Source organism: Myotis myotis, unplaced genomic scaffold (genome assembly GCF_014108235.1).
Source record: "Myotis myotis isolate mMyoMyo1 unplaced genomic scaffold, mMyoMyo1.p scaffold_m19_p_3, whole genome shotgun sequence".
In the NCBI taxonomy this organism is placed as follows: Eukaryota; Metazoa; Chordata; class Mammalia; order Chiroptera; family Vespertilionidae; genus Myotis; species Myotis myotis.
Window position 1 is genome coordinate 82,018,464 of NW_023416335.1, and position 1,153,433 is coordinate 83,171,896.

At 41.2% G+C, this 1,153,433-nt stretch overlaps 4 protein-coding genes, 1 long non-coding RNA gene and 6 pseudogenes across 17 annotated transcripts; 5 read left to right on the forward strand and 6 right to left on the reverse strand.

Moving 5' to 3' along the window:
* Positions 1 to 1,735: 1,735 nt before the first annotated feature.
* Positions 1,736 to 107,793, forward strand: DNAJC15 (DnaJ heat shock protein family (Hsp40) member C15). The gene is made up of 6 exons (XM_036300134.1): positions 1,736 to 1,885; positions 32,234 to 32,285; positions 45,379 to 45,452; positions 58,736 to 58,812; positions 76,661 to 76,731; positions 107,548 to 107,793. Exons 1-6 carry the CDS (start codon positions 1,781 to 1,783, stop codon positions 107,616 to 107,618), a joined length of 450 nt encoding a protein of 149 aa, XP_036156027.1. The 5' UTR covers positions 1,736 to 1,780; the 3' UTR covers positions 107,619 to 107,793.
* Positions 107,794 to 139,110: 31,317 nt separating this feature from the next.
* Positions 139,111 to 139,211, reverse strand: LOC118652215 (annotated as a pseudogene).
* Positions 139,212 to 156,911: 17,700 nt separating this feature from the next.
* Positions 156,912 to 157,788, forward strand: LOC118650465 (annotated as a pseudogene).
* A 5,091-nt stretch (positions 157,789 to 162,879) lies between these two features.
* LOC118652058 lies at positions 162,880 to 163,742 on the reverse strand (annotated as a pseudogene).
* A 28,727-nt stretch (positions 163,743 to 192,469) lies between these two features.
* On the reverse strand, positions 192,470 to 196,810 carry LOC118650466 (annotated as a pseudogene).
* A 30,507-nt stretch (positions 196,811 to 227,317) lies between these two features.
* On the forward strand, positions 227,318 to 228,596 carry LOC118650467 (annotated as a pseudogene).
* A 15,968-nt stretch (positions 228,597 to 244,564) lies between these two features.
* Positions 244,565 to 870,681, reverse strand: ENOX1 (ecto-NOX disulfide-thiol exchanger 1). 2 transcript variants are annotated; one of them, XM_036300801.1, is made up of 18 exons: positions 870,550 to 870,681; positions 801,768 to 801,886; positions 685,206 to 685,330; positions 546,341 to 546,480; positions 465,686 to 465,829; positions 464,754 to 464,891; positions 405,602 to 405,775; positions 404,174 to 404,380; positions 400,423 to 400,656; positions 389,327 to 389,539; positions 370,364 to 370,470; positions 366,373 to 366,490; positions 338,405 to 338,589; positions 305,915 to 306,022; positions 300,670 to 300,726; positions 277,075 to 277,177; positions 260,107 to 260,192; positions 244,565 to 245,536 (listed from the first exon to the last, which is right to left on the reverse strand). In XM_036300801.1, the coding sequence occupies exons 5-18, from the start codon at positions 465,696 to 465,698 to the stop codon at positions 245,405 to 245,407; spliced, it is 1,875 nt and encodes a 624-aa protein (XP_036156694.1). In that variant the 5' UTR covers positions 465,699 to 465,829; positions 546,341 to 546,480; positions 685,206 to 685,330; positions 801,768 to 801,886; positions 870,550 to 870,681; the 3' UTR covers positions 244,565 to 245,404. The 2 variants fall into 2 exon arrangements, with proteins under 2 accessions (XP_036156694.1, XP_036156695.1); XM_036300802.1 differs by lacking the exons at positions 300,670 to 300,726; positions 305,915 to 306,022.
* Positions 870,682 to 938,243: 67,562 nt separating this feature from the next.
* Positions 938,244 to 975,712, reverse strand: CCDC122 (coiled-coil domain containing 122). 6 transcript variants are annotated; one of them, XM_036299074.1, is made up of 7 exons: positions 975,453 to 975,712; positions 970,831 to 970,914; positions 960,064 to 960,151; positions 959,443 to 959,558; positions 946,189 to 946,587; positions 945,066 to 945,182; positions 938,244 to 939,322 (listed from the first exon to the last, which is right to left on the reverse strand). In XM_036299074.1, the coding sequence occupies exons 3-7, from the start codon at positions 960,107 to 960,109 to the stop codon at positions 939,173 to 939,175; spliced, it is 828 nt and encodes a 275-aa protein (XP_036154967.1). In that variant the 5' UTR covers positions 960,110 to 960,151; positions 970,831 to 970,914; positions 975,453 to 975,712; the 3' UTR covers positions 938,244 to 939,172. The 6 variants fall into 6 exon arrangements, with proteins under 6 accessions (XP_036154967.1, XP_036154966.1, XP_036154969.1 ...); XM_036299073.1 differs by having other exon boundaries at positions 975,437 to 975,712; XM_036299076.1 differs by lacking the exon at positions 959,443 to 959,558.
* LOC118649652 lies at positions 950,911 to 951,879 on the reverse strand (annotated as a pseudogene).
* On the forward strand, positions 974,551 to 975,196 carry LOC118650772. The gene is made up of 2 exons (XR_004966043.1): positions 974,551 to 974,731; positions 975,029 to 975,196. It is a non-coding gene; the product is annotated as an uncharacterized LOC118650772 (long non-coding RNA).
* A 222-nt stretch (positions 975,713 to 975,934) lies between the features above and the next one.
* LACC1 (laccase domain containing 1) lies at positions 975,935 to 988,862 on the forward strand. Of its 7 annotated transcripts, none has more exons than XM_036299066.1 (8): positions 975,935 to 976,076; positions 976,445 to 976,529; positions 977,477 to 978,092; positions 978,719 to 978,897; positions 979,711 to 979,876; positions 984,814 to 985,039; positions 986,040 to 986,200; positions 987,979 to 988,862. In XM_036299066.1, exons 3-7 carry the CDS (start codon positions 977,534 to 977,536, stop codon positions 986,197 to 986,199), a joined length of 1,290 nt encoding a protein of 429 aa, XP_036154959.1. In that variant the 5' UTR covers positions 975,935 to 976,076; positions 976,445 to 976,529; positions 977,477 to 977,533; the 3' UTR covers position 986,200; positions 987,979 to 988,862. The 7 variants fall into 7 exon arrangements, with proteins under 7 accessions (XP_036154959.1, XP_036154958.1, XP_036154964.1 ...); XM_036299065.1 differs by having other exon boundaries at positions 975,942 to 976,081; XM_036299068.1 differs by lacking the exon at positions 975,935 to 976,076 and adding an exon at positions 976,628 to 976,720 and having other exon boundaries at positions 976,312 to 976,529.
* The last annotated feature ends 164,571 nt before the right edge of the window (positions 988,863 to 1,153,433 follow it).

A 1,153,433-nucleotide genomic window follows, 5' to 3' on the forward strand; every position in this document is an offset into this window, starting at 1 on the left:
GGTGCTCAATAAATACTTATTGAATAAATGAATGAATGGATAATAAAGGATACAACATGTACAGGTATACAACATTTATATCACTTATGAAGTGAACACCCTGATAAGTCTAGTACACATCTGACACCATATATAGTTATTATAATATTATTAACTACATTCCCTATGCTGTAGTCTACATCCCTGTGACTGTTTATAACTGGCAATTTGCACATACCAATTCCTTCCCTCTGAAGAGTCTTGATGAGTGTTTTTCACCCAGTCCTACATACCACCTTCTAAATTTCTTTTCAGCTATAATTTCCATCTAAAAACATTTTACCTCATCTTCTTCTTCTTCCCTCTTCTTTTTTTTTAGATAGTGGGTGTCTGTATGGCATTATTATTATTTTATTGATTTCAGAGAGATGAATGGAGGAGAGAGAGGTAGAAACATTGATCGAAGGCCTCCTGCACATCCCCTACTGGGATCAAGCCTCCAACCCAGGCCTGTGTCCTGACCGGGAATTGAACAGTGACCTCACAGGCCCACCCTCAACCTCTGAGCCACACCGGCTGCATGTTACCCCTTCTTTACTGATTATCTCAATGGCTAAGCCTCCAGCAAACCTTTTCAGATGACCCTGGTTAAAAGAGGCCATTTCCTCCCATAAAAGCCAAGAGCACTATAGCAGTGACACTCTTCATAAGTACATTGCACAATAGGACAAATTACTTCCATATATTTTGTACATTTTATCTTTATAATTTCCCCGAGTCAAACTATTGAACAAATGTTACTCACTTTCCACAGATAAGGAGAAATTTGAAGAGGTTAATGGGAATGCGCAAGGAACAAGCCTAGAAAAAAAAAATACACTAGACTCAGATCTCTTCCATTCTCCTAGTCCAGTTTTCTTTATTCTCTGTACAATGCATGTGCTCATGTTCTGGCATGTATTGCTATTACTTCGTGTCAGTGTTATTTTCCTTATGAGACTGTAAATTCTTATAGGCCCTAACTTATTGGGCTTGCTAATAATAGTAACTAAATGAATAAGTTAGCAGACCCTCAAACTTTAAATTCAGGAATAGAAAAAAGAACTACGTGTTTCTCTTCTTGTAAGCTGCTTTTGCAATGGGTATAAAGGGCAAAAATCCTGCCAAGTAGGTACAGGAGTTGGAAAACAGTATACAGGCTTCATTTGTTGGTTAATTTTTGCTCAAAAAGGCTTGACTTAAAAATTAATAATAAGGTGGGTATTCCTATATCCAAGTCAGCACAAAACCATTTGTGGGGAGTGAGATTTATTCTTTGCAATCTCATTTTAAAATTAGTCATTCATATGGGGGAAAGGGTAAGCAAATTGCCTCTAATATTGCTTTCATGCATGGGAGAATTGTGGCATTAAACCGAAGTCTGATCAGTAGTCGGGGGTAGGAAGAAGGGTCCGGCGTGGGTCAGGCACTGCAGTTTGATGAGACCAACATCAGCTCAAATGATTAAACCCTGGCCCTTGGCGCTGCTTGGGGAGCCTCGTGTGGGCTTTGGACCGGTGGATCTGAAACTTACAAAACGTGCTCCATGTCCCAGGGGACTCAGCTCTGGGTCTCACTCTTGGCTTTAAGGGAACAAGTTGGCCAGCGCCTGTGTGAGAAGCAGATCTCCTGGTGACCCGCCCTCCTCCGCCTGCACAGAGGCCCGGCCTCACCTAAACCCGCGGAGCCGCGCGCTCACTAGTTTGTCCCTGCGGCGCCCCGTAGGCGGCGCGCGGCGTCCCGTCTCCCTGGGCGCAACAGCATGGCTGCCTTCGGCGGTGTCGCCCCCGCCGGCGAGGGCATCCGCCACGCCGAGTACTCGCCGCCCTCGACCAAACGGCCTGACGCGGACATCGACCGGGGCCTGGTGAGTCCTGCCGGCGCTCCCGCCTCTCTCCGGCCCCGGGCGGCCGGCAGCAGCCCCGGGTCCCCTCTAGTCCCCGCCTCACCTCTGTGAACCTCCTTCCCCGCGAACCCCGCTCCCGGCATTCATTCTCCATCTCTGCCCCTCCGCTAATCGGTGACCCGCCGTGCCTGGCGCCGAAACTAGGCGTGTTCAGAGAATGTCTGTCCCCTCGCAGCGGTTCTCAACCTGGGGGTCGCGACCCCTTTGGGGGTTGAACGACCCTTTCACAGGGGTCACCTAAGACCATCGGAAAACACATATATAATTACATATTGTTTTTGTCATTAATCACTATGCTTTAATTATGTTCAATTTGTAACAATGAAAATACATCCTGCATATCAGATATTTACATTACGATTCATAACAGTAGCAAAATTACAGTTATGAAGTAGCAATGAATATAATTTTATGGTTGGGGGTCACCACAACATGAGGAGCTGTATTAAAGGGTCGCGGCATTAGGAAGGTTGAGAACCACTGCCTCAGGGAGCTTCCAGTCTCGGGGACACCGACTGGAAGGGGCCCTTGGAGACGCAGCCCTGCGAGCGCTCAGGAGGGTTCTCCGCGTCACGTCGGGACCCCGGGTGGTGGTGGTGGTGGTGGGGGGGGAGGTCAGGAAGGGCTGCTCAGGGAAGGGAAGCAACAGTTCAGCACCCGGATGGGAGGAGGGGGAGCAGGTCGCCCAGCGAAGGGAAGAGGAAAGTGTTTGTGGCAGGAGCAGTGTATCTACAAAGTTGCAGGCCGGAGAAAGGGCTCGGGCGCTGCAGGCGGTTTATTCAGGCCGAAATGTGGAGCCGGGAAAAGGAATCGCGCAAGAGCAGCGTGCTGCCAGTCTCATGTGGTTTTAAGTTTTCTGTATTAAAAAAGTGAAAAGAAACAGGTGAATTTAATTTTAACAGTGTATTTTAGTTAATGCAGTATAGCCACAATGCTACTTTAGCGTGTGATCAACATAAAGAATTGTTACTGGCATTATAGATGCAGTATATGCTGTCTAAAACCCAGCGGGATTTTGCATGAACAGGACACCTCCGTGTGGGCTGCCCAGCCTGCAGGCGCTCACAGGTGGCTAGTGGCACCGTACTGACGCCTGCAGTTCCCAAAGGTCACTGCGGGCCGGAACATCGGAAGCATCTGCTAAACCACATGGAAGAGCTGGGGTATTCTGAGGGCAGTGGTGCCATTTTTCTGAGTTTTAAGCAAACAGGTGATAGGTGGGGCCATTGTAAAGGTCTGTGTGTAAGATGAATGGATTCGAGGGGGAAAGTGCGGAAACATGGCTGCTATTAGCCCTTTTCCACACCACATTCCCTGCTACTCCAGCCCACAGTGATAGATCTCGCCGACTTCATCTCCAGTAGAGCCTTACAATTTGGGGGGATGAAGACAGTTCTTTGTTGTGCAGGGTTGTCTCATACATATTAGGATTTCTAGGACCAATAGTTCCCCGTCCACCAACTGTCTTCCCTCCTACCCAAATTATTGTGACAACCAAAAGGTCCACAAATTGTCAAAATGTGCCTAAAGACCTGTTATGCTTCTGTTGAGAACCGTTGGTCCAAGCATTGACCAATGATGAGGTAGAAGATAAGAGAGTTGATAATAATAACTTTGGGGAATTTGGAAGTACTGAAAGTAATGGGGAATTGACAAAGGTAAGTGTTAAGAAAGAATCAATGACCTAGGTGTGGGACATATTCAATAATCTTTTAGGAACCAGTAGAAAAGAGTATGTTTTTCAAGGAGTTAAAGAAAAATTTTTCAGACCATTTTCAAAAAAGGTGCAATGTAAAGTTTTTGAACTATGTATCTGCAGAAATAGATGTCAAATAACTTTTTCTCAAGTAAGCTTCTCTTTAGGAACTACGAATTAATGTTTATTAGCCTGCTTAAGGGATTAAAAAGATAAAAATGTTGGCAAAAATACCTGTGTAGTACCTTGAATAAAAGAGTAACTTATAATTAATTCTTTAATAGTTAGAAGTCATGTGAAAACTTTGCTTTAGCAAAGCTAGTTCTCACAGAAAAGTAGGACAGACACTTTAAGATTAAAAAGAGAATATCATCGCCCTAGCTTGTTTGGCTCAGTGGATAGAGCGTCAGCCCACAGACTGAAGGGTCATGGGTTTGATTCCATTGTGACTCGATTCCCTCAACTAATCAATGTGTCTCTCCCACATCGATATTTCTCTCTGTGTCTTCCCCTCCCTTCCATTCTCTCTTAAAAAAAAAAAAAAAAAGGAAAAATATCCTCAAGTGAGGATTAACAACCAAAAAAGAATATCAATTTTTAAAGCAGTTTGAACAAAACTCAGTTTGTGTGTTAGCCTTTTAGTTTCCAGTACTTTCCTGAATAATATGACTCCTAGTGTTGTTAGGATAATGCAGTGATTTTCAACCAGTGTGCTGCAAGAATTTTTAAAACATGTGATAACTGACTACTTAATCAGGGTTACTGCTGACCTCTTTTACCTTAGGTTGTCAGATAAAAAAATGACAACCGCCAATACAACAACAGCCAGTGGTGTGAATGAATCAAACATATACCTATTTTTTTTGTCTGATTGCCAAAAATATATATATTTTTGGTCTGCCGAAGAATTTCAGTAATTAGTTTATGTGTGCCATGAAATGAAAAAAGGTTGAAAAATTCCTGGGATAATGTAATGTATAAGAAAATTAGCCACACATGTATTTCAGTATGAGCAAACCTGATACATCTGGCTAAAACCTATCAAACACATAAATTATCAAGTATTCATTACCAAAAAAAGAGACCACTTCTATTATTTTTTAATTCCAAGTTGATTTAAAACATATTTAACATACCTGGAGTCTTCCCTTTGAAGAAATCACATGGATTATGTATTGTCTATCCATATTTTTAAATTTGTTTTTTTCTTGCTGTTTTTTATATCGTAAATGGAGGTTAAACTGTAAGCATCATGGACAGAAAATTTGTTTGCTGTCCAATTTCCAGTTATTCTGGAATGGGAAGGTGCTGGGGTCCAGCCCCAGCAGGTCCAGGGGTTCCCAAAGGTGTGGACAGAGTCGGCGAAGAAGTAATGAATGACACAGAGGCAGCGTTCAGTTGATCAGCATGGTTGGATTCTCTTGCCTGGTTCTATCCAGGATCTCCAGCCAGGTTCTGTCTTTTATTGTCTTGTTACATCTGTATTTATACCAGTTGATTTTAATCCTGTCAATTTCTATTCCAAAGGTTAGGGTCTTATCTCCATTCCAGGGAGTAAAGATTATGTAGTTTAAGGGTGATTGTTCGTAGTTAAAGTGATTAACTACCCGCCTGGCATTTAGTTAAGGGGTTTTATTCCCTCCCTAACTTCAGGGAAAAATCCCTACCTGGGGAAACAACCTTTCTCGGAGAGGTGACCTTGGTTAAAACACATATCGCCAAGAAGGTGTTCAAACATATTAAGAACAGTATGCCATATACGCCAGGTCCCTTGAAACATATGCTGTGCAGATGTTTCTTCCCTGCAGCGACTGTGTCAAGCAGCAAGGATGGACTGGCTTCCGGCAGGAAGGAATGAGGAGAACTATTTCTTCAGTGAATGGAGTTTATAAATTCAAAATACAAACTTCAGCTTATCTAAAATGTAACTCATATCTTCTTGCCAAAAACATGCTGATTCTCTTATCTTGAATAATGCCATACTCAACTCCACTTCTCTTTTCCTTCCAACATTCAGTTCATCAGCCACTTATCCTGGTTTGTGTTATTTCCTTCTCCCTCCCTTCTCACTATTGTTCTGTTAGCCTTTATCATCTCTCCCCTAGCCTACTATAGTAGCCTTAAAAATTAGTCTCTCTGCTTCCGATATGTTACCCTTTTTAATCTATACACTGCCATCAGTTATCTATACTAATAAAGAGCTAATATGCTAATTTTGGGGATGCCCTAATGGGTAACGACCAGACCATTATCATATTAGCTGGGGCATTGCTCCAGAGACGGGCAGAAGCAGAGAGGCGCCCGGAGGAGGTGGGACCATCCCGTGCCAGGGAGGGCAGGGGTGAGAGCCCATAGTACTCCCCTCACTAGTCCTTTGCCACCCACCACTCTCACTCTGAGTGCCCCATGGCCCACCTGCCAGGGGAAGGAGCACAGCTCAGCAGGCGGAGGCTTCCACATTCTCTTCTGGGACCATGTTGGGGTGGAGTCACCGTGTTGCTCTGGAGACAGGGCAGAAACAGAGAGGCTCCCGGAGAAGGCAGGACCAGCCCAAGGCGACTGGAGGGACTGTGGGCGGGGCTTGAAGTGGCCAGAGAAGGGCGGGGGGGGGGGGGGTTGGGGGGGTGGGAGGGGGATGGTGGCTGGGCCAGGCGTGCTGGAGTGCTGTGTGGACAGGTTCGGGTGTCAAGGCAGGGCTGGAGGTGGGTGGGCGGCGCTGTGTGATTTCGCGCGCTGGGCTCCTAGTTTTTCTATAATACAGACCTTACAATGGTACCATCCCTTTTTATAATTTTACCATGGTTCAAACTCACTGGACTTTTCATGAACTGACCCCCAAAAGTGTATCCAGCCCTATCTTCCATCCTCTATACCAGTGATGGCGAACCTATGACTCATTTTCTGGTTGATTTTTCTATCAAAAATATAAGTCTTTGTTTTACTATGGTTGCAAATATCAAAAAATTTCTATATGTGACATGGCACCAGAGTTAAGTTAGGGTTTTTCAAAATCCTGACACGCCGAGCTCAAAAGGTTCACCATCACTGCTCTATACTGTACTTTATCCTATGTTGTGATTTATAGTTTTCTCCTCTGCTTGAAACTTTTCCTGGCAAACTCCTATTCATTTTTAAAAAATGTTTTTATTGATGTTTTATAGAGAGAGGAAGAGAGAGAGAGAGAGAGAGAGAGAGACATGGATATGAGAGGGAGACATCAATCGGTTGCCTCCTGCATGCACCATGACTGGGATGGAACTCACAATCTGGGCATTGAACTGGTGATCTTTTTGGTGCAGGGTGCACTAGGATGTCCAACCTACTGAGCCACACCAGCCAGGGCTCCAATTCTTTTTTTTTTTTATGCAAAGTTTTCCCTTACTCTAGTTCCTTTTCCTAGTAGAATTAAATTATTTTATCCAATGTATTTCTTTATAAAGTCATACAATTTTTTAATTATAGTATTTCTTGTATCAAAATTATATTTTCATAAGAACCTGTGAAGTCTTTAAGGCAAGAACATTTACCTGCTGTGATTGGCATTGTAATTGACACGTGGTAGTTACTTAATTGTTTAATAAATAAACAGCTATTAAGTTTACTACTATTAGTAACAATAAAAAACTTGGATGTTTGGTTCTAACATATTCTTGCATATTTTCTATAGGGTTTCTCCTTTATGTTAGCCTGCCTCTGAGGGAGAACAGTAATCTATGTCTGTCTTTCTGACTTCTCTCTCTCTCTCTCTCTCCCTCTCTCTCTCTAGAACTTAGCACAAGGCCTGGTGTATACAAAATAATTTTTGTGTATTTATATGGCAAGTGTTATCAATGTTATAAATAAATGTTTGTTGAGTGAGTGAAGAGTCTCCATCTTTCCTCTCCATCACAATTACTACTTTCCTTTTTTAGGCAGAGGAATACTTCTTTTCCTTGTTAATTTCCTTCTGGTATAACTGTTGTCTATCTTGAACTTAAATGTTGCCATCTCAAGATAGAAGTTTTAGCATTTTATAACACTTTCAGGCAATTTATATTTATCTAGAAAGTTATTTACTGCTTATGCTGTTTTGAAAGAATAAGATGCCTTAGGGAATTTGTAAACAATGTTGATGCCTTTTTCCCCCCTCAGCAGTAGCAGCTATGATGGAATACACTGTTTTACCAGTTTTCAGAAATTCTTTGATTCATGGTAGATATTTGAGACTAGGTGACACTTACAGATATCTGACTTGGTCTACTTGTTGATTTGCTGGCATTATTTCAATGGCACTTATATTTTCCTATTTGAAATATGTGTTTTAACTAAAATTAGATATTTTTTATAGGCAGGGACCAAATTTTAAGGATCCTCATTCTCAGCTCCTAACAAACCAGGCACATGGATGTTATCTAATAACATTTTTGTTGAATGCTTAAATTAACAAATGAATGAAATAGCTGGATGGGAGAAAAATAGAGGATTAGAGAAACATTTTCTAGAATGAAGAACTGATGACCTTAAGGAATAAAAAAGAATAAGATAAATGACACTCTATTCTTTGACATAAAGAGAGGTCTAAATATAACTACCTAATGTTGTATGTAGTTTGGTTATTTTATTGCTTAATACCTTCAATAATAGGCATTCTCCACTTTATTTTTAAAGTTTGTCATTTCAATTTAGTGTAATAGATTTTTTTTTTAACACCAAATACATGGGAGCAATATACTAGGTGTGTGTGGAGAGCGTATGAATAAACCAGAATTTCCACCCTCAAGGACAGAGGTCAGCAAACTTATTTTGTCAAGGGCTAAAAAGTAAGTATTTTAGGCTTTGCAGGCCAAATGGCCTCTGTCACACTACTGTATTCTGCCAGTGTAGAGTGTAAGAAGCCATAGACAATACATAAATGTGGCTGTGCTCCAATAAACTTTATTTACAAAAAGAGTTAGGGGGCCACATTTGGCCTGTGGGTCGTAAGTTTGCTCTAGAAGGCAAATTGGATCAAATTTAAGCATCCAATTGAAGACCAATTTTATTAGGTGCTATCATTTATTTGTTCATTCATTTAACGTGTTTATAGTGTCTCACTTTACTAGGTTAGGTACTGAGGCTAAGTGCTGCATTAGAAAAAAGATGATAAAACATGGCTTTTGTGCTCTAGGGACTTGAAATGTAAGAGAAGCCAGAAAAAGAAAAAAAAAAAGTTTTTCCAAAATATAGATCATATCAATGAAAAAAAGTAAGGAAAATAAGTTGGGATAGACTCTTGATGGCTCTGAATGGCAGATTAAGGGCTATGGATCATGTCTGTATGCAATTGAAGTTTTGTAGGAGCTGTGTGATCAGGAAAGGGCTTTGGGAAGGTTAAGCCTAGAGCAATATTTAAGAAGGTACAGGGTAGAGAAGCAGAAGCAGGCAAGACTATTAAAGAATGTGGGCAATGTTCTGGGAGTACAGCACAGAGGAGGAGATGATGGCAGCAAGGACTGTGATGGTAGCTAAATTGTTTTGTGCCAGGTGTTAAGCTAATGCTTTACCACTCATTTAGTCTGTGTGATAACTCTGTGAGGTAGAGATGCTGTTATAATCCCCCACTTATAAATGAGTCAATTGAGGCTTAAAACAATGAAATAATTTGCCCAAGGCCGCACAGTTGGTGCATAGATGAACCACAAGGCACTCTGCTTTCTTGCCTCTGTGTTCTTACTCAGAATATATTCTCTCTTTATTTCTCTTTCCTATTCCATTTTTCTGTGAGTGTCAAAGACTAACCAGGAAAACAGACATAATTTGAGTTATATAAAACAAATGTAATGCAGAGAATTGGCTTTATAGGCAATGGAGTTGTAGAGGAGCCAAACAAGATTGTGAGGCAGTCCAAAGGTTGAGAACAGCAAGAAACCATTAGCATTCCTAGGGCTGGTGGGCTAACGGGAAGAATTCATGTTTTCAAAACCCCTCCAGTTAACTGGGTTCTGTCCACAGGGAGGTGGAGCCACAGAGACACTGATGCTGTTAGAGCTGCTGCCCATGACAGAGAGAAAAAGGGGGAAGCAACCTGCTCTCCCTCTCTTTACCCTCCTGTCCTTCACCATTGCATCTCCTTCGTCAGACTCAACTGGAGCCAACTGACACCGGAGCCTGCAGGACTCAGGTCCTTTCCAACAGATCAGAGGAGGGAAGGGCAGGAAATGGATCAGTGAGGGCAGACAGGTCTGGGACCAACATGCTCATTTTACTTTCAGCTGTAAGGTGATTTGAATGCCACAGATGTTGAAAAGTTTGAAAGCATAGGCTTCTAAAAGCAGTATTATAGAACACTATTATGAATGGAGTTATTCCCTTAGCCCACAGAAATCTATTTAGCCTACAGGGTAAAAGAAAGAGTATTTTTCATGGAACTTCATTTTCACTGTCTTATGCTCTTTGAGTATCATTTTAATGCTATTAGGGATTAAATAAGCATTGTTAGCTCTCATGAAAATCTGATTACCATGTATAACATTTTTTTCCTTTTAAATTGACATTTTTCTTTTTAAAAAAACAGTAGTTTTAGATTTACAGAAAAAGTGAGAACGCCCTGACCGGTTTGGCTTGGTGGATAGAGCATCGGCCTGCGGACTGAAGGGTCCCAGGTTCGATTCCAGTCAAGGGCATGTACCTTGGTTGTGGGCACATCCCCAGGAGGGGGTGTGCAGGAGGCAGCTGGTCGATGTTTCTCGCTCATCGATGTTTCTGACTCTCAATCCCTCTCCCTTCCTCTCTGTAAAAAATCAATAAAATATATTTAAAAAAAAAAAGTGAGAACACAAAGTCTTCACATACCCAACACTCAGTTTCCCCTATTAACATCTTGTGTTAGTGTGGTACATTTGTTACAATTAATGAACCAATATTAATGCATTATTATTAATCAAAAGCCATACTTTATTCGGATTCTTAGTTTTTACTAATGTTCTTTTAATGTTCCAGGATACCACTTCTTTTTAGTTTTCATGTTTCTTTTGGCTCCTCTTGGCTGTGACAGCTTCTCAGACTTGTCTTGTTTTTGATGACTTTGACAGATTTGAGGAATACTCACAATTCTATTCAGGTGGGGGATGCCTCTCTACTGAAATTTGTCACTTGTTTTTCTCACAATTAGACAGATTATGGGTTTTGGGAGGAAGAACAGAGAGTTAAATGCCATTTTCATCACATCATATGTAGAATACATATTATAAACATGATTTATCACTATTTATGTTGACCTTGATCCAGTCTGATAAAGTATTTGTCAGGTTTCTCCATTGTAAGGTGCTCTTCTGCCCCTCCCCCCTTCCCATACTATTATTTCTGAAATGAAGTTGTTTTGTGTGGTCCATTTTTAAGGAGTGGGGAGTCATGATCCCCCTTCTTAAGGGTTGAGTAGTCTATAAAATTATTTAGAATTCTTCTGCATGGGAGAATGTCTCTTCTCCCCCATTTACTTATTTTTATCAATCTAGATTCATGATACTTATTTTATACTTAGGTTTATAATCCAGTACTACTATTTTGTTGTTCAAATGGTTCCAGCTTTGGCCATTGGGAATCGCTTAGTTGGCGTCTGTGTATCCTTGGCATACCATCATTATTGTGGATTTTTTTTAGGACTTCCTTACTTTCAGCACTTACAAGGTGTTATAGCTCACTGTGTATATTTCTTGCCCCCAGTTCTAGAATCAGCCATTTCTCTAAGAAGCCTTGTGTGTATACTATTTTATCTCATGAGAAACTTCATTCTAGATCCCAACACTGGATCCTAATAAGCCCATTTTTATCCTCTTACCCAACTCTTTCCTAGTTTTCTTATCTTCTCCCTGGATAGCTAATGAGGTATGAGAGTAAAAGATTTCCTTGTCTTGGGATCAATGATTGCTGCTTTCAGTCCACCAGGGAAAGTGGAATTACCCCTGCAGCTACAGCGAAGCTCTTCTTTGGTTGATTAGTTTTGGCTTTATTTTTGTTTTTTGATATCTGGTGTTAGGGACTGCTAAGGGAGGGTTCTAGGGGATTGTTAAAGGAAGGAGAGACCCATCAATCTTTCTGTATAGGCATTCCTCAGAGACATAATCGAGTTCCAGTCCAGACCACTATGATAAAGAGAGTATTGCAATAAATGGAGTCATAATCTTTTTGCTGGTGGAGGGTCTTGCCTTCAGTTTGTAAAAAACATAATACCTGTGAAGTGAAATAAAGTGAAGCTCAGTAAAATGAGGTATGCCTGCATTCATACTTTGAAGTTTGTTATGGTATCTCAGTATGGGTCATGAGCAGAAGCACCTATCTCCAGGCCTAAGGTCAAATATGACTGCACATTCCTCTAAATGATTAAATATGATCTTCCAGGGAGTAATTTTCACTTTCTTTTGGAATACCTAGAATTTAACAACCACCACCACCGCAACTGAAAAAAAATAGTTTGTATAGCAGATATATAGAACTGAAGGGCAGAGAATTAAACCAAGGGTGAAAACCAGTTACAGAATGGTAGTATCTGTAGCATTTCCCCATCCCCAGTATTGCCTAGTTACAGTGATGGTAGTTTTATTCACCAAGAACTTTACTACTTTATAGAACTTAGAACATTTCTAAATATATTATACTAGAGGCCCGGTGCACGGGATTTGTGCACTGGTGGGGGGCATGGCCTGTGGGGATCGGCCTACTGTGGCAGCGCCACTCATCCCAGTCAGCCGAGCAGCACTACCACTGTGGGAGCACACTGGCCACCAGGGGGCAGCTCCTGTGTTGAACGTCTGCCCCCTGGTGTTCAGTGTGTGTCATAGCAACTGGTCGACCAGTAGTTCTGGCCATTCCACTTTTTGATCGCTGGGCTTTTATTATATAGGATGGTTTTTGTAAAGTATTTTAAGTAAAAGTTTTAATAAGTGCTGTGAATTGATACCCTAATGGGTATATTCTGTTTAACTATTTTGGGGTAACCCATTTCAGCCTTCCTTTCCATTCTAGAAAACTTGTGGTATTCTACCATTTAGAAACAGTTGGAATGCCATGCAGTTTAGAATTGTTGACTCATTCATTCTTATTTTTAAGTGTCAATAGATCTATTTCTAACACTAAATTTATTATCTGTATTTTATCAGTGTCATAATATTTTTAATTATGAGATTTTGTAAAGGATCATTTAGTCCCTTGCAGTAAAAATTCACTTTTGTCCAGTACAGGTGGTTTTCTGTGTTTGTTTGCTTTAAAACAATTTCCCAATCTTTTCAGATATAATGTCTTTTATAAGGTGAAAATTTTCATAACAGTCTCCTGCCCCATAATATCAGTTGTATTTTCTATTTTTATTCATTGACTATATAAAATAAGATAAAAATTAATGATATGTATGAATATATTGAGTTCATGATGTGCAAGCAAACAGTTAAGGAGGAAGTGAACAACATTGAATGAATGTCTGCCATGTACCAGGCACTGTGTTATTTTCCCATTTCTCATAATAGCCCTGTGAAGTTAGATGTTACTTTTCACCATTTTCATTTAAGGGAACTGAGGATCAAAGAGGTTAATTAACTATCTCAAGGTTATACAGCTAGGAAGTGGCAGGATTGGATATGAAACTAATTTTGACTCCAAAAGCTCTTAACCATATTGCTGCTTCATCATTTAGATATCAGAAATTGAGGAACTGCAGCTTAAAGAAATGGTTTATAGTCTTAGTATTTGTGATAATTTTCAGAGTCTTCAGTTGCTTCAAGATATGTTTAAGAATTCTTAAACTTCAAAGCAGAGTTCATTTTATTTTACCCTAACTCAAAAAGGAAGGAAAGAATACTGTGTAATGAAATTTAAGCTGTAAGCATTACCATTCTAAGAAATTGCTGCCTTAAAGTAAAATAGGCTTTTGTGAGAGAGTAAAAGCAGTTTTCAGAAAATTGGGTGATTTCCTAAGAAGAATTAGCAAAGCTACAAAGTGTTGCAGGTAAGGTGTACATCAGATGTAGGCCAAGAGAGTTTAAGGGGTACTTGCTAAGGACTTCACAGTCAGTATGATAAAAGTCTGTAGAAGTACATGATAGGGAGGAGGCTAGCTAGAGATGCAGCCAGATCAGGTACAAGGATAAAAAGGGGGGTACCAAAGATCAGTGCATTTGTTTTCATTGAAGAGTGCCAGGTGGAATTTGTTTCTAAAGTTTCTTTTAAAGTAGACAAGTTTTTCTGACTTGAGAACTTAAAAATTATTAGGCTGCTTTGACCAGGTAAGATTTTTCTAATAATTTATTTTTCTCCTGAATTTTTGTTGTTGTTGTTTTAATCCTTACCTGAGGTTTTGTTTTTTTTGTCATTGACTTCTAGAAAAAGTGAAAGGGATGGTGGGAGCGGGGAGGAAGGGAGGAAGGAAGAGAGAGATTGAGAGAGAGACATCGATTGGTTACCTTTTCCATGTGCTTCAACTGAGGCCCAGGATCAAACCTGCAACCAATGTACCAACCCTTGTCTAGGAATCTAACCCGAGACCCTTTGGTGCAGGGACTGATGCTCTAACCACCGAGCACACAGGCCAGGGCTTCTTCTCATTTTAAAAGAAACTATATATATAAAAGGCTAATATGTACAGTGTCCCCTTGGGAGTTAGACTGGGAGTTTGATCACTCACTATGACGTGTGCTGACCACGAGGGGGCAGCGTGGAACATGGTGGGCAACCAGCAGCGGTGGCAGGGCGCTGAGGGAGTGAAGGAAGGTGGAGGTGGGGAACTGCACCGTGGCAGCACGCAGGTGGCGAGGGAAGGAGGAGGCGAGGAGGCGGGGAACCTGATCGGCCAGGCCTAGGGACTTTACCCATGCATGAATTTCGTGCATTGGGCCTCTAGTCCTCTATAATAAAAGCCTAATATGCAAATTGTCCCCTTGGGCGGTGCTTTGACTGGGTGATCAGGAGTCCAACCGCTCACTATGACGTGCGCTGACCACCAGGGGGCGGCACGGAACATTGCGGGCGTCGGCGATGTGGCCTGGCAGCGGGCAGCAGTGGAAGTGCTGCTGGCCCTGATGGGCCCCAATGAGAGTGGGACCGTGGCAGGATGGTGGAGCAGGTGAGCGGGCAGCGCCAGGCCAAGGTGGGTGCGAGTGGGGGCCCGATTGCTCTGCAGACGGTGACTGGCGGCAGCGGCGGTGGCAGGGGGCAGGGCTGCTGCCTGGCTCCCAGGCGCTGAGGAAGAAAGGGCAAATAGCAATATTAAAATGTTTCTTCTAATTATTTCCCTTTCAATATGCATGAATCTGCGCACTGGGCCACTAGTTGTTCAATAATATCATATGGTAATTGTAATAGCTACAATTTATTAAATATTTACTACATGTAAAATACTAGGTGATATGTATGAATGTCCTAATTTGTGAAAATTCATACCAACTTGAGGAAGTAGACATCATTATTACCCTCATTTTGCAGGTAAGGAAACAGTAGTATAGAAAGGTTAAGTAACTTGACTAAGGTGAGGGACTTGACAAATAAAGAGCCAAATTTCATGCCATATTTCTTTGATATGTAATCCAGACATTCTCATGATAAAAGGTACTAAATATGTAATTACTATTAACATTTTGGTTTATATCATCTTGGTTGTTTTTCTGTGTGTATATATGGTACATTTTATTATAATTTGCTTTTATTCTATATTTAGCATATTGTCTGTAAATTTTCCTTAATATAGTATGCAATTTTCGATGCATATTTTATATACAGTGGGGCCTTGACTTACGAGTTTAATTCGTTCCATGACGGAGCTCGTAACTCAAATTACTCGTATGTCAAATCAATTTTCACCATTACAATGAATTGAATGCTGTGCTGATGTTGTGGCGTTCACTGTGATGTTCGCTGCGCCAACTAGCGGTGGGATATCTGAAGTTGACTCGTAACCCGAATTTTAGCTTGCAACTCAAAGCAAAAAATCGGCTGAGAGATGGCTCATATCTTGAAAAACTCGTTAGTCGGGACACTCGTAAGTCAAGGCCCCACTGTATGTCCTAATTTATTTACTTACCTTCTTTTGTGTATTCTAATTGTTTCCAACATTTATATTATAAATAATGCAGTGATGATATTCTCATGTATAAGTTTATGCACTTCTTTGATTATTTCCCTAGGATAATTTTTAAGATTGTAGTTATATCAGCGGGTTACTAAATAAATGCAAAACAGTACTTAAAAGATTATTCTTAAGAAATCACTGTGTAAAGCAAGGATTTAAGTTTGGAGAATTTTAAAATTATATTAGAGAGTAGAGAAGTACTCATTTGTCATAAGCCTAAGAGTTTTGTTTCTGATGTTTTGCATTTGGTTTTGCTTTGCTTTGTTTTTGTTTTGCCCTCCTATTTACTCTGTTCTTGCTGTAGAAATGAATGCTTGTCTGTAGTTTAACATAAATTAAGTGACTTTGAAGTGGAGCAAATACAAATTAGTTAGCTTTGCCTTTCCTTTTTACTTAAAGTTTTCATGGGAATTGGTGTTTTGAAAGAAGATCAGAATTTTTTTGCTTTTGGCAAGGGAATAATAATGGTAAGGGTTAGGTAGATTAATGTGGATTGATTCAGTTTAGATATGAAAATCTGTGAAAGTCATGTTGGATTGTCTTGAAAATTTTAGAGAAGGATAATTATAAAATTTCTCTTTCTAAAGTCATTTTACCATTTCTGATACTTGAGTATAAATTTCCTTCCCCTCCTTTTGATCTGCATATGTAACAGCTCTCCCAAATTCTGATCTGCAGGCAATCTTTCTTGGTTCCTCTCTTTTCTCTCTTCCACTTGCTGTTTAAATTCAAAGAGCTTTTCTGGAAATTGAATCAAATAATAAGGCAGCATAAAACACTGAGTTCAGCAGATTTGCTTGTGATTGACCCTTAAGAATTGAGTTACTATAAGATAAAGGAAGAATGTTTTTTGAGACAACCTGCTCATTCTTCTTTTCCACTTAGGTGAGACTTTTTATTTTTGTAATAAATGACATCCTATCTGTCCCCAGTCCTCTCATAGTCTTTCCTTTCAACAAAAGGCAACTCTGTTAAGGCAGTAAGTAGCCTTGGCATCCTTTTTCTCCCACAGCTTTAAATGACAAATAAAACATTGTATATATTTAAGGTATACAACATGATTTGATATATATATAAACATTGTGAAATGATTACCACAGTAAGCTAATTAACACATTATTCACCACACCATTACCTTGTGTGTGTGTGCATGTGTATTTGGGTGTAATGAGATCACTTAAGATATACTCTCTTAGCATATTTCATATATAAAACTTATAAAGTTTGACCAACATCGGCCTATTTCTCCTACCCCCAGTTCCTGGAAATACCATTCTACTCTCTGCTTCTATGAGTTTCACTGTATTTTACTTTTTTTTAAATCCATTCATCTGTTAGTACCAATTTCTCTTTTTCTTTCATACCTCATATCTAATCTCTCAACAAATCTTGTTGCTCATAATATACCCAGAATCTGATAACTTTTCCCCATCTCCATCTCTAATCACTTTGGTCCAAACTACCATTATATCTTTCTTGGATTATTTTAATAGTTTCCTAATACACCTCCATGCCTCTGCCTTTGACATGTTTGTTCTCAATATGACAACTAGGGATCATTTTAGAATTCTAAATAAGATTATCTTAAGCCTCTGCTCAAAACAGTAATGTTTCATGTCACTCCAAAAACAACAACAACAACAACAACAACAAAAAACTGAAGTCTTTATTTTGACCCCTAAGGTCTGCCATACTCTAATCCCCATGTTACCTTTCTGACCTCATTTCCTATTCTTTATTTACCCCATCTCACATTCTGCTCTGTGCACACTAACCTCCTGGCTGTGCCCAAGTACACCAGACATACCCTGCCTTAGAACCTTCAACCATGTTCCCTCTACCCACAGTGATTTTTCCTTAGATATTCCTTCTTCATTTTCTTTTTTTTCTAAAGGCACCTTTTCAGTGAAGCTTTCCTTGCTCACTCTGAATTTGTCACTCTCTCCATATTTCATTTACTTACTTAATTTTTCTATGTAGCCCACTCTCTATTGTATATTTTCCTTGCTTAGATTGTTTGTATTTGGGCTCACGTTAAAATGTGCTTCACAAGGATAGGAATATCCTCAAGACTTCGAATTGTGATTGGCAATTCTAATAAACACTTACTGAGTATTTTTTGAAATCAGTCAGCCAATCAGAGATAGGAGATGGCCTCCAAATGGCTACTTGATAAGTTACCTAACTCTTTTATTGGGATTTTCTTTATTTTTGTTAATGTTTGTTTAGCAAGTCATTTATTCCTTTATGCGTTCATACTGTGGATTATCTTTCTTTCATTTTTATAATAAAATCTACCTGACACAGGTCCTAAACATCATTTTCTTTGTCTCCCATGAGACTTTTGGATATATTTACCCTAGTCCAGAATATTTTAAGGCGTGATTAAATGTCAATCTCTTAAGCTTAACTATCATTATTCATTATATTTTTTCTCATTTCAAAACATAATTCCTGTTACTAGCAGACACCAATATAGTACACAGAGGCATCTGGATAGTAGGGGAGCTTTTCAAGACCATATTTATTCCATTACACAAACTTTTTAAAAACACACTACGTGCTAGGTACTTTGGTAGATTTTGGAACTCCAAAGAGGTAAACATAGTCCCTACCTCCGTAAGTTCACATTTTAGAAGGGATTTGAAATAAGTAAACCATCCTATATAATAAAACCCTAATATGCAAATCAAATGGCAGAACAACTTGTCGCTATGATGCACAATGACCACCAGGATGCAGATAAACAGGGGCAGCGCTGCTCAGCCAGAAGCCAGGCTCACAGCTGGCAGCAGCGGTGGCGGGAGCCTTTCTCACCTCCACAGCAGCATTAAGGACCCCTTGGGGGATGTTCTGCGGGGAGTGGGCCTAAGCTGGCAGTCGGACATCCCCTGAAGGGTCCTGGACTGCGAGAGAGCACAGGCGGGGCTGAGGGACCCCCCATCCCCCAGGGCACAGATGTTATGCACCAGGCCTCTAGTTATTAAATAATATACTAGCTATGATAATAGAGAGGTTTTCTAAGTACTAAGGGACACTGAAGAGTTTTACTTAGGCAAGGAAGTGGGCAGGGAAAGCTTTATTGAGGGATGACCTCAAAGCGGTTTCTTGGTAAGTAGGAATTTTCCAGGAGCACCTAGCAGAGTGAACAGAGAGGAGTAACGTATGCTGATGTATGACTGAAGAAAGGACTAACATAGAGTTTTTGCCTTGTTTAGACAGTGTACTGGGTACTTTTGTAACCTTATCTTATATTTCATTATGAGCATCCTACAACATAGATATTCACATTGTCAATTTATAGATGAGGAAATGGGGCCCAAGGAGATCAGTTCAGGGTCACAGCTGGTAAATGTTAAGTTGGAATTGGAGTCCTAGCCTGATTAACTTTGAAGCTGATGGACTATCTATCTGTAGCACCCCTCTATATACATGGAAGGGTGAAGTGGTGGAATATTGAAGGCGTTCATGCTTGCTGCATGGATGAAAAATATGAAGGCTTATGAAAAAAGTGAAGATTTAAGATACTAAGAGCAAAAAGGGAGGGGTACCAGTTAAGGATGAGGAAGATGATGATATGGAGCAGAGTTGAAGGCCCAGCCGTCGCCAGGAACCATACTTTTGTAATAATGCTATTTGGTGTGGACATAAGACTTCTTCTTATTTTATTTTATTTTATTTTGTTATTGATTTCAGAGAGGAAGGCAGAGGGAGAGATAGAAACATCAATGATGTTTCTGCCTCCAGCACGCCCACACTGGGGATCGAGCCCACAACCCAGGCATGTGCCCTTGATGGGAATCAAGCCTGGAACTCTTCAGTCCTCAGGCCAAAGCTCTATCCACTGAGCCAAACCAGCTAGGGCTGGACATAAGACTTTTCTTCAGCAACACTTAGTGATCTTGGAAAAGGATTCTCTATGATAATTCTCTCGTGATTTTGAAACCGACCAATGATTCTATTGAGCATTAACCTTTAAGCTGATTTCTATGGTGCTATTACGCATATGCCTGGAAATATTTAAATCTAACTTATTCATGCACTGTATATGGTTATAGGGAGTGCAGTGAAAACAATGCTTTTTGGCCATTTTGACCAATATAATCTAAAGTCATGCATTTTTAAAAACTTAAACATTTTTATCAATATCACATAAATTTGTTTTGCACATTTTTTATCATTTTTGTTTTCCATGGTGACCATCATGCAATTGTTAAAAACTGAATTTACAAATATGGGGTAAATACAATGTTTTCTATTTTCCCAGCCTGGCTTAATTGTAAAATAATTTATTGGTGGGATTTTAAACTGTTTTGTAACTGGTTTATATTTTAGGTATATATGTGTACATATTTCTAGAAAGATCATCTTGTTCTATGTATGTGCTAGCCCAGTTTTGTACAGCATACATTATACACACACACACACACACACACACTAGAGGCCCGGTGCACAAAAATTTGTGCACTCGGGGGGGCCCCTCAGCCCGGCCTATGCCCTCTTGCAGTCTGGGACCCCTCGGAGGATGCCCACCTGCTGGCTTAGGCCCGCTCCCTGGGGGAACGGGCACAAGCTGGCAGTCAGACATCCCTCTGGCAGCCCGGGAGCCCACGGGGGATGTCCACTTGCCAGCGGGGAACAGGCCTAAGCTGCAGTCGGACATCCTTAGCGCTGCTGAGGAGGCGGGAGAGGCTCCCACCACCACCGCTATACTGGCAGCCGTCAGCCTGGCTTGTAGCTGAGCAGAGCTCCCCCTGTGGGAGTGCACTGACCTCCAGAGGGCAGCTCCTGCATTGAGCGTCTGCCCCCTGGTGGTCAGTGTGTGTCATAGTGACCAGTCATTCCCAGTTGTTCTGCTGTTAGGGTCAGTTTGCATATTAGCCTTTTATTATATAGGACTAGAGGCCCATTGCACAAAAATTTGTGTACTTGGGGGGAGAGTCCCTCAGCCCGGCCTGTGCCCTCTCGCAGTCTGGGACCCCTCGGGGGATGACCACCTGCTGACTTAGGCCTGCTCCCTGAGGGATTGGGCCTAAGATGGCAATCTGATATCCCTCTGGCAGCCCGGCAGCCCTCGGGGCATGTCTACTTGCCAGCGGGGAGCAGACCTAACCTGCAGTCAGACATCCTTAGCATTGCTGAGGAGGTGGGAGATGCTCCCACCACCACCGCTGTACTGGCAGCCATCAGCCTGGCTTGTGGCTGAGCAGAGCTCCCCCTGTGGGAGCGCACTGACCAACAGAGGGCAGCTCCTGCATTGAGCGTCTGCCCCCTAGTGGTCAGTGTGTCATAGTGACCAGTCATTCCCAGTCCTTCTGCTATTAGGGTCGGTTTGCATATTACCCTTTTACTATATAGGATAGAGGCCTGGTGCACGGGTGGGGGCCGGCTGGTTTGCCCTGAAGGGTGTCCTGGATCAAGGTAAGGGTCCTGCTTGGGTGCTTGACCAGCCTGGGTGAGGGGATGATGGCTGTTTTCAGGCTGGCCACACCCCCTTTAGGGTGGGGGTCCCCACTGGGGTGCCTGGCCAGTTTGGGTGAGGGGCTGAGGGTTGTTTTCAGGCTGGCCTGCGACAAGCTCCCAGCCTCTCTTTTTTTCCTTTTTTTTTTATTCTGGGATTTATTTACCTTCTATAATTGAAACTCTGTTGCCGTCACTGGCGCTCCCAGCTCTGAGGCCAAGGCTGGCTGAAAGCAGGTATCTGGGGTTTGTTTGGCTTCTATAATTGAAACTTTGTTGCCGTCCTCCTCGCTCCAGCTGTGAGGCCGCAGCTGGCTGAAAGCAGGTATCTGGGATTTGTTTAGCTTCTATAATTGAAACTTTGTTGCTTTTGGAGCTGTTGCTTTCAGAGCTTAGAGCAGGCCGCGGCAGGCGGGGAACCTTGGCATCCTCCATCACTGGAGCAAGCAAACCTCCTGCTCGCTTCAGCTGTGTGGCTGCCTGCCGCCATCTTTGTTGGCAGTTAATTTGCATATATTGCTGATTAGCCAATGGAAAGCGTAGCGGAGGTACAGTTAATTACCCTTTTTGTCTTTTATTAGATAGGATAGAGGCCTGGTGATGGGTGGGGGCCCGCTGATTTGCCATGAAGGGTGTCCCGGATCAGGGTGGGGGTCCCCACTGGTGTGCCTGGCCAGCCTGGGTGAGGGGCTGATGGGTGTTTGCAGGCTGGTCACATCCCCTTCAGGGTGGGGGTCCCCACTGGGATGCCTGGCCAGCCTGGGTGAGGGGCTGATGGCTGTTTGCAGGCTGGTCAGGCCCCCCCCCCCCAGTGGGGACCCTCACCCCATGGAGGTTTGGCCAGCCTGCATGAGGGGCTGATGCCTGCTTTCAGGCTGGCCACACCCCCTTTAGGGTGCTGGGTCCACTGGGGTGCCTGGCCAGTCTGGGTGAGGGGCTGAGGGCCGTTTTCAGGCTGGCCAACCCCCGCGGCGATGGAAACTCCCAGCCTCTCCTTTATTTTATTTTATTTTTTTTATTCTGGGATTTATTTACCTTCTATAATTGAAATTTTGTAGCCTTGAGAGGAGCTCAGAGCTGGCCAGGGGGGACGGGAGGGAAGCCTCCTGCTTGCTCCAGCTCCGTGGCCACAGCCGGCTGAAAGAAGGTATCCGGGGTTTATTTACCTTATATAATTGAAACCTTTTTGCTTTGAGTGGAGCTCAGAGTCTCTGCGGCAGGTGGGAAGCTTGGCTTCCTCCATCATTGGGGCAACCAAGCCTCCTGCTTACTCCAGCTCCATGGATGCCGGCTGTCATCTTGGTTGGATTAATTTTCATATAGTCGCTCTGATTGGCTGGTGGGCGTGGCTTAACGCGTAGCAAAGATATGGTCAATTTGCATGTTTTTCTTTTATTAGTGTAGATATATATAATTAGGTCTTCTGCAGGCGTAGAAAATGTTAGTTATTTTTATTTATTTATTTTTTAATATACTTTTATTGATTTCAGAGAGGAAGGACAGGGAGAGCGAGATAGAAACATCAGTGATGAGAGAAAATCATTTTTTAAAAAATTATTATTGTTCAGATTGTTACAGTTGTTCCTCTTTTTTTCCCCCATACCTCCCCTCCACCCAGTTCCCACCCCCCTCTGCCCTTACCCCCCCCTCCTGTCCTCATCCATAGGTGTGCAATTTTTGTCCAGTCTCTTCCTGCATCCCCACACCCCTTTTCCCCTGAGAATTGTCTGTCCACTCCCTTTCTATGCCCCTGATTCTATTTTATTCACCAGTTTATTTTGTTCATCAGATTTTTTTATTCACTTGATTTTTAGATTCACTTGTTGATAGATATGTATTTGTTGTTCATAATTTTTATCTTTACCTTTTTCTTCTTCTTCCTCTTCTTAAAGAATACCTTTCAGCATTTCATATAATACTGGGTTGGTGGTGATGAACTCCTTTAGCTTTTTCTTATCTGTGAAGCTCTTTATCTGACCTTCAGTTCTGAATGATAGCTTTGCTGGGTAGACTAATCTTGGTTGTAGGTTCTTGGTATTCATCTCTTTGAATATTCTTGCCATTCCCTTCTGGTCTGCATAGTCTCTGTTGTGAAGTCAGCTGACAGTCATATGGGTACTCCCTTGTAGGTAACTAGCTGTTTTTATCTTGCTGCTTTTAAGATTCTCTCTTTGTCTTTTGCTCTTGACATTTTAATTATGATGTGTCTTGGTATGGTCCTCTTTGGATTCCTTTTGTTTGGGGTTCTATGCGCTTCCTGGACTTGTAAGTTTATTTATTTCACCAGGTAGGGGAAGTTTTCTGTCATTATTTCTCCAAATAGGTTTTCAATATCTTGCTCTCTCTCTTCTTCTGGCACCCCTATAATTCGGATGTTGGTACGCTTGAAGTTGTCCCAGAGGCTTCATATTTTTGGATTCTTTTTTCTTTTTTCTTTTCTGGTGGGTGTTTTTTACTTCTCCGTACTTCAAATCTTTCACTTGATTCTTGCAATCCTCTGGTCTGCTTTTGGAAGTCTGTATAATATTCTTTATTTCAGTCAGTGTATGCTTAATTTCTAGTTGGTCCTTTTTCATATCCTCGAGGGTCTCGCTAGACTTATTGAGAGTCTCACTAGACTTATTGAGGGTTTTACTAAATTTATCAGCGGTTTCTAGAAAATTCTTGAAAAACCTTAAAACCGTGGTTTTGAACTCTATATCCAGTAGTTTGCTTTCCTCCATTTCTGTCATTTTTGACCTGTTTCTTTGTCTCTGCATTTTGGCTGCTTTCCTGTGTTGATAGAGTGATTTTTTGTGCTAGGTGTCCAATAGGGCCCAGTGGCTCAGCCTCCTCAATTACCTGAGGTGGACACTCTTGGTGCACCCCTTTGTGGGATGTTTGCACAGTCTTGTTGTAGTTTAGCCTTGATTGTAGTTGGTATCCTGGGAGGAATTGACCTCCAGGCCAATTGGCTGTGAGATTCAGCTGTGTCTACAGTGGGAGAACTTCTGTGCTGGACACGCCCTTATGGGGCAAGACTTGTTTCAGTGGGGCTTTGGTCCTCACTGAGTCTGCCCCCTGAGTGTGTCCCTTATGGATCTGAGAGGTTGTAATCTGGATGGTCCCACTCTGACCACTGGGTACACTGGCACTTGGATCTCTAAGGAGATGCTAATTTAGCCTCTGCCTGAGGCTACCCAGCAGGAGCTATGGAGAGATCTGCTGATTCCTCTTCTTTGTTTGGGATTTGGAGGTCCCCAGATGAGTCCCAGCTGTGAAGCAATGCAATCTGCTTTGAGGCCTTGGGCCTTCTTTTGGATGATCTGTGTCTTTCTGACCCAGCTGCAGTTTGTTAGGTAATTTTAGATTGTAAAGGGCCAGGTCATTCATATGCAAAAGCCTCTGTGCACAGCTTGGGTGGGGCGGTGTCTCAGGGAATCAACAGGGTGGAGCAAACAGCTATGGCTGATCCTCAACCCTAACCTGAGAGGTCCTGGGTCTCAGTGTCCCACGGTAATTGCTGCAAGCACCTCTGAGAGAAAGCTGCCCTCGAGTTCTGCCCGCTGCCAGACAGTCCAGTTTCTCCCCAAATGAGTCTGGGTCCCCAGAGACTCACCCAGAACTGGAGTCAGGGCTGTCGGGAGCTTTAGACTCCCTCCTGATTGAAAAAGATAACCGAATCCTCAGTTGCCAGCCCTTTCCGCGCGTGCCTCTGTACCTCTGCACTTCCGCACCTCCTCTGAGTCTCAGTGTGCTTTTCTCTTTCCTTCTCGTTGTAGAATTTCCCCTCAGCCAGCCTTCCTGTGGTTCTGGATGATGTCCGTTTTGTCTTTTAGTTGTATTTTTGAAGTGGTTGTGCGAGGCAGCAATTTTAGGTGTTTACCTATGCCGCCATCTTGGTTTCTGCGAGAGAAAATCATTGATCCATTGCCTCCTGCATACTCCCTGCTAGGGATCGAGCCAGAGCCCACAACCCGGATGTGTGCCCTGACTGGGAATTGAGCCATGACCTCATGGTTCACACCAGCCAGGCTGTTAGTTATTTTTCTAACCCATATACATTTGACTCTTCAAAGAAAATGTTTCAAAATTAAAACTTGCCCAAGGCAGTCTTGTAATTTTTCTTTTAAAGAGAAGAGCAAAGAAAAGCACCTTGTATGGCATCTACACTTACCATTCACTATCTCCTACATATGTGTGACATGTATGGCAGTTTTAGCTTAGGCCAGTGTACAGGTATACACACACCTTTCTTTTTAAATCACACTGCCTGATTTTATTTTCAGCACACATTCTAATTTTTCTAAGTCAAAGAAATCATAGCATTTCTCTACTTTCTATAAATGTACAGATGTACCATGCTGTCAGTCAAGTTGCTTGAGCAATTTTAGACATTTAACCTGGTTATTGCCTAGTTGGTATAAAATGAATGTACTTGTGGTACTAACACTATTCCTGATTCACCATTTTGCTTTTAAATTGCCTTTTCAATGTCATTTGTGTCATCCGTTACTGGCAATTTAGATTTAAAGCATCATTGTTTAAAAAAATATTCAAATAAAAATTGAAGTACATCTTTGTTCTTGCCACTGAATCAAATACTATGTTGCATATGTAAAAGAAACAAAATAGATCCTACCAGCCTGAGGATACAATACTGAACTTTAAGTAAATGTGAAATAGCATAGTGATAAAGCATATATGAATTTTTTCAACAAAAGTAAACTACAGATGTTTATGGAATTCTCTATTAACACAGCTATGCTAAATGAATCATGGGCTATTTAAAAACTCCACTGTGTGTTAAGTATTCTTTTACTTTTAAAAATTCAAATAAAGATTAGGTCAGAGTTCTGTGTGAACTACTTGCTCAGGTATCAGATTGACTGTATTGTACTATCTATTTCCTAAATTTGCAATTAGTTTATTTTCACTGTTTGGGTCATTTACAAATGTGGATGGTTAGGGAAACTTGTGTTAGAACTCTCTAAATTTGGGTCTGAGAAAACAAAAACAAAAACCAATGATTTTTTAGTGAATGAAAAAATGTTAGGTAGTATAGTAGATACATATTTTTTTCTTTCTGGGAAACAAATCATATTCCTATGTTGAACCAGTTAACATTAAAGGTTTAAGTTAATTGAGTACATCTAACAGCCTTAGTATTTTTTTTTTATTTTAGAAAATTTTTTAAAAATATATTTTATTGATTTTTTACAGAGAGGAAGGGAGAGAGATAGAGAGTTAGAAACATCGATGAGAGAGAAACATCGATCAGCTGCCTCCTGCACATCTCCCACCAGGGACGTGCCTGCAACCAAGGTACATGCCCTTGACCGGAATCGAACCTGGGACCCTTCAGTCTGCAGGCTGACGCTCTATCCACTGAGCCAAACCGGTTTTTTGCAGCCTTAGTATTTTTATAGAAAACTTTATGAGGACCTTTATTCTTATTTCAGAGGACAAAATCTGGTTGGGCAGAACACATTATATATTTTTTAAATTTCATCTTGGGCTCAGCTTCCAAATAATATATGTTTGTTTGTTTCAGTTGTTAATGCTAAAAAACAAACTGATTTAATATAAAGTTAATTAAAATACAGTTAAAGAGGTAGATCAGGTACAACACTTTTCCAACAAGGAATTTTAGTTCCAATAAAGAAATGAGACTTTGATTAGCTGTGCTATACTTTGTCTTCTCAGTATGGAGCAGTAAGATTTTGATTGCATGGTTTTTAGTCATTTATTGAACATCCTTTTTTTGCTCTAGTGATCCACCTAATTTGGGTTTCTTTCTGTTGTTTTTAAAGGTGTATTTATCCTATCTAAAAAGAGAGAAGCATGGTAATTAGCCGTACGTCTGCTACCCTTCCCATTGGCTAATCAGAGCAACATGCAAATTAACTGCCAGCCAAGATGGCGGCCGGCAGCAGGCAGCTTGAAGCGAACATGAGGCTTGCTTGCTTCAGTGACGGAGGACTCCAACGTTCCCCGCCTGCCGCTGCCGGCCTCTGAGCTTACAGTTTGAAACATTGTTACAAATATAGAAGCTAAACAAAACCCCAGAAACCTGCTTTCAGCCAGTCGGGATCTCAGAGCTGGAGTTGAAACAGTGTTTCGATTATAGAACCCAAACAAACCAGATACCTGCTTTCAGCAGCGGAGGCCTAAGAGCTGGAGCCAAGCCTCAGAGCAAAAGCTGGCCCAGAATAAAAAAAGAAAAAAAAGAAAAAAAGGAGCAGTTGGGAGCTTCAGTCACCTGCCAGCCTGAAAACAGCCCTCAGCCTCTCACCCAGACTGGCCAGGCACCCCAGTGGGGACCCTCACCCTGAAGGGTGTGTGACCAGCTGCAGTCATCATCCCCTCATCTAGGCTGGCCAGGCACCCAAGTGGGGACCCCTACCCTGATCCAGGACACCCTTCAGGGCAAACCAGCCAGCCTCCACTCTTGCACCAGGCCTCTATCCTATATAGTAAAAGGGTAATATGCCTCCCAGCACCGGGATCAGTGGAGCCACGAGGCCTCCTGCCACCGGGATCAGCATGACAGGGGGCAGCGCCCAAACCCCCTGATCGCCCTGCGGCTCTGTGTGTGACAGCGGGTGAGGCCACAACCTCCCTATCCGCCCTGCTCTGTTTGTGACAGGGGAAGGCGCCCCAACCCCCTGATCAGCCCTGCTCTGTGCCTGATAGAGGGGAGCTCCCCAAGCCCCTGATCGCCCTGCTGCTCTGTGTTTGACAGGGTTCAGTGCTCCATACCCCTGATTGGCCCTGCTCTGTGTGTGACAGGGTGCGGCGCCCCAACACCCCCCCCCCCCCCACGGGCCTGCTCTGTGTGTGACGGGGTAGAGTCATAACCTCCCCATCGGCCCTGCCCTGAGTGTGACAGGGTGCGGTGCCCCAACCCCCTGATCCGCCCTGCTCTGTGTGTGACAGGGGGTGGTGCCCCAACTTCCCTATCGGCCCTACTCTGTGAGTGACAGGGGGTGCTCCCCAACCCCCTAATCGACCCTGCTCTGTGCGTGACAGGGTACGGAGCCCCAACCCCCCTAATAGGCCCTGCTCTGTGAGTGACAGGGGGTGGCGCCGCAACCTGCCCATCAACCCTGCCTTGAGTGTGACAGGGGGCGGTGCCCCAACCCCCCAATCTGCCCTACCCTGAGCGTGACTGAGGGTGGCATTGCAACCTCCCAATCCTCCCTGCTCTGTGCATGACAGGGGCTGTGCCCCAACTCCCCAATCGGCCCTGCTCTGAGCCTGTCCAGGGGCTGCACCTATGGATTGGGCCTGCCCTCTGTCACCCGGGAGCAGGCCTAAGGCAGCAGGTTGTTATCTCCCGAGGGGTCCCAGACTGTGAGAGGGCACAGGCCGGGCTGAGGGACCCCCTCCCCCCCCGAGTGCATAAATTTTTGTGCACTGGGCCTCTAGTCTTTCTGTAAAGTTGGTCTTTAGAAATAGAGATCAGTTCTTGGAATCAAAATTGTTTTTCTTGTGTTATTGAATGAATAAAAAATGTATACATAAACGAAGGTCCTTACTCTAGGAGAGTAAAGGTGCATAAGACACTTCCCTGGACTTCAGTGAGCTTGCTATTTATTTATTTATTTCAGAGGTTCTTATGTTGGGTTTGTGGACTGAAGGGCTTCAGGGTGTATATATATATTTGTGGTTTATTGTGGCATCTATAGATTTCATCATATTTTTAAAAGGCTCTGGATTCCTACAAAAGCTGAAGAAGGCAGGACACCTAACTATAATTTAGTGCAATAAATGCTGTAATAAAAAGGTCTTTGGGAGGTTAGCATAAACATTGGACTCCCACTATGTTCTACACAGGACCCTTTGTCTTGTTCCATGCTACTAAATCTCTTGTAAAGAGTATAATGATTAGTATATAGTGTGATGTTTGTATCAGCGAGGGTCCTGGTAGTAACAGATGGATGGCTTTTTTTGAAGATAGTTTAATGGACTATTTGCAGAGGTGTGGGCCTGGTTAGGTAATAAAAAAGGGATGATAATTCTGTCAAGGACTTGGAACAGTTGGAAACTGTTACCCACCCAGGCAAAGCGGCAACGGAGGTGATGTGAATTGTATTCCAGAACTCAAGAGTTGTTGGCATGGAAGAAGAACCACTAAATAGGAGCTGTGTCCAAAGAGGAAACATAGCTGGGAATAATTTGTACTATTATTTCTATCTCCTTCCATTTTTTGCTTTTCTGCTGATGCTTTCTGTTGAGAAAGGCAAGGTCACATGCACAGGTTTTTGACTTTGCTCTGCCTACTTGAGCTTCCAACACTTCCTTACTAAAAGATGAGGAGCCACTCTGACTTTGCTCCGTTTATCACCTTCGTGGGACTATTAGTCCCTGCTTCAGGCTCTCTAAGTGGTCTTTGTTCGGCTTAAAGCAGTCAGGGTCCTCAGACATGCCTCCAGCTTTCAGTATTTTAGAATCCATGGGTGGGAGGGAGTGGGGTGGTGGGAGGGGTGATGGGTCGTTCTGCTGCAGCATTAGAGCATGCTCCGAGGCTCGTTTCCTCTTGACCACTGTCAGGGCACCCACTAGCTATAAGGGACCCATGCACACACTTGGTGCTGGCCTTGCTCTGTTTCTCCTCTATGTGAGTAGAGCATTGTTCTATTCAGTACTTGACTGTGTTGTGTTTTCTTTTGCAACCTGACACCGAGATATAATGGGCAGAGGTATTTGGAGTCCTGTGGTGGGATTGGTAAACCAAGTGTAGCATTCTGTTCCACATGTAGTCCTTAGAGATAAGGGAGGCAGAGCTACAGAATAAGGCAAAGAAGGGTAGAAAACGTTCTATAGGGACAAATGGAGAATAATCAACAGAGTGTTAAATACTTACTTGTTCATTTAAATTGAATTTTTATTGTTAAACACAATTTAGCCTTACATATTATTAGATTAAAATGAAAAATGAGCAAATGCCTCATAGCTTAATGTTTCTGATAGAAATACCTTAAAATAAAAATCCCTTTGGAATTGTAGAGGCAACTATTTGTTTCATATGTTTTGAATAGTTGAAATAGTAAAAATGATGCAATAATTATTAATCTATAAAAATGTGAAATTAGGCCCACCCTGTGTGGCTCATTTGTTGAGCGTCGACCTATGAAGCAGGAGGTCTCAGTTTTTTATTTTTTTACTTTTAGGTTCTCTAGCCAGGTTCTAGCCAGGATCTCCAGCCAGGTTCTGTCCAGGATCTCCAGCCAGGTTCTGTCTGGAGGTCTCAGTTTGATTCCAGGTCCGGGCACATGCCCAGGTTGTGGGTTTCAAGCTTGATCCCCAGTGGGGGTCATGGTTCTCTCATCATTGATGCTTCTGTCTCTCCCTCTCTGAAATCAATAAAAACATTTAAAATGTGAAATTAGGATAACTCAATTTTTTAAGGTTTTATATTTTTGAAATAATGCATTTTTCATAATGTGGAAATTTGAATTATTTAATCCAGAGAACTGCATTTTCTCGAGGCTACCTCAAAAAGCACTTCTATGAATTTTCTCAGACAAATTTAAATGTTATAAAACATTATTCATATTTCTGTTATGCCACTTACATTGAACTAGAGGCCCAGTGCACGGATTTGTGCACTGGTGGGGGGCGTGGCCTGTGGGGATCGGCCCGCTGTGGGAGTGCCGCTCATCCTGGTCAGCCAAGTGGCTGTGGACCCGCCCTCTGAGTGGCTACTCCCTCTGTGGGAGTGCCGCTCATCCTGGTCAGCCGAGCGGCGCTCCCACTGTGGGTGCACACTGACCACCAGGGAGCAGCTCCTGCGTTAAGCATCTGCCCCCTGGTAGTCAGTGCGCATCATAGTGACTGGTTGACCGTTCATTCTGCTCATTCTGCCATTCAGTCGCTGGGCTTTTATATATATGGGCAATAGCTAGTTGTTTTTACCATATGCCAAGTCTCTATGCTGTCATTTACATACATTAATATATTTTTATTGATTTTAGAAAGCAAGGGAGAGAGAGAGAGAGAAAACATCAGTGATGAGGGAGAATCATTGATTGGCTTCCTCCTGATTATTCCTGCTTTTAAAAGATTTTTGTTGGCTCTGACGTTTCACACCACTAATCCAACAAAAAGATTTCTATGGTATATCTCCTTAATTCTCCTTAATTCTGTATCCATACTAAGGGAGGCTTGGAAATATATGTCTGACTAAAAATGGAATTCTTGATCCCATAGAAGAAAAGGAGAATGGATATGGGTGGGGCAACCATTGATCTCTGATACATAAACCTTTTTATGTTGTGGTGCACCTATTTTCCTAAAGTGATTAGTGTGGTGTGAGAGGTAAATCCATAAGATCCAGCAGAATTATTATTATTATTATTTTTATTGATTTTAGAACAAGAAGAAGGGAGAGAGAAAGAGAAATATTGATTTGGTGTTTCACTTATTTATGCATTCATTGATTGGCATATTGGGATGATGCTCTAACCAACTTAAGATGGAGGGCTGAGACTGAAAAGCATATAATAATATGGGGTATATACTAATTTAAAATAGATTTTTATCAGAATGAGCTCATAACTTTAGATTCTGAACTCTTGACTCTTGCTTAATAATTTTTACATCATTCTAGAAAGGTAGAAATAGACTAGCTTTTAAATTATTTACATTTTAAATAGTTTTTGGAAGTTTGACATATTTACTAAATATGCATGTAATGTTTTACTAAATTTTTACATATAATAAATGCCATTGAGTATTGCAAGTGTAATGTAGTAGGAAAAATGTGCCTTTTATCTTTATAGAAGATAAATATATTAAACCCACTGTTAAGAATGGTCTGTAGAAAACATTTTAGCAATAAGTAATATAAAAGCTCTAGGTTAGAATGAATTCAAGTTTATGAAAATTAAATGAAACTCTAGAATTATTTTAGTTCACTGAAAACTGATTTGGTGTACAGGAGATATAATCCCATTAACTACAGATTTTTTTAAGTTCTGTTGTCAGAAGAAATTGAAGAAAATGTAGTATTTAACATAATTATTTACATTATTAAAAATGATTTACTTTTAAAACCCAGTGTGTAATACTGTAAGTGATTATTATTTTTCCTCCACAGGCAAGAAGCTTCATAGCTGTAGGACTGGGTGTTGCAGCTTTTGCATTTGCAGGTAAGATAAATAATGGTTACTGCCGGGAGCCGGTCCATCCTTGCTGTTTCAAGGGACCTGGCATATATGGCATACTGTTCTTAATATGTTTGCTCACCTTCTTGGCACTATGTGTTTTAACCAAGGTCACCTCTCTGAGAAAGGTTGTTTCCCCAGGTAGGGATTTTCCCCTGAAGTTAGGGAGGGAATAAAACCCCTTAACTAAGTGCCAGGCGGGTAATTAATCACTTTAACTACAATCATGCTTAAGCTACATAATCTTTACTCCCTGGAATGGAGATAAGAAACGCCCTAACCTTTGGAATAGAGATTGATAGGATTGGAATCAACTGGTATAAATACAGATGTAACAAGACAACAGGACACAGAACCTACACACAGAACCTAGACACAGAACCTAGACACAGAACCTAGACACAGAACCTACACAGAACCTAGAGACAGAAGAACTTCGCTGGAGAGAACATGGCAAAAGATCCTGGACAGAAACTGGCCACAGAACCTAGTGAGAGAACCTGGCTGAAGAACCTAGAGACAGAACCTGGCTACAGAACTTGGCTGGAGAACCTAGCAAGAGAACATGGATACAGAACCTGGCTGGAGATCCTAACCAGAACTTCGCTGGAGATCCTGGCTAGAGATCCTGGCTAGGCTGCTGATCAACTGAACACTGTCTCTGTGTCATTCCTTCTTCGCCGACTCCGTCCACACCTTTGGGGACCCCTGGACCTGCTGGGGTTGGACCCCTGCAGGTTACATATGAATAAATGTTATAAAATAAATTTTTCAAAAATCACTCCTTAATAAGCAGACTCTTCGTATTCTGAGGTTTTGGGTTTTAAGACATTATACATTCCTATTCTCTTCACCATTTGTAATTATTGACCATTTCTCAGTGTAGCAAAATCTAGATAAACTAAGTAGTGAAGAAAAGTGATGATACAAAAGTTAGGAAAACTAGCCCCGATAATAGTGGATCTTCCTGGCAATTTTTTAGTCTGAGATATTGTGTACTATAAATAAAACATCTTTAATATGAAACAGTATAATTGGTATGGGGTTTCTTTATTCTTCCATATTTATTTCTTCTTGAAGGTAGGATTAAACATTTCCTGAGCTGTCAGTTCTTTCTGGTGAGTGTAGTTGTTCCCTGTAGTGTATTTATTACTTCATTTTAAAAATATTGGTGTATTGTCTTTGATAAACTGCCAAAATCACTTTTTTTAGAAGGAACAGTTATAAAGAGTTAAAGCAAAATTGCTGTCTCTTCAATTTATAGAGTCATCAACGTACAGTTTTAAATTGCATAGCTACTCCCTAATTAGTGTTTATCTAAGAGCATTTCCTTGTTGATAAAAATTTACAATATTTTGTTTTAGCATTTGTATCTAAGTTCCATGGATTTGCTCCTGTTAATTGAATGATCTTTTGGGTGAATTTAGTTTCCATTGTGGTTATTTGTGTTTATTGAAATCCAATAGAAAACTGAGCAAACCAAAAAAGATTTTTGTTTTGTTTCATGTACTATTTAATTTTGTCCATGTCTTGTTTAAAGCACCTTAACAATAAGACCTTTAAAATCAAGAAGATCTGTGATTCAGATTCTCTTGGTCTTTATGCCATCAAGATCTTGTGTCTCATTATATACATTACTGAATTTTCCTGAGAAGAATATTCTATCTAAATAGAATTCTGGTAAACTTGCCACATAACCATAAAACAATTTTAGTAATAATAATTATAGGAGAATGGGCATAGTTATTTCAAATTCAGATGTAAGATTTTTATTTGAAATTAGAGAAAGATGTACGTTTGCCAGGGCCTTTCTAAAATCAGAATTGGTATTTATATTCTGTGCATACCACACTGTTGCCAAATTCCTATTACTAAATAGAATCCTATATAATAAAACCCTAATATGCAAATTGTCCCCTCGAGTGGGAGTTCAACCAGGGGGCGAGGCCGGCTGGCCAACCACCTGTGGATCCTCCCCCAGGCTGGCCCCATCCCCAATCGGCCCCCCCCCACCCCGAGCGGGGGTGGGGCCGGCCCACCAGCCACCCTCAGCCCCTGCCCCTGGCCAGCCCCAAACAGGGCAGGCCAGCCGGACCCTACGCATGCATGAATTTGTGCCCTGGACCTCTAGTCTATATATATATATGTATATATGTATGTGTATGTATATATATATCCTATCTAAGAAAAGACAAAAAGGGTAATTAACCGTACCTCCACTACGCTTCCCATTGGCTAATCAAGGCGATATGCAAATTAACTGCCAAGAAAGATGGCGGTTAATTTGCATACACACAATGATGGGAGGCGAAAGGGGAAAGACAGAAGAACGGTGATCGGCAACCCAGGCAGCAGGCAAGAGCTAGGGGGCGGGCAAAGGCTGCCTTTGCCCTTACCCCAGCTGGTGATCGCCATCAGAAAGCCGGGCAGCAGGCCAGGCGACACCCCCTGACCGGGGTGCTGGCTGCCTGCGGCCGGTGATCGCCATGGCGATTGGAGGGAGAGAGAGCCGGCTGGCCTGTGGCCCCGTGATCGCCATGGCAATCGGAGGGCGAGCCGGGGCACAGGCCAGATGGCAACCCCAGACTGGGGGTCTGGGTTTGCTGGCTGGCCTGCGGCCCTGTGATCCCCATGGCGATCGGAGGGAGAGAGAGCCTGCGGCCCGTGATCCCCATGGTGATTGGAGGGAGAGAGAGCCGGGACGCAGGCAAGGCAGGAACCCCGGACCTCTGAGGGCCGGGTTGCCGGCTGGCCTGCGGCCCCGTGATCCCCATGGTGATTGGAGGGAGAGAGAGCCGGGGCGCAGGCCAGGCGGCACCCAGGCACCCCAGCATCTGACATGCAATGGTTGGGGATGAAATGACTTTTCCCACCCACATCTGCAAATATCTTGGGGAAGGCATCACTGAAGAGTTCACAACTTTCTTACTTGGCAAGGAAGAAAAAAGTTGGCAACGGAAACAATCCCTTACATCAAAGTTAAGGTCCCTCTGAGTAAAAAAGAATATTTCCAATGTAAAGGAGGGAGCAGGCAAAAATAATAGGTTCTCATGACTTCCACTGAAGATTGAGCATATGACAGAGTCAAAACGAACATACAAATAAAACAGACAGTGGACATTCAAATGACCTGAATCAACTGTCACTGTTTGTCCCAATAGCAGCAATGCTTATGTGATAATACAGTTTAACAAACATGCAAAACAAGTCACATGATAAGAGAGGTTCGGCTTCTAAAGTAAATTGAATGTGTTCTTTTAAAATTCTAATGTCCTTCCCTCTGACTATAATTCTTAATTTTCCAATCAGAAAATTACCCCAGGTGATCCAGTAACATGTACAACTCCAGTAACCTAACTTATTTAAAAAAACAAACATCCCAACCATTTTTAAAATATTTAAATTGATACTTTAGTGTTAAAATTATAGAAGATATTTAGATCCAAATATATTTTCTGAATAGAAAATATTTCAGTTTTTGATTTAAAAAAAATAAACATAAAAAATATATAAGTGATACATTTTCCCCAGGAACTCTGAATTAGTACCTTTCCCTCTAACTTTCTTCAAATTAAGGGAATTTATGGAGTTCCCTATACTGCACAAGTTTTAATGAAAGAAAATAAGACTTTCTAAGAGCATCAAATATATGTTTTCTTATTTACAAACATATACACTCTTCTCTCTCTCTCTCTCTCTCTCTCTCTCTCTCTTTAAAACATATTCTTACTGATTCAGAGAGGAAGGGAGAGGGAGGGAGAGAGAGAATCATTGATTGGCTGCCTCCTACACACCCCGTACTGGGGATCAGGCCAAAACCTAGGCATGTGGCCTGACCTGGAATCAAACTGTGACTTCCTGGTTCATAGGTCGATGCTAAACCACTGAGCCACACCCGCCGGGCTCAATTCTTATTTATAAATTCATTCCAAGGACATAGACAGCTTGAAAAGCTTTGGAAGCAGTTTCAAAAAAAAAAAACTAGCTTTTAAGTAACAAGAAAACAGTTATAGAAGAAAGTTTAAATTAAAAGAAAAAAATTGTTTTAGTTTATTCAAGAGTGGGAACATCCTCCCTGAAAATGTGTCCCTTGACTGTGGATGGCTGGGTGGCCTTATCACACCTTAGGAATTCAAATGCTTTTTATAATGACAAGAAAGAGAGTTTCATCTCATTTCTCTCCCAGGGTAGATGTCTGTCAACAGAAGGTGGACATCAATAAAAGGAGGGGCTTGCACAATTAATCCAGAAAGTCAGCCATCTATGAATAATCCAGAACCGAGTATTTATCTCGTCTGCCACACACCCTCCCTCCCAGCCAGTGAGCAAGATAATTACTCTCAAGTCAAGCTAAGTGCCCCCCAGTCACAGTGGCCCAATGCTGACATACAAAGCCTACAAATAATTCTCACTCTGGCATAAAAGTGACAACTTTCTTGGAAGAAAAGCAGATACTGTAAATTTCTCAAAGTCTTCCTGAAACATTTTTTAAAGTAATTTTTACTTCTTTAGAAAAAATGCATACATGGCAAGCCATTTGTAATAAAAGGCCCATTCTATAAAATTTTACCTGGTCCTACTCATATCTGCAATCATAATCATATTTACAGACAAATATATCTATACTAATAAAAGAGTAATATACTAATTAGACTGGGAGACCTTCCAGGAGACCTTCCAGATGTTCTTCTGGACAAAGCCATGGTGGCTGGGCTGAGGTAGAGGCGGTTCAAGGCCAAGAGGGGAGGGCAGTTGTGGGTGATCAGGCTGGTGGGGGGCGGGGCCGTCGGGGGTACGCAGACCAGCAGGGTGGCCAGTTGGGGGCAAGCAGGCCATCAGTGGGGGTCAGTTGGAGGTGATCAGGACAGCGGGGGGGGGGCAGTTTGGAGTGAGCAGGCCAGTAGGGGGACAGTTGGGGATGAGCAGGCCAGTGGGGAGGGAAGGTAGGGGCGAGCAGACCAGCGGGGGGGGCAGTTTGGGGTGATCAGGCTGGTGGGGGGTCATTTGGGGGCAAGCAGGCCGGCAGCGGGAGGGAGCAGTTGGGGGCGAGCAGGCCTGCAGCGGGGGGGGGGCGGGGGGGGAGCAGTTGGCGGTGAGCAGGCCTGCAGGCAGAGTGGTTAGAGGCAATCAGGTAGGCAGGCGAGTGGTTAGGAGCCAGCAGTCCTGGATTGCGAGAGGGATGTCCGACTGCTGGTTTAGGCCCAATCCCTGTAAACTGGCAGGACATTTTTCGAGGGGTCCCAAATTGGAGAGGATGCAGTCTAGGCTGAGGAACACACCCTTCCCCGTGCACGAATTTCGTGCACTGGGCCACTAGTATATATATTATATATATCCCCCCCCCCCCCCCCCGCCCCAGTGACCGAACGGCGGAATGACCAGAATGACTAGTTGACTAATCACTATGACGTGCACTGACCACCAGGGGGCAGACGCTCAACCCAGGAGCTGCCCCCTGATGGTCAGTGTGCTCACACAGTGGAAGCGCCGTGCTGCTGACCTGAATGAGTAGCTGCTTCTGCAGCAGGAGCAGCCGCTAGGAGGCCCAGGGTGAGGCTGAGTCTCTGCATCTATCAAATACCTGAGACAACCCAGACTCTGGCCTGACCCCACCAGCTGCTGTAGTCCCTCTAAAGTGTGTTCTAGAAAGAGTGCAAGGAGCTGGCATAGGCGGATGGCAAGAGGGGATGTGACTGTGGACCCCCCGGGGAGGCTGTCCTGATGGCTGAGGATCCTGGAGCACGGCTGTCCTCTGTCTAAGGATTCAATCATTTTTATTATTAGGATATCTAAGAAAGAAAAGCACAAAAATAAAATAAATGTTTAGAAGAGTAGTCATCTTCAATGAGAAATTGTTAATAAATATCCTTGGCAAATATTTCTTACATATTGCTTTTTTTAGTTTAGAGCTAACTCCATTAAAATCACTCCTGTATTGTACAGATTCTAAAAAGTATTTGCTTTCCATATATTCAAAAGTGATTATCACTGCCCTGGCTGTTTTGGCTCAGTGGATAGAGCGTCAGCCTGCAGACTGAAGAGTCCCAGGTTCTATTCTGGCCAAGGGCACCAAAAAAAAAAAAAAAAAAATGATTATCACTATATAAAGCAATACCAATAATCATTGCAGATTCATGAGTATCTTCTTGTTAAAGGACTTCATCTACAGTTTTTGTGACCTATAACATTGCATAAGAAATGTATAACATTGACATTTTTTTTTCCCCGCCCTTGACAATCCCCTGGCCTCCCCTACCCCCCATTGTCTTATGTCCATTGGTTATGCTTATTTGCATGCATACAAGTCCTTCGGTTGATCTCTTACCCCGCTCCCTCCTGCCCCCCAACCCTCCCCGGCCTTCCTGCTGCAGTTTGACAATCTGTTTGAGGCAGCTCTGCCTCTGTATCTATTATTGTTCAAAAGTTTATAATGGTCTCTATTATCCATGAATGAGTGAGATCATGTGGTACTTTTCCTTCATTGACTGGCTTATTTCACTTAGCATAATGCTCTCCAGTTCCATCCATGCCGTTGCAAATGGTAAGAGTTCCTTCCTTTTTACAGCAGCATAGTATTCCATCGTGTAGATGTACCACAGTTTTCTAATCCATTCATCTACTGATGGGCACTTAGGCTGTTTCCAGATCTTTGCTATGGTGAATTGTGCTGCTATGAACATATGGGTGCATATATCCTTTCTGATTGGTGTTTCTGGTTTCTTGGGATATATTCCTAGAAGTGGGATCACAGGGTCAAATGGGAGTTCCATTTGTAGTTTTTTGAGGAAACTCCATACTGTCTTCCATAGTGGCTGCACCAGTCTGCATTCCCACCAGCAGTGCACGAGTGTTCTTTTTCTCCACATCATCTCCAGCAATTGTCGTTCGTTGATTTGTTGATGATAGCCAGTCTGACAGGTGTGAGGTGGTACCTCATTGTTGTTTTGATTTGCATCTCTCGGATGATTAGTGACTTTGAGCATGTTTTCATATGTCCCTTGGATTTCTGAATGTCCTCTTTTGAAAGGTGTCTATTTAGGTCCTTTGCCCATTTTTTGATTGGATTGTTTATCTTCCTTTTAAAGTTAAGTTGTGTGAGTTCCCTATAAATTTTGGAGATTAAACCCTTATCAGATATGACATTGGCAAATATGTTTTCCCACACAGTGGGTTTTCTTGTTGTTTTGTTGATGGTTTCTTTTGCTGTGCAGAAGCTTTTTATTTTGATGTAGTCCCATTTGTTCATTTTCTTCTTAGTTTCAAGTGCCCTAGGAGCTATATCAGTGAAGAAATTGCTTCGGCATATGTCTGAGATTTTGTTGCCTTTGAATTCTTCTAGAATTTTTATGGTTTCCCGTCGTACATTTAAGTCCTTTATCCATTTTGAGTTTATTTTTGTGTATGGTGTAAGTTGGTGGTCTAGTTTCATTTTCTTGCATATATCTGTCCAATTTTCCCAACAACATTTATTGAAGAGACTATCTTGGCTCCATTGTATGTTCTTGCCTCCTTTGTCAAATATTAATTGAGCATATCGGTTCGGGCCGATTTCTGGGCTCTTTATTCTATTCCATTGATCTATATGTCTGTTATTGTTCCAGTACCAGGCAGTTTTGAGAACAGTGGCTTTGTAATACAGCTTGATATCTGGTATTGAGATCCCACCTACTTTGTTCTTTCTCAGGATTGCTGCAGCTATTCGGGGTCTTTTTTTATTCCAGATGAATTTTTGGAGAGTTCGTTCTAGATCTGTGATGTATGCCCTTGGTATTTTAATGGGAAGTGCATTGAATTTATAGATTGCTTTGGGCAGTATGAACATTTTAGTGATGTTGATTCTACCAAACCATGAACACGGTATGTTCTTCCATCTGTTTATGTCTTCCTCTATCTCTTTTTTCAACGTCCTGTAGTTTTCTGAGTAGAGGTATTTTACCTCTTTAGTTAAGTTTATTCCTACGTAGCTTAACTTTTTTGGTGCGATGGTAAATGGGATTGTTTTTATAATCTCTCTTTCTGAAAGTTCACTATTGTTGTATAGAGATGCCTGAGATTTCTTGGGGTTAATTATGTATCCTGCTACATTGCCAAATTCATGTATTAAGTCTAGTAGTTTTTTGATGGAGTCTCTAGGGTTTTGTATGTATAATATCATGTCGTCTGCAAATAAGGACAGTTTTACTTCCTCTTTTCCAATTTGGATGCCTTTTGTTTCTTCTTCTTGTCTAATTGCAATGGCTAATACTGCCAGTACTATGTTGAACAGGCATGGTAAGAGTGGGCATCCCTGTCTTGCTCCTGTTCTTAGCGGAAATGGTGTTAGTTTTTGTCCATTGAGTATGATGTTGGCTGTGGGCCTGTCATATATGGCTTTTATTATGTTGAGGTATGATCCTTCTACTCCCACCTTGCTGAGAGTTTTTATCAAAAATGGGTGTTGGATTTTCTCCAATGCTTTTTCTGCATCAATTGATACGACCATGTGGTTTTTTTCTTTCAGTTTGTTTACGTGATGTATCACGTTTATTGATTTGCGGATATTGTACAATCCTTGCATCCCTGGGATAAATCCTACTTGGTCATGGTGAATGATCTTTCTGATGTACTGCTGGATCCAATTTGCTAAGATTTTGTTGAGGATTTTGGCATCTATGTTCATGAGGGATATTGGTCTGTAATTCTCTTTCATTGTGTTGTCTTTACCTGGTTTTGGTATTAGGGTGATGCTGGCTTCATAGAATGAGCTTGGAAGTGTTCCTTCCTCTTGGATTTTTTGTAGTAGTCTGAGGAGGATATGTTTTAGTTCTTCCTTGAATGTTTGGTAAAACTCCCCTGTGAAGCCGTCTGATCCTGGGCTTTTGTTTGCTGGAAGCTTTTTGATGACTGCTTCAATTTCTTGGATAGTTATTGGTCTATTGAGATTTTTAGATTCTTCCTGATTGAGTTTTGGAATGTTGTATTTTTCTAGAAATTTGTCCATTTCCTCCATGTTGTCTAGTTTGTTGGAGTAGAGCTGTCCATAGTATTTTTTAACAATCATTTGTATTTCTGTGGGGTCTGTTGTTATTTCGCCTTTATCGTTTCTGATTTTGTTTATTTGAGTCTTCTGTCTTTGCTTCTTGGTGAGCCTGGCTAGAGGTTCATCAATCTTGTTTATCCTTTCAAAGAACCAGCTCTTGGTTTCATTGATTTTCTGTATTGTTTTTTTGGTCTCTATGTTATTTATTTCTGCTCTAATCTTTATTATCTCCTTCCTTCTGCTCACTCTGGGGTTTTCTTGTTGCTCTCTTTCTAATTCTTTGCTTTGTAGAGTTAGATGATTTAGTACCATTTTTTCTTGTTTTTTGAGATAGGCCTGTAGAGCTATAAACTTCCCTCTCAGGACTGCTTTCATTGTGTCCCATAGGTTTTGGATTGTTGTGTTTTCATTCTCATTAGTTTCCAGGATGTTTTTAATTTCTTCTTTGATCTCATTGGTAACCCAATCAATATTTAATAGCATGCTATTCAGCTTCCAGGTGTTTGAGTATTTTGGGTTGTTTTTATTGTAGTTTATTTCTAATATTATGCCATCGTGGTCTGAGAAGATGCTTCGTATGATTTCAGTCTTCTTGAATTTGGGGAGACTTTGCTTGTGACCCAATATATGGTCTATTTTTGAATCTGTCCCATGAGCATTTGAGTAGAATGTATATTCCGTGGCTTTGTGGGGAAGTGTTCTGAAGATGTCATTTAAGTCCATCTGATCTAGTGAGTCATTTCGGATTGCTGTTTCTTTGCTGATTGTTTGTCTAGAGGATTTATCCAGTGATGTCAGTGGTGTATTAAAGTCCCCTACAATGATTGTATTGTTGTCGATCTCTCCTTTGATATCTTCAAGGAGTTTTTTTATGTACTTGGGTGCTCCTGCTTTGGGTGCATATATGTTTACCAGGGTTATATCTTCTTGTTGTATTGATCCGTTTAGTATTATGAAGTGGCCTTCCTTATCTTTTCTTATGGCCTTCACTTTGAGGTCTATTTTGTCCGATATAAGTATTGCTACCCCAGCTTTCTTTTCCTTTCCATTTGCCTGAAAGATATTTTTCCATCCCTTCACTTTCAGTCTGTGTGAGTCCCTTATAGTGAGGTGGGTCTCTTGTAGACGGCAAATGTATGGGTCATGTTTTTTACCCATTCAGTCACTCGATGTCTTTTGGTTGGAGCATTTAGTCCATTTACATTTAAAGTTATTATTGAAAGGTACTTGTCTGTAGCCATTTATTTTTTTGTGTCGCTGTTTTCTTTCTGAGCTTCTTATTTCCTCTTTATACACCAGTCCCTTTAGCATTTCTTGCATTGCTGGCTTGTTGGTGATAAACTCCCTTAGCCTTTTTTGGCCCGTGAAGCTTCTTATTTCCCCTTCAAGTTTGAATGATAGCCTTGCTGCATAGAGTATTCTTGGATTCAGTCCTTTGCTTTGCATCACTTTGTAAATTTTTGTCCATTCTTTTCTGGCCTGATGTGTTTCTGTTGAGAAATCATTTGATAATCTAATGGGAGATCCCTTGTATGTAACTTTCCGTCTCTCTCTTGCAGCCTGTAAGATTCTCTCTTTGTCCTGAACATTTGCCATGGTAATTATGATGTGTCTTGGTGTGGGTCTTTTCGGGTTCACCTTGTTTGGTACTCTCTGGGCTTTTGTGACTTTTTTCTTCCCCACCTCAGGGAAGTTTTCTTATATTATTTCTTCGAATAGGTTTTCTAATCCTTGTTCATCTTTCTGTTGTTCTGCCAACCCTATTATTCATATGTTGTTTAGTTTCATATTGTCCCAAAGCTCCCTTAGACTCTCCTCCTGTCTTTTAATTTTTTTCTCCAATTGCAGTACAGTTTGGGTGTGTTTTGCTTCCTTGTCTTCTAATTCACTAATTCAGTCCTCCGCTTCTCCTAGTCTACTGTTGATACTTTCAATGGTGTTTTTTATTGCAGCTATATCGTTCTTCATTTCTTCTTGGTTCTTACATAATTTATTGATTTTTTTCATCTGTTTCTTCTTGCTTCTTGCATAGGTAATTGATTTTTTCATCCGTTTCTTCTTGCTTCTTGCATAAGCTGTTGATTTTTCCTCCATCCGGTTTATGTACTCTAGGGCCCTTATTCTGAATTCTTTTTCTGTCATGTTGCATTCCACTGTATCACTTAGCTGCTTTTCTGGCAATTCCTCCTTTTCTTTCCTTTGGGGGTTTCTTTGTCTACCCATGTTTGATCTCACTGACATATCTAGACGTTGAGTCGTTCAGTGGCTGCTCTCTGGGTGGCAGTGGCTCCTTGGGCTGTGGTTGCTCCCCGGGCGGTTGCCATAGCAGCTGCTCCCCAGTTGGCAGCAGCTCCTCTGGTGGGTGCTGTTCGCAGCTGTAGTGGCTCTTCTGGCTGGTAAGGGGAGGCTTCACATACAGCTGCTGTTCCTCAGACAGAGGGTGTGGTGCTCAGGAGGCTGCTGTTGCTTGGACCTGCTGCGTTGATTTAAAGGCACAAAATACAACACAACAAGGCACCACGTACCAGACACTGAACACAAATATATTCACGATATTAATAACCCCAAATAAAGGTGACCACCTGAATTAAGAGAATTAGGGGATAAGGAAGAAAGAAGAGAAAAAGATAAAAGAGATAAAAGAAAAGAAAGGAAAAGTAGGGAAAAAAAGGAGTGCAAAAATGAAGTTGCAAAAGAGGGGGGGAAGAAAAAAATAAAGAGTGAAAAGAGAGAATGAAGTAGAAGAGGGGAAGATTCTCTTTATATGAGGAGACAACTGTGATAGAACCGCCACTAATCCCAACAAATTCCAGCAACAGCTCCCTGGAGATGAATGCAAACTAGAAAAAACCAATAATATCAAAAGAGGCAAGGAAAAACAGAAGCACAAAAACAACCAGGGTGGAGGGCGGGGGGTGGAGGGAGGGGAAAAACCAGCAGAAAAAAATAAAAAGAAAAAGCAAAACAACCTCACAAACAGTCCTAAAACACACACACACACACACACACACACACACACACACACACACAAACAATATACTCAACAATCAAGCAAACAGCAACAAAACAATAGAAAGATAAAAGAGAAAAAATAATTTTGTATAGTGAAAAAAGATAAGGGATATGTGTATAAGGATATAGAGCAGTGGATTGGAAATAGGATATATACGTAGGGTGAAATTTTGACAGGAGGTAAACAGAAGGAATAGGGAAAATCTAAAGCAGGAACAGGGGAAGAGAAACAGGACAACAAAAGGGGAAAAGTGAGGGAGAGGGTTTTAGCATAGAGGTAAATTTGAGGTAGGGAAAATTGATGCTAAAGGAACAATGAAGATAGAATGGATAATACTAATCCCAAAATAAAATAAAGAGAAAATAAAATGGCACTTTAAAAAATGGTAAAATGGTAGCAGTAATAATACTGGTTAAAAATAAAAATGTAGTAATTAAAAGGGTAAAATCAGGTGATGGAAAAAGAAGAAGAAAAAAATTGGCTTCTTAGTTAAAAGGTGAAAAAAGAAAAAAATATTTGCAGTAGTGAAGGTCCTACGGTTCTTCTACTCCTCAGTCTGGCTCGCTTTAATCCTGCCAGGTATTCAGGAGAGTGCTGAATTTCCCTACGATACACTGTTCCTCCGTGTTGCAAACCACAGTCCTGATTTTAAAGCAGGCCGTATTTGTGTCCCAGACTGCCTTAATATGTGTTTAGCTAAGAGTCAGTTTGTGGCTCAGCCTCTGGGTGGCAGTGTTTTTGGGTTGGCCTCTGAGGCTATAAGGCTTCTCTATCCAGTAAGAAGGGTTTATATTCTCTGTTGCACTTAAAACTGGTTTGGGGAGGTCCACATTGACATTTTTTATTCTATAATGAACTAGAACTTGACAAATTTAATAGTCATGATAATGATATTAAATAAATTTGAAATTTGAAATAAAATATTGAAATAGTTATTGAAATGAGCTATATAAAATAAATTATCAATAAGTACTGTGGGAAGCACTTTGTGGGTATTGACTTTGATTATAGAAAATGTATTTGCTTCTATTCCTTTTGCCATTTAGGTCGCTGTGTATTTCAGATCTGGAAACCTCTGGAACAAGTAATCACAGAAACTGCAAAGAAGATTTCAACTCCTGTAAGTTAAAGACAGCTTTCATTAGAAAGCACATTTTGATTTTTAAGTATCATATTTGACAGTAATTCCAAAAAAAGTCTTGAATTTTCCAACTTTGTGGAAGGTTTACTTCTTTTATTATATCCTCAGAGAGTTTGTCTCATTTATTGATTTATATTCTTTTAAGCTTCTTGGTCACAGTTTTATATCCAACCTTTTTTATGGTTTTGACATCTAATTATTTCTTACTATTGCATTCTTTTAGTATTATAACATCAATTTTGAGGTAATTTATTTTCCTTGTTTAATTAGTATTCATTTGTTCACTTAGTGATTGTATACTGTAAACCAGTCCCTGTGCCATGAGCTGGGTATGGCTGGTGAACAAAATATATGTGGTCTCTGATCTGGTGTGGCCCACACAAGTGTTTATTTCATCCTGAAATTTGAAACTAATCCCCTTGTACTGCCACAACTGGTCATCTCGAACATAAAATTATTATTTTCCAAACTTGAAATCGGTAGGGCTTTTACATTAATCTACTAGCATCATATCTCCACTGCTGAGCTAAAGGTAAGTGATGAATAAATGATAGGTGACTTTATAGGGTGGTAAACTGGTTTGGGACCACTGGAGACAATACAAAGAGAATTCACTGAAACATCTTACCTAATAATAGACAAACATGAAATTGACCTTACTTTTGCTATGCCTTAAGCCACGCCCACCAGCCAATCAGAGCGACTATATGCAAATTAACACAACCAAGTTGGTGGCCAGCAGCCACAGAGCTGGAGCGAGCAGGAGGCTTGGTTGCTCCAGTGATGTAGGAAGCCAGCCTGCCACGGTCTGCTCTGAGCTACACTCAAAGCAACAAAGTTTCAATTATAGAAGGTAAATAAACCCCAGATACCTGCTTCCAGACACCATGGCCACGAAGCTGGAGCGAATTAAAAAATAAAGGAAAAGCTGGGAGCTTCAGTCGCCAGGGGGCTTGGTCAGTCTGAAAACAGCCATCAGCCCCTCACCCAGGCTGGCCAGGCACCCCAGCGGGACCCCCACCCTGATCCAGACACCCTTCAGGGCAAACCAGTTGGCCCCCACCCATGCACCAGGCCTCAATTCTATATAATAAAAGGGTAATAATGCAAATTGACCCTAACAGCAGAATGACTGGGAATGACTGGTCACCATGACACACACTCACCACCAGGAGGCAGATGCGCAATGCAGGAGCTGTCCCCTGATGGTCAGTGCTCTCCCTCAAGGGGAGCTCTGCTCAGCCACAAGCCAGGCTGACGGCTGCCAGTACAGCGGTGGTGGTGGGAGCCTTTCCCGCCTCCTCAGAAGCACTAAGGATGTCCGACTGCAGCTTAGGCCTGCTCCCCGCTGGCAAGTGGACATCCCCCAAGAGCTGCTAGGCTGCCAGAAAGATGTCTGACTGCCAGCTTAGGCCCAATCCCCCAGGGAGCAGGCCTAAGCCAGCAGGTGGACATCCTCCAAGGGGTCCCAGACTGCAAGAGGGCATAGGTTGGGCTGAGGGACCCCCCCGAGTGCACACATTTTTGTGCACTGGGCCTCTAGTTACAGTATTACCATTGACTTCTGGGAAATAGATGCCATCTGGGATAGATCAGTTTGGCTTGTGGCAGTTTGAGAAAGAACGTCTTGTTTTAGGAAAAGCATTACAAGTTTGTATGGCTTAGTCATAAACAACAACCTCACTTTCAAAGTATAACATACTGACAAATAATAAAACTCAGGTTGAAAAGAACTGTAAGAGATTTTACAGATCTATAAATGCATGTCTCTGATTAGAAGGAGCATGTATTTATTTTCTATTTTTCTATTTATATTTTATTCCAATAAACTATTAATAGGTAGTTAGCATTTATTCAATAAATATTCATTAAGCACCTAGTATAAACCAGGCATTATTGTGTAGAATGGGATAGAGTAATGAACCAGACAAAGACAATGCCATCTAGGACAGTGGTTCTCAACCTGTGGGTCGCGACCCCTTTGGCGGTCGAACGACCCTTTCACAGGGGTCGCCTAAGACCATCCTGCATATCAGATATTTACATTACCATTCATAACAGTAGCAACATTACAGTTATGAAGTAGCAACGAAAATAATTTTATGGTTGGGTCACAACATGAGGAACTGTATTTAAAGGGCCAGAAGGTTGAGAACCACTGATCTAGGAGCTTACATCTTTAGTGGAGACAGTTAAGAGATGAATACATAAGATATATGATATGTAGAAGTGTTGACTGAAGGTAAGAGGTTAAAAAATAACAACAGAGAGGAATCTATATTTATAGATGAGGGAAGGCCTCTGAGAAGATGAGGGAGCAGAACCTGTGAACATCTCAAGAAAGAGTTTTGTAGGCAATGGGAAATACTGCAAAGGTCCTGAGGTAGACATATGTTTAGCAGCAAGAGTAACTCCAGTGGATTATGGAAAGAGAATAGTTTGGGCCCAGATTACTTAGGGCCTAATAACTGATGAAAACTGCAGATTTTCCTTTAAGTATAATGGAACCTTATGGAAGGTTTTGAGCAAAGGGGCAATATGATTTTTTATTTAAATTGTTAATTTGTCTGTTGCATAGAATATAGACTAGATATAGCGGTTGCCAATAGGTAGTCTGTGAGGTCTGAAAGGTTGGGTGACTGCTGACTAGAATTAACCACAGTACATTGAAACCAATTAGAAGGCCTTGCGATAGTCCCGGTAATAAATTATAGTGACTTGAAATAGAATAATAGGAATGAAAAAAATACATAGTTCTTAAGTTGGTTTTTTTTCTCTTTTTTTTATTTTTTCTCTTTTTTACAAATTTTTTTTATTGATTTCAGAGAGGAAGGGAGAGGGAGAGAGGTGGAAATATCAATGATAGGGAATCATTGATTAGCTTCTCCCTGTACTACCCCTACTGGGGATTGAGTCCACAACCCTGGCCTGTGCCCTTGACCAGAATCAAACCCAGACCCTTCAGTCTGCGGGCTGACACTCTATCCACTGAGCCAAACGAGCTAGGGATCCCTATTATTTTAACTAAGAAAAAAAAGGTGAATAAATAACATAGTCTTTTTTTTAAACATTTCACATTTATTTACACCAAAATTGAATGTTTTATCACCTTTCATTCACATTTAAAATCACTCTTGCCTGGTGTTCCCTTTCTTTCTTTCTTCCTTCCTTCCTTCCTTCCTTCCTTCCTTCCTTCCTTCCTTCCTTCCTTCCTTCCTTCCTTCCTTCCTTCCTTCCTTTCTCTCTCTCTCTTTCTTTCTTTCTTTCTTTCTTTCTTTCTTTCTTTTTATTTTCTTTATTATTAAGGTACTAGTAGCTCTCTGCAGGGCCTGACCGCTCCGTGCCCACTGCCCAGAAGCTCTCCGCGGCCCAGAGGCCTATCCGTGGCTGGGAAATGCATACGACTGTTCTCAGGAACTCCAATAAAGGGCTTCCTTCCTCTTTCTCGTCTGGCTTTCACCCCTGAGCCTCTGCCACCAGCCCCTCCTGTCACACTATCCTCCACCCCCTCCACCCTCTGGCCACCCGGATGTGACCTTGCCCGGGAGTCGGGGGCCACTCGACTCTGCTCAGCTCGCCAGTTCCTTCTCTTCGTATGCAAGCATTCCAAGCCCTGGCTGGCCAGAGGCCCACCCATGGCTGGGTGCGGAATGCTTGCTTCGTCGCTGTGGGGATGAAGCAAGCATTCCACCAGGCCGCTCACATTGCCTGCTCTCAACGGCCACCGGCCTCCCCTGCCCCATCCCCCCGGGGAGGGACTGGGGGACTCCTGCGGGGCTGAGACGACTGGGTGCCACCATCTTTGTGATGGGGTGACAGTTAATTTGCATATTACCCTTTATTAGATAGGATTATATATGTGTCCTTATCCCCTGTTTGCCCTCTCCCACCCCGCTCATGCCCTCACCCCCCTGGTGCCTGTGTCCATTGGTTAAGCTTATATGCATGCATACAAGTCCTTTGTTTGATCTCTTCCCCTTTCCCCCACCCTGCCTTACCTTCCCTCTGAGGTTTGACGGTATGATCAATGCTTCTCTGTCTCTGGATCTGTTTTTGTTCATCAGTTTATGTTGTTCATTATATTCCACAAATGAGTGAGATCATGTGATATTTATTTTTCAATGACTGGCTTATTTTGCTTAGCATAATCCTCTCCAGTTCCATCCATGCTGTTGCAAATGGTAGGAATTCCTTCTTTTTTACAGCAGTGTAGTATTCCATTGTTTAGATGTACCACAGTTTTCTAATCCACTCATCTGCTGATGGGCACTTAGGCTGTTTCCAGATCTTTGCTATGGTGAATTGTGCTGCTATGAACATAGGGGTGCATATATCCTTTTTGATTGGTGTTTCTAATTTCTTGGAATATATTCCTAGAAGTGGGATCGCGGGGTCAAATGAGAGTTCCATTATTAGTTTTTTGAGGAAACTCCATACTGTCTTCCATAGTGGCTGCACCAGTCTGCATTCCCTCCAGCAGTGCACAAGGGTTCCTTTTTCTCCGCATCCTCTCCAGCACTTGTCATTTGTTGATTTGTTGATGGTAGCCATTCTGACAGGTGTGAGATGGTACCTCATTGCCATTTTGATTTGCATCTCTCAGATGAGTAGTGACTTTGAGCATGTTTTCATGTGTCTGTTGGCCTTCCGTATGTCCTCTTTCAAAAGCATCTATTTACGTCCGTTGCCCATTTTTTGATTGGGTTGTTTACCTTCCTTTTGTTACTTTGTATGTGTTCCCTATAAATGTTGGAGATTAAACTCTTATCGGTAATAACATTGGCAAGTATATTCTGCCATGCAGTGGGCTTTCTTGTTGTTTTGTTGATGGTTTCTTTTGCTGTGCAGAAGCTTTTTATTTTGATGTAGCCCCATTTTGTTTATTTTCTCTTTAGTTTCCATTGCCCTAGGACAGTGGTCGGCAAACTGCGGCTTGCAAGCCACATGCGGTTCTTTGGCCCCTTGAGTGTGGCTCTTCCACAAAATACCAACTTCTGCTCATGGGCCACGAAGTTTCAATCGCACTGTACGTGCGCGCCCGCACATGGTATTTTGTGGAAGAGCCACACTCAAGGGGCCAAAGAGCTGCATGTGGCTTGCTAGCCACAGTTTGCCGACCACTGCCCTAGGAGTTGTAAAGGTGAAGATATTGCTTTGGCATATGTCTGAGATTTTGCTGCCTGTGGATTCCTCTAATATTTTTATAGTTTACTGTCTTATGTTTAAGTCCTATATCCATTTTGAGTTTATTTTTGTGTATGGTATAAGTTGGTGGTCTAGTTTCATTTTTTTGCACGTATCTGTCCAATTTTCCCAGCACCATTTATTGAAGAGACTGTCTTGACTCCATTGTATGTTCTTGCCTCCTTTGTCAAATCTTAATTGAGCATAGTGGTTTGGGTTGATTTCTGGGTTCTTTATTCTATTCCATTGGTCTATATGTCTGTTCTTATGCCAGTACCAGGCTGTTTTGAGAACAGTGGCTTTGTAATACAGCTTGATATCTGGTATTGAAATCCCTCCTACTTTGTTCTTCTTTCTCAGGATCACAGCAGCTATTTGGGTTTTTTATTATTATTATTATTATTCCAGATTAATTTTTGGAGAGTTCGTTCTAGATCTGTGAAATATGCTGTTGGTATTTTAATGGGGATTGTATCAAATCTATAGGTTACTTTTGGTAGTATGTTGGTTCTACCAATCCATGAACATGGTAAGTTCTTCCGTCTGTTTTTGTCTTCCTCTGTCTCTTTTTTCAGGGTCCTGTAGTTTCTGAGTAGAGGTCTTTTACTTCCTTAGTTAAGTTTAATCCTAGGTATCTTTTTTTGGTGAGATGGTAAATGGGATTTTTTTAAAATCTCTCTTTCTGTAAGTTCACTATTGGTTTACAAAAATGCCATAGATTTCTTGGCATTAATTTTGTATCCTGCTATATTGATGAAATAATTTATTAAAGTCTAATAATTTTTGGATGGAGTCTTTAGGGTTTTCTATGTATAGTATGTCATCTGCGAATAATGACAGTTTTATGACTTCTTTTCCAATTTGGATTCCTTTTATTTCTTCTCCTTGTCTAATTGCTATGGCTAGCACTTTCAGTACTATGTCCAACAGCAGTGGTAAAAGTGGGTATCCCTGTCTTGTTCCTTTTCTTAGGTGAAATGGTTTAATTTTTGCCCATTGAGTATGATGTTGGCTGTAGGTTTGTCATATAAGGTTTTTATTATGTTGAGGTATGATCCCTCTATTCCCATTTTGCTGAGGGTTTTTATCAAGAAAGTGTGTTGGATTTTTCAAATGCTTTTTCTGCATCAATTGATATGACTGTGGTTTTTATCTCTCAATTTGTTTATTTGATGTATCACGTTTATTGATTTGTGGATATTGTATCATCCTTGCATCCCTGGGATAAATCCTACTTGGTCATGGTATATGATTTTTCTGATGTAATCCTGGATCCAATTTGCTACAGTTTTATTGAGGATTTTGGCATCTATGTTCATGTGGGATATTGCCCTGTAATTCTCTTTCATTATGTTGTCTTTATCTGGTTTTGATATTAGGGTAATGTTGGATTCATGGAATGAGTTTGGAAGTGTTCCTTTCTCTTGAATTTTTTGGAATAGTCTGAGGAGGAAAAGTTTTTAGTTCTTCTTTAAGTGTTTGATAAAACTCCCCTGTGATGCTGTCTGGCCCCAGGCTTTTTTTTGCTGGAAGCTTTTTGATGACTGCTTCAATTTCTTCCATAGTTATCAGCCTATTGAGATTTTTAGATTCTTCCTGATTGAGTTTTGAAAGGTTGTATTTTTCTAGGAATATGTCCATTTCCTCTAGGTTATCTAGTATTTTGAAATAGAGATGTTCATAGTACTTTTTAACAATCCTTTGTATTTCTGTGGGGTCTGTTGTTATTTATCCTCTTTCATTTCTGATTTTGTTTATTTGAGTCCTTTCTCTTTGCCTCTTGGTAAGCCTGGCTAGAGCTTCATCAATCTTGTTTAACCTTTCAAAGAACCAGCTCTTGGTTTCATTGATCTTTTGGATTTTTTTTTTGTCTTTATTTCATTTATTTCTGCCCTGATCTTTATTATCTCCTTCCTTCTGCTCACTTTGGGCTTTTCTTGTTGCTTTCTAATTCTTTAAGTTGTAGAGTGAGATGATATATTACTATTTTTTCTTGTTTTTTGAGGCAGGCCTCTAGAGCTATAAGTGTCCCTCTCAAGATGGCTTTCACTGTGTCTCATAGATTTTGGATTATTGTGTTTTCATTGTCATTCATTTCCAGGATGTTTTTAATTTCTTCTTTGATGTCTTTGGTAACCCAGTCATTGTTTAATAGCATGCTATTCAGCTTCCAATTGAATGACATAGTTCTTTAAATAAACGTTATTTATGTCTTTTCTATATTTATATATAGTAAATAGACAAAATTTTAGAAATCATTTGTCTTATGTTTTAGTTGTTCTTTAGTAGATACATTTATATTAGAGGCCTGGTGCTCGAAATTTGTGAACCTGCAGGGGCGGGGGGTGGCACTCTCAGCCTTGCCTGCACCATCTCACAGTCCAGGAGCCCTCAGGGAATGTCCCCTTGGGGAGCAGGCCTAAGCCATCAGTCACACATCCTTGGCCCTGCTGCAGAGGCGGGAGATGCTCCTGCCACTGCCGCTACACTTGCCATCCATGAGCCTGGCTTCTGGCTAAGCGGTGTTCACCCTATAGGAACGCACTGACCACCACAGGGAAGCTCCTGCTTTGAGCGTCTGACCCCTGGTGGTCAGTGGGTGTCATAAATGCTTGGCCGATTAGCATATTAGCCTTTTATTATATAGGATCATAAATAGAAGACTCCCAGCTTTTGTAGAACTACATTCTTTTACATTGTAAAGGATGTGAGAGCAAGAAAATGACAAAATTTTCACTTGTCTGTGGAGGCTCATAGATAAGATAGATTAGTTCAAGAGTTATCCTGGGTATACTGAACTTGGCATCTGCATTTCGTAAGGAGAAAGAAATGGTGCATGCTCCCTTTCTCTTTCCTGTGGGTTTCAAGTTAAGAAACATGACTTTTGATAAATGGTGCCTGTTTTCCCAAAGTACTTGAAGTTTACAGTGAAACAGAATATCTTTATAAAATTTCTCTTAAAACCTTATTTGCTTCCTTTACACTTTAATATCATCTTGTTCTTAAATCTCTTGTTTCTTTTTCTCATACTTTTTTTGTTCTTTTTTTCATTTGGCTGGAATACTGCCTAGAGTAATTTTTCCTATGAGATTCATGGATGATAAATGTTTTAAGTTCTTTGTTAAACTATTTGTTTCTTTCGCCTTCACTGTTAATTACCTTTAGATGCTGGCTCCTTGGAGTCTGGTGGAGCCAGTATTAGAGAAGTATAGTCATCTTCCCTCAGATTGAATCTCAGTGCCCTTGTGCATGCTTTCCTGTGTACTTGCAGCCAGATATTTTTGGCACTCAGACTCTCAGCAGATTTCCTGGTGTCTTTATTCCTTGGTACTCTTTTAATTTTCTTTTGTTGTTTGTGCTTTTGGTTTTTAGGTTTTGGTGATTTTTGTTTGTTTAGCTCTGCAAATTTAGGGGATTTTTTCTTTATTACTGATGTTCTAAAACTTTAAGGAATTATTAGTGAGTCTTAACTATGTGAAATTATCTATTGTTTTGTAAGATTCTCTTATATATTTTTTGTTTGTTATATTTTTCTGTTGTCTCTCTTTTCTGCTCCTGGAACTCTTATCAGAAAGATGTTTGTTGGATCTCTTAGTCTATCCTTTATATCTCTTAACATCTTATCTCTTATTTTCTATCTCCTGTATTTTTTCATTCTACATTCCACAGTATTTCCAGAGATTATTTTCTAGATCACCAGGCTGGCCTTTGACAATGGCCATTCTGTTATTCAGTCCATCCAGTAAATTTTTTTACATCAATAATTATTTATTATCCAAGAATTTTTCTTGTTTCTTTTTCATAGCAACTTATTCTTTTATGAATGCATTATTTCTTTGAATATCTCTAAAAGCACTAAATCGCATTTTTTTTCTTCTGCTTCCTTATTTATCTTCTTCCTTAAAAGCCAGTTATTAACTGTTCATCTTCTTTTTCTTGAAGGAAATATTTATTGCATATTATTAGTGATGATGCTTTATAGCAAAATTAAATGGATACACTTCTCGCAAACATAAACTGGAAATCCAGGCATCTATCAAATTTATATACTGAACCAAAGTTCTGTTTTCAGAATTCAGCAGTCAATCATTATTCTGGTCCAGGGCCACCACTCCACGATTTCTTAGTGTTGAGGATCTTGTCAGTAATTTGAACAAAATCTCTTTATGTGTGACAGTTGTTTCCTACATAAAACTCTTTTAGGGGCACAGTTATTTCATCCTTTTGCTCTAATTTACTAGTTGGCTCAGAGATTTCGTTTGTTGAGACATCTTTTGTTTTACTTCATCATCTAATAGTTTGCTCTTTTTCTGCCTGAAGAAAATCAAGGAGCCCAAAATGGTCCAGGTGCCCAATGTGTAGATTACAGACATCCACCAGTACCAAGACATGGCCTGGTCCGGACCCATGGCCTAGTTGTTCATCTTGGTTCTATTTTTCTCCCTTGATATTGGATTTGTTCAAATATCTGATGATCCTTGGTTATTGATTTATGTTTATGAGGATCAAGTTGATTAATACAAGTGTCCTTCCTCAGCAGTTTGGTAGGCTTGCTTTAAAATTTAATTGAATGTGGATTTACATTCAAAAGGATTCTAAAAGGATTATCAGTGGTCTCTGAATATATAGGTGGGCCATGTCAATAGTCATGTCTTCCAAAGCAAGGAGCCCAGAGGCAGGCTTCGGACCTCCAGAGTCTAGGAGCAAAGTACTAGGTGTAACTGCCCCCCTCTCCAGCCTTCTGAGTTTGGAAATGGGGTCTGTTGATACTCTTCTTTGTTTCTCTTCGGATCTACCACCCATAATAAGATGCATCACAGACATGATTCTCTATTTAACCTGAGAGCTAAAGCAGCAGGTGGCAGGCTCTTTATAATTTGTATTAATGGAGTTAAGGATGGTTTATCTCTGCTGTTCTAGTTTAATTACTCTGATATTATTTTTTCTATTTGTTTACTCTGAATTTAGTGGGTTTTTTTCCTTGATTTCCGAGAAGTGTTTCTCTTTTTCCTCTGGGGATTGGGGCTGCTATGACTTTTGAGTATGTGCAATCTTACCTGTTTTTAATATTCCAGGATTTCTTTAAACTTTCTGTTTTTCTACTTGTTCCATTTCTTGTTTTCTAGGCCTATTATGGATTTTTGTTGTTTAAAATATCTCTGTCCTCATTTCAAGGTCACTTTGGAAAGCAAAATACCTAAATTATTCAGTCTGCTGTTTTGAACCATTACACTTTTGCTTGTTTTTTAAAGTATTAATGTATATTATTGACTCAGCTAATGTCTAATTATCCCTATTTTTTTCTCTGGTGGGGGATAAAAAACAAGTCATTTATCTTCTTTTGAGGCTTTTATTTTCCTATATGTGAATTTTCCTTTTTATTTGAATACAGTTTTTTCAAATTGAACTTCTATTGTTGTTAACATTTTGTTGTTAAGCAAAATTCATGGGTATAACACTAATTAAAATCATCCTTCTGTGGCTCTATAAATTAAATAGATTATTTTACATAATAAAAGTTTACAGTTTATGGTAAATAAGACAATGGAATGATATAGTTCTCTGGTTGTCTTGAGGGGCTTTTGTATTCCAAGCTATTGACTGACTGAGTAAATTAGCTAATGACTTTTTGTAACTTGATTCATTTCATATACGCATCCTCCAATAATATATGGCACTACAACATTTAGTGCTAATTTTAGAAGGAAAACAATTTTAATTTCTATTGTTTATATACAAAGCTGGGCAAAAGTCGTTTAACAGTTGTGAGTACATGGAGCACAGTTTATTCTTGTATTATTATTTATTAGTAGCCCGGTGCATGAATCTGTGCCTGAGTGACTCGCTGACGCTTGCCTCAGCAGGCCATCCCACCCACCAATGCTCTGTAGCTCGCTGCCCGCCCTCCTGTAGCTCTCCACAGCTCTTAGCTCACTGCCCCACACTCTTATAGCTCTCTGCCTGCTGCCCCGCCCTCTTGTAGCTCTCCCTGCTTGTAGCTCACTGCCCCACCCTCCCCACTTATAGATGGGTTGTGACTTTAGGAGTCCTGGCTAATTTGCATATTCCTCTATTATTATATTAGATTCTTATCCTATATAATAAAAGCCTAATATGCTAAGTGTTTGGTTGGCCAGTAGGCCGTTCAACCAATCAAAGCATAATATACTAATGATATTCTAAGGCCGCTCAACTGCTCGCTGTGACATGCACTGGCCACCAGGGGGCAGACAGTTGACCAATCAACCAGTCACTGAGATATGCACTGACCAGGGGCAGATGCTCAATGCAGGAGCTACCCCCTGGTGGTCAGTGCACTCCCACAGGGGGAGTACCACTCAGCCAGAAGCCAGGCTCATGGCTGGGAAGCACAGCAGCAGCGGTGGTGGGAGCCTTCCTGCTTCTGCAGCAGCTGGACATCCCTCGAGGGCTCCCGGACTGCGAGAGGGCACAAGCCGGGCTGACAGACCACCACCCCAACCCCCGAGTGCATGAATTTCATGCACCAGGCCTCTCGTATTATGAGCAACTGTAAACCTATTTTTGCTCACCCCTGTATATACTTTATGAATAGAAAATACAAAATAATGTGTAAAGTTCAAACTGTATATCAAATAGACAGCATAACAAAACTAGCAGAATTCCATTGTTTTTGTTCTTGGAAATTTTATTAGAAATATATTACCCCCTACTTTGTCTTTTTTATTATATTGTTGTTCTTTATTATAATAATCTTATTTTTATGGATCTAAACATATTCTTAACCCACTAGTGTTGTCAAAAATGATTCTGCATTGTGTTATATCTATATATCCTAATGTAATGCGATATTGGTATATTATTTGTAAGCTTTAAAGGGCCTTTTAGTTCTATTTAAGGGAGGAGTCAAGGGATACAGAGTTATAACTTTGTCCTTGCTCATGACACAGATACTAATTTATAATTTAAATTGAATAATATATTTAAAAACTCATAACATTTTATCCTATTTAAAATTATGTAATATACGAACTAAATTTTATATGAGTTTAGAAGGCATGGTTTTCTCTGAAGAAATGTGCTAACATGAGCATTTTTTCCCTCTGTCTGATTCTGTATAAAGTTCCCAAATATAAATTTCTTTTCCTCAAAATGATCTAATTCTTTTAGAAGGGTTGTAATGACTGTATATATACAGATTGACTTACTCATAAGTAGGCGTGTGTTTTAGGCTATGAGCCTCATCCAGATGTAGTTTAAGTAGCCTTTTCTGAGTTTCTCCTTTTTTTTCATATCCCACATTTAGTCCACGAAGCAAATGTTAGTTCTGTTTTCAAAATACATCCAGAATTTGACCACTTTTCACTTCTTCCTTTACGTTGGTTCATACCACCATCATCTCTTGCCTAAATTATTGTTATGCCTTCTTAACTGGTCTCCTGCTCCCACTGTTGCATCTTTCTTTCTAGTTTCTACATAGCAGTTGTTGGAGGAATCCTTTCAAAACAAAGTCAAATTGTATTACTTCAGTGCTCTGGCTTCTTAGAATAAAATTCTAAATTATTTCCATTGTTTATAAGGCCTTCCACAATTTGGCCCTAATTACCTCTCTGATGCTACTCTCCTTGCTCGTGCCCCTCCAACCACATTGACCTTTCAACCCAGTTTTCTGGCCTCTCTTGGCATTGCCTATCTGTTATCCTAACATCCTCCCCACTTGTCAGTTTCTCTATCAGCCTGTCTAGTAGCTCAAAACAATGTCGGTCATATCACATGAACTGATTTGGTTAAGGTAATCCAATGAGAAAATTACTGCAAGACTTAGAAAAGATCAAGCCTTTTGCTGATCTCATATTCTTTCAGTTATATCTAAGTATATAAAATTATTATATTTGACAGTTAAAAAATTGGTAACATTTTTTAGGTGTTCATCTTGCTATTAGTAAAGGATCATTGTTTAGTGCACCCCCCCCCCCCCAATAATTTCAAGATGACTTCTAGTAAAATGCATTAGTCTTACTGCAACTATGTGAGGGGATTGAGGTCATGCCCCCTTATATATGGAATTAATTATTTCTTGCTCTATTTTTCCTGTACAGAGCCTTTCATCCTATTATAAAGGAGGATTTGAACAGAAAATGAGTAGGCGAGAAGCTAGTCTTATTTTGGGTGTAAGGTAAGTGTGCTGCATAAGTATTATTTTGTTTGTGCCCAAGCTTATATTGAAAAAGGAGAAAATGTTGCAGTAAAGTTATTTTTATATTTTAAATTATGAATAGAAGGCAGAGGAGAAATTATCAAGTTTTTACATTTTAAAATCTCTAAGAGAAAATCTCACACTCCTAAAAAAAACCCCGGCAAAGTTGAAATGTGTCTTTATTCCATAACAAGGAGCTATTATATTTCTTCTTTTTCTTTTTTAAAAAATTGATTTGAGAGAGAGAGAGGAAGGGGGGGAGCAGAGAGAGAGTAAGAGAAAGAAACATTGATGTGTTGTTCCATTTATTGATACATTTGTTGGTTGTTTCTTGTATGTGCCCTGACTGGGGATTGAACCCACAACCTTGATGTATTCGGACAGTACTCTAACCAACCAAGCTACTTGGCCAGTGCTCAGGAGCTATTATATTTCAATATTAAAGTTTCAAAGCAATTATCATAATATCCCTCATTATGATACTGAATTGTTTCTGGATTCAGTTTTATAATTTGATATGTATCATATTTTCTATTATAATATGGGCTCTATTTCACAATTATTTTCTAGTTTTGCAATTTGACATTTAGCATATTTTCTTAGACTTGTTTCACCTTTTAAACATTTACTAGAGGTCTGGTGCACGGATTTGTGCACCCGGTGGGGTCCCTGAGCCTAGCCTGCGTCCTCTTGCAATCCAGGACCCCTTGGGGGATGTTGGACAGCTGGTTTCGGCCTAATCCCTGCAGGCCAGACCAAGGGACCCCAACAGTGCATGAATCCATGTACTGGGCCTCTAGTATGCATATAAGATCTTTGGTTAATCTCTTCCCACCCTCCCCCATCCCCCTTTCCTCTGAGATTCATCAGTCTGTTCCATGTTTCCATGCCTGTGTATTGAGCGTCTGCCCCCTGGTGGTCAGTGCGCATCATAGCTACTGGTCAAACGGTCGCTTAGACTTTTATATATACACTAGAGGCCTGGTGCATGAAATTTGTGCATGGGCGGGAGGGGCTTCCTCAACCTGGCCTGCCCCTTCTCACAGTCCAGGAGGATGTCCTCCAATGCCGGAGGCGACCGGGCTGATCCGGGGTAAGGCTTTGCCCCCAACATCCCGCTGCTGTTGCCATTGCCAGCCACTGCAGCTGCAGGCCCTCGCTTCTTAGTGCTGGCCCCACCCTCTGCCCACTGGTTGGTGGGGGCCTATCTGGGGGCAGGCCGGCTGTGGGAGGGGCTGTGGGAGGTTGAGGCACAGCAGGTTGCACCCGTCCAGCCTCTGTGGAGGCGTGGCGCCTGGATCAGGCCCACGCTGCTGTCTCTGTGGCTGCCTCTGCAGAAGGGGCAGCACTGGGACTGGGCTGCGCTGTAGCCTGTCCTGTGCCACCTCTGCAAAAGGGGCCACGGCGTTGGACCAGTGGTGTTAGACCAGCCCGCCCCTCCCGTGTGAGTGCTGGACCGGCTCGTCTCTCCCATGTTGCACCAGACCCTCACAGCTGCTGTGGCTTTGGAAGGACATCCGGAAGACTTCTGCCCTAATTAGCATATTGCCCTTTTATTAGTATAGATACTAGTGGCCCAGTGCACATTGAAAGGAAATTAATTAAAGAAATATTTTAATATCACTATTCGCCCTTTCTCTATAATAGAAGTTTCAGATGTGAAAGAAAGTCACTGAGAATCCCACGTAGGGCCAGGTTCAGGAGTCCTGGGCTGGGAGCAAACGCGCGAACCCCAGGAACTGATCCTACCCACACTGCCGGCTTCTGAGCCCTGGGCTGGGAGCAAACGCGCGAACCCCAGGAACTGATCCTATGCACATTGCCGGCTTCTGAGCCCTGGGCTGGGAGCAAATGCGCAAACCCCAGGAACTGAGCCTCCATGCACTACCGGCTTCTGAGTCCTAGGCTGGGAGCAATCGCGCGAACACCGGGAGTTTGTCCCGCGTATCACAGGCCCAGGGACCCTGATTCTCTGGGCAGGAGGCAGCACCAAGCACCAGTGACTTGACTGTGTTTCTTATCACCTACACCTGAGATCCTGATCTCCTGTGCTTTCATACTAAGAGCCAGTGACTCCAATTCCTGGTGCAAGGGCACACAGGGACCCTGATTCTCAAGGCAAGGTCGCCCGAAGCAACAGAGACTCTGATACTGGATTCTTGGGGAACTCTGACTCCTGACGCACGCTAGGGGGCTCTGGTTTTCAACACGCTTCAGGGGGATCTCTGTTTCAGCACGGTGCAGGCAGGGTCCCTGATTCTAAGGGCGCGTACGAGGCCACATTGAGCACTGACAACACTGACTCTAAGCGAGCCTGGTTCCCACCAACCCACAACAACCACACATCTTAGTGTCAGAGCTCTTCAGTGACACTAGGGTGGCGGGAGGCTCCCACTGCACACGGCCCAGGCCCACGCAATTCGACGTTTGAACCATCGGGAAATAATCAGAATGAAGAGATGAAACAACACCCAGACGAAAGACAATGAGGAGTCGCCAAGAAAGGAAATTAATGAAGTTGAAGCATGCAACATGACAGAAAAAGAATTCAGAATAATGGTTGTACAATTCATTCACCGGATGGATGAGAAAATCAACAACCTATGCAAGAATCAGGAAGAAATGAAAAGTGATATAGCTACAATCAAAAACACCATGGAAAGTTTCAACAGCAGACTAAAAGAAGTAGAGGACCGAATTAGTGAATTAGAAGATAAGGCAGAGAAACAAGCTCAATCTGAACAGCAACTGGAGGAAAAAATTAAAAAGCAGGAGGAGAGCCTAAGGGAGCTTCGGGACAACATGAAACAAAGTAACATACGCATAATAGGGCTGCAAGAAGGACAAGAAGAGCAGCAAGGATTAGAAAATCTATTTGAAGAAAAAATGTCAGAAAACTTCCCAGATATGGGGAAGAAAAAAGTTCCACAAGTACAGAGAGTCCCAGGCAAGATGAACCGGAAAAGACCCACACCAAGACACGTCATAACGATGGCAAATGTACAAGACAAAGAGAGAATCTTAAAGGCTGCAAGAGAGAAACAGAGAGTTACCTACAAAGGATCCCCCATCAGATTATCAAATGATTTCTCAACAGAAACACATCAGGCCAGAAAAGAATGGACAAAAATTTACAAAGTGATGCAAAGCAAAGGACTGAATCCAAGAATACTCTATCCAGCAAGGCTATCATTCAAAATTGAAGGGGAAATAAGAAGCTTCACAGGCAAAAAAAGGCTAAGGGAGTTTATCACCACCAAGCCAGCAATGCAAGAAATGCTAAAGGGACTGGTGTAAAAAGAAGAACTAAAAAGCCCAGAAAGAAAACAGCCACACACACACACAAAAAAAATTAGAAATGGCTACAAACAAGTACCTTTCAATAATAACTTTAAACGTAAATGGACTAAATGGTCCAATCAAAAGGCATCGAGTGGCTGAATGGATAAAAAAAACATGACCCATATATTTGTTGTGTACAAGAGACCCACCTCATTAGAAGGGACTCACACAGACTGAAAGTGAAGGGATGGAAAAATATCTTTCAGGCAAATGGAAATGAAAAAAAAGCTGGGGTGGCAATACTTATATCAGACAAAATAGACCTCAAAGTGAAGGCCATAACAAGAGATAAGGAAGGCCACTACATAATACTAAAGGGATCAATACAACAAGAGGATATAACCCTGATAAACATATATGCACCCAATGCAGGAGCACCCACATACATAAGAAAACTCCTGGAAGATATCAGGGGAGAGATCGACAACAATACAATCATTGTAGGGGACTTTAATACACCACTGACATCACTGGATAAATTCGCTGGACAAAAACTCAGCAAAGAAACAGCGATCCTAAATGACTCACTAGATCAGATGGACTTAATTGACATCTTCAGAACACTTCACCCCAAAGCCACAAAATGCCGGGGTCCAACCCCAGCGGGTCCAGGGGTCCCCAAAGGTGTGGATGGAGTCGGCGAAGAAGTTCTGCTTAGGATCTCCAGCCAGGTTCTGTGTCCATGTTCTCTTGCTAGGTTCTCCAGCCAGGTTCTGTCCAGGTTCTCCAGCCAGGTTCAGTCACCAGGTTCTAGTCAGGTTCTCTTGCCAAATTCTGTAGTCAGGTTCAGTCCAGGATCTTTTGCCATGTTCTCTCGCTAGGTTCTGTCTCTAGGTTCTGAGGCCAGTTTCTGTCCAGGATCTTTTGCCATGTTCTCTCCAGCGAAGTTCTTCTGTCTCTAGAGAAAGTTCTGTGTAGGTTCTGTGCCTAGGTTCTGTCTCTCTTGGTTCCGTATTCTAAGTTCTGTGTTCTAAGTTCTGTGTCTTGCTGTCTTGCTGTATCTGTATTTATACCAGTTGATTCAGTCCTATCAATCTCTATTACAAAGGTTAGGGCGTTTCTTATCTTCATTCCTGGGAGTAAAGATTATGTAGCTTAAGCATGATTGTTCGTAGTTAAAGTGATTAATTACCCGCCTGGCACTTAGTTAAGAGGTTTTATTCCCTCCCTAACTTCAGGGGAAAATCCCTACCTGGGGAAACAACCTTTCTCAGAGACCTTGGTTAAAACACATAGTGCCAAGAAGGTGAGCAAACATATTAAGAACAGTATGCCATATATGCCAGGTCCCTTGAAACAGCAAGCATGGACCGGCTCCCGGCAACAAAATATACGTTCTTCTCAAGTGCTCATGGGACAGATTCAAAAATAGACCACATATTGGGTCACAAACAAAGTCTCCCCAAATTCAAGAAGATTGAAATCATACCAAGCATCTTCTCAGACCACAAGGCCATAATATTAGAAATAAACTGCAATAAAAACAACTGAAAATACTCAAACACTTGGAAGCTGAATAGCACGTTATTAAATATTGATTGGGTTACCAATGAGATCAAAGAAGAAATTAAAAACATCCTGGAAACTAATGAGAATGAAAACACAACAATCCAAAACCTTTGGGACGCAATGAAAGCAGTCCTGAGAGGGAAGTTTATAGCTCTACAGGCCTATCTCAACAAACAAGAAAAAATGGTAGTAAATCATCTAAATCTACAGCTCAAAGAATTAGAAAGAGCGCAACAAGAAAAGCCTAGAGTGAGCAGAAGGAAGGAGATAATAAAGATCAGAGCAGAAATAAATGACATAGAGACCAAAAAAACCATACAGAAAATCAGTGAAACCAAGAGCTGGTTCTTTGAAAGGATAAACAAGATTGACAAACCTCTAGCCAGACTCACCAAGAAGCAAAGAGAAAGGACCCAAATCAACAAAATCAGAAATGATAGAGGCGAAATAACAACAGATCCCACAGAAATACAAATGATTGTTAAAAAGTACTATGGACAGCTCTACTCCAACAAACTAGACAACCTGGAGGAAAGGAACATATTCCTAGAAAAATACAACATTCCAAAACTTAATCAGGAAGAATCTAAAAATCTCAATAGGCCAATAACTATCCAAGAAATTGAAGCAGTCATCAAAAAGTTTTCAGCAAACGAAAGCCCAGGACCAGACGGCTTCACAGGGGAGTTTTACCAAACATTCAAGGAAGAACTAAAACATATCCTCCTCAGACTACTACAAAAAATCCAAGAGGAAGGATCACTTCCAAGCTCATTCTATGAAGCCAGCATCACTCTAATACCAAAACCAGGTAAAGACAACACAATGAAAGAGAATTACAGGCCAATATCCCTCATGAACATAGATGCCAAAATCCTCAACAAAATCTTAGCAAATTGGATCCAGCAGTACATCAGAAAGATCATACACCATGACCAAGTAGGATTTATCCCAGGGATGCAAGGATGGTACAATATCCGTAAATCAATAAACATGATACATCACATAAACAAATTGAAAGAAGAAAACCACATAGTCATATCAATTGATGCAGAAAAAGCGTTTGACAAAATTCAACACCCATTTTTGATAAAAACTCTCAGCAAGGTGGGAATTGAAGGATCATACCTCAACATAATAAAAGCCATATATGACAGGCCCACAGCCAACATCATACTCAGTGGACAAAAACTAACACCATTTCCCCTAAGAACAGGAGCAAGACAGGGATGCCCACTCTCACCACTCCTGTTCAACATAGTACTGGAAGTGTTAGCCATTGCAATTAGGCAAGAAGAAGAAATAAAAGGCATCCAAATTGGAAAAGAGGAAGTAAAACTGTCCTTATTTGCTGACAACATGATATTATACTTAAAAAACCCTAATGACTCCATCAATAAACTATTAGACTTAATAAAAGAATTCGGCAGTGTAGCAGGATACAAAATTAACGCCAAAAAATCTTTGTCATTTCTATACACCAATAGTGAATGTGCAGAAAGAGAGACTAAAAAAGCAATCCCATTTACCATTGCACCAAAAAAATTAAGCTACGTAGGAATAAACTTAACTAAAGAGGTAAAATACCTCTACTCAGAAAACTACAGGACGTAGAACAAAGAGATTGAGGAAGACATAAAGAGATGGAAGAACATACCATGTTCTTGGATTGGTAGAATCAACATCATTAAAATGTTCATACTGCCCAAAGCAATCTATAAATTCAACGCACTTCCCATTAAAATACCAATGGCATATTTCACAGACCTAGAACGTACTGTCCAAAAATTCATCTGGAATAAAAAATGACCCCGAATAGCTCCAGCAATCCTGAAAAAGAACAAAGTAGGTGGGATCTCAATACCAGATATCAAGCTGTATTACAAAGCCACTGTTCTCAAAACTGCCTGGTACTGGAACAATAACAGACATATAGATGAATGGAATAGAATAGAGAGCCCAGATATCAGCCCCAACCAATACGCTCAATTAATATTTGACAAAGTAGGCAAGAACATACAATGGAGCCAAGATAGTCTCTTCAATAAATGGTGTTGGGAAAATTGGACAGATACATGCAAGAAAATGAAACTAGACCACCAACTTACACCATACACAAAAATAAACTCAAAATGGATAAAGGACTTAAATATACGATAGGAAACCATACAAATACTAGAAGAATCCAAAGGCAACAAAATCTCAGACATATGCCGACGCAATTTCTTCACTGATACAGCTCCTAGGGCATTGGAAACTAAAGAGAAAATAAACAAATGGGACTACATCAAAATAAAAAGTTTCTGCACAGCAAAAGAAACCATCAACAAAACAACAAGAAAACCCACTGTGTGGAAAAACATATTTGCCAATGTCATATCTGATAAGGGTCTAATCTCCAAAATTTATAGGGAACTCATACAACTTAACAAAAGGAAAATAACCAATCCAATCAAAAAATGGGCAAAGGACCTAAATAGACACCTTTCAAAAGAGGACATTCAGAAAGCCAAGAGACATATGAAAACATGCTCAAAGTCACTAATCATCCGAGAGATGCAAATCAAAACAACAATGAGGTACCACCTCACACCTGTCAGACTGGCTATCATCAACAAATCAACGAACGACAAGTGCTGGAGAGGATATGGAGAAAAAGGAACACTTGTTCACACCTGGTGGGAATGCAGACTGGTGCAGCCACTATGGAAGACAGTATGGAGTTTCCTCAAAAAACTACAAATGGAACTCCCATTTGACCCTGTGATCCCACTTCTAGGAATATATCCCAAGAAACCAGAAACACCAATCAGAAAGGATATATGCACCCTATGTTCATAGCAGCACAATTCACCATAGGTAAGATCTGGAAACAGCCCAAGTGCCCATCTGTAGATGAATGGATTAGAAAACCATGGTACATCTACACAATGGAATACTATGCTGCTGTAAAAAAGAAGAAACTCTTACCATTTGCAACAGCATGGTTGGAACTGGAGAGCATTATGCGAAGTGAAATAAGCCAGTCAATGAAGGAAAAATACCACATGATCTCACTCATTTCTGGATAATAAAGACCATTATAAAGTTATGAACAAAAATAGATACAGAGGCATAGCTGCCTAGAACAGATTGTCAAACTACTGCAGGAAGGCCTGGGCGGGGGGGTGGGAGGGCAGAAGCGTGGTGGGTAAGAGATCAACCAAAGGACTTTTATGCATGCATATAAGCATAACCAATGGACATAAGACACTGGGGGGTAGGGGAGGCCAGGCGATTGTCAAGGGCGGGGGAAAAAAAAGTAGACATTTGTAATACTCTTTGTAATACTTTAAGCAATAAAAAAAAAATAAAACACAATAAAAAAAGGAAGTCAGTGAAATGTATATGAAAATAATATATAAATTGATTAATAAATAATAATAACATGAGATAACAGCAAAGACATGATATAAAAACAACATTGATAAAAACAATGACAGAAAATTGATCAAACTTATTCTGATATCTCCCTGTATACCAGATTAAGAGTAAAATCACTTTCCGAGTGCTTGACTAATTTCCCTTGTGATGAAGTATTTACAACTTTAACGTCACACGCTCTTTAAACTTGAGTGAAAGCAACATATAACTGACCATGTCCAAAACCGGTTCAGGTAGGAATATTCCTACTCTGACTAGATTGGCGCCAGCGAGAGCTTTATATGTATCGCACATGCACGAGTCAACGTTTATTTTTAAATTGCCAGTGCACGTCATATGTACCAGACAGTCGGATGGACATATGGTCAGTCACTTAGCCTTTTATATGTATAGATAGATTCTCTAACTTTGATCAGTATAGGAGAAAGTTAATGATATTTTATGATTACTGTGTGATATCATTTAACACTTAAAGTTAAGAATACTTTCCCTACCATAGATTTACCAGTAGTTATATTCAAATTTTTGTTGTTGTTAATCCTCACCTAAGGATTTTTTTCCCATGGCTTTTCAGTGTGAATGGGAGGGAGGAAAGAACGGGGAGAGAGAAAGAGAAACATTTATGTGAGAGAAACATCAAAAGGGGTGGGGAATGAACTCATAACCCAGGCACATGCCTGTGACTGGGAATCAAACCCGAGATCCTTTGGTGCATGGCGGACGCTCCAACCATTGAGCAACACCAGCCAGGGATATATTCATATTTTTATCTGATGTTTCTTTAGAGCAGTGGTTCTCAACGTTCTGGCCCTTTAAATATAGTACCTCATGTTGTGACCCAACCATAAAATTATTTTCGTTGCTACTTCATAACTGTAATGTTGCTACTATTATGAATCGTAATGTAAATATCTGATATGCAGGATGGTTTTAGGCGACCCCTGTGAAAGGGTTGTTCAATCACCAAAGGGGTCGCGACCCACAGGTTGAGAACCACTGCTTTAGAGCCTGTTTAAATTTTTGTGGGTGTTGGCTATCGTATAATATATACAACAAATCTCCTGGTGATTTAATCAACATAATTAAGCAAATCTTAAAGTTTTATATTGGTATAATTTTTAAAAATCTCTTATAGACTAGCAGATTTTTAAGGCCAAAACATTTTATTATTTCTTATGATTTAACAAGAAAAATAAAAACGGGGAGGGAGGAAAGAAAATAGATCAGTTCAGCTTGGTACTTTATCCTATCTAATAAAAGAGAAACATGGTAATTGGCGTACCACCGCTACCCTTCCCATTGGCTAATTAGGGCAATATGCAAATTAACTGCCAGCCAAGATGGCGGCTGGCAGCCAGACAGTTTGAAAATAACATGAGGCTTGCTTGCTTCAGTGATGGAGGACTCCAACGTTCCCCGCCTGCCACTGCAGGCCTCTGAGCTGCAACTCTAAGCAACTATGTAACAAATATAGAAGCTAAACAAAACCCCAGAAACCTGCTTTAGTCCACCGCCGGGCTTCAGCCAGCAGAATCACAACATTTGTAAGCAAAGGCCAGAAACCTACTTTCAGCAGCGGAGGCCTAAGAGCTGGAGCCAAGCCTCAAAGCTAAAGCTGGCCCAGAATAAAAAAAAGAAAAAGAAAAAAGGAGCGGTTGAGAGCTTCAGTCACCCCCAGCCTGAAAACAGCCATCAGCCCCTCACCCAGACTGGCCAGGCACCCCAGTGGGGACCCCCACCCCGAAGGGTGTGTGACCAGCTGCAAACAGCCATCATCCCTTCACCCAGGCTGGCCAGGCACCCCAGTGGGGACCCCCACCCTGAAGGATGTGTGACCAGCTACAAACAGCCATCATCCTCTCACCCAGGCTGGCCAGACACCCCAGTGGGGACCCCCACCCTGATCCAGGACACCCTTCAGGGCAAACCAGCCGGCACCCACCCGTGCACCAGGCCTCTACCCTATATAGTAAAAGGGTAATATGCCACCCAGCACCGGGATCAGCGGAGCTGCGAGGCCTCCTGGCACCGGGATCAGCGTGACAGGGGGCAGCGCCCAAACCCCCTGATCGCACTGCGGCTCTGTGTGTGACAGCGGTTGGGGCCACAACCTCCCTATCTGCCCTGCTCTGTTCGTGACAGGGGAAGGCACCCCAAACCCCTGATCAGCCCTGCTCTGTGCCTGATAGGGGGGAGCTCCCCAACCCCCTGATCGCCCTGCGGCTCTGTGTGTGACAGGGTGCGGCGCCCCAACCCCCTGATCGGCCCTGCTGTGTGTGTGACAGGGTGCGGCGCCCCAACCGTGTCCCCCCTCCCCCCCATGGGCCCTGCTCTGTGTGTGATGGGATAGAGCCATAACCTCCCCCATTGGCCCTGCCCTGAGTGTGAGGGTGGCGGCGCCCCAACCCCCTGATGGGCCCTGCTCTGTGCGTGACAGGGGGCAGCGCCCCAAACCCCTGATTGGCCCTGCTCTGTGCGTGACAGGGTACAGAGCCCCAACCCCCCTGATGGGCCCTGCTCTGTGAGTGACAGGGGGCAGTGCCCCAACCTCCTGATTGGCCCTGCTCTGTGCGTGACGGGGTGGTGCCGCAACCTCCCCATCGACCCTGTCTTGAGTGTGACAGGGGATGGTGCCCCAACCCCCCAATCGGCCCTACCCTGAGCGTGACTGAGGGTGGCATCACAGCCTCCGGATCGCCCTGCTCTGTGCATGACAGGGTGGCGTCCCAACTCCCCAATCGGCCCTGCTCTGAGCCCGACCAGGGGCTGCACCTAGGGATTGGGCCTGCCCTCTGCCACCCGGGAGCAGGCCTAAGCCAGCAGGTCGTTATCTCCCGAGGGGTCCCAGACTGCGAGAGGGCACAGGCCAGCCTGAGGGACCCCCCTCACCCCACCCCCCGAGTGCACAAATTTTTGTGCACCGGGCCTCTAGTTAAAATATAAGAAGAGATGATATCTCCTCTTATCTGAGAATAGAAAGAGAAAAGTTATTTTAAAAAGGGACCCAAATTAGCGAGTTATTTATATTGCTTACTATATCTTGTTGTAATATTATTCAGAATAGTATTTGTTATTTTTCTTGCATTTTTATTGGGCTCCTATAACATCCCATTCATAGTCTTGAAATGAACATATGAAATGTTTTATAAACACATTATAAAACCAAACACAAAGGTTTTTGAGAATATCATATATCATTCAAGGCACTCCTATTGTTAGGACAGGTAAGTATAAGTTGACTTAAGATACATTAAGTACATGGTTATAAAGTTTTTTCCATTGAACTGGAAGGTGTACAGAATTTCACAAGGAAAATTCAGTGATTAAGAACACAGACTCTGATAACAAGTGAATCTGGGTACGAGTATCAGTTTTACCATGTACTAAGTGTGTGACCTCAATTTTATCATCTGGAAAATAGAGGTTCTGTTAGTTTCTACTGCATACAGTTGTGAATATTAACACACGTGAAAATTTTAACATATTCATGGCACTTAGTAACTACTCAATAAATGCCAGTGAGGCAAAACAGATTCTTATCCTGGTCAAGTTATATTTAGCTTCTCTGTACTTTAGTCACTTCATTTTTTTAAATATTTTTATCTATTTTTAGAAAGAGAGGAAGGGAGAGGAATAGAGAGATAGAAACATTGATGAGAAACATCGATTGGCTGCCTCCAGCATACCCCCAACTGGGGATTAAGTCTACAACCCCAGCTTGTGCCCTGACTGGGGATCGAACCAGCAACCTCTTGGTTCATGGGTTGACTGCTCAACCACTGAGCCACACTGGCTGGGCTCTTCATTTTTGAATTGGAATTAATAATATGTAGCCATGTTAGAATAATATTAAGTGATATGATATGCTTTTATTTATTTGTAATACTAGAGGGCCGGTGCACAAAAATTTGTGCACTCGGGGGGAAGAGGGGGTCCCTTAGCCTGGCCTGTGCTCTCTCTCAGTCTCGGACCCCTCAGGAGATAACGCCCTGCTGGCTTAGGCCTGCTCCCGGGTGGCAGAGGGCAGGCCCAATCCCTAGGTGCAGCCCCTGGTCGGGCTCAGAGCAGGGCCAATTGGGGTGTTGATGCACCGCCCTCTATCACCCACAGAGCAGGGCCGATCAGGGGGTTGGGGCGCCGCTACTCTCACACTCAGGGCAGGGCCGATGGGTAGGTTATGGCTCTACCCCATCACACACAGAGCAGCGCCCATGGGGGGAGGGGGTTGGGGAGCTCCCCCCTATCAGGCACAGAGCAGGGCTGCTCAGGGGGTTGGGGCCCCGCCCCCTGTCACACACAGAGCCGCAGGGCGATTAGGGGGTTTGGGCGCTGCCCCCTGTCCCGCTGATCCCGGTGCCGGGAGGCATACTACCCTTTTACTATATAGGATAGAGGTCTGGTGCATGGGTGGGGCCGGCTGGTTTTCCCTGAAGGGTGTCCTGGATCAGGGTGGGGGTCCCCACTGGGGTGCCTGGCCAGTCTGGGTGAGGGGCTGAGGGCTGTTTTCAGGCTGGGAGTGACTGAAGTTCCCAACCGCTCCTTTTTTTCTTTTTTTTTTTTTATTCTGGGCCAGCTTTACCTTGAGGCTTGGCTCCAGCTCTTAGGCCTTCTGTGGCTAAAAGTAGGTTTCTGGCCTTTGCTTACAATGTTGCGAATCTGCTGGCTGATGTCCGGCGGTATTTGTTACAATGTTTCTTAAACTGCCTGCTCAGTGGCCTGCAGGCGCAGGTGGGGAACGTTGGTTTCCTCCAACGATCCTCTATCACTGAGCCAAGGAAGCCTCATGTTAATTTCAAGCTGCCTGGCTGCCGGCCTCCATCTTGGCTGACAGTTAATTTGCATATCTTGCTGATTAGCCAGTGAAAAGGGTAGCGGTCGTACGCCAATTACCATGTTTCTCTTTTATTAGTGTAGATGTTTTTTTTATTGATGATACATTTTTATAAAAGTACCTACCAGATAACAGGTGCTGAATAAATGTTGGCTCCTCTTTCTTCCCATTTCCATCATGAATACAGAAACTAAATATTTGCCCTTAACCAATAAATAGAAGGGTAAAACTTATTTGCTTCCCTCTAGTCCTTTCATTCAGGCAATGCAGATTTTGAGATTTTCAAGATGTAATTACAGTGCTGTGGTTCCATTTTCTCTGGTCAGTGAATCTAAACTACTTAGACTATATAACCAAGTAGGTAAAGGCAAAATGGAGCTGACTCTGATGACTTATTTAAAAAATACTGTGTGCTACAAATGATTCTGTACATTCTTACAAAATCTAAAATATTTTACTGTCCAGAAAAACTGTTATTACACCTGGTGTTTTCTGAAATGATGCACATTTATGACTTTCAAACTTTTTAAAAGCTTCTGTGGAACTCTGTTTAAATGTTGTTGAAAGAAAAAGATGAAACCAGATTCTGCTCTATTTGCTGCAGGCTTGGGGAATACCTCAGTTCCACCCCACTGCCGCACTCCCAGCAAAGTGTGTTCCAGGGAGCATAATTTGAAATGGCTGATCTAGGCAACATGGTATTTAAAGTTACATTTTCAGTTTCATGGTGAAATTGTCTACACTGGGAGATACATCAGAGCTACATTTCATTTTTATACTATGTTTAAGAACTAGGATTCTCTGCCTGGCTGGTTTGGCTCAATGGATAGAGCATTGATCTGCAGACTGAAGGGTTCTGGGTTTGATTCTGATCAAGAACACATGCCCGGGTTTGTGAGCTTGATCTCCAGTAGGGAGTGTCGCAGAAGGCAGCCAATCAATGATTCTCTCTCATCACTGATGTTTCTAGCTCTCCCTTCCCCTTCCGTTCTGAAATTAATAAAGTATATAAATATATGTATATGTATGTGTATGTGTGTGTATGTGTGTGTGTGTGTGTGTGTGTGTGTGTGTGTGTGTGTGTATATATATATATATATATATATATATATATATATATATATATATAATAAAAGCCTAAAGGCAGGCGGACATCCCCTGAGGGCCCCGACTGGGAGAGTGCACAGGCCCGGCTGAGGGTCCCCCTACCCCATGCACGAATTTCATGCATCAGTCCTCTAGTATAAATAAAGAACTAGGATTCTCTCATCTTGTTTAATCTTTATAACAATAGGCACATGTATTAAGGTCCTAGGGACTTTAAGAAAAGGGGATAAACCTTGCACACAAAAGATACTACTTTCTTCATCTCAAAGCTAACCACTAGGAGTCCAATCATTATTTTCTTAAAGGTAGAATATTTTGAATGACCATATTTGTGCATATGAACTTTTCACTGACTTCAGTCTAGTTCATTGGTTGCTGGGCTTTAGTGTATGTAATGCTCATGGAGTTTTATATACAAACCCACATGCATTGTTATTGCAGGCAATGCAAATGATTTTCAAGGATAATTTTGACTGAAGTGCTAAATATTGTCTTATGTGTTAAATTAAAGCTTAATATCCAGAATAAGTTGCAACTTACCATATATACTTCCTCTCAAAAAATGCATACAATGAAAATTTGAATGAGTAGTCTGCATTTGATTAACTTTATACAATAAGGTTTTTAAAGCTTCCCTTTTTTCATTTTAAGATTTTCTAAAGTACAGTAATCTTTTAAAATGCTCATATTTACTAATACAGAACCTTTATTCTTTCAAGGACTTGAACTGTTTACTGCCATTTATTTACAATTGGAGGGTGGTAAAAAATGCATTTAATACTAGATAGTATTTTAAGATCTGCCCTTCAGTAGGGAGACATGTCAAATATATACACAAAACTAGAAAACATAACTAATATAGTAAAGAAGTATTATAGAGCAAAACAGGGGGGAAATTGCCAATACAGATTAGGTACAGTAAACTAAATCATATTAGAATTTTTCACAGTAACATCTTTTTTATTCTTGATAGGCAGTTAAACAATGAAGTGTTCATTGCCCTGATACAATGGTAATGATTTTTTTCTCAAAATTTGGTACTCTTTGTCTCTATCTGGGGAGGACTCTACAAACCAAAAAGTAAGTTTGAAATAGTCTTTAAAAGACTTCTACAAACAGCCAAAAGGAATACCCATAAGTCTTTATACTAAAATACTTATTACTTATTTGTTATTTATTAACATTTTTAAAATATCCCCATCCCCAGTTTTACTGAGATACAATTGGCATATAGCATTGTTCATTATTTTATGGTGTACAACATGATTTGATCTCTATAATAATAAAAGCATAATATGCTAAATAGACCTGATATCCTTCCTGATGTCCTTCCTTCCGGACAAAGCCACAGCAGATGGGGGCTGAGGCAGAGGCAGCAGAGGCCCCTGGCTGTGGTGGTGACAGGTGTGGGCCAAGGCAGAGGTGGCCACTGTGGCGGTGGGGCCAAGGCCCTTTCACGAATTTCGTGCACTGGGCCTCTGGTATATAATAAAAGCCTAATATGCTAAGTGTCCGACCATTCAACCGTTCAATCAGTCACTGTGATGCACACTGACCACCAGGGGGCAAGGTGCTCCGACTGGTAGGTTAGCTTGCTGCTGGGACCCAGCTGATTGGGACTGGGCAAGATGGGCTGGACACGCCTTGGAGCCCTCCTGTGCCCCCTCCCTGGCCCCAATCGTGCACCAGTGGGGTCCCTTGGCCTGGCCTGCACTCTCTCTCAATCCAGTACTCATCAAGGATTGTCGGAGAGTCAGTTTTGGCTCGATCCCCGCAGGCCAGGCCAAGGGACCCCACCAGTGTACGAATCCATGCGCCAGGCCTCTAGTATGTATATACTGCAAAATGATTACCACAGTAAATTTAGTTAACATCCTTCACTTCATATAGTTAGTGTTTTTTTTTTCCTTGTGATGAGAACTTTTAAGATGTACTCTCTTAGGAACTTTGAAATACGTAAACAGTATTGTTAACTGGTCACCATGCTGTACATTCTATCCCTGGGACTTACTTATCTTATAACTGGAATTTGTACCATTTCCTCCCTTCTCCCCCACCTCTGGCTTCTACCAGTCTGTTCTCTGTTTCTGTAAGTTCAGCTTTTTTAGATTCCACAAAAATGTGAGATCATATACAGTATTTGTCTTTTTCTGTCTAACTTGTTTCACTTAGCATAATATTCTCAGGTCCATCCCATGTTGTCACAAATGGCAAGATTTCCTTTTTATGACTCAGTAATATTTCATTTTACATAATTAACAGAAGTGGAATTACTGGATCAAATGGTAGTTGTATGTTTAATTTTTTGAGGAACCTCCATTCCTTTTCCATAGTGGCTGTATCAATTAACATTCCCACTAACAGTGTACCAGGGGTTCCTTATCTCCACATTCATGTCAACACTTGTTATTTCTTGTTTTTTAGTGATGACGTGAGGTGTGATATCTCTTGGTGGTTTTGATTTGCATTTCCCTGATGATTAGTGATGTTGAGTCATACTAATCTCTTTACTTCTATTATCTAATTTTTCCTTAAGGTAATACTGGAAAGTTGTTTTATTATTTCCTTTTTACATATGAGGAAATTATAACTTATGAGGAAATTAACAAAACAAATTATATGGCTAATGAATGGTGGAATCAGGATTTTGAAGCTATATCTGCATATTTCTATAAGTACCTGCTTTTATCCATTGCAGCATGAATTACCCATACAAATTAAATTATTTTGAGCTTAACAGCAACCAACCTCTACTTTGTCAGGTACTATTATTCTCATTTGAGGCCCAGATTTTGAGTACCTTAGATAAGATCTAAGTAGCAATACCAGGATTTTGTTGTTCTTGATCTTATTTTTTTTCTTGCTTAGAAAATGTATTAATGAGAAACGTTTCTAATACTAGATAAATTAGGTTTTACCAAAATAGTTTTAGGTTTATTTAACTTTCTTTAATTATTGTTTAGAGCATAGATTCTGGCAGCCAAGCTTTTCTCATAGAGTTCTCAGAAAGTTAAATAAATTTTGAGCTATGACATGTTCTGAGATGCTCTGTTGAAACATAATAATAATAAAGCTAACTATTATGGAACACCTGTTACACAGCAGGTACCATTTTAGCACTTTGTTGTCATTAACTAATCCTTACAATTACCCTACTAGGAATATGTTTTTCCTATGTTTTACAATGAAGAAACAGAAGCACAGTGAGTTAACAAATTGACCAAGGTTAACCCATTCTAAGTGGCAATGGGATTAACATCCAGCAGTCTAGTAGCTCTGGAGTCCAAATACCTGTCTTTTACGCTCTATATACTGACTTTTCCCAAAATAATTTGAAGCTTGTGTTTTCAAACTTACCATATAGTCTATATTGCTTTATTTTTTAAATGGGTTGAAAATAATGACTGATACTACGAAGGACTGAAGAAAAATACATGCAGCATTGAATCAATTATTTATTTTGGTGGTTACTGGAATTAAGCGACAGGCTGTAATTTCATATTTATCCACAAGATGGTGAAATTTTCATTAGTTTTTAATTTCTTGAAACCCATATAAATTGTTAATTTATAATTTGACACCATTTATTATAAGCACTTTAATTTCTTTTTGCAGCCCATCTGCTGGCAAGGCCAAGATTAGAACAGCTCACAGGAGAATCATGATTTTGAATCACCCAGATAAAGGTAAGTAAAATTCTTACTTTTCATAATATGAGGGTCAGAATCTGCCCTGAATTCCTTTCAGTTTACTTGAACTCATTATAAATGATTTATAGTTTAAATGGAAGTTAATATGCCAATGTATTTTGATGTTTCTTATAATAAACTAGAGGCCGGTGCATGGAGGTCCCTCGGCCTGGCCTGTACCTTCTCAAAATCCAGGACCCGTCGAGAGCTGGTTTCAGCTCAATCCCCACAGGCCAACACCCAACCAGTGCACGAATACGTGCATTGGTCCTCTAGTATGCATATAAGGTCTTTGGTTAATCTCTTCCCACCCTCCCCCCTTTCCTCTTCCCTCTGAGATTCATCAGTCTGTTCCATGTTTCCATGCCTGTAGTTTCAGCTCCTGTGTTGAGTGTCTCCCTCTAGTGGTGAGTGCGCATCATAGCAGTCAGCTGGTCCCTTAGGCTTTTATATATATACTAGGGGCCCGGTGCACAAAAATTTGTGCACTCGGGGGGGCGGAGGGGGTCCCCTCAGGCCGGCCTGTGCTCTCTCGCAGTCTGGGACCCCTCGGGAGATAATGAACTGCTGGCTTAGGCCTGCTCCCAGGTGGCAGAGGGCAGGCCCAATCCCTAGGTGCAGCCCCTGGTCAGGTTCAGAGCAGGGCTGATAGGGGAGTTGGGGTGCCACACCCTGTCATACACAGAGCAGGGTGGATTGGGAGGTTGCGATGCCACCCTCAGTCACGCTCAAGGTAGGGCCATTGGGGGGTAGGGGCAACGTCCCCTTTCACACTCAAGGCAGAGTCGATGGGGAGGTTGCAGCGCCACCCCCTGTCACGCACAGAGCAGGACCAATCAGGGGGTTGGGGCTCCGTACACTGTCACGCACAGAGCAGGGCCAATCGGGGTTGGGGCGCTGCCCCCTGTCACGCACAGAGAAGGGCCCATCAGGGGGTTGAGGAGCTCCCCCCTGTCACTCATAGAGTAGGGCCGATAGGGGAGTTGGGGCACCGCCCCCTGTCACACACAGAGCAGGGCGGATCAGGGGGTTGGGGCACCGCCCTCTATCACCCACAGAGCAGGGCCGATCAGAGGGTTGGGGTGCCGCCACTGTCACACTCAGGGCAGGGCTGATGGGGAGGTTATGGCTCTACCCCATCACACACAGAGCAGGGCCCGTGGGGTGGGGGTTGGGGCGCTGCCACTCTCACACTCAGGGCAGGACCGATGGGGAGGTTATGGCTCTACCCCATCACACACAGAGCAGGGCCGATCAGGGGGTTGGGGCGCTGCCCCCTGTCACACACAGAGCAGGGCCGATCGGGGGTGGGGCGCCACACCCTGTCACACAAGAGCCGCAGGGCGATCATGGGGTTGGGGAGCTCCCCCTATCAGGCACAGAGCAGGGCTGATCAGGGGGTTGGGGCACCTTCCCCTGTCACAAACAGAGCAGGGCGGATAGGGAGGTTGTGGCCCTGGCCCCTGTCACACACAGAGCTGCAGGGCGATCAGGGGGTTTAGGCGCTGCCCCCTGTCACACTGATCCCAGTGCCGGGAGGCCTCTCGACTCCGCTGATCCCAGTGCTGGGAGGCATATTACCCTTTTACTATATAGGATAGAGGCCTGGTGCACTGGTGGGGGCTGGCTGGTTTGCCCCGAAGGGTGTCCTGGATCAGGGTGGGTGTCCCCACTAGGGTGCCTGGCCAGCCTGGGTGAGGGGATGATGGCTGTTTGCAGCTGGTCACACACCCTTCAGGGTGGGGGTCCCCACCGGGGTGCCTGGCCAGTCTGGGTGAGGGGCTGAGGGCTGTTTTCAGGCTGGTGGGTGACTGAAGCTCCTAACCACTCCTTTTTTTCTTTTTTTTTATTCTGGGCCAGCTTTAGCTTTGAGGCTTGGCTCCAGCTTTAGGCTTCCACTGCTGAACGCAGGTTTCTAGCCTTTGATTACCTTCTGTATTTCAAACAATGTTGTGATTCTGCTGGCTGAAGCCCGACGGACTAAAGCAGGTTTCAGGGGTTTTGTTTAGCTTCTATATTTGTAACATAGTTGCTTAGAGTTGCAGCTCAGAGGCCAGCAGCGGCAGGCAGGGAACGTTGGAGTCCTCCGTCAACTGAAGCAAGCAAGCCTCATGTTCGCTTTAAGCTGCCTGGCTGCCGGCCGCCATCTTGGCTGGCAGTTAATTTGCATATCACCCTGATTAGCCAATGGGAAGGGTAGGGGTCGTACGCTAATTAACATGTTTCTTTTTTATTAGATAGGACTAGAGGCCTGTTGCAGGAAGATTCCTGCAAGAATAGGGCTTCCCGTGGCTGGAGGGAAGCATAGAGGGGAGCGAAACCTGCTGAGGTGGGTTTCGCTCCCACTCCGAGCCGCTGCGGCTGGGTTTCCCCTCCCGCTCCCAGCTGCTCCTGCTGGGTTTCCCCTCACTCTCCCAGGTGCTCCTGCTGCATTTCCCCTCCCGCTCCCAGCTGCTCCTGCTGGGTTTCCCCTCACTCTCCCAGGTGCTCCTGCTGCATTTCCCCTCCCGCTCCCAGCTGCTCCTGCTGGGTTTCCCCGCACTCTCCCAGGTGCTCCTGCTGCATTTCCCCTCCCGCTCCCAGCTGCTCCTGCTGGGTTTCCCCTCCTGCTCCCAGCCACTCCTGCTGGGTTTCTCCCCTTGTTCCCAGCCACTCCTGCTGCATTTCCCCTCCCACTCTCAAGCGCTGTGGCGGTTTTTCCCCTCCTGCCCCCAGGCACTGTGGCGGGTTTCCCCTCCCACCCCCAGGTGCTGTGGCGGGTTTCTCCTCCCACTCCCAGGCGCTGTGGCGGGTTTCCCCTCCCGCCCCCAGGTGCTGTGGCGGGTTTCCCCTCCCACTCCCAGGCGCTGTGGCGGGTTTCCCCTCCCGCTCCCAAGTGCTGCCCCTTCCCCTCCAACCGCTGCCCCTCTGGCTGGCAGCCACTGTGGCTGGGCTTGCCCTCCCACCTCTCGCCTCCCACCTCAACAGCCTTGGCTCCGATTCTGTCCTCGAGGCCTCTACTTAGCTCCTTTCTGTACCTCTTGGCCTCCATGTTGTCCTCAGTCTTCCCTTGCAACTGGTATATGCAAATTAACCGCCGTCTTTTAGCTTCTATAATTGAAACATTGTATCTTTTGGAGCTGTTTCTTCAGGAGCTCAGAGACGGGCGGCAGCAGGCGGGGAACCTTGGCTTCCTCCGTCACTGGAGCAAGCAAGCCTCATGTTCGCTTCAGCTTCCTGGCTGCCAGCCGCCATCTTGGCTGGCAGTTAAATTGCATATCTCGCTGATTAGCCAATGGGAAGGGTAGCGAAGTTACGGCTAAATACCATGTTTCTCTATTATTAGATAGGAGTAGAGGCCCGGTGCACAAAAATTTGTGCACTCGGCGGGGAGAGGGGGTTCCTCAGCCCGGCCTGTGCCCTCTCTGTCTGGGACCCCTCAGGGGATGACCACCTGCTGGCTTAGGCCCGCTCCCCGGGGTATTGGGCCTAAGATGGCAATCAGACATCCCTCTGGCAGCCCGGCAGTCCTCAGGGGATGTCCACTTGCCAGCGAGGAGCAGGCCTAAACTGCAGTCGGACATCCTTAGCGCTGCTGAGGAGGCAGGAGAGGCTCCCACCACCACTGCTGTAATGGCAGCCATCAGCCTGGCTTGTGGCTGAGCAGAGCTCCTCCCATGTGAGAGTTCCCTGACCACCAGAGGGCAGCTCCTGCATTGAGCGTCTGCCCCCTGGTGGTCAGTGTGTGTCATAGTGACCAGTCATTCTCAGTCCTTCTGCTGTTAGGGTCAGTTTGCATATTACCCTTTTAATATATAGGATAGAGGCCTGGTGCACGGGTAGGGGCCGGCTGGTTTGCCCTGAAGGGTGTTCCAGATCAGGTTGGGGATCCCGCTTGGGTGCCTGGCCAGCCTGGTTGAGGGGATGATGGCTGTTTGCAGCTGGTTGCACCCCCTTCAGGGTGCGGGTCCCCACTAGGGTGCCTAGCCAGTCTGGGTGAGGGCCTGAGGGCCGTTTTCAAGCTGGTGGGTGACTGAAACTCCCAACCTCTCCTTTTTTTCTTTTCCTTTTTTTTTTATTCCGGGATTTATTTACCTTCTATGGCTGTCACTGGAACTGAGAGCCGGCTTTAGCTCTGAGGCTCGGCTCCAGCTCTGAGGCCCGGCTGCCTGAAAACAGGTTTCTGGGGTTTGTTTAGCTTCTATAATTGCAACATTCTTGCTTATAGTGCAGCTCAGAGACCTGCAGCGGCAGGCGGGGAACCTTGGCTTCCTCCATCACTGGAGCAAGCAAGCCTCCTGTTCGCTTCACCTGCCTGGCTTCCGGCAGCCATTTTGGTTGGAGGTTAATTTGCATATCACCCTGATTAGCCAATGGGAAGTGTGTCGGAGGTACGGTTAATTACCGTGTTTGTCTATTATTAGATAGGATAGAGGTCTGGTGCACAGAAATTTGTGCACTCGGGGGGCCCCTCAGCCCAGCCTATGCCCTTTTGCAGTGTGGGACCCCTCGGAGGATGTCTACCCCAGTGGGGACCCTCACTCCATGGAGGTTTGGCCAGCCTGGGTGAGGGACTGATTGTTGTTTTCAGGCTGGCCACACCCCCTTTAGGGTGGGGGGTCCCCACTGGGGTGCCTGGCCAGTCTGGGTGAGGGGCTGAGGGCCGTTTTCAGGCTAGACAAGCACCCTGGCAACGTAAGCTCCCAGCCTCTCCTTTTTTTTTTTTTTTTTTTTTTTTTTTTTTTATCTGGAATTTATTTACCTTCTATAATTGAGACTTTGTTGCTTTCAGTGGAGCTCAGAGCCAGGCTGCAGCAGGCAGGGAAGCTTAGGTTCCTTCATCACTGGAGCAAGCAAGCCTCCTGCTCACTACAGCTCCGTGGCTGCCGGCCGCCATCTTCGTTGGGTTAATTTGCATATAGTCACTCCAGTTGCCTGGTGGGCATGGCTTCGGTGTAGCGAAAGTACAGTCAATTTGCATGTTTGTCTTTTATTAGTATAGGACTAGAGGCCTGGCGCACAAAAATTTGTGCACTCAGGAGGAGGGGGCCCCTCAGCCCGGTCTGTGCCCTCTCGCAGTCTGGGTCCCCTCGGGGGATTACCACCTGCTGGGTTAGGCCCGCTCCCTGGGGGATTGGGCCTAAGCTGGCAGTCAGACTTCCCTCTGGCATCCCGGGAGCCCTCTGGGGATGTCCACTTGCCAGCGGGGAGCAGGCTTAAGCTGCTGTCGGACATCCTTAGTGCTGCTGAGGAGGCGGGAAAGGCTCCCACCACCACCGCTGTACTGGCTTGTGGCTGAGCAGAGTTCTCCCTGTGGAAGTGCACTGACCACCAGGGGGCAGCTCCTGCATTGAGCATCTGCCCCCTGGTGGTCAGTGTGTGTCATAGTGACCAGTCGTTCCCACTCGTTCTGCTGTTAGGGTCAATTTGCATATTACTGTTTTATTATATAGTAGTGCCTGGCCAGCCGGGGTGAGGGGCTGAGAGCTGTTTTCAGGCTGGTCATACCCCCTTCAGGGTGGGGGGGTCCTGCTGAGGTTCCTGGCCAATCTGGGTGAATGGCTGATGACAGTTTGCAGGCTGGCCAAGCCCCCCAACAGGGGCCCTCACCCCATGAGGGTGTGGCCAGCCTGGGTGAGTGGCTGATGGCTGTTTTCAGCCTGGCCACAGCCCCTTCAGGGTGGGGGTCCCCGCTGGGGTGCCTGGCCACCCTGGGTGAGGGGCTGATGGTTGTTTTCAGGCTGGCCACAGCCCCTTCATTGTGGGGTTCCCCCTGGGGTACCTGGCCAGCCTAGGTGAGGGGCTGAGGGCCGTTTACAGGCTGGCCACAGCCCGTTCAGGGTAGCGGGTCCTGCTGGGGTGCATGGCCAGTCTGGGTGTGTGGCTGATGGCTGTTTTCAGGCTGGCCATAACCTCCGGCCACCCAAGCTCCCAGTGGAGGCTGGCTGGAAGCAGGTATCTGGAATTTATTTGTCTTCTATAATTGAAACTTTGTTGCCATGAGCAGAGGCCACCTCCAGCTCAAGGTAGGCGGGAAGCTTGGCTTCCTCCATTTCCTGGGCAACCAAGCCTCCTGCTTGCTCCACCTCTGTGGCTGTCGGTCGCCATCTTGTTTGGGTTAATTTGCATATAGTCACTCTGATTGGCTGGTAGGCGTGGCTTAGGGCATAGCGAAGGTATGGTCAATTAGTATCTTTGTCTTTTATTAGTGTATACTAGAGGCCGTTGCATGAAGAGATTCGTGCAATAGGCCTTCGCTTCCCCTGTCTGCCGGCACCAGTTTTCCTCCAGCAACCGGGACCCAGGCTTTCTCTCTGGAGCCTTCAGTCTTCCTAGCTCCCGACGGAGCCTTCAGTCTTTGCAGCTCTGGATGGAGCCTTCAGTCTTCGCTCCGCCACTTCGCCCCTACGTATGCAAGTTAACCACCATCTTTGTTGGGTTAATATGCGTACTCTCCTGGTTGGTTGGTGAGCTTAGCAGAGGGACGATTAATTTACATGTTTGTCTATTATTAGGTAAGACTAGAGGCCAGGTGCACGGCATTGGTGCACTGGGGGATGGGGGAGACGTCCCAGCCTGTGCCCTTTCACAGTCCGGGAGCCCTCAGGGGATGTCTGACTGTTGGCTTAGGCCTGCTTCCCGCCAGGCTCCCGCCACTACTGCTGCGCTCGCCAGCCGTGAGCCTGGCTTCTGGCTGAGCAGTGCTCCCCCTGTGATAGCGCATTGACCACCAGGGGCAGCTCCTGCATTGAGCGTTTGCCCCCTGGTGGTCAGTGCACGTCATAGTGACCTGTCATTCCACCGTTCAGTAGATTTGCATATTATCCTTTTATTAGATAGGATAGATGAGGCTTTAGATTGATGTTCAGTGACCCACAGAAGTAGCAGGGGTATATTCTCAGCTTTTAAGGACTTAGTTACTGATTTTTATGTCAGAATACCTCACCCCTGTTTGAAGCTGCTAGCATTTTGACTAAGAAAGAGAAAACGTGAGTTGTATATTTTCTGATTATGTAAACTGATTTGTGCATCATGAATTATATTTGTTTAACCTTAAATATAAAAGCACAATATTTAGAGGATGTCCTCTAAATCTCTGAATGTGATATGTCATAGATGATTCTGAATGTCTTAATTTTATTCTGGAAGCCTCTGAGGCTGAGCCATTTATTTTTAACTGGCCAGGTTTTTAATGTAAATTTATCTTACAGAAGACAATTATTATAACTTTAACTACACTACAGCTGCTTGAGAGTGAAAGCCCATATGTTCATTACTGTTTCTGCTCTAAAATAACAGATGGTAGAAAGTTGCACTGTATTTCAGAAGTCAAGGTGGGGAGTTGGGGGAGAAAAGGGAAGTGTTCTTTGGATTTTTAATTTAGACTTTCAGTTTTATAATTATTTTGAAAAAAATTAAAAACAAATTTTGGATTCATACCCATCCTAACTGACACCAAAAATAAGACTTTATTTCCCCCAGCTTTCCCACTTAATTACTTACTATAAAAATTCTTTTTACTAAACATTATCTCCTTTGGTTTTTGTTCTTGCTGTTTTTAGTTTGAATAAACAAGGGAATAAACTTTGAAATGAGGTTTTTCTTAAAATTTCTAAACAGCTTCAACAGTTACTGAAAGATCCACTCAACTAATTAACTTTGTATTGTGGGCTTTCAGAGTAATTGCCTCAGAAAGAAAAGTGGTTAAGTACCTCCTTGAAGCCTTCTGTCTCCTAAATATCCTCTGTCTTTTCCAGGTTTAGTGTATGCCCTTCTTTTATTGATCGCAGTAGGATCAGGCACTCATCTTTTAGATGATTGACAGATGATTGATTGTGCCTATTGGCAAAGAAGCAAGTTCTAAAATGTATCTAAGAGAATATGTATTTTTAGATATCTTCAGTAAAAAAAGAAAATGTTTATATATCTTATGAGTCATTAGTGTTTAAAGAATTAATAACTTGACTTATTCAGAGATTGTATACTTATCAGAGGTGGATTTGTATACTTATCAGAGGTATTGTTGACTGTCTATAGCATGTTTACTAATATCCTCCTGTCTGTCCCTGAGTGGGTAGCAGGTGTGAGGGCCTGGAAGTAGGAGGCCAGCATTTTTCTGTCTTCTGGCTTCTAGTTAGCAACAGCCTAAACACTCTCCTTAACCTCTCCAAATGTCAATTTCATTATCTACAAAACAAAGTGATTTATTTTTAAAGCCCTTTTTGATTATATGATATATAATATCTTTATATACCTATTTAATTAATGAAGAACCTATATCATATATTTCTATTCAGATCACATTTTTAATTTAATAAAGATTCTTTTAATCTTTTTTGGATTATTGTCCCCTGTAAGAATGTACTGACACCTGTGTACACTTGCTCATATAATTGCTCATTCACCCAAAATTTTAAAGTATTTGGATTTAAGACATTTCATAAAGTTCCTAAAACTTATTCGTATACACATACTTAAGAATTTCCTCTCTAATAAAAGTATGGTGAATTAATGAATACTGGAACTACTGTAGGGAAAGAACTTGTGTATGATAGAGTTGGGAGATGATAGGTTATATATCTGTAAATTGTCTTGTAAGAAGGAAGGTTGTTTTATTTTGTTCTTAATGGGAAGAAGATTACCAATTTTAAATAAAAATGTCTGATTTTCCTTGGAGAGAAAGCCAGGAGTATTTGAGGAAGTATGAGACTGGCCAACTCCTTTAAAAAAAATCATTTGAAATTTTACAATTACAGTTGACATTCAATATTATATTAATTTCAGGTGTACAGCATAGTGGTTAGGCATTTATATAACTTATGAAGTGATCCCCGCCCCCATGAGTTTAGTTAGTATCTACTTAGCACCATACATAGTTATTACAATATTATTGCCTATATTTCTTCTGCTGTACCTTACATCCTGTGACTATTTTATAACTGCCAATTTGCACTTCTTAGTTCCTTCATCCAGCTCCCCAGCCGCCCTCCCATTATCCAGCATTTTGTTCTTGGTATCTATGTATTTGTTTATGTTTCATTTATTTATTTTGTTCTTAAGATTCCATATATAAGTGAAATCATATGGTATTTATCTCTCTCTGTCTGACTTATTTCACTTAGCATAATATCCTCTAGTTCCACAAGAAAGTGTACTCTTAATTTTGCCTCCCCTTTTTATAATTCTTCACCATGTTTGTTTTGGCCAAATCTGAGTGTTACAGGTGGTTGCAAAAATTTAAATCCTGTACCCAATGCTTCTGAAATTCATGAAATGTTCCCCCACCTCTACTCCTCCACTACCCCGAGAGATTTTCTGTTGGATTTGCTACCTGATGGTAAAATAAAGTTAGAACTTCAAATGTGTAATCAACTGTAATTTATTATACAGTTCATTATCAGCATGTGCAAAGAAAGTGACACCAGAAAATTAAGTGTGAGAAATGGCCAAAAATAAATCTTATGTAACCAGTTTTAAATGAGCATTAAGATGTGTTTTGGTAGAAAAGAAAATTTTGCTATTTTAATTTAATTAGGTAAAAGGTTAATTAATGTAGGAAAAAAATTTGATCTAATGCTTTTAGACTAATATCTTTTAGATTATGCTTTTTCAATTGCTGAAAAAAAGCAGTTTCTTGTTATGAAATTAGTAGTTTGATATTTATGCCCAATGACTATAGAAAGGAGGACAGACTAGGTCAGTGATGGCGAACCTATGACACGCGTGTCAGAGGTGACACGCGAACTCATTTTTTTTTGGTTGATTTTTCTTTGTTAAATGGCATTTAAATACATTAAATAAATATCAAAAATATAAGTCTTTGTTTTACTGTGGTTGCAAATATCAAAAAATTTATATATATGACACGGCACCAGAGTTAAGTTAGGGTTTTTTAAAATGCTGACACGCCGAGCTCAAAAGGTTCGCCATCACTGGACTAGGTACATTTGAAAAAATGTAGAACCGCAGAGAATCTTAGAGGCTATGTAATCCATTCAAAGTGTAGTCCACCTATTCATGCCAGAACACACTTTGTTACCTATGTGTACCAAATTACTAGTAAAAACAAAAGCAAAAGCAATCATTTAGAACAGCAATTTTCAACCAGTGTTCCACAAGAATTTTTAAAACATGCAATACCTGGGCTGCCATTAGCTGAGCATTTCCTTCAATACAAGCCTTTGTTTGCCAACCACTCTTGCTTGTGAGAGTGGTTCAAAACCTACAGGTGCCCTCCTGCCCTTTAAGAAAAAAAAGGAAAACTTGCAAGCATGCACTATCTGACTCTTTAGTCACGGACACTGACCTCTTTTTCCTGAAATTGTCAAATAAAAAAATGACAGTAGCTAACACAACAATAACTGTCTGGTGTGAATGCCCTGTCTTGAACTATAAATATATGTTATATAATAGAGTTGTATTTTACTAGTAGCATGGCATAATAAGGTTGCATCTTATTGGTTAATTCTTGGTACCAGAAATCCTTATATACAAGTATAGGCAGCTAATTTTTAAAAAATATATTTTTATTTATTTCAGAGAGGAAGGGAAAGGGAGACAGAGATAGAAACATCAATGATGAGAGAGAATCATTGATCGGCTGCCTGCTGTACACCCCCTATTGAGGATTGAGCCCGCAACCCGGCATAGGCCCTGACCTGGAATTGAACCATGATCTCCTGGTTTATAGGTTGATGCTCAACCACTGAGCCATGCCGGCCCAGCCACCTAATTTTTTAAAAAGTCACTTTGCAGCAATAAAAGTAGGTAATTACTATAATTTTTTTTTTTTAATTTTTATTGCTTAAAGTATTACAAAGGGTATTACATATGTGTCCATTTTATCCCCCCGCCCTAGACAGTCCCCTAGCCTCCCCTATCCCCCAATGTCTTATGTCCACTGGTTATGCTTATATGCATGCATACAAGTCCTTTAGTTGATCTCTTACCCCCCTACCTCCTGCCCCGCAACCCTCCCCGGCCTTCCCGCTGCAGTTTGACAATCTGTTTGAGGCAGCTCTGCCTCTGTATCTACTATTGTTCAAAAGTTTATAATGGTCTCTATTATCCATGAATGAGTGAGATCATGTGGTATTTTTCCTTCATTGACTGGCTTATTTCACTTAGCATAATGCTCTCCAGTTCCATCCATGACGTTGCAAATGGTAAGAGTTCCTTCCTTTTTAGAGCAGCATAGTATTCCATCGTGTAGATGTACCACAGTTTTCTAATCCATTCATCTACTGATGGGCACTTAGGCTGTTTCCAGATCTTAGCTATGGTGAATTGTGCTGCTATGAACATAGGGGTGCATATATCCTTTCTGATTGGTGTTTCTGGTTTCTTGGGATATATTCCTAGAAGTGGGATCACAGGGTCAAATGGGAGTTCCATTTTCAGTTTTTTAAGGAAACTCCATACTGTCTTCCATAGTGGCTGCACCAGTCTGCATTCCCACCAGCAGTGCACAAGTGTTCCTTTTTCTCCACATCCTCTCCAGCACTTGTCGTTTGTTGATTTGTTGATGATAGCCAGTCTGACAGGTGTGAGATGGTACCTCATTGTTGTTTTGATTTGCATCTCTCGGATGATTAGTGACTTTGAGCATGTTTTCATATGTCTCTTGGCTTTCTGAATGTCCTCTTTTGAAAGGTGTCTATTTAGGTCCTTTGCCCATTTTTTGATTGGATTGTTTATCTTGCTTTTGTTAAGTTGTATGAGTTCCCTATAAATTTTGGAGATTAGGCCCTTATCAGATATGACATTGGCAAATATGTTTTCCCACACAGTGGGTTTTCTCGTTGTTTTGTTGATGGTTTCTTTTGCTGTGCAGAAGCTTTTTATTTTGATGTAGTCCCATTTGTTCATTTTCTCTTTCGTTTCAAGTGCCCTAGGAGCTGTATCAGTGAAGAAATTGCTTCGGCATATGTCTGAGATTTTGTTGCCTTTGGATTCTTCTAGAATTTTTATGGTTTCCTGTCGTACATTTAAGTCCTTTATCCATTTTGAGTTTATTTTTGTGTATGGTGTAAGTTGGTGGTCTAGTTTCATTTTCTTGCATATATCTGTCCAATTTTCCCAACACCATTTATTGAAGAGACTATCTTGGCTCCATTGTATGTTCTTGCCTCCTTTGTCAAATATTAATTGAACATATTGGTTCGGGCCGATTTCTGGGCTCTCTATTCTATTCCATTGATCTAAATGCCTATTCTTGTGCCAGTACCAGGCAGTTTTGAGAACAGTGGCTTTGTAATACATCTTGATATCTGGTATTGAGATCCCACCTACTTTGGTCTTTTTCAGGATTGCTGCAGCTATTCGGGGTCTTTTTTTATTCCAGATGAATTTTTGGAGAGTTCGTTCTAGATCTCTGAAGTATGCCATTGGTATTTTAATGGGAAGTGCATTGAATTTATAGATTGCTTTGGGTAGTATGGACATTTTAATGATGTTGATTCTACCAATCCATGAACACGGTATGTTCTTCCATCTGTTTATGTCTTCCTCTATATCATTTTTCAACGTCCTGTAGTTTTCTGAGTAGAGGTCTTTTACCTCTTTAGTTACGTTTATTCCTAGGTAGCTTAATTTTTTTGGTGCGATGGTAAACGGGATTGTTTTTATAATCTCTCTTTCTGAAAGTTCACTATTGGTGTATAGAAATGCCTCGGATTTCTTGGGGTTAATTTTGTATCCTGCTACATTGCCAAATTCATGTATTAAGTCCAGTAGCTTTTTGATGGAGTCTCTAGGGTTTTGTATGTATAATATCATGTCGTCTGCAAATAAGGACAGTTTTACTTCCTCTTTTCCAATTTGGATGCCTTTTATTTCTTCTTCTTGCCGAATTGCAATGGCTAACACTTCCAGTACTATGTTGAAGAGGAGTGGTGAGAGGGGGCATCCCTGTCTTGTTCCTGTTCTTAGGGGGAATGGTGTTAGTTTTTGTCCATTGAGTATGATGTTGGCTGTGGGCCTGTCATATATGGCTTTTATTATGTTGAGGTATGATCCTTCTACTCCCACCTTGCTGAGAGCTTTTATCAAAAATGGGTGTTGAATTTTGTCAAATGCTTTTTCTGCATCAATTGATATGACCATGTGGTTTTTTTCTTTCAATTTGTTTATGTGATGTATCACGTTTATTGATTTGCGGATATTGTACCATCCTTGCATCCCTGGGATAAATCCTACTTGGTCATGGTGTATGATCTTTCTGATGTACTGCTGGATCCGATTTGCTAAGATTTTGTTGAGGATTTTGGCATCTATGTTCATGAGGGATATTGGCCTGTAATTCTCTTTCATTGTGTTGTCTTTACCTGGTTTTGGTATTAGGGTGATGCTGGCTTCATAGAATGAGCTTGGAAGTGTTCCTTCCTCGTGAATTTTTTGTAGTACTCTGAGGAGGATAGGTTTTAGTTCTTCCTTGAATGTTTGGTAAAACTCCCCTGTGAAGCCGTCTGGTCCTGGGCTTTTGTTTGCTGGAAGCTTTTTGATGACTGCTTCAATTTCTTCCATAGTTATTGGCCTGTTGAGATTTTTAGATTCTTCCTGATTGAGTTTTGGAATGTTGTATTTTTCTAGGAATTTGTCCATTTCCTCCAGGTTGTCTAGTTTGTTGGAGTAGAGCTGTCCATAGTATTTTTTAACAATCATTTGTATTTCTGTGGGGTCTGTTGTTGTTTCGCCTCTATCGTTTCTGATTTTGTTTATTTGGGTCCTCTCTCTTTGCTTCTTGGTGAGTCTGGCTAGAGGTTTGTCAATCTTGTTTATCCTTACTATAATTTTTTAAAATCAATAAAAATTATACCTATTTTTATGGTTAGTAAAAGAATATATTTTTTAGTGTGCCCCAGAATTTTAGTAATTAGTTTGTGTGCTGTGAGATGAAAAGTTGAAAATTGCTCATTTAGAAAAACTTATAGCGATTTTACATTACCATGACATCCAAATGTGGGGTAGTTTGCATTGTGTAAAACTATTGGTCCAACACAGAGTGGAAAAAAATTTTTTAAGTGCTTTTTGACCATAGTTTGAGGCACACTGATCTAAATCAATGCTGCCTCCTAAGTCAAGATTGTTTCTGCTCTCTTACGAAAAACAGCCTGATCGCTCTCCTTAAAGATTTTTAGTGATGGAGAGCTTCCTGTTTTTGCAAGGCAGCCCTCTGGTAGGCAGCTCTAACTACTAGAAAGTTCTTCCTTACATTCAGTTAATATTTGCCTGCCTGCAGCATGAGATTCTCAATCTTTTTCCATGTAAGTCTCCTTTCAATGAACATACTATTCTCTTCTGTAATAGTATTTAAATCAATATTAGATTAAATATTGCGATTAAAAACAAATCAAAGTGATAATTATATTGTTGAATGGATTTTTCTGATTACTCTCCTTGTAATAAAAGAACCTAAATTTGACATGAAGCCTTGGTAATAATATATTACAATTTATTATAGTATTTTACACTTGTAAGATGAATCACAAACATTTAGAAAAAGAAAGGTGATCACCAAGAGTCAACATGAATTCAGTAAAAAGAGAGTGATGCCTAATTAGCTCAATTTTCTCTTTTGATAGATGTATTTAGACTATTATTGGTTTCAGAGGGTTCATCTTTCCTTTCCTTTCATTTCTGTTAATTAGATTGAAGGCATTGTATTTGAGTTCATTATTTTTTTAAAATTTTTTTATTAATTTATTACATATGTGTCCTTATCCTCACATTACCCCCTATTCCCCCCACTCATGCCCTCACCCCTCCTGTTGTCCATGTCCATTGGGTAGGCCTATATGCTTGCATATAAGTCCTTTGATTGATCTTTCCCCCTTACCCCCACCCTCCCCTACCTTCCCTCCAAGGCCCGACGGTTCGATCGATGCCTCTCCGTCTCTGGATCTGTCCTTGTTCATCAGTTTATGTTGTTCTCATTATTTTTTTATAAAAATACTATTTTAGCATGTTGCTTTTTCTTAACAAATGGTGAGACCTTTAAAAGTAAAGAACATCACATTAAATTTATAACCTGTATGGCTGACATTTAGTAAACTCCCACTTTAGTATATATAGTGAATGAACAAGCAAATGCTTAAAAAGAAGGCATACAAATAAAATTTACAGACACAAAAGAATTGTAATAACTAATATAATTATCATATAAAAATTTATAGACTCTTTTGATTGATATGAAACCTGAAACTATTCTTTTATTCATTTAGAAATTGTTTATTCAACTTCTACAGGGTGCCAGACATTATACTAAATCTTGGGACTTTAACTGTAAAACAAGATAACTGGATCCTTATCCTCATTGAGCATACATTCTAAATGGGGTACAGACAAAAATCCAGTAAATCTGTTTCAAGTTGGAGTAAGTGCAGTAAAGGTTACAATGGACTGAGATATGGGAAAGAGGCAGTTTTACATAAGGTGATTTGGGGAAGGCTTCTCTGAGGAGCACTAAAGAGTTAAAAGAAGCTTGTTGTGTTGTGTTTTAAAAGTCAAGGAACTAGCATGTGTAAAGGCTTTAAGGGAGGAAAGAATTTAGTGTGCTTAAAGACTTGATAGAAAAATAGTGGGATGGGGGTATAATAGTCAAGGGAAGAAATAGCATGACATAAGGTGGTGCCCAGATTTTGAAAATGATAGGTATACTTTATGATAATGAAACACTGTAGGTTCTATATAATATTTGAAGTTTATTCTAAGAAGTTACCATCAGTTTTTAAGCAATAGAGTGATGTAATTCAATTTAATTTTTAAGAAATCACTTTTCTTTCAACCTAATATTGGGAATATTTCTCGTTGGTATATTTTCTAGATCAATAAGTAAACGGACGACTTGAACAACACTTTATTTTTTAATATATTTTATTGATTTTTTATAGAGAGGAAGGGAGAGTGATAGAGAGTTAGAAACATCGATGAGAAAGAAACATTGATCAGCTGCCTCCTGCACACCCTCCACTGGGTATGTACTCACAACCAAGGTACATGCCCTTGACCAGAATCAAACCTGGGACCCTTCAGTCCGCAGGCCGACAGTCTATCCACTGAGCCAAATTGGTTAGGGATTAAACAACACTTTAAACAAGATAAAAAATAATAAGACTAACAACAACAGAATCCTAGTATTGCTACTTAGATCTTATTTAAGGTACTCAGATTATCTGGGCCTCAAATGGGAAAAATAGTACCTGACAAGGTACACACTGTTGTGAAACTCAAAATAATTCAATTTGTATGGATGATTAATGCTGTGGTGGATAAAAGCAGGTGCCTTTAGAGATATTCAGAGCCCAGGTCTCAAAAAGCATAGTTATTACTCTCTTAGAAGCCAGAGACTACCAGGCGAAGAAGACCAGGCTCACCTCCTGAAGGAAGAAAGACCAAGCAGAGAGGCCTAGCCATCCCAGCTGTGGTCCCAGTAGGACATCCTGGACCATCCAGCCATAGTTGACCTGACACAGCTCAGAGGAACCATCCAGCTAATGCATAGAACAGTGAGAATTAAAAAACGTTGTTTTTAGCCACAGTTTTGGGGTAGTTTGTTATACCATAAAGACTGATATAGAAAGTGCCATGATGATAAGTACTTTTAAGATAAATAAAGCAGAGTGGGGGAGGGGGACAAGATAGAGATTGGCAGCTGGAGAGGAGGCAGTTATAGTGTTCATTTATAGCCATCTTAGAAATTCTCTGTAAGTAAATAATATTTGAACAGAGTAAGTCATGCAAAAATAAGAAAATATTTCAACAGACAAAACATCAGATGTGAAGATCTTGAAATGAGAGCATATGATGTGTTTCTAGAATTATAAAATGTGTTTGAACATAGTGAGCAAGGGAGGAGTGGTAGGAAATACAATTGGAGAGGATGCCCAAGGCCAAATTATAGAGTAGCTTGCAGCTGTACTAAGAACTTTGGCTTTAATTTTTAAGTGTTATGGAAATGATATCTAATTTACAATATTAGAAAGAATACTCTGGCAGCTACAGAGCAAATAAGGAGTCAAGAGTGGAAGCAAGCCACAGAGAGAGAGGAAAAAAGTATCTATCCTATCTAATAAAAGAGAAACATGGTAATTAGTGTACGACCGCTACCCTTCCCATTGGCTAATCAGGGCAATATGCAAATTAACTGCCAGCCAGGATGGCGGCCGATAGCCAGGCAGCTTAAAAATAACATGAGGCTTGCTTGCTTCAGTGACGGAGGACTCCAACGTTCCCCGCCTGACGCTGCAGGCCTCTGAGCTACAACTCTAAGCAACTATGTAACAAATATAGAAGCTAAACAAAACTCCAGAAACCTGCTTTAGTCCGCCGGGCTTCAGCCAGCAGGATCGCAACATTGTAAGCAAACGCCAGAAACCTACTTTCAGCAGTGGAGGCCTAAGAGCTGGAGCCAAGCCTCAAAGCTAAAGCTGGCCCAGAATAAAAAAAAAAAAAAAAAAAAGGAGCGGTTGGGAGCTTCAGTCACCCCCACCTGAAAACATCCCTCAGCCCCTCACCGAGACTGGCCAGGCACCCCGGTGGCAACCCCCACCCTGAAGGGTGTGTGACCAGCTGAAAACAGCCATCATCCCCTCATCCAGGCTGGCCAGGCACCCCAGTGGGGACCCCCACCCTGATCCAGGACACCCTTCAGGGAAAACCAGCCGGCACCCACCAGTGCACCAGGCCTCTATCCTATATAGTAAAAGGGTAATATGCCTCCCAGCACCGGGATCAGCGGAGCCGCGAGGCCTACCGGCACCGGGATCAGCGTGACAGGGGGCAGTGCCCAAACCCTCTGATCGCCTTGCGGCTCTGTGTGACGGGGCGGGGCCACAACCTCCCTATCCGCCCTGCTCTGTTCGTGACAGGGGAAGGCGCCCCAACCCCCTGATCAGCCCTGCTCTGTGCCTGATAGGGGGGAGCTCCCCAACCCCCTGATCGCCCTGCGGCTCTGTGTGTGACAGGGTGCGGCACCCCAACCCCCTGATCGGCCCTACTCTGTGTGTGACAGGGTGCGGCTCCCCAACTCCCCCCCCCCCCCCCACGGGCCCTGCTCTGTGTGTGACAGGGTAGAGCCATAACCTCCCCATCAGCCCTGCCCTGAGTGTGACAAGGTGTGGCGCCCCAACCCCCTGATCCGCCCTGCTCTGTGTGTGACGGGGGGAGCTCCCCAATCCCCTGATGGGCCCTGCTCTGTGCGTGACAGGGTACAGAACCCCAAGCCCCCTGATGGGCCCTGCTCTGTGAGTGACAAGGGGAAGTACCCCAACCCCTTAATTGGCCCTGCTCTGTGCGTAACTGGGGGTGGCGCCACAACCTCCCCATCGACTCTGCCTTGAGTGTGACAGGGGATGGTGCCCCAACCCCCTAATCGGCCCTACCCTGAGCGTGAGTGAGGGTGACATCGCAACCTCCCAATCCACCCTGCTCTGTGCATGACAGAGGGCGGTGCCCCACTCCCCAATCGGCCCTGCTCTGAGCCCGACCAGGGGCTGCACCTAGGGATTGGGCCTGCCCTCTGCCACCCGGGAGCAGGCCTAAGCCAGCAGGTCGTTATCTCCCGAGGGGTCCCAGACTGCGAGAGGGCACAGGCCGGGCTGAGGGACCCCCCTCCCCCCCAAGTGCACAAATTTTTGTGCACCGGGCCTCTAGTCTAATCTAATAAAAGACAAATAGGGTAATTAACCATACCTCCAACACGCTTCCCATTGGCTAATCAGGGCGATATGCAAATTAACTGCCAACCAAGATGGCGGCCAGCAGCCAGGCAGCTGAAGCGAACAGGAGGCTTGCTTGCTTCAGTGATGGAGGAGGCCAAGGTTCCCAGCCTGCTGTGCCGGCCTCTGAGCTGCACTCTAAGAAACAATGTTGCTATTATAGAAGCTAAACAAACTCCAGAAACCTGCTTTCAGCCAGCCGGGCCTCAGAGCTGGAGCTGCAACAGTGTTTCAATTATAGAAGCCAAACAAACCCAGATTTGCTTTCAGCAGCCGAGGTCTCAGAGCTGGAGCCGAGCCTCAGAGCTAAAGCTGGCTCTCAGTTCCAGTGACAGCCATAGAAGGTAAATAAATCCCAGAATAAAAAAAAGAAAAGAAAAGATAAAAAAGAGAGGTTGGGAGCTTCAGTCATCTGCCAGCCTGAAAACGGCCCTCAGGCCCTCACCCAGACTGGCCAGGCACCCCAGTGGGGACCCCCACCCTGAAGGCGGTGCGACCAGCTGCAAGCAGGCATCATCCCCTCATCCAGGCTGGCCAGGCACTCAAGCGGGACCCCCACCCTGATCCAGGACACCCTTCAGGGCAAACCACTCGCCCCCTCCTCTCCCCCCCCGTGCACCAGGCCTCTGTCCTATATAGTAAAAGGGTAATATGCAAACTGACCCTAACAGCAGAAGGACTGGGAATGACTGGTGACTATGACACACACTGACCACCAGGGGGCAGACGCTCAATGCAGGAGCTGCCCTCTGGTGGTCAGGGCGCTCTCACATGAGAGGAGCTGTGCTCAGCCACAAGCCAGGCTAATGGCTGCCAGTACAGCAGTGGTGGTGGGAGCCTCTCCTGCCTCCTCAGCAGCGCTAAGGATGTCTGATTGCAGTTTAGGCCTGCTCCCCACTGGCAAGTGGACAGCCCTCGAGGGCTGCTGGGCTGCCAGAGGGATGTCTGATTGCCATCTTAGGCCCTATCCCCCGTGGGGCGGGCCTAAACCAGCAGGTGGTCATTCCCTGCGGCGTCCCAGACTGTGAGAGGGCACAGGCCGGGCTGAGGGACCCCCCTCCCACCCCGAGTGCACAAATTTTTGTGCACCGGGCCTCTAGTGTATATATAAAAGCTTAAGTGTCATCTGACTGGTAGGTATGATGCTCACTGACCACCAGGGGGCATACACTCAATGCAGGAGCTGCCATGGCACACATTGGCGGGCACCACGGACCTGGGACTGACAAACCAACCCTTGGCATCCCACAAATGGGACACAGGTCCCACCACCACCCCAGAGCAACACCCCACCAAATCACAGCCAATGTTTCCAATACCCATGGCTCAAAATGCAGCCCACAGCCTAGCCCAGCCCAGAAATGGTCACTGTGGTCACTGGGTAATGACATCATATAGCAATACCTGGCTTTCTCTCCCTAATGACTAGCCTCCTTGGAGATTCTTCAGCCCAGGAATATCACTTGCTTTATATCCAGGTGCAGACATTTTACACTTTAACCAAATGTTTGAGAAGCATTTTTACATGCCTCATCTCATTTGATCCTCACAGAAGTCCTGGAGTAGGTAGATAGGAGACTTGGTAGAATCCTATCGTTTTTCTTTTCATTAGCAAGACAGTGGAGATTTAGAAAGTTTAGAAACTTGACCTGACTGAAAAAAGTAAGAAATGGTGGAACTTGAAAATGACTTCAGGTTTTCTCACTGCACAGAATATAGTCAAACATGACTACAGTTAAATATTTTACCCTTTGTTCTCCCCACATGATCTGCAATAATAATTGTGCTTCATGTTGATATTTACTGCTGTGTTGCTGACAATTACCTGAAAGAGAGTTGGGGTGCTTCACTGGGCTAGAAAAAGTTTAGCTAAATCATCACGCAGTTCTAATTAAGCAAATTTATTCTATAGCTATAAAAGGCTAAGTTGTATTGTGCATGCTTGTTACCTATAAAGCTCTCACTGGGCAATTGTGTGTGTGTTTCGATCTGTCATTGTTGATCGTGAATTTGGTTGACTTTTCTATTATAGAGAAAGGACAAATAGCAATATTAAAATATTTTTTCTAGTTAATTGAATCCATGCACCAGCCCACTAGTGTGTGTGTGTGTGTGTGTGTGTGTGTGTATACACTGAGTGGCCAGAGTATTATGACTACCTGACGTTTGTAGGCAAATTAGCTATAATTTCACACTGAAGTTGCTAGAGGGCCAGACCATTATAAATAGGGAAGCAGGTTGTTTACCACAACAGTAGAAGTCATTTTTTTCTGAAGATATGGGTAAACAATGCGATTTAACAGCCTTTGAACGTGGGATGAATACACACTCACTCACACACACACACGTACTGAGTGACCAGATTATTATGACCACCCAATCAGTACTTCGTTGGGCCACCTTTTGCCTTCATCACTGTGGCGATTCTTCTTGGCATTGACTCCACGAGATGTTGAAAGGTGATGCGAGGAATCTGACACCATACCTGATGAATAACACTGTCCAGTTCTGTGAGATTTGATGGTTGTGGAACCAGCTGCCTAATAGCTCTTTTAACTTTGTCCCACAAATGCTCAATTGGATTGAGATCCAGTGATTGTGGGGGCCAACTGAGAAGGTAAAGTCTCCCTAATGTTCTTGAAACCACTCCTGCACAATATGAGCACTGTGGCATGGCGCATTGTCTTGTTGGAAGAAGCCATCTCCATTGGGCTACACCATCAACATGATAGGCTGAACTTGATAAGCAATGATACTTAGGTATGTTGTGCTATTCAGCGTTGTTCCACACGAATTAAAGGGCCCAAGTCATGCCAGGAAAACATGACCCAAGCCATAACACTGCCCCCACCAGCTTGAAGGTTTACACTCATGCATGTGGGGTGCATGCTTTCATGCTGTTTCTGCCAAATTCTCACTATGCTATCTGCATGATGCAACTGGAAACGTGATTCATCGGACCACATGACTTTTCCAATGCTTGACCGTCCAATCCTTGTGTTTCTATGTGAATTGGAAACTGTAGACAGCAAAGGTGTTTGAATAGGCCTTCGACTTCCATATCCCATACGATGCAGTGTATGGCTAATTTGCCTACAAATGTCAGGTGGTCATAATAATCTGGCCTCTGTGTGTGTGTGTGTGTGTGTGTGTGTGTGTGTGTCAAAGGCTATTAAATTGCATTGTTTACCCATATCTTCAGAAAATAATCACTTCTACTGTTGTGGTAAACAACCTGCTTCCCTATTTATAATGGTCTGGCCCTCTAGCAACTTCAGTGTGAAATTATAGCTAATTTGCCTACAAACGTCAGGTGGTCATAATAATCTGGCCACTCAGTGTATGTGTGTGTGTGTGTATACATATACATATACATGTGCATATACATATACATATATTCTTTTTTATTTTTTTGTTATTCATTTTTCTTCTTAGATACTCATTCCCTTTCTACATCCTCTATATTGAATTGTGGCCATTTCCCCACTCCTTCAATTTCTTGACCTTACCTTTTGGAAATAAGCTTTGCCTCTTCAGATTCATCTGGGTGTTTGTTGTTTGGGTGTTTGTTGTTTGGATTAGTTGTTTGTTCTTTGCATTCTTCTCTGGGAATTTGTTTTTTTGCATTTTTTGGATTAGTTGTTGGTTTTCTTGAGTTTTCTCCCCATATACATATGTTTTTCCCCTTTCTTTTTTCTTCTTTTTCTTTTCACTCTTACATTTTTTCCTTTTCTCAATATCATTTTTGCACTCTTGTCTCCCCTAATTTTCTTTTCTCTGGTTGGCACCTTTATTTGGTGTTATTCATATTGTGAATACATTTGTGTTTGGTGCCCTGTGTATTGTGACTTGTTGTAATGTATTTTGTGCCTTTAAGTCAACACAGGACAGAGAGAGCTACATAACCAGAACATGGGGAGACAAAGAAACAGCCCATACACAAAAGAAAAGGAGGAATAACTAGAAAAAGAAGTAAACAAAATGAAGGCACGCAGTATGTCAGAGAAAGAATTCAGAGCAGTGGTCATAAGGACGCAGAAAAGGATGGAAGACAAATTCAATAATATGTGTAAGAACCTAGAGGAAATGAAGAAGAACCAAGAAGAAATGAAGAATGACATCACTGCAATAAAGAACAGAATAGAAAGCATCAGCAGTAGACTAGAAGAAGCGGAGGACCGCATCAGTGAGTTAGAAGACAAGGTAGGAAAAAATACCCAAGCATAGCAGCAACTGGGGAAAAAAAAATTAAAAAACAGGAGGAGAGCCTAAGGGAACTTTGGGACAACACAAAACGAAACAACATCCGCATAATAGGGGTGCCAAAAGGAGAGGAAAGTGAGCAAGGAATAGAAAACCTGTTTGAAGAAATAATGTCAGAAAATTTCCCTGATATTGGGAAGAAAAAACTCACACAAGTCCAAGAAGCTCACAGAGTCCCAAACAAGATGAACCCCAAAAGACACATCATAATTGAATTGGCAAACACCAACAACAAAGTAAGAATCTTAAAAGCGTCCAGAGAGAGACAGAAAGTTACCTTCAAGGGATTTCCCATCAGACTATTGACTGATTTATCAACAGAAACTCATCAGAAAAGAATGGAATGAAATATACAAAGTCATGCAAAGCAAGGGTCTGAATCCAAGAATACTGTACCCTGCAAGGCTATCAATCAAAGTTGAGGGTGAAATCAGGAGCTTCACAGAAAAAAAAGGAATAAGGGAGTTTATTACAACCAAACCAGGAAATGCAAGAAATGCTACAGTGTCTGCCATAAAAAGAAGAACTAGGAAGGGAAGAGGAACACAGGCATAAAGAATAAAAATGGTGACAAACAAGTAACTATCAATAACTCTAAATTAAAATGGTTTAAATCCCCCAATCAAAAGACATAGGGTAGCTGAATGGATAAGAAAACATGACCCATATATCTGCTGTCTACAGGAGACCCACCTCAGAACAAAGGACTCACACAAACTGATGGTGAAGGGATGGAGAAAGGTTTTTCAGTCCAGTGGAAATGAAAAAGAAGCTGGGGCAGCAATACTTATATCTGATAAATTAGACCTCAAAGTCAAGGTCATAACTAGAGATAAGGAAGTGTCATAATACTAAAGGGAACAATTCAACGAGAAGATATAACTCTGGTAAAGATATATGCACCTACTACAGGAGCACCAAAATACATAAAAAAAACTTCTGGAAGATATCAAGGGAGGTATTGACAGCAATACAGTCATAGTAGGGGACTTTAATACCCCACTAACACCACTGCACAAATCCATTAAACAAAAATTCAGCAAAGAAACATCAATACTAGATCAGATGGAGTTAATTGACATCTTCAGAACATTCCATCCAAAAGCCACAGAATATGCATTCTTCTCAAGTGCACATGGGTCATTTTCAAAGATAGACCACATATTGGGACACAGGCAAAGTCTTTTCAAATTCAAGAAGATATAAATCATATCCAGCATCTTCTCAGATCACAGTGGCCTAAAATTGGAAATCAACTATAATAAAAATAATGGGAAAAATCAAATACCTGGAGGCTAAATAGCATGCCATTAAACCATTACAGGGTTACCAAAGATTTCAAAGAAGAAATTAAAAACATAATTGCAACAAATGGCAATGAAAACACAACAATCCAAAATCTATGGGACCCAGCGAAAGCAATCCTGAGAGGGAAGTTCATAGTTCTATAGGCCTACCTTAAAAAACAAGAGAAAATGGTAATAAATTATCTAACCTTACCACTCAAAGAGTTGGAAAGAGAGCAACAAGAAAAACCCAGTGTAAGCAGAAGGAAGGAAATAATAAAGATCAGAGCAGAAATAAATTACATAGAGACAAAAAAAAATACAAAAGATCAACGAAACCATGAGCTAGTTCTTTGAAAGGATAAACAAGATTGATGAACCTTCTAACCAAGAAGCAAAGAGAGAGGACCCAAATAAACAAAATCAGAAATAAAAGAGGTGAAGTAACAACCGATCCCACAGAAATACAAAAGATTATGAAAAAATACTATGAACAACTTTCTTCCAACAAAATGGATAACCTAGATGAAATGGACATATTTTTAGAAAAATACAAGCTCCCAAAACTCAATCAGGAAGAATTTGAAAACCTGAATAGGCCGATAATTACCGAGGAAATTGAAGCAGTGATCAAAAATCTTCCATCAAACCAAAGCCCAGGTCTGGACGACTTTATAGGGGAGTTCTCCCAAGCATTCAAAGAACTAAAACCTATGCTCTTCAGACTATTCTAAAAAATTCAAGAGGAAGGCACACTTCCAAGCTCTTTTTATGAAGCCAGCATTACCCTAATTCCAAAATCAGATAAAGAGGCCACAAAAAAACAACTACAGGCCAATATCTATGATGAATGTACATGATAAAATCCTCAACAAAATTCATTCTAGCAAATCATTGTCAGTGTTACATTAGAAGGATGATACACCATGACCAAGTGGGATTTATTCCGGAGATGCAAGGATGGTACAATGTCTGAAAATTAATAAATGTGACACATCACATAAACAACTTGAGAGACAAAAATCACATAATCATATCAATCAATGCAGAAAAAGCATTTGACAAAATCCAACACCCTTTCTTGATAAAAAACTCTCAGCAAAGTGGCAATAGAGGGATCACACCTCAACATAATAAAAGCCTTACATGACAAACCTACAGCCAGCATCATACTCAATGGGCAAAAACTAAACTCATTTCCCCTAAGAACGGGAACAAGACAGGAATGCCCACTTTCACCACTCCAATATAGTACTGGAAGTGCTAGCCATAGCAATCAGACAAGAAGAAGAAATAAAAGGCATCCAAGTTGGAAAAGAAGTAAAACGGTTCTTGTTCGCAGGTGAAATAATGATATATATAGAAAACCCCATAGACTCCATCAAAAAGCTAATAGACCTAATAAATGTATTTGGCAATGTAGCAGCATACAAAATTAGCACCCAGAAATCTATGGCCTTTTTATATACTAATACTGAACTCACAGAAAGAGAAATTAAAAAAACAATAACATTTACCATTACACCAAAAAAATAAAAATAAGATACCTAGGAGTAAACTTAACTAAGGGGGTAAAAGACCTGTACTCAGAAAACTACATGGCATTGAAAAAAGAGATAGAGGAAGACATAAACAAATGGAAGAACATACCATGTTCATGGGTTGGTAGAATCAGCATCATTAAAATGTCCATACTACCCAAAGCAATCTACAGATTTAATGCAATCCCCATTACAATACCAACAGCATATTTCAAAGATCTAGAACAAACTCTCCAAAAATTCATCTGGAATAAAAAACAAAAACAAAAACAAAAACAAAAACAAACAAACAAAAAAAAACACCTCGAATAGCTGCAGCAATACTGAGAAAGAAGAACATAGTTGGAGGGATTACAATACCAGATATCAAGCTATACTACAAAGCACGGTTCTCAAAACTTCCTGGTACTGGCACAAGAACAGACATATAGACCAATGGAACAGAACAGATAACCCAGAAATTGACCCAAGTCATTATGGTCAATATTTGACAAAGGAGGCAAGAGCATACAATGGAGTCAAGACAGTCTCTTCAATAAACAGTGCTGGGAAAATTGGTAAGATACATGCAAAAAAATAAAACTAGATCACCAACTTACACCATACACAAAAAAACAAACTCAAAATGGCTAAAGGACTTGAATGTAAGATGGGAAACCATAAAAAACCTACAACACTCCATAGGCAGCAAAATAGCAGACGTATGTCGTAGCAATATCTTACCAACACAGCTCCTAGGGCAATGTAGACTAAGGAGAAAATAAACAAATGGGACTACATCAAAATAAAAAGCTTCTGCAGAGCAAAAGAACATCAACAAAACAACAAGAAATCCCACTGTATGGGAGAACATATTTGTCAGGGATATTTCAAATAAGGGTTTAATCTCCAAAATTTACAGATAACTCATACAGCTTAACAAAAGGAAGATAACAATCCAATCAAAAAAATGGACAAAGGACCTAAATAGACACTTTTCCAAAGAGGATATACAGAAGGCCAAGAGACACATGAGAACATGTTCAAAGTCACTAATCATCCGAGAGATGCAAATCAAAACAATACGGTACCATCTCACACCTGTCAGAATGGGTATAGTCAACAAAACAACAGCTGACAAGTGCTGGCGAAGATGTGGGAAAAAAGGAACCCTCATGCACTGCTAGTGGGAATGCAGACTGGTGTAGACACTATGGAAGACAGTATGGAGTTTCCTCAAAAAACTACAAATGAAACTCCCATTTGACCCAGTAATCCCACTTCTAGGACTATATTCCAAGAAACCAGAAACACCAATCAGAAAGGATATATGCACCCCTATGTTCATAGCAGCCTAATTTACAATAGCTAAGATTTGGAAACAACCTAAGTGTCCATCAGCAGATGAGTAGATTAAAAAACTGTGGTTCATCTACATGATGGAATACTATGCTGCTGTAAAAAAGAAGGAATTTTTACCATTTGCAACAGCCTGGATGGAAGTGGAGAGCATTGTGCTAAGCGAAGTAAGCCAGTCAGAGAAAGATAAATATCACATGATATCACTCATATGTGGGATATAATGATCAACATATTTTGATGAGCAAAAATAGGTCCAGAGACAAATGGCAGGGGTGGGGCAGGGGCAGAGAGAGAGCAACCAAAGTACTTGTATGCATGCATATTAGCATAACCAATGGACACAGGTACTGGGGCAGTGGGAGCTTGCCCAGGGTGTGAAAGTCGGGGGCGGGGGGGGGGGGGCAGGGGGCATCAATCAGGGAAAAAGACATACGTAAAACTTTAGACAATAATAATTTTAAAAAGTATGCTATCTATTTGAGAAATTGAATCTAATTAAAAATCTTTCTACAAATAAAATGTTTGGCCAGGTTAGTTTTACAAGTTAATTTTTTCAAAAAATAGAAGGAAAAGATAATGTACTTTAATTCTTTTTATGAGGATAGCATATCTTTGATAGGAAGCCCTGATGAAGAAAGTTCTCAAAAGATATACACAAAAATAAACTAAATATTAGCTTTGTATAACTCTAAAAATTCCTTGGTGCTTCTTCCCATTGCCAGTCTGTTTCCGAATTTGGGCGACCATACATTAGCTATCTTTTCTAGCATTTCATATAAGTGGAATTGTATAGTATACTAGCAGCGCAGTGCAAAATTCATGTGCCTTGAAATGAACTATGGGCCATGAGGCTGCAGTAGGCATGGGGCAGGTCTCGGCTCATCCTCTGCACCTCTGCCCGGCCCCTCCCACCGCGGCCCCTGGTTCCCCTGTCTGCCTGCAGCCCCGTTCCTGCTGCTCCCACACACTGAAGGTGCCAGCCGCACTCGCACCTCCTGATGGTGCAGAGCGATTGGTGCCAACGCCATCACTGAGTGAGAGCAGCAGCTGCTGTCCTGATCACCCCTCAGGAGAAGGGGGAGGTGGAGAAGCCCTCAGTGGCGACCAGGGCCAGCAGCTGCCACTCCCACTCACTGATGGCACTGAGTGATCAGGGCCAGTGCCAGGCTCCAGCAGCAGGTGGGAGTGGGACAGGTGCCCCCCTTGGTCTGGTGCCCCCCTCACCTGCTCCAACATCCTGCTGCGGCCAATGCCCGCCATGCTCTGCACACGCCCTCTGGTGGTCAGCACATGTTATAGTGACTGGTTGTTCGGATATTCTGGTTGTACCGCCTTTCTATTTGCATATTAGCCTTTTATTATATAGGATTATATAGGATACTATCTGGTGTTTAGCTTCTTTGAAAGGAAAAATCAGTGCAGCATATTGGGCTCATCACAATGCATTTTTCTTATCTCTAGGATTTTACCCTCAACACTTGACTGACTGGGTAGACCTCCTGTTCTTTCATATTGATGCGTTGTATTTTATTCAACTCTTCTATTAGTGTTAATGGGATGGTGGTTCTAAAATATAATAGTTCATGACAGCCCAAAGCAGAAGATTTCTAGCAGTATTTAGTGGAAGTACAAAGGTGCAGAGGTCAAGGGTGAGGTGAGTGTTCTAATTAAATAGAATCTAGATGGTTCCCCAATAAAATTGAGCAAAATTGAAAGATTCAAATGTATATTGTTCCCATTAAGTATAGGATATATATCACATATTGTTATAGCAGTCAAGAGTCAGTGCCAGAAACAAGATGCGTTAAGCAGGAGGGCATTTAGTGCAGGGTACTAGTGTTTACAAATTGTTGGAAGGTCTGAAGGAGTAAATTCTAAACTAGGCCTATAAGAATAACTCCCCAAACCAGCGACTCTGTCAGGGAAGCTACTGCCTCCTAGACTGACACTAGAACTGTACTGAGGTGCTGTTGCTGCCACTGCTACTCCACGACCTCGCTTGCTGGCAGCAATAACAAAGAGGCCCAGCAAGAAAGCCTTACCCTCACTTCAGCCTTTCAAATTTCACAACTGGTAGCAAACACTACTTGAAGGGAATGTAGGAATTGTAATTTTTGGCTTAGGAACTTTTCCAAATCTTAGGAGGGTAGAATGAGAGCCAAGCCAAAATTTCTACTGTGCACATAAGTGAAAAGTCCAGCATTCCTCTAGCATTGCCATTGATGAGTATAATGTTTAATGAGACTTTCGATTTGTACCTTTGATTTTTTTCTGTCTGCTAAATGAGCATTTATAGACTGTGATTTAAATATCCAGAATGCATACCAATCAATTAAAGGTTGTGTTTGAGTTAATATTTTAATATTTATTGAGGACATACAAGATGCCTGACATTACCTAGGTAGCTCTAAAAATGTAAACAGCTTAAAAAGATTGGCATTACCTAATTCCAAGATTATTTTCAAATCATGAAATCAGTTTGTTTCATAATCAAGTGTGTATGGAAACTTTCATCAACTTCATATATAATTTTTATTGTATATTCAAGGACACTGTGATATATTCCATAAGTATAGCAATTTAGATCTTGATATGAAAATGTAACTGGTATACTCAAGGGCAAAAAGCTAAATTTAGCTTCCTCCTGCATTGCCCTTTATACTACAACACCATGTTTGTTGATCTGTTTTCCTTGCTTTCTTTTTCCTTAATCAATAAAAGATTTGAATAAACTCAGGACAATTACACCAGTACTATCTATATGTTTTTTGGACTTTTTTAAGCTACTGAGGTCTTAATGATGTTTTCAACAGCTATCGGTGATTGGAAACTCAAGGAGAGAATAAAAACAAAGAAACTGGTGACCTATAGTGATTGTTAGCTTGACTGTTAAGCAATAAAGTGTTTAGGACTAGAAGTTAGGAGGCGTACAATGCTTGAACAGGTTTAATATGACAATATGGGGCTAGTATTTTTATATGTCAAATAGGTTCTGTTTGTGATTTATAATGATTCTGAATTTGAAATTTAGCTCAATTTTTCTCTTGCTGTTTGCATTAGAAAGAATTTATTTCAAAGAACTCTAAGAAAGAACTGACTTAATTTTATTTTGGGGCACAGTAAATGTAAAACTGTATTTCATAAGTATTCTAATTGGATCATTTCAGAGAACAGGGAGCATTTCCTTTAACATTATTTTTATTATCATTCATTTATTTGTTCATCTGTATTAGTAAATATGATTTTTAGAACTGGGTACTACATAGTTGCCTTTTTAACTTGTATTTTATTTTTGTGAAATTATAAGGTTTGATTAGACTCTAAAAGAGCCCATGGATTTCTTTACCTCACCATTCACTTAATTTCAGAAAATTCTCTGGTTAAATATTTGAATGGTAATGTCTGATCAACAAAATGTTTGAGTGTTTTTCAAATTATTCCTGATTATAACTTTCTTTCATTATCTTTCTCAGATGTTGTCTTTGATTGCTGGGTATCTGTAGTGCTTCACTAAACAAGTTTAATTTATGCTGTTTTGATTTCTAGTCAGCTTATAAATTAATTTGTGAGAGAATGGATGGGTGGGAAAATATCAGAGAATTATAATTAAGATTGTTCTTCTTTTTGATACTTAAAAATGTCAATAATAAAGTGTGTTTTAATTCAATTATTTTTCTTTGTCCTCAGGTGGATCTCCATACTTAGCAACCAAAATAAATGAAGCAAAGGACTTGCTGGAAGAAACCACCAAACATTGATTGATGCTCAAGTACTACAATGAAGGAAAAAAAGGGGGTGCTTAAAAAACAAAGTCCTGTGTATTTAATCTAAACCACCACTGACCATCATAATTCCCATACATGTACATGTGCTAACCCTAAATAATTTATTCCACTGTTATGTGGTATAATAATAAAAGATTAATAATCTGTCTTTTTATTATCTTTTAAAAGAACACCTTAAAATTCTATAACTGATCTTTTTTTCTTACTGTCTTACTTTCTCTGTGATAATCATACATTTTAATATTTCTGTTCTATTAGTTTAAAATTCCCCATATTCTCCTCTCTCACAAAAAGTATCCAAAAAATATGATCCTCAATAATGTAATTGGTATTGGTGAGCAATAAATAGAAATGTCTTTACTGTTCATACAGGGTAGGCAAAAGTAGGTTTACAGTTGCATTGAATTCTTTTGAGTTAATAAAGCTACTGTAAATCTACTTTTGCCTATTCCTGTGTTTATACTCACATTGTCCCTGTTTTCTCTGAGAAATTTAGTACTCTGTTGTTTAAGGGGCTTTAAATGTTTTGAGACCAAACACTGACTGCTATCCCATGGGGAAATGATCTGAAACTCAATGGAATTTACAGAATGGTATTTTCTGAAGTAGTGGTTAGGACTCGTTAAAGAACTCTGCTCTCTCTGAGACCGTATAGCTGAAGCATGAGAACTTGGAGAGCTACTAAAATGATTACAGATTTACAAAATGAGCCCTATGAGGGAAGGCTGAAAGATCTTTGAGAAGTCTGAGGAGTTTGTATTTAATTATAGTCTTCTGGTACTGTATATTTATTCAATTATTCATTCAGATATTCATTGACCACTTACAATGTGTAGGATGCTGTTGTGGGCCCTGTGGGAGTTACAGGTGTGAACCAGACATAGATCCTGACCCAAAGGGTCTTATATTTCAAAAAAAGATAAATCACATGAATACTATTAGAGATGTATAGATGATATACTAAGGAAGTTAAAGAGGAGAAAGGAATATTTTAAACTGAGAGCATTGAGGGAGCTCCATAGAGTAAGTGGCATAGAGCTGGGCTTTAAAAACAATAAGCGATATTGTTTTTATATGATTGGAAAGTCAGTACGTTTCTTTTGAGATCAGTCAGAATAGTAGAAGTGGGATATTTATTACTGTGAATAGAGTGTGGGGTTTCTCAAAAGCAAAGGGTTGACATATGGTGTTGAGGGGCTGGCCCTGTGGTTTACACTGCATCAAATTATTTCCTTAAAACAGCCACTGGTCACCATCATTTTTCTATTCCAAAGGTGAGAAAACAGATTCAGATACAGAGTTACCAGCATTATTTTCTAGCATGTACTACTTTACAAATTCTGCGTTCATCCCAGATAAACTGAACTACTGTATTTTATCTATCTAAAAATAATTTTTAATATCTAGATGCGTCTTTGGTTTATTGCATCCTGTAGTTCGGAAGTTCTCCATGTTGGCAATATTATCAGTATTGAGTTGAATCATTCCTGTTGTGGGAGCTCTCCTGTGCAATGTTGGGCGATTGGCGACATCCATGCTTGTACCTGCTAAAGACCAGTAGCACCCCCTCAGTTGTGACAGCTACAAATGTTTACAGACATTGCCAAATGATCCCGGGGGGTGCAAACTTGCCCCTGGTTGAGAGCCATGCTATAAATTTGTAGTATGTTTTCTTTTGGTACATAAACTAATGGCCTGACTTAAAGTTGATTGAATTTAAGAGTTAGTAAAATATCATTCTTGCTTTAAAGTCTCCTTGCACATCCTAATTTTATTGCGCTTCAGTATTTTTCATTTTTCTGCTCACTGTTATCTTTGTACCTTAGATGCCCTTTTATTCCTCAGATCTTCATATGCTCAAAGTCTAGAGGTCCCTGAAGGCCAAGCTAAAATGTATCTCTTCTTTCCTGGTGCTTCCAGTAAAAGTTATATGAATCAACTCTCGGAGAGCAGAGACCATATCTTTCTTGTTTACTGCCACATTGGCACCCAGTAAATATTGGTTGAATGAATGAATGAATATATTCCCACACCACTTTATTGCTCATTTTATAGTACTTATATCTTGGTACTGTGTGTAATATGCCTTATTTCTCCATTAAAGAACCTTTCGAGCAAAAATGTTGTCATTTCTCTTTGTAACCTCTTCCATGTATTTAGTAGCCATCATAAAGTTGTAAGTACTAAGAAAATGTTTTCTGAATACTATACTTCACAAAATGTTACCACTAATTTTGAAAGTTATGCTAAGCAATATATGGGCACCCTCAGGAAATACCTTTTAATTGACATACTTTCTAATGAATACTGTATTCGTGAGAATTTGAGTCCCCAGCATTAGCTTGGAATTTCTTTCATTCTCATTTTTCTACTAAGCATGTGCCTTAGAGTTAGTTGTTTTGAATATTATCCTCCTATAACTTGATCTTGGGCAGTGTCTATAATTGCCTCATCTATAGAATAGAGGAAATGATAATTCTAATAAGGTGTTTTAGGAAATAATGTGTAAAGCATTTAGTCACATAGCAAGTACTCAAAAAATGTAAGTATTATTTCACTGCTCCTTTAAATTTAAATCTTTGAATACCTTGAATTAAGGTTTGAGGTGTGTTCCAGTAATCATTTATCTTACTCTTGAATCTGCAATTTGGGAGCAGATGGTGGGGATGGCTGGTCTCTATTTCATGCAGCCTCAATTGGAGCCACTTCAAGTTAGTACTGGCTGCTGGCTGGGAGCCCCAGTTCCTCTCCACAGAGGCTTCTCCAGTGGCTACTAGAGCATCATCACACGATGGTAGAAAGTGGTCCAAGGAGACAGGAAGTGGAAGCTGCAATCCACCTCGCTCTGAACACTGGCAGTCATAGAGCCCGCCTAGATTTTAAAAGGAGAGGATAGAGAGAATTGTGAAATGATTAGTTGTTGGGGGCCAGATGTAAGCTGGCAAGGTCTTTGCACCTGCAGGGGCTAGCAAGGCTGGGACCCTTACCCACACAGTTTTCCCAGACTTGTTTGGATGGCGATTATCAGTAGAATGGGAGTAACATTTGTAGAATGAGAACAGCCTTTCATAGCTTACCAAGAAGTCTGTAACTATTTACTGAGATATGCTGTACTGAGAACTTGTCCTTCTGCTATGTCTCTCCCTTAGAGATTAAGAGGAACAAAGAATACATTCCTCTTGACAGACCTCCTATTCAGTGTGTTGTGTATAAATAGGATTGTATAGCTAATAAACTCGCTTCAGTTCATCAAGAGAACTGGGGTCCTCCCGACCCCGCTTTCCTGTCTTTCTTTCTTTTCTCAATTCCCACCTCCCTGCCTCAGCCCGGCTCAACCCTGTCAGGCTGGCCCTGACAATTAGTGGTCATCTTTACTATGTAGCAGGGCAGGATTTGGGTTCCCCAACCCTAGTCAAATCAGTTAAGGCATTGTTTTTTAAAAACATTATCAGGAATGTAGAATTTAAGTACAGCTACCTGAAACAGCTTCAGATGATACAACTGCTATTTTAGGTAGATATTCAGTAGTCATTCTCTAAGTTGCAGTGTCATAAAGTTGGATTTTAAACAGCTACCCATCCTCATTATCCGTAAAGGCTTATTTGAATGGTTACCTATCTTCAGTAAAGATTGCTTGTACATATTTGCTGTCATTGCATATTCTTTTTTTTTAATTTTTTTTAATTAAATCTTTATTGTTCAGATTATTACATTTGTTCCTCTTTTTCCCCCCCATAACTCTCCTCATCCCAGTTCCCGCCCCACCCTCCGCCCTCACTCCCCATCCACTGTCCTCATCCATAGGTGCACGATTTTTGTCCAGTCTCTTCCCGCATCTCCCACACCCCTTTCCCCCCCAAGAATAGTCAGTCCATTCCCTTTCTATGTCCCTGATTCTATTATAATCAACAGTTCATTCTGTTCATCAGATTATTTATTCACTTGATTCTTAGATTCACTTGTTGATAGATGCATATTTGTTGTTCATAATTTGTATCTTTACCTTTTTCTTCCTCTTCCTCTTCTTAAAGGATACCTTTCAGCATTTCATATAATCCTGGTTTGGTGGTGATGAACTCCTTTAGCTTTTCCTTATCTGTGAAGCTCTTTATCTGACCTTCAATTCTGAATGATAGCTTTGCTGGATAAAGTAATCTTGGTTGTAGGTTCTTGGTATTCATCACTTTGAATATTTCTTGCCACTCCCTTGTGGCCTGCAAAGTTTCTGTTGAGAAATCAGCTGACAGTCGTATGGGTATTCCCTTGTAGGTAACTGAGTTTCTTTCTCTTGCTGCTTTTAAGATTCTCTCTTTGTCTTTTGCTCTTGGCATTTTAATGATGATGTGTCTTGGTGTGGTCCTCTTTGGATTCCTTTTGTTTGGGGTTCTCTGCGCTTCTTGGACCTGTACGTCTATTTCTTTCACCAGGTGGGGGAAGTTTTCTGTCATTATTTCTTCAAATAGGTTTTCAATATCTTGGTCTCTCTCATCTTCTGGCACCTCTATAATTCGGATGTTGGTACGCTTGAAGCTGTCCCAGAGGCTCCTTACACTATCTTCGTATTTTCGGATTCTTTTTTCATTTTGCTTTTCCGGTTGGGTGTTTTTTGCTTCTTCGCATTTCAAATCTTTGACTTGATTCTTGCGCTCCTCTGGTCTGCTGTTGGGAGTCTGTATAGTATTCTTTATTTCAGTCGGTGTATGCTTAATTTCTAGTTGGTTCTTTATCACAACATCGAGGGTCTCATTAGATTTCTCGAGGATCTCATTAAGTTTATCGGCGTCTTCTAGACAGTTCTTGAGAGACCTTAAAGTGTGGTTCTGAACTCTATATCTTCCATTGACAATTTTGTCCTGTTTCTTTGTCTCCACATTTTGTTATGCTTTCTTGGTGCACCCCCTAGTGGTCTTTGTGCGCAGTCTTGTAGTTAAGCCTTGATTGTTGTAGCTAATACTAGGGGGGATTTGACCTCCAGGCCAAGTGGCTGTGAGAATCAGCTGTGTCTCGCATATTCTTCTTAACTAAGTCTTTGTTGCTATTGCAGCTTCTGTTTAATTTTTTTATCTTAGATGCAATCTGAGGGAGCAGGAAGGACCTTTCAAAAACAAAACAATTTTTTTTAAAAAAACAAATTTTTTTCTTAGGTTCCAGAGAAAGTGTAAGTCAAATGGACAGCCATTTAAAAGGGAGTCCAGGATGCTGTTTAGACTGTGGTAGATAGTGCCAATCTCCAGCATAAAGTCAAAAGTGGAGAGAAGTTACTAAGGGAAAAGTGTGTCGATTGTGGAAGACTATTTTATTTTGTCTTTTTTTCTTTTTTTGCTTAAAGTATTACAAAGAGTAGTACATATGTCTCCTCTTTTTCCCCCCTTGACCTTCCCCCAGCCTCCCCTACCCCCCAGTATCTTGTGTCCATTGGTTATGCTTACATGCATGCATACAAGTCCTTCAACTGAGGGTCCCCCGAACCCATCCTGGCCTTCCCGCTGTAGTTTGGTGCTGCTCTGCCTCTGTATCTATTTTTTTTTCCATCAGTATATAATGGTCTTTATTTATCCTTAAATGAGTGAGATCATGTGGTATTTTTCTTTTATTGACTGACTTATTTCACTTAGCATAATGCTCTCCAGTTCCATCCATGCTGTTGCAAATGGTAAGAAGTCCTTTTTTACAGCAGCATAGTATTCCATTGTGTAGATGTACCACAGTTTTCTAATCCATTCATCTGCTGATAGGCACTTACGCTGTTTCCAAATCTTCACAATGGTAAATTGTGCTGCTATGATCATAGGGATGCATATATCCTTTCTGATTGGTGTTTCTGGTTTCTTGGGATATATTCCTAGAAGTGGGATCACTGGGTCAAATGGGAGTTGCATTTTTAACTTTTTAAGGAAACTCCATACTGTCTTCCATAGTGGCTGCACCAGTCTGCATTCCCACCAGCAGTGCACAAGTGTTCCCTTTTCTCCACATCCTTTCCAGCACTTGTCATTTGTTGATTCTTAAACCATTTCTTATTTGATTTGAAATGCATCTTAGTCATTCAGCAAATATTGTACATTTACTGTGTCATGCAGTAAAAATATAAATTTATTCTTAAAATGTATAGTATGCTCAAACTAAATAGAAAAGATTCTTAAACATAGAGTTTTTTTTTTTTTTCTTGGTACTTTTGAATTAAGAAATGGAAGCTTATGATTACCCAGCAGGGTCATTAGAAATAACATATTTTATCCAAGTACAAAAATTCTTTGGTTGTCATAGGAAACCTTGAACACAGTAAAGAGCTTTTAATGACATATCTTCAACACATTTGGCAATTAGCTTAAGGTAGTTTAATGACATTTGTCAGAGATGATGAATGAGCCAGGCCCTTGATGGTCAAAGATGTGAAGTTTCTCTGACTCAACCCACCCACTTAGGATGAGCTACAGAGGCTGAGTGAGGAGTGAAAATCCAAGTAGGCCAGCTCATTTCACACCGTGGAACCACGCTCTCGCAGGCACTGCACCTCGCTCAGCAGTCACCTCCTGAAATAAGGCCTCTGCTGCATGGGGGATTTGATGGCAGAGAGTAAATGTGTCAGCATTGTTCCTCCCTCCTAATGGAAAGGCAACCAAAAGAGCGTATCTCATTAACACTAGATCAGTATCATGTACTTGTCAAAAACATTACATGAATTATGAGCTAAAATTTCATTTCTGGTGGAGTTATACATATGAAATTAAGATTTTTGCTAGAATAATTTATTAGCTGGTAAAGTTGAGAAGGTTTTCGGGGCTCATTTTTTTAAGGTAGAATCTAAGTGATCTGGATTATTGCCTACCAGTGAAATTGCTGGGCATGGTAGACAAAGAAAATGTTCCTTCTAATGATTTTTATGAGCTGAGTAGCTATTGTTCCCAGCTAAGTGCTTTTTTCCTTTTTATATTGTTGCTGAGCAAAAGAATTTATGAAAAGCTTTAAAAAAATATTAAAAACCCTGCTCAATTGAAATGCAAGTTCATTAAGTACTGTTCATTTCTTTTTCTGCCATAATAACCCTTTCCCCCTCTGCTCTGTTGAACAGTGCCTAGCAGCACTGGTCAACATTTGAAGTCTGAACAGATTATGATACAGATATTCAATCTCCAGCATTCAGGGTGAGTTTAATTTAACATTGGCAGGATATGATCCCCTAAGCTAGATGTTAGCCAAAAATTTCAAATTCTTACCTCAACTTAGAGAAAGAAAGTGCCCCTCTCTCTGGAAAATAAAAATCCACAGTGGGAAACTTAACTTGATTTTGACAAGATGAAAATCATCTTGAGATACTGATGCAATGCTGACATCTAAGCTTTAGTGCTAAAGACCAACAAATTAGAATCAGCTCATTTTCATTAATCCAAAATAATTTTTTAAAGTGTTATTTATTGATTTCAGGGAGAGGGGGGAAATGATTTGTTGTTTCCACTTTTTTATTCATTGGTTGCTTCTTGTATGTGCACCGCCTGGGGATTGAACCTTGGCATATGGGGATGATGCTCTAACCAACTGAGCTACCTGACCAAGGCCATATATATATATATATATATATATATATATATATATATATATATATATATATATATATATTTAGTATTAATCTTCACCGGAAGATATGTTTTAATTGATTTTAGACGAGATTGGGCGCGTTCAGGGTGGTATGGCCGTAGACTTAATTGATTTTAGAAGAGAGGAAGGGAAAGAGAGAGCGACAACAATGTGAAAGAGATACATCGATCAACTGCCTCCCCTAAGTGCCCCAACCCGGGATCAAATCTGCAACCTGGGTATGTGCCCTGACAGGAAATTGAACCTGCAACCTTCTGGTGCATGGGGACAATGCTCCAACCAATTGAGCTACCCAGCCAGGGTTTAAAATATATATTTTTTAATTTTATTAATAGCTAATACTTGTTAAGTACCTTATGCCAAGCTTCCTATCTCCGTTACCTCTTAATTTTCATAGCACCCCTAAGAGATTGGTACTGTTATCATCCCCATTTTACAGGTGCAGAAACAAAGGCTCAGAGGAGTTTAGGAACTTTGCCAGCATTATACAGCTAGTGAGTGGTGGGACTAGGATCCAAGTCCAATTTGGCTTGACTAAAGCACATGCTCTTCCCATTTTATCATACAAATTCTGGATGCCTGGGAATCATAGTCGAATGAAGGGGCTTGCATGGCTCTTGGCTCATTCTTTGGTGTTTGCGACGCTTGTTTATAGATTGTGAAAATAGGTTTATGGAAAGATCCAATGTCATTGGCATTATGAGCAAGGAGTACCTAATGCCTTTAATTCTGCCCTGGAAGTTGATGATGTCCATCCAGTTGCACATAGCAAAAGTTCAGTTGCAAAGTGTATCAGTGTGGGTTTCTCTGACTTAGAGGGAGGAAACTTGGAGATTTTACTTGAAACATTGGCAAGAGCTTCCAAGGAGAACATGTAGAGCAGGCACAGAAGACAGCTCAGGATTGTTCAGTAAAATTTTAAAAATTGCTTTCCAATATTCTCAACTGTGAACTGGGTTATTTGTTCATGCCATGCTTTTATGTCAAATTCCAGATTTATAGTTTGCACAGTTACAGGGTGTCTAGTAGAACCCATAAAACTTTAGTCACCACTGAAGAAAGTCTTTGAAATTATGCTTTTCAGCTGCTCAAATCAAGTAATGCAAAGATTCTAACCCCTAGAGCAGTGGTTCTCAACCTTCCTAATGCCACGACCCTTTAATACAGTTCCTCATGTTGTGGTGACCCCCAACCATAAAATTATTTTCGTTGCTACTTCATAACTGTAATTTTGCTACTGTTATGAATGGTAATGTAAATACCTGATATGCAGGATGTATTTTCATTGTTACAAATTGAACATAATTAAAGCATAGTGATTAATCACAAAAACAATATGTAATTATATATGTGTTTTCCGATGGTCTCAGGCGACCCCTGTCAAAGGGTCGTTCGACCCCTAAAGGGGTCGTGACCCACAGGTTGAGAACCGCTGCCCTAGATGTTTCTAACACCTGACTATAATGCTCATACTTAACTTGTGAGTTCCCTGAATGCTAAATACACCTATATTCAAAAATAAGTGCATTCCGAAGCCAACTCAGTCATTTTTCCATCTACCTGCTGTTTTGGATTATTGTTTTTGCTCTTCCCTTCTATGAATGTGGATAATCAGAGTTGATTTCAGAAGTGTTTACATGTTGGTTTCCAAGCCTCTGGAGCAGGAAGAAATGATCTAATGTCTGTCCTCTGGTGGTGAGATGTCAGACTATACCTGCAAAGTCTGCTTCTCTCGGGTGTCCTGGAATGCTGTGTAGTGCAGCATTGCAGAAAGAGCAGCAGGCACACACAGAAGTGCAACCCTCCTAATTAACACCGCTCAGATCTGACTTATGCTTCGCTCCTCAGCTTCTAGGTGCTTAGGTATTCAGTTTGCATTCTAATCTATTACATTTTATACTCATATGTATACTGTATACTTGTTTGGGGTTTTTCCCCCTTGTAAACAGATTTTTAAATCTAATTTGTGAAAATAGATAAATACAGTTGTGTTTGTTTTGCTTTAAAATTGTAAAAGAAAAGCTAGATACTTTGATCTTTCTAGTTTCCCCAGTGCAGTTACAATAAAATCTGACTTGCTAAAATTGAGTTGATACACAGTTTTTCCGCTGTACAACTGGTAAAAGGTGCTAACCTTATGTAGCTTCTTCCACCTTGAGCATGAAGGACTGCTGCTTTTACCTCCTTACTTCATGAGATGTTTGGACTAGTTGTCCCTCAGGATACAGTATTAATTAGTTCAGTTCTAAAAACAGCTATCAGAAACCAAAATCATAGACTTGCAGATTTTCTCAAAAGAAATTACTGAAACTTGGGTTTTTACCCTTATACTCAAATAAGCAATGAAAATATAGAAATCAGCCCAACAATACTTTACAATTGACTTTTGTATTTATCTTGTAATGCAAATGACAAAGAAAGTGCCTGGTTCCTTGCTTTGTTTACTTGTTTCTTGCCTCTGGTGTCTTCATATCAATTTTTGGCCTGCAGTACTTTACACTGCATAAAGAACTCTAAACATAGGCCTTGGTAATGGAAATGCTGACACAACCGAACTGTCACCCTTAAAATATGTTGTTGAATATGTCTGCACAAAGGCCTGGATCCCATACTTGGTGTAAGAGAAGAATAAGGCCACTGTTCAGAGTCCAGGTCTAACGGGAGGAGAGGAGAAATGGACGCGCCCTCTGTTTCTCCTCTGACCCTTTCATCGTCTTCCTCCCCTCACCCCCACACTGAGCCCCGTGGAATGGCCACACCTTAATGATCCACCAAGGCCAGTTGGACATTCAGTGGTACAGTGCACGTTGCACTCACTTCACTGGCATGGAGGTCCTCTTTTGTCATCTGTGATCTCTTTTCAGATCAGATGAAGGACTGATAGTGTTGGGTTAACATACATAAAGGGACTATCTACCATAAAGCACACATCTGAATTTTGTTTTGTCGGGGGAAGAGTATGTTTTTCACAGCAGTATTGTGAATTAAGAACAATATATAGGATCACATGGTGAACACATTATCTCTGACTCTGTTGATGGAATTTATGTGTGGAACATAAATTTTCTTTACAAACATAATTGAGTACATATTACCATGATATGAAGTTGCAAGAATCCATATGGAGTGTGGTATGTTAAATTTTAACAAATGAAAATGAAGGGGAAAATCAGAAAACCTGAGAATATACAATTGATAAAATTATTCATTTGAATTTTTTTTGCTCAAATATATGCAAAGCAAAACTATTCTCTATATATTCTTTGTGTATAAATACAAAGACAAATAGATTATTTTACCATGTTTGTGTGTGTATGTGTTTTTTTTTAATAGAGCATGACGGACCGAAGGGTGGTTCTAGGGCAGGGGTGGGCAAACTTTTTGACTCGAGGGCCACAATGGGTTCTTAAACTGGACTGGAGGGCCGGAACAAAAGCATGGATGGAGTGTTTGTGTGAACTAATATAAATTCAAAGTAAACATCATTACATAAAAGGGTACGGTCTTTTTTTTCAATAGTTTTATTCATTTCAAACGGGCCGGATCCGGCCTGCGGGCCATAGTTTGCCCACGGCTGTTCTAGGGTCTGGTGTGTGGCTTGGTGATGCACTCAACTCCTTCCTTAGGGCTCTGAGTAGAGTGTCCGGTACCAGCGGGTCTGCGGGCCTCTTGTCTTTCTTAATATGAAGGGATTAGGGTTTTCCCCCCTAAAGTCGAGCTGACAGTTAGTTACTCCTGGGGAAGGAAGAACCATCTGGCTGACTAATTTGTCACTGGTCTAACTGACTGGAAATATCTGGAGCCACGGACACCTCGTTAGTGGAGGTTAGCAGGAGGTCAGGCGGTAATTGCTCAGTCTCATCACTGGCAGCAGTGGAATTACCATAGTGTAAATTGGTTTTAGGGGAAACATTGATCAACCAAAACAGGTTTAAAGAGTCTTAGTGTTCGGATTCCAGCTCGGGTTCCTACTTTCCGGACTCAATGAGGAAATGCATGGCCAGTGACTCTATGGTTTTGTGTTCCCCTTCTCACCCCCTGCAGCCACTTCTGTTCTCAAGGCTGCTTAAGGCTAAAACAGCTTTTGGTCTTTGCTGTCTTGGAGTTATAAATCCACAATGGTAGGAAAAGTTGGTGTGTTTTTTTTTTTCTCCTAATAAACCTGTCTACCTTTGTCTTCTCTGACTCTTGCCTTTTTTTTTTCTTTTTTTCTTTCTTTCTTTTTTTTTTTTTTTACTTTTGTACCAGTTACACCATCAGCCAGCAAGACACTCACGGCCTTGGGGCGCTGAGGCATGATTCCTGCTGGGCAGTTGGTAAGCTGTGTCCACAGCTCAGCTTCTCAGTCTACCATGCCTTGCCTTGCTTTCTCCTCATGGAATACCACCCACCTTCCTGCCCACAGAGTGAGACCGCGAGACTAATGAGAAAGGAGTGGGAAGTAATGAGAAATGCATTGAATGTTCTGGGCTCCTTGAGGAGAAGTGTTTGTTGGAGGCATTACTAATATTTTTGCGAGGAACAGCAACATCAATTTCTCATCTGAGTACCATTCTGCATTTGCACGGTCACTAGAGTGTTGAACCTTTCTCTTTTCTAAATGGGGGAGTGCCTCACCCATGACCTAATAGCACAGACTTGGACGTTGGTAGTTTTTATTTCCAGCTCCAAGCATAAATCTTTGCTGCATTTTTCAGGTAGGTGGGTAGGAGAGCTTATATGTGTTTAAATCTATCTTGGGTAAATCTGCATTATTTTGTTTTCTCTCTGGGGCTGGGTGTATGAGTCAGTCCAGCACGTACTCCATTGTGCAGAGTGCCCTGGACAGGCCCCTGCTGACACTTACCACACTGACAGATTTAAAATTTCCTTTGCAACCCAGCCAATCAGGTGTCCAACTATACCTTTAAGCCAATTAGTGTTTTTCACAGAGCCAGGTGCAAAGCTGCCAGGTAACATCTGCAAATGACTGGCCCTGCTCTAATGGGATCTGCATATGTTCGGCTCCATATGAAGATGTTTTTCATCTGACACAGAGTCATCTCTGGTCTTGTTCTCCACCCACTCCATTAAGCAGACACACCTACATGTGTTACCAACTTGATCCGCTTTCACGGGCAGGTGGTGCCTCGTGTTTCTTGCCTGTGCTAATATTTATGTGTTGCCTTTTGGGAAACTATCCACCCATCTCAAGCTCTTTCAGAGGGAATGGGGCAACAAATCTTTATGTAATTATCAAGGCATTTTCTGACAATTACTGCATGTCTTACCTAAGTTATCCAATGAAGGTTTATTTAAGAATTCTATTTCTTTTTAACAATATGTTTAACACTAGATTGCCCAAGGAAGTCATTTTGACTGCTTTTTAATTTCAATTAGAAAAACAATTATGTATATAAGGACACAATGTCTTAGAATTTTGTGACTTTTTGTACAACATATAAATGCGTTTATTAATAATTGTAGTTACCTCCCCCTACTTCATTTCCGGTATATATATATATATATATATATATATATATATATATATTATACCTATATTGCCCAAAAGCAGTCATTTTGACTGCTTGGGGGGGGGAAGGGGGGAAATTATGACTCTTATTATTGAATTGAGTAAATTTCTTATATGACCAGTTCGGCTCTGTATTGAAATAACAGTTTTCATTTTTTTTCGATTACCGTCACATGATAACATATAAGTACATGATAAATTGTCGATACTTGATAAGTTGCAGTTGCTCAATAAGCTAAACTAGTACTTGTTATTCGAATCTTTATGCAGTGATACTTGTTCTAATAAGTTGTTTATTTTATTTCTTTTGCGCCCTAAATTCATGAAAGAAATGTTGAATAGAAGTGAGTTATTGGAAAAGCTAAGGAACGTGAGTGAAGAGTGCTCCGATGTTATTCTTTCACAATGCAGTCATTTTGACTGCTTTTGGGCTATATAGGTATATACTAAGTTTCAGTCTTTCTAGTGTTAAAGATGGCAATTTTTCTCAAATGAGTTTCTATAACTTGGAGGACTGAGTACTTGAGTTCCAGTCCCCTAGCTCTGCAGCTAATGAGCTCTGTAACTCGGAGCAGGACACAGCCTTTTCCTGAGCCACTTGGACTTGCCGCTCCCACTCTCCAAGGGGCATACTGTCTGTAGAAGCAACACACATTCCCGAGTCACTTCTCTGATACGCTTTCTGTTAGCAGAGTGGATCTTAGGGAAGTTTTGGTTTTCTGACTCATAAAATGGGTATAGTAATGTAGACCTTAAGGGTTATTTGGGAAGTTTGATTTCACAGACATGGATGTGTAAGTTAATGCCATGGTAGCTTTTTAAAAATGATCATTTGTATTGCTTATCTTTTTGGCTCTACTGCTTTTTTATTTCAAGGACAGTACAAATATTACAACAATAATAAATGTTTTCTAAATAAAAAACAAATTACCAGTAATTTCAACATCCTGATATTAGTCATTTTCTTTTTTTCTGGAGCCCCTTCCAGTACATCTTAATATAGAGACTAAGGGATTTGTCATAGGAAATGCCTGTGGACAAATATGCATGTCTCTTGATTGGAAATCAAACTATAGTATTTTACAATGACAATATAATGAAATTAGGATCTCTTCACTAAAATAAATAGCTGATCAGCAATACTTTGTCTTAGTTATTGTCTAATAGCTGGAAAATTGATCCAAGAGAATTTAGAGAAAAAAAGATAGACCTTTGGCCAGGTTTACGGCAAAACAAGGTATGATATTAACAGCTGTCAATTATTGAGTGGCCGATATTTGTGCCAAACATTATGTATATACATTATTTCTTTAATCCTTACAACAAACCAGTAGCTAGGTATTTTTATCCCTATTCCTTCCATGGAGAGTCGGTTCAAGGGCTTAAGCACCTTTCTCAGAATCACAATTAGGAAGGGACGGAGTTGGACCTGCTCCCAGGTTGTCTCACCCCGAAGTCCAGAAGTCTGTGCTCTGTCCCCATATCCTGCCTCCCAGGGAGCATTCCCAGCTGAGTACACAGCTTGCCCCTAAGATTCTCAGCATACGTTTCTGAAACTTTCCCTCCTGGCTTAAAGTGCATGCCTGGAATTTTATTGTCTTCTCCGATGGTCATTCATTCCGATATGACAACAGTGCAAGGTCCGCCCGGCCTCTCAGGACATCTGTCACTTGTCATGTTGCATTTAGGACACCAGAGAAGGCACCCAGCAAAATGCACTGGAGTCACTTTTGTGACAGACTAAAGAAGCTGGAGCTGGAACTGGAAATGACCTTGTGGACGTCCAGACCCTTAGCTGCCGTCTGATGGAGTTCCAGATCTGTGGCTTTTTTAAGCACTTGATTACCGCGAGGAGGACAAACACTGAGTTACAAGGGAGAGCGGTAGGTCTGGGGGCAAGAGAGAACGTTATCACGTGTATGTCCGCTCCATTGGGAAACAGCAGGATTCTAACAACTCAGGCTTTGGAAGCAGACGAATGTGAGTTTAAATTCTGGTTCATATGCTTACTTGCTTTGGATAAGTTACCTAACCTCTTTGGGCCCTCAGTTTCCTTATCTCTAAAATAGGGATAACATCACCACTTCACAGGATTGCTGTGAGGATGAAATAAAGTGATGTGTGTGAAACATCAAACATAGTGCCTGGTCCATAGCTGTGTTTGTAAATGATTTCCTTTCTCTGCTTTGGCTGTTTCTTGGAATCACCTGTGTAGCTTTTACAACTCTAATGTTCAGGCAGCATGCCAGACTAGCAGACTTTCTGGAGTGGGGGCCAGGCAACAGTATTTTTAAAGCCCCGCCGGTATTTCCACGTCCAGTCAAGGTTGAGCATCCAGTGCTGGATGCAGACTGAGTGTCCCAGCACTTGCTCAGGCCTGGTCTGTCTGCACGGGGTGTGGGAGCATAGCTCAGGAGGCAGCAGGGACTGAGGCCCTGGGCAGTGTGAGAGGGCCTGTCAGCTCTTTCCGGAAGCTGTGGGCAGGGCCATCCCCAGGGTCTGATGGAGGTTTACCACTCTGGGGCCTCTCCATCTCCCCTCCCCCACTATTTTTATCCAAGTGAAACCAGCTTAAAATGGAATTCCAGAGGAGCCTGGTGAGGAATCACATGTAAAGAAGGCTTTTTAAGGAGGGGTGGTAAGCCAGGGGGAAAAGAGACAGAAAAGGGATATGGTGAGAGCAAGCCTCTACCCACAGGTCCCGACCTTAACAGCACTCTGACTTTCAATGTAAGATGCTCAGTATGATCATCTCTTTTTCCCTCCAGGAGTCAAGGACTGATAGACTCATCACTGTAAATGCAGTTTTCTCAAATTATTACTGGGAAGTGCATTGTGGTCATTACCAGAACCAGCAGCAACAGTCTCACCAGGGAGCTAGTCAGAAACACAGAATCTCATTATATTCCACAAATAAGTGAGAGCATGTGATATTTATCTTTCTCTGACTGACTTATTTCACTTAGCAAAATGCTCTCCAGCTCCATCCATGCTGTTGCAAATGGTAGGAGTTCCTTCCTTTTTACAGCAGCATAGTATTCCATTGTGTAGATGTGCCAAAGTTTTTTATCCCAGATTGGGGGGATGAGGGGACATTGGGGGGATAAGGACACATTTGTAATATCTTAATCAATAAAAAACATCTATTAAAAAAAAAGAAACAGAATCTCAGACCCCCTTGCAGACCTGCTGAGTCAGAGTTGCTAGGGGTGGGGCCCAGGGCTGTGTGCTTTAACAGGATTCCCTAGTGGTTAGCATGCTCATTAAAGCCTGAGAAGCACTGACAGCATGGATGGACCTGCAGGGTATTACACTAAGTGAAATAAGTCAGAGAAAGACAAATACCATATGATTTCACTTATATGTGGAATCTAAAGAACAAAGAAAACTAGCAAACAAAATAGTAACAAACTCAGATACGGAAAGCAAACTGCTGATTGCCAGAGGGGTTGGGGAACTTGGTGAAAGAGATGAAGGGATTAAGAAGTACAAATTGGTAGTTACAAAATAGTGAAGGGCAGGTAAAGTACAGCACAGGGAATACAGTCAGTAATCCTACATAATAAAAGCCTAATATGCTAATTATCTGATCATCTGGTCATCCATTCAACCAATCAAAGTGTAATATGCTAATGATATGCTAAGGCCACTCAACCACTCACTATGACGTGCACTGACCACCAGTGGGTAGATGCTCCGACTGGTAGGTTAGCTTGCTGCTGGGGTCCGGCCAATCTGGACTGATCGAGATGGGCCAGACATGCCCTAGAGCCCTCCCGTGGTCCCTTCCAGGCTGGCCAACCTCCTGCATCCCTCCCCAGCCCCAATCATGCACCAGTGGGGTCCCTCGGCCTGACCAGCACCCTCTTGCAATCTGGGACCCCTCAGGGAATGTTGGAGAGCTGGTTTTGGCCCAATCCCACAGGCTATGCTGAAGGACCCTACTGGTGCACAAATCCATGCACCAGGCCTCTAGTATTGAAATAACTATGAACAGCACCAGTTGGGGTACTAGAAATATCAAGGGGAACACTACATTAAGTATATGATTGTCTAACTACTAAGCTGTACACCTGAAACTAATAAAAAATAAAATTGAAAGACAAAATATATAAAAGAGAAAGAGATTGAGAAGCACTGCTATAGTGAAAAACTTTAGGAGGAAACAATGTTTCTGAGTTTGAACTCTAGCTTACTGTGTGATCTTTAAAAAGTTACTTATTGGTTCTGAATTCCTCTTTTCTCATCTATAAGTTGGAGATAAAATATTTGCCTTAATAATAGACTGACAAAGGAATTGTGGATGGGATATAGAGGGGTCTATAGTCTTGAGTAGGAAAATGATCATTGGTATTTTTACTAATCTCTAACTGAAATTTAGCATGATCTCCAATTATGAATGTAGGCAGCAAATCACTGTAGTGTTAGCAAACTGTACCTTTGTCAGCAGTAAAAATCTGTTACAATAGCTGTGACAGATATTTTCATATTATGTTACAGTTACTGCAGATATCTCTACTTCAAAATTATCCTATATAATAAAGAGGTGATATGCAAATTGACCATGATGCCCTTGCACAAGATGGCCGCCCTCATATGGTCAAAGATGGCCAGCAGGGGAGGGCAGTTGTGGGTGATCAGGCCTGCAGGGGAGGGCAGTTGAGGGCAACCGGGCCGGCAGGGGAGGGAAGTTGGGGGCAATCAGGCTGGCAGGAGAGCAGTTAAGTGTCGATCGGCTGGCAGGGGAGTGGTTAGGGGGTGATCAGGCTGGCAGGCAGAAGCGGTTAGGGGCAATCAGGCAGGCAGACAGGTGAGCGGTTGGGAGCCAGCAATTCTGGATTGTGAGAGGGATATCTGACTGCCGGTTTAGGCAGTCGAACATCCCTCACGGGGTTCCAGATTGGAGAGGGTGCAGGCTGGGCTGAGGGACACCACCCCCCCTCAGTGCACGAATTTTGTGCGCTCGGCCTCTAATAGTTTATAGACTTGCTGTTAGATCTTGATTTTTAATGTATTAACATTGAGACATATACATTACTTGATCATAAATGTTTTTTAGTTTTATGAAAACTATTTTAAGCTGATTGGTTTCATTTAATTTTTTTTTTTTATTTTATATATCTGAAAACTTTATTCTGAAAGGGGGTCTAGAGGCTCATAGCTCCCCAAAATTGAAGAAATTCCTCTCTTGCCTTGCAAGTTGTTATGATGATTAAATAACAGAATCAAACCTAACACTTAGCAGGCAGAGACACCCATAACAGCACCTTGATTGTGCCGATCAACATCATCATACTTTATCCTAAACCTGGACCAGATGATTTTCCAGCCTCTTCTGGGGGTACATCAGAATGCACATTGTGTCTAGTCAACTTTACCTGCAGGCATTTGTCTTGCTGGTCTGGTTTTATTGAATAAGAATTATTGCTTATTGAGTGCCTGCTCTGTGCCAGAGAGGTGAAGTATCTCACAGCTAGTAGCGGGGAAGCTGGTGTTCAACCTCCACACTGTCATGCATACTCCTACATCCAGATGTGGGGGGACAGGTGAAGGGCTTCTATATCCGTTGGGTCAAGAAGGTAACAGAGGTGATATCAGTTGGATCATTGAACATCTACAATCTCGTAGCTCTTATATTTTCAACAAACATTTATTGAGCACATATTATGAGCCTGGCCCTGTGCTGGTTGCTAGGATATCCAGCTTGGTAACTCATGAGCCCTGCCTCTAAGAAAACACTACGTGCTCTGGAAGTGCAGAAAGAAAGCCCCTAATGCAGCAGGGGCAAGAGGTGGAAATAAAAAAGGGGACTTTGGATATAATGCAAAGTCCGTAATGGTTAATTTTATGTGTCAACTTGGCTGGGCCACAGTACTCAAATATTTGTTGAAATGTTATTCTGAATGTTTCTGTGAGGGTGTTTTTGGTTGAGTCTAACATTTAAACTGATGTACTTTAAGTAAAGCAGATTGCTGTTCATAATGTGGGTGGGCCTCATCTAATCAGTTGAAAAATTAGTACAAAGAGTGACTTTCCCTGAGCAAGAAGGAATTCTGCCAGCAGACAACCTTCATATTTAAACTGCAACACTGACTTTTCCCTGATCTCTAGTTTGCTGGTTCACCCATCAGATTTTGGACTTGTCAGCCTCCGTAATCATGTAGGCCATACCCAAAATTAATTTATATTATTTATAAATATATATCCTATTGGTTGTGTTTTTTAGGAGGACACTGACTGATATAAAATCCAACTGGACCAGGACAGTAAAATAAGATATCCCTCAATTATAAACTTCCCTACAACAACAATAATTTAGCTCTAATCCATGGACAAAAGTGACTTTGGCAAAGGTATAGTGTCCAGCATCACATACCAAGAGTCCCAGGAAAATCTTTTTAAAAAAATCTTTATTGATGAAAGTATTACAGATGTTCTCCTCCCCCCCCAACCCTATTGTCCCCTCCATCCAGTTCCCATCCCACCCCAAGCCTTCACCACCCTATAGTCTGTGTCATAGGTAACACATATATGCATGTAAGTTTTTGGTTAATATCTTCCTGTCCCTCCTCCCCTCTTCCCTCTGAGATTCATTAGTCTGTTCCTTGTTTCCAGGCCTCTGGTTCTATTTTATCCATCAGTTTATTTTGTTCATTATATTCCTTGTTTGTTTATTTTGATTTTTAGATTCAATTATTGATAGATATTTATTGCCATTTTATTGTTGATATTTTTTAAATCTTTTTTTTCTTCTTCCTAACTGCTTTTCTCTTGCTGCTTTTAAGATTCTCTCCTTGTCTTTAACCCTTGGCATTTTAATAATGATGTGTTCTTCTGGGAAATGGAAATCAAAACCACAATGAGATATCACCTCACACTTGTTAGAATTGCTATCCTGAAAAAGAGAAGAGCTAACAAGTGTTGGCAAGGATGTGGAGAAAATAAAACCCTTGGGCACTGTTGGTGGGATTATAAACTAATGCAGCAACTAAGGAAAACAATATGGAGATTCCTCAAAAAATTAAAAATAAAACTACCACATGATGCAACAATACCATTTCTTGGTATATATCCAAAGAAATGAAATCAGGATAGCGAAGTGATAGATTCACTCCCATGTTCAGTGCAACATTATTTTCAACAGCCAAAATACACAAACAAGTTACATATCCATCAATGGATAACTGAATAAAGAAAATATGGTTTAAAAAAAGGAAAATGTGCTATACATATACAATGGAATACTTTTCAGCCATGACAAAGAAGGAAATCCTGCTACTAAGAACATAAATGAAACTTGAGGACATTATGCTACATGAAATAAGTCAAGCAGAGAAAGACAAACACTGTATGATCTCATTGATATGTAGAATTTTAAAAAGCTGAATTCATCGAAACAGAGGTAGAATGGTGGTTGTCAAGGGCATGGGGTAAACAGGGAGATATTAGTCATAAACTTTTAGTTATAAGATGAATAAGTTGTGGGAATCTATTTTACGGCATGGTGACCATAGTTAACAATATTATATTATACTAGAGGCCGAATGCATGAAAATTTGTGCAAGAGTAGGCCTTCTTCCCCCAGCTGCCGGCACTGGCTTCCCTTCTCTGGCCACCGGCAGGCACCTGGGACTGGGCTGCTCCCCTCCGGCCCCAGCTTTGTCAGGAAGGACGTCCAGAATGACGTCCGGAAAATGTCTGGCCTAATTAGCATATTACCCTTTTATTATTATAGATACTTGAAAGTTACTAAGAGAATGGATCTAAAATGTTCTCAGCACAAAAATAAAAATAAAAATGCTAATTATATATGATGTGATGGAAGTGATAACCTTATTATGATAATTATTTCACAATTATATATGTGTATCAAATTATCACCTGGTGTACCTTAAACTTATGAAATGTTGCCATGGCCAGGTGGCTCTGTTGGTTGGAATATTGTCCCATACACTCAAAGGTTGTGGGTTCGATTCCCAGTCAGGACACATGCCTAGGTTGCGGATTTTATCTCTGTCAGGATGCGTATGGTAGACAACCAATCGATTGTTCTCTCTTAGATGGATGTTTCTGTCTCTCTTCCCCTTTCTCTCTTCTCTAAAATCAACAAACATATCCTCAGGTGAGCATTAAAAAACTTTTAAAATGTTATATGTCAACTATACTTCAATAAAGCTGAAACGAAAATATTAAAGCATAAAAAAATAAAGTCCAACTGGCTCTATCCATTTATGATTATTCTCCTGTGTGTTTTACTTTCTATTTGATTATGTCTTGTATTAAACAGCTCCTGGCCTGGGGTTCCGGGCACCTGAGAGATTTTTGTTTCATTACAGACCCTCTGAGACAGTGGTGTATCTAGGCTAATGTAAGTAGTGCTGGTTCATTGGGCACAGATCATTTGAGGAGCTCTGGGAAGCCTGTGGTTAGGAGGAAAAGGAAATGATATTTATTGAGTGCCTATTGAGTGTGGGCACTGTGCATTTTACATTCATTTTCACTTCTAATTACTAGCTCAAAATGGTAAGTACAATTATCCCCATTTCACAGACAAGGAAACTGAAGTTTGCAGACCGCCTGCAATTACCCAGCTAGCAAGAAGGAACAGAATTGGAATCCAAACCCTAGTCTGTCTACCTGACACTCAAGACAACCAAGGCAGGCTCTTTAAAACATAGTGTATGGTCACCCACAGAGGGTAATAGGCCCAGGGAAGAAGAGCCTTGCTCTACAGAGCCATCACTCCCTGGCTCAGGACAGCGTCAGACCACCACTTGGCCCTTGCAGACACACCACCCCCTCATGTGAGCAATTACCTTGTACTCTGCTTGAGTGCGTGAGGATGACACCAAATTGTTAAATAAAGGAGATTTCAGTCTCAGTGGAGTCTTTGAAATCCCTACTTTGATCTTGACCCCAGAGCTCGGGTTTTATTCAGGATTCTCAGAACCTTAGGCATGTTGGTCTTCAAGTGCCACTTGATCCCTCCCTCCAGATTTTGCTCCACTATGACCCTGCCATGTTGCCCTGCTGATGAGACTATCACCCGGGCAGAGTCAAAACTCTCCTGCCGTCCTAGGAGATTGCATCTATTGCTTGTTTCCTTATCTGTGCACACTTTCATTCTACCAGACAAGGAAATTAAATTGGTCTGACACCATTTGCTCTCCAGAAAGCTACTTTGGCTGCTAAGTCTACCAAAGAGGGTGGATTTGTTTGGGTGCTGCTTTCCAAAGTGAGTGAATAGTCCTTTTCAGAGCCACCCACAATTAGCTGTAAGGCCTGAGCTGCTGCGCCAGGCCCACCTGTCAAGAGGATTGCAGCCAAATGGGGCAGATGCGATCCAAGCAGGGCCAGCAGATTGCCTCTTAATTTAGCCCCAGAGGCATTTCCTGCTGTGCTCTGCCCCCCTCCCCCTGCCCTCCCACCTTGGAAATAAGAAAACGTGGAAGGCAAGAACATGTGTCAGAGAAAAACATCCAGGAGTCTGGACACATAGACACAGACGAACATTCCCTCTGGTAATGCCCAGAGGGAAGCGGGGCAGGACAGGGTGAAGGTGAGCAAAAGGGGGGGGGGGTGAGGGGGGATATCTGTAATAGTCTCAAGAATAAAAATAAAGTTTAAATAAATAAATAAATAAAAATGATTTAACAAAGAAAAACTCACCTTCAGACTGCAATAGTGATTGGAAGAGCTGAAAACCAAAATTAAATATTGGTTCTGCTTATGCTGCCTGGAAGGCTCTCCCTTGCCTAGTTCTTCTTGTGAATAAATGTCTACCTTTCCACCCTTAAAGGTGTCCCATCTCGGGAGCTTTCCCAGCACTGACTCTCCCCCCCACCCTCCACCTTCCCAGGCAGAGCCCATTGGCCCTTCCTTATGTATCCTTAGCATGTTTGAATGACTTTTTGATATAATTTTGGGCTCATCTATCCTATCTAATAATAGACAAACATGGTAATTAACCATACCTCCGACACGCTTCCCATTGGCTAATCAGGGTGATATGCAAATTAACTGCCAACCAAGATGGTGGCCGGCAGCTAGGCAGCTGAAGCGAACAGGAGGCTTGCTTGCTCCAGTGAAGGAGGAAGCCAAGGTTCCCCGCCTGCTTTGCCGGCCTCTGAGCTGCAGTCTAAGAAACAATGTTGCAATAATAGAAGCTAAACAAAACCCAGAAACCTGCTTTCAGCCTTCAGAACTGGAGCGAGCAGGACTAAAACAATGTTGCAATTATAGAACCCAAACAAACCCTATATTCCTGCTTTCAGCAGCCGAGGCCTCAAACTGGAGCCGGCCTCAGAGCTAAAGCCGGCTCTCAGTTCCAGTGACTGCCATAGAAGGTAAATAAATCCCAGAATAAAAGAAAAAAAGAAAAAAAGGAGAGTTTGGGAGCTTCAGTTGCCCACCAGCCTGAAAAAGCCCTCAGCCCCTCACCCAGACTAGCCAAGGCACCCCAGTGGGGACCCCCACCCTGAAGGGGTGTGATCAGCTGCAAACAGCCATCATCCCCTCATCCAGGCTGGCCAGGCACCCCAGTGGGGACCCCCACTCTGAAGGGGGTGCAACCAGCTGCAAACAGCCACCAGCCCCTCACTGAGGCTGGCCAGGCACCCAAGCGGGACCCCCACCCTGATACAGGACACCCTTCAGTGCAAACCAGCTGGCCCCCACCCGTGCACCAGGCCTCTATCCTATATAGTAAAAGGGTAATATGCAAACTGACCCTAACAGCAGAAGGACTGGGAATGACTGGTCACTATGACACACACTGACCACCAGGGGGCAGACGCTCAATGCAGGAGCTGCCCTCTGGTGGTCAGGGCGTTCCACGTGGGGAGCTCTGCTCAGCGTCAAGCCAGGCTGATGGCTGCCAGTACAGCAGTGGTGGTGGGAGCCTCTCCTGCCTCCTCAGCAGCACTAAGGATGTTTGACTGCAGCTTAGGTCTGCTCCCTGCTGGCAAGTGGGCATCCCCCAAGGGCTGCCAGGCTGCCAGAGGGATGTCTGATTGCCATCTTAGGACCAATCCCCTGGGGAGCAGGCCTAAGCCAGCAAGTGGTCACCCCCGAGGGGTCCCAGACTGTGAGAGGGCACAGGCCAGGCTGAGGGACCCCCTATCTCCGAGTGCACAAATTTTTGTGCACTGGGCCTCTAGTATATATATAAAAGTCTAAGCGACCGTTAGGACTGAATGGCTGGTCGCTATGACATGCACTGACCACCAGGGAGCAGACACTCAACATAGGAGCTGCCTCCAGCCTACATGCCCCAATTGCCCATGGGGCCTGCTGGCCAACCTCCTGGTTTGTCCCCCTGGCTGGCAGGCCCCGATCTCCTTGTCGTGGTAAGGCCCCTAGTCTGGGACAGGGAACTGGGGGTGGGTGGCAGTGGACACAGCCACTTTCTCAGGGGAGCCGAGGGCCAGCTCCCTCCTTGGGGCTGGCGGCCAACCTCCTGAATCTCTCCCCCCGTCCCTCCCCACAGGCCCTGATTGGCCCACCGCCCTCCCATCTCGATGGTGATTGGCTCACCTGATCAGGGCTGGGCCCTGGCTGGGACGGGGAGCCAGGGGTGGGTGGAGGCAGATGTGGGCAGCAAGGGAAGGAAGAAGTGGGGAGGTGGGGAGGCAGGGAACCTGATCTGCCCTGATTTCCGACTAGGCCTAGGGACCCCACGCATGCATGAATTTTGTGCACTGAGCCTCTATTATTATTATTATTATTATTATTATTATATATTTTTATTTTGACATGCTCCAAAAGCAGAAGGTAAGGTAGATTGCAAATACACAATTAAAATGTAAAATAAACTGCTTACTTCAAAGGAGGTGGCAAAATCAGGGCAAAGGGGCATAAAGTTAGAAATGTAAGAAAAAACAAAGAATGAGGTTTATGTATAAAATACAGTCTGGGGTCTTCAACTCAGATTCAGGTGGACCATTGCTTGGCCCTAAGTTCTCTGGCTTCCAACTCAACTCATTGAGGGGTTATGAACAGTATCCTGAACAATGTCCTTAGAATGGACATAATGTTTTCATGGGGCTGTATCATGTCACACCCTTTACTATCCACCGATGGCATCACACCTCAGTGCTCTTCAGGGAAAGCAATTCTGCAAGGCAACCAATGGAATTTATCTGCACAGGCTTCTGATGGCCTGGCTAGATTCACTAGAAGCTTTACTGAAGCAGAGGGACTGCAGATACTGCTGGCCTCCATGAAGATTTGGATAAATGCTGTGTGGTGGTCATGACGAAATATTCATTCTTTTCATCACTGAGCATCTGCGCCCTCTTCCTAATTTTGTGGAATTCCCTGAGTTAAGGTTGATACTGCTTTCCATTGTAGAAGCTGAAAGTGGCAACTATTTGCTTTGCCAGATTCCTTTGCAACTAAGCAGGTAGGCAGATGACTCAGACACCACCAACCTGTCCTAGAGCTATGACAATGACAATGGCTACAGAACAATGACCATTTGAGAGCAGCACTGGCAGCCACCCTGACCAGTGGCATCTAGTGATTGATGTTAGCAGTATCAACAATGTAGACAGTGACCATTTGACCCAAGCCACTGTCCTGGCTGCAAGACCCCCAATCTGGTTCTTCTGTCTTCCCAGTGGTTCTGTACATTTCTCAATATCCTTGTAAGGAGTTTATTTTCTGTTTATATCAACTTGAATTGGTTCTAGTTGCTTGCAAGGAAAAAACCTGCCTGATGCTAGCAGCTCTTCTACTCTGCTTTCTGCCACCTACACACAGAGCAAAGGAAAGTCAAACTGCTATGAAAGTCATGACTGCAGAAGGACTGAAGGACACAATCCAGGTCTGCCCACAGAGAATCCAAGGAGGCATGGACAGGAAAATTGAACAAAGAAAGTCTTCCAGTTTGGGCATACCTAGAATCTCAAAACCTAGCATAGCATTGTTCAATATGGTAGCCAGCAGCCACATGTAGCTGTTTAAATATGAATTTAAATTAAATACAATTAAAATCATTTTCTTAGACACACTAGCCACATACCAAGTGTTTGTTCAATAGCCACATGCACCCAATGGCTACCATTTTGTACAGCAAAGATATAGAACATTTCCATCATTAAAGAAAGTTCCATTGGATCATGCCAACCTAGCACCTTGTAATTCCAGTCTGAGTAGAAGGATGACTATCTTATTTGACCACATCCATTGTTTCTGGTGGCTGATAAGGCTAGGAGTGCAAAGGCAGCAGTTCTGTGCTTCTCCACCCTGGTAGACCTCACACCCACACCAGCTGGCAGGACAGGAAATACTCACTGAGTGCGCCCTGTGAGAAATGGCAGAGGATGGGGAGCCCCATTTACCCTTCTGCATCTTCTTCTTTATGTCCCTTATATTGCTTGTTGTTGGCTGCCTCAAGGAAAACAAAAGTAAAGGCAACCTTGAATCTAATCCTCATCCATCATCCTCATTGTTCTAGGACCTGGACGAGGCTCTGCAGCCTTAGGGATGTCAGGACATGTGTTAGCAGTGAGGTTATGTGCTCACCCAGGACCTAGAACAATGTTTGGCATATTGGAAGCACCCAGCAAACATTCATTGGCTGACATACATCTAATGCAGACCCCAAGGGACCTGATATAAGACAGATAATTTTCATGCTAAATATCTTTCACTCAAGGAATGAGGGAGGCACTATAATGATTATATGATGGTACATAAATAAAAAATGGAAGGTTAGAGTATAAGTTCATTATAATTAAATTATGCAAAAAGAGGTTACACATGTGAATATGTTTGGATTTATGAGAATTTTTTATTTATTTATTTTCAAATAACCTTTTCTTTTTAAAAATAATATTCAAAATTCTTTTTTTGGAATTGAAAATTTATTTGTTTTTCCAAGAAAAATGATCTCAAATATAATAATGTTACATGCAATAAACACCAATTATTCAAGAAAAAAATGATCTTAAATATAATATTTTTAAAAAAATTCCTTAAATATTGTTATATAAATTAAAGTGGTTAAAATATGTTCAGACAGATGTAATGCCTTCTGTGAAATGGAAGCAGTAATAATACCTACTTCTTGGGTTGTATGAGAAATAAGTGAGATAATGCATAAAAACATTTAGGATGGTCCTTGGCACATAAATAAATGTTAAGGTGATAATTACTGTCATTTCTGCACTGGAAATCTGAGGGCTAATAAAAGATCCAGGACCCTTGTCATTCCTTTCATGTTGTGGTTTTGATTCCCTTTCCCGAGGGCAGGGGTGGGAAGTATCTGGGCCAGAGGGGCAGCTGTGCTGGCTCCCTGTGTGCTCCCCTCTGAGGCGCTGCCAACCTTCTCTTTCCTTTCTATGCTTCTTGGTTTAAGCCAGTGGCTCTCAACCTTCCTAATGCCGGACCCTTTAATACAGTTCCTCATGTTGTGGTAACCCCTAACCATAAACTCATTTTTGTTGCTACTTCAAAACTGTAATTTTGCTACTGTTATGAATCGTAATGTAAATATCTGATATGCAGGATGTATTTTCATTGCTTGTGACCCACAGGTTGAGAACCGCTGGTTTAAGCCATGGGGTGGAGGTGGGGAGCCGGGTGGGGGCGGGGGGAGGGGAGGGATATTTCTTTTAATTCATGTCTGTCAGCTTTGCAAACAATTTTCCCCTTTGCAGCAATTTCATTCCTAACACAGACACTCTCCAGTGTTCTTTCTGTTGCCTTTATGCCTCTGTTCTGTTCATAACCTAGAGCTACTTATGAGGGCCTGTCAGCTCCCAGAGGACCAAAGGAGCTGCTATCTATCTATCTATCTATCTATCTATCTATCTATCTATCTATCATCTATCATCTATCTTCTATCTATTGTTCTATCTCTCTGTCTATCATCCATCCATCAGTCTATCATCTATCTCTGTGTCTGTCTCTATATTTGTTTTCACTTTTTTATTAAATTTATTGGGGTGAAATGGGTTAATAATATTATGTAGGTCACAATTCTATAATACATCATCTGTATATTGTACTGTGTGTTTTCCACCCCAAATCACCTCTCCTTGCATCACCATTTATGCCCCTTTGCTTTCTTCTACTTCTCTCTACCCCTTTTCTCTCTGGTAATCACCATACTATTGTCTGTGTTTATGAGGGTGTTTTTTGTTTGTTTGTTGTTGTTTTTTTGCTTAATCCCTTTACCTTTTCCACCCACACTGCAACTCCCCTCCTCTCTGACAATTGTCATTCTGTTTACAAATAGGCCTGTTTCTATTTTGTTTGTTTTTATTGTTCACTAGAATCCACATAAGAATGAAATCATATGGTACTTGTCTTTCTCTGGCTGGCTTATTTCACTTAGCATAATGCTTTCCAGGTCCAAAAGGTAAGATTTTCTCCGTTTTTATGACTGAGTGGTAGTCCATTGTGTAAATGTACCACAGCTTTATTATCCACTCATCTGCTGATGGGCACTTGGGCTGCTTCCAAATCTTGGGTATTATAAACAATGCTTCAATGAACATAGATGTCCATATACTGTCTCAAATTAGTGTTTCAGGTTTCTTCTCATATATTACCAGAAGTGGAAATGGTGGGTCATAAGACAGTTTTATTTCATTTTTTGAAATAACTTCATACTGGTTTCCACTGTGGCTGCACCAGTCTGCATTCCCACCAATGGTCCACAAGGGTCCCGTTTTTTCCCATATCTTTGCCTACACTTGTGGTATGTTGATTTATTGACAATAGCCATTGTGACAGGTGTGAGGTGATATCTCATTGTGGTTTTACTTTGCATTTCTCTGATAATTAGTGATGTTGAGCATCTTTGCATATGTCTATTGGCCATTTATATGTTGCTTTGGAAAAGCGTCTATTTAGGTCCTTTGTCCTTTTTTATTGGATTGTTTGTTTTTATGGTGTGCAGTTGTATAAGTTTCTTATAAATTTTGGATATTAACCCCTTATCAGATATATCATAGGTGGATATGTTCTCCTATTCCATAGGTTGTCTTTTTATTCTTTTTGTTGATGGTTTCCTCTACTGTGCAAAAACTTTTTAATTTGATGTAGTCCCATTTGTTTATTTTTTCTTTTGTTTCCCTTGCCCAAGGTGATATATCAGAAAAAAGTATTGCTAAGAGAAATGTCCAAGATTTTATTGCCCATGTCTTCTTCTATGATTTTTATGATATGAGTCTAATATTTAAGTCTTTAAGCCATTTTTAATTTATTCTTGTGTATGACATAAGAAGGTGGTCTAGTTTTATTTTTTGCACCTATCTGTCTAATAGACTATCTTTACCCCATTATATGATTTTGCCTCATTTGTCAAATATTAATTGACCATAAAGGCATGGTTTATTTCTGGGCTCTCTATTCTGTTTCATTGATCTATATGTCTGTTTTTATGCTAGTACCATGCTGTTTTGATTACAATTGCTTTGTAGTACAGTTTGATATCAGGTAGCATGATTCCTCCAATTTTGTTGTTCTTTCTCAAGATTGCTGTGGCTATTCAAAGTCTTTTGTGATTCCATATAAATTTTTGAATTCATTTCTTTTAGTTCTGTGAAATACACCATTGGTATCTCTTTTTTAAAAATATATATTTTTTATTGATTTCAGAGAGGAAGGGAGAGGGAGAGAGAGATAGAAACAATAATGACGAGAGAGAATCACTGATCGGGTGCCTCCAGTATGTCCCACATTGGGGACTGAACCAAAATGGGGTATGTGCCCTGACTGGGAATCAGGCTGTGACTTCCTGGCTCATAGGTAACACTCAACCACTGAACCATGCTGACTGGGCTACGCCATTGGTATCTTTATAGGAATTGCATTGAGTCTATGGATTGCTTTAGGTAGGATGAACATTTTAATGATGTTAATTCTTCCTTTCCATGAATATGGTATATGCTTCTACTTATTTGCATCTTCATCAATTACTTTCTTCAATGTCTTATAATTTTACAAGTATGAGTATTTTGCATCCTTGGTTACATTTGTTCCTAGGTATTTTATTTTTTGAAATGTAAATAGGGTTGTTTTCTTAGTTTTCCATTCTAATAATTCTTTACTGCTGTATAAAAATGTAACTGATTTCTGGATATTTATTTTGCATCCTACTACTTTACTGAATTCATTTTTCAGTTCTAATAGTGTTGTTGTTTTTGTTTTTTTGGTGGAATCTTTAGGTTATCTATATACAGTATCATGCCATCTGCAAATAATGACATTTTTACCTCTTCTTTTCCAATTTGGATGCCTTTTATTTATTCTTCTTGTCTGATTACTGTGGCTAGGACTTCCAGTACTATGTTGAATAAGAGTGGTAAAAGCAGATATCCCTGTCTGCCACAGTCTTTTTCAGTGAGGGTTCAAGAATCTGGAGAAGGAGCTGAGACATTAACGGATATACTAGACAAGAATTATAAATTTAGAAGGCATGGGGAGCCAGGCAGACCACTTCCCTCTAGTGGAGAAGCTCTCTGACTTTTCTGTCCCCTTTGTTTTTATTTACTAGAACATACATTTGCCCTTTCGCAAAGCAAACAGACATATCAAAGGTAAAGTTTGATAAACAGTAAAAGATTATCAGATTAGGGGAATTGCCTTCGACCACCATTGTCTCGACAGAACAATCGGTGCATAACCTTTAGCCTTTGCTAAAAGCCCAAGGTCCTTCAGCCTTCTGAAGGACTTCTTGCATAATTATGACCTGCTGGTCTTAGCCTCCAGTGCCTGTCTTGTTCCTGATCCTAAATAAAACACTTGCAGTTTTTGCCATTAAGTATGATGCTGGCTGTAGGTTTGTCAAGTATGGCTTTTATTATGCTGAGGTATAATCTCTCTATTCCCACTTCGGTGAGAGTTTTTATCATAAATGGATTTTATCAAATGCTTTTTCTGCATCTATTGATATAATCATGTTATTTTTATCCTTCATTTTGCTTATATCACATTTATTGTTTTTGCAGATATTAAACCATACTTGCATCACTGGAATAAACCCCACTTGATCCTAGTGTATGATCTTTTTCTTTAAAATAAATTTTTATTGATTTTAGAGAGGAAGGGAGAGGGAGAGAGAGATAAAAACATCAATGATGAGAGAGAATCATTGATCGGCTACCTCCTGCACCTACTGGGGATCAAGCCTGCAACCTGGCTATGTGCCCAGATTGGAAATTAAACTGTGACATCCTATTTTATAGGTGGACACTCAACCACTGAGCCTCACTAGCCTGGCATGATCTTTTCAATGTATTACTGGATTTGTTTTGCTAATATTTTGTTGAGGATTTTAGCATCTATGTTCATCAGGGATCTTGGCCTATAATTTTATTTTTTGTAGCTGTTTTTTTTTTTTAAAAAAATATGGAACGCTTCACAAATTTGCATGTCATCCTTGTGCAGGGGCCATGCTAATTTTCTCTGTATTGTTCCAATTTTTATTATGCTGATGAATGAGCACTTGTAATGTTTTTATCTGGTTTTGGAATTAGGATAATGATGGCTTCACAAAATGAGTTGTGGAGTTTTTCCCCCTCTTAAATTTTTTGGAATAGCTTGAGAAGGATAGGCGTTAGTTCTTCTTTGAATGTTTGGTGAAACAAGGCTAGATTGTTTATTTGAGGTCCTCCCTAACCCCGTTTCTGGAGATAGCCTATAATGCAATGAATTTCCCTCATAGGACTGCTTTCACCATGTCCCATAGATTTTGGGTTGTTGTGTTCTAATTTTTATTTGTTTAGCAACATATTATTTAGCCTCCATGTCTTTGTGTGTTTTTCAGTTTTTTCCCTCTTAATTGATTTCCAGTCTCATACCATTATAATTAGAGAAGGTCTTGAAATGACTTCAATCTTATATTTATTGAAATCTGTTTTGTGTCCTAGCATGTGCTCTGTCTTAGAGAATGTTCCATGTGCACTTGAATAATGTATATTTGTCTGCTTTGGGGTGACATGCTCTGAAGATATCAGTTAAATCCATCTGATATAGCCTGTCATTTAAGGCTAACATTGCCTTGTAGACTTTCTGACTGGAATATCTATCCATTGATGCCAATGGGGTTTTATAACCTATTATGACTGTATTACTGTCAGTCTCTTCCTTTATTTCATCAATATTTGCCTTTACATATTTAGGTGCACCTATGTTGGGTGCATAAATGATTACAAGGGTTGTATCCTCTTGTTGGATTACTTCCTTTATTTTTAGTAGTGTCATTCTTTGTCTCTTACTATAGCCATTTATTTATTTATTTATTTATTTATTTATTTATTTATTTATTTATTTTTTAGCCTTTGATTTAAAGCCTATTTTTTTCAGATACAAGTAATGGTACCTTAGCTTTTTTTTTTTTTTCCCTATCCATTTGCATGAAATATCTTTCTCCATCCTTTTACTTTTAGTCCATGAGTATCTTTTGTTCTAAGGTATGTACTTATTGCCATTTTATTCTTTAATTTTGTGCCTCTGTTCCTCCTCTTTCTCCCTGTCCCCTCCTCTTCCTTCTCCTTCTCCTTCTTCTTCTGCATCATCGTCATCTTCAAGAAGGCCCTTGAACATTTCTTGTAACACTGGCTTGGTGGTAACAAACTCCTTTAGCTTTTTCTAGTCTTGGAAATTCTTCATTATTCTTTTTCAATTTTAAATGATAGTCTAGCTGGGTAAAGTAATTTTGGTTTTAGTTCCTTGCTTTTCATTACTTTGAATATTTCATGCCAATCCCTTCTGGCCTAAAATGTTTCCGTTGAGAAATCAATTGACAGTCTCATGGGAGATCCCTTGCTGCTTTTAAGATTATCTCTTTTTGTGTAACCTTTCCCATTTTAATTATGATGTGTCTTGGTGTGGACCTCTGTGGGTTCATCTTGTTTGAGACTCTCTGAGCTTCCTGGACTTGTATGTCTTTTTTCTTCACCAGGTAAGGGAAGCTTTGCATCGTTATTTGTTCAAGTAAGTTCTCAATCCATTTGTTCTTTTTATTCTCCTTCTTGTACTCCTCTCCTATGATGCAGATGTTGTTATGCTTTCATGAAGTTAGGGAAGCTTTGGGTCATTATTTATTCAATTCATTGCTCTTTCTCTTCTCCTTCTGATACTCCTATGATTGCAGATGTCGTTATGCTTCATGTTGTCCCAAAGGTCCCCTAAACTCTCCTCATTTTTTTTTCTTTTTAATTTTTATTTTATTTTATTGCTTAAGGTATTACAAAGGGTATTACATATGTGTCCTTTTTTCCCCCCTTCCCTTGACAATCCCCTGGTCTCCCCTACCCCCCAGTGTCTTATGTCCATTGGTTATGCTTATATGCATGCATATAAGTCCTTCGGTTGATCTCTTACCCCCTCCCTTCTGCCCCCCAACCCTCCCTGGCCTTGCAGCTGTCTCCTCATTTTTAAAAATTCTTTTTTCTTTTTGCTGCTCTGATTGGGTGTTTTTTCTACCATGTATTTCAAATCACTGATTAGAGCCTCTGCTTCATCCAGCCTACTGTTTATTCTTTCTAGTGTAATCTTCATTGTAGATATTGTATTTTCATTTCTGACTGGTTCTTTTTATGGTTGTCATTTTTCATGCTCTTGTGCAGGAAGCCAGTTCCAGCATGTCAACAGGGCTGAATCATCTGGAAATGGCTGAGGGCATTTCCCCCAAACCTGAAAAGGATGCATTTAATGATTGCTTGCTGCCAGACAGCTAAGGGCATCTCAATCTACATGCTATTGCCTCCTACTGGCCAAACACCTGAACAGCCATAGGCAATTTCCCCCAATCTGACAATGGATTCTGTATAACTAACCCTACCCTTTGATGTGTATACCTACCTTGCCTTAGGACAAATTGTGTTAATAAATAGCAAGGGGTCCTGAGACAAGGGGGACTTGGTTTCTTTAGCCAAGCTCCTCTGGCTCCCCAAATGCCTTTCAAATTATGTTTCGTCTCTGCACTCTTGGTTAATCTATGTATAGTGCCTTCCTTCTCCAGATTCCTGAACCCTTCTAGATGCTGGATCAAGACCACCAGCACCTTTGAGCATCCTTGTAACCATTACTTTGAACTCTATACCTGATAAATTGCTTACTTCCATTTCATTTAATTTTTTACCTGGAGATTTCTCCTGTTCTTTTATTTGGGGCCTCTTTGTCTCCTCATTTTGTCTGCCTCCTTGTGTTTGTTTCTATGTATTATATAGATCTGCTAAGACTCCCAGTGTTGGTAGGATGGCCTTATGTAGTAGGTGTCCTGTGAAGTCCAGCGATGCAGTCTCTTGATTACCTGAGGTGGATGCTCCAGGAATGCCCCCTGTGTCTTTTATGTAGACCATATGTTTTAATTGAGTCTTGTTTGCTATTGGCCTGCTTGTGCATGTGATCAACTCTCAGCTTAGATGACTCTGGGGATCAAATCCAACCAGTGTGTGAGCTGCTATGTAGGTGCTGACCAGATGAAGTGGAATTCTCTTTCCATATGCCACTTGTAAAGTTTATTGGGTCCTACTCTTGTATTGTCTGAAGCTGGCTACTGGATGTATTTGTTCTGGGCCTCTTGGGATGGACTTAGGTGCAGGCCAATATCAGATGCTGCCTATGACTGGCCCTGAGCAATCTGTTGGAGCTATAAGCAATGGACAATTTGTGGTTGACTCTGCTGTGCCTGGGTACTCACGCGAAGGAACAAGCTACACACTAAGGTGGGCTTTAACTAGAGATAGGCCTGTGGGAAGGTCAGCAAAAGTCCCAAACCACCTCAAGAACCACCTCCACCTGCCTCCTCCTGCCAGCTACCTGTTAGGCTCAGGCACTGAAAGAGCCTCTGGCAATACAGGAGTTGCATGAAGTAGATTCTCAGTGAGTTACCAGGTAGGGGCTTGTGGATTTTACCAGATTGATATATGTTCAAATTCAGTGCCAGTCCTGGGTCTGAGAGCACTTAACAAATGTCCTCAGTTATACCTGCCACCTGCTGTGTGTTCGAACACCTTTGTGTTAGAGCTGGGTCTCAGGGAGTCATCATGGTGAGGCCAGCAGAGTTTATCAGGCTCAAGCAGACCACAATTTGTCCCTGTGAAGGGAAGGCTCTACTTGGTTGGGGATGGGAGGAAAAAATGACCCTTGTCATTGAGTCACACAACTCAGTCTGTTCCAGATTCTGCCAGGGCAGAGGCAGAGCTCAGCAGGGTGGGGAGTTAGGATGATAAGGCTAAAAGATGTCCTGTGAGGAGGGAGTGCTAGTTAGAGTTTGGGGAAGGTGGGGGCGGGGGTCGCACTGCCCCAGAGCCACACAACTCACTTAGTCCTGGATTTCACCTCAACCTTGGCAGGGTTAAGCCATTAGAAGTCAGGTAAGTAGAGCCCCCAGACCAGAAATGTGGGTCTCCTGGAAGCTTGAAGGGTGGTTCTAGCAGATCTCCTGTGAGGAGGAAGCTCTAGTCAGGTTAATTGGAAGTTGGGAGAATGGCCCCTGCCTCAAAGCCACACAATTCAGTCACTGACACCCCCTGAGTCTGCCCAGAAATCTATACCCTGGCCAAACATCTGACTCCTCAGCAGGTGTATGCTCAGCAGGGTGGGGCTAGAGAAAATCTAGAGTATGGAGCTATTGCTTTTCCCCAGACTGATGCCAGACAAAGGGTAGTGCTGCAACCAAGAAAGACAGTATCTGCAGTACAGAAGAGGGACTCAGTACAGGGATCCTGGTGTCTGTCTCTTCGGCTCTATTCTCAAAAACCCCAGATTCTCCTCACATGGCTCTAGTCCTCTCTGCCCACATGCTGCCAAAAACCAGGCTGAGTGGCTATGAACAAAATTTTGTGCATTGGCCCTAAAGAGGGTGCCTGGGTCTCTCCCTGATAGACAGAAGCCCTGCAAAGCCAGATGTTATATGGGTGCCACTTCCTGGTTCTGGTGCTCTGGGCTGGGGAGCCCAACATTGGGTTGAGACCCATACTTCTCAGGGGGATCCCCCACAGCTGAAAAATCCCTCTTGAGCTTCAGCTGCTGCCCATGGGAGTGGGGCCAAGCACTTTTCACATCTCAGCCCTTCCTACCAGTCTTAAGGTGGCTTCTGTAAATCCTTGGTTGTAAGACTTCAACTAATATTTAGTTGGTTATTCAGGATGATTGTTCTATAATTTAGTTGTAATTTTAGTTTGGTCCTGAACGTGAATATAGCTTCTAGCCACCCTGCTGCCATCTTGGATTCTCTGTAGTTGAGTTTTAAATGCTGTTGGCACATTCATGGGTGGGGTTCTCAGGTTGTCTGACTATAAGGATAGCCCTCGATCACAGTGTTTGAGTTGCTGTGCAGCAGCTGCTTCTTGAGATGGACTTGTTCCTAGCAGGGTCTGGTCCTGCCAGAATTCCTCTTTGGTTATGCTGCTTGTATGGCTAGTTGGGTGGAACTCTGGTATGGTATAAAGCCCACCTCTGGTTGCATTGGTTCTGGGTTCACTTTGGTGGGGTTCTGGTGCAGGCCAATGTCAGACACTGTGTGTACTGGGGTTATCTGTCTGGAGCTACCATGCTATTCACTGTGTGTGGCTGGCTCTGATGGGTTTAATTGTGTGTGGAAGGGGCCAAGCTACTGACAAGTGTTGGCTTCCTCCAGCTCTGAGTTGGTGGCAGATCAATAAATAAAAGGTCCACCCTGAGGTCCTTCTTTACCTTTTGCTACTTTGCCACCCTTTGAGGTTGTCTGGTCTTCCTCCAGGGTATTTTGAAGACTATAGAGTGGGCTCAAGCTGGCCATAACCCACAGACCCTTCCATAAGGTATGAGTTTGGTAGGGCAGTTTCTAGTAGACTTCTTCCTCTTTCAGGTGGACAGAATTCCTGCTGATTTTCACTGTCAGATGCTATGCGGGCTCCTCTTCCAGGCTGTGGTGCTTTGGGTTGGGGATTCTGTCATGGGCTTAAGACCTCAAACTTCTCAGGGATACTTTTACAGTCGATATATCCCTCCAGATTCTTAACCACCACACATAGGTCCAGGGGCCAGCCCTTTCTGCATCTCTGTCCTTCTTACCATTCCTTATGTGGCTCTTCCTGTAAATCCTTGGTTATAATATTTCTGTTCAGTTGTCCTTTAGTTGGTTATTCAGATTGCTCTATAATTCTACTGTAAATCTAGTTTGGCACCAGGAATGGATGAGTGTAAGTTCTACCTACCCCACAGACATCTTGGAATCTAGAACAGAATTTTTGTAGCTCTTTGATTTAGTCTACCAATAGACATGCATAATAACTAACAATAAAATGTAATTAAAACATTGTACTTTATCTTAACCCTTTCATAATCTATTTTTGGATTAATTATACCACTCTTTTTGCTTCTCAGGATAACCTTTTTATAGTAGGAAAGGTGCTATTATTATCACCTCTATATTTAAAGTGAGAACTGAAGTTCAGAGAAATGTGATGATTTGCACACTGCCACAGAGTTAGTTTCATTGCTCCAGGACCCAGAATACTCATTTGCTAGGGAGTGTGATCCCTTGCCCTTCCCCTCCATGCCCCTGTCAGCACCAGGTCTCTCATTCCCACCAGAAATTCCAAATGACTCAGACCAAAGTTGCCCGAGAGAATCTATATGGCTTTGATGCATGAGGTGTCCTCTATAAATCATGGTCCATGGCTGCACATGCTTACTGGGGCTCCAGGCTGAATGGCTGCTCAGAGATCTAATCACTGTCCTGGTCTTAGACCACTGCAGTGAATCTTACATCAGAGCTGCAAGTGCTAACGCAGAGACACTGGTGGCAGAAGGAGCTTTCTGAGAGTTTGGTGGAATAAATTACTCAAAAACGGGTTTTTCTGAAAGCAGTGAGATTTTATTCCTGGTACGATACTGAGATAAACAAAACATAATCTACAGCATTGTCCAGCTCATCCAAATCGCATCTTCATTTTCCATGTAAGTAATTGAGAAAAAAATTGCAGAGACCTTCTGGAGCATTATCTTATTAGGATCTGATTTTAGACAGAACACAGTATTTCATACTGAAGGCAAGTGTATAGTAGCTGTAACTGCAGGCGAACTGCAAGGTGAAGTTGCTCCCCTGTACAATCACAAATGCAAATGTTTAAAGCTACTCAACAATTTCCCCTTGCAGCTGCCCATTTTATTTCTTGCAAAACTGGTAATGATATAAGCAGTTGATTATGGTTTACAATAGCAATAAACCTCTCACAATTGGTTGTTTCCAAAATAAATAGCCATTCTGTTAAATGTTAAATAACAAGTCATAAACTGCTGAAAACAACCAATTTCTTGTGGATTATTGCCTGAATAAATTTCAAGAGGAATGGCAGATCATTAAGCTGTGAATGCCACTGATCAAAATCATTGAATTAAAAAATCAATCAATTAACTAATCCACCAGAAAAACTCTTTAAAGAGTATCTATCCTGGTGGTTAAATTTGCCCATTTTGCAGGCATGGGATTTCATTCAGCTGTATTTAATAAGCACCATAGTTAAAGTCCACAATATCCCAATTAATAAAAGACAGACTTGTTCACTAAGTTAAACATTTGAGTCAAATATATTCAAACTGCAGCCTTAATAGAGGCTGTTCTTGCAAGAGGAGCCAACTTCATTGGGGTGATGGACAGAAGATTCCTCGCCCTAGCAACCAGGGTTATCTCTCTGGAATAACAACATTAACCTCCTTCATGACCAGTTTTTCATCCTTAAGTATAAAAGGCAGTTCCATGCATCTTGTGTGATTCTTTATTTTTGAATGAAGACTTAGCACTTAGCTAAAAATAGGACAAGATTCGGGGAAAACAAATTAATTTTGAAGTCCTTCTAAAGTAAAAAAAGCTTTACAGTGGGTCTTGTAGCAAGACAGTTAAAGGGCAGGAAGGGCCCCAATCTCTTGTGAGCACCAGGCGATGGCAGATTTCTAGTCATACGCTGCCTCTGAAATAGCCCAGTGCATTGATTTGCTTTGTGCTGTCATACGGCTAGGGTGAAGTGTTTTTTCAGATATTATTCCTAGCTAATTCTTTGACCTCAGATCCCTAGTAAATGTGTACATGCGCGCGCGCGCGCACACACACACACACACACACACACACACACACACACACCTCTTACCTGTTATCTAGTCTAAAGTAATGAATGATCTGTATAAAATAGTATGAAAATGCAATTCTAGCTGGAAAAACATGCATGTCCTACCATCTTTTTGAAAGAAATTGCTAAATGGATCCTAAGCCACCTCCTCTGCCTTACATCTAATGTTTGGTGGAAGCTGTAGACATCATTGTCTTAACACGTCACTGAATCACCTCCCCAGCCCCTGGCAGAGATGCTGTGCCAATGCTCTGGACCTGACTTTGCCTGCCAGTCTCTGCAAGTGAAAAGTGTGGTGCACGAGCCCTGAAGAATGTGGGGGCTGGGACTAGGAAAGACAAACTGTAACCTGGCTGGGCCACCACTGAGTCCTGTTCTCTTTGTCTCTGATCTCACCTAAAGCCCATTTCCCTTTGGGTCTTCCCAGCGTCAATTGCAATTGCTACTTGGAGAGGTTGGGCAAGCTTTCTTGAGGCTTGTGTGTCATTCAAGGTCACAATCTTGAAACCTAAGGACTCCGGTATAACCTCAGAGAACTCCAGTCCTCTGCTGAGGGAAGGCGTAGGGGCGGGGGTGGGCTGGGATGGGGGGAGAAGAAAGCTGCCACTGGGGCCAAAGCAAGAGGAGTCTGGGAACATGACACTTAAAGAGTGAAACAATGTGTGGCCGAAGAGGGGAAGAGGCAGTCCGGCAGTATTGTTCCAGGTGAAGCTCTGACCTGGTTTGGATTTTAAGCAAACAAACTACCCAAAGGCATGACAAATGGATTTTGAAAGGTGTTCTGTAAAGCAACTTTATACTAAGTTTGGAATTAGGAAGAACTCCTTGAGATCCCTATTGTATTAGATGCAAACATTGGAGGCCTCCTAATATTCCCTTCATGACCACCTTATTTCTGGAGATGCTGCCCATCTCCCCAACCACCACCACGAGCTTTGTTGCCTTTGCCAAGTTCTGGAACTGCCTGGACTCTTAAGTTGAGCCCTGAGCCTCACAGCCTCATTCCCAGTTGCTCTCCACTCCAGGATTTGGATACAGTGAATGTCTCAGCAATAAGCATGGGTCCTTGTTTCCTGAGTGGCTCCTGAGGGAACAGATAACACCAAGGAGAGCAGGTCTTGCTTCCCTGGGAGTGAACCTGGACAAGTCACCTGAGAATTCATTGTCTTCACCTTGAGGTGTATTTTCTCCTGGAAAACCTCAGGCACAAGCCCATGGGGCCGAGGGGACACACCTGAAGAGCAGCCTGTGTCTGGCAGCTCACGGAGAAGCAGTGTCCAAGGCAGCACCATTGTATCTCATGCTTCCTGTCTTCCCTGTCTCTGTCCCCTTCCCTCCCATGCCCTCTTCCAGGGTTTTACTTCCCAAATAAAGTAGCTGCGCTGTCATCCTTGCCTGAATCTCTGCATGGGGGGTTGGTACTGAGAAAACCACCTAGAGCACTCACCCTCAGGGCGGTGGCAATGTTCTCTAAACAGCATTTTAGGGAAAGGACTGGGTGGTGAAAAGCATTGCCCTTCTCTCTGAATGAGTCCAAAGTCCCCCCTTCATTTGCTAGATGATTCTCTTTCCATTGCAGCCACCTCTGGAAGCTGCAAGTTTTCAGAAGGCTAAGGTTTGAGGACAGGTTCATTCACCATTTTAAAAAGTAGTTTATGGCTTTTCTTATTCATTGACAAAGGGTAAATTGAAGAAAATTAAGCCTCACTGTAGTCAAAGTGTTTGCAATTAGTTTCTCTTCAAACAGAAAATAAATTTCTTTTAAAAGTCAGAAGAAGCCCTAGCAGGTTTGGCTCAGTGGATAGAGCACCAGCCCTCGGACTGAATGGTTCCGGGTTCAATTCTGGTCAAGGGAACCTACCTAGGTTGCAGGTTCAATCCCCAGGTGCCTACGGGAGGCAACCAATCAATGTGTCTCTCTCACATTCATGTTTCTCTCTCTCTGTCTCTGCCCCTACCTTCCACTCTCTCTAAAATTCAATGGACAAATATCCTCAGGTGAGGATTAACAACAACAACAACAAAAGTCAAAAGAAAAATAGTTCATTGCAGCGTTATTTACAATAGCCAAGACATGGAAGCAACCAAGTGCCCACCAATAGACAAGTGTAAAAAAGCCATGGTGCATATACATGATGGATATTATTACTTGGCCATGAAAAAATGAAATCTTACCATTTGTGACAGCATGGATGGACCTAGAGGGTATTATAAGTGAAATAAGTCAGAAAAAGACAAATCCCATATGATTTCACTAATATGTGAAATCTAAAGAACAAAATAAAATTGAAACAGACGCATAGACACAGAGAACAGACTGATGGTTACCAGAGGGAAGGGGGCGTGGGGGAGTAGGTAAGAAAGGTGAAGGGAATAAGAAGTACAGTGGGACCTTGACTTACGAGTTTAATTTGTTCCGTGACGGAGCTTGTAATCAAATTACTCATATGTCAAATCAAAAAGTGAACGAATGAGACACGTGATGCTGGGCTGATGTTGTGGCGTTCACTGTGACGTTCGCTACGCCAACTAGCGGTGGGATATCTGAAGCTGGCTCATAACCCAAATTTTAGCTCGCAACTCAAAGCAAAAAATCGGCCGAGAGACAGCTTGTATCTCGAAAAACTCGTTAGTCGGGACACTCGTAAGTCAAGGCCCCACTGTACAAATTGGAAGTTGCAGAATAGTCATGGGTGTGTAAAGTACAGCATAGGGAATATAGTCAACAATATTATAACTACATGTGGTGTCAGGTGGGTAATGGAAATGAAATATAGGGAGGCACACTTGTAAAGTATATGATTGCCTAACCACTATGCTGTACACCTGAAACTAGTACACAGTACTATTGAATTTAAGCTGTCATTGAAAAATAGAATGTAAAAGTTTTTTAAAAAAAATTACAAGAATAGTAGCAACAGCAGCAAATCCTGAGTTGCAAATTGCTGGTGTGTTCGAATTGAGGAGACCCACTGCCTACCTGTAAACACACAGAGGCAGCACTGCCTTCCCTGGCCCAGAGGAGAAAAAGCAGATGCCCTTCCTTTTCCCCTCAGTGCTCTCCTCAGAAGTCTTGCTAGCCCTGTGCCTCATGAAACATTTCATTATTTACAGGCATGTTGGTTTATTCATGCGCCGGGCCCAGCCACCCTGTGATCTCTCTGTTTTGTGGAGTCTGTATGTGACTGCTTGGTTGCAACTGGTGCTAATGAGGCCAAAGTCTGGGTTCCATCCCCACAGGGCCAGTTAACTCTACTCTGCTCCACCGCCAGAGGCTGCACCCAACAGCTCTGGCTGGGGCTTGCGTGTGGCCCACTGGGAAAGGGCACTGGGGGTGAGGTGCTCCCCACCTCTAGTGAAGGATTGCCACTCCCTGCACGTCTTCCCACTCTACAAAGGTCCAGGATTACCTGCTTGATCCTCTCTGAGGTGTTTGTGTATGTGTTTTCAGAATTTCCCCCTTTCATTCGGTCACTTGTATTTACCAAGTGCCTATTATGAATTAAGGACTGGGACACACTTCTTTTGCTTCCATTCCCTGGCTTGTTCATTCTTTATAAACATCGTCCCTGGGGGTGGGGCTGAGGGGAGATCAGTGGACATGAGAAAAGAAACTAGATGGAGTTACAGATTTTTATAGTGTTTTGTGAAAATACACAAGAAAAAATTATGCATTTATCTACTCACTCAACAAACATTTGTTGACTATCACGTCTTGGGCAGGAGGGCTACAGCAGTGAAACAAAACAGACTGAAGAACTCCCGCTCTGTGGAGTTTATGTTCCCTTGTGGGGGCTGATGAACAGCAAATGAGGAAAGCTGGTAAACAGTATGTATGTATGTATGTTACTGGATAAGTACAAAGGAGAAAAGGAGAGCCGGACCGGGAACAGAAGTTGCTGGGAATGAAACAATAATTATAAATACGTCAGTCAGGGCAGACTTCACTTGCAACAAGGACCTGAATGGGGACAGAGAGTAAGCTGTTAGGGGGCATCCCAGGCAGAGGGAACCGCAAAGGCAGAGACCAAGCAGAGGGGGTGTGCACGGCATGTGAGGCAGCCGGGAAGAAGGGAGGAACGCTGTCAGGAAGGTCTGCCAGTGCTATGAGGGCTTTGGCTCCTTGCTTCTGGAATCAGAAAAGCCTTCATCAAAGACCTGACTTTGGGGCAAGCTCGCACAGGCAGAGTCGTGTTGACACATTTGTCTGCATTCCCATGTGATTTGGGAGATGGCATGTGCACGTGCCGGGTGTGGTTTCAGACTTGAAGACTGCGTGGTTAGCACCTGCTCCCTGCCCCACCCTTTGCCCCACACTGTTCCCCAATGCCACATGCTACAGCCTAGGAGTCACGTGGACACATGGTGGGGGCCCACACAACGACTGGGATTATTTTAGCCACCAGCCAGGCAGGTGGGGGCTCAGAACAGATACAAAGGAATAAGAAATAGAGTCATTTCTTTCCCTGTAAGTTATGGCCCTCCATTCATGCTTGCCAAAGAAGCATGTGAAAATTACCAAGCAAGGCAGCCCAAGGCCAAGTGAGTCAGGGAGAAAGCAGAGACTCCATGAGCTCTAAGCAGGAAGGGGTCCCCTCAGGACTACCGGAAGGCCTTGGGAAGGGTAATAGAGAATACTAGAGGCCCAGTGCACAAAATTCATGCATGAAATTCATGCACAGGTAGGATCCTTAGCCGGCAGGGGCCTCCCTTCCCCTGGCTGCCTACCACCGCTGCTGGCCTGGGTGGGGCCAGCCGGCCCCGCACCCTGGTCGAACTCCTGGTGGAGGGAACAATTTGCATATTAGGCTATTATTATATAGTACTAGAGGCCCGGTGCACAAAAATTTGTGCACTGCAGGGGGGGGGGCGGGGTCCTTCAGCCCGGCCTGTGCCCTCTCGCAGTCTGGGACCCCTTGGGAGATAATGACCTGCTGGCTTAGGCCCGCTCCCGGGTGGCAGAGGGCAGGCCCAATCCCTAGGTGCAGCCCCTGGTCGGGCTCAGAGCAGGGCCGATTGGGGAGTTGGTTCGCCGCCCCCTGTCATGCACAGAGCAGGGCGGATTGGGAGGTTGCGATGCCACCCTCAGTCACGCTCAGGGTAGGGCCGATTGGGGGGTTGGGGCACCACCCCCTGTCACACTCGAGGCTGGGTCGATGGGGAGGTTGCGGCGCCTCCCCCTGTCACGCACAGAGCAGGGCCAATTGGGGGGTTGGGGCTCCGTACCCTGTCACGCACAGAGCAGGGTCGATCAGGGGGTTGGGGAGCTCCCGCCTGTCATGCACAGAGCAGGGCCGATAGGGGAGTTGGGGCACCGCCCCCTGTCACACACAGAGCAGGGTGGATCAGGGGGTTGGGGCACCGCCCTCTATCACCCACAGAGCAGGCCCAATCAGGGGGTTGGGGCGCCGCCACTGTCACACTCAGGGCAGGGCCGATGGGGAGGTTATGGCTCTACCCCGTCACACACAGAGCAGGGCCCGTGGGGGGCGGGGCGGGGGGGTTGGGGCGCCGCACCCTGTCACACACAGAGCCACAGGGCAATCAGGGGGTTGGGGAGCTCCCCCCTATCAGGCACAGAGCCGGGCTGATCAGGGGATTGGGGCGCCTTCCCGTGTCATGAACAGAGCAGGGCAGATAGGGAGGTTGTGGCCCCGCCCCCTGTCACACACAGAGCTGCAGGGCCATCAGGGGGTTTGGGTGCTGCCCCCTGTCATGCTGATACCGGTGCCGGGAGGCCTCGCGGCTCCACTGATCCTGGTGCTGGGAGGCATATTACCCTTTTACTATATAGGATAGGGGCCTGGTGCATGGGTGGGGGCCGGCTGGTTTGCCCTGAAGGGTGTCCTGGATCAGGGTGGGGGTCCCCACTGGGGTGCCTGGCCATTCTGGGTGAGGGGCTGAGGGCTGTTTTCAGGCTGGCAGGTGACTGAAGCTCCCAACTGCTCCTTTTTTTCTTTTTTATTCTGGGCCAGCTTTAGCTCTGGCTCCAGCTTTGAGGCCTCTGCTGCTTAAAGCAGGTATCTGGTTTGTTTGTGTTCTATAATTGATACACTGTATCAACTCCAGCTCTGAGATGCCGGCTGGCTGAAGGCAGGTTTCTGGGGTTTTGTTTAGCTTCTATATTTGTTACAATGTTTCAAACTGCAAGCTCAGAGGCCGGCAAGGCTGGCGGGGAACGTTGGAGTCCTCCGTCACTGAAGCAAGCAAGCCTCATGTTCGCTTCCAGTTGCCTGGCTGCCAGCTGCCATCTTGGCTGGCAGTTAATTTTCATATTACCCTGATTAGCCAATGGGAAGGGTAGCGGTCGTACGCTAATTACTATGTTTCTCTTTTATTGGATAGGATGTAGAGGAGGGGTGACAGGCGAGTGTGTCTTGATGCTTAGATGAGGTGTGGGTTCGTGAATAGGAGCAGTGAGAGCGTTCAAGTCTATGTCTCTGTGAGGGACAGTAGGATATTAGACATATTTTGGGGTCAGGAAGAGGATTTCCCAGGCTATGATGGGGTGACTGTGTTGGGAAAGAGCAGGAAAATGGCTGCGAAAGAGGGGCAGATTGTGGAAGTCCAGGCTGAGAAGTTCTGACTTTTTCTGAAGGCGATTCTCTGCTTTGGGTGGCAGGGCTGTAGCAGACAGAATCGTGCCTGTTTCCTTCATGCATATGTATGTGTATGTGTATGTGTATGTGTATGTGTATGTGTATGTGTATGTGTATGTGTATGTGTATGTGGAAGCCTTGCCAGATATAAAATACAGGAGTCCCCATTAAATTTGAACTTCAGACAAACAAAAGATGCTTTTTCAGTATAAGTATGTCCCATGAAACATTTGAAATCTAAATAGAGGACACCCAGGTTAATTTGAATTTCAGATAAACAATAGACAATTATTTTAGTATAAGTGTGGCCCATTTAATATTTGAAACATATAGTAAAAAAAATACATTGTTATATGAAGTTCACATTTAACTGAACATCGGGCATTTTGTTTGCTAAGCCTGGCAACCCTGGCATGTGGTGTTTAATCAATGCTGCTTTCTGATGCTGTGGACTCCAGAGCAGAAGCCCTCTCCTGCTCCACTAACTGGCCTGGACAGCTCTGTCACCAGCAGCTCATTTCTTGGTCACCCTTAGGTGCTTGCTCAACTCACTGATGGTTCCAGTCTGTGAGTTACTTGTGAGAACAGTCAGGCCCCCAGCTGCCTCCCAAGGGTCAGCTGCAGCTCCCCAAATCTGCCTCTCTAGAGCACAGAGTAGGAACCCTGACTTTCGCCAGCAGAGCTGAGAATCGATAGGCAGTCCTGATGTGCAGGGTGGGCTGGCACACCACCGCTACCCTGAGCCAGTATTGATTATGCAAGCGGGCTGTCTGTAAACCAAGCAGGCATGCTGAAATGGGATGACTCTTCAAATATCCCTAAGTATCCAGGGCTCAGAGGGAGAACAAGCAAGTTCTCTCACTAATGCAATGCTTTGGGGAGCTGCACCATATCCTCTTATTCTCTTTTTAAATGCAAAGCCGAGGGGGTAAAAACTCATAACAGTCTTCTCTCCATTGAGACTCTATTAAATATGGGTCATTATTCAGTTTAAGAACCAAAGCACAAAACAGAAAAACTAATAGAAATCGCATTGAAAGCCTAGAATGTGCTGAGCATTAGGTATGTGTTATGGGGTTTTACTTATAATAATTTTATGAGATAGATATTACTGTACCATTTTTCAGATTAAAAAACGGTGACTGACCCAGGCTCTTTCTGAGGGACAGGCAGCCTGTCAGCTTGGTTCAAACCCATGTCAGTTTGACATGCTTGTGACACTGAATGCTTGCTGAAGGAGCGGGATATGTCGCACACACCCCTGGTCTGTCTGGCTAGAGCTAGGCTGTCCTTTAAAATTCCTAATTGATGAATATCCTCTGACGAACTGTCTCTGGATGCTCTCAAAAAGATCAGGTGCCTCTCTCTGCTCTCAGATGATTTCCTTCTCATCTGTGCTGTAGAAACTCCCTCGTTGTGCTGTAAAAAGCATCCACCTTTTTGCATCTCCATTTATCCCTGAGGTCCTCAAGGTCAGGAACCATGTCCTTCTCTATCTACAGAATCTAGAATATTGCTTGGCACACTGTAGACTCTCAATAAATATCTACTATTGGATGCTATTACTGTATTTCTAATTCTCTTTTCCCATTTGGTTAGAGAGCTCCAAGGATACTGTCTTGTGGATGTGTTTTATTGTCACTGCTGGTCTTCTGCATTCTTAACTATGGTTTTCCATGCGTTTTATATTTGCCTGTTTCCACTGAGCATTCGTCTATTCAATAACAATACCAATAGAAGGTTCTTCCATGGTTGAGTAATTGGACAAGCATGGTTGCCAAAATGGCTGTATTTGCAGAAGCCCAAGTTGATCTTCTCAGCTGCACGTCTCTGCGATTTGCTGGAAGGGTTTTGGGAAAGCAAACCCAATAGGAGGCCTAACTTCCTGGACTTAAGGCCAATGTATTTTCAGTCGCAGTGATATAGGGAAGGAGCTAGATGCCAATGAAAGAGGATGACAGACTGGTTCTGATCCTACCTTTTCACTAAAGCTTCTTAGAAAATGTCATCCTATTTTTGAAAAGAGCACGTGTTTCCATAAAACCTTCCAGGAAGTAGATAGGCAAATTTTCTCATGATTCTGCTTCCAGAAGGAAATGGTATAAAGAGAAACGTGTGAGGCCATGGGTACCCTGGTCCTCAGGGGTGAATGGGCTGTGGAGCTGATAGTCAGAACTCATGGACAGGCACTGGCAGAGAGGGCTGCATGGACTGGGAGCCCAGCCACCCGAACCTCAGGCCTAAGGAAGTATATACATGGAGATTACAGCATTGAAATGTTCTTCCGCAGGTTTACGGTCCTTCGAGGGTTTTGTAACTAACAGTGATTGCCCTGTTCACCGGCTGTTTTTCTTCTAGGAACTGTCTGGGGTGAAGATGACTGTGACAGAAATCTGGGCTTATTCCTTTTATTATTATTATTATTGTTTAAAGTATTCCATATGTCTCCTCCCCCCCTCCCAATTGCGCCCCCCCTCCGCCCCCGGGCTTGTTCTTGCTGACAGAGTTAATTTTGGTCTGTGTCTCTTCTGCACAAGAAGAAAGCCTGAGCTGCACTCAACAATGCCTTGAGAACAAGTCTGCAGGTGAGTTCGTCTCTCTCATCTTCATCCTTTTCTTGCTTTTGTTACCGTACATATTTCAGAGATGTCAGTATTTTTTAAGGCTCCACCTTGGGGGAAGCTCAAGAAATGGTCTGTGTTAGCCTTGGTGAGGTTGAGACAGCTTTATGCGTAAGAGTGTGGCTGTTTATTGATCCCATAGAATAAGAAACCATTTGGAATATCCTGGCTGTGAGAAATGTAACCCTGCACCAGCCAAAGTCATTTATCTGCCTCCACTGTTGAGAGAAGAATATTTAAAATTCTTCACCTGGGAGGAACTTCTTCAAAAGAATATTTCATGCAAACGAATACACTTCTTGGACTTGAATTAGAATTTGGATTAGAAAAATGAGCTCGTTTTGTCTGGGCCTACATTTTGTAAGAGACCATCTTGAGAATGAGAATGTGGATTACTCAAGGGTTTCTTGTGTATGCTCTATCTTGGAGTAGCTTTCAGATACAGTTTGCTCCACATCCCATATGGGGGGTTTGGAGTTTGAACTGCTGACACTGTTGATTTAAGGCTACATGTTGCTGGGGAGGAGTTCAGCATTTTAAAATAAAATGTTAAAATATGCTGGCAAGAACAGTTCTCAGTTCCCACCGTGGAAGTTTTATAGCTAGTTGCTGGGGGAAAAACATTCCAAAAATTAAAGTCAGAGATTCATATTTTTGTACACATTTTGAATTTGGGAGAACGTTACACTTTTCTCCAAAGGTTTTGCTTTGTTTTATAAAACTAGCCAGGTTCTGTGAAATGCACCTTCAACCCAGATTTTAAGTTTCGAGTGGCCCCCAGGGAGCTCTGGCAGCCAGCCCAGTTACCATCACACCCAGGGAGCAGCCTGGAGACCTAGCAGCCACCAGACACCAACCCTGGCACCATGGGCAGCAGCACAGGGAGGGGTGGCCCATCAGTGGTGCCTACCAGCGGGAACAAGAAGGCATCACAATGAAGGTTTGGGGAACAGTGAAATGATTCAGTGTAAGAAACAGATGTGGTTACATTAACAGGAATGACACCAAGGAAGATGTATTTGCACACCAGATAGCTATAAAGATGGGTGACTCCAGGAGGCACCTTTGCAGTGGGAGATGGAGAGAGTTTGATGTTGAAGGAGAAAAAGGTGCGGAGGCAGCCAATGCCATAGGCCCTGGTGGAGTTCAAGGCAAGGCAGGAAATGTGCAGCAGGCTGTAGCCATCATAGACATTATCCACCTTGCAGGGCTCTCCATGCAATTACCAGCAGAATCACCAGAATAGTGAGTGGGGAAAAGCATGAGAGGTCAGAGAGCTCCCGAAAGCCAGGCCCAACAACCCTGGCCTTGCCGCAGGCTGCAATTCCCACCTTACTGCATTGGGAGACCCTCTGGGCATCGCCCACAGTCTTGCAGCCCACCTGTGCAGGGAGGAGGGGCAGAGACAACCAGGAGGGTGCTGACAACCAGGGGGCAGGGGAGCAAGGTAGACCAGTGAGACAGAATATGTATGGGGGCTATAGACCCCGATTCCTCGCCGAGGACAGCCTAGAGCGGACAGCAATGAAGAAGATAAGGAAAATCAAGGCCATGAGACCCAAGGCCAGCAGCTACCTCACCCTTGATCCCGCCACCACAACCTCAGTTACCGACTGACACAGACGCCCCGGAAACCCTAAACCACATGGCGGCAAAGAGACTAAAGCAGCAGATCCGCCAGCTGAGAATTCGTTGGCTCTCAAGGCTCAGCAAGGCAGAGCTCTCAAGGCTCAGGCTGAGTAAATGCCGGCTTACCATCTCTGCCATCACCCAGCTTGGTCATCCCACACGCAGACATGAGTATGAAATTCCGTCAATAAGACATGAACAAAAGGTTAGAGCTGAAGACGTTAAGTGCTTGCTTTTTGCCCGTTGACCAGATAATTAGAACTATCCGCATTCTCTATACAGCAGGGGGGTTTTTTGTTTGTTTTTTGTTTTTTACTATTTTTCATCATTTTATTCTTTTTAGACATCTCTTTTTGGTAATGGCAAAGGTATTTTTGTTTGTTTTTTAAAGCCTGGCTTTTCTCAATACACCTTTAAAGGGTTTTATATCTGCTCAAGTAGAGATTCTTAAGAACCTCATTTTTAATTTTTAATAAAGTTTACAACTTGATTTTTTTTTCAAAAAACTCAACAACCTGCATGCACCTGTTAATAAAGATACACTGAAGTACTAACTCGCAGGCCTCAGGTATGATCTTATTTGGAAACAGAGTCATTGCAGATCAAGTCAGTTCAGATAAGGTCCCACTGGCACGAGGGGGGGGGGGCCCTACTGCAATAACACTGGTGTCCTCGTGCTGGGAAGGCTGCCTGCACACAGCAGCACACAGGGAGAGCACCGTGTGGCGATAAAGGCAGAGGTTGCCGTGACGCACAGACAAGCTAAGGAGTGCCGAGGGAGGCTGGCGACAAAGAGAAACGTGGAAGAGAAGAGGAAGGCTCCTCCCTTAGAGCCTTCAGAGAGAGTGTGGCCACCTTGACTTTGGACTTCTAGCTTCCAGAATTGTAAGGACATAAATTTCAGTTGTTTTAAGTCACCTGATTTCTGGTACTTTCTTTCTGAAGCTGTAGCAAGCCAATCCACCCTCTGATGGCCCTTACGGCAGACTTGTAATTGCGTTCCTTTGTGAGCGGATCTGATCTCACTCAGTGGACTGGAAGCTCCTGGGGTTCCCAGAGCCAACACGGACCACAGCACACGGTAGTAAATATTGGTTGAATGAACACATTTTAGGAGATTAGATCTTAATGGTATATTAAATACAAACAAATATGGTATGAGAATTAGCAAGGGAGAAATGCCTGCTTAGATTGGTGCGTGTATTTTATTCATAACAACATCATATAATCTCATTTATGATTTGCATAATTGAACTATTTCACTGTAATTTGAAACCCAAATCAGTGGCCTCTTTCTACAACATGAATGAAATAAAACCAAGTTCTTCACCTCCTCTCTGGATGTTAAAGGTGATTGTTGTGTTAGTGAAACTAGGCCCGGATCTTCACCACCCATTAACTTCTCAGCAGCTTTTCTGGTTTCTCACGGAGTTGGAATGGCTGCTGAGGGACTCTGCCTGCCTGTGAGATTTACATTATTGGAGATTTAAAGCAAACACTATTTCAAAACTAGCAGTAACTTCAATAATTGACTGAAGTTAATGCCGCAAGGTGGAATCTCAGATCATCAATTTAACTTACCTGCTTCTTAATCCCTGGGCAAGAGCTGGCATCTGGTGACGACTGTGTACCTACGAGGCACAGCAGGAGGGACCCAGTGACTTAGGGGAGATTTGGGATGTTAATCTCACTGGGTCTTTATTTCTTATGGATTCCTTTCTGAATAGCAGCTTAGCAGATACTCAACTTCCTGTGTGTGTTCATGCACGAGCTAGACCCAGCAGAGGGAAGACCACGGAGGACCCGCACTGCACTCACTTATGGAGGATATAAATAGTCCCCCTTATCTGTGGTTTTGCTTTCCAGGGTTTCAGCTACCTGCCATCAACCTCGGTTCAAACATATGAAATGGGAAATTTCTGAAATTAACAACTCAAAAATTTTAAACTGTGCACTGTTCTGAGTAGCGTGATGAACTCTCACCTTCCTGCTCTGCCCTGGCCGGACATGAGTCATCCCTTTGTCCAGCACACCCATGCTGTATGTGCTCCCCACTTAGTATCGCAATGCTTGTGTTTAACCCTTATTTTACTTTAAAATGGCTCCAAAGCACAAGACGCAAGATTAGTGATGCTGACAATTCAGACGCCAAGGAGTAGCTGTAAAGTGCTTTCTTTATGTGAAAAGGTGAAAGTTCAGTACTATCTGAGGTTTCAGGCATCCACGGGGGTCTCGGAGTGTATCCGCCATGAATAAAGGGGGACTACTGCATGTGCCTTCTCCCTCCCTCCCCCAGAAGTAAAGTCATGAGGCCCCCAGGGAAGTCTGGCCTGACCTCCCCACTGAGTCACAGATGGAGGAGAAGGAACCAAGAGGGGAGACACCTGGCTGGGCTTCCCAAGAGCAGGCCTGCCTGGCTTGTGACCCCCCTGCCAACTCCACACCATGGAGCCTGGGAACTCACAGGAACCATCTGCCTGAGCACAGATGGGCCATGAGAGCAAGAGAGGGCTGAGCCTGCTCCCACTTTTAAGGTCAAGCACCCCTCCCACTGCTGTGTGGGATGTAATGCCAGGACTAGTGTCCTCCCTGGACTTAGCAACCAGGTTACTTCTTCCTCCTTTGGGAAGAATGAAGAGAGGGCAGGAAAGGGGACCAAAATATGCATCCCAATATTTCTTTCTGATCTTGAAGTAGAATCCCCCTTCCTCCATGAAAATGTGCCTGTGCATGGGGTGGGAGAGGTGGGTGAGGCAAGACACAGGACTGCCACACGCCATCTCCACAGAGTGCTTCCAAGTGTGCAGGAAGGATTAGAGTTGGAATTCTCAGTAATCGTTTCCTTCTCCCACACCTTCCAGACTTGGGCCTCCACGAGGAGGCTGTCCCCACATATACCCCTAAGCTCTGGTCTTAAATTTCTTCCCTCTACTCACACACCCTCTAACTTCCTCCCCAGATCTTCGTGCAGGGACCCCATAGCCACACCAGAAAATGGCCTGCCTTTCTCCTAGAATCCTGTGCGCGGGAGCTCTGCAATCATGTTTCTTGCTCTGTCATCATAGCTGCAAGCCGGGGTGGGCTGAGGACTCCTGACTGTGGCCCAAGGAAAGCTGTGGGTGGGCTGACCACCTTACTGGTCATCTATGAAGATGCTACTAACAAGACAAGTACAGATTTTCCTTAGGGACCACACAGCCAGTCCTAGAAACCTATGTGGGGAAAGGAGTATGTCTCCAATTTGCCTGCTCTGGGCCTTGCCTCTTAGGGACAGTGACGTCCACTGCTCACCCCCCAGGCCCTGCTGCCTTTATAGGGCCACCAGGAGATGCCCCCTGCTGTGGAGGAAGACATGGCGCCAGGCCTGGAGCACTGCCTCGCGTTAAACTCTGTTGAGCCAGGTCTTTTCTGTTAAAAGCAAACAGGAAAAAGGAAGGGTCGCTCACCCCAATATAGATACGTTAATAAGTGAGATTATTCAGGGGAGAGAAGGGTAAGGGCTCTAAGGGAAGTGCCGAGAAACATTTGAAGCTTTCAAAAACTGGAAAGCTCAGCTGTGGGCCCCAGAGAATGTGCCCTAGAGGCAGCTTTGGGGGAGGTAGGGGCAGGCCGGGGACACTGAGAGGGACTGGAGGTGACAAAGCAAGTCCAGTGCCTGTTCAGAAGACGTGAAGGTCACCATTCGCTGTGGTGTAAGAAATACTTCAGGAGGTGGAAAGACTGGAAAAATATGAGGGAAGAAAGCCAGGCTGTGGAGTTCACACTTCATATGAGAGGCATCCAGCAGTTACTCAAGGAGTCTGAAGAGAGTGATCTGGTCCAAGCAGCACTTGAGGAAGATTAATCCCATAATGCTGTGGAGGACGAGCTGGGACCAGTTAAAATAATGAGGAGGAGGAGGAGGAGGAGGATAGTGGTGATGAAGAAGATGATTCAGATAAGATTTATAATGGCATTCACTGTCTTAAGCACTTTGCATCTATTATCACACTACTATGAGAGAAGACTACTGTTTTCACCATTTTACAGATAATGACACTAGGAACAGAGAAGTTAAGTAAGTTGCCCAGGGTCACCCAGCTAATAAGCGAAAGACCCAGAGTACAACCGGATGCTCTACTCTATCCATCCAGGCTAAACACAAGGAGGGGCAGCAGAAGTGCAACAGTGACACTAGAAAGACAAGGGGGTGTGATGTCATGGAATCAGAGGCCACCTGACCTTTCGTGATGGCAGGGGGTGCGGAGGGTTTGGGAGAGGGCAAGTGGAGAGGATCACATCACGCACCTTATTGCCATAAGGCTCTGGGGGACAGAGGCCATGCCACTGAAATAGGGGAGCCCAGGGCAGGAGCTGGTCTCTGGAACAAGATGGAGCATTGGTGTCAGCCAGCAGCATCTCTGCTCTGAGCCACTGCGATCCTACAACAGCCTTCTCGCTGCTTTTCCTCGTTTCCCCTGAGCCTTATAATCCAGCCTTTCCATGAAGATCTCTACATCATGTAAAGCAGATCGCACTAGTCCCTGCTGAAATCCACGCGCCTTACTCTGACTGACAAACCTCACACGGAGTGGCTCCAGCCAGTCCCTCTGACAAACACCTCATAACCCTTGGCCCCGGTCTGCCTTGCTTCATTCTCTTTGGCTTTTCATTTGTTCCCCATACCCGTGAGGCCCTGCCTAACTGTGAGCCACTGAGTGCCAGCAGGCGGTCTCTCTCTGCTCCTGCTCCCGGCTCACAGGTCCTCGTTGAAATGCTCACTTGCAGACAGGTCTACCTGGGCTGTGTCCTCTGTGGTGACCCCTCCAGTCACCATTAATCATGTCTCCCAGTTTTATCCATCACCACGCATGTAATCATGTTTAAGTATACATGTATGTAAGTATTAGCTGCTTATTTCTGCTGAAACAAATTACCATCCACTTGGTGACTTCAAACAATAGAAGTTTGTTCTCTCACAGCTATGCAGGCCAGGAGTCCAAAATCAGCATTACTGGGCCAAAGTCAAGGTGCCCGTCAGCAGGGCCACACCCCCTCTGGAGGCTCTAGAGAACCTGTTCCTGCCTCGTCCACCTTCTGGTGCTTATTGGCATTCCTTGGCTGCTTGTGGCTGCACTGCTTCTCTCTCTTTTTTTTAACTTCTAGAAACTGTTTATTTTCCGTCCATCTTATTTCCATTCTGGTAAGAGTTTGTGGAGGGACACCTTAGGACCACTCAGTGGTTGTCCCTACCCTCAGTGGCCTGAGCAGTGGGGCTGCAGTCCAGTCCTCAGTGGCAGCTGAGTGCTCCAGTCTTCAGCAGGGAGCTGCAGGACAGGCCTGGAGGGCACCTGCACACAGGCTGAGCAGCATGAACTCAGGAGCTGGGGAAGTCCACTCACCCTGAAACTCCTCTTGGTCACAGCGTTTTCAGCTTGTCTAGGGCCACCCAGCTGTGGCCTGCTCTTCTTTTTCAATCTCGTCAGGGTCTCCATAGAAGCAGAGTTCAGGTATGAACTCCCATGGGCGTCCAGGAAGATGGTACCATTCAGAACTCCCCAGGGCAGCATCCACCACATTAGAGCCCCCTTGTTTTCCCAAGGGCTGGCAATGTCCCAGGGCACACAGGAAGAGTGTGTGTTACACAGAGCAGAGTGATGGTAGGTTGACCATAGACCTGTGAGAGGTCCTCTCTGTGAGAGGCTGATGGTCAGCCCTGGGATCAGAAACCACCAGAAGTCTCAGCTCCCAGAAGGCTCCCTGGGGCTGCTTAGTAAAGGTTCTAGGAGTGAAGTGTCCGGCAATGGACAGTGGCTCCAGTGGCAGCAGCAAACTTCAGCACAGCTCACTGCCTAGTGCTCCTGGATATATGGCACTAATCCCAGCGGGCTTTTCCATGGCGTGAGCTGCCAGCAGAAGCTCGTCCCAGGTTCGTTACAGATTTCCGATGTAGATGCCATCACTTTTCCTTTTGTAGACGCACTATTCCATTTGGAGTCGGGGTCGGTGCCACCTAGGTGGGTTCCTGCTGCAAGGAATTTGAGGACATGCTCCTCCTTCATTTGCTGGGCATCAAGGGCTCTGGACATTGTGAAAGTTTCCCTTTACGTCATGTGGAAACCGAGAATAAGGCCACGTGGGCCTCTCTCTGGGTATCCCAGCAAGGGCTGCTCCACTTCACCCTCAAGGCCAGCATTTCTCTGCTCCATCTTCCCTCACCTTCTCCTCAACGAGACTGTGTCAAAATCTCCCCCTGCTTCCCTTTGAGAAGAATAATCTTCCATGTCAAGACCCTTAACTTAATCACATCTCCAGAGAGCCTCTCTCCGTGCAAGGCGACATTTACTGGTTTCGGGGATTAGGGCCTGATCTCTTTGGGAGTGTGTGGGGGGGTCATTATCTATCTTCTGACAGCTTCCATCTCCCTTCTCTTGCTCAGGCGAGGAAAGCTGCTGCCTCCTGGGAGACTAGAACTTAGTGGAGCCTCCACTGGTATTTATGAAATGACTAAAAGATTCATATAGCCAAGTGTATCGTATTCTAAAAAGCGTTTTTCATTATGTGTCTTAATTTAATAATAATACTCTATGCTGTTCTAACTTCTGTAACAATAAAACAGCTCTGATATGACAATCATCTTACATAAATGAAAACATGATTTAATAAAATGGCATTTTATGAGCTTTAGGCAAAGTAAATGTTTGAATTACCTTGTTTAAATTAAATGGCTCTTTTGTGTTCAGTTGTAAGCATCACGAAGTGTGTCTATCTTGCTAATACAGCAGCATGGTTATATTCTGAATTATACAATTTAATTACATGTAACTTGGAATTTAAACTGAAATCTTATTGTGATACTAGCCTGACCTTTGTGTCCACTCATTGCTGTCTCTTCAAGTGATGTGACACTTGGAACATGTTTTAAAATCTTTTAATTTTAATGGGACAAGTAAACCATAAGAGATGGACAAATCTGATTCTAACCCCTGCTTTGCCTCGTATGGCCTGAGTAATCCCGGGCACGATATTTAAGAGTCATGGTCCTCCCCCTATAAAACGGAGAAGAATGAGCTGAGGTAAGATGTGCCTCTCAGCTGTCAGCCACTATCAGTTCCCTCTTTGTCCTTCCTTTCCCACAAACATGCCAGGAAAATTCAACCTACTTTAAATCTGATAAGTAACTCCTAAAACCCACATATCCTATACATGAACATATTGGCCTAAAATATACACATATTAGCGTGTGAAGTGCTTCCCCTGCCAGAGCCCTGTGCTTGCTTCCTTTGGCATTGCCCTGTGCTCCCAGAGCTGCCAGAGGGAGGAAGGCAGAGGAAGAAAGAGCGATGCTGAGCCCGTTCAGGGAGGATGCTGGACTCTGGCCTTTGAGGCTCTGGTGGTTAAGCAGAAGCTCCACATCACAATTCAGGCTGGCACATGGGAGGGGAGGCTGCCTCAGAACTGAGAGAGAAAGAGAGAGAGAGAGAGAGAGAGAGAGAGAGAGAGAGAGAGAGAGAGAGACTGAAGCATGGAGATGACCAGGTTTTTTCTACAGAGAAAAACACTACATACAGGGTGAATTTTTGGAACATGAAAAAGGGCCAGTTTACCAATCCCAGGCTGGCACTGGTGCCAGAAACCACAGAGTATACGCTCAAGAAAATATATGTCACATCCCAACCATTTAAAAGAGTGTTTTCTCATTTCCTCTTCTACTTCCTTTTATTACAGATCACTATTTATTTCACAGAATTTGGACTCAGAGGAGTTGTTAGAGATAATTTGGCTCAACTTCCTTCCAGAACTCTTTACAACATTCAAAACAGATGGCTAGTCATTGTGGTGTTGCTTTTGTTGTAACTTATTTTTTTTAATAACCAGTTTTTATCAAACATCACTAGGTTAAATAATTTATTTTTCAAGTTCCCATTGAAATGACTTTCTCTTTACTGTGTGTGTGTGTGTGTGTGTGTGTGTGTGTGTGTGTATGTGTGTGTGATACGGGAGTAGACCATGGGACTTTCTACCTCTGGTGGCTCCACCTATTAGCAGGGGCAGAAAGGGCAAAAGGACTTTCTGACTTAGCAACATTCCTGGGAAGACTCAGTGCCAGGGAGTGGGGAGGGAAGGGTAGGAATAATCAAAAAGAAATCTCAGCCCTAACCGGTTTGGCTCAGTGGATAGTGTTGTCCTGTGGACTGAAGGGTCCCAGGTTTGATTCTGGTCAAGGGCATGCACCTTGGTTGCGGGCACATTCCCAGTAGGAGGTGTGCAGGAGGCAGCTGATCGATGTTTCTCTCTCATCAATGTTTCTAACTCTCTAGTCCTCTCCCTTCCTTTCTGTAAAAAAAAAAATCAATGAAATATATTTTAAAAAAGAAAGAAATCTCAGCTTGAAAAAGGCCCTTCTGACCTTCAGTGTTGTTTTTTTTTTGAGATTTTCTCCTTATACCAGTAACTCAGGTTCAGACAGACATTTTAGAAATACAAAACAAAGAAAACAAAAGCAAAAAACATTTGAGGGTCCTGAGATTACAATGTTTCTTCAGTTTTTATATTCTGCTCTCCACATTATATCATGGACATTTCCCGTGTTGTTATACATTCTTCTGCGACGTGATTCCTAATTGTGCACCATATTCTATTGTATCTTCTATCGTACAGCTCGTTCTAGTTTCCCTCACCTCTTGTCTCCTCATGCTGGTCGGGGAGCTCCCTCTGGCAGAAGCACTCCTTAATCTGCCTTGACTTTCGTCCAGACACATAAACACTTGTCCCAGTGCATTTGGACGGGACGATACAATTACAGTGCGTTTCCTGGGAGTAATCACAGCGGTGCTGCGGAGTCCATCTTTGGGTTTTGTGTGGATGATGTGTTAACTACACTCTGTCAAATCACAAACTTCTATTCCCCAAGCCTTTCTCAGCACACACAATCATTTTGTATTTCATGCCACAAGTGAGAATCAGTCTAAATGGTCCCTTTAAATCAGCCTTGGCTGCTAACTTTGGCTCCATTGACATGCTATAGTCAAGGCTCAGGCAAAGCAGGGCCAGCGGGCTCAGCCTGACTGGACCAGAAGGATTGTGCAGGACTACAGCCCTGCACGCTGTGACAGCTGGCCCAGGCCAAGGGCGGAACCAGGGCTCTGGCTCCCGGGGCAGGCAGCCCTGCTCACACACCACCCCTTTCACCCGCCTGGCTTCTGCTGTCCCTAATCCAACGGGGCGTTGTGCTGCCCTGTGGTTGCTGATAAGAAGTGGCAGCGGGTCCTGGAAGCACAAGGCAAACACTTGCAGGGGGTCCCAGGGGGAACCTCCATGACCTGCTGCTTTGTGAGGGACGTAAAGGATCGGGGCTTCTAAAGATACAGAATCTTGAATCTGTTTATAGCTGACTGGCTTATTCACCTGGATTATTCAGCCCTTTAAGGACACACACACACACACACACACACACACACACACACACACTTTACAAGAAATCCTAGCCAATGAGACTCACCAGCTGGTTTGACTGATGAGCTCCCAACTCTCCATGTCATTTGGTGCCAACTGAACAGCTGCCCATAGGCCTGCCTTGGCACAGTCCTTGACCTTCTGGATTCTAATCACTTTTGCCTTCTCTTCACCTAGATCCACACCCTGGATAGTGTCACTTTCTTTCTTCATCTTACTTTCTCTCACATCCTGTGCCAGATACAACTACTGACTTCACTAGGGGGTCTTTGGGTATTAGACCTGAATGTCCACATAAAAGAATCCCCTCCTTCCCTTCTTGTAATGCTCTCTGTCCCTTGGTCCTTTATCATGTGGCTTTGGAGGCCCTGGGCATAGACACAGGGAAGAGCAACAAAGAAAGACATGTGTCAGGGATTGTAGTAACCATTGATTTTTACTTACTTTCCCCCAGTGACAGACTTTGCCTCCTAGCTGCAGGGATGGGCACATGAGTCCGCGCTAGCTAGTCATAGTGTCCTCTTTCTCTGACCCCATCAATCCGCCCAGGTGTGGCCGTGGGACCCATACAGAGGAGTCTGAGTCACCCCATAGGGCTGATTTAGGTAGCCATGTCCTACGCCATGTGGACAGAAAGAGAAAATACAGCCAGTACGTAAAGGAGAGCAAAGGCAGCAGAGATGAGAGACAGGAGGAAAGAGCAGCGTTGTGGAGGCTCTGAGCACTGGTTCTGGTCGTTGAGGCCTTGTACCCTCCAGTGCTACTTCCATTACATGAAAATCCTCAGCATCCCTCTTAAAAATGGGAGCCAAGCATGCTCTTATCTTGCACAAGCTGGTTTGTGATGGCCTCTGCACACACATGGCCAAAATGGCCCTGACAAATGCACTTTCAGACGCCAGCAGGTGCCAGTTTGATTTATGAATATAGATGAGACATCCCTCTAGGGCAGTGATGGCGAACCTATGACTCGCGTGTCAGAAGTGACACGCGAACTCATTTTTTTGGTTGATTTTTCTTTGTTAAATGGCATTTAAATATACAAAATAAATATCAAAAATATGTCTTTGTTTTACTATGGTTGAAAATATCAAAAAATTTCTATATGTGACACGGCACCAGAGTTAAGTTAGGGTTTTTCAAAATGCTGACACGCTGAGCTCAAAAGGTTCACCATCACTGCTCTAGGGACTTCTGGAAATAACACACTCTGAGAAAGACCCATTTCCTGCAGGCAAGCAGGATGAGGTCTCCTGCCATAATAATTTGGATTATAAAAGGGAAGTATGCCCTTGTCCTATAATCATAGGCTGGTGAAACCAGCGACATGCCGGTTATACCCTCAGAAATTCATGCATATCTCTCACCCAGTCTGGCTCTGGGCTGGATCTCCCCCACCTGCCGGTGCCCCAGCCTGAAACCTAGCTGTGAAATCACTTGGCTCCAGCCAGACACACCCTCTACTTCCCCAAATACTCTACAGAGGGCAGTTTCTAAGGGAGAATTGTGGAGGTTTTAATGGGCAGATAAATGTAGGAGGAGGGGCAGGGAGAGGGGGAATAATTATGGGCAACATCAAGATTTAAGGTTGTGAGGGAGGTGTTTGGTGACGCCATTAACTTATTAAGTAAAAATTATTGAGGGGAGAGCAGGTATGTGGAAGAGATCAATTCAGAGTTGAAGATATTACACAGATGCACAGGTAGGACTGAGACCCACTGTTCCCGCTAACCAGACCCACCTGTTTAGCAGGTGTTTGGAAACACAAATCTAGAACTTAGGGGACAGTTCCAGGCCAGCACTTAAAAGCTAGATGTCACAGGCACATAGATAGAATTGAAGCCATGAGGATTAAATAAAATCACTTAGGAAGATAGTGTATTGGTTTCCTAGAGCTATTGTAACAAATTATCACAAACGCGGGGGGGGGGGGGGCATTAAACATCAGAAATTTATTCCCTCACCGTTCAGCAGGGTAAAATTCTAAAATCAAGGTGTCATCAGGGTCACACTCCCTCTGATGGCTCTAGAGAAGCATTCTTCCTTCCCTCTTCCGACCTTCTCGTAGTTTCTGGCAATTGTTGGAGCTCCTTGGCTTGTAGCTGTGTCACTCCAGTCTCTGGCTCTGCTGTCACATGGCCTTCTTTCCTCTGTCTCTGTCTGGCTTTGTGTGTCCACTCCTTTTCTCATAAGGACACCAGTCCTGTTGGATTCAGGGCACACCCTACTCCATTTTGACCTCATCTTAACTAATTAAAGTTATCAAGACCTTAGTTCTAAATAAAGTCACATTCTGAGGTTCTGAGTAGACATAAATTTGGGGACACACTAAGGATAGAGGTGAAGAGAGAGGAAAAAGAAAGCAAAGGACAGAATCATGGAAAGAGTAACCATATGGTTAGAAGGTAAGTGTCAACATTGAAATGAGAGATAGTGGAAGGAGAAATGAGAGGGAGGAGGAAAGCAAGCCAAGGGAGTGAAGAGTGTTCTGCAAACACAGGAGTTAACCCACATCCACAACTTCTAAGAAGTCAAATGTATGGGATGCAAACAGGTCACTGTGTGTGTGTTCATCAGAGATTACTGGTCACCTGGGGAGAGTGGACAAACATCCAAGATTGCGTAAAAGTGAGGGGGAGGGTGGCTGCCTCGGATGCAGGACTTTCAGTGCTAAAACCTGCACAGAACTAGACCCACCCTCCCTCAGCACCAATAGTTATTTAGAACTGAGGGTGGAGAGAAGGCAGGGATGAAGCATAATGGGTTGGGAGTGAATGGGACTTAAGAAATGTACTTGCCTGGGGCATGATTGTGGCTCTTCTGACAATTGCACCACATTGGGAGTTTTCTTGGTTAGAATGTGGTCTTGGGTTTTTAGTCCAAAGTAAAGTCTTCAGTAAGGTCATCTCATTCCCTCACTCTCAGACATCATGGAACAACCAAATTACTAGAGATGGAAGTGCCCCTCAAATGCAGTGTAAGCCACTGTGATTCTCTTTGTCTGGCAGGACACTCTAGGGTGTTCTATCTATTTATCTATCTATCTATCTATCTATCTATCTATCTATCTATCTATCTACCTATCTATCTATCTATCTATTATCTATCTATCTATCTATCTATCTATCTATCTATCTATCTATCTATCTATCATCTATTTTAAATACGTCTTTATCGATTTTAGAGAGAGAGAGAAAGGGAAAAGAGAGAGGAAGGAACATTGATGACAGGAAACCATCCATCAGCTGCCTCCTGTGTGTCCCCTACTGGGGATTGAGCCACAACCCTGGCAGATGCCATGGCTGGGAAAGGAACTGGCAATTACTCGGTGCATGGGACGATGCTCAACAAATTGAGCCACACAGGCCAGGGCTAGGGCATGCTTTTAAATGAACCCAATTTTGAAAGTTCAAAATTGAGTGTGAGAGCTATCTTGCTCTGCCTTCAGAGCACTTATCTTCAAAGCATCCAATGCTAGGTAAACACCTTGGTTTTTTCCTTAAAAAGAAATTGTCAGAATATCTGACTCCATCCAGACCTTTGGAGGTGTGACTTCATTATTCATTGTCGGCGCTCCTCTTCTGGCTTTTGATCTGTAGTTTACAGAATACAGTATGTGCATAAGAAGGCTCTCTTTTCCATAAAGTGATCTCTTTACCCTCTCAGCCCAGAATTACTTTCCATTTATTCCTCTGATAAAGCATCAATGCCATGAGCCAGCATATATTAAATCTATCATTATACAAACACAGCACTAGACTTTTATCCAGCCCTGACCAGCAACCAGATCACTGTCCTTGCTCCTCGAGTGTTTGCTGATGATGGACACTAAAGGGACTTAGGGAAATTTTCATGACCATCAAATCTGAAGAAGGGCTACAGCCAGTCTCTCTCCCAATTCTATTACTAGCTTGCCAAGCTGGTTAAATAAATAATCTCAGTCTTTTAAAATACACATTCAAACCCCACTTAAATAAAATACTGCGTTGGCATTCCACCTCTTTTCTGATGGAGACCAATATTGTTTGCATGGCTTCAAGGACACTGCCTACCTCTTCAGCCTTGCCTCACCCTAGGCTCTCTTCCCCTTCTGCTTTCAGTCCTGCTGCCTATTTTCTAATTCTTCAGATGTGATATTTTCCCTTATGATACTTCCTCTGAGTTCAATGTTCTTCATCCTCCTTTCCATCTGCTTATCTCCAACTCATCCTTCTCTTGTCACCTCAATTTTCACGTTTTCAGGGAAGCTTTTTCTAGTCGATCTTATGTCTCACTCGCCTACTCACCCCAGATCCCTCGGCTAGGGCAGAGTCTTTTATTTGCTTTTACAGAACCTCTACCAAGTCAAAATAGGCTGGATTTATAAGCACCACATCATCAAAATCTCAGGGTGGCTGAGTGAGGATCCACTGAGCTAGAGACACTCATCCTTCAAGGGTCAATGCCAAGTCTGTGAACCTGCCCTCTCTTGGGAGCTCATGAGTGTATGTATGTATGTATGTATGTATGTATGTATGTATGTATCTATCATCTATCTATCTATTTATCATCTATCTATAAAGTTTTGTAACACAATTGTGTTAAATATAGACATACAAGTCTTATTTATTATTCATATTTTTAGATAATAAGCTCTTCAAGAGCAGGAAGATATTGTGTCTGGTTCACCTCTGAGTCTCTTGCAATGCGTAATCTTGCACTTATAGATAGTAGATGCTCTATAATGTTTATTGAATTAATTGATTAACTAATGTATGAATACTTATTGATAGCATTTTCTTTACTTATATATTTCTGAGAAATGTTAGATTCTTCATATCCTCTTATTAAAAATAGTTTTAGAAAACTTCATTTCCAATAGCTGTTAATAATGTAATTAAAAATCAAAGATATTTATCTAAATATGTATGGGTGATTTAAAAAAAATGATTTCAGAGAGAGGAAGGGAGAGAGAGAGAGAGACAAACATTGATCAACTGCCTCCAGCACATACACACACCAGGGATTAAACCCACAACCTGTGCATGTGCCCTGACTTCAGTAATCAAACCACCACCCTTGGTGTACAGGATGACACTCCAACCAACTGGGCTACATCAGCAAGGGCTGGCTATCTATAATATTTTTGACCCCATAAAGAGTCAACACAGTAAGTGTCAAGTGTCTGTGCTGCCCAAAGACCATAGTGTGTTAATAGGATGCATATTTCTGTGGGATAATTTGGGATTAAAAAATCTCCAACAAGTTTGGATTCTCAAGTCTAATTTTAGCAGTTACAAGGCAATGCTTCCATTTTTACACTATGGCCCTCCCTCCCTCCCTTCCTCCCTCCCTCCCTCCTCCTTTCCTTCCTTCCTTCAACAAAAATTTGTTGAAGACCTATTAGATATGGTCATGGAAACTCTGATTAGATATTTTGGAAGGAGTGAGACAAAAGAAGTCGTGCTTATCTTTTCCCATTTGGAAAGAAAAAGTTCAATAAATAAGGCATTTGGCAGAGAACAAGAAACCTGGGTTTAATTCCCTACCCTTTCTCTGTCACTAAGTAGCAAAGTGAACTTAGCAAATCACTCCCACATATCTGGACCTCTGTTATATATAAAAAGAGGGTATCAGATTGATATCAGAATATGAGGAATTAGGAAGTCATTGTTCCAGATGGCTTTCACCAGTCACTAGAGCTGCTTGGCAGGAAGACATGATACCATCTCTTTTGGGCACCTATTGATCCCTATCTCCTTACATGGGACAAATGCTGAAGGAATCCAGTGGCAATTAGGTTAAATAGGAGGTCCTCTCACAATACCAGGGACTGAGTCCTGCTGCTGTGCTTCGGCTTCCTCCTCTATCTACAAGGATGGAAAACATCTCAAAGCCCAGCACACCCTGCTGAACCTAATGCATAGGATTGGATATTTTATTAGCATTTTCAACTGAACCAGTGATTTGGAATAGATGATATGTTTCTTTTTTTTTTTTTTTAAATCTTTATTGTTCAGATTATTACATTTGTTCCTCTTTTTTTTCCCCCCCCATAACTCCCCTCCTCCCAGTTCCCGCCCCACCCTCCGCCCTCACTCCCCACCCACTGTCCTCATCCATAGGTGCACGATTTTTGTCCAGTCTCTTCCCGCATCTCCCACACCCCTTTCCCCCCCAGGAATAGTCAGTCCATTCCCTTTCTATGTCCCTGATTCTATTATAATCAACAGTTCATTCTGTTCATCAGATTATTTATTCACTTGATTCTTAGATTCACTTGTTGATAGATGCATATTTGTTGTTCATAATTTGTATCTTTACCTTTTTCTTCCTCTTCCTCTTCTTAAAGGGTACCTTTCAGCATTTCATATAATCCTGGTTTGGTGGTGATGAACTCCTTTAGCTTTTCCTTATCTGTGAAGCTCTTTATCTGACCTTCAATTCTGAATGATAGCTTTGCTGGATAAAGTAATCTTGGTTGTAGGTTCTTGGTATTCATCACTTTGAATATTTCTTGCCACTCCCTTCTGGCCTGCAAAGTTTCTGTTGAGAAATCAGCTGACAGTCGTATGGGTATTCCCTTGTAGGTAACTGAGTTTCTTTCTCTTGCTGCTTTTAAGATTCTCTCTTTGTCTTTTGCTCTTGGCATTTTAATGATGATGTGTCTTGGTGTGGTCCTCTTTGGATTCCTTTTGTTTGGGGTTCTCCGCGCTTCTTGGACCTGTAAGTCCATTTCTTTCACCAGGTGGGGGAAGTTTTCTGTCATTATTTCTTCAAATAGGTTTTCAATATCTTGGTCTCTCTCATCTTCTGGCACCCCTATAATTCTGATGTTGGTACGCTTGAAGCTGTCCCAGAGGCTCCTTACACTATCCTCGCATTTTTGGATTCTTTTTTCATTTTGCTTTTCCGGTTGGGTGTTTTTTGCTTCCTCGCATTTCAAATCATTGACTTGATTCTTGCGCTCCTCTGGTCTGCTGTCGGGAGTCTGTATAATATTCGTTATTTCAGTCCGTGTATGCTTAATTTCTAGTTGGTTCCCCAATATAATATCGAGGGTCTCATTAGTTTTCTTGTAGATCTCATTAAGTTTATCGGCGGCTTCTAAACAGTTCTTGAGAGACCTTAAAAGTGTGGTTCTGAACTCTATATCTTCCATTGACAATTTTGTCCTGTTTCTTTGTCTCCGCATTTTGTTATGCTTCCTTGGTGCACCCCCTAGTGGTCTTTGTTCGAAGTTTTATAGTTAAATCTTGATTGTTGTAGCTAATTCCAGGGAGGGTTTGACCTCCAGGCCAAGTGGCTATGAGAATCAGCTGTGTCAGCAGTGAGAGAACTTCTGTCCTCTAGGGAGGTGCTAATCTAGCCTTTGCCTGAGGCTATCCGGCAAATGCCTGTGTGCAGGGCTTGGGCGGGGCGGGTCGCACAGGATCAACAGGGTGAGCCGGAGAGAGCAGTTATGGCGGCTCTCAGTCCTGTCCCCAGGGGCTCTGCCTCTCTGAGTCCCAGCACCCGCTGCAAAGCTCAGAGAGAAAGCTGCACTCGCTCTGACCGAAGCCAGACAGTCCCGCTTCTCCCGTTTGAGTCTGGGTCCCTAAAGACTCGCCCGGATCTGGAGCTCAGAGTCTGTGACTCCCTCCCGATTGAAAACGCCAACCGCACCCTCCGCCGCCAGCCTGCTCCGCGCACTCCACACCTCAGAATTTGACTTCAGCACTGCGCCTCCTCTGAGTGTCCGTATGCGTTTCTCTTTCCTCCTAGTTGTAGGACTTCCACTCAGCCAGCGTTCCTGTGGTTCTGGGTGATGTCCCTTCCGTTTTTTGGTTTCACTTTTGAAGTAGTTGTTCAAAGCAGCAAACTCCAGCGTTAACCTATGCCGCCATCTTGGTTCTCTCTGGAATAGATGATATGTTTCTTAACCAATAATTATAAACCTTTATGGAAATATAGCTCAAAATCTAATAATTTCTATTTACTTTCTAATATTTTATATGATCACTATGAAGATATATTTAATTTTTAAAATTTTGGTGGATAAACATAAGTAATGAAAATAACTGGAGACACTCATGTATGAATGATTATTGAGATGCTTCTTTCAAAGGAGTCTGAGATTAGATCAGTTAGCAAACATTCAGTCACAGGTAAATGAAGACCAACTAGCAATGCCTGAAATCCTAAGAACGTTTTTGTTTATCCAACAAGGTCTCTGGAGTGGGTAATTCCAGATGTTGGGAACTGGATATGTGTTTATGCCATTCTTTTGCTTTCTCATAGTTGCAAGGCAGCTACTACAGCTCCGGATATCAAATCCTCATATGATTGAAACCTCAGAAAGGAAGTGGAGGACAGAATAAACCTCTCTCTGTTTCTCTCTCCTTTTATTAGAAAGACACACATCTCAGAAGCTTCCCCAGAAGACTTTCCCTCTGTCTCAGCAGCAAAAGAGGTTGACAAAGCAAATATTCATGGTTGTTTTCAGCCTCTACTGTGGAAGATGTACAAAGGGTGAGAAAGTTGGGCATGTCTGGGGATAACCTGCCAGAGTGTTTGCCAGACTACATCTCCTTGGCTACCCACCGCCTCTAGACATTGTTCCTCCCCAACAGACACAGTAGGTGGAATGTTCTCACCCCCTGTCTCAGGGAGAACAAATCCACAAGATCATCTGGTTACCATAGATGGCATGAAATCTCAGCTCTCTGGGTGATCTGTAATTTTCTCCATCAAGTCTCAATGTAGATTCTTATAGAACAGCAGCTTATAGTTAAACAACTGTCTTTATACCTGCTCCAAACACAACAATGCAGGAGGAAGATACCTTCAATAAAAACTTCCATTTAGAAAAAAGGGTGATGAAAAACACACAATAAGCACTGTTTTTTAGCACATACCTAGTCCTGTTGATCTAGAATAATGAGAATAAGAGAGAATTCAATTATTTGATCAAGCCTATCTGGCAGCCTATGATACTGTTCTTTGGAAAATATTTCTTATTCATTTCCCTTATGGCCTATCTGGAATATTAGGGGGGTACAACAGAGTTCAAGTCGTAGCCTGTTGTTGGCCAGCCTTAGGGTGTACCTTGCAATGAATACAGTGCCCTCAAAATGTTAGTGGGTTTTCTAATATTTTTGCTCAAGTCAATTCTTGTAACCAATGTGTCAGTTTGGATCCTTTGGGAAGCAGAATACTGAGATAAAAGTGTAAGAGATTTTTTTAGGGGGTAATATCTGTAAAAGTTATAAGAATAAGGAAATTGTAGGACAAGGAAAGCCTTCAACTATGATGTAGATCTAACACCTGAGAAAGGAAACAGTGAAGCATGTAGCATTGTGCAGGAAAAGCCTTAGACTATGACACCGATCTGACAACGTCTTTGCTAACTCAGGGAGCTTCAGAGCAAAACAGCCTATTCATTAGAAGAGCCCCACACTGGGCAGAAATAGCCAGTCCCTCATACTCCTGTACATATCTTGGACTCCTTGTCCTCAGTCATTGACTAGAGGCTTCTCAGAAAGCTGGACAGGATTTCAAAGGAACATACAGCTTGGAGGAACTTACAGCTAATCCCTCTCATTACAAGTTCTTTCTTGAAGGGAGATCAGACTGGGGCACCTCCATGGCTATAATGGCCAAGAACTTGGTCTACCAGTTTTAGTTGTCTCCTGTCTTTATTAATTTAACGGTGGCCACTCTGAGGCAATTTGAAAGAAGAGGGTTGAGCAGGGAGGCACCATTAGATCAGACCTCTGCCAGCAGGCTTGTCCTCTTTGCCTGGGAAAGAATACCAAGTGAGAAGAGTCTGGGAGATTGGGCTCTAATTTGGCCAGTCTTATTTCTTGCTACGTCTGCACTTCCCTGCTTCTGACTCCAGCGAGTCTCCAAATTATGAAACTCTCAGTCACCTTAGATTATAGCAGAGGGCATCTCAGAAGGGTTCTTTTTCTCCTCTCCCTACTGACAGATCTCTAACCTATCTTCATCTTTTTCTTGTAGGACCATGTTGGAAGCTTCAAGCAGTAGCTAATATAACCCAACATTCTAAAGCTTTCCCATCATTTCCCTTAATAGTATAGCCTCAGTAAGTGTGTGAGTTGAATCTCAAGTCATGACAAGCAAGAGTCTGAAACAACTGTCTTGCCACCACCTAATAAGTATTACCAATGCCCCAGCTTATAGGAGATGTCCTCACTGCCCTCTGCCTGCTATCTTGACTCAGCCATTCTGTATTGCCAGATATATTATTTGTGCTGCTCTATTTATTGCAACCAAATAAAAAAAGAATGTGTTTAGCTACAAGTAAGAGAGAACCTCAATAACAGTGCTTTGAACAATAAATATGTTTTTATTAACTTATGAAGTCTGGAGATGGTTCACAGGTAAGTTTAGCATTTCTATGACTTTAAGACACCAGGTTATCATCTCATCCAGTTTTAGCTTTCTTCTTGTGGTCACAAGGTGGCTGCCACAGCTCCAGGCACTATGTCCTCACCTAACCGTGTCCAAAAGGCAGAAAGAAGGGTAACATAAAAGTGTTCTCCTGCATGCCTCCTTCCTTTGATCAGGGAGGAAAAATACTTTCCAGAGGCCTCTCAGCTCAGTTCTATTAGCACTAAAAACTCGTGTTGCTAAGGAGGCTTGGGTCATGAGTCTGTAGTATTTTCACTCTTCAAAGTGGGAGGAAGGAAAAAGGGAAGGGAGATTTGAAGTGCATATAACCAGACAGCAGTGTTTGCCATAGGATTATGACTATTGATCTCAGTCCTTCAACCTCCAACTTGGAAATAGATAAATCAGCTGTTGTCCCTTCCTGGGGAGTAGAAAGTTATGAATAATTTGTGCTCCTAGAGCCTAGAGAGTTCTTAAAACAAGGCCCTCATTTCATTAAACCTACATTCATTTCCATTGCTTATGTAATGGCACCTGATTGATTCCTAGGATAGGAAGTATTGGAAGGATAGGAGAATGGGAGAAAATTACCTCAAATCTACTCTACTACTCTTCTCCCCAGAACTGAATAATCATGAGACCCCCAGGTACTTTACTCATTTCTGGGTAGCAAGTGAGTTGAGGCTACGGGTAGGGAGATTGATAAGTTCCAGAAACCTCTGTGCTAGGGTTTTTGATAAGGCCATTGCGAAAAGAATAGATTATTGATGGGGCAAACTTAGCCACCAGTAAGGAATTGGAAGTAGGGGGAGTACTGTGCCTTCACATACCCCTGAAACAACATCTTGATAAAGTTGCTGGTCCACCTTCCTGCCTTCAACACTATTCTCATCTCGCTATAATTTTATCTTTCCAATTCTCTTAATTTCAGGATTCTTAAAAGGTTTTAAACAAATTTTCCTTCATTTCCAGATGTTTCCTTTGGAAGAGGCCTGGCTGATTGTGAACCCATAGATGTCATCTAGAAAGTTTGAACATATAAGAGAATGAGCAAGGCAGGGATCTTTGAAGAATTAACTGTAGCCATGTAAAAATTATCACCTCTGGCCTGAATCTTTTACATTGGCTCAGGCCTCCTAGGCCAAAGCACTGGGAATACAAACACAGACACCAGCTTATACCTCTGCACCCCCTCTACACTTCTGTCTTACACATCTCACCCACAACTCTGGTTTCCTCTTCCTTTCTTTGACCCTCATTGCTTTGCCAACCTGGCTCATAACTCTCTGATGCAATTTGTTTCTTTGTTCCCTGATGTTTGGGGACACATAAAAAGGCCCCCACTGACCACTCTAGGCTCATAATGACCCATACTGCTCTCGTTGGCCTACTCAGGTTTCCTAGGTCTATCATTCCAAGCACAGGAAAGTAATTGTAATTGTGAATACTTCCTGGATCTTGGCGGTTACTCTAAACTTTAATTGGCTTCTGTGGACATTTTCTGGATCTGGCCTGCACCTTTCCTGGTCCATGGTCAGTTCCTATGTTTCCCCCTCATACACTGGCCAGTGCTGGTCTGGTTCCCAGAAATGGGAATGATACAGGCCTTTCACACCAATGCCATCCACTATGATCTCACCTCCATGGGATGCCAGGGCTTGTTTGTGAGCCCTGACTTAACATCTGGTTTCTAAGCACGCCAATAGACTCACAATACCATCAAAACTTGGCCCAGCCTCGAATCCATTATTTTGAAAACTGAGAATCAGAAGAATTTGTAGCCCAGTGTTACATATTTTATTTTTTACTTTTGAGATTCAAATGGCATGGGCTTCAGACACATGAACAGCAATATGGGCCCTAGAGTCTATTTTCCCAGGTCCCGCATCTGGGTACCTTTGTACTCACTGCATGATCATGTGCAGGTGACTCAGCCTCTCTGTTTCTTTGTAAAGTGGTCATAAAAACATCTTTGTAAATTTGAGGTGATGATTCAAAAAATATTGCAATTAAAGCATTAAGAATGGGGCCAGGCACACAACGTGACCATGAGCTCTGCCCCAGGAGGCAGAAATCCCTGTGGAGTAAGTTTACAGTTCTTCTGGTTATTATTGGCTCTGAATTTCTGCTTCAGCTAAAAGAGGCCAGTCCCAGGGACTGTCTTATCATCTCACGCTGTCTGATTCTTTTCTACACAGCCGCCCCATGCTCAGTGCCACCCCAAATACCTCTGCTCTATAAGGTTGGGTATGCAGAAGACTTTCTGAAGTTTTGGGGCAATGAGTGGGATTTATTATGTAGCACCACAAAACTTAGATTTAAATATAAGACATCCAATCCTTAAAAGTTCTTCGAATTCCACATCCCTCAGCCTTTATACCTGTTCCCAACTCTCTTTTCTGATTGCTTCTTTCCTTACCTTTGTTTCTTTGTCTCCTTAGGGCTAAGTCCTTGGGGATTTATCTTCTCAACCAAAATTCCCCATAAGTTATTATTATTTTTTTTTAACAAAGATAGTTCTCTTGTCCAAAGAGGAACTCAAGTTGCAGTGTTTTAAATAATAAAAATTCCCCTTTTTATATGTTGATGATCACTAATTGTGACAAAGATTTAAATGGGCACCAGTAATAAATGGCAACTAACAATTATCATGTTTTACAGTCTACAAAGCACTTTTAAATTCCTTGTCTCATTTGAATAAATTTCTTTTTCTGTTTATGCCCTAAGGGTTTACAAATAAGGGCTTCATACCAGAGGAGGGACAGGTATAAACACACACATAGACACACATGCACATAGCTTCCTGCTTTGCATGGGCTCTGTGATGCTCACAAAGAGCTGCATGAGGGACAAAGGGTCAGCCCACAGACAAAGTCATTGGTGTGGTAGCTATTGATCCTGAGTCATAGGCTGGAAACCCCTGAATCCCTGGGCCACCGTGGGCCACCTTGAGGAGCTATCACATTCTTGATCTTTTAGTGGATACACGTGTTTGGTTTCTGAAAACTCAGAGAATAGATAGGTTCATCTTTCTCTTGGATTATTGGGTCATTTCTCAGCATGTCTGAAGCCTGAACAAGAGCGAGGCCCTGATGGGTCACACTCAGCATTCACAGTTCAAGAAGGAGAAATCTGAAATTTGAACAAAGATTTAAGTACTTATAAGCACACAGCTTTCATCCTGAAGGACTAATTCACAGTATGCATTTTATATGTTTTTATAGGGTCGTGGTGCCATTCCTGGACCCTATTTCTTAGCAAATGGGAGGGGGGTTGGAATGACACTTATAAGTGAATATATTCAGTGGAAAAGCTTGCCTTGATGCACATTGCATTGGGAGAGGCCATAAATATTTTCTGCACATGTGCTTGTATATCCCCATGACGCTTCATTTTGGAAAGCAACATTAATAATTGCATCATTAAGCAACAGAGAGGCTAATGTGTCAGCTGGCTGAATGGGGAAAACAAACCAGTGGTCATCTTGTCAAGTCATAAAATGGACTGTGCTCTGCCACCAGCTGCCTGCTTGCTTCAAGGTTCCACAGTTCCAGGACTTGAATTTATTAACCTTATGATTGTGACCTCAGGCAATTTACCAGCTTCCTTCTGCTCTCCAGGGTCCCAGCCATGACTGAGGTGGGAAGTTGCTGGACCCCACACTGGGGATCATCATTTCCCAGGCCTTTTCAAAGTGTCCCTGAATAGCTGCAGCAATGGAGCACAGGTGTGTCCCTAAGGCTCTTTGCCACCTTTGGACACACAGCATTGTACTGGCTTATCACTTTTCAATCTCCATCATTAGATCAAAAACTCCATGCAGGCAGAGACTGTGTCTTATGTATCTCCATGTATCCAGCTTCTAACACAATGCCTAGCATACAGTAATTAATTAATAGGTTTGTTAATCAAGTGTATGAATTACTGTATCCCAATTGGACAAAGGAATTTAGTGTGTGTGTGTGTGTGTTTGTTTGTTTTCTGAGCTGAGTGGTTCCTCTATGACAATGCTCACCTCCCCTAATTCCATTTGGATTATTTTATATCTCTTGTGCTCTATGTAGATAATGAATATTGAGAACATTTACACTTTATTTATTCATCCTCCCCCCAAATATGGCAATATATATGGCAACAAATAATCAACAGATATGGCAATAAATATTCTGATCATAAAATCAAATCAAAGGTTAAAGGGAGATAAAATGGCTAGCAACATAGAAGGGATGCCTAAGTTGGTCCTGAAGCCAGGCAACATGGTGATGTATGAGCACTTCAGCTGAGAGTGGGTCTCAGTCACTTCCTAGGGGCAGTTTGAAGTGTGGGTGGCTGTGTTCTTCATGACTAGAGAGAATTAGTGACCCTTGATAGTTGAGACTGCAAGATGCCATCCACCCAGTAACACTGAGTCAACCCTTATGATGAAGAATTATCTGCACAAATGCCATTAACGTCCCAAATGGAAGTCATCTTTTATATTGTACGTTAGTTTAACTTCAGGATATGATGCTTCTTTCCTCCCTCTATGTCTTGACTCAATGAGGTTTGAGGGCTTATTTGTTACACAGCATCATAGCCTAGTATATGCTGTTGACTCAGGTTATTTTCCTGAGCAGGATGCCAAGGTGATTTCTTTCCTGGGTCCTTGTCCAGATGGATTCAAAGAATGCAGCCATGGACAAAAGGTAGTAGGAGAAAAAGGTGAAAACTTATTGGAAGCAAATACAAACTCCCACGTAAGGAGAGGGTCCCCAGGGGGTAACCCACTAAGCCCCTTAGTCTAAGGTTTATAAAGGCTGCTGTTCTTTGTCTCTTCATGCTCCCTTCTAATTGGACCCCTTCCCCCACTTTACGATCCTATGCTCTCCTAATTGGTCACTCTTTTTGCAGAATATCAGCTTCAAAGCCCAAACCTACATGATGCTCCCTCCCTCTCTCCCCCTTTATCTCCTATGAAAATCTGTTTTCCTCTTTCTGCCATTTATCCACATTTCTCTATCCTTTTTGAAAGTTTGTTTCCTTTTCCCACATATGCTGTAGGTTTTCCTTATCTTCTGTGAATGTATGTCTTCCTTTCCCCTTATCCCGTGGCACCTTTTATTTTCTCTGTGAATGTATGCCTTCTGGCAGCTGCAAGCCCTCACTTATGCATTCCTCCCCCACGGACCCTCTTTATTCCTAAAACTCCCTAAACCTGCCTATTTTATCCCTAAATTTCTTTTCACTATAATGAAAGATCAAAAAGGATGAAAGAGTGCTAATCAATGAACTGTTGCTGATTACCAGGAGAAAGTGATAAATTGGTGTATGACAAGGCTCTGCTATCTGCCTATTAACGATCTGATAACGACACTGCTATATGCTGATCAAATTGGAAACTGATAGGAGTCAGGAGTGTGTACCTTGTGTACCTGATGATAATATAACAATCTAAAAATAACTTAAAAAATTAAAGTAACAGGCCAAAATAAATATATATTTCTATAGGGCTGAAAGGAAACCCCTACACTTATGTTCAAAAAGCCAATTTTGTAAGTATAGAATGGATGGATGATATGTGAAAAATGACCTTAAGGTTTAACATGACAGTAAGGTCAATATAAGTTAATATGATGAGCATATACAAAATAATCTTCAGCTACATTAACAGAACTATGGAGTCTGAAACTAGATATAGTACCATGCTACTGGTATTTAACACTGATCAGACCAGTACTGTACTTTCTAATTGTCTCAGATTAAATTTTAGAAATATCCCTGTAGAAAATAGTAACCAATATGAAGGGAGTTGAATTAATGGTATGGGGAATGATTGAAGGGACTGGACATGTTTTCTCTGGAGAAGTCTTATGTGGACTTTGAAAAAAAATATTTTTGAGATATAATTCACATACCACAAAACTCACTCTTTTAAATTGTGCAATTCAGTGTTACTCATTGACTTTTAGTATATTTACAATATTTTGCAAATATCACCACTAATTTCAGAATATTTGTGTCACCCCCAAAGAAATCCCACACCCATTAGCAATCACTCTCTAATATTCCCTTTCCCTTAGTGACAGGAAATTACTGATCTACTTTATGCCTTTGTATTTGTCTATTCTGGACATTTTATAAATAGAATTATATAATATGTGGCATTATGTCTCTAACTTTTAACTCTTATCAAACTATTTTCAAACTTTTTTTATTTTGGTCCTGCTAGGTAGCTCAGTTGGTTAGAGTGACATTCTGATACACCAAGGTAGCAGGTTCATTTCCCTGGTCAGAGCACATACAAGAATCAACCAAAGAATGCATAGCTAAGTGGAACAACAAATCCATGTTCCTGTCTCTCTAAGATCAATAAAACACAATTCATCTATTTTGTAGGATGTATCAATATTTCATTCCTTTTTATGACTAAATAATATTCCATTGTATGGATATACCACTTTTGTTTACCCATTTATCAGTTGATTTACATTTGAGTCCACCTTTTAGCTAGTAGGAATAATACTTCTATGAGCACTGATTCATAATTGTTTATGTGACATATGTTTTTAGTCCTTTTAGGTATATACTTAGGAATGGAAATACTGAGTCATCTTGCAACTCTGTTTAATGTTTTGAGGAACTTCCAAACTTTCTTCCAAAGCAGCTGCACTGTTTTACATTCTTACCAGCAACGATGAGCATTACAACTTCTCTATGCTCTGACCAACACTTCTTATTTGTCCATGTTTTCTTATTATAGCCATTCTAGGGATGTGAAGTAGTATTTCACTGACTTGCGTTTTCTTATTGAACACCTTTTCATGTGCTTATTGGCCATTTGTATATTTTCTTTGTAGAAATGTTTATTCAGATCCTTTCTCATTTTTAAATTGGCCTGTTTTTTATTGTTGATGTGTAATGATTCTTTTTATATTTTGGATACTAGACTGATCAGACACATGAGTTGCACATATTCTATCCCATCTTGTCTCTGCAGTTTCGTGATAGTGTCCTTTGATGCACATAAGTTTTTAATTTTGATGAAACTCAATGTATTTTTTCTTCGGTTGCTTGTTCTTTAGGTGTCATATCTAGAAAACTATTTCCTAATTCATGAAAACGTAACCCAATTTTTCTACTCTTATAATTAGGTCATTAATTTATTTTGAGTAAACTATGTTTAAGTAAATTTATTTTAAATAAATACATGGTGCGACATAGAGGTACAACTCCATCCTTTTGCATATGGATAGCTAGTTGTCCCAGCATCATTTCTTAAAGACACTTTTTTGTCATATTGAATGGTCTTGGCACCCTTATCAAAATCCATTGGCTACCTTGTAGCATGGATCCTGCCGCGCCTCCACTTTAGCAATTTTTGAGTCAGGAATTCCCAGCCAGGCGGGGGTGTCCTGGGGCTGCAGGCCCCAGCTTCGGTCACTATGGACAGTATTTTTCTTCGCCTGTGAACTCTTCAGCCACACCCGCCCTTTCACCTTCAAGGTAGAGGAAGAGGATGATGAGGATCATGTGCTGGCTTTGACCATGCTCTGCCTCCCCGAGGGCACCAAAAATGAGTGTAATGTGGTAGGGGGCCCGGGACCATGACCACCAGGAGACTGCAGTTCCTGTGCCAAACCTCAAGTTGTCCCGCTCAACCTCCTGTAACCTTCTGCCTGAAGTCAGGTTCTGGACCTGTGCGGATCACTAGGCAGCACCAGATTATTACTGTAAGCAAAAGAGCGAAGAGAGGGGAGTGAGGAGGAGCAGGCAGCTGAATTGTGCCCCATCCTCCCTACCAAGAAGCAGAGGGGCAGGCCTTAGCCCTCCTTGGTCAGCTAACTGCCTGCCATACCTGCCATGCACCACGTTTAAGTATTGAGAATTTTAAATGTCTTCTTCATTGAAGAGAAGGGGTGGGGGGTCTTGGGCTGGTGCTAGGAGAAAGAGGGTCTCATTCTTCAGATGGCCCTGATGTTCTTCTAATTTTATACTATGCCTGGGGCTTCCCTTTTCTCCAGGAGTGGGCGGAACTCTGAACTGACCTGGCCCTCTCTGTCTACTTGCCTTTGAGATTGAAGCTCAGCATCTGAAGCTCAGGGCTACACATTTTAAACACTTTACATTTTTGGATAAAGGCTGAAATAAAGTGGTGTAGAGTTTTTGCAAAATAAAAATTTTTAAAAATCAATTGACCGTAGCCTTGGTCCATGTTTTTCAGCAGTTAAAGTGTTGGACTGTGCATCCAAGGGTCAGGGGTTTAATATATCTGGGTTGCAGGGTTCCATCTCCCACCTTGGTCAGGGTGTGTGCAGGAGGTGGCCAATGGATGTTTCTCTCTCTCTCTCAAATTAATAAATAATGAAGAAATAAAGAAAACCTACACTGCTGGAAAATATCCACCGTCCGTCGTGGCTGGGAATCATGCTTCTGAGTACCACCCGAACCAGCACATGGGCTCTGTTGATTGTTTTCTCTGAGGTGAAGAAGCATTTTAGATTGATGCAATCTCACCTACCTATTTTTGCTTTTGTTCTTTGTGCTTTTGGGGTAATATCCAAAAGCTCGTTGTCCAGACCAATGTGGATATTTTTTCTGTTTTCTTCTAGTAATTTTACAGTTCCAGATTTTGCTAGGTGTGCCAGTTAATAGAGCATATTTTTTTAATAGATGGAGTTACATATATGTTGATATATATGAGATTTGATATGTATGCTATTTTGATGCTATTTTGTTGTATTGACAGCAAGCTTCAAAACTTCATATGTCAAATTTACTGAAGGTGTTAACATCATAGATATTTTTACACTTAAAAATGTTAAATTTCATGCCAAAAAAAGAGCATTTGCGAGAAGTTTTAATTCATTACTTTATTTTGAAGAAAAAGTTATCATATACTTCGGGAAGCTTATGGTGAACATGCTCCATCTCAAGATACTTGTGAACGCTGGTTTAAATGCTTTAAAAGTGATGATTTCAATGTGAAAGACAAAGAATGTCCAGGTCAACCGAAAAAGTTTGAAGACCAACAATTACAAACATTATTGAATGAAGATGTGTGTTAAACTCAAAAACAACTTGCAGAAAGATTACACGTTGCTTAGCAAACAATTTCAGATGATTTACAAGCAATGGGAAAGATTTTAAAGGAAGGAAAATGGGTGCCACATTAACTGAATGAAAGACAAATGGAAAACCAAAAATTCATCAGTAAAATGTTGCTTCAATGGCATGAAAGAAAGTCTTTTTTTGCATCGAATTGTGACTGGCAATGAAAAGTGGACTTATTTTGAGAATCCCAAATGCACAAAATCATGGGTTGATCCAGGTCAACCCTCAACATTGACTGCAAGGCCAGATCGCTTGGGAAAGAAGACAATGCTCTGCGTTTGGTGGGATCAGGAGGGTGTGGTGTATTATGAGCTTCTAAAACCAGGTGAAACCGTTAATACTGATTGCTACCAACAACAAATAACCAATTTGAACCAGGCTTTGATCATAAAACGAGCAGAATGGGCCAGAAGACACAGCAAAGTAATTTTGCTTCATGATGACACACCATCACACACTTCAAAACCAGTTAAAGACACATTAAAAGACCTTGCCTGGGAAGTATTAACCCACCCACTGTATTCACCAGACCTTGCTCCTTCAGATTACCACTTGTTCCAATCGATGGCACACACACTTTCTGAACAGCACTTCAAAACATACAAAGAAGTGGAAAATTGGGTCTCTGAATGGTTTGCCTCAAAACAAGAGAAGTTCTATTGGGACGGTATCCACAAATTACCTGAAAGATGGGGAAATGTGTAGCTAGCGATGGACATTATTTTGAATAAAGCACTTTTGATGTTTCTCTTGAAATTATTGTGTTTTCTTTGATTATAAAATCCGCCATTATTAACCAGTACACCTAGTACATTTAAGTCTTTATTCATTTAGAATTAATTTTTGTATATTGTGTGGGGTAAGGGTCCAATTTAATTCTTCTGGATGTAGATATGCAGTTTCCCCATGACCATTTACTGAAGAGACTATCCTTTCCCCATAGTGTGTCCTTGGCACCCTGCTTGACAATCAATCAGATTTATTTCTGAGCTCCCTATTCTGTTGCATTGGTCTGTACATCCATTTTTTCCCAGCACCAGATAGTTTTGATTACTGTAGCTTTTGTACATTTTGAAGTCAGAAATGTGATGCCTTCAACTTTATTCTTCTTGTCTCAAGATTTCTGTCATTATTTGATTTATTTGTTCAGTACAAATTTAGGATTATTTCTTTCTATTTCTGTAGTTAGCTCTGGGTAGTGTGGACATTTTAACAGTATTAATTTTTCCAATTCATGAACATGAAATATCTTTCCATTTTGTGGTGTCATCTTCAATTTTTTTTCATCAATGTTTTATACTTTTTGTGTATAGATAGTTCATCTCCTCGTGCATCTGTGGGCCCCTACCCCCCAACCCCCCAATATTCATGTGTTTTTGTATATATGTATATGTATGCATATCCTATCTAATAATAGACAAACATGGTAATTAACTGTACCTCTGAATGCTTCCCATCAGCTAATCTGGGCAATATGCAAATTAACTGCCAACAAAGATGGCGGCTGGCAGCCAGGCAGCTGAAGCGAACAGGAGGCTTGCTTGCTCCAGTGAAGGAGGGAGCCAAGGTCCCCACCTGCCGCTGCTGGGCTCTGAGCTGCAGTCTAAGAAACAATGTTGCAATTATAGAAGCTAAACAAACCCCATGCTTTCAGCCAGCCAGCAGAGCTGGAGATGCAACAGAGTTTCAATTATAGAAGCCAAACAAACCAGATACCTGCTTTCAGCAGCCGAGCCTCAGAGCTAACGCCAGCTCTCAGTTCCAGTGACAGCCATAAAAGGTAAATAAATCCCAGAATAAAATAAAAAAAGAAAAAAGGAGAGGTTGGGAGCTTCAGTCACCTGCCAGCCTGATAACGGCCCTCAGCCCCTCACCCAGACTGGCCAGGCACCCCAGTGGGGACCCCCACCCTGAAGGGGGTGTGACCAGCTGCAAACAGCCATCATCCCCTCATCCAGGCTGGCCAGGCACCCAGCGGGACCCCCACCCTGATCCAGGACACACTTCAGGGCAAACCAGCCGGCACCCACCCGTGCACCAGGCCTCTATCCTATATAGTAAAAGGGTAATATGCTTCCCAGCACCGGGATCAGCGGAGCCTCCCAGCACTGGGATTGGTGGAGCAGCGAGATCTCCCAGCACTGGGATCAGCTGAGCAGCGAGGCCTCACTGCCCCTGTGTCAAGCAGAGCCGCGAGGTCTCCCAGCACTGGAATCAGTGGAGCCGAGAGGCCTCCTGGCCCCTGGAGCAGCGTGACAGGGGGCAGTGCCCAAACCCCCTGATCGCCCTGCAGCTCTGTGTGTGACAGGGGAGGGGCCACAACCTCCCTATCTGCCCTGCTCTGTTCGTGACAGGGGAAGGCACCCCAACCCCCTGATCAGCCCTGCTCTGTGCATGACAGGGGGTGGCGCCACAACCTCCCCATCGACCCTGCCTTGAGTGTGATGGGGGCGGCGCCCCAACCCCGTAATCGGCCCTACCCTGAGTGTGACTGGGGGTGGCATTGCAACCTCCTGATCCGCCCTACTCTGTGCATGACAGAGGTTGGCATCCCAACTCCCCAGTTAGCTCTGCTCTAAGCCCAACCAGGGGCTGCACCTAGGAATTGGGCCTGCCCTCTGCCACCCGGGAGCAGGCCTAAGCCAGCAGGTCGTTATCTACTGAGGGGTCCCAGACTGTGAGGGGGCACAAGTGGGGCTGAGGGACACCACCCCCCGCCAGTGCACAAATTTTTGTGCACCGGGCCTCTAGTCATATATAATGATGATCTTTGTCTTTTGTTATAGTCTTTAGTTTAAAGTCTGTTTTGTTTGATATAAGTGTAGCTACCCCTGCTTTTATTGGTTACCATTTGTATGGATTATCTTTTTCCATTCATTTACCCTCATCCTATGTGTGTGCTTAATGCTAAAGTGTGTCTCTTATAGGCAGAATATTGAGCCATTCTAAGATTTTAGGTGGGAAATTTAATATATTTTCATTTAAAGTAATTATTGATAAGTGAAAATTTATGGTTGCTATTTTGTTGTTTTTTGACACTCGTAGTTTCTTTCTTCCTCTCTTACTGTCTTCTTTTGTAATTTGATGATTTTTTTTGTAGTGATATGCTTTTATTTCTTTCTCTTTATCTTTTGGGTATCTGCTAAAGGTTTTTCTTTGTGGTTCCCATGAGGCTTACATAAACTATCCTATATTTAAGATGTTATAAGAGTCTGTTTTAAAATCATAACTTCAATTATATACAAAAACTCTGTACTTTTACTTCCCCCCCACTATATTTTATGTTATTGATATTACAATTCACATATTTTATATTGTGTATCCATTAACTTATTCTAGCTATAGTTATTTTAAATAATTTTGTCTTTGAACTTTTATATTAAACACTGAATTACAAGTCATATCATTTTCATAGTAAAGAAAATCAAAGATAAAGAAAAAGTTTTGAAAGAAGCCAGAGGGAAAAAAATATATCTTACTTACAGAGAAACAAAGATAAGAATTACATCTGATTTCTCCTCAGTAACCATGCAAGAAAGAAGTGAGTGGAGTGAAATAGAGTTGAGAGACTAAGAAACAACAACCTAGAATTTTGTACCCTGTAAAATTATTCTTCAAAAATGAAAGAACAACAAAAACTTTAATAGACTAATAAAAACTTGTTGCCAGTAGATCTGCCTTCCACTTCTTGCTCTTATTTGTTATTGATGATATTTGTGTATTTGTTTCATCACTTTTCTGAGCTAATTTCATAAAGTCTATATATTTTGTAATTTGTAGCCACTGTGCTCTCTGCTCAGTTAGCTTAGTGGTCAGATAAATGATGCTGAGAAAGTAGAATATAAAACTTGACTCCTGTTCACCCCTCCCATACAAAAATCACTTCTCTATGAATTATAGATCTAAATGTGAAAGATAACATCAGAATGTTCCTAGAACATTGGACAACATCTTCATCATCTTAGAGTAGACAAACATTCTTAGAACAATAAAGAAAGGTACTAACCTACAAAAATTAATGTCAATTCAAAAGTAAAAAAAAAAATATGATTATCTCAACTGATGTAGAAATTCAAAATCCTCTCATACAATAAAAACCATTTGCTAACAAAAATATGCACACACACTATACAGACAATGTTTATTAAAATACATTTTAGTGTCCTAACCGGTTTGGCTCAGTGGGTAGAGTGTCGGCCTACCGACTGAAGGGTCGCAGGTTCTATTCCGTTCAAGGGCATGTACATTGGTTGCAGGCACATCCCCAGTAGGGGGTGTGCAGGAGGCAGCTGATGGATGTTTCTCTCTCATCAATGTTTCTAACTCTCTATCCTTTACCCTTCCTCTCTGTAAAAAATCAATAAAATACATTTTTAAAAAAATACATTTTAGTGTGTATACCTTTTTTGAGACAACCTGTATATATGGCTCACAGTGGTTTTATCTGGCCCACAATAGTTTTAACCCCCTCACCTCAATTTGTCACTAGAGGCATATCATTTTCATACTAAAGAAAATATAAATGTAAAAATACAAAGATTTTTACATTCATACCTGTCATTTCTGCCTCTGCTATAAAAAATCTTACAATAATGGGCCTCTGTGCAACAATCAGCAGGAGAGAACAGGCAACCCTTTTGACAAGACAAAGCATTGGTTCTTTAGTTGGACACTGATGTACACTAAATTACCTGATTTCTACTTTTAATTTTGTTGCACATTTTGTAATCTCGGCAGAGTACCTGTCATTTCATGAAAATACTTAGTAAATAAAAAAAAAAACATAAAAACATCTAAATTTTACACTGCTTAATGCTGGAATAAAGTATATTAAACCAAAATTAAAAAGGTAAATTAAAGGTGTAGGTGGCAGGGTGGGGTTTGGAACTTGGACTTTAAGATTCCAAAGCAACCCAAATCATAGTTTATAGTTAGAAAATGTTACATGTGATCCTGAAGCTAACTTCAAGAAAATATCAGCAATTTGTAAGGGAGATTGACAGACTACAAAGGTGGTTTCCTTTCTTGTTAACTTGTAAAAATATCTCACTTTAATGAAAATTTAAAATGTTTAACAGAATGACCACTTCCCAGGTAATTAAAACAACTTACATCTTAGACCACTATTTCTGTAAGCCATATCACTTGAAGTAGAAATCAGACCAAAAGAATGTATGGCAAGACTAAGTTTACATCAATTCCAGGAACAAAATAATTTATAGGGTTTTCTTTTTTTTTTTCTTTTCTTTTTAATTGGGGGAGGTGGAAATAAGCAGGGTGAGTATATGACCTGCACTTTAAAATAAAAAATTTTTTCACTTATATTTTAAGTTACAAGCTCAAGACTCTCACCAAGTGCTGAACACAAGGAACTCAGAAATAGTATTATAGCCAGTTAATAAGCAAAATCACCCAATAAATTGCAGTCAAAAGTCCCTTAAAAATAAATTCATGTATTTACATATTGTAGAATCAATGGCTCTTGTCTGCATTACTGAAAAAAAACACACAAACCATGTATATCTTCTTTTTTTAAGATTTAAATTCTTTATTGTTGAAAGTAATACATATGTCTCCTTTTCCCCCCATTGACCTCTCCCTGGTGGGTCCCCTCATCCTCCGCCCCCCCCCCAGCCCCCCAGCACATGTCCCCACCATCCTACTGTCAGTGTCCTTTGGTTATGCTTACACTGTGGGCCCCACCCCCTAGCCCCCCAATATTCATGTATTTTTGTATATGTGTGTATGTATGCATATTTTGGGTGTTTTTGTTCATCCTCACCTGAGGACATTTTTCATTGATTTTTAGAGTGGAAGGGAAGGCGAGACAGAGAGAGAAACATAGATATGAGAAAGACACATACATTGGTTGCCTCCTGCACATGCCCAGACCGGATCAGGCCAAAACAGCGTTCTGACAGGGCCGACTGCTGGTGGCTTGCTGGGGCTCAGGCTTTGAGCATATGGAGATTTTCTGTTTCTGCTTCCACTTCTGGTAGAGGTCCTGTTTGTAGGAGCTGCTGATGTACCGACCACTTTCTGCCTTGATCTTCTTCTTGTCCTCCTGTCCTGACTGTCTCACAAACTGCTTCTTCTTCTGGTCCCACTTGAGCTGCTGCTGGACCCTGGTCAGGTTTTGGGCCGTGTCCCCCATTGGGTCCAGGACAGTGCCAGCCACCTGCTGCTTAAAGGCGCCCCGTCCCTACGAATGCTCAGGCCCCATTCACTGTCGAGGTCGTTGGGCCCACAGGGACATAGAAATCCTGGTCCAGCAGCTGGGCCTCCTCCTTCCACCTCTTGGCTCCCCACTCAGGTCCTGGCTGCTGACATTTCTGGCCCACGACCTCTGTGAAGACGTCCTCCACATGCTCTCCCGCCTCTTCCTCCTCCTCCCCTTTTCCAGGCTGCTCTGCCTGCTGTGCTGGGCAGCTCGGGGCTGGGTCAGCCATGCCTCCTGCCACTCCTGCTGGCCCTGATGGCTTTGCAGCCCTTCTGCTGCTTGGCCCGCATCACCTGGCTGCTCAGGTCCCAGCTGGAGATGTTGCTCTCAAAGATGGTCACCCATGAGCAGTACTGCTTGATGCTGTCCACCAGCCTCAGCTGCCTCAGCTCCTCCTCCTTGAAGCTCGAACTGAAGATCGGGTGCAGGCCCAGCCCCACGATGTCTAGCTCCTTGGGCCGTTTGATGGGCTCTGGCAAGGGCACCGACCACAAGCGCACACATTGCTGCTGGATGTTGTCTACCACGCGGCCCAGGACCTGCAGCTCCAGTGACACCTCCAGGGTGTTCGCAGGCCGCAGTCCTCATGGTCCATCATGCTCTGTGGCACCAGGCCCTGCACACAGTCCACACCTGAGGGCTCCTCGTGGGGGCGGGGAAGGGTGAGGGCACGGCCCAGGAACAGGTGCAGGTCCAGCAGGTAGGACCTCATCTGGGGCCATCAAGGAATAGGCAGTGCCAAGTGGGCCAGTCCGGGCCACATGACCCACGTGGTGCAAAAAGAGCTTGCCCCTTGTCTGGGAAGCTGAAGTTGATGATGTTGTCCACTAGCGGGATGTCCAGGCCCCGGGGTGCCAGATCAGTCATGATGAGGGTGGAGCACCTGCCCTGGGTGAACTTGGCCAGGTTGATCCTGCGGGCTGCCTGGTCCAGGGTGCTGTAGATGTGGGCAAAGCTCACCCTCTGGAGGGCCTTGGCCCCCTCAGAGACCTAGCAGCAGGGGGGATAGGCAGACGTCCAACGCCTGAACCAGGAATGGGGGGGACCAAATGTGCAGTTGGCAACCGCAGTGCATGTCATATCCACTGGTCATTTTGCCATTGGTCGATTTGCATATTAGCCTTTTATTATATAGAATGGTTGATCTCTTACCTCCCCCACCATCCTCCCCTGCTTTCCCTTCGAGGCTTGATGGTCTGTTCCATGCTTCTATGTCTCTAGATCTATTTTCGTTCATCAGTTTATGTTGTTCATTATATTCCACAAATGAGTGAGAGCATGTGACATTTATCTTTCTCTGACTGGCTTATTTCACTTAACATAATGCTCTCCAGGTTCCTCTATGTTGTTGCAAATGGTAGGAGTTTTTTCTTTTTTTACAGCAGCATCGCATTCCATTGTGTAGGTGTACCACTGCTTTTTAATCTATTCATCTGCTGATGGGCACTTCGGCTGTTTCTAAATCTTAGCTATTGTAAATTGTGCTGCTGTGAACATAGGGGTGCATATATCATTTCTGATTGGTGTTTCTGTTTTCTTGGGATATATTCCTAGAAGTGGGATTACTGGGTCAAATGGGAGTTCCATTTTTAATTTTTTGAGGAAACTCGATACTGTTTTCCACAGGGGCTGCACCAGTCTGTATTCCACCAGCAGTGCCCGAAGGTTCCTTTTTCTCCACATCCTTGCCAGCACTTGTCGTTAGTTGATTTGTTGATGATAGCCATTCTGACAGCTGTGAGATGTAGTTTTGATTTGCATCTCTCAGATGATTAATGACCTTGAGCATTTTTTCATATGTCTCTTGGCCTTCTGTATATCTGCTTTTGAAAAGTGTCTACTTAGGTCCTTTGCCCATTTTTTTTTTTTAGATTGGATTGTTTATCTTACTTTTGTTAAGTTGTATGAGTTCCCTATAAATTTTGGAGATTAAACCCTTATCAGATGTAACATTGGCAAGTATGTTCTCCCATGCAGTGGGCTTTCTTGTTGTTTTGTTGACGGTTTCTTTAGAGGTGCAGACGCTTTTTATTTTGATGTAGTCCTATTTGTTTATTTTCTCCTTAGTTTCCATTGTCCTAGGATATGTGTCCATAAACATATTGCTACAAGATATGTCTGATATTTGCTGCCTATGGATTCTTTTAAGATTTTATGGTTTCCCATTTTATGTTTAAATCTTTTATCCATTTTGAGTTTATTTTTGTGTATGGTGTAAGTTGGTGGTCCAGTTTCATTCTTTTGCATGTACCTGTCTAATTTTCCCAGCACCATTTATTGAAGAAACTGTCTTGACTCCATCGTATGCTCTTGCTTTCTTTTGTCAAATATTAATTGAGCATAATGGCTTGGGTCAATCTCTAGGTTCTCTGTTCTATTCCATTGGTCTATATGTCTGTTCTTGTGCCAGGACCAGACAGTTTTGAGAACAGTGGCTTGGTAATGTAGCATGATATCTGGTATTGTGATCCCTCCAACTTTGTTCTTTCTCAGGATTGCTGCAACTATTTGGGGTCTTTTTAATTCCGTATAAATTTTTGGAGAGTTTGTTCTAGCAAACAAAAGCCCTGGTCCAGATGGCTTCACAAGGGAGTTTTACCAAACATTCAAAGAAAAACTAACACCAATCCTTCTCAGACTATTCAAAAAAAATTCAAGAGGAAGCAATACTTCCAAGCTCTTCCAATGAAGCTGGGATTACCCTAATCCCAAAACCAGATAAAGACACTACAAAGAAAGATAATTACAGGCCAATATCCTTGATAAATATATATGCTAAAATCCTCATAAAATATTAGCAAATCGCATCCATCAGTACATTAAAAAGTTCATACACCATACCAAGTGGGATTTATTCCAGGGATGCAAGGCTGGTACAATATCTGCAAATCAATAAACGTGACACATCATATAAACAAATTGAAAGACCAAACCACATGATCATATCAATTAATGCCAAAAAGCATTTGACAGAATCCAACACCCTTTCTTGATAAAAACCCTCAGCAAAGTGGGAATAGAGGGATCATACCTCAACATAGTAAAAGCCTTGTATGACAAACCTACAGCCAACATCATACTCAATGAGCAAAAACCATTTCCCCTAAGAACAGGAACAAGACAGATGACAAGATACTGTTCATTGAAAACCCTAAGACTCCACCAAAAAACTACTAGACCCAATAAATGAATTTGGCAATGTGGCAGAATACCAAATTAATACCCAGAAATAGATGGCATTTTTATACACCAATAATGAATTCACAGAAAGAGAAATTAAAGAAACAAACCTATTTACCATTGCAACAAAAAATTAAGATACCTAGGAATAAACTTAACTAAGGAGGTAAAAGACCTGTACTTGGAAAACTACAAGACGTTGAAATAAGAGATAGAGGAAGACATAAACAAGTGAAGGATATACCATGTTCATGGATTGGTAGGATCAATAGTACTAAAATGTCCATACTACCCAAAGCAAACTATAGATTCAATGCAATCCCCATTAAAATACCAAAGGCATATTTCACAGACCTAACACTTATATCTTTAGGGTAAAATGGCAATCCACATCTTTCTCGGGCCGGACTATACCAGCCCTCTCAGGACTGCAGGGTGGTTCAGTTTGGGCAGCCCACCCCATGAGTCCCCTCACAACATCCTAAACTGTCAGAGTCCAACTCTTGGGTTGCTCTTAAGGATTGCAGGATCTTTCATGGATTTCTGGGAGTCTGTGCCCAGTTTTCAAATAAAGTAAATGAAAAGAAGGGGATCACTCTCTGTGTGTCTCACTTCCCTTCCTGGTTTACTTCTCCTAGGAGTTTCCAGTCTTCCTGCATCCCACCATTCCAAACGTTTCAGAGGGATGGATAGGGCAGAGGCAAGAGACAGATTTGCCTCCACTTCTCCTTGAGGTCTGAAGTCCAGCAGTAGGTGGGATGCCCCAGAATCCAGAAGTTGCTTAGAGTCGGTGACAGAAGCCTGCTCCTTTTGGCTCAGCAACTGCAGGGAGCACATTTCAGTGGTTTAGGAGCCACAGAAGGCTTCTGCGGATTAGTCACTGGGCTGCTCCTTCCAAGCTGCACAGTAAGCCCCGCTCCTCAGGTGCTGAATTCTACGGAATGCCTCCCAGGCATGCAAGAGCAACAGGCTGCCCCCTGTGAGGGGGCCCAGACCACTGTCAACTTCAGCACTTTCAGCTGAAGGTAGTGTGCGGGCAGCCCAGTTCCCCGGGTATGACAGTGGACACTGAGCACTCTGCCAACAGCATAGCTGGTCATTGTCTCCACCAGAGGCAGCTGGGGGAAAATAAGGGGATAGCCGCCCTGCTGTCCTAGTGGCAGGTTGTGATCTGCCGTGGAAGCATGGGCCAACACGAGAGGCCAGCCTGCACCTACATGTAGTCCCCTCTCGGTATCCTCAGGGGATTGGTTCCAGGACTCCACAGGACACTAAATTCCTTGGAATTGGGCGCTTAATCCCTTTCAAAAAATGGCAGAAGACAATGCATATAGTAAGCCCCTCCGGGTTGAGGATTCCCAACAACCATTGAAAATATCATTTTAGATGTGAGGAGGGTGGACTGCATTTTTATAGAGCGAAAAACAGCATATAAGTGGATTTGTGCAGTTCAAACCTGCTTTGTTCAGGGTCAACTGTGCATTGGTTTGTGAATATTAAATCAAACTTGCTCCCACCCCCCCCACTAAACCTAAATCGGTCATGATGAGTTAGCATTTTCTGTACATTGTTGTATTTGATTTGCTAAAATGTTGTGTAAGATTTTTGTATATGTGTAAATATAATTTTCCTTTATTGTAATACTGGTAACCCTGTGCACAAATCCGTGTGCTTGTAGCTTGCCAGTAGCTCGCTGCTGCCCTCCAGTAGCTCTCCGCCCGCTGCCCCGCCCTCCTGTAGCTCCCTCTGCCCGCCCCCCCTTCCCCCTTCATAGCTTGCTGCCCTGCCCCTTCCTGTAGATCTCCGCTGCTCACTTGTAGCTCGCTGCCCCACCCTCCTGCTGATCTGTGATCCGGTCGATACGCAGTTGGTCGTTATGCTTCATGGTGTAATGACCATTTGCATATTACATCTTTATTATATAGGATTCTTTGCAAGTTTTGATTTCAATGTTATGTTTTCCTCATAAGCTGAGTTGGGAAGTATTCCCTCTTTTAATACTTCACAGAAGTTGTCAATTTGATACAATTTATTCCTTAAATACTTGATGGAAGTTACTGTTGAATTCTTCTGGATCTAGGATTTTCATTGATTTATTCCTTTTGGAGTTTCTATTTGGTTTTGATAAGTTGAGTTTCCTTAGTGTCCATTTCTAAAATTTTCAATTAATAGGCCTAAAGTTGTTTGTAATAATCTCTTATGATGTTTCTAATGTAGGATGTTTCTAATGTAATGATATCTCCTTTTTCATTCCTAACCTAGTTGTTTGTGTTGTCTTTGTCCCAATTTCTCTTCTTTTTCTCTCTTACAGACATGTTTTGTCCATCTTGCTAGAGCGATCTTTTCAAGGCTGACTTTGGGCCAAATCTAGCCTTGTGCCTGTTTTTATAAATGAAATGCTATAGGAACACAGTCACACCTATTCGTTTATTGTCTATGGCTACTTTCACACTACAAGGCCAGATAAAGAGTTGCACAGAGACCATAAGCCTGCAAGTCTAAATGAAATTTATTTGACTCTTTAGAGAAAAGTTTTCTTACTTCTGGTCCATGCTATTCATCTACTGAAAGAGCCAACTTTTTTCTTTGTTGCTCCCCTGTCTGTATGTTCATTTCAATAATACATTTTTTTGTTTTTTTAAAAAATATTATTATTATTTTTTAATATATTTTATTGATTTTTCACAGAGAGGAAGGGAGAGAGATAGAGAGTTAGAAACATCAATGAGAGAGAAACATCGATCAGCCGCCTCCTGCACATCTCCCACTGGGGATGTGCCCGCAACCCAGGTACATGCCCTTGACCGGAATCGAACCTGGGACCTTTCAGTCTGCAGGCCGATGCTCTATCCACTGAGCCAAACCGGTTTCGGCTAAAAATTATTTTTTCTTGTTTATTTCAGTTTTAAAAAACTTCTTGCAATAGTTACTCAGATAAATTGGTTCTCAGTTTTTCTTCTTTACTAATTTATTTATTAAGAGATAAACTTCCCTCTAGGTAAGGCTTTAACTGCAACCCACAAACTCTGATAGGTTTTCAATACTATTCAGTTCAAAATGTTTTGTAATTTCCATTGTAATTCTTTATGATCCTTGGAATATTTAGAATTGACTTAGCAAGTCCAAGTCTGTGAACAACTCAGAAAGAAATTATTAGAGATGCAGAAAACAGGTTTATACATAAGGATATTCAGTACAATATTTAGTAGAGAAATGATTGTAAAGAAAATAGTTAATGGTTAGGACAATAATTAAATTATGGTACATCTACATGATAGAGTGTTTTGAAAAGTATTTACTGATATGGGAAAATAGAAGATATACTAGTAAATAAAGAGGAAAACAGAATATCATATGTTTCATATGGTATGATTCCAATTTTAAAAATAGGTATATCTTCAGAGCTAAAATGCTAGAAAGTTATAAAACAATTTTTAGTGTACTTAACTCTGAATGGTAAAATTAAAGTTATTCTTTTTTACCAGATTACCCCCCGCCCTCCAGTTTTGTTGAGATATAATTGACATTCAGCACTGTGTAAGTTTAGGTGTAGAGCATAATGTCTTTCATATATTGTGAAATGATTACTACAATAAGTTTAGTTAATATATCCATCATCTCATATAGATACAAAAAAATTGTTTTCCCTGTGATGATAACTTTTAGGACCTATTCTCTTTAACAACTTTCAAACATACCACAAAACAGTGTTAACAATAGTCATCATATTATACATTATATTCTAGAGTTTCTTTAATTTTATTTTCATTTTTATATGTTTTTGCATTTTCAAAATTTTTTATATTGAGTATGTACTATTTTTATAATCAAGAAAGAGTCACAAAAAAGTAATTCCAAAGCTCACTTTTAATTCAGTGGTTATATAAATTGTTCCTTTAACATAAAATCTTTAGCAAGCTAAAGATTCTTCACAGTTTTAAAGATTTCACTCCTCTATTTCACACTGAGAAATCAGACAAAGACACTTGGAGGGAACCATATAGGAGGTGGCTGGAAGGTGACCCTGAGCATCTTCATGTTGTTCCAAGGAGCAGTCTGCTCCGTGGCTCCAGTGTCTGTTCAATAGCTGACAACACTTTCAGCCCTTGCAGCCTTGGTGGTCTTCAGAGATTTACTGATTGAATCGATACCTTCTTATCTACCAAAGTAGAATAGACTTTTTAAAAGTCTTTCTCATTAAGAAAGGAATGCAAAAAGAAAAGACAGGAATGTATCCAACCAGATTCTATTAAGTAAACATTTTGTTTTTATTAGGTTCTATTAACTAAAAATTTGGTTGTAAAGAAATTTCTTTATAGCATCAGGTCATCAGTGGAAGAATCTTCAAAGAGGAAAGCTGAAAAGGGGCATTTTGGTTACTTGGCTGATTGCACAGCATTTCCATATGGGATGTTTAATTTCACAATCTTGAATTAATCTTTAGCTAGTTTCTCATATCTGATGTCTAGTCCATTTGGGCTGGTATAACGAAAAGACCACAGATTTGGTAGCTTAAACAACAAACATTTATTTCTCATAGTTCTGAAGGCTGGAAGTTCCAAGGTCAAAATGCTGGTGGGTATGGTGTCTGGTCAGAATGCACTTCTTGGCTCATAGATGACTGCTTTTTGCTATGGGCTCTCATGGAGGAAGAGGCAGAGGGAACTCTCTGGGGTCTCTTTTATAAGGGCACTAATCCCACTCATGGGGGCTCAACCTCATGTTCTAATCACGTCCTAAAGCCCCCACCTCCTAATACTATTAATTGAGGGTTAGGATTTCCACATATGGATTTTGGGGACACATGAACATTTAGTCTATAGCAACAGACTTCCCTTGTCTTTCAAATGTTGCTGAACTAATATATTTTTTTCACCCTATCACCCTTCCTTCCCTAGCTGAGTTTCAGAAAACTGATGAACTTATTTTGAGTGTTTCTTCAGATATGGATGGTTTAGGAACTTTCCAAAGTTTTCCATTGATCATCTTGGCCCAAAATTTTCCTGATATCCCCAGAACACTGAATTCTGCCCTAATTCTATGATATGGTCTGTTTTCATATTAAAATGTTGGCCTGTAAGAATAAGGCCTTCTTTTTATAAAAATTTAAATTCTTTATTGTTTAAAGTATTACATAAGCCTCCTTTTTCCCCCATTGACCTCTCCCCGGCTGACCCTACCCCCCAGCACATGCCCTCACTCTCCCCTACTCCCCTACCCCGTCTGTATGCTCATATGAATGCATACAAGTCCTGTGCTTGATCTCTTACCCCCTCATCCACTGCCTTCTCTCATAGGTTGGACAGTCTGTCTCATGCTTCTATGACTCTGGTTCTATTTTTGTTCATCAGTATATATTGTTCATTATATTCCACAAATGAGTGAGATCATTTGATATTTATCTTTCTCTGACTGGCTTATTTCGCTTAGCATAATGCTCTCCAGCTCCATCCATGCTGTTGCAAATGGTAACATGTTGCAATCCTTTTTTACAGCAGGATAGTATTCCATTGTGTAGATGTACCAGTTTTCTAATCCACTCATCTGCTGATAGACACTTAGACTGTTACCAAATCTTAGCTATTGTAGTTTGTGCTGCTCTGAACATAGGGGTGCGTATATCCTTTCTGATTGGTGTGTCTGGTTTCTTGGGATATATTCCTAGAAGTGGGGTCACTGGGAGTTCCATTTTTAATTCTTTGAGGAAACTCCATACTCTTTTCCACAGTGGCTGCACCAGTCTGCATTCCACCAGCAGTACCCGAGGATTCCTTTTTCTCCACATCCTCTCCAGCACTTGTTTGTTGATTTGTTGATGATAACCCTTCTGACAGGTGTAAGATGGTACCTCATTGTTGTTTTGATTTGCATCACTCAGATGATTAGTGGCTTTGAGCATGTTTTCATATGTCTCTCGGTCTTCTCTATGTCTTCCTTCATAAAGGGTCTATTTAGGTCCTTTGCCCATTTTTTGATTAGATTGTTGATCTTCCTTTTGTTACGTTGTATGAGTTCCCTATAAATTTTGGAGATTAAACTCTTATCTGAGATAGCACTGGCAAATATGTTCTTCCATGCAGTGGTCTTTCTTGTTGTTTTGTTGATGGTTTCATTTGCTGTGCAGAAGCCTTTTATTTTGATGTAGTCCCATTTGTTTATTTTCTTCTTATTTTCCATTGCCCTAGGAGCTATATCGGTAAAGATATTGCTACAACAAATGTCTGCTATTTTGCTGCCAATAGCTTCTTCTAGGATTTTTATGGTTTCCCATATTATGTTTAAGTCCATTATCCATTTTGAGTTTATTTTTGTGTATGATGTAAGTTGGTGGTCTAGTTTCATTTTTTTGCATGTATCTGTCCAATTTTCCCAACACCATTGATTGAAGAGACTGTCTTGACTCCATTGTATGCTCTTTCCTCCTTTGTCAAATATTAATTGAGCATAATGTCTTGGGTCGATTTCTGGGTTCTCTGATCTGTTCCATTGGTCTATATTTCTGTTCTTGTGCCAGTACCAGGGAGTTCTGAGAACAGTGGCTTTGTAGTACAGCTTGATATCTGGTATTGTGATCCCTCCAACTTTGTTCTTCTTTCTCAAGATTACTGCAGCTATTCAGGGTCTTTTTTTATTCCAAATGAATTTTTGGAGAATTTGTTCTAGGTCTTTGAGGTATGCCATTGGTATTTTAATGGGGATTGCATTGAATATGTAGATCATTTTGGGTAGTTGGACATTTTAATGATGTTGATTCTACCAATCCATGAATACTATATGTTCTTCCATTTGTTTATGTCTTCCTCTATTTCTTTTATCAGCATCCTGTAATTTTCTGAGTACAGGTCCTTTACCTCCTTAGCTACATTAGCAAATTCATCTATTAGTTCTAGTCATTTTTTGATGGAGTTTTTACAGTTTTCTATGTACAATATCATGTCATCTGTGAATAATGACAATTTTACTTCTTCTTTTCCAATTTGGATGCCTTTTATTTCTTTTTGTCTGACCACTATGGCTAACACTTCCAGTATTATGTTGAACAGGAGTGGTGAGAGTAGGCATTCTTGTCTTTTTCCTGTTCTCAGGGGAAATGGTTTTAGTATATGCCCATTGAGTATGACGTTGGCTGTAGGTTTGTCACATAAGGCTTTTATTATATTGAGGTATGATCCTTCTATTCCCACTTTGCTGAGAGTTTTTATCAGGAAAGGGTGTTGGATTTTGTCAAATGCTTTTTCTGCATCAACTGATATGATTATGTGATTTTTGTCTCTCAATTTGTTTATATGGTGTATCACGTTTATTGATTTGCGGATATTGTACCAGCCTTGCATCCTTGGAATAAATCCCACTTGGTCATGGTGTATGATCTTTCTAATGTAATTCTGGATCTGATTTGCTAGAATTTTGTTGAAGATTTTAACATCTATGTTTATCAGGGATATTGGCCTGTAATTATCTTTCTTTGTAGTGTCTTTATCTGGTTTTTATATTAGGGTGATGCTGGTTTCATAGAAAGAGCTTGAAGTATGCCTTCCTCTTGAACTATTTGGAATAGTTTCAGAAGGATAGGTTTTATTTCTTTGAATGTTTGATAAAACTCTCCTGTAAAGCTGTCTGGCTCCAGGCTTTTGTTTGCTGGAAGCTTTTTGATGACTGCTTCAATTTCCTCCTTAGTTATCGCCCTTTTGAGATCTTTTTATTCTTCTTGGTTGAGTTTTGGAAGGTTGCATTTTTCTAGGAATATGTCAATTTCCTCTAGATTGTTTACTTTGTTGGAGTAGAGTTGCTCATAGTATATATATATATGTGTGTGTGTGTATATATATTTACAATCTTTTGTATTTCTGTGAGGTCTGTTGTTATTTTGCCTCTTTCATTTCTGATTTTGTTTATTTGGGCCCTCTATCTTTGCTTCTTAGTGATCCTGGCTAGAGGTTCATTAATCTTGTTTATCCTTTCAAAGAACCAGCTCTGGGTTTCATTGATCTTTTGTAATTTTGTGTGTGTGGTTTTTTTTTTCTTTATTTATTTCATTTATTTCTGCTCTGAATTTTATTACCTCCTTCTCTCTTGTTGCTCTCTTTCTAATTCTTTAAGTTGTAGAGTTGAATTTGTTACCAGTTTTTATTGTTTTTTGAGGTAGGCCTGTAGTGCTATGAACTTCCCTCTCAGGACTGCTTTCACTGTGTCCCATAGATTTTGGATTGCTGTGTTTTCATTGTCATTCGTTTCAGGATGTTTTTAATTTCTTCTTTGATTTCTTTGGTAAGCTAATCATTATTTAATAGCATGCTATTCAGCCTTTAAGTGTTTGAATTTTTTAAATTGTTTTTATTGTAGTTGATTTCTAATATTATGCCATTGTGGTCTGAGAAGATGCTTGATATGATTTCAATCTTTTAGAATTTGGAGAGACTTTGCCTGTGACCCAATATGTGGTCTATCTTTGAAAATGTCCCATGTGCACTTGAGAAGAACGTATATTCTGTAGCTTTGGGGTGAAATGTTCTGAAGATGTCAATTAAGTCCATCTCATCTAGTGAGTTATTTAGGATTGCTGTTTCTTGGCTAATTTTTTGTCTAGAGGATTTATCCAGTGATGTCAGTGGTGTATTAAAGTCCCCTACTATGAGTGCATTGTTGTCGATCTATTCCTTGATATCTTTGAGGAATTTTTTCATGTATTTGGGTGTTCCTGCATTGGGTGCATATATGTTTACCAGGGTTATATCCTCTTGTTGTATCAATTCCTTTAGTATTATGAAGTGGCCTTCCATATCTCTTGTTATGGCCTTCACTCTGAGGTCTATTTTGTCAGATATAAGTATTGCTACCCCAGTTTGTTTGTTTTTTACATTTCCGTTTACCTGAGAGATATTTTTTCATCCCTTCACTTTCAGTCTGTGTGAGTCTGTTGTTCTGAGTGGGTTTCTTGTAGACAACAAATATATGGGTCATGTTTTCTTATCTATTAAGCCACTCAATGTCTTTTGATTGGAGCATGTAAGCCATTTACATTGAAAGTTATTATTGATAGGTACTTGTTTGTAGCCATTTTTATTTTTTGTGTCTTTGTTCCTTCTTCCTCCTTTTTTTTTTCTTCTTTTTACAACAGGTTTTTTTTGTTTGTTTTGCATTGCTGGCTTGGTAGTGATAAAACTCCCTTAGCTTTTTTTTTTTTTGTCTTTGAAGCTCTTAATTTCCTCTTCAATTTTGAATGATACCCTTGCTGGATAGAGTATTCTTGGATTCAGTCCCTTACTTTGCATCACTTTGTATACTTTCTTCCATTCCTTTCTGGCCTTGTGTGTTTCTGTTGAGAAATAATGTGATAATCTAATGGGAGATCTCTTGTAGGTAACTTTCTGTCTCTCTCTTGCAGCCTTTAAGATTCTCTCTTTGTTGTTAACGTTTGCCATTGTAATTATGACATGTCTTGGTGTGGGTCTTTTGGGGTTCATTTTGTTTGGGACTCTGTGCTGTATGACTTTTTCTTCCCCAAATCAGAGAAGTTTTCTGACATTATTTCTTCAAATAGGTTTTCTAACCCTTGCTCCTCTTCTTGTCGTTCTGGCACCCCTATTATATGTATGTTACTTCATTTCATGTTGTCCCAAGCTCCCTTGGGCTCTTCTCATGTGTTTTGATTTTTTCCTCCAAGTGCAGTTCAGATTGGGTGTGTTTTGTTTCCCTGTCTTCTGATTCGCTAATTCAGTTCTCCCCTTCTCCTATTCTACTCTTGAAAGCTTCCATATTGTTTTTTATTGTAGTTATATCACTCTTTATTTCCTCCTGATTCTGACATAGGTTGTTGATTTTCTCATCTATCCGATTTATGAACTATATGACCTTTATTCTGAATTCTTTTTCTGGCATATTTTATGCCTCCATTTCATTTAGTTCATTTTCTGCCGATTTCTCCTTTTCTTTCCTTTGGATGTTGTTCTTTTGTCTCTCCATTTTTTCTCTCCACTAGGTGTCGAGTGGCGTGGGGCCTGTGGCTGAAGTTGTGAGCATGGTCGTGGGTGGCACTGCTTCTCAGGTGGTCATGGGCCAGCCACTCCTTTTGCGGTCACAGGACAGTGGCTGCTCATGGGTGGCTGCTCCTCACGCAGTTTCGGGGCAGCTGTTCCTTGGGCAGTTGCAGGCAGCAGCTGCCCACAGGGAGGCTGCTCCTCAGGTGGTTGCGGGCGGCAGCTGCTTCTCAAGGAGTTGCGGGCAGTGGCTACTCCTCTGGCGGTTGCTGGTGGCAGCTGCTTGCGTGGTTGCTGGAGTGGTCATGGTTCCCAGGGCTGCTGTGTAAGGCTCAGCTGTTTGCATGCATAATCATGGTTCTTGGGGCTAAAGCTTCTGACTAGCGGGAGGGGAGTGCCCTCCCGAACTCACAGAAGCCCTCAGCTGGGGTGGCTGGAGTCCCGGTGTCCGTGGATCAGCAGCCGAGGCAGCAGGTCTCTGGCTGAGTGTCTTTAGGATCCCGGGTGGTATCTGGGAGCACCATACATGGAGGTGAGGCTGGGCTCCCAGTCACAGAAGCTCTCTCCTTTAAGATGGCACAGCCTCTGTGGCAGAGCCAGCACTCCAGAGAGATTATAGCAGTAGCAGAGGCTGTCTGGTTATGCAAGCCTGGTCCACCAGCCACCAAGGTTCCTGTGAGATTTAGTTGTCCCTCACTCAGACACACACACACACCATAAGTCCACACACTCCCCTTTCGCTCCCTCATTTACTCGCATTCTCTCCCTTATTGCCATCCCCTCAGCCACCATCTTGTAATTCCAGAGTAAGGCCTTCTTGATACAGCCATAGTCAACTACCCTGAACTGTAACTCAAAAGCATATTTCAATTTTACTTAAAAGGTGTATTTTTTAATGTGCATTCCCCCAAAATAACCTTAACTAAAAATCAAATTTTAGTTTAGAGCTTTCTCTAGACCAATGTCTCTTTCTTCATTCCTGTATACCAATAGAATTGTGCATTTTATTTTAACCTCAACCTGCCTGTGTTTAAAATTTTAAGCTAAGGTTAAGAGCTTTCTCTGCTAGCATTCCTACCTGGACATCTTATTTCCAAATAACTCTTTCCTGGAGAACATTTTACTGGCCCCACAGCTCAACCCTACTATATATGTCAATTTATCTGTATTCCCTTAGTTGAAAAAAATATCAGAATGATTTAAGAGCTAAAGTTTGTTTTAGCTTTTTAATTTTATAAGACATTTCCATGTTATTTTGATCAGCATGATTTCTGGAGCTGCCCTTTCTCTCTGCTCCAATCCCATAGCTCTTATCGCTGGGTGGGGGAGAAGAGCCTCCTGTGAAGATTAAGAGGCATTAGGGTGGCTACCCCTGGCCTTCTCCTGCTGGCCCTGTGTCTGCCTTGGTAAGTCTCAGTGGAAAAAGAAGGAGATGCCTTTAGGGAAGGAGATGCCTCCCCTGGACATTTTTGGAGTGGCTCCTTGATCTTGCCCCCGATGTTTCACTGACCTCGTTTCCTTCTCTCCTCTGTTCATTCCTCTCCAACAATGTCAGTCCTCAAACATGCTGAGTACTCTCCCATCTCAGCATCTTTGCACTTAGAATCCCCTCTGCATGCAATCCTCTTTCCCTACATATCTGCATGGCTCACTCTTCAACTGCTCAAATGGCCCCCCTCAGACAGGTCATTGCTGACCACCATATATAAAATTCTTACTCCACTGTCAGCTTGCTCTTAATCCTCTTACTCTGCTCTATTTTTCTTTTCTTTTTTTTTTTTAAAAAATATAATTGTTATTGATTTTTTTTAAGGAGAGAGAGAAATATCGATATGAGAGTGTAAGATCAATGGTTACCTCCCGCACACCTCTACCAGGGATTGAGCTCACAACCCAGGCATATGCCCTGACCAGGAATCAAACTGGCAATCTTTTGGTGCATAGGATGATGCCAAACCAACTGAGTCATAAGGGCCAGGGCTGCTCTGTTTTTCTTCATAGCACTTGGCATCACCTGACATAAATATATATTTTTTCATCTCTCCACCACTTATGAAAAGGTAAACTCTGTAAGAAACAGGACTATGCTGCATTCCTACCATATCACCAGAACCTAGAACAGAGCTGGGCATGTAGTAGGTACTCACTGTTTAATGAATGAGTGAGTGAATGGAGATGACCTCATACATCTCTGTAAGTCAGAACTGGGAAGCCTCCTACAAGAACTTCTCATAAAGAAATATAGACTGTAAGAGTTTTAACCAAGATCTGAGAAGAGTAATTCTAAAGACTGAGTAGTGGCTATCTTTAGGCCCCAAACCCATTGGACACATGTCTGAACTTTGACAAACAGTAAGATTGTAAATAAAACCAGAAAGATCCATTTCCCTGAACTATAGAATATAGGTGCTGAAATAACACTGCCCTGGGGCTGTTGAATAGAGATAATTGTTTCTCTGATTTTGCCATGTGTTAGTTTCCTGTTTCTGTATAACACATTTCTAAAACTTAGCAGCTTAAAACAGCTATTCATTATCTCATAGTTCTCTAGGTCAGAAGTCCAGGCAGGCTTGGCTGGGTTCTCTGCTTAGGATCTCACAAGTCTGAAGTCGGTGTGATTCAGATGGGAGCCGCCGACTAATCAAATGTGAGTTATTACTGATCAGGTGACTGTGTTTGTGCGCATAGGGTAGAGAGGACTGCAAAACGTACTGGGGTCAGAGCAAATGTTACTAACTTAATCTGATGAGGTCTTGAAGATCTGATATATGACCTTCTATGCAGTGCTTCTCAACCTTGGCTGCACATTAGAATCACCTGGGAATCTTTTTAAAATCCTGATTTCTGGGCCTCATCCTCCAGAAATTCTGTTTCTTTGTTATCGGGTGGGGCCACAACATTAGTAACAAAGAAACAATTTCCGGAGGGTAAGGCGCAGAAATCAGGATTTTAAAAAGATTCCCAGGTGATTCTAATGTGCAGCCAAGGTTGAGAACGACTGGAACCTTCTCCTTTCAGTTTCAAGATTGAACCTAGCAAGCAGCTAGCCAGAATTCACCTGTAGCATGTGAAGTTTAAAAGCCCATGACTTCTCTTAAGCACTCTTCCAGAGATAAGAAACATATGGCATGCTTGCTGTGACTCACCACTCCCATGTCCCGCCATTGGCTGACCACGCAGACCTTCCCTCTGTGACCTGTGTAGCCTCAGAATCATCAAGACTGTGCTCCCGGCTGCCACTGTCAATTAAACAGAGTTGAAGTCCAGGGCAGAACTCATCTCCTGTCTGGACTACACTATACCTCAAATTTCAGGAATCCCAGAAACAGCAAGATTTCCACCTATTTCTTATTTTAGCTGCAAAATTACATATTGTAAATGTTAGGGGAACACCTTGACTTCCTCTATTGTGTACCATTAGCTGAATCTGACTAGCGAAAGGGAAGTGCAGAGAAGTGAAATCTTTTATACATTTTTTTGGGCTATTACTTAAACTTATATGAATTCTGGGATTCTCCTCTTGCAGAATTTCTCTTTTCTAAAGAGTGTAAAAGGAATTAAAATGATTAAATAGAAGGAATATAGACTAACATGTACACAGTAAAGCCATTTGGGCTGTTTAACCTTCTTAAAGGAAACTGAAAATATTAAGATGTATTCTGTTCCCACAGAGAGGCAAGACAGCCTTAGGAGAGTCATTGGGAAGCTCAAGCTTATAGGAAGTTACTGGAAGCTATGACATCTGTTTTCCTGAGAGGTAGAGGGGTCTCCTGAATGGTGTGGCAGCTCTGTTTGGATCTGGGAAGGTAGAGAAGGGGCTGCTGGAGCCCTGTGTAGTTCTGTGGTTTGAACCTGGATGATTAATGAACCCAATGATCTAACCCCTGCCTATTCATCATTTCTCATGATCTGGATGGGAGTCTTGGGGTTGCAATTCTTTCTGTGTGGCTGTTCTTTCTCCCTGGTTTACTCTTTCCTAACTCTGTCTAGCTAACTCCTATCCAGTCCTCAGATATCAAATTAAGTGTCATGCCCAGCAGTCCTGACCAGATGCCCCAGTTACACACCTGCCCAGAGCCCCATACTTGGGCTCAGTTACACTACTAAGTAATTCATTGCATAGTTCTTTGTTTAATAGATTGAAAGTTCCTTGAGGACAGGGTTGAACTCTTTCTTCCTCACTCCTTTCTCCGCAAAGCCTGGCTCAGTATTTGAAACTCAGGCAAGAGCTCAGTAAATATGTGTTGAATGAATGATGGAAAGAATCAAGAGTTAGGACAAGACCTTGGGAGAGCTTGCTATGATAAAAAGATGCCATTGGTGGGCTTTATTTTTAGTATACCTTTTCCCTCTTGTAGCATCTCTCTTTTTGCAACAAACATCCACATATTCTGGGCTCATGTGCTTAAGACTTAGCTCTCAGTTGTCCGTTAGGTATTTCCTTATTGTCAGGAACTAAGCTGACAATGACCAAGGTTATTGTAAACTATTTTTGGAGAATCTTAAACAAGATATTTCAAAGTTCAGCTGCTTGGAAGTTTCTAAATTGGTAACCAAGATGTTGATCTAGTACAGTGATGGCAAACCTATGACACGCGTGTCAGAGGTGATACACGAACTCATTTTTTTGGTTGATTTTTCTTTGTTAAATCCATTTAAATATATAAAATAAATATCAAAAATATAAGTCTTTGTTTTACTATGGTTGCAAATATCAAAAAATTTCTATATGTGCCACGGCACCAGAGTTAAGTTAGGGTTTTTCAAAATGCTGAGACACTGAGCTCAAAAGGTTCGCCATCACTGATCTAGGACATGTCATATGCAATAAGACGGTTCTCCCTGGACTGCTAGGAATCTCCAAAATCAGGCCACATGGCAGCTGGGGATGGGTGGGAGGGAATTTTTTTGTGGTGGTGGTAGTGGAGTGGGGTAGATCAAGTAAGGAAAGGAAGGGTCTTGAAGCTGCTCCTCTAAGTCAATATGGAGAGATAATGATGAACCTCCCTAAATTCCTCATTAGGCATGAACCCTGGGGGCTCGTTAGTACACCTCCTGCAGAGTTTCAAACTAAAGGTTAATGATTACAGAAAACAGTGCCTGTCCTTTCTAATCCACATAAAAATCATCTCAAAGGCTTTCAAAGTAATTCAGTTGTTTCCAGATCCTGTTTCCAGATTCCCTGAAGCCATGGGGCATGAGGACCCAACCTTATCTTTCCTAGACATTCTTTCCTTTTGTTGTAAGACTGTGTATTATTAAAATGTATGGACTATAATTGAAACTTTTGACTTTTCTGCCTATAGAAGCACCACTGCCTTTGGTCGGAGCACTCTTTCAAGGCTTCTGGGTTATAGTCCTCAGTAAGGCCCAAAGAAAACCCTTAAATTTTCAGGGATTCAATTTTTCTTTTTGTTGACAATTGTGATAGTTGAAAATGCCTGCCAAGACATCTAGCATTTTAATTAAGCATCCAGAAACTCAATATGTGCCTTACAGTCAAAGGCTCTACTTGGTTGGCTGATTGGTGGATTGGTGGGTGGCTGGTAGGTAAATTGGCTGTTTCTTTACTTCTGGTCAAGGTTGGACTTTCTAATTCACTAGCAAAGTCATGATGCCTCCTTTACCTTGTTTGAAATGGGTCTTTCTGTTCAGCACCAGGCCTTGGTGCTCCCACAGGCAGCAGTCCACTTAGGACACGAAGGTGGCCACTCTTAGTCCCCTTATCTGCTCTGTTTTGTGCATCACAAGTCAGTCCTTAAGACAAGTATGTTCATTTCAACTGAATTGATTTTATTAGAGTTGTCACCATCACTGGCCTCTCCATCACTACTGAGCATTGATTTGCCATGAAGAAATAGTTCTAAAACATCTGGCTTCCTTTCTTTTCCTCCCTCCCTCCCTCCCTCCCTCCCTCCCTCTCTCCCTCCCTCCCTCCCTATTTTCCTTCCTTCCTTCCTTCCTTCCTTCCTTCCTTCCTTCCTTCCTTCCAACTTCCTACTTTTCTTTCTTCCAAGTTTCCTTTTTGCCTTTCTTTGTCTCCTTTCTTCAACCTTCCCTCCCAGTCTCATTCTCTGTCTTTTTCTGTTTCACTCTGCATGGTCCTTTTTTTGTTTCTCTTTTCTTCCTTCTCTGTGCCATGTAAGGGTTTGTAAGGTGTTAACTGCACAAGGACACCTTGCCAAGAGGAGAAATGAGGGCGGAAAGCCAGCCTACACTGTGCTTGCTGAAGCATAAATGCTGGCATGGGGTTTTGTTGGCCCAGAGGAGTCATCTTTTCCTAATTTACACAAAAGCATTTTTGGAGCTAACAGTGACTTTCCCTGCCCTAGACTATTCCCAGGGGAAGCAGCTCTTTTGCATTTTTCTCTTGACCCAGGCTTCCTCTGAATCTTAATAGAAACCTCCATTGCCCTCCTTCTCCCACCTGCTGACCAATCCTGGGCAGGTTGCAATTGCATTTATATCAGAAATGTAGAATCAAAGTGTTTCTGCAATATTCTAGTGCTTTCATCTTTTGTTTGCTGATCTTTCAATTTTGCTGAGACTCTTCTGAGTAGAAAGAGCTAACCTTTCAATCACTTGCCTTAGATGTTTAACTCTAATTTTCTCTTCTCAGTTGTCTATATAACTAAGCCCTCCTAAGCTCTTGTTGATCCACTGGCAATGATGGTGCTTATTTGACAGTGGTGTTTGTTCCATAATCTCTGACTGAAAATACTGAGGATGCTTCTAATAGCTGTTGGACTATCAGAGAACTGTGGACTTGGAAGTTCAAGTTCTTGAAATGCTCTTGAGCTTAAGGTTCATTTCTAAATTTCCTTTGTATCAGTGGTGCTTAGCACATTGCTTGGCACAGAATAGGCATTTATCAAAACTGTTGAGTGTCTGAGTGAAGACGTGCCTAAATAAATCCTCTTCTAACTGTGGGCTTCCTAGGAGACTCATCCTGGTGCTAAAAGTAGCCATTATAAATCCACATCAAGGGCTGGTGTCCTGACCCTCACATCCAGCTGTCCCAGGGTATAGTGAGATGACACCTGTGTTAAGTGCTTGTGAGATACAAGAAACAGGTGCATGCTCAAGTTAAGCCAGTTTAAAAAACTTAAAGTATGCAGGAAAAGCCAGGGAGATTGGAAATCAGCTCAACAGCCATAGAGCAAGGCCTTATGCCAGGTCACTCAGGAGAGAAAGAGAGATTGTTCCTTGATTTACTGTACTACCCTTGTGATGACAGCGATTTCAGTCAGTCTATGTTGTTCCTATTGACTAACATTTTTGCTTTTTAAATCCTCATCCAAAGATATGTTTTTAATAGATTTTTAGAGAGAGGGGGAGGGAGAGGGGAGAGGGAGAGAGAGAGAGAGAGAGAGAGAGAGAGAGAGAGAAAATCATGATGTGAGAGAAACATCTATCAGTTGCCTCCCATACATGTCCCAGTGGGGAATGGAACCTGCAATCTAAGCATGTACCCTTACGGAGAATCAAACCCACAAACTTTTTTATTTATAAGATGACCAGGGACCATTGACTGACTCTTTGCTGTCCTCCAACCTTACAGTTTCAGGTTAGTGTCTGGTCTTAGAGTTCCTCCTTTCTATGACTCTTGCTCTAGTCCCATATCCAGCTTTTAGAGAGGGCTGGCAGGCAACGTTCAGCAGAGGCCCCACTGCAACATGCCGAGTCCGTGTACCAGCCTGCCTCAGGGATAGTGCCCTTTAAATAGTGAGCTCCTCAGACAGGGGTTGTGGGAGGCAAATATTCGAGACTTCCCAGATATGGTCAGAGAGCATGGCCCACATGCCTCCTGAGGACTGCTGCTTTCTCCTGAGTGTCAAACCAGAATGTTTTTATGGTTACAGTCATATCCCATTCAGTACTCACCCATTTAGTGCAGCTTGTCCCAGGAATACTTTTTTATTTTTATTTTTATGGATTTCAGAGAGGAAGGGAGAGACAGATAGAAACATCAATGATGAGAGAGAATCATTGATTGGCTGCCTCCTGCATGCCCCCCACTGGGGACCCCATCTGAAACCAGGGCATGTGCCCTGATGAGGAATTGAACTGTGATCTCCTGGTTCAAAAGTTGATGTTCAACCACTGAGCCATGCCAGCCAGGCAGGAATACTTTTATATTACATGTTCAAATCCAGTATGGTACTAAACTTTGCAGTAAAAGGACAGTGAAAAGACGATGGAACAGGCCAAACAGTTAGGGAGCACATTGAAGCGCCCGATCACTGGGCACGTGAAGGTCATAGAGACCTACTTTCCCTTGGTTCACAATCACTTTTACTTGCCTGTGAGTTCTCTTTATGTCACTGAGTCACAATAGCTGCCAAAAGGTGCTAGAGGTTCCTCAAAAGTGTCCAGGAAATGTACAACACTGGTGTGTTTTACTGAAGTTTGAGTCTCTTTCAAGAAAATGGTTCAGAAAACAGAATTAGGGCATTAGGCAGAATCCATTGACATTATGAAAGAAGGGAATCATAAAACTCACTGCAGCCTGAGAAGACTAACTATAGTTTGTATGTGATTAGCAGAAATGATGGTTGGAACTTGTGAAACTTCAGGGGATTAATGAGAACTGTCACCATTTCTTTTTTTTTTTTCAATTGAAGCTTACATTCAATGTTATTATGTATTAGTTTCAGGTGTACAGAACATTGGTTAGACAATCATGTACTTTACAGAGTGGTCCCCCCAATATTTTAAGTACCCATATGGCCCCATTTATATACATAGTTATTATGATATTATTGACTGTACTAGAGGCCTGGTGCACAAAAATTTGTGCACTCAGGGGGGAGGGAGGGTCCCTTAGCCCGGCCTGTGCCCTCCTGCAGTCTGGGATTCCTCAGGGGATGACCACCTGCTGGCTTAGGCCCGCTCCCCGGGGGATTGGGCCTAAGATGACAATCAGACATCCCTCTGGCAGCCCGACAGCCCTTGGGGGATGTCCACTTGCCAGTGGGGAGTAGGCCTAAACTGCAGTCGGACATCCTTAGCGCTGCTGAGGAGGCAGGAGAGGCTCCCACCACCACCCCTGTACTGGCAGCCATCAGCCTGGCTTGTGGATGAGCAGAGTTCCTTCCATGTGAGAGCACCCTGACCACCAGAGGGAAGCTTCTGCATTGAGCGTCTGCCCCCTAGTGGTCAGTGTGTGTCATAGTGACCAGTCATTCCCAGTCATTCTGCTGTTAGGGTGGGTTTGCATATTACCCTTTTACTATATAGGATAGAGGCCTTGTGCACAGGTGGGGGCTGGCCGGTTTGCCCTGAAGTGTGTCCTGGATCAGGGTGGGGGTCCCGCTTGGGTGCCTGGCCAGCCTGGATGAGGGGATGATGGCTGTTTGCAGCTGGTCACACCGCCTTCAGGGTGAGGGTCCCCACTGGGGTGCCTGGCCAGTCTGGGTGAGGGGCTGAGGGCCATTTTCAAGCTGGTGGGTGACTGAAGCTCCCAACCTCTCCTTTTTTTCTTTTCTTTTCTTTTTTTTATTCTGGGATTTATTTACCTTCTATGGTTGTCACTGGAACTGAGAGCCGGCTTTAGCTCTGAGGCTTGGCTCCAGCTCTGAGACCTTGGCTGCTAAAAGCAGAGATCTGGGTTTGTTTGGCTTCTATAATTGAAACACTGCTGCAGCTCCAGCTCTGAGGCCCAGCTGGCTGAAAGCAGGTTTCTGGGGTTTGTTTAGCTTCTATAATTGCAACATTGTTTCTTAGAGGGCAGCTCAGAGGCCGGCAGCAGCAGGCGGGGAACCTTGGCTTCCTCCATCACTGGAGCAAGCAAGCCTCCTGTTCGCTTCAGCTGCCTGGCTGCTGGCCGCCATCTTGGTTGGCAGTTAATTTGCATATCGCCCTAATTAGCCAATGGGAAGCGTGTCGGAGGTACGGTTAATTACCATGTTTTTCTATTATTAGATAGGGTTCCCTATAATGCAATTTAAATCTCTGTGACTATTCTATAATTTCTATTTTGTATTTATTAATCCTTCCACCTTTCTCACGCAGCCCTCCAAATCCCCTCCACTTTGGCAACCATCAGTTTGTTCTCTGTATCTATGAATCTGTTTCTATTTTATTTTGTTCTTTAGATTATACATATAAGTGAAATCATGTGATATTTGTCTCTCTCTGTTTGACTTATTTTAACATAGTACCTCTAGGTCCATCTATGTTTTTGTAAAAAGGTAAGATTTCCTTCTTCTTTACAGAGCATTCCACTGTATATATGTACCACACCTTTTTTATCTACTCATTTATTGATGGATACTTGGTTTGCTTCCATATCTTGGCTATTGTAAATCATGCTGCAGTGAACACGGGATGTATATATGCTTTCAAACTGGTGTTTTGGTTTCATCAGATATATTTCCAGAAGTAAAATCGCTGGCTCATAAGGCAATTTCATTTTTAATTTTTTGAGGAATCTCCACACTTTTTTCCACTGAGCCAAGCCAGCCATAGTTGCTGCACCAATCTGCATTCCCATCAACAGGGCACAAGAGTTCCCTTTTCTCCACATCCTCACCAGCACTTTTTATTTGTTGATTTATTGATCATAGCCATTCTGATAGGTATAAGGTGGTATCTTATTTTGGTTTTGACTTCCATTTCTCTGATAATTACTGATGCTGACCAACTTTTTAGATATTTATTGACTATTTGTATGTCTTCTTTGGAGAAGTATCTACTTATGTCTTCTGCTCACTTTTTCATTGGGTTGTTTGTTTTTCTGGTGTTGAGATGTCTGAGTTCTTTATAAATTTTGGGTATTAACCCCTTATTGGATGTATCATTGCCAAATAACTTCTCCCATCCAGTAAGTTGTCTTTTGCTTTTGTTGATTGTTCCTTTGCTGTGCAAAATTTTTTAATTTGATGTAGTCCCATTTGTTTATTACTTTTTGTTTGTTTACCCAGCCACCATCTCTTTAAATTTTGCTATAATGATTCAGTTGGTGCTCTCATTTTGGGAAATGCATTACCCAAAACCACCCCCAACCACCCCCTATGCTATTTTCCAAGAAATGAACACAAAACAATAACCAGGAGAAGAGCCCAGATCTTTCTCCCATCCTCACACAGCTGTCACTTAGTGGCTGGCATCTTCTCTGTTCTGTGAGAAATAAATGCTGCTGCATCTCTTCTCTTGTTCCACAGTGAGTGTCACGGCGAGTCCAGGTTGTTCCACTTGGGGCCTTGGCAGGTTGCTCAGGCTTTCTGCCAGGGATTAGGTTGTGGGGAATTGAGGAGAGGCTGCTCAGGTCATTGTTCTTGTCCCCTTTGATCTCTTCCTTTAAGCAGCAGTTTCAGTCACTGACGCTATCAATCTAGCACATTTCGTAAACAGTAAATTCGTTTTAAAAACCTGCTGCTGAGCAGCCATCTGTCTCCATTTTTGTCAATCTGCTATTATAACAGTGCAACTGTGCCATGAGGTCGTCTTTCACGGAAGGTTCCTTGTTCTGAAGGCGGACATGTTAAATGTGGAGACAAGAGCTATGGGCCAACTGACAACATTTCCGCCCACTAGCCTTTCATCACTGGAGCTTGGAATTTAAATCTTGTTTTTGACCTAAGGTGATATCAATGGTTTCTATATGTTGCTATGCTTGATTTATATACTTTAAGATTACAGAATGTCCCAACACCCTGATTTATTATTTATTAGGTGGGAATAAGGAAGACAAATGTTAGTACCATTTGAGTACTGCTGGTAGGTAAACTAAGGCACAGAATGCCCCCAGTCAGATAGCAAAGGAGGAGAAATGGAAATGTGTCTCAGAGCTATGATCTCTCTCTTGAACAACTGAGTCATCTTTCTTTATCTTTTTTTTTTTTTTGGTACCATTTAAGCAATTCACAGAACTGCTATATGTGGACATTTTGCTCTCCAGAGGCCAGTCTGAACATAAGCGAGAGAACTGGAATTGGCTCTGAGCTGAATTGTAAGAAGAAGCTGACACCTGCATCCCAAGCCAGTTTTTAATACTTTACATCCTACAATGTATTCTCCTTGCAGCACTTATGACCTCTTTCCACTAATCATTTCTATTAGGGGAAAACATTTTTTAAAACCCTCAACAACATAAAATCCATGAAACCACCCAAGGATGCAGACAGCACCAGGAGGGATTGTGGGCACTTGAAACCCTTCTTGCAAAGGCGGCTTGTTAACTTATGCTCAGTTCCCACATGCTTGTCTCTAGATGTAACCATTTACAAGAGCTTGGAGTGCATTTTACTGTATTTACCATCAATGATTACCTTTAAAAGCTATTTTGGATGAAAGAAGAAGAATTTAGGTGGGTAGCAGGTTTTCAGAGCTCTTGAAAATTCCATTATTTCCATGACTGTGGCACATCTTATCTGTTTACATGGAGACTTACCTAAAACAAGTCAAATCTAATCTGTAAGCATGGATTTTAAGGAAGAAGCCAACCTGTTGTGTTCATTCCTGCAGCATCCTGGGCTGTTACTGTCTCAATCGGTCCCCTCCACCTTCCTCTGACACATTCCCTCTAGACTCTGTGTTAACCCTCTTTGTAGCTTTCTCATTGCTTTGTTCTTGTTTTGAACACAGTGCCTCCTTCCTGCTGGAATTGAAAGGGCCACCTTTCCTGTGAACAATCAGTGGATGTCAAGAATAATACTTTTGATTGCCTTATTCTCATTCCTTGGAGTGGTGGTTAAATTTAAGTGTTAACTTGGATAGGTTATGACACCCAGTTGTTTGGTCAAGCACTAGTCTAGATATATCTGTGAAGGTATTTTTTTAGATGTGACTAACATTTAAGTCGGTAGACAGGTTTCATCCAATCTGTTGAACACTTTAAGACAAAGAGAGTTTTCCCAAAGAAGAAGCAATTTGCCTCAAGATAGCAACATAAAAATTCTGCCTCAGTTTCCAGGCTCTTGGACTGCCCTGCGGTTTTTACATTCAAGACTGCAACATCAACCTGAATTTCCAGAATCTTGAGCTGCCCTATGAATTTTGGGTTTGCCAGCTTCCATAATTGCATGAACCATACCTTAAAATAAATACATGATGAGGCAAAAGTAGACTTACAGTTGTTTGTATGGAAAATAATATAATAATTAATAAATAATAATACAAGAATTAAATCTGTTTCACATACTCACAATTGTTTTACCCCACCCTGAATCTCTAACTCTATCTCTGTCTCTGTCTTTCTCTTTCTCTCTGTCTCTGACACTGTCTCTCTCTCAACCTCTTTCTCCATATCTATCTATCTATCTATCTATCTACCTACCTACCTACCTGCCTACCTAGACACTTCCTATCTATTGGTTCTGTTTCTCTGAAGAACTCTGACTAATACACTTAGTTAATACCAAACTTATTTCTTTCTTTCCAAAGGACCATCAGGTGATTAAAGCATTTCAGAGTTTGTCCAGTTCGGCCTCTGACTAGCTGTGTGATATTTGTCAAATTACTAATATCCCTGTCTCTGTTACTCAGCATTTATATAGGAATAAAGAGCCTTTCTCTGTTACCCAGTGAGAGGTCCATATGGCATTGTTTTGGGTTCCCATTGTAACTTAAAAGGAAACTTTTTAAAAATAATTCTTTATTGTTGAAAATATGACTTATGTTCCCCTTTCTCTCCATTGACCACCTTCAGCCCACCCTTGCCCCCCACCCCAGGTCTTCAGCACCCTATTGTCTATGTCCGTGAGTTATGCATATATGCATACAAGGTCTTTGGTTGATTACCTCCCACCCACCCATTCTCCCCCGCCCCCCGCCCCCCACCCCTTCCCTCTGATTCCTCAATCTGTTCGATGCTTCCATGTCTCTGGATCCACTCCGCTCATCAGTTTATTTTGTTACTTAGATTCCACATATGAATGAGTTCATGACTGGCTTATTTCACTTAACATGATACTGTCCAGGTCCCTCCATGCTGTCTCAAAGGGTATGAGATTCTTCTTTTTTACTGCTGCATAGTATTCCATGGTATAAATGTACCACAGCTTTTTTTTATTATTATTATTAGTTAAGGTATTACAAATGTGTCCTCATCCCCCCCATTAACCCCCAACCTCCCCCACACACACACTCATGCTCCCATCCCCCTGTTGTCCATGTCCATTGGTATGGCTTATATACATGTATACAAGTCCTTCGGTTGATCTCTTCCCCTTACCCCCACCCTCCCCTACTTTCCTTCTGGGGATTGATAGCCTGATTGCTGTTTCTCAGTCTTTGAGTCTGTCCCTTTTCATCAGTCTATGTTGTTCTCTATAATCCACAAATGAGAGAGATCATGTGGTATTTATCTTTCTCTGACTGGCTTATTTCACTTAGCATAATGCTCTCCAGTTCCATCCATGCTGTTGCAAAAGGCAAGAGTTCCTTTTTTTTTACCGCAGCATAGTATTCCATTGTGTATATGTACCACAGTTTTCTAATCCACTCATCTGCTGATGGGCACTTAGGCTGTTTCCAAATCTTAGCTATGGTGAATTGTGCTGCTATGAACATAGGGGTGCATATATCCTTTCTGATTGGCGTTTCTGGTTTCTTGGGATATATTCCTAGTAGTGGGATCACTGGGTCAAATGGGAGTTCCATTTTTAGTCTTCTGAGGTAGCTCCATACTGTTCTCCACAGTGGCTGCACCAGTCTGCATTCCCACCAGCAGTGCAGAAGGGTTCCTTTTTCTCCACATCCTCTCCAACACTTGTTGTTTGTTGATTTGTTGATGATAGCCATTCTGACAGGTGTGAGATGATAACGCATTGTCGTTTTGATTTGCATCTCTCGTATAATTAGTGACTTTGAGCAGGTTTTCATATGTCTTTCGGCCTTCTGTATGTCCTCTTTCGAAAAGTGTCTATCTAGGTCTGTTGCCCATTTTTTTATTGGATTGTTTATCTTCCTTTTGTTAAGTTTCATGAGATCCCTGTAAATGTTGGAAATTAAACCCTTATCGGTGGTATCATTGGCAAATATGTTCTCCCATGTAGTGGGTCTTCTTGTTGTTTTGTTGATGGTTTCCTTTGCTGTGCAAAAGCTTTTTATTTTGATGTAGTCCCATTTGTTTATTTTCTCTTTAGTTTCCATTGCCCTAGGAGCATTATCAGAGAAGAAATTTCTTCGGCATATGTTTGCGATTTCGCTGCCTGTGGATTCCTCTAGTATTTTTATGGTTTCCCGTCTTACGTTTAAGTCTTTTATCCATTTTGAGTTTATTTTTGTGTATGGTGTGAGTTGGTGATCTAGTTTCATCCTTTTGCATGTATCTGTCCAATTTTCCCAACACCATTTATTGAAAAGACTGTCTTGACTCCATTGTATGCTCTTGCCTCCTTTGTCGAATATTAATTGGGCATATTGGTTTGGGTTGATTTCTGGGGTCTCTATTCTATTCCATTGATCTATATGTCTGTTCTTGTGCCAGTACCAAGCTGTTTTAAGAACAGTGACTTTGTAATACAGTTTGATATCTGGTATTGAGATCCCACCTACTTTGTTCTTTCTGAGGATTGTTGCAGCTATTCGGGGTCTTTTTTTATTCCAGATGAATTTTTGGAACGTTCGTTCTAGATCTGTGAAATATGCTGTTGGTAATTTAATGGGGATCGCATTGAATCTATAAATTGCTTTGGGTAGTATGGACATTTTGATGATGTTGATTCTACCAATCCATGAACACGGTATATTCTTCCATCTGTTTATGTCTTCCTCTATCTCTTTTTTCAGTGTCCTGTAGTTTTCAGCATATAAGTCTTTTACCTCCTTAGTTAAGTTTATTCCTAGGTATTTTAATTTTTTTGGTGCAATGGTAAATGGGATTGCTTCTGTAGTTTCACTTTCTGTAAGTTCACTATTGGTGTAAAGAAATGCCATGGATTTCTTAGCATTAATTTTGTATCCTGCTACATTGCCGAATTCATTTATTAAGTCTAATAATTTTTTGATGGAGTCTTTAGGGTTCTGTATGTACAGTATCATGTCATCTGCAAATAAGGACAGTTTTACTTCTTCTTTTCCAATCTGGATGCCTTTTATTTCTTCTTCGTGTCTGATCGCAATGGCTAGTACTTCCAGTACTATGTTGAACAGGAGTGGTGAGAGGGGGCATCCCTGTCTTGTTCCTGTTTTTAGGGGGAATGGTTTTAGTTTTTGCCCATTGATTATGATGTTGGCTGTGGGTTTGTCATATATGGCTTTTATTATGTTGAGGTATGATCCCTCAATTCCTATCTTGCTGAGAGTTTTTATCAAGAAAGGGTGTTGGATTTTGTCAAATGCTTTTTCCGCATCAATTGATATGACTATGTGGTTTTCTCTATCAATTTGTTTATGTGATGTATCACATTTATTGATTTGCGGATATTGTACCATCCTTGCATCCCTGGGATAAATCCTACTTGGTCATGGTGTATGATCTTTTTGATGTACTGCTGGATCCGATTTGCTAGGATTTTGTTGAGGATTTTGGCATCTATGTTCATGAGGGATATTGGCCTGTAATTCTCTTTCATTGTATTGTCTTTACCTGGTTTTGGGATTAGGGTGATGTTGGCTTCATAGAATGAGCTGGGAAGTGCTCCTTCCTCTTAGATCTTTTTACATAGTCTGAGGAGGATAGGTTTTAGGTCTTCCTTGAATGTTTGGTAAAACTCCCCTGTGAAGCCATCTGGCCCCGGGCTTTTGTTTGCTGGAAGCTTTTTGATTACTGCTTCGATTTAATCCATAGTTATTGGCCTATTGAGATTTTTAGATTCTTCCTGGTTAAGTTTTGGAAGGTTGTATTTATCTAGGAATATGTCCATTTCCTCCAGGTTGTCTAGTGTGTTGGAGTAGAGTTGTTCATAGTATTTTCTAACAATCCTTTGTATTTCTATGGGGTCTATTGTTATTTCTCCTCTTTCATTCCTGATTTTGTTTATTTGGGTCCTCTCTCTTTGTTTCTTGGTGAGCCTGGCTAGAGGTGTATCAATCTTGTTTATCCTTTCAAAGAACCAGCTCTTGGTTTTGTTGATCTTTTGTATTGTTTTTTTGGTCTCTATGTCGTTTATCTCCGCTCTGATCTTTGTTATTTCCTTCCTTCTGCTTACAGTGGGCTTTTTTTGTTGCTCTCTTTCTAATTCTTCGAGTTGTAGAGTTAGGTCATTTATTCTCATTGTTTCTTCTTTCTTGCAGTAGGCTTGTAGAGCTATGAACTTCCCTCTCAAGACTGCTTTTGCTGTGTCCCATAGGTTTTGGATTGTTGTGTTTTCATTGTCATTTGTTGCCATGATGTTTTTTATTTCTTCTTTGATCTCACTGGTGACCCAGTCGTTGTTTAATAGCATGCTATTTAGTCTCCATGTGTTTGATTTATTTGGATTGTTTTTGTTGTAGTTGATTTCCAGTTTTATGCCTTTGTGGTCTGAGAAGATACTTGATATGATTTCAATTTTCTTGAATTTGAAGAGACTTTGTCTGTGACCCAATATATGGTCTATCTTTGAAGATGACAAATGTGCACCCGAGGAGAATGTATATTCTGTGACTTTGGGGTGAAATGTTCTGAAGATGTCAATTAATTCCATCTGATCTAGTGAGTCATTTAGGATTGATGTTTCTTTGCTGAGTTTCTGTTTAGAGGATTTGTCCAGTGGAGATAATGGGGTGTTAAGATCCCCTACTATGATTGTATTGCTGTCAATCTCTCCCTTGATCTTCTCCAGAAGATTTCTTACGTATTTGGGTGCTCCTATATTGGGTGCATATATATTTACCAGAGTTATTTCTTCTTGTTGGACTGCTACCTTTAGTATTATGAAGTGGCCTTCTTGATCTCTTTTTATGTCCTTCACTTTGAGATCTAATTTGTCAGATATAAGTATTGCTACCCCGGCTTTTTTTTCACTTCCATTGGCCTGAAAAACCTTTTTCCATCCCTTCACCATCAGTCTGTGTGCGTCTTTTTTTGTGAGGTGGGTTTCCTGTAGACAGCAGATATATGGGTCATGTTTTCTTATCCACTCATTTACCCTATGCCTTTTGACTGGGGAATTTAATCCATTTACATTTAAAGTTATTATTGATAGAAACTTGTTAGTCGCCATTTTTGTTCTTTACCGCTGCGTTCCTTCTTTGTTTCCTGTTTTTTCTATTTACAGCAGACCCTTTAGCATTTCTTGCATTGCTGGTTTGGTTGTAATAAACTCCCGTAGACCGTTTTTGTCTGTGAAGCTCCTGATTTGACCCTCAATTTTGATTGATAGCCTCGCTGGGTATAGTATTCTTGGATTCAGACCCTTCCTTTGCATGACTTTGTATATTTCATTCCATTCCCTTCTTGCCTGATGTGTTTCTGTTGAGAAATCGGTCGCTAGTCTGATGGGGGATCCTTTGTAGGTAACTTTCTGTCTCTCTCTGGCTGCTTTTAAGATTCTTGCTTTGTCGTTGGTGTTTGCCAATTTAATTATTATGTGCCTTGGTGTCGGTCTTTTCGGGTTCATTTTGTTTGGGACTCTGTGAGCTTCTTGGATTTGTGTGAGTTTTTTCCTCCCTATATCAGGGAAATTTTCTGTTACTATTTTTTCAAACAGGTTTTCTATTCCTTGCTCAGTTTCCTCTCCTTCTGGCACCCCTATTATTCGGATGTTGTTTCGTTTAGCATTGTCCCATAGTTCTCTTAGGCTCTCCTCCTGCTTTTTAATTTTTTTTTCTAGAAGCTGTTCTGTTTGGGTATTTTTTTCTACCTTGTCTTCTAGCTCGCTGATGCGGTCCTCTGCTTCTTCTAGTCTACTTTTGATGCTTTCTATTGAGTTCTTTATGGCAGTGATGTCGTTTTTCATTTCTTCTTGGTTTCTCTTCATTTCCTCTTGGTTCTTCTTCATTTCCTCTTGGTTCCTACACAAATTGTTGAATTGGTCTTCCATTTTTTTCATCCACCTTATGACCATTACTCTGAATTCTTTCTCTGACAGGTTGCTTGCCTCCATTGCCTCCATTTCGTTTACTTCCTTTTCTGATGATGCCTGTTTTTCTCTCATATTTGGGTTGGTTCTTTGTTTCACCATGATTTCTCTTCTCAAGGTGTTTGGTTATGTAGTTCTCTCTCTGCTGCGCTGATTCAAAGGCACAAAATACAACACAACAAGGCACAACGTACAAGGCAACAAACTAAATGCATTCACGATATTAATAACCCCAAATAAAGGTGACCCCCCGAGCGAAGAGAATTAGGGGATATAGAAGAAAAAAGAGAAAAAGATTAAAGAGAAAAATAAAAAACAAAAAGGAGTGCCGAAATGAGATTGGGAAAAGGGAGAGAAGAAAAAAAACAAAAATACAAAAAAAAAAAAAAGTAAGAGAATGAAATAGAGGTGGGGAAGAGGCTATTTGTATGGGGAGAGCGAGGGATTGGAAATTAGATATATAAGTAGGGTGAAATTTAGACAGTGGTTAGAAAGAAGGAATAGGTAAAATCCAAAGCAGGAATAGGGTAAGAGAAACAGGACAACAAAAGGGGAAAAGTGAGGAAGAGAGTTTTGGCTTAAGGGTAAATGTGAGCTAGAGAGAAATGATGCTAAAGGAACGATGAAAATAGTGTGTATAACACTAATCCCAAAATAAAATAAAGTAAAATTAAAAAAATAATAAAAAATAAAATGACACTTGAAAAAATGGTAAAAGGATAGCAATAATACTGGTTAAAAAAATGTAGTAATTAAAAAGGTAAAATCAAGTGATGAAAAAAATAAAAAATAAAAAAATAAAATAGGTTCTTAATGAAATGGTGAAAAAAGAATTTAAAAATAAAATATATATATATATATATAAAAATATTCGGAAGTGAAGGTGCTTCAGATCTTCCACTCTTCTTTTTGGCACGCCTCAGTCCTGCCAGGCATTCAGGGGAGTGTTGAACTTCCCTGCGATACACTGTCCCTCCGTGCAGTAAACCACAGACCTGATTTTAAGGCAGCTTGTATTTGTTTACCAGACTGCCTTTATTTGTGATCGCAGAAGAGACAGTTCGTGGCTCTGCCTCTGGGTGGCAGTGTGTCTGGATTGACCTCCGAGGCTATAAGTCCTCTCTATCAGTAGGGTTTTTTGTTTTTTTTTTTTTTTTTTTCCTCTATGGTATTGGGAACTGATTCAGGAAAGACCACTGCCCAGAGCTGGTTCCTTGCCACTGCCCGCTGTTTCCCAGGCTCCCCAAAAAGAACTTTCCCCTACAGGCTCTGTGAATGACCCCAACTGGGGAATCCCATGCACTGGGTTTAATAATCAAATGCACGGATCTAAGGGGAACTGTAACAAGAGCCTGATAGTTGTGCGAATTCGCAAGCCTCCACCTTCCAGGTCTGCGCACAGTCTCCGCGCGCTCACTCGCCCCTGGCACCAAGCAGCCAGCAGATTGGCAAAGTCCAAGGCTGCTCCCTTACATCCAGTCCAGCTATGGGCTCATTTTTCGCGTTCCCTTCTGCCAGCAGCCCTGTGGGGCCCCTTCCCCACTCGCGGGTCACGCTGGTCCCAACGGCTGCAGACTCTGTGGGGCGCAGATTCCGCCCCGCGCGCGCGCGCGCGAGCTCGGTCCTCCCTCCAACCCGAACTTCAAACCGCACCTTTAGGGGATGTCCAACCTTTCCGTGAGAAGAAGCAGTGCTCGTCTGAGTTCAGGCAGTGACGCTGCTTGAGATCCCTTGTTTCCAGGTTAGTAGCTGGTCTCTGGATGCCCGCAACAACCACCCAAGATGGCGCAGTCTCCGCTGCTTAGCTGGCGCACCACAAGAGGCTTCAGCCGCGGTCTCCAACCGTCCTTTTTTTCCTGGGGGTTCTCGGTCTTTCCTAGCTGCAGACAGTCTCTCAGCTGAAAATCCTCTGCCTATTCGGGCTGCATGTTACCCGTTTCAGCTGCTCACCCTTATCTGCTCCAGGACAAGGCACAGGACACATCCGTTTATACCGCCGCCATTTTTCCTCCATCTGTACCACAGCTTTTTAACCCACTCATCTGCTGATGGGCACTTCCGCTGTTTTCAGATCTTAGCTATTGTAAACTGTGCTGCTATGAACATAGGGATGCATATATTCTTTCTGATTGGTGTTTCAGAATTCTTAGGATAGCTTCCTAGAAGTGGAATCACTGGGTCAAATGGAAGTTCCATATTTAAATTTTTGAGGAAGTTACATATTGTTTTCCATAATGGTTGCACCAGTCTGCATTCTCACCGGTGTACTAGGGTTCCCTTTTCTCCACATTCTGACCAGCACTAGTCATTTGTGGATTTGTTAATGGTAGCCATTCTGACAGGTGTAAGGTGATACCTCATTGTCATTTTAATTTGCATCTCTCTGATGATCAGTGAAAGGGAAACTTTCTTTAACAATGTCCAGAGCCCTTGATGTCCAACAAATGGAGGAGGATGTCCTAAATTCCTTGCAGCAGGAACTCACTTAGGTGGTGCAACTGTTAAGGGCTGCTGGCAAAAAACACTTGGTTTAAATATGCTGAAACTCAGAGCGAAGGCAGAGCCACGCCCTGAGGGTGGACCCAATCAAGAGATTGGATGCCACTCAGTCTAACTTTCCTGCCCAGTGTTAAGGGGATGGATCTCATGATGTCGCCAAAAACTCAAGGCCCACCCAGATGTGATGTAACTTCCTATAATTTACGCATATAATAAACTCCTTCTGGTGCTGGTGCTGGCGCTCTCTGTCTGTCCCTTGAGTCAGAGGGCAGACACTACACCCAGCCCAAGCTTTTAATCTAATTTTGTGTCTATCTTTTCATTTTTCTTTAATCCCATAAGCACCTCCTACTTAAACGAACAGGTTCACGTCTCTCTCTCCCCATGCGGGACGCGGAGAAGAGACCCCAACCTGACATACACAACCTTGACTCCAAATGGAATAGTGCATCTACAAAAGGAAAAGAGATGGCATCTGCATCGTAAATCTGAAGAGAATCTGCAAGAAGTTTCTTCCGGCATCTCGTGTCATTGTTGCCATTGAAAACCCCACAGAGGTCAGTGTCATATCGTCTAGGAGCATCAGCCAGTGAGCCACTCCCATTGCTGGACACTTCTCTCTAAGAATCTTCACTAAACATATTGCAGGTAGGCTTCCAGGAGCCAAGACATCTGGTGGTGACTGATTCCAGGCTGACCACCAGCCTCTCACAGAGGTGTCCTACATCAACCTGCCTACCGTCTCTCTGCTCTGTAACACACACCCTCTGTGCACTATGTGGATATTGCCATCCTCATGCAATAACAAAGGAGCTCATTCAGTGTGTGATGTGGCCTGGGAGATTCTGAATGGTACCGTCTCTTGTGAACACTCATGGGAGATTATGCCTGACCTCTGCTTCCACAGAGATCCTGATGAGGTTGTACAGGAAGAACAGGCCACTCCTGAAAGCACTGTGACCAAGGAGGAATTTCAGGGTGAATGGACTGCTACTGAACCCAAGGTCTCAGGCTGGTCTGAAGGACTGCAGGTGCCCTCTGTGCCTATCCACCAGTTCCCTACTGAAGACTGGAGCTCTCAGCTACCACTGAAGCCTGGGCTGCAGCTCCACTGCTCAGGCCACTGAATGGGTAAGAACAACCACTGAGTGGTGTTCAGGTGTTCTTCCTAGATTCTTAAACAGAAAATGGAAATAAGGTTGACAAAAAAGGTACAAAGAGAGTGTTCGCTCTGTTAGGTTGTTATAAGGATTTAATGAGCAGATATCTGCCACATAGTGAACACTACATGTTTATTAAATTTATCTAGTATCATAGTCTATTGATTTAGTGTTGTGGGCATAAAAAGATGTCCATGTGCACACTACTGTGTGAGGAGAGGCAGGGAGAAATGTGGGATGCCTGTCATGGTGCTCCCAAACCATTGTTTCTAGTTTTTCTGAAGGAATACAGTTGGTAGCAGTGAAAGAAAGAGCATAAGCATTTGGAGGTAGATAAACCCATCTTCAAATCCTGGTTTCTCCATCTGGTAGCTGTATGCTTCAAAGAAAATGAATTAGTTGCCCTAGCCGGTTTTGCTCAGTGGATAGAGCATGAGCCTGTGGACTGAAGGGTCCGGGTTCAATTCCAGTCAAGAGCACATGCCTGGGTTTTTGGGCTTGATCCCAAGTAGGGGCGTGTAGGTAGCCAATCAATGATTTTTCTCTCATCATTGATGTTCTATTTCTCTTTCCTCCCTTCCTCTCTGAAATCAATAAAAATACATTAAAAAAATAAAGCAAATGAATTAGCTTTTTGAAACTCCAGACTTTTTAAGATCCTAGCTCAATAGGGGTGGAGGTCTTTTGTTCTCAGATGAGTCCATGGAGACTTCACTCTGAGGGAGAAGGAACTGGAGGATGCATGCTTTGGTGTACCACCCTGGCTCACAGCACTGGGAAGCAAGACTTCTGAATATGACACCTTGTCATGCCACTGGAATCCTCCCCAATTTTTCCACTAAATTTGTCCCAAAGTGCTTAAGAATGTGGGCTACAGAAACTCGGATAATGATCTCCTTATTAGAACCTTGGTAAGGAGCTATAAAGCCTGGTGAGTAGACCAACAAATGGTATTGGGGGTGCAGGGCAAGTGGAAAAGAAACAGAACAACTGCCAAAAAAGTCTGACTTGAACAGCTGTGAAAAGTCCTGACTACACACAAGGGTGATGGGTTGGAGGGAAGCTTGGCACCTCTGGGACATTACTTGGTTGCGGTAGTGGTGGTATTTATTTTTAACCAAAAAAATAAAAAATAAAAAAAAAATTGGGTTTTTTTTTCTTCTTCTCATATTGTAGAGAATTTGCATCCTGGGGGATATTTGACAATGTCTGGACTGCTTTTTGATTGCTACACCTGGGTAGGGAGTGCTATTGTCCTCCAGATTTGTTAACCATGCTATGCACAGAGCAGCACCACAGCCATGTACAATTTCTAGGCCAAATGTCAATAGTGCTGAGTCGGAGAAACCCGCCCTGGAGGCCCTCCCTGACCTAAAAGGCAGGGAAGCTATCCTAGTATGTACTGCTAGATTGGTGGCAGTAGAAGCATAGGAGCTGTGTTGCTTCTTCTAGGACAGGAGACTTAAATATATTTTAGATGTTTTCTCCAAGGCCAAGAATTTCATTGAATGCCTAGTGTGGTACTGTGGGTGCTGCCTCACAAAAAACAGATATTAGACCATAGATTTGGAAATGACTTTGAGACTAACTCACCTCATTGCCTCAGCCTCAGCAAGATGGTGAGATAAAGCCAAAATGGATCTCATGACAGTAGAATCGTTTCTGTGACAAAGTGACCATACCTCTGCCGATCAGTTGGTGTTTTCCATGTGGCTTCAAGTTTTATGTCCCTAGGACAAACTCAGAGCTGCCAAGAGCTATAAATTCTCCTTTTTTTTTTTTTTTTGAGCCTCCTACCATTCCTAACAAAGGGCAAGCCTCAGGAAAGCAATGTTTAATAAAGGAAAGTTACCACCTAGCTTACTGTAGTCCAAGAAGCTGACAACCTGAAAAAAAAAATTAGGACAGGAAGAAGGAAACCATCTTTAGTGATTAATGTTCTAAAATTAGAGTCTGCAGTACTGGTATTGTATTTCCTCAGAATATTAATATGCCCTCACTGGAATACATCATTAAGATTTCACTGGAAAATTAGATAGGGCTAGGGCAGAGTTTCAGGCCGGAAGGATATTTTGAATATCTTAAATGATTAAAATAAACAGATTTAGAAATGAATTTATTATGTTCAGGACCAGGTTAATAACAAGGCAATAACTTTTAGGTCATTTTTATGGTGGCAGATGGGGAAGCCTTAGAAAATTCTTGTGTCCCAAAGAGCTGGTCATCAAAATATTTTCCAGATTCTTTGAGCTGCAAGGGAACATAAAGCATGGCACTTCCAATCTACTCTGCTTAAGAGGTTGTGACCTACTCAAGATCACTTAGGTAGTAGCAAAGCCAGGACCAAAACCAATTTCTCAATTGCTAGGCTGTCACCGTGTGCTGCTGTGCCTGCCATTTGTCATGGTGTCTGACATTCTACCACTGACAGGAAAACAGATAAAAGATGATGGCGTTTGGTCAGGCAGACATGGGTGTGCATCCTGGCTTCACTACTCCTTTTCTGTGCGGGTTCCTTAACTTTTCTGAATCTTTTTTTCTTTTTCATCTGGGAGCTGAGAGAATGATTACTGTGAGTAGCTATCTGTGCCATGGAAACGTCTAGGTCTCCTAAAGCTCTTTATTGGGATGCAATTATTACAACGAGTTTTCTCAGACTGTGACTCAGGGAACACTTGTTCTCAAGATGTGTTCAGCTGTTTTCTGTGATTAATGTTGTTAAAGCACAAAATTTAGCTGAGCAAATTTCAATATCTAGTTGGCTTTATTGAAGGATTCATGCATCAGGCACCACCCTATCTACTAAATAGAAGGGGGCTCCTAGGAGTTGTACAAAATGGAAGGTTTTTATAGGCAGCAGGAGGATGGGACAAGGGAGTTAAAAAAGTAGGTCCTTTCAGTCAAGGTCACCTTCTTGAATGCTCTTCCCTTAGGAGAAGGTAAGGGGTCTTATCAGGTAGATTGCAATACTAGAATTGACCAGGAAATTCTAAGCTGATTGGTTTAAAATTCCACTCCCCTGAGAGACTGAAATTGAAGTCAGGCTAGGTATTAAGTCATGGTGTGTCCCAGCACCATTGATTTAATTTCTTTTAACAAGTGTTTCATGGTTAAATAAGTGTTGGAGGAGATACCAGTTAAACCAAGGTAAACAGACATAGACATTCTCAGAGATTTTAATAGGTTAATGGTAACTGTGTCTTACCAAGAGGAGATAACATGCAGAATTTCATAAATTTGCACTACCATAGAACTTCTTTTTAGTGGAATATCTCATAACATGTAGGACACTCATTTTCATGGCAGACAGTTTGGGAATTCCAGTAGGTTGATTGCATTCAAGGCCCCACCTCTTGTTTCTGGCTTCAGCCAGGTGACTTATTTTGGTCAATCAGTTGTTAGCAACTATGATGCAAGCAGAGGCTTGGGAAGTCCTTGTGCTTTGAGGTTGACTCTCTTGCTGCTTTTCGAAATCATGGCCTTAATCATACTCTTCTCTTGCTCCCTGAGTGTATGCTAGGACTAGTCTGCTGAAAGGATGAGAGAGACTTGGGGAGGAGAGTGGATTTGTCACAAATGAGGTCATTTGAGACATGCGTGCCCCAAGCCAAACATCACCAAAAACATGATTCCAACAGCAGCCAGCTGACCTAGAAAACATACAAGTGAATTCAATGAAGATCATGAGAAATATCCAATTTATTACAAACCTGCAGACCTGTGAGCTAAACAAATGATTGTTGTTTCAAGCTATTCAATTTTGAGTAATCTGTTATTCAGTGTTACGCGTGGCAATAGAAAATTGATACAGACATTGGAATGGAAACTGATATAGAAGTGGAATGTGTATACTCTGGTTCCAACTATCCATTTTATTTCCACACCCAAAACTCATTCCTTTCTCCCAAGATCCCTAAAGATCCCATCTAATCATATTAACAGGCTCAATGTACAGGATCTCAAGATCAAATTTGGCTCCTTGGATGCAGTTCCTCTGAGTTGAAAACCTATGAACTAAAAAGACAAGCTATTTGCCACCAAACTTAATACACAAGAGCAAGAAAGGACAGGATAATCATGGTAAAAAAAATCCCATGTTAAAAGAAGAACAGAAAACACATTCAAGTCATTGGTTTTTACCAGTTCTGAAGTCTAGCCTAGCAAATGCTTTCAGGAGCTCCAGTTCAAAGGAGGGGACTGCGCCTGGATTAGGCCTCAGTTCTGCCCCCTGAGAGTGACTCTCCTGTCCATTATTTCTGTGGCTCTGTGCTCTACCATCTGAGATGTCTTTACTTTTGCACTCTCCTTGGTCATCTCTGTGTCCTTTGAGCAATTTTTTCAGCCTACTTCATGTATCAGGGTCTCTTACTATCTGCATGTTGATACATTTCTGCACAAAAGAAATGTTAGAGAAATAACGGACCACTGTGTAGGCAAATTTAGATGGTCTAAATTTAGAGGGACCAGAACTTCTTGGTTGAAAATTGAAATTGTTTTTCACCTCTGGTCTCTTCAGTTAGCAAAAGATCCTCAAAGTAAAACATAGCCTGAGGCAATGACCCAATCAAATATTTATATTTAAGAATTTTTATTAATGACTTCTTAAAGAAGTAAAGTAGGACCTAGAAAACCCTCTATAGTAAACAGAAGGACTGTTTAGGAATCTTAAGAACATTGTCCCACAGCAACCTGACTTGCATAAAAACAGTGGTTAAGTCTATAGAAAGATTTGGCTCTAAAAGAATCGTAGGAGTTACTTTACGCTCATCAGATTTGTAAGAAACCTACAAAAATTTTTAGGGTACTGAGTTGTCAAAAGTTAAAATGAAAGAAAACCCCTGGTTCCCTCATTGCCTCAACTACATATATTGTTCATTCTCCTATGGGCTAGGCCAATCTGTTTTCATAACCACAGAAGAGTGCAAGAGCATACAAATCTAGTCATGCAAGGGGGCAAGCAGAAACTTAAAGGTGCTTATCCAGCTTCTGCTAACATCTCATTAGACAAAACAGGGTACATGACCAAGTCCAGAGGTGGAGTGGGAAAAGATTGCAAAGTTACATGGAAAGAGTTTTGGATATAAATCATCCATTAAATTGACTAATAACAACCTCCATCTATGATAGGAGTTATTTCTGTGGAAATATAACATTTACTAAGTTAGAAACTTATCTTAGTGCCTCCCTGGACCATGGCTCACTGATGTACTACTCATGGTTTGGCTATCTCAGTTTCTTTGCTTTTTTGGCTGTTTTGTACATTTGTTTGGAATATTTACAAACCCACTTCTATTACTTGCTAGTATCATCTTTTCAAAGTAGGTTTCATATATATTAATTACCTACAGGGTTGAGTGGCATCATCTCTTATTTGTCCTAAGTTAATCATCCTACTGGGAAGCATGAACAGCTGATAGAAATGGAGGAAAGAGAAGGAAGAACCTGAGGGATCTAAATTGCTGAAAGTAAAGGTATTTGAAGGTCAATGAAATTGTGAATGTGTGTAAATGTGGCTATGTATGTACATTTGCATTATGTGCTATATGTGTATGTGTGACAATTTTTATTAGTGCTCATGGTGGTGGGTATTCCTTCTCAGTTTATTTAAAAATACCATTACAGCCCAGCCGGCATGGCTCAGTGGTTGAGCATCAACCTATGAACCAGGAAGTCAAGGTTCAATTCCCAGTCAGAGCACGTGCCCGGGTTGTGGGCTCAATCCCCAGTGTGGGGCATATAGAAGGCAGCCAATCAATGATTCTCTCTCATCATTGATCTTTCCACCTTTCTTTCCCTCTCCCTTCCTCCATGAAATCAATAAAAAATATTTAAAAATAATAAAAATACCACTACATTTGCCCTGGTAAATCAATGAAACAGTGAGATAAGTATTGAAAGGGCAAAGCCACAGGGGAAATGAAGGAAATATGAAATAGGAGTCAACTCTTGGGGCTCCTGCACCCCATCCTGCACTAAAAGGTTTGAGACTTTCCAAGTGGCAGTAATGAACATTTCCTTCTCCCCATATATCCTTTTTTAAACTTGGAGGATGGGGAAATATGGGGTAAAACATCCATGTTGCCTTTCCATGAAAGTAATATGAAACAGAGAAGCACAAGATAGATTTTATACCTTTGATTCTCTCACCAAAATGCCCCATCCTAATTGGAGATAAAAGGATCAGAGAGAAGATATCTGGTTCTTTCTCTGTCTCAAGAGTGGGCTGTTGTTCTATTTCCTCTGAAACACTTTATATTTGAAAAAACACACCAGGTGAGTCTTTGCCAGGACTCTCTTCCAAGAGGCCTGATTTGAGTTAGGAGCTTTACTGATTATTCACTGATTTCATGAGTCCCTCAAACCTCCCAGTGAGGCCACGGAGTTCTTTGGAAGTCCTAGTTCTAGTCCCATGCAGTCCACCAGGCTCCCGGGACAGCTGGGAGGTTTCCTGTTATGTTTTGTGAAAGCATTTGTTATTCCACTTGATATGTAAGTGGTGACATCTGGGAGGAAATACTTTTCAATTGGCAGGGGAGTGTGAGGCCATGATGTTGAAACATTTGCTAGAAGAGTTCTTTAACCTTAGACGACTTAGTAAAACCCAGTTAGTGGTTAAAATTACAGAAAGCCTCTCTAACATAGTTGCTACTATTATCCCCATTTCAGAGATTACGTATCAAAGAGATGAAATCACGTGCCTATGATCACTCACTTGGGATGAATCCAGAATAATGCTCTTGAACACCTCATTGTATTGCCTCTACTGCCAGGCCATCTGACCCCTTCCAAGACCCAAAGGCTGGAAGCTTCATTTACCAGCCCCTCATAGTTAGAATCACTACAAATACTTGACTCTAGGTTGGCACAGTCTAGATTTCGCTATCCGTCCTCTGCTACCTATAGTTTGATTGCATACCAGACCCAGCACCACAAAGCCTTTCTTTGGTATGCATTGAGCCTAACTTACTTTCATGTGCTCAAAGAACAGATAATTAGACACAAAATCCTACTCAGATATTGCTCAGAAGTGACAATTATCCTCAGTAAAAATGCATAGCACTTCCTACTTTAAACTTGATTTACTGTGATTGTAAGTCATAAAAATGATGCATGATATATTGATTTCATGTAACAATCAATATCTGTTTAATAACAAACAATGATTCATACTGGTTTTTATACATTATCTTTACCTGAAGACAGTTTTACTTCCCAGCCCATTCTTCACATTCTGTCTTAAAAATACTAGAGAAACAAATCCTTACTTTTGTGTAAATACATTCAAAGGCAAAGATTTATTTATTGATGAGCCTCAAATTGACCAATTTTTAGCTTTTTCTTCTAAAAGAAGAGTGCGTTTTGAAAAGAGATGGCTACCAGATGTAGTGGATTACATAGCACTTGCTCAGAAATGAAAAACAGATGAAATATTCTGCTTCTGATTCAGTCCTTTTCTTATCTACACTGTTCTTCTTAAGTGAACTTGACAGTATTGTGGGCTGATATGAAGATACACTACTTTGGTAAACAAGAAAAAAGGTTTTTATCCCCTACAATAGCAAATAAGCATTATAATAGAAATTTCCTTGTGCGGGGGAAGATATTACAATTTTCAACACAATAAATATATTTCCTAGGCAAAAAATGCATTTCATTACATGCAATGTTCTATAGTACATTAACCACTTTTTGCCATGTATGGAAAAATATCATTTTCTACTGTAAAATGTCTGCAATTTATTTTTATGAGTCTGTTTTTCCTATGAAGTAAGAACATTCCATTGCATAGCTCCATACCAATAAATGAACATTATATAAGAGGTGATGTGTGCAGTACAAATGTCTGAGCTTTATTGTCTGGATATCTGTACATTTCTGAGAGCAGGGAAACAATTAAAATTTGGCCCAGAATAGCTAATTTTATTAATACAACCAGTCTGTAATTACTAAATTTACTGGAGTCCTTTACTTTGATACTCTAGCAACTATAATGGATGTGTATGTTCTCTAAAATAATACTATTGCATGCTCCAGCCGCAATTATAGTTTTTCCTGACAATGTTTCTGCTGGGTTAACACCCCCCACACACATAATTAATACTTTATTTAATCCTTGCATACGCTGTACTTACTTGACCATCATTCAAAATGGCAGTTGCCCAGAGCCATATAGTTTCTTCACAGTTGAGTGTATTTGACCCTGATTACTGTTTATTGGAAATACACCAAATAAGTGAAAAGGAGCTGCAACAAAGAATTCCAGCTCTACATTTTTCCAGTGCTGAGGGTTACTGCCCGTCTGTTTTATAAGAGTTGCACAAGTCTTTGCAGCTTAGAGGATTATAATTATTTTGCTTATGTCAAGCTTACACTTGAAATATTTAATGGATATTTTGTAGTGATTATGCTTGTCTTATATTTATTTATTTATTTATTTATTTATTTATTTATTTATTTATTTATTGTTTAAAGTATTACATGTGCCTCCTTTTCCCCCCATCAACCCCTTCCCGGCCACTCCTATCCCCCAGGACAAGCCCCCACTTGTCCCAGTGTCTGTGGCCATTGGTTATGCTAATATGCATGCATACAAGTCCTTTGGTTGATCTCTTAACCCCTCACTCCCTGCCTTCCTTCTGAGGTTTGACAGCCTGTTTGGTCTTTCTCTGTCTTTGGAACTATTTTTGTTCATCAGTTTATGTTGTTCATTATATTCCACAAATGAGTGAGATCATGTGATATTTATCTTTCTCTGACTGGCTTATTTTGCTTAGCATAATGCTCTCCAGGTCCATCCATGCTGTTGCAAATGATAAAAAGTTCCTTCTTTTTTAAAGCAGAGTAGTATTCCATTGTGTAGATATACCACAGTTTTCTAATCCACTCATTTGCTGATGGGCACTTAGGCTGTTTCCAAATCTTAGCTATGGTGAATTGTGCTGCTATGAACACAGGGGTGCATATATCTTTTCTGATTGGTGTTTCTGGTTTCTTGGGATATATTCCTAGAAGTGGGATCACAGGGTCAAATGGGAGTTCCATTTTTAACTTTTTGAGGAAACTCCATACTGTTTTTCACAGTGGCTGCACCAGTCTGCATTCCCACCAGCAGTGCACAAGTGTTCCTTTTTCTCCACATCCTCGCCAGCACTTGCATTTGTTGATTTGTTGATGATAGCCAGTCTGACAGGTGTGAGATGGTACCTCCTTGTTGTTTTGATTTTAAATTATATTTAGAAACATAAACATTGACTATTTATCCCTAAGGACAGGGACAGGCCGATAGTAGGGAAAGGGCTTGACTATTTTGCTTGGTTGGGATGATGTATCTAAAGTACTATTTTTGAGGAAACCAATGCCTTCAGTCTGCCTGGTTCTGTGTTATGTGCTGTCTGTATGCTATCTTATTTAAATCAGAGCAACCTCATGCAGTAGGCATTTGCATTATTATTTCATGACTCTGGGACTAGTGCCTCACTGTGGTTAGGTAACATGCCTTAAATTCCCAGCCCCTAACATGAATAAGGCCAGTGAATATTGGGGCTGAGACTAGACCCTGATACAAACTGAGCACTTTCTTACACAATATGAGTAATTCCCAAATGTTTGAAATCCATCAAAACACACACACACTGAATCACTTCAAATCAAAAGAGGAAATTTAGAGGTAGTAGAACTAGACACAATATTTTTGGTGAGCTAATATATAGACACATTCAGTATAACTTGCTTAACTCTGAAGTGTTCATGTTTGGTGTGCCACACAAAAAAGTATTTTTTCATAAAAAGTAGTTTATTCAGATACTGATGACAGACTGATTGAATTATTGTGTAAACCTTTAACCATTTTAATATGAAGTGAGCCAAACTGTAGGATTTTAGGACTCTATCATCTTTTTATTTCCTCAGCTTATAAGAAGAAACTATGAATTTTATGGTACCATAATTCTTATGTTTTGGGGATAAAATATTCTTTATTGAGTCTAATAAGTAAACACGGCAGCCATTTTTAGAAAAGGGATGAAAAAAAATAACAAACTCAAAGTAAAACATCCCCAACCCCAAGAAAAAAAGGCATATCACATTTATTACAATGGGTATTTGTTTAAATAATCTTGTTTTCTACAAAGTACTACCAACTTCTTCTGATTTTGTCATTTCATTTTATCATCCTATATAATAAAAGCCTATTATGCAAATTGTTCAACTGGGAGTTCAACTGCTTGCTATGATGTGCACTGACCACCAGGGGGTGATGTGGAACATGGCGGGCATCAGCGATGCAGTGCTGGCAGCAGGCTGCAGTGGAAGCGCTGCCGGCCTTGATAGGCCCTGATGGGCCCCGACAAGAGTGGAACCGTGGTGGGATGGTGGAGCAGATGAGCAGGTTGGGCCAGGCCAAGGCAGGTGCAAGCGGGGACCCAATCGCCTCACCAGTTGCCCCATGGGCAGGATGGTGGAGCAGGTGAGGGGGTGGCACCAGGCTATGGTGGGGTGCCAGGTGGGGCTACGGGGCTGCGAGGCTGGAGGTGCAAGCTGGGGCTGTGAGCCTGGGGGCACAAGCTGGGGCCTGATCCCTGCAGGACACCCGTAGGGACCCCACTGGTGCATGAATTCTAGCACCGGGTCTTTAGTCCTTAATAAAAATGAGAGGTTTATCTAAATAGAAACAAACTTTTCTACACTTTCAAATGTTATTTTTGATGTTGTGTTTATAAAAAACATTTAAGTACAATATTTTCAAACATAGACCACTGACTTTTCCTTGCTGTAATAGGTAAATGATACCTAAGCCTAGGGTAAATGAAGTGAGTGAGACACAGAAGGACAAATATTGTATGATTCCACTTACATACGAGACATAGAATAGGCAAATTTAAAGAGACACAAAATAAGAATAGAGGTTACAAGGGACTGTAAAGGAGTTATTATTTAAGGGCTACATTAAACTTTTGGGGGGATGATGATGAAAAAAATTTTAGATATCAAGGTGATTGGTTACATAACATTATAAATGCATTTAATGCTATGGAATTTTACAATTGTGAATGGTTAAGATGAGAAATATGGACATTTTACTACAATAAAAGAAATAGGTAAGAATTCTGCCGAGATTTTACAACTGAGTGACAGAAAATTTAGCCTCTATTGCTGAACCTAATACCTGAATATGTTTCATTCAACAAATTCAGAAGGTTCATGTGTGGGCTTTAATTCATTTGGTTTACTCAGCCAATAAATATTAATTTTTATTTAAAAGTCACAGTATGTCATGTCAGACTCCGAGGGACTAGATGGATGGGTAAGAAAGGTCTCCTGCCACCAGGACTGGGAGAGACAGCTACATTCGTAAATGATTAAAATACAGTTTAAGGGCTGCAGTAGAAATAGAAAGAATAATAGTGGGAACACAGGGGAGGAGGTTCCTGCGGGGATCAAGGCTGCAGAGAAGAGCTGATAATTGATCTGGGTTTGAAGTTTGAGAAGGAATTGGATTGCTCAGATGTATTTCAATATGCACAACATTCTCACATTTCTGCCTTTAGTCTTAGACTAAAGTATGTGCAGCCTTTTCAAATATTTAATTTTTTTTACCCTTGTGTATAAGCAAACTCATCCCTGGAGTCAGAAAAACATCTTAGTTAATTTTCTGTCCTACTTATTAAATATTTATAAGCAAAACCACTTTGAGAAATAACTCCAAGTCAATGAAACATGCTCAAATCCTGTAAAAGTATGCAATTTCGTAGGGAGATGAGGCAGAGACAGCTGGCCAATAAGCCCTGAAGAAACAGTCAATGCGGGCTGGCCGTGCAGAGGCAGGAGAAATGACTTCTGCTGGGAGATGGAGAAGCACTTCATGGAGGGGGCAGGTGGGGCAGGAGGTGTTTCCATTTTCCTCTGAAGCCTGTGTAGAATTAGGATAACTAGGTGCAAGTTCACTTCATTTGGATAGAATCGTATGAGCAAAAGCAGAAAGGCAAAAAATATTGGTCTTACCCAGGAAAGCAGTGAAAAAGCGAGCCAGAAAGGCCCGTTGGGGCCAGATATGAGGCTCTCCAAACCTTTAATGTTCTGCTTATTCTTGGAATTCGAGAAGCATGATTTGTTACTGTGTAGATTTAGGAGAGAAAGGCCGAAGAGTCTTCACATCTCTATCCATGCACAAGGGATGGTGGAGAAGAAAGGCTGTGATCCAAAGGCACCGGATGGGCACTGGGCTTGTGGGAGGGGTGGGAGTAGACAGAACTAGAAGCATGACATGGTGATAAAAAGAACATGTTCTGGAGTCAGTCAACCCCGGGTTCAATTTCTGTATTCAAAACATACTAACTATGCAAACTTGGTCAAATTACCTACATTTTCTGAGTCTCATTCTCCTTGTGTGAAAATAATAGTAACTTCATATAGGGCTATTCCAAAAACTAGAGGATGGGGTGACAGACTTCTGTAGACTTCAGATGGCCCTCAGAGACACCAGGGCTAGCTCCTTCCTTGGGTAATTTCTAAAGTGCCAGCTGAACACGAATGTCTGTGAAAGAATTTAGATTTTTCTTTCTGCAAAAATAAGTGATTCACATAATTGAAGTTATAATTTATAATTAATATATCCCTAGATAACTACTATAGTTAGTTTTAAGTATAAATAAAAATACCATAGCTGAAATAGATTTTCCTAGTGCAGACAGTTATCTTTGAAAGCTGAATTAAGCATTTCAATCCTCTTAGTTGCCATTTAGGGCTCAGGACCACGTATTTAAAAAATAATGTCTTGTTGTCAGATCTAATATAAGGTCCCTCCAATTCCTTTTCCTAATCAGAGCTCTTTGTTAGGGTTTTACCCTGTGCAGAGTATGCTTCTGCTAAAGTGACTATGGGCCATACTCAAAAGTATGAATGCAGATTTGAAAACATCCCCCATGCTTTCAATAAGAAATAGTCTAGATGGTGGTAACTTGTGTCCCTTCTAGACTTTATGTCTTTGTAACTAGCTTTTTCTTCTAATTATATTTCAGGTGACCCTCTTAGATTTTCTATTTTACATAATAACATTATCTGTAAATGAGGTCATCTTTTTGACTATTGTATCCTTATTTGTGCCTCCTGATGTAGAGTTAGATGTGCCAGGATGATGGTGGTAGTGGGCATCAACAGGTGGGATATTAGTGTTTCAACATTTGATATGACATCGCCATTTAGTTTGAATCCCATAGCACGCTTGTCACATCTTTCCTGTCACCTAGCTCACATTATATAGGAACTTCTGGGAAATGTCTTTTTCTCATTGAGCCTGTGCTCATTAAGGAGAGGGTCTTTTCTTATTCATCTCCATATACACAGTATTAGCACTGAGCCTGAACCAACGTATGTGCAGATATTTATGGGAGGTACAAAAAGTACCTTAATGTAGCAGGGCTCAATAAAAAGATCCCGAGGACAATAATCCAATAGGAAATTATGAACCTCTTTTTATAATTTCAAAGATCATTCACTGTCAGCTATTTTTCTAAAAAATGTTTTACTTAAAATTAATCAATATCTTGGGAGAACCAAGATGGCGGCATAGGTTAACGCCGGAGTTTGCTGCTTTGAACAACTACTTCAAAAGTGAAACCAAAAAACGGAAGGGACATCACCCAGAACCACAGGAACGCTGGCTGAGTGGAAGTCCTACAACTAGGAGGAAAGAGAAACGCATACGGACACTCAGAGGAGGCGCAGTGCTGAAGTCAAATTCTGAGGTGCGGAGTGCGCGGAGCGGGCTGGCGGCGGAGGGCACGGTTGGCGTTTTCAATCGGGAGGGAGTCGCAGACTCTGAGCTCCAGATCCGGGCGAGTCTTTAGGGACCCAGACTCAAACGGGAGAAGCGGGACTGTCTGGCTTCGGTCAGAGCGAGTGCAGCTTTCTCTCTGAGCTTTGCAGCGGGTGCTGGGACTCAGAGAGGCAGAGCCCCTGGGGACAGGACTGAGAGCCGCCATAACTGCTCTCTCCAGCCCACCCTGTTGATCCTGTGCGACCCACCCCGCCCAAGCCCTGCACAGAGGCTTTTGCCGGATAGCCTCAGGCAAAGGCTAGATTAGCACCTCCCTAGAGGACAGAAGTTCTCTCACTGCTGACACAGCTGATTCTCATAGCCACTTGGCCTGGAGGTCAAACCCTCCCTGGAATTAGCTACAACAATCAAGATTTAACTATAAGACTGCGAACAAAGACCACTAGGGGGTGCACCAAGGAAGCATAACAAAATGCGGAGACAAAGAAACAGGACAAAATTGTCAATGGAAGATATAGAGTTCAGAACCACACTTTTAAGGTCTCTCAAGAACTGTTTAGAAGCCGCCGATAAACTTAATGAGATCTACAAGAAAACTAATAAGACCCTCGATCTTATATTGGGGAACCAACTAGAAATTAAGCATACACGGACTGAAATAACGAATATTATACAGACTCCCGACAGCAGACCAGAGGAGCGCAAGAATCAAGTCAATGATTTGAAATGCGAGGAAGCAAAAAACACCCAACCGGAAAAGCAAAATGAAAAAAGAATCCAAAAATGCGAGGATAGTGTAAGGAGCCTCTGGGACAGCTTCAAGCGTACCAACATCAGAATTATAGGGGTGCCAGAAGATGAGAGAGAGCAAGATATTGAAAACCTATTTGAAGAAATAATGACAGAAAACTTCCCCCACCTGGTGCAAGAAATGGACTTACAGGTCCAAGAAGCGCGGAGAACCCCAAACAAAAGGAATCCAAAGAGGACCACACCAAGACACATCATAATTAAAATGCCAAGAGCAAAAGATAAAGAGAGAATCTTAAAAACAGCAAGAGAAAGAAACTCAGTTACCTACAAGGGAATACCCATACGACTGTCAGCTGATTTCTCAACAGAAACTTTGCAGGCCAGAAGGGAGTGGCAAGAAATATTCAAAGTGATGAATACCAAGAACCTACAACCAAGATTACTTTATCCAGCAAAGCTATCATTCAGAATTGAAGGTCAGATAAAGAGCTTCACAGATAAGGAAAAGCTAAAGGAGTTCATCACCACCAAACCAGGATTATATGAAATGCTTAAAGGTATCCTTTAAGAAGAGGAAGAGGAAGAAAAAGGTAAAGATACAAATTATGAACAACAAATATGCATCTATCAACAAGTGAATCTAAGAATCAAGTGAATAAATAATCTGATGAACAGAATGAACTGGTGATTATAATAGAATCAGGGACATAGAAAGGGAATGGACTGACTATTCCTGGGGGGGAAAGGGGTGTGGGAGATGAGTCAGGACAAAAATCGTGCACCTATGGATGAGGACAGTGGGTGGGGAGTGAGGGCGGAGGGTGGGGCGGGAACTGGGAGGAGGGGAGTTATGGGGGGAAAAAAAAGAGGAACAAATGTAATAATCTGAACAATAAAGATTTAATTTAAAAAAAAATAAATAAAGTGAGTCTCAACTAAAAAAAAAAAAAAAAAAAAAAAATAAAATAAAATTAATCAATATCTTGAATACTTGTCTTTTTGGTGATTCTTATATAAGAAAGCAGGAAGGAGATACAATTTAAAGCTCCATTTTACTTGTAATTAAAAGAAAAAGAAGAAGCTCAAATTCTGTTTAGATTGTTGATCCAAGTATGAATCCTTTAATTTTTTTTGTAACTTCCAGCAAACATACAAATAAATAAATCCAGGAATTAATAAGATTAGCTAATTGGTTACTTTATAACTGCCCATAATACACAAAACAAAGGTAAATTTTATGTTGATTGTCTTTGGATGCTATTTCTTGGTATTTTCAAACAATTACTCTAATGTTATATGATCTCCTTAGTACTCTCACTTCACAATTTTTATATATTCCTGTTTTAAATAATGTTTGGCTCTTAATGTCACTCATGTATTTATTCATTTGTAAATAATGGGATATGAGATGGGCTGAATAATGTGAAAATTTCTTAAGGAAGAATTAAAATATAACAAAGAATAATTTACAAAACCAATACGGTAGAAGTCATATTTATTGAAAAAAATTAATATCTTTGCTATAAAATTTGTAACAGGAATATTTACTGTATGTTTATTTTGATGCATAAACCTGAATATTACATACCAAATACAAGACAGTAGCACTAGTTTTTCCTTTATTTACATTTTATGAAAATTGTTACGCAGTCCATGTTAAAAGAACTTATGATGGAGAATTGTTACATTAGAAAAATAATATTCTTGATAAAGCATTCCCAAGGAGTCCAATCACATTTTCTGCCTCTTCAATAAGGCAAAAGTCCCTGGAATAGCATATAACTTAATTTACAAAATACAATAACTGTTCAGACACATATTCAAGTTTTCTTTTGGTATGATTTTTCCTCACTGTAAAATTACTTTTTTCTCTCTTTTTTCCCCCCTTTTTTTGCTAAAACAGGAACATAGACTTTTAGGAAAATGTCATTGAATGATTTTAGCTATACATTACATATACAACTCTGTAGCCTAGCAACAACCATTGCTACACCATCATTAACTTTAAATATTTTGCTTGGTGAGCTCTTCTCAAATGTAGCATATTTTAAGATTTTGCCATCATTATGATTGTGGAATCACTGTTTGGTTTGCAGAGGAAACAGACCTGTCAGTGTAGAAGCTCTGTTTGTTTAGGGAACTGGTACACAATTACATTTCCACTCACAAGAGAACGCCACAGATGCAACTAAAGTCAGGCTCTGATGGCTCCGCCGAGGTCCTGCCCTGGACAACCCCAACCGCCTGCCCTCACTGCACAGCCCTGGACGGGTGCAGCAGCTTCACTTCCAGACATGTGTCAGGTTTGTTTTTCAGAGTTAGGTAGTTTTAATTCCTTCAAAGGCACACAACTTCCATCTTTTCTCCAGCGTTGCTCCCACGCCTGTGAATTCCTGTTTAAACATGCGAGGCAGCCTCATCAAAAGCATTTCAATTTCATTTGCAGATATCTGTTAGAAAAGAAGTAAAGTCCGTTTTAGGAAAGGAACTCATCTTAAAGGTGGCGAGGGGCTCGGATGAGCTTTTTCAGTGCGATAAACAGCATGTGGTTTTATGTGTGGCTGTCAAGTAAGGTCCTTATAAAAGGAACTTGAGGAAAGCGCTGAATGTAATTCTTTCTCATTCTGTGAGCAGCTGGTGGTGTGGGGCATGGGGCAAACAGCCAGAAAATTCCAGATTCACCCTTCAGATGGTGGCACCCTTGCTGGCAGTGCCACGCCTGACTAGCCCTCCCTTGATATAAAAGGAGATAGGGGGAGGGATTTAAGAGAGCTCCAAGTAAGTTACCACCACTCCCAGAAAACCATTGGTGCCCTCACTCTGCTCTACAACTGGCAGCATTTGTATTAAACTCGGTGAGGGTAGTGAGGACATGGGTAGGCTTCTTGACACTCTCTAACTTCTTTTTCTACCTTTAACTTTCACTGGGACCAGAACACAATAAAGGATCAGGAACAAAAATAAAACCCAAAACCTACAGCAATAAATCTTCTTTTTAAAAATATATTTTTATTTATTTCAGAGAGGAAGGGAGAGGAAGAGATAGAAACATCAATGATTGGCTGCCTCCTGCACATTGGACCAAGTCTGCAACCCAGGCATGTGCCCTTGACTGGAATCAAACCTGGGACCCTTTGGTCCGCAGGCCAACGCTCTATCCACTGAGCCAAACAAGCTAGGGTAAAAGTCTTGATATCTAGTCATAAAATCTAGGTAGATTTTTTAATTCAATTTTTTCTTCTACCAATTTTTAAATTTCATACTTTTTCATACCAATAATTCATTTCCTCTTAAAAAAAGAGCTAATTAACCACAATCCTGCTCGAACACAGCCGCTGCTCTTGTGTTCTTGTGCTTGCTTCCTCACTGTGCATGGGGGAGGCTCCTATATAGCGAGGTGACTAAGGCCTTGGGTTTGGGGGTCTGACATTTCTGTTTGAATCTTCTATCTACTATTGTTACGCACTAGATGACTCCTACCAAGATAGTTAGTCTCTCTAAGCCTCAGCAAGTGGGAGTAACAACATTTCATTAGGATGTGTAAAGACCCCTGGCTTAGCATAGATTGAGGCACATAGAAATGTTCGATGAATCAGACCGATTATTATTTTCTATTTGAGAGTCTACACTTTTCATTTAACGCTATTAAGACTAATTTTAAAGAGAGATCAAAGAGACCAGGAAGTCAAATCAACTGTTGACTTACTAGTAATATTCACATGGAAAAGATTTCACATGGTGTATTCAATATTTCTGGGCCTATAAAACAAAACTTTAAGTAGTGGTAGCTCTAAAAGTTGAAATCAACTGTACTGTAAAATTTTCGTGTGAATTATTTTGAAATCTGAATATATTTCCCCATAAAACCATGCTAAATGGATAATTAGATTCTCAGATCAACTCACAAAAGCCTACTAAGCAGATGATGAAAGGTTCACAGTGGTTTTGACAAGCATACTTCAATGAGCACTTTGCAAAACACCTCCACCAGCGTCCTCACTTCATTCAAACAACACTCCTGAGACCTGCGAGGCAGCTGTTACATTCTCCATTTTCTAGCTGGGAAACCGGAGTGAATTGCAGAACTGTTTTATGAAAGGCAGACTTTGGGATGAACCTGCTGCATGTGGTTGGGGCCTGAGCACTGGCATGCCATAAGCTCTCCCCAGGACTGTAGTCGGCTGCGGGTGAAGACTCACGGGGGCAGCTGTTTTTTTAAAAATATCAAGCACCTGGGGTACTTACTAAAAAAAACAAATGATCTAAGCCCTTCTCTGGAGACTCTGATTTAGCTGATCTTAGGGTATGGCCCAGATAATCTAATTTTAACAGTCACCTCAGGTAATTCGTATGTTTAGACATATTTGGGTTAAGAATGAGAGCTTAAATCAGACAGGCTTGAATTTTAATCTGCACTAGTCCTCTAATAAACCATGAGACTTTGGACAGGTCATTGAGTAGCTGTAATTATGTTTCTTGGAGTGTATAATAGAAATAACAATATCCCTCCCAGTGTTATTGAGAGAATTATACATAAAATGTAGCACAATGCCTAGCACAAGTACACTTTCTATATATACCATATGTTAATGCTGATAGATGGAACACACTAATATCAAACCTCTTGTGGTAAGTGGTTCAAGATCTGTGTTCCTAGGACACAAGAAATAAGTACAGGGAGATATGCTGCCAAACTCCATTTCTAGTTGGTCTGGGAGGCAGTTTTCCTTCAGCTTTAAGGCCAAGTTCTCCTCCAAACAAGCTCCTGTGGACGAAAGGGGCCACATGCTCACCTGACAAGCTCAGGAAAGGCCTGCATGGCGGTCTTGCAAACTCAGAGCCCTAAAGTAACCACAAAGGATGGTCTGAAATTAAACTTTAACTAAAAGCAGTTATGGTGGGTAGTTACATCCTAGGCCTTCTGTCTTTTTGCATCTGTAATAACATACCCTTGAAATGTCTGGGTAACTTGTAACTTCTCTTTTTCTGGGCCCCTTGGGGCACAACCTAATGTGCTGGGCGCCAGGACAGATACCACAAATTCCTTCATTATCATGTTAATTGTTTCTGCACCCACCTAAGTATGTGTCTATCATTTTACTTTTTATCCAATCCCAGGGGTTTCCCTGCTTTGCTTTCTCCTGCTTCTCTAGTCCATCACCAATGAATTTCATGTAACCCACCTACATCCCTTTCCTTTGATTACAATGTATAAATACAAATGTAACCAGTCATTCTCCAGAGTATTATCTCAATTCATTGAGGTTCTGCTTCCCGGCATATGTCGACAGTTTGGCTCAAATAAACTCACAAAAATTCTATACAGATTTCAATGGTTTTTTTACATTAACACTCTCTTCTTTCTTTGTAGGACAGCACAGGATGAGCAGTCCTTCCTCAGATCAAGCAAAGACTATAGAGAAGCTGGCAGACCAAGGTGACAGCCCGTCCATCATAAGCTTGTTTCTAGCATAACTACCACCTCCCTTAGCCTTGTGCTATTCATTAGGAAAGAAGAAAAAGCTGAATTCTTTTTTTTTTTTTTCATTCAACTTAGAAGATTCTAAGGATATATATTTTTTTAATCTTTATTGTTCAGATTATTACAAATGTCCCTCTTTTTCCCCCTCATAGCTCCCCTCCACCTGGTTCCCACCCCACCCCAGGCCCTCGCCACCCCACTGTCCACATCCATAGGTACTGCATACATGCATATAAGATCTTTGTCCAATCTCTTCCCGCATGCCCCCTATCCTCTTCCCCCTAAGAACTGTCAGTCCACTCCATTTCCATACCCCTGATTCTATTACATTCACCAATTTATTCTGTTCATCAGATTTTTTATTCATTTGATTTTTAGATTTACTTGTTGATAGATATGTATTTGTTGTCACTTTGTTTTCATAATTTTTTATCTTTATGTTTTTCTTTTTCTTCCTCTTCTTAAAGAATACCCTTCAGCATTTCATATACTACTAGTTTGGTTGTGAAGAACTGCTTTAGCTTTTTGTTGTCTGTGAAGCTCTTTATCTGACCTTCAATTCTAAATGATAGCTTTTCTGGGTAATCTTGGTTGTAGGTTCTTGCTATTCATCACTTTGAATATTTCTTGCCACTCCCTTCTGGCCTGCATAGTTTCTGTTGAGAAATCAGCTGACAGTCCCTTGTAGATAACTAACTGTTTTTCTCTTGCTGCATTTAAGATTCTCTCTTTGTCTTTTGCCATTGGCATTTTAATTATGATGTGTCTTGGTGTGGTCCTCTTTGGATTCCTCTTATTTGGGGTTCTCTTCGTTTCCTGGACTTGTAAGTCTCTTTATTTCACCAGGTAGGGGAAGTTTTCTGTCATTATTTTTTCAAATAGGCTTTCAATATCTTACTCTCTCTCTTCTTCTGGCACCCCCATAATGCAGATGTTGGTATGTTTGACGTTGTCCCAGAGGCTCCTTACACTATCTTCATAATTTTGGATTCTTTTTTCTTTTTGCTTTTCAGGTTGGGTGGTTTTTGCTTCTTCGTATTTCAAATCTTTGACTGATTCTTGGGATCCTCGAGTCTACTGTTGAATCTCTGTATATTATTCTTTATTTCAGTCAGTGTATGCTTAATTTCTGACTGGTCCTTTTCCATATTTTTGGCATTCTCACTAAGATCCTTGAAGGTCTCATTAAGTTCCTCAGAGGTTTCTAGAAGATTCTTGAGTAACTTGAATCTTAACTGTGGTTTTGAACTCTATATCCAGTAGTTTGCTTTCTTCCATTTCTTTCATTTGTGACATGTTTCTTTATCTCCGAATTTTGGCTGCTTTCCTGTGTTTGTTTCTATGTATTGGGTAGCTGCTAAGTCTCCTTGAGTTGATAGAGTGGCCTTGTGTAGTAAGTGTTGTATAGGGCCCAGTGGCTCAGCTTCCCCAATCACCTGAGGTGGACACTCTTTGTGCACCCCTTTGTGGCCTGTGTGCACAGTCTTGTTGTAGTTAAGCCTTGATTGCTGTTAGTATCATTGGTCTCCAGGCCAGTTGGCTGTGAGGACCATCTGTGTCTACAATGGAAGAGCTCTTGTGCAGGAGGCTCCCTTATGGGGCAGGACTTGCTTTAGTGGAACTTTGGTGCTCACTGAGTCTGCCCCTTGAGTGTGTCACTTATGGATGTGAAGAGTTGTAATCTGGTATGATCTTGCACTGACCACTGGGTACACTGGCTCTTGGATCTTCAAGGAGGTGCAAAGTCAGCCACTGCCTGGGGCCACCCAGCAAGAGTTACAGAAAGATCTGCAGATTCCTCCACTTTGTATCAGGCTTGGAAGTGCCCAGATGAGGCCCAGCTGTGAAGCAAGGCAGGCTGGTGCTGGTGCCGGTCTTGGGCCTTCTTTTGATAGCTTTGGGGCTCCCTCACCCAGTTGCAGCTTGTTTGACAGATTTTAGGTTGAGAAAGGACAGGCCATTCATATGCAAAAGCCTCTGTGCACAGCTTGGATGGGGTTATAAATTGGGTAGAGCGGGGTCTCAGGGAATCTCCAGGGTGAAGCAAACAGCAATTGCTGCCAGTCAGCTCTGCACTGGGGAGGTCCCAGCACAGGAACAATGACCGTTGGGAACACCTCTGTCTGGAAGAAAGCCACCCTCACATTCCTGCCCTGATGCCAGACAGTCCAGTTTCTCCCCGTATGTGTCTGGGTCCCCCAGAGTCTCGCCCCGCAATGGAGCTCAAAGCAAGTGGGAGTTTGTATCTCCCTCCCGATTAAAAAAGCGGCACACCTGGGTGCCAGCCCGTTCTGCACCTCCACACCGCCTACCAGTCTCAATGCACTTTCTTCTTTACCTCTCTAGTTGTAGTACTTCCACTCAGCCAGCTTTCCTGAGGTTCTGGATGATAAGTTGTTAGGCATTTTAGTTGTAATTTTGATGTGGTTGTGGGAGGCAGCAAGGACAGGTGTAAAGTTTACCTATGCCACCATCCTGGTTCAAAGAATTCAAAGCTGAATTCTTGAGGGTAAAATAAAGACCTGATTTGAAGATAACATGTATGTTGGAGGCTAGATGGGGTCATCAGGTCAGTCAATGCCACCCAGCAGTCCTGCAGCTGGTTGTAAAAACTATCACCCAGAACCTTTTCGTTGCCAGACTCTTCTGAGTAAGGAGAGTGCCAGTAGGGGCTGTGTGGGAGGCAGTCGATCAATGATTCTCTCTCATCATTGATGTTTCTACCTCTCTCTCCCTCTCCCTTCCTCTCTGAAATCAATAAAAATATATTTCTTTTCTGAAAAAGAAAACATTTCCTTTAATCTTACTACACTCTCATAAAGGAGGGAATAATTTGCAAATGAAGAAACGGAGGTCCAGAGAGATTAGGTACCGAGTGCAGGGTGACTCAGGGTAAGTGTGGAGCTGGGGTAAGATCCAGGCTCCTTGGCCTTGTTCTGAACCACGGATGCCAATCACAAATACATGCCACTGCAAAGCAGATGGTGACGGAGATAATGGACCTTCCCTGGAATTCCTAACAGGTCAACATGCCTATGACCCGTGGTGGGAGCTTCCTCAGCTGAATGCCGTGATGACCCCCTGAAGACCCCCACAGCAGGAACTTCCTCAACGCATGCCCCACGCCCCTCACCAAACACCTGTATAAAAAGAAATGCCTCCCTCCCTGTTGGCTTGAATTCACTGGCCCTGCCTTTGGGGCTCATGGATTTTCGCCCGGGGACACAGATTAAACCTTTCCTTCTCTTTCTTTCTGGCTGACTCGACTCTCTTTGTTTCCTGGGCCACTAACTTTACAAATACTTCAGAGTATTTAGGGCCCAGTGGCCCAACATCAACAGAAAAAATTGAAAATGCCCAGCTCACGAGGCTTGTATGCATTCACATGCTAATGAACCCCACAGGAACCTTTCACCAAAACAGCAAGCAGATTATGGGGAATCTTGTTTTCCATGGTTTCTTGGCCTGACATTAACTAATTTCAACCACAAAGGCAGCAGAGGAAAGGTAGCTGCCATTTACTGAGTCCTCACTGTGGACAGAGCACGGAATGAGTGCTTTACGTGCATTATCTCATAGAAAGTTTATTAAACAAGCAAACAAACTCATCACTTGCTGGAAGAAAGAAACATAGAGGTAAAAGGTTGGATTCTACTCCTGGTATAACCATTAAACAGCTTCACCACCTTGTCTAAATCACTTTATCTTTTGGGTGTTTTTTCATTTGCAAGACAAAGAAATGGGGGGGGGGGAAATTCACTGAATGATCTGAAGACTTGGCTCTGAGTGCTGGCCCCACCCTCTTTGGGCAAGACATTTAAAATTAATCTGCCCACTAGGGTTGGGACAAAGATTTCAAACTGAGAGGATGTAGTAGGTCTTTTGGATACTTTAAGATCAAAACAAATGGCAGCCAGCACTTAGCACTTACTGTGTGCCAGATACTGTCCCGAATGCTGTCTATATATTGTCATTTAATACAGAGGGTAAAATTGAGGCACAGCTATGTTAAATAAGTTGTCCACGGACACACAGTGAAGTAGTGAAACTGGGATTTGAAATGCTTCTGAATTCTAACTTTGAACACCCAATTAGCCATTCCTCAGATTTTGACATAGCTAGAAATTAATATAATGGAAATTAGTGTCCTCAAAAGTAATTAACTCTAAGTTGCTGTCCGTAGTGCACAGTGATAGCCTGATTCTGCCTTGAAGAGGTAAATAATGTGGACAGGGATGTGTCACAATTATAGAACAGACCAGCTCAAATGAAAGTCTATCTAATATATCCATTTAATGAGGCTCTCAGCTGAATTCTGGAGTATTTCCTTAAAGATGTTTGTATCTCATGCCAGAAGAAAGTTCAAGGAGAAACTGCTTTCAGGTTAGGTTAATGGTTTTTAAACATTTTCCAAACCCAAACAAAATAACCTTTGTGACATATTCCATTTTGGATTTTCAATACAAATTCAAGAGAAAATTCAATTTGTCTTCCTTTTTTACTTTATGGCCAAAGAATTTTTACTGTACAAATATCTTCACTTATTTCATTTCCATTTTCTGAAATCTCAGTTTCCCACATATCATGTATTTGGTGGTCTAGAAGGTGAGGAAGGTTGTCATAAACAGTTTTATTACCCTCATACCCAGCTGGCTTTTGTTTCAAGAAATTAGGGGCTGTGTATTTTCAGCCTTTGCTGCTGTCAGTGAGCCCTCCCATCCCTGTGTTGCTTAAAAATTTCTACGTCTAACATATATTCTTTTAGAAAGGATTAATTTTCTCTAATTTAAAAAAAGGAAAGATAATAAGGAATAAAGGCTCCATGTGTCAAAGGGGCTTGTGTGGTTGGTAATTTGTAAGGTCTGCTTGAATTTTTTTCTGATTTGTTGACTCTTACCCAAGTTCACTGCCTCCTTGCCAGGTTTCTAAGCACATGTGTAAATTGACACAAGCAAACCTGAACCAATTTTATTATAAGGATGGTTGGCTCTACATCAAGCAAGGGGAGCCTAGGGGCTGGGGGTTCTTGTCTGAGGCAGAGAAGGACACCAGCATAGGCTTTGTCAAGGCTGTACTGTCAGAGCAGCTGATTGTAAACCCAGATTTCCTTCCACAGGGTAAACTGACTGGTTGCCTGTAGTGCACAGTTTTCACATCCCTGGGCAAAGCATGGCCTCAGCACACAGATACATTTGCAGAGAGAAATACAGAAAGTGGGTGTTGGGGAGGGAAGGGAGTGGGAGATGGACATAGGAAGGAAGTATGGAAGAAATAAGGAAAGAAGGTAAGTGAGGAATGAGGAACAGAGGAAAAGAAAAGGAAAGAAGAAGGTAAATAGAAGGAAACAATTAGAAGGAGAAAAGAAAAGACCTGGAGGGAAAAATGGGAGAAGAAAAAAAAAAAGAAGGAAGGAAGGGGAGAAAGAGGAGAAAGGGAAGAAATGTGGTAAGAAGAGTTAACATCTCCCAGAGGGAAGCCACACGGATAAGCACGGATTCAAGAATATTTCCCGTTAATAATCATGACTCAGTAATTTCACTCTTCTCTAACTCCTATATCACTAAATATTTGTTTGCCCAACTTAGCACTTCATTAGTTCATGTCTGATTCTCAAAATGGTTTGTAGATACTATACCATTTCCTCAACTAGACCACAAGCTTTTTGAGAGCAGGGTTCTTACATTTCTTTTGTTCTCTGGCCATTCCCTGTTCTTCCTAGTCCCTAGGACAGCACTGAGTATCTGAAAAGCAGTGAATTACCTGAGCATTCACTGGGTCCCTGGTAACTGCCAATTTCTCTTGCTATAGGTGAGTAACTGTCTTTTTTAAAATATATTTTTACTAGAGGCCCGGTGCACAAACATTAGTGCACTCAGGGGGAGGGGGGTCCCTCAGCCAGGCCTGTGCCCTCTCGCAGTCTGGGACCCCTCAGGAGATAACGACCTGCTGGCTTAGGCCTGCTCCCGGGTGGCAGAGGGCAGGCCCAATCCCTAGGTGCAGCCCCTGGTTGGGCTCAGAGCAGGGCCGATTGGGGTGTTGGGGCACCGCCCCCTGTCATGCACAGAGCAGGGAGGATCGGAAGATTGCAATGCCACCCTCAGTCACACTCAGGGTAGGGCTGATTGAGGGGTTGGGGCACCACCCCCTGTCACACTCAAGGCTGGGTCGATGGGGAGGTTGCGGCGCCACCCCCTGTCACGCACAGAGCAGGACCAATCAGGGGGTTGGGGAGCTCCCCCTGTCAAGCACAGAGCAGGGCCGATCAGGGGGTTGAGGAGCTCCCCCCTGTCACTCACCGAGTAGGGCCGATAGGGGAGTTGGGGCACCGCCCCCTGTCACACACAGAGCAGGGCGGATCAGGGGGTTGGGCCGCCGCACCCTGTCACACTCAGGGCAAGGCCGATGGGGAGGTTATGGCTCTACCCCATCACACACAGAGCAGGGCCCGTGGGGGGCGGTTAGGGCGTTGCCCTCTATCACCCACAGAGCAGGGCCGATCAGGGAGTTGGGGCGCCGCCACTCTCACACTCAGGGCAGGGCTGATGGGGAGGTTATGGCTCTACCCCGTCACACACAGAGGGCCCGTGGAGGGGGGGCGGTGTTGGGGCACCGCACCCTGTCACACACAGAACAGGGCCGATCAGGGGGTTGGGGAGCTCCCCCCTATCAGGCACAGAGCAGGGCTGATCAGGGGTTTGGGGTGCCTTCCCCTGTCACGAACAGAGCAGGGCCGATAGGGAGCTTGTGGCCCCGCCCCCTGTCACACACAGAGCCGCAGGGTGATCAGGGGGTTTGGGCGCTGGTCCCTGTCATGCTGATCTCGGTGCCCGGAGGCCTCGCAGCTCCGCTGATCCCGGTGCTGGGAGGCATATTACCCTTTTACTATACTGGATAGAGGCCTGGTGCACGGGTGGGGGCCGGCTGGTTTGCCCTGAAGGGTGTCCTGGATCAGGGTGGGGGTCCCCACTGGGGTGCCTGGCCAGCCTGGATGAGGGGATTATGGCTGTTTGCAGCTGGTCACACACCCTTCAGGGTGGGGGTCCCCACTGGGGTGCTTGGCCAGTCTGGGTGAGGGGCTGAGGGCTGTTTTCAGGCTGGTGGGTGAATGAAGCTCCCAACCGCTCCTTTTTTTCTTTTTTCTTTTTTTATTCTGGGCCAGCTTTAGCTCTGAGGCTTGGCTCCAGCTCTTAGGCCTTGGCTGCTAAAAGCAGGTTTCTGGTTTGTTTGGGCTCTATAATCGAAACACTGTTTCAACTCCAGCTCTGAGATCCCAGCTGGCTCAAAGCAGGTTTCTGGGGTTTTGTTTAGCTTCTATATTTGTAACAATGTTTCGAACTGCAAGCTCAGAGGCCGGCAGTGGCAGGCGGGGAACATTGGAATCCTCCATCACTGAAGCAAGCAAGCCCCATATTCACTTCAAGCTGCCTGGCCTACGGCTGCCATCTTGGCTGGCAGTTAATTTGCATATTGCCCTGATTAGCCAATGGGAAGGGTAGCGGATGTACAGCTAATTACCATGTTTCTCTTTCATTAGATAGGATTGATTTCAGAGAGGAAGGGAGAGGGAGTGAGAGATAGAAACATCAATGATGGGAGAGAATCATTGAACGGCTGCCTCCTGCATGTCCCCCACTGGGGATCAAGCCCACAACCGGTCATGTGCCCTGATTAGGAATCAAACCATGACCTTCTGGGTCATAGGTCAAAGCTCAACCACTGAGCCATGCTGGTTGGGCAGCAACTATCTTTTTATTCTTTATGCAGCCAAATGGAAGTATTGTTACTTCCAATGCTTGTCATATGTCATAAATTTTCCTGAGGTGCTGTGATATCTATAAAACACATCCATTATAGCCTGTCTAAGCAACAGAAAACTCATTCAATCATTAATATATTGTGACAGGTAGTTATTTAGGAGAACATACATACTATTAAATATACATACTATTAAAAATTACTCAGGTGGGCAATCTTACCAACACTACTGGGAACATTTCATCTACCCTTTTCCCTAGCTACAGTCTGGGAAAGAATGCTCTCCACTTAAGGCTGATCTGAATCTCTTTGAAATTGACCCGATATTTTAATTTTGTATTTTCAAGAGGTATGCTTTTTTGTGTGTGTACAGAAATGCAAATGGTTCAACCCTGTGATGGGAAATGTGCATGTGTCCATGCACCATACAGTGGTCTCATGCCCAAATGCAGGCCTTTCTAAATCCTCCAGCATCTGCAGCTATGTTATGTCAAATCTGGTTTTCAGAATCAAAGCTTCCACTCAGTGGGCCTTGGGAAGAGGCTGCAGGTATACACTAGTAGAACGAGCAGCCAGACACACTTGGAGAACTGGGTCTTAGTCTCCAAAAGAATTCACAAGTTGGGGGAGGGGCAGAGGGACCTGTCCCATTGGCCATAAGAAAGGCATGTTCACCTGCTAATGCTCACCTCCTTGCTCCTTAGGACTGAAGGGTTCCGGGCTGCTGTGGGAGATTCTCTGTATTGATCAGAAACCATTTTCCAGATGGTGCTGCCATCTGAAGAGCTAAGCTGCCTGGGCCCAGGACATGGTTTTTGACTCAGCACAGCTTCAGGGAGCCATGTGCCCCTACTGCCTTTTCCCTCTGTCTTCCTCAGAATGAATTGCTTATTGGTCATATGTTATTGATACATCAGAGCTGAGTGAATGAGAGTGAGTGGTTTAAAAGCAGCAGAGAAGAGAAAGATATGCAATTATCATTTTCAAGAGCAGGAATAATATTTAACTGGAAAATGGTCCATTATCGGGTTACAGAGTTTTAGGGAGCCTGTGCAATTTACCTGGCCAGGAGAACTTAAATTAATTCCTGTCTCTCCTTCCATTTCTCTTCATTCTTATACCTGTATGTGGCCGTTGGGGAAATCCTAATAAAAACAGCTGCAGGCTGGATTGAGCCTGTTTTCCTTGCTGTCATCAGCACTGGGATAGGCAGAATCTAAATGTAATTTTACAACATTTGTGGTGATGGCGATGGTGTCCTATGTGAAGGAAACTGTTGTTCCAAGGGGAATTTTTAAAAAGCTGCCCTACTGGAGTCAGCACCCCTCCACCCCCATGTTGTGCAGGGCAGGAGGAAGCCACTGCCTAAATGCAACACTGACCAAACCTCGTGTGTGAGGCGGGCGGGGGGAGGGCACCCCGGGACCCCCGAGGCAGGTGCACCAGGCCGCCGCACTGGACAGCCTCGGCATGAGCGGGCTGGCTGTGGCTCTGGCTCCGGGACTATGAGCCTTTCGCAGCTGGTGCGGGGACAAGGCCCTGGTGGATACTTAGCCGGCAACCTTTCATTATTTTGTTTTCTGCTTAAAGCCCTGAGGATACGGAATCCCAGCATAGAGCAATAATTTGCTGTCTGGATTAAAAAGTCAATATCCTTTCAGCTTCACTGGGATAGAAAGAATATTTAGTTCAATCACTAGCACCCAGGAGTTTTTAAGTCAGAGCACTTTTTCCATATATTTTTTTACCTTGGGCACGAGAGAAAGGTTTGACAATTCTCCTGAGCATTTCCTTCAGGAGATGGAGGGCTATCTGGGGGAGACCCTGTGTATTTCGTCATTATCTTGTAAATGAGAGTACCAGTCTGAGATGCAGTGGAATTCCCTTTGACCGATTCCCTTCCTGGAAGGGCCATCATTTGATGACCAGAGACCAGGTACGTGAATGCTCTGCTCTGAGATGTCTGAGGAGACCACACGGGCCTCACCCGACAGACACTCTGTTTTGAGGGTGAGAATAAAACAAGAGCTTATACTCCACCAAAATAATTAATTATTTATCACCCCCCGATGATTTTACACATGCGCACGTGCACACACACACACACGCGTGCGCACACACACACACTCATACACACACACTTCACAGATGCACAGATCAGCAACCCACACTTGCTGGAGCAGATGGGACAAGCGCCCTGGAATTCATCGATAAAGAACAAGTGGATTCTTTGGCCGTTTCAGCTCACACTAAAACCCAACAGCTTCTCCACAAAAGCTTCCCACTTAGGATTTCCACACAGGGGGGTAGAGACATTAACAATACAAGGGAAGACAATGGCAGCAACAGGAATAATCTCTTGAGGCTTATTCTAGGCCAAACACATTGGTGTGAGCAGTATTACATTTAATTCTCCAGGCAAAGATAGTGGACATATTAAGGAAGAATGGTATTGGTGAAGGGGGGTGGGGGGGAAGCAAGAAAGAAGCCTTTCAAAGTGTTATTTCAACAAAGTGACATCTCCAGCTCTCCCCTCTCATTTCATGTGAGCTAAAATGAGCATTTTCTAACACCTCCCTATCCATATGAGGGGAGCCCACCAAGAAGAAACATTATGACTCTGAACTTCAAGAACCCTACAGCCTCCTCATTTTCTTTCACTCTGTTTGGTCTACCCTATCACCAGCTGTGAGAGCATAAAAGGGCATGCACCTCTGTGACTAAAAAATACTTTTTATTCCAGATGACTTCTCTCAAAGGCAAAGAATAAGCCCTATTAGAAAGGTCAAACAGTTGTGGGATCATGAATTGGTAAAATCATTTGAATCAAAGTAAGAACACAGTGTAGTGATGTAATTGACACTGACCATTGTATATTTAGAATGACAATGCGTGCATTTCAGGGTCAGAGGACTGCCGGCTGTGCTCCTGGTCCTACACACCCCGTGCTCTTTGCGGTGCTCTATGGAAGAGCTTCTTATTGCCATTTTTCTTCCCAGCAGGACGTCTAACAAGCTGCTCAGTGACAGGCCCTGCCTCTCGGTTTGATTCTGTGTCCATCCCTTTCCAGGGCCCCCGCAGGCAGTACTGGTTAATGACATCACTTTATTTCGCCAGGGGCCCTCTCATTGTTCACCGGAATTCCATACATAACTTGAGCTCTTGTGCCCCTTCTCTTCGGGCACACCAACACTGCAGTGGGCCAGGAGTACAGCCATTTGCAAATGGAAGAAACAGCCACAGAGAAATGAGGAGTGATGTCCTGACTCTGGAAGTGGCCCTGGAGGGACAAAGCTGACTCAATGGTTATTTTTGTCATTTAGAGAATAATGCTGAAAAACAACCGTTAATACAGTTTTCTTGAGAGTCATACCAGATCTTTATATTATTTGAGGTGATTTTTCCTCTCTTGTGTGGAGTCCTTAACAGAATTCTGTGAGAACATGGTCTAAGGATAATGGCCCATTAGCTACCCTGACCTGATTTCTCCCTTGTTTTGGGAACTTCTGGGACAACCTGCAATTTTAAATCCCTCATATGCTTTTTAAAGTAATTTGGCATCTGCTGAAAAAGTCACTGTCATTTTGGATAACTGCTCTTCTTTCTACAAGACAAAAGTGAAAAGAAAACAACTATCTGCCCAAAGCCAGGTCTTGTAGAGGAGAAATGCTGGCTGACCTCCATCGGTTCGTGCACCCCTAATGCAGCTCACAGGCCCCCCTGCAACCAGAAACTGACATGTCAATTCCAGCAGTGCAAGTCCCCTCGAGAGAAAGAATTTACCTTGGAGTCCAGCTGCTGCATGTATGACCAAAGATATTCTATATTGGCTCCGAAAGGATGGACATGAAGAAACGTTGATATGATGCCTGAATTAAAGAGACAAATATTGGACATTATTAAGAGGCAAATAAGAGTCTCATCTATGAGATGACATGTCATAATGTCACCTAACTCCAATGATGGTTTTGTCAGGCTAAGTTATTTATGGTCTTGCCATTTCTAACAAGCATTCAGTAACAGCCACTCTGAAGACAGTCACAGTAACATGACAGACAGAACTACCTCATGGATTATAGTAGTTGGAGAAGCTGGAGCTCGAGAGACGATGTAGATGAATAAAGGTATTGCTAAACAAAGGCTCCTGGAAGCATTTCAACTACCAATTTTATGCTTGATTTACCAATATAAAATTGTAGTTATTAGAAGGATAAAATTATCTCTTTTCTTTCCCTCGGTGGACTTTGTCGTGTGAAAAAGGCTCACACAGCTGTGTCAGAAATTACGCTGCCTCAAATTTCCCTGATAATTATAGCTGCTAGTTATGAAAAGTATTTAATCCATATTTCCCCTAACTGCCACTGAAGGAAGCATAAATCCTGTCTGAAGCCTTTGCTATTGCTCCCTGGTTGCTGCTGCTGTTTGAAGGGAGCCCGCTTGCTTTCTCCTCTCTGCTGTAACTTACACGATCATTCAAAAGGTCCAGGAATGGATGGTTTGGTTGGAGTCTGATTATAGATCAGAAGGTTTTAAAAATAAATAAATAAATAAATAAATAAATAAATAAATAAGAAGGCTTTTCTAATGTGAAAAAAATCAACTGTCAACACTGTATTGATAAATGAAAAACTTGATGTTGGTGTCAGGGCTGAAATACTAGCGTTGCCTTTCTACTCTCCCTGCTCTCGCATACAAAATCAAAGTAGAGGACATGAGGACCTTGCTTCCATTTGTTAAGAAACCATGTTTGGATGACACTTGTTTAGTTCTCTGTAAAGCAGGCTTTGAGATGACTTAAATCTGAGGATAAGCCCTCACATTGTTTATTTGGAAGCTTTGATGCTTGAAAGCCAAAGCAAAGGGACGCCCACCTTGTATGAAAAGAGGTCAGGGGGAGCCCTAGACAAGAGCTCCTCATTCTTGTAGGAGGGCACCCTGTGAATAGCTGGTGACCTTGGATTGATCTGGGGTAGGCTCTCATGGTGCCCTGATCGCCTGTGTGATACTTGGAATCTCTGGGATGCCTGCCAGTTCATTCTGAAGCATCTGGATAAGCGTCCTCAAACACCTGTCATCAGAACCCTGCTTTTAGGTGGGCTGTATTGGTTTGCAGTGAAATGAGGAAGATAGAAATAATTCATTACATTTCTCCATAAAGCTCAAAGCTCACTTTCAGAAGTGGATCTGTTTTTCTTGAGATATTAAAGCCCTACTATTTTATTCTGAGACCACATTCTTCCTTTTTTTTTTTTTTTGCTAAAATGTCTTTTTATGAAATAATGGTGATGATAAAAGGTAATAATGGTAATATTAATATCTTTAGGTGGCAAATCGCCATTTTTAGTATACTTAGTTGGCATTGTTTGGTTCCCCTCCTACCGCTGGGTACATGTGGGAAGGGCCAAGCTGTACATCCATGCCGGCTTTTCCCAGCACCAGGCCTGGGGACAGGTCAGCACAAGTCCCAAGGCACCCCCAAGATGCACCGCCCCTCTCTCATTCCACCAGCTGCCAGTTAGGCTCAGTCACTGAAAGAGCTGCATGAGGTAGGTTCACAGTGGGTCGCCAGGTAGAGGTGAGTGGTGTTCACCAGACTGTTAGCAGTTCAAACTCGGTGACAGCACTGGGCCTGAGGCCGCTCAACAAATGTCTCCAGTTATACCAAGTCTAGCTGCCACCCACCGGGTGCTTGCACACCTTTGTGTTGGTGTGGGGTCTCAGGGAGTCATCAGGGGAGGCCAGCAGAGAGTGGGCCTACCCCGATTAGTGCTGTTTAAAGATCATCAGGTCTTGTGGTTTGTCACAGGGCCAATCCCTCCCACTCCCCTCTTTTTGTCTTGTGAACTTATAAACTTTTTTGTTTACCTGATGAGAACAAAATATCAAGTTGTACATTCAGTTTAGTCAGTGCAGTATTCTCTTTGAGTTGAATGAGAAATGGGATCCTACCAGAATATACTTCCCTTCCTCAGGCTGCTTGGAGTTTCATTCCACACTGTGTCACCTTGTATAGTTCTGGCTGAGATTAGCTTCCCCTACATCCACACTGGTTGCTAGTCTTCTGGAAAGCCCGGAAAACGGTGGGTCTATCAGCTCACTGGGGCGGGGGTGGGGGGAGGAGCAGCCCTAGGATGTCCAGGAACCTTAGCACTGCTGAGGAACAGCTATCTCTCTAGAAGCCAATGGAGGCCTGACCATAGCCAACTTGAAGTATTCTGGCTTCCTACAGCAGCCCATTTAAAAGCTCTAAGGGAGTAGCAGGAATGATGCTATGTGAAATCTGGGTCTTCCACAAAGCCACAAGGGCACAGTTGTCTGTGAGCAGTGCAGAGTGATAAAGCAACTATGGGAAGTGGAGAGAGGGAAGACTGTGAGTCAGTGGCAGAAGACTGATCAAACACTTGTGGTTTGAGCTGATGGTTCTCAGCACCTTGAGATTCTAAAAAGCTTAAAGTCCAAAAAGGAGTTTGGTCCACTTATTTGGTAAGTACTCTATTTGGGCCTTTCAGTAAATTTCTCCTTGTATCTGAAATGGCCTTGGAACTCCCTTGTTTATCCAGAGAAACTCCATGTATTGTTTCTTCTGACAAGGCACCTAGAGCATAAGTAGCCCCTCTCTGTGTTTCTGATTTTAGTATGAATCACATTTCATTGTCATTAACTGCTGTCTTTCTCACTCATCTATGAACTTCTTGAGGTAAGAGATCATCTTGTCACCATTTCTTTGCTAACACAGTTCTTGTCATATGGCAGGCCAGTAATGCTCAAAACGTGGTCCAGAAGTGCCTGCTTCGGTATCACCTCAGATTTTAGTTTCACAATACACAGAAGCTGTGCATGCGTGGCTAAAGATTCTGCCTTTTAAACAGGCTGCCTAGATCAGCGGTCACCAACCTTTCAGACCTCATGGGCCACCAGTGGTCCGCAGACCATCGGTTGGTGACCACTGGCTTAGATGATTCCTTCCCACAATGAGGGTCATTTTTACAGAAAGTTCTTGACAAATGTCTGCTGATTTATTGATATGGGCATTTGTGTCTGGAAACAAGAGTTAGGTCACCTTTCATGTGAGGTTACAGTAAGAGGACAACTGTCTATGAGAAAGTGAGCCCTCACAAGACACAGAATCCGCCATACCTTGATCTTAGACTTCCCAACTTCCAGAATTGTGAGAAATGCACTCCACCTCCTCCAAAAAGATTTAGGTTAATGACTCATTCTTTATGGTCAGTAGTTTCTAGAGGAGAATACACTCCCCCAATTACTTTTCTCAGGTGCAACCTAAATATAGTCTCAACTCTATTCACTGAAAACAACAAAACATCACCACTCAACCTTTATTAAGTGCATGTGCCTACATTGCATTCTACTTCCTAATACCCAGGTATTAGGGGGAACATTCCAATTCAGATGTAAACTGGTCTGTGCAGATGTGTGAAATCGGACAGTGATGGAAACCATGGTGGTGGTAGGGGGAGAGCTTGATGTAAAGAAGCATCTTGGTTACACATAATATGTATGTCCTGATCTGCAGAGGAGCCGGGCATATGTAAAGGGCGTGCCTGAGCAGGAAGACCTGGAGGATGCAGCCAGGCTCAGGGAAGTTCAGAAGAACAGCTCTTTTATAAGAAGAGTTATTGAGAAGGTTTGGACTGTATCTGGATGGGATTTAACAATGATGACTGGCAATGACAGGGGGCCCAGGCTGCTGGGATTAGAAATCTATTGTAACAGAACAAATTAAAAAGCAAGAGAAGTTGGAATGATACAAACCCAGAGTTTGTGTGTCAACATCTCTTCAAAGCTATTTGTCTCTCAATAAAAAAATTTTGACCCATTTTCCTTCAAAACAATAGCCAGTGGTTTCCAGCCAAACACAGCTCCGAAGCTTTGGTACTAAATCAAAAGTATTGACTCATTTTATCTCACACAAGCTCAATGCATGCCAAAACCAACATGTAAGCCACATGTGAAATGAAGGGAGAGTCACAGCACAGGCACCAGGCAACGTCAGGCTGCTCTAACGTGTCGTGGGATATAAAATGCTACGCTGCTGTGCCCCCATAAAAATGCAATTCTTTTAGGTCCAATTATATGTCAACCTGTCTTCACAAGGAATGATCGCAAAATTATCCACAAATCACAATAATAAAGTGCTTTCTAAGGGCCTATCTCCTTTAGTTGAATTGGAACATAGCACTCTGTTCCATTAACTGCCAAGCAGAAAATCTGACAGAAAGTTGCAACTCCCAAGGGACTTAGGATTCAAATCTATAAAGCTCCAAATAATGTTACCAATGAAATCCCACTGCTCTCCTGTGATATGTACCTAATTGGCATGCTTAAAGACTCCATTTTATAAAAATTGTCATGAGAATGTCTAGAAAGAATACATACTTCTGCTCAGATAAATTAGTGTCACAGATCATCACTAATAACTAGGATCACCTGTTGTTGGGAAGTTCTAGCCCTAGATTTTTTTTTTTTTAACCCCCTGGAGGATATATTTTTACTGATTTTTAGGGAGAGACAGAGAGAGAGAGAGAGAGAGAGAGAGAGAAACATTGATCTGCCTTCCATATGTTCCCCAACTTGCAGGGATCGAATCTGCAACTAGGTATGCACCCTGACTAGGAATTGAACCTGCAACTTTTTTTTTTTTTTTTTTTTTTTTTTTTTTTTTTTTTTGGTGTATGGGACGATGCTCCGCCAACAGAGCCACCTGGCTCTGGCCTGGGCAAGCCTCAGTTTTATGTTCTCTGTAGATGGAAGCCATTTGAGTAGCTTATTTCTCACTCCCTCTTTACCTTATAGGCAATTAAGACAATCAAGATTTGTGCCACTGCATTCTTTTATATAACATTTGTCTCTCTCAAAAGGATATTGAATTATCTGAATATATTCACATACAGCATATACTACAGGCATCCAGATGTGATGAAGATTTTGCCAATAAGTATTTCCAATAGAGGGCAGGTTTTTGCTGTGCTCCTGGCCTTCCAGACTGACTGAGTAGGCCCAATGTCTTCCATATGGGATCTTCTAAGGGAAGATCCAGGGAAATTGCTAATAGTATTCCTGACTATAGACATATCAGAAGTCCAGGAAACTCCCCAAAATTCTATTTATAAATATTTGTTGGGGGGCGGGGGGGAGTAGCTCCAGCACTAGAAACTCTTCTCTTTAACTAGGGCCAGAGTAGTTTGGGACACATATTCTGACATTCTGTCCCTATCACAGTTCTTATCTAGATCCTAGAACCTGTAGGAGAGGTCTTTATTGTCCAATATTCAGGTATCTACAAAGTATGAATGGCCAAAGTCATTTGGCAGAGGGACTATTTAGAAGACTGTGTAAATAAACTGTGTTCTCCAAGTAGAACATGAAAGGAAAAGCTATCTGAAGTGAGAGGCAGAAAATAAAATAAAGAAAATAGAGGCCCATTCCCATGTTTTTTGAAACTTAAAGTGGTCTGTATTATTCAGACTTAAACAAAGAGGAAAAGTGCACTGCTGGTCATCATGGGCTTTGCTCAGACCCTAAAAGCATCATGGGGGGAAATCACAACTTTGTCACACTGAGCTAAAGAGAAACAGTTGTCAGAGTTTGACATGTTTTCCAACAGAAGAAAAATCCAGTTGCTAAATCCATATGGGTTCATTTTGGGTTCTTGGAACCTGGTAGCACATCAGCATGTCTTATGAAACTGGTGCACGGCATGTTATTACAGCTGTATATCATCAGAGAGAAAAAATAATTGGTTTTCCTTGGAGTATCTCTAAGCTGATGTCATATTCAATAACCCTGTAGTTGAAAAATCTATATGTGATGGATGAAGTTTGGACTGTCTTCTGAATTTATTCCTCCTGTGCCAGCTTCTCAAGCCCTGGTGTACCTGTCATTTTGAGGTGAGTGTATGTGGCATTTTGAAAATGCAGCCAGGTGCTCCTCCTGCCAGATAACGACCTAGAGAAGAACAATGTGTCTCATATGTACAGCAGTCTCATTCTTCACTCGTAACCGTGCCAAGGAGGAGCCCGCACTGGGCCCAGTGCCAAGGTGCAGCTGGAATCAGTGCTGTGTCTCCGGAGTGAGAATGGCAGCTGCTCCTTCTCTGGATTTGAGGACGTGGGAGAGTCTTAAACACAGTGGCTTCTAAGGTGGGGTTCCAGGCACGTCACCAACACGTCCTCAGCAAGGACTCCTCCTTGGGAGGGTAAGTACCATTGCTGGACCTGCTGCTGATGATATCAAAAGAGAACTTTTAGAGCTTTGTCTCTGGCCCAGACAAAGAAAAAAAAAAATTAGTTGTATTTGGTGGGGCAACTGAATGTTGTTGTTTTTTTTAAATTTTAATTTCTATTTTATTTATTTTTTAAGAGAATCTTTATAAGAGCTTATTTAACCTAAACCGATGATATATGCCAGGGAGCATGATCTCAAATGCTCTCTGACTGAATTTTTTTTAGGTGAAAAGCAACTTCCTTCTTCTTTTCTCTTCCTTAAGAGGCAGTTTATTTTACTTATTTGGATTAACAGATCCAAATGGGCAGGCTGAGAAGCCTGGATTAGACTGTACTGGAGCAGCCTCGCGTTGGTATTGATGTCCCTATATGGTCAGTGTGGGGTCCAGAACAAGTCACCGCAAGATGTGCTTCTGTGCTATGCAGATTGTTTTGACCTAAAGACAACATTAGCCACAGGCTCAGGAGAAACTTCTGCCCCAACACTTAACTACTTAGAAGAAACTGAATTATAGTCTTGGCTCATAAGAGATTATCAGCCATAATCTTTTCAACCCACCTACATGGCAGGGTAAACTTTTATTTACTAAACATCTGCTCTTCTTATCCTGCGATGACCCTTTGAAGACTCCAAGGTGCATTACATCATCCCTAGCTCAGAATGTCTTATATACCTCAACCCCCCTTTCCATCTGTCAACCTCTCCTGCATGTGGAGTCTCTGATGCTCTCATATGCAAGGTTCCCACACATACATTTGTATTAAATTCGGTTACTTTCTCTTCCTGTAAGTGGACTGAGGTCACCTCTGAAATAGGGTTGCTGTTCACTTGACTCCCCCCTCTCCAAAAAACAAACAAACACAATCATACAAATCAACAGGTTCAAATCTGTGTTCACTTTAAGAACACTCATGAAACTGCACAGGCCTTCAAGGGTATACATATCCGCAAAGACACCGAAGGCTGTCACTATACAGAAGATGTGTGCCATTCCATCGTTACAATGGTGGAGTTGGTAGGTATGCCCAGGCCAAACACTGGGGCTGGACACAGGGTTGGTGGCCCAAAAAGAGTGCTGCATTTTTGCTGCTTCAAAATGCAGAGAGAGCACTGCTGAGTTTACGGGTTTAGATGTAGATTCTCTGGTCATGGAGCACATCCAGGTGAACAAAGCTCCCAGGATGTGAGGTAGAACCTACAGAGCCCCGGGTGGATACATGAGTTCTCCCTGCTACGGTGAAAGGCCTCTTACTGAAAAGAGCAGGTTGTTCCTAAACCAGAAGAGGAGGCTGCACAGAAGAAAAAGATGCCCCAGAAGAAACTGAAGAAACAAAAACTTATGGCCTGAATGAATTCAGCATGAAATGAATGCTAATGAATGAAAGTAAAAGGGAAAATTTTTTGTGTCTGTTTGTTATTTTCTCTTGTTAATCTGTCTCATGTCTATTTGATTATTAGACCAGCCAGAAGAACCTTAGGGATAGAGGAGTTTGTTCCTCCCCGAATAGTTGGTCTGTGGCTGGAGCCTCACACTTACCCATGAGGCTGCTGCAGGTGAGGGGTTCCTGGGGCGTCTGACACAGGCCGGCAGAAGCCCCAGCTGAACTTCTATAAATGGACTAAGGGAAATGGGACTTTGGAAACCCAGGAATATAATTCCACAGAAATAAAACTTTCTACCTGTGGGGGCCTCCAGAAATGCTTATTCCAGCAGTACCCCAAGAACCCCACTCCCACTAGCAATGGAGAAAGACCACCCATGAACACTTTTCTCTGATAACAAAAGCTCCAAAATATGGCCAGGCAGAAATGTGGGCTGAACTCCATTAATGGCTATCAAACTGCTGCTAGCCTTCAAGAAAACTGTAAGCTAAAATGACAATAGCTATTATGAGGAATGTGGCAATTAGGAAAAAAAATGAATAAAGTGAACCTTGATCAAGTTCAAACAAAGATTTTAGCTCAGCACTACCAAAGGCTGAATGGGCCAAGGTGATCCCTAGTTGGTCACCTAAGATTAAAGGCTCCAAACAAGTCTGCTTGGAGTGGAGAAATTTAAAAGACTGTAAGGAAGAGATTGCAATGAGAAACCTGACCAGCAATCTCTGTGGGCAACAGTCAGGCTGGTTAAATGATACCAGATCCATGGTCCCTTGGCTTGACCCCTTGCTGGGGACTCAAAGCCTTTTTTCTCAAGAGTGGGTAAAATGACCAGGAGATTGAAAAGAGAAATTCCCAGAAAGCCTTTATATGGGAATTCCTGAACTGTGGTACAAAAACCCATCGGTGAAGTCCTGACTCAGGCTACAATTAGAATAAAAGAATATGGACATGAAAGGATAAGATTATGAAAATTGAAATTGTAAGAGTGAAATGCTTCCTCTCTCTGGCCTTCAAGTTTGCTAATAGCTCCTGCTGTGCATATGCTAATTAACTAGAGCAGCCCCTCTGTCAGTGAAGAGGTGGGGAAACATGCACTAAGTAATGACTCCAGAACCAACTCAGATCAGCAGGTGTCAATGGACTGACCAAGAACAAAGGGATTTAGAAATTTCGTGCTTTTCTTCAGCTCCTGGCTTTCTACAGTCCCCACCTATCTCTTCATCACCCATCCTCTCTTCCCCTGATACATAAGATGCCTGAATTTTTAGCTCTCTTATTTGCCCTAGCCGGTTTGGCTCAGTGGATAGAGCTTCAGCCTGCTAACTGAAAGGTCCCAGGTTCATTCGGGTCAAGGGCACATGCCTAGGTTGTGGCCTCAACCCCCAGTGGGGGACTTGCAGGAGGCAGCCGATCAATGATTCTCTCTCATCATGGGTGTTTCTATCTCGCTCTCCCTCTTCCCTCCTCTCTGAAATCAATAAGAACATATTTAAAAAAAAAGAGATGGATTTGAGAATTAGTTCTCCCATCTTCTTGAGCTAGGCTTTCTCAATCAATAAACCTTTCCTTGCTCCGAAACTCTGATCTATTGAATTTGGCCTTTCTTTTGAAACGCTGGGCACACAAACCTTGTAGTGGTATACAATGTTTAAACAGGCTTTATGTTTAAAAAAAAAGTTATGTCTCCTGGCGGGTATGGCTCACTGGTTGAGTGCTGACCTCTGAACTAGGATAGGAGATCACGGTTCAATTCCTGGTCAGGGCACATGCTCAGGTTGCAGACTGAATCCCCAGTAGGGGGCGTAAAGGAGGCAGCCATCAATGATTCCCTCTCATCATTAATGTTTCTATCTCTTCCCTCTCCCTTCCTCTCTGAAATCAATAAAAACATATTTTAAAAAAGTTATGCCAACTTTGGTTGATTGCATCTCTTTTACTTGATTGTATTATGGAAAAAGGCATTGTGTCTCATTGGGGAACCAGGAAATAAAGGCCATCAGTTCTTTCTTTGGCTATCAGAAGGAAGGCTCTAGAACTGTGATGGCGAACCTATGACACACGTGTCAGAGGTGACACATGAACTCATTTTTTTGGTTGATTTTTCATTGTTAAATGGCATTTAAATATATAAAATAAATATCAAAAATATAAGCCTTTGTTTTACTATGGTTGCAAATACCAAAAAATTTCTAACACGGCACTAGAGTTAAGTTAGGGTTTTTCAAAATGCTGACATGTGGAGCTCAAAAGGTTTGCCATCACTGCTCTAGAAAGTAGTAACCTTTGTACCCTCTTGGGTCCAAAGACTTTTAATAATGCTAGAAATGTTAGGCGTGATGGAGCAATTGAGTTGATACCCTTCCCAGGGGAACTGGCTTTCCAGGTCATTTCACTATGGACATTCCCTTTGCTGAAGACCACATTTCACTTGTGGTGACTACATTCCATTCTCTCTCCTCTGGGTATGCATAAAGAAGTCTCCGCTCAAAAAATCCTGCCAAAGTCCTTTAAAAGCCGCTGACTCCCCTCACTGGGTGCTGGAGCCATCCAGGCCCAGCCACCTGGTGTGTGAATGATCGAATAAATTCTTAATCCCTCACCACTCTGGCCTCCTGCGTTCCTCCTTTGGCGACCTAACAAGAAATATTTACTATATGCCCCAGCTGAAACCTGACAATATATTTGAAAGGATTTACCAACTTTTTGATTAGAAATTTGGCCAAATTGGAAACTAATGTCAGGGCCTGATAAGAAATCTACCTAGGGGGAAAGAAAGCTTCCAAAAATGGGTGGATGAATTTGTCAGCCCTCTGCCAACATTTAGGTGGCAACCCATTTCTTCAGGTATTATAAAATAGCTGTCCTTTTTATTTTCTACAAATGAAGTCTTTACAGGGCCAGAGTTGTGTCTCTAGAAACAACTCAAAGCTGACCAATTCCTTTTTTATTCCTCAAACCTACCCTATTCATCTCAAAAGGCTTACAAATATTGGCTTTATGAAACCAAAGTCCTTCTAGTAGGTGCTCACATTTCTTTCCCTGTACCTTTGAGATGTAAATTCCAAGACTCTTATCTGGGCCATCTTTTAAAATGGAAATTTCAGGGAAGAATTCTTAATAAAAGAAGAAAAGAACAGTCATCTGAGCAGATCAATTTAATTTACTCACACTGTTTCCTGTTTTTTTCTAAATTAGTGACGTCTGTTTTATGGCTAAAAGATCTGTGTGTCTGTATGTTAATGTGTATTATAGTATTTTCTACCTCTGCATGGTATTGTTGATTTATTTTAAAAGAGCTCTATTATATTGCTTAAACAAGCTTTTATATGAAAATTCTTAAAAATATAATAAAAACTAACCAAAGTGCTTTTCAGAATCATGTGATCTGGAAAAATATTTGATATTAAAGTTAGTTTTGAGTTTAATTTGTATGAATAGGCATATCTCTAGAATCATCAGCATTAAATACTACTTTTGTTCTACCTGGGTTTCTGAAAGGACAGAACAGGACTGATAGCTGTGTCCCTAACCCCTCTTCCAAGAAAAAGCCGCAGAATGTATCAGTTACTCAGCCTGCCCTTATCTCGGCCAATGGGAAAGCGGGGGAAACTAGCCCAAGGCCAAAAGTATGCTAGCCACGCCCCGTCTTTGTGTAACCAGACCCTAGCTGCACCCTGCCCTTATGTCACTAGCCCCCGGCCGGCCCTCACTCAACCAACTGGAATCTGCCAAATCAGTGGTCAGAGTGTGCCCCCACCCCCTGACCCCAAACCATATAAATTCTTTGTTTTCATGGGACTCCGGGCTCTCTCGCACCCTATCACTGCATCAGTAGGGGAGGCAGAGGGACCAAGCCTCTATGCTTTTGCATCGGACTCGGCACTCCCTGGTGATGTCCTTTGGGGGATCTTGAAATCTGGGCATAACATTTCTTAAATAAGTTGATATCTCTGTTGCAAGATTTATCAGCAAAAAAATTGGTTTGATGAAGTTTTCACAAGTAATCTAATCTTAATTGTTAGGAACAAGTAAATTAGATAAATGTAAATAGGATAAAGGTTTTTAGGTGAACTCTTCAGTAATAATTATATTGATAAAAGTTGTTTCCTAAATCTCTTTGGTAACCTGAAACTATAAAGTTTTGTTAGCTACCTAAATTAAATGATGTATATTCATTGACTGCCTCTAGACCATTTCCAAATAAAATCGAATAATGAAACATTAATTACTGAACATAGATTTATCTACTTTCTGCTTATTATAGAGGAACTAAAGATATTTGGGTCTGATATCATTGTAATTAACTAGTTGTTAATAACAGAAAAGGAGCAAAGAGAAGACCAAATATTATAGGCATGTCATTTGGGCAGCTTTTCCAGGAAACTACAATTTCACACATCCCAGGGATCCGATGGAGGGGAGATAGTCACATACCCAGTAAAGTTGGGGTGACATAGGGAAGGTGCTTGTTTGTCAGTCACACCTGAGAACAGGTCATTGGGCAGAATAGGCTTGGCCGCTGCAAGGGCTTAAAATGTGAAATAGTTAATCCCCTAACAAAGGAGTTTGCTCTATTGTGCTCTTGGTTTCTCTCGGCTTTCTTGGGACTCTTTTGCTCCGGGCATGTTATCTTGGCTCTCCTACAATCTCCCCCAAGGTCCAGGGCATGTGGACCCCACACGCAATGGACTAATGGACTGCAACCAGCCTGATACTGAACTGGACCCAGCTGCAGCATGGAAAGGAACTCTGGACACTGGCTTTGCTTTTAGCTCTACTGAAACCCCAGCTACACTTCTTCCGTGACTGGAATGGGACTTTAGATAGCCAGGAATGTAATTTTGAAAAAAAAAAAAAAAAAAGCTTTCTACCATGTCTCACCCGCCTGTGGGAGCCTCCAGAAATGCTTATTCCAGCAGCACCTCAAGATCCCCACTCCCAGTAGTAACAGGGAAAGTCCACCCATGCTTTTCTCCAATACCAGGTCCATTAGCAATAATGTCTAGTGACACATTAAAAAATGTGCTATGAGGAAATATATTTTTAGAAAATTGTAAATGTGTTTATAAATGTACCAACCTAAAAAATACTGGTATAACAGATAATACACAATTATTTACTTCTTAGTTTTCACTAGAAATTAAGTTTTTTTAAGGTTATTAATTCTGATATATGTAATTAAAGCTACAGAAATGAAAAACAATAGAGAAAAGAACTGTATACGGAGAAATAGTGTATGTTTTGGCTTTTAGAAAATGGTATGAGATATGAAGATGTGTTTTCGTTAAGGGAAGTGAAATAATTTTGTCCTGGTTATTTCTGAATGTGTGTGTATGTACTAAAAGGGACACAGAAAGTTTTAGAAAGTTTATGAAAAATAAATGTTGAAAAAGGAAGTTTTATGTGTGGTGAATAAGACTGAAATTTAATCAAGTAAATGAATTTAAATATCACAAGTAAGGTGATACAAAATCAGAGTCTGGTTCTCTGAGAAAAGGACTATTGGTCTGCTGCTGATACTGTGAAAACACAGACAGCCACGATTCTGTGATTTATCATAATTTCTGCTTTATATTGTCTCAATCAGGTCCTTGATTACTTAGGAAAATTGAACCTCCTCAGTAGTAACAACTAAGTTTTGCTAACCATTATGCAAACTTCTGTATTTTCTTCAAAAATTTTCATTGCCACTTTGGTCAAATGGATATGTAAGTATCACTTCATAATGACTTATGATCCTATTTTGTCAAATGTTCAAACCTCTTTATATATTTTGACAAACTTCCCAAAATTTAAATTATAAATAAGAGTATTGACCAGGGAATGATTTTGAGGTGTTCCAGAAGGGCCCCTGGAACACCTCAAAAAATCTGTTTTCTCTTCTTATAAAAGAGAAATGTTAAAAAAATTAGGCTTATTTTGGTGTGTTGAAATTACATGGGAAGCATTATCAAATAAAAAAAATCACATTGAGTCTTCTTTATGTTGTATTTATATAAGTTTATGTTATAAATGTTCTAGAAATATATGTAAAATTGCTGAAAATCTGAAATGTCCTGAACCAAAATGTTTGTCATCAAAATTGAGGGACATACTAAAACAACTGAACCTCAGTATCAGATTGTGGCACTCGTGGATGAAGGCCATCCTGATGTCCTTGTGACATGGCAACACTCTGCTCCTGAATCATAGAAATTAAGATGGGTAAACAGTGACTGTAAATGATGTGAACACTTGGGGCTATGGGAAAGCCAGGACAGCTGCATGGTTCTAACCGGCTCCCTGGCATTTTTTCTAGTTTTCACTGGTACATTCCTTCATCCACTGTAGTACATTTGGGCTGGACTTTGTTCAATTGCCGCTTAGTCCGGGTTAACAGTATATTCTTGTTGTGTGAATGTTTTCCTAGAGGAGCTGAAGCTTTCCTCTGCCACAAGGCTGATGTCCTCACAGAGGCAAAGAAACTATTAAACTATTAGAAAAAGTGTTTTCCCACTGGGGTGTACCTTCCAAAATCTCTAGTGAGTGAGGCACCCACTTCACTGAGAAAAACGTATGCGCTTTGATGGACAACCTTGCAAACTTCTTGGAATTATCATTGGCCATATCACCCTCAATTTTCAGGCAAGTTGATAGAACTAATGGAAAACTAGAATCAGGCAAACCAAGTTTAATTACACAGGATTGAATGAACAGATAAGAAGGGTCATAATTGTACGACTTTTTACTTAAAATATTGCTAATTTTTAAAGTATTGTTTTCCAGATAACAGAAATTTTTCTTCTTTACACCTTTGTTATGTTTCTCTCTAAATGATCCTTCCAGACTTTGCAAACTCAATAACTGAGTAATTTTATTTTCATGGCATATAGCCTCTTCAGTAGTAACAACTAAGTTTTGCTAACCATTATGTAAACTTCTGTATTTCCTTCAAAAATTCAAATATATATATTGCATATGTTCAACAGGAATCTGTTCTCTTTATAACAGGACACAATTGGAAACTAGATATATTACCGGGCTTTGATTGGAATGTCATATTTGAGAGAGAAATGCCTAAGCTCATATATGACTAGAAAGCTTTAAGGAATTAAGACTGACTTTGAAAGCCAATAAAAACAGTCAATTAAACAAGGTACCAGCTTGAAAAAACAGTCTGGTACCTTGCTAACCGTGGTTCACCGTAGTCTTTCCAGATAAGGAATAAAAGTTGCTTCCTGGGAGATGCAAAGAAAGAAACTCAGGATATTTTGGGAACCCTGAGAAGAAAGGAATTAACCCCAAATCTAGAGTTAGTGTAGGCAAGGTCTGATGGCTAGTATGCAGCTTGGCTTCTTAGCTTCGAGAGAACTTTAAAATTCAATCTGAAGATTCCTTCCAAAAAAGTCCAGCAAAGCCAATTTAAGAGAGCCTATGTGGTTGATTACTATTCTTGCTGGACTTATATCAGGCCAAGTTTATTGAAACTAGACTTACTTTGCAAATAAATTTGTTTCCATTTGGCTATCTTTGACAAAAAATGAGGGTCATTTTAGAGAGAAAATTGTTTCAATAGAAACTATAATATACCTCTGTGGATATTAGGTTCTAGCGCTGTTTATTATCTTTTCAGTTAAAAATTTTTTTTTCTGCCTATAAACTAAACTGGATCCTGAATTTTTATATTTTTCTTAAATATCTGGCTGCAGTCCTCCAAATTAACATTTTCATTTTCCCATCCATTGACTCAGCATCATTGGGTACTGAAATTGCATGCTTGCCAAGGCCAGGCAAGCTAAAGTGGGACAACTTAATGTAGACTTCGGAGAAATCATCACAACAATTCATCTACGTACAATCTTTGTTCCTGCTACAGAAGGATCACCACAGTCAAACGTCGGACCAGGAACATCTATCAGACTGTCACTCCTACGCTCACGCCATATGAAGATGATTCAAAACAGACAACTAGAAATCTCAATCACCTGCCTTCAGGACTCAGAAACTGAGATTATAGTCTGCTCTAAACATGAAACTTTGTTTTTCTTTTGTTCCCATAGAGAGGCCTTTTACTAAATATCTGTTTGCACCATAGGCTTACCGTTGGCAGCCTACTTGCATCACTGCCTCCTGAAATGAGACATAACTGTTTACCTGAACTGAGCTTTCCTCAAGTCTGAGAATGGTTCAATGACATATAGAACAATCTAGCAACCCAACTTCTGCAGTGTCAGACTTCCAGAAAGTTTCAGATAAAAGTCACCCTAAGATGTGCTTCTGTGCTATGCATATTGTTTTGAGCTAAAGGCAATTTTAGCCACAGGCTCAGGAGAAACTCTGCCCTCAACCCTTCTGTGCCTAGAAGAATTTGAATTAGAGGACTTACCCATAAGAGATTATTAGTGATAACCTTTCAACCCACCTTCATGGCAGGGCAAACTTTTATTCACTAAACATCTGCTCTTTCTTCATTCTGCCATGACCCTTTGAGTCCCCCAAGACGTATTTCCACATCCCTAGCTCAGGATGTCTTATATGCCTCAATCCCCCTTTCCATGCCAACCTCTCCTGCATGTGGTGTCTCTGACTCTCCCAGGTAAGCAGGGTTCCCATTCACGTGTATGAATTAAGTTTGGTTATTTCCCTTGCTAATATGCCTCATATCTATTTGATTATTAGACCAGCCAGAAGAGCCCTGAGGATAGAGGAAAGTTTGTTCTTCCCCCACAGCAGCATTATCGGTCTGGCCTCAGGACATGGCCTCTCTTGAGCCTGGGAAATCTGGCTTTGTTTGGTATTTTTGGACTGGACACAACCTGGCCTCTAGTTAGAAGCGATGTGTCCCAATTTTGAAATTCAGATGCATAACATGTGGGATGCAAATTAATCTGTCTTCCTGTACTCAGTTTGATGTCGGACAACTAATATACATGGTTAGAGAAGAGCAAACCCCCACTGATTTGTACATTCCTAACTTGAAACGTATACAATGTAATCTCGGTAAAGCAAATCTCACCTCTGCCCAGAAGGCAACGCTGTTTAAATTGTTAACATGTTGGAGGTGAATTGCTTGAATATTTTTAATTGAATTACCTAAGAATTACTTTAAAAAAAAACCAGACGAGGAAAACAGAATATCCTTACCAATTAGTAGAGCTTCTTTCTCTGATTTTAAGCCTTGACTTCTTTTCTCAATGTTGTTCTCTCGGTCTTGGTTGACCAAAGCGACTGTCAACACATTGATTTCCTATAAAATTAAAAAACAAATAGATATTTATATAGATTCTGTGCATTTCAGTAAAAGCACCAGGTCCCTTAAACTCTAAAAAAAAGGTCATCACTTACATTTATAACTGTAGATCAATTTTTATAAGTAATTGCTCTATTTGCCCAGCGGTAGAAAATAATTCTAGAACTTAGTCTCCTGACTACAGCTCCCAGATAACCAAGTAATTCTCTGCAAAAATGGCAATTTGGTGCAAATTATCTTAGGTTTTTGTCCATGTTCTTATTTACTAACTATTACCAAAAATGATATTTGACTGTAGCGACTTTCACAAGTTTTATTTCAAATATGACACATTTTCTGAAAAGCATACACAGGCTGATTTATAATTCTATGCCAGTGTGTGTGTGTGTGTGTGTGTGTGTGTGTGTGTGTCTGAACAGGGCCCATTGGGAAAGGGAGATAGAGTTGTTAGGAGTGTTTAAGTTGAATATATACCCTTATACACAACTGCAAACAGTAGATAAAGAAAATGTTGGGCAATTCTTTTCTTTGGAAACTAAAAATGAAGAATTGTACAACAAACCAATAATACATGCAATATTGAGGCTTGGCTATTTTTAGTTCTTTCTTTAGTCTTTTTTTATTTAAAATCAGAGAAGAAAAATTTAACTCATCCTTTCAGACTTGATATTAGGACTCAAAATAGAGAGTGATTTAACAGAAAGTCAAGTTTAATTATCAGAGACCTGCATATATGGGGCTGTAGCATCATTAGGGTAGTTGAATCCTGTTGGGGGGGAATTTCTTACTGATAGATAGGTCTCAAGGAAGAATTAGTATATTGAGCAAAGAGTTAAGGATGGTGTTCTAATAGATAGTAGGGGATCTGCCAGAGGACATGGGATAGGTAGGTAGGAAGGAAGGAGAACTTAGAAAGTCTGGGCAAATGGTTTGGCAGGTGTTACCAGGACTGGAACTCGCTATAGGATATTTAGCTAGTTACTGCAAATTAACAAAATTGGCCAGGTAAAAGAATACAGGAGATTGTTGGCAATAATGTTGAGCATATAAAGAACACAAGTCCCATCTGAAGGCATTCAAATAAAAAAGAGAAGGAAAAAATAACCCTCAGTGCATGCCAATTAATATAGATCTGTGAGCTGACTTCAATTTATGATCTACTACTTTGTAAATCAGGGATAATCATAAATTCCCAGGAAAGAAGGTCCTGTTGAAAAACTGCAGTTACTAAAGCACCATTTGTTGAGCACGTTGGAGGCTTCTCTAAAGGTCACACTTACCTGCTGAAGACTGAGTGATCGGGTCTGAGTGAAAGGTGAAGATCGGTAAGGTAAAGGACTGGGGAACCAGTGCTGTGACAGGTCACAGGGAAGGTTTTGGTTGACTAGAGGGTACCAACTGGGGCCTGAGGCTGGTGGTAGGAATGTGCCCATGAGGACAGGGGTCAGAAAGTTTTGGGGAATGGGCTAAGGAAAGTGTGGAGCCAGAGGAACACGAAAGGTCATTAGAGAAGAAAAATGTCTGGTAGCAAATGGACAGTTGCCAAAACCCCTCGCAGTAGGGACAGATGCACCATAATAGTGAACACTAAAGTAGCCCATTCTCAAAGACATTAGAGGACACACCAGTTTATGCTTCATATTTAATTCTGGAGAAAACATGGTCCAATTCTTAAGTCCTATCTTAAGAGTTTCGTGTTCTCTACATAGGATGTTCTAACTTATCTAGTTAGTAATTGGGCAACACATTTTATTGGGACATTGGATCATGAGTTAGCAAGGCTTGTCCCTTTCTTAAAAATTCACTGTCCTTATTACTTCCTCCCATCCCAAATCTTGAGACAGTGGAAGGAACATGAGAATGGGAAAGGTTCATTATTAGAAATACAAAAATTATGAAGAGCCTTTATATTTATCCCATTAAAATCCTTTCCTAATAGATCTAATATGCCCTGAAGAATGATTTATCTACTAGATGTTCTGGAAAAGGTTCCAGATGCAGAGAAACTGAAAACTGGGCATGGATAAGAGTGGAGGGGGCTGGAGGGAAGGGAGGTTACTAAGAACAAATTGTTAATGGTGTGCAAAGTACACAGAGGGAAAGAACTTTGGGATTGGGGTATCAAGAGTTTCCTTGCAGTGAGGTCAACAGGATTATGAAATAGAATTCTAAGGAAAGTGGTAAAAACATCATTCACCTACAGACTGAGAAGCACTCGAGACTAGAAATGAACAATAGGTAACAGCGCTGCACTGGGGAGAAGAATGGACAAGATTATCTGATAAGTCTTCTCTCTTACCTTTGACTGTAATTTCTGTGACAGCTAGAAGAAATCATTAAAGGGCTGGAAGAGGTTTTCAATAACTAGAAACTAGATTTCATGGCTTTTTTTTTTTTTTAAGACTTCTTAAAGAGTTAGCTACTTGAAGTCAGAAATTTCCCCTCGGAAGTGTCCTTACCAATTACTTTGAGAAATGATACTTTTTAGGAAAACTCTTTCTCAATAATTTACTGAGGTAGAATTGTACTTTGTTGTTGTTTTGTTTTTGCCCCTCTCTACCCACCCAAGGCCCCAAGAACCAAGAATAATGGTTTCCCGATATTATAAAATCCTTTCATTATTCCCTTCATTTCATTATTCCTGTGGCCTCCTTAACTTTGGTGTGGTTTGCTCTCTACTGCAAAGCTTCTTGAACATGTGGTGTCTACCCACTTTGTCTACTGCCTCATCACTTGAAATCTCAGCTTTCTCATCAGTCACACCAGGAAACTATCCTTTAAAAGATTTTCAGTGACTTCTGTATTTTCTCAGCACTCTTACCATGTGATACTTGACATCAGCACCTCTTAACCATCTGCATCGCTTGCTTCTGCTACATAAGATGCCCTGGTCTTTTTCTTCCTAATTTTTTTTTTAGCCTTCACTGGCTTTTTCACTCTGCTGGCCCAGCATACATGGAGAAGGTAGCTTTCTTCTTCTTATGCTCTAACTTTGGTACTTGCCCAAGGTCAGTCACCAACTTTTCTTCTCTTTTCCCTTTTATCAGAATTCTTTTACTTTCATGGGTTCAATTATCATCACACTTAACTTCTTAACTGTGTCTTATCATCACCTGACCATTGGGCTTGTCTGCTTGAATCGATCACTGCCCAGTTCAAATTCAAAGTGAGAGTGGGTAGGGGAGACAGACTTTAGCTGTGGCTCTTTCGCTAGGAACTGGCTGACCTTGGGCAAGCCCTCTCCTTCTTAATTGCACTTTCACACACAGTACAAGCCCCATATCTCTCAGAGGCATTTATTCCAAGCTACTTGCAGGGTTTCCTTATCTCAGCACATTTCCTTTGTCACTTATGTAGCAGTTGATCACTTACATGGTTAGACAGAACTGACTTTCACTGGAGTTTGTTTTTTCAACAAAACCAGCAATTCCTTTAGGGCAGTCACAATACCTGACAAGGCGAAGCAGCATGGCCAAGTGGAACTGTGTTCTGATTCTGTTGCTGTTCTTTATGTGTCAGGTAGGGCATCTCTTAACTCCCTCTTATGTAAGACATGCATAATAACCTATGCCTGTCTACTACCCAGAGCTACTGTGAGGACCAAATGTCAAGCGTGAGATGGTGCTTTTGAAAATTGTAAGCATCTATGAATATACTGGTAATATATGGTATATTGGTAATATATACCATATATTATCAGTATATGGAATATACTGGTATATTGGTAATATACATTATTACCAATATTATTCACAGGACTGACTGGATAATAACAGCTGCATAATACATACTTGGGGTACAGAATCCATGTAAAAAGTATGTATTAAACTTTGACTGCAATCATCTATACCAATAAAAGGGAAATATGCTAATTAGACCAGGAGATCTCCCAGGAGACCTTCCTGACATCCTTCCGGACAAAGCCATGGTGGCAGAGGCAGTTAGGGGCAATCAGGCTGGCAGGGGAGGACAGGTGGGGGCGAGCAGGCTGGCAAGGGAGTCAGTTAGGGGTGAGCAGGCCAGCAGCGGAGGGGGGCAGTTGGAGGTGAGCAGGCTGACAAGGGGGGAAGTTGGGGACAAGTAGGCTGGGGGGGCAGTTGGGGGCAATCAGGCCAGCAGGCAAAGTGATTAGGGGCAATCAGGCAGGCAGGCAGGTGAGCAGTTAGGAGCCAGTGGTCCCAGACTGTGAGAGGCAGTTTAGGCCCAATCCTGCAGGGATCCCTGTAGGATCGGGCATAAACCGGCAGTCGGACATCCCCCGAGGGGTCCCAAATTGGAGAGGGTGCAGACCGGGCTGAGGGACACTCCCATGCATGAATTTTGTGCACTGGGCCACTAGTCCATATATATAAAAGGCTAATATGTAAAGTGTCCCCTAGGGATTTTGACCAGGAGACCGGGAGTTTGATCGCTCGCTATGATGTGTGCTGACCACCAGAGGGCGGCATGGAACGAAGGAAAGCCCTGGCCGGCAGCTGGGAGGCCCCTATCGGCCCTGATCTCTGGCCAGGCCTACGGACCCTACCCATGCACAAAATTCATGCACTGTGCCTCCAGTATAAAATATATATGCAAAAATATACGCACAAACCGTAGTAGTGTTCAAACAGTGCATATTTTCTATTTTCTACATGTTCTGTGGCAATGCTGTTGTACTGCTATCCTTATAATTTAAAAAGAAATAAGAAGAAGCCAATGACATACAGATGTCATTTTAAAGAGCTACAGGTAAGCATAGAGTGTAGCTGACTACTTCGTTGAATAACACACTGAGCGACACTCCACTCCACACACACAGTAAATAAGGACACTACAATGTGACTTCCTCTGTGGGCCTCCAAGGGCTACAGCTACTAGTGCAAGGTGAGGGGGACAGTTGTCAGGATCTGCATGGTGAGGATTCACCAGCTCACCTCCCACTGCCAACACCATCACACGGCTCTTCTCATTCCTTCTCTACTTTCCTTGTTCCACAGCCTCGTTTTTGCTGTTTGCTTCTAAATCCTGCTCTTAAATATTACACTCCACAAAACCAGGGGCATTGTAGCCACAGTCAACATGCCAATCAGCTATTTCAGTATCCTTTACTCATTTTTTTTTTGTCAAGGTACCAAAAGCAATCCACCAAGTGCTTTGCCAGTCTCCCCTAGGCTATTGCTCATAAGATTAGAACCTTCAAGGTATTGCTCACAGGATTAGAGCTGTGGTTGGGAAGGAAGGAAATAGCGATGCCTCTCACACTTCTCTTCCAGAGCCAGTGACTAGCATGCGGCAGTAGCCCAGTGGCTGATAAATGAAGGAGTGACCCACAAAAGAAAGTCCTGAAATAGTGAAGAAATGATGGATTTAGAAACAGCAGAATGGTCTTAATTGCCACCGATTTGCTGTAATCTCATTTCCCTATTTTTATTTGTAGAAATAGATGATCTACAATGTCTTTTTGCTCTAAAATTCTATGCCTGCTCTGTTCCCTCTTTCCTGAGTTGGAGCTTCCCTTCAGAGTAAAGCAGCTAACTTGGTACAGACAGTATGTACTTATCCTGGCTTTCAATGCAAAAAAAAAAAAAAAAAAATTAGAAGGGTAAGAGGAGGCAGAGAGAGAAAAATAACAAAAATGCAGATGGATGAGAAAAGGGTTGATGAGAATGAGTGATGAGTAAGCTTCAAAATTTCTTATGGTTTCAGGGAAAATAAGAATTTGCCAATCCCCAAGTGCAAACAGGATCTCAGGACTTTTCTGTGGGTAAGAACTCCCAGGGCCCCACTAATACCAGTGGCTGAAGCGTAGTAGCGCCAGTGCAGAGGGTTCTGGGCTCCCACCCCTCCTTGCCCTTTCCCCAGAAGCCTTTGATGCTTAGGGCCTGCATGAGGGAGGCAGGAGAACCAACAGGCTTCCACCTGAGAGAGACCATTTGAAAGCAGACATGTGGGACTCCTGCCCTCAGCGAAGATTCAGCAACTCATCACAATGCAACCACATTCTACACGCTGCGATGTCCCACCTCACTGGGGTTCAGCTGCTGGCCATGTAGCATATATTCTTAGATATCTCCAAAAACTGTGTTTTCTAAGATTTCCAATAGCACAGATTGGAATAGTTACAAGTCATAAAGGAGAAGCCTTTAAAGAAACAGGTGTGGTTTAGGTGCCAGAGATCCCAGATGCAGCGCTTCTCCCGGCGGCCTTCCTTTCAGGGCATCCTTGGTTATATCCATCGAATAAAAACTTATGTAGTGCTTACTATGCACAAGTAGCATTAGAAGAACTTTACAAATATGAACTCATTTAATCCTCACTACAGCTCCATGAGGTCATTACTACTGCTTTCCCATTTTACAGATGAGGAAACTGAGACATAGTGATGCTGAAGGCCACAAACTAGGAAGAAGCAGACTCTGGACTTAACCAATGCTTTCTCCTTACAGATTCTTTACTGTGCTCTGTCCCCTCTCTTGACTGCACTCCGGGCACCTATTATCCTTGTCAACTGAAAGTGCTGACTGAGCACTGGGACCAGATCCCCTCCTTCCTGACCATTCAGAAGCCAGCAGGGGTTTCAGGCAGGACCAGTGAGCAGTTTGCACGGTTATGAATGCAAAAGGGAGCAAGGCAGGCAGCCAGGAGGAGCCTGGCTGAGGAGCAGTGTTGATAGGGATGGGTCAGCTCTGTGCTGCTATTAGGTGGTGACAGTCTTCCTTTGTACAAATGTGTCTTGTAATCATGGTCTTTGCAACAGGGAAGGGATTCAAAGGCAGAGTGCCGGGACAATGAAGAAGATGCAGCACACTGCTCTCCTGGTTGGGAAGATGTTGGGGAGGAAAGCCAAGATCAATGCAGCACTCCAGAGACCAAGTGTGGGTCACGTGCAGGACTGACTGAGCAGGTGAAGAGGCTCAGGAAGAGGGCCCATCCTATATAATAAAAGCCTAATATGCTAAGTGTCCAGTCGACCGGTTGGCAGTTCAACCAATCGAAGCATAATATGTTAATGATATGCTAAGACTGCTCAACTATTTGCTATGATATGCACTGACCACCAGGGGGCATACAGTCAACGAGTTACTATGACATGCACTGACCACCAGGGGACAGACCACCAGGGGCAGACACTCTGACCAGTAGGTTAGCTTGCTGCTGGGGTCCAGCTGATCAAAACTGGGTGAGATGGGCTAGACATGCTCTGGAGCCCTCCCATGGCCCCTTCCTGGCTGGCCAACCTCCTGTGTCTCTCCCCAGTCCTGATCATGCACCGGTGGGGTTCCTTGGCCTGGCCTGCACCCTCTTGCAATCCAGGACCCCTCCGGGGATGTTGGAGAGCCAGTTTTGGCCCCATCTCACAGGCCAGGCCAAGGGACCCACTGGTGCATGAATTCGTGCACTGGGCCTCTAGTGTGGTAATAAGGCTGAACCACGGAGGTGAAGGGATAAGCAAGAACAAAGGGATACAGAAGCCATTCTAAAGAAAGAATAGACCAATTCTCTGTGTGTGAAGTAGATGGAAAAAAGGAAAGTGAATTAAAAAAAAATTTTAGAGAAGTCTGGATGACTAGCAGAATAATGATACCAGAATTAAAGATCGTAAAGAATGAGAAGTACTGGCTCCAATATTTCAGAAATATTGGCTGTGAGGCCTTGGAAAGGCAGTGGGAAATACAGGGAAGCGTCAGGACACCTGGGCTGGGAGTCACTTTGTAGCCTGTCTTCTGCCTCTCTCTGTCCTACATGGTCCCAATGCACATCTGTTGTTCCTGTCACGTCCAGGAGTGCCCCTGCCTGGACTGTATGTGATGACTCTGCCTGTAATCATCCCTCTACACAGGAAAAATGTCCCCAGCACCTAGCATACTCTCCTGCACATGCTAAATCTGCAACTGATAGTTTTTGAAAGAACTGTAGACCTTTGAGAATGTTTATTGAATTATATCAAGTGACTCTGTTACTACATAGAGAGGATAAGTTTCATAGGTGAAATAGACTGGCCTTGGAGATTTGGTCAGTATCCTTGGCCTGTAGTGATTTATTAAAAGTTGGTAAGGAATATATACAGTGGCTAGTGAAAAAAACAATACCATCACTATGGGTATTTTACATAATTTTGGTCCCTAAAATGCATTTATGATTGTGTCATATTAAAGTAAAATAATTTCTTTACTATCTTAGATTAAAGAAGGTAAAAAGTTAATTTTCAATTTGTATCTATTATTAATGCTTTCAATATGTCTTTAATTTAATATTAACTTTTTTGGAAACCATAATATAAGCTTATAAACTTTTCCCTTTTCTTTCTTTTCCAAAATTTAAGACAATTCTCTAGTTAACTTTAATTCTTAGTAATAACCTTTCTTGGTTTTCTCATTGTAAATATATATATATATATATTCAATGTGGAAAATTTACAAAATATAAAAAGAAAATAAAAATAACTGAAATTCTACTACCCAGATATAAACACTATTAATATTTAAATATTTACCTTTTATACAGTTTACAGTTGTTTGTATGGAAAGCAATACAATAATCAATAAATAATAATATAAAAATAAACTTTGTTTTGCATACTCACAATTGTAAACTTACTTTTGCCCCACCCTATATTTCATATATAACCCACCACACTTAAACTGTGGTCTCAAGCTGGCAATTAAATGACTTTCTTTTGGCATAGTTCTGTGACAGCTATGTTAAATAAAATCCATCTAAAAATAGAAAAAAAAAGTGTCTTTGTGTCCCAGTAACTCCATTCATGATTTAAAGTGTAGGTTGTAGTATTTTATTTTTAGTTGTATTATATGCCACTGTAGATGTTACTCAATGAAAAAATACACTTGATCTCAAAAACATCTGTGTGTTTCTCACCACTACATAAGTGTCATCCACATTGCCATATCTATGCAAGTCCACTCCGTTCATAGCCTGAAAAAGTGCTGACATGAAAAATCTCCTCTACCAATAAAAATGAAGCAGCAACAGAAGAAAATAAAGTGAAATACTTTTAAATGTATTTATGTGCATCCAGAATTAGTCGGTTTGATTTATCTTATATGATACTGACTCTATTGCTGGTGAAGATTAATTGTATTACGGTGCTCTTGGCATGTTATTTTCCCAGTCCATTTCTCAGTATGATGTTTCTTATTTTTCTCTGCTACACAGCACCCACTATCATAATTTTCAGTTGCAGAGTTTACATTACTAATGGTAATATTAAAATTTAGAGTCTTTTTGACTTTTGTAGTGGTAAACTGGGTCATGAGAATAGATGGGATGCAATCTGATAAATGAGAAAGAGAGACATTTAATTATTATTAAAGTAAAATCAAATTTTACAAAGTTTGTAGGGCATGCTCTGAGATCTCAGTAAATATTAAATATTCTCCCCTTCCCAACAAAAAAAATCCAATTCTCTCTCCTCACTGCCTTCTTGCAGATGCCGTGTGTGATAAATGTTCCAAGAACTGTGTGTTCTGGATTGCCGATGCATGGTGCCTGATGAATGAGGAATTTGAGGTCCCAAGTAGGAAATAGTATGACTAATGACAACGATGGTAATACTAATAGATAGGCTCACTGGGTGTTTGGCAGATACCAGGTTCTGGTACTTGTATCCATATTTTGCAAATGAAAAAGTTGAGGCACAAATAAGCTTCCTAAGCTAACGTACCTAAAATGTGGTGATTCCAAGACTGGGCCCCAGGCGGTCAGACTCTGGAGCTGTTAGTCTTTACTGCGTGTGTCTGAGGGAATCACAGCTTTTTTACTTTGTTCAAGCCCCTGATCCCAACCAAGTCTTCTTCCTTATGGAGAGAACTGAAGCCAATCTTTGTGGAGTTTCCTTTTCAGTATATGCTGTCTCTTCAATGGGCCGTTGCCCCATGAGGATAGTGACTGGGCTGTGATTGGATGTGCTCCCTAAGTCCATGTGGACGTGGATGGACATAGTTAGGAGTGGCTCATGTCAGTCATGCATACTCTCCAAATGAATGTGATTTCTTATGAACCAGAGCTTAAAATTAGTAACTGTATATTTTTCTCGTTGGGTTAAGTAGCAACAAAGTTCAACATTTAGACTGAATAAGGTCTCAGTTTAGTATGATCTGATTAGAATTTCTTCAGCCTCCACCGCTCTTCATTCATTAAATATTTATTGAGCACCTGCTATAGAATAGGCTAGACCCGTGGTCGGCAAACTGCGGCTCGCGAGCCACATGCGGCTCTTTGGCCCCTTGAGTGTGGCTCTTCCTAAGCCTTAGGAGTACCCTAATTAAGTTAATAACAATGTACCTACCTATATAGTGTAAGTTTAAAAAATTTGGCTCTCAAAAGAAATTTCAGTCATTGTACTGTTGATATTTGGCTCTGTTGACTAATGAGTTTGCCGACCACTGGCTAGACAACAAAATTCTAAAGTGATTAATAGTGGTTGCTGCTCTCAAAAAATGTAAAAGTCTAGAGGATGGATAGGATGTAAAAAAATATTAAAATACAGTGAGATAGAAGCTATGACAAGGGTTGGCCTCAGGTGCTACAGAAGCCCAGAGCAGCACCTACCCTGGACTGCGGTGGAGAGTGGGCAGCAGTCACTCCCTGTGTGGTCCCCAGACTGGTAGCATCAGTCTCATCTGGGAGATTAGTAGCCAGACCTTCCCAATCTTAAACTCTAGGGTGGAGCCCAGCAATCTGTGTTTTAAGAAGCTCTCTGATTCTGTTCTTTACTAAAGTTTGTGAAGTATTGTCTTTGAAAATGTAAGACTCACAGGTACATAACAATTAGTCAAGAACACATACATCAAATTAAAATCTGTAAAATAAGAAAGTTGGATGAGGTGACCTCTGTCACCTCTATTCTAACTTTCATAGCATGTAGGATTAATGCACAGCAAAATGAACTGGAATGAAATGTGCTTATCTTCAAGATCCCCTGCAGATCATATACAGAAGGAGTGTTTGCATCACTTACCTAACCAGGCCAAACACACTGGCAGAGCTGTCTGAAGCTGCTAGAAGTTCTATGTCAATTCATCATCAAGCTAATGTATGACAAGCATACCCATCTGCATAGGCTTATCACTGTGTGAGATTCTGTAAGGCACACATACACAACACCTCCCAAGGCACTTAGATCTGAGCTGAAGATAGACCTATCATAACTGGGCTGTTTAGAATGTCTGCAATGATGATAAATACTGTGGGGATATGGAGGAAATGGTAATTGTTTGGGCTGATCTTACTGTAGAATAAGGCCCCAAGAAATAGGAATTGAGCTGGGCTTAAAAACAGGTGGAATTTGCATTGCATGCAAAAAGGATGACATGATAGATGGGAAGTGGAATTATCAATAAAAAAATCTAATTACTTAGAATTTTTAATGAATGGTGCAGTTAGCTGAATTCGACCTGTTGACTAAAGCCATTTATTCAACATAACCAGGCCAACAGTTATTCTGTTCTTACCCGGGGGGACAATTTGAATATTGTTATATAAAATAGCCAAGAACAATATGTAAGCTCCCAGCTGGGAGACGAACTGTGTCCGTGTTCGTGGGCATGTGTGTGTGTGTTAGTGTAGCGAGGGAGTGGGGGTTACACCTACCCAATTCAGGGGCTTCAGCCAGCCTGCACTTGCAGACCTTTCTCATAGTTTTAAGTCATCACTCCCAAAGCTGCCAGGCAAAGAAATTGCCTGTGAAAATTAGATTCTGAAAGTCTCATAAACATAAGTGCTCATCAGCACACACTGAACAGTCTGGAAATTGCCCAAAGAAAGCCACTCTGTAATCTCATGGGGAAGCTCACATAATAAACGCGATAGCGGTGCTGAGCATCACAGCCACAAATCTCCTCCACAAGGCCAATGCCAGGGTCGGGAAGTCTGAGGCATGTGGAATTTTCTTGATAAAAAATAATCAAATGAACAGAAATCTGGAAGTAGCTATTAATGGTTCCGACACTGGTCAGCCTTTTCAGGGGAACCTGCAGCGTTTTCGGAGCAGGACTACCAGAGACCTGGCGAGGGACCGCTTGCTGTCTCCCTGGGACTCTCACATGTCCACACAGCTGCAGCCCAGACAGAAGGCGACTGCCTTGGCTCTGATGCTGGCACTGCTCAGAACTGCAGACCCATTTCTTCAGGAAAACCCTGTCTCTCTAGAACAAGCATGTCAAACTCAAAGGCTAACATGGGCCAAATAAACAAGGTTTAAGCTTATGTGGGCCGCAAAAAACCAAAAGCTTCAATTTTCATAGAAACGTACATTTATTTTGAAAAGTATAGTATGAAAAAAAAGAACAAGAGCAATGATAAAATTAATGTTTTCTTCCTGACACTTGGCATCTCTTCTCTGTTACTATCTTTCCTACTTCGGGAGAAATCTTGTTCACAGTGATAACTTTCAAAACTGACCCAAGGTGAATGTAGAGTAATTCTGGACCTGACAGGAGATTTATTTCCTTTCATAACTGTAAATAACCGCTCACACCGTTATATGAGCTGGGCCGCAAAAATATTTGTTGTGGGCCACATGGGGCCCGTGGGCCGCGAGTTTGACATGTTTGCTCTAGAAAGAACAGAAGACATGCAGGCCTTTTGCTTTTGAGAACAACTTTTCTTCACAGTTTTACTCTCCCTCTGTGTGAATTAGGAACACATAGAGGGGACTTACACCGAGGTGTCGTTTGCTCAAGTTCTGAGGTTTCGTGATGACCTAAATTAGATTTAAGTGTGAGTACAGCAACCTTCTTGGAGGTTTGATTACAAGGTCATTACAGGCGGCCGCAAACAAACATGGTGTCTGGTGCCAGGGTGAGCGGCTGGGCTGGTTTCTGATCTTTAATCCTGGTGTCCCTCTGGGCCCAGTGGGCAGGGAGGTGAAGCTGGCGGACCTACCTGTTAGACCCTGCGGAGGGAGGGGTCATGGAGAGGCAGCCCCAGCAGAGCTGGGAAGACTTTTGAGGCTGAATGATTAGAATACCTTTCACTTTATTGTGGGTGTTTGCATATATTTATTTTGAAGTCTAACCTTTGTAGTTTCCCCCAGGAAGCCTACTAATATTTTATTTGCAGATTAACACCTGAGCTTTTAGCTTCAAATTTGAGAACCTTACTTTTAGCTCAAGTTTGCACTACGTGTTTATACTGGGGCAGGCGATTTCCCTAGGAGAGTGGCCGAGGTGCAGAGACGGTGAAAGCCCTCGCTCCTTGACCTGATAGGGTTGACCTGGAAGTGCTGGCGGGCCCAGCACAGAGAAGCCGGAAAACTCTTCCTGCTGCCGTCTTGCCTGCCCTCGCCCTTTTCTTCTTTCTCACCTTCCCACCTTCTTTCCTGCTTTGTCATCTTCCTACACATTTCCTCAAAGAAATGCCACAGCTCAGTGCGTTATGTGGCAACATGATGGATGAGCTCTGGCGACGAGCAGTGTGCGGAAACTGCCTGCCCTTTGCAGCATTGCCTAGTCTCCCAGGAGAGCCAGGCGCTGAACTGAGCCCCTGAGGAAGGCCAGGGGCACAGCAGGTGAGCGGAGCAAGGCAGGGCCAGCCCTGGCTGCTACATTTCATACCTCTCCCCTCCCGGGCTCCCCTGTGGTCCGCAGAAACCAGGCGTGTGGAAGTCACTGTAGAATGTTTAATATTGTAAACGACGACAACCACCATCCAGAAAGCCCTATGGCTCCTGAGTAAACTTACAGAACTATCAAGAGCAGATTCACCTACTGGTGAGTCTTTGTTCCTTGCTGTTTTCTAATCTTTAATCCTCCTGACGCTCCCTACTGTCTTCCAGGGGCACTAGGAGAAAATTCTGCTTCTGTCCACCTTTTGGGTTCTTGGCTTTTTAAATAAATGCTCCTAAACTTTTTTCCTGTTCACTTTTGCTCAACATACCAGGCAGTGCTAAGCTGTACCTCTTGGGAGGCAGGGATGCTGTGACTGAGACTTCCAGGTTTATTCGACTTTAAAATTATTCCTTGCACTCAAGGCACATCTGTATGTTTATGTATGCCTCTCTTGTTGATGCTTTAGAGCTTGCATGCATTTTCTTGGCCATCTTAGAAATAAAACCTTAATGTTCGTTTGGGGCTAGAACTCGTTTTGTCCTTTTACTTGCTAACTCTTTCATGTATTCTCTTGAGAGGGAAGACAAGCTCCCTTTGGGTCTTGGTGGCCTGGGTCACTGAGCCTTGGTCTGGGACCCCCCAGGGCATAGGCTCCACAATCCCCGGACCAACAAGAAGACTGATCTGCAGTTCCCAGCACAAAATCCTAAAGGGTACATCTCAGCATTGTTCTAAATTATTTACCACGTATATATAATTCGCCTTTTCCTTCAGAATTCAAATATTCTTGGGACTTATTTTCCTGTCCTGTGGAGGAACTCAGAATCCTCTCTATGTAGTACTACCCCAGACATTATTATTGGCTGTTTATTTCATCACTTACCAGGTAGGGGCTGAGCTTGGATCTTTTAAAAGAAGCAGTGGATCTCCCTCTATTTCTAAATCCCAATCCAGTGGAAGGGCTTCTCCATTTAAAAAGTGCTTAAATGCCCGGCCAGTGTGGCTCAGTGGTTGAGTATCGACCTATGAACCGGGGGGTCCCAGTTCGATTCCTGGTCAGGGCATGAGCCCGGGTTGTGGGCTCAAACTCCAGGGTGGGACGTGCAGGAGACAGCTGACCAATGATTCTCTCTCATCATTGATATTTCTCTCTTTCTCACCCTCTCCCTCTCTCTCTCTCTCTAAAATCAATATCCTATATAATAAAACCCTAATATGCAAATTGACCAAACGGCAGAATGACTGGTTGCTATGACGCACTCTGACCACCAGTGGGCAGACGCTCAACACAGGAGCTGCCCCCTAGTGGTCAGTGCACTCCCACAGGGGGAGCACTGCTCAGCCAGAAGCCGGGCTCACTGCTGGCGAGCACAGTGGCAGAGGCGGAGAGTGAGCCTAGACCAGCAGGCAGACATTCCCCAAGGGGTCCTGGACTGCAAGAGGGTGTAGGCCAGGCTGAGGAACCCTCCTTCCCCCCAGTGCACATGCACCAGGCCTCTAGTATATGTATAAAGTGCTTAAATGGTGTATGAATTAGCTAATGCATTGTTAAAGAATATTCATTGCATACTATCTGTGACAGCAAAAACAAATAATATTTTAAAGTCCCATGGAAGGGACTGATTAAATAAACTGCAAACTGCAGCACATCTGTGGCATGAAGTATTAGGCACTCATTAAAAAATCATATTAAGAAAACATTTAATAACATGAGAAAATGCTCATGATTTATTAGGGAAAAAGTCTAGGCTATAAAACTTCCCATATGATATGCTGTAAATTTGGTAAAAATATATATATATTTGCACAAAGACAAAGATGAAGGAAATACAAAGAAATGGAAGCACTGCTTTTTAAGAGGTGAGACTGCAGATGTTTATTTTTCTTTATATTTTTCTGCACTTTCCAAATTTTTCACCCCCAAACATGGTACTGTTAGGATAAGAGCATTTATTCGTATGTATATTGGATCCATAAAAATTACAATCATCCGTTCTAATTGATTGCTTTTGCTTCTGCATCAGGTAGGATTATCATGAACCATTTGGGGGAAATACAGTCTGCAAAATGGAACACGCTCGTCTCAATCTTAGCTTTAGCCCTATAGGTACCAGGTTCATGCAGACCATCTCCCAGGGAGCTGGCATTCGTGTCTCCTCCTGCTTTTCTTAAACCTGGCCTAGGGGAAAAAGGTATTTTCACTTCTCTAAACCCAACCAGTCAGCTTTATTAAACATGCGCTCATCCTGTTACATGCTCCAAATTCACTAATGGCAAGCAGGCCTTACCAACTCCTGTGCTGACACTAAGGGCAGACTGTAGCCCCAGGTTCCAGCTGTGGAAACACATTGTCAGCAGGCAGGGAGGCTCCTGGTGAGGAAACTTGTCCTGAGTGTTTACTGGAAACCAGAGCACTAACCACGAAGCCAGCCCCTGCCCCTGCTTCACGCAGCTCCCTCGCTTCCTGCGGGAAAGTGGGGGCACTAGAAGGGTCTCCCCTAGTCATCAACCTTTTCAAGGTGCTGGGCTGGGGTGTGAGTGGGTTTTTCAGGTGGGATTTTGGGTCTCACAGCAGTAAACATGGTTAACCAGCTGGAAAAGCCCAGATGGTGGGGGCAGATTTAGAGAGTGGAGGTGGGGAAGGAAGCATCAGTGGCAAAAAGCAATAATTTACAGGAGCTGCAACTTGAGAAAAGGCCAACTTCGAGGTATGAGCACTTAATATGGTAACAGGGTCGTATATTACAGGGTAAAGGAAATATTAGTCCATGAAACGTCTACCCTATTGACTTCAGACATGTACAAAGCAAGGGTAACCTCAGGCATTGACAGACACGAATCCGTCCTCCCCTGAAGGAAGACACAGTGGCTTTTCAGAGGGCCTTATACCCTACACACCCGCACATTGCACCCAACTCCCATCAGACTCTCCTCTCTACAGAGCCAGTCCTTCCAATAAAGGTCTTGTCTGCAGAGAGTTTTTGGAAACATGCAAACAAGCCCATTATTCCCACTGTATAACCGACAGGGACAGTGAGTCCTGATGGAACGAAACAGTGGACAAGTTTTGGCTAGGACAGAGAGGCAGCCTCACCTGGGGCAGGAACCCCAAATCTCTAGAGCCCCGCACAGCACCTGGCATGCGGAAGACTGGAGCGATAGCAATACCTAGCATGCACCGCTCACATTGCCCTGTACGCACCACTCACATCGGCCCTATGAGGCAGGTGTGAGTATTACTTCATTTTAGACATGACAAAACGGTGGATCAGTGGATCGCTCAGGGTCACCCAGACAGTAACCGGCAGAGCCAGGACTGAAACCAGGCCACTTGGCTCTCAGATCTGTTCTGAAGCTTACACTCTGTCCTCTCCTTCAGTGGATACTTGTTGATTTACTGAGCACAGTTGTATGGCAGGCTGGGGGGGAACACAAGCTGAGGGACTCGGTAGAGGCCGGGGACAGAAGGAGATGGTGAGAAGAGAGACAGGCAGGGGCTGGAAGCACTGTGACATTGCAGCCTCGCACCACAGTGTCTGCCGGCTCATCCTCCGCCCTCTCTCCAGCTCCCTCCTGCTCCCTCTGATAGAGCCTGTGGGATCGGGAGCAGCAGGTGCGAATCCTGACAGGAGGTGTTCCTTACTGTCTCCTCTACTCCTCTTACAGTTCAAGGTCGGGTCTCCCAAGAGCAGGGGGCAGGTGGTCACGGGAGGAAAGGATAGAGCCTGAGTGGTGTTTGCCCTTTAAGGATGTGGTCCTATTTCCTGGTAGGGATTTTTCTTTTTCTTCCTCACCTTGTTTAATACATTCGTATGTATTCTTAACTCACGTGCTTACCTGTCTAAAACAGTGATTTTTCAACCTTTTTCATCTCATGGTATATGTAAACTAATTACTAAAATTCTGCAGCACACTAAAAAATACATGTTTTGCAGATCTGACAAAAATAGGTATAACCTTGATTCATTCATGTTGTGTTGGCTGTTGTCTTTTCTTTCTCCCTTTCCTTTCCTTTCCTTTCCTTTCCTTTCCTTTCCTTTCCTTTCCTTTCCTTTCCTTTCCTTTCCTTTCCTTTCCTTTCCTTTCCTTTCCTTTCCTTTCTTTCCTTTTTTTTTGGACAATCTAAGGGAAAAGAGGTCAGTGTCCCTGACTGAAAAGCCAGGTATTGAATATTTTAAAAATCCTCACACACACTGGTTGTAAATCACTGGACTACAGGATGAAAGCCACATTTGAAACTGGGCAAAACACTGCACTTGCGGGTTCTGCCACACACACCATTAAACTGCGTGGCTGACAGGAGCATGCTGCTGCTGCGTGCTAAAGCTGCGGAATGCTCCTCACACAGCATTTCTCCCGCGCACGCCTCACATCTTTACTCCTCCAGGTTTAAAGACATCTCTCATGGAGGCAAAGTGAAAAACTGAAATCTTTTCTCTTTTGTGTGCTTATTGTGGGGCGGAAAGGGTTTTTAATTGACAGTGGTAACCTTCCTCATCACAGATTAACCCTCTTTACAGACTGCAAGTGATTTCTCTGACCACAGTGTGTGGCCTGAATTGTGCAAGTAGCAAGTATGGCAGTGATGGCCAACCTTTTGAGCTCGGTGTGTCAGCATTTTGAAAAACCCTAACTTAACTCTGGTGCCATGTCACATATAGAAATTTTTTGATATCTGCAACCATAGTAAAACAAAGACTTATATTTTTGATATTTATTTTATATATTTAAATGGATTTAACAAAGAAAAATCAACCAAAAAAATGAGTTCGCGTGTCACCTCTGACATGCATGTCATACATTTGCCATCACTGGAGTATGGGGTGGCAGCTCTCCTGCAGCAGAAGCAGGGTGGAAGGAGAGAGAATTCACGGGAATCTCTTAGACCAGACTGGCCTGTACATTGAAGGCTGAGGCTGCCACTTCACCTGATTCCTCCCACTTGTTCCTACATTCCTTGTGTCCTCTCCCTTCCCCTCCACTTTTGCACCAAACATACACATGTTAGGATCACAGATGGAGGTGCCTCTGGGAGGAAGGTCACCAAAAATGATCCCAGAAAAGATAATGGGGACTTTATCTTTTCTTCATTTAAGATTTTGATATCCATTATGCATAATTGCCAGGGACCAGGCTACGTATTCAGCACTTCTGGGGATTGGAAGACTGCTCAGTGATGGAGATGAAACAACAACACATAGCTTTGCTTTTAAGGAAAAAAAATTGGATCTGGAATAACGGAACTCAGGAACTGTGGTAAAGGCTAGTTTTAAACTTCGGTCCACTTCAAAGGTTGAACCGCCCACTGTCATAATATGTCCAGTTCCACACACAAAGAAGACCCTGTGTAAAATCAGAGAGTGCAGTCCTCTTGCAAGCAAGGCCTCTGCGGCTGATCTCAGTGCCTGGCTCTCACGGTTTGGAGTAGTCTTCCCCTTTTCTTATGGGCACGGGCTTCCAAAAGATCTGTCATGTGGGGACAAAGGTGGGCCTCCTGAGGGTGCCTCTGTGTGGGGACCTCAAAAACACCAAACAAGGTGGTCAGATACTGTGGGTGCTCAATAAAATGTAAAAAAAAAATAGAAGAGCAATAGTAACCGACCAAATCTAGATTAGCTGGCATCCTGTAAGCTTCCCAATTCTCTAGCCAGCGGTTCTCAACCTGTGGGTCGCGACCCCTTTGGCGGTTGAACGACCCTTTCACAGGGGTCGCTTAAGACCATCCTGCATATCAGATATTTACATTACGATTCATCACAGTAGCAACATTACAGTTATGAAGTAGCAACGGAAATAATTTTATGGTTGGGTCACAACATGAGGAGCTGTATTTAAAGGGCCAGAAGGTTGAGAACCACTGCTCTAGACTAAGGCAAAGGTTGTTTGTAAATTGCAGGACTCAACATGTCATGTAGAGGCTCCCTCCAGGACAACTAATGGATTCCACAAGTGAGCATCTGCCACGCTGATGTTCTGAATGCTAACGACTCTGTGAGTCTGAAGCTGCCTGCCAGACTTCATGGCACAGCGATTGACACACAGAATGCCCCGGAAACAAATGTGAGAGATGCAGACTGAGATTAATGGGCATGTTAATTACAGCATTGTTTATAATAGTTAAAAAATGGGAAGTTAAATTCCTAACACATAGGTGAGTAGTTCTATTATTTCATATCTACGTTATTCAGCTATTAAGAATCATGTCTTCGAGGAACATTTGGTGACAAGGAAAAAAACTTATGATATAATGAGAAATCAAAAAGGTACAAACTTGAAGACAATGGTAATATTTATTTATTCATTTATTTATGGCTTTTCCCTCTGGTCATATACATGCACATGGCAGAAACGAACTAAAATAAAATATTCATAGTGGTTATCTTTGAGTAATGAGAAACTAAATTACTTCTCTTTATCTCTGTATTCTTTTCTGTAATTTTTTAAGTTTCATACAAAGTTTTCCTTTCTACTTGTACAATAGTATAGTTTTTAAAAACCAATTGTCAACTCTCACAAGAATACCCAGCTATACTGGCACCAATCTACTGTGTAATTATTATTAATAAATGATAATATAGTGAATCCCTACCCTCATATGTGAATAATTATGCACACAAAAAAACATCTATTTGTCTCAGTCATAACCTCTGGGCCAGAGGCTTTAAGCCTTAAGATCTGCATTAAAATGTATCTTGTCAAAGTACTGCCTACTACTAGTATATTAAATTCCGCTGAGTACATACCCCGGGCCAGGTGTTTATCTATGTGCATTCATTTAACACACTTAAGGATGAGGAAGGTGAAGTTCAAAAAAGATCATATAACTTGCCATGGTCATAAGGCTGTTTCGTGATCAAAACAGATTCAAACCCTCTCCTCTCTGTCTGGTTTGAAAGCCTTGGCTCATTCGACCACCACAGGGCTGGTGGAAACTTCAGATGGCACCGAGACTTCATTTCAGACATTTAAAAATATCCTCACACAATATTTTGCTAGCATCCCCAATGTGTGGCCCAAATAAGTGATTTTTGTTTCTTTTCTTTCACATAACCCTAGAGGAGGTGCTAGGGAAACTGTGCAAAGGAGACAACATTACAGACAAGAAAGAGGACACATGAACAATTCACCTACTGGGAACCCCTGAGTAAACAGGTTGTAGATGTAGCCTGGGCCTCTGCAGTGGAGACTGGCAGGTGCTGCTGGTTCTGAGGCTCCACAAGTATCTCACCTGCCGTTGGTCAAGGTGCTGCCCCTCTCCTACCAGACCTGAACCCCATCTCTCAGCAGTCAGGTCTTTGGGTTGGTTACAAAGCCCACATCATGGACCCAAAAGAGCTATTTTTAAAATCTAAAAATGTTCCTTCAAAAAGGCCAAAGCCCTCAAAGAGGATCTCCTTTAACTTTTCCCATCTATGTATATAAAAGCCTAAGTGACCGTCCGACTGGTAGCTATAATGCACAATGACCACCAGAGGGCAGATGCTCCAACCGATAGCTATGATGTGCACTGACCACCAGGGGGCAGATGCTCAACGCAGCAGCTGCCAAGCTACAGTGACTTGGCAGCTGTGGTTCTTGGGTGACACACCTGGAACCAGAGAGGAGGGAGCCCGATTTGCCGGTGGGTCACCCAAGAGCCGCCCTCTCGCAATCCAGGACCCCTTGGGGGATATCGGAAAGCCAGTTTTTGGCCAGATCCCCACAGGCCAGGCCAAGGGATTCGTGCACCAGGCCTCATAATAAATGCCTTTCAACATTCCTCAAAACAGAGCCTCAGGGCTAGATATGTGTCATCTAATTTAATTCAATCAGCAGACAAGATTATAGTGGTAACAACATCCTACTCAGGTAGAACCTCACAATGACCAGGTGCTTCCACATCCGTTAGCTCCTTTGCTTCTCACACTAAGCCTCAAGGAAGGAAAGACAGGCAATATTACCTACAATTTACAGACCGAGGAGTTAAGACAGACTGCCACTTTCTCTGGCCCATTGGATTACCCAGCAGCTTCCTTGGAAGGCACAGAGAGCCTGGCTCGGGGGAGTGCATACCAAGCTGGGGTTGAGAATATGGCAGCAGTGTGTCCCTGAAGCCAGGATCCTGAAGAAGATTTTTAGGGTAAGAATGGGGGTAATGAAACACTGAGGTGGGAAGACATCTCTACTTAGGGCACAGTGTCTCCTATGGGGATCTCCAAATGAATGGCTTCCTCCTCAAGCTTCCTATTTTCTCAGTTCTATCCATTCGTCAAAGTCAAACACAAATGCCACAGACCCACGAAGCATTCTTCATTATCCAGCACAAAGAAACCTCAGTACTAACACCTTAAGGTTTTCATGTTCTTCAGCTCATTACATCATGATACGTTTTTGAGGTTTTGTCATTCATTTTACAAATGTGGAAAAGGAAGCTCAGAGATTTAAGTAACTTGTCAAATTGACACAGGTAACAAGCAGCAAAGTCCGAATTTCAAACTACATCATGTCATAGTGGCCTCACCTTTCTGTACACTTACCCCATCTTATATATTGCCCATGTGTTCCTTAACTCCTCAACTGCTTCACAAGTTCTTTGAGGGCAGACAGCAAGCCTTACGATTCTTTTTGTTTAAAAAAATGTGTAATCCTCACCCGAGTGTGTGTGTGTGAATATATATATATAGAGAGAGAGTGGAAGGGAGGGAGGGAAGGAGGGGGAGAAAGATAGAGATAGATAGAGATAGAAATAGAGATAGAGATAGATAGATTTTGATGTGAGAGAGACATATAGATTGGTTGCCTCTTCCACGTGCCCTGACTGGGGCCGGGGATCTAACCTGCAACCCAGGTATATGCCCTTGACTGGGAATTGAACCCAAAGACCTTTGATGTGCAAGGCAACTCTCTAACCACTGAGCACACCAGCCAGGGACTAATAATTCTTTGTAAACTACTCCCTCCATGGTACCTAGCAGAGCTCCATGTACACAGTAAGGTCTCAATAAGCATCACATGTTAACTATCTGTTTGGTGGGAACAGTAATTAATAAGAGGGGATTTCTGGTACTCTGAATGTCAGGCTCTCTGCTGTATAAAATTAAAACAAGCGAAAACATGAAATGAATCATTTCTCCCAGCTCTAGTTAATCAGCATTGATTACCATGTCTGATTCTGTGGTATGTGAAAATAACTGCTTAGTAAGCATTTCTGTGATGAGGGTAATCAGATACATACAGATATCAGAGATATTTTAAAAAAGACAAAAAAGAAAAAAACCAACACAAGACCATCAAACATATGGAGAGACAATGACCTACATGGTATAATATTGCACCTGAAACTGAAGAACTTCCAAGGCAAAGAGAGCACTTGATAATTTGGGGCAATTTAAGGAACACTAAGAGAGGCAGTCAGGCTGCTAACTGGGGCCTTGTACCATGATGCCTATATCAAGAAGACAGATGCATCGTGCTACTGTTGTGGGTCTGACACAGAAGAGGGGTACACTTTTCCGGGCTTTTATGGGAGAAACGGTTTGCCCTGATACCTCCTCAACATAGCGATCATTTCATTACCATCTGCATTGACAGGCAAATTGAATAAATATACATGCAATGTCTTACTTATTAACCTGTTGGGTCTCATTCTATCTGGCCTCCCAACACATCATTAATTTATAGCTTTGGAAATATAAAGGGCTCAAACAAATTCATTGAGATTAGAATTTTTATGGTAGAGATTAGGTCAGGTACTTCTACGTTGGCATCCTGTAACCTGAGCTACCAATAGCAGTGCCTATCTACTATATTTGATTGTCAAAGCAAGGACAGTGATCTTAATAAGCCACGGAGAGGCAGGAGTTCTGATTTCCTTTGTGTTATAAATACAATGCCACATTCCCATGAGCATTCAACCAACATCAATTAAAAAAGAAGAACAAATACCAGGTTTAGGGTACCTACATTTGTATCCTCATGGCTGTGGCCATTGGTCTCCACCAATTCCTTGGTACCTTTTAACTGCAAATTAAAAAAAAACAAAACAAAAACACAACACACCAAGTGAATAAGCAAGCATATCTATTAAGTGTATATCATCTTATTAACTCTGGTTCGTCTGAGGTTGCACTTTATAAAACTTCCAAGGAGGAAAAACACAGACGGGCCCATAATTCTAATGAGTCTTCCTTGGGTCAGTTTGAGACCAATATTTTTATGAAACTTGATGGCTGGCAAAAATAAATGGATCTTGTTCATTATTTTTTAAATAACAAGATTTGAAAGCAATTCCATAGGCATAAAATGTACAAAAATTGGTTCTTAAGAATAAAAAATGATTTCATTTTCCAGTTGCATTGCTATTAATTTAAGCCCTGCAGTGCTTGCAAGCTGCCACCAGCAAAATGATGTGATAGTAACGGTGACTGGTGAAGGGTGGTTGGTTGAATAGGCCACGGAGCTACTGTCATGTCCTCTGTGAACATGTTTCAATGGCTGACATGGTGTCTGGAGGCCTAAAAGAAGATGGTTTGCTTCTTTTCGTAAAGGAAGAACTGGGAAGACAGCTCCTTGGTCACTGAGGCATTAGCAGAAAAGCTATTTCGGACAGTGAACATTTGAAAACACTACTCCCTAGACTCTCTCTCTCAGAGGATTATGAGAAATCAGCTGTTACCAGAGTTCTGGAACCTTTAATTGGCATTTTATCCTAGCCTGACTCAAAGCAGACATATGGAGGCAGAGAGCAAGGGCAAAGGGTGAACAGGCCTTGCAGCTGTTGCCAGTATTTCTTCCTGGCTTATTATGCTTCAAAGCAGCACCTTTTGTGCCATTTTTAATGCCTGAAATGAAGAATTCATGGTGAGAAATAAATGCTTAAAGTTTGAAAGAAAATAAATGCATATATACCATCTCTGTGCTTGATTCGAACACTGGTTTTCATGGCTACTTGTATACATTAAAATGAAAGCTTCATTATATTTTTAAAGCAATCTCAGACTCTAAGCAAGAAAGACATATGTTCTTTGTGCCAAGAGAGGGGCTTTGCCAAAGCAATGGCGACTGGAAGACAGTGAGTGTGGGGCAGCTGGTTATGGCTCATGCCCACATCTCTCCCATTTACAAGAAAAACTGCCCACGATGCTTCGGGGCCACATCTTTGATGTCTGTACATATAACAAGTATAAGGGAGCATGGGCAAAGGGTGACATATATGAAAAGAAAAGGGCGCGCAGTGATAAAGTGCCATCTATTGTCAGTGGGCACAAAAGGACTTTAAAAACCCCTCTACATTTTCCTATCTTAAGTTTTCTTATTGTAGGTGTTCCTCACCTTCCTCCTCTTTGTCAACTCTCTTTGCTCATCCCACCTTAGGGCTGTAACTTGTGACACTGTTAGAGTGGCGTTAGCTCAGAGTGTTTTGTTATTTTCAGCCGAAGTACAGGACTGTGCTGTTAAAGTGCTTCACCTTTGCAAGCTTAATGCCATAAATGTGCCCTTCTCCCCTTTAAGTCAATTCCATCTTCCTCCTTCGTGTTCTCATTATCTCTGCCCTAGCTTCGTCCACTACGCATTTGCTCTCATCTCTCCCTGTTCACCAGCATTGCCGCTTCCCTACTCTCCTCTGCCAGGACTGATGACCACAGGTCATGCCTCCCTCCTGCAGGTTCCCCTCTCCCGACAGCTGAAGCCCTTGCTGGCCTGCTCCTTGGTGTATGAGTCTTGCTAACAAGACTCCCTGTTCTCCTCGCTGCTCCCTCCTCCAGATGGAGGGATCCAATATCGTGTCTCATGGGACTTGGGTCTTTTGAACAAGCTCCAGGTATCAAGCCAGTGGGGCCTGGAGGGACCTGGAGATGCTGCATCTTAGCAAACAGAGAACTCAAAGAATGAGCCTACCTTCCCTGGAGGGGTGGGGCCGCTGATGGTAAGGTGCCCTCACAACCTAGTCTTTCTTTTCAGGGTTCCCAACAAGTGGCAGTCACTTTGAATAGCAAAATTCCAAGTCTTCTGGGAAGGGTCCATCTCTCTCTCTCTCTCTCTCTCTCTCTCTCTCTCTCTCTCTCTTTCTCTGTGTGTGTGTGTGCAAAAGCAAGACTCCAGACCCAAACAATCAAAAGCTCTAGCAGTGAGACCATTTATCTAGGCCTTATCTATGCAGGCACTGAAAAGGTGTTCATAGTTACCCTACACAAGTCCAAAGAAAGTCTTGGAAGACAATACTCATGGAGGTACACGTGCATTTTAAGTGTATGTCTCTGGGAGGGGTGGGTGGCTGTAAGATGAAAGGAACATGCCCACTGCATGCCACCATTAGCAGGGGTGACAGGAGCACCAGGAGAGGGGCTGTCAAGAAAACAGCTGGTGGTAGGGGTAGCACCCAATGCATTTGGCTGCTGTGGGCCTGCTTAGATTTAAATATTCTCAGTGCCTTTGCTTAAAAAGAGCCACCCCATTTAAATAGTACAGCAGATTTTAAAAAAGCATTCTTTCCAGTAGTATTTCATAGGTTTCTAATGATGTTAGTGGCTCTGAAAATGCGTTCTTTCCAGTAGTATTTCATAGGTTTCTAATGATGTTAGTGGCTCTGAATCTTCTCCACATTCCCATCTATTTCTTAAGAACTGGAGAGTGAAGTGTGATGCCTCACCAGTGACTGTGTCTGATGCAAACCCTACAAGAATATAGCAATACTCTGAAAAACCGGGGTTCAGACTTCAAATCACATAAAGGATTTGAGTCACTCAGGGAGGGACTGCACATGTGCAAGCACAGGAGTATAAACCACAAAGGTGAGAGCTGTCTGTCTGATCGGGAGCAAGTTTGAACCAAATCAGCTCCACTTGGCTGGGAGTCTCAAGACCACAAAGGCAGAAAGGTCCATGACTGCAGGTCTCCGAGACAGTTGGCCATGTGAATTTAGTAAACAGTATTTTTCAGCTCCATCTAACTTATCCAAAATTGTACAAACTTAGCCTCAGTCTAAGTTACTTAATCTATACCAATAATAAAAGAGTATGCAAATTGTCTGGGATGCCGTCACAGTAACAGTAATGACCGAACAGCAGGCTGCGTGGGGTGACAAGGCCAGCAGGGGGGTTAGTGAGGGATGATCAAACGACTGAACAGCAGGCTGCATGGGACGACCAGGCTGGCAGGGGGGACAGTTGGGGGTGACCAGGCCAGCAGGGGATGGCTGTTGGTGAGGACCAGGCTGGCAGGGCGTGCAGTAAGGGGAGATCAGGCTGGCAGGGGGGGCAGTTGGGGGTGACCAGGCCAGCAGGGGGGGTTGGGGCAACCAGGCTGGCAGGGGGTCAGTAAGGGGCAACCAGGCTGGCAGGGGGGTGGTCAGTTAGGGGTGACCAGGCCTGCATAGGGGGGCAGTTGGGGCGATCAGGTCGGCAGAGGGAGGTGGTTAGGGGTGATCAGGCTGGCAGGGGTGGCAGTTAGGGGTGATCCGGCAGGCAGGTGAGCAGTTAGGAGCCAGCGATCCCAGATTGTGAGAGAGATGTCTGACTGCCAGTTTAGGCCTGATCCCAGGGATCAGCAGTTGGACACCCCCCGAGGGGTCCCAGATTGGAGAGGATGCAGGCTGGGCTGAGGGAAACCGCCGCCCCCCATGCACAAATTTGTGCACCAGGCCTCTAGTATATCTATAATAATCTATAATAATAAAAACATACTATGCTAATTAGACTGGACATCCTTCCGTCCTTCTGGACGAAGCTGCAGTAGTGGGGGCTGAGGCAGAGGTGGCCGCCGAGGCGGCGGGGGCTGAGCCCCTTGCACAAATTTCGTGTATCTGGCCTCTAGTCTACACTAATAAAAGAGAAACATGCAAATTGGTGTCACTTTGCTATGCCCACCAGCCAATCAGATGAGTATGCAAATTAACCCAACAAAGATGGCGGGTTAATTTGCATACGCAGGCGTGGAGTGAAGACTGAAGACTAAAGAGGCTTGGAGCAGCGCAGAAGCCAAGCCTTGTTGTGGCCAGAGGGGGAGAAGCCTAGCCTCAAGGCTTGGCTTCTCTGCTGTGGCCAGACCAAAGGCCTGGGTCCCAGGTCCGGAAAACCAGTGCCAGCAGCCAGGGGAAGGAAGGTCTATTGCACGAATCTTCGTGCAACGGGCTTCTAGTATTAATTATAAAAGAGAATGATTTGTGTTACAAAGCATTTTCCTCCAAAGCTATAGAAGCTTATAAAGTGTCCAACACCTTCACTTTTCCCTCACAAATCACTTATACTTTTAGAGGAAAGTAACTAAAAATATATTTTCTTGACCTCAAACCAGTAAAAATAAACATTTGTAAAGTGACTGAGTCATGGCTGAGTAGGGTCACACTCTCCCAACTTCATATTTAAAAAATGTCACTTTTGCAGTTACTTATATTATACAAATAATGTTTTCATAGATCACTGTAAGTTAAAAATTTAAAACGACTGAAATTTGGTTAGGGTTGGAGTTACTCTGTGTGAGCTCCCCTCCCAGTTACATGCATTACGTCGCAGGCAGCAAGTGCAGGCCCGGATTAGGGAAGCATTCCAACAGCTCCTCCCCCACTCCCACCCCCATCCCCACTCTTCCCGTGTGGATGCTGGGCTGGACTCACTCTGTGCCGAGCCATCCATCTTACCCGCTGTAAGACTGCACTTTCAAATCCACTTATCATTGTCAGGCCACACTTTGCTATCACAGGAAGCCAGGATGAAACGATCAGATTTACAAACTTCATATAAAAGGTTTGCTGCTCACCGTGGTGAGATCGGTGGCCTGGTGCACAGGGAAGGTATTTCTTTAATGTTGCCATGAATCAGTCCTTCTTATGCACACGTCTGCAGGCGTGCCAGGGGTATGCTAAACTCATTTTCCTCACTATTAGACTTAAGAGGAAACTAGCTGCTTGCTAGGAAATACATCTGCACTGCCAATATTTTTAAAACTTTACCAAAATTCATTTATCTTCTGGAAGAAACTCTCCCACATCGCTGGTGGGCTACAATAATCTAAATAGGAACCTACGAGTGACAACAGAGGTGCTGGGAATGAGATTATAAATTCCACAGAGCAAAGCCCGGGGAGGCTGGCTGGGCAGGGGCAGGCTAATTGCACCACAGGTTCACTTCCGTCACGCTTGCACGCCCAGCGCCCAGGGGACGCATGTCCATGCCCGAACCCGTCCCCAGGCAGAGCTGCTGCGGCCACTTACTTGCTCCTGGAGGACTTTGAGTAACGCCTGTGTGTGCGACTGCTCTTCCTTTGCTTGTTCCAGTTCTGACTTTTTGTTGTTTAACTCTTCCTGGATGGTCAGCAATTGCTGTGAGATGGAAGGATATGTAGGGTGAGTAGGACTGAAGGCCAGTGACTGTAAGACATTCAGAATATCCACTGCAGACCATGAGGAGATTTGTACAAGTCTCAGAGCTTAGTCCATACTTCAGTTAACTTCTGTGTGTGTTCCTCTCCCCGCAACTGAGTGCAGCAAGTCTTGTAGTTTAGGGACACACAAGGCTGTTTGTGACATTGCTGCACAATGAAGCAAGTTTGTTGTAGTATTTGTAAGGCACCATTATATTCCTTTTAACAAATGCATATTTGTGAAAACATGTAGAATAGTGTTAATAAACAACATATTGAAGAAGATATATATATATATATATATATATAATCGGTCATCTTGTCCAAGATGACTTCATTTTACTTATGACAGTAAAGCTACTTCACCAGGTGACCAGGTGGCTGGGGCCACGAAGGATCCTTTTACTTCCTCTGTTATGACAGTGATGTTTTATTAGGTCAGCAGGACTGAAGTCCAAACTGCAATCAATATATCAGCCGAGAAAACTGCTGATATAAGCTGTCAAAACACTAAGCTATGGCCTATGCTGCTATTTTTAAGCCGGGCCACTGACGGGGATTTTGGTAAACCTTTTCTTGCCCTCTCAACTGTAACTGGTGGAGGCTTGCCTGTCTGCCAAGCACAGCGCTGCCCAGCACTAATTCTTTGGAACGGGTTGTATATTAATACACACACGGGCTGGGGCACATTCAAGAGCTTCAGAACAGGCTCTGGAAACAGCTAGGTCTGTTCAAAGCCTCCTGACAACAGAGGGCTAGTTTAAAGAGACAGAAGCGCATTTCTTCTGCTCCTGTCCATAGTAGACGCTGCCCTAATGCTGTGAACATACTCGTGTTTCCCTGCCTCTTTGGGCCCCTGACAAACTGGCTGAAGGGCTTCCCAGCCAGCTCTTCACGGAAAGGCCTGGATAAACACTGGCACGGGGCTTCTGATGGGTAAACCCACCAACTGGAAGGATTAAAGGATTTCCTTCAAAACCACTCCTTTTGGGGCATGTTGGGGGAGTAAGTACTCAGAAAAACACACTGCGTTCCCTTGGGCTGGCTTGCTCTGTTCCTACTCTGGCACCGATGCAAGCTGAAGAGCCTACCTTGGTCCTCAAGCATAAACAGTGATTCCCTGGCAATTTTCTCATATCTCAGTGCCTCCTATTTCACCAGCTGCTCGAAGGTGAGGTAAAACACACATCCCACACTGACTCCCTGAACACTCCATGCGATTTATGCATCGATTGATTACGGTACAGAAACCAGGGAGCCAGTCTTGTACTTCGGCACTGTGACAAGTACCTAAGATGACAGTTTATAAACAGTGAGGAATGACTCTGTTCCTTCATTCTCATTCATGACTCGTCCAGGTCTGAGGGGATCTGGTGCTGACTTTGATGATGTCAAGTAAATGTGTTTTGTTTTTCTTTAATCCTCACCTGAGCACATGCTTAGAGAGAGGAAGGGAGAGAGAGAAACACGCTTGTGAGAGAGAAACATCAACTGATTGCCTTTCATCCACTCCCTGACTGGGGATCAAACCCTCAATCCAGGTATGTGCCCTGACCAGGAATCAAACCAGCAACCTTTCCGTGCACATGACCAACTGAGCCACTCTGACCAAGCGATGCCAAGTAAATTTTTACATCATTAGATAATTTCAAATCTAAGCCTTAAACCTCCTTTAAAAATGAACCAAATTGAAGGGCAAGAAATTATCTTCAAAGGCAGGTTGCTTATGTGTGTTCCCTGAGCACTTGGAATAGCAAAATTTAGAGCAACCCCTGCCCAGCAGAAGGGCTTGGCTACATTAATGATGGCACATCTGTACAATGGAAAACTATGCAGCCATTAAAAATGAAGCTGCACAGCCTGGCCAGAGTGGCTCAGTGGTTGAGCATTGACCTCTGAATCAGGAGGTCATGGTTTGATTCCCGGTCAGGGCACATGCCTGGGTCTCGGGCTCGATCCCTGGTAAGGGGTGTGCAGGAGGCAGTTGATCAACGATTCTCTCTCATCATTGATGTTTCTATTTTTCTCTTCCTCTTTGAAATCAGTACAACTATATATTTTTTAAAAATGAAGATTTTTAAAATGTCTCAGGACATAGAGGAAGTGCATCAAACATTGTTCCCTGAACAAAAATTTCAGGTTTCTAAAAGTTTCCACTGAACTGCAACATATTCACAGAAAAGGATCAGGATACCATTTCTGGGCGAGTGGGTTTAAGGATGTTTCTGTTAATTTTTGCTTGTAATTTTCTGCTATGTCTCTAAGGATCATATACTGCTTGAGTAATGAGAAAAAAATCAAAAGAACTTGATTAAGGTTGGGGAAAGGACAAAGAAAAGAATACTGCTTGGGTTTAACTCTCAGCTATTATTACCAATGCTGTGAATAAAGAAGAGGGAAAGTGAGAATCCCATTAAAGTCTGCTATTTCATTTACGCATTTATAACACTTCTTCATTCTATTAAATCACACACACAATGCCATGGGGATGTAATGAACAGCATAGGGAATATAATATTATAAAAATGCCAGTATAAATGTAGCTAACACTAATAGACTACATTTAAAATAGCTAAGATAGTCAATTTTATGTTATACAAACTGTACCATAGTTAAAAATTAGAAATTTTAAAAATTAAATACACACACACACCCTTTCCCTTTATGTCACTGCCCATTTTTAAGTTTCCATCCTATCTCATTTCTTGATATCACACTTTTTAAATAAAATGTCTTCTTTCTTTTTCCTCCCTCCCTTTATTCTCATATGTAGATAACCACTTTCAATAGTTTCTACTTTTTTATTCGAATGTGTTTTTCTAAAATATATAATGTTCTTATTTGAGTATGCATTTTTATGTAAGTGACAGTGTCACATTTACTTACTAAGCATTATGTTTTTAAGGTCCGTCCATTTTAATATGTACACAGGGTGGAGCAAAAGTAGATTTATAGTTGTGAGTCTACAAAACACAGAGTTTATTCTTGTATTATTATTCATTAACTAGAGGCCCAGTACACGACAGTCGTGCACTGGGGAGGGGATCCCCCAGCCTGGCCTGCACCCTCTCGCAGTCCAGGACCCCTTGGGGGATGTTCGACTGCTGGTTTAGGACATCCCTTGAGGTGTCCTTAGCGCTGCTGTGGAGGTGGGAGAGGCTCCTGCCACCGCTGCTGTGCTTGCCAGCCGTGAACCCTGCTTCTGGCTAAGCAGCGCTCCCCCTGTGGGAGTGCACTGAAACTAGGGGGCAGCTTCTGCATTGAGCATCTGCCCCTGGTGGTCAGTGCATGTCATAGCAAACTGTCATTCTGCCGTTTGGTCAATTTGCATATTAGCCTTTTATTATATAGGATTATTGTATTATTTTCCATACAAACAACTGTAAACCTACTTTTGCCCTGCCCTGTATAAATAATCTATTGCTGCTGATGCTGCATAATATTCTTTGGAGTGCATTCTCACAATTATACCTAACGTACTCTCCCAGCGAAGGGCACTCCGATTATCTTCATTTCTCCCTCCTCTACACAAGGCTACAAAGGAACATGCTGGTGCACGTTCCCTAATAGGCCTAGGGAGGATCCCTTGCTATGTTTCCAGCCACAGAACTGCTGGTCCATAGGGTGTGTCTAAGGAGTTACTTAGCCAAAGCTACTCCACAGAATGGCTTCACCAGTCTACCCACCCACTGGCAGTATATAAGAGTTACTGTGTCCCACATCCTCACAAACACTTAACATTATCCAACTTCCTAATATTTGTCAGTCTAATAATATAAAGATTCTTCATCCTTTAAAAGTTTTGTACTTCTCTGACTCCTTGTGATTTTAAGCATCTTAGCTGCTGAAGTTTATTTATACATTTTTAAAAAAATGTTTTCCTCACCCAAGGATATACTTTTTTAAAACTGATTTTAGAGAGAGGAAGGGAGAGAGAGGGAGAAAGAAAGAGAGAGTGAGAGTCATCACCAGGTTGTCTCCAGTTCAGGTCCAAATTGGAGATTGAAGCTGTAACCTAGGTCTGTGTCCTAACCAGAAATTGAACCTGCCATTCTTTAATGCATGGGATGGTGCTCCAACCAACTGAGCCACACCTATTTATACTTCCTAAAAGAATAGTCAAGGAATGTGGTTTTTAAAGCTGGGGGGCCTTAAAATGCTGATTCCTGGGCCACATAGAAGACCAATTAACTCAGAATATCTAGAGCTATGACCCAAGCAACTATGCTTTAAAAAAACACACACACAGAAAAACTTCACATATTATATGTGGAATCTAAAACCTCAAATAAACAAATAAACAAAACAGAAACAAACTCGTAGGTGGGAAAACCAAATTGATGGTGGCCAAATGGGAAGGAGGTTGGAGAGATGGTTGAAAAGGTGAAGGGATTAAGAAGTACAAATTGGAAATTACAAAACACTCACAGGGATGTAGAATACAGCATAAGGAATACAGTCAGTAATCTACACTCATAAAAGAGAAACATGCAAATTGGTGTCACTCTGCAACACCCACCAGCCAATCAGGATGAGTATGCAAATTAACCCAAAAAAGATGGCGGTTAATTTGCATACACAGGCGCAGAGCAAAGACTGAAGATGACTGAAGATGGCGGCGGCCATGGAGCTGGAGCAAGCAGGAGGCTTGGGTTGCTCCTGCTGATGGAGAAAGCCAAGCTTCCATCCCGCCCTAGGCTCCACTTAAGGAGGGGCTGGGGGCCTGGGTCATGAGGGGTGACCCAGGCTTCCAGCTGGTCCTGGCCTCTGCTCAAGGAGGAGCTGGAAAAAAAAAAAGGAGGAGCTGGGAGTAGCCGGAGTGGAGAAGCCAAGCGTCACTGCTGAGGCCAGACCAAAAGCCTAGGTCCCAGGTGCCAGAGAAAACCAGTGCAAGCAGCCAGGGGAAGGAAGGACTATTGTGTGAATCTTCGTACAATGGGCCACTAGTATTCTAATAACTATGTATAGTGTCAGATGGGTACTAGATATATTAGGGTGATCACTTCATAAGTGATGTAAATGTTTCATCCCTATGTTGTACACCTGAAACTAATATAATCCAATCTAATAATAGACAAACATGGTAATTAACCGTACCTCTGACACACTTTCCATTGGCTAATCAGGGTGATATGCAAATTAACTGCCAACCAAGATGGCGGCCGGCAGCCAGGCAGCTGAAGCGAACAGGAGGCTTGTTTGCTCCAGTGATGGAGGAAGCCAAGGTTCCCCGCCTGCCACTGCCAGCCTCTGAGCTGCACTCTAAGAAACAATGTTGCAATTATAGAAGCTAAACAAACCCCAGAAACCTGCTTTCAGCCAGCCAGGCCTCAGAGCTGGAGCTGCAACAGTGTTTCAATTATAAAAGCCAAACCAACACAGATACCTGCTTTCAGCAGCCGAGGTCTCAGAGCTGGAGCCAAGCCTCAGAGCTAAAGCCAGCTCTCAGTTCCAGTGACAGCCATAGAAGGTAAATAAATCCCAGAATAAAAAAGAAAAAAAGAAAAAAAGGAGAGGTCGGGAGCTTCAGTCACCCGCCAGCCTGAAAATGGCCCTCAGCCCCTCACCCAGACTGGCCAGGCACCCCAGTGGGGGACCTCACCCTGAAGGGGGTGTGACCAGCTGCAAACAGCCATCATCCCCTCATCCAGGTTGGCCAGGCACCCAAGCGGGACCCCTACCCTGATCCAGGACACCTTCAAGGCAAACCAGCCGGCCCCCACCCGTGCACCAGGCCTCTATCCTATATAGTAAAAGGGTAATATGCAAACTGACCCTAACAGCAGAATGACTAGGAATGAGTGGTCACTATGACACACACTGACCACCAGTGGGCAGACGCTCAATGCAGGAGCTGCCCTTTTGTGGTCAGGGCGCTCTCACATGGGAGGAGCTCTGCTCAGCCACAAGCCAGGCTGATGGCTGCCAGTACAGCGGTGGTGGTGGGAGCCTCTCCTGCCTCCTCAGCAGTGCTAAGGATGTTCGACTGCAGTTTAAGCCTGCTCCCCGCTGGCAAGTGGACATCCCCTGAGGGCTGCTGGGCTGCCAGAAGGATGTCTGATTGCCATCTTAGGCCCAATCCCCCGGGGAGCGGGCCTAAGCCAGCAAGTGGTCATCCCCTGAGGGGTCCCAGACTGCAAGAGGGCACAGGCCAGGCTGAGGGACCACCCTCCCCCCCAAGTGCACAAATTTTCGTGCACCGGGCCTCTAGTATTATATGTCATCTGTAACTGGAAGATGAATTAATTTTAAAAATATTGACAAAGCAAATAACAAAAACCCTTCACAGATAATTCTAAGGTGCAAATGGGATGAAAACCCATTTCCTTTCATGCTTATTTATCCCTCTTTCTACTACAATGTGAGTTCCATCCATAGTACCCTACTCAAACTGTTCTCACTGAAGTAGCCAATGCTTTTCTAATTGCCAACTAAAGGCCAAGTTCTGTTTTTTCTCTCAATACACGCTCTCTTCAGGGATCCTTTTCACACCCATGGCTTCAAGTACACATCTCATCCACTTATGCTTCACAAAACTGACTATATAGTCTCCACCTCACTCCTACCACTCACTAGACCAGGGGTGGGCAACCCCTGGCACGCGTGCTAAACATGGCACGCCAGTAACTTTTGCTGGCACGCGAAACCCTCTCTTATAGTCTTCCATTTACAATTTTTTTTTTAATATCGACTTTTTTATTTTTCAGATAAATTCAGTGTTGGTGCATCTTAGATAAATAAATAATTTTACATAACAAGTTATCTTAAAGATCATAGACATGGATTGACAAGAGAGAGGAAGAGCAATTTCTATGCCTCTGCCTTAACTCTCCCTGCCTTCCTAGATCCGACCAGTGTTTTGGTTTCATCCACATACGTTTGTGAATCTTTGTTCTCAGTGATGAATTTTGTTAAGTCTCGTAATAGGAGTAGCCTGATGGATGAAAGTAGTAGCTCATGCATGTCTCTGAAGGTCACAAAATATAAACCTGATGTAAAATCTCTGTCATCAGTGATGCACCAGCAAAAGTCCCACGGATAATATCAAACAGAGTCATAAAGTTTTCTGTCGGACTATCAGTGTACATGTATACATTAAAAAATAAATGTATTTTTCATCATCATATACTGTGTTTTTGTCACTCAAATGAATTTTATTATTTCTTCAAGGTTCTTCACATACACACACCTTAAGAGATGTCAAGTAGGCGTAACATGTTCTCAAAAAATTAGAGTTGGCACACAGAAGAATTTTGAGTCAGAGATTTTGCTGTTTTTGACACGCACTCACAAAAACGGTTGCCCACCCTTGCACTAGACACTTATTATTTCAAACCAGGCCTATTATCACCATCTCTCCACCCTGGCCTTACTCTATTACTGGGGTATCTAGAATTAAAACCTTGAAGTTAAACCCTGCTTCTTCATTGCCTTCACAGCCTCTCAGCCTCTCTGCCTTCTCTTGGTTGTCATGGTAAAGATGACCACGGATCCGCTCCTTCCCTGTCATCCACTCCACACTCCTGGGAGAAGTGACCATCTAGGAATTAAAGTGCTCCCATTCCTGAAAAATACTGTTGGTTCCCCAACCTCTACTGGATGAAATCCAAACTACTGACCTTCTTGTCCTTCCCCAGAAATACCAGGTCCTTTCATCACTCTCTGACAAGATCACTACCCAGAATCAGGCCTGCAAGTTTCCAATTCATTTTTTAAGCCAACTTAAAGAATGCATTTGAGCTAACACCAACCCATATGCGGACTTTACACAATAGAAAAGAGGCCCACTCTCAAGGGAGACCCAATTTCCCACAAGAGCACATGGCTAGGTAGGGAGGTTGGGCTTGATTTCAGTTCCACTTGCCCATTTGGCCTGGTGCACTCCTCCAGGACAGAACCTGCACCACTATGTGCAGTATGTGTGGGTTCCTCCTCAGTAAAGACCTGTCCAACGACCCAAGCCAAGTTAGTTGCTCTAACATCTATACTCCCAAAGCACTTACTATGGTGTATTACATTTCATAGATAATTCCCCAGCCAGACTACACCATCCAATAAATAGGTTCAGTAACTTGGTTATCTCTCACACATAGTAGGTGATGAATGAGTGAACCTCTAACACATAGTAGGTGATGAATGAGTGAAGAGATGAATGAATACTTGCTCTGGTTTCTCCCACTTCTATAGGATTAAGCCATGATCTATAGCAAAAACAACACAAAACAGAAAACTGCACACACAGACAAAAACCAAAACAACCACAATAACAAAAACTACCTGAGAATCTATTACTGGATAATTTATTATTCTAGACATATGGACATATGAAACTTTCAGAGGAAAATAGCATTTAAGACATTTTGATTCATTACTCTGGCAGTTCCAGATGTCTTTCTTAATATAAAGGGGAATATTTCTTAAAAGGCTAAGGAAATCCAGTCAATGAATTTATCATTATGTAATTTCTTCCCCATGTTCCACCATAAAAAATTAATAAAAATAACAAAACCACCACTGGAAGAAAAATAAAATAAATACCCCTAGACTGTTTTCTGCATTCTTCAAAATTAATGCTTTCTTTTGTTTATGAAGCATAAACTTGTGAAACTAATATTTATGTATTCAAAACAGTGGTGATTCAAAACTGCTCTTCTTCACTTGACTAGATGTCCTATAAAAGCAACGTGATAATCCACAACTAGGTAACTGAAGTCAGTCTTTCTGGCCCCCTTCCAGTTGAAATTTATGAGCCTGTATAATATTCTTTCTAGTTTGAATTTTTAAGTACCAAAAGTGCCTCACAGAAGTTCACAGGCAGCTAAAACTTAATCAGAAGTGTCTCTCGACTGGATTGGCTGACTGCAGCATGATTTTAATTTAACATTGGAGAGTATGGCATTAAACAGATGCACTATTGCATTTTTTTGGTGGTTACAATTGAGTGTGTTCCAATTAGACAATTATCCATATGCCAATCAAGTTCAAACACTCTGGTGGACAATAACAGGTAAATAGATGTGGTACCTGATACATCTTGATATTTCTAGGCCACTGACTTAATAGGATCATTTGTAATGCTCTTTGGGGATGCAGACTTCAGTGTGTGCTGGGTCTTTCTCTCTGACAAATTCAAAGAGCATTACAAATGTTATTTGGAGCCCCAGAACAAGTGAGGTCACATTTCCATTTTTACAGATGGGTGCATCATAGGCACACAGAGGTTAAGTCACATATGCAAAGCCACACTGGGAGAGACCACATGCACAGCTCCATTTCCTGCTTCAAACTGATTTCTACCCTGGCAACACTGCACTGGCACTTTGAAATGGAAATCAGGACACGCGAAACTAAAAATCCTCCTAGCTACAACTTCTGCCTAGGTGTTCACCATGTCCTTGAAGGGCTGGGGGCTGTTGGCAACATGCTTTTGTGTATACATCTGAGTGGTGTGGTGGATTTAAAACTGTAACACCACCCTAACCAGTTTGGCTCAGTGGATAGAGCATCGGCCTGCGGACTGAAGGGTCCCAGGTTCGATTCCGGTCAAGGGCATGTACCTTGGTTGCGGACACATCCTCAGTAGGGGGTGTGCAGGAGGCAGCTGATCGATGTTTCTCTCTCATCGATGTTTCTAACTCTCTATTCCTCTCCCTTCCTCTCTGTAGAAAATCAATAAAATATATTAAAAAAAAAAAAACTGTAACACCATCCCTCCTTGCCTTTTTTTCCCTTAAATTTTATAATTTTATTACCAAGGTGAAGTTTTAATATAGCTAACAGAATACATAAGGTTAGATCTCATGAAAATCACAGAATAAAGTGAAAATACTTTATATGAAATATACCAGCAGCATCTCATTATAAGCTGACATTCACAGAATTGTGATAACTCGGGAATCTTTGGCAGGACTGATGGGTGGCAGGGGGATGGAGGTGGTGGTTGGCATAAATTAGAGCGGACCCCTAAATGGAACACTGATTTTTGTGTCATGCCTGGTGGTGGAGAAGTACTTTTTCTAAATTTAGGTCAGAGGCAGGTAAGGTGAACTCCTGCTATCAGGTAGCTATATACCGATCATGACTGACACCTTCCTACACATACAGACACATGTGTGTGCATGTATGAATGCATACTTTTTTTCTTCCCGTCTTCCCCTCGCTTCAGGATTTCCCCAGTGCTTGGCTCTATGTTCAGTTCTTTTAAAAGAATCTGTTGATATTCATTCATTCACCAATTCATTTGATCAATCAATAATCCATTTATTCCTCAATCAACACTGATCTACTACGTACACAGTGCTGGGCTAGATCATGTGGAAGATGCCAAGGAAGCAGACACTAAGCAGCCTGTCCTCTCGATGCTGCGCATGAGGATGCTATTAGACACACTGCAACTAATTTAAGGTGGCACAAGGTGCCAAGAATGACTATAACCAGGGGAGTTTCCATAGCAGATTTTGGGGGATCAATGTAGGTGTTAGGAAAATGGGCTCAGGAGATCCATTTTGAACCAGCACTTGTTCTACTTGTTAGAAATGAGCCACTGAATATGCATGCACAAAAGTCTGGAAACATGAACCCATGGAGTGTCATCAAGTTAATGTGCTTTTGGTTGCTTCAGTTTTAATAAATGTTATTCCATCTCTATGACTTTGCTATAAATCAGATGCCCTACTCAGTGGGCTGTGCATGTAAGGCCAGTAGACTATCACCTGAGAAAACGAGGTCCAGGGACATCCAAAGAGAATTGTCTGCCCAAGGCCATGGCGGGTGTGACTGTGTCTGGTGGACTGTTTTCATATCCATGCTGTGCCATATTAACTATAATCAAAGGTCTGTGTGGAGATGCCCTGTCTATGCACCTGGCCTCCACCCTGAGTTCTCCGCATGTTTCATCCTGCCACCCGAGCCCCACTGTGGCCAGCGCTGCAGAGTCTTGTCTCCTTTTCTTGCTGTACAGGGAGAGGATACATCCATTAATACTGCCTCCCTTGGTGAGATCCTGCTACCCAAACACACAGCGTACAGCTGCTTCTTTGCTCCTTGGCACTCTCACGGCCGCCACCCCCTCGGCCCTGCTCTGGCTCTCAGAGACCTCAGAGCCACATGGGGCAGTGAGCCTTAGGTCCTGTCCTGCCCATGAGTTCTGCCTGTGTCTGTTTGACATCGACCACGTCAATCCCAAGCCAGCTCCGATTGTTAGGGAAAGTTTGAGGTGTAAAAAAATCAAGTACTATTATGATAACTTAAGAGCAAGGCTTTGCCTAAAGGCAAACACATCTAATGGCGGCGGGGAAGGACAGTCATTTACCACCTGGAACTACAAGGTTCGCTTTTCTCCTTGGGGGAAAAGAGATGGAATTGGACTAGCTTAAATTTTCTTGTCACAGGAGGTGGTAAGGCTACTCAAGATCTATTCTAGTTTAAAATGTCATCTGCTTCCACCTGGGGATGAAACTGCACTTCAATTTAGGGCGAAATACAAGGGTAACCAAGCTCGAGGCCGGTTTATCATTCCTGGCGCCTGCCTCTGCCTCCAGCGCTGAGACCCCTGGGGGAGACACATCTCTGGGAGAGAACTCCACATTCAGATGACTGATAACAGGAACACTGGATCGTAGAAATGAAATTGTGCTCAGAGCCTAATATCCTATTACACCAGGCTATACATATTTAATTCCTTGGGTCTTTCCTCATAAATCAATTCCTTCGGGCCTTTAATCTCGTCAATATCTTTTCTGATACTGAATTTTAAATGCCATTCTCATTGCTAGGCAGAAAGGCAATCTCTTGCTCGTGCTGGGATGAGGCTTCCTCTATAGCCTGGAGCTTGGCCCTGTGCCCTGACCCTGCTGTTAAGAGCCTAAAGTCAGCCAGAGCCCACAGCCCAAGCGCAGGCCTGACTGGGCTTGTCCCCTGGGGTCATGCCTTTTGTGCCCTGGGAGCCTGGGCAGCTCTGGAGACTGGCGCAAAGGCAGAAATCAGTGCTTTCAAGGGTCTGAGATCTCAAGATGGGTGCTTGCTCCCACACACGCAAGGATTCTTTGGATTTAGATCATTTGAGCTGGTTTTAGGGACAGTGTCTCCAACCCTTACATATATGCCTACATTTCCACATAAGATTTGAAATCAACAATGACAGTACAGTTACTGCAAAGATTAAGAACTAGAACTTGAGCTACTTCAATTCATTCCACAGGACCTCTTAGAGAATGCTTACATTTATTTTATTTTTTAAAAAAATATATTTTATTGATTTTTACAGAGAAGAAGGGAGAGGGATAGAGAGTTTGAAACATCGATGAGAGAGAAACATCGATCAGCTGCCTCCTGCACACCCCCCAATGGGGATGTGCCCGCAACCAAGGTACGTGCCCTTGACCAGAATCGAACCTGGGACCCTTCAGTCCATAGGCCGACGCTCTATCCACTGAGCCAAACTGGTTAGGGTGAGAATGCTTACATTTAAAACTTAAACCAGTGAAACATTGTGAGAAACATGAGTTGTATTATTTTTGGTTGGTACGTGCAAATTTTCATATGTAAAATATTTTCACTAAATTTTAATATTTTAAAAATGGAAATGTATTCTTTTAAAATTGTTAATATTTTGCTTTGAAACAAAAGAACAAATCAAGAAAATGTATCAGTGGTACAATTAGTAGTTGTACTGGCTTTATCAAAATTCACTTACTGGATAATTATTTACATACTGTGTTATATTAAATATAATCAAAGGATCAAAGTTCAAACTGTTAGGTAGATTACAAAAACTATTGAGTAGATAGTTGTGATTTTTTTTCATTTCACTGTACTATTTTTTTTTATTCTTTATAGGCATAATTATATGTGAAATTTAATATAAGAAACATTTTGCTGCCTGAATTTCTTTCTTGGCTAATATTATTATTACTAGAGGTTGATGCATGAAATTCATGCAAGAGTAGGCCTTCCTTCCTCTGGCTGCCAGCACCGGCTTCCCTCTGGCACCAGGGACCCCGGCTTCCCTCGCAGCCCCGGCCTCGTCCGGAAGGTTGTCTGGGGATGTTTGGTCTAATTAGCATATTATGCTTTTATTATTATAGATTTTCATTTCATGATTATTACTGCAAATAATTTTGTTATTTAGAGGAGGAGGATGTTTACAAAAGGATCCTCTCTGAGTGTCAAACTGCACTAAGCACACCACTGGCAGGAAGCCTAGTGTCTGAGCAGGAGAAGGAGAGCATGACCTTGGCCTTCTGAGTTGGGGAGAGGGGGAACTCTTTCAATAGACATAGCCTTAGCTACCACTCATTTAACGCGAATATCCTACTGGGAGGGACTTGTGAAAGACAGATGCTTTTTAGCAGTTGTAAAATCCAGTGGTGTTACTAGTCATGATCGACTATCTCCTGATAAGGCAGCATTATTACAAAAAATATATATAGCCAAGGATTGTCCAAAAGGAAAAAACAACAACAAAAAAGCCACAAGTCATTATTTCAAGGTCCACATGACTTGCGGTGTGACCTTGAACAAGCCACCTTACTGCTCTGTCTCCTCTCTTTCCTCACAGTTGTCTCCTGAGAATAATGCATCATTTGCAAAGCAATGCACCAACTTCTAGAATGCTGACCACAGGGAAAAAAGCTGCAAAAGTGGTTTGGAATGCTCTAAAACCCATTTTCTCCTCTTCAGCTGATTTTTCAAAATGGTGTAATTTGCAGGGTCACTTCAGCTTCCTGTTTTTTTTTTTCCATTTTCTTCACATGTTAAATAAAGTTAACAATACTCGCCAGTGGGGTATTGTGAGACTGAAGAACATCAATTAAGTAGGTGAGGCTCCTTGGATAGCAAAGGGTACCAAGTTAAAGGAAACTGCTGTCATTATCCTCTTTGCAAAAAAAGGAGAGAGTAAGACCCAGCAAGGTTAAGTGACTTTTCACTGGCATGAGCAGGCACTACTGGGGATTAATATTCAGAGAGAAAAAGGTCTGGTGTTGAGCCCCACCCTCTGGTTGCCTTCCTTCTGCCAATTTTCAAAGCACAGGGCCAGCCAGCTTGAATTAACACCATTCATGCAATTCTCAGGAGATAGTGTCAAATGCCTTGCTGAAGTAGGTATATGTATCAGTGATAGTCTCTCCATTGCCTGTGCTGGCAAGTCCAGTGCAAATGATTATCCAATTTGCTGGGATTTATTTATTTTTATCACTTTCTTTTTTGCAACTACATGAGGTAGTCATCACCCCAGCCTCTGGGCACATGTACAGCTGGTAATGTAGAAATTTAAAATATTAACATGCTTTCCAGCCAGGTTGGCCCATTTCCTTCAAACAAAAACCTGATTGAACAGCTGGGCCTTGTACCGTGGCCCAAAGGCCAATAGAGATTTGTTGGGTTTATAACTCAGTCACCATCAGAGCTTATAGCTAGAAAACCCTTTTTGGATGGTTTTTGACCAAAATCCTGTGGCCATCTTTGGAGGTGCCTTACACAAAGTGACCTGGGCCTTGTTCCGGAGGCTCCTGGAGGGCCAAACCATGCTCATTCTAGCATCAGTAATAGCAGCTATTACCACCATCACTAACTTCCTTGACTGCAGTTTTAGGAAAGCAGCTTTTGATGTAATGGTTATAGAATAAGAATGCGTTGGGGTCTGAGATATTTTGGTTGAATCCTAGTGGTGAGAAAGTTCTAATGATCAAACATGTTCTGCAGATAAACAGATACAATATAGCTGAAAGTTGTGTCTCTACATCAGCCACAGATGTCTAAGAATGGAAACTCTATATTGTCCATCTAGAAGGCCTTCATCACCTATGTTACTTGACTCCTGATTAACTGTAGAACTTTAGGGAAGCTAATTGAGTGATTACAATATTCCCAATTGTCGGAGCATAATTGGGAATATTCTCTGCTAGGGGCTGTACCCCCGTGGAAGCCGGGTATTGGAAGACCGTATGAGCAGTTGTAGGCATATAGGAGAGGCTTTATTGCAGACCAAGTAGCCATCAGACAAAACAGCTCTTCAAAGTAGCCCCACAAAGCAGGTCAGTAACACATCTTTATACCAACTTAGACAAAAGAGGCTTCTTGTCAAATAGTGACATCAATATTTGGGTTATAGAAAGATACACCTGCTCAGTGCATACAGTAAAAATGCTGTGTCATTGTCTTTGCACATGCATATGGAAAATTGGCCTTGATCATCCAAGGTACTCTGATTAGGGCTCCCACACCAATTTTTCTTTCTTTTTATTTTTTAAAAATATATTTTATTGATTTTTTTACAGAGAGGAAGGGAGAAGGATAGAGAGCTAGAAACATCGATGAGAGAGAAACATCAATCATCTGCCTCCTGCACACCCCCCACTGGGGATGTGCCCGCAACCAAGGTACATGGCCCTTGACTGGAATCGAACCCGGGACCCTTCAGTCTGCAGGCCGGCGCTCTATCCACTGAGCCAAACCGGTCAGGGCCAATTTTTCTTTCTTAATACAAGTTCACATTGTTATGAGTAGGAGACGCCAACATTTAAGGGCAGAGTGAGAAGAGAAGAGCCCTGAACTGATTGCCGCTGGATCCTTAGGTGCCTCTGGAGCAAGCTCTGCAAATACATGGGCGCAGACACCTATCCCAGGAGAGGTGTAAGGCAGACCACACCTGCTCGTTCCCCCAAAGTCTCCCAGTTACTTTAATGCACTTAGGTTGGTCTGGAACCCCATGGTTTAGGAGTTTCAGAGTAATCAAAACCTCCTGGAGATTCCAAGTTTCACCTGTTCCCTACGCCAAGCCCTGGATAGACAGGTGAGGGCTGCGGCAAGTTGCTTCCCTGAATGGCTTCACTCCTCTGCAGGCAGGTGTTCCCTGTGGCAGCTACGTAGCCTCTAGCCCAGTGGTTCTCAACCTGTGGGTCTCGACCCCTTTGGGGGTCGAACAACCCTTTCACAGGGGTCGCCTAAGACCATCAGAAAACACATATATAATTGCATATTGTTTTGTGATTAATCACTATGCTTTAATTATGTTCAATTTGTAACAATGAAAATACATCCTGCATATCAGATATTTACATTACGATTCATAACAGTAGCAAAATCACAGTTATGAAGTAGCAATGAAAATAATTTTATGGCTGGGGGTCACCACAACATGAGGAACTTTATTAAAGGGTCGCGGCATTAGGAAGGTTGAGAACCACTGCTCTAGCCTATCTCAGTTTTGCCCTGTCTCTGAGCTGCAGATTGTCTTTAAGAAAAAAAACAATAGCAGCAGCAGCAGCAACGAAAGAAAACCTCTACAAATAGTGCCATTGCAGATGGTCTTAATATCTGGGGCTGAGATCTATTTGGTAAAATAAAATACAGTACCACCCAGCCTGCACAGATCTCAAAAGTGCAGACAGAAAATTACCATTTTTAAACCAGTCTAATCTTCTCTGCTTCAGAAACATTAAATATGGAAGGCATTAAAGTAGTGAGCTGAATTACCCAGGCCCTTTACAATAAATGGTGTCAGGATGGCCATGAATGATAACAGCAAAAGAAAAAAAAGAAAAGAAAAAAGAAAGGCTCCCAAGCTATAAAAATTAGAGCTGTTAGAGCTGTAGCTTTATGCTTAATGGCCATATCCATTTACCCTGTGATGAAGTGTTCCTCCAACCTCAGCAATCCCCCCACTCGTGATCAGCAATTGCATGCGTTTTAAATTACTTGTGCAAGTCTACCCATGTCCTTTTAATGAAAATTTCAATCACAGGTTTTGCTGAATTCAGCTGAAAGGCCAGCTCCTAAGGATGATGGCACAGATGAGATCATCATCTGTGATATGTAGCTAGTTCAATAGGGAATAATTCCAAGGTTAGTGTTGGCTTTTAATTTTTCAAAAGGAAAGACTAGGGAAACCACAATTTTAGGGCCTGCTAATAGACTTTGAACAGCAATCTTTTTAATTTTTTGTTTTCAGATGACAATTTGAAAATGTAAATTACTATACAAAGCAAGTGATATAAAGCAGTTACATTCTAGTCCACGTAATTGTATTGGGATTAAAAGGATTATATCAGGATTACTCTGGGAGGGTCAAAAAAATCACTTGTTTTGTCACTGAGCTCACTATGGATAGTCTTTAACAGGGTAAGTTCCCTTGTATTGCAAGTTGATTAAAACCTCATTTTCTTTTGGTTGTTTTAAATCATGAATGGATATTCTGTAGCCAATTAAAATGATTGTACTAATCTGCTTTAACATGTTGTAATGGAATACATTTTATTAATAGACATTTGTAATGTTGAACCAACCTTGCATTCTTGGAATAAATCCAATTTGTGGTTTACACACTACCAGAATAAAATAGCTTTTTAAAAAAGAATTTTAAATCTATATTCATAAGCCAGAGTGACTTGTAATCACCTCCCCCTTTTTTTATTGCCCTTGTCCTATTTTGGTGTCGAGTATACTAGCCTTATGAATGAGCTGGGACATGTTTCCTTCTTTTCTATTCTCTGAATGACTTTGAGTCTTACTTTGATGAAAAATTTTAAGGTACTAATTTTATTTTTAAATGAGATCATTGAGGCTTTCCATTTCTTCCTGATTTAATTTTGATAAGGTATTTTTTTTCCTATAGGATATCATGTGTCTATATCACCTAAGTTTAAAAGCTTGTCATAGAGCTATTCCTGGTATTCTAACATCTCTTTAATCTATCACATCTGTAGTTATACCTCACTTTCATTTTTTATTTCTTTATTCCCATTTTAATTGATTTTAGAGAGGAAGGGAGAGGGAGAGAGAGATAGAAACATCAATAATGAGAGAGAATCATTGATTGACTGCCTCCTGCACGCCTCCTACTAGGGATCAAGCCCACAACCTGGGCCTGTGCCCCGACCTGGAATCGAACCGTGACTGCCTGGTTCATAGGTTGATGTTCAACCACTGAGCCACACTGGCCAGGCCTCCTTTTCATTTTTAATATTTTTTATTACATCCCCCTTTTTGTGATCAATGTTGACAAAGATTTTCAATTTTATTAGTCTTTTCAAATAAATAACACCTGGCTGTGTTGATCTTCTCTACTGTATGGCTGTTTGCTATTTTAGTAATTTCTATTCTTATCTTTATTTGTCCTTCCTTCTTTGTGTTTATTCTCTTTTAATAAGATGTTTACTCTAATTTTTCCTCCCCTTAAAGCAAACATTTAAATTTTTAAATATTTCCTCTAAGTTCTGTTTTAGTTGAATCTCACAAATTTTGATATGCTGTATTTTTATTATCAATTACTCCTAAATATTTTAAAATTACAATTCTCTGGGTTCAGATGTACATTTTTAAATGTCCAAATATATAGGATTATTTTAGTTATCATTTCTTTCACTGATTTCTAAAATTTCTTTTGTGATCAGAAAATATGAAAACACTCCTTCAAAACGATTGAGACTTGCTTTCAGATCTAGCATGGGATTACTCTCTGTAAATGTTTTAGGTATATTTGATAAGTGCAGTTTTCTATACATGTTCTACTCACCAAGCTTATGGAGGTTGAGTTGTATGGAATGCTTCATCGACTACAGACACTGGCAGCAACAGCAAGTGGAAGGGAACAGCAGAACAGCTTAGAAAAGTGTCCTCGTTCCCTGACATCTTCAAGGTCCTTGCACTGGAGTGTGATTGGCATGTTCCCCATTGTCCTTAATGTCTCAATTTGTGGCCTATTCTCACTTTCAACATCAGGAAAACCAATTAGAAAGAAGTTGTAAGCACTGTACTGTCTGGTTTGGAGACTCCTCACCCACCCTTTCTACACCTTGGTTCGTTGACAAGCGTAGTGCAAATGAAAACACCATTAAGGCTCGTAAAGCATCTGGATAGTAGAAAGATGTTCTGAAGAGAAACACTGTTGACTGCACATACACATAGTCTACAAAATTGAAAACACCACAGCTTAATTCCCGAAGGTGCAGTCATTCTTTGGAGTCCTGGGGCCTCGGGGGTTGCTCTGAATAAGGTCGGCGACTAATACTCTCTAGGACCTTTAATACCAGCAGAGAGCATTTGCGACCTTTACAAATAGAATGACCTCATCAATCCTTAAACTTCTACACAGTCTGCCAGAAAGCTAGTTACTCTCAGTAAGATGAGGTAATTATTTACTTGGGCCTAAATAGGGAAAGCAGTGAAGATTAAGAATTAGGGAAGTTGGTTTAGACGTTCAGTCTTAGAATAAAATGTGTATAGTAACTCAACAATTTGTTCTTTTCTTCATTCCTTTATTCAGATAGCTGTTGGATATGAAGTACTAAATTAGCCACAAAAGCCTGGTCTTAGATGTCAGAATCAGTTTCAAGTCCAACATCAGAAGAAAAAAGAAACTAACTTATTTAACATGTCAGGGGGAAATCATAGCCACTGTGTCTCAACTCCTGTGTTCAGAGAGAGAGGAGACAGATACAGATGAATGTAAAAGGAAAAGATTCTCAGAATGCAAGCAGAGTATGAACTTGAGGGCCAGGAATCAGGAGCTCTGGGCAGCGAGATGAGGCTGGAAGGGTGAGGGGCTTAGCTCAGCGACTTAACCTCACTATTTGATTAAAATTAGGAAATAAATGTTAGGGCCCACTCATGGCCCTCCTGGTTTTAACAGCCTGTATATTGCAGTCCGCATGCTATAACAACAGTGATAAAACTGAGCCCAGGTCCAGTCCAAATTTTGTATCTAAAGCAGACGCCTCATTATTGCACTCTATCACGCTTTCTTACTGAGAGTGCACCATGTAGCCAAAGCAAGGCATGGGTTTCACATGAGTAATGGCCAGAGATTGTGGGTTTAAAATCAAGCAAGTTGGTCACCAGCTGGGCAGAGAAGCTGGCTGGAAGGCCCAGGGTAATCAGTGGAGTCCTAAGGACCCAGGAGGGAAGGGCCAGGCCTGGGAGTGCTCCTGCAGTGACCTGGCGAGTCTCTGAGGTCAGTCTGAGTTCATGTTATCTATCAGGTGTAGGGTGGAGAAACTACATTACGAACTCCTGTTTTTTTCCCTTTCCCCCAAATGGTAAGTAGGAGGATTCCTGCAGGGCGGAGGGGGAGGTTATGTTTGTAAAGAGAAACTCGGCGTGCCAGTTTTTTTATGGACTTTACAGCTAGATCGCTATCCAAATCTTCCTGAAATAAACTGAGTAGCATTGGAGATAAGAAATACAAACCACGAGGGAAGAAACATAAACCCAGGAGAGGAGAAGACACGGTGCACAGAGAATCACTGAGGGACAGACCTGCAGGGTACCACTCTGCTACATGGCGGGAATGACTCACTCAGGACAGGAGGTAAATCATGGGCGAGAGGCTGCCTCTCTGATACTGTGAGTGAGAGACGCCCCCCCTACCACCCCCCTGTCTTGCCACTGAAACCACTCTGACTGTAATGCCTGGGTAATACCTGGCTTAAATCAATTAAATTAGTGCTGGTGGTAGAAGACATAAAAAATGGAATGTATATGCACAAAGACACCGCAGAATAAATTAAGAGAACAAAAGGAAGAAGAAAAAGAGATAATAAAGCTTTGAAAAGTCACTCTGCTCTTCCTGCATTTAAAAGCATTACTTGCAACACCCCTTCCTTGGAAACCTACAATCAGAGTTCAAGTATATTGTCTCCTTTTCTATAGTCTCCAGCACTTCCAGCAAATACAGCTGTTGTGGCTATTTACTCAGTGGTGAGAGAGAGAGAGAGAGAGAGAGAGAGAGAGAGAGAGAGAGAGAGAGAGAGAGAGAGAGAGAGAGGAGGAAGGAGAAGGAGAGAGAGGCACAGAGACACACAGAGATGAAACAGAAACCACAAAAAAACATGGAGAGGTAATAGCCAAACTGAGGAAGTAGCTTCCAGAAAAGGACTCCCTGAGGCAGGGGCTTTGCAATGATCCACAGAGTGAGATGGGTGGTCTGTAAAGTGAGGGCCAGATTGGGCACTAACGTTGTTTAGGTTTCCCTTGACGACTATTCAGCATGCTTTGTTAACAGGGGAGAAAACATAGTCTTTAACTAACCATCTAACAATATCTTGGAACTGAATTCCCCATTCCACACTGTGGGTGCAGTTCCAGAAACTTTAAGTGCTAAGCTTGGCTATTCCCTTTGTCGATATTTGAAAATGATTACCCCTATATGTGCCTGTGAACCTAGAGAAAAAGAGCGAAAGGATACATGTAAATGTTAACTATAGTTTTACCTGGGTAGTGACACTGGGAATGATTTGTTTCCTTTTATATGCTTCTTTTATGTTTCCAAGTTTTCTGCATTGGTATACATTCTTTTATAAAAAGGAAAATAAAACAAAAATTAAAATGACAAACCTAGATCCAGAAAAACTGCAACTCCCACCTACGTTTCTCTTCCTCTCTGTTTATTCTCTTACTCAGATAAGGAGGGCTTTTTGCTCCGACTCGTTCTTCTCCTTTCAGATTGTTTCCACGTTGTATTCTCTCACCCCCCACCACCAGCCTCCCTGCTTTCTCTTCACAGCCTTCATTTCTGATGAGAAGAAAATTGGCTGGTCTTTCTAATCCTCATGCTTCCTCCCCTAACCAGCTGCATGGAGAAAGCCCTGCAGCAAGAATCCCTCCCAACTGCAGCCCACTGTGAGAGATGGATAATTACATCAGTCTGGCTGCGAGCGTGGCACCTGCTGTATACAGGCGGCGCTGTATACGCCCGTGGTCAGGGCTGCAGCGTGGATGGGGCTGCGGCTTTGCACTGGCAGACTATACCGAATGAAGTCAAGGCCAGGCCACAAGGATTCATTTTAGTGTCCGTGGCTGGAGGGAGACACAACAGTGGTCAGACAGAGTAAAAGGCCAGTATGTGTCTGCAGCAAAAGCCTGTTTTGATTTATAGGATTTAAGAAAAGATCCATTTCACTATAAATCTGGCACTCGTGGTGTGATATGGCCTACAAGGCAGGAGGCAATTTCCAAACGAGGGGGTGGAGAGGGTCACACAAAGGTCATCCAACCACCGCAGCTGGTGTGTTGGGAACAGCAGAGCTCCTTTGTCCTGGGAATGGCTGCAAGTCCATGGGAGACGCTGCAGACTTCAGGGACGAACAGTGAAAGGTAGAAGCCTGAAGATTTTAATGTGTGCAGGGCAATGCCATTGGTTCTCCCCCTGGCTCCTACATAGAGTCTCTGCTAGCCTCATTATTTTTAGAAGGGACAATTACTAATGAGGAGAGATTTAATGATCAAATTAATCAATGGCAGTGCAGGATAACAAATAATGAGATGAAGACTCCCGTAATTAAGTTTTATTAGGGCTTCTCCTTTCATTCCCAGAAGTGAAGAGTTTTATTTTTACAGTCCAAATTAATAAGTAAAAGCCACATATATGTTACTTTCTTTTTGCTAGCTCTCACTCCACTAATGTAAAGACCAAGTTAGGGGCTATGACATGGAATCAGAAAACAGGCAATGACTTTTGTCAATAATATTTCCAGCAACTGACAAGCACAGGAAGGACAGAGCGGCCTGTCTCTCCTGCTCCGTGATGACAGTGTTCTGAGCACCGTGTCCAGAGTACCAGCGTAAGCTGCAGAAAATTACAGGGTAACAGGGAGAGCACCGGGGGCTGGAATGTGCCAATCACCATGCGCATTTGTACAACAGCTTTTCAAAATGCATTCACATACAGAACCTCACTTTATTGCAACAAGTTTGGTCTGAGGTTGGCAGGACCCATTCTCCGGAGGAAGGACCCGAGGTCCAGACAGCTGACTCTCAGAAAGCTGTACAGAAAACACCTTTTTCTTCTACGGGTGCACTGTTTTCATTTCCTGTGCAAAAGCCTGGCACCCCTTGGGTGGCATGAAGGCAGCTTATCTCGTTCCTTATTGCGTGATCTCTGTTCAACGAAAACAGCCAGACGCCCAGTGGCCCCTTCTTTGTGAAACTGCTAAAACACTTAGAGAGGCTCCCTTCCTAGTACTTTTACCTTTGTATCTTGGACAGAGTCAAATGGGAATGTGCTTTAAACTCCAAACCCCTTAGCAGATGTCAGGTGCGATCATTTCAAACAGGTAGACTTTTGTATTGTAAAGCCCTGGGCCCGGAATTAAAGAATTGGTTTCTATTTCTGGTTCCAAATGCACCAACCGTGCCTTCGATAGTCTCACACTGCAGTGGGATATACGCTTTCTTCAGATGTGCCAGAGAATGCAATCTGCAGATCTCAGAAATGCACAGGCTGCCCGCAGGAACTCTGCAAATGGCTTCAGCCGCCTGATGAACGGTGCCGCTGAATTATAAATGAGGATTCTCGTCACCATCTTGTGTGCTGCTATTCTAAGGCAACATCCCAAGGTGCTTGGCTGAAGAATGGGTAGGAAATGAAACAACAAACTCTAGGGTAGTTCAGTGAAAGGAAAAGAAGTCCACAGTGGACCCCAAATTTGGCAGCTACTATGAACCCTGATGTCCAGTCATTAACCTTTTTAAAGCCACATCATCTGACGGATGTGCATTTAATGACTATTCTGATTATACTAAAATGTCAAAGAACTTCTAATACGAATGTGGGAAATGTCTTGGGGGTTGTTTTCGATTTGAAAAGAAACTTCAGCCCTGGCTGGTTTGGCTCAGTGGATAGAATATCGGCCTGCAGACCAAAGGGTCCCGGGTCCGATTCTGGTCAAGGATAGTACCTTGGTTGCAGGCGGCTCCACGGCCTGGACCCTGATCAGGGCTACTGCAGGAGGCAACCAATTGATGTGTTTCTCTCACACTGATGTTTCTCTCTGTCCACTCTCCCTAAAAGCCAATGGGAAAATAAACCCAGGTGAGGATTAACAACAACAAAAAATAAATAAAACAATAAAAAGAAACTTCATCTGGGTCATTGAAACAAACATAGGGTCTGTTACTGCAGTTGTAGCTTGTGTTATTCCAGATTTTTTGTTATGCTCATGGTATTTATAGTCACACATATTTTTGAACTTTTGAACTTTTTAAAACAAATGTTTTCCTACTTACACAGGAAAATCTAAAAGAAAGCCCCTTTCTCTACACGGCGATAATGTGATTCTCCTGCCCTGTCCAGCGATACTGAATTATTTTCTGCACTGATGTATGTTTCATATATTAACAATATTATGATAATGCTGTTATATGCTTCTTCCCCAGTGAGTAATCAACCAGATAATCATGGGTGTGCTATTCTCTTCCAACTGAACAATTCTGAGCTTCCTGAGGGAAGAGTCCTACTTAGAGGGCAGATCCTCATAACACATCCCACGGATTCCAAGCTAATCAATCTTTCGTTTTTCACATTACACATCTAGTTCATTTATCTAAATATTTTGCAAAAGACCTGAAAATTAATTTATCATTGTAAAAATGTTGAGTCTAATCTTTTGGACAATTTTTCTCTCTTCTTATCCTTCCATATTTGTGTCATTTTCCTTAAAAAAAACGAACAAAAAACTCTAGAGGAAGAACTGCTCTTCCCCTGCCTTTCCCTGACCTCTGCATGTCCTCACCCCTCCTTCACTCTTTCTACTCTTCTCCTCTTTGCACACCCTGCTGAGCTTAGGCTTGCCTGCCTTGGTACTGTCAGTTTTGTTTTGTTTTTTTATTCCCTGCCTTTTTTTCTTCTAGGTCAAAACATCAAAACAGAATGGAAAATAGTTAACCATGTCACTATTATTATTATTATTATACTAGAGGCCTGGTGCATGAAATTCATGTACTGGGGGAGAGGCATGTCCCTCAGCCCAGCCTGCACCCTCTCCAATCTGGAACCCCGTGAGGGATGTCCGACTGCCTAAACCGGCAGTCGGACATCCCTCTCACAATTCAGGACTGCTGGCTCCCAACCACTCACCTGCCTGCTTGCACCTAACTGCTTCTGCCTGGCAGCCTGATCACCCCTTAACCACTCCCCTGCCAGCCTGATCGACGCCTAACTGCTCCCCTGCTGGCCTGGTCACCCTTAACTGCCCTCCCCTGCCGGCCTGGCTGCCCCCAACTGCCCTCCCCTGCCCTCTCCTCCTCTTGTGGTGGCCATCTTGTGGCCACATGGGGGCAACCATCTTATGACCACACGGGGGCAGCCATCTTGTGAGGGTGTGATGGTCAATTTGCATATTACCTCTTTATTATATAGGATATTGCAGCCTCTTCATGTCACCTTTTCTGGACTGTCTTCCTTTCCTCCTCCCTCAAACTCGTCTAATCTGTGTGTCTGCCTCCTCATCCCCAGGCAGCTATCTTTAGTCCCCACGTTCCTTTCTCTTAGACATTTGGAAAGCATGCTTACTGTTCCTCCTCTCCCTGTCTGCTTCTGGACAGCCAGAATAACCTGTAATACACCTCCCCTGCCCTCCCTGGCCCACATGCCAACCAAGAATTCATTCCAGGGCTGCATTACAGTTAAAAGACCCTAGAAGGGTTTTTGTTTAGAATATCAGATGCATCCCATGGGTGTTTGCATTTTGTTTCCTTCCTCCAGAGACTCTATTAAAATGCCTGTCAATGAATAAACTTTAGGCAGCAAAAGGAATGAGAAGGGAGTTCTAGGGAGTCCCTTGTGTAGGGCAGTTCTGACTTTTGTGGGATTGCCAGCTCTCCTGCAGTGGAAGCCTGCCAATCAGTCCTCATTCACGGGAAAGAGACCACGTGGAGCACGTGGAGAGACAGACACCTGGGCTCAGCAGGGAGCCAGCCACGCCTTTCACTCCCCAATACAAACAGACGACCAGGTCCCCTCCTATGAGAAAAAAACCTGTGGCATGAGAGAGACAGACTGAGATATAAAAACCAAACAACCAATCCTGGAATATACAGAAATGATTCAGGAACAAAGAGAATTTTTTAAAATTCTGCTTAGTATTCTCAAAAAGATTTGAGAAGATAATAAAACCAAAAAATAAGGATAACATTACATGAAGAGATAATAGTCAAAGAACAAAAATAATATTTGCAAATAAAATGTGACTATCAAATAGAAACTTCAATAGAAAGGATAAAAGATAAAGTTTAAACAGATAATATGAGAGAAAGAAAAATGGGCACAGAGCATCAGCCTAGTAGTTCATTTTCTGACCAGCGAACATTTCAGGAAGGAAACAGAAAACAAAAGTGTAAAATTATCAAGAAAACAGAAAGATGCCTATTGCAAACTCTGATCACTTTGGTCTGGTTCTTTGCTCGCAGCACCTCACCTAATGTAGCACCACCTTTTGATTTCCACTGGGAGCAGAGGGGCTGGGCTTTCGAGGATTTTCACAATTTTTAAGGGACAAGCTGTTTTGTTGTTGTTGTTGTTGTTGTTGTTGTTTTGTGTGTTTTTTTGTTTGTTTGTTTGTTTTTCAGAAATTAAAATAAATCTCTAAAATTTTCTTGGATATGCTCATTTTTACCTGTCCCCAAATTTTCTAATATCAGAAATACCACCACCCTGCCACAGCCACCTTCTCCACGGGCACCTTAACCGCTATAGCCATTACTGTCACCTCAGTCACCATGGTCAGAGAGTCACGTTCATCAGCACAGTCCCCTTCATCACCCTCAGTCCTGCTGCCATAGTAATTATCCTGATTTTGACATGGACAAATCAGACTTTATCACGTATGAATTTCAGAGAGCAATTGACTGCAAAATATGTACTAGTTCTAAATACTTACTAAGCAACTGAATAGCATAATGGAGATTTTAGAAGAGACGCTTAATGTAAGTGGTCAGATGCACTCACTGATGTTCTCATTTCAACACACATTCATTTATTTATTAATTATATCCCAAAGACCATTTCTTGCCCAATTTGGCAAAACTAGCCAGGGTTACTTTATACTTTAGTTTCTAAAATGGTGTTGATCATAATAATCTTCTTTCCCCAATTTTTCTGATCTTCCCTTGTTGAAAGTTATCCAGAGAGCTGACTTGCCTGGTCTTTATTAGTGTCAAGCTTCTGCTCTATGTGAGTCAATGATTTACTGGCCTAAGACAGCTAGTCTTTAGGCAGCATCTGTTAATACTATGTAACAGCATCAACGTAAAGTATTCATGGGAAAGTCTTCTGACATAATCATCATTAGTCATACATAGTTTTATGATCAGCAGCTTATAATTGTATCCTGTTATTTTATGAATATTTATCAGTCCTTTCAAAATGATTTATACATGGCTTCAAAAAGAATTCTGATATTTTTAAGTCGGTTATTTAAAAATATGACATATTGACCTATCCTCAAGAATAAAAATACAAATATTGTTTAAATTTAGGTGTGGTTAAAACCATAATGAGATACCACTGTATACTTACTGTAGTGGCAAAAAAAAAAAAAAATACAAACCAAAACAAGCTAACCATATCAAGTGGTGACTGATGGGGACACAGAACATCTAGAATCCTCATATAGTCCCATGGGAATGCATAATGGTCCAAGACATTTTGCAAAACATTTAATCAGTTTCTTAAAAAGTTAAACACCCTTACCATATGACCCAGCAATCTTACTCCTGGGTATTTACCCAAGTGAAATGAAAAATATGTCCAAACAAAAAGTTTGTAAGTGAGTGTTTACAGCAGATTTATTCATATTTGTTCCAAACAGGAAATCACCCAAATGTCCTTTAACTAATGACTAGGTAAACAAATTATGGTTCTTCCTTACGATGGAAAACTATTCAGCGTAAAACAGAATGAACTAATACAGCAACATGGATGGATCTCAACTTCATTATGCTAAGTGAAAGACGCTAGACTCAAAATATTGCATACTGTATGATTCCACTTACATGACATTCTGTAAAAGGGAAAACTACAAGGATAGAAAACAAATCAGTGGTTGCTGGGAGTGAGGGTAACTAAAAAGGAGCATAAGAACACTTTTTGGTGATGATGGAACTCTTTTATACATTGACTGGGGTAGTGGTGGTTACATAAGTGTATGAGTGTATGAATTTGTCAACATTGATAGAACTGTACCCCTAAAAAGAGTATTTTATTGTATGTATTTTTTACCTCAATAAACCAAAGAAAACAATTCAGTGTGGAAATCTGAAGATAAATAAGCATTTAAAATATGCATTATTGCCCTAGCTGGTTTGGCTCAGTGGACAGAGCGTCAGCCTGTGGACTGAAGGGTCACGGGTTCGATTCTGGTCAAGGGCACATGTCCAGGTTGCTGGCTTGGTCCCCAGTACAGGGCATGCAGGAGGCAGCCAATCAATGATTCTCTCTCATCATTGATGTTTATATCTCTCTCTCCCTCTCTCTTCCTCTCTGAAATCAATAAAAATATTTAAAAAAAATAAAATATGCATTATTTCTCAATATATACCTAAAAAATAAGAATGAAAGCCAACAACCTCACTATCTCTGTGGCAAAAACAGGTTACCTTCATTGCTAGCTTAAGGTCAGGAAAAGGCTACTGTGTTACCATGGTTGTAAGCTATTATTGAAACATCTAACAATATTAAATTATGAATCATATGTAATGTAGGGGTAGAGTGAGAAACACCTGACAAAATCACCCAAGGACTTTTCATTTTTAGGGGCCTTGCCCATAATGTTTTCTTCATGAACGTAAGAGATATGCTGTGATGCTAGTGAACATATACTTAATGAATTAAAAGAAGAAAGATTAGAAACTTTTTGGCTAAACTTGAAGTTAATTCTAAAACTTGTATGCTAGTTCTAAGGCTGTTGAGACTCTTTCCCCCCCCCCCCCTTTTGTTTATAACAGAAATAATTTCCCATACATGGATTGCTAAATCAATGACATATGGGAGGCCAACCCCTTCTCTACCTGTTGACATGCCCGTGACATCATGATTTCCTAGTTTAAAAAGTAGACAGCAGACAGAATGAGAGTAGGTTTTAGAGTAAGGAGAGTTATTTGCTGTGGGTCTCAATTTAGCAAGTTGTGATAATTTATTCAAAGTGATGTGAAGGTAGAGATATAAATCTTAACAAGCGTATACGGTATATTTTAAAACGATATTAAAGATGGGTTGCCACAGAGATTGCAATGCATCTACCTAACAACCAGTAAAAATTAAACTCACATTTACTGTCACTGGGTTAGTGCTTCCCATGTGCTAAGGAGGCGCTCCACAGTCAATCCTCCAGGATGTCAGCTCTCACCACTGTCTGCCTTGCTGTTTATGACCCCAGAACTCCTGACAGGCACCATGCTAGTTCGTGCTTCTGTGTCTTCGTCCATTCATTCCTCCACTCCAAATATATTCTGACTATCTGTAACCCGCCCCAATATTCGTTTGATGTTGTTTCTGTAAGTGCTGACTCTGACTAATATGTAGCTTATAGATAAACAGCATATTTGTATAAGTATCCTAGGAACTAACTTCAGAAGACACAGACTCCAACCTTCAGGCATCCTAGTTCTAGGAGAATTGCTGATCTTCAACCATAAAACCAAGATGACATAAAACCAGGATAATGCAAATCAGGATAATGAAAACCAGGATGACCCACAGCAGACCCTCATGTGACCAGTTTCAAGGTCCTTATTGGAATGGACTCTGCTGGTCTGAGACCCTTTCAACCCTCTCCCTTTAATCTCTGTTCTGCTTTCCTTCTTCCTCTGTATAAAAACCTCTGCCTGCACTGAGATGTGAAGATGGCTTTTAGGACATGATTCACTCATCTTCCTGATGGCCAGCACCTGAACAAACCTTTTTCCTCTTTCACAAGCACCTGTCTCAGAAGTTTGGCTTTTGTGGCTGCAGGTAGCCAAACCTTGGTCTCGGTTACATATGTATTATGTACTTGTTACTGATTGAACTGTATATTCCCCCACCAAAATTTATATGGTGAAGTTCTAGCCCCATGTACCTTAGAATGTAACCTTACTTGAAAAGAGTCATCGCAGATGCCATTAGTTAAGCTGAGGTTACAGTGAAATTTGCCCCTTAATCCTATACAAATTATGTCCTTATAAAAAGTGAAAATTTGGACACAGAAACACATACCTGTGAAGAAGAAAAAGGCAAAAAACAAGGTGTTGTGTTTACAAGCCAAGGACGCACAAGGATTCCCAGCAAACTACCAGGAGCCAGGGGAGAGCCATGGGACAGGTTCATCCCCACAGCCCTCAGAGGAACCAACCCTGCTGACATTTTGATCTTGTACTTCTAGCTTCCAGAACTGTGAGGTAGTGAATTTCTGTTGTTTAAACCAAACCAAAACAAAACCCCCCAAAACAAACAAAAGAACTATACGAAAATAATTTTCCTACTAAGGAGATTCTGCAAATGCATGAGAAGCTGCAGCAACCGAATTCCCCTAAAAGGGGCTGTGGTTGGGTGGTGGTTTATAACACTGCTCCTGTGTGGACCAGGCCCTTGGCTGCCACACACACACCTCCCCCAAACCTACTTTTTTTCCCCCTGACTGATGAGCACATCCTCATCTCCTCTGACTTTCTTAGATTTGAATCTTTAATCGCTTTAAAGGTTTCACCAACTTTTAAAGCAACTAGGATAATCTTTCCTGGAAGAAAAGAGGGCCGGTTGTGGGAGGTGTGGCAGAGTGGCTTGTGGTCTTTTGGGAAATTAGCAGGCCCTTCTCTTGGCAAGGGAGCCAATACACACTCAGTGCTGGGGCATCTGGACAACGCTAGGAGACTCACACAGCAGCTGTCACACCGATTTCCAAGCACAGGGACCTGAGCAACAACTGTCAGGACATTTTCCTGGTGAACTCTTACCTCTGAGTCTCACTGATGTGTCTAACACACACTGTGAACATCAACCAGTCAGACTCAAAGCCAAGACTCAAAAATTGCTTTAAAATTGCAGTAAATGTTTAAGACATAATTTCTGTGACTTGGTCATTAACATGTTTATATCTTAATCCTCATTTCTTTTCATGTCCATTTTCCTCAATTATTTTTTCCCTGCTTGGTGAATGTTTCTGCAGCAGCCACCTCTAATCATTAAGATAGTTTTGTAGGCAAATCATGCTCCAGATCTTAGACAGCAGTCAATATGGATGGAGGGATTTAAAAAATATCATTCATCATATGTACACTAGAGGCCTGGTACATGACATTCGTGAACTGGGTGCAGGGGGCGGGAGGTCCCTCAGCCCAGTCTATGCCCTCTTGCAGTCCAGGACCCGTCAGGGGGTGTCCGCTGTTGCAGAGGTGGGAGAGGCTCCTGCCACTGCTGCTGTGCTCGCCAGCCGTGAGCCCAGCTTCTGGCTGAGTGGTGCTCCCTAGTGGGAGTGCACTGACCACTAGGGGGCAGCTCCTGTGTTGAGCGTCTCCCCCCTGGTGGTCAGTGCACGTCATAGCGACCGGTCATTCCGCTGTTCAGTTGATTTACATATTAGCCTTTTATTATATGGGATTTAATTTCCCATTATCCTACTTAAATTTCCCATTGTTTAAATAAAAACGATCTCTTTTTCTTTCTTTTTGTCAGGAAAGAGTGGTTAGATTTACATATTCAGAGGGGTAAAAAAAAAAAAGCAAACCTATGTATGATGATAATTTGTACTATATTATTCTATGATAACTCAAAGGTCCAAACACCCTAAGTGTATCAGATATCAATTGATGTTTTCAGGTATAAATACAGCTGTGAATCTTTGATTGGTTCCCCCACTGCCAGGGCTCAGCTTTCCCCTCTCTTCAATCCCTCATTTCCCACAGTCTGTGTTCCATTCCCTTCTTCAGAAGCCCACAGCATCTGCCTCCTTCTGGTAATTGCTGGAAATACACATTTAACTTGAGTGTGCAAGGTATCTGGAATTCATTAACAAAAGCACACAGATTGACTTATTTGTGAGTTTCCAGTTCCCCCAAATTCTAGTGCTTCATCCATCCCATAAACAACATGTCTTAACTATATACCTAGGGTGCTCGTGGAACCTGACTAGATCCCAGGTATGATCCAGAAGAAGTGGGAACAATGTAGCTTATGTTTCCATTGATCTTGAAAATAAACAAACTCCCCATGCTTCTGTAAATCAGTCAGCATGTTTTTGATTTAAACGTTCTGAGATTACAAAGCACCTGTGTCACAATCAGGACTTTGGCCTGTTTGCTGCACAGCTCAATTTCATTTGCAATCCTTTCCATCGCCTAAACTTTCTTCCTGTGTTTCCTACCTGGAGGGTGCCTTTCTCAACGTAATTTCTTTATCTGGGGTTTTCGCCAGGTTCTACCCTCCCACACACAGTCATCACACTTTCCTGTCCTAGCAACTTAGCTTTTCAGTTGTCATTTCTCCTTCTTCACCTGCCCTGCAAATGGCTCTCATTTCAGGTCCAAAGACTACACACATCCCTTCCCGGAAAAGCAAAACAAAACAACCACAACAACACGCCTGGGCCGGTACCTGCTGCATGCCTTGCATGGTCTGCTGCAGGAACTGGAGCTGCTGGTCCTTGGTGAGGTTGTCTTCTGTTCGGAAAAGCTGTTCTTTTTCTTGCTTCAGCAGCTCCACCTCATTCCTGTAGGCATCCAGCTGCCAGCGGAGACTGTCATTCTCCTCTTTCAGGGCGTAGGCCTGAGCCGCCAGGGCTGGGGGGCAAACAATGAGTTCAGGTGAGTCACCTTCCTGCGTAGACTGACAGGGCCTGCTATGGGAAAGGGACTCTCGCCCAAATTCTGAACAGGTGGTTCCAGCTCAGAAGGAAAACCAAAACGCCTTGTTCCAGGGCTCCCTGCCGTGGGTGAGCATCATTTCTTTTGCAATTTTCATCTATTATATTTGTCTTGTCTTACATATGAATGCTTACTGTGGGCATAGATTTAATTTCTTCCAACGTTCTGTCTCATGACCTCTCCCCATATCCTCGACACCCTCTCGAAAGTTAGTATGTGCCTCCCAGACAACAGCCCCATCCACACACTGTGTCCTCTCCCCTCTGCTGGGCTGCCCAGCTCCGTCTTCTTTCTCAGCCTTGGTGGCTGCACAGGGTGAGGCGGAAGCAGCAGCCCCGGGGAGGGCGGATTGATATGCGCACCGTCAGCCTCCTCTGCTGCAGGGGCAAAGTGTTCTAACTCCTATCCGAATGGTAACCTTGTTCCATCGGTTTTACCAACAGTTTAAACCACTTTTTCTCCACAAGGCCGAGTGGGTACGCGCATACTCCTCCCTGAACCCTAAAGTTCTCTGTGTGTAGATCCAGGCCTCAGTCACATCTCCATCTACTGAGAAACTGAGACAGTCCACTCAGGCTCGTACACATCAAGCCTTCGGAAACAACGGAGACTGAATAAAAGCGGAGAATGAATGAACAAAGAGAAAATTAAGGATGGGGAACCCTCCCCCACATTGCAGCGAATTGCTTCGTGGTCTCTCCCATATGAATGTCATTGCTTGCTGAGCACTCACCATATAATGGACACTGGGCCACGAGCTTCCCATGGACTGACTCACTTTTAACAACTATCCCCCCGTTCACGCCCAGGCTGCTGGCTCCGTCTTCGCTTTGAGTCATTGGGCTGCTGTGCCGTCCAGATGTGTTCGGTTCTTATCAGATTGTTCGAAACCAGTCTTGGACTCTCCCCTTTCCCTCTCCCACCAGTTTTCCATACTCTTTTCTCCCTCCCACAGAAAATTCATTCTCTACTCTTGGAAGCAAGAGAAAAGTGGGAGAAAAATGTAACAGCTTGTTATCAGTAACTTCTTCCTAGAAGTAAGTTCTGGTTTGTGGGGGCATAGTGTGGACCTACTGCACATCTGGTTCTCAGTCCATGCTCACCACCACCGCCCCAAGCCCAATCAGAGAGCCAGGCCGGGGGCAGCCTCCCAGAGGCTCTACCTCAGTGGTTCTCAACCTTGGCTGCACATTAGAATCACCTGGGCCTCATCCTCCAGAAATTCTGTTTCTTTGTTACTAATGTTGTGGCCCCACCCCATAACAAAGAAACAGAATTTCCGGAGGATGAGGCCCAGAAATCAGGATTTTAAAAAGATTCCCAGGTGATTCTAATGTGCAGCCAAGGTTGAGAACCACTGCTCTACCTGCACCTCACAGTTCAAGGATGACAGGTCTGTACCGAGCGCTGTGACACCCACTGCATTCTCTCCTCAAATATCAAACATCAATTTATGTCACAAATAGTCTTACAGTTGAGTGTTTTACGGTATTCTGCTTTTCAAAATGATAATCTATGTATAGTCAACACTGAATTACTAACCAAATAGAACACGCAATTAACCAGAAAATTCCCTAGTACCAGCCATTAGGGATCAATTAGTCAACAAGCATTTACTGCATACTTTCTCTGTGCCCAGACCCGTCTGGGCATCTTGGATCAGAAAAAGGAGACAAACTATATGCCTTCTCTCAAGGAGCTTAAAATGTAATAGAAAGTGACACATTTGAATGAAACTAACACATTCAAAGGAAGAGAGGGCAGTGTGCTGCCTGCCATAGAGTCAGCGCTCAATAAATGTTGGCTGAATGACTAAACAAGCAACTTAGTATCAAGGGATATAACAAGGGAGTCACCAATGGGAGTTCAGAGAAGAGAAGGAAACATGCAGGCTGGAATAATCAAAGTGGCTTAGAAGGATGCAAGCCAAGAACTGGGAAGGGCAGCTAGTCAGGAGCAAATTATAATTGCACAAGCAAAAGTCCAGAGACGAGAACAGAGGAGGGAGTATTTGGGGCAGGAAGCAGGGGAAGGCTGACCAAACAGGGAAGAGTCTGTGTGGAAGCGGAAAGAGGCAGGTGAACCGTGTCAGGTGATGAGAGAGGAAGGAGGCTCAGGAGTCAGAATGCAGAGTTGGGCTCACTGGAGTGACGAATTGAGAAGCACTGACGGTGCTCGCGGGCAGTGGGGGCACATGAGGAAACTGGTGATTTAGGATGATTGGTTTGGTGCTGGTTGTGGAATGAACTGGAAGCTGAAGGGAATGAATAGGGGAAATTTTATTTGGTGTATGTGTGGGAGTGAAATGAAGGATCAGCTGATTTTGGAGGTTTTAGGGACTTAGAAAACCAGAAATGGGCCAGGGTACACCCAGGGACATGAGCTAGTGTGTTTTGGCACCGTGCAGCCCAACTTCAGATCTTGTCCACACCCTGAGACACCAACTCCTGACAGTTCAGTTTCCCAATCCCTAAGGAAATAGTTATGAGGCATCATTTGAAAGAGGGATGTTGTAATAGGGCAGAATTACAGAAAATGCAAATGATGAAGAAAGTGTTGGCACTACATAAGCATATTACTACATTTAGTAGCATTCAAAGACACTTAAGTCATTTCCTTAGGAAGCTCTATTTGGCCCTTTCTCAATTCAGACTGGCATTTTTATTATCATAACTGATAACAGGTGTTTGTGAAGAAATCGATTAGTATGCAGGGATGAAAATTACATTTTCCAAATGAATAGCATAGTCTGCGCGATATGCTGAAATCTGTGTAGCAAAATGCAAGCAGCTATAAAGCATGAGCCAGCAACATTATTTAAATATATTATCTGAACATAATACATATAGGAGAGTGCACCATCCATTATTTTAGGGGTTCTCTTATAAGCCTGTGAAGTGGCACTACTGACAGTTCTTATTCTTGGCTAAGCCAAGTGACCACTGTGCCTGCCAAGTAGGATACAATGTTGTTCGCATTTCTGGAATAGGAATGTGATATCATTGTCTATATAAAAAACCCAACACCTGTTCCTCTATCCAACCCCTTATTCCCACCCCCAAATCAATACCATAGCCAATCGCATCAATGTTTTTATAATTGGGCATATAACTGATTTACATTCTTGATTAAATGATTTCAAGCAAGATATTTTTTAAAAAATATGGTTACTCATGTGACAGCAAAATGGTTATCTTCTAAAGGGTGAGAAATTGTATATTGACTCCACTTAACTCCAGGCCACATGTTTGTAAACATTACTCAGCATCATGTTGCAGCCAACATTGACTCCACCGGGAGGAAGCTAGATTATGTTTCTTGGACCGGAGCTCTAAAAGAAACAAAATCCTAATAATTTTTAACTAACATAATTTCTCAGTGTATTAAAAATTCCAAAACTCAAAGGTCCACTCATTTCTCTTTAGTTCTTTCTGGGACACTGTATTAAATTAAGTGGTTTTGAAAAATGTGTAATGAAGCTTCCATGATAAAATTTACCCTTGAGAGACTGCACAATAAATCCACTATTCAAATAAGCTTAAGGATTAAAAATAAACTACGGTATGCATCTTTTTGTAAGAATCCCCAAGGAGTGCACTGTGTTCCAATAAATGGAATATTTAGCTAACAGCTACCACATGTGGATGACTGATTTTCAATTTTAAAAAAGCATACAATAAGACACTTTAAATGTAAACTCTTCTGAACATAATTAAATCTTCCTTTGGCGATTTTAAAGGCACTGCTGAATGTAGTGATGCCTCTGGATTATCATCAGTTCATTCACCATCTACCACTGATCGAGAGGCCAGGTGCGAGGAGCTGCGGCAGACACCAGGGTAAGGCCAGGGCAGCCATCGCTGTAGACTCGTCCGGGACTTTAGAAAAACTGCTACTGAAATCTTTTGATTGAATCAAAAATGAAATAACAACATTGACAAGCTTTGCTAAACAAGATTAAGTTACACTTTAAAAATTAGCACCGGATTACTAAAATTACCAAAGTGATACTAGTATGAAAATTGATCCAAAGATTAAATTACACTGCTGAAGAAGGGGTTTTAAAGGTATTAGGTCACCTCACTGTACTCTTTCCTAGATGCCACATAAACCATTATCCTTTATAGTAATTATGGTCAAAGTGACCTCCTCCTTTGTCTCTTGTATTACTTATGTGTGTTTCCATGGAAACAGATAAGGGCATGCCTAACTTCTCTAAGTAAATAATCTGATGAAAGCCTTGAAATCTCTCTCTTACCGGCCTGAGCCAGCCTCAGAAAAATAATTAGTACTAAATGAAAAATGTAAGTTATTTTGGGTTATGTCCCAGAAGCTAATAGTATGTTAATATCCTTTTCGTGCTCAGGCAAGAGTTAACTAACTAATAAAACACTTTAATAAATTGTTTCTAACAATATCGGGATTTCTCAAGAACAGTTTGTCTTTGTGTCTTTGGGGAACTCTGTGTTTAACATCTTCCCTCCGCTTTGCCAGATGTCCTTCTGGAATGTGGGTGCAATGCCCAGGGACGCGGCTAAACTGTGCTTCTTTCCCGTGTGCCAGGAAAGTCCTTTCTCAGTATTTCATCCGTTGCTGCCCAGGTAGGGGGTGTGCTGGTAGGTCCAGAACCCTGGATGACTGGACGGCTCTGAGGCCTCGAAGGCATCCCCAGGGTATCTGCTCGCCTTCCAGCCTGGGTGGCCTGGTGACTTAGAGACACTCCAGGCTGCAGGCCTCCCTGCAGGGCACGGGGTCCCCAGGTGGTCTTCTGTGGCAGAGACGACAGTTTCCTCTGCTCAGGGCAGTGCTGCTCCTGAGAGGTGAGCGCCTCAGGAGTCACCGTGTGACTACTTTTCACCAGTGGAGCCTGAGGGGCGTGACCTTTGCCTTCTGTTCAATCCCTCGTTCTCTCCCCGTTGCTGGCATGCACCCAGGTCTCTGAATCACCACCCAGAGGACAGGTGCCCACAGGCCAAGACTATCTGCTTTGGAGTCTTCTATGCCCATGAAATAAACATACGTTTTTTAAGCCACTGAAGATTTGGGACTTACTTATAAAAAGTGGTGTTATTCTAACCCAATGTTCCTAGTTATTGGCACATCAGACTCCCCTGGTGGGCCTGCTGAAGCACATATTTCTGGGTCGTACAATACGGTTTGTCCGGGATGAAGCCTGAGAATTCGCATTCCTCCAAGCCACAGGTGGTGCTGCCGCTGGTGGTGCCCAGAGGACACTTTGAGAACCGCTGCTCACTCTGTCACCTGGGTCCTGGACTGCGGTTCTGGGTGGCTTACTTGGACAAATACTTCTGAAGGAATTATGTGCTTGGCTTGTCCTTCTGGTTTCATACCTTGACTTTTTTTTGTATGGACCCCTGCTCTATGCTCTGCACCCTGAAGGTGTTCCTATGTCAGCCCTGTCCCAGTGCCCTGAGCACCTCGTAGGGAGTGAGGAGGAGATTCGGGCAAAAAGCCACTACTCTGTTTTCCTTCCCCATTTCCCCCCAAAACAGCAGCGATAGCAGCTGCAGGAATTGTAATAGTGGCAGGAAGAGCTAATATTTTCATGTGCCAGGTAATGTGATACGTTTGCACCCTCACAGAAACACAATGCAGGAAATACTAGGTTAGCATTTCCATTTCCAGCTGAGGAGACCGAGTTTGTGGACACGAGTTGCACAGGCTGATACTGGGTGGAGGGTTTGCACTCAGCAGGTGTGACTCCGCAGCCTAAACTCTGAAGCTCTGCATCGGGGCCTGGGGGCAGGTGGACGCAGCGGCTCCAGAGGGAAGGGAGCCAGGGCCCTTCTGCGTGGCTAACCCGCTCCTGCAGAGGGAAACGCCCTCCTGCCTCTGTCTGGGGAAGTGTTCTGTTGGAGGGAGGTTCTGCTATGAAAGCAGAGGATGGCCCCCCTTTAAGACAAACACACACACGTTTACTGCAGGAGAAATTCGGAAATGGCCCCGCCCGCCTGGCTGTCTGAGGCTGATCGGAACCACTGAGGGGTCCCTTCTTCTGCCCTGCGGTCCCTCTCGTCTGACGGGGCCACATTGATAGCCAGTAACTGCTCAGCTCCGGAGCCTCAGCAGTTCCTAAGTTCCATGTGGAGAGCTGTGTCCCAGGACTCACACTGCTCTCAGAACTCCGGAGGCACCGCCGCTAGAGTGCCTACCCCATGGCCTCCTCCCCTACGTTCTGCTTTGTGTGTCCTGCGCCTTCAGTTGCAGTGGTTCTCAACCTTCCCAATGCCGCGACCCTTTAATACAGTTCCTCATGTTGTGGTGACCCCCAATTTCATTGTTACAGATTGAACATAATTAAAGCATAGTGATTAATCACAGAAACAATATGTAATTATATGTGTGTTTTCCGATGGTCTTAGGCGACCCCTGTGAAAGGGCTGCGACCCACAGGTTGAGAACCACTGATTAGAGTAAAGGTGGCAGAAACCCCTCTGCCCACACAGGTCTGCCCCCAGGGTCTGAAGGGGCCCGAGGAAGGTGCAGCCCCCCCCACCCTCAGATGATGACGTGAAGCACTGGCTCCTGAGGCTGTGGTCCCTCGGTCGCCCCTCGGTAGCTCTGTGCTCCCAGCATCCAGGCTCAGAGCTGGGAAGCATCGTGAGGTGCCTGCGCAGGGCCAGTCTCCTGCTAGATCGCCTCGTCTGGTATCCACGACCCACATCGATCTGTGTTGCAGTAACACCTGTATCACCACTGAAACAGCAATCTTCCTCAAATTGCCCACGGAAATTCCTTCTGCTACACTGTGGCAGGATGATTATTATTACAACTTAGCATTGACATAACATTTTATACTTGCGGTGTGTAATACAGTCTGCGCATTAGTTATTATTGGGGAGAGCTAAACAGAAGCACATTGCAGTGTGCGCTTCCTTCCTTGCGTGAGACCAATGGAAGGAGGGTAATTTGGAGAGTGCAGGTAAAGCAGATCCTGCTATTATAATGGCTTAAATGTTAGTCTGAAGGCACAACCAACAGCAGGCGCCTCGGAAAAAAAAACCCTCTGCCCTCCCTCCACACAGCTCTTCCTAATGAAGTGGTCTGCACGGAGGCAGCGACTGGGTTGCTTCTGGGCTCCTGAACTATTGAGAATTCACATCACGCTTCATCACTTTCCCATTGACATTATCCTCTGATACCTCCCAAATCTACCCCCACTGTCCTCAGAGGAAAAGAGGGGAAGGAAACAGGCTTCCAACAGCAGGATGCCTCTGCCCTTTAGAAGGTCACTGCAGGGCGCTGTGCTGGTGAGGGATGCCTTTGGAGCGCCAGGGTGAGGGGTGCCTAACCCCAGGGAGTCACTACTCCTGGGAACCTTAGCTGAGCACCTGCTCTAGGCTCAGAGCGGCTCCCACCTGACCTGAGAAGTGCCCCTGCCCCCAACACAGGTATGGGCCTGGGGCAGCTTCTGAGAACTGCCCTGGGGGGGGCGGGGCTCGCCCCACAGGGTGTTGCAGTGGTAGGGTCCGGGGAGAGGAGGCTCCAGGCTGGGAAAGCAGAGCTGAGCGAGGGTTAATTCATGAAGGAGCCCGGGCTGGGCAGCCCAAGTCAGCTGGGGGGAAGTAGGAGAGGGTTGCCCCCCAGCGGAGACGTATCCACAGGGGCCCAGCCATCTCCGGGAAAGTGCCGAGGCTGAAGGCAAGGATCAGCGAGGCTGAGGAGAGGAGGCTGCGCCAAGAGCCCCAAGTCCAGGCAGCAGGCACATCAAGAGGGGCATCGCCGGGACGCCTTTTCTTTTGATGAGACTTCGTTTCCTTTTTCACTTTCAATCCCTGTTTCCAATTCCAAGATGCAGGACTACTTTTTCCTCCACCTCTGAGGTGTTAAAGATTCTTTACAGCAGCGGTGCGGTTCTCAACCTTCTGGCCCTTTAAATATAGTTCCTCATGTTGTGACCCAACCATAATTTTCGTTGCTACTTCATAACTGTAATGTTGCTACTGCTGTTATGACTCATAATGTAAATATCTGATATGCAGGATGGTCTTAGGCGACCCCTGTGAAAGGGTCGTTCAACCGCCAAAGGGGTCTTACAGGGAGTCAGATTTTTTTTTTCTTCTTATTTTATTGATTTTTTTACAGAGAGGAAGGGAGAGAGATAGAGAGTTAGAAACATCGATCAGCTGCCTCCTGTACATCTCCCACTGGGGATGTGCCCGCAACCAAGGTACATGCCCTTGACTGGAATCGAACCCGGGACTTTTCAGTCCGCAGGCCGACGCTCTCTCCACTGAGCCAAACCGGTTTCGGCTACAGGGAGTCAGATTAAAGCCAAGGTAAACCCACACTGATGCAGTAGCCCCTCGCGTGGCCTCGGCCTCGCCCCTCCTTGGGAACAGCACTCCACCAGTGGGCCTGCTCTGCAGACTCACCCTGCGTTGTCGTAGACCTTGTCCAAAGAGAGAAGCTTTCTTTATTTTTTTTTTTAATAATTATTTATTGAGAAAAGCTTTGAACAGCAACCCTTCCCTTGAAGGAATTACTCCTCTCAGATGATCTGCCGGCAATGTTAAGGCCGTCACTTCCTCCTTTTAACTTGGAGGTTTCTTTTCCTTTTAACAAAAGATCACTTCTAATTTCCTTCAAGAAATCTTGCCTCAGGAAGTAATTTTTCCTACTCTCCCTAACCCCCCCTAAACCTCCCCCCACACACTCCTGAACTGGAGGTTTCTACCACATGAAACATCCACTTCCTGAAAGGTGAAATGAGGGTCAGCCCCAAAGTTAAGTATGTTCTCAGTACGAGGCATTGCCCTTTGCAAGGATTAGCGACTTTTCCCACAGTCTTTACTTTAGAGTAACACACCAAATACTGTGGTAACAAAGATGAGCTGAAGAGAAAAGCCCCCGCCTCCCCGCTTCAGTTTTGGCCTTATACAAACTCTGTCTAGTCTAAATGGGAACCGAGACTTTGTTTTTAAGCTTGGTGGGAAGTGATGGGCTGCCGGGAAGTCTTCTCCTGCCCATATCCTTGGCACCGACGCTGAGAGTGATTGATGCACGCCTGGCGTGCCTGGCATTACCACGCAGACCCTCTCTAAACGCACAGCCAAGGGAGAAGGACACGGGTGTGAACAACTCACTGGCATCGCCAGGCTGGTGTCTGTGCCACAGACAGCCCCCGTCTGTCTCACCTTGGGATCTCTTAGGTGAGGCTTCCTGGTCCCTTCCCAGACGTCTGAACCCGAGTTTTTGGAATGGGGCCCAGGGATATGCATTTCAGCACATTTCTAGGATGATTCTAATGCATGCTGAAGTTTCAGAACCCCTTCCCTAGCCTTTTAAAAATGTATCTTCTTTGTTGACAGCATTACAGATGTCTCTTCCCGCCCCCCCCCCCCCATGACTCCCTCCACCCAGCTCCCTTCCTCTCCCTAGGTCTTCCCTGCCCTATTGTCTGACCATGGACTATGCATATATGCATATATGTTCATTAGCTAATCTCTTCTTGCCCCCCTCCCATCTGAAATAGGTCAGTCTGCTGCATGCGTCTATGTCTCTGGATCTATTTTGTTCCCCGGTTTATTTTGTTCACTTCCTTCCCACTAAACCACTTTATCTCTTACTCCATTTTTATTTTCCTCTCATTCTCATATTTTACTGCCTGACCTCAACCTGTGTTTTTTTTTGTTTGTTTGTTTTTTTGTCTTCTTCCCGACCTATTATTGACAGCTATCAATCCTCCTGTTACATGCCAGTGTTTCCAATCTTTTGTGCCCCAGAATCACTGCGGGGCATTTTAATAACACCGCCTCCAGGGCATTCCACATATGAGTGAGATCATGAGATACTTTTCCTTTCACTGGCTTATTCCTTAGCATAATGCTCTCCAGGTCCCTCCCTGCTGTCTCAAAGGGTAAGAGAGCCTTCTTTTCCACAGCTGCATGGCCTTTTAAAACCATCCCTATTTCCTCAGGCTTTCTTTATAACTGTCTTCCACTCTTAGAATTGTTTCATTATTGTTGGACACCTGCTTTCTCTCAGGCTTTTCTAGCAGCTTCTCTGTTATTGAAAGACCCTCTCCTCTCCAGCTTTTACCATCCAACATGGCCGTTAGGAGTCCCTGCCACTTGCCTTGCCTTCTTACATTTCGTTAATCTACCCACCTGTTCCTCTGTGAAAGCCGCTCACTGCCTCTCCTGTGAGGACACTGTGACGGTATGCTTTCAGAAATCCTCAGCGCAGTCTCTCCACAACACAGTGTTCTGATCTACTAGATGTTGGGTATTACTTTTCTTCGCAGCCGCGTTTCTGGAGAAGGTTCCTGCTGCAGCGGGCTGTGGCCTGCGCCCAGGAGCGGCCCTGCAGCGCTGTGTCTGTGGGAACTCACCACTCTAGACCGAGCCTCTCACTGGAGGAGACAGGGCCGGGCCTGTGTGCAAGCTCTCCCCAGACAGCCGCTAGATCCGCTGTCTTTTCTCTTTGTTATATGTCCACGCATCCCTGCTTCCCTCTCTCACCACTGACAGATGAGCAAACAGTCCCTGGCTGTTCTCCCAGAGTCAGGAAAAAAAAACACAGGGACCCTGTCCTTGGTTCTCATCACATGTCTCTGCATCAGCCTGCCTTCATGTCTTCTGTCCTCCCAGGTAGCCTCTTTCCCAACTAACCACAAGCACTTCAAGTGCACCTGCCACTCACAGGATCAGGGGAGTCCCCACCTGTGTCACACATGTCATAACTAAACTAAAAAATGACCTCCCTTTCATTTCTGCTTTTTCTGTATTTATTTTATTTTATTTTTTTTTCTTATTGCCTATGCCAGTCACTTCCTTCTCACTAAACCACTTTCTCTCTTATTCCATTTTTATTTTTCTCTCATTCTCATATTTTACTGCCTGACCTCAACCTGTGTTTTTCCTTCTCCCTGACCTATTATTGACAGCCATGAAGCCTCCTGTTACATGCCAGTGTTTTCAATCTTTTGTGCCCCAGAATCACCGAGGGGCATTTTAATAACACCGCCGCCAGGGCACTAACTCTCAGCCATTGGTATTTGTAGGTAGCTCCCCAGGTCTGTCTCATGTGCAGCCAAGGCTGGAACATCTCATTTAGACCTTCTGTTATTACTCCAGTGTCAATTCTCAACACTGCCAAAGTACCTGGGATTTGCAGATGCCATGGAACCCTTAGTTGGTTATTTCTTACAATCTTGAGGAAACTCTCTCAGGATGAGCCTTATGTTACTGCTGAGGCTTGGAGAAGGGACCTCATTTGCCAAGCCACCCCGGAAACAAAACTAAAATAGTTCAAGAGGCTCCTGACCTCACCTGGTTCACTTATTTCTTTGCTCTTTTCAGTGACCCTAAACTCTCTCTTCCAGGGATACCTATTCTCACTCATGTGGGCCACCTTTTCAGAGTCTTTCTAATGACGTGGCCACCCACATGACCCTCTCTTCAAAAGAGCTTCGCGGAGAGCTTGACATTCCCCAGTCAGTCCTAGAAAATGGGAATGAAGCCTCTCAGCATTTACTGCAGAACTCTTGATTTCTCATTCATTCAGTTGGCTCCACTTCGCATTCTTCAGTAGGACACATCTTCTCATTACTTCTCAGCCCCAGAGCCTGAGTACTACAAATCCTGCTCCCATAAACCTAGCATTCATCTTCTCTGAGTCCTTGGCAGGGAGAATGCTCGTATTTTAAAATCTGTCTGCCCCTGGCCGGTGTTGCTAAGTGATTAGAGCCTTGGCCCACACACCAAAGGGTCTCGGGTTCGATTCCTGGTCAAGGGCACATACCTGGGTTGCAGGTTTGATCCCTGGACCAGTAGGAGCGTGTGGGAGGCAACCAATCTGTCTTTCGCATCGATGTTTCTCTCTCTCTCTCTCTTTCCTCTCTCTCTCTCTCTCTCTCTCTCTCTCTCTCTCTCTCTCTCTCTCTCTCTCTCTCTTCTTCCCTCTATCTCTCCCACTCTCTCTGAAAAGCAATGGAAAAAGTACCCTCTGATGAGGATTAGCAAAAAACCCACACAACCAAACAAATAAACAAGAAAACTGTCTGATAGCTAAATTATAGCAATATTTCCCTGGGAGATATTAAAGCCCTCTATGTATTGATCATGATAATCTCTTTCAATTCTCCAGAAAAAGCCATTTTTGCTTTTTTGCTTTGCTCCTTACGATGATTTGTTTTTGGTTTCTGATGAATATATTTTCAGAGAGCAATGATTTATTCTTACTAGCAAGTCCTTAAAAACCCTCTGCAAGTGCTAAAGCCCCAGTTAAGTACGAATAATCAAACACTAATGCTTTTAAACACCTCTACCCCCTTTTCCAAGTGAGAAATAGAGCTGTTTGGGCAAGTTTATGAGGTGACCTTGATTGAATTAAAGAGGTCAGGGATGGAACAGATTTCAAACTTATGCTCAATGATTTTAAAGAAATGACTTCCATCCAATTAAGCAGGAATTAGCATGAAATATTTTATTTCTGAAAGGTTAAAAGAATCCCTCTGAGGAAGCAGCTCTCTTGTTACTAGCTTTTTATTGAACATGAGAGAGAAGGTGCCATGTATAGTTTTACATAAAGTGCTTTGTGAACACAGTGCTGATGATCTGGCATCAATTATACTATTCCTTGGGGCATAAATGTTCTACGGAAGGGGCAAACAGTCCAATTAAGTTTTAATTTCTATTTCAAAAGCCAAAGGATCTAACAACTTTCAATTACTAAAAAAATAAATTAAAAAATCAAGATATATTTTCCATCTGCAGTAGTCTCAACCTAGTTCTAGAGGAAAAAGTTTCAAATGTTACCTTACTAATTTTTTTTCTTTTAGCTCCACCCTTTACTTTGAGAGAGCATGTCATTCTTCCTGCTCTAAAGTGTGACAGAGTCTCTGATATATAATGGTGGAGTAGAATTCCACAGAGGAGTGAGGAGGGACTGGACTCAATGGGAGTTTGGGGACTCGGAGGTATTTCTGGGAGGGGAGACCTGAGAGGAACTATGGTGATGCCAATCTGCATCTCACATTTTGGTACCACTGACCTCAGAGTGCCACGCAGACACGATTATATATTGGAAGGAGGCCATAGGGTATTAGAGAGAGAGAGAGAGAGAGGCGGGGCTCTAATTACACCCGGGGTCCTCATCTGGAACACATAGTCAGGTCTGTGACAATTAAGTAGATGTTGTGTTGTTGTTGTGTGTGTTTCCTTTGGATTAAACGGGGGGGGGGGGGAATCCTTCAACAGATTAAAATTTCATTCTTCCTAGTTTTTTTTTAATCGTCATTGAGGATATGTTTTTACTGATTTTAGATAGAGAAGAGGAAAAGAAAGATAGAGAGAAACACTGGTGTGAGAAAAACATCAATTGGTTGCTTCTCATATGAGTCTCAGCTGGGACCAAACAAGGAGCCCAGGCATGTGCCCTGACAGGGCATCAAACCCGCCACCTTTTGGAGTACCGGACGGCACTCCCACCGACTGAGCCACTCAGCTAGGGCTCTTCCTAGTTTTAATTTCCTATCTATTCACCGAAGGAATTCTTGTCCACTTACTGTATAAAATGCAATGCACTGGCCAGAGAGGAAGAGATCCTGAACTAGTCTTTAAGGAGCATAGCAGGTGGAAGGTCTTCCCATCTCAGCATGTTTTCACCCTTATTTGCTAAAACAAAGAAACAAAACAGCCCTAGCTGGTTTATCTCAGTGGATAGAGCATCAGCCTGCAAACTGAAGGGTCCTTAGTTCAATTCCAGTCAAGGGCCCATGGCCAGCTCGTGGGCTTGATCCCCAGTTGGGGGCGTACAGGAGGCATCCGATCAATGATCCTCTCTCATCACTGATGTTTCTAACTCTCTCTTCCTCTCTAAAATCAATAAAAATATATTAAAAAAATAGAAACAAAACAAACCTTCTCCAGGTATAAGACAGAGTTCTGATGAACAGATTTATACAACTTCTCAGATACTCTCAGCTCTCACAGTTTTTTGTGTTTTGTTTTTTTTTGTAGACTTTATCTATTAATCTTGCTGAGACTTCTGAGAATAGAGAGCAGGCACTGTATGGAACCATGACCCAGTGCTATTCCAGAACAGAGAGAACTCTGATGATATGCTACTAGGATTTTTTTAGAGTAGATAAGCAACACTCTTAGATCAAAACTGAATATTAGTCTTAGAAGATTTCACTTGCTAATTTTTTTCCTTAATCTGGCACTGCAAGTAAAATGATATCATGTTCTCACATACATCAGGAGAATTCACTGAATATTTGTTGTTTTAGTTTTATCACTACTTTGTATTATGGCATTGCTTAAGACAACTTAAGGAGGAAAAGAACTAAGCATAGAGAAATGAATGACTAGGATGCTCAGATCATGTAAACTATACTAGGAAAGTCTAGGATAGTAGGTGGAGACATTTCTTAAACAACTGACTGGTAGATAACTAAAGGAAGAATGAAATCCCCTATCCTATCTCCAAAAGATTTGCCAAATAAGTTGTGCCTAAAAACTTGTAATTGCAAAAATTACCCACTATAAACTTGCAGAACTTTCTCAGCATTCCAACTAATTATTGTGGGGGGGGGGGAGTAAAAAAAAACAACCCACATTTTTCTCATTAATTTAGAACATGGGGTGGGATGGGAGAGGACATATTACTTCTAAGATTTCTTCTAGGCCAAATCTTCTCAGAGTCTGTGCATCTCAGTAAGATTGATATTATTGCAGATCTTCTCCCATAGACTCTTATTTTAAAGATTTATTGGGAGGTACAACTCATAAAGAAAAGCCACAGGAACAGGAAGCAGGAAGAGCACTTCAATTAAATCTTGAAGTTAGATGGAGAGTCAATAAAATGGTGATGGGCAGGTAGGCTCTCCCTGGCCCTGGGAATGCAAAGGAAACATGGGAAAAGAAGGGAAGTTAAAGGGCTAGTACTGTAGCTCAGATCATTGCAGATCAACCATCAACTCTATGCCTGTGCTTTGAGAAATGTCCTTAGTTTTAATTTTTTACTTTTTTTGGAGAGTTAGGCAGTGGAAACATGAGTTGTGACAATGTGCTGTTTACCAAAGGAAAGCATTTCTTCTTTCTCTTGCCTAAAACCATTGAGCAGATTGTTTCTGAGGAAATACATATCACCCAACTAGAAAAGGGATCGTGCCAATTTCCTGAATATTTTTAAAAGTTGGAATGAGCTTAAAAACAGTTTCTGGATACACCACCTGTGTTGAAGCCAATCTCCGGTTAGTAGAAAATATGGAAAATAATGGAAAGACTAAGCATAAGGCCCAGCCAGCTTTGTCTGGGTTAACATGTACTGAACATCTCCAGTCTACCTTTGCCTCCCAATGGCACCACAGTGCCACACACATAGCAGGTATTCAAAGTCCCTGGTGGATTTTATTTGGCAACTGACTCTTAGGATGCCACTTAAGGCATTTCAGAAATATTCTGGAGCTTTTCTCCCATGAAATTAGTCATGCCATAGAAAAGTCATTAGCCTAGAAAGAAGGAAATTGGTGTTGAGTTCTAGACTTTCCATTTACTATCTTGGACAAATAACAAAATTTCTCAACACAGGACTGCATATTCCTATTTGTGAAAAAAGGAGGAGGCTATACAAGATGATTTCTAAGGGTCTCTTCTATGCCTAAAGAGACTCATCATTGCCAATCTCTGTGGGTAAGAACTCAACATGTCTGGCTGGTTTAGAACTTGAATTATTTGTTGGATCCTTAATAAATAGTTATGCAAATATGATCAGCCCTTGAAATAGGAAATGGTAAGACAGTGTGGTCTAGAAAGGTAAGCATATTATGGTAAATTAAATGTGGAAATTCCCTAGTTTAAAGCAAAAGAAGGCAATCAGTAAACGTCCTCCTGATATCTGTTACTGTTCTTTACTGCTTTTGACTGTCTTCCTGAATCAGTGGTCGGCAAACTGCAGCTCGCAAGCCACATGCGGCTCTTTGGCCCCTTGAGTGTGGCTCTTCCACAAAATACCACGTGCGGGCACGCATGTACAGTGCGATTGAAACTTCATAGCCCATGCGCAGAAGTCGGTATTTTGTGGAAGAGCCACACTCAAGGGGCCAAAGAGCCGCATGTGGCTCGCGAGCCACAGTTTGCTGACCACTATCCTAAATGATTGAAAATGGCCAGGTGGTACTGCCCTATCAATAAGAATTTTACCATATCCTCTTAATTTAAAAATTAGTATTTATGGTAGCTTAATTATTAAAATAAAGCAATACATGTGCATATTATGGACCTTTTTTTGAGATGCACAAAGAAGAAAACAAAATCATCTTTTCTCACACCATCTAGAGATAATCACTCAGAATTTTTTGACCTATATCCTTACAGATTATCCCCTAACATACAAATTGTGAGTCTAACACATACACAAACACACAACAGGAATGACCTATACATTGATTTGTAACTACTTTGACTTTGTGAACAGAAATATCTGAAATGGAGTCGCTAACTGTCATGGGGTCCTGAGGTGGAGACAGGAGGCCATGGAGGAAGTTGGTCTTATGCACGTCCATACCTGGATGGCACCTGGACTTTTAGATGGTGCCAACCATAACGGGCTACATCTGCTGCCATGCTCAGACTGAGGCTTATTTCTATGAACTCCAACCTAGCAAACAGCATGGTAACCTATCCCATATTAATTAATGTTAGTTATTTTTGTCTATGCCAACCATAACTCTTTCAAATAAACTATGTAAGCCTGCGGGTTGTACTTTTATAAACATTGTCTTTTTCCTCCACCCTCAGAGCACAGTTCAGGTTCCTCTTGAATCCCTAACATCCCCATATAAAGATTTGGACTGCTTTGCAGCCTCAGTTATTTCTTGTTTAACAATCACTTAGCAGTGTATCAAGAGCCTTCTCTCATGCCATTATATAGTTTTCTAGGCATGATTCATTTTAAGGCTGCATATCTATACTAATAAAAGGGTAATATGCTAATTAGAGTGGAAGTCTTCCAGATGACCATCCGGATGTCCTTCCGGACAAAGCCACGGTGGCTGCTGCGAGGACTGGGCCAAGGCTCAGGCAGCCTCGGGCGGCTGTGAAGGGCCCAGGCTCAGGCCGGCAGTGGCAGCAGCAGCAGGGTAATGGGGGTGGTGCCTTCCCCTGGCAACCCTGGCCAGGCCACCTCCTGCAAAGGGAGGCCAGACTGAGGCTTAGGCTGGGGACTGAGGCAGAGGCAGTTAGGGTCAATCAGGCCAGCAGGGGAGCAAGGTAGGAGCGATCAGACTGGCAGGCAGAGGCAGTTAGGGTCAATCAGGCTGGCAGGCAGAGGGGTTAGGGGTGATTAGGCAGGCAGGCAGGTGAGTGGGTAGGAGCCAGTGGTCCCAGATTGTGAGAGGGATGTCTGACTTACTAACAGTCGGACATCCCCCGAGAGGTCCCAGATTGGAGAGGGTGTAGGCCAGGCTGAGGGACGCCCCCCACCCCCATGCATGAATTTCATGCACCAGGCCTCTAATCTATAATAATAAAAGCATAATATGCTAATTAGACCTGACATCCTTCCGGACGACCTTCCAGATGAAGCCAGGGCTGAGAGGGAAGCCCAGGTCCCAGGTGCCAGAGGGAAGCCAGTGCTGGAAGCCGGGGGAAGGAAGGTCTACTCTTGCATGAATTTCATGCATTGGGCCTCTAGTAGGTATATAATTAATTAACCAGTTCCCTGGTGTTAGATATTTACATGTTTCTAGAGTAGTTCTGATAATTAGAGAGTTAGGTAACTGTGTCAAGTGGCAAGGACTCACATGGCCCAAGTGGAGAGCTAGGGCCTCTGGGACCCAGCAGCTCTGGAAGTTACAGTGGGCTCATTGAAGAACCTGCAAAACCCAGTTTGAAACGCTATAGCATAGACCAGCCGTGGGCAAACTACGGCCCGCAGGCCAGATCCGGCCCATTTGAAATGAATAAAACTAAAAAAAAAAGACCGTACCCTTTTATGTAATGATGTTTACTTTGAATTTATATTAGTTCACACAAACACTCCATCCATGCTTTTGTTCCGGCCCTCCGGTCCAGTTTAAGAACCCATTGTGGCCCTCGAGTCAAAAAGTTTGCCCACCCCTGGCATAGACTCTGCCTTAAAACATCTGTCCCTCCTTCTCTGCTAGTATGGGAGTCAAATACAACTTCCTTTCTCTGGCCACCTCCCAGAGGGCTTCCACATTGTGCCCTAGAACCGGGGAGAACAGTTGCTGAGTACTTAGTCCCTCTCTGGTATCAACGACATTCACCCAAGTGAGAGAAGTGTCTCTAAGCCATTTAGATATGGGAGGGCTTACTATACTAGCTTTTAATTAGCAAACTTCAATATCCAGGGCTTCTAAATACAGTTAAGTCTTCACTTAACATAATCCATATGTTCTTGAAAATGGTGACTTTATGGGGGACAATATACGACAAAAACAACTTGACCATAAGCTAATTGATATAAATGGGAGTTAAGTTTCTGGAGCATATTTCTGATCACAAAAACATCACCAAACTTCTAAGCTTAAATACTTCTAATATTAAACATTGAAATAGATATAAGCCATACATACATTTAAGAAAGATTAATAAAGACAAGTAAGTTCATTATTTCCAACCCCCTTGTTCCAGTTAAGGGTTGAGGTGGCTCTGCAGAGCCTATCCCAGCAGCTCAGGGCACAAGGTGGGAACTAACCCTGGCCAGGACAGAACACCATTCCATCGCCGGGCGCACTCACACCCACATCACCCAGAGGGGGACAACTTAGACACTTAACCGGTTCACCTCTCCTGAACATCACCGGGACGTGGGAGGAAACGAGAAACTGGAGAAACCCACGCAGATGTGGGAAAACGTGCAGATTTCACACAGTGACTCCAGCCAGGAATCAATTTTTTTTCTCATCAACATTATAATGAAATGGCACTGAACAAAAGGATGTTACATGAGGACCTGCTGTATCAGTATCATACAGCAGCAGGCGGAATTTCTGAGAAAGGGAAGAAAGTGATTACTTCTTTCAATTATTTTTTTTTCATTAGTTGCGTAGCACTGAATGTGTATGACTAACTGGAATTCTGTAAGACATTCTCCTGTCCTCATTTTTGTATTCATACCATAAATCCAGCATCTTTAGGTCTTTGATTAATGAAGCTTATGAGCAACAGTGTTAGGAATCAAGATATAATAGCTTTATGCCACCAACTGTGCTTGGATAAGCAATACAGTATGAAAGCCGAGGAGAATTAGGACAATGATGTTCATAAACAGCAAGTCCATCAGTAAGTCCATCAGTGTGCTAAGAAGTTGGTCCCAACATATGTTTTAATAGGGTCTGTTATTGATTCTTTTGGCTAGTGTCCCACTTTCACAGTGTTTGAGTCACACTTGAAGGTGTAACTGGAGAGGCACAGAGGAAAATCAGTAGATGCTCTCTTTCCACTACCAACCAGCTAGGTAACTACAGCTTCTCTGCCACACGCACATTTAAGGGATCTGGAACATGCTTTTGGGAGGGCTGGTCCAGTTTTCAGGATTTTAATAACCTCAGGCATTCGCTTTGGACACCTCAAAGATTATAGCATCAATTCTCATAGGTGCCTATGAAAGAGCCCATGATCCTGGAAGGATACACATGATTTGCTCTAATTTTCTATTTAATTAACATATAAAAAGGAAGCTTAAAAAATTCACTTGTTATATAAGGTCTGTCTGAAAACAAAATCATGCAGAATTACTGTGTCTGAGCTTTAAAAATACATAGAAAAATGCTTACATAGTTAATCTGTGTAGAAGAAAAAATAGAAACCACACAGTCTTTTATAGAAACTAACACAATTTTATTTCCTTTTTTTAAAAAAAAGTTCTCAACTAAAGGTAATTTTTAAATTGAATTTAGAGAGAGAGGAAGAGAAAGGGAGAGAGAGAGAAACATCATTGGTTGGTTGCCTCCTTATATACGCCCAGACCAGGAATGGAACCCGCAACCTTTTTGGTCTATGCGATGACCCTCCAACCAATTGAGCCACCTGGCCAGGGCTATTTTCTTCTTTCTTTATTCTTCATTATTAGATTTTCCAAAATGACCAGGTGTTATTTTTATATGAAAAACAGGTTTGCCTTGGCTGGTGTGGCTCAGTTGGTTAGGCATCATCCCGCACCAAGAGGTTGCTGGTTCGACTCCCAGTCTGGGCATATGCCTGGGTTTGGGGCTTAATCTCTGGAATGGGCATGCAGGAGGCAGCTGATTAATGTTTCGTTCTCATATCGATGCTAATGTTTCTCTCCCCCTCTCCCTCTTCCTTCCTCTCTTTCTCAAAATCAATTTTTAAAAGAAGTTTGAAAAAGAAAAACAGAATTTATGTTTAGCATGTTACATGCTACTGGAGGGCCGTGAGCTGATCTCCTAAAAGTGTTTTCTATGAGCACCGATAGAATCACAGGAGAGCACTCGGCAAATTGTGTCCGTGTTGAAAAGGGTAATCCCTGTTTCACAACCAGAAATTCCTACTTATTATTTACAAACTAAAAAGCAAAATTAGAAATAAATACTACTAGGAATTCTTTCCTACATTTAGGAAAGAAAAAGAAAACTTACAAACTTACCCAGATGAAGTCATCTAAATTCCCTCAAAAATATTCTGATTTTTTTTTTCAGAAGTTGTGAAAACCACACTTAAAATCTAACAGCACTGTGTTAATTCTGCTCAAATACAACCTGAAAACATATTTTAACATCCTGTCAGAATGAGATACTAAGAGTGTCGATAAAATGACACTAAAATAAATGTAAATTTAGATTGCTGTTACAAGTGGCTGCCTGGCTCTGGGAAGATGTTGGGTTGCTATAGTATTTTCCATAGCAACTTTGCATCTTATTACATAAATATTCCCTCAGTGTCCTGAAAGCCTGCTAAGAAAACAGGATTACATCTACTCTCCTATGCAATGATCCTGCATCAACTTATCAGACGATATGCCCAGAGAACATAATAAACTGTAATCCGGATAACAGTGTCCCCGGCAGCTGAGGGGAATCACACACTGGGGCTGTGCACCAGCAAGTGGGCTGGGCCCTTGTGCTTCTGGCCATTCGGTTACACTCTTCCCAGGTCAGGGTCTGTGTGGTTCTTTATGAAAATTGGCTGTTAACTTCCTCTCTCTTCTCCTCTGCCTGCCAATGGCCCAACAGCCCAAGCCCTTCACCAGCTCCCCGGGCTCATGTCACTAGGCAAGAAGCCAGGGCTAACAGAGCCCGAGTCTACTCTGCACATGCAGCTGGAGAAGGTGCTGGCCTATTGCACTGGAAGCCAGTGAGAGCCCACCAGCTCCAAGCCAGTGTCAAGCAGGTGGTTTGTTTGAGAACCTCCGCGAGGGCGCCCGGTTTTGTGGAGGTGCAGCGCAGGTGAGTGGTTACAGTGTCGGGGAAATCCGTGCTTTCCTAGACACAATGCGATTTCAGCAGCACAGATCAACTTTACATAAAACACACGGTTATGGAAAATGTGTGCGTATCTGAGAGCGATGTCAGGAATAAGGCATTGTCAGGCGCCACATAAAAATAAGATTCTAAGGGGCTAAACTGAAAGACAGTGTAGGCTCCAAATGTGAATTTGCAAAACAGATGAACACAGCCTGGCTGGGCAGAAGGAACGCTTCCCTCCCATGTAATAGCACCTGTCTCTTGCACTTAAAAGGTAAAGCAATTTACAAAATGATGATTTTATAGTTTTCAGGAACATGTTCATTATGAAGAGAGAACCGTAACGGTATATAAAATCAGGGCACTGAAAAAAATCTATCCAAAATAAACATACATTGGAATTATTTGGCAAGATTAGCAAGAAAAGAGAGAGAGAGAGAGAGAGAGAGAGAGAGAGAGAGAGAGAGAGAGAAAGCCTTGTGCTTCTGGCCATTTGGTTATACTCTTCCCAGGTCAAGCAACAACTATGCTTGTAAATGAAGCTCTGTTTCCAGAATTTAGGAATGAAGCAGGCTACGGAGCCCACCTCGGAAGATGTATTTTATCATCTTGAAGCCGTATTAGTTTTAATTAATCACCCTTTCTTGTTAAGCATTTGGGCTCCCAGGAGACATTCTTTTGTGGTGAAAATAAAATGCTTGTCTTTAACAGGGTGGTCGCTGATAGACACACACCACTGCTGGATTCCTCCTTCGGGCTGTCATTACATGTGCACACAGAAGGCGACAAACAGCTTGTCCTCCCAGGCTCCTCTCACCACGGACATGCCTGCCTCTGGGTCTGCTGGTGCAGGGGCTCCACCCCGACGGCAAGTGGCGTGGACTCACTTGCCCCATCTGAATGCTTGTGGCCCTCTGCAGAGTTCTAAGCAACTCCAGAGTAAGCCTGCTCACATTGCACTCAATTCAATGGGAAGCGTCTACCAACTGCGAGTGAGACGGCCCGGCCCCCTTCAGTTGGCCCCGCCACAGGCTGAAGGACCCTGCGCTCCCCTCCAGCGTCCAGTGTGGTGCTGGGGTGGCAGTGAGCCTGACTGTGACTGTAACCTTCCCGTTGGGCACCCTTTATGTCTATCAAAAGCACTCCTAAGCAGGAAACAAACTAAATCAGAAAAACAGGCAGTCCTGGTGTTCAAAGAGATGAAGGGGATAACAAAGAGAGCCTTATTATTAAATTTTTTTTTAAAACTAACGCTTCCAGCTACATATAAAACTATTCAGGCAGACTGAATACTGCTAATTCCAACTGAACTTAATTATGAGTCTCAAATTTGACTCGGCTGGCTGAAAGATTTGGCAAATCTTTCCAAATGATTTCTTATTGAAAAATTTTTAAAAGTCTGTACCTATGATGTGGTGTGTTTCCATGGAAAATTGACAACCCAGAAAACATTCTTCATAATTAAAAAAGTAATTGCTCCCCTAAAGAACTCAGAGCTTAAATGAGGTGTAATTAAAACCCAAGAACATTTGTGCATTATGGAATGGTTTAAGGGTTGTCTATTAGGCAAAGGACATATTAGTTTTATTCTTCTAAAGTTTGTGTTCAATATACAATGTATACTCCCTAAATACTGGATGAGGCACATACACTGGGGAAATTATGTTCATTTTAGTTTATACTGAATTTAAATTCGTGGCTTTAGAACACATGTGGCATTAGGCATTGTATTTTTATTAGGTTAATATATTTCTTCTCTTCTAAAAGCATCTCACACACTTGAGGGCAGGGTACACTGTGTCTAACCCTTGCCCTATGCCCAGGGTCCACAGAGCCTTGAACACAACCAGGTGCTTGACAGATGTTTAGTAATAATCAGAATGAAGCTGGGTTTCAACTTTCTGAAGTGTAGACTATTGAGCACGTGGCACTGTATTTTGTATGTACACATGTTCAGACCATGTGGGGGAAATGAATTATCTTTGTTTAAACATGCTTATTAATACTTGCCATTTAATATTCTTTTTCTTTTTATGTATTTATTTTTTGACCTTCACCCAAGGATATGGCTTTACTGATTTGAAAGAGAGAGGAAGGGAAAGAGAAAGAGAGAGAAACTTCACTGTGAGAGAGAAACTTATCAGTTGCCTCCTATATGCACCCGGAACAGGGATTGAACCCCCAACTTGGGTATGTGCCCTGACGGGGAATCAAACCTACAACCTTCCAGTGTGTGGAACAGCACTCCAACCAACTGAGCAACACCTGCCAGACTAATGCTTGCCATTTAATTAGAACAAATGTTCTTAGGGTTGCCATCTTCCTATAAACTTATGGAAAAAAAGCATAAAGACCAGAAGAAGGGGAATATGCAGTTGAAGTCAACACACTTTGCTTGAGCACTGACTTGGTGAAAGGCCTGGGGCCAGGAGCTGGAGGACGACCAAGATAATAAGCAGAGTCAGCACTGTAAGCAAGGCCTTTGAGTGCATTGATTCATTGGACGCTCACAGTGCTAAGACTGATCAGGTTCTGCTATCTGAGGCCTTAAGATCTAGGACAGACTTCCTCTTTCTTCTCCTCTCTTCCTTGAGCTTTCTTGTCCTCACCCCTACAGTCAACCTGGGGCCGGGGGGGGGGGGGGCGGTGGTGGGGGGGGGAGAGGAGGAATTAAAGAGAAAAAGAGAGGGAGAAGGAGGGGGGAGGAGGAATAGATACAGCTTTTAAAGTTTGGCTTGATTCCAGTAGGAGGTAGACTATGCAATAATAAATTGAATTTTTATCAAAAACTATCTTCACAGGCTTCAGAACAGGGTGCCGATCTTCTTGAATGAATGCTTCGATAAATCTGTCTTGGTTTTCAAATTTATTAACAAAACTCATTTTAATTTTTATCATCATCTTAGTTTTGCTTCACCAAACTGCCTTCCCTTTCAAGATCCAGCTGATGGGGAGCAGTGAACAGCCCGCCCAGAACTACTACTATATTGTAGGGAGAGCCATGCGGGGGACTCTAGTCAGACACGTGGTAAATTATTATGGGTGGTGAAAAGCGGAAGTACAATGAAATATTCTTCATAACCAGAAGATCAGAGATATGTTGACCAATTTTGATTTTTTAAAAAGAATTTAGCGCAAGGTATACAAGTCCTCCCACATGATACATTGTGTCTTCTCTAGAAACCAGTTGTCCCCGGCTGCCCCTCAGAAATAAAACTGCCTGTTAGCTTTTGTTCCAGGAGACAGAGGAGGAGGAAAGCCAGCACTGGTGGACCAAACTCAAGCATCCTGTCGGGGGGCAGCCTCACCACAGGCCTCCCACAGGCCCGGGACCCCAGAAGGAAATCCCTTCAATTTCCAAGAATGTCTGGGGCAGCTACTGCTCAGAGCATCCAAGACAAAATCTCATTGTTTTAGCAGAAACGAAAAGGGCAAGGGATTCTTTAGAAGATGGAGGATTTTGCTTCTATTTCAGCATTTGGCAATTCCCGCTAGTGAATTAGAACTACATTTTGAAGAGGCCTGCTCACAGGTGCCTGACAGCTGCAAATGTGTACCTACAATTAGTGCTGGGTCACCTGAGGAGATACCACTGAAAGATCCCCTCAGGTTGCTGCCGCCCCCCGCACTCCACACCCGGTCCCTGGGTCCCTGCTTCAAGCAGCTGTTGGAAGAAATCTGTCTTCGGCTGGGTAAAAGACCAGATGGGAATTCCTGCTCTCCGACAGTGGCCCCAACATGCAGCCGAAAGAAAAAACCGCTGCCTGCTTTTGGCATGATCTTCGGGGCCCAGTGGAATAAAAAAGGTTAGTTGCTTTCCTTTCCCTCTAATCAGTCCTGAGCTTTCCTCATAAACCACATGCCACGTTCCCTGGTCCGTCTCATTTTGAAAGCACAAAAAAGACTTTGAACTCCTGGGGGCCTGGCATTTGAACTCCAGTTCTTTCATCTTTTCCCTCAGCACTCAGTAGAGAACAGGCCGTGTTGTGCTCATTAATTCTACTGACCAAGTAACAAGCCTGGTGAAAGCTTCTGAAAGCTCAGGTCCCACTTCAGGCTCTTACCAGACGCCTGGGGAAAACGAAGAGAGGTCAGAGAGATGCCTCTTCAGTCAACCTTCCAGAGAGGACCCTGTGGTCCCTGCTAGGGGAGAGGTCTTGGCACCTCTGTGGATTCTTCTGCAGCAGAGCTCAGGGAGATCCTACAGGGACACGCTCGCTGCTATGGTCTGTAACCTCCCCTGTGAGCCACTGTTCTCAGTCATCATTCTGGCCCTATCCTAAGCAGACTACAAAATTAGACACATTTCTTACTCGGGAAATTGATTGGTTGTTTTTTAAAAAATGTCCTTTCCTTGCCAAAAAAGCCACAGGTTCAAATAAAAATTTCTCATTAACTCAATTCTTTTCTCCTACACATACCTTATTAAGTATGTTAAAGATACAAGTTTCATGTAGACCTGCCTCTCATCTAGAAACTTCAAAAATGATGAAAGCTTTTTTGAGAAAAATATTTTATATTTTTATGGGAAGATGTCATTGAGTTTAAGAAAATCACACTAAAATTTACTCTTTTCCTTTGACAGATGAAGGTGTGCAGAGTAGAAATGCCGTGAGGAGGATGGTTTCCTCAAACAAGCAAATTTAAACCCAATTACGAAGCAGTCCTGAGAAATCTGTAGTGTCTCACTAGGAGGCACACAGTGACACACACATGCTAGCTTCACTTTTCAGACAAAGGCTTCAGAAAAGAGGGGCATGGTGCCTTCGTTTATGCCAAGCTTCTGAAAGATATAAGATATAAATAAATGGAATTTGAGGCTAAAAGGAAAATGTGCTAAGGCGGTTGGTCTCAAACTTCAGCCTGCAACAGAATTCCCTGCAGGGCTCAAATCGCAGATTGCTGGCTCTCACCTCCACCTCCCTGACGGTTTCTGATTCAGTAGGTGTTGAGCAAGGCCTGAGAATGTGCATTTCTAGTAAGTTCCTACCCATGGTCGGCAAACTGTGGCTCTCGAGCCACATGCGGCTCTTTGGTCCCTTGAGTGTGGCTCTTTCTAAGCCTTAGGAGTACCCTAATTAAGTTAATAACAATGTACCTACCTATATAGTTTAAGTTCAAAAAATTTGGCTCTCAAAAGAAATTTCAATCGTTGTGCTGTTGATATTTGGCTCTGTTGACTAATGAGTTTGCTGACCACTGTCCTAGACAATGCTGGTGTTGCTGGACTGACGACCACACTTCTGAGAACCACTGCTCTAAGGACGCTGAGCTCCCTCTGCTGCCCCCGGACAAAGCAGCTTTCCTTGCTACCATCATTTACGCCTCTGATTCTCCTTGAAAGCCCTGGAGAAACAGGGCATTCACACCACTCTGCAACCCTGATGACATGACCATTTTCTGAATCTTGATTTTGGCTTCTACCAACAAATTAGCAAAGGTCACCTGTTTCTGGTTACCCGACTCTTCCTGTTAAAAAGCTTGGGACAGGTGAGTGTTTATTCACCGGTACATACGAGGAGATAGATCAAATCTGTCATGCCTCTATTTGTCTTTTTCTTTTCTTTTTTTTTTTTTTTTTTTTGGCAACAGTGGCAACTCTGGTTCTTCCTGGGCCCTTTACACCAAACTCTTCCCCATTGGTGTCCCCTATGTGGAGTGACCGCGTCCTTGGCCTGCTTCTACAAGACCAAGGGATTTACATATACACAATTCAAGGACAGAGTTTTACATTAGTACCTCAGATGAGACGGAGTACATGAACCAAGTTCACTCTGAGATTCTCTCCTTTTTACAGCTCAAGAGTGATGCCCCTTCCTTGGTACAAAGTGGGCCAACCCTCTGACGGCAGGTTAGGTGAACCAAAGTTCACTGGAGAACAGTCTAATTCTCCAGCGAGCTCTTTCAGAGGCTAGAAAGCTTCCTCAGGGATTAAACAATTCGCATGTTAGGACACTGACTGAAGCTAGATTTTATCTGCATTTCAGCATCAGTGGTGGCTACCATACTATGGAAAAGGATTTTTATGAGAACAGGCAAGTAACCCTGAAAAAAGTATAACGGCCTCAGACCTACTCATAAAGAAACAACTGGAACCATTTAAATTACTATGTTCCCAAGAAGTGTAAAGTTCTACTAATAAAAGACACAGTCACTCAGAGATGAAAGTTTAGTATAACTCAATAAAGGTGAGTTATGTGTTCATTCCCCAATGTATATGCCCCACCTGGGATTAGGAACATCACTGAGATACCTCGGTGTGTGGCGGTTTTCAGCGTTACCTGATTCATCGACTCTCATTTTTTTAGTTGGGCTGTCACAGTTCTCATCATCTGACATTTCCATCTCCTCTTCGCGACGGATGCCCATAAGTTGCTCACTTTGAGCATTCCGGAGCTCCTGAAAGTTAAGAGTACACGAATGTTAGTCACTTTCCCAACGGTCTTTTAGTGTATTATGGCTGACACATGAGCACCTATCTGCAGTTTTCCCCTTTCAAACATTGCCCCACCTAATCTAGGAAAACATTCTGAGGGGTACAGAAGGTGGGGGTGGAAAGACAGGAATCTGGTATCGGACTTAGAATAATTCCTGCTCACCAATGACTAGTCAAGGGCTCTTCAGCAAATTATTAATCTCTCAAGTTTCAATTTCCACATTTGTAGAAAAGGAGATAACAACATCCACCTAGCAGGGCTGTTGTGAGGATTACACAGAAATACCTATCACCATGAGTGGCACACAGGAGGGGCTCATCGTTAAGGATTAGGAATACAAGCAAGGAAACGTTTAAAAGACTGGTCTGCTACTGACCCACTGTACTGTGTAGCTCTAGGAATGTTTCTTCATCTCCCTTGGCCTCAATTTACTCACTGGAATATTGTGATGATCATACTTTTGAGAATAAAATAAGTTAATGCATGTAAGATACTTAGCCTCATGTTAAGCACATGGTTCTCCAAGTTGAAAATGCAGACCTCTATTATTCTTCCTGCAGAATAGGGGCCCTGCATGTGAGCATGTGGCCCTGTGTGATCACACACACACTCACATACACACACACACACACACACACACACACACACACACACACACCATTCACATATTCAAATGGTCAAATTTAAAAATATGTTGGAGGGCAAAATAAAAACAGATGTCTTCTTTTCCTAGTGTTTTTACATTATAGTGTAGAGTTTATTGTTTTTGTTGTGATGGTTGCTTTAGCATCACTTTATGATCTTAGGATTATATCTTACGCTCTCCACCTATTACAGGAGTGACTGCAGCCAAGGCATTTAATTTCATTGAGCTTTTGTCAACTCACACATACATGGGGAATAGTAGTAATAAAGGCCATTTGAATGCAAGCATGCCATGTGAAAACTTATAAAAATAAGGAATTACAGAATATTGTTTTACAACTGTATCTAAAAATCAGAACACTGTAATCATGTATGTTAAATAATCATATTATTTGTATAAATTTCTATATTATGTGTTTGTGAATCCTTATCCATTGTGTTCTCTTATATGTGTTTCCCCTTTTTACCTCATTTAAATTGAAGTCTTTAAATAAAGTCAAATAGTTAAAATAATTTCACTTTATAATAAACCTTTGAGTAACAATAAAGCTAAAGTACGACGAGGTACTGATGGCATGACTTTAAGCATAGTTCTAAGGCCCATTCAATCAGTGTGTGCACATAGTAGTCTGTGTGACAGGTTCTTTCCATTGTCTTCCCTGCTTAGCTCACAGATGTGTACTGTGGCATGATGGGAAGGAAAGTATTTGCGTGTCAACTCTGAACCCTGGGAATCACCAATACAGAGGACGGGGAGGGGGACCAGCAGAGAGGCAAGGTCCCTGGGACAGGGACACATGTCAGGGCAGTCCTGATGGCCACCAGGCTGACGGCCCAGGCCTCCTCGCATGACATGCCACCGAGTAGAAGGGGGTGCCAGTCCTGCCTTAAACAACACCATGGTATCAGAGGCAGATGTCACACGTGATTAGTGGGGAAGTTTTTAGGTTGTGGACAGCTAATTTTTCTGACAAAGAGGCCAATTCCCGAAGAGGTGGCCTGAAAATACTTAAAACAAGGAAAAGCCAGGCGGAGAGAATAAATGAGCCTGAAAGAGCCTGTTGTTTAGTCCCCACAATTAATGACAAACTGTCATACAGTAGCTGTTCTAGTGGGGGAGGGCGGCAGAAAGGAAAACAATGGGAGGAAAAAAACAAGCTGAGGGTGTTTCCACAGGGCGCCTCTGGTTCAGCAGTAAATCACTCGCACACTCTAATAAATCTGCAAAGGTGTTGCAGATAATTAACAGATGCTGTACATGGGAACGCGGAAAAATCAAGCCAATTATCAAGCTTATGTGCAACTGAGAAATCATCCACAATGTAAAATTACCAACTGGTACTTAATCAATTAAGCAACACGTCGGAGAGAAAATCAAAGGTAATTTAGAATCCTATTTCCTGGTACATCCATAGAGCTGGCGGGAGTGGCAGGGAGAGCCATAAAGGCCCTTCGCAGGCACAACGTCAGGACAGCATCCTTTCTACCCCTCAGCAGGGAGCAAGGCGAGCAGGCTCCCCTGGAATAAAGCTGGAACCTCGCGTGTCCTGCTCCTCAATGGAGAGGACAGCCCTGGCCCCAGCACGGGGGACGCCAGGAGAGGGGGTCAGACGTGGCAGGAAGTGTGAATTAAATCAGTAGCTGATATTTGCTGACACTACTAATGCCAGCCTTTCTATGCACAGGTTTATTCAGCATCCTGCCATTTGCCTTTTTCTTAATATTTCTTTTAATCATGTTTGGTATTTACGTGAAGGAAAAAAATAAGCAATTCATAGATTGTTCCCAAATCTGAATCATAGTTCATGGATTCTGATCTGTGTTTCATAACCCTCAATTTGTATATTTCATCATAAACTAAGGCTCTTTCCTCCAGAAAATCAACCTTAATTGGGATACTGGGGTCTCGATTCAGTGTCTGGGGGAACAGTAGGGAAGCATCCTTTGTTTTTTCTGGCCCCTGAAAAGTTAAAGAGAAACCCCACCTTCTCCTTACTCACAATGCTGAACAGAGGAACAGAACTGCATCACTCACCATCACCTTCTTAGGCATTTGTGAACAAAATAAAAATGTCTTTCTTAACAATAAATTGCACTAGCACTTTAAGTGTCCCATTATTGTGAAGTCATCGGCATTCACCATAATAACAGTGATAATAAAGGATTCATTTGCTATTCATGTGGATATTATATCTAGTGCCATTGGTATTCAGCTGTAATTTAGCATTAGTTAATGGGCACTTAAAGTGCTACCCAAATGATTGATATCACAGTACTTTGTGGTTCTTCAAACTCTATATAAAACACTTATTTTACAAGTGGGAGCCAAAATCATTAAGTAAATAAACCTTACCTTCTATAAGTTTGGGATTTTGAAAGGGGAATATCATTTAGAGAACTCTGATATCAACATGCTAGAGATGGAGAGACATCCACATGAAAAACATTCTCTCATTAAAAAAAGAAAGAATAAGCAAACAAAGACAGTATACTTACTGTTAAAGTACAGGTTCAAAGCGTACACTACACTGTGGAGTTAAAAATAACAGCTGGACGACCAATGACTAATGACACATTTTGGCCCTTCTACGTGTCAAAGAAGGTCAAGTTCTGGACTCTTCCCTTGGGGTGAATACTCACATTCACACATGCATTGATGCAGAGGGCAGACGTGGCTAGCCCGGCCGCTCCCTCCCCTGGGGAAGTTTGCACCGGGAGAGGTGTGGTTTAACCTGCTGGCTAGTACAGGGACTAAGGCATTGCTCATGATGAGAAAGTGTGCATGAGAGGCATACCTGCCATTTCTAGACCAAAGAACAAACTGTCCTCATCAGGTAGCAGAACAGCGACAAAAACTCCGTATTTATTAAAAACTGGTTTTCTGTTTTACTTTGCACTTCATTTCATAATCATGAGGCAAAGTGGCTTGGTTTATTTCTGAGCTCTTGGCTATGAATGGAAGGCTTTCTGCTCTCCCACTGCAGGGGAGAAGAGCTCTCTGTCCTCCAAGCAGGAAGTCAGCTCTTTGCTGGGTAAGGAACAAATCTGAGCTGGATTTGGGTGACAATGAGACAGGACAACGGCAAGATGACTGCCCACTCTAACAAAAACCGTAATGACTGCAGCCACACTATTCTCTGCCAATCCAGCTGTGTGATGGTGTTTAAAAAGTAATAATAAAATCACCAACCTCAGAATGTTTTCGCCAAATGTCTATGTTCTTGCGCTGAGCTTTCGAGAAATGGTCCCAAGCTTTTTGTCTGGTAGAAGCGTTGAAAACGGCCACAATCTGCTCAACTTTGGTGAACAAGGAAGTCAAACAAGACAAGTAATTTATGTTGTGATCACTATAGGGAAGCAAAGCAAAGACACTAGGAGTCTATGGATGATGTCACAGTAGAAATAACATCATCAATATCCATCCAATTTGTGCCTTTTGTACTTACATTTTAGCAAGGTTGGGATGTCTCCCTTCAAGTCTGTCTCCATAACCTTAGGTTAAAGCAAATTCTAAGTATGACTGGGGAGAGTCCGGGGAGACTGGCTTCCATGCATTCTTTACCTTGTTTACAAATGGACTTGGTATATGTACAGACTGCATGGGCACTGGTGTTGGCATACAGATAGATAGACAATGTAATGCCTTGTTTGGGGGCTTAGACATGAAGTTGGGGTAGAGTGGCTGGACGAGGAAGAGCCAAACATATATCTTTTTCTCTTTTGGTCTCTATCTGAAGGAGTCAGATGTAGCTCGCTGAAGACATTACTGGGTCCAAGTTCTAAATTGGGGCCATGAGTAGCTGTGTCACATCTCCCCTCAATCTCAGGGCCATTTTTACCCCTTGGATCCTTTTTCTTCCCCTGTTGCAACCAATGCAGCCAGCCCACCAGCCCTTGGGCAGGGAAGAGAGACCAAGGCTCGCCCAACCAGCAGCTCTGCCATGCAGACCTTACGTTCACACCTTCCACAGTTCATCACGACCGCATACCATTCTCTGTTATTCCATTTTTCACTTTCTTCAGGCTCCCCTCCCTCAGCTCCCAAACCCCTTGAAGTTCCAACTCTATCTCTTGGACCTCATTTAGAACTTCCGTGGCTTGCAGGCAGTGTTATTGGAAGAATAAATGCTGAGGGGTTGTGAACAAAGCCATGAAGAGAAAGGGATGGGCTCTTAATAGTGGATGTCACAGGTGGGGCCAAGCAATTGCAGATTCAGTCTTGCTTAAACAGTTATTGATTTAGTAGGCATGAGATTAAGGAAATTATAGCACTGAATTCACCATATGATTAAACATAAACTTCTAAATATTAAGTTAGGAAGGGATAGTTAAAATTAGCTTCTCATAGATGCTAACACTCTATCAAACATATTTTTTTTCTTAAGTGATTGCCAAGGCTCTATTATAAAAAAGGACATCAAAGCTCTTCCAAATCTTCCAGGTGTCCAAAGAATGTCAAAAAGCAATAGGATAATCTGCACAGAACAACAGCTGGTGCCACAATTTTAAAAATCAGCACACAAAATAAACAAGTGACTGATGGAGCATAGGAAGCAAGCAGATTCCATTCACTTCCCACATTGTAAATATCTTCTCATGCTAATAAGCAGCTACTTCCCGACCTATGGGTAGTTTTCACGGGGGTGTTTATGTTTACTGCTTTCCACCTCAAGAGAATTCCAACTCCAAACTTTCCTATCTATCAAACTTTATCATCATGTCATACAATGAACTGATTGCACTTAATTTTAACAGGAGGATTTGCCATCAGCTTATCTCACACTCTTCTTGAGTGCCAGGGGCTTCCCTCTCCTCAGCTCACCCGGAGAAAGTAAAGCTGCCAGGCTAGCCAGGCTGAGCTGCTCTGAGGGTTGCCTTTCAGCTGACCACCTAAGCCCAGGGCTGGTGTCCGGCAGCATCGCTGGCAGAGGAGAATGCTGCAGCTCACTGCCTGGGGTTCCTGCTGTTCTGTCTGCATGCAGGTTGGGTTCACGGGGGACTTCAAGCTGCCTTTGCAAGGGCAACATAGAGTAGTCAGCCCAAACTGTCATGTTAAAACCCTCAGATGAGATTATCTGGCAGGGACAGAGATGGTAGTGATTGTGAGATTTTTTTAAATTTTTTTAAAGATTCTTTGGTCAGAAGGGACTGTTCAGAAGCTGATGATGTTTTTAAAATATATTTTTATTGATTTTCAGAGAGGAAAGGAGAGGGAGAGAGAGTAGAAACATCAATGATGAGAATCATTGATCAGTTGCCTCCTGCATGCCCCCCATTGGGGATCAAGCCTGCAACCTGGGCATGTGCCCTTGGCCAGAATCAAACCAGGGACCCTTCAGTCCACAGGCGAATGCTCTATCCATGAGCCAATCTAGCTAGGGCTGATTGTGAGATTTTTAAAGAGAATTGGTCCCATTGCTTTTAATAGCAGAACTCTTTGATTGGAGTCAGTTAGAAGAATAAGAACTGTGGTGTCTGACACCAGGCCTGAGGGGAAGGCACAGTAAGGGTTGAGGCTGAGAATTTGCGTTGTGATGGCCAAAATTCTGCCGTCAACCAGAGAAGGCTGTTAATAAAGGTGATGCCACTAGAGAGAAAATTGTGTGTTCATATGTTTATGTGTGTGTAGAGTGGAGGGAAGCTAAGAGAGACTAGTAATGCGTTTGGAGGTGTACAGAAAGGAAAGCACTTAGAAGAAAGACCTAATGGCCAAAACTGCACATGTTCAAGGTTAAAACTAGATCCCCGAATGTTTACTCAAGTCGTGTTGCAGATAGTCCCTGTTTCAGGTTAAGTGCCTCCGTTGCTCAGACCATGCTATTAACATATTCTGGGCCATACGTTTAATTCATTCATTCTGCAAACATCTGAGATCCTACTGGTTACGAGGCACTTGACTGATTGCTGGAAATATATGATTAAGACATGCCCTTGCCCTTGATGAGATTACAGAGAAATCTCATCTGGGGAAAAAGCAGATAATTACCTTGTGCAAGAGAGGTATGGATGACACCTATGGGGACACAGCAACTAACTCAGTAGGTGGAGTCAGGGAAACACACCCGAAGAAAACCATATTTTTGCCAAGTCTTAAATAGTGAATCAAAATCTGCTCAGTTGAGATGGCAGGGCTGCCAGTTAAAGGCTGGCATGAAATGTGAAAGGGCTTTGTGTGAACATAGGTGGCAGGGATGGGGCTAATGCTGGCTGAGAATAAATAAGGACCATGTATGCCAAGCCATATTGTGAACTTTATATTGCAGGCCAGAGAAGGCAGATCTGAGTAGGATTTGCTTGGGAGAAATGAGGAAGGCTTGAATGAAGGCGGAGCTTTGGAGTGGAGGGAGAAGCAAGAAGTCATTTGACAGGGCAAGATACAGGACACAGTGTGACTGACTTGCTGTGCGGTAGGAGAAGAGGGAGACCAGCACAAACTCAAGCTTGGGAAGTACATCATAGCCCCAGAGGTTGAGTACAGGTGGAGATCTGAGAAGAAGATAAAGAATTTGCTCTTGGACATGCTGGATTTGAGAGGCCTGAAGGTCATTCAGATGGACCTGAAATACATACTGCGGGTCCAGAAAGAAGTCAGAATTCAAAGAGACATGATGTCTTAAATTGTCTGGGCATATCTCGATTTCATGTAATTGTATTCTTTTCAATATGGGAATTAATTAAAAGCAAAACTAAATGTGATTAAGTTTATACTTCTTATTAATTTTTATACTTCCTCCTCCCCCCACAGTAACAAATAAAAAAACACACCAAAGAACAAAAACTGTAACTCAACTTAGGTCTAAAAAATAGTTTCACAGTATTTCTATGGCCCAGTTTACTTTTGTCTTGCAAATAACAGCTCTTGGGCACTCAAAAGGACCCAGAAAGAGTGCTCAGATCAGCATAAATTCATCATCATTACAGAAAAGCCACCTCAGAGCCTCTACCCTAATTAATGAATGTGACTCAAAGACAGCATATATTAAAGACCATAAATGGGGTGACCACTACAACTGATGTCACAGGTAAAGACCATACACTCTTCACCAGCTCTAGCAGAGAACACCAAAAACATGTCCATAAATTTGACTACCACACACTACTTCTCCAGTATAATTCTTACTGCTCATTCCATATACAATGAAGCTAAAAGCAGTTACTAACTAAATGGCATATCTAAAACTCTAGTTAGAAGCCCAGAGAAGAGATTAGTAGACAGGATGTTGTTGTGATGCAAGCAGAACGAATCCGTATCCACCCCCACCAGCGCCTTTACCATCTCTAGTGGTCTAAAACGATGGCCGAAGGCCCACAGGAGCCTATATCAGTTAGTATACTTAAACATTCTGGAAGCATGAGGAAGAGTAACAGAAAGAGTTATCAGTCAGAAAATTTAATTTTATTCTTTATACTTTGCAAATCTTTCCTCCTTAATTCTATGTTTGATGTGCTTTGCCCAAATTAGGTTGTTTGAGGAGCATAAAAAACTTACCTGACTTTTCAGAAATATGCTTGAATGTCAGTCTTAGATGTCATAATATAGTCTCCCATGCCTATCTAGCAGGCGTCAATGAACAGAAGGGAAGGATAAACAGAGCTGTGATGAAGTTGGTCACCACTCTTTGTAAATCTCTTGTTATAAGATAAGCTGGGGCACATTGAAAATTTAAAGAGTTTATTTGAGCACAAATCAATTCAAATTCAGCAGTGCCAAACTGGAAGTGGTTAGGAAAGCTCCAGTGACAGGAGCTGGGGAGAGGCTTTAACAGAGAAAAGGCAGAAGGAAAGGAAGGAAATTCTTGATTGGCCATAGCTTAAAGTCCTTTAGGTTTCAACCTTCAGGCACCTGGCAGGCTTAGATTTTGGTTTGATTACATAGGCCACTACAGCCTTAGAGCTACCCCAGGCTAATGGCTCCTTGTTTGATAAGTGTAACATTCTACTAGGGGTTGATTATTGACTATCTCATACATGTGTAAGTGAAGAAACATGTATACCCACACGCACACATATAACATACACACGTATATGTGTGTAGGTTTCAAAATTTCAAAAAATAATCCATAAGATCAAGCAATTTAATACCCCTTTCAGTACTTTCCCCAAAATGCTTGGACATTTGCTGAGTTCAGAGCATAGTCCTAACTTGAAAGAGGACTTTATAAATGATCTTGAGAAGAAGTTGTCTTCAGTCTTCTCAGGGAAGGACAGCTTAGGACAGGACATCCATTTACCCAGAAACAGGACAATTTAGACAAGTTTCACAGTATTTCAAAACCTCAGATTTCTGGGTAGCCCTCTTGAACTTTGAGCTCTGGACAGAAAAGCATTGGAAGCAGCGGAAGAGAAAGGTTAGGTTCCTCCAATGAACACAAACAGGGCCCTTCTCCCTCATGTCCTCCTTGCTGCATTCCTTCTCATAGTTCCTGCAGCTTCTGCATTTTTTGTTCCAGCTAAACAGCTGTGAAAGGGCCTTAAATCCACTTAGTGTCCCAAATATCTGGAGAAACTGATTAAGTCCTCACCAGCAGCAGGCCTGCCTCAACAGAGCACCTGGAACAGATCTCCGGCCTTAATTTTTGGTTTTAATGCTATCCGGGCTCATGATAGAGCCTTAAGTCTGTAGGGTTCAGAGGAAATTTCATTTTCCTTTAAGGGATAACATTTTTTCAAATCCTTTCTGAGTAGCTCATAGGAAATTTTCAAAGACATATAACAAATGAAATAGGAGATCTCTGCCACCCTAGCTTGTTATTGCTGTTTTTAAATACTCAGAGCTGGGTAGGACTGTGAGCCTTGGCCCCGAAATGAATAATTATAATGGAAGGAATGTAGTAAGTGATTTGGGCTCTCAGGACGCCCAGAGGAGCAAGACGAAGCCAGAGGGAGGAGCAGTTAGCATCAAACACGACAGGGACATGGTTAAGAGGAAGTTGCTAGGAGAGATCCCGGGGAGGTTTCTGCTCACTCACTCAGGCAGGCTCTGCATCCCGAGCTCCGAGGAGCCCGCCCGTCTGTCTGGCGGGAAGCCCAGGAGACAGAAAATTAATATGGTCAAACCCATACATTAGGGAGGCATTGACTGGAATTTCAAGTTGAGGAGGAAAAAGGGCATTCTGGGGTTTTGTCCAGAGATGAGTAAAAAGAGCATTGCGTGACACCGTGACTCCATTACAGCCGCCTCACCCCCGAGGCCAGCAGCAGGCATTTCTGCAGTCCTGACTCTGTGAGAACAGAGATTTAGTTCTTCTGGGGAATGGGATGGGGAAAGAAAAACATACTGATCACATTATAAGAAAAGAAATAGGATGTTTTTGCAACTATCAAGCAAGCCAGAAATGGTCATGTTGTTCAAATAAATTAAGATATACAGTGACTTTTTAAACTCTGTATACATTCCAGTACATTTCAGGGAACTGTAGATCCCCTTATGAATGTATATATTAAATATTTTGTAAAGTCACAAAACAGAAATCTATGAGAATATTACCAATTTATAGGTTGTTGTTTTTGTTTTTTTTTTTTACAATATATTGCCTATATTAGGTTTTTAAAATTCAATAAATCCCCCTGCCTAGATTATCCTTATGAACTAATTAAAGTAACACGCATATATAAGAAAAAAGGAATAAAATGAAAAGCAAAGCCTACTTTCCCATCCTGAGTGCCCCCTCCCCATTTTTCTCTTTAAAGGTAATGTACAGATTCTAGCACACCCACCCAGAGAAAATGGTATGCAGAGAGCATACACTGTGCATAGTTTCCTATGTGTAACCTCTTTTTTCACTTACACAAAAGTGCTAATATAATATACACTGTGCTGCACCTTGCTTTTTTCACTTCACATATCATGAAAATCTATCCATATGTACATTAACAAGACTGCAGTGAACATCCTCAGACATATCTCCTGACATTCTTACATATTTTTAAAAAAATATGTATTTTTTAATTGATATCAGAGAAAAAGGGAGAGGGAGAGATAGAAACATTAATGATGAGAGAGAATCATTGATTGGCTGCCTTCTGTATACCCCCTACTGGGAATTGAACCTGAAACCTGGGCATGTGTCCTGACAGGGAATCGAACTATGACTTCCTGATTCATATGTCAACACTCAACCACTGAGCCACACTGGCCAGCCTCTTACATAAAAAAAAAAAAAAAAAAAAAATGTTAAAAGAAATTCTTAGCAGTGGGAAGGATAGATAGGAGAATATCTGAATTTTTAATTTTTGAGAGCTAAACTACACTCCAATTTTATGACCAGTAAGTGTTTTTCAAATTATTTTCCTACCCCTTGTCAATAGTTGGTTATTGCATATTTATTTTTTGCCTTCCTGGTAGATGAGAATAGGCATGAATTGCATGATAGTCAGCTCTCTGTACCAGAGCTACGCACATTTTTAGGTGCATTAGGAATCACAGAAATAAGTCCACAGACTCACCAGACCCCCTTTTATCAGCAGTTGACTTCTTGCTAAGAGTGATTATTTGGCAGGAAGGGGTTTCTAGGCACTTATTCTCCTTTGATTTTTTTAAAAAATATATTTTAATTGATGTCAGAGAGGAAAGGAGAGGGAGAGAGGGATAGAATGATGAGAGAGAATCATGGATTGGCTGCTTCCTGCACACCTTTCACTGGGGATTGAGCCTGGAACCCAGGCATGTGCCCTGACCGGGAATCAAACCGTGACCTCCTGGTTCATAGGTCAATGCTCAACCACTGAGCCATGCTGGCTGGGCATGTCTTCTCCTTTTTGGCCCTCAAAATGGTGACCCTGCTTTCCTCTGAGTTGCCACTAAGTTCATTAATGTGCTACAAAGATTACTTAATAGCAATTGGCTATTTCTAACTACTTAGATTTTCTGGGCCAGGCACTTGTTTGATGATGAAGCAGTAGTCTTCAAAGCGTGGCTCCTGCGCCAGCATCACCATCATCTTTTGCAAATGCTCAACCCCAGACTTACTGAATAGAAACTCTAGGGGTAGGTTCTAGCAGATTATTTTTTAAAAATACATTTTTCCAGTTTTCTTGAGATATAGTTGACATGTAACACTGTATAAGTTTAAGGTGTACAACATGACTTGATACATGTAGATATTGCAAAATGATGACCACATAAAGTCTAATAAAGCCCTGGCTGGTGTGGGTTAGTGGTTAGAGTGTAAGCCCACGCACTGAGGGGTTGTGGGTTCAATTCCCCATCAAGGGCACATACCTGGGTTGCAGGTTCAATCCCCAAAACTGGTTCGTGTGCATGTAGGAGGCAACCAATTGGTGTATCTCTCTCACATGGATTTTTTTTTTCTCTCTCTCCCCTCCCTCCTCCCTTCCTTCCACTCTCTCTCTGTAAAAAGCAATGGAAAAAATATCCTCGGGTAAGAATTAACAAACAAACAAACAAAATTTTTTAAAAAGCATAGGTAACATTCATCACTATGCAATGTTACAGTATTTTTTTTATTGTAATGAGAATTTTTAAGATATACTCTTAGCAACTTTCAAATATGCAAGACAGTATTATTAACAGCAATCACCATGCTGTCCATTCCATCCCTGGGACTTACATATCTTATAATTGCAAGTTTATACCTTCTGGCCCCCATTACCCCTTCCCCCACCCCCACCCTCTGCCTCTGGCAACCACAGATGCAGTAAGTCTGTACCATTTGCATATGCATTTATACTACAGGCCAAAGTCTATGTGCACTGAGAAGCCTAAGGAGCCAGATACTGTACTAGACACTGGGGATAAAAAGATCCAAAACCATTGCTGGTCCCTGCAGTCCTGCGGGTGGGGGTGGGGCAGGGGAACACACAACCATATACAGTATTCCCTGCTATTTGAAAGTTTGCTTTATGACACTTCACTTTTATTAAAGCCCTAACATCAGCACCTGTTTTTGCTAACTGGAAGAAATCTGAATAGGATTTTTGCTTTTATGAAGAAAAGTGAAAACAACGTTCAGCGTTGGTTTTGCAGCAGCCGACACTGGAGGCAGTGCACACCTTCAGCATCCACAGTGCCCACCAAGCTCCTTCTTGGGAGCCACACGCAGCCTCTCGGCATCAAGCCCCAGAGCTCTGAACAGCATCTGAGCATCTGTGGTTTATTTTGCTTATTGTGTGCGTCCCTTAGCAAGACATGTCCTAAGGTATAATAAGAAAGCCTGAGGGAGCACGTAAGAGTGCTACCCATAGCATAAAACTGGATGTGATACAGTGCGTTTAGTATGATTTGGTAGGTTCTTTTGGGGGTCTGGGAGTCCTCAAAATTTTTCTATAAAAATCAATGATAATTGTGTCTTCACTTCATGCCCTATGAGCTTACAAAAGGCTTCACAGGAACGTACATTTCTGGATGGGAGAACCTGCACATGACTGAGTCGCAGTGCGAGGAGTGCGGAAGGGGAGCTGTGGAGAACACCAAAGGAGGCGGGAGAGGCTGAAACCTTAAGGGAAATGGAAGTTTGTGCCTGCCAAGAAGCCAAACATTCCATGTTATGATGGAGCAAGGACCGGCATATATCCCTCTCCAAAAGTGCACTGAGGACTCTGAGCACACACTTTAATCTAAAATACACTCTGCCCTATTTTTATCACTGTTGCTGAATAATAAGCCTCAGCGGAGGAAACTAATGAGGTGGGGCCCAGGGAATGCTGGCGGGACCCCACTCCTGCCTGTGAGAGCAGAGAATCAGGACGCCAGTGTCGGGCAAGTCATACTCCACCTCTGAGCAGCTGTGTGGCCTGAAGAAAGCTCCCCCTGTTTGGACACTGGAGATGGGCTGGATAAGCCTGAATGCCCTCTCCAGCTCTGTGACCCTGCAGAACAGGGTCAGCAAACGTTCTGCAAAGGAAGAAGGTGAATATTTTTGGCTTTGAGGGTCACAACCACCTGCTGGAGAAGGTGTGTCCCTACTCAAGTGTCCCTTGTCTGTGGCTCCTCTCATCATCCTCTCTGGGCACAGGCTTCTTTCGTTTGAGCTGTACTCTGTTTCAGCTGCACAAAGAATCAAGAGCATGTCAGTTCTGCCTTAAAGTAAGTGGACTGACACCTCACTTTCCCTCAGATCTAGTATGAAAGCATCCTGGCTTTAAAAACACTTTGTGACATTTTCCTGTGTGTGGATTCTTTCCAAAGCAGTGCAGAAGCTATCTCCTCATGGCCCTCCCTACCCCTCCCCAGCAGCCAGAGTGTGTTAGCATATGTACACACACACACACACACACACACACACACACACCCGCGCACGCGCACACACACACTCACAGACATACTCTCACACACTCTCTCTCACACACACTCACAGGCATTCTCTCTCTCTCTCTCTCTCTCTCTCTCTCTCTCTCTCTCTCTCACACACACACACACACACACACACTCACTCACACACTTCCCCAATACAGTGTCTTTTTCTCCAGGCCCATGCCAAGGTGTTAGGGTTTCCAGCTTCAGCTTCCAAAGTTATATCTTTCCTGAATGATTATGCTTCTCTCAGCACATATCAGTAAAAGAATGCTCAAACGTTAATGTTAATAGTGGTATTCATTGGCTCTATATTTTCAGTGAGAGTGAAAGGAAAGATATCAAAAAGGCTCAACGCAGCCCTGGCCGGCCCCCAGCATCCCCCGCTGTCCGCTTTGGTGCCCTGTGCAACAGGAAATGCTGTGCTCGTCCTTGATTTGGAAGTTTTCATAAAAACTATTTTCTCTGGACATCTATTCCCTGTGAGCGAAGAGGTATTTTTAATAAATATTATGCTTCCTGCACTTAGACATTGCTATCAGTATGATTTTTGAGGAGAAATAGAAAACCTGCTGAGCTGCTAGCACAGTTAAGGGCTTTTTTTTCCCATGGATGAATGGATGATAGTCATGATGACCACAGACATGGGAAAGCATTTTAACAATTCATAAAGTTCTTTTTCCACGGTGGGGACAGAGGAGCCAAATTTCCCCTGGCAGGAATAAAATGTTCAGCTGAGATGTTCCTAAGAAGTAAGCAATTCCAGAAAGAACTATTTAGGCCGAAGAAATGTGGTGCAGGACAGCAACCTGCCAGGAAGGGGGGTCACGGTGCACACGGAGATCAGAAAGCCCTCACATTTCACTGCCATGCTTGGTGCACTACCTGACACCTAATAGGAACCCAATAAATATTTGTGGATGAATTCCATCATTCATTCAAACGCCTGAGGCTTTTATGACTTTAGTCAAGCAAAGAGACGAGGATGTGACGGAGGGGATGGTCGGTGCTTGATGTGGCCTCTGACAAGACTTCTGGCCAGTGTGCAGCACCGGGGGATGTCCCACATGCTGTCAGCATTAAAATGGGGCTTAAAATTCACAGTCCGTCAGCAGACGTAACCTCCATTGCAAGGCAGAAACAGAACATGTGCGTGGAGCAATATCTGAGCTTCTGGTCTGGGATCAGTTCGGAGCATCTGCCATCATGGCTAGGTCCTAGCCCATATTTGTGTTTAGATATTCAGAGATATTAAAGGGTTGAAGTCATTGATAGGATGAGGGCTGTAGAATTTTCAGAGTGGTCATGAAAATTAGGGGACTGTTTAGTCAAACCTTTTCACTACAGAGATGAGGAAACGGAGACCTAAGAAGCTTAAAAGACTTTTCTAAAGTCACCTGCCTAATTGATGATGGAGCTGAGATTAGAACTGAGATCTCTTCATGCCTAATCAAGTCTCTCCACTATTCGCTATTTTCAAGATCTAAGATGAAGTTGATGCCAATTCCTCTGATAAATGTATGAAACAAATTTGTATGATAGTTCTAACCTTCCCAATCTCCAGGTTAAGAGCTATAATAATAAAAGTATAATATGCTAATTAGACCAGACAGCTGAACAACCTTCCGGATGTCATTCCAGACATCCTTCCGAATAAAACTGCGGCAGTGGGGCCAAGGCAGATGTGGTTAGGGGCGATCAGGCAGGCAGGCGAGCAGTTAGGGGCAATCAGGCAGAGTGGTTAGAGGTGATCAGGCAGGTAGGTGAGTGGTTAGGGGTGATCAGACAGACAGGCAGGAAAGCAGTTAGGAGTCAGTGGTCCTATATTGCAAGAGGGATCCCGGATTGAGAGAGGGTGCAGGACGGGCTGAGGGACCCCACCCCTCCTGTGCATGTATTTCATGCACTGGGCCTCTAGTTATAGTATTAACAGTACTGTAATAACACTACTGTAAAATTCTCAACTAAAGTATATTCTACATATTCTAGAGTATATATCCTTGACCAGAATCAAATCTGGGACCCTTGAGTCTGCAGGCTGACACTCTATCCACTGAGCTAAAGCAGTCGGGGCTACATATTCTAATTTAGGCAAATACTTCGTTTTCTAACCAGATAACAGCATTGATCGCAGTGTAATGCCAGCACACTTCTGCACCTCCACCTGGAAACTATTCATTTACAGGGAGAATATCCGCCTCTTATTTTTCTTTTCTTTTTCTTTTTTTTAAATTTGGATAAATGTCAACTTGATTTTTTAAAAAAATCTTTATTGTTGAAAGTATTACATATGTTCCCTTTTTTCCCCCATTGACCCTTCTAGTCCACCCCTGTCCCCACCCCTGCCCCAGGCTTCTGTTCATTTTTCATGAAAAAACACCTGGTAGTAGAAAGCAAACTGTTCAAGGAGCCGACAGTCTTGGATTCTAATCTGCCCACAGATTTCCAAATGACTAAGGCCTATCATGTCTGCTCCCTGAGCCTCAGTTCCCAGCTCTGTAAAATAAGGGGTTGGAGCCAATGAGTGCCGCAGGTCTCCTCGAGCTCTGACATTCTACAATTTCTACTTCTCATTCTGTTCATTATGTTTATGGCATGTATTTTTAAATTAATATTAATAAACCCCTTTCCACTGCCATCTGCTTTCCCATTTGCCTTTTTTTTTGCACTTTGCTTCCTTCTCTTTCCTCTCTCTCCAGGAAGCATGTTGGCAAAGTACCAAAGTGGGAATATCACGGAGTGTTCAAGCTTTCATTAGATGTGTGTGTTGTAACAAGGCATGCACAATTGATCATCTTGACATGCATATTAATAATTGATTGCCGTGGTACATGCTTCCTGAACTTTATAAACAACTTCTCCCTGAGCTTTGAAATGATGAGCTTTGCTCATAACTGAAAAACTGAAAGTGGGCAGGCCTACGAGGAGTTCCTAGGAAGCATACATTATTTTGTAGAATAAAGAGAAACAATTTTATTAAAAGCCATATTTGAATTAGGTGTTGTTTTAAGAATATTTTAATAATCTCTAGTCTTTGTGAAATTTTAAAACTCATTTGCAACGTTGTACTTTGTATTACCATGGGTTTAATTCTGCTTAAGAAACGAGACCCACAAAAACAGGGGGACTCTTTCCACTGGAGATCTGTTTTATTCCACGAGTAACAAAGGGTATGTAATAATCTCATTATGAAATTTGGGTCAGAAACATACAAAGAAGATCGAAACCCAAAGATCTCTCAGTTGGGAGACGTGGGGAAGTTTCTGCTGATGGACAGTTTAAGAAATGACATAAACATGAGACAAGGACGATATAAGGATACGATAGCATATGAATAAGATGATTCATATGAGCTGGATTTTTTTTCTCTTTCTTATATATCTAGCAAATGAGAGCTATCCAGCTGGCTCAGAAAGGAGGAGACACCCCCACTCCAGGACAGATGATGTCCTCATCTAACACCTTTGATAACTGCACATCCATGGTCAGAAGTAAAAAATGATCCCAAACAGAAGTGAATGGAGGCTATGCTCCCCCAATCTCTTGGTTGGGTTCAGTAGCTGCCCCTTGATGTGCTAATCCAAAGCTCAGGTGGAAACAATGCCTGTTTGATTATATTTAATGGCTGATCCTGTGGTGAAGGCCAGAGATATGAAAAAAGGTTAGAACTTAAACAAATGTTGGTGGAACATAACACCAACACAGCTAGAAGGTAACTGCTGAGCTTTGATGAAGTAAATCACATTTTTAAATTTATGTTATTATTAATGGCTCTTAGTTTTTTCCTCTTTGAGCAAATGTCACTTGCTCAAATAGGAAAGCAAGGACAAATATGACAAGCAAGGAAAGGAGAATGGGGCATCTAATTCAGCTTAATGGGCTAACACTTAGTGAAATTCCCTTTTCATGCTCAACTAATTGGCTATTTCAAGCAAAAATCTATATAGGGACCCACCTGTTTACTGTGCCTGGAGCTTTGCAATGTACCTGACATTTCCTGGGAGTTGCTACATGAGCTGTCCCTTCAGGACACCAGGCCAGCCACACTTGCTGTCATAACCTGGTTCATCAGTATACTAGTACCTGCTTCCAAACCGCTTCAGAGCAATTTCCCGACACTTGGCTTTCAGATGGAGAAGAGCATTGACACTAGGGATCTTTATGTGGAGAGAGTGCTTGGGAGCTTTTCCACCACCAGGGAGAAAGCTGAGATGCCATTCCTGAATTTTGGTGCTTAAAAACCGTAACCTAATTCTAAATGAGAAAGACAAAGTGCGATTCCTATGGTGTTTGCCAGGAATACAATGCAGATAAATGGGAGTATGACTGGTTCTGTTTGGGGGAAATACAGTATGTAAATCACTGTGGACAAAGCAGTTATTGTTTTAAACGCAACTCTAGCCACGGATACCAAGGTCACTCTACCACATGGAACCAAGCTGGAAGCAAAAATATGGTTGAGACAAATAAACATAACTCCAGCAGATATGACATGAGGAATATTTAAAATTCAAAGGATGATTGCCCTAGCTGGTTTGACTAAGTGGATAGAGCATCAGCCTGCAGACTGATGGGTCCTGGGTTCAATTCCAGTCAAGGACACATGCCCGAAAGCAGCTGATCAATGATTCTCTTTCGTCATTGATGTTTCTATCTCTCTCTCCCTCTCCCTCTCCCTTCCTCTCTGAAATCAAATATATATTTGAAAATTCAAAGGACAATGAAATGAGCGTCTACCTAGAGTTTACCAGGTTACTGCTAATATTTTTATGGTGAATGCTAGGATTTGGTTCCCCTTTGCATCGGGGAGCAACCAGCTTTATAACAGCACACAGAAGAGAATGAAACATCCTGAGGTTGCTCAGTGAGATACGCAATCTTCCTGTTCCATTTCACAGGCTTTATTCCAGCTCAGGCTCACTATTAAGGACTCACAGGAGGGTTGCTCAGGCACTCCATGGTTGGGATGTGTACCCCTCAGCCAGCACTGAGCTGTCAAGATCAGCTAGAATGTCTGTAATCTCTGTTGATATCTGCTGGCTGCTGAAGTATTTCCCAGAATCAAATTACAGGGCTAAGTGTGATCTCCCAAATAGTAATAAGGATATAGGAAATGTGAAGGTTGTTGGACAGTTAGTTACAGTTGGGAATATGTAAAAATGATTTTTTTGTTGTTGACTCTTCCACTCCAACTCTCTTCATATCTCCTAGCCTGCTAGCAGTGTCTGGTAAAGTATAGAAATTTCCAATGAAAACATAGCTAGCCAGCTCTTTTCATGATTTGCTTGATGACACATGCATGTTGAAACCTCATTACCCATGTGATGGGATTTCCTTTGTGATGCTTGTTAAAATAACCAAAAGCAGACATATCACTAAATCATCACTCATTTTGATAAATGCTCCAAGGGACCTAATAAGATGCAGTGACGGTGAGCCTACTAGAAAAGGGTGGATCAGACCTAAAGGAGGAGAAGGTTCAAGCATGCAAAGAGTGGGGGGAAGAGCACATCAGGCAGAGGGAACAGGTGTGCACAGCCTCCAAGGCGGGAGGCAGCTCTGAGCGGCTCAGCAGGCAGGGTGGCGCAGAGTGAGCCAGGGAAGACTGACGTGGAAGAGCAGGCATGGAGAGCTTTTTAAGCTAGGGAGAGAGACTATTAAAGTGAAATGGGAAGCTATGCAGGGATTTCAGTGAGGAAGGTATGACATGCATTATATCAGATTAGAGGCCCAGTGCATGCAATTCACACATGGGTAGGGTCCCTAGGCCTGGCCGGTGATCAGGGCCAATCTGTGGGGCAACCAGCAGGGTGATTCGAGGGGCCCCTGCTGGCACCCGCCTTGGCTGGCCTGGGGCCTGTGGGCTGGGGGAAGCCCCTGCATTGAGTGCTGCCCCCTGGTGGTCAGTGCACATCATAGCGACTGGTCATTCAACCAGTCATTCCACTGATCCTTCCACTGGTCGTTCTGCCATTAGGTTGATTTGCATATTAGGCTTTTATTTTATAGAGTAATGTGTAAAAACTAGCCTGAAGTGGGATAAAAGTGGAAAGGGAGGAACTACAGGGGTGGGCAAAAGTCGGTTTACAGTTGTTACTGTGGAAAAAATATAATACAAGAATAAGTCTGTGTTTCATGTACTCACAATTGTAAACCTACTTTTGCCCACCCCTATATGTATGGCAGAAATTGAAACATGCGCTCCCATTAGCCATTGTCCCCTTCCTCCTTGCTGTGAGAACTCAATTTTATTCTGGAGTGCAAAGGGTCCAGCCAAAGCAGGACATTTCCCATTTTCTTTGAAGGTAGTCAAGGCCACATGTAATAATTCTGCAGTTAGAAATGAGTCTGCTGAGGATCTTTGGGCAAGTTTTGCTTTCTTGATCTAAAGTTTTGAGATTCGTGTGTGTGTGTGTGTGTGTGTGTGTGTGTGTGTGTGTGATGGCAGGAACAGTAGCAGTCATCTTAGACAACCATCTAGGAAAAGCTAATCATATCATAGAAACTCAGGCTTGACGGCCTTGAACCATGGAACTGGTACCGACAAACACCAAAATCTGGATTTTACTATTTGTGACAAGAAAAAACTCCATTTATGTAAGATAAAGTTGGGTCTGGTTTTCCGTTCCTCACAGGTTGACACAGTGTCTCACTGACATACCAGGCTATTATTGTGCCCGGGCAGCCTGCACTGCAGTGGCGGCAGTTAAAATGGGGAAAAGTGGGCCTATTTGAAGGGGGAAGCATCGGGACTTCCTGATGGCCCAGATGTGGGGCTTGTGGTGGGAGATGATGGGTGTAAAAGTTATAGGATTTTGGCTTGAGAATTTATAAAAATGGGATGGAAAATCCAGAAGAACAACAGGTTTGAAGATTAAAATCAAGAAGTCAATATTGGATATTTTCCAGTTGAGGCACCTTAGAGGTATTTATGAGAGTAGTCTCCACTCCTGTGGTTTCCATGGGGTGGGATTTCCCTCAAGGACTCCTGGCCCTGCTCCAGCCCTTCATGTTCTCCTCAGCCAGGGGGTGCAGCAGCTGGCCCAGAGAGACACTCATTCCCCTTTGGTCCTCCACCTGCACCTACAGGTGCAGACTCCGGGGGAAGAGGTCTGTGGCCAGATGCTCAGCCCTGTCAGGAAGCCCATTCTCCATTATTGCTGCAGATCTCAACCTTGTTTTCCAATTTGACTTTTCTCAGTAATAAAATGCTGAGGTCTGGATCTTCACACACTAGACTTCTGTGTCTGGCGCTCAGTGGTTTCAAGCCTAGGCCAGCTTATTTGTGTATCATGTTAGGCAGGCACGTCGTATTCTTCCAGCCACGACTGAAACCTTGTTTTAATGGGTGCTTCTTTCAGAAGGTATTGCCAAAGAAAACTAAATTCATCCCTTTTTCTAATACGTGGCTGCCTTGGTCTTCATTGTTAGAGTTAACGGTTCAGTCTTGCCCCCCAAGCAGGACTGTAAACTGCATAGGAATGAGAATTTATTTAGAATGGATGTCAGTGATCATCTATTGTTCAGGCATTTGGCTTCTTGCCTTAATATTACAGGAATGGTATTATTAGAATTGTGTAGCTTTTCCCTGTCTCCCTTTTCTCCATTACTAATTCACCCTTCCCTTCCTCTACCCATTAATCCATTCTTTGCTTCCCTCCTTTGAAAGGTGGTATCAATACTAGTGTTCTTTATCCTACCCCTAGTGACCTTAACTTCAGGATTGCTGGGCATTCACAGCTGGGTAAAGGGCCATTCCTCACGACTGGGGAATGTGGGGAAGCTTGTCTGATAGTGACCTGTAGGAGACAGAATATGTAATAAGACAGTGTCTCAGGATGGTCTCACATTGGATATTTGGCCACTTATCAGAGTTTATGTTTGGGAGTTCCTTATATAATATTTTACACTGCCACAAAAATGGTCTTTTGACAACAAAGTTATATAAAACACTTGTACACATAAGATCCTGGTTTTTCTTGGCCCTTTCTCTCCCCATTCTAACAGATATATTACCTCTTGGGTTTACACTGATGAAAGAGGTGCTAGCCATTTTGGCACCTTATATCACTGACAATAACACATTCCCAGAATGAATATGTAAATCACAGTCACCCTCCAGTGTGAGATCCTGCACCTGGTGTGGAACGGAGCACGGCATTGTTACCGTGCCATTCAGTGGCTTTTACCCAGCAAGGGAACATCGGCAGCTGTGATGCATTATGCCGCTGTGACGTTAACTACAGACACAGATAGAGTGCCCATAAAAATATACGCCCTTTTTTTAATAGAGCCTTGGGCAATTACCCTGACTATTGTTCTATGAGAAAGCCCCATTTACACCCCTTCATCAATTTAGGACACAGACATGAAAAATCACCAGCATTAAGTAGTTAAGGCAATTTGCTTTCCAAATGAAGAAAGGACAAAAAAATAATACTGCAGAAAAATCTCTGCTCCTGAGTTGCCCAAGTTGACAGTCAAAAGCTCACCTCAAATAAAGGGTCCTGAGGAGGCGTTTTCTGATGGTACCTTCTTCCTAAACAGAGCCCAAGGGCAATGTGTTCAGGGTCTCCTCCTACTGTCAGCACTAGGAGGACATGTGGGGGGTGGACAGCCCACAGGTGTGGTGTGGACTGTGGTAGGTCTACCTGATGGCCGGGCTGGGTGTTCTGAGGAAAGGCTATAGAAACGTTGCTCACCTTGAGAAGTAAGCTCTCAGGGCAGGTCCGTGTTCCTCCAAGTTGCCACAAAACATGAAATAGGTTATGAAGCTTGCCATTCGATATGGAGTAAGATGGGAAATTATTGAACTACTTACCCCCAAATGAAAAAATAAAATGAATACAAAAGAAAAGGCAAAATCACAACACGACACATGGCCCCCAAAATCTTACTTACATTGAGTGAGAATTCCGGTTAAGGCATTTTTAAAATTCTCCTTGGCTTCTTCCATCTCTTGCTCATGAGTGGCCTTTTCATTCATTAGCCGGCGGACGTGGCTGTTGGCCGACTGCACCATGGAATAGAACTGGTTTGCAGAACGCCGATTCACTTCCCCTCGTTCAATCCAGGAAAGTAACACTGTGATAGCCTCTGAAAACTTGCTATCATCTGGAAACAGAAAACCACCAAGTACAAATCATGCCAAGGCAAGAAAATACAGTTCACATTGATTCCCCTCAAAAGACAGAGCTTGACCCAGCCTAATGGATTCATTTTCAGAATTTGACACGTTAGTTTTCCTGAGACTAATCATTCTATCATCACTTAGCTTTCTGTTCCCATCTAACTCCCTGGCATCATAGATATACAAGAAACAAAGGGACATTTTCACCCTCCTATCTACCAACTTGCTGAGCTCAGTGGTAGACCTGTTATGGGCATTCCTTGTAATTACATACAATTTCATTCTTCCTTCAAACCCTGATTTCTCTTTCTGAAGTCTGGCTCAAAAACTGATAGTAACCTATATGGACTCCATTTCTTTATTCTTTGATCAGAAATAATTATACCGTGATACCAGTTTTTTGACTTATAGAATCAGCTGAGTTAGTGTCAAACTGAGGAAGACAGATTAAAGCACTATAAAACTAGTTGTAATATAATATATTGTTCCTGAGGTGGTAGTAGGAACAAGTCAATTCTTGTTCTACTACAGTTCAAAACTAATTTTATTTTAGGTATAGTATAACATACTTGAGTAGGCTGAAAAATAGAATATTTCCTTGTTTTCAACAAAAGAGGACCTAGGGTAGTCAGTGTTTGCTTGGGAGGCTACTGAAAACCTATTTGAACCTGGTTTAAGGCATGTATGTGGTTGAGGAGGGGGATAGGAGTGGGTAAATATGTAATAAAGTTTATTTCAAAGAAAACAAATGGATTTGCCTGTTTGGAATTGTTTACTGGAACAGACCTGTGTTGTATGGCTTGGAGGTGGAGAAAAAGCATGCGTGAAGGTGATTAAGTTAATTGGAACTGGAAGTTATATGTCAGTTATTACAACATTAATCAATCCTACCGCTGAAAGCTCATTCGCATTTTCCAGGCAAACTTAAAGGGCGGAGTCTTTTGTTGGTATTTTTCTACCCCTGGAAAATGTGATTTAAGAAAAATATTCTACATTTTTCAAATAAACTGGGTAGAGTCTGAATTCTAAAAATAAGGAGCAAAATTAGAAGAGTCAGATTCTTACTCATTTGACAAATACTGAGTGCCCACTATGTCCCTTCCCTGGAGGAACATCAGAGACATCCTTATGTATTGTGTGTGTGCTTGTGTGTGTGTGTGCATAGATGCATGTAATATATATTACTATACAGAGTTTACATATTAGTTATAGTGTTTACACATACATATACACATATATACGCACATACATATACACATATATACACATACAAACATCTATATTTATAAAAGCCTGCTTGACCAGTTGACTGGTCGCTATGATGTGCACTGACCACCAGGGGGCAGACACTCAAAGTAGGAGCTGCATCCTGGTGGTCAGTGTGCTCCCACAGTGGGAGCACCGCTCAGCTGACCAACCCGTTCTGGAGGTCCACCAGCCTGGCGGCAGCCACTCACTCCCTCAGTAGACCTGTAGGTCCAATCTCCAGAGAACAGGCCAGTTACTGACGGACCGGTGCCATTGGCACGATCCTAACAGCACCACTGGCCTCCTGGAAGTAGGCCTCAGGCACCTTGGCCCCTTCCCCTCCCTAGATGCTCCATAAGAAAGAAATGGTATAAAAGCACCTGCCAGGTGGCTCCCGACAACCAGCACAAATGTCAGCAGGACGGATCCAGATCCTGAGCCGGCAAGGGCATCCCACAGCCTGGAGGGCTGATCAAGGATGGGCGCCAGACACAGGGCCCAACAGGCCACCCTGGGGACCCCACCCATGCACAAATTTGTGCACCTGGCCTTTAGTAAACATATATACACTCCAGATGAATGGATAGAGGGTGATTCATATTTGGTAAGGGAATTTTATTTTACTACTAGTGGCCTGGTGCACAAAATTTGTGCACATTAAAAGGGAATTAATTAGAGGAAATATTTTAATATTGCTATTTGCCCTTTCTTTATAATAGAAGTATCAGAGATGAAAGAATATTAGTAAAATGTATATGAAAATCTCCCTCCTGTCAGAGTCTGGGGTACACCATGGGACCTAGAGTCAAAACCCACCCACCACCCGCACATGCTTTGAAAACACAGGAGACCCATACCCAGCCGGCCCCACGCCCATTGGGTGATACCCAGACCTGGCTGGCCCCACCCCTGTCAAGCTCCTCTGGGTGGAGGGTACAGCCTCAAGTCCCCCAGCCCAGTGCCAGGCGGGGGGTGCAGTCTCAGGTCCCCCAGCCTGACACCAGGGCAAGGGCCATGGCCTGAGGTCCCCCGTCAAACCCCGCTGGGCAGGGGGCACAGCCTGGGGCCCTCCGGCCCAGCGCTGGGGTGGGGGGCGAGGCCTGAGGTCCCTTGCCCCGGCCAGGCGCCATGCAGCCTCAGGTCCCTGCTGTTTGGTCATGATGTTATGGCATCTCAGCTAATTTGCATATTCCTCTATTATATAGATAGATTTTATTTTATTACCTTATCTTATTCATAGGTGTTTTGGAGTTAACCATTGTTATAATTTTACCCATCATACAAAACCTGCATTTGTGGAGTGCTTTGTGAATTTTACAGAGTCCTGTAGAAATACTGTATTGTATTTTCACAGAGGCCCCTCCCAGACAAGGTACAGCTTCATTGCTGTGGCTATGGCTGTGGCTGGGCCAGGAGGTATGCAGCTGCGTGAGGGTGGATCAGCCCTAGGCAGTGCTTGTGGCGTGTGTTCTGCCTTTTCCAGGACAGAAGCAGCTATTACCCAGGCACTGCTGACCAGCCACTCAGGCCTCCCCTGCTCGCAGTGGCAGCCTGAGCTGGGGACCAAAGCTTTGTGTCTGTGCACACCTGCCCCCGCTGCCCTGGCACTTTTGCCAGAGGAGAGAACTGGCTTGGGGAACGCCCACAGGGCACCCTGCAAGTGAAAGACTCACATTTTCTTGAAAATCTCCACCCGCAGGCACAGAACACACTTGTTCAGCATCATAGCTGGCTCACACAATTTTGTTAACTCTGGAATTTCTGTCTAAGTTCAACCCTCCGTGAACTTCAGCTGCAGTGATTTCTTATCTCATTTTGTGGACCTGAGCGGCTCGTACAAGATAAAATCCATCATACAACTTAACATTACATTCAGGCCATGGAGAGGCCCATAATTTAGCCTTATGTTTGTGAGAGACCGGCTGCAACTGTTACAGCCAGAATAAATTCTGCCTCCCTCACACTCTCTACCTCTCTCCCTGCCAATATATGTTAGGAGAATGGACCACCAAAAAGACAGCAGAAATAAAACTAATGCTCATAAGAAATCTTTTTTTTTTTTTTTTTTTGGTCTCAAAAAATAAGAACAACAACAAAAAGAGGGCACGGGCTTCTTGTACCATTTTTCCCCTTGCCTGTGGCTTTCATTTCTATAGAACACAAAGGGGAAAAAAACAAAAACCCTCAACCTGTTGTTAGAAGGAGCAACACTGTTCTATCTGCCCTTCCCTCGCAAACTGGTAGTTTTTCTCTCTTGCTTGTGGTCACTCAGCTCGCAGATATCCTAATTTACTGTTAGGAAGAAAATACACATTTGCTTGAATTGTCTAAAAACCAAATTTTATTGTTCGTCACTCCTAGTCCTAGAGCATAAGCTCACGAGCTGATTATTGTTAGCTGACAGTTTTTAGGAAGAGAGAAAACATTCTTAGGATTGTGCAAGTGCAAATATGTAATTTAAAAAGTAAGTAGGAAAGAGCCTTTCTAACATTTTAACAAATAATACTAGATAGAACTCCATTAGCTTAAAAAAAATACATAGGTTTGAAAACTCCCAATTTTCATCCTCATTTCTGAACTTTCTGAAACTGGCAGGCCGATGTATGATTGATATACTGACATTCCAAGACAATGTAAAAAACATTAGGTAAAGCACTATTGGTACCTCTAGTCAATATCTGCTTCCATGTAAGAAGTGATTTTGTATTAATCAAAACTAGGCCAGTAGGATTAATACTGAATGGCTACTGAGGAGTTTGGGGAGTGGTCATTTTCAATTTTTAACTGTTTTCAATATCTATCTATTTTCAATATCTAAATTAAATTTTGCACTCACTGCAAAGATCACTGAGAAGCAGAAAAAAATATAAACTAAACAGGATTTAGATTGCAGGATTATTGAAACTATTCCTGTGAAAAGAAATTAACAGTGTTCATAAAAATCACATCAGACACACTTATAAGAATTCCAAGTACTTCCTATGAGCATGTTCAGGCACACCTCTGAACGTGGGTGCAGATGTGCTTTTTCCACAGTAAGAATTCGAAATATTGGTACAGTATTATGAAGTGACTATGGAGAATTTTCTCCTTAAAAACTGACCAACGTTTTGTAACCAGGGTCCTTACAAATGTCACGCCTGGGTTTACCTCATAAGTTTTATTCCTTAATTTGCATTTTACCCTTCGGTCCATCCCACCACCTCTTTGTCACACTCCTCTTTGTTCAACGCCTGGCATGCCTCCCTGCTTTTGCACATGCTCTGCACTGATCCTAGGCCCTCCCACTCTGGTCTACCTGGCTGTTAGTCTTTGCTCCAGATTCAGCCTAAGTACCTTTCATAAAAGAAGCTTTTCTGTAACCCAAGGATGAATTAGATGCTCCTTTGCTATATTTCCACAGTTCTCTACATATCCTGCTATTAAAGTATCAGTCATTTTGTACAATAGTTGTTGGTTTATGGATCTGTTTCCAGTTGTGAGAGGCTAATATCAGAATAAAACTTCAAGGAAAAATATGCCGTCTGCTGGTTACTTCGAGTTTTTCCCTTTGAAATCTATCTACAGGGTGGGGCAACAGTAGGTTTACAGCTGTTTGTATTATAATTGATAATGCAAGAATAAACTCTGTGTTTCATATACTCACAACTATAAACCTACTGTTGCTCCACCCTGTTTATTTCATTATACTCCATTTCTAATAGATTTGCAGTGATAAACACTAGAAAGCTCCAAATTCAAAGCTGGGAAACATCAGTTGTCAATAAACATTTTAATTTCATGATAAAGAGTATTGCCACACTGCTTATCAGAGATAAACGGCACTTAAAGCTGGCTGATTCTTTTATCCTTCAGGCCCCTGAGGTCATTACCATTGGCAATAAAAGTTAAGGGTGATGTCAGATAATCACACAGAAGCACAGCCTCTACAGCCATGCATTAACCAGCTTATCAAATGGCTCAAAAATATTTTTGAAAGCATTTTTAATTCTGAGAAGGCAATAACCATTTCTAATTTTGTGAGGACAAAATAATATGACTATCTATCATACTTCAATGTCACTTCCTGAATCCATACCCATCTCATTTCATTCCTGGTCACTTCCGATTGTCAACCTGCCTCCCTTTCCCTCTCTCCCATGTTTATTGAGCATGTTGCACAATGTAGGTGTTACAAAATCGCAAGTGAATAAATCTTTGCTATTCAAAAACCACAAGCATGAGCCTCCTTTGGGAGCTTGTTTGCAAATGCAAACTCCCTCTTGGGCCTTTTGATTCAGAACCTGCATTTTCTTTCTTCTAGGTAATTCATATGCACATTAAAGTTTGAGAAGCACTGGAAGAAATTGTTCAATGGAGCCAGGGAACTGGTTGGGAGCCCATCTAAGTGCAGAGATCCTGAAAAGCTGAAATGGAAAGTTGCAGCTGGGATATTAGAGAAAATTAGAAAGATCTGATGTGATTCTTAGGAACTTTGAGAATTCTTGTCCCCAAACTCCCTACCCCATTTAAAGAATAGCTGCTATTCTGTCATCTCTATCCTGGAAGAAAACATGTGGAAAAAAGTTAAAGACTTGGAAATGGGCCTAGAGGTGACTGCGGATCCTTCCAATGGATGCTGGGCACAGACCAGAGGCCCCTCTCCAGTGCCCCTGGTGATCTGATTCTATATGGGTGTGAACCTTAACTGTTTTTGATGAGGCTATGTTAAAATGTGGTCAGGAATAGGACATAAATTGTAGAAAACTGATAACAATGCAAATATGCAAATAATTCTTCTCTATAATAATGCAAACAATTTTTTGTCCAGTAGGAAATATAAATACTCAGAAAGCAAATTCTTTTTTGAACCAGTTTTAACTTCTTACCGATTCCCTCATTAAAGAGTTAAGTAGAATCACTGGCACATGGTCATTTAACATTTGAAAGGCAGTCATGATTTCACTGTCATCCCGTACTTTAGCACCCATAGAACTGCAGACTCCACAGGGGCAGGGCCCAGGCTGCAGCACAGAGCCCAGGACTCAGCAGGTGGGCACTCTGTGAACTTTTAATCAAACTGATGTCCAGTTAACAAAGGGGGAAAGGAATCAAACTGGTAAGCAGCTATTTTCTACTCCTTTGTGTGCAGAGGCTGATCTGGCCCTAAATTTCAGAAGAGCACATGGGGTAAAAGTCAGGGCATGAACAATGAATATGAAAACACTGGTGGCTGTAGTACCCTTATTTATGGCTGGGTCTATAGAGGAGCAACAGGAGGGGAGATTCCAGGTTTGAATACAATGTATTGAAAATGAGGAAAAAAAAGGGGGGGGGGGAGACATTCTATAGCACATTTGTTTTCAAAGACATGGGACACACAGACACGTGTACACACACAATGGTGTGTCTTTACAGCTGTCATTGATTTCTAGCTTCTGTGATAGCTGGAAGCAGTAGTTCACAGTGTATAGTTACACATTGATGCAAGGAGAATGGGAATTCCAAGATGGCTACAACTGCTACTACTGTGTTTGTAAAATTTCACTGTTTCCCCACACACTGGCCATCCCTACACAAGTCTCCATTTTCTGGCTGCTCAATTAACCATCAAAAGGGGTGGTACCTTAACTATCCTCCAAATCATGAATAGCATAAAAGGCTATACACATAGTATTCCTCACTATCCCCAACACACACACACACACACACACACACACACACACACACACACACACTTTCCCTAATTAATTAGTACCTGTAAAAATTTGAAAACTAAGGGGGGCAGTATGAAAATACACTGATTATTCCTGCTTTGGAGTCATGCAAAATGTTTCTAAATGAAATGGCATATCTTCCTTTTATGAAGATGAGTAATGTTTGAAGAAGTGATTCGCAAACAGGCTCCTGTGCCCTCAGAAGGAAGTCTGGTTTTTACTAATGGAACTTCCACTTGGCTAATAATATTATCAATTTTTACATTCTTAGAATCATAATTAGTGGCAGCCATCTCAGCACAACGCTAGCACCACGTCCACCCTTTCTCCCCATGGCGGGCAGATGCTGGGCCACTCCGTATGCAACCCAGAGTCCAGTCCCCTGGAAGTTATGGGTGTTGACCCCAAGAGGTCCAAATTTCTGACAACACATTGGGAAATCCCAAGGGCACTGCTTGCCAAGTTTTGTGTCAAAACTTCACCTGATGCACAGAAAAACTCTCCATTTCATCACACAAAGATTATGTGAAGCTTTCCAAAGCAGGGAAAGTACACAAAATATTTTAAATGCTCTTGCTAGGAGAGATCCTCAGTGAATTAGGATATAATCTCTCCTCACTGTCTGATCAATGTCTTCCTTCCACAGTCCAAACACAGGGTTCCTCCAGGGGTGGATGGTCTGTGTTAGACACTGAAATTCATTACCTTGTCTGCCTGGTGCTACTGTTTCCAATAAAGTGTAATTATGGTGTTATTGAGCTCCTTCTCACTTTCTCAAAGCCCTGCTATAAACTTTGGTCTGTGAGCACTTCCCAGTCAGTCTTCATTAAGTTGAATTGTCTCAGAACAATGTCTATTTAATCAGCAGGACGCCTGCTAATTTTCTTTTTTAGAATTTGTACTAACGTAACCGACACTGGAGCTCCATGCCTTAGGTACACAGTTACACCTCATTGTTTCTTCTGGCTTCAGAAGGCCCTGTGGCCACTGAGTGCAGGTTTACTCATCCCAGAAGATTCCCCCGTCTCACCCTGTACTGGCTAGGTGGGGTGCCTGCCTCTCCTGGGATAGCACCCTGCACTTGCCACTTGCAATAATGGAAGTACAGAGTGCTTTGTAAATTGCCTCTATCACTCAAAAAACTCGAACTAAGTGAGGTAGAGGCTTGTATCCTGTTTTCTTTTCCCACGTGACAAATACTTGTGGAGTGATTGGAATAATGGCCGAGTGCAATCACTTCCCTAACTTTTGGCCATGGGTCATGCCTGGTAGCACTGTTGGCCAGAAATGCAACATGCTTATAGATCCAAATAGCTAAGAAACAAAGAAAGCAAATAGTTTACTGAGCATATATTATGTGCATACTTTTAGCACTGAGCAGGATAGAAAATGCCTTGTTGGTTGTAATAAAGACTTGGCCTATACAGATTTTGTTGGATAAAACTGATTTTCAAAAAGAAACTTGTAAGAATGAACAAGTACGATGTAAATTTGGGGAAAATGTTTGTACTAAACACAAGATAGCAACATTGCTCTAGGGCAAAAAGGAAAATCCAAGTACGTATTTTCAGATTGCTTTCCCACTTCTTTCTGTCCTAGACTTCTTTACCTTGGACTGACTGCATTTGATATCCCCATATCAATGAAATCATCTTCAGGGAAACAGTTTCCTCAGCTCCTCCTGTCTGGCTTTGCAGCATTATAAGGAGCATGAGTGGATTTCATCTCTGAGGCAGCCAATTTCCTAAGCAATTAAATGCTGTTTATATTCCAAGCTCTGTGCTTGGGTTGAAATCATCAAGCTTGATATTACCTGACTGTTGCCTAAGATGTATCCCCAGCTAGTTCATTCTACTGTAACTGCCATCTATTAACATTTCCAATCTGTTCTCTCTCAAGGGATCACACGGTGCTTTTTAAAGGTGCAGCTTCTAAATTTTGCAAATTATACATATATATATATATATACTTTTTTTTTTTTTAATGGCAACGCTTGCCAATTACTTTACCAAACTGACATCCCAGTCTGCTATCCTACTATCCTAATAGGAAGGGCAATGCAGTATTCCTCTGGTATGCGTAGATACTCTCTGTGTTGACTCCTTAAAAAAATAACATAATATAGATACCAAACTTCCTGAAATTCCTTCATGAGGTCACAGAATCAAAGTGATAGTTTTTGTCACTCCTAAGAGTGGACACGGCAGAAGCTGATAAATACAGAATGCTCTGAATCTGAAAGAAACAAGTATTTGTTCCCAAATCAACATTCCTGATTGAGGATGGTGCTCTTTCTCTTTCTGGCCACTTGATATGGCTTCGAGTCTGAATGGAAAAGTGAGAAGATGTATTTACGTTTTATAGGCTTTTTGTCAGAGGGACAGTCATGGCCTCTGTGTCACAATGGGGCACTTCAGTGCAGCTGCAGATTACTAGGGTTTCCAAGCCCAGAACAGGGGATGGGGGCTAGAAGCAGAAGGTTTTTTGTTTAAAAAATCTTTTTTTTCAAGCTTAGAAAAACTGTTCTTCCTATCTTTCTAAAATAGGATTTGGGCAGTTGTTCATATACTTCCTGTAATGAAAACATCCAATTCACTCTACACATTGACATTTAATACACTGGCTATGCTCTCAAATACTCTAAGGACCAATTGCATCTCTCCCCTCATAAGAAACCTTCAGTGGCTTTTCCATTGTGGATGGAATAAACCCCAAACCCAGCAGCAGCCTTCAGGCCGCACTGTACGGTCCAGCTGCTTTTCCAGCTTCACGGGCCTCTACGATTTTCATGCAGGCCTCACCTTTGCCAGAGCAGGCCGCATGCCTTTCTCCTTGGGTGTCAGATTCTCTCTCTTCCTTCTATCTTTATTCCCAGGGCTCCAGCCTCTGACTAATAATGTGTTTTATGCCCATTCTTTTTTCAAGGAAAAAGAAATCTTGTGTATCCTGCAAAGTTCAAATTCAGCCTCCTCTCTGAAGACTTCCGTGACACTTTCATCAACAGTGTTTGCACTCATTCCTCAGCTCTCAAAGCACGTTGCTCATCCCTTGAACAATCATGTCACTGACTTTGCATTATCGTTAATCGTTTCCTTGTAGACACCTCTGTGTGGCCGGCGACTGTGACCTATGTAACTCTCATTTAAACCTGACACACCCAACAACCTGAGGACAGACTGTGAAACACTCAGTTGTTGCTCATGTCACACAACTGTGATCAGTAATGGCAAAAAATCCACATACACACCCAATCCTCATTTCAAGACCTGGCCCCTCCCCATTCATTTGTAGTTCACTAGGGCAGGTAATAAAGCCTCCACGTGTTTATCTCTCATAGCATCCAACACAGGAGAGGAACACAGAAAGCATCTGAAGAAATGAAATATACACACTTCTCGTCCTTATCTGGTAGGTGTTAGCAGTGCCCCTTCAACTCCATCTCTGAAGCCAGGAATCCTATTCTGCGTGTCTCTTCTGTCCCAGTGCAGAGTGACACGGTTAAGGAAGGCTTTGTGAGGAGGGTGGAGCAGGTGCAAACTCCCCAGAGCAGGAGGAACACCAGGACCGCCTGCCCAAGGTGTAGACGCCAGCCTAGCTCATGCAACACAAGTCGGAGGGCAGTAGCCAGCTTTGGGGCTAGAGCTCATGGCTCTTCTTCCCCACTTTGCAGGCAATTGTTGAGTGGCAGTGCACACACATTCCCAGACCACAGCGGTGACAGCTCTGGAAAAGGGCAGGGCTCTGTCCCAACAGCAGGACCAAGCTCAGCAGAGTCCTTCTTCCCAGTGACTCCCCCCCCCGCCCCGCCCCCCCCGCCCCCCACACCCGTCATAGGGGATCAGCTCTTGAAGGAACAGAAAAACACAGGGCTTCGGTGTGGAGGGGCCACAGCCTTTCTCCTTCACTGGGCAATGGCCTCCTACCTTTCAGCTTTTCGGCCAGCAGAGCGGCCTCGTGCTCTGAGTAGTGCATGATGGCCGGCGGGGAGGGCGGCCGCAGCCGGTCCTCCTCCAGCTTGCGCCGGTGCCGCTCCTCGCGGGCGCGCATCCTCTGCTTGCATTCCCACTCGTAGAAGTCATCCCGGGCCTGGGCAAAGTCCACGTGAAGGCGGCCAGAATCTTTTTTGTCCGTGCTAGACCCTAATCGCATCCGGTAACCTGAAACCAATGGAAAGCCTGGTCACATAGCAAAGACGCAGCACCAGGGTTTGGTCCAGGCCCCTGATCCAGGTGCACTGAGTGCTGTCATTTCCTTGTCCTTACGGAGGACACCCTTCCCGTTGGAAGGGGGAGGCAGCTCTCCTTCCCCCCAGCGACCCATAAGCACTGCCAAGTCAAGCTCCTTATAGATTAGGGGACATGCACACTGCTCTGAGGTGTCTTAGAGGGTCTCCTATCATTTGTAAGCCAGTGATACCAAGAGGGTGATCTCAAGAACCTGGGCTAACTAACTCCTTCTTCCCTCTGGCTTCCAGGAAGCTCAAAAACAAATCTGACACATAGCTTTTTCCCTCCCTCCTACCTTTTTTATGGCCCTGATTTTATATTTTCAACTTACTGTAACTCTATTGCATAAACTCCCTTAAATTCTTTTTAGAAAGAGATGGAGTAGGAGTAAAGAGTGTCCATGATATTTAAAGAGATCTACAAAGTAAATTCCACAACACCTCACTCAGGCTATCACTTTATTCTCCTCGAAAATGTTGCTGCTCAGTTCTCTCTCAGCAGCTGCAAAAGCCACAATTACCAAGGCAATTTTGCAATGCTGTTTTATTTCCACTTATCCTCTGGGGCACACAGGAGAATATTTTACCTTCAATCAAGGGGCCTTGCCGCTGTCTTCCTGACAGCCCTGCAGCAGCTCATCTGGCATGCAGCACCGCACGAACTGCCCGCACAATCTTTGAAGGCCACAGGAGCCAACACGAGAGCCCAGGGCCAGGCCAAATAATGGGCCTGCACATCTTTGGGGGATTTACTGTGAGCTGCCCAACTTACAAAGATTGTGAGCAGAAATTTGATCTGAGAAATCAACAGAAACAGCACTGAAACCAGACAGCCAAACTTCAAATGAAGAAGACTTGGCTTTGAGGTTGCTCTTCAGTTTGGGGTACTCAGAATTAAAAAACATCAATTCAGGTCCCAGCAGGATGAGGGCTGTCAGGGCCTGCCAGAGGAGAGAACAAAAGCAGCACTTTTGCTGTGTAGGGGCTTTGCAAATAAGACACCACTGTGAAATGCTAGGCCACACTGGGCAGATATTCAAGATCTTGTGGCAGATTTCAATGGATTATCGCAGTATTTTGGGTTGAAACTCAGCTGAAAATCCCTGAAAAGGCTGACTTCTCCCCAGTAGGGCCCTTCACACATTTGAAAAGTTACAAATATGAAACAGATCTCACATCTGATTCCATTATGCCTTTCTTGTGCCTCGGTTTCAACTGTGTTATCTAAAAATGGAAAGACATAACAACAATACCTATCAAAAACGCAAACATCTGATCCCAGGTGAGCAGAATTAAATCTAAAGCACAGTGTATCTTGGTTGTGGGCCATGGAAATTTAACAAATCTGCAGGCCACAGTGATTATATATATATATGACAGCTGAGCAGGCAGGGCAGCTTGAGACTGGCTAGTGTCCCAACTGGCTAAGCAACTTTCCCTTGCTCATGGCCAGACCATTGCTTTTCAGACATTTCTGGTTCCAAAAAGCACCCCCTCTTTCACCAAAACATCACCATTAAGGCCTTAAAAGAGATCTGATGAGGCTGTCTCTAAAATTAGCTTGGCCTTCAGATGTGAACCCGGTCCTAAAATTAGACAAGCCTTCCATCTGGGCTCAGGCTTGCAGAAGCTCACACGCAGAAGGAGCAGCCCTCCCCCCTTCCTGTTCCTCACATTAATCAGCCTTTCAGATCTTCCTGTGACTGATGCTGCAGCCTCCACAGGGCAGCAGAGGCATAGCTGGGCGATGCCCACACACCCGGGCAGGGGGGCTGGAGGTAAGGCCTTTGCTGGGGGTTCCTCCTGTCTCAAAAGGGCAGACCAAGGAGCAAAGCAGTGCCCTGCTGAGAAGCAGGACTAGGGTCCAAGCTGGCAAAATCATAACATCAAGGCATATATAAAGAAGTACCTTCACGTGCCTACGTTGGGCGTGTTCATCTTAGGCAATGTATTATGGGGTTTCTGATTGGGTCTAAACATTGTGCTCTGTTGGTGTTAAAGCACTTTTCATCTACTCTAACCCTCTCATCTAATCAGGTGGGATAAAGTAATAGTTTTATTGGTAGTGCTGGTATTAGAAACAAATTAGTTTGTCTTTATCATCATCAGAATGTTTGTGTTAAAAATAACCATTTACGTACTGAATGGTTCCTATGTTGCAGATGCCTTGCTAAGCACTTAAAATCCATTATCTTGATTTATTCCCCATAACAACCCTATGAGGTAGTGTTGTCACTATCTCAATTTTGCAGATGAGGGAAAGGAGTCTCAGAGGGAGGTTATCTTGCCCAAGGCATGCAAAGCCCAGTGCCAGGCACTCAACCGAGTCCCCAATTGTCTAATGGATCGCTCTGAGGCTACAGCTCAGGAATACGTGAAAAGTAAAACATAGCTGTCTGTGTGTTGTAAAATATCTTTATCCTATGTTTCACCTTCCATCTCCATTTTGGAAGGCTGTCAGATTTTTTCCCCCTCTTTGTAAGGTTTTATGGGAATAAGGGGTTTAAAGTTCTCCATATCACTATCTTGCTCAGGAAAGTTTCTGCCTTATTGGATTAACCCCAAAGCTTCTGGGGTTTGCAAAAGAATTTCATGGCCGGTTGCAGAAATCAATCTGCAGTAATGTTCAGATGTGCTCTGTTTTATTTTTTTTTCTATCCTTTTTTCACCTTGCCCCATTGGTTTTGCCTCGGGAACAGGGAGGTAGTGCCCAGAGTGACTTGCTAAAATATGCAGATTGAGAGTGTGAGGAAATTGCAATGAGTTGAATCTAAAATACATCCTTCTAAAGCCACATATCAATACCAGCCCGCAATTCTTAGTTTGGGCAAAGGCCTTGCAGAGAGACTCCATACACTTGCTCTGACACCCACAGAGCCAAAGGCAGTATTAGGTCTAATTACAACACCTGTAAAAATCTCCTATGTAAATTGGTACCAAAGAAGGAGGGATCATGGGGTGGGCTTAACCAAGATAAATGTACAAACGATTGGGCAATGATACTGGGTCTTTCCCTGGCTCCCACAGACTGCTTTCTGCAAAGAACTGATCTTGATTTAGTCCCCTGGTGTCTAGAAAGTGAATCACTTCTGAAAAATGGAAATTATGCTAAGAGAATACTTTAATCTCCCAGAGAATTACATCCAATAATCATAATGGTCCTCAGTATTCATAATATTGCTTTTCATCTAATAAGCACTTGAGATCATTAATTAGAAGCTTGATGGAATTCCTAAAGACTGGATGTGGGAAACCATTCCTGCAGCGAGGTGCATTCACAGACTTAAGGTGGAGCTTCTGGCAGCCTAGGGAAAAGGCAGAATCCCTCCTTTTCTAGCCCCAAACTGTAAGGATTTTTATTGTGCATTAAGGCAAGAGGGAATAAACTCACATTAACATCATAAAACATAACAAAATGCCCAGAAAACCCCTTATGGAATGCAAAGTACCAGAAAGGTAAATGGCTTTATCAACCATGAATTCCTCTGCAAAGCGAATGTGGCAAAAATTCTTCTTGCTTTTCCGAATTGCTGTGATATCACCACACTGTTCAAAGACTTCTTGAATAATTTCCTCAGTGGCATTTTCTGGCAATCCTCCGACAAACACAGTCTTACAGCCAGGAGGTCGTTCTCTTGTGGAAGGAGGCGGAAGATCTAATAATTAAGCACAAGAAATAGAGGGTTTTGCCTTTGATTTCTTTGCGCTCTTTTTTCCGGTTCACCTGGCAAAAGTAAAACTCGCAGAGTAACTGTCTCCACTCTGGATAATGATAAATTTCTACACCAACTTACATTGATCATGGGCTGTCTTGTTTTTCAGTTCCTCTCCCCACCTCCTCCCAACTTTCTTTTCTCTTTTTGTTCATTTCTACACAGAGTAGCTAGGCTTGTCCATGAACAAAGATAAAGTAAATGTTAGCATAATTTCATTTCTCCTTCATAATATGGAAACCCAGAAAACGAGGAAAAATCCTTTGCAAGGTACAAAGCATGATGAAATGACAACATGATGAAAAGCCTCGGTTCGTTATCTGCTTTGTCTTGTTTCGGGATAAGGAAGCAGCAAGGCAGAACGCAGAGAACCGAACCTGAAAGCTCGCGCGGTACTTACTTGGCTGGGAAACCCCGGGCCTGAAAAGGACTTTTTTTTTTAGTATTATTCACATTGAAATGAGCAAACTATTAAATTTGGGGAAGGCTGTATAAAAAGATAAAATGTACAATGTCACAACATTTTACCTAGTTTATATGTAGATTACTAAAGCAATCTCCTGAAAAGTCCACTTAAAAAAGGCAACACTGATTAATATGAATAAAAAAAAAAATCCTAGCTATTTAAGCCCATAAACTTAGTATCTGAGGCTAAATTAAAAAAAAAAAATTCTGACCCATTTATTTCATCAAATGTATGTTTCCTTCAAGCAAATGCAATTTGGCCCAGGAAGTCTGAGATGCAGGCTCCCCCCAAAATTGCTAACCACCAAATTAATTCAATTTTCCATCTAGCAAAAAACATTTCAGAGTTTTTCCCTCGCAACTGTGAAGATGGATGGAAGTGCTCACATATTTCACACTATGTTCTGCAGCAAAAGTCAGACTTCATTGCATGCAAAAAGATTCTTAATGCTGGATATATAGTTCCAAATCACAGGTACTGCCTTTACGGTGTTGAGTCAGCTCATGGACAGACATATGGACATATCTCCCCCACATGCATTCTAATCTAGAGATAAGGAACTTCTGTGGAATGGATCCCCCCACTCTAGTATCTATGTGGAAGAATTCTGAGTCACATCTGAAAATGAATGCAATGCTATGATAAAAACAGAAGAAATTTAAATTGATAAGCAAACATTTCTCACAGACATCACTTACTTGGATTTTGAGGGAAAAGAGTGCAACTCTTGCAGTGGATTATTTCTTTGATGACAGTCACTTCTGTTGGCGGCGGGGGTGGTACCAGTCCCAGGCCTGGGATCATTGGGTTAATGGGGGTGATCCCAGTCATCATGTTGAGGCCTGGATCAAAGCCTGGTACACAGATGGAGTCTGGAAAGAACACAAGATAACATTTTGGCTGGAGGATCTGAAATCTTTTACATTTTTCTAAAAATATCATTTGACTTTATGGTTTTTATTTTTTAGGAATTTCTCCTAGCACTGTAGAAAGCTATTCCAGAATGGGTGAGGAGAAAATAAAAGATGAACTTAAAACTACATGAAAAAGAAATTATACTATTTAAAACACTAACATGGCAGAATGGGACACAGCATATTAAAGTGTAAAACCATGCACTATGAAGCTTTGCTAATATTGTGAATGCAATTTCTGTTTCTTAACACTGATGTATTATTTACACTGCTTTATGACCCAGGATATAGGAAGAAATATCATTTAATGTTGAAGTGGCCTGTGAATCTAATTGTCAACCTACTTTTATCAGAAGAGACTTCTTACCCAATTGACCTAGATTTAGAAAAGTTCAATTTATATGTGCACATTTTATAATGATGCATCCAGGTCCAACCTAACCCATTTCCCCCAAGAAATAAAAAACACACACAAAGAGATATTATAATTACTACGGATGGGTTAAATACATGCAGGCATAAAATTAACTATATACTTTTTTTTATTGTTATAGTATTACATGTCTCCTTTTCCCCACAATTAACCTCCCTGCCACTCCCACCTCCAAGGTCAAGCCCCACCGCCCCAGTGTCTGTGTCCATTGGTCATGCTAATATGCATGCATACAAGTCCTTTGGTTGCTCTCTAACCTCCTCCCCTCCCTGCCTTGAGCAGACCTTCCAACTATATACATTTTATTTTTTTATTTTTTTATTTTTTATTATTATTATTTTTTTAACTATATACATTTTAAACCATACTTTCTTCCGGTAATTCAATCAGCAAATAACTGACCATCCTTCTGAAATCTTTATTCCCTGTATAAAAAACCAAATTTATGCCCTTATAAAAATTTGAAGGAGGCAGCAAAAAAAAAAAAAAAAAAAAAGAGTTTTCCAATATAAGCACTGAATTGTTCTTTTAGTGTGATAAAGAAGCAAGTAATTTCAAAGGTGATATAAAGGGACTTTGTTGTTTTCTTTTTTAAATAAGTAAGACTTTTCTAAGAGCAGGGGCTGTTCAAATGTACTGAGTTTCTAGAGTAGCTGAGAGGGGATCCCTCTCCTGGGAGATCTGTTTGCAGAAAACAGACACTCCCACTGGTGGTGTGATAATGTTCCCAGAAAGACAAATAGTAGCACAGATGCCACCAGGCGTAGTAGTCATGGTGACCCTCCACCACAGTCCTTAGGGAGGACATTCCCTTCTCTTACTTTTCCTACTTTTTCTCCCTCCTTCTTCTACATCATTCTTCCTTCCTGCCCCCTCTCCTCTGTGGCTCTCAGGTATCGCCTGTGCCTGGGTCTTGCACAGCCTTGCTCTTTCCTCACCTGTGCTGAAAGGTTACATAAGCCCAGAGGCAGATGGTATGACAACTGCACCTGGGTTTACTAAGCCATCTCAGAACGTGTAGAAGGACCCATATATGTTCTTCCTTTCTGGGAAAAGATTTATGATAGCTTTTCTCCAGCCACCCTGGATATTTCCACTCCTCCTCTGGGCCCCACAGAATAAGCAGGGTGATGCTAATCTATAATCCCAGGAGGACTGCTGTCCCACTTATTAAATCCATTTAACTTGATGATAGTGTATCACCAGGGCTTCAGCAAAATGAGGTTGATGTTGTTGTGTTTTTATTTATTTATTTTTAAATTCTCACCTGAGGATATTTTTCCATAGATTTTTAGAGAGAGTGGAAGAAAGAGGGAAAGACAGAGAGAAATATCAATGTGAGAGAAACCCATCCATTGGTTGCCTCCTGCAAAAGCCCCCACCAGGGCGGGGAAGGAGCCTGCAACCAAGGTGCATGCCCTCGACTGGAATTGAACCCAGGACCCTTAGGTCCGCAGACCACTGAGCCAAACCAGCTAGGGTGAGGTTGTTATTTTATTTTAAATATTTATTTTTCTGTGTTTTTTTTTTAACCCTAAATATAAATGCAAAATAAGCATTGTCTTTGAAAGTAGCCACCTTGGCATTCTAGTCACTTCCTCTATAATTATGATTCTCATTTTCTTCATCTGTAGTGGGATTGTTGACTGGAGAATTTTCTGGAGCACTAGCATTCCAGACTCTAGGGCTCTGTGCTGATTTTGCTCAAAACCACAGTTTTACCAAAGACATACTATAAACATTTGGAAGTAACAGAGACAAGACTCACACTTGGGTTATTCATTTGAAATCCTCATAGTTTCATAGACCTTATTCCCACTTTACCGGTAAAGCAATTGAGGCTTAAAGCATTCAGTGACATTTCCAGCATCACAAAGCAAACAGGGCAGAGTAGGAACTAGAACCCGGGTCTCTGCTCCATGTTTAAACAGGTCTCTTTTTAACTACTTCAAAGTTTCCACCAAGAATGACCCAACTTGACCATTCACCTAATACATGTCACTACTAGAAATTCACTCTTTAAAAAAAATCAAGACGTAGCCTTCTGATCCCCAGGCCAATTCTAAAGGAAAAGTTCCAGAACACAATGGTTCTCAATGTCATCATCAGTGAAATAACATACTGGCTTTCACAGTGAATATATTAGAAATAAAAATGGGAATATCAGCATGTTTATGCCTTTACTTAAGCTCATTCCAAACATAAGCTTTGCCCGTCTCTTTCCTGGCCTGTCCCTCACTATTGTTTGCCAATCCAGGGTGATTTAAGGCTGAAACCGCTCAGGGCTGCAAACCCTGGAATGAGAGCCCGTGAATGATATTAACCAGATGTTTCCCACAAATGAGATGAGAAGCCCAGTGCCTGCAGGCTGTTTTGGTTGTAACAGACTTCTGTTCTCTTTATGAAGGCCACATAAATAAATAGTCAGAAAGGGGAATGAAAGACACTACTCCTGAGCATGCATTACTTGGCTTTTTCCGAGACACCCAGAGAAGAAACTCTGGGGTTTAATGGAATCTACATGGTGAGTGCGCTAACTTGAAAAGAGCTTAGAAAGGAATTAACACCTAAATTATGTTGGACCCCAAAGGATCTGAAATTCAGTATTTGAGGAAGTAGGGAAGGATTAAACTTTTTTTTTTTTAAGTACCGCTACTTTTTAACAATATATGAACAGATGAAAATTGCTTTCTCGAACAGCACAGGGATCTACTACGTACTAACTCGTTAAAGCCAATGCACTATTTCCGAAAGTCTGAGAAAGACACACACACAGGACGACACAGGTGAGGAGAGAATGTTCGCTCTGAGAGTCAGTTCCTTGCTAAGAAAAGGCGTCCTTGTGAACTTCAGAGATAATGAGCTATAATCCCACTCGGGGAAAAGAGGAAGAAGGCTTAAATTGCCGCAAGAAAGAATCCAATTAAGTATAGGGTAGAACTTTCTTTTAGAAACTGCACTTGAACAAGAGGGAGGGTTATTTATTTCCAGGACCGCGGCCCTGGCAGCTCCTCTCTGCATCGCTGACTATAGGCACAGAGGCAGCAAGGCCAAAGCTCAGCAATGTTTCTTCTTAGTTGTCTTTTCCCAACCGAACAAGACAAAAGCAGAAACAAATATCTCATTCACTGGTTCATATGTAGCCGGTGTTTAACAATTAGATGGACATTTTTCAGAGGGCCGTAGGGGTTTTGTATTCAGGACTTTGGAGGCATGGTGGTTTCATTCATTCATTCATTCATTCACTCACTCATTCACTCATTCATTCATTCATTCATTCAGTGTTTACTGGGCACATGCTATTGCCAGGATCTGGAGTTACAGTGGTGACTGTAATATGTTCCCCACTTGAGGAAACAACTGAGTTTGAGTAGAGCAAAGAGGATGGGCACCAAACTCAAGAGAGGAGCTAAAATATGATCTGAGGCTCAAAGGATTAAAAGAGCCATCCAGGAAGGGGCCTGCCCAGGAGGCCCGAGCCGTCTGGGAACTCCAAGTGGCTTCTAAGTGAGCACTCAGTAGAGTGGCTACAGTGTTCTGAGGAGCCATGGGAGTCAGATCAGATCAGAAGCCACCCTGCCATTCCAGCTAGTAGATCGAGCCTTATTCTTTCTGGGGTGGCAGCAGCTAAATGTCAGTCAGATGTGCGCTTGGCCTGGCCAGAGGCCCATACTGACTGGGCTGCCCTCCCTCCCTCCTTCTCTCTCTGTCTGCTGACCCTAAAAGGCTTGCCCCTTTTCTGCCTTAGCAAAAAGTCTCATTTGAGGTGAGAACTAGACCCGATTGGAAGAAAGGTAATAGAAGCGAGTCTCCAGTCAGGGCTGTGCATAACTAGGTTAGGTAGCTCCTGCGCTAGGCTGGGCTGCAGCTGAGGGGACACAGGCAAGTTGTCAGCGCCAGGATCAAGTCTGGCCCAGAAAGTAGGACATAGTGCTCTAAGAGAAAAATACAAGAGAGGCAGCAATCAAGCCAAATGGTAGCACTGCACGTCGAGTCCTGTGTAGGGACTGTTAGCAGCAAGACCAGTCTAGGCAGGCCAGTGTGCCAGGGGGTCACTGGGCACATGTCACTGGGCCTGAATCCCCCAGGTCTAGGGTTCTGACCAGGTCAGGGGGAACTGAGGTTTGGCAATAACATTACAGTGTCACAGGTCAAGAAATACCAGGTAATCATGCAGGTTAACTGAGTTGTGACTCAGTCTGGGGAAGCAAGACAGGGTCCTGACACCAGAACCGAGGCCTGGGATTTGGGATGGAGGCGGTTCCAGTTATCAGTCCTGGGACACAGGGCAGAGCCTGACCAGTGTCAAGCCCAGTTAGATGCTGGGTCCCAACAGGCAGGGCTCCAGGGCCCCCTTCCTCCTCCATGAGACCGAGATGAGACCTCAAGTGTATGGAGAGGCTGAGCACATGGGATCAGTGCCCAGGACTTGTGCCGGGCAGAGGGACAGACGGAGGGGCTCTGACGCGCCTGCAGTGGCTCCTCTCCCTTCTCCAGAAGAATTATGGACCCAAAATATGATCTATCTTCACTCAACATGAAACCACAAGATACACATTCTGTTTACTGGAACAGGATGGAGGAACCGTTTCTCACAACAGTGTCCCATTGCAATTTCCAAGCCCTGTTTGACGGTGTCAGTTAGGATCATCAACTATTACAGTAATGCTTTTTTTTCAGTTCCATGTCCTCCTTTTCTCAAATATTCTTAAAATTATTTCATGATCAACAAAGGAAAGCCATTTTTATAAAGGTGACCTTGAAGTAAAAGGCTCCAGTCACAGCTGGTTCCTTCACCTCTCTGGGCCCCGGGTCTCCATCAGGTGAATACGAACATAAACACCAGACAAACTTGCTCCGCAAAATGGGGACATCAGAGAGGACAGTCTGTGCAAAAGCAGTTCTCAAAGTGCTAAGGGGATGAGTCTGCAGTCCAGTGCACCTGTGATGAGGTCCTGGGTCAGCCGTGCCCTGGCTTTGTGACAAGTAATCTTTCTAAGTTTGATTTATAATATCTGTAAAATGGGGATAAGCATATATAAATGTTAATATTCTTGTGAGGATGAAAAGGGATTAAAAAACCAAAATGTTTAACCTAAATGTCCAGCACATGGTAAATACTCAGTAAATGGTAGCACTTTCTTACAACATTAATACATGTATATGTTATGGAAAATAATATAACATTGTCTACACATAGATGATCATGATGATGACGGCAAAGTGTTTCGTTTGACAAATATGTGAGTGCCTGCTAGGTGCTCTATGTTTTGCTAGGTACTTTGCCTGAAAAGGCATTATACAGTATGAGTCCTTCCTTCATGGAAGTGAGAGTCCAGTGGCAGAAACAACTAACCAGAAAATGACAATACAGTATGACAACTTTTGTGAGACATTTGAATAAGAGGTGCTATGGAAACACAGAGAAGGGGCCATGAAAACCAGTCTGGGTTGGGGGCTGTTACGGGTTGAATTTTGTTCTCCTGAAAATATATTTTGAAGAGCTAATCCCTCTGGTACCTGTGAATGTTACTTTATTTGGAAATAGGGTCTTAACAGATGGAATCAAGTTAAGATAAGGTCATACTCAATTAGGATGTCCCTATGTAATATGACTGGTGTCCTTATAAAAAGAGGAGAAGAGCCCTGGTTGGTGTCTTCAGTGGTTAGAGCGCCGGACTTGCACAGAAGGGTCACAGGTTCAATTGCAGGTCAAGGGCATGTACCTGGGTTGTAGGTTCACTCCCTGCCCCTGATTGGGGCCTGTGCAGTAGGCAACCAATCCATGTGTCTCTCTTACATGGATGTTTTTCTCTCTCTCTCCCCCTTGCTCCCTTCCCCCCTTCCACTCTCTCTGAAAAACAATGGAAAAAAATATTCTCAGGTGAGGATTAACAAAACAAAACAAAAAAAAAGAGAGAGAGAAGAGATATTGACAGACAGAAAGACTGCCATGTGACAATGGGACAGTGATTGGAGATAAGGAGCTACAAGCAAAGGAACACCAAGGACAGCAACAACAACAACAACAAACAGAAACTAAGTAAAAGGCATAAAACAGGCTCTTCCCTAGATCTTTCAGAACGAGGATGGCTCTGGCCAACACCTTGGTTTCTGGCTTCTGGCCTCCAGACTGTGAGAGAAGACGGCATCCAGTTTGTGGTACTTTGTGGTGGCAGTCCTAAGAAACTAAATGGGGCATAGTATCGTAGAAGGAATCCTTGAGGAGGTGACAGATGACTTTAGTCTTAAAAAGGATAAATTCTATGTATGCAAATAGAATGTAAAAATGGTATTCCCCAAATATACGCATCGGAATAAGCAATGCAAAGATATTCTAAAGCAGTGGTTCTCAACCTTCTGGCCCTTTAAATACAGTTCCTCATGTTGTGACCCAACCATAAAATTATTTTCGTTGCTACTTCATAACTATAATGTTGCTACTGTTATGAATCGTAATGTAAATGTCTGATATGCAGGATGGTCTTAGGTGACCACTGTGAAAGGGTTGTTGGACCACCAAAGGGGTCACGACCCACAGGTTGAGAACTGCTGTTCTAAAGGTTCTCTTTGGAAAAATATTAAAAACTAGTCCCCAGGAGGCAGAATTGCTCCTATGTTTTCCCCTTTGTGAAAAGACAAACTTTGAAGATTGTTACCTAGTTATTGAGGACAAATTAACCACTCAGCTGATAAATTAACATATTAGTGTACTGATAAGTAAATGCCAACAAGCAGAATCTTTAAGAAAGTAAAATTAGCCCTAACTGGTTTGGCTCAGTGGATAGAGCAGGGGTGGGCAAACTTTTTGACTCGAGGGCCACAATGGGTTCTTAAACTGGACCGGAGGGCTGGAACAAAAGCATGGATGGAGTGTTTGTGTGAACTAATATAAATTCAAAGTAAACATCATTACATAAAAGGGTACGGTCTTTTTTTTTTTTTTAGTTTTATTCATTTAAAATGGGCCGGATCCGGCCCGCGGGCCGTAGTTTGCCCACGGCTGGGATAGAGCATCGGCCTGTGGACTGAAAGGTCCCAGGTTCAATTCTGGTCAAGGGCATGTACCTTGGTTGCGGGCATAACCACGGTAGGGAGTGTGCAGGAGGCAGCTGGTTGATGTTTCTCTCTCATTGATGTTTCTAACTTTCTATCCCTCTCCCTTACTCTTTGTAAAAAATCAATAAAATATATTTTTTAAAAAAGAAAGTAAAATTAAAAACTCTTCAGTGATCTTTCCAAAGAGATCCAGAGGTGGGGAGATGTGTCTTCCATTGAAACCCAAAATGTATATCCAAACTGAGTTCCTGGAACCCTGCTGTGCACACACTACAAACAAAACCTCATTCTGTCAATAAACCCCTGTCTCCTTTGACCAGGGATGCAATGCTAGCAAACAGAGGAAATGCAACCTTCAATGGATACTTAAGTAATGTTGACTTGAGTGGGGAGTTATGTGTCCATATTTGAAAAGATGACACGACACACAATGAAGAGACTTTCATAACTTCTGACCAAAACTGGTGCAGAGAAGAGCTGACTGCTGAAAAAAGTCTGTCAGATCTTTCCAGCAACCTGCACACAGAACCAGATATGTTTTGAGTGGGCAGGAGGGGAAAGCCTATCAAAGATTCTATGAAATTCACTTACACTGGGCCAGGGACTTGAATTGACACCAGAGCAATTCTGTGCAGAGGCTTGAGCTGTCACACTCAGAGTAAGTCACTCTGTGTTTCCTGAAGCTACTGAAATACACTCTCCAGATGCAATGGGCCTCATAGCTCAGGAATAAAAATCATGCCAGCACATATCAGTGAGGCATGGAGGGGATCACTTTGACAGGAAGCAAAGGACATTTGGCGTTACCAAAGATCCTGCCATTTCAAAGCTGAGAGACTTGGACATTTCCTAGTCCTACCTCCCTTGATTGAGAAAATTGAGGCCCAGGGAGGTAAGTGACTTGCCCAAAGTCTAGTTAAGAGTGGAGCTGGAATTAGAATCAAGAGTCCTGCTGCTTCATCACTGTGCCTTTGAGTTCTCCAACATCACTCCATCCTGTCTTCCTCAAGACACATCTAGTGATGATACATTCACTGTCTCCCAAAGTGGCCCATTTTATTTCCTATTAATTTTTCTAATGAGATATTTATCCCTCATCTGTTGACTCAGAACCTGATATCATGTAGTGAAATCCATTGTCTGTATTCTGCACGCCTGGACTATACTCACAGGTAATTCTCTTTCCTACCATTATTGACCAGATCCATGAAGAAAGCTCACAAGAACAGCCGAGTCTTCTCTCAGCCAGCCTCACCACCCTGCTTCCTTTAATCCTTCCATGTAATGACTCTCCTTCTCTAAAACCCACTTTTGAAGACATCTAAGATTATCCCCAGAAATGGTACAGGTAGAAAGGTGTCCCACCACCTGCCTGGAGGGCCAATAGCATATCCTGGGCCCCACCACCCATGCATGAATTCATGCACCAGGCCTCTCGTAGATAGGCCTATGGGGTCCTATGGGGGAGGGGGGGCAGGGTGCTATTGGCCCTCCAGGCAGGTGGTGGGACACCCTTGCTGGCCCAGGATCTCTCTACCTTTCGGAAGCCTAAACTTTATATTTTTTATAGACTTGGAACTAAACACCATGGTCATGTTTGAAGGCTTACTTTGTGTCAGGCCTGTGTTGAAAACTTCACATCATGTCGTTAAGTGAATCTTTCCCACAGTCCCCATCACAGCTGACACAGGTCTAATGACCTCATTCAAGTAAACCACAAGTCTTGTCTAATGGCACAGTGCATTATGCAACCTTGAGGAAGACATTTTGAAACAAAATAAAAGAGTTTGCATTTTCCATTGACTTTCCCAAAATCTATCTTCATAGGTTTTCTTCCTGTTTCAAATTTTCCCTCCTGAACCCTCAATGTCTATATATTGGTAGGACAACCCTTTCTTAAAGTTCCTGTCCCTTCTAATCCACCAGCACATTTCTCTTCAAAGGTCAGATTCAGCCACAGAAACAGAGAAAATCCTCTTAGACAAATCCATTTAGACACCTTCCCTAACACTGACTTCTTCTAAACCCTTGTTGTTTATTTCCAGTTTTGAGGGTCATTGCCAAATCTCATTGCATGTGCGGTCACTCTTAATTCCTTGTGTTGGAGGCTCATGCTAACTTATTTTCCCTGCTCTGTGACCTGCTGGTACCTGCTCACTTGTTCTACATCTTGTCTGAATGTACTCCATAGCAAGTCATTTGCAATGCCAGGGCCATGCATCCTACCATTCTTTGTAGACATGCTTGAGCAGATTAAGTAATTTGAGGTGAGGGTCTGCCTATTTCCTTCAATGGTACTCTCCCTTCCTCTCAGTTCCTAGTTTAAAAACCATCATATGCCAAGACTTTTCAAACAGACCTACCTTTGAATGGTTTTCTACATCATCATTTTTGTCCCCATTGCTATTTAGGTTCTCATTTGGAGTATTGCAAAAGCCTCTTTCTGTGCCCAGAAGCTATAGCTTCTATATCTTCCTCCCTCTTCTTCTGCTCTTTCCTCCTCCCATCCCTCCCCCCACACCCTTTTCATATGCCTGGACCTGGGATCAGCCAGTGGTGCCACAGAAAACCCATGAGAATAGACTCTAATTGGGGCCTCTAAATTACTTATTTTGAACTTCTTTTCACATCCCTATCTCATTAGCTGATGATTAATTTTCTCTCTGTACTATGTTACGTGACTTTGTACAGCAGGACTGTTATATAATGATTTTTTAAAAAGCACTGAATAGGCGCTTGGTGTTCTCCACTTTGTCCTGACGGGCTCATGGCAGAGAAGCAAAAAGTAGAGGAAAAAGACTGTTGAATCTTAAGAAATATTTTTGAATATTCAGCCAAGCACATTGAAAGCACTCCTTAATTAGATAATTGTAATGAACTATTTGTCCACTTATCTGTCTATCTTTCTAAGGTGGTGGTGGGGGGGGGATACTCTAGGTATATGTTGAAAGACTAAATAATTTATGTAACATATTTCTTTCTGGCATTCAATGCCTCCTTGCTTTGTTGTACTGACCCCTTTCTTTGAAGTCAGGATAAGAGCTTAGAGTCATATTGACGCCAAGCCCACTACAGTCGGTGAGGATGACAGCTGAAGTGGCATTTCCCAGCACAGAAACATCTTCGTAGGGATCTTCCCTTTGAAACCTGCATCTTTTCAAGGCAACAAGGAAGGTATCACCTTTTGATTTCATTTATTGACCTTGGTTTCAGTTTACAAAGCATCTGGGAGATAGGTAACATCTCATAAATTTAAACAAGAACAAAGGAAAGCTTATTCAATAGTTAGGTTCAAAGAAAACATTCACATATTATTTTAAACAATTTATGTAGGTTTCAATTTAAACTTACTGTTTGAAGGCATTGAAGCAGTACAGAGTTGGTCTCTTTAAATAAGATCAGCACAGAGCTGTGGACTTGGGAAAGAAAATAAGCCTATTTTAAAAGTAAACACACCACGAGTGCTCCTAAAGGAAAATGCAGATCACATGCTGTTTTTAAATAACAGGGTAGTCTATATTAATTTAATTTTTCTACTAGACTGTGTGGGAAAGGACAACTGGCTGACTCATCATCACCTTATCTATCACGACCAACACAGTCCTTGGCACATAGTATCATCTAAAAGAAGACTTGTCAAATGAATGAACGAAATTACAAAGTTCACAGAATTTACAGAGTTCACACCAAAGGGACAAGATAATGAAATATTTGGTTTTTCAATCCACAATATCACCACGTAAATTCACGTAAGGTTCTAGAGCAAATGATGGCTGCATTCTTTATATTCACCTTATTAACTGAACAATGGGAGCCTTGAGGGTTTCTGCTGGGTGTGCCTCTTATTATCATTAGAAAATGTTGATGATTTTACTTACATGTTACAGATAATGAGACTGAGAGGCACAAGGATTGAGGTGGTGCTCAGGATCACAGAGTCCACCGATAGGACTGTTCTCTGAGCTCTGGTTAATACACCTCTGTAAGATGCACCCGGATGCTGGGAGCCGGTGCATGCTTGCTGTTTCAAGGGACCTGGCATATATGGCATACTGTTCTTAATATGTTTGCTCACCTTCTTGGCACTATGTATTTTAACCAAGGTCTCTGAGAAAGGTTGTTTCCCCAGGTAGGGATTTTCCCCTGAAGTTAGGGAGGGAATAAAACCTCTTAACTAAGTGCCAGGCGGGTAATTAATCACTTTAACTATGGACAATCATGCTTAAGCTACATAATCTTTACTCCCTGGAATGGAGATAAGAAACGCCCTAACCTTTGTAATAGAGATTGATAGGATTGAATCAACTGGTATAAATACAGATGCAACAAGACAGCAAGACACAGAACTTAGAACACAGAACTTAGAACACAGAACTGAGAAGACAGAACCAGGAAGCACAGAACCTACACAGAACGTTCTCTAGAGACAAAAGAACTTCGCTGGAGAGAACATGGCAAAAGATACTGGACAGAAACTGGCCTCAGAACCTAGAGACAGAACCTAGCGAGAGAACATGGCAAAAGATCCTGGACTGAACCTGACTACAGAAATTGGCAAGAGAACCTGACTAGAACCTGGTGTCAGAACCTGGCTGGAGAACCTAGCAAGAGAACATGGACACAGACCCTGGCAGGAGATCCTAAGCAGAACTTCGCTGGAGATCCAGACCAGAACTTGGCTGGAGATCCTGGCTAGAGATCCTGGCTAGGCTGCTGATCAACTGAACACTGTCTCCGTGCCCTTCCTTCTTCGCCGACTCCGTCCACACCTTTGGGGACCCCTGGACCTGCTGGGGTTGGACCCCGGCATATGGCGCCCGAACAGGGACCCCTAGGTAAGCACCCCGCACTCGGGACGGATAGGACTCCACCAGGGTACTGCAGACCCCCCTATAGAGGATAAGTAGGGTAAGAAGGTGGATAGTACAGAACTTAGATTGAGAAGATGTGCCATACTGAGTCCAAAGAAAGAAGACTCTGTATTGATCTTTAGATTGAGAAGATGTGCCATACTGAGTCCAAAGAAAGAAGACTCTGTATTGATCTTTAGATTAAGAAGATGTGCCATACTGAGTCTAAAAAAATAAGACTCTGTATTGATCTTTTGACACATATGCTTGCTAGCAGAGGAATTAAGGTTACTCCCAGTCAGACAGAACATTTTATACAAGAAGTATGTCCATGCTTTTCTGAGGAAGGAAAGGTAAATGTAAAGGCATGGGAGGAGGTAGGCCCAAGGAGCCTTATCCTTAACCCCACTGCAGCCTTTCCACCCCGGGAAAGTGCAGGATTGGCAAGCTCTCTCTGGGGTGATAGATCAGGACTCAGGTAATAGAGGAAAGCGCCAATCCTACTCTTAAAATGGATACAAGAGAGCATTTCAGGTTTTTCTTTTTTAATGCCTGCTTTTAAAAAAAATAAAAAAGGGGGAATTTGATGGGAGCCGGTGCATGCTTGCTGTTTCAAGGGACCTGGCATATATGGCATACTGTTCTTAATATGTTTGCTCACCTTCTTGGCACTATGTGTTTTAACCAAGGTCTCTGAGAAAGGTTGTTTCCCCAGGTAGGGATTTTCCCCTGAAGTTAGGGAGGGAATAAAACCTCTTAACTAAGTGCCAGGCGGGTAATTAATCACTTTAACTATGGACAATCATGCTTAAGCTACATAATCTTTACTCCCTGGAATGGAGATAAGAAACGCCCTAACCTTTGTAATAGAGATTGATAGGATTGAATCAACTGGTATAAATACAGATGTAATAAGAAAGCAAGACACAGAACTCAGAACACAGAACTTAGAATACAGAGCTTAGAACACAGAACTAAGAATACAGAACCAGAAGAAGACAGAACCATGAGGCACAGAACCTACACAGAACCTACAGACAGAAGAACTTCGCTGGAGAGAACATGGCAAAAGGTCCTGGACTGAACCTGACTACAGAAATTGGCAAGGGAACCTGACTAGAACCTCGTGACTGAACCTGGCTGGAGAACCTAGCGAGGGAACATGGCTACAGAACCTGGCTGGAGAACCTGGAGAACCTAGCAAGAGAACATGGACACAGAACCTGGCTGGAGATCCTAAGCAGAACCTCTCTGGAGATCCAGACCAGAACTTGGCTGGAGATCCTGGCTGGAGATCCTGGCTAGGCTGCTGATCAACTGAACACTGTCTCAGTGTCCTTCCTTCTTCGCCGACTCCGTCTACACCTTTGGGGACCCCTGGACCTGCTGGGGCTGGACCCCGGCACCCGGACTCACCCTCCTGCCAGCCCACAGCTGCAGAAACACAGACCTGATCTTAAAGGAATGAGATGGAGAGGCAGGAAATGGGAAAAATAAAGGAAATGTAGATTATGGGTAAGAATGAGGAAATAAGGGCAAGAAATAGAGTTGAAGAGGGAGAGAAAGGGGAGGGAATCTTTCCTCCCGGAAAGACAGATGAGGGATAGTCTGAATCCCAGGTTCAAAGACAGGTTCAGTCTCCTGCCCAACTGCCTAGCTTCTCTACATCTCAGTTCTTAATCTGCAAAAGGAGAATGAAAAATCATGCAGTGGTTCTCAACCTGTGGGTCGAGACCCCTTGGCGGTTGAACAACCCTTTCACAGGGGTCGCCTAAGACCATCCTGCATATCAGATATTTACATTACGATTCATAACAGTAGCAATATTACAGTTATGAAGTAGCAACGAAAATAATTTTATGGGTGGGTCACAACATGAGGAACTGTATTTAAAGGGCCAGAGGGTTGAGAACCGCTGCCTTATAGGGTGGTTGTGAAGATTAAATGAGTTGAGATATATAAAGAGCTTAAAAGAGTGGCTGGTACAGTGGAAGCACTAGATGCATATTAGCTATCCCTTTAATGGTGAATATTATATATATTTTGATGTGTACAACTATGGATGTGTGTTATACAGTATACATAATACAACATTGCCTTCCTTTAAGAAAAAGACATATGCCAATTCTCTGTTGCTCTCTAAGTTAATATTTTATTATTTACGAGAGGCCTGGTGCATGAATTCATGCATGGGTGGGGTCCTATGGGGGGGGCAGAATGCTATTGGCCCTCCAGGCAGGTAGTGGGACACCCTTGCTGGCCCAGGATCCATATCCATCCCACTGACATTCACGCCAGTTGTTGGGAACCACCTGGCGGCCACTTTTATATTGTTTTTTCCTTGCGAAGTGTCTAGGGAGGGGAAGCAGCCCTGGTGCCAGAGGCTGACTTCCAGGAGGCCAGTGGTGCTGTCGGGAGTGTGCCCGTGGCACTGGTCTGTTGGTGCCTGGCCTGTTCTCTGGAGATTGGACCTGCAGGACTACTGAGGGAGTGAGTGGCTGCCCTTGGCTGGTGGGCTGCAGGGACAGGTTGGTCAGCTGGGCATCGAGCCGGCGGTGGGAGCGCACTGACCACCAGGGGAAAGCTCCTGTGTTGAGCATCTGCCCCCTGGTGGTAAGTGCACATCAGAGAGATGGGTCATTCTGGTCATTGGTTGCTTAGGCTTTTATATATATAGATTCTAATTTCAAGAAGTGATTCTTTTTTTTAAAAAAAAATATTTTTATTGATTGTAGAGAGAAAGGAAGAAGGAGAGATAGAAACATCAATGATGAGAGAGAATCATTGATTGGCTGCCTCCTGCACACCCCTTACTGGGGATCAAGCCCGCAACCTGGACATGTGCCCTTGGCCAGAATCAAACCCAGGACCCTTCAGTCCCCAGGTCGATGCTTTATCCACTAAGCCAAACTGGCTAGGGCAAGAAGTGATTCTTTAGGTAGAAATCAGGAGGGTCTTCTAGGAAAACAACTGAGGAGGCAGTGCCATATGGTTTCCCCACAGGAGAAATTGCTCCCACTTTAATCTTAAGTAAAAAGCTTCTCCCTCTCCCCAAGGACCCAAGGCATTTCTCTGTGTCTAGAAATGGGAATTACAGAATTCAGAGCTGTTTTCTCTCTGCTTTTTGTTCCAGGTAGGTTAGGTGTTAAAACCACACATGCCAACTGTGTGTTCATTCATATACTCAGCATATCTGCTTTCCCCTGAAACTTAGTTTCCTCCTTTGTAACCCTACATTTTTAATTTAAATGAATATGTCTATGTTATTAAGCTTTTACACACCTATACACACACACACACACACACACACACACACACACACATATAACAAATGTGTTTTTAATACATTCATATGCTGCTTAATGGTAGGGATACTCTCTAAGAAATGCTTCTTTAGGTGATTTTGTCATTGTGCAAACATTTAGTGTGTACTGACCCAACCCTAGAGGGTATAGCCTAAGACACGCCTGAGCTAATGGTATAGACTATTGCTCCCAGGCTACAACTGGTGCACAAGACGAAAATGCTGTGTGAGTGCAAGACTAAATTAAAATAGAGCAGCGCCAGACTTTAAAAAACTTCATTATATCCGAGGCCCTGGCCAGATTTAATTATTTACATGTTGATGTGTATTTTAATTTAGAAAGCACCAAGGCCAAATCATGCTCTCTGGTAGTCTTTCCTCCTAGCAACATCCTGAGTGATTCCAGTAGCTAACTTTTCAGAGAAGTAAGCTAAGGAGAAATAATTTCACTAACAAATTGCCACTGAAACCTAACTCAGCTTTTTGGCTGAGTGCAGTATACTTGGAGGAAGATTTCTTTCTGTCTTTCTTTTATTTATTTACTAGAGGCCTGGTGCACAGATTCTTGCATGGGCGGGGTCCAGCTGGCCTGCCCTGATGGGGGCCCATCGGACTGGGCTGGTGGAGGGGAAGGGCCGCTCACAGTTGGATGGCCAGGGGGAAGGACCATGGGTGGTTGGCCGGCTGGCCCTGCCCCCGATTAGGGTGTTGGGGGCTGATTAGCGGCAGAGCTGGCCGGGGGTGGGGGGACAATTGGGGCCGGATAAGGCTGGTTGGCTACCACAGTGCAAGTCATAGCCATCAGTTGTTCTGGTCATTCCGCCATCCTGGTCACTGGGCTTTTACATATATAGTAGAGGCCCGGTGCACAAAAAATTGTGCACTCGGGGGTAGGGGGTCCCTCATCCCGGACTGTGCCCTTTTGCAGTCTGGGACCCCTCAGGGGTGACCACTTGCTGGCTTAGGCCTGCTCCCCGGGGGATTGGGCCTAAGAAGGCAATCAGACATCCCTCTGGCAGCCCGGCAGCCCTCGGGGGATGTCCACTTGCCAGCGGGGAGCAGACCTAAGCTGCAGTCAGACATCCTTAGCGCTACTGAGGAGGCAGGAGAGACTCCCACCACCACTGCTGTACTGGAAGCCATCAGCCTGGCTTGTGGCTAAGCAGGGCTCCCCCCAGTGAGAGCACACTGACCACCAGAGGGCAGCTCCTGCATTGAGCATCTGCCCCCTGGTGGTCAGTGTGTGTCATAGTGACCAGTCATTCCCAGTCTTTCTGCTGTTAGGGTCATTTTGCATATTACCTTTTACTATATAGGATTGAGGCCTGGTGCACAGAAGGGGGCCGGCTGGTTTTCTCTGCAGGGTGTCCAGGATTAAGGTGGGGGTCCCCACTCATGTGTTTAGCCAGCCTGGATGACGGGCTGTTTGCAGCTGGCCACACCCCCTTCATGGTGGGGGTCCCCACTGGGGTGCCTGGCCAGTCTGGGTGAGGGGCTGAGGGTTGTTTTCAGGCTGGTGGGTGACTGAAGCTCCCAGCCTCTTTTTTTTTTCTTTCTGGGATTTATTTACCTTCTATAGCTGTCACTGGAGCTGAGAGCCGGCTCCAGCTCTGAGGCCAGGGCTGGCTGAAAGCAGGTATCTGAGTTTGTTTACCTTCTATAATTGAAACTCTGTTACCATCACTGGCGCTCTAAGCTCTGAGCCTGCTGCTGGCTAAAAGCAGGTTTCTGGAGTTTGTTTAGCTTCTATGATTGCAACATTGTTGCATCCGGAGCTCAGAGCTGGACTGAGGCAGGTGGGGAACCTTGGCTTCCTCCATCACTGGAGCAAGCAAGCCTCCTGCTCGCTTCAGCTGCGTGGCTGCCGGCTGCCATCTTTGTTGGCAGTTAATTTGCATATCCTGCTGATTAGCCAATGGGAAGGGTAGCGAAGTTACAGTTAATTACCATGTTTCTCTATTATTAGATAGGATGTAGATTGTTGACAGTATTACAGTTGGCCTGATTCCCCACCCCCTTTACCCACCTCCTCCCAGTCCTCACCTCACCTGCCTCTGGCCATCACCACATTGTTGTCTATGTCCGTGGGCTATGTATATAAGTGCTTTGGCCAATCCCTTCACCTTCTTTCATCCAGTCCCTTCACTCCCTTCCCTCTGACCTCTATCAGTCTGTTCCATGTACCATGTACACATGGCTCTGGTTTTATTTTGTTTGTCAGTTTGTTTTCTTTATTAGGTTCCTCATATAAGTGAGATCATGTGATACTTATCTTTCTCTGACTGGCTTATTTCATTTAGCATAATAATCTCTAGGTCCATCCATGCTGTCACAAAAGATCAGAGTTCCTTATTTTAATTAATTTTTTTTTACAGCTGCATAGTATTCCACGGTGTAAATGTATCCCATTTAGTCACTCCTTTACTGATGGGCACCTGGGCTGTTTCCAGGTCTTGGCTGTTATAAATCACACAGCATTTCTTAACAACTTGTTTTGAATTATTTTCATTTTAAATAATTTCCTGTCCAGTTGTAAATTCAGAGAAAGTTTTCTTCATTCGGGGGTCTACATCTCATTCTCATTCCCAGAGGTTTTGAATTGTTACAAAACCTTTATATCACACTATATTTTCAAAATCTTTTTTCAACCATTTAATAAGTTGTTCTCATTGTATCACTCCAAGATTTTCCCCCCTTTCACAGATGAATGAGAAAGTTAAGGCTTTTAGTCTCAACTTGAGACATGTGCCCATGGCATCATTACAAATGGAAGAGAGGTGCCCTAGCTGGTTTGGCTCACTGGAGAGAGTGTCACAGACTGAAGGGTCCTGGGTTTAATTCCAGTCAAGGGAACATGCCTGGGTTGTGGGCTTGATCCCCAGTAGGGGGCAGGCAGAAGCCAGCTGATCAATGATTCTCTCTCATCATTGATGTTTCTATCTTTCCCTCCCTCTGATATCAATAATATATACACACACACACACACACACACACACACACAAACAAACAAACAAAAACACAAATAGAATAGAGGCAGGTTGTGGGTCATACTGCCCTGGCTGCAGTAAAAGTCTGGTTGCCTACCACTAGTACCCAGGGAGGCATGGGCAGAGGGGAAAAGCTGTGATGAACAATATTTGGGGTTCAGTCTCATGTCCATCCCAGGTTCCTCATCTCAGAGGTAAGGCTACCTGCACTGCCTAGTTCATTGTTATTAGGGATGCCAAATTATGTGCCTGGCATTTGTGTGTCAGAAGTTTACAAACAAAAAAATCACTATTCAAATGTAAATTACAGTTAGGATTTTCTATTTCAAAGACCTCTGCAGCTCCACAATGGTGCTAAGTGCTTATCTTCTGTGAAAAGAAAATTCAATATATTATTCTACATATTATTGTGCTTTAAAGTATATACACAAGCATGACAGGAGGGAGGGGAGAAAAGAGTGAGAGGGAAGGAGAATGGATGTGGGTGTGTGTTTTCTCACTCTTCTCACTATGACCCATACTGAAGGGTCTTGGTCTCAGCAGAACTATGCTATTCTACTAAATTCTATTGCTGAAAAAATTGGTGAGTGAGTGAATGGCACATTGCCCTAAGTCCTTCTGAGATACTTGCTCACTGAACATATTTAATCATCTACAAGGTTGCTAGGCAATGTGCTAGATGCTGGGGCAGAGGGATAAGTCAGGATCCCTGGCCTAAGGTGCTCAGTGCACTGGGACACAGACATGAGCACACAGCTGCATTAGAAAGTGGCAGTGGAATTAGGAAGGCAAACACAGTACCCGGGCCATCATCCTGAAAACAGCCCAAGCACACACTGAATTACAAGTGGTTTTCCGCTTTGAAAGTATCTATTTAGCTGAGCCATTATGTCTCCAAAGCCAAGCACAGAACACTTTGTAAATACATACCCAAGTCACAGCATGGCTGCCCTTCGGGGCTGGAGCCACACTTTCAACCACAGTTATTTTTACTGCATTTATCAAATGAATTTTTTTTAAATTCTTACCCGAGGATATGTTTTTATTGATATTTAGAGAGAGAGGAAGGAAGAGAGAGAGAAATATCCATTGGTTGCCTCCTCTATGTGCCCTGATAAGGGATCAAACCTGCAACCCTTTGACGCATGAGACGAGAAACCAACTGACCCACCTGGCAAGGGCTCACATGACCTTTTGAGGGCAGAGGACTGTTGGGTGTTTTATTTATCTTTATTTGTATATATTACTCTATGATGCTGCTCCTCCTCCTAATACCAGGACCATTCTGGATCAGCAGGCCTCCTTCAGGTGGAGTTTACATCAAAAGCACCCTCTGTGTGGAAGACTGAGATTACAAAGTATAGCCTTGTCAGCGAGGGGTACAGGGCTAGCTAATCTGTAAATACTTGTTACAAATGGATGGGGAATTCAAATGGGCCAGAAACATCAGAATAGGAACAGGAGCTTGGGCATTTATGTTTTTTGTTTGTTTGTTTGTTTGTTTGTTTGTTTGTTTTGGTTGCAACAAAAACAGGTGGTCACATTTTCCCAAATACATTTGTTAAGTTAGTCAAAAGAATTTGAAAACTTCCTCATACTTCATACAGAGGTATGAGTGAAGTGAATAATTTCAGCATAAAGTATTTGTTGAATACACAGAGCTAAGTTAAACTACAATAGAATATAATAAAAGATAAAATGTTTGAATGAAAACAAGTAGACAAGTGTTCAGGCTTCTTGCTTCCAGGGGGATCAAAACTTTCAGAGAAAAGTAAAGGGACAAATAGAGTATCTTAATTTGTTGGAAAGCATCCCCAAATAAAATGAAAGGGCTGACAACACATACAAGACTGACACATTCACAGTAGATAATAAAAAGAAAGTCAGATGTGTAGGGGGTAAATCATCATCTTTAAGGACGCTATCAGAGAAATCAAGTCCCACAGAGCATCCCTCACACTGTCCCCCTCTGCCACCATTTGTTGAGGAACTGTGCCAGGACAGCTCTGAATTGTTTCACCTTCAGCAACAGAGAGGTATGAGCAGGAGATGCAGGTCTGACAACTTCCTGACAAGCTCCTCTAACTGAATTGGGGTACCTCTCCCCGCTTACCCCTCCATACCTGATGGGGTTGGCCTGCCTTGCACTGGCCTCTCCAATGGCTGTAGGCACCAGCTCCTCTCGGACCGACTCCACACCATTCTGCCTGGATGGTTTCTTAGCTGTGGTGACCACGACCCAATCTTCTCCCAACCCACCACCTCTGTTCTGATCCTTTCAGATCCTTTTCCCCATAAACAGCTCCTAGAAACTGTCTCTTTTTCTCTTGGGTGAACTGCCTTCTGATTAAAAGTCTGCTGTTCGCAAAATACGGTGTCTGGCTGTGAGGAACCCAAATGGCTTGTGGAGACTTAAGGAATGGAGGAAACGTAAGTCAAACTGTCAGCCAGAAATGGAAGAGTCCAAACTCAAAACCAGGCTATTAGTCTTACTGCAAAGCTTACTTTGTCTCACTGGGTTTGTCAGTGACAAATCCCTGAATTGGGTAGGTTATAGGGTTTCACCAGTACACAGAACTGACCTTTAGCTGGAAAACACCAGTGTGGCCGTATGATTCTCTCAGGCCAGCCTCCAGTCTGTTTGGTTAGTGCCCAAGACCTATTCGTTGTTAAATATTTGATACCATTCTTGCTCTTATCAAAATAAAATATGTGGCAAACAACAAATGTTTGGCTTCTACTCCTGGCAAGGAGAGAGTAACAAAGGCCAGATATACTCTCCCACCTGAAACAACTAAAAACCCAGATAAAATATATGAAACATACTTTTCAGACATTGGATATCAGGCAGTGCAAGGCAAAGATCCCTGAGAGAGGGGAAATGAACAGGATGAGTCCTGTAATTTCCCAGTGCACTGCCATGAGAGAGTTTCCAGGCTACAACACAGGAAGGAGGAACCCTGAAGGGGCCCCGCAGTCTTCCTGAGTAAAGATATTGCTAGCAGTTTAAGGATGCCAAGACCACTAGAGTTTGCAAGGAAGAATATTGGACAAAAAAAAAACTGCGCGAGCGCACACACACACACACACACACACACAACATGCGCATACATAAACACACAGAGCTCAGAAACAGAGCATGTACACCTCAAGTCCTCAGCTGGGACCTGATCAGTGTATGTGTGTGTGAGCGAGGAAAATACTCAAGGCTGGAAAAAGCACCACCCTAAAGATTAGAAGGAATACTCCATAGAGATCACAAAGGCTGGGAAGAGTTTGTTACCTTATCAACTAGAGTAGAAAAGCTTGAAAATTCATGAGGTTGTGGCTAGAATATTCAGAATGAATGTTAAGAATTGTGCCCCAGTAGCAGGGCACAATTAACCCTAGACCAGTGGTTCTCAACCTTCCTAATGCCGAGACCCTTTAATACAGTTCCTCATGTTGTGGTGACCCCCAATTTCATTGTTACAAATTGAACATAATTAAAGCATAGTGATTAATCACAAAAACAATATGTAATTATATATGTGTTTTCCGATGGTCTTAGGCGACCCCTGTGAAAGGGTCGTTGGACCCCCAAAGGGGTCGCGACCCACAGGTTGAGAACCGCTGCCCTAGACTAAAGGCTACTCTGATCTCGAAAAGCAAATCTTAAACTCAAGCCTCAAAAGTTTTAAAGTGTTTCCAATTAAAGTCAATGTATCCTAGAATAAACCTCAGGATATTTATAGGAATACAAAAATATCCAGCACCTAAAAAGATGAGATTCACAGTATCTGGAAACCAATAAAAAACACCAGGTGTGAAAGGCTAATCCTTAAAAGTGTAATTATTTTGCATGGCAAAGAAGAATTAAGACTGTAAATGGCCTTGGGGTTGTTAATCAGTTGACCTTAAAATAGAAAGATTACCCTTAATTATTCCAAGGGGCTCAAAATAAGCACAAGATTCCTAAAAGGGGAAATAGGGAGGCAGAAGGGAATGTTAGAGTGATCTGATGTGAGAAGAATTCAAGCCACCTTTGCTGGTTTTGAAGATGGAAGGGGTCCAGGAGCCAATGAATGCAGCCAGCTAGAAAAGGAAAGGAAACATCCCGCCAGGCAGAAGTGCAGCCCTGATGACAACTTGATTTAAGCCCCGTGAGATTCTCTAATCTACAGACTATAAGATAACAAAGTTATGCTTTTTAAAAGATACTAAATGTGTATTAGCTAGTTACAGCAACAGTAAAAAAATAATATAGCAAGTATACACAGAAGCAGAAAAATGTGACCAATAATAAGGAGAAAAATAAAGCAATAGAAAAATACCATAAATGACAAATATAAGTGGCTTAATATACTTGAAATTAAATTCCTCAAAGAAAGGAGAGTGAGCCAGAAAAATATTTGAAGAAATAATGGCTGAAGATTTTCCAAATTTGATAAAAATGTATAAACTCAAGTCCCAATAAGTTAAAAAAAATAAGACACGAGAAAACTAAAGAGAAGTTTTATTATAGTCAAGTTACTTAAAATCAGCAATAAAGACAAATTCTTAAAAGGACCCAGAGAAAAAAGATATGTTATATACAGAGAAATAAAAATCACAATTAGATCAAATTTCTTATTGGAAATAATAAAAGACAAAAGAGATTAAAGTTTTAAAAAAGAAACTGGTGAAAAAATGTCAGTCGAGAATTCTATACCCAGTAAAAATATCATTTTTAAATATTCATTTAAAATGAATATTTCAGACATAATATATTGTAATAATCCATCACCACAGATTTACACTATGAAAAATAAGAAGGAAAGCCCTTTATGCAGAGAAATAGGATAGGAAATGCAAATCTTCATCTTCATCTACACAAAGGAATGATGAATATCAGAAATGATAAATATGTGCTTCACTGTGAAAGATATTATTAAACTTTTTAAAAGGATAATTGGCTGAAAAGTAAAAATACCAAGAATGTATTTTGGGTTTATAATATAAGGTGAAGTAAAATGTACGGCAGCAAATAGGACATAGGACAAGAGGGGGAGATAAAAGTGTCATGTAAGGTTCTTATATGTAAAGTGATGAGCCAACAAAAGAGATATAATTAGAATCATAAAAGATAGATACTCCATTCAAAATAAGGCAGAAATATAGAAAAGATGGAATAAAGAACAGAATAGACAAATAAAATCACTTAGTAAGATTTATTGCAACTCAATCATACTGATAATCATATCCAATGTAAGTGGCTTAAATATCCCAATTAAAAGGTAGAAATTATTAAATTGGATTAAAAATAAGTCTCAATATAGGCTTTGTAGCAGAAACCCACTTTAAATATGAAGCTACAAATAGGATACAAATAAAAGTATTGAAAAATGTACACCATGCTAACAAATCAAGACAGCTGGAGAGAGAGCTATATTAATATCAGACACAGTAAGTGTACCGGTTAATAATGCAAAATTTTTTCAATAGATGGAGTTACGCATATGTTGATATATATGCGATTTGATATGTATGCTATTTTGTTGTATTGACAGCAAGCTTCAAAATTTCATATGTCAAATTTTGTGAAGGTGTTAGCATCATAGATCAGTGATGGAGAACCTTTTGAGCTCAGCGTGTCAGCATTTTGAAAAACCCTAACTTAACTCTGGTTCCATGTCACATATAGAAATTTTTTGATATTTGCAACCATAGTAAAATAAAGACTTATATTTTTGATATTTATTTTATATATATATTTAAATGACATTTAACAAAGAAAAATCAACCAAAAAAATGAGTTGGCGTGTCACCTCTGACACGCGTGTCATAGGTTCGCCATCGCTGTCATAGATATTTTTACGCTTAAAAATGTCGAATTTCATGCCAAAAAAAAGAGAGCATTTGCGGGAAGTTTTAATTCATTGCTTTATTTTGAAGAAAAGTGCTGCTAAATGTTATCGTATACTTTGGGAAACTTATGGTGAACATGCTTCATCTCAAGATACTTGTGAATGCTGGTTTAAGTGCTTTAAAAGTGATGATTTCTATGTGAAAGACAAAGAACGTCCAGGTCAACCAAAAAAGTTTGAAGACCAACAATTACAAGCATTATTGTATGAAGAGGTGCGTCAAACTAAAAACCAACTTGGAGAAAGATTAAACGTTGCTCAGCAAACAATTTCTGATCATTTACAAGCAATGGGAAATATTTTAAAAGAAGGAAAATGGGTGCCACATCACTGAACAAAAGACAAATGGAAAACTGAAAAGTCATCAGTAAAATGTTGCTTCAATGGTACAAAAGGAATTGTGACTGGCGATGAAAAGTGGATTTATTTTGAGAATCTCAAATGCACAAAATCATGGGTTGATCCAGGTCAACCATCAGCATCTACTGCAAGGCCAAATTGCTTCGGGTAGACGACAATGCTCTGTGTTTGGTGGGATCAGGAAGATGTGGTGTATTATGAGCTTCTAAAGCCAGGTGAAACCATTAATACTGATTGCTACCGACAGCTAATAATCAATTTGAACCACGCTTTGATCGTCAAACAACCAGAATGTGCCAGAAGACACAGCAAAGTAATTTTGCTTCATGATAATACACCATTACACACTTCAAAACCAGTTAAAGACACGTTAAAAGATCTTGCCTGGGAAGTATTAACACACCCACTGTATTCACCAGACCTTGCTCCTTCAGATTACTAAAGGGTGTTCCAAAATTCACGCAAGAAGTAATTTTGATATAAAACACAGGTTTATAATTAAAAATTGTAATTTTTTATTGATTCATAAAGTATACAGTATAGGGTTATGTATGGAATAGCCTATTGGGTAAATGGCCTTCACGGCTTTGCTGGCACATATGCACTCTTTTGTTATTGCCTGAGCAGCTGCATTTTCGAAGAAGAATGGTCCGATGATGCCTCCAGCCCAAAATCCTCACCAAACAGTGACACGTTGTGGATGCATTTGTTTCTCAACAATCACTCATGGATTTTCTGAACCCCAAATGTGACAATTTTTTCAATTAACCAAGCCATCAAGATGAAAATGAGCCTCATTGAAATTCAGCCACATTTATGCAAAAACGGTCATGGAAAATTTCAACAAAAGAGTGCATATGTGCCAGCAAAGCTGTGGAGGCCATTTACCCGATATTCTATTCCGTACATAACCCTATACTATGTCCTTTATGAATCAATAAAAAATTTACAATTTTTAATTATAAACCTGCTTTTTCTATCAAAATTACTTCTTGCGTGAATTTTGGGACATTCTTTACTTGTACCGGTCAATGGCACATGCACTTTCTGAGCAGCACTTCAAAACGTATGAAGAAGTGGAAAACTGGGTCTCTGAATGGTTTGCCTCAAAACAAGAAAAGTTCTATTGGGCCGGTATCCACAAATTACCTGAAAGATGGGGAAATGTGTAGCTAGCGATGGACATTACTTTGAATAAAGCACTTTTGATGTTTCTCTTGGAATTATCATCTTTTCTTTGATTACAAAATCCACATTATTAACTGGTACATCTACCGGTTCAAAATAGATTTCAGAACAAAGTTACCAGGAATAAAGAGGGTCATTTCATAATGATAAAGGTGTCAAATCATCAAGAGAACATAACAATTCCAAACATTTATGCATTGTACAGTAAGATTTTAAAATATAGGAAGTACAAACTGATAGAATGAAAAGGTAAAGGAAATAGGTCCTCAGTAACAATCAGAGATATCAATAACCCTCTCAGTAATTGTTAGGACAAAGAGACAGAAAATTAGTAAAGACACAGAAAATTTTAATTACATGATCAACCAATTTGACCTAATTGAGATTTTAGAATACTTCACCCAACAGTAGTGGAAAATACATTTTCAAGTGTATATGGTATATTTCCCAAAATAGGCCATATTTTGGGCATAAAGCAAATCATAAAAGTATATTCTTGGACCACAATGAAATTAAATTAGAAATAAATGACAGAAAGATATCTGGAAAATCACAAAGTATTTGAAAACTAAATAACATTTTTGAATAAGCTGTAGCACAAGAAGAAATTAAAAGTTACTTTGAACCAAATAAAAACAAAAACAACATGCCAAAATTTACAGGATGTGACTAAAGAAATACATAGAGAAAAACTTGTGGCACTAAATGCCTTTATTAGAAAAGAGTCTCAAATCAATAACCTTGGCTTTCACCTTTCAAACTAGAAAAAGGAAATCAAATTAAGCCTAAAATAGGCAGAAAAAGAAATTAAGAAAGAGGAGCAGATATATAAAACAAAAACTTTAGAGAGATTCAATAAAACCAAATTCTAAGTTCTTTGTAAAGATAAATGAAATTGATAAACTTCTGCCAGGAAGAGAGAAGATATCAACTACTAACATTAGGCATGTTAGAGGCAAAATAACTACAGGTCCTGTGTAAATTGTAAGTATAAAGGAACATTATGAACAAACTTATATCAATAAATTAGATAACTTAGATGGACTAGATTTCTTAAAAGACACAAATTGCCAAATAGAACTTTAAAAATACATATAGTTCTATATCTATTAAAGAAATTGAATTTGTAGTTAAAATCATTCTATAAGGAAACTTCAGCACCAGATGACTTCACTAGGAAATTCTACCCTAGTAGAAATTAAATGTTAGAGAAAAAAATAATGTAATTCTCTACATCTACAATCTCCTCCAGAAAAGAAAGGAATACTTCTCAATTCATATTATGATGCCAGCATTACTCTGATAACAAAACCAGACAAATACATTAGAAGAAGAAAAACTTATAGATAGTATCTGTTATGAACTTTGATACAAAATTTTAACAAATTGAATCTAATGATCTACATAAAACATAATATATCATGACCAAGTAGGTTTTTACCGTAGGAACGCAAGGTGTGTTTAACATTGAAAAAAAAAATCAATTTGTGGCCTGGCCAGCATAGCTCAGTGATTGAGCATTGACCTATGAACCAGGAGGTCATGGTTCAATTCCTGGTCAGGGCCCATGCCCAGATTATGGGCTCAATCCCAGTGGGGGGCATGCAGGAGGCAGCTGATTAATGATTCTCTCTCATCAGTGATATCTCTATCTCTTGCACCCCCTCCATACTTTCTGAAATCAATTAAAAATATATTTTAAAAAAGAAAAAATCAGTCTGTGTAATCTACCAAAGTAGCAGACTAATAAAGAAAAATCCCATGATCATTTCCATCAACACAGAAAAATCATTTGAAAAACTTCAACATTTATTCTTTTAGCAAACTAAACTTTGAAGGAAACTTCATCAATTTAATAAAGATGATGTACTTAAACTTACAGCTATCCTTATATTTAATTGTATTTTCCTAATAATGTCTGGAATAAGGTGAGGATACCCACTCTCACAACTTCTATTCAGCCATCAATATATGTAACAACAAAGATGACTTTCAGAATAATTATGCTCAGCGAAAGAAGGCAGAAAGTGAGTACATTCTGTATAATGCCATTTATATGAGATTCTGGAAATGCAAAATAACTTATAAAGACAGATAAAAGATACAAGGTTGCCTGAGAATGGGGGGAGAAGGGTTAGTCTGAGTATATGGGAGAGAGAGATGATATAGGCACCAAGAAAATTTTTGGTGTGACAGATATGTTAATTATTTTGATTGTGATGATGATTTCCTAAGTGTATACTTATGTCAAACCTTATAAAATCATACAATATAAAAATGTACAGTTATTTTATATTAATTATACTTCATTAAAGCTATAATATAAAACTGATTATTTAGGTCATTTGTAAAAATGCAAGCATTGCCACAATGAAACTAGTTGAATCCAGTCCAAAGTCATAGGAATGCATTATTTGCTGTTCTCCCTGACATCAACATGAAAACATTAGGTGTGCAACAAGAGATACTTAATAGATTCCCTTTTAAACAAATATAGTCCACCATTATGCCAATTCTACAATTTCAGAAGTCAACAAGAACATTGGGGATTACACATAAATTGAGCAAAATTTGGCAGGAAATATGTTTCAGGACTGAAAATTTTTGAAATTGTAAATGATTTGGTAGGGTGGGATTAATTCTCACTCTCAACTCAATCCAAGAAAGATAAAGATAAAGGAAGGCTCCTACATAACATAAAAACTTGCAGGGCTTTAGATGTCACTTTATATCTGAATTTGCGCTACAGAAATTCTTCTCCCAACTTGTTAAATTTCAAAACTACTCCTTGGAGCTATGAACAGAATAAAAAAACACAGATGGCTCAACCTCACCGTAATAATGATTCAAGGCAAGTAAAGCCTAAGCTGTTTGTATTTCAGATTAAAATAGTATGGAGGAGAGAAATGTAATTATCCTGGGTACTACAATGAATATTAAGACAAAGCTGGTTTAAATATTGCTAATATTGCGATATTATTACTTTGGGTTTTCAATGCATGGGAAATCCTTACATCCTTCTATTACTTCCCTTAGAATTGGTCTTTTAAATAAATTCTACATGCTTAATAAGGTCTATTTATTTACTCAAAGGCAACAGACCCTATGGTACTATCAACAAAGGCTTCCTTCATAATCTAGTACAGTGGGGCCTTGACTTATGAGTTTAATTCGTTCCGAGACCGAGCTCGTTAAGGAGCTCGTTAACTCAAATTACTCTGTCAACTCAATGCAAAAAATCGCCAGAGAGACAGCTGGTATCTTAAAAAACTCGTTAGTTGGGACACTCATAAGTCAAGGCCCCACTGTATTTCTGATGTTGATAGGGCTGCAACTACAGAAAAGGGTTCTTGGCAAAACAAGAAATGACGCCATTACTGTCCACAGGAATTCTCCTGGCCCTGCGAAGAGTCTTTATTGAAAGAAATACAAAGCCAGTGCCCTAACTGGTTTGGCTCAGTGGATAGAGGGTCGGCCTGCAGACTGGAAGGTCCTAGGTTTGATTCCGGTCAAGGGAATGCATTTTGGTTGTGGGCACATCCCCAGTAGGAGGTGTGCAGGAGGCAGTTGATTGATGTTTCTAACTCTCTATCTCTCTCCCTTCCTCTCTGTAAAAAATCAATAAAATATATTTTTAAAAAAAGAAATACAAAGCCAGTTTGTTGTTGGCAGAATGTATGGGTTTTGTTTAGTCGGAGCTTTGTCCTTCTGGACACCACCTTGCAGGTAAATGACTCTCAGCTCTGAGCATCCTCCTTCTCCCCTTCTAGGAGGTGTTTCCACACTTTTCTGAGTTAAATGTCCCAGAATGAGAAGGCAGCGGTTCCAGGAGGCATCTGAGCAAAATGTGTGAGACTGATACACAGGGGTGCCCACTGCTGGTGTTCACTTCCTGGCCGTACCACTCACTAGCAGCGGGACTCAGAACAGACTCCTTGGCCTCTCGGCACACCGATGTGCTTATTTGTAAAAATAAGGTAATAATAGTATATGTTTCATTAGATGAACATTAGATGAGATAATAACAATGAGGTGCTTAGAAAAAGGTCTGGCACAGACATGATTAATGTAAACAATTATTATTAGTAACATAGCTTTGCTGACACAACAGCAGTTGTGGAGAAAGGATGACAGAAGCACCTCTAATCTGCCCCTTAATGGCAAGCACAGTAGGAATAAGAAACATAACTACTTCCTCTAATGATGCAGCAAACTCTTCTGGGAGAGAGAAACGTACAAAACCAGTCTATCAAATAATAATTATATGAATACCACCAATTACTGAGTACCTTCTGAATGCACTGCAGTGTATAAAAGATATCACATACACTACATTATTAATTTCTACAACAACCCATGAAGGAGAAGAGAGAACTCCTATTTTCCAGACCAGGAAACTGGAAATCTGGAGAAGTTAAATCATTTGCCTCAGTTTACGTGGCTGGTAAGAGCATTTCTGCACAAAACTGTCTGGCTAGTAGCCCATGGTTTTCATACTATGCCATGTGGCTTTTCAATCCACAAAGTGTTGGTGTGTGCTGAGCGAAGGTATTCAGGAGGAAAACAAATCTGTCAGGAGGCAGAGTTTCCAATAGTGCACAGTTTTTTGAAATCATAAAAGAAGGATAGCCTTAAGTACTGCAAGCCAACCTGGTTGCCCCCAACAACCCCCCTCTGCTGGCCTGGTCGCAGCCTGCTGCTCAGTCATTTGGTCGTCCCTCACTAACGCCCTGATGGCCTGGTCACCCCACTCAGCCTGTTTGGTCGTCCATTTGGTTGTTTCGAATATGACGGTCCCTGGCTCTTTATATATATAGACTAGAGGCCCGGTGCATGAAATATGTGCACTCTGGGGGATCCTTCAGCCCAGCCTGCACCCTCTCACAGTCCAGGAGCCCTCGAGGGATGTCAAACTGACGGCTTAGGCCCATTTCCCACAGGGAGCAGGCCTAAACCGGCAGTCGGACATCCTTAGAGCTGCTGCAGAGGTGGGAGAGGCTCCCGCCACCGCTGCTGGGCTCACCAGCCATGAGCCCGGCTTCTGGCTGAGCAGCACTCCCCCTATGGGAGCGCACTGGCCACCAAGGGACAGCTTCTGTATTGAGCGTCGGCCCCCTGGTGGTCAATGTGCACCATAGTGACCGGTCATTCCACTGTTCGGTCTATTTGCATATTAGCCTTTTATTATATAGGATAAGATGATGAATGTTAACTAAACTTATTTGGTGATCTTTTACAATAAGTGTAAGTCAAATCATTACATTGTACATCTTAAATATATACAGTGGTGTATGTCAATTATATTTTAATAAAACTGGAAAATTTTTTGAAAAGGTTCAAATAAAAGTAAGATACTTATTACCCATTCACTACCGAATATTTAAAATACAATAGTATCAGTTTTAGCAAGGATTTGAGGAATGGATCAACAATATGTGTAGCTATGATAATTATGCACTCCAAAATATTAATTAACACACAAAACTGTGTATTTTTAAAATTACACCATATTTTAAAAATTAAATACATTTGTTTATAAATTTGTAGAAAAAGTGACTATAAGGAAATACATTTATGAAACAGTGATTATTTCTAATCACAATTTTTTCTTCAAATTTTTATGTATTCAAAATTTTTATAATAAAATCTTGCTATTAAAACTTTTCTCTGCACATTCCAAGTTCATTTTATCCTTTTGCCTCTATCTTTGATGGGAAGAAGGTGTAACAGGGTTTCCATTACACAACCCTCCATGTCACTACCACGACATGTCAGGCTGATGATGTATAAAATGTCTTTGTAACAATGTTGTTGTTTTCCTAAGAGAATTATTTAAGAATGGATGAGTAGGTCTATTGAAAAATTTCACTTTACATAAAATAATTTTTAAAAGTTCTAGTTCAGCAAAGACAAACTTTTCTATGATAAAGGCATAAAGAGAACACAGATTGCATTATGATATTATCATTTTTCTCCAAACAAATGATGTGCTTAATAGCTACTTCCCACTTAGTAAATTTATAATTGGGGAAAATCTAATGAAATTAATGTTCATCAAAGAATAATATTTATATACTATTTTTTAACCACCCACCATTGACTTGGATATAAAATTTTTAGTTTTTGTTTGGACAATTAAGAAATTAGAAGAGATCTAAGATGGCAGCAAAGTAGGTGGAAGTTACACTCACCTCCTTCCAAAACTAAACTGGAATTACAACTAAAATATAGAAAAATCAACCTGAATAACCAAATGAAGACTGGCTTAATAGAAGTCTTAGAGCCATGATTGACAGAGGAAGCCACATCCAGACTGGTAGGGAGGGTGGCGATGTGCAGCCACGTGCTGTGGCCGAGAATCTGGAGGGATATCTCAGCTGCAATGGTCCCCCCCTGAGGAGTGAGGGGTCTCAACCTCACAGTGGGTTTCCCAGCCCAGAGCACCAGAGCTGGAAAGAGGTGCCCATATAACATCTGGCTGTGGAAATCCGTTGGGATTCTGGCAGCCAGAGAGAGACAGGAGTATGCTGGAAATCCAGACGTCCCTTAATGGCCCAATGTACAAAATCTTGTTTGTAGCTACTCATCCTGGGCCCCAGTGATGGGAGGGTGGAGGAGGTGAGGCTCGTATGAGGAGAGGGTAGGTTTTGCGGCTCTGGAGAGAAAGCTGAAGGGACAGCAGCCAGAGTCCCTGTGCTGAGTCCCTCTCCCACACTGCAGATGCTATTTCCTTGGGTGGAGTACTTCCCTCCATTAGGCATCAGGAATAGAGGAATGTAATAGCACAGCCTTCCTATCTCCCTGTCACCCACCCTGTGGGGCTCATGCTCAGCGGAGGAGTCAGCTGCCTGGGCCCCGGGTGCAGAGGTCCAGGCGGAGTCAGGGAGTGTCAGTGACTGAGTTGTGTGGCTCTGAGGTGAGAGCAATTCCCCACCTTCCCATGAGCCTGACCAGTGTTATCTCTTCATGGGAGATCCACTAGCTCTATGAGCTCAGGCTCTCTAGGATGTCCATGAAAATCCAGGATGGACTAAGTTGTGGCTTTAGGTCAGAGGCCATTTTTCACTCACACGCCCATCTGGTGCAAAGCTCTCACTTCACATGGCCAAATCCTGGTCTGTTTGGGCTTGATAAACTCTGCTGGCCTCACCTTGATGACTCCCTCAGACCCCGACCCACCACAAGAATCTGTGGATACCCAGCAGGTGGCAGCTAGCCTTGGTGTATCTGGGACTTTTGCTGAGTGGACTCAGACCCTGCACTGGCACCACATTAAAACTGGTACCAATCTGATGAACACCACTTGTCCCTACCTGGTGACTCACTCAGAAGCTACCTTATGCAACTCATGTATGGCCAGAGGCTCTTTCAGTGACTGAGCTTTTCAGGCAGCCAGCAGGTGGAGGCAGGCAGAGGTGCCTTGGGCATTTTGCTGATCTGCTCCCGGACTTGGTACTGGTGGAAGACAGCCTTGTTGAGCAGCATGTCCCTTTCCAAGCACACCCAGGGTAGTGTGTATCACTTTGTAGCTCTAAGCAGTTCACCCAAGGCTAGTCATAGGCAGCATCTGACATTGACTGGCATTAAAATCCCTCCCAAGAGACCCCAGAAGCAACACATGCAGTGACCAGCTTCAGACAACATCAGAGCAGGATCCAATAAGTGGATCATCACAAGTGGCACATCAAAAGGGAATCTTGGCAGGTACCAGGCCCTGCTGAGGCAAATCCCGCTTCTGCACCCACACAGCAGCTCATACACTGTGGTGGGGGTGGATCCTCACAGTCATACAGCCTGAGGGCAAACTCCACACATGGACAGGCCCACAACAATCAGGAATCAATTATAACAGGGGGACTCATATAACCCACCAAAGGAACATCCCTGGAGCACCCAGCTCAGGTGATCAAGGAGACTATACCACTGGGTACCATAGGACACCTACTACGTAACGCCACCCTACCAAGATTGGGGGTCATAGCAAATCTACATAATGCACAGAAACAAACACAGAGAGGCAGCCAAAATGGGGAGATGAAGAAACATGAATCAAATAAAAGAACAGGAGAAATCTCGAGAAAAAAATCTAAATGAAATGGAGGCAAACAATCTATCAGATATAAGTTCAAAACAATGGTTATAAGGATGTTCAAGGACCTTAGGGGAAGAATGGATGAATCCAATGAGAACTTGTCAAAGAGACAGTAAGCATGAAAAACAACAACAACATCTATAATAATCTATAATAATAAAAGCATAATATGCAAATAGACTGAATGGCTGAACAGCAGAACAACTATCCATATGACCTTCTGGATGAAGCCGAGGCTGCGAGGGCTGAGCCCATTGCATGACTTTTGTGCATCGGGCCTCTAGTAGAAACTATAAAAAAGAACCAGGCTGAAATGAAGAACACACTAAAAAGAAAAAAATAATAATACACTAGAAGGAATAAAACAGTAAGTTAGATGAAGCAGAGGATTAAATCAGTGATTATATCAGAAAAAATAAACTCTAAAACAAAAGCTATGAGACAAAGAAGGAAACTACATAATGATATAGGGACCAATCCAATAAGAGGATATGACCCTTGTAAACATTTATGCACACTACATAGGATCACCTAAATACATAAAAGCAAATCTTGACAAACATAAAGGGTCAGTAATACAGTCCTAGAAGGGGATATTAACATTCCATTGACATCAGTGGATATTTCTCCCATACAGAAAATCAACAATGAAAGAACACATTTTTCTCAAGTGCACATGGAACATTTTCTAGGACAGACCACATGTTAGGACACAAAATAGGTCTCAATACATTTAAGAAGACTGAAATAATAAAAAGCATTTTCTCTGACCATAATGGTATGAAACTAGAATTCAATCACACAAAAAGCTGAAAAACATATGAACACAAGGAAACTACATAACATGTTACTAAACAATAAATAGCTTAACAATACGATCAAAGAAAAATAACAGGAGATATCTTAAAATATATGAAAATGAGAACACAACAACCAAAATCTATGGGACACAGAAAAAGCAGTTCTAAAAAGGACGTTCTTAGCAATATAGGCGTACCTCAAGGAAAGAGACAAATCTCATATAAACAACCTAACCTTACATTTAAAGGAATTGGTTCTTTGAAAAGATAAACAAGATTGACAAACCTTTAACTAGACTCATCAAGAAAAAAAGGAGGAACCAAATAATGAAATCAGAAATGAAAGCGGAGAAGTAACAACTGACAACAAAAAAGTACAAAGGATTATAAGAAAATATTATGAACAACTATAGGCCAACAAATTGGACAATCTGGATGAACTGGATAAATTCCTAGAAATATAAAATCTTCCAAAACTAAATCAAGAAGACATAAAAAACCTGAGTGGACCAATATAACCAATGAAATTGGAAGTTAAAAAAAAAACTTCAAAAAAGCAAATGTCCTGGACTGAATGACTTCATAGGTGTATTTTATCAAACATTCAAAGAAGCGCTAACACCTTATACTTCTCAAATTATTGCAAAAAATTCATGAGGAAGGAAAACTCCCAAAGTCATTTTACAAAGCCAGCATTATCCTAATTCCAAAACCAGAAAAGACACTACTAACTAAAAAAAAAAAATCATAGGTCTATATCATTGATAAACATAGATGCAAAAATCATCAACACAATATTAGTAAACCGAATCCAGCAATACTACATTAAAAAGATCATACACCATTATCAAGTGAAATTTATTCCTGGGATGCAGGGTTGGTACAATATCTGTAAATCAATTAAGGTAATACACCACATAAACCAAATGATGGATAAAAATCATATTATTATACCAACAGATGCAGGAAAAGCTTTTGATAAAATCCAGCACCCATTTATGATAAAAACTTTCAGCAAGTGGGAATAGAGGGAAAATATCTCAACATAATAAAGTTGATATACGACAAACCCACAGCCAACGTCATACTCAATGGGTAGAAACTAAAAGTGTTTCCCTTAAGAATGGGGGGAAAAAGTGATGTCTACTTTCACTACTCTTATTCAACATTGTACTAGAAGTCCTAGAAACAGCAATCACATGAGAATAAGAAATAAAAGGCATCCAAATTGGAAAGGAAAAAGTAATACTATCATTATTTGCAGATGACATGATACTGTATATAAAGATCTCTAAAGATTCTATCAAAAAACTACTAGAACTGATAAATAAATTTAGTAAGGTAGCAGAAATCTGTTACATTTTTATACACCAATAATAAAGTATCAGAAAGGAAAATTAAGAAAACAAACCCATTACAATTTATAATAAAAAAAAGTCTATAAATAAATTTAACCAAGGTGGTAAGAGATCTGTACTCAGAAAATTATAAGACACTGAAGAAATAAATTGAAGAAGATACAAATAAATAGAAGCATATACTGTGCTTATGGATTAGAAGAATTAACATTGTTAAAATGTCTATGCTACCCAAAGCATAGATTCAATGCAATTCCTATCAAAATAACAATGACATTTCACAAACCTAGAACAAATAATCCAAAAATTTATATGGAACCACAAAAGACCTTGAATAGCCACAGCAATCATAAGAAAGAATAACAAAGTTTGACAAATCATGCTACCTAATATCAAACTATATTACAAGGCCATAGTCACCAAAACAGCATGGTTCTAGTATAAAAACAAATATATAGATAAATGGAGAACAGAAAAAAACTCATGCCTATATGGTCAATTAATATTTGACAAAAAAGCAAGAAAATACAATGGGGTAAAGACAGTCTATTCAATAAATGGTTGTGGGAGCAAGTTCCTCCTTGATCCTGCTCCACAACAACTGTGGGAGCTCAGCTCCTTTTCTGCTAGGGGCTGTACCCCCGTGGACACTGGGCATTAGATGGAGAAGACATAAGAAGTTGCAGGCATATAGGTATTACAGACCAAGTAGCCATTGCTAGCAAGGAGCTATCAGACAAAACAGTTCTTCAAAGTAGCCTTACAAAGTAGCTGCACAAAGCAGCCTAGCCCCATAAAGCTGCCTCTTAAACATAGGAGCCACCCACCTGCTGGTCAACAACACATTTTTTTAAAAATATATTTTATTGATTTTTTACAGAGAGGAAGGGAGAGAGATAGAGAGTTAGAAACATCGATGAGAGAGAAACATCGATCAGCTGCCTCCTGCACATCTCCTACTGGGGATATGCCCGCAACCCAGGTACATGCCCTTGACCGGAATCGAACCTGGGACCTTTCAGTCCGCAGGCCGACGCTCTATCCACTGAGCCAAACCGGTTTCGGCAACAACACATTTTTATACCAACTTAGACAAAAGAGGCTTCTTGCCAAATAATGACATCAGTATTTGGGTTATAGAAAGGTATACCTGTGCAGTGCATACAGGAAGACTGCTGTGTCCTTGCTTTTGCACCTGTGTACAGCAACTTGGCCTTGAGCATCTGGCATACTTTGATTAGGGTTCCCACAATGGTGGTGGGAAAAATGGACATGTATAAATCAAACTACCTTCTTACACCATAATATAAAAGCCCAGCAACCACAATGGCAGAACAACCAGAACGACCGGTGACTATGATGCTCACTGTGGCAGCCAACCAGCCTGATCTGGGCCCTGATTGCCCACCCTCCCCCAGGCCGGCCCTGCCCCTGATCTAACCCCAACACTCCGATCAGGGGAGGGTCAGGCTGGCCAATGGCCCACGGCCCCACCCTCTGGCCAGCCCCACTCCCGACAGGCCCCCAACACCCAGATTGGGGATGTGGCTGGCCAGCCAACCACCCGCAGCCCCTCCCCCTGGCTGGCTCTGCCCCCGATGGGCCCCCAACACCCTGATCGGGGGCGGAGCCAGCTGGCCAATCACCAACGTCCCCTCCCCCCTCACCAACCTGGCCCAATGGGCCCCAATCGAGGTAGGCCAGCCAGACCCCACCCATGCACAAATTCATGCACCGGGCCTCTAGTACAATAATAAACTAAAAATGGATTAAATACTTAAATGTAAGACTCAAAATCATAAATCTACTGGAAGTATACACAGGCAATAATATCTCAGGCATTTTTTGCAGCAATATTTTTTTGATATATCTCCTTGGGCAAGAGAAACAATAGAAAAAATAAACAAATGGGACTATATAAAACTAAAAAGTTTTTCCACAGCAAAAGAAACCATTAGCAGAATGAAAAGACAACCTCCAAAATGGGGGAACATATTCACCAATGAGACATCTGACAAGGAATTAATATCCAAAATTTATTAAAAAAAACTTATAAAACTCAAACCAAAACATCCAAACACAAAACAAACCCACAAACAAACCAGTTTACATATGGGCAAAGGACCTGAATAGACATTTCTCCAAATAGGAAATACACATGGTCAATACATATATGAAAAGAAGCTCAATGTCATCAGAGAAATGCAAATGAAAACCACATTGAGATATCTCCTCACACCTGTCTGAATGGCTATTATCAATAAATCAACAAACAACAAGTGTTTGACAAGGATGTGGAGAAAAGGGAACCATAGTGAACTGTTGGTGGGAATACAGACTGGTGCAACCACTACTAGTATAGAAAACAGTGGGGAGATTACTCAAAAAATAAAAAAGAAAAAAAGAAATTGCCTTATGACCCAGCAATTCAACTTGTAACGGAAGAAAACTGAAACACTAATTGGAAAGAATATATACACCCCATGCTCATTGCAGCATTATTTACAATAGCCAAGATTTTGAAGCAACACAACTGCCTATCATTAGATGAGTGGATTAAAAAGGCTGTGGAACATTTACATCATGGAATACTACTAGGCCATAAAAAGAAGGAAATCTTACCTTTTGTGACAGCATGGATCGGACTAGAGGATATTATGCTATATAGACAAGCTAGTCAGAGAAACATGGATGATTGCCAGAGGGAAGGGATTTAGGGCAGTGGATCACTTTGTAAATTATATGGATCCCTATTAGAGGGTCACTTTGTAAATTATGTGATTGTCTTAACCACAATGCTGTGCACATGAAATTAATACAAAATAATATTGAGTGTAAACTGTAACTAAAATGAAATTTACAAAAAGGAATTAGAAGTAAAATTACTGTTAGACATTAAAAGGTACAAAAAGAGAATGACATTCTCTTTTAGAATATTAACTTTGAAATTTTACTCATTTTAGTAAGTAGTAATTCTCCTTAGCTGTTCTTTTAAAATATAGAACTGATTTTAACATATTTTATTTTATTCTTTGGAGCAGCCTTTGATCACACCCTTTTAAATTTCTACCAGAAATTAGAGTTCAAATATCAAATTTTGACTTGATAACATTAACTATAGGAAAAGTTTGTGGAACACCTTGAGAAAAAAAAATGACATTAAAAAAATAAATCCCAATGCATTTAGAAATAGAAGAAAATCATATGAAAGTTTTAGACTCCTCTAAAGCCAATGCTGCATTGATATGCTTTCCCCCAGCAAATATGAATATATGCCCTCTATGTGCCGGGCAGTAAGAACTGGAGAGACAACTTTGAATAAGATAGGCTTGCTCCCTGTTCTCTTGAAACTTACTTACTAGTGGGGATTGATGGAGCATAAATAAACAGTAAAGCAAGAAGTTAATTTCAGATTGTGATTAGTGCCAATTGTAGGGACATAACCTGGGGTGGGAGAGGAGGGAGGAAGCCATTTAACTGGTTTAGGAAGGTCTCTCTGGAAACTAGACATTTAATTGAGCTCCTAATAACAAGGAGCCAGGCTCCGAGAAGTCAGCATATTGGAGAGAAGATTCTGGGTGGAGGTAATGGATGGAGCAAAGGCCTGAGGGCAAGAACAAAGCTTAGCTTGTCCCAAAACTAAAAGGAGGCCAGTGTGGGTGGAGCCTGGTTGGACAGCGGTAAAGCTAAGAGATGTGAGATCAGGGTTTTAAATAGTGCTCCCAAGAGCCTCCTCATTATTACATTTAACTGGATAATCACTATTTTTTATGCCTATTGACTTTCTGCTTGAATGACAATTCAAAAGTGTTCTAATGCTAAAAAGAAAGATTTGAAAACTCTGTAAATACTTTTAACTCTCCTACTTGGTAGAGGATATAGAGAGATACACACATATATGTATATGTAATATATGTACATGAGGCTATATAAACATACATGCATGTTTATAAACATATATACTATATATGCATACGCATAACATGTACATACTCACACACACACACACACACACACACACACACACATGAACACGCAGTGCTTTTGAGCATTTGAGAAGGATTCATACCAGAGGATCAGTGTCTTAGAAACCATGGCAGAGGAGGTAAAACTGAACACTCATGGTTTGGAAGCACTTTAAGCTGGGGAGGCAAAGTTAACCATAGGTGAGTGGAAGCGTTTCCCCAGCTGGAGAAGCTCAATACATCAATGAAACCAGAGGCTATTAATAAAAGACACATGAATGACATGCAGGCATATTCTAAAAACAGCAGAGTTGGAAAATGCTAACATTGGAGACAGAGTCAATAAAAACAGTGTAGACACCACTCTTTAAGTGCTTTGTGTCTCTTAAAAAAAATTATATATATATATATATATATATATATATATATATATATATATATATCCTATCTAATAATAGACAAACATGGTAATTAACCATACCTCTGACACGCTTCCCATTGGCTAATTAGGGCGATATGCGAATTAACTGCCAACCAAGATGGCGGCCGGCAGCCACACAGCTGAAGCGAACAGGAGGCTTGCTTGCTCCAGTGATGGAGAATGCCAAGGTTCCCCGCCTGCCGCTGCCGGCCTCTGAGCTGCACTCTAAGTAACAATGTTGCAATTATAGAAGCTAAACAAACCCCAGAAACCTGCTTTCAGCAAGCTGGGCCTCAGAGCTGGAGCTGCAACAGTGTTTCAATTATAGAAGCCAAACAAACCCAGATACCTGCTTTCAGCAGCCGAGGTCTCAAAGCTGGAGCTGAGCCTCAGAGCTAAAGCCAGCTCTCAGCTCCAGTGACAGCAATAGAAGGTAAATAAATCCCAGAATAAAAAGAGAAAAAAAGGAGAGGTTGGAAGGTTCAGTCACCCGCCAGCCTGAAAACGGACCTCAGCCCCTCACCCAGACTGGCCAGGCACCCCAGTGGGGAACCTCACCCTGAAGGGGGTGTGACCAGCTGCAAACAGCCATCATCCCTTCATCCAGCCTGGCCAGGCACCAAAGTGGGACCCCCACCCTGATCCGGGATGCCCTTCAGGGCAAACCAGCCGGCCCCCACCCATGCACCAGGCCTCTATCCTATATAGTAAAAGGGTAATATGCAAACTGACCCTCACAGCAGAAGGACTGGGAATGACTGGTCACTATGGCACACACTGACCACCAGGGGGCAGACGCTCAATGCAGGAGCTGCCGTCTGGTGGTCAGGGCACTCTCACATGGGAGGAGCTCCGCTCAGCCACAAGCCAGGCTGATGGCTGCCAGTACAGCGGTGGTGGTGGGAGCCTCTCCTGCCTCCTCAGCAGCATTAAGGATGTCTGACTGCAGTTTAGGCCTGCTCCCTGCTGGCAAGTGGACATCCCCTGAGGGCTGCCGAGCTGCCAGAGGGATGTCTGATTGCCATCTTAGGCCCAATCCCCCAGGCAGCAGGCCTAAGCCAGCAGGTGGTCATCCCCTGAGGGGTCCCAGACTGAGAGAGGGCACAAGCCGGGCTGAGAGATCCCCACTCAGCCCCCCCGCGAAGTGCACAAATTTTTGTGCACTGAGCCTCTAGTATATATATAAAATTGATTTTTTTACAGAGAGGAAGGGAGAGGGATAGAGAGTCAGAAACATCGATGAGAGAGAAACATTGATTACCTGCCTCCTGCATATCCCCCAGTGGGGATGAGCCCATAACCAAGGTACATGCCCTTGACCAGAATCAAACCTGGGACCCTTCAGTATGCAGACCGACACTCTATCTACTGAGCCAAGCTTGGTTAGGGCAGGATTGTGTCTCTTAAGAGAGCTGATGTAAATGGAGAAGAAATTTGACCCACTGTGTGAGAAGGCTTATGGTGTTTTGTTAGAGGAGAAATAGATCTTGCTCACTGGAAAAAGTCAGAAAAAAGAAACAAGCACAAACACAAGAAAAGACAAAGAACAAATAAGACTGATATGAAAATAACAATGTCTGAACACAAAGCATAATAATAAATTGCATTTGCCTGTTCAGAGTTGGAGATGTGATGTGAGGGAAGAGCAGGTTTTCGTGTGCTCCATTACCCTTTGGAGTAAAATCTGTTTGATAAGGGATTTAGTCCAGTACGACCGCCAGTATTAATTTTTCACTTAAGTGCAGTTAGTACCGGGCAAGAAAGCGTCTCTGCTCACAAACAGCAAAAACCTGCTAAAGAGTAAAGGCACGGGGTGAACATCACCTGGCGGGTGGAGTATATCCATCTTTCAAAATCCTACCAGCAGGGAAAATAATGGAAACAAATTGAGTATAGCCCAGGGTCAAACCATGTGGTAAGACGATAATTGCCTGGATGTGGGGAGCAAAGGGCATCAGTGCAGTTAGCCAGAGCTACCAGGGAAGGCTCTTCAGTAGAACTATGAAGTGGGACTTGAGGTGCCCTTACAGGAGCTGGAAGAATTTAGGCAAGTAGAGAGCTAGGGGAAGGTGTTCTGAATCATTAACAGCTCAGCAAGACCAGTTCAATCTGATCCAACTGTGAGTCTGGAAATATTGCCTAATTATTAACTAGCAGGTGAAAGAACAGAAAACAAACCTCTGGTGTCACTGCCAGGCTTCCATCTGGCTGCAGGACCACTAGGGGGCCCTTTAAATTATGGCTCGTGGGCAATAAAAAGAAGACATAGCTTTTGCTTACTAAATTAGCAAATTATTTGAAATTCCCCCCAGAGTTAGTAAGTATGCTAAGGAGAAGATATTCCGGCATCTCTGATGATAGTATAAATTGTAAAACTCTTTTGAAAATAATTTTGTGATGTCTCAGGAGTAACTGAAATGATCATATCATTTGCTGACTTGGAAACTGAACTTAAAGAAATATTTTAAATGGGGAAAAATGTCAAAGTTAAGAACTGCACAGTTGTTTATACTATTTGAAAATCAGGAACAGCTCAAAGACTAACAACAGAGTCACCAAAGTAAAGCAAATAGATGGGTTAGATCATTTTTCACTATGGAGACAGTAAAGGTTAAAATAATTTTAAATATCTACCATTGGTGTGAGTGTAAAATGGGTTCAATTTTGTACAGAACAATTTGGCAGTATCAAATTTTTAAATCTATACTCCTCTGTTTCAGTCTTAGAAACTTAGAGAAGGGAAGTGATTATATAGTTAAAACGCTTATAATGTGTAAAAGATCCCAAGGCATCTCTTAATTTCCTTTTTTAAACATTTGATCCTTGAAAAAAAAGATAGCACAATAGATAGTGTTGATAGGCCCATTTTCTAATGTAGAACCTGAAGGTCATAGAGATTAAAGGATTTACCCTGACTAGCCATAATTTTATATGCCTAGCAAGTTAAGTCAAATATTTTACTAGTGTTCCATGATGCAGATGGTGGGACTTTCACAAGGCTAATATAGTCATCCATTTATGTGAAAAAAAACAAAAACACCCCTCTTTGTTTAGATGCAGGACTCCATTCAAGGAGGCAAACCAATGGGGTCTGAGGAAATAATGGATGGCCTATTTTTTCTGTGGAACAACAGATAACACTACTCCCACTCCATGTGAAGGGAAGGGAGGGAGATAAATGATTTGTTGTTCCTCTGACTTAGCAAGTGTGAAAAAACAAACAAAAATAACTTGTATACATACATATAGGAGATGCAATGTGAATGCTTACAAGGAGGTGAGAATTGTGAGAGACCTAGTCTTCACAAGCATTGCATATACTTGGAGAAAAGGTCCAAACAGGGAGGTGAGGCATTATTATTTCACAGCAAGAGAATAATTCTCATCACTTCTAAAAGCCATGTAGACTCCAGTGGGTTTTAATATAATCAACTCATTAACCAAAGTAAATATTTAGAATGTGTTACAGCACAAAGATAAGAAATCAAGGCATATAAATGAGCTTTAGACATATAAAATTACTCTATAGGAGAGATTACTCAAAAGGGAGAAGTGGTGTTGCACCAGATGGCTGTGTCCAATAATAACTTCAGTGGACACATAATTGTTCTATTATCTATAAGGGAAATTGTCTGCAAAAATTCAGTCACTTTATATATATATATATATATATATATATATATATATAATATAAATTGTTATATAATATAAATATATATAACAATTTTGGCAAATATAAGACTATGTCAGTCAATAATGTATTTCATTTTGAGTTTTAAAATCCTCCTCATTTATGGAGGTGGCTCATTTATCTGATCGTTACCATTGTAATTAGCTAGTTATTAATAATAGAAAAGAGCAAAAGGGAGGCCAGACATTATAGGCATGTCATTTGGGTAGCTTCACCAGGAAGCTGCAGTTTTACACTCCCCAGGGAACCACCCGTCCCTTCCCTGCAGTTCACTGGGGGAAAGGACCAAACAAAGGGGAAGCTGGGTTCATGTGCAGTGGGTAGGGTTGACAGAGGGAAGTTGTTTGCTGCCAGCCAAACCTGAGAACAGAGATCATTGGCCAGAACGGGCAGGGTCACTGCAAGTCCGAGAAAATTTGGGAATACAGAATCCCCCTAGACCAGGGGTGGGGAATCTTTTTCCTGCCAAGGCTATTTGGATATTTATAACATCATTGACTTAACTCACTCAATAAAAATGTATGTTGCTATGAAAAAAACTCCTAGATTTATTGAATTTCAACTCCTGCCAGCAATTGCCTTGGCAGGACCAGACCAAATGATTTCACAGCCTTATACAGCCCTCGGGCCAGACATTCCCCACCCCTTCCCTAGACAATGGAGCTCTCGCTCTTGGTGCTCTTGGCTTTTTGGTTTCTTTGGTTTTACTCCTGTTTACTTTCATTCACCCATGTTCCTTCTATAGCCATGTGGCCCTGTGGACCCCACACACAATGGACTGATGGACTGCAGCAGGGAACACAAGTTGGGCTAGCCTGATGCTGGGTTAGACTGTGAAGACATGGAATAGGAACTCCAGGCAGTGGCTTTAATCCTAGCCGTATTAAAGTCACAGCTACTCTTCTTCCATGGTGGGACAGAGGGAAATAGGACCTTGGAAACTCAGGGGTAGAATTCCATAGAAATATGGGGAACTCTGAAAACTCATATTCCAGCAGCACCCCAAGAACCCGACTCTCATCAGCAATCGGTGGGGACAAGGAGCTCTCCCCACCAATAACAATCCCAGAAAAAGGGATTCAATTTCACTATATGTAACATGGACTGATAAGCTTTGTCCAAATCAGGAGCTTTGGGGTTTCTTACTTTCTACAATAGCCCCTCTATCCAATCAAATACTTCTTCCTACCAATGGATATTTCCAAAAGTTTATTGTCATACTTACTCTACTTTGTCTTAATGTTCTCTTGATTGCATATCATATTCAAGTTACCTCTAAATTTACCTGCCTCTTTTCTAGACAAACATCTTCAAAGACTTGACTATGAAAGATGTTTCTATTTTTCATTTGTCATTATTCTTTCTTTCCCTCCCTCCCTCCCTACTTTCCTTCCTCCCTCCTTCTTTCCTTCCTCTTTTTTTCAGAAAAGTGGTTTACCAGTGGTTCAAAATTTAAATGTAAAACAAAAATGAAAAATAGTGACCATTAACATCACAAAGGTACTGTTACTACTGATAAGCTATTTTCTTTGCCCTTTATGGCTTTCATAGGGCTCCCTATGCACCATCCCCCTTGGTCCTTATGATATCCTTCCATTTTTAACTCACTACCTGCTTCTACCCCTACAACTGCACCAAACGGCTCTTGTTAAAGTCACCAGTGCCTTCCCCCATTGCAGTCTTTTTACTTGACCTTTCATAAGAAATCATTCCTGCTGGCTACTACATGGATGATATATATGGCTTGGTTCCCAAAATGTCACACATTTTCGTTTTCTGTCTAATTTTTTTGGCTGTTTCTCCTCCTCAACATCCTTTACTGGCTATGTCCTTCTTTCTAAAAGTTAAATGCTAAAATTTTTCAAAGCCTACTCGCACACTCTCCTCTTTCTCTGTTCTCCTCATGCCAGTTCCCTCATGGCCATAGTGCCAATCCTGTTCTACCTGCTGTTGAACACAGATATCGCTATATGTATAAACGTGTGGCTCACACTTCAGTCACTCCGACACATATACCCACCTTTCTTCTTCATATCACCACTTATATGTCTTGTGAGAGTTCAAACCTGAGATGTACAAATCTGAATTTGTGACTGTCCCCTTTATTTGCTCCTCCTGTGTTTCTCATTTCATGCAATACGACCACCATTTACTCAGTTGCTTAAGATAAAACTTGGATTCATCTCTAATCCCTTTTCTCTCATCTAATCAGGAAGTCCTAAGTCCTCTACCTGAAAAATGTATCACAAATCATTGTACTCTCTCCAGCTTTACTACCATCCACTAGTCAAAGCCTCACCCCTTGCTTATCTGAACTTGCATGGCCTCTTTACTCATTCCCTCACTTTCATTCCCACTGACCCTTAAAATCCATTCTCTTTTAACATTCAGATTCCATCATGGAACACCTCTGTTGAGTGAATGAACAAAAACAAACAAATAAACAAACAAACAAACTTCAGTTAACCTTAAAATTAAGCCAAACTCTTTCCCAGGACAGCCAAGGCCTCTAACCACCTCTTCAAACTCTTCTAACAGTCTCCACCTCACCCACCAAACTGGCCCTCTAGTTGATCTTCAAGTAAGTCAAGCTCCTTCTGCCTTGAGTGTCCATTCATACATTCTTCCTCCCACTCTTTCCAGAGCTGGCTCCCTCCCATCCCCAGGATCTCAGCTTGAATTTTGTCTCCACAGAGAATCTTTTCCTGATTATGTGAAGAACTGTGGCAGATTTTCCCCTTTATGCTCTGTCATTGCAACATCCTATTATTTACTTCATAGTAATAATTATAATTTTTAATGATATACTTATTAATTTGCTCACTATTTGTCTTCACCATCAGAGTATGAGCTGAGAAAGAAATAATTTTAGTTCTTCACAATGAAAGCTAGTCAACAAATATGGAAGGAAGAAAGGAAGGGAGGTAGGATGAGAGGGAGGGATGTAGGAAAGGGAGAAAGGGAGGATAAAAGGAGGGAAAGATGGATATTGTCAAACTATGACAATAGAAATACTATGGCATCCCTAAAAGTGTGTATGGCAGAGGTATAATATTAATTCGAAAATCCATTTGTTTTTCTTCGAAATAAAATTTCACTTTCAACATTTTCTGTACATTTTGGCTTGCTTTATCTATATACATTAAAATATGTTTTTCCTTAAAAGCTATAATTTCTTTACAAATTTGTGTTTTCATTCCAAGTGTAAAATGAATGACTCTACTAAGAAGTATTTTAAAGAAATCCCTTTTCTGTGTTCTTTTTTCTGTCCTTAGACCAAAAAATACTAATGTGAGGTTGCTAGAATGGATAGCCATTATAAGTTGGTACCAAAGAGTTTGAAGCAAACTCAGGCACAGCTCTGCAGGTATTTCTGATATTTTGAATTAGTCATTATAAGTAATTCATATATAAAGGTGGATCACAAAGATTAAGAAAAATAATATGAGGCACTGTATGTTTTTGAATTGCTGATGGAAAAATAATTTTTAGCTAAAACACAGCAGTAGTTCCCTTGACATGCATTTGGCTGGAAGTACAAGTATCTGGGAACAAGTAACTTACATGTTCCTTGAGCTGCCAGCTGCGGACTTCAGTAGGAAAGGTAAGCAACTTCTGCCATGAGCATGGGAATAGTATTAAGACACATTTGCCACCAGGAGGATATCACCAAGTTTTAAATGAAATATTGTATCTGTAATTGCTTAGAAAAATTAAACACTAAGTACCTATGAGAAATTACTATCTAAAGTCCTCTCTAACTCCAAAGTCTTATTATTTCTACTGAGTTGGTAATATCAATGGATACCACATTACAATAAATTCTTAATCATCCATACTTCAGTTAATTTTTTTGCCCCAAGTCTTGTTTTCAGATTCTCATTAACAATTGGAACAAGCATGGCCTTATTTACTTTTCCTTGCTAAACACGGGGCCCAGCAGGAGGCCATTTAAAACAGACCACTGAGTTTATGCATCCAGGGAAGGAGCCAGGCACACAGACTGTCCAGGTGTGGCACAGAGGCTGTGGCTCTTACCCGCAGTTCAAACATGGGCTTGAGTACAGCAAGAGCTTTGCAAAGGAGGTAAGAGGAAATGTACATCTCTGGTTCCTTCTTACTCATATTTTTACAGAGCTCCTAATTTTCTTTAAGGAATTCTAAATTCAAAAACCAGATATAGCCACAATGAAGGCAATTACAAATAAAAACAAGCAAGGCTACGTATTTAGAATTTTAGGTGGTCTGTACCGTATTTTCCAATGGTGGGAAAAACTGGAATACAAAACGCTCTGCTCACACCCTTCTTAAGAGTGCATGAACTGAGACCTTCCAGTTTCTAGCATCTTCACTGATGCTCATTTTATATTTGCCTTTACTCAGCAGGAATAACCACTGCTGTGTGAAAGGCCTTGAAATGAGCAGTAATATGTCCTTCCTTCTCTTGTAACTTGATTCTTCAAAGACTAGAAAGACTTAAGTTCCTCACCACGATTCTCCCACGTCACTCACATGGCTACCTGTGTGATGAACTCTGCAGGTGCTCTCTGGATCTATTAGAGCAAATACACAAACAAACAAAAACACAACCACCCCCAAAAAGATGATCTTAATTATAGAGATACTCTTCCAGTGGTTCCTGCTGAAAGCTCCTCTCTTGCTTTATTTAAGGCATTAACTGGGTGCTGTCCACTCTAGCATTGTGCATAGTAATGTCTTATGATTTGATTTTTATGATTTTCCTAAATCACAGAATTTCAGTGCTTTAAGGGAACCTGACACCCTCATTTGGCAGGTGGGTATAGCAAAGCCCTTGAAATCCGTGTGACTAGGCCCTGGTCCCTTAGCCACCATGTGACAGAGCAGAGAAGGAATAACCATGTGTGTTGTCTCTGGCGCTCTGCTTCCTCCTTTGTTACTGATTGGCTTTTTCTGTACCTCCGTGCCCTTCTCAGTCTTCGCTGGTCAGTCAGGGCCTGCTGCACACACTGGGCTCTTCCCCCTGCTCCTATGGAAACTCTGGCCTGCCCCTCTCCTGGCCCAGTCCCAGCAAGATGACACAGAAATCCAGACAAGGATGAAATCATCGTCTTCCTCTATTATTTTTCTAAATTGCTTTTTTCCTACCCATGACTAGGCAGTATTTTCTCACAGCTGGGGATGAACAAACTCAAAAGATGTTCTCAAATACATGGTTTCCAAGAGAGAGGCCACTAAGTTTTGAAAATACAAAATGAACATTTTTGAGTGATTTCACAGCTCATGGAAATGTCTCTGGTTAGAACCTCATCAGCAATGATTCACTCTGTGAGAAGATCCCCTGTGGAGACTTTAGTCACCTCATGTTAGGGCGTCGAGGCCTGGTTTTCCTGCTGGGATGGAATACATGACTAGGAAGCATTAACTGGTGGAGGCCACAGAGTCCCATCCTGTGAAGTGAGGAATATTTCTTTAAAGATGCCCTTATGGTCTGAAAGATTTATGAATGTGAAGACTACAGTATTTTGCCTTCCCCTTAAGGATAAAGTGTCCCTTTGCCCCACAAGCATAAACTTTCAGAAGTAAAGCTTCAAGGTCAAAATGTTTCTTCTATGGCAGCAAGCAAATGTCCCTGATGAGGAGGAAAATATAGTTGATTACAGTTCAAGCTTGTGTGTCTTGATATCCAGGACATCCTTTTCCAAGATAAAACCTGATTAAATGGGATTTTACCGATTGCTTGAGCATAGTAGATACTTAACATATGCTTTTTACATTTGCATCTGCAGTTACCTTTTAGGTACTTTTTGCTTTAGGCTCTGCTGCTTTTACAAAACAGTTTCAGTTGTAAAACTGCATTGTAGGTAAGACTACAGAAATGTAGCATGGGGCAAGCTTCCCGACCCATCCCCAAGCCAAATGGGCTGTTTTTGTTGCTGTTGTCACTTCCCACCAGCTCAGCCTCTGAAGGAGGTAACTGACATCACTTAAATCAGCTTTAGGGAGCCGTAGTCTTAGGCTTTAGTTGTAGTCTCCAGGACCTCATGTTTTTGAAGGTCTGAAATCTACAGTCCAGGACTAGTTGACCAGTGACTTATGGAAAACACTGAGTAATGCTGTCGCAGAGCTACAGCTGACCCGCAGGCCCTGGGTGCAGTGGACGCCTCCCGTGGCTCCTGGAAGGGAATGCTTGGCACTGTTCCTAGAACAGGGAAAAAGTCCGGACAAAGGAATCATTTTTCACAGGAGCCAAGTCTTCCTTTTTTATTCCTTTAAAATAGGGAGTCATCCAAAGTCCCCCTACTCCCCTTCCCTATTCCTTCTTAAACTCTTCAGGGATAGCAAAGAAAACGAAAATGCTTGGGTTCCTCCTGTATGTCCCACACTTTATGTGACCAATTCTGAAAGCTGCAATCATTCTCTGATATTGATATTATCTCCCTCTTTACAGACAAACTTAGAGAAGTGAAATTTATATTCTACATTCCACGGAAGAAAAAATAACTATATTTCAGAAGACTATATTATATTATGTAAGCATTTGAAAAGGACTTTCATTATATAACCTCTCTAGCCAACAAGGATATATAGGCTGTGGTCACCCATGAAAAGTTACTTGCGGAGCCTTGATTTGGTTTAAGTGATGTCCATGACCTTGTGTGCTACATAGTACAGACTGAAGCAAATATTTTTTGGAAACAATTTTCTCCAAATTCTCTTATCTGTAGAAACACTGTAGACATGCACATCGTAAACGCAGCGCTAGAATGACACTCCAGGGGGATGTTTGTGTCCCCAGAACCTTGGCAATGCCCGACACATGGTAGGTGCTCCATGTCCCAGTCCCCTGTGGACATAGCTAGGCCCTCCACTCCATCATCTCTTTCTGGACTCCCATCAGCCCTCCAGATGGACTCCCAGACTCCTTTCTTGCCATTCTTCAGTCCAGCCCTATAAAACAACTCAAGTAATTAAAACACAATTAAGTCAGTTAGAGCTTACTTCTCCGCTTATAATCTTTCCAAACTTTGCAAACAATATCTGTCCTCTTTACTGTGGCAGGCATGATCTGGCCCCAGCCAATCTACTAGCCTCACCCCACCCAGGCCCTCTTGCCCTCATATACCATCTTTTACTTCCTTAAAGGAGTCACGCTTCTATCATGTCAGGCCTTTGTGCAGAGCATTTCTGCTTTTAGAATTACCTTCCCAAATTACCCTTTTCTTCCTACTCTTCCCTCCTGCTATCTGGATAATTGTCATTTATCTTTTGGGTCTTAGCCTAAATATTGCCTCTTCAGAGAAGCTTTTTTTTTTTAAAAAAAAATTTTATTTATTTAATTTTTATTTAATTTTTTTAGAGGAAGGGAGAGGGAGAGAGAGAGAGAGAGAAGCATCAATAATGAGAGAGAATCATTGATCAGCTGCCTCCTGCACGCCCCCTACTGGGGATTGAGCCCACAACCCGGGCATGTGCCCTGACTGGGAATCAAACCGTGACCTCCAGTTCATAGATCAATGCTCAACCACTGAGCCATGCCAGCAGGGCCAGAGGAGCCTTTTCTGAGCCCCCTCCAGCACCTCCCAGCTACGTTAGGCCTCCCCATCCCTCTTTTGTAATACCCCACAATTATAATTAAATAATCATCTGCACAGTTATTTGAATAACATCTGTTTCTTTAGAAATATGTATTCTCCACAGGAGTATCACCTGTCTGTTGTGTAAATTGCTATTTCTCTAGTGCCTTGTAAAATACACTGTATATTTTGAACCTCCAGTAACACTTTGGTGAATGAATAAATATACCAATGTACTTGTCCTAATGTCCTGGGGAGAAAAGGGTAAATAACTCTGGAAAGTGTAACGGAACTGTCAAGAATATAGGAAATCAGGTACATAAATTGTGAAACATAAGTCAACAGCCTATTTGTTTTCTGACACTTGATAATGAGAAATCTTTCAACAAATGGAAAATAAAAACAAAAGAGGACTCTGAGCATTATCTTATAGAGAGCTCAACAGCTATAAACCAGGCTATCTGCATCCCCTGAATCACTCCAGTGTCAGTGTATGTCACCATTAATATCTGAGGGGACTGAAGAAAGGAAGTTTGCTGGTTTGAGTATCATTTTCATTTTAAAAACAAGTATGTGGGATGGTTTATCAACAGACAGTCCATCTAAATATCTGTGAGCTGATGAAATGGTTTCAGTGTAGAATCCTAGATTATATTTGTTTTACCTAGGACTTTTTTTTCCCTCAGTTCAGACCTTGCAGCCAAGCAATGGACAGGAATCTAGTGGGATAAAAGAGAGGATGTAGAGAGAAAAAATATGTGGAGACACAACTGGAGGTTGGGCTGACACTTGAGTGAGCAGCTAGGGGTCTATTTCTAATTTCACAGCAAAAGTGTTGCCAGGGGAGAAAGGCACACAGTGTCAGTGACTACCCGCATGCTGAGGCTGTTAAAGTTGCATCTCCATCCACCCTTCTTTTGTGAGTCCTAGAACCTAAATGTGACTGCCTACCGCATGTTTTCTTTCAACTGGCTATTCAAATTCAACACATCCAAAAAGAAACCACCCTCCCCAACCCTTTTATTTCTCCTAGCCTTCCTCATCTCAGTAAAAGACCCCACCGCTTACACAATTTCCAAAGCTAGAAACCCAGGAGTCATTGTAGGTTCTCCACTCTCTTTACATTCTGTGTGGACTCATTCATTAATTCCTGCTGTTTCTATAATTCAGTGTCTCACAGGTCCCTTCACTTCTCTCCACCTCTATTGCCATGATCATTATTGCCATTACTGCCATTATTTTCTCTTATCTGAGTAACTGCTACAGCCCCCATCCCATCTCCTTGCGACCAACCTTTCCACACTCCCATTCGTTATCTGCAGGACTTACAAAAGTGCTTGGTAAAAATACAGCTCTAATCATACTACTCCCCTGCTTAACACTCTCCAGTGACATCCTACAGCACCTGTATCTGTTAATGGCAGAACCACTTATCATGTTGATTTGTATTTTGCTTATTTACCCTTCTCTATGTCTCCCAGTAGACTCTAAAACATGAAAGTAAGGTGTATGTCTCATATTCCTGTATTCAGCACAACATCTGCCTCAATAAATCCCAGTTAAAAGAGTGATGCTTTAGGAGATGACAGAATTTAACAAATGCCTCTTCAAATCTGGCATATTAAAGAGGATCAAGGTGTTCCTGGGAGGATTAAACAACCCAAGAAGGAAACTAGAAAAAATATTCCAGGAAGCAGAGAGGAATAAAAATGCATCAGTGAATGGGAGAGGGTAAAGGGGAGACTGTAACTCATGTTAACCTTCCCCTCCCTGCATGAGTTACAAAGCTAACCTCTCCTCCGAGTGGCAGGGCACAGAGGCAGTGATAGTAAACTCAGGGCTTCTGAAGAAGAAACAGCAAGGTATGAGCCAAAGGACAATTCAGAGTGTTCACATCTACAAGATATTCTTTTCTTGGCTCCATGCTGGTCCCTGATAAGGCATGTGGCACTGTTTTGTTTATAGCCTTTCATAGCTAACAGGGAGGTGTGATGCTTGTTCAGAACACGTATTTGAAATGTAACAAATGGCATGCTTAGAAACTTGGGGTAAAAGATATGTCAACTTAAAGCCAATAACAACTAAGGGGGAATTGCTGACATTAGGGAAAAAAATTTTCAAAAAGCTTAGAGACAAGCAAGGTATAATCTCATGGCCAGGGTATTATCCAGAAAGCATTACCATTCCCATGCATGCCTGGACAAGAAAGTTAAAACCTGGAGACTCAGCTGCTTTTCAACTCTTCCAGTTGATGATTATAACTTTGGGAAAGGAGCCAGGATATATAGGAAGGGAGCAGCTGGTTCCACAGATGGTTTCAAAACTCAGGATGCAATATTCTGGATGTCAGCTTATGACCCCAGAGGTGGGGGCTCCTGGAAAGTGAGAGTGCAGGTCATAGAAAACTGGGAGGGCTTCAGGCAACCCCTGACCACAACAGGGTTATTTTGAAATGTGAGATTACGGAGTGACACTCTTCAGTGAAAACACAAACAAACAAAATTGTAAACTAGATCACAGGGAAGATATCACTTATGGCAGAGGAAGATAGATGGTACTGGGAAAGCATCTCCACTGCTGGTGGGAAAATTTGGTAGATGGCTATATTCTAGTGTCTCCTGAGATGCTAACAGATTTTTTTTATTTATTTTATTTTTATTTTTATTTTTTAATTTTTATTTATTTATTTATTTATTTTATTTTTTTATTGCTTAAAGTATTACAAAGGGTATTACATATGTGTCCATTTTTTCCCCCGCCCTAGACAGTCCCCTAGCCTCCCCTAACCCCCAGTGTCTTATGTCCATTGGTTATGCTTATTTGCATGCATACAAGTCCTTTGGTTGATCTCTTATCCCCCTACCTCCTGCCGCCCAACCCTCCCCGGCCTTCCCGCTGCAGTTTGACAATCTGTTTGAGGCAGCTCTGCCTCTGTATCTATTATTGTTCAAAAGTTTATAATGGTCTCTATTATCCATGAATGAGTGAGATCATGTGGTATTTTTCCTTCATGAACAGATTTTTTTAAATGGCTGACTTAAGTTTGGGGAATCCTACATACTAGATATGACTTTGGAAACTACACTTTGCACATTAGCATAGTAAAGGCTCCGAGGAAACACACAAAGACAGCAAATTGCTTGCGTTTAAACAGAAAGTTTACCACAGCTGTTAGACCACGTAAATGCTTATATGACATCTGCCCTACCTAACAACAACTGTGGGACACAGATGTCCCCACAGAGAAGTTTAGAAAACCTGGATCTACACTCTGGACCCCGAGAAAGAAGATGCCTGCTAAGAAGAGCTCCTGGTGGCTAATTGGCTAAAATTTAAAAAACAGAATCCAGCAGCCATTTCTACACAGGGGCCTCTCATGAAAACCGCACTTCAGTGAGAAGCCTGCACTGTTTCTGCCAGCTGACCCAGCCTTTATAAAGGAGTTACGGAATCCTATTTCAATCAATAGGATTGAGGTGGTCTCCATCCAATCAGAGCTACACTGACCACTCAGAGCAGTTCTATTCTGACCTATCAGGAGAGTGCCTTTTGCATCAATCAAACTTCAAGGATTTGGAGTCCTAGTTTGCATGAGGACAAACCAATCAGCAACCTTTATCTTTATAAGTCAGCTCCCCTCTGGCTCTGGGAGTCTGCTTTTCCTTTCCACCCAAGACTGAAAACTGTGTTTCCCTGGCTGGAGCTGAAACACCAGAGATGTCTCACGCAGCAGAGCAGAGCAAACCGGCATAGGGCAGAGCAGACCTGTGCAGAACAGAGGGAGCAGAGCAGAGCTATCTAGCTGGAGAGGGGCCTGGTCCCAGGGCCTCCTAACAGCCAAGCTGTTTTCACAGCTGTGCTGAATCACAATTAAGCGGTTTGCACTGAGTAAAGTTTCCTTCTCCACTGAACCTCAAATTGGGGAAGCCTATTGATGTTGAATTGATGCCAACAGCCATGAATTGATAATGCCAATGCACAAAGTAATGAGAACAAATCAACAACAATAAAAATAATTCTACAAAACGAAAAGTATGGGGAATAAAATAAACACAAAACAATAACATAGGAGGTAAATATTATATTATAGAAAAACCAAGACTTTGGAGTATGGGATTTAATATAATGATATATTTTGGATAAAATAAACAAACTCAACGTAATGATCTCAAGTAGTACTGCATATTGAAGAAAGTAAAAGGGAGGTTCCTGAAAGTGGAAATGGGATTGTAGAGGGGAACATCTGGATGATGAAGTGGGAGGAAAATGGAAGAGGTGGAATTGTGGGATCTTACAATTACAGCTCAGAAAGGCATGTAAAAGTGATCTGATGTTCTGAAAAATCACTTTGCTAAAATCAGAGGATATGAAACTATACACCTTGCTTTGCTAATAATTTTATTAAACAGAAGAAGTAGTAAGGAATGGGTTTAGTGTCAGTTTAATTTTAACTAATAGGGGAAGAGTAGTTGGTCATTTAGAAATATCAGAAACTTTGAGAGAAAGCCAAGTGCTCATAAAATCCAGCCTCTCCATAATCCTGTCAGAGATATTTTAGAGGAGATTTCTTGGAAGGAAGGTTACACTAAATAATCTTAAAATCCCTTCTGAGACATTAAAGACGGCCTCTAACATTCTACAGCCACACTGAAGAATTCCAGAGGTGGTGGTATGAAAACTGAGAGAGAAGCAACACTCCGTGGCTCTCTGACTATGCTGGAAAAAAACTAACAGCTGTATTTTATGCAATTTACCATATTTAAATCTAACAATAGTCCCATGAAAGAGATACAATCATCATTGTACAGAAAAGATGAAATGCTTTTATAGGCTTGACGAAATTAAGGTCTCCAAAGAAATTTGGCTAGTCAGAGGGGAAAAAATGGAATCAGCTTACATGCAAAATTACAATAATTAAATAAAGTAGGAAATATTTATTCAATGGAGTTTTATAATTTTTAAATATAAAACTGTAAAATGGAAAAAAAATTAGAATAAGGTACTAAAATGCATATAGAAAATCTTATATCTAATGTGATTAAAATATTTGTACAGGAAAAAAAAAGCCTGTAAGAAAATACATGAACACTAATAAAATAAAACAGAGCCTGACCCTGAGATACTGCATACCCTGCTGCTGGCAGCCAGCCCTGAGAACAAAGCGAAGTTGGAAGATAAAGAAAGGATTCTTAGGAAGACCATGAAAGGCAGTTTGGCTAATAAGGAGATACAGAACATAATTCAGGACAGATATGGTAAATCTTCTATAATGAGTAGGGCTGTAATCCTTTACACGGTAAGTTGCTGAGAAAAGCATGAATTGGTCATGGTTAAAATGTCAGAAGACTCAAAATAATAAGAAAAAAATAATGAATTGTTGAGGTGTGGCTCACTCTGGAAGCCACCCAACATTTTCTGAGAGAAGTGGGAGGTGGAGACAAAAGTAAAGTAATTTCTGTTACATGAATATTTCAATTATGTGGATAGAAAATGAGGAAGAATGTGGGTAGAAAAATACAAATCTTTATTCTCAAGTTGTTAGAAGCAACTATCTATCTAGATTAGCTTTGGGAAAAAGGATTCTGAATAAACACACATTTAAGCATCAGAAATGTCATTCATGTGCATATACACACATCCCATAGCAGGCTAATCTTCAATTGTATGACTTTTATAACATTTTGGAGAATTTTATAAATATCTTAAGTATAATGCTTTATAACTCAATTTTTGACTTTCCTTTTGCTGTCTCTCACTTTCCCCATCTCCCATCCTCTCTTGTGTTCATTCTTGTTATACTTAAGAATTTTATATATTTTTATATATGTGTATATGTATACATATGTGTACACATAAGCATAAAATATGTATAATTTACTATAGCTAGTTTAGACTTTCACATCTATGGCCAATATTGACAAAAAAAAAAGAAAGAAAGAAACTAAATGCTTAGTCAATTCAGCACAAACTACACAGACCTGTAGGCATGGAACGTAGTATTATAATTGACTGTCACCTCTCTATTGCACATTCTGAAGGGCAAGGACCATGACTGTTTTGTTTACTGCTGGAGCCTCTGCACCAGGATAGTGTCTTAATAAATATGTGTTGAATGAATGAAGGAATGAAGGAAGGAGTGAATACATACAAATCCTATGTATCTTTCCAGACAACTCAACTCCCATCTTCCTGATAACATCTTCCTCAGAGCCTCAGTAATATATCTTTCTGGAAATTACTACATTCCTAGTATGAACCACTACTTAACAACTGATTCTACACATTATATTTATGCTGGGTTTTGTTGTTGTTGCTGTGTTTTTCAATTTAGGGAGACATGCTCCTCAAGGACACTTGTATAGGTATATCTTTTATTTCTCAAAGCTCTTGTGAGAGGGCACATAGAAAATCTCAATAAACATATATCAAAATAAGTGATGACTTCCTGCTTTGTGACATTTCTAAACGTTTTCCCTATTGAATGCATTCTATTTTGATTCCAAAGTGTGGTGGAAAGAAAAGGTGGAACTGAATGGATTTCTAGCTCTGCCACTTCAATGCTGGAAAAGTAACCTGAACTTTGCTCCTCTGCTTCCCTGTTTTTAAAATGAGAACATTAACAAGAGCAACGACAATAAGTATCCATCTGTGTCAAAGAGAAGACTGTGGATTCAAGTGCCATAAGGCATGTGAAAGAGTTTTGCAAATTGCAAAGCAAATCTTAGCCCTCTGTTTACCAATTTTAAAAAATATGGAGTTGATGTTGCAATGCTGTAGATGATAGATGCTGCGTACGGCCTTTTTTCTGAGAACGGCTATTAGGCAAAAGAGCAAGGTGATGAGGAAAAGAATCTCAAGCACAACCTGCCAAACATGCCCCAGACATAAATCACTGGCCATGCTCAACACTTGCGTGCGGAGAGATTACTGGGCACCTGTCACCTCCACCCTTTGGCACTGCTGCTTCAAACCCAGGAGAGAGCTTACCAGACACAAGCTGCTGTCCAGGCAACCCCACGGGAACCATGCCCAGATTATTCATGGCGGTGGCCCAGGCTGTGGGATCTGTCACGGACATGTTGAGCTGGGTTGTGTCTATCGCTATACTCCCCAAACCATCCGCGGCTGCAGGAAAAAAATAAACAATGACTGAGAGTCAATAGGCAAGGGTATTTGTTTTAAAGGAAACTACGTTTCTAGAGATGTGCGGCTTCATTTAGCATTTTCCCAGACCACAAAAAAACAAGCACATAATCTACAGCAATGTTTCCTTCAGACATAAGTATAAAGAGTTTGCGAATACATTCTGGGAGGAAACTTAATGACATGTAGTTTATATTATACACAGAATGCCATTAAGAAAGTACTTCTGGAAAAACAAAGAATCGCTTTCTTCTCCTAGTGAAACAACATCAGTTCAGTTCCAAGGTTTCCAGACAAAGCAGGAATACTCTCCTGGTAACACAAGTCAATTGGCTTGGTAGATGGAAAATACATAAATTCTGGAGCAGGCACACCTTCCAACTAATAGAATCTCTAGAATAGTTGTAACTCATGATAATGGTCCTGACTGAACTTACTGTTACCTTGTAACAGATTTCCTCCTTTATAAACTCTTTACAGCATTGCATTAAGAAAATGTGACTTCTCCAAAATATTTCTTATAAGCAAGCTTTCACTAAAGCAAAATAAACAAATAAATGGTACTACAAATAGCACAGAGCTAAAACAACAACAATATATACACACCACAAAATATGTCAAATTTGACTTAATGTTCTTTGATGTTCACTTGTTCCACAGCCTGATTTCTTTAAGGATCTCAGGTTCTGGGTTCCATGCATAGTTTCATGCCTGGGCAAACTTTTCCACTAAGAACTCAAAAATGCTTGTGTCCTGGGCTGGCCACCGACATTTACCTGCAGCCATCATCTGAGGAAGCCGTTGGGGACACTGGGTGATGCTTTCAAGGCCACCAGCATCTACTACTGAATTACGAGCATCCTGTGGGGCAGGAGCACTTTGAAGGCTGAGTGCAGGGTCCCCACGGAGATCATCAGATTCTGCAAAAAGGGAAAAGGAGTGAAAACCATAATAGTAAACTGAGGGAGCCTTCTAAAGAAAAACTGTCTATTCAAAAACAACCAACAAAGAACAACATCTAATCACAGGCACGGAAGTAGAGCTGTCTCCTGGCTTGGTTTCAGAGTCCTCTGAGAAGGTGGGTCAACTCTGAACCCAGCTAGGGCCAGTGCTGGCTGAATAAACAGCCCATCTGCAGTGAGCGCCTGGCCCCCTACTGAAGAGACTTCACAAATGGGGCTTATCAGTCCCTGCACAGCCTCTTCCACACACTACACATCAATGGAGAGGGCAGACTCAGGGCTAAGTATGATTTTTTTTAAGTTAAAAAATTAACTGATGTTATTTTGGAAGACAGTCATCTGTGAAATATATTCAGAGAGGAAGAAAAAGTATGGAAGAGGGAGAAAAAAAGCAAGAATCTATTCACCATGAGACTGGTAAAGGAGTGCACCCAAACTACAATAGTCAGGAAAGGCCAAAGGAAATAATGGTATGCTGCTCATGAAAGAAGATCTAGAGCGTGTTGAGGCAGCAAAGGAAAAACATTTGTCTTTTTAATTCCATGGAAAGATAAATTTAACTGGTCACAATTTATATATAATAAAATCTAATTTTAATATGTATAAAATCAGATTTTTCAAAGCACATTTCTAACAAAAACAAATAACAATAAAACATTAAATAAAGTTGCAAAGGGCCCATCTATATCACACTCTTTATAAAATTCTATGCCTTCTCTGCATTCTTAAAAATGCAAAAACATAACATTCATACATATTTTCAGTGCACTCGCACCAATCCAAAACTGGATGGTAAAACATGCTGCACTTAGATGAGTGATGTGAGAAGTTTGACTTTTAAGTAGATTTAATCTAACAATTGAATTTAAATAATTATTTTTATTTAGGTATAAATTTAGAAAATTTTTAAAACCATGTTTCTGTTAATGGATATTCTAGCATTATATGTTTGAGAAAGGCCTTTGATGTAAGAACAGGAAAAAGGCCCTTCTTTTTCCTTGCAGTGGCCTTCCACAATTTATGAGAAGCACTTGGTAATTAAACCCCAAGACTGTTAGCTCCTCTGATTCAAACAGCCCCTCTGTTCAAACTGCAAGACAGGATAAGTTACTCTCAAGGCTACATTCTTGCATACCTCTCCTCCCCACTGTTTTTACAACTCAGGGATAATTAGCACCAGGGAGTCTGTAGTTAGTAGAAAGTTCCCTTCCTCTTTTCCCTTCAAACAAGCCTCTTTTGAATTCTTCATAACTTTTGCTGTAAGCATGTTTTATAGGCTTGGCAAATATACTGATAAGCCACCTCCCTAGGACACCTCCTTAGGTCTCAGCCCCAAATCTTCCTCCCTTCCTTATCACGCAGCTGTTACCCTTTAAAGGAGGAAGCTGCCTTTTGATTCTTGCCCCTGTATTTATTAGCAATGCACAGACCTGATTCTTGCCCCTGTATTTATTAGCAATGCACAGACCGTTTCCCTTTGGGGAAAGTAAAATAAACTCCCTCTCTAGCATCTATCTCTTCTCTCAGTTGTGAATTCTTTCACAGTTCGCATCATCTGCCAAACCCTATATGGTCTGTTTGTCAGTGTATCTAGTGTGAAGTTTGGACCTTTTATGGCACCCTCTTTTATTTCTTTGATTCTTCCATGCAAGAAACAGTAACCCTTTGAATATGAAACTGTCTAAAAACAAATTGTTGACAATTGAGAATACTTTTTTTTATTTTATTGCTTAAAGTATTACAAAGGGTATTACATATGTGTCCATCCCCCCCCCCCCGCCCTAGACAGTCCCCTAGCCTCCCCTAACCCCCAGTGTCTTATGTCCATTGGTTATGCTTATATGCATGCATACAAGTCCTTTGGTTGATCACTTACCCCCCTACTTCCTGCCCCCCAACCCTCCCCGGCCTTCCCATTGCAGTTTGAAAATCTGTTTGAGGCAGCTCTGCCTATGTATCTATTATTGTTCAAAAGTTTATAATGGTCTCTATTATCCATGAATGAGTGAGATCATGTGGTATTTTTCTTTCATTGACTGGCTTATTTCACTTAGCATAATGCTCTCCAGTTCCATCCATGCTGTTGCAAATGGTAAGAGTTCCTTCCTTTTTAGAGCAGCATAGTATTCCATCATGTAGATGTATCACAGTTTTCTAATCCATTCATCTACTGATGGGCACTTAAGCTGTTTCCAGATCTTAGCTATGGTGAATTATGCTGCTATGAACATAGGGGTGCATATATCCTTTCTGATTGGTGTTTCTGGTTTCTTGGGATATATTCCTAGAAGTGGGATCACAGGGTCAAATGGGAGTTCCATTTTCATTTTTTTGAGGAAACGCCATACTGTCTTCCATAGTGGCTGCACCAGTCTGCATTCCCACCAGCAGTGCACAAGTGTTCCTTTTTCTCCACATCCTCTCCAGCACTTGTCGTTTGTTGATTTGTTGATGATAGCCAGTCTGACAGGTGTGAGATGGTACCTCATTGTTGTTTTGATTTGCATCTCTCGGATGATTAGTGACTTTGAGCATGTTTTCATATGTCTCTTGGCTTTCTGAATGTCCTCTTTTGAAAGGTGTCTATTTAGGTCCTTTGCCCATTTTTTCATTGGATTGTTTATCTTTCTTTGGTTAAGTTGTATGAGTTCCCTATAAATTTTGGAGATTAGGCCTTATCAGATATGACATTGGCAAATATATTTTCCCACACAGTGGGTTTTCTCGTTGTTTTGTTGATGGTTTCTTTTGCTGTGCAGAAGCTTTTTATTTTGATGTAGTCCCATTTGTTCATTTTCTCTTTAGTTTCAAGTGACCTAGGAGCTGTATCAGTGAAGAAATTGCTTCGGCATATGTCTGAGATTTTGTTACCTTTGGATTCTTCTAGAATTTTTATGGTTTCCTGTCGTACATTTAAGTCCTTTATCCATTTTGAGTTTATTTTTGTGTATGGTGTAAGTTGGTGGTCTAGTTTCATTTTCTTGCATATATCTGTCCAATTTTCCCAACACCATTTATTGAAGAGACTATCTTGGCTCCATTGTATGTTCTTGCCTCCTTTGTCAAATATTAATTGAGCATATTGGTTCGGGCCGATTTCTGGGCTCTCTATTCTATTCCATTGATCTATATGCCTATTCTTGTGCCAGTACCAGGCAGTTTTGAGAACAGTGGCTTTGTAATACATCTTGATATCTGGTATTGAGATCCCACCTACTTTGTTCTTTTTCAGGATTGCTGCAGCTATTCGAGGTCTTTTTTTATTCCAGATGAATTTTTGGAGAGTTCGTTCTAGATCTATGAAGTATGCCGTTGGTATTTTAATGGGAATTGCGTTGAATTTATAGATTGCTTTGGGTAGTATGGACATTTTAATGATGTTGATTCTACCAATCCATGAACACGGTATGTTCTTCCATCTGTTTATGTCTTCCTCTATATCTTTTTTCAACGTCCTGTAGTTTTCTGAGTAGAGGTCTTTTACCTCTTTAGTTAAGTTTATTCCTAGGTAGCTTAATTTTTTTGGTGCGATGGTAAACGGGATTGTTTGTATAATCTCTCTTTCTGAAAGTTCACTATTGGTGTATAGAAATGCCTCAGATTTCTTGGGGTTAATTTTGTATCTTGCTACATTGCCAAATTCATGTATTAAGTCTAGTAGCTTTTTGATGGAGTCTCTAGGGTTTTGTATGTATAATATCATGTCGTCTGCAAATAAGGACAGTTTTACTTCCTCTTTTCCAATTTGGATGCCTTTTATTTCTTCTTCTTGCCTAATTGCAATGGCTAACACTTCCAGTACTATGTTGAACAGGAGTGGTGAGAGAAGGCATCCCTGTCTTGTTCCTGTTCTTAGGGGAAATGGTGTTAGTTTTTGTCCATTGAGTATGATGCTGGCTGTGGGCCTGTCATCTATGGCTTTTATTATGTTGAGGTTTGATCCTTCTACTCCCGCCTTACTGAGAGTTTTTATCAAAAATGGGTGTTGAATTTTGTCAAATGCTTTTTCTGCATCAATTGATATGACCATGTGGTTTTTTTCTTTCAATTTGTTTATGTGATGTATCACGTTTATTGATTTGCAGATATTGTACCATCGTTGCATCCTTGGGATAAATCCTACTTGGTCATGGTGTATGATCTTTCTGATGTACTGCTGGATTGGATTTGCTAAGATTTTGTTGAGGATTTTGGCATCTATGTTCATGAGGGATATTGGCCTGTAATTCTCTTTCATTGTGTTGTCTTTACCTGGTTTTGGTATTAGGGTGATTCTGGCTTCATAGAATGAGCTTGGAAGTGTTCCTTCCTCTTGAATTTTTTGTAGTAGTCTGAGGAGGATAGGTTTTAGTTCTTCCTTGAATGTTTGGTAAAACTCCCCTGTGAAGCCGTCTGGTCCTGGGCTTTTGTTTGATGGAAGCTTTTTGATGACTGCTTCAATTTCCTCCATAGTTATTGGCCTATTGAGATTTTTAGATTCTTCCTAATTGAGTTTTGGAATGTTGTATTTTTCTAGGAATTTGTCCATTTCCTCCATGTTGTCTAGTTTGTTGGAGTAGAGCTGTCCATAGTATTTTTTAACAATCATTTGTATTTCTGTGGGGTCTGTTGTTATTTCGCCTCTATCGTTTCTGATTTTGTTTATTTGGGTCCTCTCTCTTTGCTTCTTGGTGAGTCTGGCTAGAGGTTTGTCAATCTTGTTTATCCTTTCAAAGAACCAGCTCTTGGTTTCATTGATTTTTTGTATTGTTTTTTTGGTCTCTATGTCATTTATTTCTGCTCTAATCTTTATTATCTCCTTCCTTCTGCTCACTCTGGGGTTTTCTTGTTGCTCTCTTTCTAATTCTTTGAGTTGTAGAGTTAGATGATTTACTACCATTTTTTCTTGATTTTTGAGATAGGCCTGTAGAGCTATAAACTTCCCTCTCAGGACTGCTTTCATTGTGTCCCATAGGTTTTCATTGTCATTAGTTTCCAGGATGTTTTGAATTTCTTCTTTGATCTCATTGGTAACCCAATCAATATTTAATAGCATGCTATTCAGCTTCCAGGTGTTTGAGTATTTTGGGTTGTTTTTATTGTAGTTTATTTCTAATATTATGCCATCGTGGTCTGCGAAGATGCTTTTTATGATTTCAATCTTCTTGAATTTGGGGAGACTTTGCTTGTGACCCAATATATGGTCTATTTTTGAATATGTCTTATGAGCATTTGAGTAGAATGTATATTCCCTGGCTTTGGGGTGAAGTGTTCTGAAGATGTCTATTAAGTCCATCTGATCTAGTGAGTCATTTAGGATTGCTGTACCTTTGCTGATTGTTTGTCTAGAGGGCTTATCCAGTGCTGTCAGTGGTGTATTAAAGTCCCCTACTATGATTGTATTGTTGTTGATCTCTCCTTTGATATCTTCCAGGAGTTTTTTTATGAATTTGGGTGCTCCTGCATTGGGTGCATATATGTTTACCAGGGTTATATTTTCTTGTTGTATTGATCCCTTTAGTATTATGAAGTGGCCTTCCTTATCTCTTGTTATGGCCTTCACTTTGAGGTCTATTTTGTCCGATATAAGTATTGCTACCCCAGCTTTCTTTTCCTTTCCATTTGCCTGAAAGATATTTTTCCATCCTTTCACTTTCAGTCTGTGTGAGTCCCTTCTAATGAGGTGGGTTTCTTGTAGACAGCAGATGTATGGGTCATGTTTTTTTATCCATTCAGTCACTCGATGTCTTTTGTTTGGAGCATTTAGTCCGTTTACGTTTAAAGTTATTATTGAAAGGTACTTGTTTGTAGCCATTTCTTTTTTTGTGTGGCTGTTTTCTTTCTGAGCTTTTTATTTCTTCTTTTTATACCAGTCCCTTTAGCATTCCTTGCATTGCTGGCTTGGTGGTGATAAACTCCCTTAGCCTTTTTTTTGTCTGTGAAGCTTCTTATTTCCCCTTCAAGTTTGAATGATAGCCTTACTGGATAGAGTATTCTTGGATTAAGTCCTTTGCTTTGCATCACTTTGTAAATTTCCGTCCATTCTTTCTGGCCTGATGTGTTTCTGTTGAGAAATCATTTGATAATCTAATGGGAGATCCCTTGTATGTAACTTTCCGTCTCTCTCTTGCAGCCTGTAAGATTCTCTCTTTGTCCTGAACATTTGCCATGGTAATTATGATGTGTCTTGGTGTGGGTCTTTTCGGGTTCACCTTGTTTGGGACTCTCTGGGCTTGTGTGACTTTTTTCTTCCCCACCTCAGGGAAGTTTTCTGATATTATTTCTTCGAATAGGTTTTCTAATCCTTGTTCATCTTTCTGTTGTTCTGGTACCCCTATTATTCGTATGTTGTTTTGTTTCATGTTGTCCCAAAGCTCCCTTAGGCTCTCCTCCTGTCTTTTAATTTTTTTCTCCAATTGCAGTACATTTTGGGTGTGTTTTGCTTCCTTGTCTTCTAGTTCACTAATTTGGTCCTCTGCTTCTCCTAGTCTACTGTTGATACTTTCAATGGAGTTTTTCATTGCAGCTATATCACTCTTCATTTCTTCTTGGGTCTTACTTAAGTTGTTGATTTTTTCATCTGTTTCTTCTAGCTTCTTCCATATGTTATTGATTTTTTCATCTGTTTCTTCTTGCTTCTTGCAGAGGTAGTCGATTTTTTCCTCCATCCGGTTTATGCACTCTAGGACCCTTATTCTGAATTCTTTTTCTGTCATGTTGCATGCCTCTGTATTATTTAGCTGCTTTTCTGGAGAGTCCTCCTTCTCTTTCCTTTGGGGGTTTCTTTGTCTACCCATGTTTGATCTCACTGACATATCTAGACGTTGAGTCATTCAGTGGCTGCTCCCTGGGTGGCAGTGACTCCTTGGTCTGTGGTTGCTCTCCGGGCGGTTGCGGTAGCAGCTGCTCTTCAGTTGGCAGAAGCTCCTCTGGTGGGTGCTGTTCACAGCTGTGGTGGCTCTTCTGGCTGGTGGGGGGAGGTTTCACATACAGCTGCTGTTCCTCAGCAGAGGGTGTGGTGCTCAGGAGGTTGCTGTTGCTTGGATCTGCTGCGTTGATTTAAAGGCACAAAATACAACACAACAAGGCACCACACACCAGGTACTAAACACAAATATATTCACGATATTAATAACCCCAAATAAAGGTGGCCGCCCTAATTAAGAGAATTAGGGGATAAGGATGAAGGAAGATAAAAGAGAAAAAAGAAAAGAAAAGTAGGGGCCAAAAAAAAGGAGTGCAAAAATGAAATTGGGAAAAAGGAGGGGGGGAAATAAAAGCGAGAAAAGAAAAGAAAAAAAAGAGTGAAAAGAGAGAATGAAGTGGAAGAGGGGAAGAGACTTTTTATATGAGGAGAATACTCCTATAGAACCGCCACTAATCCCAACAAATTCCAGCAACAGCTCCCTGGAGATGGATGCAAACTAGAAACAACCAATAATATAATGATGAAAATAGAATGGAGAACACTAATCCCAAAATAAAATAAAGAGAAAATAAAATGGCACTTTAAAAAATGGTAAAATGGTAGCAGTAATAATACTGGTTAAAAATAAGAAGGTAGTAGTTAAAAGGGTAAAATCAGGTGATGGAAAAAAAAAGAAGAAAGAAAGAAAAAAAAAAGAAAAACGAAAAAGAAAGAAGAAAAAAAAGGAAAAAGATTGGTTTCTTAGTTAAAAGGTGAAAAAAGAAAAAAAAAATTGCAGTAGTGAAGGTCCTTTGGTTCTTCTATTCTTCAGTCTGGCTCGCCTTTAGTCCTGCCAGGTATTCAGGAGAGTGTTGAGTTTCCCTGCGATACACTGTTCCTCTGTGTTGTAAACCACAGTCCTTATTTTAAAGCAGGCCGTATTTGTTTCCCAGACTGCCTTATTTTGTGTTTAGCAAAGAGTCAGTTTGTGGCTCAGCCTCTGGGTGGCAGTGTTCTGGGGTTGGCCTCTGAGGCTATATGGCATCTCTATCGCACTTAAAAGTGATTTGGAGAGGTCAACTATCCAGAGCTGGTTCCTTAATAGCTACCCGCTCTGTGTTGTTGCTGGGATTGGAGAATACATTTAATTTAAATGGAAGCTTAAGTTTCAATATCTCAAGGATATGTGGACAATAAGCAAATTGTTTCCATTCTCTCCACAAATCTCTAGCCCTCAACTAGAGGAGCCTAAGAGATAGTGGAAAATTTTTTCCATCAGACAAGAGATCCGCACCATATAAAATAAATTCAGTGACATAAATATGTAGCTAACTAAAATGTCTGCCCTTTAGCTATCCACATACCAGCAATATTTCTGTGATGAAACCAAACCTCAAAGCAATTTTTTTTCTGTTTACCTCCAACCATTTCAGAACACCAAAGCAGAGTCTGGCTAGAATGTGTCCATTCTTCTCCTCCAATGGGCGTGTAGTGGAGTCCTTTCAGGTGATCAGAAAGTCACTATTTATCTTACTTATCTCCCCAAATGAAGTTCAGTTGACTGGCTTCCTTGTAGCTCAGGTTATCCCCAATGGGCAATATTCACAATTTTTTTTTCCTGTATAGTGAATCTCAGTTCCGGACCACTCTATCAGAGAACATCTCTTTACTTGTAGGCTTTATGACTGTGCCTGACCAGCCTTACCTTGCGTTGCCTTTCTGATCCAATGTTTTAGAGATGGTATTCGCTTTCCTTGGCTCTGTAAATGTCTGCCCCAGTAGTAGTTTTCACCTTAGTGATTATGGCTTCTACCCATCTTCACATTGTTCATGCCCATCTTAACAAACTGCTACTGTTTCATAAAAAAAGCATTGGCAAGATGTGGTTTGTAAACCTGGATTTATTCCCACCCAATGAGAAGCTTTGAATTTCAATTTATTGCACCTCTTCAATCTACCAATCCAATGGTTTGAATGACACACAACTTCATGTGGCTACAATGTACTTAGAATGGTGACTCTAAAGTAAGTTCTATCACATCTTAGGCATTCCCAATAGTATCAGGGATGCCATGTAATTCTTTTAAAAAATAAAATTGAGGTGATTACTCAGCTTGCAAGAAAGGTGATATTTTCAATTAATTACTATCTAGTATGAGAGCTATTTTTGTTCTCTGCTAACATCTATTGTTCCTATTGAATACCTGCCTCCTCAAATGATTCAAGATCATAACGCCTAATTTATCATTCAAATCAATTTCTCTGCCTTAGTTTTCATATTTATAACCATAGAAAAATTAATATTTTTAGAGAATCTTTATGAGTTTATTTGAGCCAAACTGATGACATATGCTGGGGAACAAAATCTCAAATGCTCCAGAAAATAACAGTTTTGTAGCTTCTTTTATGCACTTGAAATTAAGGAAGATTGGAAAAATGAAGGCAGGGTTTGGGATTATAGGATAGTTAACAAGGGCATGTGCTCTCTTAAGAGTTAATAGCCCCATTTGACGTGTATTACTTCTAGTATTTCAAAAGTGTTACCCTAGATCAGTGGTCGGCAAACTCATTAGTTAGCAGAGCCAAATACCAACAGTACAACGACTGAAATTTCTTTTGAGAGCCAAATTTTTTAAACTAAGCTTTGTTATTAATTTAATTAGGGTACTCCTAAGGCTTAGGAAGAGCCACACTCAAGGGGCCAAAGAGCCGCATGTGGCTAGTGAGCCGCAGTTTGCCGACCATGGCCCTAGATGCACAAGAACAATGGACAGGTTGGCCTGGGATGTGACTACCCACCATAACCTGCCTAGTTAGGAATTAATGCTCAGATCACCCTGTGAGGTTACTTTCCATAGAACCCCCTTTTTTCACCCATAGTTCTCCCTTTTGGTTATACATCAGTCCAAAGGGTGCACTGATGACCAATTTTTTGGTCAGACATTGTGGTCTCACTGCACTAAGAAGCCACATTCATAAGAAGTCTCAGTATTGACATTTTGTTTACCATTGGGAATGGGGTAATATTATAACTATGGGATCTGAGTTGAGGGCAAATTTTCCCCAAAAGGGAAAGGCAGGTCTTATGGCCTTCATTACAAAAACCACTCTGAACCATTTCTATCCTATCAACTACATGATCCAAGTCCTGCTGTATTTGCCATCTACTGTAACAGAAAGATTAATATCCTTAATGATATTTATTTATACACAGAGATGTGGGTAGTTAAAAATTATAGCAAATAAAGCACTTGGAATATAGCAGTGATAATTATTTTATTTGGAAGTGTAGTGTTCCCATTAAGGTACCCTGGGATCTTTGTGTTCTGCTGGATAATTATGTAATTAATTCTAAAACAGTGAATAACACTTGATATTTCTAAAAGTAAGCATTGCCCTAGTTTTCTGTGCCACACCTAAATTGTAGAAGCATATGTCTTCATTTTCCACAATTCCTTTATAAAATAATATAATGTAATTTAAAAGATGTATGAATTTTTCTACCTAAGGTTTTTTTTTTTGGTTTTTTTTGTGTGTTTTTTTTTTTTGCCCATGCAACTACAAAAGCTTTCATGAAACTCATAACCAATTGTGCAACTGGCTTTTAGTGAAGTAAGATTTTCACAATCAGATGTACAAAGGCCAAAGTTTTGTCTAGGAATCACCTAAAATTTAACTTGTTTTTTGTTAAGGTATATTCAAGTACAAAGCTTCATGCTCAATTTTATAACTGTTCAATGAGATATATTTATGCTCAGAATTTCATGGAGCTATATCAATAAGGCAAATAGTTTTTGAAACTCACTAAACCTATAAAAATACTATTTAGCCTTAAAAATGGCACAGGCTTCTCCCATTCTTTATAACACAACTCTTTTCAACTTTGTTCAACATTTATATGTCCCAAGGAAACACACACACACACACACACACACACACACACACACACACTCATAAAACGCATCCGTAATTGTCCACAAAACATAGATTCCTAATGAAAGGGGGTGGAGAGGAGTTCAGATTTATTAATGTCTTGTTAAAGTCAATTCCAAAGAAACTTTTTTCATTTGGCATATGAAACATTCTTATTTTATAAAAATTATTCATTAGCATTATCATATATGTATTGTAAAAAGAAAAATATATATTCCTGAAAGTTCTACTTTCTTCTTCTATCACTAAGAAAATATCTCACTTTGCTCATATAATCAGTAGGCTACTCTATTGAACTTATGAAAATGTTACATAGTTTAAAGAATATAGAATATTGTTAAATAGATGTTACTTATGTATTCACTTCATAATTTTTAAGCAGTTGTCTATGATTAATAATGGGAACTTTTTTTTCTTCCCGTAATGGCAAATTAAGTTATTCATACCAACTCTCCCATTGAGGAACAACTAGAAAAGCTTAATGTCTTTCAGCAGTTTTATATAATTCTCACTGTTATCTTTCCAAACTCTAAAAGATCCCAAGGACAAGCTGTACTAGTTATTACCTTAGGGGATTACTAAGCAGGCTTCTAAGGAGAACATGTTCTGTTAACTGCTGGATCTTTTGTTTTACAAACCTAGGAGGTGAGTGAATCTACAAGTTTTGAGGCAGAGTGGAATTGCTCTGCAAAATGTGGTAAAAGAGGGAACTAAGGATAAATACTTTGATGGGAAAGAAAGAAGGGATCTTTGGTGGCCATCCAGGGAAAAGGGGACTCCAGAGAACGGAAATGACTGAGGCAGATTTTCAGGTGGTTCCCTAGAAAGTACGCTATATAAATCTTTCCCCTGCCCCTTCCACAAAATGTCATGAAGTCTACATTGGTAGGGGTGTTTTTGGGGAGAAAGCTTGAAGAGGATTATGAAAAGGCAGCTGAAAATGAAGATTACGTAAGGTACTACACCATAAAGCATGATAAAGTTTTCAAGTCTGTTAAATATAGTCATGCACCTTATTGACAACATTTTGCAAGGATGCCATGAAATTCTTTACAAAAAAATAATGGTCGATGATGGAGCACATGTATGACAGTGGTATACCTTATAAGACCAGGTGTGTAGTAGACTATACCATCTAGGTTTGTGTATGTGCATTCTATGATATTCGTAACAATGACAAAATCACCTAATGGCTCATTTCTCATGACATAGCCTCAACGTTAAGCAGTGTATAACTGTATACTGGAAGTTGGTTATTAGTGATGAAAAAAATCTCCTTATTAATGGTAAAGAAAAGAATTAAGATTTTGAAGAAGAGATTTAGAATAGATTAGATTTTATGAGATATTACATTTTATAGGGAATTTCTAATGAGAGAATTATAAAGTAAGAACATTAGATCTAATAAAGCTAAAAAAAAATCCTTCTCAGTGTTAGAGAGAAAAGTCAGCTTTAGGAAATGGTATGAGCAGAGGATGGAACCAGGCAGAGATCAATTCAGTCAGGGCTGAACCAGACAGTGCTTTATGTCAAAGTCTGAAATCAAAAGGTCTTCTTTAACACCTGACCTGTTACCTTTATACTTATAAAATCCCCAAATTCTTCAAAAATGTCATGAATTGACACACATCACAGCACAGTGCACCTGAGGAGAGAAGCCATTCCTGTTCTATGTAGTTTTTAGTTTATTATTCAAGACAGGAAGACAAAGGAACTATGTACTCCCTCCTCTGTGCTCTCATAGCACTCTGTGCCTTTCTCTACACCAGCATTTGTAACTTCATGTTCTAATTTCATGTTTATGTCCCTAATAAACAACAAGATTAGAATGATTAAGGAAACAAGTCACCTTTGCATACCCAGCTGCTAGCACAGAATCTGGAATGTGCTTTCTCTTTTCCTATAAGTTTATAAAAAATATTAAAATTATATAGAAATTACATGTATATGCATACATATATATGTTTTCAAATGAATTTAAGCATAGAAGGAAGAAGGAAAAGTAAAAAATGAAAATAAAAGGGAAAGAGGAATTATTGAAGGAACAAAGGGTCCAATCCCAAAGGTTGGAAGTTTGAAAGCTAAAAAACTCAAAAGGGGGAAATGCTGTCGGAGACTAGAACATAGATGAATTTAAAATTTAAAAAAAAAAACACAAAACTTAGATTTAAACAAAAAGTTAGATCTTTCCAGATAAACTTTTGGTGAGTTTAACAGGGTCATTCTCTGAGATCTAAGAGCCCACACCTCCCTGGCAGCCAATGTAGGGTCATATGCAGGTTACAGTGATGTTCTCCTTTTGTGAGATTTCTTACAGCTGCTCATTGAATGAGCCGAAATCTATAAATAAGGGCACCTCCAGACCCATTAGGCAGTGCATTAGTGTAACAATGGGATAATGTGTACAGTGCTTAAGAAGTGAAATCATTGGAAGAAAGGAAAAGTTTCAATTGGCATGCATCACAGAGGATCAAAAGCAGATCTGGTCATTTCTCAAACACAAAATGCCATTAAGAGTCTATGATTACATCCTCCACTTTTCCACCTTATCTAGCAGCCAATTTTATTCTACAAATCACTGTTCTATCTTAGGAAGAAAATGGATACTGAATGAATGGTAAGGTTTTACCCATGTCTTCAAAGAACTCAATGTGGAGAGAGAATGAAAGAGAACAGAAGTTCTCCCTCTGAAATTACGCAATCCAACAAAATAACCAACTTTGCCAAAGAGACAACTCAACCAGGATAGTAAATAAAGCCAATTATCTTTTGATACAAATAAAAATACAATTTGGATTACTTACATAAGTATAGAGCAATGACAGAGGTAAAATTGTTTTGTTTTCAGGAAACCTGTGCTTTTAAAAAATTACTCTTTATATGTTTAAATTGAACATAATAATAAAAGAGAAAGTTTGAGATCTTAGAAATAAAGTACTTCCCTTTCCATTAAAAACAGAAAAGAAAACAAGGCTGGATGTTATTATGGTATATGTAATTTCAGAGTCTTTTAATAGATAACATTTAAAATATAGGGCCTTCCACATTTAGACTCTTTCAGATTTTCTGAGGACAATATTACACTTGAAGATTATTTATGAAGTATGTAATGAGTCAGCTCATTCCTCTCATTAATGGAAATCTATCAAGCACATATACAATATGTGATCCTATGCTGTTTTCCACCTTCCAAAATACACCTATTACAGGAAAAGGTTATCATTGCTGACTCTGCTGTGAATTATTAAAGAAAGCAATCTAATCTGTAAACATAAGCCTGCATTCTTTAAAGCTAGAAAAGTCTCACTTTAAGCAAAGGTTTTCTAAATCCCTGAGGATTCAGGACAAACACTCAGGTTCATAAAACATCAATGTTCGAGCCTTAGAGTTCATCAATTCCAACTTCTCAAAGATACAGAAATCACAAACTATGTCTGACAGGCAACTATTTCAAAATAGCCTTACAGTTCAGAAATTCTTCCTTCAGCTGAGACCTTCTCTAGAAAGTAAGAGATTTGAGCTCTGCCCTTGAATCCTACTTCTGCAGTGATGTGTGACCTTGGTAACATAATTCGTCTACCCCCTGAATAGGGATATTAAGGTCTAATTGCAAACTAACTAAGTCACAGACAAGTAAATAAGGACATATAAGAGGGTTCTTGCTTCTACTCAATCAAGAGTTGTTTTTTTTTTTCCTGTTTGCATTCTCTGTTCTCTTCAAATCCCCATTCAAAAACGTTCTACAGAATAGACAAAGTAAACAGAATGCTGCAGCTACATAAAAGCTTCACTTGAAATGGCAAAGCCATGAACTCCGGGGAAAGAGCAGCCCCGAGACCAGAGCAAGGAGTCCTTTTGAGAAAGGGGACAACACTTTTGAAACACACTGCGGGTGATGTCAGGCTTCAAGAGAGGTGAATTCAGCCCTGACCAGTTTGGCTCAGTGGATAGAGCGTTGGCCTGTGACTGAAGGGTCCGAGGTTCGATTCCAGTCAAGGTCATGTCCCTTGGTTGCGGGCACATCCCCAGTCGGGGGTGTGCAGGAGGCAGCTGATCAATGTTTCTCTCTCATCGATGTTTCTAGCTCTCTGTCCCTCTCCCTTCCTCTCTGTAAAAAAATCAATAAAATATATTTAAAAAAAGAGAGGTGAATTCTATAAACCACAAACACCACAACAAATCAAATAACAAATTTGTATGCATGCATAGTGTAGAAAGACATATCGGCACACACTGGTCTTTTCAGCCACACTTACATACAGAAAGCAATTTCTATAAATTTTGTTTTCTTATATAAGGGAAAGCAGACAATATAAAATTCTCTTATTTGTGCTGTTTTGTACATTTTTTTTTTGTTCTACTCATTTTACACCTTGACCCAACCATGGAAAACATATTAAGCTACAAGGTGGAACATTTTAATTGTAGTGGGTGAATAACTGACCCTTAAATGGCTGCAAACTCTGGTAAATGAATCATCTACTTCCCACAAAACCCTGATTAGAGCTCTTTCATCTATGGAAATTTACCTGCAATAAAACCCAGATCAGCCCACATCCAGCCTGAGCCAGTTGCTCATCCTGTTTAACATTTCTCCTAGTAGGGTCACGAAGAACATGTTAGTTACTCTTTAAACTAATGTGCTCTTAATGAAGCCATTTTGACATGATGAATAAAGCATTAGCTCTGTGGTCATGGTCGCCCAAGGATTTACAGACTTAGCAGGCCACCCCACCTCCTATGAGTTGCCCCGGGCTAGAGACCTTGTTTTCTCTTTCCCTAAATGACCACCTACATGCTCCGTAACCAGTGGGCTCCCTGGGACGGTTGGTTTTGCTCTGAGGAACTCACAGGTGTGGTTATGTTATGAAAGTGAGTTCCTCAGGGGAGGGGTATTGCGGCACAGTGCCTGAGGGAAATGCATGTGCAGTACAATATCCAATTGGAAAGTTCTAGCCTGGCAAGAAGCATTCTGTGGAAACAGGTCAAACCTCTGGTGCCACTGGCTGTTTTCAGCAAGATTCAACTGGAAGTGCTCAGACAAGCAGATGGCTTGTGGGGCCCAAAATTTCTTGAGACTTGGGGTGAAGGTGGTTCTAGTGCCCAGGACATTCATGATTCAGAAGCTAATAGGAAGAGTGTCCTGGTTCTTTCTTGGTGAAAGTGTTTATGCTCTATGTTTTGGAGGTCAGGCCTTACCATCAGAAGTAAGGCTTGTCTACATACAGTGGTCCCAGCAAGGCTTACAACACAGAACACCTCCATGGAGGTTCCTGCTCCCCAAAGAGGAAGGTGTAAAATAAATGCTGATGGGAAGGTTCCAGCACTGGAAAAGGTTGAAGATCGCTGTAAACACTGCTGCTACAGCTATAACTCCTTCTGCACTCCTTTTCTATCTTGGTTATAGACTTCCATATAAAAGTGAAAATGTGCTGTTCTCTACCCCACCTTCTCCCATGTTAACTCATTCTTCCCATCAGTAGGAGACAATATTTGCCTCTTAAAAAATGTCATAGAAATCCTTTCCTAGAAGAAATAGAATCTGTTTCTACTCCAGTCTTCCAGATCAAGGATTCATTGGCCCCTGGGAAAGTAGCCCGTTTTTCTAACCATGGTTGTGTCAACAACTAGACCCATATGACAGGAGGTCTATAAAAATGTTGGAGAGCTGAAAATGTTGTGGCAATGAAACATGAGTTATCAAAAACAAATGATTATTTAATAAAATTCTTATAAGTTTTGTATCATGACAGCTTTTCTAATTATCAAATTTAATACTCATGTTGACATTATTATAGTTGAATATCATTTGTAAGTAGGGCTTTCTCACTTTGTAAATAATTCCTGAGTCTGAACAATTTTGGAGAAATCAGAGCTTGTTTTAAATAAAAGGAGTAACTTGTAGGCAAATAATTTCAAAAGCAAAATTATGAAAATCTTGTCCAAATGTCCTTTAAACAAAATTAAACAAATGTCAATGTAAGTGTGTTCCACACGTTTGATATGTGTGGTGAAGTCTGCAAAAGTAAAGCTGCTGCTGCCTGAGCCCACGGAGGCTACACGGCTGGTCTGAGGCACCGTCTGTGTCCTTCCTGCCGGCTACACGTGAGATAAACAAATCTATCATTCCCCCCAAATTCGCCAAACTTGGATCAAGTGCTATCCTAGTTATTTATTCATAGATTACTTACAAATTATCAGGGGAAGGTGGAGAAGCAAGCAAAAAAATGGCCCTAAAGAACACAGACGTGAAAGAAAAACATCTGGCCAATGGTACCAAATGTAATTTCATGTTAGCTTAGTGTAATCATATTTATTTATGGTCTTATTATTTATAAAAAATTAGGCTGAATGTGCTTTGCGGGAATGACGGTATGTTGCTATTGCTACTGTGGTTTATTATTTTCACAGCTAGATGGCTTAAATTCAACCTAAACAAATATTGTAAAAGAATTCCCACTAGCATTGTCACATTTCTTCCTTTCGAGTCAATGAAAAAGACCTGTTTTCAAGTCCTGTGATGTTCTCACTCTTGTGCAATTCTAAATTTTATGGTTGATTATGAGATACTGTTTATTATAAAATGATGGCTAAGAAAACCACTGTCAACTAGTGGTGGTTAAACAGTGCGGTGTACCAAGTGATGGCATTTGAGAAGTGCAGTGGCTGTCAACTCCAGGCCTTGCACATTGAGCCATTAGGATAATTACTCTATTGCTTGCACAATGAAGTAGACATGTATTCATGTACTGATCCAACATATCAACCTGACACACACTCTACAACACCGACAGTTTTATTAATAAGCTAAAAAAGGTTGACATAACAATATTTACATAATCAACCTTAAACTCAACGTGGCATTATTCCAGATTCTCACAGTGCAATCTCTGCACACCAAACTCTTACCTGAATAGCAGACATCATCTTCATTCAGACATATTCCCCAAACTCTTGCTACCAATCCTAGCGACCAGCTAATTTAACTGCCCTTTTGTCTAGCAGTGAAATTTGCATGAAAATACAGTGACACAGTTCTTTTCAATCTGAGAACAAACATTAATATACATTAGGTAGATGGGAACTAATATTCTTTATAAGGACATTTTAATTTTAAAAGGTATCATTACTAACACTAATACTTGTAATGAGTTAAAAAGCTAAAGTCATAAATTACAGGAGAATATCATCCCCTTATCCCTTCCCCAAGAGGCACCCACTGGGAAAATAGCTTACTACATAACAGTCCCACATAATTGATCTTATGAAAACTCACAACAACCTATGAGATAGATGTTATTAGCAACTTTTTACAAAAGAAGAAAAACGAAGATTCAGAAAGTTAAGACTTTGGGTCATTTACCCAACGTCACAAAGCTAATGAATAGTAGGGCCCAGGGTTCTGTTTGTCTTGGCCTGGACCTCTATTGTTCTAGATTTGGGGAACTGTTTTCTCCAACAAAAAGGCAGACAAGGAAGTCCTTCTTGGTTTGACTGGCTCTAAAGGGAGAGGAGTCTGGGGTAAAAGGATTAATTTCTTGCCCTGGGGATGCATTCACATAACAGATATGTATTTAATGCTTACTCAATGCAGATCACTGTGCTTGAGATCTGCTATATAATGGTGATTAAGACATAGACCCTGGCCCTGGCTGGTGTGGCTCAGTTGGTTGAGCGTCATTCTGTGCATCAGAAGTTCCCAGGTTTGATTTCCCATTAGGGCACACACCTAGGTTGATCAATGTTTTTCTTTCTCCCTTCCTTCACTCTTCAAGGTGTTTGCAAATTAAAAAGTGTTAGCAGACTTGAGCCTGCTACAGTGTGCATAATAGAGACTCACAGGAGCCTGCCTAGTATAAGAAAACAACAACTAGATTCTGAATATAACTACTTATTAATGTATTGCTGGGCTTGCAGGAAGGAAGGAAAGTTACTAAGATGACTCCATCCCCCTTCCATTCCCCACAAGAAAGAAAGACAAGTAGAGGAGGAGCTGCTGTGAGCAGTAAGGAAACATGAAGCCAGAGTTGCTTGGAGGGAAAATGCCAGCATCAGCACTGCGCCAGGAGACAGCCTGCGGTGGCAAGGTAGAGCAGGCTGAGGATCCCATGTGCTCAGGACCTGGAAGCTTTGTTGTCTTTGCATGGCCCTTACCCCAGGCCCAGTCAGCCATCCTAACCCCTCTACTTCAGTCATAAAAGTAGGCAAGGAAAAGAATCTGAGCAAATCAGCACAACTCACTGCCAAAAAACATCTCAAGATCCATGCTTTATTGAGTAGCACATTTTTCTTAAAGTCAGAATATTGACTGCACATTAGAGAAAAGGAGAGGGGGAACAAATGCATAAGACGTCCACCTAGGGTTGATCTGTATGTAGCCTGGGAGTTTCAATGGGCTAGGCTTTATCAGAAAATCTTACAGACGCCTTAGCCCAAACTGGGCTTAATTTTGTCTGAATACATCTATTGTGGGTAAATCTGTGGTTTGAGCTGAGAGGTTGGTATAAGCATCACTGCCATCAAGGACTGCCTGGAACTCTTCTCCCTGTGCAGACAGCTCCTTCACCAACACCAACACTTCTCTCCTTAACAAAATATAGTAGTGATAGATAGGAGGGCAAGGTGGGAAGGCTGGTCAGGGCAAATGAGTGGGACGCCTGGGAGGTAAAGTCGGATTACTAACTCCTTTACCCACCCCCTTTGTGCCAGAACCCCTTCCCATCCTCATCCCACCACTTCTCCCCAACACAGTGTCTCTAACACAGCTGTCTAATTACATTGTCAGCTAGCTACAAGGCAGGCCTGGAGTTCGGTTCTCCTTTCTGCCAGCCAACAGGAGCTAGAGAGTAGGAAGTGGAGGTACTATGGATCTCAGCAGAGCCACAAGCTAAGTAAACCAGAAATCCCAACTTCTAATTCCTGTTTCAAGGGAACACCAACCTACTGGAGGTTCTGGAAGCACAAGAGTCTATGTTATTGTAGGATGTACATCTGAATCAAAGTCTCACTGTGTTCTTATCAGATTCATTACCATTTGACACTTAGCTTTTTCATTCCCAGGAAAGACATTCTTACGCCCTGAGAGCTGATGTGGGGACATCCCTTTTTCTGCCTCTCCTATTAAAAGGTGCACAGCAGTGTGGCAGCACAATTTGCATATCATAGGAGAGCTCCTGTCACAAGTTCCCTGTGGGCCAGTTTCCTGAGCTTTTCCACTTCATGCCTTCAACCCTCCTCTCACAAGTTATTTGAGGGGCTAAACGCATAACGCCCTTTGAAGAGCTGAAGGAAATGACACGTAACTGGCAACACTGTCAGACATTTTGATAGTTAAATCCAGCCCTTTAGCTAGGTTCTCATACAGGAATTCTTTCCATTACAAAATAGCAGCAAGAACTCCACGCAGGACAATTTTGTAAGCATACCCCCCCCCCCCCAAAAAAAAGTACATATTCTGATCTCTCTGGTTTTTTTCTATCAGCATTTTGGTTTAATTCATTGTTGGTACAAATGACACTAGACTAATAAATTAGGTAGTCTGAGCCTTTGTGTGGCAGGGTTTCACTGTAGCATCTCTGTAAACTCCTGTGGTCCAGTAGATCAAACAGAGGGGAAAGCTAGTAATCTTGCTGTCTTAATCCAGCAAACAAAATTCAGAACAACAGCCAACAATGGCAGGACGTTTTGGATATGTTTTGTGCCCTTAGATCACACACATGGGAACCAAGGAGATGAGCAGACCATTTTAGGAAGGGCAGCAAATTAAAGAGAGACTGTGAATTAATACTGAAAATGTGATGCAGAATAAAATAGAGGTTATAGTCTTATACTTCCGATCAGATCTGTATTGAGCACAGATTGTTTCTGAATTTGCAAGTGCCTTGTTGCGTTAAATTGCAAAATTTAGTTTATATGAGGATAAAGGTGACATCTGAAATATATTAAATGTAATCCAATAGTTATAAATTTATACATGAAATCCAGAAACGTATATTTCCTCCCTGCCATGTGATCGCAGTTTTGGTGTATGTGCAAGCAGCGGGGCTCAACATGGAGGTAACCAAAGCAGGTGGTGCAAAGCATTGCTAATCTTGTCCACTGCAGCAAACAACATGCACAGTATTAGTAAGTGGTAGGTGACTTCCTCTCTCATGTGGATGGAGAGGTGTTAGAACTAAAACAGAGAAGTAGCTAAGTGAGCCAACTACTCTTCAGTTTCCTCCCTTTACCTGAAACAAAAACAATGGACCAGCTATTAGTTAATAGCACATTTACAGTTTGCTGAGAGGAAGAAGATAGTAGCAGTAACAAGATACTGCGGTTAACAGAAGATGGTCCATTTACCTACATACCTGAAACTAAATTGGTAAACTGCAGCATATTGGGTCAGATGATCTTTCTATTTATAATTTTTTTCCTTTTTTTGTTCTTCAAAGAACACCTTTGTAGATATGGGTTTTTTAAAATTCTGATCAGAATTGGCAGTAGGAAAAGAGCTGGGGAAATAATGGAGATTCCAATACTTATGTGATACACTCACAAACCCTATGAATTTTTAATGAAGGAACAATGTCCACAATTAGATTTGAAATGAGCTTTTCTTTATGGGTGCTCTTATGGTAAGAGAGGTGTGCATGAATTTTACTTTATATTCAGTAAATGACACAAGTGTAAAAAACACCATGATGTAATAGAAAATAAAAGCAAATCACTGATTGTTCACAGATTTTCCTTCTCCTAGATTTACAGAAGTATGGCAGTTTTTAAATTTACATTTCATTTTATTAAAATGTCACATATATGCCAAGGAACTCAGTGCATTTTCAAACAGTCATGACCTGAAGCTGTCCTTTTGTATCATATAGAAAATATTTTTTTTGTTTAATTTGTTTAAAACTGAAAAAAAAAAATGTTAAAATTTAGAACTTTGGGGGGAAAGATATTAAGCTTCCCCATTTGTAAACTGAGCCATCACAATGAATATAAAAATATTTAATAGTATAGAAGATAAGAAAATAGAGTGGGGTGATGACGATTTAATTTGCATTTTGAGGCTAAAGCTGATCTCTTGTCTTCAGATGGCTTAAGTTTCTAGCACCACAGAACCATGCACAAACAGCTTCCCATCGCTCTTGGACGGCCTCCAAACTCCTTCAGAATCTGCCTTCTGGTCACCTTGGCAACCTCAGTTCCTACGGCTTTCTGTCCCCTAGAGCTCCCGGTACACAGGGCTTATTACTCTTCCTTGAGCCTGACAAGCATTGTCCTCCCTCAGTGACTTTGCACTGTGGTTCCTCTAGATACATGTACAACCACCCTGCTCGCTCCCCTCAGTCCCTTCTCTGCTGAAATATCACCCCGTGCAGGCAGGCCTTTCCTGACCTTCCTAAAATAGCATCGTCACTTACCTTCTGTCCTTCTACCAGCTCTATTTCTCTATAGGATTTCTCAGTCTCAGAGGTCATATTACATAATTATTTCTTTGGTAAGTTGGTCTGCCATAAGGGCAGGCTGACTTTTAAAATTTTTAAATAGTTTTTCTGCAACATCACCATCAGCCAAAACAGTGTCTGGCACACAGATACCCATGCTCCCTCCCCTTCAACAAATTCACTGAGCAAATATTATGAGTGTGTATGTTGCATGTGTGTACACATTTACACGTACACACACACAAACATATATATATAAATACTGTATTAATTTTGTTTTCTATTTTCTGTATCTCCGGATGCTTTGCCATCTGGGGACTTGCTGACACTAGAGAGCTAGCCCATTCCTAGAGACAGCAAACAATGCGCCTGGAAGCGCACCCTTCCAATGCAAACCAACGTTCCGGAGCGCATCCCCTCCATCAGCTCCTTTGTGGGGCTCACACCGGCCACTATCCCCAGGGCCAGGTCCTAGACATATAGAGTCAGCCCTGTACCTCAGAACCCTGGAGTTATTCAGACTAGCCAATCCTAAACCGCATGCCCTGCTTCGCCTCTGCTCTCCCTGGGAAGCCACAGTAAGACCTCTGGCCAACCTTTTCCCATCACTCCCTTGACATCCTGACTGACCCTTGACCCTGGTGCCTCTGATGTGGCCTTCTGTGGTGTGGCAGGTCCTTTCCTCTTAGGAACTGTAACAAACTATCTTTTCTTTTTTTTGTTTTTGTTAAGCCTTACCAGAGGATATTTTTTCCATCACTTTTCAGAGAGAGCAGAAGGAAGGGGTGGGGGCAAGGAGAAGGAGAGAGAGAGAAACATCGATGTGAGAGACACATTGTCTGGTTGCCTCCTGCACACACCCCAAACTGAGGCAGGGAGCAGACCCTTGACGGGGAATCCAACCTGTGACCCCTTGATGCATGGGCCAATACTCTAAACACTGAACACACTGCCAAGGGCACAAAATATCTTTTCAACAGCAATCTTGTACTGGTCTTTTGGCTTCACCATACCAGAATAATAATGAAGTCTGTATTTTAAAATGCACATATACAAATTTGTTGAATGACTCAATTAAATGTGAAATTCACTATATCTTCAGGAAAGGGATATGTAATCGTCACCAAGACTTATGGTTTTCCTGGACTCACAAGAAAGAAAAAGACAGTGACAATTTCAGGATTTATATGTAAGTTAGCCCTCATCTTGGCTCTGAGACTGATTGTTTTTGTGGTTATTATTGTTGACTTCTATTTTGAACCTCAAGCTTTTTTGGGGGGAGAGGGTCAGGGGTTAGACACTATTAACTCAAGGGAGCAGCAACCCTGACTTGTTCTTTTTGCCAGACACAAATAATTAACAGTAGATATAAAACACCAATAAATTGTCAATAAAACATATACAAGTTTATGCTCTTTCAATATAAGGAAATAATAAGGCCTACCCATAATTTTCTAAATTATAGCGAGCTCTAAAAATAATGAGGACACAGTCCCACCACTTGAAGTACTCAGGGAGGTTTTATTTTTGTGTTTTGTTTTTTTAAACACATCAGAGCACAGTTGTTCTCTTTTCATTCCAAGAAAATATAGTTCATGTTGTTCCGTGGCCCGTGGGCAGATGCCTCGATGTTCCCTGCTGGAACGCACCTCAGGCAGGGCTGAGCCTGGGCCTGACAGCTGTGGAAACTGATCCTGGGAAACTGACCTTTGATGCCCCCTCATAGAAGCTCAGAGGAATGTGCTGGGTGGTTACCCATTCTTTGCACCTGGGAAGGTGGAAAGCCTGAGGCTGGGGTTTTCAGCACAGTCAGGAAGGGCCAGAGGGATATGAAGACATCCACAGGCATGGCAGAGAGAGCGCCCGCATGGGCTGGAGAGAGGTTCACCCCTGCCTGTCGCTGTCTTTGGCAGGGGAGCCCTCTCTGGGCTTCGACAGGCAGGGAGCCTGGCTCTCTAAGGGGGAACGTGCCACGAAGCCTCCCACTCCATGCAGCTGTCTTCCTGCAGGCACACCATTGCTCCCGTGCTTACATTACACAGCTCTGTCCAACCACGGTCACCCTGCTGATAGCCACGTACTCCCGATGGAGAAGCCTGACCCTGCTTAAGGTATTAGTAATATTAAGAGAATATCACCTCGCTTTTCAAATACATTCAAGGATTAAGAATTTGCATTAGAGGAGACAGGAGCGTTCTCTCTGGCCCGTCAGCCTTCCTTTCTCACCAGGGATGCACACTGCCTCCTACATGCCCTCACCCACGGCTGCTCCCTGCGAACATGGATCCCCCTTCTCTTCTCTATGCATCCTTCCCTTCGGGCTCACATCAAGGCCCACCTTGTCTGTGAAACCTTACAAACCAACTTGTTATGACTGCTTGCTCCTTCTATCTCCAGAATTCCTCAAGGGTGGTATGTCCTAGAATTTAATGTGTGATGTGGAATCATTAATTTAATTTTTAATAGTTATGTTTACTTTGAGCCATGAAATGAATGTTTTCGTGGATTACAAAAATTGTCAAATATTGGCAGTTTCACATATTTCAAATTAACATGTTCCAGAAAGAAGGGTAAGATTTTGCTGATATTATTGCTTAGAAAGAGGCTAAAATAGATACTTTCCTGAGTTTTATATAAAGAAATAAGTAAATAAATATTCTAATGGTACAGATACAGCAAACATAACTAAGCTGGTATCCACCATCAAACTTCAGAACAACGGCATGTTGGCAAGCAGTGTTCTTTATGCCCTTTTCCATTTAACACGACCCACTTTCTTGTGGTTATTTTCTATGTGCGTTTTCTCTCCGACTAGTTTCCCAGATCAACCTCGTAGCAGTCACAGCAGACACACCTGAGAGAGGGACTTGTGTGGTCACTTATGATGATATCTCTTTAGGAAACACGATTTGTTCTCCTTGTTATTTATTCTCACATTGAAAACTGACGGGCCATGCTGTTCTGGCCAGGAAGCTTTAGACCAGAAGCACTTTAAAACTCAGGCCTCTGAGTAACTCAGCACGTTAGAAACTGCCCCAAAGTATTAAGATGCCGTGTGGTCTGTTGGAGAAAACAGGAGTTGACCATCTGGACTCGCTATATTTAGCAGCATAATATGCAGTCTCCTCCACGTCCCAGTTCTAACAGACAATGTCACAAACAGGTGGAAGAAAAAAGACTGTGGGAGCCAGATCCTCCTAAAATATCCTCTCGGCACCTGTCCTCCCTGCACAGCTACTGACCACTGTGGCCAGCACCAGGTCCAGCTAAAGACTGTCTATAAACTATGCAGCCCTAAAATGGGGGGGGGGGGAAGAATGACTCATATTTCAAGACATTAACTAATGGGACTCATACATTTCTCTTTTAAAAATGTATAAAGTTTTAAATGCAGTTGGTATTCTGAAAGCTATTGTAACTTATGCTGTTTTCCAAAAAATACAGCAAAGAAAAACAAGTATTCCTACGAACCAGTCTTTATTGCCATTTACAGAATGATACGTCTCCACAGTAGGAGCCAACACTAGATGTTAAAACCAATGATGTTTTTAAGATATTGTAGAAATGTGTAATGAGGAGAAGGGAAAGCATGGTTTTTGTCTGGGTGTCAGGGAAGCACCACAGCAAAGACAAATACGGACTGAGTGTTGAAAGATAAAAAAGACCTCAATAGGAAGAGGAAGAGGGGAAACGAGCAGGCATCTGAAGAAGGGACGGCAAACCCCAAGGTGTGAAATAAAGTGTGCGGAGGCCACTGGGAGGGCACAGCTGGCTCCTCACTCTCTCACATTTAAGGGAGCTTATTCAGATCCCACTGCTCTTCATATCTATATAATGACAATGGTAGCTTTATTCTCTAAAAGGCTGCTTTGAGGGGAATGTCAAGGGATTTAAATTCATACTTCCTACGTAAAACGTTTTTCTACATAAAGATGCTAGCTTATCAACTAGAAACCAAAGTGAGCTTTTTTATAAAAGATAGACTGAAAAGATTAGAGAAGTCTTGACAATATAAACATGTATTTACTCACCAACTCATAAAATACTAAAACTAGGATTTTACTGCTCAAAGCATGAAGGAGATCATTTTAGTAGAAAGAAAATAAAGTACGTTTTACAGCATAGAGAGTAATCTCAGAATTCATTAGCCAAGAGAACAAAAAATACACAAGGTATCATATATTTTAAGACAGTTTTAAATAAAGTCAGGGGGAACAGATTTAAAGTGGTTTACTTAAAAAATAGGTTAGGAATGACAGGAATCTGTTTGCAATATTTAAGGACTGGGAAGAACTACATAATAACTGTAATATTGACCAAGTGTAAAAAAACGTCAATAACAACATGAAGATGACAGGACTCTTAGAAGAAAGTTGCTATATCAGCCTGGCATTCATAATAGTGAGGACAGAGAACATTAATTCTAACCAGATTCATGCCATTGATTTATGAAAAACACTTTAAAAAGTCAGCAAACTTTTATGGGCATAATCTAGTGAATGAAGAGGGGATGTCACTATAGAAATCACCATGTTTTTACAAGAACTTCTCTTACAAATTCTGATTCCCAAAGGAAAAAAAAATAAATTGAAACAATTACAGAAAAGTAAAAACAGTCACAAAAGGGCAGGGGGACAGGAAGAAGTCTTAGAACAACACTGAGAGGCCTGGATCCAGAAGGACCGGGACTGATCATTTTGAAAAAAATATCTGAGCCACTACTTGGAATATATTTTAAAATGTCTGAAGAGAAGGAATAAGGAAAAATACAAATATCTTTTGGGAAGGCCACTAACAATAAATAACAAAGATGACAGAATTGCTCAACTCCCATTTTGTGAGTCTCTTTCTGCAAGCAAAATAATCCATAAACAATGCAATCATGAAGCATTAGCCCGAGATGGTGGTGGGAGTGGAGAGAGGGAATACAGTAGAGCTAGCAGCAGATATTCTCAGAACAAGCAGCAAGCTTACACTTCCAAGGTGATATGCTACTTTGTCAAATGCTACCCACTCTCTTACAAATCTGAGTTTGCAGCACATTTATCAGGATTAGGTTATGAGACCTTGAGAACTGGCAACTTTGGAAACTGCCCATAATGACTATTGGAATTCCAAAGTCGGGTGTCAGTTTTGGAATGACAACTTACTAGCTTGTGACTTGGGGGAAAAAAAAAAGATGAAAGTAATCTTCACATATTAGAAAGAAAGCTAATATAGGTGATGGTCCGGATGTTATAAGTAATACGCCAAAGAAGAATTAGAACCAGTGAGTAGGGGATGGCGAATTGGTTTCAGGTTCCTTCATTCTTTTCCCACTCACTTCAGTGGATATCTAGTTAACTCCTTCTGTGGGCAGCACCATTTTAAGTTCTCGGCAAAAACAAAACAAAACAAAGCTCTTTCCTCAAAAGGGAAGGCCAGACAGATAGGTCGGTATAGAGGCAGGTATGTAGATAAATGGGTACATTAATTAAAACACAGGTTAATATAAAGAACACAATGGAAGAACCAGTCAACTCTGCCAGTGAAGTAATTTTAGATTTTCCTGAAAGATGGATGGTGAAAATCAGGGGCATAGGGGTTATAAATATTAAAAAGAAATAAAAAGGTATTTTAGGCATCAACAACACTATGAGCATGGACACTTAGGTGGAAAGTGTATGGCATGATGTAGAAAAGTGAGTAGTTTTGCTTGGCTAGAGAGTTTAAGGGGCAAATGGTGAAATGAAGAAGAATGACACTGACATTGACCAGGGCCATGCTGAAAAGTTTAATTCCCATAGGCAACGGGGACCTAACAGAGTACTGTAAATCTGGAGTAACAGGATCACATTTGTAATTTAGAATGATAACCTTACAGAAATGGAGTGTAAACTCACAGGCAGAGAAGCTCAAGGAGACATAACCTATTCCAGATAATTAGCAGAGACCAGGCAAATTGAGGTAACAGTAGTGGAGGTGGAGAGAGCAAATAAATTTGGGAGATATTTCTGGAAATCAAAACATAGGATTTGAGCAATTGGAACTTGGCAATGATGGTCTAAGAAGGTATACTCAAAAACTATTCACAGCTTTCTCACTTGGGGACTTGGTAGATAAAAATAGGAGATTTCCAAGGCACAAGAACTGTTTTAAAATGATTTCTTTAGTTCATTTTGGAATGAGAAAATGTGAGCTTTCTACAGAGCAATCATATGCTTCTATCACTGAACTTGTATAATACGTGAAAGCATGTCTGTCCCCTAGCAGATATCCACTGTCTCAGTAGCCATAGAACTAGCCTCTGTGCCTGGTCCACAGCCTCTTAATGTTTCAAGGAAATTGGAGTCAGTTGAGAAGGTTCTTACAAATACATATGCTGGTCTCCAGCCCCAGCAGATTCTGATTCAGTGGATCTGATGGGAGGTCCAGGTATTATTTAAAAAGCTCAAGGAGATTCTGATGTGCATCAAAATTTGACAGCCACTGTCATATATATTCAATAAATAATTGATTAATTAATTAGAAAAAGAAATTAAAGGAGAGAAGGCTTCTGGAGTTCTTGAAGTAGCTGGTTGACCTATACTTAACAGTTTAGTGGTTTTTAATGTTAAATTATCTAATCTAATAATAGACAAACATGGTAATTGACCAAATCTTCGCTACGCTTCCCGTTGGCTAATCAGGGCGATATGAAAATTAACTGCCAACTAAGATGGTGGTTAACCTCCAACAAAGATGGCAGCTAATTTGCATACTGCAGGCAGGGTACGACAGTGCAAGCCGCCATCCAGGCCCCCATGTGTGACCTGGGGGTGGGGGCTCAGGCAAAGCGATCGCTGATCGCCTTGCCGGAGCCCTCGCCCACCCACCGGAGACACGTCCCAATGCCACCCCGGGGCGGGCGGGGGCTGAGGTGAAGGCAAGCGGTGCAGATCGCCTCGCCCGAGCCCTCGCCCACCCACCAGAGACACGGGCCCACTGAGAGAGAGAGAGAGAGAGAGAGAGAGAGAGAGAGAGAGAGAGAGAGAGGTGGAATTTGGCACCCCGCATCCCTCCCTGATTGACCACTGCGATTCCAAGCCAGAGAGGGCTGCCTTCAGGCTACAGCTCCAGGTCCCTCACCCCCACCCCAGGCCCAAGAGCATAGTGCTGGGCAGGGCATCCAGGGGTTCAGGAATACAGCACAAGGGGCCAGCACAACGTGGTGGGGGGCGGGGGTGGGCTGTGTTTACACTGCCAAGTTCCCCACTTCTGCCCTGGCCCACGCATGCCTCCTCCTTCCCCTCAGAGGCCCAGCTCCTGCCTACGTGTTTGCTGGGCAGGCCCAACTGCACTGGGGAGTGAGCCATGGTGATCAGGATGACCACTTCCTGGGATAGGATGGCCAGACCATGGCAATTCATGAGGGCGATGAGGCCCGTGGGGCATGCGCAGTCCTCGGGAGGTGGGGGTGGCCAGCCAAGCCGAGTCTGGCTTCAGTGGGTCCAGTGGGAGCCCGTTGAGGCCACCCCAACCCCCACAGGTCCTGGGCGGATGGTTGCTCAGTGGAGAGCAGTGTCTCCATGCATGGTGCCCAGGGGTGGCTGTGAGCTGCTGCAACCCCGCCCCACGCTTCAGGGAGGGGGAGAAGGCTCACAGCCACCAGCACCTTAGGCTGCACCACCTGAGCCTCAGCCTGCCAGGTTGGCAGGGTCCAGAGCAGGTGAGCTGCTCCCTTCCCCCAGTGGTAGTACAGGGAGGAGAGTGCTGGGTGCAGGGAGGGGACCTCAGCTGGGATCCTCCTGGTGTGGGGAAGGGGCCCAGCTTGGGCCCAGTGGGGAGCTTAGGAAGTCTGGCTAAGCAGGCGCTGGTTCATACCAACTCTTACTCTGCCATCTTCCTTCAGCTCTTCAAGCTAGCCCCCCTGCCCCACCTGTCCGGGGGAATGGGCTCTGGGTGACCTCCCTGAGCTCAGACTATGGACCCAGAGACCTCAAGGAAGAGTGCAGGGGCTGGTGTAGAAGTACCAGGGCAGAGTTGCTTTGGTGTCTCGGTGAAGTTTGCACCTGACCCAAGGAGGAAACCCGAGAGGGGAAAGGCGGGGAGCCATGAATTGCCAGCACTTTAGCCACTTGAAAACAGCTCCACTTGGAATGTGAGGCGGTTGTATGTTCAGCTGAGAAGTGAGGGGGCTGAACTCCACCATCGCTGGGCTCCTGTCAGTCCGAGGCCCAAGCGTCCACCACGACAAGGAAAGAACAGAGTGAGGGGCCCATAGGAAGGGAGGACAATTGAAGAAAACTGTGTCAAGACTTTCACCGGCCCTCTCCTTCTTTCTGCTGCCTACAAGAACCCCAGGCCCAGCCACAGTTCTGTCTCCACCTTTTAGTCCCCTATTCTCCAACCACAGAGGAAAGAAATAAGGAAGGAGTCTGTGCTGCCTTCAGAAAGTATCTATATACCTGATCGGCCAGTTGCCTTCCACAGAGGGAGGCCAGACTGCGGCTTAGGCCCGCTCCCTACAGGGACATCAGTAGGACATCCTGTGAGGGCTCCCAGACTGTTAGAGGGGGCAGGCTGGGCTGAGGGATGCCCCCTGAATGCACAAATTTTTGTGCACCAGGCCTCTAGTGTGTGTGTATGTGTATGTGTGTATATATATATATATATATATATATATATATATATATCCTATCTAATAAAAGAGAAACATGGTAATTGGTGTACGACCACTACCCTTCCCATTGGCTAATCAGGGCAATATGCAAATTAACTGGCAGCCAAGATGGCGGCCGGCAGCCAGGCAGCTTGAAACTAACATGAGGCTTGCTTGCTTCAGTGACGGAGGACTCCAACGTTCCCCGCCGGCCGCTGCAGGCCTCTGAGCCGGCAGTTTGAAACATAGTTACAAAAATAGAAGCTAAACAAAACCCCAGAAACCAGCTTTCAGATAGCCGGAATCTCAGACATGGAGTTGATACAGAGTTTCGATTGTAGAACATAAACAAACCAGATACCTGCTTTTAGGAGTGGAGGCCTAAGAGCTGGAGCCTCACAGCTAAAGCTGGCTCAGAAAAAAAAAAGAAAAAAGAAAAAAAGGAGCGGTTGGGAGCTTCAGTCCCAGCCTGAAAACAGCCCTCAGCCCCTCACCCAGACTGGCCAGGCACCCCAGTGGGGAACCCCATCCTGAAGTGTGTGTGACCAGCTGCAAACAGCCATCATCCCCTCACCCAGGCTGGCCAGGCACCCCAGTGGGGACCCCCACCCTGATCCGGGACACCCTTCAGGGCAAACCAGCCAGCCCCCACCCATGCACCAGGCCTCTATTCTATATAGTAAAAGGGTGATATGCCTCCCGGCACCGGGATCAGCATGACAGGGGGCAGCGCCCAAACCCCCTGATCGCCCTGTGGCTCTGTGTGTGACAGGGGGCAGGGCCACAACCTCCCTATCGGCCCTGCTCTGTTCCTGACAGGGGAAGGTGCCCCAACCCCCTGATCGGCCCTGCTCTGTGCCTGATAGGGGGTGCTCCCCAACCTCCTGATCGCCCTGCAGCTCTATGTGTGACAGGGTGCGGCGCCCCAACCCCCCCACCCCACAGGCCCTGCTTTGTGTGTGATGGGCTAGAGCCATAACCTCCCCATCAGCCCTGCCCTGAGTGTGACAGTGGTGGCACCCCAACCCCCTGATCGGCCCTGCTCTGTACGTGACAGGGGGGAGCTCCCCAACCCCCTGATTGGCCCTGCTCTGTGCGTGACAGGGGGTGGCGCCGCAACCTCCCCATCGACCCTGCCTTGAGTGTGACAGGGGGCGGTGCCCCAACCCCCCAATTGGCCCTACCCTGAGCGTGACTGAGGGTGGCATCGCAACCTCCCGATCCGCCCTGCTCTGTGCATGACAGGGGGTGGCGCCCCAACTCCCCAATCGGCCCTGCTGTGAGCCCGACCAGGGGCTGCACCTAGGGATTGGGCCTGCCCTCTGCCACCCAGGAGCAGGCCTAAGGCAGCAAGGTCGTTATCTCCCGAGGGGTCCCAGACTGCAAGAGGGCACAGGCCGGGCTGAGGGACCCCCCTCCCCCCCGAGTGCACAAATTTTTGTGCACCTGGCCTCTAGTATATATATATTTAACTTTATTTTTAAATTACAGATTGCATTCAATATTATTTTGTATTAGTTGCAGGTGTACAGCATAGTGGTTAGACAATCATGTACTTTATAAAGTGTTCCCTCAGATATTTCCAGTACCTTCCTGCATCATACAGTTATTGTTGACTATATTCCCTATGCTGTACTTTACATCCCCTATTCTGTAACTACCAATTTGTACTTCTTATTCCCTTCATTTTTCTTACCCAGTCCCCCATCTCCTTCCCCTCTGCAACCATCAGTCTGTTCTCTGTGTCTATAAGTCTGTTTCAATTTTGTTTGTTTGTTTATTTAGTTCTTTAGATTTCACACATAAATGAAATCATATGGTTTTTGTCTTTCCCTGACTTATTTCACTTAGCATGCTGCCGCAAATGGTAAGAATTCACTTTTTTTAATGGCCGAGTACTATTCTGGTCTATGTATGTACCATGGCTTTTTTACACACTTGTCTATTGATAGGCACTTGGGTTGCTTCCATATCTTGGCTATCCGATATAATAAAAGCATAATATGCAAATTGTTCCCTCAACTGGGACTTGGACTGGGAATTTGACCAGGAGTTCAACCAGGGGACAGGGCTGGCCGGCCAACCTCCTGCTTCCCCCTTCCCGGGCCAGCCTGGCCCCGATCGGCCCCAATCAGGGCGGGCCAGCCGGACCCACCTGTGCACGAATTCATGCACTGGGCCTCTAGTTGTAAATAACTCTGCAATGAACATAAGGGTACATATCTTTTTTTGAATTCATGTATCTGAAGAAACTCACCAGTATAGTATTGATTGGGAAGTTTGCAAGATGACCTTTCAGATCTCCCAATCTTAAGGGTTCATGAATATGATGTTATGGTATCCCTGGCTTTGACTCTTACAGACAGAGCACTGGCTGGGTAATCATTGGTTTGATCAGAGGAATCTTTCCTTACATCTCTTACATTATAATGGCCATCCTCTTTTATAGTAACCTGTTCTTTAACTACATAATATTTGTGTATCTGTCAATACATATTTTTCTCCATCTATAATTTTTCCGAATGTCTGTCTCTCATACTAGACCAAAGTTCCATGCATTGTTTCTTTTACTCACTATTGTGTATCTAGCACAAGTGTGGGAACTTTTTTTCTGCCAAGGGCCATTTGGATAATTTATAATATCATTCCTGGGCCATACAAAATTATCAACTTAAAAATTAGCCTGTTATATTTGGTCAAACATTCAATTAACTTACCCCTAATGCCTTGGCAGGGCCAGACCAAATGATTTCGAAGGCCTTATGTGACCGGTGGGCCAGGCCAGACATTCCCCACCCCTGACTCTAGCACCTAACTAGAAAAACACAGATTTCCAGTGAATAAATGATCGAGGAGTCAGATTTTTCTTGTGAAAGTTTTTAGACCACATTGCATCACTTTTAGTGGGCCAAAGATCTGTCCGTGAGTGAATTATAGACCCTGAAAATGGTTTCAGATAACTTAAAAAAATACAACTAGAGACAAAGCATTTTTAGATTTTTTTGATGCTATATAAGACAGCTTCTTATATAAAACAAAAAATGGAGGATAGATATCTAATAGAGTAAAACAGGCACAGGTGTTTAACCTGAGAAATAAAATTTAAACCCTAGGGTTTTTCCTTATGTAGATCTAAGAAACCTTAGCTTCAAAGTCTGATGAACCTAGGACTTTGGTATTATTTATAGGTTATTATTAGGCCTAACAATTAGGCACAAAACAAATAAATGAACTAATAGGAAAACCAAAGCTCATATTAGTAGAATAATTAAAGTGAAAACAAGTGGGTAACTTAAAGAGCCTAATTGTGACCAATGTGCTCCTATATGTTTGAACAGTTAAATATTTTCTGCAGTACTGATTACAATATTTCACTAACTCATGACAGTTTTTGACATTTTACTTCCCTGAGACTGAATGTGAGGTTTTTTTTTTTACATAATAATGATCAAAATCAGAATTCCAGTTTACTTAAAATTTGCCATGCACCTCCCAAATACTACCACTTTCACATATATCATCTCATCTAATTCTCACAACAAATTTATAGACCAGGAACTAAAACTCAGAGTAACTTAGATGTATGTCTAAAACTAGAATGCTGTAAAAAGTGTTCATTATAATTGTAAAAATCCTTGAAGTATCATTTAAATTCAGATGAAAATGTATATTATATTTATAAAAGCATATTTTTACTAATACTAAACATAGACTGTAATCATTAGAATGGCTAGAATATTATGTTCTAAGTAATGATATAATTTGGACAACTAAAGAGAAAATATTGTTTCAACTATATTATCAAAAAGATGTTAAAACTAGTAATAACATATATTAACATTATATGCACCCTTTGATAGAATACACTGAGAAGGGTATATCACCTCTGTGGTATTCTTGCCAAAATTATATAACCTCAACTTAATCATGAGAGAACATCAATCAAAAACAACTCAAAAACATCCTACAAATGACTAGCCAGAACTCTTGAAAATTGTCACAGCCATGAAAGACAAAGAAATAATTCGTTTCGGATACTTCTGATGTATTCAGATCATCATTCTGAAGATCAGTAGTCAATACACAGTACTGGATGTGTTCATGTAGGTTTAAGAAATTGGGATAATTCCATAGCATATCCAAAATATTAGCTACATCCTATGATACAAACTTCTTTTTACATTATTTGCAAGTGTACCAGGACAATTACAAATCAAGAAAAAGATTCCCTATGAACCAGAGATTTCTGTGAACTGGTTGCAAATTACACTGAGCTAAATTTACAAATCATCTCTTACAAAGGCTGTATGTTTCTCTACATAAGTATCTCAGCTCAGATTATTAGAGTTATGATGGTTACTTCCTTTGGACATACAGAAAAGCAGACAAAGAAAAGCAAAACAAAAATGGTGTGTGTGTGTGTGTGTGTGTGTGTGTGTGTGTGTGTGTGTGTGTGTGTGTGTTGTGAGGGGTGGGGGGCAGGGGCGGGAGGCGAGAATTGAAACAAGAATGAAGGAAACACATTCATTAACCTGGGAATGCTACTAGATGCTTCAGGCTAGAAGTGAGCAGCTTGCTTCTAAACAGATTTTAATTTTTAATCCAGTGGAATAGGTCAGATGCAACTCTCCCATCTGGAGGCCCCGTCCCAGAACCTACCTGCCCTAAGGCAGTACTGCGGGTCTGCTGGTAATGGTCACCTTTGGGTAAAAGCAATCTCCAGGCAGCCACTTGGCTCTGCGTATTCTGATCCCAAGGACCAGTAATAAAACTTGGATGAACTCTCCCAACGGGGAGGGGGGCTTCTCCTTAGATATATTTTAGGAGTGAGAAAAGACATAGCCAATAAAAACATTTTTAAAATAGCCGTGGGGGGGATATCTATGTTTGAAATAAAATTCTAATAAATAAAGATCAGCTTTACCTCTTAATTAAAATTGGGTTGAGGCATACATGCTGGTCCAAAGGCGATGCTCACGAGACAAAAGCTCAGACGTGAGAGAGAGCTCCTGGGAAATTAAGTCGCCTGTTTGGAGGGAGTATTGAACAGAGCAGGCCTCAGAGCTTCCACGCAAGGAACTAAAACAAGCAAGGATGAACCGAGTCTGACTGATTTCCAAGCATTTCCCAGACCTCAGATTATCGGGGTATTAGTGCAGGCAGGTCTCAGCTGTCCATGAAAATGAGAACACATTTTAAAAGCTGTGTTTGAATGTTAAAGGTACTCAACATTTCTAGTATTGTTTACTGAAAAAGGTCAACACTCTAGTGTTTGATTTATGCACACAGAACCTCAGTCTAAAAGCACTAGGTTTCCCACATGGCATTTGCTGAGAGTGTGTTAAATGCATAGTTTCAGAGCCAGGAATATTTATTTCAGTGAATGCATTATTAAGGACCTCTGCTGTGCCCACCACTGGGAGACAGGAGATGAAGCAGCAGTGACCTGCAGTCTGAAGGCCAAGGACGCTGCCTAACTGAGTCACTCACTATAAACTCTAACAGCAATAACCCCAAACCCACACTCCTCCACACCTCTCTTCAATTCCCTTTTGACCAGTATAGAAATAAGGAAAATGAAAATGTTCAAATAAAACTCATATAGAACTTTAGTTCCAAGATGGTGGTTTGAGCCTGGTGTCTTTTTCTATATCCAGATCTATAAGCATTCACATCAGCTCTTAGTTCTTGCAAATCAAGAGTTTAACATACTGACTCGTTCCAATAGATTTGAGTTAAAACTATTAAATGCCCATGCAAGTAAATTTTTATTAGTTGAACCAGAAATAATGCATACCAATTTTAAGATAGTGAGAGGAGTTATTCACCTTAGTAAGCCAAGAATATATGTTGTGTCAATTAAAAACCTTCTTAGGAGTAAGTCCAGTGTTTTAATAGACTATGGAAAAGCATAAAATGAATGTCAGGTAAATTTTGACTGGAACACAGGAGAGCCTCCCTTTATCATCCTAGAAAACATACTTCTCTAGTACAGGCAAATCCCCTGATAAATTCAGACATTATCCTTTTCATATAAATACTTTTCACTTGGAAAAGTGTTTTCTTTAAATTGAATCCTTAGTACATTTTAATACATAATTCGATTTATACACACTAGACTTACATACAACTTTTCTAGAACACATTGTTTGCATAAAGCCAAGTGAGCCTGTGATAAAAATTTCTGTCCTATTTAGACCTGGGGAACAGTACTCTCATATACATAGTAACATATACCTAGTTTTATATAACAATTTCTCCTTAAAAATAAGAACTTAAAAATCGTAAGTCTCAGGAAATTTCAGAAGACTGTGGTGTTTAAATTACCCTTTTACTTGATACATTTTCCAAAACCTCAGAACCCTTATATTAAAGAGGTGGTGCTGACATGATCTGATTCAACCCCATGAATAGGTACAGAGCCTCCCGTGCACTTCCGCCCCTGTGCTCTGTGCAGGTGATGCAAGATGAACCAGGCACCGTCTGGTCTGCCTGCCTCGGAGGCCACCCTGGGCTGGCAGGACACACACACACAACGGGTTGCAATGCCCTGGGATTACACTCTCTGGTCTGAATAAAACGCTCTGGCAGCACAAAATGAAGAGTGAAGATCATGGAAGGGACATGGGAGCAGAGAGGGTAGTGCCCAGCAGGGGAGATGACATTTGAGCTGGATCATGAAGGATGAATGGGATTAGAGCAGGCAGAGGAGAGGATTCCAAGTGTGTGTATAGGGATGGAAGGGGGGGGGGGGATCAGCCCATGCATGCCAAGTTCTTAAAATTTGACTTTTAAAAGTGTTTTACTAAAAAAAAAAAATAAGTTTTCAATGTCTGACATAAAATAAAAATCACAGGCTAGATGGTTTCTCACTGGCCTGCGCTTCCTCCCAAGCACCCTACGTGCACTAAGAAGAAGGAGAGGACTTCACGCACCTGAGCCCGGTAGGCCTGGGAGTGAGGAGTGCTACCGCCACTGAAAGGAGAAAAAGCGACTGCAACAATCACCTGTTTTCAGTGAGACTGAAACACAAGTTAAATTAATCTTCATGAGAAAGAGGGTCTGCTATGAAAAAAAAAGTCTGCAAATCAACTGCAGGGTTTATAAGAATTTTGCTGTGTGCTGGAGAACAAGGAAAAACTGCTCATTTTCTTTTATTAATTTAATCGAACTGGTACCCTGGGTGGAGATAAAGGCTGGCTCCTCTGCTGGCACAGAAGAAAAAGGAAGGAGGGAAAGCGAGCTCCCCTGGGTAGACCTGGAGAGAGAAGTTCTGGGAAGTCCTGTCTTCAGTTGGGTTCTAAGTAAGGGCTCTAAGCCCCAAGGATTCTAATGCTCCAAGGACTCTAATGCTCCAGTGAAGATGACGGTATGTATACGGCTGAGACTAAGGCAAGGCCCAGACTGAGGGTGCTCACAGCGCTTAGACGCTGACTAGAGTAGAATCCTCAGGGAGCCCTGGCCGGTGGCTCAGTTGGTTATAGCATCATCTCACATACCAAGAGGTTTGATTCCTAATCAGGGCACATACCTAAGTTTTGAGTTGATCTTCAGTCAGGGTGGCAACCAATCAATATTTCTCTCTCTCTCCCCCTTCCTCTCTCTCTCTAAAACAAACAAACGAACAAACAAAACGAACAAAAAAACTAAGGGAAATTTGTTAGCTAGAATCCAAATATAATAAATCATATTTTGTTTTTTCATATTTTATATAATGAAGTTCATTCATATTGCTGTTTTTCAAAGATGTGTGCATGTATGTGTAAGTTCACCTGTGTGTGCAAGAGAGAGAGGTTAAAAAAATAAACAAACCAAGTATGTATGTAAATTATGTTCACTGTTTACTTTTCTTTGAGCCACCTACATGTAGAGTCAAGCTGTAGGAAGAGTTATTTAGGAGGGCATGTCTTAGAGAGTTAACTCTTTTATACCCCCCCCCCATGTAAAAGAAGGCAGCTTCTGAGAGCTTAGCACTTGGGTTCTTGGATCCCCGTGTTACCCTCACCGCCGCGCCCTGGGGGAAGCACGGTGTGCAGGCTGCCGTGGCTTCCTGAGATTTGGGCTCCAGCCTCCAGTTCTGGGTCTGCCTCTGACTCAGTGTGTGAACATGGGCTGGTTTTTTCAGCTAAAAACAAAAGTCAGGGTTTGGATTAGACACTTTTCACGGCTGTTTCCTTCTCCAATGTCCTCTGATTCAGTAGTATAATATCATGTTCTAAAGAAATGTTTCCACCCTTCTGGCTTTTATATATTCACATTTTAGAGCCACTGTAATAATAACAATGCCCCATCTAGTGCCAACACAGGGAACTTGGTACAGGAGTGCGGAGGGGGGAAGGGCTCTCTAGCTTCGGGGCTCAGCACGGCAGTCGGCACACGTGGTGCCCGGTGAGCTTGTTATGCCCCAGTGACCCAACCTGGTGATGCAGGGCATCTTTTAAGAGACTGTGTTTTACAACTTCTATGTGTGATGTACAACACTAGCACAATAGGACTTTTATTAAGGTTGCACGAAATAATCATTCCTATTATTTTTACTGGCAGCTGCCACCACAAAACATAAAAGAGCCTCCAGGGGTGGAGATCGGCAGGCAGTACCTTCCTGATGGAAGATGAGAAGGGACACGGGCTGAACCTCAACCAGATTCTGGCATCTCACCGAGGTTTTTCAGACACGGACCTGGGAGTTCAGCAAGGTTTTAATCGCTTCACCATTCCCTGTTTATTTCTTTCTTTCCAAATGCTCTCACAAGGAAAACACTGCTGACTGGCTAACACCTCACCACACACTCTTAGAATGTCCCGGGTTCCACACCACGCTGTCCCTCTTCTCACTTAATGGCATTCACAGGAAAGCAACCAAGGCAGGGAACAAACACAATTACTGTGTTCGTATGTATCATATAAACAAAGGATGCGTGTAGTTCCCCTGTGCTTATTTTTCTCCATTCAGTGCCACGGTAATTTACTTTAAACTTTTTGTATTGCCATGTAGAAATCACTTAATTTTGGAACCTCCCTCCCTTCCATCTTCCCTCCCTCCCAGAAGCCAGGTGCATTCAGTGGAATATTTGTGGAGTGTCTACCGCATGCCAAACATCGTCTTAATGATGTCTGGGCTGAGAGAACATAATGAGCCCAAACTCAGAAATTCTCCATCATGCTGCCAGTCCTGCTCACAGCCCTGTGACCTAGATTAGTGGAAGCACACTTGACTTCTGGTGGCCACATTCTCAGTGGCAAAGAGTTTTCTCCTTATTACCCCTGATCTTGATTCTTTTAATGGTTGAACCCACCCCAGCAGCTGCTTGTCTCTCAGAATGCTCCCATGCCCACTGGGCTAACGGCTGGCTCTGGCTGCTCACCTGCTTGTTAACCTGCTTTGATCTCTTCTAACCTGCTCCCTCTCTGTGACCTTCGTCACCAATCTGCCTTCTGTCCTTACCTTCTAGGGCCTAACAGGGGTGGGCAAACTTTTTGACTCGAGGGCCACAATGGGTTCTTAAACTGGACTCAGAAGAAGGAGCTGTGGCCGTGTTTCCCGACGTTGCCATGTTAACACTGCTGCTGGTGAAGGAGCGGAGGGGAGAGCAAGAGAACCCTCCGCTCTTTCGGCTCCGAGGGCCGGATAGAACAGCCGAACGGGCCGGATCTGGCCCGTGGGCCGTAGTTTGCCCACGGCTGTTCTAGGGCCTAGATTCTAGGCAATCACTTGGAATTCTACCATCTAGCCCAGTGATGGCGAACCTATGGCACGCGTGTCAGAGGTGACACGCGAACTCATTTTTTTGGTTGATTTTTCTTTGTTAAATGGCATTTAAATATATAAAATAAATATCAAAAATATGAGTCTGTTTTACTATGGTTGCAAATATCAAAAAATTTCTATATGTGACACGGCACCAGAGTTAAGTTAGGGTTTTTCAAAATGCTGACACACTGAGTCAAAAGGTTCGCCATCACTGAATTCTAGCCCAATGCCACTTCTCCCCAACCCTCAACCTGGACTTGCCAGTTTAATCTGCTTCTACTGTGATCCACATTCCAAAATCAGCTTGATCCCAGGTGTCCCAAATTGTCCTTAGTTCCCTCATTACACAGCCTGATATTCCTGCACCATGATCTTCATGTCCATCCTGAGGACAATGCACCCTTTGACTGATGGTCAAAGGTTCAGAGTGATGGTCTCTGCTCAGTTCCACCGATCTCAACCCAGGTCTGGCAGCTGTGGTACTCCTGAGTACAGCTGTTACCTGGTAACCAGCAACTGAGGTAGCTCAAACTTCCCTAGAGGGCCACCAGAAGCTAGTGGTCTCTTAAAAAATACTAAAGAAAGGAAACATATAGAATAGGACCCAGTACATGATAGGGCCTCAATTGTTTTTGGCAAATTATGTAAGGGTATCTTTTAAATAACAAATTGCTGATGTCCAGAGTTACGATTGAATATTGTAAGCTTCAGGATAGGAAATCATTTTGGTTTATGTCTCTATCCCCAGGACCTTGCACAGCGCCTGGCATAAAGTAGGGTTGATAAACATTTGTTGAATGAAAATGACTTTGTTGAGAAAAGTATGTCAAAGGCACTTTTGGAGGGTATCTAATTTCCCAGGAGTTTAGATGAGACACCTCAAGATGTGCAGACAAAACTATCAGATCTTTTGGACCCCTACATCTACATGCTGCGGCAGTAGCGTGTGGGAGTCCATCCCATGGGCATGGACAACACAGGAGAGGAGTGAGAACTCGGCAGGACGGCCTATGGCCTAGTGTCCACTCCCTTCCTGCTGGGATCCTCTGCACCTTCAGGTTTAGCCTAGGTTGTGGAAGGTCCTTCTGATCAGCTACTTACTCATAAACAAAAACAAGAATCTGGGTTTGGCCAATCATCTCCCATGTTTGAAACACATACAAGCATGAAACAGCCTGCTATAGGCCCTCTAATGGAGCCCAAAACAGCTGCCAGAACAGCTGGATGACAATGGGCTAAGAATGTAATGCTCTTAGTGAATGGTCTGAGGTCAGTGGAGCATTTAAATTTTTTTTTAATTCAAACAATCCAGAAATGTAGAGAACACTATACTTAGGTCAATCAAGGGAGCATGATTTTCAAATTATATTAGCACTCATTTCACATTAAATATAAAGCATTTGTTTTTTAAATGCTCATAGCAATCCATGAGCAACATACTTGATAGATAGATAGATAGATAGATAGATAGATAGATAGATAGATACAGAAATGTTTAGTCCTAGCTGTGGTTCCTGATAGTCATCTTGAGATAAATTTCCACAACGGATGTTGCAATTAAGACAGTAATATTTATTGAAAGGTAAACCATAAATATATAGCCCCTTGAAACATTATCGAACAGAAGTAATTTATACTACAGCTGGTGCACTGCATTTTAGCCATGCTTTGATTTTATCAGCATTTGTCAATTAATCAACTTGAACCTTGTAAAACATGTTCTCATATTAGTAGAAACAAGCAATTGCTTGCCGACTTTGAAGGAAAGGTCGTTTAATAATTTGCTAATTGTGCAAAGATAGATTTAAATTTAAAAAAAAGGTAAACATTCATTACCACAGAGTATAAACTGCACTTTGTTTCAGATTAACCTTGCTAACTTAAATATGGTCAATGGTTTCACTTTTTTTTTTTTTTTTTTTTTTTTTACTGAATAGCAGACAAATTTGACAGAAAGAAATTAATCAAGCTTCAAGTTTTTAAAATTTATTTTAAGAAACTTTTTTGTTGTCATCTTTGCCATTTCAATATGTTGCTAGCCTGGAAGCTATGATTATAAACAAATCAACCATATTTTCTTGGCAGAAAGGTGAAGAGAAAAAAGACAAAGCACAAGAAACAGGAAATGGAGAAGCACAAAAGAGCCATGCAGTGCCAATGTTCCTTCCCTTTTCCTTTCCCTTCCCTTCCCTTCCCTTCCCTTCCCTTCCCTTCCCTTCCCTTCCCTTCCCTTCCCTTCCCTTCTCTTCCCTTTTCTGTTCTTTTGCCTCAACTCATCCTTCCAATAGATGAGATGTCAGCTCCCTGCTTCTGACTGCTGGTTCATTTTAGGTTCAGTATGTGGGGAAGGAGCTGAGTCAAGCTTCTCCAGCAACCCATGCATCAGCACACTCGCCAACTCTCTGGCAACCAAGAAAGCACTTTAACTCACTGCCACAGCATCACACCACCAACCACTGTGCGGTCATAAAGGACTCCACGAAGTTTAAAACGTACCTCGGAGAGCAATGTCTACACTGGGGTCTGCAGGGCTGAATCGAGAAATCCGTACCATCTTAGAAGCGTAAGTGAAACTTGAAATGAGCTGGCCTGCCTTGAGGCATTTGTAAGAATATGAATTTTGCAGGGAGTTTACAGAGACAATGCTTATTGAGGGGAGATGGGTCTTGCCAGACCCAGTCTTGGCAAACTGCTTTGCTGCACAGCTCCTTTTATAAGAGTCCTAAGGCCCAGGTTGCTCTCTGCCTGCTCAAACTGGCTTATCAATCCATTCCATTCCTTTCCATTCTGGTCTCTCTTCTAAATAAGTCATTATTACAGGCACATTTCCCTAAGCAGATGCAAACACTCTTTCCCTGTGCCACACTCCCTTGGGCAAATGAGGTTTCTTGGAAAAAGGTCAAGGAGCAAACAAAATACCTACTGAAAAACAAGCCTGTGGTTTCAGGGGACACTGTTACAGGCCACAAGTCAGATTGTAGACACTGCCTGGGCAGTACAGTGGCTCTAGTAGGGCCAGTTATGGGGAGCAAAACCTGACATCTGCAGCCAAAGTTTCTTTTTGTGCTCATAACAAATAGGTTTTTTTTACTTATATTTTCCAGTTTTAATGAAGTATAATTGACAAATAAAACTGTATCAATTTAACGTGTGCACATGATGATGTAATATACATATACTGTATATTGTGAAATGATTACTGCAATAAAGTGAGTTAACACTATATATCACCTCATGTAGTTACGTGTGTGTGTGTGTGTGTGTGTGTGTGGTGAGAAGGGTTTATTTCTTATGGAAACAATTCTGATAGTCAATGAAAAATTTCCTTGTCTAATATTTCTAATTAAAAGCTGCTAATCAAATTCCAATTACTTAATAAGATGGTAGCAAATCTTTTATAAGGGAAATGTTACTATAAAATTACTATCTTCTGTTCTCATCATCTTATCTAACAAATATGGAATATTTCTGAAAAAGATAATCCTTATTGTATTTTTTTCACTTTGAGTCATAGGGAGAAAAGTCCCCTTTATCTTCTTTTAACATTTGCTTTTATTAACCTCAGCTTCAGTTAGCTCACTGCCACATACCAAGAATCTTTTCAAAACAAAGGAGATAAGAGGCAATGCCCATGTGGGAGGGAGGCGGCATGGCGACAGGAGATGTGTCCACCTAAAGCACAGCTACCATATTAAGAAGCCACAGGGAAAATGAATGGATGTGGATGGCAGGTTTTCATTTGTTCCCTTAACACCTCAGAATACTGTAAGTAAGTTTGTGTGTTTCCATTCAAACGGTTCCATTATCTTGAAAGTCTTAATCATTTCTAATCGCAGTTTCTGAAGTGTTCAAAGCTGTGCTTAAGGAGCATTATTGGTATTCAAAGTAGTCACACTACATTAAGCAGATTTACAGCCTTGTTCATGGTTATCCGTGATCATCTGTATTTAAAAGTAAGTTTAGGCTGATGAGGTGGCTTAAGCATCCTCCCATGTTTCAGCCTGTTAGTCATGCCACACCAGAACATCTGGCTCGGCTGGGCACCCTCACACTTCTTCAAATGAAAATGAAGGTGGCAAGTCAAAGGGGGAGGGGGAGCAGGTGGCAGTGAACGAGGAAAAAATTTAAAAGGGCAGCCTTGTTTTAAAATGTACCTGGAATTTGGTTTTATTCAAATTATGGCATGTTTGCCACTGAAAAGATAGTTTGCTACTGACAGTTCCCAAGAGAAGGGGCCATGCAATACCACACCGGGCCACACTGGGCCACAGGGGCAGGCGCCAGAGCAGGTCAGGAGCAGAGGGAGTGAGGAGAAAACATGGCCAACAGCCTTTACTGTGGCTTCCACGGGAAAGGCAAAGCAGGCAAGGTCTGAAGGTATAGGATTGGACAGTTTCAATAATGTCAGTGTGATTCAGTTGGTTGAGTGCTGTCCCATTCACCCAGAGGTCTCCGGTTCAATTCCCTGTCAGGGCACATGCCCTGAGATGTGTGCTCGCTCAATCCCCAGCAGGGGGCGTGGAGGAAGCAGCTGATCCATGGTTCTCTCTCATGGATGTTTCTCTCTCCCTTCCTCTCTCTCTCTAAATCAATAAAAACATTTTAAAAAATAATTTCAGTGGGTTGGGGTACAGGAGTGGTTCCTAGTTGTCCAAATACTAGCCCTCTGGTGATTTAGGGAGGGGGATCATGTTCTGGACCGCAGGAGCCTGATAAGGTGAGGCTGGTGGGGACATAGACTCAGGATTGCTTGGTTTGTTTATCAAAGTGTTTGTAGTCCCAGGCAAAGTGTTTGCTATCTCTAGAAATTAGGGCACCCCGGGAAGGATCGTGCCTTCACCTGGGTCTCCAAGGCCCTAAGATATCAAGTATCATAAAATACAGAAAATAAATACATGAATAACCTAAACCTGTCTGGAACACTGCTACAAGAAGCTTAAAAACAGCTGCTCAGACCTTACTGTGCGTAAGAATCACCTGGGTATTCTGTTAAAGTACAGATTCTGATTCATTAGATCAGGCGAGGCTTGAGACTGCATTTCTAATAAACTCCTTAGTGATATTGGGACCACACCTGGAGTAGTTATAGCCAAGAGTACATCACTAAGAGTCTTCTATCTGAGGCACCTCTGCAGGGAAAGGGAGCCCCGCCTTGAATCAGATACTGCTAGGCACTGAATACACAGGCTCCATTCTGTTTTGCTTGGACAATACCCTTTGTTCATAGGAAAAATTATCCCAATTTTATAGGCAAGGAAACAGATTCAGGGTGGTCAAGTAACCTGCCCGGCTCATCTACCTGAAAGTTAGAAGATATAAATATAAATGTATCTGATGTAAACAACCCCTCCCCAAGCATAACTACAGCTGGCACCACTGTGACAGAGAAGTGTCTGTTGGTAAAGGTTTCCTAAAATATAAAGTCCATGGGCTTAAAATGTGGTCCACTTACAACTTGACTTCTACAAAGAAGAGAGATTGTGAATGGTGTTCATTATCTCAGATCCAGAAATAACTGGCACTGACTAAATAACCTCTATTTCATTATAGTCATTTGAGGAACACTTTAAATGGGATTAAGCTAGTTTTTTTATTTTAAAAAGCGATACACATACATGGCGAGATACATACTCTCAAAGTTAGTCTTCCACCCACATACTCCTAGTTCAACTGCTCAGAGATAACTACTGCTGGGCTTGGTAGACTTCCAGAACTGTGCTGTGCAAATAATAAACTTTTTTACCGTATTCATGCATCCAGTCATTCTAAGGCACTAGGAGGAAAAACAGTAAATAAGCACACAAAATACCTCGTGCAGCTTGCATACTAGTAGAGGAGGTAGATCATAAACAAATGAATAAAATATATATTATGTCAAGTAGGGATAAATGCTAATGGAGAAAAAGCCAGGAACAAGAGTGGGCAGTATTTGCTATTATAAGTACAGTGGTTAAGAAAAGCCTTATTGAAAAGATGGTACTTGAGTAATGAATGACATAAAGGGGGTAATCCTATTCCACACTAACTTTTTCCTGTTGCAATGTATGTTAAAGCCCTCCCTGGATCAGATCTCATAGATTCTACCTTATTCTGTTTAATGGCTCTGCGGCACTCTGCTGTTTGTACACACCATAATACTGACGTTCATTTGGTTATCTGTATGAATGGCAAGTATTTGGTAATACTGGTATAACTGGTGAGGTGATAATTTGGATGGCTATAAAGATATGTGGGGAGTGTGATATAAAGTGTGATGAAATAGAACAGGGCTGAGCTTAGGAAGCTGTGGGTGCCCGCCCGAGCTGCACCTCAGTACCTAGGTGACCATGTTATGCCATTGAGTGTTTATTGATTCCTTTTTATATTAGTGGTCTGGCCTCATGAGAGGTTTCCCTTTTTCCTGCTACACCTTGAGCTGTGTTACTGCCCCTCAGGTACAAGGGCATGTCCAGGAGCTTCTCTACCTGGAGGCCAGGTGATGTCCTGCTTGCAACACTTTCCTCAGTGCCAGGCTACTTGTAACCCCTGCAGAGACAAATAAAAACGTCAACCTCCAGGTGACAAGTGTTTCACATTCCTCACAGAGGCAACATGAGAACAACTTTAGGGAGCAGTTTACCCTCTGGGCTCTGAGCATGATCTTCCCCCTTAGGAGAAAGCACATAAACTGTCTTAAAATTAAAACACAAAAACCTTACCCCCAGTCCTATTTACTTACATGGATACAGATGTTTAGTATTGGGCCATATGACTGAACAGATTTCACATTTAATGAAAGATTAATTTATTCATTCAATTAGTATCTGAGTCAATACCTGGAATATGCCAGCACTCTCCCAGGCTCTATTGGAGGAGCAAATATCACTGCAATATGTCACCTTCTGGCTCTTAACAAAGACAGGACAAGTTCAAAATCTACTGTGATGCAAGGCTGCTTATGGTAAGTGGTGCCAAGGGCAATACAATAGTAATTAAAAGAAAGGGGAAATGCTATGATCCATGAGCTGAGATATGAATAGGTAAGGGATGGTGGCGGAACAAGAGGAGTTTGTGAAGGGATGAGTGTGTGTGTGTGTGTGTGTGTGTGTGTGTGAGAGAGAGAGAGAGAGAGAGAGAGAGAGAGAGAGAGAGAGAGAATATGAACAGAAGGGGACAATAACTGTACTACTCCGGTGAGGGAAAACACAGGAGTTGGAAAGGGAACATGAAGTGGCCCAGCAGAGCTTAGACACAGCATGTGGGGAGCGGTTGTAGAGACAGGAGATGTTGGCTGGAGTGAGCCTGGCAGAGGGTCCTGAGGCCCCTACTTTGTTATGAGATAAGGGATACATAGCTGAGTTCTGAAAGATATCAAGAAAAACACCATCACCGTCTTCCTCTGTTTTTGGTCCTGTTTTTTTTGTTGTTGTTGTTGTTTTTTTAGGAGTATTTGTGTACTCTGCTTTTATAACCTCTAAGTTCACTAATTTTTAAAACCAACTTTATACTTATCCAAGTAATATATGCCTATAGGATAAAAAGGCAACTACCATTGTAAGGCCTATAACCCAAAACAGGAAACCCCTCGATTCCTCAAAGGAAACCATTTTGATGTTTGTGCCTATGATGAAAGGTATTTATTTGCCAGACCGAGTAACCACAGATATGGGTATCACTTTTGCCCCAACAATTGTTCTCAGTTTGGTTGTGTAGGGGCTTGCTTAGGACAGGAAGATTAACCAGTATCTCTAACCTAACCCCCCTCCCCCCAACACACGCCCCTAAGGAGGTTGAATCCTGTTATGGGAGAGGGACCTGGAGAGTATTATGCTAAGCCAAATAAGCCAGTCAGAGAAAGACAAGTATCACATGATCTCACTCATATGTGGAATCTAATGAATAAAATAAGCTGTTCAACAAAATAGAAGCATGGAACAGACTGTCGAATCTGAATCTCAGAGGGAAGGCAGGAGAAGGTGAGTGTGTGGGAAGAGATCAACCAAAGAACTTTTATGCACATATGAGCGTGAAAGCACGCGCTCGCGCGCGCACACACACACACACACACACACACACACACACACACACTAGGATGGTGGAAGTGGAAGGGAGAGGTGGGAGAAGAGGGCCATAGGGGTCAATGGGAGAAAAAAGGGGGCATATATAATACTTTCAACAATGAAGACTTTTTTAAAAAAAGCTTTGCCTGCTAAATAAACTTCCTCAAGCAACAAAAAATACCCCAACCATTTAAAACTTTTAAAAATATATAGATTTTTATTGATTTCAGAGAGGAAGGGAGAGTGAGAGATAGATAGAGCATCATAGAGAGAATCATTGATTGGCTGCTTCTTGCACACCCCCTACTGAAGATCGAGCCTGTAACCCAGGCATGTCTCCTTGACCAGAATCAAACCTGGGACCCATCCGTCCACAGGCTAATGCTCTATTCACTGAGCCAAAATGGTTGGGCCATTTTAAACTTTTAATTATGACATTTGATTCCATACATCTAAGTAATGTGTTCATAGTGATGTTTCTTAAACTGTCATTTTCAGAGATTATTTAATGTCTTACTACTATGCAAAATGAGAAAGATGTAGCACTCTTATCCCATCAAGCTTTCTTTCCCCATCTTTCCAGGAGGTTAAGTAGCAATTTGAGGTTAAACTGATATTCTGTGTTTATTAATATGACCATGTAATATTGTTACTGTTGAGCAATGCAGTTTAAGAATACATTTCCTATTTTGTTCAATATTTTGTTTTTCCTGATGTTGTCTTTTATTTTTCCCTCTTTTTGTGTGTTTATTACTCACTGTTCCTGAACTATTTAAAGGAACTACAAAAGCCCTATTAAAACCAGGTCTTTCCCTCTTCCTCCCTCTTTGAAATCAATAAAAATATATTTTAAAAAAGAAAACAATCCAATTTATAATTGAAGCAAAAAAATATGTAAGAATATATTTAATCAAGGAGGTAAAAGACCTGTAGACTGGAAGAATTATAAGACACCAAAGAAAGAAACTGAAGAAGATACAATTTAGTGGAAGTATACACTGTGCTTATTAGATAAGGGCAATTAGCAGAGTTAATATTTCCATATTATCCAAAGCAATCTATAGATTCAATGCAATCCCTATCAAAATACCAATGGCGTATTTCGCAGAATTAGAACAAATAATACTAAAATTTATATGTAACCATGAAAGATCCCAAATAGCCACAGAAATATTGAGAAAGGACAAAGATGGAGATATCATGCTACCTGATATCAAACTATACTATAAGGCTATAGTAATCAAAAAAGCATGGTACTGACATTAAAATAGACACATAGATCAATGGAACAGAAGAGAAAACCACAAAACAAACCCACACCCACACGGTCAATTAATTTATGACAAAGGAGGCAATAATATCAGCCTTTTCAATAAACAGTTGGAAAAATTGGACAAATACACATGCAAAAAAATGAAACAAGACCACAATCTTATAGCATGTATAAGAATAAACTCAAAATGGATTAAATACTTAAATATGACTCAAAACCATAAAACATTTAGAAGGAAGCATAGGCAGTAAAATCTCAGATATTGCTCTTAGTACTGTTTTTATCTGACATATCTCCTCAGGCAAGAAAAACAAAAGGAAAAACCAACAAATGGGACTACATCAAACTAAAAAGATTTTTCATGACAAAGGAAACCATCATCTACTGAATGTGAGAATATATTCACCAATGGTATATCTGATAAAGGGGTTACTCCATACAAGGTCTGTAGACGCACACAGCAAACCTTCCTCATGCACAATGTGAGTCTATAGCCGCAAACCTCGCATATCCACTCTGGTCGCCCAATTTTAAAATCAGACTTGTTAGTGACATCACTGGGTTTGTTAAGAAAATTATGGTAACTTAAATCTGTGAATATTCCAGCGCTTATGGAAGAAATTCCAATATCAATATATAAGGCTGCCACTCAGACTCACAAGAGAAACACCTCAACACTTGAGATTTTTTTTTTATTCATTGTGACACTTGAGTTTTGTTTGTATTATCATGAATTTCATGCATAAAATGGTAAACATGGTGTGCATTCTTCATTGTTTTCTTTTGAGCATCAAAAAAATTTAGTGCTTTTGAGACTTTTTGTGTCGACGATTTATTTTTATTTCATGCTTGCTTTTGTTGATATTTCCATAGAATTGAAAATTATCATTATTTTATTATTGAATTTATTGTTGTAATATATTGTGCAAATAAAATTCAATTCCCATAAATGGCATCAGATGAAGAAATAATCGAACCAAGCACCTTGCAAGAAGAAGAAGATGACATCCTTTATTGGTTTCCGTTTTGGACGCATGACAGTTAACTGGTTAATATTCAAAATTTATAAAGAGCTCATACAATTCACCACCACCAAAAAAAAAAATTAATTTTAAAAAATTAGCGGAGGAATTGAATAGACATTTCTCCTAAGAGGCCATACAGATGGCCAACAGACATATGAAAAGATGTTTAACATCACTAATCATCAGGGAAATGAAAATTAAAACCATAATGAGATGTCACCTCCCACCTTTCATAATAGCTATCATCAACAAACAAGTGTTGGCAAGGATGTCCAGAAAAGGGAACCCTCTTGCACTCTTGGTGGGATTGCTAATTGGTACAGCCTCTATGTGAAACAGTATGAAAGTTTCTCCAAAAAATTAAGAATAGACCTACCTAACAACTCAACAATTCAACTTCCGGGTATATATCCAAGGAAATCCAAAACACTAATTTAAAAAGATATACGCACCCCTATGTTCATTACAGCATTATTTACAACTAGAGGCCAGTACACAAAATTTGTGCACAGGGGGCGGGGTCCCTCAGCCCAGCCTTCACCTTCTCGCAATCCGGGACCTCTTAGGGGATGTCTGACTGCCAGTTTAGGCCTGATCCTGGAGGCATCCCTGCAGGATCAGGCCTAAACTGCCTCTCACAATCCAGCCACTGGCTCCTAACTGCTGGCCTGCCTGCCTGCCTGATTGCACCTAACCCCTCTGCCTGACTGCCTCATCAACCCTAATCACTCACCTGTCTGCCTGATCACCCCTAACTGCTCACCTGCCTGCCTGATCACCCCTAACCACTTGCCTGCCTGCTTGATTGCCCCTAACCGCCTTTGCCTCCCTGCCTGATCATCACTAACCCCTCTGCCTGCCTGATCTCCCCTAACCACTTGCCTGCCTGCCTGATCATCCCTAACTGCCTTTACCTCGGCCCCCCTGGCAACGGCTTCGTCCGGAAGGATGTCTGGAATGACATCCGGAAGGTTGTTTGGCTGTCCGGTCTAATTAGCATAATATGCTTTTATTATTATAGATAGTCAGGATATGTAAGCAACCCAAGTGCCCATCAATAGATGAAGAAAACATGTTACATATAACAATGGAATATTACCCAGCCATAAAAAAAAAATGAAATCTTACCATTTCTCATAACATAGATAGACCTAGAGAGTATTATGCTAAGTGAAATAAGTCAGCAGAGATGTGTGGAATCTAAAAGAACAAAATAAATGAACAAAACAGAAACAGACTCATAGATACAGAAAATAAACTTGAGGGTTGCCAGATGGGAGGGGATTAGGGGCTGGGTGAAAAAAGTGAAAGGATTAAGAACTACAAATCTGTAGTCAAAAAATAGTCATGGGGATGTCAAATACAGCATAGGAATATAGTCAATAATCTCTATATATAAAAGCCAAATGACTGGAAAAACAGAACGACTGGAACAACCAGAATGACTGGTCGCTATGATGTGCACTGCGGCCCCAACCATCCATGGACCCTCCCTCCATCTGGCTCCCCCTCCATCGGCCCCTCCCACCCTGATCAGGGGTGGAGTGGCTGGCCAACTGCCTGCAGCCCCTCTCCCCAGCCAGACCTGCCCCCAATTGGCCCCCCACCCTAATCAGGGGCAGGGCCGGCCAGCCAACCACCCTCTACCCCTCACCCCGCTGGCCCCCTCCCTACTCGGCCACCCCACCCCAATCAGGGGTGGGGCTGGTCGGCCAACCTCCCATGTCCCCCCACCCCCATTGGCTGGCCCGATGGCTCCCATCCGGGCAGGCTGGCCAGACCCCACCCATGTACAAATTTGTGCACCAGACCTCTAATATTGTAATAATTATGTATGGTGCCAGGTTGGTACTAGACTTATTAGGGAATCACTTTGCAAATTATATGAGTGTCTGACCCCTTTGCTGTACACCTGAAACTAACAAAATAATATTGATGCCAACTGTTAAAATAAATAAGTAAATATTTTAAAAAGATACAGGTTTTAAAAAGCTTTTCTTTTATTTCATGAGTTATCTGAGCTCCCTCCCCCCTTTCTATCAATCTCTCTTTCATCTCTACAGGGTCTCCCCTCAAAATGTATACATACTTTAATAGCTGATAGCTCAATTTTGAAAATGAAATTTTTTAAATAAACACTGCCTTTATAATTATTCAAAGTGTGTGTATACATTTTTGGAGAGACCCTATATATTTTATTCTTTATTTTATATTGAGGGCTATACTCAAATATCTGGTGACCCTCTCAGTATTCATTTATATTTAGGATTCATATGTATTTTATTATATATTATACTTCTTTATATATATGAATATCTTAAATGTATGGATATATAAATATATATATATATATATATAAAGAAAATATAAAATTCATTTATATTTAGGAATAGTCAGTCCCAATAAGACTAACTAGAAACCCTGAGTAGGGGTAGAGTGTCCTTAATACCTATGATATTACTAGGTGAGGCATGTAGCCATTTCCATGGGGATTCTAAATGCCAGTCAGGTAATTTCTTTGGGCTACTTAATTTATTTAGTTGAAAATCTGGTGATATAAGAGGAATGATGGTGTGAGAGAACCCCTTGGCCTCTCCCCTTGAAACTTCAACAAGTTAACCAACTATAATTCAATATAGAATTCCCTACTCAATAGAGAGGCATACCTAAGAGACCCATGCATTGGTACATCTAATGGTTGGCAACCAGGAATAAACAGGGAGACAAGAGGGAGGATAGCACAAAAGACTTGAAAATACAGACCTGTAGCCTGAGCTTGAGGCTAAGCCTGGAGAGGGGAGGAAGCCAATGGTAGCATGTGCTTCCTTTGGCCTAGAAGGACAGAGAGCTGCAGGGCAAGAATAAAGCAGAGCAAACAGAGACTGAGCCAGTAGGCACCTGGGTTCTACTGTGCAGCTCTTTTTGGGCCAGGCAGTGGTGTTTCAGAAAGAGAAATGTTACCACAGTGCCCTGCTGCCACCGCTTAAGCTACCAAAACTCACCTCCCGTTGCCCTTGGAGTCAGGTCAAGGAGCCTATTATCTGTAAACCAAGAGCTATTACAGTAGAATTGCTGTTTCCCTCTGTGACTGATCTCCAGATGGGAGGCTTGAGGTAGTGAACCTAGGAGGTCAGGGGTCACCATTATGGTGAAGGCAAAACAAATCCCACCTCCAAGCAGCAAGGCTGTACTGTCTTAAGGAAGCCATGGAGGTCAAGATTGGGAGATCACAGGGGTAAAAAGTCTTCAATTCAGTGCCATCTACTGGAAAATATTAGGAAGACTTCTTCAGAAGAAGCTGCTATTGGCCAGGTATATAGACATATATAAATGGCTAGGCAAAGGAGAACAGAAAACACCATGAATATCCACGGAAACAAGGATACTCAGAAAGAAAATGAAAAATCCCCAGAAAGCAAGCTGGAATACATGAAAATCCTATATAATTACTCTAACACACAAGATGGCCACCCCCATGTGGTCAAAGATGGCTGCCCTCATGTGGACACAAGATGGCCACCACAAGATGGCCGGCAGGGGAGGGAAGTTGTGGGCGATCTGGCCAGCAGGGGAAGAGAGTTTGGGAGGGACAAGACCTGCAAGGGAGGGCAGTTGGGGCAATCAGACCTGCAGGGGAGGGCAGTTAGGGGTGACTGGGCTGGCAGAGGAGAGCAGTTGGGGGAACCAGGCCTGCAGGGGAGGACAGTTCAGGGGGACCAGACCTGAAGAGGAGGGAAGTTAGGGGTGAACAGGCCAGTAGGGGATAGCAGTTAGAGGATGGCAGTTAGGGGCAACCAGGCCAGCAGGGGAGGGCAGTTAGGGGTGACTGAGCTGGCAGAGGAGGGAGAGGACAGTTAGGGGTGACCAGGCTGGCAGGGGAGGGCAGTTAGAGGCAATCAGGCCAGCAGGGGAGCTGTTAGGCGTCAATCAGGCTGGCAGGGGAGTGGTTAGGGGGTGATCACGCTGGCAGGCAGAAGCGGTTAGAGGCAATCAGCCAGGCAGGCAGGTGAACGGTTGGGAACCAGCAGTCCTGGATTGTGTGAGGGCAGTTGGACATCTTTTGAGGGGTCCCAGATTGGAGTGGGTGCAGGCTGGACTGCGGGACACACACCCCTGTGCACGAATTTCATGCACCGGGCCTCTAGTATGTTATATAATAGACAGAGATTTCAAGATTTCAGTTTTGAATATACTCAAAGAAATAGGAGAAAATACAGACAGGCAATTCAATGCACTCAGAAAACAAATCAATGAACAAAATGAGTACTTTATCAAAGAGATTGAACATTTAAAAAAGAACCTAACAGAAATCCTGGAAATGAAGCATGCAATTAAGGAGATTAAGAGTGAACTATTAAGCATAGAAAACAGAGCCAACCAGATGAAGAAAAGAATTAGTGATATCAAAGATAGGAATCTAGAAATGATGCAGTGGATAGAAGAGAGAGAAAAAGGAAAGAGCTCTATGAAAACTGTCTGACTCCATCAGAAAAGATAATATTAGAATAACAAGCATTCTGAAGGAGGAAGAGAGGAAGCAGGGAATGGAGAATCAATTCAAACTAATAGTGGATGAGAACTTCCCAAATCTATTGAAAGAACTAGATCCTCAACTAAAAGAAGCAAACAAAACACTTAGGTACTTCAACCCAAAGATGCCCTCTCCAAGGCACTTGGTATTAAAACTGTCAAAATTTAACGACAGAGAAAAAATTCTCAAAGCAGTCAGAGAAAAGAAGGAAGTGACCTACAAAGGAAAAGACATCAGAATTTCATCCCACTTCTAAGCAGAAACTCTATAAGCCAGATGAAAGTGGAATCAAATATTCAAACATCTGAAAGAGAGAAATTATGAATAATATATCCAGCATAATTATCATTTAAACTAAAGGCCCAGTGCATGAACTCCTGTGGCCCCACCCACCTGCCCACCGCCTCACTGCACTTGCAGCCCCGCCCACCCATGTGCCTCGCCACAGCCACCTGCCCGTTGCCCCTGCCTTGTTGCAAACGCAAACACACCTGCCTGCTGGCCACCAGCCTTGCTGCAATCAGAGCCTGTGGGCTGTGAGGGAGGGACTGAAAGGTGCTCCATGCACCTCCTGGTGACCAGTCATTTGGTTGTTACGGCATTAAGACCACTGGCCTTTTATAATATACACTAGGGGCCCGGTGCACGAAATTCATGCACTGTGTGTGTGTGTGTGGGGGGGGGGGGTGTCCCTCAGCCCAGCCTGCCCCCTCTCACATACTGGGAGCCCTCAGGCGTTGACCCCCATCACCCTCCAATCGCAGGATCGGCCCCTTGCCCAGGCCTGACGCCTCTGACAGAGGAGTTGACCCTCATCACCCTCCGATCACCAATCACCGGATCGGCCCCTTGACCAGGCCTGAGGCCTCCGGCAGAGGTGTCAGGCCTGGGCAGGGGACCCCCAGTTCCCCGCGGTTGCAGTCTCCGCCCCTGCCCAGGGCTAACGCCTCTGGCCGAGGTGTCCAACCCGGGCAGCGGGGACCTGCAGTGGCAGCGGGGGGCGCCGCGATCGCACGGGCTCTGCCCCTGCCCCTGCAGGACGCCTCTGGCTGAGGCATCCGGCCCGGGCAGCGGGGGCCCACAGCTGCAGTGGCCCTGCAATCGTGGGCTTTGCTTTAGGCCCAGGCAAGGGACCCCTAGCTCCTGGGACTGCCAGCTTCGACCGTGCCCAGCTCCCATCACTGGCTCCACCCCTACTTCCTGCTATCACTGGCCAGGGCGGAAAAGGCACCTGATTCTCCGATCATGCCAGGGCCGCCTTTGCCCTGTCCTTCAGCTCTTAGCTCCCCCCTGGGTTTCCGATCACTGTCAGTGGCAGGGGGCTTCTTCCTGCTTTCCCTTTCACCTCCCTGCATTGTGCCTACATATGCAAATTAACCGCCATCTTGTTGGCAGTTAACTGCCAATCTTAGTTGGCAGTTAATTTGCATATAGCCCTGATTAGCCAATGAAAAGGGTAGCGCCGTACGCCAATTACCATTTTTCTCTTTTATTAGTGTAGATATGAAGGAGAAGTAAAGACATTCCCAGACATACAGAAGCTGAGGGATTTTATCACCAGAAAACCTCCATTTCAGGAAATACAAAAAAGAGTTATTCTACAGGAAAAAAGAACATAAGGTCACAACACTAAGATATTATCACCAAAAAACTTACAGCATAAAAAGGGATAATTTGTGAAAACAAAAACATAAAAGGGAAGGGGTAAAGGTTTGAACTGCCAAAGGAGGATGAGTCAGATCAGATGCACTCAAAAGAAAAATACTGAATATATGCAATATGAGAAGATATTGAAACCTTAAATATAAAAGTACATCGTTTTTAATAAATAGTGTTTGCTTCCATTTTTTGGCATCATATCACCAATAAACTGGTCAACTAGTCATCAGCTACTGAATAGACATGAGGAAAGTTCTTACAATTAGTGAAAGCAATGCGAAAATGGGGGAAAGAAAGCCTGGAAAAAGATTAAGGAAAGTATTTGACTCAATATCAATTTTTTAACCTTTTCGAAACTGAGTTTACTACAAAATTAGAAAGTTGGATGAAGTCCCTCCAGAAGTTCTCTAAAGAGTTCTGTGACTAGATAATTTTGGAACATGCATGTTTCGTCTCATGTCCTCCTCCTTCCCCCACTGCATGCACCAGTTTAATTTTGTTTTACCTAGCATATTATTAACTTATTTGCCTACAAATCCTCCCTACTATTTTTTTCCCTTTGCTACTACTCATTAACATATTTTAGAAATGAAGCTTAAGTTGACATGCAATTTCCCATTCTACAATATGTTTCACTGAGTTTCAAAACTTCAGCTAAATGTTTTGATTACAGAAAAAAAAAAGGGAAAACATAATACATATATCAGAAGTTTTATTCACTATGCTTTCTCTTATAATATCATAGAACTTTTAGAGTGGGAGAAAAATCTACCACAATTTCAATGAAACTAGACATTTTTAAGTATAGTTTATCATCTCATCTGTGTGGTACCAACAATATCTTGGGCAGCTGATCACCAAAGCATTGGCTGAATTGCTGCTAATTCAGTGGGTTTTATTTGGTTATGAAGATAGATGATTGAGACACATCTGACAATTTTGGCAATCAATGAATGAAATAAATCAACCATGTAGTGACTGGACTGGCTTCTCAGTGATCAATGTGACTTAAACAGAAAGTAACTGTGGGAAAAATTAATCCTTAAGCTGCAGGATTATGCCATGATATCAAAATAAAACTCAAATGGGCATTCATGATAAATACTTTTTAATGCTATAATTATAAATTAAACTATTAAACTGTTTCTGTTATTAGCCCATGTACACAGACAATAATGTCTTGAAGGCCTTGGGGTGGGGTGAGGCTCTGGGTGGAGTGGAGCCAAAGGGGAGGGGAAGGGGGTAAATATGCAATAGTGTCAACAATAAAAAATATAAATAAAATTAAAAAGTGACCCTTTTCTTAAACACTGAAAAAAAATGTTATTAAAACACTTTCACTTTTTCTGTCTACTATTATCTGAAAGGAAGAGATTATGCTAAATGCTTTTGGGAATAAAAGTTTGTATAATAGGAAAGAGGCCAAAGAACCTATCAGAAAAAACCTGGGAGCCAGATGCTTTACATAAGTAACTTTTCTCATAGACTTGAATATGTCTTGGTTTTCCTACTTATAAAAATAACTATCTGCAAGGAGCTTATAGTTTCATTGATTTTATTCACAAGTTTGAGATTTTCATGTAATGCCTTCTTAAACTAAAAAAAAAAAATCATTCTTAATTTACATAGTGGAGATAAAAATGAATAAATGTTTTGATGTTCTTTAATTAAGTACATGTAATAAATTCCCACCTTCATCTTAATAGCAGGAATTCTATCAAGAACCTGTTGTAATGTTTTTCCTTTTCTCTTGATATGTTTGTTTGCCCTCAAGGCTGCTAAGGTTTGAAAGTGTTCTAATTATTTCTATTTTTCCAGTAAATATTGTACCCCTTCCCCAATACTTTTCCTTCTTCTCAAAAGAAATCTTATCAAAACATAATTCTGTAGCATCCAAAGAATGAGTGTGTTGGTTGTAGGTTGACCAACTGTCCTGGTGTGCCCAGCACTGAGGGGTTTCCCCACTGGGTAGGACTGCTCACAGTCCCTGACAAACCGAGACCGTGGGTCACGCTGATTGGTAGCTTGAGAGAAGAACTGGATGTAGCAATAGATGCCTGCATCACAAGTTGCAATTTCAAGCCTCCAATTAGGAGGCTTCTTTCATTGCTAAACAGCTGTGGGAAGCAATCAAACACCCGATGGATGAATGAATTTAATGACCTTTAAGTTTCCCTTACACCAGTGGTTCTTAATTCTGGCTTTCTACTAGAATTATGTGGTTAGCTTTTTTAAAAATGATACAAGTCTCTTGATATACTGGATCTGAAGGTGATTCCCAGTCATCAGATATGTGTTTGAAATTCCCCAGCTGATTCTAATGTAAGCCAGAGCTAAGGAACACTTTACATTCATTCTGATATTCAAACTAGTATAGGTCTAGCAAGAGCCATTCAAAACAGGAGGAAATCTAATTTATGATCTCTCAATTTTAAAATATTACATATGAGTTTCCACTTCACATTTAAAACAAATGAGAACCCACAAACTGACTTGAAATGTATTCACCAAGAGTTCATGATATATGAGTTTCTTCCCTCTCATATTTTCATTCTGATTATCAATCACTATCATCTATTGACATAATTTTTGCAGAAGAAACTGTATTAGGCAGTGTGGGGACACAAAGATAGAAAAGTCAAGAACTCTGCCTTTAATGTAGTTCACTGTAGAATACATGAAAGATGCCTAAATGAACAAGCAAATGACCTTGTAAGGGAAAATGGCTGTGGCCTGAGATGGTTGAGAATTTGCACAAAGCCGGCAGGATTTTACGAAGGTTTTAAGGACTCGGTAAAATTTCTATGAGAGGCCATAAAAGGGAGAAAAGCAGTATTGAAGCAATCAGATCGCCAAACTTAAATATATATGCAAATAATAAAGTTCACACTGAGCAATTCAACTATATCTAGGGATGCACAGAGCCCTACATGAGGCCAACTGCTGAGCAAGGGGACGTAATTAGCGTGATTACTTTTTGGTGATAACTATTCATAATATTAAAAAGAAGACAAGCAGATGAAGCAGTTGGTTCAACATAGGTATGAAGACAAGCTTGGCCTCTAACTTGGAGAACAAGCCACTGAAGAGAACTGTACATGTCCCTTCCCTCTCTGAAGCTGGGCCGACTGAAGAGACCTAATAATCTGGGAATCGAGACAAGTGCTGCAGACATCATTGCCAAACCCTTGAAGTTCCTACTCTAGTTGATAATATGATTATTTAATATTAAAGGAATACATTTAGAACGTAAACCATACAAAGGTTGTATGCTATCATTTGTCATGTTATGTGATTATCAGTCAATTTATGAATTACTTTTATAATGCAATGGGCTTTTCTCTGCATTTCAGAATCAAAGCACCACTGTTCCACTTGTCTTTGCCTCCTAAAATAGTTAACTTTCATAGTTATTCCAATATCTGGTCTTCATGCAAGATGCTAACTAAATGCCAATGAGTGATCTGGATGTGCTTCATCTTAGGAAGTCAGTTGGCAAAATTAACATTTAAAAGGAGGCACCACTGGTTATTTCACACACTATTAACTTATATTACAATTCAAATAAGCTTACAGCTGGCAAAAAAAAATCTCTTCTGTAAAGTGATCGCAAACATAATAGGCTTAATCAGAGATAAATTAAATTAGGCAGCCATGCATACTATGGCATATTAATTCTGAGTAGTTATTAAGTACATTTTCTGTTATCAGTGGTGTGAACAACATTATATGCAAACACATTCTTCAAGAGGGTAGCAAGTAAAGTTTATGTTTGAGATGCTGTGTGGCTGACATGTTCCCTGCCTTCTTAAAATGTTAAATAATCTTTTCTGCTAATAATAGCACGAGGTTAAGTCCCCATAAATGAACTGACTTCCCTCCCAGGCAATTAAGCAAAAGAACAGCAGACAAAACTGCCATCATGGTTTTAGATTTTTCCAAAGGGAACTTTTTTACCTTTCTATGACAATTTTTAAAAGAAGGCATTAGTGTATAGTCATAGCAAAATTGTCAAAAATATAAGCTAGTAAATGGTACATCTCATTCTGCATTTTGGGTAACCTGTGTTGCCTGAGAATATTCAAAGGGGATTATTAAGGTTGAATGCTATTTTGTTATAAAGATCCAACCTTTTTCTCTTTCCTTAAATGGTAGTAATTTAAGCCATCAACTAGCACTAAATTCAATAAGTTAGCAAATGGTGCTTCTGTGAAAGAAAATAAAAAAGATACATCTGAGCCTTTATACATATAAATATATATACAAACACACAGAAAAGTATGTATGTGTGAGTGTATAGACACATATTACCTTTCTAGGTGTACGTTTGCCATATAATCTTGTTCTTTTATTAATCAATCAGGCCCAGAAGAAAGTCAAGTTTTGAGGTATGATACACACACCCAAGTCTAAGAAACATGTTTTACATTCTTTGTGCTTTGCACATTTAAAACCCAATGTAAGGTGACAAGAACATTAAGCTGCCCAGTGAGCAAAATGTGAAACTAATCACCATCTGTTCTTAGCTGTGGGTACAATAATTGGCAAATTAAAGTGCCTGAGAATAGCTGGGCCACCTGCATCACCTTGGAATGGCTAATGAAGACAAATGTATGCAGCTAGCTTTACTGACAACTCCTTCAAAAGCAGGAAGACTGAAAAGGCAATGTCACAGTACATATTTCATTTACTGTAAAGTGCACACCATGTAGAATTTTTGTTAATTAAAGGAATAAAACCCAATCACCTTCAATATTTTGGTTGAATTAAGACTATCACTTACTCCTGAAAATCTAAGGCTTTTCTTTTTAAGCTGGCAAACTGGGATCAACTTGCTTATTCAGATGTTAAAATTGTAGTTTTATAACAACTATATTCAAATAAATATAAATATTACAAAAAGGAAATACCTTGACCTGGCCCGTGTGGCTCAGTGGCAGAGAGTCAGCCCATGCACTAAAGCAAGCATGTCAAACTCGTGACCAGCAGGCTGCATGCCTCGTTTATTTGGCCATGAGTTTGACATGCTTGCAAAGGGTCATGGGTTTAATTCCCAGTCAAGGGCCTATACCTGAGTTGCAGGTTCCATCCCTGGCCCTGGTTGGGGTGCCTGCAGGAGGCAAACAATTGATACGTCTCTCTCTCACTGAAGTTTCTTCTCTCTCTCTCTCTCCCTCTCTCTCTCCCTCCCTCCCTCCAGTCCCTCATTTCTTCCCTTCCACCTTCTCTAAAAATCAATGGAAAAAAATATCCTTGGGTGAGGATTAACACAAAAGAATTTTTTTAAAAAAGGAAATACCTTAGTTTCAATAAACTTGCTACTATTCATCCATCTATTCATGTATTCAACATTTACTGAATACCTACTATGTGCTAGGCACTGTGCATGATACTGGCATAGAGAGATGAGTGTAATCTGCTTTAGAAGCGTGTCCACTGTTGGAGGAAAGGTTCATGCATACGGCGATGCATACAGACAACTAGGAGGGACTACAGGCTATTGAGGAATACTGTCAGAACCCCTCTCTTCCTCTTAGAGACTTCAAAGAGGACTCTTGAGCTGAATTCTAGGAGCATGTAGAGAGGGCATAAGATGAAGAGTTTTTGAAGCTGAACAAGCTTGAGAAAAGTTTTCCAAACAAAAAGAATAGCACATGTACAATCAAGAAGAAGGTCACTGTCTGCTTGAAGAAAAGACACTGCCTTCAAATAGATGAAGGAAATAAGTACAGGAGGCAAGAGGTCAACAGATGATTAAGATGAAAGCGAGGCAAGGGTGAAAATATAAAGGTCCCCAGAAGACATGTCAAGGAGTTTAGATTAAATTCTACAGGATAGCAGTTTGCAAAACACGTACCAGGGAAACGGGGGTTCTAGGGAGGAAGGGAGGCTGACTGGGAGGTGGTGAAAGGAGCGGGGGAGAGGCCAGGCAGTCAGGACTCCGGGCCCTGCAGCTCTACTTCAATCACAGTAGCTTTGCTCATACCTGTTTCATATTGGGCCTTCTTACGTTTTTGATAACTTTTTTCTTTGGAAAACTTTAGACTTACAAAAAGTTACCAAGATAATACACAGAGTTCCCATAAACTCCTGACCCAGCTCCCCTGTTTAACATCTTACATGGCCATGGCACACTTGTCACAACCAAGAAACCAACACTGAAACATCGCTGTTAACTAAAGTCAAACTTCACCCATATTTCACCCGTTTTTCCACTGGTGTGCTTTCTCTGTGCCAGAATCCAATCCAAGACACCACAGGGCATTTAGTCATCATGTCTCTTTGATGTGTGACAGTTTCTCAGCTTTTCCTGATTAGTCATGACCTCAGCAGTCTTGAGGAATATTAGCCAGGTATTTTGTAGAATGCCCCTCATTTGGGGTGTGTCTGCTGTTTTCCTCTTGACTAGATGAGGGTGATAGGTTTTGGGAGGAATACCACAGAGGAGGTACATTTTTCACCACAGCACATCAGGAAACACACATATCACTTGTGATATGAACCTTGCCCATTTGGCTAATGTAACATTTACCAGGTTTCTCTACAGTTAAGTTACTTTTTTTTCTTCTTTACATGCTCTCTTATTTGGAAATCGGTCACTGAGTCCAGCCCACATGGCAGTATGAGCGTAAGCTTCACTGCCTGGAGGGAGCTAAGGCTACCTACATTATTAGGAATTCTTCTGTAAGAAAGATTTTTCCTTCTACTCCATTTATTTATTTGTTCAGCTATTTATATTAGAATGAACTCATGCGTATTTATTTTATACTTTGGGTTATAATCCAATATCATGTTCTCTAGTTTGTGCTCAGACTCTTCCAGCTTTCACCACTGGGAGCTATTTAGGTTGGCTCTCAAATCCCCTAACTTGCCCTGTCCTTGTGTGTATGTGTGTGTGTGTGTTTTACCATTTTATTGCTTTAGAGTATCCAAGTTGCTCCAGGCTTATACTGTATTTTTACTGTCCCAGCCCTAGAACTAGCCATTTCTCCAAGGACCCCTAGTTCCTCTTATTTAGAAACCAAGATCTGGGCACTAATGTGCAAGGTACCACAGGGGTATCACTGCCCCCAAACTCTCTCAGCGAAAGAGCTAGGGAATATAGAGGTATATGCACATAGCTATAGTTGTTTCTATATCTATATCTATATCTATATCTATATCTATATCTATATCTATATCTATATCTATATCTATGCTAAACATGACTTCCTGCTGACATGTCCAAGTCTAGTCCAGTATCAGCCTTACCTCCTTCCTTACCTAAAAATGCCCTGACAGGGAGAAACCTGTCTCCCACCATACATTACTTATTTGTTCAATTCCAATATGTGAACTTTCTTTGAAAATAGATTTCTATTACTTTGATATAATAGAAAAAAGGCTTGAAAATAAATGCTGTAAGAAAAGGCCATTAAATTATTTAATATAGAAAAAATGACATAATTATATTAATATTTTTAGAAACATTATTCTGAGACAGAGTAAGGGATGGATAGAAGGTAGCTAAGGCTTGAGGTAAGGATAATGTTAGCAATAATGCTAGGATATTCCACATAGAATATTAAGAATCTAAGTAAAATAGTAGTTATGGGAATACAGAAGAAAAAATCAATATCAAAGATATTTTAAAGTACTAATACATAGAACTTAAGTGACTGTATGTGGAAAGTGAGATGGAGATGATGCCTGTTCTGGGCATTTCATATAAGTGGAATTATACAATGTGTGGTCTATTGTGTCTGGTTTCTTTCACTTAGCAAAAGGTTTTCAAGGTTCATCCATACTGTAGCATGTATTAGTATTGCACTCCCTTTTTGGCTAAATAATATTGCATTGCATACGTACACCATGTTTTGTTTATCCATTCATCAGTTGGTGGATATTTGGGTTGCTCATACATTTGGATATTAGACTAGTATCGCTATGAACATTATTATACAAGTTTTTGTGTGAGCATATATTTTTCAGTTCTCTTGGGTCTGTACTTAGGCATGGAATAGCAGTATAAAATGATAACCCTATTATTAGCTTTTAGAGGAAATGTCAAAGCATTTTCCATAGTGGCTGCAACAATTTTACATACCCATCAAAATATGAGGGTTTTAAATTCTTCACTCCTCACCAACACTTATTATTGCCTGTCTTTTTTTATTTTTCCTATAGAGAATTGTTTATTTTTTTTAATATTTATTGTTGAAAGTATTACATATGTCCCCTTTTTCCCTCTACTGATCTCTTCTAGTCCCCCCACTCCCATCCCAGTCCTCCACCACCCTATTGTCTGTGTCCATGGTTATGTATATATGCATATAAAGTCTTTGGTTGATCTCTTCTCACCCACTCACCCTCCCCTGCCTTCCCTCTGAGATTCCACAGTCTGTTACATGCTTCTATGACTCTAAATCTATTTTGTTCATCAGTTTATTTTGTTCATTATGCTTATCTTTTTATTATAGTAATCCAAGTGGGTATGAATTGATTTCTTGCGATTTTCATTTTCCTAATGATGTTGAGAATGTAAAATATTAAAAATTCATAAAATTCTTAGTGATAAATAAAACATGTATAGAAATTCATTACTAAAAACTACAAAATTTGCTGAGAGATATTAAAGAACTATATAAATATAGAAAGAGTATATGTTTATGGATTAGAAGGGTCAATATGAATAATATGTCAATTCTTCCCAAATTGAGTCCTAGATTAAGCATATTCCCAATCATATCCCCATCAAGCTGAGTATTTGTAGACACTGGAAAGCTAATTCTAAAATCTGTATAAAAATTTAAGAGAATTAGGATAGCTAAACTAATCTTGTAAAAGAAGAACAAGAATGGAGTGCTTGTACCATCTGACTTAAAGACTTACTGTAAGGTTACAGTAATCAATACAGTGTGGTATTAGCATAAAGAGCAACAAAATCAATGGAACAGAATAGAGAGCTCAGAAATAGATGACCACTTATATACAGTCATTGGATATTTGAGAATAGCACTAAGGTATTTCAATAGAGACAGGCAAGTATTTTCAACAAGCAGTGCTAGAAGAATTAAACCTCAATAATAAAAATACAAACAACCTAACATAAAGATGGCCAAATGATTTAGTGGGTGCTTTACAAATGAAGATACATGAATAACCAGTAAACACATGAAGAAGATTTCAACATATTAATCATCAGGGAAAATGTGTATTAGATCACAATGAAATATCACTGCTAACCAGGAGATGGCCAAAGTTAGAAAACCTGACAATACCAAATGTTGAGAATATTTAACAATGAAAACCAGCATATTTTTTTTAATGGGGATACAGAATGGTGCAACTACTTTAGATCAGTGATATTCAGCTTCTTCATCTCATGGCACATATAAAATAAAATAATTACTAAAATTCTGTGGCATACCAAAAATATACTATACTTTTTGCCAATCTGACAAAAAGAAAATACGAATAGTTTTGATTTATTGAGACTGAACGGCTATTGTTGTGTTGGTTGTTTTCATTTTTTAAATTTGACAATTTAATGAAAAGGAGGTCAGTACCCTGACTAAATACTCAGGTATTGCATGTTTTAAACATTTTTGTAGCTCACTGGTTAAAAATCGCTGCTTTAGACAAAGATCTGGCAATTTCCTCTAAAACTAAATATACAACTACCTATTATTAAAACTACTAGTGGCCTGTTGCATGAAGAAATTCATGCAATAGGCCTTCCTTTCCCCTGGTTGCTAGCACTGGTTTTACTCCACACCCGGCACCCAGGCCTTCGCTCTGGCTGGGCTCCAGCCAGAGCCAGCCCCTGAGCTGTGAGGCTTTCACTGCTCCACTGGCCCCAGGGCTGTGAGGCTTTCACTGCTCTGCGGCCCCCAGGCCGTCAGGCTTCGCTCCACCACTTGGAGCCTACGTATGCAAATTAACTGCCATATTTGTTAGGTTAATTTGCATAATCTCCTGATTGGCTGGTTAGCATAGCGAAGGTATGGTCAATTTACATGTTTATCTATTATTAGGTAAGATACTCTTACATTTTGATCTAATAGAAATGAAAGCCTATGTTCACAAAAAGACTTGTTCAAGAATGTTCATAGCACCTTCATTCATATATTCATAATCTGGACAGAGCACAGGTGTCCATCAATAGAAAATGAATAAACAAACTGTGACACATTCATACACTAGAATACCACTTAGCAAGAAATAGAAAAGAGCTGCTGATAACCTCAAGAACAGATTAATCTCAATAACATTACAATGTGAAAGAAACTGACACAAAAGATTATATAATGCACGATTCTATAATATGAAGTTCTAGAATTCAAGTTGATTTATTCTGGGGGATATTTGCTTGGAAGGGGTGTAAGGGATCTTTCTGGAATGATACAGATTTGGCTGGCATAGGTGTACACATTTACTGAAACTCATGAAAATGTACACTTAAAATGTGTGTTTCATGTAAATACACAGATAAATTTTACTTTAAAATTTTTATTAAAAATCATAAACTTTGAATTCTTATAATATACATGTGCCAAAGTACTTAGGGGAAATTGTAGTGATGTTTATACAATTCACTTTGGAATGTATCCAGAAATAAAATGGGTTCATGGATGGAGAGAAGAATGGAATGATGCATAGTGGTGGGTATATTAGTGTTCACTATAAATTGCTTTCAACTTTGCTGTACAATGAAACATTTTCAAAATAAAATATTGCAATAGAAAAAAAATTTAAAAATGATTCATAATCCTATCTAATAAAAGAGAAACATGGTAATTAGCATACGACTGCTACCCTTCCCATTGGCTAATCAGCGAGATATGCAAATTAACTGCCAGCCAAGATGGTGGCCGGCAGCCAAGCAGCTTGAAACTAACATGAGGCTTGCTTGCTTCAGTGACGGAGGAAACCAACGTTCCCCGCCTGCCGCTGCAGGCCTCTGAGCTGCAACTCTAAGCAACTATGTAACAAATATAGAAGCTAAACAAAACCCCAGAAACCTGCTTTAGTCGCTGGGCTTCAGCCAGCAGGATCGCAACATTGTAAGCAAAGGCCAGAAACCTACTTTCAGTAGTGGAGGCCTAAGAGCTAGAGCCAAGCCTTAAAGCTAAAGCTGGCCCAGAATAAAAAAAAGAAAAAGAAAAAAAGGAGCAGTTGGGAGCTTCAGTCACCCCCAGCCTGAAAACAGCCCTCAGCCCCTCACCCAGACTGGCCAGGCACCCCAGTGGGGAACCCCACCCTGAAGGGTGTGTGACCAGCTGCAAACAGCCCTCAGCCCCTCACCCAGACTGGCCAGGCACCCCAGTGGGGACCCCCACCCTGAAAGGTGTGTGACCAGCTGCAAACAGCCATCATCCCCTCACCCAGGCTGGCCAGGCACACCAGTGGGGACCCCCAGCCTGATCCAGGACACCCTTCAGGGCAAACCAGCCGGCACCCACCCGTGCACCAGGCCTCTACCCTATATAGTAAAAGGGTAATATGCCTCCCAGCACCGGGATCAGCGTGACAGGGGACAGCACCCAAACCCCCTGATCGCCCTGTAGCTCTGTGTGTGACAGGGTGCGGCGCCCCAACCCCCCCACCCCCACGGGACCTGCCGTGTGTGACGGGGTAGAGCCATAACCTCCCCATCTGCCCTGCCCTGAGTGTGAGAGTGGCAGCGCCCCAACCCCCTGATCGGCCCTGCTCTGTGGGTGATAGAGGGTGGCGCCCCAACCCCCTGATGGGCCCTGCTCTGTGCGTGACAGGGGGCAGTGCCCCAACCCCCTGATTGGCCCTGCTCTGTGCATGACAGGGGGTGGCACTGCAACCTCCCCATCGACTCTGCCTTGAGTGTGACAGGGGGTGGTGCCCCAACCCCCCAATCAGCCCTACCCTGAACGTGACTAAGGGTGGCATCACAACCTCCCAATCCGCCCTGCTCTGTGCATGACAGGGGGAGGTGCCCCAACTCCCCAATCGGCCCTGCTCTGAGCCCGACCAGGGGCTGCACCTAGGGATTGGGCCTGCCCTCTGCCACCCGAGAGCAGGCCTAAGCCAGCAGGTTGTTATCTCCTGAGGGGTCCCAGACTGCGAGAGGGCACAGGCTGGGCTGAGGGACCCCCCTCCTCCCCGATCACACAAATTTTTGTGCACCGGGCCTCTAGCCTATATATATAAAAGCCAAGAGACCAGAACAATGGAATGACCAGAATGACCAGAACGACCAGTCACTATGACATGCACTACGGCGGCCAACTGGCCTGATTGGGGCCCCGATCGGCATCTCCCAAGCTCCCATGGCCCCTCCCCCTGGCCAGCCCGGCCCCTGATTGGCCACCCCCACCCCAATTGGGGGTCGGCCCAGTCAGCCAACTGCCCGCAGCCCCCATCAGGGTGGGCCAGCCAGACCACACCCACTCAAAAATTCATGCACTGGTTCTCTAGTAAATAAATAAATAAGTGAAAAGACAAAAAGAAGAAAGCAATCCTGGCTTCAGCCAATGCTTTATCAGCCATTGTCAACTTGAAAAAGTTTTTAAATAAATAGTCTATATTTATTTAGTGTAAATAAAACAAGAGGTATATAGAAATTCTGCCGGGAGCCAATCCATCCTTGCAAGGGACCTGGCATATATGGCATACTGTTCTTAATATGTTTGCTCACCTTCTTGGCACTATGTGTTTTAACCAAGGTCACCTCTCTGAGAAAGGTTGTTTCCCCAGGTAGGGATTTTCCCCTGAAGTGAGGGAGGGAATAAAACCCCTTAACTAAGTGCCAGGCAGGTAATTAATCACTTTAACTATGAACAATCATGCTTAAGCTACATAATCTTTACTCCCTGGAATGGAGATAAGAAACGCCCTGCCAAAGCCGGTTTGGCTCAGGCCTGCGGACTGAAAGGTCCCAGGTTTGATTCCGGTCAAGGGCATGTACCTGGGTTGTAGGCACTTCCCCAGTGGGGGATGTGCAGGAGGCAGCTGATCCATGTTTCTCTCTCATCGATGTTTCTAACTCTCTTTCTCTCTCCCTTCCTCTCTGTAAAAAATCAATAAAATATATTAAAAAAAAAAAAAGAAAGAAACGCCCTAACCTTTGGAATAGAGATTGATAGGATTGGAATCAACTGGTATAAATACAGATGTAACAAGACAACAGGACACAGAACCTAGACAGAACCTAGACACAGAACCCACACAGAACCTAGACACAGAACCTACACAGAACCTAGAAACAGAACCTAGAGACAGAACCTAGCGAGAGAACCTGGCTGAAGAACCTAGAGACAGAACTTGGCTACAGAACCTGGATAGAACATGGCAAGAGAACCTGACTATAACCTGGTGACTGAACCTGGCTGGAGAACCTGGACAGAACCTGGCTGGAGAACCTAGCGAGGGAACATGGCTACAGAACCTGGCTGGAGAACCTGGAGAACCTGGCTGGAGAACCTAGCAACAGAACATGGACACAGAACCTGGCTGGAGATCCTAACCAGAATTTCGCTGGATATCCTGAACAGAACTTGGCTGGAGATCCAGACCAGAACTTGGCTGGAGATCCTGGCTAGGCTGCTGATCAACTGAACACTGTCTCTGTGTCATTCCTTCTTCGCCGACTCCGTCCACACCTTTGGGGACCCCTGGACCTGCTGGGGTGGGACCCCAGCAAAATTCTATACTAAAAACTACAAAATTTGCTGAGAGATATTAAAGAAGAGCTATATAAATATAGGAAGAGTATATGTTTATGGATTAGAAGGGTCCATATGAATAATATGTCAATTCTTCCCAAATTGAGCCCTAGATTGAGCATATTCCCAATCATATCCCCATCAATAATTTTCTTATTTATAAAATGTAAATGATAAATAATATCTACTATTCAGGATTGTTAAGGAACTACACTTGCTAATACATGTAAAGAACAGTTCATGGGATAAATAAGCACTTACTAAATGTTTTAGGTACTATTTTTAGTGAGCATGGAGGGCCTGTGGCCATAAACCTACAAAATTAAAATGTCTCTGAAACTAAAGAGGAAGTCAATGTTTGCACTTTGTTAAAGCATTTATTATGCTTGTTGCATAGATAAAATGAGATCCCCTGTGATTTTTTTCCCCTGTGTAAATGTCATTTATTGGGATTCCTAAGTAAATAATCTAGTAGAAAGGAAATATATTTTTTAAAACCCATAAAACATATTTTTAGAAATGGTATTTCCTTGACTTTCATTCCAGGAAAATGCTAACACATGGCATGGAGCATGCTAGGCTCAGAAAAGAAAGCATGCCAGATGCCACAGCAATAAATAGAGTACGGCTTTGGAGAGGAAATGTAAGAGGAGACTAGAGCATTAAGTCTCCACCACCCTTCCCATCTGATAGTTAGCCCACTGAAGTTATGGGCTTTTGGGAAATTCACCTTTGTAGGTCACTTTTATTAATTTTCTTATTTATTTGTTTAGCAAAAAGTTAAATGACAGACTACTTTGGTAAAGTTCTATGCATGCCCTCTAGATCCTAAGCAAAATGAAGCTGGGTAAGGTAATTTTAGAAAAAAAAAATTCTAAGTGCAGTGTAAGAAGAGGTAAATATTGCCACCTCCTTTTTCAATATTTGTTTTAAAAACACAATTTTCAATCAATAGATAAAGCAATAGCATATTTTTATAAATCACGGGAATTCTTAGAGGAAAAAAGGTTATATAATTTATGTAAATTATGTATTACTTTGCTGAGAAGTACGTAAGTAAAAAAATATTTTTATAAGTTATATTTTCTAAAGCACTTATAAGTATCATTTTTATAAATAGATATTTTAAACACAGTGGGATTTCTTAATCTGAGGTCCTTTAGTTTCAATTTAGTAATGTTTCTGATAAGAAAAAATGAGCTCTAGAATGTTAACAACTGTACCATCCTATTATGATGCTGTCCTTTGTGTTGTCAGATACAAATACTTGTGATAATTTTAGGAAAAATGTGATTAGTGGATTTTTACCCAGGATTTTAAAACAAAAACAAAAAGTTCTTTAAAATAAAAGGAAAAGTAAATTCTATTCCTTTAACTCATCTTTATTTTGGGATTATGCATTCTCTACTAAAATTTAGAATGGGATTTCTAACCATGATGGCATTGTTCAGTTAATAGCAGTTCTCTCTGTGTGTGAAAAATTTCAAATGAATAGAAATGTTCTCAGACATTTTCTATGGAAAATGTTCCCCCTTAGTATTTATTCAAATGTTGTCCATATTTTCAGGAAATAATATAGAAAAATATCTTTTTATACCAAGATGGTTCTTTTTGCCAATTTAAGAAGGAACTCCTACCCTAGCCAGTGTGGCTCAATTGGTTGGACATTGTCCCATGCACAAAAAAGTTGCCCATTCAATTCTCATTCAGGGCACATGCCTGGGTTGTAGGCTCCATGCCAAGTAGGGAATGGGCAGTAGGCAGCCAATCAATGTTTCGCTCCCACATCAATGTTTTTTTCTCTCTCTCCCCCTCTCCCTTCTTCTCTCTAAAAATCAATATTTTTTTAAAGGAACTCCTTCCTGTACTTCCAGCACACACATACATAGACAAACCCTGTGCTATCAATGCAAACTAAAAATCAAATTAAAGAAACATTGGCAGCAAGCCAAATTCTGGGATAACAGGAAAGAGAAAGCTGGTCAGCAATCACCTCTCTTAGCTCTTATCTTTTCCTCCCACTTACTTCAACAGGCTAGGGGGACTCGGATGTCTATAGTCTATGATCTCTTTCTTGAGTGAAAACACAAGCTATGAGTCAGGTGTCCTGCACTTTAATACTATATTACTCTTCCTCTTGAATGGAACCTTGCTGTTGAGAGGAAATAAAATGTTATATATAAATGAAAATAGTCATTTGGAAGTCATCTTTCTGGGTTTCACCACCAATACACTCGTAATTTTAAAGCACCCTTTGAATTTAAATAGTAATCAATTTGTCAAAGAACTATATTAGGAGAGCTACATTCAAAGAAAGGTTACACTGACTTTAGGTGAATCCTCTGTTTTCTAAATAAATGCAAATTGTTTAGGAGGGCAAAAAGCCAAACTTTTTAATTCCTCCCAGTGTGAATCATCATAGAGTAAAATTATTAGGGGGAAACTAGGGATTCATGAAGCAGTATAGAGGTTTTTGTTGCTGTTTGGTTGAGGTTTTTATTAGCCACAAGTTTATACTACTGTATTTACTTGAGAGTGTTTAACTGTCCTTGAAATCAATCATTACATAATTCCAACAAGTGCACTCTTTAGTTTACCCAAATTAGAGAGCCTTCCCTTTATCAATTTTGTGTCGTTCACAAGCATCCTTGAGATTATTTGTCCTTAATTATTTACGTTTATGTCTCAAGTATTTAGAGCACATTGAAACAATTTTTCTAAGTTCCCTAATACATTAGCTTTGTTTTCTGCCTAAACTGTTAACCTCAGTTTTGTCTTTAACAGTTTCTGATAATGCATTGCTTATCTTTCAATTTGGCATAGTTGTGTCTGTAGTAAAGAATCCAAATTCAGGTTTTAATTTACTCAAAATGAATTTGCTGACTCTCTAATTTGAATTGAAACCACACTTATTTTCTCACTCTTCTCCATTCCATTTTGAATTTTAACAGATATTTTCTCAAATCATACTTGAGAATTTTATAATCCAACATCATAACTAGTCTTATTTCTGCCAAACCATCATTGGCCTAATTATCTTCTTTTTCTTCCCTTTCTTTTAAAAATCTATGAACCCACACAGGGATTTAAACAGAAAATGTGGAAGGATGACAGTAAGCCTATTATGGGACACATTTCCCCATTTCCCATTGCAGCTTGATCTCCTTGGCTGGTGTCAGAACCCAGCTGCTCCACTCCAGCTCCTGAGAACATGAGCCTGCAAAGGAAGGGAGAGAAAGGCAACAAAGGCTGCTGATCATCTGAGCTGAGTCCCAGTGCCGCAACTTGGAGGCAGATGGGTGGATAAAGCCGCCATTTGACTTTATAAAGAAAAATCTACCAGAAAAAGTGTGCAATTTGTTGAAATTTCATCATACTTATTAACCAATAAGCCAAATGAGAAGCCATGGCTACCTGTGGATCTATTATTGCATAGACACTGATAAAAATCATACACTTCTGCTAGAAAATAGTACTAATAATATCATACTAGAACAAATTCTACTGAAGAACACATGACTAAGATTGAAAAGCATTTCTTCACTGATTCCACACATACCTACAGGCTAAATAGTATGCTGATGCCCCGCAGCAGCTGTAGGTACTATTTGCAAGAATTTCTGACAGAAACCCTATTTTCTGAGGTCTTACACTCAGTCACAAAGTCTGCTAAAAACTAAACTTGGCACAAATCTTAGCTGAGTAGAACTCCATCAAATACAACAAAGATGAAGATTAAAGGGGGGAAAAACCTATAAAGTTGACTTTCAGAAATGAGCAGAACATAGCTTGCAAGGGATTCCAAAGAAAATTCTCAATACTTGTTAATCTTTTCATATAGAAAATTATATTTGGCAAGTGGTAGGATCATTTACATTCTAATAATTCCCAGTATCTTGAAGGGAATAAATAATTTAAAAGAGTGAGAATTAAACTCAGGAAAGGTTCCATCAGTTCTAGAAATAATTGCCTTTTCTCTTGAATTTTTCAAAGTTGCATTTTTTTTTTTGTGGTGTCAAGTGGCTCAGTCCATAATCATATACAAAAATATAATTGACCATAAAAAGCTTTCATCTCTTAGAGTAATGAAACAGAACAGAATTTGAGAAGAGTCTAAACTCTAAAATATATAGCTCTTATAATTTTAAGGGAGTGTACACTTATTTTTTAGAGCCCTAAATCATCTGGGAACTTTAATCAGAGATTTTGATTTTAATAACTCTTGGGAGTTGATGCTCTCAGTTAACTCTTATCTTTCACTTGTTTTTAGACCTCAGTTTTCAATTACAGGAGGTCTAAATGTTGAAGTTAATTGTTCTACCAGATGACAGATGATTGCTAGGAATGCTAAAATACCTCCAAGTCAAATGACCATGTAACCTCTATAAATATTTACTGTAACCTCAACAAATTTTTAATACTTTGTTTATGCATTCAATTGTTCAACAAAGATTTATTTAGTGCATGCTAGGGAAAACACAAAACACTCCTAAAATCTACTAAAAAAGTACAAATATAGATTTACTTGAGGATTTTTTGACAGGTTCCATTTTTAGAAAGTACCAGGTACTAAACAACCATTTAACTCGAGACAGATCTTGAAATCATTAAAACTGTACCCGAGTCATGGATACCAATTGAACCTCAGAGGCTAAGGATTAGAATATATCCCTTCTTCCTTCGTTCATTCTCTCTTCTTGTTTTTGCTCTATTTCTTTTGTCTTTCCTCCCTGTTTAGATATAATGCCAGTTGATTGAGATGGATTTGGTAAAGCCACATTAGAAACTGCTCAGAGGAAAAATCAGTAGAAAGGGCAGAGGCACATCTAACAGTAACAAAATAGAAAACTGTGTTGAGAAGAAGGAAATAAAGGTTTTGTAGTTTAATTTAGAGAACAAATATTTTCCAAGTGCTTATTTTATGGCAGGTAGGATGCAGTAGTACCACATGGTAAACGTGTGTCTACTGTGAACCATAAAATGGGTGCAGGAAGATGGTCCAGAAAAAAAAAAAGACTGCTAAATGCTCTGTTATGAGAAGGTAAACACACTTTATTTGTGGAAGACTATACAACAATTAACTACTAAGAATGAGGTCGATGTCCTCATAGTAACAAATAATTCTGAAAAAAAAATGTTCAGGAAAAGCAAGTTGTAAAGGTATAAATTGAGTATAATCACATCTGAGTAAAGTTAAAAATAATATTCTCTTTATAAATAGATAGAAATATATATTAGCTAGGGATATATTTGATATATAAAGCAATATACCCATAACTAATATTTACATATTATATTACCCATGGGAATGGATGAATTGGAAGAATAGTGAGTTTTTTTTTAACTTAAAAAAATAAAGATCCAAAGCAAATATAGTGTTATCAACAAATATGGGGGTGGGTACATAGGTTTATTATTGTCTTTAAGTTTAAACTACTTCATAATAAAAATTAACCTGAAACTAATATAATATTGTATGTCAACTGTAATTGAAATTATTTTAATTTAAAAAATTAATATGTATTTTACATTTATGGTTTAAAAGAAAAATGCTGTAGAAATTTGGGTGATTAGAAGGAGCTATTACAGTAAGTCCAATTTTCTTACTTTTGAGCCCAGTATATACAAGGCTGATTATTTTTGATCTTCAACAAGAGGAGCAATAGAGACTTAATGTGGAAGAAAATACTTTTCCTGATATGATAAGTCAGTGGCAATTTTGCAAATGGATGATTATTTCCAGATAGAAGTGAATTATCTGAACATAATTATACTGAATCTTTTCAAAAAGTGTTTTAACTCACATACCATCCATGCGGGTTACTCTTTTTCTTCATTACAGGGTGTGGCTGTGAGATTTAAGAGACACGTCTAATGAATGCTACATTTTGATTGCTGTTAAAAATGTATGATTAGAGTCAGGACTTTGAAATAATGATTTGTACATTTAAAGTACTGATTAGCTGTGCAAGACTACAATTGACTTTAAAAAAAAAAAAAACCCTCACTAAGACTTCCTTTTCCTTCAAAATTGCCACTAAACATTTTCTAAAGTAATTCCAAGGAGCTCATTGGATGCTTGGCAACTCAAACAGGAAGGGGAACCCACAAACATTTTATTAACTTTGAATTACATGTAATTCTTAAAATTAATAGCAAGGAACCAGAAGTTTTTGTTTTTGTCATAGTGGTAAATAAGTCTGATACATTTCACTGGTGAGGCAAGAGTCACTTGAGATATATTGTTAAATATGAGGGGTGGGAATACATCATATAAACAAGTGATATTACACAGCACACATTTTTCTAAGAAAGTAGTCTCCATGCATGAGAATAAGATATATACCCACAATAAGAGGGCATATTGACCTATAATTTTCAATATTACATCCTTGTATTTTTTTAATTATATGCTATTTTTTAACTAGCAGAGGAATACAGTCTCATAAAGCTAATATTTATTCTTCCATATTTATGGAGCTCGTTATGCATTGCAGGAACTGGGGAAGTGTGAGAAGTCAAGTATAACTTGGTGTCCTGTGCATAAAAGAAGGCAGGACAGGAGAATCATCATGTTTAAAACATCCGGCTCAGGAACTGGGTCATGAAGCTTCAAATAATTAAATCACAGGGGATAAGGAAAGCCCTTGATGTTACTATTTCTCTCTCCATAAATGTAGCATTTTTATAGATGGTAACTCTTATCACGTAGGATTCTTCACTTTACTAGAAAGCACAGAAAAGAGTCCTTTAATCCAGCTCTGCTCTTACTGCGTGTCTTGGGAAAGCTGAGGCAGATAGTAAGTGTAATCCAATACAACAACGGAGACACCTCTGCTTAGAATTGTATCTTTACGTCATGAATTCTTCTCATTCTGTTATTAAGTGATGTCTGTACTAGGGAATTCAATGAATTTTTATGCTAAACTCAAAGAAAATAGCAGTGAATGAGAATTTGTTTTTCCATAACCGATTGGATTGTACTTGTATTGTGGTAAATGTCTCAAGAGATCAGAGCCTTAAAAGAAAGCTTCTGTGGGAGAACTTCCTGGAAGCTCTTTTTTCCCCCTAAATCTTTCCTTTTAATTTATAACTTTACTTGACATTTTGGAAGGATCCAGAGAAATAAGTCACCGACTCATGTCCTAATCTCTGCATGCATAACAGACAAAGTGGGGGCCTCCAACAAGAAGTGAGGGCTAAGACAGAAACGCTGATGGAGGATAGAAGGTGGGTAGGCAAGGAAGAGAATTTCAGCTACAGTCAGGGCCCTGTGAGCCCCCCACAAACTGATCCTCAATTTCAGTGACATGGAGTAGAGAGTGGAAACTGGGCAGAGTGGTGAAAAGACAGTGAAAAAGTACTTCCTTTTTTACTTACCTTTTCCAGTTTTCTCTCAGATTTCAGATTGTCTAGCCCTCTCTACCTCAGTGACTGCACTGGGACCTTTACAGCATCAGTCCCACGATTTCCTTTGGTCCAGGCCCCATCCTCTCCCTGAATCCCCAGAGTTGTCCTCTCTCTGCTATTTTCCTGCACTGAGTTCTGATATTATCTTTCCCATATTCATGTTCACATACCAAACAACAGTGATCTCCTTTAAGCACCAAACCAGAAATCATGGTCCTCCAAAAGAGCATTCATATACATACATGTTAGTGTGCTTCTAGACAGCTAAAAGACATGTAAGCCCAGAGTAGAGGTATGATAGAGTGGGGAGGAAATGGTGCCAGAGCTCAAAGCTGGAGTCTAGGCTCAGCTCCAACCTTCATTCAACTCTGCTACTTTCAGTATTTTTAACTCTAAGTGAGGCGTTTACAGTCTGGGTGTCCTGGTCCCCAGTGCAGGGAAATGCACATCTGAATTGGTTATCATGGTGACCAGGAAGTAGGGAGCTAACTTTGGTTCCTGGGAACCAGGGCTATTAACCATTCTAAAATCCATGGTATGATCCTGCATCATAACTACTAATAGTGTCCCCTTTGAGAAACACCAGTAGATGATTTTTAATGCTCCTTCAATGAGTCTGAGCTCTTAAACTTAAGTGGAATATAGAGAATTTAAGAGACTTGGGAAAGAACAGTGAGAATACATTTTTGGATTGCACAGTTTTATAGAAAGGAAAAAAGGGTGACCAGAGTTTATGATGATACAGGGGGACTCTGACCAATAAATTCTCTTTCCATGGAAGAAGAAATAAATTGCTATCCTAGGAGGTTAGGAATTACGTAGGCTTTCTTGACAACAAGGTCTAAGAAAGAAGAATCTGTATCAGGTTTCAAAAGAAAAGTGAGTACCTAAATATGAAGGTTTCAAAACAAATAGATTCTCACTGGATTCAGAAAGTTCAAGTGAGATCTTGTTTGCAGACTAGGGAGGAATATGTAGGTAGCTTCTCAAGTCCTGTCCAGCACTTCTGTTTCTATGGATACACTTACTAGGTTTCTACACATTACAACATTCTACCAAAGTGACAGAATGGAGAGTTGAAGATGGAGGCACAAGTTCCTCTCCACTTTCTCCCTAATACACAGCGTATGCCTCACACTTCAAAGCAAGTCAATCATGAGGCCCAACACAAAGGGCGCAGTGGGAAAACTGGAATCTAGCCCAACGCCGCAGTAAAATCTCCTTTGATTTCTCAATAGAAATAAAAGAGAGGGAAACACACACACACACACACACACACACACACACACACACACACACACACACCAGTACCACAGTAAAGGGCTTTTAGGGGAGAAAATATTTGTCACCATGGACAGAATAAAAGTTCTACCAAATGAAATAAATGTTTGTGGGAAAAGATGTGTCATTCCAGGGAAAGGGCTGTGTTCCTTTTCCCTTGCTCTTCATTTAGTTTTTGTCCATTCAATGTACCAAGCAGTAGCCTCTCCATCTATAAAAGATGCATGGATTGGATATATCCTTTGGGTAGGTCTTTTGTCAGAAAGCTCTTTCAAAATAAAAGTGTTTTACTTGTACTATCTCAACAGCAAAACATGTACTTCCAAAATTGGTTTGCTAGCAAGCTTTTTCCTTGAGTAAGCAACACTATTTTTAGTAATTTTCCAAGCTGTTAATATACACCCATTAATAGAAACAACCACCCTCTTCTACCACTATGAATCAGAGGGTGAGCAGCCCTTGGTAGAACTAAATGAAAGCATTCTGGCCACTGAGACTTTTTATACTTTGAAAGAAGTCATAATGATAATACTATTTGTTATTGACAGATGAAGTTTTGATTTTCAATGTTTCAATATAATTCATCCACAAGGCCTTAACTAATTGAAAGTACTTAACAAAATCTGATATATATGGGCATGCAATATAAATTTATTGAATCGGTTCAGTTAGAATCTATGAATGCAGAAATAAAATTTGTTTTAAGCCAATGTGGAGAATGCTCTATTTTTAATAGCTTATAACAGCAGAGTACAGAGTAATAAGTATGAGAAGTAGCATATCAAATTTCTTTTCATTGATATCCATCTCCCAATGACATCAAAGGATTACAATCTGTCCATAATCTACTTCCAGAGTTCTTGTTGCAATAGAGAAGGACTATTACCCATTTTTAAATATCACTCAGAATTAATATCTCCAGTGAGAGAAATGGAAAAATTAACACAAACCTTAAGACCTCCAGCAGATAGAAGACAATGTTCTTTAGAGACTTGATTGAAGCAATGTATTCACAGCAGTCTTTTCAATGGAAGGCATTCACAAAGGACGTCCCATGGAAGACAGTGTGGCTTTGACATGCAAGGTGTTTCTGGAAGGAAAGAAAAGCACACCATTAGATTATGTCCACAGCACGAACACTGCCCGTCTCAGCCTTTGTGGTCAGAAAGCACTGTTAGCATGTATTGCTATTATTAATATAATAGTAGTAAATTCTGTTAATATTGTTCCTCCCAAGTCTCCTTATGTATAAATGTCAGAGTGGGAAATGGTAACCTTTCAGCACTGCTTTTAGAAATTTCTAAAGGTCAGATGTATTTTAGTAATTAAGGGAAATATGCTTCTCCCTTTATCTAAACAGGCTGAGGATTGAAGAACTGTGGATGGTGTATGAGTCCAAAGGCAGCAACACTACAATTTACTGAGTGCCTACCTGCTGCAAGGCACTGTGCAAGAGGTTTCGTATACATGGACATTTTAACCTGAAGAACAGCCCTACAATGGAGAGTACTGGCTCCATTTTACAGATGAGAAGACTAAAGCACAGTCAGGCTTAGAACTTGGGTCTCTCAAAGCCCAAAGGCCTCAGGTATGGCTCTTACCCTCATTTCACTTGTGGCCTATGAGGTTTAGAAAAATTTTTCACTAACAAAATGTATGAGAACAGATAATGTTGCAATATACTTAATTAATTCAAATATTAATAATTTAATTAAGAAATTACTTACTTTTATTTTTTTTACCAAATATTGTCTTTTTTTTATCCTCACCCAAGAATATGTTTTCATTGATTTTTTTTAGAGAGAGAGAAACATCAGTTGCCTCCCATACTCTCCGCTACCTGGGATCCAACCCAAAACCTAAGTATGTGCCCTGACCAGAAACAGAACCCACAACCTTCTGGCATGTGGGACGATGCTCAATCAACTGAACTCAAATATTGTCTTATTCAGAAAGGTCCACAGAATACAGACACTGAGCTTTAAGCAGTGCACTTCTCCCATTTTTCTTTCTTATGCAAAGAGACAGAACTCATTGGAAACCCAGCAGCTCCCTTGTGTTATGGGGCAGGTTTGTGTGTTGTGTCCCATCAAAGAGAGGGACACAGACATCCGGTCTTCCTACAGTCCCTTCACATGACTCACAGATCCTTCACTGTCTCAGTGAAAGCGAATGCCTTCTTTCCCAAGGGTTTTCCTGATGCAATTAGCATGGAACCCTACCTTCTGTGGATATCCCTGAGTGCTATTACTGCATCTCCTCATGGCTGTCTCCGTCATAATGGCTGAGAGTGACTGAGCAAGGCTCAGCAGGGCTCCATCTAGATTTCTACTCCCTTTTTAGTCAAATATCTGCATGTTTCAGGTGGTTCCAGTGCCCACACAGATAGCCCACAGCTTACCCTCCACCAGCTGCCCCAGCATCCACTCCTACTGTGTGTTTCAGGGTCACTGCCCACCAATTAATCACTTCAAAACTTCTCTTGAAGTTCCAGCCTTTAATGCCACAGACTTCTGTCTGCGTCTTGGAACTTTTAGCGCATACCCACACTGCATTGGGAAGAATAGAGAATGATGGAATAGAAAGGTCACACTTAGCTTTTTAAATTTTTTCTTTTCTTTTCGGCACCAAAAGCTTAAGTCATGAATAAGAAACAAGGAAAAAAGACTGATAGTATTTTCAGAGCTTTGCAGGCATGTAGTCTGGGATTACACTGGGAATAAAAGAAAAAAGAACAGAGCCAGAGCAGTTTATCTTTGCATAAAAGAAGGGGGGAAAGCGTGACAAAGAATGGGAGGTATTTGGACTGCAGAATCCAACACAAATGACAGGAACACAAAATAAATGGAAGCTTGTCTTAAAATGTCACATACTCGCGTTCTGTTTACTTTACACAACTTAAAAACAAAGTGTCATATTATATGCCTAAACTCGTAGACCCTTTTTCCCATAAAAGCCCAATGGCAATTTTCTAGTACAGTGGAGCCTTGACTTATGAGTGTCCCAACTAACGAGTTTTTCGAGATAGGAGCCGTCTCTCTCTCGGCTGATTTTTTGCTTTGAGTTGTGAGCTAAAATTCGGGTTACGAGCCAGCTTCAGATACCCCACCGCTAGTTGGCGCAGCAAACGTCACAGTGAATGCCACAACATCAGCCCAACATCACGTGTCTCACTCATTCACTTTATGATTTGACATACGAGTAATTTGAGTTATGAGCTCCGTCACAGAACGAATTAAACTCGTAAGTCAAGGCCCCACTGTATTCATTCAGCCACTGTTTATTGCATACTTATGAGTTAATCAATAAGTAAGAAAACTCTAGGAACACTAAAATAAGCAAGATAATCTTTCCCTGAAGCATGTTACTACCTTGCAGAGAGACACAACTAGGATGTCAAAAATTATAAGAAGGTGGTACTTGAAAGAATGGGGTCTGGACCAGACCACCTGGAGGTGTTCCTGCTTTATCACTTACTAACTGTATGACCTGGGCAAGGTACTTACACCCTTTAACCTCAGCTTCTTCATCTGCAAAATGCAGAATGACATGCTTCTGGCACAGGTGGTTGTGAACATTAAGTAAAAATCAACACAGAGTGCTTGGCCCAGCCAGTGGCACTTGGCAAGAACTCATCAAATGTGAGTAAGATGGAGAATTAGTGCACAGCAGAACAGGATGACACTGGTGAGGCAGAAAATGCTCAGACTCCGGTGGGGAAGGTAACATGCATAGCCATCCATAACTAAACAGGAACAAATGATTAGGCTTTTACAGATTCTCTGATGATTATTGAAAAGCTAGACAATGTGCTCCTTTAGAAAACAATAGATCTATGGAATTAGACATTATTTTCTAGGATTTTGTGTGAAAGTAGATAACTACTATAACAATATAGCCGGAGAATGATAAAAACAAAATCTTTCTATTGCTATTAAAAAAAGACACAATATCCCGCTGGATCCTGTTCTATTCAATTGTAATCCAAAAATGACACCGTGGCTTTTAATGGAACCTGGCAAGATCTATACATACCATTTTAAAATTCAGCCTCAAATTTAAATTACTGGGCTTGTGATATCATACAGTAGTGTTTTTTTTTTTCATTATTTATACTTTTAGTAAGTCTTAAAATCAGGGAGTGAGAGTCCCCCAAGGTTGTCATTCTTTTTTTCAAAAATGTTTGACTCGCCCTAACTGGTTTGGCTCAGTGGATAGAGCATTGGCCTGCGGACTGAAAGGTCCTAGGTTCGATTCCAGTCAAGGGCATGTACCTTGGTTGCGGGCACATCCTCAGTAGGAGGTGTGCAGGAGGCAGCTGATTGATGTTTCTCTTTCATCGATGTTTCTAACTCTCTATCCCTCTCCCTTTCTCTCCTTAAAAAATCAATAAAATATATTTAAAAAAAAATGTTTGACTCAATAAAAAATATAGAGAAAAATGTGATTCTTATAAGAACTTGTATGTCCATTAAATTTTAGAACCAATTTGTTAATTTCTCAAAAAAAAAAAACCAACAACCAACAACAACACACATCCCACCTTTTGGGAACCATATTCAATCTATATATTACTTTGGGAATAAAACAACATCTTCATAACACTGAGTCTTCCATTCTAGAATATGGTATCGATCTTCATTGATATAGGTCTTCTTCAATTTTTATCACAAATCTATATATATAAAACCCTAATATGCAAATAGACCAAACGGCAGAACAACCAAATAACCAGTTGCTATGACAACCAGAGGGTGCACGCGGAATGTGTCAAGGGTTGGCAGCAGGCAGCAGAGCACAGAACATGGCGGGTGTTGGCCACGACAGGATGGTGGAGCAGGTGAGTGGGGGTGCCAGACCAAGGCAGGGTGCCAGTCGCTGTCATCAGGGCAAGCCTCTGGTGGTTACTAAAAATTGTTTGCTCCTGCAACCGCGGTCCTGCCCGGTGTACCTGCTGCCAGTGCCCAGCGCCGGTCCTGATTGCTCGGCATTGTCAGTGGGTGCGAGCAGCAGCTGCCGACCTGATCGCCCTTCAGGGCTTCTCCACCTCCTCCTCCTCCTCCTGAGGTGCCATCGGGGCAGCAGCCACTGCTTGCACCTGCTGAGGGAGCTGGCCCTGCTTGCATCGCTGCTGGTGCCGGCCCCAATCACTCTGCACCTTAAGCAGGTGTGAGAGGGGCCAGTGCCTTCAGCGCATGGGAGCGGCAGAAGCAGGAGCAGGGCTGCCAGCAGAGAGGGGACCGGGGGCCATAATGGGAGGGGTCGGGCAGGGGCACAGAGGATGGGCTGAGACCTGCCCCTGTGCCCACCACAGCCTCGTGGCCTACAGTTCCTTTCAAGGGGCACGAATTCGTGCACTGGGCCCCTAGTATTTTATAATTTTCAGTGTACAGTTCTTGTACTAAATATATAATCTTCATCTAAATATATAATCTTATGGTTTGATAGTATTATAAAAGGTACTGTTTTTTCATTTCATTTTCAAATTATTTCTTGGTTTATAGAAAGAAAATTGATACTTTTATATTGACCTGTATCCTGAAGCCTTGATAATTTCAATAAATTTTTGCTGTTCAAATGAAACTTTTTAGGTTCCTTAGGATTTTCACAATCATGCTATTTACAAATAGAGATCATTTAATTACTTTGTCCTATCCAATATGTTACCTTTTAAAATTTATTTTTAGTGAATCCTATTGCATTGGCCAGTACAATGTTAAACAGAATTAGTGAGGGTGGATACCCATGTCTTCTTCCTGATTTAAGAGAAAAGTATTCATTGCCTTATATTGTTAGTGTAGGTTTTTCATAGATGCTCTTTATCAGATTAAGAAAAATGCCTTCTATTTCTAGTTTTGCTGGGAGTTTTTATCACCATTAGGTGCTGAATTTTGTAAAAGTTTTTTTCTGAGTCTACTGTGATAATCACATGATTTTTCCTCTCCTTTATTCCATTTATGTGGAAATATTATTTGAATGTTAGCATATACTTGCATACCTGGAATAGATTCAATTTCATTAGGATGTATTATTACTTCTATATATCACTGTATTCTATTAATAATTATGGGTTTAATATTTATAATATTTTTGCATCTATGGTCATGGAGGATATCAATGTGTAATTTTTTTATAGTGGCCTTATCATGAGTTAGTACTAAAATTATACAGATTTCTGCCTTCGCCGGGTAGCTCAGTTGGTCAGAGCATTTTCCCAATATGCCAAGATTGTGGGTTCAATCTCTGGTCAGGGCACATACACAAAGCAACCAATGAATGCATAAACAAGTGGAACAACTAATCTCTCTCTCTCTCTCTCTCTCTCTCTCTCTCTCTCTCTCTCTCTCTCTCTCTTCCTCTCTGTGTTTCTCTCTCTCTCTTTCAATGTGTATTCTCCACATTGGCTTTCTTCATGTAAGTATCAGGTAACTCTCATTTCAAGACTGTCTTTCTGAAAATATGTTTTCCTAAGGTTTAATGCTATCTCCTATCTGGAATAACTCTTTAATTTAATTGATGGATCCTTCTTTAAGGATCCATCTCCCCTTCCTCTCACACTTTCTAAAATCAATAAATAACAAATTAAAAAATAAATAAAGTTATGCAGATTTCAGACAATGACTTGGGAAGTGTTGTCTCTAACTCTATTTTCTGTATTTTCTCAAGATTAATATTATTTCTTCCTGAAAAGTTTGAACGGATTTACTAGTACTAATACCATCTGTATCTGGAATTTTCTATTTGGGACAGCTTTCAATTACAAATTCAACTAATTTAACAAATACAGAGTTATTCCTATTTTCTACTTCTTCTTGTATCAGTTTTAATAGATCTTATCTTACTAAACAAGGGATTGCTCCAATTCATCTAAAATGATTTTCTTTGTCTCTTACTGTTTCTCACACCCTATAGTAACAATTCCTGCACTTAATGTCTTTTCCATTCTACTTTACTTGAGTAAACTTTATCCATCTCTCTGAGTCTTCTTCCTTGACATATTCCTCTAAATGATACTTTTTTCTTCTTTTCTTAGCTTTTCTAGCCCTTACTAATTTAATCTTATACTCTTTGTATTTTTCATTATCTTTTATTAGTTTCCTTTTTTCTCTGAAAATAGATTATGGGATCCTTGAAGGCAGAAATTATATCTTAACCTTCACTGTTTCATAGTATCTAACATAGTCTTTAACATTAAATAAATATTTATAAGATTATTGATTTGTCCACTCTTTGGGTTAATTGAACCATCCATTGTGGATGAATTTGGAGCATCTTACAGTGCCAGAAAGCATGGAAGTGTTAAAAATAATAATAAAGCCCAGCCAGTATTGCTCAGTGGTTGAGAGTGGATCTATGAACCAGGAGGTCACAGTTCGATTTCCAGTTATGGCACATGCCTGGGTTACAGGCTCGATGCATGCAGGAGACAGTTGATCAATTATTTTCTTTTATCAGTGATGTTTCTCTCTCTCTCTCTCTCTCTCTCTCTCTCTCTCCCTCTCTCTCTCTCTCTCTCTCTCTCTTTCTCTCTCTCTCTCTCCCTCTCTGAAATCAATAAAAATATTTTTTAAAATAATACTCATAAAAATAAGGAACTAAACTGTCAAAAGGCACAGGAGTCAACCTAAAATAGCTCCCAATGGCCACAACTTAAACCACTTGAGTAACAAAACAAATAATCTTACTATTAAGATTTCTCAGTAGCATGATTATTGCACCCACTTTCAATTTTAATTTGTGACATGGCATTCCCAAAGGAGTAATACTATTAAGAAATTCGATGGAAAAATGTTCCTTTTGGGCATCATCTGTTGAATCGATGGAATCATCACTCAATGCGTGAGTCAACATTTATTTTTAAATTGCCAGTGTGCATCATATGTACTGGCTGGTTGGTCAATCAGACGTACATGACACGGCCACTTTCTTTCAGCCTCAGAATGTCAACAAAAACTACCAAATTCACGATTGACAATGACAGATGGAAATACTAGTACACATGTGCGATTGGCGCCAGCGAGAGCTTTATATGTATCATGCATTCGCAAGTCAACATTTAATTTTAAATTGTCAGTGTGCGTCATATGTACTAGCTGGCTGGTCAGTTGGATGGTCAGATGAATGGATGGTTGGTCACTTAGCCTTTTATATATATAGATACCTTTTATACAAGGAAAAGGTACTTTTCTCTAGAATCCAAAAGCCTCATCCATTTATAACAAAAAAAGAGAGAGAAAAAGAAGTTCTAGTCTATAAAACATTTGACTTATACTCTTCAAAACTGAAAGGTTATGAAAGACAAGGAAAAACCAAGAGTGGAGGAAAGTAAGGGGACTTGACCCCTGTGGTATCCTAGATTGGATCCTGGAACAGAAAAACAAACAAACAAACACAAAACAGAATTGAAAAACTGGTGTAGTGTGGTTAAAGGTATAGCTAATTGTACTGTACCAATGTTAATTTCTTTGTTTTAATAAATGTACTATAGTTAGGGAACCACAGCTACCATTGAGGGAAGCAGGGTGAAGGATATACAGGTACTTTCTGTATTGTCTTGGTAAATCTAAAATTATTTCAAAGTCAGAAGTTTTTTAGATGAAAAAAATATCTATTATTTCATTCCACACATTTATGTTCGGATTTACTGGTAGTCTGTGCTCCTTGTGTTTATATTAATAATTGAACTTATGTTCTCTTTTATGATAGAGTAATTTGGATTTATAATTAAACATAAACTAATTTTATAAAATGAGCTAAACAAGAGTAATTTATCAGTAACATTATAATTTACTAGTAATATTACTAATAGCCATATTACTAATAGCCATGTTAGTAATAGCCATAACAACTGCTTCCAAGAAGACACAGGGTACCATAAGGGAAGTAAATAATAAAGGTCAATATCCATTACCACTCTTACTTTAAAAATAATGGAGATAATACTGATCTCTAAGAAAATAAATGATGAAATGAAACATAGCTATCCTTTAGTGAGGTAGTACCAAATTACTTCACACTGTAACTTCTTAAGCAACTGTAAAAAGACATGAGATCTATACTGGTTTCCACCTCAAGATGGTAAACAGATCTCATCAGTTTATTCCATGCATTCTTAGGTTCCCATTAACATTAAAGTCAAGAATACAAATTTTCATAAATCTATAAAAAACAAAGAAAATGGGAACTGATGAAACATTCCAGCAAAATTTTAGATAATAGAATTGAACAAAGACTGACAACTTGGATACATGTGAGAAGGGAGGATGATCAAAAGAATGCAGAATCGTAGAGACCCTGCTGGGAAACACAGTAGAAAGTAAGATCCTGGGCCATCATTTTTATGATCCTGAGTTCCCAGTCAAATTTTCATTCTTAAATATATTTGGATAATGACTATTGAAAAACATTCGAAGAAAGTTGGAAAGATTAAAGAAAATATCTACTATAAGCAAGCAAACAAATAAATAAAAATGACCTTGAGGAAACCTGAGTAATTTGGGGAACAGACAGGAATTTAAAAAAACTTTAATAAACAAGAACAGAATTCTATAAAAAGAAGGAACAGAAAATAGGAAAGAGTACTAGAAGATTAAAAGTATAATAGTAAAAAAAATGTTATTAAATCAATATAAGGTAAGAAAATAGTTTTGAATGAGTCTCCCAACAAGTTAAATAAAACATTGAAAGAAAAATGGAAAACACAAGAGAAAAGATGTACAGAATCCAACCTGGAGGACCAACAACTAAAATTTCTAAAGAGAATTCCAAACACGAAAAACAGAGGAGAAAGATTAATCAGAGAAATAATTTAAAAGAAATTCCCACCACTAAAGGTCACAAGTTTTCAGAATGAAAGGGCCCATTAACAGGCCCATCAAAAGGGCCTATCAAGCAAAGAACTATACTTAGATATATTTTACTCAGAAATCCTAAAAATAAGTTTCTAAAAATCGAGGGGAGAGGAAGCAACTTTCAAAGGAACAAGAATCAGATTTCTTATCAGCAATACTAGATGTTAAAAATAGGGCAATGTCTCCAAAATTCCTAAAGAAAATTATTTTAAGCTATACTTCTTGACTTAGCAAAAACATTAATCAAGTCATTTTTAGATATGTAGACATTCAGAATATTTACCGCCTGCATGCCCTTTATTTGCAGATTTCTGAGGATATGCTTTGGCAGCACGTGGAAATAAAGTGAGAAAGAGGAAGACATGGATCCAGGGGAGATCAGTGCCTAGCCAGCAGTTACTCCAGCCCGGGACAGAGGAAGGTGCCCAGGAAAAGAAGGAATTTCAAAGATTTCATTCTACCTACTGAGAAGCTGAAGGTATATAATGGTGCCATAAAGGTAGATGATGCAAAGAAAAATAAAAGCAATTAGGAACACTAAGAAACACAAAACACTATAGGAAATAAGTCAGTGTAATCATAGTACATTACTTTGGTCAGCAGTGAATAATCCTATATAATAAAAGGCTAATATGCAAATCAACCGAACGGCAGAATGACCAGTCGCTATGACACTCACTGACCACCAGGGGGCAGATGTTCAATGCTCCACGGCAACACTAAGGATTTCCGACTGATGGCTTAGGCCCACTCCCCATGGGTTTCTGGAGTGCATGATTTACATGCACTGGGTCTCTAGTAATTACATATTCATAATGCATTTTATTAATTTTTACCTTTAGAATCAGCCTAAGATAAAATACTAAGTTTGTTTTATGGTTAAAAAACAAATTTAAAGGATATCAGGCATAATAATACAAAATTAAAAGCACAAATGAGAGTACTAGAAGGCATTGAAGAAAGCAAAAGTTATGGAAAGGGTAACATTCTCATCTTACAAAGTAAGAAATCATTAGATACTATCTACGGTTAATAAGATTGATAAGGAATAAGTGTGTTATTTAAAGCCCCATAGGTAACCAGAGAGAACTAAAAAGTGAGTGTGTATTGGGAGTGGGGAAGTAGTAGTACAAATAAGCTAGAATCTTATCTATTATAATAAATCAACAGATAATATCTAAATTTCACAAATCAAGAAATGTTAATTATACACACAAACACACATACATGTACTTGACTCAGCCAGTCTCACAAATATATTTAGAGCAATAAAGGCACTAACAAAAGTATAAACACAGAGACATCAAAATAATTATATTTTGCTTTTCTCTGCAATAAATTTGGGGGTGAGATCCGGGACTACAGTTTTTCATTATAAGCCTACTGTAATTTTTCAATTTATAAAGGTATATATATAGCTACATTATTTTATTGATAAAATAAATGTGAAATATTTATTAACATTTTAAAAATATCTATTTGGAAATCATCCAACTAGACTATGTGCTTCATAGTATAGCCCTCCGTATTTAAATAAGGTCTTGTTGGTATTTCAGAAATTAAAATACTATACTTCAAAGTCTTAAACAGAAATGTCTTCTCCAAATTCTATCCCATGGCAGACAATATCACAAAAACATTTTAAAATACATGATAAAATAGCCTACTTCAGGGTTATTATTTGCTAAAGAATTTTTTTAATATGGTTAAAATATTTGTGGAAACTACATGAGGTAAATAAATGCCAGTCCTTCATACACTCCAGGATGGGACCTAAGACACAGCAGAGGAAAGGGCCAAATCGGTCTCTTGTGCTCACTCGCACAGCAATGGAAGCTGCTTCAATTAGAGCCATTCTGAAATATCCTGAGCCTGTCACTTATGTCCTTTGGAATTGCCAATAAGCAAGATGACAAACGGCCCATCAGAATCAGGGTCTATGAGCTATATCCCCAATTTTCATTTCTAGGACACAATACCTCCACCATCAAACATGATATGGCTCAGATGACTTTAGACATACTGGGACCCAACAGAACTTATGTCACTTGAAATTTGGATGTACTTGGCATGGCATGAAGTTGAATTTTCTGAATATAATAATGATTCTGTGATACAAATTTGGAAAAAAATAAAAATGATGTGGAAAATCTTTAAAAAGAAACAAATTTCAATATAAGAAAGATTGTAGAGCCTGTGGATGATACTCTCATTCATCTTCAAATTCCCTTTGCTTTGCGTTTAAACATCTCAAAGAAAGAGTTTTCTAATGTCATTCAATATAGGCCAACATCTGAAATTCACCGACAGACTTTAAGTACTTCCCATCTTGTAGCAGCTTTAAAAATAAATGCTGGCTTGCTTTTCATAGGGAGAAAAAAAAGCAGAACCCCAACCCCCCTTTTCCTGAATGAGAATTTTCCAGCTGCTGCAAAGTTTCAAGACACACATTCTCAGGCTTGGGTAGTCCTACATATAAATACTCACTTTTAACAAAAATTAGGGCTTAGAAAGGTTCACAAGTAGTAACAGACTTTAGATCTCTGTTGGAAATCATGGAGTTTATCTGTACATATATAGAGATAGATACTAGAGGCCCGGTGCATGAAATTCATGCACTGGGGGGGGGTATCCCTCAGCCCAGCCTGCACCCTCTCCAATCTGGGACCCCTCGGGGAATGTCCGACTGCCGGTGGGATTGGGCCTAAACCGGCAGTTGGACATCCCTCTCACAATCCAGGACTGCTGGCTCCCAACCGCTAGCCTGCCTGCCTGCCTGATTGCCCCTAACTGCTTCTGCCTGCCAGCCTGATCACCCCCTAACCACTCCCCTGCCAGGCTGATCAACGCCTAACTGCTCCCCTGCTGGCCTGATTGCCCCCAACTGCCCTCGCCCGCAGGCCTGGTACCCACCAACTGCCCTCCCCTGCTGGCCTGGTTCCCCCCAAATGCCCTCCCTTGCCAGCCATCTTGTGGTGGCCATTTTGTGACAACATGGGGCAGCCATCATGTGACCACAGGGGGGTGGCCATCTTGTGCGAGGGTGTGAGAGTTAATTTTCATATTACCTCTTTATTATATAGGATAATTAGAAGAAGGAAGTTACCAAAATGTTTTTGCAATAGAATAACAAGCAATAGAATAAGTTCCATGACAGCAAGGATGTTCTCATTTACTTCTATATCCCATTATCTAGAAGATAATCCTACATGTAATAAGTATTCTATAAATGACTGTAAATAATTTTATTGTAAGAGCAAAGGAGCAAGTGCAGGTGAGAGTGCTTTATAAATTCTAAAACATTCTAAGAGTTTAGTTTTCACTGTTGTTATTTCACATAATTCAATCCCCTGTCCGGGCCCTAGCAAGGCCATTCCCTGCATGTTGAAGGCTAACGCTGCCCTGGGTAATTAGTTTCACCTACAGGCGAGGCAGAATAGTGCAGTTGTTCAGAGGATAAACTCTGGAACCAGACTGTCTGAGTTCAAATTCTGCCTCTAAGTCTGACTTACTGGCTGTATGACTTTGAGCAAGTTATTTACCCTTTTATGCTTAGCCTGTCCATCTATAAATTGGGAGAGAGTAATGCCTAACTTATGGGAATGTGAGAACCAAATGGGTTTCTGTGTATAACTCACTGAAAATGGGCTGGCACACTGAAAGCACTAAGTGCTGTTGCTAGTGCTGATACTACTGTTTTACTACAAGATGTAGAAAAGGAAATTCAATGTTATTTTTTAACTAATGTCATATAACTTTTAACAATATGTTTTATGTTCCCGAATTCTTTAAGTTTCAACTTTATGCACCATTTGTCTACATACTTATCTGCTTAAAGAGTCCAGTGGAGTCACAACCCAGTAACTTATATGTTTTGAATATATTCTGGATGTTGGCTGAGGCATTTAATCACAGAGGCAGCTTCAGGGTCTTTATCCTCTGCATGCTTTTGAAAGCACATTGCTAAATGTTCGCTCTCTCATGAAGGCCTTTTAATGTGACTTGGACATGACAAGCTTCTTTAAAAGTAAAACAGTTTTAACTGTTAGTGGGGTTGGCTTTAGCAACATTCTTAATGTTGATAAGTTAACATATTTTCAGATAATTTCATTCAGAAGAGTTTAATTATGATTTTATGAAAAAACATATTGTTTGTTCAGTTATATTTATATGAAATCTCTGCTCCTTTAGTATTGAAATTCAGATGTCAGTTTATTTCCATGTGAACACAGCAGATTGATGTGAAGTTTTCTGGATACTTTAAAAGGAAAAATCCAAAATAAAACAACACACCACTTCTGAATCATATTCTGAGTTAGGAGTAAGAAGTTTCAGGTAGAATTTACTAAATTAGATCAAGGAGATCTTCTGGCAGGGAGGGGGTTGCCAAAGACATTCTGAAATTCCCAAAATAAAGCATAAAGCAATGTGCCATTTCACTTGCTCTTTTATAGTGCTTTGGGAAATGTTAGGCTGCTGATCTGCATCCTTATAGGAGAAAAACTATCACCAGCAGCTGCTTCAAAGTGTAATACTCTTGCAGGATCATACTAAGAGATGTGAGAGGTCACCAGAAATTTTCTTTCCATAGTGATGCCAGCTTAAAAGTGCGTGTGTATTCATATTTATGTATGTTATAATATATATACAGTATACATACAGAAGGTGGTTTGTTGACTTATACTTTTACAAGAGCAGGTTGAGTTTTTCTATTAGCAGTAGGTCTAAAAATGGCTGTTCAGATTTAAACTGTTACAAACAGTTCCACAAAAATCTTCCCAGAATATCAGAGCTATTTCTAACTTGCTTTCCTTCTGACTATACCGTACACTTCTAATTACACAAAACTGTTTGAGGCTCTCATACCATTTTGCATATTTTCATCCAAAAATTCAAACCTATTCCATCCTGAGAACAAAAGCTGGCAAGAAGCACTCAAGTGATGAGTGAACAAAATGCAATAAAAAAGCAACATACTGACATAGAAATGTCATGTGAGCTGCTGAATGGCACGCAGCTCCAAAGTTTACCAAAATATTTTAAAACACTTTGCCAATGAGCATATAATTGACTGAAGGACTTGCCAGCACTATTCTAGAGATGTCTAACATACTACATAATAAAGAAAATAAGTTACAATAAAAAATTAAATGTTAGAAATACATTTTTAGAGCTCTTTAAAAACCAGTGCAGTTTGCCCCCCAATTTAAGCCAAGGAAATAACTTGATATTATCATCTTTCATATGTTGATATTCATATTTTACTTGCTGCCTATCACTTGCATTTTTGCAAGTCAAATAAATCAGTCAATCAACCTGTATTTATTTTAAGAACTAAAGGAGTATAAATTTCCTGGTTAAATTATTAATAGTAAGATCCTGATTCATGGAGCCAGAATCTGCCATTCTTTATAAGTATTATATTCTTCCATACATCCACCCACCCATCCATGGATCCATCTAGTTAGTCATCCAACCATCTATCCATTTTTTTCTGACAAGTATTATTAATCAAGTACCTAAGATGTGTCAAGCATTGTGCTGATTGCTAGAGATACAGTAATGCATAAAATGAAGTTTGTGCCATCATGGTATTTATAGGATATCTGGGAAGACTCACAGTAAAGGGGGAAATAATCACAATTTGTGCTCAGCGCTAGGATAAAGAAAGAACAGCATGGGGAGTAGAGAGATCATAAAGGATTCCTGAAAGAAATAGCATTTACCCTGAGGCCTTATGAATATGTAGTAATAAAAAAGAGAAGAAGAAACAGTACTGGGTCAGAAAACACACACACACACACAAAAACCCATGAAGGGAGTGAGACCAGAGGGAACAGCACAATGAAATACTAGGAGAGGTTGTGAAATATTAAAAACTCAGAGAAGGAAGGGCTAGTGTGTAGATAACAAGGAGAGAAGTGGCAAGAAATAAGACTAGAGAGATGGGCACAAGTTGGGACTATTCTTATTTTTCTAAGATTCATTCTTAGCCCTTGATGACTCCTCTCTGATAATTTATCATTTTAATAAATATTGAACAGGGTAACTCTAATAATATACCCTGCATTAGTAAAAAAAACAATGTAAGTATTATTCCATTATTTTTAACACAAATCTCACCTTGCAACACAATGAACTGTCTATTACTAAACACAAGCCACTATCCACTTATTCCCCCAGGAAATTTTAGAGATCTTTTTAAATGATAGGTCAAGCATTGTGTCCACATCTCCATCTCTGATTTACACTTCCTTTATGAGACTTATTATGATGGTGAAAAATAACACAAATGTAATGAATACATTTAAAATCAGTAAACAAAAATAGAGAAAAATCACAAGTGCTCCTTTACCTTCAAGTAAAAGTTCTCCATTAGCTGTTGAGAACATAGTTTGAAAAAAAAACAATAGTTTTCAAATAAAAATATGGATCTTAACACTACAATTATTTCAATAATTTATTGTATAAACAAATATCTCCATAGAAAACATCAAAATCTCCAACTATGAAATGCATAGGCCATGCTTGTTTACATTCAGACACATGTATACACTCACTTGCAGTGCATATATTTCTCTCTGAGCAGGCAGTGAGAGGAGCAGCACTAATTAGCTTTTATCCTTGTGGGTTAAACAGAGCAATACTGCCTACTTTGTATTCAACTCCAGAGACAAAGAGGCAATTTTGGATTTCAGCCGTTTTTCCTGCTGGATTCTATTTAAATTAAAGTAGAATAAAATATACTTCAAACCAGTTTTATATATCCTAAATCTCTAATTGAGAATTAAAAAAAAATTTTTTAGTCCTAAATATTTTGTTCCATCATGTGAGTCCCTAGGGGTAGTTGCTAAATTCCTAAAGCAAAAGCAACTATATTTTAGGAAAATGTTTATATCTAACACCAAAGACATTTTTAATCTTATTAAATTATAAAATGTCTCTCAATCCTTACTTTTTTTCCTAAATCCTCTCTTTTCACTTTGGCATGTGAACTTGTAGCTTCAGCTAAACATGACTTGAGAGGGAATGTGATACTTTGCCAGCCAATCCTCCTCTGTGCTCTCCCCTCCCAAGTTCTGGGTTCAGGTCCCACTCAATCCTGTTCTAATGAACACTTCCACAACTCAGTTGTTCTAAAACGATATGCAGAAATCTACTGGCCGGCCCATTTTGGCTTAATATGTACAACTTTCTTACAAGCAGAGCTGTACATAATGGGATTGTTTATCTTATGAAGCAATGACTCCCTTTACCTATGCCTGCTGAGTGCTGGAATACCAACTGGAGAGTCAATCAAGATGTCATAGGTGGATTCTATGAAGAAAAGTGGCGCAGCTTCAATAACCCTCCCTCTCCCTCCACAATCCTAAACTCACCTTGTTACCAAGACTGAGGCTTCCTGTCTGCCCAACTATGGGTTCAGGCACCCTCATTTTTAATAATAATACCACTTAAAAATGGCCAGTTCCCTGGTGCCTTTTAGATACACATTACATTGCATTTTTTTACAGTGCAATGATATTCCCAAGTAACGGGATGTGCATAGCTTTAACTGACTTGTCTGAGGTCACACAACCAGGAAGTGGCAGAGTTGGGACAGAACACAGGTCTGCTGAGTCCCTGTGGCTCACAGGCTCCAAAAACTCAGGAAATGCCTCAAAAAGATCCTGGGATCATCTGCTTTAAAAAAATCACTATGGGTGATTTTTAAACTGCACATTCCTGTATCCCAGCCAAGAGCTAGAAACTAGATTCCTGAAGGGTGGGGACAACAATCTGCATTTTAATATGCTCCCTGGACAATTGCTATTCACAGCAGTTAGAGAATTACTACTCCAAGTCTTTTCTTCTATCTCTAAACTTTGGAGAGTTAGTCAGCTTTCATTGGGAACATCTCTGGGATTTTTTAAAATTCATTGTTTGAGTGTCTTTTATGAGCAGTCACTGCCCTGACCCTCCTGGCCTCACATTTTTTTATTTAACAAATACTTACATAGTATTTACTACATGGAAGGCTCTTTTACGTGATTAAATTCTCACCACGACCTTATGGGGTAGATAATATTTTTACAATACCCATGTTATAGATGAGGAAACATGCATAGAGAGGCTAAAGGGACTAGCTTCAAATGATGGCAAGATGTGATTCTTGGCTGTCTGGCTTAAGTTCACGTGCCAACCACAGCGCTATGCTAGACCTGCAGCTCCAAACAAAGATTTGCAGCCACCATGAGAAGGGCTGGATGTCCTCCTATCCCATTCCGCTGGACCTTCACCAGTTCTGTTTCCTCTGCTAACACTTCCTGAGTGCCCCTTCCCCTTATTTACATGGTTAATTCTTCCTCCTCTGACAACACCTGGACACTATTGCTGGATGACCAAGATGACTTAGATTCTCCTTTTCTGCACTCCCAGGGCGCGGTGCACATTGGCCTCAGGGCACTAATTACATTGAACTGTACCCATAGATCTTGCTCCCAGCTTCCACTGGAGTCTGTAAACACCCTGAGGGCAGAAATGAAGCATTACTTATTTTCTGCCCAGTTGTCTGGTGGTCAGCAGGGGCTCCTTAGGTGCTTGAGGCACAAATGAACGGTTGTACCGTATACAAGGTAAGAAATGGTTATTTGCTTTATAATAGAATTTACCACTGGTTTCCAAACCCCCACTTTCATTTACATATCATTAATTTCTGGACAGAAAGCCTGGAGGGCAGAAAGTTAAAGCTACTGCCAATTGGAGATCAATTCAAATTTCAGATAAAATATCTCTGAAATTATCATTTAAATCAGTGGGAAATTCTCTACTGATCTATGAAAATGTGAATTAGACACAAGGTTTTCTGGGATTCTCTTGCTGCATAGAGGGAGGTGTAAACATTAGCACGCTGGCTTCAGGGCTAGAAATGCGTAAGCAGATGGGGGCTGTGAAGCTTGGCTTGTGAATTCAGTCCTTTCTTCTCCAGCTGGCAGAAGCAAAGAATTTTTGAGAGCTCTGTTCTCCTGGCTGCTGAGGGATCAAGTTCCCCTGCTCTGTGATGACCAATGAAGCCATCTGGGGAAAACAAAATTCTTTCATACAAGAACACAGGGAGCAGGGGGGAAGCTGTAACACTTTCGTTCTTTGACACCTACTTCTAAAAAAGGCTAGTTGGTGTTTTATCCAACTTATCTCCCAGTGACCTAGTAAATCAAACAAGATAGTTGCAAAATGTTCTATATTCTCAGGGTGAGAATTTCTTGCATGTGCAGAAAGCCACCCCAGTTATAATGAAATTCCTTAAACAAGCAAAGCAGCCCCAAACACAGAATATTAGCTTCCCCATCTTGTACAGCTTACTAAATTCTTACTATTTTACACATGCTAAACAGACTAGCCAACATTTTTTTCCTTTTAAAGAAATTTAGTATTTTCCCTCACATCAAAGAAAGTATATCAAAGAAATACAAAACAGAACTCGTGATTAGTACAAACAGACCATATTAATTTTCCCTTCTAAACAATACTCTTAAGACAAAAGCAGGCTAAAGCCATTATGCTGATTCCATGATGGAGTGCTCAGATTACCACACAAATAAACAATGTGCTTCAGATAAAAGTGCACTGTACCTCGCAATTACATTTTATGATGGAAAATATGCCTATGAAGCTTTTGGCCTGCCAATTTTAAGGAAAATGCCCTCAAGTTTTAAGTCCCTACATGATTCATGTGAAAATGCAGGTCTGTGAAACCCATATTTTATGAAAAAAACCCAGTCAACATCTTTGACCAAAAGTTCTGGAGTGAGTGCTCTCTGCCATGGCTGTAAGTTTGATCAACTCTTCTGGGCCAAATATCTCTGCTCTGCCCCACAGTTAGAAACACACTATTATTTTTCTTCAGAATGGATCTCATGGGATGATCAGGGAGCTCTGGGACATGACCAAAGAGAGCATCTCCAAAACAGAGCCAATCTAAAGAATGCACTCCTCACCAGGAAGAGCTATCAGTCATATCAACAAGGTTCCTCGCCTTTAATGTCTCCCCTCCATACCTTCACTCAGTTCACTCTCAGAAAGTGTGTTGTGGAACCGATCTGAGCCAATTTGATCATTCACTGATATTAGGCTCTGTCAGATGGATGACACCTGTAGGTCTCCTCGCCCATAACCTTGCTACGAAACTCTGCCACATATGGAAACATCTATTAGCAAGTAGGTATAAAGTAGCTATATAGTTATTTCCATGAGAAGTCTCTCTCTGTGTTCTTTTTGGTGTTCCAACAGCATTTTGGATCAAAAGTTTAGTACTGGTAGATATCAGAACATTCTTGAAGCATAGTAACCTCCATCTTGTGTAAAAACTACTGTTTGAAATTTTAACCCTGATATTTTGGCTTCTATAAACACATGCTTGCTAAATAATAGGGAAAATAAGACTACTCCCATTCCAGAGAGGCCATAAACTATGTCCCAGACAGAGTTGTTGGTGCTGGCGCCAGGCCAGGCCTTCAGATATGGTCTCATGGCCCCTTCCCAGCACGCGGGGCTTCTTTCTCAGAAGGTCCGGAAGTCTCATTCCAAATTTGGAAGACCAAGGACTGAAAAAAGTATAAATAGAGAGAGCTTTCTCCATGTTTTTGCTTAGACTTGGGATACAATATTCCTCTAAGCCTGCCAGTATAATAAAGGACTCCAAAATTTGGCTTATTAAGGCGTCTCACATCAGCTCACTGATTTACAATGTAACATTCTCTTGCAGCACTCAGCTAACTCTTTAAGTTATTTAGAACAATCTTGCATATAAGATGGTGGAGAACTATACATCTATGGTCATATTCAAAAGGTGACTAGATTTCCAATATTTGCTTTACTAGATTCTTACATGCACTTGGTATAGAATCTACAAATCTTAAACCCCACTCATTTTACCACTGGGGGCAGGGGTTCTAAATTCTCCTTGTTGATCAAATACAAAGATGGTTGAAGCATTTGTGTTAAGCATCTCATGAATCTTTCAAATACTAGCCATGTGTTGAAACCTAATGCCCAATGTGATATTAGAAGGTGAGGCCTTTGGGAGGTGATTAGGTCATGGAGTAAAGCCCTCATCAAAGGGATTAGTGTCCTTATAAAAGAGGCCTGAGAAAGATCCATTGCACCTTCTGCCACTTGTGAGGTTACAGTGAAAAGACACCAGGAAATGGGCCCTCACTAGACGGACTCTGACGGTGCCTTGATCTTAAACTTCCCAGCCTCCAGAAATATGGGTGATAAAATTAAGTAGTTCATAAGCCACCCAGTTTAAGGCAGTTCTGTTACAGCAGCCCAAATGGCTAAGATAATTGTTAACACATATTGACTTATCTCCTACTTCGTGGAAGGAACTAGATTAGCTGGGTGGGGTCCGAAAATGATATGACATCATCTTTCTTCTCACAGAGCTTTTTATCCAGATGGATATGTACCCAAGAACAAAACCACCAGCAAATGAGCTACACAGGATGCAAGACTAGGCAGGCTTTGCTGTGGTGGCCACTGGCCAGGCAGGGTAGAGGGTGTTTGCGGAGAAGGTGGCACTAAGATAGAAGGTGTGATGTAAGCACTTAGGGGTCAAGGAAGTGACAAGCAGGTCTAGGCCCTAGGATGTTTTGCAACAACCTTAGCAGCAAAGACACCAGGGTCAGGACCGATGGGAAGGCAGGGAAGAGGCAGGCTCTGTGTCAGGAACCTGCATGTGCCAGGAATCACAGCAGCAGGTGCACCCTGGGCAATAACTGTCACCTGCACTGACCATTCCTCCTTAATGTCAATCCTTTCATAAATTCTCTCTTTCTCTTTAGACGTTAGGATAAAGAAACAATGTACTAAGCTAAGCTAACTAAGCTGCTGGAAACTTTTCAGGGTGGCATATTTTTACTAGGTAGAAAAAGTGATCTGGCAAAAGCAGGGTTGCTAAAACCACCCCAAATTAACCCCAAATGGCCAGCCACTTTAGTGACACTTCAGCAAATGAGTAATTAACATGGACCACATTGAAAGGTGAAGGGCACAACTGCATGACATAGCAGAACTTCCTTCTTCTGGGCAATCTCCAGCCACATTTAACTGCATAAACCCAAGAACCCTGTACTTGAGAGATTTAGCTTTAAAGATCTGGCATAAGAATTCTAGACTACTGTCTTTCTTTTCGTAGACACATTATAAGATATCAACACAGCACCTGGAATTTTCATCAGAATGAAACTGAATTTTCATCAGAATGTTTTTCCATTGCAGAAATATACATGTTTTTATTATCTGCAGAGGATTTAGCATCATCTCTGTAAGTTCAACAGGAGGTATGTACTTAAAAAATTTTTATTACTTCAGAGATTTGAAATATAAAGACTGCACCTACTAATTATACCACAGTCATTTCCTTCCCTCATGTACTGTCAGGCTAGGTGAGAGAAAGGGAGGGAACGCCAACATTATTTAACTTCTATAGTCCTGTGAGGTAGGTGAGATTATTTTAATTTTAATAGATGGTGAAAGTGAGGCTAAAGAGTAATTTGTCCAAGCTATAAAGCTCATAAATGGCAGAGTTGGGGCTCATACCCTGAGTCAAAAAAACTCTTTTGTCCTTGTACACAAGAGAACAGGAGTCAAACACCTCGCAATGTTCTGTGGAGGACAGAGGAGAGTAGGCAAGAAAAGGGGGCAGTGTGTAAAGAGGCTGCTAATCCTTAGGCCCTAGCACTGAGCAGAGTGAACTGTGATGAAAATACTCATGACAACTGGTAAGGCCAGGAGAGGCCTAATCAGGCTCAACTGAATGGAAGGGGAGAGATATTTATATAGATACTTGGAGTCCAATGAATAAAAAAAAAGAAGTGCTTAGCCATATGGCTATACTTATAGCTATCAGATGCTATGCTTTTAAAAATAAAATGTTATGCCAAATATCTCACTGTAAATAAACATAACTGTCTCTCTAGATGATCTGGCTGTCTGCAATTACCTTGGGCTGGCAAATGTGCAGAGAGGGGGGTCTCCATCAGAAGACCCCCATTGTTCACTCTGTCACTCCATCACTGACCCCCAACTATCGTACACTGATTAGCACGGGAGATAAGATTCCTGTCCTTAAGGAACCACTGCACTGTGGGGGAAGACTGACAAACAACAAAGATTCCGATACAGTTAAATGGAAAATGTGCAGGATCAATAGTAATTACCGGGAGAACCAAGATGGCGGCATAGGTTAACGCCGGAGTTTGCTGCTTTGAACAACTACTTCAAAAGTGAAACCAAAAAACGGAAAGGACATCACCCAGAACCACAGGAACGCTGGCTGAGTGGAAGTCCTACAACTAGGAGGAAAGAGAAACGCATACGGACACTCAGAGGAGGCACAGTGCTGAAGTCAAATTCTGAGGTGCGGAGTGCGCGGAGGGGGCTGGCGGTGGAGGGCGCGGTTGGCGTTTTCAATCGGGAGGGAGTCGCAGACTCTGAGCTCCAGATCCGGGCGAGTCTTTAGGGACCCAGACTCAACGGGAGAAGCGGGACTGTCTGGCTTCGGTCAGAGCGAGTGCAGCTTTCTCTCTGAGCTTTGCAGCGGGTGCTGGGACTCAGAGAGGCAGAGCCCCTGGGGACAGGACTGAGAGCCGCCATAACTGCTCTCTCCGGCCCACCCTGTTGATCCTGTGCGACCGGCCCCGCCCAAGCCCTGCACACAGGCATTTGCCGGATAGCCTCAGGCAAAGGCTAGATTAGCACCTCCCTAGAGGACAGAAGTTCTCTCACTGCTGACACAGCTGATTCTCATAGCCACTTGGCCTGGAGGTCAAACCCTCCCTGGAATTAGCTACAACAATCAAGATTTAACTATAAAACTTCGAACAAAGACCACTAGGGGGTGCACCAAGGAAGCATAACAAAATGCGGAGACAAAGAAACAGGACAAAATTGTCAATGGAAGATATAGAGTTCAGAACCACACTTTTAAGGTCTCTCAAGAACTGTTTAGAAGCCGCCGATAAACTTAATGAGATCTACAAGAAAACTAATGAGACCCTCGATCTTATATTGGGGAACCAACTAGAAATTAAGCATACACGGACTGAAATAACGAATATTATACAGACTCCCGACAGCAGACCAGAGGAGCGCAAGAATCAAGTCAATGATTTGAAATGCGAGGAAGCAAAAAACACCCAACCGGAAAAGCAAAATGAAAAAAGAATCCAAAAATGCGAGGATAGTGTAAGGAGCCTCTGGGACAGCTTCAAGCGTACCAACATCAGAATTATAGGGGTGCCAGAAGATGAGAGAGAGCAAGATATTGAAAACCTATTTGAAGAAATAATGACAGAAAACTTCCCCCACCTGGTGAAAGAAATGAACTTACAGGTCCAAGAAGCGCGGAGAACCCCAAACAAAAGGAATCCAAAGAGGACCACACCAAGACACATCATAATTAAAATGCCAAGAGCAAAAGATAAAGAGAGAATCTTAAAAACAGCAAGAGAAAGAAACTCAGTTACCTACAAGGGAATACCCATACGACTGTCAGCTGATTTCTCAACAGAAACTTTGCAGGCCAGAAGGGAGTGGCAAGAAATATTCAAAGTGATGAATACCAAGAACCTACAACCAAGATTACTGAATCCAGCAAAGCTATCATTCAGAATTGAAGGTCAGATAAAGAGCTTCACAGATAAGGAAAAGCTAAAGGAGTTCATCACCACCAAGCCAGGATTATATGAAATGCTGAAAGGTATCCTTTAAGAAGAGGAAGAGGAAGAAAAAGGTAAAGATACAAATTATGAACAACAAATATGCATCTATCAACAAGTGAATCTAAGAATCAAGTGAATAAATAATCTGATGAACAGAATGAACTGTTGATTATAATAGAATCAGGGACATAGAAAGGGAATAGACTGACTATTCCTGGGGGGGGGAAAGGGGTGTGGGAGATGCGGGAAGAGACTGGACAAAAATCGTGCACCTATGGATGAGGACAGTGGGTGGGGAGTGAGGGCGGAGGGTGGGGCGGGAACTGGGAGGAGGGGAGTTATGGGGGGGAAAAAAAAAGAGGAACAAATGTAATAATCTGAACAATAAAGATTTAAATAAAAAAAAATAAATAAAAATAAAAAATAAAATAAAATAAAAGCTAAGCCTTGGGGACCAGAAATGCCAAGCCACTGCCTCCCCATAGAACAGGGGGTTAAGGGAACTGACTTCCCATTTCTCCCAAAGCCAATAAGACAAAGAGGAAAAAAGAGGGACCGAGGACAAGTGGCCACGCATGGTGACAATCCTAAGCAGGACAGGCAGGTGGTCTTGCCTGCAAGACATGGCTGGGGGTGCGGGGGGGACAGGCTGACCCCCCACCCCCCCCAATCTGCCAGGCTGCTCCTGCTCAGCTAGTCGATCCGGACTAACCCAAGGAGCTCTCTGCACTCTCCCAATGGGAAGGACGATGGTCTCCCTGCTCCCTCCAAAGAGGTTTCCAGGAAGGCACGGAGCATGCTCACTGGCCCAGGAGCCTAGAAATGCAAACAGGAGACAGCAGGGTTTCTCAGAGCGCGTTTGGCAGCAGTGTGCTCAGTGAAAACCGAAGTTTCTAGAGTGAGTACGTTTGGCAGCAGTGTGCTCAGTGAAAACCGAAGTTTCTAGAGTGAGTACGGGACATGCTCATTCTGGGCCCTTCTCCGAGGTTCACGAGGCACATCCCCAATCAAGGCTCTGATAAGTCCTGCGGCAAAGCGATGTTTCACTTCAACTCAGCTCAGCTTGACCACAGTTCCTCTTCTGCCAGTAAACCGACTCTGGCCCTTGCACTCCTCTGCACACACATCGGAAAACCGCCCCCTGGCTCCTGCCGCCGCTGACGGTTGATTCCAGACTGTTCGCCGGACACTGGCCTGCAGGCTGGCGCTGGGCCGCCCTGCTGAGAGGGGCGACATTGGGGTGACCAGAGCAGCAGAGCTCGAGGTGCTCTCTTGTCGCGTCTCCCACGATGTGTCCTCTGCCACTCACACAAGTATCAGAGGCTGGGCTTGAGGGAGGGACAGCGGAGCGATCTTTTTTGAAACATAAATTTGACCACCTACCTTCCTTGCTTAAACCCTTTCGTGACCATCAAACCTCAGAGGGAAGGTAGGGGAGGGTGGGGGTAAGCAGGAGAGATCAGCCAAAGGACTTGTATGCAAGCATATAGGCCTAACCAATGGACACGGACACCAGGGGGTGAGGGCATGAGTGGGAGTGGGGGCAATGGGGCGATAAGGGCACACATGTAATACCTTAATCAATAAAGAAAAAAAAAATAGTAATTACCTTAGGAGTCCAGAGAAGGGGGGAACACAGCCTCGCAGGACATCAAGGACCACCCCAGCCACCCAGCCACCCCACCACCACCACCCTCAGTCCAGATAAAAGCAGAAAGGAACAACTGAGTGGGGCCACATTTTACCCTTGTCATCTCCCACATCTAAACCACAAGATCCCTTCCAACATGGCTAAAAGGGAGGGAGAGGGAGCAAGAAGGGGAGGGGCAGGCGGAGGGAGCAGACTCCTATGTAGTGACTTCCAGTAGTTTGCCAGAAACTCTGTATGATGCAAACTTTGTATGTTTACTTTGCCAGAAACAGTTCTCTTTAACATAGCGATGCAAAACAGATCACTATTTTCTAAATGGAAGAAGAACATGCTCTGGCCCAGCACTCTCACGTGGAACTGTGTGAAAAAGTCAACATAATTTGACTTCCATCCAGACCCTTTGCATGAGGTACACTGACCTCTTGTGTCTGGAAACAGGCTTTTTTCTATAATAAGAGAACAATTAAATTCTGTCTTTTATAGGTACATTATGAAAGACACAAATTGATGAACTCCAATGTTTTACTGACACGAGCAACTGAATAACAAAACACCAAGCATCACTTTTAGAACAAGGAGCTATGCATGCTTAGCAGACATTTTTGGATGCACCTGATGTGCTGATGCATTCTGTGCAGGACACCACAGTCCTTGTGGAGAGGAGCAGTCGGGATTGCCCCCAGGACTGATGCCAGAGGCTCAGCCCATTTGCTCAATAACAACTGGTTCTGGGCCAGTACTCCTGCTCCCATAGGAGGGGCTGTGCCCAATTCTCTTTCCTATCAGACCAGTGACTAACCCCACAAGGAAGGCTATGAAGTCCCCCCATACACTATATAGCAGTGATGGTGAACCTTTTGAGCTCAGTGTGTCAGCATTTTGAAAAACCCTAACTTAACTCTGGTGCCGTGTCACATATAGAAATTTTTTGATATTTGCAACCATAGTAAAACAAAGATTTATATTTCTGATATTTATTTTATATATTTAAATGCCATTTAACAAAAAAAATCAACCAAAAAAAAATGAGTTTGCGTGTCACCTCTGACATGCGTGTCATAGGTTCGCCATCACTGCTATATAGCTTACACACAAGTTAAGTCCTTTGGTACCAAAGTAGTTCTTTGTGACTGGCCCTACAAAGGTCACTGTCATGGAGGAAGGACAACAGAGAGCCTGAAGGCCAAAACAGCTTCTGCAGGTTATGGAGAGGAGTTAAGCACAGCAAGGGCCTCCCTGACCTACACCAAAAGGCATGGTGCCCTAAAAGGCCACTGCTTGAAGCAGACATGACTAGAAGGTTGCGTGTAAAGACTGAAAACATAAATTTTCCAATACTGCATTTTAATCATGTCTTTGTAAAACTCCTCTACTTGAAGAGGAGCTCCCCAAGGCCCAGGACTGTGTCCTCAAGGCCTAGCTCAGTATTTAGCAGATAAAGCAGGCTCCTTTTATGTTTGCTGGATACACAAAAAACGTAAGTGCTGCAAGGCAAGAGAGTTGCCCCAAATGGAAATTTGAGTTTTAAAGCTGATGTGGCATTTGAGTGTTTATGTGACACTATGGAAACTGAGTTGCACAGAGGCATGAGTAGAATCAAACTCTAAGTATCTGACAGTTTATTTGTGGACCAAAGCAGTGGAGCAGAATTGTGGATATCAAGGTGGGCCCACCTTCTGAAAAGCCAGAGACTGATGCTCACTGGTACAGACTTCTCAGTCACATCCAGTTCTTGAAGCCTGAGGAAAAGCTCTATTTAAAAATAGGGTAATTGAAAAAACAAATCAAAACAAAACAAAAAACCACGTGAGTCTTGCACTAATGAAATTCAGATAATTCAATGTTTTTACTACTAAACCACAGAAATCTAGATTTTACTAGGGAACAGCAATTGCTTTGAATTAAATACCACTCTGGGTAAGCCAGTATTGGCTTAATGAGTTTTTGTATACTGGGCTTAATAAAAAATTGTATTAGTCATTTCATACAAATATGGTAGAGTTGACGAATTACTCATAATGAGGTAAAACAACCCTTAATCTGTTTTAATATTTCCCCTATTTAAAAATATAGAAATTTATCTTTAAGCACACAAAATCCTAGATAATGATACAGGCCCAGAGAAATGCAGTGATTTTCTGAAGTCACATAGCTAATTAAAGATGAGATAAGATTAGAATCTAGGTCTTAGAACCTGTCCTACTGCCTTTCACCACTTCAATGTTTTCAAACAGTGCTCTGCAGAGCCCACCAGGCACCCACAAGAGGGCCTTGGAGGGCAGCGTTCCACTGTTTGTCTCATACTTTCTTTCCAGGTAGACCCATTTGACATGAGTGCATTGGTATCCATATTTGTGGATCTTGTGGCATTAAAAAACGACTACATACAATTATCATCCTATATAATAAAAGCCCATGGCCCCTCACCCCTGCTGGCTGCCCCCCAGTGAGTGGTTTGGGTGATCAGGCAGGCAAGCGAGCAGTTAGGAGTCAGCAGTCCTGGATTGTGAGAGGGATGTCCGACTGCTGGTTTAGGTCCGATCCGATCCCTGCGGGATCAGGCCTAAACTTGAAGTTGAACATCCCCCAAGGGGTCCCGGATTTTGAAAGGGTGCAGGCCAGGCTAAGCCCCCCCCCCCCCACACACACACACAAATTTCATGCACTGGTCCTCTAGTTATGCTATAAAAGAAGGGATATTTTAAAATGAAAACATTTAGAGGGACAGAATCTCAGAATAAGTGGAGGTTCTTGATAAAATACAATACTGTCCTACATTTTCCTCATTTCACTATGAATCACAAAAAAATACAAACCCAGAAAGTCACTGTTTTCTGGACCTGAACTTGGGAACCAATGGTTTTGTGGAAAGAACAAAATTTGGGTCTCAACCACATCACAGTAGAAGGATATCCTTAGGTAAGTCATTTTGATTTCTGTCTGTTTTCTATCCATGAAGTTCAAAAATAATTCCTGACCTACCTACCCACTAAAAGGTTGTTCCTTCACACACACACACACACACACACACACACACACACCAAATCTAGTTTGGTTATTCTCAAAATGTGGCTTCAAGATGACCTGCATCAGAATCATCTGACATGCCTATTTAAAAACCCAAGTTCCTTGGCCTCATCTTGGATGAGGCTCTCAGGAAATGAGGTTAGAAGGCAGGAACCTGGGATCTTATTTTTTAAATGATGGTTTACAATGTCTGCTCCAATTGCTGGTGGTAAGGTTACAAGGAAAAAATCCTTTGAAGCCCTAGCTGGTTTTGCTCAGTGGATAGGGCATAGGACTGAGGATTGAAGGGTCCCAGGTTCGATTCCAGTCAAGGGCACATGCCCAGGTTGCAGGCTCAATCCACAGTTAGGGGCGTGCAGGAGGCAGCCAATCAGTGATTTTCTCTCATCATTGATGTTTCTATCTCTCTATCCCTCTCCCTTCCTATCTGAAATCAATAAAAAAAAATATATTTAAAAAATCCTTTGAAAATCTGCAATAATTATAAAAGTAGAAAAGAGGAGAACAGGGAAAGGAGGACAAGAGTGAGAAGGACTAGAATAAAGAGGACATCACTTACCTCACAGTCCGTTTTCTCATTTGACAAACAAGGTTGGTGGCCAAAATCTGTGACTTTTTAACCCCACTCTTAGCAGTTAAACTATTTTCAAGCAAAATCTTTGAGGGAAAATCTTTCCACAAATGCAGAGCTGCTCTGGTAAAAGTGACTGGGAGCTGTGTCCCTCTGCCTGCTCCTCCAGGGAGCCTCTGAGGTTCCCTCTCCCAGAAGACAACAGAGCTACATTCCTCTTCTCTGAGGTATCATTCTGACTTCAGAGAAGATAAGTATCTAACCACCGAACACCAATTAATGCCATTGGTTCTACTGTAATTTGCAAAGGAAATGTAGCCACTCAATCCCCAGATCCTCCTTATTTTTATTTTTTTTTTCATTTTGCCCTTTTTATTTACAAGTTGAAATATCTCGAATGGTTAGAAAATACAAACATTGGTATATAGCTTAAATACAAGTGTCACTAGATATTAAAGAACTTGGTTAATAATTTTTCCAAATGCTTAAGAAATATTTCCCAGGAGGCAGGTTAAACGTTAGGTGCTCGAGGCGCAAAGAACAGAGCCTCAGCTTGTTCAGATGGTCGCACAGTCCAAACGTGCTTTCCACTCAGTGACGCGCAAGGCAGCAGGACAAGCAGTGCCACCAGCCTTTGTACCCCAGCTCCGCAGCTGCCCTGGGGCTTCTTCTGTCATGGGAAAGAGTCACATTCTGGGACAAATAAACCACTTTAAAGATGAAACTAGAATGGCTCAGTTCCAGGGCATTCTGGTGTAACCTGGGAAGTTAAGGCTCCCCCAAATTGTCATCAAGGGCTAATGGGTAAAAGAGTCAAGTCAGCCAGATTCATGCAGGACACATTTTGTTGTTCCATACTTTATTCTCTTCTTTAACTCATGTGAACTGTTTATATTTCACCTATGTGTAAAAGGTGCCAGCCAAATCAATTGTGTCTAACTCCAACTTGACCCAGTGTGCCCAATATTAGGGATCTTTTAGCCCGATCATACTTCTGGGTAAAATGTCTATATGTTAACTTACGTCAAAGTTTACATTTTCATTATAATAAATTAGTTTTAATGTTACACTTCACAGCTCAGAAAACTGAATCTAAGTATCTTGACCTAGCATACTAATTTGAACTAATACCATCTTCCCTATCCATTTTGACCAATCCCCAGAATCAGCGGAGACTTATTTTATCTACATGTAAAAATCTTCACCCGAGGACATATGCATTAATGTTGAGTGAGAGAGAGAGAGAGAGGGAGAGACATTGATGTAAGAGAGAAACATCAGTGGGTTGCCTCCCATACATGCCCCAACCAACGGACCAACAGGGGATTGAACCCACAACTTATGTATGTGCCCTGACCAGAAGTGAACCCATGGCCTATGGACAACACTCCAACCTATTGAGCCACATTGGCCAATGCCAGATTCTCCCTGATGAGGGATTCACATTCAGGTGAAGTGGAATAGCCCACCATAAATAAAATCAATGAGGAGATACTACCCTTCACTTTTATTTTTAATAGCAACAAAAAAACTTATTTAGACTCACTGGTATAAAGAAATATTATAGTCACTAATATGTGACTATCAATATGGCACATCATGTTTACATTGTAATCATGGTGTATGTACAACTTTATCTCTACATGGTGCCATTTTTCGTTTGTTTTCTCTTTTCTTGTTTTTCAGTTATAGTTGAGCCAACATTAAATTAGTTCCAGGTATACTGCATAGTTGTGAGACATTTTATAACTTAGGAAGAGATTCTCCTGATAAGTCTGGAGCTTACCATATATAATTATTACAATACTATTGATTATATTTCCTATGATCACTACTGATTATATTACCTACTCCTCCATCTTGACCAGATGTCCTCAGCCATTTCTTTAATCCATTTCCGTTCTTCACTTAAGGCAGAGCTTCTAACCAAGTACTTCGTTCCCTTTTTCTCTTCACAATACCTATGCAATTTGTCTTTTCCATTCCATCCTCTATGGCCACAGCCACACTATAGTTTTCTAGAAACTATCTGAGCCACTCAACTGCCTTCCTCACATTGTCCCAGACTTTAGATCAGCGGTTCTCAACCTGTGGGTCGCGACCCCTTTGGGGGTCGAACGGTCCTTTCACAGGGGTCGCCTAAGACCATCAGAAAACACATATATAATTACATATTGGTTTTGTGATTAATCACTATGCTTTAATTATGTTCAATTTGTAACAATGAAATTGGGGGTCACCACAACATGAGGAACTGTATTAAAGGGTGGTGACATTAGGAAGGTTGAGAATCACTGCTTTAGATCCTTTTAGTTAACTGCAAGCTTTTCTAACTCATTGTTTTGATTGATAAGGGCATCTGAAAATCCAACTGTGATTGGATTTAAGTTCTCACAGTATATTCTTCACAGGGACACATTCACTGCCACATTCCCTAGCTCCCCTCATTGACAAGCATATTTGCCTAGTGTTCATTTTGAATCATTAGGCACCGACCTCTTTCCCCACCCTGGACATGTGTTCCTCTCAGGGTCTCCGTCTAGATGAACAGCAGATTCCACTATTCACCTACGTGCTGAGGTAAAATATTTGGATTCACTCTTGATACATTTGCTTACCTCACATCCCATCTAGCCCAAGTTCTGTCCTAGACGTGAAATACAGCCACTGTCCGCCTTGCGCAGCTCACTCTGCTCTAGCTATATGGACTCCTTGCTTTTCCAGTTTCCAGGCCTTTGTACATGCTGGTTCCTGTACCTGGAATACTCTTCATCCAGATATCAGAACAGATAGATCCCTCTTTTCATTCAGGTTTCAAAGAGGTCTTACTCCATTTAAAATAGTGTTCCTGTTTATTTCTCTATCATTACCCTGCTTTATTATTTTTATGTGTTTATTATCTGGTTCCACTCTCATAAGTTATTCAGCAACATGAGTTCTAAACAGTAACTTTGTGTTTGACCCAGTATCCCAGGTGTCAAGAATAATACAAGACACTTATAAGGTATTTTATAAATATTAGGCAGGAAGAAAGGAAGGGAGAGAAGGAGGTAGGGGAGCAAAGAGGAAGGCAGGAACAAAAATTTGACTTTGTTCTTAAAGCCCTTATTTCATCAACTATCCTTTTATATGCAATGTCAAAAATGTATATTTATAAATTTTATTATGGTAAAACATGTATAACAAAATTTACCATATTTATTATTTTCAACTGTATAATTCAGTGGCATGAAGTACATTCACATTGTTGTGTAACCATCACCAATCTCCAGAATTCTTCTCATTTTGCAAAACAAAAACTTTGTATCCATTAAACAACAACTCCCCATTTTCCCTACCTCCGTCCCCTGGAAACCACAATTTTACTATTTCTATGAGTTTCACTATTCTATGTATCTCATATAAGTGGAATTATACAATTGTGTTTTGTGGCTGACTTATTTTACTTAGCATAACGTTCTCAAGGTTCATACATGTTGTAGCATGTCAGAATTTCCTTCCTTTTAAAGGCTAACTAATATTGCATTGTGTGCATATATCACGTTTACCCATTAATATATTGATGGACAATTAGGTTGCTATCAACTTTTGGCTATTGTAAATAATACTGCTATGAACATGAGTATAGTATACAACTGTCTTTTTGAGGCCTGCTTTTAATTCCTTTGGATATATATCCAGAAGTAAGATTGCTGGATCATAAGGCAATTCTGTTTTTACTTTTTATGAGGAACTGCCAAACTATTTTTCCATAGACTAATCATTTTATATTCCGACCAGCAGTCCATACATGTCCCAAGTTCTCTTCATCCTCACCAAAACATTACTATTATTTTTATACTAGCCATCCCAAGGGGTATGAGGAGATATCTCACTGTGGCTTTGATTTGCATTTCCCTAATGATTAATACTGTTGAGCAACTTTTCATATTATCTGTTGACCATTTGTATGTTTACTTTGAAGGAATGTCTATTCAAGTCCTTTGCCCATTTTTTAAATTGAGCTGTTTGGTTTGTTGTTACTGTTTTTGAGTTAGAGGAGTTCTCTATATATACTGGATATTAATCCCTTGTCAGACATATGGGATTAATATGGGATGTTTCTCCCATTCAATGTGTTCCTAAAAAATTATATTTTAATTGCTTCCTGTAATTTATTTTGGATGATGTACTTCCAGAGAACAGAGAGTGTGCCTGCTGGTTTGATCCATGCAATCTTAGCAAACAATGCTCCATGCAGGCTTGATGCCTAAAGTTTGCTGAAGATGATTATGAACCAATGTAGGATACTATATGGTATCACTTTTTCTAATGGAAGTACAACTGTTAATTAAAAGCACATAATGCTGCTGATTATGAATAAAATGCCCCAGCTCACTAGAGCACAATTCCTATAACATTAGTAGAGAATTAACTAGCTTTATTAAATATTTGGAGGACTAGTTACTTTTTCATCCTCTTTTAATTAAAACCTCTACATCTTGCACTTGAAAGCATTTGTTTCTTAACCATTCTTTTCATTATTTATTCTAGCCTTGAAAATCCAGGATGAAAAATTTTAAAAGTAAAAAAGTTTCTAAATAAGCTTTTCATACTCTGCAAAAATAGAAGCACATCGTTTTCTAAAATACTGGAGGAAAAGGGGTTTTGGAAAAGTGGGGTCCCAAAAGTAAAACAAAAGAAGGCCAATTAGAAGAAAAGCAGTGGTGAGCAGAAAAATTTGGATTTAAAGTTCTTTTTTTGTCTATAATAAATTTATATCAATATATAATTTTTCTCTACCTCCGACTCACACTGACTGAAAGATACCATAGTTCAGAGGTACCAGTACAAAGTCCTAAAGTGGGAAATCATCCAGTTATAGCACAGCTTGCTTCACTTTCTTCTTAATTTGGAATGGTTGCTTGCTCTGAAGTACCTGGTACAGCAAGACATGGCCTCTCTCAAACTTGGTTATCTTCTTCCCCCAAAGATTCATACATGAGTGCCTCACAGAGTGCCTGATATGTAGCACTGACACTCAATAAAAGTTTGTTACATAAATTATTAATTTAGATCACATTAGCTAGGATTTGCTGGGATTATGTGCCAGGCCTTGTGCTATATGCTTCATTCATGATGACACAACTCTAGAGGCAACTGTCATCACTTCATGAACACTATTTTTGACTACTCTCAATTTCATATTCTTTCCCATAAGCCCCCAGTTATGAACTTTCTCTCCTCTAAAATTTCTACTGTATGCTACTTAAGGAAAAGACAACTTACTTGGCATTTCTTATATGTATCTTCGGACCTCACATTTATAAATCCCTTTAAAAAAGTAGAGTTTACTGCATAGCTAATTTCAGCCCAACTAAGAACTCAAGAACTAATAATTTTTTTGTTTCATCCTGTCACTAAATTTAGCTTGATGCATCTAGCAAGAAAAGAACAGTATTATAATATGATAAAAAAAAATCTGAGTGATAGAGAGCAATAAGAGAGCCAACTAACTTCCTACACCAGAATTATTATTTGTTTGATTAATATATAAAGACACCTAGTGCCCTGGCCAGAGTGGCTCATTTGGTTGTTTGGGTGTCGTCTCATGCACCAAAGGTTGCTAGTTCAATTCTGGATCAGGGCACATGCCTGGGTTTTGGGTATGAGCCCAGGTAGGGGGTGTGAAGGAGGCAGCCAATCAATGTTCCACTATCACAAGAATGCTTTTTCTCTATCCCTTCCTCCCTCTCTCTCTCTTTCTCTAAAACTAAATGAATAAATAAAAATATATAAACATATATCTATAATAATAAAAGCATAATATGCTAATTAGACTGTACGTCCTTCCAGATGACCTTCCTGACAAAGCCCGGGATGCAAGGGAAGCCCGAGTCCCTGGTGCTGGAGGAAAGCCCAGGTCCCGGGTGCCAGAGGGAAGCCAGTGCTGGCAGCCAGGGGAAGGAAGGCCTACTCTTGCACAAATTTCGTGCATCGGGCCCCTAGTGTATATATAAAGACACTTGAGTTTATCTTTTCTGTTTATGCTGTTTGAGTCTCATTAAGTCTATGTTTCTACTTTGTTCTAAATATTGTTTTCCATATTTCAAACATCTAATTAAGTAAAAACAATGCAAAGAGAAATTATATACTATTTAGAAAACAATATAATCAAATGTTCACTCTGTCGTCATAATATTCAAAAAGGGGTGAAAATTTTTAAGCTTGATTTCAGCTCAAAACTAAATGTTCTGCAACTCTAATTCCAACAAACTGGTGAACCTAGAAGAAATGGACATATTCCTAGAAAAATACGACCTTCCAAAACTCAATCAGGAAGAATAAAATAAACTGAATAGTCCAATAACTACCGATGAAATTGAAGCAGTAATTAAAAAACTTCCAACAAACAAAAGCCCTGGGCCAGACGGCTTCACAGAGGAGTTTTACCAAACATTCAAAGAACTATCGTCCTCAGGCTATTCCAAAAAATTTCAAGAGGAAAGAACACTTCCAAGCTCTTTCTATGAATCCAGCATCATCCTAATCCCTAAAACCAGATAAAGACATGAAAAAGAAAGAGAATTACAGGACAATATCTCTTATGAACATAGATGCTAAAATACTCAAAAAAATTCTAGCAAATCGGATCCAGTATTACATTAGAAAGATCATACACCATGACCAAATGAGATTTATTCTGGGAATGCATGGATGGTACAGTATCCACAAACCAATAAACATGAAACATCACATAAACAAATTGAGAGATAAAAATCACATAATCATATCAATTGATGCAGAAAAAGCATTTGACAAAATCCAACACCCTTTCTTGATAAAAACTCTCAGCAAAGTGGGAATAGAGGGATCATACCTCAACATAATAAAAGCCTTATATGACAAACCTACAGTCAACATCATACTCAATGGCCAAATACTAAAACCATTTCCCCTAAGAACAGGAACAAGACAGGGATGCCCGCTTTCACCACTCCTGTTCAATGTAGAACTGGAAGTGCTAGCCATAACAATCAGACAAGAAGAAGAAATAAAAGGCATCCAAATTGGAAAAAGAAGAAGTAAAATTGTCATTATTCACAGATGACATGATATTGTACATAGAAAACCCTAAAGATTCCATCAAAAAACGACTAGATTTAATAAATGAATTCAGCAATGTAGCAGGATACAAAATTAACACCCAGAAATCTGTGGGGTTTGTTGTACACCAATAATGTACTCACAGAAAGAGAGACAAACAAAAAAAATCCCATTTACCATTGCACCAAACAATTAAGATACCTAGGAACAAACTTAACTAAGGAGATAAAAGATCAGTACTTGGAAAATTATAGGACATTGAAAAAAAAGAGATAGAGGAAGACACAAACAAATGGAGGAATATACTGTGTTCATGGATTGGTAGAATCAACATCATTAAAATGTCCATACTACCCAAAGTAATCTATAGATTTGATACAATCCCCATTAAAATACCAACAACATATTTCACAGACAAAAAATTCATATGGAATAAAAAAAGACCCTGAATAGCTACAGCAATCTTGAGAAAGAAAAACAAAGTTGAGGGGATCACAATACCAGATGTCAAGCTACATTACAAAGCCACTGTTCTCAAAACTGTCTGGTACTGGCACAAGAACAGACATATAGACCAATGGAACAAAACAGAGAACCCTGAAATCGACCCAAACCATTATACTCAATTAATATTTGACAAAGCAGGCAAGATCATACAATGGAGTCAAGACAGTCTCTTCAATAAACGGTGCTGGGGAAATTGGACAGATACATGCAAAAAAAAAAAAATGAAACTAGATCACCAACTTACACCATACATAAAAATAAACTCAAAAGGGATAAAGGACTTAAATGTAAGACGGGAAACCATAAAAAACTTAGAAGACTCTACAGGCAGCAAAATATCAGATATGTCGTAGCAATACCTTTACTGATACAGTTTCTAGGGCAATGGAAACTAAGGAGAAAAAAAACAAATGGGATTACATAAAAATAAAAAGTTTCTGCACAGCAAAAGAAAACATCAACAAAACAACAAGAAAGCCCTCTGCATGGGAGAACATATTTGCCAATGCTTTATCTGATAAGGGCCTAATTGCCAAAATTTATAGGGAACTCATACAACTTAACAAAACAACCCAATCAAAAAATGGGCAAGGACTTAAATAGACAGTTTTCAAACGTGGACATACAGAAGGCTGAGAGACATATGAAAACATGCTCAAAGTCACTAATCATCCGAGAGATGCAAGTCAAAGCAACAATGATATACCATCTCACACCTGTCAGAATGGCTATCATAAAAAAATCAACAAAGGACAAGTGCTTGTGAGAATGTGGAGAAAAAGGAACCATTGTGCACTGCTGGTGGGAATGCAGACTGGAGCATCCATTGTGGAAAACAGTATGGAGTTTCCTCAAAAAATTAAAAATAGAACTCCTATTTGACCCAGTAATTCCACTTCTAGTAATATATCCCAAGAAATCAGAAAGGATATATGGACTCCTATGTTCATAGCAGCACAATTTACAATAGCTAAGATTTGGAAACAGACTAAGTGACCATCAGCAGATGAGTGCATTAAAAAAAACATTGGTACATCTACACAATGGAATACTATGCTGCTATAAAAAAGAATTCTTACCATTCACAATAGCATGAATGGACATGGAGAACATTCAAAATAAGCAAAATAAGCCAGTTGGAGGAAAATAAACATCACGTGATCTCACTCATTTGTGGAATATAATGAACAACATAAACTGATGAACAAAAATAGATCCAGAGACAAAGAAGCATGGAACAGACCTAACTTCAGAGGGAAGGTGGGGGTGGGGGGTGGGAGGTGGTAAGATATCAACCAGAGGACGTGTATGGATGCATATAAGCATAACCAATGGATACAGACACTAGGGGGGTGAGGGCATGTGCTGGGGGGTAGGGGTGAGGAGGAGAGGTCAATGGAGCAGGGGGGCGGGGGGAAGGAGACATATGTAACACTATATGTAATACTTTAAACCAGGGGACCTCAAACTATGGCCCACAGGCCACATGCAAATACAAATATTGTATTTGTTCCCGTTTTGTTTTTTTTACTTCAAAATAAGATATGTGCAGTGTGCATAGGAATTTGTTCATAGTTTTTTTTTAAAACTATAGTCCGGTCCTCCAACAGTCTGAGGGACAGTGAACTGGCCTCCTGTTTAAAAAGTTTGAAGACCCCTGCTTTAAACAATAAAGAATTAAAAAAACTGAATGTTCTGGATTCATTTGAATTTGGAGAAGATTCAAGTCAACCTTTTCTCTGTTGATTACATCAGTTTGTTTCCTATAAAATTTGATCAAGCTTAGTATCCTTTTTATTATTGCAGCCTCTAACAGACTTCAGGACCCATTCTCTTTCTGAATTCTTGGGCACTTAACGTAATTACTTAAGTCATGTAAATGGTACAGAAGACTACCGAGATGATGTTCTTTGCTCAATCTTCCATTCCTACCCTTTGCACAATGTATCCCCAAGCACACACCCTTTCTATACATATGTCTGCTGTCTTACTATGCACATCTAGAATTATTAGATCAAATGGAATGTGCATTTAAAATAGTAATATATGCTGCCAAACTATCTTATAAATGACTGCATTAAATCATTATAATTTCACCCTGAGGTACATTTATGATTGTACACATTCCTTATATTCACCAACAATAAATATTATCATTGTGTTGAATAAAAATCTTTATTGTTATTTTAACATAATCATTATATAATTCTATAATCGTTATGAGTTTTAATATTTTATTGTCCATTTTTTCACTCACTCACTTTGCTTTTCATTTTGTTGTGGTAGATCTGTAAGTTATTCTTTCAGAGAAGGTTTGCATCTCTAAAAATATCTTTATTTTACCTTCATGTTTGAGATTTCTAGTTTCAAAGTAATTTTCCATGACAACTTTAAGCTTTATGCTTCACTGTGTTGCAGAATCCAGGGTGGCCAAAAGAAGTCTGCTAACATAATTAATGCTCTTTTTTTCTTAGGTAGCGATTTTACTTTGCATCTTTGGAAAACATCTTTATCCAAGAGTTCTGAAATTTCCTCAAGAGGCACCTAGGTATAGTTTGTCTTCTTTCATTGCGGTGGCAGTGGCCAAGCCGTTAAATCTCAAGACACAAGTCTATCTTCACTTTAGAGAAATTGGCTTCTGTTTTTTCTCTGATAATTTCTTTTTTTGATTCTTTCTTTTCTATTTTCTCTGTTACCAGCTAGAGTTCTTAGTCAATAATTGTTTGACCTCTTGATTGATTTTCCATGCCCCACTTTCCCTCATATTTTCATTCTTCTGTCCCATTGCTTTGTATTTTGAGAGGAGTGCCTTATCTTCCCAAGTCACCATTTTTGGCATTCAGCATTTTCTTTCTATTATTCAGGCATTCTATTTTTTTTTTACTTTAGTAAATTACATGTTTACCAGTAGGTATTTCTTGTTCTCTGACTCTACTATTTTCAGGTTCTTACTCTTGTCTAAGCAGTACCATGTTCTCTTACACTTGAAATAGACTTTAATGAAGCTAAAGTATGCAAAACTTGACTCCCAGACTCTGTGTACTCTAATATGGCATTTTAGTTTACATTGCTTCATGCAGAAATTTGGATGCATTGCTTAACATTATTGTGTGCTTACCTAAAAAATTATACTACTACTACTAGTACTAACAGTAGTTAACATACATTGAAAGTTTCCATGTATTAGCTCATTAATCCTCACAGAAATCCTGTTTTTCCCATTTTACAGATAAAGAAATTCACAGAAAGTTGCTAACTAACTTGCCCAAATGACACCACTTGAAGTGGAAAAGCCAGGTTTAACCTTGGGCAAAGTATTTCCAGCGCCCATTCAACTTACAAAGACAATAGTTTAACCAATGTTTGCATAACTATTAAAGCAGCAAACAAACTATTAATGCAGCTGTCACACTGAGCTGTCCAACCAGGATTAGTCTAGTTTATACACCAAGAATGCCTCTGACTCAGAGTCTGTCTGAATCAATTATTACAGCCAGATGACTCTCCTGTGTATACATTATGTTTTAATATTCATTTAATATTTCATGTGACTTGTGAGCAAAGGCTATCTTAAAGCAGAAAGGAAGTTAAACAAAGATTCCCATAGTCACAGTATTTCAAATACCTATCATCTTCCATAAATCATCTGATTCAATGGAGGTAACAAACTTGACACAGATACTGTTAAGAACTGAAGTATATAATCAGAATAGACAAAATGTTTGAGGGATTTACTTTGTGATAGAAAAAGCAAAATTTATCAGAAAGAACCAAAGCTGTACAAAGGGAAGGTGCTAGAATTCATTTATTTCTTACTTATCACCTTTGATAGAAAGCCACCTGGCAGTGAACCCACAGAGTCTGCCTGTGTTAAAATGCCCCCATCTAGAGCTTATCATACACATGACAGGAGGAAATGAAATTATATGACTTAGAAATGGGTTGTAGCCGAATGCCAACCAGCAGAAATTCTCCTATGTAGACAGAACTTATAAATACTCATCTTTTCACATTAGCCCTAAGTCAGAACAAACCAGGTTGTGGTTAAAAGTTAAAAGAGTGTAGTTATAGTGAAAATAACATTAAACAAAACTGCCTAAAATACCTCTGGCTATTTTTAGATTTTTAAGAACAAACAGGAATTTGCTAAATCATTAAAATCAAATTAGTATAATTATGATCTAAAATCATTCATTATTAATATAATAACTACATTTCTTTAAACACAGTTAATGAAAAATCACTGCTACTTTTAGGAAGAAATTGCATTACCTAATGTCATTAGGTAACATTTAGATTAGCTAGTTCATCTCTATATGAGCCAAAATTTGTTCCAGTAATAAAAAGGCTAATATTTTCTATATACTGTAATTAAAATGAAGCTTCTTTGATATGTACAATAATAAGTGGAAAAATAAATTCTGCTACTCCATGAAAAACACTATTCAAATACAAATAAATATATAAATACAAATGAATAAAAACTAAAATGAACAAGAAGTAAAAACAAATAAATTCTAGAGATATGTTGTACAACATTGTGCCTAGAGTCAACGTTACTCTATTGTATACTTAAAAGAGTTAAGGTTGGCCCGGCTGACGTGGCTCAGTGGTTGAGTGTAGACTTATGAACCAGGAAGTCATGGCTCAATTCTTGGTCAAGGTACATGACTGGGTTGCAGACTCGATCCCCACTGCAGGGTGTGCAGGAGGCTGCCGATCAATGAGTCTCTCTCATCACTGATATCTCTCTCTCTCTCTTCCCCTCCCCCTTCCTCTCTGAAATCAATAAAACTATATTTTTTTAAAATCATCATACTTTATTTTCCTTATTGTACCAAGTGACTTCTACTTATCCTTCTTACAACACCTGGTACAGCTCTGTTCCTCACTCTGTGCAAGAACCTTATAATTTGCACATATATGTTATAATTTGTGAGTGTGTGAATAACTGCAGTGTCACATTCACTAGAATAATAACCTGTAGCATAAATAAATAGGACTGTATGAAAGGCATACGCCTTGTGAGAAGATCCTTTAGGCCAGTGGTTCTCAACTTACCTAATGCCGCGACCCTTTAATACAGTTCCTCACGTTGTGGTGACCCCCAATTTCATTGTTACAAATTGAACATAATTAAAGCATAGTGATTAATCACAAAAACTATGTAATTATATATGTGTTTTCTGATGGTCTTAGGCGACCCCTGTGAAAGGGTTGTTCAACCCCAAAAGGGGTCACGACCCACAGGTTGAGAACTGCTGCTTCGGGCTCTGCAGTTCAAAAATGAAGTTCTGTCTTATAGCATTTTATCATTCGGAAAAAATTACTGAAAAGGTAAAAGCTCCATTTAGATGCTGTATATTTTTCACTGATTTGGATTAACCCCAACTGATTATTTTTAAGTGAATGTAGAAATACTGTAGAAAAATAAATCATCTTTTAATTGTTATAACACTGTATCATTTACTTACACCAGAAATGATTGGTGAATCTGGTCTGGTGGTATGTCCTAAACAAGCCAATTGGTACATAGATTAACCTCTGCAATTACTCTCGCCAATTGATTTTCAAAATATTTTAATAAAATTTGTTTGCACTCATGTTTCTTCATGAAGTAGGTAACTAGCCTTGCATTTCAGGAATTTGGTCTTCAAGCATAGAAAAGTTTACAGAATTTTATTTGGAGAAATTTATTGCGGATTTACTTTCATGTAATGAAAAAATCCCGCAGGAGGCAGCCGATCAATGATTCTCTCTCATCATTGTTTCTATCTCTCTCTCCCTCTTCCTTCCTCTCTGAAATCAATAAAGAAATATATTTTAAAAAAAAATCCCCTATTTTGCTGAAAGCCTTCAACCCATAAGAGGTTAGAAGATAATTAGTTTTTGAAATATTAGAAAGCAGAGAGTTTTACTTAAAAAAAAAACAACAAAAAACAAAAAACCTCCATAGTTTCTCAATCCCATAAAACCTTTCTTCCAGAAAAATACACATTCCAAACCAGAATGATAAAGGATACAGAGAAGTATATGCATGACAGCCTTTCTCCTTCAAAATATATCACCACTTTCCATAACATCACTTTTTCTGGCCAGTAGCAATCTTATATGATCCGGAAGGAGCATTTTTAATATCTAATTGTGAAGAGCGCTCAGCCATTTCCTCTTTTGTGGGGGCAGACGTAGAAGAATCCTTATTTGTGTCCTGTGTCTGAGCTGAAGCCCTGTGTCCCCTCGGAGTCAGGTTTTATCTGGTATTTCTGGAGAACTGAGAGGAGGATTCTCTTTGGACAAATCTACTAGAGAAACCAAGGGGCCTCCTAGTACAGAAATGCAGAGGAAAAGGAGTGACACGGGAACAATTTTCTTTTAGGTCAACAGACAATAATATAAGGGGGAAAAAAGTGATCCTTTGAACAATATGTTCGTTCTTTGAATATGGAGAGACTGTCCCAGCTGGCATGCAAGAGTCCCAAGTACAGAAATTACAATAAATGCAGAGCCAGAAAATAGGAGTGGTTTATCTGAAATCTCAGTGGGCCATGAGAAATGCAAGACATTAGGTGCATTTGTCCAGTAGCATGTGTCAATGTATGGGAGATGACACTCAGTCCTGGGCTGCAGCTCAGTGCCCTCAGTGTGAGGCCCTGCCACCCTTGGATGAGCATCAGCAGGAACCACAGAAACTCTCAGTTACCAATGACACCAGGACCACAACCGCTGAAAACCTTCCCTGGTTTCCAGTAAGCTGGCTGGCGATTAGTGATAACCCGGACATGCACTCACAGAATATATGTCAGACGCTCACTGGAGGCTCCAGCGCTGTTTGTAGGAATCTGAGAAAGCTAGCAGGAGCCAAAGAAATGTTGTCTTGTACTGTTATTGTGATTTGTTTTTATTCCCAGAATGAAGCGATTGGGGAAATACAGCAAACATGCAGAAGTAATAATCATGACTGCGATAATAGCTACTTTGTTTTCTACATAGTTCTGAGAATCGTTACTGTGAAGTAGGACAACTGTACCAAAATATTTCACTGGAAACTAATAAGCTCTCAAGTTAAATTATAAAAGACCCTATGATGTAAAGCATAATATCAAAAAATATTGAACCAGGTGGAGGAAACTGCTAAAAATCAATTTTTCTTCTATCTTCTCATGATGATAAACCACAGACATAAAAAGTACCCTGATTTATTACTGACTGGAACCAAGGAGTAGAAGAACTGTCTCATTTACCTGGAGTCTAGCAGCTATTTGGGGCACCCCTAACACCTGAGCAGTTTCTTGCCCAGAAACAGTCTGTCTGGCCACAGTTAACACCCAGGAGGCAGACTTCTCACCCCTCCCTGGAAGCAGAAGTCATGCTATGGGAAACTTCGCCTCTGTCCTCCAATCAGACAACAGCCCTGTCTCTTGATGAATTTGCATTTCCTGGGCTCTGGATCCAGCCCCCTGGCTTCACAACAGCTACCCATCCTCTCAGCACTAGCTGATTTCTTTCAGTTGGTCTAGGGCAGTGGTCGGCAAACTCATTAGTCAACAGAGCCAAGTATCATCAGTACAACGATTGAAATTTCTTTTGAGAGCCAAATTTTTTAAACTTAAACTATATAGGTAGGTACACTGTTATTAACTTAATTAGGATACTCCTAAGACTTAGAAAGAGCCACACTCAAGGGGCCAAAGAGCCGCATGTGGTCCACGAACCGCAGTTTGTCGACCATGGGTCTAGGGCAGCGGACGCTAACCTTTCGGACCTCACAGACCGCCAGTGGTCCGTGGACCACCAGTTGGCAACCGCTGGTCTAGGGCTTAACTTTGACCTTCTTTCTAGGCCTGGACCTCTCTGCCAATTCTGCATTCCTGCAGAAGCTGGCATTCTCTCAGGCAATATCTAACTTCAAATCATCTACATCTATATATATAAAAACCTAAGCAACCGGACAACCGGTGGGTAGCTATGACCCTTTCAACACAGGAGCTGCCCCCTGGTGGTCAGTGCACTCCCACAGCAGGAGGGCTGCTCAGCTGACCAACAGGTGCCAGGCGCCAGGCTCACGGCTGGCAAGCACGGCTGCAACAGCATGAGTCTCACCTGCCTCCACAGCAGCGTTACCGAGGCACTGCGGCAGAGGCAGGCACCACAGCAGAGGCAGGCACCGTGGGGCTAGGATGAACAGGAGCTGTGCAGCCCCTGGCCTGGGCTCCAGGTCCTCCCAGGCCTCCTGCTGCTTCACGCACTACTACATCCCCCGAGGGGTCCAGAATTGCGAGAGGGCACAGGCCAGGCTGAGGGACCCCACCCATGCATGAATCCGTGCACCAGGCTTCTAGTAATGATATATTTAATCTAATTTTTATAGGAATTATATATGACATCAACAAAATTTTTCCTTAATTTTCCTTTTATTTCATCTTTTTTTTTTTTCAAAACCACCGAGAAGATAAGTATCAAAGGTTGAATGTCATAGCACAGGTCTGAATGAGGCCAGAAGGACCCTTGACAGGACACAGGCTTTAGTTTTAGATTTGGGGTGAATATATATAAAATACACTGTAGATACCCTTTTCAGATTAAGAAAACTTCCTCTTTCCTGGTATACTAAGAATTATTATCATTAACCAATATTGAATTTGACTAAATACTTTATTGGCATATAATGAGGTAATCATATGATTTTTTTTCCTTTATAAAATTAGCATGGAAAATTACATTAAGCCAATCTTGTATCCCTGGTTTAAACACAATTTGTTCATGTATTAACTTTTTTATACGTTAATTAACTTAACTTGCTAATATTTTCTTCATAAAATTTGTACTTATTAAAGTTTTTTTCTAATATCCTTTTATTATATTTTTTAATGTCTGCAATAAACTATAATGATATCCCTTTTATTAATTCCTAATGCCTGGCTATTTTAATCACCTTTTCCTTCTTTGAGCTTGCCAATTTTAATAAACTTTTTAAAGAATAAACTTTGGCTTTGCTGACAATCTCTGATATATGTTAAGTGTTTTAAAATTATCATTATTTGTTATCTTTATTTTTTTTCTTCCTTATATTTTCTTTCTGGTTATTTTTCTTTCATTATTCTAAGCTTTTGAAATGGGTGTTCAGTTCATTAATTTTTAGTTTTTATTTTAACATATGCATTTAAGGCTATAAATTTCCTTCAAAGATGCATTTTATACATGCTTATATGTCAAAATTTAATTATCATTCATGTCAAAATATTTCTGATTGTCATTGAGATTTTTTCTTTGATCCATTATTTATTTAGCAATATAATTCTTAATTTTACATATAGGAATATTTAATACTTTACTATTGTTTTCAAGATTATTGTTACTGATGTAGCTTAAATGAATAGTGATAAATTTTTAATCCTTTGTAAAATTTTAATCCTTTCAAATATTTTGAGACTTGATTTTTGACTCAGTATCTTGTCAAGTTTTTTATGTGTTCCATGTCTACTAGACAAAGTGGTTTTGTGCACTTGTGTGTTCAATGTTCTTTATATGTCCATTAGTAAAGTTTGTTATCATATTGTTCTAACTTTCTAAATGCTTACTAACTTTTTGTCTGTTCTCTCAATTACTGAAAGAGATATATCACAATCTGTTACTATTTATAAATTTTTCTCTCCTCTTAGTTCTGTCAGTTTTGTCTTAATAAGATTATATTAAGTAGCTAAAATTTGAGAATTATAACTTCCAGGTGAATTAAAACTTTTATTAAAAGATCTTTATGTTTTGGTAATGTTTTTGCTTTGAAGTTTTTTTTATTATTATTAATATAGCTACACTGCCTTTTGGGGAGAGTGTAGAAGGGGGACATTGGCATTTGCATTTTATGTTTTTTCCATTTCTCTATTTTCAAACTTTTTACATCCTTATATTTTAAATATATCTCTTAAAAGTAGCATTAAGTTGTGCCTTATCCAATCTGACAATCTTAGTACTTTAATTGAAGCAGTCTATGTATATTGAACACAATTGCTAATATATTTAGACTTGAGTCTATCATCTTGTGATCTACTTAGCTTTTCTGAACATAATATCAACTTCCAAAAAATCTGTCATCAGAAGGTACTTAGGAAGACTCTGAGGAGGACAGGGGCTCAGTGAGTTCCTGAGGAATGGGAAGGAGGCCAGTGTGGCACGATGTGGTGACATTAGCGAGATGGGCACAAGCTAGATCCTGCAGAGCTTGATGGGGTTGTTTACTATGTTATAAATGCACTTCCCAGTTCACAGGGCAATGTCTGGTCTGATTTATGTTATGAACAGTTCAATTGGATAGCTATAGTGAAACCTGATTAGAGAAGGCGAAAATGGAAGCGGGTGGATGACAAGGTAGCCATTTCAGTCTCCTAAAGACATCCCCCACAAGAAAGAGGTGGTGCTTTGACTTGAGGAACAGAAGGAGGTGAATTCGAGGTATGTTTGAGGATAGGATTAATAGGACATAAGAATGGGTCATCATGTGTGGAGTGTGGGGAAGGGAGGTCTCTAGGATGATGTCCTGATTCTGGCTCAAGAACCATGCTGGTGCAAAGTGTTTGTAGTGACTTTCTGTCTGCAGAGAAGTCTCATGCTTATAGACCATTTACAAAATCGACTGCTTATTATCTTATTTCTATGATCTTATTATCTTATTCCCATTACTTAATATTTTTTTTAAATTATAAGCTTATTAAAACCTCTCATAGTTCCACAATCAAACTCCAATTGCTCTTTAATATTTTTCCTCTGCAGTTTTTGTGCTCAAAATGATATCAAGCAAAACTGAACAGTGCATCACATAGCAAACTGTATTATTACTCTTACAAAAGGCACTATGAAATTCGGCCAGACACTCTCAGTGGTTCAGACCAGTTGAACATTTACTCTAAAAAAAATAAAACACAAAAGTTTTTGTTCTGTTGTATTCTTCATGAGAAAACAAAAATGAAATAGATAATTCTGGTGAAAGGCAATTTATTTTTCCCTAATACAAAACTCCAGTGCCACTATTTTCAAAAGAAGATTTCTATAATAAAAACCATCTTGTTTGTCACTGAAATGATAACCCTCAAATCATTTATTGGGCCTGCATTTCATTTAGGTTTTCAGGTTTTGGCCTTTCTCTAAAATAAAATGATAAAGTTCCCAATGAAATTATAAAACTTTGTTAATTAACAAGTTTTTCTTCTTTTTTCAGTTATAAAGTTATGTCAAAAAGCATCCAAAGAAAGAATATATTTTCTGACCATTAGAGAAGCTTCATTTACTGGGTGGGGGAAATCCCCACAGCCATCAATCTGCAGAGCATCACTGACAAAAGAGACACTTTGCTCATGTGCTGCCAGAGGTCCCTGGTATTTAAAGCACAGATAGGTGTGGAGGATTAGCGGGGCGGGGGGGCGGGGGGGGGGGGGAGCGGGGGCTGTGTGTGTGCACATGTGTTGTACATGAGGATGTGGAACTAGGAAGGGTGTTAGTGGTTCTATTTTTGCTAGTGATGTTTCACCTGGGGTTGAGGGATAAAGAGAGGAGAGGGACTATTTTGAGGAATTAGAGCCTTGCTTTTCAAACACATGCTGTGAGCCATTAGTGAGTGGGTCAGGAGCAGAACCTATGGTGTTAACTAGAATAGGAGATGTCACAGTATTTCATATGTAGCAGAGGTAATATGTCATGGAACTCTTGTTCCACATATATCAGTGCATTTTGTGAGAATATATAAAGGTGTGTGCTTTGATTTGCCATATAAAATGTTCTTGACTATGGTATATAGTAAAAAATGAGTCAATGAGCTATAGTAAAGTTTCCCTTCCCTTTTCTTCCAACGGGAAAGGATGGCTACATTAAAGGCCTGTTGTTCATTTATCACTTGGGCTTTATGCCTTCAAAACAAAACACTGGGTTTTTACTTTATTCCTGTTTGCAATAATGGACCAGAGAAGGAAACCTTCCTTCCAACTTTTCAGAAATCATCTCTTGTTTGTCTCAGCAGATGCCCTATGCTGGTTCTCTGTTAAATCCTTGTCAATCCCTTTGCCGTACTAGGTCATTGACTTTTAATGAATGTAAATATAATATATCTCCCTTGTTCATCTCTTTTGTAATGATCTTTAAAACCTGGCATCTGAAGTGGCTTTATTTAAAAACACGTTCCTATCTAAATTACTGTCCAACTGAAAAAAGTACAAAATGAATCCGAATCACCTCCTTGCTGTTTAAACTTGGAAAGGCATTCATTCATTCATCCTCTCTGAGCCTCAGTTTCCTTAGCTGTAAATTATAATTAATACTGTCTCTTTAGCCAGCTTTTTGCAAGGAGTGGAGATGATTTGTGCAAAGTGCCCAAAAAGTGAAGTGTTCAATTACTGACTGTTTGAATTATAATAAAATAAGAACCCAAGCACACTTGGTTCTTATAGGCGTATGTTTTCTATTTTCATAAGGAACATGTTCCACATCCTTTCATCCCCTGACACATAATAGGTGCTTGATAAAAGTTGACAGCTTTGAATTAAGGAGAGATGCTGTGTGTTTCTTAATATGAGAGTGTACTTATTGCCAAAATAATTACAAAAGCTGGTCTTTTTGCCCATATCAGCTCATTGATTTTTTGGACTGGGAGTGTAATCTCAATAGAGAACACCACCTCCCAAATGGTCCAACCACAAAGGGACCGAAAGACCAATTAAGCTTCCATCAGGTGAGCTTCATCCTCCCTGACAGGATTGCACCACCGCATCTCTTGGCTCTGGGAAGCAGTAATGGAAAGCGCCTGCGGTCAAGACAAAAAGAAAACCATCTGAGGAGAGAGTGATATTTTTGCTTATCTTTAAAAGGAAAGAAAGAATCCTACATAATAAAAAGCTAATATGCTAATTAGATCGGATGGCGGAATGACCTTCCGGAACCACCTTCCGGAACAATCTTCCAGAACAACCAGTGGGAGGCAGGGTGGGGCCTCAGGGCCCTGAGGCAGCCTGCTCTGTGAGGGCCGAGGCAGCTGGGGCTGCAAAGGCCTACCCTGGCATGAATTTCATGTATCAGGCCTCTAGTGAGTTAATAAGAGAACAGTCATTTTTCTCTGAAATAAGCCTAAGAGAAACCAGGTTGACCAGAAACCAGCCCTTCTTTTCAAAACTTCCTTTCATCTGCCCCCATCTATACAGAAACACCACATACCCCTAGCCCTGCCCCCTCTGTTCTGTGCTCTAAATCAGTAGCCCCAGAGGTCTCAGGGCTTCTGTGAGAGCCTGTCCAGCTGACCTCACCAGGCCCCACTATCCTGTGACCATGGATCTGTGTCTGAGGGAGGAGAAGAGCAAGATGCTCGAGGGCAGTGTTTTGAAATTTCAAAGGAATTCCAGATATCATTCAAACCAAATGACCGTGCCTCCAAATAAAACAGGCCATGTGTGTCTCAGTAAACTGACCATCATCTCTACAGGACCTATAGGTGTATGAAGTACTAAGTTTTGTCATCCAACCATCTTCAAAGTAACAAGAAAAATACAATTCTTTTACATCCAGCCTTTCCAGCTTACTCTAGGGTAGCATTTGCTGTCTATTCTGCCATTAAATTGGCTCACAAAAATAATCTTTTTGCCAGGTTTCTCTCTCTTTCCTCTATCACACACCAGGGCAGGAGGAAATGTCAGGCCGAGAGGGGAGAAATGGGATCCTGTGACAGCCTTCGTCAGAGGCCTGGGCTGTGGCCCCAGTCACCGGGAGGCAGGCCAGGAAGAAGGAGTGTTCCCATAGCTCACTTCTCCTGCTTCTCTGCTAGGATTACACATTTCATAAAGCAAACTCAAAGGTCACACGTGGGGAAATGGCAAGAAACTTTCAGAAACTTGATGACTTCTGAAAACTGAAGTCCCTGCTGTGTAACACTGTGCACGCCCCCAGGATGGTGAAGAAAGGGCGGCTGCTGTTGGGACAGAAAGCTGTTTCAGAGGAAGGTGTGTCCTCCAAGCAAGAAATACATGTCAGTTGTTGGCATCCACTGTCCTCTCTCCTCTTTCAGCCAATAAAGCCAGCCAATTTGTCTGAACCACAGGGACCACGGGCAGGTGTGGGGTGGGAGGGATGGAGGGGTGCTACTTCAATTGGTTGAAGCTTTCCACATAATGGCAAGGGGCAAGAGAACTGTTCGTGTACATTTGATAATTATATAACAATGGATCAGCATTCAAATAGGCCTAGAAAATTCAAGTGGTCATTGTTAATTGAGCCCCTATATTGTGCCAAATGATACTTAGGTGCTGGGAGTTTGGTGGCAAATAAGGTCCTGTCCTCATGGAATATAAATTGTAGGAGAAAGAGACAGAAAATAGGCAAGCTAAAAAAAAAAAAAAATTCAAATAGTGATGCGCACTAGGAAGAAAGTAAAACATGGTTATTGGAAGAGTGACTGGGTATGGAGTAGAGGCAATTTTAGGCAGGTTTAGAGAAGGCATTGAATGCCATTCAAACTGGAAGTCAAAGGGTCAGAAGGAGCTGACAAGCTCTGGTTCTGGTCAATAGCACTCAGGCAGCAGGTGCAAATGCCCGGTGGTGACTGCTGAGGATGAGCTGGGCCCATGTACTGCAGCCTGGTAAACAATAGGCCATGGCATGAGAAGAGGTCACGGTGCAGTAGGGCCAGATCCTACAGGGGCTTGTGGATGGTGAGTGGGAGTTCCTCTGTCACTCTAATAACAAAGGGAAAGCATTGGAAGGGACCTAAATGAAAATAAATATTCTTTGACCCCTCACTGTATGTCTCCAACTCACCACCTTCTAAGGATCCATGCTTTCCAGGCTTCTTCAGAATCAGCAGCACAGAGATGCATTCTCCATATTCCCAAATTCTGCTTTTTCGTTATTTGTGATTCAATCAGGACTAAACTTTGATGATAAACTGCTCCTATTAAATTAGCCTATCATTAAAAAAAGAATCTGTCACCTACAGCCACACTTCACTTACCATTCTAGTACTTTAAAATGGCTTGGACAGCAAGTAACAGGTGCCAGAAAATAGTCAAACCTGTACAAGTGAATCTAAATTACCCTTCGCACAACAATCCTGAGATTGGTTTGCCAAGTCCTATTGTCAAATGGGATTCCCTGGGAGTAAGTGCCTTCTGCAAAGTATCTCAGACACAGATAATGCGGGCTGGACTAAACTGCTCTCCTTCCCCTATGAGCTGTCAACATCTCCCTTTGGACCAATCAAGGATTATTGTTTCAATACTCATGCAAGCTCATTGTTTGTAAGCTGGCGCAGCCAACCATGAAATCATACAGGAAGCAGGCCTGGCCCATCTTCTTGCCTCTGAACTATATCATAGTTAACGTCTCCAAGAACCCCACCCTCTGTCCACAGACCAGTTGGCAATGAAGCCTCTTTAGTGAAGTCTGAATTTTGTCTCTATGAGGAAAGATGTTCCTAACACAATCAACTACTTTTGTCAAGTTAATGTTCTTAAGTTTGTATCTGCTTTGATTTCCCTAAATGAAAACAAACCAGAGACAAAAGCACAGAAATGAAGCGGTTTTGAACAGCCAAGAAGCCCACAGAAAAACATTAACTTAATTTGTGCTGCCAGATAAATGACAAGATATATGTATCAGGAAAGTAAACTTTCAAAAAATTCATCAGTTGTGCGTGAAGATAAAATTTCCCTTTGACTGAAAAAGGTAACTGATAATGACATCAAAGAGAAAGATCTGCTAAATAATCACCAGATTAGTGGCAATTCTGGCTTGTTTTAGATTATGGGTCCAAAGGGAATGCTTTCATTTGACACGGTGAGCAAACAACTCAGGAAATTTTACTATTTGAAAGAACTAGTTGGAGTTAACAATAGTGATCAGATACTGTAAATTCATGTTCTGCCTAAATACATGGGCATCTCTTCAGAAGGCTCACAAAACCTACAGTGAGACTAAATAAGCGATAACCTCCTCAGAGGCACTTCTGAAAAGTGGCCTCTCTGGTGCTGAGGCATCACGCTGAAGCCAGAGGGAGGGGTCTGAGACCCATGCGCTGTCAGGCAGGGCAGGGACAGACCCTACGCTGGTGCGCAGCCTGACTGCCCACAGTCAGCGGCACCTCGCCTGGAAGCCTCGTCCTTCCCACCAAGAGGGTGACTGGAGCATAAACACGATAAACAGTTTACATAACACCAATGACGTTCTAAACCTAAAATTTGGCTAAAGACTTCTTTTGAGTGTAATGGATATACAATTCTGTTCTGAAATAAGAGAAAAGTTTTAACACTGAGATTAAATGTCTGATTATTAGAATATATCAGAGGAAACACTCCTCTCTGGGAACTGCCACTGTTTCTTTTTAACCCAAAACTAATAAAACTGCTTGAAAGCAATACAAGTCTTAAAAACAAAACACTGCATTAAAACTACTCTGGTTTCAAATGACAGAAACAGAATTCAAAGAAGCTAAAGTAAGAAGGGGGCTTATTGGCACACGTAACTGAAAAGTACAGGGGATGATGGGTTCAGCTATGTCTAACACTATGTACTAAAGAGTCTTATCAGAAACCTTCTCCACCTCTTAAGTCCACTACCCTCTGCACTGGCTTCATTTTTAAGCATGTTACCTTCACCAGAGACAAAATGACTACCAGAAGCTCCAGATACATGTTGTATCATAAGGCAACTTAAGTTTAAAATAAACCAAAAATAAACAGCTTTTTCCGTGAGTTCAGCAAATATTTTAGGATGGGGTCTTACTAACCTGGTTTGCTCCCATACCATCTCTGGAGTCTGCAAGGTGAGGAATGGTCTGAATGGCTAACTGACAGGGCCTGGGGCCTACGCTCCACTCTGCAGCCAGAAGATGATGGTAACACCACGTAACTTCTACAGGTTAAGAAGAAACCTGGCTCCCAAAGGACAACTTGAGGTGCTGCTACCAAAAAGGAGTGCACGCTGCCTGCAAGGCCAACGCTCACCATGTAATGTCCATGCTGTTCCCTCCATTTAACTGTTTCCTCCCTTTTCATCATAAGCCTATGAGTTCAAGTTCTGGTAAAAATGGTAAAATAGGTGAACGCTGTGCACACCTTCTCCCATGACCACTTCAAAATGAAAATTAAATTACAGAAGAATCAACCTGGAGAACCAGCTGAAGACTAGCTGAGCAGAAGTCCTGTAATTAAGGACATGAAGAAGCCACATCAAGAATGGTAGAAGGGGCAGAGACACAAAACTGGTGGGCTCCACACTCACATGTGGGGTTGAGAGTCGGGAGGGATATCTCAGCTGCAGAGGTCCCCTTTGGGAATGAGGGGTCTGAGCCTCACACAGGCTCCCCAGCCCAAGACTCCAGTGCCAGGAAAAGGAGCCCTCACAACAGGTGAGATGGAAGGCTGCTGGGAAAGCAGGCATCCTCTTAAAGACCCTGCAGGCACACTACTGGCTGAGAGGCACATACCCTGGGGTCTGGTGGAAGGACAGTGGCTTTGGAGGTACCAGAGACATACAGGGAGAAATTGAGTTGTGTGGCTTCAAGGTGAGGGCCGGAAGGACAGCCTCATTGTTCCTGTGGTAACCCTCCCCCCACATGGACAAATCCGAATCTGTATTAGCCTGCTGTACCCAACTTACTGAACCCTGATGACTCCCCAGTTCTTTGCCCCACCCAACTCATGCACTCCCAGGGGCTACTGAGGGGGGCAGGCAAATGGCCTTGGCCTGAGCTGCAGCTTTTCTTAAAAAGTCTCAAAGGTCCACAGGCCCCAGGCAAGTGGCTTCTGCCTCAGTGAGCCCTATGTCTTTCACTGAATGGACCCAGGTTCCGCATCGGAGCCAAATCTGAATGCTCATTAACATGGTGAACACCACTGGCCCCAACCTGATGATCCCTGAGATGCAGCCTCACCATGCTCACATTCTGCCCCAGGGTCTGTTAGTGGCTGATTACAGGGATGCCCTCTGCATTTGCTGATTTACCCAGGCCTGGTACTGGTGGCAGCCCCCTTAGTTTGCAGCAGGCCTCATCTGTAAGCCTCCTGGTACTGCACAAGCAGCTACCGACCATGGATCACTTTATAGCTCGTACCAGTCAGCCCTCAGCCAGTGGCTGAACTTGGCCTGCACAGGAGCCCCTCCCAAGAGGTCTCAGAACTAACGTACCTGGGAGCCACCTCCAGATCACAACAGAACACTACCCGGTTAGCTCCACAGGTGGCAAACCCAAAGCGCAGTCTCAGCAGGTACCAGATCCCGCTCCTTGAGGTCGGCCTCCACACAGCAGCTGGTACACTGTTGCCATGGCCAACACACAGCCAGTCAGCCTGAGGGTCAATCCCACCCACAGTAGGGAAGTTCTGAAAAAGTTTTAAAAATGGAACTGCCTTCTGACCCAAGAATTCCACTTCTGGGAATATATCCTAACAAACTCAAAATACTAATTTGAAAGAATATGTGACCCCTATGTTCATTGAAGCATTATTTATAATAGCCAAGATATGGAAGCAGCCCAAATGTCCATCAGTAAACAAGTTGATAAAAAAAAAATGGTGGTACATCTATATAATGGAATATTAGTTGGCCATAAAAAAGAATGAAATGTTACCATTTTCTACAGCATGGATGGAACTAGAGGGTGTTATGTTAAGTGAAATAGATCAGACATAGAAAGACAAGTATGATATGATTTCACTTATATGTGGAATCTAAAAAACAAAATAAAAGAACAAGCAAAACAGAAACTGACTCAAAGATACAGAGAACAGACTGATAGTTGTCGGAGGGGAGGGGGTTGGGAGGCCAGGAGAAAAAGGTGAAGGGATTAAGAAGTACAAATTGGTAGTTATAAAATAGTCACAGGGATATAAGGTACAGCATACGGAATATAGTCAATAATATTGAAATAACTATGTATGTTGCCAGGTAGGTACTAGACTTATTGGGGGTATCATTTCATAAATATTATAAATGTCTAACCACTATGCTGTATACCTGAGACTAATATAATATTGAATGTCAACTGTAATTGAAAGATAAAAAAAGGGAAAAGAAATAATATGGCATATTTCTGCTCCAGGAAGCTACTGACCTTTTAAAGCTACAAAGCATTTTTATATAACAAAACATTTTTTCATCTTAAAAGGTATATTATAATTTAGTCAAATTTGATATTCATAATATGCAATAGTTGAAGATTGTAGTAGAAAATAGGACCAGCAAAGCAAAAGAAAACCATCTTAATATCATTTAAATTGCACATAATATCACGGTGGAACAATTGCCCACAAAACTGTTCTAGCCTCTGGGGCTTCCTTACAATTCTCTCTCCACGGCTATACTTGGCCAGGGCAGGAGAGGATGGACCCAAAACAACTGCGCTTGAATACCAGCTCACACAAGACAAGACTGTTTTGACTTAACGTGTACACAGTAAGCTTAGTGTGTTTAAATTCTCTTCACAAACACTTAAATCCTCCCCTGCCTCTTGCTTCTTCAGTTTAGGAAACATTAATTGTCTAAGTAGCTGGGGTTTTCTTAGCTTCTCTCTATTTTGAGTCCTGCTGGTCTGCCCTGTCTCTACCTGATGCATAAATGCCTGAGCCATCTCCAGTCTCTGCCAGAAAGAAGGGGGTGAGGGAGAAGGGCTTTAGTCCTGCCACCCAGAGAGGAGAGGTTTTTGATCTCTTAGCAAACCTCTTTGCAGGTTGTGGATTAGGAAGGAAAATGCATTAAAAGACAATGCTGAAGTATTTATTGACAGCCTCAGCCTCACAGTGGGAGATGCTCTCTGATGTCAGCCAAGGGCCATGCAGGAAGCTGCATAGCAATTGGCTTTTAAATTCCTAGGAGCCACAGACAAAAGATGACCTTTGCTGTAGGAGGTAAAGAGCACAGCATCATATATTTATGAACGTGGAAGCATTTAGCCAATATACCCTTTCACTGTTCTTAGTCCAGAGCCCTCCTCTTTCCCTTTTCATTCCATATGTTATTTCCTCCCTTTTTCTTTCTCATGGACACCGAATTTTAGGGTCAGAAGAGACCTTGAAGGTTAAACAATTCAGCTCCTCTGGCTATCCTTCCTCCTCCCTTTGTTTCTCCTGCATGTCCAAGCCCCAGCTTGCTTGCTCTCACCCCTGTAACTGTTCTTCCTCCTCCAATTTGCTCTGAAATTACTGCTATCTACAGGAGGTAGGATCATGGTCATGCCTCTGTATAAAGAGTGGAACCAGGACAAGCCTAACATAAACGTTTGGCTAGTGTCAACCCTCTCAAAAGGATCTACCAACCTCCTAGTCCTTTATCCATCTTAATACAGAAGGTAAGACCAGGCATGCAGTTAGCTACTGAAGTAATGAATGAATTATTGCTTATCCAATAAATAGCATACTTGAAGACTATCATTCTCCTTTAAAATGGAAACACAACCATAAGAGCCTTAAGGAAGAGGCTTCTTCTGTCACCTTACTATGGATTAGTTTAATCATATAACTTTTTCCTAACTTACCAGCCATAATAAAAGAAAAACAAAGCAAGAGTTTGTAACAACACTGAAGAGGAATAGGTAATTTTAGGGCCTGAGATATTTGTATATGGGCAAAAGGAGGAGTGGGGTTGGGGGCTGAAAGGTCCTGAAACTACATGGGAACTTTGGGCAGTCAGAGGCAACCTAAAGATGCCATAGCAACTAAAGACAGATGAGAAAGTGGGGGAAATATAAAAAAATGAAAGATGGCAGCCAAGATGAACATAAACATATATATGTATAGTATATATATTCTATATACTGAACTGGGGAAACTTGCATTGAGTAGTCAGCCCATGAAGAAGCATGGTATAAGTTTACAGTGACTGTAAGACAACCAACATTCCAGTTATTTTAATTTTCCAAAACAAACAAGATAAACAATGCTACCCCATGAGACAGACTGGGCTTGACATGTGGCTGCCCTGATGATAGATTTGAAGAGAAAGTTCATACTTTACTGGCTCACTTAAATATATCTGCCTCCTTCCTATTTGGCGTCATTTGTACAATTCACTTTTGCTTTGGTTTTCTGGTTTTACAAATTGTTAGTTCCTACAGATAATGACAAGTAGAGGGATTAAAGGAAGTGCAGGATAATGAACAAACAAAAAGCATGGCATAAATCAGGCACACAGTCATGTTTACTTATTTCCATTCTAGGCCTATAATACTGTGAAAAAGCACAAAGTGTATTTCCAAGTGCAGTAAAGCCACTTGGGGGAAAATATAAATAATTACCAGTGGTTCTTGGATAATGGGGCTTTCTTTGTTATTTCTAAAGCAATTTCATAATCTCCTTTGGAGATTTCAAAGAGATTTTTCCATCCCTTTTCATAATGTATATGGGATGGCAAAGGCAGGTGCACACGAGGACCCAGCCACACATCTAATAAGAAGGTACAGCACAGACCAAAATAGCTGGTTATAGAATCATCCTGATATGCCTAGGTTGAAGGTTTGATCCCGGATCATGGCACATACAGAAAGCAACCAGCCCTGGCCAGTGTGGCTAAGTTGGTTGGGCATCATCCTGTGCACTGAATGATTCCTGGTTTGATCCCTGGCCAGGGCACATGCCTGGGTTGTGGGCTTGATCTCAGGTAGGGGGCGTGCAGGAGGCAGCTGACTGATGTTTCACCCTCACATTGATACTTTTCTCTCTCTTGTTCTCTCTTCCTCTCCTTTCCTCTCTCTCTGAAAATCAATAAAACAAATCTTTTAAAAAGGAAGCAATCCATGAATGCATAAAAAGTAGAATAGCAAATTAAATGTTTCTCTCCCTCTCTCAAAATCAATTAAAAAAATTTTTAAAGCCCTAACCGGTTTTGCTCAGTGGATAGAGCATCGGCCTGCGGACTCAAGGGTCCCAGGTTTGATTCTGGCCAAGGGCATGTACCTTGGTTGCAGGTAGGAGGTGTGTAGGAGGGAGCTGATCGATGTTTCTCTCTCATCAATGTTTCTAACTCTCTATCCCTCTCTCTTCTTCTCTGTAAAAAATCAATAAAATATTAAAATTTTTTTTTTTTTTAAAATAGTCACTCCAAAAATTCTTAGAACTAATAAAAGAATTGAATAAAGTTATAGGATACAAAATCAACATACAAAAATCAGTTGCATTTCTATACATTAAAAACAAATGAAATAAAGAAAACAATCCTATTAAGTATAGCATCAAAAATAATAATATACTTAGGAATAAATTTAACCAAGGAAGTAAAAAATCTATACATTGAAAAGTACAAGACACTGATGAAAGAAATTGAAAATGATTCAAATAAATGAAAAGAAATCTCACGTACATAAATGGAAGACTTAATATTGTAATGATGCTAGTACTATCAAAATTGATATACAGATTTCATGCAATCCCTATCAAAATCACAACAGTACTTTTTGCAGAAATGAAAAAAATCATCTTAAAATTCCTAAGGAATCTCAGGGATTATAAATAGTTCAAGCAATTTGGAAAAAGAACAAAATTAGAGGTCTCATACTTTCTGACTTCAAAAACTTACTATAAAGCTACAGTAATCAAGATATTATGGTACTGACATGAAGGCAGACACATAGGACAATAGAACAGAATAGAAAGCCAGAAATAAACCATACATATATGGTCAAATGATTGTTGACAAGAGTACCTAGACTATATAATGGGAAAAAGACAGTCTCTTCAATAAATGGTGCTGGGAAAATTGGATATTCACATGGAAAAGAATGAAACCGGACACCTATTTTACACCACTCACAAAAATTAACTCAAAATATATTAAACATTGAAATGTAAAATCCAAAACTTTAAAACTACTAGATGAAAACAGGAGGAAAAAACTTCTTGACCTTGGTCTTTGCAATGATTTTTTTGGATATAATACAGAAAGCACAAACATCAAAAGCAAAAATCAACATAAAACTAAAAAGCTTCTGCACAGCAAAAGACACAATCGGCAAAATGAAAAAGCCCTCTATGGAATGGGAGCAAATATTTGCAAATCATCTGTCTGATAATGGGTTAATATCCATAGTACTATGAAACTCACATAACTCAATAGCAAAGAAAACCCCACAAATACATTGATCTAAAAATGGGCAGAGGACTTGAATAGATGTTTTTCCAAAAAAGACATACAAATAACCAAGATACATGAAAAGGTGCTCACCATCACTAACCATTAGGGAAATGCAAATCAAAACTCTAATGAGATATATCCTGACACCTGTTAGAATTACTATTATTTTTTTTAAAAAAAGATAAAAGATGAGTGTTGGTTGGTGAGAATGAGGAGAAAAGGAAACCCTGGTGAGCTGTTGTTGAGAATGTAAATTGGTACAGCCACTAAGGAACAAAGTATGTAGGTTCCTGAATAAACTAAGAATAAAACTACCACATGATCCAGCAATTCCACTTCTGGTTATATAATGGAAAGAAATGGAATAACTATTTTGAAGAGATATCTGCACCCCTATGTTCACTGCAGAATTTTGCACAATAGCCAAGACATGGAAGCAACAAAAGTGTCCACTAACAAACAAATGGATAAAGAAAATGTGATGTATATATAGTATAGAAGCATTATTCAGCCATAAAAAAGAAGAAAATTCTGCCTTCTGCAACATGGATACTCTTAGATGGCATTATGCTAAGTGAAATAAGTCAGAGAGAGAAAGACAAATACTGTATGCTCTCACTCATGTCTGGAATCTAAATATGCTAAACTCACATAAATAGAGAGTAGAATGGTGGTTACTATAGGCTGGAGTGTGGGAGAAATGGGGAGAGGTTGGTCAAAGGGTACAAACTTCCAGCTATAAAATGAATAAGTTCTGGGGATCAATTGTACAGATTATTACAGTTAATAACACTTGAAAGTTGTTAAGAGAAGAGATCTTAAATGTTATTACCACACACACACACAAAAACAATAGGTAATCATGTGAGGGGATGGAGGTTACTAGCTTTATGGTGGTAATCATCATATATAATAAAGAGGCAATATGCAAATTGACCATCACACCATCGCACAAGATGGCCACCCTCATGTGGTCACAAGATGGCTGGTCCATGTGGTCACAAGATAGCCACTTCCATGTCATCACAAGATGGCCACCACAAGATGGCTGGCAGGGGAAGGCAGTTGTAGGCAATCAGGCCAGCAGGGGAGGGCAGTTGGGGGTAACCAGGCCGGCAGGGGACAGTTAGGAGCAACCAGGACTGCAGGGGAGGGAGGGCAGTTGGGGGGAACCAGGCCTGCAGGGGAGGGCAGTTGGGGGCAACCAGGCTGGCAGGGGAGAACAGTTGGAGGCAAGCAGGCCGGCGGGGAGGGCAGTTGGGGGTGATCAGGCCAACAGGGGAGGGCAGTTGGGGGCAATTGGGCCAGCACGGGAGCAGTTAGGCATCGATCAGGCTGGCAGGGGAGTGGTTAGGGGGTGATCAGACTGGCAGGCAGAAGTGGTTAGGGGCAATCAGGCAAGCGAGCGGTTGGGAGCCAGCAGTCCTGGATTTTTTAGGCCCGATCCCTGTGGGATTGGGCTTAAACCAGCAGTCGGACATCCCCCGAGGGGTCCCAGATTGAAGAGGGTGCAGGCTGGGCTGAGGGACACGCCCCCCAGTGCATGAATTTTGTGCACTGAGCCTCTAGTTTGATAATATATATGTGTATCAAATCACCATGTTGTATACCTTTCATATTAATAAAATCTCAAAGCTGGGGGTGGGGGGAAGAGTTATATCTCTATACAATTTACAAAGTAAATTGGACATTAATTATCTCCTTTGATTTTTACAACTTTTTATGCATCTTAGCTCCAAACTGCTTAAATTGGTGCCTGAAAGACTTATGTGACCACTATAAAAACACATGGTGACTGGTTACAAACTCAGGAACCAAACCTGATTTTCTGACTCCTCACCCATTACACTTTTAGTTACATTAGCAATGTTTTTCCTATTTTCAAAATTGGGTTAATTATACCTTAGACACTAATTAAGACTTGAAAATACAAAGTAGTTTTATAGATAACAAAATTTAATCATGTTTTTCTACCCAAGAACTCAAGTGTGAAATGATATATTCCTGTCCATAGGTATCTTGAGATAACTAAACTCTAAAAAATGACTCTAAAAGAAACTCAGAACCCACTAATATCACTAAGATTTCATAAGTAAAAAGAAGTTAGGGTCAAGGAGAAAAGCTATAGAGGAAAAGTGCTAATGTTACAACATCACCTTAGCTGTGTCCTAGTAATCACCAGAAGACACCTGCCATTGGAGCATGTGTCTTCAGCCACAGGTGTTCTCAACCCTTGCTTCTTTGCCATGTACCTAGCTTCACTAATTTCACCGTACTGTACAATACTTCTTTGAATTATATAAAAAGTACTCTATTTAGACACATTGACTTCACTAATCCTATATAATAATAGACAAACATGGTAATTAACTGTAGCTCTGACACGCTTCCCGTTGGCTAATCAGCAAGATATGCAAATTAAGTGCCAACCAAGATGACGGCTGGCAGCCAGGCAGCTGAAGCAACAGGAGGCTTGCTTGCTCCAGTGACGGAGGAAGCTAAGGTATCCCAACTGCCGCTGCCAGCCTCTGAGCTGCAGTCTAAGAAACAATGTTGCAAATATAGAAGTTAAACAAAACCGAGAAACCTGCTTTTGGCCAGCTGGGCTTCAGCTAGCAGGATCGCAACAGTGTTTCAATTATAGAATCCAAACAAACCCAGATCCCTGCTTTCAGCAGCCGAGGTCTCAGAGCTGCAGCCGGGCCTCAGAGCCAAAGCCTGCTCTTAGCTCCAGTGACAGCCATAGAAGGTAAATAAATCCCAGAATAAAAAGAAAAAAAGGAGAAGTTGGGAGCTTCAGTCGCCCGCCAGCCTGAAAACATCCCTCAGCCCCTCACCCAGACTGGCCAGGCACCCCAGTGGGGACCCCCATCCTGAAGGGCATGTGACCAGTTGAAAACAGCCATCATCCCCTCATCCAGGCTGGCCAGGCACCCCAGTGGGGACCCCCACCCTGAAGGGGTGGGACCAACTGCAAACAGCCATCATCCCCTCACCCAGACTGGCCAGGCACCCCAGTGGGGACCCCCACCCTGAAGCAACAAGATGGTGGCTAATTTGCATACTGAAGGCAGGCAGCAGTGGGCAAGGCTGTCTGAGGTCCCGGACCAGATCTGTGACCCTGCCGGGCGGGGTGCAGTGCTTGAGGCTGTCCGCAGTCCTGGGACATGGATCCATGACCCTTCCCGGCTGGGCGGCAGCTCACACAGGGGCGGATTGGCCGGGGTTGGGCAGGGCAGGACACCTGGCTTCCACCCAGCCCCAGTCACTCTGGGCAGGTGAGCAGTGCAGAGAGCCTCTGGACAGGGGAGGCAGGCTGGCGGAGGGTGGCCTGTACTCCCCACATGGCGGTGGTGACAGCTGTGAGTGCGCCAAGCAGAGCCTGCAGGCTGAGCTGAAGTAGTGCCTGCAGGCTATCAGCGCCCAGGAGTGGCTGTGCAAGATCCGCCTCCTGGCCCAGAAGGTGCAGGATTGCAGGGACAGCCACCGTGGTGGGCCAGACTGACATCCTCCTGGCCGCACCACGGGAGTTTGCGGATCTGCAAAGCCAGAGGCCTCTGGTGTGCACATCCCCCCTTGGCGTGCGAACATCCCCCAGCACACTGTCACCCTCCCACGCCTGCAACAGTTGCAAACCAAGGTGTGCACAAGTTCCCCCACCTCTCCACCACACTTCCATCAACCCAGCATGCCTAACACCCCCACAGGATGTGCACACATCCCCTCTGATGAGCTCAGGTCCTTTGGAGAGTGTCTGGGTGTTCTGGTTGCTGAGGGTGGGTGCCTGTGAGATGACAGTGAGAGGGCGGAGTGGTGATGCCCTGTTCCCACAGAGGCCAGTGCAGCTACGAGATCACCTCTGGGGGTTAATGCAGGTGCTGAGGCGGGAGCAGATGCAGACAGACACACCTGGTGGGCGCGGGCAGCTCTCGCTGAGGTGCCTTCAGTCAGCGGTCAAGATCAAGAACCCAGAGGAGGAGAGGAATTCTGTCCTCTCAGTGAAACAGTGGGATAGTCCGGGCGACTGTAGAGGAGGAATGGGAGGAATGTGCACTTTGGGTGCCAGCACCCATGAGCGAAGGCCTCCCTGACTGAGCCTCGCTTGCTTGGCTCACTCCTGCCAGGCAGCGGGGGACAGGATGTGCTTTTCTGAATTAATGAGAGAAAACATTGATTCTCCTGCTGCCCATGAAGGTGGAAAGTGAAGTGGGGAGACATGTGGGGAGTGAGCGAGGTTTCCTGTCTGGGGGTTCTAAATATGCTGTTGGTTTCTTTCACCGCTGACTAGAGATATACAGGGTGTCCCCCCAAAATGTATACACACTTTGAATACCTACTAATTCCAATGGTTTTAAGCATAAGAAAGAAACAACAATGGAGCTGTTATCTGTTAAAAGTGTGGGCACAATCAGGTAGTTGGACATTCCCTGAGGGGTCTCAGATTGGAGAAGGTGAAGGCCAGACTGAGGGGCCCTTTTTCCCACCCCTACCTCAGTGCACGAATTTCGTGCACCGGGCTACTAGTTAGTCTATAAATACTTGACTTCTACCTACTGCTTTGGTAGATGAGATAATTGTGGAGGAAAGGCCAAAGCATTGATGGTCAATCAGATGATGAGAAAGGGGATGTGGTCTTTCAGCTGAGTCAAGTGTAAAATGCTACATGTCAAGGCAGAAGTTATTAGCAGGATCAATATTCATCCTAGACCTTAATAAGTTATTATATCAAAGCCCCGACACAGGATGGAGAAAACCTGTCTATCTACATGGAACAGTCCACATTGGAAAATAAAATTCTATTTAAATTATAAAGACTTAATTGGTACACAAGGGCAATGACAGTTACAAAGCCAGTCTCCAAATTCTGAATGTGTTAAGAGTTTTTGAATCATTAGTGCAGGAAGAAAAGGAGAAAGGCAAAGAACACGGCTACTGTCTGGGCTCCGTGTTTGTAATTTGCAGCTGATGAATATGTATGAACCTGCTCCACGGCAGCTTCGATGACATACTGCTTTACAGAGACAGCACACAGCAGAGAGATCAAAGGAGAGGGAGGCTCAGCAGTTACATCCTACCCACTCCCACATTTAATGGTTTTCAATCTTGTCAAATCTCCCTTACTTAAAATTCTCATACTTTGATGCAAGAGGGATAGTCAAAGCATAGCAAAAACTGTCCCATAGACAGTTCCAACTGTAAGTTAACAGTATTTTTTTCTAAACCCTTAACCTCTCCCATTCTCTTTGTTGCTTTCAGGAAAACAAGCAAGCAATTTAAAAAAAAAAAAAAGTTGCCAGTCTTAGTTGTTCAATCATTTTAAATATAGAAGAAATTATTTTTTTCTTTTCTAGTACATAGCAAAAGACAAAAAAAACACACATTTTTTTCAGTGATCGATGTAGAAAACACTAGGCTTTTCATTAAGGACACTATATTTCTTTTAATTATAGAGATGATAGTGAATATAGATACATTTTTGACTCTACTACAAATTATACTTTTTACTTATGATATTATTTTCTCACAGCTCAAATTATTTGACGGGTGTTCCCTCAACTCTCACAGCAAGTTAAAGCTGAGAACTAAAAGGTCATATCAAAAAACTGTTTCAAAAGGTCATAGCTAACATATCAGCAACAAAAGAAGGCAAGGCTCCCTAATGTCTTAAAATGTTTATCTAGGATTGATGAATTCTTTCTTTCATTCAACAAACATTTATCGGACAATTCAATATTAGAGATAAGTTTGATGATAATTATATCAAAGAAAGTTTCCATAACATTCTATCCTCAAAGAGCTTGACAATCTAAGGTATATAAGGCAAAAAAAACACTTAAGAAGTTAAATGGCATTACAACATTTAAATTATAATACAAAATAAAAGTTGATTGTCACAAGCATTGCGTATAATTATGTGCCATAGAAAGGCTCTAGTAAGATTTAAAAGAGAAATTTCTATGGACCAATGTTTTTAAGGAAAGGGTCAACAACCTGAGCTAAACAGGATTTGAGTAGATGAAAAGGAAATGACAAATATGTCAATCAGTAGGAAAAGCAAGGACAAATAGGTAAAAGCTCACAGTCCAATGTGAAGCAGGAGAAGATTCACTGTTGCAGATCAGAGGTGCCTAAGGTAGAAAAGTCCATCCCAACAGGCAGGAAGGATGGCGGCAGGACTGAGTGAGCCTCAAGGTGAGAAGGAGAGCAAGGAGAGTTCTCATACCATCTCCAAAGGAGGGCTATCCTCAATATGAGAGAGAGAAGTTTCAGTTATGGCTAGGAGGTGGTAGGAGTGGGGATTTCTGTAAAGAAGTCTGAGGCAACCAGGAAGCCTGCTTACCATAGAAAATGGGTTTCAGAGGACCTAGGAGCAGGCTGCAATTTCAGGCAGGGTGTTGGGAGGAAGGTTCTGGTAGAAGAAACTCCGTGACAGGAACAGAAAGAGTGTATGAGAGAGGACCTCCCCACTGGGAGGGCTTTCGTGTGAGAGGGGCAAAGATGGCAGAGATGAGAAGCACTGTGGCTTTGACTGGTTCTGAGTGGAATCTGGTGTCGTGCCATATCAGGAGCTTTACTCAATGCTAAAATAGAACCCTACTCCACCTTCCTACGCCCCATCACTGACAAATTCACTTTGTGGTTGAAAGTAGGGAGAAAAAAAAAAGGAATGGGGAGAAATATAAGATATAAGGCATTTTACTGTTTAGGAGGTCATAGCTGATGTGGCCAATGCTACTAGAACTAATATTCTCTGATACTCTTACGTATCTCCCGCCTTATGAAGTTTCAGCAAATCTTGGCCCAGGATCTTACTGTGGGAAATCACAACAAAGAATTGGAGGGGATCCTGTCCATGAGATTACACCAGGAGCCAGTGCCACTTGGAGGCTGCTTCTGTGGTACCTTCTGAAGACCGGGAAACCAGCACGGTGTGAGCTGTAAGTAGGCAGCATCAGCTGTTCCGTACCTCCGGGGAGAAGAGGAGACTCTGCTACGCTTCTCATTGGTAGCTGCCCTTTTCGCTCTCCATAAGCAACTTTCTGACTATTTCAGTTTTTCAGCCAAAGCCCATCAGCTGTTGTGCTGATGATGGGGCTTGACTGGTTAAACAAACTTTGCAGTCTCCAGTGTGAACTATTCCTCTGGGTGTCCTTGTTCAAGCAGCAGTTAATTTGAAAACAATTAGCCAATTGCTCACTTCCTGAGGCATAGCAAGGCTAGATGGCCTATCAGCTACGGGCCCCACTCTGAAGGAGCCAGCAAGTTTCCAGGATGGGTCTGGGTGCACGTCAGCATCAGGGAAAGTTCAGTGCTCCTTTCACTGGGCATAGTGCGCGAGTCACCCATTTGCCTTGCTCTGGCAGGCTTTCATTTGTTTACTCTTGCCTCTGTAACAAGGAGACACTTCCACCTTCCATCACTGAATAGATTAGAAAACATTATTTTTCTTTTTTCCCCACTCTTCCAGGTAAAGGGAAAAAATGGATCATTATGACAAATTATAAGTGAGAAATCAACAAAAGATGCAAAGAATAAAGAGAGGTGGATTTTTATTTTAAAACTAGAGGCCTGAGGTTCTCCAAGGAAGATGGCGGCTGGCAGGACGGAGGTGAGGGATAGGAAGTGAGTGAGTGAGGAGATGAATGGAGAGTGTGTGGATGTGTGTGGTGTGTGAGTGAGTGAGGGACAGTTAAATCCGGCAGGAGCAGCAGAGGCTGGCAGACCAGGCTCTCTGGGACACAGAGAGACTACCACTGCTGCGGCACTCCCCGGACTGCGGGACTCGGGCACAGAGCCCACGCCATCTTAAAGGGGAGACTGGCTTCTTCTGGGAACTCAGCAGCACCACCACTCAGACAGGCTGTGACCGGCAGCCACTCCAGCAAAATTCCTGCAGCCACACCTGCAGACTCTGGGACTCTGCACCAAAAGAGCAACGGGCCCAGGCAGAAATAAGTTCAGTCTCCCCCTCCCCATTGTCTGACATTGTCTCCAGCTCCCAGGTTTCCAAGGCACACCACTCCATAGACTCCTCTTAGGAGTCACTGGGAGACTAAGCTGGGTGTGATTTTGTACAGACACAGGCTCACTGCCACCCAGTAGGAATTCTGAATTCTCTCTGCCTGAATAACTGCCCCCACACACCCAGCTGCGCAACTTTAGCACCAGGGCCCCTCAGTGCCAGGGCCCCACAGAGTGCATCAGAGCTCAACGCCAGGGAACTGCCCCTGCGAACTGCACCACCACAGTTGCTCACTCCCCCTCAGCCCATCTATCCACAGGGCACTTTGGGGAAGCCTCGGTGAGCCTCTGCTGGGTCCCATCTTGGACTAATAGGGACACACTCCCCTGGGCAGTAGAAATTCAGAATTCACCCATCCTGGATACCTGCCCAAAGAGTGGCAGGGCCCTTCAGAGTGCTTCAGTGCACCTGCACTAGCAAACTCACTGCGGGTGCTCCTGTGTGCCTCTACGGGGAAAGCGAGCCTATCCACCACAAGTGCACCAGTAAAATCTGAGTTTCCCCACCCCACAGCTACAGAACTCTGGACACTACAGTCGCATGCTTTTCCAGCGTGCAGGTCTCCCAAGATCACCGCTCCACAGGCAGCCCTGGGGCCCGTTGTGAGCCCTGCTGGCCTTGCACTTAAACAAACGGGTGCACTGCTGGGCTGTAGAAATGCTGAATTCCCTCTTCTGGGATACCTGCCCACAGACACTGCAATCCAGTGGCTTCAGTGCCAGGGCCCTTCAGAGTGTGTCAGTACACCCTGCTGGCAAACACACCACAGGTGCCTCTGTGAGCTGCTGCTGGAATCACGTGTATCCAACCACGGAGGCAGCAGCAAAAGCTGAGTCTACCCACCTCACAAAGACAGAACTCTGGACACCACAGTCACGCTTTGCCAGAATGCAGGCTTTCTGAGCTCCACCACTCCAACAGACGGTTTCTGGGTGCCACTGTGACTCCCTGCGGGGCACGCGTGATTTCAATCAAGGGCATAAGACAGCAAAAATTGGAACACCCCCTCCACAGCTGCTGACTTACAGACAACTCAGTTGCACCTTTCCAGCTCACAGGCCTACATCAAGAGAACCCAAATAGCCCAAGTAGAGAGCTACACTAGACTACCAAACCCAGGAGACCTGAGAGGTCACACCAATAGCACCACACCCTAAAGAAACTGGGTAGCAAAGCAATCAGAACTACAATTAAAACATTACAGTAAAACATGGGAAGACAAAAAAAGCAATCCACAAAGGAAAGAAAAAGAGGAGTCACCAGAAAGGGAGTTAAATGAAATTGAGGCTACTAACTTATCAGAGAAAGAATTCAGAGTAATGGTTATAAGGATGCTCAAATGGCTGGATGACAAATGCACACAACTCAATGAGAATTATAAGGAACTGAATGATAATGTCACCAACATGAAGAGGAACCAAAAGGAAATGAAGAAAGACATAGCTGCAATAAAGAACACAATGGAAGGCTTAAACAGCAGACAGGAAGAGGCTGAGGACCGCATCAGTGAATTAGAAGACAAGGTAGGAAAAAACACACAAACACAGGAGCAACTGGAAAAAAAACTTAAAAAGCAAGAGGAGAGCCTAAGGGAGCTTTGGGACAATGCAAAACGAAACAACATTCGCTTAATAGAGATACCAGAAGGAGAGGAGGAGAATCAAGGAATAGAAAACCTGTTTGAAGAAATAATGACAGAAAACTTCCCTGATGCAGGCAAGAAAAAAACTACACAAGTCCAAGAAGCACATAGAGTGCCAAACAAGATGAACCCCAAAGACCAACACCAAGACACATAATTAAATTGGCAAACACCAATGACAAAGTAAGAATCTTAAAGGCTGCCAGAGAGAGAAAGAAAGTTACTTACAAGGGATTTCCTATTAGAATATAAGCTGACTTCTCAACAGAAACACACCAGGCAAGAAGGGAATGGAATGAAATATACAAAGTGATGCAAAGCAAGGGAATGAATCCAAGAATACTATACCCAGCAAGGCTATCATTCAAAATTGAAGGTGGAATCAGGAGCTTCACAGACAAAAAGGGGCTAAGAGAGTTTATTACCACCAAACCAGCAATGCAAGAAATGCTAAAGGGACTGCTGTAATAAGAAGAAACAGAAAGACAAGAAGAAACACAATCATTAAGAATAAAAATGACCACAAACAAGTACTTTTCAATGATAACATTAAATGTAAATGGATTAAATGCTCCAATCAAAAGACACAGGGTAGCTGAATGGATAAGAAAACATGACCCATATATTTGCTGTCTGCAAGAGACCCACCTCAGAACAAAGGATTCACACAGACTGAGAGTGAAGGGATGGAAAAAATTTTTTTCAGGCAAATAGAAATGAGAAAAAAGCTGGGGTTGCGACACTTATATCTGACAAAATAGACCTCAAAGTAAAGGCCATAACAAGAGATAAGGAAGGCCACTACATAATACTAAAGGGAGCAATTCAACAAGAAGATATAACTCTAGTAAACATATATGCACGCAATACAGGAGCACCCAAAAACATAAAACAGCTTCTGGAAGATATCAAGGGAGAGATAAATAGCAATACAGCCATAGTAGGGGGCTTTAATACCCCACTGACACAACTGGATAAATCCTCTAAACAAAAAATCAGCAAAGAAACAGCAATCCTAAATGACTCACTAGATCAGATGGACTTAATTGACATCTTCAGAATATTTCACCCCAAAGCTACAGAATATACATTCTTCTCCAGTGCACATGGGACATTTTCAAAGATAGATCATATATTAGGACACAGGCAAAGTCTCTTCAAATTCAAGAGAATAGAAATTGTAACAAGCATCTTCTCAGATCACAATGACATAAAATTAGAAATCAACTGCAATAAAAACATTGAAAAAAAATCAAACACTTGGAGGCTAAATAGCATGCTGTTAAGCAATGATTGAGTTACCAGAGAGATCAAAGAAGAAATAAAAAGCATCCTGGAAAAAATGACAATGAAAACATAACAATCCAAAATCTATGGGACACAATGAAAGAAGTCCTGAGAGGGAAGTTCATAGCTCTACAGGCCTACCTCAAAAAACAAGAAAAACTGGCAATAAATTATCTAACCCTACAACTCAAAGAGTTAGAAACAGAGCAACAAGAAAAGCCCACAGTATCCAGAAGGAAGGAAATAATAAAAATCAGACCAGAAATAAACAACATAGAGACCAAAAAAACAATACATTAGATCAATGAAACCACGAGCTGGTACTTTGAAAGGATTAACAAGATTGATGAACCTCTAGCCAGGCTCACCAAGAAACAAAGAGAGAGGATCCAAATAAACTAAATCATAAATGAAAGAGGTGAAGTAACAACTGACCCTACTGATATACAAAGGATTGTCAAAAAATACTACGAACAACTCTACTCCAACAAACTGGACAACCTCGATGAAATGGACACATTCCTAGAAAAATACAAGCTTCCAAAACTCAACCAGGAAGAATCAAAAAACCTGAGTAGGCCAATAGCTACTGATGAAATTGAAACAGTAATCAAAAAGCTTCCAGCAAACAAAAACCCTGGACCAGATGGCTTCACAGGGGACTTTTACCGAACATTCAAAGAAGAACTAAAGCCAATCCTTCTCAGACTATTCCAAAAAATTCAAGAGGAAGGCACACTTCCAAGATCTTTCTATGAAGCCAGCATTACCCTAATCCCAAAACCAGATAAAGACACCACAAAGAAAGAGAATTACAGGCCAATATCCCTGATGAACATAGGATAAAATCCTCAACAAAATTCTAGCAAACCAGATCCAGCATTACATTAGAAAGATCATATAACATGACCAGGTGGGATTTATTCCAGGAATGCAAGGATGGTACAATATCTGCAAATCAATAAACGTGACACAGCACATAAACAAGTTGAGAGACAAAAATCACATAATCATATTGATTGATGCAGAAAAGGCATTTGACAAAGTCCAACACTCTTTTCTGATAAAAACACTCAGCAAAGTGGGAATAGAGAGATCATACCTCAACATAATAAAAGCCTTATATGACAAACCTATAGCCAACATCATACTCAATGGAAAAAAACTAAAACCATTTCCCTTAAGAACAGGAACAAGACAGGGATGCCCACTTTCACCACTCTTGTTCAACATAATACTGGAAGTGCTAGCCAAAGTGATAAGACAAGAAGAAGAAATAAAAGGCATCAAGATTAGAAAAGAAGAAGTAAAATTGTCATTATTCCCAGATGACATGATACTGTACTTAGAAAACCCTAAAGACTCCATCAAAAAACTATTAGACGTAATAAATGAATTTGGCAATGTAGCAGGATACAAAATTAACGCCAAGAAATTTATGGCATTTTTATACGCCAACAGTGAACTTACAGAAAGAGAAATTAAAAAAACAACCCCATTTACCATTGCACCAAAAAAATTAAGATATCTAAGAATAAACTTAACCAAGGAGATAAAAGACCTCTACCCAGAAAACTATAGGACATTGAAAAAAAGAGATAGAGGAAGACATAAAAAGATGGAAGAACATACTGTGTTCATGGATTGGTAGAATCAACATCATCAAAATGTCCATACTACCCAAAGCAATCTATAGATTCAGTGCACTCCCCATTAAAATACATATTTCGCAGATCTAGAAAGAACGCTCCAAAAACTCATCAGGAATTAAAAAAACACCCCGAATAGCTGCTGCGATCCTGAGAAAGAAGAACAAAGTAGGTGGGATCTCAATACCAGATATCAAGCTGTATTACAAAGCCACTGTTCTCAAAACTTCCTGGTACTAGCACAAGAACAGACATATAGATCAATGGAATAGAATAGAGAACCCAGAAATTGGCCCAAACCACTATGCTCAACTAATATTTGACAAAGGAGGCAAGAAGATACAATGGAGTCAAGACAGTCTCTTCAATAAATGGTGCTGGGAAATGTGGTCAGACACATGCAAAAAAATGAAACTAGACCACCAACTTATACCATGCACAAAAATAAACTTAAAATGGATAAAGGACTTAAATGTAAGATGGGAAACCATAAAAATACTAGAAGAATCCAAAGGCAACAAAATCTCAGACATATGCCGAAGCAATTTCTTCACCGATACAGCTCCTAGGGCAATGGACACTAACGGGAAAATAAACAAATGGGACTATATCAAAATAAAAAGCTTCTGCAAAGCAAAAGAAACCATCAACAAAACAACAAGAAAACCCACTGCATGGGAGAACATATTTGCCGATGATATCTCCAATAAAGGTTTAATCTCCAACACTTATAGGGAACTCATACAACTTAACAAAAGGAAGATAAACAACCCAATCAAAAAATGGGCAACGGACCTAAATAGACACTTTTTGAAAGAGGACATACATAAGGTTGAGAGACATATGAGAACATGCTCAAAGTCACTAATCATCCCAGAGATGCAAATCAAAATGACAATGAGGTACCATCTCACACCTGTCAGAATGGCTATCATCAACAAATTAACAAATGACAAATGCTGGTGAGGATGTGAAGAAAGATGAAACCTCGTTCACTGCTGGTAGGAATGCAAACTGGTGCAGCCACTGTGGAGAACAGTATGAAGTTTCCTCAAAAAACTAAAAATGGAACTTCCATTTGACCCAGTGATCCCACTTCTAGGAATATATCCCAAGAAAACAGAAACACCAATCAGAAAAGATATATGCATCTCTATCTTCATAGCAGCTCAATTTACAATAGCTAAGATTTGGAATCAGCCTAAGTGCCCATCAGCAGATGAATGGATTAAAAAACTTTGGCACATCTGCACAATGGAATACTATGCTGCTATAAAAAGGAAGGAACTCCTACCATTTGCAACAGCATGGATGGAGCTGGAGAGCATTATGCTAAGTGAAATAAGTCAGTCAGAGAAAGATAAATATCACATGCTCTCACTCATTTGTGGATTATAATGAACAATGTAAACCGATGAACAATAACAGACGTAGAGACAGAGAAGCATTGATCAGATGTTCAAAACTCGTAGGGAAAGCAGGGGAGGGTGGGGGCTAGGGAGAAAGATCAATCGAAGGACTTGTATGCATGCATATAAGCATAAGTGATGGGTGTGGACAACAGGGGGTGAGGGTGAGGGCAGGATTGGGGGGATGAGGAGACATTGGGGGGATAAGGACACATTTGTAATATCTTATTCAATGAAGGAAATAAATAAATAAATAAATAAATAAATAAATAAATAAACTAGAGGCCTGGTGCACGGATTCATGCATGGGTGGGGTTCGGCCAGCCTGCCCTGATGGGGGCCCATTGGGCTGGGCTGGTGGTGGGGAGCGGCCATGGGTTGTTGGCCAGCCAGCCCTGGCCCTGATCATGGTCAGGGCTGATAGGAGCCCGGATCAGGCTGGCGGACTGCCGCAGTGCACATCACAGCCATTGGTCATTCTGGTTGTTCTGCCACTCTGGTTGCTGAGCTTTTATAAATATAGAAAGCTATAGGATTTGTTTTTTAAATATTTTTTATGTAGCATATTTCCTTTCACCAGCTGGCCAATACAGTCTTTGGATCTGAGATATCTTTCTGATAAAAGAGCATTTCTTTTCTGCCATTTAATCAATTATCTACTTCTAGCCTTCAACCACATTTTGTCCCATTAAAGAGGACAGAAGGAATATGAGGAAATGCTTCTCTTGTTTTCAGCCTTCCTACCCCTTGCCCTTCTTTTCTACAAACCATTTATTTGGCTTCCACAACAAAAAGGTGCTACAGACAGAGTAAAAATATGTTACTAGGGACTTTCTCAGTTCATTGCACTCCTCACTCAACTAAATCTGGCAGACTTGCACACATCTGGCCTATTGGCAAGATTCAATAGAGTTTAGCTGTGTCTGCTCAAGGCAGCACTGGGATAGTGGAGAAAGTTAGACCAGCCCTCCGGCTTGCTGACTCCTCAAATGTGCAAGGGTCACAGGCCACAGAAACTGCCCCTGCAAACACAAGCCACCTTACTGGGTGTTTTTATAGCTTTTTCTCATTTTCAGTGCTCCAGTATTTTTTCTTTAATTAAGACCTTTATATGTGTGTGCTTTGGCTGTATGTAAACTGCACTATCATCCAGTATTATGCTCACAGCCTTATTTTCTGCACAACATGGGAGAGAATACAAGATTCAAGGGGACTTAAGATTAAATCTATGGACCACAAACTTACTGCAAATTCTTCAGATTTAGACCTTACTGTCTCTAGCAGTTCAGACAACTTCTGAAAAGGAGTACTTATGTACATATGCTTCCTTTGTTGTTTTTGATGGGTATAAGTATCCAAAGCTATGAGAACAAGGATCATAATTACAGACAATATGTGTAATTTCCTACTTCAAGTCAGTATCCAAAGGTAATACAGTGGGAAAGGAACTTTCCAGAACAGTGACGGGAGTGAGAGTCATGTAAAAGGTTAGCAAAACATATGGTGTTTATAATTTACTAGTGGCCCCGAGCATGAAATCTGTGCATATTAAAAGGGAATTAATTAGAGGAAATATTTTAATATTGCTATTTGCCCTTTCTCTATAATAGAAGTGTCACAGATGAAAGAAAATTAGTAAAATGTATATGAAAATCTCCGTCCTGTCCGAGTCTGGGGTGTGCCGCGGGACCCAGAGTCAAGTCTCCACCCACCCACATGTGCCTTGAAATTGTGTGAGACCCAGACCCAGCTGGCCCCACCCCCTCAAGCCCCACAGGGCAGGGGACGCAGCCTCAGGTCCCCTGCCCCGGCGTGAGGGCAAGAGTGCACAAGGGCGTGAGGGCATGATGACCATTTGCATATTAGCTCTTTATTATATAGAATAACAAGGAAAACCTTAATTCCTAATAGGAATTACAACATGCCAGAAGCATGGACCACGAGGGAAAATACCTAATTCTTTGAGTTAAGTAACTTTTAAAAAATTCTGAAGCATACTGTCCTTTAGTAAAGTGCTTTAAGTAGTTTCTTATTAGGGTTTTTCTTTAAAACTAACATATGATTAAAGTAGAAGTTTCAACTGGTTTAAAAAACTAAGTAAGAAATGTAGGCTTCCCTCCCACCAAGGTCTTATTTGCTAGAGATAATAACCATAAACAGTTCCATGTATATCCTGTGCATTTATAAGCATGTATATCTTCCTACTATCACACGTGCACATTGGCTGTTATATGCTCAAACTATGTGGAAATGTTTGCTATTTTATTCAAATGTGCTCACCTACATATAACATTTCCTGCAGCATTGGTACATATCATTGGCAAAGATTCACTTACTCTTTTTAAAAAGCTACATTGCATGCTCTCAAACAAGTTTTTATAATACCTACTTCCTTATTGATGTACTTTCAGGTTATTTGCAAGTTTTTACTATTATAAAAGAAGATGCAATATACTTTCCTATAGTGATAGCTGTAAATATTCTAGATAAAACTAAAACTCCTCCAAAAAATATTTTGCCAATCTCCATTCCCTCCAACAATGTGAAAACCTCTCACCATCACTGGATGGTAGCAACGGTTTTCAATTGACAATTTAAAAATACTCTCTTTTTTTTTTTGTTAAATTTTGTTTTATTGCTTAAAGTATTACAAAGAGTATTATATATGTCTCCTTTTTTCCCCCTTCTTGACATTCCCCTGGCTTCCCCATCCCCCAGTGTCTTATGTCCATTGGTTATGCTTATATGCATGCATACAAGTCTTTCAGTTGATCTCTTACCCCCCACTTCTGCCCCCCAACCCTCCCCAACCTTCCCGCTGTAGTTTGATAATCTGTTCCATGCTGCTCTGTCTCTGTATCTATTTTTGTTCATCAGTTTATAATGTTCTTTAATATCCATAAATGAGTGAGACCATGTGGTATTTTTCTTTCACTGACTGGCTTATTTCACTTAGCATAATGCTCTCCAGTTCCATCCATGCTGTTGCAAATGGTAAGAATTCCTTCTTTTTTACAGCAGCATAGTATTACATTGTGTAGATATACCACAGTTTTCTAATCCAGTCATCTGCTGATGGGCACTTAGGCTGTTTCCAGATCTTCACTATGATAAATTGTGCTGCTATGAACATAGGGATGCATATATCCTTTCTGATTGGTGTTTCTGGTTTCTTGGGATATATTCCTAGAAGTGGGATCACAGGGTCAAATGGGAGTTCCATTTTTAACTTTTTTAGGAAACTCTATACTGTCTTCCATAGTGGCTGTACCAGTCTGCATTCCCACCAGCAGTGCACGAGTGTTCCTTTTTCTCCACATCCTCGCCAGCATTTGTCCTTTGTTGATTTGTTGATGATAACCATTCTGACAGGTGTGAGATGGTACCTCATTGTTGTTTTGATTTCCATCTCTCGGATGATTAGTGACTTTGAGCATGTTTTCATATGTCTCTGGACTTTCTGAATGTCCTCTTCAGAAAAGTATCTATTTAGGTCCTTTGCCCATTTTTTGATTGGATTGTTTATCTTCCTTTTGTTAAGTTGTATGAGTTCCCTATAAATGTTGGAGATTAAACCCTTATCAGTGATAACATTCGCAAATATGTTCCTCCATGCAGTGAGCTTTCTTGTTGTTTTGTTGATGGTTTCTTTTGCTGTGCAGAAGCTTTCTATTTTGATGTAGTCCCATTTGTTTACTTTCTCTTTAGTTTCCAATGCCCTAGGAGCAATATCAGAGAAGAAATTGCTTCGGCATATGTATGAGATTTGTTACCTTTGGATTCCTCTAGTATTTTTATGGTTTCCCGTCTTACATTTAAGTCCTTTATCCATTTTGAGTTTATTTTTGTGTATGGTGTAAGTTGGTGCTCTAGTTTCATTTTTTTTGCATGTATCTGTCCAATTTTCCCAACACCATTTATTCAAGAGACTGTCTTGACTCCACTGTATGTTCTTGCCTCCTTTGTCAAATATTAATTGAGCCTATTGGTTCGGGTCAATTTCTGGGTTTTCTATTCAATTCCATTGATCTATATCTCTGTTCTTCTGCCAGTACCAGGGAGTTTTGAGAACAGTGGCTTTGTAATACAGCTTGATATCTGGTATTGAGATCCTACTTACTTTGTTCTTCTTTCTCAAGATCGCCGCAACTATTCGGGGTCTTTTTTTATTCCAGATGAATTTTTGGAGCGTTCATTCTAGGTCTGTGAAATATGCCATTGGTATTTGAATGGGAAGTGCATTGAATCTTTAGATTGCTTTGGGTAGTATGGACATTTTGATGATGTTGATTCTACCAATCCATGAACACAGTATGTTCTTCCATCTGTTTATGTCTTCCTCTATCTCTTTTTTCAACGTCCTGTAGTTTTCTGAGTAGAGGTATTTTGCCTCTTTAGTTAAGTTTATTCCTAGGTATCTTAATTTTTTTGGTGTGATGGTAAATGGGATTGCTTTTTTAGTCTCTCTTTCTGTAAGTTCACTATTGGTATACAGAAATGCCACAGATTTCTTGGTATTAATTTTGTATCCTGCTACATTGCCAAATTCATTTATCAAGTCTAATAGTTTTTTGATGGAATCTTTAAGGTTTTTTATGTACAATATCATGTCATATGCTAGTAAGGACAGTTTTACTTCTTCTTTCCCAATTTGGATGCCTTTTATTTCTTCTTCTTGTCTAATAGCAATGGCTAATATTTCCAGTACTATATCGAACAGTAGAGGTGAGAGGGGCCATCCCTGTCTTGTTCCTGTTCTTAAGGGAAATGGTTTTAGTTTTTGCCCATTGAGTATGATGTTGGCTGTGGATTTGTCATATATGGCTTTTATTATGTTGAGGTATGATCCTTCTATTCCCACTTTGTTGAGAGTTTTTATCAAAAATGGGTGTTGGATTTTGTCAAATGCTTTTTCTGCATCAATTGATATTGACTATGTGGTTTTTTTTCTCTCAATTTGTTTATGTGATGTATCACGTTTATTGATTTGCGGATATTGTACCATCCTTGCATCCCTGGGATAAATCCTACTTGGTCATGGTGTATGATCTTTCTGATGTACTGCTGGATCCGATTTGCTAAGATGTTGTTGAGGATTTTGGCATCTATGTTCATGATGGATATTGGCCTGTAATTCTCTTTCATTGTGTTGTCTTTATCTGGTTTTGGTATGAGGGTGATGCGGGCTTCATAAAATGAGCTTGGAAGTATTCCTTCCTCTTGAATTTTTTTGAAAAGTCTGAGGAGGATAGGTTCTAGTTCTTCCTTGAATGTTTGGTAAAACTTCCCTCTGAAGCTGTCTGGTTCTGGGCTTTTGCTTGCTGGAAGCTTTTTGATGACTGCTTCAATTTCTTCCATAGTTATTGGCCTAATGAGATTTGTAGATTCTTCCTGATTGAGTTTTGGAAGGTTGTATTTTTCTAGGAATATGTCCCTTTCCTCCAGGTTGTCTAGTTTGTTGGAGTAGAGTTGTTCATAGTATTTTCTAACAATCCTTTGTATTTCTGTGGGGTCTGTTGTTATTTCTCCTCTATCATTTATGATTTTGTTTATTTGGGTCCTCTCACTTTGCTTCTTGGTGAGCCTGGCTAGAGGTTCATCAATCTTGTTTATCCTTTCAAAGTACCAACTCTTGGTTTCATTGATTTTCTGTATTGTTTTTTTTTTTGTCTCTATGTCATTTATTTCTGCTCTGATCTTTATTATCTCCTTCCTTCTGCTCACTCTGGGCTTTTCTTGTTGTTCTCTTTCTAATTCTTTGGGTTGTAGAGTTAAATGATTTACTACCATTTTTTCTTGCTTTTTGAGGTAGGCCTGTAGAGCTATAAACTTCCCTCTCAGGACTGCTTTCATTGTGTCCCATAGGTTTTGGATTGTTGTGTTTTCATTGTCATTAGTTTTCAGGATGTTTTTAATTTCTTCTTTGATATCATTGGTAACCAAATCAATATTCAATAACATGCTATTCAGTTTCCAAGTGTTTGAGTGTTTTGGATTGCTTTTATTATAGTTTATTTCTAATATTATGCCATTGTGGTCTGAGAAGATGCCTGGTATGATTTCAAGCTTCTTGAATTTGGGGAGACTTTGCTTGTGACCCAATATGTGGTCTATTTTTGAAAATGTCCCATGTGCACTTGAGAAGATTGTATATTCTGCGGCTTTGGGGTGAAATGTTCTGAAGATGTCAATTAAGTCCATCTGATCTAGTGAGTCATTTAGGATTGCTGTTTCTTTGCTGATTGTTTGTCTAGAGGATTTATCCAGTGATGTCAGTGGTGTATTAAAGTCCCCTACTATGATTGTATTGTTGTTGATCTCTCCTTTGATATCTTCCAGGAGTTTTTTTTTATGTATTTGGGGGCTCCTACATTGGGTGCATATATGTTTATCAGTGTTATATCCTCTTGTTGTATCGATCCCTTTAATACTATGAAGTGACCTTCCTTATCTCTTGTTATGGCCTTCACTTTGAGGTCTATTTTGTCTGATATAAGTATTGCTACCCCAGCTTTTTTTTTCATTTCCATTTGCCTGAAAGATATTTTTCCATCCCTTCACTTTCAGTCTGTGTGAGTCCCTTCTTCTGAGGTGGGTCTCTTTTAGTCAGCAAATGTATGGGTCATGTTTTTTTATCCATTCAGCCATTTGATGTCTTTTGATTGGAGCATTTAGTCCATTTGCGTTTAAAGTTATTATTGAAAAGTACTTGTTTGTAGCCATTTTTATTTTTTTTGCCTGTGTTCCTTCTCAGCTTTTTATTTCTTCTTTTTACACCAGTTCCTTTAGCATTTCTTGCATTGCTGGCTTGGTGGTGATAAACTCCCTTAGCCTTTTTTTGTCTATGAAGCTTCTAATTTCCCCTTCAATTTTCAATGATAGCCTTGCTGGATAGTAAAAATACTATCTTATTTTAACTTTTTCCTTTCATTAATGAGGACATGTTTCTTGGTTATTGTATTTTTCTTTGAACTGACAATTCATATTCTTCACTCATTTTCTTCTAATGGGTTGTTACTTTTTATTGGTTGATACATATGAGCCCTTATTTAGCAAGGAAATTAGCCCATCATCTGTTGTTGCATTGCAAATACTTTTCTGAAATTTTTGTTCATCTATTAACTTTGGGTTTTTTTTTATTTGTTTGTTTTTTGGTGGGGGACAGTCTTCTAGAAGAGAACACATTTTAAACAATACATCAGAAACTATAACACGTAGATTGCATGGTGCCAACCATGATCCTATTGGGGTGCTATGCTTATCTTAAGTAAAAAGGTCATAAGGACTAATTGGCTGATAACCCCCCAAGTTTTCACAGTCACAAAGGCCCTCTATGAAGTGCTCACTCATCCCTGGCCACTTCCTGTTTTATTCTAAGTCGGGATCCTGACCCAAATATACCTGCTCCTTGTACCTAGAAGTCATGCAAAGGATAGTAAACAAAATTTATTTACTCTTTTATTTCCCCTTCCATTCCTACCAGCAATTCTGGGAGGAGTGGGGAGAGAGCAAAGTGTGTAACCAAAAGACAGGTCTAGAAATTATGATTTTACTGATGAAATAATTCAGCCGATTCCTTTGTTTTCTTTTGCATCTTCAGAGCGATTGCCTGAGATCTTATATTTTGGTGATTTGCATCATATCCCTTATTATTATCACCTACAATATTGAGAGTGTACTCTGTGTAGGGCATTGACTGAACTTGCTACTGGTATGCTGAGAATGACAGGCCCTGAGCCCAGTCAACAATGCCCTCACCTGTACTTGTTCAAATGCAAAGGCAAAGTGTGGCATGGGAGCCAGCTGCAAGGTGCAAATCCTACGCCCCCCCCCCCCACCCCCCCGCAATGTGGTCACTGTATTACCCAGAGCCAGTTGACTTTAGGGGCAATGAGTGTGTGTACAACAAAAGGCTGTCTTTGGATAGAAGGAGGAAAAATGCATATTGCCTTCCCTCCAACAGTGGACAGGGTTCCCTTTTCTCCACAACCTCACCAGCATTTGTTGTTTGTCGATTTATTGATGATAGCTATTCTCACAGGTGTGAGGTGATATCTCATTGTGGTTCTCATTTGCATTTCTCTGATGATTAGTGATGTTAGTGATGTTAAGCATACTTCATATGTCTATTTACTATTTGAATGTCCATTTTGGAGAAGTGTCTATTCAGGTCCTCTGCCCATTATTGAACTGGATTGTTTATCTTCCTGGTGCTGCAGCCACTGTGGAAAACAGTATGGAGTTTCCTCAAAACATTAAAAATTGAACTTCCATTTGACCCAGGGATCCCACTTCTGGGAATCTATCCTAAGAATCTCGAAACACTATTTCAAAAGAATATATGCAGTCCTATGTTCATTGCAGTGTTATTTACAATACCCAAGATTTGGAAGCAGCCCAAGTGCCCATCAATAGATGTTTAGATAAAAAAGTTGTGGTGCATTTACACAATGGAATACTATGTGGCTGTAAAAAAGAAGGAAATCTTACCCTTTGTGATAGCATGGATAGACCTGGAGATTATGCTAAGTGAAATAAGCCCGTTAGAGAAAGACAAGTATCACATGATCTTACTTATATGTGGAATCTACTGAACAAAAATACTGATGAAAAAGTTAGAAACAGAGGCATGGATACATGGAACAGACTGACAGCTGTCAGAGCAGAGGGATTAGCCAAAAAACACACATCTCTCTATCTCTATCTCCATCTCTATCTCTGTCTCTGTCTCTATCTCTATATCTGTATCAGTATCTATATATCTATATATCTATATATCTACATACCTATGTACCTATATATCTATACTAGAGGCCTGGTACACGAAATTCATGCCCAGGTACAGTCCCTAGGCCTGGCCTGTGATCAGGGCCATCTTCCCGTAGCTGGCCCCTCCCCCCCCCCCCCGCCCCAGCCACCACCCACCCCCAGTTCCCCGTTCGCCATCAGGTGATCGGTGCCTGACAAAAGGGTATTGGGGTTGGTTGGAGGTGTGCAAAATAGGAGTAAAATAGGAACAAAAAGAGACTTTTCTTGGGGTGATGGGTGGCCAATGCAGTGTGTAGATGATATTTTGATAAGTTTTACATTTGAAACCTGTATGATTTTGTGAACCAATGTCATCTGAATAAATCCAATAAAAAATGTATACTGCCAAGGAGTTAACCTCTCAAACATCTCAGCCCTGTTTATTTAAATAAGAAAATGTTTACTTATTCTTTGCTCTCAATTAATAAACTGAATCAGATGTTATCACAGAAGTAGAGCTAATCCCTAACTTAAGTAAGTTGTGTTCCAAAAGTTTATCTCTAGGGCAAATATTTGTAAAGAGAAACACCTGTGCTGCTGTGCAGGATGGAGACTTTTCAAGCTGGTTTCCACAGCCCCTATAAATCCTGCTAAGGCAGAGTCATAATATTATAGCCTGCCTTCCTTCCTTCCTTCCTTCCTTCCTTCCTTCCTTCCTTCCTTCTTCCTTCCTTCCTTCCTTCCTTCCTTCCTTCCTTCCTTCCTTCCTTCCTTCCTTCTTCCCTCTCTCACTCCCTCCTTCCTTCCCTCCCTCCCTCCCTCCCTCCCTCCCTTCCTTCCTTCCTTTGTAGTTTGACAAATGCCTACCACCAACCAGTGCATCGCTCTCCTAAGAGAGGGTAGACAGTTTTGAACAAAGAGAAACAAGGTTTCTCAGGAGGCTTATATTTCTCTGTGGGGAAGGGGAGTAACAAGGAACACAGAACATAAAAATAAACAAACAAATGAAAGATGTTATTCAGGCAGTAAAAAGTGCTATGAAGAAAGTAAAAGTGAGTGTCATCATGTGGTAGAAGGCCACTCTGCAGAGGTGACATCTGGCTGATACCTGAATGATGAGCCAGAAGACAACTGGCAGGCAGTTCCCAGCAGAGAGAACAGTGAGAGCAAGGATGCTAAGGCTGGAAAACGCTGGTGTGTTCACAGAGGAGAAAAGGTGGCCAGGGAGGCTCTAGCGGAGTGAGAGGGAAAGTGCCAGGGGCAATGCTTCCTAAACAAAAAGAACTCTGAATCCCAGCTTTGGACGTCAAACGCACATCTCCCTCTTCCTTCTGTGGGCTGCAGCTTTTGTTGGCAGAGCCTGCCAGAGGTTTAGCTGCTCAAGCTGTTGACACAAAATGCACGAGGTTGGGGACCTCAGAAGCTCTCACCCATGGATCCAGGATGGGACCTTAGTATCCAAAGAGCCCGATGGGAGAAAAGTGAAAGGCTTGGGTGAGTGAAGGGTAACTAGGGGGGCGCGGCTCTGGCACCTACAAAGACACACTCGAAAGAGTGAAAGTGGGAAATTTCAGTGCATCTTCAGCATAATTTTAGTGCAATTTGCTTAGTTAGTTAAGGAAAAGATTCCTGCCTTTTGTTTCCTTATTTTGTCTGTGATCTTCCAAATTAGCACTTTGGACAAAAGCAACTGGAAATAGCAGGAAATCCAAGAGTGAGTGATATGTAAATCAAGAGCAGGGAATAAAGACAATTGTTGGTGCATCACTACCCATTTAAAATTTATGTAAAAACAAACAACAACAGTAACAACAAAGCATGCCATCCTAATGAATGTCCCTTGGGGTCGCTCTGACAAACAAAACCAAACCATTGATGGATAGGAAATAAATCTCAGCTATTATGACAATTTTTAAAAATATTTTTCTATTTCACTTGTCGGCTCATTTTTAAATGCTTAATCTTTATAATCACCATGAATATTATAATATCTAAATAACTTGTGACTGATGGTAATTAAGAATGGGAAATTCAGAAAATACTGTTTTTATAAGCCACGTTTCAATCAAATGTTTCTGCTACTAAAATGCTGCCCTTTTATACAAATGTTGAATTTAAGTAACTTGTTTTGGAGATATTCAGGTTTACATTTTTGCCATCTGTTATTTATTAGCATGGATTAAGAGCTAGTCTATGAACTCTAAGAACTAGTATTATCTGGGCTGGTATCATTTGAGAGGAGAATAATTATAAGACATTATTTCTATTCTCAGAAGAGTAGGTAAAGATCTTTGAAAAGTTTAATAACTTACTGCACTAATTGTATTGTATTTTATTTTTTTATTGATTTCAGAGAGGAATGGAGAGGGAGAGAGAGACAGAAACATCAATACTGAGAGAAAATCATTGATTGACTGCTTCCTGCACCATCCCCACTGGGGATCAAGCCCGAAACCCAAGCACCCAGGCATGTGTCCTGACCGGGAATTGAACCATGACCTCCTGGTTCATAGGTCAAGACTCAACCACTGAGACACACTGACTGGGCTATCCTTATATTTTAAATAAAATGCGGTTAAATGTTCATGTGTGTGAAAATGCTTTGCAAAGCACATGAAGTACTGTACAATTTAAGGCCATGACATTATTAATATTGGAGCTGTTTTATTTTGCCAATTATTATGACTAAAATCCTGTCTATTGTTTTTTCAGTGACCAGGCTCAGGTCATCTAAAATGAGAATAAGTGGAGCAATCTCTCTCTCAGAAGCAGAGACAGCCAATGGAAAATGTTATTCTATTCAAGAAATAAATTTGTTTATGCATAATCTGAACAAAATACCTCCATGTCAATTCCTGATTGGTCTCTCCAAGAACTTTCTTAAACTCACCAGGACAGATAGAGGAAAAAAACACACTAAAACTTGATAGCATAATTAGTGGTTTTGAAGCTTGGAGTAAAAGCCATGTAATAAACAAGTCCTTAACAAGAAGGTCACTATCAGAGCATATTCCTTACATTTATACTTTAAAGAGTTAAAGAAGTAGCACATCTTTTTAAATTGATTTCAGAGAGAGGAAGGGAGAGAGACAGAAACATCAATGGGTTGCCATAACTTGACGGGAATCAAACCCACCACCTTTCGGTACACAGGACGACAGTCCTACCAACTGAACCACACTGGCCAAGGCAAAAACAGTAACACATTTTATACAATATCACCATCAAGTGTTTTTCTCCACCTCAGCACTCATTTTTATTGTTTTAAAAATTATGTGACCTTCAAATAATCCATCACTTTTATCTAACCTTTCTATAATAGTTTTTAAAATGTTTATTATGCTTTAAAATGGAGAAAATTATATCCAAAAGCCAAACTGCTTGCCAAGAGGTACTTAAAAAAAAAAAGACTATAATTACCTGAATGATAAACATAACCCCTGAAGTTAAGTTTACCCCTGTCTAGATGTGGTCCAATATTAACTAATCTTTACATATTTATGAAAAGTAGGAAAGTGAGAATGATGAGTGCCCCTCATTGATATGAGAAAAACTGAAGCACAGAGAGACGAGTACCTGGTGGTAGAGTAATCACTGTGTAATCTACACATCTACTCTGCTCCCTTCCCACAATCCTGCTCTGCAGGAAAGGAAAGCAGAATTTATAGGGTAGATTTGTAAATCATGATAGCATGTGTCAGGGTATGATTATGTAACTTCAAACATCTTTGAGTTTAACAAGCAAAAAACCCAGAGCTTGATATTTACTGAATTGCATACATGCCTTTTCCTGGTTTCTTGTTTACAATAAATTTTGTGGCAGGATTTTTCAACTTGTGAATTCTAGCCAGTCTGCTCTCTAATGAGACTCCAGCCTGTTTGGGTTTAAAGCTTTCTGACATTTAAAAATGTTTACTCTGGGCCTCTAAAAACCACAGGAAATATTCCCCTGCTATAAAAATGCTGATTTCTTCTAGTTTCAAAACATAATATAAAAAATCCCTAGGTGATGAATATTTCCTGTGATAGAATACAGGCATACCTCAGATATACGAGGTTCCATCCCAGACCACCACAATAAACCTACCATCTTGATAAAGCAAGTCAGACGAATGTGTTGGTTTCCTAGTGCACATAAAAGTTATGTTTACACTATAGTCTATTAGTGTGTGATAGCATCATGTCTAAAATAACACTATACATAGTCTAATTAAAAGTACTTTATTGCTAAAATATGCTAACCACCATGGGAGCCTTCAGCAAGTCTTCATCTTCTTGCTGGTGGAGGGTCCTTCCTGGATGCTGATGGCTGCTGCCTGATCAGGATGGTGGTTGCCGAAGGGAGGGGTGGCTGTGGCAATTTCTTAAGATGGAGTCTGCCACATCGACTGCTTATTCCTTTCACAAATGATTTCTCAGAGATCACTGATCAGAGATCACCTAACAAATATAATGATAATGAAAAAGTTGGAAGTAATGTGAGAATTACCAAAGTGCGGCACAGGGACACAAAGTGAGCAAGCACTGTTGGAAAAGTGACGCCAATAGACTTCCTTGATGCAGGGTTGCCACAAACCTTCAATTTGTAAAAAATAATAATAATAATAATAATAATAATAATAATAATAATTTAAAAAATCTGTGAAGCATGATAAAGTGAAGTGCAAGAAAAAGAGATATGCCTGTATCACTCTTTTTTCAATTCTTTGGCAGCCAGCGCTATTATTTATAAACTTGATTTAAACTAGATACTATATAACTACATCCACATTATTTTGGTTAAATAATGATAAATGCTTTATTCAAAAGTCTAATCCAGAAATCATTTCCCCCTTCCCTGATATGCATGAAACCTTCTATAACAGCTGGCATGGAGTGCACTGTGCATGGAGAATGACATGGGTTAAGAACACCCAACGTCCAAGTTAAAATTTCAGCTTTTGACAATGAATGAAGTTACCCTCAGCAAACATGTCAGGGTGCCTTTCAAAGAAACTCAGAGACTCCTCTGGCCATTTCTATGGCTAAGAAAGAGGAAAATCACACTTTAAGCAAACCAACGTCGGCATGATAACCTCTGCCCAGAAACACTTTGTTAGATCTGCCCAGCTCACCAGAGGGTGAAGTCAGATCACAAGATGGAAGAAGAGAGAGCAGCACAACTAAGGAAGAAGCAAGCCCCTGAGGTGCTGGCCACCGACATGGTCAGCAGCTCTGGCTGCAGCTCTGGTCTGTCACCGAGGGCAGACCCTGAAGCTCCAGAGCTGTGGGTTCTGGATCTGCCAAAATCCAAGCTCCCTTAGTATAATTATTATTTTCATCACCAAAATCATGAAGTTTCAAAAACTCATTCTATTCATGAGACTAGACAGAGAAAGGCAAACACACTTCATTTCAAAAGCCAGTTTTGACCTATTAGCAGTGGCTGCTAGGGGTCTGAGCTGAGAAATCTGAGCCTGGGTATGGCGGGAAAGCACAACCTAATGATTTCACGTTGCCAGTATGGAGGCAGGTCTGTCAGATCCCCAGGGCTGACCGCATAGACAGGTAATCAATAAATATTTATTGAAACACTGATTTTATGCAATGTGGCTGAGGTTTCTCTGTAAGAATAGCTTTACAAATTAGGTAGCAGACAGTAAATAGCTGTATGCCCTTAGATATAAAGGTTTTCCTTCACTTATGTATCCACTCACTTCACCTTTCACCTGGAATACTTCAATGGTTCCTTAAGGCCTCTTCCTGCCTACATCCTCATCCCTTTCCAAGCTGCACTGATATGAAAATGAACTTTTCATAACAGTGTTGAATCACGTGTGCCCGTCTCATCCCTCCTTCTTTATTTGCATTGGGCTCTCTTATGAAGCATGCCACGTACGCATACAAAAACCGGCCATGAGATATAGATTGGATCAATGGATGGATGGATGGACGAATAATAGATGAGATAGATAGATAAGATAGATAGATAGATAGAACCTCAGATAATTCATCCAGGACATTTTGTTAATCAATTTAGCAATATTCTCTGTTTTCTGTTCCCGAGTCTTCTTGGCTTTTGCCCACACACCTTCTTGAAAGCTTTACTTTCCTTCTAACCCACAGGCTTGGGTAAAAGAAATTTCCAGTGAGATTTTCAGCAGAGAAAGAATATCCTGGCATTACTACATGAAGAGTCATATTGAAACAATGCCTCTTCCTTTGTTAAAATCTTTTACTTGGAGTATAAAGCAGTGCATAAACAGTCTTTCTCCTCTGGCCGCTGCTGCTCTCACTCAGCTTCATTTATAATCAATCTTCATTGACCAAGAGTGAGCCCCCTATAACTTCCTGGTGTTTCTAATTCCATGTCTTTGTCTGCCTGGCAAACCCCAACTTGGTTTTGAAAACCCAGTTCATAACTTACACCAGTTAACTGGTAAAAGTTAACCATTCCCTTCTCTGGATTATCTCTGCTGCTCCCATAAATACTTCCATAGTTGTGCCAACCACATGCTTTTTAAATTAATTTCAATTAATATCTGAGAACTGATTGAGAGCAGGAACTTTTTCTTAATTTGTCTCTGTTTTCTTAGCACCCACTGAATAGAACTGAGGATGCCTTCAAGATTTTTAGTTTAGGAGGCAAAGGGAATAATGATAACATTAACCAAGAGAAGGAGTAAGAACTAGAAGCAGATTGTTTTAGATGTAATTTGTTTCATTTGGAGATGTTCAAATTTCCAAGTCACAGTAAGTTGTGCCCCAGAAGAAACCAGAAAGTTGGGAAATCTGGGCCCAGAGCTGAAGGTAGTCATTTGGGATTCATTAGCAAGTAGGTAGTGGAAGCCATGGAGGGATAAAGAGGACCCAATAAAATACAAGAAAAGGAGGTCAGGAAAGAACCAAGAAGAAAGGCTTTGGGAAACAATAAGATAGCAAAGAACTTAGAGGACTTAAGAGGCCAAAGGCATTGAAAATTTAAAATAAGAAAGTATATTAACCCTGTTAGTGTCTCATAATGGTCAAGTGGTATGAAAACAAAACAGAAACGATACGTTTTACAACTTTGGGGGACAGGGTGTGGGAAAAAGTGAGATATCATTGAGAGCAATTCAGTGGAAGAAAGGGGCCAGGAAAAAACAAACTGGTGATGAATGTTTATCCCCCCATTCTTCATGTTTCCTTAGAGGAGAGCGGACATCCACTTTACAAGACGATACAGTCACTGCCTTCCTTCCTATTCACTTCTCCTTAGGAAGAAGTAATTTATTTGATTTTTGTGCTTGGGCAAACGAATTGAGCTTATCCAGCTCATCACCTTCCTCCCTTAAATTCATAGGAGCCGTGGGACCTCCTTTGTGTTATGCTTTCAACAGCCTGCCGCAGCTAGGGAGGGCTGGGTCTATCTAACTCTGCCTGTAATTGAGGGGTCAGTTTATATCAACCGGGCTGTATTAAGAAGCCCAGTTGTAAGCCATATTCTCCAATTCAGCCATATTGATGATAATAAAGCTTACAGTGCATGTTCCATTTGACTCCTGTTTGCTTCTCAACTAGACTGGAACTCAAGGAAAGAATCTACACTTAAGATTAAAACCACCTTTCAAAGAGATTGTTTAAAAAAAGAGAGAAATATAAGACCTCCAACCCCTCATTTGAGATTAGAAGGAGTGGAAGTAGTAATCTCTAAAGTCCCTTTCATCAATCTTCAAACATTTGTTTGTTATTTTGTACAGTCATACATCAGAGATATTATGGGTTCAGTAACAGATCACCACAATAAAGCAACAATTTCAATAAAGTGAGTCACACAAATTATTTGGATTCCCAGTGCATGTAAAAGTTATGTTTACACTATACTATCATCGATTAAGTGTGCAATGGCACTATGTCTTAAAAACAATGTACATACCTTAATTAAAATACATTTTATTGCTAAAAATGCTAATCATCATCTGAGCCTTCAGCAAATCATAATCTCTTTGCTAGCAGAGGGCCCTGTCTTGATGTTGATGGCTGCTGACTGGTGAGGGTGGTGGCTCCTGAAGGCTGGGGTGCCTGCAGCAATTTCTTAAAATAAGGCAACAATCAAGTTTGCCACATGGATTGAACCTTCCTTTCATGAACAATTTCTATATAGCATGTGATAGCATTTTACCACAGAAGAATTTCTTTTTAAATTGGAGTAAATTCTTGCTGCTGCTTTATCAACTAAGTTTAGGTAATATTCTAAATCCTCTGTTGTCATTTCAATAATCATCACAGCATTTTCATCAGAAGTAGATTCCATCTCAAGAAACAATTCTCTTGGCTCATCCATTAGAAGCAACTCCTCATCCATTAAAGCTTTATCATGAGATGGCAGCAATTCAATCACATCTTCTAATTAGAGGCTCCATGTCTAATTCTATTGCTATTTCCACCACATCTGTAGTTACTTCCTGCACTGAAGTCTTGAACTCCTCAAAGTCATCCATGATGGTTGGAATCAACTACTTCCAAACTCCTGTTCAAGTAAATATTTTGACCTCTTGTCATGAACCATGAATGTTCTTAATGGCATGGAGCATGGTGAATCCTTTCCAGAAGGTTTTTAATTGACTTTTCCCAGAACCACCAGAGGAATCACTCTCTATGGCAGCGATAGCCTTATAAAATGTATTTCTTAAATAATAACACTTGAAGTTCAAAATTAGTCCTTTATCCATGGGCTAAAGAATGAATGTTGTGTTAGCAGGCATGAAAACAACATTAATCTCATTGCACATTTCCATCAGAGCTCTTGAGTGACCAGGTGCATTGTCAATAAGCAATAATATATTTGTAATCCTTGCCCAAGGATATTTTTATTGATTTTAGAGCAGAAGTGGAGAGAGAGAGAGAGAGAGAGAGAGAGAGAGAGAGAGAGAGAGAGAGAGAGAAGTGCTAGAGCAGGAGTGGGGAACATCTGGCCCATGGGCCATATAAGACCCATAAAACCATTTGGTCTGTCCCTGCCAAGGCATTAGGAGTGAGTTAATAAAATGTTCAACCAAATATAGCAGGCTAACTTTTAAGTTGATAATTTTGTATGGCCTGAGAATGATGCTATAAATATCCAAATGACCCTTGGCAGAATAAAAGGTTCCCCACCCCTGTGCTAGAAAAACACCATTTGGTTACCTCCTGTACTCACCCCAATTGGGAATTGAACCTGCAACCCAGGTATGTGCCCTGACTGGAATCAAACCAAAAACATTTTGGTGTACAGGACGATGCTCAACCAGCTGAACCATAAGCTGGGTAAGCAAATAATATTTTGAAAGGAATTGCTTTTTCTAAGCAGTAGGTCTCAAAGGTGAGCTAAAAATATTCAGTAAACCACATTGTAAACAGATGTATTCTCATCTTGGCTTTGCTATTCCATTTATAGAGCACAGGCAGAGTATGTTTAGCATACCTCTTAAGGAACATAACATTTTTCAGAATGTAAATGAGCACTGGTTTCAACTTAAAGTCACCAGCTGCATTAGCGCCTAACAAGAGAGTCAGCCTGTCCATTGAAGCTTTAAACCAGGTATTAATCTCCTTTCTAGTTAAGAAAGTCCTAGATGGCATCTTCTTCCAATAGACGGCTGTTTTATCCATATTGAAATTCTGTGGTTTAGTTCAGCTGCCTTCATTAATTATCTTGGCTAGATCTTCTGGATAACTTGCTGCAGCTTCTATTATCAGTTCCTGCTAACGTCTTCTTTCCTTAAACCTCATGAACCAACCTCTATCAGTTTCAAATTTTTCTTTCACAGCTTTTTCACCTCTCTCACCCTCCACAGAATTGGAGAGAGTTAGGGCCTTGCTCTGGATTAGGCAATGGCTTAAGGAAATGTTGTAGCTGGTATGATCTTCTACCTGAACCACTAAAACATTTCTTCATATCAGCAATAAAGCTGTTTCACTTATCATTTGTGTGTTCACTGAAACAGCACTTTTAATTTCCTTTAGGAACTTTCCTTTGCATTCACAACTTGGGTTATCTCAGCTTTCTATATGCCTTCCTCACTAAGCTTAATCATTTCTAGCTTTTGATTTAAAGTAAAAGACATGCAACACTTCCTTTTACTTGAACACTTAGAGATCACTGTAGGGTTATTAATTAGCCTAATTTCAAAATTGTCATGTCTCAGAAAATATGGAGGCCCAAGGAGAGGGAGAGAGACAGAGGAATGGCAGGTCTGTGGAGCACTCAAAAAACACACAACATTTATAAATGAAGTTCGCCATATTATACGGGTGGATTTTGTGGTGCCCCAAAACAATTACAATCACCATAACAAATATACTAATAATGAAAAAGTTTGAAATATTGTGAGAATTACCAAAATGTGACACAGACACATAAAATAAACAAATGTTGTTGGAAAAATGGTGCCAACAGCCCTGCTCAATGAGGGATGCCATAAACCTTCAATTTGTAAAAAGCACAACATCTGCAAAGCACCATAAGTGAAGGGCAATAAAATGAAACATGCCTGTATGTATGCATACAGTAGGAGTAACCAGGAGTTAGACACATCTCAGAAGCAAAAGGGGGTGAGAATTTTAAGTAGATACAGATGGTCAACAGTATAATACAGTAGAAATACTCTTAGAATAAAGACAGATTAAGAGATCATATGATATCTTATTAATAGCATTCTCTGAAAAAGGAAGGGATCAATAAAATGAAGATTGCCATAAATAAACAAAAATGCTTATCTGCACCTACAGACACATGGACAAAGACATACACAAAAGAAAAACCAAATAGATACTCAACCTGAAAAAAAAAAATTCTTCCCAATTCCATTAGTTGGAATTCTAGATTTTATATAAGCCTCTTACCTCACTAGATTATAAAACTTAGTGCCTTAGCATCTAAATTTTCCCTGAGGAAAAAATAGTAGCCACAAAATGCTTAAAAGCAAATGCTAAGGCCTGTTTGGCTCAAAGAACAGAAAAGAGCCTGTTAGCCAAGCTGAAGACAGTAGAATGTTATTTTGCTCTCTTCTCCCTCTGAGACCTTTCACTTCCAACAATCCACATACAAGGTGCTTGGTGAGGAGGGTTTCCAGGCTCTGAGATCAATGAAAACAATGATGATCCATGGGGGTCATCGAAATCGTGGCTTAAGGACTAATGGATTTCATCTGATTCATCAGTCAGCACCTCCGGAACCAGAGTGGAGAAAGCAATTGTTTTGCTGCTGCTGTAAACAGAAATCTCATTCCGACTTGCCCTGAATTCTTGTACAGAAAATCTCGGCTCACCTGCCTTTTGAGACACAGGTCTCCATCGGGCACTCTCCAGAGGCAGAGAAAGTAAGATGTGTTCTGTGCAGTGAAATCAGTTGCTATGCATTCCATTGTGGCAACCACAAGTCACAGGGGCAAAGCGATCCACCACAGCTTTCACTACAATCCCCCTGGAATCTAGCCTGCCTGTTACAGGGATCATCATCTGGTTATCCCCGAGGCCAGTTCTTACAGTTTTCACATAAAAATCACCTCCTGGGCCCTAACTGGCTTGGCTCAATGGATAGAGCATAGGCCAGCAGACTGAAGGGTACCAGGTTCCATTCTGTACCTTGGTTGCCAGCACATCCCCAGTAGGGGGTGTGCAGGAGGCAGCTGATCAATGTTTCTCTGTCATCGATGTTTCTAACTCTCTATCCCTCTCCATTCCTCTCTGTAAAAAGATCAATAAAATAAAATTAAAAATTACCTCTTGGGTAAGATGTGAAATTTAAAATCATCCTTTTATAGATATCACTGAGTCACTCCATTACCTTTGGGACTGATATAAATTATGCATTTTTTATTCTCTTTACATTGTAGAGGCACATAGGGACAGAGAAGGGTCTCATTGGTACAAAATATAAGGCATTCCAGGAAGAAACAGATACATGTGTGATATTACATGCTATGAGCACCAAAGGTTCTCTGCTTGGTCAAGGAAATTGTATAAAGCATGGAAAACTAACAGCGGGTAAGAGCGCTAATTACTGCTGGTGACAAGGAGCCACTGAATCTTACTGCTTCATGTCCTTATGCTGCTCACTTTTCTTATCTCACTGACTGTTCCTTTCATACACCCCTGTGAATTAGCATCCTTCTAAGAAGGCACTAAAAATGTCCATATGCACCCTTATGCCTCTCTCTTATCCCAATGCCACTTGTTAATATTGAGAAAGTTATTTGTTTGTACCATGGAAATGGTGTTGTATGAATCCTCTGGAGCTAGTTTGATTTTTACCTCTCGAAGCTGCCAAGGCTTGCTATCACACGTGTATTGATATTTCAGAGAGGGTGTGACATTTTCATAATTAGCACGAACAAATACAATGGCCGTCACCGCAGGAATACAGGCATTTGTGTGTTCCCATGCTCTGCTGCTACGATGACCTATTTCACACCAGCATCTGCTCAGTCAGGACTGATGAACTAGTCCAGATGTAAGCTGGCAACACACCACTGCAACTATGTTACCCAGACATCCACGGATGGCGACAGATGTTTCATTCCATAGTCCCCTTCAGTATGAACCTGACTACATTTTTTTTAATAAAGGAACATTCCTTAAAGATTCAAACCCAAAGTATACGGTTTTCCTCAGATGCTTGGTAACTTTGGGACAAATAAAAGACTAATATCCAAAAAAAAATCAGTTTTGCTACAGAGGTTAATTCAACTGCTTGGTCTTTACAGCTGCTGGCTAGAGTGTAAGGAGTTATCTGACTTATGGGAAAAGTGAGACAACTTCAGTATCCTGCCTTAAAGGCTTTCCTGAAGCAAAATACACTGTGAAATATTAATTTTTCAAGTTAAAAATGAAATCACGTTCCCCCAAACAGAAAAGAAAATCACCGCTCTGATGCTAAAACACATACCATTGTCACCAAAACATGTGCCAATTTTGTACAAAATGCCTCTAAGCCCTTGACCTAATGAGGTTAGTGACAGGGATATGAATGACTAGAACAGAAAATGAAACTCAGAAAGAATTTTGTTCATGAACTGCCATATTTCCCCTGTCATTTAAACAATTTCTCCCCACAAGATGACAACATGGACCACAAATCTCCAAGGCTAATGCTGCCCATGACAGACTAAGTGCTTTTTAAAATGTAATCTTATATGTGTCAATCTGATAGGGAAAAACAAGAGCCCATGCAAAGGGCTTTTCAGATATGTAGGGGTCTTAAAAGGTTATAAAGATGCCAATCAGGAAAGCGAACCACAAAACAGCCTTTCCCTCCCAAACAGAAAAAGTACAATGTCGTCAGCGGTCTGCACAGGAAGGAACCTCTCAGCCTGAGCAGTCAGAAGCATGCACCCACCACATTACTGTGACTTCTGATGTACAAGCAACTTCCACTACGTTAATAGTTTGGGTTAAAACCAGTCCTTTGAAGACATTAATGGAAATGATTTAATGTGTGCATCAGGCATACTGTTTCCAAAGTTTTCAGTCTTTGAACTAACAGGAAGCTTAGCTCCATCATAAGCCAAAACCATGAGAGACGGAAGAACAATCAGAATTCTAAAATTTCTAAAACTGCTGACTAAAATGTTCACTTTTGTTTTCAACTTTCATCCCAGTTAGGGCATCCATGTTACTTATCTATCTATCTATCTATCTATCTATCTATCTATCTATCTATCTATCTATCTATCTATTGTAGGCAGGTAGTATTCTTTTATTTTAATTTTTTTCTTCATTTTTTCCATTACCATTTATCCCCCCATACCCTTCCACCTCTACCCACTCCTCTCCTCAGCTCAATCACCACACTATTATCCTGTGTCTATGAGTTCTCTCTCTCTCTCTCTCTCTCTCTCTCTCTCTCTCTCTCTCTCTCTCTCTCCCTTCCTCTCTCTCTCTCTCTCTCTCTCTCTCTCTCTCTCTCTCTCTCCCTCCCTCTCTCTCTCTCTCTCTCTTCAATCCCTCCACCCTCCCCCAACACCTACACACACACACACACACACACACACACACACACACACACACACACACAAACACACACACCAGGCACCAGCGCTGTATGCCTGCTTTCTATCTGTGGGCATCTGTGTTATTTAAACACCTGTCATGCTTGAATTCTCAGTAAAGACAAAGCACTGATTTTCTACAAACACAGCTCATCACAATAGGGAATTTTCTCCCTCCAGAATCACTGCATGGACATTGACTGGGGTTCACTCCAGAGACACAGTGGGTGGAAAATCCAGGTTATTGAATATTCCTCCAGAGTGACTGGCATCCAGGTTGAGAGATACCAATTGCATTATGCCTGAACTTACCAATGCTCTAGGAATTATATGTCATATTTAAACATGACAGAAAGGGAAATGGACTGGTCCAAGCTGTTATGTTCTCTTTCCTTCCCTTGTAGAAGTTTCTGAGAAGTGGGGCCTGAACACAAAGCCCAGACTAAGAAAATAAATGGGGCCACGAGATACAGAAGGCAACCAGGATTAAGAGGACTCAGGAGAAGCTCTTTTTAGCCAGCTGAGTGGCAGGCAGAGGGCACCCCTTGCCCCTTGCAGTAGCGAGAGGAAAACAGCATTCCTGGAGAGGGGGGTACAAGAAAGACTCAGATGTTTTGTGGGAGTTCATGGCTTTAAAAGGCTGGACTCTAGTTCACCTAAAACTGAATTTAAAATGTATTTTAAGCACCTGTAATTTTAAAAAAAACATTTTATATTTTGAAACTAGGACTGTCACCAGAAAAATAAGACAAAGATTTCTCAGTAATTTAGCAAACTGCTAGCAATGGTCCTCCTCACCCAATAAAAGGCCTGTCTAGCCATTTGGAATGTTATGCCAGGTCCCACTTCTGTAAAAGCACCAACACAGGTGGAGGGGCAGTCTACTGCAGTTATAGAAGGTGGCGATGTATATCTTGATTGCATCTAGGGGCTAACTGCCTGGGCTGAGAAAAATTTAAGAAAGGGCATCCTAGAAATATATTGTAAGATGTAGTTCCTAAAGGCTAAAAAGAAAAAAATATATAATCATTTGCATTCCATTGAAATATGTTGACCTTGTGGTCTAATGGGAAACTTGTGAGAAAAGATAATGGAACAAAATATACCTTTTTCAATTAAAAAGACCACTCAGAGAAATGTTAAGGAGAAAGAAAATGGGATCTTAAAAGCAATCAGGGTAATTGTATAGGAAATACATATCTAATCCCATCATTTTTTAATGCAGATTGGCCCCAAATCCTTCATTTAAACTTTGGTGAGAGGACGACAGAAGCTATTTAAGGATTTTGAACTGGGAGGGAGACCATATAACCTCTCCTCTGCTCTCCTGAGCCAATGCCTTTTGTCCTTCAGGTTTTTGCTTTTTCCAGGAAACATTCCCACAACTCACTATGGGGCTAAGCTCTTTACAGTATGACTGTGCAGGGCCCTGGAATTTTTATTAATAAATATCACTCGTACTTGTAATTATTTTTCAGTTTCTATCCCCCTAGATATGTGCTGTTCAACATGGTAGACGCTAGTTGAGAACTTGAAACATGGCTAGTTCAAATTGAGATGTGGTTTTTTTGTGAAGCCCAGATTGGATAGGGATGACTTAGTATAGATTTCTCCAGAAGGAAAATAGCCCTGAGGACACCTTGATTTTAGCCAAGTCAGAACTACACGCATCTCCTGAACTTCAAAGCTAGGAGAACAAATTTCAGTTGTATTAAAGCCACTAAGTTTGTGCTAATTGTTACAGCAGTAATAAAAAACATGAGGCTACTGGAAAGTTTACATGTATGAGTCACATACTTCTATTGGACAGCACTGGGTTCAATTATAAACTCCATGAGGACAGGGACATACCTGTTTTATTCCTGCTCCATGCCCTTCTCCAGCACAGTGACTTGCTCATCCTGGTCAGCCCAAAATAGTGGGAATGAATGAAGCAATTTAAATAAAGAAATTTCCTCTCTTTTCAGAAATTTGTAATCCATTCATTATTCTAATAAACATTCATAAAGCACTTACTCTGAGCCAGGTACTGTGCAAAGCCCTGAGGATACAAAAACAAGAAGTGGTTGCCAGAGGCTGGGGGGAGGGTAGGCTAGGGAGAAACTGCTTGGCAAGTATAGGGTTTCACTTTAGGGATGATGAAATGTGTTGGAACTAGATAGCAGTGGTGGCTGGACAACATTGTGAACGTATTATATGCCATTGAACTGTTCAATTTAAAATGGTTAATTTTTGTTATGCAAATTTCACCTAAAAATAATTATAAAATAAACAAGAAAAATGGCATGATTCCTCATCCCTGACCTCAAGGATCTCAGTGTAGCCCAGTATACATCTGCCATAAAGCACTAGAGGCCTTATGCCAGCTCACCCTATCCAGGACATAGCTGATTAGGAAGGAGGATAAGGGCAAGGTGGAGGATGTGCAGAGTTTTTTAAAAGATATGGGTGTCAGGGAAAGTTTGAGAAGTGAAATGGTGGCTATTTTAGCTAAATCTTCAAAGATAAGTAGGAGAATTTTTAAAAATCATGCAAACTATGTAAGGAAGAGTATTCCAAATTGAAAGCTTAAACATTTATAGTATTCCTAGGTGACTTTTCAAACTCTTGGCATTCTCTATCAATCAACAACCCAGCTTCCATGTCCCTATCCTAATTGACAGTCCTTACAGAATAAAATTTTAATCCTTAAAGTTACAGCTACTGTAATTATCAGAGCAATGAGCTGTTTAAGGTGGAAACAATAGAGAAAGGAAAATAGGAACCAAACACTTGATTGATTCTATGAGAAATCCAATCAAATGTGCATGTAATATATAATTAGAAAGAAGAAGGAGGGGAAAAAAATCAACACACCAGTTTTGCTTAGGGTTTATCTGACTACAAATGATAGCCATTTGAAACCATCTGGCTTCTGATACAAAGAAGATGTACAGACATAAGCACAATTTGGAAAGAACTTTAAGGGGTCATCAAAATCACAGGACAGGGCCCTTGCTGGTTTGGCTCAGTAGATAGAGCATTGGTCTGTGGACTGAAGGGTCCCAGGTTCGATTCCAGTTTCGGGCTCAATCCTCAGTAGGGGGCATGCAGGAGGCAGCTGATCAATGATTCTCTTTCATTGTTGATGTTTCTATCTCTCTTCCTCTCCCTTCCTCTCTGAAATCAATAAAATATATATATATTTTTTTTAAAAAATCTAAGGACAGGCATCAAAGTAGATAAGACCAGTTGGCTTTTCTTCTGGTTGGGAAAGATTTAAGTGCAACCTAGAAATATCAATAAAATGATTTCAACTAAAAGCTAACTCAAATTCAATAGTATCTTACCTAATAATAGACACACATGTAAATTGACCATACCTTTGCTATGTTAACCAGCCAATCAGGAGAGTATGCAAATTAACCCAACAAAGATGGCGGTTAATTTGCATACATAGGCTCCAAGCGTCAGAGCAAAGGCCTGGGTCCCGGGTACCAGAGGCAAACTGGTGCCAGCAGCCAAGGGAAGGGAAGGCCTATTGCACGAATATTTTCGTGCAACAGGTCTCTAGTTCTCAATAAAGAAGAAAAGGTAACTTAGAAAAATGTACTATATTTATGCTCTAGGAGGATTTTATTTTATTTCTAAAACTTTTGACACAGTTGAAAACTTTAATTTTAAATCTATATATATAAAAGCTTAAGCGACCTTTACAATGGAATGACTGGAACAACCAGAACAACCGGTCACTGTGATGTGCACTGAACACCAGGGGGCAGATGCTCAACACAGGAGCTGCCCCCAGCCCACAGGCCCCAATTGCCAATGGGGCCTGCCAGCCAACCTCCTGGTCCCTCGTCCAGGCTGGTAGGCCCCGATCGCCCTATCAGGGTCAGGCCCCTAGGCTGGGACAGGGAACTGGGGATGGGTGGCAGTGGATGTGGCCCCTTTCCCGGGGGGGCGGGGGGGAGAGAGGAGGTGAGGACCAGCTCCTTCTTTGGGGCCAGCAGCTAACCTCCCCAGTCCCTCCCGCTGTCCCCCCCGCTGGCCAGCAGGCCCCAATCAGTCCACTACCCACCCACTACGGTGGCAGCTGACCCCTCTCCCCCACCGGCAGGTCCTGATCACCTTATTGGGGCCAGGCCCCAGGCTGGGATGGGAAACTGGGCATGGGTAGCAGCGGATGCAGGCAGCGAGGGAAGGAGGAGTCAGGGAGGCAGGGAGGTGGGGAGATGGGGAACCTGATTGGCCCTGATCGCTGGCCAGGCCTATGGACCCCACCCATGCACAAATTTTGTGCACCGGGCCTCTAGTCCTTAATAATAATGAATAAAATACCTAATATTTGTTCTTAGTTCAAATGCTACCTCCTCAAAAGGTCTTCCTATCTAAGTAGAATCACTCAGCAATTATAATAAAATCATCTTGCTGTATTTCCTTCTGATCATTATCTGATACTTTCTTTTTCACTATTTACAGATGCCTCCCTGCTCTAGAATGTAAGCTGGTATGTCTTCCTTACTGCTTTATCTTCAGCATCTATAGACTGCTATAGTATGTACTTTTGTTGAATGAATGACTGAATCAATTAATGAACAAATTTAAATATAATCAATTATCTGACTTAATTCCATATCCCATCTCCTCCATGCAATGATTTATAAAACTTTATAACTGGAAGATATATTAATTTTGTATCTAGTCTGGAACTCATACTAGACTTATTGAGTATTGCAGGGTTAATTAAGAGCATGGGACCAGAAATCCTATGGCCTACATAAAAATTCTAGCTTCTTCATTTTTTTTCTTCTAGTTTTTCAGCCTTGGATAAGCTACTTAAGCCCTTCTATGACTGTGTCCTCATCCATAAGATCAAGTTATTAATATTAGCTACGCTATAGGGTTTTTTAAAGACTAAAAGTGTATATAATAGTTTCTGGAACCTATTAAGCACTCACTTAATATAAACTCCATAATGGGTTGAAGTCACAGAGAAAAGAATGGTGGCTTAATAAAATGTTAGGATTTTCTAACCTCAGATATTACTAGGAGTAAGTTATCTATACCTAGAGGTGTTCAAACAGAAATGTAATTATCAACTTGATGAAGATACTGAAGAGAGATTCATGCATCACAAAGCCATTGTATTAGATAAATTTTAATATCCCCCTTCTTATTCTTCCAAACCCAGGATTCTCTGGTGATGACTAACACTGTGAACTGAAGCTAAGAAGTATATAGCGCAATTTCCAAACGCAAAAACAAAGAACATTTCAGCCTCCAGTATCCAGCAAATGCATTTAGACTATTTTCACAAGAGAGTCAATGGCATATGGGGAACTTCCTGCTGACCTCTGACCATTGGTGTCTCTGTTCCTGGTCTCTCATAAAACTACAAGGAATTGGGGGTGAATGAACATGGGAACTGGACCACAGGTGTTCTTGGAGATAGAAAGAGTTAGGCTTCTTAAAAGGCTCATGAGAAAGAAAACTAAGAGTAAGCTTGAAGAGAAGTTATAAAGACCTTGAGATCTGCAAATGAGACAAAAAATAAAAGACACAAAAATAGTTTTTAATGGGAAAAGAAGTATTTAAATGTATTCAAATTCCAAAAGCCCATATCTCACTGCAGATAGAGGAATAGGAAGCTGGAAACAAGCCAGCCTCTCCCAAAAAAGCCCTAGAGTAGGGGATAAGCTTCAAGGGGTTAATTGAGGTGACCATCAATTCAACTAGCACAGAGGGCAGGGGTGGGCAGTGAAGGCTATGCATGCAGTGGGGAACACCCAGATGCCAGTAGCTGGTAGTTGGGTCTTTTAAAGGAGGGAAAACCTGAAAAATCTAAATCCAGGTTCAGAGTGAAAAAAAATCAATCAGTGGGCTGCTTCTAAATCTGTGGCATCAGGACATAACCTGGGATACACTTGTCCTTGAGATACATAAAATCCTAACTCTCCTGCTACACCAGAAAAGACCAATTAGAGGGCATTCTGCATTATTTTTATGTTAAGTGGAATTTTAACATATTCTAATTTTTTTACAAATTAGCAATCTGGGTGCACTTGATTAGCTGACCTTTAGCTTTTTTGTTTTTCTAAACAATAACATACTCTTTTAGCACCAACAAGTAATGTTATGAGCATTTGCAGACAGGGTATAACTCAATTCTCACCAGTGGTAGATTTGGAGTAGCTTCTCTATGAGGTATTTTCAAGTGCTGACCAGAATAGCAGCTGCAGTAAGAACAGTTCCTGTATGCTCAGGTGAATACCTAAAAAAAATACACTTATTCTCCTTTCTAGAGCAAAGTCATTTCCAACCACCCTACAAAAGACTTTGATATCAATGTGTGTATCCTCAGCTAAGCTGTTTCCTATACACACATTATGGGGGAGAGGGGAGGGGAAAGGGTTCTTTCAAATTCTGATAAGCTAGCCAAAAGTTGCTTTGAAAGTGTTATACTCCTTCCATACTGTTTGCACACAAGTTTTAGTAAGCTCATATTGAACTTCAAAGAACTTCAGAGTTTATTTTTATAGGTAAGGTTCCACCCTCTTTCAGTGAAACTCTGGTGTCTTTTGTGCTATATGGACATAAATTTGCTGAAGTCTTTAGGAATTTATTTTAGAATCTTGGGAAGTTTTAAATTGCATGTATATATGTTACTTAGTATGCAATATTTATATTCACAAAATGCTCAGTTTAATATAGCTTGCCCTTTAGGAGATTAATTGCAGCACCTGGTAATAAAAGTTATGACTGTTGAAATATGATATAAAGATTTATTTTAAGTCTATTGGAAGAGTTAGTTTATTTGGTAGACCTTGCAGTCTCTTGTACACAAACACAGAGCAAAATATTGGAAGGGGGTGTGTCTGAGCTAAGCAATTTTAGATTCCTAATGGCTCCTTTTGGCATCACTATTTCATTGCTTTCATCCAATTCCCACACAGGGAGAAAAACTCTTTCATACACAATCAAAAACAAATTATTTAAAAATCTTAAATTTTCCCACAAGACATATAGAACTGTCATATAAAGAAGGAAAAAAGTTTAAGATAGGAGTCCCAAGATGACTATGAAGTAGGTGGAAGCTACATTCACCTTCTCCCAGAACCAAACTGCATTTACAACTAAATTATAAATCAATCAACCTGAATAACAAATTGAAGACTGGCTGAACAGAAGTATTATAACCAAGGATCTATAGAAGAAGCTACACTGAGATTGGTAGGAAGAACAGACATGTGAAAAGGGCTGGCCCTGCACCCACCTGTGGCAGTTGAGAATCTGAAGGGATATCTTGGCTGCAAAAGTCCCCCCTGAGGAGCAATGGATCTCAACCCCATGCCAGTATCCCCAAACCCAAGCACCAGGACCAGGAAGAGAGCCTGCATAGCATCTATAGGTGAAAATCAGCAGGAATTCTGTCTGCAAGGGAGAGATAGGAAGTTTTCTAGAAACCCAGGTGCTCTATTAAAGGGCAAGCACACAAGATGTTGTTCTTGGATATTCACCCAGTAGAGGGAAGGTGACTTAGGGCACACTGGAGTCATACAGAGAAAATCTGGGTGGGGTGGCCCCAAGGAGAGATCTGGAGGGTCAGGTACTGAGATCCCTGTGCTGAAGCTCTAACCCAGGGGTGGGCAAACTATTTGACTCGAGGGCCACAATGGGTTCTTAAACTGGACCGGAGGGCCGGAACAAAAGCATGGATGGAGTGTTTGTGTGAACTAATATAAATTCAAAGTAAACATCATTACATAAAAGGGTACGGTCTTTTTTTTCAATAGTTTTATTCATTTCAAACGGGCCGGATGCGGCCCGCAGGCCGTAGTTTGCCCACGGCTGCTCTAACCCATACTCCCCACAGATGCCATCTTCCCAGGGTCAAATACTCCTATTCTTATAGTTCCAGTCTGCGGAGTGCACTAGAACAGTCTTCCAACTACTGGCAGCCCCACCCTGCTGAGCTCAAGTTCTGCAAAAAAGGTCTGCTGGATGTACCCAACCAGGACCTTTGCTGTGCTTATTTTCTTGAGAAGCCCTTGGCAGGGAGACACTGATTTGTGTAGCCACACAGCATGGCCCATTCTTCCACCCTCTATGGTGCTAGAGGCCCGCCCTTAACAGGAGACCCACTTTTCCTGTCCTGACTTCTGGTTGCCCAGCTCTCCTGAGCTCAAGTTCTGCAGAGGGGTGGGCTGGCTATGTACAGCCAGGATCTTTAGTGCACATTTTCTTGGGAAACTAGGGTCAGACATTTGGAGAGGCACTGAATTGTGTGGCTCTCAAGCAGGGGGTATTTCCCCCTGCTGTACAATGCCAGCTCCTGTCTCCCCAATGGGAGACCCACACATCCTGTCCTTCTGACTCAGTGGCCCCACCCTGCTAAGCTTACGTCCTGCAGAGGGATCAAATACTTGCACCTCACCTGAACCTGCAATGTACACTTTCACCAGGAGCTAGGGTCTGAGACTCGGGCAGAGACTGAGTGGTATGGCTCTGGTGTACAGGCCAATTTCCCACCATAGAGTGCCTGATGATGCTGTCCCCAAAGAGGAGATTCATTAGTGTCGTACTCCAACCCTGTTTGCCTCATCCTATCAAGTTAGCACCTTGTGGAAGAGATGGCAAGGTGCAGACAGCCAGGGCTCGTGCTACAGACTTTCTCTGGAGAGCTCTCAAGGAAGACCAGGCAGCTTCAGGGGGTTGCAGAGCAGCTGACAGGGGGAGGCAGATCTTGGAGTGCCTTAGGCCTTTTATTGAACTGCCTCCAGCTACATAATTGGAGGAAGCTGACCTTTGTACATAGCCTGGCCCTCCCATTATACCCAGGCCCAGGAGAGGTACCCACAAACAGTGAATATCTTGATAGTTCCAGATAGGTAGCTCAAGGCTAATGGCAGCATCTAATATTGACCTCATTGGGACCCCTCCCAAGTAGATCAAGAACCAATATTACAAGTGGTGGGCTTCAGACCACACCAGAGCACAACCTAACTAGCCAAACAAGCAGCACACCCAACAGGAGATCCCAGCAGGCATCAGACCTTACTCAGGACAATTCCTTTTTAGGGGGCAGCCCCTGCACAGGCTCATACTCTGTGGTCAGGGTCAATCTTCATGGCCAACCTGAGGCTTAACCCCACTCACAAATAAGCCAATAGCATTCAAGATTCCACCACAATGGTAGTGCTCACGTAACCCATTCCTAGAGCACCTAGCTCAGGTGATTGTGCCACTGAGTCCCACAAGACATCTAGAACAAAGCCCCCAAACAAGTTTGAAAATTATAGCAGATCTACCTAATATACAGAGACAAACACACATAAAAAGCAGTCAAAGTGGAGAGACAAAGAAACAGGCCTCAAATAAAAGAAAGGAAAAAAGAAATACCCAAAGAATTAATTGAAATGGAAGCAACTGAGTTACCAAAGGCAGAGTTCAAAACTATGGTAAGAAGGATGCTCAATAAACTTAGAGGAAGAATGGATAATCTCAGTGAGAACTTAAACAAAAAGGTAGTATGAATTAAAAAGGGTATAACAACCATAAAGGACATACAGATGGCCAATAGACAGATGAAAAAATGCTCAGTCACTAATCATCAGAAAAATGCAAATCAAAACCACCATGAGAGATCACCTCACACCTGTCAGAATGGCTATATCAATAAATCAATAAACAAATGGTGGTGAGGATGTGGAGAAAAGGGAATCCTAAAGCACTGTGGGTGGGGATGCAGATTGGTACAATCACTAGGACAGCAATGTGGAAATTCCTCAAAAAATTAACAATGGAATTGCCTTTGATCCAGTGATTCCACATATGAGACTATACTGAAGAAACCCAAAACACTAATTTGAAAGAATATATGTATCCCATGTTCACTGTAGTGTTATTTACCATAGGCACGGTTTGGAAGCAGACCAAAATCCCATTAGTAGATGCAGATAAAAAAATGCAGCGGTACATTTACAAAATGGAGTAATACTCAGCTGTAAAAAGGGAGGAAATATTACCCTTTGGAACACCATGGATGGATCTAGAGATGATTATAAGAAGTGAAATAAGCCAGTCAGAAAAAGACAAATACCATTTTATTTCACTTATATGTGGAATCTAATGAACAAAATAAACAAACAAACAAAACAGACTCATAGATACAGAGAACAGACTGACAGGTATCAGAGGGAAGGGAAGTTGGGGGTCTGGGTGAAAGGGTGAAGGGATTAAACAGTACAAATTTATATTTGCAGAATAGCCACAGTGATGTAGATTATAGCATAAGGAATACAGTCAATAATGCTGAGATAAATATGTATGTGGCCAGGTACTTGAAGCAACAGGGGAACCAATCTGAAGGTACATGATTTTCTAAACACTTTGTTGTACCTCTGAAACTAATATAGAATAATACTGAATATGAACCCTAATTAAAAAATAAATTTAAAAAACTTAAAAAACATACTTCCAATCATAAGTGGCACTAAATTACAAATGGTACTCTCTCTAGTACCCTAGTAGGTGTTTTTGGTTGTGAAAATATACTGAGGACTCTACTGGCCTTTAATATGTAGAAGTCAGGGTGTGCTAAACATCCTTCAATGCATATGACCACCACTCTTCATGAAAAATGGTCCTACCTAAAATGCCAGTAGGGGACACAAGGAGAAAACATGGAAACTGATTAAGAACAGAAAATTATCTCTTTCAATTTGAGATAAACCAAGTGGACAAAAAAATACATTATAATACAGAATATTTGACTACCATAATTAAATGGCAGATCTACTCAGTATGTATCATATCTGCACCCTGGAAACAGAAAAAATATCTGTCCAGTATCCATCAAACAGGCACAAAATCTGACACTGTATTATTCCACAAGTAAAACATCAACACATTCCCCTAAATAGAAAAGTATAGCAACATTCTCTTATCACAATGTAATAAAACTATCAATTATTAACAGAACTAAAAAATTATATACCCTTTCTTCTGAAAATATTAAAGCTCTCATCATTTTGGGGGTCAAGAAAAGGAGAAAAACTAGAAAACAACAATATTTGAAAAAACACACCACAGAATAGCTAAAGCAGTACTCAAAGGAAAAGTCAGAGTTAAACAGTTTATTAATAAACAAGAAAGAATAAAAAATAAATTAAACATCTAAATTTGGAAGTTAAAAAAATAAATTATAGATAGCCACAAAAAAGATTAATACACATAAGTATAAATTAGAAGAAAGTATAGTAGATAAATAAATCGAAATGATAGTACTTAAACTCTTACCTAACTAAGTCAGAGGGGATGAGGAAGGAGGTTGATACAATTATACAAAGTAAGAAATAATATGAGGCAAATAATACAAACATACAGGACATTTTTAATCATAAATTTCTTTGCTCAATCATGTGCAAACAAATTTCAAAACTTGGATAAAAGAGGTAATTTTATAAAACATATTACTGGTATGCCAAAGTGTCTCCAGAAGACAGAAAAAGTCTAATCAGATCAATTGCTGATTATTAAGCTGTTAAATAAGTACCACCAAAACTGGACACACACACACACACACACACACACACACACACACACACACACACACACGTGTGCGCTCCAGATGGTTTTGCAGTACAAACTGCCAAACTTTTAAAATAATAGATAACTCTAATATACCTTTGAAACTATTTCACAGCACAAGGGAAAAAAGAGAAGGGTTGTTTCCAAGTTCTTTTTACAAAATAATAGTAATACAGATATCAAAACCTGACAGACTGCACCAAAACATAAAAAATCAAAAATTATAGAGCAAACTCAGGAATGTCAATGCAAAAAGCCTAAACTAACTATTGACAAATGCAATGCAGTTTTACATAATTCTATGCATAGCCAACAGAAGTTATTTCAGGAATATAAAGAATAAGAAAAAGATTTAAAAATAACCTTAAGAAGAAATCTGTCAATACCAAATTCCTCACTATAATATTCAGTGCCTTTTATAATATGATAGTTTTCCTTTCCACATTCATCCTACCACTCCAGTGTTAGTCAGTTAGTCTTCTGTGTACTTGCACAATTTTGCAAACTGCAGACTTATGAATAGTGGTTTTCCTTAAAATGTTACTACATGTGCAGAGAATGAAGAGTTAGAATCTGAATTCAGCAGGGCTGTGGCCACGCCAGCCCCACTATCATCCCTCAGCCGGAATCATGGCAGCATGAAATGCACTCCAGCTCCAGACTAAGAAACTCTAATTGCTTTCAGCCAGCGAGTAAGCTGACAGTAACAGACACTGCAGAAGCCAAAAAAACAGCTAAAACTGTCAATTTAAGGCATGGAGGTGGAATGAGTAAAGACGGCAGGATGGAATTGTTGGTTTCATTAGATAGTTGTTTTGGAAGCAAGTACTACACAAACACATACACACAGAGACTATACATACTTATCCTCTTCATATTTTCATTTTCTTAAAGCCCAATGCTAACCTGTATTGTAAAATTTCACTGAAAATGTATAAGCTCGTGAGAAGTAACAATGCAGTCCTTCAAATGTGTGTGCAATTTGCTAAGCGCAGCAGGGCCAACAGTCCTATCAGAACTGCACAAAGGTTTGCTCTGAACAAAATAGTAAACAGAGCAGACTAGCGGGTTGAAAGTGAGAAACTGACATTAGGTTAGGATGGTACAAAAGTCCATACTCTAACCATTGTTGATATACTTTTTGAGAACTGGACTTTCAAAATAAACCTGTTATTCTGGGTACAACTTCAAAAGCAATGAAATGATAAATTTCTGGTTCATTCTGAAAATAAGTGTTACAGTTTATTTTAAAATAATGTAAAATAAAGAAGTGGACATACCCAGTACTGTCCTAGTATGGAAATCTAATAGCTCCTTTTTTTCCTGTTCCTCATCTCAACCCATCCCTCCTTTCTTAGATTTGACACATTGCCTCAGTTTTCTCCTCCTTTTCGGATGTTCCCTCATCTTCACAGACCCCCTTTTCTCCATCCGCCCTTACGTTTCAATATTCCTCGGGCCTCCATATGCAGCCCTCATTTCATCTCATGTCATTTCAGATCTCACTATTATTCATGGTTCAACACTAAACCAAAATCAAAGTCTTACATCACCAAAATGTCTATTTCCAGATAAGAATCACATACCCACTGGTCCCAATTTATCAACCTGGTGTGTATACAGTGAGCTCACTTTGCTCCATCCCAACTGAGAGAGGCTGAAGGATGGTTCCCCCAAAGATGTCTACATCCTAACTCCCAGACCCTTTTATTATGTTGCCTCACCTGGCAAAAGGGATTATACAGGTGTGATTTGATTAAGGGTTTGGGGATTACCCAGGTGGGCTCAATGTAGTCAAAAAGGTGCTTATGGGAAGGTGTCTGAGGAGACAGTATAAGAGTGACTCAGTGTGGGAGACTTGACTGACCGTTGCTGGTTTTAAAGAAGGAAGGGGGCCACGAACAAAGAATGTAAACAGACTCTAGAAACTGGAGGAGACCGGAAGGGTTTACCCGTAGAGTATCTGAAAGGAGTATAGCCAAGTTGGTGCCTTGGTTTCAGCCCAATAAAACCCATTGCAGACTTATGACCTTTGGAATTATGAAATAAGTTTGTATTGTTTTAAGCAACTAAACTTGTGGTAATTTGTTACCGAGGCAATAGGATACTTAATACCACCAATTCTCTTCCTAGCCTAGGTGCCACTTTGAAGCATCCTTAGGTTCACTGATCACTCTTGATATCACTCTGCAACATGACTTGCCAAGACCTACTGCCTCCTAAATTCTTTATGTTCCCTCCCACTCCATCTGTTCCTCTCTCCACGGGCACTCCCTGAGACAGATCTGCGTCCTGCCAGTCCTTACTAGTTTCCCTGCATCTACTCAGGCCACTCTCTCCCTATCATAACCTGGGCGAGTTCAGTTTGCAAACTGTCCTCAGAAGATTTTTTTCAAGATAAAAATCTGATTAAAAGTCTCAAGCAAAATAGCACACTACTGACAACAGAATGACAATTAAGTTTCTTTACTTGACAAAGAGGTTTTCCTATTTCAACACCCACTTAATCATCCAATTTTAATTTCTGCCTTTTGTCCAAATTTGGTGTTCTATCCTATCCACCATTCCATCCACACCTGGTATTTCATATTTACTCTGTCTGTCTGTCCTCCCATTACTTGTCAACCTGGCAAACTCCTACATATTTTTCCTTACTAAGCCAACTGTATTGGCAGGCTCTTGACCATGAGCTCCTCCATGTCTTTCTCCACAGTACTTAGCCCAGCCTTATTAGGAACAAATAGGAAAGACAAGCCTTCCCTTCTTATGACCTCTGGCTTATGCCTGCTCTATCTTTCTCCTAGTTTGGGCTCATGTTTGACCTTGAGAATTAACCCTGTAATACACCATGCCTTCATACTCCTGTATTTTCTATGAGCAGGTGCTAGATTTGAGAAGTGGTACAAGAACAACCAGCTCTGGCATCATGGCTAAGAACTTCATCTTAAAAGATAGATTTAGGAGAAGTACCTGTCAGTCCCAAGTTTGCTATCAATAAAAACCCACTCAACACTATTCTTGTTTCACCCCTTTGCTTTCCTTTCTTGGTTATGGAGAATTCCACTTTCTTTCTGTTCTCAGCATAGATAAATTTTTGTATTTTAAAATCCTTTTCATTCCTGTTATCTGGCCCATCTCCAACTTCCTAATATTGTATTTAAAATATGGAGATGAAAATTAGACTGTAACATGGCTTTATCAATGTTGAGCACAGTGCATGGATGATTTTATGGTCTTGAGTGGTACATTCTGGTTAAGGCAACCCCAGGTCATGCTTGCCTTTCTGATAACAGCCCTATATTGCTGACTCATATCCCAGGGTGACAGGGTGAGAATGGGTTTTTACCTACAGAGTTCATATATGTCAATTCCATTCTTTTTGAGGACTAGGATAATCTATCAACATTTTTTCCAGACTAATAAAAACCTCACACTTTTGCAAAGAACTGTCTGGTGCAGAATTACAGTTCATCTTGACTAGATGTTCTACTCTATAATTGAAACCATTTGAGTCAAATCAAAACCTCAGAAAGTTCTCTACTAGTTTTCTTCATCTTTAAACATGTTATATATTAAATGTAGGTAACAATTTGATTCAAAGTAAAAATAAATACACTTAATTATTTAACTATCATTGATACAACTTCATTATAGAAGGTATAAACACCAGAGATAATGATTTAGACAGACCATGTGGAAACAGTTTAGGGTTACCCTCTGATTCCACTAACCAATGTGTATATTTTCCTTTTAAGCCTACAGTGAGAGAGACACAGTTAAGAGCAGAGGATGCTTTTTCAGTTAATCTTCCCTTCTGATAAAGCAGTGGAATTGAGGCCCAAATTATGTTTTGAAGTGAAATGGGACAAGATAAACAAAAAGTTCATCTTTAATTGGCTCCTGGCAAAAAGAAAATCTCAATCCAGATTATGTTTCTATTATTTTATTAAATTAGTTAATTTTTCTCATATTAACCTGATAAAACTGAAGCATATATATTTAAAATTTTTACATACTTTACTGATTTAATATTATCTCATTAAAACAAGATATAAAATGAGTGCATTTAGAGTGGAAAAACCTGGATCATAGTCTCAGCTCATTCGCTACTAAATCAAAAACTCATTACCCCTCCAGATCTTCATTTCTTTTATTCAGTAGTGCTGATCCATAATCATACCAATGCTTAATGTCTTCTTTCTTCTGCTGTCAGCATGGCTGAGCAATCCACACTACACTTAATAGGATAACAAAGAAGAATAAGATCCAAATGCAAACCGGTGATGTAGACAATACAGTCAGTGGAACAGAGCCTAGCACTCAGCGTAGAAAAAATGGGGTTAGCATGAGTCTGAAAGTCTTCGTTGAGCGGCATTTCCCACACCTCCTAGAGGTGTGCCTTCTGACCTGTAGTTTAGTTCATCAGTGCAGGAGACTGCGCCAGTTTCAAAATTCGGTCCCACCGTGGGAATTCTACTCAGAATTTCGATAAATAAAGAACAAAACCAGTGGTACTTTGTTGGTGCAGATGTGTGGATGCAGGATCTTGCTCACTCTAACTCTCCATTTCCATCCTACACCCAGAGCAAAATTTTAAAACCAATGAATGAGAATTAAAAAAAAAAACACAACACAATGAATGAGATTGAAATATGGCTGTTTCTAGTACTAAAGTCTCCCTGTCTCCTAACTATAATGCAATTTTCTTGCCCTTAAAGGCATATCTAAGAGGTTCCATCCACACATTCGGCCAAAGGATTATGCGATAATCATGGGTTCAGCTAATAAAAGTTTAAGGTAACTCTTCCCAAGGAGCCTCTGAAGTCAAAAGACCAGGTTTGGCTTTGAAGCCCTCCCCATAACCCACATATCTGCCAGGTGACACCTCTCAGCTCCCCTGCCACCACACAGTTCCACGATGGAGGTGACTGGAGGAGTGGCCTGCAGACCACTTCAAAAGGCTTCCCGGAGCCTCTTCCAGACAGCTAATCAGTCCTAATTATCCCAATGCTCTGTATATGTTTTTCATGGTGTATGGCCAGCAAGTTTTTAAGCATTCATCTCACTGGGAAAAACCATTTCAACATCTTTTTGACTGGATATGAAATGTGAAAGGAATCCAAGAAAGTGTGCCAGTACAACTTCTTGTAATTAGATAACCATTTAAATCTGAGTGACTTCTGGATTTACTAGTAAGACTTGTCACATATGTCAGATGATCCATGTTCCTAAAACATTCAGCCCTTAGAAACACAACTCTGATATAGGCAATATTTTAGAATCTTTAGGAACAATGTGTGATTAAGTAACTTAGGGGACATTCACGTGGTTTTCGCTATAGATGATTTAAAATACTATCACCATTTGCTCTGGCCAGTAGCTCAGTTGGTTAGAGCGTCATCACCATGTGACAAGGCTGTGCATTCAATCCCAGGTCGGGCACATACAGGAATTAACCAATGAATACATAAATAAGTGGTACAACAAATCAATCTTTCTCCCCCCCCTTCCTACTTCTCTTCCTCCCTCCTTCCATCTCTAAAATCAATAAATAAAAAAATTAAATACTATCACTGTTTTAATAAAAATACATGCATAGGATGGAAAACAAAATTCTAGTAAATAAACATTAAGAATCAGGCCATTTGATTTACTCCTGTAAAAACACAATATCAATATCTATTAGTATGTGATTTAAATTAATTATCCACAATTAGTTTGGTTGAATTTTTGTTTTTACATTAGTATGCAAAACTTATCAGTATAGTTTTTTCTATGCTAAAAATGCAATCTTAAAATATATTATGGCAGGAAGGAAGGAAGGATGGAAAGGAAGGAAGGAAGGAGGGGAGGAGAGCAGAAGGAAGGGTAGGGGATGGGAAGAAAGGGAAGGGGAAGGAGGGGTGAATTAGACTTTTGCTAAAGACAGCCTGCAGGATTCAACTAAGCCAACTCAAGGTGCATTGATATTTGTCAGATTGCTAACCTTCCCTGCTGAGGAAAGGTTCTGAAAACATTAATATTCATCACAAACTCTCCTAAAGTCAAATTTGGAGCTGATAGAGTCAATAATTCTTCAGCAGTCTGAAAATAAGTTTCAAGTATGAGCTGCTAATAATTATTCTTTTGCCAGGAACCCATACAAAAACAATTTCAGAAATTTTTAAGTTCTACTACATATCATATATAACTGAATTTCTCAAAGATGTCAGTACCTATTATAATAGTCGTTCAGTAATAATTTTGGCAAGTGCTTCATATATTAACAGAATAAATATCAACTACTTTCAAGAACTGCTAGTGTAATTGGATTAACATTTTTGATATAAATTATTTTAGAGGAGAACAACAGTCTAGCATCTAACAAAGATTACTTCCTGTAGTATTTACCTTCCTTGGATTTTTTTTTTTTTTACTGTTTTGCTGGCAATAAGGGTTTCTATTATTTTACCAAAATGTATCTCCAGGTATATTTCCAGAGAGAAGGACCAGAATGAAGAAACAACTCTATAGCTTTACCTACTGATGAGATTAGAAAAAAATAATTTGGAGGTGGGGTGAGTAGAGAGAGAGTGAGTCTGAGAGGCCGCTGTGGGAAGGCCCTTCCAAGTCCCTGCAGAAGCTGGTAATGCCCCAACTTTGCAGCTTCCTCTCAACTCCCAGGTGAAGGGAATTAAGGAGAAGCTACAAGAGTGTCCTTGACTCAGCAGGAATCAGAGAGGGTGGGAGGCAGCCTCACCCTTGAGGACCCATTTGGATTTGTGATTCTATTATTGCCACTACCCCACCCTCACCCTGACACATACAGGCACCCCCTTTGAACAATTCATTAGCTGTCCTTCAGGGGAAGGTTTGGACTATTTAACATAGGAGGGTGCTCAGTAAGTATTGGTTTCCTAAACTTCTCCTCTTTCCATTATCAAATATAGGACTTGTTTTGCACAGAAAAAGTTGTGTGACGGAGCTGAGATGCACAGTGAAACTGGAGGTTCAGCCAGTTGAATCCTTTTGGGGTTTTGGACTGGTAGTCAATCCTCCTATCCTGTAGGTCTAGTGATATCTACAAGGTCAGCCAGTAGATGTTCCTCCATAAAAGTCATTCCCTCCTACTGAGCCTCATGCCCACCAAGCCCCATCTGTGGTTGGCTGGTTAAAGACATGTGAAACAGCATAAAAATAAAGCAGAAGAAATTCTCCCAAAATGCACAGATAATCTGTTCCTTCAGATGTATCTCCTCCCTTTGCAACCTGGAATGTAGTATCTAGGAACACGGTACAAACTTTGCATACAGGATTTTAATTGTCAACAACTGTGAATGGCAGTGATGAAACAGAAACTGGCTTGGGTTTACAAACAGAGGTCAAGGACTTCTTTTCACATGCACTGTTAGCTAGACTGTGTGTGCCTGGTATAACAGTGAATGCACGCACACACACACACAAACACACACACACACACGCAAAATGCATATATCCAAGCACTCCTCAAAACAGCATTTAAATAGGAATTGTTATCTATATAACAAAAGCCTATTACATAGGCTGTGATGCGCACTGACCACCAAAGGGCAGACGCTCAATGCAGGAGGTGCCCCCTGGTGATCAGTGCGCTCCCGCCAGAAGCCAGGCTCACAGCTGGCGAGCACAGTGCTAAGGAGCAGTGAGCAGGTGAGTGGTAAGGATAGAGGGGTCCTGAGCAGGTGGGTGGTAAGGATAGAGGGGTCCTGGACTGCAAGAGGGCGCAGGACGGGCTGAGGGTTCACTCCCCCCGCATGAATTTCGTGCACCGGGCCTCTAGTATTTGTATAAAACAATGTGTTTGAAAAGTATAGGCAATGTAGCAACAATTCCTAAATTATCCTTTTGTTTATTTAGGAGGTGGTTAGGATATGCCAGGCACTGTACTGCCTTCCATTTATTATTTCACTGAATTTCACAACAACCCCAGGAAGTAGATATTATTATCTCCATTTTATAAATGAAGAAACAAAGGTTGAGAGAGTTTACATAACTTCCCATGGTCCCATTGCTAACTATTAATAGAGAAGAGACAATATTCAAACCCAGGCCTAACTCTGAGTCTTACACTTGAGCCTACAATACTATTTATTGGGAGATAGTATATGGAGGCCATGAAGGTGCCCTGTTCCAGTCTCCCTTCAAGAGAACCTGCTGCAGGGAGCAGAGCTGATGAACAGCTGCTGCATCTTTGCATGCATTGTGCCTTTCCTCTGAGACCATGATTCCCTGGGGTTTCTCTCAGCCCATGTCTGAGCATGGTGGATACCAGAATTGATCCATTTGCCCAAGAACTGGGATTCCTTCAAAGTTGTGCTGTCCAATTCAATAGCCACTAGCCACATTTAACTGCTGAGCACCGGACATGTGGGTAGTGTCACTAAGAAACTGAATGTTTAATTTCATTTCATGTTAATTATTTTACATCTAAATAGTCCCAAATGGCTATTGGCTACCATATGGGATAACATAGACATAGAACATTTCTACCACTGCAGGAAGTCCTATTAAACTACACTTCCCTGAAAGGGCAATTTTTGCTTAAACATATCATCGGGCTAACCTCTGCACAGATCCAAAAGGGAGGTAAAAATGACTTACCTTAGAGGCACTTGCCTCTGAGACCGTTGTCTCGGAAGAACCTGCAGACACTGGGAATGTTATCGGGGTGAAGGGCTCAGGTACTTTATCAGAAAGGTGGGTGGGGAATAGGAAGGCGGTGGGCATGGAGCTCAGATTGTTACCACTAGTTAACAAGTTATTAATATTAATAATAGAAAGAAAGCAAAAGGGAGGCCAGACATGAGAAGCATGGCCATCTGGGCAGCTTCACCAGGTAGCTGCAACTTCACACTCCCCAGGGAACCACAGGACCATTCCCTGCAGATCACTGGGGGAGGGGGTCCACCAAAGTGGAGATGGACACATGCACAGTAAAATTGGAGTGACACAGGGAAGATGCTTGTCTTTCAGTCAAACCTGGAAACAGAGATAATTGGCCAGAGGGGTGGAGTCACTGTAAGTGCACAAAATCTTAAAAGGCTAAAATCTGCAGATAAAGGAATTCTCTCTTTTTCCTTTGGCTTTGCTCCTACCTCCTTGCGCTCGACTATGTTCCCACCATAGCCATGCGGCCCTAGAAGCCTTATGACCCATGGCCATGCGGCTCCCCATGCAATGAACTGCAGCTGGGAACACAAGCTAAGCTAGCCTGATGCTGGACTGGACTGTGCAAATATGGAGCAGAAGCTCTGAATGCTGGCTTTAATCATAGCTCTGCTGATGACAAAATGAACTTTTTCCTTGACAGGACAGAGAGAGATGGGACCCTGGGAACTCAGGGGTTTAATTCCATGAAAATAAGTGTCACTCGTTCTCCCATGTGAGTATCAGAAAATTCCTTTTCTCGTGACAGCGCAAGAAGCCCATTTCCACTGGCAACTGGTGGGGATAAGTAGGACACCCCACAAATAATAAGGTAACTCAGAGACACCCCTTCTCTCTGAGACTAGACCACACCTAGAGAAAGAAATGGAGAGTAGCATACCTAGATCAGAATGGGGCTTAATGGATTTTGTGTGGCTTATTGAGTGAGAAGGGAAAGTAGAACCCAAATGAGGTAAAGGCCTAGGAAGAACAGAGTTTTATGGAGCAATGCCAGGTAGAGGGAATTACTTCTTTTTTCTTCATCAGTTTCTCTTATGCTCTTTTTTCTCTTTGATTATTTGACTCTAATCTTATTTTTAAAAACATACCCCATTCTTCCTGATCTTTTCCACCCTCTAGTCACCATAAAATATTTAACTCAATAAATATTTTATTCCTTTTATGCATTAGACTTTTATGTTCATTGTTCTTCATACAGATTATTGAACATTAAATATTTTCTTTCACAAAATGAGTTAACTCCTCTTTTAACATGTATTATGGCCCTCAGTTAACGCTTTTTCATAGCATCATGGAGTCAGTGGCAAAGAGAGGTTATACTTTTTACCTTCATCAGAGGTATTTTCACAGGAAAATATTGGTTAACATTAACTTTCTTGTATGGAATAAAAATAAAACACTTGTGAAAGTCAAATGCACTTATAAAATATGTATATACAATTTTACTTACCAAAGAGCTATAATTAAGGCAAAGGTCTTTTCTTAAAACAATCAACTTTAGGAGCTACTTGCAAATTAAGTGTCTGTTCTTTACCAGTCATTAGCCTGAATTGGTACTCAAGCTATAATATGAGAAAATAAAAGATTCCTATAGACTGTTTTAAATTCTGTAGTCTCAATTACCAGGCATGCTCTTATTAACTGGTTCTATGAATTCATCTTCAGAATGTGTGGAATTAATACATTTATCTGGAGAAGCAAGTGAGTATTCAGATACAGCTTAAAAACAAAAAATTCAGAAACACAGATGTTCTACCAGATTCTCACTTGCTCACTCCAAGCTAAATTCAACCTCTGAGCTTTAAAAAGATTTTCTAAACTGTTAAAGACAAAAAAAAATGACATTATACATTCACATCTGCCTCCGTCACCATTTAGGGCATGTTATTATAGACATTAAACATCTGGGTGGGGGGAGGATGTATTTGGCAGCTTCTGTCTACCATGACAACTCAAGCATACTGTCTCAAAAAAGTTCAGTCTCTGCTCGGCTCACCTACTACTTTATTATTATTATTATTATTGTTTAAAGCATGACATATGTCTCCTTTTTCCCTGATTGACCCCTCCCTGGCCACTCCCACCGCCCAGGACCAGCCCCCACTGCCCCAGTGTCTGTGTCCATTGGTTATGCTAATATGCATGCATACCAGTCCTTTGGTTGATCTCTTACCCCTGCCCTTCACCCACCCTTGCCTTCCCTCTGAGGTGGAATGGTCTGTTTGGTGTTTCTTTGTCTCTGGATCTATTTTTGTTCATCAGTTTATGTTGTTCATTATATCCCACATATGAGTGAGATCATGTGATAATTATCTTTTTCCAACTGACTTATTTCGCTTAGTATAATGCTCTCCAGGTCCATCCATGCTATTGCTAAAGGTAAAAGTTCCTTCTCTTTTTACAGCAGCGTAGTATTCCATTGTGTAGATGTTCCACTGTTTTTTAATCCACTCATCTGCTGATGGGCACTTATGCTGTTTCCAAATATTAGCTATTGTAAATTGTGCTGTTATGAAGATAGGGTGCATATATTTTTTCTGATTGGTGTTTCTGATTTCTTGGGATATATTCCTAGAAGTGGGAATACTGGGTCAAATGGAAGTTCCATTTTTAACTTTTTGAGGAAACTCCATACTGTTCTCCACAGTGGCTGCACCAGTCTGCATTCCCACCAGCAGTGCTGAAGGGTTCCTTTTTCTCCACATCCTCACCAGCACTTGTCATTTGTTGATTTGTTGATGGTAGCCATTCTGACAGGTGTGAGATGGTACCTCATTGTTGTTTTGATTTGCGTCACTCAGATGATTAGTGACTTTGAGCATGTTTTCATATGTCTCTTGGCTTTCTGTATGTCCTCTTTCAAAAGGGGTCTATTTAGATCCTTTGCCCATTTTTTGATTGGATTGTTTATCTTCCTTTTGTTAAGTTGTATGAGTTCCCTGCAAATGTTGGAGATTAAACCCTTATTGGAGATAGCATTGGCAAATATGTTCTCCCATGCAGTGGGCTTTCTTGTTGTTTTGTTGATGGTTTCTTTTGCTGTGCAGAAGCTTTTTATTTTGATGTATTCCCATTTGTTTATTTTCTCCTTAGTTTCCATTGCCCTAGGAACTGTATTGGTGAAGATATTGCTTCGGCATATGTCTGAGATTTCGCTGCCTGTGGATTCCTCTAAGATTTTTATGGTTTCCTGTCTTGCGTTTAAGTCCTTTATCCATTTTGAGTTTATTTTTGTGTATGGTGTATGTTGGTGGTCTAGTTTCATTTTTTTGCATGTATCTGTCCAATTTTCCCAGCACCATTTATTGAAGAGACTGTCTTGACTCCATTGTATGCTTTAGCCAACTTTGTCAAATATTAATTGAGCATAGTGGTTTGGTTTGATTTCTGGGTTCTCTATTCTATTCCATCAGTCTATATGTCTGTTCTTGTGCCAGTACCAGGCAGTTTTGAGAATAGTGACTTTGTAATATAGCTTGATATCTGGTATTGTGATCCCTCCAACTTGGTTCTTCTTTCTCAGGATTACTGTGGCTGTTCAGGGTCTTTTTTTATTCCATACTAGAGGCCCAGTGCACAAAATTTGTGCACGGGTATGGTCCATAGGCCTGGCCTGCAATCAGGGCCATCTTTCCCAGCTGCCCATAGCTGGCCCCGCCCCTTACTCCCCACTGCCACGCACCCCCATTCCCGTTTGCCATTGGGTGATTGATGTCTGATAGCTAGAGGAAGAGACTGAGAGATCAGCTGTTCCCGCCCGCTCACTGGCCCCGCTCCCACAGCAAGTGGCCATCAGGCAGTCAGAGCCTGCCAGCCGGGGAAAGAGACCAAGAAGGAGTCAGTGCACCTCATAGTGACTGGTCCAGGGTCCTTCTGGTCATTCTGCTGTTAGAGTCAATTTGCATATTATCCTATTATTATATAGGATGAATTTTTGGAGAGTTTGTTCTAGGTCTTTAAAATATGCCCTTGGTATTTTAATGGGAATTGCACTGAATCTATAAATTGCTTTGGGTAGTATGGACATTTTTATGATGTTGATTCTACCAATCCATGAGCACGGTATATTGTTCCATTTGTTTATGTCTTCCTCTATTTCTTTTCAACATCCTGCAGTTTTCCAGGTACAGGTCTTTTACCTCCTTGGTTAAGTTTATTCCTAGGTATCTCAATTATTTTGTTGCAATGACAAAAGGGGTTTGTTTTTTAGTTTTTCTTTCTGTGAGTTCATTATTGGTATATAAAAAAGCCATAGATGTCTGGGTGTTAATTTTGTATCCTGCTATATTGCCGAATTCATTTATTAAGTTTAGTCATTTTTCATGGAGTTTTTAGGGTTTGCTATGCATAATATCATGTCATCTGCAAATAATGACAGTTTTACTTCTTCTTTTCCAATTTGGATGCCTTTTATTTCTTCTTCTTCTTGTCTGATCATTATGGCTAGCACTTCCAGTACTATGTCAAACAGGACTGGTAAAAGTGGGGATCCCTGTCTTGTTCCTGCTCTTAGGGGAAATGGTTTTAGTATTTAGCCATTGAGTATGATGTAGGCTGTAGGTTTGTCATATTAGGCTTTTATTATGTTGAGTTATGATCACTCTATTCCCACTTTGCTGAGAATTTTTATCAACAAAGCATGTTGGATTTTGTCAAATGCTTTTTCTGCATTGGTTGATATGATTATGTGATTTTTGTCTCTCAAATTATTTACGTGATGTATCACGTTTATTGATTTGTGGATAATGTACCACCATTGCATCCCCAGAATAAATCTCACTTTATTCTGTCATGGTGTATGATCATTCTAATTTAATGCTGGATATGATTTGCTAGAATTTTGTTGTGGATTTTAGCATTTACATTCATCAGGAATATTGGCCTATAGTTCTCTTTCTTTGTAGTGTCTTTATCTGGTTTTTGAATTAGGGTAATGCTGGCTTCAGACACAGAAAGAGCTGTATCTTCCTCTTGAATTTTTTGGAATAGTCTGAGGAGATAGGTTTTAGTTCTTCTTTAAATGTTTGGTAGAACTCCCCTGTGAAGTTGTCTGGACCAGGGCTTTTGTTGGCTGGAAGATATTTTATTACTGCTTCAATTTCATTGGTAGTTATTGGCCTTTTCATGATTTTTTATTCTTCCTGATTGAGATTTAGAAGCTTGTATTTTTCTAAGAATATGTCCATTTCCTCTAGGTTGTCCAGTTTGTTGGAGTAGAGTTGTTCATAGTATTTTTTTATACAATCCTTTGTATTTCTGTGGGGCCTATTGTTACTTCACCTCTTTCATTTCTGATTTTGATTTTTGGGTCCTCTCTCTTTGCTTCTTGGTGAGCCTGGCTGGAGGTTCATCAATCTTGTTTATCCTTTCAAAGAACCAGCTCTTGGTTTTATTGATCTTTTGTATTTTTTTTTGTCTCTATGTCAGCGGTTCTCAACCTGTGGGTCGCGACCCCTTTGGCAGTCGAATGACCCTTTCACAGGGGTTGCCTAATACCATTCTGCATATCAGATATTTACATTATGATTAATAACAGTAGCAACATTACAGTTATGAAGTAGCAACGAAAATAATTTTATGGTTGGGTCACAACATGAGGAACTGTATTTAAAGGGCCAGAAGATTGAGAACCACTGCTCTATTTCCACTCTGATCTTTATTATTTATTTATTTATTATTTATTATCATTTATTATTATTTATTTCCACTCTGATCTTGATTATTTCCTTCCTTCTGCTTACTCTGGGCTTTTCTTGTTGCTCTCTTTCTAATTCTTTAAGTTGTAGGGTTAGCTATTGATTACCATCGTTTCTTGTTTTTTGAGGTAGGCTGGTAGAGCTATAAACTTCCCTCTCAGGACTGCTTTCACTGTGTCCCATAGATTTTTGATTGCTGTGTTTTCATTGTCATTTGTTACCAGGATGCTTTTTTTATTTCTTCTTTGATCTCTTTGTTAACCCAATCATTGTTTAACAGCATGCTATTTAGGGTTTGATTTTTTTCATTGTTTTTATTGTAGTTGATTTCTAATTTTATGCCATTGTGATCTGAGAAGATGCTTGATATGATTTCTACCTTCTTGAATTTGAAAAGACTTTGCTTGTGTCCTAATATGTGGTCTATCTTTGAAAATGCCCCATGTCCATTTCATAATGTATATTCTGTAGCTAGCTCATCTACTTCTAACACTTCTACAGTCCTTTAATTTTTATTTCAAAAGTTGAGTAGAACCATTTTAAAACACAATCATCATAGTAAGTAATATTTATGTGTAGAAAGTAAGTTCCTTAGGGATGTTTCTCTTGCTTCTGTCCTACATTAGTACTATGGATACTACAAATATTTTCAATTTACAGTGATACAGTTCAAGTAGTTTGGATTTTATGGATTTAAGACATGGAAGGTTTAAACTTTTGAGTTACTGAAGAGATGGTGATTAATGAAAGAGTCTTAATGAGAACTGTTAAAATTAGCCACCATTATTTTTCCTATGAAGAAGCCTCCTTTCTGAATGTTCACAAGGTGGTCTCTCCCAGTTCATCATTCTAAATGACATAAAATATGAATAATAATAATTATTATAGCTTCAATATATTAATGTTTTATGTTTATTGCACTTTGGACACATTATTTTTCATTTAGTCTTAATGAAAGTTGGTGTTATTATTTAGATCTCACAGTTGTGGAAACTAAACTATGGAGAAAGGTCCAACAACATTTACTCAACAAATATTTACTAGGTTCCTACTATGTGCTGGCCACCAGGAACATAATGATATCAAGCATTAAAGCACAGTCCTACCTTCATGGACCTTATTGTCCAAAGGCAAGACTACAGGTCAGCCCAAAGGGAAACAAACAGCTAGTGAGAGACAGATTAGCCACAGAATCTAAGTCTGACCTCAAAACAAAAACAAAATCTCAGGTCTAACTGACTTCTAAACTAAAAGCCCTAGGTGTCATCTTTGACACATCTCTTCCTGTCACACACTATACATCCAATCTGTCAGCAAATCATGTTGCTTCTAGTACAAAATAAACCCAGAATATGACCACATCTGACCACCGTGATCCAAATGATAACCATGTCTCACTTGGATTTATATCGGCTCCTAATTAATCTCTGAGTTTCTAGCCCTTTCTCCATTTAGTCTATTCTCATTACAGAAGCCACGTAGGTATTGTTAAGTCAGACCATATCACTCTTCTTTTTAAGACCCTTCAATGTCTCCCATCTCACTCAGAGAAAAAGGCAAGTCCTTCCGTGGCCTGAAGGGTTCCATACAACACAGCCCTTACCACTTCTCCTACAGCTCACTGTCTAGCTCACTCTTCTCTGGCCATGTTGGCTTTCTTGTTTTCCTTCAAATGTACCTTCTGCCTTCTCACTTCACCATCTTGTACTTGCTGTTCCCTTCACCTGGAACTTCCTTCCTAGGTATCTGCATGCTTGCTCCCTCACTCCTGAGTTTTTACCCAAATGTTACCATCCCAGCAAGGCTTTCTCTGATCACCATATTTATGATTGCAACCCTCCTCTAACATTCCCTTCCCTGCTTTATTATCTTCTATAGCACACAGCACTATCTGGCATATTATGCATTCTACCTATTTATTTTGCTTATTGGCTGCCTCTCCTGGCTCTCCTCTACTCCAGATAGTTGATGATACACCTCTTTCCCTAACTCCCATTCAGTGCCATTGCATTGGTAGCCTGAAATCGGGTCAACAAATGCTAAATGGTAGGCCTTTTTCCACTGAGAGCCAAATTACTAGCATAATCTCCTCCTAAAAATATATCACCCCCTCCCCACCAAGAAAATATGCTCCATGAAGGTAAAGTCTTTGACTAGTTTGCTCAATGCCTTTTCTGCAAGACCTATAATGCTTGAAACATGTAGAAATTAAATATAGAATGGGGCAAAAGTAGGCTTACAGTTGTTTGTCTGAAAAGTAATACAATGATTAATAATAAAAGAATAAACTGTATTTTGTGTACTCACAACTATAAATCTACTTTTGCCCCACCTGTATTTATTGAATGAATTAATATTTTACTGTATCTCCTATACTCAGATTGAAAAAGTAGCAAAACTCCAACCCTCTATTTTCAGAGCTTCCATAAATAAATTCTGGGGTTTAAAAAGCCTGGCGTTTCCTGAGACTACTGCATCTGTTCATATAGGGACTCTTCTCCACTAGCGGGATCATGAGCAGAAGATGCAGAGATTTCCAGTGAACCCTGGTCTCAGGAAATACCTACAGTTGAACACAAGGCAACTGGTAAATTGCAGAAAGCCTGGCACAGCTGGGGTTTATTGTTATTGTAACCTGTTAAAGCAAATATTAAACTATAGGTGATATGGTGTGCTATGTATAAAAACGTAGAGAAAGTTTGAAGCTCCTTTAAAATACACTATTTGGGATTCAAGGAGCAGTTTAACAGAAGCTCTAAAGGAAACACCAAGCTGACAAGGATCTGTAAAGGTTAAATGCTATTCTCTGTGGTAGGTAAAATGTTTCTATCAGAGCGAGAACATTGCTGACCACTTAAAAGTGCTAATAGGATCTTCACTAGATTGAAGAGAAAATACTAGAGTTTTAGTGAGCTTGCTAAGAACTGTGGAGGCAGTCATAATTCTGCTGAGAATGTGAAAGAGACTCTGACAAAGACATGAGAGTACTAGAGTCAAAGTGTTGGATTAACTGGGCCGAGAGTACATAGTTTGTATTTTTTGTGCAAGAAGGTTCATTCTTCATAAACAGCACTTTCTAATTTCCTTGCATTGGAGTTACTAATATACCTTAAATAACTCATTTGTAACGGCACACCTTATTAGTAAAATATTACTTATAATTTTCCTTATTTTAAACCATCATTCGTGGTACTTAGATAACACACCCTTGGCAGCAAAGCTATCAAAAGTTGGTCTGGCCACAGAGAAAACCCTGGGCTAATGTGTGTATAGTACTTTCAACCCCCAACCCCACCCCCCACCCCCCCCCCCCGCCCGCCACCACCACCACCACATCAGACAAATCATTTCATATGATCTGAACTATATTTCTGTAAGGCAACTATTATCCTATCTAATAATAGACAAACATGGTAATTGACCATACCTTCGCTATGCTTCCCATTGGCTAATGAGGGCGATATGCAAATTAACTGCCACAAAGATGGCAGTTAACTGCCAACAAGATGGCGGTTAATTTGCATAGGTAGGCACAATGCTGGGAGGAGAAAGGGGAAGGATGGAAGAAGCCGCCTGCCGCTGACTGTGATCAGAAACCCAGGCGGCAGGCAAGAGCCTCTGATCGGAGAACCAGGGCTGCCTTTGCCCGCCCTCCGGCCTGTGATGGGAGAAGCCGGGCAGGGCAGGGAAGAGGCAGCCACCAGCAGCCACCTCTTCCCTGCCCCACCTGGCCTGGCTGGTGATAGGTGATGGGAGAAGTTGGGCGGGGCAGGGAAGAGGTGGCCACCAGCAGCTGCCTATTCCCTGCCCCCCACTCCCCCCTGGCTGGTGTTCAGAGAAGTACCTGTATTTTTTTTTTTCAAAGTACCTGTATTTTTAATAATTTCTTGACATGGTAAAAGAATTTTACATTATGATCCAAGGGTGGTGGGGTGAGGAGAAGGAGCAGCAGAACAATCCAACAAACAAAAAGGGAAACAGAAATGCATGGTGGAAGGGATTTGAAGGGTGGGTAGGGGCATTGCCCAACTAAAATGCAATTGGTTTGTTACTGAGTACTATTCATGGGAAGACAGCATCCTGACTCCTTCTCTATACAGCATATTGGGAGTAAAAATGATGCATCCAGGTGGAAATATGATTAGGGGTTGGAAGATAGACAGGGAAAGAAGAAGTCAGAAATAGACACTGAGAGAGTCACTGGCTGGCCGGATGCAAATACTGACTCTCCAGTAGTGATAGAATAAAAAAGTGGGGGATATCTCTGGAAGATTCAAGAGATAGGGGGCAACTCTTCTATGGTTTTGACTTGCCCAGCAGATTTCCACATACACACATGTACATGCCCATGTTTGCATGCACACACATATACACATACCTGACTGCCCTCCCTGGAAGCACAGAAGAAGAAGCTGCCAGAAGAAGAAGCCGCCCACCTTTGGTCCAGGTGCCAGCACCTGCAGCTGGCTGCAGCCCAGAAGACGGACAAGCCACCCACCCGAGGTCCCAGGCTGCAGACACCCGGAAAAGCTGCCAGCCCTGTGGTCCAGGGCGCCAGTGCCTGTGGCCAGGGAAATAGGTTCCCTCTTCTCCTACTGCAGTCATTACTTCAATATTCCCCTTCTGAATTTCTCTCCTGTGCTGCAACCCAACTCCACTTTTCATCAGAAGGATACAGAACAGAGAGAGCAGTGTTAAAAGCTTACATTTTTAAACCGGTAAGGTTGGTACTTAAACATATAAATGGAAAACTAGAGTCCTTAAGGTAACAAAGGCTACAAAGGACAGGGACAGCACATGACCTATTATATCCAGCAATCCATATGGGGACTGAAAACTTTGCAATGATGACAATTAGTGAAGATATGAATCAACTAAAATAGTTGACAGGGACAATTCTTCCATCTTTGAAAATATCTACATCAAATCTGTTTAAATAGATTTTCATCTGCATAATATAACACATTCTGACAAGACCACCACCACCACCAATGTGGTCAGTGTTGTGCCGATAAATGTTTAATAACTGAGAGACCCCCCCCCCCCCCCCCGCCGAGTGCACAAATTTTTGTGCACCAGGCTACTAGTAATACTTATAATTATGAACACCGAAGCTCAAGGAGGTTATAACTCACCAGTTAGGACAAATATGATCACTGGAATCACAGACCACAGACTCAGAACGTATTTTTCTTTTTATCACATGATGCTAATTCTCTTGGTCTCTTCAGGGATGTGTTAGGCCTGGGTAGTTACAGGATGCCCTGGCCAAGCCTCAGGTAAAGATATCTTAGGGAATGTCTGCAGTCCTCACCCCTGAGTTTAACCTGGCAAGTCCCACATTGGGGTTAGGGTATCCCATGAGGCTAAGGCGAGGAGCACCCAAGTCACCGAGCTTAGAATCATCTCAGAAAAGCAGGAGGCGGGGAGCCTCTGTCTGGCACAGGTGACGCACAATGGTAGAGAATAATCCCTCCATGTGACTGCACCTTTACAATTCCTTCCTCCATTAAATGTCCCTAAAAAGCATATTAGAAACTTATCCCCTTTGTTACGAAAGATGCTTTAGTAAATGAACCCTTAATTAAATGCATAAAAAACATTGTCTGATTGTGAGGGTTGAAAATGGGAAGGAATATGGGTAGGGAAATAGATGTTTTCTGGGTGAGTCTCCTGATAACAGGAATACTGGATTCTAAACAACATGATTTTCACCCCACACTTAAATGATTTCTGTTCTGTTCACTGTCACAAATATTTTACCTACTATATAGCAAACATTGTGCTAGACATCAAAAGATATAAAGATGAGTAAGAGATGATTTCTTCCCTCAAGGAATCATCAATCTAATGGAGAGATGGAAATCTTTCTCAAATATATGTTTTACCTGAGTCTACCTTCTCAGAAAGAATACACTGAATATTATACAACTTTTCCTTGGTGATTTCAGGGTCATCGTATGAACGTGAGCTGCTGTCCTGGCCACCACAACAGGCATAGCTTTGGTAAGAAATGAGTGTGACATAGGCGTCAAGAGCTACTGATTACAGGAGTCAACCAAGAACTTTCCTTCTGCCTTCTTGAATTGGATAGATGGACAGAGAGATGGACGGGCAGGCAGAGGGACAGAGAGACAGATATAAGCACCCCTGTTGTCAGTTTGTTTTCTGATGTGCTCCTGTTCTTCCCATGCCACACATGACCCAGAGATCTTCTGTAGGACAAATGTGCTTCTGAATGAGCACAAACCTGCCTTTAGTAACCACTGCGCACCGTGGAAGCCTCCCCCTGCTGGGCAGCCTTCTGAGTCTCCAGAGCTGCCTCCTCTCTGACATCAGTGACCCACCGCCCTTTCATCACCTGAGGTTCCACACAGATCATACCACCCCTTCTAATCTCCGCCAATTACTCTGCTGCTCATCACGCTCTTCCTTCCTCTCATATTACAAGTGCGTGAAATTGAAATGCCTGGCCTAGTGCTGTCACAGAGCAGCTCGCTCCTCACCCGACAGGCAATCTCTGATCCGGCACTTTGCCCAGCTCCGCGGACTCACACTGCTCCTCTTTGTGGAAAGCAAACCAAACAAATCACAAACCAGCACTTTTTGTGCGTGCACATCTGTGGGTCAAGTTTTCTTTTTCTCTCACCGTGCATAAGACACTTATGTTTGTAATAACTCACTTGTGACAGAATAGTTTGGGAGCTTAAAAGTTCCTTATTATTTTCATAAATTTTCTCAACCCAGTGGTTCTAATTTCATAAAATAGCCACTTTCACTTTATTTATTTTTTTATAAATTATTTATATTTTGGTTACAGTGTACAGTTCAGGGTGTGAGTTGTCTTATCACGGATATGCAAATCAAGCTTTCTAGAAGCCATCTCGAGGCATTCTGATGCTGCTTCCTCTCACCTAAGATGACAGGAGCTGAAAGTCTGTGGTTTATATCTAAAAGGCAAAACAATTTTAAAGTATGACACATACAGTATCTGATTATTTCTCCCCATATAACTTCACAATGTAATTTTAAAAGTTCTTCTCTTATTTATAACATAAATCATGTCATGAGATCCTTTTACTTTAATCTCCTTATAGGCTCTCATTAAAGCTAGCATACATAATGTAATTACATTATAAGAATTAGTGATAACTAATAGTGATAGCTATTACATTTTATGGCATAAAAATTAATGTAAGATGGGTCAGCACACATGTTAAAAATGACCACTGCAAGAAAAACACTACTCCAATATACTCTCAGGCATTTCATTTCTGTAAGAACTATTTCCATCTCCTGCTCATCCAGGCAAGAGCCAGATAAATCAGTGTCTTGTTCTAAACATATCTTTACTCAGAAAATAACTTCCCATGATTCCCCCAGTTTTAAAATTTTGCACCCTTTCTTTCATAAGCATATGAAAATTCCAGCATTTTACTCTGACCCATTTCAAATTTATGTGGCAGCATTCCAAATGCTGGGAATTGCATAGCACCCATTCTTAGCACGTGATATCAACCATCTGCCCTGGCCATCAGGACAGAGTTCAGATATTTCTCCAATGGGACATTATAAAGTCAAAGTGCTCTTGGCATTTCCATAATGTTTGTGCAAAATTTTGCAGGTGATAAATGGATTCTAGCTTTCACTCACTCTCTCTCTCTCTCTCACACACACACACACTCTTTCTCTCTCTCTCTCTCTCACACACACACACACACACACACACACACACACACACACACGTTCTGCCAAATTGAGATTGAATCATATGGGTGTCCCAGAACAGCTGAAGGTTTGGTACCCAATCAAACTGCTATTTTTGAAGTATTTACTCAACATTTATTAAATAGAGTTGGGTAAAATTTGTTTTCTATTAAGAAAATTGTGTATTTCTTTATGGTTAGTTAACAGAGTTAGTTCACTTACTGAATAAACACACCATTTGCACTTGCTTCAACCTCTTCCATTTCACAGATTTTTGGCCTGTCATTACTGGACAGTATTCGTTACTCAGGTTCATGAGGACAGAGGTAACTCACACAGATATGACAAAGTCACAAAATAAATTTCAAAGTTCTTTTGTTTGTTAGTTTGTTTGTTTACTTTTATGTTAACAAAACATTTCCCACTTTTCCATGCTCCTTTATTCAGTTCAGTTTTCTCAAACTAGGCAAATTTTTATAAAGCACACTAATAACTTGTGAATTTAAAATCACTCATTTCCAATAAAGAGACCTATTTAAAATACTACTAGGTATAAATTACCAAATTCAGATGATTCTAAATTCAGATGGTGGTAAGGCTTGCAGTAACATGGTGCAAAATATTCAGGAGATAGTTCAGTAATGCCAACAATTTTTTGTTATTTTTGTGAAAATATTTAGTAGAGAGAGTTCAACAATGGCAACAATTCTTATTATTACCTGGTTTTCACCCCATGATGGTGCTGGAATAAATTTTTTCTTGCCAATTGCCTAAATGTTACATGTTGACTCCTGAGTTACCATGTGCCATGTTTCCCATTTATACCAATAACATTCCACCAGCATGCAGTGGTGCCCTGGCAAGCTGCCATTCCCTAATCTAGCTCTGCTCACCCAGACATGCACATGCACCCATGGACCCATCTGACAGGCACCATGAATTACAATACTTACACAAATAATCCTGTTGTCTAAATGTTTAAATGTTAAATGCTAAATATACACTGAAGGATTTGAATCAAGGAATTTGCAAACATGACTCAGTCACACATCTGATTGTCAGAATCCATTAGTCACTTTGAACTTATTTATTGTGAGACAAATCAAGTCACAATCCATGTGGTCTCATAAGTCTACTTAGATGATGAAGACCTATGATACCCTCTGAAGTATCGCTGACTCTCCAACATTACTAAGAATACAGTAGTACCTCATTTATTGAAATGTAGGGGGTACATTTCAATACCTTAGTGGATGCCTGAAATGCAAACCCTATGTAAACTATATATTGTTCTATACATACAGACACTTTATAGCTTCTTTTTGGCATAGCTGAATTGCTAGTACCATTAATCTTGCGATTTGGGGCCATTATTAAGTATATGAAGGGTTACTTGAATGCAAGCATTGTGATACTGTGAAAGTAGGTCTGATAACCTAGACAGCTAGTTAAGTGACTAAGGGCAGGTAGCATATGCAGCCTGGATACTCTGGACATAGGGGTGATTCATGTCCCAGGTGGGATGGAGCTGGACAACACAAGATTTCATAACACTATTCAGAACAGCATGCAATTTAAAACAAATTTTTCATTGAAATTATTGGGGTGACACGAGTTCACAAAATCAGACAGGTTTCAAGTGTACAACTCAACAAAATGTCATCTCCACACTGCACTGGGCACCAATCATCCCAAGCAAAAATCTCTTTCCGTCCCTTTTTTCCCTCAATTTTGCCCACCTCCACCTACCCCCACCCCAAACCTACTCCCACTTTCCCTCTGGCTATCACCACACTGTTATCTGTTTCTATTTGTGTGTGTGGGTGTGTGTGTGTGTGTGTGTGTGTTTTTTTTTTTTTTCTTAATGCCTTCACCTTCTTTTATCCAGGCTCCCCTCTGACTGCTGTCAGTCTCTTCCATATATCATGCTTCTGTTTCTATTTGGTTCCTCAGTTCTTTTTGTTCATTAGATTCCACATATAAGTGAGATCAGATGGTATTTGTCTTTCTCTGACTGGATTATTTCAATTTAGCATAATAATCTCCAGGTCCATCCATGCTGCTGCAAAAGGTAGAAGTTCCTTCTTTTTTGTTTTTTGTTTTTGTTTTTTACAACTGAGTAGTAATCCACTGTGCAAATGTACCACAGCTGTTTTACCCACTCATGTACTGAGGGGCACTTGGGCTGCTTCCAAATCTTAGCTACTGTAAATAATGCTGCAATGAACATAGGGGTGCTTACATTCTTTTGAATCAGTGTTCTGAGTTTCTTTGGATAAATTCCCAGAAGTGAAATCGCTGGGTCATAGGATAGTTCCACTTTTATTTTTAATTTTTAAAAAATCTTTATTGTTGAAAATATTACATATGTCCCCTTTTTACTCCCACCTTTATAGCCCACCTCTGGCCCCACCCCAGGCTTTCAACACCTTATAGTCTATGTCCATGGGTTATGCACGTATGCATACAAGTTCTTTGGTTGATCTCTTCCCAGTCACCCACCCTCCTCCATCTTTCCTCTGAGGTTCAACATGTAGTTCCACTTTAAATTTTTTGAGGAAACTCCATATTGTTTTCCACAGTGGCTGTACTAGTCTACATTCCCACCAACAGTGCACAAGGGTCCTCTTTTCTCCATATCCTCTCCAGCACTTTTGTTTGCTGATTCATTGATGATAACCACTCTGACAGGTGTGCAGTGATATCTCATTGTGGTTTTAATTTGCATTTTTCTGATGATTAGTGACAGTGACATTGAACATTTTTCATATATCTGTTGGCCATCTTGGAGAAGTATCTATTCAGATCCTTTGCACAATTTTTAATCGAGTTGTTTGGCTTCTTGGTGTTGAGTAGTATAAATTCTTTACATATTTTAGAAATGAACCCTTTATCAGATGTATCATTGGCAAATATATTCTCCAATTCAGTGGTTTTGCTTTTCATTTTGTTGAGGTTAAAACATAAATTATTGATATCTGGAATTTTCCATTTAGTAGTTTTGCACTGCAACTGTTCACAGATCACTGAAACGGCAGAAAGCAAAACTGCAGATGAGGGGAGACGACTGTATAAGTTTCTCACATTTAAAATACCCTAAATCAGTGATTTTAGCTACTGGGATAAAACATGTTGCAGCATGTAATTTAGATTATTTCAACAAAGCCAGTTCAATACTAAATCATCATTTCTAATGCATTCTAGCAATGCTTCTTTTGTAAAGCCACTTCGCACAGTAGTGCTAGCAACCACAGAATGTGACTTAACAATAATTACTTGTACAGTTTTCAAAACAAGTGAGCCTCTCAGTGACTGGGAGCTTTGCCCGGAGGCCTGAGCTTGCCCCTGGCATGGTAACTTGCTCTTCTTCTTGAGTTCCAGCAATGTCACATTGCTTTCCAGCCTGCTAATGCCTTGGCCTCATAAACAAATTCACTAAATGCTCTCCAAGATTCTGACATGACATTCAGAATATACACTTTCCTTTTTGCAAATTCTGCAGGTATTTTTTTCAGTAACTAATAGCCAATCAATCACTGCCAATACTCATCTTCATATATGAATGTTAATACTGCATTATTAAAGAATTCTTGGGCCTTGGCTAGGTGGCTCCATTGGTAGGAGCATCATCCCATAAACCAAGAGGTTGTGGGTTCAGTTCCTGGTCAGGGCACATACCTAGACTGTGGGTTTGATCCCTGGTCAGGAGAAAATGAGAGGCAATTGATCAATGTTTCTCACATTGATGTTTCTCTCTCTCTCTTCCCCACCTTCCTCTCTCTATCAAACCAATAAAAACATATCCTCGGGTAAGGATTTAAAAAAAAAAAAATTCTTGGTAATTTGTTTTATGGGGAGAGTTGAGGAGAGTTGCTGTAGGAGGGCAGCCAAAGGAAAAACATTTCAACGACTTTGGAAGCTGGCCTCTGTGAAGCAGTCCATGTGTTATAGCTAGGAAAGGCAAAGAAAGCGGATCTCACAGTGAGCGGGCAGTTAACAGTAGCAGAAAATGTAAAATGAAAACACAGATGTGCCCTGCGTGGATTACACTCATGCTTGTAAGTCACTAGTTTGAAAGCGCCATATTTAAGAACAGAGTTCTTCCGGATGGCTGAGAAAGATCTGGAATGGAACTGGATTATCACTGGCAAACAGTTCTAACTCATAGAAATAACATCTTTGTTGGTGTCCCACCTGTCATCAGCTCATCAGCTATAAAGGACAAATTTTCATTTCCTTTTTTTTAAAACTTAAAGCTTAGACATAGTATTATGGGTATTTTCCAAAAGACTAAAAAGGTAGTAGACAATATGACTTTTTAAACATTTTTACCCAACAATTCCCCTGTAAAGTAGATTTAAAAATAAATGCTTTCAGAGGAACTTATCAAAAAAATAATCTGGCCAATTCATAATCATAAATTGTCCTCAACATTTTTCTCTTCAAAACTTTCATGATATATTTCCCCAGTTAGATCAGTAGCATTTTGTTCTGTGCCTTCCACTATAAGCCAGTATTTTGCCCCATGAATATGTTACAATAAATTTCATTTCCCATCATCTATCACTCTTTTTCTTACCTTATCAACAAAGGTTACTCAATTTGTAGTTGCAAAGAATAGTAAGCCTTACGTTTTATAATAAATATTTAGAGTGATAAAACTATTCTTAAAAATATGTCTAAGTGATAATAAATATATGTACTAGTTAATAACAATCAAATATTATTTTAACAAATTTTATTGTTAGCAAAACCATATATAAAAATTTATCATGTTAACTACAGTCAAAAATTGGTTCTCAAAGTTATTCATATTCATTCCAGTCAAAAATAGCTTCTCAGAAGTCCATAATATTTATATAGTTAAATATGGCTCAGCCTGCTAATGGGTACACAGTTACTTTTTTGAATGATGAAAATGTTCTAAAATTAGATTGTGATAATGGTTACATAACTCTGTACATATGTTAAAAACCATTGAATTATATACTTAAAATGGGTGAATTTTATAGTATGCAAATTACATTTCATTAAGCTATTTTAAAAATTAATAAATCAATGAAACTAAGAGTTGATTTTTTGAAAAGATAAAACTGACAAACCTTTAGATAGACTAAGATAAAAAAGAGAAAAGTCAAGTAAACAATATTAGAAATGAAAGAGAAGATATTTCAACCGATACCACAGAAATGAAAAGGATTATGAGAGATTTTTATGAATAATCATATGCCAACAATTTGAATAATCTAGAAGAAATAAATTCCTAGAAACATACAAACAATAACAGTGATTCATGAAGAAATAGTAAATCTGAACAGAACTATAATGAATAAGGAGATTGAGTCAGTAACCAAAAAATCCCAACAAAGAAAAGCCGAGGATCAGATAGCTTCAATAGTGTATCCTAGCAAACATTTAAATAAGAATTATGCAAATCCTTCTTAAAATCTTCCAGAAAATTGATGAGGACGGAACATTTCCAAACTCATTTGATTAGGCAACATTGCCCTGATAACAAAGCCAGGCAAAAATACTAGAAGAAAAGAAAACTATCAGCCAATATCTCTGATAAATAAAGGTGTAAAAACCCTCAACAAAATACTAAAAAACTGGAATCAACAGCACATGAAAAGGATCATATCCCAAAGACAAAATGGGATGTATACCTGGGGTGCAAGAATAATTCAACATTTGAAAATCCATCAATGTGATACACATATTAATATAAAATGAGGAATAAAAATCACATGAAAATCCCAATACAAAAAAAGCATTTGACAAAATTTAACAGCCTTTCATGATTAAAACAAACAAGTCACTAAACAAATTAGAAATAGAAGAAAAATAATAACATTATAAGGGTCATATATGAAAAGCCCAACCCCAAGGTCATACGCAATTGTGAAAAACTAAAAACTTTTCCTCTAAGATCAGGAACAAGATTAGAATACCACTTCTAGTCAACATAGTACTGAAAGTACTAGCCTGAGCAGTTGGGGAGAAATAAAAGGCATCTAAACCAGTAAAGAAAAGGTAAAGCATCTTTGTTTACATATAACATGATATATGTAGAAAACCTCAAAGAGTCTACATATTTACAAAATTATTAGAAATTATAAATGAATTCAGCAAAGTTCTGAGATACCAAATCAACATACAAAATCAATTGTATTCTGTATACTAACAACACACAACCCCCCAAAAAATTAAAATAGCATGAAAAAGAATAAAATACTTAGAAATAAATTTAATCAAAGAAGTGAAAGACACATTAAAAAGTATAAAACATTGATGAAAGAAATTAAAAAAGACACAAATTAGTGGCAAGACATCATGGCTAAAAAGACTTAGTATTGTTAAAATGTCCAAACTGCTCAAAGCAATTTACAGATTCAATGCAATCCCTATCAAAATCCCAATGACATTTTTACAGAAATAGAGAAAATATTTTTAAAATTTTATATAACCACAAAGGTGTAAAAAAATCTCAAAGGGGCAGGGAACAAAGTTGAAGTCCTCATATTTCCTGACTTCAAAACATATTATAAAACTACAGTAATCAAAATATTATGAAACTGGTATAAAGACAGACATATAGACCAATGGAATAGAATAGAGAGGCCAGAAATAAACCCAGGCATACATAGTCAAATGATGTTTTACTAGGATGCCAAGACTATGCAATGGGGAAAGACTATTCTTTCTCTCCAACAAATGGTTCTAGGAAAACTGGAGGTCCACATGCAAAAGAATGAAAGTTGTCACTGTCTTATACCATTTACAAAAAAAAATAACTCAAAATGGTTACAGAATTAACCACAACGACTAAAACTATAAAACTCATCAAAGAAAACACAGGAGGCCAAAACCGGTTTGGCTCAGTGGATAGAGCTTCGGCCTGCGGACTAAAAGGTCCCAGGTTCGATTCTGGTCAAGGGCATGTACCTGGGTTGTGGGCACATCCCCAGTGGGAGGTGTGCAGGAGGCAGCTGATCAATGTTTCTCTCTCATCGATGTTTCTAACTCTCTTTCTCTCTCCTTTCCTCTCTGTAAAAAATCAATAAAATATATTTTTAAAAAAAGTGAAGTGATGGACATATGCTTCTTTAAAAAAAAAAGAAAGAAAGAAAACACAGGAGAAAACTTCACAACATTGGTCTGGACAATGGGTTGTTTATTTGTTCATTTGTTTGTTGTTGTTGTTGTTGTTTTTAAATATATTTTATTGATTTTTTACAGAGAGGAAGGGAGAGGGATAGAGAGTTAGAAACATCAATGAGAGAGAAACACTGATCAGCTGCCTCCTGCACACCCCCTACTGGGGATGTGCCCGCAACCAAGGTACATGCCCTTGACCAGAATTGAACTTGGGACCCTTCAGTCCACAGGCTGCTGCTCTATCCACAGAGCCAAACCGGTTAGGGCAATTTATTTTTGATATAACAAACGCATAGGCAACAAAAGCAAAAATGGACAAGTAGAACTACATCAAACTAAGAGGCTTCTGCATAGCAAATGCCACAATCAACAGAGTGACAAGTCAACTTACAAAATGGGACAAAAATATCTGCAAACCTAATACAGAGTTAATATATGCCTAATAAGGAGTTAATATATACCTTATAAGGAGTTAATATATGCCTAATAAGGAGTTGATATATACCTTATAAGGAGTTAATATATGCCTAATAAAGAGTTAATACCCAAAATCTATAAGAAATTCCTACAATTCAATAGCAAAACAAAATAAAACAACAACACAAAAACAGATAAAAAACAACACAGATAACCCAACAAATAGGCAAAGGACTTAAATAGACATTTCTCGAAAGACACACAAATGGCCAACAGTATAAGAAAAGATACTCAAAATCACTAATCCTCAAAACATGTAAATCAAAACCACAATGAAGTATATAACCTCATATCTGATAGGATGGCCATTATTTTAAAAGTGAGGGGAGAAAAAACAAAACAGAAACCAAGTGCCAGTGAAGGGCTGGAGAAATCAGAACGGCTGTGCACTGTTGGCGGGAATGTAAGATGGTGCCGCTGCTGATGAAAACAGTAAGGATGCTCCTCAAAGATAGAACTGCCATATGGTCAAGCAGGTCTACGTCTGGACATATAGCCAAAGGAATTAAAATTGGGATCTCAAAGGGATAGCTGCACTCCCATGTTCATTGCAGCATTAGTCACAAAAGTCAAAACGTAGAAACAATCTAAAAGTTCACCGGTGGATGAAAAAGAGAATGTAGCAAACAAACGCACTCACACACAGTAGAATATTATTTAGCCACAAATTGGAAATCCTGCCATCTGCCACAGCATGGATGACCTTGAGGACATAATGCTAAGTGAAATAAACCAGTCAGAGAAGGGCAAATATCGCATCATTCCACTTACATGAGGTATCTAACGCAGTCAAACGCTACGAAACAGAAAATAGAACAGTGTTGATCAGGGGCTGGAGGGAAGGAAAAATAGGAGTTTCAATGGATTTAGAGTTTCAGTTTTGTAAGATGAATATACATTCTAGAGATCTGCTGTACAACGTGTGTTTATAGTTAACAATGTCCTGAATACCTTAAACATTTGTTAAGAAGGTAAATATTATGTTATGTGTGTGTGTGTGTGTGTGTGTGTGTGTTTTACCACAATTTAAAAAGCATGGGTTATCTCTCCTAGAGATGCATAATATCAAAAGTAGGAGACCAGAGCATCTAGTGCTTTCTCGTTTACCCTGGTAGCACAGAGTCCTATCTCTGTTATTGCTGGAATAGTGTTGCAAAAGCAGCCTCTTCAGAGCCCTCCAACCTGTGCTGCTCCACCAGGACTCTGAAGTTAGCTTCACGGCACGCGAGCACAACACCAGGACTCTGCAGTTAGCTTCACGGCACGCGAGCACAATGTCACAGACTCCTTACCTTGGCACTAGGAACCCGAGACACACTGGCCGCAGTCAGCTCCAAACGATAATCCCAGAAGAAGTCACAGGTGGGACAGGCTGCCTGCTGGAAGGGTTGTCACCGCACTCAGCATGCCCCAAACCCTGAAATGGAAACACCCACCTCTGTGTGATCGGAGTTTAACAAGTCAGAGCCTCTTTCTAAACTTCTAAATCCCCCAAAGAACTTCACACGTACTGCCTCACCTGTGCTTCTGATGACAGGCCAAATACGAAAACAGCCCGCCTGTCAATGTGCTCATAAACAGCTCCCCAGAGCAGTGGGTGAGGAGGTGCCTTTCTCAGCACTGGCTCACTGGTGCCCGCTCTCTCGCCCTTATTCTCTAGCACACATCTGCTGTCCTTGGCTGTGATACTTGCTTCAAGTAATCTAGATCCTACACTTACATTCCTGGTTGCATAACCACCAGCTGCCCCTAAGGGCCACCAGACCAAACAAACAGTCCCCTCCATGTGGAGGGCATGAGGCAACCCACCTCCCCTCCCGCCCCCCCCTGCCCCACTTCTGATGAGGGAGATGCTGGGGACAGGTTAGAATGCTGGGGAGCCTTGCTATCCACAAAGTGGTCTGCAGACTGGCTACAGAGGAATCCCATGGCATCTTGCCAAACATGCAAAATCCTAGACTCCACTCCATAACCAACAAATAAGAACCTGCAGTTTAACAAGATCCCGAGATGATTTGGATGTACATTGAAGTTTGAGAAGCCCTAGTACAAAATCTAAATATATTTTAAAGCTAGATTTTAGAATTGGGAGAGGGGTAAGTTCTTGAGCACATAGTTATTTACAGGAGTAAATACATAATATTAATCAAATATGTATTTGTTAAATAAATGGCTTACTTTCTTTAAAATAAGAGCAATAAATAAATCCAATTATTATATGTATAGGGCCTTAAAACATCAATAAGCTTAAGAGCCTTCTACAGTAAGGCTTAAACACATATTCTTTCTTTGTATTTTAATGACTTTGTTTCCATACAGTATCTTTAAATTGTATAAGTAGATGTGTTATCATAACTTAATAATATTAGGCAATAACTCTCCCCCCAAAAAAGAGGGAATAGGGCATCAGTAAATGAAGCTCACATCTTTACAAATGACTTTTGCATGAATTGAAGGAAACTGAAGTGCCAGAGCCCCCATTCCTACAAGTTTCTAGCAAGTATCAGTAACTAGAACTATACTCAAACTGGGTTCTCTTTTTCTTAAAACCCATATAACTTTAAAACTTCATAAAACCTGAGACCATCCCTGACCTAGTAAATTATGAAAACTGTTTTAAGTTTGGAGTATCCAAGACTTTTTAGTTTCTTTCAACACACTAGGAAATACTTAGAATTACAACACTACCATTTAATCTATAAACAACCATAACTTAAATGAAAGATGACATAAATCTCATTTGTAAGAAACAAAAACTCTTAGCAATAAATTTCATATTTTTCAATATTATAATTTAATATCATTAAACTTAACAAACATATGGTTTATGCAAATTTCTCTCTCTCTCTCCTTTCTTTTTTCCTTCCATTTTAACTTCAAAACCTGATTAATACAGGGGTCGGGGGAAATGACTGGAGGAAATATACAAAAATACTTTTCAGGTGTTTCTGTTTACTTTTGTTTTGCTATTTTCTTCAGGAGTTCAAAAGTGATATATCTACCTGTATTTTTCTTTTTCTTTTTCTTTTTCTTTCTTTCTTTCTTTTTTTTCAGCTATACGAAGGGGGGAAAAGAAGAGAGTAAAAAATATCACACAAAAACCTAGATAAATTCTGCTGACATTTTAGTGGCTAGTGTTTCGGGTGTTTTTAAAAATATGACTTTGAGTGTGTATATGTGTGCATGTATGTAAGTAAGTATGAGAGAAACAGACCTGAAAATTATTTTTTTGTCACCAAACTACTCATATAACTTTCTACACATATAAAAGTAGCCTTGCCTCAGTATATCTGGCTACAACATAGTCCACATGTACCATTATTAGTTAAACAAACTCCGAATGCTGGGCATTTAGTTTGTATATGATTTTTCATTTTTACAAATAAAGCTACTAATATATTGTTTCCATAAGATATCTTTGGAAGCTCCCCCTTCTAATTTTCTCATTCTCTTCTTAGGATAATTTTTTTTAAGTATAAAAGGATATCAATTTTTATTTTATTTTTTTTCAATCTTTAATTTCTTTATTGATTAAGGTATTACATATGTGTCCTCTTTAATGGAAATTGTTGAATAAAATTTAGCAACACAATTAATGGCGTGTCTTTTGAAAACTGTTATTATATAGAGTGTGACCAAAATAAAATTTCATTTAAAAAAATGTTTGCCAAATATGACAGCCAAAAAATCTTACTTGTATGTTTGTTTCTAAAACCACTCCATAAAATATGCACACAGAGTAGTATATGGCTTTATGCATTATCACAAAACAAACACCCACCTGTATCATCTGTACTATATCCCAAGATTCAGAACATTAGCAGCAGCATGGAAGGCCCCTCATGTCCCTGCCAGTCATTACTTCATCCTTCCTCTTGAAAACTAATCAGTATACTGACATTTAATGCCGCAGATTGTTTTGAAAATAGCTGTTTTGGCTCAACACCAAACCCTTGAGATTATCAATGCTGCTCCTTCTATTGGTGGTTTTAGTCATGTTTGTTGCTGTGTAGGAATCAATTTTATATGACTATCTTGCAATTTATTTTGCCACTCACTTGTTCATAGGCATTGTATCACTTAATATAGTTTATATATTTCATTACTGCTATTTTGGTCATACAAAAGGGTAAACCTTTATATGACTAAATCCATTATTCTTTTCCTTTATGATTATATTAGAGGCCCAGTGCATGGATTCAAGAACTGGTGGGGTCCATCGACCTGGCTTGCAGGGATATGGCTGAAACCTGCTCTATGACATCCCTTAAGGGGTCCCGGATTGCAAGAGGGTGGTTCTCAGGTGACACACCCTGGAATTGGGCTCCCTCCTCTCTGGTTCTGGGTGCGTCACGCGAGAAGCACAGCTGCCAAGTCACCACAGCTTGGCAGCTCCTGCGTTGAGTGTCTGCCCCTGGTGGTCAGTGCATGTCATAGCTACCAGTTGGAGCATCTGCCCCCTGGTGGTCATTGCACATCATAGCTACCAGTCAGACCATCAGATAGTCAGACAGTCGCTTAGGCTTTTATATATATAACTAGAGGCCTGGTGCACAAATTTTTGTGCACTCGGGGGGAAAAGGGGGGGTCTCTCAGCCCGGCCTGTGCCCTCTCGCAGTCTGGGACGCCTCGGGAGATAATGACCTGCTGGCTTAGGCTTGCTCCCGGTGGCAGAGGGGAGGCCCAATCCCTAGTTGCAGCCCCTGGTCGGGCTCAGAGCAGGGTCGATTGGGGAGTTGGGGCGCCGCCCCCTGTCATGCACAGAGCAGGGCGGATCAGGAGGTTGCGATGCCACCCTCAGTCACGCTTAGGGTAGGGCCGATTGGGGGGTTGGGGCACCGCCCCCTGTCACACTCAAGGCAGGGTCGATGGGGAGGTTGTGGCGCCACCCCCTGTCATGCACAGAGCAGGGCTGATCAGGGGGTTGGGGTGCTGCCCCCTGTCATGCACAGAGCAAGGCCCATCAGGGGTGTTGGGGCTCCGTACCCTGTCACGCACAGAGCAGGGCCAATCAGGGGGTTGGCTGGGGAGCTCCCCCCTGTCACGCACAGAGCAGGGTCAATCACGGGGTTGGGGAGCTCCCCCCGTCACACACAGAGCAGGGCCAACCAGGGGGTTGGGGAGCTCCCCCCTGTCACTCACAGAGTAGGGCCAATAGGGGAGTTGGGGCACACTCAGGGCAGGGCCGATGGGGAGGTTATGGCTCTACCCCATCACACACAAAGCAGGGCCTGTGGGGGGGGGGGCGGTTTGGGGTGCTGCCCTCTATCACCCACAGAGCAGGGCTGATCACAGGGTTGGGGCGCCGCCACTCTCACACTCAGGGCAGGGCCGATGTGGAGGTTATGGCTCTACCCCATCACACACAGAGCAGGGCCCATGGGTGGGAGGTTGGGGCGCCGCACCCTGTCACACACAGAGCCGCAGGGCCATCAAGGGGTTTGGGTGCTGCCCCCTGTCACGCTGATCTCGGTGCCGGGAGGCATATTACCCTTTTATTATATAGGACAGAGGCCTGGTGCATGGGTGGGGCTGGCTGGTTTGCCCTGAAGGGTGTCCTGGATCAGGGTGGGGGTCACCATTGGGGTGCCTAGCCAGCCTGGATGAGGGGATGATGGCTGTTTGCAACTGGTCACACATCCTTCAGGGTGGGGGTCCCCACTGGGGTGCCTGGCCAGCCTGGGTGAGGGGCTGAGGGCTGTTTTCAGGCTGGGACTGAAGCTCCCAACTGCTCCTTTTTTTCTTTTTTCTTTTTTATTCTGGGCCAGTTTTAGCTCTGAGGCTCCAGCTCTTAGGCCTCCTCCTGAAAGCAGGTATCTGGTTTGTTTCGGTTCTATAATCGAAACTCTGTATCAACTCCAGCTCTGAGATCCCAGGCTCGCTGAAAGCAGGTTTCTGGGGTTTTTTTTTTAGCTTCTATATTTGTAACTATGTTCCTTAAACTGCAGGCTCAGAGGCCGGCAAGGCAGGCGGGGAACGTTGGTTTCCTCCATCACTGAAGCAAGCGAGCCTTATGTTAGTTTCAAGCTGCCTGGCTGCCGGCCACCATCTTGGCTGGCAGTTAATTTGCATATCTTGCTGATTAGCCAATGGGAAGGGTAGCGGTCGTACGCCAATTACCATGTTTCTCTTTTATTAGATAGGACTAGAGGCCCAGTGCACAAAAATTGTGCACTTGGGGGCATCCCTCAGCCCAGCCTGTGCCCTCTCACAGTCTAGGACCCCTCAGGGGATGTCCACCTGCTGGCTTAGGCCCGCTCCCTGGGGGATTGGGCCTAAACTGGAAGTAAGACATCCCTCTGGAAGCCCGGGAGCCCTTGGGGGATGTCCACTTGCCAGCGGGGAGCAGGCCTAAGCTGCAGTCGGACATCCTTAGCGCTGCTGAGGAGGCAGGAGGGGCTCCCACCACCACCACTGTACCGACAGCTGTCAGCCTGGCTTGTGGCTAAGCAGAGCTCCCCCTGTGGGAGCGCACTGACCACCAGGGGGCAGCTCCTGCATTGAGCATCTGCCCCCTGGTGGTCAGTGTGTGTCATAGTGACCAGTCATTCCCAGTCATTCTGCTGTTAGGGTCAATTTGCATATTACCTTTTTATTATATAGGAGTGCCTGGCCAGCCTGGGTGAGGGGCTGAGGGCTGTTTGCAGGCTGGCCACAGCCCCTTCATTTTGGGGGGGCACCACTGGGGTGCCTTGCCATCCTTGGTGAGTGGCTGAGGGCTGTTTGCAGGCTGGCTAATCCCCCAGCGGGGACCTCACCCCATGAGGGTGTGGCCAGCCTGGGTGAGGGGCTGATGGCTGTTTGCAGGCTGGCCATGGCCCCCAGCCACCCAAGCTCCCAGTGGAGGCCAACTGGAAGCAGGTATCTGGGATTTATTTAGCTTCTATAATTGAAACTTTGTTGCCATGAGTGGAGGCCACAGCCAGCTCAGGGCAGGCAGGAAGCTTGACTTCCTCTATCGCCCGGGCAACCAAGCCTCCTGCTTGCTTCAGCTTCATGGCTGCCGGCTGCCATCTTGGTTGGGTTAATTAGAATATAGTCCTTACTTTGCCTCTGACGCTACCTCAGCAGGAATATCGACATAGCCTCTGGAGAGTAAACATCTAGACACCCCACTCAGCTTTTCCTGGCAGGATGGGGTGAGGCCAGATTTTTCCTGGTGTCTGGTGGAATGGAGAGGTGATCCTCTAAAACTGTTCTATCTTGCTATGTTCTTTTCTGATGGAAAGAGTCTACTTTATTGTGGCTTTTTTGTCTGTAGCACTGGAATTGCCAGGTTTCTGGCTTCCTCTGCATCAAGTTTTGGATATTGAGGAAAGAAGGAAATATAGGGAACACACCACTGGGTCATTCTACTGTTCCTGATGTCCCTTAATCAGTCTGCCTCCTTCTCTTCTTCACATTTCAGAATCATCTATTTGTTCTATGTATGCTGTCCCAGGGTTTTTATGTGTACTTAGTGAAAGGAATAGGAAAAAGGTATCCACTACAATTACCCAGTGAAAGTCTGCATTTTTTTATTTAGATTATTATTAGCTATTACTTAATTGCCTTCCACAGATACTATACCAATTTACACTTCCAGAGAGTTGCTCTCACTTTTTATGCTATTGGTTTTCATTACAGAAATTGGCATCTATTTTTGCCCTCACAGCTAATTTTCCCAGGTTATAGGGATTCCATGACATTTTAGAGTCAACTGAAGATTTCTTATAGGAAATTCTTTCTTATCGAGTAGAAAAGAACTAATGGCTGCCATTCAGAAGGAAGCGTTCAGTACATGCACTCCTTCCACTTGCCTGCCTTCCACCCAGTCCCTGCTTATCTAACTTGAATGCTATTAGTGGAGCTTTTCTAAGCCTCCTCCACTTACGGTAGAGAAATAAGTGCTACACTGAGACCTGAGAAGGGAAATTTTATTCCAATTCCTGACTTTCTCTTTTAATTAATTTTAAATAAGACTATATTTGACAAAACTTTCTTGATATTGGCTGTATTCTCCCGTCTCATTATCCATCCCCCTCCCCCCACCAACACCAGTACCACCACTACACATGCTTGTTACTACTATCTGTTTTAGCCAGCATTTGGAGAATATGTGTATGAGAACTTCCATCTTTCAGAGAAGCCTTGACTGCACACATTTTTAAAAATATATATATTTCTTTTCTTGATTTCAGAGAAAAATGGAGTGGGAGAGAGAGATAGAAACATCAGTGATGAGAGAGAATCATTGATTGGCTGTCTCCTGTATGCCCCCCACTGGGGATCAAGTCGCAACCCGGGCATGTGCCCTTGGCCAGAATTGAACCTGGGACCCTGCAGTCCACAGGCCGACACTCTATCCACTGAGCCAAACCAGCTAGGGAGACTGCACACCTTTTATCAGTTGTTTCTTTTCAGAGACAGACACTCACAACATATGTGAGAAAATCAAGAATGAGCACCAGAAGTTTTCTTAGATGAGAATCCATGTTCACTTAGCCTCAGCCTTGATAACACCATGTTTATCTCCCAGACACTTTTGCCTTATTGTCCTTAAATTCTACTTTGAACACTAGTATGGAACAGAATATTCTAAGAAGAACAAGACTGAAATGCAATGCAGAAGCCGTGTCATTTAAAACAGGAATGCAATTAAAACAGCCTCCCTCGGTAAGCTTACTGTCATTAACATACAGTCACCAAAACAGGTGTTGTTTGCTTTTTAAATTGAAGCTCCTGCTTCTCTCTACAGAGAATCACATATACATGAACTAAAATAATTAACTCCTTGTAGACCTCACTGTAAGGTATGAGGATGTGTGTATATGTATACACACTTCTTATAAAATATTTGCTCACAGAATATTTTTGGGGGAAGAAGAAATGCATAAAAATATAAACCCACATAATACAATCTATCTAGAAACTACTGTTAAATTTTCTTTAAAACAGTCCACTCTAGTTTATTCCTATGCAATTATAATTTTTTTCTTTTTCTAAAATGAGCTCATACTATAAATGCCATTTTGGACCCTGCTTTATTCACCTAATAATGTTTTCCCATTTGGTTAAATGGTCTTTAAAAACACAAGTCTTAAATGTCTATAATAATATTCTACCTTAAGAAGGTGCCACAATTTATTTAAACATTCTTTTAATTGAAGGTAAGTGTCTACATTTTTGCCATCCTATATAATAAAAGGGTAATATGCAAATTGACCGAATGGTGGAACACCAGTCAGCGGGGGGCGGGGCTAGTGAGCAGACTGCGCCAGGCCAGCCAAGGCAGGTGCCAGCAGGCAGAGGGAGGGGATGGCGATCGGGGGGCGGGGCAAATAGCAATATTAAAATATTTCTTCTAATTAATTCACTTTCAATGTGCACAGATTTGGGTACTGGGCCACTAGTTTTTAATCATGCAGTAATGTATACCTTTTTACATAAATCATTTCTTTATTTTTCTTAAGGTATACTGTTAGAATTTGGATTAGTGAATTGCAGCTACTGACAGCACATGGCTCTTTCTAGAGCAGGAAGTACTTCTGTGGGTCAGACCCAAGTTCACTTTTGGCCACAGCACTGAAAAGAGATTGCAAATTCTGCATCCTTCTGAGAACACTGTCAGGGTTCTCTTCAGAGCACTTATTTCGTGTGCATTAGTGTGCCAGGCAAACCAGGGGCTCCTCCAGTGTGCACAAAGACTTATTTGCCTCCTCTTCTTAGAAGAACTGCTGGGAACCAGGGAAACTGAGTCATGTGTATGTTTTCTCGGGTCTGTACCCTGCCTCTTTTCATCACTGGAGTATTAGGACCAGATGAGAGTATGAGTCAGGAGAATGGTGTGAAACATTTTATACAGGAAGCCCTACTTACTAATATATTTCAGGACCAGTAAAAAAGTTTCCATGCTATAAAGAAACAGTATCTTTAAAACAAAATCAGGGACACAATACCTATATGTAACTTTTTATTGTTTTTTTTTCTTTTTTATGTGGCTGCAAGATTTTACATGCTGTGTGATAGTACTGTGCCTCTGCTGTTGTTTTGCTGTCAATAAGGCACTTTTGAATCTCTTTTCCTTAATAGATCTTGTATGTTACTTAATTGTAAAAATTTGGCTTGTCAAATACTACTTTTCAATATTATATTCTTTAAAACAAGAATGTACTCCATTATTGTGAAGACAAACAATAGTATTTTTACACAAAAGAAGTACTCAACTTCTTTTGTCAACTTACTTTGAAACATCCATTTTCAAATACATTGGTGAATATGTTCTCCCATTCAGTGGGTTGTCTTTTCATTTGTTGATGGTTTCCTTTGTTGTGCAAGAACTTTTTAGTTTGATGTAGTCCCATTTATTTATTTATTTATTTTTCTTTTGTTTCCCTTGTCTGAGGTGATATATCAGAAAAAAATATTGCTAAGAAAAATGGCCAAGATTTTATTGCCTATGTTTTTTCTAGGATTTTTATGACTTCTAGTATAACATTTAAGTCTTTAATACGTTTTTAGTTTATTCTTGTGTATGGTGTAAGAAGGTAGTCTAGTTTCCTCTTTTCCCCCCATCTATCCGTCCAATTTTCCCAACACCATTTATTGATTGGACTATCTTTACCCTATTGCATGTGTTTTTGCTTCCTTTGTTAAATATTACTTGACTATAAAGACCAAAAATAACAAAAAATCCAATTAAGAAATAGGCAAAGGACCTGAATAGACACTTCTCTAGAGAGGACAGACAGATGGCAAATCGACATGTGAAAGGATGCTCAATGTCTAATCATCAGAGAAATACCAATTAAAACCACAATGAGTTGTCCCCTCACACCTGTCAGAATGGCTATCATCAATAAATCAAGAAAAAAGTGTTGACGAGGATGTGGAGAAAAGGGAACTTTCGTGTACTGCTCATGGGAATGCAGGTTGGTTCAGTCACTGTGGAAAACAATATGGAATTTCCTCAAAAAATTAAAAATGGAACTGTCTTATGAGCAATTCCAGTCCTGAGAATATAATCAAAGAACCCTGAAACACTAATTTGAAAAAATATATGCATCCTTATGTTCATTGCAGGGTTATTTACGATAGCCAAGATATGGAAGCAGCCCAAATGCCCATCAGTAGATGAGTGGATAAAAAAAGCTGTGATACATTTACGCAATGGAATACCACTCAGCTGTAAAAAAAAAAAAAAGAAGCAAATCTTGCCCTTTGTGATAGCATAGATAGACCTGGAGAATATTATGCTGAGTGAAATAAGCCAGTCAGAGAAAGACAAATACTATATGATCTCACTTATATGTGGAATCCAATGAACAAAATAAACTAACAAAGTGGAGACAGACTTACAGATACAGAGAACAGACTGACAAGGGGAAGGGAGTGGAGGCTGGGGGGGAAGGGTAAAAGGACTAAGGAAAGAAAAAAGAAAGACTCACGGACACAGACAACAGTACAATAATTGCCAAAGGGAAGGGGGTGGGGGGTTAGAAGAAGATAAAGGTGGTATAGATGGTGGTGGAAGGAAACTTGACTTGGGGTGGTAAACACACAATACAATATACAGATGATGTATTGTAGAATTGTATACCTGAAACCAGTACATTATTATTAACCAATGCCACCCCAATAAATTCAATACAATAAGAAATGCTCAAATTTAGTACATTAAAATATATATTTTTTTTATTTTAGTGTTTGTTTAGTACACCTTCCCAAGACCAGAACCATCTATAATATTAAAAGCATAATATGCTAATTTGACCAGATGTCCTTCTGGACGTCCTTCCAGACAACCTTCTGGACAACCTTCCGGACGAAGCTGGGGCTGCGAGGGAAGCCCCGGTCCTGGGTGCCAGGGGGAAGCCAGTGCTGGCAGCCGGCGGAAGGAAGGCCTACTCTTAGATGAATTTTGTGCATCGGGCCTCTAGTATATATATACTATATATAAAACATATAGATGCTGTACATTTTTCTTCTAGTTTTATTATAATTTTGCTACTTCATTATTATCAATTTAGTTTTATTATGATTTTAAACAATTAATAATATATCATTTTTGAGAAATTATTTGATTCATTGACTTTTTTTTCTCACCCCAGGATATGCTTTTATTGATTTAGAAATCAAGGAAGGGAGAGAAGAAACATCTACTGGTTGCCTCCTTTACACTCCCCAACTGAGGGTCGAACCTGAAACCTAGGTATGTGGCCTGACCAGGAATCGAACCCACAACCTTTATGGTGTACAGAACAAAGCTCCAAACAGCTGAGCCATGCTGCAAGGGCAGGATACTTCATTCATTGAATTTTATGTAATTCTATCATATTCTAGACAATTTCATACACTAGGTCTTTTATAGCCCTTGTTATTGTACCGCCGTGTTGTTGATTCATAACTGTTTACTGGGGGTGTATCAGATATTTAATATCTTATAAGAAAATTATTATGTCTTTCAGTAACTTTTTACTTTTTCTTTTCCTCAAAATTGTAACTAGTTCATCCATTTATTCTTCTAAATAAATTTTAGAATCAATAATTCAAGTTTCAAAATAAAGATCATCTTATATTTTAAAGATAGTATTTAAATTTTATGATTACTAAAGATGTTTACAACAGTTAAATACATAAAAAGGCAATTCAATTTCACTACTAATCATAGCATTGCAGGTTATCTAACAAGTAATAAAAAAGCGTTAAGTTTGATAATCTCCATTGGTGGTCTTAATATGGGGGATATGGGCATTTTCATTGCCCACTGATGAGCAAAGAAATTGGTAGCTATTTTAGAGGAAATTGTCAGTATCTATCAAAATGCAAAACGTGTGTACCATTTAATCCAACAATTCCCTTTTAGGAATCTGTCTCATAGACACTCTTACACTTGTTCACAAAAACAAGGCAGTTCATTATATCATTGTTTATAGTAATCCCTATTGGAATCCACAAATAGTCCACCTGTAATGGAATGATAAGTAAACTATGAAGCAACCATACAATGGGTTATTACACCACTTTTAAAAAGAATAAAGTAAATAAATATATATATATATGTATATATATATGTATAATATGAAGCAAAATCTCTAAAATATTAAATAAAAATACAAATTTCAGAATAATATGACTAACATAATGCAATATATATTTTAAAATATGTGTGTGTGTGTGTGTGTGTGTGTGTGTGTGTAGGTAGGTAGGTAGGTAGAGAGGTAGGCAGGTAGTGTGTATACTAGTATGTATAAAAATTATTTAGAAGAACAAACACTAAAAGGGTAATTGCATTTACTTCTGGGGAGGTAAGTGAGATTAGAAAGTATAAAGACAGCTTATAATTTTTTATCTAAGTATTTTTATATTATTTTATTGATCCATATCGACCACAAGCTTCTGTTCATGCACAACTTGAATGTTTTAAATTAAAAAAAATATTTAAACAGCACCTACTCACCACTAACATTACGTTTTCCTGGACTGCCGTTTGGGGCATCTTTGTGTCTGTTCACTGTAGAATTGGGGGTAAATGACCACACATAGACTTGGCCAACAGACAATATCTATGACTCCTAGCTGGCAATGCCCTGTGGGTGGTACTTTCTGAATCCTTTTCTTAGTACTAACTCTGTGGTCCAAGCTGGCCTAGACACTTCTAGTGTTTAGTTAGCATGCATCCTTGACTACATTAAGTGACTGGGTAAGATGTTTTTCCGTCATTGCATATGGCTCAATCCCAAAACTCCATCAAACGAAGAGTACAAGAAGTGCCACTATGCATGCGCCCAATGCTGGGTAGACAAGCTCCGCTGACCTCTACTCACATAGTCAAGTAGTATGTTTTGACTTTGAGGGAAGGGAACACTTACCACCAGGGATGGATTTTATTCTTCACCTCCAGCACCACCCACTGTATAAGGAGAATAAATTTCTAGGAGTTGCAGTCTATGAATATTTATAAAAAGTTGGTAGAAAAGAGAAGATCAGCTACAGGATTTTGAACATATCAAAAAGCACATGGCCCACAGAAGGCACATGCTCAGGCCTTCTTATTGGTGCATAAATCCAATGTTAGCCGATGATTTTTATTCGCAATTCAGCTCCATCAGCCTTATAATCAGTAGAAACTCCTGCAGGAATCCTGCAAAAGGCTCTCAGTCTTATTTCTCACCAGGGTTATATTTGTTTGTTTGCCTTTTCCTGTGTCACCACTGGTATTTAAGTGGAAGATTGAGAGAGGCTATATCCAGGACTATCAGCCACCATAATCATACTCGTTTGTAAATTTAAAAAAAGTCCTGAACATAATATAGCAATGCTAATGGACCAAAGAGGCCGTAAGCAGGAAAGGCACATGTGGGCAAACACAACCCTTACAACACTTTTCTACACCACGGTGGGCTTGCCTGCCACTTACTAATCAAGCATGGTGGCTCTCCAGGGTGCGAGTTCTCCCAAAGCCCAAATAACCAATTATTGTCTATGTGTGCGGAGAACAGGGAAACGTTTCTGTGGCAAGAGCCAAGGGAGAGAAGGGAATGAAGAAAAGCACTAAGGAAATCAAGAGGCTGAAATGTGAGTGGGAATAAAGGCAGACAGTGGGGGATGAATAGGGGATTAATACCTGTGACGTGATGAAAGAGGACAGAATCCAAGCAGGGGTGCAAGAGAAAAACTAAATTATCAGCGGGAAATAGAAAAGACATTCAACTTAATTTCTTTTGGACTTAAAACTGGGATTTATTGCCACCAGAAAATAGTAGGTAAGCATGAAAGCTGAGGCAATTTATCACAGTTATCATTTCCACTGATAAGCATTTCTTTGTTTGAACAAATGACTATTATTTTTCGAAAAATCACAATTGAATTAACAACTCTGCTTCTGGTAATATTGCCTGTAAAGAAACTTAGGAAAAAAACATAATATGGAAAGTATGAATATGTGATGTTTTTTGGACTTTTGACAGAGATAAATGTGCTAGAAGGATATCTTCCACTATTTACTTTAAATGTAGAAATATATGTTCAGTTCACATACTTCCTGTAATTTCCACATTTGAGAAGTGAGATACAGTACTTAAAATTACCCAATATCGGTAAAACATGATATATATCAGGATATTGTTGGGTCTTGTCAGCTATTCATAATAAAATAAAACAGCAAAGGAGGGGCCAGAATTTGTATCAGACTCGGAGCGAGGTGAGTGTGTGTGTGTGTGTGTGTGTGTGTGTGTGTGTGTGTGTGTTGCACTGGGTAAAGGCATAATGCTCACGATGACCTCAATTCAAGGTAAAAGAAACAGAGAGAGTTCCAGGACCCAGGACAACATGCAGGAATGGGCCATCAGTCCTTGGAAGCTCTCCTGCCATGGTCAGCAGGCATTTATCTGTCAATATGGAAGCCACAGGGGCCAATCCCTAGGGTGCGGGGGGGAGGTTCTGGGGTAGCACAGTTAAGGTGCAGGGGCAAGTTCTGCCAGCGGAATTAGATAGGGCCTCATTCCTAGACTGGAGACCAAGTGATTGAATAAGAACAGAGTTCTAACATAAACTACCTTCAAACTGCCTAAGATTTGGGAGGTTGGGCACATACATTTTGCTTTACTAAAAGACATCAGGAAGGGCTAATATCAAATGGGCAATGCTGACAATGGGTCATGAGCACTGGGTAGGATGTCCAGGGTCATACAAGTAGCAGTGACACACAGCTAACACTACTAGTATAAAAGGGTATCTCTCCTATTATCACATCCAAATTCAAAAGACAGAATCTTCTCAAAGGTGAACTTTGGCTTTTATAATCTGTGCTTAGTAATTCTTTCATATAATTATGGGAAGATAACTCCAGAAAAGTAGGCATATCATCTAGAATGTACCCAGGCTCCAATGTAACTAGCTACTTAACTTTGATCATCTTCACTTAACCTTCCAGGGCCTCAGTTTTCTCATGCCAATCCACTCTTATGGCCACCTCTAGAAACTCTTCAAGCCCACACCTTTTTTTTTTGCTTTGAGGCTCTTATTACAAATATTCTCTTAGTAAAAATTATCCTATATTGTGACATTGCTACTTATCCAATAAATCTAAAGGGGACAGTCACACTCAACAATGGATGTTCAGAGCACTGCAGCTTCCTTCACCAAGTCCTTTGTAAAGCAGATGTAGTAACAAGCAAAGCAAACCTCGGTGGCAGAGATCCAAGGAGACAAGCAGTAAGGAGCAGAACTAAGGGAAGAAGGGAGATCAGTCCCTGAAGAAATACTAGGATGCAGTAATCAATTACTAGGAAAGAAACCAAAGCTTAGAAAATACACCCATCAAGGCAAATAAACCAAACAAGCAAGTGGGTATTCTCTGTTATGTGGAGCACTAGGGAAAACAGAACCATGAATGAAAAGCTTGGGCCCTAAGTCATGCCAGAGCTCAATTTGAGACCTTGACCAACTTACAGCTTTTCCAGGCTTGGGTTTCTATATGTAAGATAAGGAGTCGGGATCGTTGAGATGACAGTGAGGAATACATGGATGTCAGGTACTATGAGACAAATGGAGCAGAGCCACAGACGGCCTGGGTCTCATTTCATGGAGAACAGCATAACTTTCTAATGCTGCCCCCCGGGAGCACCGCTGACTAAAGGCATGACTCAGCTTGCAGCCCCTCCTCTTCCATAGAATTTCAACCCTGGCAGAGCACGCATGCCTTAAATTCACTTAAAAGCCACTTCTGAAGAATCTGAAATATTGCACACGAATATGTGTTTTTAGTCATCTACAATATCTTGTTTAGTGACTGTTGAGAAATGAACAAAGCAAGGTTAAAAAATTTAAAGAGAACAGACAATCTACCACAGATGATACAGAAAGTTAAGGAGGACATTTGGAAATACTGGTCCCTAAAGGAGGAAATAAAAAAAAAAATCAGTGGCATATCCGCAAGCCTCTGTGCCCTAAAGCTCCCTGCCCGGAGACCTCTGGCAGAAGCCAGTCCTCCCAAAGCCCTTCCTGTTCTCAGACACTGATACAGCAGGAGGCAAATTCTCAGCATGTTCAGGAGGCTTCCCTGACCTCAGTAGGCAATCACCACATTCAAATCAAGTCCTTTAGGAACAACACTAACCGATGCTCACTGGTGTCTCACAAATGCTTTACCTACAGAAATTTTCAAAAAACTCTTTCATCTCTTGTTTCTCCCCACTTTCCTAAAAGCCTCCCCAACATTTGCAGTATAATGAGTTCCTAAGGGTTCCTCAGCAAGTGAGCCTGAAAACAGCAGGCACACTTCACCTGAGTTCTGTTAGGATTTCACAAGGTTGAGAACCCGGGTTTTTTTGAAATCCATCTCCACAAAACCATCCTCATGCGGCAAAGAGAAGAATACCAATCGTAACTCTCTGCTGAGAGTCATTAGAGGCAGCCAAAGAAAAAGCAGGGAAAAGGGGCAAAGAGCAACTCTTGAACTTACAGAAGCATAGGCCACTGTGTTCAACGCGTAAAATCAGAGCCTGCTTTATGCAACAAGGATATATATATAGACTAGGAGAATTTTATCACTGCTGTTTCATTCTACAAAACAGGATGGCCACGAAATAATGGTACATGTTGTAAATGTAGGTTGGTTACTTCAGGGAGGGGGGATAGGAATTAATTTCAAACCTATCTCAGTTTCAAGTTATTTCCCAAGAGATTTCACACCGGGCCACAGCACTGGAAGCCATAATTTCCATATTTATTGGAAACAGCATCTCAGCCAAAGTGGTGCATTGCGTCCTCTAGAGAGACCTCACCCAGGGAAATAGAATTAACTCACACCATCGTCATGAGTATCTAGGGTCTTTTTCAGAAAACTGCAATACTTGACCCCCTAATTCAGAGAAAGTTTCTTTAAATGTGCTGTACTTTAGCAAAGACTATAATTTAAGGAACTGATTTCTAACCTAATAAACTTCTTTGCCAACTAAACCAAAAAATTTAAATCTGTGTAGCACATACCAGTAATAAATGATAATAGAAACAAATGGCTATTTTTTAAAATCTATATATCTTCTAGTAGCATTGTTTAGCTAGGTCTTTGATAATTTATGGTTATATATTTTACTAGAGGCCTGAAAATTCATGCAAGAATAGGCCTTCCTTCCCCCAGCTGCAGGTACCAGCTTCCCTCCAGCACCCGGGACCCCGGATGGCTTCCCTTGGGCTGCCACAGGCACCCAGGACCTGGACTGGCTTCCCTCTGGCCCTGGTTTCATCAGGAAGGATGTCCGGAATGACATCCGGAAGATGTTCAGTCTAATGAGCATATTAACCTTTTATTATTATAGCTTGTCCGAGAATATTTCACAATCTATAAATACTAGTATATATATGAGAGATATGTGCTTATGTGTGTGTTTGCATGAGCATATGTTTATATGTATTTATGCATGTGTGGATATGTGTGTACAGGCTCATGTAAATTTAGTCTCTGATGAAACAACAATAAAAAATGTGTAATATATGTGAATATTGAATTTTAAAACCATTGCTGATGGTTGGCAGTATGTAATTAATTCACTAAGGCTTCCTTCTAATTCACTTAGAATGCAACTCTACAAATTTGGACTTTTAGTTTTAGTTTCCTTTGTTATAAGAGTATTAATACCTCTCTAGGGATTATAAACAGTACAGACTTGGCATGGACATTAGCACAATTACAAAAAAATGTGACATAGACAAACTCTTGCACACAAGATATTTAGAAATTTAGTAAGATTAGTTAATGAGAATAAACTGGCTATTGTATCAAATTGTTAACAAGCCAATATTTTCCTAAGATTTGCCAGCACCTAATTTGATTCATGCTTATAAACTGAATTGAACTGAAAATAAACAATATTGATTGGGACAGTCTGAGTTAGGAGCAAGTATTTAACCTTTTGGGTTGACTACAGAAACCTCCCATAATACATCCTAATTAGTGGAGAAGGAGTCAGCCCAATACAGTTTTTCTTTTTGTTTTCAAAAATGCCCTTCACATATATAAGTGATTATTTACAGATTTTTCAATGCTATTTTAAATAAATAAAAATATTTGTTATTCTTGATATCAATAATGATAAAAGCGTAATATGCTAATTAGACCGGATAGCCGAACGACCTTCCGGACGAAGCCAGGGCTGCGAGGGCCGAGCCTCTTGCACAAATTTCGTGCATTGGGCCTCTAGTTATTATATAAAAACACATTTTTCCAGTCTCAAAAAATTAATCTTAAAATAGTTCCCCAAAATTATTACATTCAAAACTAATTTATACTTCTAAAAAGAGGCCCTGTTTTTATCTCTGAGTATTTGTTATTCCCTATTTAAAATGTCATAGTTAGCCCTGGACAGTTGTCTCAGTGGCTAGAGCATTGGCCCTGGGACCAGAGGTGTCTCAGGTTCCATTCCTGGTTTCCTGGGTTGCAGGTTTCCCAGCCCCGATAAGGGCACGTGCAGAAGGCAGCCAATCAATGTATCTCTCTCACATCAATGTTGCTCTTTCTCACACTCCCCTTCTTCCCTCCCTTTCACTCTCTCTGGAAATCAATGGAAAAAATATCCTTGGGTGAGGATTTTTTAAAAAATCATATTTATAAGGAAAAAATTAAATTTTCAGGTTCATCATAATCATATCTAATTCCAGAGCTCCTCAATTCCAGGATACATGCTTTTTTCACATTTTAATATTTTTGAAAATGAGATATATCTTAAAATAAATATCTACATTAAGTGTAGGTATGCTCTTTTTTTAAATTCTAAAACGCTATTGCTGCATCTAGCAATCTGTAGCATATTAGACATGAGAAAATATACAATTTTCACACAGTTTTTCTGTTTGCCAGGTTCTGCTAGATCAGCAGTTCTCAACCTGTGGGTCGCGAACCCTTTGGGGGTCAAACGACCCTTTCACGGGGGTCGCCTAAGACCATGGGAAAACACATATTGTTTTTGTGATTAATCACTATGCTTTAATTATGTTCAATTTGTAACAATGAAATTGGGGGTCACCACAACATGAGGAACTGTATTAAAGGGTCGCGGCATTAGGAAGGTTGAGAACCACTGTGCTAGATGCTTCATATAATAGTACTTCTCACACACAGAATTCTCTAGTAGTTTGATGTCTTTGTGGGCTACTACCCACAGCCAACACCCTTTTTGTTTAAAAGAGAAGAAAAGAGGTGGCACCACCAGCCACTAAAAATAATAGAAAAGTGGATACTTGCTCCTCCAGTTCCTTCTTCAGCAAGCATGGGCATATGATTCAGTCTGGCCAATGGGAAGAAAGCAGGGAAGTAGCAGTTCTAAGAAGGCTTGCATTTAACTGATTAAAAGGACACTGGCTGGCATGACCCCGTTCCTCCCTTCTTCCTGCCTTCCCCTTTAAGGCTCAGAGAGGTTAAAATAAACAATTCCTCCAAACAGCGCAGTCAGCAAGTGGCAGAGCCAGAGTCAAATCACCCTCCCACCCCCAGCAATTGCCCAGTTCCCTAGGGGCCAATTTCTTCAGTTCTAAAATGTTACCTCAGTGATAAGTACCAAACAACACACATTTCATCAATGCAATCCTTTATATACTAGCAAAATATAAAAACAGCACAGCACTCTCCAGTAGGAAAAGGCCTGTCCCATGCCCCACCCATGCAAAGAAAATCTTCCCAGAATGACCTTTCTCTCTTGTTGGAGTAACCACAGTTACGGCAGCTAACACTCTGAAGTCAATGAGCATGGCTTGTGCTCTGTGACTGATGAAAGATCTTTTATTATCTAAGGTACATCTTTTATGTGCCTCCCAATCACTTGTTTTATTTAGAAAACACACACACTGTACAGTAAAATCAAGAAAAAGGAAAACAGAAAAATGTTCACTCCTTTTACCCCCAGAACACTGATCTTGCCTTAGCCAGAGAAAGTACATAAATTAATGGATCTGTTCATATATTGCATTTTTATTACTGCAAATAATTTCTCCCATGCCTCCATTAAAATTTTAAAGAAATATTTAAAGAACATAGATGTGGTGCAATTAGGAACCCTCACATACCTTGGACCAGATCTCAGCAAAATCAGAACTCAAATCTCAGGTCTCTCTGTCTCCACAGCTGCCTTTAGAACTTCAGAAATCCTTAGTTCAGAAAGGTGAATGGAGTAACCACACAGCTGGTAAGAAAAAGAACTAAATCCAGCCCCAAGAGCTTGGTCCAAATGTGCTGATCGCCTGCTCTGAGTATGCACATCCCAGAAGTGATGTACAGAAGATAGACACTCCTGCCCTCAAGGCCCCACAGGGGTGACCAATTGCAAGATTTAATTCAACTTAGCTGAAATCAAAGACACTATCAGTAATAGAAAAAAATTAAAAAGAAATCTCATGTGCCTCTTAAGATATCTCAAATTTAAAAAAAAAAAAGCTTATAATTTGACAAAATCTTTAAATACAAATGATCACAATAAAAATAACCAAAATGATAATGGCTACAGTGGTAACACTTATTGTGCACTTACTATGTACTATTTTAAATGCTTTCCAAATTTTAATACACAAGAGGAGCATTACAGTCTATTCTTATCCTAATTTTACAGGTGAGTAAAAAGGAAAGCTTAAGGAATTACATAATAACTTGCCCAAATTTACACGTTAATAATCACTTTTATTTCAAAAGATCCTGCCGCTGTCCTATAAATAGTTCATTAAAAAGGGATAATAACTCCCATGGGGGGTGGGGAGGAGGGGAGAGAGAGAGAGAGAGGGAGAGAGAGAGAGTTTTATGTGTCTCTACAAGTTTGTTTGCTTTAAATATCATAAAATTTAATCAACATCAGGAAAGAAAGTTAGGAGCTGGAAGCAGAGAGAAATGCTATTTGCCATTTCTTGTAAATAAGTAAATCAATAAGGTGAAGAACAGGAATATTTTAAACAAAAGTTTCTAAGACTTTATGCTTTAAGTAATCTTTATTTGAAGAAATTACTGGAGTAAAAATGCAGTATTATTCAAAGAGCAATTAAATTTAGCCTATAGTGTCACTGAGTCTAAGGTCATTTCAACAAAAAGGATTTTCAAAGTAATAGAAGCAGAACTTAAGGTACAAAGACCCAAGAGGTTCCATACAATAGAATCAAAGACCTACTTGGCCCAGTTTTCAAGAAGAAGAAAGCATAGACCTGATTCCCCGAGATTCCGCTGGGATTGGATGCCTTTACTTAATTAACTACTCATCCATGACACTATCTAAAAAATGCTGACCCTGCAGCTTTGTGCAGATAACTTGCTGTAGCCTCAACAACTCTATTTATTGGAATATCCATTTCCTTGTCTAATAGAGCCCAGAGTTTATATTCTATTTCCTCCTGTATGCTACAGCAGTGTTTCTGGGATATTTGTGTCCAATCATATGTAGTCTAAAGCAAAGAAAAATACAAGCAGAAAAGAAAAAGGAAGAAAGATTCATTTCACTGTCTTTTAAAATAAAAAATGTACAGTTATGTAGAAAAAATCACCTATAAAAATTAACTCAAATCCTTCTTTATTTATTCATAATGAAAAATTGTTGCCATAGGAACTGATTTAAATATATACATGGTCTTGTCTCAGCAAGTCTCCCCATCCTATTACCAGGTTCTTGTAAGCAAGGGTTAGATTCAGAAACCTAGTCTCTTACATGGGCTGCCAAGGCCTGAGGTGGGTGCATAGTGCTGGTTGGGAATGAGCTGAGAGGATATGCTAAGGATGATGGTCAGTTTAGTCTGAGGACCCAGTCCAGTGCCCTGCCCATGGTCGGTGCTGCATGAATGAGTGGGAGTTACCAGAAATAATGTCAACATTTTCCAATTACTGCCATGAACACTAATTTAGAATAGCTTTGACATAATTTGCAAATTGTTCATTTATTTTCCCCCTTTAGAATGCTACTATTTTTAAAGTTTTGCATATGATAATACTTAGCCAGAAGTAAATATTTAACCCTATCTATACTAATAAAGCCCTTGACATTTTATATACAATCTGAATACATATTGCCTAAAAATAAAATTTATATATACACACACACACATAGCCACATTTGGTGTAAAAGCTGGTCTCCTCAGATAGTGCTGTTTTCTACATGGTAGCAGGGAATAGAGATTTACACATCAGAAGGAGGCAGGCACCTTAACATTTATCTTCCATCATCCCATCTGCTGAAATACATCAACTTTTCTTTCCCTTTCTCCTTACCTCTGCTGTCATGGCTGTCTTCATAGAATATAGTAGCCACTTATGTTTAATAGCATAGAACTCCATAATCTTCTGTTCATTGTGCTTTCTCATTCCATTCCTATTGCAAAGCTTTAAAGTTGTTTGTCAAATCCAAAATTTCTTTCCTACTTTTCATTGGGGAGATTGATTAAATTGCCAAAAATAGACTCCCAAACTGCCATAGCTCTTCTAGTCATCTTAATTAATTGTAATTACTTTTTAAATGTTCAGTTACTGATTTTCTGTAAAACTGAGGGCATCACACAGGTGAGCTGTCATTATTTCTTCATTCCAGCACTGGTCATAGATAGAAAGGTAACCGTCCAGTATTCCCTGTCGTCTTTCATATTTTCAACCCTGATTAGTATGAGTGTGGCTGGGAAATAATTGAGTTAATTTTATTTTGAAACCTGCAAGGCATCTTACTCTGGGACTTTAAGCCAGCCCTTGCTTCTCCCTAGATAGCTCTGTGTATGCCTGCAATAATAAATTGGAGCAGATTTTTTACTTTTCCATTAGCATCTAGCAATTTATGAACTTTTGATATCCATGGAATGATTTTTAAAGAATGATTTTAATTCCCCAATGCACCTAGATAACTAGAGAAATAACAGACAATAAATGAGTACTTTAGAAAGGAATTTAACTAAGAAATTAAAGCTTCACCCAAGCTGAAAGTAATCAAGAAAACTCTATAATGGTCCTGAGCTGACTTCAATATCAGCTTGGAATAACTTGTTTCATCTAGGTCACACAACTATCCTATGATGCAACAGGCATTATGGCAATTTGTAGATGAGGATACTGAAGCTGCAGTTCAATCCAGATCCAGCTACATCTAAAGCCTTGTCCATAGCACTGCACCAACTCCCATGAAGCACTGGGGCCTCGAGCTCTCTGACATTTACAATACCAGGTGGGTCCTTATTTCCAGTTTAAACCTAAAAAAAAATCTCATTCGAAGTTCTTATCAATTATCCAAGTCATTTGGGTTCAATTTGTTACTGACTGCATATAGATAGGCAATGATAGATCTGCAATATTTAACCATAAACATAAATACTTAACATATTTAGGAAATTAACTTAAAAGTCAAATATAAAGAAACTTTTACATCACATAGTAATTTGGCCATAAGATTTTTCCTGGAAGCTTATTGTGTATAAGTTTCCATCAGTATCACCCATTATCAAAAGCATAAAATTCTTACTTTTGTTAATCCTGTACCTAAAGCTGATCAAAGAGACAACCAACCAATGCCTTCTGAACACTTTATGTAAGTAATTTTTAATTAAAATATCAGTGATACATCCAAAGACCCGGCATCCACGGCATCCAGAGATTGGCTACTAACCCGGAAACAACAGTTCCCAAGAAGCACGACTACATGAACTTAGAGGAACCCTGCTTCTCCCCATGAAAAGCAGAGAGAGAACTACATAACCAAACACCTGGAGAAGAGAGATCATGGTGAAACAAAGAACCAGGCCGCGTATGAAAGAAAAACAGGCATCACCAGAAAAGGAAGTAAACAAAATGGAGGTAATGGAGGCAAGCAACCTGTCAGAGAAAGAATTCAGAGAAATGGCCATAAGGTGGATGAAAAGAATGGAAGACAAATTCAACAATATGTGTAAGAACCAAGAGGAAATGAAGAAAAACCAAGAAGAAATGAAAAATGACATCACTGCTATAAAGAACTCAATAGAAAGCATCAACAGTAGACTAGAAGAAGCAGAGGACCGCATCAGTGAGCTAGAAGACAAGGTAGGAAAAAATACACAAGCAGAGCAGCTTCTAGAAAAAAAAAAAATTAAAAAGCAGGAGGAGAGCCTAAGAGAACTCTGGGACAATACGAAATGAAACAACATCTGAATAATAGGGGTGCCAGAGGGAGAGGAAACTGAGCAAGGAATAGAAAACCTGTTTGAAAAAATAATGACAGAAAACTTCCCTGATATAGGGAAGAAAAAACTCACACAAATCCAAGAAGCTCACAGAGTTCCAAACAAAATGAACCCCAAAAGACTGATGCCAAGGCACATTATAATTAAATTGGCAAACACCAATGACAAAGCAAGAATCTTAAAAGTAGCCAGAGAGAGACAGAAGGTCACCTACAAAGGAGCCCCCATCAGACTAGCGACTGATTTCTCAACACAAACACATCAGGCAAGAAGGGAATGGAATGAAATATACAAAGTCATGCAAAGGAAGGGTCTGAATCCAAGAATACTGTACCCAGCAAGGCTATCAATCAAAATTGAGGGTCAAATCAGGAGCTTCACATGCAAAAATGGATTACGGGAGTTTATTACCACCAAACCAGCAATGCAAGAAATGCTAAAGGGTCTGCTGTAAAAAGAAAAAAATAGGAAACGAAGAAGGAACATAGGGGTAAAGAATAAAAATGGTGACAAACAAGTATCTATCAATAATAACTTTAAATGTAAATGGATTAAATGCCCCAATCAAAAGACAGAGGGTAACTGAGTGGATAAGAAAGCATGACCCATATATCTGCTGTCTACAGGAAACCCACCTCAGAAAAAAAGACGCACACAGACTGATGCTGAAGGGATGGACAAAGGTTTTTCAGGTGTATGGAAGCAGAAAAAAGCCAGGGTAGCAATACTTATAACTGACAAATTAGATCTCAAAGTGAAGGACTTAAAAAGAGATAAGGAAGGTCACTTCATAATACTAAAGGGAGCAATCCAACAAGAAGAAATAACTCTGGTAAACATATACGCACCCAATATAGGAGCACCCAAATACATAAGAAATCTTCTGGAGGAGATCAAGGGAGAGATTGACAGCAACACAATCATACTAGGGGACTTTAACACCCCATTATCACCATTGGACAAATCCTCTAAACAAAAAATCAGCAGAGAAATATCAATCCTAAATGACACACTAGATCAAATGGAATTAATTGACATCTTCAGAACATTTCACCCCAAAGCCACAGAATATACATTCTTCTCAAGTGCACATGGGTCATTTTCAAAGATAGACCATATATTGGGTCACAGGCAGAGTCTCTTCAAATTCAAGAATATTGAAATCAAATCAAGCATCTTCTCAGACCACAATGGCATAAAACTGGAAATCAACTACAATAAAAACCATCCAAAAAAATCAAACACATGGAGACTAAATAGCATGCTATTAAACAATGACTGGGTTACCAGAGAGATCAAAGAAGAAATAAAAAACATCATGGCAACAAATGACAATGAAAACACAACAATCTAAAACCTATGGGACACAGCAAAAGCAGTCTTGAGAGGGCGGTTCATAGCTCTAAAAGCCTACTGGAAGAAACAAGAAACAATGAGAATAAATTACCTAACCCTACAACTCAAAGAGCTAGAAAGAGAGCAACAAGAAAAGCCCAGTGTAAGCAGAAGGAAGGAAATAATAAAGATGAAAGCGGAGATAAATGACATAGAGACCAAAAAAACAATACAAAAGATCAACAAAACCAAGAGCTGGATCTTTAAAAGGATAAACAAGATTGATGAACCTCTAGCCAGGCTCACCTAGAAACAAAGAAACAAAATCAGAAATGAAAGAGGAGAAATAACAACAGACCCCACATAAATACAAAGGATTGTTAGAAATTACTTTGAATAACTCTACTCCAAAAAACTAGACAACCTGGAGGAAATGGACATATTCCTAGAAAAATACAACCTTCCAAAACTTATTCAGGAAGAAGCTAAAAATCTCAATAGGCCAATAACTATGGAGGAAATTGAAGCAGTAATCAAAAAGCTTCCATCAAACAAAAGCCCAGGGCCAGACGGCTTCACAGGGGAGTTTTACCAAATATTCAAGGAATAACTAAAACCTATCCTCCTCAGACTACTACAAAAAATTCAAGAGGAAGGAACATTTTCCAAGCTCATTCTATGAAGCCAGCATCACCCTAATACCAAAACCAGAAAAAGACAATACAATGAAAGAGAATTACAGGCCAATATCCCTCATGAACATAGATGCCTAAATCCTCAACAAAATCCTACCAAATCGGATCCAGCAGTACATCAGAAAGATCATACACCATGACCAAGTAGGATTTATTCCAGGGATGCAAGGATGGTACAATATCCACAAATCAATAAACGTAATACATCACATAAGCAAACTGAGAGAAAAAAACACATAATCATATCAATTGATGCAGAAAAAGCTTTTGACAAAATTCAACACCCTTTTTTTTTTAAATATATTTTATTGATTTTTTTTACAGAGAGGAAGGGAGAGAGATAGAGAGTTAGAAACATCGATGAGAGAGAAACATCGATCAGCTGCCTCCTGCACATTTCCCACTGGGGAAGTGCCCGCAACCCAGGTACATGCCCTTGACCGGAATCGAACCTGGGACCCTTCAGTCCGCAGGCCGACGCTCTATCCACTGAGCCAAACCGGTTTCGGCTCAACACCCTTTCTTGATAAAAACTCTCAGCAAGGTAGGAATAGAAGGGTCATACCTCAACATAATAAAAGCCATATATGACAAACCCACAGCCAACATCATAATCAATGGGTAAAAACTAAAACCATTCCCCCTAAAAATAGGAACAAGACAGGGATGCCCCCTCTCACCACTCCTGTTCAACATAGTACTGGAAGTACTAGCCGTTGCGATCAGAAAGAAGAAGAAAAAAAAGGCATCCAAATTGGAAAAGAAGTAAAACTGTCCTTATTTTCAGATGACATGATACTGTACATAGAGAACCCTAAAGACTCCATCAAAAAATTATTAGTCTTAGTAAATGAATTCGGCAATGTAGCAGGATATAAAATTAATGCCAAGAAATCCATGGCATTTCTTTACACCAATAGTGAACTTACAGAAAGTGAGACTAAAAAAGCAATCCCATTTACCATCACACCAAAAAAATTAAGATACCTAGGAATAAACTTAACTAAGGGGATAAAAGACTTATATGCGAAAAACTACAGGACACTGAAAAAAGAGATAGAGGAAGACATAAAAAGATGGAAGAACATACTGTGTTTATGGATTGGTAGAATCAACATCATCAAAATGTCCATACTACCCAAAGCAATTTATAGATTCAATGCAATCCCCATTAAATTACCAACGGCATATTTCACAGATCTAGAACGAACGCTCCAAAAATTCATCTGGAATAAAAAAAGACCTCAAATAGCTGCAGCAATCCTGAGAAAGAACAAAGTTGGTGGGATCTCAATACCAGATATCAAACTGTATTACAAAGCCACTGTTCTTAAAACAGCTTGGTACTGGCACAAGAACAGACATATAGATCAATGGAATAGAATAGAGAACCCAGAAATTGACCCAAACCACTATGCCCAATTAATATTTGACAAAGGAGGCAAGAGCATACAATGGAGTCAAGACAGTCTCTTCAAAAAATGGTGTTGGGAAAATTGAACAAATACATGCAAAAAGATGAAACTAGACCACCAACTTACACCATACACAAAAATAAACTCAAAATGGATAAAAGACTTAAATGTGAGACGGAAGATGGCGGCGGTATAGGCAGACGCGTCCCAGGTCGTGTCCCTGAGCAAATGGAGTGAGCAGCTGAAACTAGTAACATCCACCCCGAATTGGCGAAATTGCTCAGCTGGTGAGACGGTTTGCAGCCGGGAAGAGCAGAACTCCCCTGGAAAGGTAAAAAAACCAGGGATTTGGGCAGGAAAGGTTCCCAGACCTCTGAGCCCAGAGAGTCAGAGGGAGACCGCGTGGCAGACAGCCGCGTCCCTTGGGACAGGCACAGCCCCTGACAGGGGAAAGGAGAACCGCGGGATTCCTGGCGCCGCCGGGAGAATTGCGAGCTGGGTTCTGTGATCACGGAGGACTGAGCCTAAAGGGGGCAGCCTGAAGAGCTGACCAGACCATGCAGTCCGGGTAAGAGAAGAAGCTTACAGAAACCAAGCCTTCCCCATTTCCGCGGCCGGCGTTTGTTTGTTTTCACTGAATCCTGTTCATGGGACATTTCGGATACAGAAACTCACCTGTGCTGAAGAGAGGAAGAGGGTGTGGAGGAGTGGAATCTGGGGAGAGTCTGAGGAGAGAAGGGGGGCCGGGAGAGGTGGCAACGAATTGAGTGCTGAGACACCCCTGAGCCCAGGTCTAGGGCAGCCATTCTCTCCGGAGAGTGAGACTCCTCCCCCCAGCCCCCAGGCAAGGAGCACAGCCACACCCAGATTCCACCCTGTAGGAGATCAAGGATTAAAATAACCTGATCAGTCCCTGGGAGTTAACAGGGTCTGGCCTATAGAGGGATTTTCAATCCCAGCAACAACACAGCACTGGTAACTATTACGCAGCCAGCTCTGGGCAGTGAACTCCCACTGGACAGAGAGGCCCCATAGCCTCAGAGGCCAACCCCAGAGCACTGCCACCCAGAGGCTGACCCACAAACTGACTCTTTGCTAAACACAAAATAAGGCAGTCTGGGAAACAAATGCGGCTTGCTTTAAAATAAGGACTGTGGTATACAACACAGAGGAACAGTGTATCACAGGGAAACTCAACACCCTCCTGAATACCTGGCAGGTCTAAGGCGAGCCACACTGAAGAATAGAAGAACCGAAGGACCTTCACTACTGCAATATTTTTTTTTTCTTTTTTCACCTTTTAACTAAGAAACCAATTTTTTTTTTTCTTTTCTTCTTTTTTATTTTCTCTTCTTTTTTCCATCACCTGATTTTACCCTTTTAATTACTACCTTCTTATTTTTAACCAGTATTATTACTGCTACCATTTTACCATTTTTTTTTTAAAGTGCCATTTTATTTTCTCTTTATTTTATTTTGGGATTAGTGTTCTCCATTCTATTTTCATCGTTATATTATTGGTTGTTTCTAGTTTGCATTCATCTCCAGGGAGCTGTTGCTGGAATTTGTTAGGATTAATGGCTGTTCTATAGGAGTATTCTCCTCATATAAAAAAGTCTCTTCCCCTCTTCCACTTCATTCTCTCTTTTCGCTCTTTTTTTTTCTTTTCTTTTCGTATCTCGCTTTTATTTCCCCCCCTCCTTTTTCCCAATTTCATTTTTGCACTCCTTTTTTTGGTCCCTACTTTTCTTTTCTTTTTTCTCTTTTATCTTTTTCTCTTCCTTCTTCCTTATCCCCTAATTCTCTTAATTCAGGTGGTCACCTTTATTTGGGGTTATTAATATCGTGAATATATTTGTGTATAGTGCCTGGTACGTGGTGCCTTGTTGTGTTGTATTTTGTGCCTTTAAATCAACGCAGCAGATCCAAGCAACAGCAACCTCCTGAGCACCACACCCTCTGCTGAGGAACAGCAACTGTACGTGAAACCTCGCCCCACCAGCCAGAAGAGCCACCACAGCTGTGAACAGCACCCACCAGAGGAGCTGCTGCCAACTGAAGAGCAACTGCTACCGCAACCGCCCGAAGAGCAACCACAGACCAAGGAGTCACTGCCACCAAGGGAGCAGCCACTGAACGACTCAACGTCTAGATATGTCAGTGAGATCAAACATGGGTAGACAAAGAAACCCCCAAAGGAAAGAGAAGGAGGACTCTCCAGAAAAGCAGCTAAGTAATACAGAGGCATGCAACATAACAGATAAAGAATTCAGAATAAGGGTCCTAGAGTGCATAAACCGGATGGAGGAAAAAATCGACAACCTCTGCAAGAAGCAAGAAGAAACAGATGAAAAAAATCGATAACATATGGAAGAAGCTAGAAGAAACAGATGAAAAAATCAACAACTTAAGTAAGACCCAAGAAGAAATGAAGAGTGATATAGCTGCAATGAAAAACTCCATTGAAAGTATCAACAGTAGACTGGGTGAAGCGGAGGACCGAATTAGTGAATTAGAAGACAAGGAAGCAAAACACACCCAAATTGTACTGCAACTGGAGAAAAAAATGAAAAGACAGGAGGAGAGCCTAAGGGAGCTTTGGGACAACATGAAACGAAACAACATACGAATAATAGGGGTACCAGATCAACAGAAGGATGAACAAGGATTAGAAAACCTATTAGAAGAAATAATATCAGAAAACTTCCCTGAGGTGGGGAAGAAAAAAGTCACAGAAGCCCAGAGAGTCCCAAACAAGGTGAACCCGAAAAGACCCACACCAAGACACATCATAATTACCATGGCAAATGTTCATGACAAAGAGAGAATCTTACAGGCTGCAAGAGAGAGACGGAAAGTTACATACAAGGGATCTCCCATTAGATTGTCAAATGATTTCTCAACAGAAACACATCAGGCCAGAAAAGAATGGACGGAAATTTACAAAGTGATGCAAAGCAAAGGACTGAATCCAAGAATACTCTATCCAGCAAGGCTATCATTCAAACTTGAAGGGGAAATAAGAAGCTTCACAGACAAAAAAAGGCTAAGGGAGTTTATCACCACCAAGCCAGCAATGCAAGGAATGCTAAAGGGACTGGTATAAAAATAAGAAATAAAAAGCTCAGAAAGAAAACAGCCACACAAAAACAGAAATGCCTACAAACAAATACCTTTCAATAATAACTTTAAACGTAAACAGACTAAATGCTCCAAACAAAAGACATCAAGTGGCTGAATGGATAAAAAAACATGACCCATAAATCTGCTGTCTACAAGAAACCCATCTCATTAGAAGGGACTCACAAAGACTGAAAGTGAAAGGATGGAAAAATATCTTTCAGGCAAATGGAAAGGAAAAGAAAGCTGGGGTAGCAATACTTATATCGGACAAAATAGACCTCAAAGTGAAGGCCATAACAAGAGATAAGGAAGGCCACTTCATAATACTAAAGGGATCAATACAACAAGAAGATATAACCCTGGTAAACATATATGCACCCAATGCAGGAGCACCCAAATTCATAAAAAAACTCCTGGAAGATATCAAAGGAGAAATCGACAACAATACAATCATAGTAGGGGACTTTAATACACCACTAACAGCACTGGATAAGTCCTATAGACAAACAATCAGCAAAGATACTGCAATCCTAAATGACTCACTAGATCAGATGGACTTAATAGACATCTTCAGAACACTTCACCCCAAAGCCAGGGAATATACGTTCTTCTCAAGTGCTCATGGGACATATTCAAAAATAGACCATATATTGGGTCACAAGCAAAGTATCCCCAAATTCAAGAAAATTGAAATCATAAAAAGCGTCTTCGCAGACCACGATGGCATAATATTAGAAATAAACTAAAATAAAAACAACCCAAAATACTCAAACACCTGGAAGCTGAATAGCATGCTATTAAATATTGATTGGGTTACCAATGAAATCAAAGAAGAAATTCGAAACATCCTGGAAACTAATGACAATGAAAACACAACAATCCAAAACCTATGGGACACAATGAAAGCAGTCCTGAGAGGGAAGTTTATAGCTCTACAGGCCTATCTCAACAAACAAGAAAAAATGGTAGTAAATCATCTAACTCTACAACTCAAAGAATTAGAAAGAGAGCAACAAGAAAACCCGAGAGTGAGCAGAAGGAAGGAGATAATAAAGATTAGAGCAGAAATAAATGACATAGAGACAAAAAAAACAATACAGAAAATCAATGAAACCAAGAGCTGGTTCTTTGAAAGGATAAACAAGATTGACAAACCTCTAGCCAGACTCACCAAGAAGCAAAGAGAGAGGACCCAAATAAACAAAATCAGAAACGATAGAGGCGAAATAACAACAGACCCCACAGAAATCCAAATGATTGTTAAAAAATACTATGGACAGCTCTACTCCAACAAACTAGACAACCTGGAGGAAATGGACAAATTCCTAGAAAAATACAACATTCCAAAACTCAATCAGGAAGAATCTAAAAATCTCAACAGGCCAATAACTATGGAAGAAATTGAAGCAGTCATCAAAAAGCTTCCAGCAAACAAAAGCCCAGGACCAGACGGCTTCACAGGGGAGTTTTACCAAACATTCAAGGAAGAACTAAAACCTATCCTCCTCAGACTACTACAAAAAATTCAAGAGGAAGGAACACTTCCAAGCTCATTCTATGAAGCCAGCATCACCCTAATACCAAAACCAGGTAAAGACAACACAATGAAAGAGAATTACAGGCCAATATCCCTCATGAACATAGATGCCAAAATCCTCAACAAAATCTTAGCAAATCGGATCCAGCAGTACATCAGAAAGATCATACACCATGACCAAGTAGGATTTATTCCAGGGATGCAAGGATGGTACAATATCCGCAAATCAATAAACGTGATACATCACATAAACAAATTGAAAGAAAAAAACCACATGGTCATATCAATTGATGCAGAAAAAGCATTTGACAAAATTCAACACCCATTTTTGATAAAAGCTCTCAGCAAGGTGGGAGTAGAAGGATCATACCTCAACATAATCAAAGCCATATATGACAGGCCCACAGCCAACATCATACTCAATGGACAAAAACTAACACCATTTCCCCTAAGAACAGGAACAAGACAGGGATGCCCCCTCTCACCACTCCTGTTCAACATAGTACTGGAAGTGTTAGCCATTGCAATTCGGCAAGAAGAAGAAATAAAAGGCATCCAAATTGGAAAAGAGGAAGTAAAACTGTCCTTATTTGCAGACGACATGATATTATACATACAAAACCCTAGAGACTCCATCAAAAAGCTACTGGACTTAATACATGAATTTGGCAATGTAGCAGGATACAAAATTAACCCCAAGAAATCCGAGGCATTTCTATACACCAATAGTGAACTTTCAGAAAGAGAGATTATAAAAACAATCCCATTTACCATCGCACCAAAAAAATTAAGCTACCTAGGAATAAACTTAACTAAAGAGGTAAAAGACCTCTACTCAGAAAACTACAGGACATTGAAAAAAGATATAGAGGAAGACATAAACAGATGGAAGAACATACCGTGTTCATGGATTGGTAGAATCAACATCATTAAAATGTCCATACTACCCAAAGCAATCTATAAATTCAACGCACTTCCCATTAAAATACCAACGGCATACTTCAGAGATCTAGAACGAACTCTCCAAAAATTCATCTGGAATAAAAAAAGACCCCGAATAGCTGCAGCAATCCTGAAAAAGACCAAAGTAGGTGGGATCTCAATACCAGATATCAAGTTGTATTACAAAGCCACTGTTCTCAAAACTGCCTGGTACTGGCACAAGAATAGGCATATAGATCAATGGAATAGAATAGAGAGCCCAGAAATCGGCCCGAACCAATATGCTCAATTAATATTTGACAAAGGAGGCAAGAACATACAATGGAGCCAAGATAGTCTCTTCAATAAATGGTGTTGGGAAAATTGGACAGATATATGCAATAAAATGAAACTAGACCACCAACTTACACCATACACAAAAATAAACTCAAAATGGATAAAGGACTTAAATGTACGACAGGAAACCATAAAAATTCTAGAAGAATCCAAAGGCAACAAAATCTCAGACATATGCCGAAGCAATTTCTTCACTGATACAGCTCCTAGGGCACTTGAAACTAAAGAGAAAATGAACAAATGGGACTACATCAAAATAAAAAGCTTCTGCACAGCAAAAGAAACCATCAACAAAACAACGAGAAAACCCACTGTGTGGGAAAACATATTTGCCAATGTCATATCTGATAAGGGCCTAATCTCCAAAATTTATAGGGAACTCATACAACTTAACAAAAGGAAGATAAACAATCCAATCAAAAAATGGGCAAAGGATCTAAATAGACACCTTTCAAAAGAGGACATTCAGAAAGCCAAGAGACATATGAAAACATGCTCAAAGTCACTAATCATCCGAGAGATGCAAATCAAAACAACAATGAGGTACCATCTCACACCTGTCAGACTGGCTATCATCAACAAATCAACAAACGATAAGTGCTGGAGAGGATGTGGAGAAAAAGGAACACTTGTGCACTGCTGGTGGGAATGCAGACTGGTGCAGCCACTATGGAAGACAGTATGGAGTTTCCTTAAAAAACTGAAAATGGAACTCCCATTTGACCCTGTGATCCCACTTCTAGGAATATATCCCAAGAAACCAGAAACACCAATCAGAAAGGATATATGCACCCCCATGTTCATAGCAGCACAATTCACCATAGCTAAGATCTGGAAACAGCCTAAGTGCCCATCAGTAGATGAATGGATTAGAAAACTGTGGTACATCTACACGATGGAATACTATGCTGCTCTAAAAAGGAAGGAACTCTTACCATTTGCAACATCATGGATGGAACTGGAGAACATTATGCTAAGTGAAATAAGCCAGTCAATGAAGGAAAAATACCACATGATCTCACTCATTCATGGATAATAGAGACCATTATAAACTTTTGAACAATAATAGATACAGAGGCAGAGCTGCCTCAAACAGATTGTCAAACTGCAGCAGGAAGGCCGGGGAGGGTTGGGGGGCAGGAGGTAGGGGGGTAAGTGATCAACTAAAGGTCTTGTATGCATGCATATAAGCATAACCAGTGGACATAAGACATTGGGGGATAGGGGAGGCTAGGGGACTGTCTAGGGCGGGGGGATAAAATGGACACATATGTAATACCCTTTGTAATACTTTAAGCAAAAAAAAAAAAAAAAGAAAGACTTAAACGTAAGAGGGAAAACCATAAAAATACTAGAGGAATCCACAGGCAGCGAACATATGCCAAAGGAATTTCTTCTCTGATAATGCTCCTAGGGCAATGGAAACTAAAGAGAAAATAAACAAATGGGAATACATCAAAATAAAAAGCTTTTGCACAGCAAAGGAAACCATCAACAAAACAACAAGAAAGCCCACTGCATGGGAGAACATATTTGCCAATGCTATCTCCAATAAGGGTTTAATCTCCAACATTTGCAGGGAACTCATACAACTTAACAAAAGGAAGGTAAACAATCCAATCAAACAATGGGCAAAGGATCTAAATAGACCCCTTTTGAAAGAGGACACACAGAAAGCCAAGAGACATATGAAAACATGCTCAAAGTCACTAATCATCTGAGAGAAGCAAATCAAAACGACAATGAGGTATCATCTCACACCTGTCAGAATGGCTATCATCAACAAATCAACAAACAACAAGTGTTAGAGAGGATGTGGAGAAAAAGGAACCCTTCTGCACTGCTGGTGGGAATGCAGACTGGTGCAGCCACTGTGGAGAACAGTATGGAGTTTCCTCAAAAAACTAAAAATGGAACTCCCATTTGACCCAGTGATCCCACTTCTAGGAATATATCCCAAGAAACCAGAAACACCAATCAGAAAGGATATATGCACCCCTATGTTCATAGCAGCACAATTCACCATAGCTAAGATTTAGAAACAGCCTAAGTGCCCATCAGCAGATGAGTGGATTAGAAAACTGTGGTACATATACACAATGGAATACTATGCTGCAGTAAAAAAGAAGGAACTCTTGCCTTTTGCAACAGCATGGATGGAACTGGAGAGCATTATGCTAAGTGAAATAAGCCAGTTAGAGAAAGATAAATACCACATGATCTCACTCATTTGTGGATTATAGAGAACAACATAGACTGATAAACAGGGACAGATCCAAAGACAGAGAAACAGCGATCAGACTATCACTCCCCAGAGGGAAAGTAGGGAAGGGAGGAGGTAAGGGGAAGAGATCAACCAAAGGACTCGTATGCATGCATATAAGCCAAACCAATGGACATGGACAACAGGGGGATGAGAGCATGAGTGGGGGGCGGGGGGGGGAGTAATGGGGAGGATAAGGACACATTTGTAATACCTTAACTAATAAAGAATTTAAAATAAAAATAAAAATAAAATAAAATATCAGTTAGTTGCCAATTCATTAGATATTCTGAATTCATAGTAATTGAGTATTTAAGCAATAAGTCTGGCTGAATCTCCATCCTAAAAATATTGAGCAGAACTCACTAAGTGAAGAGAATTAGAAATGGATATTTTTCTCAAACAAAATTCAGATTTTATCAACTCACTGATACAATTATGTATATGTAAGACAAACACCTTTTATGGGTCAAAAAGAATGTAGCTAATTATGCATTCATTTCTAATAGCTAGCTTTACTACATGCCTTGTGACAGCTTTTGTCCCAGACAGTATTTTCAAGGATGCCTATAAAGCAAACAGCCTGGAAAGATAGAGTCTCTGTGCTTTCTGACCAGGATAATGAAGGGTAGGGAAGCTTGTCAGCAGCCCTTTATAAGCCTGGTGACTTCCTAGACCAGTGATGGCGAACCTATGACACACGTGTCAGAAGTGACACGCGAACTCATTTTTTTGGTTGATTTTTCTTTGTTAAATGGAATTTAAATATATAAAAGAAATATCAAAAATATAAGTCTTTGTTTTACTATGGTTGAAAATATCAAAAAATTTCTATATGTGACACGGCACCAGAGTTAAGTTAGGGTTTTTCAAAATGCTGACACTCTGAGCTCAAAAGGTTCGCCATCACTGTCCTAGACTCTTTGTTCCTCAGCTGTGACACAGACCTGCTGTGTGTGAAACACTCACCTGGACCTGCTCTCCATTGCCCTGTGGGGGTGGGGAGCAAGGGACACCCTCGATATAAGCATGAAGCTCATGCTGCCTGCTGTGTCATGAGGAAAAAGTCCTTTGTGTCCGACCCAGGAGTTTCGGGTCTTCGGCCAATATGTATGAGACCATGGTTGGCTGACTTATTAGCTTACAGGCAGGGTAAAATCTCAAAGCCTTCACTGCTCTTGAAATTATGTATGATTGATTATTTGCATAAGGATTTGCAGAGGCTCACTAACTCCAAAAGGAGTGTCTGTGCCTCTCTATAAAGCCTGGAGCTCCCAGCTGCCACTTGTGCTTACACAATTACCAGGCAAAACCACTGAAGAACACCACATTCCTACAAGGCATTCTTGGGATTGCCTGGCTACCCTACAGCTACTAAAATGAAGGGGTGGACAGCAATAACCAACATTTATACCGAAATTCCCAATCATCATTTGATCCTCCCCTGGAGGTACAGAGGAACAGGATTTCTATTCTCTCTTCACAAAGGTTTAGTGGCTCAAAGTGGCTTGACCCAAACTCTGCACTGGTAACCAAGGAAGCATAAACTCAGGTCTTTGAACCCTTGTCTCTGCGTGTTCGCTCTTTCTACTTCATGAAAACCAGAAGCCCAACAGATGGTTCAGCAAGTTGTTTGGTACAGAATGTCTCCCTCACCAACCCCTCCCAGGAAATGCCTGTGGGCTGTGTGATTCTGCTTCCTCCTGAGCACAGACATATCTTCACATCTCCTCCCTCTTCCCCCCACCCCCTACCCACCAACCGCCCCCCTCCTTGCCCCCGGAAGGCTCCTTGGCACCCAACCTGGTCCACTCACTGGCTCCCTCAGCTACTCTATAATTGGCCCCAGGAGAAGTGGGAAGAAGGGAGGTATAGTGCATAGGAAGCAGGGTCTCTAGAGCCAGATGGGCTGTGGTTTTGAATCCTAGCTCAATCACTTATTAGTTATGTGATATTAGACAACTTATTTAACCTCTCTGTGCCTTAGTTTCACCATCTGTAAAATGGGAATAAATAATAGTACCTCCATTACAAGATAGTTGTAAAGATTACATGAATTAAACAATTTCTCCAAAGAAGCCTGTATTCAATAAATGTTATCTGTCACCACTATCACCACTACTGTAGTTGCTCCAAGTCCCCTTTGGACACAATGATCCATTTTGGTTAGTAGCCCAATTTCTGATTGTCAGGCCTGGTTCCAAATACAGGTAAACTTTTCCAGGGTCCCCGAACATAATCCTACAAAACAACAATCTAGTCTGGCCTACTCTGCCACCAGATACAATATGTCAAGGAGAATATGACGCTCTCTACAAATATTTCTTGTTGAATGAATAGATGAATTGGGAACTCGGTCTTTCATGATACATATTCTGGAAGAGAAATGATGCTCTAAGTTGGACCATCCCTCACTCCTTTTGTGAGTAAGTCCATCTGTTTGGCAGAATAATGACATCTCCACACCACCCTCCACCCCCAAGTTGTTGACATTCTATTCCCTGGAACCTGTACGTTACTTTACATGGCAAAAAGAACTTTACAGACATGATTAATGTTAAGGACAATGAGATGGGAGATCTCCCTAAATTACGCAAGTAATTTAAGATCAACCTAAACACGATTCCTTAAAAGCCAAGAACTTGGCTATAGAGAATCAAAGAGATGGCAGCACACCCAATCCCCATTGCTGGCATTGAAGATGAAGGGATTATGTGTGTGGCCTCTAGAAGCTGAAAAAGACAAGAAAATGGGTTTCCTCTGGAGCCTCCAGATAGGAATGCAGCCAGCTGACACCCTGCTTTTATCAGACTGAGACCTACCTGTATAGGAATTCTAACCTCCAGAACTTTAAAATAATATGTCTGTATTGTTTAAGTTGCTAAATTTGTAGTAACTTATTACTATAACAACTGAAAACTAATATAGTCCCTTTGGTTTCTCCTACTAGGAAAAGACCACAACCCAATACCTGGGCATGATCCTGTGAGACTGAGTAACAGAAAAGCACATATTAACTCACTAATTCATTCATTCATTGATTCACTCAGTGAATTTATTGAGCACCTGCAAATAGGCCAGATACTGTTCTATGTGCTACAAAAAACAACAGTAAACCAGAGGGTTATGGTTGGCTCCTGTTTCCATGGAGTTTACATTCCAGAGGAAAGAGAGAGACAAAACCAATAATTTTTTTTAAATCACTTGAAAGAGTAATGTGCTATGAGGAAAATAAAACAGGATGATGGGGTAGAGAATGCACAGGGCAGAGCTGGAGGAAGGAAACCCTGGACTGGGTTGGGAGAAAGCTGAGAATGACTTTGGAACTAAAATCATGAAAGTACAAAGAGTTAGGAAGGCAAAGATCACAGTGAGCTCCTGAGCCACTAGCCTATGGCTGACCTGGCTCTCTTAAGGGTACTGCAGGAGATGAAATATCTACTTTGAGAAAGTGACACTTGTTGCTCCAAGGAAACATACACCCTGGGAATTGCTATACTCATTTCCTGTCCTCACCCTTCGCAAGCATTACTTTTAAGGCTTTATTTTTAACATATTTATGAGCACTATAAAGGCAGCATTATACCATGGTCCCTCTATGTCATTCTCAGTGAGCGCACTCTGTGTTCTCCTTATCTGAATGTGGATGTGGTTAGGGTCCTCCCAGACATGGCCAGACCGCTGCTATTATGACGGGTTTCCCTATGGCTGGCTGCTGCATGTAACAGCAATATTGATTCCAGGACCAAAGCCGTTGCTCACGGTCACATCGAGCCTCTATAGACCACACTGGTGCCCCTGCACACTTAATTATGACCTCCCCCCCCCCAAAAAAAAAAATCAAAGTATGTTCATGGTGAGAAAATGTATCAAATTCTCCTGTCCTATCATGTAGGAAGGATGGCTTTGACATCCGAGGCATACATACACAGAACAGGCCACCTGCTTGACCAACCACAGTGTGCTACTCTGACATCTGTGGAAGATAGTGAAAACATCTCTAATTTTGATTAAGGTTGTCATAATTATTTCTCAAATTATTCCTTTCAGAAGTTCATTTTAAAGATAGAACCAGATTGTCCAAGTAATCTGTGCTAGCCCAGAGGCCCCATACACACACACACACACACACACACACACACACACACACCCTGGAGTACTGTGCAGGACCTTGCACTCTCTGGGAAGGGTTTCTCCTGCATTCACCTTCCCAAGTGAGAAGGTGATTAAGTTGAGACACACAAAACAGTTCCAGTTCTAAGCATCTCAATTGTTTTATAAGTCAATAGAATGAACTTACAAATAGACTTACTATTGAGAAAGCTTTTGTGCTGGGGGAGTGGGGTGCTGAGTTAATACTTGGTGGCAAAAATTCATTGGGTTTTAGAGCCAGAATACCTGAGTTTGATTTCTAGCTCCACCAGATTACCCTATCTAATAAAAAAGAAACATGGTAATTAGCGTACATCCGCTACCCTTCCCATTGGCTAATCAGCGAGATATACAAATTAACTGCCAGCCAAGATGGCGGCCAGCAGCCAGGCAGCTTGAAACTAACATGAGGCTTGCTTGCTTCAGTGACGGAGGAAACCAACGTTCCCCGCCTGCCTTGCTGGCCTCTGAACTTGCAGTTTGAAACATTGTTACAAATATAGAAGCTAAACAAAAACCCAGAAACCTGCTTTCAGCCCACAAGGATCTCAGAGCTGGAGTTGATACAGTGTTTCGATAATAGACCCCAAACAAACCAGATACCTGCTTTCAGCAGCAGAGGCCTCAGAGCTGGAGCCAGAGCTAAAGCTGGACCAGAATAAAAAAGAAAAAGAAAAACAGGAGCAGTTGGGAGCTTCAGTCACCCACCATCCTGAAAAGAGCCCTCAGACCCTCACCCAGACTGGCCAGGCACCCCAGTGGGGACCCCCACCCTGAAGGGTGTGTGACCAGCTGCAAACAGCCATCATCCCCTCACCCAGGCTGGCCAGGCACCCAGTGGGGTCCCCCACCCTGATCCAGGACACCCTTCAGGGAAAACCAGCCAGCCCCCACCCATGCACCAGGCCTCTATCCTATATAGTAAAAGGATAATATGCCTCCAAGCACCGGGATCAGTGTGACAGGGGGCCGCGCCCAAACCCCCTGATTGCCCTGCGGTTCTGTGTGTGACAGGGGGCGGGGCCACAATCTCCCTATCCACCCTGCTCTGTTCATGACAGGGGAAGGTGCCCCAACCGTCTTATCAGCCCTACTCTGTGCCTGATAGGGGGAACCTCCCCAAACCCCTTATCTCCCTGTGGCTCTGTGTGTGACAGGGTGCGGCGCCACAACCCTCTCCCCCCACAGGCCCTGCTCTGTGTGTGACGGGGTAGAGCCATAACCTCCCCATCGGCCCTGCCCTGAGTGTGACAGTGGCGGCGCCACAACCCCCTGATAGGCCCTGCTCTGTGCATGACAGGGGGAGCTCCCCAACCCCTGATGGGCCCTGCTTTGTGCATGACAGGGGGTGGCGCCGCAACCTCCCCATCAACCCTGCCTTCAGTGTGACAGGGGGCGGTGCCCCAATCTCCCAATTGGCCCTACCCTGAGCGTGACTGAGGGTGGCATTGCAACCTCCCAATCCGCCCTGCTCTGTGCATGACAGGGGCCCCAACTCCCCAATTGGCCCTGCTCTGAGCCCGACTAGGGGCTGCACCTAGGGATTGGGCCTGCCCTCTGCCACCCGGGTGCAGGCCTAAGCCAGCATGTCGTTATCTCCGGAGGGGTCCCAGACTGTGAGAGGGCACAGGCCTGGCTGAGGGACCCCCCTCCCCCCGAGTGCACAAATTTTTGTGCACCGGGCCTCTAGTCCTATCTAATAAAAGAGAAACATGGGAATTAGCGTACGACTGCTACCCTTCCTATTGGCTAATCAGGGCGATATGCAAATTAACTGCCAGCCAAGATGGCGGCCAGCAGCCAGGCAGCTGGAAGCGAACATGAGGCTTGCTTGCTTCAGTGACGGAGGACTCCAACGTTCCACACCTGCCTTGCCAGCCTCTGAGCTTGCAGTTTGAAACATTGTTACAAATATAGAAGCTAAACAAAACCCCAGAAACCAGCTTTCAGCCAGCCGGGATTTCAGAGCTGGAGTTGATACAGTGTTTCGATTATAGAACACAAATAAACCAGATACCTGCTTTCAGCAGCAGAGGCCTCAGAGCTGGAGCCAGAGCTAAAGCTGACCCAGAATGAAAAAAAGAAAAAAGAAAAAAAGGAGCAGTTGGGAGCTTCAGTCACCCGCCAACCTGAAAACAGCCCTCAGCCCCTCACCCAGACTGGCCAGGCACCCCAGTGGGGACCCCCACCCTGAAGGGTGTGTGACCAGCTGCAAACAGCCATCATCCCCTCACCCAGGCTGGCCAGGCACCCCAGTGGGGACCCCCACCCTGATCCAGGACACCCTTCAGGGCAAACCAGCCAGCCCCCACCCATGCACCAGGCCTCTATCCTATATAGTAAAAGGGTAATATGCCTCCCAGCACTGGGATCAGTGGAGTCGAGAGGCCTCCCGGCACCGGGATCAGCATGACAGGGGGCAGCGCCCAAACCCCCTGATCGGCCCTGCTCTGTGTGTGACAGGGGGAGCTCCTCAACCCCCTGATCGGCCCTGCTCTGTGGGTGACAGGGGGGAGCTCCCCAACCCCCTGATGGGCCCTGCTCTGTGCGTGACAGGGGGCAGCGCCCCAACCCCCTGATCGACCCTGCTCTGTGTGTGACAGGGTACGGAGCCCCAACCCCCCTGATGGGCCCTGCTCTGTGCGTGACAGGGGGCAGTGCCCCAACCCCCTGATTGGCCCTACTCTGTGCATGACAGGGGGTGGCACTGCAACCTCCCCATCGACTCTGCCTTGAGTGTGACAGGGGGCGGTGCCCCAACCCCCCAATCAGCCCTACCCTGAACGTGACTAAGGGTGGCATCACAACCTCCCAATCCGCCCTGCTCTGTGCATGACAGGGGGAGGTGCCCCAACTCCCCAATCAGCCCTGCTCTGAGCCCGACCAGGGGCTGCACCTAGGGATTGGGCCTGCCCTCTGCCACCTAGGAGCAGGCCTAAGCCAGCAGGTCATTATCTCCTGAGGGGTCCCAGACTGCGAGAGGGCACAGGCCGGGTTGAGGGACCCTCCCTCCCCCCCCGAGTGCACATATTTTTGTGCGCTGGGCCTCTAGTAATATATGACCTTGAATAGAACATATCTCTGATGAGGCATCAATCCTTTTATTCTCTATACATTGAGGTCAAAAGCAACAAGCTTTCTGTCTGTTTCATAGGGTTCTCACAATTACAAACTGAGACACACGTTGTGAACAAAAACCCCCCGGGCACCTCACTCCTCTGCTACAAATACGCTGTGTTTATGGCGATAGCCCAAGCCCCAGTTCTCTGCATTTCACCCAGTGACTCCCTCCAGGCTGGCCTGATGGTTGGGGAAATGGGTATCCCCCACAGGAATAGACCCAGGGCCTGGTGCTTGACGGCCCTCTTTTCCTCTCTATTGCTCTTCCTCTTCCCCACTGACCTTTATCACTGCTACCCACAAGTCACAATCAACCCTCTGACAACATTATCTGGACAAATAACTTCCTCTAGAACACCAACCTCAAGGCCCAGGCTTCAGGAAAACCATGTACACTCTTGGGCCTTCCTCCTTGCACAAAGGGCCACCAGGAAACAATTGTTAGGCATCTCCAACCAGTTCTTTGCAGGGGTCAGCAAACTCTATCTGTTAAGTGCAAGATAATAATAAACATTTTAGGCTTAATAGGCCTAAATACTATGTCTCTGTGGCACATTTTTCTTTGATTGCTTTTTATCATGTTTTAAAAATGTGTAGACAATTCTTAGCCTTTGTTTCTTACAAAAACAGGCCACAGGCTGGATCTGTCCCAAAGGCTACAGTTTGCTGGCCCCTGCTTTATGCCAAGACCCTAGTTTATGCCACAACATACTTGTTTTGCGTGTGTGAGGAGGAGTCTGTTTTGGGTGAGAGGGGTTGAGGGGAAGCTAGTTAGGTCAGGGGAGGTACCTGGAACCACTGCTCCCTCAGGCACCCAGACCAGGCCCTGTCCCTCCGTCTCGTCTCCTCTCTGGCAGATTTCTTCACTCATGGCTTTCTTTCGGGGACCCCGTCACTTCCCTCCATCCAGACTCTTTGGAAAAATCCTAAGTTCTGTCTTCCTCATACATCTCCAGACCACCCCAGCTTCTGTGGGAGAGATCAGTACACGTCTAAACTCCAAACATGAGCCAGGCTCAAGTTCTGGCCCCTGGGCCCCTGAGCTCTATGTAAATCAAGCATGAAGCATCTACATTCCTAAACATTCTATGACAGTTAGAAGCCATGCTGCCCACAATCCAGCCTGGAAAAAATGCATCTCTGATCCACCCAGAGTATTTTATAATTTATTAGCTGCTATATTTATCATCAAAAAAATAGGAGGAGGGGGAAGGGTATGGAGGGAGAGGAGAGAGGATGAAGAGGGGAGAGGAAGAAAGGGGAAGAGAAGCTACGGCAAAATATTTTGCCTACATGTTATTATTATTGCAAAACTATTTTCACCAGATACTTATATCAGATTCATCAAACACTGTCACATAATTCAAAAGCAAAAGCAAGATTCCCCACCATTCATGGTTTCTAAAGGAGAGAGTAGATTTGTTCTTTCTTTTGATATTTTCCCTTTTTAATAGAACACTTCACTTTGTTTCTTCTTGAATTTTCCATATGTACCATGAGTCAAGGCCTTTACAAGCTTACAGGGTACCCAGCTACAAATTAGTAAATGACGTCCCCTCAGCCAGCAAATGAGTTAGAAAATGGTGCCCCTTCAGCTCTGTGTCTCAGCAGTGTGACCACAGAAGGTGCCTTTGCTGGGAGAGGAGAGCCTTGGGAGGTCGGTCACCTCGTGGCCTGGCAGATGCAGCTGTGCCTGCGGACATGTGTAGCTGAGCAGAGCGAAAATGGATTCTCAGCCCCACTCATGCTCTTCGCCAGGCTTCACAACACACAGACACCCTGCCTGGGTTTGGATGGATGTCTACTCTCAGCAGAGAATGTTGAACCCCCAAAGGTCTAAGTACTGCAAGATGACTTTCTTCAGTTGTGGGAAGGAAGGTTTGGAAAGCCTTGTTTGGGATTGATAGAAGAGGAAAGAAGCTGAAAAGCCAGGAGGAGGGTGACAAGGTTCCAGCTGTCCAAAGGGGAAAGAACAGAAGCTGGGGTGGTCTGGAGATGTGCGAGGAAGACAAAATTTAAAGCTGCACAGGAACTGCCAGGCAGATGGGAGGGATTGAGGAGAAAAGGTCATGTGGAGTTAGGATGACTTGAGTTCCCATATTGCAGTTGCCAAGACAACAGGCCTAAATGACAGCCAGAGAGGCTACAGAGTCTCTCTCTGGGATGCTCCTGCTGTCTGTTATGCAGGGCAGAGCTGACCTTCCCCCTAAAAGCACAATATGCTATTCTGATATGTGAGGTGTGTTTACCAGCTAACATGACTCGCACCTAATTGTACCAGGTTGCATTCATGCTTCAGACACACCAATTGTTCAAATTTGTTAATAAAGACAATATCTGCAACACCTAATCCAAATTCATTCAGAGGACAGAGAAGTAAAAATGTTCTAGTCTTTAGCATTGGGCATAACTTCCTTAAACACGGAGAGCCCTTCAGCAGAGATCTACCCTTCCAGTAGAGAATGCACTACATATTTTTCTCTGGAAACAAAGATATTACATATAAACTTGATAATGTATATTCTTTCAAAGTATTAAATTTTAAAGCAGCCAAAATTACTAGTAACCAGGGAAAGTACCAGCTTATAAATTATGTTCTCAACAGATAGTATACATTGTGAATTTGCATGCATATCAAATGCAAATAACCAGAATAGCATAGCATTAAGGCTTCAATTTTATATGTGCAAAAGACAGTAAATTCTAACATTAAAATTCTTCCCAGAAAATATTAACTCCCCACATCCCATGTGATTGTCACACAGTCAGCGAATCAGGCTCGCTGCACAGCTTGAGAGGCCAACAACCTGCACCCCGTCACCCCCCCCCCCAACCCCTGTATGCTACCCACTCCCCAGGAAGAGCAGACAAAACCATTTGGTATCATGTGACACAGAATTATGGTGCTGATGTCACCTGGATTTTCAAACACTTTTTGTAATTTAATGTTTTGACAGAAAAAAACAGTACCACTAAAACTGCCACCATTGAATCACTTACAGAATCTCTCTCCATTGTAAAGATTTCAACTTTGAAGAAACGGGACAGATAACCTGACTCAGCTCTTTCACTACAGTGAAAAAATGAGATGTGTGATGATAAAACTTTGTCTGTCAACACGGTGGGCTATGGTGCCCAGCTAGGTGGTCCAATACTAGTCTCTTTATTGCTATAGAGGTATTTTGTAGATGTGATTTAACATCACCAATCTTTAGGTAAAGAAGATTACCCTGCATAATCTGAGTGGGCTTCATCCAGTCAGATGAAGGCCATACAGTAAGAAAAACACCTGAGTTTGCAGGAGAAGGAATTTTGCCTCAAGACTGTAAGATGGAAATCCAGCCTAAATTCATAGCCTGCTTGTCTGCCTTATGCGTTTCCAACTTGCCACCTCCCACAATTGTATGAACCAATTCCTTAAAATAAATGTCTCAATAGATATATACTATACACAGATATATACACACATATGTGCATATCTATTGACTATTTCTCTGGAAAACCCTGACTAATACAAGATTCCAAAGGATTTCCGGTTTAGAACTAACTAACCAAGTACACAATATTATAGTTGATCCTGGTGTGTGGTGAGTGCTGCTTGATTTTTATTCATGTAAAAATTGATGTATTTTTTGTTTAAAAAATTTTATTGAGATATAATTGACACATAACATTATATTAGTTTCAGGTGTACAACTTAATTATTCAATGTATATATATATTGTGAAATGATCATCATAAAAATTCTGGTTATTATCCATCACTACACATAGTTACAAAATTATTTTTCTTATTAGAAAACTTTTAAGTCTACTCCCTTAGCACTTTTCAAATATATAATACTAGAGGCTCGATGCACGAATTTGTGCATGGGTGGGGTCCCTCGGCTTGGCTGGCAATTGGGGCTGATCAGGGCCATCTCGCCCTGTCCCAATCGGGGCCGATGGGGGCCAGGCAGCCAGGGAAAGGGACTGCGGGAGGTTGGCCAGCCATGGGAGGATGGCTGTGGGAGTGCACTGACCACCAAGGGGCAGCTCCTGCATTGAGCATCTGTCCCCTGGTGGTCAGTGCATGTCATAGTGACAGGTTGTTCCGGTTGTTCCACTGTTAGGGTCAATTTGCATATTATCTTTTTATGATATAGGATAGATTCATTTCAGAGAGGGAAGGAGAGGGAGAGAAAAATAGAAACATCAATGATGAGAGAGAATCATTGATCAACTGCCTCCTGCATGCCTCCCATACAGGGGATCAAGCCCACAACCCAGGTATATTCCTGAGTGAGACTTGAACCATGACCTCCTGGTTCATAGGTCAATGCTCCACCACTGAGCCAAGCCAGCTGGGTGAAGTTTGTATCTTTTGACCAACTCCATCCATTTCCATTTTTTTGTTGTTTGTTTAAATAGCTCTACTACTGTGGAGTACAAGATTTTCTTTCTTTTTTTTTCCCCAATATTTTTGTGTGAGTTTTTTGTTATTTGCTTTTTTCTTTTAGAGAGAGATGGAGAGGGAGAGAGATAAACATCTATGTGAGAGTGGAACATCTATCGGCTGCCTGCTGCACACCCTCTCCTGAGGATCTAACCCAAAACTCCCTCATGTGATCTTACAGGAATCAAACCAGCAACATTTTGGTGCATGGGACTACGCCCAACCCCAACTGAACCACACAGGCTAGGAAAATAAAAGATTTTCTTAAAATTTTCCTTTCTGGTGCCACTTAAAGAATTTTCGTGGTCTACTCTAAGAAAAATAAGGGTGAATTACATTTGTAAAAGACGAAAGACTCATGAAAATCTTTCCAGTGGTTGAATATCTACTCAGCCATGCCAGTTTGGGGTCTGACTTTGCTGTATCTAGACTGTGAATTCTCTGTCTTGGGGGATGAATCTGTCCTTTCATTAATGGCCTAAAAGTACAAATTATACTGTCAGGCCTAATGAAGCAAATATCCAATTAAAGTGTAGATCAAACACTTGCACGGGTTTAATGCCACTCTGATGGCTCCTTCTCTGGTTCTTTTCTCCCTTGGCCTTCTCACAAAGCAGCTCACAGTATCTCCGTCCAAACCTCTTCCCTTCTCTGTGACATGAAATGCTTAGCCACACACACCGAGATCCAATGACTGTGTATACACAGACGATCCCCTGGCCCATACCTCCTTCTCTGACCACTAACTCTGATCACATGCCTTTATATTACTGTCCTAGGGAATCCTGGGAGCCAGTGGAATGGAGGGAAGGGATGTAGCACATGCAACTGAGAAATGACCAACTTGGATTTCTGTCTTTCTCCAACTTTTCCATTTCCACTATTCCACCACTTGCAAGCTGGGGAGAGAACTGACCTATTCCAGAAGGCATTTAGTCATTTGCTGTATAATATCCTGGATACCCTGCTCTTTTGTGGGGTAGGGGCTACTAGGAATGGGGGGAGTTCTCCAAGGCAGCAATCTAGCTTTGACTAAAAGATATCTGTAACTTCTTTGTATTTTCTCTCTTTTCTATCAATCCTGTTGCCAAGTCCAATCCCTTCTCCCTCTTCCTTCCTCCTCTTCAGTCCTTGCCATGTGCCAGCCTTCCTCCTCCTCAGAGTTACTTTATAAGTCACAGCAAGAATCATCTCCTCCAAATGTCATTTTGATCACGTCACTTGTTGTCAAATGCTCCAAATGTTTCTTCTTAAATTTCTACCCCGGATCTAAAAGTCCACCAGCTGACTCCCTTCTGTGTTTCCCTGACTTTCTCCCTCCTGGCGTGTGCCTGCCCCCTTGCTCACCCATCTGCTGAGCCCGCACTGCTCTCCAGACTATAACAAACTCTTTTTCCCATTATTCCCCCTAACAGGTGCCTGCTCTCCTTCAAATCTCCACTCAGAACAGATATCCCTTAACACAGAAAATGACCCTGTTCATTTTTCACTGGAAAACGTAAACAACTGATGGGTTTCCTTGATCCAAATAACGAATTCACCACGATTTTTCACCGTTCCTAATTCAGATCATAAAGCAGGGTTCATCTACAGCTCACACCCAGGAAATCCTGGGGCAAAAAGTAGGTAATTACCTGAGTAAACACTACCTTAATTTCACTTGAAAGCACCCTATTTTTACCATTCTTCGTAAAGTCTCATATGAGGAACCTCCCCCCAATTTAACCTTTCTTCTTACAAATCCTTGTAAGCCTATCACACAAGTGTAATGCATGCATTTCACATTGTGATTTATGCATGTTACATATAGTTATGGACATATTTTTGGAAAGTTGTTTTTTAAATATTAAATAATCATTAAATGGATAAAGTAATACTTTGTTCCTTACGAAATAGTAAGAAGTCATTCTAGCACTTTTTGCAAGTATTTGCCATTATAATCAGGATTGTGGGCAAAAAGAATGCCAATGTTTTCAAGCATCACTGGAAAAAATATAACTTTTTAAAAATTAAGACTCTAAAGTTCACCTGCATTAATCAATTGCTAACGCAAACTGGGACTATTTTCTAGGATTTGGGTGGCTTAACATCAACACATGTCACAAGCTTCATTCAAATTATTCAGTGCATACCATGCATTACTCTGAACCTCGCAGAAGATAAAACAAGAACAGGCAATGAGAGTGAAAAACAAAAGGGAAAATTAACCACAGAGACGAGACCTCAGGCTAACAGTATACAACCCTTGAGGGGGTTTTAAGGACATATTAGAGGCCTGAAAAATGAGAACAAATCAACAGGGCCATTAACTGAGCGGTGAATTAAAGCACCATTATTTCCCATTTCAGCCTGAATATGGAGGGCACCAAAGGACCACTCTCTGTCCCCTTGGCAGAGGAGAGCTTTCTCTATGAATATTCCCAAGTGCCTCTCTTCCTTTCCAGTTGACTTAGTGAAAGAGCGACTGCCCATTTCCTAACTCTCCTCCCAAAACATTATTACTAACTTCTCCAGGAGCATGTCAAAGGGACAGCAGGAAAACAATCAGTTACAGATTCAAAACAGAAGCTATAGTCCCCGTTAATTTCAACTTCTTTTACTTACTTTTAAAAAATGAAGTTTGCTATCTTTATATGAATTGCCCTTTTCTTTATCTTAATTCTTAGGATAAAATAGTACAATACAACATGTAGGTAATTCATAAATAGCCTCCATGTAGACTATATTTTACAGTTGTGTACATGTTATTATCTCATCTCATGAAAACAGAGCTGAAAGCAGCTCTCTCCAAAGCCTGGAATAAGCCGGTCAGAGAAAGACAAGTATCACATGATCTCACTCATATGTGGAATCTAATGAACAAAATAAACTGATGAACAAAATAGATCCAGAGACATAGAAGCATGGAACAGACTGTGGAATCTCAGAGGGAAGACGGGGATGGGTGGGTGGGTGGGTGGGTGGGTGGGAAGAGATCGACCAAAGAACGTGTATGCATAACCCATGGACACAGACAATAGGGTGGTGAAGGCCTGGGGTCGGGGTGGGGGTTGCGGTGGGGAGGTGGTGCGGGGTGGAGGAGGTCAATGGGGAAAAAGGGGGACATTTGTAATACTCCCATCAATAAAGATATTTTTTAATGTAAAAATTAGAAAAAAAGAAAATAATAAAAATGTAAGAGAATACTACTACTAATAATAATTTTAAAAGGTCTGGAAAAATCTAGTATGATCACACAGGAGACTTTTTTTAAAAAGTTTGTATTAATACCAATTTATTCGTTGCAATTGTTAAATGATGGTAGGCCCAGAGGTTAACTGCTTTCACCTCTTTACATAATTATTTTGGACTCTTGTTCTACATCTGGAAATCACTGCTTCCCAACTGGTATCTACTGGCACATTCTGTGCTCTGAACTGGCTCCAGGTTTGCTAGGAGATATTGACACCCTCAGCCCCAGGGAACCCAGGCTGGGGCAGCTGGCACTTCTGGACAGGTCCTCTCACCTAGAAGCCTTATTTTTTTTTATCGTCTCTACAGAAAAAATAATACAGTCTCCATTCTCCTGTGGGAGGGAAGAGAGGCAGTTACCTGTGTGCATGCAGTTGGAAAGCAGATCTGAACTTTCAACCACTACTCCTAATTTTAATCCAAGGGGTTCTTGTTGCTGAAAATTCCTGAGCCTTGCCGAGCTCATCAGTGCAAACTGGGCTGTTTCTTCCCTGCTCCGCCAAATTAAAGTTCCACTTTCCCAGGCCAGCTCTAAGCTACCAGCTATATCCCAGACTTCAAAGTGTTATAGGTTGTTGCCTCATTTCTTTGTTCTTCTAGGTGTGTACCTTTTAAAAAAATCCCTTAAACGTGATTTTAATGGATTTTTGGAAATGGCCAGAAACTAAAACATGCATTCACCTTTAACCTGAAACCAACAGTCACACTTCATTCTTTTAAACTGACATTGAAATAAGAAGTACTCATTTTTTTTTCAACAGTAAAACAAGGCCCAATATTCAGGAGAAACAAGATCTGAGGAAAATAGCAATTGGAGGATTTAAGTGAAACTGAATTTAATAATTGCATGTCCCTATAATCTAGTGTATCTCATTGTCCTAACAATGCACAGGACATTATGGGAAGTAAAACTATGTCCTGATTTCAGAACAGCCTCTAAGAATTCTCAAATTGATAATTATCCTAAAAAAGGAGTATTCAGAGGGAAAAAACCATAGGCAAAGCAGTAAATGGTAAGAGGCACATTCATGGGAGAAAAAATGGCTAAAACTCAGTTTTCAAAAATAAATGGTACAGACATTTCTTCTTCAGAGTTTGCATAATGTGTATTAGATATAAAATGATCAATTGATTGAGGAATAAAATTTATTTTCTGCAGACTAAGGGTGCTGGCATATGATTAATAAAAAAAAGCCCTTCTGCTTACAATACAGCTGCTTTAAGTCTGTATTCTCTCTCTCTTTTTTCCCCCCATAGTGGGTCATTAAGATTTTGAAATAGTTTTTTTAAAAAATACCAGTTTAGTTCACTACAAACTTGTGAAAAGAGATATAGTAAGATGTTGCATTTTTCAGTGATGCTCAGGTTTTTATGTTATATCCCTATAGAGACTGAAAACGCCATCACTATTGAAATAACTGCAGGTAAAACAACGTTGTTATTGTGCACCTGCAACTCTATAGTCCCTAACACCATTTAACCACTAAAATGATTATCTTCATAACATGGTTTTTTATAATGCACAGTTTTAAGAAATCTACTATTACCTTAGGCAAAACTGACTCTAAATTGGATAGATATAATTATGAAAGGTAGAATTCCAAGGAGAATATTGTGCCTGTTCAAAAAATGGGATGGCACAATGCAGAGACAAACCTGTCGGCCCCAGCATGTCCGGGTAGGAGGCTGGTGGGAGTTCAGTGTGGATGGGCAGTGGGAGGCGTCTGAATGCAGAAGCTCTTCAAAGCCATCTAGTGGGGAATGAATTCAAAAGAACAATGAGCCTATAACTTTGTAGACAAAGAGGAGACGCTGACGTTTTCTGAATAGGGAATAATTTCATCAAAATGATGCTTCAAAAATGTAATCTGCCAGAATAGGGCAGCAAGTTTAGTGCCCCCAAAAAAACAGTTCAGACCCTAAATAATGCAAAGATCCAAGGTCATACAAAGCTGGCCTGGATTGCCCAGCAGTAGAAATGTGAGGGAAGTCACTTCAGAGATCAGTGAAATTGCATAATCTACATTTATGATACTGTTAGATAGGCAAGTAAAAGGAAGGACATGAATTAGCACCGACAAAGGACTTACACTGAAGGTGTTCTTAAACTAAATCCATGCTATCCTTCAGTTTTTTAATGCAAAAAATATCTACTGAATATCTACCATGTGCACGGCATACAGTCTTTTTTTCATCATTCATCTCATTATCTTATAAGCTAAATATAAAAAAAAATCCAGTGAATTGATTTCACAGACTGATTGATGTTCTTCTGTAAGAACAACAGATTGATTTTTTTATAGACAGCAATACTAATTCTTCCATTACGTCCTTCTCTTTCTGTGTGCATAGTCCAATCGACTTCAGGGCCAACTCAATACAAAGAGCAGAAGAAAAGCATTAAGAGAACAAGGTCCATTAGGCCCAATATTGCCTCAATTACTTTAATTCCATTATTCCTGTTCATATTACTTCTTTAATCAATATCCCCTTTCAGTTTACCCTTTTCAAAATCACAACTAATAGGATTATGGTCTTTTGAGCTCAGTGGCAATAGACTTTCATAAATATATTTCTGAATCTGTGGTTATCTCCAGATCTGCAACTGAGAAGTCTTAAATTGAATCAAGTTTTCCAGAGGCCATCTCAAGTAAAGAAGCAGAGCACTGTAATGCAATGTAGGTGTTTCTACCTGTTATGTCATTTGTCACTCACTGTCCAGACGGGTCACATGTGGCTTAAGGGCTTTCTAAGTTTCTTCCCTCCATGTCTGAGCCTTAGGGCAGTTTAAATAGTTTTCAAAGTGAACCTCTTTTCTGTACACAGCCCTTCTTTTTGTTTAATATAATCCTTCTACCTTCAAAGACAGTTATTCTGTCCTGCAAGAATTTCATCTGGACGTTACATTAACCACCGACTGTTTCATGTGACAATCCCTCCACTCCACCTCTGTAACAGCCTTGCAAATCAAAGGAACTCTATCTCCCTCCATTGTTTTAACAAACATCAATGCAGTGTGTCTACTCTATGCAAGAAGCTGCACTTTCGGCAGAAACAGGATGCATAACAGGTAGATAGCCCCCCCCTTCAACATGTGGCAGTCCTTCCACGGGGGTTACAAAGTAACGTGTGATGTAAAGAAGCATGTGGAGAGTGTGAATGTGAAGAGTCCACTTAAAGTTCTTCTGGAAGTCAGACAGGGTAAAAGTACTTATGAGTGGAGAAAAGTTTCATAAAGGATACGCATTTGAGTGAGATCTTGAAGGATGGAAAGATTGTGAAGATGGAAGCTAAGGGGGAAAGGAACTGTGTGTGAGAAACAAAGCAGGACACTCTAGCTTGAGGAAAGAAAAAACCTCTGAGATCTTCACGTGTTAAGTTAGTAAAGAAGGCCTGACGTCCCTTTAGCAGCAGCAAGACCTGGGAGCAACTAGGCAGAAAACAAGCAGTCTTGAACACAGTCGGGCTGCTGGCAGCATGCAAGATGAACCGATTGTGAACCTGGCAACTGCAATCTGTAGATGTGAGATAAAAAGGAAGACTCAACAATTCGTAAGGGGGCCTCCAAGATTTGATTCCTCTTCCCTCCCACATAGAGCCTCATCCAGCCCAACATCCTCCTCCAACTTCATGCTCCAGTATCACCCCAACATCAAGGTGTACACAAATACACCCAGATCCCTCCTGCCTCCCTGCCAAGACGCCTACCCTCTATCTCCTTTGAAATGTTCTCTGTCCACCACACAGGTTCACCTGGCAATGTCCTATTCCTTCCGATCTCCACTCAAGTGCCATCTTCTCTATAAAGCGTTTCCTGACTCCCCCAAGCCAACACAGTTGTTCTTCTTCCTATGTGTAAAGTATACTTAATATATAGCTCATCACTGCAACCATTTTTGCACGATCACCTCCCACCTTTAAAATATAACATCCTCGCCGAAACCGGTTTGGCTCAGTGGATAGAGCGTCGGCCTGCGGACTGAAAGGTCCCGGGTTCGATTCCGGTCAAGGGCATTTACCTTGGTTGCGGGCGCATCCCCAGTGGGAGATGTGCAGGAGGCAGCTGATCGATGTTTCTCTCCCATCGATGTTTCTGGCTCTCTATCTCTCTCCCTTCCTCTCTGTAAAAAATCAATAAAATATATTTAAAAAAAAAAAAAATATATATATATATATATATATATATATATATATATATATAACATCCTCAATGTTACCTCCAGAGCAATTTTTAGTACATGTGAGAAGGGTAATACATGAATGAACTGATGAATGAATGAACAAATAATAAAAAAAAAAGAATGCACAAATGAAGAAACTGTATGGTAGAACAAACAAAAAAAAGGAAAGAAAAATCTGGTCATAGATGAACAGGAAAAGGGGAGTAAAAATATGAAAGCATTATAGAAACTTGACACAGAATTCAGTGATAACTAAATATAGAGGTAGTAAGAGATGGAGGAGAATGCAAGCTTCTGCGCTCTCTGCCAGAAGCCCACTGCTCTTCTTCATTAATTCTATATTATCAGTTTAAAACCGCTGAACATAAGCCCTGTCCAGCTAGTTCAGTTGGTTAGAACCTCATCCTGATACGCCAGGGTTTGATCTTTGGTCAGGCACATGCAAGAGTAAATCAATGAATGCGTGGATAGGTGAAAAACAAATCAATGTTTCTCTCTATCTCCTTTCCTCTCTCCCTAAAATCAATAAATATATTTTTTAAAGCACTGAACATAAACACATGGGTTTTAAAGAAACAAAGAAGAAACCATCAAGAGATAGAAGCAGAGGAAGACCCCAGAGAGAACAAACACCAAGATTCTTGGAGAACGCAAAACAAAAGTGGGCAACAACACATTAGTTTTCAAGAAATTAGAGGTTTTATTTTTGGTTAGTTTTCTCTTTAATAGTAGAGAAGTATTAGTTACACATAAAATAGCCTACTTATTAAGATAATATTTATTAGACTGTTATGATTGTAGTAGTGCACACTTTAGAGTACTCAGCAGGATATTTAAGGACCATTTAAGGACCGGAATGCAATTGATCACTTAACTCAGCATATAATTTTCAAAGAGCTATTCCACCATAGCTCTGGTTTGGTCATAAATTAATTGTTTCATTTTTAATAAAGCCCTAGACATTCTCACAAACCAAGCGAGGAGATCCACATGGAACGTTACAGAAGACCTCTAAGAGAGGGCAGTAAGCGCTTGAACAAAATGGCAGAGAGAAGTAAGCAGTGGAGGCACGGGGGTGAGGTCAAGTATCTGTATACGGCGTTTGGTAGAATTGCACTCTGGCGCGTCACACACTCCATAATGTGTCACTTGATTTACCGATTTTTTTAGGACTAATGTTGGCATGGAAAATGAATTTTTATTTTCATATTCACTTTCTACTACCTGCCATCATCTTATAAATCCAGTGCTGTCTAGACCAATGGTATTAATTGGCAATACGACAGCCTGAAGTCCCACCCCCAGGAATAAGAAAGCTCCTGTGGGGTTGGGAAGCCCGTAAATCAATTATTCCAGCCCACCTGCTGTTCAGCCTCCGGGAGGCCAGGGCCTGAACTACACAGTCAATATCCAGACTTTAGTCTGTCTACACTAACCCAGGGACTCTAATGAACTCACCGGGTTCTTAAAGATGCTAGCTTCACTTCCAGAAGGAAATCTGCCACTGGCCTTTGCCTTCTCTCAGGAGAAGGCTTCCTTTTGGAATAATAAAGTAATTATTTCTTGGAAGTCAGAGTAGACATTTTCTTAAATCTTTCCCCTTACAGAAAATAAGGGTTTTCTAAATGAACATCTCTAAAGAATGGGTCATTCAAGCGCTACCTTGAGATCAGTATCCTCATATTTTATCAACACTCAAATCTAAACATTCAAAAGATATTACTTCTAATAATTTTGCACTAAAGAAGCATAGAGCAGAGCGAAGATGCCACTACAGTAGATCTGTTTCAGGACAGCATTTATAGATTAGAGCCAGGGAACAAAACGCTAAATTTAATAAGTGCAAAGCGATGCAGCTGGAAAGAAAGAATGGCCTGCCTAAGTGTGATTTAAATGGCATTGAATTAGCTGGAAAGATATCTTGATGTACTGATAGAGCAGCATGTAAATTGGCAATTCAGCCTGAGATGCCAGCAGAAAAAGCATGTCTTGCTCCCACGGAGGGAGGGCTATATTTTATAAAAATGCTACTGATTACTGCTTTTTTAAAAACCTTATCACATTTTAATGTTGTTTCACTTGGACTATCCTAAAAATAAGAGTTTACTGAGGACAAAGGTCAGCATAATCCCTAGGCTCACCTCTAGTCACTGCACTTTGCTTTTAAAATAAAATTTTACCATGGCCATTATAGCCTTTGCCATTCAACCAATAATTCACCAACAGGTACTGTGTTAATTTCCTTAGGGGAAACCAAAAGAAATTAAGTCTCCTTTCCTGGTACAGTCAGTGTGATGGGCTGAATTGTGTACTCCAAAAAGATGTTGAAGTCCTAATTTTTCACAGATGTAAATGTGACTTTATTTAGAAATTGAATCTTTGCAGATGGTCCAGTTATGATGAGATCATTACAATGGTCCCTGATCCAACATAACAGGTGGCCTTATAAAAAGTGGAAATTTGAACACAGAGACAGACATACATAAAAGGAATTCTATGTGAAGATACAGGGAAAAGGTGGTCATCTAAGACCAGGAATACTGAGGCTGTCAGCAGTGAGGAGAAGGCCTGGAATGGATTTTCCCTCACAGCTCCTCAAAGGAACCAACCCCGCTAACACGTTGGTCTAGCCTCCAGAACCATGAGCTAAGTGTCTGATCTTTAAGCCACCCAGTTCATGCTACTTTGCAATAGTCACCAGAGTAGGTCACAAAAGAAGTGAGACCAATGACAAAACTGCCATGGTCAACAGAACTCCTTAGGTGGATCTAGCTATAGATGCTTTAGCTCAGTTAATGGGGCCAGGTCCAGTCGCTGGACCACAGATCACCACCTTCTACATCAGTTCAATCAAAGAAAATAATGGTTCATGTTCTTTACAAAGGCTGACCCAATGGGGACTGTTTAATCCTCTAAAAAATGATTAGAAAGAAACAGAAGCAATAAAGGTTAATGGAAAATTAATCCCAGCGACCTACTTGGGCAAATCAAAGTTGTAAGAGATGCGTTTATTTAGAAAGAAGATGCAAAGAATATTTAGAACAGCAACTTCAGATAAGGGGACAGAGATAAGACTTTAATTAAAAGAGTCTTCAGTATTCACATATTTACATAAATGCTGAAAAGATAAAAGCCTTCTGATAAGGTAATAAAGATGAACAACAGTAATAATTCTATGTTAACCCTGCAGAAGATGGTAAGAGATTTCAGGTGACCATCCTGACTCTTTACTGGCTGTTTACAGAAGCCCTGTTGTAGGTACTTTGTCGATGCTCCCAGCTGCACATTAGTTCACTGAAATCACCTATGACAGGCCCTCTGCGCCCCAGGAGTAAGTGAGTAAAACACATAAGGAGAATGATGACAATGGTATCATTAAGCTGACTCACTTCTCATGCAGTGACAAACATCCTGCCATTAGTCCTGCTCATCACTTGCCATACACACCATCCTTTCACCCGTGCCTGGTGAGCTTTCTCTCTTCCACATGTTATAAATATGATACAATGCTGGCTGCAAAGGGCCTACAAAGATAAAAGCCATCTTGTTAGAAAAAACTTCAAACATCAAATTCAGAGTTGTTTGAACGTATGTAAGCAGATGCAAGGTTTTGCCTGCCAAGTGCCAGCTGAGCATTGCCCTTTCCTATTTCCAGCCATTCCAACTCACTGCCCTTGAAGAAGGTTTCCACATGGTGCTAACCTGGTAACAATCAATAAATGTGAAGGTCTCATCATAAACACAGCCCTGGAGCTGTCAATCTTCCAAAGAATATTTCTGCTTTAAAAGTCGCCCTTGTTGCTGAAGTAGCTATACCAGGGCCAGGGCCAGGGCCTCCCAAATCTGAGAAAGCCTAAATAAATAAAACTGTACGTTAATTAAGGGCAGTATAACCTAAACTATCATTCAAAAGAAGTTTGAGGAGCTGGCCAGTATAGGAGTATTATTTTTAAGTGAGGGAAAGTCTTCTTGCAAATTTCTAAATTGAAATGAAATTTAGAGACTTCTAGGTTTTCTCTCAGAAAATCAGTTGTGTTGCAAACGACAAAAATACATCTCGATATTTTCACAGAATAAACCCCAACTTTATTTTTTAGGAAGTTTTTTGAAACTTTGTTACTCAGGCCAGGCGCATGGACCAGCACCATGAGCATCACCAGAGCTGAAGCGCTGAAGCTGAGGGCCCACCAGAGACCAACTACAATGAATCTGCACTTGAACAAGATCTGGAGGTGATTCCTATGCACATCATAACCCTCCTGCAAGGATGTGTTTTTCATTGTTTTTAGAGGGAGAAAGGAAGGGAAAGAGAGACACACACACAACACACACATCAATCGGTTGCCTTCCACACACACCCCGACTGGGGATTGAACCCGCAACCTAGGTGTTTGCTGTGACCAGGAATCAAACCTGCAACCTTTCAGTGTATAGGACGACGCTCCAACCAATTGAGCTACTGGGACAGGGCTGAGAAGTGCCTTATGCATCTGGCCAGAATCACACGTAGTAGGTTGCCTGAAGCTTTAAGACTCTGGTGTCCAGGAGTTTATGAAGTCACAATCCCTTTATTATAGTTGCATGAATCTGGGGACATACTAAACTTCCCAAAAGCCACTTAATGCTGGCTAAATCAACTTCTCTTTTCCAGAACGTGCAGGCTGATTATAAACTGACATCTAAAAGCATAGCTGATTCTAGAAGAATTTTGTTTTACACTCAAAAGACCAGCATCACAGGCTATGCATTCATTCCTTAGCAGTTAGTGGACAACTACCTAGGTATTCCATAATAACCAACATTGTGCAAAGAGCTCCAAGTCTGGTGGAGGACAAACATTACAACATGGAATGGTAGCTCCAATAGGGAACGGTCAGCACAGGAAGCCAGGGTGCAGAGGAGGGCACTCTGGGAAAGCACCTGACCCAGACCTGGAATGCTGGGGAAGGCTTCCTGAGCTGAGCTTGATTAAAAGAAGAGGAGAAGTTTTTCAAGCAGGAGCCCACATATAGGCACAGTGAGTGTGCTGTTGGGTTAGGCCAGACACCCAGAGCAGCAATGAAAAAGTCAACTGCCTTATTTAGAAAAAATATTGGATCATGGTTTTCCAGATTTTTTTCAACTGCTTTGAATATTTGCATGCACAAGCTGTAAATGCGGCAGCCCTTAGGAACATTTTTTTCCCCTTTCAACTCGCCTACCTGTAGACAAGGGGGAATGGCAAACATCAAATGCAGGAAGCACTGACTCAGAAGTCTGCTGAACACTGCAAGGGGACAGGCATAAAACTGTACCTCCACATTTGCTATTTGATCACATAGAGTGTCAATGAAACTGCAACCAGCATAAAGAGAATCGCATTAAACTTAATACAAAAGTTAGGGAAATGTCTTCAGTAAGGGACACTGGCTATTTGGCAGGTGTACCGCTGAGAGCAACTGAAGGCTCTCTGTGTCACCACCGGGTCCACTCCCCTCTCTGTGCCTGTCTCTTCTCCCTGCACTTAAATTGTTCTTATCCTGTCTCCTTCCTCCTCACTTTTGTAATTTTTCTGACTCATTTTCCTTCTCCCTTACTACCTCCAAGTGCCCTCTCGTCTCTAATTCAACTCTCCTCTCTCCCCTTTCAATCTGCCTGCTATTTTACACCCTCCCTTTGTGAGAAGAAGGAAATAGGAAGAGAAGCAAGGACAATCAAACATTTTTCTACTTTTCCGCCCTTGATCCCATTTAACTTTTCTCCCCGCATGCCTATGCCCCACTTCCTTGCTCTCTTTCCTTCCCTAGAGTTGAGTCTCTGTTATCAGCTCTCCCAAACACAGAACTCAGCAATGTCAGGAAAGTTGCTGGACTCCTCTATTGTTCCATTGTCATACTTGGAGTTCTCAGATTCTCCTAACCTGATGCCAACTCAACAACTGAGAGGATAAATACTCCTTTAAAAAAATGTAGTAAGCTAGGTGTATGTATTTCTTCATTCTCATTTCTTAGCATGCTTTAAAAAGCAGGACAGTTCTTGAATGTTCAGCCACTGTGCTCAAAGGGTACAAAGATGTAAAATATATTAGGTAACAAGATTTGATTTTATCCCCAGTTTTCCCTAAGTACATTCCCTCTAGCACACCGTGAATCCTACCCTTTTGTTAGTCTTATCCCTCCTTGTGCAGATTGCCCAAACCCTCCTGGAATGACTGAAATGTGCCTCATTACCAGCCCAAGGCAAATGATTGACACAGGTCGGAGTTAGCAGGGTGCTGATTGGCAAAGACACAGGTGGCACACAAAAAGGCTCACTTAATGCCCCATGAGGAAGCCTTACACGTAGCATCTTAATAAACATATGAAAATTATTGTAACAGAGAAAATGTCTGGTACCACTTCCCACAGGAAATGCACCTATGGAGAACTCTACATGATGCAGGATAGTAAGAAACTAAGAAAATTCCTTGGCGAGTGGAATGGGGAAACTGAGACAGATAGCTAATTCAAACTGGCCCCATCCAGCTCCCTGACTCACCTTCCTCCTTCTCCCTTGCACAACCAGTCCCTCAAGCATTAAGCCCTCAGAACAATGAGGTTCTAATCAGCATCAAATAATCTTAGGAACAAAGCCTCAGGTCTGTTGACCACAGAGAGAGAATTTTGGTTAAGCTAACATCTGGGCCTCAGTTGTGTTTCAGTTCCAGACCCAGAAAAGCAGCAAACCCAGACAAAGTGACACCATGATTGACATCAGGACCAGCTGCAATGACTAATGACCTCCTGCCCTAGTGCTGATCAATCAATATAGACCATGACTCTAAAAGGACACACCAGGAACATTGATGAATGTTCTATTGAGATCCTCCCCTGAAGACCTCCCCTAAGATTCCGGCCTTTAGAAAATGGATAAGAACCTTTAAGGCAAAGGACCCAGCACACACTCTCTCTCTCTCCAGAGCATGCCTGCACCTTTCCCCCTTCTTTCCATAGATGTGTATCCTTCGCTTTATTCCTCCTAAGCTCCAAGGGCCCTTCTTTTACCTCTGTAATTTGTTTCCTGAGTCCACACAGCCCAGCTGGCTCACTTCTTCTGCCTCTTTGACTTTCCTTCTAAAAGGCTAAATAAACTTCTTACATTAGAGTTCTTGACTCTGAATTCTTTCTTTGCCGAACTCAAGAACCAAGGTCTAACACAGCTGCTACCATGAGGAGTAGGCTGTGATATGGCAATCTCACACATATGCTTAGAACTGAAAAAAAAACAATTTGGTTTTCTTTAGGTATTTCACTCTTTAATTTTCAATCCCTATGTACTATCATCAAAACTTTAGGGAAAAATTTGGTTGACTACCCTTGTATCCAAGTACCTAGATGTAGTATATGCTCCACAAATATTTGATGAAATGAATATGTTAATCAAACAATTAACTGACAACTCAATATAAGCCTAAGGCACAACACAATTAAGTAGTTGCAGGAAAATACTTCACACACTAATAAACTTTGAAGATTTCCCCCAGATTTTTATTAATGTCACCTATTAATGTTATAGGGTCAACATAGGCTCTTGGATATAACTCGCCTCCAAGAACTAGGAAGAGAAGAGGGCTGCTTTGGGCAGGGACACTGAGCAGGCAGAGGAACAACTAATATTCTAATAGAAAATGAGAAAATAAAAAGTAGACAAAAATTCTCAAAAAAATACAGTAGCCTGGGATAAATCAATCCTTCTATTTGTTCCCATGATAGTTTGTACATACCCTATTATTACTGATGTTTTCATCACACCATTACACTTCTTCAGTGATTCCTGAGTTATGTAGAGAGTTGAGGATTTGATCATAGAACACCAAGATTTTCTAAGCAAGCGAAGAAGGCTCCAGAATGGATTTACTCCGGGAAAAGGACTGTAATCCTATCTTTGATAAGTGGAGCAGTAGACATAACAAGTGGAGCTGTGGCTGAATAGAACCCTAAATGGCCTAACCTTTCTGGATTCACCTCATAATGCAGAAACCAGGTTTGCAGGTCCCCAAAACAGGGAATGCAAGTCATTCCGTAGCAATAAATCAAGAGTTTAGAGGTAGGACTAGCCCAGCTGCAGTGAGAATTTGTTATAGCTTGCTCAGAATCTATTAAAAAAACCACATATTTTATTTATTTGCTTTTAAATATATTTTTATTGATTTCAGAGAGGAAGGGAGAGGGAGAGAGAGATAGAAACATCAATGATGAGAGAGAATCATTGATTGGCTGCTTCCTGCATGCCCCCTACTGGGGATCAAGCCCACAAACTGGGCATGTGCCCTGACCAAGAATCGAACTGTGACCTTCTAGTTCATAGGTTGATGCTCAACCACTGAGCCATGCTGGCTGGACTAAAGCTCTTACTTTTAAAAATATATTTCATTTTGCATGATCAACAGAGTTCCAGAAATTGGAATTCATTTTCTTCATGTTTAAAACGTATGAGAGATTTTTTGACGTTAACGTTAACATTGGATTGAGATGGTCATGCCTCCTTTTCCAGAGAGAAAAGAACTCTTTAGAAACCTATTCGGTCTATCAGATAGAGAGAACTTCCTGTGTTAACTTTCAACTCCATTGCCCACTCAGACTTAAACCAGTTTTAGCAAATGCCCTGCCTCACATCTGAAAAGGAGGACTTGACCCCTTGAAGAAGAAACTTTGATAGCTCCAGGACACATGTATTGTAATCTACAAAGTATCTTAGTAACCCATCAATGGAAAAAGAAAAAAATAACTATTGTAAAATAACCCCCAGAAACTACTCCTATCACTACACTGCATATCATGAGATCAAGCTTGTTACCATTCAGCAAATAGGGTTTTCTAATCAGAAATTGGAGAAAAGATAGTGTGGTTTAACCTCCTCCAACCTTAAATTTCATTTTGAGCTTTCAAGCAATATAGTTTCCTAGCTATATAAGAACTACAGTTCTATGATTTCAGACTTGTCTGTATTTCACTATAAGTATTTCCAGGAAGAAACAAATCATTGTTTTTGCCTTCTGCATTCACTAGCTAAATTCTAGAGCTATGTTTTATACTAGGGCTTTAAAGATGGCATAGAAAAGTGTGGGAAAGGTGTCACCTCCCAAAGCCAGTTCTGTGTGCCTTCTCCCCCTGTGATTCACATGATAGTTTTTCCAGATGAAGTCCCTGTTCAGACTGTCGAGAACATCAGCATTTTTGTACTTCTTGTATTCTCATCTCAATAAGCTACTGCTTATGGGAGAATAAGAAATAAAGCCATTTCCTTCCATAATATTTGTGTGTATATATGTGTGTTCACCTCCTGTATCATTTCCAAGTTAGAACTCAAGATCAAGTAATAAAATAGTGAACTCAAAACAAGACCTAAAGAATGGAAATAAATGAATGAAGGGGTACTCCTAGCAAAAACTTCCTCTACATTAGCTGAAAAATACAATCCATTTAATCTACTTCTCGGACTCTGGGTCCAGGCAAGCTCTCCATTAAGCAGACTTTCCTGGCCTGGCCATTGTCCCATTGTCCCGTGTACCTAAAGGTTGACAGTTCAATTCCTGTCCAGGTTGCAGACTAGATTCTGGTTAAGGAGAGTGCAGGAGGCAGCCAGCCGATTGATGTTTTTATTTGAGGTCTCTCTCTCTCTCTCTCTCTCTCTCTCTCTCTCTCTCTCTCTCTCCCTCTCTCTCCAAAAGAAAAAAAAATCAATGAAAAAATAAAAACACACCAAAAAACAGACCTTCCTGACAGAGAACTAGGTGACTGTCTCCACAAGAGATCACTACTGTTTTCATAGTTTACTAGGATAAAGCAATTACAGCTTCAACCATTCATGAATAAAGCCTCTTTAACATTTTAATGGGAACATTAAACTTAGCTTCACTTGGTTTGGCCTCCCTAGAAAGTCTTATCCTTAGAGAATGTTTCTTTAAAAAGCAATAATGAAATTGCAGGTCTGTCTGTGCCCCATAGGGCATGACTGGGCCGCAAACACAGACCGCTCTCTCTCCTGAACTAGCCTATATATTTTGGTAAGACTACACTTTGGTAAATGAGAGAAGGCATCTGAAGAAATACCTTCCTCTCTGCAGTATTTGTGTGCTTGTGTGTGCGCACTCATTTTATATCTGACTTGTCTCCTAATTCGCTTTTTAGGTTATACACAGCTTTGAGTACAATGTGTGACTCCATAACCGTTAAATCATATTTTTCTGCTGTTTTCCCTTAATCATCTTCTACTGCCTCTGCTCCCCAAACAATGTGAATGATTCCCACCAGGGCTACCCACTGCTGTTAGTCTGGAGACCCATTAAACTCAGCAGACAACCAGGACAGCTTCAGAAGCCAAAGGTGAACAAGAAATAATTCTCATTCTCAGTGACTTTACATGAATGTCTGCCTCTTCGTCTGAACAAAATCTGAATCAGTGTGAATAAAAGCATTTGTCACTTAAAAACCAAGTAGTAGATGCCCTGAAGAGTTTGGCTCACTGGATAGAGTGTCGGCCTGTGAACTGAAGGGTCCCAGGTTCGATTCCGGTCAAGGGCATGTACCTTGGTTGTGGGCATATCCCCAGTAGGGAGTGTGCAGGAGGCAGCTGAATCGATGTTTCTCTCTCATCGATGTTTCTAACTCTCTATCCTTCTCCTTCTCCCTTCCTCTCTATAAAAAAATATCAATAAAATATATAAAAAAGACTCAAATAGTAGAGAAGAGTAAAACTAAAGGGAATGGATATTCAGGTCATTCATGTACTCAACTCTTCACACATTTACTGAGCACCTACTATGGACAAGACCTGCTCTAGGTAATGGAGGAGCCAGCCAGGAATAAGGCAAACAAGACCTCCACTCACACACAGCTCAAGACCTAGTTGCAGAAACTGCAGTAAACAAAAAAAGAAATGTCAGGCCCTGACCTGTTTCTTAATGGTTAGAGCATCGGCCTGTGCACTGAAGGACTGCAGGTTCCATTCCCAGACAAGGGTGTGTATTTGGGTTGCAGGTTTGATCTCCGGCACCCTAGGGCATGTGTTGGGATGCAACCAATTGATGTGTCTTTCTCACATCAATGTTTTTATTTTTTTTTTCTCTCTCTCCCTCTCCTTCCCTCCCATCCACTGTCTGTAAAAATCAATGGAAAAAAATATGCTTGGGAGAGAATTGGCAAAAAAAAAAAAAAAAAAAAAAATGTCAGAGAGTACTAAATGCTATGAGGAACATACAACAGGGTGGTGTGATGGCAGTAGTTACTTAAATAGGGCGGACAGGAAAAGCCACGCAGAGCAAGAGGCTACAGCAAAGTACTTAACTTCATGAAGAGACATGGCAGAACCTTAAATGCATACCACTAAGGGAAAGAAGCCAATCCGAAAAGGCTACTTACTCTATGGTTCCAAGTAAATGAAATTCTGGAAAAGATAAAACTTTGGAGACAAGAAAAGGATCAGTGGTTGCCAGGGGTTGGGGGGAGGTGGATGAATAGAAGAATGGCAGAGGATTTTTAGGGCAGTGAAACTTCTCTGTCTGATATGGTGGACACATGTCATTATATATTTATCCAAACTCTTAGAATGCACAACCCAAGAGTGAACCTGAAGGTAAACTATAGACACTGGGTGATAACGATGAGTAAATGTAGGTTCATCAGTTGTAACAAATGTGCCACTCTGGTGCGGATGCCCACAGTGGGAGAGGCTGCCCATGTTCAGGACCATGGGGGCAAGAGATACATGACAATCTGTTTTACTGCTCAATTTTGCTGTGAATCTAAAACTACTCTTAAAAAATAAAGTGTTTTTTTAAAACCTTAAGGGTAGAGAGAGTGCAATGTGCTGAAGAACTGAAAGGAGTCCAGCTTTGCTAGAGGGTAGTGAACACGGCGGGGGGAGGGGGGGGATGACGTCAGGGTAAGCCATGGAGGTCAAGGTTAGAAGTTTGACTTTCATTCTGAAAGCACCACAAGGCACTAAATTTAAGCAGGGCTCGTCATAATGTGTTTCTGAAAGCCACTCTGGCTGCACGGTGGAAAATGTGTGGAAAACCAAGAGGCAATGAACAGAGGGTGAGGATGGTAGACATGGCGGATTTGAAATCTGTTTTGAAAGAAGAGCAACTCAACATGGGGGGTAGGAGAGTCAGAGAAATGAAAGATTTACGAATGGAAGGAGATACTGTTTACTGAGATAGAAAGATCCTTCTGGGAGACTACATATGAAGACCATGCCAGGTGCCGTGTGTCATGTGGCCGACCTATGGAAATGGTGGGAATGTTCAGGTCCAACAGGAGAACTCACGTTCAGCTTGCTTGATCTCTCCCTTAGTGTAGATAGCAAATGTATGTGTGTGTGACATACATGTATGCATATCTGGGTATATAGAAACATATAGAATGTTTAATAGATGATCTTTGCAATTAAAAGCATGGTGGTATCATTTCAACAATCTTTCAAAGACCAAAGAGAAAAAGTTGTTATTGTTCTGGTTCCCACTAACTTGCAAAGAAGTTGAGGGCAAATAAGGTGAAGAATCTTGCCGAGGTCACTCAGCGAGTTGTCAGCAGAGCTGACACCAAGACCCAGGTTTCCGTGCAGAAGAGCACACACACACCACACTCCTCTGCATGTCGCCCGGCGCACGCAGGGAGCCCTGGAGCACTGTCCTCCACGCAAGGACTCGCGCGCTGGACGCGGCAGGGGTGGAGGTGCTGCTGCTGCCTCCCCTTTACTCATTCCGTGGAGATGCTATGTAAATAATCTGTAAAATGTGGTCAACCTGTAAAAACTGAAAAATAAATAGTACAAAGGCAGACCTTACAGAGAACAAGTCAAACATTAAAGTGCAATGTGACACAGATTTTTAAAAAGACATTTTAATTATGAACTGCAAGGCCTCGCATGCATATGCCCCTCGGAAACCCTCCTCAGGGCTACCCGGCTGGGGCTTCCTCATAAATGGGAGAAACACGGGTGCCGATGACGCCCAGGCTTACCAGTACCTCTTTATACACCCACCCCCACCCTCCCACCCCACCCCCCGGAACTCCTCACCGCTCTTTTAGGATTCTCAAAGAACACCAAAAGCACTACACAAATTTTAGGGGGGAAAAACAAAAAACAAAATACTAGAACCTACGAGGTGACAGGTCAGGTCTTTGCAACACTATTTAAAAGAGTAAAGTTGGATGAAATTACCACCCAAATAATTCAGATCATATTTAAAGCAAGCAAACGCTGGGGGTGGGCGGGAGGCCTGCGCATGCTGTTTAGTCTGCATACTACCTGCACAAGTTTCAAAAATAGGCCCCATTTTCATCTGCCAGGCCCTCCGTCAGAAGCGCCGAACTCCCAGCTCTCCACAGTTTGAAGTATGAAAGGGAAGCAGTGAGGGGGTGTCTGCCTCTGTGTTTGCCTCTGTGAGTCATACATTCTCTGTTCTTATTGAATGTGGGTTGTTTGTTTTCTTGTTGATTTGCAAGCTTCCTCTCTGCTGCTTTTCTCGAACAATGTTTTTCCAAAGGCCCCCACGTTGCTAGCACAGACCCACTGATGAGCACCCCCGTCACAGTCAGTGCTCCCACAATAGCTGGACTAGGAACAGCCAAAGAAGGGGGTTCAGGAAAAAGAAGTCTGAGGTGTTTGGTCAGCTGCACCTTGTCCTCCAACCTGGAGATACAAAAAATCACTTTTCAGGGCTCAAATCATGACGGTCATGTATGTTAAGATGGGAACCTCTCTCCGTCACCACTGATTTTCTTACCAAATGCTTTCACAAAGGTACATGAGACTGACGTGCTCCCAGCACACACAAAGGACAGCGGACATTGCCCTGTGTTAGATAAATACTCAGGGGGATCACTCTCTGAAACTGACCATGACTCCCTCCCCACAGCCCCACTCATATCAAGATCATCCACCTGGACCTCATCTCCCCATCCGTTCTGCCTGTAGGACCCTTTCTACTGCATCGACGCATTGTTTTCCTACTTACATTTTCTCAAATCATTACATTTTTCCTTCTTTTGATAGTATGGTGATTGAGATTTCAAAAGAGAATCCTGGAAAGGCAGATGGCAAGAGTGAAGGCAAACAGGGCAATTCACAGGGGACTTGTTTCAGAGTCTGTTCCTAGGAAGATGCTAAGCCAGTAATTAAGATAGACCAATGATGGGAGGCCTGGAGAGCAGACAAGCACACAAGTAGGAGTGACTGAAAGGAAACAGTGGATTAGAAACCAGGCAGGCATTCCAGGTGGTGGGCCTTTGACACCACTATGAGCACCTCAGAGGCAGCTCCAGGGGCCTGAAACACAGGCAGAAGATGCCAGTGGCATCCATCCCTGGAGATGGTAAGAAAGTGAGTAGGCAAAAATAAGGTAAATAATGCTGACACTCTACTTCCTTTATAATCAAAACATCCTCTCTCTGCATTTCTATTTTTCTACATTCTTCTTCCCTTCACAGCTTGAGCCCAATGTCAAATGCCCTATTATCCTCATATGACACCTGAAACCATGGCCTGCCAATTATCATAGTGATGATCCTATAAAGATCTGTACATAAGCACATACCATAACTTACTTAGCAAAGCATCTTTCACATCTGCACTGTTAAATAAATAAATGCAGATTCAAAGAGAAATTTTGCACCAAAGAACCTTCATTTAAACCTAGATCTTCTAACTTGAGATCCTGTGCTTTCTAGAATACACTGCTGTATATTTCTTGTTTTCTAACTGTATATGCTGAAAATTTCATTAGTTTAGACTTCAGTGATTCAGAATGGGTGAGGCAATAAAACATCATCATTATTTGATACCCCACTTACTTGGAAATCTGCGAGGTGCTATGAAAAAAAGGTTGTACATCAAATACAGGATACTGAATGGGAAGCTATCACCCGAAGGTGGAGAATAAGAAAGTTTGCCTTTGTTTAGTCATTAAGGCCAACATCACCAACTTAGCATGTATATGCAAATTTTTTAAATGGATTTACTAACTACAATGATTTAATTCTGTTTCATAGATTATCAATGTTTTTTTAATAGGTACAATTTTGATTCATTCACACTGGACGATTCTTGTTGTGTTGGCTGTTGTCATTTTTTAGATTTTATTTATATCAATGTTTTTTTAAAATTAAAAAATTTCCCCTGAATAAGAGCTCTGATCTTAAAGTAATAGTAGGCTAAATTAAAAACACTCACACTCATATGGTTTTGTCAAGTACCTTTATTATTTACTACTAGAGGCCCAGTGCATGAAATTCGTGCGGGGGGGAGGGGGTGTCCCTTAGCCCAGCCTGCACCCTCTTGCAATCTGGGATCCCTGACTCCTAACTACTTGCCTGCCTGCCTTCCTGCCTGATCACCTCTAAACACTTTGCCTGCCTGCCTGATTGCCCCGAACTGCTCGCCTGCCTGCCTGATCACTCCTAATCGCCTCTGCCTTGGCCCCTGCCACTATGGCCTTGTCCAGAAAGACATCCGGAAGGTCATTCCTAATTTGCAAAATGGAAATAACACTGAGTACCATGCAGAATTGGTATGAGAACCAAATAAAGTCGCAGACTTGGCACATTTCTTAGGTTTCAGAAGTTGCTACATTTAGTGGAACCTTGCACACCAACCTTTATAATTATGCTTCACTATACAATACCCTATTGTAAATTTAGTGCTAAATAGCAGCCCTAGCTGGTTTGGCTCAGTGGATAAAGCATCAGCCTGTGGAACAAATGGACCCAGGTTCAATCTGGGTCAAGGGCACATAACCTTAGTTGCAGGCTCCTCTCTATCCTGGGCCCTAGTCAGGGCTTGTGCAGGAAGCAACCAATTGATGTGTTTCTCTCACATCGATATTTTTCTCTGTTTTTCCCTCTTTCTTCCACTCTCCCTAAAAATCAATGGAAAAATATCCTTGGGTGAGGATTAACAAAACAAAACAAAAAAAATCGACTTTATTTACAGCGATCAGCAATTTTCCTTCCACTAACATCAAATTCATCTATTCACAGTCTCAAGATAAGTTATCATGCACACTAGGTGTTCAACAAATTTGATGACTTTTGAGTAGATGTCTCAGAGAAATGAAGCTCACCTTCTTATGCACAAAAATTCTTTCTATCTGAAAGTTTTCTAAAATGTATTATACACTTAACCACTTTGCTAAAAGAGCAGTTTGAGAGAAGTTTAACCTTTTCTTGACTCGGGATTATCAACATGAACTTATTAAGACTTAGCACTGAAATGAAAAGTTATAATTCTCTGGAGGCTTTTCAAGTCAGTAGATTTGCTTACACCAAATGTCTCCAGATTTATATGCTGTAATCATTCCTTTCATTTCTTCCTGTGGTCAGCAGTTTCATCTCCTGAAGGCATGAGACATCGGGGAAGTACAAAGACTAAGTCCTTGTCATCTCCAAACAGTTGACTATGAACTACTCTCAAATATTTCTCATCTGTGGCCCCTGACACACATTGGGAGGAGCTTCCCGGAGGGCCCATATCTTTGTGGAGTCCAAGGAGGACTGCTCCGTCCCTGATGTCTTACTCATAATAGGTACTCCACAAATATTTATAAAGTGAATTAAAGAATGAACACCCTGCAACCTTTGTAATTATTGTTTTCTATTTGGAGACTTTGTTCCAATCCATGACTAATGACTTTGTTCCAATTCATGACTAACTAGGCCCCTTACTCATTTGGGGCTGTACTTTTTCATCTGCAAAACAAGACAATTGGACTAAATTATCCCTAAGATCCTTTCCAATATGAATTTCCCATGAGCCTATATTTCTGGGCACATATATGCCAGATGACAGAGCTGCTAGAAACCTGACCACCAGATAAGTGAGGTACGAGAAAACATAATAAAAAAACAATGTATCCGTCACCCTCTAATACAAGACCCGAGCAAAAAGGTATTATCCTTGTACCATCCTGATAAATATTCCTTTCTCTAACCCCTAATAGCATACGTAAGAGTAGAAATATTGACCTTGATGTATAAACATAAGGATCCTTTTTTTTTTTTTGTCAAATGTTTATAATAAGTAAAAAACCTAGTATTATCTTAAAAGAAGTCAACTGAGTTCAGGCAGTTTTCTTAAAGAAATATTTTTTCTGAGAACTAAGTCTAGTGCTTTCATTTACCCTTTGTTCCAAGCTTTTCCTGAAAATACCACTTGGTTCATATAATATCAGTTGCATTTGTTTAAATAATACTACAGCATCACCCTTTGTACAGAAATCTAAAGTCTCTACACTACGTTCTAATTTGCTCTATTAAAACTGAAACTTCTAGATTAAAGAGTCCACAAGTCTCACACAAAATGGGCAAAAATCCTTTCAAGTAACAAGTCAAATATCTGTCAACCAGCTCACTTGGGAGGCCTGAGGAAGGGAAGCCTGGGCAGCTTTCTCCTTCAGGCAGCATTGTGTTCCTTTAATTCAACCCTACACATACTCAAAGTATGCTGCCTCAAATGGTGTATCAAATTCTCAAGGGAATACAAAAACATTGAATGAGAGATGGTATCTCTGCCTTGGAGGAGGTGCAGCAAGGCTGAGTGGGTGGGAGCAGTGACCCTGGAAAAGGACTGCCTAGGAGAGCATCCCAACTTGGCCATAATTAGCTGTAAAACTTGGGCAGGTCACTCAGCCTCCTGCTCCGATGCCTTCATCTAGGTAACAGTGACGATAACAGGCCCTATCTCTCAGTGCCATTATGAAGACTAAATATGTTATTACTCCTGAAGCATTAAGAATAGTTTTTTCACACACTCAGCATTCAAGGTCAGTATCATCATCATGAATATCATTATCTTCATTATGAATTTACAATCTATGAGTTTAAACACTTCTTTTCTTGGGGCTAATCCTCATCTGAGGGTATTTTCCCCATTGATTTTTTAAAGGGAGTGGAAGGGAGGGAGGGAGAGAGAGAGAAATATCAGATGTGAGAGAGACAGTCGATTGGTTGCCTTCTGCTCATGCCCGGACCTGGGCCGAAAAATCAAACCTGCAGCCCAGGTATATGCCCTTGACCAGGAATCAAACTCAGGACCCTTCAGGCCGACACTCTAACCCCTGAGCACACTGCCAGGGCTCATTTATTTATTTAATAAAACTGAAGCTATAACAGATTCTAGGAAATGAAAAAGGGGCGGGAGAAAACTAGAAAATGATTTTTCTTGTATCTTGTATCTTCCTGACAAATTCTTACTACAACCAGTCCTTGGTGATATAATGATAATGATGAATGAGGGTGTGGAGAGACATGTAAATACACAAAGAAGCATGAGAAAGAGGAGAGAAAAGAAGAAAGAGAGGGAACAGACAGGAGGCGCACTTTTGAGTTATCTAAGGGCATCAGTTAGGCAGGAATTAAACTGAAGATGGAGGGAAAGAGAACATTTGTTGCAGCCTTGCCCTAACTTGTTTTTTTCTCTACCCAGAAAACCCATCCTCACGCACTGAGCTACCACACTTAGCTTTTCCTTATGCTTCTATGCTTTTCTTTCCACTTTTGTATTACAGAATACTAGATGTAGAAAGGACCTAATCCAATGCTCTTATTTTATACATGAGAAAACCAAGGGCCAGTGAGACAAAGTCACTTGCCCCGGGTGGTACAACTCTGTAATGGCACAAGCAAAATTCAACCCGGGCTCCCTGTGCCCCAGGTCTGTGCTGTCTCCCTTAAGACAACAAAATGGAGTCTCACTGGCTCTCATCCCATTTGGCAGATAAATTTTTATCTTGGAAAGAAAATCTTGAGAAATATTTTCAAATGAATTAACAAGAAGCTTACTGTTTTTAATTCAATAAATGTGTTTTATAATTAACGTCATTGTCTGTTAAGCCTAAAATTGGGTTTTCCTATGCTTGAGCAGGTCCTGCCTAACCAACAACAGGACAATCAGATTTCAATTAAAGAGATTCTCTCACCTGGGCCATAAACATAAACACACACACATTCACACAGGTGCATGCACACATGTATACAAACAACCAAGAGGCACTTAAAGTTTTAGGCTATTCTTGGTGTTATCTTCTGGCCTGTGTTTAAAAGAAGGATATCTCAAATATTACAAGACTAGTGACCCAGTGCATGGATTCATGCACACTGAAAAGAAATGAATTAGAAGGTGGCTGGCAGGCCGGGACTGGGTGAGATAGGCGGACATGCCCTGGAGCCAACCTCCATGGTCCCTCCCCAGCGTCTGCAGAGTGAGCAGGGTCCCTCAGCCTGGCCTGCAGGGATTGGGCCAAAATTGGTTCTCCAACATCCCCGGAGGGGTCTCAGAGTGCGAGAGGGCACTCTGCAAAGTTGCTGTCAAACAGAGTATGGGACGCAAACGCAAATGTGCAGTAAACCAGATTCAGAGCCAACAGTGCCTCAGCATCAACATAACACAAGGCCAAAGGTGGAATTGCAAGGCCCTGCGAGGAATCGGGCTCCCTCCTCTCTGGTTTTGGGGTGCATCACCCAAGAACCACCTCTGCCAAGTCACTGCAGCTTGGCAGCTCCTGTGTTGAGCGTCTGCCCCCTGGTGGTCATGCACCAGGCCTCTAGTATATAGATAAGGCTCTCCTAATGTAGCAACTTGAAATAATTAAACTTCCAAAACAGAAACAGGTTTCTTACTATTGCTCCATATACTATTTCTAATTCAATAACAAAAGGCAGCCTAATCACTGTATTACTCAACGAGCTTTCATATCTGGTTCCTGGGTGTCCTTGTATGCTTTGCCCAAACCAGGTCAATAGTCTCCTAAATGTTTCCTGATTCCCAGCTTCCAATTCCACCATGGAAGACAGAGGCTCTGAAACCAGATCCTTTTAATACCCTCTCACAATACATTTAAAAATGGACATGGTAAGTATGTTTTTCTGTTGTTGTTTATCTCAGACCCATAAGCATAATTATCTGGCTAAAACAATCATTCTGAAACAAGAAACAGCCCCTGGCTGGTTTACACGCTCCCCTTTTCCTTTCCCTAGTGTCAGGGCAGCATCTTCGTTCTCAGTTGTTTCACCATGTGCGGTTTCAAAGGTATGATGTCACTGTGATTAAGGGAAAGATTGGCAGTCTTCTCACAGTTGTTTAGACTACAGAAACATCTGAATCTGGGCCATTAGAAAAAAAAACTCAGCTCTGCTGTATAAGTAGGTGTTTACTTTCAGTAGAGTAGACACGCTTAAAGCCGATTTATTAGAACTGTGTTTAGTATGTATTATTTACATGGATCTATACTCTACTATGACTCTGTGTTTTATTTTTCTTCTTTTCTCTACTTTTCTTTTACAGTAAATATAGGCTGGCCATCATGGCTGGTGGCAGCTGTGGTTGCCATTCTCACTCATATGAAATTCTATAATAGGAAAAGCAGAACCCAGCATTATAAGAACAATTGAAAAATCAAACACTCAAGCTCAGAAGGACTTGAGCCAAGATTTGAAAGTTTCTAAAGACAGGAAAAAAAAAAAAAACATGTTGCTGCATCCTCCTACCCTGCATGCCAACTAGCAGTGGCGGCTTGGTCTCTCTGGATGCTTCTCAAAAATCCAAAAAGAAAACAAAACAAAACAAAAAAACACAATAAGCCACAAATGTAACAGGAGCTGAGATCCCAGGGGAACCAATTAGACTTAAGCCACTTTCAAAATTCCATAAGAAAAACCTATGACATTAGAAAAAACTTGGCACTTGAAATGACATTTTACATGTTCTGTGTAGGGCTTGTGGAATAGCACTTATATAATGACAACTTGTCACACTTATAAAATAAACCTTGGGTTTTTAACATAACAGAATAGAATCATTAGCTAGTAAAACAAACAGCTTCAGAGGAAGAATGTGGCACATCATGTCTAAGAGGTACCTCATCCGTCATCTTTGGAATTATCAGCCAAAACACGACAAATTAGGCCAAGGTCAGTGGCAGATAACTGCAGAGAAACTCTCCTCTGGATGGCTGGATGTGTACACCTTTGAGGTTCTGCAATTAACTAGCAAAGTGAAGATGGGGACAGTCCTGCAAGGTACAAAAAAACTCTCAGATCCTGAACCCCCAGGTACAAGCTTCTCAATGTCCTTTTAAAAATATACTAGAGGCCTGGTGCACAAAATTCATGCACTGGGGTGGGAGGTGTCCCTCAGCCCAGCCTGCACCCTCTCTAATCTGGGATCCCTCGGGGGATGTCCGACTGTCGGTTTAGGCCCAATCCCTGTGGCAGTCGGACATCCTTCTCACAATCCAGGACTGCTGGCTCCCAACCGCTTGCCTACCTGCCTGCCTGATTGCCCCTAACCACTTCTGCCTGCCAGCCTGATCACCCCCTAACCACTCCCCTGCCAGCCTGATTGATGCCTAACTACTCCCCTGCTGGCCCAGTTGCCCCCAAATGCCCTCTCCTGCCAGCCCAGTCACCCCTAACTGCCCTCCCCTGCTGGCCTGATTGCCCACAACTGCCTTCCCCTGCCAGCCATCTTGTGACAGCCATCTTTGTGTGAGGGTGTGATGGTCAATTTGCATATTACCTCTTTATTATATAGGATGGCAGGAGAGTCTGGGGTTGGGGAGATGAGTAGATCTTAGAAAAGACTTCCAGAGTCTCCTCAGCTGCAAAAAGCATCTAGATGGACTGAGCCATCACTACTAGTTAGCATGCAGGGTAGGAGGATGCAGCAGTGTGTGTGTGTGTGTGTGTGTGTGTGTGTGTGTGTGTGTGTGTGTGTTTCTTTTTCCTTCCTTAGCAACTTTAAAATATTGGCTCAATTCTTCCAGAGCTTGAGTGTTTGATTTCTGCGATTGTTTTTGTAATGCTGGGTTCTATCAGTTGGGTTTCAGCTGGTAGCGGGAACAGAGAGCCTAAGTCCCCTGACTCCTGGAGCTCTCCAGAGCTCACTACACTAATTGATGGCTTCTGAGAGTTAGGCATAACCTTTCTTAAATAGATGTAAAGCAGATGTGTCAAATACAACAGAACTAGGCAAAAACACAGTAAGACTTAAAAATACACCAATTCAGTTGAGTTTCTGTGATGGTTTCTCTCTGTTCCAGGGTGAAGTAGCCACAGATCCATCTCCAGAGATAATTTTGTAAAAGCAACCAGACTCCACTCCTTCGACTCTCATTTACTCCTCCAATCTCTCTTTAATATGACATCAAAGTAATTGTGCCAACGAAACCAACAAAGAGTTCAAAGGAAACATGCCCTCTTGAGAAACATGTCAGGGCTGTTGGGCAAGGATATGCTTTTGTTTTACTACATGGTTGAAGGTTACAATCGCATCACTTCAATCCTTCTCCTAGAAGAAATGGTTAGTTATTTCATTGCCTCTGGTGACAAATATGTATGAGGCATCTACTCAGTGTTAAGCAGTGACCATATGTCAGGAAGAACACTACGGAAAGAGAACTCAGATCCTGCCTCCACAGAGATTCTGCTCGAAGCTACTGAAGATGCACATGTCTGTGAAGGAAGCAACCCACCTGTCAAAACCTGATCTCTTTCAAGGTCTGCCTTAAACGGAACCTGTTCCAAGCAGCTGTTCTGATGTCCTAATCAGAAATAACATCTTCCTCACTTGGGTTCCTATGTACTTTTCAATTTTGTGTTTTAATCATCTATGTAATGGTCTTATTGACCTTTAAACTCTGTGGACAATCATGTTTTAATGACTAGAAGGAGAAAAATATGTCAGTAAATGCCAACTTCTTGACTGTGTGGTAGAGACAAGTATCTCAGTTACTGAGGAGCCAAAGTGGTCAGGAAGGACTTGACCCAGCTACACTTGATGGAACAACAGAGTTATATTGTCAAAGGGAAGTACAAGGAGCATGTCTACTAATAAATAAAGGCAAAAAAAAAAAAAAAGGCAAAAGTCTAATGTCTAGGGACGTCTCCCAACACAGATATTTAAAATGTGGTAGGTTCTGATGGCCCTCTAGGTGGCCATAAAGGGCTATGAAAAGTCCTTTTAAATCCTATCAAGCCCATGGCAGAGCTCCTGAGCCACACGAGCGATAGCAGTGACTAGGGGATAATAAGACCTTTGTTTGCGAAGCCCTGGAACTCCTTTGAGGACCATCACCCCACGGAGAACAGGTAATCTGCAGAAAGGATTGAATCCCCATGTTTGCATTTACCACAGTGAATAATGTGGCCTCTTTGCAGAGAGGGCTTATGCACAGTAGCTATAGCCAAGCACAGACTGTGACAAGCTGTGTCTCTTTATGGGCATTTTGGAACAATATTTTCCCTAGATAATTATAAAATGAGAATACATATATTGTATCAGCCAAACCAAAGAATTTCATCGCCATAGCTAAATAGTACCACTATAAATATTTGAGCTTTGAAATGGTTTTCAAACAAATGGTGTTTAGAGTATTTCTTTAGAGTTGATAATTTTTAGAAATCACTGCTTTAAGCATTTACTTTCTTTTTGGCCTCATTGTGTAAATCATGCTGCTCTTCCTCAATTTTCCAGGATCCCCAAGGTCATTCTCTACGGTATTTGCTTTAAACACAACTTGGTGCCAAAGACTGCCTTGGCTTTCAATTTCAAGTTCTCTCAGTGACACTTTCCCACACTGGGTCTCTTCACATTTCCCTACATCCAGATCTAGCTGATCTGCATTTTCTGAAAACAGTTTCATTTCCAGTAACTGCAATCTACCTCTTACATAGTTTCCTTCCATTCCCCTGGGTCGGTCACTGCCAGGAAGACTGCAGAGAGGAGGAGCTGTGTGATACTAATGAGGCCTCAGTGCAGGACTCATAGCTAAAGTGAGGAGCTGAATCTGGCATTTCTCTTGGGAGAGCAGGTGAGCGCAAATGTAAGGGCACAGCTGAGAGTCATTTGGGCACCTTGCTGTTAGCCTAAAGCAGATATTCCAACATCTGAGCAGTGACCTGTTAATGGCTTACGTAATGAAGAAATGAGTCAGTGTACTTGGCAGTTCAGACCTGAGCTATGTAAGGCCTTAATTCAAAAGGAAATTTGGGAAGAGAAGTAGTGAATGGTGACAGATTTTTTTCCTTTAAGTGGCTGCTTGTGGGACAAAGGCTAATAAATTATGGATATTTGTATTCTGCTGTTTCCATCTTTCTAGACTTTCATACAACTGTGAGCTCCACTTTGAGCTCAGCTAGTGTTGCTTCCCAGGTATCCTGGGGAATGACAGCACCTTGGCCTGCCAAGAGGCATATCCTTACTTATAAGATAAGCTCATCTCAGCAACAGAAGGAACTTGATGCAAGAAGAACTGGGGGCGGGGGATTATCACATAGTTTTAAACACTGAGAAATCTGAAATAAATGAAGTCTTGACCAACATATACCAACCAAAGAATCATAAGTCATTATGAGACCTTAAGGTAATCTTACAGCAGGCTCTTGCCAGTCATGGTTGGAAGACAAAGGGAAAGTGTCTGACATTCTAAAGAAACAGCCCAGCTGGCATAGCTCAGCAGTTGAGCACCAACCTATGAACCAGGAGGTCATAGTTCAATTCTTGGTCAGGGCACATGCCAGGGGGGGGCAGGCTCGACCCCCAGTGTGGGGCATCATCCTTGATATTTCTCTCTCTCTCTCTCCCTTCCTCTCTGAAACAAAAAATATATATGTTTTTTAAGAGAGAGAGAGAGAGAGAGAGAGAGAGAGAGAGAGAGAGAGAGAGAGAGAAACAATAGGCAAGCCTTAGATTTTTAGACCTAATAACAAAAGATAGAAGATTACCTTAAGGAGCTCTTAGATAGACCAAAATTTTATTTAGATGATCTCATTTAATCCTCACAACAATCTTTTGAGGTAGATGTTGTATTAATATTTTACTATTTAAGATGAGGAAACTGTGGCTCGAGAGCTTAAGTAACTGATCCAAGTCTCCCAGTTAATAAGTGCCAGAGATGGAATTTGAATGCATGTTATCAATTACTTACATAGCAGAGGCCAATGAGATTGTTTTTAAATCAAGATCAGTCTATTTCAAAAAAAATCTGAAGAATGAAGGAAAGGAGTGAGCAGGAAAAATAAAAATTAAAAAAACACACAGAGGAATGAGGGAAACAGAATTTCTCCAACTATAATAGTATTGTCAGTTCATTTCTGTGTTATCTGGCTTAAGGAGGCAAAAAAGATTCTAATGTCAAACCATATGTAAGTTTGCCCACAAAGACTGGGGTTTGTTCTTAGCCAAGTGAGTCATATATTTTAAAAAGTCTCCCATGTAGACTTGAACCTCATTCACATGGCACCATTCTTACTTCAGTGAGATTTGCCCCATTTGTCTATTTCATGGGCTCCACACCCAGAAACTGAGTTTCCTTCTGTGCCTCCCTCCGCCTTGGGGAGGCCAGGGCGGGTTGTGACATCATGGGAACAGTGTCTGTCTCCTCCCCTATGACTCATTTGAATATGTCAAAGACATGTTGCTATTACTAGTCCTGCAGCAAGGCATTAATTATTCAATCTGCCCAGCAAATTCATGGGGAAAACAGCATCCTATGTCCATCCCAATCCCCAAAGAAAAGTAGGAAAGGCAGCAAAGAGAAACTACTCAGGCAAAAGCAAACCACAAGAGAGGTAAACTGTACCCACATCCTTCACTCATACAAAAAACAAACAAACAAACAAACAACAACAAAAAAAACCTGTATATACATTCCCATTTTCGACTTGCCAGAAGCAGGTAAAAACAGAATTTGCTGCTTTCTCTGTGCTCTCATGATACATTGTACAAATTCCTAAATTGCAGTGCTTACCATATTGTCTGTAATTGTATTTTAGGTGTCTGTCTTCCCATTTATGTACTAGCTCCTTTTTTTATCCTTAATATTTGTATCCCATGCACCTGGTGTGATGCTTAACAAATACTTGTTAAGCAAACTAATGAGAGATTGGATGTAACAATAAATGGATGACAACTTGCTCAAGGTCTCTCTCTAACGAGGACAAGAAGATGTGTTCTTTTCTCTCAATTCTTTATGACTAAATGTGACACTGTCACACTTAGAATGGGGGCAAATCATGTCTCTTTGTATTATTTAGTGTCTGGAATGTTTTGGCACTTAATGAGAGTGTTCTGCATGTGGTTATACATGCACAAATCTTGCAGGTTCCTCTGTTCCTGTATTCTAAACAGTTCATCTCTCTCCCACCTTGAACCCACTAAACTTGCCTATCTCATAACTGGCTCCCTTAATTGCTTATCATCTTGGGACTTAATTCTATTAGAATCATTATTCTTAAAAAAAAAAAAAGGCCTTCTCCTTTTTATTGGAGGTTCCTGGAGGAAGGGAAGAACAGGAACTGTGACTTGGTCTTACCCACAGTGCTGCCCACAACCAGCCAGCCATGTTCCAAGTATGATGGATACTGATATTCAGCAAGACTCACTACAGACACAGCCCTCCTCTTGCAGAATTTACAGTCAGTGGAAGGAAGAGAGATAAATAATAGGGCCAGTAAAGTACAGTAACTCTAATGACAGAGGAAACACAGGGAGCTGTGAGAGCACACGGAAGAGAGACCAAACTTAATCTGGAGATCAGGAAGGACTTCCCAGATAAAGCACCTTTTAAATTGGACCTGAGAGATTAAGTAAGGCATCCAGGTGAAAGGGGAATGTGGGGAATGGAGGAGAAGACCCAGAGACAACGGAGAACCAGTGTAAGCAAAACACTTAAAGAGATTAAGAACAGCTGGCGTTTCAGGGAAGCGGCCAGTCTGGGCCTCAACTGTTTCATTCTAAGGGCAATGGGAAGCCACAGAAGGATTTTAACCAAGGTGATGACATTTACATCTGAATGTCAGGAGAGACACTTGGGTTGCAGGGAAAGACACGTAGACTTGGGAGTTGTGTTATTAGTTATTAGAAAAGGCTACGTGTAGTAATAAGCAGATTTTCAACAGTTTTCTTTAGCAAGATTACCTTGGAGAATGGATTGTAAGACTGTGAGACTAGGTCACAGAAACCACTCAGGATGCCATTTCAGTAATCCAGATGCGGTCTTTAATGGTGATAGTGAAAATGGAAAGAAGTGAATGGATTCAAGAGAATAGTAAGAAGACAGAATTAACAGAGTTGGGCAATCAGCTAGATCAGAAGTTGGCAAATTTTTCTATAAAGGGCCAGAGAGGCAAAGTTTAGGCTTGCCAGCCATATAGTTCCTGTCACAACTACCAACCCTGCAGTTCCAGTGAGAAAGTAGACACAGACAACATACAAGGAAATGAGTGTGGCGGAGTTCCAATAAAATTTATGTATAAAAAAAGCAGGTCAACGAGACAAATTGAGCCCAGAACTGAGGTTTTTCTGATACCTGAAATAGTGAGGGATGTGGCAGTGAGGGCAGTCAAATGGCTCCCAGGTGTGCGTCTTGAGCATCTGCTTGGCCAGGGCCACTATTTACAGAGGAAGGAGCACTGGAAAAGGAGCAGGGTCAGAGAGAGGGAGGGAGCAGTCAGTGCTTAGACACACTAAGTAGAAGATACCCGAGAGACACTACCCAAATCACCTCCACTAAGCACTGGCATATTTGGATCTTGGTTTCAGGAAAAAGATCTGGGCTCTAGGTAAAGACACATGGACTTGTGAGTTGTCCTAGTTAGGTTAGAGACTGAACTTTATGAATAGAACACCAAAATTCAGTGGCTTTGTACTAAGAAGTTTAATTTCTTTCTCACATGGTAATGCAAGGAACTCAGATGGGGGTGGGATGACAGTCATTCCAGGAGCCCAACCAATAGCAGCACCCATGTCAGCAAAAGGAGAAAAGCTGAGGGAGGAGCACATCTGGAGGTCGTTGTGGGCCAGGCCTAGAGAAGGCACATACCATGCCACTCACATTCCCCTGGAGAGATCCAACTCACCGGGCTACCCAACTGCATGAGGCTGGGAAACACAGCAGAGCTGTGCATGTAGGACAGTGATGGCGAACCTATGACACGTGTGTCAGAGGTGACATGTGAACTCATTTTTTTGGTTGATTTTTCTTTGTTAAATGGCATTTAAATATATAAAATAAATATAAAAAATATAAGTCTTTGTTTTACTATGGTTGCAAATATCAAAAAATTTCTATATGTGACACGGCACCAGAGTTAAGTTAGGGTTTTTCAAAATGCTGACACGCCAAGCTCAAAAGGTTCGCCATCACTGCTCTAGGATAAGGGCAGAGTGGATGTTAGCCAGAATCCACCTCTAGACTCAAAATATATACACAGGCCAGGAATACATGAGGATGAATAAAAGTGGCTGAGGCAACTAAGAAGAGTGAAACCAGGTCCAGAGCTCTGAAGAACACCAATGTTAGGAGATGAAATGAGGAGTGAAAAGATCCAGCAAAGGACAAAATGAAAATAAAACTGGGAGGTTGTGTTAGACATTTAAATGAACGTATGTAAAAATAAGTACAAATTTAGTCATTAAGAATTGAGCCCATAATGAGCCAAGTTGCCTTTAAGATAAAATGGTAAAAATAAGCTCCTCTAAAAAGCCAGACTTTTATTACCATTCAGATGGACTGCTTTAGGGCTATGTATTATAATATTCATTTTTACCACTCATCTTTGTGTCAATAAATCAACCTATATAGGTAAAATGTATATTCTGCATCAAAAATTATATGTGATCTTATGCACATGTAAACATATTAACAAAAATATGAATATATACCTGTATGTATATATATATACACACTCAGCACTCACAGGTTTCATTACCACAATACACTTCTTTTTTCATTTCCATTTTTTGTAATTCTCCATGCTCTCTGCTTTGCTCAAGGCTTCTCCTCCCAATGAGAAGACCACGGAAAATAAGTTGGATTCCAACCTGATAACACTTTAAACATTGCTTCATTATTTCAAAATACAACAGAGCCTGCAGCTTAAACAAACAAACAAACAAAAAATATGCAGGCCAGAATACCCATGCCCGCCTCCTCAGCAATTCTGAACCAAGGAGACTTCAGCTAGGAAAAGAGCCCGAGACCCTACAGAACTGTGCTGCCAGCCTATTCGCTCTTTTCAGAATGTCAAGTCTTCAGAGCAAGGAGAGGGGTTCTGAGGTTTTGTATCTGGAACATTCTTTTTTACAGAAGAACAAACATCCTTGCTCATAAATAACTAAAAAAAACAAACAGATTTTTAACTGATAATCTTTCCAGCAGGTACACAGATGAAAAAATAAAATAAAATCAGTAATCTCTTCTACTTGCCCCACATAATTTATTAGTATGTTCAACCTGACCAAGTGGCTATTAAAAGCCTACCCTTGAACACAGTGGTATTCAATAAATATAAATTGAGGATGGTGACAAATGCTACCTACCAATGTTATTTCCTTACTTAATGACACACAGTTGGTGGTTCAGTGGCACAAATCATATGCACTTTATTCTTCCTACTAGAGGCCCAGTGCATAAATTCATGCAACAGTGGGGTCCCTCGGCCTGGCCTGAGGATCGGGCCAAAACCGGCTCTACAACATCTCCCGAGGGGTCCCAGATTGCAAGAGGGTGCAGGCCAGGTCTAGAGACCCTACCAGTGCATGATCAGGACCGGGGTGGGATGCAGGAGGTTGGCCAGCCAGGGAGGGACTGCCAGGAGGGCTCCAGGTCATGTCTGGCCCTTCTCGCTCAGTCCCAATCAGCCGGACCCTAGCAGCAAGCTAATTTACCGGTCGGAGCATCTGCCCCCTGGTGGTCAGTGCACATCATAGTGAACAGTTGAGTGGCCTTAGCATATCATTAGCATATTATGCTTTGATTGGTTGAACGGACAACCGGACAACCAGACACTTAGCATATTTAGGCTTTTATTATATAGGATACTGATGCTCACATTGTAAAACTCATATCAGTGTGAATCTAACTATTAGAAATAGCCTTTCAATTAGCAAAATTAATTCTTCCTTTATTTAAGAGAGATGAGCCTGTGTGTATAAGCAGAAAAAACTTTGCAAGCAGTATTTTTCTCCTGCCTTCTGTGATGAGATTTTCTGTCAGCTGCAACAAGTCTTTCTTATTGCTACTTTTATAGAGTCATCATTAGTCAGTCTACTCACTTCAAATATCATCTGCAAAGCATATCTAGAAATTCAGCTGCCGATGCAGATAATGTATGAAACTGAGAAATAGCAACTTGTCTCTCAGTGGCCATGTTAAATATATCGTTTTTTTAAAAAAATCTGGACTGTCAGCTAATCTAAGGGAGAGTGTAGAAGAAGGGGAGGAGTTCACAACCATGATGTATATGTAGCCTGTGAAGAGTCACAGGCATGTGTTCCAAAAGGCATACATGGATTTTACATTCACAATTTGAACACTCTATCTAATTCCTTCAAATAGAAAAGGGGCTGGAAGCCCATTCGTTTTGTTTGGTCAGATCTTGTCCTTCTCCTAAGCCACCACGTTTACTTTGCCATCTCCTCCACCTCACAAGACAGGCTTGTCTGGAGGCCGCTCAGCATGCTGGGACACTTGGAGCCACTGTAGCTCTTCCACCTGCATCATCCACCATTCCTCAAGAGTAATCACCACAACAGGCCTCTCATTTGCCCCTCCTCTCCCTACACCACTTCCACCTTGGTTCAGGTCCCTGTCACCCTTATTTGGACTGCTACAGACATGTCTAGTAATCTCCTTGCCTGCAAGCTACTTTCTCTAGAAAGGGTCGTATACATGAAAAGAATTTATAAAAATCTAAAACACAAATTAGACAGTGTCAGGCCTCTGCTTAAAACACTCACAATATACATCTGAAAATAAATCTAAATTAGTTACCTGACCATGTCATCTAGGACCTCATCATTTCTCATGACATTTGCCTCATATTTCACAACACACACACACACACACACACACACACACACACACACACACACACCCTGCTAGTTCTAACCTCTGGGACCATTCACACTGAAGTGTTTGCCTAGAATGCACTTCCACATTACCCCACCTGACCCTCACCTGGCTCACTCCTACTGCATCTTTAATGTTTATTCAGAGGTCACCTCCTGAAGTTTTAGAAATCCAGGGCTTTCAAAAACTCTACCTAGCGTTGGCCAGGTGGCGTAGTTGGTTGGAGCATCGTCCCATGCACCAAGAGGTTACAGGTTTGAATCCCAATAAAGACACATACCTAGGCTGCAGGTTCAATCTCCAGTCAGGGCACACACAGGAGGCAACTTAATTGTGTTTCTTTCTTTTCTTTCTCTCTCTCTCTCTCTCTCTCTCTCTCTCTCTCTCTCTCTCTCTCTCTTCCATCCCCTTCCCTCCCTTCCTCTCTCTAAAATCAATAAGAACATATTCTCGGGTGAGGATTAAAAAACACACACAACCCTACCTAACTGGGAGGGGAAGCTAACACTGCTGTATGACAATACATTTTTGTATCTCTGACTTGGAAGCACGATACTAAATCTATGGAACAGAACAGAACAAACAGGATTAGATCCAAAGGCCCAAGGGAATTTTCTGTATGATGAAAGCGGAAAAGCAATGGACTCTGAAATCATGGTGCTGCGCTAGTAAGTTAGACATGTAGAGATAATAATTTTGGATCCTGAGCAAGTATCTTTACCCAAATTAATTCTAGATAGGGTAAATATTTTAAAAATCACAGAAGAACTAGAAAATTTAAAGGACAATTTCCATAATACAAAGTGAAGAAGGTTTTTTCCACGCATGATTTTAAAAGCCAAAAAACTACAAAGATTAATATATTTGATTAGTTAAATAAGTATCTTTTTAATTGGGAGAAATACTATAAATTCAAGTAAAAAGACAATCAAAAAATTGAGAAAAATGTATATTTGGCATATTGGCTGGACCTAATTTATTTTGATGAAATTGATTTATAGAGCAAAAGGTGAATCTCTCTCTCTCTCTTTCTCTCTCTCTCTCTCTCTCTCTCTCTCTCTCTATATATATATATATATATATATATATATATATTGAGTGGCCAGATTATTATGACAACCTGACGTTTGTAGACAAATTAGCTGTACACTGCAACGTATGGGATATGGGAGCCAAAGGCTTGTGTCAACACCTTTGCTATCTGCAGTTACCAAGATAAAACGTCTCCAATTCGCACAGGAACACAAGGATTGGACAGTCGAGCATTGGAAAAAAGTCATGTGGTCCCATGAATCACGTTTCCAGTTGCATCATGCAGATGGCAGAGTGAGAATTTGGTGGAAACAGCATAAAAGCATGCACCCCACATGTATGAGTACAACCCTTCAAGCTGGTGGGGGCAGTGTTATGGTTTGGGGCATGTTTTCCTGGCATGATTTGGGCCCTTTAATTCATGTGGAACAAAGTCTGAATAGCACAACATACCTAAGTATTGTTGCTGGTCAAGTTCATCCTATCATGCTGATGACGTATCCCAATGGAGATGGCTTCTTCCAACAAGACAATGTGCCGTGCCACAGTGCTCATATTGTGCAGGAGTGGTTTCAAGAACATGAGGGAGACTTTACCTTGCTTAGGGGACCCCCACAATCACCATATCTCAATCCAATTGAGCATTTGTGGGACGAAGTTAAAAGAGCCATCAGGCAGCTGGTTCCACAACCATCAAATCTCACAGAACTGGACAGTGCTATTCATCAGGCACGGTGTCAGATTCTTCTCATCACCTTTCAACATATCGTGGAGTTAATGCCAAGAAATATCACCACAGTATTGAAGGCAAAAGGTGGCCCAACAAAGTACTGAGGGGGTGGTTATAATATATATATATATATATATATATATATATATATATATATACACACACACACACACACACACACTAATAAAAGAGAAAAATGGTAATTGGCGTACGGCACTACCCTTTTCATTGGCTAATCAGGGCTATATGCAAATTAACTGCCAACAAAGATGGCGGCTAATTTGCATATGTAGGCACAATGCAGGGAGGCGAAAGGGAAAGCAGGAAGAAGCCCCCTGCCACTGACAGTGATCAGAAACCCAGGGGGGAGCTAAGAGCTGGGGGGCAGGACAAAGGCGGCCCTGGGGCCATGATCGGAGAATCAGGCGCCTTTGCCGCCCTGGCCAGTGATAGCAGGAAGTAGGGGTGGAGCCAGCGATGGGAGCTGGGCACGGTCGAAGCTGGCAGTCCTGGGAGCTAGGGGTCCCTTGCCTGGGCCTAAAGCGGAGCCCACGATCGAGGGCCGCTGCAGCTGTGGGTCCCCGCTGCCCGGGTTGGACGCCTCAGCCAGAGGCATTAGGCCTGGGCAGGGGCAGAGCCTGCAACCGCGGGGAGCTGGGGATCCCCTGCCCAGGCCTGACACCTCTGTCGGAGGCCTCAGGCCTGGTCAAGGGGCCGATCCGGTGATTGGTGATCGGAGGGTGATGAGGGTCAACTCCTCTGGCCGAGGCATCAGGCCTGGGTGGGGGGCGGAGCCGGGGATTGGGGGGATATGATGGTCCCCTTGCCCAGGCCTGAAGCCTAGGTCAGAGGCGTCAGGCTTGGGCGGGGGGTGGAGCAAGCGATCAGAGGGAGATGGGGGTCCCCTGCCCAGGAATGATTCCTGGGCCAGAGGCCTCAGGCCTGGGCGGGGGTCAGAGCCAGTGATCGGGGGGAGATGGGGGTCCCCTGTCCAAGCCTGACACCTCTGGCAGAGGCATCAGGCCTGGGCAAGGGGCCGATCAGGCGATCGGAGGGTGATGGGGGTCTACGCCTCTGGCCGAGGCATCAGGCCTGGGCAAGGGGCAGAGCCAGCAATCGGAGGGGTCTGGGGGTCCCCTGCCCAGGCCTGACACCTGGGCCAGAGGCATCAGGCCTGGGCTGGGGGCAGAACCAGTGATGGGGGGAAATGAGGGTCCCCTGCCCAGGCCTGACACCTCTGTCAGAGGTGTCAGGCCTGGGCAAGGGGCCGATCCTGTGATTGGAGGGTGATGGGGGTCAACGCCTGAGGGGTCCCAGTATGTGAGAGAGGGCAGGCTGGGCTGAGGAACACTCCCACACACACACACACACACCCAGTGCACGAATTTCGTGCACCAGGCCCCATATATATATATACATATATATATATATATATATATATCATTATCTCCTAAAGGTGGGAATATGAATTCCCTCTTCGTACCTTCTTTTCCTCTTCATACTCCTGTATCATCTAACTTTTTAAACCAAAAGCATGAGCATGTATATTTTTATAATTAAAACATTAGCAACAACATAAATATTCCCATTATTTTATATATATATATATATATATATATATATATATATATATATATACACACACACACATATATATGGGATATATATATATAAATCCTTATGACCCAATACAAAAAGACTAATTTTCCTGTAAAAAAAAAATCAAAACAAATGACATGAACAGGTACACAAAGTACCTCTAAATTTACATGCAGTTTTCAAACTCTGAAATCAAAGAAATTCAATTGTTCAATGATATTTTGCACACCAGAATGACAAAGTTTAAAAATATATTCTGTTATTGAATGTAAGGCAAAATGAGCACTGTTAAATACTATTGATAAGAGAGTTCTGAAAAGTAGTTTAACAGTAAGTATCAAAAATTATGACCCAGAGTTTTCACCACAATTTACCTGGAGAACATACTAAAAGTCCATCAAGAGGGAGTTGCTTAATACTATATATTATAGTAACTCTTTATACTGTAACATCAGCTAGCCATCAAAATCAAAGCTATATGCATATTTACTTACATAGAAAGCTACACATATTACAGTACAGAAGTTTTTAAAATTGGGTTAAAGACAATACATAACAATGTCCTATGTTAAAATGTTTGTTAATATACCCAGAAAAAATGAAAAGAACAATCACACACTTGGAAGAATATTCACCAAAACATAAATAAATCATTATCTCCTGAAGGTGGGAATATGAATTCCCTCTTCAGACCTTCTTTTCCTCTTCATATTCTTTCATGTTATCTGACTTTTCTTAACCAGGAGCATGTATACTTTTATAATTAAAATATTACCAACAACTTAACTATTCCCATTGTTTAAAAAGAATGAATTAAATGGTCAGAGGAGACAAAAGCATGCTCATATGAATGGATTGAGAGAGCGGGATCCCATGTCTAAAAGAGCCGACATTTTAACTAAATTGTACCAACCAAAAACAAGAAACACTCATTAAGTGCATTCTCCACAAGTTTTCCAAACAGTTAACAAAATACCACAGGACCACTTAAACTACTGCCTGAAAAATTAACACTATAAATTTATTTTTTTGAATCTTTCTCATACACAAGACAGTAAGTAATGTAGCTATTCTGATTCTTGTGAGCATAAAATAAGGATGAACTATTCAGTTTTATAATATTGGAGGTAGAGCGAATTTCCTCCCCGCCTTTCCCTGTCTGCCTGTTTTTAGTCAGGAGAAGAAAAAGTTGGAGACCGTTCAGGTGTAAGGATAAAGCCAAGAATAGGTTACCAGGACGTGCTGCAAGTCTATACATATGTTACATATGTTTCTTTTTTCATCTTTTTGTCTATGATTAGCTAATTGTAGTTCTCCCAAAAACAGATGGCGATCAGAATAAGGTTAGAAAAATACCACAAACAAAACGTCAACTAAGTTTTAAATTCAACAGATTTTATTACCCAATATCAGTTTAAGTCCATCATTTTAAAAATGGGCTTTTCAACCATAAGAACTAGGGGAAAGCTAGGACCTAGTGACTGGTCTTTCTGTAAACAAAAGAAGTAGAAGTTATTGATAGTGACCTTTTAATGTTTACCTTAGAGCTGGCTAATCAGATGTAAATTGTCACCCCATGGATATGCTTAATCAACTTTATTCCCTTTGCTAATTGAGAAATAGAGCTGTTAATGTCAAGAAACATTTGAAAAATGCACCAAGCTTGCTCAACAGAGCAAGTTCTTTATAAAAGTCAGAGTTTCCATATGGTAAAATCATGGAAATTAGGCTTGGAGGGGGAAAAAAAAACACTAAGAAAGACTAATTTGTTATTGAGCTAGTCTGTGCTGGAACAAAATCAGTCTTAGCACCAAACCTGGATTTTTTTTTTTTTTTTTTTACCACTTCTTATATTCAAAAATAACTCCTTCAGCTCTTACAAAAATCATTCCATCACATTACTCCAACGCGCCTCTCCTGCTGGGTTTATGCTTTTCTAGCTGCAGTGGCTCTACTAAAAGTCACTTTGCCAGGACACTCATTTACCTACAGAACTGATTCCCACAAGCCAGCCTTCCCCTTTCTTTAACTCTCCACAGGTCTTCTCTGAGCTGCCTTTAAATCTGACCGCGCTCAGGGAAATGAGTTTCACTTCCACTGTGCAAACAGGGGACAATATACGCCCTTGAGTGATGCTTCAGGATTGTCTCCATCTTTGTAACACCAGGAGAAAGAAGTATGCATAATTTCAATGTATTGTTGATGCAGAAACAAATATGGTTAAAGCAGCAGCTAACCGCTAAGGACTACCCTACCTTCTCCTGTTCCAAGGTTAAGTCCCACCTCCACCCTTATTCATTGGCTCCCTTGTTTTATGAAACACAAGTGTTCTCCCTCCTCCTTAAAACAATCTTCATTAATGACCATTCTCTCTCTTGCAACAGCTTGAGTAAAATCCTCTCCTGAATTGTACATGCATGTTGTCTTTCACGAGATGTTTTTAAGAAATAAGTCTCCCCGAAGCATAGGCCCCAACCACTCTTCTCTCATAGAGATGAGCAACTACCACTGTTTCCAGTGAGGATGGAAAACACAGGCACCGAGTGAGAAGAACCCGGGAACAAACAGCGCACAAGTCTACCACACCCTCCAAAGAACCAGAGGCAGACAACAGGGGGGGCTTCATCCTGAGCGTCCAGACTTCACACTAATTCAGTAACTGAGCCTCGCAGAGTGATATGTACACAAAGCACGTCTGATCTGAGATGCATGATCTTCTGAGAAGGAAACAAAATCAATGGAATAAGTATGGGTTTAGAAGAACAGATCCTTACCCCATCCCCACAGCACAGTGCACACTACAGGGTCCTCAGTAGGGCTAGTTAACCTCTCTGAGACTTGATTTCCTCATCTATAAAAGTCCCTTAACTAGCTTAACCACCTTGGTTCAAGGAAACATTCAAACCCTTTCTCCTTTTAATTCTTCAGTCTTTTGTTTTTATTATTTTTATTTTTTAATTTTTTTTGTAAGAGAAAATATATTGGGTAAATTATAGAAGTAGAAAAAGTAATTCCTAGAAGAAATGGGCTTAAGGAATAAGTTCTAGAGTAAGGCCCTTGGCGGCTGGGAGTGAGAAAGCTAATGGTTATTTGGCTGGGGGAGGGGGAAGGTTGGAGGGGGTTAGAATTTTTTTATTTTTAGTAACAACTTTATTGACATTTAAGTCACATATCATAAAACTTTTCCTTTTTGGAGTGCACAATTCAGTGAATTTTACTTATTAACAGAGTTGTACAACTATTACACTAATTCCAGAAATTTTCATCATCCCCAAAGGAAACCCATACCCATTAGAAGTCACTCTCCACCCCTGCCATCACAATGCATGGCAGCCACTGATTTTTACTTTCTGTTCCTATGCACTTGCCTATTGTAGACATTTCAGACTAAGTGAGTCAGTAAGTGGCTGGCTTCTTTCATTTAGCATAAGGTCTTCGAGGTTCATCCTTGTAGCTTGTATCAGAACTCCATTCCTTTTTAGAGCCAAATAATATTGCATTGCATGAATATACCACTTTTTGTTTATCCACTCATAAGTTGGCAGTCATTTGGGGGTTTCCATTTTTAGCATAATATAGACTAATGCTGTTCAGAACATTTGTGTACAGGTATTTCTGTGAACATGTATGTTCAGTCTCCTGGTTATATACTTAAGGGAATTATTAGTTCATATGGTACCTCTATATTTAAACTATTGAGACGCTCCCAAACTGTTTTCCAAATTGGTTGCACCAGTTCTTTACTTTTTTACTTCTTTTGGTTGTGTGGGCTTAGCTGGGAAAATAACTGGGGTGACTATAAAGACATTTTCTGCGGAATGGAAATTTTTATCCATTATAGTGGACACAAACACAAGGTAGTTGAGGTGATTTGGGGACCACAGAACGTGGTGCTACTCAGCACTCAGAAACGTGTCCTCTCACTCTCTGCACTGCTCAGGAAAGGCTCAGAAACCAAATGCAATGAGCCTGCAGGTGCTTGGCTACACCAGAACCAGGGCTGAGGAGGAAAGGATAAAGCCATAAAGAACACCCACATCTGGCAGGGCAAAGAAGGAAGAGGGAGAAAAGGGATACAGCAGAGAAACATTCAAACAACTCTGTGCATCAGCAGAGAATGAGGATGAAGCAGGCCAGGGAAATTAGAGGAGAGGACTCAGAAGAAAATGGGGGAGGGGGGGTCCACTGGGGAACCTTTTGATCTCACTGGTTTTCACTCTCACAAATGATGCTTCCTTAGCCCATTTTACAAAGCTCCCTTCTTTGTTTGTGCCAACCAATATATAAGAGTGGCAACACTTACACAAATACCATTTGGTAACTTTGGTAAACATGTTCAATCTTGACCTAGAAGCTATCTTCAGAGCAAGGAAAGATCAACAATATGAAATTGGAAAGGTAGGCCTCCAGCAGCCCTCCTAGAGTAGCCAGCAAAATATCAGAAATTCTGCAGCATGTCAAGTCACAACATAAATAACAAAATGTAAAACTCAGCAGTTAGAAAATAGACAGAGTATTACATAAAATTTAAACAATTAAACTATACTATAAAGAGGCATCTTTTAAAAATTTAAATTATTACAACTTTAATACAAATAAAAAACTCACAAAAATGAATAGCTGTTTCTCCCCCCCCATCATATTTTATTGAAGCTAAAAATAAAACAGAAATCATCTTAACACCAAGATCAAAAATAGAAAATTTCAATCAACACTGCACTTTTCAAAAAATTATAACAGGCTGAAAATGGCAAGTAGCACATGTCAAGTCTTCTGCACACTTCACTAAAGATATATTTATTCAAAACAAAATGCCTCCCAGTGATCCTGCTCTGGAAGGAACATGAGTCATATATGCCAAGACACTCTCCTCACAGTTTTAACCTTTTAGGTAAAATTCATAGCTTCCAGTCCATACGCTAGTAAAGGAGCCTGTGAAAAACAACTTCACAGTTTTAAAAAGCATGAATTGCTTTGGCACTTTGATGCCTGATACCCAACATTTTGGATATAGAAGCAAAGAACTCATCCCAGTTCATTATTGCCTTATAATGTGTGAAGCAATTGCATGACTCATTCTAGAACCAGTACAGAGACTGGGACAAATTCCACAAACCTTGTAAAGGAAAAAACAAACAAACAAAACAAAACAGGGGATAATAAATCAGCATGGTGGCTCAGGCCCTCTATGTAATATCTCATGGAAAAGTTTGGTGGCCTCTAACATCACTGGGGAAACAACTTAGAAATGAACTGATGAGAGAATGCCTACAACGAAATGATCAACAAGCCAAACAAACCACTTCATGTTTACATGGTGGCTTCTGAAGATTGATTCACAGTTCTGGTTAGGGACTCTGCAAAGAAACACACACTCCCATGCTAGGGGAGAGCAGCAAAGAGATTTGTTCTCTCCATCTCAGGTGAAGAAAGTGCCCCAGAACAACAACAGCAACTGCTAGAGGGGTATCATGCCCCAGAGCATTCTTAGAGTTACTCCTTTCCAGAATACTAAGGAATTTTTTGGCTTTTTGAATGAGCTGAAAACCAGATTTGAAAGATAATAAGCTATTTCTATAGGTAAAAAGAATATTAGAGATTATTTACTTTTCTATAATTACTCTGGCACATAGGAAGACTGGCTTCCAAATGCTACTCGTTTTGCATACAGGGTTTTCAATAATAAAGAAAAATTAGTTTATATTTTGAATATTTAGGGGTTTGTACTATATATTTTTGCTAAAGAGTGAACACTGGTTAATGCCTGTGCAGTGAATAATAATTACCAAAACCATTAATTGTTCCTAAGTCTGTACTTCTTTCCCCAAAACAATAATTTGTTTTTAAAAAGCATCTTGATTTTATTACAGCCAATGGTAAATGATAATATCTATACTAATAAAAGGGTAACATGCTAATTAAACCGGATAGACCAGACATCTTCCAGACATCCTTCCAGACATCCTTCCAGACAAAGCTGTGGCGGCTGCAAGGGCCAAGGGCCAGCAGCGCAGGAGAGGCAGCAGTGCGGAAGAGATGGCGACATGGGCTGGTCCAGCACTGTGGCCCCTTACACAGAGGGAGCAGGAGAGGGGGCTGCGTGGTCCTGGTTCCAGTGCTGCCCCTTCTGCAGAGGCAGCCACAGAGGCAGCTGCATGAGCCGGGTCCCAGGGCCATGCCTCCGCAGAGGCTGGTCGGAGTGCGACCTGCTGTGCCTCAACCTCCCAGGGCCCCTCCCCCAGCTGGCCTGGCCCCAGCCCCCTGAGGGCTCCCAGACTATGAGAGGGGGCAGGCTGGGCTGAGGGAACCCCCCCCTCCCTGGCCCCAGTGCATAAATTTTCATGCACCAGGCCTCTAGTATTTTTATAATCACAAATGAGTTTGTGTTTCATAAGTCTTGGATTTTAAACAAGGAAGCAAAGCAGTCAACATCTCATCCATTAAGGGCAGAAACTAAACCTCCTTTTGAGTTTTCAAAAATCTTCAGAAAGAGATAAATGCACTTTCAAATTGCACTTTAATATATTACAGGATAGTTTCTTAGTTTTCAAGATTATGTGTGTGATGACTTTAGCTGGAACAAAGTACATTACTGCGAAGGCTCTCATAGCATGCTTGGCTTTTAAGTTCTAGTTCATCCTTCCCCCTCCCCCTGCTTTTTAGATGAGGAACTTAGATTAAGTGACAATGTTGGCACACTTTTTAAAACTTTTTATTTTGAAATAATTACCAACTCACAGAAAATTACAAAAATATCACTGAGAGTTCTGTACACTGTTAGCCTAGCTTCCTGCAAATGATAACATCTTACATATCTATGGCACAGCATCAAATCCAGAAAACAACATTGGTACAATACTCCTACAGATTACAGGCTTCATTCAGATTTTACCACCTTTAACATGCACTTGTGTGTGTGTGTGTGTGTGTGTGTGTGTGTGTGTAGTTCCATGCAATTTTCTCCCCTATGTAGATTCATGTCACTACCATTACATTCAAGATACAGAATTCTATCCCCACCAAGGAACTCTCTTATACTATCCCATCTCTATCCCCCGACCACCTCTAATGTGTTCTCCATCTCTAATTCTGTCATTTAAAGAATGTTATATAACTAGATTCATACACCATGTAACCTCCTGAGATTGGCTTTTTTCCCCCACTCAGCATAATGCCCTTTAGGTACATCAAAACATTATAGTATGCATAATTTGTTTGAACCATTTTTATTGCTCTAAAAATTGCTATTATTTTCATTATTGTACAAACGAATTTGGGGTACAAAAATATAATGTTGGATTTTAAAGGATTGACAAGACTCCTCTCAAGTTCCAAGAAAAATCAAAAGGCTAATGAAGCAGGCAGATAGAGATAAAGACATACCAGTGCTTTACTATTCAATCCAATTGGAGAACATGGCTTCATATCTGCTGCCAAAATGTTGGCTAACATTCTCCTGAAGGATTAAACCTATCCACTGACATAGTTAAAAAAACAAACAAACAACAACAACAAAAAACTACTGATGGGTAGATCTCAAAGTCCAAGGCATGCCAAGTTTCTATTCCCTAACTTATCCCTCAGGGAACTTCAAACCCAGCAGAGGAATGAGTGAGGAGACACACTGAAATGGTACTGTTCTGTCCATAATCTTCCTTCCTCAAATGTATAAATTTCTTCTCCACTATGGAATAATTGTTCCACCCAACAACTTGACTTTTTTCTCTCATCCCATTCAGTTTCTTCATGCTTATCCCCTTCTTTTACAGGTACCCAGAAATGTGTGTATCCCCCCTGAGTAAAGGAACTTATCAGGACCATAAATCCAGGCAGCTACAAATGGTATTCTGAGCTACCTCCTTAAGGCTTCTCTGGGAATGTTACATATCTATCTCTTCCTTTTGTCAAAAGGCCCAGGGATGAGCCTATTCTAAACTGAGTTCTACAGAATACCCAACATTATTTTTCGGTAGTAGATTTTTACTCAGGAGTTGAGGCATTCAAAGCAAAATATATAATAAATAGGTGATATGTTAGGAGTTAAGAAAGCTTACCTTAAATTCTTAATAAAAACTTGTATTGTCTCCCCATAATATGGGCTCACAAAGAAAGCACTAGCTATAACAAAATAAACCATGTCTACCAATTCCTTCAGAAACTGTTTATTAGCCTCTCACTTCTACTTTTTAAAAAATAACCCTGTATCTAATGGAATTACATTTATTTTAAAATAACTATATATTCAATTGATGGCAAATTGGAAACTAGACACTGGATGTTGTATCTACTCCATAGCCTCAAACCTGAAGACAATAGCTTTGATGACAAAGAACTGAAATTCTAAAATACCAAAATGACAGGGATGGCAAAGACACCAAAGACAGGTATACTATTGTACTTTTCTTGAAAGGGAGGATTATGAGTAACAAATTGAGATATTCATAGAGAAAGATTAGAAATAAGAGTATATTTTAATAAGTTAGGGAGAATCACCTAAAGAATATAAATAGAATAAATATATATTTTTTAAAATTATATATTCAAAGGAAATTTTAAAAGAAAAAAGAATAAACAAAAAATACCCAGTAAATATGAAATATAAGGCAGCAGAAACAAGTCCTGATATAACAGTACTTAACATCATTATAAATAGTTTAAACTCACCGATCAAGACCTTCACAGGGGTACTGACTTCTAATAATGCTAGGGAAGCTTTTATCAGATTAACCCTCCTGCTGAAAATAAGTACAAACTTAACACAAAATATACAAACAGCTATTTGAAGTCATTGAAGAGAAAGCAAACAAAGGAGAAGTGACCTTTGAAAGAAAGAAACCACACTGGATAAGATCTAGTGTTATACATCTTTTCCCTTGGGGCAGTAGAGATGGAATTCAAGCAGAAATCCATATTCTTATTGGTCTGAGGAGTCACTGGACAGTCTGGGGCTGCCAGAGCACTGTGAAAAGTGGCCCGGGTCGGGGTCCAAGAAAGAATAAATCCATAGACTAGAAACACAAAACCTACAACCTACACATAAATCCTTGGCTGATTACTTAAATTGTGCATGCATGCATGCATGGGGCAAGACTCCAAAGAGCACAGGAGACAACTAACCAATGGAAGCCTGAATGAACCAAATGTAGATTTTCAGCAGCTGCTCATCTCAGAAGAAACAAAATTTGCAATTCAAGTCCTGCCTACTTAGGTGGAGCTTGGAAAACAATTTGAGCTTTCTAGTAACACCACTGAAGACCCAAAACTTAGAAGAAAAAAACTATGTTGAAAGATATATATATCACATGATCTCACTCATTTGTGGAATATAATAAACAACATAAAATGATGAACAAAAATAGACCCAGAGACAGAGAAGCATCGATCAGATTGTCAAGCCTCAGAGGGAACGTAGGGGAGGGTGGGGGTAAGGGGAGAGATCAACCAAAGGACTTGTATGCATGCATATAAGCCTATCCAATGGACACCAGGGGAGTGAGGGCATGAGTAGGAGGATGGGGGCGGGGGGGGCAATGGGGGGGTAAGGACACATATGTAATACCTTAATCAATAAAGAAATTTAAAAACAGAAAGACTATTTCTCATGGGACTAAAGGCAAAACTAAAGTAGACTTAACCTAATGAAGCCTAATTCCAAGCCTCTACAAGTTTAATGTGATCATTATGTAACACACCTGGCTGCTACAACACCATACAGAAGTAGTCAAAGGAAATTAACAATCTGGAATATCTACCACATATCATCCCTGATATTAGCATGCAATAAAAATTCACTAGATAGGAAAATAAATTTAAAAATGTGATACACAGTCAAGGATATTCAATCAATAGAAGCAACTTTTAATATTGGCATTAGCAAACAAAAACTTTAGAATACCATAATGAACATGGTATTTGGGTCTAAAGCATCAATTTTCAACCTTTTTCATCTCAAGGCACATATAAAATAATTACTAAAATTCTACAGCAGACCAAAAAAAAATATGTATGCTTGCCGATCTGACAAAAAATAGATATAATTTTGATTCATTCACACTAGACAGCTATTGTACTGGCTGTTGTCATTTTTTTTTTATTTGACAATCTAAGGGAAAAAGAGGTCAGTGCTCCTGACTAGTCAGGTATTGCATGTTTTAAAAAATTCTTGTGGCACACCAGTGTGCTATAGCACATGGTTTAAAACTCACTGGTCTAAAGGATGACTATAGGGGAACTTCAGGAAAGATAGAAACAGTATAAACAGGACAACTGGAAATCCTAAAATAAAAAACACAGTATCTGAATTGAAATATTTACTGGATGTGCCTGGGTGTGGCTCAGTGGTTCAGTGTCAACATATAAACCAGGAGGCCACGGTTCGATTCCCGGTCAGGGCACATGCCCGGGTTGTGGGCTCGACCCCTAGTAGGGGGCATGTAGAAGGCAGACAATCAATGATTCTCTCTCAACTTTGACGTTTCTATCTTTCCTCTCCCTTCCTCTCTGAAATCAATAAAAGTATATTTTTAAAAAAATTAATGGATGTGATTAACAGCAGGCTGGCCACAAGAAAGAATCAATAAGCTTGAAGTGAGGCCAACAAAAATAATCCAAACTAAAGCATAGAAATCAGAAATAAATATACAAATAAGTGTATTATTACAGAGGCTCAGTAACTGAGGGATATTAAAAAGTAGTCTGACATACTTGTGATTGGAAACCTCAGAGGAGAGAAGAGACAAATTGGAAAAGAAAACTGTTTTCAGAAAACATACTGTCCGAAAATTTTACAAATAAAAAAACAACAATGACAAATCCAGTATAAATAAAAAGAAAACCACAGCTTGGGAAATCAGTCACACTCCAAAAGCAAATATAAAAAAATAAAAAATAGTCTATACACACACACACACCCTGGGAGGTGGGGGTGGTAGGGGAGAAAATAAGAATGATAACAGATCTACTATTAGAAACAATGAAGGCCAGAGATAATGAAATGACATATTTAGATAGCTGAAAGAAAAGCACAACTAAAATTCTATATTTGGCAAAATAGCATTCAATATCTTTCATTTCAAATGCAAAAATAAAATAAAGATTTTCAGAGAAGCAAAAGCCATTTACAGCAGGTCTGCACAACAAAGAAAGATTAAGGGAAATATTTTAGCTGAAGTGAAATGGTGCTGAGATCAATTCAAATGTTGGATATTGGACATTGAGATCTACAGGAAAAAATGAAAGATTGAAATAATTACCATACGGATAAACATAAAATACTACTTCTTTATTTCAATTTTAAGTCAGCTCACTAATACAAAAGCAGTAATAATATATTCTGAGTTTGATAACATATAAAGAAGAAAAATATGATACATCAATAGCACCATGGCTAAGAGAAATAAAAACGGACATATATTCTTGTAAGGTTCCTCCATTTCATATTCAGTTTCATAACATTAACTGAAGGTAGTTTACAATGAAATAAAATTAACTATTGTGATCTCTAGAGCAACTATTAAAAATAATACAAAATTTAAATTTAAAAAGTTATATAAAATGGATATTTAAATATTCAACTTAAAAAAATAAAATATTCAATTAACTTAAAAAGCACAAGAAAGGAGAAACAACAAAACAAAAACAGAGGTGACAAATAGGAACCAAATATCAAGATTGCATAAATATAAGTATCAATAGTTACATTAAATATACATAGACCAAATCAACAAATTACAAGGCATAGATTGTTAAACTAGATAAGAAAGCAAACAACTACATGCTCTATAAAAATGCTTTAGATATAAAGACACAGATTTTTAAAAAGAAAAATATATTATGTAATATGATACATCAGAAAGTTGAGTTGGCTATATAAATATCAAACAAAGTATACTTCAAACCACTGGATATAATCAGAAAAACTGAGTTATTTCACAATAATAAAGGGGTATCATTTAGAAGGCCATTTTATTACTAAAGAAAATTTTAACATACACAAAGCAAAAAATTGACAGAAATTAGGAGAAAAATTAAAATATTCACACATGTAGACAGAAATTATTAACATTTCTCTCTCTCAAAGTGTGATAAAGAAAATAAAAAAGACAGATAAATAAGATTTGAACAATAATATTAACCAAATTTAACTTGAAATATATGTAGAATACTAAACAATGCAGAATGCACGTAATATGTACATTGTTGCAAATTCTTTGAAGAATATTCAATAGGACAGACAACATATTGGAAGATAAAATAATTCTCAATAATTTTAAAATATCATGTAAAATATGTTATCTCTATGAAATATGTCCTCAAAGAATTTACATTAGAAATCAATAATAAACCTGGCCAGTGTTGCTCAATGCTTGAGTGTCCACCCAGGAACCAAGAGGTCCCCAGTTCCATTACTAGTCAGGGCACATGTCCGGGTTTCAGGCTTCATCCCCAGCAGGGGGCATGCAGGAGGCAGCCAATCAATGTTTATCTCTCCTTGTTTACATCTCTTTATCCCCCTCCCTTCCTCTCTCTCTAATAAACAATAAAAACATATTTCTTAAAAAAGAAATCCATAATAAAAGATCTAGAAATTCCAACCCAATTATTTGGAAATTCAGCTACTCACTTCTAAATATCCATGAATCCAAGGAAGAAATCATAAGAAAAATTATAAAATATTTAGAACACATAAATATAAAAATTTTGTGAAATTAACCAACGAGTGCTTAGCGGAAAACTTACAGTTTTAAATGAAGCTTATATCTTGTATAATAAAAGCCTAACATACAAATTGTCCCCTTGACCAGGAGTTTGACCTGGAATTCGACTGGGAGTTCGACTGGGGGGTGTGGCCAGCCGGCCAACCGCCCACGGCCCCTCCCCTTGATCGTCCCCCCACCACAATCGTCTCCCCCCCCCCCCCCCCGCTACCCCAATCAGGGCAGGCTGGCTGGACCCCACCCATGCATAAATTCGTGCATCGGACCTCTAGTTAAAAGAATAAGAATTGTTTAAAACCAAAACCTATTCTGCCAAGTTATAAAGCTAAGGAGAACGCAATTTTAAAAGTAACTAACAGGCTGGCAATCTCCCTAGAAACTAGAAAAGCTGGCAGATACATTCCTTATCTTCTCCCTCTAGCCAGCTCCCAGTTGCTTCTATCTCCCTAGAAGGAGCCTGTTTGCAAGTGTCATACCTCAACTTTTGCAGATGCTGCCCTAGGGAAAGAATCCAAATCACCTGGCTCTGATGGTGGAACTGGCTTCATAAGTCCCACAGGACTGTTCTGTAGTTTGTAACAGCACAGGACACCATCTTCCAGTGCTATGTATTAGGGTGCAATGCAGAGACAGCAGGCAAAAACACCAATTTCCTAGTTTGTCCCTGGAAGGAGCTTAACTGCATACTTTCCCAGATGCTGACTGAGGACCCAGTTTCCATGAGCCTGCATCTAGGTGCTGAGTATGGTCCTCCCCGTGGGAAACTTACAGGTCTTGGGCACCCTCAACTGCTGAGAGCAACTGAGACCAAAGAAGGCAGCTTGTACAACCACAAAGGTTTAACAGACAGCCAGGAGCTCAGCCCAGGCTGATTGACTGGGTTCACCTCCCATATGAAACCACTCTATATTGGGCTATATCAGGTGAAGAAAGAATCTGTGAACTCAAAGACAGAGCAGTAAAATCATCCAAACAGAGAAACAAAAACAAACCAAAAAAATTAAAATAACTGAAGATAGTTTGAGGGTCTTATCGGATACCATCATACAGATCAATATATACCCACCAAGGCCACTCTACCTGGCAAAATCATCTTTTAGAATTGAAGGAGAGATAAAGAGTTTTCCAAACAAACAAAAGCTGAAGGAATTCAGCGCCACCAGATATGCTTTATAAGAAATGTTAAATGGAGTTCTTGAAGCTGAAATGAAAAAATGCTAGTTAGTAAAACATATGAAAATATAAAACTCACTGGTAAAAGTAAATATATAGTTCAATTCAGAATACCCTAATGCTGTAATGATAGCAGATAAATCATATATAACTTTAGCATAAATATTAAAGCACATATGTATTGAAAATAACTATAATAATTTGTCCATGGATACACAAGGTAAAAAGATATAAATTATAATATCAAAAACAAAATATGGGAAGGGTGAAAAAAAGGTAGAGTATATTTATATGAATTTGAAGTTAAGTTCTTATCAGCTTAACATAGAATAAATAAAATGTGTTTTTTGGAAGCCTCATGGTAAGGACAAAGCAAAAACTTATAGTAGATACAAATAATAATAATAATAACAACAACAACAACAACAGAAGAAACTAAGCCGGAAGTTACTAAAGGAAAGGATATAACAAAGAACAGAGCAGAAATAAATGAAACAAAGACCAAGTGTCATTGAAACTAGGAGGTGTTTTTTGTTTTTGTTTTCAAAAGGTAACAAAATAGACAAAAATTTAGCTAGACTCTCCAAGAAAAAAGAGAAGGGACTCAAATAAATGAAATAAAAAATGAAAGAGGAGACATTACAACTGATACCACACAAATAAAAGAAATAAGAGACTGCTATGTACAATGATATGGCAACAACTTGTACAACCTAGAAGAAATGGATAAATTCCTAGAAACATACAATCTAATCAGACTGAATCATGAAGAAACAGAAAATCTAAACAGACCAATTACTATTAGGGACTGAATCAAGTAATTAAAAAAATTACCAACAGCCCTGACTGGTTTGGCTCAGTGGATAGAGCGTTGGCCTGCGGACTGAAGGGTCCCAGGTTCGATTCTGGTCAAGGGTATTAAAAAAAAAAAAAAAATTACCAACAAACAAAAGTCCAGGACTGAATGGCTTCACTGGTGAATTCTACCAAAAATTAAAAGAATTAATTCCAAATCTGTCTTAATCCCTTAGAAGGGAATACTTCCAAACTCATTTAATGAGGCCAGCACTACCCTCATACTAAAGCTAGACTAGGAAACTATAAGAAAAGAAAAGATAGGGCAATATCTCTGATGAGCATAGATGCAAAAATCCTCAAAAAATATTAGCAAGCCAAATTCAACAGTACATTTAAATGATTACATACCATGGTCAAGTGGTATTTTTTCCAGGGATGCAAGGATGATTCAATATCCACAAAACAATCAATGTGATTCACCACATTAACAAAATTAAGAATAAAAAACATAATCATCTTATTACATGCAATAAAGCATTTGACAAAATTCAATATCCCTTCATGATAAAAACTCTCAACAAACTTGGTATAGAGGAAAAATATCTCAACATAATATAGTCCATACATGATGGCCCCACAGCTACCATTATACTCAATGGTTAAAAGCTGAAAGTTTTTCCATTAAGATCAGAAACAAGACAGGATGCCTACTCTGGCCACTTCTATTCAACATAGTAATGGAAGTCCCAGCCTGAGCAATTAGGCAAGAGAAAGAAATAAAAGGCACCCTAATCCTTAGAAAGACAGAAGTAAAATAGTCTCTATTTATACAGTAGATAATATATTATACATAGAAAATCCTAAAGACCCCACCAAAAATCTGATAGAACTAATAAATGAATTCAGTAAAGTTGTAGGATACAAAATCAATATACAAAATCAGATGCATTTCTATACACCAACAACAAACTATCAGAAAGAAATGAAGGAAAAATCCCATTTACAATAGTATCAAAATTCAAAAAAAAAATACTTAGGAATAAATTTAATCAAGAAGATGAAAGATCTATACACTGAAAATTGTAAAACATTTATGAAAGAAATTGAAGATAACACAAAGAAATTGAAGATAACACAAATAAATAGAAAGATATTCTGTGCTCATGGATTAGAAGAATTAATATTGTTAAAATGTCTATACTACTCAAAGCATTTGACGGGTTCATTGTAATCCCTATCAAAATTCCAATGGCATTTTTCACAGAGTAAATTTTTTTTAAAAAAAGCTAAAATGTGAATGATACATGAAAAGGTACTCACTCAACATCACAGGAAAATACAAATCACAACCACATAAGCTATCACCTCCCAATAAGGCTATTATCAAGAAGAAAAAATATTACAAATGCTGGCAAATATATGGAGAAAAGAGATCCCTTGTACACTGTTTCTTAGTATTTCCTCTGTAAGTAACCATGTAGTCTGGAAAATAGAAACAGTTTACTTCTCTCTTTCACACACACACACACACACACACACACACACACACACACACACACACGACTGGACCTCAAAAATCCATTTAGTAAGGCAAGATGATAGAAAGTCACTACATAAAAATCAACTTTATTTCTATATACCAACAATGAAAATCTGGAAAAGAAATTTGAAATGCCATTTGTAATAGCGTCACAAAATATTAAATACTCAGGAACAAATGTAATGAAAGATATACAAGGCCTCTATCCTAAAATCAACAAAATATTAGAGAATAAAATAAAGAAAACATAAATAGATATATTTCATGTTCATAAAACTGGAAGTTCCAATAATATTACACTGTCATCTGCCCCTGAGTTCATCTATAGATTCAATGCACCCCAACCAAAATCGCAGCAGGATTTTTGTGGCAATTGAGAGCTGATTCTAAAACTTACACAGAAATATAATGGGCTTGTAGTCATCAAAATAATCTTTAAAAAGAAGAACAAAGTTGAAGGATTTATCAAACCTGACTTTAAAAATTACAAAAATGCTACAGTGATGAATATGAGGTGCTGATATAAGGACTAATAAATCAGTGAAATGGAATAAAGAATTGAGGTATATGTGGGGACATATATGACCAATTAATATCCAATGAAGTTACAAAAATAATTCAACAAAGTAGAAACTATAAATATGTAATAATTAATGAGCCTCAAAATATATAGAAAAAGTAATCTAAGGTATTTTATAGTCCTAAACATAAAACTAAAATTGTAATGCTGCTCTGTGAAAATATAAGAAAATACCTTTATGTCCCTAGGATGGCAAAGATCTTTCTGCACACAAACTCACTAAGGGGAAATTTGATATACGGAACTCATCAAAATTAAAACTTCAGCTCTTCAAAACACATCTCTTAGAAAACTGAAAAGACAAGCTATATATAGGAAGAAAACATTGAAAATATACTGCAGTGAAGGCCTGGGGGGTGGCGGTAGGGGGGCGGTGGGTACAGGGTGGAAGAGATCAATGGGAGAAAAAAGTGGGACATCTGTAATATCTGTAATATTTTCAACAATAAAGATAAAATTTTTTAAAAAGAAAACACACATACCTGACAAAGGACTTATATCTAAAACATATTAACATATTTTAAAATTCTGTGATTCAATTAAAAAAGAAATAGACAACACAATAAAAATAGACAAAAGAATTAAATAGAACCTTCACATAAGAAGATACAAATGATCAAATAACACATGGAAAGATGTTCAATTAGACATCATTAATTGACTAAGAAATGTAAATTAAAACCGCAAGACCTAATTATCAGAAGAATGGTAACTAAGAAAGCCTGAGAACATGGTACAACTAGAACTCTCAGACATCACTGATGGAAACATTAAAAAAACAAAAACATAAAACATCACTGATGGCAATTTTTTATATACCTATCCATGACTCAGCAATTCCATTCCCAGTATTTACACACACCACCCCTCCACCCCCAAAGAAGGCATTGTACACACATTTTTGTACCAGCTGTATTTATAATAGACAATCAAACCTAAAAATCTCATCAATAGGCTGATAGATACATACAGTATGGTACCCTAGCTGGTTTGGCTCAGTGGATAGAGCATCAGCCTGCAGAAAGAAAGGTCCAAGGTTCGATTGTCAAGGGCACATGCCCGGGTTGCAGGCTCAATCCCCAATAGGGGGTGTCCAGGAGATGGTTGATCAATGATTCTCTCTCATCATTGATGTTTCTATCTCTCTCTCCCTCTCCCTTCCTCTCCGAAATCAATAAAAATATACTAAAAAAAAAAAAAAAAAATACTGTATGGTATATCCATGCAACAAAATACTACAAAGCAATAAGAGAAATGAACTGTTGATACAAACAAAACTTTGGAGAAATCTCAAAAATGTCATACTGGCGGATCTCCGGATCGGATCTCCGAGGCAGGTCAGCGCCCAGTCCTGGATCCGCCGCCTGCGTTTTCAGTGGGAGCTCCAGGGCCAAGGAGGATGCTGGCTCTTGCAGCCCCAATCCTACTGCCCGCACCCCAGGTCCCTTCGCCCCTCACCACTGCCAGAGCAGGCCCCCTGCATGTCCTTGTCAGGAATGTTACTCTTAAGAAACAACCATGCCTTGCCGGTGTGGCTCAGTGGTTGAGCATTGACCTATGAACCAGGAGGTCACGGTTCCCTTCACCGTCAGGGCACATGCCTGGGTTGTGGGCTCCATCCCCAGTGGGGCGTGCAGGAGGCAGCCGATCAAAGATGCTTTCTCGAGAGAGAACCAAGATGGCGGCATAGGTTAACGCCGGAGTTTGCTGCTTTGAACAACTACTTCAAAAGTGAAACCAAAAAACGGAAGGGACATCACCCAGAACCACAGGAACGCTGGCTGAGTGGAAGTCCTACAACTAGGAGGAAAGAGAAACGCATACGGACAATCAGAGGAGGCGCAGTGCTGAAGTCAAATTCTGAGGTGCGGAGTGCGCGGAGCAGGCTGGCGGCGGAGGGCGCGGTTGGCGTTTTCAATCGGGAGGGAGTCGCAGACTCTGAGCTCCAGATCCGGGCGAGTCTCTAGGGACCCAGACTCAAACGGGAGAAGCGGGACTGTCTGGCTTCGGTCAGAGCGAGTGCAGCTTTCTCTCCGAGCTTTGCAGCGGGTGCTGGGACTCAGAGAGGCAGAGCTCCTGGGGACAGGACTGAGAGCCGCCATAACTGCTCTCTCCGGCCCACCCTGTTGATCCTGTGCGACCCGCCCCGCCCAAGCCCTGCACACAGGCTTTTGCCGGATAGCCTCAGGCAAAGGCTAGATTAGCACCTCCCTAGAGGACAGAAGTTCTCTCACTGCTGACACAGCTGATTCTCATAGCCACTTGGCCTGGAGGTCAAACCCTCCCTGGAATTAGCTACAACAATCAAGAGTTAACTATAAGACTTCGAACAAAGACCACTAGGGGGTGCACCAAGGAAGCATAACAAAATGCGGAGACAAAGAAACAGGACAAAATTGTCAATGGAAGATATTGAGTTCAGAACCACACTTTTAAGGTCTCTCAAGAACTGTTTAGAAGCCGCCGATAAACTTAATGAGATCTACAAGAAAACTAATAAGACCCTCGATCTTATATTGGGGAACCAACTAGAAATTAAGCATACACGGACTGAAATAACGAATATTATACAGACTCCCGACAGCAGACCAGAGGAGCGCAAGAATCAAGTCAATGATTTGAAATGCGAGGAAGCAAAAAACACCCAACCGGAAAAGCAAAATGAAAAAAGAATCCAAAAATGCGAGGATAGTGTAAGGAGCCTCTGGGACAGCTTCAAGCGTACCAACATCAGAATTATAGGGGTGCCAGAAGATGAGAGAGAGCAAGATATTGAAAACCTATTTGAAGAAATAATGACAGAAAACTTCCCCCACCTGGTGAAAGAAATGGACTTACAGGTCCAAGAAGCACGGAGAACCCCAAACAAAAGGAATCCAAAGAGGACCACACCAAGACACATCATCATTAAAATGCCAAGAGCAAAAGATAAAGAGAGAATCTTAAAAACAGCAAGAGAAAGAAACTCAGTTACCTACAAGGGAATACCCATACGACTGTCAGCTGATTTCTCAACAGAAACTTTGCAGGCCAGAAGGGAGTGGCAAGAAATATTCAAAGTGATGAATACCAAGAACCTACAACCAAGATTACTTTATCCAGCAAAGCTATCATTCAGAACTGAAGGTCAGATAAAGAGCTTCACAGATAAGGAAAAGCTAAAGGAGTTCATCACCACCAAACCAGGATTATATGAAATGCTGAAAGGTATCCTTTAAGAAGAGGAAGAGGAAGTAAAAGATAAAGATACAAATTATGAACAACAAATATGCATCTATCAACAAGTGAATCTAAGAATCAAGTGAATAAATAATCTGATGAACAGAATGAACTGTTGATTATAATAGAATCAGGGACATAGAAAGGGAATGGACTGACTATTCTTGGGGGGGAAAGGGGTGTGGGAGATGCGGGAAGAGACTGGACAAAAATCGTGCACCTATGGATGAGGACAGTGGGTGGGGAGTGAGGGCGGAGGGTGGGGCGGGAACTGGGAGGAGGGGCGTTATGGGGGGGAAAAAAAAGAGGAACAAATGTAATAATCTGAACAATAAAGATTTAATTAAAAAAAAATTAAAAAAAAAAAAAAAAAAAATAAAATTGAAAGAAATGCATCAAGGAAAAAAAAAAAAAAAAAAAAAAAGATGCTTTCTCATCACTGAGGTTTTTATCTCTCTCTTCCTCTCCTTTCCTCTCTGAAACCAATTTAAAAATATGTTTTTAAAAAGAAGAAAATGCCGAAACCGGTTTGGCTCGGTGGATAGAGCGTCGGCCTGCAGACTGAAAGGTCCCAGGTTCGATTCTGGTCAAGGGCATGTACCTGGGTTGCGGGCACATCCCCAGTAGGAGATGTGCAGGAGGCAGCTGATCGATGTTTCTCTCTCATCGATGTTTCTAACTCTCTATCTCTCTCCCTTCCTCTCTGTAAAAAAGCAATAAAATATATTTTTAAAAAAATAAAAAGAAGAAAGAAACAATCACAAGAAAAAAAAAAAATGTCATACTGTGTAAAAGAAACCAGACATAAGAGTATATAATTTAATTCATATTAAATTCTATAATAGGTGAAACTAAGATACACTGATAGACACTGGAAAAGTGATTGTATCTGCACTTCAGAGAAGTGGTGTGAAGTGACTGGAAAAAGGCATAAGGACTCATTTTGGCATCAAAACTTTCTATACTTTGATTGGTGTGAGAGTTACATATATATATATTTGGTACTTAATATCTCTGCCATTTATATGTCAATTATAACATCCTGACCAAAAACAAAAAACAAAAAAATAAAAAACACACACACAAATATTCCCCATATGACTTTAAAAAGCAAGTAATATCTTGTTTGTAAAAATCATAATTTTAAAAAAGGTATATAAAATTATAGAAACAAAAGGTAAAAAATATATATATAATATAAATTAAAAGAAAGCTATTATAGCTATCTCAATATCTGACAAAATATAGAATTCCAGGAAAAAATCATAAGGCACAAAATAATTACACGTTATTAAAAGGAATAGTAGATTGAGAATATAAGTCCATCATGTACATAAATGCACCTAACAAGATTCCCTTAGAATATACAAAATAGTAGTTGGAAAAATATAAAGAGAATGAGTAAATCTAAAATCATGATTGTAACATTAACACACACTTTCAGAAACTGATGGATCAAGCAGGAAATAAGGCAACTATATTCAAGCAAAACTATAGAATAGCATAACACAATGTATAAACTGAAACTAATAGATTTAGATGTCTCTACATGAAAATAGAGAAATGTGCATTAAAACATTCTCCAATTTTTATTTTGAATAGGTCACAAGAAATAATAAGTCCTGCCCTAGCTGGTTTGGCTCAGTGGATAGAGCGTCAGACTGTGGACTAAAGGTTCCCGGGTTCAGTTCCAGTCAAGGGCACATGTCCGGGATGCAGGCTCAATCCCCAGTAGGGGCATGCAGGAGGCAGCTGGTCAATGATTCTCTCTCATCATTGATGTTTCCATCTCTCTCTCCCTCTCCCTTCCTCTCTGAAATAAAAAATATATGCAAAATAATAATGATAACAATAATAAGTCCCATAAGGTCAGTATCATACAGAAAATGTTCTATGACCATAACATGTAATAAACACAAACTGATAACAAGAGAAAGCTAAAAGCAAACAAAAATATATGTCTGGAAAATAAATAACAAACCATGTAACAACCATGAAAAAAAAGAAAATTTTAAGGGAAATCTAATTTTAAATATGTTTTTAAGTAAATAAGAAATACTAAAAGCAAACAAGTTAAACATTCAATACAAGAATCTGGAAATAAAACCAAGTACACAAAAAGGAAATAAATAAGAATGATGAGTGTAAAGTAACAATGTAAAAAAAAAAAACATTTATAAAGGGGAGATGGAGAAGGGAGGGGGAGGAGGAGAGAAGGATGAAAAAAGAGAAGGGAGGAAGAGAGAGGAGGAGTGAAGGAAGAAGATTACAAAGGCTGTTTTTTAAAGATTCCAAGTTAAACATATCTCAGACAAATCTGAATAAGTTTTTGTAAAGTTGCAGATTAACATCAACAACAAAAAGAAAGGGGTTGGAGTGGGCAAAATTGGTGAAGGGGTTCGAAAGGTACAAATTCCCAGTTATAAAATAAGTAAGTCATGGAGATATACTACTAGGTTACCATAATTAAAACTAATATATTGTATATTTGAAAGTTGATAAAAGAGTAAATTAAATATTAAATATTTAATGTTAAATCATTATGTTGTATGCCTGAAACTAACACAATCTTATATGTCAATTATAACTCAATTAGATAGATTAAAAACAGAAATAACTACAAATAAACAATCTAAATGAGGAAAGATTTATCAAAGATTCTTGAAAATATTGCTAGGAAATGTCAAAATTACTTAAGATAAAATAGAAACCTGAATTTAAAATCAAGCATAAAAAATAAAATTTTGTAATAATAATAATTTAAAAAATCTCTTCCACAACAAAAAGTTCAAGGCCAGATCATTTTGCCAGTGACCTCTACTTCCAATAAACAGAAAATTCCTACCTTATATAAGTTTTTAAAGTACACTAAAAGGAAAAGAGGAAAAGCTGCCTAACATATAGACTGAGAACAATATCTTAATTATAAAACATGATTAAGACAATGCAAGAAAATAGATGCAGCTATTTTAAAGCAAACATTAACCAAACAAATCTAACAGAGTATCCTATATAATAAAACCCTAATATGCAAATTTACTAAACAATGGAACGACTGGTCGCTATGACGTGCACTGACCACCAGGAGGCAGACGCTCAATGCAGGAGCTGTCTCCTGGTGGTCAGTCCGCTCCCACAGGGGGAGCCGCTCAGCCAGAAGCCAGGCTCATGGCTGGTGAGCACAGTGGTGGTGGCGGGAGCCTCTCCTGCCTCTGCGGCAGCGCTAAGAAGTGGGCCTAAGCCAGCAAGCAGACATCCCCTGAGGGGTCCTGGAGTGCAAGAGGGCACAGGCTGGGCTGAGAGCCCCTCTTCCTTCTCCCCCCCCAGTGCATGAACGTTATGCTCCGAGCCTCTAGTAAAAATAATAATGGGGGAGAAGGAGGAAGTAGAGGAAAGGGAGAAGTCATGATCAGATCCTGGTATCCAGGCACATCCTATGTCTGGAAAATAAATATCCTGGTAATTCAAGCATAATTTGACATAAGAAAATCTATTAAAGTAATCCACTACATTAATAGATTAAATGGTAAAATCAAATGATTAGCTCAATAAATGAAGAAATAACATTTGAAAGAGTGTAACAGTTAAAAATTGCTGACTACTAAGAATGAGGCTAACTTTTTTACAAGATAAACATTATGTACCAAAATCTATACCAAGCACCATAACTGAAAAACTGTAGACATCTATTACTACCTCCTACTTCAGGCCAAGACTATGAACAAAAATAAATAAATCAGAGGCATAATGATTGAAGGAGAAGAGAAAAAACTGATTAGCAGAAAGTGTAATTATCAACATAGAAAAATTAACGCAATCAATAGATAAATAGAAAATCTGACCATCAATATAAAAATAAACAAAACCAACAGATAAGAATTAATAGAATCAATGCATAAATATGTTAAAAACAGAAAAACAGAAGAAATTTGAGCAAGATTATTAAATTCAAGATCAGCTTACACAAATCCACAACACTGTTCTAAAAACCAAAAAAATATATAAAATAAAATAACAGCTACAATAAAACAAAAGTATATTTTAAATTAATTTCAGAATATACAAGACCTCTATGGAGAACTTTAAAACTATGTCAAAACCAGCTATAATCGATATATGAATTCATGGGGAAATATTTCATGCATAGGAAAAAATTATTGTTAGTTGCTGATTTCTTTTTCCTACCACTCCTCTTCTCCACCTCTCCCTGAAGGCTCAGGGTCCAATTCCAAGCTAATCTCAATGTAAAACAATTAGCGTTTAACTTCATACTGGTCACTGTTCCATGAAAGTTTGCAGCTAGTCACTCTTCCTGGATCACCAAGATTCCTAAGGCTCTTATATTGCCTGTTAAAAATCAGATGCTCTTCAGAGGTGATAACTGGGTAACTTATATTTTCCACAGAGATATAGTGCTCCATACCTACCCACAGTTACACAGAGAAGCACACACATCAATCAGCACTTACATGTTCAGGGTTATGTATGGGTTTTAGTTTCTACGATTCTGTCTTGCTCTAGCCTGCCGCTCTGCCTGGGAGCTGGAGCTGTTCAATGCACTGAATCAACATTCAAGTTCCCCTTGAATCCTCCCCAACCCAATGGTCATAATACAGTGGCTGGGAAGCTGTGAGATAAGGAGATCACAGATAAAGGAGAGGAAACTACTAGTACGCACCAAGTCCTACGGCACTAATAGAAAAGACACCTGATTTAAGCCCTCTCCTCAGCATAAGGAATCCAAAGCTGCAACCATGGAAGGACCAAGTGCAGCTTACCAAATATGGACAGCCTGGAAACATGAAATGGAGCAGCCAGGACTCTTAGAGACCAGTCAGAATCCTAAGGGCTTTCCACAACCTTTGCCATGGACCTAGTGGGCCATACCACCTCACAACCCTTAGCCAATCCAAATGAATAACTCTCCTGCCCAATTCTGACCTCTTGTTTCAGGCTTCTAGAGAAGGTCTCATAAATCATTTGCTATCTCTAAGACATGATAAGGGCAACATATTTAAATTCACTGAAGTTTTCACATATACTAGTAAAGAAAAAAACCTACAGCATGTTCACCTAATCCTCTCTTCAAGCAGACATATTTGAAAAAAATTCAAGATTCTGATCTCTAACTGTAATTCTAAAAGCAAACCAGAGAAATAATAGTGTTTCATTTGGGGGGAATTGTCTAAAGATTATATAAATTACTTACATTATTATTGAAGAATCTTATATATAAATCTGATGATTCTCTCAGGACTATGTTTGCAGATTTATAGATCCTATGCACTATAAATTAGAATAAGAAAACAAGGATCTTATTCCATCATTTTCATGCAACAGAGAGTAAATGTTCTTATAAAACTATCATGTTCTCTTTTCTCAGGCCACCGTGGGCTGCAGCTGCTCTCTGAACCTAATCCCCCATGCTTTTGCACAAGTTTTTTCTCATGTAGAAACCTTTTTCATACCTCTCTTTTTAAAACTAAGATATAATTGACATATAACATTATACAGTTGACCCTTGAACGGTGTTCTAAATATTAGCCAATCATTTATGCTGAAAATGACATGGAAGAAAGGGAAAGAGAATGTAACCCCTGGTTTGTTTTCCATTCAGTTTTCCTTAGCTATCTGTAAGCCAAAGGCAGAGAGTATTGGATAGAATATGCGCATGTCAAGAAGTGAAATAAAAACAACTGAGGTAGTTTGGTGCAGTGTTTCCACTGTTTTGGTAAGAATAGAATACATATGAACTGTGTAATTTCAGTGATTCTACATACAAACTTAATGATGGTGGTAGATATTGTCTCTTGGTGTATCCTAAATGCTGAACACAATGAGAAGGCACTTCACATATCTTATTAAATCATAAAAACAAATCCATGAGGTGGGCAATATTCCTCTAATTGCTCTTATTCTTACTCTAAGGCAGGGGTCCTCAAACTTTTTAAACAGGGGGCCAGTTCACTGTCCCTCAGACCATTGGAGGGCTGGACTATAGTTTAAAAAAAACTATGAACAAATTCCTATGCACACTGCACATATCTTATTTTGAAGTAAAAAAACAAAACGGGAACAAATACAATATTTGTATTTGCATGTGGCCCGCAGGCCGTAGTTTGAGGACCCCTGCTCTAAGGGGTAAAGAAGAAAGGTTAAGTAATTTATTCAAGACTTGAGGTCCAGTGCACGAATTCATGCACGTGTGGGGTCCCTTTGGGTGGCCTGCAGGGATCGGGCCAAAACCTGCAGTCTAACACCTCCTTCAGCTCCTACCTGCTGCTCCCACTCATCCTGGCCCCACTGTGCCTGCTGCGGGCTCACACCCAATCAGTCCTGATCGGGAGAGGCTTGTGCTGCCTCAGCAGCTCTTGCCAGCCATGAGCCCTTCGTCTGGTGCCCTCCCTAGGGGAGGGGCCTGCAGGATCGGGCTGAAACCGGCTCTCTAATGTCCCCCAAGGGGTCCCAGATTGCAAGAGGCACAGGCCAGGTTGAGGGGCCCCATCAGTGCATGATCAGGCCAGGGACGGTCCACATGAGAGCTCCAGAGCATGTTTGGCCCATCTCACTCAGTCGTGATCAGCCAGACCCCAGTAGCAAGCTAAACTATTGGTCAGAGCATCTGCCCCCTGGTGGTCAGTGCGCATCATAGTGAGTGGTTGAGCAGGCTTAGCGTATCATTAGCATATTATGCTTAGATTGGCTGCTCTGCTGTTCAGTCTATTTGCATATTTCCCTTTTATTATATAAGATTACAAAGTTACTACGTTACGAAGCCAGCCATCTTCCACTGAATTCTCTTTAAACCCTGAGATTCCAAAATATAGGTTAACATTTACCCACATGCTAAATGCAAAAAGAATGACTGCAAATCCCATATCTGAACGTGAAATACTCTCACCATGTTACCCTTCAGTTCCACACAAAGTGACACTATCCATCTGAATCTCCATGAGAAAACCTAAAAGATACACTAAACCTATTAAAGAGAATTATGTAATTATAAAGTAGGGCTTTTAACCATGAAGGAGCCAAAAGAGGTTTTCTTCCAGGAACATCAGCATAGGTATTGAGTTTACAGCCTTCTCAAAACTGCCCCACCCCTTGAAGAAACATTCTAGGTCCCGCAGCTCCATCACTCTGCAGAGACCCTAAATGGAGCCCTTAGCTCAACCTTGGCAGAGGGAGTGAGAGCCTGCACCTGTCACACCACAGCTCTGTCCCATTTTAAGACATGTTTTGTAGGTTTTTATACTTCAACATCTTGAAAATCACTCTAGGGAAGCCACATTTGGCACTTGGAAGTCTAGCAGGTGTGAAATTACTTCTTGGCGGGGCACTTTTTTTTTCTAACTTATCTCCTACCACTTAAGCCCAGAACCAGTATCTATAAAAGCAAAGCTGGGATCCTCATTCAAATGTTTCCCCTTCCCATAATCACTCAGGAGCCATGTAAGTGTTCTGTATTCCACCTGTTAGGATTGTTTTGAAATGACATCACCACAAATTTCAACTAAAAATTAAAAATTGGAACACAGCTGACTCTATCTGTTATTTCTAAAAGCACTTTAGAGTCTTAGTCTTCTTATATTCATTTCAACCAGGTAAAAAGCACTCTGTGAGTACAAATGTATTTTTAACGCACGTTTATAAAAAGGAAAGCCCAAGACAAAATGAGTCATTGAAGATACTCACAACTAGAAGGGAATTGATATCACAGCTATAAATGGGATCCAAGACTCTTTTTGGCTACGTGGGGCTCTCTTTCAAATTGGTGGTGGCACTTTACACATCTATACAATTGCCTGAGGAAACTAAAAAGACAAGAAAGAAAGAAAAAGAGAGAAAAATTAATTAATTAATTAATATGTGAAAGAAAGAATTGTACAAAACCCTCCAACTACAAGTAGGAAAAATAGTAAATTAGACTCCTGAACATTTCATTAGGATAAAAATGTCCAAATATAAGTTTTGCCACTGAAAACAGTTATTCTGGGCTATCTAATCAGCAGTACAACACCTTATCTCTTCCCATCACTAAGCAGTTTTTATATTTGAAACTACATAATATATTACACTCTAATACCTATCTGCTTCTAACACAGTAGAAAAATACCTACACAGCATAAATCACATGTGACATCACATTAGGTCTTTTAAATAATGCTGTGAACACCAGGACCAGATTCTAGGGATTCATTTTTCATGTTCTTTTGCTATTGCCCAAATAGAAGTGCCTAGTTTGCCTCTTCGCCAGTTCCTTTCAGTTAAATAAATCAAATGTATACAAAGGACTTCTCATGCATGAAAGGTAACACATGCTTCTGCAGAAATGGGAATGGCATATCTATCCTCCCCAGGACCCTGAGCGCTGGGTCCAAACTGGCCTGGTCTCTCCACTACATACTCTCCCTTATATGTCTGACACCTGGTTTCTCCTTCTGTCCTCCTTTTGACATCTGTTTCTTTAATCCCAGGGATGGAAAGGACAGTAGAGAGAACTCCCAGTGCACCTATGCCGCCCTCTCTCCTTGGCAGCACAATCCTACTACAGTGATGAAATAATCTATTTTTCTGTACCTGAGCACAAGAAATGTTTTATTCATTTGAGTATTTCCCTTGACCAGAACTCAATAAATACCAAAAGCATATGTAAAGATTAAACAAAAACTAGTAAGTTTGCCTTTGTACTATAATTCCAATAATAGACTTTAGAAGAAAATGAACTTGAAGATTCTGCATGGTTTCTAATTCATATTTATCTAATTCTTCCTTCCTCAAAGGAAGACTCTCTTTATCTCACCCCTCCCTTTCTTTTTCTTTCTTTTTTTTTGTTTGTTTTGTTTGTTTTTTAACTTTTATTGAATTTATCAGGGCAACACTGGTTAATAAAGTTATATAGGTTTCAAGTGTACATCTGTATATTGTATTATGTATTCACCACCCAAAATCAAATCTTCTTCAATCATTATTTATCCCCCCTTTACCTTCTTCTACCTCCCCCACCTCGCTTCCCTCTGGCAATCACCTTACTATTGTTTGTGTCTGAGGTTTTCTTTGTGGCTTAATCCCTTCACCTTTTTCACCCAGCCCCTAATCCCCCTCTCCTCTGACAGCTGTTAGTCTGTTCTCTGCACCTGTGAGTCTGTTTCTATTTTGTTCATTAGATTCTTGGAATACTACTCAGGTGAAAAAAAAAAAAAAAAGCCCTGGCTGGTGTTGCTCAGTGCTTAGAATGTCAGCCTGTAGACCGAAGGGTTGTGGGTTCGATTACTGGTCAAGAGCACATACCTGGATTGGATGTTCGATCCCCAGCCTCAGTCAAGGGGTGTGTAGGAGGCAACCAAGTGCCAAGTGATGTGTCTCTCTCACATCAATGTTTCTCTGTGCCCCCCTCTCCCTCTTCCAAAATCAATAGAAAAATATCCTTGAGTGAGGATTAACAAACAAACAAAAGAAATTTTAACTTTTGCAACAGCATGGATGGGCCTGGAGAGTATTATGCTAAGTGAAATAAGCCAGTCAGAGAAAGACAAATACCATGTTTCACACACACAGAGCTTCTATTTAAATCTATGCAAGAAATACACTCTTACTTTAGTGACTATGAATGCAGCATATTCAAGATCCCTACAAAAGAAAAATTATCTGACTCTACTATTCTCATCATGAGGACACAGAACCATTGGGAGAAGGGGAGGAGAGCAGGACTGCCACCACTGAATGCTCTGGTGTTTGACACAACAAAACTAATGTTCTCTTGCATGTGGAGCATTCAAATGTTATTACATGGGATGTATTTCCCAACTTTCTTATTAAGTTGTAATTCTAAAGCATTTGACCGTGGCAGGAAAGGATAAGCTAATATTTTTCTGACTGTTATTTAGAATAAGTGATGGAAACATTTTATTTTTTAACTAGAGGCCCGGTGCACGAAATTCATGCACTGGGGGGGGGGGGGTCCCGCAGCCCAGCCTGCCCCATCTCACAGTCTGGGAACCCTCAAGGGATGTCCTACTGACCCTCACAGTCTGGCCGCGGCAGTTTGGAGCAAATACCCCTATGTGTCCACTGCGGGCCTGCCCCCAGCCATGCCACGGAGGCTCAGAGCAGGCACTCCTGCGTGTTGTTCGCTCAGGCTCAGGGCCACACCCAAACCCTCCTCCTGAGCTGGTCGTGACCATTACGGCGTCCCTATCTAATTTATATATATATAATGAGAAAGCCAAATATGGTTTCCATTCCCACTGAGTAAGTAACCACTAGCCAATCACTCTGAGCCAGTTGACTGTAGAGAACCCTGCTTCCCTGAAATGATTGAAGGTTAAGAAATCAGGACATGGCTAATTGGGTCTTTATAATCACCAGCAATCTAAAGAATGCAGGCCTCAGGAATCACCAAGTAGTGATGCTGTTATTCTCTTGCTGTGAAGTGTACCAAACAGAGGGCTCGAAAGAGCTATGGGGTGTCAGTCAAAGTCATGCTCCTTTTCCTGAGGCCAGGGCAGTCATTGGGAAGTCAGACTTTTACAAATAAGAGCATATCTTTTGTCTCCTGAGTTAAATTTATCTTCCACAAGTAAGAAATATCTGCATGAAAAGTGACTGTTGATTTCTGCTGTTGTTATTTCTACAGCCACTTTCTGTTTCTGATCAGCTATAAGCCACTTTTAGATAGTTTTGATCCTCCTAACTTTTTTGGTAACCAGATATGGTCCAAGGAGCACATGATGACAATATTACTTCTCAAAGCAAACCACATATTTACAAAAAAAAGGGATAAAACAAAGTATAATCATGCAATTTAGAACACGTAAACCCATAGGAAAGCTCACAGCAAAGGACAAAGAAAATCTTGAGGTTTTTTGTGTGTGTTTTTTTAATATATTTTATTGATTTTTCACAGAGAGGAAAGGAGAGGGATAGAGAGCTAGAAACATCGATGGGAGAGAAACATCGATCAGCTGCCTCCTGCACACCTCCCACCCGGGATGTGCCCGCAACCAAGGTACATGCCCTTGGCCGGAATTGAACCTGGGTCCTTTCAGTCTGCAGGCTGACGCTCTATGCACTGAGCCAAACTGGCTAGGGTGGCGAAAATCTTGAGGTTTTAAACTCTGACTTCCGCTAAGCAAATTTTCATGTTTCAATTTTAATTATTCAATGACCATTCTATTATCGGCGTGATTTTGAAAAAATGAACTACAGACAAACACCTGAATCCCCCAACAAATATTACACATACTTTAAACAATTAAGGGCAAGAAGAATTGGCTGGATGGGGGAAGGAGAAATTCTCCTTTAGACAGAATTCAGCCCTAAAAGACGGAGGAAACGTTTCTTTTAGGCAGTAGTGTTTGAGCGTTGACCTCAAGGCCATGTTTGCACTAAGGAAGACCTTACACCTCTCCCTGATTCCCCCCATGCAGTTTCAGTACTGACCTCCCTGCTCTTTTCTGGTGCACTTCTCCCCATCTCAAACTCTAAGCAAAGGCAGATGTCCCCAAGTCATTTTCATGGGGTCAAGTTACATCCTTCATAATAACTGTTCTGTGGCTATTTCATCATCACACTTATTCAGCCAGGTGGGAATAAAGAGCAACACTTTCCTGTAAACCCAACACTAACGGGTCGTTCTCACCCCTCCACACCCCACTGAAGTTCTCTTCGCAAGGATCCCGGAAACTGTGCTAGCCCTCCTTCTGGGTAGACAATGGAGACATTGAGTAAAATGGATTCAATCTGTGTTCTTTTCCATTTGACTGTCAGACAACATAATTAGGCTGTCATTATAAAGTTGTTCTAGAAAGTTTATTTTAGGCATGTGGCTCCCTGAGGTCAGGGGTGGCAAAAGTGGCTGCTGAGGAGGAAAAGGGGAGAGAGGAAAGCCCAGGCAGGGGTGTGGCGAGGGGTGGTCTGAATAAATCTTACATTGGCTGACTGTTATAGACAGCCTCGCTCTAATCTCTTTCCCAGACTACCCTCTCTACTGCCCCCACCATTAGTGAAATGTATGAAACCATTTGAAAAATATTATCAACTTTGAGGAGTTGTTTTCTTTTAAGACTTTGCTAGAATTATTATCATTATTTTTAGGGATTTGCTTATTGATTGTGTCACTTTAAAGAAATCAAATATTAAGGTTATTGTAGATCTAAAATAATCATTAGCACATCTCATATAAATACTATTATCACCAACCCACAACAACAAATCATTCCAAGTTTAAAACAAAAGCCATCCCCCCCCTTACTATTTTCTACTATAAAAATGTAGAATAGGGGGAGAACCAAGATGGCGGCATAGGTTAACGCCGGAGTTTGCTGCTTTGAACAACTACTTCAAAAGTGAAACCAAAAAACGGAAGGGTCATCACCCAGAACCACAGGAACGCTGGCTGAGTGGAAGTCCTACAACTAGGAGGAAAGAGAAACGCAGACGGACACTCAGAGGAGGCACAGTGCTGAAGTCAAATTCTGAGGTGCGGAGTGCGCGGAGCAGGCTGGCGGCGGAGGGCGCGGTTGGCGTTTTCAATCGGGAGGGAGTCGCAGAATCTGAGCTCCAGATCCGGGCGAGTCTTTAGGGACCCAGACTCAAACGGGAGAAGCGGGACTGTCTGGCTTCGGTCAGAGCGAGTGCAGCTTTCTCTCTGAGCTTTGCAGCGGGTGCTGGGACTCAGAGAGGCAGAGCCCCTGGGGACAGGACTGAGAGCCGCCATAACTGCTCTCTCCGGCCCACCCTGTTGATCCTGTGCGACCCGCCCCACCCAAGCCCTGCACAGAGGCATTTGACGGATAGCCTCAGGCAAAGGCTAGATTAGCACCTCCCTAGAGGACAGAAGTTCTCTCACTGCTGACACAGCTGATTCTCATAGCCACTTGGCCTGGAGGTCAAACCCTCCCTGGAATTAGCTACAACAATCAAGATTTAACTATAAGACTGCGAACAAAGACCACTAGGGGGTGCACCAAGGAAGCATAACAAAATGCGGAGACAAAGAAACAGGACAAAATTGTCAATGGAAGATATAGAGTTCAGAACCACACTTTTAAGGTCTCTCAAGAACTGTTTAGAAGCCGCCGATAAACTTAATGAGATCTACAAGAAAACTAATGAGACCCTCGATCTTATATTGGGGAACCAACTAGAAATTAAGCATACACGGACTGAAATAACGAATATTATACAGACTCCCGACAGCAGACCAGAGGAGCGCAAGAATCAAGTCAATGATTTGAAATGCGAGGAAGCAAAAAACACCCAACCGGAAAAGCAAAATGAAAAAAGAATCCAAAAATGCGAGGATAGTGTAAGGAGCCTCTGGGACAGCTTCAAGCGTACCAACATCAGAATTATAGGGGTGCCAGAAGATGAGAGAGAGCAAGATATTGAAAACCTATTTGAAGAAATAATGACAGAAAACTTCCCCCACCTGGTGAAAGAAATAGACTTACAGGTCCAAGAAGCGAGGAGAACCCCAAACAAAAGGAATCCAAAGAGGACCACACCAAGACACATCATAATTAAAATGCCAAGAGCAAAAGACAAAGAGAGAATCTTAAAAGCAGCAAGAGAAAGAAACCCAGTTACCTACAAGGGAATACCCATACGACTGTCAGCTGATTTCTCAACAGAAACTTTGCAGGCCAGAAGGGAGTGGCAAGAAATATTCAAAGTGATGAATACCAAGAACCTACAACCAAGATTACTTTATCCAGCAAAGCTATCATTCAGAACTGAAGGTCAGATAAAGAGCTTCACAGATAAGGAAAAGCTAAAGGAGTTCATCACCACCAAACCAGTATTATATGAAATGCTGAAAGGTATCCTTTAAGAAGAGGAAGAGGAAGAAAAAGGTAAAGATACAAATTATGAACAACAAATATGCATCTATCAACAAGTGAATCTAAGAATCAAGTGAATAAATAATCTGATGAACAGAATGAACTGTTGATTATAATAGAATCAGGGACATAGAAAGGGAATGGACTGACTATTCCTGGGGGGGAAAGGGGTGTGGGAGATTCGGGAAGAGACTGGACAAAAATCATGCACCTATGGATGAGGACAGTGGGTGGGGAGTGAGGGCGGAGGGTGGGGCGGGAACTGGGAGGAGGGGAGTTATGGGGGGGAAAAAAAGAGGAACAAATGTAATAATCTGAACAATAAGGATTTAATTAAAAAAAAAAAAATGTAGAATAGGCTAATGTACTAAAGGCCATGATGCCAGCTGCCAGAATGCAATACCCCTAGAGCTTTTATAAGCACAATCACCCCTCTTCCTATTTTCCTTTCCTCTTTTCTTTTCATCTTTCTTTTCCTTCTTCCCTGGAGAAAGGAGAAGGGACAGGAATGAGGTAGGGACAGAGCTAAAGACCTAAGAATCAAACCAGGTGGGGTTTCACAAGTCAGGGCACATTCTGTTTCTAGGACTGTCCTCATAATGAAACAGTGAAACCTCAAATTCATAAGTTTCAGTTCAACTATCTTGCTTACTGTGCAACTAAAGACTATCTGAATAAAAATGGCATTACTTGTCAGTTTAAAGCTCTTGAGGGGGAAAGCATTTATTTCACTCCATATGCATTTTCCAGGCTTCTTTAGGTTGTAAGAATTTACAGGGCGGTGATGTGCATCTGAGTATGGCACAGCACTCGTCTCTCTGGCATTTAATAGCCTGTACCTTCAGTGGACACCTGCAGAGCTTGGGCAAATACATCATTGTTCCCCATAAAATTTTCTGAGATCAAGTACTCTCTGGGATGGTAACATATTCTAAGTAAAACAGGAATTCATTTGAGAACTTCCAGAATAAAAAATATATCTGTTTGCAGGAGAAATTCCTGGAAAATGTGAGACGCATTGGGAATTTCTGAGAAAGGGGTTTGGTAAGTAGTATTTTCCAGGACTTATCTAAACACTAATTCCTTTGGTTGAGTGCCAATAATAAATCTATAATAATAAAAGTATAATATGCAAATCGGCCCAATGACCGAACAGCAGAACCATGTCCAGACAACCTTCTGGATGACCACGCTATGACATGCACTGGTGCCAGGCCAGCAAGACGGGTGCAATTCGATTGGTCAGGGGGGCCCCCACCATCACCCCACAATCATCCTGCAGAGGGAGGCCCAGGCCACCCTCTGTGGGGAGATTGATGGGGGGGCTCTACAATCGATCGCCCCAAAGAGGGAGGTCAAGGCACCAGCCAGCAGGGTGATCTATGTGGGTGGGGACCTCCATGATCATCCCAAAGAGGAAGGCCCAGGCCACCAGCCAGCGATGCTGTGGCGGGTGTGCAGGGCCAGCCAGCAATTGCCCCGCAGAGGGAGGCCCAGGCCAGACAAGTGATCACACCTCACACCTGTCGCCCACAGAGAGAGGTGACTGGTGGTGGGGGCGGGGGAGGGCAGTGCCACACAGATGGTAAGCAGTGGTGGGGGCGGAGCCAACTGCCAGCGGCCAGGAGAAGGAAAGCCCTGATAGGCTCTGATCACCAGCCAGTCCTAGGGACCCTACCCGAGGGGCACTGGATTTCGAGAGGGCACAGGCCGGGCTGAGGGACACCTCCCATGCACGAATTTTGTGCATCAGGCCTCTAGTATTCTATAAAACACAATTTGGAGAAAAAAAACGGCCCACATATTTATAATCCAATCATGAATCTTTGTAAAACATTTTGTCTAAATTATTTTATTTTTAAAGATTCATTTTTGTTTGTTTTTAAATAGTTTAACATGTTTTTTAAATTTAACTTTATTGTTGAAAGTAGTACAGATATGCAGCTTTTCCTCATTGACCCCTCCACATCACACCCATCCCTCCAGGCTTTCACACACTATGGTCTGTGTCCCTGGGCTATGCATGAATGCATATAAATTAATCTCTCCCCACCCATCCGGCCTTCCCTCTGAGATCCATCCGTCCATTATTTTAAATAGCAAATGGAGGTGTATGGAACATCAAGAATCTGAGTGATTGGGAGAAGAAGAGAAGTTTCTGCCCTTTCTTTGGCCAGTTAAGTTCTTAGTGAGTTCCCTGGCACACAGCTACCTTCCAACTCAAACCTGAACCTCTCTCAGCTTTCATCACTCAATCAAGAATAATAATCATAATAACCACAGAGCCAATGACTTAGTCCAGTCCTTCTGTTTTACACATGAAGAAAACAGAGGCCCAAAGAAGTTATCTCCTTTGCCTGATGTCATTCAGTGAGAAAGTGGCAGAACATGGGACACATAGAAAATTCAATATTCCACAATATCCAACATTCCCTACATTTGCATTTACTCAATATATACTCCAAATATAATTATATACGCTAAGATAAAGTAGAAAGTCTAAATAAGTATCCATTTGACTCAGATTAAAACACTATTTTTTTTATTAAATTACAGTAGAACCTCTTACCTCATACTCTGCAAATTTGGTATTCAGGATAATTCAGGTAAGCCAAGTAAACATCTCTCTTTGCATTGTTTATGAAGAAGGCACATGTCTAATGTAAATAAAATTTAATTCATGTGATAGACAAAAAGTGATTTTCAAACATCTGAACAATAACCCACCAAAAATTCATGATTTTTTCATCTATTAACACATTTGTAAAACTTTGTTCATGTTTGTTATCTTGAAAAATAAATTGGCACACAAAATATTCCTAATAAGAGAAGTCTTAGGTAAACATGTGTAGAATAATCTCTGCTATTTCCCCATCACCTCACAGAAGCCAATGTTTTGATCAAAGTGGAATCAAACTGTAAAAGTTAATATCTTAAAGGGGACTATAAAAGAAAGCAAATGGCAAGTGGCCTGAACATATTAATGTCTATCTAATGGAAGGAGTGGGTAAACCTTTGTCTTAGGGACAGAAAAAAAGTGAACTTTGTAAATCACACAGATCTTTTCTGCACTGGGTCCCTTTTTGAATTACCACCCACTCTTTAGGGATGAATCCCCTCTGCTCCTGCTCTGGGAGCCACCCCTCATTTTTGGAAGATCTCTTCCACCCTGTGTGTAGGGTCCTTTCTATGCTCGTGGGGGATCCCCTCTACCCTTTGAGGTGTGTGTGTGTGGGGGGGGGGGGGCGGCGCAGATCTTTCCTATTCTTACAATTTTATCTTCCACCCATATGTAATGACTCCCAAATCCATTACTATAGTTGGCTCCAATGAATCTATAGTGAAGCAGCAAAGAAAAGATAAGAAGGGAAGAAGAAGAAGCTGGTAGGTGTACCTCCAGGGCATGCCTTGTACCAGAGGATCTGTTTATATCCCATGGCATATCAAATTAGGCAAATCCTCACCTTCACCCCAAACACTGATCCTCCACTTTTGTTCTCAATTTCATTTGTTAACACCAGCAATCCATTAGATATATAAACAAGGTGTCAGAGATTCATTCTATTTTGTTCCGTTGCCCTCAGAATCTACAGTATATCCAGTTAATCTCCAAGATCTGCTGTTTTTACTAACGAGATTCTAATGTTTCCTTTTTTTCCCTGGATAACTCAGAAAGTCTCCTAACTGGTTTGCATGCCTCTGGACTTGTTCCAGCCTCAAATCCATCCTCTATTCAAGAAACCACACCCCAGAGATCTTTGTAAGACACAAAACTGACTCCATCACATCCTTACTTGAAGCCTTCAGCAGCACCATATCATCTACAGGACAAAACCGAAACTCCTTAACATAAGTTCCAATCTGGCCTCTGTCCACTCCTCACCTTCCCATCACTGCCCCTCATCTCTGTGGTCCAAGAACTGCTTGGGGCTTCCTGTTGTGCCTGTGCTATTTCTGACCTCAGTGCTTTTGTTCATGCTGTCCCCTCATCATCACCTTCATTCTTCAGGATTCAGCTCAGGCATCACCTCCTCCCAGTAGCTCTCTCTGGCTCGTAGGCTAGTCTAGCTATCCATTCTCAGTATTTCTATGATAACTTGTAACCTACCACTGACCTTTTATGTAGCTTCTTACTCTTTCTTTATGGTGTGCCTCATCCTTGAGAGCAGAAAGCAATGTCTTACTCATCTGTGAATGCTCAGTTCCTAGCACAGTGCCAATTACACAATAGGTGCCCAATAAATGTCTACCAAATGAATAAAACAAGTAACCCGTTATGACAAGCACAGATCCACTAAGCTAGCCCAGGTTTTCTCTGACTCCCTCCCCACTACCCAGAACCTCTGCTGAATTCTAGGTAATGGCCTTGGATAATCACATCAATTTGTCAAACACTAGAGATTACATTAATTTAAACTTCACTATTTTAAATTTCCAAGTCCGTTTTAATTAATGAGGTTTTCTCTGTTGAGAAAGTTCACATGGAATGTTTTCTGAATTGAATTATTCTGATTATGTGCTTCAGTTTTCTGTCACTTTCCATGGATGGAGCCTTCTACAGTAAATGACAGAGTTTACAATTTTTTAAAGTTCCTGTTGAAGATATTTCTAAGCAGAATATTATAGCCACCTGTTTTCACTCAATCATATCTCCTTTCCTCAGCCAAACCTTTTTAAGTTTGGCCCCAGTCTTATTTTTCCTTCTTTCTTTGGTAATAATCAGAGAAAAAAATCCACTTTGCCATTCTGGAGTGAAAGAAGATTAAAAATGATTAAAACATACTTTATATTGAAGGTGTATCTGCTTTTGGCTCAGAATAACCAACATAATTTAAAAATGCATTTAAACTACATTTCAATTTAGTACCTAGCATAGTCTTCCTTATGAAATCACTTAGTCTAACCTGCTTAAAGTAAAATAAAATATTTTCAAGTTGAAAGGACCAAAGCTATCACTTAGAGTAAATGCAATCAGCATAATACTTAAGCAGAACATCATGATTATTATAATGCATAACAGTAATAAACATTTCTGCCATTGGGGTCCTTCACACTACAGAGGTTTGGAAAAGGAGCCTGCCCATGGGCTTATAATCTAAATTAAACAAGCAATATGAATCCCACAAGTTTCACAGGTGAGAGTTAATTAACATTTTATCCCAAGCAAAGAAAGAAAATGGAAAGAAAATTAAAATCAATACTAACAGCATTGGAATTCATTTCAAACCTTATCGGAGTCATATGTAATGTGAATATAAGTGAAAAGGTTTACAACACCACCCCCTTGCTCCTGCACCTACATAGCTAACCCTTTAAAACAGCACATTTGCAGTGTTAATCTTGTACAGCCTCACACAGCCAACAGCAGACCTTCCTGGAGACACAAGACAGATAAAGATGAACTCCAGGGACCCACTCCTGTTTTATGACTCAATAATTCTTAATAATTTGTCTTCCCCCACTCCTGATGACTAAGAATCCAACAACAGAAAGCACATTAAACCTCTATCTCACCATGTTTATTCAAATCCTTATTACCAATTGAAATTGACATATGACCATTTAAGCCTCTTGAATACACAGTTGACCCTTAAATAACAAGGGCTTGAATGGTGTAGATCCTCTTATATGTGGACTTTTTTTCAATAAATATGTCCAATGCTGTAAATGTATTTTCTATTCCTTAATTTTCATAATAATCTTTCCTCGAACTTTTTATAAAAATCCTATATAATAAAAGCCTAATATGCAAATTGACTGAACAGCAGAACATACGGTGGAAAGACCAGTCACTATGACGTGCACTGACCAGCAGGAGGCAGACACTCAATTCAGGAGCTGCCCCCAGCCCACAGGTCCCAGGCCAGCCAAGGTGGGTGCCAGCTGGGGCCCCCCAACTGCCCCGCTGGTCGCTCTGCAGAGGGAGGCGACTGCCGCAGATTGGCCTTGGTCACTGGCAAGGCCTAGGGACCCTACCCGTGCACAAATTTCATGCACCAGGCCTCTAGTAGAATATATAATACATATTATGACATACAAAATATGTGTTAATCAACTATCTGTGTTATTGGTAAGGCTCCTTCCAGTCATCAGTAGGCTATAAGTGGTTAAGTTTCAGAGGAGTCAAAAATTATATGCAGATTTTGACTGCATAGGGCAGCAGTTCTCAACCTGTGGGTCGCGACCCCTTTGGTGGTTGAATGACCCTTTCACAGGGGTTGCCTAAGACCATCCTGCATATCAGATATTTACATTACGATTCATAACAGTAGCAACATTACAGTTATGAAGTAGCAACGAAAATAATTTTATGATTGGGTCACAACATGAGAAACTGTGTTTAAAGGGCCAGAAGGTTGAGAACCACTGGCATAGAGGATCGGTGCTCCTAACCCTCACATTGTTCAAGGATAAACTGTCCTTCCATTCTTATAACGTTAGTTTCATTTTCTACCAAGTCATTAAAACACATGTACCAAATAAGGATGAATGCCCAATCAGCTCCCTACCATTTACCAAAAAAAAAAAAAAAAATTTAAGTCAATTGGCTTCCAACTGCTAAGCACTGAAGATAATACCAAACAGAGTACCCTTACAAAAAAATACAGTGTGCTATTACATAAAAAAATATATTAAGACAGATTCATGTTAAATCTTGCTCCAAGATTTTCATAATTGAGAATCCCCTTAAGAATTAAGTTGGTATTTTCAAAAAATTCAGAGAATAAAGCATGGCAGTATTCAAATTATTGTCCATTAATAATTTTTTGTTGTTTTACTGGCCCACGGCGCTCACTGGATTCTCTGTGGCCTTACACTCCATCCCAGGAAGGCAAGACAAAGCAAGTTCCCCACCAGACTGCTCTGGGTGTGGGAGTCAGTGGCCAGGCTGAACGCAATAACAGCTCACATCCCTGACGCAATACATATAACTGCACAAAAGCACACACAGAGTATAAAAGGCAGCCCACACCTAATGGGCTGGGCCAGCTGCAAGATTCACTGTTAACTGCCCCCTCAATGGAACCCTCTTTCTAGACCAGATAACGGGCAAACCACTCTCTGCTGTATACCTTCTTACCTGGATGACCAGACCCCATTCTATACACACACACACACACACACACACACACACACACACACACTCATACATATCTGTATTGTGTGGGATGGGAAATAAAAATATCAGTATTTCATACACCCTAAGTAGTTTTATATCATCCACATAAGAGAACGAGAACAACAATAACAAAATACAACAAATGGTATGGAAAACACCTTCTGTGGCAAACCAAGAGCAAAGATCAGACAGCAATTGCTATGCGGGAAGGTCAGTAACTGTGTTATTGAAAAACACCATCAGCTCAGTTATTTTCCACACAAAGAACTGAAAGATAATAACCTCTATGCACAAACGAATCTTGGGCTTTACAAACATGTCAGGAGCATCAAAAGGCATTACAGAAAGCCACCTCCAACGGGGTGATTTATCCTGGACTTTGTCTGAATATTCCAAAGGGAGACAGAGACCCAGATTTTCAATGCACCAAAGGCGTTGTCCTTTAAAGAGCTTCGCCATCTTTCCTTGGACCACAGACTTGTTTCCAAATTCAATTGTTCAGACCTCTGACCTTCAGTTTGAAGCCCACACCAAGAACTCTCTGTAGCTTGGACGAAGAAAACAGCTGCAGAATTTTTATGTGTTGAATTGTGTTCCCCAAAATACTATGTTGAAGCCCTTATGTCCAGTACCTGCAAACCTGACCTTGGAAATTGGGTCTTTTAAATTACGATCAAATTAAGATGAGATCATCAGGTGGGCCTTAATCCACTGTGACTTTACAAGAAGAGAAAGATATGGACACAGGAGGGCAGACTCCATGTGACAACCAAGGAAGAGATGAGAGTGCTGGGGAGCCCAAGCCAAGGAAGGCCAACACCTCCCAGGAGCTGGCATGAGGAAAGGAAGGGTTCTTCCCCCACAGGTGTCAGAGGAAACATGGCTTCATGTCAGACTCCTGGTCTCTAGAATTATGAGACAACCAGTATTTGTTGTTTTAAGGTACCTGTTCCTGGGCACTTTGTTACAGCAGCCCTAGGAAACTAATACAAGGATGGCGTCTCCCACTCCCCATTCCAGCAGGACTTCATGAAGATCAATCCTGATGGGCAGACTGAATTGAGGCCACTGAACTCCTCTGTAACCTAACCCAATGGATAAGATCCCCTCAAATCAGAAATTCTTATCTGTAACCGAGATAAATGAAAAGTCATTACTGCAATTCACCACCTTCAAATCTGAAAGTATCTCTGGAAACTGCTGGGGCCCCCTGCCTTCCTTTTCTAGGGGAATTGTCTTGGGGAAGGCAATGAGGCAAACGCAGAAGTGCAAGCAATCAACTTCTGACCCTTGTCATCTGCTTTGCAGAACTCCCGGATCTAAAGACCTTCAGTAACGTGCTGTTTCAACATCTGCAGGTATGAGCACCGAGATAATAACAACTCTATATCATTTAATGAAATCACAGCACACACCGCCAGCAATTGGGGAAACTGAGCATTCCTGTTAGAGAGGCTATGATAACGTCCAATGTAAAGGAGATTCCAGTTTGCTCTGCTTGGAACAAAGCTTTATCGGATGTCTCTTAAAGACACAAAATCAGAGAACTTGCTCTTAGGGACTAGTTACATGTTTAGAGATCTCATAATCTTATAAGTAAGAAAAATCATGCTCAGGATACATCTTGAAGATACGATTGCCAACCTTGATTTAGGCAGGCGCTCTACCAGACGGCTGCTATCTATCGGCTTCTCTGTCTCCGAAGAGGGGTGTGTGACTGTATTGTTTGTAATGTACTTTTAGATATCTCAGTTAAACCAATTTTATGTCAGAATTTCTTTTTAAAGGCCTACCATTTTAAAATGGAAAGTGAGTTTAGGAAAATAGAGAATGTATTTCTACGCTAAAAAATATTAATAAAAATGCTCAATGTTTAAATGTATCAGAAAGCATGACATTTAAAGGAACAATCCAGTGGCTGGGCCTTTAAAGATCACAATTACAACTTTGCTTTTCTGAACAGACACAAAAAATTCCTCTCTGCTACATATAACAAAACAATAATGCAATCGATAAAACATATTATGGTATTTATCAAACTGAAACAAACAATAAAATTTATTACCAGTCATTTTTAATAATACAAGTATTTGTGGAATCAGAAAGTATGAAAGGAAAAAGGCAAATTTGGAGAAAAATAAGATGTGAAATATAAAAGACCATGGGGAAAAGGTTTCAAAACCCCCAAGTTGGGTGGCACATCAGGAGGTCATTCAAGGTTCAGGCTTAAAACAGCATAGGCCTTCCTTCCACTTAGTACTGACCACAGCACAGGCACTGATGTGAAGAATCTCTGCTTCCTCAGACTTCCCGTAAAAGTGCAACATTAAAGATGGTAAAGTGCGCAACAGAGAATAATGATCAAAACCCATTTTCAGGAATAACTCTTTCTATTTCCCTCCTTTTATTGATTTTTTTAAACCTGCTTTGCCCTCTCTCGGTCAGCTGGGTAGCACAGAACATCGTTTAATGTATCTTATTGATTCAATTGCACACATTTATACTTGTGTAGACCCTTCTGCTATAGTGCACTTATTGATCTTTTAATTATTAATGCAGGCCAGAAAACCTGAAGAGCTTTGTTATAAATATTTTCTTTTATTTTCCCAAAGAAAATTATCAAGAATTTTCAGCAAATCAAGCACGGTAGTTGCTTAATTCCCTTTAAAAAGCTAGTCAACAGGCTATGTTTCAGAGGAGATGGCAATAAGAATGTTTTCCTAAAGTCAGAATCATACAACACTGAACAACTCATTGGAGGAAAATGTTTTTTTGTTTTAATTTCTAGGAATATTACTGATACATCCTTAATTTGGCCCTGAGAGTGGCAAGCATGTGTTCTATTTCCATGTGACCGTATTCAAGTTACATAGAGCTCATCGGGTAAGTAAGCTTTCTGGAAAAATTGCCACACAAAATTCAGACCTGTGCTAACAGCTGTGGATAAACTGTGAAGTGGCATATAGTGTCTGATGTATTATTTTATCACACTTAAAGTAGTTCTTAATATTTTGTCTCTAATCTGCAGCATGGCCCTCTAGCTCTAGAGTAAGACTCATTCTCACAAAGATACTGTAATGAATTAACAACAGAAGTTAAGGAGACTATCTGGGGGTATGGGGGGGGGGGATTTGTTTGGAACAAGCCCTAAGGCTGTAATGAAAAGTGGGTTCTGGGGCCTTTAGGAGAAGTGGAAGGGGTGGTTCTGAGCCCTTATTGAAGACATGGGAGGCAGCAAAGACACTGGATTTGAGGTAGAAAAGGATGAAACATTGGCTGGTTATACTTTCTTATCCAAACTCATCCCTCACTCTCCCTGCAGATCCCACTTTAGGGAACCTTAAAAATGGTCAACTTAAACTTGGATGAATCAAGTGAACCAGAGATAGAAACCTAATACAGGTCAGGTCTACTCTGACTCTGCCATAGAAGATTAATACTGACCAGCAAATATATTTCCCATTACAACTAGTACTTTCCAATATCAAGGCAATGCTATATGTAATAAAATCTAGTATAGCCTCTGAAAGACATCCCCAGAAACATGGATCAAATTGGGAAACATTTGCATTGCTACATAGCCTTGTCCTTTAGGTTTTTCCAATCCCAGACAATTGTGGGAAGAACTGCTACTTCTGGCCTAAATGGTCCTGAATATTAATAGAGTGGCTACATATCTTGGAGTATTTATAATAAATACCAGACAGCCTGGGCATTGGGCCCCTGATGACACAGACTTCCTCAAGCAAGTGTAGGTCTGCATCTCTGGGAAATGTCTGCATTGCTCAGCAGTGGCAATAAAAGCTTGACTAGTATGACAGATTCAACTCTTCCGAGCTCCACTGTTCCTGAACACGGTAACCTGGTTCAGGTAGGTGGGAGCCCTTCCTCAGAAGTGATTTCACTGGCCAAGGACACCACCCAGGTGCACAAATTATAGCCATTACCCAGAATGCATATTGAACATATTTGCGTACCATGAGTGAAAAAAAGCAGGATGATATATTCAACAAGAAGAGACCTGGCTTGACCTTCTAGAAAAGACCACCAGCTTAAAAGTCTGGTATCTGGACCTAAATAGACACCTTTCAAAAGAGGACATTCAGAAAGCCAAGAGACATATGAAAACATGCTCAAAGTCACTAATCATCCGAGAGATGCAAATCAAAACAACAATGAGGTACCATCTCACACCTGTCAGACTGGCTATCATCAACAAATCAACAAACGACAAGTGCTGGAGAGGATGTGGAGAAAAAGGAACACTTGTGCACTGCTGGTAGGAATGCAGACTGGTGCAGCCACTATGGAAGACGGTATGGAGTTTCCTCAAAAAACTAAACATGGAACTCCCATTTGACCCTGTGATCCCACTTCTAGGAATATATCCCAAGAAACCAGAAACACCAATCAGAAAGGATATATGCACCCCTATGTTCATAGCAGCACAATTCACCATAGCTAAGATCTGGAAACAGCTTAAGTGCCCATCAGTAGATGAATGGATTAGAAAACTGTGGTACATCTACACGATGGAATACTATGCTGCTCTAAAAAGGAAGGAACTCTTACCATTTGCAACGTCATGGATGGAACTGGAGAGCATTATGCTAAGTGAAATAAGCCAGTCAATGAAGGAAAAATACCACATGATCTCACTCATTCATGGATAATAGAGACCATTATAAACTTTTGAACAATAATAGATACAGAGGCAGAGCTGCCTCAAACAGATTGTCAAACTGCAGCGGGAAGGCCAGGGAGGGTTGGGGGGCAGGAGGTAGGGGGGTAAGAGATCAACTAAAGGACTTGTATGCATGCATATAAGCATAACCAATGGACATAAGACACTGGGGGATAGGGGAGGCTAGGGGACTGTCTAGGGCGGGGGGGTAAAATGGACACATATGTAATACCCTTTATAATACTTTAAGCAATAAATTAAAAAAAAAGATGATCTCATTCAATGTTATAACAAGCTTATGAAGTATGTACAATTATTAACTTCATTTTATAGGGAGGGAGCTGAAACTAAAAAAAAAAGTCTGGTATCTGTATATATAAATGTTATCAAGCAAGTTATAATGTGTGAGTATCATGGATGTACCTTGACTTTTATTATTTAGAATCCATGGATAGCTAATTGCAATCACACTGAACACACAACGGGCTCTTACGCAGCAAACATGCCTAATAATGGGGGGTATGATTCCTATTCTGCTCAACATCCTATGCTCGGGATCTGCCTCATTTGAACCAATTCTAATAGAACTGGGAATGTGATTTTAAATCATTTTTCTCTTCCTTCTATAGAATTTTTTACCTTAATTTAAACCTAAATATATCACCATAACTAGTTTCCTTGAAAACCTTGTGTATTTTAAATGAAAATGTGCAGAAAATGTTATTAATGAGATGGCATTTTTCAAATATTAATATAAACCATTGGGAATACCACATTATTTTATTTTATAGTGTGAATAGTTTCAAAAGCCCTTTTACCCAAGCTCAAAGAACACACGGTATGTGATATAGCCAAGAGTAAAATAATTTTATAAATTAAGCCTTAGTATTTTAAATGTGTCTTTAATCCATTTTAACATAACAATATACAGCTGTACAGTCAAATATATAGTCAAACAATCTAGTAATTTAAGGAAAAGCTCTGTGACATTATGTGAAAAAGAAAAAAAAATGTCTTACACCAAAAACACCTATTTTATGATTAACTGCCTCTTTCTAGTGCCATATATGGATTTGTAATGGCACTAGTTTTTAAAATGTCAATTTTAAAGATTAATTGGTAAAAGTAATATTAAACCATCCCTCACCCACATTTAAATAGAAATGTTTTCATTCACTACTTTTCAAAGAGATATGACATCCAAATAATAATCCTTTCATTGCATATCATTATAAATGTTCAAAATAATAATAAAATGAGTTAATGTCTAACAGGCATACCAAGGTGACAACCGATTTTTCTTGGGTTATGTTTCTTCACTTCCTTTTCATGATACCTAATAATAACAAGCATATATTGATTCTTTTTTGGCCTCAAAAATTCTAAAACTGTCTCATCGACTCATACAGGTTTTGCTAACCAATTACTCAATTCTTAAGAAGGTCTAGCACTCACACTCACTCTAATTAAAGCTGCAAAGAAAGAGGCGCTGCCTATTAAGCAGCCCTCTTCTGCTTCACTAGTTCCTTCAGGCGGTCTCCTCTCTGAACCTGTTTCTCAACTAGCACCCAAGACCCTCACCCTCCAAATTCGTGTCTTAGTAGGCTTGCCCCATTACAGGCAGAATCTACCATCCAAAACTTGAACTGATCTGCAAAGGCCCATTATAAAAAAAAAAAAATCTATCCTATTTCACATTTCTAATGTTTCCTGGGTTTCAAGTAGCTAATCACAGTAACTGATACCAACTGTTCACTAACAAACTTATATTGATTCCTTGATTCAACAAATATCCATTGAGCATATGCTACATGCCAGCACTCTTCTATGTTCTGAGATGTATTGGTGAAAAATACCAGACCAAACTTCTTGCCTTCATGAGAGATTAACACAATACATAAATGAATTAATTAATATATATGCATGCACATATGTGCATGTATATATTCTGTTAGATGATTCTAAAAGCACTAAAGAAAAATAAGAGAAGAGCTATTGTAATGAGGTTGCATCCTATCTAACAAAAGACAAAGATGCTAATTGATCGTACCTTCGCTATGCCCATCAGCCAATCAGAGTGATATGTAAATTAACCTCCAACAAAGATGGCAGCTAATTTGCATACTGCAGACAGGGTGGGCCAGTGTGAGCCGCCATCCGGACCCCCATGTGTGGCCCTGGGCGGCGGGGCTTAGGCGGCATGATCAGCCCAAGGAAGCCCTATTCTTGCAGGAATCTTCCTGCAACAGGCCTCTAGTTTAAAACAAGATGATTAGATAAGGTGATAGCTGAATAAAGATCTGAGAAAAGTGAGAAACTCATGTGGATAGTTACAAGGGAAAGCATTCCAAGCAGAGGAAACAGCAGACTCCTAACTAATGAGTTAGAAATCTTAACATTTCTGAGAAAGAGAAATGAGTCCAGTGTGTCTAGAGTTGGGGTAAATAAAGCAAAGTGTGTTCAAGTCAAGGAGATACCAAGCACCACTGTAAAGACTTTGCTTTTAGTCTGAATGAAAAGGGAAGCTATTGGAGGGTTTTGAGCAAAGGATTAATATCATTTGTTATTTTTAAAATATCTGTATTGAAATATAATTGACAACATTCATTAAGCCATTTAAAGTGTACAATTCAGTGGTTTTTAGTCTAGTCACAGAGTTGTGAAACCATCACCACAACTCAGATCCCATCTGGAGCTGACAGGATCAACTTTAGAATATTTCATCACTCACTCCAAAAAGAAACCCCAGACCCCTCAGCAGCCACTCCTCCTGCCACAAACCGGTCACATACTTTCTGTCCCCACAGATTTGCCTATTCTGGACATTTCATACAAATGGCTTTCTGCAATATGTGGCCTTTTTGACTGCCTTCTTTCACTTAGTCTTATAATAATGTTTTCAAGGTCCATCCTTGTTACAGCATGTATCAGTTTTTCCTTTCCTTTTATTGCTGAATAACATACCATGTTTTGTCTACCCATTCATTCGTTGATGGGCATTTGAGTTGTTTCCACCTGGTAGTTATTATGAATAATGCTTTGTGAACACTTGTGTACTAGTTTTTATGTAGACAATACACTCAATTCTCTAGGGTAAGTATTTAGAGAGTGAAATTGCTGGGTTATATGGTTACTCCATGTTTAATCCTTTGAGGAACTGTCAAACTATTTTCCCAAGTGGCCAAATATTTTTATATTCCACCAGCAGTGTATGAGTGTTTCAAACTCTCCATATCCTCAGCACTCGCAATTACCTGTCTTTTTATCATAGCCATCTAAATTGGCATGGTGTGGCATCTCATAGTGGTTTCTATTTGAATTTCACATATGGCTAATAAGAGTGAGCATCCTTTTGTTTGCTTATTGATCATTTATATATCTTTGGAGAAATGTCTATTCAGATCCTTTGCTCACATTTAATTAGGTTATGTCTTTTATTGAGCTGTAGGAGTGCTTTACATATCCTATCTACAAGTCCCTTATCAGATATATGATTTCCAAATATTTTCTACAATTTTGTGGGTTGCCTTTTCACTTTTTTTTTTTTTATGGAATCCTTTACACAAAATGTTGATTTAAATTTTGATGAAATCTAATTTATCTATATTTTTTCTTTTGTCACTTATGCTTCTAGTATCACATTTTAAAAACTGTTGCCTACTCCAAGATCGTGAAGATTTACATTTATTTCTTTTTTAAGGGTTTCATAAATTTAGCTCTTGCATTTAGGTCTTTAATCCGTTTTGAATGAAAGTTTGTATATGGTATGAGAGAATGGGGTCTATCTAACTTTATTCTTTTGCACATAGAAATCTAGTTGTCCTAAACTATTTGCTTAAAAGACTGTTCTTTCCCCCATTGAATTATCTTGGCACCCTTGTTGAACTTACATTTTAACAGAATTTGTCTAGCTGCTGTATTGCAAATAGGCTAAATGGGCAAGGGTGGAAGTAGAGAGAATAGCCAAGAGATTACTGTGATAAATCATAGTGATCTTGACCAAAAGAATACAGTGGAAGTGGGGAGAAGTAGTCAGATTTGGGATATGTTTCAAATTCTTGGGGGTTATAGGATCTTCTTAAGAGATTAGATGTGGGTGTGAGAGAAAGAAAACATTTGAAGTTGACTCTAATATTTTTTTTTATTTTAAAATCAGACAGGCTGCAATTTTGGTTTGGGGGAGAGCAACATGATCACCCTGGCTGCTATATTAAGAACACAGAAGCAGGGTGAAGAGAGAAGCAGGGGGACCAGTCAGAAAGCTGCTGAGATACTCCTTCATTGAGAATCTGTTCAGATTGTCATGAGTACATCTTAGAGACATCATAACTCACCCCAAATAATGAATTGTGAGAACTACAAATCTCACCACAGGCCAATAGAGGAGATATCACAGGCTAGATGGGATTTGGGGCACCCCTCAGAACACACTTCTTCAAAACATTTTTACTGGAAGACAGGAGAGCCTCATTTCTTTATTTGCTCAGAAACTGTTTTTAAGCAGCTTTTGAAGTAGATTTTCTAATAGGTGCAGCCCAGGGGGTCTTAGGCATAAATCTTTAAGTTCTACTAAATCCCCTTGAGAAGATGGTCAGCGAGATGCACTGGAGGGAAGCACTATCTCTAGTGTCTCCTGAAGAGACTCAGGCGTCCTCCCTGGCCTCGGGAGGCAGGTGTGGCAGGATTAAGTACTGCAACACAAGGAGGAAACAGAAGCTTAAAGCTGTCTTTTTCTGCATAAAAAGGATGATTTTTCTTCTGGACTTAGCAGCTTCCCACTCTCTTCTATCCTAGACAAGATTTCCATTTCAGGGAAAATCTACTGAGTTCACAGGACATAAGAAATGGTTATTGGTCCTTCCCAGTGAACGCATGAGGCTTTGAGGCTTCTCTAAAACACATTTGAGCAACCCCTGAAGTATATCTGAGAACCTGTTACACAAACAGGCAAAAAGCTCCACTCAAGACCCTAATAAACCCCTCAAGTAATTTTCTTTCAGTGAACCAACAGCTAATGAGAAAGCAGTACCCCTCGGCAATAGAGATATCGGGAGCAAAGGAGGCCAGACTACCAGGTCAAGGATTTCTAAGGCCCACAAAGGGAAATGTAAATCCGTCCCCAGGCCTAGAGACAAGACAGAAGCCAAATGGAATCCTGGAATAAGCTGTTATGCAGTTACATGTAGAGGAATGAAAGACTTGTGATGAATCACTCCAGGAACTGATATTAAAACAAACAACCCGAATGTAAATATGGAGACTATTTACTTCAATTAAGTATAAGCTACAGGAGTGTGAACTTTAATGTTTCCTCAGTGTACAGCTCTGCCAGCGCTTTCACCATTATTAAAGTGTGTTTATACAGGGTCTGGCTTTTCATCTATTATGGAAAAATTACATCTTGCCAACAGCACTACAGAGGCCTAAACACAGTAAATCCTCCACTGACCTTGAACCCAAGCTAAAGCAAATAGTCACTCTCCTTGGTCCTGAACTGCCTAAATAATGCACTGCATAAATGGCTCTGAATATAAATTACATCTACAATGCATCTTGGCATTCATGGATTACCAACAGGGTTTACTCCTTTTTGTAGAGGACAGTATTTGTAGAGGCACTGCAATGTGGAGAAAATTCTTAGGGAGATAACTGAAAAGCCACTCAGTCACAATGATGACCATGTACTAGTATGTATTAAGCACTAAGAGTGTGTGTGCTGGGTCTTGAGCACCACAGAGGAGGTGGCCAAGGATGCCACCGCCTCTATTCAGAAGGTTTCACAAGAGCACAGGGAAAAGAAGTTGCTTAGCAGAGAATATGTAAGAAGAGAGGTAACTGTAATGGAAAAGTTGAACCAGTGAAGTATCATTAGATGGGTAACAGAAAGCAGGAGAGTAGAAGTCAAAAACATCAACCAGGAAATCAATACAATGGAAACTGACTTTTCCATTAGAACCACCAACAAAGTTTATCAACGTGGAAAAAGTGCTTATACAATAATCCTAGATAATAAAAGGCTAATATGCAAATTGTAGCCTCAACCAGGAGTTCGACCAGGAGTTCAACAAGGAGTTTGACCAGAGGGCGGGGCTGGCAGCCAACTGCCCCCGGCCCCTCCTCCCAGCCAGCCCCACCCCTGATCGTGCCCCCCCCCCCCCAACTCCAACTGAGGTGGGCCAGCCAGACACCACCAGTGAACGAATTCATGCACCGGGCCTCTAGTGTTAAATGATAAAAGATATAAAATGACAAATACACTGTGGTTAAAACAATGTATATAAAAGGCTGAATTGTGGGAGGGAATATAGAAAACTCCAAACCACTAGATGTGAGTAGTAGAATAACAAACAGTTTTCTTTGAAAATTCCCTTTAATCTTATTGTAGATACACATATTTACACACACACCCTATCTTTTATAGGCAATTAGAGTATATATGAATATTGATTGCAGCTCTGTGATGATTAAAAATGGGAAACTCAAATATCCATCTATAAGAGACAGATTAAATAAATTCTTACATGTACAAAAAATGACCTCCTATATCACTTTAAAAATTCTAGTATATCTATTTTTGTTAACATGAAGATATACCTGTGGGATATGACCAAGTAAAATTCTTTAAAGCAAGTGGCAGAAACATATGCATGATATAATCATTTATATGAAAATAAAGAACTGTATTAATGTATGTTGGTCTATACACAGGAAATAAAGCATTTGGAGTAATAGGCACTACATGAAGGGGAAATTATGGGATTTCATATTTTTATTTTCTACATTATTGCATTTATGAAATGTTGGAATTTTGTATACCTTTGTATTATATGTCATTGGAAAACTTAAAGAGTAAGAATTGAATTAAAAATGTTAAAAACAACTGGTATATGGGGACAAACTTTTTAGAAGTTTATTTTAGGGTAATGAGGGATAAAATCTAAGAGGAGTTTTGAAGGGCAGAGGGTGGTTAGGGATAGGGAGGGCAGGCTAGCCAGGCAGGGCAACTAGGGAATGAAAATAGATGGTCATGCTGAGCTCTAACCTGAACAGATATTAACCAATTGCCCTAAGCTGATGGGTAGCAAGAGTGTGAAAGCCACCTGAACATAAAGGAGAAGGTATTTCACAGGGTACAAAAGCTCACTGTTCATCTGCAGAGTTCTGGCAAAAAGTAATTGTGTATTTCTAAAAGGTAAAAGAGAAGAGATGACAAAAACATGGAAAAGTGAGGTTGGGAATGAATGGAAAATGGTAAATAAAACAGCACAAAAGAAAAACAGAAGAAGAGTAAACAGAATTTATGAGCAGACTCAGAACATATGGCCAATTTACCAAAAGCCAGTCAAGCACAAAGTAATCTGACTCCAAATCCATTAACCTGAAATCCACTTTCTTGCTTCCAAATAGCAATCTGAACTTCAAAATGCAGTTTGTCTGCCCTTAACAAGTTCAGCAAATTTCAGTTGAAAATCACTGTTCCTATATATCATGTTAATCTGTGTCACGGTGTCTTACAAGTTCCTGGGAATCAGGCAGCTAAATTGCTCAGTTACTGAGCCCTCCCCTCCAGCTGGTAAGGCTGGGAGAGCTGTAAGAGTAGGTGGTACCACTCAGTATAAAAAGTAAAATGATTTGCTCTACCACTTACAAGCACATCAAAACCACTGCATACCTCAGATTCCTAGACTAAAAATTGGATATAATTTCAAAGAGCTGTGGAATTATAATTGATAAACAAATTGATAACTCAGTGCCTGGGACATAGTAGACAATAAATATTTCTGAATGAAAAAATGAACCAATGTGGTATGGTATAATATGATACTATTATTGTGCATGAAAAGAAGATATGGGGAAGGGTAATAGGCTAATAGATTCTATCATGGTAGCAAAGTCAATAAATTTACTTTCAGAATCAAAGTCTCCCATTTACTGTTTTTATTACTGTTATTGCCCTTCATGAGCAGGATTCCTAGGCAGTGTCATCCCCTCCTCAACCTTGAAAGTGTATTTCTGCTACTGTCAACTCTCTTTAGAACTGTAAGATCTAAGATAGGGCTGAGTCTTCATACTTCATGAGTAGGCAAATAACCAATTAACAACATAAAGGCATTTCCAGGCCTTCCTCAGGCTCAGGGAGAACCTCTACAGGGTGGCAGTAAAGGGGAACCCAGACCGCTTGGCAATGTTGAGGCACAAAGTTTTGAGGGTCTAGATGTAAACAGCACATCAACTTGGATAACTTTACTTGAAGAGCATAAGATTAACCAAAACGCTCTAGAGTTTGTTAATCTAGGTTCATGGATCCCAAAGGGGTCCATAGATAGAATTCATGGAGGTACTTAAACTCAGATGGGGAAAAATTAGATCTATATTTTCACCAATAGCTAGCTGAAATTTAGCATTTGCTTCAGTTATGAATTTAGACAACAAATCAGGATAGCATTAGCAGCACTTGTGCAACTGTCCCCAACAGAAATCATAGGAATTTTCATATCGCATTGTAATGTTGGTATTTCAAAATATCATCCAGGTTCATAACCAGTTTATAATTACACTGGCCATTATGCCCAAAGCAAGATCTAATAGAATATGTTAGTAAAGAAGCACATGTATTACCACAAAACAAATTTGTTTTAATAATTCGATAACTCCTTCAATATAACCGGTTCCTTGTCATCCTATGTATTTTAGTTTATGCATGCACATACTTTACTCAAGAAGAAGGACATAGACTCTACCAGATAATCAAAGATGCCCATGACACTACACTGCCCAATAATTCAAGCGTTGTTCAGGCACCAGTCCCTTTGCTTGAAACATTTTTTAATGTGAAGATAAAATCATTTGAAAATCTGCAACCATTCTGATATGTTTGAGTTATTTTAACTAAAAATTCAAAATTAATGGTATGACTTATATAATAGAGCTGCTTATACATGAAACAGTCCAATTTTGGTTCTTTTCATTACCTTTTAGCTCAAGATTAAAAACAAAAGCATTTGAGCCAAGGACTTGGCTTTGAATCCTATCTCAAATTTGCTATCTGGCCTTGAGCAAGCCAGTAAACCTCTCTAAGCCTTATTTTTCTCATCTACAAAATGTCAATAATAATACCTGCTTCAAACATTATGAAGAGGATTCAATAAAATGTGCAAAACACTACATAGTACATGCAAAGTACTTAGCACAGTACCTAGAATAGTAAGTACTCAATAAATTGCAGCCATATTACTGCTTTATATTAGCTCTTAATGCCATTTAAATCATAACTTACATCGAGTCTTTAAGATGATTTCTTCAAAAGATTATATAATTAAGAGGCAATATCATACATCATTTCAGAACACAGACTCTAACATTAGACTGCCTGGGTTTGAATTTTCCTCCACCACTTACAAGCCATGTAATACCAAGTTAAGTTATTTCATTTCACTGAAATTCAGTTTCTAGATCTGTAAAATATGGAAAATATTAGGATATACCTCATAGGATTGTTTAAGCATCAAATTAGTAACAATATGTGAAGTACATTAAAAAGTGCCCAGCACACAGTAAATACTTTGTAATTATCAGCTATCATCATCATCATCATCATCATCATCATCATCATCGGTTATATAATGGCTATCATATAATGGTTTCTCATCAAGTTACACAGAACATTTTCTGCCTCCTTTATCTGAATTTTATTAAGATATATTATAAATTGAGTCAGTCCCATTTAAATGAAATTATTTATGTGAATATATTTTGATGTTAATAAGAGCAAGGCAGGAGGCATATTCAGCTACAATTATTCCTGGGAGGGATTAAAAAGACCCCACTTCCCATAGCTCTTTAACCAAGTCAAAGCCTATTCAGGAAAGGTTTTCTAAAGCTTGAAATGCTTATTTTTTTATAACAGATTTGTGTCATATTTAGATAAACATAACTTTGCTTTTGTATTTTTAAACAGGTATGGAGAGGGGCCCCAGGCTGGAGCTCACCTTGGAGAAAGGAGCCATGGGAACGCTGGGCTCGATGACAACAGCAAGGGCCACGTCCGCATCACGGGAGCAGAGAGAGGCACCTATTTCCCAGCAGGGGACTGGCCTTGCTCCTCACCTGGCAATTAGTAGGGTTTGACTTCATTTAAAACCTACACAAACCCCTGATCTCTGAGAATGTGCCTGATGTTATTTTCTGAACTAGGAGTCACAGTAAAAACAATAATAATGATAATAAGAAACCTATTCAGTTCTCTCCATATTTTAAGGTAGTTGAATAATTAGCATCTCAACAAATAGTCATCAACAGCTAAATTTTAAAACAAATAAAATTATTCTCACCATCATTTTATTTCATTGTATTTTATTTATGAGTTTAAGAATCCAGGATTCTTTGCTGAATATATTAATCCTCCCAGCATATAAAATGGATATTAAAATCAAATGATGATGTATATACCCTAATAATTATAATCTACTAGAGGCCCAGTGCACAAAATCGCTCGGGTAGGATCCCTAGGCCTAGCCAGTGATCAGGGCCATCTTCTGCCCGTTTGCCAGTCCCCAGGCTGAAGTCGCCTCCGCTGCCAGGACGGGTAGGTCTCAGGCATGCCCCGCAGTTTCCCTCAGCGCCACAAGCTCCAGCAGCAGTGGCAGCAGCGGCAGCGTGAGTGGCCCTGAGTGGGCAGCATGTTCCATCAGCGGCAGGCCCAGTGCACGCGCATGGAGGTGAAGCCGCCTGCACCCGCTTTCCCACTGACCTGAACCCCCGAGCAGCCACTCGTGGTGGAGGTGAAGTCGCTGGCACCCGCTTTCCTGCAGGCCTGAGCCACTGAACAGCTGGGGATGAGCTGTGGATCCCAATGGCCTGACAGCCATCCCGGTCCTCCCGCCACCCACCCTGGTTCTCCCTTTCACCATTGCTGATCCATTGGAGCCTGCGGGCCAGGGGGAGGGACAATAGATCAGCCGTCCTGCCCTGCTGCCACCCACCTGCTTCCCCGTGTTTCCCCATTCACCTGCGGGTGGGAGTGGGGGAATGGGGGAGGTGGGGGAGGGGAGGGACTGAGAGGTGGTCAATGCACCTCATGGCAACTGGTCCAGCGGTCATTCCAGTCATTACGTTTATGGTCCCTGGCCTTTTATTATATAGGATAATAATAAAAGCATAATATGCTAATTAGAACAGACATCCTTCCAGATTACCTTCCAGATGAAGCCAAGGCTGCGAGGGAAGCCCAGGTCCTGGGTGCTAGAGGGAAGCCGGTGCTGGCAGCTGGAGGAAGGAAGGCCTATTCTTTCATGATTTTTTTTTATGACATACTATTTTTTATTGATTTTTTTATTGATTTTTTACAGAGAGGAAGGGAGAGGGATAGAGAGTTAGAAACATTGATGAGAGAAACATCAATCAGCTGCCTCCTGCACACTCCCCACTGGGGATGTGCCTGCAACCAAGGTACATGCCCTTGACTGGAATCGAACCCGGGACCCTTCAGTCCGCAGGCCAATGCTCTATCCACTGAGCCAAACCAGTTAGGGCTCTTTCATGAATTTTGTGCATCAGGCCTCTAGTATACTATGAAATTTAATTGCATCACCATCCCAGTACTCAACAAACATGCAAATGCTGGATCTGATTTTCAAAATAACAATTAAAAGATTACTAGACCACTAGCATTAAAAGTCAGAGGCAAAATATTTAGGTTTTCCCCCACATGCACACAGAAGTATCCCTTGAAAACTTAGTTTTCCAAAACATGTGGCTAAAGGTCCATTCTCAGTAAGAAGGAAAAAACAAGGTTTTCCTACCAGGTAAACAAATCTGGCATACTCTGAGTTTAGTGGCCAAAGATGATCAGGAAGTGGAAATGTTTGTAGTGGAATCAAAGCAGATTTGGTAATTAGAGGGCTCTGGACTTTAATGCTCCACTCATGCCAGAATTCTTATTTCCAGCATCCCTTCAGGGTTTTCAAGGTGTAACATTCCAGCTGAGGAATTATCAGCTGCCTTTGCAATGCTGGCTTTCAAACACCACAAGGGGCGTTTCAAAGCACCCCCGGGAGAGGTAGGCCTAGTCTTTAGTGCTAGGCCACTGAAGCTCAACCACACAGAGGTGCCTTCAAAATCTCAAGGCTGCTGAGTTTGGTTCTCACATCCATTCTGATGTGATTCTGCAGTGAAGCACTTTTATAGTTTAGATTAAGGCAAGATTTCTGATCTGGAACCTTTTGACAAAAAAAAAAAACCCTGAAACAAGATTGAGGAATGTGCCCTCTTTTTTAACAGGTGGGGTGAGTGAGGACAGGAGAGAAATCCAGGAATGCATGTCCATGTGTTTGTGTCTGCACAGCTGGCTCCTGGTACCATATCTTCCATGTGATCAAATTCCTTTCACACCCTTTAAAATAAAATACTTTCACAGCGAGTGTTCATATGGAACATTTATCAATGGAAAAATCTCTTCTTGACTAAAATTCTAGATATCTTTAATTATCATATAAGCATTCCTTCTAATAGGACAATAATCTTCCTGAAAGTGAATATGCTCTGCTACTGCTCAGTGGCTCCCCTGTCCCTATAAGCTAAAATCTTAATATTTCAGAATGACGAGCAAAACTTCCTATGGTCTTGCACCTACCTACTTCTTTAGCTTCATTTACCTCTATGGCTGCCAGGATGCTAAACCTCTCCATGAGTCCTTAATCTTGTTACCAAGTTCTTTCACACCAAAAGGGTGTCCCAAAATTCACACAAGAAGTAATTTTGATAGAAAACACAGGTTTATAATTAAAAATCGTAATTTTTTTTTTATTGATTCATAAAGTATATAGTATAGGGTTATGTATGGAATAGCATATCAGGTAAATGGCCTCCACGGCTTTGCTGGCACATACGCACTCTTTTGTTGAAATTTTCCATGACCGTTTTACATAAATGTGGCTGAATTTCAATGAGGCTCATTTTCATCTTGATGGCTTGGTTAATTGACAAAATTATCGCATTTGGGGTTCAGAAAATCCATGAGTGATTGTTGAGAAACAAATGCATCCACAACGTGTCACTGTTTGGTGCGGATTTTGGGCTGGAGGCATCATCAGACCATTCTTCTTCAAAAATGCAGCTGCTCAGGCACTAACAAAAGAGTGCATATGTGCCAGCAAAGCCGTGAAGGCCATTTACCCAATATGCTGTTCCATACATAACCCTATACTGTATACTTTATGAATCAATAAAAAATTTACAATTTTTAATTGTAAACCTGTGTTTTCTATCAAAATTACTTTTGTGAATTTTGGGACACCCTTTATTAGCCCTCCCTGAAACTACCTCCTTACCTAGAATGTGTTGTGTCTTCCTGTCAGTTCTGACAAATGTTTCTTCACCTTTCCCAGCTTGGCAAAGACCACCTTCCCTGTAAAGCCCCTACCAACTCGATCCCCCAGAAAAATTAACCCACTCCTTTCTTTGTGCCCACAAAATGCCCTGTACCACTCCTATTCTCCAGTCTGCCACAGAACTTTAATGCTTTATGGAGGAATAACTCAAATTCAACACACTGCACATTTTAAAGTATACAATTTCATAAGTTTTAACATATGGCTATACCTATGAAACCACTGTGACAATCGAGATAATGACCATATCCATTACCTCCAAATGTTTTTCATACCCTTTGTTAGCTCTCCTTCTCACCTTTTCCCATACCCAGGCAGCCACTGATTTGTTTTCTGACATAATGGATATGTTAGCATTTTCCGTAGTTTTGAATATAGAGAATCATACAGTATGTACTTTTATTTTTCACCTTGCTTCTTTCACTCAGCATAGTTATAGTGTGATTCATTCATGTAGCTGCATGAATCAATAATTCATTACATTTTACCCCTGTGTACTTTCAGCACAGACATGGCTGTGCTACAGTGAATGTCCTTTCACCTGTTGAAGAACATTTGAGTTTTTGGCTATTACACAGCATATTGCTATGAACATTCATATACAAGCCTTTGTATAGACCAGAAGTGGAGAACGACTTTTGTGTCAAGGGCCATTTGGATATTTATAACATTTGAGGGGCCATGCAAAATTATCAACTTAAAAATTATCATGCTATATTTGGTCAAATATTTAATTCACTCACTCCTAATGTCTTGGCAGGGACAGACCAAATGATTTCATAGGCCTTAGACAGCCAATGGGCTGGACATTCCCCACCCTTGGCATAGGCACATATTTTTTTTTCCTCTTGGGTAAATATCTAGATGCCAAAATGGATGAACCATGTGGTAGATCTATGTTTATTTATTATTTATTTTTTATCTTTATTGTTGAAAGTATTAGAGATGCTCCCCCAACGCCCCCCCATTGCCCTTTTCCACCAGGATCCACCTTGCCCCAGGCCTTCACCACCCTATTGTCTGTGTCCATGGGCTATAAATATCCTATAAAATAAAAGCCTAATATGCTAAGTGTCTGGTCATCTGTTCAACCAATCAAAGTGTAATATGTTAATGATATGCTAAGGCCGCTCAAAAGCTCGCTATGACGTGCACGACCACCAGGGGGCAGACGCTCCAACTGGTAGGTTAGCTTGCTGCTGGGGTCTGGCTGATCAGGACTGAGCGAGATGGGCTAGACATGCCCTGAAGCCCTCCCGCAGTCCCTCCTCCACTGGCCAACCTCCTGTGTCCCTCCCCAGCCCCTATCGTGCATTGGTGGGGTCCCTCAGCCTGGCCTGCAAACTCTGGCAATCTGGGACCCCTTCGGGGATTTCAGAGAGCTGGTTTCAGCCCAATCCCACAGTCCAGGCTGAGGGGCCCCACTGGTGCACGAATTCGTGCACTGGGCCTCTAGTATGCATATAAATTCTTTGGTTGATCTGTTCCTGTGACCCCTCCTTCTTTCCCTCTGAGATTCATCAGTCTGTTCCATGTTTTCATGCATCTGGTTCTATTTTATTCATCAGTTTGTTATTTTGTTCATTTGATTCCTTGTGGGGGTTTTTAAATTTATTTTTAGATTCAGTTGTTGGTAGATATGTATTTATTGCCTTTTTAATGTTAATATGTTTTATCTTTTTTGTCTTCCTTTTCTTCTTAAAGACCTTTTGACATTTCATGTAATACTAGTTTGGGGGTGATGAACTCCTTTAGCTTCTTCTTGTCTGGGAAGCTCTTTATCTGACCTTCAATTCTAAATGATAGCTTTGCTAGATAGAGTAATCTTGGTTGTAGGTCCTTGCTTTTCATCACGTTGAGTATTTCTTACCATTCCTTTCTGGCTTGCAAAGTTTCTGCTGAGAAATCAGCTGACAATCATATGGACACTCCCTTGTAGGTAACTAACTGCTTTTCTCTTGCTGCTTTTAAGATTCTCTCCTTGTCATTAACCTTCGGCATTTTAATTATGATGTGTCTTTGGGTTCCTCTTGTTTGGGACTCTCTGCACTTCCTGGATTTGTAAGTCTATTTCTTTCAGCAGGTACGGAAAATTTTCTAACATTATTTATTCAGGTAGGTATTCAATTTCTTGCTCCCTCTCTTCTCCTTCCAGCACCCCCAGAATGGGAATGTTGGTAAGCTTAAAGTTGTCCCAGAGACTCCTTACACCAGGGGTCCTCAAACTTTTCAAACAGGGGGCCAGTTCACTGTCCCTCAGACCATTGGAGGGGCAGACTATAGTTAAAAAAAAAAAAACTAGTCGGCTACTAAGCAACAGGCAGCAGCAGCAAAAACACCCAGGGGGCCGGATAAATGTTTTCGGCGGGCCGCATGTGGCCCGCGGGCCGTAGTTTGAGGACCCCTGCCTTACACTATCCTAATATTTTTGGATTATTTTTTTCTTTTTGGTGTTCTGATTGGGTATTTTTTGCTTCCTCCAAATCCCTGATTTGATTCTTGGTATCCTCTACTCTATTGTTGATTTCCCGGTAAATTTTCTCCTTTTCAGTTAGTTTTATCTTTCATTTCTGACTGGTCCTGTTTTAAGTTGTTGATGTTCTAAGTTCCTTAACATTCTCACTAAGTTCCTTGAAGCTCTCATCAAGTTCCTTGAGCATCCTTATAACCATTGTTTTGAACTCTTTAGTAGTTTGCTTGCTGCCATTTCATTTAGTTCTTTTTCTGGAGATTTATTATGTTCTTTTATTTGTGACATATTTCCTTGCCTCTTTATTTTAGCTGCTTTCCTGTGTTTGTTTCTGTGTATAAGGTAGAGCTGCTATGTCTCATGGAATTGGTAAAGTGGCCTTGTATAGCAGGTGTCCTATAGGGCCCAGTGGCTCAGCCTCCCCAGTCACCTGGGGTGGGCACTATAGTTGCACCCCTGTGTGGTTGTATGCACTGTCCTGTTGTAGTTGAGTCTTCATTGCTGTTGGTGTCACTAAGAAGAATTGAGCCCCAGGCCAACTGGCTATGAGGGCCAGCTGTGACTACAGTGGAAGAGTTGCTATGCAGATGACATCCCTATGGAGCAGGACTTTGCTTCAGTGGGGCTTTGGTGCTCACCAAGTCCTGCCCTTGATTATGTCGCTTGTTGGGTATTGTAGGGTTGTAATCTGGTGTGGTCTAAAACTATCCACCAGGTGCACTGGCTCTAGGTTCTACTGGGAGATGCAAAGTCAGTAACTGCTTGTGCCTTGCCTGAGGCCACCCAGCATGAGCTACAGAGCAATCTATAGATGATTGCTACTTGTGTTGGGCTTGGAGGTGTCCAGGAGAGGCCAAGCTGTGAACCTTGGCAAGCTACTGCTAGTGCCAGGCCTGGGGCCACTTAGCAAGAGGTATGGGGCATGCTGGGTCCAGCTGCTACTTGTTTGAGAGATTTTAGGAAAGTCTGAAGTCTGAGACAGAATAGGCCACTCATATGGAAAAGCCATTGCAAACAGTTTGGGTGGGACTGCAAATTGAGTGGGGTGGGATCTCAAGGAATCACCAGGCCAGGGGGAACAGTGTACACATCAGGTTGATGGAAACTTAGATATGGTCTGTCAGTTGGCACTGTAGAGGGGAGGGGGAGTCTCAGCAGAGGAACAATGGCCTCTGCCAGCATTTTTGTCTGGGAGATAGCTGCTCCCCAGTTCTTGCCCTGATATCAGACAATTTAGTCCCCCTGGCCATATGTCCCTGGATCCTTTCAAGCTGCTGCCCCAGCACTGGAGCTGAGAGGGAGTGAGTCTAAAAAAGTCCATTTGTGCCCTTTAAGAGGAACCGGCTGCGTCTCCAGCAGCCTCTGTGTCACTCAGCCACATCCCTGCTGGTTTTTACAGCCCAAAGTTATGGGAACCTCTCTTCCCAGCACTGGAACCCTGGGCTGACGGTGCTGGTATGGGACTGGGACTCTTTGCTCCTCACGGGAGGCCTCTCAGCCAAGATATCCCTCCTGATTAAAAACACACCACACAAGGGTGTCATTCCAACCTGTTCCACATCTCCATCCCTCCTACTAGCCTCAATGTGGTTTCTTCTTCAATTCTCTCGTTGTAGGGTGCCATTCAGCCAGATTTTGGGCAGTTCTAAATGATGGCTGTTCTGTATTTCAGTTGTAATTTTGATGTGGTTGTGGGAGGATGCAAGTGCTACATTTACCTGTGCTGCCATCTAGTTCTATATGTTTAATTTTTTTAAGAAACTGCCAAATATTTTTCCAAAGTATCCTTGCCATCTTGTAGTTCCACTAACAGTGAATTAAAGTCCATTTCCTCCATATCCTTGTCAATATTAGACAAGGTTAGGTGTTTTAATTATAGCCATTCTAACGTAATCTCACTGGGATATCAATTTGCATTTCCCTAATGAGTAATGATTTTGAGCATCTTTCCATGTGTTTATTTACCACTCATATTTCTTCTTTGGTAAAACATCTGTCCAAATCACTTGCCCATTTTTTTTTTATTATCATTAAGTTTTGAGAGTAAATTATACATGTTCTGAATGCAAGTCATTATCAGATACCGTATATTTGCAAATATTTTCTCCCAATCTGTGGCTTATCTCTGCATATTCTTCACATTACCTTTCAAAGAGCAGAAATTTTTAATTTTGATGAAGTCCAGTTTATCAATTTGTTTTTATGAACTGTGTTTTTAGTTTCACATCTACAAAATCTTTATCCAACCCATTACCACAGATTTTTGCTATGTTTTCTTCTACAAGATTTAGTTTTAAGGATTACATATATGTCTGTGGTCTATTTTGTGTTCTTTTTATTTATATACTAGAGGCCCAGTGCACAGATTTGTGCACTGTAGGGCCCCTCGGCCTGGCCTGCACCCTCTTGCAATCCAGGACCCCTTGGGGGATGTTGGACTGCTGGTTTCAGCCCAATCCCCGCAGGCCAGGCCAAGGGACCCACCAGTGCACAAATCCATGCACTGGGCCTCTAGTATGCATATAAAATCTTTGGTTAATCTCTTCCTGCCACCCCATCCCTCTTCCCTCTGAGATTCATCAGTCTGCTCCATATTTCCATGCCTGTGCATTGAGTGTGTGCCCCCTGGTGGTCAGTGTGTGTCATAGCTACCGGTTGAATGGTCGAAAAGTTGGCTGGTTGCTTAGGCTTTTATATAGAGAGATACTATAAGATATGATTCAATGTGCATTTTTTTTTTTTTTTGCTTATGATACCCAGTTATTTTAGAGTCATTTGTAGAAGAAACAGTCCTTTCTCCACTGACTTGCCTTTGCATCTTTACCTAAAATCAGTTGTCTCTACATATATGGATCTATTTCTGACTCTCTCTTGTTCCAGTAATCTATTTGACTGTTGTGATACCAACACCACACTCTTGATTACTGAGCTTTGTAAGTCTTGAAATCAGGTAGTTTTAGTCCTACAACTTTGTTCTTTTTCTAAATTGTTTCGGTTATTCTAGGTTCTTTCTGTATCTATGTGACTTTTAAATTTCAAAGACTGCTGGCATTTTTATTGGAATTGCATTAAATCTATATATCAACTTGGGGGAAATTGTGAGGTTTCTCACTATGTAAAAGTTACAACTTAGCATTTATTTAGGTTTTCTTTAATTTTTCTGAACAATATGTATGGTTTTTCAGTGTACAGGTTTTACACATCTTTTGTCAGATTTATCCCTAAGTATTTCACATTTTTTGTGCTATTATAAATGTCATTTTTATTTCAATTTCTAATTGTCCACTGGTATTATATAGTAATATAATTGATTTTTGTATCTTAACATTGTATCCTGGAATTGTATCCTTAAGAATTAAGATCAGCATCTCAATGCCCAGGGGAAGAAAGAAAGTTGATCACATACCTATAGGCAAAGGTATGCTGTGGAGACAGATGTGTTAGGGGGGAGAGGCAAAGCAAATATATCCTCAGCATTTCTTCTTCTATGTCTTTGGCCTAAGATGGTGAGTCTTTAAGACACCAGCCAAGTGGTTTGGTTAAATTCTAAGATGTAATGCAAATGGTCCTTCCTAAAATAGTTTCTGAAAAGTGCAACAGTACAATCCCTCCATCAGTAACAGTCATGCTTCACCTTTCTTTTGGTCTTTATTCCCCTGGGCTGGTTTGCGCTTCTTTTCCTCATCCTGTTATGACCAGGTTTTCTTCATATGAATCTAGTCCTTACCTTTCAGAACTGGGCCATAAGTTGGAGTATTTCCTCTATGTATCTGCTTACATTTTGAATGATTAGTCTTGGGTTGCAGGCTCTAAATTCCACTTATAACTCTCTTGTTGACTGACTGCATAACTCTGCTTATGTTCTTGTTCACCCCATAAATAGGATGTTTGCTTTACAATGCAGCACATCCTGCTGCTTGGTTCTTCACAACAGAAAACTGAGGGGTCACATGCTTCTCCATCCTTCACATCGTCAGAACTCTATCTGCTTGAGGCATAAAAGAAAGCACATCATTGTTATAAATCCCAGAACACAAACCACTTGACTAGTCCACCCTGCACAGAAAACTTCAAAGCACTCCTTCATTGCTGGTGGGAATGTAAAATGGTATAGCCACTGGAGAAAACAGTTTGGCAGTTTCGTAAACATGAAACTACCAACCACATGTACTCCTGCACATTCATCCCAGTGAGCAAAAACCTGGGATGTTTTCAAACAGAAAACCTGTACATAAATGTCCACAGCAACTTTATTCATAATAATCAAAATGTGGAAACAACCCAGAAGTCCTCTGACAGAAAAATGATTAAAAAGTTGGACTACTCCTCAGCAATAAAATGGAAAAAAATTATTGGTAGAAGCAAAACTTAGATGAATCTCCAGGGAATTATGTAGTGTGGAAAAAAATCTAACCCCAGAGACCACACACAATATTCATATAACCATCATGAAATGACAGAATCATAGAATGTAGAAAACAGACTGGCGGTTGCTGGGGTCGTGGCCATGGGAGGGGTATGAAGGGAGGGGATGGGTGGGGACATAAAAAGGCAACATGGGGATCCTTGTGGTGGTGGAAATGCTCTGCATTTTGATGGGATCGGTGTCAGAATCTTGGTTGTAATATGTATTGTAGTTTGGAAGATGTTACCATTTGGAGAAACTATACAGGGATCTCTCTATATTATCTAATAAAGAGGAAATATGCAAATTGACCATCAAGCTGTAACAGTCAAGATGGCTGCACCCACAGTGGAGGCAGGGATTCTGCAACACAAGATGGCTACGCCCACAGCGGAGGCCGAGTTCCTGTAACAAGCCTTAACGAGCAATCAGCAGGGACCTGAGACTGCATGGCACTGGGCCAGGGCAGGGGCCCTGAGGCTGCACCCCCCTGCCTTGTGGGGCTTGACAAAGGATCTCAGGTTGTGGCCCCTACCCACAGGGCTTGACAGGGAACCTCAAGGCGCGGCCCCCGCCCTGGCCCGGGCCCGGGGACCTCAGGCCGAACCCCCCTCCCCGGTGCTGGGCCGGGGGACCTGAGGCGGCATCCCCCGCCTGGAAGGGCTTATGACCCCTGCCCAGGCCCAGGCCTGGGGACCTCAGGCTGCGCACCCAGGCCTGGGCCAGGGGACCTCAAGGCGCACCCCTCAGCCTGGGCCAGGGGACCTCAGGCCACACCCCCACCTGGTGGGGCTTCACGGGGGTGGGGCCAGCTGTGCCTAGATCTAGCCCAATGGGGGTGGGGCCGGCTAGGTCTGGGTCTCGCGCAATTTCGAGGCGCATGTGGGTGGGAGAGGACTTAACTCTGGTTCCCATGGCGTGCCCAGACTCTGACAGGAAGAAGATTTTCATATACATTTTACTAATTTTCTTTCATCTCTGACACTTCTATTATAGAGAAAGGGCAAATAGCAATATTAAAATATTTCCTCTAATTAATTCCCTTTTAATGTGCATGAATTTCATGCACTGGGTCACTAGTTTTATCTTAAAACTGCATGTGAATGTACAATTATCTCAAAATGTAGCTTTAATTTAAAACTAACCACCTAAATGGTTTGGGGAAAATTACTAAGCTTATTTATAATCCCTGATTTCCTTATCTGTAAAATGGGGATAAAACAGTGCCTAATCTGGCTTAAATGAGATGGTTAAATGGAATATTTCTAGAAGATAATCAGTATTCAATAAATGTTGTTATTGGTAATATTAGTAGCAACAATGACAAATAATAAATACAAATAGTAACAAATAATAAACAGTCACATAAATAAATATTTTCTGTTTCTTTCAAGTCCAGCCAGATTTGGGGACAGGACAGCAAGGCAGACAATATTCCTGTTGTCATGGTGCTGACCTTATCCTACCTAACTTTTTCTGCCCCTCACTCTATGCTAAGTCTCTACCATGCCTACTAATGAAATGTCTCAATATTCAACTTCCAGTGATGGAGAAGCCACTCTCTTTCTGAGTAAAATATAATTGTAAAACTCTACATCAGAGGTTGACATTCCAAGCTGCACATCAGAATCATCTGATAGGCATCTTAAAAATAAAGATTAAGCCAAAACCGGTTTGGCTCAGTGGATAGAGCGTCGGCCTGCGGACTGAAAGGTCCCAGGTTCGATTCCGGTCAAGGGCATGTACCTGGGTTGCGGGCATATCCCCAGTAGGAGATGTGCAGGAGGCAGCTGATCGATGTTTCTCTCTCATTGATGTTTCTAACTCTCTATCTCTCTCCCTTCCTCTCTGTAAATATATTTTAAAAAAATAAAAATAAATAAAGATTAATGGTTTCTACAGGTATGGCATTTTATATCACCTTGGGATGATAGAGAGTGATGTCTCTTCAGAATGTAGCTATAGGCAACACTTAAGATATTTATTTCTTGGTTGGTGTCTGAACCCATCCAAGATACAGGCTAATCAAGCTGCACTATAGGTAGGTACATCCATCCATTCAATAGATAATTGCTGAGCATTTGCTATGTGTTACATACTGTATTAGATGTTACAACTACAAAAATGAACAAGCTTGACATGGTCTCCATCTCTATAAAACACATATTCTATCAGGAAAATAATATCATTGCTTGCGTATCATAAAATATACAATAATGGGGATCACTGAGGGGCTTTGGGAATACCGCCCTAGATGCAGAATCATCTACTCATCTGAAAGGTTATGAATAAGACTCTTTTATACATGATGCACTGTGAGAACATAGATCAATTTTTTCCATTTTGCATAATTAAAATAAACACTTTGATTATATACCATCATCAAAGAGTATGGTGGTCTGATTAAATACCTTCCAGAAAGCTGGAAAGTATCACTGTGCTAAAATTTATTTAAAACTTCTAAAAGCGAAATCCTTCTAAAATGCAACAAGTAATACACTGTCCTGGTCCCTAAAGCAGACGAGTGATTGTAACTTACTGTTTCAGTGGCCCTTGGCGATCATTATGAATGCCAGTACCCTGCACTCACTTTGAACTCTCCGGAAGTATGGAGAGACTGTTTGCACAGCCTGCTGTCTGTCCGCCCCCACACCCGCCGCAGCCAGGGACTGCCCCTGCACCACACATCCCAAGCGCATTGGTGGAGTCTGTTTCCTTTAGGGTCCATTGACTACACGGGCACGTGTCCATACTGCCTGCCTCTGCCATCATCCCCCCCTCCGAACCTCTTCTCTTTGCCACAATGTTCTGCGTTGTATTACACTAGACCAAAAATGGAAATTTCCAAGGAACCCAAACAACAGGCACCATATAAAAAGGAAAAAGACACTTTGCCTAAAACAAAGTTCAAATGCACAGGACTTGTGGGAAATATTTTCAGGGGGCGGAGGGGTACCGTGCTTTCCTGACTTTACTCCCAGGATCGCAAATATCCCAGAGTGTCTGACGTAGAAAAACCAAAGAAGTAAGCAGTGAGCATTACGCTGCTTATGCTTTTCCCCTACAAAGAGCTCAAACATTTGCACTATTATCTCATTTATTTTCCCCAAATTTCTGAGATGCAGAAAAAGGTAAGTATAATTATTAATACTTTGGGAGAAAAGTTGTGACTATCAACATTTTAAGGGAATTTTCAAAGTCACAGAAAGAGGCCTGAGGGTCTCCCTGCCTCCTGCCCTCATTTTATTTCCAGGAAACAGCACTTCCCCAATAGAAATGCCCACAAGATACCTAACCTTCTCTCAGATAGAGTGAAACTGAGGTAAGGTAAAGCAAGTTCCTCAGGAGTACAACAGTAAAAATTTCATAAGTGTTTTCAATCCAAAGGAAACCACCTTTATTTCATACAAAAACTAATGCAGAAAATACCTAAGATTCATAGGAAAATACCCTCAACTTTCTACACCATGAAATGAACATGTTGCCTTTCCAAACATCTTGCAATTGCTTCAGATAAATGCAGCAACTCACTTTTCATACCGTGGAAACACCATGCTATTCTAGGACAGTTATATAAAACTACACATTTTCACTGAAATGACTTTCAATTGGCATGTTACAAATACCCCAAATCATTATCTTGGGGCGTCATCTCACTTTACTGCATTAGACTGGATTGCTTTCAATGAATTTCACTAAGTTAGGACCCACTTCTCCTCCCTATTCTACGAGGGACTGTGGTTCCTCTTCTTTCTCCTCATCTGTGTCAGATGAATCACCCAGGATTCTTGCTGTATAGAGCATTTTTCAGTTTTCACAATGTTCTCACCACTTTAAGCCAAATCTGTGTCACTTTTCTGCCTCAATTAGTGCAATACTACAAACTTTTACAGGATCAGGAACTGGAAACAGTGTCCCAAGTACTCAGGAACAGACAGGAGGAAAAACAAAAACAATAAAATAAAAGCATGTCCCTGCTCTTCTCTGGGTCATGCTACCATACCACCTCCTGGAAACCTAATCAATGCACATCCTCCTTCTTTACTTTCCCTAAAGTAAATGTCATATAAAACTGGACTTACTGGTGCGAGTAGAAGAATCATGTTTAATGTGCCTCGGTATGTTTGAGATGGATATGGCTGCTGAGATATGTCTTGAGGGATAGCTCAGCATTGGCGAAAGTCTGAAGAATTCATCTGGCAGCATTTCCAGTTAAGTGAGAAACTCGTGTATTAAAGCAGCTCAGGGGCAATTTAAACTCTGTTACCAATTCCGTTTCCGCTTCTCCAGTGTGCTTTCTCTCTGTTTGGAGCGCCAGGGCCAAGGTAAGCTACAGGGGCAGTCATTTCCATTTCTTCCACACATACCTCCCTTCAGTTTTCCCTTTACTCTCTGGGCTGTCAACAGCCAACTGCTGGGAAGAGGAAAGGGTGTGCATGTTGGGAGTTATTATTTATTCTACAGGACAGCCAAGTCCCAGTTTTCTGAGACAATTGAGGCTGGGTATAAATGAGCTTCCTTTCAATGATCAGATCTGAGTTTCTTCCTTATCAACTTTCTCACCTGTTACTTGATTTGGACTCCCTATGACTGTTCCTATACCTCTTTTTAAAAATTGATTTTTAGCCGAAACCGGTTTGGCTCAGTGGATAGAGCGTCGGCCTGCGGACTGAAAGGTCCCAGGTTCGATTCCGGTCAAGGGCATGTACCTGGGTTGTGGGCACATCCCCAGTGGGAGATGTGCAGGAGGCAGCTGATCGATGTTTCTCTCTCATCGATGTTTCTAACTTTCTATCTCTCTCCCTTCCTCTCTGTGAAAAATCAATAAAATATATTTTTTAAAAAAAATTGATTTTTAGAGAGAGAGAGGAACAGAAAGGAGGAGGAGAGAGAGAAAGGGAGAAGAAAAGAGAGAGAAAAACATTGATGTGAGAGTGAGACATCAATCAGCTGCCTCCTGAACACCGCCTACAGGGATCGAGTCCAAAACCCAGGCACATACCCTGACCGGGAATCAAACCGGCAACCCCTCGGTGCATGGGATGACACCCAACCAACTGAGTCACATTAGCCATGGCCCTATATCTCTTTTAAGTGACAGAGTGGTAAGTATTAAACAAGACAAAACACAATATAGAAAGAAAAGTAGAAGCACAATCTGGATCTCTTGCTTCCAGTAAGAGTAAGCCAGTGGTACCTGCTTTCACCAGATGGAAGTTAATAATCTGGGACAAGCACTCGCTTGGAATCCCACAGTCTTATAAAGGCACTGCTAATGCCCAGCTGTGAGAATTAGGCAAGATATCTACTCTCTTACTATTTTACAATACAAAACAATACTCATTCCACCCAAAGTTAAAAGACAGTTTAAGGAGGAAAATGGTGTCACATTATAGGAAGCCTGTGAATAGGCATATGTGTGGGACATTTATATTATTCTTCATGTAATTTAAAAGGTATCTAAATAATTCAATTAATTCTCAATTATCCCTAATAATAGAATTGACCAATATAATGGGTAGCCTAAAAAGCAGACTGTATAGTTTATAGCTCATAAATCCACTCTCTTTATCATTGGCAAACGAGTGCAGTAAATATTATTCAGATTTAATAAAAATTGTCACTTCAGAGCAGTTGAGAATCTTAAAGAGTCGTGTTTGTCCAACTCTCTTGTTTTGCACCGAAGGGAAATTTGGCTTAAAATGTTTCAGGGATTTACACAGTTGTTAAATGGAAGAGCTGGGCTTTAATCTAGCCATTCCAACTGACATTATGAGGTGGAGCCATGTGGACTATATTCAAAAGATGTCTGAAAGCCAACTAGTTAGTATCTTCCCTGCCCAACCCCATCCTTAGTTCAACCCTCAGGCCTTATTCACTTCCCTAATACCAGTAACAAATACCTCCTATGTATAGTCTAAGATTGATAAGATACTCCAACTTAATAGGACTTAAGGTCCTTGTATCTTTCTATGGCTCAATTGATATCTTCCTTGAGGAAATAATTAGCAATTTTGACTTAAAGAAACCCTTATTGAAAATGTTGCTAGCCTATAATAAGCAAAAGGATTTTGTAAATCAATTATGCAAGAGGAATAACATAACTTTAAAATGTAAACACAATCTGTAAATAGTTACATGTACTATTACAAATCTATCAGACTTGTACAGAATTTGTATCCTATACATATGGGAATTTCCAATGTTCCTTAAGAATTCCAAAGGAGATTCCATAGCTTCTCACAACATCCCCTAGCAGCACCTTTAAATGTTCACCTCTCTCACCACCATCATCAAACACCTATTTAAAACCTGCCTCCTGCAGCTTAATAGGTATAGTGTTTATTCTAATTTTGCCAAAATGAGGTCAGTGAAGATATAAACTGGGGATATAGTGCCTCTCAAGTGTCACCCAAGTATAGCAGGATAAAAATTCCCCAAAACCACCTTTCCCTAATCCCAGACCATACCCTGATATATCTATGAAAACATTTTTTTGTTGTTGTTGTTGTAAGTAGCTTTTTATTTTATTTTTATTAAATTTATTGGGCTGGCATTTACAAATAAAAGTTATATTTAAACATAACAAAAATTTAAATGAGAGAAATCCGTAAGATGTCTGTGAAAGAAAACCCTGCTGGAACAGAAGGCCTTAATTCCACTATGAAACCTCCTCATAAACCCAGCTGAGAAATGAGCCCACTTGTAACAGCACAACCAGGAGCCAGGATAATTACAATAGAAACACTTTATTTCAAATCATGAAAAGAGTTACACTTGATCTTCTTGTTAGCAGAGGCTGTGCAGACAGCAACATTCACTGTGAAATGTAAGGGCAGATAACAGCTGATTTGAAAAGGGATTGTGTAAATCTAGTTAAAGAGCAACTTTAGAAGATTATTTTCAATTACTAAGATAACATCATGCCTCTTGGGGGAAAAAAATGGAAAGGTTTGTTCTTTACACCACATACAGTGTATAAAATCTAACAAAACCGCCTGCTTTTAAGCAATAGTATCAGCCAGCAACTAACATGCCTTACCTCCACTCTACTCTCCTTCAAGTCATTTTCAATTACTTCTAGCACTTACTCATCTCTGTGAACAAAAAGTCATTTTCAACAAGAAACATAACTTTAAAAACACCATCCCCTTCAGAATAATTACTTACGCTTTTAGATTTCCAAGTAACTGTGGGCTGAGGCCCAAACACTCTCAGCGAGTGTCCTGACAAGTGAAGCAAATGCAATTTTATCAACCTGAAACAGGTACCCTTTTACTGCGTGACCCCAGCCACAGTGCAGAGGTCTTAGCTTTTATTGTACTTAGCTTTATTGCATTTCACAGATGCTGGGTTTTTGGGTTTTGGGTTTTTTTTTTTTTTACAATTTGAAGGCAAGACCTTCCATCAGCAAAAAGATTTGGTGATCTGGAATCGAACCCACAATCTCTCTGAAGTGTGCCTGTACTGCCTAGTCCAGGGGTGGGCAAACTTTTTGACTCGAGGGCCACAATGGGTTCTTAAACTGGACCGGAGGGCTGGAACAAAAGCATGGATGGAGTGTTTGTGTGAACTAATATAAATTCAAAGTAAACATCATTACATAAAAGGGTACGGTCTTTTTTTTTTTTTAGTTTTATTCATTTCAAATGGGCCGAATCCGGCCCGCGAGCCGTAGTTTGCCCACGGCTGCTAGTCCATCAAACGTTGCCACCTCAAAACTTTTTAAAAGCAAAATATCATTTCTCTAGGAGGATAGGTCCATGGTGCACTAAAGCAGGGGTCCTCAAACTTTTTAAACAGGGGGCCAGTTCACTGTCCCTCAGATCGTTGGAGGGCCGGACTATAGTTTAAAAAAAACTATGAACAAATTCCTGTGCACACTGCACATATCTTATTTTGAAGTAAAAAAACAAAACGGGAACAAATACAATATTTGTATTTGCATGTGGCCCGCAGGCCGTAGTTTGAGGACCCAGGGCTGAGGCAGCTCTTTGAAGAGAAAAAGGTAACTAAGGGATTTGAAAGTGAGCAACAGCAAGATAATGATAACTAAGGATTATATGTTAAACATTTCTCTTCAAATAGCTCTGTTCTTTCTGACCAAAATACTTTCTTGTCACAAAGATAAAGAATTCTCTCATTTGATCAAGACCACTGCTGTCATGATAATAAATCCTAAAGCAGTGTCAATAGCGTGGGGACGCACAGTGTCATAGCCATGTCCTCTCGGGCCCTGGGACAATGCGGGTATTGTCACTGCAATAGCTCAGTTGTGGAGAGATTGGCTTTGGTACACGGAGGTCTAAAAATCCATAGGCTCACAGTTGCTCCCTTATTTGTTCATCATGATTATTTTAAGGTGACAGATAACTAAAATGATGCTCAAGTCCCAATGTTCCCATTGCTTAGATTCTAAGCCTTAGAAGAACTAAACAGATCTAATTTCTATACTTGTAGACATAGACAAGGTTAAGCTATGGCCATTCAAAATCCCACAGAGGAATTAAACTAATCTCCTCATTGGATAGAAGGGTGGTCACTGAGTTCTCCCTGAAAGAATGAAAAGGCTATCCCAGCTGCGAGTTAGCATAAGGTTATTGGCTCATCATCTGCCTGGACACAGCTGTATCCAACTCTCAGTTCACCCAGAGATGCATGCTCTCCTCGTGCCAAAATGTCTCTCCCTAAAAAAAAAAAAAAAAAAAAAAAAAAAAAAAAAAAAAAAAAAGCCCAATTGAAAACTCTCTGCTCTGCATCTTTCAATAGAACTGAAGTGCACTTCACCAACACAGAGCAGGGGCATCTCGAATTAGCAGAGAACTATTTTTAACACGTGAAGGATAAGATATGAAATTAGTTTCACGGGGAATGAGAACCTTGGAGATTATTTACTTTGCCTTAATTACTTTGACTTGCCATTAATTTGGCTTTCCTGGGGTACTAAATATTTCACGCTAAGATTTTGAGACTAAAGAGACATGAGCACAAATTTGGAGCACTGGAAGTCTGCAGCAGCATCTTCAACACCAAGCCACAGACGCCCCCACTGGGCATCCAAGGCCATTCATGGATGCACTGCTCAATGACATTTTTGTTGCTTTTCTCTGTTGTTTTAACCCTGGGACCGAAAGCTCTGCCCTGAAGTGTGCTGGGAGCCAAACTTATTCAGCTCCTGTTTTACTCCACAGCCAATAACCTCACTAGTGCTCACAGCTACTCATGGTGACTGCCAAATAGGGCAGGCAGCAACTGCCTCAAGCCAAGGAGAGAAAAGTTTACAGTGCACATTAAAAGTTTTAATGATCAGTGCAATTGGACAACAGAGTCAACTCTAATAAAGGTGTCTATGGAGATACATACTATAGCAGGTATTCTGTAACGGGTTCATTACAGCATCAGTGGGAGGATGCACTCTGCTCCCACCAAAGCACTTAGAGTGAGCGGGGTGTGCCATATAGCTGCACACATGCCAAAGCCCTGTGCTCTCCCCATGGCTCTTAATGGGTTGTGCACTGGCAGACACCACGAACACAGGCAGTGCCTGGCAGCCAGCAGAGCTCGGGGAGAGCAATGCAAGTGTTGCCAGATGCAATAGGAGACTCACTAGGACCACTCAGTCTGTCAGTGCCCCCAGCCCCACCTGGCATTTGGCAATTAGCAAGGGAAGAGCAAGAGAGACTGGGAGCACTGGAGCCCTCCTTTGGCCCATGCTCACAAAGAACTCTTGTTCTAAATGTGGGCAGAAACTGCCGGTGTTACATAATTCTATTCCTGTGAGTTTAAGCCATTACTTTCATCCACTAAGTATTCTATACCTTAACAATCTCTTTCATAGTACAAAAGTATCTGATAAAGTTGTGCTTTTATTATAAACTAGAGGCCCGGTGTATAAAAATTTGTGCACTCGGTGGGGGGGGGGGGGGGGGGGCTCAGCCTGGCCTGTGCCCTCTCGCAGTCTGGGACCCCTTGGGGGATGACCACCTGCTGGTTTAGGCCCGCTCCCTGGGGAATTGGGCCTAAGCTGGCAGTTAAGCATCACTCTGGCAGCCCAGGAGACCTCAGGAGATGTCCACTTACCAGCGGGGAGCAGGCCTAAGCTGCAGTCGGACATTCTTAGCACTGCTGAGGAGGCCGGTGAGGCTCCTACCACCACCGCTGTACTGGCAGCCATCAGCCTGGCTTGTGGCTGAGCAGAGCTCCCCCTGTGGGAACACACTGACTACCAGGCAGCAGCTCCTGCATTGAGCATCTGCCCCCTGGTGGTCAGTGTGTGTCATAGTGACCAGTCATTCCCAGTCGTTCTGCTGTTAGGGTCAGTTTGCATATTACCCTTTTATTATATAGGATAGAGGCCTGGTGCATGGGTGGGAGCCAGCTGGTTTGCCCTGAAGGGTGTCCTGGATCAGAGTGGGGGTCCCGCTAGGGTGCCTGGCCAGCCTGGATGAGGGGATGATGGCTTTTTGCAGCTGGTCACACCCCCTTCAGGGTGAGGGTCCCCACTGGGGTGCCTGGCCAGTCTGGGTGAGGGGCTGAGAGCCATTTTCAGGCTGGCCAAGCCCCCCAGCGAAGGAAGCTCCCAGCCTCTCCTCTTTTTCTTTTCTTTTCTTATTCTGGGATTTATTTACATTCTATAATTGAAACTTTGTTGCCTTCAGTGGAGCTCAGAGCCGGCTCCTACTCACTCTGGCTCTGTGGCCATGGCCAGCTGAAAGCAGGTATCTGGGGTTTATTTACTTTCTATAATTGAAGCTTTGTTGCCTTCAGTGGAGCTCAGAGCCAGCCAGGAAGCTTGGCTTCCTCCATCACTGGAGCAACCAAGTCTCCTGATTGCTTCAGCTCCATGGCTGCCGGCAGCCTTCTTGGTTGGGTTAATTTGCATATAATCACTCTGATTGGCTGGTGGGCGTGGCTTAAGGCATAGCAAAGGTACAGTCAATTTGCATGTTTGTCTTTTATTAGTGTAGACTAGAGGCTCGGTGCATGAATTTGTGCATCAGTGGGGTCCCTCGGCCTGGCCTGTGGGATTGGGCTGAAACTGGCCCTCCGACATCCCCCAATGGGTCCCAGATTGCAAGAGGGCTCAGGCCAGGCCAAGGGACCCCACCAGTGCATGATCAGGGCCAGGAGGGACGTGGGAGATAGGCCCCTAGGGAGGGACCATGGGACAGCTCCAGTGTGTGTCTGACCCATCTCATTCAGTCCCGATCTGCCGGACCCCGGCAGCAAGCTAACCTACCGGTCAGAGCATCTGACCCCTGGTGGTCAGTGCACATAATAGCGACTAGTTGACTGGTTGACTGTCTGCCCCCTGGTGGTCAGTGCATGTCATAGTGGTTGAGCGGCCTTAACATACATTAGCATATTATGCTTTGATTGGTTGAACGGCTGACCAGCTACTTAGCATATTAGGCTTTTATTATATAGGATTCCCCATTTTTTCTTTTTCTTGAAAAGGATATTGTTTGACTTAATTGAGTCATACCCTTTTAGTATCCTGAACCTAAACAAACACAGCAGCCAACCAAGTTCACACATCTCCAAAACCCCACTACTGCTCTACTATGTAATAAAATCCTGCCATGGAAATATGCTTTCATGATAAACATTTCTGATTGGACAAAAATGATTTATATTTCTTCATCATAGTCATAGCTTTAGAATGTGCTCACATATACCATATCACTTTATCTTATTAAGTTTCCCTATTTGGCCCCTCTCCACATGTCTCATGCTCATGGAACTCTCATCCTGTCATCATTTTCCACAGATAAGCCTGTTCCCTGTTGTCACAACTTCCTTATTTTCTGGGTCACAGGTCTTATTTGGGCCATTTGCACTTTCAGTCGTAAATATCATTTACAATTCTCAGGTGAGTCTTCAATGCCATATCTCAGTTTCAGTACTAAACAGCATTCCTTCCTTTGTGCCACCAATTAACATGAAATAAAGCAAGTTGCTATTCATAATTTCTATTTGGGAGAGAAGGAACATCAATGTGTTGGAAAGGAGAGTTCAAAATTCTTGTTTCCTCCACCTACTAGCTATGACAGCAGGCAAGTTACTTAATGTTTCTGAGTTTTTCCTCTTATTACTGACATAGAAAATGTTGCCATGAGGACAACATAGGATGGCATATGTAGCTGTGTCTGAAAATACTCAAGATATGACTATCATTTTGAGATCTGCTAGGTTTCCATTCAAATGCCCTTTTTGTTCACATGAGTAAAGGCTATCCTGTCTGTTGCACCTGAATGCTACTGGGTACCTATGAGTATGTTATACCAATGAGCTCTCCACTCACATCGTCAAAACAAAAGCCAAGGCATATACGGTCCTGCCATCCCAGAGATCACCAATTTCTAAGTTAATGTTTTCTAGTAAATTCAATTGTAAAAGTTCGTAAGTGTTGCAGGTAAAAGTGCAGAGTAAGCGCATGGATAGCTATCAGCTCCCAGCACTTCCAGTCACGCCTGACTGATCTTTATATTACACACGGGAATGGGAAGATGACCAGTAACAGTGACTGCAGAGCATGTGACAATGGCAAGGCTCAGGTGGGCACTCAGGGGAAGGCAAGTAGTTTACCCTAAGCCAGTGGTTCTCAACCTTCTGGCCCTTTAAATACAGTTCCTCATGTTGTGACCCAACCATAAAATTATTTTCGTTGCTACTTCATAACTGTAATGTTGCTACTGTTATGAATCGTAATGTAAATATCTGATATGCAGGATGGTCTTAGGCGACCCCTGTGAAAGGGTTGTTCGACCGCCAAAGGGGTCGCGACCCACAGGTTGAGAACTGCTGCCCTAAGCATTACCCACCAGACTTGCAACTGGTAGAACACATTCCTCTCCATCCTTTTCTCATCTCTTTCCTGGCCCAACATTTAATACCATAGAAGTTTTAACTTCAAATTATGTCACTTCAAATCTGTCTTGCTCAGAGAAATTCTGACCACTGAAATTCTGCTTTAATTCTGAAGTATCCACTTAAAGATCCATATGCAAAAAAAAAAAAAAAAAAAAAACAACAGGCAGTTGAGGGATTTCAAGGTATACTAACATATAATCCTCTCTAATAAAAGAGAAACATGGTAATTAGCATACAACCGCTACCCTTCCCATTGGCTAATCAGGGCAATATGCAAATTAACTGCCAGCCAAGATGGCAGCTGGCAGCCAGGCAGCTAAAAGCGAACATGAGGTTTGCTTGCTTCAGTGACAGAGGACTCCAACATTCCCCGCCTGCCACTGCCGGCCTCTGAGCTGCAACTCTAAGCAACTATGTTAAAAATATAGAAGCTAAACAAAACCCCAGAAACCTGCTTTAGTCGCCAGGCTTCAGCCAGCAGGATCACAACATTGTTTCAAATACAGAAGGTAAACAAAGGCCAGAAACCTGCTTTCAGCAGCGGAGGCCTAAGAGCTGGAGCAAAGCCTCAAGGTTAAAGCTGGCCCAGAACTTAAAAAAAAGAAAAAAAGGAGCAGTTGGGAGCTTCAGTCACCCGCCAGCCTGAAAACAGCCCTCAGCCCCTCACCCAGACGGGCCAGGCACCCCAGTGGGGACACCCACCATGAAGGGGGTGTGACCAGCTGCAAACAGCCATCATCCCCTCATCCAGGCTGACTAAGCACCCCAGTGGGGACCCCCACCCTGATCCAGGACACCCTTCAGGGCAAACCAGCCGGCCCCACCCGTGCACCAGGCCACTATCCTATATAGTAAAAGGGTAATATGCCTCCCAGCACTGGGATCAGCGGAGCCGAGAGGCCTCCCGGCCCCGGATCAGCGTGACAGGGGGAGCTCCCCAACCCCCTGATCGCCCTGTGGCTCTGTGTGTGACAGGGGGTGGCGCCGCAACCTCCCCATAGACCCTGCCTTGAGTGTGATGGGGGCGGTGCCCCAACCCCCCAATCGGCCCTACCCTGAGCGTGACTAAGGGTGGCATTTCAACCTCCCAATCTGCCCTGCTCTGTGCATGACAGGGGGCGGCGCCCCAACTCCCCAATCGGCCCTGCTCTGAGCCTGACCAGTGGCTGCACCTAGGGATTGGGCCTGCCCTCTGCCACCCGGGAGCTGGCCTAAGCCAGCAGGTCGTTATCTCCTGAGGGGTCCCATACTGCGAGACTGCACAGGCCAGGCTGAGGGACCCCCCCTCCCCCCCCGAGTGCACAAATTTTTGTGCACCGGGCCTCTAGTGAATATATAATTGGCAAAAGTGTGATATTAAAGCTTTGATGGGTTATGGTTATCAAATTATAAAATCAACAAACCTTTTGATCCAGCAATTCTTCTAATAAGAATTTATCCAAATGAGACTATTGCAGAAGTATAAAATGGTACACAAAGAAGAATGCTTAGAGCAGTGATGATTTTTAGATTGAAAAACTGGAAACAACATAAATGTCTCTCAGTAAGCCTTTTAAACTCTAACAGACACCATTAGCTGCCTCCCCAGCAAGCCCTTTCGCCTTCTTTTCTAGAAGAACTCTGAGTTTCCTGCTCATGAAGTTTGCAGGGGATTAGCATTGACTTCTACCCAAATGTGAAACAATGCAAAGGGTACCCCCTGGTCCCCAGTCACATTACCTCAGGTGGTCCAAGTAGAAGGCAGCCCGGGATTTTAGTCTGATGATTAAGAGAAGCTCTCCTCTGAATAGTGAAGGGGCCTTCAGAGGTGCAGCTATTTTGCTACCATAAGGATCATGAAAAAGAGTAAGAAAGAAAAAAGTATAAAGAAAGTAATACTCCTAAATCTGAATTAAATCATGCCCGAAGTCCCTACCCACTGGAATTTTCAATATATTCTTATTATTAAGCTAGTTTGCCCTAGGATTTTTGTTAAAGGAAAAGCATCAAATAAAAGTATTCAGTCATTCTGGCTATCATCAACAAATCAACAAACGACAAGTGCTGGAGAGGATGTGGAGAAAAAGGAACACTTGTGCACTGCTGGTGGGAATGCAGACTGGTGCAGCCACTATGGAAGACAGTATGGAGTTTCCTTAAAAAACTGAAAATGGAACTCCCATTTGACCCTGTGATCCCACTTCTAGGAATATATCCCAAGAAACCAGAAACACCAATCAGAAAGGATATATGCACCCCTATGTTCATAGCAGCACAATTCACCATAGCTAAGATCTGGAAACAGCCTAAGTGCCCATCAGTAGATGAATGGATCAGAAAACTGTGGTACATCTACACGATGGAATACTATGCTGCTCTAAAAAGGAAGGAACTCTTACCATTTGCAATGTCATGGATGGAACTGGAGAGCATTATGCTAAGTGAAATAAGCCAGTCAATGAAGGAAAAATACCACATGATCTCACTCATTCATGGATAATAGAGACCATTATAAACTTTTGAACAATAATAGATACAGAGGCAGAGCTGCCTCAAACAGATTGTCAAACTGCAGCAGGAAGGCCGGGGAGGGTTGCGGGGCAGGAGGTAGGGGGGTAAGAGATCAACTAAAGGACTTGTATGCATGCATATAAGCATAACCAGTGGACATAAGACATTGGGGGATAGGGGAGGCTAGGGGACTGTCTAGGGCGGGGGGATAAAATGGACACATATGTAATACCCTTTGTAATAATTTAAGCAATAAAAAAAATAAATAAATAAAAATAAATAAAAAAAAGGAAATAAATAAATAAATAAATAAATAAATAAAAAAGTATTCAGTCATTAAAAGATAATCTATATTTACTGACATGGAAAGATTACCACCACATGTAGTTAGGAAACAGCAGACTATAGAATAGCACATAAAACAAAATCCCATTTATTTAAAATTTTATCTCTATACAGTATGTACACGTGACTATATATATATGGTGTCATTGTGGAGAGAGAGAGAGAGAGAGAGAGAGAGAGAGAGAGAGAGAGAGAGAGAGAGAAGAGAGACACCAAGAAATATGCGTGGAAGAATTTTATTAAAAGGTCAACAATTATTGTCGCTAGTATTTCTGAGTAATTTCACTCTCCTTTTTGTATTCCGTAGCATTTGCTCATATGATGGCATAATTTTTGTGGATCAGAAAAATTAAGCTTAAAAAAAAGCTGGCTACTTATTTTTTTTACCTTTATTGTTGAAAGTATTGCATCTGTCCCCTTTTGTTTCTCCCATTGAAAAGCTGGCTATTTACAAATTCTATTTATCTTTAGTGTAAAATTAACAAAGAGCTTTGCCTCATATTCATCTCTAAATTTAAGTGCTCCAGAAAAAAAAAGTTGAAGAAGCTAGTTAGGCACTCAAAATATTATTTCATTATAAAATTCCATGATGATGCAATGAAACCACTTTAAGACATAAATTTGTACATGCTGAAAAAGAAACACAGCCAGCGGTTCCTTAGTGTCTTTCTGGAAGTGTGGAAAAAATATTAATCAAAATGAAACATCACCTTACAAAAGCCGAGCACTTCCTATTCCAAAAAGGTGGAGTCCCAGTGGGGAAGGGCCAAAGGTGCCAGGAGAGCAGCACACCAGCTGCTGCCAGAAAAGGGCAGGTGCCACTGAAGCCACTCAGAAGCTGCAGAGGGCGGCTGGTGTGAGGTGCTATGTTGTTGGTTAGAGCAGAGCAGTGGTTCTCAACCTTGGCTGCACATTAGAATCACTTGGGAATCTTTTTAAAATTCTGATTTCTGGGCCTCATCCTCCGGAAATTCTGTTTCTTTGTTACTAATGTTGTGGCCCCACCCCATAACAAAGAAACAGAATTTCCGGAGGATGCGGCCCAGAAATCAGGATTGTAAAAAGATTCCCAGGTGATTCTAATGTGCAGCCAAGGTTAAGAACCACTGTAGTAGAGGGTTTAATCCCTGACTGCCATTGCATATCAAACACACATTCTTATGGGGTTAAACCCTCAAGCACCAACCCTACCCCACTTCTCAGTAACAGAGCCTTATGCCAGTCACTTCAAGCACATTGGATTAGGAAAAAAAAAAAAAAAAGCAGAAGTCAAAAACAAAATCTTGATTTCTTTATTGGTGATTTTTACTACAGCTTGTAGGATTTTCCGACTATGAAGTCCCCAAAACTGGCTTCTAAAATCAGTTAACTGGAGTTAACATCTCTTTAAAGTAATAGGAATCTTGTAGATACAAGGTAACCCTAAATAATACTGCAATGATTTGCTTTTCAAGTTAATTTCCAGCAGTTATTTGTTTCTTTTACAATAAATTATTACACTATAATTGCATTGTATTTCATGGTAATGCCATGAAATATAATGGTAATGCCATTGTTCTCAGTCAGTCACCATTTAATTCTGGGAGAGTCACAATACTCCAAGAAAGAAAAGAATAAAAAATAAACACACCCATAAAATTGTCCATATAACATATCTGCCTTTATGATCAAATTTAAAATGCATCCCCCAAAAAGCATCCCTCACACTCAAAATTACAAGCATGCACTAGGTTATCCTTTGTCTATTCTGTGTCTCATTCTTATTCATCCCCCTGTGATGGACTATTGGTAGTCTTCAAACTTAAAAGGCACAAGAATGACAAAGAGGACAACAGTGAGTGGTTCTAAAGCCTCATTTGCAATAAGAATCCCTTAGGGTCCCTCCTTGGTCCATTGGCATTAGTATCATGAGGTAGACTTAAGTAGCTGTGCTTTTAGCAAGCATCCTAGATAGATCTGAACAGGGTATGGACCAATCTTTGGGAAACAGTGATGTAGACAATTACAAGGTGACTAAGTCACTTATAGGTAATCAAACCTGATTACATAACTCTGTCTTGGATAATTCTACTTTTCTCCATATCTGTGGTCACTGTTCTTGTCTCTTGTCCAGGAAGCCACCAAGACCATTATGCTCTGCCTGGATTTGAGCATAATTTCCAGTGGACTGTCTTGCTTCCACTCTTGCTCTCTCCAATCTATTCTCAGAAACTTGCAGAAAGATCATACATATTACAAATCACACCACATCACTCCCTTAAAACCCTTTAATGGGTATTGGGTTTCCTTTTGGGGTGATGAAAACATTTAATAATAGATTCAAGATTGTGGTTGCACAACATTGTGAATACACTAAATGCCTCTGATTTGTTCACCTTAAAATGGTTCATCTATGTTACATGACTTTCACCTGTTTGAAAAAAGAAAATGAAATAAACAAAACAATTCTATGACTATCCATTGCACTTAGAATAAAATCCAAAATCCTCAGTACAGCCTAGTAGGTCCAGCGTAATCAGGCCCTAACCTACACCTCAACAGCCTAACTCCCAGCCACAGTCCACCTCATTCTCTGCACTCCAGCCACACTGGCTCTCTTTCCGTGATTTCAAAAGCCAAGCTCTTTCTCACATCTGGGTTTCCAACACTGGACTCCTTCCTGGATAATCCCAATTCCTATTTGGGACTTAATTTCTAAGTTCCTATCCCATATAAGCCTTCCCTGACCACTTCACCCTCATTATAACCTTTCAGAGGAAACTGGTCTTTTCCAACTTCTTATCATGAGTTCCAATTACATAATTACTTTTGCTTTGTTTAATGTCCTTTCCAGTAAACTTTGGACTCACAGGAGGAGAGAAACAGTCATCATTTGTGTTCATTACTGCATCTCCTAGCATGAACAGGGCACAATAAACACCCATTCTTTTGGCACAATGAGTATGCAGCATGCCTTCTTCCAAGAATGTTAAATCTTTACTACAAATGGAGTATCAAAAGAGGCCACAACATTATGTGAGATTTAAGATATATGTCCACATTTTTCTTTTAACAACCAGATGAGAATAATCAGAAACTGCTTAGAGCCAACTCAGCACAACATACCAACCAATGCACAGAAAACAGTTTCTCTAACTTCTGCACCTGCTTCATTTCTGGACAAAGTCAAGTCCCTACTGCCTAAAAAAATTCATTTAAAAACATTCTCCTCCGCACAGTACTACATAATAAGGAAAGAAACAGACTATATTTTTGCAGAAAGATGCAACTGAAACAGGTAAATGACCAGTCTTCAGAAAGATGTCATGAGAAACTGTTGGGGGCTCTCATGTGGGAACCACTTTCCTGAAGGAAAGGGCAGAGAGTACTACCAGGGGAAAAGGGCCCTGCATTCAGTCCATTCTGAGAAGTAAAGAAAAAAGGTAAGTAATGGAAAAGCTCACATAACAGCAGGCATAAATGGTGTTTTGTTACTGAACAAAATGCTCCTTAGCGATTATAAGTGTGCAAGTGATTTAATTTTTCAGTCTTGCATTTGTATGAACTAGAACCCTAATTTGTCCATGAGGCTAAAGTGTGTCTTAATTACCTGCCTTCAAAGCTTATGCCCATTAAAAATAAACTTATTGCTTTTCCACAGTTAGTTTACCCAGAGCCGCCTCATCCACAGTCCTGCTGCCCCTTGTGGTCATTATGGAGAGCAGAGGTAAAAGAGTGGTCTAACGGGCAGCCCCAGAGAGCTCCCTCTGTTCAGAACCGTGTCCACCAGCCAACAAGACATGCCCCAGCCCTGTTTCCACTGCAGCAGCAGAACACGAAGACCTGAACACACTTAAGGCCCATGCCACAGCCTAGTTTTCAATATTTATATTCTTCTTCAGCCAAAGCTTTGAATTTCCCCAGGCCTAATCCTATAGACCTAGTGGTGATTCCCATGGCCACTGATTTTAAGACTATCTTCACGTGCACTATATGCCTGGAGGTACTGCTTCTGGCATCAGAGGATGGGGTACCTACAACTGCATTGTTTGTGTGACCTTCTGAACATCTTAGTGCAGAGAGCTCTAAATCTTTCTCCCTGTTCCAACTCTCAGCTCTCTGTGCTCGGCTAGGGAATGCCTGGGGAAGGGATGAAGCTGCCCAATGTGCCAACTATGGGACCGCTGTGGCAGCAACCACCAAGACCGCCCCCAACAGGGGAGGAGCCCAAGCCTTCACTCCATCACCCTAATACCATTTCTAAAATACCAAGTGTCTCTTTTGTGCCCCTTTTGTTAAGGCAGCTTGTGTCCGTCACATAGGCCCCAGCTCTGCTTTATCTGACAGGGCTTCTAAACTTGCTTTATATTTAAAGACCAGAGGCCCAGTGCACGAAATTCGTGAACAGGTAGGGTCCCTAGTGCCTGCTGGCTGCCGGCCAGGGTCTCCCTTCATTCCGCGCCACCCCCTGGTGGTCAGCATATGTCACAGCGAGTGATCAAACTCCCAGTCTCCCAGTCGAACTCCTGAGGGAACACTTTGCACATTACCCTTTTATATATATAGGTGCTGCTTGAGTCCCGTTTCCTTCTTCCAAAAGCATCCTTACTAACATTCTTACCATTGTTTTTGTTACAGAATCACATGTACTTCTATAGGAGATGAGGTAAAGGAGCCTGGTAATACATATTTAAAAAGCACTCTAGTGCAGCAAAGTGAAATGCCAGCAAAACCAAATCCTCAACTGGCAGAGGTCTGACCTGTGAACCAAAGTACATTCAGGACTGAGTCATGGGACCAACTTGCGAAAACAGGCATAAAGATATTAGACACGGCAATGAGGTCAGTAAGTACTACTAGCAGAAGATCAGGTAGACAAACTTGGTAAAAGAGGAGCTCAAGAATAGATTAACAAAGACAATAGGGGAAATTGCCAAAATGCCAAATATATTTGACAAAGAGAAATTAGTGTTATATTTGATAAAGGGAAATTAGTGTTTGGAAAACCAGAGACTAGGAAGGAAGGAACAGTCAGTAAAGGGACAGAGATTCCTAGGAGAAGGGCTGTACCTAAATACAGGTACTTTCTATTCTAACTGTAGCTGGCAACATTTTTGCAGTGGAAGAAACCAGAATGTCAGAAGAGGAAAACCTTATCAGATGTATATCATCGCCATGCTTTGAGGAACTGGGGAATGTCTAACTAGGAAAATAATAATGTCTTCAAGTATTTTTTCATGGAAGGAAATTTAATGTAGAGAATTGGTTGCCCAGGTGATGGAGGAGCAGAGAGCCTACTACAGGATACTGAGGTAATCCAGAGGCTGTCATGAGCAGGGAGCTGCTACCAACCCAGGCTAAAGAGACAACTGCAGCAGGTGGTGTTGCTGGAGTCCATGGGCCAAGTTCACTTGTGAGCAGCTAGAATCAGAGGTCTGTCAAGTATTAGCAGTGCTATAGAGGAGGCATTCCCACTGTCAGAGATGCCACAGGAGGCTAGAGGAAAGAAAACAAAAGGCAGGCTTCTAATAATCTCGTATATGAATACTTATACTCTGCCCTTCTCCCTGCTATCGCCCATGTGCCTCTCACATGGGAGCCAGCTGACTCAGAAATCTGGAAAAGCAACACGAAGAGGAAGAGGGAAGGGCGGGGAATACTGGAAGGGAAGGATAGAAATGCTGGTACAAGGAAGAGGAGTAACAATAGCTTTAACAAGCAAGCCTCTTTTACAACAGTCACACTTTTAAAAGGTTTTCTTAATGTCATATAATGGTAACCAAGGAATAAATAAAGTGAAAGCTACATTTGGCCAAATGCCCCGTGACCTTGCTGCCACGTTCAGGTGACCCCTGAGGATGTGCTGCAGAATCACAGTCTTGGAAGGGGGTTGAGGAATTTGTTCTATAGCACCTTTCTTCAGTTACAATTAAGCCAGTACTAGTCTAAACAAGTGAATTTTATTTTCAAAATTCTAGAATGGAAAAGGCTCTTTTCAAAATAAAATATCACCAGTATTAAATAGAAAAAAAATGCACATATGCACTTATGTAGACACAACACACCCAAATGAGTAGAAGTAAAAATGGAGAAATCTAAATGAGATTAGTGGATTATATCAATCAATATCCTGGTTGTGATATTGTACTATATAGGTTTGCAAGGTGTTACCATTGGGGGGAAATGGGTAAAGGGCACACAGGATCTCTTCTATTATTTCTCACAACTGCATATGAATCTATAATTATCAGCAAATAAAAATTTTAATTTAAAAAATCATAAATGGCCCGGCCAGCATTGCTCAGTGGTTGAGCATCGACCTATGAACCACGGGGTGACAGTTTGATTCCTGGTCAAGACACATGCCCAGGTTGTGGGCTCGATCTCCAGTAGCGGGTATGCAGAAGGCTGACTATCAATGATTCTCTCTCATCATTGATGTTTTTAATCTCTCTCCCACTCTCCTTTCCTCTCTGAAATCAATAAAAATATTTTAAATAAATAAATGATTAAAAAATTAAAAAACATAAATGTGTATAATATGCTAAATTAATAAGGCCTCTTCCTTTCACCATATTACACCCATAGTGCCTCCAGCCTCTTTACACTCATATGTTCAGTATTTCTACTGTCATGATTTGTTCTCACTGTCAAGTAAGGCCAGTGAGCTCCTTGCTGATCATTCAACAATTTCTCATAATTTGGTTTCCTCTTTGTCATTGGCTCAATTCTACTTTTGCAAAAAATATGACGGTCTCAGGGTGCTCTGTTTTCATTATTCAGTCTTTGCCTTTCTCACTAGACAAAGCCAGAGTATTAGTATTCATACATGAGACAATTAGAAGGCTGCCTGATCTTATTTCCCATCATCTAACAAGTTTAAACCTGCTCATTTCATAATTAAGCATTTAATTCAAAATGGTTCTCTTTATGGATTTATACTTTCCTCCTCCCACCCTCTGATCTCTTTGGGGAACTGGTGGCCTAAGACTGGGCAAGAGAAACTGCAGTCAAAAGCCTGGCATTCTGACAGAACAAGAGCAAAGAACCAGCCCCACCCCCAACTACCATTCAATCACTTAGCTAAAATACAGGATATTAGAGGATCAGGGGAAACAATAGACATAAGTGCATGCTAGGTCTTCCAGAAATTGATGGTAGATGAAAATTACCTCTTAGCCAAAAGTATGGGGGTGGGGGGCAGGGGGGAGAGGGGGGCGCCACCGTAATCACAAAGTGAACATGCATCACAGACATCTTCTAACTCTTCTTTCTACAATGCCACAATATGTATCTTTCTTCTTTTAATGATCTGGTAGTGAATTATTTATATTCTTTAATTTATTCTTTTACTTATGCCCAGAATCGCCCTACCTAAACCTAGTAATCCTGATCACAATTACAGGAAAGACAGAGGAGTCTCAGCCCTTCAAGGGGTTAGCCAAGCCTAACGGGCTGGGTAATGGTGCAGGACAGAGTGAATCCTGGTTTTGGATGGGCAGTGAGCTAAGTGACCACGTATCATAGGCCTCCATGCCATGCTGCCATGCAGATTCTTCAATATCACATGTTGAGTTCCTCCAGAAACAGACCTTGAGACATGATGTAAATGCAAGTTATTTATTTGGGAGGAATCATAGGAACTACTGGTAGAGGAAATGGAGGTAGTCAATAAAACAGGGTACTAGCAGACTGCCATTATGGACAACTGAGGCTCAGTTTCACTGGGGAACTCTGGGACACAGTGTAGAATGTGTGTCAATTATCGCACCTGAGAGTCCAGGATGCTAGTGCAGTACCACCCAGCTCTCTTTTGTCATTGTCTGAAGTCCACTTTTTAAAAAATATATATTTTATTGATTTTAGAGAGGAAGGGAGAGGGAGAGAGAGATAGAAACATCAATGATGAGGGAGAATCATTGATTGGCTGCCTCCTGCACGCCCCCTCCTGGGGATCAAGCCCGCAACCCAGGCATGTGCCCTTGGCCGGAATCAAACTTGGGACCCATCAGTCCGCAGGCTGACACTCTATCCATTGAGCCAAACCAGATAGGGCTGAAGTCCACTTTTGAGGCAATTTCCTTCATGGCCCTACCAAGCTGCCCCACATATGAGTGAGAAAGCCCTCAGGTGGAAAACGGTAGGTACCTGCTACAGATTTCTGCAGACATGTACTACAGCAGTGAGCATCTTGGCATATGAGCATGAAACTGACCATGTCTGTTCCACCAGGCCACTTCCCTGAAGATTTCGATTCAGTAGGTCTCGGGGGCAGGGACCCAGGAATCCGTACTGTAGCAAGCATTTCATGGGATTTCTTTGAATAGGTAGGTTGTAAAACACAGACATATCATTAAGTGCAAAATCTTTGGTGGGCTTTACTAGTTCCTCCATGGTCTGTCTCTTGCCCTGCTCTCCAGTCCTACTGACCACCCTGCATAGTCATTTGAAAACCACACTGAATGTATACACTTCCATGCAAGTAGTATATATTCTCTCCCATAAGCACAAACTGTGCCTTAACAATCTTTATGACAACTAGAGCCAAATACTATGCCATTCATATAGTAAATGCTCCATAAATGTTTGTTAAAGAAATAGTCCTAAAAGAAAATAATATGGTATTGTCTAAGTAGGTTTCCTGAGCAAAACTATCTTCCATATCAAAATAGTAGATACAATTCCACTAGTGAAACTAAACAAATATTGAGCACCTAGTATATGCAAGACACTCAAAAAAACACTGCAACCTTTTTTTAGCATGACCTTAACAAAGACTTTCTGATAAGAAACTGTTAATTAAATCCTACAAAGGAAAGAAACACCTAGAAAGTGGTAGAAAGCTGAAGGATTCTTCAAGAGGAACTGGAAGCTTGTCGGATTTTTCTTGCCTTGTGATTCTGCCAGGGTTTCCCCAAGAGACTTCACAAAGAGGGAGCAGGATAAAGAAGCAAGTCTTCTCTCAATGGCACTGAACTCTTGGTTGGGATGGTGACTTCTTCCAATGACCAGAAATGGGGAATCTAGATGGTCACCCTGGGCTCTAGCCCTTATGTGCACAACAGCCTCGGCAATTTTCAACCTTTTCAAGATGCTCTCTGGCAAATGAGACCAAAGAAGAGGTCATAAGTCACTAAAGACTTCATCGTGGCTTTTCTCCCAGTGTTTGGGATGTGAAGCACAGCACCTTGGCCACATTCCAGTCTGGATAATTACACTGTGGCTAGCAAGCTTTACCCTCCATGTCCAACTAAATAAAGTATTCCTTCGGACTAGCTGCCATAACCTTTGTTATGCTGCTGTGGGCTATTAAAGAGCTGGTCTGTACTCAGGATGGCTGTATTTGTGAAAAATCAATACCCCTAGTGTAACTTTCTATGCTAACAATAAATATATTCCAAAATATCACCGGCTAAGTTAATTATTTCTACCTTTTAATACAGTGTCAGAAACAATTTTAAAAACCACAGTAATATCTTCTCCATTTTTTCAACTTTATTCTTCATATAAATACAAATTGAGTTATTTACAACGTTGGAAAAAGAAGGAAGGCAAGTGCACAATCTATAAAACACACTGAGTTCCTACCAGGTGCCCGGCTCTGTTGTTGCAGGCACTGTTGTAAGGGCCATGAGTTACAGTCTCAGCATAAATTTAAAAATCTCCAACGGGAATAATTCAGTTTAATTCTTCCAAATGCTATTGCCTTTCTGAAAAAAAATGAATAAGTAGTAATTGCTTTTAAAAACGACCATACACAGGTTTCCCAATCAAATACTTTTATAATAAAAAACAAGAGTCTATAGGACCTTAAACTCAATATGTATGTGGGTATGTGTATGGAAATATATGTGTCTGAGAATGAGAAAACATACTTTCTTGGCTAGCCTGGAAGGTAGCAAATGGGATGATGCTTAGATGTGTATTTATTTGTTTCCTTGTTTTTAGTAATCATCCTATTTGTGTGGGTGAGAGTTTACAGGCTATAATAGCAGAAGCTGACATAAGAAAATTGAAAACGTAAATATCTCTTGCTTATGGCTTCTCTTTACTATATTAAAAAGGAACACAAATCAAGTTCTTTTGTGTTCGATCATAAGGATGAAAACAACAAAAAGGAAAAAATGTAAGTACTGTGTATGTGTTTGCATATATACATACAAACACATTATCTTGTACATGAAGGTAGGACAGGGAAGTTAGTTAAATTTCAAGATTGCAGTGGATTAAAGTAAAATGTGTGAACTACAGCATGTTGAATATGACACAATATGAAGAGAAATATATAGTTCAGAAATTTAAAAAAAAAAATAACATTAACCTTAAAATTCAAATTAATCCTAGAGAATTTAAAAAAAAAAAAAAAAGAAAAAAGAAAAAAAACTTGTCTTGGACAAACTCATAGCCAGACCTGTCTTGTTTTTTTTTGTTTTTTTAAAGAAATCAGTTGACATTCACTTGAAATCTGCCAAATTATTATTCTGCTTGAAAACCTTTCTAGCTAGAACAAGTTAATAGCAGACTTCTAAAACTAGGTTAAACATGCTGTAAATCAATTTATTCCCCCTACAAATCTGCTAAAGTGCATGCTTTTCTGGTGAAAATGGCTCTTCAACGGTACTTAATACTGTCACTCCATTGTTTCTCCAACCAGTCCAGTCCAAAATTTTCTACTTAAGGTGTCATATTAAAGTTAAATGCCTACCTTCACCATAAGTATTATCAAAGGATTATAAATTATTTAAAATAGCAATAAGAAACCTCAAAACACATCGCCCATGCAATATACTTCTTAAGTTAGAAGGGATGCTTAATAATACACATGTGATCCAAGTTTGCCTCCCCCAACAATCTATGCATTATCATGTTAGAGTTGAGAAACAATCTGCACTATTACCATCTCTCACAGATAAATGACTTGTCCTCCGCAAACAGGCTTCGGGTAACACTTGTGGCAAGACAGCTTTGATAAAAGACTGAAACAAGTATTATGCAATGACACAGTCCGTCTCACATACATTAAAGAGCCCAGATCACTACAACAACAGCATGTCTATCATGTTGCAGACAGAAGGCTGGAACCAGTGATTAATTAGCTGAAATGTTTAAACTCTTGCAGGTATACAAGCTGACCAACATAATCTTCAATCTCATCCCTGTTTAAAATTCACATAAAGAATAGTAGATCATTAAAGATTGTCCAAAGCTGTAAACAACTACCAAGGAAAAAGACTAGACTTCTCCAGTCTGGGGAGAGGTGGGAGTCTGCACTTTCAGAGGTTAAAGGCAGGATACACGTAATCCTAAACTACAGTCTAGTGCAGGGGTGGGCAAACTTTTTGACTCAAGGGCCACAATGGGTTCTTAAACTGGACCGGAGGGCAGGAACAAAAGCATGGATGGAGTGTTTGTGTGAACTAATATAAATTCAAAGTAAACATCATTACATAAAAGGGTACGGTCTTCTTTTTTCAATAGTTTTATGCATTTCAAACAGGCTGGATCTGGCCTGCAGGCAGTAGTTTGCCCACAGCTGGACAAAACTGAATTCTCACTCCAAATATCACCGGATTTTCTAAGTATCTTTATCAGGATAAATATCTTGGTTATAAATTTTATGTAAATAAAGAGCAACAACAAAGGAGGAGGAAATGAGGGGAAATTTTTTCAGTTGTGACCTGAGGGAAGACATTATGGAAATGGCTTTGTCCCCAGGGTCAAGTCACATCACCTCACTGTGCCTCAGGGTCTGAAAATTAAAGGGTTAGGCCAGAGCACCAATCTCTAATCTCCTCCTAGCAGTTAAAATCCAGCCATTTATTTAGGTATCATAGAGAGTTCCAAAGTTTTTGTAAAATTCTAAGAGCACCTATGGCAGCAGAAAATGTGCTTACTGAACTATAAAGGAAAGAATAAGAAGAGGCTAAACACTCCTCCCAATCTTGCATTTTTCAGTTTATACTGGACTAAAGAGGGCAACTGAAATTAGATGTTTCATTTCACCTCACAATAACAATATAATTCTTATTATAATAAAAGGTTTAAATATTCTTGTTTAAAAATCTCCAAAAAGCAACAGCTTCACTTTACGCAAATGAAACTTCGTAAATGTGTCTCATTTGAGGGTTGCAATTCCTGAGCTACAATATGAGTATCAGGATGTGGAAGCAGCTGTCACTGCTTTGTTTTTCATTCACAGTAAGTGGTTGCCAAGCAACAAAATACTATTGTCTGTTTCCATGATCTATTGGCCAATTCTACTGGTGATAATGCTTTCTACAGTTTAAAACAGGGCCACCTTTTGGACAAGAAGATGTAAGAAAATTTTCTAAGAATGATGGCAACGTATATATAAACAAACACACTGAATGTGTTCCAAAACTATATATATTAATATATAGCTGTGAGCTGATATACATGCATATATTTTGCATAGATGCATATGTGTGAATATATACATTCTTCTCCTGACTACTTCCAAATACATTATATTTGATAGGCCGAAAACTAGAATCTAAATCCCTGAGGGCAAATCAAGGCATGACTTAAAGATATGAAAACATAGTAGAAATTATTTTCTCAACAATAGCAATAATTTCCAATTTGCCAGTTGTATCAAATTCATACAGTCAGAATATTCTGTCTACTTATATAAAATAATGAATGGAAAGCCTTTACTATATACTTCAGAATCATCTAACATTTAATATGCTACTTTACCTAATATCATGTGCTACCACTGTGTACAAAGATAATAATTCAAATGGGAAAATTCAGTTGCTGTTTACACCTAAAAATCTTAAAATATATTCTTTTTTTTTAATAATTGAATTATTCTCCCTGGAATAGCCTCATGTGATTCCCACTTTGTTTTGATATGGGTCCCTGGGGAATAACAGTCATGCTATGTTACTCTTGCATATTTTACTAGCTTACAAATAAAATAACACACAGTGTACTCAATATAAAGTTGTCAACATTAACTTGCATCAGTTGCTGTTTGTTTTGCGACATGGCTTCTAACGATAAGAATTACAATATTCTTGATGTACAGACACAGCATCAAAACAGCCTGAAGGAATTAAGGCTTCAAAATGCTAGAGCCAATCACACTTTGAAATGAAGAGAAATCAGTATTATTTATGCATACTCATATACTTCAGCAAGGGCCCTAAATAATGACAGAACAACCTTTGGATTTTATGCAATGCTCACCAGCCTTCCCTCACAATATTTCAAAAGCACTCTAACTTACCTATTTTAGTGCGTCCCTCAGAGAAGCCTTTGAAATTCTTTTTGAAATCCATTACTAGTTGCAAATCTATATATTACAAGAAATTGGAATAAGCAAAATCCACTAAATGGATTGACATTATTACTATAAAGTCTCCAAGGGCAAAACAGAAATTAAGTATGTTAATAACGAACTAAATACTAGCTCAAAATTACCACTTTCCCAGACGGAATCCTCTTCAAAGTCACTTACCTCCACCTCCCAGGACCGCCTGTCTGGGTTTCTCTTTCACATCTCACTCCACAAATGACCCACTTCCTTCTCCCTCAGCTTCCCAAGCTTGCTCACCTGTCTCTCCTCCAAACAACAATTTCCTTCCCACCTTTTCAAACCCTCTTCAGAGCCCTTACGCACCCATTACTGTCTCCAAACTACTGGACTCAAACGCGCAGCCCAGTTTGCCATGAACCTCCCACACAGTTTCCTTCATTCCTCTAGATCTGCTTTTAAAAATCACTGCCAGCGAACAAATACAATGTTAATAAAAGTAGGGTTACAGGCCAATTTTTCATGTTACAGCAGTAAAATGTTGAGAAAGAGACAGAAAAGGAGAAAAGCAGGAGTGTATGTGGAGGAAAGAGGGTGGTTGAGTAGCTATACACAATGGGACGGGAGGATCCCACCCAAGCAGCGTGGCTACCTGTAGACCCCACTTCCCCCATGCGCACGCCTGGGGATGACAACTACAACACACAGATCCACCCCCGCTCCGAAAAGGAGGCCGGGTTACCCCTTTAGCCAATCAGGTCCTGCGAGCCCCGGGTGTCCAACCTATGGGGTGGCCGTGGCCGTGAAGGAGGAGAAGGGTGGTCGGGGATGGGCCGCGTCTGTCTATGGGAGGCGCGCACGTGTCGAGTCCCGGTAGGTGGGAAGTCGGAGAGGCGCGGGTTCTGCACCCTGGCAGCTTCCGAGTCCAACTGTTCCCTGCCTCTTTTTGCCTTGGGTTCGGCAGGGCAGGACCTGCTCCCACCGAGGAGGACCCATCCACGGTGTCTGAGTTACCCGCGTTAAGGGGACAGTCACCAATAACAACAATAGTACCTAGCGCAGGCTAGCAAGGAGGAAAGTTTCTGGCCCGCACCAGAGCCGAGTCCGCCAAGGCAGGGAGGACAAGGGATGCAGGGCAGGAGGGTGGCAACCTGGAAAGAAGAGGGCAGCGGGAGGGTGGCGGGAGCAGGACGCAGTCCCGTGTGCGGTTCCGGGGGCGATGGGAGGCGGGGTGCGCTGTCCAAGGTGCACGGGAGGTAGGAGGCGCGCGGCGGGTGCGGAGCTCGGAGCCAACACTGGCTGCCCGCAGCGGGGAGAGAGGCGAACAGCTGTCTGGGGCGCCGGACACCCCCGGGCTCATAAAAGTGACAGAGCTGGCACTGGGGGAGGGCGAAGAAAGGCTCGGGGGTGTTGCCCAAGCCCCCACACTTCCAAACACCCACCCTACCAGCCTCACCTCTAGCTCCAGCCACCTCCCCCCGCCCCTGCCCTCTCCTCCCCAAGCCTGGACCCCGGCGCCTTGGCGGGGGCGGGGTTGGGGAAGCCCGGCTCCAACACCGGACGCTCCAGGGATGCTGCGGGCCCCGGAGCTGCTTACCTGGGGCCGTGATACCGGGAGCGGAGACAGCCCGTCGCGCGGAGCCGGGCGCCGGGCGCGGCTCCTCCTCGTCTCGGTGTCCTCCTCCGCTTCTCCCGGACTCCGTCCAGGGCACGGAGCTGCGAGAAGGGGCCGGGCTGCAGCCACGGTTCCGTCCGCCGCCTCCGCCGCCGCTGCCGCAGACAGAGGACGCCCCGTGGCGGCTGGAAGCCTGTGTGAGTAGCGGCGCCCGAAAGAGTGGGCTCTGCTGAGCGGCGCTGGAGACTCCGCGACTCGGGGCTCGCGCACGCGCGCCTGCAAGTGGGAGTGTGTGTCTGTGCGCGCGCGCCCACGGGGTGGGGGAGTCGCGAGGGGAGGGGAAGGGAGGCCGAGATGCTCGTAGGGACCGAGGCGAAATTCTTCACCCCCGGAAATCCGTCAACCTGGGAAGAAGGATGGACCGAGCGTCTCGCCTAAAGGAGCTGCCCGCGGGGCGGCGGCAGAGGGGGAGGGGAAGGCAGCCGGCGCGCGCGGGCTCCGGATCGAGCGGGGCTGAGCCGAGCGAAGCGCTCGGAGCCACGGGTGCAGCGGAGGCGGCGCCCAAAGCCCACTGTCGCGCTGCCCTTTCTAGGAGGGGCAGAGCCGCTCGCTCACGCCACCGCTGTCCGGACTCTGGCTGGGTGCGGGAGGGTACGGGTGGGGGGACAGCAATGGGGACCCCACGGTTACCACTGCAACACTGGGGGCGCCGGGACCAATGAGGGGCCGGGCGGAGGACCCGGGCGCACGTGGCAGCTTGCTGGCTGGAGCCGGCTGGTGCGAGGGCTGCAGGCGTGGAGTGGGCGGTGGAATCCGGCCGAGCGGGGCCCACCGCCTGGCCTGAGTACAGGATGCGGAGCGGGGAGCCGGGAGGAGGTCGACGGAGGATGCTGTCAGCTTACACGGTTGGGTAGCTGGGGGTGCTTCTCACTCCAGGTGGAATGTTGCCCTTTTTCCTTCTTGGAGGCCACTTTTCCTCCAAGTTATCCACATCCCAGGTAAAAGTGCCAGCCTCCTTTGTTCGGATTCAGCTAACTGTGCAGACAGCTGATCGGTGCTTCTTTGAAGTCAGGCTCCTTAGAGAAAGGGCTAGTGTGGCCACCGGGGCGCCTTTAGCCCCTTAAAACCCCTAACTCATTCATCTGCCACACTGTATAACTTAGAAATAATATTTTCAAGCACATTTACATGCCCTGTCTCCTTAAGGATGTTTTGCCCTAGCAGTATCCTTTTCCATGTTTACTGAAAATACTGAGTACAATTTTATTCACCCAAGAATTTCTCGAAGGGTCATAGGTCTGGGGATACTTGAAATAGCCCTCCTTTCAGGAATCCTCTGGCCAGGGATTACGTTTTGCCTCCTCTTGCATGCCCTCCAGTATTTAGCACAGTACCGTGTACTCTGTGTGTTCTCTATAAATGTTGAATGAAAAACATTGTTTTCCATCTTCATGTATCCTGAAGGCAAAGACTTGGGTCCTGGGAAAGTCATTACTACCCAACCAGGCTTGCATGATTTTAACTTATGCCATTTCCCTGTGTGTGTAGCTATTTTCCCCTCTGGAGGCCAGAGCCCCAGTGCAAAGAAAGACAACAGAGATTACTGATCCATTGTGCAACCTTCCCAGAGGGTGCAAGCAGAGCGCACTCTGCAGGGAATCCAATGGGATACCCTGGGCGGGAGAAAGCTAAGGGTGCTTTATTTCAGCTCTGGGGAAATCTAATCTCTGGAAGCATGGATGTCACCATTTATTAGCAGTTTGTAATGTCCCTTCTAGATTAGAAGGACAGGAGACGTCTTTTAAGAGAAATGCACCTTTCTAAAGGCTTGTCAGGTACAAGCTTTTCTCTTGTAAGGAGCATTACTTCGTGGCCATTCGCCAACACAACCAGGGTTACCCTAGACTACTAATTCTGCTGAAGCACCAAGCCCACATGCTTCAACCTTGGCATTTCTACAATCATACTCTTAGAAGCAAAAGTCCTCAATTTTACATTCCAGGCTAAATTTCAATTCCTTTGAACTTAGGCCCTTCTATGAGCTGCTTCTCTCTCCACTCATGAGATCACAGCTTTGAAATATAACTGAAATAAAGTGAAAATTAAAATGGATTTATTTGGGTGCTGCCTGTGTTCTTAGTGGGGGTTCCTTTAAATGGCTTCTCTTCTGTCACTCAATTTACAATCTTCTTAGAAGCCATTTACTGTGATATGGAATTCCTGTGCCTGTTTGTTATGTTAAAACCTCAGATATTTAAATTTTTTATTTGAAAGGAAGCTCTGGAACTTACAGCAGGAGCAGAAAAACTCTGATAACCAAAATGGACTCAATAACCAACCATTAAAATGGGTATACAACATAATCTTCCAAAATAATTTTAAAGCTTTGTTTTCCTTAGGAAGTTCCCTTTAGGATTTCAACAGCATGTCACATGCTTTTCTTACTTGTGAAATTGAAGACTGTAACAGAGCCCTGTCTTCCCTGATGACCACCAAGGGGAGCAGTCTTGTCTTTGTAAAAATAAATACATCTATTCACAAGAAGCCAACGTTTGAAAATAAGAATGTAGACTTAAAACAATCTCAACCTATATTCATTTAAAAGATAAACAATAGAAAGAATAAACAATAGCACTATAAGATATATAGTATTTCTGACCCACTTAAAGGTAAAAGTTGGAACAGCTAAGATTAAAATACTATAAACCATACCCCTTCATGTTACTTAAACACTAAATATAATAAAATGTACTGCTGCCCTAGCCGGTTTTGGTCAGTGGATAGAGCATCAGCCTGCAAACTGAAAGGTCCCAGGTTCGATTCTGGTCAAGGGCACATGCCTGGGTTGTTGGCTCGATCCCCAGTGGGGGACTTGCAGGAGGCAGCCAATCCATGATTCTCTCTCATCATGGATGTTTCTATCTCTCCCTCCCTCTTCCTTCCTCTCTGAAATCAATAAAAAAATATATATTAATAAAATAGAGTAAAAAAATGTACTGCTAAAAATGCATTTTTATATGTTATTATCATTTGGATTGAGAATCAGTAGCATAATTATAAAGGTTTGATTTTTCTTCCTAAAAAGGGAATGTTCCTTAGTATAACTGCTTTTTTTCAATTTGTAGCAGTGCAATAAACTAGTCAAATATTAACTTCCTTAAAAACACATTATTGGGAAAGGGTGGGGTGTGTAGAGAAACACTTTAAACTGATTTGATCACAACTAACTAATCTTTTATGTCAGTGTATGTTAAAAAAAAACCCAAAAGCTTTCTACCTCTGAAGACTGGTGAGTTTAGGCTGTGAGGTGTACCATAAATTCATGCTGAGAGCAGATTGCCCCAAATTCTTAGAAGTGGCAAGGCAGGGACCGTTAGCTGAAGTGTTGCCCTGGATTTTAGTGGCTGTGAGCATGCATAAGGATATAGCTAATTTCCCCCATAATTAGGTCCCAGATCACTTTGTCCATTTGAGTTTTAAATGATAAAAAAACACTTTGGCCTGTACCTGGACACAAAGTGCCAACTTAGTACAGAGCAGCATGGGATCAAGGAGAAGTCTCAAGTTATCCTGTGTGTTGTCATGCTTTATACATTGCTTTATTCCAGATAGTACTTAGGGCAACAACCCTAACTGGAGATCAAGCATCTTTAGGAAAATCAAAAGTAAAAGAAAAGAAAAGAAAAGAAAAGAAAAGAAAAGAAAAGAAAAGAAAAGAAAGAAAGAAAGAAAGGGAAAGAAAAGAAAAGAAAAATGTTATAGTTTATTCCAAGCAAAAGTAGATAGGTTTTCTTAGTTATCAGAGCTGACATTTCAGGTGCAGATGGATATTAGGCACCAATGGTTCTTCCTAGTTTATGGACTTAAGGGTTTGCTGAAAGCTGAAGAAAGCTATGGATCATCTCAGGAAAGTGAACATATGGACACACAAACAATTCTGAATGTAATTTGAGGGAGTTAAGGGAACCTCCTCTGAAGCTCAGGTTAAGAGTCCTGTTTTACATAGCTCCTTTGCTCATTGCCATTTATGGCTGAAGGGAAATGAATTGGTTGATTTACTAATGTCCTCACTTCTATTTTTAACCTAAAGAAGAGGCAAAAGCAAATCAGTAAACCCAACAAGTTATTTATTAAGTACCTTCTGCATAATCAGTTCTGTTCCTCATGCTGATTATATTTATTTATATTTATACCAATAAAGTATAAAACACAATCTATCCCTGCCTTGAAGAAGCCTAAGATCTAGCTATCATTGTTCTTGGAAACAAAACAGTGAGCATAAACATAATGTATCACTTGACCAGGTACAACAAACTTCTATTTGAATTACCAATACAACTTAATGAAGCCATTTATTAAATAATTCAGTTGAGAATTGATTATTAGTAGCTAACATATATGTATATTTTTCATATTTTATCCCCTAGTAGTAATCATTTAGATGATCACATGCAGTATATAGTAGAAAGCTATTCTACTTCCATATTCTGAATTTTAGATTGGGGATAGGAAGAAAATTACTGTCAAGGAAAAATGGACCATGCTGTGGATGGCAGCTATGTATTAGCTATCACTGGGGATCCCTGGGTAGGGTGGAATTGATTAGAATATGTTAGAGTTTATATTCAACTGATAAAAAAATAGTAGCCAGCAGTCTATTCTTGGATAATTTTAACATAATATTTTATTATGACTCTAACTTTTTAAATGTTATCATCTCTGGATTGTTTTACTTATTAACACGGAATTACTTTGGTTACTGTAACTTTAAAAATACAACTCCTTCACTCAATTTGTAACAAAATTATAAAGAGTGGAAAAGCAATAGTCGAAGGAAACAAGAAGTTTTCAGTGCTCTAAAGGTAGCGTTACCATCAACTTGATAGAATGGCCATAAAGCCAGTCACATAATTAGAGCCGTTGAGAGCCCAAACATCCATGTATTGAACACTTTACACAGCTTACCTCCTCAAAGACCTCAGGAAAATCAGGCTGTCAGTTGTCCAGATGTAGTTTTAGTTTGATAAAAATAGCTCTCAGCATCAAATCATAAGATCTGAATTCAAATCCCAGTCTGGGAAACAATTTGCTGTGAGACAGACAACTCACTTTCTCAGCTTCAGGTTCCCCTCCCCTCTCCACCCCCTGTAATGAGGAGAGTAAAAACTACTCATTGGTTAAGAAAACTACACTAAGTAAAGGTGAGAAAGTGTTCCGAATGTGGCAGAAGGTCAGTAACTCTTTGTGTAATCTTGGGTCTAAATCAAAAGTGTGTGGCAGATCATTGGAACACATACATGAGTCGGAGGCTCCTGCAGAAATTCTGGAAGCCTTTGTTAGATTATAACTGAAAGAACATTGAACTGATGTGATGATTCCTGGAAGTTCCTTCCAAAGATATTTTAAGAAAACCACAGACATCCAAAAGTTGGCAGAAACAGACACATGCAGGAAATTGTGGGTTCCATAATTCTAGAGATGCTGTAATTCTATAAATTCTGCTGCTGTTGCAAAACCCAAGCTTTTGTGTTCATTTGTTTTTAATCAGTCTCTGATTTTTTTCATCACACAGACACTGTCTTCCTAGTGATGCTTTGCCCTACTAATTTAGCTATGCAAACATTTATTTTGTAGATTAATACCAACCTTAAAATTTACTTTAAAAAAACAAAAATAGTTTACTGTTTTCTCCCCTTTAATTGTAAAAGCAGGGTGTGTGCTAACTATAGGGAGGAGGGAGGAATAGGCAATACAGAAATGTATAGAGAAGAAAAAAAAATTCTTAACATCAACTCTCAGGGATGAACTACCATTACTATTTGGTATATACCCTTCCAGATATTTTTTTTACAAAGGTGTTTTGTTTGTTTGTTTTTATTGTTCAGATTATTACAGTTGTTCCTCTTCTTTCCCCCCATAGCTCCCCTCCACCCGGTTCCCACCCTACCCTCTGCCCTTACCCCCCTCCCCACTGTCCTCATCCATAAGTATACGATTTTTTTCCAGTTTCTTCCTGCACCCCCCACACCCCTTTCCCCCCAAGAATTGTCAGTCCACTCCTTTCTATGCCCCTGATTCTATTATATTCACCAGTTTATTCTGTTCATCAGATTATTTATTCACTTGATTTTTAGATTCACTTATTGATAGAGATGTATTTATTATTCATAATTTTTATCTTTACCTTTTTCTTCTTCTTCCTCTTCTTAAACGATACCTTTCAGCATTTCATATAATACTGGTTTGGTGGTGATGAACTCCTTTAGCTTTTCCTTATCTGTAAAGCTCTTTATCTGACCTTCAATTCTGAATGATAGCTTTGCTGGGTAAAGTAATCTTGGTTGAAGGTTCTTGGTATTCATCACTTTGAATATTTCTTGCCACTCCCTCTTAGCCTGCATAATTTCTATTGAGAAATCAGCTGACAGTCATATGGGTACTCCCTTGTAGGTAACTGACTTTTTTTCTCTTGCTGCTTTTAAGATTCTCTCTTTGTCTTTTACTCTTGGCATTTTAATGATGATGTATCTTGGTGTGGTCCTCTTTGGATTCCTTTTGTTTGGGGTTCTCTGTGCTTCCTGGACTTGTAAGTCTATTTCTTTCACCAGGTAGGGGAAGTTTTCTGTCATTATTTCTTCAAATAGGTTTTCAATATCTTGCTCTCTCTCTTCTTCTGGCACCCCTATAATTCGGATGTTGGTACGCTTGAAGTTGTCCCAGAGGCACCTTACACTATCTTCATATTTTTGGATTCTTTTTTCTTTTTGTTTTTCCAGTTGGTTGTTTTTTGCTTTTTCATATTTCAAATCTTTGACTTGATTCTTGGGATCCTCTAGTCTGCTGTTGGATCTCTGTATAATATTCTTTATTTCAGTCAGTGTATGCTTAATTTCTAGTTGGTCCTTGTTCATATCCTCGAGGGTCTTGTTAGATTTATGGAGCGTCTCACTAAATTTATCGGCGGTTTCTAGAAAATTCTTGAAAAACCTTATAACCGTGGTTTTGAACTCTATATCCAGTAGTTTGCTTTCCTCCATTTCTGTCATTTGTGACCTGTTTCTTTGTCTCCTCATTTTGGCTGCTTCCCTGTGTTGATAGAGCAGCTTTGTGTGCTAGGTGTCCTATAGGGCCCAGTGGCTCAGCCTCCCCAATTACCTGAGGTGGACACTCTTGGTGCAGCCCTTTGTGGGCTTTGTGCAGTCTTGTTGTAGTTAAGCCTTGATTGTTGTTGGTATCACTAGGAGGAATTGACCTCCATGCCAATTGGCTGAGAATTCGCTGTGTCTACCGTGGGAGAACTTCTGTGCTGGAGGCACCCTTATGGGGCAAGACTTGCTTCAGTGGGGCTTTAGTGCTCACTGAGTCTGCCCCCTGAGTGTGTCCCTTATGGATCTGAGGAGTTGTAATCTGGATGGTCCCACTCTGACTACTGGGTACACTGGCTCTTGGATCTCTGTTGAGGTGCTAATTTAGCCTCTGCCTGAGGCTACCCAGCAGGAGCTATGGAGAGATCTGCAGATTCCTCTTCTTTGTTTGGGGTTTGGAGGTACCCAGATGAGGCCCAGCTGTGAAGCAATGCAAGCTGCTGTGGGGCCTTGGGCCTTCTTTTGGTTGTTCTGGGTCTCTCTGACCCAGCTGCAGTTTGTTAGGTAATTTTAGATTGCAAAAGGCCAGGCCATTCATATGCAAAAGCCTCTGCACACAGCTTGGTTGGGGCGGGGTCTCAGGGAATCAACAGGACGGAGCAAACAGCTATGGCTGATCCTCAGCCCTGCCCTAAGAGGCCCCAGGTCTCAGTGTCCCGCAGTAATCGGGTCTCAATGTTCCTCGGTAATTGCTGCAAGCACCTCTGAGAGAAAGCCGCCCTCGACTTCCACCCAATGCCAGACAGTCCAGTTTCTCCCCGTATGAGTCTGGGTCCTCAGAGACTCGCCCGGAACTGGAGTTCAGAGCAGTAGGGAGCTTGAGACACCCTCCTGATTGAAAAAGACAGCCATGTCCTCAGTTGCCAGCCCTTTCCGCGTGCGCCTCCGTACCTCTGCACTTTACTTCCGCACCTCCTCTGAGTCTCAGTGTGCCTTTCTCTTTCTTTCTAGTTGTAGAATTTCCACTCAGCCAGCCCTCCTGTGGTTCTGGATGATGTCCGTTTTGTCTTTTAGTTGTATTTTTGAATTTGTGTGTTTTGTTTCTTTTTATAAATGTCATTCAAGTCAAAGTTCAGCTGTTTAAATGCTAGCATTTTAACAAAAATAGTTCAAACACTTTCATAAAAAGGTTCAAAAGTATTGTGATTTTTTTTTTTCTTTCATACACTTTCTTTCCAAGATGGGCTCTTTGCTCAGCAAGTCCTTTCAATGGGATTTTAGCTAGTTATTCTTGAAACCTGGCCTTTTTATTTCCCCACTTTCACCACTTCTAACAATGAGTATATTTTAATGACCCTTTTAAAACTTAATCTCACCTTCAGCTGATGTGTTCTGGAGTCACAAGCCCTGCTCCTTGGCCTCTGGCCATTCTGTGGATGCTTTGCATTACTTAACCTCCACCCCAAGATGAGGTCCAGCTCTGACCTTGGATCTGGTACTAAATTCCCTGATGGAGCAGAAAAGAGTCTTGATTTTCAATAAGTAACCAGAGTGTTTACTGGAGTGACCATCTACTGGTTCTGTGGAAGGTTAGCCTGGAGGTAAATCATTTGAGTTCATGTTTTATGTCAATTGCTGCAGGCAAAATTAGGGAATTTTTTTTTTATTTGTTTTTAGGAGCTCATAAACAGTCCTTTACAATGCAAATGCTGGCTATAACTCCAACATATTTTCCTACTTTTGCAATTGAGCATGTTCACTATTTTACACAGAAAGCTATCATTATTAATTAAATGTATAACAATGTGTATAATTTTTCCAATGTGCTAGTTGTACAGAAGGCTATTGATTCCCAGAGTACAACAACCCCAATTCAGCCTCTCTCACCTCTGGTACAATATTTTAAATGAAAGCTAAAGAATTGACAGTAGTAAAGAAGGAAAAAATAAAATAAGGTGAGATTAATTATCTATAGTAGTTCTCTGAAGAATATATCCCCTACATTGCAAGTTATGAAAGTTTTAAGTAAATAAGTTACCATCCTGTATGTGCAACTCATACAAGAAAATAATGAGGTAATAAAATGCAACATAAGAGAGAAGCTATAATCTTGAAAATTGTTTACAGTATTTGGCATAACAATAGGCATTAAAAAGCTTTGGAGAATTGATGGCATGTCTCTAGCATTAATCAAAGGAGAGAGACATTGTATTTAGCAAATCAGAGAATTTTAGCAACTAAAAAGATGTCCTTTTCTCTCACAGGATCACTTATCTTGATTCTTTACTGTGCTGGGTACTACAAGTTTCTCTGTGTAGGTCCACCTTGGGCTGAGAAGTAGCCTTGGGCAGAAAGAGTACCAAAGTCTTTATTGAGAGATACCAATTATATAGCATTGGATCCGAAAGGTGATGTGAGGGCAGAAATAGAACATTTAAAACTGGGGTGGAGCCAGTGGTCCAGAACCAACTTCATGTGTTGAGTAGCCATGGACTACCCTTCATATGCAATACCTGGCTTAGTTGAAGCTCAAAGAAATGGGTGCTCTCCACCTCCATTTATTTTTACTTCATTCTAAAAAAATCAGTCTTCATATCAATATGATAAAACCATATTTGACCAGAATAATTAATAAAAATGGTTAATTTAATGACTTTGTAGTAAATCTGCTAAGATATAGTATGTTGTATATCTTTTAACCTAATCTTCACAAATCAGAACCACTAGAATAAATGTTAATGTTTAATGCTAAAGAATAGAGCATAGAAAAGTGAAATTATGGTAAGATTTAAGATCAGATTGAGCTGGATTTGAATCATGAGTTAACTTAGATAAGTTTTTTAACCTTTAGGCTTTGAGACCTCAGTTAATAATTTAGTACTGATCTCTTAGGACAATTTGTGAAGATTAAGTTAAACATACTAAGAATTTTCTTCTTCCATCATGTTGACATACCCTTAGTGCATACTGGGGGTATATAGAGTTTACACTCTGGAATGGTAAATTTTTTTATCAACTTGACTAGATCATGGGACACCAAGATATTTGTATATTTCTGAGTGTGTTTGTGAGGGTGTTTCTGGAGAGATTAGTATTTGACTCTGTAGACTGAGTAAAGCTGATTGCCCTCACCAATGTAGATGGGCATGATCCAATCTGTCAAGGGTCTGAACAGAACAAAACAAAAAAATGAAGAAATAGAACTCACTCTCAGCTTGATGCCATCTCCTCTCTGGGTTCTCAAGCCTTTTGACTCCAACTAGAACTATACTAGTGGCTTTCCTGAGCCTCAAGCTCACAGATAGCAGCTCATAACCATGTGAGCCAATTCCTTATTATCAATATACTAGTGGCCCGGTGCACAGATTTGTGCACACTGAAAGGAAATTAATTAGAAGAAATATTTTAATATCATTATTTGCCCTTCTCTATAATAGAAGTGTCAGAGATGAAACAAAATTAGTAAAATGTATATGAAAATAATATGTAAATTGATTAATAAATAAACAATAACAACATGATATAATGACAACAAAGACATAATATAAAAACAATAAAAACATGATATGAAAACAACAAAAACATGATATAAAAACAACATTGATAAAAACAAATGACTGATAAATTGATTAAACTTATTAAAATATCTCCCAGTATACCACATTAAGAGTAAAAACACTCTTAATACATTCTGTGGATGACACCAGCTTCTTTCGGCTTCAGAGGTACATTGTGCCAATAGTTGGTCTTCAGACATATTCTGTTGATGAGACCACTTTCTTTCAGCTTCAGAATGTCAACAAAAACAACCAAATTCACCATCAACAATGACAGATTGAAACACACGTGTGCGATTGGAGCCAGCGAGAGCTTTATATGTATCGCACATGCACAAGTCAACATTTATTTTTTAATTGCCAGTGCACGTCATATGTACTGGCCAGTTGGACAGTTGGACGGATGGACAGTTGGTCACTTAGCCTTTTATATACAGAGCGATATAAACATAGTTGACAGTTCACCCTTGAACAACACAGGGGGTTAGGGTGCAGCCAATATCTGCTTATAATTTAAGTTGGCCCTCCACATATGCGGATTCCCAAACTTGGACCAAAAATGCCTTTTTAAAAAATATATTTTTATTGATTTCAGAGAGGAAAAGAGAGGGAGAGAGAGATAGAAACATCAACAATGAGAGAGAATCACTGATCAGCTGCCTCCTGCATGCCCCCCACTGGGGATTGAGCCCACAGCCAGGGTATGTGACCTGACTGGGAATCGAACCATGACCTCCTGGTTCATAGGTTGATGCTCAATCACTGAGCAACACTGGCCGTGTGAAAATATTGTTTTTGATGTGTAGTTGGTTGAATCTGTGGTTGCAAAATCCAGGGATATGGAGGGCCCACTGTATATTTACTGAAAAAAAATCCACATATAAGTGGACCCACGCAGTTCAAATTTGTGGTGTTTAAAGGTCAACTATACGTGTATTGGTTCTTTTCTCTGAAGAACCCTAACACACCTCTTCTTCCACCACGTAGACTTTGAGTTCAGATGTCTACTTTTCCTATATTTCTTTAAGACGTCAATTATCTCTTCTTGTTTCTATCAATATAACTGACTGTAGATTCTTCTCTGATCAAAAGACCTCCATAGATAGAATTGGGAACATCTATTTTTCACTACACACAGCTCTTTTTACTTACTTCCCATGTCTAGGCTTTATTCTGAATAAATTATTATTGGAATTGAGTTATTTAGATACATTCATATCTAAAGAACAACCCAACAGAAAAGGCACATACCTGTCTTTCCTCCTTGTTCAACTTTCAGCCCTCACATAGTACCACATATTCACCCTTCTAAATCAGTTTCCTGTGATTTAAATTAGCATAAATCAGTTCCTCAGGGCCTAACCACCCCTAAGTTTTTGGAAACTGCAAAACTCTACACCACGCCACAAACTATGAAGATTTCTTCAAGGGGTGCATCCTGTGTGACCCAACCTAAAACACTCAGTGGGTTTCATATTATAAAAATCATAACACAAGTTTTTGTGAATAAGTGATCTCAAGTTATTTTCTATAAAAAAGATATTCTAAGAGTCAAGTTTTCACATGCAAAGATTCAGCCTACATATTTATATTTCTTAATATGTTGCATACAAAGGATTTAATCAAAATATAAAGACTTTCCTGACCAACAAAGTGATTATATCCAAATTGAATTCATTAGAAAGATGGTGGAATTGTCCACTCTGAAGCTCTTTTTAAATAGGTCTAATTAAAAGTATTTATACACAGTACTTTTTAAAGCCAGATATTGTTGATCGGTAAAAAACTCTTCTAGTCAGATGATTCTCTGAAAATCCAGACTAGTATGTTATTTTCATACATTTTGATAGTGTTATTTCTTGGCTTTTATAGAAGAAAAAAATTAAAGGAAATTGGCCTTTAGCAGATTTTTTTTTTTTAGTGAGACATCTCCATTTTATATTTCTAGAATATAGACAACAGTCTAAGAGAAGAAACAAGATTTTATTCTTATTGTGGTTAAAGATGTTGTTCCTATTGTGGTGGGGTGAATGGGGGAGAGGGAACAAGCTAAATATGCTAGGTTACCTACTATGAACTGAACGTTTGTGTCTTCGCCTGCACCCCCCACCCCCAATTCATATCTTGAAATCCTAACCCCCAATGTGTTGGTATTGGTATTAGGAGATGGGGCTTTGGGAGGTAATTAGGTCACAGGGGAAGAGCCTACATGAATGGGATTAGAGCCCTTACAAGGAGGCAGAGAAGAGTTTGCTTTGTACCATATGAGGAAACAGAAAGATAGCCATCTGCAAGCCAGGAAGAGATCCTTCATCAGCCCCTGGATCTGCCAGCACCTTAATCTTGGACTCCCAGCCTTCAGAACTGTGAGAAATAAATGTTTGTTGTTTAAGACACTCAGACTATTATTTTCGGTTATAACAACCTGAACTAAGACACTATCCATGGATTTATTGTAGTTGTTGTTTTCTTGTACCCTAACTTTGCAAAGGGGGCATGTAGCAATGGGTTCTCAGACTAGAAGACTATTCAAATTTATAGAAAATCATTAAACTTTTGCTAACAACAGTGCATAATTATGTGAATGTGTATGGGCTTTTACACGTATAGCTTTGTCATTAATACTGTTAACTAGAATCTTATTTAATTCTTAAAATGGAAATGTCAATTATGACTTTGTTTTTGGCTTATATTTCTTTAAAGCCATTTCATTTTTTAGTGTATCTCACATCAACATATCAATCTCTTTTTTAGGTATACCAACAATACTATGAAATAAATGTATGCTGCTCATATGTAGAACCACAATCCACAATGAAACTTTTACAGTGACATTCCTTAAAAATACACTGTTTGCTCAAAATGACCTTAAAACAAAGTCCTTTTTAATGGCTGCATCATTCTGGAAACCAATAAGAATTAATTTCTAAATACTACAAATGGAATAAGAGGAGAGGTATGAGAGACTATGGTTCCAAATTAATTCCATGCTTTAAATTTGCTTTTTAATTTATTTTCCAGATTTCTTTCTTTTTTTCATCCCATTATAATGATGCTTTGTTTTAGACTGCTCATTTTCTCATGTGAAGTGAAGATGTAAAATACATCTTAGAGTTAAAAAACCTGGGTTCAAACCATGGGTGTCCCACTTCTTGTCTTACTTTGAGTTGAATTATTTTACCTACTCCTGTCCAGATTTTTCATCTCTAAATTAGAGAAAATGGTGATGCCCATCTCACAGTTATTACAAAGATTAAATTAAATGGTCCACATAAAAATTCTGTGAAATCTAAGGCATTGTATAAATGCTAAAATATTTTGAGGTTTTACTACACTTATTACTTAAAATATTAATATTTTAAAAGATATGTATAGTATCACAGTGAACTATGAGATTCAGAACTACTTGGCATAGTTATTAGAGTAAAATAAAGAATCCACTTGCAAACTGAGTTGCTATTCATCTCATGTCAGCATCAATGTTTCCCCCACCTGGGTTTCAGCGTATTACAAAGCATAGTAAAATGTTCAGTACATCCTGTTGGAATCAACTCCCCATGCGTTATTTAATAAATTCCCTTCTTTTTACTCAACTTCAGTTCTTTTCAGTCTTCCTGTACCATTCTTCTTGTTTCACATTATGTAGGTTATTTTTGCACACACACACACACACACACACAAATATCTTTAGGACTAAGAAAAATGCCCATAGCACTTTCCATCTAAGAAATGCATAGGCCTTCTGTAAAGATAGTAATGGTCATCATACAGTATTGTCTACCTTGAATGTTTTCTCATCATTTTATCATGCATGTCTGCCTAGTTTAAAATCACAGGGTAGGAACTCTGTCTCATTCTATTTATAAATCAAGGACAGAGCACTGTTGTTCAATAAATGCCAAGAAGCAACAGCATCCATGTGAGCTGAATAGGTAGAAATTACTTCTGTCTATTGCAAGGTGAAAATAAAATAGGTACTTTACAATATTCAAAGCATTCTCATATTGATTATCTCATTTGTCCATCACAGTGACACTACGGAGAAGCTACAGAGCCTCCTTGTATGGAAGCAGACAGTGAGGCTAGAGGTTAAATGCCTGTCCCAGGCGCCTCTGCAATCCAGCAGCACAGCCAGAGAGGAATCTGCACCAGCGGAATCTCTGCCTCATGCTCTTCTCAAATGATGCCACAGGAGCATCATAGCAATAACCAAGGCGGTTCTGTGAACATGTCAAGAAGCATGTCTAACCCTAACCGGTTTGGATCAGTGGATAGAGCGTCAGCCTGAGGATTGAAGGCTCCCATGTTCGATTCCGGTCAAGGGCATGTACCTTGGTTGCGGGCACATCCCCAGTAGGGGGTATGCAGGAGGCAGCTGATCGATGTTTCTCTCTCATTGATGTTTCTAACTCTCTATCCCTCTCCCTTCCTCTCTGTAAAAAAATCAATAAAATATATTTTTTAAAAAAGCATGTCTACTTTCTTTCCTTTGTGTTTCAGCACTTAGCTCTGACTTGGCCCACAGCAAGTGCTTCATAAGTAGTTGTTTAATTAATTAATTAATTAATTAATTGTATGGATAGCTTATCAACAGGACTCAAGAATCCATGGCAAGGCCTGATATTCTTGTCATGTAGGCTGCTGCTCAACCCATGAAAACCACTCTATCTTGATAATTTTTTATTTCATTTAGTAAAACTTGTGATGCCAGTTTTCAATATCACTTTCCAGTCATATTCTTCCAAGAAGTTGCTACCTCTGTTCTGTAGCTCATTGCCACTTCTCTATGAAGCTCAACTATAACCTGCAAAATGTAGTAAGTGGAAGAGCCTTACAAAGTTCAAGCTTAACCTTTCATTTCACTAAGAAAATGTGTGATGTGTTTACTGCTAAAATCTTCTGGGTTTCCCAGAATGCAGATACTAATATCAGGACACACATGACTTGCAACTGAGAGCCTGCTATTAATGTCCTCTCGTTCGTGCTAATGGCATAAGAGTTTGGAGATATTTGTGTGCTATATTGAGCTTTGAAACATCTTGGGCACACAAGCTGGATTGTGCAATAAGAGAGTTGGGGAATAGTAGAGAGTAATGAAGGGAAGGGTGTATATTTCTCAGTGGCTACTTTCCTTAGGTGTGGCAGGAAACAAGCAGTATTCTTATTAGCTAGACGAGATTTGAGCTGAAAGTATCTAAATATCAACCAGTATCAAAATATCAACCAGTCTCATTTAAAGTAAAGCATAGAAAAATTCTCTTAGGTGTTACTCAAGGAGGGGAGTTTGTTTTTATTAATATGCGTGAACAAATGAATGGCCTAGAAGCAACATAATGCCTGGTCTTTGATGTTCTACAATATATTTCATTGTACTTAATGTTTTCTACAATATTATTTTGTTAAAATGTAGATGCTTTTTAAAGACATTCTGTTCGTTCTCTAATAATTATGTTTAAAAATAATTATCAACAGCTAATTTTTATTGTTGCAAATCCAGATTTTTATATATGAAGTTGTTTAAGGGCTCACCTATGCGCTGAGTTAATTTTTCTTCAGATATTGGGCATCTCCTACATTTCAGGCATTGTGGTAGAATATACCAATCACTTCCTATGGGGCATGCATTATTAGCCTCACTTTTTATACATGACAAAGCCTGCTCCAGAAAGGTTAAGTAAGTTCCCAAGGTAAGAAAACTAATAAATGCTAGTATCTATCTAGGAATCCAGACCTATCTTTCTCCAAGACCCATGCTTATTCCAGTATATCATGTGGCCTCTCAAATGTTAAAACCATCAAGTTTCATATAGATATATGTACTTGCAAACTTACATGCACACGAGCAGAGTAGGATTCTTTCCTTTTCAAAAATAGCCATGAAGTGTGTCACCGGAGAACCGCCCTCTCACAATCCGGGACCCCTCAGGATGTTGGAGAGCCGGTTTCAGCTGATCCCCGCAGGCCAGGCCGAGGGACCCTGCTCACTCTGCAGATGCCCTTTGAATCCGGTGCTGCCCCAGGTGCGCCCGCTGGGGAGGGACCGTGGGATGTTGGCTCCAGGGCATGTCCGTCCTGTCTCACCCAGTCCCACCCTACCGGCCACCTTCTAATTAATTTTTTTTTTCAATATGCACGAATCCATTCACCGGGGCACTAGTAATAATAATAAAATAAGAAAGTTGGTTAGAAAAAAAAAAGTCATGTCACCCAGGAAACAATTGCACTGGAAAGACATAAGTATCAGTAGTGTACTTCTGACATTTTGGTACATAGCTGCCTTGGTTCTAACCTTTGGGCCAATCTTGCTGAATCATTCTTGCTCTTAGTAACATAGGTATGATTTATGAAGGAAACAGTTCCCATTTGATGCACTCAAAACATTTGTGTCAAAGATATAAAAACAGTAGATTTCATAAGTTATAAATTTCCATTATGAGAGAAACCCTTATTATTCACTAGGAATAGACTGCATTTTGGAATACTATAGTCAATGGCAAAAATAACAATTGAAATTCTGAATACATAAAAACCACAGTATGTTGCAGACCAATTAAAATTGACAACCAAGTGAAGCAAATACACATGAATAAATATAGAAAATTCAAGTTATATTAGGATGATTGCCCCTCTTCTCTTTACTAGATTTTTTTTTTCTTTTTCTTTCTGAATATTCTCATTTACTTTGTTAATCTTTTTCTGCTTGGTTCCTGAATTTTAATCAAATCGAATGTGAACAGATATCAAATTTTAATTCATAGTAGAGTATCTTGGAATTTTGGTATATTTAGTGTTTTGATGTTGGAAAACTATCACTAACTAGAAATACTAGCTTTGTAGACAATATGTAACTTTCATAATCTTAAAGCAAGATGGGAAAAATATACACTGCGCCAAGCATTTCAGCCATGTGTTCACCTCTTTGTATTAAATTAGTATTGGCAGCTGAGAAGGAGATTACAGGGTACAGCTGCTTTAACCTTCACCAGTAAATGGTGTTTGCTGATTGCCTCCATGTGCCTCTAAAGCCCCCAAAGCTTAAAAGTATAGGTTTGAGGCTAATGATGAGAAAACACAGTAACGCAGCATCACTAGATTGAAGGAGAGTTAGTACTAAATATATTGCTAATGTAAAATTATGGAATTTATTTTTCTGAAGTTCCTGAAGTTTTGTGTAATGCATGCCTGACTCTAGGAGTTTAATTTAATATAAACATAAACAATATACCACTACTTGAATACCTACTATGCATCGTGCATTGTATTGGATGCTTACATTGTCTAGTTTCATTATCATAATATCCCTGTGGAGTAGGCATTGTTATCACCTTTATACACATGGTAAAAATGATGCTCAGAAAAGTTAATTATATATACCCAGGATCTTGGGACTGGAACACCAAAGCCCATACCAGGGACCCTATGATTTCAGTGTCCTACCTCATCAGTTACACATTGTTCTTTCTCATGTCAAAAGACAATAAAATATGTGTTCATAAATGTATTATAATATTGGTGGGGAAAAGATGCCAGGGAACAACTAGGCGTAATTCCAGTACAAACACAATTTCATTTAAACAGTGCATTCTGGTCTGATATTGATTTTTAACCTATATCTTTTTTGTAGAGAGAGCGTCTGTAGTTGTATGGGGGCTGGTGGGGGCAGGGGCAGAAGAATACAGCTTCCTAGCAGCATTGGGGGGAAAAAAGAAGCAAGTTAACTGCTTTCTGCTCTCAGACAAGATTAATAATCCTTAAGTACTTTTCTATTTAATAAATCGTGACAGAGTTACTCAATGTGGGTTCGGAAAAGGACACAATGATTGGGCTCCTTGTAAGTAATGCTTTTTAAAAATGGAAGTTGGATTTATATTATTGTCAAAACAAATAGGTTTGGGGATGTGGGGAATGTTTTCTCACTGAAGTCACTTGTGAAAAGCAAACAGTGCCATCTACTGGGCTTTAATTCTCTCTTACATGTTTGCAGATGATCATAACTGTTGTGCCTATTCAGTACCTATACACAACATAAATAAGAAGAGACCTTTGTATCCTGTCAGGATGACTTCAAGACATTTTTTAAATGGCTATGTTTATTTATTTATGGATGCATTCTAAGTCACTTTACTGTTGCTATTAAAAGAAATATTTCATAAAAGTAAAATAATTGCCTTCATAGAAGTCTATAGATATTTTAAAAAGCCTTTCTAGAAAGTATCATGTAAGCATCACTCAGTACAAATTGAAACCTCCACTTGTGAAATAATTCATCTCCTCTGCTGAGCTGACAATTCTCCTCTCCATCCTCAACCGGATCCACCTCGGAGGAAGAGAAACACTTTTTTTCACTAAGTAGGCCATGACCTATGTGGTGTAAACAAATGCCTATTTTATGCTTCCCACGTGTTGGAAAGAAGGGGTTGGGCTTTTCTACCACTGGTGTACATTCAGTCCTGCACAAGATGGTTTGTGATCATGTTCTGGCAACACCCCCACACAGTGTCTCAAATTGTTGTCCTGAAACCACCTCTGTCAGGATCATCTGGGAGCTTATGAAGGACACAGATTTCTGGCCTGAACCTAAGACATGTTAAATCACAAACCTCTGGTCTGGGACTCAGACACCTTCATTTAACAGGCTACTCATGTGCACTGGACTTTGCTAATCACTGTATGGATCCTTAGGATTCTTTATTCAGTAGCTTCTGTGGTGTCCCAGATCAAACTGCAGGTGGGTAGGCCTCCAGTGATCCATTCCACACCTTCCTGGGAGGGCTGTTCTACAGCCCTGTGTGCTCGCTCTGCAGCACCATCTGTGGTGCTTTTTAAAAGTTGTACATTATTGGGTCCCCTCTCAGTGATTCCTATTCACTGGGTAGCTCCCCAGGTGATGCCAGTGTACAGCCAGGCTTGGTAAGCTGTGGCTCTAGGCAAACTCCAGCACCACTCTGCAAAGACAGTCCTCAGGAAAACTGTGGAGCAGACAGCACGTGTTAGGCTGTGCCCCACTGCCTTTGAGTGCCTCCTCCCCCTTCCTTTTGGCACCCCTGTGGGCCCCTTCTCCTCTTTTACTCCGCACTTTCAAATTCCTTTCATTTATCCCATTCTTTTTTAAAAATATATTTTTTATTGATTTCAGGGAGGAAGAGAGAGCAAGAAACATCAATGATGAGAATCATTGATCAGCTGCCTCCTGCACTCCCCCCACTACTGGAGATTGAGCTTGTAATTGTGACTTCCTGGGTCATAGGTTGACACTCAACCACTGAGCCACACTGGCCAAGCCATTGATCCATTCTTTTTGTTGTTGTTGTTGTTGTTAATCCTCACCTGAGGATATTTTCCATTGATTTTTCAGAGAGAGTGGAAAGGAGGGGGAGAGACAGAGAGAGAAACATTGATATGAGAGAGACACATGGATTGATTGACTCCTGCTCACTCCCCGACCAGGCCAGGGATTAAGCCTGCAACCGAGGTATGATGTGCCCTTGACCAGAATCAAACCAGGGACCCTTTAGTCCGAGGGCCAACCCTCTATCCACTAAGCCAAACCAGCTAGAGCATTTTATCCTATTCTTGATAAAATCCATTGTTGACAACCAACCTCTCCCAGAATGAACTTGGGTGCCCAAAATATGACCTATAAAGTCTAGAAACATTAACTATTATTTTATCATGTATTATAATATCAATAAGCCATTTATTTATATTCAACTATGTTTTCAGATATAGTGCTCCTTCTTAGATACTAGAAGCCCGGTGCACAAACTCGTGCATGGGTGGGACCCCTCTGGGTGGCCTGTGGGGATCAGACCAAAACCCACAGTCCAACACTGTCTTGCAGCTCCCACTCATCCCGGCCCCACTGCACCTGCCACGGGCTCACACCCAATCAGTCCCGATTAGGAGAGGCTCGTGCTGCCACAGAAACACTCACCGGGTGTGAGCCCTGCATCTGGCGCCCTCCCAAGGGGAGTGGCCTATGGGATAGGGATGAAACCAGCTCTCTGACATCCCCCGAGGGGTCCCGGATTGTGAGAGGGTGCAAGCCAGGCCGAGGGACCTCACTGGTGCATGATCGGAGCGTCTGCCTCCTGGTGTTCAGTGCACATCAAAGTGAATGGTTGAGCAGCCTTAGCATATCATTAACACATTACACTTTGACTGGCTGAACAGTTGACTGGTCACCAGGCAACTGGACACTTCGCATATTAGGTTTTTATTATATAGGACTAGAGGCCCGGTGCACAAGATTCCTGCAGTGGAGGTGGTCCCTCAGCCCGCCTGCATCCTCTCGCTGTCCAGAACTCCTCGGGGGATGTCCGTCTGTCAGCTTAGGTCCAATCCTCCTGGGCCTAAGCCGGCAGGCAGACATCCCTCTTGCAGTCCGGAACTCCTCACTCCTTACCACCCTCCTGCAGTGGAGGAAGGAGAGGCTCCCACCACCGCCGTTGCACTTGCCAGCCCTGAGCCCAGCTTCTGGCTGAGTGGCACTCCCCCTGTGGGAGCACACTGACCACCAAGGGGCAGCTCCTGAGTTGAGTGTCTGCCCCCTGGTGGTCATTGCACATCATAGCGACCAGTCATTCTGCTGTTGGGAAAATTTTCATATTAGGCTTTTTATTATATAGGATAATGTCAATTGCAGCCCTTTGCAGAAGTTGGCTTGTGTGAGGTGTAACCATCCTGGTGACGCTGGTGCACATTATGAAAACCACAGCACTTACATTCTGACCCACTACATGATATTCAGTTACAGACTTTAAATAGTTCTTATGTGTGGTGAAGAACAAGGATATAAATAAAGATGACATGAAAGTGAAAATATGAATGGATATGTAATATGAGCACTGCTATTACAATTATTACAATTCATTGAAAATATGTTCATTAGAGGCGGGAACCATGTCTTGCATTTATTTATATCTTTTATAGCATCTCATACAGAGGAAGTGTTCAATAATTAGTGACTCATTTGATGCAACTTTTTCTCTCATACATCTCCCCAGGAATAAGACATGAATTTTTTAACTGCTCAAAATATATTTAAATGCAGAATGTGTTGGCTATTCCACAAATTGGTGATTACAAGGTCACAGAGTAGAATATGTCTTAGATTAATAGATGCTCTGAACATCATTGTCTTGTCATTCATATTCAGACCTCCCAGACCAAGTCCTTCTGACTTGGTGATTTTAGAAGCCTACTTGCTTAGTCTGTCAAGCTCTCATTGGTTCTCCATGCTTTCCTCTTTGTACAGAACTGATCCTGAGGCAATCCTGTTTTTCCCTAAGCACATTTTTTGTTCTGTTCTTCAGAGTCTTCCACAGCCATCAAATACATACTCTTCTACTCATTGTTGGTTTTCCTTTTCCAGTGGGTCTCAACTCTACTCACACATTGGAAGTATCTAGATAACTTTGTAGACTGCTGATGCCCAAGCCTATTAATCATTTAATTGATGTGGAGTGGGGTCAAGGATTCAGTGTGTGTTTTTTAAAATCTCAGATAATTCTAATATGGAGCCAGAATTGATAACACTCTACTTTTCTTGTGCTCAGTTATAAAGGTTTTTTTTGCCTTTCTCTTCAAATTTAGGTCAAAATTCCTGACTTGAGGTTTAACTATTAAAAATTAACATATGGCCTGGCTGATGTTGCTCAGTGGTTGAGTGTCAAGCTATGAACCAGGATGTCATGGTTCTATTCCTGGTCCAGGCACATGCACAGATTGTGGGCTCGATCCCCAATAAGGGGCATGCAGGAGGCAGCCAATCAATGATTCTCTCTCATCATTAATGTTTCTAGCTCTCTCTTCCTCTCTGAAATCAATAAAAATATATTTTAAAAATATATTAAAACATAGACATATATTAATTTTATAAGAAGATAGTAATAAAATGTAAGAATACAGTTATATAGACTATTGAAATCTGAATATAATTATATGAATACAGTGTAAAAGAATGTTATACTCTACCCTACTTCTATCACCTTCTGGGGGTAAGTAGAATCCTAAGATATTTCAAAGGTTTAAATTCTGGGGATCCCTGCAGACTGGTGCAACCATTATGGAAAAGAGTATGGACTATCCTCAAAAAATTAAATAGAAGTGATCCCACTTCTAGGAATATATCTTAAGAAACCCGAAACACCAATCAGAAAGAATGTGTGCACTCCTATGTTTGTAGCAGCACAATTTACAATAGCTAAGATCTGGAAACAGCCCAAGTGTCCATCAGCAGATGAGTGGATAAAAACTCTATGGTACATTTATACCATGGAATACTATGCAAGAGTAAAAAAGAAGAATCTCATACCCTTTGAGGCAGCATGGAAGGACCGGGACAGCATCATGCTAAGTGAAATAAGCCAGTATGAGAAAGACAAGCATCACATGATCTCACTCATATGTGGAACCTAAGTAACAAAATAAACTGATGAACAGAGTGGATCCAGAGACATGGAAGCATGGGACAGAGTGTGGAATCTCAGAGGGAAGGCAGGGGAGGGTTGGTGGGTGGGAAGAAATCAACCAAAGACCTTGTATGCATATATGCATAACCCATGGACACAGACAATAGGATGCTGAAGGCTTGGGGTGGGAAGCAGGGCAATCAGGAGGGGGTTAATGGGGAAAAACATGGGGCATAGGTAATACTTTTAACAATAAAGAAATTATAAATAAGTAAGTAAGTAAATAAATAAATAAATAAATAAAATCTAGGGGTTCCCCAAATGTATTTAAGAACTACCTAATTAATATGTGAATTATTAATTGGTATGAAATGAAAAACTCTGTAAAACAAGATCTTAGGGATCTTCACCAATGTTCTCTCTTCCCAAGCATTTCTCCCAACCTCTAAGGCTAGAGAAATTAAGGAGTCAAGAGATGCAATTTACTTTGAGGAGAGGACTGCCTTGAATTTAGAAATATGACTCCCACTCAAGTGTGCTGCCCAGTAGATGATGTTGCCAGCTATCATATCTAACCCGTTTACTGCCCACTCAGTGCACTGTTTCCAGGATTTTAAATGTTAATTATCACTGAATATAATAGCATGGGATATTTCTCAGCCCACCACTATGTTTTGCATAGCACACAAGTGTCTTGGGGATATGTGAATGGCTAATAACAATGGAAATATGTTCATTAGAGGCAGGGACCATGTCTTGCATGTATTTATATGTGTGTAATAGGTTTCATAAAAATAAAATGATTCACATTAGGACAAAATGCCCTCCCTTCATCCATTTGAAATTGCTTTATTTAATTGGATGCCACACTATCAGATCCCTAACATTTCTGTCAGTAATCAATGGAAATGATGATGGCATAAAATTTGCATGTCTAACACCTATTTATCAGGAAAAACTAGCTGATCTGGAATAAACAATTAGTTTGTAAACTGTGATTTTGAACAGTTGAAGAATGAGCGTTTTTATCTGCCAGTTTCAATAGCTGGGCATTTATGGGAATATAGGGAACTTTGAGGACTACTGTAAAAGAATTCATAACCAATTGAGAGATGAGCCTTAGAGAAGTAGTATTGAACTACTGACCTGAATTGCCATGAAACTGTTTTGGATGCCCCAAAACATATTCTGTGCTATGCGCTGGGAAGAGCCATTTCTATTTCTGTTCCACCTTCCTTGCTTTTCTTTCTTTCTTTTTTTTTTCCCCCGGAATTTTAACAGATTTGCCACTTTTAGTTTGTTTGTTTTTTTAAAAAATATTTCTGAGGATTAAGAGATGTGCAATTGAAAAAGCAAAATGATTTGACAAGTCTGAAAGCCAGAGTGAGAGGCAGAATACATAGATGTCATTCTTGAAAGGCCCCATGCCATGCTGCCTTCCTTTTAGTTTGCAGACCTATTTTCTAGGTTTATTTTCTTTGTTTTTTCCCATTGACTAAGCATGTCAAAGATGACCCAACAGCTCCCAGACTATGTAATTCTCTAAGGCTTTCTCTGCTTCTTCTGAGCCCTTACTATCTTTACAAATCAATAACTAGCCTCGTGGTTATTTAGCATCTGCCTTCCCTGCTCAGTTATATGCTCCATAACTTCAGGAACTACATTTATGTTTCTGCACTGGATCTCAGTAGCTTGCACAGAGTGGCTGCTCCATGGGGATTTTTGTTAATAATCTGGGGAAATGTGAAGCATGGTGGGAGGTGTGGGCCAGAAAGTGTGGCAGCACAGGCCAGACTCCCCATCTAGCTGCTCTGTGAGAGAGCGGGGGGTTGGGGAGGGGTGAGAAGACCAAAACTGTCCTTTCACTCATGCAACTGTCCAGGGTTTTCTGATTCAGAGGCAGCTTGGTGTTGTGTCCGACCTGCTGTCAGTTGGGGGTTGTAGGATATATTCTGGCAGGTTTTGTTCAAGCATTTGTCAAAGTAAAAGTTACCAGGCCATTTCTTTTTATTTTCAAGAGGCTTGATAATATGGCATCAACCCATTAGCTACATTTAGATTTGTAAAAATAAAACCATCAGAGCTCAGTTTTGGGCTTTAAGAGAGAAATTAAAATTTTTAAATTGCTACCTTTTCACTTTTATTTAGTATCCTTTAAGACTTTCAAAAGAAAAAGTATAGGTTGCTTTTTTAAAGGCCTTGTGGCTTGCTCCCAAGGTAGTAGTTTCCAGTTTAACTTGGGTGAATGACTTGGTTGACTAAGGGTAGCTTATGGGAGAGAGAATTACTTTAATGATTACAGAGAACACTGTTCTTGCAGATTTCGTGTTTTGAAATCAGTATGGAGTTATTATACATAGCAATACTTATACAACACTATATAAAGAAGCATGCATAGTGGTGTTTCATGTCCAAAGCACCCCAGAGGAGCCAGAATCGGCAGATGAACCAGTGGTGGCGGCTCTCAGAGATGTTTCTCTTCTCTCCCTCCACCAAGCAGCCCGCCCAACCCCACCCAGCTTCTGAATCTCACTGTATCTAAACATTCTCCTTTATTCCTTCCCCAGCTAGACCTGCTTGCTGTGGTTGTTCCAGCACACAATGGCTCTGGTTTGAAATATCCAAGCTTTTCCTTTTCTTTCCATCCATCATCCTGAAGATAGCTCATGTGTTTTTCTTCCTCTTCAAATGTATGAAGCACAGTGAGATTTTATCATACTTGCCCTTTCAATGTTGCTGAACTGATGCATCTTTTTCATGTCTTACTGGCACAACGGGGTGTAGGACAAAGGAGAGAGAAGAACATATATTGCACATTATATTATGTTGCAGAGAGATTCAGTTAGCAGATGTACAGTTGTTGAGAAAATGATCCAGAGCCTTGGAATACTTAATTACATCAAGGTATGCATTTGCATGGTGCCCTAGCAAATGTCCAGCAGGTCTTAGGTGTTCAATAAATATTATTACTCCACTTGCAATCTGAGATATTGAGATTAGTTTTAAAATAAGCCAACAAACCAAACAGACAACTTCTCAGGTATATTTTGAGTTGGGCTTTATCTTTTACAGCTTCCATATTTACCATACACTACTATATTGAAGGATTAGCTATCCAAAATGATGAGGTAAAGATTCATAATTATTAAGAAACTAGAGGCCCGATGCATGAAATTTGTGCAAGAGTAGGCCTTCTCAGCCCTGGCTGCCTCAGCTGCCTTCGCAACCCCAGCTTTGTCCAGAAGGTCATCCAGATGGTCGTTCTGCTGTTCGGCCATTCGGTCGATTTGTATATTACTCTTTTATTAATATAGATAAAAGTTAAAATGTGTTTGATTTGCCTTATTGTTATTGTTATTTTGAAAAACAAATATTCATAGTACTGTGATAAGAAACTAAGATTCTCAGGATGAAAGAAAAAATATACCTATAAATTTTAAGATATTAAGTAAAACTCCATATAATATTTGAGTTGAAAATACAGTATGGACCTTATGATTCATTTATTTTTTGTTAAAAAATATTCATATCTCCTACTTCAGCCTGCTGAGAAGCCCTAGGAATCAGACAACTCTAATATCAATGAACATCCTTTGTGCTCAGCTTTTTTCTAAATATCACCTCCTAACACAGTAATAAGAGCTCCATGGTAAAGTAGCAGGTTTCAGATCTGAGTCAGGGAATGTAGAAGATGAGTCTGAGATAACTTGTCACTCTTTAATGCAAATAAACTATGAAAAACTTGGGGTTATGCCAAGAGATATAAAAGCTAAACTGCAGAATCTCTCACTGGTCAAAGATGGGCTATTTGAATGTTAATAATAGTACTGTCATTGATTAAAACATTAAATATATACAAATCTATGAGCCCTGACCAGGTAGCTCAGTTGATTAGAGCATTGTTCTGATACATCAAGATTGCGGGTTCAATCCCTGGTCAAGGCACATACAAGAAACAACCAATAAATCCATAAATCTCTCTCTCTCTCTCTCTCTCTCTCTCTCTCTCTCTCTCTCTCTCTCTCTTTCTTTCTCATCAATAAATTGAAACATTTTTTTTAAATCTATGAGCTCATTATAATGCTTTAAATATATAACTTGGGTTATAACCAATAGACGTTGTTAGATATAGATAGACCCCAAGAAGAAAATTATCTACTAAGATGGACTCAGACTCCCAAATTATCTACTAAATTGGACCTAAATTTAAAACTAGAGTCCAGTGGACATTTACTGACAGGGCCTCTAATGTACTCTCTATACCAGGGAGAGCCACAGGCTGAGCTCTCCGTTTCCCACACTATGCCTGGTTAGGCTGTCTGAGTCACCTGCTGCCAGGAAGTTCTGTGTTCTGCCATTGCCACACTAACATCCACCCAACATTGTGATCTACATGGACCAATCCAAACTGTGCAATTTGGAAACCTCATTTACATGAAACAGGCAGATAGGGAAACCATGGATAGGAAGTATTTCTGTGCCTCTTCTTTGTCTGCAGAGCACACTTTTGGTTTCTACTAGAGGCTGCATCTCTCTGGTTGGTAAACTCTTATAAAGTTTCTCCTTTTTCACTCCAGTGCCTTGTGGATTCATTTACACAAGACATCAGTTCATTATTCTAAAACTTGAAAATTAAAGTGAGAGAATCTAGTATATATATTGCTTCTCTTTTATGAACCACATATATTTCTAGTTACCCAAAGTTTTGGTGAAGCAAATTTTTTCTTTATGTAGGAACCTTAGGGAATAAGTTTTTCATCTCTAAAATGGAAACATTTGTAATCTATTACATTGTGTCTCACAGTAAAGGCTCAGTAAATGTTAGCTTTTGTGACTACTCTTTTGAAGAGTATAATTTCTCTTTATGAAGATGTTATAGAAAGAACACACATGCTATTGAGAATATTATTAAATTTTTCCCCTAATTATATAATGTTTTATTTCAATTAAAAATAATTCAATATCCTAAACAAATTTTGTTGTCAAATATTACATTCCATATGCCATTTCATAAGGTTCAAGATGAGTCAATAAGAAAAATTTATTAAATTACAATAATGGTTCCATGGTCTGGCAAAAAACTGAACTCTTTGTATGCCAACATAATCTCTGTTTGAGGAGTGAGTTCAATATGAGTGAGCAGTATGATAGGACTACCATAAAAGTCCTTGTACACTTGGGTTGCATTAAATAAAAAAACCAAATCCCAAATATGGAGTGAAATAGGCCTCTTCTACAAGTAGCTGATCAGACCATACCTTAAAGTATCCTTTTCTGTTCTGCATCTTTCATAGGACAATACCAAGGCAGAGTAAATCTACAAGGTTGTGACAAGAATTATGAAGGAACTCAAATTTAGGTCACATGAGTTGTCATAGAAAAACTGGGGATTTTTAGCTGAGAAAATAGTACTTGGTCTAGATGTGAGCCAAATGTCCTCAACTCTTTGAGACACAGCTCATAATCACTTTTTAAAAACATAATTAGAGTTATTTATGTTTTATAATCCACTTTCCCTCTTAACTCATTCAAGGAATTCATACTCTTGGTAATATGCATATTAATAAGTTTCCCCCCATCTATCTACACTAATAAAAGAGAAACATGCAAACTGGTGTCACTTCGCTACGCCCACCAGACAATCAGATGAGTATGCAAAATAACCCAACAAAGATGGAGGTTAATTTGCATACACAGGCACAGAGCGAAGACTGAAGGCAATGTAGAAGGAAGCCAAGTGCTGTAGAAGGGAGCGAAGCTGCGGAGAAGCAAGCGGGGAGGCGAAGATGGGAGGGAAGTAAGCAGGGCAGCGGAGGTGGGAGAAAAGCCTGCCTCAGCGGGTTTAGCTCCCTTCTCTGCTTTGCTCTGGCGGCCGCAGGAAGCCCTATTCTTGCAGGAATCTTCCTGCAATGGGCCTCTAGTATATATATAAAAGGCTAATATGCTCAGTGTCCATCCGACTGGTAGCTATGACACACACCACCAGGGGGCAGATGCTCAACACAGGAGCTGCCAAGCTGCAGTGACTTGGCAGCAGCAGTTCTCTGGTGATGCACCCCAAAACCAGAGAGGAGGGAGCCCGATTACTCGTGGGGCCAAACAATTCCACTTTTGGCCATGGATTATGTTGTTGCTGGGGCACGGTCACCCCGAATCTGGTTTACTGCACACTTGTGTTTGCATTCCACACCCTGTACAACAGCAGCTTTGCAGAGTGCCCTCTCGCACTCTGGGACTCTTCAGAGGATGTCAGAGTGCTTGTTTCGGCCAGATCCCTGCAGCCAGGTTGAGGGACTGTACCTGCTGGAGCAGCGGTTCTCAATCTGTGGGTCGCAACCCCTTTGGGGGTCGAATGACCCTTTCACAGGGGTCGCCTAAGACCATTGGAAAACACATATATAATTACATATTGTTTTTGTGATTAATCACTTGCTGGGGTCCAACCCCAGCGGGTCCAGGGGTCCCCAAAGGTGTGGACGGAGTCGGCAAAGAAGGAATGACATGGAGGCAGCGTTCAGTTGATCAGCAGCCTAGCCAGGATCTCCAGCCAGGATCTCCAGCCAAGTTCTGGTCTGGATCTCCAGAGAGGTTCTGCTTCAGATCTCCAGCCAGGTTCTGTGTCCATGTTCTCTTGCTAGGTTCTCCAGCCAGGTTCAGTCCAGGTTCTCCAGCCAGGTTCAGTCACCAGGTTCTAGTCAGGTTCTCTTGCCCATTTCTGTAGTCAGGTTCAGTCCAGGATCTTTTGCCATGTTCTCTCCAGCGAAGTTCTTCTGTCTCTAGTTCTGTCTCTTGCTGTCTTATTGCATCTGTATTTATACCAGTTGATTCAATCCTATCAATCTCTATTACAAAGGTTAGGGCGTTTCTTATCTTCATTCCAGGGAGTAAAGATTATGTAGCTTAAGCATGATTGTTCCTAGTTAAAGTGATTAATTACCCACCTGGCACTAGTTAAGAGGTTTTATTCCCACCTTAACTTCAGGGGAAAAATCCCTACCTGGGGAAACAACCTTTCTCAGAGAGGAGACCTTGGTTAAAACACATAGTGCCAAGAAGGTGAGCAAACATATTAAGAACAGTATGCCATATGTGCCAGGTCCCTTGAAACAGCAAGCATGGACCGGCTCCCGGCAATCACTATGCTTTAATTATGTTCAATTTGTAACAATGAAAATACATCCTGCATATCAGATATTTACATTACAATTCATGACAGTAGCAAAATTACAGTGATGAAGCAGCAACAAAAATAATTTTATGGTTGGGGGTCACCACAACATGAGAAACTGTATTAAAGGGTCACGGCATTAGGAAGGTTGAGAACCACTGTGCTAGAGGGACCCTGCTCACTCTGCAGACGCCCTTCAAGCCATGGCACTACCCCAGGTGCAGCCGGTCAGGGAGGGACTGTGGAAGGTTGGCTCCAGGGTGTGTCTGGCCCATCTCTCCCAGTCCTGCCCCACTGGCCATCTTCTAATTAATTTCCTTTCAATGTGCATGAATCCATGCACTGGGTCACTAGTTATTTAATAAGTATGTTTTGCCTTTCATTTTTTTATATTTTACTAATTCATATTTTACTAATTATAGCCAATATGTAATTTGTAGGACAGATGATAGAATCAGTCAGATCTTTATTGATAACAAGCTAACGTTTTTAAAGCTTTTTCACTGATATAGAAAGTACAACATGTATATGTTGTGGTGAAGAGTAGTCATTATGGAAATGCAAACTTGGACGTAGCCAGTATTACCTCTATGGAATGTGATTGGCATTGGTTTAGAATTCTGTCAGTCCATTTAAAGACGATATAAGAGGTAAATCTTGGACATAATACTCTTTGCCCTTTTACACAATACATTTTGCTGACTTGAATACCACAGAATGTGAGAAAGATATAAGAAATGTGTCTTTGGGGCACCAAGTCTAGGAATGTCTTAAGCAATGCATACACTTTAATTAGTTAAACTTTCTCAGTGTTAACATTTTTCTTTTGTTTCATGAGGATTTATATTATATTTTTAAATTTACTTTTTTTTTCTTGAATTTATTGGGGTGACATTGGTTAATGAAATTATATAGGTTTCTGGTATACAATTCTACAATACATTATCTGTATATTGTCTTGTGTGTTTACCACCCCAAGTCAAGTTTCCTTCCATCACCATTTGTTCTCCCCTTTACCTTCTACTATCTCTCTCCACCCCTCCTTTCTTCTAGCAATCACCATACTATTTTCTGTGTCCATGCGTCTTTTTTTTCCTTTGCTTAATCCCTTCACTCTTCTCACCCAGCCCTCAATCCCATCCCCTCTGACAGCTGTCAGTCTTTTCTCTGTATCCATGAGTCTGTCTCCACTTCATTAGTTTATCTTGTTCATTAGATTCCCCATGAAAATGAAATCATGTGGTACTTACCTTTCTATGACTGGCTCATTTCACTAAGCATAATACTCTCCAGGTCAATCCATGCTATTGCAAAAGATTTCCTTCTTTTCTGCAGCTGAGCATTATTCCACAGTGTAAATATACCACAGCTTTTTATCCACTCATCTACTGATGGGAACTTGGTCTGCTTCTAAATCTTGGCTATTGTAAATAATGCTGCAGTGAACAAAAGGTGCATATATTCTTTCAAATTAGTGTTTTGGTTTCTTTGGATATAAACCTAGAACTGGAATTTTAATGAGGCAGTTCCATTTTTTATTTTTTTGAGTTAACTTCATACTGCTTTCCACAGTCACTACACCAATCTGCATTCCCAACAATAATGTACTGGGGTTCCTTTTCTCAGTATCCTCATCAACACTTGTTGCTTGTTAATTTATTGATGATAGCCATTCCGATAGGTATGAGTGATATCTCATAGTGGTTTTAATTTGCATTTCTCTGATAAGTAGTGACATTGAGCATCCTTTCATATGTCTATTCATATATATTAGTATGTCCTCTTTGGAGAAGTGTCTCTTTAGGTCCTTTGCCTATTTTTTAATTGGATTGTTTGTTTTTGTGTGTGGGTGGGGCGGGAGGGTTAGTGTTGAGTTTTGTAAGTTTTTAAGAAATTTTGAATATTAAGCCCTTACCAGATATATTGACAAATACAGTGGGTTGTCTTCCATTTTCTTAACTAGAGGCTCAGTGCACAGAATTCATGCACTGGGAGGATATCCCTCAGCCCAGCCTGCACCCTCTCACAGTCTGGGACCTCTTGCTCCTTACCACCTGCCTGTTCGCTGCTTCCTACCATTCAGCTTGCTGCTCCTTAATGTTACCACGGAGGTGGGAGAGGATCCCACCACCGCTACTCCGCTTGTCAGTCGTGAGCCCAGCTTCCAGCTGAGCGACGCTTCCCCTGTGGGAGCACACCAACCACCAGGGGGAAGCTCCTGCTATGAGCATCTGCCCCCTGGTGGTCAGTGCGCATCATAGTGACTGGTCATTCTGCCATAACAGTAGCTTAGGCTTTTATTATATAAACTAGAGGCCTGGTGCACAAAAATTTGTGCACTCAGGGGGTCCCTCAGCCCGGCCTGTGCCCTCTTGCAGTCTGGGACCCCTTGGGGGATGACCACCTGCTGGCTCAGGCCTGCTCCCTAGGGAATTGGGCCTAAGCTGGCAGTCATACATCACTCTGGCAGCCTGGGAGACCTCGGGGGATGTCCACTTGCCAGTGGGGAGCAGGCCTAAGCTGCAGTCGGACATCTTTAGTGCTGCTGAGGAGGCGGGAGAGGTTCCCACCACCACCACTGCTGTACTGGCAGCCATCAGCCTAGCTTGTGGCTGAGCAGAGCTCCCCCATGTGGGAATGCACTGACCACCACAGGGCAGCTCCTACATTGAGCATCTGCCCCCTGGTGGTCAGTGTGTATAATAGTGACCAGTCATTCCCAGTTGTTCTGCTGTTAGGGTCAGTTTGCATATTACCCTTTTACTATATAGGATAGAGGCCTGGTGCACAGGTGGGGGCCAGCTGGTTTGCCCTGAAGGGTGTCCCGGATCAGGGTGGGGGTCCTGCTTGGGTGCCTGGCCAGCCTGGGTGAGGGGCTGATGGGTGTTTGCAGGCTGGTCACACCCCCTTCAGGGTGGGGGTCCCCACTGGAGTGCCTGGCCAGTCTGGGTGAGGGGCTGAGGGCTGTTTTCAGGCTGGCCAGTGACTGAAGTTCCCAGCCTCTCCTTTTTTTCTTTTTTTTTAATTCTGGGATTTATTTACCTTCTATAATTGAAACTTTGTTGCCATCTTGCTCAGCCTGCTGAAAGCAGGTATCTGGGGTTTGCTTAGCTTCTATAATTGAAACTTTGTTGCTTTCGGAGCTCAGAGCCCGGCCGTGGCAGGTGGGGAACCTTGGCTTCCTCCATCCCTGGAGCAAGCAAGCCTCCTGCTCGCTTCAGCTGCGTGGCTGCCGGCCACCATCTTGGTTGGCAGTTAATTTGCATATAGCCCTGATTAGCCAATGGGAAGCATAGCGAAGGTACGGTCAATTACCCTTTTGTCTTTTATTAGATAGGATGGTTTTCTTTGCAGTGCAAAAACCTTTACTTTGATGAAATCCCATTTGTTTATTTTTTTTGTTTCCAATTCCCACAACAATACATCAGAAAAAATAATGCTCTGAGAAATGTCTGAGATTTTACTGCCTATATTTCCTTCTAGGACCCCAAATAGCCACAGCAATCTTAAGAAAGAAGAACAAAGTTGAAGGAATCACGTTACCTGAAATCAAACTATACTACAAGGCTGTAGTAATCAAAACAGCCTGGTGCTGGCATAAAAACAGACGTATAGATCAATGGGACAGAATAGAGAGCCCAGTAATAAACCCACGCTTCTATGGTCAATTAATATTTGACAAAAACGGCAAAAACATACAATGGGGTAAAGATGGGTTATTCAAAAATGATGTTTGAAGAATTGGGCAGATATTTGCAAAAACAAACAAACAAAAAAGAAACTAAACCACCTTCTTACACCATACACATGAATAAATGCAAAATGGATTAAAGACTTAACTGTTAAACTTGAAACTATAAAAATCAAGAAAACATAGGCAGTAAAATATTGGCCTTTCAATTTGTATTTACTCTACCCTGGTGTCCAAGATATTAAATAGTGCTGTATTTTAAATTCAGATGTAAAGAATGGCTACAGTTTCAAGGATTCTCATATTCTTTGAAATAATTTCCTTAAATTGTAACATATTAGCAATTATAATAGTTAATATCACAGAATACACATTTTTTCTCTTTAGTATATGGGATATTAAACCATGTTATTGTGGTTGTTTATTCATTGACAACTCAGTGATTTTCCATTTTGCTATGTAGATTATTTCTAAAATATCCCTGATTAAAGCAGTCCTAATTGTACTAAACTGTATTTGAAATTAAAGCATCTGGGAAACATTCTAATGAAAGTTTAAAACTCCCTTTGTACAAGAAAAGTATCCCTCTCTAAGGCTTAACAATCAGGTTAAGGATACTTCTGATATCACACTCTGAAAAGTACCCTGTGCCATCAGCTAATTGAATATTGTAATTCTAAGGGAAAAAGTAAGGAATATTTGAAAGTGATTAAAATAGAGTCTATTTTCAGTGGTGTAAAGAATAATAAATAGACATAGGTTTTCTGAAAATGATGTTGCTACAGATGTAATTAGGAAAGACATAAAGTGTGTCATTGGGAAAAATTATATTAGAATGATAGTTAAGCTCCATAATTATGCATAACCCATATAGAAACAATAAAAACAAAGTGAAATTGCTCAAAATTATCCTAAATATGCAGTAAATTTATTATTAATGTATACTATATTTAGAGAAATGCTATGATTTCAATTTTTAATAAAGATTTTTTTCTATTCCCATACAGACCCACTTGTTAGTTGTATTTTCATGAAATTTGTTACAGCTTTCTTTTTAAAAGGATGAAGCATTTTACATATCTTTTTAATATATAAAACTCTTTAAAAGCATGGTTCATTCAAAGTATTTATAATTGAAGAGCACAAAAGCATATCTCTTACGGCTTTTAAAGCATGTTTAATTTAACTAGAGCTATCCAAAAGTATAATTTTATTTTCTAGAAATGCATTTTTTTAATTGTGTTTTTTATAAATATTCAAATATCTTGACTTAAAATTATAAACAGATTTTGGGAGTAGTCATGAAACAACTAATTATCATTTTATAAATGATAAATGAATTATTTGGTATCATCCTATGTCAATCAAATAATCCCATGCCACACTGTGCATAATAAAGACCATTTTTTAATTTTTATTTTATTGATTAAGGTATTATATATGTGTCCTTTTCCCCCCATTGCCCCTACTCCACTCCCTTTCATGCCTTCACTCCCCTGGTGTCTATGTCCATTGGTTATGTTTATATGCATGCATACAAGTCCTTTGGTTGACCTTTACCCCTTACCCCCACACTCCCTTACCTTCCCTCTGAGGTTTGAGCATCTGATCCAGCCGTGGGCAAACTACGGCCCGCGGGCCGGATCTGGCCCGTTTGAAATGAATAAAACTATTGAAAAAAAAAGACCGTACCCTTTTATGTAATGATGTTTACTTTGAATTTATATTAGTTCACACAAACACTCCATCCATGCTTTTGTTACGGCCCTCCGGTCCAGTTTAAGAACCCATTGTAGCCCTCGAGTCAAAAAGTTTGCCCACCCCTTACCTGATCGATGCTTCTCTGTCTCTGGATCTGCTTTTGTTCATCAGTTTATGTTGTTTATTATAGTCTGCAAATGAGTGAGATCATGTGATACTTATCTTTCTCTGACTGACTTATTTCACTTAGCATAATGCTCTCCAGTTCCATCCATGCTGTTGCAAATGGCAGGAGTTCCTTCCTTTTTACAGCAGCATAGTATTCCATTGTGTGGATGTACCACAGTTTTCTAATTCACTCATCTGTTGACGGGCACTTAGGCTGTTTCCAAATCTTCGCTATTATAAATTGTGCTGCTATGAACATAGGAGTGCATATATCCTTTCAGACCACCAACTTACACCATACACAAAAATAAACTCAAAATGGATAAAGGACTTAAACATAAGACAGGAAATCATAAAAATATTAGAGGAATCCACAGGCAGCAAATTATCAGACATGCCGAAGCAATTTCTTCACCAATACAGCCCCTAGGGCAATGGAAACTAAAGAGAAAATAAACAAATGGAACTACATCAAAATAAAAAGCTTCTGTACAGCAAAAGAAACCATCCTCAAAACAACAAGAAAACCCACTGCATGGAAGAACATATTTGCCACTGTTATCTCTGATAATGGTTTAATGTCCAACACTTACAGGGAACTCATTCAACTTAACAAAAGAAAGATAAACAACCCAATCAAAAAACGGGCAACTGACCTAAATAGATACTTTTTGAAAGAGGACTTCCAAGAGACATATGAAAATATGCTCAAAGTCACTAATCATCTGAGAGATGCAAATCAAAATGACAATGAGGTACCATCTCACATCTGTCAGAATGGCTATCATCAACAAATCAACAAACGACAAGTGCTGGCAAGGATGTGGAGAAAAAGGAACCCTCATGCACTACTGGTGGGAATGCAGACTGGTGCAGCCACTGTGGAGAACAGTATGGAGTTTCCTAAAAAAACTAAAAATGGAACTTCCATTTAACTCAGTGTTCCCACTTCTAGGAATATATCTCAAGCCCGATTTTAAAAGCTTAAAATCATTTTAACCTATTTTAAATAAGAATTTCCATGTAAGTTCTCTACATTATAAACATTTATTTTTATTCAGGAATCATGATAGATTTTTTAATACTTCTGAAGTGTGGAATTACAGAGAAACTGAGGCATTTTAAATGAGTAGCTTTACAATTAACATAACCATTGAACTTGGTTCTGAAGATGAGTTAGAATTTATTCCTAAAAGGAGGAGAGAGAGCTTTCAGCAGAGAAAACAATGTATGAAAATACATGTTTATAGAAGAGTCAGAATTGTATTTGGGTTTGAGTATAGGGTTTATTAAACAGAAGAGGAAAAAATGAGGGTGAGGGAATATTCATTAGGAACAGTTAAGGAATCCCATGGATGATGAAAGAGATCTATAAAAGGTACTCTAAGGGACAATTGGTTACGGGAGAATAGGAAGAGAGCTGTAGGGGAGAAGTGTGCATCTGAGGAGACAAGGTGAGAGAGCAAGAATGTCATCCCACTGGAGTGAGTGGAAGCTACACTGACATGTGCCCAGGACCAAACTGAATTACAACTAAAACACAGCAAAACCATCCTGAATAATCAACTGAAGACAAGCTAGAGAGAACCCTGATGACCAAGGATGTAAGTGGAGACCACATAGAGATTGGTAGGAAGTGTGGAGGTGAGAAAGGGATGGCTGGGCTCCCACAGACAGGAGCTGAAGTTCCAGAGGGACACTGAGAACTCGGGGGGTCTAAACCCCAAGCTGGGCTCCCCAGCCCACAGCACCAGAACTGAGAAAGGTGCCCACAGAACACCTGGTTGTGAAAAGCAGCAGGGTTCCTGTCTGCCAGGGAGAGACAGTTGGGAATGCAGGAAACCTCTTAAAGGGCCAACACACAAAATTTCATGCACAGCCACTCACCTTGGGTTATGGCAGAGGGAGAGCAGAGAGAACTGGAGCTGTGTGAGCAGAAGCCAGGGTTGGGGGCTCTGAGGTTAGTGCTCAGAAGGCAGACACCCCTGTTTCCTGTGCTAAGTCATTCCTTCATATTGTAGAGGACATCTTGCTCTGGCAGATCTTTAACATCCAAGCAATTTTTTCCTGAGAAGGGAGGGGAAGAAATTGCCCCACTGTATTGAAAACCCCTTGGCCCATCCAGTGGAGTTTCTGAGGCTCATTAAGAAACAGAATAACAACCATCTTGCAGGAATAAGCAATTGTCCCATTCTGTTGCAAAACCTCTTGCCCCACCCTGTGATTGATGGCCCAAGGCTAATCAGACTACAGACAGAAGCAGGTCTCTGGAGGCTTTGAGTCTTTGCCTGATCCAATTTGAGGACTGGGGCTAGGGAAAACAGACCTTAGTGCACATATTGGTCCTTTCTAAAGGCACCTAGCTCCAGCAGAGGTAGCCACAAACTGTGGATTGCTGATAGCTACAGATAGGATATTCAGGGCCAGTCATAAACAGTCTCATGTTGTCCTGCACTAGAGATTGTGAGTCACAGCAGATTTATCTAATATATAGACAGAAACTCAAACAGGCAGCCAAAATGGAGAGACAAATAACAAGCCCCAAATGAAAAAACAAGAGAATTCTCCAGAAGAAGGGCTAAATGAAATGGATATAATAAATGTATCAGATATAGAGGACTGAATAATGACACCAAGGATGCTCAATAGTAACTATGAAAAAAAACTAGTCACAAGTAAAGATTGAGAGTGCACTAAAAAAAAGGCATTGGGAGGAATACTCAGTAGATTAGGGGAAGCTGAGGATCGAATCAGTGAATTAGAAAACAGGGTAGAAAAAAATCACTCAAGAATAGAACCAAAAAGAAGAACAAAACAATTGAAAACAGGAAGACAGCTTAGGGAGCTGTGGGAAAACATGAAACTCCACTGGATGGGCCAAGGGGCTTTTCACAGGCATGCAATAGGGGAAGAAAGTGAGCAAGGAATAGAGAACATGTCTGAAGAAATAATGGCAGAAAACTTCCCTAACCTGGTGAAAGAAAAATTCACACAAGTTCAAGAGGCATAGAGAGTCCCAAGCAAGAAGAACCCAAACAGGCCCATGCCAAGACACATAGTAATTAAAATGCCAAAAATTAAAGACAAAGAGAGAATCTTAAAGGCAGCAAGAGAAAAGCAAACTGTACCAACAAAGGAGCTCTCATAAGGTTGACATCTGATTTCTCATCAGAAATTACAGATGAGAAGTGAATGTCATGAAATACTCAATGTAATGGAAAGAAAGGATCTGAAACCAAGATTATTATATCCAGCAAGGCTATTATTCAAAATAGATGGTGAAATAAAGAGCTTCCCAGACAAAAAAAAAGCTTAAAGAAGTTTATCACCACCAAACTAACACTGCAAGAAATGTTAAAGGGACTGCTATAATGAGAAGAAGAAATAGAGAGAGACACACAGTCATACCAAATTAAAATGGCAATAAATAAGTACCTAGCAATAACAACCTTAAATATAAATAGATTAAATGCTCCAATCAATAAACATAGGGTAGCTAAATGGGTACAAAAACAATACCCAATTATATGCTGCCTACAAAAGACCCACCTCAGAACTAAAGACTCACACAGAATAAAGTTAAAGGATTGGGAAATTTTTTTCATCAAATGGAAATGAAAAAAAGCTGAGGTAGCAATATTCATATCTGACTAAATAAACTTCAAATGAAGAACATCACAAGAGACAACAAAGGTCGCTACATAGTACTAAATGGATTGACCCAATAAGAGAATATAACCCTGGTAAACCGTTATATGCACCCAATATAAGAGCACCTAAATATATACAAAAAACTTCTAGAGGACTTTAAGGAAGAGATCAACAACAACACAGTCACAGTAGGGAAGTTTAACACCCCATTGACTTCACTGGATAGATCTTCCAGACAAAAAATTAACAAGGAAATAGTGACTCTAAAGTTCACACTGGACAGATGAATTTAATTGACATTTATAGAACATTTCACACTAAAGCTGCAGAATTTACATTCTTCTCAAGAGCACGTGGGTCATTCTCAAAGACAGGACACATGTTAGAACACAAAGTTTCTACAAGTTCAAGAAGATTGAAATTATATCAAGCGTCTTCTTAGATCACAGTGGAATGAAATTAGAAATCAATTACAGTAAAAACACTCAAAAACATTCAAACACATGGAGGCTAAATAGCATGATATTAAACAATGAATGGGTTACCAATGAGATCAAGAAAGAAATAAAAAACTTCCTGGTAACAAACGAAAATGAACACACAATAAGCCCAAATCTCTGGGACATAGCAAAAGCAGTTCTGAGAGGGAAGTTCATAGCAGTACAAGCCTACCTCAAAAAAACAAAGAAAAAAAGAAAGAAAAAAGAAAGAAAAGAAAAGAAAAGAAAAGAAAAGAAAAGAAAAGGAAAGGAAAGGAAAGGAAAGGAAAGGAAAGGAAAGGAAAGGAAAGGAAAGGAAAGGAAAGGAAAGGAAGGAAGGAAAGGAAAGGAAAGGAAAGGAAAGGAAAGGAAAGGAAAGGAAAGAAAGGAAAGGAAAGGAAAGGAAAGGAAAGGAAAGGAAAGGAAAGGAAAGGAAAGGAAAGGAAAGGAAAGGAAAGGAAAGGAAAGAAAAGGAAAGGAAAGGAAAGAAAAGAAAAGTTTAACTGTACAACTTAAAGAATTAGAAAAAGCACAATAAGAAAAGCCCAGAGTAATTAGAAGGAAAGACATACTAAAGATTAGAGCAGAAATATATGACATAGAGCATTTTAAAAAAGTCAATAAAACCAAGAGATGATAAACAAGATTGATGTACCTGTAGCCAGACTCATCAAGAAACAAAGAGAGAGGACCCATATAAAATCAGAAATGAAAGCAGTGAAATAACAACTGGCACCCTGGAAATACAAAGGGTTGCAAGAAAATACTATAAATATCTGCATGCTAATAAACTGAAAAACCTGGGTGAAATGGACAAATTCCTAGAAAAATACAATTTCCCAAAACTGAATCAGGAAAAATCAGAAAATCTGAATAGGTCAATAACAACTAATGAAATTGAAGCAATAATCTAAAACACCTAGCAAACAAAAGCCCTGGTCCCAACGGTTTCACAAGGGAGTTTTACCAGACAATCAAAGAAGAACTAACACTTATACTCCTCAAACTATTCCAAAAAATCCAAGAGGAAGGAACACTTCCAAGCTCTTTTTATGAGGCCAGCTTTATCCTAATTCCAAAACCATATAAAGACACTACAAAGAAAGAGAATTGCAGGCCAATATCCCTATGAATATAGATGCTAAAAATCCTCAACAAAATATTAGTAAATTGGATCTAGCAATATATTAAATAGATCATAAACCATGACTACGTGGTATTTATTCCAAGGATGTAAGGCTGGTACAATATACACAAATCAATAAACAGGATACATCACATAAATGGACTAAAAGACTATATCCACATATCAATAGATGCAGAAAAAGCATTTGACAAAATCCAACACCCATTTTTAATAAAAAAAAAACTTTCAGCAAAGTGGGACTAGAGTGATCATACCTCAACATAATAAAGACCAAGTATGATAAGCCAACATCATATTCAATGGGCAAAGAATAAATCCATTTCCCCTAAGAATAGGAACAAGACAGGGATGCACACTTTCACCACTCTTATTTAACATAGTACTAAATGTGCTAGCCACAGTGATCAGAAAAGAGGAAAACATAAAAGGCATCCAAATTGGAAAGAAGAAAGTAAAACTCTCATTTTTCACAGATGACATGATATTGTACACAGAAAATCCTAAAGACTCCACCAAAAAATGAATAGAGTTAATAAATGAATTTGGTAATGTAGCAGGATACAAACTTAACACAGAGAAATCGATGGCATTTTTATATACCAACTAGAGGCCCAGTACACAAATTCATGCATGGGTGGGGTTCCTTGGGGTGGCCTGCGGGGATCAGGCCCCAGCTTGAACCCCCAGCCTTGCAGCCCTGCAGCCCCACCTGACACCCTGCCATGGCTTGGCGTCACCCCCTCACCTGCTCCACCATCCTGCCTGCAGGGTGATAGATCAGGGCCGGGCTCCCTGTCCAGCTCCTTCAGGGCGTGGGAGCCGGGCAGTGGCTCCGCCCCACCAATGCCACTGGTCGCAGTCTGCAGGGTGCTCGGCTGGGCGATTGGGCCCCCGCTTGAACCCACCTTGGCCTGGTACCATCTGCTCACCTGCTCCACCATCCCGCCGAGGTCTCACTCTCATTGGATCCCATTAGGGCCAGCAGCACTTCCACTGCTGCCTGCTGCCAGTGCTGCATCGCTGACGCCCATCATGTTCTGTGCCACCCCCTTGTGGTCAGCGCATGTCATAGTGAGCAGTCGAACTCCTGATTGAACAATTTGCATATTAGGCCTTTATCATATAGGGAATGAATTCTCAGAAGAGAAAATAAACGAACAATCCCATTTATCATAACAACAACAAAATTAAGATACTTAGAAAATATGTAACCAAGGAGGTAAAAAACTTGTACTCAGAAAATTACAGGATGTTGAAAAAAGAGATAGAGGAAGATATTAACAAGTGGAAGAATATACTGTGTTTATGGATTGGTAGAATTAACACTGCCATAGACCAATTCCAGCATGTCATAATTTCAAGAGTTTCATCAAAAGGTTGATGAAATTTGGGGACTCAACAGGGTTGAGTAGTCACCAGCTGGGAACAGCTAAAAGGCATTTCCCAAACCTGAATAGGAAACTGATTGTGGCTGCCAGACAGTTAAAGGGCATCTTAATCTACATGTTATTGCCTCCTACTGGCCAAACACCTGAACAGCCATAGGCTATTCCCCAAACTGACAATGCTTCTGTACCCTTTGAAACCCTACCCTTTGAAGTGTATTATCTTCACCTTGCCTTAGAACAAATTGTGTTAATAAAAGCAAGGGTCCTAGACAAGGAGGGAGTCTTCAGTTCCTTTAGCTGAAGGTCCTCTAACCCCCAATACCTTTCAAAATTATATCTCGTCTCTGGACTCTTTATTAGTTTCTGGATTCCTGTGTCATCTATACACAGCGCCTTTTCCAGATTCCTGAACCCTTCTTGATGCTGGGACAAGAACCCTGGCAAACATCATTAAAATTTCCATACTACCCAAAACAATTTATAGATTCAATTTAATCCTTATTAAAATGCCAACAGTATATTTCACAGATCTAGAACAAATATTCCAAAAATGTATATGGAACCAAAAAAAGACCCTGAATAGCCACAGCCATCTTGAGAAAGAATAACAAAGTTGGAGGGATCACAATACCTGATATGAAGTTATACTACAAAGCCACTGTAATCAAAACAGCCTGGTACTTGTACAAGAACAGGCATATAAATAGATCAATAGAACAGAACAGAGATCCCAGAAATCAACTCAAGCCATTAAACTCAATTAATATTTGATAAAGGAGGCAAAAGCATACAATGGAGTCAAGACAGTCTCTTCAATAAATGGTGTTGGGAAAATTAGACAGATACATGCGAACAAATGAAACTAGACCATACACAAGAATAAACTCAAAATGGATAAAAGACTTACATGTAAGTCATGAAACCATAAAAATCTTAGAAGAAACCAGAGGCAGAAAAATCTCAGACATCTCTCATAGCAATATGTTTGCAGATACATTTCCTAGGGCAAAGGAAACTAAAGAAAAAATAAATGTGACTACATCAAAATAAAAAGCTTCTGCACACAAAAGAAACCATCAACACAAAAGGGTTGGGAGAACATATTTGGCATCTGATAAAGGGTTGCATCTGATACATCTGATGAAGGGTTAGTATTCAAAATACATAAGGAACTCATACAATTTAACAAAAGGAAGACAAACAATCCAATCAAAAATAGACAAAGGGCCTAAATAGACACTTCTCCAAAAGGAACATGCAGAAATCCAAGAGACATATGAAAAAATGCTCAAAGTCACTGATCATAAGAGAGATAAAAATTAAAACAACAATGAGGTACCTCTCACACCTATCAGAATGGCTACCATCAGCAATTTAACAAATGACAAGTGCTGGTGAGGATGTGAAGAAAAGGGAACCCTTCTACACTGCTGGTGGGAATGCAGACTGGTGCAACCATTATGGAAAACAGTATGGAGTTTCCTCAAAAACTTAAATATGGAACTGCCTTATGACCTAGTGATCCCACTTCTGGGAATATATCCTAAGAATTCTAAAATAGTATTTTGAATGAATGTTTGCACTGCTATATTCACAGTAGTGTTATTTACAATAGCTAAGATCTGGAAACAGCCCAAGTGTCCATCAGTAGATGAATGCATTAAAAGATGTGGTATATTTACATCATGGAATACTCTGCATCAGTGAAAAAGAAAGATCTCTTAGACTTTGAGACAGCATGGAGGGACCTGGAGAGTATTATGCTAAGTGAAATAAGCTGGTCAAGGAAAGACAATGTGGGAACCACGCCAGGGTCCGAGGATAGTCAAGGCCAATGGAAGCACAACGGCCTTGTTGTCAATACCCCAGAATGGCCAAGGCCACTCTGAGCATGAGCCTAATCGGGGTGACCAAGGCCAAGATACCATACATAGCTGCAAGGCCATAGCGATCACATGGTACACTGTGCCCTTCTGTACCCCAAATGATTGATGTCGCTGTTGGCAACTAGCCTCTTTTGTCTAAGTAGCATTAAAAGTATATTACTAAGGCCAGTGTGATGGGAAGAGAGTGGCTAGAGAGCTCAGAGAAGCAGATGCAGGGGACACAGAGGCTATAGCTATCAGAGAGGAGAGCTCGGACAGAGCTAAGAGCTGACACTACTATGATGTAAAGCTAAGAGCTCATAGAGAGCGCAGATATAACTACAATGTTGACCAGCCAGTATGCTGAGAGAGAAGTTAGGAGGTAGTTACTATGTGAGGCTACAGAGACCAGCCAGTGTGCTGGGCAGGGGAGACAGGAGAAGCTGCTGAGCCAGAGAGGCTGCTGAGGCAGAGAGTTTAGGTACCGCTCTGATGTGAGGCAGTGAGTGTAGGAGGCAGCGTGTGGCTGCTCAGATAATAGCTGTGGGTACAGAGGCTATTGCTGCTTTGTGGGAAAGATGCATCTCTTCACCAGTCGGTGTACGGCTGCCTGCCTATATGGACTTTGCTGTGAAGGACTGTTTTGCCGTATAGGACTGTTGTGCCACTGGCTCCTGCAATAAAGACTCATACTTATATACCCAAACTTCTCATGGCTTCTCCGTCTGCCCTGCCGCCGAGAATTGACCTGTGTCTCTGACAGACAAGTAATACATGATCTCACTCATATGTGGAATCTAATGAACAAAATAAATTGTTGATGAACAATAATTGAATAATTGAATAATTGATGAACAAAATAGATCCAGAGTCATAGAAGCATGGAACAGTCTGTGGAATCTCAGAGGGAAGGCAGGGGAGGGTGGGTGGGTAGGAAGAGATCAACCAAAGTTATATGAATATATGCATAACCTATGGACACAGACAATAGGGCTGTGAAGGCCTGGGGCAGGGGTGAGCTAGAAAAAGTCAATGGGGGAAAAAAGTGGAGATATGTTATCTTTCAACATTGAAGATTTTAAAAAGTAAAATAAAATAAAGAAAAAAAATGAGGTTGAACAAGCCGGTTGGGGTAAATTTTTAAGAGTTTCTGTTTATTTGTGAACTGAATTTTGTGTCCATGGAATGTTCTTCCTTTTTCTTTCTTTTTAGTAAAATATTGCATGCTCAGTGTTTACTCAAAGAAGAGAACGTAAGCAATAGTGCTAACAGTAATATTAGAGATAGGAGTGACAAAGATGGGAATGTTGGAGGATACTGATAACGAGAATAACAGTTGACTATCTTATTCACTAATTCATCCAGCATACATCAGAGCACCTCTTATGCATACCAGGTAGCTACTAGCTGGTGGAGATACAAAGGGGAATAAACTAGAAATGCTCTAATCTGATGAGTGGAAACTATCATGAGAACTTAATTGCTACTCAGCCCACCTCAATTCTCACCCCTTCTTTGAAGCTATCTACCCCTGTTTGGAATTAGTTGCTTCCTATTTTGTGTTTCTACAAGACTTGGTTTATGGTCCTATTGCAGGGTGTTTTATGTTGTAGTTGACTCTCTTGCCAACGGAATTGATCTTCTAGATGGAAAGAATTACGTTGTATTTATTTTTTGCAGCTACCTAACATGGAGAAGGTAGAACATAAAAATTTTTTATTTGCTATCAGCTCTCTGTTTTTGGCTCTAAACCGTACTGGTCAGGTTCTATTTTAGACTGTGTCACCAAATAAAAGTCAATATTCAAGTTATGCGCCCATTGCTGGGCCCCACTCCATAAGTGTATGACATTTGCAGCAGTTTTAATTACTTATGCAGAGTGGGGGAGGGGGGGATAGGTTTATAGCTGTAAGTATGCGAAGTACAGAGTGTATTATTGTTTATTAATTATCGTATCATTTTCCATACAAGCAACTGTAAACCTACTTTTGTCCAACCATGTATATCAGCTTCAAGTTTTGAACTTGAATGTTTAAAAGTTTAATGTTTACAAATGTTTAGGAACTTTAATATTTACAAGTGTTTTGAGGTCAAGAGCAAAAGTGGTTATATTTACTTAGCCTATGATAAAATCATTTTCACAACACCAATATTTGTTTTTGATAACTGTTACTCAGTTTGTATTTTGATATTGCTCTAATAAGGACATCACAAAGACATAATAATATAGTATTAGCAATAAATACTCTTCAAGTCACTGTAAATTTTCTGATCCCATTATACAACTTTATTATTTCACAATGTTCTGTCTTATAAAACCATATTATCTTTACCATTCTCTGAGCTAATTACTCTTGATCTACAATAGACTTTGAGTCTACTGTTCTTGAACTGTAGGTGAGGTAGACAATGATTAAAAATGAGAATTGCTGCCGAGACCGGTTTGGCTCGGTGGATAGAGCGTCGGCCTGCGGACTGAAGGGTCCCAGGTTCGATTCTGGTCAGGGGCATGTACCTGGTTTGCGGGCATATCCCCAGTGGGAGATGTGCAGGAGGCAGCTGGTCGATGTTTCTCTCTCATCGATGTTTCTAACTCTCTGTCTCTCTCCCTTCCTCTCTGTAAAAAATCAATAAAATATATATTTTTTTTAAAAAAAAATGAGAATTGCTAACTTTTATAAAAATGGGAAAGTTGGGAAAACTTGGTTTGAGAGAACCAGGAAGATGTTATGAGCCTCTTGGCTCTGAGCATGTGCACCATGATTGAGTTCTGTCCCATCTTTGTCATCTAGTTGGAATAAGAGCGACCAAAATGTTTTCCTCAAATAGCACCTCTGTTGTCTGGTTGCATGAATCTTCTAATAAATCTGCCTAAAATCATGCGATCTCAACACAGTTGAAAAATATTTGAAACTTTTAAATTTGGGGTTTCAGAATGAAGATTTATTTAATGAATTTATTATATGTAGCAACATGGTAGTTCCTAAGAACACTAACATAAAAAAATTAATATAAAATAGTGATTGATTTATTATATTTGAAAGTTAATAGTGTACTTTTATTGTTGTACTAAAACTTGGAATAAAGTTTGTGCCTTTTGGCTTGCTTTTCTACTTTTAAACAAGTAATGTTATAAATATACTAAATGGGACAGTGATTAGATCTCACAGGTGCTAAATTTCTTTTTCTTCTTCTTCTTCTTCTGCTGCTGCTGTTGCTGGAAGTAGAATTGATCTGGAATGAAGAACAGAAGTAGAGTATAGTCATCTCTTGAAAACAGAGTTTTCAATACGTGATTATTTTTTTGCAAGATGACTTAGTTTGGGCTTCCCAGAAGCAGACGCTGAGCAAGGGATTTGTTACTGAAGTCCTCTCAGGAGAAATTGGTAAGAGAAGCTAAACTGATAAGGAGGAAGAAGCCAAGCAAGCCTGCCTTAGCAGGCAAAGTTCTTTTGAGGGTAGCAAACCTCCCGTAGTCAGTCTTAGATGATAGCCATTGGAAGCAAAAGTGTGTCTCAGTTGGGAGAAGAGTTTTCAAAAATATTTAAAAAGATGTGAGAAGATCTGGGCAGAGTACTGAACTTGCCCACTACACAACGTTTCTGAGGAAGTTAATCTCTGTGAAGCATTTTGTTTTATTGTTTTATTTTTTAAGCTTTGACCTTTTTCATTACATTTTGTTGTCTGTTTCATTTTTAATTGATGTATACGTAGATATTAGTTAGGTGTACAATTCTATGAGTCTTGATAATTGTATACACATGTGTAACCACCACTCCAATTAAGATACAGAACATTTTCATCACTCCTGAAAGTTCTCTCGTGCCCTTCCAATCAGTCCTACTCACCACAGCCCATCCCCAGGCAACCGCTGTTCTGATATTTATCACTATAGATTAGATATACCTGTGGGTTTTTTGTGGGTTTTTTAAATTAAATCTTTATTGTTGAAAGTATTGCATAGGTCCCCTTTTCCCCCCCATTGACCCCTTCTAAGCCCCCATCCCCCAACCCTAGGCCTTCACCACCATATTGTCTGTGTCTGTGGGTAATGCATATATGCATACAAGTTCTTTGGTTTCTCTCTTCTCCCACCCCCCACCTTCCCTCTGAGATTCCACAGTCTGTTCCATGCTTCTATGGCTCTGGATCTATTTTGTTCATCGGTTTATTTTGTTCATTAGATTCCACATATGACTGAGATCATGTGATACTTGTCTTTCTCTGACTGACTTATTTCACCTAGCATAATACTCTCCAGGTCCCTCCATGTTGTCTCAAAGGGTAAGAGATCCTTATTTTTTACTGCTGCATAGTATTCCATGGTATTAAGTGTAGCACAGCTTTTAATCCACTCATGTACTGATGGGCACTTTGGCTGTTTCCAGATCTTAGCAATTGTAAATTGTGCTGCTATGAACATAGAGGTGCACACATTCTTTCTGATTAGTGTTTCTGGTCTCTGGGAAGCATTTTAAAGAAATGATCAGTTCTTTTGCAGGAGTCAGTTTTAAATGAAGAAACTGTTTTTAGTGTTTGGGATCTAACTTTAGGCCAGTAAATGAAATTTTGGAGTTACCACAAAAATGAGAATTGGAACCTGAAGATGATACAACTGTGGCTGTTCAAGGAGTAAAAGATGGTATGATTTGAACAAGAAAGTGTCATTTTTGGTGGAATGAAATGAAAGAGAAATGAGAGAATTTTACTATTTCTTAGGAAACCATTTATGGGTAAATTACACTAACAGATTGAGACTGAAAGGCTTAGAAGATGAACAATCCAAATTAGTGAAAGATTAGAAAAGAATGAAACTTTTTGAGAATTGAGTGCTTTATACAAATCTTGTATGAGCCACAAATTAAAATAATATTAATATTATATAACTGCCCAACAAAGTCAATATCACACCTAAGGGATGGAGTATCATCGAAGAGGTCTCACTCTGAGAAATGACAGACACTTGAGAATGACTGTGTAGGTCTCTGTGGAAAAGGTAGATGAAGAGAGAGTTGTATGATATTTTCAGACAAGCGTATGTGCTGAGATCTAGCCTCATCACTGTGCATGACTTAGCTACCACTAGTCACTGAAGACGGAACAGCTCATGCTTGCTATTTTTTTTTTTTATGTCATATGCACAAAGAAGTGTAACCAGACAACCAAAGGGTCCGGGCTGCCTGTCATGACTTGGGCCAATTAAGCAGAGACAAGGTTGAATCATATATGAGCTTCTATTCCAATAATGCCGGCAGTATGGGAGAGCAGTCAGTCACCCACAAAAATCTGCTCTGACCCTCCCCCCTTGCCATTTGGCTGGCTATATATGGTCCACATGAGGGAGAAGATAACTACGTGCAGCTGTCAGCTACAAGTGTAACACGGAAAAGGACGGGTAGAGTCTGCAGTCTGGCCTTCGGGAGCTCAAAGTCTGATAACAAGGAGACTAATCTTCTATGTTGTTACAAACAACTCAGCCTGTCCCTGGGACCAGAGTGTTCCTGAGGCAAATTCCCAGAGGGGTCAGGGCCCAGGCACAGCAACCAAATCAAAGATTGCCCTGTCCTTGGTCTGTTCTCAAAATGTACTTCTTTTCTGCATAATGGACCCATTGAGGCATCTTATCTTTTTTTAAAAAAAATATATTTTATTGATTTTTTTACAGAGAGGAAGGGAGAGGGATAGAGAGTTAGAAACATCGATGCGAGAGAAATATCGATCAGCTGCCTCCTGCACACTCCCCACTGGGGATGTGCCCTCAACCAAGGTACATGCCCTTGACCAGAATCAAACCTGGGACCCTTGAGTCCGCAAGCTGATGCTCTATCCACTGAGCCAAACTGGTTAGGGCAAGGCATCTTATCTTTTTATAGCCTTGTTCCTTCCTCCAGTTTCCCAGGGTCTGTAAGAAAACATATCTATAGTTAGTAAGGGGAATAATTATGAGACAGCTGTGGCTCTATTCTCGTTACATGTCCTTCCTCACGCTCAGAAGCACTATGGGTTCAAGGAGGAACTGTCTTGAAAACACCTCCAGGAAGCTTCTCCAGTGCAGGCATGGGGATTACATAGGCCTGTTCTATGTAAAGCAGTGTCATGGGGAGTAATGAGTGATAGTAGAGGAAGTGGATTGTACTTCTTGACAACATTTTGGACAAAAACTATTTGAAAATGTATCTTAAACTAGCTGTGGATTATTCTTGCCTCTAAATTACCGTGTGCTCTGTGACTGAGTGATATGGGAAAATATCTGTAATTTAAGTGTTTTGTTTCAATTTGACATGATTGTTCTGTAAGAAAGCTTTTTGGAGAATATTTTTAAAATTACTTACCACATGAATTCTAGTTTTGCTTTTGGAATACACCATCTCATTAATCAAGAGATTGAAGTTTCGAAACTTCATGTCTGTCTTCATTGGATTATATAATCAGAACTCTGTCATTAGCAAATCATATGCTATTTTTATTTTCTCAAGATCTAGATTTCACAGCCATTATTTAAATGAAACATTACAGAAGAGAAAAAGGCAATTTCGGGCATCCCATTCTTAGCTATGTATTGAATAAATCTATTGTGCTACTAGTTTCTGTTTCGATTTATTTTTCCTGACTTTGGTCATAGTTCAGTAACATTTAGGAGAAAGTGTTCCATAGTAGCTAATGTGATATAGAAGACATATTCCTTACAGAAAAGTTAAACAAACAAGCAAACACAAACCTCTTCCCTTAGACACACATTATACATTCAAATAAGCAAATATAGAATAGGCTATTTTTGATTTGCACATAACTTTTAGCCTCTGATTATTAGCTTTAGTAATCATTAGCTTAGTTAATGAAAAAGAAAATATTTATAATATTGAAAATATGAGCAACTAGCTAATCAAATCATTTTTAGTTGCAAACTACATGTTCTTCTGAAACTGCTGAATCAACTCATCAAAAAATGGTCCCAAACCTTCATAGTATTAGTATAAGCCTTAATGATTTTTATGGATGAACATTAGATTCCATATTCAATGCAAGGTAATACAAAATAGAGTTTTAATTGCAGTCACTTATGTGACCTTTAAAAGATTCTAAAGCAGTTTTTATAGCAGGATTTCACTTTCCTTACCAAACTTTTACTGACACTGATGCTCATTTGGTATTATCTGTGCATTTGGGTGCTTTTTATTTTTAAAAAATACCTAATTTTTTAAGAGAAGTTGTAGGTTTACAACAGAATTGAGTGGAAGGTACATAAATTTCCCATATGTGCCGTGTACCCACACATACATAGCCTCCTCCATTATTAACATCATTTACCGAAGAGATACATTTCTTTTTACCAAGGATGAATCCACATTGATAAACCACAATAAACCCAAACCCATAGTTTGCCTTAGGGTTCACTCTTGGTATTGTATATTTTATGGGTTTGGACAAATGTATAATGACATTTATCCATCATTATAATATCATACAGAACGTTTTCATTGCTCTAAAAATTTCCTTGCTCCACCTGTTCATCTCTTCTTCAACCCTACTTCCCTCAATTCTGGCAACCACTAATCATTTTACCGTCTCCAGAATGTCATATAGTTGGAATTATACAAGCCTTTTCAGATTGGCTTCTTTCACATATGTAATACAAATATAAATAATCATTCAAGGTTTTTCATGTTTTTGTCATGACTTGATAGCTCATTTCTTTTTAGTATTAAATAATATTCTAGTGTCTGGTTATAACAAAGCTCATTTATCCATTCACCTACTAAAGAATATCTTGCCCTGGCCAGTGTGGCTCAGTTGGTTGGGCATCATCCCATGCACCAAAAGGTTGCCAGCTTGATTCCAGGTCAGGCCACATACCTGAGTTGTGACTCGGTCCTTGGTTGGGGTGTGGAGGAGCTGGCTGATCAATGTTTCATCTCATGTTCATATTTCACTCTCTCTCTCCCTCTCCCCTCTTCTCTCTCTAAAACTCAGTAAACTATTCTTAAAAAAAAAAAAAGTATATCTTGGTTGCTTACAAGTTTTGTCAATTGTGAATAAAGCTTCTATAAGCATTTGTGTTTTTTGGGTGGACATCAGTTTTCAATTCCTTTGGCTAAATACTGAAGAGTGTGATTGCTGGATCATGTGGTAAGAGTATGTTTAGTTTTGTAAAACTGCCAAACTGCTTTCTAAAGTGGCTGTACCACTTTGCACTCCCACCAGCAATAAATGAGAGAGTTCCTGTTGCTCCACATCCTTGCTAGCATTTGGTGTTGTCAGTGTTCCAGATTTGGGCAATTCTAATAGGTGTACAGTGGTATGTCATTGCTGTAATAATTTACTTGATGACATATGATGTGAAGAATCTTTTCATGTGCATATTTGCTACCAGTATATCTTTTTTGGTGAGGTGTCTGTTCAGGCCTTTCCCTCTTTTTTAATCTGGTTGTCTCCTTCCGTTGAGTTTTAAGAGTTATTTGTCTATTTTGAATAATAGTTCTTATCAGATGTGTCTTTTGCAAATATTTTCTTCCATTTTGTAGCTTGTCTTATTCTCTTGACTGTGTTTTTTTACAGAGCAGAAGTTTTTAATTTTAATGAAGCCAAGCTTGTAAATTATTTATTTCATGATTGTGCCTTCAGTGTTATATTTAAAAAGACATCATCATATCCAAGATCATGCAGGCTTTCTATGTTATCTTACAGGAGTTTTCTAGTTTTGCATTTTACAAATGAGTTAATTTTTAAGTTAATTCACTTTGAGTCAATTTTTGTGAATTTTCTGTGTCTAGATTCATTTATTTGCATATGGGTGTACAGTTGTTCCAGCACCATTTTTTGTAAGAACTGTCTTTACTACATTGTATTGCCTTTGCTCCTTTATCAAAGAACAGTGATTATATTTATATAGCACTATTTCTGGATCCGCTATTTTGTTCTATTGATCTTTCTATTATTTTATAACTAGTGCCCCCGTGCACAGATTTGTGCACATTGAAAGGAAATTAATTAGAAAGTGGCTGGCAGGGCAGGACTGGCTGGTCAGGCCCTGGAGCCAACCTTTCGTGGTCCCTCCCTGGCTGGCTGCACCAGGGCCACTGCACCTTAAGGTCATCTGCAAAGTGAACAGGGTCCCTTCAACACATGGGGTCCCTTGGCCTGGCCTGCAGGGATTGGGCTGAAACTGGCTCTCTAACATCCCCCAAGGGGTCCCAGATTGCAAGAGAGCAGTTCTTGGGTGACGCACCCCAGAATCGGGCTCCCTCCTCACTGGTTCTGGGTGTGTCACCGGAGAACCACAGCTGCCAAATCACCACAACTCGGTAGCTCCTGTGTTGAGCGTCTGCCCCCTGGTGGTCAGTGCACATCATAGCTACTGGTTGGACAGTCAGATGGTCATTTAGCCTTTTATATATAGACTAGAGGCCCGGTGCACAGAAATTTGTGCACTCAGGGAGGAGGGGGGGGTCCCTCAGCCCGGCCTGTGCCCTCTCGCAGTCTGGGACTCCTTGGGAGATAACGACCTGCTGGCTTAGGTCTGCTCTCGGGTGGCAGAGGGCAGGCCCAATCCCTAGGTGCAGCCCCTGGTTGGGCTCAGAGCAGAGCCGATTGGGGAATTGGGGCGCCGCCCCCTGTCATGCACAGAGCAGGGCAGATAGGGAGATTGTGATGCCATCCTCAGTCACGCTCAGGGTAGGGCCAATTGAGGGGTTGGGGCACCGCCCCCTGTCACACTCAAGGCAGGGTCGATGGGCAGGTTGCGGTGCCACCCCTGTCACGCACAGAGCAGGGCCAATCAGGGGGTTGGGGCGCTGCCCCCTGTCACGCACAGAGCAGGGCCGATAGGGGAGTTGGGGCACCACCCCCTGTCATACACAGAGCAGGGCCGATCAGGGGGTTGGGGCGCTGCCACTGTCACACTCAGGGCAGGGCCGATGGGGAGGTTATGGCTCTACCCCATCACACACAGAGCAGGGCCCGTATGGGGGGGAGTTGGGGCGCCGCCCTCTATCACCCACAGAGCAGGGCTGACCAGGGGGTTGGGGCACCGCCACTCTCACACTCAGGGCAGGGCTGATGGGGAGGTTATGGCTCTACCCGGTCACACACAGAGGAGGGCCCGTGCGGGGGAGGGGGGGGCGAAGGGGGGGTGTTGGGGCACCGCACCCTGTCGCACACAGAGCCACAGTGCGATCAGGAGGTTTGGGTGCTGCCCCCTGTCACGCTGATCCCGGTGCCAGGAGGCCTCTCAGCTCCGCTGATCCCAGTGCTGGGAGGCATATTACCCTTTTACTATATAGGATAGGAGCCTGGTGCATGGGTGGGGGCTGGCTGGTTTGTCCTGAAGGGTGTCCTGGATCAGGGTGGGGGTCCCCACTGGGGTGCCTGGCCAGTCAGGGTGAGGGGCTGAGGGCTGTTTTCAGGCTGGCGGGTGACTGAAGCTTCCAACTGCTCCTTTTTTTTTTTTTTTATTCTGGGCCAGCTTTAGCTCTGGCTCCAGCTTTGAGGCCTCTGCTGCTGAAAGCAGGTATGTGGTTTGTTTGGGTTCTATAATTGAAACACTGTATCAACTCCAGCTCTGAGATCCCGGCTGGCTGAAAGCAGGTTTCTGGGGTTTTGTTTAGCTTCTATATTTGTAATAATGTTTCAAACTGCAAGCTCAGAGGCCAGCAAGGCAGACGGGGAACGTTGGAGTCCTCCATCACTGAAGCAAACAAGCCTCATGTTAGCTTCAAGCTGCCTGGCTGCCGGCCACCATCTTGGCTGGCAGTTAATTTGCATATCACCCTGATTAGCCAATGGGAAGGGTAGCGGACGTACGGCTAATTACCATGTTTCTCTTTTATTAGATAGGACTAGAGGCCTGTTGCACAAAAAGATTCATGCAATAGGCCTTCCCTTCCACTGGCTGCCAGCACCGGTTTTCCTCCAGCACCCGGGACCCAGGCCTTCGCTCTTGCCAGAGTCGCCTTCAAAGCCTTCGCTGCTCCAGCCGGAGCCACCTTCAGTCTTCGCTCCCCCGCTTTGCGCCGTATGCAAATTAATTGCCATCTTTGTTGGCGGTTAATTTGCATATCATGCTGATTAGCCAATGGGAGGCGTAGCAAAGGTACAGTCAATTACCCTGTTTGTCTATTATTAGATAGGATACCATACTATCTTGGTTACTGTTACTTTATAGTAAGTCTTCATGTCAAATAGCATCAGTTCTCCAACTTGGTTCTTTTTCAATATTGTGATGACTATTCTGGTCTTTTGCTTCTTCCCATAAACTTTAGAATCAGTTTGTCAATATCCATAAAATAACTTGCTGGGGTTTTTATTGGGATTTCACTGTACCTATATTTAAAGTTAGGAAGAGCTAACATCTTTGCAATATTGAGTTTTCCTATCCTTGAACATAAAAATATCTCTCCATTTACTTAGTTCTTCTTTTGATTTCTTTTACCAGAGTTTTATAGTTTTCCTTATAAAGATCTTGCATATATTTTGTTATATTTATACCTATTTCATTTTTGAGGAGCTAATGTAAATGGCATTGTGTTTTTAATTTCAAATTTCAATTGATCATTGCTGGTATATAGGAAAGCAGTTGACTTTTTATTTTTATACTAACCTTATATTCTATAACTTTGCTATAATTGCTTATTGGTCTCGGGAGTTTTTTGTTGATTCTTTTGGATATTCTACCTACATGATCATGGCATCTGCAATAGCTTTATATCTTCCCTCCCAAGCCATATGTTTTTGTTTTATTGCTTTATTGCATCATCAAGGACTTCCAGTATAATGTTTTAAAGACTAGTGAGAGGGGACATCTTTGTCTAATACCTGATCTTAATAGGAATGCTTAGAGGTTTTCACCATTACCTATGATGAAAGGTTAGCTGTAGGTTCTTGGTTGATAGTCTTGGTTGATGAAAGTTTCCCTCTATTCTTAGTTTGCCTAGAGATCTTATCACAAATGCATGTTAGATTTTGTCAGAATATTAGTATGCAGCTTTTGAAATGACCATATGATTTTATTTTTTAAGTCTGTAGATGTAGATTACATTAACTGATTTTCAGATGTTGAACCAGCATAGAATACCTGGGGTAAATCTCACTTGGTCATGGTACATAATACTTTTTTACTTTTTTGCATTTTATTTGCCATGTTTTGTTGAGGATTTTTGCATCAGTGTTCATGAGAGATATTGGTCTGTAGTTTTCTTTTTTTGTAATGTCTGTCTGATTTTGGTATTAGGGTAATGCTGTCCTCATTTAATGACCATGTTATATCCTCTCTTTAATTTTGGTATTTGCAATTAGTATTTTCTCTCTCTCTCTCTCTCTCTCTCTCTCTCTCTCTCTCTCATTTTTTTTAATAAGCCTGGCTAGAGGTTTATTGATTTTATTGATCTCTTCAAAGAATCAGGTTTTGATTTTGTTGATTTTCTCTTTTCAGTACTCCATTTTCAATTGTATTTATTTATGCTATAATTATTTTTTTCTTCCACATACTTTGGATTTAACTTTATTTTTTCTCTGGATTCCTAATATAGAAACTTAAATGATTAATTGTAGATCTTTCTTCTTTTCTAGTAGATGCATTCAACTCTATAACTTTCCCTCTTAGCACTGCTTTCACTGCATCCTACAAATTTTGGTAAGTTGTGTTTTCATGTTAATTAGTTCAAAATATTTTTTTTTGTTTAATTTCTCTTGAGATTTCTTTTTTAATCAATGTGCTATTTAAAAAATGGTTTGTTTAATCTCCATCTATTTTGGGATTTTCCAGTTTTTTATATTATTTATTTTTAGTTTAATTTCATTGTAGTCTTGCAGAAGACAATTTGTGGTTTCTATTCTTTTAAATGATTTTTAAAATTTATCTTTATTTTTGAAAGTATTATAGGTCCTTTTCCCCTCTAGCCTGCACCGCCCCTCGCCCCAGGCCTTCACCACCCTATTGTCTGTGTCCATGGGTTATGCATATATGCATATAAGTTCTTTGGTTGATATCTTCCCACCTTCCCACCCACTCCATCTTCCTTCTAAGATTCTTTAACCTGTTCCATGCTTCTATGTCTTGGATCTATTTTGTTCAGCCGTTTATTTTGTTCTTTAGATTCCACATATGAGTGAGATTATGTGATACTTGTCTTTTACTGACTGGATTATTTCACTTAGCATAATACTCTCCAAGTCCCTCCATGCTGTTTCAAAGGGTAAGAGATCCTTCTTTTTTACTGCTGCATAGTATTCCATGGTATAAATGCACCATACCTTTTTTATCCACTCATCTACTGATAGGTACTTGGGCTTTTTCTAGATCTTAGCTATTGTTAATTACACTGCTATAAACAAAGGAGTACATATATTCTTTTTGATTGGTGTTTTGGAATTCTTAGGATATATTCCCAGAAGTAGGACCACCAGGTCAAATGGCAGTTCCATATTTAATTTTTAAATTTGTTAAGGTACTTTATGGCTCAGAATGTCATCTATTTGTTTGAATGTTTCATATGAGCTTGAAAAAAATGTGTGTTCTGTTGTTGAATGATGTAATTTATAAATGTCAATTATATCTAGTTGATTGATGGTATTGTTACATATGTTCTTGTCCTTACTGATTTTCTGCCTTATTTATATAGACCCATTTCTGATAAAAAGATAGTTGAAGTCTGCAACTATAATAGTAAGCTCATCTAATTCTCCTTGGCAGTTCAGTTTTTGCCCCAATAATTTGACTCTCTATTGTAATATATGTATTTTTCTTTGAAAACTTTTTTACTTTGAAGCCTGGTCTGTCTGAAATGAGCAGAGCTACTCTTGTTTCTATTAGTGTTATTATGACACATTTTCTCTATCCATTTACTTTTAATATATGTGTATCTTTATATTTAGAGTGGATTTCTTGTAGACAATATATGTTTTTTATCCACTCTGACAGTGTGTTTATTGATTGGTGCATTCAGATCACGACATTCAAAAAGATTATTGATATAGTTAGATTAATATCTATCATATTTGCCACTATTTTAAACTTGTTGTCATTGTTTTTTGTTCCTAATTTTGTCTTCCACTCTTTGTGGTTTTAATCAAGTATTTTATATTATTCCATTTTTTTCTCCTTGGAGAATATCAGTTACACTTCTTTTTACTTTTTTTTTTTTAAGTGGTGGTTCTAGAGTTTGTAGTAAACATTCACAACTAGTCCAAGTCCACTTTCAAATAACACTATACCACCTCACAGGTAGTGTGAGTACTTTATAATATAATAACAAAATAATTCTAATTCTTTCCTTCTGTCCTTTGTACCATTGCTGTCATTCCTTTTACTTCTGCATAAGCATTCATAAGTATATGTATATATGTATAAGATGTATATATGTGTATGTATATATGTATAAGATGTATATATAACTAAACATAATCAAATAGAGTGTTTCTATTTTTATTATTCTTGAACAATAATAAAAGTATTTGTTAACTTAAATAAAAGAACTGATAAACAAGATAGGACCACAGACATTGAAGCATGAAACAGACTGACAGATCTCAGAGGGAAGGTGGGAAGGAGAGCAGGAAGAGATTGGCCCCGATCAGGGTAGGCCAGCCAGCTGGGGAGAGGGACCGTGGGAGGTTGGCCAGCCAGCCCACCCTGATGGAGGCCAATCAAGGCGGGATGGTTGTGGGTGGGGTCCATAGGAGGTTGGCTGTGGGAGCATACTGACCACCAGGGAGCAGCTCTTGTGTTGAGCATCTGCCCCCTGATGGTCAGTGCATGTCATACCAATCAGTAGACCAGTTGTTTGGTCATTCGGTTCTTAGGCTTTTATATAGATAGATAATAGATAGATAGATAGATAGATAGATAGATAGATAGATAGATAGATGATAGATAGATAGATAGATAGATAGATAGATATAGATATGTAGATATATAGATATATAGATATATAGATAGATATATAGATATGTAGATATGTAGATATGTAGATATATAGATATATAGATATATAGATATATAGATATATAGATATATAGATATATAGATATATAGATATATAGATATATAGATATATAGATATATAGATATATAGATATATAGATATATAGATATGTAGATATACAGATATGTAGATATGTAGATATATAGATATATAGATATAGATATGCATAGTCCATGGACACAGACAATAGACAGGTGAAGGCCTGGGGTGGGGAGGGAGATGGGTGAAGGGGGGCAAAGGAGGGAAAATGGGGGACATCTGTAATACTCTAAATAATAAAATAATTTTTTAAAAAAGAATAAGAATTTAAAAAAAGAATAAGAAAAATGAAAGCTTTTATTTGAACTTCACTTATTTCTTTTTTTATATTCTTTCTTAGTTTATGTAGAGCCAACTTTCCTATCTACATTATTTTCTTCTCTCTAAGGAACTCCTTTAAGCATTTCTTATAAGGCATATCTACTGGCAACGAATGCTCTCAATTTGTCTGAAAAATCTTAATTTCTCCTTTCCTTTTGAAAGAAAATTTCATGGGGTACAGAATTTTAGGTTGATGGGTTTTTTTCTCTCAACACTTTAAACATTTCACTCTCTTCTCTTCTTGCATGGTTTCTGAGGAGAATTCTATATAATTATAACTTGATGGTAAAGCTCAATATTGTTTTAACTCTCAGAGTTGTTCACACTGCACCTTCAGAAATTCATCAGTTACAGTTGAGGTTTTCCCATTCTGCCACTGGTTCCCATGGTGATTTCTACCATGAGTCTCTGCTCTGATCTCAGCAGTGACTCCCTGTATTCACCTGTCTGTCTTTCCAATCTTGGGGGCAGCAGTTTGCCCTCTGTCCTCACCTCTCTTAGGGATCCAAGAAGAGTTGTTGATTTTTAGCCTGTTCAATATTTTACAAGCTCCTTTCATGAGGAACCCCCTGTTTTTGTTTCTTTTAATCATAAAATTTATCTTTTTTAATAAATTCATGTTATGCACTGCAATCTATTAAAATAATTGATTGAATATAGAAATTAATTATTATTTATAGTAAATTGAGTCTTACCCTTGGATACATTTCTTACAGTACCATGTAATTAAAGAAATAGAACTTCGGGTTTCTATTCTGCCCCTGATGAGCTTTGTAATAAAATCTCAAGAAAGTTACTTAACCTGTACAAGCCTTAGTTTTTCCATCTGTAAATTAGGGATAATAATACATGCCTTACTTACACCATTATTCTTGCAATTAAATAATGCCATATATACAATTTCAGAGCATCATTGCTCAGTATATTACTATTATTAGGGTTATTTCATATCTGTAGCATTTTGAAAAATGACATGATTAATCAATTGGGTAAACATGGCCTACCAGATAACATATAGATCATTTATATTGACTGTGACCATTCCATGATGGCTGATTTGACTAGCTTTAATGTGTACTATCTTGTGTTTTCCATGGTTAAGATATGGCTTAAAAGTAGATATCAATTTCTTTACATTGATAAGCTATACTTTCCCTATAAGTAATATTTTGTTATATTAATTGTGGGATATTTTTCCTCCCTCTGCTTCCTGGCACTAGTTACATTTTCCTAATCACTTGGGTAATAGAGCCTAGCGGGCTTGCATCAGGACATATACTGCTGAGATGTAAGAAGTCATCATTATTTTGGAGCGTCATATTAGGATTTTTAAAAACTCTACAGTAAAAGCAATATTCTTGAAATAATAGCTTTCCTTTACAGAAGGCTGAGTATTTTGAGAGAGGAAAAAATTTGAGTCCCAATGCACTAGGAGCCTTTAAAGACTCATTTATGCCAGAAATTGAAGAGAGAGGAAAAAGGCATGAGTAAAATAACAGGCCCTCAAGAGGGAAAAGTTAGCTAACATACAGAAAGAGAGAATTAAATAGGATCATAAGAGGCCTTATGATTGGATCAGGAAGTTGACCACATTGACTGGAGAAAACCACAGCCCCTATAGTATGGACAAAATTTGATACTTAAGATGAAGAAGAATGGATTACACCTATGCAGAGGCCAGGAAGGTTGTAAATAGCACTTGGACCAGGACGCTTCTACGGATGACAAAGCAATATATAGGAACTTAGACTTCTTTCAAGAAGAAAATGAGGAAAATAAGGGTAATTTTGAACTTAGTAGTTTCCAAAAAGAGATGATTTTTTTTAAAACCAAAAGCATATGTGAGAAAGACCATTAAGCAGAAGAGTTCATATTCTAAGCTAGGTTCAGTTACAGAGAAATTTTAAAATGACTGATTTTCTATCAGAATTGCGACCATGTTGAAATATCAGATGCACTAAATACATGATCAGACTTGAGAATATATCAAGTGTTACTTCTTCGTGGTTAATGTGAAAGCCTCCGTCACCTGACATGATCTTCAAGAGCAAGTTCAGAAAAAAAGTTTTCTCTTTCAAATACTCCTTCCAAGTGTCACAAAACTTAAAATAGGTGCATCCATTAACATGGGCATTTTAGAAAAATAGGTTAAAAGTTACTTTCTCAAATAGGGAACATTATCTTAAGCTGATTATACCTGTTTTCTTTATATCTTACTTTATATCTTTCTTTATATCTTACTTTAATTAAAAACATTTTTTTCCAATTACAGTTTACATTCAATATTAAGGTGCTTGGTATTTATCCATTTTTTTTTTCCAGATTGTCCAATTTGTTGGCATATTTTCTTATAATTCTTTGTATTTCTGTGGTGTCAGTTGTTACTTCTCTCTCATTTCTTATTTTATTTACTTGGGTATTTTCTCTTTTTTTCGTGATGAGTCTGGTTAAAGGTTTATAAATCTTGTTTATATTTTCAAAGAGCTAGCTCTGGTTCTTGGTTTCATTGACTTTTGTATTGTTTTTTAGGCTCTATTTCATTTATTTCCACTCTGATCTTTATTATTTCTTCTCTTCTTCTCACTTTGGACTTTGCTTGTTCTTTTTCTAGTCCCTTTAAGTGTAAGATTAGGTTGTTTTATTTGCTTTTATTAAGTGGAATTGTCCATTTTGTTTTTCTGAGTGCTTACAGGGCAAGGACCTTGTTGTTTTTACAGTACTGGCACATTTCACATTCTCAGGGCAAATTTACTGAAGCAAGAGTATGATGAAACATCCTACCACTAACCAGATTAGATATTAGGGAGGGATTCTAATAATGAGTGGCACACATCTAGCTGGAACTGGAAAAGGGCAACAAGAGGCAAGTTGCTCCAGCGGAACCCACTGGACTCAGGAAGCCTGGTGTCAGCACCATAACTGCCTCTTGAGCAGAGAAAACAGTGCTCAACCTACCTCTCTTGGAGAGTTTCCAAGGCATGGGCTCCCCGGGGCCATGGGGGACAAAAGAGCAGGACCTGCAGAATCCAGGGGCCGTTAACCCCTAGAGTGCCGGGGAGTGCAATTGCGCTCCTCCTGTCTTTCGCCAAAAGTGCCGGGAGCGCTTTATTTTAACATTATATGTTTTGTTCAAAATTTTTTTTCTACTAGTATTTTATAATACAATCAGCAAACAATATGTGTCAAAGATGAAAACAAATGTAGCAAAGGTTTCCTTAAGTTTTTGAATATGTGACTTCATTTACTTGCGATTCATATTTTTTTTCCTAAACTGCTGTAAAATCAGCAAAAATGCCTTGGCAATTTTAGCATAGTTCCTAGGATATTGGTTGGCACTCAAAGGGTTAAGAAGTATCTCAAGACCTTCCCCATTGTTTTTCATTTCTGCTTTTCTCTGGGATGTCTAGTTTACTCACAAAGCCATCTCATCAGTACCGAGGTGGCGACTCGTGGCCTTTTTCCAAAGGAAGTACAGAGACTAAGCCAGATTGCCTTGGCCCTGACTCAAGGATGAGTGGTCCAATGGACCTCTGCCAGTTACTGGCTGCTATACACACAGACTTCGATCCCAAGACACCAAGCCTCGCTGTGCTCAGAAGAATCTTCTAAAACAAATATAAGCATTTTCGCTATTCTGACCTTGATGTCTTGTTGAGGATATCAAGGACTTGGCTCACATTATCCTGGGAAAACGAGACTCAATGCTTGGAAGGTAGCAGATGGCATGGGCCCAACCACTGCTGTGCTGAACAGATCTTCTACTTGCACAGACTTCTGCTGAGATCTTCTGTCCAACATATTCATTGTATATCTCAGCTCAGAGTTTCAGCAATATCTCCATGGTCTTATGAGTGTGCCACTTGCTACTAAAACATTCAAGGATGTCACTTTGGGTTCTCAGTGCACGACTTCCTAATCTCCCAAAAACTGATTTGATTCCCAGTCAGGGTACATGCCTGGGGTGCGGGCTTGATCCCAAGTAGAGGGCATGCAGGAGTTAACTTAGTGATGTCTCACTCTCATGGATGTTTCTATCTCTCTTTCCCTATCCCTTTCTCTCTCTCTAAAAAAATCAATAAAAATATATTTTTAAAAAATCCATCTAGTGTGTCATTTAAGGCCACCCTTTCCTTGTTGATTTTCTGTCTGGAAGATCTATCCATTGATGTCAATGGGGTGTTAAAATACCCTACTACCATTGTGTTACTGTCAGTCTCTCTTTTTATGTCTATCAAGAATTGCTTTATATATTTAGGTGCTCCTATGTTGGAGGCATAAATGTTTATAAGGGTTATATCCTTTATCATTATGCAGTGTCTTTTTTTTTGTATCTTACTATAGGCTGTGTTTTACAGATTATTTTGTCAGATATGAGTATTGCCAACCAAGCTTTTTTCTTCCTTTCCATGTGAATGAAATAATTTTTTTTCCATTCCTCTCTTTTACTCTGCATGTGTCTTTCTTTCTGAGGTGAGTCTCTTGTAGACAGCATATATAGAGTCATTTTCGTATCCATTCACCTCTTCTATGTCTTTTTATTGAAGCATTTAAGCTATTTATGTTTAAAGTGATTATTGATACATACCTATTTATTCCACTTTATTCTCTATAACTATGATCCTATTTTTTTTTAATTTCTACTTCTTAAAGAACACCCTTTAACATTTACTGTAATACTGGTTTGGTGGCAATGAGCTTCTTTAGCTTTTTCTTGTCTGGGAAGCTCTTTTAATGTTTTTGGTTCTAAATGATAGCATTGCTAGGTAGAGTAGTTTTAGCAGTAGGTCCTTGCTTTTCATCACTTTGAATATATTGTGCCAATCCCTTCTGGCCTGAAATATTTCTGTTGAGAAATCAACTGACAGTCTAATGGGAGCTCCCTTGTAGTTAACTGTCTTTCTCGTACTGCTTTTAAGAGTCTCTCTTTGTCTTTTACTTTTGCATTTTTATTTATGACTAGGGGCCCGGTGCACGAAAATTTGTGCACAGGGGTGAGGGGGACGGAGTCCCCTCAGCCCGACGTGCACCCTCTGTCACATTCCAGGACCCCGGCTGATCCGGGCCTACGTGTGGGCCTACAGGCTCGGGGTGGCCTGGTTCTTGAGGATGCCTGCCCGGGGACACAGGCCTTTTGGTGCTGGCGCACGCGCAAGCAGCTGCAGAGAGAGAACCTGTGCTGGCACCTGCCCACACACTCCAGTGGGAAGAAGCCATGGCAACACGAGGGAATCCCCAAGCCCCACCCCCAACTTCCACGCACGCCACCCCAACCCCAGCTCCCCGGCGCCTGCACATGCGCAAGCAAGCTGCCGCGGGGTGGGAACTTCCCCAGTGTCCGACCCCGTCTCCCCGGCACCTGCATGTGCGTGTCAGCCAAGCAGGAGCTTCCCCTGCATCACCATGGTGACACGGGGGAAGCTCCCGCCCCAACCACGGCTCCCCAGCATTCACACGCCCCGCCCCATCCCCAGCTCCCCGGCACCCGTGTGCGCACAAGCTCCTGCCCCGACCCAGTCTCTCCAGTGCCTGTGCGCGTGCAAGCGGCTGCGGGGCAGGAACTTCCCCAGCGTCACCATGGCGACAAGGGGGGGAAGTAACTGCCCTGCCCCACTCCTCATTGGCTGGTGGGCATGGCTTGTGGGCGTGGCTTAAGCATAGCAGAGGGACAGCTAATTTGTATGTTTCTCTTTTATTATATAGGACTAGAGGCCCGTTGCAGGAAGATTAGGGCTTCCTGAGGCCGGAGCAAAGCAGAGAAGGGAGCGAAACCTGCCTGCTCCCAGCCGCTACAGCTGGGTTTCTCCTCCCACTTCCAGCCACCCCGACTGTGTTTCCCCTCCTGCCTCCCACCTCCGCAGCCTTGGCTCCGTTCCTGTCTCTGCCACCTCTACTTTGCTCCCTTCTGTAGCGCTTTGCTTCTACGTTGTCTTCAGTCTTTGCTCCCAGCCAGTATATGCAAATTAACTGCCATCTTTGTTGGAGGTTAATTTGCATATCATGCTGATTAGCCAATGAGGGCGTAGCAAAGGTACGATCAATTACCATGTTGTCTATTATTAGATAGGATATGTCTTGGTGTGGGCCTCTTTGTGTTCATCTTGTTTAAGGCTCTCTGTGCTTTCTAAGCTTGTGTGTCTTTTAACCAGGTTAGGAAAATTTTCAGTCACTATTTCTTCAAATAGGTTCTCGATCCTTTGTTCTCTCTTTTCTCCTGGTACCACTATGATGTGGATATTGTTATGTTTCATGTTGTCCCAAAGGACACTTAACCTACCTTCATTTTTTAAAATTGCTTTGTTGTTGTTGCTCTGATTGGGTGTTTCCTTCTACCTTATCTTCCAAATTACTGACCCAATCTTCTGCTCACCCAACCTATTGTTATTCCTTCTAGAAGATTTTTCATATCAGATATTGTATTCTTCATTTCTGACTGGTTCTATTTCATGGTTTCTATGTCCTTCTTATGTTTACTATCTCTTTAAGTTCTCATTGATTTCATCCATTCTCCTAAGTTCTTTGCACATTCTTATAACCTTTAAACTCTATATCTGGTAAATTGCTTGCCTCCATTTTATTTAGCTCTTTTCCTTGAGATTTCTTCCATTCTTCTATTTGGGGCATGTTTCTTTGTCTCCCCACTTTGGCTGCCTCTTCAGGTTTGTTTATATGTGTTAGATAGATATGCTATTACTTCCAGTCTTCATAGGGAAGCTTCACAGGGTGGGGCCACAGGGAGTTTGGAGGATGGGGCTGTTGCAATCCCTCATGCTGATGCTGTGTGGAGAGGAGTCTTTTACCCAAGAAAGATGGCATCTGTGGTGTGGGAGAGGGACTCAGAACAAGGACGCTAGCCATGGTCCCTTCCACACTCTCCCTGGAGACACAAACCCCAGTCTCTCCTCACAAAACTCTGGGCTCCTCTGCCCTCTCTCTTCTGGAGCCCAGGGTGAGTGACTACAAAAGAGATTTTGTGTGCTGTCCCTTTAAGAAAATGCCTGATCTCTAGTAGGCTCTCAGCTATCCCTGGTGGACAGAATCCCCACTGTTTTCACAGCCAGATATATCTGGGTGTTTCTTCCCAGCTCTGGTGCTCTGAGCTGGAGTGGATGGCATGAGGTTGAGACCCTACACTCCTCATGGGAACCTTTGGCACTGAGCTATCCCTTCAAAATCTATCACCACCTGTGGAAGCAGGGAGAGCCCTTTTCATGTTTCTGCCCTTCCTACCAGTCTCGATGTGGCTTCTATATATCCTTGGTATCATTTTAATGATGTTGACTTGAAATAATTAAATCCTAAAGCAAATATATGAAAATCATATATCCAATAAAGTACAGTATGGGAGTATCCTATATAATAAAAGCCTAATATGAAAATTGGCCGAATGGCAGAATGACGGGTGGAACAACTAGCTGCTATGATGTGCACTGACCACCAGGAGGGGATACGCTCAATGAAGGAGCTGCCCCCAGCCTGCAGGCCTCAGGCCAGCCAAGGCAGTTGCCAGCAGGGCCCCCTGATCACCCTGCTGGTGGCCCCACAGAGAGAGGTGACTGGCGGTGATGGTGGGGGGTGGGGCCAGCTGGCAAGCAGGTGGCAGCAGGGGGCGGGGCCAGCCAGCAAGTGGGCTGGCGCCACCCCCCAATTGCCTTGCTGGTTGCCTTCTGCAGAGGGAGGTGACCGGCAGCAGTGGAGGGGTAATTGGGGGTGGGGCTGGCAAGCAGGCAGCACCAGGCCTGCCAAGGCAGGTGCCAGCAGGGGCCTCCTGATCACCCCGCCGGTTGCCCCACAGATCAGCCCTCATCACCGGTCAGATGTAGGGACTCTACCCGTGCATGAATTTCATGCACCAGGCCTCCAGTAGTCAATAATCTTGAGATAATTATGTATGGTTCCAGGATACTGGAAATATAGAGAGGAACACTTTGTAAAGTATATGATTATTTAATCACTATGCTATACACCTGAAACTAATACAAAATAACACAGAATGTAAACTCTAATTGAAAAATAGAATTTCTTAAAACAATAAAAACCATGTACTTAATAATTAATATTTTATTTTTGTTCCTAAAAATTTTACTCAATAAGACCATGAGAAAGAGCACTTTTATCTTACAAGGGACAAATTAAATTTTGATTTCTGCCATGAACATAGTATTTGCCTTTCAATAAAAATTAAAAAAAAAACATTTGTCTATAATGGTTAACATTTTTAAAGAGCTTATAAGTTACTTAACACAATGTTATTTTAGTCATAGAAAGGTAATAAATAATTTATAGACAGAAGCATGAACAAAAAAATTATGCTTTGCAACACCCTAAAAATATGTTATCTAACAACAAAGAAAAATGATTGCCAGCTTCTGAATGAAGAGGAAAAACTGAGAAACATACCTGAGGCACTGAACATATAATATTATTGTAAATGTTAATATTTATGGACTGCTGTGAAGGCAGTAGTAAAAAAACAAGCTTTAATAAAGTTTGAAACAGACAACCATTTAAATATCTTAACAATTTAAATCATTATAAATTCAAGAATTTCTTTTCTTCTAAATTTTTACTTCAAATAATAGTGAAGGCAACAATTTATAAACAGGCATTCATGAGTACAATACATCTTATACATAAAAAATGTTCATGGAGTCATCTACTATTCTTCTGTAAGCATTCCTATTGTCTTTATACTGCTATCAATTGTAGGGGTGGAAGGACTAATTAAAAAAAGATAAATATATCTGCCATTAGGACAGACCTCTGACAGTGGAAGCTCATTGGTAAGATATATAAATATAGAATCACTGTGTTGCACACCTGAAACAAATATTGTATGTCAACTATACTTCAATAAAAATTAATTAATTAGAAACAAGAATTTGAATGATTTCTCAACATTCTTGCCTGTAATTTTTGTGACAATACTCTGTGCTCTACATTGCCCTACGACCATGTTAATCTTTCATTGCAATGCATTTTCTTAGTTCAGCTGCAGTTTTTTCTAGTTGTTCAATGTTCCACTGCCATTGCTTTCTATTTGACTGAAGCTTGTTCAGCTGACAATGCAAACGCTTAAGAATTGCACCATATCTCTTATTTTGTACCTGTGAAAAGAAGAAAACACATCAACAGGGCTTTGCTTGACCCTTATTATATGTTAGTGTGCTGAGAGCCTTTTACATATAATTAAATTCTCATTGCCCTTATGATGTGCATATTATGATACCCATTTTTGTAAAAGGAAACAAAAGATAAAGAGATTAAGTGATTTGACCAAGGTTTCAGAATAAGCAAGTGATGATGTTTGAGATTTGAATCCAAATAAAACATCTGTGATGAAGTGCTTTCTACTTATTAAGCAGTTACCAGTTAAGAGTAATTTTTTTTTCTGTATCTAGTTGTTCACTGAAACAGATTAATTGATCTAAAAGTTCTATATAATGTCCAATTCCTTGTCAGTAAGTAGATCATTGTGTATGTTGAGCCAGACAATGTGACACTGGAAGGCAATGAAGCACGGTGAAAAGTATAAGGGTTGTGGTGTCCAGGCACAAGAAAGCAAAAACGTCATCATAATTCCTGAGATTAGTGTTGGCTCTACAAATAACTTTTTTTAACAGTTTTGTTGACATACTATACAATCCACCCTTTACACTGTACCATTTAATGGATTTTAGTATATTCACAGGCTTTAGCTATCACCACAACCAATTTTAGAACATTTTCAATAGCCCAAAATGAAATCTGGTACCCATTAATAGTGACTCCCCATTTCCCATTCCTACCCTTAGCACTAGGCAACTACTAATCTACTTTCTCTTTATATAGATTTGCCTATTCTGGACATTTTATAAAGTAGAATCATATAATATGTGGTCTTTTGTGACTGGCTTCTCTCACTTAGCATAATGTTTTTAGGGCCATCCATGTTTTAGCATGCATCAGAACTCCATTTCCTTTTATTGCCAAATAATATTGCATAATATACTACATCTTACTTACCCATTTTATCAGTTAATGAGTATTTCACCTGTGGCCACTTTTTGTTTATTATGAATAATTCTGCTATGAACATTCATTTACAAGTTTTTGTGTGGTCATGTTTTCATTTCTCTGGGGATTATAACTAGGAGTGAAATTACTGGGTCATATGGTAACTCTATATTTAACCATTTGAGGAACTGATGGACTGTTTTCCATTTTTACATTCCCATGATCAATATGTGAGGGTTTGAATTTCTTCACATCCTTGAAAATACTTATCTGTATTTTTTATCATAGCCATTTAGTGGGTGTGAAGTGGTATTTCATTGTAGTAAAACACCCACTTTTATTATTTTTTTAAATTTGTCTTTATTGTCTAAAGTATTACAGATGCCCCCCTTTCCTCCATTAAACCCCTCTACCCTTCTCCTGCCCCACCACCCAGGCCTTCACTGCACTATTGTCTGTGTCCATGGGTTATGCATATATGCATATATGTTCAAACCAGTTGATAGAATAATGGTGCTGAGAACTTTTCTCTTCATTCTTACATATATTAAAGAATGCTCTAGTAAGTCTGGTGGGTAGTTCTAAGTCAATTTAAATAGGGGTCAATTTGTCAAAACACCAATTCACCAAATTAATCAAAATAACCTGTCAAAAGTAAATTTATAGCCTGGGAGACAAGACTCTGAATTTCTGTCCCTGACCTGACTCCCTTTTCTCTCTCTCAGCTGTTATTGGGGCCCAGATTGTACTACATGCTGAATCTTATCAATTTCTTCCCCAGGAAAACTTCCCCTCTTTCTTTCCCAGCTCCTCCCTAGCGCAGGGCTTTTTATATTTTTTACCTTTATTTTGCCATGGATCATTTTTACAGTATGGTGGAGACTACAGACTCCTCAGAATAATGCTTTTAAATGCATAAAACAAAACATACAGGATTACCAAGGAAAGCAATTGTATTGAGGCACGGTTCTGCAGCAAGCAGGGGAACTGGGACAGAGACACTCAAAGCATTCCAAAATATTGTTATAAAAGCAAAGTGAAAACTTGTAACTAACACTTCACATAAATTGTAATAAACTTAATGCAACTTTTTAAGTTTTCAATTTTTGGTAATTTTTCAAATTCAGATAATTTACTCAAAATAGTGAATTAGGTCTGCTGGTATGTTGGCAAATAGAAAATGACTTTAAAAGAATTAGAAATAAATATGGAATAAACTGAAATACTATATTAAATAATGAAGCTATATTTGAAATATTTTTATACACTGAATATATTCAAGAGGATATATATCCACTGATATGTATGTATATAAAGATATATGTAATTGGAAAAATTTTTGGTTAATCAATCAGTGTGTTTGGTTGCATATGAGCCTCTTCTGAAATTCTTCTTCAATGGTTAAGGTACAAAATGAATACACAACAGATCAGAACAGAGATGTACAAGTTCCCTTAGTGTGACTCCAGAGCACCAGCCACAGTGAATGCTACGTACCTTATTTACATATCTTTTTTATGTCTGTCTCTCCAACTAAAACACAAGTTCCCTGAGAACAGGGATTTTTATCAATTTATTTTGTTCGATACTCTATTGTAAGCACTTAAAAGAGTAATTGACACATAGTATGAACTCAATAAATATGTTGAATGAATTGATGAGTGAATACATAAATAAAATGAGACAGTTTTGTAAATCAAAGTGCTATCCTATTTTGAGAAGAACATTGTGTGAAATATGTTGCTAAATTCTGTATTGTTCACAATTTCTCCATATATGTAACAAACACACAATGTCATTGTTTTAACATGGAGAATATACTGCACTAAAAGAGTTGGTGCTCACTTGCTGTCATCTGTATGTGACGCAACCTCTATTTGCTTCCACTATTTAAAGAGTATGATTAAATATTTTTCTTATAGTATAAATATACAGACTTTTTAATCCTCACCCAAGAATATGTTTTTTTTTTATTATTATTGATTTTATAGAGAGAGGAAAAGAGAGAGAGAAACAATGATGTGAGAGAGAAACATTGATCCGTTGCCTCTGAAGGCGCCCAAGCTGGGGATTGAATCCACAACCAAGGTATGTGCCTTACTGGGAATTAAACCTGCAACCTTTTGGAATGATGATCTAACCAACTGAGCCACCAGGCCATAGTAACTCAGATGCTTATTAATTGTATCAAATTAGTCACAAACAAGTTAAAGATATGTATCTTTTTATTTTACAAATTAATACCTTAAGAGTGAAAATTATTTGAGCTAACAACATATTCTTCTCCATTTTAATTTTCATTCATCTAAACAATAGTGACTACAGAAGTCTACCAATGGTATCCCAAACTTGGTCTCACTTTTAATTTTGTATATCAGTTTTTTAAATTAGACTCAATAATTGCAAATATGAAGTCAGAGGGGTTTGTAGTACTGACTTCCATTGTTTTTTCCTCTCTTTTGAGGAGTCACTGATGTATATCTAGGAAAGGTCATCTTTTCTGACTCAATAGCCTGTTTCCTAGCCATTAATTGGGTGCCAGGTTGTTGATGGAATTAGATTTGAAATAATTTTAGGACAGATTGAAATAGGAGTGAGTGCTTGCTTTGTCTAAATAGATTCATATTTCAATACCTTTGAATGAGGGAGTTAGCTCTAATTATCTATTAACTAGGTGCCCGGTGCATGAAAATCGTGCATAGGTAGGGTCCCTAGGCCTGGCCTGCAATCAGGGCCAATCTTCCCCAGCTTCCAGCAGCTGGCCCTGCCCCCCACCACTGACACTGGTTGCCCTCTGCATGTAGGGTGACTGGTTGGGCAATCAGGGCCCTGCTCGCTCACACTTGCCTTGGCCTGGTGCCGCCCATGTCTGCTGCCACCCACCCCCGGCTCCCCATTCTCCATCGGGTGATCAAAGCCTGCTGGACAGGGGGAAGGACCAGGAGGTTGGCCAGCAGGTCCCAATCGGGTGATCGAGGCCTGCAGGCTGGGGACAGCTCCTGCTTTGAGCATCTGCACCCTGTTGGTCAGTGCACATCATAGCGAGTGGTTGAGCGCCCTTAGCATATCATTAGCATATTATGCTTTGATTGGTTGAATGGACGACCAGATGACCGAACACTTAGCATATTAGGCTTTTATTGTACAGAACTAGAGGCCCAGTGCACAAAAATTTGTGCACTCGGGGGTAAGGGGGGAATCCCTCAGCCCGGCCTGTGCCCTCTCGCAGTCTGGGACCCCTCGGGAGATAACGACCTGCTGGCTTAGGCCTGCTCCTGAGTGGCAGAGGGCAGGCCCAATCCCTAGGTGCAGCCCCTGGTCAGGCTCAGAGCAGGGCTGATTGGGGAGTTGGGGCACCGCCCCTGTCATGCACAGAGCAGGGCGGATCAGGAGGTTGCGATGCCACCCTCAGTCACGCTCAGGGTAGGGCTGATTGGGAGGTTGGGGCACCGCCCCCTGTCACACTCAAGGCAGGGTCGATGGGCAGGTTGCGGCACCACCCCCTGTCACGCACAGAGCAGGGCCAATCAGGGTTGGGGCGCTGCTCCCTGTCACTCACAGAGCAGGGCTCATCAGGGGGGTTGGGCTCCATACCCTGTCACGCACAGAGCAGGGTCGATCAGGGGGTTGGGGAGATCCCCCCTGTCACGCACAGAGCAGGGCCCATCAGGGGGTTGGGAGCTCCCCCCGTCACTCACAGAGTAGGGCCGATAGGGGAGTTGGGGCACCGCTCCCTGTCACACACAGAGCAGGGCCGATGGGGAGGTTATGGCTCTACCCCGTCACACACAGAGCAGGGCCCGTGGGGGGGGGGTGTTGGGGTGCTGCACCCTGTCACACACAGAGCCGCAGGACTATCAGGGGGTTGGGGAGCTCCCCCCATCAGGCACACAGCAGGGCTGATCAGGGGGTTGGGGCACCTTCCCCTGTCACGAACAGAGCAGGGCCGATAGGGAGGTTGTGGTCCTGTCCCCTGTCACACACAGAGCCACAGGGCAATCAGGGGGTTTGGGCGCTGCCCCCTGTCACGCTGATCCTGGTGCTGGGAGGCATATTACCCTTTTACTATATAGAGGCCTGGTGCATGGGTGGGGGCTGGCTGGTTTGCCCTGAAGGGTGTCCTGGATCAGGGTGGGGGTCCCCACTGGGGTGCCTGGCTAGCCTGGGTGAGGGGATGATGGCTGTTTTCAGCTGGTCACACACCCTTCAGGGTGGGGGTCCCCACTGGGGTGCCTGGCCAGTCTGGGTGAGGGGCTGAGGGCTGTTTTCAGGCTGGCGGGTGACTGAAGCTCCCAACTGCTCCTTTTTTTTCTTTTTTTTTATTCTGGGCCAGCTTTAGCTCTGACTCCAGCTCTTAGGCCTCCCTGCTGAAAGCAGATTTCTGTCCTTTGTTTACCTTCTGTATTTGAAACAATGTTGCGATCCTGCTGGCTGAAGCCGGGCGACTAAAGCAGGTTTCTGGGGTTTTGTTTAGCTTCTATATTTGTAACATAGTTGCTTAGAGTTGCAGCTCAGAGGCCGGCAGCGGCAGGTGGGGAACGTTGGAGTCCTCTGTCACTGAAGCAAGCAAGCCTCATGTTCGCTTCTAGCTGCCTGGCTGCCGGCCGCCATCTTGGCTGGCAGTTAATTTGCATATCGCCCTGATTAGCCAATGGGAAGGGTAGCAGTCGTACGCTAATTACCATGTTTCTCTTTTATTAGATAGGATGTGTTGGACTTTTCTAAGGCTTTATGTAGTTCATTATTTTTCTTTAGCTATTTGGGGATTGAGAATAAACTGTGGAAAGTATGAAAATAATGTAAGTTTAAGAAAAGATTCCATAAAACATTGAAATCCAGGTGATCAAGACTTACCTCTATTTCTTTTCTTAATTTTTCATGTGTCTTATTTTCTTCCTCAAGAAAACAAGTTTTTTCAATGATAGATTCTTTTGTAGTTGTGATTTTATCCTTTAGCTTTATAATGTCTTCCTGTATGTTTATAAAATTTAATATATACAAGTCAAACTGTGAATGATCAATATAAAGCCAAGATTTTCAGTGTTTCTATAATTTAATAAAACTAGCCGTAATAATTCTTTTTGATAAATAGAATTAGAATATTATCTTCTATAGGAACAAATAATAAAAACAAAACTATAATACAAACAAATAAATAAAAATTATGTTTGAGCATTTAGAAAATCCAAATGGAATAACATGTAAAGGATAGTGGTAATTATAGTGGCAATTGTTCGGCAACAGTGTAAAGGATACTTGTAAGTCTCTAGCAAGACATAATAGATATTTTAAGTTTGTCTCTCCCACTGTCTTCAAAGAATAGTAAAAGGAATAGAAAAATGTGTAAGCTGCAATTATTAATTCATATTATTTGCAAAACAGCATTAAGCATACTAAATTGATTTGGATTGGTCTGGATCCATTAGCTTGGAAGCTAGGGCTTCAACATTTTTGTGAGTTATACTTTCTGCAACAAATGTATTAATTGTTCACTGTGATTTTGTTTTACCATGCATTTGTATTAGTCCACATGGAATTTGGGGATGTTTTCTTTAAGCATTTGCACATGTGGCATAGTTGTTACATAACTCATGTGTTTATCCGAGTTTTTTAAAGTTGTGAAAATAGTTTCTGAATTTCATTAGAGCAGCCATGGGTACTTGATTAAGTTAATGATAAATTTATCACTTAATAAGTGTACATGAAAAAAGAGAATAGCTCAGCCTGAGTGGTTCAGTTGGTTGAACATCATCCTGCGCAGAGAAAAGTTGCCGGTTCAATTCCCACTCAGGGCACATATCTCGGTTGCAGGTTTAGTTTCTGGTTGGGGCATGTAGGAATGCAGGAAGGCAATTGCTCTCTCTCTTTTTCTCTCTTTCTCTCTCTCTCTCTCTCCTCTCTAAGCATGTCCTCAGGTGAGGATTTAAAAAAGAAGAAAAAAAGAATAGAAAAGGTTTTAATAAGTGATATTTCAAACCTGTACTTGTTTCATCCGGTTTCCTTCTGGATTCTGGAGATCTTGCCTAAGTTCCTCTTTCATTATCTTCAGTTTTTTAACAAGATCTTGTTTTTCACGTAGTTCAATCATAAAAGGCCATTTGCTTTCTTCCTCCCCCGAGCTATCTTTATGCACTTTAATTTTTGCATAGTATTCATTATATTTTATCACGTGTTCCTTGAAATCTTCTTGGGCTGCTTCTATATCAAATTTAAGCTTTACATTTTCTGTATGTAAGGATTTGATTTGTGTTTCCAGGTTTTCACACTGAAGTTTGCTATTCTCTATGGCAACATCTTGCTGATAAATTAGCCTTTCTGTTTCTTTAGTTTCTGCAGAAACAGTTGCTATTTGTTTTTCTAGCTCATGAAGTTCATTCTGTAAAATATTTCAACATTATTATTATTAATTCATGATACTCAACATGAGAGGAAAGTCATTTTTCTATCCATAGGAAATCACAACATAAACACATTTATCAGATATAGAAAAATTAATGTATAATGGAAGGAAACATTCAATAACATAACAAAATTATAATCTCAGTGGAAGCCCAATTATATATCTATTTTTAATATTCATATAATTCTAAATGTTAAAATTTCACCACTTGTCTTAACATTTTACATGTAAACGATATTTTACAATCACTTTAATAATATATTTACATCAGAAGTACACACTAAAGCAGTGGTTCTCAACCTGTGGGTCACGACCCCTTTGGTGGTCGAACGACCCTTTCACAGGGGTCGCCTAAGACCATCCTGCATATCAGATATTTACATTACGATTCATAACAGTAGCAACATTACAGTTATGAAGTAGCAACGAAAATAATTATATGATTGGGTCACAACATGAGGAACTGTATTTAAAGGGCCAGAAGGTTGAGAACCACTGCACTAAAGAAAGACAACATGATAAAAATGATAACACCTTGGGTTAAAAAAAAATCAAAAGGCCTAGGTTCTAGTTCCCTTACTGTTATTTACTAATTGGTATGATCATACGTGGCAAACTTAATTAACCTATCCAAACCTACTCATTTGTAAAATGAGTATAAAGATGTCTACTTTACCTCTCTTGGCATTTGGAAATTCTAACAATATTACTGGCTATATTCCCTATGCTGTATTTTACATCCCGTGACTATTTATAACTACCAATCTGTACTTCTCATTCCCTTCAACTTTTCCACCCAGTCCCCCAAAGCCCCTCCCCCAACCATCAGTTGGTTCTCTGCATTTATGAGTGCTTCCTGTTTTCACATCACCACTCTTCTCTGGTTCTCCCAGATACTGCTGAGCATTCCTTCTCAGTCACAATGGTTCCTTCTAAAGCAGATCTTTCTTAGGGCGCCATTATCAGAATTTTCTCCTTTCATTCTATATATAATTCCTTGGGTGATCTTATCCATACCTATATGTTGACTATGTCTACGCTGATAATTCACAGAACTTAAGTGGCTGTTGAGTCCTACATCCAGTGGCCACTAGCCATCTCAAATGCAACATGTCAAAAAATCAGACTAATCCTTGCCTCTATTCCATCCTGTTCTTCCTGTGTCAATTATGTAGCGTCAGAATGGTAAAACCTCAGTGACTTACAAAATAAGTGTTTATTGCTCACATGACTGGGAGCAGTGGAAGTTGGCTAGATGTTGACCTTGGTTGGATTTGCTCAAATGTCTGAGGGTTGGCTGGCTGTTACATGATTTAGTTTGGCCAGCTAGAGTGTCATGCCTTTGCATAACATGTATTTTATCTTCCAGTGGGCCACACCAACCATGTCCTTCTCATGATGATAGCAGATGCAGAAGAATGGAAGCCCAATTATGGAAGAGCTTTTTCAAGCTTCTCTTCAAATAACATCTGCTCACACCCCTGCTGATCACATGATGAAACTCACCATCAAGGAGCAGATATATGCGCACCACTATGGCCGGTCATTATAATGACACATGGCAAAGGGTCTAATATACACAAGGATGAAGAATTGGGACCAAAATGCAAATTACCACACCCCTATTTTCACAAATTAACTAATGGTACTACTTTGGGAGCCACCTTATGTCCTTCCTTCTCTTTATTATCTAACTGCCCCCAAAACAACTCTGCAAGCCGTCCTCCTTTTTTTTCTATCTGGTATGATTATATTGTTTGAACACATAATTTTGAGAGGGAGTCACTGTACAAAAAAGGCAGACCCCAATCTACCCTTTTCCTGGCAGAGACAGAGAGGGAAGTACACTGAAAAATGCAACATGCTGATGAATTTCTATCTTTATCTCCAGTTGACATTTCTATTTCTATATCTAATAAACATATCAACTATACATGTTCAGGAAAGAAAATTCCATTTACATGCTCAACATGTTCCCCTTCATCTTCTTGATTTCAATAAGCTGTACCACTTTCCACCTGAATACTCAACAATCTAGAAGTCTTTTCTTAGTTTTTCCCTTTACCCTTCCCCCAACACCTATTTGCGTTTGGGCTCCAAAATAAAATCCCAGATTCACTTCTGATCAATTTTTTTAGCACAGCCTAGCTTCTGCTGGTCTTCCTGCTTCCATTATTCCCCCTGTACCTCAACCAGGCTCCATATATTAGGCAGAATAATCTTTTTAAAAACATAAATCACGTCATTCTATTGTATTCTGTTTCTTTATTTTATTTATTTATTTATTTATTTATTTATTTATTTATTTTTGCTTTCTCTCTTTGGAATTTTTTGGTAAGAAGAATCAAAAAGTATGAAGGAGAAAGGTCTCTTTAGATTAGAGACAGAAATAAAAGGTAGCAATCAATGAAAGTTATTAAGAGTAAGCTCAGCAAGAGAGAAATGATAAACCATTCCACTGTCTGATGCCTCTGGCTCCTGAGCAGAGAAAGCTCACATCTTTTGTGGTGTTGGTACCCTTTCCTCTGTCCTCAGAAAAAAAGAGTAAGGCAAAAGGTGATTCTTTCCTATTTCAAATGAGTTGGAGATACAGGATGAGGCTGCCTGTAACCTTAAATTCTTTCTTTCTAAATTTAAAACCTTTTTGCTATTTGATACAGAAACTGAGTTGGGCTGGGCCATGCTTGCTGTCAATGTCAAGTGTTGGAATTAGCACCACAAATCCATCAGGACTGAGTGTTGGCACCAGGCTTTGTCCATCATCATCTTGAATATGAGAAAAGGCAAGCAGAAGATATAGCAGCTGTGAAAAGGAGAGCCAGATCGGGCAAGGGCACAGGTGAAGTACATGGTGGAGTCATTTCTTTCACTATTAGTTTCCTTCATCAGAAAATATAGTGGACCTATAGGAAAGCACAGGAGGTAGCAAAGCCTGGGGAAAAGAATGGTAGTAAGAGAGATAAGGTAGAAAGCTAGTCCTTAGCTTCACCAAGGGCTGGCTGAAAAGACCTAGGGTTAGAAACTCCCTGTGTGGCAGGTACAACAGCCACTTGAGATTGGAAGATGCGCCAGGAAATGATCTGGCATATTCCCTGCCTGCTTATTTTTAGCTCAAATTCTAATAATGTTGGAAATATTTGGAGATCTCTCTCTTTCTCCCTGCCTCCCTCCCTCTCTTATCTAGATGTTATAGAAAAGAATGAATAAAGATGGAAGAAAATTTTAAAAAAACACCACCAGATTAGGACTGGCTGGCATGGCTCAGTGTTTGAGCATCAACCTATGAACCAGGAGGTCACGGTTCTATTCCAGGTCAGAGCACATGCCTGCATTATGAGCTCAATCCCCAGTGTGGGGCATGTAGGAAGCAACAGATCAATGATTCTCTTTCTTCATTGGTGTTACTATCTCTCCCTCTCCCTTCATCTCTGAAATCAATAAAAAATATATTTTTTAAAAAAAGCTGATTATGAGTAAAGCCCTCATTACACATGGGTAGAATTCACCCACAAGTCAAAGAACTTTGAAAAGTACAAGGGAAGGAAGGCAGAGGGCACTACTTCTGCAAAGAGACAAAATGACAAAGCTAGCTTAGTGCTGGCTTAATAACACTGTCTCCTACCACTTGAGATTTTTGTCTTTATTTAAAGAGAGACAGAGGAAAGAGTTCAGAGAGCCAGTGTCACAGATTAAGATGTTTGACATCTTAATCTTTCTTTCACTATTAGTTTCCTTCATCAGAAAAATATAGTGGGCCTATACGAAACTACAATAGGTTCATCCAATGACTCCACCATGTACTTCACCTGTGCCCTTGCCATATCTGGATTTCCTATTTGATAAGAAAGGCTCCTGAACTCCCATTCTTTTCTTTGCTAACAGGACTAAATAATCTCCTACATTTAGAAGACAAAAGCCTTATTTATAATATGCTTAGTCTTAGGATCTCCAAATCAGGGTAAGGAAAGGAACTGTTCTTTCATAACCCAACATGTCCACACCACACATGTCCTTATCAACATTATGGGTTCAGTTTTCACATTTTCGGGAAGAAAATCTGCTCCCTAGCAGTCTTTAAACTACCTGACAAACATTATACACCCTCAGTCCAAGCCCCTCAATTCCATTAACATTCCAGCTATATATATATATATATATCTCCACTTATCACAATCCAATCCCATTTGAACATCTATAGCCGCTATCTTGATACAATCATGTTCCAAAAGCTGAGTGTCCGACAGCAACAAAGGTCCATTAGTATAAACATGTGGAGCCAATAATACTGAAGTTTGGTTTCTAAATGCATTTTTTGTCAATTTGGCTGGGAAGATCTAGACAGCTGGAAATGAGCTTCTCCATCATTTTCTGTTTCCTTCTTTGTATCAATTTTCTGCCTGTGAAGCCCAACACCCCACCACCAAGGGCAGCTATAAGCTTAATTCCTGCCACTTTGCAAGGAGGTCAATAGGACCCCCACCCCCCCCCCCCACCACACACACACACACACACACACACACACACACACACACACACACACACCGCTCCTCTGAGGAATGTACCTGCCACAGGCAGAATTGCCAGGTTGTATTTTGCAGCCTTCCCCAAGTTTCTGGTTCCCTTTTCAACATTCACAGCAGCACTGTTGACATGGTCTTCAATGCTGTCAATCTTCTCCTGCTGAGAATCCACTAGGAGAGATAATTCTGTGACCAGTTGGCTAAGTTCAGTTAGGTCCACTTCTAGGTTTCCCATGATTCTGCAGCATATTGATCTTGAGGGATTTCAGGCAATGCATATATCTGAGTCATACTCTGAGGATCAGCTTCAGTTTCAGTAGTGTGAAATGCTCCACCAACAGTCATAGACTTAGTCAAAGAAGGCTGTAATGAAGTTTCCTCTTCATTAAATTGTTTCTCAAGTTCTTCTACAGATTCCTGATGGAGCTGGAGAAATTCCACTGCCGCCTGCTGCTGCTGCTTCTTTAACCAGGATCTATCACTCTCCTCAGAAGTACTAAGTCATCTTTCTGGACTTTCCAACAAAGCTTCTCCATATTGGAGTGGAGCTGCTGAACTGCACATGTGCACATCCCCCATTGACATGCTCTTTGTGCAACTTGTCCCAGATTCTGCATCTCTGATACTTCTCAATATTTATCTGGTGCCTTCTTAACCTTTCCAGGTCTGTAGGGATTACTATTTTAATGAATTTCTGGATAGCTAGTTCAAGATGGCGTAATTTCACTTTTTCTTCATCTTTAGACATCCTAAAAAATGTTGTCTTCTACTTGCAACAACTGTCTTCTCTACTTATATAGGAAAACCACCTGCCTGGGTGTTCGAGAGCGATCTTCTTTTTATTTCTTTACTAGAGGCCTGGTGCACGAAATGCGTGCATGGTTAGGGTCCCTAGGCCTGGCCGGCAATCAGGGCTGATCTGCGGGGTGACCAGTGGGGTAGTTGGCGGGGGGGCCCTGCTGGCACCTGCCTTGGCTGACCTGGAACTGCCCGTTTGCCAGCCCTGCCACCTGCTGCCAGCCTGCAGGCTGGGGGCAGCTCCTGCATTGAGCATCTGCCCCCTGGTGGTCAGTGTGCATAATAGTGACCGGTCATTCTGCATTTAGTCAATTTGCATATTAGCCTTTTGTTATATAGGATTTCTGTCTTCCCTTACTAGAAAGTAAGCTCCACAAGCTGTCTATCTTCTTTATCATCATCTTCCCAGTATCTGGCACAAAATGGTGCTCAATAAATATGTATTACATGAGTGACTAGTGATGCACATGGAATGGTCAGGAAAGAAGCACATGCACTGCCAAGTGGATCAAGCTATTGACTCTATTGATCAACATGGGAAGAGATGACATTGGGTAATCATCTCTTCTCTTTCCTGGACTAATGTAATAGACTGTTTACTTTTCTCCCTGGTTTTAGACAATTCCTCCTACCTCTTGGAATTGGAATCATCCAATTCTCCTTCAATCCTTTTCACTAGAATTATAGTTCTTGCTGTTGTTACTGTTCATCTCCCCCTTCACCTCTCCACCTCCTCCCTCTCCCCCTTCCTTGTCTTATCTCCCCCCCATCTTCCTCCCCTTTTTTCTTTTATAGATTTATTGAAGTATACTTGATGTAAATAAACGGAAGATATTTAAACTTTACAGTTTGATGACTTTTACATAGTTTTATGCTCATGAGACTATCACAATGAACATAGTAAACATATCCATTACCCACAAGTTTCTTCCTATTGCTTTAAAATCCATCTTTCCTCCTCATCTGTGTTTCCAGATACAATTCACCTACTTCCTGTCATTAAAGATTAGTTTACATTTTTTAGAATTTTATAAGTAGAATTATACAAACTATACTTTTTAAAGTCTAACTCCTTTCACTCAGCATAATTGAGATTCATCCATGCTGTTGGATATATCAAAAGCCCTTCCTTTTTATTGCCAAGTAGTATTCCTTTTGTGGATGCATCACTTTTTTTTTATCCATTCATCTGATGGGCCATTTAGGTTGTTTCCGGTTTTCCAATAGACATACACTTTTATTTCTCTTGTGTAAACAAATATCTGGACATTGAACGGCTGGATTATATGGTAGATATATTTTAACCTTTTCAAAACTGTAAACTGTTTTCCCAAGTGTTTTTACATTCCAAATAAAAGGGTTTGAGAGTTCTGTTCTTGCATATCTACACCAACACTTGGTATGGTCAGTCTTTTTAAATGCAGTTATTCTAGTGTGTATTGAGTGCTATCTCATTGTAATTTCAATTTGCATTTTCTTAACAATTATTGATATTGAGTATCTTTTCACGTGCTTGTCTTTTATAATAACTTCTTAGATGAAATGACTATTGAAATCTTTAGCCCATTTTTAAATTGTTTGCCTTCTTAAATAATGGAAGTTCTTTATATATTGTAAATACACATACACTGCCAGATATGTTGTTAAATATTTTCTCCCAGTCTATGACAATGCAAATTCCAAGAGGGTACCAGAAAATATATCTCACATTCATTTTCATTAGTTTATTTTGAACAAAAACTTTAAAAAGTATATCTGATAAGCCCTGGCTGGGTGGCTCAGTTGGTAGGAGCATCATCCCGTACGTACACCAAAAGGTTGGGGATTCAGTTCCTAGTCAGGGTACATACACAGGATGGATGCGGGTTTAATCCCTGGTCAGGACAGGTATGGAAGGCAATTGATCAATGTTTCTCTCACATCAATGTTTCTCTCTCCCTTCCTTCCTCTCTAAAAATCAATAAAAACATATCCTCAGGTGAGGTTAAAAAAAAATTGATGACATCCAATGTAAAAAAAAATTGTGTCCTATTTAAAATATCTTTGCCAAATCCTACATCACTAGGCTTTTTTCCTATGTTTTCTCTGACACTGTGTAGTTTTAATTCTTACATTTAGGCCCATAATACATTTTTAGTTACTTTTTGTATGTGGTTAGAGGTGAAAGTTGAGATTCACTTTTTTTTGTATATGGCTGTCCTCCACTATTTGTTTCTCTAATGAACTGCCGTGGCACCTGTGTTAGCTCTAATGAACTGCCATAACAAAATACCATAGACTGGGTGCTTAAACATAAACACTAAATTCTCATCGATCTGGAGGCTAGAAAGTCCAAGATCAAGGTGCAGAGGATTCAGCCCCTGGTGAGAGCCCTGTTCCTGCCTTGTAGACAACCACCTTCTAGCTGTGTCCTCAAATGGGAGAGAGAGAGAAAGACAGCTCTAGGGTCTCTTTCTCTTCTTATAGTCCCATCACAGGGGCTTCACCCTCATAACCTCATATAAACCTAATTATCTCCCAAATGCTCCACTTCCACATACCATCGGGGACACAAACATTCACTCTATAACAGCACCTCTTTGAAATCAATTTATATATGTGGGGCATTTCTAGACACTAGTCTGTTCTATAGAACTGTATGTCTATCTATGCCATATCACACTGTTCTGATTATTGTACTCTATAATAAATTTTAAAATCAGATAATGTAAGAATGTCCAGCATTGTTGTTGTTCTTCAAAGATGTTTTGGCTATTACTGATTCTTTGGATTTCCATATGACTTAGAATCAGTTCATCCATTTCTCAAAAAAAATAAAGCCTGCTGGAATTTTTATCGAAATTGATTTTCAACTGTAGATAAAATTGAAAGAACTGACATGTTAACAATACTGAATTTTCTGATTTGTGAAAATGGTATATCTCTGCATTTAGTATTTATTTTAATCTTTAATTTTTCTCAGCAATGTTTTGCAGTTTTCAGTATAGAGCTCTTATAAATGGAGTTAAGTCTGCTTGGGCTGCCACAACAAAATACAATAGACTTAGTGGTTTAAACAACAGAACTTTATTTCTTACAGTTCTGGAGGCTGGAAAGGACATCAGTATGGCCCAATACTAGTGAGAACTCTGCCTGCCTTACCTTCCCCTTGGTTCCTCATGTGGCAGAGCAGGGAGAGAGAACAAGCACTCTGGTGTTTCTCCTTGTAAGGGCACTGATCCTGTCAGTAGGGCCCCACACCTTTATGATCTCCCCTAAACCTAATTACCTTCCAAAGGCCCCATCTCCAAAATTAATCACATTGGGGATTAGGGATTCAATATGTGAGTTTGGGGGGACATAAACATTCGGTTCATAACACAAACCTTTGTCAAATTTACCCCTAAGTATTTCATAGTTTTGATGCTACTGTAAATGACACTGCTTTTTAAATTTTAACTTCTGATTGTTTCTTTCAATATATAGAAATACAGCTGATTTCATAGTTAATCTTATGAGCTTTCTAAACTCACTTATTGCCCGGCCAGTGTGGCTCAGTGGTTGAGTGCTGACCTATGGACCAGGAGGTCACGATTTGATTCCCAGTTAGGGCACATACACATGTTGATCCCCAGTTTGGGGCATGCAGGAGGCAGCTGATCAATGATTCCCTCTCATCACTGATGTTTCTATCTCTCTCTCCCTCTCTGAAATCAATAAAAAAATTTTTTAAAAATAATAAAAAAATAAACTGACTTATTAGTCCTAACAACTTCTTAAAAAATAGATTCCTTGGGATTTTCTAAATATAATCATGCTTATGAATAAAAAGTTTTACTGCCTCCTTTTTTTTTATTTTCTTTTTTTAATTTTATTGTTTTATTGCTTAAAGTATTACAAAGAGTATTACATATGTCTCCTTTTTTTTCCTGCCCTTGACAATCCCCTGGTCTCCCCTACCCCTCAGTGTCTTATGTCCATTGGTTATGCTTATATGCATGCATACAAGTCCTTCGGTTGATCTCTTACCTCCCTCCCTCCTGCCCTCCCACCCTCCCTGGTCTTCCCGCTGCAGTTTGACAATCTGTTTGAGGTAGCTCTGCCTCTGTATCTATTATTGTATATAAGTTTATAATGGTCTCTATTATCCATGAATGAGTGAGATCATGTGGTATTTTTCCTTCATTGACTGGCTTATTTCACTTAGCATAATGCTCTCCAGTTCCAACCATGACGTTGCAAATGGTAAGAGTTCCTTCCTTTTTACAGCAGCATAGTATTCCATCGTGTAGATATACCACAGTTTTCTAATCCATTCATCTACTGATGGGCACTTAGGCTGTTTCCAGATCTTAGCTATGGTGAATTGTGCTGCTATGAACATAGGGGTGCATATATCCTTTCTGATTGGTGTTTCTGGTTTCTTGGGATATATTCCTAGAAGTGGGATCACAGGGTCAAATGGGAGTTCCATTTCTAGTTTTTTGAGGAACTCCATACTGTCTTCCATAGTGGCTGCACCAGTCTGCATTCCCACCAGCAGTGTATGAGTGTTCCTTTTTCTCTGCATCCTCTCCAGCCCTTGTCGTTTGTTGATTTGTTGATGATAGCCATTCTGACAGGTGTGAGATGGTACCTCATTGTTGTTTTGATTTGCATCTCTTGGATGATAAGTGACTTTGAGCATGTTTTCATATGTCTCTTGGCTTTCTGAATGTCCTCTTTTGAAAGGTGTCAATTTAGATCCTTTGCCCATTTTTTGATTGGATTATCTTCCTTTTGTTAAGTTGTATGAGTTCCCTATAAATTTTGGAGATTAGGCCCTTATCAGATATGACATTGGCAAATATGTTCTCCCATGCAGTGGGCTTTCTTGTTGTTTTGTTGATGGTTTCCTTTGCTGTGCAGAAGCTTTTTATTTTGATGTAGTCCCATTTGTTCATTTTCTCTTTAGTTTCAAGTGCCCTAGGAGCTGTATCAGTGAAGAAATTGCTTCGGCACATGTCTGAGATTTTGTTGCCTTGGGATTCTTCTAGAATTTTTATGGTTTCCCGTCATACATTTAAGTCCTTTATCCATTTTGAGTTTATTTTTGTGTATGGTGTAAGTTGGTGGTCTAGTTTCATTTTCTTGCATGTATCTGTCCAATTTTCCCAACACCATTTATTGAAGAGACTATCTTGACTCCATTGTATGCTCTTGCCTCCTGTGTCAAATATTAATTGAGCCTATTAGTTCGGGCCGCCTCCCTCCTTTTCAATGTGGATGCTTTTTATTTTATTTTCTTCCAAGATTACAGTGGCTCAATGCACTAGTACCAAAGAATGAAAAGTGGCAAGAGCACATATCCTTGCCTTGTTCCTGATCTTAGAAGAAAAACATCGTCTTTCACTATCCTATATAATAAAACCATAATATGCAAATCAACCGAATGGTGGAACAACCTGCCGCTATGATGTGCACTGACCACCAGGGGGCAGACACTCAATGTAGGAGTTGCTCCCTGGTGGTCAGTGCCGGAAGCCGGGCTCACAGCTGGTGAGTGCAGCGGTGGTGGCAGGTGCGGGCCTAAGCTGTCAGTCAGACATCCACCAAGGGGTCCCGGACTGCGAGAGGGCACCGGCAAGGCTGAGGGACTCCCCACCCCAGTGCACAAATGTCATGCACCGGGCCTCTAGTTAGGTATAAAATTGGCTGTAGGATTTATGTAGATGCTCTTTTTTATTATTTTTTAAATACATTTTTATTGATTTCAGAGAGGAAGGGAGTGAAAGAGAGAGATAGAACCATCTATGATGAGAGAGAATCATTTACCAGCTGCCTCCTGCATGCTCCCTACTGGGGATTGAGCCCACAACCTGGGCATGTGTCCTGACTAGAAATTGAACTATGAGCTCCTGGTTCATGGGTCAATACTCAACCACTGAGCAACACTGGTCGGGCTTAGATGCCCTTTTTTAGAGTGAAGAACTTCTATTCCTAATTTGCTGAGAGTTTTTATCATGCATGGCTGTTGTGTTAAAAGTGTTTTATGACATTTCTAGACTTTTCCTTCTAAAATATAAATTTAATTACTTGCTCCCTTGCTTAAAGCCCATCAAAACCTTTCAAGTAAAGTCCAAGTTTCATACCATGACATACATCTCTCACCACTTCTGAAAACACACTCTATGCTATACCATCACCGAACTACTGATAATTCTGTCAATGTACTAATGCTTTTTTAGGCCTCTGAATTTTCTCAGGTTCTTTTTATCTGGAATACTACCCTTCTTGCCCCTTAACTCTTAAACCTGTCTCACACACCCAATCATTGAAGTGAACTCTAACTGTCCTTTAAAACTCAAGTGAACATATCTTTCTAACTCCTTCGGTGTTAAGTCTATATTCATGCCTCTATTGTTGACACTGCTGCCCTGCATGTAATTATTTGTTTAATTCTTTGTCTCCCTCTTCAAAAGATAATGAGCAACTTAAAAAATGGACCCTCTTCAGCAAAATGCTTAATAAAAAGCAGGCCCTCAATATAAGTGAAATAGTATCTGTGACATTCTTTGAAGACTGGGAAGTGTTACAGAAAATTTCTTTATAGAAATCAAAGACATTATTTGTTGTATTATATTCTATTGTAAACATGTATTCTGTCTAATAGTGACTAATGTAATGCAAATATTTATAAGAAATACATATTACCATGATAGTATAATTATCATCATATCTCTGCTGGTGCATTAATATCTAAAGCCAATATCAAAATTGAAACTATACTGTCCACTGGGGCCTGAGCAAGGATATCTTACATAATATTTACAAGTATTAATTAATTTAATCATCATGAAAACCTTATAGGCAGGTCCTATTATTATATCCATTTTAAAAAGAAGAAAACAGAAGCACAGAGAAATTAAATTGCAGACTTGGAAGTAGAAAATCTTATCTTTCAAACTAGGCAGTTCAGCTCTTAAAACTTTACAAAGCACATAGTAAAGGTACTGTTTCCATTTTGCTTTTTTAGCTATATTAACTGGATATTGTCACCTAATTATGCTATAAGCAAAAACCAAACATGCCTTTGGGATTCCCTGTGGAATTATAAATATATTGTGAAATATAAGAAACAGAAATGTTCCTTATCTACTTAAAATGTTCACTGACAACTAGCAATTCACAAGTCATAGCCTTCAAAACATTAGCTTAAAACTTAACCTTCCTTAAATTCAGCATTTTAGGAAAAAATATCAAATAAAAGTGAATTTGGAATAATTCTATGTGAGACATTGGGTTTCATATGCTCATACTACAGTTGCAATTACACTGTTGAATATTTGTATATTGGGTGTATAAAATCTTCCACAAAATTGGAATACTCAAGTAGATTTCACTTAGGGATAACAGAATAATTAAGAAAGAGGTAAATATAAAAAATTCATTTAAAATTGACTAACAAAATTAAGTATCCTCAATAACTTACTTGTTACCAATATAGTTTTAAAGAAAATAAAGACTCATTTAGAAGACAGTATGAAATAGTTACCTGTAAATGAAACAGAACTTTTTTGTTTTTTTCTATTTCTGATGTTTGTGATTGTTGTTGCTTTGCAACTTGCTCTACAACATCGGTTAATGAAGATGTGTCTTGGTTAGCCAGAGCTAGACAAAGGAATAATGTATATCATAAAAATTTAAATGCAAACAAGTCATGTTTCTTTACTTGAAGTCATTACAAATGTGATGTTTTTTCATAAGAAAATTTAGGTTTGCAATTTTCCCTTTCTGACTATAAACAAAACCAAAATCAAAGGCCATCATAAGAGACAATTCAAAATAGCCTACTGCAATGTTGTACCTATTTCTTTATAGAACAGTATAAATATTTTGATTGTCCCAATTGTTTTTATCCAGACCACTGGCATTCATACTATAATTATACTGCCACCATAGCAACAATATAGCAATTATAGTTGATGAATATTCATTATAGGCCTGCATTTTCAGGTTGTTATACCTTTTCTAAACACTAAATAAGTTTCTTCCTGGAGAAAATTAACAGCTTCCCAGTATCCTAATTTTCTATAAAATTTAACACAATTATCCTATTATGTGCTTTCTTGTTGCTGCTTATCTTTTAATTATTTATTTAAGATTGCTTCATTACCGTCTTCAGGAACTCCTTGACTCTTCCTTTCTTGGTTGACTGACATTCTTCTGTAACTCTTTCCCACATATGGGTTACCTCTTTATTCCTGCAAAATAATCAACATTGATAATCTTTCATTTTTCTTTGTTGTTGTTTTTGTTGTTTTTTAGTATATCCTGGTGATCCTGAAAATAAATTAATTGCAAATACCTCATAGGGATGGCAATGATATTTCATCATTAGTTCCAATAATTAAATTACAATGGTTAAGTGAGAGATTTTTGGAAGAAAGCAGAACAGTATTTGAATCTTGGTTCTCCTGCTTTTCAGCTGTTATCATCTTGAGCAAGTTTCTTAACATTTTTGGTCATTGGTGTCTTCATCTGTAAAACCTCACAGAGCTGTTGTAATAATTAAAGTAATACCTATAAAACGTGCTCAGCACAGTAACTGACATACTCAGTGAATAATTAATTACTATGGATTAGTAGCTGGTATTTCCAGTACTGTGATGAAATGGATTCTAAAACTATAGCCAGAGTCAGGCAAAAAACAGTGCCAAGTTGGATTAGCAATATCTGCCATAGGTATAGGATGTAAAAAATATAGCAATCCTATCCAGTGCTATACTGGCCAGAGTAAGCTCTATGAAGCTTCAAAATCATATTTTAATTTCTTCTATATCTAGGATTAACTGATAAGATGAAGGGGTAGATATTTTTCTCCTTGGAAAGATGGAGACAGAGTTCCTACCTCTACCAACACAGAAAATGAAAGCTGAGGTGGCAGTTAGGTGAATCCCCTGTTTCTCTCCCAAATCATAGTGTCATCTCACTGTCAGCATTATTCCCATTAACCCCATTCCATAGAAGCCTAAGGCCCCAGGTCATTCCTACTTATGAAGACTTGCCCTTATTAGTCTTAGAAAGTCCCCTAATTTGATATGTTACCCACCCCCCAATTGGTTTATATACGTCCATTGTGATCCCAGGAACTCCCACTCCATCTTTGGCAAAATAGGCTCCATAATCAACCTCTTCAGTGAACTTCTCCTTCATCTTATTTTCAGTTAGAACTGAAATCCTCAAAGATACTGCTTTCTCATCCTCAAGCCATAAAGTTTGAGGTGAGGCACTTTTTCCTGTTCTCTATTACTACTGCCAAACTATTATCCTCTACTCTCCCTAAAACTACTTAGTTTCTTTGAAGTTCATGCCATCAGGCTATTATATAAGCTCTACCCTTCCTTGCTGGTATCAGTTGACTTCCAGATCTCTACTCCCCACTCCTAGATTATAGCATCTAATTTACTATGCCTCTAATACTACTACTCTTATTTTCTTTGGGATTTCAACATCCAGACAATGATACTTCTAATAACTTGACCTCTTAGTTCTTTGATATGTATTCTCATCCATCCTTCCCAAACATCCACAGATTATAACTGCACTTCATTCATAATCTCAGATTTAAATTATTGTTTTTCATTTTCAGCTCATTCCTTCCAGCATTTTGACTATAAGAGCTATTCAACCACAGTGACTCTTCCATATTTTCACACTCCCTCAGCCCATCACGTATTCACTTCACCTTTAGCTGGCTTAGATTCCTTAGCATTCTCTTACAGCTCTTTCACTGTCCTATTTCCCTGGAAAAATCCCAACCAGTTGCTTTGCTTATGCTCTATTTAGCTGAAATGCCACATAAAAATACCTATTATGTGGTCTCATTTTAAATTCAAAACTATTTGTTTCAAGTGGACCATTGATGTTAGGCCATTAGGATTCACCAAGTTTCACAGATATTTACTTCACTCCTTCTCCTCTGTCTTCAAACCTCCCATATCTTTATCTGGTATTGGAATTAGGATAATGTTGGCCTCATAAAAGGAGCTTGGAAGTATTCCTCCCTCTTGGATTTTTTGGAATAGTTTGATGAGGATAGGTGTTAAGTATTTCTTTGAATGTCTGGTAAAAACTTCCCCGTGAAGACATTCACACCAGGGCTTTTGTTTGCTAGAACTTTTTTTTTTTTTACTGGCTCAATTTCCTCAGTTGTTATTGGCTTGTTCGGGTTTTCTGATTCTTCCTGATTCAGTTTTGGAAGATTGTATTTTTCTAGGAATTTGTCCATTTCATCCCCATTGTCCAGCTTGTTGGCATAAATATGCTAATAGTATTTTCTTACAATCCTTTGTATTTCTGTTATGTCAGTTGTTCCTTCACAGCTTTTGTTTCTGATTTTAATTATTTGGGTCCTCTCACTTTGTTTCTTGATGAGTCTGGCTAAAGGCTAATCAATCTTGTTTATCTTTTCAAAGAACCAGCTCTTCGTTTCATGAATCTTTTGTGTGTTCTTTTTTTAGTCTCTGTCATTTTTGTCTGCTCTAATCTTTATTATTTCCTTCCTCCTATTTACTGGAGGCTTCTCTTTTTGTTCTCTTTCTAATCCTTTAAGTTGTAGGTTAAATATTTTATTATTAATATTTCTTGTTTGAGGTAGACCTGTAGTGCTATGAACTTCCCTCTCAGGATTGCTTTTACTTTGTCCCAGAGATTTTGAGTAGTTGTGCATTCATTTTCATTTGTTTCCAGGAAGTTTTTTTTGTTTTGTTTTTTAAATATATTTTATTGATTTTTTATAGAGAGGAAGGGCGAGGGATAGAGAGTTAGAAACACTGATGAGAGAGAAACATCAATTCAGCTGCCTCCTGCACACTCCCTACTGGGGATGTGCCCACAACCAAGGTACATGCCCTTGACCGGAATCGAATCTGGGACCCTTCAGTCCACAGGCCGACGCTCTATCCACTGAGCCAAACCGGTTAGGGCTTCAGGAAGCTTTTCTTTCTTTCTTGATCTCATTAGTAACCCATTCATTGTTTAATAATATGCTATCTAGCTCCATGTGTTAGAATGGTTTTACTGTAGTTGATTGCTAATCTCATTCCATTATGATCTGAGAAGGTACTTGATAAGATTTCAATCTTCCAGAATTCATAGAGACTTGTTTTGTGTCCTAAGATGTGGTCTATCTTTGAGAATGATCCAGTGATCCATGTGCTCTTGAGAAGAATGTATATTCTGCAGCTTTGGAGTGAAATGTTCTATAAATGACAATTAAATCCATCTTAACCAGTGTATCATTTAGAGTCACTGTTTCCTTTTCAATTATTTGTCCAGAAGATCCAGTGAAGTCAGCGATGTATTAAAGTCCCCTACTATTACCGTACTGCTGTCGAATTATCCCTTAAAGTTCTCCAGACTTTTTTTTTAAATATACTTAGGTGCTCCTATATTGGGTGCATACATGTTTACCAGAGTTATATCCTCTTCCTCGATCAATCCATTCAGAATTATGTAGTGACCTGAATTGTCTCTTGTGATGGCCTTCATTTTGAAGTCTATTTTGTCATATATGAGTAATGCTAACCCCGCTTTTTTTTGTTACATTTGCATGGTAAAGTTTTTTCCATCCCTTTACTATGATCCTGTGTGAGTCTTTTGTTCGGAGGTGGGTTTCTTGTAGACAGCATATAATTGGGTCATGTTTTTGTATCCATTCAGCTACTCTATATCTTTTAATTGGAGCATTTAATCAATTTACACTTAAGGTTATTATTGATAGGTACTTATTTATTGCCATTTTAATTCTGTATGCCTATGTTTCTCTCTATATTTCTTCTCATTACAGCAGTCCTTTAGCATTTCTTGTAATGCTGTCTTGGTGGTGATGTAGTCCTTTAGCCGTTTTTTTGTTTTGTTTTGTTTTGGTTTTGGTCTGGGGAGCTCTTTATTTCACTATTTTAAATGATAGCATTGCTAGGGATAGTAATCTTGGTTTCAGATCCTTGCTTTCCATTACCTTGAGTATTTCATGCCATTTGCTTCTTGCCTATAGAGATTCTGATGAAAAATCAGGTGTCAGCCTTATGGGAGCTCCTTTGTAGGTAACAGTTTTCTTTTCTCTTGCTGGCTTTAAGATTCTTTGTCTTTAATTTTTGGCATTTTAATTATGATATGTCTTGGCAAGGGCCTATTTTGGGTTATTCTTTCTTGGGACTCTCTGTGCCTCCTGAACTTGTGTGACTTTTTCCTTCACCAGGTTATGGAAGTTTTCTGCCACTATTTCTTCAATGATGTTATCTATAGGGTGTCTCAAAATTCACGCAAGAAGTAATTTTGATAGAAAACACAGGTTTGTAATTAAAATTGTAAATTTCTTATTGATTCATAAAGTATACAGTATAGGGTTATGTATGGAATAGCACATCGGGAAAATGGCCTCTACGGCTTTGCTGGCACATATGCAAAGCCGTGGTCTTCATTGGTCTTCATTGTCCCTGCTCCTGGGCCATAACTGGTACTTGGTAATGCTTATTAAATTGAAGGGCAACAGATATTAGAATCTGATTCAATAAACCAAGTAAAATTAGGCTTTTATTTTTTGTTGTTGTTGTTAATGCTCACGCAAAATTCAAATCTTCCATGAATTTTGGGACACCCTGTATTCCTTGCTCACTTTCTTCGCCTTCTGGTACTCTTCTCATGTGAATATGGTTACATGTCATGTCCCACAGGTCTCTTAAGCTGCCCTCCTTTTTTTAATTGCTTTTTTTCTTTTTGGTTCTCTGATTGACTTTTTTTTCTACCCTATCTTCTAATTCACTGATTAAGTCCTCTGCTTACACTAATATGCTGTGTATTCCTTCCACTGTGTTTATTACTGGTATGTCATTCTTCATAGTTACTTTATCTTTTGTCATGTTGTTCAGCATCTTTACCATCATTATTCTGAACTCTGTATCTGATAAATTTCTTATCTTCATTTCATTTAGCTCTTCTTCAGGATAATTCTCTGGTTCTTTAATTTGGGGCTTGTTTTTTGTCTTCCATTTTGGCTGCCTGCTTGGTTTGTGTCTATGTACTAGGTACATCTGCTACACTTCTCAATCTATAGTGCAGTACATTGTCAGACACTGTTTCTGACTGGCCCTAAATAACCTGTTTGGAGTTATCAGCAATCTGTAGCTTGTGGTTCCCTCTGCTGGGGCTGGTGGCTTTGGAAAGCCAAGATGAGAACCAATATCTGCTTTTCCTAGCCCTGGGCCCAGACCTTATTCAGTCAAAGACTCAAAGCCGCTGCTTGCAGTCTGATTGCATTCAGTATTGATCAACCTCAGACTATCAACAATAGGCTGGGGTGAGAGGTTTTCCAACATGGTAGTGCACTTGCTTCTACCTGCAGGCTGATTTGTTATATATATATTGATCTCAGAGGGGAAGGGGAAGGAAGAGAAAGAGAGAGATAGAAACATCCATGATGAGAGAGAATCATGGATCGGCTGCCTCCTGCAAGCCCCCTACTGGGGATGGAGCCCAAAACCTGGGCATGTGCCCTTGACCAGAATCGAACCTGGAACATTTCAGTTCACAGGCTGACGCTCTATCCACTGAGCCAAACCGGCTAGGGCTATTTTCAATCTTGTAATGGGCCTCAAAAACTCCACAGGGTGGGGTAAGAGGTTTTCCAATAGGGTGGGACAACTGCCTTTCCCCCAGGCAAAAACTGCCTGGATAACAAAAGTCTACCAGAGAAAGTTGTCCTCTACAGCAGCAGTCACCAACCAATGGTCCATGGACCACTCGTGGTCCGTGAGATCTGGAAGGTTGGTGACCACTGCTCTACAGTATGAGGGAATGACTCAGCACATGAAACCAGGGTGTCTGGCTTCCAAGGTACAACTCCAGAGCCCCTAATCCTAGCTTCCATTGACACAGCTCCAGTCCACTCTGCCCTCCCTCTGCTGGATCTCAAGGTGAGTGGCTGTATATGCAGTTTTGTCTATTGGCCCTTTAACCAGTTAACTGCCATACGTCCAAAATGGAAACCATCCCCATATGCCATGACATTTTGAATTTAATTAAAAAATCAATTTGCAACGATTATAAAAATAAATATATTACTCACAATTCGGATGTTCTTGAATATTTTGAGCTGAAAATTCTCACGAAAAATGATTTTAAAGTTGGTCAGGGAAAACTTTTTTTTTTTTTTTTTTATAGATGTGTGTGGCATATGGGGAAGTTCCTCCGCTTACGTCTACAGATGCTTATGGCATACAATGGGTTAAATGTTGCCTGCATTTCCAGCTGTTTCTCCCTGGCAGACAGCAGCCCTGCTGCTTTTCACAGCCAGATGTTTTATGGGCCTCTTTCTCAGTCTGGTGCTCTGGGCTAGGGAACCCAGCTTGGAGTTTAGACCGCAGAGTTCTCAGTGGGAACTTCCCATAGCTAAGATATCCCTCCAGAACTTCAGCTGCTGTCTGTGGGAGCCTGACCAGCCCTTTCACACCTTCTCACTTCTTCTCAGTCTCTATGCGGTCTTCACTTTCCATCCTTGGTTATCAGGGTTCTCGCCATCTAATCTTCAGTTGGTTATTCAGGATGGTTTTTCTGTGTTTTAGTTTAATTCCAGTTTGGTCCTAGAAGAGTGTCAGTATAGCTTCCACTTACTCGGCCACCATGTTGGAATCCACTCATGTTTATTGATGACTCAGGACCAATGCTATTAGCATAGATGTTAACATCAATTATGGTAGATTTCACTGCAAGGTTACTGTAGTGAGTCCCACCTACACTGCCTGGCACCCTGGAACTTGGGGCACCAGGAACCAGCAGAGCAGTGTGGCTTCTACATCATTTCCAGCCTCCTGTCCAGCACAGCTCCTCTTTTGCCTCTCCTTTCACTCTTCATTCCCTGTTTCATCACTACAAACTCCTCAGGCTTGATATGTGGCAGACTTCCCTTCTTGACTACAATTTTTTGCTTCTACCCTGAAGATTACTAAATTACTCATCTCCAAGTACTATATATATATATATATATATATATATATATATATATATATATATTATACATAATGCAAATGGGTCTTAGGGTGCATAACTGTCAAAGATCTGTTGATTTATATTTCTGACAGATTTCACTTTTCCCTCCTCCTCATCATGTAAAACCAAATATAACCTTCTCAGAAATTGTCTCTTGCCCATAGTGAAGTTCCACACAAATGGAAAAACACATTATCTCTGCTAATGTCATTCAGTCTTATACTTTCATTTTTAATGGTAACAATTATACTTTGTGGAATAATTCTGTTTTCAAAGCTGCCAGCTGAAAATGTGCCTCAAGCCCTAAATTTATAGAACACCAAAAAATAGATAGCCCAGTTTCCTGATGAGAGATTTTTGGAACCCTCTTCACCCCTAGTTTTTAAAACAAGTTCTTAACAAAGTATCTGTGACCTCTATGTTGCCACAGTCAATGTACAAGTTCAGTCCTCTTCTTTCTTGACCTATCTGCATCATTTGATATATTTGATCATGTCCTTCTTCTTGAGACACCATACTTTTGGTTTCCTTTGCTGGTTGCTCCTTATCTTTCTCATTTATGTTAGAGTGCTCTAGTGCTCAATCCTCAGGCCTCTTCTTTTCCATATACTCACTCTGCAGGTGATGCCATCCAGTTCCATGGCTTTAAAATCCATTTAAAGGCTAATAACTCCCAAATTTATATCTCTAACCTGAACATCCCTCTTCAGCTCTAGACTGTTACCAAACTGCCTACCTGATATCTCCACTTGGATTTCTTATAGTCATTTTAACTTAAATGTTCCAAAGTGAACTCCTGATTTCTCTGTCAACTGCTATCTATCACCACCACAAAATCTGCTTCTTCACAGTCTTCTCCATTTCAGTAAATTATAAGTTCATTTTTCTTGTTCAGGCCCAAAAACTTGAAGATATTACTAGGAAGGTCTCTAGAAGAGTGTAGAGTCCAGGGCAACTGAATCAGACTTGCTTAAGATAATCTATAATAATAAAAGGATAATACGCTAATTAGACCAGACACCCTTCCCGATGTCCTTCCAGGCATCCTTTCGGACAAAGCCGGGGCCAGAGGGAAGCCAGCCCGGGTCCTGGGTGCCAGAGGGAAGCCGGTGCCAGCAGTTGGGGGAAGGAAGGCCTACTCTTGCACAAATTTCATGCATTGGGCCTCTAGTCATAAATAAGAGCTCATTGTTGATCATATGTCCTTTCAGAAATCCTCCCTAAGTAAATGGCCAATGATTACTGCCCCGTTTGTTTTACCCAAAGAATGAGCCAGAATCTTGACTCTTTTCTTTCTCTTACAAGCAGCATGTAATTTTTTTGGCAGACTCATTGTTTCCATCTTTAAATTACATTGGAATCCAATCATTCCTTACCACTTCCAAATACTATCTTCGTAGAGAAGTCTTCCTTGATAACCCTCTCTAAAGCATTACCTTCCCTCCTTTATCCTCCATTTCCTTACTCTGCCTTGCTTTTTCCTTAATAGCATTTATTACCACTGATATCTTATACATTTATTTCTTTTCTTCCTTCATTTACTAACATAAGCTCCATGAAGGCAGAGACCCAGAACAATACCTTACACATAATAGGTATCTAACTGAACTCTATCTCCATTCCAGTTCAATACTACTGATAATGCTCCTAAAATCCTGTTCTGATCATGTCAACATTGCAACCAATCTTTCAGGTCTCTGTAGATGGCCTCTTCTTTAAGACGTTTTTCTTGATCTTGCTAGGTAGATATTATTTCTCTCCTCTCTCTCTCTTGCGTGCACACATGCGCGCGCAATTTTTTTTTATATATTTATTAAATTTTGATTTATAAGAGTATAGAGTAAGACAGAATAGTCTTAAATCCAGGTGGTGCCATTTACTATTTTATTAGGTAAATTATCCTCAGATTTCTTATCTGTAAATGGGAACAACAGCATACTTGCCTTGTTAGGATTATTGTGAGGACTAAATGAAATAATACATGTAAAGCATTTAGAAAACTGCTGCTGCTCAAATTTTTATTCTTACTATTTCCATTATTTTATACTATATTTCTCAATTAGACTAAGCTCCAGAAAGGCAAATACAAAGTCTGATTTATTTTTGTGTTCTCTAAAGTATTTGATAAATAAACCTAAAAAATAAAATAAGATTCATACAATAAAAAATAAAGTAACTGGTACTTCTTGATCTATATTTCGAAAGCAACATAAATTGTCCTAGCTGGTTTGATTCAGTGGATAGAGCTGAGGACTGAGCGGTCCCAGGTTCAATTTCGGTCAAGGGCACATGCCTGGGTTGAGGGCTCGATCCTTAATAGGGGGCATTCAGGAGGCAGCTGATCAGTGATTCTCTCCCATCATTGATATTTCTCTCTCTCTCTCCCTCTCTGAAATCAATAAAAATATATATACTTTTTAAAATTAAAGCAACATAAATTGAAGAACTCTTGGGGTGATATTTATTTAAGCCAACTATTCATGAAAAAACATCTGCTTTAAAATAGGGAAAGTTTTAGTTCTTTTCTGGATTTCTATTGTAGACTAGACAAAATATAAAAATGAAAACAAACTACTGCCATCTATTGATAATTCATTATAATAGTATAAATCAATTAAAACAAGAGTTTAGAGACTAACTAGGATGGCATCAATTACTCTCTCATTGAAACCACATATGTAGATGCATATTTTATGTAAGGCATCATGGGGAATACAAAGATGAATTAAGTGACTGATTCCAAAATAAACAAACAAGACCTAACTTACTTGATAGTTAACTATCCAAACATTAAATATAAAACAAAATCGTTTAAAAAAAGTTTCAACTAAAAAAGCTTTACAGAAAACAATGCAATGGAAACACTGTAATAATCAACCATTCTATATTAACTATAGTACTCAGCACTCTTTTAAGTGCTTTTACATGGATTATTCCCCCCCCCCCCCCAGAGTGATCCTACAAGCTAGGTTTTATTTTTACCTATATTTTGTAGATGAGAAAACTACAACTTGGAGAAATTAGGAAATATGCCAAAGGTCACATATCAAACAAGTAGGAAGGATGGAATTTGAAGCAATTAGGGTCCAAATTAACATTTACTAGGTACTTAATATGTAATAAAGTACTATGATAAGCATGATTTGTACATGATCTCATTTGAATTTATGAGATAAGCTCCTATACTTGGACCTTGGGAGGATATTTTAAAAAGGCTATTGTTCCAGCTTTTGTAAACTCATCATCTGGTACGTCCCTCCAAGGTAATGAGCAAAACAAAGCAAGTCTGTCAAACTCCACTGGGGCTTTTGAGAGCTTCTGGCTTAGAAGAACTAAGAAGAGGCAATTGTAGGAGTGCTCCCATGTCACACAGGCACCATTTTCCATTTTGATTGAAAAAGGCTGGTGTGTGAACCTACTAGGTAGTGTAAGTAGTTAATTTGTAATTTCACTCTACACCTTTTAGACTGGATATTTTATTAAAAACCAAGCAAAGAAAAATCGTGTAGATAATTTTCACATAAGTGTGAATTGTTTTTGTTTTCTAAGTGGGAGGGGGAGTTTAATATTAGGGCTGACGTTCGACTAGGCAAGCTACAAAAATTAATCTGGGGAAATATGAGATAAAAGCTGTTCCTGGTATTGAAGGAATTTATTAGTATGGTTTATTTTTATAATGCGCATGATAAAATAAGATCAGCACAGATCAATTTCAAAAATAAAGAGGCATAAGGGGGAAAATGTGACATACTGCACAAATGCGTAATAATCAATAATACATACTTCAGGTAAAGAAGATTGTACGTCTTTTCAACCTCATGTTTTCAAGAAATTATAACATCATCAGAGTCATCCAAAAGGAATTAATTGAATCATTTTTTTAAAAATTGCATACCTGTTATATATCAATGTCTTAGAATCCACTGAAATGGGATTATTCTCTTCTTTGAGTAGGAAATGAGATTAAAGTTTCAGAGTGCTGAAAACAGAAAGAAACCAGAGGATTTGTAGTATTCCTTAATATCCTATCATAGACAATATTTATACATTACCCATGTTGCTTATAACTTTCCACCAAAGATGAGATTTCTCTGAATGTACTGATACTGGACTACAAAAACATCTTGTTTTGGGAAGCAGACATACAAGAACTGGTGTGTACCTTGAATCCAGGCTTTAACATATCTAGGCTACTGTTCGAAAATTATAGCTCTTTGGTGAAATGTAGTCATAACCTACCTGCTTGTCTCATTCAGGAGAATAAGGGGAAAGGTCTTTTTTAACTCTATAAATAATCAAGCATGACTTCTAAAACAAGAGGAGCTTGTAATGGGTTCAAAGGTGCTCCCCAAAAATATGTTCATGTCCTAATCCCCAGAAACCGTGAATGTGATCTTATTTGGAAAAGGGTCATTGCAGATTAAGGATCTCAAAATGAGATCGTCTTGGATTTAGAGTGGGCCCCAAAGTAATTGGCTGATGAGAGACTGAATATGCAGTGACCAGACTAAATATAAAAATAGAACTGTGACCCACACCCTGAAGCAACCAACCCAGGAAACCTCCACTCACCCATCCATCATCTAAAGTAACCAGCACAAGAAGCCATTTTGTTAATCTGTAAATCAGATTTGTAGGAAGACCATAATCTCTAATAACAATTGAGAAAACCAAACAACCCCTCTAACAGTTGGCTCCAAATGGCCAGTACTTGATTAATTACTGACAGCTTCCCTAATTTTTGTCCCCACTTCCACCTTGGGATCAACCAGACAAAAACAAATATGTATCCTTAACCAATCATAGAACCTCCTGCTTCTAGTCAGTCCACTACAGCTTATCCATGCCAACCACCTCCAACCAGGGCATACTTGAAGATTTCCCTTTTTCCACTATAAAGCTTTCCCAGTTCTCTGCCTGCCTTTGAGTCTCTGCCAAAATATAAGTGATGGTGGCTGGCTCCTTTGCTCCAGCAAGCTGTGAATTAGTAACTTTTGTTCTTATATGGTGGGCCTTTCTTTATTTCCATACTCATGTCCTTATTAGAGAAAAATAAAGGGGGATTTGATACTCAGACACACAGGAAAGTAGACCATGCAAGGATGAAGCCATAGAGCCCTAAGTCATGGAGTCACCAGAAACTAGAACCACGGAAACCTTTGAAGAGAGTATGGTCCTGACAACACCTTGATTTGAGACTACTGCCTCCATAACTATGAGAGAATACATTTTTGTCATTTACAGCCAACTAATCTGAGGTAATCTGTTATGGCAACCTTAGGAAAATAACAGAGCTTGCAACAAAAAAATTTGCATGTTATATGTCTTTTTCTGGAAGTACCCATAGACCTTAATGTAAATGGCTTAAAAACAACTGTTTAGATTTTTTAAATTCCACTTCTTCTCGTGAGAAGATTTACATGGTAATATGAGAATGTCTGGGGATTTCCCTAATAGTTCCCCTTAACAGCCAGGCACTATCTCTGCCATCGAAGTGCTCTAAGTCTCTATGAAGGAGACAGACACATAGTCAAATAATTAAAATGTGGGAGGTAAGGGAAATACTAAGTCTAATAACAATCTCTAACCAATTAACTCATTCCATTTATTTTATAAATCGTAAGCTGCTAATTCCCATATTATGCTTAATGCTAAATGGTTAAGAAGGTCCTTTGTGGAGAGTCTGCCTAGTTCTGCTCCTAACCAATTGATTTGTACACTCTGAGGGGTTACTTGTGTTTTTCCCAAACCTGTTTATGTCAGTTGTACTTATCACTGTGCTTTCACAATTTAATTAAATGTTACAGAAACCAATGAAATAGTGTGGAGATAAAGTTTGTTGTTTCTTTAAAATCTATGTTTAATATTTTGGCAACACCCAATGAAGGTGAGTTTTTTGAATGTTAGATACTATGAAAGATTATAAAAAAGAGATCTTACTCAGCTTCACAAGTGTCTTTAAGGTATTTTCCTCTTAAAGGAAGAAAATCTTGGGATAGCTTAACTGATGGTTAGAGGCATAGTTTATGCAAGAGATACAATGAAGAACTCTATTCAGCAGGCCATGTATAAAGAAAAGGCCTTGGCTTTCTCAATCTAGTGACAAATGAGCAAACAGTTGTTTTAGGATAAAACAAAATATTTACGGTATTTATGTTATACTTTCTCATGACTCTCTGGTTTGACTGACTTCCTTTTAAACAGATTTATTTAGACATAATTTATATACCAGCATGTTTATCCTTACAAAAGATAGTGTACAATTCAGTGTTTAATTTTTTTTTTTCAATTTATTGCTTGGCTATAGGTCCATGCCACATCTATGAGAGGGCTTCTTCTGGATGAACAAAATGCTAAAGAAGCAATTACTTCCACTTGGTGAGGAAATGGGAATTTAAGGAAGATTATGTTTGAACTTGAAGGGTCTTGAACAAGTATCAGTTAAATAAGTGGAGGGAACCAATCGGGGGGAGGGACATCTGTAATACTTTCAACAATAAAGATAAATTTTTAAAAAAGAGAGAGAAGAGTATTCTAAGTGAAGAAATAGCATATGTAAAGGATGAAATCATGTGGCCCTCCCAAGGAACAGCCTTGAGTTTGAGTGGCTTGGGAATGGGGAAGTGTTTTTTCAAAACTAATTATGCATATGAATCATCTGTAGAGATTAAAACAAAAGCAAGCAAAACATGCCTAGACTTGACCACCAGAGATTGTTTCAAATGTATATCTGGAGTGGAGTCCCTGGATTTATATATTTATTTACTGATTGTTAATCCTCACCAGAGGGTATTTTTTCCATTGATTTTTAGAGTGGAAGGGAGGGGGAGAGACAGAGAGAGAAACACTGATGTGAGAGAGACATATAGATTGGTTGCCTCCTGCCTGCGCACTGACCAGGGCCAGGGATTGGGCCAGCAATCGAGCTTGACCCGAATCAAACCCAGGACCCTTCAGTCCATGGGCCAATAATCCAACCACTGCGCCAAACCAGCTAGGGCTGGATTTATTTTTTTAAAGTTCTACTTGTCATGCTGATGTGCAGCCAGGATTGAGAACCATGGCAGTTGGTGACTGGAGATGAGGTAAGAGAGTGTTAGAAGATGAGCAGTAGGACCAGATGAAGTGAAACAGTATGTCAATAAAATAGAATGACAAATTCTCTCTTCCCTGACGCTTCTCTACACTGAAATGTTTTTTTAAAAAAATCTGTCACTATTGTAACATGAAAGAAATTAATTCCCTCCATTGTCTATAAAAACGGATAAATGTGTTAAACTGGCTTTGTAACTAAAAGGCTGTGGGGCTCGGCTACAGTGTTTTGGACAGGTTCAAGCCTTGGACTGAGGAGAGGGCACAGTCCTCTCATTGCCACGTGCAAGTCCCAGCTTGGAGGGCAGAGCCCTCCCAGCACAATTATAGCCAACGGCCATAGTGTAAGCTTGAAACTGGTCCAAACACGTGGCCCCACGTGCCTGAGTGATATAGATCAGGTGCATGTAGTTGAGTAGGATTGAAACCAATGAGAATGCTCTAAACATCTTAGTCACGCCGCTACTTTGCCTCCTGGCATCTGCTATAAAATAAAGACAAGGCTTGTGAGCGCTGGCGCTGTCCATCAGAGGAGCAGCGTCCCAGGAGACCCAGCTTTCATTCTCTTGTCTGTCTTTTCGAAGCCTTTCACCGCCCCCACTCAGGGTCACTGAACCAGGCTGAGCTGGCGTGGCACATAAGGCGCCCTGGGGCTGAGTATGCCATGGCCGTGCGGGCTGGACACAAAAGACCTCCTATTCTGGGTTAGTGATCCCATTCTCTAATCGGGTTTCAAACCCTTTGGGGGTCCAACGACCCTTTCACAGGGGTCGCCTAAGACCATCGGAAAACACATATATAATTACATATTGTTTCTGTGAGTAATCACTATGCTTTAATTATGTCCAATTTGTAACAATGAAATTGGGGGTCACCACAACATGAGGAACTGTATGAAAGGGTCGGGGCATTAGGAAGGTTGAGAACCACTGAAATAGAAGCATTTGCCCCCTCCAAATGCTGTTTTCAACTCCCAGATATGCAAATTCTTTCTCTTTCAGGTAAAGCTTCTTGGCCCGTATCACCTGAGCGACTATAAAATAAAAGGCATCTCTGCCTCCCATCATGACCAGTTCCACTGAAAATATCCTTTCTCCTACTCTTTACCACAGCATCTGTCTTCCACATCGTATGTTTAATTTTAAAAAATAAATGGATGTTACACTCTTTGGGGGCTGATAGGGTATGCTAACTTGCACCTTTATCACAATTTTAATGGTTAGTAGCTTCTAATTTTTCTACTAGCGGCACATATTCTTATTTTTATTTATTTCAATCCTCGCCTGAGGATATGTTCTCATTGATTTTTTGAGAGGAAGGGAGAGGGAGACAGAGAAACATCCACGTGAGACAGAAACGCCAATGGGCAGCTGCCTCCCGCCCACCCCGACCAGGATCCAACCCGAGACCTGGCGGCGCCCGCACCGCAGCTGCCGGCGGCGCGTTTGAAAGGCGAGCGGGGCCCCGCCGGCTGGGGGAGGGGGCCGTGCGCGGCAGGTCCGGGCGAGGACGGCGGAGGACGGTCCAACCCACGAGCTCGGTTCTGAAAATAAAAGCAGGAAACAAAAATCCCCCTTCGGAGGCCCATGGCTTAAACATGAACAAAACAGACCGCCTGCCAGGCGCTCAGGCCGTGCGGCCTCGGGCCCGGGCTCCGGCGGCTACCGGGGTCCCGGCCCCCCCGCAGGGCAGCGAGCCGTCCCCCCGACCCAAGGGCGGACGCGGGGAGGGCCGCGCCCCCGAGCGGAGTCAGCGCGACGGGATCGGGCGCCCCGCCCGCCGCCCGCCGCCCGCCTGGCTCCGGCGCGAGGCCCTCTGCGTTCTGGTTCCTGTTCCTCTTCCCTCCACGGGGCCGCGGGGAGCGGGCTCGACGGGCCGCCTTCGCCCGGAACTGCTGACTCCCCCGCCCGCCGCCCCGACTCGTCCCGGCCTCCCAGCCGCTCGCGCCGCCCGGCAGTCCGTCCGCAGCTGCGGGGCCCTAGGCAGGCGGGGGCCGGACTGGGACTTCGGGGGACTCGCCCGCGGCTCCCGGGTGTCGCTGGGCCCGGGGTGAGGTGGGGAGGGCTGGGGTGGGGTGGGCTGGGCTCAGGGTGAGGTGGGGAGGGCTGGGGTGGGGAGGGCTGGGGTGGGGTGGGCTGGGCTCAGGGTGAGGTGGGGAGGGCTGGGGTGGGGTGGGCTGGGCTCAGGGTGAGGTGGGTGGGGCAGAGCCTCACCGCAGGCCGCGGGCGGGGTGGAGCCCAGGTTCAGGGCGGGCGGCGGGCGGGGCGCGGCCCGCGGCGGGCGTGGTCCCTGGAAGTCCCCGCGGGCGGGTCCGGGCAGGTGGAGGCGGGAGCCCCGCGGGGCCGCCCGGGCCCGCCCGTGACAGGCGCGTCCTGTGGAACCTCACGGGCACCCCGCGTCTCCCGATGTCTTCACAGCCCCGATGCACGGAGCGGGAGAGCGTGCTGTCCGGTAGGGAGCGGACGCTGGGCGCGCGGCGAGAGGAGGCCCGGTCCCGGCCCGGTGAGGAGGCTCACCCCTATTCTGTAAAACTGCTCTTTGGAATTCTCTGCTATTCCTTAGACGGCCTCTTATTCTAAAAAAAAATAACTGCTTTCTAGCCTGCCCAGCCTGTTGGATCGTGAGGACGGTAACTTAGCTGCCTGACCGTGTAGGCCGGAGACCAGACGCGCCCACCCGCTGCTGCCGTGCGGGTGCATTTTTAATGGGACCGAACTGTGTAGCTTCTGTCCGCCAAGCCCGCCGGTGGGAAAGCTGACTCCACTCTCCGGGCGCTGCCGGAGTTCCCCGGTTACTGCGAGGGCGGAGCGGGTCCCAGCCGCGGGCGGGCGGGCGGGCGGGGACGGAGGTGCGGGGACCCGGCTGGGAGGCGGAGGGAGCGGGCGGCAGGGCCTCTCGCACAGTCCCAGCCGCTCCGTGGCAATTGCCGGCCTGGGGATTGTGTCAACCCTGGCGAGAAACGCATAGTCACTTCGGCGTTATCTCCTAAAAACGCGATTTTTAAAGTGCGGCTCCGTTTAGCCGACTGAATGCAAGGCCCCCGTATTTCTCATGAAGGGATGTGACCGACCCTGGCAGTCATGTCAGGATTGATGACATATCACATGCATTGATGCCATGTCGTTAAAAAAACAGGACTTTGTCTAAGTCAACAGGTAGATTCCTATTTAAAATTCCCTGTATGAAAACAAAAACAGAGGAACTGCTGCCTTTCTGGAAAGATGTACACATCCTTTTGGAAGATGAATTAGGAAATAACTTTGCTTTAATTGTCATGATTCTCTTATGACAGTTTTCTGACTTTTCTGGGAGGGGTCTAGTGTTACAATTTTGGTCACATTTTTAGATCAATGCGATTCTCCCCCCCCCCCCCCCAGCCATATATTTCTGTTGTAACTATAGGATTGATCTAATTTTGCATTCTTATTTATGCTAATATTTTGTTACAGGTGATTTGGGGGGAGCACAAAAGTCTTCTTTGAAGAGCTTTGTACAGTTACTGCAGGATGGCAGAAGCAGTGTTGATTGATCTATTTGGTTTGGCATTGAACTCTCAGGAAAACTATCCGACATTACTGAAGACATTGGGTGCTGTCAGATCCCACCATGCTGCCAAGGCCAAGCTCCTTTGCATAATGTGTTGCAGTAACATCAGCTGTGAAAGGAACGGTCACCTTGATACTTATGAATTAGAAACAACCAATGGATTGTCAGCTCTCTTGAGAGAATTTGAGATTGTTAGCAATCCCAGTATGGCTGCCTCTTTGTATACCATTAAACAGAAAATTGATGAAAAAAACCTGAGCAGCATTAAGGTAATGGTACCCATGCAGCGGAAGACGTTAATGAAGGCTTTTATTGATCAACTCTTCACTGATGTTTACAATTTTGAGTTTGAAGATTTACAGGTAACGTTGAAGGGAGGTCTTTTGAAACAGTCCACTGAGATAAGCATGATCACAACTCAAGAACTAGAAGCTATACAGAATGAAATAGAAACATATTTGAGAAGTCTGCCGGCACTGAAAGGAGAGTTAACCATCCTCACGACTCCTTTGATCTCAGGTATATTACACACTATCTGTTGTTTTCACCAGGCATGTGAAAAACCGGTCATTCTTTAGAAGTTGTTCACTTCTTTTTTTCCTTCTTTCTTTTGTAGACTGGGCTTATGTGCTCATTACCATCAGTTGAAACATGGGAATGTCATGGGTGGTCTGGTAGTGTTAGGGATATTAAGGGATAGTCCCTTAAAAGCCCTCTACATAAATACATTTGCTTTATGCAAATTAGCTTTAAGACAAATCCCCAGGCTTCCTTTAAATGATATTTCCTGTTTAGCAATTCTGAAATCTTAACTCATTGTCATCATTACAGAATAGTGAAATTTAAAACAGTCAATCTTCTTGGTTAAATGATATTTATTGTGAGCTATAGACTATTGGGAATAACAAAGACAACTGGGACAGATGATACCCTTTGAAGAGCAATAAATCCATAGGAAAGTTAAAACAAACACAAAGCAGTGTATACTAAGAACATCCGGACAAAGTGCTATAAAAATTAGGTGCCAGATAAACAAAAGCAGGCTGAAATAATCAGGGAAAGTCTTACCAAGAAATAGCATCTTTAATGCTTTTTATAGTCTTTTGTATAACATACTTATAATCTTCATTACTTATCTTCAACAGACATTTTCATACATGGATTTACTACAAGAACAGGTGGGATATCTTACATACCAACTCTCAGCTCATTCAATCTCTTCAGTAGCTCCAAACGAAGAGATCCCCGGGTAGTTGTTCAAGAAAATCTGCGTAGGTTGGGGAGTGCTGCAGGATTTAATGTGAAGAAATTTTACAGAATAAAGGTAAAATTATGTTTCATATTTTGGAAGATCTGAAGTATATTACTAACTCTGCTAATGATTAATGGACCTTAATCAAGCTATTTAATTTTTGCATCTGGTGTTTTATGTAAAACGTTAGGATAATTCTTAAAGTAGGTGTTTTTTGATTCGTATACCATAGCCTAAAAATATGTGTGTGTGTATATATATATATATACATATATATACGTATATATATACACACACACACACATATATGACAATTCTATGGGAATATATATGTATATATTCACCTGGAGCTCCTCACATGTAAGAGTACAGTAACTCTCAGAGAATATAGTACCACTGCCCTTTTTGATTTAGAAGAAAGGTTCCTGAACTGTGGAAGAGAAAGGCCATTCTTTTCTAAGTTAACACCAGGGTACAATTGATGAGACAGTGCTTTGTTTGTTACAGAATTCTAGGTTTAATTGAATCTAGGAAAAGGAAAAGTATCATTGACTTGGTAATTAATTTCTTTCAATGCATTAGCTCATGGTGGAAAGTACTACATGTAGAGACCCATCTCTAGTAGGAGGTATTCATGAAGGACAGTATTGAATTTTAACATGTTAAAGTCTGCTTTCCTTTGAATAAAATATACAGAACTTATAATACCAAAAGTTAAATGATAATAAATTGGTATTTTACCATATATAGAAGGGATATATTTAATAAATGCTAGTAATCTTAAACTGGTTATATAATTTTGTACAAAATGAATACTTTCAGAAAAACTTATGGTATGATAAATCCTACTTTCAAAACATTTTTATTGCACATCTTTGGTATTAGACAGATCATGCCAATGACGTCTGGGTTATGGGAAGGAAGGAGCCGGAATCTTATGATGGAATCACCACAAATCAGAGAGGAGTCACCATAGCAGCTCTTGGTGCTGACTGTATACCGATAATTTTTGCAGATCCTGTCAAAAAAGCATGTGGGGTTGCTCACGCTGGTAAGCATATTTAAGCATTTAGGATTTTACCATTTTTGTAGCACAGGACAAATTAGAAATTTTTTCTGGTAGGCATAACAAACACATAAACAGTTAATTATTTTACATGGTGATAAATATAAAGATAGGGGTAGGTTCAGCATACTCCTATTATAGAAGCAGATAAAAGCAGTAACTAAGTCAATATATATGAATCAGAATAGAATTCCCCCCAAAAATGGTACCTAGGCTGATTCCTGAGGAATTTGTAGAGTTTGGCTAGGTGCCAGTGTTTCTCAGGAGGGGTGCTGGGAGCATTTTGGGCAAGATAATCTTACATTGCAGACAGTTTGCTTGGCTTTCGAAATTTCCAGTTGTATTTAAAAAAAAAAAAAAGCCTCATGCTTTTCAAACACTCCCCAGGGTGTGACACTACCACTGAGAAGCCTTGAAGTCTAGACAATGAGGAATAGGAAGGTGAGGCATGTTGCAGAGAGGTGTTCATAAAGATGCAGCAGCATGTGTAAAGACATGGAGGTAAAGAAAAAAAAAGTGAGAAATATTTGGCAAATTGCATTTAGCTTAATATGCTAAGAACAAAGAAGGATTTTTAGATTATGTGCTAAGGTTATGGAATTTTATTTTCTGGGGGTGTTTTAAAATACTGTTTTAGGTTATTCTGTGGTTGTATATCTAGGTGAAGTGAGGGATGACCTTTTGGATTTCCTTCTATTTGTAAATCTATGACCACTTTGCTTTTTAGGCCATAGATAAATAAGAAAGTGGCTAAAGTAAAAGAATTAGACCACTAGACATTGCTAAAGTTATTTAAAATTTGAATCTTATTTCCTGAATATAAAAAGGGAATATTATTTGTTACTTTTTAGGTTTAAAACATTTTTAAAATATCAAAGATAAAGGTGATAAAATGAAACTATTGAAGAAAAACAAAGTTAGAGGTCTCATACTTCCTGATTTCAAAACTTATTACAAGGCTGTAGTAATCAAAGCAGAATGGCATAAAGACAGATATATGCATTAATAGAATAGAATAGAGAACCTAGAAATAGACCATTTCATATATGGTCAGTTGATTTTTAACCAGGTATGTAAACTATATAATGGGGAAAGGACAATCTCTTTAACAAATGATGCTGGGAAAACGATACTCACATGGAAAAAATGGATGCTAATATCTTACAACATATAAAAATTAACTTAAAAATGGATCAAAGAAGTAAATGTAGAGCTAAAGCTATAATACTCGAAGAAGAAAACAAGTGTAAATTCTTTTTTTAAAATATATTTTATTGATTTTTTACAGAGAGGAAGGGAAAGGGATAGAGAGTTAGAAAAATCGATGGGAGAGAAACATCAATCAGCTGCCTCTTGCATACCTCCTATTGGGGATGTGCCCTCAATCAAGGTGCATGCCCTTGACGGAAATAGAACCTGAGACCTTCCAGTCTGCAGGCCGACGCTCTATCCACTGAGCCAAACCAATTAGGGCAGTGTAAATTCTTATGATCTTGGATTAGGCAATGGTTTTTTAGATATGACAATAAAAGCACAAGCAACAAAATTAAAAATAAATGGGATTTCATAAAAATTAAAATTTATCTGCATCAAAGGACACAATCAACAAAGTGAAAAGATAACTCACAGACTGGGAGAAAATATTTGCAATTCACATATCTGACAAGTGATTAATATACAGAATATATAAAGAACTCCTACAACTCTACAACAATACTGCCGGAAACCAGTTTCCAGCATGTACAGCAGGTCTGCATCTGGGAATGGCTAAAGGCATTTCCCCAAACCTGAATAGAATACATTAAGTTGACTGTGGCTGCCAGACAGTTAAAAGGCATCTTAATCTGCATGTTATTGCCTCCTACTGGCCAAACACCTGAACAGCCATAGGCTAATTCCCCCATTCTGACAATGGACTCTGTACAAATCCCTGGCCCTTTGAAGTGTGTATCTCTGCTTCGCCTCAGGACAAATTGTGTTAATAAAAAGCTTGGGGTCCTGGGGACAACTAGAGAACCTAAGACCTTAGCCTTAAGACCTTAGATCTTAGCTCCTTTAGCTAAGCTCCTCTGACCCCCAAATGCCTTTCAAAATTATATCTCGTCTCCGGACTCTTTATTAGTCCCTGGATTCTTATTTAACATCTACGTACAGCCTTCTCCAGATTCCTGAACCCTTCTTGATGCTGGGACAAGAACCCCAGCACAACAGAAAACAAATAACCTATTTAAAATATAGGCAAAGTATTTGAATATACATTTCTCCAAAGACAATAATCAAATGACTAACAGCATGTGAAAAGATGCTCAGCATCATGAATAATTAGGAAAATACAAATCAGAACCATAATGAGATATACCTCATACCTATTAGGGTGGCTAATATTTTCTAAAAGGAAAATAACTAGTGTTGATGAGGATGTGGATAAATTTGAACCCTAATGCAATACTGGTGAAGATGCAAAATGGTGCAGATGCTATGGAAAATGGTATGGTGTTTCTTCAAAATTTTAAAATAGAGTTACCCTATTATCCAGCAATTCTACTTATGAGTATGTATCCAAAGTAATTGAAAACAGGTTCTCAATAAGATATTTGCACTCCCTTAGTAATAGTAACATTATTCACAATAGCTAAGATGTTGAAGCAACTCAGGTGTCCATTGATGGATTAATAGATAAGCAATGTGTGCTATATACATAAAATGGAATATTATTCAGCCTTAAAAAAGAAGGAAATCCAGCTCAGCTGGTGTGCTCAGTGGTTGAGCATCGACTCATGAACCAGGAGTTCAAGGTTCGATCTCCCCCCATGCCCCTGTCAGGGCACATGCCCAGGTTGCTGGCTCAATCCCCAGTAGGGGGTGTGCAGGAGGCAGCTGATCAATGCCTCTCTCTCATCATTGATGTTTCTATCCCTCTCTCCCTCTTCCTTCCTCTCTCTGAAATTAATAATGACATATTTTTTAAAAAAGAAGGAAATTCTGATGCATGCTACAACATGAATGAACCTTGAGGACATTATGCTAAGTGAAATAAGCCAGTTACAAAAAGAAAAATATTGTATGATTACAACTTACATGAGGTACCTGGAGTAGTCAAATTCACAGAAACAGAAAGTAGAATGGTGGTTTCCAGGGACCAGGGAAGGTGGGAAGGGAGATTTATTGTTTAAAACTTGTATATTGTATAGAGTTCCGATTTTGAAGATGAAGTTGTGGAGAGTTGTTGCACAACAATGTAAATATGCTGAACACTACTAAGTGTCTTTTTTTTTTTATTGTTGCTTAAAATATTACAAAGAGTAGTACATTTGTCTCCTTTTTTTCCCCCTTGAACTTCCCCCAGCCTCCCCTCCCCCCCAGTGTCTTGTGTCCATTGGTTATGCTCATATGCATGCATACAAGTCCTTCGGTTGATCTCTTACCCCCCCCCCCCCCCGCAACCCTCTCCAACCTTTCTTCTATAGTTTGACCATCTGTTTAATGCTGCTCTGCCTCTGTATCTATTTTTGTTCATCAGTTTATAATGCTCGATATTATCCATAAATGAGTGAGATCATGTGGTATTTTTCCTTCATTGACTGGCTTATTTCACTTAGCATAATGCTCTCCAGTTCCATCCATGCTGTTGCAAATGGTAAGAGTTCCTTCTTTTTTATAGCAGCATAGTATTCCATTGTGTAGATGTACCACAGTTTTCTAATCCATTCATCCATTGATGGGCACTTAGGCTGTTTCCAAATCTTAGCTATGATAAATTGTGCTGCTATGAACATAGGGATGCATATATCCTTTCTGTTTGGTGTTTCTGGTTTCTTGGGATATATTCCTAGCAGTGGGATCAATGGGTCAAATGGGAGTTCAATTTTTAGCTTTTTGAGGAAACTCCATACTGTCTTCCATAGTGGCTGCACCAGTCTGCATTCCCACCTGCAGTGCACGAGTGTTCCTTTTTCTCTGCATCCTCTCCAGCCCTTGTCGTTTGTTGATTTGTTGATGATAGCCATTCTGACAGGTGTGAGATGGTACCTCATTGTTGTTTTGATTTGCATCTCTTGGATGATAAGTGACTTTGAGCATGTTTTCATATGTCTCTTGGCTTTCTAAGTGTCTTTTTTTTAAAAAATATATTTTATTGATTTTTTACAGAGAGGAAGGGAGAGAGATAGAGAGTTAGAAACATCGATGAGAGAGAAACATTGATCAGCTGCCTCCTGCACATCTCCTATTGGGGATGTGCCCGCAACCCAGGTACATGCCCTTGACTGGAATCGAACCTGGGACCTTTCAGTCCGCAGGCCGATGCTCTATCCACTGAGCCGAACCGGTTTCAGCTCTAAGTGTCTTTTTAAATTGGTTAAAATTGTAAATTTTATTTTATTTTTTACATTTTTTAAAACTGAGGGGGGAAAAGTGAGGGAGGGAGAGAAAGGGAGAAGAATAAGAAGGCATAATGCCAATGGAAACTAAAAGTACAGAACATTTTTAAAAGGAAGTGGAAGGGACACCTCTCCCCCATTAAATATCTCTTCTGTATCAGGGGCTATGTATAATATACCTCATTTAAAAGCCAGTATTTTAGTTAATTAAGTGATTAGTTAGCTCAATTTTGTGATTCATTTACTATTTCTGGATTTGGAAAAAAACACGAACTGATTGTGCTTATTTTTAACTTAGGTAAAAATTAAGGTAAAATTGCTCTGCCTGGTGTGGCTCAGTTGATTGGAGCGTTGTCCCTTATCAAAAGGTCTAGGGTTTGATTCCCAGTCAATCCAATTGATGTTTTTCTCTCTCTCTCTCCCTCTCCCTTCCTCTCTCTCAAATAAATAAATTACATATCCTCAGATGAGGATAAAAAAAAAAATTAAGATGAAATCTTGTTATGTTTTAACTGTCCTTATCTTTTTCTTTCTGTTTACCAGGTTGGAAAGGTACTTTGCTAGGTGTTGCTATGGCTACCGTGAATGCTATGATAGCAGAATACGGTTGCAGTTTGGAAGATATTATTGTCATACTGGGACCTTCAGTAGGACCTTGCTGTTTTACTCTTCCAAGGGAATCTGCAAATGCATTTCATAATATTGATCCTGAATGTGTGCGGCTATTTGAGTCACCAAATCCCTATGTTGACATTCGTAAAGCCACCAGGTATGTTTGATTTCATGCCAGAACTGCAAGTTTTTAATGAAAATTAATTTAGAAATCAATTAGTAACTTCAAGAAAAATTCATTTGGCAAATATTGAAATAGCTGTCAAATACGTGTACACAAAAAAACGAATTTAAATATGAAATCTCTTCTCATCTAAGTTTTAATAACAGACATTTTTCTGGCTGGTATCTCTTTGATTTAAAGGGGAGGTTAAACTTCATAGAGAAAAGTTGGAATGTGTTTTACTTCATAGTTATTCCTCAGCTAAATTCTCCTAAATATAATAAACTATTAGGAAACCGATATTTTAAAAATAATTTGTATTCTCTAACTAGAGAAATATACTACTCGGCAAAAATATGGATTTGTGAAGTTTTGCTATTAATAGCTGTTAAAATTATGTGTCTTTTCTACAAAGGAAAATTGATGTCTGATTTGAATCATGTTTCTATTCTACTCAGCTAAACTTTGCCTAGGTTCTGTCTCATTTAGCACATTAACAGAAAGGATTGAAATATGTTAAGTTTTACTTGCAGAATAAGTATCACTAATTGATAGTCATATTTCATATCATAAAGTTTTATGGAGAAGCAAATTTTCTGTGAAAAAATTGGTAATAGGAGAAAGAAGATAGGAGGGTCAAATGACTAAAAGGCATGCTCTGTCTGAATCAAAGGAATCTTGTCTACAAATAGCCTGGTAACTTTAAAGTTCCTTCTAAAATAAGATCTTGATTTTTATTACAAAATCCTGTACTCAGATTATATCTGCAGTACAATATGAAAGGTTGTATAGTTCATATATGAATGTAGGTGACAAATGGTGATAAAATCTACCATTTCCTGACTAGTCCATGTTCTATAACTAAATAACAGTTTGCATTGTTCCAAGCATATCTTTCCCAGAATTCTTTTACACCAATATCCATACTTATTTCATATTGCTTTGGCTTTTGGTAAAATAAACTTGCTATCTTTTGAAAAATCTTTATCCTAAGGATTCTTCTAGAACAAGGAGGAATTCTACCACAGAATATCCAGGACCAGATACAAGATCTCAACCTCTGTACATCCTGCCATCCTGAGAAGTTCTTCTCCCATGTCCGCGATGGCCTTAATTTTGGTACACAGATTGGCTTCATATCAATTAGAGAATGAGGTACAGTACCTTCTTTTTCCCCTCTCCCCACTTCTCCCCTTCGTCCTTCCTCTTTACTACTTTTCCTCCCCTCATTTAAAAAAATAATTATATTTAACTTTAAGCCTTTATTTCTATAGGAAGAATTAATTAACAAGTTTCTGCTTGTTAGTAAAACAGCAGTGGTAGAAAAGATACTTTTCAGTGGTATACTTGAATATAAAGAGCAGCCACTGCTTTTCCTAGTTAATGAAAAATAATCAGGTAGGCATATATGTTAAAGGTATTGAAATAAAATAATTTATTCTTTAAAAAATATCTGTACATTTCTAATCATAACATCCCTTTTTAAAAAAAATAAATTTGTTGGGGGCAATATTGATTAATAACATTATATGTTTCAGGTATACACCTTTATAATACATGGAATGTATATTCCATTGTGTGCTCACCACCCAAAGTCTGGTCTCCTGTCACCATGTATTTGACACCCTTTACCCTCTTCATCCTCCCCTCTCTCCCCTTCCCCTTTGATAACCACCATACTGTTGGGTGTGTCCTTAAGTTCATCCGTTTGCTTGCTACCTTTTAAAAAAATATATTTTTTATTGATTTCAGAGAGGAAGAGAGAGAAAGATCATATAGAAACATCACAGAAACATCAATGATGACAGGGAATCATTGATTGGCTGCCTCCTGCATGCCCCCTACTGGGGAGCAAGCCGCAACCCAGGCATGTGCCCCCCGACCGAGAATCGAACCAGGAACCCTTCAGTCTGCAGGCCAACGCTCCATCCACTGAGTCAAATCAGCCAGGGCTGCTTGTTATTTTTTATTCTATATTTCACATATCACTGAAATCATATGGTTCTTACCTTTTTCCATCTCACTTATTTCACTTAGCATGATACTCTGGAGATTTTTCTATATTGTCGCAAATGGCAGTATTTCATATTTTTTATGGCTGTGTATATTTATCATATCTTCTTTATCTAATCATTGGTTGAAGGACACTTAGGTTATTTCCATGTCTTGGCTATTGAAAATAGTGCTGCAGTGAACACAGGGGTACATATATATTTACATATAAGTATTTTCAAGTTTTTCAGGTAAATACCCAAAAGAGGGCTTGCTGGGTCATAACATCCTTATACCTTCTTAAAAACAATTTTTTTTTTTTGGTTTTGAGAAGGAAACTTCGCAGAAATATTCTAAAGTCTAGAATAACAAGAAATTCTCACATATACAAACTAGCTTGGTTTTCAACTAGATTTTTTCTAACTGATTATCTACAGCAGGAGTTGGCCAATTATCTCTAAAGGGCCAGAAATAAATATTTTAGGCTTTGTGAAACATACAATCTCTTTCTGAACTACTCAACTTTGCAGAATAAAAGTAGACAGGAACAATACAGAAACAAATGAGTATGGCTGTGTTTTAATAAAACTTTATTTACAAAAATAAAAATAGGTAGGAGCAAGGTTTGGCCCACAGACTATAGTTTGATGACACCTGATTGACAGTCATAGAGAAATATTGAATGCAATTTCAACATATTACCAATTATTAGCTTTTTTAAAGAGTTATAAAAAAATATTTCATGACCGTGATTTAGCACTGACCCTTTAGCATAAATCTAATCTTCCTTAAAGTTACTTTTAATTGAATTAATCTTTTTAGACTTCAAAATGTCTTTAACCCTTTAACATACAAGAGTTTAACAAACTAAATGATTCTTACTTTGATATTCTAGTAGTATTAGTAAGGATCTCATATTTGATTTCTATTTATTTTTACAGATACTTGACTGGATTTTTAGAGAACTATTTCCTGCCTCCTTCCAAACCGACTGCAAGAGAGAAATTTAGTTGTTTGATGTATTTAACACCAAAAGGATTACAATGGAAAATTCATGTTTAGGGTAAATGTTCACTATTATCTAAAATCCAATGATTTTCATTCAATTCTAACAATAACTGATAAAATAATCAGTGGGATGTGGTTTATACATTTTATATAGGTAAGGATTATTCTTAAAGTTTGTTTCTCTGTTACATAAATCAAGACTAGGTCTGTTCAGTTCAGGATTTATTGGGTACCCTCTATCAGTCATTGTGTGAAGCTTGGGTGAAATCAAAATAAGTAAGACTTTTTCCTTTTGAGTATAATGCTGTGGAGGAGATAAAAAACTTCTAACACTTTAATTTTAATAGCAGTAAGGAAAGTACAGAAGAAGGAAGGATAAATACTACCTTGAAGGCAGGATAGAGAAGATATTACAGAAAAGATGGATGACATGGGCCTGAAATATGTACAGGCTTTTGACAAATGAAAACAACCATAACAGATTAAGGGAACACCATGAACTAGGACATGAAACTGAACGTTAACATGTTCTAGAAAGAGAAGGGTGTGGACAGAAATTACTGGCAAAACAGATTAGAAAGATTATTTGGGATCTCAAATGCCATGTCAAAGAGTTTAGAGTTTATTTCCAGGCAAGGAATAGGCATAAAATGTAAGGGAGTGTTTTAAGGTCCTTAGCATTACATTGAGAAAGGTTGATAACTTTCTAATTTTTCACTGGGCATTATTTTGTTTGAAATTTACAAATTTACAGAATATTTTACTTTATGTATGAAAATAGTCAAAATCCAAATAAAAATTGTTTGATTATCTATGATTTTGGATTATCTGTACCAAAGTATATAGTGAAAAGTTGTTGTCTTTGTTTTTATTCAGTGAAAAGTATGGATTCAGTAACTCAGAAACAAAATGACTAGGTTCTAAGTAATCATATCATATTGCCTCTATAGGATCTCTATCACTCTTAAGCATTTGTATATAGGTTTCTGGGACGATTAGTGTGCAACCACAATGATAATTTTTCTTTAATTATTTTATTTTATTTTTTTTAAATCCTCACCCAAGGATGCTTTTTATTGATTTTTAGAGAGAAAGGAAGGGAGAGGGAGAGAGTACCATCAATGTGAGAGAGAAACTCGATCTGTTGCACCCCAACCGGGAATGGAATCTGAAACCTCGGTATGTTCCTTGATCAGGAATTAACCCAAAGACCTTTCAGTATACAGGATGATACTCTGACCAATTGGGCCTCAGGGGCCAGGGCCACAGTGATATTTTTTAAAAAGTCTTATTTTGTTTTCAATCTAAGCACTTAACTTTGCATAGGAAATATCAGTTGTAGTTTTATTAAGAAGAGAAATTAGCCCTAACCGGTTTGGCTCGTGGATAGAGTGTTGGCTTGCGGACTGAAGAGTCTCAGGTTCAATTTTGGTTAAGGTCATGTACCTTGGTTGCGGGCACATCCCCAGTAGGGGGCGTGCTGGAGGCAGCTGATCGATGTTTCTCTCTCATAGATGTTTCTAACTCTCTATCCCTCTCCCTTCCTCTCTGTAAAAAATCAATAAAATACATTTAAAAAAAAAGAGAAATTAATTTTAGAAATCAAACAGGAGTTCATGGTATGATTTTTGGAAGTACTAATTACCAAACTAAAAGTTACTTAATTGTACTTTTAAATTATGGGTAGTATAGTGACTAAATATGCTATACTCCATTGCTTTGTAAAACATGGAAAAAAAAAAATCTTTCCACTAGAAGTAGTATTTCTACAAGTAGCTATGCTCTTTTTTTATATATAAAGTTAAATTACTAGTACAGGAAAAAAGGAGGGCATTTAATGTTAATTAATGTTTTGCTCTTAATTTAGATATAATATATTATAGTTCAAGTAGATAAAAGCATTTAGGAACCCTAACCCCCCTGGATTTCACTTCTTATAGAATCTCCAGTAACTGCTTTTCTGTAAGTAGACTTTTTTCTTGGGGGGGCAGGGGAGTGAGGGTGGGGGGGACTGTAAAGAAACTAACTCTGTATTACATGACAACAACATAAATAATATCCATGGATTCAGAAGCTGGAAGATTAGATGACAGTGGCATCTGAATTACATCATTTTATATCTCAAAGTAGGATTTGGTATTTGTTTTCACTAGATTGTCCATTGTACTTTTACTAGTATATACATTTTACTTACTTTTTATGTGAACTTTGAGAATGCTACCAACCTATGGAAATCCACCACTTTAAAGAAAACACTGCTCAGTTTTCTGTGTGTTTGTATGTGTGTGTGTATGGATCTCTGTGTGTGTGCTAAATGGTACACAAGAAACATGTACCTGCTATGTATGATATATATATACACTAGAGGCCCGGTGCACAAAAATTTGTGCACTCAGGGGGCAGGAGGGGGTCCCTCAGCCTAGCCTGTGCCCTTTTGCAGTCTGGGACCCCTCAGGGGATGACCACCTGCTGGCTTAGGCCTGCTCCCCGGGGGATTGGGCCTAAGATGGCAATCAGACGTCCCTCTGGCAGCCCGGCAGCCCTCGGGGGATGTCCACTTGCCAGCGGGGAGCAGTTCTAAACTGCAGTCAGACATCCTTAGCGCTGCTGAGGAGGCAGGAGAGGCTCCCACCACCACCACTGTACTGGCAGCCGTCAGCCTGGCTTGTGGCTGAGCAGAGCTCCTCCCATGTGAGAGCACCCTGACCACCAGAGGGCAGCTCCTGCATTGAGCGTCTGCCCCCTGGTGGTCAGTGTGTGTCATAGTGACCAGTCATTCCCAGTCCTTCTGCTGTTAGGGTCAGTTTACATATTACCCTTTTACTATATAGGACAGAGGCCTGGTGCACAGGTGGGGGCCAGCTGGTTTGCCCTGAAGGGAGTCCCGGATCAGGGTGAGGGTCCCCACTGGGTGCCTGGCCAGCCTGGATGAGGGGATGATGGCTGTTTTTAGGCTGCCCGCACCCCCTTCAGGGTCCCCACTGAGGTGCCTGGCCAGTCTGGGTGAGGGGCTGAGGGCCGTTTTCAGGCTGGCGGGTGACTGAAGCCCCCAGCCTCTCCTTTTTTTCTTTTTTCTTTTTATTCTGGGATTTATTTACTTTCTATGGCTGTCACTGAAACTGAGAGCCGGCTTTAGATCCGAGGCCGGCTCCAGCTTGAGGCCTCGGCTGCTGAAAGCAGGTATCTGGGCTTTGTTTAGCTTCTATAATTGAAACACTGTTGCCATCACTGCCGCTCTAAGCTCCGAGGCCGGCTGGCTGAAAGCAGCTATCTGGAGCTTGTTTAGCTTCTATAATTGCAACATTGTTTCTTAGACTGCAGCTCAGAGGCCGGCAGTGGCAGGCGGGGAACGTTGGCTTCCTCCATCACTGGAGCAAGCAAGCCTCCTGTTCGCTTCAGCTGCCTGGCTGCCGGCCGCCATCTTGGTTGGCAGTTAATTTGCATATCACCCTGATTAGCCAATGGGAAGCATTCGGGGGTATGGTCAATTTGCATGTTTCTCTTTTATTATATATATATATATATATATATATATATATATATATATAGTCTCTTGCTCTAGCTAATATAAATTCACACAAACATTAGATGCAATAGGAATATAGATTTTTCTCTACTGTGCAGTAAAAATGGGAAATGTGGTCCATATGCCTACGGTATATATTTATAACTCTGGCCTAGAGCATGTATTTCCACTGTAGGTCACGTTTCTAAACTTGTGGTTTCAAAGACAGTAAAACTGTTGTAAGCAATGCCATTGTTCTGTGCTAAGTCATTGCTTAATGAAGAGAAAGGAAGTCTGCCAGTACTTTTTTCCTAATACATTTAGTCTGGACTCACGATGATCACATGTCAATTGTGTGGAGATGAACTCTTTACACTCTCCTTCGATGTATTTTCTTTGTAGAGAAAGAAAACACACATTCCCTGTGTGTTTGTGCCAACTGCCTGAGGTAAACTATGTTCTCTCTGTATCTGCTAAAGGCTTTTTTTTTTTTTTAAATATATTTTATTGATTTTTTACAGAGAGGAAGGGAGAGGGATAGAGAGTTAGAAACATCAATGAGAGAGAAACATCGATCAGCCGCCTCCTGCACACCCACTCCTGGGGATGAGCCCGCAACCAAGGTACATGCCCTTGACCGGAATCGAACCTGGGACCTTTCAGTCTGCAGGCTGACGCTCTATCCACTGAGCCAAACCGGCTAGGGCAGTAATGGTGAACCTTTTAAGCTCAGAGTGTCAGCATTTGAAAAACCCTAACTTAACTCTGGTGCCGTGTCAGATACAGAAATTTTTTGATATTTGCAACCATAGTAAAACAAAGATTTATATTTTTGATATTTATTTTATATATTTAAATGCCATTTAACAAAGAAAAATCAAAAAAATGAGTTCACGTGTCACCTCTGACACATGTGTCATAGGTTCACCATCACTGGGCTAGGGCGAGACTTTTTTGTTTTATTTAATTCTCAGGCTGGGGTGTCCAGTTACTGTATTTTATTAAACAATTACAATTTCCAGCAAGTTGTCTAGTTCAAAATACCACATTGCTTTCTAACAACAGCAAAAGAAGAATACTCTCATTTCATGGGAAGCATTTGTAGAAAATAAGTTCATTCCTGGTGACAATTGGGTTTTAAGTTTTTAATATCCTCATTTTCTTTTTTCTTTTTTAAAAATAAATTTTATTGTTCAGATTATTACAGTTGTTCCTATTTTTTTCCCCCCATAGTTCCCCTCCACCCAGTTCCCACCTCACTCCATGCCCTTACCACCCCCAAACACTGTCCTCGTCCATAAGTGTACGATTTTTGACCAGTCTCTTCCTGCACCCCCATACCCCCTTCCCTTCAAGAATTGTCAGTCCACTCCCTTTCTATGCCCCTGATTCTATTATATTTACCAAATTATTCAGTTCATCAGATTTTTTATTCACTTGATTTTTAGATTCACTTGTTGATAGTTATGTATTTGTTGTCACTTTGTTCTTCATAATTTTTATCTTTACCTTTTTCTTCTTCTTCCTCTTCTTAAAGAATACCCTTCAGCATTTCATATAATACTGGCTTGGCGGTTATGAACTGCTTTAGCTTTTCCTTGTCTGTGAAGCACTTTATCTGATCTTCAATTCTAAATGATAGCTTTGCTGGGTAGAGTAATCTTGGTTGTAGGTTCTTGCTATTCATCACTTTGAATATTTCTTGCCACTTCCTTCTGGCCTGCATAGTTCTGTTGAGAAATCAGCTGATAGTTGTATCGGTATTCCCTTGTAGGTTACTGTTTTTCTCTTGCTGCTTTTAATATTCTCTCTTTGTCTTTTGCCCTTGGTTTTTTAATTATGATGTGTCTTGGTGTGGTCCTCTTTGGATTCCTTTTGTTTGGGGTTCTCTGCGCTTCCTGGACTTGTAAGTCTATTTCTTTCACCAGGTAGGGGAAGTTTTCTGTCATTATTTCTTCAAATAGGTTTTCAATATCTTGCTCTCTCTCTTCTTCTGGCACCCCTATAATTCGGATGTTGGTACGCTTGAAGTTGTCCCAGAGGCTCCTTACACTATCTTCATAGTTTTTTATTCTTTTTTCTTTTTTCTTTTCCGGTTGGATGTTTTTTGCTTCTTTGTATTTCAAATCTTTGACTTGATTCTTGGGATCCTCTAGTCTGCTGTTGGATCTCTGTATATTATTTCTTTATTTCAGTTAGTGTATGTTTACTTTCTAATTGGTTCTTTTTCATATCCTTGAGGGTCTCACTAAATTTCTAGGTTTCTAGAAGATTCTTGGGTAACCTTATAACCATGGTTTTGAACTCTATATCCAATAGTTTGCTTTCCTTCATTTCTTTCATTTGTGACATGTTTCTTTGTCTCCGCATTTTGGCTGCTTCCTGTGTTGATAGAGTGGCTTTGTGTGCTAGGTGTCCTATAGGGCCCAGTGGCTCAGCCTCCCTAATTACCTGAGGTGGACACTCTTGGTGCGCCCCTTTGTGGGCTGTGTGCACAGTCTTGTTGTAGTTAAGCCTTGGTTGCTGTTAGTATCACTGGGAGGAAATGACCTCCAGGCCAATTGGCTGTGAGGACCAGTTGTGTCTACAATGGGAGAACTGCTGTGCTGGAGACACACCCTTATGGGGCAGGACTTGCTTCAGTGGGGCTTTGGTGCTCACTGAGTCTGCCCCCTGAGTGTGTCTCTTATGGATCTGAAGAGTTGTAATCTGGTATGGTCTCACTCTGACCACTGGGTACACTGGCTCTTAAATCTCCAAGGGGTGCAAAGTCAGCCATTGCCTGAGGCCACCCAGCAGGAGCTACAGAGAGATCTACAGATTCCCCCTCTTTGCTTGGGGTTTGGAGGTGCCCAGATGAGGCGCAGCTGTGAAGCAATGCAGGCTGCTATCGAGCCTTAGGTTTCTTTTGGAAGCTCTGGGGCTCTCTGACCCAGCTGTAGTTTGTTAGGTTTTAGATTGCAAAAGGCTAGGCCAGTGGTCAGCAAACTGTGGCTCGGCAAACTGGCTCGTGAGCCACATGTGGCTCTTTCGCACCTTGAGTGTGGCTCTTCCACAAAATACCAGCTCTTCCACAAAATACTGACTGCTGCGCATGGGCCACGAAATTTCAATCGCACTATATGTGTGCACCCCCATGTGGTATTTTGTGGAAGAACCGCACTCTAGGGGCCAAAGAGCCGCATGTGACTCGCGAGCCGCGGTTTGCTGACCAGGGGGCTGGGCCATTCATATGCAAAAGCCTCTGCACACAGCTTGGGTGGGGTTGTAAATTGGGTGGGGCGGGGTCTCAGAGAATCACCAGTCCCGAACAAACAGCAATGGCTGCCAGTCAGCCCTGCCCTGAACAGGTCCCTGGTCTCTGTGTCTTGCTGCCCCGTGCAGGAACAATGATTGCTGTGAGCACCTCTGAGAGAAAGCTGCCCTCGTGTTCCGGCCAGATGCCAGACAGTCCAGTTTTTCCCCATATGAGTCTGGGTCCCCAGAGTCTCACCCAGAACTGGAGTTCAGAGCAGTTGGGGACTTGTATCTCCCTCCGGATTGAAAAAGACAACAGCGTACCCAGTTGCCAGCCCGTTTCACACGCCTCCGTACCTCCACACTTCTGCACCTCTGTACCTCCTCCCAGTCTCAATATGCTTTTCTCTTTCCTTCTAGTTGTTGAACTTCCACTCAACCAGCCTTCCCATGTTCTGGATGATATCCGTTTTGTCTTTTAGTTGTAGTTTTGATGTGGTTGTGCAAGGCAGCAACTTCAGGTGTTTACCTATGCCGCCATCTTGGTTCTTCTTTTCCTCATTTTCTTAATTTTTAGTTTTGCACCACACATTGCTTTAGTTTACATCGTACCAGTACTTCCATTCTTTTAAATTCCTTAAGCACATATTTAGAGTTATTTTCTTATCCACTTCACCATCATCCTTGTTTTCAGAATTGATACTTCATATTCACAAGTTAACTTAATTCTTTTGAGTTTTCTACTTTTAAATATGTATTCAGACTTGGTTATAGAATTGCTTGTTAGACATATCCTATGAGCCTCTCAAATACAACATCCTCCAAAACTCAACTCATCATTTCTCTCCAAAACCTGTTCTCCTCTGGTGTACCAGCTCAGAGAATGAAATTATTCATGCAGTGGCCCCTCCAGAAACCCTAGAGTGTTTTTGAATGCCTCCCTTTTCTCTCTTTCCTTCCCTCACTACTCTCTGTCCCTGTGTCTCTATCTCAACTTCCACAGACATTCAGATCATCACCTCTCACCTACCTCACTGGAGCAGCCTTCTGATAGTCCTTCCTCATTGAATCCAAAATACAAATCTGGTCATATTACATACCTAAAAATTATTTTATGGCTTTTTAACTTTCCTAGATAAAGACCTCACTAAAGTTTATAACTGCTGTCATGATCTCACCCTGCTTACCTCTTCAAGTTCCACCACTCCTGACAGAATACCATATATTCCAGCCATTCTGTATGTTTTTCATTTCCTAGAATATGCCATTAAGCTAGGTCAGATCACAGAAGTGGGTGTACATTCAAAGACTGATTAGAACTCAAATTGGATTCAAGGCTACTTTCCCTTAGGCTTTCTACTAAATTAGCAAATAACCAGTATCAAGGACATATAAAATATATACATCTGAGTGAATGAATATAGCACTAGTGTCCCTTAAGCTCCTCATGGAGATATAACCAAAGTTACATTGTAAATGTAGTATATGCACAGTGAGTAGTATGCCAGGCCATATAAGGAAGCTCAGTAGCTTTTCCATTAGTCAGGGTGAGGGGCCATGTTAATGCAAAGGTCTACATTCTACCACATAAGTTAAGTTTTGCTATATCTAAAAACATGAACAAATATTTTTTCTGTGTCAGTGGGTCCATAGCAGGTCTTGTCATGATCTTCCACAACCGTGTTTACTCTTGCCTCTGTGGCAAGAGTAAACCTAATGCTGGTTCTGGATGCACAACAAATCTCAACCCCACTTCTCTTGAATAACAACCATTCTTTAAGGCTTGGATCAGGGGTTACCTCTTCAGAACAACCCCTTGATGGTTTGTCTCGCTAGCATCCTGTGCACTATTTTTTATATATTTGTTTTAAATATATACAGCCACTCTCTGTTCCCCTGGACAAAGGTTTTTAAAGAGTACTAGTCTAGCTATGGTGCATTAGCCTACAGGAAACTTGGCTGTTTTGCCCCTTCAAATTCTAGATATCCAGCGGAGCCCCCTTTCTCTGTTATTCCAGGCAGCTCCAACCACTAGCCAGCATCCTTTCTTTAAATGGTAGAGTTAGGCACAGATCCCAGTGCATGCAACCCCTGAACTTGGGAACCACAGGTCAAGTTTAGTAAGACTTCTTAAATGATCTACTTTAGATTGGTTGAAAAATGATTACTATTTTAGTAAAAGGCGAAATATTTATGTGGTCTGAAGAGAAACCAGAGCATGAAAAAAAAATGATTACTATTTTAATGCTTCATGAAACAGACAGTCCTCATTTAGAGAACTACAAAATGGGGCAAATTCTGCTTTCTGTGCTTGGTTCTCTAGAATATGGAGCCACTGTTTTCAACTCTAGCCATTCAACAAAGACTTCACAATAGGTAAAAAATCTAATGTTCTAAGTTTATGGGAAATTACATCTCAAATTTTCCAACCTACACTAGAAGAAATAAAAGAGACATATGTAGAAGGAATCTGTATCTGCTTTATCTTTTCTTTGCCTGTTCTTATTCATATAATTTACTTATGTAGTTTTTAATTTATAACCCTCCAAAGATCACATCCTATACTAATAAAAGACAAACATGCAAATTGACCATACTTTTGTTACACCTTAAGCCACACCCACCAGCCAATCAGAGCAACTATATGCAAATTAACCCAACCAAGATGGCGGCCGGCAGCCACGGAGTTGGAGCGAGCAGGAGGCTTGCTTGCTCCAGTGATGGAGGAAGCCAAGGTTCCCCACCTGCCGCAGCCCGGCTCTGAGCTCCATTGAAAGCAACAAAGTTTCAATTATAGAAGGTAAACAAATCCCAGATACCTGCTTTCAGCCAGCCGTGGCCACAGAGCTGGAGCAAGCAGGAGTGGGTTGCCCCTGGCAATGGAGAAAGCCAAGCTTTCCACAGGCATCCACTAAAGGCAACAAAGTTTCAATTATAGAAGGTAAATAAATCTCAGAATTTAAAAAAAAGGAGAGGCTGGGAGCTTACATTGCCAGGGTGCTTGGCCAGCCTGAAAACGGCCCTCAGCCCCTCACCCAGACTGGCCAGGCACCCCAGTGGGGGCCCCCCACCCTAAAGGGGGTGTGGCCAGCCTGAAAACAGCCATCAGCCCCTTACCCAGGTTGGCCAAACCTCCATGGGGTGAGGGTCCCCACTGAGGTGGACATCCTCCGAGGGGTCCCACACTGCAAGAGGGCATAGGCCGGGCTGAGGGACCCGAGTGCACAAATTTTTGTGCCCTGTGCCTCTAGTCTATTTATAAAGTACATGATGAGATTAGATTCCACATATGAGTGAGATCATGTGATACTTGTCTCTCTGACTGGCTTATTTCACTTAGCATAATACTCAAAATAAACTGATGAACAAAATAGATCCAGAGACATCAAAGCATGGAACAGACTGTCTCAGAGGGAAGGTGAGTGGATGAGAAGAGATTAACCAAGGAACTTGTATGCATATGTGCATAACACATGGCCACAGACAATAGTGTGGTGAAGGCCTGGGGCAGGGGCAGACTAGAAAAAGTCAATGGGGGAATAAAGGAGGACATATGTAATGCTTTCAACAATAAAGATTTTAAAAAAATAAAGTACATGATGAAAATCTGGCTTTGATAATAATAGTGATTAATTGCAGATCTTACTATTTGAGAATCACAGTATAAATCTCTTTCACCATGACTCTACATTTTCCTTACAAAAGCTGTGGGCTTGGTTGGAGATATAGTTGGAGTAGTATATGCCCCAGATTTCATTTGCTAAAATTCTTATTCTATACTTTTCATATTGAAAGTTTTGAGCTTATCAGGCCTGCTTTTCACGGTGCTAAAGGGTTTCCTATGCTTGGCCTGAAATTGTAGGCTATTCAAAGTGCTGGTGAAGGAAAGGAAATAAATCACATGATGGGAAAAGTTTCTTCTTTAGTTGCAAAACAACAAAACAAAACTATGTTTGTAAAAGTTATTTCTAACAACCCTCATACAGGCACTCAGAGTTCAGGACTTGTTAGAATGCTCGGTGACAATAACCTTTAATCTCTTTTTGAAATATCTGCAACTCTAATTGATTGTCTTACTGAATAATTTGTTGGGAAATATTGGATATTTGTAATCATGTAGCAGTTTTGAATAATCACTTTAAATCTCTTACTGAAAACCAAACAGAACAAGATAGAAAATCAAACAAACAAACAAAAAGCTTGATAGCATCTTTAACAAAAGTTGGTGACATGAAATCCCTCAAAATCCAAGAATAAAGGTGCAAGTGGCCAAATCACCAATAGGAGCATGATCTAAGCAAGATGAAAAACTATGCTTAAAGAGTTGCTAAAAGTAAAAGGGGTTACAAAACCAAACCAGAATGTCTAGAAAATAACGATAAAAATTAAAATCCATGGGATACAACTGAAATGTTACAGAGAACATTTATTGCTTTTAAAATTACATGACCTTTACTATTATTTACATTTTCTATTAAAAGTATTAAATACCTTTACCAATAAAAATTAAAAAAATGAATTAAATTTACAACCCAATGGAACACACACACACACACACACACACGAAAGTTAACTAAAAGTAAGCAGTAGGAATTGATAAAAATAAAGGCAGATATTCATGAGCTACAAAAGAGAAAAAAAAAACATTCAAAAAATGAGCTGGTTAAAGAGATTAACAAAAATAAGCAAGCTATTAGTTAACCAAATTAAAGAAAGTACAAGTTTACAAAATATAAAATGATAGGAAAAATAATCTTTGAAACAGAAAAAAATGAGAGCAAGAGAGACTACTTTGTATAATTCTATGCAACTATACTTAAAAACCCTGAAAAGTTGTCAAATCTTCTCTTGGCTACTCCTCTACCTCAATAATTCCTTCAAGCTTGATTGATTTCATCAAGGAATTCTACCAAACTTTTCAAGCTCTGACATACCCTATGCTACTAAATTTGTACCAGAGTATAGAAAAACAAAAATTCCAAAATATTTTTACAAAACAATCATCTATACTAATAAAAGCCTAGATCAGTGGTCAGCAAACTGTGCTCGGCAAACTGCAGCTTGAGAGCCACATGCGGCTCTTTGGCCCCTTGAGTGTGGCTCTTCCACAAAATACCAACTTCTGCGCATGGGCCACGAAGTTTCAATCGCACTGTATGTGCGCACCCGCACGTGGTATTTTGTGGAAGAGCCACACTGAAGGGGCCAAAGAGCTGCATGTGGCTTGCGAGCTGCAGTTTGCCAACCACGGGCCTATGTGGTCCTTGCATCCTCGCGTGACACCCTCACGTCATCACAAGATGGCTGCCCTCATGTCACAAGATGGCTGCCATAAGATGGCTGGCAGGGGAGGACAGTTGGGGGTGACCAGGCGTGCAGGAGAGGGCAGTTGGGGGCCATCAGGCCAGCAGGGGAGGGCAGTTGGGGGCCATCAGGCCAGCATGGGAGGGCAGTTGGGGGCCATTGGGCTGGCAGGGGAGGGCATTTTGGGGTGATCAGTCCAGCAGGGGAGGGCAGTTGGGGGTGATCAGGCTGCAAGGGAGCAGTTAGGCATCAATCAGGCTGGCAGGAGAGTGGTTAGGTGACAATCAGGCTGGCAGGCAGAAGAAGTTAGGGGCAATCAGGCAGGCAGGCAGGTGAGCGGTTAGGAACCAGCAGTCCCAGATTGTGAGAGGGATGTCTGACTGCGGGATCGGGCCTAAACCCACAGTCAGACATCCCGTGAGGGGTTCCAGATTGGAGAGGGTGCAGGCAGGGCTGAGGGACACCACTCCCTCCCCGTGCACAAATTTAGTGCACCAGGCCTCTAGTCTATAAAAGCCTAAGCAACTGTTCAACCATTCGACTGGTAGCTATGACATGCACTGACCACCAGGGGGCAGAGGCTCTGATCAGTAGGTTAGCTTGCTGCTGGGGTCCAGTCCATTGGGACTGGGCAAGACAGGCCGGACACTGGAGCCATCCTGCGGTCCCTTCCCAGCCCCATGGGTCCCGATCAGAACTGGGTGAGATGGGCCAGACACGCCCTGGACAAACCCATGCACCAGACCAATTTCAACCCAATCTCCACAGGCCAGGAACCCCATCAGTGCATGAGTCTGTGCACCAGGCCTCTAGTATTAATACTAAAACCTAATAAAGATTATTTAAGAAAGAAAATTACAGGTCAATCTCACTTATGAATATCAATGCAAAAAATATATGATTTCATTTATATGTGGAATCCAATGAACAAAGTTAACAAACAACATAGAAACAGACTTATAGATACAGAGAATAGACTGACAGCTGTCATAGGGGAGGAGGTTTGGGGGCTGAGTGAAAAAGTTGAAGAGATTAAGCAAAAAAAACCAAAAACCACCCAAAAGCAAAAATCTCAAAGACACAGACTGTTGTATGGTGATTACCAGAGAAAAGGGGGGTGGGTGGAGCAGGTAGAAGAGGATAAAGGGGGGATAAATGGTGATTAAAGGAGACTTGACTTGGGGTGGTGAACACACAATTCAATATACAGATGGTGTATTATAGAATTGTACACCTGAAACGTACATAATTTTATTAACCAATGACACCCCAATAAGTTCAATAAAAAACAAAAGTAAAATAAAATATTCAGTTGAATAGAAAACATTTAGGAAATACAATATAAGCTAGTGGGATTCATTTTGGGAATTTCAGAATTAGTTCAATATTAGAAAATCCACTTATATAATTTATAAATTCATCATACCAATAATTATAAGAAGAGAAATCATGTGATTATCTCCATAGATATTTAAAAGGCTTGACCTAATTCAATATATATTCTTGACAAAAAAAGGGGGGAGTGATAGAGGGAGAAAAGGAGGAAGGAAGGAAAGTAGGAAGGAAAGAAGGAAGGAAGGGTAAAGAAGAATTTAACCAAAGAACTTATATGCATATATACATAACTCATGGACACAGACAATAGTACAGGGAAGGCCTGGGGAGGGGGCAGGAGTGGGGTGAAGGGGATCAATGGGACATCTGTAATATTTTCAGTAATAAAGATAATTTTTTTAAAAAATTAAACCTCAGTAAGAGTCGATGGATATTTCCTTAATAGGATTTAATCATAATGAGGCAACCAGACATTGTTGCTTCCCAATGTGCTGGATAGGAAGTGCACAGAACCACCTTGAAATAATTCCTCCCACAAATATTGAGTCTAAATTTAATCAAGCTCTAGAGCTAACTATCAATTTATAAGAAATAAATTGAAATAAATAAATATGGAAGAGGGAGGATTAAGTTTAAGATACCACAAATTCAGAGTGGTAAAAAAAAGTGATCCATTTTCCCCAATTGGCTGATTTAAAAAGCAAAAAAAAAGTGGGAATATTCTGATTAAAAGAAATTTAGAAGACATTACAATTCCATGCAATGAGCAGACCTAGTTTGGATTACCATGAGAAGAAAACAACTACAAAAACATGTTTTTGAGACAATTGGGGAAATTTGAATATGGCTAGGTAGTAAATAGTACCACAAAATTATTGTTAATTTTTATATGTTGATGACAATGCAGTTATGGAAAAAGATACCTGCAACTACACTTGTTGATCTATATTGGACTACATAGGACTTAACTAATGTGTTATTTCTGAGTTGCTACCAAATCCTTCAGTAATAATAATAATAAAAGGAACAGATGATGCAAATGTGGCAAAATCTTGATAATTTTTGAATCAGAATGATGGTTATCTGGAGGGTTTGTTGTACTACTTTCTTTACTTTTATGTATGTTTGAAATTTAGTCAAAATTCAAAAACCTTTAAACTTCTTCCCCTGGTAGTAATATTTAAAGTAACATTTCTATTTGTACACATACATGCCAGTTTTCTTTGTTAAAGCAGAAGATAACATTGTCAACTCCCTATTTTCATACATGTGTAGTGTGAGGAGGGAAGGGAAGAAAGCAAAACTCTCTGACTATTGGATTCTTATTTAAACAAAGAGCCTGAGAGTCTATGCCATATATTTTAACACAGAGAGCAATTTTTATAGAGGTCCATAATTCACAAAATAGGAGACAATAAGGAATTATACTTTCCTGCTAGAACTGCTAAGTAACAATTATTAAAAGAAGGAGATTACTCTTACGTTTTCTATTATGTTAAATGAACTCTGGTTGGTGATTCCTTTAATATGAAACTATATCAGAATAACAATGAAAGTTAAGAGTATGACTTAATAGCAGTTTGAGGTAAAAGTCAGGTTTTTTCCATGGGAATTAATGTGATTGCCAAAAAAAGCTCATGGGATCTTAGGTAATCATATAGAGTTATATTTCTAGAATAAGCAAAGTAATGTTTCTATTCTGCCCTGAAGTTATTAGATGATACTGGGTTATTTAGTCTCCTTTTCAGACCATTCCTTCCATGGAAGGAATGGTGAAAGGCATTAGAAAGTATTAGCTTGGAGAAAAGATCTTTCAGTGGCATCTGCAGTGGCACACTGCAGATGGTTGAAGTACAGCATTCTGAAGGGATAGAAAAAAAATTAGAACCAATTATGGAAATTATAGGAAAGTTGATTTTGGATTAGCATGATTGTTGGGAGAGGCAATCCACCATGGACCTGAAGTAGCCCAGCAAGGCCCTAACTTCTCTGTTGAGGCCATTTATCAGTGTTGAGTTTGCAGTAAGCAACCATTGAGGGATATGTTGATTCCACTTTGGAAAAAAGGTGGATTTTCTTGCCACTTATAAAAGCAGTGGATTCCCCAAACTCAGTACTCTTAACCTAAGACACAAACCTATTGTGTGCACAAGATACGCCTGGCCCCTCTTCTGTTCCTCCACGGGGCTTGGGGTATAAGAGAAACTAACTGAAATGTGATGTTCATCCTGCTTGTTAATTGTAAATAGTGAAATCTTTTGTCTCTGACTCAGGCATCTCTGTCTTCTACCAGCATTGGTGAAACAGTGATAGGCCAACTTATTAACTTATAAGTAGGGTTAGATCAATAAATCCCAGACCCAACAAAGGAGAAGCGCATTACTGGTTCCCTCTCTGGAGGTATCCAAAGGGGAATGGGATAAACCTCTTGATGAGAATACCACATAAACATAGCAAAAAATAAAGCCCCAGATTAGTTTTCCTTGGATTTCCAATGTCACTCAAATTGCATAAATTCTATTATTCCTTTTAGGAAACACAGTATATAGACTTGGCTGCAAAACACCAGAAGATTTTAGCACCCCAGGAAGTCAAGATTTGAACCTCTAAACTCTGCTTTGACAATCCTCTTTCTGCTCTATTATAAGTATTTCCAACTTGTCTTAATGGAAATTCATGGACATAAGTTTTATTAGCATTAATGAGACTTTAGTGCCTAATGTGGTAGTAGGCATACTCAACATTTTTCTCTCATTGCTGAAGGCCTCTGATATATTTATCAGAATATTTTGAAAAGGTGTATAAAAATCTACTCTGGCAATTTAAATAAGTGGTGTGGCTCATGTTTGGATCACATGATAACTGGTTTTCACTGACCATGAACAAAGCTTTACTACCTTCCTTTGTCTTTTCTATTGCAAATGCTTTGTGCATCATACACATTTGTCCACTGGGTGGCAATATGTACTCAAGAATGTTTACTGTTTCTAGTTTATCAATCTAGTTGAATCCAAGATGTCAAACTCCTTTTTGCATCTGGAAATAGCCGTTGTATCAAATCTTAAGAAACAGTATTATCTGAATTCAAGCTGCTACCTAGAAGTGACTAAGGAGATTTTAATAATATTAATACTTCCTAAACTTAACTCAGCCACACTCTTCTCTCAACATGTTCATACATCACACATTTGCAAAATAGATGATCCCTCCTGGTCTTCTCATTCCTTGCCCTTTTATAGTTGTTCATACCCCACTTCTTAAACATATATCCTTTTTAAATTTCCCTAAACTATTTTCCAACTCCAATACTCTTAGTGCCCTATCTCTTATTTCAGTGACTCTTGCCTGACAATGAACTATCCCTTTTTTTCATTTTGTTTCTTGATTTCACTCCTCCACAGTGAAATCAAGAGCCATACCATTAAGCTCTCATGTGATACCATATGCATCCTCTCTGGTTTGGTCCTACATCCTAGAGAAGCAGAGTAGATCTTGGATGTTCATATAATCTTGGGAAGTCACATAGTTCTTTTCACTTTAATTCCGTCCAAAATGCAGAATACAGCCAATTAACTAGCTCTATGTAAGATTTATCTTCAGTTAAGAGAGAGAAAACTTCCAAGAAGTGAAATTGTATATTACATATGATTACAACATGAGAAAACCCACAAATATATATATATATTTTAAAAATTGAAAACAATAATAATAGTTGTTGTGTTAGATGATGAAATTATGAAAGCTTGCTTATATTTCTCCTTTTGGCTTTTTCTATATTTTCCTATATTTTATTTAATAAAATATATTTTTTTCAAGTGAACAAGTATAACTGTTCAAAAACCGTCTTTAATCTTTCTCCTTCTTGATTAAAAAAAATTCCTGTTGCTTTAATATATCCTTCTAATTTTCCAAAAAGTACTTAATAATACTTTGACATTTTCTTGAATCTCCACATGGTGCTGAGTGTGATGGGAGAATTGGCTTATGCTCTTTTTTAAAAAAATTCTTTATTTTAGAATAGCTTTTAGTTTTATAGAGAATTGCAAATATCCCATACCCAGTTTTCCCTGTTACTAACCTCTTACGTTAATTTGTTACATTTGTTACTAATAAGCCAATATTGTTGCATTACAATTAACTAAAGTTCATACTTCGTTCAGATTCCCTATGTTTTCACCTAATGTCCTTTTTCTGTCCCAGGACCCCTTCCAGGGGACCACTTTACAGTTAGTCACCGTGTCTCCTTTTGGCTGTGACAGTTTCTCAGACTTTCCTGATTTTCCGCGACTTTCACAGCTTTGAGGAGTAGTAGTCAGGTATTTGGTAAAATGTCCCTCCAGTGGGATTTCTCTGATAATTTTCTAATGATTTGACTTGGATGATGGATTTGGGGAGGAAGACCACAGAAACAAAGTCATATCAAGGGTAGGTACTATCAACATGATTTAGCGCTGTTGGTCACCTGGCTGAAGCAGCATTTGCCAGGTTTCTCCACTGTGAAGTTGCTCTTTCAACCCCCTCCATGCTTTCCTCCTTGGCGATGCCTGCGCAGCCACCAATTAACTTTGCTCCACTTCCGGAGGGCAGAGTATATACAGAAATTATTTGAAATATTTCTGCACAGGTAACTTGTTTACTTTCTTCCATTTATTATTTATGCCATACTTTATAGCAGTATAGACTCGTGGGTATTTATTTTATACTTTGGATTATAATTCAATAGTATTTTATTTTCTTGCTCAAATTGGCCATTTGGAACTTTTTCAGTTGGGCTCTTGTGTCCTTTTGACATAACTCTATCATTATGAGTTGTTTCCTGTTTTGTTTTTCTTCCTCCTTCTTTTCTGGCACTGTATGTCTTCCAAAATCACCTTGTATAATTCCTGCCTCACTCCTAGAACTGGCTCATGCTTTTTAACTCTTCATTATAAACATAAATATTAAAAAACACTGAATGTCTATTGCATGCAAAACTTTGCGTTAGTAATACATTTTTTAAAATGTCTTTTTTAAAATGTGGCATATCATGCATTTTAGCTGACCAAGTTAGACAAACATACACTACCATAATTCCATATATTAAGCCTTACATTAGCCTAAAAATTCATAGTAATATTTGTTCATTCTTTGCTTTCCACCCAGAAATATTTGAGGGAGGGGTCAAGTATGCTATAGGTAACGTGCCATGTGGCATATGCTGGGCACCCTGCCTTGGGCCCCAGCACCACTCTCTTGACCTTCAGATCAGAGCACTTTTACCACAGAGCTTTGCTATATGTAATCATTGACTTATGCATTCAACTCATTAGTTAATTAATTCATTCAACAACAAAAAAATATTTAAATAGCTGCTTGGCACTGTTAGGGTTTGCATGTACAAATTTGGAGAGGTAAGCCACTCAAAGAACTGAACCTGAGATTGGATTAACTGCCACCAGGTGGAGTAAGCCCTCAGGTTGGTAAGGACATTGTTGGTAGGTAACCATTCAGATTTTCCTCTTAGACATATTTTCAAAATCAGATGGTGGAAACTGGTCTGAATGTGCAATCCAAGCTTATCATTTCCTGTGAAGGTGCTGCCAGTCTTCCAGCATCTCAGGCAGAAGTCTTTGAGTTATTTTCCTGTCTCACTTCATGTTTTATTTATCGAGTCACTGCTTTGTTCAAATTGGCTCCTTCTCTCACCTTTAGCCCCTTCATGAAGACCTCCAAGTTAGCCATGCCAGGAAGCAAACACTCTGAGAGGGTCTCAGCCAACTACAAGTTCACTGCTGCTTCTGAGCCTTTGCTCCTGTTGCTCTCTCCTGTGAGATTCCTTCTCTTTTAAACTCTTTTATCATTGACTCGCCCGTGTTCAGCAAATATTTGAGTGGTTATTATGGTGATAGCAACATATGGAATGCAAAACTAGGTACTCTTCCCATACCAGAATTTGCTATGTCCCTCCCTATCCTTCTGAGAGGAAAGAAGATCTGGTACAATGTGTACATGAACAAATATGTGGAAGGCATTTACCTTTACCAGGCATAGTGGTGACCAAAGTATCAGCCTGGGAGGGTAGTCAAGAAAGAAATTGGTCCTTAGATTAGGGATGAAAGTAACTCAAATAGTTTAAATAAATAGAGTCATAGATGGTTTACATGGTGAGATGAAATGGCATAGTATTTCAAAATCTGACAATTTTAGCATGGCAAGAAGGCATGGTGCACCACAGGAAAATGGTCAACATTTGATATGAAAAGAAATGGCAGGTACCAGACTATGAGGGTCCTTGAATGACATGCAACAAAATTAGGGGCTTTGTCTTTTAGGCATTAAAGGTCATTACAATATTTAGAAAGAGGAATAACTCAAACAGTGGTCTGTATGTGGCATGGATTGGAGAAAGGTGAGACCACATACAAGGCAACCAATTAGGAAATGACCATAGAGTCTGGGTAGAGATGCCAAGGCCTGAATCAAGATAAGAGGTGTGCTGAAGGAGAGGCAGGGATGAATCTGAGAAAATATATATATCTTTGTCCCCATTCCCAGCACAGAGCTCCTAAAACCCTTGGAGTTTCCTTTTATGAGAGCCATAAAGGTGTCTTTTGTTATGTTAATGAGATGACTTTTGGAAAGCTCTTAGGTAACCTGAAGATGGAGACTGATTGACAAAAGAACTAACCCTATGACCAGAGGGTTAACAGTTCTACCCTCTAATCTCTGGGAGGTAAGAATGGCTGGAGGTTGAATCAATCACCACTGGTCAATGATTTAATCACTCATATCTATATAACATAGTGTCCATAACAACAAAAGATGAGGTTCAGAGAACTTCCAGATAGGGATTCTGGGAAATTGGTTCATCCAGAGAGACTATGGGAGCTCTGAGACTTTTTCCACATATTTTGTCCTATGCATCTGTTCCATCTGGCTGCTCCTGAATTATATTCTACTATAATAAATTAATGACCTACTAAGTAAAATGTTTCTCTGAGTTCTGTGAGACACTCTAGCAAATTAATTGAACCCAAGGAGGGTGTCATTGAAACCTGTGATCTATAGCCTGTTGGTCAGATGCACAGGTGACAACTATCTCTAGGAGCTAGTGTCAGAATTGAGTGCATTGCAGAACACCCAGCTTGTGTCAGAGAATTGCTTTGTGGTGTGGGGAATTGTCATATGGAATTGGTCCCAGAACCTTTAAAATAGGAATACAAAGTGAGAGTAAGGACAGAATGCTGGGTAACCACCAGTTTCTTGGCTTAGGACATTGGGTGAATGGTGATGTTATTAATTAGGATAGAGGATACTGGAGGCTAAATCATTTTTTGAAAGGGCTGGGGTGGGGTGATGGTAAATGTCTTGAATGTACTTTGGGACATATTATTTGCACTAATCAACTTCATATATTATTAACATATAAGTTAGAATGCAAGGTCTCAGCAAAGAAAAACTTCCTTATTACCATTCATCAATCAATCAATATACCAGTCACACATATTTTAGTGCTCCTTTATGTTTTCTAAGAAGTTCAGTGCAATGGATACTATGGACCATACATCCCAAATTTTCCAAGATACTTTCACTTTTCTACAGTATTATTCTGTTCAACAAATGCAATTTGTTAAAATTAATGTAATCTAATTTTTATACTTTGTAAGACTTTTCTCAGAAGCAAGTTCATAAATCATTAAAAAACTTAAGGCATAAGTCTTCCAAGTAAGGAATCTGTAGTCTAATCCAGAAGAAGAACTCAACCGCCATTAAAGAGCCATGTATTGGTAAACTGTGTTTTGTTAGGGTTCACAGATATCCAGAAAGTGACTGCTGTTTTGGGTGGGGGAATTAGAGAGGGCTGCACTGAGGAGAAGCTGAACGGTAGCATGGCTCAGAAGAATGAACAGTATCTGAAAAGTTAGACAGGGGGTGAGGAGAGCAGCATTAGGAAAGACAGGAAGTTGGAAATGATCTCAACGTGTTCAAGGAAGATTGAGGACTATGGCCTGTCTTGACTAGTCTTTTTGACTCAGCCAGATGGGTTGTATGATTCCTATTACTGCTCCCCTTATCCATCTCCTGTTCAGAATTCACTTTGTGATAATTTTTTTAGGTATGATGAAATTTCCTAGTTGTGTAGTGTATAGAATATGTTTTTCCATTCCCTTCTGGCTTTTTACAATTTGCATCTCATTCTGAACTTTAGCTTTTCTGACCTTAGTCCTAAATGCTTTTGCTAAATTTTAGTTTCCCCTTGCCAACTTAGTTTCTATTTTTAGTAACATTTCCATTTCCCTGTGAGGTCCACATGCAGCCTTTTGAGTTAATGAAATAGAAATTCCCATTAGTGTTACTGTATAATAATGAACTATTCTTCTAGCATATTTTAAAGAGCTGTGGATCAACCCAGCCAACATGGCTCAGTGGCTGAGTGTCAACCTATGAACCAGGATGTCATGGTTTGATTCCCTGTCAGGGCACATGCTGGGGTTCTGGGCTCGATCCACAGCAGAGAGCGTGCAGGAGGCAGCTGATCAATGATTCTCTCTCATCATTGATGTTTCTATCTCTCTCCCTCTCCCTTCCTCTCTGAAATCAATAAAGATATATTTTTAAAAAGGAAAGAGCTGTGGATGAAATAAACACATGGTACTGAAAAATCTGTAATGTAACAAGGATATATAAAAATGCCTCCTGCACAGTCGGCATCCAATAATCTTTTCTAAATGAATGAATTTTACATAATAACCTATTAATAAAGAAGAATACTTCTTTCGTGTTACTTACTTTTTACAAGCCCTGTTTACTGGCCAGAGCAAAAAATACCTTAGGCAGTTCAGGAACTACGCACCTAGGTGCTGGTTCCTCTAGATACACTTTCCCCAGCTTCCCCTTCATCTAGTCAAACTTTGATTTCTGTGGCTCCAGGTTAAGATGAGTGAAGGTCAGGGACCTGGTGCCTTCACCCCCACCCCTACCTTGTTTCAGGGGGCCCTAGCTCAGGAATCTGTACGAAGTGTATCAAAACACTAGTCAAGTGGCTGACCTCTACTGCAGCTATTTGTTTACAAATAGGAGCTCTGAACACTTTGAAAACAGTTTGTTCGTTACAGTTGGTGAGCATTCTTTTTATAATTTGTTTACACCATGTGTTCAATAAACTACTGACGCCACTGATAGAGAGCAAAAGTAAAATTAAAATTCAACTAGCCTCACTGACGGCTGATCATAAATTCCAAATTAGCAAAGTGCAAATTAATAAGAGTGCATTATCTGTGTCTTTATATGTATCTATATAGGGTTCACATGCATGTGAATTAAGAGTTATAGCAATTTAGAACAGGAAGGAAACATTAAAAAATTCTGTTCAAAGCCTACATTTTGCAGATGAAGCTTGTTCTTTTTCTTGTACCCAAGAGACTAGTTCTATGTTTAAACACAATCCAGAAATAACCTTCTTTACAGATATAATTTGCTGTAATTCCATGGCTCCACTGCACACATTAAATGTTATGTAATGCTCTTCTATTAGTTGTCTTATCATGTCCTATGAGTCTCCTGGAACTTTGAAGGCAGTGGCTTTGTTTTATTTACTTTGTGTTACCCACAGTGTTTGTCCCAGTCCAGCCCCACATCTGATATGGGATGGCATATCAGTCCATCTACAGACAGCCTGATGCTACACTGAGATGAAGAAAACAGACATTAAGGAGCTAGGTCTCCTGCGGGCTTTGCAAATGTTCTTCTCCTTCGGGATATCTGTTAGTTTCCCTGGATAGCCTTATTTGCTGTTTGGAGCCTTGTTGTCTGCACTCTTCACCTGATAGTTATGAAGCTGTGCCCCAAAGTTCAAGCCCTCCCACCCCAGTGTTCCCCCACCTATACCGACAGTGACATTGGACTGGGCTGGACTTGTCATTCCCTGGTTTGGACACAAATTGGAATTGCTGCCGCTCCCCAGCCTCCCCCTTCAATGTGCCCCCCAGCTCAACCTCCTTCGTCCTGGAGTGCTGCATGGTAAGTAACTCAGGCAGCCTGCAGTGATCCACGCTGAGAGTTCCAGCCATTGCTGACCTGGCACTGCTACATAAAACAAAGGGGTGTTGAACAATTCAAAAGAATGAATGTTGGCATTAATTGTACGCTCAACATTTGCCGTACCAGACCCTGTTCTGGGTACTAGAGATGCAGCAGGGACCAAAACCAAATCCATGCCCTCAGAGAGTTTACATTAGTCATGATAAACAGATAAATTACTGCTAAAATGTAAGTGCTGTGTAGAAACATAAAGCAGAAAAAAGAACAGAAAATGACAGGAGGGAGTATTGTTTCAGGAAAAACAGTCAGGGAAGGTGTGAACTTAGAGACATTTTGGATTCATCTGCACATAGATGGTATTTAAAGCCATAGGAGGAGTGAGATCATCCAGAGCAGCGGTTCTCAACCTGTGGGTCATGACCCCTTTGGGGGTAGAATGACCGTTTCACAGGGGTTGCCTAAGACTATCAGAAAGCACATATAATTACATACTGTTTTTGTGATTAATCACTATGCTTTAATTATGTTCAATTTGTAACAATGAAAACACATCCTGCATATCAGATATTTACGTTATGATTCATAACAGTAGCAAAATTACAGTTATGAAGTAGCAACGAAAATAATTTTATGGTTGGGGGTCACCACAACATGAGGAACTGTATTAAAGGGTCGCGGCATTAGGAAGGTTGAGAACCACTGATCTAGAGAATAAATGCAATTAGCAAAGAGAGGTGTGAAGATTTGACTCTGGGAATTCCAACATTATGTTAGGTAAGGAAGATGAGGAGGGTTTAGGAAAGAAGGTCAGGAGGGAATAGCCACTGAGGTAGAAGGACAGGCAGGAGAGGGTAGTGTTCTGGAAGTCAAATTGAGAAAGTATTTCAAATGGGGAGACAATCAACGGACAGCAAGAACTGACCATTGAAGCTGTCAGTGTAGAAGTTAAAGGTGATCAAGGAAGTAGCAGTTTTACTGCAATGGAGGAGACATCCGCTCAAGATGGAACAAGAACTGGAGTGGTGACTAACCCAGCGCTTTGAGGTGCGCTGCTGCAAAAGGAAGCAGAAGATGACTGGGGATAGCCAGAGAGGGCAGTGGGACCAAGAGAGGCTTTGATTTTTCTAAGATGGGAGAAATCACAGCATTTTCGTCTGCAGGGAGAAAACTGGTGTTGCAAGAGCGCGGTTATGGTGCAGGTAAGAGGCAATATGCACATATATTCCCCCAACAAAAAGAGAACTTTCAGCCAAAGACTTAGGCAAAACATTTCAAAAGAACACAAACAGAAAGTCAATGGTAAATTCACCATTGAGCAATCATGCATTTCGTTTCTGCTCTCTTTTGCTTTCTCATCATTAAGTTACTGTTCATGATATAAGTGAAGTTATACTGATAATATTAATGTCATTACAAAGAATTTTAGACACTGATCCTTCAGGAAGTCAGTGGATCTTAATGAGTTCCTTTCAGTTTCTAAACCTAGAACAACTTGAGATTCCTCTCTTCGGGGTATGATAAATAATCTGCCACATTATTATGATTACAGTCATATTATTAAAACAATAGCAGCTTCCTTTCTGTAGCACTTCTGTTAATGGGGTTTTGATTTTCTCGAGGAAAGCCTCCGAAAAAACAAAACAAAAAAGAAATGGGAAAAGTATGACCCTATGAACAGAAAATACAACCTTTCCTGTTTGGGTTTTTCTCTTTATAGTACCTCAGTTTTAAGTTCCCAGGCATAAATAGGAGTAAAAACTGATAAGAAGTCCAATCTACATTTTCCTTAAAAAAAAAAAAATGTTTTCCACAGGATGAAAAATTTAGATAAGGCAAATAAGAAACAAGATTTTCAGGACATCAGAGTTGTGGGCAGAAAGAGGAGCACACTCAGTGAATATAAAGCCTTAATTAAGACAGATGTGATTGATTCCTGTTATGTAAAACTAGAGATTTTTAGCTCTGGCCCATGTTTCCAGTGGTTAGAGCATCAGCCCGCACACCAAAGGGTCTTGGGTTCAATTCCTGGTCAAGGGCATATACCTGGGTTGCAGGTTTGATCCCCAGGCCTGGGCTGGGCAAGCACTGGAAGCAACCAACCAATGCGATGTTTCTCTGTTTCTCTCCTTCTCCCTCTGTCCCTCCCAGTCTCTCTAAAAAATCAATGGAAAAATATCCTTTGGTGAGGATTAACACCAACAACAACACAAATACACAAAAAAACTAGAGATTTTTAGATCTAGAATAAAATATTAAAGATCATTTATTCCAATCACTTTATAGATAAATAAACTCAGGCCCAAGTGATTACATAACATACAAAGAAGCTGAGGTGATTACTGGCTATGTTGGATGAGTTTTAAAATTAATAAAAAGAAAAATGAAATAGTAATCATAGCAATAATAATTATAACATTATTAAGTGCTTTCATATACCAGGTAATGTGCTGACCACTTTACTGTATAGTCATAACCTCATTTAAAGTTTATAGCATCTCTATGAGATAAGAAGGAAGAGATTTCTTTTTTTTTTAATTGAACTTATTAGGGTGATGCTGGAAACCAATTCCAGCATGACAGCAGGGCTGAGTCTGGGAATGGCTGAAGGCATTTCCCCAAACCTGAAAAAGGAAGATTGCTTGGCTGCCCGACAGCTCAGGGCATCTTAATCTACATGTTATTGCATCCTACTGGCCAAACACCTAAACAGCTGTAGGCTAATTCCCCCATTCTGACAATGCTTGTGTATGCCCTTTGAAGTGTATATCTCTGCCTCTCCTCAGGACAAGTTGTGTTAATAAAAAGCATGGGGTCCTGAGCAGAGGAGACCTTAGACTTTAGACCTTAGAGACCTTAGATCTTAGTTTCCTTTAAGCTAAACTCCTCTGACCCCCAAATGCCTTTCAAAATTACGCTTGCCTCTGGACTCCTATTTAATCTACTCACAGTCTTCTCCAGATTGCTGAACCCTTCTTAATGCGGGAACAAGAACCCCGGTAGGGTGACATCTATATAAATAAAAGGCTAATATGCAAAGTGTCACCTTGGAAGTTTGACTGACTGGGAATTTGATCACTCACTATGATATGCGCTGACCATCAGAGGGTGGCACAGAATGAAGGAAGGCTTTGCCTGGCAGCTGGCAGCTGGCAGCTGGGAAAGGAAGGGCCTGCCAGCAGCCAGAAGACCCCGATCGGCTCTGATCACCAGCCAGGCCTAGGGCCCTACCCGTGCAAAAATTTTGTGCACTGGGCCTCTAGTTGTTTAATAAAATTATATAGATTTCAGGTATACAATTCTACAATACATCATCTGTATATGGTATTGTGTGTTCACCAACCTAATTTGAGTCTACTTACATCACCATTTATTCCCCCTTTACTCTCTTGTACCTCCCCCAACTCCAATATCCCCTTTTCCTCTGGCAATCACCATACTGCTGTCCTTGTCCAAGAGTCTTTCGTTTTTATTCTTTTCTTAATCCTTTCATCCATTTCACCCCTCCCCCACCCTCACCCATGAAAACTGTCAGTCTGCTTTCTGTATCCATGAATCTGTCTCCATTTTTAATCAACTGTTACTTAACTGACTTACAAAGTTCATCACTTATCTCCATTTCCTTCTCTGTGAAAAAAAAAAAAAAAATGACTGATGCCTAGACCATGTTGAATGATTGAGGCTGGTAAATTTCTTTCCACTTATCTAATCTGCAATCTGCAGGCACAATCTACATTGGTATCTGTCTTTATTGGGAACTTGTTAAAAATATAAATTATGAAACCGCACCCAGACTCTCATGGCTAGATATCATGCTCATTGCCTTATCTCCTTCAACTCACATAATGCTCCCATGGAGAGTTCCTTCTGCTCTTTGCCTGAGGAAAAATAATTTGGTTCTAGTTTACAGATGTTTCTGCCCAAATGCCAGCACTAGGCATTCAAAGGGACCTAAACAACAATGGAAAATGGAAACCTTCTCATTCAATACAATTTCAAACATAACATTTCATGGTAAACTTTGCCTATGGAGGAAAATGTCTTGTTTCAGGAAATTGTCCTCAATTTTAATCATGTAGCACTGGAAACGTCACACAAATAACACATTTACATTAGTAGGTAGTCTACTGAGTTCAATTAAACAATTGATTCATTCAATAGTTATAAAGTACTAGAGGCCCGATGCACAACATTCATGCACTGGTCGGAGGGAGGGGCCCTCAGCCCTGCCTGCACCCTCTTGCAGTCCGGGACCCCTTGAGGGGTGTCCACCTGCCGGCAGTCAGACATCCCTCTCACAGTCCAGGGCTCTCGCAGTCCAGGAGCTAGGGGTCCTTAGACCGCCTGCCTGCAGCAGAGTCAGGAGAGGCTCCCACCACTGCCACTGTGCTTGCCAGCTGTGAGTTCGGCTTCTGGCTGAGTGGCACTCCGTCTGTGGGAGTGCACTGAGCACCAGGGGGCAGCTCCTGTGTTGAGTGTCTGCCCCTTGGTCAGTGCACATCATAGCTGCAGGTAATTTCCCCTTAAGTTAATTTGCATATTAACCTTTTATTTTTTATTAATTAAATCTTTATTGTTCAGATTATTACAGTTGTTCCTCTTTTTTCCCCCCATAAATCCCCTCCACCCAGTTCCCACCCCACCCTCCTCCCTCACTCCCACCCACTGTCCTCATCCATAGGTGCACGATTGTTGTCCAGTCTCTTCCCAAATCCCCCTTACCCCTTTCCCCCCCAAGAATAGTCAGTCTACTCCCTTTCTATGCCCCTGATTCTATTATAATCACCAGTTCATTCGATTCATCAGATTATTCACTTGATTTTCAGGTTCACTTGTTGATAAATGTGTATTTGTTGTTCATAATTTGTATCTTTACTTTTTTCTTCTTCTTCCTCTTCTTAAACGATACCTTTCAGCATTTCACATAATACTGGTTTGGTGGTGATGAACTCCTTTAGCTTTTCCTTATCTGTGAAGCTCTTTATCTGACCTTCAATTCTGAATGATAGCTTTGCTGGATAAAGTAATTGGTTGTAGGTTATTGGCATTCATCACTTTGAATATTTCTTGCCACTCCCTTCTGGCCTGCAAAGTTTCTGTTGAGAAATCAGCTGACAGTCGTATGGGTATTCCCTTGTAGGTAACTGAGTTTCTTTCTCTTGCTGCTTTTAAGATTCTCTCTTTGTCTTTTGCTCTTGGCATTTTAATGATGATGTGTCTTGGTGTGGTCCTCTTTGGATTCCTTTTGTTTGGGGTTCTCTGCGCTTCCTGGACTTGAAAGTCTGTTTCTTTCACCAGGTGGGGGAAGTTTTCTGTCATTATTTCTTCAAATAGGTTTTCAATATCTTGCTCTCCTTCTTCTTCTGGCACCCCTATAATTTGGATGTTGGTACGCTTGAAGCTGTCCCAGAGGCTCCTTACACTATCTTTGTATTTTTGGATTCTTTTTCATTTTGCTTTTCCAGTTGGGTGATTTTTGCTTCTTCATATTTCAAATCTTTGACTTGATTCTTGCGATCCTCCAGTCTGCTGTTGGGATTCTGTATAATATTCTTTATTTCAGTCAGTGTATGCTTAATTTCTAGTTGGTCCTTTATCACAACCTCAAGGGTCTCATTACATTTCTTGTAGGTCTCATTAAGTTTATCGGCAGTTTCTAGAAAATTCTTGAAAAACCTTAAAAGTGTGGTTTTGAACTCTATATCCAGTAGTTTGCTTTCCTCCATTTCTGTCATTTTTGCCCTTTTTCTTTGTCTCCGCATTTTTTATGCTTCCCTGTGTTGATAAAGTGGTTTTCTGTGCTAAGTGTCCTCTAGGGCCCAGTGGTTCAGCCTCCCCAGTTACCTGAGGACACTCTTGGTGCACCCCTTGTGGTCTTTGTGCACAGTCTTGTTGTAGTTAAGCCTTGATTGTTGTAGGTATCACTGGGAGGAATTGACCTCCAGGCCAATTGGCTATGAGAATCAGCTGTGTCTTCAGTGGGAGAACTTCCGTGCTGGAGACACCCCTCTGGGGCAAGACTTGCTTCAGTGGGGCTTTGGTGCTCACTGAGTCTGTCCCCTGAATGTGTCCTTTATGGTTCCACGGAGCTGCAAACTGAATGATCCCACTCTGACCTCTGGGTGGCTCCTGGCTCCTGGATCTCTAGGGAGGTGCTAATCTAGCCTCTGCCTTAGGCTATCCAGCAAAAGCCTCCCTGCAGGGCTTGGGCAGGGTAGGTCCCACAGGATCAACAGGGTGGGGCTAGCAGTTATGGCTGCTCTCAGAGGCTCTGCTTCTCAGTGCCTGGGCAATGGCTGCATGCCCCTCTGAGAGAAAGCTGCCCTCGAGTTCTGACCTATGCCAGACAGTCCTGCTTCTCCCGTTCGAGTCTGGGTCCCCAGAGATTTGCCCGGAACTGGAGCTCAGAGCCTGAGACTCCCTCCCTTTTGAAAACGACAACCACGCCCTCAGTCGTCAGCCCGCTCCGCATGCACCTCCGCACCTTAGTATTTTACTTCCACACTGCGCCTCCTCTGAGTCTTGGTATGCTTTTCTCTTTCCTTCTAGTTGTGGAATTTCCACTCAGCCAGCCTTCCTGTGGTTCTGGATGATGTCCGTTCCGTCTTTTAGTTGTATTTTGGAAGTGGTTGTTCGAGGCAGCAAACTCCGGTGTTTACCTATGCCACCATCTTGGTTTCTCCTTAACCTTTTATTATATAGGATAGTCTGCTTTGATAACTTATACTCTAGCAAATGGTGCATATTCTTTAAGGAAACACCATCTCTATTAATTAGCTACGCCACAATAATGCTGTTGAAACTCAGTGGTATTGAGTAGTAATGTTACCAGAAAGGGGACTTGGCCCTTAGCGGATCTGCCTAGGACTGGCCAGTAGTGTGTGGGTTCTTAACTTCATGCAGGAAAAATTTCAGAGCAGGAGTCCAAGTGACTATGAGGGAACATTTTTTTAAAGCTGGGGACAATAAAACAAGAAAGGGCTTACTATAGGAGAAGCAACAGGAGAGCCTACACTGGGCTTCCTTAGCTCTCTGGGAAATCAGAGAAAAGTGGGCCTTGGGAACAGATTCAGGGTTCGCTTGGGACAAGCTGCCACTGCCCATTGCTCCCTTGATTGCAAGAGTTTAGGACAGGGGTCCTCAAAATACGGCCCGCGGGCCACATGCAAATACAAATATTGTATTTGTTCCCATTTTTTTTTTTTTTACTTCAAAATAAGATATGTGCAGTGTGCATAGGAATTTGTCCATATTTTTTTTTTTTAAAACTATAGTCTGGCCCTCCAACGGTCTGAAGGACAGTGAACTGGCCCCCTGTTTAAAAAGTTTGAGGACCCCTGGTAGGAGATCCATGCCTATGGGAGAAGTAGGGTAAGAAGGGGAAGGGAATGGCATGCAGGCTGCTCCTTAGAGGGAGAGCAAGGCTGGGTCCTTTGTCTTGAGGCTTATTCTTTCTTTCTTGTAGGCAGGAATCTTAGGGGAGGTCTCAGAGGAGGGTTTCAACAGAATATTCCTCAGCTGTCTAGGGTCAAATAAGAAAAAACCAAATAGACCATTGTGTTCTTTGGTCTTGAAAAGTAGAAAGGATTGTGGGCAATAACAAGGAATTCTGAGGGCTGGAGTGTATGAGTAATTATGACTTTCAGCTCTGTTAGCCACCACAAAGCTATTACTACAATATTCTACAGCAATATTTCCAATATATAATGGCTCCTTATATTTATTCAGAAGACGCTCCACAAGCTAATGTCTGCAGAACCTTAACCATAGCCCTGTTATGGCAAATTATAGGTACCATATTATTGTTCCCATGTTTAAAAAGAGAAACTAGAGAGAGAAATAAAAAACAAACAGACATGCATTTCACTTTGGTAAATTAACAAATCACTGGAAGAATCTAAGATAAGCCAGGAGTCTAGCCTGGACAGTAGATTTTTAATTCTTTAAAAAAAACTTTTGGGGAATGTTAGGGCACAAAAACAAATCTAATCAGTAAGGCTTACTTTTGTGTGGCTTGTCAGAGAGAAATTTAATAAGCACATTTAATGCTTAGGCAAGAACCAGCATAATTATGAATATTAAAAGGATTAGGAAGCTTGGTGAATCAGAATAATTTTTCTGTGCTATCATTTTACACTGAAGGATATTTATTTCTTTCAGTGAGTGTCATGTTGTTATTTGGGGCCTGGATTTTAGTTAACTTCTGTTACTCTTAGTGTAATACTGAATGCCAATATTTTGTTACTTCAATTTTCCCACTTTTTCTCCTAATTCCCAAGCCTGCCAGCACTACAGGGATTCCTTTTGTGGAGACTTAGTATTAAAATCTGTCTTAGTTTTGTGAGTTTCTTACACAAAGGCCAAGTCAAAGCTGCAGGCGTTGGTCCCCCTCCTTGATGACTGAACATTGCAGCTGAGTTGGGCCTGTTTTTCAGGTCACCTTCACTTTTGAATCTATTAGAAAGCACAGTCAATAAGTCTCTGATGGAATCTGGAAATAATGACAAGAAAAAAAATATACATCACTCAATGTCAATTCTAGATACTCAGACATCTTATTTCTCAGTGGGCACACATCCTTAGAGATTTTTAGGAGCTCTTTCCACTTGTGAGTGCTATAGAAATAGAAGCTCGAGTGTCTCTAATTCCTGAAAGGATATTTGTTTACACAAAAGAGAGGTGAGATGTTTTAAAATGACTTGTCTATGAACATATGTGACCAGATCACTCTTATAAGGAACTGTATCTATTAGAAATCAATATCTTTTTTTTCTTCTTACTTTCTTTTTTTTTTCTTATTTTTAGAGACTTGTGGATGGAAAAACCTATTGGCCCTCTTACTTTAGGTCAAAAGGTAAACATTTTCTCATCATGGGATAAATTATTTGGGAAAGGGTATATTAAAGAGATAGAGTGATTTGAGATGGGAATGTTCAACCTATTTCTATGCTAATAATGGATTTTTACTTTATAGCTATGTTTGAAATTTTCCTCAGCCTGTTTGTAAGGGCTAGAATTTGTCAATTCAAGCATTTCCAGTTTGATATTTTAACATCTGAATTTTACACAGTTGTTTCTAGCTAGAAGGTAACTTGTCTGGTTCTTTTAAAAAAAATATTGAAATAGCAAAAGTTTCCAGGAACATTTCTTTTTTTTTCTTATAAGACTAAACTGCTTCAATAGTCAGTTTCCAAATTAAATTATTATGTCTTTAATTATCCCCATGGTTTGCAGGGTTATGGTTGTAAAAATAAAATGTCCTACAGACAACTCATGTAACTTGTACTACCATCTTCCTTTTTTAAAATTCCTGCCATTTTCCCCTCTCATACAGATTGAAATATGTGTACACCCTTTTTGTATTAAGGCAGACTATTCCATTTCTTTCAGGTTGTTAATTCAATAAGTATATCCTCTACTATAGGTATGACTCAGCTAAACTTATTATAATGACTTGTTTCTTTTATCTCTTTATTTTGGAGATGGATTGGTAGTGCCTTTCTTTCCTTTGAAGGGACCTTATTATTCTTAGGGTGAAGGATCTTAATTTATTTAGGTATCTCTAAGCTATAACTTAATTGTTTTACGGTGGCCAGACTCCTCCCCAGGTTCCCCCCCTCCTCCCCGTGCCTTTCTCTTTTTCTACTTATGCTTCAGATGGTATTGCTATTCTATTTTAAGGAAAATTGCTCTTCTATCTTATAGAAAATATTTTTCAGGTGTGATTCGGGCTTCTTTTGTCCTGTATTAGGCACTGCAGATATGATTATTTGATGAAGTATATATAAATGAAAACTAGAAGTTGAGGTGGAAGAGCTGATTTTTCAAAGTGCCATAGAATGCCAGTATCAAGGCCAGAACCCAATTGCTCCTCTCTGATTATAGATCCTAGATTTGTTTATTGGCTCTGTTGTCCTTCTCCATTGACCAGTCTCTGAGGGAGAACAGTGGTTGAGAAACAACAATAACTAGTTTAGATATTCTAGGACAGATCTGGCTCTGGGAACTCTATCTCTTTCTGCAAAGTACCCTTTGAAAGTCCATTGGCATTCTGAAGGAAAGGCATTAGAATTCTTCATCACTTATCTATTAGTTAGTCAATCAATATGTATCTACTATGCCAGTTATGGTGGGTATACAGAGGTAAATGCAAATAAACCTTTCATTATTATTTTTTTTTAAATATATTTTATTGATTTTTCACAGAGAAGAAGGGAAGGGGATAGAGAGCCAGAAACATCGATGAGAGAGAAACATCGATCAGCTGCCTCTTGCATACCCCTGACTGAGGATGTGCCCGCAACCAAGGTACATGCCCTTGGCCGGAATCGAACCCAGGACCCTTCAGCCCTCAGGGCGACTCTCTATCCACTGAGCCAAACCGGTCAGGCGAACCTTTCATTATTGAGAAAAACTTTTCTAAGAACTTTTTTATATTCCTTTCTAATCCTCACAACCATCATTCAAGAGAAGAATTGTTCTCTCCGTTTTACAGATGTGTAAACTGAGACTCAGAGATATAAAATGACTTGCCCAAAGTTACACAATTAGTAAATAGCTGAACTGAGATTTTTAACTCAGGTCTGTGTGGTTCCAAACATTCTCTTTCTGTTATGGCATATACTGTCCATTAATTCCTCCTTCCATGAGCAGGACTTGGTCTCTGCCTGTAAAAGATTTACATGTACACAAAATATCACATATTAGATTATTGCATTCATATGAAATGTCCAGAATAAGCAAATCTATACAAATAGAAAGAAATTAATGTTTTTATAGTGCTAGAGATAAGGGGGTGGGAATGATTGCTAGTGGGTATAGGATTTATTTTTGGGGTGACAAAATGTTCTAAAATTGTGGTGATGGCTGCATGCCAGGACTGACTGGCAGAACCTGAGCGATGGATGAATGGATTACTCTGACACATGTTTCTGTGAAAGAGAGGGCTAAGGGACTGCTTGGCTATAGGAACCAAACAGAGCCATTTACCTGCCTCCTTAGGCTTTTATTGTAACAGCAGCTTGAACTATTAGTAAAATTAACTATTAGAAACAATCAGCAGGGTAAGTATCCTTGAGAAAGCACAAGCTTCTACAAGGTTGGGTCTAAAGTCTAAACATAGAGATTCTAGTAAAACACCCAGGGACTGAGACTTGTTTGGAAAAGTCAAAGCAGGGGCTGTCGCCTTTGGCAAGGTTCCCCGAGGGGCCCCCGACCTTTCAGAGAATCCTCCTTACAAACTTTCCAACCAAATCCCATGCTTCCCCACAACTGCACAACTCTGTAACTATACTAAAAGTTATTTAATTTCACACTATAAATGGGTGAATTGCACACTATGTGAATGAACCTCAATAAAGCTGGTATGTGTTTTTTTTGTTGTTGTTGTTTGTTTGTTTTTTAAATAAGATTAACAGTGTAATAAGGAAGACAGATCTATAAATCGCTAACCTTATACCAGGCAACATGAAAACAGATATGAACAATGCACCCTGGAAATTGAGGGAAAGGTAGAGTTGTTAATTTCAAGGGACTGGATGATGCCTTTATAAAATAGGGGGAATTAGAGCTGAATCTTAGAGCCACCTTAGAATATTGGCACGCAGAAGAGAAGACTTTGAGAAGAGAATGGGCGCATGAGCAAAATACAGGTACATGTAAGGACATGATTTTTCTGAGAGAATGGCAAGTCACCCACTTGAAAGTTGATGAAGGGCAAGTGGGGGTTATAAAGGGGCATGATGTTGGAAAGGGATCTGACCTTAAAATGATGTGCTAAGGAGTTAGGCATTATTCTATATATTATGGGGAAGCTTTTTCAGGTTGAGAGAAAGTATATTTTATTTTGTAACTTCTTTTCAGTTTTATTGAAGTACTAGTGTCCCGGTGCATGAAATTCATGCACATTAAAAGGGAATTAATTAGAGGAAATATTTTAATATTGCTATTTGCCCTTTCTCTATAATAGAAGTGTCTGGCTGGCCCCACCCTCATTGAGCAACACCAAGACCCGGCCGGCCCCACCCCCATCGAGCATGGGACTCAGCCTCACATCCTGGTGCTGGGGCGGGGTCGTGGCCTTAGGTCCCCCAGCTCCAGAGGCGGGGTGGGAGGTGCAGCATCAGGTCCCCCAGCCCTGGCCTGTGCCATGCAGCCTCACCCAGACCCGCCATGCCGCGGGACCCATCAATACACCTCCTGGTGACCGGTCGTTTGGTCATTACAGATGAAAATAAAGTCATGAATTTAAGCATGCACATTCATTTTCAATGCCTGATTTGTCTATGTTCTCTAAATTGCAGAATAAATAAGATCTTCAGCCAGATAGCGTCATACTGCCAAGGTCTTTATATAATGACACATACCATTCTCTCCACTCAGTGTGCTCCATTTGAATGGATTACGTGTATGTGACTCATAGGAAAGGCACTGCCGCTTGCTCTTAATAGAGGAAGCATTAGCTCATTACCTAACAGCATAAAGTGGCTTAAATGGCATATACTGACTTGAAGAACAGAAGGAAAAATAACAACAACAACAAAAAAACAACGTTCAGTGCTATGGACGGCAGGATCCTCTCTTTTTCCCTTTGTTTTTTTCTGCTTTTCCCATGAACCTATTTGCACTCTGCCTCAAAATCAACACAGAAGACAAAATCAGATGCTGTAATCTGCATTTTATAGTGCCACTTGAGTACAAAGAGGTGTTTTTCAATTTTTACTTTTTTTTTTTTTTTTTAAATTAATTCAGCTCAAACTTGCTCCCAACGTTCCAGGAGCCAGGCCAACATGGCTGTGTGGACACACCTTTGCTAGGTGTTGTCAGGCTTCAGGGCTGGGGCAGGGAACACGCCAGGTGTTGCTGGAAGTAAATCAGCTCTCCTCTCTACATAGCAGGAGTCTTTTCATTATAAAATGCACAGTAGCAGCCATTTTCCATTACCCCCATCCCCAGCCTTCCTCATCTGGGGGCGTAGGAAGGGGCTGGGAGGATATTTACTCTCCACTCTTTGATTTCTCTTATGTAACTGAGCCCAGTGACAGCTGCTTCTCTGAGCACAACATCAGCTGGCTCAAGGCTAGCCACACCTGGAAGGCAAGTGGCCAGGGGGTTTGACCAAGCCCAAGCATGCGGGTCACAGCAACCTCGGTAGGCAGGCAGCTCCTGAAGACTCTAGGCCCCTCCCAGCTCTGCACCCCAGCTCCCTGCTCTCCTCCTTTCACCCACAGGCCCCACCAGCATGGTGTGCCCCAAGGCTTGGTGTGTAGACACCAGGGTTGCAGGTTCAAGATGCTCTGCCTCCTCCTGGCACTTTGAGCCATAAGCGCCGGCAGGGACCTTTCCACTTGGTCTTGGTCTTTGGTCACTGCTGAGGTTTTCTGGACTCTCTAGGCCAGGGATAGCCAGGACCTTTGCCTCTGACCAATGCCATGCCTGCAGTCTGCCTGGGGTACCCCCAGCCCCAGGAAAGCGTGGGGGCATGGTTGGCCTGGGTGAGGGGTTGTGGGGGAGGGGTTGGGGAAGTTGGCTAGCCACCTCACCCTCAATTGGGGTGGGAGAGGCTGATCAGGGGTGGGGCCAGGGCAGGGGCTGGGCAGGGCTGCCATCTTGTGACAGTGTTATGGTGTGAGGGTTAATTTGCATAGCACCTCTTTATTATATAGGATAATTAACAAATAAAATTGTATTTAAGGGGACTCTGGCTGGTGTGGCTCAGTGATTCAGTGTCAGCCCATGAATCAGGAGGTCACCATTGGATTCCTCATCAGGGCACAGGCCCTAGTTACAGGCTTGATCCCCAGTGTGGGGTGTGCAGGAGGCAGCCAATCAATGATTTTCTTTCATCATTGATATTTCTATCTCTCTTTCCCTCTCCCTTCCTCTCTAAAATCAATAAAATATATATTTTTAAAAATTGTATTTAGAGAGGGTGTAGAGGGATTAAGAAAAAAAAAACAAACTCATGCACATGAACAACAGTGTGGTAATTGCCAGGGAAGGGGGGAGGTGGAGAGAAGTGGAAGAGGGTACAGAGGGGGTAAATGGTGATGGTTGGAGCCTTGGCTTGAAGTGGTGAAGATACAATATAGTTTACAGGTTATATGTTATAGAATTGTGCACCTGAAACCTGCATAATTTTGTTAACCAGTGTTATCCGAATAAATTCAATAAATAGGGGGGAAAAAATAAAAGGCCATTGCCACTGGGCAGAGGGTGGGGTGAGGGAGGAACTATAGGAAAAAAGTTTATTAATCTCTTTAGCTAAATTCACACATAGCAGTAATTCCATTTTCCTAACACTGCATACAAATTGAAAAGTAGGAGCTGAAGAAAGATAAACACAATAGGGAGGGAAAAAATGCCTTTATAGTGTACAATGTGCTCTGGCTGGCATGCTAAGTGGTTAGAGCATCAGTCTGTGCACAGAAGGGTCCAGGGTTTGATTCCCGATCAAGGGCATGTATCTGGGTTTGGTTTGATCCCCAACTCTTGGTCAGAGCCTGTATCAATGAAAAAAAATATTCTCAGGTGAAGATTTTTTTAAAAAGTGTACAATGTGATGATTTACATACATATACTTTGTGAAATGATTATCACAATTAGGTTAATTAATACATCCATCGCCTCACATAAAGGGGTGAGCAAAAGTAGGTTTACAGTTGTGAATACTCAAAACCCAGAGTTTATTCTTACCTTATTATTTATTAATTATTGTATTTTCCCATACAAGCAACTGTAAACCTACTTTTGTCTGTCCCGTAGTTACTATTTTTTATTTGTGTATGATTAGACTATTTTAAGTCTACGCTTTTAGTGGATTTCAAGTACACAATACATTATTAATTAGAGTCACTGTGCTGTAGATTTGTTCCCTAGAGCTTATTTATTTGATAACTGAAGGCTTGTGCCCTTTAACCAGCATTTCCCCATCTTCCCCACCTCCTGAACTCTGGTAACCATCGCTATAGAGAGAGTATATTTTAAAAGTAAATCTGGCCCGGCCAGAGTGGCTCAGTGGTTGAGCGTTGACCCATGAACCAAGAGGTCACGTTGGATTCCAGGTCAGGGCACATGGCCCCTTGCAGGCTCGATCCCCAGTAGGGGGCTACAGGAGGCATGGTTCTATCTCACCATTGATGTTTCTCTCTCTTCTTCCTTCCTAATGCTGAACTCAATAAAACATATTTAAAAAATAAAAATTTAAAAAAACTGGATCTGAGTTTCCTTTTTTTCTACATCAGAGATCTAGTTTCAGCAAACCACCATGCATGAAATTAATGTTGCAAATTTAAATTTTCCTAAGTTTGTTTTAAAATGTATAGTATATAATTGTAAATTCCTTTTGGTTTCATCTTTGTATAATTATTTAAAGTGGAAGGAATTTATACCTAGTTGTATGCTTTCATTAAAAGAAAATAAATGGATTATTTAAAAAAAAATCCCTTTAAAGGGAGCTCATAATTTACTACGTGAGAAATATTAGTCTAGGAGATAAAATATTAATCGATGACTCTTCCAAACCTGGCCTGGAGGCACCAGTGTGTACGAGGGGACACTCTGGGTATCCTATTCTGCAGAGCTGAGAATCTGTACCTAAATTCAGCACCAAATGTACATTATAGTAGAATTTTTGTATAAATTTTATAGTTTGCAGGAAATCTGACCTATTAAGGAATACAAATTTAGATAGTGGAGCCATTTGGAGTAGTCACTAGGCATATCTTACTGGAGGATGGTACCTTTGCTATTAATTTTATCTGATGATTTCAAACTTTCTTTAGGAAATATGGCTCTAATTATCCCTATGGGGAATAATGGACAAATTTCCAGCAACTTTTTCCCTTTTCCACTCATCTAACATTTTGGCAGATTCATTTGCTAGAAACAAATTGGCTGACCCTTTAACCCTTCTGCCAGAAACAAAGAAAAATAAAAGAAAGAGAGAAAGAGAAAGCAAACAAACAACAAACAAACAAACAACAACAACAAAAAACCCTACACACATACACACACACACACAAACACTCCATTGTATTTTAACTAATAGGCATTAGGAAGCAGTAATCTTTTTTCTTCCTTTGTTTCAGAGAGGCAATTGACATGCCTTTGAAGACAAGCTCAGAGTTCATTTTCTAGTGAAGAAGGTACAGGAACTTTGAAAGTGGAAAAAGAAATAAGGCTTTCCTCCATCTCTTTCTATATTTCACCAATTATTATATCTTGATGCCTCTCAAAATGATGCAAGAAGTAAAGTTATCATATTTTGTCAAATGACACATTGTTAGAAATTTCCAGATAAAGATATTTTAACAATTCTTTAAAAATTAAAGCATTATAAAAAATTTAAATGTTCATATTTTCCTATTGTCAACATTTAAACAAAATGGTCATTACAAACTCAATAAAGAGAAAGCAAAGGGAATGAAAGGGAGAGGTATTTTATAATTACTTCCGTTTTTACCAGTAGTCATTACATTTGTTTCTTTTATTTTTATTGGTATATCTGACTCCGTTTGGTTACTCTTCTCCTCTCTCATGCCTACCACCCTTTCTCCTCTTTATTCCTTTTTATTTACCAGTTTCTCTTTTATTGCTTTCTTTTCCTTCCCTTTTCTCTCTTAATGGACTATACTTGTGACTAAAGGATAATTTATAGAACTAATGTTGTGCATTGAGTATGAATAAATACTATTTATTATTTTCTTAAGATAAAAGGAATTAAACTTTTTATAGTTTTCCTTTAGAAGAAAGCAAAGCAATTATGTAAGTAACTTTTCTTTTATGCATAACCATTTATGAGAATGATGGAACTGATGTGAGGGTGATGGAATTAGGTGTGTGCATGCACTCACTGTAATTGTCTTTAAGAGAATTCTTTGAGGATATCAGTACCTATGCCGGTGTCTTTTCTTTGATTTCTCTTACTCCTTATTGTGGTCCTGGCATATAATGTTCATCTGCAGTTGAGAGTATATCAATTTAGTATTAGTATGAGTTTTGCTTGCATATGTAAACTAGCTAAGTGCCCTTAACTCCAACTCTAGAAGCAATATTAAGTGTGCCTGACTTGGCCTAACTGCTCTTGTCATTGGTGAAGTAATCAGGAATTGACAACAACATGTGGGCACTCCTTTCTGTAATTTCAACAAATCGCTGAGAAGCAGAAGCAAATGTTCTTCACCTCTAAGAATAATAACCTCCCTTTTTCTTCCAGGACTCACAGTTTGACCCTTCTGGTTCCTTTCCATCATCTGAGACCTCTAGTTGCCTTACCAACACATTCTTAAAACTCTTGCCCATTTAAAAAGTGAAATTATTATTTCCACCTGTTGTGCTTGAAGAACAGGAAGTGAAACCATTCCTGTGGCCACTGAGCAAATCAACCTGGGAGCCAGAAGTGGTCCTCAGTTGCACCACAGGCCACTGACCGCTTGTTGTCTAAAGGGGGCAAAAGGAGCGGGTATAATTCTCGTCCTTCCAGGGACTTCTGGAGGAAATTTTCAACTATCTTATGCCCATGGTAATCATACATTTACAACTACAAGTATTAAGCTATATCTCTACAAACAAGATCTATGACATTGAATTTAGAATTCTAATAATAAATTGACACATTCTATTCCATGACAAACCTATTATTCTGAATTTATTTTATTTCTCTTTCACTGTCAGGCTCAAAGACTGGAGAATGGACTACTATGGGGATGCTGATTTTTTGATTCACCCAGGACATCTCCATTCCACCTACATTAAGTAAATTGAGTGTTTGGGGGGTTTCAAGTCTAGTGTCCATTCTGGGGATGTTACCAGTTTGACTTTCTGGTCCTCACACTAGTGCCCTGCCTTCAAAAGATCTTGTCTTCACTTGTTTTGGTTTCTTTCTCTTCTTTCCATCTATAAAGTGACTCAGTCTCATTTAGAATTTAGAATGACATGTAGCCATTCTAAATTCTAAGAAAGGGAACTCAGTTTAGGCAAGGTACTCATGTTTGTGTCAATTTGCTTAATTAAAGGAGAAGAGGTAATATGGTACAATACAGGGTGTCCCCAAAACATATACACACACTTTAACAGCTGATAGCTCAATTGATGTTTCTTTTTTTTGTCAGTCAGTCTAAGCTTTGAACAAAGGAAATTCATCCTAAAATGGTACTGGAAGTTTGAAACTCCAGGTGAAGTACAAACACTGCCTTTATATTATTCAAAGTGTGTATACATTTTGTATACACCCCGTGTCCCTCCAAAAATGTACACACACTTTAACAGCTGATAACTTACTTAATTTTCACTCCTTTTCAAGTTTAACTGGTTTGAAATAATGGGTGAAACCAGACTAAGTTTTGAACAAAGAAAATTTATCCACTAGACTTTGTTTTATGGGGATACATAAAAAATAAAGTTTATGGTACAAAACTGGCAACAGTTGACAAATTGAGGGCACAAAAATACCGAATGAAATGATTCTTGATGTTTGCGATTCCATTGCTTCGCATTGTCAGCAGTGCCTGGACCAAAACGGTCATCAGTTTGAAAACAGGCATTGATTAAAAAAAATTATTCATTTCTGTAGATTCTTTTAAATGTTGAAAATGAATTGTATGTTAATACACACTGACTTTATAATCATTCAAAGTGTGTATACATTTTTGGGACATCCTATATAATGTCAGGGGTTCAGAGCTGAGAGAGCATTTACAAAGAAGGGGCATGGACTCAGCAGATATTAGAAAATGTGTTTACTTCAGGTTTGTAGTTTTCAATATTCCACTAATTAGCGACAGGGCATTGGTGGTTTATTAAAAAGGTCTATCTAAATTTAAAAGAGTTGCAATAACTATGTGCCTCTAAAAACTGGAATTTGAACTAGGTAAGAGCTATATGCCTAAACACAGTCTGTAGTTGCAGACCAAAGATGAACCTAACACCTCTTAAGTGAGGAGTGAATGGTAGAGGTTCCACTTCTGTCAATATGGCTGAGAATTTTCCAGAATTCATGAAGGCCATAAATCCTCAGATTTAGGGAAAACCATGGCTCCCAAAAAGCATGCAAGACAATATTATAGTGAGACTACAGACCACAAAAGATAAGAAGAAGGTTTTTAAAAGCAATTAGAGAAAAAAATATCAATATCAAAAGATAACTCTTAAAAAGTTGCATGTGTTTGGAAATTTAACTATAAATTAAATTTTTTAAAAAAGGTATAAGTGTAATCTAGGGCTATTTAGTTCTTCTTAGGTGAGTTTTGGTTATTTGTCTCTTTCAAAGAATTTGGTAGTTTGTGCGTTTTTTTCTTTACTTGATCAGTCTACCTAGAGATTACTAATTTTATTGATATTCTTTATTGCTTTTCTGTTTTTTTATTTCATTGATTTCTATTCTTACCTATTTCAATTCTTTTTATGCTTTTTTGGGCTTAATTTGCTCTTGTCTTTCTAGTTTCTTGGGGTACAAACTTGAATCTTTCATTTTAGGTCCTTCTAGTTTGCTAATGTAAGCATATTATGCTACAAGCACTTAATACAAGTTTATGATGCCCCAAAGTGCTCTTTAGGTGGATTCAACAGATTTTGATATATTGTGTTTTTGTTTTCATTCACCTTAATTTCTAATTTCTCTCATGATTTGTTCTTTGATCTATGGGTTATTTAGAAGTGTGTTGTTTCATTTCTGAGTATTTTGAGATTTTCTAAATATATTTTTGTTTATTGATTTTTAAATTCAATTCCATCATGGTCAGAGAATGTGCATTATCTGATTTTAATCTTTTTGTGTTTATTAAGACTTGTTTTTGGTCCAGAATATGGTCTAATCTGATGATGTGGGTTGACTTGTGTTCCACAAAGTGATATGTTCAAGTTCTAACCCCTGGTATCTATGAACATGACCTCATTTGGAAATAGGGTTTTGCAGGTCTAACCAAGGTCATACTAGTTTAAAGTGGACCTTAATCCAATGGCTGTGAAAGAATAATGTCTGTTGTTTTAAGTCACCTAATTTGCTATTTTTGTTATGGCAGCCTTAGGAAACTAATACATCTGGTGAGTGTTCCATGTACATTTGCAAAAAATCAATACTTTGCTAATATTGGATGGAATCTTCTGTGTTAATTAGGTCAGGTATGTTGGTAGTACTGTTCAAGTCCCTTATATATGTAACGATTTTCTATCTAATTTGTCAATTATTGTGAGAACAGTATGGAATTCTCTGATACCCACAGTGGATTTATCTTTTGTTTTGTTTTATTTTGTTGTATCATCATTTTGTTGCTTCATGTATTTTGAAGCCCTGTGGTTGATAGGTACAAATCCATTTAGAATGATGTCCTCTTGATGAATCGCTTCTTTCATCATTATAAAATGACCCTCTTTATTCCTGCTAATATTCTTTCCTGAGAAATCCACTTTGTCTGATATTAATACAATTCCAAGTATTTTTAATTAGTGTTATCATGGACTATCTTATTAAAATTCTTTCACTTTAATTCTGCTTTTTTATATTTAAAGTAAGATTCTTATAGATAGCACATAATTTGACATCTTACAATCTCTGCTTTTTATCTGGTGTCTTTAGAACAATTACATTTAATATAATTAGTAATATTATTGTGTTTGATTCTATGATTTTTCTATTTACTTGTTATCAAGATCATAATAAATTACAAATTTTATTTTATTTTATTTTTTCCTTTTTTTTTTAATCAAATCTTTATTGTTCAGATTATTACATTTGTTCCTCTTTTTTTTCCCCCCATAACTCCCCTCCTCCCAGTTCCCGCCCCACCCTCCGCCCTCACTCCCCACCCACTGTCCTCATCCATAGGTGCACAATTTTTGTCCAGTCTCTTCCCGAATCTCCCACACCCCTTTCCCCCCCAGGAATAGTCAGTCCATTCCCTTTCTATGTCCCTGATTCTATTATAATCAACAGTTCATTCTGTACATCAGATTATTTATTCACTTGATTCTTAGATTCACTTGTTGATAGATGCATATTTGTTGTTCATAATTTGTATCTTTACCTTTTTCTTCCTCTTCCTCTTCTTAAAGGATACCTTTCAGCATTTCATATAATCCTGGTTTGGTGGTGATGAACTCCTTTAGCTTTTCCTTATCTGTGAAGCTCTTTATCTGACCTTCAATTCTGAATGATAGCTTTGCTGGATAAAGTAATCTTGGTTGTAGGTTCTTGGTATTCATCACTTTGAATATTTCTTGCCACTCCCTTCTGGCCTGCAAAGTTTCTGTTGAGAAATCAGCTGACAGTCGTATGGGTATTCCCTTGTAGGTAACTGAGTTTCTTTCTCTTGCTGTTTTTAAGATTCTCTCTTTGTCTTTTGCTCTTGGCATTTTAATTATGATGTGTCTTGGTGTGGTCCTCTTTGGATTCCTTTTGTTTGGGGTTCTCCGCGCTTCTTGGACCTGTAAGTCCATTTCTTTCACCAGGTGGGGGAAGTTTTCTGTCATTATTTCTTCAAATAGGTTTTCAATATCTTGCTCTCTCTCATCTTCTGGCATCCCTATAATTCTGATGTTGGTACGCTTGAAGCTGTCCCAGAGGCTCCTTACACTATCCTCGCATTTTTGGATTCTTTTTTCATTTTGCTTTTCCGGTTGGGTGTTTTTTGCTTCCTCGCATTTCAAATCAATGACTTGATTCTTGCGCTCCTCTGGTCTGCTGTCGGAAGTCTGTATAATATTCGTTATTTCAGTCTGTGTATGCTTAATTTCTAGTTGGTTCCCCAATATAAGATCGAGGGTCTCATTAGTTTTCTTGTAGATCTCATTAAGTTTATTGGCGGCTTCTAAACAGTTCTTGAGAGACCTTAAAAGTGTGGTTCTGAACTCTATATCTTCCATTGACAATTTTGTCCTGTTTCTTTGTCTCCGCATTTTGTTATGCTTCCTTGGTGCACCCCCTAGTGGTCTTTGTTCGCAGTCTTATAGTTAAATCTTGATTGTTGTAGCTAATTCCAGGGAGGGTTTGACCTCCAGGCCAAGTGGCTATGAGAATCAGCTGTGTCAGCAGTGAGAGAACTTCTGTCCTCTAGGGAGGTGCTAATCTAGCCTTTGCCTGAGGCTATCCGGCAAATGCCTGTGTGCAGGGCTTGGGCGGGGCGGGTCGCACAGGATCAACAGGGTGGGCCGGAGAGAGCAGTTATGGCGGCTCTCAGTCCTGTCCCAGGGGCTCTGCCTCTCTGAGTCCCAGCACCCACTGCAAAGCTCAGAGAGAAAGCTGCACTCGCTCTGACCGAAGCCAGACAGTCCCGCTTCTCCCGTTTGAGTCTGGGTCCCTAAAGACTCGCCCGGATCTGGAGCTCAGAGTCTTCGACTCCCTCCCGATTGAAAACGCCAACCGCGCCCTCCGCCGCCAGCCCGCTCCGTGCACTCCGCACCTCAGAATTTGACTTCAGCACTGTGCCTCCTCTGAGTGTCCGTATGCGTTTCTCTTTCCTCCTAGTTGTAGGACTTCCACTCAGCCAGCGTTCCTGTGGTTCTGGGTGATGTCCCTTCCGTTTTTTGGTTTCACTTTTGAAGTAGTTGTTCAAAGCAGCAAACTCCGGCGTTAACCTATGCCGCCATCTTGGTTCTCCTCAAGATCATAATAAATTACAAATTTTAGAAAGCTGACAAACATAAAAAATTTTAGATATAAATAACATGTTTTTAATTATATAGCTGCTTAAATATATTTTGATTGCATATCCTTTTAATCTTTGTTTGATTCTTTATATGACAATTTCTTTTATAATAGTTTCTATAAAAATGACAGGTAATACTATCTGTCTTCTATTATGATTAATACAAATTGTTTCCATTATTAATAATGTTTAAAACAGTTTTTTTTTTCAGTTTCATAACTGATCCTAGGAACAATCATATATATTTTAAGGATTGTTGTCAAATTTGGGAAAATCCAATCAAGTTTCTTTTATATATGACTTGTAATTAGAGGAATTTTCCATAGATTAGCTTCTGGCTCCAAATATTTCATGTCTTATTTCTTTGCTACCTATGCATTTCTATTGCCAAGTGCAATGTTGATATCACTACATGTCTTCTGGCCACATATTATCTCACAATTTTTGTGACAATTGGTATGGTAAGTGGTAGAAACATTCAGGAAGCCATTCTCATATTAGGACAGCTAGGAGTAACTTAAGCATACTTGGAAATGACTATGAACCACATAAATACAGTATATTTCACTAAATCCAAACTAAATAAATTCTCAACTCAATAGTCCCTTAGAGGATCTCAAAAACCTAAATTAAAGGCTTAGTGACAATTATTGATTTCCTCTGTTCTTGAGTGCTTTGCTCTAGACTTTGGTCCCTTCTCATCCTCCACATTCTCTCCAGAATATCTCCTGTTCCCATTGACTCAACTGCCACCCATATATTAATAATTTCCAAGTATAAATCTCTAGCCCAGTCCCTCTTCTGAGATTCAGACATGTATATTCAACTATTCAGTGATATTCCTACCTCAAGAACCTCTTGCCTTCCTTTTCAACCTACCTTTACTGCCTGATTTGAACAAAGAAAAATCCTGAGAGGTTTTAGGGCACCTCCTGGCCACCCAGCTGGTATTAGAGACTTGCTCATTATCATATGTGTTTGGTGACCAGAAGTGTCAGAAGTGAAGTGTTTGGTGTGAGTAGTACAGGAGACATGCAAGGAGTTTTATCCTTCATAGTAAGGGAAAAACTGAGTGTTTGAATAAATAAACTGTAGTACATCCAAACAATGGAATATTATTCAACACTACAAAGAAATGATGTGTCAAGCCATGAAAAGACATGGAAGAACCTTCAATGCATATTACTAAGTGAAAGAACACAATCTGAAAAGGATACATATTGCATAATTCCAACTACATGGCATTCTGGAACAGTCAAAACTATGGAGACCATAAAATGCTCAGCGGTTGCCTGGGTCAGGAAATGAATAGGCATAGCATAGGGTTTTTTAGTTCAGTGAAAATACTCTGTATGATATTTTAATGGTACATACATGTCATTATACATTTATTCAAATCCATAGAATATACAACACCAAGAATTAATCCTAGGGTAAACTATGAACTTTGGGTGATTATGATGTGTCAATATAGTTCATCTCTGCTAAAAATGTACCATGCTGGTGCGTGATGTTGATAATGGAGTATACTATACACATGTGGGGGCAGAGGACATATGGAAAAATCTCTCTACCTTCTTCTCAATTTTGTTGTAAACCTAAAACTGTTCTAAAATAAATAAAGTCTTAAAAAATTTAATATTGGCTTCTTTACTATACCCTGAAAATAGATTGATCACACAAACATAACACTATTCAGACGGTTCCAGTGTAGCCAGAGGGGCACAGGGTCCTCTCAGATTTCGGGTTTAGACTTATTTATTATAGAAATATTTGACAGAGCCCACTTCCTGCTTTCTGTTGTTCACCATTTTTCTCATCAGTATTCCATCCCTGAGGGCCAACCTCTAACAGTATAATAATAAAGGAACAATGTTTTATGTATCCTAAGACTCCTATCTTACTCTACCTCACACACCTATCTTATATCCCTTTTTGTGCTTGAATTATTGACCCATTCTCATATTAGGACAGCTAGGAATAACTTAAGTATACATGAAACTATTAGATTATGAACTATGTCTTAACTTTTTACGTAACCTCTGTAGCTTTTATATCTGTCTTTAGCAAGGATTCCATAAATGCTTGTTAAGCTGAAATGAATTTAACTGGCAGGCAAAACAGACCCAACTAATCTACTCTAAAATGTAGCAGTAATCTACCAGAAGAATTAAAAAACAACCATGAACATAGAACCTCAGAATACTGGAGCATACACAAAAGCAGTCCCTGTAGTTTGGCAAATTGGCAGCACTGGCAAGTTGGGAAGGTAGCTATGCCAATTACAGAGTGAGAAGGTGAATAGTGCTGCTGAGAATTAGGAGCAACAACATAGGCTGGGCCCCTATGTCCTGACTTAGCCTCTAGTGGTCCTCAGGGGAATCTGACAGGCAAAGCCCCCTGGTGATCCAGGAAATATTGCAGACCCAGGGAGTTCAGTCCATCGTTACTGTTGGCCAAGAATCATACACAGTATGAGTTAGAAAATACCAGAATTCACAAAACAAAAATGCTTTTGTCTTTTTTGTAGGCATCTAAAAGCGGAATCATCTGCCAATGGGAAAGAAAAGAAGCAACCAGATTCCTCCAGAGGAGGGGAGAGGCTTGATTCCTCTTATTTTTTTTTTTCTTACACATTTTTCTATCGCTAGCAAAAGTATGCTCATTGGTCCCTTGGTATCACACAGTATCTGCCAGGCTCTGTCCATCTGTAAATCATCCACCTTCTCCCAGGTTTATGGCATTTGGAGGTCCCCTAAGGGGCAACATCCTGCTTGAAGCTGAAATAATTGCTTATTTTTATGGAGGCAGAGAGAGGCCTGAGGGAGGGAATAATGGAAATAGAGACTAAGGGCAGTAGGGAAAGGGGAGAGTGATTGGGGTGGGGAGGGGAGAGTTCGCACTTGGAGGCAAATTGACCAGTTTGCAAAGTAACCTTTTCCTAAAAAATTCAATTGAAAGCATTCACAAGTCTGCACATCCAACCCTTGTTGCCTGGTCTTTTGCAGTAGCAGAAATCAGAGATGATGACAAGGCTCTGTGAATTCTGGGTGGAAGAAAGATCTTTATTCACATGGTGTGCCCCATGGGATGTTCTGCCTTCCAGCTGACAGTTTCAAAAAACCCCCATAACAAACCAAAAAAGCCTTTGTGTTTTCAATTAAGACCGCAGCTGAGAAATTTTCCTGACGGGGTGAAAGTTGTAACATGCATGGCCTGTCAGATTTGCATTCTTTGTACGTGAGACATAAAGTCACTACCAACAAATTGAAATACCTGGGATATGCTATCTTTCTTAGTCTTTCATTCATACACTTACCCCTACTCTCCATGTGCATGCACACATACACACACCCCACTCATTACTTTTGAATTAGGTCTTTTTTTTTTTAATACTTATAGGTGGAAATCCTCTCTCTCTTTCTTCCTCTCTCTCCCCACCTCCCTCCCTCCTTCTCTTCATCTCTCTCCAATATTTCCTAAATAAATAACTAATTTCCCTTCCCTCCCCACAAGTTTTGTGGTTTTAAATTCAGGGCCACTCTAATAGTGAAAGATCAGACAGAGGCCGAAAAACCAGGACTACAGGTTTTATTAGAGAAGGACCTGATGGCTGTCTCGTAAGGGGAGGACAGCAGCATGTGCAGGGGTGGGCACGCCTTTTGAGGGACGGAATGGGAAGGAATGGGGGCTTAGTGTACTCGGCGCATGCTGATTGGTGGCTTAACTGCACTGTCCATATAGGACAAGAGCTTAGGGTATTTGGCAGGTGTGGATTAGTGGTCCAATGTATAGTCCATATAAGGTACCTGGTTAGTCCCTCAGCTATTTCTGGGCTGCAGGTTGCGTCATACTCCTCCCACCAGTTGGGGGAAGGGAGGATCTATCAAATAGTACACAGATTTTTTTTACCATTAAGTAAATTTGAAGGAAAAAAAAAAAAGTGCCACCAGTTCTAAAGGAAATGCCAAAAGGTCATTCTAAACATTTCTTTTTTGAATAGGGATAAATTTTGGAAATAGTGAAATACGTGATGGTTTCCCACAATGGCTAATTTGAAGGACACAGAGGCACCTAGAAGTATAGAGTCTGGTGTGTTTCATAAAAACGAAACAGCCTCCTTATTTTACCATTATAGCTTGTGTTATACGTTTCTTCCTAATGTAGAGGTGTTGCCAAGGCAATACCTTGGCAATCTTCTACATGGCTGCTTTTCACATCAATCCACACAGGTTTCACGGACATTAATCTTTATGACACAGCTATGCAGTCCAAAGCGGACATTTTTAGTCTGTGTTTCATGGAAAGGAAAGAACATCAGAAGGCAAGCTTTTGTGGTCTCCTTTCTCTTTTCCAGGACATGATGTCCGCGTCCAGACCATGGATTTTGAAGTGGCCTTCGAACTTTACCTCAGGAAGGTGGAGAAAAAAAAATCAGGTGGCCTAAATGGAATATATGCAAAAACCAGGTCAGGGGCTGATGGTCAGAGATGGGAATTCTGCTACTGAGACAAAGTGGAAGCCAGGAGGCAGAAATCGGAAAGGAACCAGAGCCAAAAGTCACAGCTAGCAAAGCTCAGGGCCAATGCCCAAGACAGGAACCAGAGGAGCAATTAACCAGGAGCAAGAATGTCCCGAGTCAGCATTCAGAAACTGCCCTCAGGACAGTTTTTCCTCACCCTGGATGGGGCAGCTCCTTTGGAAAGCACTCACCACCTCTGGGCTTTGGAAGTGCAATTAATCTTGGAGTCATTAGTCTTACACTATGAGGAGACAGAAGGGAGACAAACTCTTCGCACCCTAGATGACTCTGGAGCCATAAAGCTCACTGAGTTAGTATCACTGAGGCAGGGCCTTGACTGGGGTGGGCGAGTGGGGTGCCTGGGGTGCCCACATAGGGAGGCATTCACTCAGGGTCAGACAGAGGCAGGTCGCTGAGGCTCTGGGATGGGACTGCTGAGCCCCACTGGAACCGACTGATATCTGATGGACTGTTTCCCTTTGACATTAGGCCACAAGTCCACTCTGAATCAGTCTGTGGAGTTCATGGTGTTTCTTGAATTAAAATACATGATTAACATTTGCTGTTCCCTGGCATTTTATCCCATGGACAAAAATAAACTCTTAAATTAATGCAACAGAAATTTTTTATTTGCACCATGGTAATGGCATTTTTCCCCCTTATCCTTTTGCTGACCAAGTTCTAAATACCTTTCAAGAATACATCTGTTTCAAAAAGATCAGAGAGGAAGTTACTGAGAGACCCCAGTAGATAATGAATTAGAACTGAGGACAGGGAGAATAGGACTCACATAAACTCTATGAAAGCGTCCCCGTTCCTTTATTTTAGTTTCATCAGGTGATTGAAGTTACAAGCTTGTTTTATTTTATAGACTTTTTAAAACATCCTTTTACAGAAGGTATAAGAGGAAGTCATATTAAGTGCTCGTAAGCTTTTCCCTGAAACTTATTTAAATTACTTTAGTTGACTCTGATCCCAATCAAGTACGATGTGAAAGAAAGAACAACAGAAATGATATAAAACTTTATCCAACCATTTAAAAAGAACTTGTTAGTTAATTTCAATTGGGGTTGAGTATGAAGAGATTCCCCAAGTCCATATTGTAAATCTAAACAGAGTTTTCTTTAATTAAAATATGTTTTTATTGATTTTAGAGAGAGAGAGAGGAAAAGAGAGAGAGAGAGGAAAAGAGAGAGAGAGAAAGAGAGAGAGAAACATCAATGATGAGAGAGAACACTGATCTGCAGCTTCCTGCATGCCCCCTACTGGAGATCGAGCCCACAACCCATTCATGTGCCCTGACCGGGAATCCCACCTGCGATTTCTTGGTGCATAGGACGACCACTCAATCAACTGAGACATACTGGCTGGACTAAATAGGAGTTTCTTTAATTTGCCATTCAAGAAGACATTTTTCTTTCCTTCCTTTATCCCACTAAGCTCCCCAGATTGGGCTGTATCCTTGCTGCTTCAGAGGCTGTCATCTGCTACCAGGATGTACTGTTGTTGACAATGTGCTTCAATAATTTATAAGGAATGGGGTTCACTTTTGTTTTCCCTTTTCTCAGTTGGCTCAGTGATGCAGAAAGATTAACAACATGCTTTTTATCAGAGAAGTAAATTAACAGGAATCAGAGACACCCTAAGAGGAGTAATACATGCTGAAGGAGTTAACTGCGCCTAAACAGTTTCCCACCAATACACGACTAGATAAAAACAAAAATACCAGCATCTGTGGTGAACCTTGAGTTTTGCTCTCCTGGTGACTGTACTTAAGCCTGCTCTCTTGCCTATCCTCCAAAATGTGGAGTTCATTTATACTGAGTGTACTGGCTTTCAAGTTTTAACGAAGGGACATTTAAGAACAAAATGCAATTCTAAATTCAAACGCTCACAGTTTATAACCTGTGGCATTTGTTTGCTAATTATGTTAGTAAAATGTGTAGCCAGCAACTATTATGCATTGCTTCTATAACTCTCTTCAAAAGAAGATGCCTGTGATTTCTGAGTAGCCTCCGACAGCAGGGCAGGAGGGAGAAGGCCCTGCAGCCATAACTTCCAGTCCTCGGGCCCAGGAGGAAGAGCCTCCTGGGGTATGCCTCTGTGGCATGTGTCTTAAATATTAAATGTAACAAGTTCTGTGTGGGGCTTAAGTCCCAGCCTGACCGGCCTATAGAGTCCTCACTTTGTTGGTTGAGTCTGCTCATTGAAATTCAGTGGAGGAAGAAAGTGCCTCCTCCCACAGCCAGCTCCTCTCCCGGAGCAAACATGACTGCAGCTCAGTTTCCACAGCCAATTCCAGTACTTGGTTCCTCTCTGAAGCCAGTCCCCAGACACACACCGGGAGGTCACACACTCTTCTAGATAAAGAATGTGTTTATTTAAGTTCATGCAGAAACCAAAGAAGGAACACGGTGGTTGAGAAAATCCTCCCCCGGCCTCTGCAGCTGAGCAGAGAGCTGTTTCTGGCTCAGCCTGGCTGACCACTCCAGGCTGCTCGTGTACACACAATGCCCTTTTGGACTTCAGATGCCGTGAATTTTCAGTTTGATTTTGGTATTAACTGTTTTCATAAATGTTTCTTCTTTGTAGTTTCCACATATCTCATGCCATTATTAAGAGTGTGTTTTGGGCCTTAGCCAATTTGGCTCTGGATAAAGTGCCGGCCTGTGGACTAAAAGGTCCCAGGTTTGATTCTGGTCAAGGGCACATGCCCAAGTTGCAGGCTTGATCCCCAGTAGGGGGTGTGCAGGACGCAGCCAATCAATGATTCTCTCTCATCATTGGTGTTTCTATCTCTCTCTCCTCTCCCTTTTCCCTCTGAAATAAAAAAAAAAAAAAGTGTGTTTTGGATAGACTGGTCCTAGCAATTGAGTAAAAAATTATGATCTTGCCCTAACTGGTTTGGCTCAGTGGATAGAGCATCGGCCTGCGGACTGAAGGGTCCCAGGTTCGATGTACCTTGGTTGTGGGCACATTCCCAGCAGAGGGTGTGCAGGAAGCAGCTGATTGATGTTTCTTTCTCATTGATGTTTCTAACTCTCTATCCCTCTCCCTTCCTCTCTGTAAAAAATCAATAAGATATATTTTTTAAAAAGATACGGTCTTGAAGAGTGTTTTCAATGAATATTACAAATCTCACTATCTGGAAGCCAGCTGACATCTGATGCATCCTATTATCTAAATATGTAAATATGCATGAATATATGTATAGTTTTAGGTATAAAATATTAAGTAATTTATTATAGTTTTCTTTAAGTGCTGGAGACCAATTCCAGCATGATAGCAGGGCTGCATATGGGAATGGCTAACGGCATTTCCCCAAACCTGAATAGGATACATTAAATTGTTTCTTGGCTGCTAGACAGTTAAAGGGCATCTTAATCTACATGTTATTGCCTCCTACTGGCCAAACACCTGAACAGCCTTAGGCTAATTCCCCCATTCTGACAATGGACTCTGTACTGAAACCCTGACCCTTTGAAGTGTATATCTCTGCCTCACCTCAGGATAAATTGTGTTAATAAAAAGCATCGGGTCCTGGGATGAGGAGACCTGAGAATTTAGATCTTGGATCTTAAATCCTTTAGCTAAGCTCCTCTGCTCCCCAAATGCCTTTCAAAATTATACTTCATCTTTGGACTCTTATTTAAAATCTACGCACAGCCTTCTCCAGATTCCTGAACCCTTCTTGATGCTGAGACAAGAACCCCGGCATTTACGTAACTATATATAATGTTTAACCTCGATTCCACTTGGCTTTTGGTAGTAAGTTGGCATCTGATTTTTCATCTGACAAATGCACATACTTAATAAATGAGTTTAAAGAACATAATTTTTACTTTTGTTTTCTTTAAAATGCAACTTGAGATTGGAGTAAAACAGAGTAAAATTAATGGAGGCAGAACCTTCCTTAAATTTTAATATAATAAAACTTTGGTGCCTGGCACCATAGCCCTTGAAGACTACATTTCTCCAGAAATTATAGTTATTTAATCTGATTGTTTAACTCTTCCTTCATATTCTGAAGCTTTCGGTGGCCCTAAAAGTGTTGCCAGTTCACTCTTAGAATTTTGCCCCAGGCTGAAGGGAGACCTTACTCAAACTGTGTTCTGACAGCACCATTGGCTCCACAAAGGTGAGTCCTCTTAGTGTGAAAACTGTCATGGCTCCAGATACAAGAGGTGTGTTCTAGGCCTCACTGCAGTGGCTGCTGGGAGCAATCAGCTTCCCCTGGTGTATGCCATATAGATACACACCAAAATACTACAATTTCTTTTTTCTCATACTATTACCACTGAATAGTAATTCCTCCAGTGATGAATTTTCCCAAGGTTATTTCCTTTTATTTCTTTCTCCCCCACCCCCAAATATCTAGTATTCTCTAGATGACATCCAAAAAAACAAATGATCTTGAGGTATCTCATACAACCTCTAGCCAGTGGTTCTCAACATTCCTAATGCCGCTACCCTTTAATACAGTTCCTCAGGTTGTGGTGACCCCCAACCATAAAAGTATTTTCATTGCTACTTCATAACTGTAATTTTGCTACTGTTATGAGTCGTAATGTAAATATCTGATATGCAGGATGTATTTTCATTGTTCTCGACCCACAGGTTGAGAACCGCTGCTTACATTCTGGCTTTGAATACAAGGAGAAAGGGGGAGAGAAAAAGAGGGAGAAACAAAAGACACAAAAAAACTCCCAATCTAACAATGAAAATGCTTCCTCAAATAAAATTCTATAGATTATCTTTGATTACTTTGATAAAAGTTATAATCAGTTTAAAATTCATTCATTCAAAATTCAATAATTATTTAGTGAGAACATACTTATTACATGACAGATAAGTAAAATATCTATCCTCATGATGTTTATTTTTAATTAAGGGAGATATTTAATAAATGAGGGAATATTTTTTAAAGCACAATAATTTCAGATAATGACACATGCTTGTAATGAACTCTATGATGACTCTTCCAGATACCCCTTTGGGTCTATTGCTCTTATTTCTCCAGCCACTGGGAATGCTGCCAGCAGATGGCCCTCATTTCTCATCATCCTTTGGGAATTATTTTAAAGAGGGTCACCTTGCCCTTTCTAGGGTAGTCCATATCCAATAACTGGCCAACACCAAGGTATAAAGAATGAACACCTCACTCCACTCAGGACAACTCTGAAGGTCCATACCAGCTTTCTGTATGGTCAGCTGAGGCCTTTGTTGAGACTGTATCATAGCCCAACTTCTTCCTCTGCCAGATCCTGCTTCTTTCCCTTCCATGGTCACTATCTAATAAACTTCCTGCTTACGAGTCATTGCTTCAGTCTACTTCTTGGAAGCCCTGACCTACAACAATACTAGCAGGGACCAAGGACACAGACACTAAATTAGAATTTGAGGTCTGGATTGTCTATTACTTAGATAGGAATAAAGACACCATTGCTGTACTGAGATGAATGCTGTGCATTGGCCCAACAAGAGTCCAACCTGCCAACAGCAGAGACCAATGCTGAATTCCCTATATAGCACCAAACCTTGAGGATACCACCAGCCACTTGAGGGCAAGTTAACCACAATAGACCTCTTCTACCCAGGAAGGGAAAGCGGCTCATTTTGACAGAAATAGAAATATATTCTGTGTTTGGGTTTGCCTTTTCTTTCTCACAAGGCTTTGGCCAGCACCACTATTTGTGGTCTACAGAATATCTGACCAATGGGCGTGGGTACCTCATATACTGCATCAGAGTTAGAGACCCACTTTCAAGAAAAGGGAATGCAGGAGCAGGTGCATAACTATGAGATCCACTGGTCCTATCACATCCCGTACCATCAGAGGCTGCTAGCTTGGCAGAGTGATGAAATGGTACATTCCAGGCATAGCCGACACAGTAGCTTTGAGATTATACCTTGTGAGGAGGAGAGTGGTCATCATCTAGGGCACAGTGTGTACTTGATATCAATGAATTTTATTTATTTTTATTTTTTTTAAAAACATATTTTTTTGATTTTTTACAGAGAGGAAGGAATAGTGATAAAGAGTTAGAAACATCAGTGAGAGAGAAACATTGATCAGCTGCCTCCTGCACACCTCCTACTGGGGATGTGCCTGCAACCAAGGTATATGCCCTTGACCGGAATCGAACCTGGGACCTTTCAGTCTGCAGGCCGACACTCTATCCACTGAGACAAACCGGTTAGGGTGATATCAATGAATTTTATATGACGCTGTATCTCCAATAGGTAGACTACAGTACATGAGGCAGAAATGCAGGGTAGGAATGGCCATGCTTATCATCACTCCCAATTACCTGCTTAGGGGAATTTGTCTCTCTCTCTTTGCATGTCTGGGCTCTGTGGGTTTAGTCATTCTGGTTCCCAAACAGGGAATGCTTCCACTGATGGACACAGCAAGAGCTCTATTAAATTGTAAGATACAGCTGGCTCCTGGGCACTTTGGGTTCTTTGTGCCAAGATACCAACATGCAAAAAGGGAAGCTCTTGGCATCAGGAGGCGATTGGATGACTGTTTTACAATGGAGATAGAACAGATATATTTGGCACCCAAGTGATTTATTTAGGCACCTCTTGGTAAACATCTGCCCCATTTTGACAGTAACAGGTAAGTTCAGAGCCTTACTCAGATAAGGGCATGGTGACTAGGATCTCAGTCCCCTCAGGGATGAGAGTCTGGTTCATGCCAACAGGTTTGACAACTAGGGCTACGGAAGTACTAAGTAAAGTTGGGGAAAATATAGAATGGGATCATTTGTGATCCCAAGACTGGCTGCAGTGATTAGGGCTGTAATTCATTACGTTTTACCGAACCTCATTGCGTTTTACCTGAGAAAAAGCTGCATCAGCATCCTAACAAAGCTGCTTCAAGAATATACACAAAACAGTGTATCCAAAGGGTGGACCCAGGTAGACTCTGTGAGGTGCTGCCCACATCCTCATTTGGTACAAAAAATATATTCCTCACGCTGCTGGGAGTGCTGCAAACAACACTTTGGGAAATGTCTCAACTGAAGGGAGCTGCTGCGCCTCTTGGGGCAGCTGGTTACAGGTACAAATTGGTGTGGGGCTATAAAAAACTGTCATCTCTTGCTGAAACTTGGTATTGAAGCCATTGAAGCGTCAGAAGTTAACTGTGGGGTTGGCTGCGGCCATTTTGAACAGCAATGTTCCTGTGAAAATAACAGAAAGACCCAGCTTTGAACGATTTCCCCGCCAATTATTAGTTGCATCATATTGGACCACTTATATCTTCTCAGACTTTTAGTTTCTTGTAAAAATAGGAATAATATATCTAACTCATAAAGTTACAGGAGGATTAAATGATTTCATGAGCATAACACAAGCAACCCAGTTCTTTACGCACAGCAGGGCTCACTAATTTAGTCTCACTCTCTCTCAAAAAAGTATAGTCACAAATTATATTAGCATTTTAAAAAGTCATTTAAGACCTTGGGCATTTACAGAATTTTAACATGTGCGGTTCTGACTGTTGCTCCATAACCCCAGTGGTCCACGTAATGTAATGTAATCATTTGAATTTTTCGGAGGTGCACACTGAATCGGACACACTGGGAGAGGCTGGTTGGCAGGAGTGAGTCACTTTCCTGGGCTGGAGCCTACCCAATGCCAAGCATTTTCATCTTAGCCTGACTTTTTGTTCTTATTATCTTCCCATCCATGTACCTTTTGTGAAGCAAGAAAGTTTTTTATGGAAAATCTGGTTTTTATGGAAAATGCCCCTGCTAAACAAAAGAACAAACATATAAAAAAAACAAAAAACAAAACAAAACAACTAAAATCAACCAGGGAAGAGTGTTGGCATGGAGGTGAAGAGAAAGCTAAGCAATCTGAGCAATGGTGATGCTTACACAGTAAAATTGAATTTGGGGATAAATTACAGAGTAGAATTCCACATTGCAGTGTTTTGGACTCATGATAAGGATGCTTTTTTTCCTTATGTGCTCCATAAGGAAATGAGGAAAGGCAATTCACAAATGATTTCAATAAATTTCCTAGACAGAATTCTTATTATTAGCTTTATAAATGAGTCTAGTCCTCTATTTATAGAATTATAAAGGTCTTAAGGGGTCAATTAAAAGTTTTAGTGATACCCAATTGAACTTTATGAGAGAAATTCTATGCTATGATTGTATCTGTGATGTTGGGACTTTGTAAATGTCTCAGCATGTATCTCTTAAGAATGTCAGGGTATGTGTAATTATTTTTAATACTGCCACATAGTTCCTGTTGTATAGCAAATTGTAAAATGTAAATTATTAACCATGGCTTGATAATCACATTGTAAAGGGAGAATTTGCACCATTAATTGCCTGTTTTACAGCAAGGATATGGCATTTGTCAATAGATATTCAACACCAGGTACAAAAGCTCCATGTTATGATGTACATGGAAAAATTAAGCATGGGTCATGCCCTCTTTTAAGGAAGAAAAAAATACTGGTTCCAAATTTAACCCTGAGAATTGGGAAGGAAAAGTGTCTTGAGGAAAGAATATTGGGATCCATGACTGGCAGAAGGTCATAATATTGGTTCATTTAAAAAGCTGCTTATTCCCCTCATTCTCATTTAGAGACAAAAGGGAGCTATCAGCACAGAACTGGCTCTAAGAAATATGACATATCCTACATGTGAGCAGTAAATCTCAGCACTCTTCATCTGTTAAGTCACTTAACTTCGTGTGACTGAATGCTCCCTGTGGTAGGTAGATCTAACATTTAAAGACAGATATATTTCCACAAAAATGACTTTTACACATCCATCCATAAAAAATAGCAGTCTCACTTTCACAAGGCTCCAAGCAGTCTCAACACAGTGCTCCTTTCATTTGAACTTTGCAGTCCTTGTAGGACCACTGGTTCCACATTATACTGTTTTAAGAGTCTGAGTTGAATTCTGTGGACAATTAGACTATGTTGCAGAAAGACTGGTATTTCCTGGGGCAGGATAAGGGGAATAATCCATAATTGATTATAATTCAACTGGGCACTAACTTGTTCATATTATCTTCTGGAATCCTCATTTACTAGTAAATTGCATATACTCCAGGGAGGTAATATATTACAGAGTATTAAAGAGTAAAGCTATTAGTAAGAGAGCTGCCAGTGTCTATTTCCATCCTACTCCTAATGACTTCCACAGAATGTCACTCATTCTTACAAGTGCTTTTAAGACTTTTCAAAAATTCATTTGGAAGTTTTATCAGAGATTTCCTGGTCTCCTGAGAAGATGTAGGCTACCCATTAGTATACAGAACACAGGGAAGTGTATGGGGGGGGGAGCAGCGGAGAGGGGGGATATAGAATGGTATTCAGCTATTCTTAATCAAAGGAAGAAAATACACTTTTGTTGACTGTCTCCCACGTGACTGCTCTGTCCTATGTATTTGCATATGCAATCTCCAATGTATTATTGTTACAATTATGACCATTTTATGGATGGAAAACTGAGGCTATGGGAGGTTAAGTAATTACCATGAAGATCTAGTATGAGTCAAACTTGGATCTTGGAGTCAAACTTGACCTTATTCATTTCAAAGTTCATTAACCTAAGAAAAGGATAGGGATTTTATCAATGGAATTTGATTCAAGGTATTTTGGTTTTATTCCTCCCACTCAGGTTTACTTGATTCTTATTTGTTGTAAAGAGGAGTTCAGAGGCTCCTTCAAGGGAAGAAAGGTAGAGGATAAAATATTAAAACATCAACTATTATAATATCTATTATTGAGCAAAATTTGAGTAAGCAATGGAAGAAAGGCCATTTCCAATGTCCTATTCTGAAGAAGTTTCTCATTTCTTTATTTTTAGAATGTTAAAAAATTATATTCTATGACAAAACTAAACATAATATTACCATATGATTCCTCAGTCCCAGGTATTTACCCACGTGAATTGACAAATCGCTGCTTTAAAAGATATATTAATTTTAAAAAATCATTCTAGAGCTATCTCATTCTTCATATGGCATATTAAAATATATCAGTTATAGCTAGAGAGAACAGAAGGAATAAGAATAGTGTAAAAGAAAGGGAGAGGCAGGGAAAATATGAGAATTATAAAGTGATAGAGTGAAACTTGTGCCACCAGGAAAAAAAAGTTTAGAACTTGACAGAGGCATCTTTTCTTTATCGGTTTGTTTGTTTTCCTGCCTTTCTTCATTCTGGGGGTATGGGAAAGGAGCAGAGCTTGAGAAAGCTTAGAATGTGGGATAAAACTATAATCTATATAGTTTCCCCAAGAGCAAGCATTTTACTTAGAGTTGATGTCTGAAACAGTATGTATTTATGAGATGACGAAGCTTCAAATGGTTAAACTTAAACTGAGTAGTTAGAGGAGAGAGAGGTTGATGTTGTGACACTGGAAGAATTATGGGGCTGAAAAGCTGGGAACCTACTTTCAGCATGGCTCCAAGAGTAAACAGGACACCCCAGGGTTACTGGAATTCAGAGTGTCATGGTGATGCGGAGACCCAGAGTGAAGTAAAGGAGCTTAAACAGGATGTAAGAGGATGTCCCCCAAACAAACTTTTCTATTGAAGTATAACACATACAGTAAAGTGCATGAATCTTAGGTGTATATTTTGTTGAATTTTTATTTATGAACATATCTACGGATCCACCAGTCTTATCAAGATACAGAATATTTCCAATATTTCAAAATGCTCCTTTGTGGTCCTTTCTATCAATACTTTCTGGGAGTATGGGAAGGGAGCAGGACTTGAGCAAGCTTAGAATGTGGTAATCACTCTGATGTCTATCATTAAAAATTAGTTTTGCCTGAAAATCTCATATAAACAAAATCATACTGTATGTATTCATTGGTGTCTAGCTTCTTTCTCCCAACATGATGTCTGTGAGATTCATCCATATTGTTGTATATAATTAATGGTGGTTTTTTTTAAAATTGCTACTCAATCTCTCTTGAATGAAAATACCATAGTTCATTTATCATTCTTTTGCAGATGAAGATTTGAGTTGTTTCATGTTTTTACTTTAATGCATAAGTGGGCTATGAACATTCTTGTATACGTCTTTTGGTGGATGTACCGGTATGCATTCATTCCTCCTGTGTGTAAGCCTAGGAGTGGAATTGCTGGCTCATAGTATAGATATTGCCAAACAACTTCCCCAAATGGTTATATAATTTAAATATCTACTAAAAACATATATGAAGATTCCAGTTGCTTCTCCTTTTTGCCAACTTTTAGTATCACCTGTATTTTAAATTTTAGCCATTCTGGTGGTGGAATGTTATCCATTCTGTGTTTGCTTGTTTTCTTTTTTCTTTTTAATCCTCCCCCAAGGATATTTTTTCTCTTTGATTTTTAGAGAGAGTGGAAGGGATGGAGGGAGGGAGCGGGAGAGGAGGAGGAGGAGGAGAAGGAGGAGGAGAGAGAGAGAGAGAGGGGAAGAAAAACATCAATGTGAGACACATCAATTGGTTGGCTCCTGTACGCATCCCGACCTGGGCCAGGGATTGACCTGCCCTCACCTGATTGAGAATTGAACCAGAGACCCTTTTGTATGTGGGCTGGTGCTCTGACCACTTAGCAACACCAACCAGGGTCCAGTGTGGTTTTAATTTATATTTGCCTAATGAGTAATAAAATTGAGCATTTTTTTTCCAAATAATTATTTGGATAGCCACTTCTGTAAAGTTTTAATACAAATTTCCCCCCATTAATTATTTTGGATTGTATTTTTATTTATTTTTTAAATTAAAAAATGTATTAGCCCTAACCGGTTTGGCTCAGTGGATAGAGCGTCGGCCTGCAGACTGAAGGGTCTAGGTTCGATTCTGGTCAAGGGCATGTACTTGGTTGGGGGCACATCCCCAGTTAAGGGTGTGCAGGAGGCAGCTGATGGATGTTTCTCTCTCATCGATGTTTCTAACTCTCTATCCCTCTCCCTTCCTCTCTGTAAAAAAATCAATAAAATATATTTTTTTAAAAAAGTATTAAATTTATCAGGGTAATATATATATATATATATTTCAGAGAGGAAGGGAGAGGGAGAGAGAGATAGAAACATCAATGATGAGAGAGAATCATTGATCAGTTGCTTCCTGCACACCCCACACTGGGGATCAAGCCCACAACCAGGGCATATGCCCTGACCAGAAATTGAACCTCCTGGTTCATAGGTCGACCCTCAACCACTGAGCCATGCCAGCTGGGCTATTAGGGTCACATTTGTTAATAGCATAAAAAAACTTTAGATATATAATTGATTTGTAGTTCTTTATATGGTCTAAATGCAGGCCTTTTGTCAGATGTATGTATTGCAGACATTGCTCAGTCTGTGACTTGCTTTTTATCTTAGTGGCATCTCTTAAATAATAGAAGTTCTTAATTTGGATGAATTTAATTTATCAATCTTTTGTTTTATAATTAGAATATATCTTGTACTACTTAAATCTTAACCCAAGTTCATAAATATATTGTCCTCTTCTAAAGGCTTTATTTTATTTTATTTTTTACTTTTAGATATATAATACATTTTAAACTAGCTTCTGTATATGGTAAAGGTCAAGGTTCATTTCCCCCACCCTCAAGGATATCTAATTAAATCTGCAACATTTATTGAAAATTTCAACCTTTTCCCTCTAAACTACATTGATGCTATTGCTGCAAATCAGATGACTGTATATGTATGGATATTTTCTTCATTCTACTTTGTTTCATTACTGTATTTGTCTAGTTCTCTGTCAGTACCACTCTATCTCACTTATGAAGCTTTACAAAAAGTATTTACATGCCTTGGCTATTCTAGATACTTTGCATTTTCATACACATTTTAGAATCAGTATTAATTAAACCTTCTTCTTCTTTCTTTATAATTTGGATCCAGTAAGTTGTAGCTAGCACATTTTTAAAATTTTATAGTTAATCTTATCTTTAATCAAAGTTACATATATACATAGTTTAAATACTCAAATCTTATCTAATAAAAGAGAAACATGGTAATTAGCCATACGGCCGCTACCCTTCCCATTGGCTAATCACTGAGATATGCAAATTAACTGCCAGCCAAGATGGCGGCCAGCAGCCAGGCAGCTGATGCGAACAGGGAGGAATGCTTGCTCCAGTGAGGAGGAAGCCAGGTTCCCCACCTGCCTTTCTGGCCTCTCAGCTGCTCTCTAAGAAACATTGTAACACATATAGAAGCTAAACAAAACCCCAGAAACCTGTTTTCAGTCAGCCAGGCTTCAGCCAGCTGGACCGCAACATTGTTTCAAATACAGAAGGTAAACAAAAGCCAGAAACCTGCTTTCAGCAGTGGAGGTCTCATAGCTGGAGCCGAGCCTCAGAGCTAAAGCGGGCCCAGAATAAAAAAAAAAGGAAAAAAGGACAGGTTGGGAGCTTCAGTCACCCGCCAGCCTGAAAACGGCCCTCAGCCCCTCACCCAGACTGGCCAGACACCCCAGTGGGGACCCCCACCCTGAAGGGTGTGTGACCAGCTGCAAACAGCCATCATCCCCTCACCCAGGCTGGCCAGGCACCCCAGTGGGGACCCCCACCCTGATCCAGGACACCCTTCAGGGCAAACCAGCCGGCCCCCACCCATGCACCAGGCCTCTATCCTATATAGTAAAAGGGTAATATGCCTCCCAGCACCAGGATCAGCGGAGGCGCGAGACCTCCTGGCACCGGGATCAGAATGACAGGGGGCAGCGCCCAAACCCCCTGATCTGCCCTGCTCTGTCCTGATATGGGGGAGCTCCCCAACCCCCTGATCACCCTGTGGCTCTGTGTGTGACAGGGTGCAGCGCCCCAACCCCCCGATCGGCCCTGCTCTGTGTGTGACAGGGTGAGGCGCCCCAACTCCCCCCCCGCCCCCTCAGGCCCTGCTCTGTGTGTGACGGGGTAGAGCCATAACCTCCCCATCAGCCCTGCTCTGTGTGTGACAGGGGGGAGCTCCTCAACCCCCTGATTGGCCCTGCTCTGTGCGTGACAGGGGGGAGCTCCCCAACCCCCTGATGGGCCCTGCTCTGTGCATGACAGGGGGCAGAGCCCCAACCCCCTGATCGGCCCTGCTCTGTGCGTGACAGGGGGTGGCGTCGCAACCTCCCCATCGACTCTGCCTTGAATGTGACAGGGGGCGGCGTCCCAACCCCCCAATCGGCCCTGCTCTGAGCCTGACCAGGGGCTGCACCTAGGGATTGGGCCTGCCCTCTGCCACCAGGGAGCAGGCCTAAGCCAGCAGGTCGTTATCTCCCGAGGGGTCCCAGACTGCGAGAGGGCACAGGCCGGGCTGAGGGACCCCCTCTCCCCCCCGAGTGCACAATTTTTGTGCACTGGGCCTCTAGTAGTTTTATAAGGTTATAGATGAAAAATCAGTGGTCTCTTACTCTACCTCTTTCTATCCCCAAATCCCACTTCAAGAAACAATCTCTTCAGCTCATGGAAGGTTCTGGTAGGCCCCGGAGAGATTACCTACTCTGGTGATGCAGTACCATGTACCCCAAGTGCAACTTTTCCAGGGAGTGCTTCCAGAGCCCCTGAGACTCAGGGCTGTAGCTCCCCTCACCCCGCCTCCTCCCACCCCCTATAGCAGAAACTAGGTGGACAGAGAGAGTCTGAAGAGCATGTGATGAGGCACCAGGGGGGTGGGTCTTGGTGGCCCCCAGACATATGGGGCACTCACATCTGGGACATATTTTGGGAATCTCTGGGCAATCAAAGTTGTGTCCTGGAATTTGGGTCTGTGGTTTGCTGGAAAAGTCTGGCCCTGCTGGGCTCTAGACAAGGAAGAAGGGAGAGGGCCAACGCTCCCTGCTGGCCCCGCATCCCCCCTCCACAACCAGTGCCTTGGGTGGAGCTGGGAAGTAGCCCAGGCAGCCACTGGGATGCCCTTGGTGGATAGGAGAGGGTAAGCTGGACTGGGTGGTCAGTTGGTGACTGGAGGTTGGTGGCGCTCATTGGTAATCAAGTATTTGGAAATATGGAGCAGAAAATCTGATGTGAAATTGCTGGATAGGGACTGGGAAACAGTGCACATATCCTTAAAGAATTTAACTAAGCCACCATGAATGCTGCGGAAGCAATTCCTTTCTCTGAGCCCAGCAACCCTTCTAAAGAAACACTGCACTTAACTGGGAGGTGGCGGGTGGTAGGGTGGGCAGCGATGGTGAGGGGCTGACCTGCCCTTGGGCCCACAGGGAGGAGGGTGTGCAGGGAGGCGGCAGCCCAGGTGCACCAAGTCCAAGCCTGGATTCTGGGCTCCTGGTGACTGGACGTGATTGCTCACCTGGTTTCCTCCTAACAGAGAGGCTCTAACACACGTAGACCCAGCAGTTCTGTTGACCTTAGCTACCCAAGCAGGACTGACATTCCTCCAGGCAGTCACAGCTGCAAAGGTCTTTTGTCTGCGCCTCCAGCGCTTTAGTACAACCTGGGAATGATGGGGCCTTCCAGAACTGCAGGCTGGGCCAGGCTTTCCTTTCAGACCTGTGTTGGTGGTTTCTAAGGTACGTGCCAAATGTGTGTTGTTGTTTTTCTCCAGTTCTTTGTAATATACATTTTCTGACTGGGAGCTCATTGTACACTTTGTAAACATTTTGCTTTAAAAAAGGGCAGTCTCTTTCAAGTCTTTTAGCTTTCTTTTGGCATTCAATTTTGTATTTCTCAATAATATGCTTCAAGTTATATTTCTTAGTTTTCAGCTTTAGATATTATCTACTAACTTCCTACTATGAAAGGTCATTTAACTCACATTTTCTCAACCTAATTTTCCTTAGATGAGTATTCGTTATTCGTTAGATGCATTATTATTCCTTTGTAAATATTATTCATAGCATTCGTTTATATCCTTGTTTTCCCTACAGTTAATAATCACCTCCTTTTCTTCATTTCTTTTGTTTATATACTGTTTACTACTGTTCATTCATTCTTTTTTAAAAATATATTTTTATTGATTTCAGAGAGAAAGGGAAAGGGAGAAAGAGAGATAGGAACATCAATAATGAGAATCATTGATCGGCTGAATCCTGCACGCCCCTTCCTGGGGGTTGAGCCCGCAACCCAGGCATGTGTACTTTACCAGACCCAGGCATGTGCCCTTGACCAGATCCAGGCATGTGTCCTTCACCAGAATTGAACACGGAACCCTTCAGTCCTCAGGCCGATGCTCTATCCCCTGAGCCAAACCAGCGAGGGCTGTTAATTCATTCTTGAACTCCCTACCAAAAATATAGCTCTCCTCCGAATTTTTTTTAATTACATCAGGTAACCTATCACATCATTCTTTTTCTTGAAGATATCTCTCTTGTCACCATCTATCCTCCCCCTCCCCCAGGTCTGCACTGGCTCATCTCTCCGCCTGTCTCACAGATGTTGCCATGAAATCTTCCTTCATTACCACATTTGGGACTCCCCTTTCCTCCCTTCTATGTTGGACCCACTGTCTTGTAAATCCCATGTCTTCTTACTTTTTGGTCTCCTTCAGTGTTTTGATGGAGCATAACTTGTGGTGGCTTCCTAGGAAAGTGTCAATAGGAAATAAGTTCTTTTGAGAACTTGCTGTCTTTATTTTTGTCTTACAATTAATGGATCATTTGGCTAGGTTGTTAGAATAAAAATCACCTTCCTTAAGATTTTAAAGATCTTGCTCCATTATCTTCTAGATTCTAATGTTGCACTTTATGTTACTTTGCAGTTGTTGTAATAACATGATGTTGATGTAATCAATGTTAGTTTGATTCCTGATCTTTGTGTTTCATTCTCTGGAAGGTTTAGAATCGCCTTCAGCTGCTATAGTGTCACGACTGCAGGACTTGGTGTAGATCTTTGCTCATGCCTGTGCTGGGCGTTTGCTGGGCGTTTTGTGGGTCCTTCCATTTAGAAGCTCATTTTTTTTTTTTTTTTTTAGTTCTCACACATTTTCAGATTATTTCTTTAATAATTTCTACCCCTATGTTTTATTTTCTGTTTTTCTGAAGATTCCATTAAAATGACGTTTGACCTCTAAATTGATCCCCTAATTTTATATTTTTTCCTATTTTCTATCTTTTTAACAGATAAATTATACTTTGGACTTGATTTACCAAACTTTATCTTCTTTCTATTAAAATGTTTATTTCTGCTGCCTTTTCCTAATTCCCACAAATTTGTTTATATTCAATAAATATTGCTTTTTTATAGCCTCTTTTTCTTGTTTTGTGGATGTTATATCCACTTTATTTTTCTGAGGATTAGTTATGTTTTTTGTTTGTTTTTTTGTTTGAAGTTTTTCTGACTCTCTTTTATTTGTTTACTTTTGGTCTGTGTTTTTCATATTATAGATCTTTCGCTCTTTTTTTTTTTTCTTGATCTTTTTTACATTCAGTGTTATTGTTGGCTCTGTACTCATATTCAAGAGACCAAAAAAGATTGCTTATAAGTTCTGAGTGGATGGGCCTTGTCAAGAAGTGGGCTTCCTTCTAAGATAAGATAATCTTGCTGAGTATTTTCTTAGAGGAACCCTAGCTTTCAATACTTTTAGGACTTTTTAATTTTATTTTTTGCTGGGTTAGTTTCCCTAGAGATGAATTCTCCAGTTTCATGCTTGAGAGTTATGAGTTCCTGCCATCATTCTGGGACTGAGTGGGAGAAGGGGTTGGGGCAAGGGTGGGGAGGGTTCACCTTTCAGAGTTTCACATTTGGTCTGTTCTCCATGTTTCTTAGTACTATTCTCCTGTCGTATGTGTCGCAAGATGAGGCTAGAGCTCCTCTGGTTCAACCTCTCCAGTACAAACCTTTTGTTGTCTTTCATGATGGGGTAGTCATTGGGCCCAGCAACCTGGGGGAGGAAATCTATGAGATTGTTTCTTACATAGATTTTATTTTTTAATTTTTATTTATTGATTTTCAGAGAGAGAGAAAGGGAGAGAGAAACACTGATTTGTTGTTCCACCTATTATGCATTCATTGGTTGATTCTTGTATGTGTCCTAATCAGGGATCAAACCCACAGCCTTGTTGAATCAGATGGATGTTCTAACCAACTGAGCTACCCAGCCAGGGCTTCTGGCTTTCAGTCTCAGTTGAATCCACCACTTTTAGAGGCAATTGATGCCCAATTATAGACTATGGAGGCTTTCTGTGGCTGTAACATGCACCTGCTTATTTCTGGAGTTGCACCGAGGCTTCCCTACCTCAAACCACTTTCAAGCTGTTTCTAGTTTCCTAAGGCAGTTCTCACTCACTCAATTTAAAACTTTCAAAATGTTGTCATTTCCTGATCTCTTTATATTTGTGAATTTATATTTTTACTGCCTTCTTAGTGAGGTTTCTGGAGGGAAAATAGTAAATAGTATTTAATCTACATTTTAACTGGGAGCTAGTTAGTAAATATTTAAGAATTTAAAGCCAGCTCTTGCCTGGCCAGTGTGACTCAGTGATTGAGCGTCGACATATGAACCAGGAGGTTCTAGTCCTGGTCTGGGTACATGACCGGGTTGCAGGCTCAATCCCCAGTAGGGGGTGTACAGGCGGCAGCCGATCAATGGTTCTCTCTCATCATTGATGTTTCTATTTCTCTCTCCCTCTCCCTTCGCTGAAATCAATAAAAATATTTAAAAATAATAATAATAATCATAATAAAATAAAGTCAGCTCTTGCCTGAAAATACAGTGACCATCTCTTGACATAGTAATCATGGATGTTGCCATTCTTCCAAACATGTGGTTATATAACATTCAATTTACAGGCCCATTGAGAGACTTTGGAATGTCAGAGAGGAGGTCTCCAGGGCTTTGAAATAAACATCCCAGCAATCCTTGACCCTTTGTTCATCCATTCCTTTTTTAAAAATGTGAATACATTGTTTCTATTTTGAAGAAAGATTTTCTTAAAAGATGCAAAGCTAAATGGAGATTACATCTGGGGTCATAATTATAGATTCTAGTGTTTAATAAATCAGTCAGCTTTGGTTTGAGCACCAGTTACATGTTGTGGACTTATGTGTGCAGTGAGAACCATCTAGGAAACTTGTTTAAAATGCCAATTCCTGCCCTCAACCCCAGGGATTCTGGATGAGAGGTCTTGGGTGGGTCTCAGGGATGTTCCTCATGACCAATCTTTCTTTCTATTTAAATTTTATTTTTAATTACAGTTTACATTCAATATTATTTTGCATTAGTTTCAGGTGTATGGCATAATACTTAGACAATCATATACTTTACAAAGTGTTCCCCTGAATATTTCTGGTACCCACCTGGCACTATGCATAGTTATCACAATATTATTGATTTTGTCCCTTATACTGTACTTTACCTCCCTTGACTATCTTGTAACTATCAATCTGTACTTCTTAATTCCTTCAGCGTTTTCACCCCTCCTCCCCTCTTTTAACCATCAATCTGTTCTCTGCATCTATGAGTCTGTTTTACTTCTATGTGTTTATGTATTTTGTTCTTTAGACTCCATATAGAAGTGAAATCATATGGTCCTGATGCCAGGTTGACATGCCTCACTTGAGAAACATTGCCCCACATGCACCCAGCACTGCACCAGGCATTGCAAAGGTTTCGGGCAAGAGTCTAACGCACAACCACAATGAACAAAGAGTTGGCTGCTCTCCCAGCTTTTTCCCTGCTTAACCAACCTTTTAACTTCTGAACCTATGAAATTGTCCAAAGCAAAAATAAAGCCAAGACTACAGTTTTGTTTAGTTATGGCTTAGGATTTAGCACTGCTTGAATGCTTACTATGAGAAAAGGCTTTATACATATTTTCTAATTTAATTTTCAAAGTCAAGTAATTTCCACATTACAGTGTAGATGATTGAGACTCAGTAAGATTAAGTGACTTGCCTAAGTAATGCAGACACTAAGTGGTAAAGCTAGATTTCAAACCTAGTTTTGTCCAAATCAACTTGCCTTATTAAGCAAGACACTCTATTACTGCCCAAGTCTGGTACTATAAAGGTCTCACTTGAGTGATGATGTGGGTCCCATGATTCTCAGAGCAGGGGAAAATCATACAGTTGCCCACTTAGTTTTCTCATGTATTGACAGTAAAGTGACAGATGTTGGTTGTATATCATGAGGAACTCTGTCTACCAGGGTAGGACCTTCCTCATGACTAGCATCTCAGCCTTTCCATGGGCTCCGGAAGACCTGAGCCTGGGAGGTTGCTTCCCTGCAAGTACAGTTTGTCTGGTTTGGAATAACACCTTTTGGACCAGGCATTTTGGAGAGGCTGAGAGGAATGAGTGTCTGAAGAAGGTGAGAAGAAAAGGGTGACATGATTTGGGGTGAGGCAGGTAAGTATAGAGGGCCCAGGTCATAGAAACTTGGTTTTTATTCTAAGTACTAGAGGCCCGGTGCATGAAATTCATGTACAGGGGCAATCTCTAGGCCTGGCCAGCAATCAAAGCACAAGCATCTGGCGTGGAAGGGCAGGTCCCAGCTGACCTCTGGGCCCTGGGCAGCACCTGGGCCCCAGGCCCCCACATTCCCCCCTCTGCCTTAGTCATGGTGTCCAAGCCCCCACATGGAGATGTGGTGCAGCATGGGCCTTTGGGCCACCCAGTGGCACCACAGGGAAGCTGGGAAGACAGCATGCTCTCTCCCAGTCAGCCTCTCAGACCGGCTCCTGCGCAAACCCACTGGGAGCTCAACTGGCCCTTGCGGTCCCGATGGCTGCAGCCTGGCTCACCTGGAAGAGGCTGTGCAGGTGTGGTGCTGGTTCCTCATGGCCACTCAGCTCCTGAATGTGGGGGCTTCCCCTGCCCATGAGCCCTGGTGTCCCAAGGGGAGGGTAGCAGGGGGAGTGAGAGCGAGCTCGGTGGACACCCTGCATTCTCATCTTATCTCTGTCCCCATCACCCCTGCCCTCAGATAGCCATAGAGAGGTCACAGCCCCCAACCCAGGCACCATGGAAGTGTGGTCGCTGCCACCCATCCCCAGTTTCCCGTGTCAACCCAGAGCCAGCCCCAATTGGGCAATCAGGGCCTGCTGGCTGCTGGTTGCTGTCTGCAAGGCAATCATTTGGGGCGGGGCTGCTGCCTTTCCCTCAGCGCCTGGGAGCTGGGCAGTAGCCCCACCCCTATCACCGCTGTAGTCTGCAGGATGATCAGCAGGGTGACTGGGCTCCCACTCACACCCACCTTGGCCTGGCACCGCCTGCTCACCTGCTCCACCATCCTGCTGCAGTCCCACTCTCATCGGGGCCCATCGGGGCCAGCAGCGCCTCCACTGCTACCCACTGCCAGCACCACATCACTGATGCCCATCATGTGCTGCGCCCCACCCTGGTGGTCAGCACACGTCATGTTGAGTGGTCCAACTCCCGGTCTCCAAATCCAACTCTCCGTTGAACAACCACCCAAGGGGACAATTTGCATATTAGGCTTTTATTATATAGGATTCTAAGAAACAAATGGAGTGTTTTAGACAAAGCAGTTAATTATCTAATTTTATGTTTTAAGATAACCTTTTGTGCCGGGGCTGACCGGCAGACCCTGAACGACAGATGAATGATTACTCTGACACATTTCTGTGAAAGAGAAGCTTAAGGGCTAGTTGGCATAAAGAGCCAAAAGAGCCTTGGTTGCCTGCCTCGTTAGCCTTTTATTGTCACAACAGCTTAAACTAAAATTAACCTCTAGATACAAGCAGTAAGGTAAGCATCCCTGAGAAAGCACATGCTTCTACAAGGTCAGATCTAAAAAACTACACATAGATTTTAGCAAAACACCCAGGGGTTCGGACTTGTTTGGAAAAATCAAGGTAGGGGCTGCCACCTTCAGCAAGGTCCCCCCAGAGGCCCCCGACCTTTCAGAGAATCTTCCTTACAGACATTCCAACCAAGTCCCGGGCTTCCCCACACTTTTGGTTGAATGAGAGGGAATAAGAAATGAAAGGTGAGTAAGGAGGTTGTTTTACCCTCTGAATATTTTAAGTGTGTAAAAACCCTCATGAAAGAAAAACCAACAAAGGAAAAAACTGATATTTTTAGGCTTGATGAGCAGGAGTAAAGAGAGACTCAGAAAGAATTCTAGAGGTTCTACCACCTCCTCCTCAAAGTAAGCTTGGAGAAAAGGTAGGAAGTGAAGGACAAATAATCAGGACTGGAGCATTTTCAGTTTTCATTTTTGATCCTTTTTATCATTCTAAAATTCCCCCAAGTATTTTTCTCCTCACCTTTAGCAGTGTCAACTCTGAAGCCTAGATATCAGGCAGGTACCTAAGGTGATGATACTCTCTTAAGAAAATTACAAATGTAAATGTGTTTTCCTAGTAGAGGTGAAGAGAGCATTTTTTGAGGGTGGATGAGAACCCAGCTCTGGAACCCAGCTCCAGCACGTAAAGTACCTGAGGGGTGGTTGAAGATGGCATACTCTGTGTCAGAAGTCACGTTTCTACTTGCCTGAGGTAACGTGACTCAAGCTGCCCTGAGACCAGAACAGAGGGCTGGTTTCATAGAGGTTGTGCTTTTCCACATATATTAAATAGAACTCCTTTGATTGTAAGTGACAGAAACCCAACTTGGATTACCATAATGGAAAATAATGTTTCTTTATAAGGATAGAAGCATATCTCATGGAAAGCAAGGTCAGAAAAATAGCTGAGTCTTTGGAACAACTGGAATGACCCTAAATCAGTCTTGAAAACCCTAACTCCCACATTCACTTTTCAGCAATTTTATTTTTATGACAGAAAATATAGCTGCTTAAAGCAAAGCTCCCTAAGCTTTAGTGGGAGGGAGGGGGAGAGAATGAATGTGACTGTCTCAGTCCCACGCCCAAACCTCCCAGAGGAGGAGCTTGATCGCTCTATTTGAGTTGGGGTCTTACCTGTGGGAGTCAGTTGTGCCAGAGGAGGGTAGCACTGGGCTAACAGAGTAGACCCTACAGCATCCATGAAGATAGTAGCTCTCCTGGCAGAGCTGAATAAACACTATTTCTTCAGGGCTCTCCAGTGATAGAAGGCTACTAGGTAAAAGTCCCATAGGTGTGCACAAGAGATTTTTGTGTATGTAAATACTGGAGAACCAGGTCACTTAATTAAATTAATGACAGACCTAAACTATTAAAACAGCAAGAAAACAATCTAAAGCTATATCTGAAAATCAAGAAAATCCAATGAATAACAAGCAAAGGTAGGTACTGCATTTTTCTGTTAACTGTTATTTGGGTAAGTCATTTCATGGAAGGATTGGCTACTTTGCCTTTGCTAATTAAATGGTATGATACTCTCCACCAGCTGGATTTTCCTACACCAGAGTAAAATTTAGCAAAGGCCTTCTTAATGGCCCTTCCCCCAATTTTCCCAGTTCTCAATATGCTGTGTGTAAACTTTGACGTAAGCTCATCAGAGGCCTTATGGGCAATAGGAGTCCGTGATAGCACATGGTTAATGAGGACACTCCTGGTTTACCCTGGGAGAAGGCTACCTTAGGGTTTTCCAGAGAAGCATAACCAACAGGATGAATGTGTGTGACTGCATGTGTGTGTGTGTGTGTGTATTTACATGTGTATATATATAGATAGAGACAGAGAGGCAGAGATAGATAGATAAATATATAGATTTTAGAAACTAGTTCACATGATTGTAGATGCTTTGAAAGTCCAAAAACTTCAGGGTGGGCCAGCAGGCTGGAGACCCAGGGAGGAGTTGCAGTTCAAGTCCAAAGGCTGTCTGCTAAGGGGAAGCCAAATCTTTGTTTCACTAAAGCAGGGGTGGGGAAACTTTTTTCTTCCGTAGACCATTTGGATATTTATAACATCATTATCGGGTCATACAAAATTATCAACTTAAAAATTAGCCTGTTATATTTGATCAAACATTTAATTAACTCACCCCTAATGCCTTGGCATGGCCAGGCCAAATGATTTCGTGGGCCTTATATGGCCTTGATGTCAGGTAGCAACGCCCCGCTTCCTCTCCCTAGCGACAACTAGCCTCCTTGCAGTTTCTTCAGCCCAGGAACACGACTTGCTTTATAGCCAGGTGAAAACAGTTCACACTGTAACCAAATGTCTGTGAAGCGTTTTCCTGTGCCTCATCTCATTTGATCCTCACAGAAGTCCTGGAGTAGGTAGATAGGAGACTCAGTGGAATCCTATTTTCTTTTTATTAGCCGGAAAATGGAGATTTAGAAAGCTTAGAAACTTGACCTGACTGTAAAGAAGTAAGAAATGGTGGACCTTGAAAATGACTTCAGGTTTTCTCACTGTGCAGAATTTAGTCAAACGCTGCTACTCTTTGTTTTCCCTGTGTGATCTACGATAATAATCTGCTTTGTGTTAATATTTACTGCTGTATTCCTGACAATTACCTGAAAGAGAAGTTGAGGTGCTTCACTGGGCTGGAAAAAGTTTAGCTACATCAGAAAGCAGGTCTAATTAAGCAAGTTTATATATATCCTCCTATCTAATAATAGACAAACGTGGTAATTGACCGCTACTCCTCCCATGGGCTAATCAGTGCAATATGCAAATAAACCTCCAACAAAGATGGCGGTTGATTTTCATACGTAGGCTCCAAGCGGTGGAGCGAAGCCTGATGGCCTCGGAGCTGGTGGAGCAGCGAGGCCTGACGTTTCCGGGGCCGGCTCTGGCCGGAACTCGGCCAGAGTGAAGGCCTGGGCCCTAGGTGCCAGAGGCAAACCGGTGCCAGCAGCCAGGGGAAAGGAAGGCCTATTGCACAAATCTCTTCATGCAACAGGCCTCATATATATATATATATATATATATATATATATATATATACACACATACATATATATATATACATATATATGTAATACATATATATGTAAAAGGCTAAGTTGACTTGCACATGTGCAATACATATAAAGCTTTCACTGGCGCCAATTGCACGCTTGTGTTTAGATCTGTCATTGTTGATTGTGAATTTGGTTGACGCTTCTATTATAGAAAAAGGGCAAATAGCGATATTAAAATATTTCTTCTAATTAATTTTCTTTCAATGTGCACGAATCCGTGTACTGGGCCACTAGTGTTTATTATAGTAATGTTGGGAGAAGAAAAAAAAAACTGTGAGCGGGAGATAGATAGGGAAAGAATAACCCCTTACTGACTACAGCAGGGACATTTCCCATGTGGCAGTGGGTTCTCACAGTGGTTGTGGAGCAGAGTGACCACTGCGTATATATGGAAAAACAACAAAAGTCTGAGAGGCAAGAGTGACAGTGGTCTGCCTGTGGCACAGTGGTACCAACTTCTTACTTTTGTTCTGTGTCCTGTTCTGTGTCTGCACGTGGAACTGGGACATGCAGGCAGATGGTGGCCTTTCTAGGTTATGCAGTGGTGCCAGGAGAATCTTGGCAATGATTCTCAGAGGCCATGTAAAAACATGAAAAAATAAGGCAACCTAGGAACACCCCATTCCCAGGGCCAGACTAACTCATGTGGGGGGGCCGGGAATTTAGTGCTCTTTCAAACTAATATTTGAACAGAAATATTCTATTTTGTTACTGTTGTTGGTGGGGGCAGAAGCTGGCTTTCTATGAAAATGATACAGCACATTTTAAATTGGCTCCTTTGTCCCTCCTTCCCTCCTTTTCTCCCTCCCTTTTTCTTACTTTCTCTTTCTGTCTTTCTTTTTTTCTTTGTCTCTTCTCAGTCTTTATTAAAAACAATGCAGTCTCCGGAAGTTCTCCAAGCTGATTTTCCTGCCACATCTCTGCGCTTACTGTGAGTTATTCCCTCTAGGTCTACACAGGCAAACCGCCACTTATTTTTTGCCACCAGAATTAATTCTCTGACCTTTCTCCAAGTGTCCCTGAGTGGATCACTTTCTTCTTTAAGACACTGCTGTATCCTCCCTATTCCTCACTGTGGCACCATGTTGACACTATTTCTCTCTCTCCCCTCTATCAGACCCTAAGTTGCTTTTCAGAAGTTATCTTCATGGCTTAGCATTGTGCTCAGCTTGGTATAGCCTCATGCCAAACTCCACGTACAGTTCATCAGATAAATTGTAAGATGTGTTTTACAAAGGAGAAAAACATTTTCATTTATGAGTATCCTGCCTTGCACAATAGGTCTAAGCAAAGATTCATAACAGACAAAGTGGTGGAAGGGAGGCAAATGATTCTGAAGTTGATTACATTTTTTTTTGTAGTCCAAATTCTTCAGGATTCTCAAAAAGAAAAATTCATTGAATATTCTTCTCTCCTCTCACCCATTTTAAAAACCACTTCTATAAAGAGCAAAGGTAGCTGATGGAAGTGTGCTGCTAACCTCGTTTTTATTGTGCAGTGCAGGAGGCCTGGGAACAGGAACGATGAGTCCTCATTCATATTTTAATGTTGACAGACCCTTCTGGAAGAATCTGAACAGCAAGAACTTTTATACACAAGGGCTTCAAGAAACACAAAAAGGAGAGTGGTCCCATGAGTATAAAGAACTTATAAAACTAGATTAGCCTGTAGGTTTAAAGACTGCTCATAGAATTATAAAATAAAATTTTAGAGCTGCAAGGGACTGTCACAAACATTTAAAACAGATCTTTAACCTAGCAACTGTCAATCAAGTGTTGACTGACATTGTTGAGGGGCATGTTCCTCTCACCTTGCTTTCAGCACAGGAACTTCCAGGTAATCCCTGCCTGAGAGTGATGCAATAGCCTGCTCAGCTCATGCTGGGAGGGTAGTTCCAAAAGATAAAATCAATAGAGATAAAACAAAGAATAAATGACTTTTGGAATGGGGATGGGCTGTCCTTAAAGCCCATCCCCATTCCTAAAGTCATTTATTCACGTTATTTATCCTTTGCTTTATCCCCCCAATTTTTTAGAATGTACTAGTATCTGAAAACATACATTCAATGCTACAGGATAGTCAAGGAAATCAGAGGGAATTGAAAAATAAAACCAGAGTCAAAATGAAAAAAAAGTAAATATCATATTAGAGAAAAAACTCGTAAAGAATAAATTTTCATAGACATGTCTGAGTCCACATTAGCATTTGAAATTAGTATTTATCAATTACACTAGGAAATAGCCTCACATTTTGAATTTTCAGTTTTAGAAAACTGTTAATGGAAATGTACAAATATATATAAAGATAGAATTATAGTATCAGTGTCTATGTCCTACCCATTACCAATTTCAACAACTTTTAACTCATATTCAATTTTATCTTTACCTCATCCTCTACCACTGCTGTACCTGATGACTTTGAAGCTAATCTCAAATATCATGACTTAATCTATTACGATTTTATAATGTGTTCTAATAAATTTAATTATAATCTGAAATAAAGTTAATGTATTGCAATATACTAAAAAAAAAAATGATTACCCATATTTAAAATACACTGCCTGAAGGAGATTTCAGATTTGGCTCTGAGATTTCTAGCTGCCAAATAAAAGGAACCATAACTGATGATAATATTTGGAGTGCCTAAAAAGAAAAAACACACACATACACAACACATTTTTTCAGAGATGCATCTTCCTGATATTGAAAGCTGAGAGAAACATCTCCTGTGATTTCCCATGGAGATCAACATCCTCAACAATACTTCTGCACAAAAAAATGGCAAGCTTAGACCGACTTCTTCTTGTTACCTCTCTGTATGCAAGCCAAAGGCACTCAATGCCAAAACATAGCTCATATATGAGAGACTAAAGCAATGAAATCTAAAGCAATGTTTTATCTCTTTGACTCATTTAGATTCAAGAAAAAGGAGTGCATTCTATAGTTTTATGGTATTTTTTCTTAAATGATATTTCTTAAAACTAAGCTTTTTATTTTCAAAAAAATATGCTCCACAAAGAACTTCACAGTATATTGTCTATGTAGAACCCAACCTGTACGTTACTGATAAAGAGAAATTCCCTACATATATTTTAAGAATAAACTGAGAGAAGGGCAGATTTGATAACTTCCAATGAAATTTTATAAATAATGAGTCTAACCAGGGCATGTGGTTGGGTAGAGGATATTCCCTTAGGTAGGGTCAAGATTTACCCAGAAAGTAATTAATTGTTTAACTTGACCCCACAGATAGACAATCCAGGCTTAGATTATATTATTGTATAATACATGCCCACGAAATTTTTAACCTGGAAAATGTTACAATTGAGTGATATTAATCACTTAAAATATCCATTTAAAAAACTCTCGAAGATAGTCTAATTTAACAAACTAATGTCAAATACTGTTTAATATAAACTAATTAAAATTTAGAGTCTCTGAACTCAGAACGATAGGATTTGGAATGATCCATGCTCATTTGTTGTTTATAGAAACAGCTGTCTAGTTTATGACACCAAACAATGTCATCAGTTTCCAACTATGAAGGAATAACTTGTGGCATACCTATGGAAAATAAAATCAATAAAAAAAATTCTTTTTGAAGTGCTGCCAAAGCAACCAGGGCATAAGGGGCTAAGATCCCAGAGAAAAGTGAACGGCAGAGGTGCACTGGCTTTTGTGTCTGCTTTTCTTCCTGAGCATTTGCTGATTCTTGGTCCAAAGCAAGAGATGGGAATCTGGGTAGAGAGCCACAGCTAAGAGGCAGAACTATATATATAAAAGGCTAAGTGACTGACCGTATGTCTGTCTGACCGACCGACTGGCTGGTACATATGATGCGCACTGGCAATCTACATATATATAAAAGCCTAAGCGACCGTTACGACGGAACGACCAGAATGACCTGAATGACCGGTCACTATGATGCGCACTGACCACCAGGGGGCAGACACTCAATGCAAGAGTTATTCCCTGGTGGTCAGTGTGCTCCCACAGTGGAAGCGCTGCTCAACCAGATGCAGGGCTCATGCTGGCAAGCACAGCGGCGGTGGCAGGAGCCTCTCCCACCTCTGCGGCAGTGCTAAGGAGCTAAGGAGAGAGCAGTGAGTGAAAAGGAGCAAGCAGTCTGGAGCAAACGGTTAGGAACATTAAGAGTGAGCGGCGAGTGGTAAGGAGCAAGCAGTTAGGAGCGAGTGCTGAGCTGTTAGGAGTGCCGAGTGCTGAGTGCTCAGGCTCCTCCCGGCTGCCTGTTGCTTCGCACACTGCTGCATCCCTCGGGGGATGTCAGACTGCCAGTTTTGGCTGATCCCCGCAGGCCTGGCAGAAATCAGCAGTAGAACATCCCCCGAGGGGTTCCAGATTGCGAGAGGGCGCATTCCAGTCTGAGGAACCCCAACCAGTACACGATTCCTTGCACTGGGCCTCTAGTTTAAAAATAAATGTTGACTCGTGCATGCACGATGCATATAAAGCTCTCACTGGAGCCAATCACACACGATGTTTCGATCTGTCATTGTCTATCGAGAATTTGGTTGACACTTCTATTATAGAGAAAGGGTGAATAGAGATATTAAAATATTTCTTCTAATTAATTTCCTTTCAATGTGCATTAATCCATGCACTAGTGTTTAAATAATGAAATATTAACTCCTTGGGGCGGGGGGCGGGGGGCGGGGGGGGGCGGGGAGTAGATATAAATGTAGAAAGATAATTAAGTGAAGAAAAAGTAAACATATGTACCTGGCTAGGTGCAGGGAAGTCAATCTCCCACTGTCCCAACCCATGGCTGGTGGGTGATCCCCCCCAAATTACAACTTCTGCACCAGGAGGCACTCAGTACCTGGTTTAAGGGTGGGTAAGAGGTCCAGTCAACCCAGGAAGGGGAGTTGCCATCCTGGAGTGCATGTCCTGACCTAAGATGGTGGGAAGCACATTAGCTCTAATTCAACCCTTCTGCTGCCTAAGCTCAGCAGGGACCAAAGGGAAGCAGCATTCCCTATAAAGAAGCAGGAAGGGAAGACTGACATGCAAAGGAGTGGGAGAACGGGTGGCTACGAGCCCATGCTGGGAGGTGAGTTGAGATGGGCTCTCCTTTGGCTGAGGCTCCAAGCTAACAGCACACATTCCATGGTTTTATTAGACTTCATTTTTTAAAAACACAAATTCAAAGAGAAAAATAAAAATCTTATGAAACAACCTCAGAAGATTAACCCCCTGGTGAGTCTGGGGCTCTGTGAGACTTGGCTGGTGCTGTGCTCCCGAAGCTGGATGTGGTGGGGAACGTGTGAAAGGTTATCAAGCCCGGTCATCAGCTGTTGGTTGAGTCCTCTTCTCTCGTCAAGTGTTTCCTTCTTCACACTTTGTTTTTTCATGCATTATGCTTCATGTTAAGCACTGCACTCTTTTTCTTGCTATAAATTGGCTTTAACAATTTCCCATGTCTGAAATCTCTCATAAAAAAAAGTGGAATGAATGTACTGCTAATTTTCAGGGATAGTGTATTAATATTCTTAATTTCAACAAACAAACAAAAACCCACTTTGACGGATTTTCACTGGGTTGGGTTAAATTTTGTCTCCATGATTTCCTGTCTTTTCTTTATTTTGATCATCAAAGGCACTATTTAATTCTCCAAGGGACTCTTCAGATAGACTAGTTTTCATGGTTTATTTTGAGTGGAAAATTAGAATCTCCCTCTGGTTTTCAAGTCTGGATCTGATGAATGAGAATATTGTAGTTCTCCTCAGAAAAATACATGTTTAACTCCCAAAGAGGTAAATATGATTTTTTGGTAAGTTTTTTTTTTTTAATTTTGTTTTCAAGATTTCTGGTAAACAGTGGAGCCCAAAGCCAAATAATCCTACTAGAAACACTTTGAGCTAAGATTGACTGTTAAGCCCCTCTTCTAGAAACTTGTATGATATTCTTACTTGGACAACCAAAACAGGATCTTGAAATTATACCTTCTCATGGCACAACTAACACGCTTTGTTTCCTGGATACAAAGAAAAATATAATCTTAAAATGTGTCCAATACCTCTTAAAATATACTCTGACTCATCTTCCAAACTTCAGGCCCCATATTGCTGCTGTAAATTAGATATCTGAATATATGTTAAAGCCTCAGGGATGCGAGCTTCGTTAGAGATGAGCCCTACTTTCTAATATGCAATGTTCATTTATTTTCCTTCTCTTTATGAGGCATTTCTGGCACATTCGACAAAACTGGGTTGGAAGTATTAGGAAAGAACTCAGCAGCTTAGGCAAAGTAATGCAGAAAAGAAGCCTTTGAGGAGGGAATGGATCCCTCCAGGGCCAGCGAGATTGGACATGAAGCATGTACAATAGAACAGAGCAGCTTTCTGCATGCCTAACCAGGTCAAAAGTTGTTATCTAGTGCTCCCAATTTTGCTTGCCAAGAACCTCCAAAAGCACCCTGGTTCACCTGCAGAGTGCCTGGGATGAGCGGCAATAGCTGAATAATGTGGTATTAGGAGGTCATGGTGATGGGGGAGAAAGAAGGTTTCCAATAGGTTGGTTGATACACCCTGATTCCATGTGATGCTAGAGAAAATTTGTACTGGCTTGAAAGAGACTCTTCTTAAATACATTGGTAGCTTGTATATGCTATAAATTAAGCCCTTTGTCCTCCATCCCCCCAGTTTGAGTGTTTTTACAATGAGTGTGTTCAGAAGCTTAACCAATAAGGGACTAATTAAATAAATCATAAAATACCAGCAAAATGAAATAATATATAGCCACTGGAATTAGGCAGAGTTATACATGCTAATGTGGAAAGAATCACAGAGACATATTTTCCAAAGGAAAGAAAAACACAAGAATTTGCATGTGTTTAATAATCCTTTTTTGTTAAGTGGATATATATACATTAGAGGCCCGGTGCATGAAATTCGTGCATGGGGGGTGGTCCCCTCAGCCCAGCCTGCACCCTCTCCAATCCGGGACCCCTCGGGGGATGTCCGACTGCTGGTTTAGGTCCAATACCAGGGATCGGAACTAAATCGGCAGTCGGACATCCCTGTCATAATCCTGGACTGCTGGCTCCTAATCGCTCACCTTCCTGCTGACCAGATCACCCCCAACTGTCCCCCTCACTGCCCTAGTTTCCCCTCACTGCCCTTCCCCCCCCCCCCCCCGCCAGCCTAATCACCCCAACTTCCCCCCCTGCTGGCCTGGTAGCCCCATGCAGCCTGCTGTTCAGTTGTTTGGTCATCCCTCACTAACCTTCCTGCCAGCCTGGTCGCCCCACACAGCCTGCTTGTTCAGTCATTTGGTTGTCCCTCAATAAGCCCCCTGCTGGCCTGGTCATAGGCAGCCATCTTATGAGGGTATGGGGGTTAATTTGCATATTACATCTTTATTATATAGGATATATCCAATTGTATGTATACAAGAATGCTATTACATGCATGCAAAAAATGTAAAGAAAAAAGTGTGGTTACTTTTAGAAGAAATTGTGGAGAGGTAGATTTTTTTTTACTTTTCAGTTTTTACATTTATATATTTTTATTCTATATTATAAATTTTAGTAGAGGCTATGGAATATTTTTGTTTTATTTTTAATACTTTTCAATATTAACTCAAAAACTTTCTTTGGAAGACAGTGAGGTTACTATTCATATGTGTTTACATTTATATAACCATTTGGTAATATATCAAAAATTTAAAAGTGCCTGCCTTTTGTTCCAATATTCTCACTACTAGGTATGTAGTTCCAAACAAAAGCATGAAGCTTTCTGTAAAACAATATTCGGTGCTTTATCCATACTACCAGTAATAAGAACCTGGGGCAAAATGCCCATTTACAGGAGAGAGGTTAAAGGAATCACAGTACATTTAAATAATGGGATATGAGACAGTGGTTAAATATGAGATAAATAAAGACTAGAAAAATTCTCATGATTGCAAATTATTATAATAAAATATATTTATATACTAGAGGCTGGTGCACAAAAATTTGTGCACTTGGGGGGGTCCCTCAGCCTGGCCGGTGCCCTCTAGCAGTTTGGGACTCCTCAGGGGATGTCCACCTGCTGGCTTAGGCCTGCTTCCCAGGGATCAGGCCTAAGCTGACAGTCAGACATCCCTCTGGCAGCCCGGCAGCCCTTGGGGTATGTCCACTTGCCAGCGGGCAGCAGGCCTAAGCTGCAGTCAGACATCCTTAGTGCTGCTGAGGAGGCGGGAGAGGCTCCAGCCACCACCGCTGTGCTGGCAGCCATCAGCCTGGCTTGTGGCTGCGCAGAGCTCCCTCTGTGGGAGCACACTGACCACCGAGGGGCAGCTCTTGCATTGAGCATCTCCCCCCTGGTGGTCAGTATGTGTCAGTGACCAGTCATTCCCAGTCATTCTGCTGTTAGGGTCAATTTGTATATTACCCTTTTATTATATAGGATACAAAAGAGTCACATCCAGTGAGGGAATTCAGTCTTGAAGCAAATTCATAAGGTAAAAATCAACCAGTCAAACTTGCACCTGTGACTGGAACCACACTCAGCTCCATGTGAGGTTCATCTTCCACAGGCCTGACACTTAGCTCTCCAGAGGAACAGCAGAGTCACCGCTTGCATCCCAGAATCTTTCAGGGCTACATGCTTACTTATATATCCTATCTAATAATGGAGAAACATGGTAATTAACCATAACTTCGCTACCCTTCCTATTGGCTAATCAGCAAGATATGCAAATTAACTGCCAACCAAGATGGCAGCTGGCAGCCAGGCAGCTGAAGCGAACAGGAGGCTTGCTTGCTCCAGTGATGAAGAAGCCAATGTTCCCCGCCTGCCACTGCCGGCCTCTGGCTGCAGTCTAAGAAACAATGTTGCAATTATAGAAGCTAAACAAGCTCCAGAAACCTGCTTTCAGCCAGCTTCAGCCTCAGAGCAGCAGTGATGGCAACAATGTTTCAATTAGCCGCAGCCTCAGAGCTGGAGCCGGCCCTCAGCTCCAGTGACAGCCATAGAAGGTAAATAAATCCCAGAATTAAAAAAAAGAAAAAAAGGAGAGGTTGGGAGCTTCAGGCACCCACCAGCCTGAAAACGGCCCTCAGCCCCTCACCCAGGCTGGCCAGGTACCCCAGTAGGGACCCCCACCCTGAAGGGGGTGTGACCAGCTGCAAACAGCCATCAGCCCCTCATCCAGGCTGGCCAGGCACCCAAGCGGGACGCCCACCCTGATTCGGGACAGCCTTCATGGCAAGCCAGCCGGCCCCCACCTGTGTACCAGGCCTCTATCCTATATAGTAAAAGGGTAATATACAAACTGACCCTAACAGCAGAACGACTGGGAATGACTGGTCACTATGACACACACTGACCACCAGGGGGCAGACACTCAATGCAGGAGCTGCCCTCTGGTGGTCAGGGTGCTCTCACATGGGAGGAGCTCTGCTCAGCCACAAGCCAGGCTGATGGCTGCCAGTACAGCTGTGGTGGTGGGAGCCTCTCCTGCCTCCTCAGCAGCGCTAAGGATGTCCAACTGCAGTTTAGGCCTGCTGCCCACTGGCAAGTGGACATCCCCCGAGGGCTGACGGGCTGCCAGCGGGATGTCTGATTGCCACCTTAGGCCCAATCCCTGAGGGAGCGGGCCTAAGCCAGCAGGTGGTCATCCCCTGAGGGGTCCCAGACTGTGAGAGGGCACAGGCCACGCTGAGGGACCCCCCCTCCCTCCTGAGTGCACAAATTTTTGTGCACTGGGCCTCTAGTCCTATCTAATAAAAGAGAAACATGGTAATTGGCGTACGACCACTACCCTTCCCATTGGCTAATCAGGGCAATATGCAAATTAACTGCCAGCCAAGATGGCGGCCGGCAGTCAGGCAGCTTGAAACTAACATGAGGCTTGCTTGCTTCAGTGATGGAGGACTCCAAGATTCCCCGCCTGCCTTGCCAGCCTCTGAGACTGCAGTTTAAGAAACATAGTATAATGCTCTCCAGTTCCATCCATGACGTTGCAAATGGTAAGAGTTCCTTCCTTTTTAGAGCAGCATAGTATTCCATCGTGTAGATGTACCACAGTTTTCTAATCCATTCATCTACTGGGGACCCCCTCCCTGAAGGGTGTGTGACCAGCTGCAAACAGCCATCATCCCCTCACCCAGGCTGGCCAGGCACCCCAGTGGGAACCCCCACCCTGATCCAGGACACCCTTCAGGGCAAACCAGCCAGCCCCACCCATGCACCAGGCCTCTATCCTATATAGTAAAAGAGTAATATGCCTCCCAGCACCGGGATCAGCGGAGCCGAGAGGCCTCCCGGCACCGGGATCAGCATGACAGGGGGCAGTGCCCAAACCCCCTGATCGCCCTGCTGCTCTGTGTGTGACAGGGGGCGGGGTCACAACCTCCCTATCCGCCCTGCTCTGTTTGTGACAGTGGAAGGCCCCCCAACCCCCTGATCAGCCCTGCTCTGTGCCTGATGGGGGGAGCTCCCCAACCCCCTGATCGCCCTGCGACTCTGTGTGTGACAAGGTGCGGTGCCCCAAGCCCCCCCCTCCCCCCCACGGGCCCTGCTCTGTGTGTGACGGGGTAGAGCCATAACCTCCCCATCGGCCCTGCCCTGAGTGTGACAGGGGGCGGTGCCCCAACTCCCCTATCGGCCCTGCACTGTGCATGACAGGGGGGAGCTCCCCAACTCCCTGATTGGTTCTGCTCTGTGCATGACAGGGTATGGAGCCCCAACCCCCCTGATGGGCCCTGCTCTGTGCATGACAGGGGGTGGCGCCACAACCTCCCCATCGACCCTACCTTGAGTGTGACAGGGGGCGGTGCCCCAATCCCCCAATCAGCCCTACCCTGAGCGTGACTGAGGGTGGCATCGCAACCTCCCGATCCACCCTGCTCTGTGCATGACAGGGGGCAGCGCCCCAACTCCCCAATTGGCCCTGCTCTGAGCCTGACCATGGGCTGCACCTAGGGATTGGGCCTGCCCTCTGCCACCTGGGAACAGGCCTAAGCCAGCAGGGCGTTATCTCCCGAGGGGTCCCAGACTGCGAGAGGGCTCAGGCCAGGCTGAGGGACCCCCCCTTCCCCCCCGAGTGCACAACTTTTTGTGCACTGGGCCTCTAGTCCTATCTAATAAAAGAGAAACATGGTAATTAGCCGTATGACCACTACCCTTCCCATTGGCTAATCAGGGTGATATGCAAATTAACTGCCAGCCAAGATGGCAGTTAACCGCCAACAAAGATGGCGGTTAATTTGCATAGGTAGCCACAATGCTGGGAGGTGAAAGGGTTTGGAAACCCAGGCGGCAGGAAAGAGGTGGGGGGCGGGCAAAGGCGGTGGTGATCCCTGATTGTATTATGGATTGGAGACACAGAGAGCCACAGCGCAGGCCAGCTGGCACCCCCGGACCTCCCCAGGCTGGGGATGCCGGCTGGCTTGCTTCCCTGTGAATGCCATGGCGATTGGAGGCAGAGAGAGCCCCGGCTGGCTTGCTTCTCGGTGATCGCCATGGCCATCGGCGCAGAGAGAGCCCGGCGCAGGCCAGCCGGTACTGTCAGCACCCCGGGGGTCAGGGGTGCCGGCTGGCCTGTGCACGGTGATCACATGGCAATGGGAGGGAGAGAGAACTGCATTGCCATAGGAGAGCCTGGGCGCAGGCAAGGTGGCACCCCAGGCCTGTGTGCCGCCTTGCCTGTGCCCTGTGATTGCGATCAGCACTGAGGCTGCTTCCCCTCCCTTGGACCTTCCCCTGTCACCAACAGACTGAGGGTGGCATCGCTCCCTTAGTAGTCCTGCAGGTTGAATCTGAAGAGGACAGGCCAGGCACCAAGGGACCAGCGCTGCCAGCACTTGAATGTGAGCAGACAGAAGGAAAAAAGACCTTGAAGGCCTGTCCAAGGCGGGTTTGCGTTTAAAACCAAGTGGGGTGGTCCGGAGCTGCAGGCACTGACAACCATGGCACTGCGGCTGCTTCCCCGCCCTAGACACTCCACAAGGTCACTTGAGCCCGCCCTGCTCCAGATGAAGTGTGATCACTGCACACAGAAACAATGTAGTAAAAAAATAAAAACCATGACCAAGGGCCCACCTCCATGAGCTCACTGGAGCCTCTGAGTAGTGGGCACTCCGACTATTTTAGGGGCTTCAGGTGAGCGGGGGACACAGAAGGGTCAGGAAACCTCCCTGGAGGTCCGGCGGTAGGTCTGATGGGGGATCCATCCGCCCTGCTGTCTGCCAACAGCCGCCTCCTCCGCGGAGAATGGGAGAACAAAGGGTGGGGGAGATTCTGCAAACCCCAGAGGGGATCCAGGGTCCCAGGTACTCTGCCCCACCCGCTGACACTGGCTATGAGGGCACTGCAGCAGCCAACCAGCCTCATCCTCCGCCCCCCCCCCCCCCCCCCCAACACACACACACACACCTACTGGTCGCAGACGCAGGGACGCCCTTTCTGAGGGGAGACGCCCACCAGGTATACAGAAGGTATGCAGAAGGCGTTCAGGGAGAAGTCCCCAATGGTTGTGTTTGCACCTTCATGCTGTCCCCCCCCCCCCCCCCGCCCCACTACAATGCCGAAGGAAGCCTGATTCAGGAACACCCCCCTGTTGACCACCCACACGGAAAACAGCGTGTGATAAACATGTCCCCCCAGACGCCTGAATCCGCCTCAAAAGGAAGACCCTACAAACCCGGAGCAGGAAGATGGGGACTGAGACAGAAGGTCTGGGAAAAGCAGGGCTGCCCCACCTGCTCTCTGTCCCCCTCCCTGTGTGAAGCGCCTGCACCGCCGCCCTTGGACGGAGGCCTGCGAAGGAGTGAAGAATGTGGCTGTGCCTGTGGCTGCGCTCGGCCTGCCATCGTGGATAAGCAGGAAACACATTTACTGCCAGAATCTAAAACCATCTTTTTGGGTAACAGAGCAAATAATGCAAGACCCACACGTGTTTCTAAACAGGAGTCTGTCTCGCTGCGTGTGAACCCAGATCGAAGGCCTGCTCTCCACCGAGGAGGCTGCAAAGGCTGCTCCTCTCTCCAACAAAGGCAACCTAGAGGTTTAAAGGGAAAAGGAGATATAAATAAAACAAAATAGCAACAAGCTCTGAAGCCGCTGCTGTCAAATCCTCCGCGCGGTGGTGACGTCAGAGCCTGTCTCCCCGCGCTTGGGGCTCAGACAGCCAAGCTGCTGACACCTGCCAGGTCGCCTGGCACGAGCCTCATCTACCCACGGCCACTTTCAACCTCCCGCCCGCTCCTGGAGCCGGTGGGCTTGCAGATGGAGGCATCTGTGTTAAAGCAACCCTGTTGGTGCAGCACAGACACGTGTGGGCTTTTTAATGAGAACCCCTAGCATCACTTCACGAACGTGTTTTTAACTATTCTGAGATCACGCTCCCAGCCTTGGCAACTCTCAAATAGGCCTCAGTGATTCCACTTGCCCGATGCAAAGACTGACCCGGGTTTCACGGAGATGGAACCCTCGGTCTGGAACAGACCGGGAGAAAAAAGCAGGGTCTGATCACAGCCCCATGGCATTCAGTGCTGGGTCGGTGTGGTGGAAGTCAATCCTGCAGTCATTGAACATGGGGTCAATTAATATTAAGTGACAAAGGGTCAATTAATATCTCTTTGAGAGGAGTTGAGAATATAAAGTACCGTGTAGAGCAATTACTTATATTATTTCACATAAAACTCTTATCAACTAAGATATTTTTCTTTATTTAAAATGTATCTTTATTGTTGAAAGTATTACAGATGTCCCCTTGTTTCAGTTTTTTTCCCCCCATTGATCTCCTCCACCCTGCACCCACCCCTTCCAGGCCTTAGCCAGACTACTGTCTCTGTCCATGGGCTCTTCCTATCTAATACATAAAAATCTAGAAAGATTTAAAGAAAATAAAATAAAAGATATGCCAGGTAAATATTGGACAGAAGCGCTGAAGTTGCTGCATGAATACTTGCAGGCTTGAAGCCAAAACACAACTCATGAGATAAAGTTAGTCATTGTAACATAACAAAAGGTTCCTTTCACTAAAGAGATAAGATGGATCCCACTACTTATACACATAATAGAACAGTGTATGGGTTCAGAATGAGCCTCACCAAGATGTGTCTCAGTGGTATGCAGATTTTTGAGCTAAGGGCAATTTTAGCTTCAGGCTCAAGTGAAAATTCTGCCTCTCCCTTTAACTACCTAAAAAAAATTGAATTAGAGGCCTTGCCCATAATAAGACATTATCCTATATAACAAAAGGCTAATATGCAGATCGACAGAACAGCAGAACAACCGGTTGCTACGACACGCACTGACCACCATGGGGCAGATGCTCAATGCAGGAGCTGTCCCCTGGTGGTCAGTATGCTCCTGCAGGGGGAGCGCCGCTCAGCCAGAAGCTGGGCTCATGGATGGCTAGCGCAGTAGCGGTGGTGGGAGCCTCTCTTGCCTCCACGGCAGCACTAAGGATGTCTGACTGATGGCTTAGGCCTGCTCCCCACTGGCAAGTGGCCATCCCCCGAGGGCTCCCGGACTGCCAGAGGGATGTCTGACTGCCAGCTTAGGCCCAATCCCCTGGGGAGCAGGCCTAAGCCAGCAGCTGGTCATCCCCTGAGGGGTCCCAGACTGTGAGAGGGCACAGTCCAGGCTGAGGGACCCCCCAAGTGCACAAATTTTTGTGCACCGGGCCTCTAGTATATATATAAAAGCCTAAGTGACTGGATGACCCGCCAACTGGTAGCTATGACAAGCATTGACCACCAGGGGGCAGACACTCAATATAGTAGCTGTGGAGCTGCAGTGACTTGGCAGCTGCAGTTCTTGGGTAACGCACCCAGAACCAGAGAGGAGGGAGCCTGATTCCTGGATGCGTCACCCAAGAACTGCCCTCTCACAATCTGGGACCCCTGCGGGGATGTCGGAGACTGGTTTCAACCTGATGCCCGCAGACCAGGCAGAAGGACCCCACAGGTGCACAAATCCGTGCACCAGGCCTCTAGTTAAGAATAATGGCCTGTGCCCTGGCTAGTGTCACATAGTTGGTTGTATATCATCCCATGCACCAAAAGATTGCTGATTTGTGGGCTCAATCTCTGAAAGGGGGCATGCAGGAGGCAGCCAATTGATGTTCTGCCCTCACATCACATTGATATTTCTCTTTCTCTCTCCCCCTACGTTCCTCTCTCTAAAAAATCAATAAAAATATTTTTTAAAAAGAATAATGTCCTGAACCTCTCTGTTTATGTTGCTTTTTCTCTATAAGTTTCTGTCTATCTCTATGTGGTTTTTTATGTGTGCATTAGCTGTTTTGGCAAGTTACAATGCAACTCCAATACATAAAGGTTTACATATAGAAAAAGAACTGAAGGGTTACCCACCAAAGCATGAACAGTGTATTTCTGAAGGGAAGGAAATGGAGATAAAAAGAAGAGAATAAGCCCTGGCCAGTGTGCTCAATTGGTGGAGTGTTGGCCAGGCACAGAGGGGGTTCAATTTCTGGTCTAGGGCACATACCTGGGATGCAGGTTCAATCCCTGGCCCTGGTTCGGGTACGAGTGGGAGGCAATTAATTGATGTGATGTCTCTCTCTCTCTCTCTCTCTCTCTCTCTCTCTCTCTCTCTCTCTCTCCTTCCCTCCCTTCCTCCCTTTAACCCTCTCTGAAAAGCAATGGAAAAAATATCCTCAGGTGAGAATTAAAAACAAACAAACAGACACACCAAAAAGAAGAGAACAAAATAGTCTTAGTGCTATTTAAATTGTTTGATTTTTGAGTATGTATTCTTTTATATTTTAAATATCTAAAAATAAATTTTAAAAATTGGTATGCCTAACACAAATCCAAGGACATGTGGCGAGGCATGAGAAAAGGATGTGAAGAGAGTTTGGATTGGATCCTGTAGAGATTGAAAAGCACACAGAGATTTTTAACTTGAAAGGTGGAGTGATTCAATCTATATTTTTGGGAAGGTAGCCTATAGGGCTGAGAGCTAGAGGTGGCACTGGTAGGATGAGTTTAATGGACTCATTCTCTTTTAGTCTTTATTTATAAAACAAAAATGTTCTTCTATCTAGTTTTGGGTGGAAATAACTTGCACTGGAAGTTCCTAGGGTGTGGTACTCAAGTCCTTTCGTGACTATAAAATCAGACAAACAGTATAGACATTTAGTTCCTCCTTCTCATCCTGTATCCTGGCATCCATTACAGTGTTTACAGGCATTGTGGGAAGGGGAAATTCAGTCTCCTTCTGATTCATATGGATGGACCATGTGAATCAGGGCAGAAAGCTCCTAGGAGAGGTTGGCCTTGCTGGAAATGCAGAGATGGGAGTGTAGGGTGTCAGGTTGCAGTTTAGAAGTTATAATTTGAGGGTGGCCTGGGTAGTATTCAGTGACACTGAGTTCTAGCCAACTAGCTAGGCCCCTTTGAATTGTAATGATTTCGATTTCTTCACGTAGTGACATTCAGAAGGTGCTAATCTCCTCTAAGACAGGTTCAGAAGAAAATCCGTATGTGGACATAAGGTGGGTTAGAGCCTTATGGGGTACAAACCACTGATTGTGAGGATCACATGGGGTGAGGTGACCCAGAAACCCTCCCACAGAAGAAGAGGCTGGCAGGGAGGAGAAGCAAGTTGCGTATTTGAAGCAAGTTGAGTCCAGCATGCTGCTTACTCTAGTTGGCAAACACTCTCAGAGAACATGTTAGCAGGCTGGTGAGCTTCTTTGGTTTGTCAGAGCCCTGTCCTAAAAGCAAGCTTTGAGGGAAGATCACTTCTGTCCATTGCTCAGTTGAGATAGTGTCAGTCTATATGTCTGAGGCCCAGGTAATATCAAGTATAGAGATTGTTCCTTGGATGATATACCTACCCAGTTCACAGGACAGGCCTTCCTGGATCATGACTAGTTCTAGTCATAGAAAATAATCATCCTATCTAATAAAAGAGAAACATGGTAATTAGCCGTACCTCCACTACCCTCCCATTGGCTAATCAGGGTGATATGCAAATTAACTGCCAGCCAAGATGGCGGCCGGCAGCCAGGCAGCTTGAAGCGAACATGCGGCTTGCTTGCTTCAGTGACGGAGGACTCCAATGTTCCCCGCCTGCCGCTGCCGGCCTCTGAGCTTGCAGTTTGAAACATTGTTACAAATATAGAAGCTAAACAAAACCCCAGAAACCTGCTTTCAGCCAGCTGGGATCTCAGAGCTGGAGTTGAAACAGTGTTTCGATTATAGAACCCAAACAAACCAGATACCTGCTTTCAGCAGCAGAGGCCTAAGAGCTGGAGCCAAGCCTCAGAGCTAAAGCTGGCCCAGATTAAAAAAAAGAAAAAGAAAAAAAGGAGCAGTTGGGAGCTTTAGTCACCCGCCAGCCTGCAAAGAGCCCTCAGCCCCTCACTCAGACTGGCCGGGACCCCAGCGGGACCCCCACCCTGAAGGGTGTGTGACCAGCTGCAAACAGCCATCATCCCCTCACCCAGGCTGGCCAGGCACCCCAGTGGGGACCCCCACCCTGATCCAGGACAACCTTCAGGGCAAACAGGCTGGCCCCCACCCATGCACCAGGCCTCTATTCTATATAGTAAAAGGGTAATATGCCTCCCAGCACCGGGATCAGAGTGACAGGGGGCAGCGCCCAAACCCCCTGATCACCCTGCGACTCTGTTTATGACAGGGTGCGGCGCCCCAACCCCCTGATCTGCCCTGCTCTGTGTGTGACAGGGGGCAGTGCCCGAGTTCCCCTATCGGCCCTACTCTGTGAGTGACAGTGGGGAGCTCCCCAACCCCCTGATCGGCCCTGCTCTGTGTGTAACAGGGTGGGGCGCCCTAACCCCCCCATGGGCCCTGCTCTGTGTGTGACGGGGTGGAGCTGCAACCTCCCCATTGGCCCTGCCCTGAGTGTGACAGGGGGGAGTGCCCCAACCCCCTGATTGGCCCTGCTCTGTGGGTGACAGGGGGCGGTGCCCCAACTCCTCTTTCGGCCCTACTCTGTGCATGACAGGAGGGAGCTCCCCAACCCCCTGATCGACCCTGCTCTGTGCGTGATGGGGTACGGAGCCCCAACCCCCCTGATGGGCTCTGCTCTGTGAGTGAGAGGGGGCAGCGCCCCAACCTCCTGATTGGCCCTGCTCTGTGCATGACAGGGGGTGGCGCCGCAAGCTCCCCATCGACCCTGCCTTGAGTGTGACAGGGGGCAGTGCCCCAACCCCCCAATCGGCCCTACCTTGAGCATGACTGAGGGTGGCATCGCAACCTCCCGATCCGCCCTTCTCTGTGATGACAGGGGGCGGCTCCCCAACTCCCCAATCGGCCCTGCTCTGAGCCTGACCAGGGGCTGCACCTAGGGATTGGGCCTGCCCTCTGCCCGCCCGGAGCAGGCCTAAGCCAGCAGGTCATTATCTCCCGAGGGGTCCCAGACTGCGAGAGGGCACAAGCCGGCCTGCAGGACACCCTCCCCCCCCCCGCCAAGTGCACAAATTTTTGTGCACCGGACCTCTAGTAGAAAATAAATATCTCCTTCTCTGTTTCTAACTCAAATCCAGTGATAGTCTGGCCCCATCTCTTTTTACGTTTGTGGTAACTTTGTTTTATTTTATTTTTTAAATCTTTATTGTTGAAAGTATTACATAAGTACCCCTGTCCCCCCATTGACCTCCTCCAGCCCATGCCTGCCCCCCACCCCAGGCCTTCACCACCTTCTTTTGTGGTAACTTTATTTGGCACATTTTGTTATCCTCTTGCTGATTTACCTTGAGTGGTATTACCCTAAATAGATCTTTTCAACTCATTCATTCAAAGCAAAGAGAGCCACAGTCTTTGCCTAAATGTTCCTTAAAGCCTAGAGGACCACTGAGGTATTAAACAAAAAGTAACGGCATAGACACAAAGCCACATTGTGGTAACGCTGGAGTGATTCAGGTGAGGTTACATAAAAGGAGGTCACCTGTCAGGAAAATCAGAGGTCTTCTTGGGGAAGTGACTCTGCTGAGCTCTTCCTTCAGGGATAGAGAACTCAGGCTTCTGGCCAGGCTGGTTTATTTCCTACCAGAAGGTGAGCAACATCTCCAAAGTCATTGGGAAAAGAGAGAGAGAGAGAGAGAGAGAGAGAGAGAGAGAGAGAGAGAGAGAGAGAGAGAAAAGTTGTGTTATTCCATAGTTGTAGTTCAGTGGGGCTTACTCAGCCATAGCCACATGACTGAGAGCTACTCAAGTGACTCTGAAGGACAAAAAGAATAAAAAGGAAGCAAGCAGATGGACCTCGCTGTATTCACTGAAATGCTGCTGGTATTTTTATAATATCACGGAAAGTATAGTCCCTTCCTGACACCTGAATCTGTGGGGCCAAAAAGTTAGACATGTTCCTACTGTGGGTGCTTTCTCCCCCCTGAATGTTCTGTTTCGTGGGTGGCTTATTAAAGCCTGTTTCCAATCACTTTTCCAGTTTTTCAAGGTCCTTCAGGATTTCCCCCTGCAGTTATTGATCTTCTCCTCACAAGGAGCCCTGCTTTAACTTGTCTATGACTAGAACCGATTCAGTTATCCTATCTAATAAAAGAGAAACATGGTAATTGGCGTACGACCGCTACCCTTCCCATTGGCTAATCAGGGAAATATGCAAATTAACTGCCAGCCAAGATGGCGGCCAGCAGCCAGGCAGCTTGAAACTAACATGAGGCTTGCTTGCTTCAGTGACGGAGGACTCCAACGTTCCCTGCCTGCCGCTGCAGGCCTCTGAGCTGCAACTCTAAGCAACTATGTAACAAATATAGAAGCTAAACAAAACTCCAGAAATCTGCTTTAGTCCGCCGGGCTTCGGCCAGCAGGATCGCAACATTGTAAGCAAAGGCCAGAAACCTACTTTCAGCAGCGGAGGCCTAAGAGCTGGAGCCAAGCCTCAAAGCTAAAGCTGGCCCAGAATAAAAAAAAAAAAAAGAAAAAAAGGAGCGGTTGGGAGCTTCAGTCACCCCCAGCCTGAAAACAGCCCTCAGCCCCTCACCCAGACTGGCCAGGCACCCCAGTGGGGACCCCCACCCTGAAGGGTGTGTGACCAGCTGCAAACAGCCATCATCCCCTCACGCAGGCTGGCCAGGCACCCCAGTGGGGACCCCCACCCTGAAGGATGTGTGACCAGCTGCAAACAGCCATCATCCCCTTACCCAGGCTGGCCAGGCACCCCAGTGGGAACCCCCACCCTGATCCAGAACACCCTTCAGGGCAAACCAGCTGGCACCCACCCATGCACCAGGCCTCTACCCTATATAGTAAAAGGGTAATATGCCTCTCAGCACCGGGATCAGCGGAGCCACGAGGCCTCCCGGCACCAGGATCAGCGTGACAGGGGGCCAAACCCCCTGATCGCCCTGCTGCTCTGTGTGTGACAGAGAGCGGGGCCACAACCTCCCTATCTGCCCTGCTCTGTTCGTGACAGGGGAAGGCCCCCCAACCTCCTGATCAGCCCTGCTCTGTGCCTGATAGGGGGCAGCACCCCAACCCCCTGATCGACCCTGCTCTGTGTGTGACAGGGTGTGGCGGCCCAACCCTCCCCACCAACAGGCCCTGCTCTGTATGTGATGGGGTAGAGCCATAACCTCCCCATCGGCCCTGCCCCGAGTGTGAGAGTGGCGGTGCCCCAACCCCCCAATCGGCCCTACCCTGAGCATGACTGAGGGTGGCATCGAAACCTCCTGATCTGCCCTGCTCTGTGCATGACAGGGGGCAGCGCCCCAACTCCCCAATCGGCCCTACTCTGAGCCTGACCAAGGGCTGCACCTAAGGATTTGGCCTGCCCTCTGCCACCCGGGAGCAGGCCTAAGCCAGCAGGTCATTATCTCCTGAGGGGTCCCAGACTGTGAGAGGGCACAGGCCGTGCTGAGGGACCCCCCCTCCCTCCCCCCCCCCGAGTGCACAAATTTTTGTGCACCCGGCCTCTAGTTTCATTATAATGCTGAAGGAACTTTGAGAGGTAAATATGATTGTCAGGTGACAAACTCAGCTTTCTAGAATTCCCAGGATAAAATTTCCAGTCATAAGCAAGGGTGTTATTTGACCTTTCTGAGTGGAGAGTCTGACTAACAATCTCCCTTCTCAGGAACCCGGAGGGCCTGTTGTCTGGCACTAGTTGGAGCAGTTGTGGGACTGTCCTGCACTGAAGTGTTGCAAATGCCTCTTCAGAATTCCCCCAGCCAACAGACAACTCATGAGTCAGAATGCTGGGAACTGCACAGTCAGGCAGGCACCTTGCTTTTCAGGGAAGTTTGGTTCACAAACCATAAAAACAAAAACATGCTATTTAGAAACAGGTACAGGGGCGTGTAGGTGTGGAGAGATTAAAATGGATACAAACACATCATGTAACTCCCTATTCACCAGAGACCCATAAAAATGATGGTTCCCAGGGCAAATGGATGAAAATAATTAAAATTAGTTTGAACTGCTTAATGTGATTTGTAAGTTATTAGATCCTACACAAGTCACAATGCAGTGAACTCACAAATTAAGCAGGTTGATTGGTAGGTAGTAAAAGAACATGTTTAGCAATAGAGGGGGGTGTTGCACTGCTACTGACCAACTCTAACCTGGAGGGGTAATTAAAGCAATTCCAAAATAAAGGAGTTTATTAATGTTGAAAACAGGAAGAGACGGTCTCACTGTATATATTTAAAATATATATATTTATACTTAAATTATTTATTTTTTCGCATCCATTATTCCTTGTGAGCATCATGACAACGCTTTTTTACATGTTGATATGAATTACTCATTCTGATTATTAAACAAAACATGTTTATCGTGAATAATTCAAAGAGATAAAGAGATATAATGTTAAAAACAAGAAGCAGCCCTATAACTGGTCTGGCTCAGTGGATGGAGCATTGGCCTGCGGACTGAGGGGTCCTGGGTTTGATTCTGGTCAGGGGCATGTGCCTTGGTTGCGGGCACATCCCCAGTGGGGGGCATGCAGGAGGCGGCTGATCAATGTTTCTCTCTCATCGATGTTTCTGGCTTTCTATCCCTCTCCCTTCTTCTCTGTAAAAAATCAATAAAATATATTAAAAAAACAAAACCAAAAATGCACATGGAATTCCCTGCTGAGAGTATTATTGTTAAGATTTTATCAGCATCCTTGAAGACATGTCTTTGTATATATATGTAGATATCAGTACAATAATTTTGTATTTGCTGCTAAGTTGACACATCATAGAATACACATGGTCACTCTCTTTTCCTCTTACTCCCTGGGAAGGAAATTTTGTTCACTTAGCAGTTTCTTCTCTCCCCACCTTATTATTCAGATTATGCAAATCAGTTAAGGAGAAGGAACCAGAGACTATGAGAGATGATTGATCCATTTTGGGGTGAAGTTTATGATTGAGGCAGGAAAAAGCTGTGGGGAGAGAGCCTTCAGGAGCTATTTTGGTGTGAGAGTTGGAGAACAAGATGAAGGTGGGGTACAGGGGATATTTTAGTATGTGGTGCTGTGGGATAAGAATTATATGTTCCTTAATGTTTTCTGAAAGTTGAGAGCAAAGGCTGAAATTACTTTGTAATGCCTTCTGGTAGCTGGACTGCTTCTTTCTGTAAATGCCATACTGTTGAGACGGGATGATAGCAGGATCTTGTACTTATTGGATTTACACATACATGAGATTATATCAACTATGCTGCTTATAATTCCTTTTCTTTAAAAAATATGCCACGTTGCTTCTACTCAATTCTACAAATATAAATCTCCATGGTTCTTTTAGTAGATGCATAGATTCTCTTTCATGATGTACCCTATTTTTTTAACTAGTCCCATGTTTGGTGGGTATAGGTTGTTTCTCATTGTGCTGAACATCTTTGCAAGTCTTTACATATTGGTGTGACTATCTCATTGAATAGATTATTTATCAGATATAAAATTTTGTGTATAAAATGGAATATACACTTTCAGTTGTAGTACACAATGCCAACAAAGTCACGCTAATTTATATTCCCACCACAGAATAAAAAAGTCCCACAGCCACACAATCTCATTCTTATCATTTCTTATTAGTGCAGTGGTTCTCAACCTTGGCTGCACATTAGAATCATCTGGGAATCCTTTTAAAATCCTGATTTCTGGGCCTCATCCTCCAGAAATTGTTTCTTTGTTGCTAATGTTTTGGCCCCACCCCATAACAAAGAAACAGAATTTCCAGAGGATGAGGCCCAGAAATCAGGATTTTAAAAAGATTCCCAGGTGATTCTAATGTGCAGCCAAGGTTGAGAACCACTGTATTAGTGGGTGAGGATTACCACAAGTTTGACAACATATACAGAACACACATAGGAAGAAGCTGAAACCCAGAGAGGCTGAGGGACTCTCGCCTCATGTGCTAGTGACATAGTTCTAGTCCATTGGCCTCTTTAGAGGGGTCCTATCCCTGGAAGAGACAACTGACAATAATGTCTGCTGGGCCACACAAAAGCTAACGCTACCCAGAGGGGAGAGGAAGGTACTTAAAACTGACAAAACTATTTTCAGTTCGACCCACAATGTCACGCACGGGCACACACACCATGGTGGTGAGCTGACGTGTGTAAAAGTACTTTGTAAATCGCTAGAGATTGAGGCACCATCTGGGAAAACAATTATCCCCTTCATCTGTATAATTAGAACTGATTGTTTAGCTAATAGAAGGGAATTATGCACTGTGTGGTTTGACCTCGGATTTGAGTGTCATTTTTATCTTTTGCAACATGATAGTCATATTTCCAGTAAGTGAAGCATTTATTATAAAAAGTGCTGAGAAGGGCAGTGCTAATCTGGACCACTTTTCCTTGTGATCGCCTGATAGTAAGAGCCAGAATATCCGATTCTGTACTTTCTCATAGCAAGTGTACCACAGACAGTATCTTCCGCTGTAAGTCCCTGACCCCAGGTTGCCTCTGACTTCGGCCCAGGAGGCCTGTTCATTCTACGCTTATTTATGCGCACTTGGTCTCTAGAAGAGCGGGTCCAGACGGCCCTCCCTGAGTTTATTTTACCAGCTCAGGTCCGGCTGGACTCTTAAGGACTTTAGGCACCAGCACATCTGTGTTTAAATTTGTTAGTCCCTGCCCAAGAAACCCATCCGAATTGGCAATGCTTCTGCATACACAAGTGAGACTAAATTACAAATGGAGAAAGAGTCTGGGTTAAAATAAACTGTCACCAGAAAAAAAAAAAAGCTATCTCCTTCCATTTTCTTTTTTCTGCAAGAAAAACAGGAAACTGACTTTGATCTTATTCTTAGGTGAGATTTGCTGTTCTAATCCTCTTAGGGGCACTCATCCCGGAACCTCTGATGAGCAATGAGAAGGGAGTGGGTCCAGGGATCTGCTTGTGATAATAAAGATCCAAATCCAGTCTCTGAAGTTGTGCCTTTGAACCAGAGTAGCACAGAGCAGTGGATTGAGGACCTCACAACTGGACCATGTCTTGTGTTGCCTGGTTACCAGGACCCTCAGCAGATGAGATTGTCAGGGTATTAGATGCATAGAAAAGCAAACACACAAAACTCCTGGCTCTGGTATTCCTCTGTGAGGGCAGGGCAGCCTCTAAGGTTGGAAACCTAGGTGAGAGGAGAAAATAGTTTCTCTTAGCAGAGGATGGGCAATAGTAACTATTTTCAACCATGTCTTCCCTGAGAGGTGGTGTCACCATCTGAAAGACATGTTCAGTGAGAAGTGGCCACATTCAATGTGGTCTAATTTGGGGGACCCTCCAATGATTTTACACAGGCCTGCATTTTTTCAAAGGCTGTTTTGCAATCTGCAAAATAAGACAAGAGGGCTTTCTAATTCGCTGGTCTTGAAAGAAATAAAATAGAAGCAGACTTTCCAGTATCCCCAAGGAGGGCACTATAGGCTTTGTGTTAGATATGGATCTGAAGACTTAGGAAAGATTTAGCAGATCAGGCCGATTCTCCCTCATCAGCTACTTTAAAAGTGTCTCAGGTTCTGCCAGATAATCTGCTTTTAGCTGGCATCATGCTCGTTACTGTGTTCTCATCCGCATCACACGAGAGAGAGCCAGAACGACATTTTCCTGAGTCTCTCCCCAGTAGAATTCTGGGTTAAATCTGCCATGAAAGGAACTTAGGTGAGGCTTGGAAGGTGGGAGTGGGGAAGGTGTTTTTCTCCGGCGACAGCCCTGGATGGAGAGCGAGATCATCACTGATGGCTTCCCTGGGCGCTTGAGTTCCCTGACAGGAGGTGAGGCTACTGGCTGTGGCTTTACTGTAATCACTGTGTCTCCAGGTCTCCTAATGTGATCCTGTGTTCCCTCAGCCAATTTTCTATGTTAAGTACCTGCCCACTCAAAACAGTCACTTTTTCCTCCCCTAATAATCCTGAATGACAAGAGGTATAAGCCCAAAGTCCTTGGTCATCCATGTTAATAAATCTGAATTTTGATAAGCATCACATTATCGATAGATATATGGCTTACAAACAGAAAAATACATGTGATGCAGTTTCATTTTTATGATGTTCAAAAGTAATGATGTTAGAAGTAAGGATAGTGGTTGCGTTTGGGGGTGGGGGCAGCGATGAGGTGTGCCATGAGGAAGACTTGGGGTGCTGTAATGTTTGATTTCATCAAGATTGTCCTTATATGGTTGACTTCTTTTTGTGACAATTCTTTAAGCAAGATAAGTTATGCACTTTTCTTCACAGGCATTAAACTTCAACCAACATTTTATTTAAAAGTATTGAAGGCTGGCAGGAAATTTCATTTTTAGTGTTAATCCTAAAATGACAACTTAGTCATTGAGTTCCATCTTACTTTTTGACAGATGGTATAACTGAGGCAGGAAGAGACCCAGTAGCTTGCTCAAGTTCTGCCTGCAAGTAGTGTTTTCTATCCATTTACAATCTGATTTAATGTGAAAATTTTATAAATCAGGTTTTCCTAGTTATCTTTTACCCATTTTTCTAATTTATAAAGAAATAAAATCAACTTTGCTTAAAAATAGGTAAGAGGAATTATTCCAAGCTAATTTGTCATCTCAGGAATTACTTAAAAAATCAAACTTTATAGTGAAAAGGTCTATGGAAAACATCGGTTGAAAAAGTGCCATCCTTGCCAAGGTATTTAGAATTTAGGAGTTGGAAGGAGAGAAACCACCTCAACAATGAACCATTGTGAATTGGATGTGGCTCTAAATCAAGGGAAAACGCATGTTGTAAAATATCACCAAGAAAGGTAAAATGGAGTAACTAGACTTACTGTGGTTATCATTTTGCAATGGACATAAAGGTGGAATTACTATGCTATAAACCTCAAATTAACTTAATAATGTCAATTATACTTTAATAAAAAATTACTGGATAAAAACACACAGAGAAGATAGATAAAATGGATAGTGCTTAAAAATTCACACAAATTTCATCCACTTCCCCCAGCTTCTGCTATCATTGGGCCACGTGGATTGTTATCTCTTAGGGCTTATAATTCCCAAGACCTAATGGGCACATTGGCTCAGCATTATTTTCCCTGCTATTCTTGCCCCAATAGCACAGGCTGACCTGTAATGTCCACCAAGTGAACCCTGTCCAGCAGGGAGTTTCACCAAAGGGGGGCTACTCCCGGGGCAGCTGCAGGTTTCATAGTTAACAAAGGATGAGCGGTTCTCTCTGTAGAGTTTCCCCACCGCCTACCCCCACCTTCACTACAGCCTAAATCTTAATATACTTAGGACATGCTAGGTCTGTTACAACACACATATGGTTCTGAAATCTTTTAACCCATTACTTTCAGAAATCAGCAATAGTGCGTGCTGTGGAGCCCCTTGGTTTTTTCTGCTCTTGCAACCAGCATAGCTCAAAAACAGACTACTTCTTAGAATCTATTCTCTCTCTCTCTCTCTCTCTCTCTCTCTCTCTCTCTCTCTATATATATATATATATATATATATATATATATATATATATATATATATTGAACTTTCACTCCATGCCTCACAGTGGATGAGGTTCTGAGGTCATATGATGAATAAGATGAAGTCTCTGTTCCCAAGAAACTCATGATTGGCTGCAGAATAGTTGTACAAAATAATAGTTTAGTTACAGGAATAAATGTTGGTGCTGGATAAAGCATGTCATTTAAGTCCTAATTATGAGTTTTGAATTCTGTTTTCTTGATAGCTCTTTGCTGGTGACCTTCCAATATGAGGGTTACTGCTATTTTGGATAAAAGGCTTTATTTTTTTGAGAACTTATCCTGTTTGAATTTATTTAAATGTACTAAACTTGGGCATAGTTTGGGAGCATACCAAATCCAGATGATGAAAAGAATATACACATAGAGAAAAATAGGCTGGGGCTTCGTGCTTGAAATTGATACCAATTAGAAGTCCTAGAAGTAAGGAATTGTATGGACAAAGCTCCTATAATGGTGACTTTCAAACTAAGTTTGAGAAGGTTCTAAGAGAAATACTGATATTGGGTTAAAACAAAGGTCAAAGATAAGTTTGTTACCTGGTTATTATCAGACAGTATTTCAGGCTAACAGCTCAGAGCATGGATTTTTAAGGGTAACTTCCCTAGACTCTGAGTTTGTGTATCTTCTCAGAGCAGGGAAAGTCTATTGCAGATCAAGAGATACCCACTTGTAGTTATTTCTACTTTGTTGTCAGGGAGATAAATTATCTGCCAAATGTGATTAAAGACTTGAACCATAAAAGATTGACAGTCACTCAAGATACTTTTGACCTAACTTTTATCATCCATGGGTTTGAAAGAATCAGAAATTGTTTTAAAACCCTGCTGCAGGACTCTCCTTCAGCCCTGATGAGAAGATCTGGTGATAAATATTCAAAAGACTAGAAATCAGCCCTAACCGGTTTGGCTTAGTGGATAGATCATCGGCCTGTGGACTCAAGGGTCCCAGGTTCGATTCCGGTCAAGGGCATACACCTCGGTTGCGGGCACATCCCCAGTAGGGAGTGTGCAGGAGGCAGCTGATCGATGTTTCTCTCTCATTGATGTTTCTAACTCTCTATCCCTCTCCCTTCCTCTTTGTGAAAAATCAATAAAATATTAAAAAAATAAAAGACTAGAAATCAGAGGTAATGGGACGTGGACTGGATGATAGGAGTGGAGGGACAGGGCTGAAGTGGAGGGTGCCCACCTTGAGTTAAGCTGTGAGTAATCACTGTCTATAAGAATACAGGCCAAGTGCGTTCAAGAGAACCTACTTTCAAGAGAAGCTAGAAATATGCATATTTCTTTGGGTTTGGGTTTTCATCATTTTTAATTGCTGTCAAATATATATAGAAAAGGCTGTACTTCCGGCTAGGATTTACAAGGATATGAAAGCCCTCTGCTCCCCATGGTAACAAAAAGAAACACCAATATAAACTTCAAATCATACTTTTCTATGAGGCTAACAAAGAGCAGAGGACACAGGGATGCTGTGATGAACAGAATTGGCTCAATAATCCTCCCTCCAAACCCAAAGAAGAAGAGGGTGGTGAACAGAGAAGAAATGACATAAGCCCTATGTTCCTGTGGTAATTGGACTGCAGGGCCCTGGCTGAGTTGAATCTAACGGTGAACCCAAAATACCTACAACTGCAGCCAAACTTTCTCCCACTTCAAATACCGACAAGATTAAAAAAGAAAAAAAAGCAGTGTCAAGGAAGGCTGTGGTGCGCTCCACATCCGTTTTTATCAGAGAAATGTTAGTGTATGTGTTCAGGTTACTTAAAAAATTTTTTTTTTTTAAAAAAAAGCACCAGGAGTCTTTGCCCTTTAAATAACAGGGCATCTCAGGGTCGAGTGGTGGACTTTGCTTCCATTGGTTAACAACCAGGTAGGGCAAACGGCATTTTTATTTTTATTTTTACAATCATCTCTTTAATAAATGACAAATGTTTTCTTCTGGCTATTAACAGTGGGGATTAGTTTGTTTTTCATCTTACAAGGATCTGGGGTAAAAACAAGTTGGAAGTCCTCCTCCAAGAAAACAAGCTTATCATATGTCAATCTTCTCAGCAAACCACTGAGATTTAAATCGCACCTTAATACTATTCTTCTTCCATCTTCCAAACAGTGTGGCTGGAAAATTTTTGTGGGAATGAAAATCTGAAACCTGGGGGTAGAAGCTGAAGAGGGGGGTTCGATTTCACAGTGTTTAGCAGATAGGATTTGGCAAATGCTAAGCTGCATTTGCAGTGTTTCTTCCTATTCACTGAGGTCAAGCTAGAGAAAAGTGTTATTTCTCCTGACCACTTTTGTGTGCTTGTCATTTATTCGTCTTGTGCTGAAAGTCTGAACCCAAAGAATAGACTTCATTTCTGTGCTGTTGATTGAAAGAGGAAAAATGTGTCGAGTGTCATCAGTACTTTCTTCTAAGAAGACTAACTTTATCCTTTTTTTTCCTGCTAAAGAAATTTTAAAAAATGAGAGAAATATGTGAAATGCATTTTTCTACGCTGACCTTGTGAGCACCCCCACAAATGTGCACTGATGAGGTTAACATCCTCCAGATTATAACGAGCGTCCCCTGTTTACTCCCGCAAGTGAGTACATACGGTGGATGCAGGGCAATGGCTGGCAAGTTGCCACATGTCCTCTGATATTAGCCTGGCTGGTGTGCCGAGGCCCTGGGAGGTGCTGTTACCTGTCAGGATGATGGGTGGGAGTGCATCTCAAAAGTCCTTCAACCCTGCCTGTCAGAAGCCTGCCTTCAAGAAGAAGACAGGCCAGAGGGATGCAACAGAACATTGGGCACCCCAGTGGGGAAGGCTGCGGGAGGCAGTGAAGGAAGATGGAGGGGGAGGAAGTGCTGGTTTTACCTGTTTGACTTGTTAGGTCTGATTTCTGTGAACAGTCAGGGCAGTTATTCTTGGTGTCATCTTAATTACTTTCTGTGCAAAGAAAAAAAAAAAAACCAACAAGACAGAAGGTGCCAATAATGTGTTTGCACTGTCGATAGATTATTATTATTATTATTCTTTCTAAGAATTCTTTTGACTCACAGAGCAAATTATATACCATCTGTTTTCCCCTGAAGATGAGTTCTTGTTAGACTTACTCATTTTGCCTCCTCAGAAGATGTACTAACACTGCCAGTTTTGGGCGTCTGTGTGTGTGCAGGAGACTGGAGAGAGAAGGGCAGATATTTGGTGGTTTTCTTTTTTTCACACAGGTAAGTATTATATTATGTGTCTTCTCTTAAGAGAATCCTTGAAGCTTCTCTTGCTTTCTGGCCTCCAAATTCCAGTGGCCATTCTCACTTAGGACCAGGTGCTATAGAAGTCAGAGCTAACATGTGTCTTACTTGGGGGCTTAGATGGGAAAGAGAACCTTTTCAAAGTGATAATAAGGAATTCGTGCAACCCGAAACTTCCAAGGAGGAGATCTAGGCTGTCTGCTTATTTAGTACCATCCTTAGAAAGCATATCACTTCTCCACTAAGTTTTTATTTCCTTAGGAAATGGAGAGAGTAGTGCCTCCTTCCTCTTTTTGAAGAAACAAACAACAAACATGGCAAGGTCAAATGAACATAATCGTTTTCTGCTTTTCTAGTTCTTGATTCCTCCTTTCTGCTCATTTCTCTCTATCATAATTGGCCAGTATTCTCATCTCCTTCGCCCATTCATCAATAGTGTTGCTGATGTCAGAGAGGTAACGTGTCTGCGGAGGTGCAGTGGGGGCAGTGGGCATGCCCAGTGAGGACTTGGCTTACAGAAGTTTGCTCAAAGACTGTCTTTGGAGTAGGTTGTGTCTGAAGTGAGAAGAGGAGGGCACTTGCTGGGAAGTGACATAATGAGTGGCTTATGACTGACTACTCTGAAGTCCCTTCATCCTTTAGTTTTGGACCCAGAGGACACTGGGCCTTCTCATTTTCTATGCACGCGTGAACCAATGCCTTTCAGACCAGGTTGGACAGGAAAGGAGTGGGTGGTATCCATGCACATGGCGAGCCTTGGAGTGCTCACCCAGCCCACAGCCCAGAGACCACCTGCAACTAAACCTAGCATGGTGTCCTGTGCAGGTTAAGGACTAAGGAGTAGTGTTTATTGAGTCAAAGAAAAAATGGATGAAAAAGCGAATAAGTCTCTGCTCTACTGCTTTTAGTCTGAGTGAGGTTGAGCCAGGAGAACATACTTTAGGGGTAGGTGAAACCAGCAGGCGTTTTTTAATGCCCCAAAGAACAAGCAAAAGTATCTGAAGCAAAGCCCTCCTACGAAGCCCCTGAGCTTCCTGGGCCATTGGTCACGATGAGGGTTAGAGGCTAGTCAGTGGAGCAGAAAGAACCCCGAGAAAAGAGGCTCCTGGGGGCCCCGGGCTCTCCGCTTCACCAGCTCGGAAATCCTTAACAGCAGCCTTAGTGGGGAATAGGCAGCCGTCAAAGGAGAAGAAATTCTTAGTTCCACTCAGGATTTGGTGGTACAGCTTATGGAAGAGACTTCTTTAAATGGCAAGTGATAAAGAAGGGCTGACCCTGTGGTTTGGAGAACTCTGTGGGCTACCTGAGAAGTGGACCTGTGCTCTGTGTGTGGATTAGCAATGCCGTGGCAGATGGAGGTTCCATTCCCGGGACAGGCATCTAAGCGGTGTAATAGCACAGTGTTCCTCTGATGTCTACCCTTTGGAAGCTGTAGTGTGGGTCTTTCCTCACCTGCTATATTCTCATTAAAAGTAGGGGCCTTCCGGAATCATCTCAGTAGCTCCTTTACTTACAAACTTCCATGGACACAAAGTTGCTTTTGTGGTTCCTGTAAGAAATAGATGAGCGATATGACCATTACCGACTCATCCTTCTTTAGCAGTTAGCAATGAGGACATGTTATCCATTGTTTTTATCATTTCAGTCAGAAGAGGCATCTGTAATATGCTTAACAAAATGTAACATAACAGAAGAGCAATTAGTCTTTCAAGAATATATTTTTCTTATCGACTCTCTGGAGAGGCTGTGGGAAAAGTCTACCCGCTTTGGACTCCCATCATTCCCAAATTGTTTTATGCGGGCAGCAGCTCATCTCCTTGTGCGTATCTCATTCCGAGATTCTTTTCTGCTCCTAGTGCACCCTTTCCTCACTGAACCTGCCTCTTCATTTCTCTACATTTGTTTCCTATAAACTCTAACATTTAAAACAGGGGTCCTCAAACTTTTTAAACAGGGGGCCAGTTCACTGTCCCGCAGACCATTGGAGGGCCGGACTATAGTTTAAAAAAAAAACTATAAACAAATTCCTGTGCACACAGCGGCGGCAAAAACACCCGGCGGGCCGGATAAATGTTTTGGGGGGGCCGCATGTGGCCCGCGGGCCGTAGTTTGAGGACCCCTGATTTAAAACGTAAAACTCCCAGCCTCCTTGAAGCCTTTTCATAAAACTCATCTTTAAATCTGAACTTCACTTTGGTTGGCTCAGCCAGAGCTCGCTTGAAGCCATAATAAGCTCTATGTGTGACCTCTGTGTCTTATTTGCACAGTGTCTTGTCTTTCCAGGTGGGCTAGACTCCGTATCTGTCCCAGGTGGGCAAGGAAGGTCTTTGATTTGGCCATGATCCCGAGAAGCATGTTCTGCACATGGCAGATGATGTTAACAAAGTCTACCTGACCCACGAGATGGGGTGTCAGATTTAACCCTGCAGCTAGGAAATGAGGCCTCAGAGGTGTCTATAAAACAAGGGCACAGAGTTACCCACATGGTCTATATGCCAATTAAATGTTCCTGTTCAAATGGAAGAGAGAACAGTGGTGACTCAATGAGCTAACATTGCCATCTGATAGATATTTGGCTATTTCCTGCTTTGGGCTTCCAGTCCAGCTCCTGGAAGACATATGCCCTGCAGACTCCACATTCCAATTAGAGTGAAATCACATTTTTAAAAAAGTACCATTTCCAGAAATATAACATAACTAAATAAGATCCAGTACTGAAGGCAGGAAGAAAGACCAGTCTCTCAACACTTAGTTGAAATAGCTCCTAACAGTACACGGACACATTTTGTTTAGTTCGATCACTGAGGACAGATTGGAGAAATGAGAAGCAGTTGAGTTTTGGAAATTATTATGTCAAATGATGTAATAAATGCTTTACATGTCGGATTAGATGGACGCCCTCTGGGACTAAGAGCTGAGAGGCAGCATGGGATAAGATGAGGAAAACAAAAGCAAAATGTTCCTGAGTCAGTCGTTTAATCAGGTCTCTGGCTGTAAGTGTTTGGGGTTACAGAGTGACAGATGACAGTCTCATGGACACCTGGGCATAATCGGACGCAGGTGTGGCCCAATCTGTGAATAACAGGATTGAACTGTACTCGTCTGGAATTGTGCCCCTCATTCCAGTTGTGGGATTTAATTAATTCTTACTCAGAAGTTAGTCACTTCAAGGTAAATGTCATAGAAGGGCAAAGAACTACCTTAATGTGGTTTAGAGTTAGATGTGGCTCATTTTCATTTTACTGCTATTATCAATTGTTTAAAGGACTTTGCTGAATGATTTCATTGTACGTGTGCCTGCAGGCTCTCTAGAGCAATTTGGAAAATACAATATGGAATAAAGCACAGAATTATTAAAATGACTTTAAACAGTGTGAGTCCAATTTCCAAAGGAGGTGGTAATACCCATATTTATTCATATTTCATTGCCTCACACTCCAAATTTGAGAATGAAATTGATAAGACTGTGCCCCCACCTAATCATCTCACAGCCTCCTTATACTTTTTCTCCTGTTCTTTCTTTTCTATGAAGCAACTCTGGCTTCTAGCAGGAGCTCACAGGGGAATTTTAGAATTAGAGGCTGAGTGATCTGGATGAAAACACTAGAATCCCTCCTTCATGTGCTTTCCTTTCAATAGATATATTGTTCCCCGTCAAGGAAAAACTTTTGAACAAAATAGAGTGGGGTTGTCCTCACTGTGGGTGACAACAACAATTAAATTCCAGGTTTCTTCCTACTGTTTTTTTATTGCCTGTTTCTTACCTGGTTCTTCCCCAGTGTTCCCTGAAGTGTTGGAGGTTGAACTGGAACCTCTGTTAATGGGCACCAAGCAAGGTTAGGAAGGGGACAACGTGAATAACAGCTCCCCTGTGGACATCTCTGCCTGTGGCTCTAACCCCCCACGATACTGGGAGTGGGGGTGCTGTGGGGCGAGGAACAGATTCAAGGGGATTTGCCTGAAGAGGTTGCCTGGTAACCTATTTTGGACCAAACATACTGAAATAGTAAATATGAAGAAAAGGACATTTTTAAAAAAGCCTACCTTTAATCACTTCATAAATATATTTTCTTCTCCCCCTTTAAAAATTCATCTTGCTTTTCTAATCTCTCTCCTTTATTAATTGTGATAGGTATATTTCAAATCAAGATCTCTGTCATGGTCCCTTCCTTAAAATGTTGGCTATGGAACGATGGGTTGTCATAAAAATGTAAAATAACTTTCCTGTGTATGTTGTCAGAATAGAAAGAGCGCTGGGTGTACAGCCAGACCACCAGTGTTTAAGCTTTGCTGCCAACTTGTGGAAATGACTTAACCACACTGTGCCTCAGTTTATTCAGTTGCAAAACAGAATAGCATGATACTTAAAATGCTTTCTGTTTCATTAAGAAAGCTGAAATGAAAGAAATATTGTATAAAGCCTAATATGGAAAATACATACTACAGAAATGCAAAATATAGTGCATCGTAAAGAACAGTATCATAATTTGATCTTGTTTTGTTTATTTCTTTCTTCCATTATCCAAGCAAAGGATAATAGACAATATTAATGTTTCAAGCATTGTGCTAACTAGTTTAAATGTATTATTTACTTAAATAATTATTTAGTACTATTAGCATTCCATTTTACAGGTGAGGACATAAAAGCTCAGAGATGTAAAGTAAGTTGCCTAAGGCCACATAACTGGCAATGGGGCTGAATTTTGCCCCCCAAAAAACGTATGTCGAGGTCCTAACTCCTGGTACTTGTACAAGTAACCTTATTTGGAAAAGGGCCTTTGCAGATGTAATTAAGTGGAGGACCTTGAGATGAGGTGATCCTAGGTTGGAGTGGGCTCTAAATGCTCTGCAAGTGTCTTTATGACAGACAGAACGGACTCACAGACAGACAGAAGGGAGACCTCCATGTGAAGAGAGAGGTAGGAATTGGGGTGTTGCTGCCACGAGCCTAGAAATGTCTGGGGCACCAGAGAGTGAAAGTGACAAGAAAGGATTCTTCTCTGGAGCTTTCAGAGGGAGGATGGCCTGCTGACACCTTGATTGGGACTTGTATTGTCAGGACTGTGAGAAAGTACATTTCTGCCACCTTAAGCCGCCCATTCTACGTTACGTGGTTGTGGGGCGGAAAGCTCTTTCAGGGCCCAGGACCCAAACTGAGGGAGTCTGACTCCAGAACATAAACACTTGATCATTTTGCTTAATTTTACTCTTTTAATTGAAATATAAGTAAATTCAGGAAAGAAGGAAATTGTCCAAGTGAATGTGGTATAATTGTTTTGGTGCAATGAAATGGTTAATTGTGAAAGTGTGCTCTTACACAAGGTCAGACGTTACATTTATTGTTTTGAGGGCATGTGACTGTTGAGACTCTTAGTTCTTCAAAATGTCCAGTCTAGAAGTAGCCTAGAAAAAATTTGTTTAACTAAGAAATTAAAAATCCCTTTCTGAAAGAGGACATTGTTTATTGGTACTCAGCAAAGGTAAACAAAGGTAATCACAAGTAAACCCAATCATACCAGAATACAGGAACATTCTATGTGATGAGCTGAGATTTGTGTCAGAACAATGGCAATGTCAGTTTTAGATCAATATAGTCTTGTGTACTTAGAGAGAAAAAAGCGATTTGTTTCTTGGAGACAGGGGGTCTCTTTGGTTATCCTAAAACTTCTCTGAACAGTCCAGCATCTCCTAGCCACGGCTAATGCATTTTGCTCGTGTATAAGTGTTTGTGGTATAAAATATCCTCTCCATGTCCACTGGTTCATAAATAACACTCTTGAGAGCTTTTAAAAGTGTGGTTCTCCAGAGGTTAGAAAAGCTCTGGGTAACGGCTGCCTCTGCGCTTGCCTGGCCTCTTGGAAGTCAGCTCGGCATGATGGCAGCCCAGTTAGGCAGCTCAGGAGCCACCGAGTGCCTGCCCACCTTTCTCCAAGACCCATGGGGCAGCAGAGAGCCTCGGGGAATGAGGAAGTGAGTGCCACGGCCAGGATCCAAACCTGCCCACAGAAGCTTCATCTTCTTTTTTATTTTAATTTTTTTAAATTTATTTTTATTTATTTCAGAGAGGAAAGGAGAAGGAGAGAAAGACAAAAACATCAAGGATGAGAGAGACTCATTGATCTTGATCGGCTGCCTCCCACATGCCCTACACTGGGGACTGAGCCTGCAACCCAGGCAGGTGTCCTTGATCAGAATTGAACCCGAGACCCTTCAGTCCGCAGGCCAATGCTCTCTCCACTGATCCAAACCCTCTAGAGCCATCTTCTTATGTTCAGTAAAATCAAGTCTGCTTGAGTTTATCCTCTGATGTCTCCTGAGCTCTGATGTCCCCTGAGCTCCGATCCCACATTTGTCACTGTTTGTTGCAACCCTCCCTTTGGTTTTCTGCCTGGTCCAAGGGATTCAAATGCTTTTAGTGTAACCCTTCATTGCCCCCTCCCAACCGGGCCTTCACCTAATAACTCATGCTGCGGAGGGAGCAGCATTCTCCCAGGAATCAAGGCTCACAGCTTTGCCATCATCTTTGATTCTCACCCTTCATGATTTGTGCTTCCGATCAGTTACTGAGGGCTGTAAGTCACACTCCACAACGTCTTTCCCACTGTCATTACCTGCTAAGGTCAAGTTATGACACTGCCTCCTGCCTAGACAACTAAAACAACCCTTTACTGGCCCCGAACCTTAGACTCTTTCCCACTCAATACACTACACACCTGCAGTCGATCTGCCTGTCCCTAACTTTTACCTCTCTGCATGTCTACGTCATGCAGTTTGATTTCCTTAGCCGGTCACCGATGTCACCTTACAGTTTGGTTTCAGAATGCCTTTCAGACTTCGTCCCTGCTGCTGCCCTTCTTCCTTCCTTTAAGCAGCCGGACTTCAGTTCTGCCTCTTTCTACCACAGCCCTTCACTGCTCACTTTTCTGCCTTCTTTCATTCCATTTCCTTAGCTCGCAGAACCAGTTCTCCTCTTTTCTGCATGTCTGAATTTTATCTCACACAAACATCTCTCAGAGGTCACCTCCTCCAGGGTCCCAGAACTCCTACTTTAGTATTAGATGCAGAAACACAGAGAAAAAGACCCCCTTATCCCAAGGTTCTTACAATAGTGAGGGGGCCAGTTAAGCAACAGACAACCACTCTGGGGTGATATGGAATTAGATGCTTAGGCTGCGGCATAAAGAGCATCTCATATCGGGTTGGCGGCGAGGAAACAAGTAGAACAAAAGCAGGGCCTGTGAGCAGGGCAGACATTCAGCTGGTTCAACCTGTGAACTACTGCGATGATCTGTCCTGACTGCGGCTCTGATGCCCCAGCTGCTGGGCCCAGTGCTGGGGTCTCCCTGGACCTAGCCTGGCAGGAACTCTCTAGCTCCTGCTCCGACATTCTGGTCCACATCGTTCTGATGGGTCAGACCTCACCATTTTATTTATTAAACATCTCAAACATCTCCCCCGCTGTTTCTGTAACAACAGGTAAAAGCTTGGGATTGGCAGAGATGGTGAGAAAGAGAACCCTATGTGACCAGGGCTTAGCCAACTCTTCCCAACTTGGTTTACTCCTTCAAGGTTGATGCTCTCCTCTCGAGTTTGTACTCTGTGATCTCAGAAAATCCATGTGGTGTCCGTTTCCCTTGAAGTGTTTCTCAGCCTCATAAGTTCCCATTATTCTGCTATTTTCAATGTTTTTGCATTTCTTGTTTCTTGTGCGTTCAAGACCCTGCTCCAGGCTTCAAATTCTGAGATGCACAATCAACAAAGGTACAGTAGGCCCCCACCCCCCTTTATCTGTGGTTTTGCTTTCCACAGAATCAGTTACTTGCAGTCAATCTCAGTTTGGAAGTATGAAGTAGAAGATTCCAGAAATAAACAATTGCATGCTGTTCTAAGTAGAGTGAAGAAATCTTGCCCCGTCTCATCTGACTCATCCCTTTGTCAAGTTCATCCATGCGTACAAGGTCCCCAACGGTGAGTCAGTTCACTGATGAGATCAGATGGACCGTCACAGTATCACAGTGCTTGTGTTCAAGTAACCCTTATTTGACTTAATAACGGCCCCAAAGCTAATCACAAAATTTGTATTACAGTATATTATTATAATTGTTCTATCTTTTTATTAGTTTGTTAATCTCTTAGTTTTCCTAATTTGGAAATTAAAATTTGTCATAGGTATGTATGCAGAGAGAAAACCATAGTACATATATCGGGTTCGGTAATTATCTGCAGTTTCAGGCATCCACTGGGGCCTTCGAATGCATCCCTCTCAGAGGGAGGACTACTGTAGGGAAGTAATTGAGGCTTCGAGATTTAATCCACGACTTTAATATGCATTTAGCAGGAAGGCCTCACCTATAGATACCCCTTCCTTCCGAAGGGAGGAGTTCTGATGACAGGCCTTGCTCCCGTAGTTGTCATTCCTTCTCTGTCTTCTCTGCCAGGCCTGGACTCTTGGCATCCTAGTAAACCCAGAGACCTGGCTGGATCATGAAAAGACTGACTGTTTGACTTGACAGTCTCACTATTGTCTACTGAAATTTTACCAGTAAGTTCAAGTGACAGCTGGAGAACATAGCAGAGAAAAGGTTTCCGCTATCAGCGGCCGCAGCAATCTGGGCTCATTATTAAGGTTCAGAGGGGCTGGAAACTCAAACAGGCTGAGTCTTGGTGAAGTCAAACATCCACTGATCCTCAGCACATTGTCAATACCACGGGCTCGCCAAGTTTCTTGGACAAAACGCTGCTGTTTGTCTCTGAAGCAGTTTATGTGCTCAGCGGAGGAAGCTGAACAAAACAAGTACAGATTGGAGCACAAAGTTTCAAAAATAAGATGAACACAGGATAGAAGTTCAATTTGCAACATCCCTGAGACCTAGGGACTGACTACACAGATACATTATTTTATCCTGTGCTTCCTTGAGTTTGGTGTTGCAATTGTTGCTTTTTGCTGTCGTGCTTGTTTTTGCCTAGCAGAAAACACAGCTACAGCCAGGGAATGCTCACTCACAGTTTGTTTTTGTGCCTTAGAGACAGGGGCTTGACCTATGCAATCCCCAGAAGCCGGCACTGGTTGGGCATAATATTTTAGCTCTAGGTGTCTTGCAGGTTAGACCAGTTCCCACAGCCCCTCAGGGGAAACCTTGGACTCTAGTAATGAGCCGTGCTGCTCGTTATTTCCCACCGGCTTGCCCCCTGCCCCTGCCCCTTTCTGGAGCAAGAGTGCGGGGCTGCCCTCTGGCCTGTTGGCATGCTAAGGTTTCTCAGAGTGTCTTCTGCTGGGCAAAAACAAGCGCAACAACACAAAACAACTGCAACACCAGAACTCAAGGAAGCACAGGATAAAATAATGTAGGTGAGTAATCAGTCCCTAGGTCTCAAGGATGTTGCAAATCGAGCCCCTATCCTATTTTCATCTTAGTTTTGAAGCTTTTGTGTTCCAATCTGTGTTGTTCTTGTTCTGCTCCCTCCTAGAGGTTGGAGCTTAAGCTCTCAGTTCTGATTGGTAGCTGTTCTGGAGATGTTTTTCCTGCATAACCTACTTATCTATTTTTAGCCTCTGTTTGACTTCAGAATTGTCTCATAGTTCTCTTAATCAGCACTGTGACTTATTCTGTGTTGTACCTGGTATTTACTACAAATAAATAACTTTATAACCAATCATTTTTATGATAGTAGGATCACCTGTCCCCCTTTATTTGCAATTGTAGCTAAAGTAGTATCTAATATATTAAATATTTCTAGAAGAATAGCCTGCTTTTAAATCATTTTGCCAAAAGTGCTCTTCTTGATTGAGGTAATCAAGATAGGATTTTGTAGACCATTTATTTGTGGTTGATGTTTTTTTGAAGCACCCTTTATCCTGGTGCTTAGATATTAAAACACTTTATTTAATAATTTGAACTATCCTAAGATATTTAAAATACCCTTTTGTACAGGAATTTTTTCCTTAATTAATTTTTATTCAAGTATAACTGACATATAACTCACTATTAGGTTTAGCTGTACAACATAGATTTTATATTTGTATACATTGCAACATGATCACCACACAAGTGTAGTTACTATCCATCACTTTACGTAGTTACCATTTTTTTTCTTGTGATGAGAACTTTTAAGATCTCCTCTCTTAGAACTTTCATATACACAACACAGTCTCATTAACTATAGTCACCATGTTGTACATGATGTCCTGAGGCCTTATTTATTTTATAACTGAAAGTTTGCACCTATAGCCTATATTTTTAAAATTCCAAACAGACTGCTTCATCCCTGCCCAGGTGCCTCTCTGGCTGACACTTCATCCTGTATTTTCCATCTTGGCTAACAATGTTTCCATCTGGTCTGCACCCACACTAGAATTTTCATCATTTTTCTCAACTCTTACCTTTTTAAAATTTTGTTTTAAATACCACATTCCATTTGTGGCCAGTCCTGCAGAATGTGCTTTTTAAAATGTCTCCATATATGTCCCTCTTTTCCTGGTCCACTGATCCTGCCTGGGCCTGGGCCCTCATCACCTTCCACCTGGGCAGGTGGAGCACCTCCTGATGGCATCGTCCCCCCGGGTCTTCCCTCCCCCCCCTCTCCTCCCTGCCTTGGTTGTATTTATTTTGTGCCTTACTTCCTGCTGTTTTCTCTGCCCGCAAACCACTTCTCAGCTGGGAATGTCCCAACTCAAAATTGCTTCAAATCCTTTTTGGAACATGTTAAAATAGGAAAACAAAATAAAACCAAGAACAAACGTCTACTCGGTTTTCAGACTCAGGCTCCATGCTGCCCTCCCAGAGTCCTTCCTGATCCTGGCGACAGGGCCCACAGGACTGTCATCAGGCACACACTCTTCTCTCACAGGGCCAGGGTCTGTGGCCTTGGGGAGGGCAGGGGCCAGGTCTCACCCATCCTCCTGTCCTTCTTTTCCAGTTACTGTTTAACAAGCCCATGTCAGGGAGGTCCTGCTGGGTCCAGAGTGGTTTCCATTTCAATGGCCTCTGCTCTGCCCCGCAGAGGCTCAGCCTGAGCCCCAGTGCCTGGAAGAGAGAGGTGTGCTCCCAGGTGAGCCACAGCTTCTTCATGGGCTTCAAGACATTCACTCTTGCTGCCATCTTCTTTCTTCCTGGAAGTTACCAAGATTCCTGACTATAATGCCTTCATTTTCTTCAGAATCTGGCTCTGTCTGATATGAGCATAGGTGATGTGATCCGCAAACTTTCTGGGTGACCTTGTCAAAAATAGAGCTTTCTATGGCTTGCCCCAGATATTGTGATTAGTACCCCAGCATACTGATATTAATGAACTGATATTAACTAAAAGTAATTGATGTCTCTACCTCATTCACATCTGGGGTAGAGGTAGGGCATCCTTCACTTCACCAGCGATCCCACTTCATTAGCTTTGCTCTGATTGGCACTGTTCACCCCCAACTAATCCTGATGGCCAGAGGGTGGGAGGCAGCCATCCGAGCTGCTGATTTGTCTGCATGACACAAAACAAAAGGCTTAACGTCCTTCCCCAAGTTGACAGAATTTAATCTGGCTTTGTGTAAGCATGGTAATGAAGTGATCACTCTGGGCCCCGAGACATTGAAGGAGAGAGAAATACAATCAGGAAGAGTCGTGGCTCAAGAAGAGTTACAATACCTTTCCCTGGCAGCTGCAGACAGCCAGAATCAGCCTGTCGGGCCACATTCGAGGCCTCATGACATTATACCTTACACGTGGGAGTTGCTCCATAATCTACAGCAGCGTTTGTCAAAGTGATCAAAGGCTATCCAGAGATGCTTGCCAAAAGCACAGGTTCCTGGACCCTCCTCCCTTAGTAATTCTAATTCAGTCGGGCTCGTGGGACTGTATATAAAATATAAAAATCTGGGTTTTTAATAAACTCTCTAGGGGCTTTTTTGTATTAAGCAAGCCAGGGGAACAGTGTTCCAAAGGAAGAAATCAAATTACTGTGTGGCAGAGAGAGCCAGGTAGGAATTCAGCCCAGATACTGAGTGATGGGGTCCCCTGGGTGTGGCTCCTCCACTCACACATCAATTTTAGTTCAGGTTGGCCCCACAGTTTTAATAGTCTCCTTAGGTTTAGATCAGTGCTTTGGGATGGTTGCTCAAATTCTTTTCTTTTTTTTCTTGGCACTCACTCGAAGGTGGTGTTTGGGTAATGGGGGAGGGGCTCACATAGCCTCTGGGGGTAAGAAGAAGGGGACCCCTGGCCTGGTGCTGCACCTTGAGTGGGCCCTGGCTGTCACCTGCTGAAGAGAGTTGGACTGGTTTCATTGTTGATATTGTGGTTGCTGCTGCTGACATTGTGATTTTTCTTTCTTGAGTTGTTCTGGCCCAGGGCCTCTCCCTGCTAACCCTACTGCTCTTGGCTTTCTCTGGCAAGTAAATAGCTCTGAGTCTCTCACATCTGCCATGGTCCCTGGCCCAGACCGTATACCCTATAACTTTTACAGGATGATCTATCTTCCCCCTACCCCTGCCCCATTATGTCAGGCCCCAAAGTTCTCAACCTACTGCCCGTGCTACGCAGGAGCTGGGCGAGGTATAGGAGCAGCACCAAACCCTTTCTCTGCTGAACAGTCCGCCTGTGCCCCAGGCAGCCTAGTCTGGCCTGAAGAGGGGAGCAGGTAATATAGTCAGAAAAACCTAGCAACAGGTTAAAATATTATCTGATTATCCTAATATAATAAAAAAAAAGGATTTTCTTTTCAGTTTGCCAGTTCAAATAGGCAGCGTTTAGTTTCTATAATCTTCCTTTGATACAAGTTTCTGAAACACTTTGATATTCCTGTTTTTGTGTGTCTTTTTTTGTAAATTTCTTTTCCACCCCCCCAATAAAAATGCTTCAAATGTGAGATTACAATAAAGTTGATCTAAGTTTCCTTCAACAGGGGTGGAGTAGTGAAAGAACATTAAGTTTGGGGTCAGTTAACTTTGATGCTTATCCATGTCCTTCACTTCTGGACTCTGGTTATGTCATGTCTAATATGGGATAATAATGAAACTTATTGGGCAGCTGTGAGGATTAATTGAAATGTCAGAGCGGAGCCCTGCAGGTGTGGTTCAGGTGGTTGAGCGTCATCCCATGCACCAGGAAGTTGCCAGTTTGATTCCTGGTCAGAGCACATGCCCTGGTTGTGGGCTCAATCCCCAGTAGGGGGCATGTAGGAGGTAGCCAACTGATGTCTTACTCTCACATTGATGTTTCTCCCCTCTCTCCCTCTCCCTTCCTCTTTCTGAAATCAATAAAAACCATATATTTAAAAATGTTAGTGTGTATGTTCTATAAAATATTAAATCATGTAGATGATTTTTTAAATCTTATAAAGAACTAGAGGCTTGGTGCACAGATTCGTGCACTGGTGGGGTCCCTCAGCCTGGCCTGCTCCCTCTTGCAACCCAGAACCCCTTAGGGGATGTCGGACTGCTGGTTTTGTCCCAATCCCCACAGACCAGGCCGAGAGACCCCACAAGTGCACAGATTCGTGCACTGGGCCTCTAGTATGCATATAAGATCTTTGTTTAATATCTTCCCACCCTCTCCCCTCACCCTATACTCTCCCTTTCCCTCTGATATTCATCAGTCTGTTCCCTGTTTCCATGCCTGTGCATTGAGTATCTGCCCCCTGGTGGTCAGTGTGCATCATAGTTGAACGGTCAAATGATCAAATGGTTGCTTAGGCTTTTACATATATAGATTAGGTTTCTAGTGTATGCAAGGTTGTAAAGTATTAAGTCCATGCGTACAAGTATGGGGAATTTCTGGGAGTCACCCAAACACCGTAATTTCTACTACTTTTTATCAGGTCCCAAAGCACAGGCATCTTTAGGACGCCCCATGTTTGTCTTTAGTTGCCTGGAACATGCTCACTGGCTTTCCTTTTTGGAAGATTGTTATTGTTATTCATTGTTAGTCACTATATCTTCTTATTCATCTTTATGTTTAGCCACTAGTAGATGCTTGGTAAATGATAGGAGCTCATTACATATTTGTGGAGTGAATCCTATATAATAAAAGGCTAATATGCAAATCGACCAAACAGCAGAATGACCAGTCACTATAACACACATTGACCACCAGGGGGCAGATGCTCAATGCAGAAACTGCCCCCTGGTGGTCATTGCACTCCCACAGGGGAAGCACTGCTCAGCCAGAAGCTGGGCTCACAGCTGGCAAGCGCAGCAATGGTGATGGGAGCCTTTCCTGCCTCTGCAGCAATTGGACATCCCTCAAGGGCTCCCAGACTACGAGAGGGCACAGGCTGGTCTGAGGGACCCTCCCCCCCTCCACCCTGAATGCATGAATTTTGTGTGCCAGGCCTCTAGTGGATACATAAGTGAATATATCTTTATTGCAAGTACTTGAGATGTGTTGTAACACAGGAGACTGTGTTTCCTTTACTTTACATTTCATAAGGTTTTGTGTTGATGTATTCTGTCCCATGCCGAATGAACATCTTTTATTTTTTAATTATTCAAGCATTTCTTCCCTCTCCCCTCCCCATTGTCCCTCTCTACCAGCTTCCCACCCTGTTCAGGTCTTCACCACTCTATTGTCTGTGCCCTTGGGTTAGGCATATATGCATATAAATTATTTGGTTAATCTCTTCCCTCCCTCTGAGATTGGTCAGTCTGAGATTATTATGCTAAGTGAAATAAGATAGTCAGAGAAAGATGAATATCGCATGATTTCACATGTGGAATCTAATGATCAAAATAAAATGATAAATAAAATAGAACCAGAGGCAAGAAAACTGGAACAGACTGACTGAACATCTTAATGGCCATATCATCACAAATCTCTCCATGTAATCTAATGTTACAGAATAATCAAAGCATTAAAATCATCCATCACTAAGAGACATGCAATTAAGGTAAAAAAGGTCAAAGGTAACAATAATAAGACTCAAATGTTAGGAGTAATATTGTAATTTAAAGTGGCCAATAATGCTATGTTTTTGTTATTAATATTATTGTTCTTAATTTTAAACATGCAGGATATTGATTTAACAGAGCTTACTGCAAAACACTAACATCAAATTTATGTTTTCTATAAAGCATACTTTTTCTTTGAATCTGCTTTCTTAAATTTCAAAATCAAAACTGGATTAAGGAAAAATCACTTTGAAGCCTCATTAAATTGCCTAAATATATCCTTTGGCCAATTGACTTTATTAGTTGTATGTTGCTACATAATAATTCATTCTAAAATTTAGTTATTTAAGACAACAGTAGTTCATTTTAATTATAAACCTAAAATTCTGTCAGGGCTCAGCAGGAACGTCTCATCTGATAAAGTGGGAGTCAGCTTGATTGGGGGCTGGTGGATTCACTTCTATGATAGCTCAGTCACTGGCCTTTGTTTACTGGCAAGCTAGTGCTACCTATTAGCTGGAAGGTTAGCCCAGGATATGCATCAGGTTCCTCAGTTCCTCTCATGTGGGTCTCTTCATGTGCTGCTTGGGCTTCCTTCCAGCATGGTGTTTGGATCTCAAGGGTGAGCATCCCAAGAGACAGGAAGCAAACGCCAGTATTTTTAAGGCCTGGGTATGAAAATGAGCACAATGCTCTTCCTCTGAATTCTACTAGTCAAGCAGTCATAAAACCAAAATTTATGGAGAGGAGACATATACCTGTCTTTCCATAGGAGGAGTGTGATAAAATTTTTATGACCATGTTTACAAATGCCACAGTGATCTCAATCTTGACTCTTGCCCATATAAATCCAGTTTCACTGATACATTGAATTGTAATACTCTCAATTTTGTAAGACTATCAGAACAAGTTCAACTTTTTAGAATATGAGACATCTCCCTTTGATTTAAGAAATCTGGTTCCAAGTCTTTAATGAAATTATTCCCAAGATGCATAAACTCCCCTGGAGACCTATGCTGACTAGCCCCTGTAGGTCAAGGTGCCCTCAGCTGGAATTTGGTTCAGGGCTGTATATCCTTCACTGCAGCTAAAGAAGTGGGAGCTGAGCTGCTGAAAGACTTGTCAGCCAAGTGATGCCTACGCTTCCTATGTGAGAAATAGCCCCAGACTTGGGACACTTCTTGCCAGAAAAATTTCCAAAACAATTCATGTGTGAACTCTTTATAGTACCTCTTTGCTTGAGTTATTTTTGGGGGTGTGGTTGGTTAAGCACAAAGTGAATGCAGCTTCCTGAGAAAACAGTGGGGCTATTCAGGGTGTCCCCAGGAAACACAACTCTTTTTGTAAGATTGGATCTTCTCTTGGGAAAAAACTTCAACAATCATACAATCTGTATTTCCCCTGCCAGGGGATTATGCCAAAGTTGGGAGTACCACACATACATCAGAATGGGATATGGGGGTACAAGAGAATAAGGGTGAATTTCTTTGTAACAACCAGAAAGTTTAACATGGGGACCTTCCTGGGGACCCAGCATGATCTAGGATATAACAGAAAGAAATACACTTTTTGTTGTACTCTTCTTGCTGTTTCTCTACCACTCAGATTATTCTGGAGACTTCTTCATAAATTGGCAGAAAGCATACTTGTCACTCTGTTTGGTTAGCATGTAGCATCCAATCCCTGGGAATACTGGGGTCCTAGGCAGGGGCTAGAATGGGGACAAAGAACACTGTGGATACTGTCACTGGCCTTTGCTTACTCCAAGATTTATATTAACTTGGGAGAAGTAAAACCCTAGAGACTCATGTTCTATTTGTCAAACTGGAATTAGGTAGGAAAGTTTGCTAATGTAAACACAGAGAGGCATTCTCAGTGTGTCCAAAATGCCATCCCCCAAATTTGTCCAAATCAGATCATGTGGATTTTAATTCCCTGCCTACCCCTTTTCTCAAGATTTGACACTCCACTGGGATGTTCTATTTTTTGAGCACAAATTTATGCCAACATTAGGAGAAAAAAAACCTATTTGCTTCCTGTGTGATGGTGAAGAAAGGTCAGACACCCTGAAAGGGTGGAACACATCTTTGTCATATTTCTCTTTCAAGAAACACCCATAGCCAATTTGTCAAGGAAACTAGAAAGAAATCCAGGTTGAGATTATTGTTAACTAGTTTTTAATTAATAATTCTAAAAAAAAATCTTTAAATATAAGAACCTGGTTCTTGGAGTCAAACCAAATTTATTCAAAAACAAGAAGCAAATATTTGTATTGCCTTTGAAATATATTGTCCTTGTATCTTCAAACTTGAATGTACTTTGAATCTAACTCTAAAGAATTCTCATGTAAATAAATGTATGTCCCCTTTTAACTGTATACATTTCTTGTGCTAATGCATTTCTATTTTAATATAACTATTACTTTTTTAAATATCACATTTCAAAATACAGCACATAAGGAAGAGCTATGCAGTTCTTTATTTTTTCACAAGCTGTGAATGTATCTGCCTTCAACACCTGTTCCCTTGGTGACTGGGTCTTCTCTGTGTTCAATATGGACCCTTAAAGCCCAGAGGTTGCGCCGAAACCGGTTTGGCTCAGTGGATAGAGCGTCGGCCTGTGGACTGAAGGGTCCCAGGTTCGATTCCAGTCAAGGGCATGTACCTGGGCTGAGGGCACATCCCCAGTGGGAGGTGTGCAGGAGGCAGCTGATCGATGTTTCTCTCTCATCGATGTTTCTAACTCTCTATCTCTCTCCCTTCCTCTCTGTAAAAAATCAATAAAAATATATTTAAAAAAAAAAAAAGTCCAGAGGTTGCATCTTCAGTTTAGTTGGTCATTCTTCACAGAGGGAGATGTTTCTCTTGCCACTAAGACATAAAATTCTACATTTTTTATTTTGCCCATTTCAAATATTTGTCCTATACTTTAAGCCTTTAGACTTATTTTTATTTTATTTTTAAAGCTCTCTCTCTCTCTCTCTCTCTCTCTCTCTCTCTCTATATATATATATATATATATATATATATATATATATATAATTGAGAGAGATAGAAGCATCAATGATGAGAGAGAATCACTGATTGGCTGCCTCCCGCATGCCCCCTACTAGGGATCAAGCCCGCAACCTGGGCATGTGCCCTTGACTGGAATGGAACCTGGGATCCTTCAGTCTGAAGACTGACGCTCCATCCACTGAGCCAAAGCAGCTAGGGCTAGACTTATTTTTCAATTTATTTTCCTAGCAGAGAGACCACTTTCAACTTTGTTGTCCAAATCTTTTTTATTTTATCTAGAACAATGAATATGAGAGTTCTGTCTTCGTTGTTAATGTCTCCATGTCCTTCTCTCTTTTGTTTATCCTGATTATCTTATTTTCTTTTATTGACTTTTTAAGCTCTCTCTCTCCCTCTCTCCCTCTCTGTCTCTCTCACTGTCTTTCTTAGTAGGGAGGATAGAGTTCATGAGTGGTCTGTAGTGTGGGATTGGGGATGCCAGTTTTATATTGATTTGTAAGTGGCTGACAGGATTGGAGGATGGGGGATAAACTGGATTAAACCACTAGAACCAGATGTCAGAGAAATATGAGTTATTCAGGAAATTTGCTTGTAATGCCTATGGAGAGAGGGGTGCTGGGGTAAAGGGTCTGATGATGAAGATGACCGAGGATAAAATGAAAGGACTGTGTCTTCACGGTTATAAAAATCTAGTAGGGAAAAGACTAGTCACCAAAGGAAGGAAAGCCTGAGTTTCAGGAGAGGCCAAGGGTGTGTGGAGGTCACAGGGTTCTGATCATAAAACCCAGAAGAGGAGCCAATTAGGCACCAATGACACAAAAAGAGATAAAGAGTAGACTTAAACTAGAGAGTACATTGGAGTCCCATAGGAAAGAATATCTCCAGAACAGGGTAAAGAGGGAGATGGAAAGTGGAAAAGCCAGACTTGGGTGTGTGCTCTGCAGACTCAGCCACTGGCTGCATACCTATAATTTAGGCCTCCAGGTAGAGTTCGTCACCTGAAATAGCAAGGCCTCTAAGACAAAGGAAAGTAACAAAGTAAAGGAGTTGATGTTTGAAGATGAGCTTAAGCCCTGACACTATTCCTAACAGCTGTGTTGTTTCTGGAAAAAAAAAAAGGGGGGTATGCGGAGAGCTCAGTGTTTCAAGAGGTCCTAGGCAGATATTTGTCATTATCCTTCTTTAATTTCTTCTTCATTTTGTGTCCTCTGTACTCTGAGTCACCTCTAGTAATTAGAGGATTTCCTACATTTTCCTCCTGTATTCCGTTTCCCACTTGTTAGGAGTGGGAACAGAGTACAGATTCAATAAGACACAATATTGAGGAGCACCATATGAGCAGAAGAGCACAATAGCTGAATGCACCCCATCTGAACTGGGCCTGGCTTTTTAGGATGACCTTAGTTCTCACCCTCTGGCCGTATTATGATAAAGTAAACCCGAATGTAACATCATAAGATTTTGTAGTGAAATATTTTTCAGCAAACATTTATTGAGCCTGAAGTAGGCATTTGGGCCTGGGCTAAGCAACGGAGCTACAAGATGAAGACCCCAGGCTGCTATTCAGGGCTGCACGAGGCGAGGGGCAGCCAGGCTTGTGGAGCCTGAAGTTCATGTGATCCCAGGGCTCTCTTGAAGGGAGAAATACTAAGTTACAAATAGAAGTGTAAATATAAAAGAGAAGTTTTATTTACAGTGAGAAAAGAAATTATAACAAATTCTAAATTTAAAAAATCTGATGACTATAACAACTATCACAAAATCCAGGGGGGAAATAGCCAGCATAATATTTCTATTAACTAGCTGCATTACAAACTTCTATAATATTTTCCCTATACATTTTGACTGCATAATCTTTGATCATCTCTTTATATGACAATGATTCTTTATGATCATTTTTTGTGACCAGAAATGCAATTCAGGCGCTCCTCAAGCACAATTCATTCATCTTTGTTTTTATTTTTGATCATTTTGATTAAGTGCTGTTAAAGGTTGAGTCATTCCCTTACAATTTTACATATTCAAAGACTGGAATAAAGTTCATTACATCCCAGCACCTGTTTCACTGAACTGCCCTTACAGTCCCAGTGCCCAGAGGACAGGCTGTTTCCATTCGATGCCACCCCTGGACGCCTGCTGTGAGTGTCACCTCACAGGGTGAGTCAGCCCTGTGGGCAGCAGGAGTGTTCCCAGAAACGGTCCCACCGTTCCCACTCTGGGACAGACAGTGTCATTTACCGATACATGAAAATGTTTATGAGCTACACAAATGCATCCGATGAAATTCAAATTAGTGTCTCATTCAACTTATCCTGAACTGAATCTCCCAAATGCCCTCTGCCACTCCAAGCTATCCAGTGTCAAGAGAAATGTGCCAAGTGGGGTGAGGGCAGAGTGGAAAGAGACAAAGCACTTTATGTATTAAAATGAAAATAGATTACATCTTCAAATTCTACAAAGATCTATGACCTCATAAATACATAAGCTTTGGGGCCCTTCAACGGGCCTTTGCAAATGAAGTGTCCTGATGCTCACGTTTAATTAACATCCGGGCAAAATCACCTCTGAAGAGGCAGATAGGTAACTTGAGTGGGTGAGCAAAGACTCCACAGTGGTTTTGAACTTGGAGTCAAGTCTTGAAAGATAAGGAGATATTTTTTAGAAGGCCAGTGGGGATGGCCAGGCCTAGTAGGAGGTGCCAGTGAAAGGGACAAAGAAAGGATGGTAAGAATGAAAGGATACGCAGATGAGAACGATGCTTTTGAAGAGTTTTAGAGAAAATTCAACAAAGGATGGTTAAAAGCTGCATTGGGTCCAGGTAGACGAGAATGTGAAGGAGTCTGCTGGGTTTGGCAACTAGAACGCCACGTGCTCACCTCACCACAGCAGCCTCAGAGACACGGCGGGAGCCCAAGCCTCACTTCAATGGGGCGAGGACTGTGAATAGATTTAAGAAAGTTGACATTTTGAGTCTATCCCTTCAAGAAGGGTGCCTGGGAAGGGAGGCAGAAGTAGGATATCACAGTTATAAGGAAGCTTTGAGATAAGGAACTCTTTATTAGTATTATTTTTTATTTCAAGAAGAGTGTGAGCAAGCTCATGAAGAATGGCCTGTAAGGCAGCTGCTAAGTAGAGAGACGTTTCTCCGGTCTGAGCGGAAAGCGTGTGGTCTTCATTTGCTCATCATTTCACCCACCTGCTCCTCAGGATTCTACAGTTCTCTAGAATAGCTTAGCGACACCAATAAACCAAGCGACTGGGCAGTGAGCCCGTCCTCGGAAGAGTCGGTATGTGCTCATCCCAATGGTATAGGCAGTAGCCCACACCTGGGCCCTGCCCTGTGACCTCACTATCAACAGTCCTCTTCACACTCTGTTCTCCCAACCCTCCCATCTTCTAACCTCACCCCTTTCCCCAATCCTCTGTCTTTGTCTCTATCTCTCTCTCCACACCATTTCTTTTCTTTTTATAGTATGAAATAGTTGCCATTAGTGTGCTTCAAAAGTATAGCTTTTAAGTAACTGTATAGTATTTTGTAACAGGGCTTAATCGTGCTGGATTCTAAATTTCTTGTTGGATATGGGGCTGCTTCAAGATGATGGTTCAGTTTTCTACATTTTGGTATACAGCAGCTGATTACTTCCTGAAGACAAATGTCAAAACATGTCGAGAAATAGAATCACTTGCGCAAAGATATGCATGTTGTTATGCCTTTGGACACACATTGCCATGTTGCTTTCCTGGTAGCTCAAGTGTTTGATGACAATAAAGCACTGGGAGGCCATAGCTTCTGCGTTTGGTGGAACACATTCGAATAACACAATGAAATGGAAAACCTGAGGCAATTTTCTGACATATTTAGGTCAAAACTGGTTTTGATTGTTTTTGTCTACATTTTGAATTTACTCAGTAACAGAAAATCAGTCTCCACATTTTTCACTTATTGTGAAATTTTAATTAAGGTAAATGAAATTGCTTCAGACTTGGTTCCCAGACTGTGGTTACTACCCTGACTGGTCAGCCTGGGGTGAAAAACACTTCCTGGCAGTCATCAGGCACATTATGCTGGAATCTGGAAACATGAGAACCAATAAGAGGAAGGCTTTATACAACAAATACAAAAAAAAAAAAAACATGGTGAATCTATAAGGGGCAGCCAGCCCAGGACAATAAACCTACTGAAAGGGAAAAGGCTAAAAGATCCACCTCCAGCCCAGACCTCAGGGGATTCCTAAATCCTGACCCCTTCCTGATCATTCCTGTTCCCTGGGTTCTAGGATCTTTCTGAATAAAACAGGGACAAATGAGATGATAAAAACAGAAGCAAATCTTTCCAGAGGTTTCCTCTCAGGAGATTTTGCCATATTTCTGGGAATGCATAATAAACTTAGGCCACAGAAAGCCTGGGTGATCCACGAATATACACACATCACTAGGGGAAATCCAGCTTTATATATTTTTAACAAAAGCCCCTTTTTAAAATGTCTTGGTTTAAAAATGCGACTTTTTCCAAATTACACTTGCATAGTGGCATCAAATAAGAAAGCTCTTTGATAAAACGCTGCCTGTTCCTGAAAGAGCAGAGATGAGAAAGATGTGGGTGGGTGGGAGCCACGGTTGGTCACAGCGACTTAGCTACTGAACTTTGATCATTCAGCAGAGAAGGGGCAAGACCATGACGCCACCAGTTCACAGCCTCAAACTGAAACTTGTTAATAAGTCATTAATGGAGTCACCTACTCCATTAATGATCAGCAAATGACTGGCACTCTGGCCAAGAGGCCCAGACATCAGGACAGTGTCAAATAACAGCTGAGACTGTCAGCTAAAAATAGTACTTTGGATTTAAATGGGTGACTCAGAATTGATTTTCTTTGCTTGCCTGTGATAATACTGTACATAGGAGAGCTGTTTTAAAAATGTTTTCCTTTTCTGTGAAAGAAGGGTTTTATTGCAACCATCTGGGCAGTGAGCTCAGACTCAGCTCTGTGGGAGTTGGGTGCACCCACACATCTACCTCCAAGGCCCTGGAGGCACTTGGCAATGTTAGCCTCTTAAACACATCTGTGCACTTGACTCTCCAGGCCAGATCACCAAAGAACAAGAGGACGGCTCAGGAAATTATGTAAATGTTTTAAACCATTTCCAGAAACTTCTCCCTGTGTACTCTTCTCATCAGCCTCCTTCTTCCTAAGATGGGAGCAATTAAAAGGCTAACGAGTCAATGACGAATGACACAAGCTAAGCAACCCAGGAAACTCCTTGGCAGGATGGTGAATTGAAGAACCAAACGTATCTCTCCAAAATGTGCCCCTATGCATAATAAATTTAATATGTTGGCCAAGTTGACCAGGTAAATTTTAATAAAGTCTATAACAAAACATTTATTGTTCATTGGAGTTGAATATTTTTTTTTCATTGAATTTGTGAATTGTGTATAGGCTAATCAGATCTGTCAATGTGCTTTTTCTGATTTTAATCAGTATCACTATCGGTCAGGCCAATGAAGGATGTTTAAGCTTTGCATTCTCAAGGTTTTTGTCACCATGAAATATATACCTACTGTTGAATCTAGAAAAGTTTCTGTTTTATGTGTAAGCTTCTCCTCCTCTCAGGCCTTTTCCTGTCCCACAGCCAATTGCCAGGTCCCATTACACAGAGAGAACGTATTATCTGTCCAACAGCTTTCCCGCAGCCTCCCAGGCCCTGGACACTGGTGTGGGAGGAGCATGTAAGGAGAGACACAAAGCAGACACAGCCGGTCCGAGGCACTGGAACCCTAACAAAATCTTTACTAAGCGTTTCCAACCTACAGACCCCAGTCCAGATAAACTGGGCTCTACACGGATGTGTGAAAAGAGCAGAGAGCCTAAGACTGTAAGTACATTTGTTGGTAACATCAATACCACCCTTGGTCCCTGTTAGAGCGAGGTTAGCTCACTGTGAGGAACCTTTGTGAGGCCCAGAGGTGTACTGCATGGTGTCCGGGAGCTGCACGGCAAGGGAGCAAACCTCTCTGGTCTTGTTTCTGTCCAAATCCTGTTCTCTCTTCTCACTCTCCCCTTATCCTTTCTCCATTAGGTTTCAAACTGCCATCAGACTCCCTCAGCTCCTAAATCCCAATGCTAAGCCTGGAGAAATGCCTCGGCCTGCCTGCTGAGTGGCCAGTCTATGCAAGTCAGGCACTTGGTCTGATAGGACTCAGGGCCACTCTCCCCTGTCCGCCCTCACCCGCCCCCATGAAGACCCTGCTGCTGGCAGTCTTGCTCCAATGCCAGTTTTGAATCTTTGCCAACATACAAGGAGCACAGCCCCTCCCCGGAGAGTGCCCTCTGCTCCCCAAAGGAAGAAGAGTGGACCGTTAAACAAACAGACCTAGAGGATATATTTTGTGCTCCAAGAAGGGCGATGCCCTAAGAGGGAGAAATGACCTTCACTTGTCAAGAGGGAGCAGCTGTGTTTCAACTGCATATTTATCTGTCTAAGAGCAGGCTGTGTAATGGCTTCTCAGGAGAGAGACAGAAGGGAGGAGAGAGAGGGTGGGAGAGACAAGCAGGACAGGGGATAACCCCTCATTTTGTTATTGCAAAAGAAGTGCTAAAGAAAATAACAATACCTGGACAAAGGTAAATGACGCAGCTTTCACCCAATGGTTCAAGGCAGGAATGGAGACAGACAATAGGCTTTTCATTTAAAAACGGAATGGTGCCAGTGGAAACTGGTGATGAGTTATGCAGGCATGCAAGCTGGGCAATCTTTCTGCAGGTTGGAGGGTGAATGGGTTACTGCCCGGGATCTCAGTCATTACTTGAATTCTTCTCTGAGGGCATCTGTGATACATGGCTGGATTATAGTGCCAGGCAGGAGCTGCAAAGTGGCCTCAGTGATGATAAACAAATACCAGGGAAGACCCAGAAAAGATTGGAATATTCTGGAACCAAAAGAAACTCTGTGACTCGCACTCTATTATTCTGTCAGTGTTTTCACAAAACCACAGCAACCTTATCTAGTTGACACCTTGGAATTGCCTTTTATTATAAACTTACGAATGATCCTAGAATGAAACAAAATTAATTCCTGGTTTATTAGACTCATTATGAAATGTCATTGGTGATCAGAGTTATAGGAGGCATGTATGACCATACATAGCGGCTCCCAAAGTGACGTGGGCCCGGCCCTTGTGGCTCAGTTAGCTGAGTGCCATCTCTCCCCTCTCTGCACCCAAAGGGTTGCCAGTTGGATTTCTGGCTGGGCACATTTGGGCTTGATCCCCAGCAGGAGTGTGCAGGAGGCAGCCCGTAAATGTTTAGCTCTTCTCTCTCTCTCTCTCTCTCTCTCTCTCTCTCTCTCTCTCTCTCTCTCCCCCTCTATCTAAAAATCATTAAATTATTCCTTAAAAAAATAAAAAAAAAAGTGACTTGGAGAGCTCTGGTCAAAATTATGGTTCTCTTAGACACATGATCCCACATGAAGTTTCCTTTTTTGGAGATAGATTGAAGAACACGAAGACACTGATCAGGTAAAGAGGAGGATGGTAACTGAGATTTTAAAATACAATGGCCAAGGAAATTGAGTTTTCACTAATGTAAATAAGAAATACTGGCTTGAGAAAAAGCTGACTTATTACATATTGAATGTGAAATGTTGGTAAGGCACCAAGTTAGAAGCAATACCTTGGCAGTAGGTGTAACCTGGAGAAACTTTCTGGAATCAATAATATAGTAGAAACCAAGGATATAGATGTAATCGAAGAGAGAGCTGGCCAAGGACCAGAGGAGGATGAAGAAAGAGCATCAGGAGGACCCAATTCAGAAGGGTCAGCTGAGGACAAGGCCCCCGAAGGAGGAGGAAAGGAAGACACTGAAGAGAGAACCATCACAGTGCATTTATGGAAGCCAAGCGGGTGTATGGTCAATAGGACTTGGAGGCTCAGGATGGCCTGAGGTCCATTAGCTCTATGACTTCTCCTACCACCTTCCCCTCATCTCTCTCCTTTACAGTAGCATGCTGGTCTCCTTACTATTTCTTGAACACACAGATACATTCCCCCTTGGGGCCTCAGCACTGGCTACCCTCTCTGCTTAGAACAGGGGTCCTCAAACTTTTTAAACAGGCGGCCAGTTCACTGTCCCTCAGACCGTTGGAGGGCCAGACTATAGTTAAAAAAAAAACTATGAACAAAATTCCTATGCACACTGCACATATCTTATTTTGAAGTAAAAAAACAAAACGGGAACAAATATAATATTTGTATTTGCATGTGGCCCGCGGGCCGTAGTTTGAGGACCCCTGGCTTAGAACATCACACCCCCTCAGATGTCCACTTAGCTTCCTCTCTCAGGTCTCTGCTTCCTTGTCCCCTTCTCACTGATGTCTACCTGACCACTCTTTGAACACTGAAACCTCTTACTACCTGTGCCTGCCTGACTCCCTTATCCTGCTCTACCTTTCCTTTTTTCTCTGGGACCATTTAATATACCAAGCAATTTATTTACCAACTAGAGGCCCAGTGCATTAATTCGTGCACCAGTGGGGTCCCTCAGCCTGGCCTGTGGGATCGGGCTGAAACTGGCTCTCCAACATCCCTTGAGGGGTCCTGGATTGTGATAGGGTGCAGGCCAGGCCAAGGAACCCCACCGGTGCACAGTTGGGCCAGAGAGGGACGTGGGAGGTTGGCTAGCTGGGGAGGGACCACAGAAGGGCTCCAGGGCATGTCTGGCCTGTCTCACTCAGTCCCAATCAGCAGGACCCCAGCAGTAAGCTAACCTACCAGTTGAAGCTTCTGCCCCCTGATGGTCAGTGCATGTCATTGCGAGCAGTTGAGTGGCCTTAGCATATCATTAGCATATTACGCTTTGATTGATTGAACAGCCTATCAGACGACTGGACACTTAGCATATTAGGTGTTTATTATATAGGATTTCTCTACACAGTAATTTTTTGTTTATGTTGTTTGATGTCTGCCCCCACAGTCTAATAAAACATAACCTTTACCAGGGCAGGAATCTTTGTCTTAGTAACCTATCCGAAGTGCTTAGAACAGTGCTTGGTATAGAGAAATACTCAATGACTTTGTTGAAGGAAAGAATGAACAGTGGACAGTGCTGAGAAGGTGAAGAGACTAGCACAAGGAGAGTGTGCAAGGTCTTTAGACTGATGTCTCATGCAGCCCTTGGCAACCCTAGCTGAGCAGTTGCAGGAGGGTTTGGGGGGCTAACTCAGGGAGGGTGGAGGAAGGAGAAACAGCAACAATCATAGTGTTAACTTGTAGAGCAAATTAATGTTTGGTCATCACATTTAAAACTCCAGAACTGTAAGTAACTATATCAGCTCTCTAGGATGCTGATACTAAAAGACGAACCTAAGACACACACCTGGTTGGCAATCACAAACAGCTGGCCTGCATGGAGCTGCAATTCAGAGAGTGGGATGTGACCGTCAGTGTCTCCAAATCTATGTAATACTGAGCTGTTCTATAAGGAAGGCACACAATGTTCAAGTACCATCTATTTTAAAACAATCCAATTTTTTGCAACATCCAAACTTACGTATCTCCGGAGCTCAGGGTGATGTGTTTCAGAGAGAACAGGGAAGTGGGCAACAGAGAATGCAATTAGAGCCAAAAAAAAAGCACAGGAAGAAGACAAGACAGGGAAGACACCCCTTGCTGAGAAAAGGCGACAGTCTGGGCCTGCTCAGGAGAAAACAACCCTGGGAGGGCCTTAGGGAGGAAAGGGCGAAGGGAGGAGGCCGTTCTTGGAAGTTAAGACAGTCAGAGGAAAACAACAAGTTCAATTATAGAAAAGTCTACAGGAAAAGGATCTGCTAGAGGGGGGAGTATTTGGAACTTGAGACAGTGAATAAGCCAGAAATCAAGGAGTCAAAGAGGATAGGGAAAGAGAAAACCCTGAGGGCAGCCAGAGGAGGAATTAAATCCATGTCAAGAATGGAAATATGCAAGGCTACAGAAAGAGCTAAAGGCGGAACTTGAGAATCAAAGCAAAACAAAACAAAAAGGAAATCAGAGAGAGGGAATGGAAAATCTGAGTGTACCTTTAATATAGAAACTGGTAAGCATTCAAGTGTGTGTGGAATATGTTTGCTGATGGGTCATTAATTCATTCTGGTCCGCCATGCATTTGCATATGTAACCTATAAACACCTTGTGAGGGTCAAATTCAGAGAAGCGAGGCCCAGAGGAGGAAAAGGGTGTCTGAGTTAGAGCCACATGATATTCACCTAAGGATTCAGTAGTGCGTGACTCTTGAGAAACTGGAAAGTGGGCTCAGCAGGAGGCCAATACCTAATGGATGTTGCTGCCACTTGGGAAAAATTCTCAACGCTTGTCCTATAGGAGATGTAAGTAAGGCCTGAGCACTGGGCTAGGCCACTCTAATATTTGTCTTGGAGAAGAAAATATCTCCTTTGGTTGACACCAGCTTAGGGAGCACGGGGGTTTCCAGTAATTGTGGGGAGTTGCCTTGGCAGGGGATTTTTCTTAACAATCACATAAGAATGACAATAGCGTTTATTGGGGGTTTCATGTCAGTACTATGCTAAGCTCTTTAATATAGACAGCCAATCTTCATTACCATATTCACCTACTTGCTAAAATCTACTTGTGACTCCAAAAGCAATACTCACAGACCTTTTGTGATCTCCATGGACAAGTGCAGAGCAAACTTTGAGTCCCTGACACACTTGTGCGCTCCCCGCTGAGGTCCTTTTCGGCTCTCATACTATAGACAAGTATCCCTCATGTGGTCCATGTAGTGCCATGTTTTTCACATTTGTGTGCTTTTTCTTGGTGATCTCGCTGTTGGAAAGGGCCCCCAAGTGTGCTGTTTAGTGTTGCTAAGCACAAGAAGGCTGTGATCTGCCTTAGGGGAAAAATGAAATATTAGATAAGCTTTGTTCAGGCATGAGTGATGGTGCTGTTGGCCATAAGTTGAATATTAATGAATCAGTACTATATATTAAATAAGGTGTCTTTAAATAGAAACACATATAAAATAAGGTTACATATTGGTCAGTTGGCGAAAATATGGCCAAGGCTCCCAGGAACCTAATTGTATATTTCCCCCAGGTGTGATGTTCAGTATTTGCTAATTCAGTGTTGTGGTGGCTTTATAAAGCAGAACTACCTATTGTGATGAATAAGAATTAACTCTACATTATTTCACAAAGTAGTCACAGTTCCAGAACATCCTATCTAATAAAAGAGAAAAATGGTAATTGGCTTACGACTGCTACCCTTCCCATTGGCTAATCAGCGAGATATGCAAATTAACTGTCAGCCAAGATGGCGGCTGGCAGCCAGGCAGCTTGAAACTAACATGAAGCTTGCTTGCTTCAGTGACGGAGGAAACCAACGTCCCCGCCTGCCTTGCCAGCCTCTGAGCCTGCAGTTTAAGAAACATTGTAACAAATATAGAAGCTAAACAAAACCCCAGAAACCTGCTTTCGGCAAGCCCGGGACCTCAGAGCTGGAGTTGATACAGAGTTTCAATTATAGGACCCAAACAAACCAGATACCTGCTTTCAGGAGCGGAGGCCTAAGAGCTGGAGCCTCAGAGCTAAAGCTGGCCCAGAATAAAAAAAGAAAAAAAGGAGCGGTTGGGAGCTTCCGTCACCCACCAGCCTGAAAACAGCCCTCAGCCCCTCACCCAGACTGGCCAGGCACCCCAGTGGGGACCCCCACCCTGATCCAGGACACCCTGCAGGGCAAACCAGCCAGCCCCACCCATGCACCAGGCCTCTATCCTATATAGTAAAAGGGTAATATGCCTCCCAACACCGGGATCAGTAGAGCCGCGAGGCCTCCCGGCACCGGGATCAGCATGACAGGGGGCAGCACCCAAACCCCCTGATCTCCCTGCGGCTCTTTGTGTGACAGGGGGCAGGGCCACAACCTCCCTATCTGCCCTGCTCTGTTCGTGACAGGGGAAGGCGCCCCAACCCCCTGATCAGCCCTGCTCTGTGGGTGATAGAGGGCGGCACCCCAACCCCCTGATCTGCCCTGCCCTGAGTGTGACAGGGGGTGGGGCCCCAACTCCCCTATCGGCCCTACTCTGTGAGTGACAGGGGGGAGCTCCTCAAACCCCTGATCGGCCCTGCTCTGTGCATGACAGCGGGGAGCTCCCTAACCCCCTGATTGACCCTGCTCTGTGAGTGACAGGGTACGGAGCCCCAACCCCCCTGATGGGCCCTTCTCTGTGAGTGACAGGGGGTGGCGCCGCAACCTCCCCATTGACCCTGCCTTGAGTGTGACAGGGGGCGGTGCCCCAACCCCCCAATTGGCCCTACCCTGAGCGTGACTGAGGGTGGCATCGCAACCTCCCAATCTGCCCTGCTCTGTGCATGACAGGGGGCGGCGCCCCAACTCCCCAATCGGCCCTGCTCCTAGGGATTGGGCCTGCCCTCTGCCACGTGGGAGCAGGCCTAAGCCAGCAGGTCTTTATCTCCCGAGGGGTCCCAGACTGCGAGAGGGCACAGGCCGGGCTGAGGGACCCCCTTCCCCTCTGAGTGCACAAATTTTTGTGCACCGGGCCTCTAGTCTATATATATAAAAGCCTAAGTGACCATTGCAACCGAACAGATGATCGAACAGGCTGCGTGGGATGACCAGGCCGGCAGGGAGCTTAGTGAGGGGTGACCAAACGACTGAGCAGTAGGCTATGTGGGGAGACCAGGCCTGCACGGGGGACAGTAAGGGGTGACCAGGCCAGCGGAGGGGGGGCAGTTAGGGTACCAGGCCTGCAGGGGGAGCAGTAAGGGGTTACCAGGCCAGCAGGGGGGCAGTTAGAGCAACCAGGCTGGCACGGGGGACAAGTGGGTAACTAGGCTGGCAGGGGGGGAAGTTGGGGATGACCAGGCCAGCAGGGGGGGGGCGCAGTTAGGGGCAATCAGGTAGGCAGGCAGGTGAGCAGTTAGGAGCCAGTAGTCCCGGATTGTGAGAGGGTGCAGGCTGGGCTGAGGGGATCCCCCCCCCCCCCAATGCATGAATTCTGTGTACCGGACCTCTAGTCTTATATAATAAAAGCATAATATGCAAATTGACCAAATGGCCAAACAGCAGAATGGCCATCCAGACAGCATCCAGACGACCATCCGGGACCATGTTATGATACCCACTGGCAGCAGGCCAGTCAAGGTGGGTGCAATGTGATTGGTCGGGGGCCCGGCCATTGCCCCATGATCACTCCACAGAGGGAGGCCCAGGCCACCGGTCGGGGGGTGATCAATTGGGGGGGCTCCATGATTGCCCCAAATAGGGAGGCCTAGGCCACTGACCAGTGGGCTGTGGCAGGTGGGTGGGGTCTCCCTCTGCGAGGGAAGCCTGGGTCCCAGGTGCTGGCAGCTAAAGGGAAGGAAGGCCTACTCTTGCAGGAATTTCATGCATCGGGCCTCTAGTAATTCTATAAAGGCCATATTTTACAAAAATTTAGGCCAAGAGGAATTTTAGACCAAGAGAGGTTAAATGTGTTCAAAGATTTAATACTGGCAAGGAAGTAGAACCTAGCTCTGACCTCAGATCCCCAGCTCATGGTGACTATGTTACTGTGGCCTGGAGGGGAGGACCAGGGAAATGCTGGATTCCACACACTGTAGGGAGGATGATATTTGCGAAGTACCAGGAGTTCACTCCAGGAGACTCCTAGAAATTATTTAATGAGAATTTAAAGCTGAACTGAAATTTCTGGAATCACAGGTAGAGAAAGAACCAGGAAAATACAACTTGTTATTGTTGCTATGACCTTAGTTTATATTCCCGAATGCTATGGCCTGAGGAAACTTGGGGGTACATGAGGTTATGCCGACGCTTTTAAGAGAATGAAGCATTATACAAGTATGTGGTGCACTAGGAAACACTGCGCGGGGAGCAGGAAGTTCTAGTCCTAATTCTGCCAGAAACTTGCTGTCAGCCTTTGAGAAAGTCCTCTTCAGGACCTTGTACCTTTGCTGCTCTACCTGTAAAATGAAAGTGATGCAGCCTGGTGGGTGTGGCTCAGTGGTTGAGTGTTGACCTATGAACCAGGAGGTCACAGTTCAATCCCTGGTGAGGCACATGCCAGGGTTGTGGGCTCAATTCCCAATAGGGGGTGTACAGGAGGCAGCTGATCAATGATTCTCTCTCATCATTGATGTTTCTATCTCTCTCTCCCTCTCCCTTCCTCTCTGAAACCAATAAAAAAAAAATTTTTTAAAAAGAAAGTGTTGCAGATAATTCCCACTGCTCTATTTTATTTTTTTTATAATGTGAAAGTGTATAGTTCTAAATAGCTTCTATGTGACTGTAAGTCCTATTTTGCCTTGTTTAGGCTTAGTTTTATACTTTTTGACTTGCCATAATTATTAACAGCATTTTTCACTCTCAAAAGTGTACCAGTTTGGACAATAAATTATATGATTATCCTGTGCTTAACCAATATTGTTCCTTGTGTTTTCTTGGGTGGGTCCTTACCCTTGTCTTAGTAGTAAGACCACCTGGGTTCCTTCCTCCAGACACAGTAGGTTCTTGGTATCTGGGTATTGAGCTACTTGGCTCCTACCTACTGACAGGTTCCTGGTCCATCTAACCTGGTTCTTGACTCATACCTTGGGTCTTTAATATGAATGTCCTGATGCTTAAGCTGAGAAACAATTCTGTCAGCCTTTTGACTCCCAAAAAGAAAATTATGTCAGATGGATTGTTAAAAAGGGAAAGTCTTTAATATAGAAAAAAAATAGTTTGATATAGCACTGCTAATTCAAGGACAATATGTCACAATGAAGTCATTCCCTGTCATATTAGATTTGGTGCTTTTTTTCATCAAATTGCCTACAATTATAATATAATTATATCAATACTTATTAAATATAAACAAATTAAATATAGTAATACAAAAACTAGACTAAGAAGTGAAATATTGAAACAAAACTTCTGGCAGTTTTTGAGTCTTTCTAAAAGAACTGTTTTATTCTCTTGCTATCTTGTAAGAGTTACATGAATTACTATGCAAAACAAATAAATAAAATTTTCACTATTAAACAAAGCATTATATTCTCCTTCACCCATTCAAATTCAATAGTAATAAATCACAAAAAAGAAAATAGTTATACCTCATCGTTATTCCTTTTAGTAGATTACAATGCACTATATAATTTTACTAAATGATTAATTTGCTTAGCAAAGCATTTCTTCCCAGATAGTGAAATACAAACTTTAATGCAGGCCAGATTAAATAATCCTCAACTTTCTGAATATAGTTGGGAAAATTAAACAATCAATTGTCTAAGTCTCTCATCTGTGTTTCTGTTCAAACTCTCCTTCCCTAACTTTCTGGGTAATCTTCAACTATTCAATCCAGAAAATGTAATATGTTAATGATTAAACAAACATCATTGAACTGGCATCTTAATAGAAACACTGTCCCTGCATGCTGCTCACGGGTTATAAATAAATACTTTCTCAGTAACAATTGCTTGCTTTCTGGGAAGAGTTACTGTTCAGAAAGTGTTAGGGAAGAATTTGCACTTGCTGCAAACATGATTGACTAACTTGTGTCTGCTGTTACAACTCTTCGGGACAACATGGAAACGGATGATTGCCTAAAAGATCATATTCCTTAGAACCTCCCAACCAGAAATTCAAATGGAAGGCTGTGCCATCAGTGCTCTAAAACAAAGACGTCAAAGTTGCCCCATGTCCCACCCTCTACACTGTCTGCTCTGCAGTCAGGAAATGACCCAAGGAAGGCCCAGGGCCTGGCGGGGGCTCTGCTGGTCTAAGCCTCACGGAGGAAGAAACCACCAGCAACCTTTATCTGGTTCAGTCCAATTTAAAACAGCATCCCCTGTCTTTGCCCAAAAGGGACAATTTCATCTTATTTTCAAGCAGCAGAAGGCACCTTACATCTAAGAAAACAAAACTGTTTGGTGTTGGTTCCTAACAGTTTTCACAGTTATCTTAATTTGATATACTAAATGTTGTTAGGACTTTTTTCTTTGTTTCTGAGACATGTATTAAGCAAAATCCTTTTATAATGTAGGGCATTAATGCTTACTCTGTTTTCTGTTAATAATCCTCATTTGATTATGAAAAAATAAATAAAACAAATGTCTCTGCCTGGTGTCTTGTTCAAGATATTTGACTTTTAAATGGCAGCTTACAGAAAAGATTATGCAGTTGCTATTTGCTGAGCCTGGAACAACGGAATTTGCTATGTGCTGGTTGAACTCTGGGACTACTGTTACATGCTCCATTCTCCTTCCCAGCCACTTTCTCACTCTTTGAAAGTTTCAGCAACATGTACTTCACTTCTGGGCATGACTGTGTGCATAGTTTCATCTTCCTCTTTTATCCAACATTTTGGGTAAAATAAAAGTTATATATTGCCCTAGCCGGTTTGGCTCAGTGGACAGAGAGTTGGCCTGAGGACTGAAGGGTCCCAGGTTTGATTCCAATCAAACATGCCTGGGTTGCAGGCTCAATCCCCAGTAGGAGGTGTGCAGGAGGCAACTGATCAATGATTCTCTCTCATCATTGAATCATTGATGTTTCTATCTCTCTCTCCCTCTCCCTTCCTCTATGAAAGCAATATATATACCCTATCTAATAAAAGAGAAACATGCAAATTGACCATAACCCTGACACCCTTCCCATTGGCTAATCAGCAGGATATGCAAATTAACTGCCAACCAAGATGGCAGCCGGCAGCCACGCAGCTAAAGTGAACAGGAGACTTGCTTGCTCCAGTGATGGAGGAAGTCAACGTTCCCGGCCTGCCGCTGCCAGCTTCTGAGCTGCACTCTAAGTAACTATGTTGCAATTATAGAAGCTAAACAAGCTCCAGAGACCTGCTTTCAGCCAGCTTTGGCCTCAGAGCTTAGAGCTGCTGTGATGGCAAGAGAGTTTCAATTATAGAAGCCAAACAGACCCAGAAACCTGCTTTCAGCCCTCAGAGCTGGAGCCAGCTCTCAGCTCCAGTGACAGCTATAGAAGGTAAATAAATCCCAGAATAAAAAAAAAAGGAAAAAAGGAGAGGCTGGGAGCTTAAGTTGCCCTCCAGCCTGAAAACGGCTCTCAGGCCCTCACCCATACTGGTCAGGCACCCCAGTGGGGACCCCCACCCTGAAGGGGGTGTGACCAGCTGCAAACAGCCTTCAGCCCATCATCCAGGCTGGCCAGACACCCAAGCGGGACCCCCACCCTGATCCGGGACACTTTCAGGGCAAACCACTTAGTCCCCCCCCCCCCCCCCATGCACCAGGCCTCTATCCTATACTACAGGCAGGGTGGGACAGCGTGAGCTGCCATCCGGGCCCCATGTGCAGCCCTGGGCAGCGGGGCATAAGTCCCGCCCCCAGCCGGGACCCCCTTGCTGCCTAAGCCCTGCACTGGTAAGCCCCACCCCCAGCCAGGACCCTATGACTATTGGAGAGCAGGAAAGTGCCGCTGGGCCCTGGGTCGCTGTGGTGATCTGGCCATCGGTAAGTAGAAAAGTGTGGCCGTGGCCTGTAGGCAGCCCCCAGCTGTGCCTGATCTGGGAGCAGGAAAGCAAGCCCGGCCTGCGGGCAGCCCCCACCTGCACCTTCTCCCCGCTCGCCATGAGGATCTGGGAGCAGGAAAGGAAGCCTGGCCTGCGGGCAGCCCCAAACTTTCCCTGCTCCCCAGTTGCCATGGTGATCTGGGAGCAGGAAAGCAAGCCTGGCCTGAGGGCAGCCCTCAGCTGGGCCTGATCCGGGAGCAGGAAAGCAAGCCTGGCCTGTGGGCAGCCCCAAACTTTCCCTGCTCCCTGGTCACCATGGTGATCCGGGAGCAGGAAAGCAAGCCTGGCCTGTGGGCAGCTCCAAGCTGGGCCTGCTCCCCAGTTGCCATGGAGACCTGGGAGCAGGAAAGCTCGCCTGTGGGCAGCCCCCAGCTGGGCCTGCTCCCCGGGCGCCATGGGGATCCGGGAGCAGGAAAGCCCGGCTTGCAAGCAGCACCCCCATCCTGGCCATAGCTCAAGGGAGAGTACAACATGCAGTGGAGGCCAGGAGCCTGAGAGATCAACACAGAGGGGCTCCTGCTCCAAGCCTCCATGGTGTGGCTGGGGGCAGGCCCCCAGCAGACACACACATACACACACACACACACACACACACACACACACACACACACGGGACACCTGCTCTGAGCCCCTGCTGCCAGACTGTGGCCATTAGTAGGACATCCACGGAGGGCTCCCGGACTGTGAGAGGGGCAGGTTGGGCTGAGGGAACCCCACCCTCCAGTGCACGAATTTCGTGCACCAAGCCTCTAGTATATATATAAAAGTTATATGGTAACCACTTCACATATTGAACTATTTATTGGCAAAGATTGACTAGGCCAATCCCAGGGACACAGACCATGTTTAAGACCAAACACAAAAGGGGAGGAGTGAAGACCCAGGCTCCGAGCTAAGGCCACAAGCTTGAGGTGCTGTATAGACTCTGCTTTGGGGTGAGGAATGTCCTTTGTTCTCCTTTTGGACTTTCTACTATGAGCAGGTGTCTTTGGGTCCACTTCAGATGAACAATCTTACTGGAAATGGGGGCCACAGGTGTTCTCGGCCACCGATGGGAGTAGGAGCACAGATGCTAAGAATCTTGGAGAGTTTTTGCCTTCATAACTTTTATTTCCTCTTGGTTAGACACAAAACTAAGCAATTTAAGTAATTCTGTTAAATAGTAATCAAGAAAGGGAAAAAAAGGTGACTATGAAGTGTTTCAAACTGTGCATGGACCATAATATTCACATAGACGTGGGCGGATGCTAAGGACTGAGAACACCTGTGCAAGGAAATACTAAAAGCAAGTCCTCCAAACATTCTGATGAAGCCAAATATATTTAAAGTAACAAAAACACAAAGAGTGCCCTTTTGAGTCACAAAATTGACAAATGAAGCAAAGACCTGATTTTGCACTTACTGGGAGGAGTTGTTAAATGAGGGAATGAGGAGAGAAGTCATCAAATGAGTTTGGTGAGTCAACAAGATAATTTTCCTGATTGGGAGGAATTATCAAGGGTGAGAAGCCCAGAAGAGCAGGAAAGAGAAATACTTTGACCAAGTTGCCTCTTTTTCCTCCTAAAAAATACTGTGAAGCTTCCCAAAAAATGGGTCAGTAGCTCTCCTTCAGAGAAGGAGGGGCTATTTCTGAGACATAACAGGTGACAAATGAAACCTCAGTAGTCTTCTACTAGGAAGGACAGGAGGGGAAACTGTGGAGAGAATTTGACCCCCTGGTATTGGAGGTCCCATAGACAGGATAAGGATCTGCAACTGGACTGTGATTAGCAGGTACAGGTGATGGAGCAAAGGTGCCCCAGGGAGAGAAAAGAAATACATGGATTTCTTTCAATGAGTAATGACTGATAATTGTTTAAATGTGATAAAGAGACAGATAAAGAGATCACATAATATTGAATCATAGTCCTTCAAACTTTATTCTCTATTATATTGTGCCTTATATGTGTGAAATAATTTAATATGAAAATGAAATTTCTTTTTGATAATATATTTTTTATATTAAAAAGCACAACTGGATGTTTTCCTGCATCTGCCAGTTTCTCCTGATTAAGGAAAGCCTGTCTGCAGACCCTCGGTCCCCATAGGAGGAGACACCAGTGCTCACATGGTGGCATGCACTATTTTTTCAGGTGTAGTGCACAAATAATAAGACTGGCCCTGATTCATACCTATTAAGGGATGGCAAATATTAAACCCCAGAAACAACAAAATCCCACTCAGATCACAGTAAGGGAAAAAACACAGGCCTTGGAGCCAGACAGATCTGGGCTCAAAGCCCAGCTGCAGAGAAATCAGTGGCATCACCTGTGGCTTCTGCACGCTTGGTTCCCATCTGCATCTGCTATAATTTCTAATAAGCTGTACTGCTGCAGGAATTAGATGGAATATGTCTATGCAAAATGCTAACACGCTGCCACACAGAGCTTTAGGATGTCAGTAAGAGCTCATTGCTGTTATTACAGGGAACTGTTGACCATTTATATTTCCAGAAATATGGATATTAGATAGATAGAGCATCTTAAACTTGGTGATTTAAAAATCCCTTTGATCATCTAACTATCTATATATATAAAAGCCAAGCGAGCCGAACAACCAGAATGACTGGAATGACCACTTGCTATGACATGCACTGTGGCAGCCAACCAGCCCAATCAGGGCCTGATTGGCCCTCCCCAACCTCCCGTGGCCCCTCCCCGCAGCCAGCCTGGCCCCAGATTGGCCCCCTCTGACCCCAATCAGGGGTGGGGCTGGCTGGCCAATGCCCCCCAGGACTCTCCCATGGCCAGCCCCACCTCCGATTACCCCCCCCCCCCCCCGCTTGGGGACGGGGACGGCCAGCCAACCACCCATGGCCCCTCCCCCTGGCCAGCCCAGCCCCAATCGGCCCCCATTGGGGTGGGTGGCTGGACCCCACCATGCATGAATTCATGCACTGGGCCTCCAGTGAAGTCACAATACAGCAAACTTGAAAATGGTTTTTGGAAATCTTAAGAACTGCAAATTTTCTATTCAAACTAGAAATATTTTTGGCCTCACCTCAGATGACCAACTGTCCTGGTTTTCCCTAAAATGAAGGAGTCCCTGGGATGTGGGTTTTTCAGCACAAAAAACCAGGAAAGTCCCAGGTAAACCAGGTTGAGTTAGTTACCCAAGCCTCACCTCACAGGTATCTGGCCCTTTCACTACAACTGGGATTCTTCAAGCTGGGTTCTAGCACCAACAGTTGTACCTGGAAACCTGTTGGAAATGCAAACCCTTGGGTCCCAATTCAGGCCAACCAAGTTAAAATCTCTGGGGATGAGGCCCTGCGGTCTGCTTTTTAATAGCGTGCAGCATGCAAAAGTCTGAGAAACATTGGTCTGTAATATGTCACTTATGTCAGATGGAGACATTTTACAAAGAACAGAAAGAAACAATGTATTAAGCTTATTTCAATTTCTTTAAGACATGAATAATATTTTCATAGCTAGTAGTCCCATTATTAAAACTCCTCAAGTTCTCTATCATTTCATAATGAGAACGAAGAAAAAGAAAGAAGACATGATACTGCAGCTGGCAGAATAGTTCAGCTCTGGAAGGAAGTTGCATCCTGTTAAAGTTTCGAGGGAAGGTTGGGGTGGGGAGTGGAGTTATGCAAACTAAAATGCAGGCTATCATCTAACAGCTCCCCTACTTTTGCAAAGTGTCATACATTCAGAATTCAAAACTGGGTCAAGGGCAGGAAGTACACGGGTAGGGTCACATGACAACTCTGAAAGGAAACATCCCAGAGCCTCCCAAACTGATGCCATTTTCATCCCTCCAACAACCACACAAGTCCGTTCCTCAGGGAGGCTCACATGACTTTTGCAAAGCAAACCAGAAATACCCCGTCACTATGTATGACTTCAAATATTTGAATGTCTAAGACACAGGATCGTGCAACAATTCATTTTATCCCGTAATAGTGAAACCTTCACAAGCCCCTCTGCAGCTAACAGAGTTTTCTCCTCAGTGAAGGGTTATTGCTCTTCGGGGGTGTGGGGAGGCGTGAGAAAAACAGCTAACCGACGTCATCACCATGAGTGTAAATGATTGGTGGAACAAGTAGGAGGCCATTAAACTCTAGTTGCTACCACTATTCCTTTGGGAGTTTGGGAATGTCAGCAAATGACCAACATGATACAACAATTGTTTTTTTCATCAGTTGCCTTATTTTTGCATAAAAATATGACATAAGTACCTATCAGCATTAGATTTGCTGCAGATCTTAATTTTTTCTCCAATATGAGTTCTAGCCATTTTTCCCCTTTTTTCCCCAAGAAGAACTATCTCTCTTTGACCAGGGATAACTGGTTCAATTAACAGTCTCAAAGGTAGTCATTTAAATAAATGGCAGGTAACCTTTATACCAGTGATGGTGAACCTATGATACGTGTGTCACCTCTGAACTCATTTTTTTGGTTGATTTTTCTTTGTTAAATGGCATTTAAATATATAAAATAAATATCAAAAATATAAATCTTTGTTTTACTATGGTCGCAAATATCAAAAAAATTCTATATGTGACACGGCACCAGAGTTAAGTTATGGTTTTTCAAAATGCCGAGCTCAAAAGGTTCGCCATCACTGCTTTATACAGTCTCACATTATTTTCCTTTATTTAACAAACAAAAATGGATGTGGAAGTTTCTTTACAACGGAGTAAGGTAAAGCACACTTGAAACACTGCTACTGAATATACCCATAACTTATTACTTAAAAAAAAAAGGAAATGACATCTTTATTTTGTTTCAAATCTCCAACCCTGGTGGCTGTCCAAAAGGTATGGCCGACATAACCGCTTAGGCCATTATAGGAAGAGTGAGTAAACACTGAATTAGCGACCTCTAAAATTAGGAATATGACTACGGAGGGATGGAATTTGGGACTTCATGACAGCTCTCTGTTTCTGTTCAATCCTACTTTTTCTGATCTCTAAACCAATGGGGGAGAGGGAAGGCCACACTTTGTGACTCTTCTAAAGAGTAGGGTTGAGTTTGGGAAACAAAGTTGGACTTCTTAGAGTGTGGTTAAGGATGAATGGAGAGTGTAGAAGAAAGAAGCTTGTGTATCCCTCTCCTAACAGACTCATCTTAGTGTTCACAATAACCCCCAAATTCACTAAAACACTTAAGAGTTTTTGTTCTTTTAATTTCTCTTTTCCTAGTTCTGGGGCCAATGTGGAAAGAAATCTAAAGGTAAAGGAAAGGCAGAAAATTCAAAACTGAGCAAGTGCATGCTGGGGAGGGCAGAATCACCATAGTCTATATATCCATGTGAAGGGACCAAAATGCCCTGAATGATGCTCAGCTGGGACCCTCATCATTTCCCATCATGGTTGGCATCATTGACTCCATCTGGGAGCCAGAATCAAGCAGAGCTCTCCCTGGATCTGTCCCACTGAGTGTTGCCTCTGTGAGGCTCCACTCAACACCTTGTCATATAAGCCTTTTTAAACTCTGCATTCAAGGGGCCCTACTAGGAGTGTCTTCTGAGTTGGCCCAGATAATCTTCTAAGCACCGAGCCTAAAGGCAAAGCTGCCAGGATCTGCTCCCTGGGCTGACTTCTCATGATTCCAATGTCAGATACCAGTTTGTCATTTTTTTTTTTTTACTTCAAAAGGGAAAGAGAATCATGCTGCACATCAGTGAGAAATGTTCAGCTCTCACCTGTCAGCCAGTTGTTTTTGCTATCTCTCTACACAAGAAGACATGTAGTCATCAATCCTCTGTACAAACGGCACTGCCTGGCCTCTTCAGGCTGCAGTTTTAGTTTCTCATCAGAACAAGTGTGAAATAATAGCATTATGAAATTTGGAAGATTGTGAATTGCTTCAAATCTAAAGATGTTTTATCCCTTTCTCACCTTCTTTAAGTAATATGACATCTGAATTGAAGCCAAAATAATAACTTTGAAGTATCAAAGTTTTACTTATTTTATATGCTCAAATTTCTATTTTTTGGTTCCTTTTAAAAGTCTAGTTATTACAACTCAACCCTACAATTAAAAATTATATGCTACTGAAAACGATTACATCAGGCATTTGCAATGGAATAAATACATTCGAAGATTTAAGATATGAAGAACAAAATCTACAGAAGAAAACAATTCAAATAAGACTTCTTGTTTTTAAAAATGTAGTTTTATTCCTAAACTTATGAGATATTATAAAAATGAAATAAAAACTTGGCAATGAGAGATTATAAGATTGAAGATATATTTATATTTCTTTAATAAAAACAATTCATAAAAGTTGGATTGTGAATAAGAGAAGGAGAGAAGGGTGAAAGAACTAAATATTACAGAGTGTGGAGAGATTTATATACTCTATCTCATTTAACTGTTGGAACAGTCCTGTGAAGTGGGTATTGATCGTCTCTCTTTGAAGTTGAGGAAATGGAGAGTTGAGGAAGTTGAGAACTTAGAAGAGACAGAGAGATGGAGATAGTTTTTTTAAAAATATATTTTATTGATTTTTACAGAGAGGAAGGGAGAGAGATAGAGAGTTAGAAACATCGATGAGAGCGAAACATCAATCAGCTGCCTCCTGCATACTTCCCACTGGTGATGTTCCTGCAACCAAGGTACATGCCCTTGACCGGAATCGAACCTGGGACCCTTCAGTCCTCAGGCCAACGCTCTATCCACTGAACCAAACCGGTCAGGGCGGAGATAGTTTTTACTATAAACTTATAAAATGACTGAAAAAGATGGCATAGCAGAAATCCCCCTTACCACACTGTCCAGGGGCTGAGGCCCTTGTGCTGCTGTTGAATTGTGTTAGTAGAGAATATTCCATTCTCTTTTCTTTGTTCTAAGGATGACCTTTTGGCTGTGTGGTTAGAAGCTTAGGGTATTGAATCACTGGCCTGGGTTTGAGTGCTGTTCTACTAAAGCAAGTTTCTTAATCTCTTTAAACCTTATTTTCCTCAGCCAAAGCTAGATGGTATCTCCTCAGGGGTGGTTGTGAAGACAATGACTAAGAGTAGGTATTTTATTTCGTACCCACTATTGGCCGGGACATAATTTCTTCTAAGCAAACTCTCTAGCAAGTGCAGGATAAACTAGCTGCAGGACCTGGTTTAAGCTCTGACAGGTCATCAGTTACAGCATTTCGGTCTTTGGTAGATAAGAAGACATGAGGTGAAGAGTTTAGACCAGGGAAGGCATAAGAAAGGTGAGCGGTGCTTGCCAAATTACCCCACAGGAATGCTGCTTCCACAGTCTCTCTCCCAAATTACAGCTTTTCCTCTTTGCCTTCCCCTCCCCTCTTATCTCCTTTCCTCTCTGCCTTCTTTCTTGCTCCCTTCTGTTCATTTCTGCCTTCCTTTCCCTTTCCAGAAAACAGAATTCCAAACTTGATAACTATTTGTTTCCTTCAGTTCCGCAAAACAAGTGTTCTCAGTTGTTCCTTCATGATTTAATTATTGTAAGATCAAAATGTAATTTCTTTTTCTGGGAAAAACAAAACACTAAACAAAAAACCAAAGCATTCAGAAACAAGGTTTCAGGCTAATGTCATCCTTTTTAAGAGAGGAAAGGAGGAGATTTCTGCAGCGGAGATGCTGGGAGGCACTGTGTGGTCGGGTCTGGCAGATACTCTAGGCATTAGGTCTCGGTTTGAAGCTAGAAAAGCATTACTTTCTAAAAACCTTGGCAGTTTTGGCTAAGAAAAGTCTATGTGAAGAGATACTAGTTTGGAAAGAATTTATGATTTCATAGAACTAGAGAAGAGAAAAGTTTCAACGGCTACCTTTTCTGTCCTGCTGTAGAACATCTTTGTTTCATTTCTGTCTTGGACCAATTAAAAAAGAGCTAGTTGGAATTCTTTGCCAAGCTATAAAACCACACATATATGGACAGATCATTTTTCACAAAGGAGCCAGAAACACACAATGGAGTAAAGATAGTCTTTTCAATAAATGGTGCTGGGAAAACTGGAAGGCCACACAAAAACAAATGAAACTGGATTACAGTTTGTACCCGTGTACAAAAATTAATGTAAAATGGAGTAAAGACCTGAAACAATAAGTTACATGGAAGGAACCAAACTTATGGGCCTGAGTCATAGAGAACATTTTATGAACTTGACTCCAAGGGCAAGGGAAGCCTGAGGTTCCAAGTAGACATGAATTGCAGGTGGGGCATTATTCTACCAGTATACCCAGGGAGGGACCTTATTGACCCCCATTCGCTGCCCAGATCCCAAGGCAGGATCATCTGGTGGTGACAGTGCTCAGAAAAACAAATGATCATTTGTCCTGGGTTCCAAGCTGGCTCAGAAAGACCTTGGAAAGACTCATGTATATGAACTTCTAGTCCTTACTGTGGAGACTACAGCAGAACATTTGCTGTGCTCCCTGCTTGTTATGAAGCAGGTAAAAGATTTAAATAGCCTTGAAGACTAACACATATTTCACAATCTGATATGTGGTTCATTATACTTTAAAGCTATATATAAAAAAAATGCCCTGAAAATTTTGAAAATATAAGGCATAAAGTTTGTATGGCAGTCAAAGAAGAAACACATCAGTTTAACAGATGATAGAAATAACTTTTTAAATACTGCCCTGGCAAAAAAAAGATAATGAATTATAAATTGTGCTTGCCAAATACAGCTCTCATAGACCACCATGTACCTGATATTTCTTTTCCAAATTAAAAAGTAATCAGGGCATTGAAGCCACTTGCAATAAAAAGTTTTTAAAAAATTCAGTCATATATGAATTGTAGCAGTTCCACCACCTTCATGTACCATGCCCACCCACATTCTGACAAGCTGGTCAATACAAGTCTAAAGCAAAAATCAAGACTTTTGTACCATGATCAATAGCTGAGTGATACTTGAGGGAAAGCAAGGACACTTTATTATCCTCTATTAGCCAAACTAGATTTACAGTCACAACAGCAATCACAGAACCTGGGAGCAGACTAGGAACTTGGATGGATGAAAATTACCTCAATTTAAATAAACCTTAAGAGGATTGCTGGATATAATTGCTTAAATAGCCCGAAAAGATCTTTACCAAATGTTTTCTATCTGAAAAAAATAAGCCAGACTGGAAGCAGTCTGTGAAACTCTACTCTTGGTTTACTGACCTTTTCTCATGAGGCTGGGAGGGGACTGGAGAGACCCACCCCTTTCTAAGTCTAGAGATTTGCAGAGAGGTGGGAGAGGCAGGTCTTGCTAAACAAGCAGAGGGCATGGATACATATTTTTAAATCAGGCAAGCGCTTGGGCTATTGAGCTTCTCAGGAAAGCTTCCTTAATGCCTTAAGCCAGTGGTTCTCAACCTTGGCTGCACATTAGAATCACCTGGGAATCTTCTTAAAATCCTGATTTCTGGGCCTCATCCTCCAGAAATTCTGTTTCTTTGTTACTAATATTGTAGCCCCACCCAAGAGGTTCTAGGCTGGCAGAAGGTGCTCACTCTTACACCCCTGTCCTTGGTAGCTTGCTTGCCTGCTGCTGCCGTTGTGGCCCCACCCCATAACAAAGAAACAGAATCTCCCGAGGATGAGGCCCAGAAAACAGGATTTTAAAAAGATTCCCAGGTGATTCTAATGTGCAGCCAAGGTTGAGAACCACTGCCTTAAGCAATGGTTGTCAGGAAGCACCATATGAGATTAATTAACAGCATGGACTTGGGAATGAGACAGACTTGGGAATGAATCCCTCCTATGTCCCTATGAGCAAAGACATAAATTTCCCTACATTTCATCATATCAGAATCAGAGCTTATGAGAGTATCCTATCTAATAATAGACAAACATGGTAATTGACCATACCTTCGTTACACCTCCCATTGGCTAATCAGCGTGATATGCAAATTAGCCACCAACAAAGATGGTGACTAATTTGCATATGTAGGCGCCAAACAAGGAGCGAAGTCTGCGGGCCCCGGGCAGGAGCAGTGAGTGAAGGCCGGCGTGGTGAGCGAAGAGCTAAGCCCGCCGAGCTAGCCCCGCCCCCGGGGCCCTCCCGGTGAAGAGTGAAGGCCTGGGTTCCTGGCGCCAGAGGAAAACGGTGCCAGCAGCCAGGGGAAGGGGCCCCCAAGGGGCCCCAGACTGTGAGAGGGCACAGGCCGGGCTGAGGGACCCACCCGAGTATACAAATTTTTGTGCACTGGGGCCTCTAGTCTATTACATAAAGTTAGTATATGACTTAAATAAGATAACACGTGCAAAATGAAGGGCACATAAGTGTTCAATAAATATTAGTAATCCCTAGAAACACTTTTTTCATTTTTTTATTTGGTTTTGGAATGAGTTAGTTAACTCCATCACCATGTAAAAATCTATCTTTTTGGTGGGATTTACATTGCAAAATGCATAGGCATGATGGCCAGGGGTTTTTGTTCCTAATGTTGAGGTCCCCTCAGCTGTTGTGTAATATATGTAATGAATCCAGAGTTAGCAAATATGGATTGGAGTTCTGATGCTGCCACTAACAACTCAATGCACCCTGCCTGGGCCTGATTCCACAGCTGTGAATGGAACCCTTCCAACTCCAGATTGCAATGGCTATGGCTATTGCTAATGACAGGTGAGCCAATAGAAAGGATAGGTGACAGGCCATAGAACTGAAATGCAGATGATTAGGAGGGTTAGTATACAGGGAAGTATAAAGTTTAAGAGGAAAAGGGAAGAGGGCATAAGAAGAGGATAATCAAGTGGTCACAGTGGAAATGAAAAGGTTAATGAGAAAAAGACAGGGAGGAGGAGGAGGCATGAAGAGTGGAAAGAAAGAAGAGAAGAGAAGGTAGAGTGGGAATCCCTGCTCTGCCTGGTTATGTAAATGATTAGCAGAGGCTGCATCCTTGTAACCTGACTGAGAGCTCAGGGTTGTGGCTGACAGTGGCTGACTGGCCAGAGTGAGGAAACTTTGTGAAATCAGCATAGCAGTTCCCTTCCTTTCCAGGAATTAGCATTTGGAGATACCATGTTTCTCTGAAGGGGTGTGTGTAGGATCAGACTGAAACCAGGAGGGCTATTTGAAATGTCCTTAGAAAGGGGAATGAAAACCAGAGGGGAAGAAATTGCCACAAAAATAATGCAAGAAAACTTTCCTGAAGTGAAGAATTCAGACAAAAGAGGCTTTCAAATGCACAGTAGCACAAAAAAAAAAGAAAGAAAGAAGAAAAGAAAGAGAGAAAGAAAGAAAGAAAGAAAGAAAAGAAAAGAGACAGCAAAGCTTACAACATCTTACAATTTTATGACATTCTTGAATGATAAAACATATTTAAGTTTCCAAGAGGAAAAACAGGTCACACAATATAAGCTAGAAATGAGAACAGTAACAGTCTTCTCAAGGATAACCCTGAAAGATAGAAGACAATAGAACAATGTCTTCTCTTCTGCAAGAAACTAAGTTTTGACCTAGATTTCTATACTGAAACAAATGCTTACTTAAGCAATTTTCAAAGGTAGACAGTCTCAAACATTTACTTTCTACACACAACTTCTTGGGAAGTAAAAATGGTGTTCTGTCTTATTAAGAAAAAAGAAAGGAAGAAAGAAAGAAGAAAAAAGGGATTCAAGAAACACAGAATAGAAGTGAAGAGAATTACCAGACTGTTGGTAAGGTTTAAACCCTAAGAGTCCCAGAAACAGTGAAAATTGGAACAGGGAGACAAAGGACTACAGGAATGTTGTAGAAAGAATAAATTGAAACTGATGTCACCTGAGGCATTTGATCATGTTGAGAGGCTAATTGTAGTTCAGGTGAAGATTCAGAAAAGGAATTAATGAAAAGTAAATAGAAAACAAAATAATTACAAAACATAAAAATAACATGAGAGGGGGGAAAGTTGCCTAAGAAATGAATGTAATTATGGTAGATTGCATGGTTAAGCTCTGAACATTTTATTGCCATCCTATATAATCAAAGACTAATATGCAAATTGTCCCCTCAGAGTTCGACTGACTGGGAGTTCGACTGACTGGGAGTTCTACCACTCACTATGACGTGCGCTGACCACCAGGGGGAGGCACAGAACAAAGGAAGGCCCTGGCTGGCAGCTGGCAGCTAGAGGAAGGAAGGCCCCGATCGGCCCTGATCGCTGGCCAGGCCTAGGGACACTGCCCTTGCATAAATTTCATGCACTGGGCCTCTAGTCTATATATATATAAGGCTAATATGCTAAGTGTCCCTCTGACCATCTGACTGGTTGCTATGACATGCACTGGCCACCAAGGGACATATATATGCTCAACACAGGAGCTGCTGTGATGCACACTGGCCATTTACAAAGAAATGGCACCACGGACCCGGTGCTGACAAAGCAACACTTAGCTTCCCCCAAGTGGGACACAGGCTCTGCCACCACCCTGGAGCAACAGCCCACCAAATGGCAGCCAACACTGCCGAGACCCCATGGTGCAAAATGCGGCCCACAGCCCAACCCAGCCCAGAAACAGTGGCTGTGGGCTCCAGGTAATGACATCACATAGCAATGCTCAGCTTCCTCTCCCTAGCGACAGGTGATTTAACAATAAATGACACTACGAACCTGGCGCCCATAAAGCAACACTCGGCTTCCCCCAAGTGGGACACAGGCCCCGCCGCCAACCCGGAGCGATACCCCACCAAATCGCAGCCAACGTGGCCAAGACCCCATGGCACAAAATGTGGCCCACACGACAGCCCAGCCCAGCCCAGAAATGGTTGGCTGTGAACACCGGATAATGATGTCACATAGCAACGTCTGGCTTCCTCTCCCTAGCGACTAACATTCTTCAGCCCAGAAACACAACTTGCTTTATAGCCAGGTGCAAACATTTTACAGTTTAACCAAATGTCTGTGAAGCATTTTCACGTGCCTCATCTCATTTGATCATCACAGAAGCCCTGGAGTAGGTAGATAAGAGACTTGGTAGAATCCTATTTTCTTCTCATTAGCCAGAAAATGGAGATTGAGAAAGTTTAGAAACTTGACCCAACTGAAAAGAAGTCAGAAATGGTGGAACTTGAAAATGACTTCAGGTTTTCTCACTGTGCAGAATATAGTCGAACACTGCTGCAGTTGAATATTTTACCCTTTGTTCTCCCTGCATGATCTACAATAATAATGTGCTTCATGTTGATATTTATTGCTGTGTTGCTGACAATTACCTGAAAGAGAAGTTGGGGTGCTTTACTGGGCTGGAAAAAGTTTAGCTAAATCAGAAAGCAGGTCTAATTAAGCAAGTTTATTCTATATCTATAAAAGGCTAAGTTGACTCCCACATGTGTGATATATATAAAGCTCTCGCTGGCGCCAACCGTGCGCATGTGTTTTGATCTGTCATTGTCGATCGTGAATTTGGTTGACACTTCTATTATAGAGAAAGGGCGAATAGCGATATTAAAATATTTCTCCTAATTAATTTCCTTTCAATGTGCACAAATCCATGCACCAGGCCTCTCGTAATGAATATAAAAATTAAATTTAAAGTGTATTCAGAATGTAGAGAATGGCTGATGTAGAAACATTAATGGCTGATGTAGAAACTCAAATCCCTAACAGATAAACATTACATCATCACTCTACCTGCGAAGATATTGAGGCTAAGATACATTCTGCAAGTTGACATTGTTACTAAGAGACAGAGCCTGAGATCACTCCCAGTATTTCTGATTTCATATTTCAGGCTTCCTCACAATACCTTCCCACTTCTCATTATCTTTTATCTTAAATTTGTCATGTTACTTTAAATAGCATCGCCCACACGATAGCAACTAAAAAAATCTGAGTATACAAAATGACATCCTTCATGAGTCATGTCTGAGCTAATTGAACAATCTAGTGTTATCTCAAGTCTCAATTGCACCCTTGGTTTGGTGACACTCTGAGGACTAGAGATGAACATTCATTCAGGTGAGTAGTAGGTATAGTTTTGGGGTCTAAAGCTTTTCCTAATGGATACATGCTTCTCATTAGATCATCCCAAGACACAAGGAACTGATCTCATTGCTTAGTAAATGTCCTCAATTTGAGTCAGTGCACCTGGGAAATAACATTTCTACTTGCTGCCAGGGTACGATTTCATTAACCTTTAATGATGTACCTGACTCTGGGATTAGACAAGAATATTTTAATTGAGTATCAACTATATCACTAGAGTGCTCTTCTAGATTTACTTTTTCAAGAAGCAGTAAGCTTTGATGAACTCTCAGTTCTGTTCCATTTTAGTTTGATATATCCACATTAATATCCCTTCCCTTTCATAAACTAGTCTTCTCCTTGGTAACCAGATTTTTGGGTGCCCTTTGGCACTAGTTTCTGAAAATGTGATTATTGGGTCTGCAATTTGCAAAATTTAATGGCAGTGCCAGTAAAATAAACAAAATCTAATTATGTCATAATTGGATCGTGCCTGAGGAATGGTTTTCATTTTATGCTAGAGGCCTGGTGTACGAAAATTTGTTCACTCAGGGGAGAGGGTTCCCTCAGCCCAGCCTGTGCCCTCTAGCAGTCCAGGAGCTCTTGGGGGATGTCTGATTGACTGGCAGGCCAGCAGGAGAGCAGCCAGCCCCACCCCCCATCGCCCTGCCACCAACGGTGGCCTCCCTCTGCAGGAGGCCACCGGAGGGCTGATTAGGAGACAGACCTGGCTGGTGAGCAGCTGGCCCCACCACCCAATCACCCCTCTGCTGCCGTCTCCAATCTCTGTCCCCTCCCTCTGCCCACTGGCACCGGCCTTGGCTGGCCTGGCACTGCCCGCTCGCCAGCCCTGCCCCCCGCTGACCTGTCATTCCACCGTTTGGTAAATTTGCATATTAGGCTTTTATTATATAGGATAATTTGTGAGCACCTGCAATAATGGCAAATGCCAAGAGGTTTCTTAGAAAACTTTACTAAAATAAAACAGTAGATGAAATTTAGATTGAGTTGCTACAAATCCTATCAATTTAATCTTTCTAATCTAAATTCTTGGGTTTTAGATTTATGACTTCTTGGAATTTTATGCAAATAGATGCATGTGTATGAATTTTGAAAAAAAAGATGGTTCAAATCTTTCATCAAATTTTTAGAGTTTCATAACCCTTAAAACATAAAGAATCACTACTATGCATAAAGAGATGGAGTTTATTTGGAATTTTTAAATTAGATTCTTCTTAGTGTATCATAAAGGTTATAGATATTAATAAATTTTCAAGAGATAGAAAGCATTAAATATGCCCCCTATCATTACCACCCAATTGTTTTTTCTATTTCTGGAGCCATGAATCTCAAAGTCCATCTAAGACAAATTTGGTCTCCCCTTCTACCACACCCTCCAAATCCCCCTCCCCCCATTGTTTTTGAGGATTCAAATGAAATTATCAATAGACTATATTTTACATTGTGGCTTTCTATTAAATTTTCTACTTTCTCTGGATGGCATCCTGAACATATTTAATAGAACAGGGAAAATTTCAAACATCATATTATTTAGTGATAACCCTGATCATCTTCCCCTTGTTCTTTCATTGATCAGAAAGTTTTTGTGCCATCTCTGCTAGAGCTCCAACAAGACACTTCCCATTAAGCAATTATAAAAAAAATAAATGTGTGGACTGGCTTTCTGAGTTATGTGTATCAGAAATACATATATATTGCCAAGAGATTTCATCATTGTTAAATTTAATCTCTGGCAACCTGGAAACTAATTGATTATTCTAGTTAATGAACATTATTATTTAATATTTTAAATATCAACTATGGAATAGTTTATATTATTAAGAAACTCTCAGAAACTTAATAATCTACTGAGAACAATCTATGTATTCAAAGAGAGAAGATATGCGCAGCCAAGCTGGGTGTTCAGGTACAGTGGTAACAACCGCTGAATCACCACATTGTGGATGCACTTTCTTATCTTTCCACATCTAGGAACTAAATTGTAACAGTGCACCTAGGCTTACCAGTGTCATAGATATCACTGATGGTGGCCAAATTAATGAAACACTAAAGTATAAATCAGATGCAAGTGTATTTATTTGTCAGAAGCATAATATATCTATCAATGCCTGTTATACTTGAGTCTCCTACTTTTATTTTTTGTTTGTTTGTTTTTTAATTTATATTTATTGTTTAAAGTATTACAGACATCCCCCCTTTAATCCCCATTGACCCCCTCCAGGCTCCCCAGGCCTTCACCACACTATTGTCTGTGTCCATGGGTTATGCATATATGCCTATAAATTTTCCGGTTAATCTCTCCTCACACTTCCCCCTTGCCCTTGACTTCCCTCTGAAATTCTACAGTCTGTTCCATGCATCTATGTCTCTGGATCTATTTTGTTCATCAGTTTATTTTGTTCAATAGATTCCACATATGAGTGAGATCATCTGATACTTGTCTTTCTCTGACTGGCTTATTTCACTTAGCATAATACTCTCCAGGTCCCTCCATGCTTTCTCAAAGGGTAAAAGAGCCTTCTTTTGTAAAGCATTATTCCATGGTGTAAATGTGCCACAACATTTTTATCCACTCATCTACTGATGGGCACTTGGGCTGTTTCCAGATCTTAGTTATGGTAAATTGCATTGCTATGAACATAGGGGTGCATATGTTCTTTCTGATTGGTGTTTCAGGTTTCTTAGGATATGTATTCTGGGTCTTCTACTTTTAATATCCACTTCCTGGAATCAGGAAGCAAAAACAATTAACAGTTAAGAGCTGAGCAGAGAATTCTAACAGAGAAAACCAGCTATGGGAAAATTTCTAATGCATGATCTTGATTCCACCAAAAGCACATGTCTCAAAGTGGTTTTATAACTGTGTGGTGACTGCTGGGCCAGGTTTTCTGCAATCTGCCACTTCATTGCAATGAATCCTTGGGTGAGATATTTAGCCTTTCTGAGCCTCATTTGCCTCAACTTTTACTAGAAAAAATAATAGTACCTACCTTATAAGGGTATTGTAAGTTTGAAAATAGATAATGAATGTAAAGAACTTAGCACTGTGTTCGTACGTAGTTAATAATTTATGCCAAAAGACCTTTTTGTTTAATTTATTTTTCCTTCTTTTACCCTTATATGTTTTTCTTTTCCTTCTTCCCTTCATTCTTTTTTTTTTTTAATCCTCACCAGAGGATATCGTTTTCCATTGCTTTTTAGAGCAAGAGTGGGGGGGTGTGGGTGGGAAGAGAGACAGAGAGAGAGACAGGACTTCCCTTCATTCTTAATAAATGACATTCATTTTTTTTCCTTAAAAAATGAGAGCTAGACATATATCTGAGAAATACTTAGCACTGTTTTATGTGTCTGGTTTGAAATGTTTACATAAATGACATGCTCTAGATCTCATTCTGTTTTATACATTTTTATGTTAATATATGAGAATTTAATTCATTGCCTCTGACTCTTACATAGTATTCTGTCATGTATATAAGCCATCTTTTATTTATCTACTAGTGGCCCGATCCATGGGTTCGTGCACATTGAAAAGAAATTAATTAGAAGAAATATTTTAATATCACTATTCGCCCTTTCTCTATAATAAAAATGTCAGAGATGAAAGAAAATTAGTAAAATGTACATGAAAATAATATATGAATTGATTAATAAAAAACAATAACAACATGGCATAACAATGGATATTTTCCATGAAATTTTTACTGTCAAAATCTTAGTTTACCATTAATTTTTTTAAATATGCTGGGTATTCTGGAAAATCTATATCATTTGGACAAAATTTGCCTTTGCTACAACATTGAGTAAATTTTCCATCAGATGGTTTTTCATCGGAGAAATTTAGGGATAGGCAAAATTGACATGTAACAGTCATTCCACCACAACTGTGTCTAATAACTGCATCCTCATTTACCTCATTTTCGCTATGAAGGCAGCTCCTACCAGTATGGTAGTACTTGTCGATGACTGTTCTTCAGACATATTCTGTCAACAATTTCGGCTTCAGAATGTCAACAAAAACATGACATCATTACCCAGCACCCACAGCCACCATTTCCAGGCTGGGCTGGGCTGTGAGCTGCATTTTGCACCATGGCAGCATCAGCTGAGAATTGGTGGGTTGTCACCCCAGGTGGTGGCGGGGCCTGTGTCCCACTTGGGGAAAGCCAAGGTCCATGGCACTGTTTCTCTGTGTGTATCACAGCAGCTCCTGCATTGAGCGTCTGACTTCTGGTGGTCAGTGTGCATCATAGCAACCGGTTGGACAGTGAGAAGGACACTTAGCATATTAGCCTTTTATATATATATATATAGACTAGAGGCCCAGTGCACAGATTCGTGCACCAGTGGGGTCCCTTGGCCTGGCCTGTGGGGATCAGGTCAAAACTGGCCTGGTGCATGGATTCATGCAGGGCCTGTCCAGCCCTTCTCTTCCAGTCATGATCAGGGCCAATTGGGGCCGGGGAGGAACCATGGGGGGGCTCCAGGGCATGTCCGGCCCGTCTTGCCAATTGGCCGAACCCCAGCAGCAAGCTAACCTACCAGTCGGAGTGTCTGCCCCCTGGGGGTCAATGTGCATCATAGAGACTGGTCAAATGGTTGAATGAACAGTTGGACACTTAGCATATTAGGCTTTTATTATATAGGACTAGAGACCCAGTGCACGAAATTCATTCACCGGTGTGGTCGTTAGGCCTGGCCGACTATTGAAGCACGAGCGTCTGGCGTGGAAGAGCAGGTCCTAGCTGACATCTGGGTCCTGGGAAGCACCTGGGACCCTGGGCCTCCACGCACCCCCTCCACCTGAGTCACGGCACCCCAGTCCCCATGTGGAGATGCTGTGAGTGTGACCAGACACTGTGGGCTGGGGCACAGCATGGGCCTCTGGGCCACTCAATGGTGCCATACGGAAGCCGGGCGGGCAGTGTGCTCTCTCCCAGCTGACCTCGCAGACCGGCTCCTGTGTGAACCCATGGGGAGCCCGACTGGCCCCTGCGGTCCCGGAGGCTGTGGCCCAGCCCACCCAGGAGAGGCCGCATGGGTGTGAGGCAGACTCCTTGTGGGCACCCAGCACCTGAGCGTGGGGGCTTCCCCAGAATGTGAGCCCTGGTGTCCTGGGGGAGGGTAGCAGGGGGAGTGAGAGCAAGCTCAGTGGACACCCCACATTCTCACCGCAACTCCGTCCCCACCACCCCTGCCCCCAGGTTGCCAGCAAGAGGTCATAGCCCCCTGCCTGGGCACCGCAGGAGGTTGGTTGCTGCCACCAACCCCAGTTCCCTGTCCCAGCCAAGGGCCTAGCCACTGATGGCCATCTGTGGTGTGATTGGTCAGGGCAGGGCCCCTCACCCAGCTCCCTCAGTGCCTGGGAGCTGGGCAGCAGCCCTGCCCCCAGCCACCACTGCTGGTCACCATCTCGGGGCAATTGGTGGGGTGATTGGGCCCTTGCTCGCACCTGCCTTGGCCTGGTACTGCCCTCTCACCTGCTCCACCATCCTACTGCAGTCCTGCTCTCGTCGGGGCCCGTCGGGCCCATCGGGGTCAGCAGAGCCTCCATTGCTACCCGCTGCCAGCGCCACATCCCAGACACCCACCATGGTCCACGCCGCCCCCTGGTGGTCAGTGCACATCATAGCAAGCAGTCGAACTCCTGGTCGAACTCCCGGTCAAACCATTTGCATATTAGGCTTTTATTATATAGGATTCACTAAGTGATGGTAGAGGTGGCTTCCGTCTTTTTGCTGCTTCCAAACATCTCTGTGATAAACAAATAGGTTCACAGTTTCTTGTGAACATGTGTAAGCTTTTCTCTGAGGTATATGTCCAGGAACAAAACTGTTGGGTCATAAATGCATATGCTTACATATGGTGGACCCAGAAGGACAGACACACTGTTATATACTTTTCCAGTAGAGTAAGGCAGGGAGTGGGATTAGAGATGGGAGATGAAGGGAGAAGTAATAAAACAAATCAAGCACCTTCCTCAGATGAATGCTAACTTGGATTGATGAGTGTGATCAACTCAGTCCTGTGTACCCGAGGTCCTTGAAAATGAAATGAAAGTGAAATAAAAGAGAATACAGCTTAATGCATTACCAATACAAATACAATGCCTACACCAATGCTTGGCATCCCCTGTGTTCCTGGGCCAGGATGTCAGCCTCCCAGGACCCTGTAAAGATGCTGTCGAAATCATGAGATGATGTCTGTGAGGCTTTTAAAACTTAAGATTTAGGCTGTATATGAACAATGTAAAATGTTATTTTGCACAGATAACTTTTGAAATAAGCTATCTGTGCAAAGTAAAATTTGTTAATCAATACAGAGATGGCCAGGACTTAAATGGTCTCTCTAAACTTGACGATTATTGATTCCCAACAAGCCTATAAAGATTTCTTATTAAGTAGACTGTTTTGACCCTTTTGACCATTTCATCCAATCCAAGCATAGAGGGTCTGCACTCAGGCCACATATTATTTAGTCACATGTATTAACAAGAGGTATAGAATCAGGTGATCTGAAGTAAGCACTGCAAAAAGAAATGTGAAACCAGGGTTCAAGTGTGAGTTTCAATTTACACTCAGAAATGGATACAGCTTTCAAAAAGGAATAAAAAATTATTCAAATTTTACCTATGCCAAAAGATTGAAATAATTAAACTTTTCATTTTCATTTTCAATAGCACTTTCTGTTTATTCACAGGCCCAATGTTAAATAACAAGTATGATAGGAAGTTCACTCCTTTAGCTTAGGATATAATTATAAGTTAATTAAATTAGTTCATTTTGCTGAAACCATTATAATATTAATCCATTGTTATTTTTGATAATGCATATCACTATAATTCTTTTACTACTTAGAAGCCAGAAATAAACAAAGAGCATATTTAGAAGTAAACAACACCACTGATTTAAAAAATAAATATTTCCATTTTATTGAATTGGGTTTTATTTAAAACTTTTCTCCTTTATCTTTGTCATTATTGTGTCTAAGATCATTGCATCACTCAAATATGATCTGTATATGTTCTGCTTATAATATTGAACACACAAATTTTATTTTAGTAACACACACAGAAATTAGCCCATGTATTTTAGATAAAGGAAATTTAAAATGTAGTTTACAAAGGATTAATTTTATGTATAAATACAATTCTTATTCAGTTACCTTTACCCAAGAAAAAACAGTTTTTCATTAGTAAAACCTATATTATGACCAGTAACCTAAATATACCAGAGGTGAAGCTGGGGATTTGGGACAATAATTTGTGGTTAAATCCAATCTTTAATCTAGCTGTTGGGAGCTGACTATGAAACCCCTGTCCTCATAGCTTTGCTCCTTTTAATTCTAATTCCTTGTACACTCATTGATTCAGGAAGCTGGAAGATTCACCTACTATAATAGGACACTTCATATATTTGAATCCTTTTAAGGGGGTGTTTGACATATTACGTAGCTGCAACCCTTTTAGAAGGAGGTAACTAAATGCTGGTATAAAAACACTAGTTAAAACTCATATTCAGCCCTGGCCAGTTTGGCTTAGTTGGTTGAGTGTAGCCCCGTGCACCAAAAGGTCGCCAGTTCAATTTCTATCAGGGCATATGCTTGGATTGCAGGCTGGATCCCCAGTAGGCGGTGTGCAGAAGACAGATGATGGATGTTTCTCTCTCTCACATGGATGTTTCTCTCTCTCTAAAATCAATAAAAATATATTTTTTAAACTCATATTCACCTCTGTTCTACATATGGCATATGCTTACACATCCTTTATTATATATCTATAGCACAGCCTCATTTTCCAAATCTAACCCAAACTGTACCCCTTTTCTGGAGCAAGAAAAGCAATGTGTGGTATCTTCTGGGTCTTTTGGGCTTGAGGGTGTGCTGGATATTCACCAGATTGTCTTAATCCACCTGTCTCCCGGCCTTGTGTCCCTCAACCCTCATGGAAGATTGAACTGTTCATAATAGAGATACTTTAATTTTACAGTTAAAATACTGGAATTTGATGACAAAAATCACTTCTTCTGTTTCTAACATGTCTGGTGAACAAAGGGATATATGTTTTATATATTACTATATATTAAAATATGCTCCAGCAACTCTGTAGCATCTTCTTTATAAGCAAAGCATTGAGCATCGCCCACTATCTGGCCGCTGCTCCACTTTGGGTCATCTGGAGTTGATTACCACCGTCCTTGGAGGATGGTGTAAAATGTCAGTGAAATCGTGAACTAATTTAATGACATGCACATTGTTCCATCCATTTAGGCAAGTGGTTTTTTGACGAGGGAAGCATTTCACGTAGTCCTGACTACTAAATTAACTCCGACATTTTAAGGATTACTTTGCTGTTTCTCTTTAGTTCTCAGCTGTTATCCTGGGGTACCAACCCCCCAGAGTTTTCTATGTGAAGAGAGGACCTGTGAGCACTCAGAAAAGCACAAATAAATTGTTGTTAGGCCACAGGGATTTGGAAGCTACAGCATATTCTGTGGCATTGGTGGTATTGCCTCAGTAGAACTGATGTACTTAATTATAGGCAGCAGAAGGAGCTATGAATGAATGAGTGGCCTTCCTGGGTCCCTTCCCCACGTGGATTCGGTGCTATCAGTTCAGAGGCGATCACTGTCCATCAGCTCCTGCTCAGCCTGCAATACCTGCCAGTTGCCTGGGCTTCAGAAAGATGCTGGCTGAACAGCCAGTTTTCCTACTCCCAGGCACAGCTAAATGGGAGAGAGGCTCATTGCCTTCTAGAGCTCTAAGTGCTTACATGCTGATGGGAGCTATTATTTCCTGGATTTGGCACAGCTGGGAAAGAAAGCTTACTCTGGAATATAGAACACCTGAGACTCAGCAGCTAATGAGGATCAGAAACAGGCCAAATCATAGAGAGACAAACACCGCACCGTTCCATTTGTAAGATGTACTTAAAATTGTCAAATGCATCAGATCACAGTGGAATGGTGGTTGCCAGGGGTAGGGGAGGAGGAAGGGGGGTGTTACCAATCCACCGCATTGTTTCAGTGAATCAAGAGGCATAAGCTCTAGAGCTCTGGGTACAACATTGTGCCTGTGGTCAACGATACTGGACTGTACACACAGACATTTGTTAAGAGGGTAAATCTCATGTTAAGTGTTCTTACCATAATAAAGTAAAATTTGAAGAAAATAAAAAGCCAGAGGAGTCTGATTTATGGATACTTATTTAGCAGCTTACAGGACCCGAGTATCCTTATCAATGGTAGACTAAAGTATGACCAAGCCAGGGGAACAATTAGAAGAAAGACCTTTCACTTCTTAGAATAGGAATCCTCTGCCTTCAGATAACACTGGATGCCTCTTTACGCCACATTCCTAAGGCAAAATGCTTTTCTCATCTATAGAAAACTGTGGTTTAGTTTACCTGAAGCTTATTACGATTTCTTTTAGAAGAGCTGCATAGATGAAGATGGAGTGTAAAACATGAAATAATAGGATTTTACAGGAAATAATGTAAATCAAACCTTTTGCCCTTAATGACCCGTAATAAAACGCTCTTGTTACCAAGCTCTGCAGGCAAATCCAGTGCGGGTTGCCATGGTAACGCCCAGCTGCGCCTCAGTGCTGTTGCTTAATGATCAGTGTGATGTCCGGCTCTTGAGATAACCACAAGCTTCCACAGATCTTTACAGCCACAGAGACAGTCCACTTGGGACTTCAGTTATGCCTGGGTGCGGGCTGCTGGGTCCAGGTATAATTAAAATACAGCCAGGACTGTGATTCGAAAGACTTTCAGCGGAGAATGAGGTCACCTTTGTAATCCTCCATTCACTTTCGTTTCCCGCATGACAGCCCAAGCAGAAGTGAGCCAGAAACGGGGCAGCCACCGTGTTTTACAAAGGTGGTGCCTCTCATATCTGTGGCTGGACTCACCTCTCGGAGGCATGAGTGGCTGGCCTATGCCGGTCCACACCAAAGAGGGACACCTTGAGGACCCTCTGTCCCTTCTTCTCATTTCCCTGCATCTATCTGCCTTCCAATGTGACTGAGTCCTAAATTCTATCATTACTTTGATTTAGACAAGAAAGTAGGGACCTTTTACCCAGAATGTAATTTCCACAATTTATTTATCATCTGGGATGAAAAGATAGGCCCTGGGGAACCCATCCTTTCCTTCCTTCTTTTTCCTCTTTCCTGCTTCTCTTAAAAGTGCTCATTAGGTACCTGTTATTTGCCAGGCAATTACCAGGAATATAAGAATGAAAAAGGCTCAATCCCTGTCCCCTAGGAGCCCACAGGCCATTAAATGGGGACATGGCATGTAAGCAAATGTGTAAGCTGGAGACAAGTGTACCAAGAGCACAGGTGGGTAAATCCTACCTAGGGGAAGCAGGACAGGCTTGGAGAGGAGGTGATGTGTGGATTAACTCTTGAAAGGAAATTAGAGGGATTGGGAAGGGAGGCAGAAGGGACACCGAGTAAAGACTGAGGCATGAAATAATTTCCAGTGTTTGGGGAACTGCAAGCAATTTATAATGGTTGGAGCTTTGGCCATGAGAGCAGTCTAGAGAGGAATAAGACTGAGAGGTAGGTACAGAGCTAGATTCTAATGAGTTTTTACTTTATTTTGCAGGCAGATAG

Coding starts and splice junctions, on each gene's coding strand:
- DNAJC15 (XM_036300134.1), top strand. CDS start 1,781: ATGGCTGCCTTCGGCGGTGTCGCCCCCGCCGGCGAGGGCATCCGCCAC. Junction 1,886..32,233: donor CGGACATCGACCGGGGCCTG/GTGAGTCCTGCC, acceptor TTTCCTCCACAG/GCAAGAAGCTTCATAGCTGT. Junction 76,732..107,547: donor TTTGAATCACCCAGATAAAG/GTAAGTAAAATT, acceptor CTTTGTCCTCAG/GTGGATCTCCATACTTAGCA.
- ENOX1 (XM_036300801.1), bottom strand. Junction 405,776..464,753: donor TGGACAGCAGCTTGTGTCTG/GTAAGCTCTCTC, acceptor TGTTCTTTCCAG/ACTCCATCTGTGTACCAGGC. Junction 366,491..370,363: donor TTTGGCGAAAACATTCTGAG/GTTGGTGATTTT, acceptor CTTAACTTTCAG/GAGCTCCGGAATGCTCAAAG.
- CCDC122 (XM_036299074.1), bottom strand. CDS start 960,109: ATGTCAGTCAACCAAGAAAGGAAGAGTCAAGGAGTTCCTGAAGACG. Junction 946,588..959,442: donor AAGTTCTGTTTCATTTACAG/GTAACTATTTCA, acceptor AATATTTTACAG/AATGAACTTCATGAGCTAGA. Junction 945,183..946,188: donor ACCGGATGAAACAAGTACAG/GTTTGAAATATC, acceptor ATAAACATACAG/GAAGACATTATAAAGCTAAA.
- LACC1 (XM_036299066.1), top strand. CDS start 977,534: ATGGCAGAAGCAGTGTTGATTGATCTATTTGGTTTGGCATTGAACTCT. Junction 978,093..978,718: donor CACGACTCCTTTGATCTCAG/GTATATTACACA, acceptor TATCTTCAACAG/ACATTTTCATACATGGATTT. Junction 979,877..984,813: donor ATGTGGGGTTGCTCACGCTG/GTAAGCATATTT, acceptor TCTGTTTACCAG/GTTGGAAAGGTACTTTGCTA.